General features: G+C 39.2%; 14 protein-coding genes, 3 long non-coding RNA genes, 3 other non-coding genes and 7 pseudogenes across 36 annotated transcripts; 14 read left to right on the top strand and 13 right to left on the bottom strand.

Moving 5' to 3' along the window:
• Positions 1 to 3,645: 3,645 nt before the first annotated feature.
• Positions 3,646 to 18,516, bottom strand: TMEM9B (TMEM9 domain family member B). Of its 2 annotated transcripts, none has more exons than XM_012783998.3 (5): positions 18,455 to 18,516; positions 15,646 to 15,737; positions 11,250 to 11,358; positions 9,259 to 9,393; positions 3,646 to 4,809 (listed from the first exon to the last, which is right to left on the bottom strand). In XM_012783998.3, the coding sequence occupies exons 3-5, from the start codon at positions 11,331 to 11,333 to the stop codon at positions 4,654 to 4,656; spliced, it is 375 nt and encodes a 124-aa protein (XP_012639452.2). In that variant the 5' UTR covers positions 11,334 to 11,358; positions 15,646 to 15,737; positions 18,455 to 18,516; the 3' UTR covers positions 3,646 to 4,653. The 2 variants fall into 2 exon arrangements, with proteins under 2 accessions (XP_012639452.2, XP_012639451.2); XM_012783997.3 differs by lacking the exon at positions 18,455 to 18,516 and adding an exon at positions 17,780 to 18,016.
• Positions 18,517 to 29,689: 11,173 nt separating this feature from the next.
• Positions 29,690 to 55,004, bottom strand: NRIP3 (nuclear receptor interacting protein 3). Its single transcript, XM_012783999.2, has 7 exons — positions 54,765 to 55,004; positions 37,426 to 37,587; positions 36,848 to 36,930; positions 34,589 to 34,728; positions 33,211 to 33,263; positions 33,002 to 33,096; positions 29,690 to 32,702 (listed from the first exon to the last, which is right to left on the bottom strand). The coding sequence occupies exons 1-7, from the start codon at positions 54,936 to 54,938 to the stop codon at positions 32,687 to 32,689; spliced, it is 723 nt and encodes a 240-aa protein (XP_012639453.1). The 5' UTR covers positions 54,939 to 55,004; the 3' UTR covers positions 29,690 to 32,686.
• A 14,815-nt stretch (positions 55,005 to 69,819) lies between these two features.
• SCUBE2 (signal peptide, CUB domain and EGF like domain containing 2) lies at positions 69,820 to 134,294 on the bottom strand. Of its 4 annotated transcripts, XM_012784000.2 has the most exons (23): positions 134,093 to 134,294; positions 132,632 to 132,754; positions 124,861 to 124,986; positions 119,391 to 119,525; positions 114,747 to 114,872; positions 112,489 to 112,605; positions 111,656 to 111,745; positions 107,681 to 107,797; positions 106,578 to 106,700; positions 104,021 to 104,137; positions 102,568 to 102,690; positions 102,003 to 102,119; positions 101,651 to 101,734; positions 99,802 to 99,906; positions 97,997 to 98,152; positions 97,404 to 97,610; positions 81,455 to 81,625; positions 81,068 to 81,235; positions 80,199 to 80,360; positions 77,975 to 78,172; positions 76,596 to 76,748; positions 72,562 to 72,641; positions 69,820 to 71,894 (listed from the first exon to the last, which is right to left on the bottom strand). In XM_012784000.2, exons 1-23 carry the CDS (start codon positions 134,208 to 134,210, stop codon positions 71,742 to 71,744), a joined length of 3,069 nt encoding a protein of 1,022 aa, XP_012639454.2. In that variant the 5' UTR covers positions 134,211 to 134,294; the 3' UTR covers positions 69,820 to 71,741. The 4 variants fall into 4 exon arrangements, with proteins under 4 accessions (XP_012639454.2, XP_012639455.2, XP_075858306.1 ...); XM_012784001.2 differs by lacking the exon at positions 114,747 to 114,872; XM_076002191.1 differs by lacking the exon at positions 124,861 to 124,986.
• On the top strand, positions 124,105 to 124,650 carry LOC105881968 (small ribosomal subunit protein eS26 pseudogene; annotated as a pseudogene).
• A 31,419-nt stretch (positions 134,295 to 165,713) lies between the features above and the next one.
• On the bottom strand, positions 165,714 to 266,038 carry DENND5A (DENN domain containing 5A). Of its 3 annotated transcripts, XM_012784006.3 has the most exons (23): positions 265,628 to 266,038; positions 225,274 to 225,345; positions 224,392 to 224,501; positions 221,136 to 221,793; positions 209,738 to 209,925; positions 201,086 to 201,403; positions 199,658 to 199,873; positions 198,900 to 199,134; positions 191,535 to 191,685; positions 190,749 to 190,842; positions 188,084 to 188,215; positions 185,450 to 185,602; positions 180,744 to 180,828; positions 179,089 to 179,173; positions 178,502 to 178,630; positions 173,444 to 173,565; positions 172,213 to 172,358; positions 171,529 to 171,647; positions 170,941 to 171,122; positions 170,250 to 170,332; positions 169,568 to 169,691; positions 168,785 to 168,953; positions 165,714 to 166,748 (listed from the first exon to the last, which is right to left on the bottom strand). In XM_012784006.3, the coding sequence occupies exons 1-23, from the start codon at positions 265,737 to 265,739 to the stop codon at positions 166,565 to 166,567; spliced, it is 3,867 nt and encodes a 1,288-aa protein (XP_012639460.1). In that variant the 5' UTR covers positions 265,740 to 266,038; the 3' UTR covers positions 165,714 to 166,564. The 3 variants fall into 3 exon arrangements, with proteins under 3 accessions (XP_012639460.1, XP_012639461.1, XP_075858304.1); XM_012784007.3 differs by lacking the exon at positions 225,274 to 225,345; XM_076002189.1 differs by lacking the exons at positions 165,714 to 166,748; positions 168,785 to 168,953; positions 169,568 to 169,691; ... (6 more) ...; positions 180,744 to 180,828; positions 225,274 to 225,345 and having other exon boundaries at positions 179,114 to 179,173; positions 265,628 to 265,800.
• A 28,960-nt stretch (positions 266,039 to 294,998) lies between these two features.
• TMEM41B (transmembrane protein 41B) lies at positions 294,999 to 319,847 on the bottom strand. Its single transcript, XM_012784010.3, has 7 exons — positions 319,241 to 319,847; positions 309,366 to 309,483; positions 306,347 to 306,475; positions 302,470 to 302,563; positions 301,741 to 301,845; positions 299,841 to 299,979; positions 294,999 to 297,752 (listed from the first exon to the last, which is right to left on the bottom strand). Exons 1-7 carry the CDS (start codon positions 319,359 to 319,361, stop codon positions 297,583 to 297,585), a joined length of 876 nt encoding a protein of 291 aa, XP_012639464.1. The 5' UTR covers positions 319,362 to 319,847; the 3' UTR covers positions 294,999 to 297,582.
• Positions 319,848 to 348,902: 29,055 nt separating this feature from the next.
• LOC142870607 (uncharacterized) lies at positions 348,903 to 350,453 on the top strand. Its single transcript, XR_012918968.1, has 2 exons — positions 348,903 to 349,004; positions 349,988 to 350,453. It is a non-coding gene; the product is annotated as an uncharacterized LOC142870607 (long non-coding RNA).
• Positions 350,454 to 371,306: 20,853 nt separating this feature from the next.
• Positions 371,307 to 422,074, top strand: IPO7 (importin 7). The gene is made up of 25 exons (XM_012784008.3): positions 371,307 to 371,543; positions 384,953 to 385,034; positions 387,772 to 387,925; positions 388,556 to 388,714; positions 392,438 to 392,594; positions 395,138 to 395,227; positions 398,573 to 398,667; positions 398,779 to 398,863; positions 401,545 to 401,679; positions 402,669 to 402,768; positions 403,527 to 403,603; positions 404,454 to 404,570; positions 406,684 to 406,773; positions 407,614 to 407,779; positions 407,978 to 408,138; positions 408,926 to 409,054; positions 412,334 to 412,400; positions 412,485 to 412,610; positions 413,085 to 413,182; positions 414,533 to 414,628; positions 415,121 to 415,341; positions 415,439 to 415,644; positions 417,128 to 417,334; positions 420,010 to 420,126; positions 420,945 to 422,074. Exons 1-25 carry the CDS (start codon positions 371,460 to 371,462, stop codon positions 421,040 to 421,042), a joined length of 3,117 nt encoding a protein of 1,038 aa, XP_012639462.1. The 5' UTR covers positions 371,307 to 371,459; the 3' UTR covers positions 421,043 to 422,074.
• Positions 395,626 to 396,053, top strand: LOC109730658 (protein preY, mitochondrial pseudogene; annotated as a pseudogene).
• Positions 396,149 to 396,365, top strand: LOC142870606 (phosphatidylinositol N-acetylglucosaminyltransferase subunit Y-like; annotated as a pseudogene).
• Positions 407,354 to 407,537, top strand: LOC142870814 (small nucleolar RNA SNORA23). The gene has a single exon (XR_012919145.1). It is a non-coding gene; the product is annotated as a small nucleolar RNA SNORA23 (small nucleolar RNA).
• Positions 421,716 to 432,005, bottom strand: LOC109730664 (uncharacterized). The gene is made up of 2 exons (XR_012918967.1): positions 431,892 to 432,005; positions 421,716 to 423,605 (listed from the first exon to the last, which is right to left on the bottom strand). It is a non-coding gene; the product is annotated as an uncharacterized LOC109730664 (long non-coding RNA).
• A 133-nt stretch (positions 432,006 to 432,138) lies between these two features.
• On the top strand, positions 432,139 to 490,228 carry ZNF143 (zinc finger protein 143). 6 transcript variants are annotated; one of them, XM_012784019.2, is made up of 16 exons: positions 432,139 to 432,239; positions 444,137 to 444,255; positions 444,584 to 444,676; positions 445,525 to 445,608; positions 446,147 to 446,227; positions 447,857 to 448,053; positions 449,041 to 449,115; positions 461,377 to 461,496; positions 463,309 to 463,384; positions 464,091 to 464,216; positions 467,470 to 467,649; positions 471,483 to 471,710; positions 475,073 to 475,221; positions 477,351 to 477,512; positions 488,320 to 488,466; positions 489,695 to 490,228. In XM_012784019.2, the coding sequence occupies exons 2-16, from the start codon at positions 444,144 to 444,146 to the stop codon at positions 489,776 to 489,778; spliced, it is 1,914 nt and encodes a 637-aa protein (XP_012639473.1). In that variant the 5' UTR covers positions 432,139 to 432,239; positions 444,137 to 444,143; the 3' UTR covers positions 489,779 to 490,228. The 6 variants fall into 6 exon arrangements, with proteins under 6 accessions (XP_012639473.1, XP_012639469.1, XP_075858302.1 ...); XM_012784015.3 differs by having other exon boundaries at positions 446,144 to 446,227; XM_012784017.2 differs by lacking the exon at positions 432,139 to 432,239 and adding an exon at positions 432,342 to 432,930 and having other exon boundaries at positions 446,144 to 446,227.
• LOC105881976 (UPF0729 protein C18orf32 homolog pseudogene) lies at positions 439,243 to 439,473 on the bottom strand (annotated as a pseudogene).
• A 6,188-nt stretch (positions 490,229 to 496,416) lies between the features above and the next one.
• Positions 496,417 to 497,036, top strand: LOC105881949 (chromobox protein homolog 1-like; annotated as a pseudogene).
• A 4,234-nt stretch (positions 497,037 to 501,270) lies between these two features.
• Positions 501,271 to 501,370, bottom strand: LOC142870803 (uncharacterized; annotated as a pseudogene).
• Positions 501,371 to 510,923: 9,553 nt separating this feature from the next.
• LOC142870846 (U4atac minor spliceosomal RNA) lies at positions 510,924 to 511,049 on the bottom strand. Its single transcript, XR_012919174.1, has one exon. It is a non-coding gene; the product is annotated as a U4atac minor spliceosomal RNA (small nuclear RNA).
• A 4,522-nt stretch (positions 511,050 to 515,571) lies between these two features.
• WEE1 (WEE1 G2 checkpoint kinase) lies at positions 515,572 to 531,376 on the top strand. Of its 2 annotated transcripts, none has more exons than XM_012784020.2 (11): positions 515,572 to 516,138; positions 517,547 to 517,752; positions 518,244 to 518,307; positions 518,496 to 518,668; positions 519,332 to 519,453; positions 523,685 to 523,831; positions 527,665 to 527,760; positions 527,921 to 528,006; positions 529,447 to 529,617; positions 529,708 to 529,853; positions 530,890 to 531,376. In XM_012784020.2, exons 1-11 carry the CDS (start codon positions 515,572 to 515,574, stop codon positions 531,041 to 531,043), a joined length of 1,932 nt encoding a protein of 643 aa, XP_012639474.1. In that variant the 3' UTR covers positions 531,044 to 531,376. The 2 variants fall into 2 exon arrangements, with proteins under 2 accessions (XP_012639474.1, XP_075858301.1); XM_076002186.1 differs by lacking the exon at positions 515,572 to 516,138 and adding an exon at positions 516,157 to 516,780.
• A 7,827-nt stretch (positions 531,377 to 539,203) lies between these two features.
• LOC105881978 (PHD finger protein 10-like) lies at positions 539,204 to 540,925 on the bottom strand. Its single transcript, XM_076002185.1, is given in 4 exon segments — positions 539,204 to 539,580; positions 539,583 to 540,093; positions 540,280 to 540,390; positions 540,392 to 540,925. Coding segments are annotated over 4 exon segments (1,353 nt in total). The 5' UTR covers positions 540,857 to 540,925; the 3' UTR covers positions 539,204 to 539,314.
• Positions 540,926 to 593,553: 52,628 nt separating this feature from the next.
• On the top strand, positions 593,554 to 664,193 carry SWAP70 (switching B cell complex subunit SWAP70). 2 transcript variants are annotated; one of them, XM_012784021.2, is made up of 12 exons: positions 593,555 to 593,727; positions 615,638 to 615,778; positions 627,236 to 627,409; positions 638,356 to 638,583; positions 640,892 to 641,038; positions 642,199 to 642,307; positions 644,667 to 644,848; positions 651,137 to 651,244; positions 654,418 to 654,584; positions 659,694 to 659,892; positions 660,881 to 660,977; positions 661,377 to 664,193. In XM_012784021.2, exons 1-12 carry the CDS (start codon positions 593,629 to 593,631, stop codon positions 661,481 to 661,483), a joined length of 1,758 nt encoding a protein of 585 aa, XP_012639475.1. In that variant the 5' UTR covers positions 593,555 to 593,628; the 3' UTR covers positions 661,484 to 664,193. The 2 variants fall into 2 exon arrangements, with proteins under 2 accessions (XP_012639476.1, XP_012639475.1); XM_012784022.2 differs by lacking the exon at positions 627,236 to 627,409 and having other exon boundaries at positions 593,554 to 593,727.
• LOC142870790 (U7 small nuclear RNA) lies at positions 660,082 to 660,145 on the top strand. Its single transcript, XR_012919124.1, has one exon. It is a non-coding gene; the product is annotated as a U7 small nuclear RNA (small nuclear RNA).
• A 5,412-nt stretch (positions 664,194 to 669,605) lies between the features above and the next one.
• Positions 669,606 to 714,687, top strand: LOC142870605 (uncharacterized). 3 transcript variants are annotated; one of them, XR_012918965.1, is made up of 4 exons: positions 669,606 to 669,913; positions 684,623 to 684,723; positions 690,611 to 690,792; positions 714,532 to 714,687. It is a non-coding gene; the product is annotated as an uncharacterized LOC142870605 (long non-coding RNA). The 3 variants fall into 3 exon arrangements; XR_012918964.1 differs by lacking the exon at positions 714,532 to 714,687 and having other exon boundaries at positions 690,611 to 691,100; XR_012918966.1 differs by lacking the exons at positions 669,606 to 669,913; positions 714,532 to 714,687 and adding an exon at positions 669,971 to 675,037 and having other exon boundaries at positions 690,611 to 691,100.
• On the bottom strand, positions 684,840 to 1,117,436 carry SBF2 (SET binding factor 2). 2 transcript variants are annotated; one of them, XM_020286579.2, is made up of 41 exons: positions 1,117,212 to 1,117,436; positions 1,029,698 to 1,029,783; positions 897,702 to 897,839; positions 884,707 to 884,829; positions 883,433 to 883,543; positions 881,805 to 881,910; positions 859,468 to 859,600; positions 857,778 to 857,886; positions 855,449 to 855,562; positions 852,011 to 852,088; positions 850,768 to 850,881; positions 850,167 to 850,295; positions 847,608 to 847,706; positions 836,157 to 836,361; positions 833,492 to 833,601; positions 831,973 to 832,122; positions 801,127 to 801,195; positions 760,896 to 761,066; positions 759,479 to 759,741; positions 756,885 to 757,057; positions 754,385 to 754,458; positions 752,379 to 752,574; positions 749,072 to 749,199; positions 746,863 to 747,038; positions 743,888 to 744,033; positions 741,496 to 741,694; positions 733,896 to 734,092; positions 731,322 to 731,462; positions 730,344 to 730,439; positions 721,743 to 721,927; positions 716,207 to 716,383; positions 715,602 to 715,703; positions 714,683 to 714,868; positions 700,545 to 700,671; positions 695,937 to 696,064; positions 694,315 to 694,548; positions 693,132 to 693,236; positions 691,096 to 691,289; positions 690,366 to 690,453; positions 687,484 to 687,615; positions 684,840 to 686,573 (listed from the first exon to the last, which is right to left on the bottom strand). In XM_020286579.2, the coding sequence occupies exons 1-41, from the start codon at positions 1,117,264 to 1,117,266 to the stop codon at positions 686,475 to 686,477; spliced, it is 5,646 nt and encodes a 1,881-aa protein (XP_020142168.2). In that variant the 5' UTR covers positions 1,117,267 to 1,117,436; the 3' UTR covers positions 684,840 to 686,474. The 2 variants fall into 2 exon arrangements, with proteins under 2 accessions (XP_020142168.2, XP_020142169.2); XM_020286580.2 differs by lacking the exon at positions 730,344 to 730,439.
• LOC105881982 (large ribosomal subunit protein eL42-like) lies at positions 778,350 to 801,120 on the bottom strand. The gene has a single exon (XM_076002184.1). The coding sequence runs from the start codon at positions 780,773 to 780,775 to the stop codon at positions 780,446 to 780,448; it is 330 nt and encodes a 109-aa protein (XP_075858299.1). The 5' UTR covers positions 780,776 to 801,120; the 3' UTR covers positions 778,350 to 780,445.
• LOC142870434 (ribosomal RNA processing protein 36 homolog pseudogene) lies at positions 1,035,185 to 1,035,878 on the top strand (annotated as a pseudogene).
• Positions 1,117,437 to 1,124,742: 7,306 nt separating the features above from the next.
• Positions 1,124,743 to 1,126,089, bottom strand: LOC105866484 (uncharacterized). Its single transcript, XM_012755803.2, has 2 exons — positions 1,125,661 to 1,126,089; positions 1,124,743 to 1,125,423 (listed from the first exon to the last, which is right to left on the bottom strand). Exons 1-2 carry the CDS (start codon positions 1,125,766 to 1,125,768, stop codon positions 1,124,866 to 1,124,868), a joined length of 666 nt encoding a protein of 221 aa, XP_012611257.2. The 5' UTR covers positions 1,125,769 to 1,126,089; the 3' UTR covers positions 1,124,743 to 1,124,865.
• Positions 1,126,090 to 1,127,455: 1,366 nt separating this feature from the next.
• On the top strand, positions 1,127,456 to 1,129,723 carry ADM (adrenomedullin). Its single transcript, XM_012755836.2, has 4 exons — positions 1,127,456 to 1,127,596; positions 1,128,031 to 1,128,149; positions 1,128,274 to 1,128,423; positions 1,128,640 to 1,129,723. The coding sequence occupies exons 2-4, from the start codon at positions 1,128,052 to 1,128,054 to the stop codon at positions 1,128,947 to 1,128,949; spliced, it is 558 nt and encodes a 185-aa protein (XP_012611290.1). The 5' UTR covers positions 1,127,456 to 1,127,596; positions 1,128,031 to 1,128,051; the 3' UTR covers positions 1,128,950 to 1,129,723.
• Positions 1,129,724 to 1,153,433: the final 23,710 nt, after the last annotated feature.

Below are 1,153,433 nucleotides of genomic sequence, written 5' to 3'. Positions count from 1 at the left end.
TGTGTTCTATTGTGGGCCATGCTAATAGGTGTGTAGTGATATCTCATTGTTTTAATTTGCATTTCCCTGATGACATGATGTGGAGCATATTTTCATATGCCTATTTGACATCTGTACATCTTCTTTAGTGTGGTGTCTATTAAGGATTTGTGCCCATTTTTTAATCAAATTTTTTTTTCTTATTGAGTTTTAAGTGTTGTTTGTGTATTTTGGATAATAGTCCTTTATCAGATATGTCTTTTTCAAATATTTTTTCCTGATCTGTGGCTTATCTTTTCATGCTCTTGACAGTGTCTTTCATAGAAGTTTTAAATTTGAATTAAGTGTAGCTTATCAATTATTTCTTTGAAGGATCATGGCTTTGGTGTTCTAGCTAGAAAGTCATCACCATCTAGATTTCCTTTTCTAAAAGTTTTATAGTTTTACATTTTACATGTAGGCTTATGATCCATTTTCAGTTAATTTTTGCAACTAGTGTAAGGTCTGTAACTAGATTCATTTTTTTTTGCATGTGGATGTCCAGTTGTTCTAGCACTATTTGTTGAAAAGACTATCTTTTCTCCATTGTATTGCTTTTGCTCCTTTGCAAAGATCAGATGACTATATTTATGTGTGTCTATATCTGGGCTCTATATTGTGTTCCATTGATCTATTTGTCTTTTTTTTTTTTTTTTGGTCTTGATTACTATAGCTTTATAGTAAGTCCCAAAGTTAGGTAGTATTGGTTTTCTGACTTTGTTGTTCTCCTTTAATATTGTGTTAGCTGGGTCTGGGCATTTGGCCTTTCTTTTTAAACTTTAGAATAAATTTGTTAATATCTACAAAATAACTTTCTGGGATTTTGATTGAGATTGCACTCAATCTACAGATGAATTTGGAAAGAACAGACACCTTGATAATATTAAGCCTTCCTATCCACAAACAAGGAATACCTCTTTACTTTAGTTCTTTGATTTTTTTTTTTTTTTTTTTTTTTTTTTTTTTTTTTTTTGAGACAGAGTCTCACTTTGTTGTCCAGGCTAGAGTGAGTGCCGTGGCGTCAGCCTAGCTCACAGCAACCTCAAACTCCTGGGCTTGAGTGATCCTTCTGCCTCAGCCTCCCGAGTAGCTGGGACTACAGGCATGCGCCACCATGCCCAGCTAATTTTTTATATATATATCAGTTGGCCAATTAATTCCTTTCTATTTATAGTAGAGACGGGGTCTCGCTCAGGCTGGTTTTGAACTCCTGACCTTGAGCAATCCGCCCGCCTCGGCCTCCCAAGAGCTAGGATTACAGGCGTGAGCCACAGCGCCCGGCCCAGTTCTTTGATTTTTTAAACCAGAGTTTTGAAGTTTTTCTTTATATAGGTCTTACACATATTTTCTTTTTTTTTTTTTTTTGAGACAGAGTCTCACTTTGTTGCCCAGGCTAGAGTGAGTGCCGTGGCGTCAGCCTAGCTCACAGCAACCTCAAACTCCTTCTGCCTCAGCCTCCCGAGTAGCTGGGACTACAGGCATGCACCACCACGCCCGGCTAATTTTTTTGTATATATATTAGTTGGCCAATTAATTTGTTTCTATTTATAGTAGAGACGGGGTCTCGCTCTTGCTCAGGTTGGTTTCGAACTCCTGAACTCAAAGGATCCGCCCGCCTCGGCCTCCCAGAGAGCTAGGATTACAGGCGTGAGCCACCGCGCCCGGCCCATATTTTCTTATTTATTCCTAAGTATTTCATTTTGGAGATGCTAGTGTAAATGGTATTATTTTAAATTTCAAATTCCAGTGCTGGTATATAGGAAAGTGATTGACTTTTGTGTATTAAACTTGTATCCTGCAACCTTGCTATAATCACTTATATTATAGTTCCAGTTTTTTTGTTGATTTTTTTGGGTTTTCTATAGACAATCATGTCATCTGTAAACAAAGGCAGTTTTATTTCTTCCTTCCCAATTTGTATACCTTTTATTTCCTTTTCTTGTTTTAGTGCATTAGCTAGCACTTCTAGTACACTGTTGTTTTTTTTTGAGACAGAGTCTAGCTCTGTTACCTGGGCTGGAGTGCTGTGGCATCAGCCTAGCTCACAGCAACCTCAAATTCCTGGGCTCAAGCAATGCTCCTGCCTCAGCCTTCTGAGTAGCTAGGACTATAGGCATGTATCATGCCCGGCTATTTTTTCTATATATTTTTAGTTGTCCAGCTAATTTCTTTCAATTTTTTAGTAGAGACAGGGTCTTGCTCTTGCTCAGAGCTGGTCTTGAACTCCTGAGCTCAAATAATCCACCCGTCTCGGCGTCCCAGAGTGCTAGGATTACAGGCGTGAGCCATTGCATCTGACTGCCAGTACACTGTTGAAATGGAGTGGTGAGAGAAGATATCCTTGCCTTGTTCCTGATCTTAGTGGGTAAGCTTCTAGTTTCTCATCATATGTAGAGTTTTGTTGTTGTTGTTGTTGTTGTTGTTTTGAGACAGGGTCTCAATTTGTTGCCTGGGCTAGAGTGCCATAGCATCAGCCTAGCTCACAGCAACCTCAAACTCCTGGGCTCAAGCAATCCTACTGCCTCAGCCTCCCAAGTAGCTAGGACTACAGGCATGCGCCACCATGCCCGGCTAATTTTTTCTATATATTTTTAGTTGGCCAATTAATTTCTTTCTATTTATAGTAGAGGTGGGGTCTCACTCTTGCTCTTGCTGGTTTCAAACTCCTGACCTTGAGGGATCCACCCACCTTGGCCTCCCAGAGTGCTAGGATTACAGGTGTGAGCCACCGCGCCTGGCCTGTAGATGTTCTTTATCAAGTTGAGGAAATTCCATTCTATTCCCAGTTTGCAGAGTTTTTTATCATGTATAGTGTTGAATCTTGTCAAATGCTTTTTCTTTATTGTTACATGATTTTTCTTCTTCAGATGTGATGGATTTTTTATATTTGTTTGTTTGAGACAGAATCTTGCTCTTTCACCCTGGCTAGAGTACAGTGGCATCATTGTAGCTCACTGCAACGTCCAAATTCAAACTCCTGGGCTCAAGTGATCCTCCTGCCTCAGCCTCTCAAGTAGCTGGGACTACAGGGATATACCATGATGCCTGGCTAATTTTCCTATTTTTAGTAGAGGTGGGGTCTTGCTCTTGTTCAGGCTGGTCTGGAACTCCTGAGCTTAAGTGATCTTCCTGCCATGGCCTCCTGGATTACAGGGGTGAGCCACTGAACCCAGCTGATGAATTATATATTATTTTTGAATGTTAAACCAGCCTTGTTGGGATAAATCCTACTTGGTCATGGTTGAACCTAAATCTTTTAATATTAACAGTAAAATCAATAATTTTAGGTTAGATTTATGGGTGCTAACCAAACCCCCCTACCGCCTCAAAACCCAACAACAGCTCGTAAAACTTCACCCTAAATTTAATATAATTTAATTCTAGTATAATTTTTCCCAAGAATTTCTTAGAACAAGCACTCCTTCAGGAATTTTAAACCTCTCAATTTAACAAAATATTTATCTATCTCTCTGCACATGCACATATAGATAATTTAGTACCAATGTTTTATGATTAGATTGGTATAAAACAGTAGTCTCACAAGAGGGTACAAAATGTCTATCTTCGAGCTCATGATACAGCAAAAGTGAGAGGAGAAAAAGGCTTGGAAACATAGATACACCGATAGATGTTTCAAAAATTATTTTTATTATTACATTCCAAAGAAGACATAGGAAGAAAAAAGCCAGTTATCCAATAACTGTTATACCTTTCAGAGAGAGGCACCTGGAACCCTAGTCCTAGTTCAAAGGTGCACACACAAGAGTTCAAACAGCTGCCTCCCAACATGACCGACCGGAAATGCTGACAAATATGTGTATGTTATCAATCCAGGGAGGCTTGGGTTTAAAAGAAAATTTCCTTATTGCCAGTGTCCAAGTCCATAGGATTTGTCCTTGAAGATACTAGAAGAAGATGAGAAAGACCACATACACCAAGACTATGTTTAGTCATTAGAGTAAACTAGCAAATGGCCAGTTTGTTCTAGGATGCATTGCATCAGACATCACAGTACATGAAGAAAATTTGCATTTTGTTAGGAGCCATCAGGCATTTCAGATCCAGTTTACCATGAAGTGCAGCCACGGGCCAACCAGATACCTAGATAACATAGTCAGTGCAAAAGTCAAATAGGTAGTCAGCACTTTGATGAGGCTGGCTATATTGCAGAAGATAAACAAAACTTGAAAATAGAGTAAGGTCTATTTACAAATGTTTGTTTAGTAAAGTGACTTGAAAAAAGTTGTTAAGCACTTCCCAGGAATCCCTCCCCTCTCCCACCAAAAAACAAAACACCTGAAAATTATCTTGAAAATCAAGTTGAAACTGTGGTGAAAAAGAGAGTGCTTGTTCCAGGTAAAGGACTTCAAGATAATTTACAGGTAGATTTATTTTTATTAGTAAAAGTCACAAATAGGAAAAGGTTTACTGGCTGACTTTGAGATGTGTGCTTTTAAAAGTGTCTCTATTAATATGTTAACAAGAAAAAAACACCAAACATGTTTTTGCTTCCAGTTTTGAATCTTCCAGTTTGACATCAACAGGGTATTAAAATAAAACCCAGGAAAACTCAAGTCAATTTTTTTCCAGTTGTCTGCCTTGTTTCTTTCTAGTCACCTTGAATTTGATTTCCAATTAGCTGAGGACAACATGTCGATCAAAGACAGATTTTCGCTGCTCTTGAACTTGAAGCTTCCAGCGCTGCTGGGCATATTCTACCTTGTTCAGTACATTGGCTCGACTGCGGGAGCGGGCCAGCACATCATGGGCATTTGCAAAAGGCTGGTGATCCTAAAAGTCCAGGAATGGAGAACATCAGAGATGGCATGGTTAGCATAAAACACACACACAAAATAGCAGTTAGTCTACGACAGACAGGAGCAGGTGGACTTTTCAAACAGAGCATCTATTTGGCTAAGCACTCCTGGGCACTGAAATACCAGAAGTAGGATGAACTCAGCTATCAGAAGTAGGTGGTTCAGGAAATAGCAACGAAAGGGTATTTCCATGGATCACCATTTCCAAAGACCATTTCCCTTAAGAAGCAGAGACCAAGCCAAAGACAGTGGTTATTTATGTTAAACAGAAGTCTTCTCTGACTAGTAGGAAAAAAAAAAATCTATTTTCATGTTATTATCTCCATGTTTTAGATATGGAAAGCAGGGCCTTTCCTTCCTTTATTCAACACTATATAGCTAATCTGTGGCAGAGGAAAGATCTGTCTTTTAATTTCCTGACTCCATTATATTAGAATCGTTTGCCAGCTTTGAGCCACATGCACTCTGGAGATGAGTTGACAAGGTCTTATCTTGTTTTTATTTCATCTTTCCCTATACCCTCAATATATACACAAAATGGGCTAGTTTCTAAAAGCTTTCTCATTTCTCCCCTTTTCCAATCTGTAAAGAAAAGAGACCCAGCTCAAGTGCTATGATTACCCTCTATTACCAAGGACAGTAACTAATTATTTACTTCAGCATTTCTAGTGGACAAAGACTTGAATCTTTCATTTCTGAGCACCCAGAGGCCTCCATGCAAGTTGCTGCATTAGGAAAGAGGGTACTGAAGGGTTACCCAGGTATCTGTGTAGGAAACCAACCTAACCTGGTTAAAGTAAACCAATGCAACTGGATGTTTGTAGTCATTACACAGGAAACCGCCATGCTAATCTATCTATGAATGAGATATAAACACAGCTGCCCAAATGACAATAAGCATTCAATAGTAATTTATTGCTTTTGTTTGCCTTTTCCTTGATCTCTTTTTCCTGAAACCCAGGTTAGCAAAACTTCCAAATGTTCCAACATAAGATCCAAGTCACAAGTCTTACCTCTTAAACTAAGCTTTGCCTCTAGGAAAGAAAATTGTTTTGCTCTGCATGTTTGAAAAAGCTCTATTATATAATGCAGGACAAGAGTTTGCATGTAGATGGAAATCTATACATAACCACATAACTCTATACACAATTATAACAATATAGTATTATAAAACCTACTCTTTTCTATAGCAAGAAATTTGCACAAGGTTTACATTTGAAAGATATCAAAGAGTTTTCTATAAAGAATCTTTCCTTGCCTTCTTTACCAAGATTTCCTCAAGTTTTCGCTTACTTTAGGTAATGGCTTGTGCAAAACTCATTTATTTAAAATTTTTTTTTTTTGAGGGACAGGGTCTTGCTACGTTGCTCAGTGGCTATTTACAGGCAGGATCACTCTGCACTATAGCTCTGAATTCCTGGACTCAAGCGATTCTCTTGCCTCAGCCTCCCAAGTAGCTGGGACTGCAGGTTACTTTAAAATTTTAACCTTACAAATGAAAATGATAAAGACAATTCCATGAAGTTCAAAATGTTTCAAAGATGTAAGGAAGAAGGTAAGCAAAGAGGAAGGCTAGGCCGGACACGGTGGCTCACGCCTGTAATCCTAGCACTCTGGGAGGCCGAGGAGGGCGGATTGCTCGAGGTCAGGAGCAAGAGCGAGCCCCCATCTCTACTATAAATAGAAAAAAATTAATTGGCCAACTAATATATATAGAAAAAATTAGCCGGGCATGGTGGTGCATGCCTGTAGTCCCAGCTACTCGGGAGGCTAAGGCAGTAGGATCGCTTGAGCCTAGGAGTTTGAGGTTGCTGTGAGCTAGGCTGATGCCATGGCACTCACTCTAGCCTGGGCAATAAAGTGAGACTGTCTCAAAAAAAAAAAAAAAGAGGAAGGCTAAAGTTGTAGGACTGATTTTCCACAGGAAATAAACTAACCCAAGGTCATTTAACAAATTAGCACAAACACTAAAATTTAGCTCAACTAACCCTGACTTAGCGTTGTATCTTCTCAAAACACAGATTTTGGTCAGGAAGATTAAAATGACACTATACGAATATGGCGCTTCAATGTAATTGTATATAAAATATCTCCTGAGTCAAGGATCAGAGGAGGGAAAATATCACCATTGGTTTGTTTTGACATAAACAATACTGGGAAGTAGGATGTACTTTATCAGTAGAGCACCTCTCAGTTTCATAGTCCTGTTATCTACTCTTCAAGTTGGGAGAGAAAAATCTTCTTAAGGGACAAATTCAAAAGACTAAACAAACCAGTTAATCCTTTGGGTCTGGCTCTCCACCTATGAGAACAAGATTGAACTAGCTGCACACGGTCACGGATGCTGGGAAAATGCAAATAGAGATTTACCCTTTTTAAATGTTTGTCCTTTTTACACCTGATAAAATTACAATAAATACAAAACATGTTTTAATGTAATGCTTTGATAATAATGATAATGTGTCATGGATATATGATACAGTAAATATTGTGACTTCTTACAGTGAGCTTCTTAACTATTTGTATTAACTTATTTGGTTTAAAAGGCTCTACACAGAGCAAAATGGAAAAAATGAAAACTGAGAATTTAACAAAAGCATTTTTTAAAGTACATAAATAGCAAATAACCTACATCTGGATAAGCAACAACTGCAGGAATTTAAATTTAACTTATTTTTGTACAGAGTTGTTACCATAAATTTATAGCTCTGGTCAGAAAAACACTCTCTACTCAGAATCTGTTTAACAGATATCCAAGAGTCAGAAGAGTCAGCCAGGCCTCTCAGAGAAAATGTTCTCAAATGATCAACATATAGGCAGAAACAATCACTGGTTGGCAAAAAGGTTAATGAACATGTGATGTCATCAATCAAATGCCTGCCCTACATGTTTTTGTCTACACATTTGTGCATCCATTTCTTTCATGTTCTGTATGTATTGTATTGTCTATTTCTAAAATCAGGAACAGATATTAATGCTGTAAAGCAGTGGTCCCCAACATTTTGTGCACCAGGGACTGGTTTCATGGAAGACAATTTTTCCACAGGCCAGGGGTGGGTTGGGGTGGGGTGTGGCGGTGTGGAGCTCAGGTGGTGATGCATGGACCATTTCCTAACAGGCCCCAGACTGATACCAGGCCATGGCCTGGGGGCTGGGGACCACATCTGTGAAGGATATAGTTTAAGTCAAACTTTCAACCTGTGTGACCATAATGAAAATGGTTTACATGGCCTTTGATACAAACATTCTCATATGTCAGTATTTCTCAAGTGGGGGTGATTTTGCTCTCCCAGGGACATTTGGCAATGTTTATGGACATTTCTGATTGCTATAATTGGGATAGAGGGGTGCTACTGGCATCCCGTGGACAGAAGTCAGGGATGTTATTAAATATCTTATAATGAACAGTACAGCCACCTCCCTCCCATAACAAAGCAAAATTTGACCCAAAATGTATATCATGTCAAGGTTGAGAAACTCTGAATATATGAATGGAAATGAACATGGAAATAGTATTTGAGACTCTAATGCTCCTGGTATCCGACTTCCTGTCCTTCCAGTTCTCTCATGCATTAGTCCTACTATGCCTGCTTTTTGACCACACCAAAACTCCAGTCTTAACTTTTTCCCACCCGATCAATCCCTTCCTGGAATTCTTTAAAATATGTGTTTCTTACATGATTAAAAATAAAAGGGGGGTAAACATTAGTCATTTCTTTTACATATCTGTTTCTGTTTTATTTATCTCTTTATCCCTCGTACAATTTCTGGACATTGTTTAATGAAGTAGTGTTAAAAACAAAAAGGAGACCATGAAATAATTTATCCACTAATTATACCCACTGTATATACAAATATAAATGTGTTTTAAAGATAGGAAGAGAATCTAGAGTGATAGTTTCATTTTTCTCTAAAGATCACAGATTTTTTTTAAGCAGTAGAAAAAAGGAAATATAAAACATTAGCAGATTATTAAGTTGTACTTCACTAAGAAAAGAATATCATGGTCTTCATGCTTCCCTTCACTGAAACCACTCTGCCTTCTAAAATATTTGGTGACACTGACAGGAATGGTGTTTTAGGCAGGAGCTTGAGGAGAAACTATCTCAGATGCTTTTTCTCAATGTAAACACGGAATGTCAATGAAAATTGTGCCTTTGTACCGAGGGCAAGGCCTCATATGGCACACTTACCAAGGATCATCAGTTTAAAACATCAGTTTAAAACACCACATTGATGGCCTTATAATATAGAACAATTTCCTCATAAGGAAATATACTAAAATTAGAGCTGTCGTTAGCTTCTCTAGCTGAGATTCTGCTCCAGCAAGCGAACATCTATATGCGACTGTTTTTCACCTGCACTTTACATCAGATGATGTCAGAGACTGACCATGCGCAGCTGGGTCAGGTGGTGAACTTACCCCAACATCGTCATCACTCTGTATCAACTGTGAGTGTCCAAAGAGGCGCCTCTTCAGTATGGGCTCAACCAGAGTAAGATACACCATGTATAGAAGTAGAAGGCCCAAAATAGAGAGATAAATTATAATGGTAACCTAAAGGAAATTGAAAATAAATCACATCTCTCAGTATCAATCTGTGGTGTTTTACAGAAGAAAAAAAAGAAAGAAAAGAAAAGAAGTTATATCTCTGCTCAAGAAATTACATCTCAAGAAATAAGAATTTCTGTATGTTGATAGTAAAGCAGACTTATTATCTGCTAAGCCTATAAGATGTCTATACAAACCAGATACTAATATAAGAAACTCTTCACCAAAGTATTAAAGAAAAAGAGGAAAGGAAGCATTTTGTCTTTAAGATCCATTTTGAGAGTCTTCAAAACTCCATCTTCACCTACTGCTAATGACTTGCCACCAATGCTAGCACAGCAGATTTCTTTTTTCAACAGAACACAGTGTCCTAGATTCAGCAGCACTGCTGCCAAAACAACTTAAAGGCACCCCAACAGAAAATGTAATTCAGGTGAATTTCAACAGAATACTCTTTTAGATTAATTTAGATATACAAAAATACTTTCTAAGCCAATGATTTTCTTGGGATCTTAATTCGTGAGCTGACAAAAAGTAGTGTGACATATCCACTAGAATGGCCATAAAATAAACAGACAATACCAAGTGTTGGGAAAGGTATGGAGAAACTGAGCCCTTATATACATTGCTGGTGGGAATGTAAAATCATATAACCACTTTGGAATACAATCTGATAGTCTCTTAAAAAGTTAAACATAAACTTATCACTCTAAGAAATTTACCCAAGAGAAAGGAAAACATATATCCACACAAAGACATGAACACAGATATTCATGATAGTATTATTCATAACAGTAAAATTTTGGAAATAATCTACGTGTCTATCAATTGATGAATGGATGGATATTCACAGAATGGAATGCTATTCAGGAATAAAAAGGAATGCAGTAGTGATACATGCTACAACTTGGATAAATATTATGCTAAGTGAAAGAAGCCAGTCATAGAAGACCACATTGTCATACCACATATATAATTCCATTTATATGAAATGTCTAGATTTGTAGAGAAAGAAGCAGAATAGTGATTGTCGGGGGATAGGAGTGGGAACGGGGATTAACTGTAAATGGGCATGGGGGATCTTTTTGGGGTGATGGGAATGTTCTAAAACTGGATTTTAAAAAGTCTTAAATTTGCTAAAATTTATAAAATTATACACTTATAATGAGTGACTTTTAGGGAATATAAATTATACATCAAAAAATCTGTTAGAAAAATAGTACAGTGAGGATTTCTCTACAGTATAGCACCCTGTTAGAGCAGGAGTTCTCCCACAGGGTCAATCACAGCATAAGTCTTTGTGATTATTACCCCTGACCACCATAGATTCCCTACAAGGCCTTTTTTGGGGAAAGAAATGAAAAATACCATATGAAAAAAATTTGGGAGAAGAACCATTAGCCAAGAACCAATAGTTCAATAATAAAGAACTGAACCCATTAGAGATCTAAATGATGGTAAGAGTTACTTACCAGCACTCCATTTCCTATAGGAAATAAATATGGGAAATCTTAAAATCCAGAAGTTATGTTTCTAGAATAGTTACTATAGATATTTTTTCAAGGTGTTGGGAGGGCAGGGGAAAGAGGGCTTCATCATGCTGCTCTCTCACTAGCCTCTGGCATGAATGGCCCACAGGGAAGCTGGGACATCTTTCTGGAATATGCCAATTACACATAGGGCATTGTCATGCCATTTCACATATCGAATGTATCCTAACTGATCCATAAAACATTTTAGTGGGGCATGCAGAGAGCAGGTCCATTTTTCCTTTTGGAGTAAAGATCTAAATTTTTGTTTTGTCTAGACACCATGCAAAAGCAGAAAAGAGATACACAGACACACACATATATATTTTTTACCTTGATTGTGACAGAGCTTCTTTCCTCATATTTGCATTCACAGCGTAGACAATACGCTTCTACGTCAGGCCCCCGCACAGGCATGGGATCCACAACATGAAGGCAATCGCTGAAAAAACAAAGATAAAATACTGCTTAAGCCTGGCTGGGCGTTCTACTTGCAAGGATCAAAACTTTCCTAAAATCCAGATTAATCACTGAACTTACCCAATGAAAGAATATAAGAAACAAATAATCAATGAGACAAAGTGAAATGATTTCCTCTCTCAGGATTAACATTTCAGTAAGATTTAACCATCCTTAGATGGTTCTTCTTAAACCCATAAAGATATGTACATAGTAGTTGTCTATCTTCAAAGTTGAAATACTGTTAACAGTTACAAAAATACACCTGAAAACTCCCAAATGCAATAGAAAACTACTTAACAAATCAAGTCATACTGTTCAGTTACCAAGTAAAACTACTTTAACTGGTTTAAAGTGAGATGGGGCATTGTTCACATATAAGATTGTCTCAGGCTGGGTGCAGTGGCTCATGCCTGTAATCCCAGCACTTCAAGAGATCAAGGCAGGAGAACTGCTTGAGATCAGGAGTTTGAGACCCCTATGGGCAACATAGCAAGAACTATCTCTAGAAAAATAGAAAAAAGAAAAAATTAGCCATATGATGGCATCCACCTATAGTCCTATCTATTTAGGAGGCCGAGGCAAGAAGATTGTTTGAGCCCAGGAGTTTGAGGTTACAGTGAGCTACGGTTGGGCCACTGCACTCCAGCCTGGGCAGGTAGAACAAGACTCTGTCTCTTAAAAAAAACACAAAAAACCTATCAAAAATATTTTTTCCTAGAAATCTATCAGTTCCAAGAAATAACTAAATTATTGCTCTCCTCAGTTGTTAAGAGTCTACTACTCTTGATTGCCTTCAGAAAAAGTAGGCAAAAGCTTTCCTGCCCTCCTGCCAGCTGCATGGCAGTTCTCTTCCCTGTGGGCATGTCTTCCTTAGGCATTTCTGGCTGCCTCAAGCATTCTACTACAGCATCCTATCTTATTTCACCCATTCTTCTTGGGGCCACCCAATACTCTAGACTGATTCCTTCTCTTTCTCTATCAAAATGTACTTTTTCATATTCTGTTGCCTCTGAACTGTGGCATTAGAAAAAACCCCAAAATGGTATTAATATAAATTATAAAAGTTCAGTTAGTCATCCTTAACAGGTGATTTCATTTTAACAAAAGTAGTAATGAAAAATTAAATCTCCACTGACAGAATTTCAAATAAAGGTAAGGTCCTGCAACTTATACTATAAAAGTGTAAGAACTGCTCTAAAGAAATAGAAGGCCAGGCATGTATCTAATTGGATTCAGGCATAAAATGGGCAGAGGAAACCAAATCTCAAAACAGGGGCTATCTATCTCAGAATCAAAGAGGTCATCCAGTCCAACACTTACAGAAGTCACCTGCACAAGATCAGAGCAAATCAGTAGCTGAAAAAGGACCAGAATCCAGGACTCCTGCCTCCTAGGTCAGGACCCTCTTCTCTCTCTGAACCTCAGGAAAACAAGACTTATCCCCTTTTTAGCTTCCTATTTCAGCTTTGGAAGCCTCAGCAACAATACCTAAGGATTACTTGGAAATCTAAGTGCTGAGTAAGTACTGAGTGTTTCTTCTGAAGGACAAACAAAAAGGAATAGAGTGCTGTGCAAAATTCATACAGGACTAAGAGGAAGCAGGAAGGTTGGTTCTGGGTGACTGGTAATTATCAACAAAGCTAGACCTATGTAGAGCTCAACCACTTTAGGAACTAGACAACACCTCCACCTAGTGCCAAAAGGAAGACATTACTAACTTTAAACTACATCCCCAACACAAACCAAAGTACTCTTAACTTTTCTTCAGTTTTAAGTCAGCCGGCGGAAGTCAATGAAGAATGAAAGCTAATAATTGGACAAAATGAGAGGCCTAGAAAACAGAAGGTAAAAATATATCTAGGGCCTCACAGATAGCGGAAGCTTCATAAAGCCATAGCAACCTGGTTGATCATAATTCGCCTGCCGTTCTAAAGCCAGTTAAAATTTTTCAGTGCCAATTGAGAACCTACCCCCAGTAAAAAGCCAAGTTGCAGGCAGGAAGCAAGGGAGAATGGGAAGAAAGGAAGAAAAATCCCAAACAAGCCTTGTTTTTAGCTGTTTTTTTTCTTTTTTTCTTTTTTTTTTTTTTGAGACAGAGTCTCACTTTGTTGCCCAGGCTAGAGTGAGTGCCGTGGCATCAGCCTAGCTCACAGCAACCTCAAACTCCTGGGCTCAAGCGATCCTTCTGTCTCAGCCTCCCAAGTAGCTGGGACTACAGGCATGCGCCACCATGCCCGGCTAATTTTTTCTATATATATTAGTTGGCCAATTAGTTTCTTTCTATTTATAGTAGAGACGGGGTCTCGCTCTTGCTCAGGCTGGTTTCGAACTCCTGACCTTGAGCAATCCGCCCGCCTCGGCCTCCCAGAGAGCTAGGATTACAGGCGTGAGCCACCACGCCCGGCCTCTTTTCTTTTTTTTAATTTTTAAATTTTTTTAAATTTTTTTATTTTAGCGTATTATGGGGGTACAAGTGTTAAGGTTACATATATTGCCCATTCCCCCCTCCCCCCTCGAGTATAGCTGTTTATTTTCAAAGCTTCCTATTTTGACCAATAACCAGGGATGAATGACATTGTGTTCTAAGCCTTGAAATAACAAAAAATTAGTGAAAACATTAGCACTAAACACTTGAATAGTAAGTTGTTCATTTGCCACTCAAATGATATGCATCTCATTCTATTACTGATAATAATAAACTGATTGTAAGTGTTCAATACATTTGGAAACTATATAGAAGTAACTTAAAATGGCTGGGCACAGTGGTATATGTCTGTAACCACAGTTACTGGGGGGCTGAGGCAGGAGGATCGCTTGAGCCTAGGAGCTTGAGACTAGCGTGGACAACACAGTGACACCCCATCTCAACAAAAAAATAGATTTATTTGCACTTTCTTGCATCATATAAAGTAACTTCCTGATATAAAACCTGTAAGAATATAGCCAAATCACTTGGTAATAAGAAACTATTTAAAGTAGAACCTGGAATTTTGCAAGAAGTTCTCAAGAACACACTTACCAAATATTAGGCTGAACCTAAATGCATATCACGGGAAGAACAGACAATCGCATCAGAGAAACTAAACACACTCAAAGGCTGCCTTTTCTTTTTCAAAGTCAGGTTGGAATATCTTTAACTAAATGCTTTCAAACCCTTTGCTGGCTATTTAGCTGTGAAATCAGGTACATGTGAAAGTTCCTAGCTATTTTTCTTGGATTCCTATCCCACCAATCTTCCACTGTGATTACAAACCATAAAACATCATAATTCCATGAGAAGGAGCACATTAGTCCTGCTATAACACAACTGCTTCCCACCTATTTCATGACACACATAGAAAAAGCTGCCATGTCCAACGTCTGCTGGGATAAACAGAGAAGGCTGCTGGTAGCTACTCAGACAAGATCCCATTCATCACAGGCCTGCTTGATTGCCCCAGGGCCGAAAGCATCACCAACTTGGCATGTCATGTCTGTAACTTATATATCAAATGAGACTTTTTTTTTTTGAGACAGAGTCTCACTTTGTTGCCCAGGCTAGAGTGAGTGCCATGGCATCAGCCTAGCTCACAGCAACCTCAAACTCCTGGGCTCAAGCAATCCTACTGCTTCAGCCTCTCAAGGAGGAGCTGGGACTACAGGCATGCGCCACTATGCCCGGCTAATTTTTTCTATATATATTAGCTGGCCAATTAATTTCTTTTTTTTAATTTATAGTAGAGACGGGGTCTCGCTCTTGATCAGGCTGGTTTCGAACTCCTGACCCTAAGCAATCCGCCTGCCTTGGCCTCCCAGAGTGCTAGGATTACAGGCGTGAGCCACTGCGCCCAGCCTCAAATGAGATTTTTAAACATAGTCTCCCATACCTGGCAATGTTATCACCAAAATCTGCAAGTTGTAAAAATGATAATCCAGATAAAGGTGGCTTGCTTACCTTCCACCGAAAAGTAGGAAGGAGAAAGATCCCTCGCCAAAACTTAAGGAGGTACAAGAACGTAGCCATGGGTAGTTTAGGTGCCACACAGCCTGTCTCCTCCCCACCCCCATGAAACCCTGCCTACCTGGGCTGAGTGTTTTGGCTATATTCCTTTAGGCTTACATCATGCACTCAGGGACTTACTCTCTTTCAAATGGAAATACGATTTGACACTTTTGCTTAAAAAGAAATACATAAAAAGAAAACCATACATTGGATGAACATTCTGGACAAACAGTGACAACCACAGAAAGAAATCTGACAGGAAATTCAATAATCCAGAATACTTACCAATCTTTCTGGGATATGTTCTTATTATAAATATGCCCAGAATTTTCCTTATAGGGAGGACAGATACATTTACATCTGACATCCTCGAAATTCTGTAACCAAAAGGGAAACTTAGTATAGCTTGTTGACAGTTTATCATAAATATCTTAAAATCTGCACCATACACATTTTGCTAAGCATTCCCTGCCAAATATCCTAAAACCATTCATTTAAAACTTTGAGAGATACAAGTTTTTAAAAGCAATAAGTCCTTTATGGCAATGCTAATGAATCAGTGTATATTACACAAAATTATTTTAAAATAATGCCTAATATATGATCTATGACTCATTAACCACATTTATGGGTTACATGACAATCAAATTATGCTATGTACCTATCACTATGTACCTGTCTTTGTATTGACAGGTACATAGTGATAGGTACATAGCATAATTGTAAATAAGAATGCTGATTATGATTACAGAAGGATGGGGGAAGAATCAAACTAAAAATTATTCTCAAAAAAAGTCACGATTCTTCTACCTACAATCCTTCACCCTTTGACAGAATTTACTGACATGGATAAAAAGGGTTGGGCCACAGTCCTGTAGAAGGGATGAAGTTTTAGAGGCACCCAGCTACAACTAGAAAGGAAGTACATAGGAAAGTTCCTTGATTCTAACTGAGATCAGTTTGGTCTATCCTTCCCAGGAAACTTTGCTTCTAATTTCCTGGTTGACAGAAGGACAACTACCAACAAAACAAGTTTCAAGAGGTGGATGAAGAGGTGACTAAATATCTATCTGGATAGACAAAACAGGAGATGCTTCCTCAGCAAAGCACAATTTATTTGATGAGGCAGTGGCTCATTAGTTTCCATAGGACCATGCCGACTGCTCCTATATACAGTGATACATCTGGCAGAGCTGTTAACAATTCATAAACTATTCAGCAACCACTTAGCATTTGCTCTGTGCCAGACCTCGTGCTCAATGAGGTGGATTCAGATAAGAAATGGTTCCTGCCCATAATCAGGACACACCCTAGTAGACTGACAAATAAAAACATGATCAAAATATACTACATAAAGTGATGAAGGAAGATATGCAAGGGGTGCCAGCAATGTTTTAAAGTCAGGAGATTTGCTATTGTCCCTTTTTCTGGTAGGAAGTGAGGAAGGTTTCAAAAAAAAATCCCCTGATCAAAAACATTTACTTGCCTATAAACTGTCTTCCTCAGACCCTAAAGATATTATAAACTTCTTATTTTTTAAAACTGCAATGTCATTCTGTTTTCCCATCATATCAACGTAAGTTCCTTCTATTTTCCCTCAAAATGAGCTAGCTCATCAAAGAGGAAACACAAGTATTTACGTGGCCGGGCAAGTCTGGAGAGTAGGGGCACCAAAGAGCAGTGATAGGGGACTAGACGGTCAAGATACCAAATCAGGGAGAAGGCCACAACCTCCCCTCTCTTGCAGTTTGGTTCTTCCCTTATGCACTAAATTATCAGGAATAAAAGAAAGCAAAAAAGAGACCAAGAGGCCGTGGAGGGAGTTAGATGAGAACATGAAGCTGGTGAGAGATACTTTGTAGGCCCTATTGGGAGGGAAGCCTGCCAGGAGGGGCAAGTTCCCACAATGGGGAAGGAACATGTTCAGGGATGAGTTGAGATAAGTTAGTCCCTAATAGGGAAGGCTTCTCTCAGATAGAGGCTTCCTATCATATTGCCTTGGAAATGGGGGAGCCTGTGAGGCACGTGGGGGGTGGGTAGGCTGTCAGAAAAGGGAAAGTTGGAGTTGCAGGCTCTCAGAGTTGAAAGCTTGTAAAGTTTGAGGTGGTTGCTGTCGGGACTGGAAAGGGAAATGTCAAGGAGGTGAGGAGTTGCTATCCCGGTTGTGGGCACTGTCACAGATGGGGGTAGTGTGGGGGCGGTAACTTCCAGGCTGCCAAGAGCTGAGGGCCCGAGTGCTGCCACGCAGTCGGGAAGCTTCGGTGTGGGAGTTGGGGTTCGCCAGAGCTGTGAAGCTAGGGGTCTGGAGGTCAGGGCTGGGAGGGGAACTGGGTGGACAGCAGGTTAGCAGACCCAGTTTCCGCAAGGCCAGAGGCAGGGGAGGAGCTCCTGTCAGGAGCGACGGCTGGGCGGGACTCACCTTGGCAGCGTCTGACAGCTGCACCAGCAGCAGCACGGAGAGCGCCAGGCACGACAGGCTGAGCAGGGAGCCAAGCCGAAGGAGGCCTCCCCACAGAGTCGCCATTGCTGCCAGGCCCGGCCGTCCCCACAGCCCGGAGCCCCCGAGACCTGCTCCGGGGTCGGGCTCAGGCTCGGGATCCGGCTCGGGATCCTCCACCCGCACTTCCGTCTGGGCCTTCGCGTCACCAGTGCGCCGGGTCAGATGCAAAAAGCATCCGCCCCGGAAACGGTTCCCGGTGCGGAAGGGCTCGGAGAGTGCGCGGTCCCAGGGCCCGACCGGGCCTACACTCGGCTTCGGAACGAAAGGGGGTCTCTCTGGGGTGGCAGCGTGGGCCCAGCAGAGCTTTGAGGCGCTTGGATGTCTTCCCCTTGCGCGGAAGCCCCAAAGGTTTGCGGAGCCGCCAGTGCGATGGAAAGTCCTTCCACCCAGAGAGACCCGAGCGAGCTCCGGACGTCAGCCGGGGGACTCCAGCGGCCTTTGGAGGGCCGCAGCCGCTCAATGCCAGACCCATCCCGGCCGGCGCTGGCCGGGCGGGTGCTAACCGTGGAGACGGGACTAGCCGAACCATACCTTTCCGGGGAGCCCACCCCCAGTCAGAGGGTCGAGGGTCGTTTCTTCACTTTAGGTACTAACCTGCCGCCCACGCGCCTCCTGGACACAACTCCCCGCTGGGTTTCTAACAGTCTCTGTGAGCTGCCCTCGTGGGTGTGGCCTCCCCTTGGTCCAGCCTGCAGCTAGGAAGTGGGTCACAGCGGCGGGGCTAGGCTGGCCCGGCCCAGGCCAGGCTCCGGAAGATGTGGAGTTGGGAAAGAACCGCCCCAGTAGTATCCTCCGCCCAGAACTCCAGGAGGTGGGGAATCGGGGTGCTGCGCCCTGGGGAGGCAGTGCCTATTCAGGGCGTCTGACCCCTAAATCAGAGTTAGGGGAGCCCTTCACCAGGCTTCCCAGGGCTGTCGTTCTCTGTCGGTACTATGGAAGTACCCTGGAGATGGCATAATGTTTCCCATAAAAATATTTTTCAGTTAATGGAGACAGTGGAGTTAGTGGAAAGGATTCAGGGCTCATCACAACCACTAGGGATTTGCTGAATGACCTTGGGCAAATCACTTCCCTTTTCTAGGCCTCTGGGTCTTGGCTTAGTAAGGGGATTGAACTTTGTGGATTTCAAATTCTGTTCCTATGTAATACCTGTGTTTCTTTCTCTGAACAGATTTTAAAGATAACCTTTTCCTAATTTGTTGGAAATGTTTCAGTTAACAGAATTTTCTCAGTATTTTTCTTTCATGTGATTCTTCTTTTACAACGTGGTGCATTCCCACCATATGATTCTTATTAATGCTAGAATCTAACACAAGAAGGTGTCTGATGTTGCACCAAGTATATTTTAGGCCCTCTCAGTCCCAGTGGCAAATGGTGCCCAGCTCCAACCAGAACCAGAGCGTCAGGGCTAGATGCCCTCTCACCAGGCTGCCCTGTGAAGATGCTGTCACTTTGGTGAATTTTCAAGTCTTTGTAGTGGGTGTCCTGCTGGCCAGAGGACAATCTGGAGACACTCTGGGTCAAATGTGTCATTGAGGCACTGTGGATCTGATTGTTAAAAGCTGATGCAACAGCAAATTAGGGATCAGTTTAGGGTTGTCTAGGTCTAGTATCTAGAGGAAATGCTCACTTTTTGGCTAAAACTTCATAGGTCTTCAGAATTGTTTTCAAGGCCTTGATTGAGGGTACAGAGGCTTAGAGGAAATATGTAGTAATGCCTTAGTCTGATGTGCCTCATCTTTTATTGGAAAAACACGAAGTACACTCAGTCTGGGCAGAAGTTTAGAGCTGCACTATCCAGTACAGTAACCACTGACTACATGTGGCAATTGAGCATATGAAGTGTGGCTAATCTGAACTGAGATATGCTGTAAGTATGAAATACACAGTTTTTCAAAGACTTAGTATATAAAAAAAGCAAAATCTCAATAATTTTAAAACATTAAGGTTTAAACATTGGGTTAAATAAAATATATTATCAAAATGTTTCACTTTTTATTTCTTAAATGTGGCTATTAGAATATGTTATATTGATATGAGGCAGTGCCTTTCTAGAATACAGAATGTGGTTACCATGAGTGTAGTGTGCCTATAAGATGGTTGCCTGACTGGAGGCTGAATGAAGGTTCAGGCCAAGGTAAGGAGAGGGGTGACAGGGAAGCACTGGTACAACTGGAGTCAAGGGTTTGGGGAGGTATATGTTTGCCAAAAAATGAATGTAATTCAGGTGACTAAATAGAAGTGGAGGGGTCAGTTCCTCTTGTTCTGCCCTGTTCATCCCTATATAACTTACTTTTTCTGTAGGTCAGGGGTCTTCTAAGCCAGAAAGCCTTCCCTAACTTAAATGCATTCCTTCTGTGTTTGTGCGTATCTCCTTCCTAACCTTACCCCATTATGGTAAAATTATGTTTTCCTACCTGCCTTTAAACTCCCAACCTCCACCAAAATATTGTGAGCTCTTTGAGGGTAGGGACTTTGTCCTACTATCTTTATAGCTGAAGAATGAGATCAAAACAATATATGTATGTGGGGACCAGGAAAAGGGGAATAGGAGAGGCTCCTTAGGCACTTACTTGAATCCTTATTTGATCCCCCCCCCTTTTTTTTGAGACAGTTTCCCATTCTGTGCCTAGGCTAGAATGCAGTGAGCGTCATCATTGCTCACTGCAAGCTCAAACTTCTGGGCTCAAGTGATCCTCCTGCCTCAGCCTCCCAAGTAGCAGAGACTATAGGTGCCATGCCCAGCTAAATTTTCTATTTTTTTTTTTTTTTGAGACAGAGTCTCACTTTGTTGTCCAGGCTAGAGTGAGTGCCGTGGCGTCAGCCTAGCTCACAGCAACCTCAAACTCCTGGGCTTGAGTGATCCTTCTGCCTCAGCCTCCCGAGTAGCTGGGACTACAGGCATGCGCCACCATGCCCAGCTAATTTTTTATATATATATCAGTTGGCCAATTAATTTCTTTCTATTTATAGTAGAGACGGGGTCTCGCTCTTGCTCAGGCTGGTTTTGAACTCCTGACCTTGAGCAATCCGCCCGCCTCGGCCTCCCAAGAGCTAGGATTACAGGCGTGAGCCACAGTGCCCGGCCAATTTTCTATTTTTTGTAGAGATGGAGTCTCACTCTTGCTCAGGCTGGTCTTGAACTCCCAGCCTCAAGTGATCCACCTTGGCCTCCCAAAGTGCTAGGATTACATGCATGAGCCACCATGCCTGTCCCTTACTTGATTCCTTTCTGACCTTGATAGGTGATGCTGAGATGCCCAAAGAAGTACAAATGGTGAGATCTAGGTCACAATAGTAGGCAGGGGATAAAAGATTTCTGATCTAGGGTCTTCCTAGACCTTCAGGTCATATCAGAGTTGTTTGATTTATAGACAGGAGTGGCCTTACACAGTACCCACTCTTCTGTACCTTTTCCTTGCTTCCCTGTAACTAGGTTTCCCTACTCCATTCCTCTAAAGGAGTGGCACAGGTCCAGGTGCATCCTCCCATGTAGCCTGGTTCCTCTTCTTTGTGAGGCCTGAAAAATTCCCTGGTGGGGCATGGTTAGAAAAGGAAGAGGAACTGTCTCTAAATTTAAGCGTGGAAGTCAGAAGGTTAGGATGTGAGTGATAATTTATGTATCTGGGACAAATATATCTGGGACCAAGGCTTTGCCAGCTCTGTCTACAGGCCCCCATCTCCTCTCCCTTTCAGTGATCAAATTGCTCTCTGGATGCCCCTTTCTTACTTCTCCACCCCATACTTTCTGATCTGTCTAGCACTTGGTAAGGCCAAACCAGTCCAGGAGAACAAATTGGAGTCATGCACAACATTAATCAGGATGATTTTCTTGGATTGTGGTTCTGCTGGTTATGGCCAGGGACACACGCACAGAATTCTTTCCAGTTATTTCTGAGCATATTCTGGAAATGTCTTATTTGAGCCCTCTGCTTATTCCATGCTAGGATGCTTTCTACTTAGCCCCCTTTAGATTTTTTGCATTCTGCTGCCTATAAAGCCACCTAAGTGCACCATGCCCTCACTTGCTGGTGCTCACCATGGTAACAACAATGTATGGGATCAAAATATTTGTTTCTAGAACTGCTGGTCCCACTACTGCTGACAAGTTGCTAGGGTCACTAAAATAACAAAACATGGTAGGTACAGTTTAGTTATTACCAAAGTAGGGAGAATTTTTAGTTCCTTTTAGAAGTGTGATAAATTGGTATTATTGGTTTCCCAGTATCTCACAATACTTAATGAAAACAATTCCTCACTCGAGGGGGGAGGGGGGGCATGGGCAATATAAGTAACCTTAACACTTGTACCCCCATAATATGCTAAAATAAAAAGACATAAAAATTAAAAAGAAAAAAAAAGGAAAACAGTTCCTCTTCTATGACTACTTCAAATAAATGAAATACTACATCAATCATATTCATTTTTATTTCTATCAATATATTACATTTAAAAAATAAAATTGTATCACTAGGCTTATTAATGAAAGACAGCAGATCCTGTCCTAGCCCTCTACACTCTCACTTTCTACTTCTCAGACACTTTTTTTTTAATCTCTTAGCTATCTCTTTTGGTATTTATCTCCATATTTCCAAATAGCTTGTTCATACTACTGGTTCTTAATTTTTCAGTTTGGGCTATTATCTACTTCCTGCTATTGGACATACTATATATTTATACTCTAATGCCTCTCCATAAACACATGTATTATTTATCCATCCTCCATCCCTCAATATATCTGTATCATACTATTTAGGTAAATCGTTATTCATATAAAGGTATACATATTATTCATAGTTTATCCAATTAACATAATATGATTGTATTTCCTTTCTTTTGATTGAAGTTAACAGTTGCCTCTTTCTCCATGCAAACTTTCTTAAGTACTTAGCATTTAAGTAACTGTAATTAATTTGTCCCAAATTCTCCCAAAACAAAATCAGGTAGTCTATTTTTTACACTGGAGATGCTCTCCAGGAGTCCATCATCCTTCACTCTGTTCTATAAGCCAACTACACTGCCTTTCCCTTGGAATAATTTTATTTTCTCTTTCTCATTTTCTACTTCTTTTTGTTCTAAAATATTTCCATCTTCCAGCTCTTTTGAATTTTAAAATGTTATTGTGTTTTAAATTTACTAGAGTACTTTATTATCCATCATTCCTTTTAATTTTTTAAAAATTATTTTTAGTAAAAATTTTATTGTAAATTGGCAAGTTATAATATATATTTACGGGGTACAATGTGATGTTATGATACATATATACAATGTGGAAAGATTAAATAAGGCTAATTAACCTGTCCACCTCAAATATTTTTTTGTGGTCAGAACACTTAAAATTTACTCGTAGCTATTTTGAAATATACACTATTATTAACCATGCTGTGCAATATATCTTAAAAAACTTATTCTACCTGCCTAACTGAAACTTTGTACTCTTCAACCAACATCTTTCAACATCTTTCCCCTAACACCTTGCCCCCCTGCCCTCTGGTAACCACTATTCTCTTTGAGTTTAATTGTTTTAGACTCCATATTTAAATGGCATGTGGTGTTTGTCTTTCAATGCTTGACTTATTTCACTTAGCATAATGTCCTCCAGGGTGGCACTTTCTTATCAATCCCCCAACCCCTTTTTAAATAGCATTGTTCCATTTGGAGGATACAATATCTTATTTCTCTGACAATATTTCAAATGTTTTCTTTTGCTTCTTGAATTGCCTGTGTTGAGTTTTTCAGTCTTTCTGTCTTTTGTGTTGGAAGTTTTTCTTAAATGTCTGGAGGTCCATGGCAATCCATTCATATGTAAGAGTGGGGCATTGGAAAGCTGAAAGCTCTGTGTCAGGGCTTATTGCGTTGGTGGTATAATGGTGAGCATAGCTGCCTTCCATAGTCAGGGGTTGTCATTAGTAGGACATCCTGCAGTATTTTTTCAAACTTCTGGTTGCAAATCCATTAAGTGGTTTGTGAAATCAACCTAATCAGTTGAAACCCACTTTTTCCCCCAAAATGACAAAACAAAATAGAAGATACTGCATCAGAATATATGACACATAGAAAGGCAATTCTTTTCTGAAACTTGTTACACATACACACATACACACCCCATGTATACATATTATGCACTGGGTTGATCTGACAAAATGGGAATTTCTTATTGTGTTTTTTCAAAGAAATTTGAAAAAGTACCACTTAGGATGACCAAGGAGATCTACAACTGTTAGCACAGGTAGGTCTTTTCTCTTAGAAAGGGAAGTAAGTTTTTCCTGGTGAAAGATTCTCGAAACTTCTGCTTGTTGGTCTGATAGTATTCATTCATTCAAATATTTGTTGAGTATTTTCTATGTGCTAAATACTGTTCTAGCCCTTTTGGAACTTGCAATCTAAGGAGGGAGACAGACACATAATACAGTATTTAGGTATTGTGCTATGGTAACATAGTAACAGAGGGAAAGCTGAATATATGCACACAGATGCTGCTAAGAGGGTAGATGTAGTCGTGGGTGTGCTGGTTACTTCATGAATGAAGTAGAAAGCAAGCTCATTATCTGAGAGTGAGAATGTGGAAGGAGGTGTTGGAGGCTTGAGGAGAAAAGGTATGAAATAATTTAGGACACAGCACAGCAAACCATAGCAGCCAAAACCTGTTTTTTGTACAGTCCACAACTAAGGATAATTTTTATACTTTTCAATGGCTGGGAAAAAAATCAAAGATACTATATCATGGCATGTAAACATTTTAAGAAGTTCAAATTTTATTTACATATTGCCTATGGCTACTTTCATGCTATATATAGAGTTGAATAGTTGCAAAAGAGACTACGACCTGCAAAGCCAAAAAATATTTATCCAGCCCTTTACAGAAAAAGTTGGCTGACACTGATTTAGGAGAATGGGAAGGTGAATGGACTAGGAAAATATGATTGTCGGGCAGCATTAAGGCCCTGAGGGTTATGGCTATGAATTTAAAGTGAGACTAGTCAGCACGGTTGCTGCAGAGGTACAGGTACAGCCAAGAGCTGGCTCTAACTAAAGGTTTTAAGATGTGAATATGACCCAAAAAAGGGGGGTAAATTCAATTATAAGTATATGCAAGTGAATGATTATAATGACTGGCCCAGGGATTTAAGTTGATTATGAGGGGAGGAGAGGAACTCAGAGGTTAGGGACAATGAAAAGGGGGTAGTCAAAGGAGTGTTAGAATTAAGTTACTAGGAGATATCTGGAAGATAGCTGGTGGTGGACAGAGAGTGAGATCCATGAACCTGAAGTTATGGAGGGGTTGCAGTTTTGGTAATAAATAACAAGATCGAAGGTATGACCATGAGAGTGAATGGATGAGAAACGTAGAGGGTAAGATCAGTGGAAAACTGGTATTCAAGGAACCTATATGTCAGTGTTGAAAGGATTATCTTAATGGATGTAATCAAATTGCCAAGAATTAAGTCCGTAGTGCTTGGGGAAGTGAAATGAGCCAAGGGCTAAACTTACTGAGAAATGACCCAGGGGATGTAGATTTTGTAGATGGTAGCAGCAATGAAGGGAACTAAGTGATACAATCTGATGGCTTGAGACTCAAAGCTGGGGAGTTTTAAGGGAATATAGGAGACATGTCTGGAAGCAGTAACGAGGAATGAGAGCGTCTATTCCATCTCTAGGACCAGTAATAGGAGGACTGTGGAAGAAAAAAACCACCTTGAGAGGGCTGCAGTGAAAGCAGTAACCTCAGATAATAGCCAAGTTTCAGAGTTCTGGGATCCAAGCCAGGGAAAGAGGTTTCTGACTTTAGAATGCTGAACTTTAAATCCTCATTTTCAGTAGGATGCCTGCTGCCTCCCCTCAGCTCGCAGTTGTTCTTGGTGGCTCTAACTAGTTATCTTCTCCAGGAGGCGAATGAATGAATTAATAAGGGGCAAGGACCTCAGATCTAACTTATTATAGTCTTTCAGGTAATCACCTTGTTTTTAGCCCTCTACCCACTACCTCTTGCTTTCTAGATAACTGATGCCTCCAATTCTTAAGCCTTTTCTGGGGTTTTGTGTGTGGCACAAATGTACTTGCTTATTGCTAGTGGCATCTGCCACCTCCACGCCAGGTTTCTGCTTTCTCAGGTCTTTTCATTCAGTCATTGCTTGTTTTTCACTTTCCAGATTCAGATTTCATTGACATTGCCTGAATGCTGTTACTGAACCTTACCATTTTAAAATTCTACTCTCCATGGGGCATACATAGCTGGAGCTTCCTCTCTGGCTGCCATTCTTCAGACCTTAGAATACATTCCCTTAATACACTCCCATGCTCCAACTAATCTTTATGAAACCTATCCACTTTAATATACCTTTTATTCCCCAATCGTCCTTCATGTATCTGAGCTCATAATAGTGTCTCTGTGGTATATATGGCAAGCATGAGTACCTCTACTAGATCAATCATACTCCCTCTTCCCAACCCACTTCTCTTGTTTAAGGCAACTGGCAGGGTTTGAGTGTCAACATTGGAGTATCTGGGTTCCCTGGAAAGTTAGGTTTTCTGTATTAATTACTAATTGGGAGGCTACTCTGGCTGCAGTAAAAGCAATGCCAGATTGAAATCCCCTCTCATTATTACGGTGGTAAAATTTGCTGGAAGAGGCATAGGTCCAGGAAAGAATGTAAAAAAGGTGCTGGAAAGAATGAATGAGGCCTGTGGCCATCAAGCTGCTAGAACTTTTGGAAAAGTCACTATCTAAAAGCAGGTAAACGCAGTGGCTCACGCCTGTAATCCTAGCACTCTGGGAGGCCGAGGTAAGCGGATCACTCGAGGTCAGGAGTTCGAAACCAGCCTGAGCAAGACCCTGTCTCTCCTAAAAATAGAAAGAAATTAATTGATCAACTAAAAATATATATACAAAAAATTAGCCGGGCATGGTGGCACGTGCCTGTAGTCCCAGCTACTTGGGAGGCTGAGGCAGTAGGATTGCTTGAGCCCAGGAGATTGAGGTTGCTGTGAGCTAGGCTGATGCCACGGCACTCACTCTAGCCTGGGCAACAAAGTGAGACTCTGTCTCCAAAAAAATTAAAAAAAATAAAAGCAAGTAAAGATCCCGCCTTAGTCATTCAGAACATATCACAACGCTTAAATAAAAAGCTACAAAAACAGTTGTCACAACGTCCATGTGCTTGACACCATGGGAGAAAAAGCCTCAAGTAGGTCATCTGTCAGATAGGTGAGTATAAAATAAGACAGCAGCATATTTTTTTTTTTTTTTTTGAGACAGAGTCTCGCTTGTTGCCCAGGCTAGAGTGAGTGCCGTGGCGTCAGCCTAGCTCACAGCAACCTCAAACTCCTGGGCTCAAGCAATCCTGCTGCCTCAGCCTCCCGAGTAGCTGGGACTACAGGCATGTGCCACCATGCCCGGCTAGTTTTATATATATATTAGTTGGCCAATTAATTTCTTTCTATTTATAGTAGAGACGGGGTCTCGCTCTTGCTCAGGCTGGTTTCGAACTCCTGACCTTGAGCAATCCGCCCGCCTCAGCCTCCCAGAGTGCTAGGATTACAGGCGTGAGCCACCGCGCCCGGCTGACAGCAGCATATTATAGCTCAGGATACACTGATAAAGGAAGCAGCAGCTGACAGAGGAGTCAGCTATAGCACACAGACTAGTTTGTCTCTGCTTTCTTATTTCTTGAGAACAGTAGCCTATAAAAATGGTAACCAACCCTTCAAAGCTAGGTAAAAAGCTCATAATTTCAGTCCAATTTAATGGGTCTATGTTCATAGTGATGGCATGAGTCAATAAGAAGGTACATCTGACTCACAATGCCATTTTTAAAAATTTATTTTTTCGGAGACAGGGTCTCACTCTGTCACCACCTGACTGGAGTGCAGTGGTGTGATCATAGCTCACTGCAGCCTGGAACTCCTGGGTTCAAGCAATCCTCCCACCTCAGTCCCCCAAGTAGCTGGGACTACAGGCATGACACCATGCCCAGCTAATTTTTCTCAAACTCCTGGCCTCAAGTGATCATCCTGCCTTAGCCTCCCAAAGCTCTAGGATTATAGGCTCACAATGTCATGTAATAAAGATATCCCAGAACAAACATTTTGGCATTAGAAATTACTTTGAAGGTCTCCTTATCCAATTTGCCACTCAACGCAGAAATCTCTTTTATAACATTGCTAGAAAATGATCATCTCACCTTTTGCTTCTAGTGAAAGAGAATTTAGAAACAATTCACTTAATACTCAGTAGTTGTATCTTGATACTATTCTGAGCCTAAGCTTTCTCTTCTGCAAAACTATGAACAATACTACCTTCTTTGAAGGGTTTAGCATAGTCTCTAGTTTATACAAGATGCCTTCCTCCAATTGAGTCCTATCTCTACCTATTGAAAATGATTGCTTTTTGGCACCAGAAAGAACACTTTCTGCACGATAGCTCTGAAGACAATAATGTCATGTTACCACAGCCCTTTCCTGGATGCTCCACCAATTATATACATGTCTCTGTCTTACAAATGACATCTCCTGTACACAAAGTCCTTAATATTTCTACATATAATGTATAATCAACTAAAACATCAATATCATCTTCACATGAATTTCTTTTAATCCAAGTTTTCCCCCACTATGCATGTGTAGTAAATTTTTCAAAAACGAAAGTCATCATATATATATTTTAATTCTGTTAAAACAATTTTGTTGGTTTTATTTTTTCAAAATGATTACAAATATTGAGTTTGTTGCTCATTGCTTAAGGGCCAGGTTAGGTAAACCTTTGGACATTTTTTATTCTTAGAATAAATGGACAAAAATAAGGCTGGGTGCGGTGGCTCATGCCTGTAATCCTAGCCCTCAGGGAGGCTTGAAGCAGGCAGATTGTTTGAGCTCAGGAGTTCAAGACCAGCCTGAGCAAGAGCGAGACCCCGTCTCTACTAAAAAAAAAAAAAAAAAAAAAAGAAAGAAAGAAATTAGCTGGACAACTAAAAACATATATAGAAAAAAATTAGCCTGGCCTGGTGGCGCATCCTGTAATCCCAGCTACTCGAGAGGCTGAGGCAGAAGATTGTTTGAGCCCAGGAATTTGAGGTTGCTGTGAGCTAGGCTGACGCCATGGCACTCTAGCCCCGGCAACAGAGCAAGACTCTGTCTCTAAATAAATAAGTAAATGGACAAAAATAAGACAGAAAATCTTTTGAGGTGGAATGGCAGTGTCTTCTGAATAGTAGAGCCATAATTCTAGCTAGATGGCAATAACCATTGTCACAGCTAAAACATGTTGCTTGTTGACTACTTAAACACACTGCATAATATTAACATTTAAAAGGTAAGTTTTCCATCATCTGTAAAGTTCATTTGGAATGCCATTTAGACAATGAATTTAACTATATATTAAGGTTCATTCAACCCTTTTCCTTCCCAAACCTCTATTTATTTGAACTAAATAAGTATTTCCTTTGCTAGAAGTAAATGTTCTCTCACATACTGCTGACTCACCCACCATAAAAAATTGTTCTCATATGTAAAGCTCTGAGTGACTACCATATGCTAACCACTTTACACAGGTTACCTCATCTGACACTGTGAGGTAAGTACTATTCTTATTTCTGTCTTATGGTTTACAAAAATTATAAAACCAAGCTCAGTGAGGTTAATTAATTTGCCCAAGGACATAATACAGCCAGTAAGACAGAGCTGAAGGGTTAGTAGCAATGGAGGCAGTGAGGACCACAAACCCTTGTGTTTAGAAAACCCGAAGAGAGAAACATTGATGCAATTAGGCTGTGCCTGGACTCCCCTATCTTCCAGGTTGGGACCCTGACACACAGACTTCATCAGACAAGCACACAGGGGGAAGATTTCACTTTATTGTTACATGAGTCTCACAAATAAACCCAACATAGCCAGATACACTGAATAGATAAAGTGCCAATGCAGAGAGGCCTGGCAACAGAAGGAGCAAGGAATCCAGTTCCTCTTCTCCATGTTCCAAGCCTGGAAAATTATTTCTATTACACAAGAGTGAGGGCAGCTGACATACCAGGCAATCCTTTCTATAGACACTCTGAGCTAAGAAATAGAAAATTGTACCAGGTAGGGCCTGTGTATGCAGGGTAAGGAAATAGAAAAGTCAGAAAACATTCATTTCTCAAATGATTCAGGCATAGAAATACCAAATGATAAAATATTTCTCAAACTCCTTGTATTTGAGATGGACATCTAATAAGGAAGATTTAGTACTTCTTGCTACTACCTAAGAACTATGACCTGGGTAGACACCCTTTCTCCCACACCCTTAATCTGAGGTACCAGAATTTTCCAGAATCTAGGAAAAACTGACCTCACCTTCTTACCTTGCCAGCCCCCTAAAAGTAGACCAAATTGTCCCTCTTGAACATCAAGGAGATACAGTCCATCAGAGTAATTAATTGTACATCAGAGTATTATATAGTCAATCAGAGTAATTGGCAGCACTTAAAGAAGGTTAATGAAACTCAAGACTTCCCACAATTATCTTTAGACATTTTTAGGAGCCTCTATCAAGCCTGGGGTTTAAAACACAATTATTTGTTTAGAGAAAATCAAATGATTTGACTGCATTGAGATTATGATATCCTAAACTCGGTTCACCTCAACTATTTCTACTCCAAAATTGGAAAATCACTGACTGATTTTCAGAGGCCAGAAGGATCACTAAAGGCTATCTGATTATCTTCTGGGTCATATAATCCTGAACTCAGAGGGCAATTGTGTCTTTCTGGAACCTAAGAGTTCCTGGCCTCACATGGTCCACGGGGAATCCAAATAAGGATAAACCAGAAGGAACCTTCAAAATGCCTCACTGTGGCCAAGAGTTAAGGCTCAGAGTGGAACTTTAAAGTAGGGAAATAATGGGTGAAGTATTTTAATTCAGTCCTGGATAAGAAGCAGACCAAAGTATTGCCATGATAGCTAGGGGAAGAGCATGGAGAGGCCTCAGTGGAAAGGCACAAGTCCCTCCTAAGTAAGAGAATGGGGTGATGTTGGAGTGGGTGCTGAAGGTTGGTAACCCTGAGATCACCCATGCTGAGCTTTAGATGTGGCCTCTGAACCATGGCTGTGCTTAGTTTTCCATCTGCCTTCCTTTGTAGAGACTGATAGGAAAGGGACCTAGGGAATGACCCAGTGGCAACTAACTGCAGTAATGCTACCTAGTTGTTCAAATGGGGGTCACCAAGTTCCTAGTCTTCAGGGAACTTCTGTGAAGCCAAAATCATTCAGAGTTCCAAAGAGTTATTTGGTAGGGGCAGTTACTGAACACCAGACAAGATAGTTGGTGGTACCTGGCAAGGTTCAAAGTAGGATCCAGTAAACATTCTGGAAATTACTGAACCAAGGATAGACTTGGGAATATCTTGAAGGGACGTCCACCGCTAGCTATTTTTCTGACTTCTTAAGCACTTCTATGACTGAACTGAAGGGGAAATTCCATTACAGATACTTGTGTGTTTAAGCCAACATCCCAAAAAACACCTAACCTTTTAAGAGAGGTCAGTTATAAAAGGTTGTCCTTAACACTATCAGCTCCTTCCCTGCTTCTTTCCTATGTACAGGACAGAGCAAAAGAGCTTCTCAACTCTCAATTCTCTACCTGGAAATTTCATTCCCTACTTCCATCCCAGAAAGGTTTTCCCCAGGTAGGCCTCCCTACCAATTGATTCAACCCAGTCTACTCCCTTCTATTCTGGCGATGCTCTGTGGTTTTTCATCTCCATTGCATACCATTGTTTGCAGCCTCTTGAGTCATTTGCAAACATGTAACAGACCAGTCAGAAATAGTGACTGAATCTTGGGGATAATCAGTGTTTGGCAATGATGCCCAGATTATTTACTGAAGCCTTCAATTCCATCTCAGAGAAGGATTAATATTCCTCTTTCTGTGGTTCTTTCCCTTCCTCTTTTCCAAGAAGTTCACAGTGAGAGACCATTTCATTCATCTTTGTATCCTCAGTTTTTAGGCACCAAGATGAGGGCCTAAATGTGACAGTTTGGGGCCAGGGAACTTTTAGTGGGCTTGGCACACAGGAGGGAGGGCTACGTAGATCATCCTAGCATCCATCTCCAAAGCATATTCTTCCCTTACTCTGCCTTTTTTTTTTTAAAAAAAAAAAAAACAAACTCTCACATCTTTGCCCTCCTGTTAGGGCTTGAAGACAAATGAGGCAGCATGGGAGCCTTGACTTAGAAGTCAGGTCAGAGTTCTAGGTCCCTCCTGGTACTGACTTAATATATGACCTTAGACAATTTGCTTGCCTCTGGACCTTTTAAATGAAAGAATTGGACTAGATGATCTCTCTGGGATTAGGATCTTTCAGATCAATTCATACTTGCTTGAGAAATCAATGAATAAATTAGAAGAAATTCTAATTCCAAGATATAGATATCCTGTACCTCTTTGAAACAGCTGAAAGGAGATAAAGGTCAGGCTCCTATTTATTATACATTTACCTATAAGAAAAGAAGCAAGTGTATAGAGAAAAAGAAGCTGGTAGCTTCTCTACTTGACTAATAAAAGCAAATTCCTGGAAGAAGCAGAGAAATAGGCCACAAGTGAGACCTGGCAGTGTCAAAAGGGTCTATAAATTAAGAAATTAAAGGAGTAAAAAACAATGCCTATAACCAGACAAGATCTCTAAGCACAGACTATAGTCTAGAGAGGTCTGAGTGGGAAGGAGCCCCTGGAGCTTCTATTAGAGGGAAGGACTTGGTCCACAGCAAGTTGCTACTGCATTTGGTTCAAATCCAGTTTTCTCACTCTGTCAACCTGGTATATGTGCACATGCGTGGACACACTGCAGGCTGTAGTTATGCTTCTGAAGTGCTGAAATGAGAAAGAAATATCAGAAGAAATGATACCAAATTCAAAGAAGTTAAGCTGAAGGCAAGTAAAATTTTGGTTTGAAAGCTACTCAATTTTCCTCACCACTCTGTGTGGTATCATTGCTACTTGTTCTGAAGTGTAGGCTAGAGAGTTTTGTGGGATGGTGAACTCTAGGGGTGAGGAGGCATGGACTTGTAGGATCAAAAGCCAAAGGCAGGTTTATAAGCCCATATCCTGTCTGGGAACCCCCCAGCTCTTGACAATAAATGGGACTTGACCTGACTCATTTGGATACTCACTTGTCTTCATTCAAAGAAAACGTCTCCACAAAAGGGATTTCTTCCTTGCCTGCCTTCCCCATGATCAGCTGGTGCTTATCCAAGTTTATGATGCACTGAAAACAGGAGAATCACTGGTCACTGTCAATGATCCCACTATGGGGTCTCCATGTAAGAGGATCTCTGCCTCAAAGAGGAACTTATCAAGGGGAAAGTGGGGTCAATCCTACCTTCAGGGATCGGAGAGTCTGGAGGCCAAGAGACAAGTTTTTCTCATTGTCCTCTAATAGAAACAAAAAACAAACAACAAAATTAAGACCCAGCTATTTCCATCCTTGCTCTAGAAGTCAGCCTGATCACTATTAGATTCCAATCATCCAACCATCCATCTATCCATCCATCCAATAAGCATCTGTTGATCTGTTGAACATCTGGTATATTAAATAATTTTCTCAGATCACTAAAGTTACAAGATTATAGAGCCAAAATTTAAACTTCAAATCCAGGTCTTGGCCGGGCGAGGTGGCTCACGCCTGTAGTCCTAGCTCTCTGGAAGGCCGAGGCAGGCGGATTGCTCGAGTTCAGGAGTTTGAAACCAGCCTGAGCAAGAGTGAGACCCCGCCTCTACTATAAATAGAAAGAAATTAATTGGCCAACTAACATATATAGAAAAAATTAGCCGGGCATGGTGGCGCATGCCTATAGTCCCAGCTACTCGAGAGGCTGAGGCAGAAGGATCGCTTGAGCCCAGGAGATTGAGGTTGCTGTGAGCTAGGCTGACACCACGGCACTCACTCTAGCCTGAGCAACAAAGCGAGACTCTGTCTCAAAAAAAAAAAAAAAAATCCAGGTCTTCTTTTTTTTATATATACAGACTCTTGCTCTGTTGCTCTGGCTAGAGTGCAGTGGCATCATCATAGCTCGCTGCAACTTCAAACTCCTGGGCTCAAGCGATCCTTCTGTCTCAGCCTCCCACGTAGCTATGACTATAGGCAAGCACTACCACGCCCTGCTAATTTTTCTGTTTTCAGTAGAGATGGGGTCTGGCTCTCGCTCAGACTGGTCTCAAACTCCTAAACTGAAGCAATCCTCCTGTCTTGGCCTCCCAGAGCACCAGGTTTATAGGCATGAGCCACCGTGCCCAGCCCAAACCGAGGTCTTTAGGCAAAGGCCTTTAGACAAAAACCAGTAACTTTATGTAGTCTAGAATAGAAATGTATGAGGAGAAATGTGGAAGGTGGTAAAAAATTATCAAGGGATTCATGGCAAAAGAGTAAAGGGATCTTCCCTTCTGCTACAACTTGTTCATGGAAAGATCTCAGGGGACATTTTCGCCTTCACACAAAAATGTTTGTTTTCTTGCTCCTTGCATTTTTTATCTGAGCTCTGTACTTCTTTTTATGATTGATTCTAAGCATGTCTTGAATGTAGCTCAGGGCCCATCTGGTATTTTGGAGGGCAAAAATTGGGACAAGGTCTATAGTACAGGAAAATGGGAACCATTTTGAAAAACTTAATATTTACAGACATGAGATCTTATGAGGGTTTGGTGGGGATAGGGAAAGGGTTTACATTAAGGTTCATAGGTCCAGCACCAATGATACTCACCAACCACAGTTGCTGGGCAGTCCAGGTGGAGGGAACCCAGTGTGATCACTAGGTGTTCAATCTGGCCCACTACTTTGAGATGCCGGGGTAGAGAAAGCTTTTCTCCTTCATGTTTACGAGATCTGACATGCTCCTTGAGTCTGCAACAGAAAGAAAGGTACTAAAATTCCCTTGAAAGAGGTTTCTGGCAGAATCTAGCAATGCTTACCTTCTGACCCATGATTGGAATTCTCCAGGGATTTCCTATAATATTAATATTAATATACCCAAAAAGTACTAGCCAGCCTCTACTTGTTGTTTCAACACTTTGTCCTAAACATGCCAGGGGGATACAAAAACAATAAAGACTCATCTCCTGTTCTCAGAAAGCTTACGTCTCTACCTGCATTGGTGAAAAGGAGTTGACACATTGAGAGAATCCTATTCTGTATCCTAACATCTCCATCTCTGTGTGAGGCAGTTTAATTAACATGTCCTTTTACCCACCTCTGGGTAACAGATAACTGAGAGGGCAGGTTAATCTTAATTTTAGAAGATTCATGTCTAATTTTCTCTTTGTCCTTTCTATCTGAGTCTATCCTCATCAGTTTGTCTTAGACTATAATGTCAGTGGGGACAAGGACTTATTTGGTAAATGCATTGATATTGGTATCAGCAAGGAATACCATGGAAAAAGTTCTCATTAATTTAACTTGTCTGTGCAGGGGAGGAAGGAAAGAAACAGTACCAAGGTTTGACACAGTTATGTAAGCTGATCGGAATAGCTAGTACCCGAGCTATTATGGGTTGGTGGATAAATACTTAATTATGGGCTTTCTGTGCCAATACTTCTGCTTTCCTCCAATTCCTCTCTTTTGGTGTGATGGCCCATCCAAAAGAAAAATAATTGCAGTTTTACAGATGGTTATTAATTCCTCTGGAATCATAGCAGTCTGCTGCCTAATTATGCACCAGGACATTATTAGTCTTTCTGGAACCATCATGTTACACTGTACCTCATCTCTTCGCCCCACAAAAACACTCAGGATTCTTCCCATAAGAGCACTTAAGCCCTGGACTTCCCCCCCACCATCATAAATAGTAATGTAAAAAAACCATAGAGCCAACTTCAAAGTGTCACAGCGGTAGTGAGGGGTGAGGTCAGGGTAATACATCATGTGGCAGGGGTCACTGATTATACAAATGAAGCCCTATGTAAACCCTTCCTAAGAACATGGGTGTCTTGAATATAGGTCAAAATGGACCACTATGTCTGCCTTAGTGGTTGTTTCATTACAGAGATTTGGGATGGGGAATGATTTATTGTATTTAGGGCTAGAGATATAGAAAATAATATTGGGTTGATTTTACTAATTCTGAGCTAGACTTTAGGCCTATCTGGTCCTTTGTAGGAAAGAGTAGGAAGAAGGAAAGAAATAAAAGTAGAGGTTGAGTAAAAAAGAGGTAAGATACAAAATGGCTTTCCTTGACTAAAGAGGGAGAACCCAATTCTAGCTGCTAGAGAACTGAAGATATTCAATACACTAGGTGTCTGCCTCACACCCAATCCCTAGCAAGGGAAGCAGCAGGATCCAATTTAACAAGTTCTTTTTTTTTTTTTTCTTTTTTTTTTAATTTAAAAATATTACGTTTTTAGTTACATGGATTTCTTTTGTAATGCTTGATTCATGGCTGTAAGTGTGCCCATCACATAAATAGTGTTCACTGTACCCAGTTTTACAAGTTCTTTATAGAGAGGAAAGGCACTAGGAAACTATTGACTAATCACCCTTATGATGCTCCAGGCCCAACAGCAATTGTAACCCTATTCTCAGTTATCACTGATGTTTCTTAAGGACAGGCAATATATCCTCCAGAAGGACCCCAAGTAAGCTAAGGCTAACCACATCACTGCTTTTGCTCTTCTGGGGTACAACAGGACAGCTCCTTCTAATTTTCTATCTGGTGGATCAGGGCAGGGCACATAATAAGCCACAGGTTTCATAGTCTGTCATTTCAGAGCCCAGAGGTCTTTACTCAAAACTTAAAAGGTGAGAGTTAACAGAAAGCTGAAGGCTTCCCTGGCTCACTGATTGCTCCCAGCTGCCTGACAACCTACCATGTTTCCCCTCTACTAAGGACTCAGTTCCAGCTGAGATCTGAGCTTTGCACATTTGTCTCTGAGCTTCTGTGAAGATCCTCACCATCTCTAACCTCAAAATAGATGAAGCAAAGAGTGCATTAACATTTGATTTCCACCCAGCACAAGTAGCTACTTACCCCAATCTGTCCACACAGGCTGAGGAGATGAGATTATATTGACAGCCTGTGTCAACCAAGGCTTTTACATCCTTTCCAGCACACTGTGGGGAGGAAATATACTGTTTAACAGGAGCCAGAGAAGGGAAAGGGAAGGGAGACGCAGAAAGTAAGCCGCAGATGCCATATGAAAGGCAGGGTTACATCCTCCCAATTATGGGTTGGTAGTGTCCCATCTTTACCCATTGCTAAGTCTGCCTTTGATTGATTGGCTCTTTTTCCTGATGAACCCAGGGCTGATGGAAAGTCCCAAAAGATGCTGAGTGTTTCATTCTATATACCAAGTAGCTCTTAAACTTTTTTAAAAAATCACATACCCCTTTGTAAATCTGATGAAAACTGTGGTCCTTTTCCCCATAAGGATGCACATGCATACAAAATATTGCATCCACTTTCCCCCTTTAAAACTCATTTATGAATTCCATAATAAGACCCACACTCTATAAAGTTTGGAAGAGAGGGCTCCACTACTGGGATCATAAAAGGCCTGAAATCCTACTTTCCAGAAAACTCTGGATAAGCTATTCTGAAGACATTACCTGGCAAGAAACCAAAATCATGTCATCATCCTCAGACTTCTTTAGCCCCTCAGACTTAGCTTGATTAAGTTTGTTGGTCTTCGAGGCCCAAGGGACACGACTGCTTCGGAGTTTAGACAGGTTGGTTTCCATAAGGCGCCTCTGCAGAATGTTATGAGGTTGCTTGAGGAATAGAAAATAGAGGCTTCTTAGTGACAGGCCACATCCCCCTGTCCCAGCATCCCCCAGGTGCCACAGAAATAATGAAGGAGCCTCATATAACTGAGCTCTATCTTTGCTTCTTATTTATTCTTCCTTCTTTTTTTTTTGAGACAGAGTCTCACTTTGTTGCCTGGGCTAGAGTGCCATGGTGTCAGCCTAGCTCACAGCAACCTCAAACTCCTAGGCTCAAGCGATCCTTCTGCCTCAGCCTCCCAAGTAGCTGGAACTACAGGCATGTGCCACTATGCCCGGCTATTTTTTTTTTCTATATATTTTTAGTTGGCCAACTAATTTCTTTCTATTTTTAATAGAGATGGGGGTCTCACTCTTGCTCAGGCTGGTTTCAAACTCCTGACCTCGATCCACCTGCCTTGGCCTCCCAGAGTGCTAGGATTACAGGTGTGAGCCACTGCGCCCGGCCTTATTCTTCCTTCAAGTGGGGACTTCACTGGTATTGTCAGAGCAGGTACTATAAACCAATTTGCGGTAGGCCACACTGAATGAATGAAAGAGCAAGGTAGGACACTGGGAAATGTGGATAGGGTGAATGAATATTCTATGGCTTAAGAGAACTGAGGGACCCTTGTGATTTGGACTACCCTGGGCTTGTTGTCTTCCTCTCCCCTTACAAGGGCATTTAAAGAGAAAAGTGGTTTCAATCTAGAATAAGTGATCTTCTCTATATCTTCCCAGGTGACTGAAAATCAGTGCCTTAAAGAAAAGGCAGCTAATTCTCATAGGCTGAAGAAACTTAGCTAGTACTAGTAGTCAGAAGCTCTGGTAGTCAGAAGCTCTGCCTACTTCTGTATCAAGTTTCATTCCTTTATGGTCTTATCTCTTAGATCCAGTCTGTAGATGCCTTGGTGGCCTGGCCCTCCCATGGGCTGAGTCACTCATGGGTGGATAGGGTGGGAAAACAGGAATTCACACCTGCTAAGCAAGCCTCTCAGCAGACACACTTTGGAACCTAGCGGAACCCACAGGAATCATAATCACTGACAACTTATGGCCCTCAAACCACTGGCTCCTCCTGCCCTATCTTGTCTTCCATCCCCATTCTCTTCAATGGTCCCCAAAGTGGGAGTATAAAAGGGCAAACACCAACCAAGAAGCAGGGGACTCAATTAGACCTTATAAGTGGGCCAGGAAATTTAATGTTAGGAAGCAGAATGAGGAGTGTGAATTCAAGTCTGCTCTTTCAGCTTAAGAGGGAGTTCCTAGGACAGATTTATTCATGCTCTAACGTTCCTACTCAAAGTGGCCTCCAGAAAGTCTAAGATATATCTTGAAGAGAAGTCATTTGACTTGAGAACTTTCTATACACAAACATCTTGTGCCCAGTTTACAATAATATTTAAAATCCCTCAAAGGATAGAGTTTAACCCCAAGTTTCTATCTAACATATACCAGATGGCAATCTGATCTTAGGGGAAGGGGAGTCACTCTTAGAGACCCAGAGCCTGGAATCTTTCTGGGGAATGGGTTAGTACTGGAGGTCTTCATTATCTGACACCTTACAGATTTCTAAGGAAGAATGGACTCACTGCCATGACTCACTGTAACCCTGGTGAGATGAAGAAATGGATTCCCAAAATATACTGATTCTTGGCAAAGCAGGTTCTAAATTAGTATCCTTGGGAAAAGGGGAGGGAGAAGCACTTATAAAGAAAATGAGAGCTTCTTAGCTTGATAAGGGGCTAGAGGACGTGCTAACTCTGTCAGATGTTGTGATGTAATACTGGGAGAAGTGTTTTTACTCTTCAAAAGAAACAGAAATTCATCTTTCTAATCTCTCTCACCAATTAACCTGGATTCCTAGCTCAAGCCATACTAAAGCAGGGTGTTTGTTTCTGTTAAATCCATGCTTGTCAGGACCAACTAAGATAAATTAGATTTATAGAACTTAAGATTGGAAGGAGCATCAAAGACCTCTAATCAAGGCCCTTTTACCTAAAGCTTGGGCTCTTCGTCTACATTGGTTTTGCCAAATACCACTTTATCTGGTTATTCTTAATCTGCAGAGGAGCCTAATCATCAATGGACAGATGAGACAAATGAGGAAAATTCTGAAATAATTCTCCTTGAAGTCATCCCTCTTCTGTATTTGCTTCCCTTTCTACTGGATCCTTCCTCCATATGCTATAAAACATATTCAAAGTTCCTAGGTATTGGGGAGAAAACACCCCCACGAAACCTCAGATCCTGCCTCCTCAACTCTACAATCCTCCTCTAGTCATATCTTTGTCTGGAATGGCCCGTGTTTTTTGTTTTTGTTTTGTTTTTAGCCTAAATCACTATGTCTATTTCCTGATATCCTACATTTTTCTTATGGAGATTATTTCTGATCCCACAACACCAATAATGATCTCCTAATTTCCAAATCCAGTAGACATTTTTCAGCCTTCATTTTACTTCACTTTGCTAGGGCACTTGGTCTTGCTGACTATTCCTTTATTTGTTCTTTTCTTTAGTTACCAAAAAAAAAGGTATAAACACATGCTCAAAATATTCAAATATCACTGAAGTACATAAAATTAAAAAAGCAAAAGCCTCCCCAACCTCTCAACCCTTTCTTAGTATGACTTTTTATAAATAATGGCCATTAAATTTAGAAGTATATTCTTCTAAAAATATTAATACCTTTATAAACATATATAAAAGTAGGATCATATTATAAAACTTATGAAATTTTCTATTTTCATTGAATATATGGAAGACATTTTTCTATGTTAGTACGTATAATTCTCTTCACTCACTTTCATAACTAAGACATAGTCATAAAATAGTTCCGGAATAGAAAATTTATGGCCAGCAAACCCATATGAACCTCATAAATGATTTTCTTTGGTCATTTATTTATGCCTACATGTTATAAGTGACAAAATAGCTGCACATTGACCTCTTAAAATTTCACTAAAATCACAGTAAACAAATAAGAAAGGCCTAAATCCACCAGAATGGAAAGAACAGTAAAGTAAATTAGAAAAAAAAGATAGATGTTGACAAAATTCTAGATTCCAAACAGCAGACAAAAAAGCAGCAATGACCTAGACTAGAGAAAGTTAAGTGCTTCACACCATTTCATTTCACAGAATGTTGGAGTTGCAGAGACTGACAGTTGCTCATTAAAATCCTTGTTCTCTTCTTCTTCTGGGGAAGAAATCAAGACTACGTTTTCTAGACCTCCTTGCAGATAGGCATGGCCATATGACTAAGTTCCAGAGAATGAAATGTGAGAAGTGACACACCACTTCTAGGCTTGGCCCATAAAAATCTCTTGAGCACACTTCTCCACATTCTTTTCCCCTTCTGACTGGCTGAAGTGGAGATAACCCACTTAAAAGCCATATGTTGAAGACAGAAGAGTTACCATCACCCTTGGATTCTAAATGACTATATGTAAGAAGGCTGTCTTGCTGAGTTTCCTATAGGTACTATTACTTAAGAGAAAAACTATTATGTTTGACCTATTATTAATACATATGTTAGTATCTAGCTGTAAAAGCAGTTTTTCTACTCAAACTAAAATTCTGGAAAGGCTGAGAAGTTAGAGGTATCAGAACCTCTACAGTGGGAGAGTTGTTACTAGGTTTGGAAATAGATTAGCTAAAAGCCTACACAAGACTCCCAACTTGACCCAGACAATTGGGAAGAATGCCAAAAGTTTACTCTTCTTGTAAGAGTAAATCAAAAGACTCTGATCAGTTGATACTTTGGCTAGGCTTTCAGATTTCTAGAACAGCTAAAGATGAATGTGGGTGCCATAATAAGCCAGAACTGAAGGACATAAGTTTAAAGATTGAAAGGGCCCACATGGAGCCTAGCACAATGAAGGAAAAAAGACTGTCATCAAGATTTCACACCACTGTGAAATTTTGGAATAGTATGGACGACAAAGATTCCAAAAGCTTCCAAAGAGAAAATGATGATCCAAATACAAAGGGTTAGGGACCAGAATGGTATAGGATACTCAGCAGTAACCAATAGAAGCTAAAAGACAGTGGAATAATACTGACAGTATTATTCTGACAGTACATAATTTCTAAACCTAGCCAAACTATCAATCAAAACACAAGAAAGTTGTGTCCCGTGCATCTTCAAGAAGCAACTAAAAGATGGGCTCCACCAAAGTGAAGGAAACAATAAAGAGAAAAGCATGGGCTACAAGAAATAAAAGATCCAATAGAGAAGCAAGGCAAAGGCAATTCTGAGAAAGTGTTGAAGGAAAAGTTCAAGATATAGGTTGTCTATTAGGCCTTAAGAGCAACTAGTCCAAAATGAAATGAGAGCATAGGGGACACTAGGAAGGATGTCCCCAAGGAAAAAAATGGACTGCTAGACCATCTATAGCTTTAAGTAACTTGAAGGAGAGTTAAATTTTATATAGAAAATTAAGTAAAGAAAAAAAAAGCCAAAGAATTTATTAATTTTGGGAAAAACAAAAAAATATTTGTATGAGAAAGGAAACATAATCATAGTACATTTGACTCAGCTAGGAATAACATGAACATAGTAATAATAATGTAAGCAGTAAATAATGATTTTATCCAAAATAATTAACAGAATATTAGTAGGAGAGGGGATATGATGGCAAGGTGTAAGAGAATCAAATCTTTATCCATTATAATAGAAAATCAATCAACAATGTAAAATCAATAAATCAAGAAACAGCAGTATCACCATTTACTTAGCAATATGGAGATTCCTAACACAGCAACAGTTTTAAGTTTTAAATAATAGGGGACAGGCATGGTGTCTCAGCCTGTAATCCTAGCACTCGGGGAGGCCAAGGCAGAAGGATCGCTTGAGGTCATGAGTTCAAGATCACCCTGAACAAGAGTGAGACCCTGTCTCTATCAAAAATAGAAAAAAATTAGCCAGGCGTGGTGGCGGGCACTTGGGAGGCTGAGACAGGAGGATTGCCTGAACCCAGGAGTTTGAGGTTGCAATGAGCTATGATGATGCCATTGGACTCTACCCAGGGTGATGGATTGAGACTCTGTCTCAAAAAAAAAGTTTTAAAATATATATATATATTTATAAAAATAAACGTTAAATAAAAAATATGCCCCCATATAGCAGAAAAGAGTTCAGCCACAAGAAAAACCAATTTATAGTGACTTAAATGGAGGTTTGTTTTTCTCACATAGCAAGAAGTCTGGAGACAAGCAGCTGCTAACATTAGCTCAGTAGCACAACAACTTCAGGGGTATTGTCTCTGTAATTCTCAGGGACATTTCCTTATAGTCATAAAATGGGTGCCCCAGCTCCTGGCATTACAACCATATTGAAGAAATGGGGAAGAAGGAAGGGGCAATGCTAATGCCATCCAGCCCCTTTATCTTCCAGGAAAAACTTTTCCAGAGTTCCCTCAGCAGTTTTTTGCCTATAACTTCTTGGTCAGAACTCACATGGCTACTCTTAGCTGCAAGGGACAATGGGAGAGAATACAGCTTTTCTCATCTCTATAGAGGAGTAAGCAGATAGAAAAGGGCAGAAAATGGGTGATGATTTAGCCAATTAACAGTGTCTGCTAGATTATGCAAAAACTACATCATATGCACACAACATACACATACAAATAGTATAACTTAGGCAGGTTCACTTACAAACAGCTTAGCACTTATTAAAACAGCACATCTTCTACATTTGAATTTGTTGTAAACATACCTCGATTTGACTAGTTAACAATTATACTAATGGCCATTTGAAGTGTTTCCACATGTTTGCCATTAGAAACAATGCTACAGTAAATTCAATATTCCATTTTTCTTGAAACTCTCCTCTACTGGCTTCTAAAACCACCTTTCTGTTTATTCTGTATCTGTCTCTTTCACTAGTTCCTTTGCCTCTGTTCATTTCTTAAATGTTAGGTTCCTCATTGCTCTATCTTTGTTTCTTTTTTCTTTCTACATATCCTCCCAGGGCAATTTTATCTGCTTTCATTGCATAAATTACTACCTTATGATAATATTCTATCTCATGCCCAGATCTCACTCTTGAGTTTTAGACCCATAGATCTAACTGCCTTTTTGAAATTCTTTACTTAGACATTCCACAGGTACTTCAAACTTAACTTATGCCACTGTTTTTTCCCACAGAACTTTCACATTCTCCCTTATCCCCTATCCTGGTGAATGAAATTCTGCCTCCTTAAGACCTCTCATTTTCCTCTTCATTTCTAATGTTACTGCTAAATCCAAAAAATCTCCTAAAACATTACTTTCGTGGTTCCCTTACCCTACAGTGGTTATCTTGCCAGCTGTATCCAACAAAAATCTTCAATGTAGCATTCAAGATCTTCCCGTACTGCTCATCCTCCTTCCCAATCTCATCTTTTGAATTATTATTCCTCTAAGGCTTTCTATTAATGCTTTTGGCAAATTATCACTTGTCACACATTACCTTGGGAAAGAGATCACTAATCTCTGAGCATAACTTTCTCTAAGCCTCGCTTCTTCATCAGTAATAAAAGAAATCTGAGCTCCAAAGTCTTGTTCAGTTTTAACATTCTGGGTTATTTCCTTTCTACCAACTTTGGTCAATGACACCACCATATACCCATTCTTTTTTAAATTTTCTTATTTATTCAGTATATTATGGGAGTACAAACATTTTGGTTGCATGTAATGCTGTTTGCCCTGCCCAAGCCAGGGCTACAAGTCATACACCCATTCTTTGTTTTGTTTTTTGAGACAGAGTCTCACTCTGTTGCCTGGGTTAGAGTGCCATGGCGTAGCCTAGCTCAGAGCAACCTCAAACTCCTGGGCTCAAGCAATCCTTCTGCCTCAGCCTCCTGAATAGCTGAGACTACAGGCATGTGTACTGAGATACAAAATATTAAGGTCTGCTTGGGGTCATAAATTTATAAGGCTTGAGGTATGCACCCATTTCCTGGAGAAGTTGGCCACTTCTTGAGGAAATGGGAATTGACAGCTCTGAGCTATGTGCCTGGGGATGTTTATCCTGGACTTCCTGGACTGCCCAGGATTGTTTATCCTGGGCTGTCCAGGAATGTTTACCCTAGGCTCATGCCCGGAACTGATTTGTGAGACCAGTCACTACAGGCCCCGGTTCCTGGCCAGATCTGGGACTTCACGTGACCAGAGCATATGCCTTTTTGGCGCCAAAGCCTTCCTTTGTTCAGACCACTACATAAACAGTATAAGAAAGTCCCCAAGCTGCTTTTCAGCCACTTCTCCTCCGCTTCTTCTTCGCCACCATTTCTTTCTATTCAACTTCTCGGTGTGCCACTGCCTACCTGCTTGATATCCCAGCGTGTTGCCTTCACCTCTACCTGGTGACTGCCCGTGAAAATTAGCCACCGGTGTTGAGATTACCCGTGTTGATAAGCCTCTGGTCCCAGTGGTACTTTTCTCTTACTTTCTCTCTTTTTCTCTTCCTCCTTAATAAATGTAAGTAAAACTGGTGTGGCTTGTGGTGGTGTGTCCTGCGGATCAAGCTTAAATTAGAAAAAAGTCTGTGCACAGCAATTGATAAAATTAATTATCAATACAGCATGTGCCACCACGCCCAGCCAATTTTATATATTTTTTTTTCAGTTGCCCAGCTAATTTCTTTCTATTTTTTTTTTTATTAGAGATGAGGTCTCACTCTTACTCAGGCTGGTCTCGAACTCCTGAACTCAAATGATTCGCCTGCCTTGGCCTCCCAGAGTGCTAGGATTACAGGCGTGAGACACCATGCCCGGCCAATACACCCATTATTGATTCTTTTCTTTTCCTAACCTCCCATTACAAGTACTATTTATATTTTATTTTATTTTATTTTTTTTATTTATTTATTTAGAGACAGGGCTTCTTGGTGTATTGCCAAGACTGGTCTTAAACTCCTGGGCTCAGCAATCCTCCTGCATTAGCCTCCCATGTAGCTTGGGATTATAGGCACAAGCCACCAAAACATATCAGGACCACCATCATTTCTTATCTTAAAGTAGGTACCCCAACTTTTTAGTTGCTAACAGCCTCCTAACTTGTCTTCTGCCTCTTCTTTTGCTTCTCTAATCTATTCTCTGCATAGCAACGAGAGTAAGCTTTCAAAAATATAAGTCAGACAATACATTCTTTTACTCAATCCCTTCAATGGCTTCCCACTGTTTTTCAGAAAAAATTCCAACATTTTACCATGGTGTATAGGGCTCTGCACCATCTAGTCCCTGCCCTTCCCTCCAACTTTCATATGCATACCACTCTCCCCTTTATTCATTAAGATACAGCTCCATCCATTCTCACTTCCTTGCTAAAAAACCCTTTCCCATTCCAATGCCTTTGTACCTGCTGTTCCCTCTGCTTGAAATGTTCGTCCCCTAACATTTGAAATAGCTCACTCCTTCAGGTTTCAACTCAAATGTCACTTACTCAGAGACACCTTCCCTGACCATACTACTTAAAGTAGGTGCCCCACCTCTTTTAGTTACTAACACATCCTACTATTTCTTTCATAGTAATTATAAATGCAGAATTATTTTGCTAACTTACTTGTTTATTATTTCATTTTCCCCTACTAGGATGTTAATTGCATAAGGGCAGGGACCTTGACTGTCTTGATCGCAGCAGCTATATCCCAGCTCTTGACACAGTACTGAAAAAACAAGTCTCTAAGTGTTTCTTTCTTCAAAAAGCCTTTCTTGATTAAAATCATCTTATTCTTTCAGATTCCCTTCATTCTAAACATATCAAATAGTTTGTACTACTTGTATCCTCATTCCTTGACTGTTGTTTTGTAAATATGCCTAAGTGTTTTTCATCTATGTTTACTGAATACTGGCTTTCTAAGGGCTATCTCAATGTCCTTCAATGTACACAACACTAATTAGTAAGATGGGTGCTGCAGGTACCCTGGTGGCCATTTGGACATAATTTTCAAGTCATCTTCCTGACATGAATTCTGCTTATGCTAAACCTCAACAAGGCAGCTATTAACCTAAGCAGTTCCTGGTTCTCTACTGTTCCTGAAATGTGGCTGCTAGTGGCATCTACACCCTAACCAGGCAAGTTCAAATTTGCTGCCTCCATCACCATATAGAGCTTCTGAAGGAAATGGACCCTGTGGGCAGTGCTATATTCTGGGTAGAAATAGCTGAGGTTCCTCAATCTGGCAGCCACGCCGTTTAAACATCTTTTCTAACCAGGCTGTAAAGTACGAAGAAAAGTGAGGTGAGAGACTACGGTGCAGAATGCCATGGAATTATGATGTGAGCCCAAACTTCCAAAACCACTTTCTCAATCCCTTTACCCATGCCACACTGAACCCAGACAGAAAGAATCTAATGAATTTATGTGCTCCACAGAATAAACCAGATTGGAAAACAGGGGAATTAACAGAGGTCTGTCTCTTTGTAGCATTTACTCCCAGGGGAGAAATCCAAGATTTCTAGCTAGCAATAGAACCACAGCTAGAGCTACATAGAATAAGGGTCAGCAAATACATCCCCCATGCCAAATCCAGCCTGCTGCCTGTTTTATAAATAACGTTTTTGGAACACAACCAACTCCAGTCATTTTTCATCCATGTCTGCTTTTACACTACAAGAGCAAAGTATAATAGCTGAGACAGAGATTATTTGGCCTGCAAGCCAAAAATATATGTCTACTAACTGGTCCTTTATAAAAAAATTTGCCAACTCCTGACTTAGAGTAGTGTTTAAAAGTATATGCTTTGGGCTGGGAGCAGTGGCTCACGCCTGTAATCCTAGCACTCTGGGAGGCCGAGGAGGGAGGATTGCTTGAGCTCAGGAGTTCGAGGCCAGCCTGAGAGAGAGTGAGACCCGGTCTATAATATAAAATGAAAGAAATTAGTCAAACAACTAAATATAGAAAAAATTAGCCAGGCACAGTGGCGCATGCCTGGAGTCCTAGCTACCAGGGATGCTGAGGCAGGAGAATCACTTGAGCCCAGGAGTTTGAGGTTGCTGTGAGCTAGGCTGATGCCACAGCACTCTAGTCTAGGCAATAGAGTGAGACTCTGTCTCAAAAAAAAAAGTGTATGCTTTGAAAGCAGAGCTGAGTTCAAGTTAGTAAGTACCTCACAGTGCTTTTTTTTTTTTTTGAGACAGAGTTTCGCTTTGTTGCCTAGGCTAGAGTGAGTGCCATGGCGTCAGCCTAGCTCACAGCAACCTCAATCTCCTGGGCTCAAGGGATCCTTCTGTCTCAGCCTCCCAAGTAGCTGGGACTACAGGCATGAGCCACCATGCCCGGCTAATTTTTTCTATATATATTAGTTGGCCAATTAGTTTCTTTCTATTTATAGTAGAGACGGGGTCTCGCTCTTGCTCAGGCTGGTTTTGAACTCCTGACCTCGAGCAATCCACCCGCCTCGGCCTCCCAGAGAGCTAGGATTACAGGCGTGAGCCACCGCGCCCGGCCCTTTTTTTTTTTTTTATTTCGGCATATTATGGGGGTACAGATTTTAAGGTTTCAATAAATGCCCTTTCGCCCCCTCCCCCCATAAGTCTGAGTTTCCAGCATGACCATCCCCCAGATGGTCCTCACAGTGCTTTTTTGAGGATTAAATGAGAGAATCCATATAAACATTTAACATCATGTCAGATACAGAGTAAGCACTCAAATGTTATAATATTAAGTATATGTATGTGTATACAGTTGACCCTTAACACAGATTTGAATTACACTTATACCCAGATTTTTCCTTTTTTGAGACAGAGTCTTGCTTTGTTGCCCAGGCTAGAATGAGTGCCATGGCATCAGCCTAGCTCACAGCAACCTCAAACTCCTGGGCTCAAGCAAACCTACTGCCTCAGCCTCCTGAGTGGCTGGGACTACAGGCATGTGCCGCCATGCCTGGCTAATTTTTTCTATATATATTAGTTGGCCAATTAATTTCTTTCTATTTTTAGTAGACATGGGGTCTCACTCTTGCTCAGGCTGCTTTTGAACTCCTGACCTCGAGCAATCCGCACTCCTCAGCCTCCCAGAGTGCTAGGATTACAGGCATGAGCCACTGCACCTGGCCAAGATTTTTTCAATAAAAGTTACACTGAGTATGTCTGCCTCTTCTCTCTCCCCTTCCATCTCCTCTACCTATTCTGCTTTTGCCACCCTGAGACAGCAAAACCAACCCCTCTTCTTCTTCCTCTTCCTCCTCAGTCTACTCAACATGAAGATGAGGATGAAGACCTCTAAGATGATCCACTACCACTTAATGAATAGTAAATATGTTTTCTTTTCCTTATGATTTTCTTAATATTTTCTTTTCTTTAGCTTACTGTATCATAAGAATACAGTATACAATACATATAACATATAGGATATGTGTTAGTCAACTGTTTATGTTACTGGTGAAGCTTCCAGTCAATAGTAGGCTATTAGTAGTTAAGTTTTGGGGAAGTTAAAAGTAATATGTGGATTTTTGACTGCATGGGGGATCAGTGCCCCAATCCCTACATTGTTCAAGGGTCAGCTGTATATATATTTTAAATTCTCACATATAGCCTAAAAGTCAAGCCATATACCATTCTTCCCCCTACACCCCGCAAAAGGCCTGAAATATCCTACTAAATTTTAGTCCTCATACAGTCTATAGATAAACATGGACTCCTGTCAAACCCATGTTTGACATGTCTCTATCTCTGACCTTGGAAATCTAAAAGGTCACTAATATCTGTTCCTTTTCTTCTCTGCTTACTAGCTGAATATATAACACGTGACCCATTCTACCCCAAGGGAACACAGACCGATTGTCCTTGGGTTTGCAGTTGTTCAAACACATATGGGAATCTATCTAAGGCAGGCTGTCACATTCCCCCAGGCCTTCTGTGTTTTGGTTCTTTGCCTTTGACCCAAAAGACACATTATTTCAAAGAAAACAGTTATTTCTGATTATTATCTGCTTTGCGGATTGGTCTGAGATGGTGGTTTCTCAGCTGCCCAGGAAGGTTGCATTTTTTTAGAAAGGATTCACAATGGGCAAGAGAATTAGACTAGATAACCTATAAAATTTTTCTCACTCTGAGATCCTACAAAGCATACTCTGGAGGCAACCTTCTCTCATACCATCTCACAGTCAGCTGGCTCACAGGGAATGGTGAAGTTGTAATTGAGTGTGAGTTTCCATCCTTATAATCACAGCAGGCCAGAGTAATCACCTCTTCCACTGAACTCTTCTAGCACTTATTGACTATAACATCTTGGCAACTAGCATAGGCTGCCTGGTGGTGGTGTTTATCTTTTTGTAGAACTGTCCATTCAACATCTACATTTAAATAACTAGTAGAGATCCCAAACTTAACTTGTTCAAAAATCAGACTCTTGATTCTTATTCTCTATCCCCAACCTGCTCTCCCTGTAGTCTTACCCATTTCAGTAAGTGATAACTCTATTCTTCCAATTGCTAGGTCAAAAACTTTGAGGTCATCCTTGACTACTTTTTCTTTCACCCTCTTAATCCAATCCATCAACTAAATCTGTCAGCTCTGCCTTCAAAAACTTATCCAGAACATGATCTTTTCTTGTCTCCACAGCTATCACACTGTTCTAAGGCACCATCATCTCTCACCTGGATTACTGCATAACAGCCTCCTAATCGGTCTTTCTGTTTCAACTCTTGCCCTCAGTAGTCTAAACCTGTGGTCCCCAACCCCCGGGGCCAAAGACTGGTACTGGTCCATGGCCTGTTAGGAACCAGGCCACACAGCAGGAGGTAAGCGGTGGGTGAGCAAACAAAGCTTCATCTGTACTTACAGCTGCTCCCCATCACTTGCATCATTGCATAAGTTCCACCTCCTGTCAGATCAGCAGTGGCATTAGATTCTCATAGGAGCTCGAACCCTACTGTAAACTGCAAATACAAGGGATCCGGGTTGTGTGCTCTTTATGAGAATCTAATGCCTGATGAATTGAGGTGGAGCTGAGGCAGTGATGCTAGTGCTGGGGAGCTACTGCAAATACAGATTATCATTAGCAGAAAGGTTTGACTGTATAATAAATGTAATGCACTTAAATCATCCTGAAACCAGCCTCCCCATCCCCAGGTCTGTGGAAAAATTGTCATCCATGAAACTGGTCCCGGGGGCCAAAAAGTTTGGGGACCACTGGTCTAAATCACATAGTAGACTAAGTAATCTTTTCATAAAATAAGTCATGTGATGTCACCCCTCTGCTCAAAATCTTCCACTGGTTTCCCATCTCAGATTAAAAGCCAAATGGCTGCACAATGGCCTCCCACTGTATCTCTGATATTATCTCCTATCACTCTCCCCAGGTCCACCCCTTGCTCATTTTTTGCTCTAGTCACACTGGCCCTCTTACAGTTCTTCAATCATATCAAGCACATTGATGCCTCAGGCCTTTGCAATTGCTGTTCCTTTTGCCTAGAACACTCATCTCCAAGATACTCTGCTCCCTCATTTCTGATAGTATTTTGTCAAATGTAATCTTATTAGAGAGGCCTTCCCAGACCACCCTGTACAAGACAGCAAGGCTCTAGCTCACCCCATCCTGGCTACTGCCCTCCCTATTCCCCTTACCCTTATTTATCTTCCCCACATCACTGATTGTTACCTAATATATTATATATTTGCTTGATTTTATTTTCTGCCCCCTCCCCTTATAATACAAGTTCCATGAATGCAGGAACTCTGTTTTGGTTCACTATTATTATCTGCAATGTCTAAATTACTGCCTGACATGTAGTAGGTGCTAATATCTGAATAATATATTAACTAATCTGTCCTATCCTTCTCCCAACCTATAAACCACTCCTTATAAAGAGAATCTTTTTTATCTTCATCTTTGTGGTCCTACTCCTAGACTGTGTCCTGAACACAAACAAGTGTTCAAATAATGTTTGCTATAACTAGGATGCAATTACAGATCTGTAAATCTTGAGTTTGTGCCAGATCCTGGTGTTATACTGGTGTTTCATGGTCCTCTTTTAAGGCTCCAAAGTTCTCTAGCCCAAGATTGTGGCATTATGTAGATCTTGTGGCATTATGAATGGCTAATCTGTAGGGTACCACCTAGGGCTGCTCTAATTGACAGAGATTCTAATCGGGTATTTTTTGGTAAATTTGCTTCATTGTGTTCTACCATCTTTCCCCTGCCTTTCATTCCTAATTCTAGTCAGTTCTGCAAAAGATATGGCTAAAAGTAGAATCAATCATAGGTAGAAAAGAAAAACTCTCTCTACTGCCAGACAAGTTAAGAATATGGCTTAATGTATATAGGTAATAATATAATAATAGTATAGTATCATATAGAAATAGTAATAGATACAGTAATAGTATCATATCAAAAAGACAGCATATAATTACATAACATGACTATTTTTAAAAATTAAAAAATCTTTACCACAATGAGAAGAACTTTTATGAACCTGGTAGCTAAAACAAGATAAATTATGATAGGCAAAACTTCAAGAATGGAGAGATATTTTTCTCTAGCTTTATCAAGTTTTAAAAAAAATAAATCATATATAATATTACCCACATCTCTGGTTTTAATTCTTAATCTAATATAGAATAAATAATACAAGATGAAAGGATGAACAAGAGAAACAGACATAAGAAATATGATTAATTTCCACAGCAGACTTTGTAGCAGCCAACTCCACACACACAGGAATAGGGCAAAGTCACTTTCCTGTGGCCAAGAGAACATGACCACTTTTGATCACCTATGGGTGCCCTCTGACAATCCAAAAAGGGCTGGCAAGGTGATATCAAACAGTGAAAATCACAGAAACAGCATGGTAAAAGGTAGGTAATTCAGACATTCCAGCAATATAATTCAAATATAGGTTACTAATGTGAAGAAAAACCACCCACAATCTTCACACTGGCTTAAGCCCCAGAGTCAATTAAAATGAATTTGTCCTCTTCCTCCATCTCTCTCTGGTGCCATCCCCTCCCCTTTCTTATCTCCCTTCTTTTGAGATATTATAAACTATTTTAAGTAAGAAAAATTCAGTTAATTTTAGCATCCTCCAAATTTCACTTGTAGTGAGAGAAAATGGAGTCAACACTAGTCTATCCTACCAGAAGTATTTATAAAGTGATAAGAACATACTTCTAAAATAATTTCTAAGATTATACTGAGGCTGCAACATAAGTTTCAAGAGAGCTTAAGCATGCTGCCTCACTCCAGCTCTATAGCTTTGCTAGCCCTATCTCAGTCTGCCTTGGTTTCTACGACCTGTTCTTGGTCTTCTGTGCAATCACTTGTACAAGTATGAGAACACTGAAAGAGGTAAATCAACTCCATGGCAAGGGGGCACAGAAAGTGCAAACCACGGTTCAGAGCTTCACAGTCAACTGCTGTGTGTCACACCCATGGCGATGCACTGCTTTTTAAGGATCCTTTCTCTTTGCAGCCTATGCTCTGTTGTCAGCTCTTCCTGGCACAACTGAGACAGACTGGAGTCAGAAAAACAGATGGAATTCTTACATAGCATGAAGTAGGATAAGGAATCCTAAGAAGAAGGATGCAGTAGTAGTTCTTCAAGACTAGGAAGCTCCCTGACAACCCAGGACAACTAAATGTCAATATATAAATCCAGCATGAAAAAAATTCACATTTTAATTATTTTCCTAATACTTTTTTATTGATTCCTGAGGCTTCTGGGAACTAGGATTATTTTGGCCTGAAGGACAGAAGACTTGGACTTGATTTGTTAAATGAATCTAGATGCTTTAAAGTGAAAGAAGTGAAAAGAGAGTTATCTCTTTTGTGGGAATACATTTATGAAAATGTATTCATCGTCATTCTGGGTTAGCATGAAACAGATCGACTATCCTGTGGCTTATGCATAAAGAAAATCTTTTTAAAAACAGAACAAGATAAATGGAGTAGACATCCCTTGCACATAAGTAACTAACTGCAGAGAGGGGAAATCTGATATGAGTATCTATGTATTATTAGAGCTGTTAAAAAAAAAAAAAAAAGGAAGTAAATGCAGAAGCTCTGCCCTCTGCCCTCCATTACCATCCTGGGGCCAGAAATGGCAATTTCAGTGAATCAGGGCCAACAACTGCATCCAAAATTAAACATTCCAAAAGCTCAAAATAAAAAATACTAGAAAAATTATGCAGAGCACCTATTTCATTTGCAAAATACAGACAATTCATATTTCATAAATTATTACCCAGACAAATAAAGTGATTGTGAAATTTAAGAAAACAACCTACAAGAAAACGCCAGAAAAAAACTACAAGGCTAAACATAAATTTGGCCCCACACCACTAGAGACCGACAGATGACAGTCAGATATAGTTTTTTACGCTGGCGACCCTTAGCCATCCATTCCCATTCCATAGACAGGGCAGCATGGTCTTCCAACTCAGACCCCCAGTCCTGGGCTTCTCTTACTTAATGCCAAGAAACAACTGTGTTAGAAAAAAGACCGTGCCAACCCCAGCTCCAACTACACACAGTAGCTGGTCAGTAAGCTGGAGCAGCCTGGCTTCCTCCCTCTACCCCTTGGGGGTGGGGCTGGGAGACGAGAAGAGATGACGATGAAGAGATGTTTGAGGTTCAGGTAACCTTCACATTCGACCCCTTCTCTTCTCTCCTCACTCAGGATGGAAGGTCAAAAGCAGATAAGACCAAAACCAAACGGAGAAGTAAATCTTGCATAGTAGGACAATGGATTCAGCAAAAGTCATCTGGACATGGCGACTGTCAAGAAACCCCCTTTTCACTTCTTTCTTTCCTTCTCACACACCCATTAGGAGTCACCTCTGTCTGGGTCACAGGACCGGCTACGCAGCCTGTGAGGCTACGGGAGCTGCCCTCGCTGTGAGCTCAAGCTCCATGAAACAAATTCGGTATTAAGAATAAAGTGGCAGAAAGGAGACCTGACGGCAAGAGCGGAAGGCAGGGTCTCTGCTCTCTACTGGACAGGAGAGACACACGCAGGGAGGGGGCAGAGACGAAGGGAGCGCGAGCTAGAAAAGCCACAACAGAATCCTGAGAGAAACCCGAGCAGGGGGACGCCGGATGGAGAGAATCCCTGACAGACACCAGCGAGACAGCGGACAGTGACTCAGTGAAAGCGGCAAGGGTCGGGCCGGGGAGACTGCACGGCGTGAAGGTGACGGTCCCCAGGGCCGGAGCAAGAGCGGCGGCGGGGGTCCAGGGGCAGGCGCGGCCGCGGGGGCTCACCGTGTCCTTGGACGAGCCCAGCTTCTTGAGGCCGTCCAGGGGCAGCAGGTCGGCGGAGTCCTTGTGGATGAACTGCACCGCCTGCTTCATCCGGCGCTGCTGTCGCAGCGACGCTGCCTCCCGCATGTCGGTCTCCTTGCGGCCGCCCTCGGTGAGGAGCCCTGAGTAAAACATCGCTGAGGCGCCCGCGACCCAGCGGCCCGGGCGCTCGCCGAACCCCAACTCCCTCAGCCTCGAGCAGCCCAGCAAGAGCCGCGCACCCGCGCCTTTTATAGCCGAGCGTGACGTCACGGGGAGCAGCCAGTGCGCGCGCGGGGGGCGGGGCCGGCACAGCGCCCCCACCCGGCGCGCGGCTGCCCCGCGTCCCGCGTCCTCGGCCCACGCTAGGGAGGCACGGACCGCGCAGGCTGTACCGACCCGGAGGGCCACCGGGCCACCACGGTCGCTTAGCCCAACCGCCCCCTCCCGTATGGGTGTCCCGCATCCCCTGGACGGGGACGGGCTGTGGATCCCAATGCCAGAGCAGCCTCTCACACCCCAGCCGTCGGCCCTCCGCAGCCCCCCAATTCCGGCTCACCTGTCCAAGCCGTAGCCGACCCGGGGATCACTGACAGCTGGGCCATGCCTCGAGTCCCGCCGGCGCCGCTGCTCGGCTTCGCAGAGTCGCACCTCCGCGGCTCCCTCCGCGGCCCCCGCGCCCACAGCCCGGCACGGGAGGGCGGGCAGCGCTCCGAAGTTGGGAGAGCTCAGGATTTCTCCAACTTCAGGTTGGTCCCCACCCACCGGGCCACGTGACTGGGGAGAGGGCAGCCGGTGCCGGCGGGCTGGAGGCGGCCTTCCGGGGACCCTCCTCCTCCAAGCACCCTCTGCCCCGGCTACGGAGCCTGCACCCGCGCTTCCGAACAGGGGAAGCAGATCCGGTGGGAAGCCCGCAGGTCGGCCCGGGTTCGGGGAGTGGCGAGGGTCCCCGCCTCTGGGGGAACACACGACTGCGAGCCCTACACCTACTCTTTGGAACACCCGACAGAAAAACACCCGTTTTTCTCAGCAAATGCTAGGGCTTACCGTCGAGAGGGTCTTTCGACCGTCTCTCCCGCATCCTTGTTGGAGCATTTGGAACCCGTTTTTCTTCGTGAATCATTCATACTTTCAAGCCATTCTGATACGGCCTTCAGGCACCCTGGGTTCTGGTTTTGATGTGGTAACTTGGTACAAACTAGGTTTCTACCCTGCAAACCACCAAAACTACCCTCTCCACCCCATCTCACAAGAGCAGGCATGAATCTGAAAGATCTGCACCCTGAGGAGAACCAACAATAAAAGTAGCAATAATGACACTTACTGAGGTTTTACTATGTGCTAGGAACTGGAATAAACACTTAAAATGCAGTATCTCATTGAATCCTGGCAACAGCTTATGAGATGATATTATCATTATCCCCATTTTACAGGCAAATAGCTGTAGCTGATACTTTCTAACCAGCCTCCTGAATGCTCCCCTGGTTCCCTTCCAACCCATCGTTCTCTGCTGCCAGAGTAATCCCCTCAAACTACAAGTGTGACCATCTCACTTCCCTGCTGAGAGCACCTCAAAAGGCTTCCTATTGCTCTTAAGGAAAGACACAACGTCCTTGCATAGTCTGCCCACCCTGCCTCTTTATTCTATACTTCAGCCTCACGAGCCTTCTTCCTGTTCCTTGGAGCTGTTCTTGCCACATGGCCTGCCTTTGAATCTCCCAACCCCTCTGTATGCAGTGCCCGTCCTACCCTCTTCAGGAAACCATATTCTTTCAGACCTCAGCTCTATTATCATTACTTTGGGAAAGGCTTCTCTGACCTTCCAGATAGGGTGAATTTTCCCTAATTGTATATTACGTATCTCTCTTGGACATTTCACTTTGTGTGTGTGTGTGTGTATGTGGAAGGATACTGGTCGTTTGATTAATATTTGTCTGCCCCACTGATTGTAAACTCCAAGAAGGTGACTGAGTACATTTTTTGCTTACCATCAAATCCCTGATATATAGAGGGCTCTCAATAAATAATACTAGCATAAATATGGCAAAAAGTTAAGGTTGTGCCCAAGGAAAGCAAGTGGTAGAGCTGGGATCTGCCCCCAGAACGTGTCCTGGACCTCTCAGACGTGGATGGGCTGGGTTTGACCTCACGAATCTGCTTCTTTCCTTCTGTTCTGCCTTCAGCACTTGCCCCAGTTTCAGAGAGCGCAGACTGCTTGTGGAAAGCAAATCCAGAAGGCTACTTACCTGGCTTCAAGGAAGCTCCAGGGCTGGATTCTTCCCTGATTGCCCGCCCCTGTTTTCCCCCTACACACACACAGAGGGCAGGGTATCTAGGGGGCAGGTGGGATTGCTGCTCACCTTCTAGTCCCTTGGCACACTTCCAGCAGTGAACAATATTAGCTGCCCTGGCCCCTTCTGTCCCATCACCTGGATGCCTGCCTGGTCACTCCTCCAGGCACGGGTCGCCCAGGAAACAGTGAAAGACAGCTTTGCCTTGTCTCTCTAGGACAGGTGCCTCTGAGTTTGGCAAAGTATCAGGACAGGTCCAACAGTGAGGGCCTCTGGGGTTTGGGCTGGGACAGCTACTTTCCTTAGGGAGGAAGCCAGGTAAGTAAAAGCTCTGGGGGAGGAGTTGGAATCCCCACTCCCCAGGCAACTAGACTCAGTCCTGCAGCCTTTTTTGCTGAGGATGTCTTGATAGAAGAGAGGGGCTCCTTTCACAGCTAGATCCCCCCTGGGAACTCCAGGAAGCTGACTCTCTCAGTTTGAACTGGAATTTGGCCATATCAAATGTTGCTGAAAAAGAAATGGGGCCTGGCTGGAACTGGGAATCTTTTTGTGAATTCAGAGCTCTCTTTGCTGTAGTGGGATTTGTGTTCTGCAATTGGATCTGTGGCCACAATACCTGTTGGTCCCCTCACCTGTCAGAGACCTTCCTTGGCCAGACTGATACCATCACTGCCCTTAAGCATGGGTCAGTGTGGTGAGGCCAGCTCCTCCCGTCCTGCACACACTGTGAGTATCTGCAGACTATAGACTGGCTTTCAGACTACAGACTGGGTTACCTCTGGGTGGTTTATCAAGTTTTCCCAAATGACTTTTTAAAATTTTTTTTCTTTCTGAAGCCCAATGAATTCATGAGCCCAAATGACTTTGAACACCTCTGAGCCTCAGTTTACATATCTGTAAAATGGATGTGAGATTGCATATACAATTGTGAACTCTTGAGAATTATACCAACAGAAAAGATTATTATTAATTATCCATAGAGCCAAACTCCCTGCTCCAGTGACCCATCTTGGAGGAAGTATAATATAGTAGAAGTTGTTAAAAGTACAGGTTTTGGAATCCAATAGCCTAGGTTTGAATCCCTGCTCTGCTCTTACTAGCTATGTGATTAGTAAGTTACTTCACTGCTGTGAGTTTTCAGGTCCTCATCTAGAAAATGGTGCCAGGGTCCCTATCTCTCGGGGCTGCTATGAGAATTAAATGAAATAATACATAGTACATTGTCTGGCTTGTAGCATAGGCTCAGCACAAGGTAGCTACTATCATTACCTGGGACAGCCTCAGGAAAACCTGGAGGTTGCAGGTTTGCAACCTCATGTTTGGGCCTGGCCTAGGCTTTCTCCAGGCCTCCCTACAGAGCTTCAGGCATGGAAGTCAGACCTGAGCATCTTACCCCTTTCCTAGAGTGGAGGTCTCCTGAGGCAGGGGCTGGCCAGCTCTCCTCTCTTCAATGTCTTCAGATTCTGGATTTTCCATGTCACATGGTTCCATTCTAAAATTCTTTCCATCCTACCTTGGCTGTTGTAGAGGCTCTATACTCGAAAGTCATACTAGAAAAGCCAGTGCTGTTGCAGTTAGGGTTTTATTCATGTTATCCTTTTTATCAAGTACAAAAACCCAATGGAAAATTTATGTAAAAATGCAAATGTTTTCTTTTTTTGAGATAGAGTTTTGCTCTGTTTTGCCTGGGCTAGAGTACGGTGGTGTCATCATAGCTCATTGCAACCTCAAACTCCTGGGCTCAGGCAATCCTCCTGCCTCAGCCTCCCATGTAACTGGGATTACAAGTGCACATCACCACACCCACCCCCAAAAATAAATTTTATAGAGATGAGGTCTCATCATTGCTCAGAATTGCTCTTGAATTCCTGGCCTCAAGTGATCCTCCTGCCTTGGCCTCCAAAAGTGTTGAGACTACAGGCATGAGCTACCATGCCTGGAAAAAATGTGAGTTTTTGTTGCCCTTAATTTAAAGCAGGTGCTTCAGGCATGGCTGGATCCAAGGGCTGAAATAACATTATCATTGTGTTTCAGCTCTGCTTTCCTTTGAGCTGACTGCCCCTGTAAGCACATTCTTCCTGTTTGATGGTTGTGTGCTTACAACCTGTTCTCCCAGCAACTCTCCTTTGGGTCTTCTGCTAACAGGGAGGCCTTTGAGAGTGGGGGTGCCAGATGAGTGCCGAGTCTGGGAGGCCAGAAAGTGGAGGAGAAGAGCAGAGGATAAAGAGGAGAATGCCAAACAATTTCCATCCCCTTACCCTTCCCATCCATGCATATTGCCCTTGGCCATACCCAGGAAGTTAGAATAGCCACCTCACCTCCTCTTCACTCACAACCCCCATCCTTACAGCCACAGAACCCCCTTCCTCCTGCAGCATCCTCACCACTGCCTCAACTCCCTTCAGCAAGAAGGTTCTTCACACAGTTGTGCAGGTGCCAGAATGTCTGGCTCTACAGTGCCCGCAACCTGGCATCTAGCCCTAAGGACTGTGTCTACTTTAGCAGGTGAAAGCAAAGATAAGAGATATTTCCATCCTCTTCCTTCAGAGTGATTCTCAACATCACCATGGCCTCAAAACACAGGGCTGATGGCAGCCCCGCGGGTGTTTTCCAACATCAGCTGGCTCTTTTGGATCATTCCTGTCAGCAATGATTTGGTTTCATTTCCTAGGATGAGGACAGGCTTTGACCTCAAATCAGACAGCAAAAGAGGAAAAAGCAAATGCAGAAAGCAAATCTCAGTATCTGAAGCCTGAGTGTCTGGTGGAAGTCAGGGAGGGAGGAGTCTAGGCTTAGCTTTGAATCTGGCTCTGCCCTTTGCTTGCTGTGGCACCTTGGCCACCTTACTGAAGCTCTCTGAACCTCAGTTTACCCATCTTTCAGGGCTCTATGTGATTTAAATAACATATAAAGCACAGGACCTGGCACAAAGTGGGCCCTCAGTAAATATGAGTGCTATTCCTCTTTCCTTCTTCTCTCCAACACAGGTAGAGAACCCAGAGAAAGAGGGGCCCTCCTGAGGCCAGGAGAACTCTTCAGTATGGAAATGAGACCTGTGAAGACGGCAAGCCTCTCAGAACACACCATAGCCTGGGCCTGGTCTACTGCTCCTTATCTCTTTATGTCAGCACCAGCCAGAGGAGAGAAAGCCTGCCCGGAGGCTCATGCTGGTAACCACCGTCTACTTCAGGAGCATCAAGGGCTCCACCTCCTTCCCCCAGAGTAACTAATCATGCTGCTTAGGCATGACAATGAGAGGTCAGTGGCCCTTGCTGGGCAAGCCCACAGGGCCTGGGGACAAATGGCAGCAGAGAAGTGAAGCATTCTGTGAAAATGTGTAGACTCTCAGGATATGCAAACATATCCACACACTCACATTCACACTTACAGCATTCACTCTGACCTATTTTCACACAGCTCCACACTGCCCAGAGAGACTCATGATTATTTTAAAACTTTTTATTTGGAAAATTTTTCAAATTTACAAAAAGTTGCAAACATAAAAATAGTACAAAGAACACCTATGTATATCCTTTACCCAGATGACTTGTTATTAACATTTTACTCCATTTGCTGTATCATCTTCTTTCCCGCAATACACATACACACCCACAGAGACACACATTTTTTCCTTCTGAACCATATGAGGATAAGTTATATATATTATGACCCTTTACCACTAATTCTTACTTGTGTTTTTCCTAAAAATAGGGATTTTTCTCTTATATAACCATAGCACACATATAAACTTGATAAATTTATTACATTGAGAACAATACTTTTATCTAAACTACTACTCATGTTCCACTTGTGTCAATTGACCCAATAATGTCCTTTACAACTGTGGGCCCCAACCCCTGCTAGCCCCCCCTGCTAGCAGTCCATGGCCTGTTCAGAACTGGGCCGTGCAACAGAAGGTGAGTAGCTGGTGAGCTAGTGAAGCTTCATCTGTATTTACAGCTGCTCTCCATCGCTTACCATCTTCCCCCTGCCCCTGGTCCATGGAAAAATTGTCTTCCATAAAACTGGTCCCTGATGCCAAAAAGACTGGGGACTGCTGCTTTACAACATATTCCTCCAGTACAGAATCCAGGCTAGGATCAGGTATTGCATTTGGTTGTCAGGTCTCTTTAGCCTTCTTTAGTCTGGAACATTTTCACAGCTTTCTTTGTCCTTTATGACACTGACATTTTTGAAGAATACAATCTCCCTTCCCCACTTTAATAACGTTTTTATTGCGTTATAATTCACATAGCATACAATGCACCCACTTGAAAGTCAAGGATTTTTAATATATTCACAGAGCTGTGCAACCATCACCACAATCAGTTTTAGAACATTTCCATCATCCCCAAAGAAACTCCATACCCATTAGCAGTCATTCCCCATTTCCTACCAAATTCTCTAGCCTTAGACAACCTGTAATCTACTTTCCATCCCTATGGATTTGCCTGTACATTTCATATAACTGAAATCATATAATGCATGGTGTTTTGTGACTGGTTTCTTTCACTTAGCATAATATTTTCAAAGTTCATCCATGTTGTAGTATGCATAAGTACTTACTTCATTATGGCCAAATAATATTCCATTATCTACATTTTGTTTAGCCATTCATCAGTTTAAAAACATGTGAGTTGTTTCCACCTTTTAGCTATTTTGACCAACGTTGCTATGAAATTTTACGTACAAGTCTTTCTGTGCACATATGTTTTAATTTCTCCTGGAGTAGAATTGCTGGGCCACATGGTAGCTCTATATTTTAATTCCCATTGAGGAATTAATAGATTGCTCTCCAAAGCAGCTGTACCATTCTACATCTCTACCAGGAGTTTATGAGGGTTCCAATTTCTCTGCATCCTCACCAATACTTGTTATTATCTGTCTTTTTGATTATAGCTATCCTAGTGGGGGTGAAAGGGTATCTCACTGTGGTTTTGATTTGCATTTCTCTGAGGGCTAATGATGTTGAGCATCTTTTCAGGTGCTTGTTGGCCATTTGTTTATCTTTTTTGGAAAAATATCCATTCAAATCCTTTGCCCATTTTTAAATTGAGTTATATGTCTTTTTATTATTGAATTATAAGAGTTCTTTATATATTGTAGCTACAAGTCCTTCATGAGATAGATGATTTGCAAAAATTCTCCCCCATTCTGTGGGTTGCCTTTTCACTTTCTTGATGATGGTCCTTTGAAGCACAAAAGTTTTAAATTTCATTGATGTGTAAAATACTTGTTTTTCAACTTCTCTCCTCATTAAATAGGGTATTCCACAGTTTATGTTTGTTTGACTTTTCTTTGTATTTAGATTGAGCTTATGGATTCTTGGCCTGAGTATGGTATAGGTGATATTATATTCTTCTCAGTGTATCACTTCTGGAGGCACATGATATCCATCTATCCTTTATTGGAGATGCTAATTTTTTTTTTTTTTTTTTTTTGAGACAGAGTCTCACTTTGTTGCCTAGGCTAGAGTGAGTGCCGTGGCGTCAGCCTAGCTCACAGCAACCTCAAACTCCTGGGCTCAAGCGATCCTTCTGTCTCAGCCTCCCAAGTAGCTGGGACTACAGGCATGAGCCACCATGCCCGGCTAATTTTTTCTGTATATATTAGTTGGCCAATTAGTTTCTTTCTATTTATAGTAGAGACGGGGTCTCGCTCTTGCTCAGGCTGGTTTCGAACTCCCGACCTCGAGCAATCCGCCCGCCTCGGCCTCCCAGAGAGCTAGGATTACAGGCGTGAGCCACCGCGCCCGGCCTGGAGATGCTAATTTTGATCATCTGGTCATCATATTGCCTGATTTCTCCACTGTATTATTACTGGCTTTTTTTCTCTCCAATGCATGATTTTTAAAAAGATGAAATTCTCTCTTTTCGGGATATTTCCATCAGCACATTTCACTTTGAATTCTGTTCCTCCTAGGCACACATTGCACAGTGATCAGACCCACTTTGGCAAGGCCTATGTCCTCATGTCTCAAAAAGGGGCTTTGTCCCATTAACCACAGGGGGCCATGCAGATTACTCACATCCTGCTCCAGTGAGTATCTTCATTGGCTTTACTTTCCTACAGCCCTAAGCACTGTCTTCCTGGAGTCAAGTTGGACTTTGCCATGCCAGAAGCATCAAATTTGAAACAGGCAGTTCTGGACAATGTCTGACTCTGGGCTCAGCAATGAGATGTATTATCATCCTCATGTACCAGAGGCTAAGGAAAGATGAAAGACTGACAGGCCAATGTGTGTGTGCATTTGTGTGTGTGTGACGGTCCTGACCTGAGAGAGCTGTCTTAGGAGACTGGAAGAGTTCATTTCACTTTCCTGGCTCAGGAGAATAGGGGTTTTCAGAAGGTCTTATGTGAGAAACCAAGTCAGGCATGTGGCCTTTCATTCTGCTTCAAGCTCTAACTCTTCTGCCACCAGAACACATCCCACTAGAAAACCTATAACTAAAGATCTTTCTAGGCTGGGCGTGGTGGCTCATGTCTGTAATCTTAGGACTCTGGCAGGCCGAGGCAGGCAGATCATTTGAGCTCAGGAGTTTGAGACCATCCTGAGCAAGATCGAGACCCCATCTCTACCAAAAATAGAAAAAAATTAGCTGGGGATGGTGGCGCATCCCTGTAGTCCCAGCTACTCAGGAGGCTGAGGCAGAAGGATTTCTTGAGCCCAGGAGTTTGGAGTTGCTGTGAGCTAGGCTGACGCCACGGCACTCTAGCCAGGGCAACAGAGTAAGAACTTGTCTCAAAAAAAAAAAAAAAAAAAAAAAAAAAAAGAACTTTCTGTTTCAGTGAAATGGGAGAAACCAGAAGAGTATGAACCCCTTTAAAGAATATATCTTGGGGCCAGGCACAGTGGCTCATGCCTGTAATCTTAGCACTCTGGGAGGCTAAGGCAAGAGGATCATTTGAGGCCAGGAGTTCAAGATCAGCCTGAGCAAGATCAAGACCCTGTCTCTACAAAAAATAGAAAAATTAGCTGGGTGTGGTGGTATACACCTATAGTCCCAGCTACTTGGGAGGCTGAGGCAGGAGGATTGTTTGAGCCCAGGAGTTTGAGGTTGCAGTGAGCTATGAAGATGCCACTATACTCTAGCCTAGGTGATAGAGGGAAACTGTCTCAAAAAAAAAAAAGAATGAAAAAAATGTATCTTGGGTTTAGCTTCTCAAGTGTCCAGAAGTGTAAGGTGATAATGATGATAATAATAATTAACACTTCTTGAGCCCTTACTATAGGACAGGCAGTGTTTTAAGAGTGTTCCATGTATAAACTCATTTAATTCTCACAGCAGCTCTATGTGGTAGAAACTATCATTATCTGTATTTACCATATGAGGAAACTGAGGCACAGAGCAGTTAAGTAACTTCTACAAGATCACACAGCTAATAAGTGGTAGAACTAGGATACAGATCCAGTTGCTGCAGAGGACATGAAGGTGCTGTGACTACAATAAATGGAGAGGATGCATTCTCAGAAAAATGCATTAGTAATACTGGGGGTGGGGGGAGTGATGCTGCTTGAGTCACCCCAGTTCATCATGGGGAGCCCTGAGTGAAGGTTTACCAAGCCTCTTATACTTATATACCTGTATTACTTAAAATTCCAGTTTAGGCATCGATGTGGCTGCTAAAAGCAGCTGCCTTCCTCAAGCCAAGTCTCCTGGAACTAATATCAAGGGTCCAGTGTGCTCCACCATCCACAGTTTTATACCATGACCAGGCATCATATACATGCAGCTGCAATGGCACTGTGTACTGATGACCAATTTGCAGTCACACATGGTGGGATGCCCACAAGGCTGCAGAGGGCTGAATGCAGCCGCCTGGCCAGGGGTCACCACAGCTCATGCTCTTTACCTCCTAGGTCTTCTGCTGCGCATGGTATGTTACACACTACCAGGCTCTGTCTTCCCTGGGGCATCAGTTCGTTTCTGCTCAGCAGCTATTGATTTTTTTCAACCTCAACACATGTAATAAGGCAAAGCTAGTACCAAAGCTCAGATTTGAGGTAGGTTTGTATCTCCACGTTTTACATTTTATAGGAAAAGACAGAAGGTTCCAAACTATGGATCAAAGCAATTGTTCAGCCCTAGGATAGAATGTAGGATCAGAGAACAATCCAAGCCAGGGGGTGTGGTAGCTCCTGAAACTACAAGGGGTGAAATATTATACAAGATTACAATTTAGGGGTGATTTTTTCACCTTATTCTTTCAACTCTTTTTTCTTCCTGACTTGGCAATATATATCCAGCCTACCCTGGTGCCTGGACCATGAAAATGAATGAGTGAATAAATATGCTGTGTGTGTGTGTGAGATTCAGAGCAATAATGATAATTTGAAATGACCTAAATTAATGGCTTCCCAGGCAGTTGGTAGTTTTTCTCTGCCAGGGAGAGAAAGGGTAAAGACCTAAACAGGGTAAAGATACACTCTGAGGGCTGTACCAAACAGCACACAATCAGTCAGCTGTTAAACCACAGCCCTGGTCTCCAATGCCCCTCCGGTCACATTTTGTCTTGAATTATGGGCATTTAAGTGACAAGGCAGTGGCAGTGGAATGGGAGACTGAAACACAGGTCGACTCCATTTTATAACCACTAGGTGGCACCTGTTCTAGGAATTTCAAAATGGCTCGCCTTGCTCGGTTAATGGGCCCCTGAGGATGGTCCCCTGTAGGCTGATCAGGACTGCCCGAAAGGAGATGAAGGCAGGGCACCACAAATATTAGGATGCCCCTGAGCTGGGCTCACAAGCCCCAGCAATAGAAGATGGTCATAGCTTGGCACAGCTTGGCACATTGGTCAGCCCGGCATGACATGAAATGCCAAGTTCTTGCTGGGCAGGTAAAGGAGCTTGCGAGGGCCAGGGCTGCCAGGTGTGGTTTGAGGAGCAAGTGTCCTGGGAGGGGCCTGGAATCATGACACTGTGATGGGCCCATACTACTTAAGATAGCAGTCCCTCCCACCACCTGGATCTCTGTCCTTTAGCCCTTCTTTGTTTTCTTTATAACACTTGTTGCTACTTGACTTTACACTACTTGTTCATTTATGTATAGTCTGCCCCCATTGGAATCTAAATTCTACAAGGGCAGCGACTTTATTTTGCTCACTACATTATCCCTCGCTCCTACAATGTCTAGCACTTAGTGGGTCCTCAATAAATATATGTTGCATAAATGAATGAGCAAGTGCATAATAAAGAATTATTAGTAACTAAGGTCTGTAGTCACATTCCCTTTATGAGATGCTCTGAAAACCAAGCAATACTGAGTTACTGTCATTGTTTTCAGCAGGTGGGTTTAACTTGTATACTTTTATTCAACTAGAGCAACATGCCTGTGAATTAGAGTAGTTTCATCTTAATGTGTTTTAATCCTACTGTGTTCTCTGGAAAGTGATCCCTGTTGAGCAGTTATGTCTTCGTGGCTGTGTCATTGACATGGATCACAGGAGCAGCCTTGCTCGGTTAGTGGGCCCCTGAGGATGGTCCCCTGCAGGCTGATCAGGACTGCCTGAAAGGAGATGAAGGCAGGGCACCACAAATATTAGGATGCCTCTGAGCTGCGTTCACAAGCCCCTGGAGTAGAAGATGGTCATAGAAAGGAAGCTTGACCAAGGCCTCTAAATTCCTATGGATGGGCCCCTACTGGCCACTTCCAGAACCTGGAATCCGAGGCAGCTGATGGCTTGCCTAGCAGGAGAGCCATGTGTAGCAAAGCTCCCTCAGCTTGATGAGGAACCACTTTACTCCAGCCTCAGCTCATCCATTTGCCTCCCAAATGCTGGCTAGAAGTAGTGTAGACTTGGGTTAGGCTCTCAGGACCCATCCTGCTGTGTGAGAAGCAGCAGAGATGCTGACAGTCTTAATAAGAGGCATCTCTTCTGGGATGAGAAGATTGCAGCTGGGCCTGGCATGGGAGCCCTGGGTTTCCCAGCACACTGGCCCACCAGCTGCAGCTGTTTGCAGCAGGCAACAGCCCTGGTGAATCTTCCTAAAAGATCTGCTCGAGGGCAAGTGAGTCCTTGCTTTGTGCTGTGCAGCCACTGCCTTTCTTAAGTTACCACATGACATTTTAAAATCACCTGCAAACTTAAATCCAGCCAGTGCCTACAGACAACACACTTAACAGCTCAGAGAATGATTCAGAGGAAGCAATTTTCCCAAGTGAAGATAATCATCTGTTAGTGTGAAAAGGCAAACACTCTTTCATTAGCATTGGAAACTCAAGGGAAATGTTGCTAAATCCACAGATGTAACACTTTAGTAAATGGCTAAAAAACAGTATTTACAGCTAGACGGAAGGACATGTACAGATTTCACTCCCACTCAGAGTTCACCCACAGAACTAGCTCTCTGGGAGGGAAGATGGAAGCTCAGCTCTGACCTTGTCCTGTTTACTTAGTGAGCAGCTCCTCAAAGTCCTGGTTCCTGTGCCCACACAGGAAATCTCAGAATTAAGAGCTCCCTGGTCTTCTTTTATTTGCATACTTTTCCCAGATGACCTTAACCTGGGATAAGTCTCATGTCTTTATTCTGGCATTAAAATTTATATTCCAGCCCTGACCTTTCTGGGGCTTCATATAACCAATTGCCTAATTGAACTCTCTGCTTGGACATCTAATAGGCACCTTGAACCTAGAATGGCCAAGACAGAACTCTCAATCTTCTTTCCTTTTCCCGTGTCATATTGCTGCATAAGAAATCGCTTCAAACCCTAGTAACTTAAAACAACAATAATCACTAATTTTGCTCACAAATCTGTAATTTTTGTACGGCCCAACAGGGACTGCTCCAGGAGGCATCAGCTGGGGCAGCTGGAGAATCTGTTTCCAAGATGGCTCACTCATAGCTGGCAAGTTTTGCTGGCTGTTGCCTGTGAGCTCAGCCTGGCCTGTGGGCGGAGGGACTGCGGTTCCTCTCCATATGGCCTCCCCACAGGCTGCTGTGGCTTCCTCAAGGCATGGGACTGGGCCAAGTGTGAGTATCCTAAGGAGAGGAAGTAAAAACTGCTGGTGTCTTAAGGCCTGGGCCCGGAAGCTGGGACAGAATTACTGCTACCATATAATACTGCAAGCAGTCACAGAGCCCAGATTCAAGGGGAGGGACAAAGACCCTAACTTTCCATGGAAGGAACATCAAGGAATTTGCAAACATGTTTCAAAACTGCAACAGGCTGGGCACGGTAGCTCACATCTAGCACTCTGAGAGGCTGAGGTGGGAGGATCACTTGAGGCCAGGAGTTTGAGACCAGCCTGAACAAGAACGAGACCCCATCTCTACAAAAACAGAAAAATTAGCCAGGCATGGTGGTATGTGCCTGTCATCCCAGCTACTTGGGAGGCTGAGGCAGGAGGATGCTGGAGCCCAGGAGTTAGAAGTTGCAGTGAGCTATGATGACACCACTGCACTCTAGCCTAGGAGACAGAGCAAGACCCTATCTCAAAAAACAAAACAAAACAAAAACAAAAAAACTGCCACACATCGCAAACCTCCTCTAGTCTTCTCCATCTACTGGTTGCTCAGGCAACTAGGAGTCATCTTAGACTGCCATCTTTCCCTCACCCCTTTCATCCAAGCCCTGTCAGCAAATTCTGTTGACTCTGTTGCGGCAAGCGTAAAGCTAGTGTTACAGCTCTTGACCTGGGAAAGAACCGAGTGGCACACAGAGTTGGAGAACAGCCTTTATTCCTCTGGCAGGCTCAGCCCAGCAAGCATTACAGCTCTGCTCTCCTCTTCTGACCCCCTCCTTCCTTGTTCTCCTCCTGCTTTTATATCCTTGGTAGGGCTCAAAAAGCGTCCAATCAACTACAAGCTTTAACATCCAATCAACAACAAGCTTTAACATCCAATCAAAAACAGTGGGATTCAAAGTGTGGCTGGAAACAGGTGGCAGCATGTGGGCCTGGCAGCACGCGGGCCTGGGGTGGCTCTCTGCCAGGGGCCCCGCCCCAGCAGCATGCCCTCCAACTGGCCACACGCAGTGCTGGCCCGCGGAGATGCAGAGCAATGGGGAGGCGGTAAGCGGCCATGTCCCAGCGCCCGACATTTTCTGTATCAACTCTCCCCTGAAACATGTCCAGAATCCTTCTATGTCTCTCATCTCCACTACTGCCACCCTAATCCAGACAACACCCTCATCTCCCACTGGATGACTGCTCTTGTTCTGTTGCAACCATGCCTGCTTCCTAAAACCCATTCATACAGTAGCCAGAACTATCTTTTAAAAACATAAGTCAGATCATCTCATTCCTCTGCTTAAATCCATTCAAAAGTGTCACAGCATATTCAGAACTAAACCCAAACCCTTCATTCTGATTCCAAAGCCCAATGTGATCTGGCCTCTATCTGGTTCTCTGGCCTCATCTGGTGCCACTGGCCTTCTCAGTAGACTGCAGCACACACACGTGCTTGCTGCTGCCCAACAGCCTTTGCACTTGGTTTTCCTCTATCTGGAAAGCTCTTCCGCCTGATTTTCCCAAGGCTGTTCCTTCTTGCCATTTAGTTATCAGTTGAAATATCATTTCCCCATAGAGCCGATCTATAATCCCTAAACCTAAAGTAGCCACACAGTCCTCTGTTACATTGACATATTTTAATTTTCAGCATAGCACTTACCATTAGCTGATACTTTTCATGTTAATTTATTTGTACATTGTCTCTTCCCTCTAAAGTACAAGCTCCATGAGGGCAGGGACCTTGTCTGTCTTATCACCATGTATACCTAGTTCCTAAAAGAGTGCACAGAGCAGATGGTTGCTAAATATTTATTGATTTAGCAGGTAGCAACAGCAGCTCCAAAGAGCCAGCCTGCCAACAGTTGACAGAAGTAGAGAGGAAGCTCCAAGAAGGCCTCAGAGGCTCGTGCTTGTACCAGGAGCACAGTCTGGTGCAGGGGGCTGCTTCACAGTGACCAAGTTTATACAGCCTCCTTCCAACCCCTAGAGCATTTCCATCCTTAGTCTTCTTGTGAAATCAGCAAGACAGAATTGCACTGTCATTAGCACAAGGTTACTAACGCGCTTGGACAGAATGGTGCAGCTTGGCTCACCTCACCTCCACATCAGTCCGGTCACTGACTTGGGTTATGTTACATTTGAATTTTCATCTTACGGTTAAACTCAGAAATACAGGTCAAGTTCCAGTATAACAAATTCTAAGTGCTTTTTAAAATAATATTTTTAAAAATTAAGAAGTTCAAACTTTTGAAGAGAAATCTGAAAATGGATATTTAGGACCCATCCAAATAAAGAAGAAAAGTTTGGTTAGGGCTTTTAAAAAATGTGTGTTATTAATAGGTTTAAAAAAAACCCAATGAGGTGAAAAGCATGCTCATTGATAATGAAATAGTCCTTTTTTTTCTTCAAAAATACTTGTAAAACATTTTTTAGTGCTTTGGTATAGAGAATTGACTGTATACTGAATTGTTATTAAAATAACAACATACTATGGTTTTGTGTCCATTCACTAGGGAAATGGCAGCTTGTTTGATAGGATTCTTTTTTATTCACTTTAATGAGATTTTTGCTTGGGGATTTAAATGTTTAAAATTTCAATAATATTGAAAATTCTCCTTTGAAGAAATGACTGTGCTGACCCAAAGTGAGATGATTATGCGGCACTTAGAGGCTGGGATTTGTATAGCTGCTTTGGACAGTGGTGTTACCTTAGAGACCACCCTTAGTGGTGCTGCTCATGCCCTTGGAGCAGAGTCAGCCTCGGACCTTGGGGAGTGGGGAAGGAAGGTAAACATGGCAAGGTGGGCCTCACCACAGCCCACCTGGACCTCAGACCCTCAGTGATGGGAAGCCCATGGTGGAAGTAGAACCCTTGGCAGTACGGACTCAGGGTTGGTGAAACCTCCTTTCATGACAATAGTTGATTCTCATCCACCAAGGATTGTTTGACCTGAATTCTCCAGGCCCTAAGGCAATGCCCAGCGGAGGGCGCTAAAAAGGCACCGGGCATTTGCTGCAGAGTAGAAGCTGGTAATAAATGTACATGATTATGTCTACAGAAGTACTTAGTTTTTATCTTTTTATTTCTAATTCTTTCTGCTTTGAGTATTTTTTTAATGATCACTGCTTAGAACTCAAGCCCCTGGGATCAAACTTATATCACACAGGCTGGTGAAGGCTGTGGAGAAACAGAGTCTTCCCAGGTCTCAGGGTGGGTAGAGGGCAGCCGCAGGGCTCCCCCGCAACCCCTTGCCTGTGCTGCCTGATCAGGGCCTGCACGTGTGTGCAGAGGGCTCCTTTAGGGAGGGCCAGAATGGAGGAAGCTGAAGTTTCAGACTAAGCAGCCCCTTTTGTGGCCCTCTTTGCACCACAGAGTCCTTAAGGAGGAGTGAGACGCAAGAAGGGCAGGTGAGTCTCACCTCGACTGACTATCCAGCTAAGCCAGCCTTTGCTATATGCAACACATCTGCCACAGCAATGAGAAGTGGGTGCTGCTCAAAGCCATTCTCAGTCTACATCCACAATGCTGGGAAAGAAAAACCAAGTTCAATTTATCAAAATATCTGTATTATCTATAAAAATTGAACTCTAATGAGTCACTGATACTGGAGGCAGTGATATCTGACTGTGCATGCAGCCGACATGCAAAAGGCAGACAGCTCCGTCCCACCACGCCCACAGCAGAACAATTCCACTGAGTGGCATGTGAGCAGAGTCATTTGTAAGGCCTCAAAAACCTGGACACTTTGGAACGTAGCAATCGGATGAAAGATCTTGGAAACATCTCCCGGGACTCCTGGGCTGTGTACTTGAAATAGTTCTGGGGGTGGGCCAGGACATCAAACAGAGCCTTGATCAGTTTCTTATCCTAAAAAGAACAGAATTTTTGTTACTGGGCCAAAAATTTAAATATTCTGACATTTTGCAATGGAACCATTAATATACTGACCCAGTATTAGACAGTATGTTGATTAGCTGAAAAACACTTAGTGAAAATTGTTTCCTATGATTTTTGTCTTCTTTCCAGTTTTCATTTGTCCTAATTAACTACAATAAGTATTACTTTTATAATTAAAAAGTTAATATGTAAGAAACCATTTTATTTTCCTCAGCCAGATGAATGTAACACTGGGATTTGGGAATATCTATAGGGTTAGTGATATGGCAAGTGTTTATAAGTAGCTAAACTTTGGTGAACTTTAGGCTTGAAGTATGATAGATAAGGAGCCAAGGATCCTCAACTATTTAGAATTAATATGAAAACATTTTTCATCCCTGGCCTGGATTTATAAGCAGATATCCTCCTGCCCTTCTGCAAATTTCCAAATTAAAAAATATAACTTCACTTGACACAATAAAGACAGAAATCTGACTCTTTAAAAAACATTAAGTCTGGTGAAGATATAAAACTGACCTTGGCCCAGGGCAGGCTCAGTGTCTGAAGAGCAGCAATACGAAGCAGGAGGGGAACGTTTTCCCACAGTGCTTGGGAGCTCTGTGGATGACAGCCATGTCCACCTGAGGCACACACTCACCTTAAGTATTTCCTGATGGTTCTCAGATGCATAGAGCCTGCCATCTCGAACTATGTCTTCAATGAGTTCCTGGTAGTCCTCTGTTGGAATAAAACACATATTTTGCATTTGTATTGTTTAAGTATCTCCAAACTCACTTTTTGGTAAGGTCCTGAGAAATACCCCTTCTATAGCTGCTATCAGAACACTTACCATTCTGATACTGAGAAGGCATTGAGAAAACCTCCATAGATTCTCCTGACCACCTCCACTCACCCACCAACATCTACCCTCACCTTCCCTGTTCCCACTTCCCCCAGATAAGCCCTCTGTGCATCCAGCAAGGCCCATTCCTCCACTTGGCACACCGATCCAACTTCTCTCACCAAATCAAGGGCATGGGTCCAGTAATTCTGCTCTTTCTTTCCTACATGATAAAATTTTCTTTCTCTACTGGTCTCTCCCACCAGCATGCAAACATGCTGTTGTGTCTCTGATCTTTAAAAATCCCTTCTTTAACCTCATTTTTCTCTCCAGTTTCCATCCCACTTCTCTGATCTTCATTGCAGCAAAAATCCTACCCACTGTCTCTGATTCTTTTCCTTTCTCTCCTAAAGGACCCACCACTCCTCCACAACTACTTGTTTTTGTATTTGTTTTTTAGAGATGAGGTCTCCCTCAGTTGCCCAGGCTGGAGTACAGTGGTGTGATAATAGCTCACTGTAGCCTCAAATTCCTGGGCTCAAGTGATCTCCTGTCTCAGCCTCCTGAGTAGCTGGGATTACAGGTGCATGCCACCATCCGGCTCCCCAAACTACTTGTTAAGATCAGCAATGACCTTCATGTTGCCAAATCCCAATGGTCAACTTTTGTCTTCATCTTTCTTGATACATCACTAGCATTTGACCTGGCTGATCATCCCTCATCCTTGATCCAGTTCTTCACTCAGCTTCCTGGAAACCATGTTCTTTGATTTCCTTCCTATTTTACCCTCTGAGGTTTCTTCGCTTTTCCTTCTCTTTCTGGCCTTTTACTATAGGAGCATGCCAGGGCTTAGTCCTTGGTCCTCCTCTCTATGAGAGCGCATCCAGGCTTTCCTTTCCCTTTCCATTCCCTCCAGCTTTTGCTCTCTATCCTTGTATTATGTAAAACAATCAAGCTTCTTACCCACCAAACAACACTCTTCTCTCCTTTGAATGGGAGTGCGGGGTGAAGAATGTGGCTGGTTGGGGAGGAAGAAAGCTATGTTTGCTTTCTTATTAATATTTTTTTTGTCCTGACATACACATTAAATGCAGTACACACTGTAATCCTCCTCCAAACATAAATCCTCTCCCCTTTAAAATCTAGCTTATTTCTTACAGTCATAATTCAAATCAAGCATATGCAAAGCACAATCTTTTCCAAATTCCAGACACAGAAAAATATGCTTCTTTGTATGCATATCATGTGCAAGAAGGCCAAACAGATTGTAAGAACAGCATTGAAACTGTGTAGGAGGAGCTCTTGAAAAGTTTCGGTTAAGAGATGGTAAATGGAAATGAATAGTATAATATTCACAATAACTAATTTGATACATTTATAATATCATTGGTATCTTTCTTTAGTGTGGTATCTTTCTTCATGTTCTTTTATCTTAGTGGATATAAAATATAAGAAAGAGTACAACTTATTTTTCTCTTCAATCCCTCTGCTGCAGCATCTCTGCCTCAGAGAATCAGCTCCTTTTGACAATAGGAGTTTATCATTAAGATGTCAGTTGCTGCTCTGCATTCTGGTGTAGTAGAAAACTGGACCGCTGTTTGCCCCTATTCCAAATGCTTCCAGACTGTTGTCTTTTAAAAAATATTTCCTCTCCTTTTAACAAGTACTGTGTCTCCTCACTTGTTCCAACCCATTAGAAATGCAGTAAAGCGTCATAGGTAAGGATCCAGGCTGGAGTCCCAAAGACCTGGGTCAATTCCAGCTTTGCAACTTTGTCACAATGTGACCTTAGGCCAGACACTTAAATTTCTAAGCCTGACTGGCTTCATCTATAAAATCAGGAAATAATCGTGTCTATTTCATTGGGTGACTGTGAGGAATGCACCATGTAAAAGGCACTTTGGCACATACCTGGTGGTCACTAATGCTTGATACATGTCAGTCATGACTACAATTCTCACCGTTCTTTAGTAGTCAGGGGGCTAGTCTGTAGCAGCCTCCCATTCACCTTCTAAATGTGATTTCTATTCTTCTGGATTGAAAAGCAAATATCAAACTTGTTTCAAAAAACAGACTCTGAGTGAAGACCTAAGGAGCTTCAGTATGGGCAAAGTAGCAGTTTTCAACTATTTTCTGCTATGACACATGTAAGACATACTTTCATGGGCCTAACCAGTGGTACATGTAATTTCCTTCAGTTCAAGCAACAACTCTTTTAATTAAAAAAAAAAAATTAAGACATTTTCATGTGTTACAAAGGCAGAATTGAAAATGTGAAGATTTGGTGACATTTATTCTGGAGTCTCAGTGTCTTTTTTTGCTTCCTTCCTGATTCCAGATAGGATAGGTTGCTGGTTGGTTGCTTTCAGGTAAGTGAGGCTGTCTGTCTCTCTCAGCAGGGCCATGTGGGAGGCATTTGTGTCTACTCCAAGAGTCAGATACTAAGACCTCTTATCTTGGGAGTTTGACATTATTTCAGGCAACTGTAGGACAGGGATAGCAATTCTAGCTTTTGTTACATGTTACAAACAAACTATGTGAAATGTTTTTAGGAAAGCCTAACACTTCCTAAAGTGTTTTAGGAAAGGATACTAACATGAAGGATAATCTCTTTCCAAATATCTAATTTTGGTACTGCTGCCTAAAAATCTTCAAGGTTCCCTGTAAGATTAGGTCTACCCCCTTGAGCTTCGCCCTCATGGCTCTTCCCAGCATAAACCCCATCCCTTCTAGTCTCCTCTCTTACTGCCGAGCCCCCTGCACCCTACCCACAGGCCAACTCAGACTGTTCCTCAGTCCCTACACATGCCAGGTCCTCTATCCTTTGGCCTATGTCATTACATTTTTCTGAATGTTTTATTTCCCCTAAAACTTACATGTTTTTCAAGACCCAAATCTCTTGAGACTTTGTTCCTTCTAAAAGCCCATGCAAAATTAACTGCTGCTCCTTCTGTGCTCACACAGTGCTTTGTGCATGCGCTATTATAGCATCTATGACAATATACACATTTTTGTGTTTCTGTTCCTAACCATGTTGTTAGTGACAATGCCTGGCATAGTGGATGCTCATTAAATAGTTGTTGGATGAATAAATGAATAACTTCATAAATGAACAGATGCCTCTTCCCCCACAAGACTGTGAGGTCTTCTAGGACAAGGTCCAGTTCAGGTTATGCTCCTAGTAACCAAGTCTCAGAGCTGAGTAGGGCCCCAGGACTCAGATGGGCCACCTCTTCATTTAACATGAAGAAATGAAACCAGAGTCATTTGATTTGCCCAAGATCACACAGCAAGTCAGTGGCAAAGTCAGGATTATAAAATTTATGGTCTCCTCTCTTACTGCCTCTGAGGGAGGGTCCTTTCCTTCTCTCAGAATTCTATATAATAAAAGCCACAATCATAAGATTTTAACATTTATTGAGCAATTACTATTAATATATGCTGGGCACTGCACCAAGTCCTTCAGGAACTCTCATTGAACTAGCACGTGAAGTCTAATGATTATCTTCATTTACAGTTAAGAACATGTGGCTTAGAGACGGTAAGTAACATACACAAAGTCACAGAAGAGATTACAGCCAGGCGTCTGATTCCAATGCCCATGTTCTTACCCACCGAGCTACGCTCACTTTTAGTATATTTTCTAAAACATCTTTTCATCCTAGTCAGTGTCCCCAAATGCCTGTTTAAATTTTGGCACTTGTGAGTCAGCAATGTCCTTTCCCCTCATCCTGCCTGCCTTTCTGAGCATGTGTGCTTGTCAGCAATCTGCCAGCTGGCTGAGAAGTTGCTTCTGTTCAGAGCAGAGAAGCTCTTTCCATTTGCCGCAGACTAAGCTTCACAGAGCTTACCATCATATGTCACGTATGGGACCTGGAACCCTCTGGCACTGTTCCCTTCATTGGACTTAAACTGAATCCACAGCTTCTTTGACCTGGAGGTGAAGGCGATGGGGCGTTCGTAGGTCTGGCAGGTTTCATATGTCGTCACAGAATTGGACGAAGCTGCCAAGGGAAGTTAGGAAGGGGGTGGGGTTCAAGACTCGTCACTGATTAGGCAGACAATGAACGTGCATCTTTCCAAACACTCGAACCTTAAACAAGCTACGCTCAAGAGCTCCTCAGGCCCAGCTGAGCCATAGTAACAGTCTAAAGTCCTGCAGACGGAGTAAATTCAGCTGGTGATTGTGGGCCCCAGGAAGGCTAAGCCTGGAAGGCCCCTGGCTAGGCAAACAGCAGCAGCCCAGGCTATAGCATTCACTTAGGAGCTGAGGAGAGGGCCTCAAATTCCAGAGCTGACCTGCTGTTATCTAATAATAATTAGAAAAGCCATTTACTACATGCTTCCTAAAACCAGGCAGGGTGCTAAGCATTTGATGGGCTTTCTCTCATTTAATTCTCTGAAAATCACAGAAAGTTGGTGCAATTGTCACCTCTTCTATAGAGAGATTAAGTAGGTGGCCAGGATTGCACAGCCAGGATGTGGTAAAGTCAGGATTTAAATCTACACCTGACGTCAGACATTTTAACTATTAATAAGAATAGCAAACATTTATATAACAGCTCCATGTGTCATTATTATTCTGTTTTTATAAACATGAACTCCTTTAGCCCTCACAATAACCCTATGAAGTAGCAACTTGTATTATCCCCATTTTAACAGATGAGGAGACTGATGTGCAGAAAGATCCAGAATGTATGCCCAAGATCACAGAGACAACAGACAACAGGGGGTGGAGCTGGGATTGAGATCCGGGCAGGCTGGCAGCGGAACCCACTCATTGCACTGACCCTACGCTGCGTTAACAGCAGTGTCCCTTTGTGGACACTGGGCCATGAGTCAGGATAGGAGGACAGGTCCCCTCCTGGCTGGGCCATGCCCTTGGCCTTTGTCAGTCCTCAAGCCATGACTTGCTACCCAGGGTGAGGCCAGCGCTACTTGATCCTCATTGGCTTTCTGTGTCCTATGAACGAGGGTCCAACACACCCAGTGAACACAGAGGGAAGGACTGACTTGCAAGTCACTACCTCTGGGGCCCAACAAGAGGACTCAGTGTGTGGGTTTAGTCTAAATTTTGTTTCTCAGCAAACTCTATGAACTCACGTCCCATCTCTGTTCTAACGTGGAAGTGACATTCTAGGCCTGCTCCTCACATTTAAAGCCTGGGGAGCAGGTCATCAGTCTTCCCAGCTGGCCTTAGCAGGGGAGGGAAGCAGAGAGTGAGACGCACAGGTTTTCCGCATCACCAGGTAGTCTCCACAGTCGTCCTCTATGGGCAGGAAGATCTCAGGGACTACGATCAAGATGCGCCGCTTAGGGGGAGGGTTGATGGTCCACGTACACTCGGTGTTGGCTGGGTAATTGCCTGGGTAGTTTGGGGATTCGATGTATCCAGTGAAATCTCCCAGCTCCCCTCCACATCTTCTGTCTGGAAAAGGAAATGGCATGAGTTACGAAGGCACAACGCTGTTACCTCTCTGTCACAGCCACCGCTAGCTGGGCTGAGAACTGCAGCATCCCTGTTGCCATTGAGGCATGGGGCATAGAAGTGACGCCATCTGGGATTGAGTCTGTCCTATAATGCCCAGGGCCCGCTTTGGGAGCCAAACCATGAACTCCCCACAAGGAGTCCACCCCTCTGAGGTCCCGAGGCACTATTTTCTCATTAGCCTGAAGGCGCTTATGGTCAGGGCAGGTGTTTGTGAACAAAAGGATAAATTTAGCTTTCAATATTTTGTCTACGTCCGAGTGCCAGGGGAACCCACAACACGGAACTTCTAGGTCCATTAAAATAGGAGAACAGAGCTCATTGGTCAGTAAAGAATATTTGACCTTTTCTTAGAGAATTTTGATGAAGATAAGACAGACATCTTTTTTCACTTTTCTCTCTGGTTAAGAACAATATTTTAATTTTAAGGGTGTAAGAAAGTCCCAGTTAGCTATCTGTGGGTACGGGGCATGCTGGACGCTCACCTCTGGCACCAGAGGCAAAGACCGCACACACACGCTCACGTGCAGGCACACCCTCTCCGACCCCACCCCACGGCTGCCACGCCCTCATTCACTGCAGCCCCGCGCACCCTAGAAATGTCCAGAGGTCTGGAGCTCAGAAGTGAGAGAGACACAGTCCTGGCTCTCAAGGAGCTTATTATTTAATACTGTCAGGCAAACCTGTGCAAGGGAAGATGTTGAAGGGATTACTTTTTTCCTCTTTAATTATAACTGGGATTTATTACTACTAGCACAAAAAAATAAAGAGGCTTTTCTTCTTGGGCAAAAAGAGGGGGAAGGGAGAACTGTGGAGTGGAGAACTGCCTTCAAGCCTGAAGGGCTACCCGAGGATCTCGGCCATGTGGCTCCTAAGGGCCAGCCAAGGGCCAGGTGGTGAGAAGACAAGGAAGCAGATACATCTTGGTATGAGGAAGAATTTTCTAACACTGTGAACTTCTGCAAAGTCTCAGTTACCAACAGACTAGGAGACAAGAGGTAGTGAGCTTCTTGTCACAGCAGGTATTCAAGAAGAGACTAGATGGCTACTTATAAAGATGTTGTTAAAAGGACTTCATTGGAATAGAGAGAAAACTAAATTTCCAATCATAAAACTCAAATGGTTCACTGCCCCCCTCAATCCCAAGCATCTCCAGTTTGGGGAGGCCTCCTTGCCCCTGAGGATTGCTGTCTTAAAGATACTGAATTAGCTGATATTTACTTTTGGCCTTTACTAATGAATTTTGATTATAATTTTGGTTACAATGATGGTTTTTTAAAAAAAAACCCAAACAGTGAGTTCTTAAATGATTTTCTTCTCCCTTCCTGAAAAACACAAATGAATCTCCTTAGCATGGCACTCAAGGCTTCCCCTCCTCATCTGCCTGAGACTCCCTTCAGCACATTCTATGCTGAGGTCCAGGGGTCTCTTCCCAAAAGGCATTTTGCTTTCCTGAGTCTGTGCTTCCCCCAGCTGCTCTCTCAGGCATAAAGCTCTTTCTCCTGCTCTTCCCCCACCCTCTCCATCAAAACTTCCTCACACCCTTCAGAAGCCTTTCCCGACCTCTCCAGACTGAGTCAATTGCTCCTTCCTCTGCAATAGCCTGGGCTCCCTGCAGGGTCAGCGATGCTGACTTATTCTGCTTGGCATCAACTGAGTTCCCAGCAGAGTGCCTGGCACATGACAAGTCCTCAAACAACACATGCTGAAATTATGCACCAGGGAGGAAATCAAGGCAAGTACAGCTTGTGAATGAGCCCTGAGAAGGGTCCAGGATCAATATAACGGTGAGTAGCTCTGTAGGATCAAGCTGGGCTCTCCCTCCATGCTGAGCTGCATGGCTGTGAGCCAGGCTAATGCCTACATGGTTCTAAATGAACCTGGGACTGCTGCTCCCTGCCCTGGGTTGGACCCAGACACTTGCCCTCTTAATTAAGACTGTGAGAAGCCTCAGAGAGAAACCTACTTTTACACTGGGTTATGTTTGTGGAGCCATCAAAGTCAGTTGTAGTATTTCCTGGGCAGGAAACACAGTTATTTTTTCCAAATTCTGGTTGGTATGTCCCCGCTGGGCAACGAATGCATCGGTGAGTGGTGGTGTTGTAGAAATGTCCAGGTGAACACTGAACTGTGGGGACAAGGGAGGGTGAAAAGAACAGAAAAAAAATTGTGTCAAATGCAGCACAAATGGTTTCAAAGTTTGTGAAATAAACTATGCCCAAATGAAGTAGGGCTTTCCTACCAGTCTGGGGCTAATCAACACTTAATTCCCTAAATAGCCAGTTTGAGTGGGACTCATGACACTGAGAAAAATAAAAAGGAACAAGATATGTGCATATCTTCAAAGAGTTTATAGTTCACACCGAGTCAGGCATCAACGATCACAACTCAAGTCTTCATGCAGAGCACGTTTGTGAGTACTGAGCGGGCACAGAACCGAGGTTGGGTGCCAAGTTGAGCTCCCTGGAGAGAGGCAGGGAGTGTGGTCTGGAGAAGAGGTATAGGAGGGGAAGCTCTAGGTCAGGGCACTGAGACAGAGGAGGGCTGCAGGGAAGGAGCGAGGGAGCCTGTATACACAACTGGTTCATTAGTGCCTGATCGTTCCTTGTCAGTCCTGTTTGAAGGGGCCACGGCAGCTGGAGAAGACCTTGTCCAGAGATTCCAGTGTTCCCTGCATATCCTGCATGGATGGATGGAGCTGGGGACCTAAACCCCAGCCACTGGGGAACCACATACTGCACCTCTGGGCTGGGCTTGATGAGGGCTTCACCAGACTCCCATGGTACTTAAAAGGTAAATTTAGTTCCAGAGAAAGGCAAGCTACCAAGGGCTTACCTCTGGTTTCACAGTCCTGGAAGGAAGTAGCTCCCTGATGTTTGGTGGGCAGGCTTCCTCCACAGGGGAAGCAGGAAGTTCGGCCAGGTTCGGGCTGGAATGTGCCCAGGGCACAGAGCTGGCAAGGTGCAAAGCCATCTGCTGAGTATTCACCAGGTTGGCACAGACCTGGGGGGACAATGGCCCTAGGTGAGCAAGGCCCCCCAAGAAGACCCTTTCCCATCACTCTCCAGATGAGAGCCAACGATGAACCCAACATGGTCCCTGCTCATAGGAAGCCCAAGTGAGTGTGCACCCTCTGGGCTCCTTGAGATGCCACTTGTGCCTGCTGTCTGAACAATGACATCAGAGATGGGAGAAGTAGGAAGGAACAGAGAGCATCCTTACCTCCACATTCAGACACATTCCAAGCTTCTGGGGTCTTCAGGGCCCCAGGATTTTCTGGTCTTGGGCATGGTTCACAAATGATTTGTCCTTCCTCGTTTTGGAAGGTTCCATTTGGACAAAAAATGCAGCGTTCTTGTGCTCCATCGTAATACGTCCTAGCCCTGCAACTGACTAGCCAAAGGGGAAAATGATCTGGTCAGTGTGGGGACAGAGGCTGAGGAAGGATGGTGTCAGTTCTAGAGATGAAGGTAAACAGATGGCATTGACCACACAATCCCCCATGCAAACTCCCTTAATGCAAAGCGTGCACACTCTGCACGCCATGATCCCTATCGCCTCTGTTGGTGGTCTTTACAGGTCTGCCACTCCTTGTCCCAAGAGCTCCTTGGGGGAAGGGATCACAGGTGTCCTAATTATTTTTCTAGCTCAAGTACTTGATGGTTGAAGAGATATAAAAAATCCTGGATCTCCCTACTTCACAGAGCTGTCAGAAGGATTACAAAGGTGAAGATCATGCATTGAATATAGGTCTAGTGCTGGAAGAAATGAGAGGAGAGTGCTAGTAATTCTGTTTGATGTCATCTCATAAGGCTTCCAAGAGGACAGCACATTTGTGTCAAGCCTTGAAGGACAAATAGGATCTCCCCAGGTGGGAAAGGAGGCAGGTTGTAAAGATTCATGCATGAAATATAGGTGGAGAGAGAAGAAAGAAAGATTGGGGCTAGACTGAAGAAGTTTTTGAATGCCAGGCATTTTGATTTTATTCTGCAGGTAAAGGATCCATCAAAAGGAGAGATGCCAGGTGCAGTGGCATGTGCCTGTAGTCCCAGCAACTCAGGAGGCTGAGGTGGAAGGACCGCTTGAGCCCAGGAGTTCAAGGCCAGCCTGGGCAATACAGTGAGACCCGGTCGAGAAAGAGAGAAAGAGAGAGAGAGAGAGAGAGAGACAGAGAGAGTCAGAGAGACAGAGAGAGAGAGAGAGAGAGAGAGAGAGAGAATATGACCAGAAGCTGTACTTTGAATAGCTTGGTCTTTGGTGGCTGGGGTAGGTGGTGATCTCAAGAGTCTTACAAAATAGCATACTTTAGATTTGTCATAAAATTAAAACAACAAAGAATAAACCCTGGTAAATGTCTCCTGAAAGATAGACAATAACAAAATTCGTAAACTGTGCTTCTGATTATATTTCTGGTGTTGTTAGTTAAATGTGGATTTATACATTATTTTAGGGTATGAATGGGAAGTAAATGTATATTCAAACATCATCCTCATTGCCACCAAGGTAGCCTTTCTAATGGCTAACATTTGCTGAATAGTTAAAATACACTAGGCACCATGCCACAACTTTACATACATTATTTCATTTATTTCTCGATATGACCCTAAGGATCTCTAGCTGCTATTAATAGCTCCATTTTACAGAAACAGAGACTTAGGAAGCTTAATAATTTGGCCAACTTTCCACAGCTAATTTGTGAAATACACCTGTGGTAAAATCAAGAACTTTGAGTTTAAGGAGGAAAAAAGTTACTTAACAGAACTGCAGACTTAAGCATAACTCAAGACTTTGCCAAGGATTCTCTATGGAGCTAGGAGAGTTTGATTAAAACAAACACATTAGGCCGGGCGCGGTGGCTCATGCCTGTAATCCTAGCACTCTGGGAGGCCGAGGCGGGAGGATTGCTCGAGGTCAGGAGTTCGAAACCAGCCTGAGCAAGAGCGAGACCCCGTCTCTACTATAAATAGAAAGAAATTAATTGGCCAACTAATATATATATAGAAAAAATTAGCCAGGCATGGTGGCACATGCCTATAGTCCCAGCTACTTGGGAGGCTGAGGCAGGAGGATTGCTTGAGCCCAGAAGTTTGAGGTTGCTGTGAGCTAGGCTGACGCCACGGCACTCACTCTAGCCTGGGCAACAAAGTGAGACTCTGTCTCAAAAAAAAAAAAAAAAAACACATTCTCTTTTATACTTGTGTTGCCAAGAAATAGAGGGAAAAATCACACAATAAAGTTAGCTATTGCATCTCTCCAATGTCTGTAAGGGGGGAAATCTGTTTTCATTCCATTCTATTATACAAATGCAATTTGCATATATATTCTTAGGGTTAAACATGGCAAAGTTTTCTGTCACTAGTCTTTTCATTATCCATTCCATAATCAAAAAAAAAAAATGAGGCTTTTGTATCATAGTAAGCCAAGGTATGATACATTTCAAATATTATTTCTACAATTCAATGTAACCAATCAAGAAAGTCTACCCTAATATCTTAATTTTTTTTTGTGGTAGGAAAAAGAATCTCACTATGTTGCTCAGGCTGGTGGCCTCTCAAACTCCTGGCCTCAAGTAATCCTCCCATCTTGGCCTCGAAAAATGCTAGGATTATAGGTGTGAGCCACTGCACCTGCTCAAATATCTAAATCGTAATACTTTTTTATATTGTTTGGACTTTCTTTTACAATATTCATGTATCATTTTAATACAATTTTAGATTTTAAAAGACTTAAAAATTAAAAGTGAACCAATTCTTGCTGTCTTGACAAACAACATTATAATGAGTCTGATACATAAATCTGTGGCAGAGTCTATAATTCCAGACTTTTTCTCTACATTCAGCCCTACTGGATAATGGTTTCCATAATCACTCTGGTACCAGCCCATCTTCCAGCAAAAGCTGGGCTGAATTATGTCCTAGGAGTTCCCCACGTTTTTATTTTACTCTGTGTCCCATCTGACTATCCCAGTGTCTATAGCAGGCCAGGAAATAAGAGAATAATTCTTCGTGGCTCTAACAAGCCGACCTGTCATAAAGACTGGCAGAAAGTAAGTAACACCAAGGCTGTCCACAGCCCCCTCTGCCCAAGCTGTTTCCATTTTGGGAAGAGTTGCTTTTATAATACTCATTCACCTACAGGGAGAGTGCCTATATGGTGACAACGATTCCAACAGCCCCATTGATCGTAACAGAGCCAGATCAGCACGGTCTGTGGCAGAGGACGGGTCCCCTCTGTGTGTGGACAAAACCAGACCTGGTTCTCACTGAACCGAGTAACTGGATGGGCTCCTGCTGCTCACTGGGTGTCAGCTCCCCCTTAGAACTATTTAACCCCCCAAAGCCCTTTCAAGGTTACATTTTGAGAGGCCTCACAATATCCCACATCTGTTGCGATTTCTTAACCGATCAAAGGGCTGAGAAATACCCCTCAGGCTGCCCTGTGGAAAAGAGGGCACCAGTTCTTTTTCCTCCCAGTGAAAAGCCAGCTTCACATAAACAAACTCATATTGTCAGTCACAGTTTCCATTTTCCTTCCTAAAGAAAGACCGGCAGAAATAATTCATGCCAATAATTCATGCCTTCCAAATAGATTTGTTTTCTTTCACAAGGTAAAAATGAGCGAAACACTAAACAGTGACTGAAATGTCAAGAAGGGATGTTTGAAAGCAGCTCTTTGCAAATGTGCTGAAGATCTGGCCCGCAGAGACCCCAATCACACGTTCCAGTTGCTTCTCTCTTCTCCTTGAGCAACCAGCTTGTTTTGCTACCCCAGACAAAGGAGTCAATTGCCCCCAGAACACTTGACTATCACAGCAAAGCTTTTGTGTGTCTTCAGTGACCATTAAAATCCCATTCTCAAATCCCACACAGCTGTTTTCTCTTCCTCTTAAGAAAAAAATACGAGAAAGCTTTTCTGATGCAAAAGGGAGAGACCAGCAGGATGAGGATTAATGGCAACAAGAGGCCTCAAGGCCTGGCCTCTTTTCAGCACAGTGGCCTTTGAGTATTTCAGGCTATGGAGAAACACTATGGTCTCTCTGTGGCTAAGATAGTGAACCTAACAAAAGGGGTCACTCTCTAGCATTTGACTGCTTTCTTAAGGATCACGCCTTGACTTCTGAAGAAGAGCCACAAGCAGCCCACGCGGATTCCCAGGGTGTCCCAGTCCGCTTTGTCCCAGCTCAGAGGCGATGGCACCCCAGGCAGTACTGTGGCCTCAGGATCCTGGTTTGAACCCCCTTTATATGAGTGCCCCAGGATAACAGAGGGCAGGGCCTCCTTGGGCTGAGAGCCTGATTTTTCATTGTCTGGTCAGGTTTTTGGTGTGTGCTCAGGTTTGCTATTTGAAAACATTCTAATAGTTGGGGCAGAGAAATGAGCCTAGCTCGTCGCCTTCCTTGTTCGGTTCCCAAATGCATACTATGTTCTTTTCATGCCTAGTTAACTGGAGCTGAAATTTTACTTCCTTTAAACTGTCTCTTTTGCCCTCAATTTCAATTTTACCCCAAAGATTTGCCCTTTGCCCTCTTTTCTAATAATGTTATCAACTATCCTTGGGATTTCATCTGTTGTCCCATGAAGATGCATGTATTCCTTCATTCAATAAGTGCTTATTGAACACTGATTATGTGTTAAGTACTGCTCTAGGAGCTAGAGATACAGTAGAGAAGATGATAGAAATGGTGAACAAAACTAATGGGGTTCTCATTGTAGCGGAGAAACTGTTATATATATATATATATATATATATATATATATATATATATATATAAATATATAACAGAATGCCAAGCAGTGGTATGATAAAGCAAACGAAAACCAGGTAAGGAGCCAAAGAGTGGTAGGGGTAAGGTGTATGTATATGCTATTTTAGAATTGTGGTCAAGAAAGACCTCTCTGAACAGAGATCAGAATGAAATGAGGGAAATAGCTTTGCAATGGGATTGCCTAATAGCAAGAAGGCCAGTGTAGTATGAAAGTAGTGAAAGGGCAGAGTGATAGGAGATGAATTGTAAAAAGCAAGCAAGGGTCAGATCATGTGGGTGCTTGAAAGCCATGGAAAGGAAACTAGACCTTACTCAAAGTGTGTTGGGGGTTTTGAATGGGGGCAGTTTTAAATGGGGCAGTAGCACAATCTGATTTATGTTTTTGTTAATAAAAGAGGTCAGGCACAGTGGCTCATGACTGTAATCCCTGCACATTGGGAGGCTGAGCTGGGAGGATCACTTGAGCCCAGGAGTTTGAGGCTGCAGTGAGCTATGACACCACTGCACACCAGCCTGGCTGACAGAGCGAGACCCGATTAAAAGAAAAGATGTTCTGGCTGCTATGTGGAGAACAGACTGAAGGCGGGCAAGGCTAAGGAGAACCATTCAGAGGCTAAACCATAGACTGAGCAAGAGATGCTGGAGCAGAGCAGTTATAATGGAGGAAGAGAAAAGTGGTTGGATTCAGGAAATAATGTGAAGACAGAGCTGACAGGATTTGCTCACGGACTAGATGAGGAGCATGACACAGAGAGGTCAAAATGACTCTGAGGCTTTTGACTTGAGCAATTGGGTAAATAAAGGGGCCATTTACTGAGGTTTGAGTTGGGAGGGAGGAAGGATAAAAAGCTTTGTTTGGAAATGCTGAGTTTGAGATGCGTGTTGGCCAAGGAAGTGTCGACACTGAGAAAACACCAGTTACCCTAGTGGCCTCTGAGGTAGAACACCACACACCTCAGGGGTTTCCAAGACAATCCAGGGAATGTGAGCAGAACATTTTCATATCTATGTATATTAATTTCCATCTAAAAAAATAAGAAACAAAGCTCTACTGGTTTGGTATATGGTCGAAGAGCAGCCCCTCAGCCTGTCCACATCTCTATGAGTCACGGGACACATGAGGAGATGTGAGGTCACCAAGAAAGGAGAATCACAGGCTTCCCACAGCTCTGAAGCTGTGGAGATACTGACTGATTCACTTCTTTCACTGTATTGAGAAGAATTACAGTTTAACTGTGCCTGGTTTAGTAGATTCCTTGACTATATTATCTAGTTTTAACTAAACTAACCATTATAAAATAGAAAGCAGCTTTGAACGATTCCTGTGAAGAATTCCTGGACTGAAGGCTGTATCTGTGATGCAAGCACATGTGCAGGCCAGGAAAGTGCCAGGGTGGACACATCTTCTACTCCTAGAATAGTGGTATCGGGGTGGGGGGTTGGTGGTAATATGGTCCAAGACCCTGATGGCTGCCTGAAACCTCAGATAATATCAAACCCTGTATGTACTATGTTCTTTCCTATACATACATACCTATCATAAAATTTAATTTGAAAATTAGGCACAGTAAGAGATTAACAACAATAACTAATAATGAAATAGAACAGTTATAAACATATTCAGTAATAAATTTTATGTGAATGTGGCACCTCTTTCTCTCTCAAAATACCTTATTATACTGTACTCACCCTTCTTCTTGTGATCTGTCAATCTGATAACCAAGATGACTACTAAGTGACTAACAAGGGGTGGTAATGTATGCAGCATGGATACACTAGACAAAGGGATTGTTCACATCTGGGCAGGACAGAGTGAGATGGTGCAAGATTTCACCATGCTACTTAGAACATCGCACAATTTGAAACTTATGAATTGTTTATATCTGGAATTTTCATTTAATATGTTTGAACTATGGGTAACTGAAAGTAACTGAAACCATGGAAAGCAAAACTACAGATAAGGAGGGACCACTATATATATGAGCTTGCTGTCAGACTACATCATGAGACAGAAACAGTAATGATTTATTCAGACCTGATAAGAGTTTACCTAAAGCACTAGCAATGAACAAAAAGTAATGTAAATGTAAATGTAATGTAAATGTAATGTAATGTAAATGTAAATGAACTATTAACAATGAACCTTGCCAAATTGCAAAGATTCTACCTTAAGATGCTAGCCAGTTATTTAAAAATTGTTTATTTAATCTTTATCTTGTTCTACCTTTTATGATGTATATATTATTAGCCAATAGTGCAAGTATATAATTTGTAAATAAGTAAACATTCATCAATTCAAATGTATTTTAAAAGACAGAGAGAGAGGCTGGGTGTGGTGGCTAACGTCTATAATTCTAGCACTCTGGGAGGCTGAGGCAGGCAAATCGTTTGAGTTCAGGAATTCAAGACCAGCCTGAGCAAGAGCGAGACCCCGTCTCTACTAAAAAAAATAGAAAGAAATTAGCTGTACAATGAAAAAAAAAAATATATATATATAAAGTTGGCTGGGCATGGTGGTGCATGCCTGCTGTCCTAGCTACTTGGGAGGCTGAGGCAGGAGGATTGCTTGAGCCCAGGAGTTTGAGGTCGCTGTGAGCTAGGCTGACGCCAGGGCACTCTAGCCCAGGCAACAGAGTGAGACTGTGTCTCAAACAAAGAAAGAGAGAAAGAGAGAGAGAGAGAGTGTGTATGTGATCTTAAACGTTCAACATCTCTGGCATAGAGAAGTCCATAACTCAAACTAGAGGCAGAGCTGGAGAGAGCAGTTTGGAAGTCACCAACTTGTGGTGGTATTGAAAACTATGGCACTGGATGCGTCACTGAGGAGGGTGTGAAGAGAGGAGGGGGACAGACTAAGCCCTGGGACACCTGATATTTAGAGATCAGAAAGTAGGGGAGGAAGCAGCATTGAAATTGGAAAGGGCCTGGGCACAATGGCTCATTCCTGTAATCCTAGCACTTTGGGAGGCTGAGGCAGGAGGATCGCTTGAGCCCAGGAATTCAAGGTCACAGTGAGCTATGATCACACCACTTGATTCTAGCCAGAGCAATAGAGTGAGACTCCATCTCCAAAAAAGAAAAAAAAGAGAGAGAAAGAAAGAAAGAGAGAGAGAGAGGGATAGAGGGAGGGAAGGAAGGAAGAAAAAGAAAGAAAAGGAAAAGGAAAGAAAGAAAAGAAAAGAAAGAGAAAAGAAAATATAAAGGGAGTAGCCAGCAAAGCAGGAAAACCAGAATCGTGTGGTGTCCAAAACCCACGAGAAGAAAGTGATTCCAGGGGAGGGAAAGATATACCATGTTGGAGAGGATGCCTGCAGGGAGGAGTGGGAGTAGGCAACTGGAGTTAGAGGTCATTAGAAATCTTGGAAAAAGCAGTTTCAGTGGAAAGGTTAGGCATGAAAACCAGATTGAGGAGAAAATGGGTGGTAAGGAGGCAAAGACAGTACAACTGCTCCACAGAGTTTTGTTCTACAGGAGACAAAGGAATGATGCAGTATCGGGAGAGAAGGACGAAGGCAATGGAGGGTTTGTTTGGTTTTTAAGGTAGGAGATGTGTGCTGTTGGAAATGATCTCACAGAGGAGCCTTCTGAGATGGGGAGCAGTCAGCGGACAAGTGAGAGCGGCATCCTTAAGAGGTGGAGAGGGAATGGGCTCCAGCCGGAGTGGAAGGGTTGGCCTTTGGCAGAACGTGGACTGTCCGTCCATTTTAACAGGAGGCAAGTCTGAGCATGTGTGGCCAGAGGCAGGACAGGAGAGCTGGTCTGGATATGGAGAGATGAAGTCTTTTCGCTAAACTCCCAGATGCCCACAGATACCTGTTTCTGGAAACTTTGTTGCAGCTCAAATTCGCTTTGTCCAAGGTTGAGCTTTTCTCTTACCTCTCTGCCTTTACTTTCTTTTTTCTTTTTCTTACTTTCTTTTTTTTTTTTTTTTTTTTTTGAGACAGAGTCTTGCTATGTCACCCTGGCTAGAGTGCTATGGCGTCATCATAGCTCACTGTAACCTCCAACTCCTAGGCTCAAGTGATCCTCCTGCCTCAGCCTTCTGAATAGCTGGAACTGAAGGTATGAACCACCACACCTGCCTAATTTTTCTATTTTTTGTAGAGACAGGGTCTTACTATGTGTCCCAGGCTGGTCTGGAAGTTCTGGCCTCAAGTGATCCTACCACGTTAGCCATCCAAAGGGCTAGGATTACATGTGTGAGCCACTGCACCTGATCAGGCGTTACTCTTTATAGATGGCACCTCTACGCTCCCACTCACCCAGGCTCCAAACAGCTGCCCTGGCCTCTCTCCTCACTGCCCCGCCCTCAGCTGCAGCATCCTACAGTTGTGTCCCTTCTATCTCTTATTCTTCATCCCCATGACACTCATGTCCCCTGGATCCTCACCATCTCTTATTTGGATCACTGTAATAACCTCCCACGATTTCCCTGGCTCTCTGTTCCTCCCTACCGCAGCTCTATCAAACCGTCAGATTCACCTTTCTAAAGTGTTTCTCTTCACTCCCAGCACGTCTCTCACTTTCTTTGACTCAATACTCAGTCTTTAGCCTCCTTTTCTACATCTGAGTTTTCATCCTTTCTCATGCCCTCTCAAGAGCCTATTTTTTTCCATGCTTCTCCTATAAATCTCTTCTGATTATTTCTTCCCCAGTGATCACATTCATCTAACCATTCAACCGACCCCCGGCTTTTTCTCAGTGCCTCCTGCATATGAAACAGGGCTGGTGAGATGAGGGGCATATGGGAAGCAGGTGTCAGGATCAGAAATCTCTGAGCCCACCCCAACGCTTCCCTCTTCTCAGTCCCCAATCCATGTCATCCCCAAATGCTGCTCCTCTTTCCTCCCAAATGTCCCTTTAACCCATTGCTTCTTCTCTCGCCACTAGTGCCTTCATGTTCTTAATACCGCATGTGACACTTTTAAAATCCCCCAAATTGATCTTCCTGCCTCCTCCAATACAATCAGAGAGATCTTTCTATTAATAGAATACACGTGTGACCTAGACACTTCCTGATTAATTCCTGTAATGGCACCATGTCACCTAGATATAAAGTTGAGGCTCCTTAGCAACATATCTGAGGTCTCCCACAACTTGGTTGTACCTTCCCACTAGCCTAGTTGCTCACCACATCTTTCTTATCTACCAGGTGAGTAATACCAATACGCCAATAATGCCCTGCGCACACGCCGTTCTTCCTCATTTCCTAGGACGGTTCCTCCACCTGCATAGTTCTCCCCACATGTACATCATCTGTGCAGCCTTCGAAACTCAGCTCAGGCTTCCTCTCTTTGGGGAAGGCTTCTCTGACCCTTCCCTGGGAGGGCCAGATGCAACTTGAGGGATGGCATCTTCTTTATCCAGGCCTCCCCAGTACCCCACAGAGCTGGCCCATGGAGGGTTCCCCATATGGGTACGCTATGAGTAAGGTGGCCACAGGGCACAGGATGTACCCAGGAGAGCTGAGAGTATTCACATTGACAGAGTTAAAAACATAGGCTCTTGGCCGGGCGCAGTGGCTCACGCCTGTAATCCTAGCACTCTGGGAGGCCGGGGCGGACGGATTGCTCGAGGTCAGGAGTTCGAAACCAGCCTGAGCAAGAGCGAGACCCCGTCTCTACTAAAAATAGAAAGAAATTAATTGGCCAACTAATATATATAGAAAAAATTAGCCGGGCATGGTGGCGCATGCCTGTAGTCCCAGCTACTTGGGATTGCTTGAGCCCAGGAGATTGAGGTTGCTGTGAGCTAGGCTGATGTCACAGCACTCACTCTAGCCTGGGCAACAAAGCGAGACTCGGTCTCAAAAAAAAAACAAACATAGGCTCTGGATTTGAATCCTGCCTCCGTCAGTTACTTGCTGGGTAACATTGGGAAAAATGCTTATCTTCCTCTGCCTTAGTTTTCTTACCTATAAAGAGGGCATGAGTTAATATAGACTTATGGTGAGGATTAAATGAGATAATATAAGCAAAGTGCTTAGCACAGTGCTGAACAGTGTAAGTGTTCCATAAATGTCAACATTTTATTAAATTATGTTTTTAAACCTCTTTTAATTAATAGAATTTCCTACCCAGTCTATGTGTTAAATATTGGTCTGATACTGGTCTATAGTGCTAATATAGACTTTATATCTTCCTCAATTTAAACAGAAAAGGAAATTCCTACGTGTCCAATTACGAATAATTTCCCAATTGTGAAAGAATTAAAATTTAAAAAGAAAATGCCCAGCTCATTTCTGCCTCAGGCCGCTTGCGTTTGCTGGTCCCCCACCATCAGAGTGCCCCCACCACACCAGCGCCCGCACGCTGGCCCCTCCACCCTCACACCCCAAACATCGCTTGCTCTGACAGCCTCCCCTGACTGCCCTACGGAGAGTAACCCTTCCTCTGTGTTATCTTTATTACACTTAGCTTCTGAAATTATCACTTTTCTTTATGTTTTTATTTCCATCTCCCTGTCAGAACGTGTACTTCATAAAAACTTCATTGCTCCTTATGTTCTCACTCCCTCATCCCAAGCACACAGAGTGGACAAAGTGGGATCTCGATTAATACCGGCTGAATTAGTTTTTCTCAATGACCACAGAGGAAAGCTGCTGCTGTTAAAAACTGAATTAAACTTTCCTAGTCTCTCACGAACCCAGGAACTAAAATACTTCCCAGTTTGCCAGTTGCCTGGATTGTGTCTTCTAAAACTCTCAGCAAGTTTCAAAAACAACCAAATACAAAAAATAGATATATTATCAAGCATATTTCTTAAATAATTTATCTTTTAGCTGGCATTATGAAAGTATATTAGCTGGAAATCCACATCACATTTAATTTTTCTTTAGACACGAAGGACTTTATGAAGTACTATGGAGCTTAAGGAATTTGTTCCTTGGAGAATATACTCACTTTTTCCCCCCATCTTGCTAAAATTGATCACAGATGGTACAAAGGTCACTTGCAGAGCAGGCTGTCCCCAAAGTCCCCAAATGCCAAGTTAATGAGACTTTACTAAGTAAAAATGACAATAAGAAAGAAAGTCTACAATGGGTCAGAAGTGATTACTTTCTTTGGTGTAACTTGGGACTTTGCATTTTATTTTTTTTAAATGACACTGAAAAGACAAATAGTTCATTGGAAAAATAGGCAAAGAACCTGGATATTCTCGGAAGAAGAAATCCAAATAATCATAGACACAGGACAGCATGCTCAGTCTTACTAATAACCAAAGAAAAACAAGTTAAAATAACTTTTTTATATTTTGGTTATCAAATTTACAAAAATTAAAAGGATCAATGATAAATAATCCATGTTAGTAAAGATGTGGGCAATAAACACTCAAATACAATGTTGGAAGGAGTATACATTATTGTGCTCTTTTTGGAGAGTAACTTGGCAGTATCTATCAAAGTTTTAAATATATGCATGTTCTTTGACCTGGCCATCATACTTCTATAATCTATTCTTCAGAATCCATGTGCACAAATAAGGATATTTATTACAACACTGTTTGTAATTTAAAAATTTGGAATAACTTCAATATCCACCAGTAGCAATAGAGCTAATAAGTACTTGTGTCTTAAAACAAATACAGACTATGAAGCTGTAAAAGAAATGATGTCGCTCCCCTATTAGCATGGAAAGATGTTCTTGGATCTACTCCATAGTTAAAAACAGCACGTAGCACTATTCAAATTGTATTGATATATTTTTTAAAAATATGTTTATTCACATAAAAACCTATAGTCTATTTTCAACCCAACAGCCAAAGTCATCCTTTTAAAACATGAGTCAGAGCCCTGTTACTCCTCTGCTCAAACCTTCCCCCCCACCCGCCTCCGCTTCCCCTGGCTTCCTTTCTCTCTCTGAGTCCTCACTATTTCTCCTTCGCTCACCCTTCCTCCCTCCCTCCCTCAGCTCTCATCATCCTGACCTGCCTTGCAATACCTCAGGTGTTTTGTACTTGCTGTTTCCTTTGCCTGAAACTCCTTTCCCCCAGATATCCCCATAGCTTGCTTCCCCCATCTTTGCATCTCTGCCCAAATAACACTTTGCAATGAGGCCTTCACTGGCCACAGTCTACATTTTAGGGGAGTACCCCTCACCCTGCCCTGAAACTCTCTCTTCCACTTCCCTTCTATTCTGTTCTCCACACCCTTATCACCATCTGCCACATGATACACTTCCTTGGTCATTGGTTGTTATCCATCTTCTTTCTCTGCAATTGTAAACTCTGTGAGGGCTGAAATTTTTGCTTGTTTGGCTCAGTGTTGGATTCCCAGCATCTAGAATGGTACCTGGCACACAGTCGGTGCTCAATAAATATTTACTGAATGAATAAAATTTAATTTTTACACATGCATAAATACTGATATGGAAAAATATACAGCAAGCCATAAATGCTACTGCTGGGTAGTGAGATTAGTGAGCTATAGGGAGAAATCTCATCTTTACTGTATATGTTTCTGTACCATTTGAAAAATGTACTACTTTTGTGATTAAAAAGCAAATTAAAAATATTTAAAAAGATAAACATAATGTGGTGCATGTCTATAATCCTAGCACTTTGGGAGGCTGAGGCAGGAGGATCATTTGAGGCCAGGAGTTTGAGACCAGCCTGAGCAAGAGTGAGGCCTTGTCTCTACTAAAAATAGAAAAAATTAGCCTGTAGTCCCCATTACTCAGGAGGCTGAGGCAGGAGGATTGTTCAATCTTAGGAGTTTGAGGTTGCAGTGGGCTATGATGATGCCATGGCACTCTAGCCTGGGAGACAGGGCAAGACCCTGTCTCAAAGAACAAACAAACAAACGAAAACCATAATGGTTCCATCTCTCCTTTAAGGTGACTCCATTTTTGTGGGGCTTGTTTCAGCAGACACTGAAAATAGTTTCTAAAAAGAACTATCCTATGTTTGTGTCTACTGCATGTACCATCCAGAGTTCAGAAAACACCAGTGAGCCTAGTTCTAATACCATCAAATAGAACAGAAATGCAAGACAGACACACACACACATATGTACAGAGACGGGATTTGGCCCGTGCCATGTGTCTGCAGAGTAAAAAGCCTTCCTCATTAACACACCTGACCCTTCTTTATACCTACTTCCTCCCTCCAACAGGAAGAAGAAATGTCACTGGTAATTCCTTGTGCTGTTTTGTCTACATGGTAATATCTTCAACATGGCTGTCAGGCAGGACGGACCCGATTTGGGTCCATGTGGGCTATAAAACTCATTCAGCTCTTGAGACAAGACACACTGCCCCCCCTTAGAAATAAATCCAACCTAATTTAGCATGACAAGCATCTCAGGGACACATGACACACCACAACAGCTACATAAACCCTCTACTGAGTGTCTTTCATAGCTTGTCACCGTCACGAGGCCTCTGTTAAGTAACTCCTGCTCCTTATCCTTGGGCCTTTATTCCCCAGCAGCAGATCCATGGTAGTATTAGTAATACTCCGACTGGCAGTTTAACACTAGGTTTTTCTGATTTCTCTCCTGGCCACAAGGACCCCCTGGTGAGCCCGCAGGCCTCACCCCGACAGCATAGCAGAGGACAGTGCAGTTTACCCCTAATAGGCCAGAAGGACCAGCCTGCCCTGACAGTTTCTTCAACTCACCCCAGGAAGTAGGGCAGCAACAGCCAAGTCTCATCACTATTTTGGTATGAAAACTGGAGCTCTTAGAATTTTAAATGAGAACAAATCAACCAGCTGAGTTGTTTTTAATTTTTTTTTCTTTGTTTCTTTTAAAGAGAATCAGCTGAAATAAAAGTCAAGACTATCTGGAAACCAGCCCCTTGTGGACACTCACACTTGATTTGTTGCTAAGTTTTGGCAAAGCAACAGATTAGAGCTGTGGGGCTACTGCTGACAATTTTCTGGATCGAGTGCCTCTTCTTTCAGCTTTGCTTATTCAGAAACACGAGTTTGTTCTCCTTAGTTAAGCTTCATTTCTTGGGCCTTGTGATTCTACTGACACTTCAGAAAAGACATCGAGGCTGGGCGTGGTGGCTCACGCCTGTAATCCTAGCACTCTGGGAGGCTGAGGCGGGAGGATCGCTAAACGTCAGGAGTTGGAGACCAGCCTGAGCAACAGCGAGACCCCGTCTCTACTAAAAATAGAAAGAAATTAATTGGCCAACTAAAAATATATATAGAAAAAATTAACCGGGCATGGTGGCACATGCCTGTAGTCCCAGCTACTTGGGAGGCTAAGGCAGGAGGATCACTTGAGCCCAGGAGTTTGAGGTTGCTGTGAGCTAGGCTGACAACACGGCACTCTAGCCCAGGCAACAGAGTGAGACTTTGTCTCAAAAAAAAAAAAAAAAAAAATTTATATATATATATAAGTTCGAGAAAAGACATTGATTTGCTCTGGAGGGGTATGGTTACTGAAAGTCACCTTACTTGGGACCAGAGCACAGACTAGAATTAGACCATCAATGTGATCTTGAGCAAGAGAACAGAGCCCTCCGGGCTTCAGTTTGATCATCTGTTCAATGGAGATAACAACACCTCCCTGGTAAGGTTGCTGTCAGGATTAAATGTGAAAATGAAGATACAAGGCTTAGTGTTAAACTGTGACAGGTAAGAATTCAATAAATCATTAGCATTATTACTTTAAAGTGAGACCCCAGCTTTCCCATCTAAGACTTTTCAAGTAGAGCCTCCCATTACTACCCACAAATCTCTAAACTGACCACCCTAGAACCTCTTGCCAGCTTCATCAGAGGGACAGAATGAATATTGCTCAAGTGCCAGACCTCAGATTTAATTCTGAAACACACAGCGACAACAACAACAACATACAGTGGAACAGACGCCACCCAGAGCCTGGCTGGCGCTCAGGGAGCTCACAAGACAGCCGAGCAGCCCCTGAGCTTTGCCTCTGCATGAAACTACGGGCAGGAGTTTGTTTGTTCTTCGCAACCTCTTTGGTCAAGAGGGAGGGAGATCATAAGAGGAGACGTGAGAATGGACTGTGGTTCACAAGGCTCCCGGGTGCCTTCTTCCTCCAGTCCCGCCCCAGCAGGGAACACAGCACTTGAAGACCATCATCCCTCAGACCCCTACAGGGCAACATTCCCTCTTCTCATCAACCCTGTCTCTTCCTTCCTGTCCCTTGATTCAACACTCACTCACTTTAGTGCCCACCACGAGCCAGGCACTATGCCAGGCACTGAGGACAGAGACGCAAACGAGATCAATCTCGGCCCCGGGGAGCTCTGGGTCTAGTGGGCACGGCAGACACCAACATGACAGGTACTTAACCAGACATGCTGTGCAGAGCGTTCTCTGGAGTGAGCCTGGAGAAGGGAGGATGGGCCAGACCTGCTCTTGATTAATTACCTTGAGTTCACAGAGCCCAGGGCAATGCTGTTAGCAAGAACGGCCTAGGCCACTTACCACACTGGTTTTCCGTGTGACCCTGGCCCACTCCACAGGGCTCTGCCCGCCGTTCAGATGCTCGGGGAGGCTTTTTGGCCATGTCGAGGTCTACGCCTGATAGGTGGAGGTGAAACTGCTCCCTGTGGGCAGCCTTCCTGAGCGTGCGGATGGCTTTCCGGAGCCTTTTCTCCGTTCGCTTTACGATGCAGCTCAGGTCACAAGAAGCTGTGGAAACACGAGGGACGGCAGTGCAGGGGGCAGTCAGGCTGGTGGGTGTGATGACAGCCAGACCCACTGCAGCCCCCACCAACACCCCGAGCTCCCTGTGGACCAAATGGGGAGAGACCTGGAGGTGGGCACCTGGCAGGCTGGGCAGCATTCGATTCAAACAGAAATTTATTTTGATCAAAATGGGAGCTTTGGGGTTTTACGAAGCAGAGAAAATCATGAGGTTCCAAACCAATTCAGTTTAGTTGGGGGGTGGGGAAAAAACAGGAGATACTTCAGTGTTTGTACTATTTTTTTCCCCCAAGAGTGATTAAAAGTGAAAAGCAAAGAAATAAGGAGCAAGCTGTGAAAAGCCTGGCAACGTAGGCTGTTTTGAAACCAACCTGTCACCTCCTTTTGGTTAGTTTCAAGCTCAAACTCAACAGTGATAAACATTTCCTTAGGGGCGCTTGGTCGGCCAGGGGCTCCCGGGACTTGCTTGCCGGAGCTGCATGTAAGGTTTGCGTAGCGGAAGCTCTCTTTTACTGAGCTGTGCTTCTCTGTATGAAGAAACAAAATTATCGGAAGCCAAATCCTGGCAAAGCACTCAGATGAACATTCGCTAGAGCTCAGTAAACATTTCATTAAAACAACTCTCAAGGGACTAAATGATTAACTCCAGATGCCAAGACATTGCAAGCCCTCAGCTTGGAGCACGATGACATTTTAATTTTGAAGAGCTACTTTTGCCTCCTATATAACTTTGCTATTTAGCTCTTGAACATTCTTTTCTTGGACAAATGCTGGATGTTTCTGACTGACCAGCCACATATGCAGGACCAGGGGGCGTTTTGCATTCCTTACTGACGGTTTCGCTAAGGTGCCCTCATATTCTCACAGCTGATTTTCTTAAAGCTAGACTGTAGTGTATTGGGCAGGGGTTGAGGCTTCAATTAAGGAATGAGCACCGGAGTGGAAAGGAAGCCAACTCCTGCTTTCAGGCAAACTGACCTTGGAGTAATTCCAACCCAAAGGGAAAGCTGGAAAGCACATCGACAATGATGTCTCATTTTTAAATAACCAGGAGCAATAAATGGCACAAAGAATCAACAGAACCAAGCAATGTCACGAAGGCATCCAGGATGAGAATGGAAGTGTTGCGTAAGACAGGGCTCTGCACACCCCTGTTCCTGACTGTGGCTGTCTCCCCTCTCCCCAGGGTTTCCTGTGAATCTGTTCACTAACGATTGTTAACCCTAACCAAGGAGCAGGTCCACACATCATCCTCACAATTAATCTGTCTCTATTTTAAAATTTAAAAATCACCTGTCATCCTCCTACCAAGTAACCACTACTGATATGAAGAATTTTCTTTTTTTTTCTTCTACCACAGCTTTTGGATTGTATTAGGTATACAAAATGTTTCTCTCCCTTTTCCATCTCAGCATTATAACAAGAATATTTTCTTGTGTCATTAAACATTCTTTGAAAATATATAATGAATAGTTGCATAATATTCCATCAAATGGAAGACCAAGTTACTTAAAATAGGTAGTCAAAAGTGACTAGAGAGTGCCTTATGTTTATTGGTTTGTAGGATTTATTTGAGGGTAGACTGGGGAAAGAAGTCTTCCTAATACATGAATCTTGATATTTGTTTTTTTTAAGTCTCCAAAAGTATTCTAAGAAATAATACCAGATATGTGAGCTGGGGAGAAAGAGGAGTGCTAGAGTCTGCTCTCTTCAATAAGGCCAGTTCTACTTGGATGGTACTTGCTCTGCTGAAGCCAGTGGAGTTGCTGCTTCCAAAAACTAGACCCAGCAGGAAAGCTGGATATTATATCTTTGTTCATCAAAGCCAAACATCTTTTCATTTCTTTGGCTTATGTTCAAGCAAACTCTAAGATCTAGAAAATTTAACCCAATTTGATCACAAATTGCTAATTCATCTTAAGCCTTTATTGATGCCTATAAACTCACAGGTTTTCCCAGGGCCTCACCAACGGTAACTCGAAAAGGAAGCCCCAAACTGTAACCTTGGAACTACACAGGGGTGCTAGGTGAGGCTCTTCTTCCTCCCTGGAGGTTCTGAATGGTTCAGTCCCATCCGAAGCATGCCTGGATCCTCGGGACACCCCCTGGCCCCCCATGGGCCTCCAGCATCCCAACATGCAGGCAAGCTCCCTGCACCAGCTGTCTGATTTCATACCTGGTAATGCTGGTCGCAGACCCTCGGGAAACAGCTCAGCCTTTTTCAAACTACACTTGCCTTCATTTAGCTTAAAGGTTACACTTGTCCTGACGATGGCGACATCTTCAGAAAGAAACAAGTGAGAGATGTTACCTTCAGAGGCAAAGGAATGCAGACACGGGGAGCTATCCGCTGGTGGCTCCTACCACACGCTGCACGCCCCAAGCCCCTCTCTTACCCTGAGACCAAGAAAGGTTGGATCACAGAGTGCCCATCACCCTGGACTGGAGGACCAGGAGCCTCCTAAGAATCACGCTTTTCCCCACACACGAGAGATAAACCCAGTGTTGAAATGTAACAAAGAGAGGCTCAAAGATAGCCTCAACAGTGAGATGAAAGATGAGGTCATTTTTGTGTCTTCCTGAGAAAGAAGGCCAGAACCCCCCAGGTCAAATGTGGATAGGACTGTGGAGGGAAATGGTGAGGGGCTGACGCTCCTGAGTGAGCCTGTCCTGAGAGGACAGAGCAGAGGCAGCTGCCACTCCAGACAGAGACGGCGCTCGCTAAGTGTGGCCGGGATTGCCAGGGTCTAGGAGGGAGCAAGGGTCTCATTTTGAGGGCCTGATGCACAAAATTCTGTTCTCCTTCGTGTGTCAGTCTCAATTATATATTAGGCTCTGGGGTCAGTGGCCTAGATTCAAATTCCAGCTCTTTGACTTATAATGAGAACTTGAGCAAGTTACTTAATCTCTGTAACCCTCAGTTTCCTCATCTGTAAAACAGACATAATTACGGTACCTACATTAACCAGGCTGTTGTAAGGAGTAAATGAGATAATGTAAAAAAAAAATTAAGAAAATAAAAATGTTTAGCCTACTGCCTGGTACACAGTAAGAACGGAATAACTGTTAGTTATTTGTTTGCCCACCCTTGGGGTGGCCTCGATCATCAAGGAACCATCACTGAGGGATCTGGTGAACCAGACCATGATGTCTGCTCTGGCTGAGTCCAAACTTCTGGCAAAAGGGGCAGCGAAGGACAGTGCTTAAAGGCTCTGGACCCACACTTTCTGGGTTCAAATCCTGGCTCTTCTATTTCTTATCTAAGTCACTTTGGGTAAGTTATTTCACCTCTCTGAGCCTCAATTTCTTCATCTGATTAATGAGGATAATAATGAGATTTACCCAGAGGGTTGTAATATGGCTTAAATCAGCTAGTACGCGTGATACGGTGGCTGGCATATTTGAGCAGCTCAATCAATACACGCCAACGGTTATCCTGCTTTGGGTCTCCAGCTTTGCTCATACATGTAATTTGGACATCAAGATGTAATATGGACCTCATCCAGATGTTCTTCTGACATAATGACAAGGGTGTCTATATCTGGGAGAGAAAGGCCTCCTGAAAACTTTGGATTTTATTCTTCGTCTTGTGACAAATAGGAAGGAGTTTGGGCTCCTTTCTCAGGACAGAATTCCTGCTGCCCCTGTTCTGCCCAGGACTATTTCCATCCACACCATGTGCCCCAGGCACATTCCCCACTGGGCCTTTGAGGTGCTCTGGAGGACAGGGTGTTTGGGAGACCTGAGTTCCTGGTCCCAGAGCTCTGTGGGCATCTGCCCAATATGATGATCCACCAGGCTGACCACAGTGCCTCGTAGCACACAGTAGACACTCATAAGTATCTGTTACATGGGTGAGTCAGATTTCAAGCACCAGAGCTGCAGGCAAGAATACCCTGTAACATGCTCACAGTATAGAGATTAAGAGAAAAGAAAATAAAGCCAACATCCAAGAACAGTACCTCATGAGTAAAGCCCACTGAACACAGAGAAACCCAGGGAGAACACACAGATTTGGTAATTACCCCCAAAAGCAGAATCATTTGATTTTTGCTGTTTGTTCCTGAGAGGAGAAGAGCCGCAGGTGACAGAGTAGGCCTCTTGCAGTCCTGACAGACAGAACGTGGGTTGTCAAACATGTAAGCAAAGTTATGGGCTATCCAGGTAGCAGCTGTAATCACCCCCATCCCGACTCTGCATGAGCCACTGGAAAAACGCCTAGCATATGGGGTCTTGAAGCATGGACCTCTCAAAGCATGGTGGTCAGGGGATATCTGGTCAAGGATCTAGAAGCCCTTTGAGGGAATCTAACACTTAGAGGCCAGGGAGGCCTGGCCCTGACATGAAGACCTGCCCCAGGGACTGGGCCCCACTCACCTGAAGAGAGGTGAATGCCAGAGTGACATCTTAGGAAGCACCTGTCTCCTCCACCACTCTTACCGCAATGCAGGGATACGTGGGGTGACACACTAGTGGGCAGAAGCCCCTCCACTTCTAGACAGGACAAAACACAGACACTTACAGAAAGAGAAGGATGAATCTAAGTGTGACAAGGACGGTTGAGTCCCATGCACCAAAAGCCCCAAGAAGAGAAAGTACAGCTTGACACCCCGCACAGAACATACACCAGGCCTTATTTCCCACCAAGGTAATGGAGACCCTTGCTTGCCATTGTTTTAATGCAGAAAAGCAACCAGGAAAACGGAAGTCAGTTCCAACCTACACAGAAGCACAGAAGGAAACACGAGAGCCTGCAAAGTATCTCCTGTTTTTGAACTATGTAAAGAACAGCTGCTGCAGCTGAGGGAAAGAGAATTCAGTGGAGGGACACTCAGTCCTGGCACTCCTGGCCCAATCGGACCTGGGAGCGCACACAGAGCCACGCTGCCTCTGGGCCAGTGGTGGGCCCCACTGACCGGGTCTGCGCCTCAGTGTCCCTTACCCACACAGTCTTTTTTGTTCCAGTGGAGCTTGTACCCCGGGTGGCACTGGCATTCGTAGCCGCCCACTGTGTTCACACAGATCTGCTGACAGCCTCCATTGTTGACGCTGCACTCGTTGGTGTCTGTGGAACAAAAACCACTCTCGTATCACAACAGCCTGTCACTGAATGGGCTGATACTGTCCCTCCCTTGAGGAAGGAGCCACAGGGCAGTCACATGGTTGAAACTCACAAGGCACAGGAAAGGTGCTGACTGCCCTCAGGATGTGCACTGTGCACCAGCTGACTCCACACCCCACTCCACACTACACTGCCACCCAGTGAATCTCCTGGTATGAGCCTCACTAGGGCCAGCTCAAGTTTCATTCCTGACCAAACCATTCCCTCAGTAGGGATACTCAGAAAAGGCCACACGCTACTTTCAGATGTCCAAACTTGGACACTGCCCAGGCTTTAAAACTCCACCCACCAAGGGAGACACAGAATTAGGTCTCCCTATCTAACCACTTATGCAGTTGAGTACAGACAAGGAAAGGGGTGTGCTCTAATCCCCATCAACCGGAGCCTGAGTCTGGGTGGAAAGGTGGCTCTATCTAAACACAGACATAGATCCTTACTTGGGGTACATTTCCTTGAGGTTTCTTGATGTACTGGGAAGAGTATGTTTCTAGCCATACCAAGGATGTATTGAAAAAGAGAAGGGAGACGTCATTATCTACAGCAAATCACTGCTGTCCATTCTTCTTAGGCACAAAACACAAGGGCTAGGCAGGAAGTATTTAGGGTGGTGGTTTCAACATCCTACAGATGCTCAGGAAGATCACTTTGAAAGTCCTAGACATTCTGGATTAGAATCTGAACCTGTATTCTCAAAGATTGCTGTGGGGAGTGAAGTGGGAGTTAGTTGGCACCAAATCTGATTTTATGCCATTTTCTGCTTGGCCATGAGGTTATGAGACAAGAGAACATGTTGCTAAATGGGCACAGAGTGGAGAGATAAACTTACTGGTTCCACTTTCAGCTCAAAGACCTAACTGTGGGGCTCAAACCAAGGTTTTGCAGCCAGTTGCTACGCACGGCAGGCTGTGGAATGGGTTGGTGTCCCGCCAAGCCTCTCTGAGGACTGCAACTTCACTATCTGCTGGGAAGTTCCAACAGACAGGGTAGCAGCTCCTGAGAGACCCCCCATCCTCTGAATACAACCGCGAGTCAATAAAGTCAATAAGGAATCCACAGCTGAAAGAGCTCGGCTCCTCTCTGCTCCATTTCACACATGACGTGTCAAAGGGATAAATGTGGGGAGATTTCCTTTAGCAGATGCTTCCTTTGAGTTGATGGACTCACTGCTGTAGTACAGGGACTGGGATGTACCTTTCATCCCCTGAGGCAGGAAAATAAACCTCAGGGGTGGAGGCCCCGCAGCACCCCACCTCTCGACTCTAGGTCTGCTCACCTCCACAGTGGGTGAAGCCGTACAGGGTGTACCCTTGGTTGCAAGCACAAGCAAATGTGCCAGGGTGGTTGATGCAGCTGTGGTCACAGGTCCTATCCAAAGAGCACTCGTCCACATCTGTAATTGTCAAAGGGAGAGGGAGCTGAGACCCACTCTGAGGAATGAGGGAAGAATAGGCTTATAATAAACACCAGTTGCTGACCAACACCAAAAGTGACACACACAGGGTGAAAAACGATCTATCCATTCTCCTCATTCACTTGCATTAAGGAAGGTGTTGAGCAGCCCATCCTAAGTACAGTCACTGCCAGGGCCCTTATTTCCACATTCTGTTGCAAACTACACTTGCTTCAGAGCTCAATTGGTCTTTCACCATGCTTATTTGTAGGGCTGAGTAATTTAAAATATTTAAATGAAGCCAAATGAGATAGCATACCTAAAAAGGGTTTTGTACACCTGTAAAGTGGTAGCTATGCATTATTATTATTGTCACATTACCATGGGTAAAACAACAACAGTCATTTATGAGCTATGATGAATTGAAAGGAGAAAACACTTGGTTTGGAGGTAAATCTGGTTCCCATCTCTCTCTGATCTTTCCAAATTTAGTCTTCTGGCCCCAAGAGGCCAGTTAATCCCAGATTTTAATGCCCTCTGCCCTAAAAGAATGTACTAACACTAATATCCTCTGTAGATTTCTATTGTAGACACTGTCATTTGGTGGTTAAGCTCTGAATAGGATCCTCTTGGCCAATCCCTGGCTTTGATCTTCCCCCATAGTCCAGTCCCACGGGTTCCCTGTCTTCCTGGTTCAGTGTGAAAGCTTCCTTGGCTGCAGCTGGGGTCATGCAAACCAGCCTCAGGAGGGTGCATTTGCCTGTCTAATCATCTCCTCTTCCCTAGCTGGCCCTCACATCTTTCCTGTAGTCTAGAATGTTAGTGCTTCGCTCTCTCAACTTTGAAGGGTTTTAACAGAGTTACAACTCGTGTCTCCAAATGGATAAACCAATGTAGCACTCGCTGGAAGCCAACTAGACCATTGCTAGACCACTTTTTCAACACCAAATGTGCCAGGAGAAACTACATTAATAAAAACAAACATTGGAAGGAACAGGAGGAATGAAAAAGTGAAATAAAAAGGGCAAATTCTTGCAAAACCTCTTCGTCCTTAGCTTTTCCCAGAAATCCTGGCAACTTCTTCATAAATTTGTTCTGTGCAAATATTTGTTCTACTAAAACTGATTGGTGAAAAATGAGAAAAAGTCAGTTTCCTTCCTAGTAACTGATGCCATTCTCTGAAATCTGTTATTGCTATCAGCCAGTTGTCGAGAAAGTGGACTTGTTCAGTAGCTGACTTTGGCTGCTCACTATGGGCTTTTGCTTTGCCAAAAATAATGAGATCACTTTCCTAATTCCTTTTTAATGTGTTTACACAGCTTAAACAGTCTTGCTTGCTCTATACGTTGTGAAACATTATATGGAACAGCAAATTTGCTTTCCAAGTCAAACTGAAGAAATTATTATTTCCACACAATAATCATCTAGAATTAATTTACTGAATTTAAAGGAGAATATATTTGAACTGCCTGACAAATTATGTATTGAGAAGAACAAACCAAGAGAGGAAAAAAACCTAATTCACGCCATAAAGTTTTTAAAAAAGAAGTAATTTTACATCTTTTTTAATCTGATGAAATCAGATACCATATTCTGATTTTGATTTAAATCTGAGATTTCTAACAAAATAAGTTAGACAATCATTCTTTATTTACAGAAATGGAGAAAGAATAAATGATAGCACATCTTTCCTCAGAGCTTCTTCCTGCATATCAATAGGACATTTTAAAAAAGATGGCTATCTAAAAGTAATAAATGATGCTTCCCACTCTAAACAGCTTCCCACCACCCCAAATAGTTATTAATATCAACAAGTACAACCTAGAGAATTCCCCTTGCTGCACCCCTTATATGGGAAAGATGCCTTCGAGAAGGGGTTTGTAATCTTGCCTAAGCATCAGCCAGCATCTTCTCCCTGTCCACAGCATCAAAGGCTGCTCATTTAAAACAAGGTCTGTAAGGAAGAAGCCAACTGGTACATGATCTTGATTATGTACTGACCTCAACTTTTTGCAAGGAAGGCATGTTAACTAAATCTATACATTTTCGCTTTTAATTTGTAACTTTTGTTATAAATTCTAAAACATTAAAGGAAATATTAGAAAGGAAAAATGATTCCTAACCTCAACACCCCAGTGCAACCCTGCTTGCATTCTGTGTTCCATTCCATTTCCAGCAGCAAGCTCTGCTGTAATCGCACCGGATGGGTTCTTTGAGGTGTTCTCTAATCATTAACGGCTTAATTTACAAAATATACCTGTGAGCTACATCAGTGTTTTTATTCTACCTAATAGACGAAATAAGCGAAGGCTGGGCTGGAGGTTGGAGTAGTGGCTCTGTGAAGAAGCCTGGCGAGCCAGTCTCTGCCGGGGTGGGGCTACATGTTCTCTGCTCCAACCAGCGGGCCCTTGCACAGCACGGCTACGCTCTCAGCACATACCTTGGCAAGACTTCTCATCTGTTAATAATTTAAATCCTTTTCTGCAGCTGCAGTCAAAACTGCCCACGGTGTTTTTGCAGAAATGATCACAACCACCATTGCGGGTCTGGCACTCATCAATATCTGTAACAAGCAAGCATCGGCAAATCAGAGAGGAACACTTGCCTCATTTCCCACAAATCCCTGAAGTGCTATTATGAGTGTTCATTATTCCCTGAAATGAAAACAGACTCATAAAAGCATTTAAAAATGCTTGCTGATGTTTTTAATCTTATACATGTTTTCTTGTCTGGCTTAACCAGTTTTGAAAGACAAGTGCCTCATCCTCTTGAGAACTTAGACTTGCAATGCCCTTGACGAGCAGTAAGAAAACAAACTAGGGAAGAGAATGGTGAGGTCCTGTTATATTCTCATCCTCATGTTGCTCTCTCAAGAAAGCATGGCTCCCTTTAGTATCCTAACTAGTGTAGTTTAATGATTAAAGTTGTAAGGGACTGGAGCACTTGTTTTGGCAAATTACACAATGATCAAATAGCCTCAATGTTTTTAAATTATTCCTGATACTCAATCTTATCTCTTCTCAGTTTCGTCTGGTAATTGGTGATCTACTTTTTATCATGCTAAAGAACTCATCCTTTGTACTCTTGCCCATGAAATACTAGCAAGTCATTGGGGTCTCTCTTCATCAGTAAAAGTTAATGGTACAGTTATTCATTAAGTCCTCTAGATAATAATCTTGACTGTTTTTTTACATAATAATCTCTAGGCTATTATTTATGATATGTTGATATTATCTCCTGCAAATGAATGCTTCCTTGAACTGCCTTTTTCTAATAAGGCCACTGTCTGAAATGAATTATTTGATGCTTGTAGAGGCTGACCTCCTCAACAATTAGTGTAATTAAGTTGGTTCTAATTAAGCTTACTCAATTATAACCTTCCACTAGCCCAGGGAAGTAAAGCTTCCATCAATATGAATCATAAGCAAATCTAAAGTCACTTGGGGTGTGGAGGGGAAGAGCTGCCTTTATCCCCACACTTAAGCGGCATGGGGCTTCCCCCCAGACCAGGGCACCCAGCCTCCCTGAAGAGGTGAAGGCTACCTTTACACGTCTTCCCATCCAACTGGAGAGTGAATCCAATGGGACAGCTGCAGTGAACCCCTGTTGAAGTATCCTTACAGGTGCGATCACAGCCTCCATTGTTGACAGCACATGTTTCTGACAAGGAGGTGAGAAAAGGCAGTTAGCTTCCTAAAGAAGTGCTGATATACCTGTTATCATTTAGCAAGTTCATGGAAGCCAAGAAGCATGGTGGGGTACTCTTGATCACACCCCAAGTCTCTGCCATCTGCAGGTGGGATAGAGGGAGAGCAGGTGCAGCCCCTCCCACTCATCTAAATAAGTGATATTTTCTGAGGAAGCTTGTCAGGGTAAAGGGGTAAAGATGTCTCCCAGCCTGCAGAGCTGACCCACACTAATGGATTGAAAGCCATTAAAAGTACCTGCTGATCCACAGCCAGCAACCTGCTAAGTGTGACCATATCTGGCAGGTGAGGTGTGAGTGCAGAACAGGGCAAAAAGAGATAATGTTCCTTTCATAATCCTGAACCTTCTCCTTTGAATGTGAGTAATGGGCAAAGCAAGAGGGTAAACGTTGCCCACCCCAACAATTCCCTTGGTGCAGACTAATAACTTCATCTTTGCAACTGCCAGTTTACTCAAACTATAAGTTTAACTTTCCCTGAAAGGAGTAAGGCCTGTCATAACTACATGAAAAATAAGCCACAGTTGTTAAATCACAACTATGGAGATGAGGAACAATAAGCAAATGGCTTTTAGTTCTGTATTTTGTACAGTTATTCCAAGTAATAGACAAGTGCTAGTCAACATTCATTCAATTGTCAGCACCTAGGTATCCAGAAACATGATTTTTTTTTTCTTCCATAGCTACTTCATTTGAAAGCCTAGGGCGGGGGAGGGGGGGGACAAGCCCAGTTCTAATTAAATATGACAGAGAGAACATGTATGTTTATCTGTTTTCTTTCAAAACCTCACCAAAATAAGAATAGATTTTTTTTTAAGTATAAATCCTTAAGGACAAAGAAAATGGAAGAAAAGAAAAGACAATAGATGAAAAATATCGAATATGCTGGAAGCAGCATCTCAGTGGAGGGGCAGCGACTGGCGCAGCAGAAAGCTGAACCCTCATGGTCTGCAGACCGAATGCCAATACATGGTAACTTATGTGAGCCACAGAAGCCCAGAGAGGCCATGCGGATTGGAGGTTTCAAGTTACTCTAGAGGCAGAGATGAGGATGGAGTTAAAAATAGGAAGATTATTTGAGAGTCTATACAAGAAACAGTTAAACCCCTAGAGCTCCTCCTTAAGTCATAGCCCCTGTCCTATTCTCGCTACAGCAGAGAAGTTTATCTTCTGGAAAAGTTGGACCCGAGAGGCACTGGACTCAAGGGCACCAGACACAGCAGAAGAGGAGAGGGAGGCACTGTCCAGTGAAAGTCTATATCTAGAAAACAGAGATCCCAAACAATTCTCACACCCCTCTGCCCACCCTTCCCCCAGCCCCTCAGATCCCAGAGTGCTGGCAGCTGAGCTGCATGAGACCGAAGGAGATTGAAGGATTCCTCTTCAGCTAAATTGACCTGCCCAAGTGAAAAGACCTATAGATAATGGCATTTGAGGATTGCCAAATAAAATGGCTAAGTCACTGCCTAGTCACCCACACATGAAGCCCATCAGTTAATAGAATATCCAACTGGCTTTTTAGTATTTCACTATTAAATATGAAAAATAAGTCAAGAATTACTAGACATTTTTGGAAAGCCTCTAATATGAAAGAAATATACCAAATCAAACAAACAGGAAAAAAACCTAGAGGAAAGGAAGATAATATAGGGAATAAATAATATAGGAAGATAATATAGGGAATAGGGGATAATATAGGGAATAATAAGGATAATATAGGAAATAAAATAATAATATAGGGAATAAAAGAGAAGTTAAAATTTTATAATTAATTTCCTCAGGGAGTGGAAAAGAATCCATGAAATAAGAACAGGTTCCTATAACAATACACCAAACTAAAATTCTTGAAAATTTAAAATATGAAAGCAGAAATTTAAGAAGAATCCTGTGGAAAGAGTAGAAGAATAAAATGAAAAATCTCCTAGAAAGTACACCAAAAATACAAAGAAAAGAGAAAGAAAATTAGAGGAGCAATTTAAGAGTTAGAACAACCACTGATAGGAGTTCCAGAGAGAAAGATCAGAGAAAATGGGGTGAAGAAATGCTATATCAAAGGGAGAAATGTAAGAACATTTCTCAGAACCAAGGGACTTGAATGTCCACATTAAAAAGGCCTCCTGAGTATTCAGCACATCAGGTGGGCAAAGGCTCACAGTAAGGGACCTTATTGTGACATTTCAGATCACCAGGGACAAGAAGATCCTGAAAACTTACAGCGAGAAGCTTTTCAGGTTTCATATAAAAGGATCAAGAATAAAGATGACTGTAGGCTTCTCAAAACAATACTGAACACTTGAAATCAATGGAGCACTAATTTTAAAACTCTGGAGGAATATTCTTCCCAAGTCTATACTGAGCCAGATTCAATAAAGAGTGAAGGTAGAATATAAACACATTTTCAGGATGCAAAGTTTTTAGAAAACCTACATCTGATTCACTGTATAAACTAACAAAAGACAAGATATGAGGCTCACCAAATGGAGAGTGATGAAGGGAATTTTTAGGCTGATGGGGAAGGCCCAGAGGAGAGATACGCAGCCAGCCAAGAGGGTCAGGCCCTGCAATAGCAGGGTGGAAGCCTCTGAAAAGACCTTTTAAGGAAGAAAATTGAATTGATAAGTCACCTGCTACATTTGAACACGTTGAAAAGTGTTTTAGAGCTCTATCAGAAATTTGCAAAAGAATTGGTAAGAGGTACTTAGAAAAGTAAACAAAGAAAATAAAATCATGTCACATTACATGACTTGGGTGAATCATATTTACATATTCATAGTTGCAATAATATTAGCATATAATATTGATTTAAATTGTGATACAACTGTATTCAGGGTGTGGGAGAGAGGGTAGACGTGTGTGTGTGTGTGTGTGTGTGTGTGTGTGTGTGTGTTGGGGGAGGGAAGCAGTGAAAGTTACAACCTAGTCTTCTGCAGCAGGAAGTCGAAAGCCACTGTCCAAAACTGACACATCAAGAAATAACTGTATATACTTCATTTTTCAGAATCATGGGAGAGAAGGAGTTAGAAGAAACAACTAGGAGAACTGAAATGTTACCTGCTTGGTAACCAATGGCTGGTAACTAGTGATCTTACCTGACTATTAAAGCCAGAGCTGTCAAAAGATGGATTTGTTAGGTGGAGCCAACCTTTCTCCAGAAGAGTAATGTGTCAAAGGATCTGTCTGACTCCCACCCCCACAGCCACTGCCTCTGCTTCTCATGTCCAGCTCACAGGCAAGTGCCACTCCTCTCCATTTATCTCTCCTACCATGAACACGGCTGAGTCAGAAATAGGAGACTCAGTGGACACAAAAACAGATCATCCACCATGCTGAGCTAGCGGCTGCCAGAGTCCTCTCTCATTCCAGCTTCTCAGAAGGAAGGGAGCTGACACCCACTGACCACCCGCTCAGTCCCAGGCACTGGACTCTGGGCACTTTTGCATATCATTATCTTAATTGAGCATCCTGATAGCCCTAAGAGAGAGATTTTATTCTATCCATTTAAAGAAAGACCAAGAGATGTAGGCTCAGGGCAGTTTGCCAAGTCTTACAGTAAGTCGGACTAACTGTGTTAGTACATTAACCCAATTATTCTGACAGCTTGGCTGGTGCACTTCCCGCAGTACCAGGGATCTGGGGTGGTGATTAAGCAACAGCAGTGGGTGAAGAACAGACACACACCCTGGCTTTGCAGGAGCTGCTCACTGGTCCAGCTGCTCTGAGGGCATGTGACCCCCAGGTTCAGACCTGATGCGGAAGGTTGGGGAGGGAAGGGACAAGGGCAGTGGCCAGGGGAGAGCAGTGGAGTCACCTACCCATGAGCAGCCGCCGCTTCACCCGCTTATCCCCATCTGCCACAGATGTGGCATTGCTCTCTGCTGTCTCCAGGGCAGTGTCCTCTCGCTCTACAAGAGAAGCAAAACAGCACAGTTCTCAGACGGAATGAGTCAAATTATTTATCCCCTACACAGCCATTTCTGCTAAAATCCCAGACAGGAGAACAACGTAAGATATGTGTCTCTGTTCACTCAGCAAAAATGTGTTATAATGAGGCTCTGTAGGAAACACAGAAACACAGCATGTTAAAAGGCCACAGATCCTCAGTAAACATTAACTATGGAAAAGCTTTTAGAAGTATATTGTACTCCAAAGAGACACTGGGGAATGCAAGAGACAGATTCACTCTAGTACACTTAGTCCAGGACAAAAAGAGCCTCAGGCTTAGAAACCTCTAAAATGGAGCTAGCAAAGGACACACCATGAAGGGCAGGGAAGATATCCCAGCGGAAATATGCAACCCTGGCTCCTGCTGGCCATAAAGGTTGCTGCATCATCCAAACAGCTAGCTCTAGCTTCGGGCCTGGCCCCTTGGGATGTGTTGTCCAGTCTCCAGAATACCAGCTTCAGGAGCGGCCTAGTCCAGGAGAGGAGGAAGGGCTTTCCAAGGGTGCATGGGGAGAGAAGGACTTGCACCCCTGACCCAGGACTTGCACCCACTCCCACTGCAACATGTGAAGCAGCACGAGGTCTGTTTGGGGGCAAAGGCACCAAAAACAGCCTGTGCCTGGAGCTAAACACCATTAATAGTTAGGGTTAGAGATAGGAAGGTTGGGGCAGACCCTCACCCAGTGTAGGGGTCACCACTCACCAAGGCAGCTCCTCCCATCTGCGTGCATCCTGTAGTGTGGATGGCAGCTACACTCCGGGCCATCAGCTGTATCTTCACAGGAGTGCTGGCACCCACCATTTCCGTGGTTACAGGTCACTGAAAGCAAAATGAATCAATACACAAAGCGCTGAGATTGCCACGACCAGGGCTATGATTGGTCCAGAGAAACTCTGACTTTCATTCTGTATTTGAGTGCCTAGCACATGCCAGGCATTGTGCATAAAATATAACTCTGATTCAGACCCTGTCCCTGTCTGTGTGAGCAGACAGTCACAATACAAATTGCAGAAATGCTGAAACACAGGTTTGAACAAAGTCATGCAGGAAGATGGAGATGGAAGAGTCTGGGGAGATTTTTATTTATTTGAGGGGAATTATACCAAGAGATTCTGGACTACTGCTTTTCCCTATCTAGAGAAGTTTGCCTATTAATACAGCTACACTGGGACTTTGGGAAATGCTAAGGTGCTTTATGTCTGGAATAAACAGACAATATTTAATTTGTACATATATGTTAGAATTTCTCTCATCAGATTCCATCTGGGTTAGTTAGAAGGGAGGATGATCAGAGGAAATGATGACTCTGCACACAATTAATGTGACATTAACCAGTAATTACCAAGACTATAGATGAATGCATTGATGATAGGCCAAAAAAAAAAAACCCAACTACAAAACTACTCATCAAACTGTTTACAGTGGTTACCTCTGGCAAGAGAAATGGGAGGGGGAAACTACATGTTTCTAGTACACTTTGGAGTGTTTGAATTCTTACATAGGCCTTTGTAATTTTTCTAGTCTAAAAGAACTAATTACATATTTGTGATGATCTGTCATTATAGCTACATAAAAATTGTATGTGCATATGAACTAAATAGGAATATGAAAAACTTGAAACAGCTGGTTACATGGTAAGAATATGGATCTTGTTTCTTCTTTTTAAATTCCTCAAATGTTACAAGAACATTATTCGAGCAGTGACATCTTAAAAACATTTAAAATATTTACAGACACGCTTTGAGGTGCTCTACCTCTAGCAATCAGTCCCTGAAAGTCTGTGAAATGCAGAGTCTCACTCTACAGGTGAGTCTGGGAGGGCCTGGGGCCTCCTTTTGAAGATCTGGAGACAGGATAAGTGGTCTGCATTCTCCTCAGGCCACGAGAAGCCCTCAGGGACAGCCTCACTTTGAGGGGCCCTTAGAACCTGTTGTTGGAGGGTAGGGGTGGCACCAGCCCCGGCCTGGCTGCCTTTGGGACCGCATTCTGCCTTGTGGTGGAGACATGGGGACAAGTCTTTCACTGGTCAAACTGTCTCCTCATGTCTTAACCAATAAGGTCTCCTCACTGTAAGCAACCATCCCTAGCAAACTGCAGGGGTCTTCCGTCCATGGCTTTCAGAAGAGTTCCTAAAGGGACACTCTTCAGTGTTTTCTCTGGCATTAGCAGCGTCTAGAACACCATTGCCAGTTGTTTCCCATTATCCACTGGAACTTTGTTAGTATAATCACGGTGTGGCAGCTGCGTCCAGATCGTGTATAACATTCATTCGCTCATTCATTAACAAATGTGTATTGAGCACACCCTGTGGTAGGCACTAGGGGAAGACTGAGAGACAAAAATGAGACAAGGTCCCTGACTTGGAGTGGCTCACAGCTGGGGAGACAGACACATAAATACACAGTTCCACCCCAGAGCATCACGCACTATCACTGAGGAATAAACTAAGTGGTGGTGAGGGCGGTGCTTGTAAGAATGAAGTGGGATACGACCCATCTTGCGACAAGCCTTTGCACATAATAAATGCTTCAAAAATGGTAGCTATTATCTTTATCCTTGTTAGAAGTTAAGTGGGATGTTGAAGGTTGAGTGAGAGTTCCCCAAGTTGGGAAGGGAGGAAGACTTGAGAAAAGCTTGGAGGCATCAAAGAACATGGGCTGTTCTCCAAAAGGCAAAGAGCTTAGTGCTTGGGGAAAGGAGGCAGATGAGGTTTACCAAGGATACAGGGTCCAGGGAGCAAAGAGCTATGGTTGCCAGATGAGGAAATCTGATTTTATTCTGTGGGAACAGGGAGACCACCCTTCTGCAATGAACATGGACTTGGTGGAGGCCGGTATCTCGTGCCAGCTGCCTTCCCTGCTGCTGCTGTGCTGTGTGGAGGGTTTCTGATGCTGGGCCACAGAAGGCAGCCTCTGGGATGGGGCGGCTCCCATCACGGGTATGCGCCAGTCCATACTTACAGATGCAGTCTCTCTGGTTCTTGGCCAACTCAAAACCAGGTCTGCACTCACAGGCGACGCTCCCCCTTGGGGCCTCCTTACAGATGTGACTACAGCCGTGATCTTTATTCATGCAGCTCAGGCCCTCTGCAAAACAGCAGCATGCAACAGGTGACTAGGCTGTGGTCAGCATCCTGAGCCCTAGGGGAGCTGCAAGGGGCTGGGGGTGGGCCACGGACCTGCCCACCTGGGTCTCTGTCAGCCCCCTATTTTAAAAGTATATGTCATTAAAATCAAGCCAGGTCAATTAACAGAGACATGAAAAATTTCTTCTATCACCCAAGAGATACGATGTCTCAACTCTCCTAAAGAGGTGGGAGCCCTCCCAATCAACTGGAGCTCTCTGTTGGGTGATCCCAGGAGCTGGTACTCAGACTTGTATCTCTACCATATCTTTATCCAAGATAAAGAATGATCAAGAATGCAAAGAGAAAAGGAGACTGCTAAGAAAATTTACAGATAGAATGATAAAGATTCCCAACTTTTTCACATACTCTTGAAGATAACTTCCAACCGTCTTCTCTATCTCCACCAGATCTACACTTTGGAGGTGAGTGTGACTGCTATATTTTGGCATCATCATATGGACCGCCTGCCCAGGGATCTCTCTTATGTGACCACCCTCAGTTAGTCCCTTGGTCCCTCCCTCAGCAGGCTCAGAGCATAAGCCTCTCACAGATAGCCTGATGCAACAACACAACAACAAAGAACAGAGCGAGAGAGAGACCTCATCGTGTGGTTTCCTCTAGCTGCTATACAACGCCTTTCAGGTATACTGTAAATTTCTCTTAGGTCCAAGCTTGTAGTAATGGTAGTGGGAAGAGGGATGGTTGGTTATGCTCCTGGATGGTTTAACATGCATGTAAAGGATGGGCACTACCAAGGTAAACATCTATGTGGTTTACCAGCATCTGCTGCATCTCAAAACCAATTCTCTGAGACTTTCCTGGCTATTCTCACACCCAAGAGTGTTTTTAAGACATCTGCTCAGTTTATAGTGCCTTAGTAAGTACCTGTTCATATGTTGCTTCTTTGCATTTGTGCAATACAGCTCTACAACATCTCTAAGAGTAGAAACTTTGTTTTCACTGGCTCTCTACTAACAAGACACTTTCTAATACTAGAAATAGCATTGTTTTAAGCATGCGTACAAGCAGGTTTTATTCACCTTCTCTAGGGTCCAAGGCTATTCTGTATCATGCTCCTAAAGCCTTAGCCACTAGGTTCTAATGAAGTCAAAAGTCTCTCTCCAACTCTCACCACAGAGCCATCAAACTGTGCTTAACTGCACCAATTGTTTTAATACAAACAGATGTCATTCCTATTCTAAAAGACAGTGCAATAGTTAATACATCCCATGCTCTCTTGAGTCTCTCTTAAAACCATCTTGTTTTTTATCTGACAGTTACAAGCTGTTTGCACTCTAGTGTTCAATCTGCTGGATGTTGCTGGGATTCCTTCACCCATGCCAAGAGCTGCTGCCAATTAATACGGAAAGAGGCTTGTGCCGGATTGATGGAAAGCTTTCTCTTGCTCTAGCTGGTACTTTCTGAAGTTGTTATTTGCTCTCCAGCACTGAGATAGCATGAAAGGGGAAAGCTACCTCTAGAAGCAGTATCCTGTCCTCCAGAGAAGGCCTAGCAAGCACTGTGTTTGCCCGTGGGTCAGCAGACATTTCAAATAACTAGCACTTGGGGTTAAATATAATAGTGCCCACAAAAAGGAGGCAATAACACCTGGAAAGTACACTCCCCAAACAGGTCAACTTCTTCTTTTTCACTCTGTTTACAAGTCTGTTAAGACATTTGCAAAGTGACCTTTACAGCCTCAGAGCAATTCACTTACACAAGAAACACTTTGTAAGAATGACCATGTGCCAGATGCCACTGTGATATTCAGAGAAGTTGCTGCCTGATGTCATCTCATATCAAGTTAGACCTGAAGTTATCAGGAGGTAATGGAGGCTTAAAATGGCACTGGAAATGCTGATGGCTTTTCAAGAGGTGACCCCAAAGCTCTCCATAGTACCCTGATTCAAAACAAGACCACTGCTTGGAGCCACAGATGCATCTGGTCCAAACTGGGTGGCCCAGCACTGGTCCTAGCTCTCCCCAAAACTGGCCTGGTAGTCATGTCCAGGACTGTTAGTTCACCAGAAAGGAAACAGCTCAAAACACTGGAAATGCCCCATTCTGGTGCTCCCTAGGCTCAGGGTTCCACTGAAGAATATTTTTGGAAACCAAACAAAAATATGCCATGTGAACTGGGAGGGACACATTACATAAAGTGGGAAATAGATTCTGCTCAGAGTACAGCTTCTTCACCTCCCTGACACCTTCCACACTGCCCTGAAAAGGCAGCAGCCGACCATCCAAGCATTCTCAGAGCAGACAAAATGAAAGAGAAAGCTCATTTTGAGAGCCTGAGCACCCATGAATAGGAACAAAGGCGGGCTGGGGGTGATGTTTCTCTCCAGCCTACCCTCATTATATGGGTGAAAACACACAGTCTCTTTATCAGAGCTTTGGGGTCTCCAAGGATAAAAAAAGTCAATAGGTTGAGTTTTCCTTCAGAATCAACTGTTATGATCCCCACTATTAAAAAACATTTAGTAAATAGTTACTAAAAACAATAACAGCAACACTAGAATATACTAGCTTGCAGTATTACTGTCTTTTAACCATTTTAAAGGTCTCTACTGTTGGTTTTAAAGTCTATTTTAGTACATTTCTAAGGGTTTAATATGCACATCAGGGAAGAAATTCTATAAGAAAAGTGTTTACAGGCTGTTCTACTTGAAGAATTAAAGCCCTAGGAGGGAAAGGTTCTCCATTACAAATCGCTATAACCTATTGGCTCACACTGCCATGAATTTGCCAAGCCATCAGGTTGAAATGCAACAGAAAATCACACAGAGCACTTCCAGACCACAGCTCCAACTCCTGGATTTTGGTTTTAGTTCCAGACAAATATGTTCGTTTTAAATACTCTTCAGGGGATCCAAGAATGTCTGAATTGTAGAAAATGTAGAAAACAGTTTGCAGAAAAGAACCTGCACTTGTATTTGCTTCTGTTATGAGGAGCCTGTGTCTCTCATCAGTCTGGGGAGCTTGCAGGAGGAGAAAGAGGGGCCAAGCCAGGGCTCTGGAGGTGCAAGGATAAGAGGTGATCTTAACTGCCACATGCTGCTTTGTGAGCAGGTGGAATCCACACTGGGGAGTTCCAGGAATGGATTTACCTACAGGTTCCCTGTCAGCCCTTCCCCGTCAGCCACCTGAACAGAAAGCCAGAGTGACTTCATGGGAAGCAGCTTTGAGCAACCAAAAGGGGAGAAGCCTTTGTGCCACTAACATCTTAATTCATTCCTACCTCGGGTTCTGTCTGTGTTGGACAAGACTGCGGTACGCACCAAACAGACCAGAGAACCTGGCAGGGAAACGAAATCCAACTGCTACTCCATCAAGGGCCTGGTGTGAGATAAGAAATCCACCTGATCAGACCCAGTGTGTGTGACTCCCCTGCCCCAAACACTGAGAAGGAACAGACTAGAGGTGATAGCCATCAAAGCCATCCACTCCTGGGGGGTTTTCTAACAATTTTTCTTAGTACCCATCATCCTTGGAAAATGAGACAAAAACCATCTTCCATGAAGAAACCCTCTAAAAGTCACTAAAACCATGATTAAAACAATAAATCTGCAAATATGTGATTAAATGGTAGTAGAACTTAAAATGACTTCATTCTTAAGTTACAGGAACAAATAAGCAACATGTGACAAAAGGAGTTAATAGTATAATATTACGGCATTACCCCTAAAAGCATACAGATGCAATCCTGGAAGAAATGCAACCACCAAAATGTGGCTCTTTGGCTTAAAAGTGAGCAGAGTAGAATTAAAAGGATGACATTGAGTTAAAAATAACTAACTGGACACATGTACTTAATCCCTCTCCCTCCCAAGAATCCGCTAATACAACAGAGGATTTAATAAAAGGTATAAACTCACAGTAAAGAAAATGAAAGGAAGGCCATCAGAAGAGAACAGTTTTTGCACATTTATGGAGGAAAGGTAAATGGTGACACAGGTGAAAGAAACCACAGCACAGAGAGCCCAAGTCCAGGGAGGGAGCCCTTCTGCCCATTGGAGTTCAAAAATGCAAAATAGGGAAGGGCCAGATCTAGCTTGGGGCTGAAAGCAGGGCAATTTATTGAAAGTATCCATGGGGAGGATCCAGCCTCCTCCCTACCCACCCAGAGCAAGAAGCACGTGTTGTGGTTTTCAGCACCTTTTTGAAGAACGTGGCAACTCATGCATGACATTGCTCCTGAGACACCTAGTCATGTTTGAAATGTACTCTATTTAAAGATTAGAATCAGAGAACGTGAGAGTTTGAAAGGACCTCAGAGTTCACCCAGTCCAGTGCACTTATTTTGCCAGGGGAGGAAGCTGAAGTTAAAAAAACTTGCCCACAGTTACCCAGCAGCAGAGTCTGGGCTTGTCTTCGGGCCTCCAGCTGCCCCTCTAAAGTCATTGTGTGTGTGCAAGGGTGGATCTCAGATCTCAGATGTCTCACTCTGTCCCCATCCCCAGCAAGGCAGAGGTACCTTCTGAGCGGTGAATGCATGTGTGCTGATTGTCACTCAGGAAAAAGCCCTCCTTGCAGCGGCACTCGTAGCTCCCCATGGCGTTGACACAGGTGTGCTGGCAGCCGCCATTGTTCTCCAGGCACTCGTCCACATCTGGAGGGAGAGAGGGATTAGCTTTTGCTTTGGTGACTGTTTCAAACACCCCACCCGGCCCAACAGCTCAGGGGCTCCTGCTAGGCAGAGGTGAGGTCCCTCTTCTGGTCCCTGCATCACAGAAGCTCTTGCAATGGAAGGTGAGGCCCACAGACAATTAGCACAGCACTTTTGGGTCTGGGGCTCACTTGGCCACGCCCACCACACGGACACAAGATAAATCAGTTCGGTAAATATTTATTGAACATCTTCTTTTCTCCTGTAGCACAGTGCTAGAGGAGACAGTAAAATGCAGATGAGGAAGATAAAATTCCTTCCCTCTAGGCGTGTGCCCTTCAGTAAGAGATGAATATACAAATGATTCTGAGATAAAGAAAATGCTGGCACAAGAAACGGAAGGTCACATCCAGTTGTGGGGTATCAGGATGGGTTTTATGGAAAAGCTGATGAAAGATGAGCCCTTAGGATTTCTCCGGTTATAAATCAGGAGAGAAAGGACTGGAGGTAGAAGAGAGAGCCTGAGTGATAGCACGAAGGCTGGGCAGCATGGAGCACATTCAGATGCCGGTGAGTCATCCAGTTTGGCAGGAGCACAGGGCACAGAGAGGGAAGTTACAGGAGAGACAGCTGGGAAGATGGATCAGGGTCACACTGCAGATCTTGAATACCAGGCAAAGAAATTCCTACTTAATTTGGGAAGCAGCTGGGAACCACTGGAGCAGAAGAGACCTAGTCAGGCCTCTGCTTTGGGAAAAATAAGCAGTAGCTGAGGGTAGGACACAGGGAAGGGGGAGAATGGAAACCCTGGAATCCAGCTTCACACATGTACCTGAAACAGCCACAGCTAGTGCTAGTGGGGGACAGAGCAGGGGCTGGTGGCCAGGATGCTAAGAAGCAAGGCACAGAAAAAGACTGGGGGTGGACAAGGTGCTGCAGGGCCAGGAGCCTGTGGGCTGTGGGGTGGGGCATCATTAGAGGACATGACGGCCTTCTGGAAAAGAAACATGGGAAGACCAGTGCTGGGCACAGAAATGGGAATGGAGATTTGGTTTCCCCTCATCCCCATGCAAGGCAGGGAGGTGATGTGTCTGAAATGCTGGATTGCTGAAACGCAATTCAGGGCTAGGTCCAGCAGGTAGTGTGTGAAACCTGAGTTTGGTTGGAAGAGAATCTGGTGTTGTATGCACAGCTTTGAAAACCATTTACTTGTAGTTGCCTGATAAAGTGGTGGATGTTGATGAGAAAGCCAAAGGCAGGAGTAGGGGAAGGGAGAAAAAGGGAGCAGAAAGGAGAAAGCCACAGGTAGAATTCTGGATAATGCCGGCCGAAGAGGAAGTGGAAGAGACAGCAGGAGTTCCAGGAGCCTCTGGAAAGGAGCTGTCAGAAAGGCAAGGAGGGAGGAATCTTTAGGGGACCTTCTTCCCCCCACATCTGTAATACCCTGTGCACGACTGTACTAACACACTTACTGAGTTGCATTCTCAAAATCCTTTATTTATCCATCTCCACTAGATTGCAAACTCCTCGAGGACAGAGACTCTTTGTTTTAATTATCACAGCCCTGGCATACAGCAGCTGCTCATTAACTGTTCAATGCACGAACAAACAAGCAGGTGAGCACAGCATCACCAGACCCAAAGAAGAGAAACTTCAAGGGAAGTTTCAGACAACAAACGCTCCTGGAGAAGGCCAATATAAAAGCAATTTATTTTCTCCAGCCTAATTTCTCATGTGCCTATCACTAGCTCCTGGGCATATCTGTAATAAGAAAATTCATATTTAAATATCTGTTATCTGGTTTCAAGCTTCAGATCTTACAGTCATCTGTCCTCCCACACTACCAGGCAGATGCCTGACTAAACTGATGGGACTCGAGCCATCCCCTAAAGCCTAACAAACTTGCCCCTGTCTGTGCCAAAGGGTGAAGGAGGCACATCCCAGAGGATGGGCCATGCGGGAACACACCTGGCCTGGCTGTTCCACAGAGAACTGGAGGGTACTGTTTCCCTGGACACCAAACCCTGGATTGGCTGTGGGCTAAGGCGTGCTCCCGCCTGAGCTGCCACACCCCCACCCCACATTTAACCCACTATTGCTTTTCGCTAAAGCAATCAGAAATGTGACATTAAGCTGGGTGATGTACTCCAACTGGATAAATACGAAAGTGTGTGTGTGTATACACACAAATTCTATCAGTAGGCTGGTGAGCATCTCCAGACTGAAAAACAGTGGTTCCCAACCCTGGCTACGTGTTAGAACCCTGATGCCTGGATGTGGCCTCCAGAGCCACCGATGGAACCAGCCTCAGGGGAGGCCGAGGTTCTCAGGTGATTCTAATGTGTGACCAGGGCTGAGAACCACTGCTACAAAGCGGAATAGCTATGCCGAGCTCCCAGAATCTCTATAAATAGAAACTAAGTGCAGATGGGGTGAGCTGTGTGGAAGAGCTGCCTTTCGGTTTTGAGGCTTGCCAGCACTCGGGATCTTGGAGCATTCTGGGTTTAATGCCAGAGTTAAGTGGTGTTTGTCCTCTCGATATCCCCGCTAATATATATTTGGCTAATGTGCAGTCAGGGGCTTGAGGAGAGGTGAAGGGTCATCGCAGATAACTCAGGGAAACTGCCACTCCTGAAAAGTTTTGGCTCTGAGCTTCTTGTCACAAAGAGCTTCAGCCCTTTCAAGTCTGGATAGCAGAGAAATCTCTATGTGTGTGCTAGCCCTGCTCTTCCAAAAGTACTTTATTTTCTCATGCCTTCATTTTAAGGAATCCTTACTCACTTCAGAAATCCTCAGTGGATGCTCAGGGTCTCTCTGCAAGGCAGATCTGTGCTGCCCAGTCCACAATGACCCCGAGGAGGGGAAGTGGAGACACTCTGCTGAGATAGCTGGGCTGTTGGCTAAGACAAGGAACAATATGGGCTCTGGATTTCTGAGCCTGTACTCAGAACTGCCCTGCCCACCCCTGGCCAGGTCCTCAACCCCTAGATGGTTCAGCTTGTTGCCCTTAGGAAGCTCACATTGTCTCCCAGGCTGTGGATTACAGCACCACAGTCACGACCATCAGTCTACCACCACATATGAATACTCAAAGTGCCATTGTTGGCACATCAAAGAAATCCCTCCCTGAAAATGGTTAAAACAAATAAACAAACAAAAAGTCCATAATGTATGCTTCCCAACAAATTATATTTTTTTGAGTTTTTCATTTATTTCGGTTTATTCCTGCTCTCAGGATTGTCTCTTAAATGTGTCTTTTTGTGTTATGACTGCATAGAAGTTTGCAGAGGGGTCATTGACCCTCAGGCTTCAATCAAGTCTTACTGACAGCTGCAGGCTTGAAATGCCAAGTGGTGTGCACACCAAAGCCTGACTCCTCACACAGGGCACAGACAGGAACGAACAGAGTCTATAAGGACGGAGCTCCAGGGGACATTGAAGCGGGACAAAGCTCATATGAGGTTGGGTCTCAAATGGAAATAGCTCCCCTCCAGAGCTACAATACTCAAAATACAAGTTCTACCTGTATTTTTTCTAGTGCCTTTTATGCTGATCTCAAAGCATTTGATCAAGTGGCCATTGCTACTGCACCATGAGGGGGCATGGCTGCCCCCACAGAGCCAGAGCCTGGCTCAAGCTGCTCCTTAGTTGGCCAACTAGACATCAATAAATCAACCATATGAAAGGTCAGCAGTATCAAAGGACCCCTGATGCCATGTGTCTTCCCTGATGTCCTCCTGTCCAACTGATAACACCAGCCTTATAAAGCAAACCATAAATACCTACCTTCCAGGCGTGCTGTATTCTCTAAGACTATCTAACACTCAGCCCCATCCAATTGCTTGCTGTTCCTAAGTTCTATTTTTTTCCTGGCATAAGGAATCAATGTAAACAACACTCTTTACAGTCTCTAACTCAGGGAATGAAACAGATGTTTCTGTTTTGTGGAATACTAGAAGGATGTTCAGGGAAGATTTCTGTTTGATTTTCTTTCTCTTTCGAGAAAAAAGAGGGAGGTCTATCTGGCTATGACCCAAGCACACATTTAGAGTCTTCAAGACAAGGAGTTTTACCTATTCCAGAATAGAGACACAGCATTAAAGAAGTGTGTATAAGTCAGGACCTTGCAACTCAAGACAAATTATTTTAAAAGTAACAAGCCAATACTAGAAAATCAATAAATAATAATGACCATGCCCACCCATCTTCTTGAACTAAGGGAAAATTTATTTTATGACTAGTCACATAAAAACTAAAACACACTGGCTGGGCACGGTGGCTCACACCTATAATCCTAGCACTCTGGGAGGCCAAGGCAGGAGAATTGCTTGAGGTCAGGAGTGTGAGACCTGCCTGAGCAAGACCGAGACCCTGTCTCTACTAAAAACAGAAAAATTAGCCAGGCGTGGTGGTGCGTGCCTGTAGTCCCAGTTACTTGGGAGCCTGAGGCAGAAGGATCTCTTGAGCATAGGAGTTTGAGGTTGCTGTGAGCTAGGCTGACCCCATGGCACTCTAGCCCAGGTGACAGACAGAGCCAGACTACATCTCCAAAAAGAAAAAAAGAGTCCTTTTTCGCGTCCTCGTTTCCAAGATGACAAAGAAAGGAAGGAACAACGGTCGTGCCAAAAAGGGCCGTGGCCATGTGCAGCCTATTCGCTGCACGAACTGCGCCCGATGCGTGCCTAAGGACAAGGCCATAAAGAAGTTTGTCATTCGGAACATAGTGGAGGCCGCAGCTGTCAGGGACATATCTGAAGCGAGTGTCTTCGATGCCTATGTGCTTCCCGAGCTGTATGTGAAGCTACATTACTGTGTGAGTTGTGCCATTCACAGCAAGGTAGTCAGGAATCGTTCTCGGGAAGCCCGCAAGGACCGAACACCCCCACCCAGATTTAGACCTGCAGGTGGTGCCCCAAGACCTCCACCAAAGCCTATGTAAGGAGTTGAGTCCTTGAGGACTGAAGAAAAACTATCCGTTGGAAAAAAATAAAATGGAGATTATACTTAATATAGCATGTTGAATATGTCTGTGCCAGATAGAGTGGAAGTTTGTGTTATACCAGGTGTTCAAGTGTGAATTGTCACATAATGTTTTCCTTTGAAAGAAAGCTAATCTGTGTGAATTAAACTTTAACTCTTGTAGTCTTAAAAAAAAAAAAAAGAAAAAAAAACAGAACTAAAACACTTTAGTTTTTAGTTAGATTTTCTATCAGGGAGTCTGATTTCCAAGTGGTTAGAAAACACAAGTCTCTGATCCTCTTTTGTCTTCATAAGTTTTCACCAAAGGAAAGAAAGGGGTGGGTAAATGAGAATTGCCATTTCCAAATGTTTTCCTTACCAAGACAGTTATGACCATCTTGAGCCAACATGAAGCCATCAAAACAAGTGCAACGATAATTGCCTGGAATATTCAAACAGTCATGGACACAGCCTCCATTGAGTTCGTTTTCACATTCATCAATGTCTGAGGAACAAAACAGAAGTAAACCACACAAAGGCTATTTATGGAGACATATGCATTTACCTTTTAACTAGCCATCCCACTTCTGGGAATCAACCCTGAAGATACGTCTCCAACAATAGGAAAACAAATATGTACAAGATTATTCATTGCAGCATTTTTGCCCCATACATATAAGAATAGGTTAGTAAATTATGGTACCTCTATTCCAGGGAGTGTTATGCAGCTGTTAAAAAAAAGTGGCAAAGAGCTCTCTGAGCTGATTTGGAGTGATTTCTAGGATATACTAGTAAATGAAAAAAATCAAGAATATCTGTAGTATATTATCTTCATGTAAGAAATACGAGAATATAAAAACACAAAATTTCAGCACACTTTTTTGCTGAACTTGACAAGGTTATCCTAAAATTTACATAGAAATACAAAGACCTGGAAGAGTCAAAACAATTTTGAAAAAGGAGAACAAATTTGGAGGACTTTAACTACAACTTTAGGGTACAGTTACCAAGACAGTGACAGTGTGGTATGGGCATAAAGCCAGACATATAGATCAATGGAACAGAATCGAGAGTTCAGAAATAAACCCTTATATTTATTGTGGTAACTTGATTTTAAACAAAAGTGTTAAGGTGATTCATTGGGATGTTAGCCTTTTCAACAAATGGTGCTAGGATAATTGAATATCCATATGAAAAAAAGATGACTTTAGCCCCTTACCTCATACCAGACACAAAAATCAACTCAAATGGATCAGAGACCTAAATGTAAGAGCTAACACTGTAAAGCTTTTCAGAGAAAATATATGAGAAAAGTCTTTTAGACTTGGATTAGGTAAAGATTTCTTTGATATAATACCAAACACACATTGCATAAATTTATAAGGACTGACAAAGAACTCTCATGACTCAATAAGATAAACAACTCAATTTTAAAATGGGCAAAAGATTTGAATAGACATTTCACCAAAGATGATATGCAAATGGCTAACAAACACATGAAAAAATGCTCAACATCATTAGTTATCAGGAAAATGTAAATTAAAACCACAATGAGATACCATTTCACATTTGCTAGAATGGTTATGATAAAAAAGACAGACAATAACAACTGTTGGCAAAGATGTGGAGAAATGGGAACCCTCATACATTGCTGATGGGAATATAAAATGGCATAGCCACTTTGGAAAATAGTTTAGCAGTTTCTTTTTTTTTTAAGTGTACAGTTTAGTATGATTAAATCATTCATAATATGGTATGTAACCATCACCACCATTTATCTCCAGAACTTTTTTCACCTTGTAAAACTGAAATTCTATACCCATTCAACAATAACTCCTCATTCACCCCTCCCTACAGCCCCTGGCACCTACCATTCTACTTTCTGACTCCATAATTTTGACTACTCTAAGTATCACATATATGTGGAATAATACAGTGTTTGTTTTTTCTGGTAAGACAGCTTATGATAAAATGCAATATTGGGTTTTTTATGGCTGGTCTACTTCACCTAACATAATGTTCTCAAATATCGTCCATGCTGAGCATATGTCAGGATTTATGTCTTTGTTAACCCTGGATAATAATGTTCCATTTTATGTACCACATTTTGCTTATCCATTCATCTGTTGATGGACTTGTCTTGCTTCCACCTTTTGGCTATTGTGAATAATGTTATGAATATGGGTGTACAAATATCTCTTCAAGATCTTGCTTTCAATTTTGGGGCGTACATGCCCAGAAGTGGAATTGTTGGATCATATAGTAATTCTATTTTTAATTTTTTGAGGAACCACCATACTGTTTTCCATAGTAGCTATACCATTTTACATTTCCATCAACAGTGTACAAGGATTCCATTCTCTCCACATCCTCATCAAATTTGTTATTTTCTGGGATTTTTTTGACAGTAGTCATCCTAATGGGTGTGAGCAGTATCTCCCATTTGTAGTTTTGATTTGCATTTCCCTAAGCATTAGTGATGCTGAACATCTTTTCATATGCTTATTGGCCAATTGTATATCTTCTTTGAAATATCAAATCCTTTGCCCATTTCTGAATTGGGTTGTTTGATTTTTGGTGTTGAGTTTTAAGAGTTCTCTGTATATTTTGGATATTAACCCTTTATCAGATATATGATTTACAAACATTTTCCCCATTCTGTGAGTTGTCTGTATATTCTATTCATATTGCCTTTTGATGTACAAAATTTTTAAATTTTCATAAAGTCCAATTTGTCTAGTTTTTTCTTTTGTAGCCTGTGCCTTTGGTCTGATATCCAAGAAATCATCAGTTTGGCAGTTTCTTTAAAAGTGAAACATAAATTACCATATGATCCAGTAATTCTCCTAGATAAATCCCCAAGAGAAATTAAATATTATGTCCATACAAGGACTTGCATGCAAATGTTCATAGCAACATTATTTATGAAAGCCCCAAAATAGAAGCAACCTAAATGCTTATCAACTGGTGAATGAATAAAAAAAAACATGCTATAGTTCATACAATGGAATACTACTCAACAATAAAAAGTAATAAAATGCCAATACAGGATACAATACAGATAAACCTCAAAAGCATTATGTTAAGTGAAATAATCCAAACACAAAAGACCACATATTATATGATTCCATTTATATGAAATGTCTAGAAAAAGCAAATATATAGATATAGATTACTGATTACTGGGGCTAGTCTGGGAATGAGGAAAACATGATCATGAAAGATTTTACTGAGGTGAGGAAAACATTTAAAAATGTGGTGATATTGGTATTATGGTGATAGTTACACACCTCAGCTAATTTACTAAAAATAATTAAAAATCACTTAAAAATTGGTGAATTTTATGATATATAATTTATACCTTAGTAAAGTTGTTAAAAGAAAATATTACATTTATCTGCTTATTTGTACAAAAAAAATATAGAAAGGATAGACCAGAAACTACAGAGATTGGTGACCCACAAGGTGTCAGGGAAAAGGTGGAAAGGAGGAGGCATGAAAACCAGGTAATAGGAAGGAGGAGGGAGCAGCATCATAGTATAAATAAATAAATAGGCCGGGCGCTGTGGCTCACGCCTGTAATCCTAGCTCTTGGGAGGCCGAGGCGGGCGGATTGCTCAAGGTCAGGAGTTCAAAACCAGCCTGAGCGAGACCCCGTCTCTACTATAAATAGAAAGAAATTAATTGGCCAACTGATATATATATATAAAAAATTAGCCGGGCATGGTGGCGCATGCCTGTAGTCCCAGCTACCCGGGAGGCTGAGGCAGAAGGATCACTCGAGCCCAGGAGTTTGAGGTTGCTGTGAGCTAGGCTGACGCCACGGCACTCACTCTAGCCCGGGCAACAAAGTGAGACTCTGTCTCAAAAAAAAAAATAAATAAATAAATAAATAAATAAGTGCATAAATAAATAAATGGTGGAGAAGGGACAGTTCTTCCTTACAAAAGAATCTGAAGTAAAAAAAAAAAATCTCAAGTAATAGATGTATAAAGTACAAGGGAAATGTAAAATTACCAGCAGGTACACATCACAGTAATAATTATTTCAGGCAAGATCCACAGCTGGATGCTAACATCAGTGAGCAAAGATTTGAGGATAAACAGGTATGGTCTCAAAGTATCTCGCCTAAAATATGTATCTATGGCAAAAGGAAAAAAAATAGTAACTTTGCAGTGGAGAAACCCAGCAAACACCAACTTATTCAGGTAATCGAGGTTAACATCACCAGGAATGGGACATGTTGACATCACGTGGCCCCGATGTGATACACTGAGAAGGACACACCGGCACATTTGTGGTAGTCTTGCCAAAAATGTATAACCTCAATCTTATCATGAGAAAACAAACACAAGACACTCTCTTATCATTTCAGTTCTTATCATGAGAAAACATAAGACAAACAAAGTGAGCAGTACTCATCAAAAGTGTCAATGTCACGAAAGACAAGGATAGACTGAGGAACTGTCACGGATTGGAGGAGATAAAAGAGGTATGACAGGCCTGGGACGGTGGCTCACACCTGTAATCCTAGCACTCTAGGAGGCCGAGAAGGGCAGATTGCTCGAAGGCAGGAATTCGAAACCAGCCTAAGCAAGAGCGAGACCCTGTCTCTACTAAAAATAGAAAGAAATTAATTGATCAACTAAAAATATATATACAAAAAATTAGCCAGGCATGGTGGCACATGCCTGTAGTCCCAGCTACTCAGGAGGCTGAGGCAGTAGGATTGCTTGAGCCCAGGAGATTGAGGTTGCTGTGAGCTAGGCTGACGCCACGGCATTCACTCTAGCCTGGGCAACAAAGTGAGACTGTCTCAAAAGAAAAAAAAAAAAAGAGAGAGAGAGAGAGATGACAGCTAAATATAATGTGGGGCCTTGAATTGGATTCTGGAACAGAAAAAGAGCAGTAGGTAAAAACGGGTTAAATCTGAATAAAGTCTATAGTTTAGTTAATAGTATTGCGCCAATGCTAATTTCCTGGTTTTGATAACTTTGCTATGGTTGTGTAAGTTGCTAACATTAGAGTAAGATGCATGAAGGGCATATACACATACAAACTCTGCATCATCTTTGCAACTTTTCTGCAGTCTAAAATTATTTCAAAATAAAAAGTTTTTAAAAAAGAAAAACACAGCTCCTTATACAAAGGCCAACTTTAGATTCGTCCGTGTTAAACTTGACTCAGTTTCTTAAACTGAAAAGTAAGGACTATACAATGAATATTAACTACTGTGACATGCCCCCCCCCAAGTCTGGGATATAAGCAAAGATTAGTTAGGATAAAACATTATCTAAAGCTACTTCTGAATCACATTATTTTAAAAACTACTTATTCAGAGTTCATACTTTCATTTCTCCAACATTTTGGCAAGAGGAACCTTTACAAAGGATAAAATTCTGGCAACTCTGGGCAAATCATCCTTGAACTTAATTATAAGCAGTAAGGCTGGCAGTAATCACAACATAAATGATACCATGGGTTGGTCCCAAGAGGATTCAAAATTAATGGGCCAAGAAACACAGATAAAGGACTTAAATCTTTGAATCCTTATAATCTTTATTTCCTCTCCTCTTCTTTATTAAAAGAAAATTTCCATTTCTGGATTCCTGTGTGAAAAAATCCAAACTAAACAGGGATATCCTTACTTACTAGCATTATAAATAGCACAGGTATTTAAAATATCAACTCCTTCTTGAGTTTTAGTTTAAAATGACAGTACAAAGGATATATGCTCACTGGTAACAATGACTGTCTGTGGATAAAGAGATAGGCAACTTAATTTTTTATTTTATACATTTTTTGATTGTTTGACTTTTTATAACAAAAATCATATATTATTTAAAAATATATTTAAGTATATAAAAGGAGAAATGCCAGTCAATTATTAGTTATTTTAAACTAAATAGCATACTTTTCAACTATAAACTGTTAGCAATTCCATTTCATTTGTAATATAGCAACCTCAAAAGCTAAGAGTAAGGAAATTCTTGCCACTTGTCATTTAACATCATTTACTAAAGATGTACTTTATCAGTGGCATGGTTTTGTGCCCCCAGATAGTATACAGCAATTGGAGGACATGGATTATCCACATGGTAAAGAAGTGAACAGTTTTTAACCCAAGCAAGGTACCAACATGTATGAATTCCAGTACTGCAAACAGAATGTTTAAAAACAGAGAGGGTGTGCAGAGAGATGTTTCCGGGAGAAATAGTCTTTTGGGCTCCCATGACATAGGGCAGACAGAAAGAGATGGCTGCCTGTCTCTGGGCAAACATGAACATGGCGAAGCACAAGGGGTTCATGGATGGCCCACCAACTCTATTTGCTATGAACCTGACCAGGAGCACGCCTCTTCTGATGCAAGAAGCAGGAGCTTTGTTCCTTCTGCACAAAGGACAGCTTCCTGATTTCCCAAGGGGTGTCACCCGATCCAAACTTGCCTATTATAATCCCATCTGTTATTGATATTTGCTGTCTGTATTTTCTTTTGGTCTTCCTTTTAACAAAGTTCATTTTAAAAATCCCAGCTTGTCTCAGTTGTGCTAAGAAGACAAGGAGATGGGGGAGGGGAGCGGAATTAGGCCATTGCTATAATATTACAAAAGCATCTGACAGTCACCTGTTTGCTTGGTCATCTGCATGTTCTATATCTAGATATTTCATTTGTGTGTTTGTCTATTTATTGGAAAAGACTTTGTGTCAAGGTGCTAGTGACTAAGCCTATCTTATACAGTCATCTAGTCAAAACCAAGAAGGTTTATTTGAGTGTCTACCATGTACCAGGCACCACTGGACATTATACACTGTTCCAATACCAAGAATATTTATCACTCAGAGGCCACAACATGAAACAGATTAGTTTGAAACATTAGGGTATAATACTAGGCCATTAAATGGCACCAGAATAGATGTTTATTAAAAACTGTCCTCCTGATCTAAAGAAGTTAATGTGTTTTTCAAAGTGGAAAGGGACTTGGAAGGGACTTTCTTACTCAATAGGTGAGTTCAGGCCCTGCAAGTATTCAGAAGCATTCAGAAGATCATTTCCTACTGGAATTAAGCCCAAGGTATAAAGAGTTTTGTCAAAATGAAAGGGGCCATCAACATGTTTGTGAAGGTTGGGTCCAGAGGCAAGGAAGGACTTGTGGAGATGAGTTCAATGTTCCACATCAATTTTAAACTTCTTCCTGTACAGGATGACTATAGATAGTAGGACTTCTCACCCAGCCAAAGAGGGACAGCAGGGTGTTGAGTGAATATGAGAAATGTGGGGCTAGGGACAGAGCTAGGGTAGAGATCTGACTTTTATTCACCAGCAGGCTAATTATGTGATCCTGGCCACAAGTTCCCTGGGCCTCAGAGTCCCCATCTGTGAAATGAAGAATGAGATTGGCCTGGAGATCCCTGAATAATCCTGCCAACTCCAGTGTGCCATGATTTCTATCCCCAGGAACAGTCTCCTTCTGTGAGTTCCCAGTCTCTGGCTAGTCCTGAACTTCAGAGTTCATGACACTTAGCTCACAACATAAAATGGCAGAGTCCAGACTTCAGGCTCCCAGATCTGGAGTCCTAGAAGCTAAAATATTCCTCTACACACACGTCTCCGGGGTGAACCTGTAGCTCTAAATGAGGCAGTTCCTTGGTGTAGCTCTAAAGCTTGGCAGATCACAATGCCAAACATTGTGATAATGTTTGTCACATTGCCAAAGCCATGGACAGGCTGGAGCCTTCTATGCCTGCAGGGGAGGGCAGGACTCCAGCATTCAGACTTCAGAGAAGGGTACAAACTGCCCCAAGGAGGTGCAGGATCAGCCCTGCTCTGGCAGGCATGGCTCTCCTGATCGGCATGGCTCTGAGTGGGACCAAAAGATACTAAAGCACCTCTTTTCTTTTCTGGAAGCTAGACAAATTGACATTTCAGAGCCAGATAAAACTATGGTCAGCTCTGGGGAAGACCTAATATTCAGATCCTTTAAGGATCTGAAATGCCTTTCAGAGAGTGGGTGACATGATTCGGGAGTAGGGGGAGGTGAGGGGATGGGGAGTTAGGGAACAACAATTTTACCAACATGAGTGGCCACTATAAGAACTAAGGAGGTGGGAGCTTCTCTGCTGACCCCTGACATGGTCCCCAAGTCACTTACCCTCACACTGCCTGCCCTCCCCTTGGTAGCCAGGCTTGCAGGAGCACTTGTAAGAGGCGGGTGTGTTCTGACACAGGGCATCAGCATGGCAGTCATCTAGCCCTTGGGCACACTCGTCCACATCTGCAAAAGAGCACAGCAAGCACCTAGGATGCAGCCCCAAGCCATGTATGATCCAGCCTTGGCCCCTGTCTAGGATCATCCCCCACCAGCCTAGCCCACTTCACTCCTCACAAGCTAAAACTGCTTGGGAGCTCTAGAATGAACCGTACTGTCTCCAGGCCCCAGTTTCCAGATGCAGCCAGTACTCTTTAACTGGAATTACCCCCACCACCGCCTACTGGCCTTCGAGACTCAGCTCAAATCCACCTTCTCCAGGAAGCCTGCCGTGCCCCCCAGCGTGGGTGTCCCCCATGATGTGCTCCCACATTTATGTCCTTTCATAGCATGTACCATTCAGGGTTGTTATTGTCTATTTTCCTGCCCGTCTCTCCACTAGACAACGTCTTGACAACAGACCAAGTCTGTGTCCCTGATGCCAAGCCAGCGCAGTGCCTGGCATGTGAGTCGGCAATAGTAAATGCCTGCTGCAAACAGGATGGCAGAAAAAGCTCTGAAAGTCGAGCAGCTGTCTGTCAGCCTCCTAAGGGTTTAGGGTCCGTGGGGAAAGCTTGCTCTGGGTTCTGAGCAAACACCATCCTGAGCTTTCAGATGGTCCAAAGTAGGAATGGGGTCCCCACTGACCTCAGCCCCACCCGTCCTCCCAACCTGGAAACCCGCCTAGGCAGCAGTATTTCCTGAGGTGACACCACTCCAGGATGGCAATTAAAAACTAAAGAGTTTTGAAAGTACTGCAAGTCCAGTTCGCACAGAACGTCCAGAGTTCCTATCTATGGCTGCTGAAAACATAGGCTTGTTGCTGCTTAAGCGTATTCCCAGATCCTCAAACAGCCACTGGTTCGCAGATGGTCTCCGGAGCCGACTCTCAAGCACGCAGGAGAACTTCCAGGTCCCCCCAAAAAGAAGGGGGCAAAGCTGCCATGGCCTCACGGATGTGCCCCGGCCCCTCTCAGACTCCCCATCCACACAATGAGGAGCTGGACCCCGCGGCCCGGTCAGGACCCTCCTCCCTGCTCTGCTGGCCAGAGTCGGACTAGCGGGCGCTCTCGGGGCACCCAGGGCGGCCGGGACCGGGGCGGGAACTGTCAGCAGCTCCCGGTCGAGTCGGGGCTGCGGGACTCAGGCCCTGGGCCTTTGGCCCAAGCGGTGGTGGCGCCTTGGCCTGGCCGGCGGGTGAGGGCCCCAGGGGAGCGGGGGCCACGGGGAGCTCCAGCCACCAAGCCCCCGGACCCGCCCGCCCGGCTTGGGGGACCCCGCGAGGGGACCAGCACACCCTTCCCGGAGCCTGCCCCGCCCGCGCCAACGCGCCGCGCCAGGTGCGCCCCGCGGCCGGACACTCACCCTCCGGCGGCCCCGCGGCGCGGCCCCGGCCGGGCGGGACGGCCGCCGCCAGCAGCAGCGGCAGCAGCAGCAGCAGCGCCCGGGCCGCCCCAGGACACCCGCGGCCCGCGAGCCCCATGGATGGCGCGGCAGCTGCGGGCAGAGGCGGCGGAGCGCGGGCGCCGAGCGCGGCGGCGGCTCGGGGAGGTGTGTGCGGGCGCCCTGCCCGCCGCGCTCTGACACCCCCGGCCCGGCCCCGCCCGCCCCGCGAGCCCCAGCCTCATTTTCACACGGTCCTCCCCGGCCAGCGCGGGCGGCGCGGGGGCAGTGCCGCCCTGCCCGGCCCCCTCCCTTCCCCCTCCCCGGCCCCGGGCGCAGGGGGGCGCGGCCGCGGCGGCCCGAGGGCGGCTGTCAGCCTGGCGCGGGCGGGCAGCGTGGTGCCCCGCACCAAACCCACTGGTCCCGCGTTCCGCTCCGCTCCAGCTCTCCGAGAGCCTCGGTCCTCTGTCTGTTTCAGCCTTAACTTGACCCGGTCCCTCTGGTGAGCACAAACAGCCCTTTGAGGCTGAAATATTCAGGCACAGGGCACCCAGAAAAGGTCCTGCATAGTCCCCAAACCCCAAAGTCATCTTGGGGCTTTCCACTTGGGAGGTGGGAGTGGGGTGATTTCCACATGTTTCTGACCCTCAGACACACCAATTCAGGAAAAGAGCTATGAGTGGAGAGGGTGACCCCAGCGTCTCTGCTCACCCCAGACATGTTCTACATCCTTCTCCAAACTGCCCACTCAGGCCCTCTGTGGTCCCCTATCCCACAGCCGTCTGAGGGCACTGGCCCATGTGTCCCACTGTGAGGCACACTGAAGCTGTCCCTCTGGGCACACTGCTGGGCCCAGAATCACTAGAAACCAATTATATGTATCTTTAGGGCAGCCTGAACGGTGAAGGGAAAGGGGGCTAGAGGTCAAGGGTGAGCCACCAGGGACAAGACACAGCCCCAATTTTGCCTGGGGCACACGTGGCATCTGTGGCCACCTGAACTCATAAACATCAGGTCTGGCCAGCTACAGATATAGGCAGTGTCTGCTGCTGGCCCTCCAACCAAGATAGTCCTTGCAGGGGAACACATGCACGGGGGCTTCTCATACCACCTCAGGCACAGATGGCTGGAGCCCACTGCACTCAGCATCACTCCAGGAACAAAGGTAGTAACAATTCCTCAATGCAACCAAGCATCATAACTCAGGGATATTAATGTTCTTCATTGAGATTCTCTGTATTTATTCAATTTTCTCCTGTGACTGTATACGTGTGTGTGTATACAAATATGCATATCATTCTTTGGTGATCAGAAACAAAATAACTGTCACAAAAAATCCCCACCTAGCTCATGCACAAAAGCACTTACATCTTCTTGTGGCCTATCCACCACCCAGAGCTCCCACCTTTCTAACAAACCATCAGCACCCCGCCCCTTGCAGGCCATGGGCCGTCTGAGACTGCCTCTTCGGGGTGCTGCCACAGCTGCTGCTTGATGGAGCTGTCTGAGAAAATAACTTTCCTATGGTTGTTTTTCTTTTGACCTTTTCATCCCCAGGGAAGGCAGGCAGGTTGCATCCCCTTTTTCTGTTGCTCCTCCCTCCCACCCCCTTTTGTTTGGTGCTGAGAGAGACACTCAGCTATTTCTAGTCATAAGGATGGTTTTTACACATTTGTAAATCTTCACTTAGTGAACCGTTCTCTCCGCCTTTGTCTTTGTGTCCTTAATGGTAGCCATAAATTACCGCCTTCTTTTCTCTCCACTGCATCAGGCTTCATTGCTTTTGAAATGATCAAAGTTATTTCTTTTAAAATCCAACTAGAAACTGCCCATTGTGTGGCACAGACCTCTTTAGCTCCAGTCAAAGCATATAAATACATAAAGCTGCCCATTAAACTCTAGGGGGAGCCTCCTCCAGCCTCCTTGTGCCCGGTAAAGAAATAAGACATGTACTGTTCTTTCCCTTCATCGTTTCCCTAACTTTGTATTTCAGTAAGAATGCAAATTTTTTTTAAGAATGCAAATTAATAATGATAAGGCTCAGTGCTTTTTTGCCTAAGAGAGTCAGTTTTTGTCATGTTTCCCGGAAAAGTTCACCACTGGCGCAGATCTCAAAAAATGTTCTGAATCCTATTTTGTTTGCCCTGACTTCCATACAAATGTGCTTTCAGCTGGTCGGCTCCTAGACTCCTGGGCAACCCTTCTGACACTTGAGATTAAACTCAATATGGTTTACAACTGGGAATTTCCATAGGGGAAAGGCTCCAGGGGAAAATTGTGTCCAAATGTCAATGTTTTCAATGTTTCTAGTGTCAGGAGGGACTTGGTTGGTCCTGTACTAGCTGCTGTCTGCCCTCTGTTGTCCTGCTGAGGTCCCCAGAAACTTCTCAGAACGGCCAAAGGCACCGTCCCTGGGCGGAGGCTGAATCTCCCTCCCTCCCTCCAGGCTGAGAGGCCATGAACCAGGCCTGAGCGGGGAGGCAGGTCAGCCAGCCCAGTCTCACTGGCATGGGCTTCTGGCAAGACTGAAGAAAGACCAGAAGTCGGAGACTCTGGGTGCCCCTGAACTATGTATGACTAGGTTCAACTCTGCACTCACCGGACACCTTTCAGTGCCCGTCCTTCTTGGCTCCTGAGCAGCCTTGGAGGTGTTGACTACTTCCTCCTTGTGGAAACTCTCCCTCCCCTCGGTTTCATCACAGCAGGTGAGTTCCTGGCTTTCCTCTCGCCTCTCAGGAAACTTCTCGATCATCTTCCTGGAATGCTCCTTCTATACCCTCTCTCTGGATGGTTCGCTGATTTGCTCAATGCCATATTATAAATCTCCAGCCTCGCTTTGTCCCCTTAGCTTCAGTCCCATGTATCCAATTGCCCACTGGATACCACCCCCAGATTCAACGTGTTCAAAATGGAGCTCATCTTCTTCCTCAAACCCGCTCTTTCTCAAGTGCTATCTCTTTTGGAGAAGGGCACCATCATTCTGCTGACACGAAGTCAGAGGCCTGGCAGTCATCTGGGACTCCATTCTTTCCCTTCCCACCACATCCAAACAATCATGTCAGTTCTACCTCCCCACCATCTCTCAAAACCATCCTCTTCCTCCATGCTTGTTGCCTGAGCTCAGGCCTCAGCATCCCTCACCTGCATGTTGCATGCAGGCTGCGATTCCTTACTGGCGTCCCTGTCTAGACTCTCATCCCCCCTCAGTACATCTAACGCAGTGGTTGCCAGAGTAAAATGTAAATTTTCTTGCATCACTCCCGGTCTTCCTCAGGCTAAAAATCCCACCCCCTTGGTACAATCACTCTGGAGAACCGTGGGCGGTATCTACTAATGCAGAACACGCCTACCCACTTCTAGGTATATACCCAAGAGAAATGAGTTCACCAAAAGATGCATAAAAGAATGTTCCTAACAGCTGTGTTTACACTAGCACAAACTGGAAATAACCCAAATGTCCATCAACTAGAAAATGAACAAACTCTGATGCATGCAACAACACAGAGGCATCTCATGGACATTATGTTGAGCGAAAGAAGCCAGATACAATACATACCTGGCTTTTTGTACATATTGTATAATTCCGTTTCAATGAAATTTAAGAACAAGTAGAACTAATTAATAGTGATAGAGGCCAGAATAGTAGTTTCCTCCAGAGAGAGTATTGACTGGGAAGGAGCATGAAGAAACCTTCTGGAATGCTGAAAATGTTCTAGATTTTGATCTGCATGGTGATTATATGGGTTTACACATATGTAAAATTTGTTGGAATGTTGGCTTAAATTTAATGGACTTCATGCACTTTACTGTATGTATGTTTTACATCAATAAGTTGAAACAAGCACTGCCTAGCCAAAGACCTTTATAATCTGATCCCATTCTATCTTTCTAGCCTTCTCTCCCACTACCCCTTCACCCAGACTACACTCCAGCGACATCAAACTATTTGTACTAGCAGTTTGTCATTTTCCCCCTTCTCTTCTTTTGCTCACCTTGTTTCCTTTGCCTGAAACACTTGAAGAAGTGCCTCAACAAATATTTGAAAAAATGAAATGCGACATCTTGATTGATAAATATCACTATGCCCTAAGGAAAAATATGTTTACTGAGATGTCCCCCCCAAAAAGCAATGAGTCATGCATGAAAATACCTGAGTCTTCAGGTTAGCAGGTCCTAAGAACTAACACAGACAGGAAAACCATCTGCTCTTGCACACACATTAATTTCTCCTCCATGGATGGCCTCTGTGTCTCCTGGAAAACCTTTCCAGTATGTTTGAGCTGGATACGAGGTAGTAAATTGTTCTGGTAGCTACCATCCCCATATGCTTCAACCCCCTTCCTAACAGATATTAACCCTACCCCAGGTAGGGTAATGTCCTTAGGAGGGAAGCTGCCCCATCCCTAACTTCAGGCTTAAGGCAATCAATATCTTTCATTCCATTCCCCCAGCAACAGTCATTGGTTGAGGGATGAGCACATGACAACATTCCAATGGGAGTGAATCTCAGGCTCTTGCTTGCAAGGCTGGAATGGATGGGCTCTCGTCTTCCTTGGGATATGGTTGTGCTGGATGAGAAACTGTGGCAAAAAAGAGGGTGAGCCAAGAGAAACACCGAGAAGCCGGGAGACACTCTACCTCGGGACCTCCAGTTACACATGCCAGTACACTTCCTAATTTTTGCATGAGTGGGGTTATTTTTTTTTAATTGTGGTAAATTATAGACAACATAAAATTTACCATTTTAACCATTTTTTTTGGTATTTTTTTTCTTTTATTTTAGCGTATTATGGGGGTACAAGTGTTAAGGCTACACATATTGCCCATGCTCCCCCCCCCTGTAAGAGCCTCAAGTGTGTCCATCCCCCAAATGTTGCACATCTTACTCATTGTGGTTGTATATACCCATCTCCTCCTCCCCCCTCCCATTCTCCTGACACCCGATAAATGTTACTCCTATATGTCCACTTAGGTGTTGACATTTTAACCATTTTTAAGTGTATGGTTCAATGACTCTAAGTACCTTCACATTGTTGTGCAGCTATTACTACCATTCATCTCCAGAACTTTTTTAATCTTGTAAAACTGAAACCTGTTTCCATTGTACAATAATTCCCCATTCTCTCACCCCACTCCACCTGGCAACCACCATTGTACTTCCTATTTCTATGAATTTGATGACTCTAAGTATCCCATATGAGTGGAATAATACAGTGTTTGTAACTGGCTTATTTAACTTAGCATAATGTTGTCAGGGTTCATCCATGTTGTAGCACATTAGAATTTCCTTCTTTTTTAGGCTAAATAATATTCCATTTTACGTATATGCCACATTTTGCTTATTCATTATTCTGTCAATTAATACTTGAGTTGCTTCCACTTTTGGTTATTGTGAATAATGCTGCTATGAATATAGATGTACAAATAGCTGTTAGTGTCCCTGCTTTCAATTTTTTTTGGCTTATACCCTGAAGTGGAACTGTTGGATCATATGGTAATTCTAATTTTAATTTTTTTTTTTTTTTTTTAGAGACAGAGTCTCACTTTGTTGCCCAGGCTAGAGTGGGTGCCGTGGCATCAGCCTAGCTCACAGCAACCTCAATCTCCTGGGCTCAAGCGATCCTACTGCCTCAGCCTCCAGAGTAGCTGGGACTACAGGCATGCACCACCATGCCCAGCTAATTTTTTGTATGTATATTTTTAGTTGGTCAATTAATTTCTTTCTATTTTTTTTAGTAGAGACTGGGTCTCGCTCTTGCTCAGGCTGGTTTCGAACACCTGACCTCAAGCAATCTGCCCACCTCGGCCTCCCAGAGTGCTAGGATTACAGGCGTGAATCACTATGCCTGGCTAATTTTAATTTTTTAAGGAACTGCCATATTGCTTACCTTAGCAACTATACCATTTCATATTCCCACCAGCACAATAGTTCCAATTTCTCCATATCCTCACTAATACTTGTTATTTTCCATTTTTCTAATAGTAGCCATCCTAATGGATGTGAAGTGATATCTCATTGTGGTTTATTTGAATTGAGTTCCTATTATTTACAGTTAAAAGATATTCCTATTTACTTTTCTATAAGCCTCCCATTAGGTTATCCTTTCAATAAGGAGGGTGAAAGATAGGTAGGTAGGGTGGAATCCTCTCAGGAGCCTAAATAATAAATGATTATTTTATTTACAAAGTTAATGCTATCTTTGTATAAATGCCAGGATTCCATTTATTTCTTCAATGCTTCTAAACCTGCACCAACATTCTCTTTTGCTTACAGAAGGTTAAAAATCCTTCCAATAAATGTTTCCTTCAAAATGACAATAGTTGGCCCGGCGTGGTGGCCCACGCCTGTAATCCTAGCTCTCTGGGAGGCAGAGGCGGGCGGATTGCTCGAGGTCAGGAGTTCGAAACCTGAGCAAGAGCGAGACCCGTCTCTACTATAAATAGAAAGAAATTAATTGGCCAACTAATATATATAGAAAAAATTAGCCGGGCATGGTGGCGCATGCCTGTAGTCCCAGCTACTCGGGAGGCTGAGGCAGGAGGATCGCTTGAGCCCAGGAGTTTGAGGTTGCTGTGAGCTAGGCTGACACCACGGCACTCACTCTAGCCTAGGCAACAAAGCGAGACTCTGTCTCAAAAAAAGAAAAAAATACTAAAAATATGTTTTCCTATAAAAATGTTTTATTATAAAACATAATAGGCATAACATGAGTCAAAAGATAAATTTACAGACGTCAAAAAGATAATATTTTGGTGTCATAATTTTAGGCAAGGAATAAGAATACTCTATTGATGTGATATCTCCATTGATCATAAGATTTTTCTGGCATATTTTTCTGCAAAATCATTTCTGTAAGTCATTTTGCTGCAAAGAATCAAAAAGGTCATCAAAATTAAAACTTTTAGGATCTTCATTTTCAATCAATATAATTGAAGGGACATCAGTTGTTCTTGCCAAATGAAAGGTGACAAACAATTTTTGATAATTTTTCATTTTTGGAAGGATCTTTTTACTGACACAACTGTGATTGGATCTGTTATTGGATCTGTTTTAGTACATCTAGAGCTGATGATTCTTGGGGAATAGCTTTTCTAAAAATATTTAACTCTTCATATAAAACATTTTTGTGTAAATCTGAATTTAATTTTAATGTAAATTTATACAATATCATTTCAATATTTTCTTTGATATATGCTATAATGTGTAGAGGTCAAATAAGAAACTGAAAGTGGCTTCACGATTTGTATTTAAGTTCAAATGATACGTATGTATTGCTGCATCTTCAATTACAATGAAAAATTAATATTAAAATTTTCTTCCTTATTAATAACTAGTTAATCTAAAACTTCATTTAAAAATAGTATCTTTTCCATCTAATGCAATGATTTGTATATTTTGTTTCTGTTTCTAAGCCTACAGATATTTGCTTTGCAATAGAATAATACAGTTTTAAAAACCAGAGATTCTAACTCTTCAAAGAATTCTAATACTCCCTGCTATGCTTTATCACAATGTCCATGTGTTTCCTTTTATTTTGCAATAACTTACTGACAAAATTTACTGCCTGAGTGCCAGCAATTCCTATCCCAATGCTCAGGCCAGAGAGTTAGTCTTTGTGCAGACATTACAGGAACAGGGTCTGGGCATGGACAGGCAAGCCAGCTTCCCACCAAGTTTCTCAACACTGTGTGCATGAAGAGGACTCCCCTCTGCAGCTGCTGATATTGCTGCCACTATCTCAGCTGACAGTATGGGCCCAGGGCCCAGCCCAGATGCCCTGGGGCTCCAGGGTGCAGTGGATTTCTCCTGAGGCATGCATGTGCACTCCAGGCAGCCAGGCCTGTCCTCTGTCACCCAGTGTATCTGCACTGCTCATGCGCATGCACCATCGTCCCACCAGATTTTATTCACAGAACACAAGTTCAAAGATAAAATTTAAAAATTCCAAGATGGCAACAGCAGGGCATAACACCAAACATGGGACCCTTCTGAGATCAGGGCCCTCATCTGACACACAAGTTGCATGCCCTTAAATTAAGCCAGCCACACTCACGTTATGGCATTCAAGAGCCTTTATAAACTGACTTTTGTTCTTCTTTTGAGTCTTTTGAGGCTTCATCTCTCATAAGAGTGTACCTATTTCCAGCACCTCAACTGCTCATGGTCTCTGAAAGGACCACAACTCCAAGCCTTTGACCAGCCCGTCTACCTTGAATGTTCTTCCTGGCCTCAGCTCATCCCTTGAGACTTGTTCCAGTATTACCTTCTCAGAGTCCTGCTTAACAAACCAGCCCCCTCCCAGGATGGGTTAGGTACTTCTCTTCCGTGTCCCCACAGCCTACTGCACACATCCTAATCACAGCATCCATCACTCAGTTATATCTGTCAGAGTCCATGGCTGCCTTCCCAGCATACAGACTTCGAGCTCCATAAAGGCATGTGGTATCTGTGATTCATCTCTGCATTCCCAGGCTCAGCTAGATCTGGAACACAATGGATACTCAGTAAAGGTTTATTGAAAGAGTGAATACAGGTTCTCAAGAATAAAGTCTTAGGAAATGAGCTAGTTTCATTATTTAATAATATGGAAGTCATCGATACTATCTAAAGAAATAGAAAGTAAAGGACATCATTGAAGGTTATAATTATAAAGGCAACTATTATACAAGAAGAAAACTCTAAGATTTCTAAATAGCAGAAGAGCCATGCACACAAAACTGACTTCAAGAGAGAGAAATGATGGAGACCAATAAAGAAGGTTGTCAAAGGGCTACCATACCCCTTGAAAACACAGTAAGCCTGGATAATGTCACAGGGGGAATTCTAACAAACTTTTAAAAAGTAGATATTCCAGCTGGGTGTGGTGGCTCACGCCTCTAATCCTAGTACTTTGGGAGGCTGAGGCGGGAGGATTGCTTGAGCTCAGGAGTTCGAGATCAGCCTGAACAAGAATGAGACCCTGTCTCTACTAAAATAGAAAAATTAGCCAGATGACGTGGCATGTGCCTGTAGTCCCAGCTATTCGGGAGGCTGAGGCGAGGGGATCACTCGACTTTAGGAGTTTGAGGTTGCAGTGAGCTATGATGATGCCACTGCACTCTACCCAGGGCAACAGAGCAAGACTCTGTCTCCAAAAAGAGTAGGTATTCCAGTGTTTTTAATTGTTCTAAAGCATTGAAAAAACATTTTCTTTTTTTTTTTTTTTGAGACAGAGTCTCGCTTTGTTGCCTAGGCTAGAGTGAGTGCCGTGGCGTCAGCCTAGCTCACAGCAACCTCAAACTCCTGGGCTCAAGCGATCCTTCTGTCTCAGCCTCCCAAGTAGCTGGGACTACAGGCATGCGCCGCCATGCCCGGCTAATTTTTTCTATATATATTAGTTGGCCAATTAGTTTCTTTCTATTTATAGTAGAGACGGGGTCTCGCTCTTGCTCAGGCTGGTTTCGAACTCCCAACCTCGAGCGATCCGCCCGCCTCAGCCTCCCAGAGAGCTAGGATTACAGGCGTGAGCCACCGCGCCCGGCCTGAAAAAACACTTTCAAATTCCTTCTATGAAGCAACTATACCATTGATATCAAAACTTAGTAATATTATACACACAAAAAAGCAAACTATAAATCAGTATCACTTATGACCATAAACTAAAAACCCTCAATAAAAAAATCAGCAATCAGAATTCAGCATCATAAGCAAGGCAGACATATTTCAGGGTACAAAGACAGTTTAATGTTATGAAATAGATATGAAGAAGAAAATCATGTGACCATCTCCATAGATACTAAAGGGCATTTGAAACATCCTGATAAAAACATTCAATAAGATGAAAAGAGAGACTTCCTTAACATGAAAAAAATCTATCTTAACCCAAAAGCCAATATGGACCTTAATGAGGAAATACTAGAAACATTTCCATTAAACTCTGAAACAAGACAAAAATGATCATGTCAAGGCCGGGCGTGGTGGCTCACGCCTGTAATCCTAGCACTCTGGGAGGCTGAAGCAGGTGGATTGCTCAAGTTGGGAGTTCGAAACCAGCCTGAGCGAGACCCTGTCTCTACTAAAAATAGAAAGAAATTAATTGACCAACTAAAAATATATATACAAAAAAAAAATTAGACAGGCATGGTGGCGCATGCCTGTAGTCCCTGCTACTGGGGAGGCTGAGGCAGTAGGATCGCTTGAGCCCAGGAGATTGAGGTTGCTGTGAGCTAGGCTGATGCCACGGCACTCACTCTAGCTTGAGCAACAAAGTGAGACTCTGTCTCAAAAAAAAAAAAAAGAAAAAAAAAAAGAAAAAAAAATGATCATGTCAATATTATTAACACTTTACTGGATGTAACAGTCAAATCAACTAGACAAAAATAAAGTAGAGGTATAAAAATTGGAAGAGAGGAAATATTGCAGGAAATATAATTGTATAACTTGAAAACCCAAGAAAATACACAAAAAAGTACTAGAAGCAATATATATGTATATGAAATAAAGTAGTAGGAACAAAGTTAATATACAAAAATCAAGTTTTCTTACTATACATGATGTGATGAAAGAAAAGGCCTTTTTTATAATAGCAACAAAAAATTAAATACCTGGCAATAAACTTAGCAAGAAATATTCAAGGCCTATGTAGAGAACATTCCTAAAACACTACTAAACACATCTCAAAAGAAAACTTGAACAAGTGGAAATATAGCACATTCTTGGATAGGAATACTCAACATCATAAAGATGTCAGTTCTCCATACCTTAATTTAAAATTTTAATGTGATCCAAATAAATATACAAACTTTTTTTTACTATAGGAATTGATTCTGAAGTTCGTATAGAAACAGAAAGAAGCAAGAATAGCAATAAAAATGTGAAAAAGAAGAGCAAGGAGCAAGGAGAAAGTAGATCAGCACTCCCGGATATGAAAAGGTGTTATGAAGCCTCAATAACCAAAACAGTATAATGCTGGCATATAAACAGACAGACGGGCTAATGGAGTGGAATATAATAAACAGAAATAGTTTCAAAATTATACATAAATACAATATAATAAAGATGACATCTCATGTCATTGGAGAAAATATGGACCATTAAATAAATGATATTGGGACAAACACATAGTCACTTAGATAAAAATGAAGTTGAATTCATTCCTCATGCCTTACTAGGTTAACTTCAAATGGATAAAAGATTTAACTTGTTTTTTTAAAAAAAAAAAAAAACCTCAAAAATATTAAAAGAAAAATGTATTGAGGAAAGCCTTCTATCACCCAAAGCTCAGAAGCTATAAAAGATCAATAAATTCAACTATTATAAAAGTAAAAAAATACTCTGCATATTTTAAAAATGCTGTAAGTAAAGTCAAAGAATAAATAATAAATTTGGAAAATATTTGCATATTCAATCACAAAGGAGTAATCTCTCTCATATATAGTCACTAGAAGTCAATAATTAAAGACAAGTAACCCAATAAAAAGTGGGCAAAGGAAATGAACAGATAAGAAATACAAGTGAATTCTAAACATATTAAAATATTTTTAGGTCGGGTGTGGTGGCTCATGCCTGTAATCCTAGCACTCTGGGAGACCAAGGCAGGTGGATCACTCAAGGTCAGGAGTTCGAAACCAGCCTGAGCAAGAGGGAGACCCCATCTCTACTAAAAATAGAAAGAAATTGGCCAACTAAAAATATATAGAAAAAATTAGCCGGGCATGGTGGCACATGCCTGTAGTCCCAATTACTCAGGAGGCTGAGGTAGAAAGATCACTTGAACCCAGGAGTTTGAGGTTGCTGTGAGCAAGGCTGACGCCATGGCACTCTAGCCTGGGCAACAGAGTAAGACTCTGTCACATACACACAAAACATATATATATATATATATATAATCTCATTCATAATGAATACAAAGCAAAATAAAACACTAAGATATAGAAATGTTCACTTAGTACATTGACAAAAATCCAAAGTTTGATAACACATTCTCATGGCAAAACTGAGAAAACAGGCATTTCAAACATTGATGGTGGGAGTGTATATTGACATAAGTTCTACAAAGAGAGTTCTTGAAATATCTATTTAATTTTTAAAAAATAATTACCTTTTCACCCAACAATTCTGCTTTGGCAGTTTATTCTACAGATAGACATTCATGTGCAAAATGAGATACGTACAATGCCATTCACTACTGCCTTGTTTGTAACAGCAAGATTAGAAACATTCAGAAGGCCATCAGTAGGGGACTAGAAATATAAATTGTATGACATCCATAAAATAGAACATTATGTGGCTATAAAATGAAGATGTTCTATATGTTCTAATATGGAAAGATCTCTAAGATACATTTTTAAATGAAAAAGAGTGCTACTTTTTGTGTAAAGAAGGAAAAAAAACAAGAATCTATATTTGCTTATATATACATAAACAATCTCTGGAAAGATACATAAGAAATTAAGAAGAGGGTTACCAGTGGCAGGGATGGGAGGGGGTGGATGAGGGTCAAGGATGGGAGGGAGACTTTCAGTGGTTATCTCTTTATACTTATTAATTGTTAACAACATGACTATATTATCATAGAAGGAGAAAGTGTTAGTAGAGAAGGAAGAGGAAGAAGAGGAGGAGGACGAGGAGGAGAGCTGGAAAACTGGAGTAGAGGTAGTTTTTATTGTTATGACCACCAAATGAACTTAAAGTCCAGATCCCAATCATTTTTCTTTTATTTTTTTTGAGACAGAGTCTCACTTTGTTGCCCAGGCTAGAGTGAGTGCCGTGGCGTCAGCCTAGCTCACAGCAACCTCAAACTCCTAGGCTCAAGCAATCCTCCTGCCTCAGCCTCCCAAGTAGCTGGGACTATAGGCATGCACGACCATGCCTGGCTAATTTATATATATATATATATGTTAGCCAATTAATTTATTTCTATTTATAGTAGAGACATGGTCTCACTCTTGCTCAGGCTGGCTTGAACTGACCTTGAGCAATCTACCCCCCTCGGCCTCTCAGAGTGCTAGGATTATAGGCGTGAGCCACTGCGCCTGGCCCAGATCCCAATCATTTTTTAGAATCATGTGTTCATCACATGGGATTTTGCAATGTGAGATTTGCCCATAGTTCATTTTTAGCCACAGAATCTAACATTAACTTTCTACTGCTGCCTTAGAATTATTGACATGATTATGGTGAATTATCCTCCCATACCAATTTCGGCTAAATAGGCAACAGGTAACATCTTTTAAATTTTTGTGGCAACATTGGTTAACTATGGCCTACAGCACCTGTGACAAGAGAACAGGCCATCAAAATACATATTGCTCACACACACACACACACACACACACACACGTTTCTGTCAGTGTGATTTTATATGATTAAAATATCATATAAGGCCGGGCGCTGTGGCTCACGCCTGTAATCCTAGCTCTTGGGAGGCCGAGGCGGGTGGATTGCTCAAGGTCAGGAGTTCAAAACCAGCCTGAGCAAGAGCGAGACCCCGTCTCTACTATAAATAGAAAGAAATCAATTGGCCAACTGATATATATATAAAAAATTAGCCGGGCATGGTGGTGCATGCCTGTAGTCCCAGCTACCAGGGAGGCTGAGGCAGAAGGATCGCTCGAGCCCAGGAGTTTGAGGTTGCTGTGAGCTAGGCTGACGCCACGGCACTCACTCTAGCCTGGGCAACAAAAGCGAGACTCTGTCTCAAAAAAAAAAAAAAAAAAAAAAAAAAAAAAAAAATATCATATAAAATTACTGATATTAGAAATGCCACAATCCTTTTAAATTAGCTCATAGAGCCTACTAATAAGATAACAAGTTAAGATGTGACCTGTGAGTTCTCACCATTATCTATTGATCGATTTTGCAATTCTTTTGCAGGTAACTGGCAATGTCCTTTCAATTATTAATGGCTAACACAAAGCCAGTTTGTCAATTATTTATTTCTGAATATTGTTCATACCAGTGTTCAAGAGAAAAGGAAAGAAAGAGAAAAAGAAAAGAAAGAGAATAGAGTTTATATATCTTATATAAAAAACTGGGCAGCATCTGCAACAGGAGCAGCAGGGACTTTAGTAAACAGCTTTGTAGAAAACGCAGCCCTGCTTCCATCTTGCTACTGTGACACCGAAGGGGTGAAGCCAAAGTTTCTACGATGAAAGTGCATTACCTTCACAATTAGGAAAAGAGAAGAGATTTTAAAAATGTAAACGCGTATAGGCTGAGCATGGAGACAGACCTGGATGTTAACTCTGATTCCATCATGTATTACCTGTGGGATTCTGGACAGGTTGCTTTAACCTCTCTGAGTCTCGGTTTCCCCATGTGTAAACTGAGGATAAGCATACCTGCCTTGCAAGGATGTGGTGAATCATGGGTGAGTTGATGTTTGTGCAGTGCTGAGTGCAGGCTCTGGCATAGAGTAGGCGTACAGTAAAAGGGATCCCCATCCCCTACCCACCCAGCGGAGGCAGGACCCCTGGAAGCCAAGCCCAGACTGTGCCGCAGTTCCTGAGTTCCTCCATTCAGGCTATTCTACAGCTGTGCCAAAGAACAGGTACTTGCCCCGACTTGTTGGGAGAAACCCAGTTATTAATCCATACCCATGGCATGATTATAATTAGGACACCTGGAATTTTGGGAGATAAGCTAGCTCTGTCCAGATCCCAGAAGGATGTTTTCCTTATTATGCTAGTGAGAAGGTTTCAGTGCAGGAAACCGAAATAACTGTAGGTATTTTAAGTAGAAAGGATATAGTTGAGAGGACTTAGAGCCTACAAAATGATTGGAAGAACTGGAGAGGTAAGCTCTAGGCTGGACCATCAGGAAGGGTTCTCAGAAGACACCAGACCTGACCCACCAGGGAAGGCATACTTCTGCAGCAACCTAGGGGCAAACCTCTAGAACTCACTGAGTAGCTCTGCACTCAGACACCTGAGCTTGAACCCTGCCACTTATTATCACAGGTTACATCTTAACTTGTTATCTTATTAATAGGCTCTATGAGCCACTTTAAAAGGATTATGGCATTTCTATAATAATATCAGTTATCTTATATGATGATTTTAATCATACAAAGTCACACTGATGAAAGTGTGTGTATGTGAGAATGTGTGTGTGTATTTTGATTGCCTATTCTTTTCTCACAGGTGCTGAAGGCTTGGACACGTTACTTAACCTCTCAAGAATCAAGACAAGGAAGTTGTCATCAGAGCCACTGCCTCTCCACACCTAAAAGCTGGTTAACAGACACATCTTCATGACCTTGCTTATAAACAAAAACAGAGAAATCCAAAAGCAGTTGGAAAATACCCTCTACCTCACTTCTACTTTCCAAATCTCACAGATTTCACTGGCAGAAAGTAAGTCACATCCAGAACCCTGGCTGTGAGGGAGCCCAGAAATGCCGTTTTTTGGCTTGTGAGGCTCTCAGTGCAGAAAGACATACTAGAAGGATTTGGAAGTCAGTGCTGAGTACCAAACAAATCCATCACAGAGAGTCATTCAGTCCCTGGGAAATTGGAGCAATCTCAGCCAACCCCTGTTTGTGCTGTACAGGCTCCAAAAGTAATCAACGCTTTAAGCTCATTGTGCTCACTGAAAGACACAGTAGACATTTTCTGGTTGCCTTGTAAGTATACATCACTCCTTTTCTCTTCCTAACAATGCCCAGCTTTTCATTAATTAATTTCATTCAAGTATCCACCTCTCCTCTAAGCAACATGTGTCTTTGGAAAATTGACCCCAATTCCAGCTCTAGGAGTAAACCCTAATTAGATAAATTAGTGCATTCGATCTTCCTGGCTGCAGACATTGGTCCAAGGACAGGCATGCTAACAAAACCAGAAGAACCATGATGAATCTCAAAATCTTGTTTGGATTGCTGATGCAATCTCACTCCTGTCTGATATGACCAAGGTAACAAATACTCCCTGCTTCCATCTTGCTACTTTGAGTGAAGCCAACTGAGGACAAAGCTCATACACAGAAGAGAGAAACGCCTAGAGTATCTCAGAGAAATAGAATCAGGCCCTGATCAAACCTTGCCTGAATTTAACACACTGCAGAAAAATACAATGGAAAGAAATTGATGAATGGGTTTAAGAGCAGCTGAAATGAACTGGAAAACAGGTCAGAGGAAAATATCCACAGTGAATAACCAGAGTCATGGACAGACAAAAGATTGAAAACAGAGAAATGAACATGAAAGACATACAAGACAGTGCAAATGTCTAACATATATGTAAATGGATCCTTGAAGGAGAGGAGAGAGAATGTGAAAAAGCAGTATTTAAAGAGATAATGGATGAAAATTTCCAAAACTGGCAAAAAGCCCCAGATTTAAAGTGCACTGTGATACCCAAGCACAATGCATACCACATTTAGACAAATCATAGTAAATCACCGAAAAACAATGACAAAGAAATAATCTTAAAAACAGCAGAGAATAAAGACAGATTATTTTGAATGGAAAAACAATGGTAAGGCTTCCAGGTAAGCTCTCAATGGAAATAACAGAAGCCAGAGACAATGGAATATCTTCAAAGTTCTGAAAAAAAAAACAGTACTAACACTAATAAGTACTAACACACTAAATAGTACTAAAAAAATAAGTACTAGCCAGTAATAAGTACTGACTCCTCTACCCAGTTAAAATGTCCTTCCAAAAGGATGACATGATTTAACTCTAGCAAACCTATGTTAATGGAAAATACTAAAGGGTGTTCTTCAAGCAGAAAAAAAGTGATCTTAGACCCAGGCATTAATGAAGAACATCAGAAAGTGGGGAAAGCTAGGTGACCATTGAATGCATAAAATAGTAACTTAAAAATTTAATAATGTCTTATTGGGGTTTAAATATACGAATTTAATATATATTTACTATTTGTTACATGTATTTTTGTTGTATATAATATAAAAATATATATGTGTATACATATAGAAAGAGAGGGAGAATTAAAATATATAGTAACAATAGCAATAATTGAAGTTATTATTCTATAGGTCCTTACATTGTCTGGAAAGAATTAAGAGTAATAATTTATATTAGACATTGATAAGTTGATGCATATTATAATTTCCTGGGTAACCACTAAAAGAAGAGTAAAGGAATAGAATTATCAAGCTAAGAGAAGGGGGAAATAGAATAACTGACTCAAAGAATTAAAATTATATAGATCATTATCTTAGGACACAATTTAAGCAAAAATTAGTAACAATAAAAAGAACAGTAAATGAGACCTCAAAAATAATCCATGTAATTAATCACTCTGACATATTAAAAGAGAAAAAATTATATGATCATCTCAATACTTGCACAAAATTCTTTTTTTTTTTAAATCTGTAGGATACCATTTTTAATTTATATTTTCTGATTACTATCTAGGTCTAGAACATTTTTTTTTTTTATTTCGGCATATTATGGGGGTACAGATTTTAAGGTTTCAATAAATGCCCATTTCCCCCCCTCCCCCCAAAAGTCTGAGTCTCCATCATGACCATCCCCTAGATGGTGCACATCTCACTCATTATGTATGTATATACCTGCCCCCCTCCCCCCTCCCACCTGCCCAATACCCTATTACTGTAGTACCTATGTGTCCACTTAGGTGCTACTCAGTTAATACCAGTTTGCTGGAGAATAACAAAATTCTTTTGATAAAAGTCGACATCCATTCATGATAATAGTGCTTAGCAATCTAGGAGTAGAAGGAACTTTCTTAATCTGAAAAAGAATATCTATTCCAGGCTGGGCACGGTGGCTCACGCCTGTAATCCTAGCACTCTGGGAGGCCGAGGTGGGCGGATTGCTCGAGGTCGGGAGTTCGAAACCAGCTTGAGCGAGACCCCATCTCTACTAAAAATAGAAAGAAATTAATTGACCAACTAAAAGTATATATACAAAAAATTAGCCGGGCATGGTGGTGCATGCCTGTAGTCCCAGCTACTTGGGAGGCTGAGGCAGGAGGATCGCTTGAGCCTAGGAGTTTGAGGTTGCTGTGAGCTAGGCTGACGCCACGGCACTCACTCTAGCCTGGGCAACAAAAGTGAGACTCTGTCTCAAAAAAAAAAAAAAAAAAAAAAAGAAACCTACTCCAAACCTACAGCAAATATCATATTTAATGGTGAAAACTTAAAAGTTTCTCCTCTGCAACAGGGAATAGAATAGGATGCCTGCTATCATCACTTCAACATTATACTGGAGATCTTAGTCAAGTCAATAAGATAAGAAAAAGAAATTAAAAGCCTAAGTGGTGGGCCGGGCACGGTGGTTCACGCCTGTAATCCTAGCACTCTAGGAGGCCAAGGCAGGAGGATCACTCAAGGTCAAGAGTTTGAGACCAGCCTGAACAAGAGCGAGACCCCATCTCCACTAAAAATATACAGAAAAAATTAGCCGGGCATGGTGGCGCATGCCTGTAGTCCCAGCTACTCGGGAGGCTGAGGCAGAAGGATTGTTTTAGCCCATGATTTTGAAGTTGCTGTGAGCTAGGCTGACACCATGGCACTCTAGCCTGGGCAACAAAGTGAGACTCTGTCTAAAAAAAAAAAAGTCTAAGTGTTGGAGAGAAAAAAATAAAACTGCATTATTCACAAACAATATCAATGTGGATATAGAAAATTGTTTAAAATACAAGCATATCTTGGAGATATTGTGGGTTTAGTTCCAGACCACCATAATAAAGTGAATATTGCAACAAAGGGAGGGATGTTTTATTTCCCAGTGCATATGAAAGTTATGTTTACACTATTCCATAGTCTATTAAGTGTGCATTGTGTCTAAAAAACAATATACATGCCTTAATTTTAAAATACTTTATTGATAAAAATTACAAATAATCAGCCTTCAGAAAGTCATAATCTTTTTGCTGGTATAGAGTCTTGCCTCAATGTTGATGGCTGCTGACTGGTCAGAGAGCTGGTTGCTGAAGGTTGGGATGGTGGCACTTTCTGAAAATAAGACAACTATGAAGTTTGCCATATTGATTGACTTTTCCTTTCATGCATATGATGCTGTTTGATAGCATTTTGCCCCGTAGAACTTCTTTCAAAATCAGAGTCAATCCTCTGAAACCCTACCACTGCTTTATCAACTAAGTTTATGTAATCATATAAGTCCTTTTTTGTTATCTCAGCAATGTTCATAGCTTCTTCACCTGGAGTAGTATTGAAACCACTTACTTTGTTTATCAATGAGAAGCAACCCCTTACCTGTTCAAGTTTTATCATGAGATTGCAGCAATTTAGTCACATTTCAAGCTCTGCTTCTAATTCTAGATATTCTTGCTATTTCAACCATACTTACTTCCTCCACTGAAGTCTTGAACTCCTCACAGTCATCCATGAGTATTGGAATTAACTTCTTCCAAATTCCCGTTAATATTGATATTTTGACCTTCTCCAATGAATCACAAATGTTCTTAATGCCATTTAGAATGGTGAATCCTTTCCAGAAGGTTTTAAATTTACTTTGCCCAGATCCATTAAAGGAATCACTATCTATGGCAGATACAGCCTTATGAAACATATTTATTAAATAATACGACTTGAAAGTCAAACTTACTCTTGATCCATGGGCTGCAGAATGAGTATTACGTTAGCAGTCATGAAAACAACATTAATCTCCTTATACCTCTACATTAGAGCTCTTGGATGACTGGGTGCATTATCAACGAGCAGTAATATTTGAAAGGATTTTTTTTTTCTGAGCAGTAGATCTTAACAGTGGGCTTAAACTATTTAGTAAACAATGTTATAAACAAGTGTGCTGTCATCCAGGCTTTGTTGTTTCATTTTTAGAGCATAATCAGATTTAGCATAATTCTTAAGGGCAAGCACCCTAGGATTTTCAGAATGGTAAACAAGCATTGGCTTCAGCTTCAAGTTACCAGCTGCATTAGCCCCTAACAAGAGAGCCAGCCTGTCCCTTGAAGACACACATTGACTTCTCTCTAGCTATGAAAGTCCTAGTTGGCATTCTTCTAATAGAAGGCTGTTTTGTCTACATTTAAAATCTATTGTTAGGCCGGGAGCGGTGGCTCATGCCTCTAATCCTAGCACTCTGGGAGGCCGAGGCAGGCAGATTGCTCGAGGTCAGGAGTTCGAAACCACCCTGAGCAAGAGCAAGACCGCCTCTCTACTATAAATAGAAGGAAATTAATCGGCCAACTAATATATATAGAAAAAATTAGCCAGGCATGATGGCACATGCCTGTAGTCCCAGCTACTCGAGAGGCTGAGGCAGGAGGATCGCTTGAGCCCAGGAGTTTGAGGTTGCTGTGAGCTAGTCTGACGCCACGGCACTCACTCTACCCTGGGCAACACAGTGAGACTTTGTCTCAAAAAAATAAAATTAAATTAAAAAAATACAATAAAATAAAATCTATTGTTTAGTGTAGCCATGTTCATTAATTATCTTAGCTAGATCTTCCGGATAACTTGCTGTAGCTTCTACTTCAGGGCTTGCTGCTTTGCCTTGTACTTTTATGTTACAGAGATGCCGTCTTTTCTTAAACCTCATGACCACCCTCTGCTAGATAAGACTTTTCCTCTGCAGCTTCTTCATCTCTCTCAGCCTTTATAGGACTGAAGAGAGTTAGGGCCTTGCCCTGGATTGGGCTTTGGCTTAAGAGAACGTTGTGGCTGGTTTGATCTTCTCTCCAGACCATTCAAACTTTCTCCATATCAGCAATAAGGAAGGCTGTTTCGCTTTCTTATCATTCATGTATTTACTGACTGGAGTAACACTTTTAAATTCTTTCAAGAACTTCTCTTTTGCATTTACAACTTGGACGAATTGTTTGGCATAAGAGGTCTAGCTTTCAGCCTATCTCAGCTTTTGACATGCCTTCCTCACTAAGCTTAAACATTTCTAGCCTTCGATTTAAAGGGAGTGTGACTCTTCCTTTCACTTGAACATTTAGAGGCCACTGTAGGGTTATTAATTGGTCTAACTTCAATATTGTTGTGTCTCAGGGAATAGGGAGGCCTGAGGAGAGGGAGAGAGATAAGGGAATGTTCTTAGCACTATTATTCATAATAATCAAAGACTGGGAATAACCCAAATATCCATCACCAGCAGAATGGATAAATAACTTCATATTATATGGTATATTAATACTATGATAACAATATGAATTAATTAAAAATTAATGACCTTCAGCTACATTTTAAAAGGGATAAATCTCACAATGTTTAGTAATAGAATACACATCGTATGACTCCATTTGTAGTGAGTTACAGAATAGGACAGTAGTCCTTGAAGTGTTGTCCCTGGCTAGCAGCATCAGTATCACCTGGTAACTTGCTAAAAGTGAAAATTCTTGAGTTCCATCCTACACCTACTGAACCAGAAACTCTAAGGGTGAGTCCAAGAAATGTGTGTTTTAACAAATTTTCTAGGTGATTCTGATATACACTGAAGTTTGAAAATTACTGGAAACAACAAAATTAATTTATGATAGTAGAAGCTGGGATAGTGCTTGTTTGGGGGGGTGGGTGTGAGAGCGTGAGAGGGTTGTAAGGTCCCAGTAATGCCCTACTGTTTGGCCTGGGTAGGAGTTATGTAAGTGTTTTCAGTTTGTGATAACTCACTGAACTATATGTACACTTGTGATTTCTGCACTTTGTTGTTTGAATGTTATGTTTCATTTTAAAAACCTAAAACGTTTACTAGAAAGTGTTGCATGATAAAATGGAGGAAACGAATAAGATTAGGTCCAGAACATACCATATCTCAATAACAGATGTTCCAGAAACAGAAAACAGAAAGATAAGAGGAGGAAAACATCTAAGAAATAATCTAACAAGATTTCCCAGAACGAAAGCACACGCATTTCCAAATTGAAAGGGCACAGGGGCAGAAGTGAGGACATCCATCTCCCCTAGTGAAAGGCAGGGATAAAAGATGCAAAATCAACTAGTAGCAATTCTAGCCAGTTTTTTAGAGACAGAGTTAAATACCAAAATAATTAGCTAAAAAGGAAATGAAAGTGGGTTCCTCTGGGAAGGCAGAAAGAGGGAGAATGGTAAGGGATTGCTATCTTTCACAGCAAATTTTATAGAATTGACTCTTCAAACTATGAGCATCTCCAACTTTCATAAAAACACAGCTAAAACTAAAATGCTGAGCTTTGGCTGTGTGATCAAGTGGGGCAGTTATGGTGTCTCCACACAGAATGCTACACAGCCCCCAGAAACAATGCCAAAAATGAACATTTATCGAAATGGAAGGATGCTCATAATATCATGTTAAGTGGAAAAAGCAGACTACAAAATGATGTGAAGATCAATCCCATTAAAAAAAATTAGATGTAGACATATATGTGTGCACAGAAAAACGTCTGAAGAATATAGACTAACACGTTTGGAGTTATTCTCTCTTCTTCGTGGATATGGAGGGATTTTTATTTCCTTCCATATGTTTACATTTGTAGCCCATATTTTTGCCATCTCTGTTACCTCCCCCTAAAATCTTCTAACCTCACAGGATCACCCCTTCTGTAAAGTAAAAGTGGCTGACATCACTATCCTATATGCCATGCAAAGTCCAAGGCCCTCCCCAACATTGCTGCAAATCTGCAGGTGCTTGGCTCTCATGTTCACTCTGATTTCCTCTTCCTGCTGCTCTCAATTTCCCTGGCATCCTGCTTTCTGCAGCTGTTTCCTACTTTCCGTCCCCAGTTAACCCAAATATGGAACACTGCCCCTTTTCCTGGGTTTCCCCCAAAGAATATCTTACACAAAGCACTGCTGAGGGGGCTGCAGTGCTACATGGTACTATAGGCAACTTAAAATTGACAGGAGCATCCCTGTTCCCACCTGATGTGGCTGACACTGCTCTGGGGAGATTCTCGCTGGCCACTCTTCTTCTCAGATCCTGCCTCTCACCAGGGGTGACAGATGTCCTCACTTCTGCCCCCATGCCCCACTCAGGGTCCTCAGTGTCCTTGCCTGCTACTAAATTACCAAATCCTCATGTCTTTTTTTTATGCAGAGTATGAGGCCTCCCTCATGAAGTCCTGCTTTTTCCAGCAGGAAAATCTTGACCTTTCATATCCAAAAGATCATCAAGAAACCTTTTAAGAGTCATATCCTCCAACTTGAACAAGCAGCTGGATGGAGTCAGTTCTGTTTGTCTTCCCATTACATGTGTAATGACTGTGCATTTTCTATCATACTTATGCATTGCTTTTGTAATTCAACTACTTTCGTTAAGAGAAACGCCATGGAAATCGCGAGTTGGTTGTTTAAGCAGCATCAGCCCATGAGCAAGTGTAAATGTCAAGTCCCATAGCCAGAGCAACTACCCACAAGCTCCTGCTTTGTGCTAGCTAAGGGAATGCTCATGAGGGCAATGTGGAAGGCAGAGGCCAGGGTAGGCTCAGAGTCCCCCAAGGCTGCTGAGCCAGTGTGGGCAGCTCAGCACAGGACGCCGAGGAGACATGTGGCCAGTGCCAACAAGGTGAGGATCATGCCCCAGCTGACCACAAGGCCTTCCCTTGCTTCCTATTGATAGCCCAGCCCGTGCCTGACACAGGTGCAGCTCCTTCCCTGGGAGCCTTCCCTGAGAATTCCCTCTCTCACCAGCTAGCTCTACTATTTATCAGCTAGGTGTGTCAAGTTAGTGCACCTCTCCAAGTCTCCACTTCCCCACCTCCAAAATGGGGATAATAATATTTGTAAGAATCAAATGAGTAATCCTTGTGAAGTACTTAGAACAGTGCTTGGTTCAGAGTTAATAGTCCATCACATTAACGACTGTCACCACCACCATCAGCATTATTGTCACTGTGTCCATGGACTCTGCCCTTGACCAAGACATCACACAGTCTTATGTGGGAGGCTGTTTGGGAAGGGAGGGCCTGGTATTATTTATTTCAGTTTGCATCCCAGCCAGCACATGTGCCAGCATGGAATTGTGCTCAATACCTACTTGACTGATTAAACTTTGGAGAGAAGAAACAGCTCAGCTAAGAAAGCACATATGAACATACCTGTCCTGAAACCCAAGTCAGTTCTGTGATGTCCCTTCTTAAATTCTTAGTTTTCTTTCCCTAGACTTGGGGTTCACTATTTCTAACTAGATTCTTTTATGACCCACTAATCAGAAAAATATAAACAACACAAGTAAAAGAAGTTTCTGAGTTAAAAGCACTCCATGTAACAAAGAGCATTTTTATTTAAAAAGGGGAAAAAGGCCAGAATTTATACATCTGTGTGAGATCTGTTCCCTTCCAAATGGTCCTCTGGGGGGTAGGCCCCATTACCAGAGGGTGGCTCCTGCTCAGAGCTGTACTTTGGGAACTGTCTTCACAGCCAGGTGAAGGAACCACACCTGACCCTGGGTCATTGTGAATGCAAGGGAAGGAATCACCCACCACACTTGTCTTTTGTTATCAACTGAATACTTGTTTTCTCCCAAAATTTTTATTTTGAAACGCTAGCCCCTAACATGATTGACGGAAATAGATGGTGGGGCATTTGGGAGGTAATCAGGATTAGATAATGAGGGTACTGCCCTCATGAATGGAATTAGTGGCCTTATGAGAGTCCTGAGAGAGCTTGCTTCCTCCTTCCACCATGAGGACAGAGTGAGAAGACAGCTATCTATAAACCAGGAAGTAGGACCTCATCAGACATTGAATCTGTCGGTGCCTTGATTTTAGACTTGACAGCCTCCAGGAACTGTGAGAATAAATGTAGTTTAAAGCACCCAGTTCGTGGTGTTTTGTTATAGCAGCTCAAACTGACTAAGATATATGTGAAGGGCTTCCAATTATTTCCAAGCATTTAAATCCACTTTAATAGGACAAAGATTTGCCAGCACTAGGAGTGTACTAGAGAGGTGGAGGTGGAGACCCAACAAGAGATACAAAAGGGCTTTGAGCAACCACAGAATGATTGGAATAAGTGTGTGTTCCCAAGTAGTCTACCTTGAAAGGAACATTCCTTTGTGTTGGAAGGTAGCATTTGCTACAAAACCAGCCTAGGTGTGCTACAGTCAGGCCTCTGCGAAAGAGCTATGCAGCACAAAGAATAAGTAGAAACAGTTGTGCAGTGGGTGCTTTAACTGTGTTGAAAAGTGAACACCCATGAATCATGAATTGCCTAAAGAAGCAGCTCTGAAGCTCAGCGTGTTTGTGAGAACTCTGAGGTGGTTTGTTAGGATCTTTCAAACTCTTGTGCTTAGTGTCATTACTTCCTGAGGTCTTTGAGAGGCTCTGGTGAAAATGTATGTGAAGGTATGTGAAAATGCATAAGGTGCTGTTCTTGTAATACTGTGAATTGCCCTCCCTTCTTGTGGCCACTGGTAGGGCTGTCTGGTGCCCTGAGTGTATGTGTAGCATCTCCACACACAGGTGAATGAGCATAAGTGTGTACTGGGGCTGGGGTGGGGATCAGGAACACTGGAACGAAGAGGTCCTGATGGGGCATGGTGGGACATGGGATCAAAGAGCCTTATCTGCTCAGAAAGGCTATGGGAGTGTGAGGAAATGGAAGTAACTCAGGGCTTACCCTGATTAGCCCAAAAGGAAACTCACCAGTTGAGGAGGGCCCTTGGGGTCTTCTGCCCATCCCACCCCTGCTGCCACCAGCAGGGAGCAGGTGGAGGGACAACTGTGTGATCTTGGGGGTGCTGCCCTACTGTTTGTCTCACACTTCTCATCTTTAAAAGGGGGTGGTGGTAATAATAGTAGCAATTGGAATGTACATCCAATGACAGACTGGGCAACATGAAAAGGAATGCACCAGAGCTTCAGAGATACACAGGGACTCCATCATATATGTAGCGTGGAGCAGCAGAAACCAAGTTGCAGAAAAACACAATCACCATAAATCCACTTAAATAAGGCTTAAAAGCACACAAAACAATCACAGTATTATAATACTATGACCTGGTTAGGAATATGCACATATGTAATAAAAGCATGTAATAAAATGCACACGAATATCAGGGTGGTGGTTACACCTGGGGAGAGGAGAAGGGTGTAGTTAGGAAAGAGCACATGGGAGCTTTTTCTACACATATAATGTTATACTTCTTAAGCTGGGCGATGGCTCCATAGGTGTTTATTATGTTATTCTTTATTCCTCTTACTTGTCTGAAATATTTTATAGTAAAAATTAACAGTGAAAAATAAATGCAGATAAAGCACTTATTTGGCTCCCACAAACTCTCAGAAAGTGTCAGCTGTTAGCAGACAGCTCAGACAGGCCAACACCCATCTGCTGACCAGCCACACATGGGCAACGGTGGAGCCAGATAATACAGCCCAAGAGGCCAGACTCATTCTTGGGGGTTCCCCAAGGACTAGGAAAGCCTGCCTTTGCAGCCTCCTCTGGGCTGCTCCCAGACAGACTGAGCACAACAGGGTCACTAGTGCACCCAGACCTGCCTGAATGGGACTCCTCTCGTGCACAGCTTTTGCTCAGGGCCTTCCCATCAACTTGACTGGGATTTTTCTCAGAGCTGACCTGTGATCTGAGATTTTTTCCTCCCCAACCTCTCCTCCCCTCCAGCCTTTCCCCAGGTCGACCTGCCTGATGACCTGAGGCATCTCCCTGCCTACTCTTGCTCCCCTGCCTTTAGCTCTCACAGGTGTTTGTCTTGGCACCTGCTTCTCAAAAAACTCAAGTTGCTAGAAATAATACATAATCTGTCAAAGACAGAGTACAACCATAACTAAATAGGAGTTTGAGGGAGAAGAATAGGGATAATATACCAAAACTGTTTCCCATGATCATAACTGATAGTAAAAGTATTAGTATTGTTATTCTGAGACTGCTGTGTTTATAACATGAGATAAAGCAAATGGCTAATTAGAGGAGATTCTAATTCTACCCATCCCTCTGCCCTTGAAAACCAGGGTTCTCATTATGGAAAAAAGAGATACAGATGTAATATATAAGTAATTAAGTAAAAAACTCTATAATACCAAATTTGAATCAGAAATATCACTATAAAATCATGGGGCACCATATACATATATACCTATATCTTTACTATATCTGTAAATATACATATTAGTTACATCTTTATTTCTAGATATTTATATTAAATATATATAAATGTTATATTTAAATATAATCCAAGCTCTGTCTACTGAATAGACCTAGAAACAATGACCTGCCAGTAGCAATGAGCATCTCTAGTGCCTGATTATGGTCTGGCAATACCATTTTCCCTTTAAGAAAACCACGGTTTTTGGAGAAATAGCTGATTCCAAGTCTAGGACAGAAAGTATATAAGATGAGCTAAAAACATCTTCAAATACTAGAAGGTTAAGAAGATATTAAAGACCACCAAAATCATGCAAAACAACTCAGGAGCCAACTTGAAGAGGCTCCCAAATGGCCAAAGATAGGACAATAAAGGTAATCATTGCAACGGAGTGAAGCCCATCAAATACATTTAAACACGTGAGTTCATACTATTTTCTAAAAACAGTCACCTTCTGAGGATAACAGAGAACCAGTTCATTATCTTAAAAGTTGGGTAAATGAAAGAATTAAGCACTTATCTGCCTTTCCTACACAAACTCTACTGGGAAATCAAGCAGCAGATGAGAGGAAGTGTGTCCTTATAAATTATTCCATCTAGTAAATGGAAACAAAATGATAGATTAGGATATCCCGTGTTGCAACCCCAGGGAATTACTTGCTAGATGTAGGCATTGAGCATCAATGGCTGCTAACATCAAAAAAAGTGAAAACCAGACATTACTCGTGTCCTGATAAGCAAGCAAACCACTACCCAGAGTCTCATCAAAGGGATCAAACCTGAGGCCAATTAAGTCTTTAGATCTAGCTGCTGATTTGCTGGAAACACAGAGGATAAAGGAGCACAATGAATTGCGTCACCAGCATGAAATTAACAAAACCCAGGCTGTGGGAAACTACAGATCAAACGGCCTATTAGAACTGAGAAGTGCAGGAATAAAAAGAAGGAAAAATATAATAAAAAAAAATTTAACAACAACAACAACAAAATGGCTTAGGTAGATTCTTCAACAAATGGAAGAAGAAGAAAGGAGTGAAGGGGATCCTTTAGATTAAGAAGAGACTTAAAAAATGTATCAAGTGTTTCTAAAAGGACAGTAAGACTGTAGTGTGCAGGGATGCACATTTGGGTGATAAAGAAACTCAAGGAAGTGATTACTGTAAAAGTTAAGAAGTTGGAAAGAGGGAGACAGCTGGGACTGGGATGGGGAAGAGAAGACCAGGAGACCTGGCGGAGTGCTGGTGAAGTTCTATTCTTGACATGAGTGGTGATTACAAGGGTGCTCACTTTATAATAATTCACTGAATTCATTTGTTTGCTTATTTATTTACCAGCCCCTGAAATCTCAGAGTCTAGACAACACTGAATTAGGGCAGGTGCAGAAGCCCGGGCAGGCAAGGCTGCTTGCTGAACAAATCGAATGCACTTGATTATCCAGGGCTGCTAGAGAAGCTAGGCCAGGCCCTACACAGAAGAACACAGTTGACACAAGTGTCCCTGAAATACTGAGCAACTGACATGTCTGTTTTCTTATAGCATACATCATTTCAAAAATGATTTGCAGCAGATTATGAAACAAAACACAATATAAAGAGACCTTCACAGCAGAATCAGCTGTTAGGAGCACAGAAATAAGTGGTGGTACCAGGTGAGACCTCATTTATAAAACATATTCACACCCACCTTCTCGGCAATGTCACTGGAAAGGGTGTTGCTTCTCTGCTGCTTTGGCTGACTGAGGCCCCCAACGTCCTCTACTGACGCAGTTAACAGGTGCTGGGTGCGGTACACCCACCACACAGAACCACGACCCACCGGACAATTGGACAAGTTGGACAAATTAGAGCTACCACCACACACAGGAAGGATCATTTAACTCTAACTGGCTTGTGCACTGGTTCAGGTGACCAGCACCTAAAAGCTGGAAGAAGGTAAAGGAGGGGTAAGTACTCCCAGGTTACCTAAACAATACTCCCCCTGTGCCCCTGAGACATATGACTGTCATGAGTGACTCTGTCAGTGTAGTTGACGAGTCACTTTGGTTACAAGCACATGTTGTCAGTGACTTATTCAGGCCATAATCTCTGAGCCACACTGCACTTAAGACACACAGCTCCACGTTGTACAGCCTGGCAGTTGTGCTCTGGTTTCTGTTTCTCACGTCAGTCAGACAAGGAGGGCTCAGAGAGCAGTAAGATTCACAGGGTTTAAATGTGCACTAGGAATGTCACATACTGGTGACATGGCTCTGGTCTTTGTGCCTGCAGCATGTGTTTATTCATTTAGTGAGTACACACATCACCTAAGCACCAGTAATGTTAAAGGCCCTGCAATATCTGTCAGCCCTTTTCTTGTCCCTCACTTTTTGGATGTGATGCCCACAAACCTTCACCCAGCCCCAGCTCAGACTTGACTTTGGCACTGGACTTCCCCAAACTTTGCAACCTGTAGGTACTTTCATACCTCTGTGCCCCTGCTCAGAGAGAGGGGAGCTGTTCTCTCAACATGCAATACCCACTCCTCTGACAATCCTCTACCCTGAGCAGACCTCGTCACGGTCAATAACTCCCCTGGTGTCATTCTCCACTACAGCATTTGCTGCTGAGCTCCTTGAGGACAGTGAGTCTGGGTCTGGGTCTCAGTCATCTTCATATACCAGGACCCAGGATTAGGCTTGACACAACAGGGTAATAACAACAATAACTGACATTTATTAAGTCTTACTATACACCTGACATTGTTCTAGGCATATACATACAGACTCATTTAATTCTCATAACAACGCTATGATGCCGGCACTATTATCCTTCCCATTGTATAGATGAGTAACCTCAAGTTTGGGAAAGTTACATAGCTTGCCCTAGGCCACAGTAGCAGAACAAGGAGTCAACCTAAGGACTTGGGCTCCACTGTCTGTGATCTTAATCAATGCCAATGAATTCATTTAGTCCACGGATACTTACTTGGCACCTACCACGTGCCAGATACTACTTAGTGAACAAGGTGATCAAGTCCCTCCCTCATAAAACTTACATTTAGAATTAATAAATACAGGGGTGGTGCCAGGTGCCTGTAGTCCCATCTACTCTGGGAGGCTGAGGTGGGAAGATTCTTCGAGCCCAGGAGTTCAGGTCCAGCCTTGGGCAACATATTGAGACCTTGTTGCTAAAAAAAAGAATTAACAAACAATTAGTAAAATGATTATGGGTGTTAGGAAGGAAAATAAACCAGAATAAGCCAATAAAAAGTGACTTATGCAACCTGTGAGTCTTTTAGGGTAGGTCTCTGCGGACATCTGAGCAGAGACCTGAATAAAATAACGGAGTAGTTATCAATGGGAAAGCCACAGCTTGGAGTGAGACTGTCCTGGTCACTGCAAACTACTAATGGGCTGTGTGGCCTTGAGCAAATGACTAAGCTTCTCTGAGCCTTAATTTCCTCACTATAAACCTGGGATGATCAATACTTGCCTTGTAGAGTTGTGAGGAAAAGGGAGAGGTGTGTTTGTAAAGCACTTGGCTTAAGGTAAACTCAGGCCTAGGCCCACAATATGCACACATACAATTGAGTTCCATGCTGCCCTTCTTGCCAGGCCAGGAACCTCCCTTCCAGGTCCAGAGGCACTGCCCACCTACCCTCACCTACCTTCTGCCATCTCCAGAACTGAAGACAGATGGCTGCAGTGCTGCCCACTGGTGCCCCCTGCTGGCAGAATGCTGCACTGAGCCTCTCCAGTTCCTTTCTTCATCTCTTCAAAAGCGCTCTCCACCTGCCAGGCCCAGGGATGGAGGTGGACAAGAGATCTTCTCTGCCCTTCAGGAGCTCATGGTCTAAGGGCTGGGCCTGACATGAAAGCAGGCAATGATAACCCAGAGAGGAGGTGCCAGCGTCAAAGAAATTACAGGAGCACAAGGATGGAATGAGCAATTGCCATGGGGGATTTGGAAGACTTCACAGCAAGTGACTCCTAAAGCACACCTTGAATAATGAACATGAAGTGGGTGAGGGGAGGGATTCTAGGCAGAAGGAATAGCACCTACAAAACCAGGGAAGCAGAAAAGAAGACACTGATTGGTTTGACGTGCTCTACTTCATGCTATACTTCCAGAGCTTCCGGCCAAAGCAGCTTGAAGAATAAAAATGAAGGAAGCTAGTTCCAAGGCCTCTCATAAAGCTCTACCACTTGCCATCTCTGGAAAAGCAAATCCTTCCCTCAAGAAAGAGTTCCCCTCCACACCCCACTCCCACAGACAGAGTCTTCTGTGTCCTATGTTCCCATACCTGGTCTCCCGTACCCTCTCAAAAAATGGCCCACCCTGTCTCAGTCAGGTGACAGTCTTTGCAACCTTGGTCAGGTCTTCCTTTCTGTGCCTCAGTCTCTTCCCCTACAGAGGGGAAAAGAACTTTGTCTGCATCCCTCTCAATTATCCACTTAACAGTGATGAAAGCTCCTGGCACTGCAGGGAAGGACACAGGAAACACCAAGCTCCCCAGGGGCATCCTGGGCTGTCCACAACCCCAAGCCTGCTGGGGAGAGAGGTAATGCCAATCCCATCCTCTTAGTTGAACCTAAGTGTACCACCCCACTGCTCACAAACCCCCATAAAAGTCAGTGACCCATGCAGTTTTGTTTCAGGTGTTTTATTAAATGGGCCATACTGTAGCTGGTTTCTAAGTTGCAAAACAACATAAATTTAACAATAACATAGCCAGTTAGATCGTGACAAGCTTTCCCTTTCCTTAAAAGAAGAAAAAAGAAAAAGAAATACTTAAAACATACAATGGAGGGTTAAATAAATAAAACATTTTTAAAAAAGAAAATAGAAAAGAAAAACCTGTTAAAACATGCTTATGTTTACTTCTGTGCAAGTGTGTGCCAACAGGAAATGTGACTTTGAGCACGATGACACGTCCTGGCACGTCTCCTTCCCAAATAATACTGACAAAAAAGAAAAGATGTGGGACTGACTCATCAGTGCTTGCGTAGAGGCACGACTAAAAAATCCCTTTGATTGGAGCATGGGGCTTCCCGCTCAGCACACCTGTGTGGCCTGTGAAAGCCAAATATCCATAACAATGTTAATATAGAAAACGTTAGTTTAAAAACGATGTGGAATGGCCTCATTAACACAACAGGGGCGAGGAAGTAGAACTGCCCCGCACAGGCGCCGCAGGCTCAGTCCAGGGAGGCTGCGGGCTTCCAGCACATGGCCATGGCGAGGGAGAGCACCAGCTTCAAAATAAGCGGCACCAACCTCGCTCCCTCTCCCTATCACTCTTTCACATGAAAGTGTGTAAAAAGCAAATCAGCAAATAAACTCTAAAATAGATTATTTATTCCAAAAATCCTCTAGTTTTCTTTTTACAGTGAGTATACATATCCTCTCCATCTCCTGCGCAATTCGCTTAAGTCCCTTTGGGAAGAGCTGCAGGGTGAGAGTCTTTCTCAGTCCTGCTGTTGGCTGGTGCTGGGAGGTCAGATATCGATGCCCTTGACCAGGGACGTCTCCAGCGTGATGTTGAACTCCTGCAATGTCTGCAGCACTCGGATCAAGGAATTGACAAGTGTGTGGTCTTTGATCAGTGCCACATCCTCATACATGTGTGCAGTGATGGGGCAGTCAGCTAGCAGGGCAATCCAGTGATGTAGAAGGTGATCTCTGATAGGGCAGGAGTGGTCCAGGCAGGTACCAAGGGAAAAGAAGAGAGACAGTTAGTGCAAGGCCAAGTGGGAAACTGAACTACGTCTGAAGCTGAAGAAGCTGACAGCTCCCCATAGTCCCCTTTCCCTCCCTAACAGAATCTTGCAACAAGGCCTTACAGCCCCTGACCCAAATCAGCCCTGTCACCTGTCCGCAGGGCTGCTCTTCCTCCCCTGCCTTCCTCACCCTCCCTAGACAACCCCATCACCACCAGTCACCATGCTGCACTAGGCATTATTCCCTCCATCTCAACAGCCAGTCTCTTCCAAAGCATCTTATCTCCCGACAGCTACCACCACCAGGAATAATAAGGACTAACACTCACATAGCACTTAGCACGTGCTGGCATTGTTACGTGAGATTTTTTTTTTTTTTTGAGACAGAGTCTCACTCTGTTGCCCGGGCTAGAGTGCCATGGTGTCAGCCTAGCTCACAGCAACCTCAAACTCCTGGGCTCAAGCAATCCTACTGCTTCAGCCTCCCAAGTAGCTGGGACTACAGGCATGTGCCACCATGCCCGGCTAATTTTTTCTCTATTTTTAGTTGGCCAATTAATTTCTTTCTATTTTTAGTAGAGATGGGGTCTTGCTCTTGCTCAGGCTAGTCTCGAACTTCTGACCTTGAGTGATCAGCCCGCCTCAGCCTCCCAGAGTGCTAGGATTACAGGCGTGAGGCACCGTGCCTGGCCGTTACAAGAGATTTAATCTTCATTACAACCCTATGATGTGAGGTAGGTACTATTACTATCCCTACTTTATAGATGAAGAAATTGAGGTACATACAGGTTAAATAGCTTGTCCAAGATCACAGGCTAGTAAATGGCTGACCTGAGATGTGAACCTAGTGAATCTGGTTCTAGAGGCTATTTTTAACCACTATGCCAATTCCTTCCCTTATGTAGCCTGAATAAACCACTGCCTTAGGTTTATTTGGGCTTTATGATCTCTCACCTGACCTACTAGAATAGCCCCTAACAATCGTATCCACTCTTGATGCATACCACCCATGACATCAGATTAATGTTATTTCAGTCCTGATTAGACAATTTTGTCCTACTATGAAAGGAATTGTTTTCTTTCCCAGCTCTTCCCATATTCTACCTATTATTTCCTTCCATTAAAGGCTCACCTCAAATACCACCTCTTCCCTAAAGCCTTCTCTTTCTCTACATTTTCAGCATATCTTACGAATGTGTACTTCTTTTTTCTACTCTTCACAACCTTCTACTTTGTACTTTATTTAATTGGGACAAGTGAACTTCTATATGGTAGGGCCGATGTTTTATTCACCTCTCTTTGACCACCTTCCATAAGGCCATTCAAATGGTTATTGAAGGAATGGCTAGTTATACTCTGCTTCAGATTTCTCCACTGGGGTGATTTTGATCCTTCCCATCAAAATGCAGACCCTCTTCCCCCAATTACATACACACTTTCATCCCCGTCCCCAGAGATCCCCACAGATCTCCACCCATACGGTTAAGTATAAATTAACAACAGGGTTATGTTTTGAGAAATGTGTCATTAGGCAGTTTGGTCACGTGATCATCACAGAGTGAACTTACACAAACCTAGATGGCCCAGCCTACACATACCTAGGCCTTATGGTATAGCCTGTTGCTCCTAGGCTACAAACCTGTACAGCATGTTACTATGCTGAATACTGTAGGCAACCGTAACACAATGGGAATATTTCGGTATCTAAATATATCTAAACATAGAAATGGTACATTAAAAATAGAGTATAATTAATATAATCTTACAAAACCACTATCCCATAAGTGGTCCGATGCTGACTGAAAGATTGTTATGTGGCACACGACTGACTATACATGATACACGAAGGAAATTCAGGGCCTTTTGGAAGCCCTCTGAGGCCTCGTCTGCCCAGGAGCATCTGGTCATTAGCCACTCCCCACCCCTGCACCACACCAGGCCTCCAGCACCACCTCCAAGGCTGGCTGCTGTGTACCCTGGGCCCTGAGGCTGCAGTACCTGGCTCCCAAGCACACCAGCATCTGAAACTTGCCGTCCTTGCCAATGTTCCGGGGAGTATTGTTGATTGCAGTGACAAATCTGCAAAAGTTCCGGGCCCTTGTATGCCAGTTTTCCTCAGGGACTACTTCATTCTGCTCTAATGTCTCGTAATAGGTTTGTGCTTTTTCTGTGAAGAATAGAAAAGCTTGCCAATGACAAAGGCTCTCAACACCAACTTGTCTTGAATTGTTCTGCAGGCCACTTGTCATGGGCCTCTCCTAGTCCATACTGGTAACTTAATGTGAATAAAACAAATGTTCTGATGTCACTAGTCACTTTTAAAATGATCCTCATGTTCCCTATCCTCATTTTAAAAATTTATTTATATGGCCCTTGATATAAAGATGGTCTTTTCCTTAGTCTGAAGATCCAAGAAAACTCTAAGGATGGTTTCTTGCATGAAAATGCTCCAAGTGGGCATAACACAGGGCTTGGACTCCAATACTCTTAACTGGCCTTTGGATCTACAAGGAGAAAGTGAGAGGACTCATGACTAAGTCCGTACTAGATAACAGATGTCTAGAAAGAATCTTATCTGTTCAATTCTCAGGAGGCAAGGGTTCAAGAAGGGGGAAGGAGAGATCCTGTCATTTCCTTCAAGAAAAATCAGGGGAAACAAACAAAAGATCTAATTTAAGAGTCATCTGATTCAGGTTCTGCACCTCAGACCCATGCTACGCTGATGAGTCTCCCTGTGTCTCCGTGTGTTTTTCCCACCCTCATACCCTAGGCCCAACTCACCCAGGAAATCCCAAATGAAGACATTTTTGAAGAGCCGGGGTGATTTAAATCCATGCTGGAAAGCCTGTTCCAGGGCCGAAACAAGACCACACTCTCCACAAAGCAACAGCGTCAGACTGCCTCTCTATGTAAGGAAACAGGGGAGAGTGCCAGGCTTGTTACAGCTGAGCTGCCCTCCCACCACCGCATCCCCAAACCCACCCAGCCTGAGCTGCGAGGGCAGCAAAAGCAGGCAAGGACCTTGTCTATTCCCTCCAGCACCTGGCACAGTGCCTGGCTCAGAGCAGCTCTCAGGGAAGAGCTATTGAATGGATGCATGGATGAATGAATAGATGACGGATCTGGGTCGCATACAAGGAGATTCCCCACCAAGAGGACAAGGCAGTGGCCACTATTCTGAGATCCCCAGGCAAATCCAAAAAAGGACAGGAATAGGGACTGTTCACTGGAGGCTTAGGGATTCCACTGGGTCATCAGTATGGCAGGGAAACAGGGCAACTGAGGCAAAGGCCCCAGAGGAAGGAGTCTGCTCCATCTCAGACTAGCTGACGTGCACATTCTATCAGACTCTGGGCTATCCATCGCACATGGGCCTGGAAGGGTACAACAAGAAACTTGGAAAAACAAGATTACTCCCTCTTACTCAATATAAGACTCTGGGTTGGAGGGCAGGAGGACTCACCTCTTTCTCAGGCTTATGGAAGTGCTTCACAATGCCATTCACTGCCTCCCCAATAGATTCCTGAATCTGTCCAGTGTTCAGCTCTGATAAAAAATCAAGCAGACATCCCTAACCATTCTCAGAGGCTAACAATGCTCAGCTGACTGAGTAGGAGACTGAGGACACAGGGAGGGCCCTTGGGAGAGGGAGGGAAGCTAGACCCTGGGAAACAGAGGCTTGCCCACCCAACTTTACTGAGCTAGTTCTTCCTACAATTTTGGGTAAAAAGCAAAAGCTAATGCCTTAGAGTTCTATCTCTAAGAGATACTAATAAAGTTTATTTTCCATTTTACCCTGGAATTTTTGGCAACCAAAAGAGGGCCATGCCTTGGCTGCGAAACCCAGGAATCAGGAAAGAGAAAGTCAGAAAAGCAGACCCCTCTCCTTTATAGGATCACATACAAATAGTACAGAGTGCCCAGGCTTGGATGCATAACCCTACCCTCCTCCTTCCAGGCCTCTAAGGAGAGTGCCAAATACTCCCACGGATTCATGAGAGGAGATGCCGAATACCTGAGGCAGCTGTGTCAGTAGAGGTGGTTCCTGCGGTAGCTGTACAGGCTGGGATTTGGGCTCCCGTATCAGGGCTCAGGGAGATCTGCCTACTGCCCAGACTGGGTGGCACAAGGGCCCAGCCCTGCTTCCCACTTACTGGGCTTGTTGTTGGGTGAGATGGTAACAAGCCTCCGGATGACGCTGGGGGACTGCTGCAGTGGCGGGGTCCGGCATGGCCTCTCGTCCACCTCGGGCTGGGATGTGAGCAGCTCCCCAACCAGGATCCGCTCCAGGCTTCCATCGTCCATGCCCTTCCCCAACCACCGGCCACACGGGAACCTAAAGGTCAGGCAACGGCCTGTGAGAGCTGCCAGCTCCTCCACAGTGCCCTTCTCCTTGCTGCTTGGCAAGAGCCACTGACAAGGCCGATCCCTGGGGAAAGATTCTGAAGCCAGGCTAGGGACCCCCCCAAGGCCCTGTCTGCCCCACTGTGTGTTATCAGAGAAGCCACTTGAGTGACATGGGTGGCACGGGACCTGTGCACAGCAGTTCTATACATCTTTACTTAGAAAACCCTCCTTCTATTTCTTTTCAAGTGCATGAGGCAGAGCCAAACAGTAAGTTGCCTCAGCCTATCACAACCTAACAGGTCTCCCTGAGAATTCCATATATCTAAGCATCACCAATAGCCCCTGCTGGTACACCTTGTCACCCTACCTTAGGGCATATCTGAGGGAACACTTACTTGTAGGTGTGTCCTGTGATCTCATTCCTGACCATCACATACTCCACTAGCCATTTGGCATACAGCCCAGAGTTATCATGGCCAATCTGGACAGTAGTGAGCTTCCCCAAGTTCTGGCACTGTGAGCAAATAGAGGAGTTGAAGTAGGTCAGGAAAATAGGAGAAAAGAGGGATAGTCCTTGGAGGCACAGATGTGACTGGCTGCCTACAACCTGGCCCCCTGGCATCTGCAGGCTAGAGCTCATGGGTCTACCTACCACGAGGGCCGGTGGTACAGCACTTTCTCATGAGGGGCCCAAGGCTGAGAGAGAAGATGCTGCTATCTAGAGGAAGAATAGGGCCTGGGAGCAGGAGGCTCTAGAATTTGGTTCCAAAGTCTCTGGAACACTTGGGCTCAGCAGCTGAAAGAACTCTTGGGGATTCCTCAACACCCATGCACAAAGAGATGTGTAAGTCCAGACAAGTAAGTGCCTCCCAGCCAGATACTGTTTAGGAAAGGTACCCCCCAACCCGGGTCAATTCTTGGCTCTGGCCTCCAGTCATCTCAGGACAGGTCAGCTATGCTCATGCATTACACTATACAGAACAGGCCTCCAGAAAACCCTGCAGAAAACTTCCCAAAGCTGTTACTGCAAACTTAGATCCCCCACAGAGCCTGGGGTTGTGGGCCCAGATAACACATACCTCAAAGGTCATCTCTAGCACGTTCCTGGGAATCTGCAGGATCTGTGTCTCACCCAGTTCTCCTGATATGCAGATCCATGGGTTGGCAGTGAACATGGAGCCCCCCAGCTTCTTGCTTGGTACAATCAGAATGTGGTACGGGATCACTGTTTAGGGGAAGCCACAAAGGCATTGAGGGGACTCAGGAATCCTTCCCATACCTGATGGAGTCCTGACCTGGCCCAGACATGCTGGTGGAATTATGGCCCTAACAGAGGCACTACTTGGCTTAGAATATTAGTCAACTCCTCCAAGCACCTCAATCTTACTACTCTCAGGGTTACCACCTAAATGTCAAAGATCCAAGCCTATCTGCAGTCTCAGAGCTAAATGAACTTGTTCTTTAAACAATATCACCAACTCCTGACATCATATTAAATTGCTTTTCAGAGTGCTTTCCAACTTATTATCTCACAAACCCTAATAACTATCACAACAATCTTAAGAGAGGTCACACAAGTATTGTAATCTCTTTTCCAAGACACAGAGAGGGAAATAGTTTGCGCAGGTCTTCTAAATTCCAGTCCAGTGCTACTTCTATTAAGCCCACAGCCCCAGTCTCTGAAAGGGAAGATGGTATGTCAAATAGAAACAAGAGTCCATGCTGCTAAGGCTGCTGAGTAACTGGCCAAAGAAATAACCATGGGGGCAAACTCAGAGACTTCCCTCCACCTAGTAGAGAATCCTGGTATCACATCCTGAAAATAGCAAGTCTGAGGCCCACAGCAGGATGGACTCTGTTCACAGACACATAATGAATTAGGGCAGAGCTGGGCCTAGGCTCAAACCTCCCACTGCCATCTGCTACTTCAGAAAGAGCTGACTGACTCTCTCAGGCCAAAACAAAAGGGAGGTTCTTTATAGACATGCAGGGAGGGAGGTAAACGGCATCACCCTACTCTATTCCACTCCATCTTCTATTGCCTTAGACTCCCAGAGCAGTGCCTAGGGGAGGACGACACTGACGACACAATGGTAAAATGGAGGTGCCCAGTTCAGAACAAGAATGAGAAGCTTCAGAGAAAACACACCTCCAAGGAGGGCTAGTGGACCTCTCTCCCCACAGGAGCAAAAGACATATGGAAAATACAAGGGACAATTTTCTTTCTTTAAAAGGGGAACGGTGAGTGAGCCTCAGGAAGGTTCATAAAGACTGCCCAAGAAGGCCAGTGGGAGGCACAGGAATACTCACGGATAGTTGTGAAGACATTGGTAAAGCAAAAGTAATCGACTGCGTTGAAAGAGAGGAGGTGATAGAGGAACTGCTCCTTCTCATCATCACAGCGCAGGAAGGCATAACGCTTGTACAACTTTCTGTTGGAGAGGAGGCAACACATAAGTCTCCTGGCCAAAGGAGGGGAGAGAAGCTAGAATTATTCAGTTCTGGAAGGGGACAGATAAGGGAAGCATAAAACATTACTCCTCAAGTTCCTCAGGTTCACCCTATAAAGGAACAAAGCTAGCTTCTCTGTAACTGAGGGCTGGAGGGGAAATGGTTTAAGCTACAGCAGGAACAATAAAAATCAAACACTATGTGTGTCCAAGGGTTGATATTACTATAAAGTCAAGTGTTACAGGTCATGGAATCTCCTCTCCTAAGCTGAGGGATGTAATGAAATTCCATCAGGGATGACACAGGGTTCTAGTTAGGTTGTTACCTAGTGTACGGTGTGTGAACAGCAAAGGAAAGAGGTCTTGGTCACCATTCATCATTAGGCCTGGTTTTGAACCCTCAGTAGACTCAAGAGCCACAAGTCAGAACACTGCTCTGAATGTGGGTATGACCCAGGACAGCTTCAGAGGCACTGAAGGGCAGGCTTCTGCCCCTGCATCTGATCCAGGTCTCAGGCAAGGAAAAGCTGTGCAGATCACATCCTTTCCCTCTCTTCAAACTTTCTCCCTTCATCCCCACTGTCTATTTGTTAAAGGCCAACTCCTCTGCCTGACATTCCAGGCCTTCTGCAGCTGCAAAGCAATGGCATCTTCCCCCAATAGAGGAGACACTGAGAACCAAATTTTCAGGCCCTCATCACAGAGAAATACACAGAGTACAAAAGAAGGCAACTGTCCTGGTTGCCTAAACTGTAATCACCACAGCCAGAGAGGTATAGGTCTCAGATCTATGAGGTTCTACCCAGCCAGGTTTAATAAGGTACTTTCAACAGATAATTTACCAACCCAGGCCTATTATCTATAGGTGCTGGAGAAAAAAGCACCTGCCCTCAAGTAAGTCCAAATGAATAAATCAGGAAAACGCCATTGTATAAGACTCTCCATAATAAGTTGCCAAATAAGAGGCCCTTTCTGGGAATTTAAAGAGCCATAGCCTCAGTGGTCCTAGAAGGCTTTCTAGAACAAGAGGGGCCAGAAGGGCAGTACAAATTTAGACACATGTTGTGTATATGTGGAAAACAGTTTGGCTAGAGTTGAGGGATCAGGGAAATGATCACTTAGCAATGAGACTGAAAAGTTAGGCTACAGTCAAATGAAGGAAGGCCCTGCATTTTCAGGCTAAAGAGTTTGCAATTTGAAAGTAAGTAATTGGTTTCTGCAATTTACCCTAGAAATAAAGAGAGAGTCATGACCACCTTCAGAAATTTAAATTTAGTACAGGTGAGAGGTCAAAGGACAATGAGGATTAAACTAAGGCAGTACAGTAAAAATGGTTAGGAGACAGGGGTGGGCAGAGGCTAAGAGCTTGAAATCGGTATATGGGAGGTAAAGCAAAGCAAGGAGTCAAGACTAACTCCAAATTTTGAATGTAGGGAAGGAGGCGTGGGGAAAGATGTTCTGAGAGCACAGTGGTGCTCAGTGGTCCGCTATGTGCAGTTGCCGGCAGAGGAGGTGGACAACCCAGTTGCCACAGGATGTAGCAAGGAAGAAAGCCCTGCAGCAGAAACAGTGATGGCTCCTCTGCTTTCCCCTCCCTAATCCATTGGTGACTCATAATCTCAGGTCCCAGCCCAGGACCCCTCTCCCCCAATACTTGAAGTGTTTCTGTTGTGTTTTTTTTTTAATAGTGATGGTTGGGTTTTTTGTGTGGTTTTTTTTTTTTTGGTTTTTTCAAATGAAAAGGAATGAAAGGAATAATAGTGGGGATCTCAGCGATCCTCTGTTGAGAAGGGGAAGATAAGTAAGCTGGGGAATTGCAAAGCCTTCCCAGTCCCCAGCATCTGCCATTCTCACTCCTTCCCTAGAGATTCTGAAAAAGGTTCTTAGTTCTTTCCAGGGAAGTATATAATTCATTTTGGGGATAGAAGGAATCCGTCCTGCATCGGGAATAAAATTTATGATGCAACAAAACAAAACAAATCAAAACAAAAATCTGAGAGCAAAGTAGTTATGGCGAAGACTCTGTGAAGCTTGCTTTTGTTCTCTCTAGCTAAAAGTAAGATATCTGAATGGAAGTAAACACAAGCCTGGAGCTCAGAAAACATATCATAATTACAGCTTCATACGTGGGAGTTACTTGCTTAGAGGTGGAGAAGTCGTAAGAATGGATGAAGTCACCAAGTGAGAGAATAAAGAAGTGTGTGCATGCAGACAGAATTGAAGATGGTGGAAACCAATATCATGGAAAGAGTAAGGGGAGAAAGAGAATAGGATGGTATAGGGTCATGGCAACCATACAAAGTGAGTTTCAAGGTAAAAGGGGCACTACACAGTATTAGTCACTGCAGAGAGGTCAAGGAGATAGAGTCTTGACTCACTATATAAAAGCTAACTAATTTCTCCTTTTGGAATTTATATTTCAATGAGTCCCATGAATACATGGTCCCCTCCCCCTGCCTCCATCTTATGCCATCTCTAGGCTGCAAAGAGTCTTGGAGGCTAGCTGGAAATCCCAGAGATTAAGGAACATTCTATCAAAATATACTCTCCCAAGGCTGTCCACCTGCTCCTGTCTGTGCAGCTATGCACACACTTTATGTGTGCTGATTGAATACCAGGAACCTACTAGGTGCTAGGCAACATGCTCAGCACTGGGTAAGGTACATGGCTCATGCCCTCAATGAAAGTAAATTTTAATAAGCAGCAAGCAAATAGATAATGATAATGTACCATATCAGTGGCTAAAAAAAGGTGGGGGGGATGAAAAAGTACTATAACAAATGTTATGCATGCAGGAAGGAATGGAGCATGTCTTGGGGGCATCCAGGAAAACTTTGGCAAAGAAAATTTCTGACTGGGCCCTGAAGGAGTTATCCAGGTGAAGACAGGTCAGAGACTAGGGTTGTTCAGAAGTACAGATAAGAAAGGGCTACAGTCATTCTGAAAAGGGTAAGGGGTATGATGAGCTGTAAGCAAACTAGAAAGAAAGATACAAAAAGACAGAGTAGAGGGAGATTTCAATGAAATGCCCCTTCCTCTCTCCCTACACCCACCCAAGTGCAATCTGTGGCAGCAAAGCTCTCCTCATTTTCCACTCACTGGAAAATAGCACAGGAGTCAGAATATCAGGTGAGAGGTTCTGTGCACTGAGTAAATTCTGAGCTTATCTCCTCTAACAGGGCTACAGTTTAAAGAAACCAGGATCAGTTTCCTAACCAAGGCCTGTGCGCTATTTGCTATTGCTGAGGCCCTTAAGCTCACCTGCCCTAGGCTTGTGCATGGCCTGGCCTTCATAAGGTTTCTATGCTTGCCCCTTCTCAGCTGCCTCTCTGCCTGTCCTCTGGCTGACTTGCAGCCTCTCCGGACAGAGGAGCCCACGCTGACCCACGGGAGGGACTCCTGCCCTGTCAGGCCCTGGCACCTACACAGCTATGATGACAGATTTTCTAGGACATGCAATTGTCCTCTAGAACCTGGTGTGCAAATGTTTTCCTTCCAAAGCCTAGGCTTACATGTTCACTTGTTCTTTTAGTTGTCTTCCCAATCTTCGAATTTTATTCCTAAACCTTTTTGTCCCTTTAGGAAATCAAATGTAAGTACTTTAACAGTTGTTATTTCCTAACATCTCAGGTAAGCTCTCTAACCTATCAAGATTTTAAACCTGGTTTCTTGCTGTGGTTCACACACACAATAAACAATCTAATAAATTATATTTTACTTTGAATAAAACCAGATCTGCAAGTTTAATCAATCGGCTTATACAAAATTTCCCCAACATCCACTCCTTTGCTTTATTATCCATACAAGAATCACGCAATAAAGGATACCATGAAAAGATGCCTAAGGAAATCCTAAAAAGAAAAAATGCCCAACAGTCTTGCCAATGAACAAAGAGCCAAATAATTACAGATGGGAAAAGGCAGAGAGATGGTAATCTGAGAAGCAGAGAAGGAGGACAGCAAAGAAGGCAGGGGATAAAAAAATCAAGAGAAAGGAACTGTAGGTTTAGTAGCTCCTATGAGTGTGAGAGCCTTGGAATCTCTACCCTCCCTCTTTCTGGGAGGAAGGTGTGGAGGGAAAGAGCCTAGGAGTATTATCTGAAAGCCCTTCTAAGCTCTAGGGAGATTCTGGCAGGGTCCGAAGGTTGCTTTGGGCTGGCCCTGGGCTCAAGAGAGAACAAGAGAAATGAGGGGATATCTGGGAAGTTACCTTTTCATTCTCCAATCCTTTGCTCCCCAGGACAGGAGAGAGGCAGAAGAAATGCCTTATGCCCAAGAGGTATACATGTCACCTGAATACAGTAAGACGATGAAGAACACTACATCTTTTTTTTTTTTTTTTTTTTTTTTGAGACAGAGTCTCGCTTTGTTGCCCAGGCTAGAGTGAGTGCCGTGGCGTCAGCCTAGCTCACAGCAACCTCTAACTCCTGGGCTCAAGCAATCCTGCTGCCTCAACCTCCCGAGTAGCTGGGACTACAGGCATGCGCCACCATGCCCGGCTAATTTTTTGTATATATATTAGTTGGCCAATTAATTTCTTTCTATTTATAGTAGAGACGGGGTCTCGCTCTGGTCAGGCTGGTTTTGAACTCCTGACCTCGAGCAATCCGCCTGCCTTGGCCTCCCTGAGTGCTAGGATTACAGGCGTGAGCCACCGCGCCCGGCCTAGAACACTACATCTTTAAGAAAGCTACTTTTGAGCATTCAGGTTGAAGCTAAGGAGAACAAATAAAGCAGAAGTATTCTTCTACAGTTAAAAAGGGAGAAGAGGAAATACTGCAAAACCTTCATATGCAATTTGAGGTCAGCTGAACGCAGCAGCAATGACATACTGAACACTCTCCTTCCCCACACAAGAGTTTCCAATCCTCCCTGCCATTCCTGGGAGCCTGCTTCTACTCTAGGTAGAGTGGCCTTACTTGGTGAGCTCATGGTCTGAGAGAAGCTGCTTCAGGTGTCTGGAAAGTAACTTTTTTTCCATGGATAGTCGCACCCATGCTCTGGCCTTTCCCACATCAGTCTTGATTTCTCCGATGTTCTGGATGTGCCTGAAGGAGGAATGCAAAAGGGGAGTGGAGAGTGGGAGAGGAACTCACTGCTACTGCCTCATCTGTAAAGCCAAGGGAGGCCTATTCCACCCCCTGCGAGAGTCCATCCCTCTTCTTTAAATTCTGGGCTCTTGTGTACCTTTGCTAGATGGGCTTACCACAATTTGAGACCAAAAAAGACAGTAGAGCCCTTCAAAATCCAGGCTAACCCTCAGCCCTTAGGCCTTGAGATACTTTCCTATGCCCCTTCATCCCGGTAGAGTTTTCCAAAAATGCCAGGAAACCCATCTGTTTGTACAACTCTACAAATGGACCATGAAGCTCAAGACCATAAGGAGGGTTTCCTGGTTAGTTGAGATGTTGTAGCAGCCACTGAGATCTTGTTATTTAAAGTGGACAACTAAGTGGCAACTGAAAACTGGATTTTAGTGGCTTATTACATGTAAGCCTATACTGACCTCATATCCTGAATCAAGGAGATCCTCAGGGGAGGCATGACTGAACTGGCATCAGACTTCCTCCGTTCTGAATCAAGAAGTATTCCTAGAACAGAAAAGATGGTTATGTCCAAAAAGATCTGAATATCAAAATAGCTGACTACCCTTCTTTTCTCTCAAATCACAAATTTGTATGGGAAATAGTTGGTTACATTGGTTAACACTTTAATAATTTCACAAATATTTATTAAGTTCCTATTAGAGATCATATTTTATATTTTTATGCATATTATCTTATTTAATTATCTAACAACTTTGGTAGTCAAGGAAGGTATCACAATTTCCCTACTTAACAGAGGAGGAAACTGAAGTTCAGAGAGATTAGCTCTCTGCCTAGGTCACCAAGTGGCTGTCAGGACTGGAACACAAATCTCCTGGCTCCTACTCTATCATAATCCATGGAAGCAGTGCTTCTATTAATACTTGGAGCTACTACTCATGTCCTGTTCTAGCTTCAAAATGGGCTGTAAAAGAGCCAAGAGAGTGTATAAAGAACCCGTCCCAGAACACATGGGACCTCTAGAAGAGAAGATACAATACCTTTAAATCCTCTTGTCTGGCCCAATGTTTAAAACTCACTGTTTTCATCATCAAGCTGTTGATAATTTTTTATTACAGTTTATCCCTCAGCAGTAACTTCTGCAGCCCTCCTGAGAAGACTCCCACATGCACAGAAAATAAGGCTATCTACAAACCAAAAACAAGGCTACCTAGAGAACTCTTGTGCCTGATTTTCAGCCAATTATCTCCCTACATTCAGTGGTAGTTGAGGTCAACTAGTTCAACGGCAAAGAGTTCACTGTCCATCTTCTCACCCCATTTAATTCATCTCTACCATTATAATAATTAAGAACATCCAAGAAAGGTAAATAAACTCTCTAGCAGAGAGTGGAGAACAAAGGATGGTGTGAAGGGGAGATGCAGTCAAGAAGTAAAATGAGGAGGAGGGAGACTACCCTGGAAGGACTGTAGAATGGTATAGAATGTAGAATGGTAGAATGGTATAAAGAACACCAGACCAGGGGACAAGAGGCCTGGCTTCTAATCTGGCATCTTCCATTAGTTCACTGTGTGATCTTAAGTAAATTTAATTCCTCTCTGGACCCCAGTTTCTTCCTCTTTTAAAATAAAGGGGCTGGACTAGATGATCTCTGGAGTCCCTACAAACTACAACATTTTTATTAAATTAGAAGCAGGAAAGAAAGTATAAGAGATCATTCACACCAGGCCTTGACTTTGAAGAAGCTCTCTTGACTAATAGGATAGATAATCTCAGTACCATGTCAGATAAATAAAAGACTCTAAAAACAGCTTGCTCCAAACACAGGACACCAATACTGCAATAAAACTCAAATTCAATTCTAAAACTGGCCTCTTACTGATATAAATTTTCTATCTTGTTGATCAAAAGGATATACAAAAACATGAAAACAAGCACCATGGCTTAGGGTATACTCTGTGGTTCGGAGAGCCTGGTAGCTCAGTATTTAAAATAGAAAACATTCCAGAGCAAAAGCTTCACTGACCTGAAATAATATGCTTCAGACAATCATTCCAGTAGGGGATGGAAAAATAGATAAAGGGAGTTCTCTCCAGTGTTGCAGAGACCATCTTACCTGAGGTACTGAAGCTTCCTGATGTGAGTTTTCTCTGGCGGTTTTCCTGATAATGTAACAGGTGAGACCACAAGGCTGACTTACCCTGGAATCAATGCAAGAAAGAAATACCTATCAGTTTAGATTTTGGAGGTCAAGGCTTTAAACATAAATACAGGTTTTTGCTAAAAAAGTATCTGTGCTTTTTCTGTTTCAGTGTACACCTGGGACACAGTGTATACAAATATATTCCCTTAGTAAAATCTAGGAGAAATATAAGGAATGGAAGGTAACAGAAAAAAGGAAATGGTCCCCCACTGGGAATAGGAGGGCAATTCCAAAGAGAACCTGGGAAGGGACCAGTGGAAAAGAAAGAAAAATGCAAATAACCTAGAAACCTCCAAATAGTCAGTTGGTTGAGGGTTGGCTTGGGCAGAGCATGATGGCTTTTGCACAAAGAAGCAAATATCCGGTCTATGAGGTTCTGTGATAGCTCTTGAATTTCCTAAAATATTTAAAGGCATTCCTGTCTTTAGCGCAGGCTAAGAAGAATAAGTCATCCCTATGATGAGGATTTACTATTGAACAATGTATAGTTGAAGAAGCCTGCAGAAAGATAGGCTGGCACTTAACTGCAAGGCTGAGATAAACTAGTCGATATAACAGAACCTTGGCACTTGGAAATGTAGGAATTGCGCTTAAACTATTTGAGACATGTAGTAATTTGTCATTTTGCCAAGGCACAAATCTGAACAGCATTTACAAGTCTGATGTAAGGAAGCAATTCACCTAGGAGGTAGTGAGTGCAGCTGACCACCCAGCAATTGCTTTGTGTCCTCCTAATCATTGTTCAGTACATCATGACCCTTGTTAAGTGATAAAACTTTATTTCAGATTCATGGTAAATGTCTCTAATGTAGTTGATATAATATAAATGTTATGTTTGTTTTAGAAGAAAGATTGATTATAATTTATAAGTGACTTTAGTTCTATATTAATAAAAGTAATAACAATGATAGAAGCTATCATGTCTTGGGACTTCCTATGAACTAAACACTATGTTAAATACTTAAAATACAATATTTTAATTAATGCTCCCAACAATCCTACAAAGTAGATACCTCTATCCCCATTTTCTTTAGAAAAGAACAAATTGAGGATCAGAAAGATTAAGTAACTTGTAAAAAGTCATACTATTAGTAAGTAGAGTGTTGGGATTCAAGCTAAAGTCTATCTAATGTCAGAACCATTGCTCTTAATAATTATACTATGCAAGCTACTTTCAGAAAAGATCATTTAACTTTTAGTGTTATATTTTCTGAAGAAAATTTTGTGCTCTGGGATGAATGTGATGATTTAAAGTCTTAAATTTATCCCATGAGAACACTGAAAATCTATTTTGTTTCTATTTACCAACTTGATCTACTTTGGGAAAAAAAAAATTTTGACATCATTGGGGTCAGGGTGACAGAGCAAGACACTTGTCACCACACACACAAAAAAAGGTTCCTGAAAGGTCAGGAACTTTTGTCTTATTCATCGCTGTATCCCAGCATCTAGGCAGACCAGGAAGGCAGCCTAATAGGACTGTCTGGATGTGAAACACACTAAATCAGCTGGTCACGAGAGAGTCCTGACATGTAATAATGCTGAAGACTAAAGGCAAGAGCAAACCCAGGCCACTATGCCAGGAGGCTCATGGTGATTACAGAGGTAAGGAGGAAGAGCAAGGGCAAGAGTGGGAAAGCAGCAGCTAGGCTGCTGCACTTGGGTCTTTCTATTTCAAGAGACATGGGCTAGTTTTTTCCCTCCTTTGCAAAGGGGCTGATTGGGACTGCAAGTTTCAGTAAAACCTGGCTACCTATTTAGGAATATGGCCACACAATAAATAGCACCAGATTCTCCAAGACTGTCATAAGCACGAAAGATGAGAAACAACCCCTTTTCACATACAAGTCCACAAATGGTAGTAGTTATAAAACCAGTACTAAAAACCAAACTTCACCTCTAACTGCCAGAAAACATACTACATTTGGAAGCTTATCTTGGAAAATGTCACTGAAAGCCAGAGAAAGTGGTGAGCATAACAGAGGTTCTTATGAAGACTCGCTGTATGCAGCCCTGCATGAGAGCAGTCAAGGCTAGTAACAAAATTTAGGAAGCCAGCAGCAAAAACTGCTGTTTGGGTTCTCTCTACTTTCCCAGCAGCTCAGTAAGGTATTCCCAGAAGGAGATGACAAGATTGCCCTCTGAGAATGAATTTAGTTACAACCTGGGTGCATGATGGAGGAGAGTAATTAACCAGGGTGTGACCTTGGGATTGGAACATAACCAAAGAATGTCTCAGCAGGATAAAAATGTTCTACACACAGGATAGCAAAATGGAGGCCTAAGGAGAACATGCTGACAGGAACCCAACATGGATAGCCAGGGTCAATCTTCAGCTGAACATGTATCCCCAAGAGCATAAATGCCCTGCCAGCAACCACAGACCGTCAATTTCCTCTGGTAACACAGTCACTGCTTCACAAAAGCCAGGACTCAGAACAAAATGGAACCTCAACTAAAAATCTCCCATTATTTTGCACTTGTTCCTCACCAAAAAGCCTCTCTATCCAAAATGAGAGAGGGATCAAACAAGCTCCAAAAGAAATTCCTCCTGATGTGAGAATTCTCGCAGAATATTGCTACAAAGCCTCAGGACAGGTTTAGAACATTTGTAATGATATGGTACTTTTTTCAAACTGCAGGAAAAAGCCTTACTAACTCCCTGGACATTTTTATGGTGAATATCAAAAAGTTTAGAGAAGGTGTATGTTTTACAAAAAAAAAAAAAAAAACAAAAAGAAAGAGTTCAATTATAGTGCCAGGCTTGCTAAATTTTAAGGAAAACGATAAAAGGATTCTGTATAGCCCACTCACTTGTTACATACAGAGAAAAAGGAAGAAACAGAAATCCTTCATATAAGAACCTAGCATAATAGCTGTCATATGTTGCACACTCATCACATGCCAAGTACTTATTTTTATTATATCTACTTATCACAACTGGAAGGTAGGTTTTATTTACTACCTACCTTTTATGGATTTGGAAGATAAGGCTAAGAAATCACAAGTTACTTATTTAAATCCTCTAGCAGAGCCAGGATTGAAACCCAAGTCTTTCTAACTCATACATAGCTCATAGTGTTGCTAATACACCACAGGACTCTCAAACTTTCAGGGATGTAATACATAATTTTTAACATTTAAAAAATTCTATAACCACAATGTTGTTTACAATATTGAAAAATCAGAAATAACCCAAATGACTAATAATAAGGGATTGATTAAAGTATGGCACATCTATATAATGGACACAAGTAATTTAAACTGATATTTTAGAATAATAACCACAAACATTTATTAAATATAAAGAGCCAGATACCAGGCTCTGAGCTTAGTGTTTTACATGGATTATCTTATCAAATCCTCACAAGGACCGTATACAGGTTGGGTATCTTTAAAATTCCATCAGACGTATAAGGAAATAGGCTTACAGAAGCTAGGTATCTAGCTCAGCTCCTAGAGGGAATCATACTTCATAAATCCAGATGGGGTGGGGAACCTATGGCCTCAAGGCCACATGTGGGCCTCCAGATCCCCAAGTACAACCCCTTGACCAAATCCAAACTTCACAGAAAAAATCCCAAATCCCACAGATTTGTTCTGTGAAATTTGGATTCGGTAAAAAGGCTACACTAAAAGGCCCAGAAGGCCACATGTGGTCCCAGGGCTGTAGGTTCACCACTGCTGTATATTGTCACCTAAAAATTAGTTAAGGACATGAAAAAGATATGCAATAAAAACAAAGCAAGTTACAAAATATTATGTACTTAGGACAAACTAGGATGGAAAGCAATGAAAAAAAAAATATTATGTACTATATGATCCTACTGAATTTTTAAGAACGGCTTTATTGAGATATAATTCATATAACCATAAAACTAACACTTTTAAACTGTGTAATTGTCTATGAAAACAAATTCTGGGCCGGGCGTGGTGGCTAGGCTGACACCATGGGACTCTAGCCATAGGCCCTCAATAAATATTTGCTGGATACTAATATGTATTTTCTAATTTTCCATGATAAAACTGCTTTCCAAATTTTTCAAGTTCTTTTTGAATTTAAAAATACATAAAAATAAAAGCTATCTATCTTGACTACCTGTTGAAATTGAAAATAGAGTATTCTGAAATAAGATAATTCTCTGGGTATTAAGTAATCAAACATACTCAACTTCCTGAGGACTACTTTCAAATCTTTAGATGGTTAAACCATCTGCATACAAAAGAAATGTTAATGACAGACCTTTTCCCACTAGGAATGTACAATTAGTAAGGGGCCCTTAGAGTATGTTTGTACTTCCTGGGCTCCAAATTTTCTCTTTCTGTTCTATCTCTAGACTAGGGCCAGCTGCCAAATAGGCTGGCCTTCAGCTCTACTCCCAGGAAGGAATATGCCACTTCTAAAAACTATGACAAGCACACCGATTTATGAAGCTTATCTTTAAGGAAAATCGTTTGGATCACATTTATTTATGTGTTTAACTATTTCAAGTCTCAATCCATGAGCCCGGTGTACCATTCTTCAAAGCCAGTCAGCTGGACAAAAAGAGTGTGGGAAGGCTAGTATGTGAAAACAGAAAGACGATTTGCTCAGCACGGAAATGCTAAATATCCATTACCTGTTTCACTTGCAGCCCATGACTCCAGATCCTTTCTAGGAGATCACAAAGGCTGGCAATCAGGGTGTTCTCTTCCACGCCTGTAATGTTCACCTCACCATGTCCTAGCTCCACAGCCTCTCGGCCCATTTTCTCCACCAGCATCCTCTTGGTCTACAAGGAATCAGTCAACAGGATTAGATAACCAGAGTGAACAGGATCACAAAACTGGAGAGGGTTTTTGCAGCCTGCACGGTACATCTGCTGAGCTGATGAATAAGCCCCAAGACACAGAATATATTTACAACCATATAGGTCAGGTTATGTGGGAGTGCATGCTTTAAAAATTCAGTTACAAAAAAGATAAGAACTCAGCAATCAATGACCCTTGGCCACTGATTTCACCACTCACCATTCAGTTTTTGCATTTATGAGATGAAGAATTGAATAAAACCCTTCAGTCATGCTCACCTCTGACATTCTCTGATTCTCACTGCTTAAATGACCTTACTAAACAAAACTTCAAGCATATGTACAACATAGAAATATATCTTAAGTAACTGTCAAGGGGATAAAAAATCGAGGAGGATAATTTAGATAAAAATTTTCGAATGCTTATTGTAAAGCCATAACCAAAAAGAGGCACATGCTATCTGATAATCAATTTTAATTAAATACTATGTGCCAGGCACTGTGCAAAGCATTCCATTATCTCATTTAAGCCTCCTAACAGGCCGGGCTCAGTGGCTCACGCCTGTATAGCACTCTAGGAGGCCGAGGCAGGTAGATTGCTCAAGGTCAGGAGTTTGAAACCAGCCTGAGCAAGAGCAAGACCCTGTCTCTACTATAAATAGAAAGAAATTAATAGGCCAACTAATATATATAGAAAAAATTAGCTGGGCATGGTGGGACATGCCTGTAGTCCCAGCTACTCGGGAGGCTGAGGCAGGAGGATTGCTTGAGCCCAGGAGATTGAGGTTGCTGTGAGCTAGACTGATGACATGGCACTCACTCTAGCCTGGGCAACAAAGTGAGACTCTGTCTCAAAAAAAAAAAAAAAAAAGACTCCTAACAATTCTATGAGATAACTATTATTATCATTTCCAATTAACCAATGAGGAAACTGAGGCCAGAGAACTTAAGTAACGTGCCCAAAATCACATAGCAAAAAAGTAGCAGATTTGGCCTTTGAATCCAAATCTGCCTGAATCTTGGGCAAAGCTCTTAAGTAAGATTTAATTATGCTATAAACTTGTAACACATAAAAGTCTAAAAAGCATGAAAAAAATTGCCCTTACTCCTACTTTTCAGAAGCATGGTTTTTTTTTTTTTGGGGGGGGGGGAGCAGTGTTTCATTCTGTCACCTGGGCTAAAGTGCAGTGACATCATAGTGCACTACAATCTCAAACTCTTGGGCTTGAGCAATACTCCAGCCTCAGTGTTCCAAGTAGCTGGGACTACAGGCATGCACCACCACACCTGGCTAATTTTTCTATTTTTTCTGTAGAGACAGTCTCACTCTTGCTCAAACTGGTCTCAAACTCTTGGCTCAAGCAATCCTCCTTCCTCAGCCTCCAAAAATGCTAGGATTACAGGCATGAACCACCATACCTGACCTTAACCTAACTTTTAATTGTAATAATTTCTTCTGTAAGAGCAAGCATATTTTATTTCCTCCTATAAATTAGCCCCATTTCATCCTATAAATGGGCACCACTTGTAACTTAAAATCCAGAAAAATCAACTGGGTGTGGTAGCTCAAGCCTGTAATCCCAGCACTTTGGGAGGCCAAAGCAGGGGGATCACTTAAGGCCAGGAGTTCAAGACTAGGCTAGACAACTAGTGAAACCCTGTCTCTACAAAAAAATGTTTTTAATTAGCTGGGAATGGTGGCGCTCACCTGTAGTCCTAGCTAACTGGGAGGCTAAGGTAAGGGTATCCCTTAAGCCCAGGAGTTCAGCCTGGGCAACAGAGTGAGTCCCTGTCTCTGTAAAAATAAATAAATAAAATAAAAATGTAGGAAAATATTTTTATTCCACTGATGAATAAACAGGATGTAGTAGAGACCAAGTTAGTAGAAGAGTCTAAAAATTATGGTATGCTGACTTGGTTAAAAGACCATTTTTATTTGAAAAAACATTTAAATTCATAACTAAAACATTAAAAATTAAGAATGACTATCTGTAGAATGGAGAAAAACATCTAAACAACCTAAACTTAAACTGAATAACATACTTTGGCCTACCACATAGTAAGTACCCAGTAAATTCCTATTTCTAGACATAAAAGACCACTGCTATCGGATCAAAAAGAAGCAAAAAACATTTTCATATACGTAAGACTACTCTATCAAAGAATGAGGACTAATTTCAAGTACTGTAAGATATCTAAAACTAAAAACTACATCTATCTCTCAGTTTTAAAAATACTTTATTAAGTTTATATCAAGCAAAACATGTTTGCTCTTAATTAATGATAAATTTTATTGAAAACAAATACACCTAATTCCAAGTTAACATAATCTTAAAATTAGTATTAATACTATCCCATTATGTAACAGTATTTTTAAAATCAAGACAGAGTGGTGAAAGCCAAGCCTTGGTCTCATCTTTGATGACAAGAGAAAGCACATATACAAAGGTGTCCACAACTCACCTTGTTGCGGCATTCCTTCAGCAGGCCCTCTACAAATTTCCAATTTGTCTGGGCAATCACTGAGGGAGAGAGGTTCGACAGTTTAGGTTGGCGGATGGTGCTGCCCATAGTCCTGGCTTCCTGGATGTACTTCTGTAACAGATAGAAAAATCAAAGACCCTTTGTGTTCAGGCATACAAACCATAGGTGACCAGTACTGACAGATGCCTAAAGAGGGCACTATCTCCCCACACTTTCTTAATGGCCTCTTTCTAGACTCAAAGTCGGAAGCAAAAAGTTTAAAATACAATTCTTTTTTTTTTTTTTTTTTTTTTTGAGACAGAGTCTTACTTTGTTGCCCAGGCTAGAATGAGTGCTGTGGCGTCAGCCTAGCTCACAGCAACCTCAAACTCCTGGGCTCAAGTGATCCTTCTGTCTCAGCCTCCCAAGTAGCTGGGACTACAGGCATGAGCCACCATGCCCGGCTAATTTTTTCTATATATATTAGTTGGCCAATTAGTTTCTTTCTATTTATAGTAGAGACGGGGTGTCGCTCTTGCTCAGGCTGGTTTCGAACTCCTGACCTCGAGCAATCCGCCCGCCTCGGCCTCCCAGAGAGCTAGGATTACAGGCGTGAGCCACCGCGCCCGGCCTAAAATACAATTCTTGTATCAAAGGGGAAAATTGAGATAATATGATGATTTCTGTTTTTGCTGATGTAAAGCACTGATTACTATAATTACCTTAGACTTAAAGACAGAAGAGGCAAAAAACACATGGCAACAGCATGCATGGCTCATCAAATCAAATCTCAAATCTCAGAAGACGATTGACAAGGTGATTTTTCCCGCCAAGCTGAGAGGAATTTTACTCCTCTGCCCATATCAATGATACCTACCCTTTCTATTCTAAAGTATAACCTTGCTAAATTATGGCCTGGAAAATAAGATTGTACACTTAAAACAATTGCATTTCCTGTTTTCTAAAATGTGCTGGTGATTCTCCATATGTTGTTTAACACAGAATCTATATAAATGCAATAAAATGAACATTGACATCCCCTCAAGAGGTTCATGACCAAGATTTTTACCCTAGACTTCTCCCTTCCTCAATATTTATTCCAGTAGCACAACTCTGTGCATTCTATCATACAGCCCTTAATCTGCCCCTACTACCAACCCCAGGTTAGGATTCAATTATCACTGCTGCTACCTGCCTCCTAACTTGCTAGCTATCTCTGTACCTCCCCTCCTCCAAAATATTCTGCCCACGGCCTCCTTTACACAACACACACCAAGCTTTAGATCCTGCCATTTCCTCTACTTGAAGTGATCTTCTTTCTCTCTAACAATCCTATCATCCTCTAAGGCTAAAACAGATGCTGGTTCCTCTTTCAAATACTCTTGTTTGATGATTACCCCAAGTAGCACTAATCTCTGCTTTCTCTAATCAGTAATCAAATATTGGTTTGCCTCTCATATGGCCATTTCAAAAGATTCTTCTACTAAAGTTATCTATGTACCTGACTTTGCTCCCTTAATAAACTGGTATTCCCTGAGAATAAGTTACCTCGTTGTTATCTTTGTATTTCAAAGTGCTTATTTACTTCAGTAATTTCGACCAAGAAAATGTGCTCAATAAACACTGCTGAAAATAGCAATAAGGAGGAAGTGGAAGACTTAGGGGAGACTTTGAAAATAACACCAATAACCAAAACTCCTTATGTACCCTCACAGAAAAAAACAAAACAAAGAACAACTGTATCCTATAAATCAGCAGTTGAAAATTCACAACCATACCTTGCAATTTTAATTTATCCCTGTCAAAAACAGCAGAGGCAAAGTATGTCATTTATTTTCCTACTCATTGAGGTGCCAGACATACATGAAAAGAGTATGCTTTATTGGGCTCTATCTGTGTAAGAAAAAAACTGCAAGGTCTTTTCTCAAAGAGAAGTTTCTGAGGTAAAGCCCCATTTTCAAAACTTCTCTACAACTAAGTAAGGCAGGGACTCCATCTTGAGTTTTATACCTAGAAACTTTACAAGAAACAAGTTACAGTAGAGCTGAGAAATTCATTTTACAATGAAGATTCAAATGGTAAATTCAAGAATTCTTGGTCCCCATGCACTTGATAATAACACTCCTCTCCTTTAGTTCTCGAAGAAAAAAGAAGTCAAGATTATCTACTTTTAATTAAGATACCAAAAAATGTAGGTAAAAAGTCCTCCTCTCCTCAAATTCAGAGATTCACAGCATTAACCCAAGCTCATCTTTTCCTCCTCCTCATTCTAATGCAATTAACTTCTTTCCTACCAAACCCACCCCCCCACATACACATACACAAAGCTTCACACCAATTTTAAAAGGAATTCTCCCAAGTTTCAGACTCTTATCTTCTGAGGCTCCTATCACATCCACTAGAGAGTGAGTATCATGCCTGAGTGAATATGAAGATGATCTACATGGTCAGTAGCTAGCTGCCACTTGCAAAACATCCTACATTCTGATTTGTCATAACCTACGCCCAGTATCAGGTATCAGGAACTTCGCCTATTATTAACCCTTTTTTATGGAGAGAGGTCATTGCTGGGATACATGAATCAGACAAGAGACTAAGGAAATGAGAAAGAGAAGGAGTGTGCAGCATAATAGGGTCATCCCTTGTAATTCTTAAGGTATCTTACCTCTCTCTGGTCATTATCTAAACGCAAGTGTTCTGTGTGCTGCTTCTGCCGATCTTTCCGCCTCCACTGAGCAGGGGCATTCCTTTTCGTCCACCTAACAAGATCAAAGCAGGCAATTAAGTATATCCTATTTAAAAAGTAAGATTAACTGACAGGAGAAAATATAAATGTCTAGGCGCCAACGATGGACACAGGAAACCACCAAGAAGTCACCAGAGACAGCTCAGAGACATTGAAGAAGAGTAGCCTAAAGCTCAGTGATGAGACATGAGAAAGATGACCCTCAAGAAACACAGACATCTCTCTCTTGAAACTTCTAAAAAAAACTTCACATGTAAATCTAAAACTATGCTCATTCAACTCTATCTAGGCTTTGATATACTCACCTCTAAAAGTAACTAAAGAAGAGCAATTCAGCTAACTTATCTACTTTCAGTTCAGGCTCCGAGTATTTCAACCACCACTTAGTGAAGGGACAATGTTAGCTAGCCGTAGAAGGGGATAAAGGCATACGATGATTTAAACCCATCTGCAGCCTGGCTTTTTGTAGGTCCTGGGCATGTGGAGCTATACCAATTTGCACAGTAGAGACAGGAGCTGAAAGATACCCTGTCACCTGCTTTCTAGTTCAAACAAGTGAACAATCTAAATAGTTTTGCACCTTCTCCACGTTTGCTTTACAAAATTCCAGTGCGTTCTGGGGATGCCAGCTGTAGCCCAGATATGAGATGACCCTCACTACTGTGGCTAGGGAGCTGGATCAGGAAATCTTCGAAGTTGACTCACTTATTGCTGGCTGGCCCGGTGGAAAGTACATCAGACTGCAGCTTAGGGAAGAAGCCTGGCTCATATTTCCCTTGTCCAATCTTCATGTCAAGTAAATGTGGGTGGATCGCAGTATGGTCAATTTTTGCCAGACGTAACTCAATTGCTTTCTCTGGATAAGACAACAACAATAACAAAAAGCAAGTCAAACATTATTTAAAAAGCTAGCTAATCTGCTACTTCCAGCCAAGATGGAGTAAAAAAGAACTGATTTTTACACTCTTGACTGTAATAACAACACCAAAATCTCATGCAAAATATAAAAAATTATGATTTTCAAAACAGTGAACATCAGGCAATGAACGACAGCAGTGATCCCTGAGAAACGGGAAACAGATCATGTAACTCCTACAATTGCCCCAGTGAGCTATGATGGCAACACTGCACTCCAGCCTGGGCAACCACAAATCACTTATGAAAGAAATCATATACAACACAAACAAATGGAAAAACATCCCAAGCTCATGGATTGGAAGAATCAATATTATTAAAATAACCATACTGCCCAAAGCAATCTACAGATTCAATGCAATTCCTATCAAAATACCAATATCATTTTTCACAGAATTAGAAAAAAACAATTCTAAAATTCATATGGAACTGAAAAAGACCCCAATTACCAAAAGCAATCCTAAACAAAAGGAACAAAACTAGAAGCATCACATGACCTGACTTCAAATTATATTACAAGGCTATGGTAACCAAAATAGCATGATACTGGCATAAAAGTAGAACAAAGAATCTAGAAATAAAGCTGTATACCTATAACCAACCGATTTTTGACAAAGCAAGCAAAAACATACACCAGGGAAAGGTCACACCACTCAATAAATGGTGATGGGAAAACTGGATAGCCACATGCAAAATAATGAAACTGGATCCCTGTCTCTCACCATATACAAAGATTAACTCAAGATGGATTAAAGACTTAAATAGTAAATAAATTTAATATTAAATATTAAATACTAGTAGAAAACCTAGGAATAACTCTTCTGGACATCAGCCTAGGCAAAGAATTTATGACTAAGACCTCAAAAGCAAATGTGATAAAAACAAAAATAGACAAATGGAACTTAATTAAACTGAAAAGCTTCTATATAGCCAAAGAAATAAAAGAGTAAGAGACAACAACCTATAGAATGACTGAAAGTATTCACAAACTATGTGCTGACAAAGGACTAATATCCAGAATCTACAAAGAACTCAATAAACTTCTTTTCAGCAAGAAAAAAAAAAAAAAAAAACCATGAAAAAGTGGACAAATGACATGAACCGGTATTTTTCAAAAGAAGATATACACATGGCCAACATAAATATGAAAAATTGCTCAACATCACTAATCATCAGGGAAATGGAAATTAAAACCACAATGAAATACCATCTTACTCCCATTAAAATAACCATTATTAAAAAGTAAAACAGGCCGGGCACTGTGGCTCACGCCTGTAATCCTAGCTCTTGGGAGGCCGAGGCGGGCGGATTGCTCAAGGTCAGGAGTTCGAAACCAGCCTGATCAAGAGCAAGACCCCGTCTCTACTATAAATAGAAAGAAATTAATTGGCCAACAGATATATATATAAAAAAAAATTAGCCGGGCATGGTGGCACATGCCTGTAGTCCCAGCTACCCGGGAGGCTGAGGCAGAAGGATCACTCGAGCCCAGGAGTTTGAGGTTGCTGTGAGCTAGGCTGATGCCACGGCACTCACTCTAGCCTGGGCAACAAAGCGAGACTCTGTCTCAAAAAAAAAAAAAAAAAAAAAAGTAAAACAACAATAGATGTTGGCACAGATACGGTGAAAAGGGAACACTTACACACTATTGGTGGGAATGTAAAATTAGTACAACCTCTATGGAGATCAGTATGAAGATTTCTCAAAAAACTAAATATACCATTTGATCCTGCAATCCCACTACTGGGTATCTCTACTCAGAGGAAAAGAGTCATCATATCAAAAAGACACCCATGTTCATACATTTGTCACAGCACAATTCACAATCGCAAAGATATAAAATCAACCTAAGTGCCCAATCAGCCAATGAGTGGATAAAGAAAATGTGGTATACATACCATGGAGTAGTGTTCAGTGATAAGAAAGAATAAACTAATGTATTCTGCAGCAACTTGGATGTAACTGGAGCCCATTTCCTAAGCAAAGAAACTCAGGAACAGAAAAATAAATGCCGCATGTTCTCACTTTTAGCGGAAGCTAAACTGTGACTACACTAGAGTATTCACAGGCTACAAAGAGTGGTATAACAGACACTGGTGACTTACAAGCAGGTAGGCGGTAAGGAATGAAAAACTATTTGTGGGATGCAATGTTCACTACTCAAGTGATGGGTACATCAAAAGCCCAGACTTTACTACTATATAATTTATACGTGTAATGGAATTCAACTTGTACCTCCTAAACCTAAATTTTTTAAAAACTGAAACAAAAAAAATCAGCTATAGAAAGTAGAAATTTTACATACAAAAGAACAAAATTAAGAGTGATTTCTTATTAGAAAACAATGGAAATGAGAAAACAGTGGAGCAACATCTTTAAAATACTGAAAGAAAAAACTGCCAACCTAAACCCAGTGAAAATATTTTTCAAAGACAAAGGCAAAATACACACTTTTTTAGAATTACAATTCTAATTAGAATTAGAATTCATCACCAGCAGATCTACACTACAAGAAACAAAGGAAGTCTCTTCAGGTAGCAAGAAAAAGATAACAGATGGAAATATGGATCTATGCAAAAAAAGGAAGGGCACTAGAAATGGTAACTAGATAGGTAAATATATTAGATTTTGTTTTTATTAATTAAATCTCTTTAGGGGCACTTGATTGTGTAAACATATAACAATGTAGTGTGGGGCTTCTAACGTAAGTATTATAAAAGTAAAATGAATGACAACAGCAGCATGTAAGTCAGGAGGTCAGAAATGGAAATATGGGGGGAGAAAAAAGAATGAAAATATAGTTTTGTAAGGTACTTATACTATGTGGGAAGTGATATTCCATCACTTGAAAGTAGACAGTGATAAGTTAAATGTGCACTAAAAATCCTAAAGCACCGGCTAAAATAACACAAGTTACAGCTAGTAAGCCAATAAAGTAGATAAAATAGAATCATACAAAATATCAATTAATCTACAAGAAGGCAGAAAAAGAGGGCAAAGGACCAAACAACAGATGGGACAAATAGAAAATAGCAAGATGACAGACATAAGCTTAATGATATCAATGATCATATTAATGTAAATGGTCTAAAGATTGCAATTAAAAATCTAAAATCATCAAATTGGATAAAAATGTAAGACCCAATTATATGCTGCCTACAATAAGTAGAATTTAAACATAAAGACCAAATAGGTTGAAAGTAAAGGAATAAAAACGATACAACATGCTAGCACTAGTCAAAAGAAAACTAGAGTAGTTATTAATATTAGACAAAGTAGATTTCAGAGCAAAGAATATTACCAAGAATAAAGGTTATTTCTTAATGATAAAAGGGTCAATTAATCAAGAAGACATAACAGTCCTAAACATTCATACCTGATAATAGATAGACTGAAAGCAGAATTAGACAAATCCACAATTACACTCAGAGATTTCAATAACCCTCTCTCAGTAACTGGTAGAACAAACAGACAGAAAATCAGTAAGAATATAGAAGACTTGAACAACACCATCAACCAACATGCTAGATATGTATCATAGCATTTCACCTTAAAAAAAGTACAACAGAAATCTTTTCAAATGTACATGGGATATATTCAGATATACCATATTCTAGGTAATAAAACAAGTCTCAATACATTTAAAATAATTCAAGTCATACAAAGACTTGAACCTTACCTTAGAAAAGGTCTCACACTAATGAGACCTTAAGAAATTAGGAAAAGAAGAGCAAATTAAATCGAAAGTTATTACAACAAAGAAAATAAAAGCCAAAGTGAAATCAATAAAATAGCAAACAGAAAATTAATGAATCCAAAAACTTGTTATTTTAGAACATTAGCAAAATTGATAAACATCTAGTCATGCTGATGAGGATTAAAAAAGTGAAGAAACAAATTACCCATGATGAGGAATAAGAGAGGTGACATTGCTACATTTCTACCAATACCACACTGTCTTGATTACTATAGCTTTGTATTATTAAATCTTACTATATATATATATATATATATATATATATATATTGTTTTCTTTTCTTTTTTGGAGACAGAGTCTCACTCTGTTGCCCAGCTAGGGTGCCATGGCATCAGGGTAGCTCACCGTAACCTCAAACTCCTGGGCTAAGGTGATGCTCCTGCCTCAGCCTCCTGAGTAGCTGGGACTATGGGCATGCACTAACACGCCTGGCTAATTTTTTCTATTTTTAGTCACCAGCTAATATTTTCTATTTTTTTAGTAGAGACAGGGTCTTGCTTTTGCTCAGAATGGTCTTGAACTCCTGACCTCAAGCAATCCTTGGGCTTTGGCCTCCCAGAGTGCTAGGATTACAGGTATGAGCCACCATACCCAGCCTAAATCTTACAAAACATAACTTGAAATGGATCACAGACCAAATGTAAAACCTAAAATTATAAAACTTGTACAAGGAAATATAGGAGAAAATCTCTGTGTCACCTTGGTTAGGCAAAAATTTCTTAGATATAACAAAAGCATAATCTATTTTTAAAAATCCCAAACTGGTAAATTAGGCCTCATCAAAATTAAAAACCTCACTCTCCAAAAGACACCGTTAAGAGAACAAAAAGACAAGTCACAGAGTGGAAGAAGTATCATGTATCTTATTAAAGGACTTATATTCAGAATATATAAAGAATTTTCAAAACAATCCAATAAAAATTGAAGAAAGTTCTACACAGATACTTCACCAGAGAAAATATTGTTTGACAGATTCTTTAAAAAATTCAACATACAGGTATTATATAATACAGTCATTCCACTCCTAGGTATTTACAAAAGGAAAAAGTAAACATATGTTTATACAAAAAAATTGTCCGCAAATGTTCATAGCCCAAATTGTGGTAATATCCATATAACAGAATACTACTCAGCAATAAAAATGAACATGAATGAATCTCAAAATAATTATGCTAAGTGAAAGAAGCCATACTTTAAAAAGGGTACATACTATATGATTCCAATAATATAAAATTCTTGGAAAGGCAAACTCTATGGTGACTAAAATCATATCAGTGGTTACCTAAAGATTGGTGGAGAGAGTGAAGAGAGACAGGATAAAGTATTACAAAGTGACATAAAAAAAACTTTTGAGGATGATAAATATGTTCATTATTTCTTTATGTGAATTATATGCATTTCACAATACTTTAAATATATGCAATTTATTGTATGTCAATTATATCTGAAAAATTTTAAAGAGTAGGATGAGAAAAAGCTGGGAACTCTCCTGGTATTTTCTAGAGTCATATAAAATCATTTCAACCTTTGGGCCTTGTTGTGTGTCCTAGGTCAAGTTCCCTTCTTGTTGAGCCTCCCTCACTTCTCATAGCCATCCTTACTTTCAGTCAACAAAACTTATTAAATGGCCAAAATGTGCCAGACACTATTCAAGGCCCTGTGGATACAGTTGTTAACCAAAGGAACATCTTTATCTATAAAACTGGTAAGTGAATGGGTAGGTATACTTGATTGCCATCAAGATCCCTTCTAATTGTAACATTTTAATGGACCTCCAATGAGATCCCTTTAGTTATGTTATTATCATTTTCCAATCAAAGTGACTCCAGAAGCTGAGATGTCCATGTGGGATGGGATGAGATCGCTCAACTATTCCTCAGGCTAGGGATCTGAGGTCAGATGCAAGAACACTGCTCTCGTATATTTGAAGTATGTATCTCTGGTGCATACCTAAGGGATATACCAATGGCAAAGATATTCCCATGATTTCTGGGAGCAGACCATAGAGTTGCCTAAAAAGTCTCTGTGACACCCATTTTTTTGAGCTATACAAATGAGGGTTAGATAACCCTTCCATCCACATTCTAAATGCCCCACTCTAACAGGTCCATGAAACTTCATGTTCTGGCTACAACTGAGACCACAGTAATTCAGATCAATAGGCTGCAGTGTATAGCATTCAATGAATGGATTATGGACAGGTTGTTTTATCTTCAAAACCTAGAAAAATGCCTGGCATGTTCATTCATCTGGCAAATATCTATTGAAGACTTACCATATCTTGGGTGTATAATAGATTGTTATAAAATTTGGTAAATGAATAAACAAAATATACAAAAATGTTTTAGTAAGGACATTGAACATCCCACAAGAAAGCAAACACACTACTTAATCTAACACTTCAACCTGAAACTATTCTCTAGCTAAGCGGATGTAGATGGGTTCCTCTATGAAAAAAGCAACAATCACTCATGAAGTCAACAACTTTTAACATCTATATGTAATACTGAAGGAATGGGGGTAAGAAAATAAGTAAATGTACTATCTGCCCTTAAGTTGTTTCTTGATAATGATAGCTCTAAGAAAGAGAGATTACAGAGTAGAGGAAAAAAAAAAAAAAAGCACCACAGGAGCTCAGAGGAAGAATCAACTGACTTAGCCTGGGCACTTCAGAGCAGGCTTCACAGAAGAGACCTCCCAGCCAGGTTTTTGTGACAAACACTATCAACTGCTTACTCATAATTCATTCACTCTTCTTTCTTGCTTATAGAACCCTGACATTGTTCAGGGTAACATTACACTCAGTTCAGTGTTCACTTTCACAGCTTCCCATGCACTGGAGGGTGGTCACATAACATGATACTGGCCTCTAAGACAAAAAAAGTTCTTAGGAATTTGTAAGAAAGCTTTGCTTTCTGACAAAAAGAAGAAAATACAGCTGGTGTCAATCCTCCCCTCTTCTTGTCTTGAATGTGGAATATAAAAAGCCTCTGTAACCATGAGGCAACAGCATGAATATAAAAGCCAACAGGAGGCCAAGACTAACTGAATAAAAAGATAAAATCTTGGTTCTTGATTACACTGTTAAGCATCCGAGCCAACAGCAACCACCAATTCTGTACTTCTTGTTAATTTGAGAAAAATAATCCCATACTTGTTTAACCCACTGCTGATTAGGTTCTCTATTACTTATAGTGGTACCCATTCCTAATTGACAGTGTTAAAGGATGAGTAGTAGTTTGCCAGGCAAAAAAAAAAAAACAAGGAAGAGCATTGCAGGCAATGGGAACAACATACATAAAGGCAGAAACAGAGAAAGAGACTGCATATTTAGGAAAAGGGACATGTTGATGACATAATCCAAGAGGCTAGAATGTACATTTCCAAGGAGAACTTACCTGCTTCATCTACAGTAGTACACTTTTGATACATGGATGTGCGGAGAGTAGGTGTCCGAACATTTAACAACCTGATCTTATCTACTCGGGAATCAAACACCCGGAGCACAGGGTCTTTATCATCATCATCATGACACATTATTTTATTGTCAATGAAAGATGCAAACATCTGAGTCTCCAGGAATCTTGAGAGGAAGGGCAAGTAGGGCTCAGGCTGATCTGACAGAAAAGATGCCTGGTGAGACCAAAAGGAAACAGTCACTGACAGGAAAAGGGGCATGTAAGCCTTGACCAACAAAGGCAGTGTGCCCAAAGGATCCAGTAAGTTAATTTTTCTCTGGAGTTTCTGAGGTTATTTATGAAAAGTAAGCTTAAAAATCTCTTCATCTTTTTTTTAATTTTATTTTTAACACTCATATATATAAATTCAGATATCCTGACACTCTGACACTAGACTAAACTTATTCAGGTGACCTATGTAGGCAACCAATCTTCCCAGAATCCTGATGTTCAATCTGCGTGTATATCTTTGCCTTAAGAGAGCCCTTTGGCTGGAGGCAAATCAAATCACCTGACAGATTTAATAATTAGCACCTCTATTCTTAAGCAACAAGATCTATGTTATCAATATCAGAAGGACAATAAACTTGTTTTCAGAGTATAATATTATGAAAGAAAAACTCATTTTCAGTTACTTCTTCAAGACAACACTGGCAAGTTCCCAATCCTCACCACTTCCCTGGAAGGATTATACTCACTTTATCAAAATTTTGCATCTGCTCCCTGTTAGTAAACCAGGATTCCTTATCTTGGCTGGGCTGAATGACAAACACCTCATAATCTGCAAACATCTGAGTGAAACGATTTGCAAAAACTTCCCTGATCTGAATGTTTAGCTGATAAATCCTGAGTTCTTCTTCATCACACTGAACTTTGAGGTCCTTATTGCTGCTGGGGTTATCACGTACTTCCAGCTATGAAAAAGAAATAACAGTAGAGAACACATACACGTTTTTTCTTTTATCCCAAAGAACTGCATCTCATCTGATTTTTTCCAGTGGTCATTTACTTAGCAGCAAATGGTGAGAACAAAAGAAGGAAAAATGGGAAGGAAAATAAAAGAAACAAAGGGACTCTGACCTGGAGGAGACATAAATGAAAGAGTTCCACTAAAAGATATCCAGCAACTCAGTGAAAGTAGAGATAAGATCATTAGGGGCACAGAGCTATTCAGCCATGGAGGACAAGGTTCTAATTATCTCTAGGGTCAGGGAGAAAAGAGGGAATCAGGGAAGTCTGAGAAAATAGTAATGCAAAGCAACAAGGTCAGATTCTGGCCCTCTCTTCATCTCTTTGATTTTCTCCCCTATTTTACTTTCCTTATCTTTCTCCCTAAAGATTTTTCTTTAAAAAAAAAAAAAACTGTTTAATAATCTCCCCAAATATTTCTCTGTTCCTCTTTAACTAGCCTTGATTTTTTAAAAATACCTGCTCATCTAAGTAAAGCAGAAAAATGAAATGTTTCACACTTCACTAAAAAAAAAGCTCAACAAAATTATTACATTGGCCTGTTTATATGTAATTTATAAAAGTAATTTAATAGGGAGATTGGGGAGGGTGAAAAGATGGGTAAACAAGTACAGAAAGCTGACAGTTTCATCAAAGTCAGAAAACAGAAAGCTCAGTACATTCCTAGTAAAGAGCTTAGAAATAGAATTCAAGAGGTTCTATACTTAGCTCATACTCAGTAGGCATTAAATCTTAGACAAAACACACACTTAGGCTTTCTAAGCATCAGTTTCTACAGCTATAAAACAGTTAACTATACCTGTTGGATATGCCATAGGTTGCTGTGAAACTCACAGGGCAATGGATCTAAAAGAGGTGTGAACACTAGATTTACTACCATCAACCCGCCAAGTCATTCTGCCATACTGTTCACATAAAATGACAGCAGGCTCTCCTTGATGTCCAAGGGAGAAGCTACTCAGATTTACATGCAAGTAGTATTTACTAGGGTAATATATGCTAGACAAAACCCAGAGTTCCACACAAGGAGCATTCTTTCACTGCTCACAAATATGCCTTGTCCTGAACTGGGTGCTTTCTCATTCCATACCTTACTTCACCAGGACAGCACCCTAAAACAGACCAAACATGTGACAGACTCACATACACCATCTTACCTTTTCCAGGCTCACCCCAGTCCTCTTGACCAAGGCCTGCAGTCGTGCAATTGTTTCATTCTCCTTAAGAAGCTCATAGGAATGCAAAGGGGAGCCCGCAATATTCCCATTTCTCTTATCGGAGACAAACTCAGAGGCCCGAAGCCTCTTCAGCTTGGAGGCACTCTCACTGCAGTGAAGGTTCCCTTCAGGGGGAATGCCAAATGCCATAAGAATCTCTGAGACTTCCTGGACAAACTCCAATTTGTTGGGAAACTGAGGCAAGTCTTCTGGCAGCTCAACGAAGTGGTTGTCAATGTCCACAAAGCAGAGGTTAGCCTGGAAGTCAAGAGGATGAGGAGTGTGAAAAGCTGCAAAGCAGTAAGGAAGAAGTTTTAGAAAGGATAATGAAAAGAAAGGAAAGAGAAAACACCTAAAATGGACATATATGACATACGGTACAAAGAAGATGGGGCTCAGAAATGAGAAAGGTCTGAGTTCCAATCTTCCCCTGCCACTTTTTAGTTGAGTGACCTTAGAAAAGTTATTTAACCTCTCTGATTCTATGTCCTTAGATGTAAAATGGAGACAAAGTTAATTAAAAAAACACTTATGTTAGAGAGTGGTGAGGATTTCATGTCCTAGACGTTAAGTATGGTACACAGAAGTCTTACATTTAGTAAAACCTTATTAAATGTGTGACAAATCCAAGAATTCTACATTCAATGAAAAGAACACTAGGAGTGAGTTAGAAAATCTAGGTTTCAGACCTGACTCTTACAATCTGCCTATATGACACTGACTCTACCATTACTAATTACCCTGATTTGATTATTGCATATTGTATACATGTATGGAAAAATCACACTGTACCCCATAAATAAGTACAATTATTATGTGTCAATTACTATATATTTTTTAAATATTTTATGCTTCTTGTCCCTGTTGGTATTACGTGTCAATTACTTTTATGCTTCTTGTCCCTGTTGGTATTATGTGTCAATTACTTTTATGCTTCTTGTCCCTGTTGGAATTTTCCTACATCTATAAATTAGAAAAAAACTTCTATTTTTATATAGTTATCTTATAACCATGAACCTGTTCTAGCCAAGACAACTATCATTTCCTTCATTGCAGTGCATTATTAAATGCTTAAGGTATGTCTGTTTCATTCACATAACAGGGATAATATTACCCATGTCACAGGTTTGTTTTGAGAAATATATAACAATGAATGTCAAGGATTTAGCACAGTGCCAATCATACAGTAAATAATAAATGTTAATTAACATTGTTACTATCATTGTGGAATATGAAACTTGAATAAATGGATATACATACAATATTATTGGATAGAAAAATTCCACAGTGAAAAGATGTTAATAATTCCCAAATTTATTACTAGGTTTAATGAAAATATTTCAAAAAATGAAAGCAAGATTTTTTTTCAAACAGTATATCTAATAACTGATCCTGAATCTTGCCTAGAAAAATAAAAGAAAAAAAAACAGCCAAGAAAATATTTCAGACTTGTTTTACTGAATTCTAAAGTAGACATAAAACAATAATCCACTGGAAAAGAATAGTCTTAGGCCGGGCGCGGTGGCTCACGCCTGTAATCCTAGCACTTTGGGAGGCCGAGGCGGGCGGATCGCTCAAGGTCAGGAGTTCGAAACCAGCCTGAGCGAGACCCCGTCTCTACCAAAAATAGAAAGAAATTAATTGACCAACTAAAAATATATATACAAAAAATTAGCCGGGCATGGTGGCGCATGCCTGTAGTCCCAGCTACTCGGGAGGCTGAGGCAGTAGGATCGCTGAGCCCAGGAGATTGAGGTTGCTGTGAGCCAGGCTGACGCCACGGCACTCACTCTAGCCTGGGCAACAAAGTGAGACTCTGTCTCAAAAAAAAAAAAAAGAATAGTCTTGAATAGACCATGTATCACAGATAGACTGTTCAATAAATGTTTTGGGAACAAATGACTATCCCTTTAGAAATGTTAATACTATACTCAAAAATAAATTTGAGATAAACTGAAATTTTAAATATAACAAAAGCCACTTAATGTTTTAGAAAGAACCTTTATCTTTTAGAGATACATACTGATGTTAGTCTCTTTATTCGTACATGTATTTGATATTTTCCATAATGAAGAGTAAAAAAATAAAATCAACTCACAAAAATATTGAAAGGAAATATAAAAGATTAGTATTCTTTCTTAGGGTGGAATTGGGCTCTTCTAAACTTTAAACAAGGATAGAACCATAAAGGTAAATACTGCCATAAAAATTAAAAGATAATCCAGGAAATAATTTTTATACATAACATGCAAGATTTCATATCAAAAGAAATCATCAACACAAAGATAATTCACCCAACTTAAAAATGGGATATGAAAGGCAAACACAAGAACTTTAGATTAATTAACTTTAAATATACGAAAAAACATTCAATTTCAATTGAACCAAGAAATGCAAACAAAATATTTTTCACCTACTAGATTGGCAAAGATTTAATAGATTTATAATGTCCAACACTGACAAAGTTAATAGGAAACAAAATTTCATATTATTAAGAATTATTAAAGTTATTAAAAATGTAAACTGATAACTTTCTGGGGACAATCTTAAAGACATTCCCCCCGCAACCCAACCTAAGAACTAGAACATTACCAGTACTTTTATCTATCTATGTACTCCTCCTTCTTCCCAATCCCATCCCCAACCTATACAGTCCTGTTCCCAGGTAATCACTATTCTGAATTCTATGTGTATTATGCTTTCGTTTTCTAATTTGTCACATATGTATGTGTGCCTTTAAATTTTTGCAAGTTTTTATACTTTATATAAGGCTTTTAAATTTTATCCAAGGATTCTCATTCCTTAAATAGTCTTTTGGTAATAACTTTCTTCAATCAACATTAGGTTGAGATTCAGCCATGTTGTTGTGTATAGCTATGCTTCATTCATTTTCACTGTTTTATAATATTCCACTATATGAATATATAAATATACCACAATTTATCACTATTCCTATTAAAGTACATTTGAGTTGTTTTCTATTTATTGCATCTACACTGCATCTACACTGTTACACATTATTATTATTTTTTTGGAAGACAGGTAACTAATCCATTTACACATGTTTTTTTGGACACATGTGCAAGATCTTCTTTTGAGTCCAACTTAGGAGTGAAACCACTCTGTTTTAAGGTATGCAAATATTCAACTTTATAAAATAATGCCTAGCTGTCTTCCAAAGTCGTTGCAACAATTTACATTTTCATCGGCAAACTAAAGTGATTCTACTCATCCAGATCCCTTCCAAAACTTGATATTATCACACTTCTTAAATTTTGCCAATGAAATGGACATAAAATGGTATTGTATTGTGCATTTGATTTATACTTCCCTGATTAAGAAATTAAGTGAAATTAAGAAATGTGTTTTTGTGTAATGACTATTCTTATGCCATTTTCCTATTAATTTGCTTATCACCTTCTTACTGACTTGTAGGGGTTCTTTGTATTCTCTTGATGCTACCTCTTTGTAGGCTATTTGTATTATACATATCTTCTCCTAGTTTTTATCACTAAGATGTCTTTTTCTTAATTTAGATAATCCACTTTATCAATCTTTTATTTTATGGATAGTGTTTTCTGTATCTTGTTTATAAAATATTTACCTACCCAGAAGTCAGAATGTTATTAATATTTTCTTCTAGAAGATTTAAACTTGCACTTTTGACATTTAACTTCTTAATCCATCTGAAGTTGATTTTGCTATGCCATGCATTACGGAAACTTTTTTAACTTTTTTCCCCTATGGATAAGCAATCTTTCCAGCTCCATTATTAAATAATTCTTCCTTTATCATGATACCTCTATTGTATATCAAAATGTTGTTCCTCTGATCTGTTTTACTCTGTGGCAATAAACCTTGCAATCTAAAAGAACAGGTGGGGGGTAGCATAAGTTCAGCTTAATATAACTATTCCATAAACTCTCAATCTATTAAAACTGCCATTTTTTTCCTTTTGAGATAGGGTCTCACTGTGTCACCCTGGCTAGAGTCCAGTGGTGTCATCATAGCTCACTGCACCTCAAACTCCTGTACTCAAGTGATCCTCCTGTCTCACCTTCCCTAGTAGCTGGGACTACAGGTGCACACCACCACGCCCCACTAATTTTTTTCTATCAAAACTGCATTTTTTAACAGGTCTATACATGTATCATTCAATAAACATTTGCTGAGTGTATAAATTAGTCTGTCTACCAGTCTATAACTAAAAAAGAGCTTTCCCAGCTCAAAAATTCAAGGACTAGAAGAATCACTTTAAATTTCACTTTCTAGATTTTCTCCACTAGATAACAACTTTGAGCCCTGTCTAGTTAAAGGACCAATAAATGTTTAACACCTAAAAATAGGCGATTTTTTGCTTATTCCTTTAAGATTTTAAAATTATAAATGCCGTTAAGCCAAGCCATTAAGAAGACAGTAAAGACAGAATTAGATCATCTAGTCAAGAAGATCTCCTGCCTCATAAGCCCTATCCATACAGCTACCAGAACAAGGCACTGTGACCCACTAGACTAGACGCACACAACAGTTCTCCCTTTAGAGGAAAAAAGCAGTTTCTCCAATAGGAAACATAGAGGTAGCTAAAAATAACTACATCCGCTCAACAATGCCTGGTTGGCTTTTTTCCCACTGCTGTGAGCCAAATATAGATTGTCTATAAAGAATTTTATAAATTCTAAAGGCTATGTCCACATTTGTAGATACCCTTGGTCAGAGGTAGCCAGAAAAGAGACAGCTGCCCAGGCACATTTCAGAGATGAACTAGATTAAGGTAAGATAGGAGCCTCTGAGTAGACACCACTAGTCATTCTTTGCAAAATGGGCTGAAGGAAAGAAAGAAAAGTGAACCTGGGCGTGGTGGCTCACGCCTGTAATCCTAGCACTCTGGGAGGCCGAGGTGAGGCGGGTGGATCTCTCAAGGTCAGGAGTTTGAAACTAGCCTGAGCAAGAGTGAGACCCTGTCTCTACCAAAAAAAAAAAAAAAAGAAAGAAATTAATTGGCTAACTAAAAATATATAGAAAAATTAGTGGGCATGGTGGCACATGCCTGTAGTCCCAGCTACTCGGGAGGCTAAGGTAGAAGGATTGCTTAAGCCCAGGAGTTTGAGGTTGCTGTGAGCTAGGCTGAAGCCATGGCACTCTAGCCTGGGTAACAGAGTGAGACTCTGTCTTAAAAAAAAAGAAAAAAAAGCAAGCAAAGTGAAAAATGCTATTCAATTACTAGGCTCATACAATAGCCTCATGCTGTTTCCTCTCAGCATACAGAGGGCTCTAGTAAACAGAAGCTACTTAGAAACACCTACTACAAACTCCCCATGCACACTCCCCATGCACCCTCCTTTCCTCAGCTGAGAAGAGGCCAACTCTTGCATAACAGCTTTGGGGAGATGTAGACTGGAAGAGGTACTGAACCCCAGCTGATCAGTTTTCCTCTGTTAATGTCCTGCTTGGCTGGGAGGGATTATGGGAAGACTTAGCTGCTCTGAGGTAGTGACCACATGGATCCCCAAATCCCAAAAAGTCTCCCAAAGCTCTTTCTGCAGGAGGTCGTCCTGACCCTTTCCCAGCCCTGAGTTCCTAACGCCAAATCACAGCCAGCATTTCACCTCAACTATGTTATTCACTGAACGGGGGAGCTCAACACACAGATGATTGGGAAAAAGTTATTGAAGGAGTATCCTGAGAAAGGAAAAAAAAAAGGTAGAAAAGAAAGGTCCAAGATTTAAAACAAACAAACAAACAAACAAACACAAAACAAGATAAAAGGGACTTCACTCTAATATCCTCTGCTTAATTCCCTGACATAGCTATGGAGGAAATGCCTCCTTCCTGGACTCTGACAATGAAGGCCCAAAGAGAGGCACAGGACAAAGGATGCCTCATAAAGGCAGCTCAGCACTTTCACTTGCTCAGGGCCAGCTGAGCTCATGTGTTGGTATAAAAAGGAACAAAGGGCTTTTTACAGACTTCTGATGCCCAAAGATGGGCACCAATTGATGAATTCTGATTTACGGGGCTAGGGAATGTACACTCTCCATCCCTCTAGACAAAGTTCCTTTTATAACCAAGCTTGCCCCACCTCACTACCCTGATGATGCCCCTTCACAGACCCAGGTGACTCTTTCTAGCCCTGCCACAAAGCTTCCTTCTAACAGTGTAGTTTAAAGATACTACATAGTTTAAAGATATCCATGAAAATACTGAAAAGAATTATCTCTAAGTAGTAAAATTTGAGGTAATTTTTATTTTATTCTTTATTCTTTTGTGCATTGTTAGAATTTTTTTTACTATTTATTATTTTTTACTATTTTTACATGTACCCAAAGTTGTCTTTCAAAGATATTATCACTCTCCATTCATTATGTGTACCCCTTCATGGTACTTTAGTTCTTTAGAAAGCCAGTTTTTTTCCCCTAATCTAAGATTTTCCACAAGAACCACACAGGCTCAGACAGCAGATAATTCAGAGGTTATCTGCTAAAAATCAAGGTAGAAAATATCCAGCTATGTAACTGCCCCCACAAATGTGTGACCTTCAGAGGGAAAGTCTGGATGAAGTGGGATCCTGAAGCCTGAAAACTGCTTATGAAGCACACACTGGTATTCTACAGTCCCAAGGTCACAGCTTCTTCCCAAGCAGACCACAAGGAGAGGCCAGAAGCTCAGCTGTAAAAATTGCAGCAATGATGGGGAATACTACAAAAAGTGGATATGCAATGCCCCAGAACAGAGAGAAATATGGGGTTTCTTGAACAACCCAGGTTTCTCAAAGAGACCCATTAAGAAAACTGCTAGCGGCCAGGCGCAGTGGCTCATGCCTGTAATCCTAGCACTCTGGGAGACGGAGGTGGGTGGATCACTCAAGGCCAGGAGTTCAAAACCAGCCTGAGCAAGAGTGAGACCCCGTCTCTACTAAAAACAGAAAGAAATTAATTGGCCAACTAAAAATACATGGAAAAAATTAGCTGGGCGTGGTGGCACATGCCTGTAGTCCCAGCTACTCGGGAGGCTGAGGCAGGAGGATCGCTTGAGCCCAGGAGTTTGAGGTTGCTGTGAGCTAGGCTGACGCCACGGCACTGTACCCTGGGCAACAGAGTGAGACCCTGCCTCAAAAAAAAAAAAAAAAAAGAAAAGAAAACTGATAGCCTCCCAGCAGCCCCTTTGTACACCCATACACATGAAGCACACAGAGAATGATGCTGAAAGATCCTAGAAGGAACAGAACTTGCCCCAAGTATATAGTGAGCTGATGGCAAAAAGGAAAATAAAACTGAGAAAATTGGCTTTCTCGCTTAGTGGCCTATTTATTGATGGTGCACACAGCATGCCTCTTTGGCTTTCCATCTTCAACCATTTTTTGTTATTGTTCTTATTTTGATTTCATAAAATTATAATTAGATTGACTAAGAAGTATCAATATTAAATACACATTTGTTTAAAGCCAAAAACAAAAAAGCTCCTTTCTCCAGTCTTTGATATCTACTCTTAATGTACATATATGGATAGTAGATGAATACACAAAAAACTCAATATCCCAATTCAGTGGTTTTCTCCATCATTTAGAGCTTTTTCTTTTTTAATTAATTTTGTCTCACCCCAAAGAAAACAAAGCTCTAGAGTCAAAGGAAAAAAGCAGAGGGAAATGGAAGAAGCTACAAAGAAGACATTTTGATTCTAAAACCAAAGGAGAGAGAAAAAGAACAAAGAGATGCATCTGACTATATTTAAATACCACGGGTGTGGTCTAATTACCAGGGATGTTCATCAAACATGCTACCCAGATCCAAGTCCATGAGAATGCTCTCTTCTTTGGAGGTTACCTTACTCATATTCCTCAGTTATATGGAAAAATTTCCTCCCAAAACAAAAATTCTGGCAGAGGGAGGAAACAGTCACGTTGACACCAATGTATGTCTTTTTCCCAGGACTTTTTAATGACTAAGAAACTCAGAGTAAGAAAGCTCTTCCCTCCTCCCCCCCACCCCAGTTTCATATCAGCCACAAAATGACATAAAAAGGTAGTCTCAACACAAAGGAAAAATTCTATAAAACTTTGTAAAGAATATTTTGTAAATAAAGGTACATTTAGCTAAAATTTCCCAGCTTCCCTATGTATGGTGACTTTTGGGACACCCTATATTATGAGATTTGCTTAAAATAATAGGGGGTGGAAGGTACAGAAGTTTAATACCATTTTAACATGATAACTATTAAAGCTGGCTGATGAGAATACAGGAATTCATTATGCTACTCTTATGGGTATTTTATTTAAAGTTTTACATAATAAAAAATTTTCTAATAAATGTCTTTAAAAGTATGTAAAATATTGTGTTTGAAGAAATGTATATGAACAAGGCAATTAACGATAACATAAACACAGAGATTACAATGTATGTATGTCAGGTGATGAAGATGACAACTGTCTCTGGGATGATATAAATTGAGCTAAATATTCATTGTTATTACTTTTTTCCTGAAAAGCTATTCATATTCCCCAATATAAAAGCATATAAACTTGGTGACATCATGCTGGGTTCACCCCAAAGCCTTTCTCTACCCAGTCCAGAGGCCCCAACACTCAAAAACTCTTACCTCTTGAGGCAGCTCCAGCTTTGACCGGTCATCCAAGCCATTGGAATGCAAGCCCATCAGGTATGGAACAGGAGCATCTAAGAAATGCAGGAGAGAAGCCGGGAGAATAGGGACATAGACATGCTGCCACTGGAAAGGAAACATGAGAGCTGTAATCGTCTCTGCCACAGTCATCAGTCTCTGGTAATCTAGGTAAAAAAAAAAAAAAAAAGAAAGAAAAAGCAGACACATAAACCAAACAGTCAAAAATTAGGCACTTGCTTCCCAAACAATAAGTTTAAATCTTCAATACAATTTCACATTTAGAAAAGATCAAGATAAACTTCAGCAAGCCCATGCTCAGTATGATTCCCTTGTGGATGTCAAAGAGAAAACCCAGAGACCCATGAAGATCAGATGTTGAAATATACCCACATATACATATACACATAGATCCCTGCTTGTAATAAAATCTAACAGATAAATACAACAGAATAATAAATAGTACCTTGCTCTCTAAATACTACCCCAGAATGTTAAGTAGATTCTCTTAAGTAGAAAGAGGGTGGGGGAACTATAATAGAACTAAAAGAAAAGGAACAGTGTGGTCTGGGTCTCCCTTCTGCATGGAAGCCAAAACAAACTCATTTACCACCCAGACACTCCTCCAGAGCATCCTATAAGGAGCTTATGTGAGCTTTGCTTTCAAGATCCAGCACAAACAACTACCAAGCATGTAGAAGCTGGTCTTCCACATTAGCCAAGTCTGCCCTACACCTGGCAACCTTTCCTGAAAGAGAACAGCACAAAAGTGTTATTTTAAATTTTCAATAAAAGCTTCCCCTAGAACTTGCAAGACCCTGAGGATTGACCCAGAGGATTGACCAGAGGACTGACTTTAGTGACTTAAGATGATAGCCTGGAAAGAAAGGCTTGTGCTCAATGTTTGGCTTTTTTTCAGAATGTAATTTCTAGACCTACATTTTTTTTTAATGAGTAATAAATATGTTGGTGAAGCCAACAAAATAGACTGGTTAAAATGGAAATTTAACAAATTATACTACTACTCACATATGGTATGATGGTTTCAAGAATTTAAGGACAAAGCAGGAACACAGATTTTAAAACCATATGAATGATATCCTTAGGGAATGGCTAATTTCAAATGAGCAGTCAAAGGAATTAAAATGGTTCTATACACTAAAAACCCACCCCACCATATAAATCACAGACTGGTTCATAAAGTACTTATATGTAACAAAATTTCTAGAAAATGAGGAAGTTTGAGTAGAAAGGGAACAGAAGCTGATATGTAGAAGTTAAGCAAAGCATCGTGTATTTGCTCACTAGTAAGGCTTTGAAAGTTGCCCATCACCTTGCTCCTGGCTAATCAAAGAAGACCAGGACCTGCAAATAACTTCACTAGTATGATAAACATATATTTGGTCTTTGTCCCCATTCCTGAAACACACAGCTCCTAAAACCCTTAGAATCTCCTGGGTATTAAGAGTGTCTTTTGTAAGCTAATGAATCACTGGTGGCTGAGGGCCCCTGGACAGCTTCATATGGGTGCTGGTCACCAGAGAGGCCAAAGCATGGTTAGAGAATTGGAACTTTCAGCCCCAACCCAGACTTCTGGGGAGGGAAGAGGACCTGTGTGTTGAATTAGTCATCAATGAGCAATCATTTCATCAATCATGCCTATGTAGAAATCAAAACTCCACTGAAACCCCCTAACAACATGGTTCAAAGGTCTGAGTTGATGAATACCTTAAGGTGCTGGAGGATGGTGCCCAGAGAGGGCCTGGAGGCTCTGTTCCCCTCCTCCCCTCCCCCCTAAAGCTTGCCCTATGCAGGCTGTTCCTGAGTTGTATCCTTTCTAATATATGGGTAGTAATGGTAAGCAAAGCACTTTCCTGAGTTCTATGAGCCATTCTGGCAAATTATCCAACCTGAGGAAGAGTTGTGGGAACATCTGACTTACAGTGTGTTGGTCAGAAGTACTGGTGACAAACTGGGGCTTTCAATTGCCACCTGAAGTGGGGGTAGTCTTGTGGGACTAAGCTCTTAATCTGTGGGCAAGACTGTATAGTTTATGTCAGAATTGAATTGAATTGAATTGAATCAAACAAAAAGGAATTGAATTGAATTGTAGACGACCCAATTGGTGTCCAGAGAGTTGGAGAACTGGCTGGTGTAAAGGAAAAACCCATACATTTGGTGTCAGAAGTGTTATAAAAACACACCAGGCCAGGCACGGTGGCTCACTCCTGTAATTCTAGCACTCTAGGAGGCTGAGGCGGGAGGATTGCTTGAGCTCAGGAGTGCAAGACCAGCCTGAGCAAGAGTAAGACCTCATCTCTACTAAAAACAGAAAGAAATTAATTGGGCAACTAAATATAGAAAAAAAAAATTAGCCAGGCATGGTGGCACATGCTTGTAGTCCCAGCTCCCTGGGAGGCTGAGGCAGAAGGATCACTTGAGCTCCAGGAGTTTGAAGTTACCATGAGCTAGGCTGACACCACAGCACTCTAGCTCAGGCAACAGAGTGAGACTTCTGTCTCAAAAATAAATAAATAAAAATAAAAACATACCATAACTAGTAATTCAAATAAAAATTAATAACTTAAAATTCATCATTTAAAACATTTTGAGTACACTACAGGAAAATGCCTGTATGCTTCTTCAGGGAAACTAATGCATTTGACAAATCCATGATGTGACCAATCAGTGAGTACAACTAAATTCAGAGATACTGAAATAAAAAAATAATAATATAACTGGCTTGGCAGAAGGAAAAAGGACCATGAGCTTTTCATATTCACTAAAGATCTGTAGCAGACTCTGATAAGGAGAGACTATTTCATTTTGCACTGTGCCCACACAAAGCATCATCATTCCCACATTTAAAACTATTTAGGGAGGACCACCCCCTATTGAAGGAAGAAAAGAAAATCCTAGATCATTTTAAAAAAACACTCATTCAAGGATCAAATTAAGTAATAAAATTTAAATCACTGCAAATTCTACCGTAATCTCATCTGTGATGCCTCAATTCCATGGGGGCATCTGGACACCTTTGTTTGTTTACCTGCTTTCTGCTGAAATCCTCCTGCTCTACTATTATTACTCTAACAACTATCACTAAGAAGAATTCTAATAATTCTCTAGATGAGACCTCCCCTCTTATATTTTTCAGCTTTTTCTCAGGATATGAATATCTATAAATAATCGACTCAAAAGCAATAATCTTAAGAATCTCAGACATCATAAGAATTTACTTTAAAATTCAAAATTAAAATGAATCAAAAAAATGTAAAAGCACAGGGGAAAATTTTCAAGTAGTATTTAAAGCTAAAGGTCTGGGCTTACTGCACCCAAACACTCTCTTAAACACATATTTTAAATAAATATAACACAGAATAATTCTCCCTTTTTCAGTGTATATGCCCCCCCAATATTTAGATTTTTTTTTAAAAGGCAGGAAGTGCCAGAAGCCTTTTTAATCACAAAAAAACCAAAAAGTTTCCTCCTTCTGTTACCCAAAGTCAATAATGCAGGTGCATTACATGTTTTACGTGGCTTGTGTTCCCGACATAACTGCTCAGGAACAAAAACATCTCATAGTGGGCTAACAGCTACACCAAATAAAGCAGCCCCTGAAATGCCATTATCATGAGGCTTTCTGAGCACTGGAAAACTGTACAGTACATAGTTGCAGTGTCAAGGAACATCTACTCTATAACTATTACTCTCTATATAGTCACTCTATAACTATTAACATAATATAAAACAGGGCATGGTACAGTCTGAAGAAAGGGGCTGTCTATGCTCCATAAAAGCAGGGTTTTTTTTGTTGTTGTTTTTTTTTTGAGACAGAGTCTCACTTTGTTTCCCAGGCTAGAGTGAGTGCCATGGCGTCAGCCTAGCTCACAGCAACCTCAAACTCCTGGGCTCAAGCGATCCTTCAGCCTCAGCCTCCCAAGTAGCTGGGACTACAGGCATGTGCCAACATGCCCGGCTAATTTTTTCTATATATATTATTTGGCCAATTAATTTCTTTCTATTTTATAGTAGAGACGGGGTCTTGCTGTTGCTCAGGCTGGTTTCGAACTCCTGACCTCGAGCAATCCGCCCGCCTTGGCCTCCCAGAGTGCTAGGATTACAGGCGTGAGCCACCGCGCCCGGCCAAAAAGCAGGTTTTTTAACAGCAAAGAATTCTAGTTCTAGTTTCTCCCCTACTCTTCAGGATGAATCTAACCTAGTATCTGAAACTCAGAACACTTGCTTCTGTTAGGGTGGATAACTTTATTTGCCTCAGATTGAAATATCTGAAAAATTTCTTGTGATGCACTTGATATTGTGGCATTCTTAGAAACAAAACTCTTGAAGGTGAGAGATAATCCCCTTTTTCAAGGCTAAACTCTTCCCATTTATGTGGTTTGGTTTAACAGATATTGGAAATTTGGAGTTTTATGCCTTTCTAGTCTGACTTATGGATTTTCTTCCTCTACATTCTTAGATTTAAAAAAAAAAAAAAGCTTGTATGATGAGTTAGTAGATGAAAAAAAGAAAAAGAAGAAAAAAAGCGCATCCCACCTTGAAGATCAGCCTAAGAAATAATGCCTCAGGGATCCAGCAATCTATGGTACTCACACTAGAATGGTGACCAGCAAGAGCTGTAAACAAAAGCACAAATCCATTTCTACACACCAGTACAAAATGATAAAATTAGTACCTCGTTTACCATTGCTGGTCTCTGTGTTCATCATTCCAAGAAGGTGAAACCAACAAATAGGAAGCAGATAAAGGTCAGCTGTGTCCAAAGAGTTTTAGCCAATCAAAATCAACTTAGACACTCGGCTCTGGACAACTGTTTAGGTTCTCTCACAGCTCCCATAACATTGTAATGAGCAATTACTTTTAACAAAAGGAGATAATATAAAGCACAGACCACCACTCTGAGTGGTAAAGAGGAAGAAATCAGCACAGTTTTATGACTTTGACTTGTCTGTGTGCAGATAAAGACATTAGACTTAGGATAATTCTACAGATAAGCCCACTCCTAAACAAACCACAGGGCAGCTCCTGCACATTAGAAACAATTATTGTCCAGGCACACTCACACTTCCGCAAAAATTGTGTGAACAGGATATTTCTCATAATACTCTTTGTTCTTAGGAAACAACCTAATCTGTACAACCTGGTACCTCCAAGATATATTATTAAATGAAAGAAGCAAGATGCAAAACATTGATTAGCATGCTCCCATTTGTGTTGTTTCTTTAAAGTAAGTATGTTGTATATACATGTGTGAAAAGAAAAGAAAATCTCAGGGCCACTCCCCCAACTCCTTATGCAAAAGGTAAGGTAAAGGCCTCAGGACACCTGTGAAGAACTGGCCCCACAGATCATTCATTAAGGAAATTCCTTGCCAACCTCCATAAGCAAGGACATGCAAATTGTACCTTTGGGTCTGCAAGCTATGTTTGGCTCCTAAAACTAAAGTCTGCACAATCTGCCCTAATAATGAATTACAAGTTTAACTTTACAGATGCAGAATAGGGGACAAGACAAAATCAGACATTCTTTCACCTACAGGGACATCTACATAATTGATTCATCCTTCGCTCCCTTTTTCTATTCTAACATTTGCCTTGCCTTAAGCAAAACATAGATTTCCAGAGCCTCACAAGAATGCAATCATTTTGCCTCCTACTGGACACTCTGCTTTTTTCCTTCTCTATGTATGCCTTTATTTTTTGTTTGTTTGTTTCTTGTCTCTAGAGACAGGGTCTCATTATACTCAGGCTGGTGTTGAACTCCTAAGCTGCAGCTATCCTCCCACCTCAGCCTCCCAGAAAGCTAGGATAACAGGCATGAGCCACCACTCCTGGCCTTTGCATGTCTTTAAATGCTGAAGCTTCCAAACTCCCCTTCAGAAAAATAACCACAGGTCTGTCTGTGGTTCATGTTTTTCCCAGGCACGTCCTCAACTTTGGCTTAATAAACCTCCACTGATTAAGATTTTGCCTCAGTCACTTACTTGGGTTGACACATGACTATGTCTGGAAGGAAACAGGAAACAGAAATAACCTCCTTGGAGGAGAACCAGGGACCAGAGGTAGAAGTCTTACACTTCACTTTACACCCCTTTGTAATGTGGTAAATTTCTACCATATGACTGAAATGTTTTTCATGTTTTAATACATCATGCATTATATCATAATATATACATAAAAGAATATTAGGATTCATACATGTGTATTCAACACCTAACATAAAAAGTAGTGCACTGTTTAAAAATATTGGTAAGGAGGGAATTTTTTTAAATTAAGAGATTACTCCTCAGGGGCAGGATTCTAGGTCAAAGAAAAAGGGCAACTTTCAACTTTCTCTACACTATTTGTCCACATATTTATTTGTTTTAAAAAACTATTATTTTCCTTAGGGATACATGATAAAGTTGATCTCTGGCTGCCACATGTGGGAGACAGGGGAAAGACTTCATTTTATTCCCTTTGGAATTCCCTTTATTATATGCCTTGAGCATTTGTTACTTTTGCAATAAAAAACTAGTTTAGATATTAAAATAGGAATTCTCTTACCAACCTCCACTTAACCAACTGATTATATTAACTGATTTTCCCCACTTGCAGTAATGCATACATTACTCTCACTCATTGAACTGTATGCTTAGCAAGAGTCTGTGACATTTGTTTCCAAACCTTGTGCTAGTTGAATTTACTACTGGATTATATAACTTAACCAAATATTATGTAAATAAATGGTAAAATATAAGGGCAAAAAAAAAAAAAAAGAATGGTTGTTTCTCTGAAAACAAAATTAAATGCTTTAAGAAGACTCAGTAATGAAAAGTCACTAAAAAATACTGTAACTGACTTGACAATTAAGCACAAAAAAAAAAGTAAACCTGAAATAATCTAGAGGTAGTTTCTGTTACTGCAAGCTCTGTGCTTGTCCTCGAGGCCTCATCAGAAGAACAAGAACGTGTGGTTTGAGAAGTTTATTACTTTGCCAGCAAAGGAGGAAAAAGGCAGACTAACATCTCAAAATCCAAATTCCTCTATAGAAGCAGAAATACAGAGCATTAAAGGGAGGGCCCTCAATTCTAGGCTATTGTCATTTAACTACAGTTTATGATTTTAATTGTCCCATCTCCGTTGAAGACAAAGCTGTGACCTCCACCCACCTGGGAGGCCCACCCAGACCTCAGCTGGCCAGGCCTGGGATGAAGCCTACAGTTCAGCTGAGCTATCTCCAGCAGGAAAAAGAACAAAAGACATTCCCCTGCCCCTACTGATCATCTGGCTATGGCAGGGATGCATACCTCAGTTCCTAAAAAGAGTGGGGGAAGTTTTAAAGAGACAGAAAATATATTTTGCTATTCCCTCTCACTCCCAGGCCATTCCCTCTGTTACATTTCCACTCAGGTTCTTCTGCAAAGTTTTCTTTCTTTCTTTCTTTTTTTATTAAGGGGTTATCAAGACAGATGAATGCAAAGTTTTTTAAGTTCTTGCTCCACTTAAAGAAAAGTGACTAGAAAATCTAATCAATGCATTATGCAAAAAAAAAAACAATGCAGACATCTGATTTGTGGACCCATGATCAAGGGAAATGCCTGGACCCCTCATCAAAAGATTGGTGACTTATAGAGCTATATGTCTTAATTTAAAACAAAATGTTTAATGAATGTTTATATCATTTTTAGGATTCCCAGACTTAACTTTTTCAATTATCCGATCAACTACCCTACTAGGCCACATCAAATAAGGAGCTTCTGCTCTTATATATAATTTTAAAGCAACTACTAAAAAATTATGCTTTTCCAAAAAAAAAAAAACTATTTCTACATGAAGCACAGAACAAATATTATCCAGAAGTAAATAAAATGACCTACACAAACAAAGAAACACTACTTAAAACTGCCAGTTCAGTCATCCAAAGGATCTTACAATTTAGCCTTCATTTCTTTTCCCTAAGTAACATCTCTTTTCTATTCAGATGGCAGGACATGCAGCAGGCACACCAAGTGCAGTGCTGATGGCATATTTTTGTCCAGAGCAATTTTCATCCACATATGATGGTGCCTATGAATCATAAATAAAAACTACTTCAAGAAAACCAATCTCAATTGTTTAAAACACTCTACTAACAACAAAGGCATAACCCTACATTCAATAAAAGGCAATCCTCTCAATTTTTGCTTCAGTCATGCTCAGCAATGTCCTGGAAGAGCTTCTGAAAAAAGCTTTTTCTTGTCCATGTTAAGCATGTCTTTAGGTCACAAGTTCAATTTGATTCTACACACAAACCTCCTCAACTGAATTCAAACCTCTTAAAATTCTTATTATATATTCTGGGAAATACAGAAGGAGATCAGATGGAAGAATGTTATTTGTTCATCATATTCATATTTCTTGTTTTAATCCTCCCTTCCTTGCCTCTAAACATTCCCATTGCATTACAGGGACCTAAACGCCTACTGTATCTTCTAACACCCTAACTATCTAGTTTGTTTCCTCCTTTCTGTTCTGTTCTCAATAAGACAAGTCTTCCTATTCAACTAAGTCATTATTTCAAAGTATTTTTATGAAGCTCTGGCCAAGAAACAGTAGCTAGGAAAGTAACACGATCTGTCTAAGCATATACTTCACCCAGAGACTGGAGTCTGCAACTCCATATTTTAAAGCCAGAAGTTGCAAAGTGAAGCCTCAGGAACTACATTTAGCCAACAGATACTTTTTGTTTGGCAGTAATGTTTAACAAGAACATCTGTTGCTAATATTTAAAAATCAGAGCTTTCATGTAAAATACCTGGGTCCTCAGGAAAAACTGGAAGATTTAGTAACATCAAGCCAAAATATCCACAAGAAATTAACTGGAGCTAATTAGTGGCTGTCCACTTTAAATGGGGTTATGTACTCTTCAATTTAACACAAGTCTCCATTATTTCACTTTCAAACTATACCCAGAACCCAACCATTTCATATCATTTCAGTGTTACCTCCTTAGTCCTAGCTGACATCATCTCTCACCTGGATTATTACAATGGCTTCCTAACTGGACTCTTTGCTTTCCTCCATTCCTACTTCAGGGATATACTCATAATACAGTGGCTAGAGTGATCTTAATAAAAGCATAAGTTATTGATTCACTTAATAACATTTATTAAGCATCCTTATATTCCAGCCATTGTTGTAGTGCTTGGAATACATCAGTGAACAAAAGGCAAAAGGCCTGCCATTGTGGAGGTTAAATGTCACTCCTTTGCCCATGGACCAAATCTGGGAAATTTGAGCATCAAAATAAATAATTATAGTAATGAATTATAACCTGAGTTAAATAAAAATCTATGAATCTATACAATAATAAACTAACAAGGGATAATGTTTTTCCTTATGGTAGGAATATTACCATGATAATTAACATTATTAATTATGACAATTAATAAATATAGATGGAGTTAGAAAATTACTGTTTTATAACCATCATTGAAATAACTGATTCAGACTAAAATCATCAATAGATGTTAAAACTATTACGCAAAAATTTAAAGAACGGTATAGTTACAGAATTTCAAAGTCTCTTCCCACAGAATTTCAAAGTCTCTCCCCACAAATTCTTATTAATTACAAAGGGAAAACTGATAACTTTGCAGTTAAGAAACCCAAAGACACCATCTGAATCAAGTGATCAAATTAATATCACCAAAAATGGGACAGACTGACATAATGTTTCTCCTGTAATAGTAAAAATCAACAGTATGTGCCTCCTGATATAATGCATGGAGAGAAGCATGTTGCTTTTGTAATAGTCCAGACAAAATTTTATAATTTGAATCTAATGAGGAAAAAACAGACAAACCCAAATTGAGGGACATTCTATAAAATAATTTGTCTGTACTTTTCAAAAATGTCTATATCATGAAAGACAATAAAGGCTGAGAAACTGAAAATGAAAAGCAATGCACAACACAATATTGAACTAGCTCCTGAATAAGGAACTTTAAAAAATTATCCTAACAGACATTATTGGATAATAGTGAAACTTGAATATAGTATGTTAGATTTCCTAAATTTTATAGTCATACTATAGTTATATAAGAAAATGGCCCTATTCTTAGGAAATAAAAGCTTGAGCATTTAGGAGTCAAGGCACATAGTGTCTGTAATAACTCTAACTCTAAATGGTTCAGTTATGTTCACACATATATGGAAACACAGAGTGATAGAGCAAAATATGGCAAAATGTTAACAATTGGTGAATTTGTGAGAGAGTATACAAGAGTTCTTTGAACATTCCAGACAACTCTTCCATAAGTTGGAAACTATTTCAAAATAAAAAGTCAAAAAAATTAAAAGCTCTCTGATGGCTAAGCATGCACCTCAGAGTAAAAGCCAAAGTCCTTACAAGATTATGTACAATCTGACCTTCTGTTAAGTCTAGCATCTTCTACTATACTCCTGCTCATTTACTCCATTCCATCCTCCCAGCTCCCTTGTTGTCCTTAAACACACAAAGCACTTTCTTAATATAGACCCTTTCTATCTCCTGTGCCCTTTACTTGGAATTCTTTCCCTACAGATTCTAACAGGTCACTCTCAGAGACCTAACCTAATCACCCTATCAAAAATTAGAACTTCTCTTCCCCCTGTTTTATTTTTCTTCTTAACATTTATTAACTACCTTACAAACTACATATTTTATTTATTTAATCACCTCTTTTTCCCCACTAAACTACAAGTTCCATTATGGCAAGGATTTTCCTGTTTTGGCCACCCTGTCCTTGAAACAATAACTGGTACATAGTACACTCTCAATAAATATGTACTGAATAAATGAATTTCATGTTACTAGCCTAGCTCTTTTAATAAGCATCTATTTTTTAATGATCTACTTTACTATTTTGTCCAAATCTGCTGCTCATACTCAACCTCTCATTTAATTAAACAAACAATAGAAAAAAGTAACACATCCTCATTTTCTCAACTTTCTCAATATATAAAGCATCATCCTTTGTGAATCCTTGATTTTATCATCAGGTTGAGTAAGGGGCAGAAATAACTCTGCAGAATGATAGAACAGAATTATTGGAACATCAGCTTCCAGTGACCATCACCTCCCACCCCTCTTTTCAGCTTCAATCAGAAGGGACATCAGGAGGCAGGGTCCCTTCCCATACTGGAGTGCCTAGCAGAAGGCCATGAAGACAGCCAATCAGAAATACTGGCCCTCTCATGTTCCATTTGCCATCTACCATCTACCAGCAAAATATGTGGGTTATAAACAGCCTTTTGTAACAGCCTTTGACCTTTACAGTCAGCCCCAATGTATCTGAATATGGAAAAAAGGAAAGCCCTAGGCAGGCAGAGAGCTCTAGTAAGCACTGACTTACGTTGTGAGTAGAGCAGGATCTGAAACTCCAAAAGGGCACAAGTAAAGAGCTGAAACACATTCTCCACCCCAAGCAGTTCGAAGACTTCTTTGACAGGAAAGTCAAATAGGGGAAGCTCATTGGTGCTTGGTCTCTGGCAGATTATTGGCCCATAGACCCCAGAAAACTTCAAGGACCGGCCAGGGGGTGGGAGTGGCACCTCGTAGAGTACGTTGTATATGTAGCTCTCAAGAGGCAGTGGAGGGGGCTGAGGTGAAGTGACTGCCTGGTGGAGTTGTTCCAGCACACTCCGACATGCCTTCATGAAGGACATGGGCGTGATGAGGCAGATGCACTTAGAGACGTAGAGAGTGTCCCGGCTAATGTCGTAGGAGTTGAAGCGCTGCAGTTTAGTCACAGGAGTGCCTTCACCATCCTCCATGCGGCTCTGGTCTCTGCCATCAGCAGGGGGAGCATGTAGGACATCATACTCAGCATTATGCATGTGGTAGAGGGTCTGCATTGCACTGCAGATCTGCTTGCTAGTCACCTCTTCATAAAATGTGAGGGCAAACCCAAATGTCCGAGAGCCATCCTCCCTTGTGATAATAAAGGCATGGAACTGAGGCTCCCTGGGATCTGCCTGGGTCTTGAATGCCAGCCCTTTGGGCATGCATAGCTGCAAAAGACAACAAGGCAACAAGCAGTGAGATCACTCACTGCTGATCCACTTTTCAGAACACCTCTACCTATCTATCTATCTATCTATCTATCTATCTATCTATCTGTCTATCTATCTAGTTATAGAGCACCTACTAAGCTAGATATAGATATGCCCTAAACTTATCCCTTTGTAATTCAAGACACGTAAGTAAATAAAATTATAATGCAGCCATCATGACTATACAGAAGTACATAAAAAGTACTAGAGGAACACAGATAAGACAAATCAGACTGGTAACACCAGAAAAAGCTTCAAAAATGAGGTTATGCTAGAATTCATCAGCTAGACAAGGATGAAAGGTTATTTCAGGGACAAGAAGAAAATGCACAAACATGGATGCAAAAGAAAGCCTGGAAGATTTAGGAAATGATAGGTTGTTAAGCATGACAGCATGATAGAGAGTAAGACATGTATTAGGAGATGATGCTAGAAATCTATCTAAAAACAAGATGGATGAGACATTATACCTAAAAATTAAAAAAACTTATAAATAGTTTTATACTCTACCAGTTCACAAAATTTTGTCATCAATAAACCCTCATTTCACATCAAAAAGGGTGCTCAATTGATATAAACCAAAGAGATGACATAATCAGGATAAAGATGTACTTTTTCACTTTAACTCAGATGGGTATAAGGAAACTTGGATAGTTAATCAAACTGACCTGAATCAATCAGTCCCCATTTTCCAGTTTTACATGAACCTGGCTAGACAAATGAAATACCAAGAGCCTGGGTTTACAAATACAAGAACCTATATTATGCTATATCCATTAGCCTTAAACTTGACTTCCCAAAGCCTAGGTGTTTCTAGAATATAACATATTAAAATGAAATACACACTGAAGTAGAAATCAAAAAATGTAATGCTCTCTAAAATTCAGTTTCCTCATCTGTGAAATGACAATAATATAGCTACTCTCTCTAGTTCACAGGGTTATTGTATGCATCAAACAAGGTTATCTTCTAAAAACTACAGAATGCTATTAAAAACGCAACAGAGGCTCAGCATGTGGCATGTGCCTGTTGTTCTAGCTACTCAGGAGGCTGCGCAGGAGGACTGGCAGGAGGACTGCCCCAGCCCAGGAGCTCAAAGTTTCAGTGAACTATGATCCCACCACTGTGCTCCAGCCTGGGCAACAGAACAAGACCCTGTCTCTTAAAAAAAAAAAAAAAAAAAAGGTAACAGAGATAGATGGTTAAGAGCAAAGATCTGGAAAGAGACTACTGTGTTCACATTCCAGCTCAACTATTTATTAGCCGTGTGACACTGAACACATCATTAACCTCTTTGGATCTTAATTTCCTCATCTATAAAATATGTACACATGTGTTTGTGGGTATGGTTATTTAATATTACCCATGTAAAGGGTATTTAATATTACCTATGTAAAGATCAAATGAGTTAAGTCATATAAAATGTTTATTAGAGTGTCTAGAACAAGCTGAATATTCAATAAAGATTAGCCTATTCACAATAGTATTCTTTTACATGGGATTTCTTTTTTATTTTTTTGAGATAGAGTCTCACTCTGTTGCCCAGGCTAGAGTACCATAGCGTCAGCCTAGCTCACAGCAACCCCAAACTCCTGGGCTCAAGCAATCCTCCTGCCTCAGCCTCCCAAGTAGCTGGGACTACAGGCATACACCACCATGTCTGGCTAATTTTTTCTATATTTTTTTTAGCTGGCCAATTAATTTCTTTCTATATTTCATAGAGACAGGGTCTTGCTCTTGCTCAGGCTGGTTCTGAACTCCTGACCTTGAGCAATCCACCTGCCTCAGCCTCCCAGAGTGCTAGGATTACAGGCGTGAGCCACTGCACCCAGCCTACATAGGATTTGGTTTTTTTTGGAGACAGAGTCTCACTCTGCAGCCCAGGCTAGAGTGCAGTCGCATGATCATAGGTCACTGCAGCCTCAAACTCCTGGGCTCCAGTGATGCTCCTGCCTTAGCCTGAGTAACTGGGACTACAGGTGTGCACCAACATGCTCAGCTATTTTTTCTTTCTTATTTTTGTAGAGACGGGGTCTGACTATTTTGTCCAGGCTGGCCTTGAACTCTTGGCCTGAAGCAATCCTCCCACCTTGGCCTCCCAAAGTGCTAGGATTATAGGCATTAGCCACCATGCCCAGCCTACATGAGATTTTAAATGCTGTCCTATCTAAAATTATGATGAAACAAAAATACTGATTTCTGCCATATTACTCAGATATACACAATGCAGAATGAGAGAAAACTACTTTAAACTTCACTCATCATGTAATTTCAATGCAATAAGCAATCAATAGTTAAGTACCACAAAATAATTTCACTGACCCAATACTATATATTTGACACAACAGAAACACATTGTGACTTTTAGTATATTTAATATATTCTGAATATTTTATATATTGATGAAAATGCAGAATTATAAACAATATGCATTACAATCTCTTCTTCAAAAGTTACTGGCACTTGGTGGGGCCATTGCTACCACAGGCTGAACTCACAATCATACTATAAATTACTCTGTAAATTATCTCAGACTTGTATCTAACAAATACTAACCATTCCCACTGCATCTTGGTCAAAAGGATTCCATTCTACGTTCTCAGGATATCGTGCAAGAACCTTAGACTTGAATGTTCGTCTTAATGGCGTCTGCTCAAAATTTTCTCCTGTAAAAAAAGGAATGAAGCAAATCATCTCCACAATGTCCCTTTGAATTCACAGGGTTATGAATGTCTGAGTTTAGCAGTCCAGCAAGGTACAGAAATGAAGGCAAGGGGGTTAGTATGCCAACCATCTAAGAATAGGAAAGGCATTAAAGTTATTAGGTCAGTAAAGAAGCTAAAAAGTTGTAGCATGGTTAATATTAGACACCACTAGCTGTATGCTTTTCTTCAAAATGAAATTATTACTACAAACCCAATGGTTAATTTTCTTGGGAGAGAGAGAGAAAGCACAAGGAATGATAAAGAATTCTATCCATCTTTTTTCCCCCTGAAAGCCACATTTAATTTGCTTAAAGTCAACTGAAAACATCATGGAAGCATAAATTATTTTAAATTCAGAATAAACAATGCATTTCAATGATCTCCGAATGAATACAAAGAAACTGAAAGATATAAGAACAGTAAGAAAGCAGATTTCAGGGTAAGTCTAATTAGATCTTTTGTCAATTCAGAATCATTTGAAATTTCTGGAATTGTCCTTTGTTTCCCCCTTCCCCCTCCTAAAAACACTGGAGTTTATTAAATTAAGAACATTAAAGTGAAGAGAGGAAGCCCCAAAGAACCCACTACCTAGAAGGATACAAATCTGAACAATCTATAAGTCAAAAAAGGTACAAGAAAGTTAGAAGGTCAAAGGGTATAAAATGCCACTGGAAAGATATATGTAAGAACCACTGGAAAACTTTGGGTATTCTCAATTTTGTTTTATTTTTACCTTCAGTCGTACTTGAAATGAAAGGGCTGGCACCATCCCTGGCTTTAGAAGCCTGTATGTACTGGCATAGTGCTATATGATAAATGAAATAACAGAATATTACAATAAAGCAATGTTATTCAAACTCTGACCATGACTCCAGAACAAAATACATTTTACATCGTAAAGTAATAAACACATACGTGTGTGTATATATAAATATACCTAATGGAAAAATTTTACAAAACAATACTTACCCTTACTATATATGATGTCCTCTCATGTTTTCTACTCTATATCACTAAAACAAAAAGTGCTGGTTGAAAACCTACTAATGGTCACAATTCACAGTTTGGAAAACATAATAATAACATATAGTAGAATGAAGAGCTCAACCAACATCAAATTACTATAAAGTCACCAGTGTTTTATCCAAAAGTATACTGCCCCAAATATTGTTTTTTCTAGGGGGTTAGGAAGCAGGAGACAAATTATACGCATCTAAAAGGTTCAAACAAATAAATTTAGTAGGTGTCATAGAAAAATGAATGGGAAACATGGTCAAGGACAATTCAATTGAATTCTATACCTATTTGCTGAGTAATTATGATATACAAGGGACTTAGGTACTGTAGGGGATACAAATGAATCCGACAAAGTACCTACCCAAGGATCCTGTTAAATGCATAGAAAAAAGAACACACACAAATAACCACTTCACAGGAAGGTTGTCATCTGGGAGGCTCCAGATGTTCAGCATATGTGGTCTACCACTCAGAGTATACTTGCACAGGATCCCGTTCATGTGCTCTAGTTGATAGAATAAATTCTTTTCCAACCATACTTTTTCTAAGTTGGTTTGCAACCCAAGCAGCTGATGATTACTAAGAAATATGCACTCTTCATCATCACAGGATAAGATGTACCTAAAGTCAGAAAGTCCTTTACCCTAAATCATCCCAGAGATACCTCAAAAGTTTCTAAAAAGAGTTTATAATAATTCTAAGGCACCTGTTCTAGAAACTAATAATAATTCCAGTCAGAAAGCTATTGCTTTTGTAATTAAAACCTCCACCGTATTCTCTGAAGTTTTATCTATCATCAGAAGCAACAGCCTACTTATTCACAATTTTCAACTTCTGACAAGACCCAACAACCTCTGCTAGTAAAAGCAAATATCCTAATTTCAATCCCTCCCATTTCCTGATCCCTTCTTCCAAATCTTTCAGATTCTTCTGAAACTTTCTGTTCAAGCAAATTTCATCTCAAATTTCATCTCTCAGAATATATTTGGTAATTTTCACTAGAGGATTGACACAATCAGCAGGAAGTTGGTAATAGCTGCAGCAACAAAGACTCATGTAAAGCTACTCTCAGAGCTTTCAGTAACACCTGCAAAGAGCCCACCATGGTAAGACTACACTTACTGTACAAAGTAATTAAGCAGCAAGCAGCTGACATAATGATCTTGACTACAGTCTGTTTCTTAGCATGTATTTTTAAACTGCATTCACTTCTGAAAGAAGACAACTATTTCTTCCTCCTAAGCTTCTTCACTTTTAGTTGTCAGTATGCTCATTTCTTCCTAACTAGGCTAGAAAATCCCCTCAGTAAAAACAATGAAAAAACAAAACACACAGAGAAGTTAGGACAGCTATCACTATCCTATGTGAAAGCCTCCTGGAGAAAGACGCTGACTTCAAATGGCTCTAAGGTACCTCCTGAGACATGATAAGCATGTCTCAGAAGATGCGACACAGGACAGTTAAAAGGGAAAATTTTAAACAACCAGTGACATGAAGAATGGAGCCAAAGGTGAGCATGACAAGCTGACGTGGAATGTGGTCAAAGAGACGGCAGAAACTATGAATCAAACGGAGAAGTGGTCATTAGAGCCTCTGTCCCCACCACCACCTCTCCACCTCCTGCCCCTTAAGTCTTGTTAAAGAGTGAGGTTCTGAATGAAGGCACTACAGAAGGTGCCAATGTCAGACAAAAGTTCTTCTGTGAATTAGACTGGATCAGTAGCAGGAGCTTAGTATTTTCACTGCAAGGAGAAAAGAGGTGGATAAAGAAGTATGAGGGCCCTGAAAATAAATCCTATTCATTTCGGCCACCTATAAGAAATGTCAGAAATGTATGAGAAGGGAATTCACAAATCTGAGATCTTTTTATTAAAACAATCCAATCTTTCATCATTTACTGAGGGCTGAGTTGTAAAAATAAGCAATAAGGAAACTTAATGCCTTAGAAACACCTACACAGACTCACCTCCTGAAACCTTTGTGTCTAAAAGGCTCAATTATTTAGACCTTTGGAAACTGAAACAATATTGGGAATATGACATCACAATAAAGGTCCTATTATCCTAGAAACAACAAATAATTCTTTGTCCAACACATATAGAGTGCACAAACATCAGCAGATCCGGATATAAGAACTAAAGCCCATTTCTAACAGCAACTTAAAAATTAGTCAACTAGGTGTCTATCTTTGTGAATCAGCCTCCACAGAGTTCAAATCAATCCTAACAGATTTTTTGTAAAGCCTGCATGCCTTACAAGGACTTCTAATGGGCTCTTTGTTTTTTTGTTCTGCTTTGACCAAGCCAGAAACAAACTGACATTTGTATTGATGCTTGCCTGTTGGTACTAACTTGATTCAAATAACCCTAAATGGGGCATGCTTAAGTTAGGAAGCCTCAAAAGAACCCCTTAATTCTCTGAAATGGTTTACAAAATTTTGTATGAAGATTTATGTATTCTTCTGGGAAGAGAACCACAATTTTCATCAGATCCTCAAAAGGTTCTGTGACCTAAAAAAGTTAAAAACCACAGCTATGTTTCTCCTAATTTAGGCAGGAAACATTTGACCATTAACAGATTAAACTAAATGGGCAGGTTCTCATACAGGCTAAAACATATGCACTACTAAATAACTCCTTTCCAAGTTGGTGCTGACCCAAATTAGGACATCATTTTCTCCTTTCCTATAATGAGAAGCCTATGTTGATTGGATGCAAAATTTTCTCCTTTAAACACATACACATGAGCAAGTTAAATAAATTTTTTTAAAGATCAAATCCTCAAAACTTCTGCCTGAAGTGATCTGAAAGGTCATCATTTTTACCAAAACTCTCAAAGCTGAACATTTATGTTAAATGTATTACTTCTGTAGAGACAATGATAGTTTTTTTATTTGTATCTTTGTTTGTTTTGTTTTGTTTTGTTTTGTTTTTTGAGACACAGCCTCACTCTGTTGCCCTGGCTAAAGTGCAATGGCATCATCATAGCTCACTGCAACCTCCAACTCCTGGGCTCAAGCGATCCTCCTGCCTCAGCTTCCCAAGTAGCTGGGACTACAGGCACTTGCCACGACACCCAGCTAATCTTTCTATTTTTAGTAGAGATGGAGTATTGCTCTTGCTCAGGTTGGTCTTACACTCCTGAGCTCAAGCAATCCTCCCACCTCAGCCTCCCAGAGTGCTAGGATTACTGGCATGAGCTACTGCACTCAGTCCAGACAATGATAGTTTAGAAATGGAAAAAGCAGATATGAAAAGGCATATCCCAGTTACCTACGTGAGATCCACATGGTAAAACCTCAACCTGGTTTACGGTGAACTAATCAAAGCTACTCCAGGACATAGTGCCAGCTTAGATTCAAGCAAAATAAAGTAACCATCATTTCCTAGGAAACTATTTATGGAACACATCTGTTATATCTACATCTTAGATTAGATATACCAAATAAAAGGGGTATTTCAATTTTTATTAATAACTCTATCAGTAATAAGAGTTGAGATATACTTAAGCAGTACATAAAATCTGAAGTATTAAAAAAAAGAACTTAGGCATTTTATCTGGCCTCTTGGAGGAGATGGGGAGGAAAATATAAATATCTGTGAAACTGCAACTGAAGAAAAATTTACTTTGTCAACAGAATAATTTATATCTAGTTGATAGAGGTTATATGCTTCCAGTCATGGCAGAGTAGCTACTACCAGACTAACTTTCCTACAGACAACTATGAATTCTGAACAAAAGTAAAAAACAACTACTTGAAGCTTCTAGAGAATGAAAGTATTGATGCTTTTTCCCCCTTCAGAATCTGCCTGTGTATTTCAAAGAAGATATCACTGGGTGAGTTTCCCCATTTTATGGCTTCTGGCCTGGCAAGTCCCAGTCTGTGCCATAAGAGGTGGTTAAATTCAGACAAAAACACAGTCTTACTAGCTTGACCAAGGCAAGTACAGCAGCCAGGAAGTGAAAGAGGGAAATCCCAGAGAAAAACCAACAAAGGAAAATCCAAAATCTGTGTAAAAAACTCTGCCTACCAACCTAGCTGATCCCTAAACCATGCATTCATGGAGCAGACCCCAAGCAGCCAAGTTAAAGCTAAAAGAACTGACTTGAGATTCAAGCTGTCACCCACTGCAGGGAAACGGTTAGTTTAAATACACACACACACACACACACACACACACACACACACACACACATACACTCTCTGGAGGGAGGTAACAGAATCCAGTCTCCACACTGTATCGTACCCAATGTCAAGGACATAATCCAAAATTGCTCAGGATATGAAGAAACAGGAATATATGATCCATTCTCAAGAGAAGAGTCAATCAACAAAGACCAACGCTGAGCTGACCCAAATACTGGAATTAGCAAACAAGGATTTTAAAATAGCTATGATCATAATGAATGAAAAAAACAGATCTCAACAGAGAAATGGCCACTAAAATTCAGTGGATGGGCTTAATAGCAGATTGTAGATGACAGAAGAGTTAATGAACTTGAAAAAAGAACACCAAAAACTATCTGATCTGAAAAATAGAGGAAAAAAGATTAAAGAGAAAGGGCAGGCCGGGTGCGGTGGCTCACGCCTGTAATCCTAGCACTCTGGGAGGCCGAGGCGGGTGGATTGCTCAAGGTCAGGAGTTCAAAACCAGCCTGAGCAAGAGCGAGATCCCGTTTCTACTATAAATAGAAAGAAATTAATTGGCCAAATAATATATAGAGAAAAAATTAGCCAGGCATGGTGGCGCATGCCTGTAGTCCCAGCTACTCGGGAGGCTGAGGCAGCAGGATTGCTTGAGCCCAGGAGTTTGAGGTTGCTGTGAGCTAGGCTGACGCCATGGCACTCACTCTAGCCTGGGCAATAAAGCGAGACTCTGTCTCAAAAAAAAAAAAAAAAAAGAGAAAGGGCAGCAGTGGAGAAGACCTCAGGATATGTGGAGCAACAAGTATAACATACATATAATTGGAGTTCCAGAAGGAAAATACAATGAAGCAGAAAACAATATTTGAAGAAATATTAATCAAATTTTTTCCTAATTTGGTAAAAGACAAAAATGTACAGATTAAAGAAGCTCAGTAGACCCCAAGCAGGATATATACCAAGAAAATAATACACAGTTACATCATAGTCAAACTTTTGGAAACCAAAGATAAGAGAGAATCTCTAAAGGAGCCAGAGAAAAAGAATATTCAGGGGGGAAAAAAAATGAATGAAATTACCACTGCCTTCTCATCAGAAACAATGGAGGCAAGAAGACATTGAACAACACCTTATAAGTACCGAAAGAAAAATACTAACCAAAAAAAAAAAAAACCCTGTCAACCCAGAATTCTACAAACAGAAAAAATATCCTTCAAAAAGGAAGGTAAAATGAAAACATTTTCAGGTAAAACAAGAAAATTCATCACCTGTAGACCTGCCCCAGAAGAGTGAGAAAAGCCAATCCCAATAGTTTACATACTGTATGATTATGATTCCATTTATTTAACATTCTTTTTTTTTTTTTTTTTTGAGACAGAGTCTCACTTTGTTGCCCAGGCTAGAGTGAGTGCCCTGGCGTCCTAGCTCACAGCAACCTCAAACTCCTGGGCTCGAGTGATCCTTCTGCCTCAGCCTCCCGGGTAGCTGGGACTACAGGCATGCGCCACCATGCCCGGCTAATTTTTTTTATATATATATCAGTTGGCCAATTAATTTCTTTCTATTTATAGTAGAGACGGGGTCTCGCTCTTGCTCAGGCTGGTTTTGAACTCCTGACCTTGAGCAATCCGCCCGCCTCGGCCTCCCAAGAGCTAGGATTACAGGCGTGAGCCACAGCGCCCGGCCTATTTAACATTCTTGAAATGACAAAATTATAGAAATGAGTAACAAGATTAGTGGTTGTCAGAGGTCAAGAAGAGTTGGGGCAGAGCGCAATGCTGGGAAGAGAGGAAGGGAAGGTGGATGTGACTATAAAAGGGCAACTCCAGCCGGGCGCGGTGGCTCACGCCTATAATCCTAGCACTCTGGGAGGCCGAGGCGGGCGGATTGCTCGAGGTTGGGAGTTCGAAACCATCCTGAGCGAGACCCCGTCTCTACTAAAAATAGAAAGAAATTGACCAACTAAAAATATATATACGAAAAATTAGCTGGGCATGGTGGTGCATGCCTGTAGTCCCAGCTACTTGGGAGGCTGAGGCAGTAGGATTGCTTGAGCCCAGGAGTTTGAGGTTGCTGTGAGCTAGGCTGACACCACAGCACTCACTCCAGCCAGGGCAACAAAAGTGAGACTCTGTCTCAAAAAAAATAAATAAATAAAAAAATAAAAGGGCAACTCCAAGAATCCTTGAAGTGATGGAATTGTTCAGTATCTTGACTATATCAATGTCAATATCCTGATTCTGTAATATACTATAGTTTTGCAAGATGTTTTGAGGGGAAACTGGCTAAAATGCACAGGGATCTCTCTGTACTTCTTCCTACAAATGCCAATGAATCTCCAATTATCTCAAATAAAAGGTTTAATTTTAAAAAAAATAATTTTTTTAATTAAAAAATAAATATTTTTAATGTTTTGAACTACCTGTCAATTTTAAAACAGAGGCTGCAGGCAATACATTTTAAGCATTCAAAGCTATACCATGAACGGAACTCCTTGAAGGCAGCTAAGACTTCCAAAGAGGAAAATATAAACTCTTCCCTGTCCTTAAAGATCTCACTGTCAGAGCTTTCCATGTATGTACTTCAAATCTTGAAAAATTAAAAGTATTTCTCCTCGAAAGGTCAACATGGTACTTCAGGAATCCAAACTTCCCACAATTATCCACACCTCTGCATATTTCTTCCTCTCTTTGTGTTACATGGATAAGAAACCTTGACTGCAAGAAGAAAAAATATATACACATATTATACATACATATACACATACATACTACCTGGAATCTACTGAAAACACCTTCACATATATTATGTCATGTATACTTCACCACAACACTGAGAGGACTATTACAAAGAATCTTACCCAAGTATGAGGCAAAATAGGGATTAACCACATTCCGTGTCCCATACATACTTTTTGAGTTCTCACCTGGAACAAACCTAACAGAAACCCCCTGTTCCAGGTATTTTGTCTAATGTTCTGTTCACCTTGTAACTTTAGAATTTACAGCAGTCAAGAAGCACAATTTTGGTGTAAGAAAAACTCTAAGAGTAAGTAATCTTCATCAGAAGGCCTCAAGTTCTCTCCCGTGATACAGAACCATATCCTCCCTCATCCCGCAGGTAATAAAGAGTTCCTCCCTAACTAAGGCAACCCAAAACCTCCTGGATCCTTTCACTATGCCAAGCACCATCAATCTCCAAGCTGCCTTACCCTCCACAGTTACCAGAATAAAGATGCCCCTCAGAGCCTTCCATGTTGCTGGAATGGTAAAAACACAAGGAGAGTTAACAAATGAGGCTAAATAGGGGGTCCAATCTGCCAGTAAGTGAGTTTAGTGGCAGCAACATATAGACATGAGGCTAAAGTCTTCCACAAGTCCTTGGAGAAAACTAAGACTAAAGCCACCACTGTTGCCAAAGCTTTATGTGAAAAGCTACAGGTTCTTAGAAAGAGCCCAAGAGAGCAAATGCTATGTCAATTCTTTCTACCTCCTCCAAGTCCACTGTCTTCTCCATCTCCAGATTTCTCATGCTCTCTTGTCTGGACAGACTCTGGAAATCAATCACTTCCATTTAAATCAACAACTATTGCTTCTCCTTTCCTGGAAAATCATTAGGTCTGCTAAATACTAATCTAGGGACCCCAGCAGAATGACTAACAGGGTACCAATTTTCCTACAACTGAGTTATTTATAGAGGCAAAAGTGGTAGCTGATCATCTTCAAGCTACTACAGTCAAATACCATCATCTTTTTTCCTCCACTATTCTTTTTTTAATACAGTCTATCTATCTGGTATATCCTTGTTCATTCATTCCGCCAACTGACTATTTAACCCTAGATCCTAATTACTATCCTCTGAATAGCATATGTTCTGGCCAAATAGGATGCCTTGATGTTACCCAGACATGCTCCGTTCCCTGCACACCCACCTTCTACCCATCCCCCTTCACATCCTCTTGCTCTAAGTCCTTCCTATCCTTCAAGACTTTGTTCAAATGCCACCTTTATTATGCATTTTTCCCAATCGTTGCCAACATATTGCAGTTCTCCCTATCCAGTATCATATACTCTCTAACAGAGCTAAATAATGTATCGTACTGTGATTTCACTGAAGGCAACATTTACATTTAATTCATTTCAGTCCTTCCACCTCTGTTTCCAATGAAAGCTTAATTCTTTGAATAGAACCAAATTTATCCTCTTTTTCCTAACATGCCTTAAAACTTTGGTATCAGAGTCAGAGAATTAAACATTAAATAGGTCCCAACCCACAAAGTGACACCTTTGAAAAAAGCTCAACCAATCTGGAATGACATCATAAAAGCTGTAAAAAATATCCATACCCTTTGGTTTGTTAAACCCACTAAAATGCCACTCAAAAGGCACCAGAAAAGAAAAAAAATAGCACCCACTAAAATAGCACCAAAAAAGAAAAAAGCAATTCCTTATAGTACAGCTATTCACAACTGCAAGAAACAGAAAAAAATAAATGCCTAATGACAAGAGGATAGTTTACACATCAAGAAAATGGAGTATAATCTAACCATTAAATTAGCACACATGAGAAAAGGAAGAAGACTAAAAACATTTATTAATTAACAACACAACTTTTGGGTTAAGAAGTCTAGATAGAAACAAGGTTGGTCCAAATTTTTAATCTTGGTTCCCAACTAAAGGCCTACAAACAAAAGAGTAATGATAGTGGCATCAGTTTTAATATTTCAAAAAGCTACATTGACATGTATGTGAAAATATTACATAAGCTAACCAAAAGGTCAGAATTATCTGCATTTGGCTGGAAGTATTTTTTTTCTATTTTTATAACATTTTATACAATTCATAAAGTAGTGCTTACATAAAAATTCACACAAAGTTGCTAAAGAGCATACAATTTTCAAAAATGCCCTGGGGTTTCATTACATTCCGTTTTCTAAGGATGCACTCAAATGAATGGTAAAATGCAGACATTATCCAATATTTCATTCTCTTTAGTAAAACTTTCATTATTTTGTATCCTCACAGTATTAACTCTGATATTTTCCACTTTGTGCATGGTCTGCTATTACTAGGATGTCAGTAAAACATTAAGGCTGTATCTCCCTGGTAGTCTAGTGACTTAAAAAAAAAAAAACTGTATCTATGATGGGCAAATATTTCCAAATAGCAGTAATAGCCCCCAGTCTCCATCCCCATTTCAGTGTACTACACTATCTACACAGCCAGGCAGGGAGAGAGCACAATGGCCTCCAATCAGGAATCTTGAGACTCCCTTTCAACTGGGCAAGAAGCAAACATTTGGGAGGAAGAGTGGAAACTGAGGCCATCTCTAGAGGAACCCAGGTAGCCACGCTGTAGTGTAGTGAGGTGGCTAGAAGTATATTAACTCCTTGTGTATTTCAAGGCAATTAGAAATTATAATTGCCAATATGTTTTTGATGAATCAACAATTTTTTAATACAATTATAATTTTACAAATGCCAGGGTTTTTTAAGAGGACGTGAGCTTTTTCTAACTTTTAATTGCAAAAGTACAATGAAGTGCCATGTATCCATCACCCAGGTTTAACAAGTATCAATGAATATCTAGGCTGGACACGGTGGCTCAAGCTTGTAATCCTAGCACCCTGGGAGGCCAAGGCGGGTGGATCACTCAAGGTCAGGAGTTTGAAACCAGCCTGAGCAAGAGTGAGACCCCGTCTCTACTAAAAATAGAAAGAAATTAATTGGCCAACTAAAAATATATAGAAAAAAAATTGGCTGGGCATGGTGGCACATGCCTGTAGTCCCAGCTACTTGGGAGGCTGAGGCAGAAGGATCACTTGAGCCCAGGAATTTGAGGTTGCTGTGAGCTAGGCTGATGCCACGGCACTCTAGCCCGGACAACAGAGTGAGACTCTGTTTCAAAAAAAAAAAAAAAACAACAACAATTATCAATGCATATCTAATCTTCACCTGTATACCCCCACACCATTATTTTAAAGTAAATCCAGACATATCATATTATCCTTATTTCAGCATGTGTCTCTAAAAGATAGGACATAACCACAATACTACCGTGTTTCCCTGAAAATAAGACAGAGACTTATATTTATTTTTCCTCAAGAAGACACTCTAGGGCTTATTTTCAGGGGATGTGCTATTTTTTTTAAGTACAGTACAACAATCTACATTTATTCAAATATACTTAAGTTGTCATCTTCTGGAACATCATCATAACTCTCCAAACCCCGAATTCCATCCTGAATTTCTTGCGACTCTATTTCCTTTAGAACCATTGGCCCCAATCTCTCATGTCGAGCAATAGAGGTCTCATGGGGCAGATGAGAAAAGCCTGCTAGGGCTTATATTATGGGTAGGTCTTATTTTCGGGGAAACACAGTATTATTATGCCAAGAAACATATGACCAAAAAAATCCTTAATTCCAAATACCTACCTAGCCAGTTTTCAAATTTCCTTCATTGACTCATAAATGTTTGAAACTACCTTTTAAATCACTAAGTGGACCCAAAATACTGCATAATGGCCTTTAACAGTAAAAAAATAAAATCATGTTTCCAGGAATTTTTTTTTATATAAAGTTGTTTAAGAGCATAAGGAGTGGAAAAGGGGGCAATTTTCCTGTATAAATAAACCACAGACAAATTAGAGAAACTTCAGGTCTGTCATAAGATCAGAGAAGAGGGATGAATAGAGCCAGACACAATTTTCAAAATATTTAGCAATCAGCGCAGTATGAGTGCCAACCAAACAGAAGAAATGCAGGCCATAAATATATGGCACATAGCATAGGCTGGATATCAACCCTGGATAGAGTCCTAAGGAACAAGCAGAGAAGCCTCAAGAACCTGTTTCAGATCCTGAAATTCAACCCTGCCTTTGGTGGAATAATAAGCTACAACCATGTCAGTTATAAGCAAAGTTACCACCAGGTCTTGATAAATATATCTTCTACTCAACACAGTTATTAACTGCTGGATCACCATAGCTGCAACTGATCATGCCAGCATCTAACATTTGAACTAGTCAAAGAAAGAATCCTCTTTTAAGCAACAGCATGGTAAAGTAGAAAATGTTCTTGATTGCAGCATGACCTAGAATATAGGTCTCTAAACATTAAAACCCTAGTATCTGGCATTGATAACTGGGGATGTTAATATCCTTCACTCTATTGCCTGTAGGTCAGAGCTTTTTTGATAAGTTCTTTAGCTTGCTAAAGAACATAAAAGATGGTTCTGTGTGCCAGTTATTTAGAATCCCTTCATAAACAGAGAGCATGCCCTGACCATTTCAAAATAAACCTAAGCCAGGACTATAGGTATGTACCACCTACATCTCCCATCTACTCTAGAGGCTGAGGCAGGAGAATTTCTTGAGCCCAGGAACTCGAATCCAGCCTTGGCAACATAGCAAAGCCCTCTCTCTCTTAAATAAAATAAATAAACCTAAAACAACAAATCTAAAGGAAGGGAAAAAGAAGAAAACTCTTGAATGAAAGAAAACTTGGGGTTCTGATCTGGCTCAATACAATTAAGACTTATGCAAATCACTTTCATTTTCCTGAGCTCCAGTCAGTCTCTCTACCTGCATATAAGGCACCTACCAACATCTCCAGTCTCACCTCCCACCACCCACCCTCTCCCTCTTTACACATTATCTGTACTGACTGACTTGCAGTTCCCCAAATAGGGCATGCTTTTCTGCTTTCATTTTTTTTTTTTTTTTGCAGATGCTATTCTCTGCCTAGACTGACTGATTACCCAATCCACATTTATTCAAGTGAGTGCTATCATAATCCACAGTATTCCAATAACATTGCCATCTCCCCATCTCCAAATTCTTCTGGAACTCTTCTGTGACAGCTATGGTCATAACCATTTACTGGTTATAAAAACAAATCTGGCGGCGCGGTGGCTCACACCTGTAATCCTAGCACTCTGGGAGGCCGAGGCGGGCGGATTGCTCAAGTTCAGGAGTTCAAAACCAGCCTGAGCAACAGCGAGACCCCATCTCTACTATAAAAATAGAAAGAAATTAATTGCTCAACTAATATATATATAGAAAAAATTAGCCGGGCATGGTGGCACATGCCTGTAGTCCCAGCTACTCGGGAGGCTGAGGCAGGAGGATCGCTTGAGCCCAGGAGTTTGAGGTTGCTGTGAGCTAGGCTAACGCCAGGGCACTCACTCTAGCCTGGGGAACAAAGCGAGACTCTGTCTCAAAAAAAAAAAAAAAAAAAAAAAAAAAATCTGTTCCTCTGAATATAGTTCGTGTGAGTGGTTTTCAGTTCCCTTATTATCCTAGCTCCTAGAACTGAAATCTACTATAGGTATACGCTAATTAACACTATTTAAAACAGGACTATCCACTCCCTCTTTTTTGACAATATATCTCTATTAATGCAAGCTAAAATCACAACTTTTGGCAACTAAACCACACTTCTGCCATAATCAAACTCACAGCCAACTAAAAGTAATACACTTTTTTAAAAAGCATTGTTTTTAAGTCACATCTCCATTCTATACCTCTACTTCTGCATCACCTATTTCATCACACAGCTCAAATTTTTCTTATATCTCCAAGCGCATAAAAATCATTCCTGTCAAAACATTGCTGAATCCAAAAATGGTTGCTGACAGTATTCCCCTGTTCCACCAGTACACTCACCTTAAAGAAGAAAATATTCCAATTGTTTTAAAAAATAAAAATAATAAAAATAAATTATTTGTGACCATTTTTTAAAATTTTATTTAAATAATAAAATTTTAATAATAAATTTTATTTATTTTGTATTTCAGGAAAATATGAGAGTACAAACATTTTGGTTTTTTTTTTTTTGAGACAGAGTCTCGCTTTGTTGCCCAGGCTAGAGTGAGTGCCGTGGCATCAGCCTAGCTCACAGCAACCTCAAACTCCTGGGCTCAAGCAATCCTCCTGTGTCAGCCTCCTGAGTAGCTGGGACTACAGGCATGTGCCACCATGCTCGGCTAATTTTTTTTTTAATATATATATTAGTTGGCCAATTAATTTTTTTCTATCTTTTTTTTATAGTAGAGACAGGGTCTCGGCTCAAGCTGGTTTTGAACTCCTGACCTTGAGCAATCCACCCACCTCAGCCTCCCAGAGTGCTAGGATTACAGGCGTGAGCCACCGCGCCAGGCACATTTTGGTTACATTTTGTATCTTTGTATGCCCCTCCCCTCCATAATGCTCACCGCATCCCTCAGTTGTGAGTCTATCTCCCCAACCCCCTAATTCCTGGAGAACACCACCACCATTTGAGCACCATAGCGTTTATCAGTCAGTACCAATCTGATGGCAAGTACATGTGGAGCCCATTCTTCCGATCTTGTGTCACCTCACTTCGGATAATGGGCTCAAGCTCAATCCAGGAAAATAGTAAGCGGTGCTAGAGATCACTGTCGTTTGTTTCTTAGAATTGAGTAATATTCCATTGCATACATATACCAAATTTTAATAATACACTCATGGATTGATGGGCACTTGGGTTGTTTCCACATCCTTGCAATAGTGAATTGTGCTGCCATAAACATTTGGGTGCAGATGTCTTTCTTATACAATGTCTTATGCTCATTTGGGTAGATGCCTAATAATGCTATTGCTGGATTGAATGGTATTTCTATTTTTAGCTCTATGAGGTATCTCCAAATTCTTTTCCACAGAGGTTGCACTAATTTGCAGTCCCACCAGCAGTGTAAGAGGGTTCCTGTTTCTCCACATCCTCGCCAGCATTTGTTGTTTTGGGATTTTTTGATAGAGGCCAATCTCACTAGGGTTAGGTGATATCTCATTGTGGTTTTGATTTGCATTTCTCTAATGATTAGAGATGTTGACATTTTTTAATATGTTTGCTGACCATTATTCTGTCTTCTTTGGAAAAGATTCTGTTCATTTCTGTTGCCCATTTATTGATGGTGTTGTTTGATTCTTTTAAGTTCTAGATAGATTCTTATTAGCTTTATCGGATGTGTAGAGAGCAAATATTTTCTCCCATTCTGTAGGTTGGCACTAATGATAGTTTCCTTGGCTGTGCAGAAGCTTTTTAATTTTTATTGCTGCTGTGATTGCTTTGGGGGTCTTCTTCAAAAATTCTCTGTCTAGGCCAATGTCTGAAAGGGTCTTCCCAACATCTTCTTCTAGGATTCTTAAAGTTTCATGCCTTAGGTATAAGTCTGTTATACATCTTTTTTTTTTTTTAATCTACCAATGTCTTATGTTATACATCTTTTTTTTTTTTTTTTTTTTTTTTTGAGACAGAGTCTCGCTTTGTTGCCCAGGCTAGAGTGAGTGCCGTGGCGTCAGCCTAGCTCACAGCAACCTCAAACTCCTGGGCTCGAGTGATCCTTCTGCCTCAGCCTCCCGAGTAGCTGGGACTACAGGCATGCGCCACCATGCCCGGCTAATTTTTTATATATATATCAGTTGGCCAATTAATTTCCTTCTATTTATAGTAGAGACGGGGTCTCGCTCTTGCTCAGGCTAATTTTGAACTCCTGACCTTGAGCAATCCGCCCGCCTCGGCCTCCCAAGAGCTAGGATTACAGGCGTGAGCCACCGCGCCCGGCCAAGAATCTCTTTTTTTTTTTTTTTTTATTTTAATATTTTATTTACTTTTACTTATTTTTAATCTTCCTCTTCTACTGGAGGGAATCTCTTTTTAATAAATGGTGTTGGGAAAACTGGATAGCTACATACAGAAGAATGAAACTGGATCCCTACCTCTCACCTCTCACAAAAAAAAATCCACTCAAGATGTATAACATGGCCGGGCGCTGTGGCTCACGCCTGTCGTCCTAGCTTTCTGGGAGGCCAAGGCGGGCGGATAGCTGCTGCTTCAGGGGTTCGACACCAGCCTGAACACTGCCTGAGCACAGTCAGACCCTGCCTCTTAAAATAAATAAATAAATAAAAATAAATAAAAAGAGATTCTTTTCCCCATTGTATATTTTTGGCTGCTTTATCAAAGATTAGATTACGATATGCAGATGGTTTCATCTCTGGAATCTCAGTCCTGTTCCAAAGATCAATGTCTCTGTTCTTGTGCCAATACCAGGTTGTTTTAATTATTATTGCTTATAATACAGCTTGAAGTCTGGAAGACTGATGCTTCCCAGTTTGTTCTTTTTACTTAAGATTGCTTTGGCTATATGAGGTCTTTTCTGGTTCCATACAAAGTGAAGAATTATTTTTTCTAGATCTGTAAAGAATGATGATGGTACTTTGATGGGGATTTCATTTATTCTGTACACCACTTTAGATAATATTGACATTTTAACGATATTGATTCTACCAATCCATGAACAAAGTAGATTTTTCCATCTGTTTACATCTTCTACAATTTCTTTTTTTTTTAGCATTTTGTAGTTCTCCTTGTATAAGTCTTCAGTATCTTTCATTAAATATAATCCTAGATATTTAATTTTCTTTGGGGCTATAGTAAAAGGTATTGCGTTTTTGAGTTTTGGCTTGACTGTTATTTGTGTATATGAATGCCTCTGATTTGTGTATATTTATTTTGTAACCTGAGACTTTACTGAATACATTTATCAAATCTAGGAGTCTCTTGGACGAATCCATAGGGTTTTTTAGATATAATAATCATATAATCGGCAAACAGTGAGAGTTTGATCTCATCTGCCCCCACTTGGATGCCCTTAATACCCTTCTCTTGCCTGATTGCAAGGAAGCTAGGACTTCGAGCACTATGTTGAAAAGAAGTGGAGATAGTGGGCATCCTTGTCTAGTTCCGGTTCGAAGTGGGAATGGTTTCCATTTTTCCCCCTTCAGTATGATATTGGCCGTAGGTTTGTCATAAACAGACTTGATAATTTTAAGGTATGAGCCATCTATGCCTACTTTGTTAAGAGTTTTTATCATAAAGGCGTGTTGGACTTCGTCAAATGCCTTTTCTGCATCTATTGAGAGAATCACATGGTCTTCGTTCTTGCTTTTATTTATGAGGCGAACTGCATTTATAGATTTGTGTATGTTAAACCAGCCTTGCATCCCTGGAATAAAGCCCACCTGGTCACAGTGAATTATTTTTTTTGATGTGCTGCTGAATTCTATTTGCTAAAATTTTGTTGAGGATTTTTGCATCTATATTCATGAGGGATATTGGTTTGTAATTTTCTTTTTTTGTTGTGTCCTTTCCTGGCTTTGGCATCAAGGTGATAATGGCTTTGCAGAATACGTTAGGAAGGATACCATCCTTCTCAATGTTGTGGAATAATTTCTGTAGTATAGGTATGAGTTCTTCTTTGTGTGTTTGGTAAAACTCTGAAGTGTAGCCATTTGGTCCGGGGCTTTCCATTTTGGGAGATTTTTTATTGCTGCTCCAATTTCTGAGCTTGAGATTGGTCTATTCAGAAATTCTGTTACCTCCTACATGAACTTAGGGAGGTTGTATGTTTCCAGGAATTTGTCCATTTCCTCCTCATTATGTAGTTTTGGGGCATATAGTTTTTTATAGTAGTCTTTGTGACCATTTTTTAAAAATAAATTAATTAGAAATAAATTTTAAAAAAGAAAAAAAGAAATTGTGGTTAGTCTGACCTCACATATTCTTTATGAGCATCAAGAGTTGATGTTGGCTCTTAATAAGTTTCTTTTTCTAAACCTTCATATTATACCCTTAATAAGAAGTCATTCTAGATTTTTACTAGGAATATGTCAAGTTCTTATCTTCTTCTCAGTCTTGAAAATATGTTTTCTTTTGTGGTAATTCTATGATTCTCAATGGTTACTGACAGTGACTAAATGATCTCATCCCAAAATTCTTTAGAACTCTGGGGTATACTGGCCAGGCACGTGGCTCACGCCTGTAATCCTAGCATTCTGGGAGGCTGAGGTGGGAAGATCACTTGAGCTCAGGTGCTCAAGACCAGCCTGATCAAGAGTGAGACCCCATCTCTACGAAAAATAGAAAACATTAGACAGGTGTGGTCATGTGCACTTACAGTCCCAGCTACTCAGGAAGCTGAGGCAGGAGGATTGCTTGAGCCCGGGAGTTTGAGGTTGCTGTGAGCTAGGCTGATGCCATGGCACTTCTAGCCCAGACAACAGAGTGAGACTGTCTCAAAAAAAAAAAAAAAAAAGAACTCTGGGGTATAATTTGTCTGGTGTAGGAGACTTTAATTCACTCAGCGCAATTAAATGCTCCTGTACAAACAAGTAATGATCTCCATTTGTCTCCTCTTGACCAACTCAGTTCTATCCTCTCCAGTCTATAGATAATTTACCTTGACAATAAGGGAAAAAAGTTTCTGGGGCTATTTAGTCTTCAAGATATATTTTTCAAATGTGGTTATTTGGGATTTCACATCTAGAGTATTATTCAGCTTAAGATACCCTTCTTGAAGAAATATTTAGCACAATATAAGTTTCTTTTTTCTGAGGTTCTTCAAAACAAATCCATAAAACTGTTAGAGGAAGCAGAAATGCTAATTATAAGATAGCTTTTCTTATCACAGCAGCAAAAACCAAACTAGCCAATCTATTATAAAATGAGCTAAAGATCTGAGTATTGAAAATGAATACACCTCTGCTACCATAGAGAAAAAGAAAATGTGCCAAGCCAAAAATTTAAATTCCCCCTCAAGATGAAAATTTACCCACAATTCATGAACATAAAAACCTACAAATATTTACTGAATGTGCAAGACACTTAACCAAAACAATTCACCTAAAATCTCACATCATACTCACACCCTCTCAATAAATCCAAGCTACAAAAATAAGCACAGAGTGCTACTTTCTCCACTCAGCCATCATGGGATTTATAAATACCTTATCTACTCTACATTCAGCCATTGCTACATTACTATATTACTCCATACTTAAGAAATTAATCCATCATTTTGTATTGAGTTCCTGCTACGTATACAACTCTATGCTAAGTGCTATGAAGATATACAAATATATAATTAAAAACCAACCCCAGGCTGGGCACGGTGGCTCACGCCTGTAATCCTAGCTCTCTGGGAGGCCGAGGCGGGTGGATTGCTCGAGGTCAGGAGTTCGAAACCAGCCTGAGCAAGAGCGAGACCCCGTCTCTACTATAAATAGAAAGAAATTAATTGGCCAACTAAAAATATATATACAAAAAATTAGCCGGGCATGGTGGTGAATGCCTGTAGTCCCAGCTACTTGGGAGGCTGAGGCAGGAGGATTGCTTGAGCCCAGGAGTTTGAGGTTGCTGTGAGCTAGGCTGACGCCATGGCACTCACTCTAGCCTGGGCAACAAAGCGAGACTCTGTCTCAAAAAAAAAACAAAAAAACAACCCCTCCTGGAATTCCCAAACACATTTTAGTAAACTTGTACCTCTTTCTCCAGGCAAAGAGCCCTCTTAAATCTGAAGGGGCATATCATCCAGAGGAAGCTGGGAAGGTACTGCAATATATTCTACGGTATATATAATAAATAAAAATAAAATCCTAAGCCCCCCAAACCAACTGAATGGACCCTCTCTTGACCAAAGGGACCACAAAGAAACCTTAAAAACTGAAATCCTGGTCATGACAAGATGGTAGGCCAGACACATCTCATTATATCCCTTCCCTCAATAACCTCTATTAGGTTTTCTTCCTTAAGGGTTAAACAGAAACCAGCCCTTTGGAAAGACTTGATCCTCTGCTGATTTCAGCCAACTACCTAAGCTGTTCCACCCTTTCTGCAGTTTCTACACAACTGACTAGCATTTCTTCCTGATAAGAGACTACCAACCATGGTGGAGTAGTTCTGACCAGTCTATGGAGGCTGTGCACAGAGGGTTTTCACATCCTCTGTTTTACCTTTTGACATCAGAGGACCAAAAACTCCACCCTCAGATAATGCTAATGCCACCATTTTTTTTTAACATGGGGTCCATGAATAAGCATAAAGCTTAATTGTGTGTGCTTATTAATAAACATGTATATTTGCCCAACCCGCATAAATTCTGGTTCACTTTGCCCCTCCTCCAAGTTTTGGTTTTTTTTTTTTGAGACAGAGTCTCGCTTTGTTGCCCAGGCTAGAGTGAGTGCTGTGGCATCAGCCTAGCTCACAGCAACCTCAAACTCCTGGGCTCAAGCAATCCTGCTGCCTCAGCCTCCCAAGTGGCTGGGACTACAGGCACGTGCCACCATGCCCGGCTAATTTTTTTTTCTATATATATATTAGTTGGCCAATTAATTTCTTTCTATTTATAGTAGAGATGGGGTCTCGCTCTTGCTCAGGCTGGTTTCGAACTCCTGACCTCGAGCAATCCACCCCTGGCCTCCCAGAGTGCTAGGATTACTGTCCTCCAAGTTTTTATTCTCAGCCTCTGCCTGAGGCTATTCTTCCAACATGCAGGATGGCCACCCTGCAGGCCCATTTCATGTAAAACTTTAATTAAATAAATTTGTTATGTTTTTATCTTATTAACTTGTCTTTTGTTATAGGAATATCAGCCATAACCCTTATGATAAGTTAGGAAAAGTATCACACCTTTCCACCCCTACAGTAAAATCAGTAAAAGAGTCTCTCCTCTTTAAATCTCAGTTTCCTCATCTGTAACATGAGGATAACAATATCTATTAATACTTCATCGGCCTGTTGAGAGGACTGAGTGAATTAACATATGTAAAGCATATAGGACATACTTGTATGGAGCATAAAAGGTACTCAACAAATATTAGCTCTTTCCCTCCCAACAGCACTGCCATATATACAAGAGTCATCTTTCATGACTAAATCTTTAGCCATGAAAACAAGACACAGAAATGCCCTAGAAGTTCCCAAATGCTTCCCAAGAAGGCATTCTCTACTGCACTACCAATACATATCTGCTTCACAGAGTGTGTATCAAAGCAGAGCCCACAGCAGCAAACATGGCTCAAGAACACTGACATGTCCCCAAGTCAAATTTCAAACCATGGCTTAAAAGGGACCACCCAGCAGCCTCTTCTTCCTCATAGTACACAAGGAGATTTAAGAATCTGGGAGCCTCATGTTAGTTTACCCTCAATAACAGAAGTTTCCTTTACCTTTAAGAGCTTTTATAGTAATAAATTCTTTTTTTTTAACAGACTTTCCTAGCCATTAAAATTTTACCAATTGATACGATATCAAAGCACAAAGACTAGCATTTGTTTTATAAAATGTACATTAAAAGTACTGTATTGGTCAAATCAAAGCCTTGTTGTACTCCAAGCCCAGCTGTGAGACCAATGGTAATGTTTCTCTTTCACTTGTAGAATACTGGAAAAATAGCCAAACAAGAAAAAAAGAAAGGTAGAGGGGCTTTTGTTCAGGCAGTACAGAGTAGTGTTAAGAGCATAGTGTTTATGAAGGTTAGCTCTGGGATTGCAGATCTAAATGTGAAAGGTGAAACAATAAAATCTTTAGAAGAAAACAGAACATCTTCATGATCCTGCAATAGCAAAGATACAAAATGCACTAAATACAAAGAAAGTAAACAGATGAACTGGACTACATTACAATTTAACACTTTTGTTCTTTGAAAATCACCATTAAAAGAATGAAAAGGAAATGCACAAATTCCAAGAAGATATTTGCAGTACACATAACTGACAAAAGACTCACATCTAGAATATGTAAAGAATTCTATTAAATCAATAAGGGGAAAAAAGCCCACCTGAAGGAAAAATAGCAAAAGATCTGAGTAGATACTTCAAAAAAAGACATACAAATGTCTAATAAACTTTTAGGAGGTGCTGAACTTCATTAGTCACCCAGAAAATGCAAATTTAAATAATGCAATAACATCGCATAATCACCAGAATAGCTAAAATGAAAAGGAAGGAAAATGCCAAGTGTTGGTCAGGATAAGGAATAACTCACACCCTCATGCACAGGTGAGAATATAAATTGGTACAACCACTGTGGAAAACTAAACCTATGAATGCTATTTTATTAAGAAAAGGATCTTACAAATGTAATCAAAGATCTTAAGATGAAATCATCCAGGATTAGCTGGGCAGACCCAAAATCCAATGCCAAGTATCCCCGTAAGATAGACACACAGAAGAAAACACACACACAAAGGTGAAGGCATTCTTCAGATGCATGCTGGTAAAAGAAAAAAAAAGAAAGGTGAAGGCAATGTGAAGACAGAGGCAGAGACTGGAGTGATGTGGCCAGAAGCCAAGAATGGCAACAGTCACCAGAAGCTAGACGAGGTAAGGAATTATTGTCCCCAAGATGCTCTGAGGGAGTATGCCTTGCTGACACCTTGATTTTTGGACTTCTGGCCTCTGGAACAGTGAGAAAATAAATTATTGCTGTTTTAAGCCACCAAGCATGTGGCAATTTGTTGCAGTGAGCCAGAGGAAACTAATATACCCTCCAAACCACATTCCTATATCCACCCCACTTCTGTAACAAATTCACCAGCTTTCCTAAGCAAGAGAGATCCATAATTACCCTTCAAAAGCACCCCAATCTCAATCTTCCATACCCCCCCAAAAAACAAATAAGCAAGAGAAATTATGACAAGTATACACAGACAATTCACAATACAAATACAAAGGATTAATAAACCATTTTTTAAAATCTATGTTAGTAGTAGTCAAAGAAAAGCACATTAAAACACAATGACAGGCCGGGCGCTGTGGCTCACGCCTGTAATCCTAGCTCTTGGGAGGCCGAGGCGGGCGGATTGCTCAAGGTCAGGAGTTCAAAACCAGCCTGAGCAAGAGCGAGACCCCGTCTCTACTATAAATAGAAAGAAATTAATTGGCCAACTGATATATATATAAAAAATTAGCCGGGCATGGTGGCGCATGCCTGTAGTCCCAGCTACTCGGGAGGCTGAGGCAGAAGGATCACTCGAGCCCAGGAGTTTGAGGTTGCTGTGAGCTAGGCTGACGCCACGGCACTCACTCTAGCCTGGGCAACAAAGTGAGACTCTGTCTCAAAAAAAAAAAAAAAAAAAAAACGCAATGACATCAAAAAATTGAAAAAAGAGTATTATCAAGGATGTGGAGAAAGTGGAAACCTGATATATTACTAGTAAGAATATAAAATAGTACAGCTGCTGTAGAAGACATTTTGTCAGTTCTTTAAAAGGTTAAACAGTTACTGTATGTCTCAGCAATTCCACTTCTAGATATGTAAACCAATCAGTTCATACAAAAACTTGTACATGAATGTTCACAGCACAATAGGCAAAAAGTGGAAACAATCCAAATGTGCATCAATGGATGAATGAAAAAATAAAATTTGGTATGTATATTCACACAATGAAATATTATTCAGCCATAAAAAGGAATGAAGTACTGATACATGCTACATGGATGAGCCTTGAAAATATTATGCTATCTGAAAGAAGTTAGACACAAAAGGCTAAAACAAATACTGCATGATTCCATTCATATTATCCAGAATAGGTAATTTTATAGAGACAATTTATTAGTAGTTGCCACATGCTTCAGAGAAGAAGAAATGGGGAGTAACTACTGAATGGGTGCAGCATTTCTTTTTGGAGTGTAGAAAATGTTCTACAACTACTTAATGGTGATTGCTACAGAACATTGCAAATATACTAAATGTCACTGAATTACACATTTTCAAATGGTTAAAATGGTAAATTTTATGTGTATTTTACTATTCAAAACAGAAAAAAAAATAGAGATGGCCAACTAGGCACTGGTGAGCATAAACTGATACAGCAATTCCAAGAAGAAATTTATTATTACATATTAAATACGTTTAAAGGTTCATCTGACTTAATAATATTTTGTCTTACAAATATTTATACTAAAATAGACACTCAAAGATTTGTACAAAGTATATTCACTGTAAAATTATTAATAATAAAAATGATAAGCCACCTACTAAAATCATGTTTATGAAGAAAATTTAATAACATGAGAAATATTCGATGTTTTTAAATATTTAATAACATGCAATAGTAAATTAAAAACCAAAGTTACAAGCCAGGCATAGGGACCCTTCCCAGTAGTCCCAGCTACTCAGGAGTCTGAGGTAGGAGGACTTCTTTAGTCCAAGAGTTCAAGACCAACCTGGGCAACACAGCAAGACCTCATTTTGTTAAAAAACCATTTCTTGAAAAAAATTTTAAAAATGAAGGATACAAAATTGTATTTCTCTGATGATCTCAATTTTATAAATATATACATTATGTGTATGTGTATGTATATTTTTTCACTATATTTTTAAAGTTTTAATATATTTCCTGACAACCTATTTTTAATACATAGAAATGTATCTGGAACACATAGGACAAAATATTCCTAATAGACAGAGTTTCCACAAATCAACCAGAAAAAGATAAACAACACAATAGAAATATGAACAAAAGGCCTGAATGGGCAATTCATAGAAGAAATATACAAATGTACATGAAATTACATTAATTAAATTCACATTAAAAGCTTAGAAATGTTTCAGAAGAACAGTAACATTTTATTACAGGTATAAAGAAACTGGAATTTTAAACATTACTGGCGGGAATCTAAATTGGTACAATCTTTAAGGAAAGTAATTTGGCAATACCTATTAAAACTTAAATGTTCATTTCTTGGGCTCAACAAAGTCCAGCTGTAGCAATTTTTGTTGTTGTTGTTGTTTTTGGAGACATGGTCTCACACTGTTGCCTGGGCTGGAATGCAGTGGTGTCATCAAAGCTCACTGTAACCTCAAACTCTTGGGCTCAAGCTACATCCTTCTGACTCAGTCTTCCGAGTAGCTGGGACTACAGGTACGTGGCACCCTGCCCAGCCATAGTTTTAGCGATTAATGCTACAGAAAGACTACCACAAGTGTGTAAAAATAAATGTACAAGGATATTTGAAAAATGAAAAATTCTAAATACTCCACATGTCCACCAGAAAGATCTATATATTAATGTGGGATGTTCTTTTAAGATGTTATCTGTAAATATACGACATGTTATAATTTGAAATAAACTCCCTTCAAGTTGTTTGAGTGGTTTCTGATTGTTGTAATTAACTCTCAACTAGGATCAATGGAATTTCAGGAGAATACATCATAATACAGTATTGAGACATACTCACGATAGACCATCAAGTTAAAAAAGTCAAAACAAAATTTTACATTTCGAGGCCAGACACAGTGGCTCACTCCTGTAATCCCAGCACTCTGAGACGCTGAGGCAGGAGGACTGCCTGAGGCCAGGAGTTTGAGACCAGCCTGAGTAAGAGTGAGACCCTGTCTTCACACACACACACACACAAAAATTAGGGGGCATCCTGGTGAGCACCTGTAGCCCCAGCTACTTGGGATGCTGACTTGGGAAAAATCACTTGAGCCCAGAGTCTGAGGTTGCAGTAAGGTATGATGACGCCACTGCACTCTAGCCAGGGACACAGAGCAAGACTCTGCCTCAAAAAACAAAACAAAACATTTCACATTATCACTCTGTTAAAATATACACCCGGGCTGGGTGTGGTGGCTCACACCTGTAATCCTAGCATTCTGGGAGGCCAAAGCAGGAGGATCACTTGAGATCAGGAATTCAAGACCAGCCTCAGTCAGCAAGAGCGAGACCCTATCTCTACTAAAAATAGAAAAAATTAGCCAGGCATGGTGGCACATGCCTGTAGTCTCAGCTGCTTGGGAGGCTGAGACAGGAGAATCACTTGAGCCCAGGAGTTTGAGACTGCCATGAACTAGGCTGACTCCACAGCATTATAGCCTAGGCAATAGAGTAAGACTCTGTCTCAAAAATAAAAATAAATATATATTTATAAATATATAAATATTTAATATAAAAATATATTATATAATTATATTATATATAATTATAATATATTATACAATATATAAATATATATAAATAAATGTGTATATAGATATACACACACAGTAAAAAGAGCTGGAAAGAACTGATCTGGGTGATGGTTACATGCTTGAATATATATACACACACAATATATATACACATACACATATTAAGTTATACACTTAGAATTTATACTGTTTAAGTTACTGCAATAAAAGTTATTTTAAGTGAAAGGAACTATATAAAGACATCAAAATGCTTACAGAGCTTAATTCTGGATAGAGAAACTATGAGTGACTTATTTCTATATCCTGCTATAATTTCTAAGTTTCTTATAAGAAATATGTATTTTAAAACTCAACTTTTTAAAGAGATGGTATTTTGCTATGTTGTCCAGGCTGGATTCAAATTCCTAGGCTCACGCAATTTTCCTGCCTCAGCTTCTCAAGTAGCTAGGACTAAAGGAGGAATCATTATCCCTGGCTCAATATTTTATTTTTAAAGAGAGAAAAATACCATTCCTTACATGGATGACTTTCATGCTTTTTTCCAACTTTCAGATTTCAAATTATGGTTTCAAATTATGGCTTCCTCACTTTCTAATTGTGTCACTCTCTTTCGACCCTCAAATTCTATAATTTATGTATAGGCCCATGGATGTTTTTGCATACATTAAGCGAGTACTAAATTAATCAATGAATAAATCAGAAAGACTGTTTTTGTTTCAGGTCACACCCAGAGCTATGCCCTATATAGTAAGTATTGCAAGACATACCTACAAAGCTAGAAAACAGTATTCTTTCCCTCTCGAATCTCAACAACACACCATTATCTGCTCCTCTGTTAAGGGACTGATACTTTTCTACCTTGTTTCACAGTGTACCTTACCTTCTCTTCCCTAGCACTCAGCACGGAACCTGATGGGATGAGGCTCACAAAGGGGGCTGAATGGACAAAGGCAGGAAGTAGGGTGTTGAGTGACTCCTGATGGGCAACCACCCATGATAGGATCACAAAAATCTTAAGTAGGAAAAAAAAAAATTGGCTGATGAATGGGGTATGAGATATGTTAACTGCCAGCTAATAATTCAATATGTAAATTTAGGCAGTCCAAAATTTGGAACAGTTCTTTCATCTGAATAGTTGTCTAGTTGCCTCAGCAGGGACTTATCTGCCCTGTAACTGTGTGTGTGTGTGTACTTTCCCACTGATGTAATCCATACCACAAGCTAACCCAAGGTTCCACAACTAGAAAGTGAGGGAGCTATAATCTGAAACAAGAACTGAAAGACTCTAAAGCCAAAACTCTGGAGTTATTCAGTTATTAAGTTATACACTTAAACCTAGATCAAGCCTAAGAATTTGCAGCAGTGTAGGTATATAACATTAAAGTTTTATAGCAGCCAAAACCACGGTTCTCAAACTTTTAGTATGCATCAGGTTGCTGGCTTGTTAAAATACAGGTTTCTAAGCCCTACACCCCAAGTTTCTGGGGTTTTTTTCTTTTTTTTTTTTTGAGACAGAGTCTCACTCTGTTGCCCAGGCTAGAGTGCAGTGGCGTCAGCCTAGCTCACAGCAACCTCAAACTCCTGGGCTCAAGCAATCCTCCTGCCTCAGCCTCCCGAGTAGCTGGGACTACAGGCATGTGCCACCACACCCAGCCAATTTTTTCTATATATTTTAGTTGGCCATTAATTTTCTCTCTATTCTTAGTAGAGCCAGGTCTCCCTCTTGCTCAGGCTGGTTTTGAACTCCTGACCTTGAGCAATCCACCCACCTTGGCCTCCCAGAGTGCTAAGATTACAGGCACTGGCCCACTCCAAGTTTCTGATTCAGCAGGTAAAGAATGGGGCCTAAAATTTACATTTCTAACAAGTTCTCATATGCTGATACTACTGGTCTAAAGACCACACATTGAAAACCACAGGCCTACAAAGCCTTGCATCTTTCCCTCACACTCCCTCTTCTCACCTTTCCAATCTCATCTCTCACCACTGCCCTCCACTATCTCCAGCCTCACTAACATTGTAACAAGTTTTTCTAATATACTATTAGCTTAAGGCCCTTGTGCAGGCTATTCTCTCTGCCTGAAATACTTTTCCCCAGGTATACAGATGGCCTACTCCTTTGACTCCTTAAAATTGTGCCTCAAATTGTCACCTTCTCAGTAAGGTCCCTAACCATCCTATTTAAAAATACAACTGGTCAACCTCGGTGGCGTGCATGCCTGTAATCCTAGCTCTCTGGGAGGCCGAAGGGGGCAGATTGCTCAAGGTCAGGAGTTTGAAACCAGCCTGAGCAAGAGCAAGACCCGCCTCTACTATAAATAGAAAGAAATTAATTGGCCAACTAATATATATAGAAAAAATTAGCTGGGCATGGTGGTGCATGCCTGTAGTCCCAGCTATAGGGGAGGCTGAGGCAGTAGGATAGCTTGAGCCCAGGAGTTTGAAGTTGCTGTGAGCTAGGTTGACGCCACGGCACTCACTCTAGCCTGGGCAACAAAGCGAGACTCTGTCTCAAAAAATAAAAAAGTACAACATCCATCCCACCTTGCCCTAATGTTCTTGATCGCATGAACCCTGCTTTACTTTTTCCATAGCCCTTTTTACTTCCTAACATACTATATAAGTTACTTGTTTATTATGTTTATTTTTTTAATGTCTGTCTCCCTCCACTAACTGCTCCATAAAGGCAGTTTCACTCATTGACGTGTCTCAAGTATCTAAAATAGTGATGAGCAAATAATTGGAACTCAGTAAATAACAGCTGAATGAGAAAACGAAAAACAAATAAAGAAAACTAATTTTGAGGTCTTCCGGACAATCACTGCTTATAAGATACTCATTCTCCATTATAAACATACCTTCATTATGTCATTTATCACACTATATTGCAAACACTGGTTTACATGCTTAACTCCTCAGAAGACTATGAGCCCCTCCAGAATAGCAATTGGGTGTCACACATCTTTAAAACAAGTGCCCCATCACTAAATTGGTCTTTCAATAACACGAAGGTAGAGGACTTTAGACACAGAGAGAACAGGTATCCAATTCTTTTTTTTTTTTTTTTTTTTTGAGACAGAGTCTCACTTTTGTTGCCCAGGCTAGAGTGAGTGCCGTGGCGTCAGCCTAGCTCACAGCAACCTCAAACTCCTGGGCTCAAGCGATCCTCCTGCCTCAGCCTCCCAAGTAGCTGGGACTACAGGCATGCGCCACCATGCCCGGCTAATTTTTTTTTTGTATATATATTTTTAGTTGGTCAATTAATTTCTTTCTATTTTTAGTAGAGACGGGGTCTCGCTCAGGATGGTTTCGAACTCCCAACCTCGAGCAATCCGCCCGCCTCGGCCTCCCAGAGTGCTAGGATTACAGGCGTGAGCCACCGCGCCCGGCCCCAATTCTTGCTATATGATCTCAGGCATGTTATTTCTTCCTTATGACTTTCTTTTTTATTAGAGATGGGTCTCACTCTTGCTCAGGTTGGACTCAAACTCCTAAGCTCAAGCAATCCTCCCACCTCAACCTCCTACAGCACTAGGATTATAGGCGTGAGCCACCACAATCCTTATGATTTTTTAAATAACCTTTTCTACAGTTTACTTTATTGTAAGAATACAGTATGAAAGACATATAATATACAAAATATGTGTTAATCAACTGTTTATGTTATCAGTAAGGCTTCTGGTCAACAGTAGGCTAATAATAGTTAAGTTTTTGAGAAGTCAAAAGTTATACATGAGGGTTCAGGTATTGCACTTGCCCCTTCCCTGTATTGTGATCAGAAACAAAAAAAATTACTTTTAAAGGGAAAAAAATTATACATGAGTATTTGGTTGTACAGGGATTAGTGCCCCTCATCCCCATATTGTTCAAGGGTCAACTGCATTTGGACATATTGAACCCCAGATTTTAGCAAAACTGTAACTCAGTTTAGCAGATGGTAATTCTAAATAAATATTTGCTACATTTTTGCTATGGTTTGAATGCGTCGCTTCTAAAATTCAGGTGTTCCAATGTGACACTATTTAGAAGGTGAGACCTTTAAAAGATGATTAGATCATGAAGGCTGTTCCCTTGTTAGTGGGATTAAGGCTCTTTAAAAAAAAAAGGTTTAAAAGAGGCTAGCTTGCCCAATTCTTCCTTCTGTCATGTGAGAACGCAGCAAGAAGGCCCTCACCAGAACAAATGCCAGCACCTTGATCTTGGACTTCCCAGTCCCCAGAACTATGAGGAAATAAATTTCCTCTGTTCTTTATAAATTATCCAATCTGTATTTTGTTATAGCATTACAAATAAACTAAATCAGTTTCCAAAGAATATTTTTCCCAACAAGAGATTCTGATCCTGAGTCAATAGAACTGGTTAAATAAATTAAAATAAGATTTAAAAAAAAAAGGTTCACCTGAGCTATTACAAATTTAATATGTAAATTATAAAATAATCAAAACATAATAAAAAATGGTTTTCCCATTACTATTGCCATCATAATTCTAGGTCTGACTCTGGCCCTTCACGTTTTTTGTTTTTTTGGTTTTTTTGAGACAGAGTCTCACTCTGTTGCCTGGGTTAAAGTGCCATGGCATCAGCCTAGCTCAAAGCAACCTCAAACTCCTGGGCTCAAGCAATCCTCCTGCCTCAGCCTCCAGAGTAGCTGGGACTACAGGCACGCACCACCACGCCTGGCTAATTTTTTCTGTTTTTAGTTGTTTGGCTAATTTTTTTCTACTTATAGTAGAGACGGGGTCTCGCTCTTGCTCAGGCTGGTCTCGAACTCCTGAACTCAAGCAATCCTCCCACCTTGGCCTCCCAAAATGCTAGGATTACAAGTGTGAGCCACTATGCCCAGCCTGGCCCTTCACTTTTTGAGAATTTGGGGAATACAAACATAGTTCTTGCTATTCTTCTCTTCTACAGACTTCCCACATTCTTTACTTACTTAGCACTTGGGAAAGCTATAGAAGTTTGGTTTACTAAGTTCCAAAAAGTTAAGTACTATGCCTATATTGGAAAAAAACATGGTTACATAAAAGTCTTTAAAAATCTGAATAGGCAGCCTTTATCTTTTCATAATTAATACAACAAATCTTCATCAAGCACCTACTATATTTATAGCAAAGCTATAGCTTCTAGCAAAGCTAAGAAATTTGCTCAGCTGGAATACGGAGTTTATAATATAGTTCTATAATATTTACATTTTTATAAAGACCTATGGCTTTTATTAATATAATCAGGAAAAAAATAAATATTTTTTTTTTTAGTGATCACTGTCGAATAAAGACACTGGGAAAGATAAGAAAAGAGAAACCTAACTTACCCAAAATAAAATCTGGTTTTCTTCAACAATATAACAATATATCCCCAAATTAACACCAATCTTCGTACTAGGCTTAAACACTGTGGAAGGGCCATTATTCTATAATAAAACTACAAAAACAAATAAACAAAGGGGTATCACAGATGATACACCTGAAAAAAGAACCAAGTCCTTAACTGAGCAGCACATAAGTGGACACATAGGTACTACAGTAATAGGGTATTGGGCAGGGGGGAGGAGGGTGGGTATATACATACATAATGAGTGAGATGTGCACCATCTGGAGTCATGCTGGAAACTTAGACTTGTGGGGAGAGGGGGGGAAGGGCATTTATTGAAACCTTAAAATCTGTATCCCCATAAAAAAAAAAAAAAGAACCAAGTCCTCTGACATTCTTGCAAAATAAACTCTAAAGTATTATAACAAAAATGCATGTAATTTGTTGTCAATTGGATATATCCACTCATTGTCTTATAATTATGACCTGTAATTATTATTTCTAAATCATTTCTTCCTTTGTGTTTATGCCTTTCAAAATCCTGGTTGTTTTCCATAGCCTTTCATTAAAAAGACAGCCCTCACCTAAACTACAATCACAAAAGATGCAAACTACAGGCTACACAGAGGTACTTCTGAGGTTAGCAGATGCAAATCTTTTCTTTTCTTAAAAGAAAACAGACCTCAAGTAAAAAGCATAAAACATCCTGTAACAGCCACAAACAAAAAAAAGACAGCTTCTTAGAAACAAAGCCCTAGTAACTACTGGTCTAAGAAAAACATTTCTAGAACTGATAAAGAATGAGGACAGAGGAAGAAACAACAACCATCCTTAACTACAGTTCAGAAAAAAAGTAACCTGCCTCCTTTCCTGACACAGCACTTCTACTGCAATGTGGGCTGGGAACTAAACCACAAGGAGGCCACAACACACAGCTCTGCTATTCAATGATTAAGCCATTGCTTCAATTTTCCCACATCTATAATTTAAAAAAGAAAAAGAAAAAATTCATTAATAGTGAGACAGGGCCGGGCGTGGTGGCTCACGCCTTTAATCCTAGCACTCTGGGAGGCCCAGGCAGGCGGATTGCTCGAGGTCAGAAGTTCAAAACCAGCCTGAGCAAGAGCGAGACCCCCATCTCTACTATAAATAGAAGCAAATTAATTGGCTAAGTAATACATATAGAAAAAATTAGCTGGGCATGGTGGTGCATGCCTGTAGTCCCAGCTACAGGGGAGGCTGAGGCAGGAGGATCGCTTGAGCCCAGGAGTTTGAGGTTGCTGTGAGCTAGGCGGATGCCACGGCACTCACTCTAGCCTGGGCAATAAAGCAAGACTCTGTCTCAAAAAAAAAAAAAAAAAATAGTGAGACAGCATTAGCTGGGTATAGTGGCACACAACTGCAGTCCCAGCTACCCAGGAGACTGAGACAGGAGGATCACTTTAGCCCAGGAGATCCAGGCTGCAGTGAGCTGTGATTGTACCACCACACCTCAGCCTGGGGAAACAGACCACAGACCCTGTTTCTATAAATTAAAAAAAAAAAAAAAATTTTTTTTAAATAGTGAGAAACAGACAGACCTGGATTCTAACAGATCTTTCTTCTTCTTTCTTGTTTGCTTTTTTTTTTTTTTTTTGAGACAGAGTCTCACTCTGTTGCCTGGGCTAGAGCACTGTGGCATCAGCCTAGCTCACAGCAACCTCAAATTCCTGGGCTCGAGCAATCCTCTTGTCTCAGCCTCCCATCTAACAGCTCTTTCTAACTTGCTGGGTGATACAGGACAGAAAAATTATATTTCAAGTGGGGCTGAAAAAATTAAAAATGCTTTAGAAGTACACTGTAAAACTATAAAGTCATTTACAAACATTAATTACCATCTGTCAAAAGTGGTGGCTACCCCCATAATATGCCGAAATTAAATAAATAAATAAATAAATAAAAGCATATTTGTCATAAAAAAAAAAGTAGTGGCTAAACTATCCCTTATTTCTAGCTCTGACATTTTTTATTCTGTGACCAATATAAACAAATGTACACTCATATTATGTTTTGCCAACTGGGAATAGTTTAAAAATCAAGGAATCCCATACTCACAGAGGAATGAAGCTGAATGAGAAGAACATCCACAGAACTTCTCACTGTTCTGGCCTCTCAGCATTCCATGAAAGCATTTCAGAATAACCCAGCTAGTTCAGTCCATAAAGTAGACCACTGAAGGCCTAGCAAAATTTTTACCTGACTTACCCATCACACAATGAACAACAACAAAAATTACTAAACTGATTATCTTTAACAGGAAATTATGAGATACCAAGCAAATATCCTAAGTATAATAGTTGAGAAACACAACTAGAGGTGGGGAACCTGCAGCATTGGGGCCCCATGTGGCCTTCTAGAGCCTTGAGTGCACGACCTTTTGACTGAATCCAAACTTCACAGAACAGATACCTTTATTAAAAGGATTTGCTATGTAAAATTTGGATTCAGTTGGTTAAGGGGCCACACTTGGGGATCTGGAGGGCCACATGTGTGGTCACCTGTTGCCATCTTATTTCCTGAAGTTATTATATATCTGATCCCCTGGTAGCATACTGAAAACAGTGTGAAATCTGGCACAGATTCTCACTTTCTGCCATGACCAGACTCTGCCATTCATTAAGACTCAGCTCAGGGTTCTATAAACTCCAAACTAAAATCATCAATCATAGAACATATGGAACATGGCATCTGACTAATACCTGCCTCACTTAAAAACTTTTGTTTCCTCTTTTTTTTTTTATTTCATCGTATTATGGAGGTACAAATATTATTAAGGTTACATATAGTGCCCTTGCCACTCTTCCCCCCCTTAAAAACTTTTAAGAACTAAATCTTATAATCCCAGGACTTTAGGAGGCCAAGGCAGGAGAATCACTTGAGGCCACAAGTTCAAGACCAGCCTGGGCAACACAGGAAGACTCCATCTCTACAAAAATAAGAAAAATTAGCCAGGTGGTGGCACACGCCTGTAGTCTCAGCTACTCAGGAGCCCAGGAGTTTGAGGTTTCAGTGAGCTATATTCACCCCCTACTATACTCTAGCTGGAGCAATGGAGTAAGACTGTCTCAAAAAAAAAAAAAAACTAAATCTAAAAATCTGGCAATAATAGCCTGTGTTTAATCACTGAATTCCACGGGATGTCATCAGCTTCTGAAAGGCAAGCTTTTCTCTCCCTCTCACTGGATCTTACGCTATATTCAGCAGAAACCTAAAACATACAATGTATAAGTTCCCTCATGTGTACCCAGGTTCTTGAAAGACCTCTAAGACCACTTGACAGTAATTCAAATCCAAGGATTCAAATAGCAATGGGCATTTAGCAGCTGAGCCAAGCCCAAGTACATCTTCCACCAGAGTTAGCCAAAAAATAAGTTTATAAAAGGATATAGGCTGTAAAAGGGTGTTGCCAAAGGAGGCCTTAGGCAAAGAAAACTTTATTTTTAATATAGGAAGGAAGGAAGGGCTGAGCAGAGTTAAGAGAATTTGGTTTAAGCACCAAACAATGTGACACAGGATTTCCTTCTAAGAAGAGAAAAGCAGTAAGTAAAATCCACTTATTTTTTTTTTATTTTTTTTTTTATTCAGCCCGCTGTTTCTGAAAACTTATTTTCAATGTGAACTTCCCTACCTGAAGGAGTCAAGTGGGGTTCTCTTATGTGCTAAGAATATACAGTTTCTCCAACTAAATTTAGCTTGTATTTTAAACTGTCCTGGGATGCTCTGTAATTGTCTTCTGAGTGTTGGTCTCTTCTCCTTCTTACTTCTTTTACCTTAAAAAAGAAAAAACATGACCTAACTTAGGAAATCTCCCCGTACTCTAACAGCCTTGACGTCTGGCAGTATCCACAGATGCCTGAAGTAAGCCATAAGGATTTGAGTTTTGCTGCAGTTAGGAATCTGGGCTTCAGAACAGATACTTTTATGAAATGACCATGAGAATCTGCCAAGAATCAACCAGACTGATAGAGAAAGACAAAAACTTAGTTCATATTGACTGCCAGTTTGAAAATGGTTTTTTTTGAGACAGGGTCTCACTCTGTCGCCCACGCTGGAGTGCAGTGGCACTATCATAGGTCACTGCAACCTCAAATTCCTGGGCTCAAGCAATCCTCCTGCCTCAGCCTCCTGAGTTGCTTGGACTGCAGGCACACACTACCACATCGGTCTAATTTTTCTACTTTTGGTAGAGGTCTCACCCTTGCTCAGGCTGGTCCTGAGCTCAGACAATCCTCCAGCCTCAGCCTACCAGAGTGTTACAGGCATGAGCCAACCGCACCAGGCCTCATCCAACTTTTTACAGCCACTTCATCCCTAGAGAGGTATAGCCTTTTTTCTTTTAAATAAGATTTTTAGTCTTTAGGGATATGCAAATCAAAACCATGAGATTCCACTTCATGACCACTAGGATAGCTACAATCAAAAACACAGATAATAAGTATTGGTGAGAATATGGACAAATGGAACCTTCAAACACTGCTGGTGGAAACTGGTGCAGATGTTTTGGAAAACAGACTGGCAGGCAGTCCCTCAAAAGGTTAAACATAGAGTTCGTTACCATATGACCAAAGAATTTCATTCGTAGATGTTTAGCCAAGAGAAATGAAAACATATGCCCACACAAATTTGTACACAAATGTTTATAGCAACATTATTCATGATAACCCAAAAGTAGAAACAACTTAAGTGTCCATCAACTAATGGATAAATAAAATGTTGTATATTCATACCATGGCATATTATTCAGCTGTAAACAGAAATGGTATACTGAGATATGCTATAACATGGATGAACCTTGAAAACATTACACTAGGTGAAAGAAGCCAGTAACAAGAGACCATATGATTCCATTTATACGAAATGTCCAAAATAAGCAAATCTACAGAAATAGAAAGTAGATTAGTGGTTGCCTAGGATTTGGGTTAGGGGGTTGGGAGAACATAAGGAGTAATTGCTAATGGGGTACAGGTTTTTTGGGGAGAGTGATGAATATATTCTAAAATTGATTGCAATATGATTTCACAACTCTGTTAATAAACTGAAAATCACTGAATTGTACACTTTAAATAAGAGAACTGTATGGTATGTGGATTATATCTCAATCAAGTTGTTTGTTTACATATAAGGGGGTGCACATAATAAGTGATAAAGCAAATGGGTCAAGAAGATGTAAACAGTGAATTTGGCTAAAGGATATACTGGAGTTCTTTGCTCTATTCATGTAACGTTTCTTTTTTTTTTTTTTTTGAGACAGAGTCTCACTCTGTTGCCCAGGCTAGAGTGCCGTGGCATCAGCCTAGCTCACAGCAACCTCAAACTCCTGGGCTTAAAGCGATCCTCCTGCTTCAGCCTCCCAAGTAGCTGGGACTACAGGCATGTGCCACCATGCCCGGCTAATTTTTTCCATATATTTTAGTTGGCTAATTAATTTCTTTCTATTTTTAGTAGAGACAGGGTCTCACTCTTACTCAGGCTGGTTTCCAACTCCTGACCTTGAGCGATCCGCCCACCTTGGCCTCCCAGAGTGCTAGGATTACAGGCATGAGCCACCGCACCCGGCCCATGTCATATTTCTTTAAGTGTAAAATTATATCAAAAGGTAAAGCTAAAAAAAAAAGATATGCCTAATGATAATCACACACAGTATTCTTTCTTAACATGAAACAGAAACCAGGACTAGAAAAAATTGCCATAATGTCTGCTCCCCCCACCACCAAACAAGTTTTTTATTTGTTTCCCCCCCCCCACTCATCAGCTTACTGAAAATCAAGCAAAACATCATTCAAGCAGCAGAAAAGAAGAATGAAACGTAGCAAGGAAGACAAATATTCTCCAACTTTCTCAGGGCCTCAGTTTCTTCATCTGTAAAATGAGAAGGTTATATAATCTCTAACAGTGCTTTCTTGTTTGACATTCCATAATTTTGAAGTTCCAATTTCACTGCTCAATACAATTAAGGAGAAGTATGATCTGACTAGTCCTCTGCCATTCCTAACCAATAGTATTTTTTCTCTTCTAAAGGTGACATTAAGAGAACAAGTCAGTGTATTCTCAGTGTTCTAAGTAGGGTCATACAGGATGCTGGCCTAGAGATAAGGACAGATGGCTAATCTCCCATCTATCCTTATCCCTAGCCCCTTCTCTTAAATTCTTGGCAAGATCCTCTGCCCAAAACCTGGGAAAATTGCAGTAATGGATGAGAGAACCTAGGAAACTTATATAGGCTACCCAAAGCCAGGTGCAGATAAGTTCAGAGAAACTTACAGATTCCAAGGTAAGAAATAGGTCTTAACCATTCTAGAACCTTAACTCTCAGAGATAGGGAAAGTAAACTCAGGAATCCCACTTCATGGTAAAGCCTTTCCTTGTGGTCACCTAGTGGTGACTATAAGAAACAAAGAAAATGAAGATTCTCCAGGACATTCACCCATCAAAGGGGTAGAAAGAGGTACTAGACTCTAGTACCATCTGCATCCCCACTTAGGATAGGCCCAAATAATGGAAAACATAAATCAGAAGCAATTCTTCCAGATTTGCTTACCTGACAAGCTCAAAAATCTTGTTCTCCTTCCAACCCAAAGTACTTCCTCAACCAGAAAAGAAAACACAATTAATTTTCACACCTTCCTCAGTTCCTTGCACAACAAAGAGCGAAAGCACTTGCCTAAATGCTGAGTCTACAAGAAAAGGGGAGAGGTGACAGGAAGAGATTCCTATAAAATCCAGTGATCTGAGTCTATGTTCAACACAGCAAGCTCTGTGCTTGTTTGTTGCAGACAGAGAGGAATGAATCGTAAGCATTCTCCATAAAACGAGAAGAACACTGACCATCTTTGATTTGTTTGTTTTGGGTTCAAGCTACCTATGGTATGTAACTTAATTTACTTGCAGAGAACTCCACAGTACCTCCACAGAGAACCTGGGTGCAATTCAATTTCCTGTAGTTCCACTGACTAGGACGTCATCACTTTGGGAGCTATCAGGCAGACTGAGCAGGGTCTCAGCATGGACCCAAATAATGCTATTTGTATTGTTTTGTTTTATTCAAAGATACCCCCTGGGTAGTCCAGATTCCCCTACTAATCCACCAGAAATAAAGTGAAGGAGGGGGAAAAAATCCTTCAATCAGTGCTTACTCTAACAAAGGCCACCTATTGGATAAATGGTCTTGCAATTCCACTACTACAACCACATTTAAAAAGACAGAAAATATCCTCCTTTACACATTTTATATAACTCATTCCTCTTCACTATCCCCATAAACCATAAACTTCCACCAGGATATAATCTTAGCTTGCCAAAATGCCAGATAATTAACAGATATATATTAAAAGAAAATAACATCTCTCTTTTTTTTTTTTTTTTTGAAACAGAGTCTCACTTTGTTGCCCAGGCTATACAATGAGTGCCATGGCGTCAGCCTAGCTCACAGCAACCTCAAACTCCTGGGCTCAAGCAATCCTTCTGCCTCAGCCTCCCCTGTAGCTGGGACTACAGGCATGCACCACCATGCCCAGCTAATTTTTTCTATATATATTAATTGGCCAATTAATTTCTTTCTATTTATAGTAGAGACAGGGTCTTGCTCTTGTTCAGGCTGGTTTCCAATTCCTGACCTCCAGCAATCCACCCACCTCGGCTTCCCAGAGTGCCTGGATTACAGGCGTGAGCCACTGTGCCTGGCCATAACATTTCTCTTTTAATAAAATATTGAAAGACTTTTTTTTTTAACATTTGAGGGTTAAATGTTATGATGAGATGCTTTCTATTTACATTCTCTGTTTACAGATGAGGACCCTGACAGGGTCACAGAGATAGTCACCGCCAAGCAGATATGTTTGACCCCCAAACCTATGTTCTCACTAGCAGTTAACTTCCCCAAGCTCCATTCCTAAGCTTTACCATTTGTGAGCCAATTTTTTTTTTTTTATAAAGGTGGAGTCTTGTACCACTCTGGCTTCAAACTCCAGAGCTCAAGAGATCCTCCCACTTCTGTCTCCCAAACTGCTGGGATTACAGGCATGAGCCACCAGGCCCAGTCAACCATTCTATTTTTTAAAACCAAGTGTCTATCCAATTTGACATTCAAAATCACAGCATAAAAATAGAAATGGTTTATCCCACCTTAACGCTTCTTTGTGGAGAAAAACTGTATTATTTTTAATTTCTCAACATGTTAAGTGTTTTCTAAAGACCTCCAGCCAGGCCAATGAGATGCAGTTTAGTATTATAAGAGGGGCATAGAACCAAGAGTTAGGCAACTAAGTAGCAGTAGCAGGCCCCACTGTCCTTCCTGGGCCTCATTTTTCTCTCTGAGGTCCCTTCTAGTACCTGGAACTGAATTCCAAAAATTACATCACAAAGTCACAAACTTAATACATATGAAAAATTGACATCTGTATTGTAAGAATCAGAAGACCTAAAAAAGTGAACTTGAACAACTATTATGTATCCATAAAAATTAAAAATAAAAAAGCCTTAAAAAAGTGAACATGAAACAATAAAGTTACCCCCAACAAAAGACCTCGTATTATATTACTGCTTCATTTGTTTCTCTACCTGTTATTAATTTGAGGAAATAGCATTTTTCTGACCTTGTTAAAGGGTTGATTTGTCATTTTTTAAAATAAGACAGTCCATTTTTGTCATTTGAAACATGCATATAGTTTTTTTCATAAGAAACACTGGAATTTTTCTGGTGACCAAAAACAAAACAAAACCCATTCTGTCATCTCTGAAGTAAAATCAGTCAACGGGATCATCACTTTCAAGAGAGAAACTTCACAGTGAACACATCATATCAGAAAGGAGTTTCCCTCATCAAATCAGGATGACATAACCTTAAAGTATAACCCAAAAAACCTCCACCCACTTGAAACCCACTAACTGGACACTCCGGACAAAAACTTTTTTTCAAAACTGTTGCAATACAAAGGCTCCAAAGACCGTGCAGTGGAATTCACAGGGATTTTATATTTGACATCCTTCTATTAATGTGAGAGCCAACTCTGGTCAGGGCCCCATCTTCACTCTAACCACCACTTTCCCTTTGAAAGATGACTTGAGAAGCATCAAAACACGACCCAGTCTCTCCAACTAGAATGCTACCCTTTTATTCACAAATGACCCTGACCTCATAAAGAACATAAATTACTTTTTTAAAAGGCATGGCCCCGGGATACAAGCCCTTTCCATTGCCAAGTGAGTTCCCACCCTTCTTGGTGCCGCCCAGGTTCACTTTATTACTACATGTCCCATCCAGAGACGCAGAGCTGCAATCTGTAGAAAAACGCAGGGAGCCCAGCCCAAAGCTGGGTTCTAACGGTTTTGAGGAACTAGTATCACAGGCTTCTTGGGAAGAGGCCAGATAAATTCACCAAGTTTTTATTTTGCTTCTTTTTTTTTTTTTTTTGAAGTCTGGGTGGAACTTACTTTCACTAGAATGTGGGATGCCTCCTTCCCTCCCTAATAGGTGCTGGAGGACAAGCTTCCCTTTATTTTATACTAAGTCACTCAACCTACACCAAACTGAGAATACACAACGCTTCCCTCTCCCTTGTCGCCGACTACATGCCCACATCGCAGAGGGCCGCGGGGCCGTTCGGACCCCTCTCTGCTCAGAGCCCCTCACCCGTCTCCCTCCCTCAGCCCAACGTCCCCTCCGCCCGCGCCCGCCCCGGGTCCTCCCGGCCGACCCTCGCCCGGCTGCCGGGACAAAGCCAGAAAAGGGGTGCCCGACCCCTCAGGGGTGGCCGACCGCAGCGGGCGCAGGGAAGCGGCCACGGGCTCGGCGCGCACTCACCCGACAGCTCGTCCGGCTCCAGCCCGGTGTCAGTGTCCAGCCCGCAGATGACAAAGTAGTCGGCGAAGCGACTGGGCGCCGAGCCCCCTCCGCCACCGCCGCTGCCGCTCATGGCGCTGGGGCCGAGACGGGCCGGGCGGAGCGGCGCGGAGCCCCCGCACCCGGGCGCCCGCCCGCCCTCAGGCCGCCCCTCCCGCCGCCGCCGCCGCCGCCGCCGCCGCCGCTACCGCGGCTCGGGCCGCCGCCCCCGGCCCTGGCCCGGGCCCCGCGGCCGCCGCGGCTGCCGTAACGGGGCGGGGGGGCACCGGGCCGCCCCGCACCGCATCCTGGACGCCTTCTCCTCCGCGCCGCGGCCGCTGCCGCCGCCGCCAGCCGAGAGCGCCGCGGGCCGAGCGAGCCTGGAGAAGGGCTGAAAGCGCAGGGGAGAGCCCCCACCGCGGCCCCCTCCTGCCGCGCCTGCGCAGGCGCCATCGGGGAGGGGCGGGCGCCTGGCGGAAAGGATGACGTGATGCTCTTCGGGCCCGGCGGGCCGCAGCTTCCCGGGCGGTAGCCGCAGCGCGGCCAGCCACTGCTTGGTCGCCCGCAACCGCCACCCCCCTGGGACCGCTTCTCCTTTATGGAGGGCTGACAAGGTGCAAGAACGGTGCGCGCAGGCTGCAGAGCCAGGACACTGGCCCATACTCTTCCCTCCCAACCCCCACCCACTAGCGGTCCAGAGATCTCCTTAGCGCGGCCCTGTCACCGGATGGGGTCGCACGACTGAGCAAAGAAGCCCACCCAATACTATTTGCTGACTGTCTGCCTGGACCCCAGACAGCTCCCTCTCCCTGCCCCTGCTCTTTGGCGTCCGTGCCCAGCCTTTTCCCCAGTACAGCTGAGGATGCCCCCTCTTTTGGTGGTGGGGGGGGTAGATCCGCTTGTTTTATAATTATGCTTATTTTACAGGTGGGGAAAGTGAGGCTCAGAGAGAAGCAAGGACTTCCCCAAGGTTACACTGAGTCTAAGAGATAAAGCCCTGGTTTAGAATCTTGGGCTTGTGGTCAGCTCCCCATTCCCCCGACCCAAACCCATCCAGGCCTTTTCCCACACTCTCCCCTTTTCCCTCTGAAAGCCTCCAGAGGCCCCTGCCATTTGGGAGTTCTCCTTCCTCTTCACTCTGTGAGAATTCTCAGATCCATCCCCAAGCAGATCTTCCTGTGAGAGGGGGGATCTCTCTCACAGGCACAAGGGAAACTTACCTACTGGTCCTTATTCTGGGACCTTCAGGTTTCATTTCCCACAGAAGCTAGGCCGATGTGTCTTTATTGGAAACTGAGAATCAGAGGCCAAGATGCAATTTAGTATAATGATTACTAGCATTGGCTCTAGAAACAATGCTCAGATTTGAATCCTGACTTTATCATTTACTGTGTGACATTGAACAAATTACTTAGTCTCTAGGTGCCAGCAGTTATGATTTTTGTAAAGATTATATAAGATATATGCAAGTATAGGTAAAGCAGTGAAAACAGTGCCTGGAATGTAGAAGTCACTCAGTAAATGTTACAGATTATTATTTATTGTTCCAGTGTGCTCAAGGTTAGTTCTGGCAGACTGCCACTAAGGATTGTAGAAGGCAGCTGGCTTCCCCAAGGGCTGAACCTGGGCTCTCTCCTAGGTACTTCTCTCAAGTATTGGTTCCCTTAGGGAGGATGGCCTGGAGGTCACCGTCATTACTCAAAACCTGCTCCTCCTAGTATCTAACCTGCCTGAACTGGTGGGAGAAAAGTAGGGAGGAGAAAGTAGCTTTAAAAGGCCCATTCGGGCTGGGCCCGGTGGCTCACACCTGTAATCCTAGCACTCTGGGAGGCCGAGGCGGGCGGATTGCGCAAGGTCAGGAGTTCAAAACCAGCCTGATCAAGAGCGAGACCCCGTCTCTACTATAAATAGAAAGAAATTAATTGGCCAACTAATATATATATATATATAATTAGCCGGGCATGGTGGCACATGCCTGTAGTCCCAGCTACTCAGGAGGCTGAAGCAGAAGGATTGCTTGAGCCCAGGAGTTTGAGGTTGCTGTGAGCTAGGCTGACGCCATGGCACTCACTCTAGGCTGGGCAACAAAGGAGACTCTGTCTCAAAAAAAAAAAAAAAAAAAAAAAAGCCCATTCAGCGGGGCCGGGCGCAGTGGCTCACATCTGTAATCCCAGCACCCTGGGAGCTTGAAGCATGAGAATCACTTAAGGCCAAGAGTTCAAGACCAGCCTGGGCAATGTAGTGAGACCTCATCTCTCCAAAAAATAATAAAAATTAACTGAGTGTGGTAACACATGCCTGCAGTCCCAGCTGCTCAAGAGGGTAATGCAGGAAGATGGCTTGAGCCCAGGAATTCAAGGCTACAGTGAGATGTGATCATGCCACTGCACTCCAGCCTGGGTAACAAAGTGAGACCCTGTCTCTTAAAACACACACACACACACACACAAAAGTATGACTGTATTAATTTACCCTGGGAAATATCACACTGTTCAGAAGCCCAGAATACTCAACTGTAAAGTGATTTCCTTCCCAGTAGGAAATATGTTTGGCAGAGTGATTGCTTCTTAGAGAGTCAGAGAAAATATAGAACTGGATGCGCTTAAGCTTTAATGTTCAGGCCAGGTGCAGTGGCTCATACCTATAATCCCAACACTTTGGGAGGCTGAGGCAGATGCATTGCTTAAGACCAGGAATTTGAGACCAGCCTGGGCAATATGCCAAGACCCTGTTTTACAAAAAAGTTAGAAATTAGCCAGATATGGTGGCACCCACCTGTCCGTAGTCCCAGCTGCTCAAGAGGCTGATGCAGCAGTGAGCTATGATTGTGCCACTGCATTCCAGCCTACAAGTAGCTAGGTAAGCTGAGGCATATCAGCTACCCTCTCTGAAGTGAGAATAATCATTCTGACCCCACATAAGATTGCACTGAAGATTCACAAGTTAATAAAAATTAATGAAAAATGAATTTTAAATATCTGGGACATAATATACTCTATTTTATTTTATTTTATCATATTATGGGGGTACAAATATTGTTAGGGTTACATATATTGCCCCTGCCATTCCTCCCCCCACTCCCCCACCTTACCAAAACATCAACCGTGTCCTACCCCCAGGTGGTGCGCATCGCACCTATTTTGTAAGTATAAATTCTTCCCCTCCTCCCCCCTCCCATCTGCCCACCACCAGATAAAAGTTTCTTTGTTTTTTTCTTTTTTTTTTTTTTTGACCTTTGGGTTACATTGTATATCTTTGCCTTTCCCTAGGAAGAGTTAGAGATATTCCCTCCCCAACACACACACAATGCTCGCCACAACCCCAAGATGTGTATCTCCCCCTCCCCCAAACCCTGGTGGGCACTATCACCATTTGAGCACCATAGTTTAATCAGTCAGTACCAATTTGATGGCGAGTAGATGTGGATCCCGCTTTCTTGATCTTGTGTCACCTCACTTTGGATAATAAGCTTAAGCTTAATGCAGGATAGCCTAAACGGTGCTAGCTCACTGTCATTTCTTAGCATAATATACTCTTAAGAAGTAGCAACCTTGGGCACTCATTTCAGCATGAAGAACATGAAAGAGCAAGAGGACATCTGAGGGAGCATAATTTCAGGAAAATGTGTGAGGCAGAGTGCACCTGGAGTATTTATGGAATAGTAAGATTAGGGTAGCTGGAAGGCATTATGGTTGGGAGGAGTGGTAGATGATGGTAGAAGGTGTGGTGGAGTTGGCTTGAAGTTCACCAAAAAAAAAATCACGTTGCCCCTTCCATAGTGTGTGGAGCTGCCTGGTCAGGGACATTTCCCAGCCCTACTTGTGTCCAGATATGGCCACATAACTTGTTCTTACCAATGGAATGTGTGTAGGAGTTTATGTATGTCACTGCTAGATCAGGCATTTAAGAAGCAAATTAGGCTTCTTCTTTCTTTCTTTTTGCCTTCCACCAGCTAGAAGTACATGATTCTGAGGTTCTAAGTAATGGCAAAACAGAGGCAGAAGGAACCTGGATCAAGCAAATGGAAGAAAGGCTCCTGCTGACCAAGAATACCCTCACTGGACTGTTTTGTGAACAAAAAATAAATTTCAGTTGTGTTAAGCCACTGGTACTTTGGGGTTTATTTGTTACAGCAGCTAGCATTATCATCACCAAGGTAAAAGATATTAGGGGTGGGAGGATAGATCATGGAGAGCTTGTAGGCACACTGTAAAGATTTTACCTTTGTCTCTGAATAAAATGAAAAAAATCACTGGAGAGTTTTGAACAAAGGAGTGGTACAATCTGACTTATATTAAAAGGACGGGAGGCCGAAGCGGGCGGATCGCTCAAGATCAGGAGTTCGAAACCAGCCTGAGCAAGAGCGAGACCCCATCTCTACTAAAAATAGCAAGAAATGGATTGGCCAACTAAAAATTGATATTGAAAAAAATTAGCCAGGCATGGTGGTGCATGCCTGTAGTGCCAGCTACTCAGGAGGCTGAGACAGAAGGATTGCTTGAGCCCAGGAGTTTGAGGTTGCTGTGAGCTAGGCTGACACCATGGCACTCTAGCCTGGGCAACACAGTGAGACTCCGTCTCAAAAAAATAAAAAATAAAAAAAAAGGAAACAGAAAGCACCATTTTAGTTATATATATTAATTCTGCCTGGAACTTGCCCCTGATCTCCAGATTTGTATATCCAACTGATTTCTTCTTACCTCAATTTGGAGGTCTAAGAGGCATCTCAAAGTTACCGTGTTCCAAATTAATTTTCTGATTCCCCTCACAAAATACTACACCCTCCATATTCTTTCCCATCTCAATAAATGACAATTCCATTCTTTCAAATTATGCGAAAAACTTCAACTTGTTTTTTGTTTCTCTCTCTGCCCCCACACACGCAAGCACACATACACAGTCCACATCATATACTTTAGAAAATTCTATTAGTTCTGAAAATTTAAAAATGAGTAAAGCATAACACAGTATTCTCTAACTTTTAAACCCTTTAAAATAGGTTCAATAAATAAATAAATAAAATTAGTTCAGAAAGTTATAAAAGGAAACTGAAAAAAGAACAAACTACTGAAAGTGTGAAACATGAAACCCAGAAAAATCAATAAACATGCTTTGAAAAATATTTTGTAACTGCAAGTTACCTCTACCCTTAGTGAGTGTTGCTGGATAATGATTTCAATAACGGGCTGGGTGCGGTGGCTCATGCCTATAATCCTAGCACTCTGGGGGATGGGGGAGGATCACTTGAGCAAGAGTGAAACCCAGTGTCTACTAAAACTAGAAAAATTAACTGAGTGGCCTGCCCTGTGCCCATAGTCCCAGCTCCTTGGGAGACTGAGGCAGGAAGATTGCCTGAGCCCAGGAGTTTGAGGTTGCAGTGAGCTATGATGACACCACTGCACTCCAACCTGGGCAACAGAGGGAGACTCTGTCATAATGAATGGATGAATGAATGAATGAGTAAGTAAGTAAGTAAGTTTGTTTCTTGGTGAGAAGCAGCTGCAATGCCGAGCGTTAAAGGCAGGAATGGAGGTGCAAGTGGGAGCTGGGTGGGCACAACGCCCGGGAGCACCACCATCAATGAGGGAAAGCGCAAAATACAGCTCTCTGCAGCAACAAGCCAATGAGGAGCGAGCTGAGTGCTTCCATCAGGAAGTAGAAAGAAAAAGGCAGGCCGGGAACAGGCTGAGGCTGAGGTGGCCTCCTTAAAAAGATCCAACTGGTTGAAGAGGAGCTGGACTGCGCTCAGGAGTACCTGGCAGAAAAAGCTGCTGATGAAAAAGAGAGAGGTTATTGAAAAACCAGATGTTAAAAGATGGAACTCTAGGAAATCCAACTCAAAGAAGCTAAGCATATTGCAGAAGCAGATACAAAGTATGAAAAGGTAGCTCAGAAGTTGGTGGTTATTGAAGGAGACATGGAACACACAGAGGAACAAGCTGAACTGGCAGAGTCCCGTTGCCAAGAGATGGATGAGAGATCAGACTGATGGACCAGACTGAAATGTGAGCGACCAAATTAAGATGGAAAGACCTCTAAGACCAAATTTTTGTCCTTTCTCTACCCCCTTCCCATCTACACACAGAATGGATCATGTGTCCCTTATGTTGAGGTGACCATTTAATTGCTCCCCTACATCCTTGAAAGAAAGAAAATTGTGTTTTTGCCACCAATTTAACCATATGAAATATATCTCATTACTTTTTCTGGGTCTGAAGTTGCTGTCTCTAAAAGTGCCGTCTCTGGCCAGGCATGGTGCTTCACACCTGTAATCCTACCACTCTGGGAGCCTGAGGCGGGAGATTGCTTGAGGTCAGGAGTTTGAGACCAGCATGCATAAAAGTGAGACCCCCATCTCTACTAAAAACGGAAAAAATTAGCTGGTCAACTACAAGTAGAAACCAAAAATTAGCCAGGTGTGGTGGTGCACACCTGTAGTCCCAGCTACTTGGAAGGCTGAGGCAGGGGGATCTCTTGAGCCCAGGAGTTTGAGGTTGCTATGAGCTAGACCAACGCCACGGCACTCTAGCCTGGGCAATAGAGTGAGACTTTGTCTCAAAAACAAACAAACAAAAAATTAAAGTCTTTGAGTCATATTATGAAACTTAAAAAAAAAAAAAAAAATTAAAGTGCCATCTCATTGTGCTTTATATCTGTCAGTGCTGGAGAACTCTTGACTAGCTTATGTACAAAACGTTAATTTTTTTTTTTTTTTCCAACAGAGTCTTGCTCTGTCTCCCGGCTGGAGTACAGTGGTGTTATCACAGCTCACTGCAACCTCAAAGTCCTAGGCTCAAACAATCCTCCTGCCTTGGCCTCCCAAGTAGTTGGGATTACAGGCACACCACCATGCCCAACTAATTTTTTTTCTACTTTTTTAGTAGAGATGGGGTCTCACTCTTGCCCAGGCTCGTCTTGAGCTCCTGAGCTTCTGATCCTCCCACCTTGGCCTCCCAAAGTGCTAAGAATACTAGGATTACAGGCGTGAACCGCTGTGTCTGTCCTAAATTTTATACCTGCAGTCTCCATCCCCAGACTGGGAGCAATACTGGTCCGTGGACTATTAGGAACCTGGCTACACAACAGGGGATGAGCAGCAGGCAGTGAGCAAAGCTTCATTTATATTTACAGCTGCTCCCCCATCCATCCGATCGATCGCATCACCTCCTGAGCTCTGCCTCCTGTCAGATCAGCAGTGGCATTAGGTTCTCATGGGAGCAAGAATCCTACTGTAAATTGCACATGCGAAGGATCTAGGTTGTGCACTCATTATGAGAATCTAATGTCAGATGATCTGAGGTGGAGCTGAGGCAGTGATGCTAGTGCTGGGGAGTGGCTGCAAATACAGATTATTATTGGCTGACAGGTTTGACTGAACAATAAATGTAATGTGCTTGAATCATCCTGAAACCATCCTCTATCCCACCCCTGTCTGTGGAAAAAATTGTCTTCCATGAGTCTGGTCCCTGGTGCCAAAAAGGTTGGGGGACTGCTGTTTTATATTATTTTTAAACATTGCTTCTTTGGGTTTGGGGCACCCTGGCCGCCCCACTGGCTGTGAGACTCTCTACAGTCTGTGGACTGGCAATGTGCTGATCTTCTAAAGTTTCTTTCCAATTCTCATTTTTTGGAGGGGTTTCTATGAGGTCTGTTAGGTGCACATCCTGCAGCTTGTTGGCTTAAAATGTACTCTGCTTTTGGGGTAGTTTCTTTGGGGCCAATTGAAAGAATGAGAAACCAATAGTGTAACTCTTTTGATACTGAATATTGACAAGTGTCTTTTGAAATAAAGAAACAGTCCCTCCAAAAAAATTAGTTTCTTACCCTTTGCTTAATACACTCAACAAATATTTTTAAAACATGAGTTTGAGGCCGGGCGCGGTGGCTCATGCCTGTAATCCTAGCTCTCTGGGAGGCCGAGGCGGGCGGATTGCTCAAGGTCAGGAGTTCGAAACCAGCCTGAGCAAGAGCGAGACCCTGTCTCTACTATAAATAGAAAGAAATTAATTGGCCAACTAATATATACAAAAAATTAGCCGGGCATGGTGGCGCATGCCTGTAGTCCCAGCTACAGGGGAGGCTGAGGCAGAAGGATTGCTTGAGCCAGGAGTTTGAGGTTGCTGTGAGCTAGGCTGATGCCACGGCACTCACTCTAGCCTGGGCAACAAAGCGAGACTCTGTCTCAAAAAAAAAACAAAAACAAAAAAAAACATGAGTTTGAGAGAACATCAGATTACTTGCCTTTTTATTGCTTTCTCCAGTTTTGCTTTTGCCCTGGAGGAATGTAGGAACAGCAGGGCTATGCCTGGCAAGTCTATAACTTGCAAAAGTAACAACAAAGTAGAGGGAAGGGAGGATATGATCACAGTGGATCAGTACAAGAACAGAGGGAATGAACCTTTAGGAAAAGTCCACACAGATCTACTCACAGAGCAAAAAACCCTGCTTTGAAAGCTGGAATGAAGCCATTAACATATCTTGGATCAAAAGTTAACTGCTGGGCTACGTGCAGTGGCTCATGCCTGTAATCCTAGCACTCTGGAAGCCTGAGGCAGGCAGATCATTTGAGCTCAGGAGTTCAAGACCAGCCTGAGGAAGAGTGAGACCCCATCTCTACTAAAAATAGAAAGAAATTAATTGGCCAACCAAAAATATATAGAAAAAATTAGCCGGGCATGGTGGCGCATGCCTGTAGTCTCAGCTACTGGGAGGCTGAGGCAGAAAGATTGCTTGAGCCCAGGAGTTTACGGTTGCTGTGAGCTAGGCTGATGTCATGGCACTCTAGCTCGGGCAATAGAGTGAGATTCTGTCTCAAAAAAAAAATAAAAAAGTTAACTGCTTAATTATATATATTTGCATTGGAGTATTGTTTGTAACAGTAAAAACTGTAACAGTAAAAACACAAAGACCCAGCTACAGGAAACAGGTTAAAGAAACAATTGTTTGTGTAAACACTGGAATATTATACAGCTATAAAACAAAACAAGAACAAAAAGAAAAAACAGTGTGTCTAATATGTAATCATCTGTGTAAAAATGGGAAAACAAAATAATTATGTACTTCTTTTTTGTATACGCATAGACTATTTTTGGAAGAATAAATAAAATATTGTTAAAATTGATTGTTTCTAGGAAAGTAAACTGAATGGCTGGGATCAGGAATATGATGGAAATTTTCACTGTATATTGTTTCATAATTTTTGAGTTTTGAACCATCAGAATGTATTTGTATGTACTTATTTGTATTAGTCAGGGTTCTCCAGAGAAACAGAACAAATAAGATATATATAAATATATAGAAAGAGATTTATTATGAGGAATTGGCTCATGAGAGTATGGAGGCTGAGAAGTTCCACAACCTGCCTTCTGTAAGCTGGAGGTCTGGGTAAACCAGTGGTATAATTCAGTCTGAGTCTGAAGGCTCAAGAGCAAGGAGCACTGATATCCAAGAGCAAAATTCACCCTTCCTCTCCCTTTTTGAGGATTCAGGCCCTCTATGCTTTGGACAAAGCCCACCCACATTGGTGAGAGTGATCTTAGTCTACCAATTCAAATGCTAATCTCTTCCAGAAATGCTTTCATAGACACACCGAGAAATAATGTTTTACTAGCTATCTAGGTATCCCTTATCCCAATCAAGGTGACACATAAAATTAACAATCACCCTATTGAAAAAATAAATAATATTAAAACTTCTAAAAAATACTTGTTCCCTGTCAATGTTAACAGTGCCTTGTTAATCCTCCCAGAGATAGTCTATACCTATACTAACCTGGATCAGCCTGACACCTGACTCCACCCAGGCAAAACCTTCCTACTCCCCAGCTCACCATACAGCATTTAAGAAAGGTCAGCCAGTGAGCTCAAAGGTGCTCAACCCTTCCTCTGGAATGCTCGTTGAAGAATGTTCACCAGTGTTCACCATGTACAAACTGAAATGAATCCCACTGATAACACAGAAAAATACAAGTTTCACAAATATGGACTTTCTTAAGACTAGAAACACCAATATAGCTAGGTAAGCAGTGACACAGTTATCTCTGCTCCATCTCTACAAAAGGAGTCATGTGCATTTCACTTTCCCATGCCCTCCTGTCCCACTAGCCCCCAACACTTTGCCCATAACCATCAATCATCAGGTTCTTCATGTCTTTCAATGTCACAAGCTCCCTAAATCATTTGAAAATCAGACATTACCCTTCATCCACCAGAACTCACAGCAATGAACAAGCTCAAAAGAAGGGTTAGCCTCAGGCTGTATCTGGGGATACCCCATGCATGAGGAAGTACAAAGTTGAGCAACAGGAACAGCAAATTGCCAGTAATGTCTCAGTGATGCAACTTTCCCAAAAGTAGTGAGTGAGCATGTGCATGTGTGTATCTAAATATAGCCTGTTTGAGCTTATTTCTATGTGAGTGAGCATTTGTGCATAGGGGTGATCATATATATGTAAGTGCTTATATATATTAGATGTATGTTTTTGCATTTGCATGTATGAATAACTATATGTGTGTAGTGTGTGTGTGTGTGTGTGTGTGTGTGTGTGTGTGTGTGTCTGAGGAGGCTGAGGTAGGGCAGGGTGGCTGGACCAGAGAAACAAAGGAGCCCCTTTGATTCTCCAATAAGCCCAGCAGTGACTCAGTCAATGCTTCCCTCAGCCCTTCTCCCATCCTCCCTGTGTCCTTCTAGACTGAAAGCCTGCTGAGAGTCTGAGTGGATGGACTTATAAATCCTGTATCCAGCCTCTCCTTTAGACTGTGAACACAGTAGCCTTGTTATTCCCATCAGCTTGAGGGCCAGCAGCTTCCTGGGAAAGGCCGGATGGTCTACTGAGGGGAAGTGAAAGGCCGTTGGACCAGATCCCAAAAGGAAGATATATTTAGCCATGGCTGAGCTCTCAAAGATCTTGGGGGCAGGGAGAGTGGGTGATGGAATTTTTATATATCTGGATTGCAGTGGTAGTTACACAATTGTTTATGTTTCTCAAATCTCATAGAACTATATAAAAATTGTGAATTTTATCATACTTTAATAAAAAGTGGGAAAATATATATTAGATAATTGAATTTTTTTTTTTTTTTGAGACAGAGTCCACTCTGTTGCCTGGGGTAGAGTGCCCTGGCATTAGCCTAGCTCACAGCAACCTCAAACTCCTGGGCTCAAGCAATCCTCATGCCTTGACCTCCCAGAGTGCTAGGATTATAGCCGTGGCCACTGCACCTGGCCTGATAATTGCATAGTATTTTTTTCCTGCTGACTGTAAACAAAAACATACAGAATCATACTATCAGGTTGTGGCCGGTCGTGGTGGCGCGTGCCTGTAGTCCCAACTACTTGGGAGAATGACTCAGGAGACTTGCTTGAGTTTGAGGTTGCTGTGAGCTAGGCTGACACCACAGCACTCTAGCCTAGGTGACAGAGCAACTACGTCTCAAAAAAAAATTTCCAGTTTGTATCAATCTGCCTTTGGTTTGACAGAGAAAAAACATACAATAATTACAGAGAAAAATTAATAACATTTAATTATCAAATGACTAAATTTATAACAATGAATTTGACAGAATTAAAACAGCACGTGATGTAGGGGTAGAAAACTGCAGGAATTTTTTTTTAATATTATTAAAAAAAAGAAAACACAAAATTTTTAATATATCAAGAATTAACTGTGCTCTGCTTTTAACAGTATAGTTCAATGTGCTCTATTGTTGCAGCAATGCGTACAGCTAGTACAGCTCTTGACTGAGGAAAGAAGCAGCACACGAAGAGTCGGAGAGCAGCCTTTATTCTTCCACAGCAGGCTCACCACACCTAGTGTTACAGACCTCTCGGAGTCTCCAGATCTTCTGACCCTTCTACCCTTAGTCTCTTCCTGCTTTTATACCCTTGGTAGGGCTCAAAAAGTGCTCAATCAACTACAAGCTTTAACATCCAATCAACATCAACCTCTAACATCCAATCAACAACAAGCTTTTTTTTTTATTTTTTTTTTATTTTTAGTAGAGACCGGGTCTCGCTCTTGCTCAGGCTGGTCTTGAACTTCTGAGCTGCAACGATCCACCCGCCTCGGCCTCCCAGAGAGCTAGGATTACAGGCGTGAGCCACCGCGCCGGCCAACAAGCTTTAACATCCAATCAAAAATAGTGGGATTCAAAGCAAGTTGGGAAACAGGCAGCTGCAGGAGGGCCTGGGGGCATTCTGGCAGGAGGGGGGGACCTCCTCCCTGTGGCGCTGCCTCCGCTGGCCCCAGCAGCGTGCCCTCCAACTGGCCAGGCACAGCTCTGGCCTGCAGAGATGCCGAGCAACGGGGAGGCGGCAAGCGGCCACCTCCCAGCGCCCAACATTTTCTGTATCACTATGGGAAAAAAAACAAATGTTTTTAGGTTGCTAGTAAGTGTGGAGCTTACCAGAAAATTAATAATTGTTATTAACTGCAATATATTCATAGTATCCTATAACCTTTCGGTAAATGTTAATGAAATGTTTTTTTCCTATAAATCTGAATAAAGGTTCATGAAACTTCTAGAAGAGAGGCGGAGGAGGGAGAAAGACAGCTTCCCACTCTTAGGGATTGAGAAAGAACCTAGCTCAGGAGCCAGGAAACTCAAGTTAGAATCCTGATCCTACAGTTTACTCAGACGATGTGAACTTGGGCAGGTCCCTTGCCTTCTCAAGTCTTTCATTGGTCCACTTCTATGAAGAAAGGCCTGGCCATGAGTAGTGGTTTCTGATATCTTCATCTTTGAGAGCCATTTGATTGCTTCCACACTGGAGGGACCCTGTGATTAGAAAGATGTTGTCTCTGAAGCAAACTGCATTTACAGTCATTTCTCTACTTTTATTACTAAAAGATACATTATCTGATGTTCAGACCTTTTAATTAGCACAAGACATGTGGATCACAGAGTTAACATAATTCCAGTCAATAGCAAAAATAAATGGATTTTTTTGTTGACCAATACAGACTTCCCCTAGATGAAAACATTATTACCATGTAGTAGGCTTTGCCAAATGTTGTAACTGACCAAAAGCCTCCACCACAACAATCTTCATGAGATGTCAGAGGCAAGATAACATTAAGTGAGGAGCTGCTTGTTTCGATTCTCAACTGAGCACTTCTGAGGCTGTGATTCAGGGGTGTGGCCAAGCCACCCCTTAGCCTGCCACCTCAACTCCTGCCTGCCACTCATTAGGTTTGCTAAGCTGCAGTTCTGAGTTACCAGCATATGTGCCCCTGGCCCCTGGGGACCCTGTAGGTAACAGGCAGGGCTGTAGACCACATTCATACAGATTGTACCATGCAACATGATTTGTTGTAGTCATTATTAATTTTATTATGTCATAGTTATTATGACAGTTTTCCAACAGATGGCAGTAAAGTATCTTAAGAAAAAAAGAAAGTATCTTTTTCTAGTTCCCTCAAAGTCAGTGGAGTTGCATATTGTCTTTGTTGCCCAACATGGTGCTAGTAAACAGCAGGACACAAGATTCCCGGAACTAGAAAGTCAACATCTGTTATGTTCTCTCACCACATGGCTTCCTTCTATGCCTCTGCTTCATTCTTCTCTCTCACCTTCCATCTTCACTCCTCCAGGTACAAATCCCCTAAACTGCATATGGTCAACTGGCACTCAACATCTGTTCCTGCCACCTTCTATTATGCCCAGGGCCAGATCATGGGCGCTCTACCTGTGCACAGGGCCCCATGCTCAGAAGGGCCATGCACTTATTTAATGTTCTTCTGTTGCTGTCTTAAAATTCTGAGTATTTTTATCTTTGAATTTGTATTTTGTAAGTGAAGTCTGATGGGACAAAGGAGCATGCACACAAACAGAAGCTATATGAACAATATGCATGTCTGCTGTTCCCTGCTGCCTCATTCCCACATAGTGTTTGCAGTTCTCCATGAGCAGAGAATTCTAGTGAATCCGTGAAGTATGGGAGGTCAGCGAGACTCAAAGCTAGGACAAGATAAGCATGTTATTAATATGTCTACAACTGCATAATCAGGGGTGCTGACAATCTGACAATCCATTCAAACCAAAACTTGCTTCTAACACAAAGAAGAAGGCAATGATATTGTAAGAAATACAAAGTTCAATGTTCTCTATTATGTACTTTCCTATTTGTTTGACTTCCTGTATTAACCAATCACTTGCTAAAAATGACGACACAAAAGAAAGGGGAAAATAGGGCAATACATAGTTTCTTTTCATTTCAGTCCTTCCTTACTCATCAGTAAGTCGAAGGTAGAGAATGTTAGTAGAATGGTGTACATATGAAGAAGTGAAATAAAAACAGATGGATTACTTTTGAAGCATTTCTGCTGTTCTTGCAAGAAGGAAACACACATGCATGTACAAGCTACAAAATAGAATTGTGTAATTTCAGTGATTCCATAAGTTAAATGCTCTTATATTTTGCACTTAAAATGGCATTGCACAATATAAATATGAACATAAAATTCAAGCTAATTATTTACATATTTTTTTACTTAGAACATTAAACGGAAAATAAAAACACTGTGACAAGTCAGTCAAGACTTGTCAAGAAAAGAAAAATATTTATATCTTTAATGGCACCTTTTTTCCTGCTTTTTGAAAAAAGGGCTCTGCATTTTCATTTTGCACAGGGCCCTGCACATTATGTAGCTGGCCCTGACATTCTTTTCTGTATTGCACTGCAGAGGTGGAAAGCTACGAAGTTTTAAAAATTAGAGTTCTGCACGCAAAATAGGTTCTACAAATTAGAAGCACTTGCAAGAGATTTAAATTGAAAAGAGCAATGGAGGCCATTTTCCTGCTACCTTTGGCAGTGTTCCGTGGGCAGGTAGGGTTGTAGAGATACCAGTGTCCATCTCTAGCCTTGTGGACGAAGTGATGGAGCTGTAGTGACAGAGGTAATAAATAGGCTCTTTCTTCCAGGGCCCAAGAGGCAGCAGTGGCTTCTATGGTAGCTTAGATCCTATCCTCTTGAGGATCACAGTTACAGTGGTGAGCTCTTGAACACAAATTACTGATAGCCTGAAGTTGTCTAGGAGTCATTCTTGGATCTTCAGCCTAAAACCTGACCCTCCAAACTTTCTGGTGATTTTTGTAAACACCAAAAATTCCCTATATTAAATTCCTTCCTGCTTAACATACCTAGAATACAGTTACTTCAAGCTAACTCCAAAGTGTCACACATTATAACAGATTGTCCGTCTACCATACCACCATTAATAATGATGAAACTAAACTAGAACATCTGGTCAACTAAAAAAACTACAAAACACAATTTGTAAGTATGTATTTATTCATTAAACATTTATTTAAAACAAACTTGGAGTCATCCCTATCATGACTGTCCCAACTCAGATCTCCAGACTTCATATTCAGAGCTTCCCTTTTCCCAAAGCAGGAAGCTGAAAACTTCGAGTTCCACTCTGCTCAGAACCTTATTAAGCTTCAGATCCAGCCTTTCACCACTAAATAGAAAAGCCTCAGATCCAACTTCTCTGCCCTGAAGTTGCTATGCACATCTCTGACCATGCCAACATTTCAAAGTACCAGCTTTTGTTAATTTTCTCTATTGCTTCTTTTGTTCTTTATTTCACTAATTTCTATTCTTCTCTATTTTATTTTATCCTTTCTCGTTTTTTATTTGAGGCTTTGACTTGTTGCTCTACTTCTGACTTTTGCATTGAATAGTTATGCAATCAGTTTTATTTTGTTTTTAATTAAAATTTTTATTTTAGGCTGGGCGCTGTGGCTCACGCCTGTAATCCTAGCTCTTGGGAGGCCGAGGCGGGCGGATTGCTCAAGGTCAGGAGTTCAAAACCAGCCTGAGCAAGAGCGAGACCCCGTCTCTACTATAAATAGAAAGAAATTAATTGGCCAACTGATATATATATAAAAAATTAGCCGGGCATGGTGGCGCATGCCTGTAGTCCCAGCTACTCGGGAGGCTGAGGCAGGAGGATCGCTTGAGCCCAGGAGTTTGAGGTTGCTGTGAGCTAGGCTGACGCCACGGCACTCACTCTAGCCTGGACAACAAAGTGAGACTCTGTCTCAAAAAAAATAAAATAAAATAAAATAAAATTTTTATTTTGATAAAATTATAGATGTATATGTGGTTGTGAGAAATAATACAGAAAAATCCCATGCACCCTTTACCCAGTTTCTCCCAATGGTAATATCTTGCAAAGCTGCAGCACAATATCACAACCAGGATATTGACAGTGACATAGTAAAGATACAAACAGTTTCATTACCACAAGGATCCCTTTTATTGCCCTTTTATAACCACACCCATTTCTCTCCTACACTTACCTCTTCCTTAAACCCTGGCAACCAATAATCTGTTCTCCATGTTTATCATGTCATTTCTAGAATGTTTTATAAATGAATTATACAGTATGTAACCTATCATGATTGGCTTTTCTCACGAAGTATAGTTCTCCGGCAACTCACCCAGGCTGTTGTATGAATCAGTAGTTTCTTTTTATTGCTGAGCAGTATTCCATGGTATGGATGTATCACAGTTGAACATCCTACCCATTGAAGGACATCTTTTTTTTTTTTTTAAAGACAGAGTCTTCCTCTGTTGTCCAGGCTAGAGTTTAGTGGTGTCAGCCTAGCTCATAGCAACCTCAAACTCCTAGGTCCAAGCAATCCTCCAGACTTAGCCTCCCAAGTAGCTGGGACTACAGGTGTGCACCACCATGCTCAGCTAATTTTTCCATTTTTTGTGTAGGCGGAGGTCTCACTTTTGCTCAGGCTGGTCTCAAACTCCTGGCCTCAAACAATCCTCTCCCCTGACCTCCCAGAGTGCTAGGATTACATGCATGAGCCACCACACTGGCCTCTTTTTTCTTTTTTTTAAGAGACAAGGTCTTGCTATGTTGCCCAGGCTGGAGTGCAGTGGCTATTCAGAAGCAAGACCATAGTGCTGTGCAATCTCCAACTCCTGGCCTCAGGCAATCCTCCCACCTCAGCCTTCTTGATTATTTGAAATTTATTGAGGCTTCCTTTGTGGTCTATTTTTGGAAAGATTACATGTGTGTTCAAGAAGAGTGCATATTGTGTGGGGTGCTTAATTCTACATATATCTAAAATATATCTGACTTTATTTATTAATTTTAGCATTCATATAGTTAATATTTGCTTATTTTTTGTGTGCTTGATTTATCAGTTTCCGAGATATGTTAAAATCTACAATTGATTTATTTATTTTCCCTCACAGTCCTACCAAGTGTTACTTTTTTTTTTTTTTTTTTTTTTTTTTTGAGACAGAGTCTCACTTTTGTTGCCCAGGCTAGAGTGAGTGCCGTGGCGTCAGCCTCGCTCACAGCAACCTCAAATTCCTGGGCTCAAGCGATCCTCCTGCCTCAGCCTCCCGAGTAGCTGGGACTACAGGCATGTGCCACCATGCCCGGCTAATTTTTTGTATATATACTTTTAGTTGGTCAATTAATTTCTTTCTATTTTTAGTAGAGACGGGGTCTCGCTCAGGCTGGTTTCGAACTCCCGACCTCGAGCAATCCGCCCGCCTCGGCCTCCCAGAGTGCTAGGATTACAGGCGTGAGCCACCTCGCCCGGCCCCAAGTGTTACTTTTTATGTTTTAAAGCTGTGTGTTTTTTTGAGACAGGGTCTCACTCTTGCTGCCTAGGCTAGGGTACAGTGGTGTCATCATAGCTGACAGAAACCTCAAACTCCTGGGGTCAAGAGCTCCTCCTGGGCCGGGTGTGGTGGCTCACACTTGTAATCCTAGCACTCTAGGAGGCCAAGGCTGGAGGATCGCTCAAGGTCAGGAGTTCAAGACCTGCCTGAGCAAGAGCAAGACCTTGTCTCTACTAAAAATAGAAAGAAATTATCTGGACAACTAAAAATATATAGAAAAAATTAGCCAGGCATGGAGACACATGCCTGTAATTTCAGCTACTTGGGAGGCTGAGGCAGTAGGATTGCTTGAGCCCAAGAGTTTGAGGTTGCTGTGAGCTAGGCTGACACCACAGTACTTGATCATGGGCAACAGAGAGAGACTGACTCAAAAAAAAAAAAAAAAAAGATCCTCCTGTCTCAGCATCCCAGAGTAGCTGGGACTACTGGTGGTGCAGGCCACCATGCCTAGCTAATTCATATATATATATATATATATATATATATATATATATTTTTTTTTTTTTTTTTTTTTACAGACAGGGTCTCACTATGTTGCTTAGGCTGGTCTCCAAATCCCGGCCTCAAGCAATCCTCCCGCCTCAGTCGCCCAAAGTGCTGGGATTACAGGTGTGAGCCACCTCGCCCAGCCTGAAGCTATGTTTTCTATGTACGTATGCTTATAATAATTGTATCTTCTATTTTTCCTTTTTCCTGTGTGTGTGTGTGTGTTTTTCCCCACAGCACTATGTTCTATTAGGGATTTCATTATGGTTAAATTTCTAGGAGTGAAAGAATCCTAGTTAGAGGGCACAAACACCCACAAACCTCCTCAGATCTCGTAGTGAACCACGGGCTCAGGTTCTTTAGTAGGGTCTCCTCCAAGTTCCAGGTACAGACTGAACACAAAGGCCAAGAGGCCGAAAAGTTGCTTACACATGACATTCCAAGACACAGGTGTGAGGGACATGTCCACAGGGGTCCTGATATACCTGTCTAGGTCCCAGGGCACCAGTTCACCCCAGTTCAACCTCAGGCTTGAGGGGTCCTAGTCATACCATGGATCCTTCTCTGTGAGCGGTCAGGGAGCTCCAGGTAGTTCCCATACCCCACGCCATCACCTGGGAGAAGATGCGTAGTCCTCCACACGTACATTATGCTTCTTGGTGGGTTCTTCAGGGGCCTTAAGATAGAGTCCCTGCAGCACGCCCTTGGTAGTGCGGGAGGTTTTGGTTTTTTCACTTTGCGCCGCGCGCATGCGCAAAGGCCTGTCAGGGCGCTGGGCCAAACGCCCCAGTACATGCTTTTAACCCCCTATGATATTTTTTCTTTTCTATTATTATTACTATTATTATTTTTGTTTGAGTGAGAGTCTCACTTTGTTTCCCTGGCTAGAGTACTGTGGCGTCAGCCTAGCTCACAGCAACCTCAAACTCTTGGACTCAAGTGATCCTCCTGCCTCAGCCTCCTGAGTAGCTGGGACTACAGGCATGTGCCACCATGCCCAGCTAATTTTTTCTATATATTTTTATTTGTCCAGATAATTTCTTTCTATTTTTAGTAGAGACAGGGTCTCACTCTTGCTCAGGCAGGTCTTGAACTCCTGACCTTGAGCGATCCTCCAGCCTCGGCCTCCCAGAGTGCTAGGATTACAGGCATAAGCCACCACGCTGGGCCATATTTTTTATTTTAAATCCATTTTGTCAGATGTTAAGACTGGTACTCCAGCTCTTCAGATTTATATGCCTGGTATACCTTTTCAATCCTTTTATGTTAAACTTTTAAGTATACATCTGTTGTATTATTTATTTCAATAATTATATATTTCATAATATTTTTACTTAGTTCTTTATGATTTCTTGTTCTTGCATCATATTAATATCTTTATCATCTTGAGTATATTTATGATGTTTATTTTTAAATCTGTCTAATCCAATAATTCTGCTTCCAGTGTCCTATGTTGTTTAATTTGTCATCTTTCTTTTTTTTTTTTTTTTTTTGAGACAGAGTCTCACTTTGTTGTCCAGGTTAGAGTGAGTGCCGTGGCGTCAGCCTAGCTCACAGCAACCTCAAACTCCTGGGCTCAAGCGATCCTCCTGCCTCAGCCTCCCGAGTAGCTGGGACTACAGGCATGCGCCACCATGCCCGGCTAATTTTTTGTATATATATCAGTTGGCCAATTAATTTCTTTCTATTTATAGTAGAGACGGGGTCTCGCTCTTGCTCAGGCTGGTTTTGAACTCCTGACCTTGAGCAATCCGCCCGCCTCGGCCTCCCAAGAGCTAGGATTACAGGCGTGAGCCACAGCGCCCGGCCTGTCATCTTTCTTTTGTAGTGATTGTTCTTCCTGGTGTCTACTTATTTTGGTTTATACTCTCATGTTCTGGTACTAGTTACTATGTCTATTAATATGTATTTTTCTTTTCTTTATCTTTTTAATTTACTTTTTTTCTCACCCCTTGAGAAATTCTTTAGCCTTTTATTAATATGTATCGAGGAGAGGCTGAAGGCCAACCCTGTGTTTGTCTAAGTGAATTTACAGAGAAAGTTTAGAATAAGCTCCAGGGTAGAAATCCTCAAACAGCAAAGTTTTGATTGTCTCTACATTTGACTCTCATTTTTTAGACCACTCCTCTGGTCAAGAATTTACCTCAAATCTCCTGGGGAAAAAACCCTCAGTGTAGAAGGCAGTCTCCTTAGTTTGTGATTTCACTATCCTGGGTGGAGGAGGTGAGGAGAGAGAAGTGAATATTGAGGCTGCTAGCACCTATATCCATCAATTCCGCAGCCCAGTAAGGTTTTGTTTTGTTTTGTTTTGTTTTTGCACTACTGTGGGTTAAATTGGTGACACAAGAAGTCTGGGCTATTACTCAATAAGGGAAGAGGAAAACTCGAACTTTATAATTTTAACCTGTTGTCTCATTGTCCTTTAGTCCCTCACCATGGCTGTAGCTTCTAGTACTAGTACATGCACACACACACACACACAGGCAGAGTTAACTAGTTTCTCTTAGTTTCTGTTGCTGATTTCTCAGTTCTATGTTTCTCTTTTGCTTCCACTGTTTCTACAGGGTTGATTTTAGAGAGAAAGACAGCAAGGCTATGCTTGCTCAAAATCTTATTGGCAACTTATGTATTTAAGAGATCATGCTGGCTGCTGTGTAGAAAATGGAATTTAGAGGGCAAGCCTGGGAGGAGATAAATTAGGAGGCGACTGAGGTACTCCATTTCAAAGGTAATGATAGACTTGGACTATCTAGGATGCTAGCAGTAAAAACAGAAGATGAATTGGACTCAGGAGTACCGGAGGTACAGTTAGTAAGTCTTGTCAGCTGGGCACAGTGACACATGCCTGTAGTCCCAGCTACTCAGGGGACTGAGGCAGGAGGATCACTTGAGCTTAGAAGTTTGAGGTTGCAATGAGCTCTATGATTGTGCCACTGGACTCCAGCCTTGGCCACAGAGTTAGACCCTGTCTGTTAAAAGAAAGAAATCTTGCTGATTAATTGAATACTGGATTGTGAAGAAAAGAAGGAAATAAAAGATGCCTACTAGGTGTCTGGCATTAAATAAAAAACTATACAATGGAATACTACTCAAAAAAAAAAAAAACTGGATACATAAATGGAGCAATTTTTAAAATGAAGACTAAACAGGAGGCTAAGGCAGAAGGACCACTTGAGCCCAGAAGTTTGAGGTTACATGAGCTATGATGACCCCACTGCACTCTAGCCTGGGCAACAGAGCAAGACCCTGTCAAAAAAAAAAAAAAAAAAAAAAGATGACCAAGAAGCCAAATTGAGGGTCTCTCCATTTTAGAGCTCTGTTCCATTCTTTTCAGATAAAACATAGTACAATTGGAGTTTTAAGGTAACCTCCAAATTGAGTGAATTCCCAGCCAGGTCTTCTGCCACTCTCCCCACCCTGGGAACCAAGTCTCTCTCATGTCTCTGTCCCTTGTCATGAGAAGGGATATCATTAGATGGGTTTCCTGACTATTTTATGTCTCATCTCAGGGCCTCTACCACTGTTTAAGGGGAAGAATATGGTGTGACTACCAAGTTTTCTATTCACAGGAATCAATCATTTCACAGGAATCAATCACTTCAGCTCTTCTTGTTTCTGCTTTCCTGTTTGTTGCCTTTTGGTTACCCTGAATCCATCTCCCCTTCCTATCAGCATTCCAATCTCTTTTTGCATTAATCTAGTGAGATTGTAATTATGTGTCCTGCTCTCCCCTGGCCAAATGGCTGGGATGTGACTCTGGCATGTGAATGCTGATAAAGTGATGACAAGATGAAGACAGTTGTACTTTATTCAATCTATTTTCAGTAGCTCGACCTCCACCCTGCCATGAGGCCAGTATTTCTGGGTCCTAGCCTCCAGAGGTGCCAATGAATACTCTTTTGCTTGAGCCAGTTTGGGTAGCTTGCAATCAATAAATCCTGATTGACAAGAGCCACACTTTACAGAGTACCAGGACACAAGTGCAACCTGCTCCCAAATGCCCAGCTTCACCACAACCATAACAAACACGTGTTTCTGCCCCACACCCAACCCAGGCAGCCCTCTTGTTTTCCCAAAATCTTCCCCAAATATTTTAAAGCCTGCTGTCTTGTTTGTAACCACACCTTCCCACACATTCACAGCTGAAGCTAATTGATGCCCAAGGCTTGCCTTAGGCAGAACTTTGACCAAAGATAGGGAATGTATTTATTCCCATCTCCCAAAACCTTACTGGGCCTCTGAACTCAATTCTAGCTCCACAAATCTGACTGATGCCTCTCTTCCCAATAAAGCTCTTTAGAATTTTTTTTTTGAGACCGAGTCTCGCTTTGTTGCCCAGGCTAGAGTGAGTGCCATGGCATCAGCCTAGCTCACAGCAACCTCAAACTCCTGGGCTCAAGCAATCCTTCTGCCTCAGCCTCCCAAGTAGCTGGGACTACAGGCATGTGCCACCATACCTGGCTAATTTTTTCTATATATTTTTAGTTGGCCAATTAGTTTCTTTCTATTTTTAGCAATCCTCCTGCCTCAGCCTCGCTGAGTAGCTGGGACTACAGGCATGCGCCACCATGCCCGGCTAATTTTTTCTATATATATTAGTTGGCCAATTAATTTCTTTCTATTTATAGTAGAGACAGGGTCTCGCTCTGCTCAGGCTGGTTTCGAACTCCTGACCTCTAGCAATCCGCCTGCCTCAGCCTCCCAGAGTTCTAGGATTACAGGCGTGAGCCACTGCGCCTGGCCTAGAATTTTTATCTGAAGATAATTAGCGTCTTATCCTGCTCATCATTCACCCAAGTTAGATTCATAAGGATGATTCAATACCCCTCAGGTCTTTCTTGGAGTCTATTTCTACACTTGACTCAAAATTGCTACTTGTAGTGCTTGAATCCAGCTAGGCCTGATGTTCCAAAGTGCACTCCACAGCACCCTTATCATGTGACCTGATGCAAAATCTCCTAAGCCTTACATATAGGTAGAGATTATTTTTTCTATTTTTGTGTAGCCAGAAGCTATACAAATAAATTCTGGCAATTATCCACATTACCAAATACCTTATATGATGAATCACATATTCCACTACAGTGACATGGGTATTTGCATTTTTGAGACTGCAAATGATTCTTTGACAAGTAATTGTATTTACTTAACGGAGTACAGTGTAATGTTTTGATATATGTATACGTTGTGGAATGATTATATCATGCTAATTAACATATCACCTTGCATACTTATCAATCTCTTGTAACGTGAACATACAAAATCTATTGTTTCAGAAAGACAAATGGCCAGAAAACATGAAAAATGCTCAATCACTACTCATTGGGGAAATGCAAATTAAAACCACAATGATAACACCTTATCCCTGTCAGAATGGCTATATTAAAAAGTCAAAAAACAACAGATGCTGACGTGGATGCAGACAGAAAGTAACACTTTATACACTATTGGTGGGACTGCAAATTTGTACAACCTCTATGGAAAACAGTATGGAGATTCCTTAAAGAAATAAATGTTGGCATACCATTCAACCCAGCAATCCTACTATTGGGTATCTACCCAAAGGAAGTCATTTTTATCAAAAAGACTTGAACATTCATCACAGCACAATTCACAATTGCAAAGATGAAGAATCAACCTAAGTACCCATCAATTCATGAGTGGATTAAGAAAATGCCATAAAAAAAAAACAATGAAATAATGTCTTTTGTAGTAACTTGGATGGAACTGGAGACCATTATCCTAAGTGAAGTATCTCAGGAATGGGAAACAAACACCACATGGACACTCTAATAATTAGGAGCTAAATGCTGGGCATACACGGGCACAAAGAGATGTAAAGGTCACTAGAAATCAAGAAGGGGGAAGGGGAGAGGTAAAAACTTACCTATCGGGTACAATGAACACTACTCTGGTGATGGGCATGCTAAAAGCCCTGACTTAAGCATTATGCAAGGTATCAATGTAACAAAAATATTTGTACCCCCTTAATATTTTGAAATAAAAAATAAAAAACCCAGCCAGGCATGGTGGCTCACGCCTGTAATCCTAGCACTCTGGGAGGCTGAGGCGGGAGGATCACTCAAGGACAGGAGTTAGAGATCAACCTGAGCAAGAGTGAGACCCCGTCTCTACTAAAAATAGAAAAAATTAATTGGCTAATTAAAAATACACAGAAAAAGGCCGGGCACGCTGGCTCACGCCTATAATCCTAGCACTCTGGGAGGCCGAGGCAGGTGGATTGCTCGAGGTAAGGAGTTCGAAACCAGCCTCAGCAAGAGCGAGACTCTGTCTCTACCATATATAGAAATTAATTGGCCAACTGATATACATAGAAAAAATTAGCCGGGCATGGTGGCGCATGCCTGTAGTCCCAGCTACTCGTGAGGCTGAGGCAGCAGGATTGCTTGAACCCAGGAATTTGAGGTTGCTGTGAGCTAGGCTGAAGCCATGGTACTCACTCTCTAGCCTGGACAACAAAGCGAGACTCTGTCTCAAAATAAAAAAAATAAAAATACACAGAAAAAATTAGCCGGCATGGTGGCACATGCCTGTAGTCCCAGCTACTTGGGAGGCTGAGGCAGGAGGATAGCACTCTAGCAGGAACAACAGAACTGCCTCAAACAACACTCTGCCTCAAAAAATAAAAATAAAAAAACCCAAAATCTATTCTATTCTTTCAGCAATTTTTAAATATATTAACTGTAACCACCACACTGTACAATAAACTTAGAAACTTATTCCTCCTTTCTAAATGAAACCGTCAACACCTCCCCACTCCCCATCACCCTCCTCCAGCCTCTGGTAACCATCATTCTACTCTCTAAGTTTGACTTTTTTGGATTCCAAACTTAAGTGAGATCACCACATATCATTCTTGATGACAAATTCGATTTTCTTTTTATTAATCACTATACCATCATCACTTCCAAAGGCTCCACTCCACTATACCATCATCACTTCCAAAGGCTCCACTTCCACTTAACATGTTCTAACCAAAAAAAATCCAATTTTCCTATGCAATACCTGTCACTATTTCTTTTCATATAGTTAACAGCAGTCTATAACCTTGACTGTTTTAACACCAATTCAAAAATCCACCCTGGGGTCACCACGAAATCCTGTCTCACAGGTGAAAGAAAGACATGGGTCTTGAATCAACACGCTCATGTCTCTCTATGGTATGTTAGTTTTCCAGGAAAGAACCCTGGAACTTTCTTAAGGATGTGTCAATTGATAATGGGCAAAACACCATTTTCCAGGCTATGCTTTCAAGGTGGATTCTTATAGATTTATTCTAGGTTAGAGACAATGTTAAACTGACTAGTTTTCCATCTAAAATGTGCAAACTTGGAACAATGTGTTCCCTCACTTGGTTTCTGTAATAATCATGTTCTAATGCAGATCTCAGAGTAGTTTTCAAAACTCCTCTTAGACTTAAGTGGTACTCTACAAACATAATGGCTAACACTGGGTCAATTTCTACTTCCCAGCACTGTTTATTTAGTAGTCCGGTCATCATGAAGAGTGTGCTCACTTGAAGTTCTTGAAGCTGGATGATACTTGCACCCCAGAGCACAGACGGACTCCCTGCCCCCCGCAAAGTAATCTAGCAGTTCAGCACGGTTTCCCCACCTTCTATTCTCAAAGTGCAGTCCCTGCAAACACACAAGTCACAAGACTTGATATTACAATTTGTTTTTCATACCAAGTAGTATTTCAAGGATGAAAGGACTCTTTAGAGTTTTTACCTGCCTATGGAATTTCCATTCTTGTATAGCTTGCATCCTATTGTATTTTGTATTACTAGTGAGAAAGTAAGATACCCTGCAGGCAGTTAGGGCAGGGGCCTGAAGGCCAACAGGATAAATAACAAGAATGTGAATATGTCCATGGAGATTCTCTGGAAAAAAAAAGAATGTGAATATGCTTAGCTAAGATAAAGGTAACCAATAGGGACCCTTTAGTTATTTCATTTTAGCCAAAGTATCTTTAAGGTAAAAGGGGAATTCCTTTGAGGCATGTGCATAGTTGAGGCAAAAGTGTCTCTAAATGAACTACCCTCATTAACAGTAAAAATCACACCTATCAGTGTCCTGACAGTTGACAAATACCATGGCAACCTCCAGAAGTTACCCTATATGGACTCAAAAGGGGAAGGTCCCTCAGTTCCAAGAACTCTTCAACTCTTTCTCAGAAAACCCATGAATATCCTGCCCCCAGTTTAGCACAGCACTAGGATTTAGAATAAAAGAACAGTCCCTAACTCTGGGATAGCACTGTTTCCTCTTTGGATCAGTCTGCTCCTTGCCTCCCTCTTAAGAGGATACTTTGCTTTCAGTAAACTTCTCTGCTTTTGCTTATACTTTGTGTCTGAATTCTTTTCTCTTACTTGTGCCCCTATACTTGAATTCCTTCCTTCACAGAGGGTAAGAAGCCACCTGCCATCATGGGCAGTGGTCCACTCGGCCGGTATCAATAGAAAGCAGGTGTCCTCAAACTACGACCCCCGGGTCACATGCAGGTGTTTTTTTGCCCGTTTGTTTTTTTACTTCAAAATAAGATATGTGAGTGTGCATAGAAATTTGTTCATAGATTTTATTTTTCTTTTTGAGACAGAGTCTCACTTTGTTGTCCAGGCTAGAGTGAGTGCCATGGCGTCAGTCTAGCTCACAGCAACCTCAATCTCCTGAGCTCAAGCAATCCTCCTGCCTCAGCCTCCCGAGTAGCTGGGACTACAGGCATGCACCACCATGGCCAGCTAATTTATTTATATATATATATAATTTTTCTTTTAAAACAGAGTCTTGCTTTGTTGCCCAGGCTAGAGTGAGTGCCGTGGTGTCAGCCTAGCTCATAGCAACCTCAAACTCTTGGGCTCAAGCAATCCTGCTGCCTCAGCCTCCTGAGTAGCTGGGACTACAGGCATGCACCACCATGCCCGGCTAATTTTTTTTTCTATATATATTAGTTGGCCAATTAATTTCTTTCTATTTAAGTAGAGACGGGGTCTCGCTCTTGCTCAGGCTGGTTTCAAACTCCTGACCTCGAGCAATCCTCCCGCCTCGGCCTCCCAGAGTGCTAGAGTTACAGGCGTGAGCCACCACGCCCAGCCTATATATATTTTTAGTTGGTCAATTAATTTCTTTCTATGTTTTTAGTAGAGACGGGGTCTCACTCTTGCTCAGGCTGGTTTCAAACCCCTGACCTCGAGCAATCTGCCTGCCTCAGACTCCCAGAGTCCTAGGATTACAGGCATGAGCCACTGTGCCTGGCCTGTTCATAGTTTTTTTTAAACTATAGTCTGGTCCTCCAACGGTCTGAGGGACAGTGAACTGGTCCCCTGTTTAAAAAGTTTGAAGGCCGGGCGCGGTGGCTCACGCTTGTAATCCTAGCACTCTGGGAGGCCGAGGCGGGCTGATTGCTCAAGGTCAGGAGTTCAAAACCAGCCTGAGCGAGACCCCGTCTTTACTATAAAAATAGAAAGAAATTAATTGGCCAACTAATATATATATATAAAAAATTAGCCGGGCATGGTGGCTCATGCCTGTAGTCCCAGCAACTCGGGAGGCTGAGGCAGTAGGATTGCTTAAGCCCAGGAGTTTGAGGTTGCTGTGAGCTAGGCTGACGCCACGGCACTCACTCTAGCCTAGGCAAGAAAGCGAGACTCTGTCTCAAAAAAAAAATAAATAAATAAAAAATAAAAAGTTTGAGGACCCCTGCTAGAAAGTAATCAAATGGAAATCAATGCAATAAAACATCAAACAAGCAGCTCTTGAATTTTTTGCTCAAGCATTTCATTACAAATAAAATGGTTAATTTGCTTAAATAACTTATGTAAAAGCATATTGTAAGCTATCAAACAAGCAAGGCATGCCTATTACTTTGAATTAGAGGGGTTTATTAATCTTTTTAATTTTAGAGAATCCTGTGTTTCAGCTGTAAGGACGCTGGACCTTAGAACTCCTTACTCCAGATGAGAAAACTAAGGCCCAGAGAGCTTAAGCAGTTATCTTCCCTGAGCCCCCAACTCACCTACTGAAAGAATGGCCCTGCTAATAATCTAACAGAGAAAAATTAACAGGAAGAGAGTAAACTCACAGTACATAATTGCCCCTTTGAAGGAAAAGTTCATAGCACAACTGCCTTTGATTAGCCACCAGTGGAACAACTCATTGCCTTTAAGATTAATCAACTGAGGCCAGCACTGTGGCTCCCACCTGTAACTCTAGCACTCTGGGAGGCCAAGGTGGGCAGATCACTTGAGCTCAGGAGTTCAAGACCAGCCTGAGCAAGAGTGAGACCTCATCTCCACTAAAAATAGAAATTGGCCAACTAAAAATATATAGAAAATATTAGCTGGGCATGGTGGCACATGCCTGTAGTCCCAGCTACTCGGGAGGCTGAGACAGAAGGATTGCTTGAGCTCAGGAGTTTGAAGTTGCTGTGAGCTAGGCTGATGCCAGGGCACTCTAGCCGGGGCAACAGAGTGAGGCTGGGAGGGGGGATTAACCAACTGAGTGGCTTAACCTTTTTCTTTAGGAGTTTAACAGCCTTTAAGAGCCCTCCAGCCCCACCTCTGGCCAGACCACATTCCAAGGACCCTGATAAGCCAGCCTCAGGGAAAAAAAAAAAAAAAGGGAAAAACAGCCAGCCATTTTCTGCCATCAGATGGTAGCAACCACTTTTGTTTTTCTTTATTCCCATAAAATCCCTGAACCTCATACCCTCAGGAGGCTGGTACTTCTTTCTCTTGTGCCAAGCCCTTCCCTCTATTTGGGAAGTAAAATAAACGTTCTTTAAAACTATTCTTTGTGTCAAGAACTCTCTCAGCCCCAGCTATGAGTTCCCATCCTAACACCTAGACTACCAAATTTGTCCCAGATAAGGAAAAAAAAATCAGGATAGAGTATTAAAACTGCAATAAAATCTACCTTCTAAATATCTTAATTATAATCACTGAAAGATCATTTCACACCAAGGAATCTTCAGCCCTTTTGATTTATTCTACTCATTTTCAAACAGCCAGAGAACTTTAAAAAGATTCCTTTATAAATAAATCATTGTATGTACCAGAAATATTTGCCTATATTTACTTACCTTTACAATTTTAAAAAATTGCTTTAGGATCCTCCAAAGCCAACTATTAAAATGAAAGTGTAAGGTTTTTCGGCGGCAGCGAAAAGAAAAGACAGACACAGAGAAAGAGTGGGGGCCAAACCACGTGGCTTTATTATACACTGGTGGACCAGGTTCTGGGGCCCCAAGAGAGGCCCCCCCCCCAAGCCACCGCTGTTTGAAGGGGCCCGAGGCCTTTTATACCCTTTGGGCCTGGCTAGGGACTTTTGGCAGGAAGAGCTGGGGATTTTAGGAGGGGCTGGAGATATTTGTGGAATCCAGGTGGACATCTCGGTGTGGTTCCTCTCAGCGGGGCCTGGCAGTTTTGTCCTTGGCGGGTATGGTCTCAAGAGCCTTTTCTTTTTGATCTAGGGAAGGGAGGAGCCTGCCACCAGCCTTACAGAAAAGTTTTAAAAATTTGCTTTTAGTGGTGAAAATGATACATCAGAATTATCAGAGAATATGCTTTTATTCAATGAAAGGCTTTTTAATGTAAGTACTTCATAAAATAAATCCCAAGTATAACATTTAAGTTTCTTCAGTATGATTTATTCTTACTACATTTTAGTCTGCATTTATTAAGTGTCTTAGAAATATACTCAAACTAATAGAGCTCCACAGAGACCATTAACTAAGAAGGGAACAGGCTCACTTTCTTCCCACTACAGATGTTTGATCCCTTGTGGTTATTACTATATAAATGTCTTCAGGACATGGCTGAAGCTCGAAATTTACATTTGGCATCAGTCCAGGCCTGTGAATCCGTGAATACAGGCCATCAACTGCATTTAGGGTACAGCCTGCTGAGGGCTTCTTTCATGAGAGTCAATGATGTTGAGTCTGGAAGACTGGCTATTCTCTTGGGAAAAGAGAATATATCCCACCTAAAGTTGTAGCTACAGCTTTCTAACAGAAAAAAAAAATTAGCAAGGAAATGAATCAATGGTAAGGACAGGAAAAATACTCTGAGAATAGAGTAAGTACAATATATACACACCACAGTAAATAGTGAGGCTTCTCCTGAGTCCAAGCTTTTACTTTTATTTTTAAAATTCTGATAAAAATTTATTCAATTACATTTTATACAGTAGTATTTAGTGAATCTGTTCCAAAAGGCTATGTTTTAAGTTCTTTTGTAAAAATAACAAAAGCTTTATCACTCAGTCTCTGGTCAAGAAGAAAGGAAGAAAACCTTGCTAAAAATAACAATAAATAACTTCACACACAAAAAAGGCCAGGTGACACAAGAATACTATAATAATCAATATATTTTCTTTGTATTTACAATAAATCCATTTGTTAATACTGTGATAGAAAAAATAATGAATCAGTCCACATTATGTAGTAGAAATAGACTCTGAGAATGATTATACCTCTCACAATAAAAACATACAAGGATTTTTCACAGCTAAAGTACTTTTCAATGTAATGACAGTCTTGGGTGAAGGTAAAACTGACAAGAGTACTTTAGATTGGCTATGTCCTAGAATCAAGGAATCAGGGCATTGCCATTTAACCAAGCTGCAAAAAGCAGTTTAGTTTTTCCAGAACTACTTATATATAGTAGTTACCATGTGAGAAGTTTACTTTGTGAATTAGAAAAACTAAAAAGACTAAATTGGGAGACTGCATTAATCAAAAGCAGCCCCAAACAAAAAAGCCATCAATAAAAACAAAAAAAGGGCATTCTTAGAAGTGTATCATGCATAAAAAGAATTACATAATACATTCCTTAATGACCAGAATAAATAAATGAGGTAACTTTTACAATCACTGGAACTATATCCTCTTAAGTGTTATATTGACACTGTTTGTTGCAAAACATAAAATAATTCACCTACTGTCTAAAAACTGCATACTTTTGAGTGTTTGCTTTTCAGATTCCCTTTGGAGACATTAAAGGGGCACTGTAACAAAATATTATCTGAATATAAATTATTAACACCAAATATGATATAGTTATATAATCCCCCTTTTGTAAATGCAAGGTGGAAATACTGTAAAAACTAGAAAAAAGGATGAAAACAGACTGGCCAGAATTTTAAATTTCAGACTAATTCATGATAAAAATCTAGAACACAAAAATAAAAATAAAATTCACAAAATAGGTAACTTGATACCCTTTCCATATACAGTGGTCTATAAAGATGCAAGCTGTAAATAAATCCATTACCTCAAAGGTAAAAAGAAGGAGAAAATGTAAAACTCTTTTTAAGCTTTAGTTTTCCAGTTTATGCTCTCAAAAAAGACTAACATTAGCAAAAACTTCAATGCTATTTTTAAAAATCTAGAATTTTTAAGTATCTATTTTAGTTATTAGTAAGAGATGAGAGGAAAATTATTAAATTAAATTGAATGAATCAGTTGGATCAAGAATTTTCTACCATGCTATTATCTATTATAGCTACCCTTGATATAATAATTTACAAGAGGCCTATATAAAATTTCTACCTTGACTACTGACAGTACTTTTCATAGTATACCAATTTCCATTTTTATTCCTTCTCCCCCTTGCCATTTAAATGTATTATTTTATTATCTGATAGGAAATTTTATTTCACAAATTCCTTGTTTCAATTATTGAAGAGGTGATTTTAAAACATGAATGGATGCACCTGCTAATCCTGAGATGATGATGATGATGATGATATCAAAACTAAAAATCAGATTTTTTTTTACTCAAATTTCTGCTTTAGTTTCTTTTGGAAGATAGCTGGCAGAATAGAAAGAACAGCCAAAATCATCAGAATAAATACTGAATTCCAAGAGACAGCTTCCCCTGCTGTTGTAAGCTGATACAATGTTGTTCCTGCCTTAATTGCTACAAAAGAGGGAGGTGCAACACCTAAAAAACAAACAAAAACAGTAAAAACCACCAATTGTTTTTAAAAATTAAACTTTCTCGTGTACATAAAATTATGCAAAAGAATATAGCTACTTGCATTTTGGAAAAAAAATTAAGAATTTAAAGCTCAAGTTTATTTCCATATAAAGAATTCAATCTTTCATAATCACCTCTTAAGGATAATGAATTTAAGAGCCCAAGAAAAGTATCCAGAGAATAATTTTATAACATTTATCAACAACCTTGAAGAAAAAAAAAAAAGAATGTGCTCCGAGCTAGCAATTTCAACTTTGGGAAATAATAATATATTTGAGCAAATATCTAGTTTCAAGGATGTTTATCGAAGCGTTGTAATAAAAATCTAAAAATACTCTAAATGCTCAACTGTAAGGTTAAGTAGGTTATCGCTCATCCTTGATAGAATATATTTAAAATATCTGCAGATATTGCGCCCCTAGGGGGGGAAAAAAGAAAAAAAAATACATATAAAATAAAAATGAAGTGGTTAAGAGATACAGTAACATGGAAAGATATTCAAAATATTAATTAGTAAGAGCAGTTTATAGAGGGGTACACACAGAATGATCACATTTCATTTTTAAAAAATTGAAAAAAAATTACTTTAACCAAAGCTGAAATTAACAAATCTCTATAGCTATTTCAACTTAAAAAAAGGCATAAAAATCTCCTCTAATTCCATGAATATTTTACAAAATTCAAAATTACCCATGCTGATGAAATTAAGTTTGTCAAGAAAAATTTTTTGCAGTAGCAATCAACAATTGATTTTGGTTATTCTTTTCAAAAAGATCTATTCTCACATGTATTAACTTAAGCTTTAATAGATATTCAATACACCAGAAATCTGCTCATTTTGTTGGTATCTAAACAATTCAATTTAAGTTGGAAAGAAAAGCAGAACACTCTGAGAATCATGAAAATTCACAGAAGATATAAATGAATCTTCATATCCACTGATTAAATTTTAAAATTAAGAGTCAGTTCCTTGGCCAGGTGTGGTGGCTCATGCCTGTAATCCTAGCACTCTGGGAGGCCAAGGTGGGAGGATTGCTTGACCTCAGGAGTTCGAGACCAGCCTGAACATGAACGAGACCCCATCTCTACTAAAAATAGAAAAAATTAGCCAGATGTGGTAGTGCATGCCTGTGATCTCAGCTGCTCAGAAGGTTGAGGCAGGAGGATCGCATGAGGCCAGGAGTTTGAGGTTGCCATGATCTGGGCTGACACCATGGCACTCTAGCCCAGGCAACAGAGCAAGACTCTGTCTCAAAAAAAAAAAATAAATAAATAAATAAATAAATAAATAAATAAATAAATAAATAAATAAATAAGTCAGTCAGGCCGGGCGCAGTGGCTCACACCTGTAATCCTAGCTCTCTGGGGGGCCGAGGCGGGCGGATCGTTTGAGTTCAGGAGTTCGAAACCAACCTGAGCAAGAGCGAGACCCCATCTCTACTATAAATAGAAAGAAATTAATTAGCCTACTAATATATATAGAAAAAATTAGCTGGGCATGGTGGTGCATGCCTGTAGTCCCAGCTACTCGGGAGGCTGAGGCAGCAGGATTGCTTAAGCCCAGGAGTTTGAGGTTGCTGTGAGCTAGGCTGATGCCACAGCACTCACTCTAGTCTGGGCAACAAAGCGAGACTCTGGCTCAAAAAAAAAAAAAAAAAAAAGTCAGTTCCTTGAAAGCAAGGATATTTGTTGAAAAATAAATTTTAATATTTCAATACTTGATTAGAAGACAAAAGAGAAAATTATTCAAAAAAGACAACTTGATTTTTTTTCTCTCCATTGAGGAGACTGGAGCTAAAAAGTCCCATTTAACTCTGTATGATTGAAACAATATCCAGTAGAAAGTGCTCTTCTTTAAAGAGGTAAGACAAAAGTAACCTAAATTAACACAATCTAACAAACATTTCTCAGCATTTATTTTATACAGGCCAGGCTTTGTGACCAAGAGTTCTAGATGTTGCTGGCATGTCTGCAGAGAGCATGCATTCAAGCCATGACACTGTTAGATATGTATACAGTGAGCTCTAATACAGTATGAACCAGAGGACTTACCTAGAAAAGTGCCAATAAAAAAAACTTTCAATGGCACATTTATCACAGGAGATGTGATATTAATAAACCAATTAGGCAGAAATGGTGTTATTCTCAAAAATATAATGTAGTTAATGAGATGTTCTCTATGACGTTCAACCTGTTATAAAAAAGAAAAGAATTAGCATCAGATAAGGCCTATCTTTAAAACAAGTTGCTTAATATGAAATACCTTATTTTAATCTCATCCCTCTCATCCCCAGAATTTATACAAAAGAAATGATTAAAAAAAAAAAAGGAGTCTGAAAATGACAACGAACTGTTTATCAAATGCTCATTATTAGAGCTAAATGAAGTTTTTTTTGAAACACTGTCACTCTATCGCCCCAGGTAGTATACAGTGGCATCATCACAGCTCACTGCAACCACAAATTCCTGGGCTCAAGTGATCTTCCTGCCTCAGCCTCCTGAATAGCTGAGACTAAAGGCATACACCACCACGCGTGGCTAATTTTTTAATTTTTTTAGTAGAGATGGGGTCTCACTCTTGCTCAGGCTTGTCTCAAACTCCTGAAGTCAAGCAATCCTCCTGCCTTGGCCTCCCAGAGTGCTAGGATTACAGGCGTGAGGCACCTCACCTGGCCTGAGTTTTTCATAACTCAATGGTATACTACTAAAGATGGTTCTCAACATCAGCCTAATGATGGCTCAGGGATGACATATTAAACTTAAAGTGCCAGAGTTAAACTTACATGGTAGCTAGATATAAGATACACTTTCAGTGGCCAACTTTTATTTTTTTTATTTTAGAGATGAGGTCTCACTATGTTGCCCAGTTTGGAGTACTGTGGCTATTCATGGGTATGACCATTGCATACTACAGCCTCAAATTCCTGGGTTCAAGTGATTCTCCTGGCTCAGTCTCCAAAGTATCTGGGACTATAGGCACATGAAACCGCAACCAACTCTTGGCCAACTTTTTAATGCCTTTAACTTCCTACAATGTAATGGACTAGTATATCAATAAATCTAGCCTCATGTGATGGACTAGTATATCACAACAAATCTAGCCCCCAATTTAAAATAATCTTTATGCTATTACAATGTATATCACATGAATAAATTCATCACTGATAAATTAATTTAAACAAGCATATGGAAATATTTAGCTGATTAAATATAAGCACTGATGACAGTTTATACTTCCTTTGAATAAGTTTACAGAAAACAGCTATGCCAAAGAAATACTTACATGTAAAACTATTCTAATAGTCAGTACATATGTGGTATATTGAGAAGAACGCTAGAAATCTGAGATTCTAGACCTTGCTCTACAGTAAATGATCAAGATTTAGGGCAAAATACTTAATTTCTTTTAATTTCCTAATCTGTAAAACAAAGGGATAAGGCAGGATGATCTCTAAAATTCCTGTGAGATTTACCAGTTTGTTTATTCTGATTTTTTATAAAAATAGGATTCTCTTAGCAATACTATGTCAGTCCTTTCTGTGTAGTAGTGCTTATATTTATCATTGCTACTCTTTGCAGAGATCCTGATGATAACAGTTGTTCTCATTGATGAAATGCTTTGGGAGTTGGCTGATAAGTTTTTCAGTAACCCACCGACAGCATGATGCATCAACACAAAATGGATGAGGTGACCAATTATTTGGAGGCCTTCATATTGACCTTTGACTTTTCTGCTAATTGAACTTATTAGGATAAAGAATTAACATTACCATCACAGGTATGAGACATTTGTATTTGAAATTATTAACATTCATATTTGCCTACCACTTGATTTTATTTTGGTCAAAATATCATTTTTTTTACCTGTGTTAATTTATATAGGGAATATACATTGACCTACCTCTGAATTAACCAAAGAGTTATATTAAATAATTTAAAAATAAGTATTTACCTGCTGTGACCATTTTACTGCTTTCTCTGTTAGGTATTTATACACAACTGGTCTCCCAACTAAATAGGAGAGCATATAGCAGAAAGAGGCACCGAGTCCAGAACACTAGAAAACAACAAGAACCCATAAGCATTTTGTGTTTTTCCATCTTATTCACATAGATAGTCACCTAAAGAAAAGCCCAACTAGTTTACTTCTTTGGGGTATCCCAGATGAAGTTTACACTACACGACATCTCTACTGCAGAGAATAAGAATCCATTTAATATAGTCTAAAACCAAACTATAGCTCAAATGAGACCAGCTAAAACACATTAGCACTCGTGATTATACTCAATGACTATACCCAAATAATTAATGTTAGCCTTTAGCCTAAGAATAAAATTTCAGGAGCCAATTTTTTCTTTTCAATTGCTATGCTTAAAAACACCACCTCCAGCCCTGGGACTTAACTCATTGGGCTCACCAACAATCTTGGACTACTCCCAGTTAAAAAACAATAGGAAAGAAAAACTAAAACAGAGTTTATAAATGCAACTAACTCTATAATATCACTGTTCTAGAAAAAACAAATACCTCCTTATGAGGGGACTTAACAGATAATCACTTTAACTCCTCTTCAACTAATGAGTTCATGCTTATATAGATAATAGGATTAAGATGCCATCATTATCCTCATCATCCTATTTAAAACTTTTTCTAGTCTCCCAATTTCATTTTATATACTTACCAAACAAACAAGAAATAAGGCTAGTGGAAAGGGATAAAGAAATCCTGAGAGTATACTGAGAAATATAGAGCCTGGAATAGCAAATGTTTGCAAACTGGTAACTTCTAAGTTAAGGATCAAAACATAATTAAGTGGAATTTAAAAAAAACAAATCTATCATTTCAGAAAAAATATAAACATAAAAATTATCACATAAATGAGATTATATCCATATATCCGTATTAAAAATAAAGTAAAATTATATCTAAAAGTTTAAGAAATATGTAATTCCTATTTTTCCTTTAGTTTCCATTTTACTCATGTTTTCATTTCAATCTTTTCCTTCTTCCTCCTGTATTCTTTCAGCTTTAACTTCCTGCTCTTTCACAGAATCCCTCCTTTATAAAACTACTCAGATGCCTATAAATTAAAAACAAATCTAAGCTTTCCTCAACCAGGGGTACTGGTTACTCCTCCTCATTTTCACTTTCTCACAGGAGATTGTCTCATTGTTTCCTACAACCTCATTAATCCATCTATCACTCTACTAAAACTTTCTCATGGCTAAAATTAATGACTTTTTCTTAATAATCATCTTTTAGTGATCCCTATGTGGGATTAGACTTCATCCCAGATGAAACTAAGCTTTAGTGAAGCTCTGCTCTAAGTTCTGCTCTAGATTTACTGTCTAAAATGACCTTAATGTATCTCTACCCATCATTCCTGTTACTCCAGCTGGAAACAGGTCTGCTTTTGAACACTCAAAGGATTAGATTTGTACTTAGCATATAATTAGCACTTTTTAAAAAAGGCTGAATAAATGCTAGGGTTGAAATAAGGAATATAAAAATGTATAATAAGAGTTTGACATTAGGTATTATTTAAAAGATAATAGCACAGCACTGTTGAATACCGTTGCCACTAGTCACGTATGGCTATTGAGACACTGAAATGCAGCAAGTCCGACATTTTGAAATCTGGTGTGAGTGTAAAATGCACATTGGATTTTAAAATTTAGTACAGGCCGGGCGCAGTGGCTCATGCCTGTAATCCTAGCACTCTGGGAGGCCGAGGCGGGCGGATTGCTTGAGGTCAGGAGTTCGAAACCAGCCTGAGCAAGAGGGAGTCCCCGTCTCTACTAAAAAAAGAAATTAATTGGCCAACTAATATATATAGAAAAAATTAGCCAGGCATGGTGGCGCATGCCTGTAGTCCTAGCTACTCGGGAGACTGAGGCAGGAGGATCACTTGAGCCCAGGAGTTTGAGGTTGCTGTGAACTAGGCTGACGCCATGGCACTCACTCTAGCCTGGGCAACAAAGTGAGACCCTGTCTCAAAAAAAATAAAAATAAAATTTAGTACAAAAAAGTAAAACATTAATAATTCTTATACTGATTACATGTTGAAATGATAAAAACTGATACACTCGCTTAAGTAAAATATATTAGTAAATTTTCAGGTGTAATGTGCCTATTAGAAAATTTAAAAATAAATGTGGCTCACATTTATTTCTATTTATCAGCCCTGTACTAGTAAAACCAAAACTCTGATATGTGCCCTAAGATAGTCTTTCCCATTTGCTGAGTTTTAAAAGTAAAAATAATATAAATAACTTTATTAAATTAACTTATTTAAAATTTTAAACCAAATGTATTTCATAATAAACAACCCATTCCTGTACTTTCAATTCACCTTCTGCAGGGCAGTTTCTGTTGTATTAAATTTCACATGGATATTAGTAAGACAATGAGGCTACAAACTTATTACCCCATAGACTACCAGGATTCACTTATGCTAACAGGTTAATTGGCCAAATGGGCGGGCACCCCTTTACTCTTTGCCATGTATCCCTCCCAAAGCTGGAACACAAACTGGAGCAAAAAAGATGACTTTCTAAAGTAGACAGAAATTATATGCCTCATTTATAAGATGTTCACAAAAATTTTACAAAAGACAAATGAAAGGGTTGAACCGGGTTTCTTATTTGGGGAAAATATTTCAATTTATGATTAAAGTCTATAAAGGCAAAATAACCTGTAAGCCTAACACTAAGATTTTCAAACACAGGTGACAAAATGGAGTTAATGGGAAAAGGAGGCAGTATGGCTTTCTTAAAACAGTATATGATTAAATTACTTTACAAACAGCTGCCCAAAATGGCCTGTCAAAAAGATAGGTGCTTAATAATTGTTCTCCAAATTTTTCCCAAATTTGAATTTTTTCTAATAAATAGAGAGGGTAACAATAAAGTACCTACATAAAGCACATCACCTAAATATACAAATATATCTTCACCATATGGGTAAAGAGGTCATGTTTGTATTAGAAACACCAGCTCCTGTAAACATGCCTGTCACTAAACTACTTATGCTAGCAATAATTTCTCTAATGTGTTTATGTATATACTCAAAACATTTGCATAAATTTAGCTATAGATACATATGTAATATCTAATCTGATATAAATCTAAGAAAAGCAAATGCTATTAAGTTTTACAGGAGAGAAAGATTTTAGTTTAAAAGTCCAACCAACCAAAAGAAATTCAGGAAATGAAGCAAGGAAGCAGGAAATGAAGCAAGAATATAAATAACTTGAGACAATTAGCAAAGGAACTAATTTGCCTTTTAAAAATAAAGCTGGTGGTAGGACATGCATATGGTCCCAGCTACTAGGGAAGCTGAGGAGAGAGGATCGCCTCAATTGAGGCATTCAAGCTATGATTGCTCCACTGCACTCCAGCCTGGGTGACAGAGCAAGTCACTGTCAATAAATAAATTAAATAAATAAATAAGAAAGTTGTTTTTAAAAGGATAATGATTACTTCCACAACATCAATAGAGAATGTCTTTTATTAACCGGGTAGATGTGGAAAACAGGTTGGATAAGAGTAAGAATAAAAGATACATAATGCTCTTTGGTGAGGACAAAAAAGAAAAAAGAAAGAAAAAAGAACAGAATACAGCTATTTTCCTGACTAGTTAAAATAGAACACTTATTTCTATAAAACAAAGAAATACGTACCAAGAACTATAAAAAAATTCATTCCTTTGAATGACTATCCTCTAAAGAATTTTTACAAAGGCAACAATTAAATGGAAGGAAAAAAACATGAACAAAGAAGATTTGTAACATCTATAAAAGTAAAAAATTAAAAACAAATTATACCTTCAAGCCTAAGGGAATACTTTTAAAAATAGTGATATGGTGACTACTAATTCAAAATAAGTATTTAAATTAAAATAGTTAACAAAATTATTAAGAAAATAAACATCTTGAATAATATGGAAGAAAGGAAATCAAATATAAGTGAAATATACACAATACAAGAGACCTGGTAAATATTTAGAAATAAAAATAATTGAGTTGAAAAGATTAAAACGAGATTTTTTTTTCTATTTAAATTTTTAAATATTTTATTTAATATTGTTACACTGTATTAAAAACCTTTTTTTTCTTTTGAGACAGAGTCTCACTCTGTTGCTCCAGCTAGAGTGCCGTGGCAATCTGCCTAGCTCACAGCAACCTCAAACTCCTGGGCTCAAGCGATCCTTCTGCCTCAGCCTCCCAAGTAGCTGGGACTACAGGCATGTGCCACCATACCCGGCTAATTTTTTCTATATATTTTTAGTTGGCTAATTAGTTTCTTTCTATTTTTAGTAGAGATGGGGTCTCACTCTTGCTCAGGCTGGTCTTGAACGCCTGACCTTGAGCGATCCTCCGGCCTTGGCCTCCCAAAGTGCTAGGATTATACATGTGAGACATCACCAACCCACACCCCCCCAACCCCCGCAGATTAACAACCTTTAAAAGGAAAAATAGTTACACATAAATGAACAGCAGACCTTTTTAAACTTTTTCTTGAAAACAATTAGAAAATATTTTTCACTTAAAAGGATACAAAATATATGTAGCAAAGTAAGCTACAAGTACTTGAACATAAAAGGTGTCTTTATATTTGGATAAAACTTTTCCTAGAGCCTTGGCATCATCCATATCTCTGGGAACCTTCATATTCACTCTTTCTTCTCTAAAGAAATAAAATTAAAGTGGAAAATTTTAAAACAGAATTTGCCAAGATAATTAATATTTAAGTCAAGTTCAAATCATGAAATTTTATCCAGAATGATTTGATGCCCCAATCTAATACATCAAGTCCAAAGTAGTAATTTTTAAGTTCAAAAACAAATTGTTTTTTAATGCTTTGATATAATTTCACAAGATACAGAATTCATATATGAAAGTTCAAGATGACCCAAACTAAAAGTTAAAAGCATTTGTTCCGACACTGGTATAAACTTTAAATATAAGAAATAATTTGAGAGAACTGACTGCAATTTTTTTTTTTTTTTTTTTTTTTAATTTTATTTTGAGACAGAGTCTCACTTTTGTTGCCCAGGCTAGAGTGAGTGCCATGGCGTCAGCCTAGCTCACAGCAACCTCAAACTCCTGGGCTCAAACGATCCTCCTGCCTGAGCCTCCCAAGTAGCTGGGACTACAGGCATGTGCCACCATGCCCGGCTAGTTTTTTGTATATATATTTTTAGTTGGTCAATTAATTTCTTTCTATTTTTAGTAGAGACGGGGTCTCGCTCAGGATGGTTTCGAACTCCCAACCTCGAGCAATCCGCCCGCCTCGGCCTCCCAGAGTGCTAGGATTACAGGCGTGAGCCACCGCGCCCGGCCTGACTGCAATTTTGATAAAAAAAAAAAAAGAAGAAAAGAAAAAGAAAAAAGAAATAAACCTCTGATTTTAGAATAATTAAAAACACATATAACATCATTTTGGGTAACCCAAGTCAATAACCATTTACAATGGGATTAAGTAAAAGCTAATGAATTCACAGTTCACAACTTACCTCCAATATCTCAGCTCAAAGTTCAGAAAACTTCAACATTTTTCCCTTTCTATTAACTTTTACCTTTGGCATTTTGGAACTGATTTCTTACGTATGAAAGCCTCAAATAATCACCTTTGTATATTATGCTCATTTGATTACATGTTAAAATTTAATTGACCCTGCAAAACAATGATAGGGTGCTACTTTCTTAAGTCCTATAAAAATATCTGGTAAACTAAAATGGCTACCCATTTATAAAATTTAAAAACTAAAGACTCTATAGGTCCAGGAATGCATGAGCATGCATACACATCCACACACAGAAACAGAGAGAGAAGCAGAACACAAAAGGTTTGTAAATAGAACATTATTTTATGCAAGTGATATGTTATCATTCTTAGAGCAGATTGGGAGCAAAGACAACCTTACAGTCCATTCTTTCCCTCTTTCAATCAGCTCTTTATTCCCTGTTCCTTATTCAAAATCAGAATCTAAATTCAATCATACTAATATTAACTTAACAACATAGCGCGCTACCCTCTCAAAGGCATTTACATGGATGTAAGAAATTAAAATATTAAAATAAAAATAAGTTTAACTATGAAATATCATGCATGAAGAACTGAGAATGAGAATAAAAAGAAATGAAGAAATACAAATTTGCTCATATTGTGAAATCACATTTCAGCTATCCATTATCACATCAGGCTAGCCCTGGCTGAAAGTCTCATTACATTTTAGTAGTCCTTTATGTAATGTATGATTATACCAGGGCAGTATTACTAAGGTTAAATAGCCCTGGGATATTCTGCCCTCCTAAAATATGTTTCACAATCTCTTCCCTAAAATTAAAAAAATTCTGGCCAGGCATGGTGGCTCAGGCCTGTAATTTCGGGAGGCCAACGCATGAGGATAGAGATTGCTTGATGCCAGGAGTTTGAGACCAGACCAAGCAAGAGCAAGACCCCATCTCTACAAAAAATAGAAAAATTAGCTGGGCATAGTGGTGTGTGCCTGTAGCCCAAGCTACTCGGGAGGCAGAGGCAAGAGCCCGGGAGGTGAGGTTGTAGTGAACTATGAGGACACGACCACACTCTAGCCCAGGAGACAGAGCAAGACACTGTCTCAAAAAATAAATAAGTAAAAAAATTTAAAAATTCTGAAAACTAAAAGTAATTTGTCAATAAAAATTGACCCACATTTGTGTAAGGTTATAGTCTTTTATCATGTTTAGTGTTTCTATGAAGGTTTCTCTCCAAAAATATTAATGTATTTGATTATGGGATGCTGCCTGCTGGAGGTATCACATAATATATAGTATACATTCTATGGTACCTTTCCAAAATGGGAAAATTCTAAATTCTGAAACACATTTTACACCGAAGTTTTAGGTAAGGAGTTTGTGGATGTATACTTGATATACAGTCTTTTATAAGGTCAATTTCACTGTGAAAGTACCTATTTAGACCATGTGATTTCCATAAAACTGGGAAGAGAAAAAGAGCTAGGAAACATACGTGGTATGTAAAGAAATGGATGAATAGAAGCAGGTAAAAAATTGATCACACGCAAAAGGAGGAAGGGGGAAAATAGGGACAGAAAAAAGGAAAAAGCAGAGAATACCATGTTTTATTCCAGCTGCAGGTCATTATCTATTATGGATTGTAAAATAAATTTACTTGGTTCCTACTAGCATTAAAAAATAAAACATATAGAAAATATCATCTGTTTCTTGAAACTTTAACTTGATTTTATATGTATGTAGATTGCAAGAATGAGAGAGGGAAAGGACATGTGAGCAGCATCATAATATAAAAATGTATTTATTTTAGTTATATCTTTAAAAATTTTTGAAAGTGATTAGAAAGATGAGGCCACAATTAGAGAAGCAGTGCTAGGAAAAGTTTGAGTAGAAAATTAAGAGGTATATTGGAAAAGAAGTATTTAAATAATAGTGTTGATACAGACTTGCTACAAGCCATTAGAGCACGATAGCTCTATTGCTTAAAGTTTTAACTTTTAATCTACTTTCATCTTATAAATTTCTGGCAGTTTCAGTTTCTCTCTCATCATACTTACTCACTAAGCTGAGGAAAATTTTTATACACCAAAAACATAACAAAAGCTGCAGATAAGAAAATGGACACCAATATAAGGAGTGACATTCTTGCTGATCCACCTTCTGCCCAGGCTTTTTCTGAAAGAAAAAAAAGGTATAATTAAGATAAATATAAATGAAGACAATATTCCAAGCCAGAAAATAATTTCCATAAATGCTTTCCTCCTAAAAAACTGTTCATACCTTTGCCCAAAACACTGTGATATTACATTTTAAGTATTATATAGTATTTAAAGTTTACTAACTGTACATACTACTTTTTGGGGAATATATCCATTTTAGAAGCATGAAAAAACAGAAGACCAGAATCTGTAGCACTGATATGCTGATAAGCCAAAGGGGTTGGGGTAGTGGGGTGGGAGAAAACACTGTTCTAAATGCTATCACTGGCTCTCAATTTTATATCTCTATACTGGAAGCTGACAGCATAGACAGAATGGCCTCTCTGGAAAAATGAGGTAATTTGGCAATTACTTCAACTGTCTTAAGAACACAAATATTCACAAATGCAACCAGAGAATTTTATACTTTCTCTTTACACCAAAGGCTTTGGAATATGAAGTTGAACTTCAAATGTTTTGAGTAGCTGTCTGTGACTCCAAGAATGAGAGAACATTTGCATTTCCTCACAAGGTAATCTCAATGTTATCTTAAAAAAATTATATGAAAGATAAAAGTATGGAATGAGATCCAGAGATCAGTAAGCAGAAGAACGAGCAGGTCTGTTTTGCCAAGAAGCAGTCAACAGTGGGGAGGGCACGTCAGCTTAACATAGTGCTCAATAGGGAAGAGGTAGGAACAGTGACTCAATTTTTATTGCCTGCATTTACCACTATCCCATGTATACACCGAGAACATTCAGAGGATTTAAAAATCTGTATAGTATAATTAAGATTTATTAATATTATTCTTAGTTTCCTGAGAATGGATCCACCACTATAACCCTCCCTCAACTACTGTCCATGTGGCTTTCATAAATGCTTTTAATGAAGTATCCTAAAGTGTTTGACTGTCTATACTATCTTAGAACATCCTTTCTAGTAAGTTTATAAAGACGTATGAGACAGGTGTCATTGCCTGCTCTAGCTCCATCTCCATTCCCTGAGAACTTTCCCTTATCCCCCAAAAGGGGCCAATCTCAGTGGCCCTGTTCTTACATTGGTCCACGGTTGGATACTGGACCCAAGTAAAACAATTCATCACTGGCTGACCAGATTTTTCTCTTAAGAACTTGAACTAAGAAAAAGAGATACTGTTTATCAAGGGGTCAAGGGGTGGTGAGTCTTGGGGCTAAAAGGTCACAGAGTGGAGGCCACAGTCAGTCAGTAACATGTTAAGCCAAAGACACGTACCAGAAACTATGGGAGGAAAGGCGGGAACAGAAACCTAGAGAAGCAGAAATGAGAAATATAGCTAACCTACTTGTTGATTCCTAACTTTTTCCACTAAAAAGTCTGGCTATATTTCTTGCTCACAGATGCCAGTAAGATCGTCTCTTATTAACAACCTTCCTTTTTATTTGTGCTCATTTAAACTGATTTCTATTCCTTTCAACCAAAAAGTCATGACTAAATAAAATATAAACTTTATTATACCCTTTGTCTCATTATGGCAGTTTTATATATATTGATTTTGCTAAATTTTGTGGATTTTGCTAAATTATGTATTCAACACAGAGCAACAGAAACCACTTCACCCCTTGCTACTCAAAGTGTGTTCTGTGGATTACATGAATAAGTATCACCAGGTAGCTTGTTAGAAATGCAGATTCTCAGGCCCCATTTCAGACATACTAAAATAAAAGTTTGCATTCTAATAAGATACTCAAGTGATGTGCATGCACATTAAAGCTTAAGAAGAATCTGGGCCAGTTATGGTGGCTCATGCCTGTAATCCTAGCACTCTGGGAGGCCAAGGCAGGAGGATCGCTCAAGCTCAGGAGTTGGAAACCAGCCTGAGCAAGAGCGAGATGCCATCTCTACTAAAAATAGAAAGAAATTAGCTGAACAACTAAAAAATACATGTAGAAAAAATTAGCCAGGCATGGTGGCACATGCCTGTAGTCCCAGTTTCTCAGCAGGCTGAGGCAGAAGGATTGCTTAACCCCAGGAGTTTGAGGTTGCTGTGAGCTAGGCTGATGTCACGGCACTCTAGCCCGGGCAACAGAGTAAGACTCTGTCTCAAAAAAAAAAAAAAAAGTTTAAGAAGAATCTGGCCCATTCTACCTATTTTACAGGTGAGTAAATCAAAGCCCAAAGAAGGAAGTTGCACTATCTTAAAAAAAGAAAAAAATCCTGAGCCTAGTATAATGGCACAGGTCTGTAATTCCAGCTACTTTCAAGGTTGACGACGGAGGATCTCCTGAGCTCAAGAGTTTGAGCCCAGCCTGGGTAACACAGCAAGACCCCATCTCTAAAAGAAACCAAATAATGTGAAGTATATCACCAAAGCACTTTAACATCCATTTATATTCATCCTGTAATTTCTGTTGAAACAAGAATTGCTTAGGTTAGTGCTTTGATAGTCTTACCTATTCCAAAGTAGGCTTTCTATAAAGTTTTTCAAATTCTAGTATTTGAAAAATAGTTTAAAATTATCTTTTCCAATTTTCTGTAATCTAAACAGATTAATCAGTCTAAACTCCCAACTAGTCCCTGTTATTTTTTTCCCTCAGCCAAACTTTGTGAACCAATAGCCCCTATTATTCTAAGACTCATCTTAATCTCAAAAAGGAGATTTGCTCATATCACACTTCTAAAATTTATTTGTGCAGGAAGGAATGAGATCATAATAGTACAAAAGATGACTTCAATGGAGTAATAAACTAGGCATGCCTCTTTCTTAATACTCTGTATCATTAATCCACTGAGGTTTTGATATGTATGCTTTGTTGCAGCAGAGAATTAAAAACATACTTTAAACATCTGAGGTAGGTTAAAAATGAAGTCTCTGCAGACTCTAATAACAACAAATGCCTAAATGTCCAATACATTTTTCCCCTGGTTATAATTCAATGTATATATTGAGGACTCTTAATAAGTTATATTCATTTTCCTTAAAAAAGGAAAGGAAAGGCCGGGCGCTGTGGCTCACGCCTGTAATCCTAGCTCTTGGGAGGCCGAGGCGAGCGGATTGCTCAAGGTCAGGAGTTCAAAACCAGCCTGAGCAAGAGCGAGACCCCGTCTCTACTATAAACAGAAAGAAATTAATTGGCCAACTGATATATATATATAAAAAATTAGCCGGGCATAGTGGCACATGCCTGTAGTCCCAGCTACTCGGGAGGCTGAGGCAGAAGGATCACTCGAGCCCAGGAGTTTGAGGTTGCTGTGAGCTAGGCTGACGCCACGGCACTCACTCTAGCCTGGACAACAAAGTGAGACTCTGTCTCAAAAAAAAAAAAAAAAAAAAAGCAGAGACTGAACAAAACATTTATTTGATACCTAACAGATAATCAACAGACAGCCTTAAGCAACTCCACATTTGAGTACATAGCCTGCATAGTAGTTCTAAAGAGAAGTTCTTCGTGCACTTAATGAGTAAATTAAAGAAGTTCTAAGAAAGGGGAAAAATCAGCCATTGTTCTTAGAAGTCATTCTTGTGTCCACAACAAATACCTTCAGAATGAAAAAAATAAGATTAATGGTTTTAACAGATTAAAAGATGCTCATAATATTAAATTATTTGCATTAGTCCTTTTTGTACTCTGGACCTGATTCTAGCAGGAAAGTAAGTTAAAATTGGGCTGGGGCAAGTTCATTCCTGATACTTAAAAGTTTAATAGCATAACTTTAAAAAGTAATCAGCATCCTGAAAAAATTTTATATAGACTATTTACATGTATAATATGTCTCTGCTTTGATGTCAGCCCATAGAAAACCATGCCCTCAACTCAATATTTTTATATTACCCTTATTACTTTTCCAGTACAGCAACTTTTTTTATTTAATAAAGTGCCTGTAGTCCTAGCTATTCTGGAAGCTGAGGCAGGAGGATCTCAGAGGATTTCTTGAGCCCAGGAGTTTGACGTTGCACTGTGCTATGATGAGAGCACTGCATTCGAGTCTCAAAATATATATATATGAAATAAAAGTTTAAAAAAAACACACATAGAGAAAGCATGTTTACAGGTTGCAGAAGCAGCACTCTCAATCTTGTATAAGGTTCATTCTCTAAGGTTTATGACCTGCAACCCTGCTACTATCCAACCCACAGATCCTCACTATCACCTACCCCCTTTCAGATAGATCCTCCAATTCACTGAAGACCAAGACCAAACTTGTGGTAAACGTATCCATAATCCTAAAAGATTTCATCATTCCATTAGATGATCTACCCAATCTCAAAATTCTTAGACCTTCATTTCCGTTCAATTTTAGCCACTTACTTCCAAGGCTATACAATGAATTCTCACATCACCTGGAACTGCTCTACCTTGGACATTTCAAAATCCAATATTCCATTCCTTCATCATCTTTTTTCTTCCATGGGCTTACTTTCTCCATTTTCTCCCTTCTTTTGGACTCCTTCTCTTCCTTCCATGCCAGCCTGGACTTCAAGATGTATCATCTGAACTAGCACCTTTGATTAAAATTCTTATCCTTTCCTTACAGCTATCTAACCCAAAAATCAGTGCTACAAGTTCACTTTCTTCATTCCTACCCCAAGATGGTTAAGCACAAATAGAAAAAAAAGTCATGAGTGACCGATCATACATCATTTGGAAAAATGATTTAACCCCATTCCTATTCCCTTTTCTGGGTATGGAACATGAATCTGTCTGAGCCAATCAGGTTATTCTTACCCTCTGACAATACTGACAGGTTCCCAGATGAGCATTTGATCTGAGGCAATCTAATCAGAGAATACCAAGACTTTTATTGGTAATGCTAGGAAAAAGAGTCTCAAAATTAACAAGGAAGCATTTAGCTTACTTGGAGCTTCAAGAAGAGCTAAACTGAGGGTAAAGCTGATATCAAAGTAAGCAAACCCACATATGAAAGAAATCTGACCCTGAAGATACTGAGCCACTAACTCCAGCCTCAAGTCACTAAATCCTACTTCATCTCTTGATTTTTTTAACTTACATGCCAATAAAACTCCCTTTCAGCAAGGGTTCCAATTGGGTTTTCTACTGATTGTAGGCCAAAAAAAAAAAAAAAAGGATCCTGATACATAATATTTAGGTTGACAACAAATCACACTAATATCTTAGTTGATGTCCAGTGCCAAATCTGTTTTTAGATCTTTTGTCAGTAACTGAGCTTCCTTCTTTCTCTACCTTGCTCATAGCAGATGCTTGAGGAGTATTTGTTGAAGCAAATTAGCAAGGCAAAATCCAGAATAGGAATCTGAGAGGGATTTATTACCCAAATTCAAATAAGATTGTCTTCTAACAGCTGTAAAACCAACTTGGAGATAGGGTTTCTCAAACTTTTTTGACTGTGTCCCACAGTAAGCAATGTATTCTATATCTGGTACATGCCAAATCTACATAACTGAAAAAAAAAGATTTCAAAAAACAATACCTGCCCCCTACTACATGGAAAGCACTTTGACAGTTTCTCTTCTGTTCCACTTGTTTTAAACGTTCATCCTTTGATTATTCATCAAACTGATTTCATACCCTTCAGATGAGTAATGACCTATATACTAAGAAAAACAGTCCTAGGAGTTCTCTTAAATTAAAATGGGGCTAGTCTGATGGTAGTGCATTGTTAGAACTTATTAACATTAGTGTCACTAAAGTTGGTATACCAACCTCCCACTGCTAAATTTGACTGGCAATAAATAAATAAATAAAAAATGGGGAGGCTGGGCATGGTGGTACACCTATAATCCTAGCACTTTGGGAGGCCAAGGTGGGGGGATCTCTTGAGACCAGGAGTTTGAGAACAGACTGGGTAATACAGGGAGACACTAGTTCTACAAAAAAAAAAAAAAAAAAATAGAAAAATTAACTGGACATGCTGGCATGCACTTGTAGTCTCAGCTGAGGCAGGAGGACAGCATGAGCCCAGTAGTTTGAAGTTGCAGTGAGCTATGATGATGCCACCACACTCTAGCCTGCGTGACAGAACAAGACAGTCTTAAAAAAAAAAAAAAAAATTAAAATGGGGAACTTGCTAGTAAAAAGATCAGCCACGAAGCCGAGCACGGTGGCTCACGCCTGTAATCCTAGCACTATGGAAGGCTGAGGCAGGCAGATTGCTCAAGGTCAGGAGTTCGAAACCAGCCTGAGCGAGACCCTGTCTCTACCAAAAATAGAAAGAAATTAATTGACCAACTAAAAATATATATACAAAAAATTAGCCGGGCATGGTGGTGCATGCCTGTAGTCCCAGCTACTCGGGAGGCTGAGGCAGTAGGATTGCTGAGCCCAGGAGTTTGAGGCTGCTGTGAGCGAGGCTGATGCCACGGCACTCACTCTAGCCTGGGCAACAAAGTGAGACTCTGTCCAAAAAAAAAATAAATAAATAAAGATCAGTCACGACAAACAATACAAAAGAGAATATATATCCAGACACCCTCACCAACAGATAAGGTCAAGAGCCTCTTAACTGGTTACATTTCTTGTCTTTCTCTCACTCTTCCTCATCATACAAGAATTAGATCTTCAGTGTTATTGCCTTTCTCAAGTCTTTGAAGTGGTACTTAGTCTACTAGGCTCAGATCTTAGACTACAGACCAGAGTCATGGCAAGGAACCTGCTAAATGTACCAAACATTGCAGTTAGAGTGTAAAACATTTCAAACATACACATGATAAGAAATTTTTTTTTTTTCCTTTTGAGACAGAGTCTCACTTTGTTGCCCAGGCTAGAGTGAGTGCCATGGCATCAGCCTAGCTCACAGCAACCTCAAACTCCTGGGCTTAAGTGATCCTACTGCCTCAGCCTCCCAAGTAGCTAGGACTACAGGCATGCGCCACCATGCCCGGCTGATTTTTTCTATATATATTAGTTGGCCAATTAATTTCTATTTATAGTAAAGCCAGGGTTTTGCACTTGCTCAGGCTGGTTTCTAACTCCTGACCTCGAGCAATCCGCCCACTTCAGCCTCCCAGAGTGTTAGGATTACAGGTGTGAGCCACCGCACGCGGCCTACATGATAATGTATTTGTCAAAGTTATATGAATTTGTCACTTCATAAAATACAAATTCGTTTAAAGTGTCATAAAATTCTATTACCATGCATTTCTCAATCAAGGGTTATTAAAATTTTTATCTCTTCTCTAAAACCTTTCCCTTTTTTGAATGCCAAGTAACCACCTGCAATTAAAAAAAATTGTTTTTCAGGCCGGGCGCTGTGGCTCACGCCTGTAATCCTAGCTCTTGGGAGGCCGAGGCGGGTGGATTGCTCAAGGTCAGGAGTTCAAAACCAGCCTGATCAAGAGCGAGACCCCGTCTCTACTATAAATAGAAAGAAATTAATTGGCCAACTGATATATATATAAAAAATTAGCCGGGCATGGTGGCGCATGCCTGTAGTCCCAGCTACTCGGGAGGCTGAGGCAGGAGGATCGCTTGAGCCCAGGAGTTTGAGGTTGCTATGAGCTGACGCCACGGCACTCACTCTAGCCTGGACAACAAAGTGAGACTCTGTCTCAAAAAAAAAAAAAAAATTGTTTTTCAAATCCTAGAAAATCAGTTAAGTAGTTAGTAATGCCATCACATCAACAGCTGATTACCATCAAGTAAATCAAACCCTATCATGTAAGTCCACAAAATCTTTTGCCTATAAAGAGAATTCCTAATACTAAAGAAAGAGAGAAGGAAACAGAGACAATGGGGGAAGAAGAAAAAGAAAAAACTGGGAATCATAAACAGCATGGTTCAAAAAACTTCCTTTGCCTAGCATAAAGGTTCACATTAACCTTCAAGCTACTACTATTTCCCTTAGCTTGGCATCCCCTCCCTTCCTCTCTACTTAGCCAAACCTCACTTCTTCACGAAGGCATACTTCCATATCTCTCTTCCTCTATCTTCCTACAGATTTATAATCCACAGAAGTCATTTGGCAGCATCGTAAGAAGACAAACTGCTGAACGTGTTGTTTTAATGATAAAATAAGAAACAATTATAAAAGCACTTTGGAAGTTTCAAGGTTCTATTTCCTGAACAGCTTTAGGTTAAAAAAAAAAAAAAAAAAAAAAGATGAATAGACCAGGTGCAGTGGTTCATGCCTGTAATCCCAGTGCTTTGGGAGGCTGAGGCAGGAGGATCACTTGAGGCCAGGAGTTCAAAACCAGCCTAGGCAACATAGCAAAAGCCCGTTTCTACAAAAAAATTTTAAAACTAGCCAGGTGTGGTGGTGGGCACCTGTATTCCTAGCTACTAGAGAGGCTGAGGCAGGAGGCTTGCTTAAGCCCAGGAATTCAAGGTTGCAGTGAGCTATGATCATGCCACTGTACTCCAACCTGGGCTACAGAGACCTCCCCCCAGAAAGGAAAAAAACATTAATAATACAACTGCTAACTCAAACCAAATGACAATCTTTATGGATGCCTTATCTGGAAAACACTTTTTCAAGAAAACTAGACCTTGGATCGTCACTCTCAGTAGGATAGTCTTAAAAAATGTTCCATTTAACACACTTGAAGCTCTTACTCGAGGGGGGAGGGGGGGATGGGCAATATATGTAACCTTAACACTTATATTCCCATAATACGCTAAAATAAAAATAAATAAATAATCAGAAAGGGAAAAAAACGTTTCATTTAGAACAGATTTGTATTTTAACAATTCACTTGAGCTTTTGAAGTTCCATGAAATTATTTGGTTCCACTGACGAGTTGAGAAAAATGTCCAAATACATAAAACTTAAAAAGCCAAATTAGACTGTTGAAGACATATTAAATTATTTAAAAGTACATTAACATTTCTGCTATATACTTTTTTCTTCCTCTGCCCTTGGACACCGAAGTGCTATATGCTCTTAAAAGACCTCCTTAGCTATCACTGGTGGTGGAACACACCTATGTGAGCTGCAGACAACTTAATGGCCAATTGTTAGCATCACTTCAAGTTTGAGCTTTAAAAGCATTTAAAGAGTTTAATCATTTCAACAGCTAAAAAGCAAGGTACAATTCCATGCCAAGACAGAAGTATTTAGTTTCTAGGCACACTTTTTCCCCTAAAATAATATTTAAAGTCCCCGAGAAATACCAGGATGGTGTAATGGGAAAAAAGCTTTAGAATGAGTGATCTTAGCTATAATAATTGCTAACATTTATTTAGCACCCACTTTAAATAAGCCAAGCATTACGCTACATCTTTTATATGAATTATTACATTTATCCCACGCACCAACCTATTATGTAGGTACTATTATCATCCCCATTTTAGTTTTTTAAAGTTACCAAGTTCAAGGTCACAAGTAAATACTAGTAGAGACTCAGCTCAGATGTACCTGGAAGTATTAAGTCCTTGCTCTTAATTACTATTTTATTAATCTGACTTTATGACTGTTCAAGTCATATACGCACCCTGGGCCTCAGTTTCTTCATCTATGAAAACAACGCAACGAATGCTAGATTTCCTTCCAGCTCTACCTAGCTTCCTTATTATCAACCTTATAATCTCCCTGCGCAACACGCCAGTGTCATTCCTTGTTTTAACCGAATTCGACTAAATAAGCATTTACAACGCACCTACTAGGTGTCTGGTCTGTGCTATGCTAGGGCCCAAGCCCAACTCCCCCACTCTCAGGCGCCAGCAGGCCGCCTCTTTCCCCACCAACTCCAAGACCCTCTGGGGTCCTTTCGCCTCCGGAGCCCCTCCCAGCACACTGGTGACACTTGGCCAGCCCCAGCTCTGGTCCCCGGGTCCACTCACCCTTCAGGTGGTCTCCGCCGCCAGGCGCCATGGGACCTCGCGTCCCTGCTGCCCTATCCCCCACGGGGGTCGTGTGGAGTGCCCCTGTCTGCGATCGTTCCGCGACTCTGCCTTTTGCCATGGTTACTGCAGCGAAGGTGGAGGGAGAGGTGCTGTGCCGCGCCCCCTTAACAACAAAACTCCGCCACAGTCTCCTTACAACACTGAAACACCACGACCAATGCCACTTCCGGTGCGACCTCCTCACCTAACACGACCTCAATCCCGCGCTCTCAGTGACGCGGAGCAGAGACCCGCAGAGCCCACTTGGACTAAGCTCCTCCCAGCGCCACCCCCGAGCCTCGCGCGCTCGCCCTGGCCCAGTAACCGCGAGACGAGTCAGGATGCCGACCCGCCCCATCCAGTGCCCCGCCCCGCCTCGCGCCCGCGGGAAGCATGCGCAGTTGCGGCACCCAAGTAGCCCGGCTGCGGCTGGGGAACTCAGACACCTAGTGCGCAGCCTTCATCATCCGGAAGTGTGGTCCTGGAGACTTCAAACCCTTTGTCCGCGCCGCCGGAAGTATCTGCCTGTGATTAGTTGGCGTTTTGGGACTGACGCTGATTCAGCGGCTCGCTACTACGCCAATTCCACAGCTGCTGTTTGGAATTTGGAGGGATTATAAAGTGCTTGGTCTGGAGGTGGTGGAAAACATAAAGCCTGAGCCAAACCTACCCAAATTTCAGGAAACCAAGACCCAGGGAGGGGCTATATATAACCTATGAAGGTCACAGGGTGGCAGAAATTGGTTTATTTATTTTTTAAGACAGAGTTTCACTCTGTTGCCTGGGCTAGAATGCCCTGGCGTCAGCCTAGCTCACAGCAACCTCAAACTCCTGGGCTCAAGCAATCCTCCTGCCTCAGCCTCACCAGTAGCTGGGACTACAGGCATGTGCCACCATGCTCGGCTAATTTTTTCTATATATTTTTAGTTGGCCAATTAATTTCTTTCTATTTATAGTAGAGACAGTCTGGCTCTTGCTCAGGTTGGTTTTGAACTCCTGACCTCAAGCAATCCACCTGCCTCGGCCTCCCAGAGTGCTAGGATTACTGGCGTGAGCCACCACGCCTGGTCCAGAAATGGGTTTAGAATCTGGGTTCTCTTGTTCCTAAGTAAATGCTTTTCCTCCTCATCACCCTACTGCCCCTTATTAGTAAACCCAGGTCAACTAGTTACACTTCACTTTTCTTTTTGCTGAGTCCAAATCTGAACCTACCTCGTTTTGGGTTTCGTTTTTTTGTTTTAAATTGAGACAGGGTTTGCTCTGTTGCCCCAGCTAGAGTGCAATGGCATCATCATAGCTCACAGCAAACTCAAACTCCTGAGCTCGGTTACTTTTTCTGCTCCTACCCCCAGAGCAGCATTCAGCTTACACTCATAGTGAGTGTACTGGAATTTCCTCTTGAAAGCAACTTGGCAGTATGTATAAAAATATTGATCTTTTCCAGTAATTACATTTCTACAAAACTAATCCATAAAAATAAACATAAGAGTTGTTGTTAATGTTATTTACTAGTGTGAACTAAAATAAAATCTTAAGCTCCCCCCCCAGCTGAGTGAATGGACCCCCCTCTTGGGAATGAGTTACTGGTCCTGAGAAGAGATCAGACATACCTCATCATGCCCCCCTCCCCTCTTGTAGATATCCTTTGTAACTCATTAATAGGCCTAAGGCTAAGCAAGACAAACTTGCAGGCCCTCAATTTAAATGAAAAATCATTTGAGTCTGGGTATGTGTCCAGTGGCTTGTCTCTGATTAACAGACTTCCTTATCTTTTGGCCACCACGGTGGCTCACACCTGTAATCCTAGCACTCTGGAAGGCCAAGGCTGGTAGGTCGCTCAAGATCAGGAGTTTGAAACCAGCCTGAGCAAGGACAACAAGAGTCTCTACTAAAAATAGAAAAAAATTAGCCGAATTGAAAATATATAGAGGAAAAAATTATCTGGGCATGGTGGCACATGCTTGTAGACCCAGCTATTCAGGAGGCTGAGGCAGTAGGATCACTTGAGCCCAGGAGTTTGAGGTTGCTGTGAGCTAGGTTGACACCACGGCACTCTAGCCTGGGCAACAGAGTGAGACTCTGTCTCAAAAAAAAACACAAAAAAACATTCGAGGCCTTTAGACAAAGCTTAATTTCTTTAATCAGTTACAAATCAAAGAGTCTTAAAACCCTGTGGAAAGAAAAAATCCAAGCCCTGAAATACTTGAAAGAAGTTTATTCTGAGCCAAATTTGAGGACCATGACCCGGAGCCACTCTCAAGAAGCCTTGAGCAAGTGGGCTCGCTGTGGCTGGGTTACAGTTCAGTTTTATACATTTTCAGAGAGACAAGAGTTACAGGCAAAGTCACAAATCATTACATGAGAGGAATACATTGGTTTGGCCCAAAAAGGTGGGACATCTCCAAGCGGGGGGCTTAAAGGTTATAGGTGGGTTTAAAGATTCTTTGGCTGGCAATTGGCTTAGAGAGTTAGACTTCATCTAGAAGACCAGAAAGGATATGCTTACTTTAAGATAAGGGTGTGAGCACTCTGGGAGGTCCAGACAGGAGGACATTTTCAATTTACAATAGGCGCCTGCTAGGATGCTTTAAGATGCTTTAAATTTAAGAATAGGCATCTGCTAGGATACTTGAGTTAAGATACTTTAAATTTATGATAGGCATCTGCTAGGATGCTTGAGTTAAGACAGGAGATTCTTATCTTTTAGGTGATGTTAATGCCATACCAGAATCAGGTTGGGAAGTAAACCACCGCTTCATTTGGTTAACAAAAGCCGCTTAGTGGGAATTTACCGTTTGTCAGCCTGACCCTGCTGGCCTCCTTAGGAAAGAGTTTTTAGCAAAAGAAAAAGATCAGAGTTCAGTCCTCAACCCTATAACCTGTGAACCCCCATCCTCCCCCACCTTTGAGCTGTCCCACCTTTCAGACCAAACCAATGTATGCCTTCCATGCACTGATTTACGACTTTGCATGTAATTCCTATCTACCTGAAATGTATGAAACCAAACTGTAACTCAACCACAGTGGGTCCACTTGCTCAAGGCTTCTTGGGCATGGCTCTGGGCCATGGTCCTCAAGTTTGGCTCAGAATAAACCTCTTTATTTTATAGAGTAGATCTCATGATTTCTCTTCTCACCTCTAATCAGTTCTCCATACTATGACTAGAGTGCTCTCTTAAAGCTAATCTTGAAGCCCTTTATAATCTGACATATGCTCAGCGATCTAGCTGACTCTAAATCTTACATGAATAAAACAAACAAACACATAAACAATTCTGCACCACATGTAGTACCCTGAACATGCTGAACTCATTTATGCTTCTGTATCCTTGAAATAGTTAACCCTCTCTGCCTTTGATGTCTTCTCCCCATTGTTTCCCTATGATCAACTACTATTTATCTCTGAAGAATTGGCTTGAGGGTAACAGTCTGATAGGTACTTCCTTTCCTGGATTACCACTATTTTAGTAATTATCTATTATATTTTAATTACTTATTATCTGCCACCAGATTGTAAGCACCCTTTGGTGATTCCCCATAGTGCTTTCTTAGCATGTTTTTATACAGTGAATGCCTTTGAAATTCATGAAAGCTCTCCAAATAAATATGATCACTACATCATTAAATATATAAGTTTGTTGCTCAGCAGAGATTGAAACAAAGTCTGATGTTGAAAATAATGATACTTTTTGAAAAAAGAAGACTAAGGATAGTATACCTGTACCACCAGATATGAAAAGCTATAATAATTGTTATTTTTATTTTTTATTTTCTTTGAGACAGAGTCTCACTCTATTGCCCTGGCTAGAGTGCCATGGTGTCAGCCTAGCTCATAGCAACCTCAAACTTTTAGGCTCAAGCAATCTTCCTGCCTCAGCCTCCCGAGTAGCTGGGACCACAGGCATGCGCCACCATGCCTGGCTAATTTTTTCTATGTACTTTTAGTTGGCCAATTAATTTCTTTCTACTTTTAGTAGAGACGGGGGTCTCGCTCTTGCTCAGCCTGGTTGCGAACTCCTGACCTTGAACGATCCTCCTGCTTCCCTCCTCAGCCTCCCAGAGTGCTGGGATTACAGGCGTGAGCCACCACACCCAACCATAAAGCTATAATAATTAAAACAGAGGTATTGGAACAGGAAAGAAGATTATTTAATAAATGGTGCTGCAATAATTGTCTAACTAATTTTTTAAAAGTCTGATACCTATCACATGCTATATATAAAAATAATTATCACATGGTATCATATTTCCCCAAAAATAAGACAGGGTCATATATTTATTTTTCCTCAAGAAGACACCCTAGGGCTTATTTTCAGGGGATTTTTTTTTTTTAAAGTACGGTACAACAATCTACATTTATTCAAATATAGTTAAATGGTCTTCTTCTGGAAAATCATCATAACTCTCCAAACCCCAAATTCCATCCTGAACTTCTTGTGACTCTATTTTCTTTAGAACCATTGGCCCCAATCTCTCATGTCGAGCAATAGAGCTCTCATGGGGCAGATGAGAAGGGCTGCTGTCTTCTTTACCACTCCATGACGAAATGCATGGGTTGTGCAGACATGCTGCGTAGCCACGCCCATCACTAGGTCTTATTTTCGGAGTAGGGCTTATATTGTGCAAATGTTTAGAAATTCTGCTAGGGCTTATTTTATGGGTAGGTCTTATTTTGGGGGAAACATGGTATTAAAGCCTTAAATTTAACATCAAAATTATGAAAGGATTAGAAGATAAAATAGAAAAAAATGTTTTATTATCTTAGAGTAAAAAGACCTTTCTTATGGTGGAAAGGCTAGTAGGTACTCACAGGTGAAGAAAGATTTCTCATGCAGAAACTAAGATATAAAAGTAAAAAAAGTTTATTTCATCCTTTTAGAGGAGGGGAGAAAGAGAAAGAGAGAAGGGAAGAGAAGTGGGGAGAAAAGAGCAGGGAGATGGCATGGCATCCCAAAGAAAGAGAAGGGGGTGCAAGCAGTGAGGCCAAGTGGCTTGCTGCTTTTAAGGGGGATGATCAGAAATAAATAGTGATGGCTGTCAGTTGATAACAGAAGTGGCAGCAGATAGATAACAAAAACTGCAAGAATGTTAGAGTCCAAGACTTGGTCTCCTGCCTTTCACAGGAGATGTGACTGTCCTGTAGATATGGTTGAGGCTTGGAGCTTGTTCTCTTGCTGTTTACTCAGGAACTCTGTAAAAGCAGATTCTCAAAAAACAATTTTGAAAGAGAGAGATTTATATCTCTTTTCCGTCCATTCAGCTTTCTTCAGAAGTTGTGCAAAATAGAACTCCTGCAGGGTACCTGTTAGTGAGAGAACTCATAGGATTGATCTTTAACTGTTATTGTGGAAATTGTGGGATTAGGTATTTTCCTGTTATTTGTGCAAGGCCGCCCTTGCGTTAGTGTCATCTATAGGGAAGCCTCTGATTTTACTCTATGTGTAAACTTAAAACAAAATTTATCACCTTAACACACTCCCAAAAGAAAATCCACTCCACAAAATAATAATGAACAATTAGCATTTATTGAATTGTTTGAAGAGACAGACAATTAATAAGTTCCTTTAGACATTTATGTTCTTCCTGCTTGTCAGTTCCTCCCTCTTTCTTCTTTCTCCTAATCTCTAGAGCAAACACAGTCTTTTTCTGTTCTGGGAGAAAAAGACATATTTCATTCAAGGAACCACAATAAAAACAAATGCTGGCTTCTCATTTTAAAAAAATGCAAACAAGAAGAAAATGGAACAACTTCCTTAAAGTGCATAAAGAAAATAAAAACAAAAATCCAAGAATTTTAAATCCTGCAGAAATACTTACAAATATAAAGGTGAAATAAGGACACTTTAGACAAACAAAAGTTGAGAGATTTGTCATCAGATTTGGAATACAACAAATGTTGAAGGAAAATAATGGCAGAAGGAAATGCAGCCCTACAGAAGAATGCAAAGTGCAAAAAATGGTAAACACAGGAAAGTAGAAATTCCTTTTTTATTCATTATATAATTTCTTAAAGGATAGTTGGTACTCATACATTACTGGTGGGAGTGATAAATGGTCCAAGCACTTTGGAAGAAGGTTTGGCAGTTTCTTATCAAACTAAACAAACATGTACCTTATGAACCAGCAGTGCCACATTAGATATTTACCCATGAGAACTGCAAATACATATCCACAAAAAGACTTATATACAAATGTTTATAGTAGCTTTAGTCACAATATCTGAAAACTGGAAACTAGTGGATGAGGTGAGCATCCAAGTGGGGTGGCCTGGTGTAGCACGTCAGTGCCTGACAGAATGAAGAAAGTGGTTCAGTATAGAGGGTTAAAACCCAAGTAGAGGGAAAAGAATGTTCTTACAAAACAGCCCCCCAGTGTGGGTTCAGAGCCCAAGTCAGGTGTGTCAGGGGTTCCCAAGTCCAACCCTAGGTTTGAAGATTAAACAGCAGGACTCATAGGCCTCAGCAAATATAGTCATACTCATGGTTGCAATTTCTTACAACAAAATGAAATAAACCAAAATCAGCAAAGGGAAAGACACATAGGGCAAAGTTCAGAGGAAACCAGGCATGAGTTTCTAAGAGTTCTCTCCCAGTAGCATCACACAGGACATGCTTAATTCTTCCAGCAACAAATTGTAGCAACATGTACGAAGTGTTGTCTACCAGGGAAGTTGATTAGAGACTCCATGCCTAAGGTTTTTATCAGGAGCTGAAAAAATGAAGTAAAAATTTAAAAAAAGAAAAAGAAATTAATAAAAAATAAAACCAAATGAGATATCATTTCACACCCACTAATATAGTTGAAATAAAAATGATGAACAATATATATGTTGGCAAGGGTGTAGTAAAATTGGAAACTTATATATTGCTGATAGAAATTTAAAATGGTATAGCTGCTTTGGAAAACAGTGTGGCAGTTCCTTAAGAGGTTAAACACAGAGTTACCATATCACCCAGTAATTGACTCCCAAGTATACACCTAAGAGAAATTAAAACATATGTTCACAAACAGCCTGTGTAAGCATGTAAAATAGTGGCTTTATTGTTAAGAGCCCTAAACTGGAAATAACTCAAATGTCCATCAGCAAGGGAATGAATAAACAAATTGTCATTTACTCACACATCAAAATACTTATGAACAAAAAGGAGCAAACTTCAGATATATGCAACAACATGGATAAATCTCAAAAACATTATGCTTAGTGAAAAAAGCTTTACACAAGAATGTATACTGGCCGGGCATGGTGACTCATGCCTATAATCCTACCACTCTGGGAGGCTGAGGAAGGTGGATCATTTGAGCTCAGGAGTTCAAGACCAGCCTGAGCAAGAGCGAGACCCTGTCTCTACTAAAAATAGAAAGAAATTAGCTGGACAACTAAAAATACATAGAAAAAAATAGCTGGGCATGGTGGCGCATGCCTGTAGTCCCAGCTACTCAGGAGGCTGAGGCAGAAAGATTGCTTGAGCCCGGGAGTTTGAGGTTGCTGTGAGCTAGGCTGACACCATGGCACCCTAGCCCAGGCAACAGAGTAAGACTCTGTCTCAAAAAAAAAAAGAAAGAGTGTATACCATATGATTCCATTTATATGAAGTTCTAGTAAGGAGTTCCAAGGAATGCTATTAAGAGATAAAAACTGAGGTGTCAATCAGTTACATATGCTAAATTCATGTTTTAAAAAGGAATATATACATATATGTTTTTATGTGCCTGGAATATCACTAAAAATATTATAAAGAATGCCGGGCGTGGTGGCTCACGCCTGTAATCCTAGCACTTTGGGAGGCCAAGGCGGGCGGATTGCTCAAGGTCAGGAGTTCAAAACCAGCCTGAGCGAGACCCCGTCTCTACCAAAAATAGAAATAAATTAATTGACCAACCAAAAATATATATACAAAAAATTAGCCGGGCATGGTGGTGCATGCCTGTAGTCCCAGCTACTCGGGAGGCTGAGGCAGTAGGATCGCTGAGCCCCGGAGATTGAGGTTGCTGTGAGCCAGGCTAATGCCATGGCACTCACTCTAGCCTGGGCAACAAAGTGAGACTCTGTCTCAAAAAAAAAAAAAAAAAAAATTATAAAGAGACTTCACAGTGGATACCTTCAGGGAGAGAAACTGGACAGCAGGAGAACTATGAGATTTTACTTTTTGAATTGTGTACTATATGAATAAATAATATATTTAACTAATAACAACAACAAACTTGTAAGCACTAGAACAAATCAAAATGAAAATAATATGTTCAAAGTGTAAGTTATTTGGACCATATTTTCTAAAGGTTTTGCAAAAGGTTTGCATTACCTTCATAATTGAAATAAAAAGGATTAAAAACAAAAAAGGGTTTTAAATGTTTGTAATGTTAGTGTGCATATAATTTTTGTTGTACTTCTTTAATTTATATGACATCTAGTCTTATCTCTTCTGTGAATAAAGAAATTTAGTGAAAACAGCATCTTCACCTAGGTTGTGAGCAGGAAATGGAATCCTAAACTTTGCATTTCCAGGTAAGGAAACATCAGTATGAAGTGGGAATGGAAACAGTTTAGAGACTGAAAAAGAACAGTAGTTTCTTAGGGAGCCAAAGAAGGAGGATGTTAGGATGTTGTCCTAAAAATAGATCAGAATGTGGTGGCTGGGATCTGGCATTCTTTTTTTTTTTTTTTTTTTTTTTTTTTGAGACAGAGTCTTGTTCTGTCCCTCTGGGCTAGAATGCTATGGTGGTTTCAGCTTAGTTCACAGCAACCTCAAACTCCTGGGCTCAAGCAATCCTTCTGCCTCAGCTGGCACTTACAGGTATGCACCACCACACCTGGCTAATTTTTCTATTTTTAGTAGAGACAGGGTCTCACTCTTGCTGAGGCTGGTCTCCGAACTCCTGACCTCAAGTGATCCTCCTGCCTCAGGTTCCCAGAGTGCTAGAATTACAGGCGTGAGCCACCTCGCTCCACTGGATCTGGCATTCTGAACCAATTTGTAAACCTCAGTGTTCAAGCAGCTGTCTGACAAGGCAAATCAGAAACCAGTGGGACCAGGTCCCTGGAAACCAGCTGGTGAAGCTGGAAAGAAGCAGGCTATAGATGCAGGGTAGGCAGGGTTGGCACCTTCAAATATTGGCACAGCAGTGAGTTCTGTCCCCAGACTGTGTGGGGAAAGGCCTGGGCTTCAGTCAAGGGCAACCAGCCAGACCAAACTCTCTGGACTGACATCTCTCATGTGCCAAAAGAATGCAGGTGTCCATTATCAGTCTTCTACAGTATGATGAAAAAATAAAAGAAAAAAAATTAATAAATATAATTAAAAAAATAAATAAATCATTTAAAAAAAAAAAGAATGCAGTGGCTCAGATGGGCTTTTCATTTGTACCGCATGGTGAGAGCGCTGGACAAGAGTCCAAATGGCTCAGACTTTGAGGCTTGGCCTTCTGGCCCATTTCTCTCTGTGCTATTTGCCCAGGCCAGTAAATGAATCTGATCTTTTTCTTGCCTAGTCTCTAAAGAGTAGATATTATATGAACAAATCAGAATATGATAATTTATTTAAATGAACACCTTTATTTTTCATTATACTATATGTCATATTTGAATTGTCTTATTTGTTAATGGTGCCTCCCTAAATGGAATGTAAGCTCCATAAGGACAGGGGCTTTTTCTACAACATTCACTGCTGTCTTCTTAAAGCTCAGAAGAGTACCTGGCACAAACAATTGCTCAGATCTTTGTTGAGTTATAAAAAAATATTTTTGCCAAAAAATTGTTACATAAAGATAAATAGTAAAGTCCAACAGTAAAAATTAAGAGTCCTTGTCCATATCTCCATCTAATTCTACTCCCCTAAAATATCCTTTACAACATTTTTGTGTACAATGTTAATCCTAGAACAATCTGTCTTATTTCCTTCTGTGTATCCTAAGCAGAATACAATGGCTGGCATAGATAGAAGTACTTGATAAAAACTATTTGAAAACATTCAATGAGTTGTAAGCAGTCTTGAGGTTGGGTTAGGGTGGCAGCTACAGCTTATTTCTCCCAAACAAGTCAGGGTGAGTTGCTTGAGTTAGGCATTCATCTATGCATTTCAAGTACCCAGTAGGATGCCTGAACACTCTACCATTTATTTATTGAGCACTTACACAATTACTCAACACATACTGTGGAGAAGAATTTGATTCTCTAGCTTGCTATACTACTTCGGATTTCTTGAGTAAGACTCCCTGCCCTATTAAATTGGCCCAACACCTTCATACCAAAGCATGCTGGCCTCAGGGCAGAAATCCCATCCCAAGAGGCTCTCTATGCATCTTGGCTGCTGGCCAAATAAGCATATCATGAGACTGTACCACAGGACAATAGACATAGATGCCCATGCTCATGCCTAGCGTGTCTGGATGAGATACTGCCCAGTTAGTACCTCTGAGAGACAGTGATCTCTCAAGATCTCTTTTTGAGGATGTCTCAGGGAACTTATCTAAGTGCCAGCTTCTCTGTGGAAAAGGCAGTCAAAGCCAGAAGTGAGTGACTCAGTCACACTGAAAATACGATATTGAAGCACTAAGCAGGAATGTGGCAATTTACAGCTGTCCCACCACAATCACTAAGTGAAATCACATTTTGCACCAGTCTTCCAAAGACATAATCATATGAAAACTATTTTCATTGCCTTGAAGCATGGTAAAAGCAGTTTATCACAAGCGTAAGAAACAGTAAGAATCATCTACTATAGCATCTCTATTGAGAAGTGTAAGTATATAAAGCAAAGCAGTTGTTCTCTATTTTACTTCAGGATACATTTAGTTATCAAAAAAGTGATGCACTAAGCATAGAAGAGTGATTTATGTGTCATTCCTTGATAATTAATAACTTTATTGAATCAACAAAACTAAATCAAATTTCCTAGAATTCCCCTTCACAATAGTAAAACTTCTTAGCAGGCCTGGTACACTTTTAAGTTCTAATTCAGCTTCATTTTCTTCTTGACTTCTGCTTATTTCCACACCAGGTCTTCTACTTTCCAGAAGTTAACTAAAATTTTCCAATCTTGCATTATACTTCCTGCTGGGTTCTTATGACTGAAGGTGGGAGGAATGGAGAGAGGGGAGAATAGAGGGAAACATGTGGCACTAACTCTTGGTCTCCATTCTCAGTACCCAAAGCATTAAAAGTTGCTAAATAATTCCTCAAGGACTTTGCACTTGCTCTGCCCTTGACGTGAGAGCTCTTTTCCCAAATCTTTGAGTGGCTGCCTCTTCATCATTCAGGTTTCAATCAAATGTCCATCCTTGGGGGGTGGGGAAAAAAAAAAGTCCATCCTTCCTGACTGTCCTATTTCATATTGCCTTGTCATTCTGTATCATGACACTTGGTCTTATTTTCCTCATACCTTACCATCTGAAATTATATGATTTTTAAAAAATATTTATCTATTTTTACATATGGGGTGTCTATAGGTTGCCCAGGCTGGACTCAAACCCCTGAGCTCAAGTGATCCTCCCACCTCAGCCTCCCACTCTGCTTCAAATTATATTATTTATTTGATTATTGTCTGTCCCTGTCAGTAAGACCCAAGCACCAGGAAACCAAATACCTTGTCTGTGTTGGTTACCATAGTATCCCAACACCTTACACAGTGCCTGGCACACAGAAAGCTTTTTATACATATTTATTTATTATTAAATAGGTAGGTGATAAATGGCAGGCAGTAGTAACTAAGAGCAAGGGCTTTGGAGGAGTAATTTGTTTAAGGATTTAAAAGGAAGATTTTAATTTTCAGTGAATTATCCCCTTGCCAAAAGGAAAAAGAAAAATAAATTGAGATTGTTATGTTCCTTGCCAGCCTCTAGTTGTGCCCTTGGGCCCAGGTTTCTGTTTCTGGTAAAACTATAATACACACATACTGTGCTAGTTCCACCCCTGGTATCTGAGATCAAAGGAAATCTTAGAGTAACAATAACACATGTTTTCTTTAATAACTCTTGGATGAGTCACCCTTTTTCCCCCTTTATTCTCTCCTCTCTCCATTCCTCCCACCTTCAGTCATGAGAACCCAGCAGGAAGTATAATATAAACACATTGTTATTCAATGGAATGTGCAGATTTAGTAATAGAAAAGTTTACTCAATAAAAATGAAGAGAGACTGCACATGTACAAAGAAGATAAATTTTAAAGGGACCAAAAAGGTGCCAGTTCACTTGAGGAACAATAAGGTCATTCTTTTCCTTAGTTCCCTGTAGTGAAAAGATTACAACTACAGGAATGGTAAAAATTAATACACTTTTTCATGGCCCTTGTACATTTTGTGAATTGTTATAAAGATATATATTTGCACTAGAAAAAATTTTAACATTAGCAAGCACAGCTATATCCTAAATGTTAAGAAACATGACTTTATTAATATCACCTCTCTGAAGTCTAACTAGATTTTCTGGTCAGTATGGAAATTAGTGTGTAAGAAACAGGTCCTTCAAAAATGCAAATAACTGATTATATTCTGAAATTTTTATCATGAAATTGAAACTCCCATTTAAAATACTTTTAAAAATAATACTTCAGGCCGGGCGCTGTGGCTCACGCCTGTAATCCTAGCTCTTGGGAGGCCGAGGCGGGCGGATTGCTCGAGGTCAGGAGTTCAAAACCAGCCTGAGCAAGAGCGAGACCCCGTCTCTACTATAAATAGAAAGAAATTAATTGGCCAACTGATATATATATGTAAAAAATTAGCCGGGCATGGTGGCGCATGCCTGTAGTCCCAGCTGCTCGGGAGGCTGAGGCAGAAGGATCACTCAAGCCCAGGAGTTTGAGGTTGCTGTGAGCTAGGCTGACGCCACGGCACTCACTCTAGCCTGGACAACAAAGTGAGACTCTGTCTCAAAAAAAAAAAAAAAATAATACTTCAGCCGGGCGCAGTGGCTCACGCCTGTAATCCTAGCACTCTGGGAGGCCGAGGCAGGCGGATCGCTCAAGGTCAGGAGTTTGAAACCAGCCTCAGCAAGAGTGAGACCCTGTCTCTACTATTAAATAAATAAATAAAAATTAATGGAAAACTTGATTTCCCAATGTCCCTTGCAGTAAAAGTAGCCAGGTGATATAGATCAAGTCTATGAGATATAATCAAATATGTATGTGGGTGGGGCTTTGGGGAATCTATTGTTTAAAAAAATTAATAGATGGGCTCTTCCACGGGGGCTGTGGAGTTGCCTTAAAAAACAAAAAATAAAAAACAAATAGAATAGTTTGTTTTAATAGGAAAACAAACAGGTTGTTTCTGCCTCCTTGCCATCCTTTTTGGGAGAGGTGGAAAGAGCACTGGATTTAGACAGCCCGGGTTCAAACATCTAATGTGGCTTCTTATTGACCTCTGATCTTGGCAATTGATTTAACTCCTCTTACTTTCACTTTCCTCTTGTAAAATGGAGCTAATAATCCTTATTACATGGAGTAGGTAGTGTATACTAGATATCTAGCTTTAGTAGATATTCAATCAATATTTTTGCCCTCTTTAAGTACTTGAAATCCAGAAGTGCCCTTTGAGTAGCATCTGGCCTTTGGTCTCCAACCTGCTTCAGCCACAATGAACTCTGTTACACATCCTCCCTTGGAGGTTATTCAGCAGGCAGATTGGGAAACATGAATGTTTTGATTGTAAACTGCTCTTTAGAACAATAACAACGGCCAGGCATAGTGGTTCACGTCTGCAATCCTAGCACTCTGAGAGGCCGAGGTGGGAGGATCATTTGAGCAAGAGCGAGACCCTGTCTCTACTAAAAAATAGAAAGAAATTAGCTGGACAACTAAAAATATACAGAAAAAATTAGCCGGGCATGGTGGCGCATGCCTGTAGTCCCAGCTACTTGGGAGGCTGAGGCAGGAGGATCACTTGAGCCCAGGAGTTTGAGGTTGCTGTAAGCTAGGCTGATGCCATGGTACTCTAGCCGGGGCAACAGAGTGAGACACTGTCTCAAAAAAAAAAAAAAGAAGGAAAGAAAGAAAAAGAACAAATAACAACAGCAGCAACAAAAATCAAGCATCATTTCCAGCCTCCTTGTTATCATCTATTATGCTACAGTAATCTAACACTAAGGAGGTGGCTGGGGTAAAACTGAACCATGTGCACAAGGAGACCGTATACCTAACCAGGTGGAGGCTACTGCTTTATTAGAGGCCAACAGCGGTAACAGAACAAAACTGAACCAGAATGGTGGATACCAGGGATGCAACCCCAACAATAGGCACCCAGCTACTTGAGAACTCTGACTGCCTCATCTCTCTCTCTGCCCTCTTCCCCAGAACAGGGAAGGAGATGATGTGTGCCAGGGCATGACCTGGATTCCATCTGCCTTTCAGGGCACTAGAGTAGGAGGAGGATTGAAAAAGTCACCAATCTCCTCTTGCCATATGTCTAGCTTGTAGCAGAGAAGCGGAGAGCTTTGAGCCAATCATGAGACTGATGTTTTAAACCAGACAGAATGGAGTGTTGGTAGTCAAATCACAGAATCTGCCCTGGATGTCATTAAGGTAGAGGAGAGAGGAATTTGCTACAGCATAGTTAAAAGTGGCAGTAACAACTAATAACACTTAATAATTACTGAGTACTTACCATGTGCTTAGCCTGTTCAAGAACTTTATATATATATATATTAACCCATCTAATCCTCATAATAACCTTCTGAGGCAGGTCCATTGAAATTCCTACTGGACACAGGAGGAAACTGAGGCACAGAAATGTTAATTTGCCTAATTCAGACCGCAGTAGTCCTGCTCTAGAGCCAAGCTCCTGACCCATACACTCTACTGCCTCTTAGAGCCTGATAGGGTGAGATTTCTTAGTAAGCCACTTACCCATATATTGGGGGGCCCACTACATGTCTAGACCATGTAATGTGTCAGTGCAGTGCTCTTCTGCTTGCTTAAAGAAGAAAATCTCTCAGTATGAGTTCTAAGAAATCTTAGCTTATTCAAACCAGACTTTTTTTTTTTGAGACCGAGTCTCACTTTGTTGCCCTGGCTAGAGTGAGTGTTGTGGCATCAGCCTAGCTCACAGCAACCTCAAACTCCTGGGCTCAAGCAAGCCTCCTGCCTCAGCCTCCCCCAAGTAGCTGAGACTACAGGCATGTGCCACCATGCCTGGCTAATTTTTTCTATATATATTAGTTGGCCAATTAATTTCTTTCTATTTATAGTAGAGACGGGGTCTTGCTCTTGCTCAGGTTGCTTTCGAACTCCTGAGCTCCAATGATCTGCCCGCCTCCGCCTCCCAGAGTGCTAGGATTACAGGCGTGAACCACCATGCCCTGCCTCAAAGCAGACATTTTAAAGGTAAAGTCCACGTGGGTTGTAGTTGAAGGCCAAATTCCATCACCTATAGAGAGTTAAGAGGGCACCTGCTCTATCTGCTAGTGCTCCCTCTCTAACACTATTTTTAACAGCAAAGAATTTACATCAGAAAGCAGTACCCCATAATCCTAGCACTCCGGGAGGCTGAGGCAGGCAGATTGTTTGAGCTCAGGAGTTCAAGACTAGCTTGAGCAAGAGTGACACCCCATCTCTACCAAAAATAGAAAAAATTAGCCAGGCATGGTAATGCATGCCTGTAGTTCCAGCTACTTGGGAGGCTGAGGCAGGAGGATTGCTTGAGCCCAGGAGTTTGAGGTTGCTGTGACACTACAGCACTCTAGCCCGGGCAAGAGAGTGAGACTCTGTCTCAAAAAAAAAAAAAAAAAAAAAAAAAAAATAGAAAGCAGTACCCCAATGTATTAGTGTCTTTATTAAGCTACATTGCCTCTTTTTTTTTTTTTTGAGACAGAGTCTCACTTTTGTTGCCCAGGCTAGAGTGAGTGCCGTGGCGTCAGCCTAGCTCACAGCAACCTCAAACTCCTGGGCTCAAGCGATCCTCCTGCCTCAGCCTCCCAAGTAGCTGGGACTACAGGCATGTGCCACCATGCCCGGCTAATTTTTTGTATATATATTTTTAGTTGGTCAATTAATTTCTTTCCATTTTTAGTAGAGACGGGGTCTCGCTCAGGATGGTTTCGAACTCCCAACCTCGAGCAATCCGCCCGCCTCGGCCTCCCAGAGTGCTAGGATACATTGCCTCTTGTTAAAGATCTCGGCAGTTTTTTTCAGTTCCTTTTATGATTCAATGCCACAAATATTATCGACTACTTGAATTGTTGCAGTGCATTTTTAGGAAAGGTCCTTTCCTCAAGAAAAATAACACACTACCAAGAGAGAGACAAAACTATAAAACTAGCAATAACTCAAGTCAGATTGTAGTACCTGTTCTAGTAATGCTAGGGGAGACCAAAGAAATTAATGTGTAGTCCTGCCAGATATGTCAGGACCTTCATGGGGGTTTCATGGAGGAATTAGCATGTAAGTTGACTTTTAAAAAGATGAGTATTCTGGTGTCTGAGATTGTCTATGAAAGAAAAAAAGAAAATAAAAATTAAAAAGAAAAAAAAAAGACGAGTAGAATTTAGATCGGACAAAGATGGAAAAGCAGCATGCCAGGGAGAAAGACACCACAAGCAAATTATTATATAAAGGTATAAAAATGCATAATATGTCCTAGGAAAGAGGAACTCAGGCTGTTAGAGGATGAATATTGGAAATGGGCAGGATTTAGGAAAGGAGGTGAGAATAGGGGCAAGATTGAGGGGGGAAGAAGAGGGTAACAAGAAAAGGAGCCTACGAAAGAGAAGAGGCATTGAGAAAGGAAGGCTACATACAGGTCTGGGCTGAAGACTAGAAGAGAGTGTGGCTGGAAAGAGAGGTTCAGTGGGGAGGTACAGGTGGTTGAGTCTAGAAAAGTATGTAATTTGCAGTTAGATTAGGGAAAAGAGAAATTCTATTCAGGACATGGTTGCAGATTATCGAGGTGGCGATATTCACTAGGGAAGTACAAATTAGGGCCTAAAGCTCAGCTAATTTTATGGCTATGAATAATTCACGAAGTCATCAGCCCATGAGCAAGACAGAAAACTGTGGGAGTAGGTAAAGTTCTTCAGCAAAGAGAGTGGAGCAAGATACAAAGATGGTCAAGAACAGATTCTTAGAGACAGATCACCTATAGAGGGCAAGTGGAGAAAACAGTGAATGATACTGAGAAAGGGCTATTGGAGGAGTGAAAGAAGAACCCACAGAGGAGGAATCAAAGAGGCCAAGGGAGAAGAGAATCAAGAAGTTGAGGGAGTCAGTGTGGCAAAGGAGAATGAAAATTGTGTAAAGGTCGCTGTGTATGGCACTTAGAGATTGGTGATCTTTAAAGAGGAAACTTTCAGTACAGGAGAGACATTTTCTCTACATCTTGCAGAAAGTATACAGCAAAGGCTACCACTAATTTTCCTTAGTAGGTGTTATTAGTCATGATTCCTTGGGCTGCAAGTAAATTAAATTTATTTCAAACTAGTGCAAAGTGATGGTGTGTCAGCAAAGCCCCAAGGTAGCAGGATACAAAGCAAAAGGGAACAGCATCTGGAAAACCATCAGGAACTTTGTTCTTCCTCGTCCTTCTTACCATCTCTCATCACTATTTCTCTCTGCATAGCTGTTTGGTATCCTCTGTCTTTGAAGACTAACTTTCAATGTTGTGACGTGCGTATGACCAAATGTGGCCACTTCACAACTTCTGAGGATGCCCTTTGTCCACTAAAGCAGTATGCAGATACTGAAGTAGAATTTCTCAAACCCAGTTATAGTTCCATAATTCCTGACAGAGAGAATCTGATTAACCCAACTTAGGTCAGGTGTCCTATCTCTTCCATTTAAGTGTGGCCTAAGACATAACTGCCAGAGAACCACCCCTATGGAAAGAAGAAGTTCTCAAAGAAAGCCAGGTCACCAAAAACTGGATAGAAATGTCTTAGTTTCTCTCCCAAATGACAATACTCTAGCTATTAAATGCAAAAGGAAAGACAGAATTAGAAAATCACCATTTTGCATCACCTTATGAAGAAAAGTAATTATCCAGTGGAAACTAAAATTATTAAAGATTGATAGGCAGGGATAAGGTTGACATCATTTTCCCCTTTAAAAATATGAGATGAAAAAAAAGAGGTTGAAATCATCTGATCAATTTCAGTATCACTAAAGGGCATTATGAACCTTCTGATGAAATAAAATAAGATATACTCAGCAACATCAGTTATTTCATATATATGGGGAGAGAGAGAGAGATCCTGAATCTAATCATGCCTCCAAACCTACCCATTTACAGAAAAAAATGAAGGAGAGGGAAACAAGTTAAATGCCACCATAAGGAAGCAATCGGTCAAATCTAGAATGAGGTCTATGCATAGGATGAACAACCCAAGTTCTAAAAATAATAATAATAAATAAAAAGGGAGGGGGAGAGTTATAGAATAAAAAAGGCCAAGAGCCTAAACATGCAATGTGTGAATGTTTTTGGATCCTTATTTGAACAAACCAATTGTAAGAAAACATCTTTGAGACAATCAGGAAAATTTGATGCAGCATAAATATTAGATAATATTTAGGAATTATTATTAATTCTTCTAGGTATACTAATGGCTAGGTGGTTAGCTTTTTAAAAAGTGCTATATCAGTTCAAAAAAAGAAAAAGAGAGAAAAAAATGGGAGGGGACAAGGGATGAAATATGAGGGATATAAATAATAAATATTGAAAAATAATGAATTTCCTCAGTAAAGAAAATATCCATAATGTTGAATTTTAGAGTTCTGACACTGTCAAAAGAGAACATATTTGTATTTTAGTTTCACATATATTCTGTTTAATTATCAGATTTATTAATTTAAGACTTCTTTGGCCATATATGTTTCAACATACTGTAACACAGCCGGGTGCGGTGACTCACACCTATAATCCTAGCACTCTGGGAGGCCGTGGCAGGAGGATTGCTCAAAGTTAGGAGTTTAAAACCAGCCTGAGCAAGAGTGAGACCTCATCTCTACTAAAAATAGAAAGAAATTAATTGGCCAACTAAAAATATATAGAAAAAATTAGCCAGGCATGGTGGCACATGCCTGTAGTCTCAGCTACTGGGGAGGCTGAGGCAGAAGGGTTGCTGTGAGCTAGGCTGACACCATGGCACTCTAGCCCAGGCAACAGAGTGACACTTTGTCTCAAAAACAAAACAAAACAACATACGGTAACACAATGCTCTAGGGCTTCTTTTGGATTTAATTTTGTTAATTCTGGCAAGAGAACATCATATTTTATTTTATTTTTTTATTTATTTTTTTTTTGTTTTTTTTTTTTTTGTTGTTGTTGTTGTTCTTCAGCCTCAAACTTGAGTGTTCTAAAGAGAACCTGATAAATAATGAGATTTAATCAAAATTGCCAGTTCATTTATGGGTTCTGCTAAATTAATTCTTATTTTCTCATTTACTTATTTATTTTTTTGAGACAGAGTCTGACTCTGTTTCCCAGGCTAGGGTGCCGTGGCGTCAGTCTAGCTCATAGCAACCTCAAACTCCTGGGCTCAAGTGATCCTCCCGCCTCAGCCTCCCAGAGTGCTAGGATTACAGGCGTGAGCCTCCGCTCCCAGCCTAGGGTTCTGCTAAATTAATTTAGAAATAAAACAGGCCAGGTGTGGTAGCTCATGCCTGTAATCCTAGCACTCTGGGAGGCCCAAGGGGGGAGGATTGCTTGAATTCAGTTCAACACCACCCTGAGCAAGACTGAGACCCTGTCTCTACCAAAAAAAGAAAAAGAAAAAATTAGCGGGGTATGGTGACTTACGCCTGTAGTCTCAGCTACTTGGGAGGCTGAGGCAGGAGGATTGCTTGAGCCCAGGAGTTTGAGGTTGCTGTGGGCGAGGCTGATGCCAGGGCACTCTAGCCTGGGTGACAGAGTGACACTCTGTTTCTAAAAAATATATATAGAAATAAACAGCAAAGAATTTTCTAAAGTAATATGGCATTATTGAGCAGCAGCATCATGATGGACTTGGATTATTCCAAAATGTCTTTGTCTTTCAAGCACATCTATTTACTTCTGGCAACAGACTCAGACCACTGGCCAATAATATTATATTTTATGCCACTGTCCCACGTGTTAGAAATATAAGGAGAGGCAGAAGACCAGGTTGAACAATTTGAGTCTCGCTCTCTCTCTGTCTTTTTTTTTTTTTTTTTTTTTTTAGATCGAGTCTCACTCTGTTGCCTGGGCTAGAGCACAGTGGTGTCATCATAGTTCACTGCAACCTCCAACTCCTGAGCTCAAGCGATCCTACTGCCTCAACCTCCTACCTCAGCCTCCCCAGTAGTAGCTAGCTGGGACAATAGGAGCCTGCCCTGATGTTGGAACTACAGGTGGGCAAGCACCACCACACACAGCTAAGTTTTTCTACTTTTTTCCATAGAGAAGGAGTCTAGCTCTTGCTCAAGCTGGTCTCAAACTCCTGGCCTCAAGCAATCCTGTGTCCTCAGCCTCCCAAAGTGTTAGGATTACAAGGGTAAGCCACCACGCCCAGTCCAATTTGAGTCTTTTTAATACGATTTCAGCAGATGATAAAAGTTGTTAAACCTCAGATGGGCTCCAAGAAAAGCTTTCTTTCTAAGGAAACTCTTCAAAAATTGCCTAGAAAGGACAATTATTTCCTTTAAAAGGCCTCAAGGCTAGAATTTTTTTTCTATGATTTCTTTTTTTTTTTCTTGGGACCCATCTGCAGGATATTTTTCTATGATTTTAAAAGCAAACAACCAAGAAGAAATCACTCAATTGCCTTATCATCTCCTTGGGGCGGCAGACAGGTATTATTATCCCAATCTGATATGTACAAATGGGCATAAAAATGCTGAATTATTTTCTGTTGTTATCCACTGAGTTAAGAGGTCTTCTAGGAATAGAAAACCCTTCCCAGCCTCAGGAGAATACTTTTTCTTTACAAAAGAACAGGAGAATATATGAACAGTTAACCAAGAGTAAATTTCTAGAGCTCATTTGTTCCACAAGAATAAACACCAGCTACCCATTTAGTCAAGCACCCTAGATAGCTTCAGGCAAATGAACCCCTGAGTAGAAAATACTATAGAGAATTAGTCAGTGCCTTTAGCACTTGATCCTTTTCATCCAGCTATTTCTGTACATCTTTCTTCCTCTGAAAAATCTTTCATCATTTTTCTTCAGGGAACCTGAGCATTGGTGTTACCTTTTGAGAACTGGCATGAAGGATTTTAAGTCTTTTGTTCTGTAAGAGCAGGATTCCCCACTGTGAGAAAGGTATTTTACTAGTAATGGCTCTTAACTCTTGTGGGTAGGATTATGCAAGACTTTTACTTCCTAAATTAAATATTTCAAAATTGTTTAAAATTTTTAGGAGTATGTATACTTCTATAATAAGAAAAATATATAAACATTTATTTCTTTAAAATGTTCAATGTCAAAAAACAAAAAGGCAATCCCACAGAAAAATGTATTTTACCTATGGAGCTCTCCAAGGGGATAGGATTTCCCCTATCTTCTAGTGCACTTTGCCTTTTTATTTCCCCCCTCTAATGATGAAATCCTATGACTTTCTATAAATTTTGATGTCTTAAACTGAGCAACTATAATTACCTCTAGTCTCTGCATCCAGTCTTGCCCTATTCAAATAATTCCTAATGCTGTTACCAGAGTGATCTTTCTAAAACATAGATCTGAGCATGTCATATCCCTGCTGCAAATTATCTGAGACTCTTCATCCCCTGCAAGCTCCAAAGGTGTAACAGAAGAAATGCCTGGAAAAAAATGGTAAAAATGTTTTATGTCTCTTTAAAACATCCCACACTCCTTTTAGAGAACTAGGACCTGCATCCCTAACTCAGGCCAGTGGTCAGGAGGGGCAGGGGGATGTCTTTTGTTCTTTGTGCCACAGGAGATGGCTCAAGGGCATTGTCTGGGCAGAGGTCACAAGAATGTCTTAACCAGGCCCATGCGGTGGCTCACACCTGTAATGCTAGCACTCTGGGAGGCCTAGGCAAGTGGATCATTTAGCTCAGGAATTCCAGACCACCCTGAACAAAACCCAAGATGGGATGAATCTGAGAGCAGGTTATGAGATTGTTTTAGCCAAAGATAGGATTGATCAGAACCTTTAAAACTGCATTTCTTCTCAGAAGCAAGACGTTGGTACTTTGAGACAGGAGTCTGCCAACCTCTTCATTTGCTAGCAAATTAATAAACTCTTTCCTTTTCCTCAAACCACTTGTTCTTGTTCTTCTGATGCAGCCTTAAGGACAAGTGCCAAACTTTCAGTAACAAATATTATATGAATCAATCCCTACCTACCTGCTTTTCTTGCTCCATTGCCCTCTACCTCTCCTCTTGCTCTTTAAGCTTTCACAATGTTAGACTAAATTTTAATGGATAGCCTCTCAACATCCAGTCTAAACCATCTCCATCTATGCCTAGATGAGGATGTACTAAGACTTTTCCTGAAAGTTTGACTTTGCTGGGGCTGGACTCAGGTATGTTCGTGTCTATAGGATTGAGGTTATAGGAATAGAGACACAAGAGTTGACACTAAGGTGGGTGAAGTTCCATCGCCTTGCTGACTGTCTCAACATCTCCTGATTTCTGTCTTAACAACCACAGAATCAGCAATATCATCTCCATATCCCTTTGATCTGTGTGATGCAATGTCTGCTGAATGTATCACCTGGAATTTCTAACTCAGAAGTAGCCTCAAAGTGAATGTCACATAGGTCAGAGACTGCTATGGCTTAGCTTTACCAGGTTATGGAGTGGAGAATGCTGCCTGCTTGAGAACTGAATTTATAGGGCTTAGTACAATGGAAAGTATATACAGATGCTCCTTGACTTACAATGGGGTTATGTAAGTAACCCCATAACCCATTGTAAGTTGAAAGTGTCATAAGTCAAAATGCATTTAACATACCTAACCTAGTGAACATCAGCGCTTAGCCTAGCCTACCTTAAACATACTTAGAACACTTACATTAGCCTATAGTTGGGCAAAATCATCTAACACAAAGCCTATTTTCTAATAAAGTTATGAGTATCTCATGTAATCTATTGACTACTATACTCAAAGTGAAAAACAGAATGGTTATATGGGTACTATTATAAAGTTAAAAATCATGTCAGGCTGGACACAGTGGCTCACACCTGTAATCCTAGCACTCTGAGTGGCCAAGGTGGGAGGATTGCTTGAGGTCAGGAATTCAAGACCAGCCTGAGAAAGAGTGAGAACTCATTTCTTCTAAAAATAGAAAAAATTAGTTGCGTGTGGTGGAATGTGCCTATAGTCCCAGCTACTCGGGAACCTGAGACAGGAGGATCATTTGAGCCCAGGAGTTTGAGGTTGCTGTGAGCAAGGCTGATGTCATGGCACTGTAGCCCGGGTGACAGAGTGAGATTCTGTCTCAAAAAAAAAAAAAAAAAAAAAAAATCTAGATTAAAAGAGACAAAAATGTTAACAGAGAAAGGTAGTGCATGCAAGCTGTCATGTCACTGGCACAGGCCTTGGTAACTGAGTGGTAGAAGATAATTCTCTGTGGGCTGACCATAAAAGGCTTCACGGAAGAAGTGGAATCTGGGCCGGGCGCGGTGGCTCACGCCTGTAATCCTAGCACTCTGGGAGGCCGAGGCGGGTGGATTGCTCGAGGTCAGGAGTTCAAAACCAGCCTGAGCAAGAGCGAGACCTCGTCTGTACTATAAATAGAAAGAAATTAATTGGCCAACTAATATATATATAAAAAATTAGCCAGGTATGGTGGTACATGCCTGTAGTCCCAGCTACTCGGGAGGCTGAGGCAGGAGGATTGCTTGCGCCCAGGAGATTGAGGTTGCTGTGAGCTAGGCTGACGCCACGGCACTCACTCTAGCCTGGGCAACAAAGTGAGACTCTGTCTCAAAAAAAAAAAAAAAAAAAGAAGTGGAATCTGGGCCCTAAAAGATCAACAGAATTTTTGATCAGCAAAGACTGGGAGAAAGAGCATCCCAGAAAAAATTTTTAAAAAGGAGAAAACACATGGCTATGTCTATGGACATTTCAGAGCATATCAACATGGTTAGAGTGTGGAATCCATGTAAGAGAGCAGAAGGAGCTAAAGCTGATGCCAGACCAGGGATAGTGGATGGGCTAAGGAATGTGGCTTCTATTCTCAGGCAATGGAAACCTTTGAACATTAACAGTGTTTGTACAGGGTGAAAGCTATGATTGATCTCAGGTCCTTTTTCACACTGCACACTTCCACCAACTGTCACTAGAACCTAAGGGTTCTAACCCTAAGCTATGTGTTGGAACATGAAAAATGGTTGGGAAACATCAGCCTAAAGGCCAAAAGACTATCTTAGAGACTATTGTAGGTGGTCAAAAGGACACCTGAATCAGTAAAACTGTTTAAAAATGGGGGGCTGAGGGTACTTCTATTCATCCTTTCTTTGATCTCCTATAATCATTTCCTCCTGGCTGCTTTCTCTGCCTGTAGTCCCTCTCCATTTCAAACCATTATATATTTCATGTCTAGATGAATCTTCCTGTTCTGATCCTGTCATTCCAACTCCAAAACGCTTAATGATAAACCACTATCTACAGAACAGACTAAAATTCTTCAGTTTCCCATAGAAGACTTCTTTTAGATGAGGCAGCAACCACCTTTCAGACCTCACTTCCTGCTATTTGTCATCAGGTATCTTCTGGTCTGGCCAACCTAAATATTCAAGAGTCCCTAGTTTTCCCATCTTCATAATTCTTTCATGCTGCTCACTCTGCCTGAATAACAGTACCATTCTCACCTGTCTTAATCCTCTGGATCCTTGAAAGCGCACATCAGACACTTTTCCTCTTCCCGCTCTCTCTGCCACCCTGCCTTTGATAACATCTGTCCATTCTGAAGTCCCATAGAACTTTACCTATACCTCTCTTCATGTATGAATCATTTGTTTTTTTCTTAAAAGTCTGTCATTGTTTATTTTTTTAAATCAAAATTTAAAACAGGCTGGGCGAGGTGGCTCACGCCTGTAATCCTAGCACTTTGGGAGGCCGAGGCGGGCGAATAGCTCAAGGTCAGGAGTTCGAAACCAGCCTGAGCGAGACCCCGTCTCTACCAAAAATAGAAAGAAATTAATTGACCAACTAAAAATATATATACAAAAAATTGGCCGGGCATGGTGGCACATGCCTGTAGTCCCAGCTACTCGGGAGGCTGAGGCAGGAGGATCGCTTGAGCCCAGGAGATTGAGGTTGCTGTGAGCGAGGCTGACGCCATGGCACTCACTGTAGCCTGGGCAACAAAGTGAGACTCTGTCTCAAAAAAAAAAAAAAAAAAAAAATTTAAAACAATGTAACGAATAAAGTAACAATCACACCTGTTCCTACCATCCAGAACCAGTAACTTTTTTTTTTTTTAATTTTTTTTTATTTTGGCATATTATGGGAGTACAGATTTTAAGGTTTCAATAAATGCCCATTTCCCCCCTCCCCCAAGAACCAGTAACTTTTAACACTGTTTCATACTTGCTTTCATATTTTTAAAAGAAGCAAAATATCATAGATAAAAGTAAAGTCTCTCTCCTTTAACCACATACTCTCCCACTCAGTTCCATTTCCCCTCTCAATGTCCAGTGGCAACTACCATGAGTCTGGTATGTATTCTTCCATTCCACTCCCTATGACTTTATGTGGATACATGTATATATCCATCAGCCATGAATTAAGATGCTGCGTGTTTTTAAATTTACATTAATAGTATCATTGTGTATCGCTTTGCATCTTGCTTTTATCACCCCAAATTGTTTTTGAAACCAATTCATGCTGATACATGAATATATTACATTTTTATTTATCCATTCCTCCTTGATGAAAATTTAGGCTGCTTCCACCTTTATACTGTTACAAACACTGCTGCTGAGGACATACTCATGCTTGTTTCTTTATATACATAGGTGAGAGTTTCTCTGGGGTACATGCCCAGAAGTGTAATCATCAGGTAATAGTGTATGTACATTTAAAAAAATTATCTGTGATTAAATACACAAAACATAAAATTTGCCATTTTAACCTATTTAAAGTATAAAGTTCAGGAGTGTTATGTGCATTCACATTGTTGTGCAACCAATCTCCAGAACTCTTTTCATCTTGCAAAACCAAAATTCTAAGGTAACATATTCAGCATATTATTGCTTAGTGCATGATTTATTTCATCTACTAATCTGTTAGCTTTGTGTGTGGTCAACATCTCATTAATTTCTACATTCAGCAAAGTGCCTAGTACAGTAGTTTAACAGGTAGATTCATAACAAATGTTTGTTGAGGATGAAAAAAACTAGTCAAGAGGAATAATATAAGTTTCACCGTCATAGTGAAATAAAATTTCTTCATTAGACAAATGAGGTACTGAAAGTCAGCTCTGGCAACCTCATCTATTTGGAACATAGCCTACAAGCCAAAATGAGATAAGCAACCATCTCTGAACAGACAAAATAGCTGACAAAAACAACAATGGCAAAAAAAAAAAAAACCCAATGCTCTAAAGCATATATACTTTATCTTAGGTGATCCCTTCTAAACTTTTATTTGGAATAGACTTTATTATAAAAAAGATAATATATATCTTTTATTATAAAAAAGATATTTGGTGCCCCAAATTAGGAGATTATAAAAAATACAAAACGTGGTTTAAAAAAATCACTTTTTCTTGCAGACAGAGAAATGCACCAGTCAAATTCCTATTTTCACTAATTTTAAAATTAGCATTTCAACTATGAAATTACATAATTTTCAAAATGTGATTTAAAAAATCAATACATGAATATATCATATTTTTTAAATTACTGCATTATATTAGACATTTATATTGTTGCCAGTTTTTTATTTCTAATGAATACTGAAATGATTATTGTATATAAATCTTTGCCTACATCTGTAATTATTGACTTAGGATACATACACAGAAGTGAAATTACTGGAACAACAGGTTTGTATATTTTCACTTTTACCCATATTTAAAGACACATAAAGCTAAAAAATATTTTAATAGAACTAAAAAATGTATAATGAAAACCAGTAGTCTTCTGCCTCATTCCTTTTCATAGCCAAAGGCAACTATCTTCCACTATTTTCACTGTTGCTTCAGGTAGTCACTCCATATATCAAAATAATGTGCTTATGCTAGTTCTTGATGTATCTGCTTTAAACATGATCTACTGCTTTCCTGTTGTGGTAGATGAGGATGTAGCACTCTTACAAATACACCACATACACGCCACCACTTCTCCTTCCCAAGCCTCCCAAAGAAGTTAAATCATAATTTTGGTTCACATCAATAGTCAATGTTTACATTCTGATAGATATGTATAATTTTCATAGATGAGTCAAGAAGTGTACTATAGGATTCCTTTCTTGTAAAACTCTAGTGAAAACTTTTGCTTTTCACCTGCACTAACACTGGGTAGTAACTTTTTTAAAAAATGTTTTCTTTTTTCTATTTTTTTATTTTTTCTTTTTTTTCATGGTTGGGTCAGCTCTGGAATCTTTTTTCATATAAAAAGGAAAACATGTTCGTGATGGAAAATTTTAATTCAGAAAAATAAAAAGAAATGTAATCACCTGTAATCACAGACGCTGTTTGAACCACTGTTCTCACCATGTAGGTGATCCCTCATCGCCCTGTCAGTACCGGCATAGATGCTACCTGGGCCATCTGCAGTATCACAGAGGTGTTCTTGACCCCCCAGGCCCCTTGGGAGCATCAGCTTTCTCTACTACTGCCACCTGTAATCTGTCACTGTCAACTTGCAGAATGGAGGTAATGCCTGTCCCTCACTTGTATGCAGCTCTTTTTAAAGGTGAGTATTCCACAGCAGTATGTGCTGGGTTCTTAGTAATTCAGTTTTTTCAGCATTCGACCTAGAAGAGGATCTGGGCCCCTGGTGATTCAGTTGTTTCCATTTTAGTGCACAACTTTCTCCTTCCCAGGACTACAGAGTGCCACAGAGGGCTAAGTTGGGTCAGCCTCAAGTACAGCTTTATAGGATCTTTATAAGCACTGTCTTCTCTAGCACTCAGGCCCTATGGCAGATTCTACCCCCGTGGGGGGAACTCCTTCCTTAGTACAGGATTTTTCCCTTAAGGAAACCATTATTTCTTCCTACAATCTGTATTTCATCAGATGATGTTCATTTTTAAATCCAAATTTTATTTCTCATAGTACTTCTAGATCCAATAAAATCAAAGGATGGGGCTAGATGTTTCAAGCATTTTGTAACAGCAACAGGGCAGAGCACATGATGACCTCCAGGTCCTACAGCAACCAGGAGGCTCGCATATATACAGTCTCAGAACGCGGTAAACTCCTCACATCCATCAAGCCATCCCCGCTACCCTGTGAAACCTTTCCTTTTCCCCTTCTATTCACTTAGTTGCTCCCTCTCTTGTCCATACTTTGATCAGATCATTTATTGCACAGTATTCTAATTATGTGATTGTGCGTTTATTCCTCCCCTGACCCCAGCTGCTAGAAGGCTGGAATCTATGTGCCACCCTGCCATCTATGTAGGGTGCAGAGTAGGCATAAAGTATTTATAGGAAGGATGGGAATCAGACTATTCTGGAGTATTTTGAATACTAGGAAAAGGATTTTTGACTCAAACCAAAAGACGACAGGATATTAAATTTTCTTGCGCGGAGAATGGCTTGAAGAACATAGCGTACGGTAAAAATGTACCTGGTCATTGTGTGAGGGTTGGATGGAAATGCGGCAAAACCAGTTAGAAGCTGCTGAGGACCCTGCAGGGAGATGTTCACAACTGAGTCCAAGATGGTTGTAGTGGCCATGGAGGGGAAGACCTACATCTAAAAAAGGAATAAGAAAAGCTGAGATTTGCTGAGCTCCTATTACATGCTTGGCTACGCGGATACCACCAAGGGGGACATGGAATCATTCCCATTTCGCCCATTTGCACAGTATCTGGCCAGATTAAGTGACTAGGGTGGGGTGGGTTGTCACACACCCACAAGCGCTAAAGCAGAGTTCCCAACTGAGGTCTATGGGGCTCTAAACACCAGGGGCTGTGCAAGACTGACCACCTCCCCGCACTGCGGGTGAGGAATACTTTCCCGTGCGGAGGCCTCAACTCCTCAATTTACTGAAAAGTGCCTTGCAGAGGCTAAGCACTGAGACTCAGGGGCCCTTTATCAAGCTGCCACTTCCCCCTCCGCCGCTCAGGGCCCAGGAGAAGGCCACATAAGGGCAGAAGCAGGCGCGGGCTGGCCGCCCTGGGGAAGGCGGCAGGGCCTCGCGGGCGGCGGCCGGGGCTCTGCGGACCTTGGAGCGGAAGCGGCTGAGTCACGGCGTGGGCAGGGACGCAGCCTGTTTGGAGAGGGCCCCCGGACGCCGGCGGCTCCAGCACCGCTGAGCCGTAACGCTCAGCGTCCGCACCTTCAGGGCAGCGCGGAACCACCCGCGACCGCGGTGACCGGAAGAGCTGAGTCAGCGCAGGCGACGCTAGCGCCCCCGGCGGGAGGGGCTGACCGGCCGGTGCGCGCCGCGTGCGACTGGCCAGCGCCGAGGGCCGCGCGCCGCCGCGATCCCGGGCCATCCAATCCTCGTCAGCGCCACAGAGGCCGGATCAGGCGCAGCGTTTCCTTGATCCCAACGCGGGATTGCAATCTGAGACTGGAATTTGAAATCTCGAAGTGGCCCCAAGCAGCAAATACGACACGCAGATTTCCGTGGAAGTTAGGGACCTTGTGAGAAGAGACAGCAATGTCTCCAAGACTTGGGATAGATTTTGAAGATCAGAGGTACTTGCCTAGGGCAAAAAATGATTTGTCTGACTCGGGTAAAAATTCGGTAAATACTAATTAAAACCAAGCACCTCTCATATAATGGGTATAAAAAATTTTTTAAAAAAAGAGAAAAACAAAGCACGCACGTTTTTTAAATGCAAGAGCAAAACTTTTAGAATTCAAAAAGAAAATAAATCTTGGTTTTCAACATGAAGTTCTAACAGGAGATGTAAGCTTTGCAGAAGGAACTTTACTTAGGTGCCTGGTAAATTTGGACCACAGGTACCAGGACTAAGTTGTTTATCTTTGTATCCAGTTTCTCCCACTTCCTATGCTACTGAGGCCAGAACTCATTTTTTGTATAATAATGCTTTATTGTTTTTGTTCAAGTTTCTTTTCTAGACAAAAAACAACTATACTAGAGAGTTTTCTGGAAAAATAACGCCTAATTGCAGCGCCTAAACCATGAGCCACATCTACTTTTGCTTCTCTGGCTACATTTTTGTTCGCAAGAAGTGGTGTGTTTTTTTGTCGCTGTTGTTTTGAGACAAAGTCTTGTTCTGTTGCCCAGGCGAGTGTAGTGGCGTCATCATAACTCACTGCAACCTCCAACTTGTGGGCACCAGCGATCCTACTGTCTCAGCCTCCTGAGCACCTGGAACTGCAGATGCATGGCACCACACCCAGCTAATTTTTCTATTTTTTGTAGAAATGAGGTCTCATTCTTTCTCAGGCTGGTCTCAAACTCCTGGTCTCAAGCAATCCTCCTGCCTCAGCCTCCCAAAGTGCTGAGCTTACAGGCGTGAGCCACTACAACTGGCCAAGAAGAGTTTTTTATATAGCTGCATCAGAGCTATAATTTCTATTTTACTGTTTTCAGGTGATGTTATATAAACATTCGCCCATGTCTCACAGATCTTCAGGATCATTATTTTAAACAACTGCATTATGCTCACCACATAAACTACTAAATTAGCTTCCTATTGATGTCCTTGTAGGTTCTTTATGGACTGCAGCTGCTCCTTCCTTTTTTCTGCTTGCCAGCGGTTGTCCTCCATCAGGAAAACTTCTCACCGGACAATGTGGTGGAACTCTGTGAGGAATAGTGGCTGCCAACCATCGCACTGCAGGAAAGCTTATTTTCTTTTTAAGAGTTGACATCATTTCCCTAAATATACTTTTGATATTTTATCCCAATTGGATAAACACAACCCCTCTTTAATGCTATAACTCATTGTGGCACACACTTTAAAAGAGTAGACCTTTCCAGAAGTCTGACAGAAGTGGGATTCAGAGTTGTGTCTGATATATTTTCAGATTTTTATCAAGAAATTTGGTATTCCATTTCAGAGCTACTGTTTACTAGCTGTGTAACTTAGAGCAAGCTATTTAACCTCTCAATATCAGTTGTCTCACCTGGAAAACGGGGATAATAATACTTCATAAATTGTTGTGAGAATTAAATGAGATCACGTTTGTGAGTGCTTAGAATGAGGCCTGTACATAGTTAGTGCTCAATGTTTACTTATAAGTAAATATTATTGCCTTTTTGCTATTAAATAGAATAATGGCTCTGCACTGAGCAGTGACAGGCACATCTACCATGTGGCTGCCAAGGCTAAAATGGTAGAAGTGTTTCTTTGCAAACTCTCCCTAACATTTGAAAATCAATTCAAAGTGTAAGTCCTTCTTAATCACATGAGTGATTAAATAGTTACAGAAAAATAGATAAAGCTGAAAGTAGATATTATGTCACAAGATCTTTTGAACAGAGTTGTATGCAGTACTTAGAAACTGAACCTGTCTGGGACAGTGGGGCTGAGGAAGGGGGAAGAATAAGGTCAAGAAGCTACTCCTTCTCATCTTTAGCTCTTCTGCACTACTTTGTAATCATGTGCATATATTACCTATTTCTTTTTTGTTTTGTTTTGTTTTGCCTGTGTGGCCTGAGTACTTGCTTTTGAGTCAGTCTGCTTTTCATTTCTTCAAACTGAAAACCAGATCTCGGAGTCCCAGATCTGGTTCTGGTATAACACACACTAGAATTTTGCAATTTCTTTGTTCTGTCTTAGGCACGGTTTTCTACTGCTGCTATTCATTCAACCATTTAACACATATTTATTAAGTGGCTATTATGTGTCAGGTGCTATGCTAGGTCTTGAAGATATTCTTCAAACAGCCAGCCAAAATTTGGAGTGTGTTGTATGCCAGCTACATAGAGTGGATTATTTATTTATTTATTTATTCATTTATTTTTAGAGTGGATTTTTGTTAAAGACGTCTATGTTTGTGGATCCTTGTGTTTGTTGCTAGTGAATCTTGGGATAATCTAATATAATGTACATTATTTGCAACAGAGTTGGACCTAAAATATTCCGTTTCAGACTCCAGGCTCCTGCACATGTCAAATAGAGAAAAGACTGACTTTGGGTACTGTGGTGAGGGAGTGTCTTCCATTAATACTGCTCTTCTGGATCTATGCCCTAAGATAATGTTATCCTAAAGGGCCCTGTGGACTCTTTGCTGACAAATTCTTTGATTCAAATCAATTAAATTCAAAATCATACATTGAGTGTCTACTACCTATCAACACTGAGGAAGGAGTAGGAGATGAGCCAAAGATGAAAACAACCCAGAACTTGAAGCTCATCATCTTTTGAGAGTCTTAAATCTTTCCAAAGACTGTTCTGATTCAGAAACTTCTCTTTTTAGTCTTTAATGGGTTTCTTTGGCTTTCAGATTTTTTTCATCTTAAAAAGCACTACATTTTAACTGAGTAACACACCTAACTGTAGGTGTGTTATACTAGAACCAGATCTGGGACTCCGAGATCTGGTTTTCAGTTTGAAGAAATGAAAAGCAGACTGACTCAAAAGCAAGTACTCAGGCCACACAGGCAAAACAAAACAAAACAAAAAAGAAATAGGTAATATATGCACATGATTACAAAGTAGTGCAGAAGAGCTAAAGATGAGAAGGAGTAGCTTCTTGACCTTATTCTTCCCCCTTCCTCAGCCCCTGACACTGTGCTAGGGGTTGGTTATACTGTTTCAGAAAATTACATTATTTTTTTTTTTTGAGACAGAGTCTTGCTTTGTTGCCCAGGCTAGAGTGAGTGCTATGGCGTCAGCCTAGCTCACAGCAACCTCAAACTCCTGGGCTCAAGCGATCCTCCTGCCTCTACCTCTCGAGTAGCTGGGACTACAGGCATGTGCCACCTTGCCCGACTAATTTTTTTCCTGGATATATTAGTTGGCCAGTTAATTTCTTTTTATTTATGGTAGAGATGGGGTCTCGCTCTTGCTCAAGCTAGTTTCGAACTCCTGACCTCGAGCAATCTGCCCACCTCAGCCTCCCAGAGAGCTAGGATTACAGGCGTGAGCCACCGCACCCGGCCTTCAGTGCTTGTTAAAAGTGAGTAACTAATAGCATAAGATGCAAGCCGAGCTGCATATCCATCTGTATAGTAAAGGGCTCAATACTTTCAAAAGCACAAGAAATTATATTAATTCATTTTAGAATCAAAAGAAAAATGAAGGCCGGGCACGGTGGCTCACGCCTGTAATCCTAGCATTCTGGGAGGCCGAGGCAGGCGCATCGATCAAGGTCAGGAGTTCGAAACCAGCTTGAGCAAGAGCGAGACCCCGTCTCTACTAAAATGGAAAGAAATTAATTAGACAACTAAAAATATATAGAAAAAATTAGCCGGGCATGGTGGCGCATGCCTGTAGTCCCAGCTACTCGGGAGTCTGAGGCAGTAGGATCACTTGGGCCCAGGAGTTTGAGGTTGCTGTGAGCTAGGCTGATGCCACGGCACTCACTCTAGCCTGGACAACAAAGTGAGACTCTGTCTCAAAAAAGAAAACAAAAAAGAAAGAAAAATGAATATAATCCAGCCTAAATTATATTTGTCTTTACACCTATGGAGTTGGAACATAGAATTTTAATACACATGTATTATGGGAAAGGGCCCATGAAGGTAAAAGTGAGCAGGGACAGGATGTAATGATGTGCCCTCTATAAGATTCAGTTCAATTCAACAACATGGAATAGTCTCAAAGAAGAATGCAGAGTGGGAAAACCAGCCAAAAAGGCATATGTACTGAATAATTCCATTTATAAATCTTAGAAAATGGAAACCAAACAATACTCACAGAGAGTGGATAGTGGTTATCTGGGAGGTTGTTGTGGGAAGGGATGGAGGGAGGATTCCAGAGGGGCACAAGGAGGCTTTTGGGATGAGGGATGAATTGATTCACTGCTTAATTATGGTCATGTTCCCACTGGTGTATAAATATGTCAAAACATATAAAATTGAGCACTTAAAAAAAAAGACTCCTAGATCAGACACAAAGAACTTTACTACTCACCACACAGCAGGCAGTGTGAGCTTCATATTTGCACCAGTTCCTCTTGCCCCACAAATCCCACAAGGCTAATGTGGAGGCAGACCCAGGTTGATGCTGTGCACATAGTGGGTTCATGTCCCAGCTCAGGAATCTGGAATTTAGAAAACCCCACTCTTTTACAGGAGGATGTTAGCAAACCTGTCCAACTCCCAGAGAGAGGTATTATCTCCATTTTCTAGTGCTATTTGCTCTATAAACATTCTTAAAATGATAGTCTAGATCAAAAGTTAACACAAGACATGTTGAAACTCGATAGACCCACAGAATTGTCCCTAAACAAGATAGATGTTGAAGCCTAAGAAGAACTGTCACCACAGTTGTAGTTGAAATTTGAGATGAGCCTGATAGGATCAGCACTTGTAAAGTGGTACACAGGAGTTGAAAGATACAGTCTATTCTTTGTACCACACAGATTCACTTATAATCTCCATTAAATCCAACTTTTAGCAGAGTTCCCTTTATCCTCAGCCAACACTTTGGCTATTTTGGGTTGCTTGCCTAAGGGAATAACCCAGACCTTTATCCTCAAGAGGTCTTAACCCATAGTTTCCTCACCCAGGTTGGACTGTGCTTGCTGCAATTAGCTTTTTGTTTTTTTGTTTTTTTTTTTTTGAGACAGAGTCTCACTCTGTTGCCTGGGCTAGAGTGCCATGGTGTCAGCCTAGCTCACAGCAACCTCAAACTCCTGGGCTCCAGCAATCCTTCTGTCTCAGCCTCCCAAGTAGCTGGGACTACAGGCATGTGCCACCATGCCCGGCTAATTTTTTCTATATATTTTTAGTAGGCCAATTAATTTCTTTCTATTTTTAGTAGAGACAGGGTCTTGCTCTTGCTCAGGCTGGTTTCGAACTCCTGACCTTGAGTGATCCACCCGCTTCGGCCTTCCAGAGTACTAGAATTACAGGCGTGAGCCACCATGCCCAGCTCTGCAATTTGCTTCTTACTATCATCACTGGACACAGAAGCACCATGCTAATAAGAGTTCATTATCCCTACCTTTATAGCAACTCCTTTTTTGCCTGCTGGCTCACTGGCATAAGAAGTCCAAAGTGACCTCGATGAAAGTTGTAGCTTTAAATGCAAGCTTTCTGTGTCCCAAGTGAATAGAGCAAATCCTACTTTCACAATTTGCTCCCAGATCCATGTATTCGAACCATTTGGAATATATATCAACATTAGTTCAGCACATAAATACATCCTACACGACAGTACCCTAAACCCACAGGGTGCTATCTCCAAACTGATGTATGGGGTGAGCCTTTAACAGGCCATTCCAATTCAATTCTCAGCAGGTTTTAGATGATGGGGACTATGGAAAGACTAGTGGATTTTGTGGCCATGCTCTCACTGTTGTACTTCTTCTTTTTTTTTTTTATTTGAGACAGAGTCTTGCTTTGTTGTCCAGGCTAGAGTGAGTGCCATGGCATCAGCCTAGCTCACAGCAACCTCAATCTCCTGGGCTCAAGCGATCCTACTGCCTCAGCCTCCCAAGTAGCTGGGACTACAGGCATGCGCCGCCATGCCCAGATAATTTTTTCTATATATATTAGTTGGCCAATTAATTTGTTTCTATTTATAGTAGAGACGGGGTCTCACTCTTGCTCAGGCTGGTTTCGAACTCCTGACCTCGAGCAATCCACCGTCTCGGCCTCCCAGAGAGCTAGGATTACAGGCGTGAGCCACCGCGCCTGGCCGTTGTACTTCTTTTGTCATAAAAACAGTCCCTATTCTGAGGCAATGTTGTATGGAATCCTCTGATAGTATATGAGGAATTCTGTAAGCCCTGGGATAGAGGTACTGACAGAAGCATTGTAGGTAGAAACTATTCTGGGGTAGTTGTCAATCCTAGTAAGAAGGAATAGCTGCCCCTCCAGGAAGGAAGGGATCGAATATAATCAATCTACTATTGAGTGGCTGGCTGGTACCCTCAAGGGACAGAGTAATATTATGGGCTTAGCATCAGTCTTTTCAGCTGGTAGGTGGAGCATCCCTCAGTGGCAATAGCCAGATCAGCCTCGGTTGGAAGGAACCCATAATGTTGAGCCTATGCTACTATGGCCACTACATTAAGAGACCTATTGTTGAAGCACTGGGATGACTAGGGAGAGAGTCTGGCTGACATCCACAGGACAAGTCATCCTGTCCATCTGGATTCTGAGTGCATCCTTTGTGATGTTTGCTCTCTGGCAGACATTATCATGAAACATAAAGGTCTACATACTTTGTGCCCATTTCTTTAAATCTACCCATTTATCTCTTACCCAGACCTCTTTGTCTCCATCTTCTAATCTTTCTTTTTCCAGGACCCTGATTAACCAGACAAAATATTCATCACTATGGGTTCATGTGTATCCATATATCTGGCTATTTATCCCTATCTACAAAGTGAATGAACAAATGTACTGTCCTCAACTAAGTTTCCTTCTTCATTGTCTTTTAGGGTTACCTCTGAGTAGAGCTATGGTGCAGCATGGTCCATTTTTTATTAGTACTAATATATTATTTGATCCTATGTGATCCAGGCCTTAGTTGCCTATGCCCATCATTGGAATGAATTGAAGGAAAGGCTTCAGTACAACTGAGGTAAGTGACATAGCAATTTTGGTCACCTGTTATAATTTACTCATGTCTTCTGGTCTTGCTTAGACTCAATCCCAAATGTACTGATAGCATTTCTGTTGTACAGTGGAGTGTTTGACCTTTTTAAATGGCAGAACTTATTACACCCAACATGATTGGGAGCACTGGTTGTGTTGTTACTGGTGTCCCATGGTAAAGCACTTAGGCTCTACGGAGGGGTCCCAGTTACACACTAGAAGCTGTTTCTGTTTCTGTTGTGTTTTTTTTGTTGTTTTTTTTTTAAGACAGAGTCTCACACTATTGCCAAGCTAGAGTTCCATGGCATCAGCCTAGCTCACAGCAACCTAAACTCCTGGGCTCAAGTGATCCTCCTGCCCAGCCTCCTGAGTAGCTGGGATGACATGCAAGCACCACCATGCCTGGCTAATTTTTTATATATATTATATATTTTTAGTTATCCAGCTAACTTCTTTCTATTTGTTTAGTAGAGACAGGGTCTCGCTCTTGCTCAGGCTGTGCTCAAACTCGTGAGCTCAAACCATCCACCTGCCTCAGCCTCCCAGAGTACTAGGATTAGAGGCGTGAGCCACCACGGCCAGCCTCGAAGCTGTTTCTGAAACAGTTATGTAACAGGTCAGATAGTAAATATTTATACTTATAGAACACATATAGTTTCTGTTGCACTTTCTGGGTTTTTTTTTTTTTTTACATCCCTTAAGAAAAAAGTAAAAACGATTCTAATTTGTGGGCTATAAAACAAACAAAAAACCCAATTAAACAAAAGCCAAAACCAAACAAAAAAACAACAGCATAAAAACCAAGCTGACCTGGGGTGGTAGAATATGCCTATAGTTCCAGCTTATTGGGATGGGGGATGTTGAGGCAGAAGGATCACTGAGGCCCTGGAGTTTGAGACCAGCCTATACAACATAGTGAGACCCCATCTCAAAAACAGACAGACAACCCGGGCCCAGTGGCTCACGCCTGTAATCCTAACACTGGGAGGCCAAGGCGGGTGGATTGCTCAAGGTCAGGAGTTCAAAACCAGCCTGACCAAGAGCAAGACCCTGTCTCTACTAAATATAGAAAGAAATTAATTGGCCAACTAAAAATATATAGAAAAAAAATTAGCCGAGCATGGTGGAACGTGCCTGTAGTCCCAGCTACTCGGGAGGCTGAGGCAGGAAGATTGCTTGAGCCCAGGAGTTTGAGGTTGCTGTGAGCTAGGCTGACACCAGGGCACTCTAGGCGCCACGGCACTCTAGCTGGGGCAACAGAGTGAGACTCTGTCTCAAAAACAAACAAACAAACAAAAACAACAATGACAACAACAAAAACAAAAATCCCACCAAACTGAATTTATCCCATGGACCATAGTTTGATGATTCCTGGTCTAGAACCCTAGAAACATGCTGCAACTCTCCTTTTGGACATTGCAAGAAATACCATCCAGTGGTTTAACCCACCATGGATACTTCTGGCACTATTACATCTACTGAGTTATATGACCCAAGTGGCAGGACAGCTTTCCCTATTGCTTGGACCTGCTCTGTGGCAAGTCTCTCTTTCGCTATTGGTCTTGCTTAAAATTAAGAGCCTTCTTTGTTACCCAAATAATGGATACAATAGTATTCCCAAATATGGTATATGCTGCCCCCATAATTGAAAGAGCTCCACCAAGCACTGTTTCTTTTGATTTCTTTCTTAGTAAAAGTTGAAGCAACTTGTCCTTTAACTTTTAAGGGATGCCCCAGAGTGTCCAGACCACTGGATCCCTAAACACTTCACCAATATAGCAGTCCCTTAAATCTTCATGAGTTTTCTTTCTCATCCTCTGATATACATTTGTATTACTAGGGTATTTGGGGTATGTATCACTCCTACTTATCAGGTCGATTAGTATAGTGTTTTCAATATATTGGACCAGTGTGATGACCTGTAGAATGTTAAGAGATCAAGGTCACAATGTGCTATATAACGATAGACAACAGAAGAGTTAGAAAAACGTTGGGGCAAGATAGTAAATGGGAGTAGTAGATGGTAGAAAGTAATGTCTTTCCCACTAAAGACAAATTACTTTTGGTCTTCATTTTCTACAGAGCCATAGCCACATACTAATTGCTGGAAGCTGTGTTGATAGGTTCCTTGTGTTCAAGCTTTAAAAGAGCCATCCCCAGCATGGTATTAGGACTAGCTTCAAACATGTTCTTGCCAGAAGATTGAATCTGAGTCAAGGGCAGGTGCCTCCATGTCAATAAATTCTCACCTATTTAGCCTTATATTTCACTACCCTACTCTAACACCTTTAAGATACACTCCTTTGGTTTCTTTTGGGACATGTTATTCAGATCCTGTAATTCTTTTGATATGTAATCTATTTTCCCTTGGAGTAGAGAAGATATTTCCCCTCCTGGCTGCGCTGAGACCTAACCCTGCTCATCAGCATGAGCCTGGAGGCAGTACAGAATGGCAGGGATAGATCTTAACCACAAAAGTCATCTTGTGAGGCATCTGCCTCAGGTTAGGCCTTCCCAGAGTCCCCAAGTGAGGAGGGAATGTTTCTCCTTCATCTAGAAGAGACTGCTTTTGCTAGCCTGGGATTTAGGAGAATCCAGTGTTAAAAATTCTCATGTTTGTCCAAATATCTTTATCCTAGGTCTCAGGGTCCCACTTTCTTTTCTTCTCTCCTTTTTTTCTTTTGTGAGACAGTCTCACTTTGTCACCCAGGCTAGATACTGCGCCATTATCATAGCTCACTACAACCTCAAACTCCTGGGCTCAAGCAATCCTCCTGCCTCAGCCTCCTGAGTAGCTGGGGCTACATGCACATGCCACCACGTCTGGCTAATTTTTCTATTTTTTGTAGAAATGGGGTCTTACTCTTGCTAAGGCTGGTCTCAAACTCCTGGCGTCAAGCAATCCTCCCACTGTGACCTCCCAAAGTGCTAGAATTATAGGCATGAGCTACCCTAAGGGTTCCACTTTCTTTCTGTAATATCGGGGCCTGACTTTATGAGTCTCATTGAGGCTTTAAAGCAATGCTACCCTTAAGACTAGAACCTTGACCTGATTTTCAGCTCAGTCTACTCTATTGTTACAGGTGTTGAGGGTCTTCTGAAATACTGTCAGGGAGGCTGTCTTGCTTTTACAGCTTAATTTGAGTTGTCAGTTGGCTTATAGGAGCTTATCCTTTTTCTTTTCTTGGAGTCTTCCAATGTTAATAAAAAGTGAATGCACTCTACACTCCTTAAAATTATCATTGCCACATACTCTCCAAGTGCCACAACTACTGCACAGCCGAACCCTTTCCTTTAACCTGCACCTCACCCCAATCAACACATGTGAGGTGCTTAGCAAATGTGATGCCAGTGCAGGCCAGAGGTTTTCACTACCCCATTTATAGACAGCTAAGTAGTTCTCATTGCCATAGAAATAGTAGGTGATGCAATTTCTTCTTCTTCTTCTTCTTCTTTTTTTTTTTTTTTTTGTGAGACAGAGTCTTGCTCTGTTGCCTGGGCTAGAGTGCCGTGGTGTCAGCTTAGCTCACAGCAACCTCAAACTCCTGGGCTCAAGCAATCCTCCTGCCTCTGCCTCCTGGGTAGCTGGGACTACAGGCACGTGCCACCGTGCCTGGCTAATTTTTTCTATTTTTAGTTCTTTTGCTAATTTCTTTCTATTTATAGTAGAGACAGGATCTCACTCTTGCTCAAGCTGGTCTTGTATTCCTGAGCTCAGGCAATCCTCCCGCCTCGGTCTCCCAGAGTGCTAGGATTACAGGTATGAGCCACTGTGCCTGGCCGCAATTCCTTCTTAAAGATCTGCTTTATAAGACCATTTTTTTTTTTTTTTTTTTTTTTTTGAGACAGAGTCTCGCTTTGTTGTCCAGGCTAGAGTGAGTGCCGTGGCGTCAGCCTAGCTCACAGCAACCTCAAACTCCTGGGCTCAAGCGATCCTCCAGCCTCAGCCTCCCGAGTAGCTGGGACTACAGGCATGCGCCACCATGCCCGGCTAATTTTTTTATATATATATCAGTTGGCCAATTAATTTCTTTCTATTTATAGTAGAGACGGGGTCTCGCTCAGGCTGGTTTTGAACTCCTGACCTTGAGCAATCCGCCCGCCTCGGCCTCCCAAGAGCTAGGATTACAGGCGTGAGCCACAGCGCCCGGCTCTAAGACCATTTTTATGTAACAATATTCTTAGCCTGGATTTCCCTGAGAGCAGAACCTGAGACAAAGGCTTATATGTTTATTGTAGAGTATGATTCCAGAGAACAGATATAAGAGACATGGAAATAAAACTAGGAAAGAGGGAAAAGACAATACAAATATAGGCTATTATCAGACACATGTCTTGATTAAAAAAAGAAAGAAACAATATATAAAAAATAAAATAAATAAAATAAAAATATATATAGGCTATGAAATTAGCTACTGTTCTGAACAATTGTATGCTAGATCCTGTGAGGCCATCTAAGTTATTTGAAATTTATTTCAAGACTATCCACCTAGGGAAGAGACAGAGAAATGTTTATCTGACCATCTTGTTTCCACTGGTCAATGGTTGACTCACAAGACTTAAACCTGCCTGGGTACTTATGGATTACACATGTGCAAATACCCAAGCAGGTACCCACAGGAATCCCAAGATATGTATCACAGAAGTTCTATGGCAGAAAGTGAGAGGTATAATAAATTGCAGACCTGAAGTGAGGTGCTGTCAGGTTGTACCTGTAGGAAGGTGGTTGAAAACCGCACAGAATTGGTCACTATAGCTATAGTCAAGAGGTTGTGAAGTGGTACTTTAGGGGTAGATGAAAGACCCATGAACTTTACTCCCTAAAGTATTGCTCTCTACTTCTCTTGCTTTCTAGCAACACTTAGACCCTTATTATCTCTCACCTAGATTACTCCAACTCACTTTTATTTTGTTTATCTGCTCTTAGCATCACTCCTTCTAAGTCAACCCTCATATTACTACCAGAGTGACCTTTCTAAAATACAAGTAATTCTCTGGTTCAAATAATAAGAATGAAAATGATGATGATTAAAAAAATAATAACATGTCCTGAACATTTATTGTATGCCAGCTTCTGTGCTTAGAACTTCATGTACATTTTCTCATTTTTCACAACTCACTGAGCTAAATATTATTATTTAAATTTTCATAATGAGAAACTGAGTCTGACTGAAGTTAAATAGGCTGCTGTGGATGGAGATAGCAGGGTAGAGTTTCTGAAAGGAGAGAGTACACAGAAAAACAGCTCCAGAAATCTACATGGGAAACCCCTCAACCTTTGCTAAATATTTAGATGTTTATATAGGGTAAAACTTCAAATCTTGGGTAAATAATAACCAAGAAATTTGTGACCTCAACAATTAGTTCCTAAAGCTCTCACAGAGCTGGGATACTAGACTACAGAGACCTTGTTCATTAGTTGGAGCATCATTAGAAACCCCCCAAAGACCATACTTTAGTTGTACAGTAAACTACCCCTATAGAAAATGCTAACAGACGTACTCTTAAAACTATTTAAGCAAGATTTGAAGGTCTCAAACTAAACTTTAAACAATTTAACTGTCTACCAGGACAAAGGCCAACATTCATTAAAGAAAGATAGGAAAACTCACTCACTCAGCAGCATACAATTCATAATATCCAACATTCAGTAAAAAATTACTGGACCTAGCAAGAAGAAGCAAGATATGACACAAGTTACTAATATCAGGAATGAAAGAGAGGACATCACTACAGATACTACAAACATTAAAAGAACAATAAATGAATATTATGAACCACTTTATACCGATAAATTTGACAACTTAGATGAAATGGACAAATTCCTTGACAGACACACCACCAAAACTGACTTAAGAAAAACTAGAAAATCTGATAGTTCTATATCTATTAAAAATTAAATTCATAATTCAAAAATTTTCCAGAAAGAAAACTCCAAGGGTCAGATGGTTTTTCTCTTGAATTCTACAAAATATTTAAGGAGAAAATAATATAGTCCTCTACTGTATTATTTGAAAATTCTTTCAAAAAACAAAGGATGGAGGCTTTGTGGGAGGATTGCCTGAGCACAGGAGTTTGAGGCCAGCCTGGCAACATAGGAAGACTCTATCTCTTTTAAAAAAATAAGATAATAAGATAAGGCTGGGCATGGTGGCTCATGCCTGTAATCCTAGCACTCTGGGAGGCCGAGGTGGGAGGATCACTCAAGGTCAGGAGTTGGAAACCAGCCTGAGCAAGAGTGAGACCCCATCTCTACTAAAGAAATAGAAAAAAAATTAATTGGCCAACTAAAAATATAGAGAAAAAAATTAGCCAGGCATGGTGGCACATGTAGTCCCAGCTACTCTGGAGGCTGAGGCAGCAGGATTGCTTGAGCCCAGGAGTTTGAGGTTGCTGTGAGCTAGGCTGACACCATGGCATTCTAGCTTAGGCAACAGAGTGAGACTCTGTCTCAAAAAAAAAAGATAAAAATAATAAAATACCCCCCCACAAAAAATAAAAACACCCCCCCCCAAAAAAAAACTAAAGGAGTAAGTAGCACATTTTATGAGGCTAGCATTACCCTGATACTAAAACCAGGTAAAGCCATTTAGGAAAAAAAAAAAGCCATTTAGGAAAAAAAAACTACTGACCGATATCCCTCATGAAGATCGATGCAAATATCCTTTAAAAAATTAACAAATCAAATACAGCAATAAATAAAAATGGTAATATACCATGACCAAATGAGGTTCATCTCAGGAAGGCAACATGTGAAAATCAATTACAGTCATACACCGAATAATGACAGTTCAGTCAACAATGGACCACATAAACGATGGTAGTACCATAAGATTATAATTCCATGTTGTTACTGTGCCTTTTCTATGTTTAGATATACAAATACTTACCATTGTGTTTCAATTGCCTGCAGTATTCAGTACAGTAACATGCTATACAGGTTTATAGCCTAAGAACAATAGGCTATATCATGTAGGTTTGTGTAAATATACTCTGTGATGTTGCCAAAATAATGAAATCACCTAAGGACACATCATTTTTCAGAACATATTCTCATTGTTACACATGACTGTAATATAATTTATAATATCAATAGAATAAAGAAAAAAAATCCAGGCTGGCTGTGGTGGGTCACGCCTGTAATCCTACCTCTCTGGGTGGCTGAGGCGGGTAGATCGCTGGAGGTCACGAGTTTGAAACCAGCCTGAGTGAGACCCCGTCTCTACTAAAAATAGAAAGAAATTAATTGACCAACTAAAAATATATAGAGAAAAAATTAGCCGGGCATGGTGGCGCATGCCTGTAGTCCCAGCTACTTGGGAGGCTGAGGCAGAAGGATTGCTTGAGCCCAGGAGTTTGAGGTTGCTGTGAGCTAGGCTGATGCCATGGCACTCAACTCTAGCTCAGACAACAAAGTGAGACCCTGTGTCAAAAAAAAAAAGAAAATCTATGGAAAACATGTAGAAGTCAATCAAATGCACAGTGAAAAAAATCTGACCAGTGTTTGCCTAGATCAGAATGGAGGGATTACTAAGGGACACATAGGCATTTAACAATTTTTTTCCATTTATTTTTTATTTCTATATATTTATAAGGTACAAATGCAATTTTGCTATATTGATATATTGCATTGTGGTTAAGCCAGGGCCTTCAGTGCATCTATCACTGGAGCAATGCACGTTGTACCTGCCGAATAATCTCCCATCGTTCCAACACCTTCCCACCTTACCCCTCCTAGTCTCCATTATCCATCATTCCACCTCTGCTTCCATGTGTACACATCATTTAGCTCCTACTTATAAATGATAAGATGTGGTGTTTGTCTGTGTCTGAGTTGTTTCACTTATGATAATGGCCTCCATTTCCATTCATGTGGCTGCAAAACATATGATTTTATTCTTTTTTATGGCCGAATGGTATTCCATTGTGTATATATATCACATTTTCTTTATCCAATTTTCTACTAATGGACACAGGTTGATTCCATACCTTTGCTATTGTGAATAGTGCTGCAATAAACATACAAATACAGATATCTTTTTGATATATTGATTTCTTTTCCTTTGATGAGATGTCAAGTAATGGAATTGCTGGATCATATGGTAGTTATATTTTTAGCTTTTTGAGAAATCTCCATACTGTTTTCCATAGAGGTTGCACTAATTTACATTCACACTAACAGTGTATAAGAGTTCTCTTTCCTCGGATCCTTGCCAACATGTTATTTTTTTGTCTTGTAATAACAGCCATTCTGATTGGTGTAAGATGATATGTCATTGTGGTTTTAATTTGCGTTTCTCTAATGATTAGTGATGTTGAACATTTTTTCATATGATTTTTGGCCATTTGTTTGTCTTCTTTTGGAAAAATATCTACTCATGTCCTTAGCTCACTTTTTAATGGGGTTATTTGTTTTTTTGTTTTTTTTTTTGAGACAGAGTCTTGCTTTGTTGCCCAGGGTAGAGTGAGTGCCATGGCATCAACGTAGCTCCCATCAACCTTAAACTCCTGGGCTCAAGCAATCCTGCTGCCTCAGCCTCCCGAGTAGCTGGGACTACAGGCATGCGCCACCATGCTTGGCTAATTTTTTCTATATATATTAGTTGGCCAATTAATTTCTTTCTATTTATAGTAGAGACGGGGTCTTGCTCTTGCTCAGGCTGGTTTTGAACTCCTGACCTCGAGCAATCTGCCCGCCTTGGCCTCCCAGAGTGCTAGGATCACAGGTGCGAGCCACCACGACCGGCCTTGGGGTTGTTTGTTGAGTTGTTCGGATTTCTTGTAAATTCTGGATCTTAGTTCCATGTTGGATGTATAGTTTGCAAATAATTTCTCCCATTTGGCAGGTTGTCTGTTCACTCTCTTGATTATTTCTTTTGTTATGCAGAAGCTTTGTAGTTTAATTAAGTCCCATTTGTCTATTTTTATTTTTGTTGCCTTTGCTTTTGAGGTCTCGGTCATGAATTCTTTGCTTAGACCAATGTCCAGAAGACTTCTCCCTAGGTTTTCTTCTAATATTTTTATAGTTTTGGATCTGACATTCAAGTCTTGATTCCATCTTAAGTTGATTTTCGTATATGGTGAGAGACAGGGATCCAGTTTCATTCATTCATATGGCAATCCAATTTTCTCAGAATCATTTTTTGAAAAGGGCATCCTTTCCCCAGTATATATTCTTGTTGACTTTGTCAAAGATCAGTTGGCTGTAAGTAGGTGGCTTTATTTCTGAATTCTCTATTTAGTTCCATTGATCTATGTGTCTACATTTATCCCAGTACCATGCTATTTTGGTTACTGTAGCCTTGTAGTAGAATTTGAAGTCAGGCAATGTGATGTCTCTGGGAAGCAGAGGCAGGAGGATCACTTGAGGTTAGGAGTTTGAGACCAGCCTGAGCAAGAACGAGACCCCTGTCTCTACTAAAAAATAGAAAAATTAGCCAGACATGGTGGCATGTGCATGTAGCCCCAGCTACTCAGGAGGCTGAGGCAGGAGGATTGTGTGAGCCCAGGAGTTTGAGGTTGTTGTGAGCAAGTCTGATGCCATGGCACTCCAGCCCAGGCAACAGAGCAAGACTCTCTCAAAAAAGAATAAATAAATAAATAAATAAGAAAATGAAAAGACAAGACACAGAGTGCAAGAAAATAGCCATGATACAGAAATATGACAAAAGCAATCGTATCCGGAGTTTCTCACAACTCAATAACAAGAAGGCAATAATCCAGGTTTAGAAACGGGCAAAAGATTGAAACAGACACTTTACAAAAGATGATACAAATGGCCAAAAGCACATGAAATGATGCTTAACATCATTAGTCATCAGAGAAAAACATATTGTGAATAATGACATACCGATACATATCCACTCCCCTGGATACACTCAAAAAGATTGAGAATTCCAACTGTTAGTGAGGATGTGGAACAACAGAATGCCCATAAATTGTTGGTGGAATGTGAAATTGTACAACCAATTTAACAAATACTTTGGCAGTTTCTTACAAAGTTACATATATATTTACAATGCATACCAGCCATTTCACTCCCAGGTACTTACCAGAGAAATACATATCTGCACAAAGACTTGTATGCACAAATATACATGTCAGCTTTATTCAAAGTAGCTAAAAACTGGAAATGACCCAAATGTTCATCAACAGTTGAATGGATAATTGTTGTATATCAAGTCAACGGACTGCCATTTAGCAACAAGAAGGAGGGAACTACTGATACACTCAACATCTCAAAATAATCTCAGAAACATTATGCTATGTGAAAAAGCCAGACAGAAAAAGCACTTACTGAATGATTTCATTAATATGAAACTCTAAGAAAGCCAACTCTAATCAATAAGGATCTAAAGCACATCAGTGGGCCAGCGTGGTGGCTCGAGCCTGTAATCCTAGCACTCCGGGAGGCCAAGGCGGGAGGATTGTTCAAGGTCAGGAGTTTGAAACCAGCCTGAGCAAGAGCATGACCCCATCTTTACTAAAAATAGAAATAAATTAATTGGCCAACTAAAAATCAAATTAGCTGGATGTGGTGGCGCATGCCTGTAGTCCCAGCTACTTGGAAGGCTGAGGCAGAAGGATCACTTGAGCCCAGGAGTTTGAGGTTGCTGTGACCTGGGCTGATATCATGGCACTCTAGCCTGTCCAACAGAGTAAGACTCTGTCTCAAAAAAAAAAAAAGCACCTCAGTGGTTGTCTGTGGCCTGGGGCTGCATATATGTGGATTGACTAGGAAAAGGGATGATGGAGATTCATCATATGTTGACTATGGTGACGTTACATTGGTATAATATCTTTGTGAAAACTTACTGAACTATAAGCTTAAAATGACTGCCTTTTATCATATATAAATTATATCTTGAGGAAGTTGATCTTTAAAATTTTTTATATGGTTAGGGTGGTAATTTCAATTTTGTGTAAATCAGTGTACTTAAAAGAAATGTAATGATAAAATGATCTTCAGTGGCAATGTTCTGTATGAGGTTGTCTTTTTTTTCTTTTTCTTTTTCATTCTTTTTGTTGTTGTTGACCTTGCAGGGATGAACAAGATTATTATCTTTTATCTTTCCTTTGCGTATACTAAGTTTTATACACATATGGTATCAAGCTGCTGAACGTGCAGACTCATAGCTATTGGGAACAATACTCTGCAGAAAGTCCCGTTTCTTCATTTTTATAAAGCTCTTCTTCCTTGCCCTCTTACCTTCCTTTTTACTCAGCCCTTTCCCAACCACCGATAATAATTTATGTTTATACTGAACTTTATAGTTACAAAGCACTTTCAAACCATATTAGATCCTCAGAATAGTTTTGGTAGCATGCAATAAGATTATTTACTAATTTTACAGAAGGAAAAAAGAACTCAGAGCCAGTGAAAAAAAGTTTTAACCAAGGCAGCACAGTTTTTTAAACCTCAGCATAGAATTGGTAACTCTTTTCTTAGCTTCTATGTCTTTTACCCATACATTTTGAATTGTTTAGAGTAAAAATCTTTCCAAGGTGTAAAAATGAATTCCATGTATCACTTATTTACAAATACAATGATTACTTTTATTGAAAAAAACTAAATTCTATGAAAAATTTTGTCTAAAATGTTTTTGAGATTTGAAATAGGTATAGCACAGGAAATATAGGATGTGGGGTTTCTCTAATTATAGGATTTCTTCTTTCTTTATTTTTCTTTCTTTCTTTCTTTTTTTTTTTTTTTATTTTGAGACAGAGTCTCACTTTGTTGCCCAGGCTAGAGTGAGTGCCATGGCATCAGCCTAGCTCACAGCAACCTCAAACTCCTGGGCTTAAGCGATCCTACTGCCTCAGCCTCCCAAGTAGCTAGGACTACAGGCATGCACCACCATGCCCGGCTGATTTCTTCTATATATATTAGTTGGCCAATTAATTTCTATTTATAGTAAAGCCAGGGTCTTGCTCTTGCTCAGGCTGGTTTCTAACTCCTGACCTCGAGCAATCCGCCTGCCTTGGCCTCCCAGAGTGCTAGGATTACAGGCATGAGCCACCACCCTCGGCCTTCTTTTTTCTTTTTTCTTTATTTTTTTTGAGACAGAGTCTCACTCTGTTGCCCGGGCTACAGTGCCATGGCGTCAGCCTACCTCACAGCAACCTCACACTCCTGGGCTCAAGCAATCCTTCTGCCTCAGCCTCCCAAGTAGCTGGGACTACAGGCATGTGCCACCATGCTCGGCTAATTTTTTCTATTTTTGGTAGAGACGAGTCTCACTCTTGCTCAGGCTGGTCTCAAAACTCCTGAGCTCAAATGATCTGCCCACCTCAGCCTCCCGGAGTGTTAGGATTACAGGCGTGAGCCACCGCACCTGGCCAACAAAATAAAATTAAATCTACAAATAATGTGTGTGCGCTAATCATTCTACCAGCTAGCCCCTGAATGGTCTTGGGGTCAATCTCCTTTCGTGGAGACAGAAACTCTGCCTCCCTGACCAGGTCTTGTACCCGGCGTGCTCTGTTCTCTCTGAAGGAAGAGACATCCACTCCACTCCAGCTGTAGCAAGCTTTGCTGGCTTCTAGTCCCCAGCACTATAGCTTAAGAACCATATTTTTCACTGCCACTTCTTCTTTTCAGTTTCAGGGAGAAGGAATTAACATTTTTGGACCACCTTTTATGTGCCAGGTTCTTTTGCATACATTGTGCTTTACTATAATCTTCACAATTCCATGACATATAAGTAAATTCTGGAATCCAAAATAGATGTATAATATTGTAAAATGACTAGTTTTGGAATCATGAAGGATGAAGTTTCAGTTCTGGCTTAGCCACCTATAAGTCACTGCTAGTTTGTTCATTCTTTTCTTCATTTATTGACTAAAGTATTTACTGAACTTCCTACTAGTCATTTAAGCTCTGTGGTAGGTGAAGATACAAAGGTGAATAAAAAATGTTTTTAAGGCCCTCTCTTTGGGGCATGGGGCAGGGAGAGGAAAATTCTTAAACGGATTGTATTAGTACAATGATGGAGTTTTCTACAGGTTGTTATTATGAAAACTTCATGATTTTTCACAATTTAAATAGTCTTTCTGAGCCTTTGGTTCTTCTTTTGTAAATTAGGAATAATTATACCTCACTTCCAGGCACAGTGGTTGGCTTATAAGAGGTATTAATTTTACAAAGCCCACTATTTGAGGGAAAGGCTTTTGTGTTCCTCCCTTTCTTGCTTGCTTTCTTTTTCTTTCCTGTTTTTCCCCCCGTAAACTAAAAATAATAAGTGGGCCTTGTACAGTGGCTCCTGCCTGTAATCCTAGCACTTTGGGAGGACGAGACAGGAGGATCACTTGAGGCTACCCTGGGCTACAGAGAGACCCTGTCTCTACTAAAAATTTTTTTGAAAAATTAGCTGGGTGTGGTGGCTAGTCCCAGATACTCAGGAGGCTGAGGCAAGAGAATAGCTTGAGCCTGGGAGTTTGAGCTTGCAGTGAGCTATGATGACATTCCTGCACTCTAGCCAGGGTAACAGAGCAAAAGCCTGTCTCAAAAACAAAAAAAAAAAAAACAGGCCTGGGGTGGTGGCTCACACCTGTAGTCGTAGCATTCTGTGATTATAGGAGGCTAGGTGGGAGGACTGCTTGACCTCATGAGTTTGAGACCAGCCTGAGCAAGAGTGAGACCCTATCCCTACTAAAAAGTAGAGAAATTAGTGGGCTTGAACTCAGGAGTTTGAGGTTGCAGTGAGTTAAGATGACGGCACTGCACTCTACCTGGGGAGACAGAGTGAGACTCTGTCTCAAAAACAAAACAAAACAGAAAAACCCCCAAACCAACAATAAGTGATCATTTAACAAATTGTATTTGAATGTTACAATTAATGATATCGGTTTTATATAAGTTTATTACCGAGTAATAACAGGTATGAAAGGAAATTATCCCAAATCTCACTATCCTAGAAAATCTTATTATTTTTTTTTTTTGAGACAGAGTCCCACTCTGTTGTCCGGGATAGAGTGCCGTGGCCTCAGCCTAGTTTATAGCAACCTCAAAGTCCTGGGCTTGAACCATTCTCCTGCCTCAGCCTCCCAAGTAGCTGAGACTACAGGTGCGTGCCACCATACCCGGCTAATTTTTTATATTTATAGTCGCCCAGCTAATTTTTCTTTGTATGTTTTAGTAGAGATAAGGGGTCTTGCTCTTGCTTAGGCTGGTCTCCAACTTCTGACCTCAAGGGATCCTCTTTGGCCTCCCAGAGTGCCATGATTATAGGCATGCAACCTAGAAAATCATTTTCATTTGTTAGGTTTGCTTTCCAGTCTTTGTCCATGTTACAAAGCTGTATCCTAACATAAATGCTTTCCTGTCGCTACAAAATATATATTTGTAATTTTTAAAGGCTGCGAAGTATTTAATTGACTGGATTCTTGTAATTTGCTTAATCATTTCCATATTGTTTGACAATTTTTCTTGAGAGGCAGAGTGATTCAGTTGAGAGAACGAAAAGTTTGAAAACAGATATCTTACATTTGAACCTCTTATTTCACTTTCTGAAACTGTTTCTTTGTTTTTAAAAGGTCGGGTTTTTTGTTTTGTTTTGTTTTTTTTGGTTTGTCTTCTGCTTTTTTTTTTTTTTTTTTTTTTTTTTTTTTTTTTTTGAGACAGGATCTCTCTCTCTGTTTACCAGGCTGGAGTGCAGGGACTCTTCACAGGTCCCATTATAACTCACTGAATCCTCCAACTTCTGGTCTCAAATGGTTCTCCTGTCTCAGCCTCCTAAATAGGCAGGACTACAGGTGCATGCCACAGCACCTGGCTAAGAAGGTGAGTTTTAATAGGGATTATGCTTTTACTCTGCACATGGAGGTGATTTATATAAAGTCCCAGCTAAACTTGGAATACTCAATAAAAAACCATAATTTCAGTATTTGGTAATTACAAATATGTAGTATGAGAAATACCTTTCATACTTAAAGCTCACATTATCTTCTGTGTTATTTCCTTAGGATGAAGTCTTATAAATGGGATTACTGGGTCAAAGAGTATATACATTTTTATGGCATTTAGAAACACATGTCAAATTGCTTTTCAAAAAGTTTTCTTCAATTACACAGCCACTAGCAAGGAATTGCATCACACATTGCATCAGGTTCCCTTTATGTTCCCCATACACATATTATGTGAAACATTTGTAATTGGTTGTTTTAATTTTCTTTCTGAGGAATTTGAACATTTTTCCCCGATAGTTCAGACAGCCACGTGGGCTGCAAGCCGCGTTTGTGGACTACATCTCCCAAGGTGCTCCGCGGGCGCGCTGACAGGAAGTAGCCGGAGCATCTCCCGCCTCCACGCCGGGGCGAAGAGGTTCTATCCGGGGCCTTGGCGCTTCTCTTTCCTTTCGCGCCGGTTGCCGCTGCGGAGCGCGGCGTGTCCATGTGCGCAGTGAGTGGCGCTATTCCTGGCCCAGTAGCTCCTGAGCTCCTGGTTTGATCGAGTCCGCGCTGCGATGGACCCCAATACCATTATCGAGGCCCTGCGGGGCACCATGGACCCAGCCCTGCGTGAGGCCGCGGAGCGCCAGCTAAATGAAGTAAGGACGCCGGGCTGGCGGTGGCGGCGGGCGGGCAGACAGTCTGTGGCAGGCCGAGCCCCGGGAACTGGCCAGAGTCGCGGACGGCGTCGTGAGAGGCCCAGCTGGAGGGGTGGGGCGCAGGTCTGACGGCGAGTGCCACGCCGGGGAGCCTCGGTGTGGTGTGGTGCGGTGGTGGTGGTTGCCGCCAAGGCTTCCTTTGCGTCGGATCCTGAGCTGGGCCTCTGGCTGCGGTCGAGGCATGAGGAGCCGGCTGAGGCGAGGCGGGCGTGACGGGCTGGACACATGGCCGGCTCGGGTGGCCGGCCGCCCTCTGGCTCATTCCCAAGCTCGTTCCTCGCGCCCAGGAGGGGGCGAAACTCATTGGGAGGTTTTTCAAGACGGTTCAAGACCAGTCTCACCGGCGCCAGGTCTGGAGGGGCTCCTGGGAATACAACCTGGTCCGCGGGGAGCTGCGCTTGTCAGCCTTGTCACTTTGCTGGGCTGATCTGTGGCCAGTCTCGGGGGCACCACTTCCTCCTCTCTGACTGAGCTGTTAGGGAAAGCTTTCAGAGGCAAGTCCACGCCTCGGCAGAGCAGGGGTAGTTGCCAGGTACTTATATGAGTCTGATCCTTGATCTTCTACTGTCATGATGCCCCAGTTGGGGACGTTAGGTAATGTAGTGCAAAGGGTCAGGTGAAGTGCACCCTTCTAGGTATATAGCAGCACCACTGATTTCTTGAGTGACCTTGGGCAAGTCGCTTAACCTCTTGATCCTGAGCTTCCCATTCATAAGATAATGCCATAAGGATCCTGTGACAGTCAAGTGAGATAATGTAAGTCTGAATGCCTTGAAACGTGCTAAGCTCCGTGTCAATTCAGATATTGCATTCGCTGAGGGTTAGTTTCTTTTTACACCATATTTTTTGGGGACCACCCCTTGGAAAACAGCTTTATTACTTGGATAATTTATTGTATTATCTTTAGCATAGTTTTTGTTTTTAAACTTTAGCAGTTTTATATATCATTGATCACTATTTTAAAGCCTTCTTAAAAGGGTTGCAGTAACTTCTGTGCCAGTTACTGTCTTTTAGTGTACTACTGAATCTGCAGCTTTGGGGAGGTTTAGTGTACATTTTTTTCATAACTATATCTAGTGTTAGAGAATAGTATAAATTTTTGTAACTTAAAAAGAAGTCCCATTTTAAAATATAAATTCAATTATTTTATAATTCTCTTAGCTGGTAGGTAGATAATTTAAAAACATTATATTTATATTTTACCAGAAACAGCAGTAATATTACTAATTGTACATTTTCAATTTAAAGTGCTGTACTAGAGATCCCTGACCTTATGGAACTTATAGTTCAAGGAGACATAGTTTAGACAAATTAAATGTGAAGTTATTTCAAAGTAAAAAGTTAATTATATTTTATATGTAAATGAGAACATTATTATACTAAGACTGATGATTAATGGTCAAATTCTTAGACTAGAAATCACCTTGGGAGGAGCTTAGATTTCTTTTGGATATAAAATAAGTAAATTGAAACAGATTCCTACTTAGAGCAGTTACTAAACTATGGAGGGAGTTCCGGATTACGTTTTGTTTTTATTTTGTGATAGACATGGGTTAAGATAAACATTTTGCTTATGAGGTATTAATATAGTTGTAAATCTAAAACACTTAAAAGTTTAGTTATGGTGATTTCTACCATGACTTTAATTTAATAGCTCATTATTTTGACTAAATATATTTGCTTGTAATTACTTTTAAAAATTACTGCTTGAAAGAGTTGTTTCCCACATATGAAAATTGGATAAATGATACTTGGTAAAAATTTGAAATTCATTTATTCCTCTAACAGGTATTATGTGTCTTGTTAATGTTATATGCATTAATATCTTATAATAAAGACCTGAGTAAGTATTTCACAAGCTAGTTTTTGGAGTAGAAATGATCAAAATACTATTCAAATCCCCTTTAACTTAAACATTAAGCTTCTGCTTTGGAATACTATGGAACAGTCAACACTGCTAATCTTTTCTGTCAAAATTTGTTTTGTGACCTATAGTTCTGTAGTTATTAGCTATTTACATTTTATACATTTCTTTCGATTATTACATACCTAGATTTTTGAGTAATTTTCCTAAGGCAACTTTTCTAATAGAATATTTACTTTTATCTCTAATTTTTATTCCATTTTAATACACTGCTTTGCCCCTCCCTTCTTCCATTTAAATATTTTTTGTTTTGACTTTCTTGTGACAGAACTTTGGTTGAGGAAACAGCTCCCAGATAACTCTTAAATATAGTAAGGATGAGGAAGTACCAGTTTATTTCTGGGAGGCTCTTGCTTTGGAGAAGATAGGTGAAGGAATCATTCTGTGATGTCTCTTATTCTACTGAAGCTGCATTTTGGTTCATTTAGTTAAAAGGAAGAAGATCATTGACATTTGGCTGAATCTCTTTGCTAAGTGAGGTAATCACTAACTCTGTAAAAAATTGTGTAAATGTTATCAAAGTATTTATAATGTAGATAACTTCTAAACAGAACCATGCTCCTACCTGAGAGCCTTTGCACTTAATTATTATATATGCTTGGAACTCAGTAATCTCCCTGACTTGTTCTCTCACTTCCTTCCATCCCTGTTCAAATGTCTCAGATGTCTTATCATCACTAGAGTTCCCTGACTGCCATACTCCCCACATCCCTTCACTTATTTATTTTTCTCTATAGCACTTATTTATCATACATGTTTTACCAGTTTTTTAAAGAATTTATTTTAGAGATGGGTGTCTTGCTGTGTTGCCCAGGCTGGAGTGTAGTGGCTATTATAGGCCACAAGCAATCCTCCTGCTTCTGCCTGCTGAGTAGCTAGGATTATAGGCTGGGTGTGGTGGTTCCTTATTTTCGTTCTCCCCACTATAATTTTAAGTTTCATGAGATCAGAAGTTTTTATCTTTTGTTACCATTATTCTTTGATTTGCTGATGTTAGGCTTTATTTATGGACTTCTATAATAGAGAACAGTATGGGCTTTAGCACTATTACACCACTCCCACGTTGAGGACTTTTAGGGTATTTATTTTTATTATTACTTATAGATAAAATTAAGAAAATTTTATTAGACTGTTAGGGACCTCAGTGAGGACTGTATTTTTGGCAGGTATTTTCAAGATACATTTCACTTAATGTTCCCCACTGACTTACTCTGTAGTATGTTTGTGTTTTGATACGTTTCTTTTTTGTTTTTTAGACCAGTATTATAACTTTGGATCCCATTGTCATTACTAAATATCTTCCTATAGCAAACTTTGCCTTGAAGATTAGAGAAGGCAATTGAAAGATACAAGTGTTCTTGGAAATAAAATTGAAAGCCCTTCAGCCATTTTATTTATTTACTTTAACTACTAAAGGGTTCTGTACTAGCTGAGAGATCTTGAGAAAGTTATTTAACATCTAAGCACCAGTTTTATTATATACTGACAATAGTACTTGTATCTTTGTCATTGTATTATGTCGATTGAGTGTGGTGATGCATGTAAAAAATTTAGGAAAGTGTTTGGCACCTACCAAGTCCTCCATATTATCTTGAACTACTGCATGTGTGCCAGTTGATTAACAAATTCAAGGTGCTATGCAATTTGTTTCTTACTTCAGTCTGCTATCTTAGTAGTTGTACATCTCAGTGAAAAATGAAGCTTCGGACACTGGGATCACTAGTAGGTAGCATTATCATAACACGAAAGTTGGCACAATTATAAGGACAGTGCCTGGCACATAATAGGCTCTCAATAAATATTTGTTGAATGAAGAAAGAGATAAGAACTCGAATAGTTGAGATATTAAGAATACCCTTCTTTGAATCTTTAAAAAGATTTGTGTTATAGCTATCTGTCACTTCAATTAAATGGTGTACTTTGGAGATTAATTGACTTGTATATGTTTAGAAGTGGAATTTTTAAAGTACTTTGTTTTGTTTAGGTAAAATATGTGACATTTAGTATTCATTCACTCAGTAAACAATTGAGTGTTTATGATGTTTCAGAGACTATTTGATCTTGGGGATACAAAGTCTTCCTACACGTGCGCACACACACACAGACACAGACACAGAAATACTTGTTTCTTCATTTGTAAGATAAGGATAAAATATCTGATGATTTTTGGCAGATTATTATAATAGACAATAATCTTTTGGCCTTCTTCCTGCTTTAGCTGCCAGTGTTCTTCTGTGGAAACCTTTCTATATGCAACACTTTACTCGTGCTGCTTAAGCTCTGTTAAGCTCTTCGCCTACAACTAAAATTTTCCTATCCTTAAATCTCATCAAACCCATCTTAAATTCCATTTTTTCCAGGAAGGTTTTCCCCATATTCCAGCTTATGTTGACCTTTCCCTACTCTAACTTTTTGTGGTACTGTGTTAACTTACAACTCATCTTTTTAACACCTAATCTTACATTTTCCCTTATATTTTATTTTACTTGAATTTTATTTGAACCAGGTGATTGCTAACTGTCCCTTCTACTCTAAAAATTCACTGATTTTGAACTTGTTTAGTTCCTGTGGGAATAAAATGTTTAGATCAGGATCTATTTCTTTTTTAACTGCCAGAGGTTAGCTGAGAGTTGACACTTAACATATAATTGTTTCTGATATTTAAAACATATTTGAAAAAAAAAATGAGTTCCTGTGATGTAGCAGGTACTATCCTTGATGCTGAGGATCTGACACTGTTCACAAGAGAAAGTCCTGGCTCTTGTGAAGCTTACGTTTGAACTGAAGTTTTAAATGTAATACTAGGAAATTTTTTTTGGAAATATTTATTCTGAATAATAGTTCTCAGTCTGGTCCATTTAATAGCAAATGGCTGTGTCCTAGGCATGGAGCTAAGTATTTAGAAGTAGATGCAAAGAAACTCATGATTCTTGCCTAGAATTCTGGAGCTCCATAATCACCATGTCACTGGCCCTCTCAATACATGTGGTCAGTACTATAATAGAGCTATGTATAAGTTTTGGATGAGGAAACCATTAAATCTGACTTTGGTTAAGGCAGATGTGATCTCAGTGTCAGTATTCCCTCCCGTGTTATACATGTAGCCAAGAAAAATGCCCTAAGTGAAATTAGAAGCCTTACCTAGTAGCCATTTAAACCTTCAGTTGCAAAGCTGAGTGTACTATAAAATGATTATGTGGGCAGAAATGCTGCTTACTCACATGCTTTATGTGAAAAAGTAAGTGGCTTTGGTTTTGATAAGTTTCTTGATATTTTGCGTTTATCTTTTCAACTCACACTACCCTGAATCGGTTTTAGGATCATCACAAATAGTTAACTATTACTGATGTATGTGATATGCCTTATTTATAAATGGTTAATTTTATTTTATTAAAGGACTTATAAAATGCTTAATGAAAGTTTTAGGTCTGTAAGAGTGCACAATAATGGCGTTTGTAGGATAACTTGGCATGTTTAGAAATTAAGCAAATATTTGAGGATTTGCTGTATATTTTTGGAAGACCAGAGTAGTAGTTTGAGTAGATAACATTCCTTATCTAGGAATGTTGGGAAGTAGATACTGTTCTGGATTTGGGAGAGGGAAACTCCCTAGATACTTTGGCTGTTAGGAAGTTTTTCAGTGACATAGCGTATTAACAGATCTGAAAGAAAGATAATACTATATTTTGTTTGTTTGTTTTTGAGATAGTCTCCCTCTGTCGCCCAGGCTACAGGGCAGTGGCATCATCATGGCTAACTGCAACCTCAAACTCCTGGGCCCAAGCGAACCTCCTGCCTCAGCCTCCTGAGGAGTTGGGACTACAGGTGCGCACCACAATGCCTGGCTAATTTTTCTGTTTTTAGTAGAGATGGGATCTTGCTCTTGCTCAGGCTGGTCTGGAACTCCTGAGCTCAAGTAGTCCTCCCGCCTGAGTGCTAGGAAGGAGTATAGGCATGAGCCATTGGACCCAGATGATAATACTTTATTAATATTTGTAAGAAGGCTGGGCAAGGCGGCTCATGCCTGTAATTCTATGGGAGGCCAAAGTGGGAGGATCACTGGACGCCAGGACTTTGAGACCAGTCTGAGCAATGTAGTGAGACCCTGTCTCTACAAAAATAGAAAAATTAGCTAGGCATGATGGTACATGCCTGTACTACCAGCTACCTGGGAGACTGAGTGAGGCAAGAGGATTGCTTTAGTCCAGGAGTTTAAGGTTGCAATGAGCTATGACAATGTCACTGTACTCTAGCCTGGTCCACAGAGTGATACCCTGTCTCAAAAAAAGTGTAAGAAAACAATGATTTTCCTTTTCAGATATAGGAGATGAATATGTAATTTTATTTATTGTTTCTGTAAGTGGCACATTAATGAATCTGATTTAAAGTGGGCTTTTTCTTTTGGTCCTCAAATAATTTATAATAAAGAAGTTTTTTAAAATTCCTTCGTTGAAAAACATGTAAATGTTACTGTTATTTAATGAAGGCAAGAGAGCACAATGAAAAGCCTCAACATGGTCCTGATTCTACTACTTTGATGACTTAACCTCTCTGTGCCTCATATTTCACTTAGATAAAGTAGATGAATTTGCCCTTTTCACTTAGGTAAAGTAGAATTTGCCTTTGTTAAATTCTTTACTAAAAATGAAATGTTAGAAATTGTTTGGATCTTATGTAAAAATCTGATATCACAGTGTTCTTAAGCTCTTCTTTTTTCCTATGGTCTAAAGTGCATCAGCTAATTGAAGGTCTCTTTGATCGCATTTCAATGGAGAGAAAGTATAAAAAGTTATGTTTCTTAAAGAGTAAGCTTTTAAAAAAGATACTGACATTAGGTGATTGCATTGGAAAATGTGGATCCAGAGGGAAAACTGATTTTAGGGGAAATGAGTTAAGATTTAAGTCTAGTTTAAAGTGCCGGTAAACATCAAGTAGAAAAAGTCTAGCAGGCAATTGGAATGTGGAACTGAAGTTTAGAAGAGAAAGCAACAATGGAAAAGTGATTTTTTTTTTTTCCCTGCAGGTGATTAGAGAGAAAGGAGTATGATCCAGAGGTGTGGGGTGGACCAGAGGGCTAAACTTTGGGTCATGCCCAATTTGGACATCTTAAAGAGGAGGCTAGAGGTTTTGTGCATAAAAGTAGGAAAGAAGCCAGAAAAAGAGAATTTCAAGTAAGAAGGTTGAGTGTGGTTAGTTTCCTTCTTCTTACATAGATTTTGTAAATTTTATACCAGTGGGCATGAATTACTTTTGTAAATAAGTAAAAAGCTATTAGTAAAAGAAAGGGATATTGACATTTCTAAATGAGAGAGGTTAAAGCAAACTGAAGACTTTCTGGGTATAAAAAGCCTTTAAAGAATTGGTAACCTTGGGGAAAGCAATTTCTGATTACAAGGGTTATTGAGTGGAATGCTAGTAAGGGGTCGAATTAAGATTGTAAATTAAAAGGGTAATGGTGTTGGGAAATTTGTTGATGTAAATGTGTGTGCTTTTCTTCTTTTCCTGTCTTGTAAAGTTAAAGATATTCTGAGGGAGCAGAGTAAGCAATAGGGAAGCTGCCTGTGGAGTAGAAAAGAGCAGTAGCTTTTTCAGGTCTGTTACTACTACCTGTTGTAATAATAGTTTTTCATTCACTTTTATACTAAGTCCTTGAATTACATCCTTCATACTGCTTCAAGACCTCATCTTCCTACAACATAGATCTGATCATGTAAAAGCTTTCAAAAAAGTTCACGTGTTAGATTTCTTTTTTTCTCTTTTATTTTTCTTACTCGTCACTGCCTCAAAGCTCAATGTGTTAAATCTTTTTTTAAGACTCTGTTGCCCAGGCTAGAGTGCCATGGCATCAGCCTAGCTCCCAGCAACCTCAGACTCCTGGGCTCAAGCAATCCTTCTGCCTCAGCCTCCGGAGTAGCTTGGGACTACAGGCATGCATCACCATGCCCGGCTAATTTTTTCTATATATTTTAGTTGGCCAATTAATTTTTTTCTGTTTTTTAGTAGAGACGGGGTCTTACTCTTGCTCAGGCTGATTTCGAACTCCTGACCTTGAGTGATCCTTCCACCTCGGCCTTCCAGAGTGCTAAGATTACAGGCGGTGAGCCACCGGGCCTGGCCCTCAATGTGTTAGATCTTGATGTCACAGTTTACTTGTGACATCATTTTTCTTTTTCCATTTTTCATTTTTCTTTTACCATTCCATTTCATTCTTCTAATAATCTCTTTAACATAATCCATACTACTTTTCCTGTTTAATATTTTTTCTCCTTATCTTTAGATTTATGTCCTTTAGGGTCTAACTTGAAATTTTACTATGCATAATAGTCCAATTAGAATTAATCCCCCAATGTTGCTTTATATATTGCCTTTTTTCTCTGTAATATCTGATACATTGTAGGTACCACAGTAAGGGGCGTGGACTTAAAGGAGGTAAAAAATGGCGTTGGAATTGTTGAAGGATTTTGATGAAATGGATTAAGGGTGAATGTTGAAATTATCTGGGCTGATGACAGATAATGAGAAGATTCAAAGGTGTTTAGAAAGGTGGTTTATTGTTACGGCCAGGAGCTTTTAAACTTGAATATTGGGAATTTTAACCCTAATTAATGTGTAATGACTGATGTGTTGCTTCAGTTCTCCTGGTTCTCTGAGTGCTAGAATCAGGAAGCTTGAAGAGGGAACTGGACCTATGATTAGTTAGTGCCAGCATCCAGAAGTTACATTTATACTTTGATTCACATAAAAGATCTGTTGTAGCATCTTCTGAGGCCTATATTGATGCTTGCTAAACTGTTGACAGTAATACCACAATTAACCCCAATTTTAAAGTGTTTAAGGGTTTTTGGGGGTTTTTGAGATAAAGATTGATACTAGTGATATTATTATTTTTAAAGTTATTATAAAAATATGAAGAGAGCTCTTTTTAATGTGTGAGTTTGCTACACCCAGGAATGCTAGAAAGCTGTTAGAGATTAACCAATGCTTAAAAGAATGGTTTTTCCTAATTTGAATAGTTAATATATGTCTTTTATTTGATCTGTGTTTTATAATTGTACAGATCTGGGGCCTTTTTCTCTTGCATTTTTAAACTGTATTGAAGTATAATTTATGTACCATAAAATTCACCTGTTTTCAGTGACAATTGATGATTTTTAGTACATTTATCCAGTTGTACAACCATCACCACAGTAGGGATGGTTACATCCCTTATACCAGTTTATAGTTTATCCCCCATTCACCCTCCAATCCCAGGCTAATCTACTTTCTGTCAATTTTCTTAAGACTCTGATGTCCGATATTTAGTATTGCTCTAAGCCCATTTGTTATCTTTTTTGGAAGAATACAAGGCTTCCTTTTTTAAGGATGTCAGGCTGGGGGGAGATTTGTATGGGGTAGCTAGATAGATGTCCCAGGTTGAGTTTGCTTGTGCTGTCCCTACTGACAGAAATATCCTTTCGTTCTTACTTAGTCTAGCTCAGTTGTCTGAAAGTTATGCTTTTTTCATCTATTGTACTTTTAAATTTTATTGTGTGGTTTTGAAGGTAGTAAATAAAGTTAAAGTGATATGTGCTTATTTTCATAGTTCAGTTTTGTTGGTTTTAAAAAATAACTGTTGAATTCATCTATTTAAATTATCCAATTCAATAGTTTTTAGTGTATCCACAGAGTTATGCAATCATCACTATAATCTTTAGGACATTTTTCATCACCCTAAAAAGAAAATTCATACTCTTTAGCAGTCATTCCCCTCTTTGCCCCACCCCCTCACATTTAGGCAACCATCAGTCTACTTTCTGTCATACAGATTTGCCTATTCCAGGCATTTCATGTAATTGAAATCATACAATATGTAGTCTTTTGTGACTGACTTCTTTCCTACAGCATAATGTTTTCAAGGTTCATACATGTTGTAGTATGCATCAGTACTGTATTCTTTTTTATTGCTGAATAGTATTCTGTCATATGTATAGATATGTCACATTTTGTTTGTTTGTTTGTTTGTTTGTTTGAGACAGAGTCTCACTTTGTTGCCCAGGCTAGAGTGAGTGCCGTGGCATCAGCCTAGCTCACAGCAACCTCAATCTCCTGGGCTCAAGCGATCCTACTGCCTCAGCCTCCCGAGTAGCAGGGACTACAGGCATGTGTCACCATGCCCGGCTAATTTATTTTATAAATATATATAATATATATATATTTAGTTGGTCAATTAATTTCTTTCTGTTTTTAATAGAGACGGGGTCTCGCTCAGGCTGGTTTAGAACTCCTGACCTCGAGCAATCTGCCCGCCTCGGCCTCCCAGAGTGCTAGGATTACAGGCATGAGCCTGTAAGTGGATGCATTAAAAAAACAAACATTTTGGATATAGAATTGACAGGACTTGGTATATTAAATTAGGTTGAAGTGGTGAGGATTACTGTGAGGATAGTGACGAGAGGTTGGGAGAGGTGGTACAGGGAAGTAGAGTAACAGCTTTGAGGGGAAAAGATGGTTTGAATGTAGTAAGTCTGAGAATTCTATGAGGTAATGAAGTAGGGAAGTTATAGTGCTCTGGATTGGAAATAATGTATTTGACATATAGATAGTATTTGACAGAGATAAGATGAGATCAGCCGGGGAGTGGAAAAGATGGCCTATGACCAAGTCCTGGTGAGTTCTAGCATTTAAGGATTAAACAGGATGAGAAATCTGCAAAGGAGCCAGAGGAGAGCGACCAGAAAAGTGGTGTGCTATGTGGCAAAGATGGAAGAGTGTTTAAAGAAAGTGATAGTGGCTTACTGTGTTCAGATCTAGTTAGAGTAGTGCACAGGATCGATAATAACTCCCCTTTATCCACCTAACTCCTGCTTAGGTCTTACTTCTACATTAGGAGATTATCCTTTTGATTCTTAGTGCCCTGTACTTCTTCTATTATACACTTGTACCTCAGTATCTGTGGGGGAAGGTTCCAGTACCCCCATGAATGCCAAAATCCATGGATGCTCAACTTCCTTATATAAAATGATAATAGTATTTGCGTATAAACTACAAACATTCTTCCATTGACTTTATTTTTTTTAAACTTTTTTTATACACCCTGATCATGTGGACTGTAGACTTTAAATCATTTCTAGATTACTTGTGATACCTAATACAATGTAAATGCTATGTGAATAATTGTTATACTGTATTGTTTTCTAAATTTGTATTATTTTTTATTATATTGTTGGGGTTTTTTTTTCTGAATTTTTTTTTTTTTTTTTTTTTTTGAGACAGAATCTCTTGCTCTGGCTAGAGTGCTGTGGCGTCAGCCTAGCTCACAGCAACCTCAAACTCCTGGGCTCAAGCGATCCTCCTGCCTCAGCCTCCTGAGTAGCTGGGACTACAGGCATGCGCCACCATGCTCAGCTAATATATATATATTTTTTAGTTGTCCAGCTAATTTCTTTCTATGTTTTTAAATAGAGACGGGGTCTCGCTTTTGCTCAGGCTGGTCTTGAACTCCTGAACTCAAACAATATGCCCACCTCAACCTCCCAGAGTGCTAGGATTACAGGCCACCACGCCCGGCCTTCCTGAATATTTTTGATCCTTGGTTGGTTGAACCTATGGATACAGAACCCACAGGTATCAGGGGCCGACTGTGCTTTATTGCAGTTATCTGCTTGATTATATTGTTTTTCTTTATAACATTAAGTTTCCATGAGGTCATGGAGCCTGGTTGTCTTGTTCAACTCTGTAGTCTCAGCTTCTGGTATAATGTCTTGTACCAAGAACACCTGAATAAATAATTTTTGGAGTGACTAAAGTATCACTCTAGATTCTAATGTGGAAGAAATTTTTTATATTCAAAGGGAAAATTCTCAGTGAGAATGTGTTTACAGAATATTTGAGGATAAATGTAAAGAGTCAACGAAAATGAAAATCAGAGTTAATTTTTATTTTTTTCATCTAAGCATAAAATGAGAAAATGAGAATATTGTTTATGTGAACATGTGTAGAAAAATACTAAAATTTAGGCTGGGCCAGGCATGGTGGCTCACGCCTGTAATCCTAGCACTGTGGGAGGCTGAGGCGGGAGGATCGTTTGAGCTCAGGAGTTTGAGACCAGCCTGAACAAGAGCAAGACCCCATCGCTAGTAAAAATAGAAAGAAATTGGCTGGACAACTAAAAATATATATTGAAAAAATTAGCTGAGCATGGTGGCACATGCCTGTAGTCCCAGCTACTCAGGAGGCTGAGGCAGGAGGATCGCTTGAGCCCAGGAGTTTTAGGTTGCTGTGAGTTGGCCTGACGCCATGGCACTCTAGCCTGGGCTACAGAGTGAGACTGTCTCAAAAAAAAACAAACAAAAAAACTTTAGGCTGATAGGAGATGATGTTATAGGTGGTAGTTATATCAGGACAGAGGGGAATGAAACAGAAAACATACAAGAAAGGATTTAACTTGAATATTTAGTTTTTTTAAAAAATTGGTTACAGTCTTTTCTATATGTTACATTGTGTTTTCCTGTAAATTTCTAAAAATATGATCATATAGTTTGTATCCTACTTTTATTGTATGTTCAAAGCTATTGGTTTTTAACTTTCTATTGAAATATTAACAGGTATACAGAAAAGTTATCATAAGGGTACAGTCAATTAATTTTCACAACTGAGTGTACTTGTATAAAACAGCAGCTATGTTAAGAAATAAAACATAATTAGCACCTTGGAAACCACCCCAAGCTATTCATTTTTATTGATTTAGGATGTGTCTGGCCACTTAATAGAATGGCTGTATGGAGAAATTATTACTGAAAAGAGGAAATAGGTATCACAGAGGATATTGTTTTTAAGCTGCTGCCACCGGTGTAGGTTAAGAATGCTAGTTGGGGGCCTGGGGAAGGTGGCTCATGCCTATAATAATTCTAGCACTTTGGGAGGCAGAGGGGGGAGGATTGCTTGAGGCCAGGAGTTCAAGACCAGCCTGAGCAAGAGCAAGACTTCATCTCCACAAAAAATAGAAAAATTAGCTGGGCATGGTGGTGCGTGCCTGTAGACCCAGCTGGTCAGGAGCCTGAGGTAGGAGGATCACTTGAGCCCAGGAGTTTGAGGTTGCAGTGAGTTGTGATGATGCCACTGTACTCTAGCCTGGGCAACAGAGTAAGACCTTGTCAAAAAAAAAAAAAGAAGAAGAAGAAAAAGAAGAATGCTAGTTAGGATAAATGGGAAGTTCAGTGGTATGTGGGTAAATACAAACATCCAAAATGTTTTAGGATTTAATTAATCAGATTCATTCGAGTTCAATATAGGGAGGAGGGGAATGATTAGAAATAAGGCTGGAACCGAGTTATGAAGAATCTTCTGTGCAAGCCAAGTAATGGAAAAGTATTGAAATTCCTTGGATCTGTTCTTTTTAAAGTGTTATTTATTTGCAGAAATTTAAAATATACTCTTTTGTTTGTAGGCACACAAGTCTATGAATTTTGTTTCAACACTGCTCCAGATTACTATGTCAGAACAACTGGATTTACCTGTGAGACAGGCAGGCAAGTTTCCCAAGTTATTTTCTTGAATATACGTAATATATTATTTAAAATGTTCATAAATGAAAAGCAGAAGTATCTTGGTATGACCCTTCAGTGATTTTTTTTTTCTTCCCCTGAGAATTCATTTACCTTCAATGTTTACAACAAACAGCAAGTGCCTTAATAATTGGTGGCAGAGTTTAAAGAAATAATTTGATATTTAGTTGAATTAAAAGAGAGGTTGAAAAGAGAAATTGATGAGTTTCCTTCCCTGATGAGTAATTCTGAGACACAAAACTGTTTATGCAATTATTCCTTACACCTTTTTGCTTTTACTGTTTTAACAATTTAAAAAGTATTATTTCTTAGTTCCTGTCCAACATATTGAGCAATTCCCTCAGCATCAGATAGTCTTTGAAAATGTGGCACACTACTTGTGAATATTGTTAGTCTGCAAAATAATGGAATTTATATCTTTAATTTCTCCTTAGTCTATTTGAATATGTAATAATTTTGTTAGAAGAAATATAAAGTACCAAATAATTTTATCATTCTAGAAGAGCAGATAACTTTTTTTGTGTTCTTGTTTTCATGTCTATTTTGTTAAAAAATGTTTGTTTTGCTCACTTCACTTAATGTTGTATAGTAAGCATAATGCCTTATGCAATGAACCATTTCTCATAATCTCATTTAGGTCTATTTTGTTAACAGTTAAGTTTCTAGTGCTTAAAATACTACCTGGCACACTGTAGATGCTCAGGTAATGGATGAATATAAGTTGGTTATGATTTATTTATCATTTTTACCTGAACTGTACTAGGCAGATATGACTTTTAAATTTTTTTCTTTTTCATTCTCAAATGCATGAATCAGACAGATACGATTTTTTAAAAATTATTTTTATGTGAGTTGCACAGTAATGGAACAATTTTTGTACCAATGTAATACAGTAATTGGGCTGAACCTTGGTCAGCAGATCTTGTTTTTTGTTTTTTTTCATTTCTAATTTAATAGAAAAGGTCACTTTGATTATGTCTCTTTTTTCTCTTATATTTAAGTCTCATTTCTCAGTTGACTTTTTTCCATTTTTAGGTAGGAATCTTTGCCTTTAAATCGAATTTTTACTAAGAAATTAAAAGTGTTTGGCATTTATTTAGGGGGATCTTAACACATCCTAGGGACTTGATTGTGTGCATTAGAAAATTTATACTAGAAAATTCTTTTGGTGTGTACAAAACTGGAAACAAACTATGGAATTGGTAATAAAATTTTAACATCATTAATTTTAAAACTACATACTTGGAAAAATTGAGTGATACTCTAATGCATAGCATATGGTAGTTTCATCTGCTAGACTTTGAGTGACCCCTGAACTTTTAGTTCAGGGGTCCTCAAACTTTTTAAACAGGGGGCCAGTTCACTGTCCCTCAGACCGTTGGAGGGCCAGACTATAGTTAAAAAAAAAACTATGAACAAATTTTTATGCACACTGCACATATCTTAAACACCTGCATGTGGCCCAGTGGGCTGTAATTTGAAGACGCCTGTTAGTTCATACTGTCTGCACGTTCTGGATGGAGTAGACTGCATCATGAGATCCTTGTGGTTCAATTCTAGTTGTTTATGTTTTGGAGCAAAAAAACTTTTAAAATACCAAATCAAAAAAGTAAATATCCCATTCCTTTATTCATTGAGATGGAAAGAAACACTCAGAGACTACATCCAGAGACATTGGGACTGTTATCAAGTCTTAAGTCTGGTGTTTGTTCTATTTTGGAGATAATCAAAATTCTGTAGTAGTAGTATTACCTAGACTGTGTTGGTTCCATATACTGAGTCAGCGTTCTTTATCTTAAAACTTCTGTTGGTTAGTTTAATGTCTACCTTAATCCTTTTTGAAGTACTATAAGATGGGGTTTTAATTCTCCAAATAAAGCAAACTAGAGTATAATAATCCTAGTTCTGTCAGTTATATTTGTTCAAATAGGTGCAGGACTCCAGGTAAGAATTGCAAATCAGAAAACAGCCAGTGTTTTTTAGAATATAGGAATTAATTAATTTTGGATGATTTCCCTTTACAGTATATCCTATACATTGTGATCCACTTCCCCTGTCTCTTCCTAGGGCTGGGTAAAAAGCATTGTTAGCCGCCTAGATTTTGCCACATCATCAGTTTGTTAACTTTTGTCAAATAGCAATGTGCAAAGGGAGCAGTATGATAGCTTACAGAAAATAGTGATGTCTGATTTTTGAACACAGCAAATTCTCCCATGAAGTAACATGAATTTGAAGTGGTGTGTTGTCAAAATACTTAAATTTATAGACTAAGAAGACTATGATAAAAATTTGTTTATCACCTTTGTATGATTAGTATGTGTATGATGGTTTTGTCTTTAGAGTTTTCATTTAGAAAACAGATTTGATAAAATTAATTTAACTCATAGAAAATGGTATAAAAAGTGTTTTTTAATAAATGTGATGTAAAAAATCTTAGATAACAGTTTCATTTGTGGTATGGTTATTTGTAGGGTTCTCTTAGACTATGTCTTTAATAATAGTTTGGGGGCAATTGCTATAACTGTTAGTTAAATTTATGTTTTATGGACTTTTAAAAATAATTGAATGTAATATTTTGTTTATAAAAGGATAAATTTATGAACAATGGTCTGAAAAGAGTACTTGAGATATGGTCACTTATAAGGCCTTTTCACAAGCTTTAATAGAAAACATTCTTTTGTCAAATTGATCTGTATTTTAGGTGTTATCTATTTGAAAAATATGATAACACAATATTGGCCTGATCGGGAAACAGCACCAGGGGATATATCTCCTTATACTATTCCAGAAGAAGATCGACATTGTATTCGAGAAAATATTGTAGAGGCCATTATACATTCCCCTGAGCTCATCAGGTGTGTATATTTTTTAAATGTACCTATTGTTGCAGGTATGTAATTTTCAGGAGGTTTTATTTGGGGGAGGGAGGATTGGATCTTTTCGGAACATACAAGCCTGTCGTTTTTGTAACAGAAAACTTAACCAACAAATGCCGTTATAGGAGAAAGCCTTTTTGATTTATTTTCTTACTACAGTTGAATTTTACATTTATAAAACAAAAAAATTCATTTGAAACCTGTGAAACATACGGTGATCAGATGAAAGGGTAAAGAAAGCTATGGAATACTGTTTTATACTTTATATTATATAGTCTTTTGATATTTGAAAGCTCTTGTTTTTGGAGGATTTTTCAGAATTTATAATGAATATAGTTGATGTTCTTAAATGAAACCTGTCAGTTGATAGAGATGAAAAATAAAAAACACCTGCATTTGTAACATAGTTGTTGGTTTTCTTTTAAATGAGTAGGAACAAGTGATTTTTGCTAAGTGGCTTATTTTGAATCATCTACATTCTGTATACATCCAAATATCAAATGGGCTATTTGAAATTAGGTTTTGTATAAATAGCCATTTTTCTTTGTATGAGCTTGCAAAATCTTAGTAGGATTTCTTTCTCATTACTGTTTATTTTTTGACTTTCAGGGTACAGCTTACTACATGCATTCATCACATCATCAAACATGATTATCCAAGCCGCTGGACTGCCATTGTGGACAAGATTGGCTTTTATCTTCAGTCTGATAATAGTGCTTGTTGGCTAGGAATTCTTCTTTGCCTTTATCAGCTTGTGAAAAATTATGAGTAAGTGTCTTTCAATTCCTGTGGAGTTTTGAGAAGTAGGAAAATTTAAGCCAGTTTGAACATGTAAAATTACATTTGGCATAGATACTAAAATTAGTGAATTGTGTTAATTTTAACGTAGTATTTTCTTTTTGAAGTAGCGTTTTTATTGTAATTGTGTAGTTTCTTCTGCTGATTCCACTGAGAAACTCCTGTGCCTGTTTTTCTTAATCATTGTCTCTTTATCTCTAAAGTTGGGCTCCTCAATAAGTGCTGATAAAAGGCCTTCAGATAAGGAGTTTTTTTTTAAATATGAAGGTGATTAGAGTACATTGAGCATCAGAGCTCTTTATTCTGGCTTTCTCTTTGGATTTTTATCTTAATTTGGGTTCTTGATAAACTTGCAGAACCTACCACTAATTCCTTAAAAGAATATGTTGAAATTTCGTGTGAGCAATGTGTTTTGAGGAATTTACAATTGCCTATTTCATTGTTTGCATATTTGAGCAAATTGTGGTTCATATAGGTAAATAGGATCAGTAGGAAAGATTTTAGGCCAAGGGATCATTTTAATCTGGGTTTAGGGATCAGGAAAAAAAATCTAACCTGGAAAGTTGAGGTATGGCATTAGGAGTGGTAACCCAAATGTTGAAGGGATTCTCTCTTAAGTGTGTGGTGAAAGTAATGAAATTGATAGGCACTTGAAAGTTTTGATGTGGAAAAATTATGAGAAAGGCATAAGGAAAACTTTATACCATGTTGGTGACTTTATTTCCAGTCCTAACAGCTACACAGATGTCACTGTGAGCCCTTTAGTTCTGGGACTTGTAGTTAGCCTCCCATACCCTCTTTGGGTCCCATCTCAAAGTAGCTGATGAACTGCTGCGTTTGTTCTAAGCAGGAGAGAAATATACAATTTACAGCATTGGTACTGGTGTTTTCTTGTGTTCCCACCAGCTACCCATCTTCCTGCTAAGGAATGTTCCAGCTGTTGCTCCAACCTCTGTCAGAGTGCCAGTTGTTGTAGTTCTGGTAAGTGAGTGACTGAAATTAGAGAGAATAAAAACAATAAGTTGTCAATGTCATGGAGGAAGTTCTAATCTCTCCTGTCCTATAATCTTAGCAGGAGAGAATGTGACAAGGATTTTTAAATGGGAGATATAGGAGGCTGCTACAGTATTCGAATTCCAGTTAATTTTTAGCTAGTGTTTGATTGTGGAGCACAAGGTGTTCACAAGGGATCTGTGTGGACTGAAACTGTTCTAAGATAATTTATGGAGAAATTAGAATTTGTGGTGGTCTTCAGGAGCATGGATCCTCAGGAAATGCTTGTCAGTTAAAGGAGCACAGAAGGAGCATTTGAAGAGGAAGGTGTGTCACATCATATGGAGTAGTATGAACAAAGAAAAAAGGTACAGATGTGGAAATGTGAGACACTGTCTTTAGTGGATAGTGAGGAGATCACTTAATGATACTGATAATTTCTGGTGAGAGGTTAGGGATAATTGGACTGGTAAATTGGAACCATGTTAAAGAGGGTTTTGATTGCCACAATGAGAAATTAGTATGTGATCTTTTAGATACTGAAGAACCATTGAAAAAAAATTTTTTAAACAAAAAAGTGATAAACTAGTATTTAAGGATTTTCTGAATATTGTTCACCAGTTTCATACATCATAGCCCTGTTGTAGTAGACTTTTATTAGTGTCACATTTTCATACTTTTAAGTCTTAGGAAGTAGTAATATGTTTGGTACTACAAATTACTTTCATATTCATCAGCTTAGATTAACAACTAGTACCATTCAACTCCCAGTCCACTATACAGTGTAGTGAGGGAAGTAGGAGAGAAGGATGTCTAACATGGAATGGATAGTCACACTCTCTTGGTAAGGGTGATCACCCGAGATGTGTACATGGAAAGAGCTGCATAATATAGTTCTCACTTTTAGTGTTAAAAGGGAATTCTATCTATAATTATTATAGCTTGTATAATCAGATTGCAGAGTGCAATTTGCTTTCTTTTATAAATTGTTACTATATTATTGACTCTAAAGAAAGGTACAGGCCGGTGCGGTGACTCACGCCTGTAATCCTAGCTCTCTGGGAGGCCGAGGTAGGCGGATTGCTCGAGGTCGGGAGTTCGAAACCAGCCTGAGCAAGAGGGAGACCCTGTCTCTACTATGAATAGAAAGAAATTAATTGGCCAACGAATATATATAGAAAAAATTAGCCAGGCATGGTGGCGCATGCCTGTAGTCCCAGCTACTCAGGAGGCTGAGGCAGGAGGCTTGCTTGAGGCCAGGAGTTTGAGGTTGTTGTGAGCTAGGCTGACGCCATGGCACTCACTCTAGCCTGGGCAACAAAGTGAGACTCTGTCTCAAAAAAAAAAAAAAGAAAGAAAGGTACAGATAAACTTTTAGATGTATGTTAGGTATAATTTCTCAGCACATGAAAGTAATACTTAAAATAATTTGCTAGTTAATTGTGTTAATAGCCTTAACAGTCATTAGTGTGAACATTTCTCTTGGTGTTTTTTATTCTTGGCAATTTGGTTCTCATTTCACCCAGTAGGGGGAAAAATCCAGCTTTTGAAGAGAGTCTACCTTTATCCTTTTAAAATGTACTCAAATACTCAATTCTTAAGTTTATTTTTTCCCTTAAAGAAGTAGGGTACCAATAAATAAAACTGAGATCTGCTCTGGAAAGCTAATTTAAAGCAATTTAGATAATCTGTTGCAAAAAGATAAGCTGTGGCTTTTAGAATAATGATCTCTATCACATGTAGTTTCTATTTGCATATCCACAAAATTTGCCTAATGACTCCTTAATAATGGAAACTGGAGTTACTTTTCCATAGTTGTAACCTGTAAATTTGGTTATTATTGTTATTTATTAACAAACCAACAGACCTTTTAACAGTATTGTTAAAATGCTAAGAATACATGCAGAAATTTCTCAGGTCAGTAATTCTTTATCCATGATCTTTATGCAAAATGGAATTCAGAACTCAGATTATTTTTTGGATTTTAGAAAGGTAGTAAGGTTCACATAGTACACATTAAATAACACTCCTATTGACGTCTGTAGCAAGCACCCAGTAGCTGAACACGTTATATCTGCTGTAAAATATGTGAATATTGACCCGAAATGGGGTAAATGAAGATCATAAATAGCCTGTTGAGGTCATGTTTTGTTGCCAAATGAGTTATAGAACTTCTGGATTGTGATGCTTTTAGAAATAAAATATTTTCTGCTTTGTACATGCCACTTCTACCTCAATCTTGTTGGTATGTAAATTACTTAAGGATAGTAGTGTATAATAAATTTTATTTACTCATCAACTGCTACTATCTAAAAGCCAGGTCATTGTGCCTCCTCATCTGTATCAATATTCATTGTCTAATGGTTAAGAGAGCAGACGCTGCTTAGATTTATGCTTAGATGTGTAATGCTGGGAAGATAGTAAATTTCCGTGCCTCAGTTTCCTCAACTGTATAATTGAGGATCTAAAGGCGGCCTTGAAGATTATTGACCTCATAATAAATGTTCAAAAACTATTAAATCTTCTTTGAGGTTTTACCCAGTTTGCTTTTTTGCGTGGTTTTCTTCCAGAGTAGGTTTTCCTTTTTTAAAATCGGTTAGGAAGTATTTGATTATATTTGTGTAAATAAATAGGTAGTTTAAATATATAATATTGTGGAAATAAATTCTTACAGAATTAGTTTGTTATTCCTACCCAAAGGTATAAGAAACCAGAGGAGCGGAGTCCATTGGTAGCAGCAATGCAGCATTTTCTGCCAGTTCTAAAGGATCGTTTTATCCAGCTTCTTTCTGATCAGTCTGACCAGTCTGTCCTCATCCAGAAACAAATATTCAAGATCTTCTATGCTCTTGTTCAGGTAAATTTTATAAAGCAGATTTTATGTATAAAATGTTAGTCCATCATTTACTATATTAAAAATTAACAAAGAATTTCAGCATCTGAATAATTACTTTTAAAAAGCTAGATTAAGTGTATGATGTGATAGGAATATAGAAATTGCCAAAATTATAAGTCTAAACAAGCATACTTCCCCAAATACATAAAAAACCCTAATGTTAAATTGTAAAGTGGCAATCTTCAGTTCTCTTAAACCATCCAGCACAACAAAATTAGTAATTTTTTTTTATATCTCTTAATTTATGAGTCTGAAAACCTGTTACTCGATTACAGTTGAAATCTAACACATACCCTGATACGCCAAATATACATAGATTGTCCTAATAAATATAAAACCTATTCTATACTTGACATAAAAGTACTAACTCTGTGGACTTGACTGGCACACAGTAATGGATTTTATCATTTCTGTATACTATTCTAAATTATTCTGGGGTAAAAAATATCCACAAAGGAAATGGTAAATAGTTGGGTCTGTATTCTCAGTATAATATAATTACTTCTAGGACAGATTTTTGGTTAGGATTTAAATTCTGGTTCTTTTTGTGCAGTATTGCCATAGAAGGATTTTTCTCATTTACTAACATCTTGATTCAAGTCACACCGTTACCTCTTAAAATCTCATTTAAATAGATCTGTGGCTTCACTTCAGTAAGATTGTAGCTGACTTAATCCATTGCTTGGTTGGATTTCACATGTCTTTGCTAGATCTTTAAAGATACCTCCCAGTTTGATTCTAACGATACTTTAATGCCATTCTATTGGATCCTTCTTACATAATTCTTTGTTAAGTAATTTGAATATGCAATATCTATAGTCTTTTCATATTTTTTCTAACTGGTAGGATTGTAACTTTTATATTAAAATCTTTTTGAAAACTACCCTAGAGTATAGGACAAAATGAATATTTATCTTCTCAACTCATTCTTTGAGACTGGCATATCCTGCTATCAAAATATAACCCTGTCTCACTTGTGAAAATAGATGTCCTAAAATCCTAAATTGACTTTTTTTTTCTTTTTAGGTGTCAGCAAACTTGTTTTAGTATACACACACATAGTCACATTTCCAGTGTAATAAATAACCCTTTGTTCTTGAACCACGAGAGAACTTTACCTGGAGACTCCATAGAGAGAGTCTAGGTTTGACAGTCTTCACAGATGACCCCCAACAGGGGGCACTGTTAGGATGTTGATTTTACTGTTCTACTGAGAGATTAGGATTTATCCCAAGAATGTAAGAATGGGTCAAAAGTAAGAAATTTTGGCTGGGCATTGTGGTTCACACTTGTAACCCCAGCACTTTGGAAGGCTGAGAGAGGAGGATTGCTTGAGCCCAGGAGTTTAAGACCAGCCCTGGCAAGATAGTGAGAACTTTGTCTCTACAAGAAAAAGTTAAGTGGACGTGGTGGTGCACCCATGTAGTCCTAGCTGCTAGGGTGGCTGATGTGGGAAGATCCCTTGAGCCTAGGAGTTTGAGGCTGGCTACCATGAGCTATGACCATGCCACTGTACTCTATGTCTGGTGATAGAGCCATATCCTATCTTAAAAAAAAAGAAAAGAAAAGAAAGAAAGAGAGAGAGAAAGAAAGAAAAAAAATTGAGCTGGGTGTTGGTGGTATGTGCCTTATACTCCCAGCCCACTCAGGAGCTGAGACGGGAGGATCCTTGAGCTGAGGAGTTTGAATCTAGCCTGGACAACATAGGGAGACAACATCTATTTAAAAAAAAATTAGTTTTTGTGATTAATGCTTACATCACATTAAAAGAGACCTGTAACCATCTTTATGATGTGTGATAAAACATTTGATAAAATTAATGACCATTTCTGCTTTAAGAAAAGAAAACAGGCTGGGCATGGTGGCTCATGCCTATAATCCTAGCACTCTGGGAGGCCAAGGTGGGCAGATTGCTTGAGCTCAGTAGTTTGAGACCAGCCTGAACAAGAGTGAGACCCCATCAGTACTAAAAAAAAAAAAAACAGAAAAGCTAGCTGGGCATGGTAGCACATGCTTGTATTCTCAACTACTTGGGAGGCTGAGGCAGGAGGATGGCTTGAGGCCAGGAATTTAAGGTTGCAGTGAGCTGTTATGACACCACTGCACTCTACCCAGGGTGACAGAGTGAGACTCTGTCTTGGAAATAATAATGATGATAATAATAATGAATACATACATACATACATACAAACAGCTGTTAGAAACCTAGAATACAGATTTTCTTAACTTGATAAAAGGTGTTCACTAGAAATCCATGGTAAATATCATACCTTATGGTGAAAATAAGATATAATCCCAATAATGGGAACACAACAATGATGCCCATAGTTACTTCCACTGTTTACCATTGTAGATACCTAACCAAAGAAATTTACTTGTGTGCTAAAAGCAGGAAATGTGGAATAAAATTTGAATAAAATACTTTTGGTATTGTGAAAAGTAGAAAGTAAGTGGAATTTTCTTTAGTAAGGATTTAAAAATATTAATTCTTGATTTTTACTTAGTATACACTACCACTGGAGCTGATAAACCAACAGAACCTGACAGAATGGATAGAAATTTTAAAGACTGTTGTGAACAGGGATGTACCTAATGTAAGTTTCTGTGTGTTTTCTTATATTATTAAATATAAGTATTGAGTGATCTTTTGAGGATTTAATTGGTATTTCTTGTAACATTCTTTATAAACTTTTAAAATTTGTGATGTGTTTTTTCTAGGTATAGAGACACTTTTCTATTTGTTTACATAAGTGCATATACCAAGTAAAAAATTGTGAAGGGTTATTTCATTTATTGGTCAAGTGCTTGTATGTATCTCTTTATTTCATACTAAGTCTTCTGTCTTTTCATTTCTTGTCTAATTTAGAAGCACATAACTAGATTTTAGCTTAATAATTTATGCCCATGAATAGAGGAAGAATGTGATTTAAAGGTGGCCAAACTTGTAGTTATGTAATTTTCTAAAAATAACTTTATTGAGATAAAAACTTACATGCCAGAGCACCGGGGGTTGAGGCTTCGCGCGCGGGGAGCCCGGAGTGGGAAGCTCAGAGAGGATGGCACTGGCACCAGGCACGGTGGCCGGCGGCCCAACCATGCTGAGCGACCTTGCTGAGCAGAGCCCAAGGCAAGCTCGCCTTGGCGCTGCAGGGGACGCGCGCACCGGCGTCTGTGGTCGAGCATAGGTGCCTGCACGCGTCGGGGCGCCAAGGCGTCTTGCGCCTTCGACCCGGCGCTGCTGGAGTTCCTGGTGTGCCCGCTCTCCAAGAAGGCGTTCAGATATGAAGCCTCAGCAAATGAACTGATTAATGAAGAGCTGGGAATAGCCTATCCAGTCATTGATGGGATTCCTAATATGAGACCAAGGCAGCTAGGATGACACATCAAAGTAAGAAGCAAGAAGAAATGGAGCAGCACTAGCTCATAATTTAAAAAAGAAAAACACAACTACTAAATTTTCTTAATACTGTTATACCTTTTAAAGTAGGGTGGCGGGTAATAAGTGGAAGAGAAAAATGTTTCTCTCTTTTCCTATGTTGACTGTTCTTATTCCACTGATCTCTTTAGCAGGACTGCTTTACTCAGCCTCTGTGGAAGAAAACTTCCCACAGGGCTGCACTAGCAACAAGCAGCCTTTGGTTTTACAGTCTGCTCTTGCCGATTACCATACCAGTGTATGTGTTCTTCCACATTTGGACTTGGATGGGTATTAAACTCTTCAGGCATAATTAATGCCACCAGAGCCAAGATGGTGTATATGTGTATATATATATATATATATATATATATTCATGATATGTCTTGGATATCTATCTCTGAAAGCTCAGCTAGGTGGAAATAGTGAAGACCCATTTAGTTTGCAGGAAAGATGCTTTGCCTTGCTTATGTGAGGCTTAGGACTATGGGAGGCTTATGTTGCACAAGTTTCTGTTACTATGCTCTTGTTCTGCCCTTGTTTTTTTGAAGGTTCTGACTTACAACTGCTATATCAGAAGAAACATTTCGACAAAGTGTCTTGTTGGAGATTAACACCACCCCCCCCCCAGTCATCATCTGATGACTGTTTCTTATCTTTTCATCTAAAAATTAGTCATCTGAAATTTTGTTTGCTTGTATAGCTTCAAGGTATTTGGTGAAGTCACACATGACAGATGACTGAAATAATTCCAAAGGTGCTATGTTGAAATGGTTGTAGAGAAATGCATTTTCACTGATGTGATATAAAACTGTACAATAAAATGGAAATTTTGTGTACTTACAAAAAAAAAACCTTACATGCCATAACATTTATACCCTTTAAAGCATACAACTCAGTGGTCTTTAGTACATTCAGAGTGGTCCAACCGTGTTGTTTATTACATTTAATCACAATTTTAAATTACCATATTTTTCTGTAAAATCTAGTTTTCTAGAGAGAGGGGAGTTTACAAGTTCTTAATATCTAGTGTGCTTTAAGTGCTATTATATACCTTATTTAATCCTCAAAAATTCTTCTGAATTTTATTTTAGACTTAGATATTGGAGAATTATATAATTTATCCAATGTAATATTATTTATTTATTTTTCTTTTGATGTGCCAAGCTGTGGAGCCAATGTAATATTATTAATGGCATAGGCGAGATCAATTTATTGTGTTTTTTGGTTTATTGTTTACTTTCTTTAGATTTTTTTCAAAAAAATTTAAAATAATGCAGAAAAAATAAATAGAACATGTGTCCTCCATGGGAAATTAGTTTGGCATGTATTTATCTATACACATTTAGTAGATATAAAATATAAGTTTTAAAGTTCTCATACATACTCTGTACCTGTTTGTGTTAATAGTTTATACTCAGTATCATGCACAGATTATAAGTAAACAGTTTAATGAGTTATTAAATTATATGAATGTTTACTCAAGGCTGGTTCTAGTCATCTCTCCATCATTGCTCTCATTTCTTGCACAGTAGATTTTGCCTGTTTTAGAACTTAATAAGTAATCTTTTGTTTCTGGCTTCTTTTACTCACTGTATTTATGAGATTCATTCATTTATGTAGTGATAGTTTATTCCTTTTTATTGCTGAGTGATATCTCATTGTATGAATAACCCACAGTTTCTGTATATATTCACACATTGATGGATATCTGGGTGTTTTTCACTTTTTGAGTATTACAGATAAAGCTGTGAATATTCTTGTATGTCTTTTTGTAATCATGTGTGTTCACACTCTTGCATAAATACCAAAGAATGGAATTTGGCTCATAGAGTAGATGGATGTTTAGCTTTATAAGTAACTTCCAAAGTGATTGCCAAAGTGATTGTAGCAATGCTCTGACTGGCAATGGATGAGAGTTTCTCTTGCTCTGTATTTTCACTTCCTTATCCTAACTTAAAATATGTCATGGATATCTTAGGTCAGTGTATAATGAACCACTTCCTTCTTTTAATGGTTGTATAGTAGTCTTTTATGGATGTTCCATAGTTAAACATTCCCTCATTAATTTTAGGTTCCTGGTAATTTTTCACTATTAGCCATAGTATTGAAATGAATATTCTCATACATATATCCATGTGCATTTATATTGATATATCTGGAATTAGATTTCTGAAATGGGGTTTCTCATGCCCTTTCCATTGTGAACTATACTGATTTTGATTAAGTTGTGACTGTCATAGCCTTGACTTTAAATTATTTAGATCTTGACTAAAATGTTTGGTTTTAAGTTTTTATAAAAATTTTAAAAAGCGTATCTTTTGTAATAAAGTAGTGAAGCAATGTGGATGCCTCTTAGATTTAAATAAGGGTTAATAGTTTTCCAAGTCTAACCTTTTATCCAAGGTTAGAAAGGCCAACATTGAAGGAGCATTCACGTTTTTGTGAATCTGTTCTTAACCTCATACTGTCACACCTAGGTTGTATCATCTTAGGCTATCATTGAATAAATGTCTCTTTAAAGGAAACACTTCAAGTTGAAGAAGATGATAGACCTGAGTTACCATGGTGGAAATGTAAGAAGTGGGCTTTACATATTTTGGCAAGGCTTTTTGAAAGGTAATCTCCTATCCATATATGGTGATTTAAATTTATTTTTTAAGCTTCTGCTTTTATAAGCGCTGGTATAAAGCATTGTAAAGAAACAATGGACATTTTAATGTATTTTAGATACGGAAGCCCTGGCAATGTTTCTAAAGAATATAATGAATTTGCTGAAGTATTTCTGAAGGCATTTGCTGTTGGTGTCCAGCAAGTAAGTCGAAGATAGTTTTTCTAAGTAGAAATACAAAATCTTTAAGTTCATTTCTATCTTCTCAAGAGTGTTTGTTTGAATTCTGTAGCAGTTCTTATTTTTTTGGTCTTAAGTTATTGAGGACATCAGTGGATCTTCATTTATGTGGGTTATACCTAGTGATACTTGACAGATTAGAAATTAAAACAAAATTTAACAGTTATTTCATTTAAAAGTAATAAATCTAGGGCAGGCATGGTGGCTGACGCCTGTAATCCTAGCACTCTGGGAGGCCGAGGCAGGAGGATTGCTCAAGGTCAGGAGTTCGAAATCCGCCTGAGCAAGACTGGGACCCCGTCTCTACTAAAAATAGAAAGAAATTAATCGGCTAACTAAAAATATATATAGAAAAAATTAGCTGGGCATGGTGGCGCATGCCTGTCATCCCAGCTACTCAGGAGGCTGAGGCAGAAGGATTACTTGAGCGCAGGAGTTTGAGGTTGCTGTGAGCTAGACTGACACCATGGCACTCTAGCCCGGGCAACAGAGTAAGACTCTGTCTTTAAAAAAAAAAAAAGTAATAAATCCATTATAACATTTTTTCTAATGTCTGCCTTAATAAAAGGCAGCTGGATACTCATTTTTCTGCATTCAGTCTATTTTGTTTTGGTTGACATAAAGAAAATTTCGCCTCACAGGGACGAAGTTGGAAAAGGGATAAGTATTTTAATAGACTTTTGAGATAATTATGGAAATTCTTTGATATTATACCAAAATCAGACAATGGTAATTTCTTAAAAGTTAATTGCAATGTGGAATTTCAAACTATACAAACAAACATTTTGTATTCTGTTACATTACAACTCATTGGTCTGTACTGCACTTTGAATGAGACTTTTATTCATACATGATTTTGAAACATCCTGCATTTGTCATTTTGAAAATGTTGACTCATGGAGTTAATGCAGATTTTCTAAATGTTTATACATTTCATTAAACAATTTAAAAAAGAGCAAGAGGGGTGGCTGACATCTGTAATCCCAAAACTTTAGGAGGACTAGACAGGAGGATCACTTGAGACCAGGAGTTTAAGAACAGTCTGGGCAACATAGCAAGACCCTGTCTCTACAAAAATGTTAAAAATTATCCAGGTATGGTGGTGTGTGCCTGTAGTCCCAGCTACTGTGGAGGCTGAGGATTGAGCCCAGGAAGCTGCAAAGAGCTATTATGCCACTGCACCCTAGCCTGAGTGACAGAGCAAGACCTGTCTATGAAAAGAAGAAAAAGAAAATCAAATTTTTTTTTCGAAACAGAGTCTCACTGTGTTGCCCAGGCTGTAGTGCCGAGGCGTCAGGCTAGTTCATAGTAACCTCAAACTCCTGGGCTTAAGGGATCCTTCTCCCTCAGCCTGCTGAGTAGCTGTGACTAGAGGCCTGCGCCACCGTGTCCAGCTAATTTTTTTGATATATATATATATATATATATATTTTTTTTTTTTTTTAGTTGTCCCACTAATTTCTTTCTTTTTTTTTTTGTTTTTTTTTTAGTAGAGATGGGGTCTCGCTCTTGCTCTGGCTGGTCTCTAATTCCTGAGCTCAAATGATCTGCCTGCCTCCACCTCCCAGAGTGTTAGGATTACGGGCGTGAGCCACCACGACCAGCCCACATTTGTTAATATCACCACCAGTCTCATCAGAAATATATTTAAATATCGGAAAGCTTTCAGGCTGATCATGGTGATCTAAAAGGTCCCGAATTCTAATGTTTGCTTGAAAACTCAAATTTTAACGCCAATAACATAGTGTCAGCTATTTCTTTGATATGACAGGCCCATTTAATTCATTTTTGAGAAAAAATCTATCACATGCATAAATCTAAATAACCATTATTTGTCTTTCAATTGTTCTTTCATAGAATAAGTTACTGTTTCAGCTTACAACTCAATCTCATAAGTGCTTTTCTTCCAACCATTGTCCTTTGCTATGTAGCTGAGGGCTATGTATATAATTCTCAATTTAATCAAAAAATTTTTGATTCATTAAGGACATTCTTAAGGAAAACTTATTCTATAATTATGTGGCTGTAAAGAATACAGTGACTTTAGTTTCATACCCCTTGATTCACATTAGGCACCAGAAGTTTTACCACCATTGCTTTCATACCTTTGATGCAAATGTCAACACAGTAAAAAAACAAAAAAGGCAAATAACATCTTAGCATTATTATAAAAATAACTTTCACCTAGTAGACCCTCTGAAAGAGTCTTGGGGACCACCAGAAGTATATAGACTACACTCTGAAAGTCGATATTCTGAAACATGAATTAGAACTCTTGGCAGATGCTAAATAGGGTTGACTGGTTTGGGTAAGGTTTTCCTAGAAGATGACTTTAACAAGATAGGTCTGTCTCGTAATAGTGTGGTTTGTTGAATAGGTAGCAGATGGTTTTCTCTTCTTTTTATTCTTAATTTCAAATTAGTCCTTTGACATAGTATTATTTCAATTTGTTGTTTAAATACTTTAGGAATAAATGTGGGTCACTAACACCTAATTTTTAAAATTACATATTTCTAAAAGAATATGGTTGTCATTTTTTGATAATGACTTGGATATTAAGACATGCGTCAGCTGTTTTTACTGGCTTGTAAATAGTTTAAATTTCTATTTGAACTTTGGTTTTTGATAGAACATTTTTTTCAAAGGTTTTATTGAAGGTGTTGTATCAGTACAAGGAGAAGCAATATATGGCTCCTCGAGTTTTACAACAGACATTAAATTATATTAATCAAGGAGTTTCTCATGCCCTCACCTGGAAGAATCTGAAGCCTCACATACAAGTAATAATTTTCTATCTTAAATAAGTTTTTCTAGTGCTTTGTAAAGATTGAAAAATTGCATGTTTTCTTGAGTTGTGTTACTTAGTCTCGTTCTGGTGATGGTTTTGAGAGTATAGCAGAAAAAAAAGAGATGTAACACTGACATAACGTTCTAAGAGATATTTTGTGACTATCAGTTTATTTTTTAATCTAAAATTGTAATCTTCAAACTTACATTAAAGTTCTTATTATTGGCCGGGCACGGTGGCTCACGCCTGTAATCCTAGCACTCTGGGAGGCCGAGGAGGGTGGATCGCTCAAGGTCAGGAGTTTGAAACCAGCCTGAGCAAGAGTGAGACCCCGCCTCTACTAAAAATAAGAAGAAATTAATTGGCCAACTAAAAATATATAGAAAAAATTAGCCGGGCATGGTGGCATGTGCCTGTAGTCCCAGCTACTCAGGAGGCTGAGGCAGTAGGATTGCTTGAGCCCAGGAGTTTTAGGTTGCTGTGAGCTAGGTTGATGGCCATGGCACTCTAACCAGGGCAACAGAGTTAGACTCTGACTCAAAAACAAACAAACAAAAAACATTCTTATTATTGAATCGTGATTAGTTAACATTTATCATGCAATTTGTAGTAGGCAAGGGACTTCATTTCACCAGATTAGTTTCCAGAATAATTGACTTATCTGCTATTTCTATAAGTAATTTACTTGCTTTATTTAGAGCTGTAGAATTTGATACACTGAAATTTTATATTTTCTCATACCTATTTGCTACTTATTAATATGTATATGTCTTGTTTTATAATTACTTGCTATAGAGAGAGGGTAAGAAGAACATACAACTTGAAAGTTGATCTGAGAATGCATTAAATGCATTGCTGAGGTTTGGTATTAAGCTTTAAAATATATATTATAGGGTTACTTGTGTTTTAATAGTTAAAGGAAATGTGAAAATTTAAATTTGAAAACTGAAGGCTTTTACTTTCTTAATTTTTAAATTGCAGGGCATTATCCAAGATGTTATTTTTCCATTGATGTGCTATACAGATGCTGATGAGGAACTTTGGCAAGAAGACCCTTATGAATATATACGCATGAAGTTTGGTAAGGAAGTTTCACTTTTTTAAAAACAAAATATGTCTGTAGTGAAGGTTAGAGTGGTTGTGTATAGCGAACCTAGGGGGTGTTATGGCCTTAGCTTTGGTACTGAAAAACCTTCTTTGTTGTTTAATGTAATTTATCCCTTGTTTAGATCTATTGGGGGCTATTCATTAACTGTGGCATTTGATAATGATAATCTTATTTTTAGCAGACACAACTACTATAGTATTCTTAAGTTATGATTGTTGAATGTGCTTTTGGCATATGCCAAAAATGTTATATATTCAATAAGTGACTCAATTATACTTTTGGATCCCATGTCAGTCATCATATATGTGGGAATTGAGAAGACACGCTGGAAGCTAGAGTCACAAGGAGTCCCTGCAGGAAACTAAACTGTAATTTGACTAATGTTTTGTATTAGTCCTTCTTCCTACTACAATCTTCTGTACATTTTGTAATTTGTATTTCTGTGACCCTATTCTGAGAATTCTCACAGTAGTAGTGTTTGTATGAAAGAAAATTATTAGTGGTATTGGTGGATTAACTGAACATGTAATTTGTACAGAAAAGACATGGAATTAGGCATTTGCAAAATTATATGGTGATATGGGTTCATTTTCATACTCACCTTATGTGAAGTTTTGGCACATTTTTTAATGCCTTGTTTTTTAACAGAGCATCATTTGTAAACATGTAATGTAAAAATGTTTGCTGAACAAATTGCTATTTTCTGTATTAATTTTAAATTTGTTCTCTAGATGTGTTTGAAGATTTCATTTCTCCTACCACTGCTGCGCAGACACTTTTATTTACAGCCTGTAGTAAGAGGAAAGAGGTAGGTTATTAAACATGTAGATAACTTTTGCTATATTATTTAAAATGTATTCAAATATACACTCAGGGCTGGGCACGATAGCTCACGCCTGTAATCCTAGCACTCTGGGAGGCTGAGGCAGGAGGATTGCTTGAGCTAAGGAGTTCAAGACTAGCCTGAGCAAGATTGAGATCCCCTCTCCACAAAAAGAAAGGAGAAAAAAAAATCCAGCCCAGCATTGCTTCTCAGGTGTAGTTGCAGCTACCCCAGGAGGCTGAAGCTGAAGGATACCTTTAGCCCAGGAATTGGAGGTTGCAGTAAGCTACTGTGATGCCACTGCACTCTACCCAGGTTAATGGAGTGAGACTCTGTCTCAACTGCAACAACAACAAAAAAACCAAGACAACTGAGCACCCCTCCTGACAACCCTCCACCCCTTCATATCCAAAAACAAAACAAATATACAGTTTTAAGTGTTAATAATGTAAGTTGTTCTGTTGATATTTTTTGTTTGTTTGTTTGTTTGTTTGTTTGTTTATTTAAGACAAGAGTCTCATTCTGTCGCCCTGGGTAGAGTGCAGTGATGTCATCATAGCTCATTATAACCTTAAACTCCTAGACTCAAGGGATCCTCCTGTCTCAGCCTCCTGAATAGCTGCAACTACAGGTGCATGCCACCATGCCTGGCTAATTTATGGTAGAGACAGGGTCTTGCTCTTGCTCAGGCTGGTCTCTAGCTCCTGGCCTCAAGAGATCCTCCTGTGCCTCCACTTTCCAAAATGATAGTATTACACACACCTGGCCTGTTAGTATGGTTTTTTTTAGGATTTTGGGGTAGCCAATAAAGTAGTACTTTTCTCTTTTAATTTAGGTACTGCAAAAGACTATGGGATTCTGTTACCAGATTCTAACAGAACCAAATGCTGATCCTCGAAAAAAAGATGGAGCCCTGCATATGATTGGCTCTTTAGCCGAAATACTTCTAAAGGTATTTCTTCTTTTGCATGTATACGTATGTGTGTGAGTGTGCAAGTAGCTTTATAAAATTAATAGCTTTCTCAAGATCCAATATACAAACCATGCAGCTTGCCCATTTAAAGTTTACAACTCAGTGGTTTTTAGGTTATTCACAAAGCTATACAACCATCACAGCTCTAAAACATTTTCATGACCTCCCAAAAAAAACCCTGTACACATTACCATTCACTCCCTGTTTTACCCCAAATCACCCAGCCATAGACTACTGGTAATCTTCATTTGTCTCTGTGGATTTGTTTTTGCTGGATGTTTCATATAAATGGAGTAATGTTTAATATCCGGTCTTTCATTTATTGTAATGTTTTCAAGTTTTATCCATGTGATAGTATGTGTCAGTACTTCTTTTTTTTTTTTTTTTTTTTTTTTTTGAGACAGAGTCTCGCTTTCTTGCCTAGGCTAGAGTGAGTGCTGTGGCGTCAGCCTAGCTCACAGCAACCTCAAACTCCTGGGCTCAAGCGATCCTGCTGCCTCAGCCTCCCGAGTAGCTGGGACTACAGGCACGAGCCACCATGCCCGGCTGATTTTTATATTATATATATTAGTTGGCCAATTAATTTCTTTCTATTTTTATGGTAGAGATGGGGTCTCGCTCAGGCTGGTTTTGAACTCCTGACCTTGAGCAATCCGCCCGCCTCGGCCTCCCAGAGTGCTAGGATTACAGGTGTGAGCCACCGCGCCCGGCCAGTACTTCTTTTTTATTGCCAAATTTTATTTCATTGTGTGTGTGTTTGTGTGTGTGTGTGTATATATATATATATATATATACACACACACACACACATACATTTGTCAGTTTATACTTTTTGGCTATTATGAATAATACTGCTGTGAACATTCATGTACAAGTTTTCACGTGGACATACATTTTCACTTCTCTTGAGTGTATACCTAGGAGTCTTGTTAATTGCTGCTCATATTTTGAGAAATCACAAGACTCTTCCCAAGTGGATGCACCATTTTTTATTTACACCAGCACCATTTTATATTTGCATCAGCATTTTATATTTGAGGGTTTCAGTTTCACTACATTCTCACCATACTTTTATTTTCTTTTTGATTATAGCTATCCTAGTGAACATGAAGTAGTATCTCAGAGTGGTTTAGGTTTGCATTTCCTTGATGGTGAATGATAATCTTTTCATGTGCTTGTCCATTTTGAATATCTCCTTTAGAAAAATGTCCATTCAAATTGCCCATTTTTAGTTGTCTTTTTATTGTTGAAATACTAGAAATATTTATATATTTTAGATGCTAGGACCTTTTCATATATCTGATTTGCAAGAATTTTCTGCCATTAAGGTTATTTTTTTCACTTTCTTGATTGTATCCTTTTGATAAGATTTTAATATGTCCAATTATTTTCTTTTTTTTGAGACAGTCTCACTGTTGCCCCAGCTAGAGTGCCCTGGCGTCAGCCTAGCTTACAGCAGCCTCAAACTCCTGGGCTCAAGTGATCCTTCTGCCTCAGCCTCCTGAGTAGCTGGGACCACGGCATGTGCCACCATGCCCAGCTAATTTTTTCTATATATTTTTAGTTGGCCAGCTAATTTCTGTCTATTTTTAGTAGAGACAGGGTCTCACTCTTGCTCAGGCAGGTCTTGAACTCCAGACCTTGAGCGATCCGCCCACCTTGGCCTCCCTGAGTGCCAGGCGTGAGCCACCGCGCCCCACCCAATCTGTTAACTTTGAAAGTAGGCTTTTTCTCAAGTTATGTTCAGTTAGAAACTTTATAGAGTTTTTATCATTATAAAAGTTTCATGACAAAAAATTATATAAGTTAAGGAATAAAATTAACCACTCTTCTAATAATTAAACACCATTGCTGTTAACATTTGCCATAATGGCTTTCTAATCAAGTGATGTAAAAGCATGTAAAAATGTATTGAGTGTTTTTTGTGGGTAAATTTCTAGAATAAGAAATTTGGTTATGGATCTTTTGGTTCAAAGAATCAGAATAAATGTATGTTGTGACATGGGTAGTCATTTTTAACACTGGTATATCTATTTTCAAATTGATGGTATATTTCGACCTGTATCAAAATAATTATTGTTTATGTTTACAGAAAAAGATCTATAAAGATCAGATGGAATACATGTTGCAGAATCATGTATTCCCTCTCTTCAGCAGCGAACTAGGCTACATGAGAGCAAGGGTATGTTTTAAAGCTGAACTAATTTATGTATTTATGTCTTGTAATGAATAACTTTTTTTTTAATTGACAATAATTATACATATTCATGGGGCATTGCAAATGAATGGTTCTTTAAATTTTATTTTATTGTTTTTTGAGACAGAGTCTCACTCTGTTGCCAATGCTAGAGTGCCGTTGCGTCAGCCTGGCTCACAGCAACCTCAAACTCCTGGGCTCAAGTGATCCTCCTGCCTGAGCCTCCCAAGTAGCTGGGACTACAGGCATGCGCCACCATTCCCGACTAATTTATATATATATATTTTTTTTTTTAGTTGTCCAGCTAATTTCTTTCTATTTTTTTAGTAGAGATGGGGTCTCACTCTTGCTCAGGCTGATCTGGAACTCCTGAGCTCAAATGATCCACCCACCTCGGCCTCCCATAGCGCTAGGATTACAGTAAATTTTATTTTAATGATTTAGGGTACAAATGGTTTTTTGTTATGAATGACTATGTGGACTTTTATATTGAAACATTTTAGTGTTCACTTTAAAAGCCATAGTTTATTTTAGACTTCTGTTTAATGTAAATCTTTAAATGGCTGTTTTAATGTGTGCATAGTTTCTATCTATGACTGGTAGCAGTGTCTGTCTGTGTTTTGCATTCAGATCTTGCTATCCACACAGATGTCATGCAGCCAAAGAGTAACTTGGGATCATAGTACTGGTCTAGTGTTGTCTCTTGTGACACATCTACCACTGGCCAGCCTCCAAATTCCCGCACACAGAACTCTGGGAATAGAGATGAGTGTGAGGAAATTTAGTGTAATGCCTTTAAAGTAACTCACTGCATTTTTTGAAAAGGCTTGCTGGGTACTTCATTATTTTTGTGAAGTGAAGTTCAAAAGTGATCAGAACCTTCAAACAGCCTTGGAGCTTACAAGAAGATGTCTTATTGATGATAGAGAAATGCCTGTCAAAGTGGAAGCTGCTATTGCACTTCAGGTGTTGATCAGCAATCAAGAAAAAGGTAAATGATTTGTATATTAAGAACAGTGAATGTCTTTACACATAATTATAAAAGGCATAATCCTAGAAATTGGGCACACTTTGTTTTAATGTGAAAGTACTTCTTTTTTACCCTTTGGTGTACATTGCTTCAGGTTTTAAGAAGTTTTAACTGTTTTGCCCCCAGATTTTTTACTCACTTTTTTTTTCTCTCTTATAGCTAAAGAATACATCACACCATTCATCAGACCTGTAATGCAGGCTCTTCTTCATATTATAAGAGAAACAGAAAATGATGACCTTACCAATGTAATTCAGAAAATGATCTGCGAATATAGTGAAGAAGTTACTCCTATTGCAGTAGAAATGACACAACATTTGGTATGTTTTTGAGCCTGTCATTTATACGAGTATTTTGATTTAGCTCTTAGTATGTTCCACGTAGCATGTTACAAGTGGCTTGCCGTACTTACCTTATAGCAGATAATTCACAAATACTATTCCTTAGCCCATGACAGATATTTGACTTAATTCTTATACAATCTTGTGTAAGGATTGTGTAATTCTTACACAATTCTTAATTCTTACACAATCCTATGTGTATTCCTATTTCATACAGAGAAAATGTGAGGTATAAAACGACTAAATAAATTGCCCAAGCTATACAAGGTAGGGATGGGATTCATACTTCGGCCTCTGTAGTATATGTTCTTAACTACTACCTCTGGCTATAACATGACTGTCTGTGTAGTTTCCTCAAATACTCAAAACAATTGATTGAACTTTACAAAAGATAGCTCAACAAACCTGTTGATAATTAAATATACCTATATTTGGGCATTGCCAAATCTTAGTAATATTAATGAAGGTAGTCATAATATTAATCACTTTCATTGCCTTGCCTCATTTAATCCTTACATAGTCTGTCTATGAAATCCTCTATGTGACATGTCAAGAGAGGTCAAGTAGCTTGTTTGAGGTCATCCAGTGAGTGGCATAACAGGACCATTTGATTATGGGAGCTCAAGCTTTTACTTATTATTTATCATTTGGAGACATTGATTTATCATGGTATTCCAATGAGAACATTTTAAAAATTAAAGTCTTAGACCAAAAAGTGTTTATAATGCTTCAGTGACAAACCTGAGTTGTATTCTCTTAAATCTAGGCAATGACATTTAACCAAGTAATTCAGACTGGGCCAGATGAAGAAGGAAGTGATGACAAAGCAGTTACTGCTATGGGAATTCTGAATACAATTGACACACTTCTTAGTGTAGTTGAAGATCATAAAGAGGTAAGAAAATGACCCAGTATTACACACTCTGTTTTTTGGAGGGCTCTAACTTATATAACTCTCTGGTCATCTGGTCATCTTGTGTACCTTGATTTTGCTTTTTTTTTTTTTTTTTTAAGAGCCTCCCTTCCTAGCCTAGGCTGTAGTATAGTGCTAGGATCATTCATAGCTCACTGTAGCCTCTGACTCCTGGGCTCAAGTGATCTTCCTTGCCTCAGCCTCTTGAGTAGATAGGACTACAGTTGCACACCACCATGCTTGGCTAATTTTTTATAATAATTTCATTTTTGTAGAGACAGGTCTTGCAATGTTGCCGAGCCTTGTTTTGAACTCCTGGCTTTAAGCAATCTTTGTACGTTGGCCTCCCAAAGTACTGGGATTATAGGCATTAACCACTGTACCCAGTCTTGAGTTTGCCATTTTAAAATATTTCTCTTTTGTAAGGATAAGGTTAGTACCTTACAAATATTTTACATTCTAAAATAATAGATGGAATAGGAACCAAATATTTGTTTTATGATCTCTTTATCTTGGGGCTTGGGGTTCTGGCTCACTGCTTTGTTGACATTCTCAGATACTGAAGTATGATGATTACCAGGAAAATGTATTCTTCCTAGTTTTCATTTTTTAAAAAATTTATTTTAAGGCCAGGCGCGGTGGGTCACACCTGTAATCCTAGCACTCTGGGAGGCCGAGGCAGGCGGATTGCTCAAGGTCAGGAGTTTGAAACCAGCCTGAGCAGGAGCGAGACCCTGTCTCTACTAGAAATAGAAAGAAATTAATTGGCCAACTAATATATATAGACAAAATTAGCCGGGCATGGTGGTGCATGCCTGTAGTCCCAGCTACTTGGGAGGCTGAGGCAGGAGGATCGCTTGAGCCCAGGAGATTGAGGTTGCTGTGAGCTAGGCTGACGCCACGGCACTCACTCTAACCTGGGCAACAAAGCGAGACTCTGTCTCAAAAAAAAAAAAAAATTTATTTTAAAAAATTTGGTGAACCATACATGACAAAATTTACCATTATAACCATTTTTAGTGTACAGTTTATTAAATACATTTACATTATTGTGCAACCATGACCATCAACTTCCTTGTTTTTTTCTTTTCCTATTGTCTTTTGGAAAAGAATTGTAATCATGGGTTTTCTTTCTTTTTTTTTTTTAGACAGTCTCATTTTTGTTGCTGGGCTAGAGTGCCGTGGCATCAGCCTAGCTCACAGCAACCTCAAACTCCTGGGCTCCAGCAATCCTTCTGTCTCAGCCTCCCAAGTAGCTGGGAATACAGGCATGTGGCACCATGCCGGCTAATTTTTTCCTATGTATTTTTAGTTGGTCAATTAATTTCTTGCTATTTTTAGTAAAGATGGGGACTTGTTCCTGCTCAGGCTGGTCTGGAACTCCTGAGCTCAAATGATCCTCCCACCTAGGCCTCCCAAAGTGCTAGGATTACACGCCTGAGCCACCGCACCCAGTTGTGATCATGGATTTTTAAAAATGAAATTATTTGAAACATACAGAAGAATAAAGAACAGAGAAAGATATAGCCATTACCTCTTTTTTGAAAAATTATTTTTAATTATTGTGGTTACATATAGTTGTATATACTTATAGGGTACATCTGTTTAACTATCTAATAATATTTTTTCAGCCATTAACCATCCCCACTTTATCCACTTCCCCCCTGTCCCCACTACCCTTTCCAGCCTCTGGTAACCATCAGTCTGCACTCTCTCTCCCTGAGGTCAATTATTTTAATATTTAGTTCCCACATGTGAGTGAGAACATGCAAGCTTTGTCTTTCTGTATTCGGCTTATTTTACTTTAATGTAACCAGTACCTCTTAATCACCACTTAAATTTGTTAACATTTTATCATTTTACAATATTTCCTTTAGATTTTATTTCCATTAAGAAAAACAATTTTAGGCTTGGCTCGGTGGCTAATGCCTGTAATCCTAGCCAAAGCAGGAGGATTGTTTGAGGTCAGGAATTGGAGACCTGCCTGAGCAACATAGTGAGACCCTGTCTCTACTAAAAATACAAATATTAGCTGGAGGCTAAGCAGGAGAATTGCTTGAACCCAAGAATTTGAGGCTCAGATAGCTATGATAGTGCTACTGCACTCTAGCCTGGGTGACAGCAAGGCTCTGTCTCAAAAAAATAAAAGGAGAAGGAAAACAATTTAATTTTTTATTTTTATTTTAAATATCTTTAAAATCTTAAATAAAGATTTTATTTTTTTCATTTTTTTATCATAAAGGGAATTTAAAAAAAACAATTTTAGATGAAATTAAAGCCCTCAGGGAACCACTCTTCTCCCTATTTACTTCCTTCCCCTAGAAGTAAGCACTATCATGAATTCGATGTTTATAATGCTAATATATCTCTTATCCATAAGCAATGTACTATTTTCAGATTATCTGCAAGTTGCCTGTAAACAGTTTTTGTATTCTGTGTTATAATTGGAGATAGGCACGAGCCAGGAGCAATCCAGTAGCTACTTTATTTTTAGCAGATGAATTGTTTATTCTCTTTGAGGAATTCAAAATGTAATAAGTGCTATGTAGTTGAAATGGATGTCTTGCTTCTATGCCTGATTAGTAGATATTATTGTACTCCCCCAACCTTTGAACATTCCTACGGCTCTCAGAGATTTGGGGTCCAGCCGAGGACCATACTGACAATTATAGAGGAATTTGTATTTCCTGTCAGTCTTGAATGACTTGGGGCCTGAGTTCACATTCCATGGTTCATTATATCTAATATAATTTGAAAAATGGGGGTAGGTTAAGTATAATAGGGATTACTATTAATAGGACCAATGCCTTCCTTCAGGTAATTTCTCTGTAAGTCACTGACAGTGACTTTTCAATTACATTTGGGTTGAATTAATCTATGTTTACACACCAAAAAAATCTATAGGCTTTCTTCAGAATGGTTGTGGCTTTTTTATTTTCATAGTAGTTTGAACTTTTCTGGGCGTTTTTTGTTTGTTTGTTTCATGCCTTCAAACGGGATTTTATTATTTATTTTCCTTTTGTTTTTAGGTAAACTAAGGTGCTTATTCCTTGTGTTTTACTCATTAGAATGGTATTTCATTAAATTTCAATCTCAGACTGGCTCACAATTTCATAACATACAAGTCATTTTAAAACCAAGACTTAGCAATGATTCAACAATATTGACTTTATATTTAAGTATATTGAATTACAGTATGCATTATTATAGTAATTCATTAAGTATGCTGCAATTCCATATTATTTTTTTCTTCTCTTTTAGATAACCCAGCAACTTGAGGGAATCTGCTTACAGGTCATTGGTACTGTTTTACAACAGCATGTGTTAGGTATTATACCTCTTATTGTGCTAAGAATTTAGTGCTGTTTTACATAAGTAAGCATTTTCCTAATGACTAAGTATTCTCTTTTAGAATTTTATGAAGAGATCTTCTCGTTAGCACATAGTTTGACGTGTCAGCAAGTATCTCCACAGATGTGGCAGCTACTACCCCTTGTATTTGAAGTCTTTCAGCAAGATGGTTTTGACTACTTTACAGGTAAGCAAATCAGTGTGGATATATTTAGGATTTCCCCCCCATTTTGATTTATTTGTAGCTTTTCATTTAAGCATATACTTTTGAATGTTCCTACTGCTTCATCATTTGGATAAAGTTATCAGTAGCAATTAATGCTCAAAGATGACACATGGTACTGATTTTTATTATATATTTTGATTTAGTTATTTTAGGTTTGTTCTTCATTAAAACATATACCCATACCTCCTCATAGTCTTCATGTAAATGAATGTGTGTGTGTATATATAACCTTTCTGTTTAAGTACTAAATATTCACCTTAATAATAGGTTCATTTCAGCATTTAATTATAAATGAATACATTTTAATTCCAAATGAGTGTTAGAAATAAAATGATCTCATAGATTTGCCTTCTTGTTCTAAGTAAAATTTTCAGAAGCAGAGATAAAGCATTTGTATTAGTAAAGATATGTGACTGGTGCTTTTTATTAATACAGATATGATGCCCCTTCTCCATAATTATGTAACAGTTGATACAGACACACTTCTGTCTGATACCAAGTATCTTGAAATGATATACAGTATGTGCAAAAAGGTAGGTTATTTTTATATAATACGAGATTTCATGAAGCTACTGCTATGAAATTTATGAAATTGTAGGCTGGGTGCAGTGGCTCACAGCTGTAATTCCTCCCAGCACTTCGGGAGGCCAAGGCGGAAAGATTGCTTAAGGCCAGGAGTTTGAGACCAGCCTGGACAACATAGCAAGACCTTGTCTCTACAAAAAAATAATAAAAAAAAAATTTATCTGGGTGTGGTGATGCATGCCTATAGCAAGACCCTGTCTCAAAACAAACTAAAATATTTTAATTATAACAAGAGGTGGAGGATAAATTTCTCCCTACAGTTTGCTTGGGGAGACATATAATTGATCTGGGGTCCATCAGTATTAAAGTCAATATAATCAGTAGCATTTGAATTTCTGTCATTATTTGTTACAGGCCATTAAAAAATGATTTGGGGCCAGGCTCGGTGGCTCACGCCTGTAATCCTAACACTGGGAGGCTGAGGTGGGCAGATGGCTCAAGGTCAGGCGTTCGAAACCAGCCTGAGCAAGAGCAAGACCCCGTCTTTACTAAAAATAGAAAGAAATTAATTGGCCAACTAAAAATATATAGAAAAAATTAGCTGGGCATGGTGGCGCATGCCTGTAGTCCCAGCTACTGCGGAGGCTGAAGCAAAAGGATTGCTTGAGCCCAGAAGTTTGAAGTTGCTGTGAGCTAGGCTGATGCCACGGCATTCTACCCAGGGCAACAGAATGAGACTCTGTCTCAAAAAAAAAAAAAAGATTTTGCCCTATGAAGTTTTAGAAGTTCTTGTCCTTCATTGGTATCTTTCCCCTCTGAGTACTTAAGTCACACAATAATCATGTATTTATGTTATTTATCATATACCGCTAATTATATATCAATACTATGGGAACAGATATATATCTATACCTCTATTGTTCTTTTTCAGAACCCTTATGTGTACATTTACAGTCCTAATGCTAACCACCATCAAGTTCCATGTTCTTCATTTCTTGTCTGGAGTTTATAGGGCAACATTTGCTATCAACAAACTCCCCTACCCTCCCACCACTATTTTTTATTTTATGAGACTGTGTGGAGAAAATGTTTTTATGGAAATATCAGCTTCTTGTTTTTTTGTAGTTCTTTACATGAGAGCCAGATATCCTTGAGAAGGGTTAGTTGTTTTAGCTACCACCTTTGTATGAGAAGCTAGCCGTTGTCAACATGCTGTAGTCCAGAATGGTACCCACAGTCATTCCTATTAATTAGAATACCTTAAGTAATTCTCAAAGTTTGTACATAGGAAAAGGAAATTGTTTTTCTGATTTAAAGATTTCATGAAGCCTCACTGCAGCTTATATTGTGTTGATTAGGTTCTTACAGGTGTTGCAGGAGAAGATGCAGAGTGTCACGCGGCCAAATTGTTAGAGGTCATCATTCTACAGTGTAAAGGGCGTGGCATTGACCAGGTTAGTGAGGCCAATGATGATTCATATTTGAGTCTTCAGAGAGGAAATCTCCTTCCACAGTTTTTTCTTTTTTGGGCATTTGTTATATATTTTGTATGTTGTTTATTGTGACACCTAGAATAACTTTTTAAGTAGTCAGTTTAAAATTTAACCCATGTATAGTAATGATCATATGTTTTCATATATATAGAAATATGACTGGTAAGTTTTACGGCTAGTTAACATCATGCAAGATAAATTTTGGTAGGTTTAATAATTAAATTTTCATGGTCAATTTTAAAGGGAATATTGTGAGGGCATAATTGATGTGTTAAGGTGGTAATAGCTCCATGAAGATTTGAGTTTTCACCAAGATTAGATTTCCCAGTGAACAATAAATATTGGTAATCTAACGGAATGAAAGGATTGAGGCAACCAATAAGTTAATATGGGTAGGATACTTAAAATGCTCTTAATTACACTCTTAGCATATCTTGTTATCTTTCTTTACAGTGCATTCCCTTATTTGTTGAAGCAGCTTTAGAAAGACTAACAAGAGAGGTTAAAACAAGCGAACTTCGAACAATGTGTCTGCAGGTTGCAATTGCAGCTTTGTATTATAATCCACATCTACTACTAAATACCTTAGAAAATCTTCGTTTCCCTAATAATGTTGAACCGGTTACAAATCATTTTATTACACAGTGGCTTAATGATGTTGACTGTTTCTTGGGGTAAGTGACATAAATTACAATTTTACTTATTATGTTTGCTTTATGAGCAAATTCACTTATTTAAGAAAAAGAGAAATTATTATAATATTTTTTTTAGGCTTCATGACAGAAAGATGTGTGTTCTTGGACTGTGTGCTCTTATCGATATGGAACAGATACCACAAGTTTTAAATCAGGTTTCTGGACAGATTTTGCCAGCTTTTATCCTTTTATTTAATGGATTAAAAAGAGCTTATGCCTGCCATGCAGAACATGAGAACGACAGTGATGATGATGATGAAGCTGAAGATGATGATGAAACAGGTAAGAGATTTTTGATGGAAGAAGCCAAAATTTACCTACATAAATTATCACTGGGCTGGGTGTGGTGGCTCACGCCTGTAATCCTAGCACTCTGGGAGGCTGAGGCAGGAGGATCTCTCAAGGTCAGGAGTTCAAGACCAGCCTGAGCAAGAGCGAGACCCCGTGTCTACTAAAAATAGAAAGAAATTAGCTGGCCAACTAAAACTATATAGAAAAAATTAGCCGGGCATGGTGGCACATGCCTGTAGTCCCACCTCCTGGGGAGGCTGAGGCAGAAGAATCACTTGAGCCTGGGAGTTTGAGGTTGCCGTGTGCTAGGCTGATGCCATGGCACTCTAGCCAGGGCAACAAAGTGAGACTCTGTCTCAAAAAAAAGAAAAAATATCACTGGACTTACCTTGTCTTCTGGTCCTTCTCCCAAAGAAACGTCGGGTCATTGCCAAATGTTCACATGTTCACTCATTGATAGAAAGACTTCCTTAGACACTTAACATAATGCTTGGTACATAGCACTAAATAACAAAGGTACACATGTCATTATAGTAACTATTATAAGATATATAGTCTCGTTTTGTTTTGAGACAGAGTCTAGCTTTGTTGCCCAGGCCAGAGTGAGTGCTGTTGCCTCAGCCTAGCTCTCAGCAACCTCAAACTCCTGGGCCCAAGCAATCCTGCTGCCTCAGCCTCCCAAGTAGCTGGGACTACAGGCATGCACCACCATGCCCGGCTAATTTTTTCTATATATATTAGCTGGGCAATTAATTTCTTTCTATTTGTAGTAGAGACAGTCTCGCTCTTGCTCAGGCTGGTTTCCAACTCCTGACCTTGAGCAATCCGCCCGCCTTGGCCTCCCAGAGTGCTAGGATTACAGGTGTGAGCCACCGCACCCAGCCTAAGATTTATAGTTTTTAATGTTGGCTAAATTTATCCTACCATCTATCATATCATCTATTAGTGCTAAAAACTAAGTATTCGTGTACTGTAAAATTAATTAGATGCTGATATATACATTTTAACTATAAGACACTGTAGACTACAAGAATGTAAATATTTTTGCATTGGTTTAAAAATAAGATAGCTGTTTACATTTTTGTTTTTTATCATTTACTAACTTAGCCTGCCTTTTGAAAAAATCTCACAAAAGGTTTTGTGGGTATAACTCTGTTACTTTACTATAACTATTTGGTTTGGTATATATTACAATGCCCAGAGCATACCAAGGGCTGAATCTCATAATATGCAATCTTTTTTAACCCTCTGATATTACAATTATATTAAATCATGGTTGGATTTTTTAGACTTAACGAGAATTTTTATTTCTATTTATTGCTGAACATGTATTTAAACACCAATTCCTGGAATTCTTTCTTGCATTTATTTAGTTGTGATTTGTAATTTACTGAAAGTGATTGAGATGATTGCCACTTCATTCAGTAACAAAATATTTTAGTATTGCAAAAGTACCTATTTTATGACTTGGCAGAGGAACTGGGGAGTGACGAAGATGATATTGATGAAGACGGACAAGAATATTTGGAGATTCTAGCTAAGCAAGCAGGTGAAGATGGAGATGATGAGGACTGGGAAGAAGATGATGCTGAGGAAACTGCTCTGGAAGGCTATTCCACAATCATTGATGATGAAGATAACCCTGTTGATGAGTATCAGATATTTAAAGCTATATTTCAAAGTAAGTCAACTTGTTATATGTTGATCCATTTCATTGAATGAATCTCTTCTAGTTTCTCTCTGCACCTTAAACAAAGGGTTTTGGAGATATCAAACCTGAACTAGAAAAGGATTGTTAGGCAAAGTAACAAAAACTATTTCTAGGCTGGGCGTGGTGGCTCACGCCTGTAATCCTAGCACTCTGGGAGGTCGAGGCAGGCAGATTGCTTGAGGCCAGGAGCTCGAAACCAGCCTGAGCAAGAGTGAGACCCTGTCTCTACTATAAATAGAAATAAATTAATTGCCCAACTAATATGTATAGAAAAAATTAGCCGGGCATGGTGGTGCATGCCTGTAGTCCCAGCTACTTGGGAGGCTGAGGCAGCAGGATTGCTTGAGCCCAGGAGTTTGAGGTTGCTGTGAGCTAGGCTGATGCCACGACACTCACTCTAGCTTTGGCAACAAACAAGTGAGACTCTGTCTCCAAAAAAAAAAAAAAAATTATTTCTAATGTTGCTATAGGGTTTCTATGCTCTTTTTTGTTTTGTTTTGTTTTCTGTGGAGTTTCTGAGTATTCTTTTCTCATCCTATTAATTTTACATTTAGTTTGTAATTAAGAAGGATGTCCATCATAGGAAAATAGTGTAGTTTTAAAAAGTTATACAGTGACAATTCTCTCTTTCCCACTTTGGATTCCCAGTCTTCCAGGAAGCAACGCTCTTACATGTGTATCTCTTTGTTATATGTCAATGTATTTGTATATGTTTTTTCCTTTCCAAACCTACACTTATTTGTCAGAGAATGTGACCATTTATAACATAAAATCTTAAGATTCTCTTTTCTTTTTTTCTATGTTCTGTGATATATTAATCAGTTCAATCTGTCATTACTAATTAGCACCTTTGGTATAATCAAATTTTTAGCTTTAAACAGCTAATTTAACCCTAAGAGTTTTGGATTTTATGTGCCTGCGTAGTCGTAGTCATAGACTTTTCCAGGAATGTCTTACAGTGTGTGTGGCTTCTAGACTACTAGTTGCCAGTTTGGTTTTTACAATTATTTACTTCGATTTCAAGAAGGTATAATATCTGTATTCTACCATCCAGTTTAAGAGATTAAATTGCTACTATCCTTGAAATACCCTTTCCTTCTAGAGTTAACTACTGCTGCATATCATTTTTATGCATTGGTCACTTTGACATAGAATAAATTCTCTGATAACCAAGGATTAAGCCCACGACAAAGCAGGGGTCTTTTTTTATTCATTGTCTTTTTTTTTGAGACAGAGTCTCCCTCTATCACCTGGGCTAGAGTGCCATGTCAGCCTAGCTCAGAGCAACCTCAAGCTCCTGGGCTCAAGCGATCCCCCTGCCTCAGCCTCCTGAGTAGCTGGAACTGCAGGTCACCTGTAGTGCCACCATGCCCAGCTAATTTTTCTATTTTTAGTATGTGAGGGGGCATCCTCACTCTTGCTCAGGCTGGTCTCAAACTCCTGAGCTCAAGCAATCCTCCTGCCTTGGCCTCCTAGAGTGCTAGGATTATAGGCGTGAACCCCACAGCACCCGGCCAACAAAGTGGTTTTGATGCAAGGTTGCAAAACAACAAACAGATGGTTTCTGAGCTACATGGCAGCAAGAACTGATTATGGTGCCAAGAACTACTCACTTGGTTTGTCCACATGTCAATCCCTAAAGGATGGTTTTTACAACAGGGCCCCTGTATAGTTGTAATAAATAGAAAAAAAAAATCATGTGATTTAGTGTCAGGTTTTTCCCTCCAAATACATCTCTTAGTACTAGTACAGGAGAAAATCAGTTTACATTTTTGGCATTACTCTGTAGAAATTTATTTTGTGGAAACCTGTTACTACAGAGAATAGTTTCTCAATTGTACACATACACACATGTAGCTACTTAATTGAAATAGGAAAAACTTAACACCATTTTTTTAGTATATATGTATATCAACTTGTCTAGTGAATGTTCTTACTAAAGATTTTGAGATTTTAACACCTAATTTTGTGACATTTTGGGTAAATTTGTTCTCTGTTTCTGACAGATTGAGTTTGACTATTATTTAGGCCATAGTATAAAAATATGTGACCATTTTAATTCTAACTTGAGAACTGTAAGTCGCCTTTCTATGGAAGAACAATAGATACATTGAAGAAAAAGTTTTAGTAGGCAAGACTAGAAAAAATAAGGCACTTATTTTGTATCATGCATCCTTTTCCTACATCTACTTAATGCTTCTCATTTTTGTTTTTCAATTTAGGGATTTATGAATTCTAACCAAAGTAACGTTGATCATTTTCAATTTAACTCAGAATCTTTTAAGAAGGTTGGGTTAATTTTATTCTTGAAATTCCCCTACTTTTTTATTATGTAAGGACTGAATCCTTATTTGCTAGAGAGATGAATTATAAGAATGATTAGATTTTTTGAGGCATAAAGGTGAATGAATTTTTATCCTTATATCTTTTGTTTTACAAATAAGGTAACTTTAGAAATTATTGGGAGAATATAAAATAGATCAGAATTTTAGTGTTGGGAGAGGATGGAGTAGGAGACACAGAATAGAAAGAAGCTACTGGACAGAGTTGTAAGGACATTAAATAGTAAGAAAAAAAAAAAGAAAAAGAATCTACCAAGCCTCTCTTATTAATGTTCTTTTTCCCCCTTGTTTCTGTTTTGATAGCTATTCAAAATCGTAATCCTGTGTGGTATCAGGCTCTGACTCATGGTCTCAATGAAGAACAAAGAAAACAGTTACAGGACATAGCAACTCTGGCTGATCAAAGAAGAGCAGCCCATGGTATGTTAGTCAACCAATTAATGACTTTATATATAGCTTTTAAATTTTATGGAAGGATTTCAAATTATATAAAAGATACCGTTGTTGCAAGTGGTAGGAATTAACTCTAATCTGAGGAATTTAATATAGGAAAAATGAGTTTTGTTTTGGCTAGTTTATTTTTAAGTGTAGTCAAAGACTACTTTCAGTGTGTAGTGGCTTTAATTGCTTAAGCTTGTAGTGATGGTTAGATAGTATAAAGTTCTGTTACAAGGGGAAAAATTAAAAAGTTATGAAGTATCTTTTTTCTCAGAAGCATATTAAAAGCCCAGACATGTTTTCATCTTTAACATTTCAGTATGTGTTTTTTAAAAATACATTTTAGATTATGTATAGTCTAGCAATTTTCTATAGGTTTGAATACCATTAGCCAAACTAGCTTTATAGTTAGTCAAAAAAGGGTACCCTTTATAAATAAGGCATAGCATTCTCAAGTATGTTATATTTTGGGTTTGCTTGCATTTGATTTCATTAGAGATTGTTCCATTTAGAGATCAGACCTTACTGATGTTTTTACTCAAAATAGGGTATTTAAAGATTATTTTCTTCAACAATGGAAGTGCAAATTGGCTAAGTCTACAGCATACAATAGGAGAGATTATACTCTCTACATAGTGCTTGCCCATATATATTTGGAGCTTTGGAACTGCCTGGCTATCATTGATACTATTGGTAGTTAAGCTATTGACTTATTAGTATCTTGTCAATTCCTCCTCCCCTACCCCAAAGTTAGTAGATGATTAGATACTCTATTAAAATTTCACTGATTTGTTTTCTAGAATCCAAAATGATTGAGAAGCATGGAGGATACAAATTCAGTGCTCCAGTTGTGCCAAGTTCTTTCAATTTTGGAGGCCCGGCACCAGGGATGAATTGAGTTTATCACTTTCTTTCCTGCTGTGTGATTGTAGTGAAGAGCTTACGTTCCTCCTAGTAGTGGTTCCAGAACTGGTTCATGTTATCTACTCTAAACTAACTGATCAATAGATGGACAAAAAAACCCAAGAGGTAGGACCTGATCATGCAACCTGGCACTGGAAAAGAAACCAGAGGGATTTGGGGGGTGGGTAATTTTGGGGTTATTTTCTTTATTTTTTGAAGAAAGTAAGATCCTGACTGAAGCTTTCAAGTGACACTGTGGAAATCTGCAACAAGAGGGGATGTCATGAAGGCAGCTTTTCTTTTTCTGAGGAAAAAATAGGCATGGGCTACAGGACTATTTAAAATGTCTCATTTACAGTATATAAATCTCAAAGGTAGATGTAATTTTTACACGTATGAGTATTTGTCCAATTTCTGTCTCTTCCTTACCATTGGGTATCTATTCTTTATATGTAAATAAGATAAGGTAATCTGATAGCCTTATTCAATCTTCATCATTTTCATTCATCAAAGATTGTTCCTATGTAGATTATTGGACGTTTATTGTAGCACTACATAACTGATTAAAAAAATCTGTAAATGAATTAGCACTTTCATATTGAAACAAGCCTGCTAGCCTATGTATAAAATAGCAAAATGTTTGCTGTTTATAAAAAGAAGGGATGTAATGGGGTGGGGGGCAGGGGTAATTTCAAGTTATTAATTTAAAAATGAACTAGCAATTTTGTACCTGGTGACTTTGTGGTACACTCACCTCTGATTGTGACTTGAATTCGGTATGTAAAAAGGGGTTAGTGATATACCTTTGCTGCTAAAAATGGCAACTCCCTCTGTGTCCTGTTTTTTCTTAAAGCTCTCAGTGTACAAGTGGATATTTGGATACAAGACCTTAACTGTAAACAAGTAAGAAAGGTGATATCTGAAGCATGTAAATTGGATATAAAGTTCTACTCTTAAAGAGTTGATCTAAGAGTATGGCTAAACATCTATATATGCAATCTATTAAAAGAACTTAATTCGGCTATTATGTCTTGATTTGATTGCAGTTTTTTCCCTGTTTATAAATTTTTTTCCTTACTGGCCTGTTTTTATCCTGTACCTATAAAGTGCAAAATGCACACTTAAAATTTGATTTTTAATACCTGCCCACTTACTTTCCCCATCTCCTCTACCCCTCCTGTTGATTGTGGTATCTGATCTTAACTATAGAGGTTGAAGGCACATGGTTCCCTCCAAAACCACTATTGATACCACTGCAAAAACCAGCCCAGCAACAAGACAGTGTAGAGAGGTTGGCTTGCTTCCCTCTCTTCCTAACTGCATGTTGGAAAATAAGCCTTTATTGATCTTAAACATCTGTCAGATGAATCGTACATTGGGTTATTTTTTATATACATGTATACACACAATATTTCAAATTGAAAACAACATCTCAATAGAGTCGAAACTATTACATGCTGTTATCTAAAACAGATTAGAGCATTTATAACTGTAAAAATGAAACAAATACACATTGATATTTAAAATGCATAATTAAGAAAATCCATTGGTGTTGTGTTTTTCTTGTATACCAATAATTAAGCCACTGCTGTTGGCAGTGTTTGGTTTTCTACTTTAACACTGAAGGAGTGAGAGTATTTCCTATATTTATGAATTTACTAGTAAAATCTTGGCAAAAAAAGAAAAAAATTAACTAAAACGTGTGGGTGAAAACTGTTAATCAAGTGTGTTTCTACTCCCTCCCCCACAAGTTGGACACCAACTGTATACCTAGGTTGCTTAAAGGGATTTCACTATTATATAAAATCAATAAAACAAAAATGGTAGTTGTATATATGCAACATTGTGTACAGAGGGGATATTGAAAAGTATTAAAGAAACATTCTCGTCTTCCTTTACCTTTTTTCCCCTAATACCTAGTCTACTTTTTAAATTTTCAGAATCCATTGCTCTTTGAATTGATAATTCCAATTTTCACATTATTGTTATTGGAAAATCATATCTAATAAAGGTTTTAGTTATTCCCATATAAAGTATGAAAATTCTCATTTGCTGAGGTTTTGCTTCAGGAAAATGTATTGGCATGTCTTTGAGAACATGTTTGTCTCTTGTGTCACATAATCCAAACTAATCTCCATTTATAGACTTTAACTTAAAATTAGACCTTAATAATTAAACTATTTAGTGTTCAAATGGTAATTTCTAATGTATCAGATATATATCTTAATTTTTATGATTTCATTTATCTTAACATCAAATTAGTTTGTTATAGATCATGAATCTTAATATGTGTTAGTTTCTAGATGAGGTTATAGAACTTTTGGAAAACTTTGAAAGTTTATCTTTGTTAATGACAGGCATTAGCATAAAATCACTTTTTTATAAACTTAAGCAATCCATGTTTTAAAAACCCTATCTATTATCAGTATTAAGTAAAGAAAGTTAATCTATTTCTCTGCAGGTAATAAAATAGTGGCACGCTGTATTGAGATAGTGACTAGTGCTATATACTCACCTCTGGAAGAGACCAGAGTAGCTATTCAACCCCAGATGTAGCCCTTGGAGCATGAAGAAAAAGGCATCAAGAATTACATTAATATGACTACTATGTCTTTGGCAAAGATTTAACAATTATTTTCTTAAGCATAATAGACTTACTATGTTTGTAAAATGAATGACCTAAAATTAAAACTCAGTTCTCTTCTATGTAGTTGAAATTTTGATAATGATTATCTGTGACCAATTATTAGCGTCTACTTAATTTCAGCTTTTACCCTTTGTCAGATTGGCTACCCTTGCAGTAGCCCTTCATACTTTGGCTTATAGTAAAGAAAGGTTTGCATGTGTTCCTAGAAAGGGATGTACATGCAAAGCAACCCCCAAATGCCAAAGGAGCTGAGAAACCAAAGAATGAAGGCAGTCAAATCCAGTTTGTTGGTATACGAGGATTTGTTAGGGGAACTTGAGGACAAAAGTGTAGTCTTAGGCAGCTGCAAGACAGTAGATCTCTGTACCACAACCCCCCTGACCCAGGGTTTAAATCTGGGGGGGAAAGTGTATGTGCTCTGGAAGGAATGTGTAGGTGGCTTAGAGAATGCTGCTGGCATCACAGTGTACCAGCATCAAGGGTTGTTTTGGTGGAAGAGTGAAACTTGCAGTGAATAGGTTTTCCTACATAAAGAATAATATATGTGGTTGGGTACAGTGGCTGATGCCTGTAATCCCAGCACTTTGGGATGCCAAAGAAAGAGGATCACTGGAGGCCAGCATTTGAGACCTGCCTGGGTAACATAGACCCTGTCTCTAAAAAATACCAACAAAAAATTTAAATTAGCTGGGTGTTGTGGCATGCACCTATAGTTCCAGCTACTGGGGAGGCTGAAGCAGGAAGATTGAGTCCAAGAATTCAAGGTTACAGTGGGTTATGATTACACTACTGCATTCCAGCCTCAGTGACAGAGTGAGACCTTGTGTCTAAATTTTAAAAAGTAATACATCAGCTAGACATTATGCAGGCATTCCCAGACTTAGGGTTAGTCTAGCAGATTCGCATTTAATATAAAATCACTCTTGATCCCAAAGCATGTCAGTTTACATGGAAAGTGCTCTTGGAGATATTACTGTAATCTCTATAGGGGGAGAGGGAAGAGTTATCTAAATAAATCAGACCCCCTAATTAGAGAAGACTCTTCTAACAGAATATTCTTTAACACAAACATAATACTTAATATTTAAGTGGACCTGGAAATCCAAAGACCAACATTAGGAGCAGATTAAACGGTATGTTCCTCCAAAAGTCTTATAGACCCAGGCTGTAACTCAGCTCACTAAAGTGATTCAGTGCCAGTACAGGCCCCTCATCCTTTGTGTACAGTAGAACACATGGCCCAAGACAACCACCATTTAAACTTTGAATAAACAGAAGCGATGAAGAGATATATCCCTGCCCTTTAGGGACCAGTACAGCAAGCTGACACATTGTTGCCTCTTAATATAAAGAGTCAGAACATACTCATATGACCATGACTATCAAAAGAAGCTGGGCACTGTGGTTCTTAAAAAAGGGAGGTAGGTACCCAGCTAGAAATGCAACTCTGAAACAATGAGATACTGCTTCACACCTAGTAGGTCTATAATAAAAAAGATGGACAGTTACAAGTATTCATGAAGATGTAGAGAAGTTGAAACCCTCATACATTACTGATGGGATGTAAAATGCTTTATCTGTTGTGGAAAAACTTTATCTGCAGTTTCTAAAAAGGTTGAAAATGGTGTTACATGTACATATGTAGCAATTACACTCCTAGGTATATATACCAAGAGAAATGAAATGTGTCCACAAACTTGCCCAAGTGTTCATATTAGCTTTATTAATAATTGCTAAAAGATAGAAACAACCCAATGTCTACCAAATGATAAGCATATATCCATATCATCAAATATTTGGCAATAAAAGGGAATGGACATCCTACAACCTGAGTGAGCATTGAAAACATTACACAAAGTGAAAGTCAAACACAAAAGATACCAGTAATATGAAATGCCTGTTAAGGTCTAGAGCATGAGAAAAGACCACCTAAAGACGGAATTAAGCCAAATTGTGAGTCTTTATTAGCTGGCCAGCAACTACTTCCTGTACCATGAGAGGCAGGCACAGAGAACAGAAATGAGCCAGGAAAAGCCAGCTCTTTTAAAGGTAAAAACCATACTCTAAAAAAATCTAATTCTGCAAGCACAGTTACGAAAGCATTAATCTTAGCTACAATATATACGTATCTTGTTTCAGCACAATCGAGGAGGGGTTGGAGCCTTGGGGTGGGTTGGTTTTGTAGGAGTCACCAGCTATAGCTAAGATTTAATTCTGAAACAGTATGACTACAGACAACATTAATCTTAGTTAAAATACCTTTCGCTTTCTGTGATCTAAGCTGGAGTGCATTCCATGGGCACACGAAGCATGTCAGGCATGGGATCCAGGGCATTTCAACCCTGGACTAGGAGCTATATCTTGTGGGCAGTTGTGTGCCATACACCACTATCCTTCCCCTTATTTTCTAAACTTATTCGTACTAGCAGGAGCAAGATGGCAGGTCCAAAATCAGATAAGGGTCAGCTGAAAATTTTCCACTCTCCTAAACAAGCAAGCATAATACAGAAGTTAATGACTGGTTATTGGATACCTATGGTCCCTAAGCCCTAACAATGCCCAGAATAGGCATTTCATAACAAAGTTAGTTTTCCCCCAGAAACTAGGGGGAAGAGGGAATAGGGAGTGACTGCTAATGGATATGGGGTTTCTTATGGGAATGATGAAAAATTTTGGATTATATAGTGGTAACTGCACAACCTTGTGAATGTATTAGAAACCACTGGTATGGGGCCAAGGTGTGGTGGCTCACGCCTGTAATCCTAGCTTTTTGGGAGGCTGAGGCAGGAGGATTGCTCAAGGTCAGGCATTGGAAACCAGCCTGAGTAAGAGCTAGACCCCGTCTCTACTAAAAATAGAAAAAAATTAATTGGCCAACTAAAAATATATAGAAATTAGCCGGGCATGGTGCTGCATGCCTGTCCCAGCTACTCTTGGAGGCTGAGGCAGGAGGATCACTTGAGCCCAGGAGTTTGAGGTTGCTGTAAGCTAGGCTGACACCATGGCACTCTAGCCGGGGCAAGAAAGTGAGTCTCTCTCAAAAAAGAAAAAAGAAACCTCTGGTGTATATTTTAAAATAGTGACTTTTATCTCGACTAAAAAAATAATTTTCACAGGTTTCTTAAAAGTAAGTCTCAAACTTTTTTGGTTAAAATTCTCTAATAAGTAACATGAAATGTTTATGTTATGCATTTAATGCAAATTAAGAACAATTCTAATAGTTATGCAGAAGGAAGAAGGTCTTAGAGGTCGCATTCTCCCAATATTTTGTTTTGCCATCAGTTCGTTTGTTTTCTAAATCCTGTTACCTTATCAGACAAGTCCTATCTGGCGCCAAGGTCAAGGGGGAAACCTTAAAATGCTTTTTTTTTTTTTTCTGTAAATGTTGCATCTTTGTATCTTTCAATGTAACATATAATATTAAGAATTTAAGACTGAGCTCAATTTTTTTGCCCCCAAATCTCACAGCACTTAAGTCTTTTTCCATAAAAATGAAAACCTGGATGTGTTCTCACTTTGTCTCAAGAGTATGTTTTCCACCCTCTCTCTTATCTACACTGGAGTTCTCTTGCCACAGCCCCAACCCCTGAAAAGTTTCACCTGCTCAAAGTTGTCTCCACCCCCTCCTTGGATAACAGCATCTCTCAACTGCTGAGCTGTAGTGGCGCTGAGACAACCCGAGACAATGACAGATGAGGATCTCAGCATCTTGGCAGTCACATATCCCCTGACCTCACTTGTCCCCAGCTGCAGCTTCCAAACCAGCGCCACTTCAAGGGACATCAACATAGCGGCCGAGTTCACTGGGGCTGGGGCTGCCACAGTTGGCGTGCCTGTCTCTGGGGCTGAGACTGTATTTGATAGTCTCATCATTGGTCATACCAGGAATCCTTCTCTGAAGCAAAAGCTCTTCTACACCATTCTGGGCTTTGCCCTCTCAGAGGCCATGGGGCGCTTTTGCATGTGAAGGAGCCCTCTCCACCTCCCATAGTTTTCTCCTGTCTCATCTGCCTTGCATGTTTCTTTTCCTATACTTCCCCAGGCAGACTGGGGAAAGTGGTTTGCTCAGGGTTTGACAGAGGAAAGGTAAGGAAAAAATGTATGTTTTCCCACAAAAATAAAATGATGTTATAAACTGTTTTCACTCCTAGACTACCCACTGTGTCATTTTACTTCTGAAAAATGCACACCTTGTATATTAATGAAGTTAATTGGTTGTCCTTTTATCTTAAACGTTCTACTTTGGATTTAAGCAAATGTAATTAGCAGCCAAAATGAAAGCTAGATTCTGTGGAGGTAGCCAGCCAGTTGCAAAGGGACACCTTGAATTTTCAAGGGCTTTAGAGATTTATAGCATTTTATAAATTAAAGAGTATATTTTCCTCCTACTTTGCCACCAAATAAACTTAATATATATTACCACAACTGGCAAACCTTGGAGCTCATTTAAGAGACACAAGTTGTTTGATATTTTCAAAGGTGGAACAAATGGAGTCTACACATAGTCCTAGAAAGCTGGTAAGATGGAAAAATTACTTTCATACTGGAATTAGCATTGATCAGCCTGAAATGAGGGAAATCATACAACTAGTCACTAACAATACAAGCAGTTGAATTACGCCTACAGTTATGTCAACACACGTATGGAACATTTTAAGTAACCTAATCATACAATGCTTCTAAACAGTTTTTTTTTTTTTTTTTTTTTGAGACAGTCTCACTCCATTGCCCTGAGTAGAGTCCAGTGGCATCTGCCTAGTTCACAGCAACCTCAAACTCCTGGGCTCAAGTGATTTTCCTGCCTCAGTCTCCTGAGTCACTGTGGACTGGGACAACAGGGGCACACCACATCGCCTGGCTAATTTTTCCATTTTTAGTAGGTGAGGGGGCATCCTTACTCTTATTCATGCTGGTCTCAAACTCCTGAGCTCAACCAATCCTTCCGCCTCAGCCTCCCAGAGTGCTGGGATTACAGGTGTTTGCCACTTAGCCCGGCCCAAGTTGAGTGACATTAACTAAATGAGTTTAGTCTACAAACCAAGGTTTAGTTTACAAACCAAGTTTAGTTTATCAAAGTGCAAAGTGCTTAAAAACCACTGTTGTAAGACCATAATGGAGGAAGTGGGGAGAGATGGGCTAAAACTTATTAAGCACTGGGAATGCATCTCTGATAGGCATTATGCTACATTCGAAAACCAACATCATCATATAGCCTCCAATCACATTGTGAAATAGGTGGTTTTATCATACAGATGAGGCAACAAGTTCTGAAACAAGTGACACATTTATAGCCACAGCTCCCCACGAAGAATAAGCCACTGGTTTGGTTTTAAATTCTTAAGTGTTTTTAAAAAATCTTGGCCGGGCGCAGTGGCTCACACCTGTAATCCTACCACACTGGGAGGCCGAGGTGGGAGGATCGCTTAAGGTCAGGAGTTCAAAACCAGCCTTAGCAAGAGAGAGACCCTGTCTCTACTAAAAATAGAAAGAAAATTGGCCAACTAAAAATATATAAAATATATAGAAAAAATTAGCCAGGCATGGTGGCACATGCCTGTAGTCCCAGCTACTCGGGAGGCTGAGGCAGGATTGCCTGAGGCCAGGAGTTTGAGGTTGCTGTGAGCTAGGCTGACACCATGGCACTCTAGCCCGGGCAAGAGTGAGACTCTGTCTCAAAAATAAAAAAAATCTACAAATCCACGATTAAAAAATTCACAAATTTGCAGAAATAATAAGTTAAAGTCACCTATAATCCCTTTTCCCAGAGATAACTGCTTTTAAGAGTTTAACACATTTCTCTTTTTTCTATACATATACTACTTTATGGTTATATCATTGTACAAATATGCCTTAATCAACCAATTCTCCAGGAAGTTTTGAGTTACTGAAAGAAATGTTTTAGAAAACATGATGATAATAGTTTTTGAGGGGGACTAGAGGAAATAAGTTCTTATTTAGGAAGTTCGGGAAAATGGTCCTGCTATATTTAAGAGCCTGGACTAGCATTGACAGAGAAAGATTTCCAAGCCATTAATTTGATAGGATGTAATCAAGGAGAGGAGAGGTGATTTGGGGAAAATCTAAAGATTATGGATGGCCTTTAATACTCTATACATTTGAGCTCTGTCCTTAGTCACTAGTAAATTCTACCTGTGTCAAATCAGAATTAAGGTTTCTCTCTGAATCAGATTACACTTATAGCATCCTATCCACCACCACCAATTTGCTTTTTATCTGAGCTCTCAACTTCTCTGTAACAAAGGGAATCTATTTTATTTTATTATTTATTTATTTATTTTTGAGACAGAGTCTCACTTTGTTGCCCAGGCTAGAGTGAGTGCCATGGTATCAGCCTAGCTCACAGCAACCTCAAACTCCTGGGCTCAAGCAATCCTCCTGCCTCAGCCTCCAGAGTAGCTGGGAATACAGGCATGTGCCACCATGCCCAGCTAATTTTTTCTATATATATTAGTTGGCCAATTAATTTCTTTCTATTTGTAGTAGAGACAGTCTCGCGCTTGCTCAGGCTGGTTTCGAACTCCTGACCTCAAGCAATCCGCTGGCCTCGACCTCCCAGAGTGCTAGGATTACAGGCGTGAGCCACCACGTCCAGTTTATTTTATTTTTTGAGACAGTCTCACTCTGTTGCCTGGGCTAGAGTGCCATGGCATCAGCCTAGCTCACAGCAACCTCAATCTCCTAGGTTCAAGCAATCCTTCTGCCTCAGCCTCCAGAGTAGCTGGGAATACAGGCATGTGCCACCATGCCTCCAATTTTTTCTATATATTTTTAGTTGTCCAGCTAGTTTCTATTTTCTTAGTAGAGACGATGTCTGGCTCTTTCTAAGGCTCGTCTCAAACTCCTGAGCTCAAACGATCCTCCCGCCTTGTCCTCCCAGAGTGCTAGGATTACAGGCGTGAGCCACCCACCCGGCCCAGGAATTTGTGTTAAATGAGCAAAATCCTTCAGTTTCAAGTAACCTAATCCAATTTTATGCGTGACATTAAAAAGTAATCAGAACTATTTCAAACTTCTCCAGGATGTGTTCGAACAAAGCTCAAATAAATTCCTATTCCCCTTCGAATAGCATTTGGGTACCAATTATGCCTTGGTTAGGGTCCGCCTAATCGATAAAAGGGCAACACTGCATCTTCCACGTAGACTCAATTACAAATCAAAACATTTTAACTAACCTCACTTCGAGGGCTGGCCATCTTTAACTTTTGATTTATTCCCATCTATTCCATAATCACCTGAAATGCAAGACGCCAAATCAAACATCATCCTATTCTCTCCCTGTTTTTGTATGCAAGACCCAAATCTGTGACAGGGGGCCAACCTCCTTATTTTCTTGGTAATTCGGTTCTACTAATACGACTAGCGCGTCTAATTTGACAAATCTTGCATCGAGTCACTTCATCTCATCTTTACTCGGCCTAGTTGCCAAAGCAAACTTTTACCGATTCCCTCCTGAAATGACTAGTATTTCCAATGGTTTAGAAAAGGGTTGACAAGTACTACAAATGCCACAATCTACTTGTACTCAGTTTTAGGGAGCCCGATTGAATGCTTTCCCCATCCTTTTGACTTTCCTTTAATTCAGACAAACAAAAAGGAAGAAAACATGCAAAAGAACGCAGCGACACCATTTCAGACGGCTTCAAATTTTGAGTAGAAACTATGTGAAAGCACAAAAGCATCCGTAGTGTCTCCCAGCTGGGTCCAAGACCACTGCCCCGTCCCGTAGCCAAGCTCCGCCGGAGTTTCAGCAGGAGAGGAAGGTTCACCCTCCCACCGCATGGTGATGGCCCCGGAGACTGGAGAAGTGCAGGGAGGCTTGGAAGCCAGTCACCGGCATACAGCAGCTCTCGGGAAAACAGAGCCCTGGCCTAACACCACGGGCCTCAGCCAGCACTGAGAGCCTCTAGGGAGTAGTTAGGCCTCTCATCCTGTCCTACCCCTCCTTTCTACTTCCCTCCCAACGGGAAGACATTCAGCAATCGCTAGGCTAAGCCCAAGTGGTCTCCAAAATACGCTCCGGCAAGCCCACAGGGAGATACAAGGCAACCTCCTCGCCCCTGTGGGGAAAATGGCGCCCGTCACCCCTTCTCCCTCCCGGGTAATCACAAGGACCAGCCTCCCTCCCTCTCTACAAAATGGCGCCTCCCGCTGAGGCCCCAGAATCGGCATAATTCACTTGTCAGTGAGGTGGTGTCGGCCTGGGACCAGCAGTTCTGCCAACCAGTCAGACACAGGAGCTTTGATTCCGCACTTTGCGCGAGCCACTCAGGTACGGACTGTAAGGCCAGGATCGACTGACGCCAAGAAAGGGGGCGTGGCTAAGGCGGGTTTTTTCCGCGCCGGGTAAATTTGGGCCAATGGCAAGCAGAAAGCGTCCGGTGAGTGACGTAATGGCAGCCCAATGGAGTCTGGGGGCGGGCATCAGACACGCTATGCGGGTTGCGGGGCCTGGGGGCCGGACGGCTGTTTCCTGTCCTGGTGCATGGTGGTCGGACGAAGGAATTGTTGGAAAATTTTCTCGGAGGTTCGTATATAAATGTGTTTTTACCCAGTGTGCATTATTCTCCGCCCGGCCGCCGCCCTCAGCGCGGCGGCGCGGGCCCGCTTGGGCCCGGGCTCCGGCTCCCGCTCCTCAGCCTCCGCCGCAGGCCCTGCCGATCCTATGGGCCGGCCTCGGTAGCGGCGCCTGGGCAGAAGCGGAGTTTATTAATAACCCGAGGCCGCCACTCTAGGGCGGCGGAGCATTTCTTGCTGGGGACTTAACCCCCCCACAGCCTCTCAGCGCTGCGCCCCGCCTGTTCACCTCAGGGGACCGCCGAGGGGAGGGAGCGAAAGAGGGGAGGGTGGAGCCCTCGGGAGCCTGGCGGCGTTTCTCGGCTTGACCTCCGCGCGGAGCGCGTCCCCAGGCGCCGCTGAGGCGAAGCTCCTCGGGCTGGGACGCCGGGCTCACAGTCCGCACCAGGCCCCAACTGGGGCATCGGCGGCAGGGCTGGCCAGGGGTCCTCTCGGGACCCTCCTTGTAGATCGCGCCAAGAATTTCTCTCCAGGGTCGTGGATAAATTTCTTGTTTCCACGACATACCTTTTATTTTTAGGTCCTTGAGGCCCAACATGAAATATTAGAAATTGGCAATTTTATCATTCCCGTTTTATTCCCCTTTTTTCCTGGCCAAAGAGAGAACAGATCCTTACAGTCGCTTTGTAACATTTTATTGTGTGAGTGAACCGATTTTTATTCCCTCCCCTTTTGCTTTTTAACATTGATTCTTCCCCCCCCCCACATTATAACGAAGTTAAAAAGAGTAGGAAAGAAGAATACCATTGCCAACCATTCTTTGTTTAAAATCAACTTCAGCCTTTGCTTTGGAAGTGTCTAAATCAGCTGGTATAATCAAGTGGGGATATGGTGAGAAATTTTAGATTTTAGGTTGTTGCGGGCTTTGTCCTGAATCTGATTAAAAGATGTTTGTTTTTCTGTAGTTGACCAAAAAACAGTGCAATATTTAATACTTTTTCTGCTGAATACGTAGTTTAAGTTCATTGTTAAGTGTTTAATAAGAAAATATGTGATGAGATCACCCAAAATCACCAGTAAGATACATATCTAATTTTATCCTGGCATATTTTGACTATTTGAAAATTCTGCGATCAGTTGGCTGTCTACAGATATTTGAGTGCCTATATTTTTCACTGTGCCCCTTTTAAAAAAAAATAACAGCTTTAATTATGTAAATAATATACTTTAAAATTTGCTCATTTAAAATATAATTAGGTGGGAGTTTTAGTGTATTAGGAGTTGATTTGCCACAATCAATTTTATAATATGTTCATCACCCAGAAAAGAAGCTATACCCATTAGCAGTTACTAATGTTCCTCTCAACTCTCCTGCCCCCATCTTCAATTTTCAGATTTGCCTATTCTGGATAATTCACATAAATGGAATCATGCAGTATGTGGCTTTTGCCAGGTTCATTCATGTTATAGATCAGTACTTTATTTCTTTTTATTGCCAAATAATATTTTGTTGTGTGAACATACCATATCTTACTTATTCATCTGTTGATGGACATTTGAATTGTTTATACCTTTTGGCTATTATGCATAATGCTGTTATGAACATTCATGTACAAGTTTTTGTGTGGATGTAGGTTTTCATTTCTCTTGAGAGTGGGATCCCACCTAGGAGTGGGATTTCTGGGTGGTATAGTAACTTTCTGTTCAACCTTTTGAATAACTGTCAAACCAAAGTGCCTGCATCATTTTACATTCCTACCAGCAATGTATAAAGATTCTAATTTCTCCACATCCTTGCCAGTACTTATTAATATTAGTCTTTTTGATTATAGCCATTCTAGTGTGGATGAAGGGTATCTCTTGTAGGTTTTGATTTGTATATCCATGGTGGCTGATGATGTTGGGCATTTTTTCACATGCTTATTGGTCATTTGCATATCTTTGAAGAAATATCTGTTTGGATCCTTTTCCCATTTTAAGCTTGGATTATTTGTCTTTTTATTGCTGAGTTATAACTGTTCTTTTTATACTCTAGATAGAAGTCCCTTATCAGATACATGATTTGCAAAACATTCATAGTCCTTTGCTGCACATTGGGATGTTGCTGTGAAGTAAGAGTTCATCATGTTCTTTACAGAAGTATAATGTTACACTACCTCTTATAAGCATTCCTTCATAGGTATAGTTTACACTTTCTAATCTATAGGGCACTCCTTAGATTATTATAGTAGCTAGTTACTGCAAGTACACTGCTAACACTCTAGAGAAGAACAGATTCATGCATTTTATTGTATGGTGATTATACCCCAAATTAAAATATACTATGATCACTGTTTTGGTAAAGGTATAGACAGAGTGTCATGTAAGGCATTCTGACCTAGTTTGGAGAATTCAGATAAAACTTGCTGGTGGAATCATGAGACCAGAAGAATTTAGCCAAGTAAAGAGGAGGAAGAGGAAATGATGTGAATGGCAAAGTTCAGAGGCCCAGATGCAAGAGATACCATAGGCTATTCTGAGAGTGACAAATTACCTACTATCTCATTTAAGAATTGTTGAGCCAAATGGTTAGAAGGTAGATTTCACTGCTTACCTATGTTGTGATGTTAGGGGCATCATTTAACCTTCCTGAGCGTCATTGTTTTCGTCTGCAAGATTGGGATAAAATAGTACTTAATTCATAGGATTGCTAAAAGGATTAAGTGAATTAGTAGTAATGCCTGCATTTATATATTATGGAAAGGTTAGTTATTATGATTATACTTTTTATTTAATATGTTAGTATTTTTGTTAATTATTAAATGATATTTGTATCATTAATTATTGGAATTTTAACCAGTGCTAAAGTGTAGAATGTGAGGAGATTGTAGCTAGAACAAGAGTGAAAAATAGAGTGGGCCAGGCTCAGTGGCTTATGACTGTCATCTTGGCATTTTGACAGGCCAAGGTGGGAAGATTCCTTAAGGCCAGTAATTTAAGATCAGCTTGGCAAGAATGAGACCCCGTCTCTACAAAAAAATAGAAAAAAAATTAGCCAGGTATGGTAGTATGTGCCTGTAGTCCCAGCTACTCGGGAGGCTGAGGCAGGAAGATCCCTTGAGCCCTGGAATCTGATGTTGCAGTGATCTATGCTGATGCCACTGCACTCTAGCCTCTGTGAGTAGAGCTAGATCCTGTCTCAAAAAAAAAAAAAAAATAGAGTGATTGGCTTGTCCTGATTTGCCCAAGATTATCCCAGTTTAAAAACTGAAAGCCTCCCCTCGCCGCCCCATTCTAAAAAAATAAAGCAAAATAAAACCAAAAACTATAAGTACTACGTCCTGGAAACCTCCTCAGTTTTGAGCAAACCAGGATGTTTTTTTATCCTACTGGAGAAATTTAGAGTCCAGGTGGTGACTTTCGTACTATATGGGAAAATGGGAAAGTAATAAAGGTTTAGAAACAGAAATGTGCTATGATACAATTTTAAAGTACTTGTACTGTGTACTGTGAAGATTAGATTGGAGAAGGGTGGGACTGGATTTTAGGACGCTGTTTTAATCAAGTGGATGATGGTAGCTGAATTAATAAGACAATCTGATAAGAGAAGTGAATATATTTGACAGATATTTAGGAAGTAGAGTTAATCATTCTTAATGACTGATTGGAGAATAGGGAGATTTGGGCTACTAGGTTGGTGATTGCATTTATCACTGAGGTAGAAGATATAGAAGAAGAATTGTGTAGGAAAAATATGTGTTGAAAGGAAGGTGACTGTGAACATGTTGGTGACGGAGGCCACTAACCAGTTACATACATAGGCCAGGAGCCCTTAAGAGAAAGGACAAGACAGATTTTAGAGAGCATATAAATCCAGGAGATCTTTGAAGCCATGGAAATGGATGAAATTGCTTAAGAGTAAAGTACATAGAATGAGGGGGTAGGGACTAGGACAGAACCTTGAGGAGCCTACATATTTAGGAATCCGTAGGAGAAAACTGAGAAGGACTAGCTAGGAGAAAATCAGGAGAGTGGGCATAAGGGAAGCCGAGGCAAGAGAGTGATCCAAGGAAGAGATAAAGGCCAGTGGTAATAAATCAATTATGATAAGACTGCAAAGGCCGGGCGCTGTGGCTCACGCCTGTAATCCTAGCTCTTGGGAGGCCGAGGCGGGCGGATTGCTCAAGGTCAGGAGTTCAAAACCAGCCTGAGCAAGAGCGAGACCCCGTCTCTACTATAAATAGAAAGAAATTAATTGGCCAACTGATATATATATATAAAAAAAAAAAAATTAGCCGGGCATGGTGGCGCATGCCTGTAGTCCCAGCTACCCGGGAGGCTGAGGCAGAAGGATCACTGGAGCCCAGGAGTTTGAGGTTGCTGTGAGCTAGGCTGACGCCACGGCACTCACTGTAGCCTGGGCAACAAAGCGAGACTCTGTCTCAAAAAAAAAAAAAAAAAAAAAAAAAAAAGACTGCAAAACATCCATCAGAAATAACTCTTTTTTACTGTTTATTGTGAACATGTCATTTTTTTCACTTTTTAAACAGTTGAGTATAATCACCATAATAAAAATGCATAAATCTTTGGTGTTCAGTTTGATGGGTTTTGGCAGTGTGGACAACTTTTTATTTCAGTGGCAGATATAGAGCATTTCCATCACCACAGAAAATTCTATTGTTCTTTCCATTCAGTCCCCTGACCTTGCAACCACATTCTGTCTATTCATTGTAGATTAATTTTCCCTGTTTTTAGAAGTTATATTAATAGAATAATACAGTGTGCATTATTTTGTGTCTGCCTATTTCCCTCAGCGTAGTATTTTTTAAATTCAACAGTGTCACTGCATGTATGATAGTCTGTTCCCCTTTATTGCTAGATACTATTCCATTCTGTGGATTTATCACAACTTGCTTATCCATTCTTTTATTGATGTTTGTTTGGATTGTTTCTGGTCCAGAACCATTATGAATAAAACTGCTATGAACATTCTTATACAAATATTTTTGTGGATGTATGTTTTTATTTCTCTTAGGTAAATACCTAGGAATAGATGTTGAATTTTATGTTAAAGTGGAGATTAATGACCCATCAGAGCAGTTCGAATTGAGTTGAGGCAGAAACCAGATGGTAGTGGGAAATCAGGAAGTATTCTTAGCAACAACTTTTAAAGAAATCTAGCTGTGATAAGAAGGAAGGAGACTGAGTCAGAGGTGAGATTTTGCTTTTTTGATTTTATTTTTGTGTTTTTAAAGTTATTAAAAATGGGAAGGAACTAGAGGTATATGTTTTAACTATCCATCTTTAGTGCCCTCTTCAATGTACTTTTAGGACAAGATTAGAGATGTTAAGAGTTTTGTATCAGGAATTCCCTCTGTAATTTTCATAATTGTCTAACAATGCTTTGCTTTCTGTACCTGTGACAAGATGAGCAATTTGCGGAATAAAATATTAGCATATACAGTGTTTATCTTGGGGGACATAAAGTATAATCTAACATCACAATTTTGAAATGACATGCTTTTTAATAGAACAACATCAAAAATGGTATTTCGAATATGTCAGAAGCTCTCTCTTTACTCTGCTGCTGCTTTTTTATTTTATTTTATTTTATTTATTTATTTATTTTTTTGAGACAGAGTCTCGCTTTGTTGCCCAGGCTAGAGTGAGTGCCGTGGCATCAGCCTAGCTCACAGCAACCTCAAACTCCTGGGCTTAAGCGATCCTCCTGCCTCAGCCTCCCGAGTAGCTGGGACTACAGGCATGCGCCACCATGCCCGGCTAATTTTTTATATATATATATATATTAGTTGGCCAATTAATTTCTTCCTATTTTTATAGTAGAGACGGGGTCTCGCTCAGGCTGGTTTTGAACTCCTGACCTTGAGCAATCCGTCTGCCTCGGCTTCCCAGAGTGCTAGGATTACAAGCGTGAGCCACCGCGCCCGGCCTATTTTATTTTTTTTGAGACAGAGTCTCTGTTACCCAGGCTAGAGTGAGTGCCATGGCATCAGCTTAGCTTACAGCAACCTCAAACTCCTGGGCTCAAGGAATCCTACTGCCTCAGCCTCCCAAGTAGCTGGGACTACAGGCATGCACCACCAAGCCCGGCTAATTTTTTCTATATATATTAGTTAGCCAACTAATTTCTTTCTATTTATAGTAGAGATGGAGTCTCATTCTTGCTCAGGCTGGCTTTGAACTCCTGACCTCGAGCAGTCCGCCTGCCTCGGCCTCCCAGAGTGCTAGGATTACAGGCGTGAGCCACCACGCCCGGCCTATTCTGCTGCTTCTATTCCTCAAATTCTGTGGCTCACTGAAAGCAAACCAGAATGTACTTACCAAACTTCTCTATAAGGGGTGCCGTTATTAGGCTATATTGTTTGGTGTTTTTTTGTTTTTTGTTTTTGTTTTTTTTGGCACAAACCTCCTATTTATTCATATTGTTAAAACAGCAATAATAGGAATGAAAGCTACATTAGTGGAAAAGGAACTCAGGAATGAGGTCATTAAATATAACTAAATACATTTTAAATACAGATATTATATATTTGCTGATTAGTATCAGGTAAATACCTAACCTAACTATCCTGAATTCTGGTCTCAGTGAAAAAGGTCAGAGATAATGACAAAGAAGGTGCTTCATATTTTCAGGTCCATTTTTTTTTTTTTTTTTTGAGACAGAGTCTCGCTTTGTTGCCTAGGCTAGAGTGAGTGCCGTGGCGTCAGCCTAGCTCATGGCAACCTCAAACTCCTGGGCTCAAGCAATCCTACTGCCTCAGCCTCCCAAGTAGCTGGGACTACAGGCATGCACCACCATGCCCGGCTAATTTTTTCTATATATATTAGTTGGCCAATTAATTTCTTTCTATTTATAGTAGAGACAGGGTCTCGCTCTTGCTCAGGCTGGTTTCAAACTCCTGACCTTGAGCAATCCACCCGCCTCGGCCTCCCAGAGAGCTAGGATTAAAGGCGTGAGCCACCTCGCCCAGCTCAGGTCCATTTTTAAAACAAGATTTTTTGGGGAAATTGCTTTAGTCTTTCTTTTTATCAGAGATTTCTTTTGGTCCTCTTGTTGGTATTCCATTTATGTCTCTACCCTTACATTCTACTTTGCCTTTATTTTTATCATTGGATTCTTGTACAGCTTTTCCAGGCCTTATACGACTAACAGAAGGGGTAATCAGAGGGTATATGTACAGCTTCAGGAATTTTTTGTAGACCCAGAGCAGAACTGGAATGGCAATACAAGGAATGCACACCATTGTCCCAGGCTTGAGCTCCTAAACCGCACAAAGCACAAATGACCAGGTTTTTTGTTTTTTGTTTTATTTTTGGCACTGCAAGGGTCATATTGTTAATGCTACTTTATTGAGGTTTAAGAGGTTTTTTTTTTTGGTTTTTTTTTTTGAGATAGAGTCTCACTCTGTTGCCTGGGCTAGAGTGCCGTGGCATCATCACCCTAGCTCACAGCAACCTCAAACTCCTAGGCTGAAGCAATCCTCCTACCTCAACCACAGGTAGCTGGGACTATAGGCTCGCACCACCATGCCCGGCTAATTTTTTTCTATATATATTTTTAGTTGGCCAATTAATTTCTTTATATTTTTTTAGTAGAGACGGGGGTCTCACTCTTACTCAGTCTGGTTTCGAACTCCTGACCTTTAGCGATCCACCAGCCTCAGCCTCCCAGAGTGCTAGGATTATAGGCGTGAGTCACCTCGCCTGGCAAGATTTTTTTTTTTTAGTTCTTTTTCATATCATTGGTTTAGTTAAGATCAAACCGTCACCAAAATGGACATTCCCAGTGACTAAACCTAGATGTTCATTTCTAAATGCTTGTCTCTGCTATTTTTAACTTTAGCCACAGTAGGCCATATCTCAACTGCCATTTCAAAGGTGTCAGGCTCGACCTACCTGCCAGTCATTTTCAGATATTAAGTTTCTGAATTGTCCTGCAACTGGACAAAGCGTTCAAGCTTCAACATTTCACCCATCCGAGAGAAAATTCTACTGTCCTCATTAAAATTGGTATTATGAATTCTTGCCCCACACTTTACCTTTTAGCATCCTTTGGAGTCTGTGAAAACTCTGCCTCATTTGCCAGCACATTCGAACTACTCTGTACTTAAGTGAATTTCATTTAATCAATGGAAGATGTTTAGTCCCTGGCTGTGCTTTTTTTTTTTTCCTTTTTTTGCCAAACACAAAGCTTTACAAAACTCAAAGAGTTTTGAAAGATAGCTTTCTGCCAACGCTAATCAAAGTAGTATGAATGACCAGGTTAAAATGGAGAACTTTTTCTAATACAAAGCAAATTTATAAGGAAAATTTAGAATTGAGAGCCAGTAATAAAAAGACCTATCTTTTCTGTTAAATGTTTAGATGAAACCTGCCTGAGGTTAGGACCTGAGCCCGACAATTTCTGAAGGCCTGGTTTATGTGCCTTCATGCAAAAAAGACATGTAAAATTTGTTAATCTAGATTTAAAAAATCATTATCACAAAAAAAGATTATTTGCAATTGGATTTCTTGCTTTTATATCTGGACCATTAGATTTATGTTGTCATAATACATTTTTGTAATAATTTTTTTTTTTTTTTTTGAGAGAGTCTTGCTCTGTTGCCCAGGCTAGAGTGCAGTGGTGTCATCGTAGCTCACTGCAACCTCAAACTCCTGGCTCAAGTGATCCTTCTGCCTCAGCCTCCCAAGTAGCTGGGACTATAACGTACCCACCACTACACCTGGCTAATTGTTTCTACTTTCATTAGAGACAGGATCTCACTCTTGCTCAGGCTGGTCTAGAACTCTGAGCTCAAGTGAGCCTCCTGCCTCAGCCTCCCAGAGTGCTAGGATTACAGCCACTGCGCCCAGCCACTTTTTTGTAATAATTGTTGCTAACAAGGTAGATCAAACTTTAAATGTCTATGGCTGAGCACAGTGGCTCACGCCTGTAATCCTAGCACTCTGGGAGGCCGAGGCGGGCAGATTGCTCCAGGTCAGGAGTTTGAAACCACCCTGAGCAAGAGCGAGACCCGTCTTTACTATAAATAGAAAGAAATTAATGGGCCAACTAATATATATAGAAAAAATTAGCCAGGCATGGTGGTGCATGCCTGTAGTCCCAGCTACTTGGGAGGCTGAGGCAGTAGGATTGCTTAAGTCCAGGAGTTTGAGGTTGCTGTGAGTTAGGCTGATGCCACGGCACTCACTCTAACCTGGGCAACAAAGCGAGACTGTCTCAAAAAAAAAAAAAAAAAAAATGTCTAATGCCTTCACGTTTAGAGATGATGGTCTCATTATATTGCTCAGACTAGTCTTTAACTCCTGTCCTCAAGTAATCCTCCTGCCTTGGCCTCCCAAAGTGCTAGGATTACGGGCATGAGCCGCCGAGCCTGATGGCTTTACATTTAAAAATCTGAATTTATGAAGCCACTTAGAAGTTGGAGTATACCAGAAGTAGTTTCTTCAAACCAATAAAGAAACACTTCACATTTTTTTTAAGAGATGAAGAGATAAAATCTGATAGTTACTAATTTTAACCATCAGTTTTCAGATGTTCTTTTTCTTCTTACCAGTAATTTTGGGTATTTTTCACTCTTTAAATTATGAAATCTATCACACAGGAATATAAATACTTGAATAAACACTTACCAATTCAACTTTAACAGATCCTAACATTTTTTGTTTTTATTTATTTATTTTATTTTATTTTTTTAAGACAGAGTCTCACTCTGTTGCCCAGGCTACAGTACTGTGGTGTCAGCCTATCCTCACAGCAACCTCAAACTCTTGGGCTCAAGCAGTCTTTCTGCCTCAGCCTCCTGAGTAGCTGGGACTACAGGCACGCACTGCCATGCCCAGCTAATTTTTTCTATATATTTTTAGTTTGCCAATTAATTTCTTTTTATTTTTAGTATAGACGGATCTCACTCTTGCTCAGGCTGCTTTCTACTCCTGACCTTGAGCGATCCTCCCACCTCGGCCTCCCAGAGTGTTAGGATTACAGGCTACTGTGCACGGCCTAGATCCTAACATTTGGTTATGTGTTTAGATTTTTCTTAATTGTGATGAAAAAATATATAAGATTTACCATCTAAACCATTTTTAAGTATACAGTATAGTAATGTTAACTATATACACATTGTTCTGCAGCAGTTCTCTTAAAGTTTTTCATCTTGCATGACTGAAACCATACCCATTGAGTAGCTCTCCCCTATGCTCCCTCCCTCCAATACCACTTTCCTTTCTGTTTCTAACAGTCTGGCTTCTTTAGATACATCATATAAGTGGAATCATGTAGTATTTGTCTCTTTGTGACTAAAAATTAGCCTATCCCAACCTTATATTCATCAGGAGTCTTAACAGAAGTGTACTAGTATTACTTTGAGGTTTCTCTACTAGCCCTTGGAGGTCAAGGAAGTGTTGAAGTTTCAGCTTGTTCTATGAGCAGTTATAGATTATGGATCCTTTTATACCTGACTGGCTTTTATCATAACACTGATACTTTTGTGTGAATCTGATCCGTAGTCCCCACCTTTGGTCCAAAGAGTGTACATGTGCATACAATTTATAGTGTTTCTAAAACAAAATTCTTCAAGCAACTCTAAACATAAATAGAATTACAAATTATTACTATCTACATGTTGCTCTTTCAAATATTTTTTTTTTTTCTTTTTTCTTTAAGAGGAAATGAAGTCAGAATCTTTCAAATATTGACACTAAAATCAGATCTTGAGAACTGGAAAAGCCCTCAAGAGATCTTCTGGTCCAATTCCCTGGCTCAGGGCAGCTAAATTATCCCAACTGTTTGAGATAACTCAAGGCCCACAGAGATAATGAGGTCTGGAGGTAGAAAGGAAGAAGGGAGTTGTGATGGTGTTTTGTAAAAGGGTTATCCATTCATCCATTTATCTAATACATATTGTGTGCCTACTATGTGCCAAACACTTTTAGGCACTTGAGTCAGCAATGAATAAACAGATAAAAGTCTTTGTTCATTCTAGGGGAAGAGGAACTAGGTAATAAACAGAATAAGTAAACACATGTAATATGTTAAGTAAGAAGCACTATGCAGAAACATAGAGGAGGAAAGAAGGCTAGGGTACACAATGATTGGGCAGTTGGGAGGTGCAGTTTGAAACGGGGTGGACAGGGGAGCTCTCGTTGAGGTCATTTGCGCAAAGACTTAAAGAGGTGAAGGAATGAACAATGAAGATATTGGGGGAAATGTTTCAGGCAGAAGGAATATCAAGTGTAAATGTCCTGAGGCAGCCAAACACTCATGTATTTGAGGAGAAGCAAGGATGCCAGTGTGGCTGAAGTGAAATGAATGAGAGGAAATGGGCAAGATCATTGGCCTGATAGGCCAGTGTAAGGACTTTGGGATTTTACTTTGATGAGAAATTATAAGAGGATTTTGAGCAGGAGAGGGACTTGAGCTATAACTTTTCCCTTCAAAGGGCACTGACCACTGTATTGAGAGAAGAGTGTAGAGAGGCTAACACAAAAGCAGGGAGACAAGTTAGAATGCTATTGAAGTAACACAGAAGAAAGATTGGTTAGTGTGAGATGTAGCTGTATTCAAGATAGATTTCTGAAGATCGAGTCAATAGCATTTGCTGATGGATTGGATGAGTGGGAATCTTCAATGATGTTCAACCCAACGGACTCTAATTATGGGAATTTTAGACATGATATGAAACTGATGGGCAAGACTTGTCAATGTGCTCAGTAATTTACTGTTGAATTATGAGGATTTGCCTTGGACTTTGGGCTAATACTCTTACCTTGAATATTAAGTGAAATTTCATCTTAGTTCCAACACTATTTACATCATTAGCAATTTTTTGTAGTTCATAAATATTCTTTGTAGCTTTTTTCCATATGCATTATTCTTTGTTCTCAAGTGCCTATATTTTCTTCAAGGTAGAAGATGTTGTTAGCCCAAATAAATCGAGATTCTCAGGGAATGACAGAGTTTCCTGGAGGAGGAATGGAGGCTCAACATGTTACCCTATGTCTGACAGAGGCAGTAACTGTGGCAGGTGAGCAGTAATGTTTGAAGGGGACTATGGAGGTTTGGAAATATCATTTATTTTAAGGGAAAATTAAAATTTACAACACTATGTTTACTTCCCAGTTCCTAATTTAGCAGAGGGCAACACAAACCTAAGCCTTTTTACCTTGGTATGGATGCTGGGTACAGTAAGGCAGGGAAAATTTTTTTGTAAATTCTGAAAGAAATCTGATTTGAGTCTAAGTTAAGCAACCTGCCTTTTGCCTAATCTTCATTTCCTTTAAAAAATAATAATAATTTAATCAGTGTGCATGTACAGTAGTTATCTAAAGAAAATAATTATTCTTTTATAATAGATGGTGACAATTTAGAAAATATGGAAGGCGTAAGCTTGCAAGCAGTAACACTTGCAGATGGTTCTACCGCTTATATACAACACAATTCTAAAGGTATGTGCCTCACATATGGCTGATTAGTTAATACCAGCAATTCATAACCTCAGAGTTGGAGCACCCATTAGCTATCTTTCCTCCCCAATCTCTCCTAAAGATGCTGTGTTGCATATGATAATTTAAAATTATTTCAATTTAACTTAAATTTCTTTTGATAATTTGGGGTTACCTTTTGAGATATTTAGAATATCAAAATTAGTAGGGGAGCAGGGAGTGTCTCTGACCTATTTCTAACAAGACCTTTCTTGCTTTTTTTACTTCATTATTATTTAATGTTTTTACCAAATATGCATAAGAGTAAAGACATTTGGTTTTGCTTATATATTAAAAACATTGTCTCTGAATTGGTGTTTATTTTGCTCCAGGAAATAGCCTGGTTCTCAAACTCCTTGTTTTTATGGAACACATAAAAATTAGTACTGAACACATGTATATATAAACAAGGGTCTTGTAGCCCCCAGGAGTGAAAATGACAACTGGCCTCACATGCACTGACTTACCTATCTTCCCAGCTTCAGCTTCCCCATGGTCAGGGTCACTGATTCTAAATAACTCTGCAAGGTATATAGAGGTTCAACTCATGTAGCCTGCTGTGATGAGCCACTCTTCCTCCTGAACTCGTCTAATTGAAAATTGGAGGGGAGGAAGGATGGCTGAGGGAGGATTTTCTGCTTTCTGTAGGATCACTGGATGTGTTATTGAATTGCCTCAGAACATTGAGGGAAGAATCAAGATGAACATGAGCTTAAGTAGTGTATGTTTTTATAGTTGATATCATTTTGAAATTGTATAAAGTTTAAAACTTTTGTTTGTGCTAATTTATTGGCTTGAATCTCTTGTTCCAGATGGAAAACTAATAGATGGCCAGGTCATTCAGTTGGAAGATGGTTCTGCTGCCTATGTTCAACATGTACCCATACCTAAAAGTAGTAAGTATTTAAGATACAGCAAAGGAAGCACTCCAGATTCTCAGACTTTAGTATTTGCTGCCCCCAGCTCACTCTAACTACTTAAACTTGGTCCTGATCCCTTTTCTTCTGAAAACGGAGATCAGTCAATGCCACAGAGAAGATCTAAAGATTATTTTAACTTAACCAAGACTTTCTGTCAAAGATAATGGGAAAGAATCCTGGACTGTACTTTGGAGATAAATGGGCAACAGTCCTAAGTGAATATTTCTGTTATTTGAGCTGAATCCTATATGTCTCTCATTTTCTTCTCTTTTCTCTTTCTTTCAGCTCTCTTCATTTCCTAATATATATTCCTAAAACAAATATTCTAATATCTTTTTACCTTTTAACACTCAGAGAAGTTTTACTGAAATTACTTAAATGTTCAAAAAACTCTTAAAGCAAGTGTAGGTTGTTACATTGTGTTAATGTTTTATTGACCCTATTGTTCCTAAGTGAGTTAAACAGAACACATTGGACAACATGGGATCTAAATGTAAGCATTGTTCTTGAGCAGGGGACAGTTTACGTCTAGAAGATGGTCAAGCAGTGCAGTTAGAAGATGGAACCACAGCGTTTATTCATCATACCTCCAAAGGTAAAATAGCTTTGAAAATACAAATAAAATAAGAGAGAAGTAGGGGTATGAGGGGAAAAAAGACCTGTGTTTAGCTGCTGAAATGTCGTCATGGGAAAGAAGAATTGTGTTTGTTTGTTGAAGTACAAGGCAGCAGACTTGGGTACAGTTTAAGGAAAAACTTTCTAATAATTTGAGCTGTCCAGCAATAGGTTGAAACAGCATACCCTTTACCCCTAGAAGACTTCAAATAGAGGTTACTTCTAAAATATTTGAAAGTTAAATTGTTGATTTTATTTCTTCCTCTTAAATGTAATTTTTTAAACAAGGTCCTTTGCCTATTGTGTTTGTCTTTAATTAGAATTAAATAAAAATTTAAAAAATACCTGATACAAATATGGCAAAATGTTAATGTTTATTAACTTTGTATAGGGAGAACCAGGGCTTGAGATAGAATGTGTAAGAGTGATGAGCACAGCTTTGCAGCCAGACTGTCTGGATTCAAATCTAGGCTCAAAGCTGCTGTTTTTTTTAGCTGTGTGATATTATGCGATTGCTTAACTTCCCTGTGCTTTAGTTTTGTCATCCATAGAATGAGGATAAGTATCCACATCGTAGGATTGTTGTGACGACAGAATGGGCAAACATATGAAAATCACTTAAAACAGTGCTTATTACATCATAAATGCTCAATAAATGTTAGTACTTTATAAAATATTTTATTATAGAGTGACATAACATGTTTTCAAAAGACTGTTTAGTTGTGAAACCAAAGGAGAAAATCTTTTTAAAATTTAGAGTACTTAAATTTGTAAATAAATTTGTTTAATTAAAGTTGAGAAAAGGTAAACTCAACTTTTTTCTTTAGCGATGAGAGTTAATCACAGGTTCATTGTCATTGGCTAGATTTGTTATTTTACAGTGCTATATATATATCTTGATATATATAGTATTATATAATAATAAAAACAACATGGACTTTGGAGTCATACTAACATGAGCTCACATCCTGATTTCTCTACATACTAATTTTGACTGTTGTTAGTATTTTTTGATTTCCTGGTTTCTAAGGAAAGTGACTTTACTTTCCCAAACCTTAAGTTCCCATTGATGCAGTGGGAGTGGTGAATTATACCTGCCTTGCAGAATTATTGTGAGGATTAAATTAAATAACACATATAAAACACATGGTCCATAGGCCGGGCGCGGTGGCTCACGCCTGTAATCCTAGCTCTTGGGAGGCCGAGGCGGGCGGATTGCTCAAGGTCGGGAGTTCAAAACCAGCCTGAGCAAGAGCGAGACCCCGTCTCTACTATAAATAGAAAGAAATTAATTGGCCAACTGATATATATAAAAAATTAGCCGGGCATGGTGGCGCATGCCTGTAGTCCCAGCTACCCGGGAGGCTGAGGCAGGAGGATCACTCGAGCCCAGGAGTTTGAGGTTGCTGTGAGCTAGGCTGACGCCATGGCACTCACTCTAGCCTGGGCAACAAAGCGAGACTCTGTCTCAAAAAAAAAAAAAAAAAAACACATGGTCCAGTGTTCATAATAACTACTCAGTAGAAGTTCATTTCCTTCTTCCTCTCAGCATATAAATGTTTATTAGACTTTACCTTTAATTTAATGGCATTCTTTTCCACTCCCTCAGATAGTTATGACCAGAGTGCATTACAGGCGGTTCAGCTGGAAGATGGCACCACTGCTTATATCCATCATGCAGTGCAAGTCCCACAGTCTGACACCATCTTGGCAATTCAAGCTGATGGCACAGTGGCAGGTCTGCACACTGGGGATGCCGCAATTGACCCCGACACCATCAGTGCTTTGGAACAGTATGCTGCAAAGGTACAGCATTTATTTTACAATGTCAAGAACATCCCAGATACTGGTTCTTTATTTTTCATGAAAAGAAAAGAAAACAAAAAAGAATGCTTCATCAAGGAACTACCAATTCAAAGTCAAAATCAGTCAGCTTCAAAGAGATCAACACTGATCTTAAAGTGAAGTTTAGAAAGAAGTATTGGAAGAAAAATAAGAGAATAGGGCAAGGGTTTATAGAAAAGAAATTGGCTGGGTGCAGTAGCGCAAGCCTGTAATACTAGCACTCTGGGAGGCCAAGGCGGGAGGATCACTTGAGGTCAGGAGTTCAAGACTAGCCTGAGCAAGAGCAAGACTCAGTGTCTACCAAAAATAGAAAAAATTAGCTGGGCACGGTGGTGCATACTTACAGTCCCAGCTACTTGGGAGGCTGAGGTAGGAGGATCTCGCTTGAACCCAGGAGTCTGAGGTTGCAGTAAACTATGATGATGCCACTGTACTCTACTTCCCAAGGTAACAGAGCAAAACCCTGTCTCAAAAAAAAAAAAACAAAGAAAGAAATGGATGGCAGGTAATTCACAAAAAGAGATATACAAGGATGAGTGCCATTAAAGAAATAATAAAGTATAGAGACAACTGCTTATGAATTAAGAAGTAGAAATTAGTGATTAGAAAAAGTGAAAAAGGCCAGGCATGGTGGCTCATGCCTGTAGTTCTAGCAGTTTGGGAGGCCAAGGCAAGATGATTGCTTGAGGTCAGAGTTCAAGATCAGCCTGAGCAACAAGCCAGATCCCATCTTTACAAAAATACAAACATTAGCCAGGCATGGTGGTGTGTGTGTGCCTATAGTCTCAGCTACTTGGGAGGCTGAGGCAGGGGGATCACTTGAGCCCAGGAATCTGAGGTTGTAATGAGCTGTGATGACACCACTGCACTCTAGTTGGGGTGACACAACAAGACTCTGTCTCAAAAAAGAAAAGTAAAATGTTTTTAAGGTTTATTTTATTCCTGTAGGTATCAATTGATGGAAGTGAAAGTGTAACAGGTACTGGAATGATTGGAGAAAATGAGCAAGAGAAAAAAATGCAGGTATGTGAAGCTACTTTATGGAAGAATCTTTCTTAGCATTTCTAGGCCCTTCTATAGATGAAAGCAAGAATAGAGAACGCACTACCTCGCTAGGAAAATTTTACCAATTCAGAAAAACAGTATATGTGTTAGGCAGTACCTTTCTCAAAGTATTGCAAGTCCTAAGGTTCATTAGTGGATGCAGAGTGGCACTAAAGAAATAGAAATATCACAGAAATCCAAGTGGCACTTGTATTCTGGAATTCAAGGAAGTTTTGGAGACAGGCAATCTGACTACCCCCACCATGGCAGTTTGTGGATCCTTTTTCTTCAACTCCATCATTACTTGGACTAACCCTTGCTACTTTACTTTTTGTACCTTCTAGTTTCTTTTGCTTCCAACTTCTAGAGGGAAAATCCAGCCTAGGTAATTATCATTGTTCCTATTGGGCAAAACTTGTTTATACTTTTTGTACCAGACTGCTTCCTGATCTGCAGATGGCCTATGGGTTGGCTTCCCATGATTCAGATGTTCGCCCTCGGTCCAGTCATTGGCCACCCCTTACCTAAGTATCAGCCTAGAGCACTAGTGCTTCCAAAAGTTTTGTAGTAAGTTCAAAGTGGTCACAGATGCATTCTTGGATATCTCTTACAATTCAAAACTTGCATTATTCAAGACTATTTTGAATTAGTGTTTCTGTGTTATTAGGGAGGGGTCTGTTTGTATTGGGGGTATTCTTAAAGTTTATGTAATCATTGTACTATGTTCTTGCTTTAATGCAGCTCTTTATTTTCTCAGCAGTTATCTCTAACATTTTGCTGACTGCTCCTTCCTAGAAGTTTTTTTTGCATTCTTCAGAGAGTTTTATCATATTTAACTCCTATAGTTATTACTTCAGGGCCACATCTTTTTAACTTGAGCATTAACATCACCATTTAATGACTGATGATACTATTAGGAGTTATTATCAAGAAAGATTTTAAGCCGGGCGCGGTGGCTCACTCCTGTAATCCTAGCACTCTGGGAGGCTGAGGCGGGCGGATTGCTCGAGGTCAGGAGTTCAAAACCAGCCTGAGCAAGAGCAAGACCCCGTCTCTACTATAAATAGAAAGAAATTAATTGGCCAACTAATTTATATAGAAAATTAGCCGGGCATGGTGGCGCATGCCTGTAGTCCCAGCTACTCGGGAGGCTGAGGCAGAAGGATTGCTTGAGCCCAGGAGTTTGAGGTTGCTGTGAGCTAGGCTGATGCCACGGCACTCACTCTAGCCTGGTCAACAAGCGAGACTCTGCCTCAAAAAAAAAAAAAAAGAAAGATTTTAGGCTGGGCACAGTAGCTCATGCCTGTAATCCTAGCACTCTGGGAGGCCAAGGCAGGAGGATCTCTCAAAGTAGGAGTTTAAAACCAGCCTGAGAAAGAGCAAGACCCCGTCTCTACTAAAAACAGAAAGAAATTAATTGGCCAACTAAAAATTTATGGAAAAAATTAGCCGGGCATGGTGGCGCATGCCTGTAGTTCCAGCTACTCGGGAGGCTGAGGCCTAAGGATTGCTTGAGCCCAGGAGTTTGAGGTTGCTGTGAGTGAGGCTGACGTCACGGCACTGTAGCCTGGGCAACAGAGTGAGACTTTGACTCAAAAAAAAAAAGAAAGATTTTACATTTATAATAATAGTAAATGACAAAATAATCATTAAAATCTGGAATCACTGGCAGAAGTTTGATGCTCCTGAACATTGCTGAATAGCCAATGTTTCCTTTTTTAGAATTTTCAAAAATTTTGAATATTTTCAAAATTTTTTGAATATTTCTGAATAGCCAGTGTTTTTGTTTACCAGCTAAAGTGGTCCCACAAAGTGGCAATAATATAAACACAGTTTATAGTTTACTAAGCCCATCAGCTTTGAAACATATATGATTCTTAGCAAAATTTTCAAGTCTTTGAATTCATATTCACATTTTACAAATAAAATGAGACTTGAAATTTTTATACTATGGTATATCAAATCAGTGTAAGTAAAACTTTACTAAAATGAAAATATGTTGTAAATATATGTAAGAGATATAGGCAGTAGCTTGGAGTAACATAATTCTCTTATTAGCAACTAACAAATTTTAAAATAATAAAGTATTTTAAAGCAAGCCAATTGTAATAAACTAATATAGAAGATGAATCTTACCCCAAAAAATAGGTGAATCTACCATTGGGCTCCATAATGTTATAATATACTGTTGTCCTAAAAGCCTGTTCACATCAATCGGTAGTTTCTAAACCCAAAAACATAGCTAGGAATTCAGGACTGCCAAGGCAAAATGTCATAAAAAGCCCCATTACTCTTTGTCTGCAGACATATAACCATTGGATGTTGCTACCAGTAGACAAAGAAATAGAAGACTGTTGAATAGGACTGTTTTTTTCTTTTTACTCTAGTTTTTTTCTCCTTTGCCCTTTGTACCTTTTCCTTACAGACTAGATCTGTGCTGTCCAATATGGTAGCCACTAGCCACATGTGGCTATTGAGCACTCGAAATGTGGCTAGTCCAAATTGAGATGTTCTGTAAGTGTGGAGAGCCTTACTCCCTTAGATGGAAAGGCTGCATGTGGCGCCTACCCAGCAATCACACTGTAATTACAATTTCCAGCAATTTACAGCTGTGTGTAAATAATGAACACGGGGCTCATTTGCCACCCTGCAGCAGAGATGTGGACAAAGCTCATGCTTCAAGGCAGTGCCCTTTGCCAACGCAGTGTGACTCCAATGCTGTTTTCTGTGAGCTACAAATGGAGTCCCCCAAATGTCCCCTCCCCTTCTACCCCATGTCCTAAGTGGATATGGGGCTGTGTTCCAGCCCAGAGCCAGGGCGTGTGGGTGCCTTGGAGGTCAGGAAGGGCCAGGGTGGGTGGCTGTTCTTGGCCATCACTTTAAAGCAGCTTCTGTAGGGGGTTGACAGAGCCCTGGACCCACCTGACCCAATCATGATAGCTGTGGAATGAGACAGCAGCAGCTCAGGGACCCAAGGCGTAAGCCAACCTTGGCTATTTTGTTTAGCTCCTGGGAGTGAAATTAGAATCAGGACAGGAGCCCTGGGTGAGTGACCAGGACAAGGGCCTAGTGGATGGGGACAAAGGGAAACCAGCACCAGCACAAGGGGGACAAAGACTGCAGGGAGGCCCTGGTACCTTGCTTCTGTAGTGCAGCATCACAGTGAGGAAAGCAGGGCAGACCCTGTCTTGCATGGGGTGAAGGGTGCTCTGGCAGTAGGGAGGGATTCATAAGTTCCAGAAAGACTGAACATCACAGGCATGGGAACCCTGGGGAGGTCGAGGTTTTCAGAAATAAGCCCAAATCTGGGGACGTTTTGATGAGGACTGTGCTCTCAGGGTTCCTGGAGTGCCCAGGGCAGAACCAGCACAACCAGATGCTGTGCATGACAGTTCCTCATATGTGAGCATCTCAAGAGCTCCCCAGATTTGCTGCAGGAAGCCATGAGCCCCTCCCACTGCGAAGGTGTGATGCCTGCCTGGCTAAGACTTGTTCCTTGGCAAGATAGCTAAAGCAGGCCACACTGACCCCTGTCTAGGCCTGAGAAGGGTGGAGACAGCCCCTCCTGGCTGGGTGAAAGATAGGACAGGGAGGGGGCAGCTGCTCTGCCCATTTAGCTTGCAGCCCCACCCAGGAGGGTGCGGTCAAGGAAAAAAAAAGACTTAGTATGAAAAAAGAATGTAAAAGTATCTCATTGATAATTTCTTACATTTCTTACATGTTGAAATGATACTTTAGACATCTTGGGTTAGATAAAATAGTTACTAAAATTAATTTCACCTGTTTTTATGTTTTCAGTGTGATTACTAAATTTTTTAAATTGCATTATGTGTATATTGCTTTCATCTGTGATTCATATTTTTCTCTTCATTCATGCTAGACCAAAACTTCCTGACTTCATCATTCTCTAAAACAGTTGAGTATCATATTTGAGGATGAGGGCCCAGTACATAGTATTGTATTGTGTTATATTTGTTTATTTATTTTTTGACACAAAGTCTCACTCTGTTGCCTAGTCTAGAGTGCTGTGTCATCAGCCTAGCTCACAGCAACCTCAAACTCCTGGGCTCAAGCAATCCTCCTGCCTCAGCCTCCCAAGTAGCTGGGACTACAGGCATGCACCGTCATGCCCAGCTAAATTTTTTTCCTATATATTTGTAGTTGGCCAATTGATTTATTTCTATTTTTAGTAGAGACAGGGTCTCACTCTTGCTCAGGCTGCTTTCTAACTCCTGACCTTGAGCGATCCTCCTGCCTCAGCCTCCCAGAGTGCTAGGATTATAGGAGTGAGCCACTGTGCCTGGCCAATATTTTAAAAAGCCAGAATATACCAAAAGATGAACTTTAAAGAGATTGATAGTTAATGCAGTAGATTTTTTGTAAATAGTCTTGTTTCAAAGCTCTAGATTGTTTTCATTGTGATGTTTACATTGTAGAGCTTTTTTCTTTCATCTGTAACATGAACATGCTAGTTGTGCCACTAAGCTGATCTCTGACATGAAAGCAAATTTCACAGGACAACAAAGGCCTAGAATATCTAACATAGTGGTTCTCATGTGGAAGCAGTTTAGGGACATTTGACAATGTCTAGAGACAATTTTGGTTGACATAATTGGGGGAATACTACTTGCATCTAATGGGTAGTTATCCCACAAGTTATAGGACTACCCCCCACAACAAAGAGTTATCCTGCTCAAAATGTCAATAGTGCTGAATTTGAAAACCCTGATCTAAAATAATCTCTTTGAGAGCACCTATGTGTTCAGTTGTAAGAACTGTAAGGATGGTTGGGAGTTGTGTTTGAGGGAGACTATGGCTGTTGTCATTGCCCTTATGCTATACCAGCTTTATTTAAGTAGAAAAGTTAACATATTGAAATAGTGCATAATTTATAATCAAAGGATCCAGGTTGAGTTTCTGCTGTACTATGTAGTAGTTGTGTGACTTTGGACAAGTTACTTCTCTGGATTTGAGATTTTTTTTTATCTGTTAAATGAGAATTATAATAATCTTTTGCCCCACTGATCTCATGAGATTATGAAAACAATGAGATTTTCATTTAATTAATATTTTAGGTAATACATGAAAATAAATTTGTAAGCATTCTATAGATGTTAAATTGTTGATGCTTTACATGTTGGGTTAGAATACTAGGCCTTTTTTCATGGTTTTCCAAGACTTCACTAACAACTAATTTTATTTACATTGGAGATCAAAGTTCTTTGGTTTGGCAGTGCTTTAATTAGAGCTCTAATAGTTGGAAAGCACAGAAAGCCAATTAAGCTAGCTCAAGAAAAAAAGAGATATATTGAAAGGGTACAGCAAAGCTAATAGGAAGCCAAGAACAGGAACTACTGAACAATTAGGCCTCCCAGGAATTAGAATCATGTGAGTGAGTAGAGGCTCATCTCACTCCTTTTTCTTCTTCCTCCCAGCTCCGTCCTCTGCTCCCACTGTGCATCTCTTCCCTTCCTTCTTTTCTTTGCATGCAGCCTTCCTCTATGTCTTCATAGATTTTCAAATGGCTCCTTACAGCCTTTCACTACCCATGACCAACTCAAGATTTCCATTTGTTTCTTAGGTCAAATTCCAGGAGAGGAGAGTTTGTAGACTCAGCTTAACTTTTTAAGCAAGGCCACATAAGGCAGAGATGGATGACTGGCTACCCTATAAATGTACCATCTTTTCTGGTCATTAGGGTTTATGGATGGGGTTGACTGATTCTCCCAGAACATGGGTTGGACAATTACCGTGAAACCTATTTCTCGTATAGGCAGTTTCAATGTGGGTCACATTTTATGTTCATTTTCTGTACTTTTATCTAGCTATTCGATATTTAAGTGAACCTTGCTTTTCTAAGTCTCTTTTTTTCATCTCTAAAAGAAAGGTATTGCTGGCCATGGTGGCTCATGCCTATAATCCCAACACTTTGGGAGGCTCAGGCAGAAGGATCACTTGAGCCCAGGAGTTCAAGATTGCAGTGAGCTGTGATTGTGCCACTGCACTGCAGCCTAGGTGACAGGTGAGACCCTGTCTCTAAAAAAGAATAAAAATATAATAAATAAAATAAGGGTATTAATTAGATAAGTGATTATTAATCAGTGACAAAGGATTTTTTAAAATATTGTCTTTTCTAATTCAGAGAAGTACTGAGAAGAAAACTAAAAATGACCTATAATTGTACTATACATGTAGCTATTATGTATATTTTTAAAAATAAAGATGCTTATGTATACATTTATAAAATCCAAATGGTATAGATTAATAAAAATAAAAAGTGAAGTATTCACTGCCTGATGATAATCATTGTTAGAAATCTGGTTTTGTTTTTGTTTTAAATCATTCTGGCAATGTTGATATGTTCCACAGTTCCTGTGGTGCCACACTTCCATGATTAGTTCCTTTCTTCAAAGAAAACATAATCTAAAAAATTCATCAAGTTGTTTTCATTTTATCTTCTTCCAAAAGTATAAATTATTTACATCATATTATACAAGTTTATATATCAAATTGTAAAAGTTATATTTGCCATGTATATTAGGCCATTATAGTAAGTGGAATTTTTTTTTAAGAGATAGGCAATAAACACCACTGATTTAGTATAATATATTCTTTTTTTACAGATAGGCAAACAGCTTCGTGTGACTTCCACAATGTTACATGGTGAATTTGTGGCAGAGCTAATATTATCTCTTAATTCTGAGAATTTACATTAAGCATAAATAGCAATGAAATCATTTTCTATACATGCATTTGGAAACTGATTAGTATTTCATTGGTGTTTGCTTCTAAATTGCCCTTGAGACTTTTGCCTTTGTGTTAATGTATCAGGTTGTTGTTTCTTTGTCAGACTACATATATCTGACATTGCATAACCCTAAAGTCCCTGTATGGCTTTAGTCTCTTAAATTTAGGTTTAAAATTTTGGATTCTGTTCATTTTTACCCCTAAAATATCTGTAGAATCATCTATTGCTTTTTATTTCGTAATCATTGTCCTGGGCTTGTTTTCATCACTTCTTTCCTGCATATTTATTATAAAGACTTATTCTGGTCTTCCTGCCTGTTTTGTCTTTTCAGTCTGTTCTCACTGTTACCAGAGTTGTATTCCTAAAAGACAGAGCTAATCTTAACTAGTCCCTTACTTTAAAATTTTCGATATTTTCATTGTGCTTTCATCATCTAGGCTCATTGTTCAGAATGGTATCTAAAGCTCTTCTCAGACATGTTCCTAAACTTCTCTTTCATTTTCGTGTTATTCATTCTACTATGTAAACATAATACTGTCATATTAAGTTTCCTCTTCTTCCAAATACACTTCCAAACCTTTGACCTTTTATCCATAGTATTCCCCCTGCTTAGATAGCTCTCCCCACACCTTTCCTTTCCTTTCCTTTCCTTTCCTTTCCTTTCCTTTTCTTTTCTTTTCTTTTCTTTTCTTTTCTTTTCTTTTCTTTTCTTTTCTTTTCTTTTCTTTTCTTTTCTTTTCTTTTCTTTTCTTTTCTTTTCTTTTCTTTTCTTTTCTTTTCTTTTCTTTTCTTTTGACAGAGTCTACCTTCGTTGTCTGGGCTTAGAGTAGAGTGCAGTGGCATCATCATAGCTCACTGAAACCTCAAACTTCTGAGTTCAACCGATTCTCCTGCTTCAGCCTCCCAAGTAATGAGACTACAGGTGTGCACCACCACCCCTGGCTAATTTTCCTATTTTTTGTAGAGATGGGATCTCGCTCTTGCTCAGGCTGATCTCGAACTCCTGGCCTCAAGCAATCCTACTACCTCGGCCTCCCAAAGTGCTAGGATTACAGGTGCGGATGACCATGCCAGGCCACCCCTTTTCTTCAGCCTTCAAATTTCACCCTTAGACAGTCTGCCCTAACCTACAGCTCTCCCCACTTTTGCATTTTGCCCCATTAGAACTTCTTTCATAGACTACTATGATAGCAATTATTATATTCTGTTGTAATTCTTTATTAATAGGACAGTTTTACTAGCTAAAATGAGAGCCTTACTAAATCAGGGATCATATTTTATTTATTGCATGAAGTAGGTATGTACCAATCATTTGTTATATTAGTTTATCTGTTATATTAGTTTATCTGTCATGATAGTGGTAGGGGGTTATGGTCTTGGGGGTAGGTGGAAAGGGTGGTTAAATTAGAAATAGGGTAAGAAGAAGGTGGTAGACACAAAACAGGTTCCAAGTAGAATAAAACTTTATTTGGGAATTGAGAAGATAGGTGTTAGCCCAGATTGAGAGATGACTTTCCAAGGAAACATTTCCTATAAAAGGGGAGGGAATCCCATCACACTCAAACATTATATGCTTTAACATAAAAGCCAAAGTGGCTTTTTTTTTTTTTAGACAGGGCCTCACTCTGTTGCCCAGGCTAGAGTGCTGTGACATCAGCCTAGCTCACAGTAACTTCAAACTCCTGAGCTCGAGTGATCCTTCTGCCTCAGCCTTCCGAGTAGCTGGGACTACAGCCATGCACCACCATGCCTGGTTAATTTTTTCTATATATGTTTTTAGTTGGCCAATTAATTTCTTAATTTCTTTCTACTTTTAGTAGAGATAGGGATCTTGCTCTTGCTCAGGCTGGTTTCGAACTTCTGACCTTGAGCAATCCTCCTGCCTCGGCCTCCCAGAGTGCTAGGATTGATTACAGGCATGAGCCACCGCGCCCCGCCCAAAGTGGCATTTTTAATATATCTCTCTCGGCCTTTTGTAGATTTTTGCAGCTACCGTTTACTGCATGCTGTAGGGCATTACTATTTCGGTAGTTTTCTTTTAAGAGGTTCCTTTTGCTAGTTGATTGTTGCTTCAGGTACTTATCCTACTGTACTTTGTGAGAATGCCTTTAAGACTGATCTGTTGTACATAATTAGTTATTAGTAGAAATAGTTCTATTGCAAACAGTCCTTACTAATAATTCTCAAAGCATGCCAAATGCTAGTGACTTCAGCTGGCTTACAAATAAGCAGTTCTGCTGGGCACAGTGGCTTGCACCGGTAATCCTAGCACTCTGGGAGGCTGTGGAGGCAGAATGGCTTGAACCCAGGAGTTTGAGTTGCAGTGAGCTATGATGATGCCATTCCACTCCACCCAGGGTGATAGAGCAAGACTGTCTCAAAAAGAAAAAAAAAATACTGCAAGGAAATACACCAAGATGTTAACAGTAGTTTTCTCTGGATGGTGGAATTATAGCTAACTTGAACTTTTTCTCTTTAAGTATGATATTCAGATTCCTCCAATATACCTGTATTATTGTTTAAATATATAAACAATTAATAGTGAGATTTCTTAAATAATAGATAATTTTTAAAGGATTCATAGAGGCTCTTTTTTTCTCTTGAGAAATAAACTTTCTTTTCTAATTATCTTTTATTTCCTTCTCTTTTAGTTTTATTAAGATATATTTCACATACCATAAAATTCACCCATTTAGAGTGTGTGCAGCTCAGTGGTTTTTAGTAAATTCAAAAAGTTAAGAAATCATCATCACCATCTTAATTTTAGAACTTTTATTTATTTATTTTTTTGAGATAGAGTCTTGCTTTGTTGCCCAGGCTAGAGTGAGTGCCATGGTGTCAGCCTAGCTCACAGCAACCTCAAACTCCTGGGCTCAAGCAATCCTGCTGCCTCAGCCTCCTGAGTAGCTGGGACTACAGGCATGTGCCACCATGCCTGGCTAATTTTTTCTATATATATTAGTTGGCCAATTGATTTATTTCTATTTATAGTAGAGACGGTCTCGCTCTTGCTCAGGCTGGTTTCGAACTCCTGACCTTGAGCAATCCACCCGCCTTGGCCTCCCAGAGTGCTAGGATTACTGGCGTAAGCCACCATGCCCAGCCAATTTTAGAACTTTTAAACACCCTGAAAAGACTTAATTCCTTTTAATTCTATTTATATATTTTAGTAGTGTGAACTCTTTTATAAATCCTATGATATTTTCCATGTGAACTTAGTACTGTCAGTTTGAAAGGCATGTAAGATGAGTCTGAATTTGGTAGCTAATAAAAAAAAAAAAAAAGAAAGGCATGTAAGACATAGTCCTTGACTTCACAGAGCTGTTAAATTAATAGGGAAGAGAAGGACATATAAATATACTAAAAATGAGACAGTTGGTTCAAGTGTCATGCCAGTGATATAGACCAAATATTACCTGTGCAATTGAGAATCAGCTCTATTATGAATAATGAAGGCCAGGAGCAGTGGCTCATGCTTATAATCCTAGCACCCTGGGAGGCCGAGACTGGAGGCTCAGTTGAGGTCAGGAGTTCAAGATCAGCCTGAGCAAGAGCAAGACCCTGTCTCTATAAAAAGTAGAAAATTTAGCCAAGTGCAGTGTCCCAGCTATTCGGGAGGCTGAGGCAGGAGGAGCATTTGAGCCCAGGAGTTAGTTTGAAGTTGCAATGGCTATGATGACCCCACTGTACTCTAGCCAGAGCGACACAGCAGGATCCTGTCTCAAAAAAAAAAAGAGAGAGAGAAAAAAGTTACAAGGAGTAGTTTGTTTTCTATACGGTTATAATCTAATGCAGATCCCTCACTCTCATACTAGCCTCTGTAACTCTTTCATTCTCTCATTTTACCATTTAAACATTTGTAGTACTATAGTAAATCATTACTCAGAATAGTGGGGATTTAACTGATTTCCAGAGTTTAAGTAGCTGTCTTCCAAAAGAGCTATTTTGTTACATACAATATAGTAAGAAATAAGTTTTCAAAATATATCATCCTAGAAAATATTTTTAATATAAATATATTAAGTCATAATTTTGTACAGATTGAAAAATATTTGGGTTTACCTGAAAATGGGGGAAATACATTATTTCAGAGCCTAAATATTTAGTAATATAAATGAAGAATTTTTATTTATCAGTTCTCATACCAGAAATTCCATAAAGCATATTCACTTCCTTAAGGATGGTGACAAAAATCCTGACGCAATTAAAAATATGTTCATGAAACTTTTATTTACCAATAACTTCATGTTGATCTGCAAATGGTGAGGCGTGGCAGAATCTCTTATGGAAATAAGATATTTTTCTTTAACAGAAACCGAAAGCCGGGCGCGGTGGCTCACGCCTGTAATCCTAGCACTCTGGGAGGCTGAGGCGGGCGGATTGCTCGAGGTCAGGAGTTCGAAACCAGCCTGAGCAAGAGCAAGACCCCGTCTCTACTATAAATACAAAGAAATTAATTGGCCAACTAATATATATAGAAAATTAGCTGGGCATGGTGGCGCATGCCTGTAGTCCCAGCTACTCGGGAGGCTGAGGCAGAAGGATTGCTTGAGCCCAGGAGTTTGAGGTTGCTGTGAGCTAGGCTGACGCCACGGCACTCATTCTAGCCTAGGCAACAAAGCGAGACTCTGTCTCAAAAAAAAAAAAAAAAGAAAGAAACCGAAGAGATTCTAATAGCTCTTTGGAAAAAAGCCATGAGGGTCATCTGCTCAATTTTTGTTATGCCTTTTATTTTAAGATTTCACTTTCAGCCTGTAATAACTGTAGTATCTTCCCAGTCATGATCTTTTTTCTGTTATTTTGAAACTTTTATAATATAAAAAAGTCTCTGGCAGAGTCATTTTTGAGCCATGTGTGACAATCTGCAAAGATAGGTTACATCACTTTCACCATATGGCCCACAAAGCAGAAAGTCATTCTTTACTTTTTATGGTATCTAATTTCTAAAATAGGTGGTAATCTCTAAAAAGCCTTTGAAATCTTTACCATTGTTGGAAGTATTGTGGCTACATCCCAGAAAAATTACCTTCTATGAATATAAATACAGACTAAGATCATATGGACTGTAATGTTTCCTACAAGTGACTTAAATGACCTAATTCCCTCTTTTTGATTGCTTTTGAAATAGAAAATGCTTTTGACATAGTTTTTAGGACACATGTCCTAAAAAACATATAGAGTTATCCCTTGAGTATGTCAAGGAATACCTGCATATAAGGAAGGTGCTACTTGGGTTGATTTTCTAGAATAGGAATAGATTTGTGAGCTCCAGCTGTGTGTTCTTGTAGCTCTCCTTTTGACTACTGTACTTCTAGAGCTGCTGACTTCAACTATGAAACAGAATTAACCTGACTCAGAGTGATAGAATCTTAGTAAAGTGATGCCCTGAGTCTGGAAACCCACATTACAATTTTATCTTTTTTAATTCTGAAAATAGTAATTTCATCTATTTTATTTCTCTATAAATAATTTAAATTATATTTTTTGTTTAGATTGTCTTACAAGGACATGCAACAAGAGTAACTGCTAAATCTCAACAAAGTGGCGAGAAAGCATTTCGATGTGAATATGATGGATGTGGAAAATTATATACAACAGCTCATCATCTTAAGGTATATATAAAAGAAATGCTGTATCTAGTTATAATACCTAGGACATTAAATACTAATGTGATATACTTGTATCATTCAAACACTACTGTTTTCTCCCACTTATCAATATACTGACATCCATATACAGACATATAGAAGCCTATGCAGACTTTAGAAACTGTCAATTTTTTGAGGGCTTGAACTGTGTTTTTTCATCTCTGTATTCCTAATGTCTAGCATACTGCCTGGCACATGATAGATACTCTATATATTTGAATAGTCTTTCAAATATTTGGGCCACTGAGGTGGGAGGATCACTTGAGGCCAGGAGTTTGAGATCAGCCTGAGCAAGAGCGAGACCCTGTCTCTACAAAAACTAGAAAAATTATCTGGGCGTGGTGGTGCGAGCCTGTCATCTCTACTTTGGAGGCTGAGGCAGGAAGATCACTAGAGCCCCGGGCTTTGAGGTTGCATTGAGCTATGATGATGCCACTGCACTCTAGCCTAGTTGACAGTGAGATCCTGTCTCCAAAAAAAAAAATATGGGGGCCAAATATTTTTATTTATTTATTTTAAGACAGAGTCTCACTCTGTTGCCCTGAGTAGAGTGCCATGGTGTCAGCCTAACTCACAACAACCTCAAACTCCTGGGCTCAAGTGATCCTCCTCCCTCTGCCTCTTGGAGTGCTAGGATTACAGATGTGAGCCACCTGGCCCAACCCAAGTATTTGAATAACTTACAATATGTCAGAAAGTATGTACTTAGCATATTGGGGTAGTGGCCCTAGACCTCATCTCTACTATTTATCAATGTATAATCTTGGCATGTTAGTTGACCTCTTAGTACCTCATTTTCCTCATCTATAAAATTGGATCGTAAAAATACCTCCCTCACAAAGTGGTGAGAATTAAATAAGTTGATACCGTATCTGTAAAGTGCTGAAAAATACTAGTCTACTGTGTGGTAAAGCTTCAGAAAATGTTGGCTATTGTCAGGATCACTCATTTGTTGCAGCAACGCAGTAGATACAGCTATGTCCCCACTCTATAGAGAGGACTTTGGGACTTAGAGAAGGCTAGTGCCTGTGGCAATACCACTAGGCAGTGGCGGAGTCTTGCATCAGATCTAGGCTCCTCTCGCAGCAGCCTCCACACTCTTTTTTTATTTTTTGTGACAGAGTCTCGCTTTGTTGCCCAGGCTAGAGTGAGTGCCTTTGTGTCAGACTAGCTCACAGCAACCTCAAACTCCTGGGCTCAAGCGATCCTTCTGCCTCAGCCTCCCGAGTAGCTGGGACTACAGGCATGTGCCACCATGCCCGGCTAATTTTTTCTATATATATTATTTGGACAATTAATTTCTTTCTATTTATAGTAGAGACGGGGTCTCACTCTTGTTCAGGCTGGTTTCGAATTCCTGACCTCGAGCAATCCGCCCGCCTCGGCCTACCAGAGTGCTAGGATTACAGGCGTGAGCCACCGCGCCCGGCCCGCCTCCACACTCTTAACCTTATATTGCGTAGCCTCTCCCTATGCTCTGCCCCTACTTCTTCTCATCATGTGTATGTTTTCATGCAAACAAACATGGGCCACTTTGACCATTCTAGAAAAACTCAAACGTCAAATGTTCCTATTCCTTGTTTAAAATAAGTACTTCTTAATATTTAGAATACTGAGAATTATTGGGTTATAATTTTTGTGAAGTTATCTGTTGTTTTTTTAAAAAGTGTACAACACAATCATTCAGCAGTGAGGGGAAAAAATAGGTCTATGTTGAGACCGTCTACCTGAGGTTTACATAAAGGAAGTAGAATCATGCCTGCGTTTTAATAACAGGTCCATGAGAGGTCACACACAGGAGACCGGCCTTACCAGTGTGAGCACCAAGGCTGTGGGAAAGCATTTGCAACAGGTAAAAACAAATTTTCTTTGTTCTGATTAGGGGTCAAGCAGAGATGGGCCGGGGCAGGAACTGACCCCTAACCTTTGTTAGGGGTCAGTGAATCTGCACAAGTACATGACCAGTTTTTCAGTCTCTCTCTTAGCAGCCTCTTGTCCTGCTTGCTCTACACCCCTCTCTCTGTTCTCATTTTTCTCCACAGACTTGTCTCTGCCTTCTGTGTTCAATACTTTTCATTCCATACTCTGTTTCTTTTAGCAGGAAAATAAAAGCCAAACTTTAAAAGCTGACATAGAATTTAACATTAGGACAGATCTCAGGGAACCATGGAGACCTAGAATTTAGCAGTGGATAGAACCTCTCCAGGGACACATTCAGCAGGGCCAGGATTGGTACCAGGCCTCCTGACTTCCATTCCTTATTCTATGTCTTGATTCCACTTCGAGCTTTTGGCATATGAGTTGTAAATAACATCTAATAAAATCGGGGCACTTTAAAAAAAGAAACACACAACCTCTTCCAGACAGAGATAAAACTATTAAATTTTCAGTGTCACAGTCCTGAGCTGTCTGTGCTCTTACATTTTAAATAGTTATTCTGTTGTTTTAGCCTAGTATTTTATCCTTGGCATTTAGTATATTTTTCAATAGCTTAATCTCAATGTGCATGTTTAGAGGAATATTGTATAATTAAATTTCTTTTTAAATTTTTCTTAAAGGTTATGGATTAAAAAGTCATGTCAGAACTCATACAGGAGAAAAGCCATATCGATGTTCAGAAGATAATTGTAGTAAATCTTTCAAAACTTCAGGAGATCTACAGAAACATATCAGAACTCATACAGGTACGAGTATAAACAGAATGTCTTATTTAGGCCAGGAATTCTTAACCTGCAGGGCGGGAACTCAGTGAAGGATTCATAAACTCCTAAAATTCCCTACAATTTGCTGTTTGTGCATGTCTGTTTCTTCCCAGGATGTGGGCCCTAACTCTGTTAGATTCTCAAAAGGATCCCTATTTAAAAAAAGATTAAAATGGCCTTCCACGACCACAAGCCCTTTCAGTTTCCAGGAATTGTCTGAGCAACAAATTTATTTACCTTGGATTCACAACTAATCAATAGCCAAACTGAGACCAGAACCTAAGGCACCCAATTCTTTCTAGGTTTAGTATAGCTTCTCCTGCATTAAGCTGCTGCTAAAGAAAGTGTCTGAACCACTAACAGCCTCACAGAATGAAAGACTTTTATTTCCTTGTGATCATTTCTCCTCCCCTATACATTCCCTTATCTCCTTTTGCTACAGGATACTTTATTCTTATCTCCTTTTCATTCTCTTCTCCTACTTATACTTGATTGCTTGTGGCATTCGTATTATAAAGGTAATTATTTGCTTTTAATCAGTGCTGGAAAAAGTTCAGAAACTGTTGATAAGAGATTATAAGCTATTGACCATTATAAGCTATTGACTAAATAATAAAGCATAAGATAATTCCGTTTGGGAATTTATTATACTACAGATGTTTTAAACATGATGTGATAATTATGTCACCGAATGTTGTAATTTCTGTACTTCTAAATATTCTACAATAGTTTAGCAAATTTTCATGTAGGATTTTTCTAGCCCTTAAGGTTTAACCTTTAGCTCAAATATGACCCCAAATTGGCTTTACTTTACAATGTTCAGGAACAGAACAGTAAGTCTCTGCTTCTGTCTCATTCATATAGTTATTTTTATTTATTGTACTAGATGAAAGTATTCCTAAGCTCCTGCAAATTCTATTTACATTTGCAATATAACCCAACTTGTTATATAAAAACTATATAGGCCGGCGCAGTGGCTCACCCTGTAATCCTAGCACTCTGGGAGGCCGAGGCAGGCGGATTGCTCGAGGTCAGGAGTTTGAAACCAGCCTGAGCAAGAGTGAGACCCCGTCTCTACTATAAATAGAAAGAAATTAATTGGCCAACTGATATATATATAAAAAAAAAAAAAATTAACCGGGCATGGTGGCACATGCCTGTAGTCCCAGCTACGTGGGAGGCTGAGGCAGGAGGATTGCTTGAGCCCAGGAGTTTGAGGTTGCTGTGAGCTAGTCTGACGCCACGGCACTCACTCTAGCCTGGGCAACAAAGTGAGACTCTGCCTCAAAAAAACAAAAACAAAAAAAATTATATAAAACCAATAATCTAGTTCCATTAATATTGATCAAAAATATCAGAATTGTGATTCCTTTGATAGTATTCATTTTTTAAAATCATGATATTTTCATTGGTTGATGAAATTCAATGTTGGGTTGAATAAAGGGCTTAGGAACTTATAGTATAAATACAGATGACTTCAGTGCAGAAACAAAGCAGGGTGTTGCAGAATCAGAGTAGTAGTATATATAGTACAACAAAAATTGTTCTAAAATAGTTGATTACTTATCATAGCATGTCAGAGCTGGGAAGACTTTAAAGGTCATCTAGATACATAGAAGAGAAAAGATTTGCCCAAGATAAACTCCTTGTTCTCCTTAAGCTGACATAGTAAATAAAACTTTCATGAAAGACAGGATCAAAGATTCCTGTTCCTTTTTAAATGTTTTCATACTTGAGGATAGAAATCTTTTGGAATGGTTTTCATCAACAGGGATATTGTAATTTCATTTGACGAAAAGAAAAATAACAAACTTACTATATATGTAGATAAATATCTATATCTATCGACACATACATATATAGAGAGGAATTTTTTTTTCTGCCCAGAATATTGTTTGCTTAATATGAGGTCATTCTAGAAAAGGATACATGGGAATCAAAAGCAAAGACTACTTCCTGCTTTACGGTTTAAAGGACTTTTGTATTCCAAAGTTGTATAAGGCAAATATGAATGCAAGGAAAATAATTGGCAGAGTAGACTTTTCAAATGTTTAGATTACAAGAATAGTAGTATGTTCAGCAAGTATTTATAATGCACATTATGTGGTAGGCACTAGATATTTATTTACTTATTGATTGATTGATTGATTGATTGATTAAGACAGAGTCTAACTTTGTTGCCTGGGCTAGAGTGCCGTGGTGTCAGCCTGGCTTACAGCAGCCTCAAACTCCTGGGCTCAAGCAATCCTTCTGCCTCAGCCTCCCAAGTAGCTGGGACTACTGGCATGCGCCACCATGCCCAGCTAATTTTTTCTATATATTTTTAGTTGGCCAATTATTTTCTTTCTATTTTTAGTAGAGATGGGGTTTCACTCTTGCTCAGGCTGATTTCGAACTCCTGCCTTTGAGCAATCCTCCTGCCTCGGCCTCCCGGAGTGCTAGGATTACAGGCGTGAGCCACCATGCTCAGCCTAGATTTTTAAAAAAACAAAAATCAGGCCGGGCGCGGTGGCTCACGCCTGTAATCCTAGCACTCTGGGAGGCCAAGACGGGCGGATTGCTCGAGGTCAGGAGTTCAAAACCAGCCTGAGCAAGACCCCGTCTCTACTAAAAATAGAAAGAAATTAATTGGACAACTAAAAATATATATACAAAAAATTAGCCGGGCATGGTGGCACGTGCCTGTAGTCCCAGCTACTTGGGAGGCTGAGACAGGAGGATCGCCTGAGCCCAGGAGTTTGAGGTTGCTGTGAGCTAAGCTGATGCCACGGCACTCACTCTAGCCTGGGCGACAAAGTGAGACTCTGTCTCAAAAAAAAAAAAAAAAAATTATTTTCTTTCAAGGTATTATAGCATAAATGAAGTAGGAGATAACCTTTTAGGGTATTCAGTTAGGGGCTCTTCTGACTTAATCCTTATTCTTGACTCTATTTTTCTTTTATATTTCTTTCTCTGCTTTTCTCTACTCATTTTTTAATGTGCCCACTTGAATGATTCCATCTTGGAGTGTCATGTAATCAGTGATGAGTTTTGAATACCATTCTGGGTTTCTTAGGTAAATTTAAATTTGAAGTGGAAGGTGCTGTTTTCAGAAAAAAAGAAATGCCTGCAGGGGAAGCTCAACACAAAAAGACTAGAGTCTTGAGCATGATCCCAGGCAGTATTAAAGGATAAGACATTTCAATTGTCTTTATATTTTTGCAACATTTAATTTGTTTACCCTTTGTATTTTCAGGAGAAAGGCCCTTTAAGTGTCCCTTCGAAGGCTGCGGTCGGTCCTTTACAACATCAAATATCAGAAAAGTGCATGTTAGGACACACACAGGAGAAAGACCTTATTACTGCACAGAGCCAGGATGTGGGAGGGCATTTGCGAGTGCAACCAATTATAAAAACCACGTGAGGATACATACAGGTAACAGTCTCTGATCTCTTGGTCTTTTATCTTTTGAAACTCAGTTTAATTCCTGCCTCTTCCAGAAACTATTTCCATTAATTTCTTCCCTCCTCCTACCACTTGGCATAGTGGAAAGAGACTAAGCAAATTTGAAAAGTTCACTTTAGCATTCATATATTCACATATTCAACAAACAGTTATTGAGCATCTATTGTGTGTTCTCCTGCCAGGCATCAGAGGTAGACAGGTAAGACATTGTCTGGGGCAGTCTACTTGAGGAAGGATAGTAGACATAGAGTTGCTGTAGTGTCTCCCATTATATGAACAGTATGCTGTGAAAGCAGAGAGGGAAGCAGTCATTTCTATGGGAATGGAAGAACCATTCTAAGAATGCTTTCCAGGGCAAATTTGACCTATAGACTGAATCTTAAAGTTTGCCAGGTAGAGGGAAGGATATTTCTGGCAAGGGAAATGTCTTGGGTAAAGGCACAAAAGTATGAAAAAAGATGATACTGGTGGTGGTTCCATGTGACTTGAGAGCATAGAGTACATGTAGAAGATTTGTACAAGGTGAGGTCAGAGAAGTAGTCAGAGGCCTTGTATGTTATGCTGTAATGCATTGTAAGGGTGGTTCTTAATCTGGACTTTTTGGAGTTTGTACGCAGAGTGGGTGGGGTGGTCTGTGGATAGTCTCTTTTGGTAAACAGCTTTATCAAGCTATTATTCACCTACTATATAATTCATCCATTTAAAGTATATGAGGCCAGGTGTGTTGGCTCACGCCTGTAATCCTAGCACTTTGGGAGGCCAAGGTGGGAGGATTGCTTGAGCTCAGGAATTCAAGACCAGCCTGAGCAACATGGTCGGAGACCCTGTCTCTACAAAAAGATAGAAAAATTAGCCAGGCTTAGTAAGATGCACCTTTAGTTCCAGCTAGTCAGAAGGGAAGCTAAGGCAGGAGGATCGCTTGAGCCCTGGTGTTTGAGATTGCAATGCAGTGAGCTGTAGTGATGCTACTGCACTCTACCCCCTGCAACAGAGCAAGACTCTGTCTCAAAAAAAAAAAAAAAAAAAAAACTCAATCCAAATCCTTTCACTTCTTAGCTGTGGTTTGGTGCCACCTAGTGGCAGTTTCTGCTCTAATCTAAATATCAATTGGGCTGATTTTCCAGGTTAAAACTGACTGCCAGGCGGGGCGCTGTGGCTCACGCCTGTAATCCTAGCTCTTGGGAGGCCGAGGCGGGCGGATTGCTCAAGGTCAGGAGTTCAAAACCAGCCTGAGCAAGAGCGAGACCCCGTCTCTACTATAAATAGAAAGAAATTAATTGGCCAACTGATATATATATATATAAAAAAAAAAATTAACCGGGCATGGTGGCACATGCCTGTAGTCCCAGCTAGGTGGGAGGCTGAGGCAGGAGGATTGCTTGAGCCCAGGAGTTTGAGGTTGCTGTGAGCTAGGCTGACGCCACGGCACTCACTCTAGCCTGGATAACAAAGCGAGACTCTGTCTCAAAAAAAAAAAAAACTGACTGCCATTTCTTTTGCCCTCACCACCACATCTTCCCCACAATCATCCACCAAAATAAGAACTTTAACCTGCCTGCTTTGAGAATTGGAGCTGAGCAGAAGACAGGAAATAACCACCAATTACTTTATGTCTAAGACTTATATTGGCCAGGTTTGGTGGCTCATGCCTGTAATCCTAGCACTCTGGGAGGAGGAGTGTGAGGATCACTTGAAGTCAGGAGTTCAAGACCAGCCTCAGCAAGAGTGAGATCCCCTCTACTTAAAAAGAAATGAAAAAATTAACCAGATGTGGTGGTACATGCCTATAGTCCCAGTTACTTGGGAGGCTGAAGTAGGAGGATCGCTTAAGCCTAGGAGTTTGAGGTTGCTGTGATGTAGGCTGATGCCATGGCACTCTAGCCCAGGTGACAGATCAAGACTTTGTCTCAAAAAAAAAAAAAAAGACTTACGTTACATTAGTATGAGATTTTACTGTTCGTGGGTGGATTCACTATATTTAGAAACATATGGAAAGAGGCAGTTACCCAAGGAAGGTGTAAAATGAGAATAAACTAGGACATGCATGTATACATACTTGCATATGCACATTTTAGAAATTAGGAGTTCACACCAATAACCTCCAATTCCAGTTCACCCTACAGGGCTGCCCCCCCCCATTCCATATTTGTATGCCTCTTCCACAGCAAGACCCCTGGCTTCCAACAGTGTTAAAATATTTACTCACTTGCTCAATCTTCTAATACATCTAAAATAGTTTCAGAATCGCTTCATCCATACCACTACAATAAACAAACCTTCTAAAAAGAGTTAAAGGTGTGTTTGCAGTTCCTCCCCTTACTTTTGACACTTAGCTCAATAAATAAATTTGATTTATTTTCTCCCTTACCCCAACCTCTTAAGTCAAGTTAAAAGTATTCATTTGAACTACAGGTAGGTTGATCTGTTCCAGTTTGCTTTCAGTTTAGGTCTCCACACTACTACATGTTAGCACTGTCTAGCTATTTAATGATATTAAGTAATTATTAATTTTGTTTAAATTTGTTAAAAGAATCTATCCATTAGGTATACAATCTGATATATTTACAAATGAAATGGAATGCTATCTGGAAATGTTTCAGAATAATCCTAGGTAAGAAGGAGGAGGAAGGTATTCATTCAATCCCTGACCGCTAAATTTGACTGGCTTAAAAAAAAAAAAAGAAGGGGGAAATATAGTAAATAAAAGAGACAATATTGGCCATAAATTGATAATTGAAGCTGGGTAATTGATACATGGAGGTTTATTTCTCTATACTTGTGTATATGTTTGAAATTTGCTATAATAAAAACTTCTAAAAATGTATGTCCCTATACTATTCTCAGATTATTTCCTAGAACAAGAATTAAAATATTTACTGCCCTTTGTATCGCCTACTTGCTATTAGTGAATACTCAGTAACTTTTGATTGGATGCAAGAAGTCAGGTTAACTTAAATAGAACATGTATGTCCTTTTAGATATGTTGACATATCCAACTTTATCTAATAGACTTTTTAAGAAAATCCTTTTTTATTATCTTTATAAAACCCTTAGGATAAGCTACATTAGATATAGTAATAATTGCATTTATTATTGTCATTATTATAATATCATTAATGATATCTGGATTATCTAGTTACAGGAAACAATAAATTACAGTTTCATCAAAGTCAAGTTAACCACTTCGGTACTGCGCTCACCGGCCTCGAAACCTTGCCCACAGCTGGCACTCATGGTCCTCACGATAGTTTGTGCTGTGCATTGATGACAAATCCATTTTGCTCTTATGTGATGAGGAAAGCTTGAAAGCACTGAAAGCTTGTTTTACTTTACAGGCAGCTTTATTTGTAATGTAAATCAGAATAGGTAACATATACATATATGTTTTCATTACTTTTTTTTTAAATGTTCACAATTTTATTTTGAAAAATGAAAAATTAGAAAAGTCATACCACAGCTGTTGGCTAAAGTCAACACTCAGCTGTGCGTGTTCATCTGTGGCTATTGACTATAGTCGACCCTCATACCGAAGTGGTTAAACTGGGCAATATCTCTATCCTCACTTTTCTCATTCCTTGAGATTAAGGGAAAAGTGTTCTTGATGCATAGGAAAGGCACGAAGGATGTAGACTAGCTCTTGAGCCAAGTCAGAACCATACATCTTGTGTGCTGCCTCGTGGTAGGATGAGGGGATTTGGCAACTATTTATTTTTAGAGGCTTTTTCCCCATTGGGGGAGGTATGGGATGATTATGCATATGTAAAAGTCGTCTTTCTTTTTTTTTGATGCTGTTCTTTACTTAGGGGAAAAGCCATATGTTTGTACAGTTCCTGGGTGTGACAAAAGGTTTACGGAATATTCCAGTTTGTACAAACATCATGTTGTCCATACTCACTCCAAACCATACAACTGTAACCACTGTGGGAAGACGTACAAGCAGATCTCCACGCTGGCCATGCACAAACGGACAGCCCACAATGACACTGAGCCCATCGAGGAGGAGCAGGAAGCCTTCTTTGAGCCTCCCCCAGGTGAAGGTTTTGTCCATTATATCTGTTTCTGAGTTTGACAGTCAATAGTTATGAACATAATTTATCATTCATAGCATTTTCTCAAATCATAATGTTACATTCATATAATCACACAAACATGTAATTTACAACTATGACAAGTGCTATCAAAGAAAAGTACTTGGTACTTTGGGATGTATAAGAAGGCAGCTTTAGTCTGGGAGTTCACAGAAGACTTTCCCAAGGAAATAATGTTTGGAGAGACCTAGAGGGTGAATAGTGGTTAACTAGGTGAAGAAGTAGGTGTTGGGGGAAGGGAAGCAGGGATCAAATGAAAGAGAAAGTTCCACATATAGGGGATGACACATGCAAAAAGCCAGGAGGTTGGAGAGAGGAAATAAATTGGAGATAGTGAAAGGAGCCTGGGCAGTATGGCAGTTCTACCTGGGAGGTGGTGAAATGAGGCTGGAAAGTGAAGCAGGGATGGCCAGCCTCTTGGGTCCATTAGGGATATTGGTTTTAATCATGTGAATAGAGAGGTGCTCCCAAATAACTCTTCACTGATTCAGGTGCCATTAGGTATGTTGTAAGAGACACAGTTATTCATTTCAATAAGAGTAAACTCTTAGAAAAAAATATTTTAAGAGAATTACATTCAACAATTTCAGTTAAATAATTTAGTATAGGTAAAACACAAAGCAAAGCATAGGTTGTCTTACCATTTGTTACATTGAGTACCTCCTAAATGAAATAAATTTGAAAATTAAAAGAAAACATCTTGGCCGGGTGTGGTGTCTCAGACCTGTAATCCTAGCACTCTGGGAGGCCCAGGCAGGAGGATTGCTCGAGGTCAGGAGTTCGAAACTAGTCTGAGCAAGGCCCCATCTCTACCAAAAATAGAAAGAAATTAATTGACCAACTAAAAATGTGTATACAAAAAATTAGTCGGGCATGGTGGTGCATGCCTGTGGTCTCAGCTACTCAGGAGGCTGAGGCAGTAGGATCGCTTGAGCCCAGGAGATTGAGGTTGCTGTGAGCTAGGCTGACGCCACGGTATTCACTCTAGCCTAGGCAACAAAGTGAGACTCTGTCTCAAAAAAAAAAAGAAGAAATGTCTTTTCTCATTTTTAATAACTAATATTAAAGCACTGAAAAACATTTAGGTGGGAAAGTTGGTTGGAGAATCAGGGAAAGAACAGATCATCTGCTCAAATGATTCCCTGTAGTCTTCATTTGTCTTTTCAGGTATTTGTCAGGTGATGTATGAAAATAACAGTTCCATCATTTCTGAGCTATTTTATTTTCTAGCCAAAACACTGTAAACTGTGCTAGGTTAGATATTAAATCCACTATGGAGATATTGGTCAAATAGTACAAAGTTTCAGTTAGGAGGAATAAATTCTGGAGAACTACTGTATAGCACTTGACTGTAGTTAATAAAAATACACTGCATACTTGAAAATTGCTAAGAGAAAGGAGGTAAATAAAAAGATATTGCAATAACTGCTGGATCCTTTCAGTTAGAAAGCAAACTTAGGCCCGGTGCCGGTGGCTCACGCCTGTAATCCTAGCACTCTGGGAGGCGGAGGCAGGCAGATTGCTCAAGGTCAGGAGTTCGAAACCAGCCTGAGCAAGAGCGAGACTCCATCTCTACTATAAATAGAAATAAATCAATTGGCCAACTAATATATATAGAAAAAATTAGCCGGGCATGGTGGCGCATGCCTGTAGTCCCAGCTACTCGAGAGGCTGAGGCAGTAGGATTGCTCGAGTCCAGGAGTTTGAGGTTGCGGTGAGTTAGGCTGATGCCATGGCACTCACTCTAGCCTGGGCAACAAAGCGAGACTCTGTCTCAAAAAAAAAAAAACTTAGTTTGTAAGACTCTTCTTTTTAAAGCTTCCTCAATCTCTTCCTTAAATGTTGATATTTCAGATTATTAGAAGTTCTTATATTTTAGAAAATACTCTATAATATAATAATATACATTTTGTTTTTGTAGGGTTTTTTTTGTTTGTTTGTTTGTTTGTTTTTTTGAGACAGAGTCTTGCTTTGTTGCCCAGGCCAGAGTGAGTGTGTGGCATCAGCCTAGCTCACAGCAACCTCAATCTCCTGGTCTCAAGCAATCCTGCTGCCTCAGCCTCCTGAGTAGCTGGGACTACAGGCATGCACCACCATGCCCTGCTAATTTTTTCTATATGTATTAGTTGGCCACTTAATTTCTTTCTATTTATAATAGAGATGGGGTCTCATTCTTGCTCAGGCTGGTTTCGAACTCCTGACCTTGAGCAATCTGCCCGCTGGTGGCTCACGAATGCGTCCCAGAGTGCTAGGATTACAGGCGTGAGCCACCGCGCCTGGCTACCTTTTGTTTTAAAAAAAGAAAAAACCTAAACTAGGATTGCTTTTCCAAGAATAGGGATGGATGTTTGTTCCTTTTCTCTCACATGATCCTCTGGGTTTTGTAACCCATTGAAATAATTGTGTATAAATAACTGAAACAGAACAAAAGGAAGTGAAGTAATGACTGTCGTGGAAATTACACCTTGATGACTATAACCATATGAGTGCAAGCACCAACCACTGACTGTGGAAAGTATTCTTAGATTAACATAGTAAGTCCTTCTTTGAAGGAGAAAATTTTTTTTGCTCTCTTTCTGGCTTCATGGGAGGTGGAAAGTGATGGAAAAAGAGAGGGATCAAGGATCTTCCTGGTTGCCAAGGATAGCAATAATGAGTGGTTGAAATTGCTGTTTACTTGCAGCTTCTTTATGAACTAAAGAAGTAGATAGGGGTTCCTGTTCTATCACTTATTAAATGATTAACCTTACCTCAGATAATGTGCCATTATATTGTCTTTACACAATGATGTCATTGTGTACTGATGACTTGTGATCAATCACTTGTGTTAAAGACTAAGTAAGTTAGTGTCACTAGGTTGTGTTTACAAACCATTCTGGCTTTATGGTTAATGTTTTTGAAGATTGTCTTATCACTTTTAACAGCTTTTTAAGTGAATGAAAGAACTTAGTGCATACTTGCCATATTTGAAGGGTTACTTGCCAGTCTTTCTTCTCCTCCCTGCCCCCAACATGCATGCACAGTATCATGTAATTACTCTAACCAAGAGAATAAAAGAGGTCCAGCAAAATTAGAACACTTAAATTTGATGTGGAAAGATTTGCTTTGGTCTGCTTTGATGTGGTTTGGCTTTGCAAAAGTGGAGGTAGAGGAATTAGAAGGAAGTCCTGTAAACCATTTTCATGATTTAGAATATAATACATACACATTTTAATTTATATAATTTTCTCTTTAATACTTAAAATGTCTGTTTTCTAAACAGATGGGTTTGTTGGTCAAATAAATGATTCCTTTGTTTTAAACAGGTCAAGGTGAAGATGTTCTTAAAGGGTCCCAGATCACGTATGTCACAGGTGTAGAAGGGGACGATGTTGTGTCTACACAAGTAGCCACAGTAACCCAGTCCGGGTTGAGTCAACAAGTTACACTCATATCCCAGGATGGGACTCAGCATGTAAGTATCCACCAGAAGCCAAACAGGTTAAATAACATTTATCTAAACCTGAGCTTGAAAGGCAGGCTGGGTTCCCTTTGAGGAAAGCTTTGAATATCAGAGCACAAAGTCTGGACTTATAGCCTATAGGCAGTGGTAGATTCCTAAAAGTTTTTTCAGTAGTCTGCTAAGAGAGAACACATGCAGGGAGATTAGTAGACAGAGAATGTTTATGATGATGTGGAATCCAAATGGTGCTGTTGGTATAGGTCCAAGGTGAGGTAATAAAGGTCAGAACCACAGTGAGAATGAGGAATTGAAAAGTACTACTGGATTCATGTGAAACATGATAGGCAAACCTATACAATTTCCACGATTCTCCTTAACAGAAGAATTATTAACAGGAATCCTGAGAATTCACTCAGCTAGCTTCACAGAGTCAGTAGAATAGGTATATTGATTTCCCCCAGGAAAAGCACAGTGTAATGGTAGTTCTCTGATAGCCAAACTTGTCCTTATTTTTTTTTTTTTTTCGTTCTTGGACTTGTCCTTATTTTATAGATGCCACTAACCTAAAATAATTCAGGCTTTATTTCATTTTTTTAAGTTCTAGTTAAGGTTGTCTTAATACCTGGTGGAAACAGGCACAGTGGGGTATGCTGTGCTGCTTTACCCTCCTACACCTACCTTTTTCATGGAGAACGCCCTCCTTAAGCCATCTCTCTTAGGGCTTTACTTTCCATGATCAATCTGCCTGTTTTAATACACAGGATTAGAAAATGCAAAGCATTCCTACCATCCGTTTATCCCCTTCCTCACTTTGAAATCACAAATTTCACACACTACTCTTTGTCCACTGGCTGGCATGCAAGATTAAACATATCCACTTAAACCAGTTTTAATTCAGCATCAACCCTAGCACTGATAATTTTTTTTTTTTTGAGACAGAGTCTCACTGTGTTGATCGCATACAGAGGCCCTCTGGAGGTCATTTGATCTAATCTTCCTCCTCCCTATACAGGAGAAATTCCTGCTGCAGTAGCTCTGAATCAGCCACTACTGAGAATACCCCCTCAATTAAGCAAATTGCTTTCTTAAGAAGCAGTCTGTTCCATTGTTGGATAATTCTAGTGTTATCAGACCAGAACCTAACCCCATATCATCTCATGGCTCCTCTTTGACCATACAGAATAAGTGTAATCCTTCTTCAAGTATTCTAAAAACAATTATCTTCCCTATCCCAGTATTATATTTTCTCTAGATTTAACCTTCCCATTTCCTTTAGGAATTAGATTTCCATTACATTCCTTTAATCATTTAAATGGTAGACATTTATTGACCATCTACCCCAAGCCAGACATTTTGGTAGACTTAATGTGGGAAGTACAGTAAGGGGATATTACAGTCTAGTAGGAGAGAGACATTTGTAAAATGAATGATAATTTTTCATAATGGAGCATATATAATTGAGGGATATATAAAGTGCTTTGGCAGCCTGGAGGAGTGAATACATGATTCTTCCTAAAAGAATCTCGGAGGCCTTTGTAGAGAATGGCCATTCAGTTGGGTATTAAAGGATTTTCAGGAGCTCACCATGGAGAGAGTGAAGGGGTGGGCGAAGTCATGAAACTATAAGAGAATATGACTGGGACTCTCTGGGACTGCAAATGATCAGTTGTGGCTGGAATGTCAGATGCTGATTTGAAAGTTGTGGTAGATGAGTCTGGGGAAGTTGGTAAAGGCCAATCATAAAAAGTCAGGAATGCCATGTAAGAAGTCTAAACAGGTGATAGTGAATCACTGGGGATTTAAGCAGGGAGCATAGTGAGGTTTGTTTTGTTTTGTTTTAGAAAGATGTCAACGTAGATGATGGTTAGGGAAAAGTTAGACTGGATGCCTGGAGAGAAGTTGTACTGTTGTAGAAATTCAAATGAGAGAAAAATAAGGATCTAAATTAGCAATAGGGAAGGAAGAGATCAATTAAGAAATACTATATTGATGTTTCTGATGACTGAAAGAGTTTATTCCATTATACAAGGCTTATTTGCTCCCACAGAGTAAATTTATACAAGGGTTGGCCCAGTCCTCAAGTAAGATTGCCGAATATAACAAGAATCAGTGACTGTTTTATAAAACGCACTATATTGCAGGTCAACATATCTCAAGCAGACATGCAGGCCATTGGCAACACCATCACAATGGTAACGCAGGATGGCACACCCATCACAGTCCCTGCTCATGACGCCGTCATCTCCTCAGCAGGAACACACTCTGTTGCTATGGTTACTGCCGAGGGCACAGAGGGGCAACAGGTAATTACTTTTTCTGTTATAGCAATCAATACATACATCACTGTCAAAACTGTTACATAGATGTACAGTATGGTATAGCAGTTAAGCACACAAACTTTGGATTGAATCCTATTTTTGCAACTTCTTAGCTCCTTAACCCTCAGAGTCTGTTTTTCCTCATCTATAAAGTAGATATAAAGCATTTACCCCACAAGGTTGACATAAGGATCGAATGAGATAATGCATGTAAGGTACTCAGCCAGGTATATATTAAGTGTTCAGTAATGGTAGCTATTCTTGCCATCATCATCATCATCATCAGATATTTAGGAAGTAAATCTGTTTGCAAAATTTATTTAATATTTTTAATGTCATTTGTTCACATGGTTCAAAAAAATAGGTATGCAGTTAAAAGTCTTCCTTCCACTCCTGCCTTCATCAACTCAGTTGTTACCCCCCACAGATAATCCACTTTTGTTAGTTTTTAATGTATTTTTCCAGTGACTCACTAAACATATACAAACAAATACAAATAAGTAGTTGTCTTCCCTCCTTTTTTTTGAATGGGTGAACTATACTGTTCTGCATCTTATTGTTTTTTTAAACTTAACAATACATCTCAAAGATCCTTCTATTTCATTAGAGAGCTTTCTCATTCTTTTTTAAAGCTGCATCCTATTCTACTATATGGATGTGCCATAATTTATTTAAAGTCTTTTTCTATTTCAAACAACACATAATCTTTTGCACATATGATTTTGCATGTTTGTGAGTAGATAAGTTAGATAAATCCCTAGAGTAGGATTGCTGGGTACAAAGATAAGTGCATTTGTAATTGTGACAAATGTTGCCAAACTTCCCTTCTAGGGTTGTGCCAGTCTACATTTCCACCTGCAGGGTTTGAGAGTGCCTGTTTTCCTTCAGCATAGTCACCATGGTAGTATCAAACTTTTGGATTTTTGCCAATCTGATGTATTTTTTTGTAGTTTTAATTTTTATTTCCCTTAAAGTAAATGATGTTGGTTAATATATTTAGAAACTGTTCTTGTATTGTGCTGAAAGCAAAGTTGAGTCCCAATCTTGAAAAAAGAACAAAGTTGGTGGTCTTATACACCTTGAAATACTAAGCTCAGAATCATAAAGCTTCAGAAGAAGAGAGGCAAACAGTTTTGCGACCTCAGGGTAAAGATTTCCTGGACAGTATACAAAATGCACTAACAATAAAAGAAAAAAACCTGATAAATTGGACTTAATCAAAATTAATTCTGGGCCGGGCGTGGTGGCTCACCCCTGTAATCCTAGTATTCTGGGAGGCCAAGGCGGGCGGATCGCTCAAGGTCAGGAGTTCGAAACCGGCCTGAGTGAGACCCTGTCTCTACTAAAAAAATAGAAATGAATTGGCCAACTAAAAATATATAGAAAAAATTAGCCAGGCATGGTGGCGCATGCCCTGTAGTACCAGCTACTTGGGAGGCTGAGGCAGTAGGATCGCTTGAGCCCAGGAGTTTGAGGTTGCTGTGAGCTAGGCTGACACCGTGGCACTCTAGCCCAGGCAACACAGTGAGACTCTGTCTCAAAAAAAAAAAAAAAAATTAATTAATTCTGCTCACCAAAAGGCACTTTTGTTAAGAAAAAGATTAGACAACCCACAGAATAGGAAAAAGATATTCACACTATATATATCTGAAAACAGACTTGTATTGAGAATATGTAATAAACTTCTACAAATCAACAATAAAAAGATGAATCGCCCATTTTAAATGAACAAAAAATAATGTTTTAAAATGTACAAATAATTCAGTTGCTTATTCGAACAGACCTCACAAAAGAAGATATATGAATAGCCAATAACCCAATTAAGTGCTCAACATCTTTCATCATTAAGGAAATGCAAATTAAAATCAGGAGATGGCATTTCAGACCCAAGAAAATAGCTAAAATCAAAAAGACTAAAAAACACAAACTTTGGTTTCTCAGGTGAAACTTGTGAGTAAATGTTGGCAAAGATGTGAAGCCACTAGAATATTCATATACTGCTAGCTAGTAGGAGTGTAAAATGATATGAATGGCCAGTAAGCACATGAAAAGATGTTCAGTGTTGTTAACCATTAGGGAAATGCTAATCAAAACTACAGTGAAAGCCAGGCTCAGTGGCTTATGCCTGTAATCCTAGCACCCTGGGAGGCTGAGGTAAGAGGATTGCTTAAGCTCAGGAATTCGAGACCAGCCTGAGCAAGAGTGAGGAAACCCTGTCTCTACAAAAAAAATAGAAAAATTAGTCAGGCATGATGGTACGTACTTGTAGTCCCAGCTACTTGGGAGGCTGAGGTAGGAGGATCACTTGAGCCCAGGAGTTTGAAATTACAGTGAGCTATGATGATGCCACTGCACTCTACTCGGGGCAACAGAACGAGATGCTGTCTCAAAAAAGAAAATGAAAAAAGAATAATATTTTGGATATTTACTCAAATTGTTGGCATGTAATAACAGTTAATTCTTTTTTATTGCAGAGCAGTATTCTATTCTAAGAATATACCAGGATTTGTTGATCTTTTCTCCTCTTATACATTTGAGATGCTTTCAGGTTTTGACTATTATGAATAAGATAGCAATAAAAATTCTAGGTGGCCTATGCCTGTAATCCTAGCACTCTGGGAGGCCGAGGTGGGAGGATTGCTTGAGGTCAGGAATTTGAGGTTGCTATGAGCTAGGCTGATGCCATGGCACTCTAGACTGGGAAACAGAGTTGTTTTCTCAAAAAAACAAAAGCAATAACAATGACAAAAAAATTGTAGTACAGGCCGGGCGCTGTGGCTCACGCCTGTAATCCTAGCTCTTGGGAGGCCGAGGCGGGCGGATTGCTCAAGGTCAGGAGTTCAAAACCAGCCTGAGCAAGAGCGAGACCCCGTCTCTACTATAAACAGAAAGAAATTAATTGGCCAACTGATATATATATATAAAAAAATTAGCCGGGCATAGTGGCGCATGCCTGTAGTCCCAGCTACTCGGGAGGCTGAGACAGCAGGATTGCTTGAGCCCAGGAGTTTGAGGTTGCTGTGAGCTAGGCTGACGCCACGGCACTCACTCTAGCCTGGACAACAAAGTGAGACTCTGTCTCAAAAAAAAAAAAAAAAATTGTAGTACAAATATGTTTGTAGACATATGCTCTATTTTATTTGTCTTGGATAAATAAATGTTAGTGGAATTGCTGGGTCATAGGATAGAGGCATATTTCACTTTATATGACAGTACCAACAGTTCTCCAAAGTGGTTGGGCTATCATACTCTCCCACTAGCACTGAGTAAGAATTCTGTTTGTTTCATATCATCACCAACATTTGGACTTTTTTTAGTTTATTAAATTTTAGCCATTCTGGTGGTTGTGAAATGATATATCATTGTGGTTTTAATTTACATATAAAAAACCAATACATCATTATATCACTTGGTTATGACATGTTCACCTTTTTATATATTGCTAGATTTAATTTGCTAATATATTTTTGAAAGACTATTTTTTAGAGCGGTTTTAGATTCACAGAAAAACTGAGAGGAAAGTACAGAGATTTCCCACTTACTCCCTGCTCCCACACATACATGGCCTCACGCATTATCAGCATCCCCACCAGAGAGGTTTATTTGTTACAGTTGATGAACCTACACTGACACATCATAAATTACCCAAAGTCCATAGTGTACGTCAGGGTTTACTCTTGGTGGTGTACTTTCTGTGGGTTTGGACAAATGTGTAATAACATACATCCCTTGTTAGAGTATCATATAGAATATTTTCACTGCCATAAAAATCCTCTGTGACAATTTACTAATACTTTGTTAAAGATTTTGGTGTCAATGTTCATAAGCCATATTGGTCTATAATTACTTTCAAGTTTTATCTCCTGTTTCAGTATCAGGGTTGTGCTTGCTTCATAAAACAAATTGGGAGGTATTCCCTTCTGCACTCTTTTCTGATAGTTTATGTAATATTGATATTATTTCTTTCTTAAAAATTTGATAGAATTAATCAGAGACATTGTCTAGGCCTAGATTTTCTTTTTGGTGAGGTTTGTGATTATGGATTCAAGTTTTGTAATAGATACAGTGCTATTCAAGTTATCCCTTTTTTCTTGTATCCATTTTGGTAAGTTTTGGTTTGGAAGGAGTTTATCTATTTCATCTAAGTTGTCATATTTATTGACATAAATTTGTTCATAATATTTTCTTATTACCCTTTTAATGTCTGTAGGATCTAAAATGATGTCCTTCTTCCATTCTTGATTATTTGCATTTTCTTTTTTTTTGCTTGATTATCTTTCTAGGGCTTTATGAATTGTATTACCCTTTCACACAGCACATTTTTACCTTAGTTTATCTCTTTTTTTTCCCATTTCATTTATTTATGTTCATACTTTTCATTATTTCCTTCCTTCTGTTTACTTTTGGTTTAATTTTCTCTTCTTTTTCTGTCTTCTTTAGGTGAAAACTAAAATCAATTATTTTAAACCTCCTTTTCTATATAAGCACTTAAAGCTACAAATTTCCCTCTAAGGATTGCTTTAGCTCCAATTGACAAATTTTGATATATTTTAATTTTTTCAATGTGAAGTATTTTCTAGTTTTGCTGGTCATTTCTTCTTTGACTCATGGATATTTAGACTTATGTTGCTTAATTTCTGAATATTTGATGCTTTTCTAGATATCTCAGTGTTACTAATTTGAAATTTAATTCTGTTGTGATCAGAGAATATACTCTAAGATTTCATTATTTTGAAATTCACTGAGACTTATTTTCTGTGTGTATCTCATCAGTTTCCCATTGTATTCCTTGTGTATTTGAAAAGAATGTATATTCTGCCCTTGTTGGGTATAGTGTGCTATAAATATAAATTAGGCCTAGATGGTTGATAGTGTTGCTCATATACCTTATAGCCTTATTAATGTTTTATATCTTTGTTCTATCAGTTACTGAGAAAGAGGAATTAAAATCTATAACCATGGGCCAGGCGCGGTGGCTCACGCCTGTAATCCTAGCACTCTGGGAGGCTGAGGTGGGCGGATTGCTCGAGGTCAGGAGTTCGAAACCAGCCTGAGCAAGAGTGAAACCCCGTCTCTACTATAAATAGAAAGATATTAATTGGCCAACTAATATATATAGAAAAAATTAGCCGGGCATGGTGGCGCATGCCTGTAGTCCCAGCTACTTGGGAGGCTGAGGCAGCAGGATCGCTTGAGCCCAGGAGTTTGAGGTTGCTGTGAGCTAGTCTGACGCCACGGCACTCACTCTAGCCTGGGCATCAAAGCAAGACTCTGTCTCAAAAAATAGTAATAATAATAAAATCTATAACTGTGATTGTGGATTTGTATCATCTTTCCCTTTAGGTTTTTTTTTTTTTTTTTTTTGCTTTAAGTATTTTAAAGCTCAATTATTAAGTACATATATATTTTATGTTAATTCTTCTAATGACTTCTTCCTAACTATATCCTTCCATGTTATTTTTTGTGTGTGTATGTGGTTGCTTTAGGAATTACAATATGTATCCTTAAGTTATCACAGTCTACTTATCCTTAATATTGTACTACTTTATATAAAAATCTAACAACTTTGAAATACTATATTTCCATATGCCCCCATTCTTTGTGCTATTGTGATATAATTTTCATCCACATATGTTACAACCCCATAATACAATATTGTATTTTTGCATTAAACAGTTAATCTTTTTTTTTTTTTTTTTTGAGACAGAGTCTCGCTTTGTTGCCCAGGCTAGAGTGAGTGCCATGGCGTCAGCCTAGCTCACAGCAACCTCAAACTCCTGGGCTCAAGGGATCCTCCTGCCTCAGCCTCCCAAATAGCTGGGACTACAGTCATGCGCCACCATGCCCGGCTAATTTTTTCTATATATATTAGTTGGCCAACTAATTTCTTTCTATTTATAGTAGAGACGGGGTCTCGCTCTTGCTCAGGCTGGTTTTGAACTCCTGACCTCGAGCAATCTGCCCGCCTTGGCCTCCCAGAATGCTAGGTTTACAGGCATGAGCCACCGTGCCTGGCCTAATCTTTTTAAATAAGTTACAGAAAGATGGAAAACATGATATTTTATATTTAGCCACTAATTTTTCATTTTCAGTGCCTTGCATTCCTTTTTTTAGATTTGAGTTTCCATCCAGAATCATTTCCCTTTGGCTCAAAGAATATGCTTTAGCATTATTTTTAGTCAGATCTATGACAAATTATGTTTTTATTTATCTAAAAATGTTTTACCTTTGTTTTTGAAAGATAATTTTTGCTTTGAAGGGTATTTTTGCTGGATATAGAATTTTTCATTCTCAATTTTTTTTGTCTTTCAGCACTTTATTTATTTATTTATTTTTTTTTATTAACTTTAGGCCATATGCTACAGCAGAATCAGCACTTTAAATTATCTCTGTCCTTCTTTGTTTCTGCTGAGAAGTCAGCCATTTTCATGTAATTGTTCCCCTGTATATAACACATCCTTTTTGCCTCGCTGTTTTCTAAATTTTACCCTTACACAGGTTGAACATCTCTAATCTGAAAATCCAAAATGCTTGAAAATCTGAAACTTTTTAAGCTCCAACATGATACTCAAAGGAAATACTCATTTCAGATTTTTGGATTTGTTTTGCTAAGCCAGTTAAGTATAATACAGATATTCCAAAATCCAAAAAAAATTTCAAAATTTAAAACACTTCTTAAGCATTTCAGATAAGAGATATTCAACCTGTATTTGCTTTTTACCAATTTGATTATGGTATAGTTTTCTTTGTGTTTACTCACTAGCCTTCTTATGTATGTTAATTTTTTTATTGTATTTTTACCAGATTTGGGAAAAGTTTAGCCATTATTTCTTTTTCTTTTTCTTTTTTTGAGACAGTCACTGTTGCATGGGCTAGAGTGCTGTGGCATCAGCCTCGCTCACAGCAACCTCAAACTTCTGGCTCAAGTGATCCTCCTACTTCAGCCTCCCAAGTAGCTGGGACTACAGGCATGCACCACCATGCCCGGCTAATTTTTTCTGTATATTTTTTAGTTGTCCAGCTAATTTCTTTCTATTTTTAGTACAGATAGGGTCTCGCTCTTGCTCAGGCTGGTCTGGAACTCCTGAGCTCAAACGATCCTCCTGCCTCGGCTTCCCAGAGTGCTGGGATTATAGGCGTGAGTCACCTTGCCTGGCCAAGCCATTATTTCATTTAAAAATTTTTATTCTTAACTTTTTTTAAAAAAGAAACATAGGTCCAGCTATGTCACCCAGACTGGCCTCAGCCTCCTGCCTCAGCCTCCCCAGTAAGTAGAACTGTAGGCACACACCACCATACCTGGTTTTTAAAAAAAGGGTTTTTTGGACCAGGTGCGGTGGCTCACGTCTGAATCTCAGCACTCTGGGAAGCTGAGGCAGGAGGATCACTTGAGCTCGGGAGTTTCAGACCAGCCTCAGCAAGAGTGAGACGCTGTCTCTACAAAAAATAGAAAATTTAGTCCTGCATGGTGATGTTCTCCTATAGATGCAGCTACCTTGGAGGCCGAGGCAGTAAGATCACTTGAGCCCAGGAGTTTGAGGTTGCAATGAGCTAGGATGACACCACTGCACTCTAGCCAGGGCAACAGAGTGAGACTCTTGTGTCAAAAAAAAACAAAAAAAGTTTTTCTTTAAATTTTTTGTCTCTTCTCCTTCTGGAACTCTAATTATATGTATAGTAACTTGGTGTTGTCTCACAAGTTGCTGGAGATCTGTTTGGGTGTGTTTAAATCTTTTTTCTCACAGTTCTTCAGATGGAAAACTGATACTGATCTGTATTGGAGTTAATTGACCCTTACTTTTGCCGTCATCATCTTCTGTGTTGCCCATTCAGATTATTTATTTATTTATTTATTTTGAGACAGAGTCTCACTTTGTTGCTCAGGCTAGAGTGAGTGCCGTGGCATCAACCTAGCTCACAGCAACCTCAATCCCTGGGCTCAAGCGATCCTACTGCCTCAGTCTCCCGAGTAGCAGGGACTACAGGCATGCGCCACCATGCCCGGCTAATTTTTTTTTTTTTTTTTAGTTGGTCAATTAATTTCTTTCTATTTTTAGTAGAGACAGGGTCTCGCTCAGGCTGGTTTTGTTTTTTTTTTTTTTTTTTTTTTTTTTGGCCTTACACACCAGAGAATCAGGCTGGTTTTGAATTCCCAACCTTGAGCAATCCGTCTGCCTCGGCCTCCCAGAGTGCTAGGATTGCAGGCGTAAGCCACCACGCCTGGCCACATTCAGATAATTTTTAATTTTAAGTATTGTCATTTTCAATTGTAAAATTTCCTTTTTTATATAGTTTTCATTTGTCTTCCCTTTGTGTTCATTCATCATTACCATCTCTTCCTTTAACCCTGTGAACATATTTATAATGGCAACTTTAACATCATTGTCTGCTAATTCCAACATTTTGTTAATCTCAAAGTATTTTTCTATTGAGTTCATTTTCTCTTGACTCTGGGTCACATTTTCCTTTTTTCATGTTTTGTAATTTTTTTTTTTTTTTTTTTTTTTTTTTTGAGACAGTCTCGCTTTGATGCCCAGGCTAGAGTGAGTGCTGTGGTGTCAGACTGGCTCACAGCAACCTCAAACTCCTGGGCTCAAGCAATCCTGGTGCCTCAGCCTCCCGAGTAGCTGGGACTACAGGCATGTGCTACCATGCCCAGCTAATTTTTTCTATATATATTAGTTAGCCAGTTAATTTCTTTCTATTTATAGTAGAGATAGGGTCTCGCTCTTGCTCTTGCTCAGGCTAGTTTCGAACTCCTGACCTCGAGCAGTCCTCCCTCCTGGGCCTCCCAGGGTGCTAGGATTACAGGCGTGAGCTACCGCGCCCAGCCCCATGTCTTGTAATTTTTTAATTGTATTCAGGGTCTCCTGGGTGACACATTATAGAGATTCTGAATTTTGTTATCTTTCTCTGAAGAGTATTGATTTTTTTTCTATCAAGTAATTAAATTACCTGTGGAGGCTGGGTTTTATACTTTGTTAAGGCAGGTCTGTTTCAGTTTTGCTGTTAGGTCTTAGGGTGAATCTTTGGTCCTGGGAAATAATCTTTATGCCTAAAGCATGGTCTTTAGGATTTTGGTATAAAGCCTCAGATGTTTACCAACCCCCTCTAAGTTGGTAAGATTGAAACTCCGAATTCTGTCTCTTCTATGGTGAGTGGTGCTGAAATCTTTTCTTCGCTTTTCAGCCTTGCAGCTGCTGCCTTCTGCTAGACTTACTGGAACCTTATTGGAAACTGCACACATTTGTGGTTCAAGAGTCTTAAGTATTTGGACAAAAGTTTATAGCAGATTTGAGAGCTCCCTACTTTGAGTCTCTCCTTTCTAGGATATTTCACTGAATATACAGCCATTCTAGCAGCCCATGACTCCAGTATCTTTTTACCTTATGCTGCTTAGACTGGACAGTACTCTCAGTGGAAAATCTATTTTTTTACTTATTTTTTGCTTCAATTTTTTTAGAGACAGGGTCTCACTCTATCACCCAGGCTGGAGTGTTATGGCACAATCATAGTTCACTATAACCTTGAACTCCTGGCCTCAAACATTCCTTCCTCCTCTGCCTCCCAAAGCATTGAGATTACAAGTATGAGTCACTGCACCCAGCTAAAAACTTCTTTAAACATAATCCCAGTGACTCGAGAGGGTGAGGTGGGAGGATCATTCAAGGCTAGGAGTTCAAGACAAGCCTAGGCAACATAGTGAGACCCCATCTCTAAAAAGAAATTTTAAAAATTAAAATAAATAAATATAAATGTAACCCAATGTGGCTCCCTTTTGAGAATCCCCTCCAGTTTCTTCCTGCTTTTTTCATTGCTCCTCAATGCCTTCCAATAGTTGCTTTTTCATAGTTTTGTTGAGAGTTTATAATTATCTGCAGGAGAGTTAATCCAATATCAGTTACTCAATCATTGCTGGACTGAAATCTGGTTTTCTTACTATAATAGATTATGGAACATTACTGGGATTGATTCAAGCTAAATATCTATAAGCTTAAAATATAGAATATTTAGTGGGTTAATGGCCAAGTAAAACAGTAGTTTTGGTCTTCCAAAACTACTGTTTTGGTCTTTTTAATCTGGTCTTCCTCTGCATTTGGCTGAGTAAAATTTGAGGATATCATCTAACAGAAGTAGTTGTTGCCATTTTCTATGTTATCTACATTTTAAAAAATTGTATTTGTGGTGTAAGAGCCACAAAAGCACTTTTAATCCCTCTGGCTAGATGCTTCAGGAGGAACGTGGAAAGTTTCCATGGAATATAAAATGGGAAATGAGCATAAGGCAAGATGTTACAGTTTGTCAGTAATGCTACTGGTCATTTCAGTTTTCCTACTTAAATGGAAACCTAATTTTAAATATAACAGGTGAACAGGAAAAAATAGTATTGTATTTTCTACTACTAGTCCAAACTCAGGAATAGACATTTAAGATGCAAATTAGTGCACATTTGTAACTTCCCAAACAGCCAGTTAGGGGTCATGGAATTTAAGGACAGCCACATCTCCCTGGCATGGCAGACCCACTTCTCTAGTGTGCTCTACTCTGTTTTGCTATGGGCTCAGTTCATAACTTTAGATAATGAGATAATGAATCTCTTCTCTCTGAACTTCCCTAAATAAAAAAGAAAAGTTAAGAATAGACAATATATAAGGTCTCTTTCTGTGTTAAGTTTCAACAAGTCTATGGGAATTGTTTGAAGACAATCCATTGATTTAAGTGGACTTTAACCTATTTAAATCACAAATTTAATTCTTCGTGTGTGGGTTTTTTTTGTTTTGTTTTGCTTAAGGTTGCAATTGTGGCTCAAGATCTGGCAGCATTCCATACTGCCTCATCAGAAATGGGGCACCAGCCGCATAGCCATCACTTAGTAACCACAGAAACCAGACCTCTGACCTTAGTGGCAACATCCAATGGCACCCAGATTGCAGTTCAGGTGAGTACAAGGGCAGGCTATCTCAGTCGACAGCAGTGCTACTCAGAGCTCTCACCTCGTACACTGTGCTTGGTGTATAACCCTTACAGGAGGCGTGCAAAATACTCTATGTCATCTAATCTACCTTAACCACTTGGGTACGGGCGCTCACCATCCACGAAACCTTGCCCACAGCCAGCACTCATAGTCCTCATGATAGTTTGTGCTGTGCATTGACAACGAATCCATTTTGCTCTTGTGTGATGAGGAAAGCTTGAAAGCACTGAAAGCTTGTTTTACTTTACAGGCAGCTTCACTTGTAATGTAAATCAGATAGGTAACATATACATATATGTTTTCATTACGTTATTTTTAAATGTTCACAATTTTATTTTGAAAAATGAAAAATTAGAAAAGTCATATCACAGCTCCCGGCTACAGTCGCTGTGTGCGTTCATCTGTGGCTATCGACTATAGTCCATGCTGGTTCCATAGTGGTTAAGGAAACTGCTGTGTTTGAGGTGAATTCAAAGAGACCAACACTTTGTTCTCTACTATATTTGCATATTCTGGGGGAATTTATAGCAAGAAAAATAACTTCAGGTATATATCCCCATGTGTATCCAACCAGCCATCTTTACTCTCAAAATAAAAGTCTAATTAGGTAGAATTCTATAAAGCACTTAAGAGCTACTCCATGGAAAGAAACCTTAGTGAAAACTCAGACCCTAAATTAGTCCTCCGAGAATCCCTGCACAGCCCCATTTTAAAGTGGGGAATATCAGAAGAAAGTCATTCGCTGGGAAGAGTCCCTGGATTCAAGCAGAGAATCTAGAATCCTAGGTGGTAGGTGCAGATTACCTCTCCTTAGGGTGAGTTCTTTTTTCATGTATTTACTTGATAAAGGGTTAGAACATACTCAAGAAAATCTCAGCTGTTAATTTTATTTTGTTTATGGGTATAGAAGCTAAAGGCTCAGGAAACACTCTCTCTCCATTGGCTGAGGTGAGCATCTTTTGTCCCTTGTATGACGAGTTTATCAAAATCCTAAATAAAGAAACTGCATTATTCTCACCTGCAAGAATTTGGTTTTGTGTTCTTAATGATTGGGTTAGCAGTAGTATCTTAACAAGCCCTGGTGTCAGAATTACAGGGAGAAGTTTTACTCTTGGCATATAGCATTTCTTTGGCATTGTCTTGACTGTGGCTTTTGAATTGTTAGTGTTTGATGTGTGTGTCCCTGTTTCAGCTTGGAGAACAGCCATCTCTGGAAGAAGCCATCAGAATAGCATCTAGGATCCAACAAGGAGAAACGCCAGGGTTGGATGATTAATCCTCAGAACAGTGGAGCAGTAAAGCAGGAGGAGCCTTTCATCTCTGGCAGCAGAAATCCATGAAGCCCGGGCCCAGGAAGATTAGAAGTTTTCCATTCCTGTTACACTGTACACATTTTTATGCAAGAGTGGAGAACATTTTATTCTTGACACTTTTGTGTATATAACTCTTGGAATAGATTCCCAAACTGATTAATTGTGTACAAGGAAGTATGAAATTAGGGCAATACAGTAAATTTTCATGTTACTCTTATCAGATTGCAAACTCCTAGAGTTTACATGAAAGACTAGTGAAGTCTTATGCAGTCTTATGATGGATTTTTAACTTACTGTGAAAAAAAATAAAGGCTGTATCTAAAATGTCAAAGGTTCTATATGTCAAACAATCATAATTCCAAAAGCCATCATGGATAATAAAGGATGTAAAGCCTTCAGATATTTCCCCCAGTTAGCAGAGTGTCTGCAGTTTTTGTTTTACCATATACTTGTCCATTTTTATTTGTATCTCATGGTTTAAAGATTGTTCCTTTACGGTTTCCCATCCCTGTTAAATACCAACTCTTTGAGCTGAAATGCTAATTATATTAGCATTACATTGGATTATGTATAAAATTACAAAGTTTGGTTATTTAAAATTAAAAAGTTAAATCCAGTGTTTTAGTTTTGTTAAAGATTTCACTTAGTGTTCAGTATTTTTGTTACTGTTTTTAAAAAATAATGAATTATCAAAGCTTAACCACAGGTTAGTACCCAGGATAACAGTGCTGTTATTGGAAATGGCTTTCCTCTGAAAATTAGGTTAGTGGGTTGGTGTAAATTATTTATTTTTGCTTATGTGATTTTGTTTTAAAGCTTATTTACCCTAAAGTTTATTATTAATTTTGAATACAGCAATTTTTAAAATGTTACCTTTATATTTGTTTTAGTAAATTGATGGTGAAGGGGGGAAATGTTGCAGAAAATACCAAAAAAGTAATAGATTATATCCCAATACATGTATTGAGAGTATGTTGGGGTTGTTTTGTTTTGTTTTTGGAGATAAAGTCTCACTCTGTTGCCTCAGCTGGAGTGCAGTGGGGTCACTGCAACCTCCAACTTTGGGGCTCATGTACTCCTCCTGCCTGAGCATCCTGAGTAGCTGGAACTACAGGTGCATGCCACCTCGCCCAGCTAACTTTTTCTATTTTTAGTAGAGACGAGGTCTTGCTCTCCCTCAGGCTGGTCTTGAACTCTGGAGCTCAAGCAATCCTCCCACCTTGGCCTCCCAGAGTGCTAGTATTATAGGTGTGAGCCACCGCGCCCAGCCTGAGAATATGTTATATATCAAGCACAGAATAAGTATTTTTCCATATATTTTCATATATTCACAACAATTTTGTGAGATGTGTGGGATTTACTACCCCTCTTTTGTACGTGAGGAAACTGAGGTTCCAAAGAGGCCAATTATCTTACCCAGACCTATGGAAAGGCAGGGCAAACACTTTGAGAACCCAGACTTTCTCACTCCAAATCCAATGTGTTTTTTGACCATACCACAGTTACCTCCTCAAATGATAATTTGTGGCAGAGATTATCAAGATGAACTGTGGTAATTTCTGATTGCCTAATAACCTAAGTAGTTGAAAAACCATTTTCTAATGTTGAAAATTCAGCATACCATCCACTGAGATAAAAAAAAAAGATGAAGGGCTATTCCTCAGCAACCTCTCTTGTACTGTCATTCACTGAGCTTTGTCTACCAGAGAGCTAAAATGTGGCTGTTTTTCATTTCAAGCTTTACAGTAGAAAGGGGGGAATGTTGTGCTGTTTTATTTAATATGTTATCTTTGGCCAGGTTCTTTGAACTCTTGCTAAAAAGGGTCATGACTGAACCATTTGAAATGGTAAACCCTTCAGGGTTGGGCAAGGGATTGGTGGTTTTTCCTTCAGAACTACACACACACACTATAAAAAGCTAGTCACGCACAGCTCCAGTCTACATTCACAGAGACATTTAGACACACACACAACTCCCACCTGAGGCCTGCTGTGGCTCAGGAAGGGTTGGGAAGGGTGGGATGAAGATCAGAATCGTGGAAACCACAGGGTGATCCCAGCCTCCTGGTGCCAGTCCTGGCTGCTGACAGGAAGCTTCTCCCCACTGGGCCCAGCCAAGATGCTCTGCTTCCAAGGACCAAAATCCAAGCTGACAGCCTCCCTCTGCCCCTTGCAGCAGACTTTGCTCAGGTTCCAGGGCATTTCCCCTTAGTCCCAGCCCCTCTGGCAGTTGGATTGGGCAGTGCTGAGATGGACTGTTGTGGTGTGCCTGAAAATGCCTTCCTACTGGCACCCAGAGAAAAGGGCATGGGGCACTGCTGGTTGTCCCTGTCCTGCCTTCCTGGGAGTGGGACCACATGAGCCTGGCAAGGTGATCTATTTCCCCCAAGGGAAGACTCTAGCTGAGGCGCCGCCAGTTGCTAGTGAAGATGCTGTGGGTCTTATCACAGGGCAGGATACGGAAGGGAGTCCTCCAAAGTTGAAAAATCCCAAAAAGGCACATGATGAAAGTAGAGTACATTCTAGCAAATGGAGCCAGTTGGAGTACAAACCTGTGCAATATGATCCAGACATTGCATTGGATCACTCTGCTCTACCCGACACAACTTGAGGCCACTACAAAGTGCATTACCTACAGTCTGCACTCCTGGTGAGAACTTAGGAACTAGACTAGAGTAAGGAGGGACTTGGCTTCCCTTATCCCTCACAGGTGGCAGCTGCCCAGAGGGCCCGATCTTTCCTTCCCCCACACCCACTCCCAGGCTTTCAGGGACAAACTAACTGTGGACAGTTTCCAAGCAGCGAGGAGGGCTGAAGTTGACTGCATTCCATTTATCAGCCCAAGGAATTTATGGTCTAGTATCTCCTGGCTCAGATAAGATTGCAGACCAGTTAACTATCAGACCCCAACAGTGAGCAGGCAGTGGGAAGTGACAAGGAAAGGGGCAGAGTTGAAGTCTAGTACCAAGGAGGGAAAGGGAGCATGTGCGAGTAGAAAAAGGCTGCCTCAGCTTCCTCCACGATAAGCAATTTCTCTGCTTAGCTTTCCTTTCGGGATAGGGGATCTTTCAAATAATTCTCCAGCCAAGTTCCCTCTTTTGCCTGAGGAACAGGCTGGCTTCATGGGCGTGAAACCAGTACAGTTTGAGCAAGACCCTATACTCAGAAGGGCCCTGCACTTGAGGTTTATTGCTCTGTGGTTGCAGTCCTGAAATTCATAATAAGTCTATCTTTAAATGTGTGTTTTGTAAGCGAAGGCCCATGCCACGATGTAGCAGGGGCTGGAACTTGGAGCCTGGGCTTACACAAAGTCCCACCCCTGCTGCCTCCCTGGAAGGGCTCTCTCACCACCACTCTCCCCCCTGGCCTCCCCCTTCTTGCCCTCACCCTGCAACTGATGCCACCCTCTGCCCTTGGCAGGGGCCTGGTGCCAATGCAGGCAGGGTCAGTGTCCAGTGCATGCACCCTCTGGAGTAGGGCATGGTGGTGGCCATCCCCACCCGAGGCTGGCAGCACCGCAATGCTCCTGGTGGGTGGCCAGCCTTAGCTGAGCCTTGACAAGGGTGAGCCTCCTGCCCATCCCTTTACCAAGAGTGTCACAGCTCTGAGTTTAAAGACACTTGGTCTTTAAACTGCTACCCCAACCCCATTTGCTGTGGGCTGGGGTAGCAGGGCTGTGGAAAGGGGAGACACCCAGCAGGAAGGGGAAGCTGGCAGCTGACAGGTCCTATGCCCTGGAGGACTCTCAACTGGCTCTGCACCTGAAGGAATTCCTTCTTCCTCCCTCCAACTTTACAGAGTCTGGTTTGTATTTCTCTCTGCTAGCCAGCCTGAGACTCTCCTGGGATAAGCCACAAAATACAAATTGTGTAATTTCAGTGATTCCAAAAATGAGTTAAATACTCTGATATTTGCATTTAAAATTGGAATTGCTGCCTGGCATGGTGGCTAATGCCTGTAATCCCAGCACTTTGGGAGGCCGAGGCAGGAGGATCACTTGAGACTAGGGGTTCAAGACCAGCCTGGGCAACATAGTGAGATTCATCTCTGCAAAAAATATGTTTTTAAAAATTAGCCAAATGTGGTGCCACAAACACAGTCCTAGCTACTTGGAAGGTTTGGGAGAATTGCGTGAGCCCAAGAGTTCAAGGCTGCAGTGAGCTATAATCATGTCACTGCATACAAGCCTAGGTGACAGAGTGAAACCCTATCTCAAAATAAATGAATAAATATAAAAATAAATAAAATTGGCATTGCATGTGATATAAAAATGAAGGACAAAATTCATGCTAAAATTTTAGATATTTAATTTTTCTTTATTTAGAACATTGAATGTCAAATAATAGGCACCATGACAAGTCATGGGAGAGACTGTAAAAAAAGGAAAAAACTTATGTCTCCCTTTTTTGTGTGTGTATAGTAAAATATACATAACATAAATTTACCATTTTAACCATTTTTGAGTGTACAATTCAGTGGCATTAAGTGCAGCCCTCTGTATCCATGGGCTCCACATCTGTGGATTCAACCAAACACGAATGGAAAATATTCAGGAAAAAAATTCCACAAAGTTCTAAAAAGAAAACTTGAATTTTTGGTGCACCAAGTACTACATTGAATCCATGAGAATGAAGTGACATGTGGGCATTGTACTGGGTATTATAAGTAATCTAGAGATCACTTAAAGTACACAGGAGGATGTGCATAGGTTATATGCAAATACTACACCATTTTATATCAGAGACTTGAGCATCCATGGATTTTGGTATCCTCAGGGAGTCCTGGACCCAGTCCCCCACAGATACCAAGGATGACTATATATTCACGTTGTTGTGCAACCATCACCAATTCATCCCCAGCACTTTTTCATCATCCCAAACGGAAACTCTATGCCCATTAAACAATAACTGTGTTCCCCCTAACCCTAACCCCTGGCAACCACCATTCTATTTTCTGTCTCTATGAATTTGACTATTCTAGGTACCTCATATTATATAATATTTGTCTTTTTGCATCTGACTTCATGCACACCTTTAAAAGCACCCCTTTCCTGATTTCTGACCACCAGGCCCAGCATTTTCATTTTGTACTGAGCCTCACAGATTATGTCACCTGCCCTGCTGAGAAATGTGCTTCTATTAGCACTTCTCTTTTTGCTGCAGATGTGTGATGTGTGTTTGGGGAATATATTATCTGTTTCTTCTGTTACACTATGGGCTCCCTTAGGACAACTGGGAATTTAAACTTCCCTGTAACTCCTGGAGGCCTCACAGAGTAGCAGGTCTCCTCTAGCTGTTCGCTCCAACTCTAAACTTATCTGGCTTGAGATGTACAGAGAGACTCCTCAATGCTCCATGCAGTAGTTTCATTTTGCTTCCAGAGCATGGCTAAAATTGAAGGACAGAAAGTCATGCTGAGAGTGAAGAATACTCAAAATTCAGGATAATTGCATGAATAGTTAAAATGAAAATTGTCTGGCAAAAGGTGTTTCTGCTCACTTATCTGCATTCAGATGAAAAGAAATAAGATTCCAGCTCTGAGGTCAGTCCTAAATTTCTTCCTAGTTTGCCTCACCCCTGTAAGGGTTTCCCTGGGATGCACAGGAGGCAGCATCCAAAAGTTTTCCATAAACCTAAACACCTTCACTAATCTGCCCCCAAAGCCCCAGAGCCTAAGGAAGGATTGTGCAAAACAGCTGTAATCTAGGTTGCAGCCTCAGGCCCAGCACCCTTCAAATTCTGCAATATCTAAGGGAAAAGCAAAGAGGTATAATCTCTGCTGCCCTGGGCAAGGGGGTTGGCTTATCTTTTTAGATTGGAAACCTTTACCCCAAGCCAGCGACAAGGCTTTAATGCTGTTGAGGGCCATGGTAGAGAAGTAGGTCCTGTTTGGGAGCAGCTCCCACACTCACCATATATTTGACTCAAATAAAACTGATCAGGCAGGTTTGGCTACTGCCTTTGGGCTTTTCCAACACCCTGATATGGCTTCATGTCCTTTCTGTTTGTTTGTTTTGAGAAAGGGTCTTGCTCTGTCTCTGGGCTAGAGTGCAGTGACATCAACCTAGCTCACAGCAACCTCAAGCTTCTGGGCTCAGGTGATCCTCCTGCCTCAGCCTCCTAAGTAGCTGGGACTACAGGTGCCACGCCCAGCTAATTTTTCTATTTTTTGTAGAGATGGGGTCTCACTCTTGCTTAGGCTGGTCCTGAACTCCTGGCCTCAAATGATCCTCCTGTCTTGTCCTCTCAGAGTGCTAGGATTTATAGGCATGAGCCACCATGCCTGGCCCCTTCATGTCCTTTTAACCAGAAAAGCAGGAGCAACGGAAAAATGGACCACTTTTTCAGCAAAAGTGGGCTTCACTATTGGTGGAAACTTGTGGGTATTTCAAAGCCAAAAATAAAGGAACTGGGGTAGGGCCACTGGCTGGGTCACTTCAGTGAGGGCCTCCACCACAGTCACCCAGCTTGTTGTGTCCCTGGGCACCACTCCCTCTGCTGGCCCGACATGACACCCCAGTAGCACACCACCAATTCTTCTTGGGTTTTGGGGTGCTGCTCTGAGCAGCGTCATTCTTTATACCAGAAAGACAGCGGGCACTATGGGGAAAAAACAAAACACGCAGAGAGTGGAGGAGATGGTAGAAGAGGAGGAAGAGGAGTATGTGGGGGGAAAACGTTCTCCACCGTGGAGGAGTAAAGGGCAAAGTGGAGAACCTTCTAAAGTGGGAGAGTTTCCACAGACCCATTCAGTCTAAAAAAAAAAAGAAAAAAATAAAAATAAAAAAAATAAAGTGGGAGAGTTTCTTGGATGAGGACAACACCTGAGAGCCAGAAGAGAACCTGCATTTCCCGACCTCATTGCTGAGTTTCTGCACAGAAAACAGCACGTGAGACAGATGAATCACAGGGAGGCCAGCAAAGCTGATCCTGATTCTGAAGATAAGGGAGAGGAGAGCAAACCACAGAGGAAGAAAGAAGCGTCAGAAAAGCCAGGAGGCTTTGCTCTGGGTTGGGAGCCGGAGCGGATTATTGGAGCTGTAGACGCTGGTGGGGAGCTCATGTCCCTGATGAAATGGAAAACTCTGATGAGGCTGACCTGGTCCCTGCCAAGCAAGCCACTGTCAAGTGCCCATAGGTTGTCATATCCTTCTATGAGGAAAGGCTGATGTAGCACTGTTACCCCTTGAAGGATGATGACAAAAATGATGACAAGAATTAACTCTTCTGAGTACCAGTCCCTGTCACAACTGACTGTGGATTTCAAGAGGGGAAACACGGCCGGGCTAATAGCTCATGTATGTAGCACTCTGGGAGGCCGAGGTAGGAGGATTGTTTGAGCTCAGGAGTTCAAACCAGCCTGAGCAAGAGCGAGACCCTGTCTCTACTAAAAAAATAGAAAGAGGCCAGGCACGGTGGCTCACGCCTGTAATCCTAGCACTCTGGGAGGCTGAGGCGGGCAGATTGCTCGAGGTCAGGAGTTCGAAACCAGCCTGAGCAAGAGCGAGACCCCCATCTCTACTATTAATAGAAAGAAATTAATTGGCCAACTAATAGATATAGAAAAAAATTAGCTGGGCATGGTGGCGCATGCCTGTAGTCCCAGCTACTTGGGAGGCTGAGGCAGGAGGATTGCTCGAGCCCAGGAGTTTGAGGTTGCTGTGAGCTAGGCTGATGCCACAGCACTCACTCTAGCCTGGGCAACAAAGCGAGACTCTGTCTCAAAAAAAAAAAAAATAGAAAGAAATTAGCTGGACAACTAAAAAAATATATATACATAAAAAAGAGTCCGGGCACAGTGGCTTACGCCTGTAATCCTAGCACTCTGGGAGGCTGAGGCGGGCGGATTGCTCGAGGTCAGGAGTTTGAAACCAGCCTGAGCAAGAGCGAGAACCCCGTCTCTATTAAAAAAAATAGAAAGAAGTTAGCTGGACAACTAAAAAAAAAAAAAAAAAAAAAATATATATATATATATATATATATATATATATATATAAAAATTAGCCGAGCATGGTGGCGCATGCCTGTAGTCCCAGCTACTCGGGAGGCTGAGGCAGGAAGATCCCTTGAGCCCAGGAGTTTGAGGTTGCTGTGAGCTAGGCTGACGCCACGGCACTCACTCTAGCCTGGGCAACAAAGCGAGACTCTGTCTCAAAAAAAAAAAAAAAAGGGGAAACACCATAGAGGTAGCTTGAGAAGATGTCCTTTGAAGAGCCAATACAGTTTCTGTGCCTGGCAGCAGAATGCTTTGAAGCCTTTCAGGTGGTATAGTTTGAACACCCTACCAAGTGGAGGGAAGGGGGAATAAGTGTTTCACCCATTCTGCGCTTTGCTGAGAAAAGCAAAAGGCCTTCTAGGAAGGACAAAATTTGCAGAGCTGGGTGTGGGGGAAAGCAAAAAGATACTGTAGATCTTCAAAGAGCATCTCCACAATCCACAGCCTTCTTCCCAGTAGTGTTAACCCTGCATTTTTACAGCATAGCATGTGTGTGGTTTTTGGCTATTACTGGTATATTATTTATGGGTGGGAGGGATGGGGAAGGAAAGAAGGGAGATGAGTAGGATCGTTTTGGCTAAAAATTTGGGGCCCAATTGAGAAAATGGTGAAATGATGGAAAGAACAGACAACTAATGAAGTTGCTTCTATGTCCATAATATTTTACCTTTTCAAAAAATGTCATTGGCACCATAAATGAGGACTGTGAGAGACTGTTTAAAAGCTGTGAATGCCTGAAACCTATAAGCCAAGGCGTTCCCTGCCTGAGCTTAACGCTGTTCCCCACAAAGTATTAAGCCAGCTCATAAGTCACCAAACCTGCCATTTTGGAGATGGAAACTGACTGAGGAGGAAAAGCCTTTTATTGAGAGTATACATAGGCAGGTCATTCTGTCCTAGGGGTGCTAATTTCTGAAATTAAATAAGATGACCCTTTCTCTTCCAGTTATGAAGTTATAAACATTAATATCAGCTTGTTCTCCCAAGCCACTGGCTGAGGTGTTGGGGAGGAGGCTGGTACAAGAGATGGGAGAGGAGGGAAGAAAAGGGCCCATACTCTTAGGGAGGAGAACTCTTGGGGAGCCTCCCTATTTTATTGTGTTCTCTTTGAGACAGAGTCTCACTCTGTTGCCCTGGCTAGAGTGCCAGAGTGCTGTGGCGTCAGCCTAGCTCACAGCAACTTCAAACTCCTGGGCTCAAGCAATCTTTCAGGCCTCGGTCTCCCAGAGTGCTAGGATTACAGGCGTGAGCCACGGTGCCGGCCTGTTTTGTTCAGTTTTTGAACTTTGAACTCTAAAAACCATTGGTGGCAGGGTTCAGTCACTGACAGCGCAAGTTTTATTGAATCAATTCAAGAGTTGAATGATTTCAAAAGCCCAGATCTCAGGAGAAGATTAAACTTTCATACTGGGGCAATGGTTCACTGTAAAACACAACAAACAAAAACATTTTTTAAAAAGTTCTAGGCTGGGCATGGTGGCTCACACCTATAATCCTAGCACCCTAGGAGGCCGGGGCAGGAGGGTCTCTTGAGGTCAGGAGTTCGAGACCAGCCTCAGCAAGAGTGAGACCCCTGTCTCTAAAAAAAAAAAAAAAAAAAGTCCTAAGAATTACATGACACATGAAATGCTCTGTCTTGAATCACAAGATCCATCAGTTTTTGACATTATCTAGATTTGCAACTAGAGCTACACTGTAAAATCTTTTTAGGCATCTGTTAGATTTCTGTGAAAATTTTGTTTAAAGGTAAACTTCATGCCACACTGTCACTGAATTTTTGTCTTAATAAACTATATATTTATTAAAAAATAATAATAAAGGAACTGGTTAACGAATGAAAGACACAATAGTGGGCCCTGGGGTCAACCAGCAGCAGCAGGAGTGATATAGGTTCAGGGAGCAACCTATAGTCCACTTCCTTCTGGAACAAATGAGTCAGCTGTGCCTTGACCAGGACAGTCTTTTCTCTAATGCTGAAGGATTTCATCATGCCCTGCTCTACCGGTGAATTTTGTGGCATACAAATTGACTTCAATAAAGCTGTTAAAAAAAAAAAGAAATGGAAATCTTTTTTACGAAGTATGATTCATCCAGACAATGGAGTGCTATGCAGGGTTTAAAAAGAATGAAGCAGGCCAGGCGCGGTGGCTCACGTCTGTAATCCTAGCACTCTGGGAGGCTGAGGCAGGCGGATTGCTCAAGGTCCGGAGTTTGAAAGCAGCCTGAGCAAGAGCGAGACCCTGGCTTTACTATAAATAGAAATTAATTGGCCAACTAATATATATAGAAAAAAAATTAGCTGGGCATGGTGGCTCATGCCTGTAGTCCCAGCTACTTGGGAGGCTGAGGCAGGAGGATCGCTTGAGCCCAGGAGTTTGAGGTTGCTGTGAGCAAGGCTGACGCCATGGCACTCACTCTAGCCTGGGCAACAAAGTGAGACTCTGTCTCAAAAACAAATAAAAAAAAAAAGAATGAAGCAGTTCTATATGCATTAATATGAAACAATCTCCAATAAATATTAATTGAAAAAGAAAAGAACAGAGCAGTGTCCATAATATACTATAATTGCTTATAAAAACATTTAAAAGATTACATATATTTGCATAGGTTATTTCTGAAAGGATATACAAGAAATCCATAATGTTGGATCCTCTGGGGAATAGGTTGGAAGCTAGGGGTGAGAGGGAGATTTACTTTTCACTGTATACATTTTTATGTCTTTTGGATTTTGCCTTATGAGTTTTTTATTATATATTTTTAAATAAATAAAACTATTATTTGTTTTAAAGAAAGAATGTCAATGATAAGCCCTCCACCTCAAGTAAATAATACTTTGTAAAAATCTTTCTATCTTTAGTCATCAAATTTGAGCTGTAGGTCTTAAATATAAGGCTGGGCCAGGCACAGTGGCTCACACCTGTAATCCTAGCACTTTGGGAGGCTAAGGCAGGAGGATTGTTTGAGGCCAGGAGTTTGAGACCAGCCTGGGCAACATAGTGAGACCTTCATCTCTACAAAAAAAAACATTTTTCTTTTTTGGACATGAAGTAGGATTTATTGGTGGGTGCAAATGAGGGAGAGCACAGTGGAAGCCCTCATGAGTGCGGGGCCTGCCACTTGTCCATCGGGCCATGATTGGGGATGTACTTGACCCCACAGCCATCTGAGATGAGCCGATTCTCAGCCACCATGTCTTCAAATTCATCCACATTAGACTTGGTAAAGCCTCACTTCTTTGAGATGTGGATCTTCTGGTGGCCAGGGAATTTGAACTTGGCCCTATGTAGGGCCTCAATCACATGCTCCTTGTTCTGCAGTTTGGTGCAGACAGATACAATGACTTGGCCAATGTGAACCCTGCCCATGGTGCCCTGGGGCTTTCCAAAGGCACCTTAAATACCTGTCTGGAGCCTAGATTGGGGACATCACAAGGTCTGACACATGAACATATATCGGAAGGGACTGTCTCCAAGGTTCCTTAGAGCAACCCATACAAGCAACAGGCTGCATACACTACCAAGGAGGCTGCTCTGAGCAGAAAAAGAAAGACCCAGTTTCTTCCTAGTTTCCTCGGGAACTCATGGGCTGACAAAACAACTGCAGGCCCTAGGTCTACAGTCAGTACGTGCTATTACACTTTGCCTGGAGATGTTTTTTCAAAATCCCTGTTACCCTTAACTACCCTAATTGTAGAGTTTCTTCCTCTTTCTTTTTCATTGAGTATCAGAAGAACATGAGGAGAGAATAAAGCTTGGTTGGCGTTTCTTACCCATACTATGTATTCTATGAGTAAGGACCCACTCATTCAGGGAAAATGAATCTGCTTCTAGCCCCACCTCTGAAACTAGGAAGTTAATCCTTAGCCTAATGAATTCAAATACCTGGAAATATTTTAAAGTCCTCCTAAACAACTCTTTAATCAGTGACAAACCAAATCTGAATTACAGACTGTTAATCTATATAGCAATAAGAATGTATGATCTTCAGCTACATGTAAAAGTATGAATGAGGTCAGGTATGGTGGCTCACCCTGTAATACTAGCACTTTGGGATGAAGGATGAAGCAGATTGCGTGAGGCCAGGAGTTAGAGACCAGCCTGAGCAAGAGTGAGACCTCATCTCTACTAAAAATAGAAAAATTAGCTGGGCATGGTGGTATGTGCCTGTAGTCCCAGCTACTCGGGAGGCTGAGGCAGGAGGATCACTTGATCTCAGGATTTTGAAGTTGCAGTGAGCTGTGATGAGGCCACTACACTCTAGCCTGGGTGACAGAGCAAGACCTTGTCTCAAAAAGTATGAAAAATCCTCATGGATATAATGCTGAGCAAAGGATATAATGCTGTGCTATTTGCAGCTGGGTGGTGGTTACACTTGGTAGGGAGGCAGAGTTAGGGATTAGAGGAAAGCACAAGGGAGAGCTGGCAGGGCCAGCTTTGTGGCATGTACACTAGCCCTGCACTCAGACTCACCTCTTGGTTAATGCTCTGCTGTCACCATGCTAAAGTTCTTAAGAAAACCTGAACAAAAGGCTGAGCATTTTCATTTTGCACTGGGCCCTGCAAATTATATAGTCAGCACTGGGTGTTGGTAATGTTCTGTTTCTTAATCTGGATATTAAATCTACACCAAACTGTATCTGTTTTGATATGTTTGCTTTTATCTATGTGTATTATACTTCCATACAAAGTTTAAAAACCTGAATTATAGACTACTTAAAAAATAAATAATGAAATGCTACTTATGGAATATAGCCATAGTAGTATTCACAAGAAAATGCACAGCCTTAAACAATTTTATTACTGAGTGAGAAAAAAAATAATAAAAGTTCATTAACAAAGCAGAAATGCAAGAAATTAAAAGGGGAAAACAGTCACAAGAAAGCAAAATCTAAAGAAAGCAAAAGGAAAAAATTAAGGATAAAGGCAAATTGAATTAGTTCAAAATCAGAAAAAGAATATAATTGGTGAATAAATCTAAGATCTGGTTCTTTTGGGTGGGAAGAAGCAAGCAACAAAACTGATAGAACACTAGCTAACAAAACAAACAAAAAAGAAATAAAGAATATAAAGGTACAAATCAGGAATGAGAAAGGATTTATAACCATCCATACAGAGGAAATGATGAGAATTACAAGGGAATACTTTGCCCAACCCTGTGGTAATACAATTTAAAATCCAAATGAAATAGATAACATTCAAGGAAATGTAAATTACCAACAGGGACTCAAAAAGTAAAAAATCTGAACATAAATAATTTAGATGGAAACTGTCAAAAGCTATCCTCAGGCCGGGCGCGGTGGCTCACGCCTGTAATCCTAGCACTCTGGGAGGCCGAGATGGGAGGATCATTTGAGCTCAGGAGTTTGAGACCAGCCTGAGCAAGAGCGAGACCTAGTCTCTACTATAAATAGAAAGAAATTAATTGGCCAACTAATATATATATAGAGAAAAAATTAGCCGGGCATGGTGGCACATGCCTGTAATCCCAGCTACTCGGGAGGCTGATGCAGTAGGATTGCTTGAGCCCAGGAGATTGAGGTTGCTCTGAGCTAGGCTGACGCCACGGCACTCACTCTAGCCTGGGCAACAAAGTGAGACTCTGTCTCAAAAAAAAAAAAAAAAAAAAAAAAAGCTGAAACTAGATAGAGTAATGAGCAACTTCTTTCAAACTTTCAGGGCATTAATCATTTCATACTATTAAAGCTATTCCAAATGATAAAGAAGTAAACATTCCAGTGTTTCTTCATAAGCCAACATTTTACATTGTACAACAGGAAAACTATGTACCAGTCTCATTTATAAATGTAGATGTAAAACACCTGGAAAAAAAATACAGGCATACCTCATTTCATTGTGCTTCACAGATATTACTTTTTTTTTTTTTTTTTTACAAATTGAAGGTTTGTGACAACCCTGCATCTAGCAAGTCTATCAGCATCAGTTTTCCAACAGCATGTGCTCACTTTGTGTTTCCATGTCACATTTTAGTAATTCTCAAAACATTTCAAATTATTTTGTTATTATGTCTGTTATGGTGATCTGTGATCAGTGATCTTTCATGTTACTATTGTAATTGTTTTGGGAATCATACCCGTAATTGATGTACAAATGTCATACACAGGAGTTTTAAGTTGTTGTGAGCTAGGCTGACACCATGGCTCTCTAGCCCAGGCAACAGAGTGAGACTCTAATTCAAAAAAAGGGTCAAGGCTGGGCACAGTGGCTCACGTCTGTAATCCTAGCACTCTGGGAGGCCAAGGAGTGTGGATCCTTGAGCTTAGGAGTTTGAGACCAGCCTGAGCAAGAGAAAGACCCCTTCTCTACTAAAAAAAAATAGAAAGAAATTAGCTGGACAACTAAAAAAATACATATAGAAAAAATAAGCCAGGCATGGTGGCGCATGCCTATAATCTCAGCTTCTCGGGAGGCTGAGGCAGTAGGATTGCTTAAGTCCAGGAATTTGAGGTTGCTGTGAGCTAGGCTGACGCCATGGCACCCTAGCCTGGGCAATGGAGCGAGATTCTGTCTCAAAAAAAAAAAAAAAAAAAGAAGTCAAAATACTAAAAATGGGAAGCATTATTATATGATTGTCTACCCAGAAATCCAAAATAATCAAATGAATAGTTGTTAGAAACAATATAAGAGCACAGAATATTCTTTCTATATTTTATATGTATTTACTTTATACTGGCCATTTTTCTGTGTTCCTGTGTTGTTTCTAACAATTGATTGACAAGCATACTGACACACAGGGCCCTGAAAGTCAGCAAAGCTTAGTAATGAAAGGTGAGAGTGGGGATGGGCTACTTCATAAACCTTAAATGGAAGGCAGGTAATCCAGTCAACAGGGGGTGTGTGTGTGGGGGGGTGTCTGTGAGCAATCCTAATGTTCCAAAGCTGGGAACCAGTGACAGAGCCTTTTACACAGCACTTAGAAGTGACGCTATAATGTATGAATCAGAGAGAACCAGGAAGCCCTCTTTCTTATCTGCACCTCTCCACAGACTGCAGCCAGAACACAAAGCTGCTTGTCTGAGACTGGTGGGAAGGCCAGTCCAGATGAAATAATCAGATTAAAAGACAGAAGCACAAGCTCCTCTCCCAAAAGCAAAGCTAGAGGAAGGAAAAAGGGTTGTGGGTGAGTGAGGAAAGGGAAGGTCTCAGGCATAAGTGATTGAAAGACAGGAGAGCTCCAAGTATGTCAGAAAAGCCAAGGGTGTGGGATCTTCAGGATTTATGTCACAATTCTGTCTACACTCTCTGTTTTAGAGATACCGTGTTTCCCCCAAAATAATACAGGGTCTTATATTTATTTTTCCTCAAGAAGACACCCTAGGGCTTATTTTCAGGGAGTGTGTTATTTTTTTTAAGTACGGTACAACAATCTACATTAATTCAAATATAGTTAAGTCGTCTTCTTCTGGAACATCATCATAACTCTCCAAACCTTGAATTCCATCCTGAATTTCTTGCGACTCTATTTCCTATAGAATCGTTGGCCCCAATCTTTCATGTGGAGCAATAGAGCTCTCATGGGGCAGATGAGAAGGGCTGCTTGTCTTCTTTACTGGTCCATGATGAAATGCATGGGTTGTGCAGATACACTGCATAGCTACGCCCATCACTAAAATAGGTCTTATTTTCGGAGTAGGGCTTATATTGCACAAATGCTTAGAAATCCTGCTAGGGCTTATTTTATGGGTAGGTCTTATTTTCAGGGAAACATGGTAATGACAAGGCCTTCCTCCTGGCTCTCTCTTTAGGAGGCATTTAGGCACTTTCACCTATTGTTCTCTCATTCAATCTACACAACACCCCTTAGAAGTTGGATTTTTTGATAATCTTGTGTATTTCTTCAGATGTTTTCCTTATGGTAAATGTTTGCTTTAGGTTAATTTTCTCTCTTTTTTTAATGGAATCATTATACAGTTTTGCAACTTCTTTTCATTATAATATAGACATCTTTTCATTTTGTCCATATAGCTCTGGCTCATTATTTTGCAAGCTGCAGTTAGTATTTAATGGACTTTGGGGGGCCTCCAACTTTTGATATTATAAACTTCCCCCAGATCTCCATTTGCTGATTTCCTTATTTCATTTAGGTTCCTGCTCAAATGCTACCTTCTCAGAAAAGCATTCCTTGATCTCACTGCTTAAAATAGCACTTTCCTCCAACCCTCTACTACTAATACTTCTTAATCCCTTGCCCTGTTTTGTGATAAAAACAATCTTTATAATCTTTCCTCTTCATTTTAGAGCTTAGAATACATTTGTGGGCTGGGGGTGGTGGCTCATGCCTATAATCCTAGCATTCTGGGAGGCTGAGGCGAGAGAATCACTTGAGCTCAGGAGTTTGAGACCAGCCTGAGCAAGAGTGAGACCCCATCTCTACTAAAAAAAAATAACAAGAAACTAGCCAGACAACTAAAAATAGAAAAAGTTAGCTAGGTGTGGTGACGCACATCTGTAGTCCCAATTGTGTGGGAGGTTGAGGCAGGAGGATTGCTTAAGCCCAGGAGTTTGAGGTTGCTGTGAGCTAAGCTGACACCACTGCACTGTAACCCAGGCAACAGAACAAGACTCTGTCTCAAAAAAAAAAAAAAAAAATTGTGTTTTATGATGAAACAAAAAAGGTACAAGTCTGATTCTCTCTGGATCCCATTCCCCACATTCACACCATCAAGTTGTGTACCCTGCTGTGTGGAAGGAGGGCTCCAGGCATCACCCTGCCTAACTAGCCTGGCCCGCCAGCTGGGTCCAGTGACCCTGTCTTCATCAAGTTAATTAATTTTCACCCTTCACCTTAACCCATTCTTGCTGGGGTAGGGAGAACCAGGCTTTAAGATAGCAGTAATACAGTCTCAGAAATATAGTCTCAGTAATATGAGCTCTGTGATTGTGTAATGCAGGCATTTTTTTAACCTCTCCGGGTTTCATTTTCTTCACCTGTAAAATGTAAATTTTATTTTAAACATTAAATAAGTACGTAAATCATCTGACTCAGTGCCTATCATATAGCTGGCACTGAAATGTTCTCCCTTCTCCTAGCTCCTACAAAAGCACCCAGTTCTTTGTAGCACTTAGGACATTTCGCAAATTCTGATCCGCAATAATGTAACATGTAGATGGCAGGATAAGGATAGTGCTTGAACACAGTGAACACTCAATAGATTACTGCCAAGTAGAGTTGATTTCTGCATTTAGGAATAATTCATCCTCACCAGTATCATTTTGTCTGTGCACACGTTTACACTCCTAGTCAGCAGATCATGTCACACACAACTGGGTGCTCTCTACCCAACCAGCCACTGGATGAGCTCACCTTTCAGTCTTGTCTGAGCTAAACAAGGCCTTTTACAGAACTTTAAAGTTGACTCACCACTGAGTCATCAAAATATAGCAGTATCCAAACACATTCCTGTTGCTAACAAAAGACCAGCATGAGATGTCTGTCTTACCTCCTTTCCCTCCCCTAATGAGACAGGGCCCCTTGACTCACTGGAGAAGAGTCATCACATCTTTTGTGCTGCAGTAATCTGAACAAAGCTGGTTTAAATAATCACAATGTGGCCAGCAAACAACTTGCAGTCCCCATGGTCATCCAGGTCATTTCCTGGGTATGTCACTAACCTAAAAGTAGAGGCAATTAATTACACAAATATTTAATGTGTGCCTGCATTCTGTTGGGCACTCATGATTCCTGCTGTTTATGACATTTCTGTAAAGTGACCTTTTCAGTTATTAAACTCATTAAAAATATAGAGAAAAGCAGCCCTTTGTGCCTCCATAAAGGAAAAAAAAAAGAATACTGGAGAAAAAGGGGCTACTCAATTCCATTCCAATACAAAGAAGTTATAAAACAGCAAATAGGAAGCATGTTTTGGCTAACTGCAGAAAGCTATAGTTTTAAAATATATTGGCTGAGAACTCTCTTATCTAGGAATGAGGTGGTCAGTGGTCAGTATTTTCTCTCAGGAAAAGTCCTGCAGTTAGTATAGTTGCCTGATTGTAGTGGACTATCAAGTTCTCTAAAATTAGGGGGCCTATGTAAGGCTGAGAGCTGCTGAGATAACTGGGAATAGGCATGAGGGCTCCTTTCACTAATAAGGCTGGTTACAGACAAGGGTTTGTATATGCACAGACCATTTTTAAGTACCCTAGCATGGTCTCTCCTAGCTGAAGACGCCAAGCAAAAACTGAATGAGAATCTTTAATCTTTAAACTTTTTGTATAGAATCCATGTAAGTGATACATTCATATCTAAAGGATATAACAGGCCAGGCAAGGTGGCTCACGCCTGTAATCCTAGCACCCTGGGAGGCCGAGGCAGGTGGATTGCTCGAGATCAGGAGTTCAAAACTAGCCTGAGCAAGAGCGAGACCCTGTCTCTACTATAAACAGAAAGAAATTAATTGGCCAACTAATATATACAGAAAAAATTAGCCAGGCATGGTGGCACATGCCTGTAGTCCCAGCTACTTGGGAGGCTGAGGCAGCAGGATTGCTTGAGCCCAGAGAGTTTGAGGTTGCTGTGAGCTAGGCTGCCGCCACGGCACTCACTCTAGCCTGGGCAACAAAGAGAGACTCTGTCTCAAAAAAAAATAAAAAATAAAGGATATAACAATTTGCCCCCCGGGCCAGGCGCGGTGGCTCACGCCTGTAATCCTAGCTCTCTGGGAGGCTGAGGCGGGCGGATTGCTCAAGGTCAGGAGTTCAAAACCAGCCTGAGCAAGAGTGAGACCCCGTCTCTACTATAAATAGAAAGAAATTAATTGGCCAACTAATATATATAGAAAAAATTAGCCGGGCATGGTGGCGCATGCCTGTAGTCCCAGCTACTCGGGAGGCTGAGGCAGAAGGATCGCTTGAGCCCAGGAGTTTGAGGTTGCTGTGGGCTAGGCTGACGCCATGGCACTCACTCTAGCCTGGACAACAAAGCGAGACTCTGTCTCAAAAAAAAAAAAAAAAAAAACAGGCCGGGCGTGGTGGCTCACGCCTGTAATCCTAGCACTCTGGGAGGTCGAGGCGGGTGGATTGCTCGAGGTCAGGAGTTCGAAACCAGCCTGAGCAAGAGCGAGACCCCGTCTCTACTATAAATAGAAAGAAATTAATTGACCAACTAATACATATATAAAAAAAATTAGCCAGGCATGGTGGCACATGCCTGTAGTCCCAGCCAATCGGGAGGCTGAGGCAGGAGGACTGCTTGAGCCCAGGAGTTTGAGGTTGCTGTGAGCTAGGCAGACGCCACGGCACTCACTCTAGCCTGGGTGACAAAGCAAGACTCTGTCTCAAAAAAAAAACAAACAGGCCGGGGCGCGGTGGCTCAAGCCTGTAATCCTAGCACTCTGGGAGGCCGAGACGGGCGGATTGCTCGAGGTCAGGAGTTCGAAACCAGCCTGGGCAAGAGCAAGACCCTGTCTCTACTATAAATAGAAAGAAATTAATTGGCCAACTAATATATATATATAAAATTAGCCGGGCGTGGTGGCGCATGCCTGTAGTCCCAGCTACTCGGGAGGCTGAGGCAGAAGGATTGCTTGAGCCCAGGAGTTTGAGGTTGCTGTGAGCTAGGCTGACGCCACGGCACTCACTCTAGCCTGTGCAACAAAGTGAGACTCTGTCTCAAAAAAAAAACAAAAAAAAAACAAAAACAATTTGCCCCTGATCTACCTTAAGTAAATATTTAAAGGATGTATGGAAATTGCATGTTAGTAGTCCTTAAGATTAATTAGGTGTGACAAGAAATAATGTTTATTTCATTAAAATACAAGCTCTCAACTGGTCAATTTTCCTCAGTTACACTTCTCAAGTTCTTATTACATTGCTACTCTGTTCTGATTTGATCATCCTGGTTGGTTGACTCAATGGTCCCAAGAATCACATGTTGTAATTACTGACTATAAAGCCATTAACAAGGGTGGATTATTCTCAAATAACACTGCTATAATTAAAAAGCACACTTATAACACTGAACACGATTTGCAGGGGACAGTGCTAGTCTTACATTTAATTAATTGAACAACTAGGGAGGAATTGAATTTAATAATATTGTATTCTCAGGTGAGCTGGTGAAATGATCAAATAACACGTGCATCACAGGGTATTAAAGCACATGACAAAGTAGAGAACTCTAATCTATATCTGGGAAGTCAAACAGGAGCAGTCTAGGAATTACTACATTCTAGCCTGAGATTTGGATTCCTGAGGCCAGTAGGCAGTTGGTAACAGAGCTGGGTTGAAGTTGAGATTTGCTGAGAGAACAAGAAGGGTAAAGATAATAAGGAAGATGAAGAAAAAGAGCTGAACTTTTTTTTAGCCTAGTATTTAAGTGAAAAACTGACATTTGATCAATGTGTCTTTTTTAATAGTTGGAAATCTATCAGAGTAGGCTGTTTAGAGAAACTGATTATTTCTCCAGAATCAAAAGCATAAACTAGAAAAGATTCAGCTTTGGGTAAAGCCTGACTGGTCTTATGAAACATTCCTACAGACTTTACATCACTGAGTTCCTAGTTCTGAAGGATTTCATCCAAAAGTGCAAGATTCATATTTATAAGAATATGCACACATATTCATGTGTTGTATATATTAAAAGTATTTTAGAGGGTGATTTAGGAATCTCAATTACAAATCTTCAGGGCAACAATCTTGCTTATTTTGTTGCTAAGGAAGGTGAATGGGCTGCCAAAAGTGGTATTAAAGCCCTTTATATGCTAAGTCATGAGTCTAAGGAGGATAAACAGGTTGGTTCTTCCAAGAGCTAGAGGCAAGATTTTTTACTCAGTTATTACAAGGTTACCACAAACTTGTGGATTCTGCAAAAGTTGCCTAGCAACATTATAGTTAGAAACAACACTGGGTGGAGAAAGGAACTGGAAATTTGAATTAGATATGCTCTGGGGCAGGTGGGTGTAACCCATCTCTCCAGTACAGTATGTACTGTATTCAGAGGAGCGTGAAATTTTAAAAATCAGAAGTCACTTAAAATTTCAGTTAGAATGTTGCTGCAGTTAAACCATAACATTGTGTCACGTTCTCAGCTGGAGGAGGTAGGGCTAGAGTTTTTCACTCAGCACTTTTGTTTTATTTCATGGAAAAGAGGTTTTTCTTTTTTTTCAAAAATTGCACCAAAGTAAAGCAAAGCTCTAGTTGATGCGGGCATGTTGTGTAGGCGTTAGTAGTATTGCCCTCACAGCTCATTCATTGGACAGTAGCACTACCCCAAGAAAAGGATGGTTAGCACTTTTATTTTTTAATGTTTTTTTGTTTTTGTTTTTGTTTTTTTGTGAGACAGAGTCTCACTCTGTTGCCCAGGCTAGAGTGAGTGCCATGGCATCAGCCTAGCTCACAGCAACCTCAAACTCCTGGGCTCAAGCAATCCTCCTGCCTCAGCCTCCCAAGTAGCTGGGACTACAGGCATGCGCTGCCATGCCCGGCTAATTTTTTTCTATATATATTAGTTGGCCAATTAATTTGTTTCTATTTATAGTAGAGACAGGGTCTCACTCTTGCTCAGGCTGGTTTCGAATGGCTGACCTCCAGCAATCCGCCGCCTCGGCCTCCCAGAGTGCTAGGATTACAGGCGTGAGCCACCGTGCCCACCCTTTTTTTTGAGACAGAGTCTCATTTTGTTGCAGAGGCTAGAGTGAGTGCCATGGCATCAGCCTAGCTCACAGCAACCTCAATCTCTTGGGCTCAAGGGATCCTACTGCCTCAGGCTCCCTAGTAGCTGGGACTACAGGCATGCGCCACCATGCCCGGCTAATTTTTTCTATATCTATTTCCAGTTGGTCAATTAATTTCTATTTTTTGTAGAGACAGGTCTCGCTCAGGCTGGTTTCAAACTCCTGACCTCAAGCAATCCGCCTGCCTCGGCCTCCCAGAGTGCTAGGATTACAGTCGTGAGCCACCATGCCTGGCCTGGTTAGCACTTTTGTTTTAAAGATCACTAGATTTTCATTCAATTATTCTACAAACATTTATTGAGCACTTTCTCAGGTGCCAAGGCATAAGGCTAGTTGCTGGAGCTCTAAAAACAAATAAAACATGGTCCTAGCCCTGGGTAGGAGGGAAGCAAGACAAGTAAACAGTGTTATTTAGTTCATGTTGGGTGTGGTGGAAAGTCTGGAGCATGGATGTCTGGAGCAAGGAATGGAAAAAAGTCAAGGAAAGGCTTCACAGACCAAGTGGCTCTAGCACTGGGTTGGTTGGTTATTTATTCATTCATGCATGCATGCATGCATTTATTTATCCCACTCTGTCACTCAGGCCAGGGCCAGAGTGCTGTAGGGTCAGCCAAGCTCACAGCAACCTCAAACTTCTGGGCTCAAGTGATCCTCCTGCCTCAGCCTCCTGAGTAGCTGGGACTGCAGGCACACACCACCACATCCGGCTAATTTTTTCTATTTTTACTAGAGACAGGGGTCTCACTCTTGTTCAGGCTGGTCTCAAACTCCTGACCTCAAGCAATCCTTCCGCCTCGGCCTCCCAGAGTGCTAGGATTACAGGTGTGAGACTCCATGCCCAGGCCAGCACTGGGTTTTAACTCTTAAAAAATTCCTTCTTGGCTGGGCCTGGTGGTTCACACCTGTAATTCCAGCACTCTGGGAGCCAAGGTGGGAGGATAGTTTGAGCTCAGGAGTTCAAAATCAGCCTGAGCAAGAGCAAGACCCCGTCTCTACTAAAAAAATAGAAATTAGCTGGACAACTAAAAATATACAGAAAAAATTAGCTGGGCATGGTGGCACATGCCTGCAGTCCCAGCTGCTCGGGAGACTGAGGCAGAAGGACCGCTTAAGCCCAGGAGTTTGAGGTTGCTGTGAGCTAGGCTGATGCCATGGCACTCTAGCCCGGGCAACAGAGTGAGACTCTCTTAAAAAAAAAAATTCCTTCTTTCCTCCAGTCATTTTATATATGTGTTTCCAACTTACCTCTCCCATTCTGTGTCAGGACTTGGGTGCCAAGAACTCTGCACCCTGTGACCTGTGCACCAAGAACTCTTCCCTTCTCACCTGAAACCCAGGCCCTTTTGATCCAGCCAAGTACAAGGATCTCCCAGTTCAGGGAGGCAGACAGGTGGCAATGTAGGAGTTGACAAACAACAAAACAAACATTGTTAAGAATGTTTACCTCCAGGAAAGGGAATTGGGCTGAGGATTGAAGGGATAGGTAGGAGACTGTGGTACCATTTAAATTTTTATTATTGGGGGGGCAAACCATGGAGAAAAATATGATAAAAGTGTTATACTTGCTAACCTTCTACCAACTTGCATTGAATAGAGTAGTAATCTCTGTGCAAAATCTTAAATAGGCAAAATTATCTGCAAACACGCTAATTTAGGAAGCAAATAACCAACAAATATTTAAGTTAGGGGTCCTTTATCACTCACAAAGTAGTGAAAACCTAAGCCACAACAGAATACTGCAATAAAAAAGATAGAGAAGGTCCCCACCCTCAGGAACCACATTTTTCTGGAAAGAGATAAATCAACAACATACTTGGAGATAGATAAAAGCCTGTTAAGGCAATAGAGCAGGGTGTTGCAAAAGAGCCAAGAGGGAGGGACATGAGATTGCATGGTTAGCAACAGGGATACAGAATTCTTACATAGAAAGGGTTCAAGAGCAACAATGTAGTTGGGGAGAGGTGTCTAAGGGGCTTTAAAGTTCCCATTTACCTAGAAAGCACACTATTTTTACAGACAACTTAGTTACAAATCAATAAAAATAGTAGTTTTCTAAAGTTCTTTTTATTTACACTTCACATAAAGTCGAGAAAATGTCAACTATCCATATCAAAGAGGTAAATTGGTCACCACCAGGAGTGGCCACAGGGTAGGTGCTGGAGGGAGGGTTCTAAGAACCACACCTGGGCTTTGGCTACTGTGGATTGGAGAATGCCTTTCCTACTAGTATAGAGTTCTCACATCCTCCAGAAGCTTGTAATTAAGTTTAGATTAACATACAAAAAAGACACATTTATACAGCTAGCAAATGTTTGGAGAAGCCAGCTGTTAATCCTTCACTGTGTCTTCAGTTAGTTGTGTGATCTCAGGAAATTCTCCTCGTGATATGTTAAGTACTAAGATGTGTTTTCATTAAAAATTCAACTTGAGTTAATTACTTAGCCTTTGAAAATGTTAGAACATATATGACAAAGTGTTAATATAAAGTACTACAATAAGAAAGACAGTAGAAGTAAATGTAAATGCCAATTATACCCATGACAACTGTCCAATAATATGAATCAAAACAACAAAACCACATTAACAAACATTAAATATCCACTGATGTCCAGAATTCACAGTGTGCTCTAATCCACTGCTAGTGAGAATGTAAACTGTTTTTCTGGAGGGCAGTTTAATAGTTTACATCCTTTGACCTTGTCATTCCCACTCCACGGACGTAGCCTAAAGAAGAAAAAAAAAAAAAACAGGGAGAGGTAAAAATATTCATTGCGGGTTTATTTACAACAGAAAAATTGGCAGAAACTTGTGTGTGCAATAAAGGACGAAATTAAATCACAGATTCACCGATAACTAGGGGAATTTTTTTCTCAAATTACATTTAAGTTTGCAGCCAGCCCGGCCAATCGGTTTGGCCAACGCGTGCACACGTGCTGGCGAACAAAAATAAACACGGAGGTCGCGTGGTGAGCACTTGTTTTGTGCTAGGGTCGACTGCCCCGTTGTTTCTATTTACCACAGACAAGTCTCCGGCGGGCTGCCGAGGGGACCGCCGGCCTAAGGGAGCTCACCTTGCTGTGGCTGTGGCCGCACCCGCCCCTAGCAGCCACCCCGGGGGAAAAACTGAGGCTCAGAGGCGGCCCCCACAGCTGGCGTCCTAGCTTCGAGAACTCGCGTGTCCGTCCTCTCGCTGACTTCGTTGTCCGGCCTAAGCATATTGGCTCGCACGGTTCAGAAAGATCGTGAGGCCCACGTCACCATTCCCAGCTCAGACCTCGACCTGGGAACGTGACTGCCACCCGCCACGCCCACAAAGCCCCAGCGGCCCGCCCCAAAGGGACCAGGGGCAGGAGGTGGCCGCTGGGGGCAGTGGACGAAGGCCACGCGGTCCCCGGCTCGTCCTGGCTCGCAGGGACCCGAAGGCGCTCCCGGTCTGCCCCGCTTCAAACCCCGGGGCGCCGGAGGAGTGGCGATGAGGCCCCGTCCGAGCCGAAGTTCGGTTCGGCTTTGGCAAACCCAGCTCCCTTCGCCCCTCCCAGAAGGCCTGCTGGACTCCCGAGCCCAGCCCCGTCCGGGCGGTGTCGGGTCGGGCCTCCATCCGCCCGGGCTCGCTCATAGGCCCGTGGCGCCGTAGCCCGCCCAGGCCTGCTCGGCGCGAGTCGAGGGCGGAGCCTGCTGGTTCGCGCCAAAATCGCGTAGCTGGTCCCTCCCCCGCGGGCTACGTCGCGCCCTCCTGTTTTTTCAAACCCCGGGCTGTGTGTGGATTGGTGGGCTGGGCACTCACGTGGTTAACGGTCGCGGGAAGCCGCAGAGCCCGAACCTGTAGCTGGGTCTGCGGACACCTCAGCTTCGGCGCCCGGGCCGCCCCGCCTCTGCCGGACAGGCCGCACTGCCGCCTCAGCCGGCCCAGCCGCCCGCAGCACCCCGGGGCCGCACTCCGCCGCCGCGCAGGCCAGCCGCAGCCGCGACCCGGCGCGCCCAGTCGCACGTGGCGGACCCGCCCCCTGGGCCAGCAGTGTCCTGGCCTCCGCGGGCCCCCGCTCTCCAGTCCTCTGACCCGGCCCCAGGACCGCGATGAGCTTCCTCAGCCGGCAGCAGCCGCCGCCGCCCCGCCGCGCCAGGGCCGCCTGCACATTGCGGCAGAAACTGATTTTCTCGCCCTGCAGCGACTGTGAGGAAGAAGAAGAGGAAGAGGAGGAGGAAGGCAGCGGCCACAGTACCGGGGAGGACTCGGCCTTTCAGGAGCCCGACTCGCCGCTGCCTCCCGCGAGGAGCCCCGCCGAGCCCGGGCCCGAGCGCCGCCGCTCACCCGGCCCGACCCCCGGCAGCCCCGGGGAGCTGGAGGAGGACATGGTGCTGCGGGACGCCTGCCCAGGCGTGGACGGGACGGGCGGCGGGGCCGAGGGCGACTCGTGGGAGGAGGAGGGCTTCGGCTCCTCGTCGCCCGTCAAGTCGCCGGCTGCTGCCTATTTCCTGGGCAGCTCGTTCTCGCCAGTGCGCTGCGGCGGCCCGGGGGACACGTCGCCGCGGGGCTGCAGGGCGGGCGAGGGCCCCTGCTCGCCGCTGCCTGACCACCCGGGCACCCCGCCGCACAAGACCTTCCGCAAGCTGCGGCTCTTCGACACGCCGCACACGCCCAAGGTGAGAGGGCGGGCGGGGGTCCGAGCGGCCCGGGGCCCGAGCCCACAGCCCGCGCCGGCCGGGCCTTTTAAAAAGGCGGCGGCGCGCTCGGCCTCGGCGCCGCCGCCGGGGTTCGGTTACATAACCGCCCGGCCGCACCCCCGCTCGCTTTCCTGCGCCGCCACCAAAAGTTGGCAGCCCCTCTTTTTGGCCCTGCCCAGAAGTTGTCCGTTAAGATTATGTAACTGAACAATGGGCCTCGTCTGGAACTTCTTCATCTTACAAAGGGGCCGATCGGCCAGTCCAGGTGGCTGACGATTTGCCGCCTGTTGAGTCGGGGCCGCCCCGAGCGCGGCCCGTAACGTGGTTTGCGAGGATGCTGCAGGGCGCCGGCCTGGCCACTGACACTCCCGAGCCATATGGTGCCTTTTAAACCCAGTGATCGGGCCTGTAATTTGGGCGGCGCAGGCAAAAGTTCTGCTTGGAAAGAAAAGTCCTGTGCTTATCGTTTGGTGTCGTGTGGCGTTATGGGGGGAAAGTTTGAGGTGTGGAGGGAGACTGCGCCTCAACTTGGGAGTGAAGGCTGGCCTGCCAAGCGTATACAGTCTTAGACTCATAAATAAGTCAAGGTAGCACTTAAGCCTCTTTCCGGACGTAGTATTGGTAAGCGTTTGTTTGTATCCTTGGTTTTGCAGTGCCCCAGTTTGGTCGGCCTACCTGTGATGATTAGGAACATCCTACTTTGATAAGGTATCTTAAAGACATAGGTGTTCAGCACCTGTTTTTTGAATAGCCAGTGAGTACTATGCAGATTACTATTTCTAAAACTTTAGAAGTCACAGGAGACAGTTCGAGAATTTAAAACAAGAATAGCACTTTTAAGATTAATATGGAAAACTTACATTTAAAGTGAATTTTTTGTTTTCTAGGCACTGTGTGAGTCGTAAAACTGGGGAATTTATGTGCCTTTGTGCATTACCGTTTATTAGCCAACTTGCCCAAGGCAAAATCCCTCTGGAAATGAGGGGAGGAGTCCAGTGGAGGTGGCTTTCAAAGCCCTATTTAGCTGGGGGAGGAGAGGGAAGCTTTTATGGGGCTCTCTGACTGCTTTCTATTTTTGGATGAGTTGAAAGGGTTTGTTTGTTAACTTTTAGCCACTAGAGTGGACTTAGTTTTAGTCATCATTCAGCATTCATATTCTTTCTTAGGTTAGAGACAGATTTTACTTGGCTATCTTTTTCAGAAAAGGTAGTATCCAGCTTCAGACTTCCTAAATTAGCCACTGTTTATTTAGCACAAACTGTAACAAAGGCTGTGTGTTTCGTTGATCTACACATTCAGCCACATAAAAGGCTTTTTGAAGGTTAGATTGAGAAGGTTGACTATTTGTAGGACTTGGGTCCTAAAAATTTTATTTTTCCTTCCCTAGAGTTTGCTCTCCAAAGCTCGAGGAATAGATTCCAGTTCTGTTAAACTCCGAGGTGGTTCTCTCTTCATGGATACAGAAAAATCAGGAAAAAGGGAATTTGATGTGCGACAGACCCCTCAAGTGAATATTAATCCTTTTACTCCGGACTCTGTGTTGCTTCATTCCTCAGGACAGTGTCGCCGAAGAAAGAGAACATATTGGAATGAGTAAGTCATTTATTCAAGTTTGGTTCCCCCATACAACCCAAGAGTGGTTTTGTATACTTATCAAAATTTAGTTTCTACTGAATAGCATGGATATTTTTGCTTCTAAATTTTTTCTTTTACTACCACCTGCCTAGCTCTCAAGAGATAGGTGGGAAGTAATTGGCTGTGGGAAAGGAGTAGTGTGAGAGATGAACGAATAAAAAACCCCTAGATATCTTATAGGAAATCTGGTGTCAAAAATGAGGCAAACAGAAAGTTATTTAGAAAAGCTTTAATTTTGGTATGTGTGGTGGTACAAGCTTTTGTTTATTGGGCTTATCTTAGCAAGGACAACATTTTCATCAGCTGGATTGTATCTTGTGATTATAAAATTAAATGCGTTCTTTTCCGTTTTTATCCATTAAAAGTCAATTTCACTATCAGATAAAGTTTTGGAACTCAAGTTGATGTATCTGTCAGATATATTAATGGAAAAATACATACTTTTTCAGTTCCTGTGGTGAAGACATGGAAGCTAGTGATTGTGAGTTTGAAGATGAAACAAGACCTGCTAAGGTAAATTAGCTTTTTATTGTCTTTTTATTATTTCCAAAACTTAATTTTCTAACTCTTAACAAATTGTGATATATGTATGATAAACATAAGTAGAATGATTTTTAGATTTCACACATAGTCCTATCACCATAGCTAAAAATCATTTTTATGTCTTTGTATTATGTATGTGGATACACTTTTTGTTACAGAGAATTACAATTACTGAAAGCAATATGAAGTCACGGTATACAACAGAATTTCATGAGTTAGAGAAAATTGGCTCAGGAGAATTTGGTTCTGTGTTTAAGTGTGTGAAGAGGCTGGATGGATGCATTTATGCCATTAAACGATCGAAAAAGCCATTGGCCGGCTCTGTTGATGAGTATGTATTAAACATTTTGTCTTTTGCTCTTTTGTCCCGTGCTGTTACAAACATAGGTTTTAGGTGGTCAAACACTGAATTTAATTCTCTAACTTTTGAGAAGTCATAATGATTTAACGAGTCCCTTTTCATTTTATGCCATTTAGTTCTTTTCTTCTTTTTTTTTCCCTCAAAGTATTATGGGGGTACAAACACTTTGGTCACATAAACTGCCTTGCACTCCCCAACAAGCATGCCCATCCCCCAGATAGGTACACCACATCGCTTAGGTGTGGATTTACCCATACCATCCTCACTGCACCACGTGCCCAACACCCTATGAATGTTACTTCCCATCATTAGTTCTTATTGATAAATAATATGAATAGTCTTATTTTAGAGCTTAAATTAAATTTCTTATTTCTAGTCAGCTTCCATGAATTCACAGTAAAATGGAGTTTAATCTTACCTGAGTCCTCTGCCAGCAAGGTTTCTTCTTCCTGGCAAATCTTTAATGGAAAATCTCATACTAGTCTTAACCTCTACTCTTTCGTAAGCAAGTTGTTATTTAGCATAATGATAGCTACAAAAGTCAAGTTTATTGTATGAAATTTCAGATGAATTAATTCATTTGAGGCTTGGATAAAAATGACTTACCCATCCTATTAATCTTGTTTTTCCTAGGCAGAATGCTTTGAGAGAAGTATATGCTCATGCAGTGCTTGGACAGCATTCTCATGTAGTGCGATATTTCTCTGCGTGGGCAGAAGATGATCATATGCTTATACAGAATGAATATTGTAATGGTGAGTAGTACTGTAATGGTTTTCTTATAAACTTGTAAGCTTGAAAGAATGGACATTGAGGAAGCATTTGCTCTATTTCTGTTTATTTTATCTCTTATAAATTCAAAGATCGAGGCCTCACATGAATTTCAAGTGCAAATAAAGATTAAAAATGTGTCACTTTTGAAGCACTTTTAAATACCTCAATAATAGAATTTTGTATACTGTTTATATGCCTGTCAGTCAAACAGAGCTTCTTGAGAGGACACCGGCCTTGCCATATATATTTTGGTATCCTAGCACCTAGCATATTGTAGGGGGGGGGGGATATAGTAGTTAAAAAGATGTTTTGTTGAATGGATTCTCCCTGCATCTAGCCTTTTCTTTCCATTTCATTTTGTATGCTTCTGATACTGATGCTGGTTACTCAGTTTTCTGTTGATCTAAATTCAGCCATTTCTTTAAAGCATTCTATAATCCTACCCCATTCCTATCTATCTAACCTAGTTTGCCACTAGAATCCACTAATGCTTCTCTATTAAGGAAGTTATACTTTTTCAGTTCTTTAGCATGTCCTCTCACCCTCTTCTCTCCCCTAAAAGAAACAACAGCATGTATAGGTTCAACTTTGGATGTCTCTGTATAGCTTTCAAATTTCAATAAGTCCTTCAGGGGGCAACTTGTATCCCTCTTTTTCATTAGACTTTTACCAAAATCCTGTTCTGAATTCTAATACTTTTACACATCTGTTGTTATTACCCATCTTTATAAAGATATAAATCTTTATATATAATAGATTATTTCTATTTCTTTATATCTTCTGTGAATGTAGACAATTTATAATTTAGGGAACACTTGAGAGGAGATAGCAAAAATTTATTTTTGTTTTTGCCTTATATAAAGAAGACCAGTCATCTCATAACTCATGAATAAATAAGGGTAGGTAAGGACTCAGGTTCTCTATATTTAAAAACAATCAACAAAATGGAAGTAAAAGGTCCATTTCTGAAACCTAAGTCCTCATTAAGTTATGAGTTCATTAGTTTACACTTCAAAGAATTTAAGAGTCTAGTATACAGCATTGCTGCTAGTTTGTTTCACACAGCTCTGGAAATGTTTCTATTCATACCATCAAAATATTTATGTAGCTGTCTCCCATGATCTTGTGGACTATTCTGTTTCTTAGCCTTCATTTTTCAGCTACTGCATTTAATATAGAACAACCATATATCATCTCTATTACATATTTGCTAGATGCCATCTCCTTTTAGTTTTTTTCTTCCTTCCTCTCGCCTTGTTGGGTGGTTCTCTTAAGAGTATTTCAGTAGCAGTTCAGGAATCACAGATATGTAACAAACAACCTACCAAATGCATGGTTTGTAGATGATTTTGAGAAGACTTTCTTGGCCTGGGAGATGAGGAGGAGTGAGTAGTAATCTTGCTAATCTCTCAGATACAAAAACTTTGTCTTATAATAAAGTTTGATTATAAAATATAATTTATTATTTTGGAACAGTATAAAACACTTAAAAATATAGGTCTTGGCTGGGCATGGTGGCTCGCACCTGTAATCCCAGCACTTTGGGAGGCTGAGGCAGGAGGATCACTTGAGGCCAGATGATGGAGACCAGCCTGGGCAAAATAATGAGACCCCATCTCTACAAAAGAATTGAGATAATTTAAAAATTGGCCAGACATGGTGGTATGCACCTGTAGTCTCAACTCTTTGGGAGGCTAAGGCAAGAAGGATAGCTTTTGAGCTTATGAGTTCAAGGCTACAGTGAGTTGTGATCGTGTGATTGTACTCCAGACTGGGTGACAAAGCAAACCCTGTCTCTAAAAAAAAATTATATATACATATTTTTTATATATATTTGTAAATATTTTAAAAATAAATAGACCTGTTTGAAAGAGGACTGCCACTTTGTTTAGTTGTTTGTCCTACTTAGAGAAAAGAAAATAAGGCTATCTAGATACATTTGTTAGCTCTTCCTTATCTGTTTCCCTTTTTCGCCATTCCTTTCTCCACATAAAGCTTTGAGTATACTAATAGGGCTGATCTTTAGATCTTTTCTATAGTTTCACTGGGAAAGGATTCTGTTATTTATTTGTACATGTTGATTAACTGATTACCCTTTATATTGTGACTGAGTTTCCTTATCTCAAGTAGTCATTTGTATTATAAGCCTTTTATCTTTGTTTGGTGATACATTGAAATTTCTAACCTGAATAAACAAGTGTAGAAAAATGTTGATGGATAAGCTGGGTGTGGTGATGTGTACCTGTAGTCACAGCTACTGGGGAGGCTGAGATGGGAAGATCACTTGAGCCCAGGAGTTTAAGACCAGCCTGGGCAACATAATGAGACCCTCTCTAAAAAAAAGAAAAGAAAAGAAAAATGGTGATAGATAATGGAAGAGAACCTGAAATGTCAGATAAATGTTTTACTCTTTTCACTTCTCTTTGCCCTTCTAGCAATGAGATAGAAGGAACTGGCCCAGCTGTGGTTGCTGGACCTTCTAAAAACAGAAGTAGCCATAGTGTTTTTTACCAAATTTGACTTAGGCTTTAGCTTGCCTTGTCAGGCTTATTGGTTTGCTCCCTTCTAAAGCCTTCTTTTTATTTCCCCCCAGTTCAAGATTTGTACAAGTTAAGGATGGAGAACATACTTAAGACTAAGATATCCAGATGTATGTTTTTATTTTAAAAACTCCTTTTCTGACTAATATATCATTGACTTTCCTGACTTTATTATTCCTAAACTTTAAACAGAACATTTTTTTAAAACAACTTCTTATTGCCTGTAAAATATAAACTTACACAGTTTTTAAAAATTTAGGCAACCGAGCACAGTGGCTCACACCTGTAATCCTAGCACTCTGGGAGGCCGAGGCGGGCGCATAGCTCAAGGTCAGGAGCTCAAGACCAGCCTGAACAAGAGGAAAACCTTGTCTCTACTAAAAATAGGAAAATTAGCCAGGCTTCGTGACACGCACCTGTAGTCCCAGATACTCAGGAGACTGAGGCAGGAGGATTGCTTGAGCCTGGGAGTTTGAGGTTGCAGTGAGCTATGATGACACCCCTGCACTGTAGCCAGGGCAACAGAGCAAGACTGTTTCAAAAAGAAAAGAAAAAAAAAAGACAACAATGACAAAATATATGTATATAAAATAGTTGGCCAGGCGTGGTGGCTCATGCCTGTAATCCTAGCACTTTTGGAGGCCAGGAATTCGAGACCAGCCTGAGCAAGAGTGAGACCCATCTCTACAAAAAGTAGAAAAATTAGCCAGGCTTGGTGGCACACGCCTATAGCCCCAGCTACTTAGGGAGGCCGAGGTAGGTTCTCTTAAGCCCTGGAATTTGAGGTTGCAGTGAGCTATGAGAGATACCACTGTACTCTAGCCTGAGGCACAGAGTGAGACCCTGTCTCAAAAATAAGTAAATAGAGGGAGAGTAGGGGATGGGTATATACATACATAATGAGTGTGATTCGTACCATCTGGGGGATGGATGGACACGCTTGAAGCTCGGCCTGGCAGGAGGAGCAAGGGCAATATACATAACCTAAACACTTGTACCCCCATAATATGCTGAAATAATAAAAAATAATAAGTAAAAATTAACTGGTTTGACCAATTTTATAAAAGCAGATTATCTTCCCATTGATAGTAAAAGTAGTATTCTAATCAGTATACTAAGATACTGATTTTTACCTATAAAATTTATAGACTATTGTCAAGAGTGAGAGGAAACAGGTATTCTCATATATTAATAGTGAGTGTATAAATTGGTACACGCTTCTCAGTGGGTACAATGTGTATGTGTGTATGTAACACACAGTATGCATGCATATGTTACAAATGTACATACCCATTTACCCATCACTTTTGTTTCTAAGAGATATACTAACTAAATATATAATGTATAAGGTTATTCATTAGACCATAGTATATAATAGCAAAGGCTTGGAAATAATTTTAAAATGTCCATCAATTAGGGGATTGGTTAATGCATTATGATTTAATTATAGAACAATTCTATAGAGATAAGAAATAAGTAGTCGTTGTATATTGGTATAGAATGATCTTCAAGATAATGGACATGCTATCATTTGTGTAAAAAGGAGTTGAAAAGAATGCACAAGAAACTGAACTGGGCACAGTGGTATGCACCTGTAGTCCCAGCTGAGGCAGCAGGATTGCTAAGAATATTTCAGAAAGAAGAAAATACTAATTTTTCCTGTCTTTGTTAGGTGGAAGTTTAGCTGATGCTATAAGTGAAAACTACAGAAGTATGACTTACTTTACAGAAGTAGATTTGAAGGATCTCCTTTTGCAAGTTGGCCGGGGCTTGAGGTATATTCATTCGATGTCTTTGGTGCACATGGATATAAAACCTAGTAAGTATTACAGATGCTCTCACCTGTGTTCTTTGGGGTTATAGAGAATAAATCACTTCATTGTAACAATATAAAAACATGTATATACCGTGTTTCCCCCAAAATAAGACAGGGTCTTATATTTATTTTTCCTTAAGAAGACACCCTAGGGCTTATTTTCAGGGGATGTGTTATTTTTTTTAAGTACGGTTCAACAATCTACATTTATTCAAATATAGTTAAGTTGTCATTTTCTGGAACATCATCATAACTCTCCAAACCCCGAATTCCATCCTGAATTTCTTGCAACTCTATTTCCTTTAGAACCGTTGGCCCCAATTTCTCATGTTGAGCAATAGAGCTCTCATGGGGCAGATGAGAAGGGCTGCTCGTCTTCTTTACCGCTCCGCGATGAAATGCATGGGTTGTGCAGATACGCTGCGTAGCCTTGCCCATCACTAGGTCTTATTTTCAGGGTAGGGCTTCTATTGCGCAAATACTTAGAAATCCTGCTAGGGCTTATTTTATGGTTAGGTCTTATTTTCAGGAAAACACGGTATTTTCATTTTTAGTTTTTAAATGCCTTTGACCCACTTTCAGTATTGTTTTATGATTTCCATTTATTTGCCTCTTCCCTTGGGTTATTTCCCCCAAAATTTGAGATAATAAATTCATTTTTATTAAAAACTGGAAAAAATTTGCTGCATTTTCTAGAAACTGCATAGCCTCAAAGTGGGACCCTGATGGGGAAACTAAAAACTTGTGTTAAAGGCTGAGTGAGGTGGTTCACGCCTATAATCCGAGCACTTTGGGAGGCCAAGGCTGGAGTATTGTTTGAGGCTGGAAGTTCAAGATCAGCCTGAGAAAAAATAGAAAAATTAGCCAGACATGGTGGCACAAGCTTGTAGTATCAGCTGGGGAGGCTGAGGCAGGAGGATCACTTGAGCCCAGGAGTTTGAGGTTGTAGTAGGCTATGATGATGCCACTGTATTCTAGCCCAGGTGACAGAGTGAGACTCTGTCTCAAAACAAAAACTTGTGTTTAAAGCTCCACTATTCTGTTATACCAGACTATATCAAGATTTTCCTCATTGACCCAGGTCCTTAACAGTTGATTTGTTCAAATTAGTATCTGTGTAAGGGCCATGCATTGCATCTGGTTATATCCATTTTTCTTTTTAAGGTTTCACCCTTTCCCTACTTTTTACTTATTTGATTTGATTTTTTAATATTTTTTAATTTAATTTAATTTTTTTGAGACAATATCCCTTGTGCCATTAGCTAGAGTGCAGTGGTACCATTGTAGCTCACAGCAACCTCAAACTCCTGAGCTCAAGCAATCCTCCTGCCTCAGCCTTCTGAATAGCTGGCACCACAGGCAACTGCCACTGTACCTGACTAATTTTTCTATTTTTGGTAGAGATGGAGTCTGGCCCTTGCTCAGTCTGGTCTCAAAATCCTGACCTCAAGCAGTCCTCTTGATTTGGCCTCCCAGAGTGCTAGGATTACAGGCATGAGCCACCATGCCTAGCTTCCTTACTTTTTAAAAATAATAGACTTCTCTTGCAAGATGTCCCTTCTTCTGGATTTAACTGGTTGCTTCTTTGTATCATTTAGTTTGTTCCTTCCCCCCTTATATTTCCTATAAATTGAAAGTTATATCTAAGAGTTGATGCATTCAAATTAAACATTTTAGGCTGGGTAAATTTAATGTGGTTTCTTTTTTAATCTTTGGAAATATTTGTTGATTTATAAGAATTTTAGTCATTTTACACAACTTAATTCTGTGAGTTATGTATAGAATTTCTTACCTGTACATTAACAACTCACTAAAGTTTTGATTTTCAAAAGGAAAATACAGGCTGGGCACAGTGGCTCACGCCTGTAGTCCTAGCTCTCTGGGAGGCCAAGGCGTGCGGATTGCTCGAGATCAGGAGTTCAAAACCAGCCTGAGCAAGAGTGAGACCCCCGCCTCTACTATAAATAGAAAGAAATTAATTGGCCAACTAACATATATATAAAAAATTAGCCGGGCATGGTGGCACATGCCTGTAGTCCCAGCTACTCGGGAGGCTGAGGCAGGAGGATCGCTTGAGCCCAGGAGTTTGAGGTTGCTGTGAGTGAGGCTGACGCCACGGCACTCACTCTAGCCTGAGCAACAAAGCAAGACTCTGTCTCAAAAAAAAAAAAAAAAGGAAAATACATTTGGATTTATAGAACTAAATATGAATTAGTAAGGTTTGGCTATACTGACTCATATCTTGTATAAAGTGTCAGACATATAAGTATACTCTTATAAAGTTGAAAATATTAAGGGATGTGAAGTTTAAAAATCATCATATTCATAAAAGACACAACAAAATAAGTTGTCCTATGAATAAAACAAAACTGGAGGCTAGGTGTGGTGGCTCACGCCTATAATCCTAGCATTCTGGGAGGCCGAGGCAGGAGGATCGCTCAAAGTCAGGAGTTCGAAACCAGCCTGAGCAAGAGCGAGACCCTGTCTCTACTATAAATAGAAAGAAATTAATTGGCCAACTAAAAATATATAGAAAAGGCCGGGCGCTGTGGCTCACGCCTGTAATCCTAGCTCTTGGGAGGCCGAGGCGGGCGGATTGCTCAAGGTCAGGAGTTCAAAACCAGCCTGAGCCAGAGCGAGACCCTGTCTCTACTATAAATAGAAAGAAATTAATTGGCCAACTGATATATATATAAAAAATTAGCTGGGCATGGTGGCGCATGCCTGTAGTCCCAGCTACCCGGGAGGCTGAGGCAGAAGGATCACTCAAGCCCAGGAGTTTGAGGTTGCTGTGAGCTAGGACGCCACGGCACTCACTCTAGCCTGGGCAACAAAGCGAGACTCTGTCTCAAAAAAAAAAAAAAAAAAAAAATATATAGAAAAATTAGCCAGGCATGGTGGTACATGCCTGTAGTCCCAGCTACTCGGGAGGCTGAGGCAGAAGGATGGCTTGAGCCCAGGAGTTTGAGGTTGCTGTGAGCTAGGCTAATGCCACGGCACTGTGTAGCCTGGTCAATGGAGCAAATTCTGTCTCAAAAAAAAAAAAAGAAAAATTAATTGGCCAACTAAAAATATATAGAAAAAATTAGCCGGGCATGGTGGCACATGCCTGTAGTCCCAGCTACTTGGGTGGCTGAGGCAGAGGATTGCTTGAGCCCAGGAGTTTGAGGTTGTTCTGAGCTAAGCTGACGCCATGGCACTCTAGCCTGGGCAAGAGTGAGACTGTCTCAAAAAAAATAAAATAAAATAAAAATAACTGGATAGATGATTTCAATAAATATAACATTTATAAATTCAACACTATATTGATAAAACTATTAAAGTGAAGTATACCACCAAAGCTTATGTAGATCATGAGTTTACTTGAGTTTGAAGAAAATGATAATGTGTCTACAGTAGGAAATAGTGAATCACAAAGCCATATTGGGATGTGGATACTGTATGATCAGCCCTACTCACTGTCTAAATGATTCATTGTTTTCATACTAGCCTTGTAGCACTAGATTAAAATTTGTGCTTTGCCAGCATCATAAATTACTATGTTATCACCTTTTGTATTTTTAAGTTAATAAAAGTGCTAAAGATCAATATGTAGATCACAAGGGTTTAATGTAGTTGCAAGTATTTAGGGATTAATACTAGGCTAAAAAGTATATTCCTAGAAAATATAACCCTGGCCCCCATTCCCTTAGATTCTTATTCTTGTGGTTTGGGATAGAACATGAGAATGTGCATTTTGAAAAGCTTTCTGGGTGATTCTGGCATATGACTTTGCTTGTGGACTCTGGTTATACTGTTAATTGTTAGTTTGGCTTACACGATTAACTGTTTGACAGGTAATATTTTCATATCTCGAACCTCAATCCCAAATGCTGCCTCTGAAGAAGGAGATGAAGATGACTGGGCATCCAACAAAGTTATGTTTAAAATAGGTAAGAAAGAAAGATAACTAAATTATTACCTTAAGATAAAATAAAGAGAGAAGGCTTTTATTTTAACTCTTCTTTTTTTTTTTTTTTTTATTCTATTTTCCTGAAAATTTGTATGTTGAAAATATTTTAACTCTTGACTACTTTTTTTCAATACTTCTAGGGGATCTTGGGCATGTAACAAGGATCTCTAGTCCTCAAGTTGAAGAAGGCGATAGTCGTTTTCTTGCAAATGAAGTTTTACAGGAGGTAATTCTTCTTTTTTAATAATACTGTTTCCTTTGTACCATTTATCAGTTGATAGAAGAATATACGTTAATGACTAGTAAAATGGAAATATAAAATAGGAAGTCTAAACCATAAGCTAGGAGTGTTCAATCTAACAGAAGTCATGAAGGCAGGCCTGGCATGATGGCTCACACCTGTAATCCCAGCACTTTGGGAAGCTGAGGCAGGAAGGTCACTTGAGGCCAGGAGTTCAAGATCATCCTGGGCAACATAGTGAGACTCTGTCTCTACCAAAATAAAAATTCATGAAGGCTTGGCCAGGCATGGTGGCTCATGCCTGTAATCCTAGCACTCTGGGAGGCCGAGGTGGGCGGGTCGCTCGAGGTCAGGAGTTCGAAACCAGCCTGAGCGAGACCGTGTCTCTATTAAAAATAGAAAGAAATTAATTGGCCAACTAAAAATATATATACAAAAAGTTAGCCGGGCATGGTGGCGCATGCCTGTAGTCCCAGCTACTCAGGAGGCTGTGGCAGAAGGATTGCTTAAGCCCAGGAGTTTGAGGTTGCTGTGAGCTAGGCTGATGCCATGGCACTCACTCTAGCCTGGGCACAAAGTGAAACTCTGTCTCAAAAAAAAAAAAAAAAAAAAAAAAATTCATGAAGGCAAAGATTTATAATGGAGTTGTGGTAAAAGAGATGTTCCCATACACTAGTGCTAGAACTTTAAAATGACATAGTCTTTTTGGAGATCAAAGTATTATTATCTATCATCAGTTAAAAATTATGTACCTGTCAGCTTAGAATTTTCACTTTTAGGAGTCTCTCCTATAGAAATATTCATATGCAAACACAAATTGAGAACCATGTAAATAAGTGTTTACTGGTAAGATAATGATTAAGTAAATTATGGCACGTAGTTTTTTTTTTTGTTTTTTTTTTTTTGTTGTTGTTGGAAAGTGGACTTGAATATGGCACGTAGTTTTAAAAGAGTGTGACAAAATATTTCTTGATAAGAGTTTTGAATTAAAATAGAATAAGTAGAACAATATAAAGTGTAATTGTATGGTATCATTACGCTTATTATATATACATTTGTCTGCTTTATTATATATTTGTAACTTGTCCATGTGTGACAAGTGGATTTTGTGTTTGCATATGAATCCTTAGAGGGATAGGAGTTTCTTTTTGAGAGTTGAATTGCACTAGTGAAAAAGAAGGAGGAAATTTGTTTTAGATTTGTATTTAAATTTTTCCCCTGTGAGTACATATACTTTGTAATTTGAAAAATAAAGAAATCTGTCCAAATTTAGCAGCCTATTCTTTGAATAGTTCCTAAACCTGAATGTGGCATTGAACATTTTAATTTAGTTCTGTTTTTCATCTAAATCATATTGAAGTAGAATCTTACTTTTATTTTGACTAGTTTTACATTCCCTTAAAATTTTTTTTTTTAATTTTACAGAATTATAACCATCTACCAAAAGCAGATATTTTTGCCCTTGCCCTCACAGTGGTCTGTGCTGCTGGTGCCGAACCTCTTCCCAGAAATGGAGACCAATGGCATGAAATAAGACAGGGTAGATTACCTCGGATACCACAAGTGCTTTCTCAAGAATTTACAGAGTTGCTAAAAGTGAGCATTTTATATATGAGGCACTTTATTGACATGGTTCAGTATTTTACTAAATTGTATGTCTTTACCTTAATTTTCCTTCTCTTTAAGGTTATGATTCATCCAGATCCAGAGAGAAGACCTTCAGCAATGGCACTGGTAAAGCATTCAGTATTGCTCTCTGCTTCTAGAAAGAGTGCAGAACAATTAAGAATAGAATTGAATGCTGAAAAGTTCAAAAATTCACTTTTGCAGAAGTAAGTGAGGGTTTTTGTTTTTACTTCTCTTCAATTTTCAAATTCTAATGAGAGATGATTTAGACTTTCTTTCAACAGAGGATGTAGTAGTTTGATGTATTATTATACATTGAAAGCTTGGGGACTTCTGCCTTAAAATAATATTGACCTATTAAATTTGTATTGTTTCTAAACTTTGAGATTACAAACTTTAAAAATGTTAAGACTGTGGCGGGCACGGTGGCTCACGCCTGTAATCCTAGCACTCTGGGAGGTTGAGGTGGGCAGATTGCTCAAGGTCAGGAGTTTGAAACCAGCCTGAGCAAGAGCAACACCCTGTCTCTACTAAAAATAGAAACAAGTTAATTGGACAACTAAAAATATATAGAAAAAATTAGCCGGGCATGGTGGCACATGCCTATAGTCCCAGCTACTCAGGAGGCTGAGGCAGAAGGATTGCTTGAGCCCAGGAGTTTGAGGTTGCTGTGAGCTAGGCTGACGCCATGGCACTCTACCCCCGGTAACAGAGTGAGACTCTGCCTCCAAAAAAAAAAAAAAGGGTTAAGACTAGCATATGTTTACAAGTGGTGATAGTTCCCAAATCCTAAATCATAGGAAAAGCTAAGTGAGCCTGTACCAGTTTTTTCTTCCCAGATTCTCATGAAAATTTTTTCTTGCAATACTCTATTCTACTTACTTTATGAAACAATGAAATAAATGTCATTTAGGTTAGTAGATGATTTTCATATTTAACCTGAATGACTTGACATTTTTGGAAAGCTAGTTGCAATGATAAATATTATCAAAAAGAAAAATATTGGAGAGTATTAAGTAACCATAGGTCACATTCAAACAGGCCCAGCCTGTTTGAATAAAATTTTCCTTTATTTTTCCTTTCCTTTTCCTTTATTTTTCCTTTCCTCAGTGCATTTTAGAATACTGATAGCATGTAGATACCTCCCAATTGATAATATAATTTGTGTTTGTCCTCTTAAGATCTCTTCCTAGGATTAATACAGTAGGTGAAAAGTCTTGTTTTCTATTTTTATGTTCTTAGAGAACTCAAGAAAGCCCAGATGGCAAAAGCTGCAGCTGAAGAAAGAGCACTCTTCACTGACCGGATGGCCACTAGGTCCACCACCCAGAGTAATAGAACATCTCGACTTATTGGAAAGAAAATGAACCGCTCTGTCAGCCTTACTATATACTGAACTACTCATTTCCCACCTCCCCCGAAAAACTGTGACAAGAGGAAGCTAGGTTGAAATCACTGCTAGAATCCAGTTTGCAATTACTTTTTTGATTGGTGTCAGTAGTTCTACTGAAATACCCTTTAGGACTTTTATTTGTGAATTACAGTTGAAAGCTGTATTTTGACCATTGCTGTATCAGGCTTTCGTCTAGTCTTACAGGTCTGTCTTTTGTAGGATGTCAGTCACTGTTGGATGTTACACTAGCCTTTCCAGGGTTAACCACTGTGGTGGTGTGCTGCTTATGGTTTGCTGTTGCATTGTAATAAAAGGTATCTTTCCATGTAGTGACCTGTAGAAAGGACTCGAGGGCTTTATTACAAACATATTCTCCCTTCGAAAAGGGAAATGCTAAAAGACTCCGTACTGCTCAGCCTTCAGTGTACCTGTGTGTCAATCTTATATTTCTTTCTTTTTAATTGTGAATTATACTTGTATATTGAACTGGGAGCACTTTGTAGGCATTGCATGAACCACGGGATGATAATTCTGTGGAAGTATTGCCTTGTGAATTTGCTGCTATTTTAGTTTTGTCTTTGCTGTAAAATTGTAGCATTAAAACAATCATTGTTGTTAATAGGCTTTCTTTTTGAAATAATTATGTGAAATGTATAGCTGCTCTTGATGAAAAGCAGTTATTAGCCCTTTTTTCTTTGAACTTTGAAGCTAGTGTGTTGGAAGAATGCACCTCCCCCCCAGTGCTGTATTAATGTAGTATAATTATTACTGGTTTTGTAATTTTTCTGGTAATGTCCTTCCCTCTTTAAAAATGTCTGCTCCCTCCCAAGTTTTGTACTTGATTGTATTCTTAGTCTGTTTTTAAATGTTTTGCCCAGTTTCTCTTTGATATTTGTGTATATAACCTGATCTTGGTGAAACTGTACATAGCTGTTTGAAATGCCAGAATGACTTCTGACATTCCAAGTTTTTCACAAAATATATTTTATCTACAATTAGCCATTTGACTAATAATACTGGCTAACATGTTACAAAAAAATAGAATTTGTCTATTTTCTCATTAATTTTGCTTTAAAACATGTTTGCACTTGTCTTTGACTTGTGTTTTATTAACATTGATTGGCATATTAAAAGTCACTCTGAGCTTACCTTATTTGTCTAAATGCTTGTGGTGCCTGTTTTCTACTATTTTGTCTCCATTATCACTACATTATAAAATGTAGAATATAATGTTTATATATAAAGTACTAAAAGCAGAGGGCACATTTTTGATAGAATATGAAACATTGACTTATTAATTAAGAGATTGATCCACATTAGTTGCATTTTGGGATTCAAGAAAAATTTGCCTACTTTTGTCATTTTAAATATTTAATATTTTTATATCACATTGCATATTATGCATCTGATTTGCTAGAAATGTGGTATAAGGTAATTTAAAACAGCTTCAGGTTAGTAAGTGAATATAATAGATATGACTCATAACTTTATAATTTGGACTGAGTCACAAAAGAGCTTAAAATTGGGGCGAGTTTTAACTCTCACAAAATGAGACTGCGTTTTAAGAATTAAGAGTACAAATTGAAATGATAAATGGCGCTAATTCTGTGACATCTTTTTTCTGATGTAAATTTGGAACCAGAGCAAGCAGTAAAGGTCTTTGAACAGATAAAAATGCATATTCCAAGATCATTGTGTTTTGATTATGGGTACATTGTTAAGGTTTATTTCTTTCTGCTACCAAACATTTCTAACAAGCTTGATTATTTTAGCTTTTTAGCCTGTGGCATCTTAAGCAAAATTTAGAGGTGTGAGATGAATTAGTGCAGACAGGAATTAGATATAAAAGCTGATACATATGAGTGACAAAACCTAACTAAAAAGCTGCATGGACTGTAGCAAGTAACATACTTTTCAGTAGCCATTGAAGAAAAAACTACAAAAAGAGTATGATAATTGGTGTTCATTATGATTGCTCTAAATCGCTAAGGTGCGTTTTTCTAGTGCACTAGCTTCAAAGAAAAATTCAGATGTTTTTCATCACAAAGAAAAATTCAGATGTAGTAAATTTTTCACATACTGTTAAATAATATTAGATTGAGGAAAAAAGCTGATATCTGATGTTCAAAGAAGGAATTCTTAGGCCATCTGATAGCTAATATGAGAGTTGAACTCTATTCAACAAGAAGAGGTGCTTCTCGTGAGTGCCTTCTATATGCTAACTGGTAGATCAAAGCCAGTAAGAATCATCAGTCTTTGCCCCCTAGGGCCTCAGGATAAAATAGAGGGGACCCATGTAAATACATAATGACAGTAAAATATAAGTGCCATGTAGAAGGATTGTGCAAGGTAGAGTGATGGTTCAAAAGACCATACATATGGGGAAATACTGGTGGTAGACTGGAGAATGAATGCAGGGAATTATGTTCAGACTGCTTTCAAGGTCATTGTAATAATGCAGGTGAGAGGAGAGCCTGAACCAGGACCCTGCTGTGCATAGGAACAACAAGATGGGGATTTCGTTAGATAGGATAGGAATGCTGCATCTTGAACAGTTTTTGTTTTTAAACAAAGAATGAGAACTTGCTAGCATGACATCAGGGGTAGGGGAAGCTACAAGTGCTAATGTTGAAGCATTGAAGAATTTTCTAGCAAATGTAATTAAAATACAGAGGTCTATTACTATTTGGGACAGGTATTTACCAATGATAAAACTGTATTTTTGGAAAGCTGACTTTGGTAAGGAAGAAAAATTGACTATGCACTTGGGTAGGAGGAATCATATTGCAGTTGACTGCAAATTGAAACTGTTGCCTTAACTTTATCCTGCCAGGATTACAAGAGCAGTACCCTTTAATTAATGAACTAATGTCTTTTAAAGAACCAATTCTCAAGCTTCGATTTTCACTCCACTTTGTTCCAGAGGTCAAGAAATGATAGCATTTAAAAAATCTTAACAGCTAGCTGGCTTTGGGTAATGTTCCAGGCTGTCTTCTGATCCTTAAGAAGCAGCGAGTAGTTTTTCTTCTTCCCCAATTCACCTCCACAAAGCATCTCGCTGACTTTAGCCAATAGATTAAGTAAGTTGTTGCATTTTTACAGTATTTTTATTTGTGAAATTTTCAAAGGCCAATTAAAGCAATCAACAAGGAGGATGGATCAAAAAAGAATTTTGGAAGTGTTTTGGATATGTGAAAATCATAAGTAAAGCCTGGAACTAGGAATTTGGAGAAAACTGCCTCATTCAGTGTTTTTGAAGGCATTTGTATAACTGTAAAAAGCATCATTGAAACTGATTGACTTTGCAGAGTGAGTGGATCTAGAAGTTTCTCCTGCAAACCTGGTTGTATTGTTAGAAATTTCTCAGAAGCTCAGCAAAGTAGATTTTTATAAAAATGGAAGAGTAAGACATCATTGAAATTATCCCTCTCCCAGCATTTAGCTTTCAAAAACTTTGAGAGGTATTCATCTGAATATCATTGAACTTTTTTTTTCTTTGTGGCAGATGACCCTAATTTTCAATGCAGTTCAAAGGTCTCTGGAGTAAGGAAAAATATCTATGTATGCTCTAGGAAGATTTACCAGGAAAAGATGGCATGTTCTGTCCAAACTTCATTAAACTAAGAGTTAAGAACCCTCGGCCAATCCAGCCCATGAAGACAAATACCTCAAAAGGAACATTTATATCATATTTCATATTGTTTAGTTTTATATAGTTAATAAACATTTTGAAGAGCATGTATTTGTTTTGAGGTTTGACATTCTTATGGTACAAAATGGGTTTCCAGGCCTGGAATTCCAATTTCAATTTATGCCTACTCATTTGTTACAGAAATGGGAAATACAGATACTGTACAACTACTCAATTTAGTATGATTATCCATGAGGGGAGTCACCTTTTCGTAGGTGACAGTAGGGAGACTGAAGGAAGTTAATTTAGGAACTCAGTTTAGTATGTGGCAGAGCCAGACTTTCAAGTCAGATCTCATAGCAAAGAATTGTGCTTCTTCCAGACACACAAAAGTTGAGGACAAATACTAATTAAAGGACACAGTTCAGGCAGCAAAGGAGAGTTAAGAAGGAACAATCTGAAAATTAAGAAAATTGGAAGGAATCTGAGAGAAATTTGAAGGAGAAGTTGATTGACTATACAGAAGATTAAGAAATGACTCAAAGCTCTGTGAAGGCATCTAGAATTCATTAGGAGATCTTTGGTAAGCAGTGTCAGTAAAGGGGAAACAAAACCCAGGTTACAGTGGTTTGAAATGTAAACAGTAGATGAGGCTATAGAGACAGCAAATACAAATCATTTTCAAGAAGCAAAGCTAGAAAAGGGAGAAGGGAGGAGAGGGCTATCGTTAGTGGGGAATCTTCTTTGGCTTTTGTTGTTTTTGCTATCATTCTTTCTTTTTCTTTTTTTGATACAGAGTCTCACTTTCTTGCCCAGGCTAGAGTGAGTGCCATGGTGTCATCCTGGCTCACAGCAACCTCAATCTCCTGGGCTCAGTGATCCTACTGCCTCAGCCTCCCAAGTAGCTGGGACTATGCCCACCATGCCCAGCTAATTTTTTATATATATATTTTTAGTTGGTCAATTAATTTCTTTCTATTTATGGTAGAGACGAGGTCTCGCTCAGGCTGGTTTCGAACTCCTGACCTCAAGCAATCTGCCCGCCTTGGCCTCCCAGAGTGCTAGGATTACAGGCGTGAGCCACTGCTCCGGCCGCTATCATAATTTCTTACACATAATGACATCTAATCTTCATAAGAACTCTGACAAAACTCCCATCTTATAAATGATATTTAGAGATGCAAAATAAGTTTCCCTGATTACATAGCTACAGAGTCTGGGATACAAAACTAAAGTGTTTGGCTGAACCACTAGCCAAAGTTGTAGTCAGTCCTCTGATTGTGGAGCAGAGGAGGAATGAGGGTGGGTGAGACAAGTTTGGAAGTGCTTTGGAGAATGTAAAAAATGGGAGAGAGGGGAATTCCAGGGTGATGACCTGTCCTCTGAAGTTGGAATTGAGTCCCATGAACTGGAAGTGTCGCAGGGGCCTAAGGACAGAGGCACTTGTATGGAAGGAAAGCCATGTCATTCCACTGCCCTCTTTCCTTCTGAATGAGGTTGTTAAGAAGTCTTCAGGGCACGCTATATGGCTATTTAAAACAGTGTTTTAAGGAGTTTTTATGACTTAGAGAAATGCATGTGCTATAATAAAACAATCAGCAAGTTGAGCCTGGCACAGTGGTTCATGCCTGTAATCCCAGCACTTTGGGAGGGTGGGGCGATAGGATCCCTGGAGGCCAGGAGTTTGAGACCAGCCTGGACAACATAGTGAGACCCCTGTCTCTAGAAAAAAAAGATAGCTGGGCATGGTAGTGTGCACCTCAGGAAGCTGAGGCAGGAGACTCTCCTGGCTTGAGCCAGGAGTTTGAGGTTACAGAGAGCTATGATGGGACCACTCTAGCCTGGGTGCCCAAGCAAGACCTTGTCTCAAAAAAACAAACAAACAAAAAACAAACGGTGGCTCACACCTGTAATCCTAGCACTCTGGGAGGCCGAGCTGGGTGGATTGCTCAAGGTCAGGAGTTCGAAACCAGCCTGAGCGAGACCCTGTCTCTACTAAAAATAGAAAGAAATTAATTGACCAACTAAAAGTATATATACAAAAAATTAGCCGGGCATGGTGGTACATGCCTGTAGTCCCAGCTACTCGGGAGGCTGAGGCAGGAGGATCGCTTGAGCTCAGGAGTTTGAGGTTGCTGTGAGCTAGGCTGACGCCACGGCACTCACTCTAGCCTGGGCAACAAAAGTGAGACTCTGTCTCAAAAAAAAAAAAAAAAAAAAAAATCAGCAAGCAAAACTATACAGACGGAATTTTTCTTAAAGCTTAAACAAAAGAATGAAAGTCTAACAGGGACTATTGTTTAAGTGGTGGGATCATAGGAGGTTTCTGTTCCTTTTTAAATTTTTTATAGTTTAAACAATAAGCCTTTATTTTGTAAACAGAAAAAATAAACTTAAAAATATTTGAAGTTATTAACATATGTAGTCAATAGAAATTGGGCAAGTCACCTAGCTTACAAAGATTTATCCAATAATTATGCCTGTATTTCCCCCAAATTTCTGATAAATGGAGACCACTCCCTTAACTACAGGGGCACCTATATTATCTAGGGTAGGCCAAATGGAGTTTTTCCTGGAACCTTGTAGATACTCCAATTGCTGTGCTAGCAAAGATGGGGAAGCCAATCTTCCCACTGCTTAGCAAAAGGATATTTGCGGAAGTAAATGAACTAACACGGAAGCAGAGTTGAGAATGAAGAGAGCAAGATCTGAGAGTGTCTCAGTCCCTGAAACTAATCTTGGTTTGGTTCCATGAGTCTGTATGTACATTCATATTTTTAGCCTAAGCTATTTTGTTGTGAGTCAGTTGTTTGAAATTAAAAGAGCTCGCTAGGCCGGGCGCTGTGGCTCACGCCTGTAATCCTAGCTCTTGGGAGGCCGAGGCGGGCGGATTGCTCAAGGTCAGGAGTTCAAAACCAGCCTGAGCAAGAGCGAGACCCGTCTCTACTATAAATAGAAAGAAATTAATTGGCCAACTGATATATATATAAAAAATTAGCCGGGCATGGTGGCGCATGCCTGTAGTCCCAGCTACCTGGGAGGCTGAGGCTTAAGGATCACTTGAGCCCAGGAGTTTGAGGTTGCTGTGAGCTAGGCTGACGCCACGGCACTCACTCTAGCCTGGGCAACAAAGCGAGACTCTGTCTCAAAAAAAAAAAAAAAAAAAAAGAGCTCACTGAATGCAATGTATTTCTCTAAACTGGCAGCCATGAATTAAATCTTCTAGATAGTGTATGACTGAGAAATGTATGCCAAAGATCTGAGGGTTCCTGGTTCACTCCTTGATTGAAGTTCCTGCTGTATCAACAATGGCATGTGGGTTCCTCAAAGAACACCCAAGCCAAAAAAAAAAAAAAAAAAAATGGCATGTGGGGTAATGGGGAGGGGGGATAAAATGAGGATGGTTAATGGGTACAAAAATATAGTTAGATAGAATGAACAATATTTGATAGCACAACAAAGTGACTATAATCAACAATAAGTTAGAGTATACTTTGAAATAACTAAAAGAGTGGAATTGGAATGTTCCTCATACAAACAAATGATAAATGACAGAGGTGATGTATACCCCAATTACCCTGATTTGATTAATTCATATTATATGCCTGTATCAAAACATCGCATGCAACTTATAAAGATATACAACTACTATGTACCCATAATTAATTTTTTTAATTTAAAAAAACAAAAAAATTTTTTAAACGGCACATGATAGCATCAGACCCCATAGCATCTCCCCCAGCCTGCCTCATTTTCCTTGTTATGTGTAGTTATAGCATCTATTTTCTAGTGACTACTTTGTGCAAAGCACCAGGCGTAGCAGTCGCAGAAAGAATTTTACTGATAGACCTTGACCACAGCTAAAGAGACTCATGCAGCCAGGTGATTTGGACGATGAAATGTGCGATTTGTTTTTCTGTCTATCACACTCTATTGCGTGACTGTCAAATAAGCTATTTTTGAAGAAAGAAGCTGGAGATAAAAACTAGTGAGAAATCTTAAATTTGTAGCTGATGCGTGAATTTGGAAAAAGGTGGTGTTTTAAGCCTTCTCATTCTGAGGGATGGAGTAAATACTGAAGCTGGGGAAGGCAGAGAAGCTGGCTCCACTTGTTCTTCCCAGTTAGATTCCTGGCTCCCACACTGAATGCACCAAAGCATGGAGTGGAATCACATCTGTGTTTACCTTCTTGATTGCATTCTTTGGTTCATTTTTTCTTGAGACAGATTCTCACTCTGTCACCCTGGGTAGAGTGCAGTGCATCATCATAACTCACTGCAACCTGAAACTCGTGAGCTCAAGCAATCCTCCCATCTCGGCCTCCCAGAGTGCTAGGACTACAGGCATGAGCCATTATGCCTGACCTGGTTCATTTTTTCAATCATTTATTTTGAGGACTTGCACTGTGCTGGGGTTACTAGATAGTGCCAGACACTGAAATACAAATACAAACAAGATAATTCTTCCTCCCTCTCCATTGTATGCAGTTTAGTAGAGGACCAACTAACTATAATAAAGTAAGATAAGTGCTCTTTTTTTTTAATTTCAAAATTCTTTTATTGACATAAAAATGAAAATGTAAATAAATTGGCACCAAATATTCCACTTAAATGCATATAAAATATTAGGGTCAAAAACCTATTTTATCCCTCTTTGCTGTTTTTCCCCCTTCTGCCCACTTTCCTGGGTGTTGGGGGGGCTCGCTGACAACAGTCACAAATCCAGCGACCTGATGGAATAGCACCAAGGCCCACACAAAAAGTATGATAACTTCTGTCACACACATCACAGAACATCATTTCTTCTTCATGGTGGGGTTGTCCACATATAATGCATGTTTTACATTCCATACATTGCCATGGGTAGGTCTTAATCATAGAAACAAGCTCCATGGTCATATCCAGGCAAGAGGATGGCCACTGTTATCACATCGGGAGCAGTGTATAAGTGATTCAGCCTTTCCTTTCTTGTTGGACTCCTTACCCTTCAGACAAATTCCACATATAGCATTTGGAATGACCTTTGGCTTGTTCCCAGGAACTGATTTGGACAGTACAGAGCGTTTGGAACCATCTTTTCTCAGAGTAGCAGCTTTGTCTTTAGATTTCTGTCTTCCCTGGAAGGAATCCTCCTGGCTGTCAGGAGGGCTTTCGCCTTCGGATACATTGCCAGAGGAGCTGTCTGAAGTGCCTTTACTCTTGCGTTTCTCGTCCCCGAGACCATCTTCCACGTCGTCTGAATCACCATAGCTGTCCAGAGCAGGCAGCTCGGGATCCAGAGGGGGCTCGTACAGGGCTGGGCTCAGCGGCAAATACCGCAGCTCATCTGGTGAGTACCTCTTGTAATATTCCTGGAACTGTCCGGGGATGAGAGCCACTGGGTAAGAACTGACCTTTGTTCGCTCTGTCGGCAAAACTTTGTACTTCCCTCACGCCTGTAATCCTAGCACTTTGGGAGGCTGAGGCGGGCGGATTGCTCAAGGTCAGGAGTTCGAAACCAGCCTGAGCGAGACCCTGTCTCTACCAAAAATAGAAATAAATTAATTGACCAACTAAAAATATATATACAAAAAATTAAAAAAAAAAAAAAAAAAAAAAAAAAAAAAAACTTTGTACTTCCCTCGAGGCACCTGGATAACATGTGTCTGCAAGTCAAAATAAGCTCTTCTTTCTTCCATGCGTTCTCGGTTTAAATTGCTGTTAAATTCAGCTGCTTTTTTGGGCAGCTTTCTTAATATACTCAGGCACTTTGCTGGCTTCAACTTTCTGAGTATTCTGTTGTTGCATTTGAGAATACTCTTTATAATGGTCTGTGATTCGCTGCCGTTCTTTTTCTTGTAGAATAACAGAATATTCAGCAAGTTTGGCTGGATATTCCTTTATCATTAAATCTATCACTTCATCACTGCGCAATGCTGTTAAACCTAGAGTGCATTGAGTTTCTGTAATGACATTTAACTCTCTTAGGTAGAGTTTCTCCTTGTGAAACAAATCTCATCGCTCTGGATATTTCCGTTTAAAGGAGGTCACACCCAAATATTCACTGACTTGTTCTTGAAGCATATAGTATTCTCCTGTTTCATCTGGTGGCCATTTGTACTCTATCAAGTTTTCTGCTGGATAGTAACTAAAGCCAAGATCTTGACTTGAAGTTTCACAACTCCTAGAGCTATCTCCAGAGCCCATTCGCCTCCTTTTGGGTGGCTGGGTCCCATCATTTGAATTATCTTCATTATCATCCTTCGGGGACTGCGCTCCCGGATAAGTGCTCTTTTATGGCAACCATAGGTCACTATGGGGACCAAATGATAAGCCATTAATCCATTAGATAGAGAGGTGGATGTTGCTGTTCCCAGGAGAGGTGACACTTCATCCAGGGCTTGAAAGATAGGTAAGAGTTTGTCAAGTGGAAGAGTTTCCCAAGTAGAAGGAGCACCATAAACAAGGCACAGAGGAGAGAAACTGCACAGGGTACTAGGGCTGTAAGAGCACAGCATGTGTGTTAAAGGAAAGGGAAGCAAGCTGGTTCTGCATGATGACACTGGAAGCCAGTTTCACTCTGCCAGGTTCATGTTTTCCCTTTCTGGGTTTCAATTCTGCAATAGACAAACTGCTGAAAAATAAGCATTTCTGTTTATTCTCATTCAGACAATAGTTGAAAATAATGATGAAAAAGCAAATGAAAGAAAGAAATGTATATAAGAGGTCCTAGGCTTTGTCAATTAAGGAATAAGTCATGACCACCCTGGTAAGAAATGAGAGAAGAGCTTCCATCACCATTGCAACTTTGGCCTCCTCTGAGCCCCATCTTTTCTTGGCAAGGGCCTAGAGCAGCTATTCTTGCTGCAACATCAGCTCTGCTGTCTGCTCCTTCAGCAGGCCAGACCTAGGCACTGTCCCTCATGTCCCCTGTTCCATTCTCCTGCCCCTAGTGTTCCTGGCACTGCCACCTCTGTGCCCAGGCCTCTGAGACTTGGGCATGGCCATTCCAAGGTCCTTCCCATCTCCTGGGCCCTGAATGCTGAGCAGCCCCAGCAGAGACGGTGCTGGGAGCTGGTGGTGGAGGGCAGGTGTACTTTGGAGCTGAACATCTCTTCCTCTCTGGCTGCTTCTTTCTTTCTTATTCCTTGGTGGCCAGAGAGCACCAGGAAGAATCTAGTTCCCTCCCCCACCTAAATTAGCACACCTATGTGCATATGCGCTGCTGTTGCTGGTGTGAGCTTGGCTGGAGGGCTTGCCCAGCAGGCTAAGTGTGGAGTTTAATGTGAAAACTGAAGCTAGCAAAGGAGACTCTAACCAAAGTGGCCAAATTGTGAATAAGAGCTAAAATCTTAGGGGGCAATAAGGGCCAGTGCAGAAAATCAAATTCAATTGCAAGCAGAAGCCTTGGGTCCTGGCTTGGGCTGGGAGTGAGTGAGAAGCAGCTGGGACAGTCACCACCTGCCTTCCACTGGTTCACCTGTCAGTCATGTGCCGTTGGTGTGTTGTACTGGCTCATGTATGAGCTCACACACACTGGCTCACACAATTGGCTTTACCCAGAGAGAGACCCAGACCCAACTGGGGGAGTCTGCAACACAAATGCTTCTTCCCCTCACCTTTCTTCCTCTGCACCAGATCTTAGAAAGAAATCTTTCCACCACCACCAGGCTGAACCCGGAGCACGGCAAATTTACATCTCTGTATGCTTCCTTCTGCCAGGAGGTTTCAGGGCTCTCCTTTGGGCATAATAAAAGAGAGAGCAACTCAGAGATGGTTTGACAAGAGAGAGGGAACATAGAGGGCAGAGTATGAGTGGACCTTTTTGCAGGCAGCTTGGGAGTTATGAGAGGGGCCTGAGGCCTTAGAAGTCAGAAGAGGGAGGACGACAAGGAGCCTGAGCAGGACTGACAGAACAGAGCAAGGAGAGAGGGCTCAGCCATGTTCTTATGTGCTTTGGCACATGAACTTACCATGGGAAGCATGCTAAGGCTATTTGACTATGTTTGGGGGAAGAATTGAAAAACACTTAGTGGCCAGGCATGGGGCTCATGCCTGTAATCCTAGCACTCTGGGAGGCTAAAGCGGGAGGATTGCTTGAGCTCAGGAGTTCGAGACCAGCCTGAGTAAGAGTGAGACCCCGTCTCTACTAAAAATAGAAAGAAATTAGTCAAACAAGTAAAATAGAAAAAAAAAAAAATTAGCCAGGCATGGTGGCGTGTGCCTGTAGTCCCAGCTACTCGGGAGGCTGAGGCAGAAGGATTGCTTGAGCCCAGGAGTTTAAGGTTGCTGTGAGCTAGCATGACACCATGGCACTCTAACCCAGGCAAGAGAGCGAGACTGTGTCTCAAGAAAAACAAAAAGAAACAAGAAAAACACTTAACAATCATGTAGTAATCCTTAACAGGGGTGGCTGCCCATATTCTAATATTCTAATTGTAATCCAAATTCTGATATACTTCCTTTCTTCCTGGAAATTGTCCATGTTACACAGGGTGGGTGCCCAATGGCCAGGTCTATACTACGTGGCCCTGTCCCCATGGCAGAGCTAGTTGGTCCAGTGGCAGATTTGAATCAAAAGGGCTCATCAGATTATCTTCACAGCCCAGCCAATGGTACGGGTCTGCCCCCAAGCCAAACCAGCAGAGTCCCTCCTCAGAGCAGAGAGAGAAGTGACCAATCCTTCTGCTGGTGGCAGGTGGGATGTGAATGAGGCCAGGGAGCTGCTGGCACTCAATCACACTGAGGAGTCCAGGCTGCAGAGGGGAAAGTAGAAGGCAGCACACAGAGGGAACCAGAGAACCAGACCCTGAAGCCTTGCTTCTAGTTGTATCTGACCGAAGCCCACACTCAGGGTTTCCCTTCCACTCCTCTAGTTTAGTTGCTACTTGAACACTCAATTATCTTTCCAATAAGGTCAACCCCTGCGTTTCCTTCTTAAAGTAGTTGGTTGGTTTTGGTTTCTTTGCACCACACACCAAGAATTCTCGATTTTGCACACAACCAACTGAGTAGGTTAAATTAATGTTTTCCAAAGCTACGTTCATCCTGAACCCTCAGATCACTCTGCAACCCTCAGTCACAGTGGTACCCAAGAGGGGCTGTGTCAGTAGTGACTATTTTTCCCTTAGCCAGTTTTGGAAACTCCAAAGAGTTTGGCATCTCCCCTTCTAGAAAACTCTCAGTCCATTTATAGAAGACCTGGTACCTGATGCTGAGGGCCCACAGTTCGGGAGGTGATATGAGACCCAGAAATGTGGACACTTTCCTGGAGTGTCCTCAGAGAACATTCTGGGTCTCCTATCTATTTTCAGCTTTACACATGACCCAGCCTTTCCTTAAAGCAGGCCTCGTATCTGCAGTAAAGCAAAATCCACATGCAGAGAAATACACTGTACCTGCTTACCTGGACAACTGCTCCCCACTCTGTGACTCACGTCTACTGTCCATCCAAGGTGGGCAGATGGCCAGGCACAGCATGTCCTACTAAAATCATCTGTGGGAGGAGAATTCACAGATGAGCAACTCAGGACTTGAAGGGGAGAATAGGATTATAAGTGCTTTTACATTCACCAAGTTGCTGAGTAAAAGGAATTTATTGATATTTTAATACATCTTAAATTAGTAGCGATGGGTACTGTTCGAGTTTTCTTTTCTGTCCAGAGGACAGGCAGCATCTGTTGGTCTTCATATCTATTCTATCATGTCCCACAAGGAATGCTGGTTTAGTGAAGAGGAAGGGGAATTCAGGTTAGAGAATAGAAAGTTCCATTTTGTACACATGGAGTTTAAGGCCCCCAGGGCACACGCTAGTGGTAATATCCAATGGGTAAAGTCCAAGTTTTAGATTTGGATGTCATTGGCATTTGGTGGTTATTGAAACCTTGAGTGTGAGTGAGATAATTCAAGAAGAATTTGTGAAACGAAAGGAGAAGTACATCAAGATAGAACCCTGGGGGCAGCATTTACGGGGTTGCTGGAGGAAAAGGCATTCATGAGGAAGGAGAAACAGCATCCCAGGAGATAGAAGAAAATGAGGGGCGACGGTAACCTCAGTAGCCCCAGGAGAAGAGGATCTCAAGAATGAAGAAGAGGTCAACATAGAGGAGAGGACTAAGAAGATACACACTGAGGAATCCTCTGGTTTAGCAACAGGGAAGTCTCCAGAGACACTGGAAAGAGCGGCTTCGGGGGTGTAGTAGAGACAGAGTCCAGATGTCAGGGGCTGAAGACCCTGGCACCAGTCCACAGGGGAATGGCATTTCCCCTACACTGCCTAGCAGTCTGTGATGACAAGAAGATGGAAGGATGAGGCGACACAGGATACAGTGAGATAAGGAAGGGACAGCTGCAAGAATAGGTGGCTATGTTTGGAGAATGGGCTTTTGTCAGAGAGTATAGTATTTCCAGGTGAAGACAGGGCTCAGAGTGTGACCAAGGGGAGGAGTGGCCCATGCGGTAAGAAGGGCAAAGGTCATAGGAAATGAGTTCAGAGACGTTAAGATTAAGAGGTACAATGTGTTATCCACAGGGACACCAAATCAAACATATAACTTTAGATAGTGATAAAGTAGAAAATTCAAAGCAGGGAGTTTTTTGTTTGTTTACTTTAGATAGGTTGTACAGGGAAGGCTGGGCTGAGAAAGCTGCTTCGGTTTTTCTGTGTAAAGACCTGAATGAACTGAGGCATGGACCATGCACAAGTATGGAGGGGAAGATCATTCCCGGCAGAGGGGACAAGTCCAAAGGCGTTGAGGTGGGCATGTGCCTGGTGTGTTGTCAAGGTTGTTTTAAGTTTAAAATTTCTGATTATCAGTGAACATTTCCCCATGTATTTGGATACTAATTTTATTTCTCCCTTTGTGAATTACAGCACATATTTTACCTCCTTTGTCTATTTAGCTATTGGTACCTTAATTGTTTTCATATATAATATATAAACAAGCCTTTATACATCCGAGGTAGTATTTCCTTGATATTTGGTGCAGACATTTTTCTCAAGTTGTTGTCTTTTTAAAATCCTGTCCACTCAGCTCTAAGAAACAATGGTGACATAGCACATCTTATATTTTCCTGGATAGAGCTGGAACCCATACTATTAAGTGAAGTTTCCCAAGAATGGAAAAACAAGCACCACATATACTCACCAGCAAATTGGTATTAACTGAACAGCACCTAAGTGGTCACATAGGTACTACAGTAATAGGGCGGGTATATACATATATAAGGAGTGAGATGTGCACCATCTGGGGGATGGTCATGATGGAGACTCAGACTTGTGGGGGGAGAGGGGGAAATGGGCATTTATTGAAACCTTAAAATCTATACCCCCATAATATGCCAAAATAAAAAAAAAAAGAAAAAATCCTGTCCAGTTTTTATATTTTTGAATGTTAATCTTCCTTTGTCATTCCTTCCATTGTTTCAAATCTTTGAGAATGCTGAGATTTATCCACAAATATAACTTTTATCCTATTAAATACAGTGTTTCTATGACTGTTCTTTAAAATATTTGTCATTTTAATCCACTTGGAGTTTATTTTACTATATGATGTGGAATTTACAGTTTTTCCAGCAAATTTTCATTCATTTATCCGAGCATTCCTTACATAGATTCCTTCCGAGCAATCCTTCCTTACTGCCGTGTTTGGGAATGTTACTTTACTCCGGGTCCCGTCGGGATTACGTGTGATGTCTGCTCATTCTCATTCCTTTCCGTTGATCTCAGCTTCTATCTTTGGTTCTGGACTCAGGCGCAGCCCAGCAGAGCCAAAGGGACATCTCGCCCCCTGCAGGCGGCCGGTGTCCTCCAGACCTGGGAAGCCTGGGGCAGGGCTGTGGGGCGCTCGCTGCTCGGTCTCTGTCCTCCGGGACCGGGTGGACGCGTTGCTCTGTCCATGCCGGAGGACTCGGGGCTCTTGTGACCAGCATCCTTCTGTCCGGGACCCCTGAGGCCTCTAGCCTCCCGGGCTCCTAGTCTCTGGCAACCGGTGAAGCCCCGCCCTTACCCTGCCGTCGGGTGGGGACTGCCCCTTCCGGGCTCTCCTTTTCCGGTCTTCCCACCTCCCGTCCCGAGACCACCTGCCCCTCCACGCGGCCCGCCGTCTTGGCCGCCGGCGCCGGGTGCCGCGCCGAGTGTCCGCGTGTTCTGGGCGCTGACTTTGCAGCTCTCTCGGAAGCTGCTCTCCGGGCCCGCACGTTTCCCTCCACCTCCCAGCTGTCGCCCTCCCCTCTCCGCACGCCGCTGGCGGCGCCCCTCCCAACGAGGGGCCCACTGCGGGAAGTGTTGAAACAGACACGCTCCAACATAGAGATTAAAATCTTTTATTTGTTAAACAGATGCGCACATGCACGTTATGTGCCAGACACTGGTGTCTGATCGAGTCGCGTACTGAGCCAGCCCCGGGCGCCTAGAGCCAGGTTAAAGGGCAGGCACCTCGGGACATGGGTGGAGGGGGAGACGGGGGAGGGGGAGGGGAGAAGATGGGGGAGGGGAAAGGACGGTCCCGGAGGCGTCTGCCAGGGGGAACAGGCTGGCTGGGCTCTGCGCGCCTCCCCTCGCTGTCTCCCCATTGACTCAGCGGCTGTCCCGGGGAAGGGCCGCACAGCCGCGGCGGGCGCGGGTGCAGAGCCAGAGCCCCAGCGCGCCCCGGCGGCCGCCCCGGGGCACAGCCTGCACGCTCGCGGTGCGCCCCGCAGGTACCGGCCCTGAGCCGCGACGGCGCCGGGGCGCCCAGGAGAGGGAGCTCGCGGACAGGGTGTCCCGCGGGTAGTCGCTGCAGGGGGCCGGCCACCCACGCGGGGCCCTCGGCTCCGGGGTCCACCTGGAGTGCCTCGGTGACTGCGCCTGGCAACACACTGGTAGCTCTTGGGACATGCGCTGGCAATCCACGTCTGGAAAACCCGGTCATGATCGGAGAATAAAACTTAAGTGCATGTCCAACCAGGGGCTGAACATCTCCGCGAAAACACTCCGAAAAGCTTGAGCCGGCCCCCGCGGGATCCTGCGACCTCGCAGTCCCGAGGCCGGCAGTGCAGGACCCCTCTCGGTCACTTGGATGACGTCTTTGCGGCCGGGCTAAGGGACCCATTTTTTTTTTTTTTTTTTTGAGACAGAGTCTCACTTTGTTGCCCAGGCTAGAGTGAGTGCTGTGGCGTCAGCCTGGCTCACAGCAACCTCAATCTCCTGGGCTCAGCGATCCTACTGCCTCAGCCTCCCGAGTAGCTGGGACTACAGGCATGCTCCACCATGCCCGGGTAATTTTTTGTATATATATTTTTACTTGGTCAATTAATTTATTTCTATTTTTGGTAGAGACAGGGTCTCGCTCAGGCTGGTTTCGAACTCCTGACCTTGAGCAATCCGCCCGCCTCTGCCTCCCAAAGTGCTAGGATTACAGGCGTGAGCCAGGGACCCTTTAAAAAACGTGCTCCTTTGGCCGGGCGCTGTGGCTCACGCCTGTAATCCTAGCTCTTGGGAGGCCGAGGCGGGCGGATTGCTCAAGGTCAGGAGTTCAAAACCAGCCTGAGCAAGAGCGAGACCCCGTCTCTACTATAAATAGAAAGAAATTAATTGGCCAACTGATATATATATATAAAAAATTAGCCGGGCATGGTGGCACATGCCTGTAGTCCCAGCTACTCGGGAGGCTGAGGCAGGAAGATCACTCAAGCCCAGGAGTTTGAGGTTGCTGTGAGCTAGGCTGACGCCACGGCACTCACTCTAGCCTGGACAACAAAGTGAGACTCTGTCTCAAAAAAAAAAAAATAAAAAAACAAACAAAAAAAAAACGTGCTCCTTAGCCGGGCGCGGTGGCTCACGCCTGTAATCCTAGCTCTTGGGAGGCCTAGGCGGTTGGATTGCTCAAGGTCAGGAGTTCAAAACCAGCCTGAGCAAGAGCGAGACCCCGTCTCTACTATAAATAGAAAGAAATTAATTGGCCAACTGATATATATATAAAAAATTAGCCGGGCATGGTGGTGCATGCCTGTAGTCCCAGCTACTCAGGAGGCTGAGGCAGGAGGATCGCTTGAGCCCAGGAGTTTGAGGTTGCTGTGAGCTAGGCTGACGCCATGGCACTCACTCTAGCCTGGGCAACAAAGCGAGACTCTGTCTCAAAAAAAAAAAAAAAAAAAAATTAAAAATTAAAAAAAACGTGCTCCTTGGGCCAGCAGAGGCGTTTACCGGTCCTCTGGAGAACATGCATAACAAAAGCAAGTCTCTGAATTGAGTATTTCTTTCAAATAATTTGTATTTATTTATCACGATACTATCAACAGACTTGAAAAATAGCATACGTGTTCTATGTAAGACGTTGTGTTTATTCAGGTCCATCAAGGTTCTTAATCTGGGGTGTGGGGACAACTAGTAGTGGATAGGATTTAGGGATAGGGGTCCATGAAACTCCTGAAATTGTTTCAAATTTTTGGGCTGATGTTCGGTTTTCCTTGGATGAAGTTTTGTAGTTTTTATGATTATCAAAGATTTCAAAACCTTACTTTGGTTAAGAAATATTGGTCTCAAGTCAATGCTCGGCGCGTTTATAGATTCAGAACTCTTTGCACTGAGGTCCCTGTGAGGACCCAAAGTACCCAAATCTGGGGCTTTGTGGGAGATTTGGCTCCCCAGTGAAGGTTACTAGAGCCTGGACTTGGCCTTTCCCTTCTTACAGAAGCCCCCCCAAAACTCCAGGGACATAGTTGGTTTCATTTTAAAGCCAAGTTAGGTTCAAGTAGATTTACTTCTGCATTTCTCTGAGCTTAAATAGAAATAACTCTCTGGTGGGTTTTTCCCCGCGTTAGTCATGCAAATGCTCTATGCCTCACTTACCACTCGGTTTCAGCCTGAGGGGCAGCCCTTCTCTGCACAGGCCTGGCTCAGGACCCCTCTGTCACCCACACATGGGAGTCTCTGGGGAACTTAGGTGCTGACTTCACCCACCTGGGATTTTCCTCAGCCAGTGTGCCCAGGGAGTTGAAATGGGTTCCTTTTATGGAAAAAGAGAGTACAAATTTTTTCTTTTTTTAAATTGTGAAGAATAAAAGATTACAAAACTATCCATAATTACACTAACAGGCCTAACATAATAATTAACTTTGCTTTTTTTTTTTTGAGACAGAGTCTTTCTTTGTTGTCCAGGTTAGAGTGAGTGCCGTGGCCTCAGCCTAGCTCACAGCAACCTCAACCTCCTGGGCTCAAGCAATCCTGCTGCCTCAGCCTCCCAAGTAGCTGGGACTACAGTCATGTGCCACCATGCCCGGCTAATTTTTTCTATATATATTAGTTGGTCAATTAATTTCTTTCTATTTATAGTAGATACGGGTCTCGCTCTTGCTCAGACTGGTTTTGAACTCCTGACCTCGAGCAATCAGTCCGCCTCGGCCTCCCAGAGTGTTAGGATTACAGGCGTGAGCCACCGCGCCGAGCCCTAATTTTGCTTTTAATATCAGAAAAATTAATGCAATATGTGTATACAGTTTGCATTGCTGTGATCCTAGCAGTACAGTATATAATAATATATTAACGATTGTTCTATTTTACAATCTACTGTACTACTTTTCCATAACATACTATAAGCATTTTACTGTCTTTATAATTAGTGTTTTTTGTTTGTTTTTTGAAAAAGAGTCTTACTCTGTTGCCCTGTCTAGAGTGCCGTGGTGTCAGCCTCTCGAGTAGCTGGGACTACAGGCATGCGCCACCATGCCCAGCTAATTTCTTTCTACATATTTTTAATTGTCCAATTAATTTCTTTATAGTTTTAGTAGAGATGGGGTCTCACTCATGCTCGGGCTGGTTTCAAACTCCTGACCTTGAGCGATTCTCTTGCCTCGGCCTCCCAGAGTGCTAGGATTATAGGCGTGAGCCACTGCACTGGGCCTATAATTAGTGTTTTTAATGGCTGTATACTTTCCCAGCCTACAGGCACACTTTATCATTTCCCTTTGTTGTACGTTTGCATGGGTTCCAGGTTATTGGGGTGTGTGTATGTGTGAGAGAGAGACAGAGAGAGAGCGAGTGAGTGTGGGTATAGATGTGTATGGTAGTGGTGTTGGGTCATAAACGTTATGTTCATGCTGAGATCTCTTTTCCCAGGCCAATTTATGGCGTCATGATTAACTCTTAAGCTCCAGAGAAGCCATGCTTCATCCATTTATTCATTCAACCATTCATCCAGCAAATATTTAACAAATGTCTACTATATGCCAGGAATCGATCCAAGCATTGAGGATACAGAATTGAACAAGCAAAGTGTCTACTACCATGGAGCTTACGTTCTAATTAGGGGAGACAGACAACATATATATATATATTTTGTATACATATATTATGTATACATATATTATGTATACATATATCTCAGGTCATGATAAGTGCAAGAGAGAGATGAAGTAAGGTAAGAGAGATAAGAGGTGCTTTTTTTGTAGAGTAGAGCCTGGATTTGACTCTCCCTCCATACAGAACCCTCCCCCCCAAAAAAACCCTCCAAGGCCACAGTTGTTTTCATTTTAAAGCAAAGTAGGTTCAAGTAGGTTTATTTGATAAGTAGAACTTTTTGATAAGGTGACATTTAAGCAGAGACATGAAAGAAGTAAAGGCACAACCCTTTTGCAAATCTGGGGAAAGGGCTTTCTAGGCAGAGGAAACATAAAGGGCAAGCATAAGGCCCTGAGGCAGGAGTGTCTTGGCATGTTGAAGGCCAGTGTTACAGGAGTAGGGGGAGCCAGGAGGAGTGAAAGGGGATGTGAGTAGAGAGGTGAGTTATAAGTGGTGGGCCCATGTCCTGTGGGGCCTGCTGGCTTTCACATTTGGTTGTCAGAGTTCAGAGGTTGTTACAGTAGTCCAGGCAAGAGGTGAGCGCTGCTTTGGAGCAGGGTGCAGTGGTGTGAGTGGTAAGGACAGCCTGGGGACGGATTTAACTGGATTTGTTGATGGTTTGAATGTGAAGTTTGAAAGAGTCAAACATGACTTAAAGGTTTAGGAAGAATGGAATTGCTGTTGAATTTTCTTGTTGTTTGTTTGTGTTTTGTGGAGGGAGACAGGGGATTAGGAATTTAGTTCTGGACATGTTAAATTTGAGATGCCTATTAGAAAGCTAAGTGAATAAGTCAAGCAGGCAGTCAGATGTAAGAACTTGAAGTTTGGGAGAGAAGTCAGAGCTGATTTTGGAGACATCAGTGAGGATATATTTAAAGCATGAGACGCCATGAGATCTAGCCCCAGCTTCTCTCCCTGATCATTATCTGGCTATCTATTTGACATCTCCATTTGGATACCTAAAAGACAATTCCAGCTCAACATGCCTCAGACTGAACATGTGATCTTAACTCCCCTAAACTATTCTACCCACAGCCTCCCCCATCTCCGTTGATGAGAGCACCATTCTTTCATTGCTCAGACAAAAACCAGGGAGTCAGACTTTACATTTTCCTCTCACCTCCCACATTTAATCTGTCAGGAAGTCCTGTTGGCTCTGCTTTCAAAATATATTCAGAATCTAATCCAAACACTTGTTACCACCTTCACTGCTACCATCCTCGTCAGAGCTGCCGTTAGTTACTTCTTGCCTGGGTTACTGCCTCCTAACGACCTCTGCTTCTTCAACTGCCTGTCTCCACCCTCTAACAGTCTATTCTCAACACTGGAGCCTGAGGCATCCTTTTAAAATGTGTCATATCAGGTCCTTCTTCAGCTCAAAACCCTCCAGTAGCTGGCTGTTTCACTCAGATTAAAAGACAAAGTCCTGATAATGACCCACAGGATCTGACCCAGAGCTTTCACCTATGACCCCATCTCCTAATGTTCTCGCGCCATTGCTCACTTTGCTCCAGCAACACGGGTCTCCTTTTTGTTCCTCCAACATGCCAGATGTACTCCTGCCTTGGACCTCTCTGCTTAGAGTGCTCTTCTCTCAGCTATCTCCCTGTCTCACTCCCTTACCTTCCTAAGATTTTGCTGAGACTATTTTTGGGCTAAGTGAAGGGTACAGGTAAAAAGATTACAAGGGCCTAGACCAAGGCAGGGAATGAAAACATATTTAAAAAGCGGCACGTACTGACCGTGCGCGGTGGCTCACGCCTGTAATCCTAGCTCTCTGGGAGGCCGAGGCGGGCGGATTGCTCGAGGTCAGGAGTTCGAAACCAGCCTGAGCAAGAGCGAGACCCCGTCTCTACTATAAATAGAAAGAAATTAATTGGCCAAATAATATATATACAAAAAATTAGCCGGGCATGGTGGCGCATGCCTGTAGTCCCAGCTACTCTGGAGGCTGAGGCAGGAGGATTGCTTGAGCCCAGGAGTTTGAGGTTGCTGTGAGCTAGGCTGACGCCATGGCACTCACTCTAGCCTAGGCAACAAAGTGAGACTCTGTCTCAAAAAAAAAAAAAAAGTGGCACGTACTATAGTGACAGTCTTAAAAAACTGGAAGTTAGAGAAACCATGTAGTCATTTGTTTGTTCATTCATTCATTCACTCAATCATTATCAGATGCTTTCTCTGCACCCACAACATAGAAGATACTGGGAGTATCCATGCTGTGTCCGGACAGAGCCTTCCTGAGTTAAAAGGTGAGATTTTCAAGTGGATGAAAAAGGTGGTATATTCTTTGAGCAGGGTATTTGTCTCAGTCTCGCAGGGCTACCCACATACTTTAGGAGCAGCCAAAGTTCTCAAAGGTGGGAAGAGTGGAGTGAATCAGCTGCTGCTCCTCTGGTACATACTGCCGTTTTGCTGCTCGGGAGCTCTGGGCCTGCCTTGGGTCAAGAAGGGCACAAATGCAGCATCAGAGCACCGAAGCTTCCTGAACAACAGCGTGGGGCAGCTGTGCAGCTGACACCCTGCTCAGCCTTCTCTTCTCATCCTCATCCCCTGTGAACTGTCTGAGCCAGTCAAGTCCTAGGGCAGGACATGTTGGCCAGTGGAAGGAAAGCCAGGAAGACCTAACAATTAGACCAATTGGAGATTCACTGGGTTAGTCAGCAGGTTTTTCAAACATGCAAGTCCCCCAAAGGACTCAGATGGGTGGGTACCAGCATTAGCAGAGCCCCAGAAAGGGTTAATAATTATAAAATATGAAAAATTATATTTTAGTAGAAATATTTATCTTTGTTAATGAGGTGGATAGGAATGTGGTTTTTTTTTTTGTTTTTTTTTTTAGAGACAGACTCTAGTTCTGTCACTCCGGCTAGAGTGTAGTCGTGTCATTACAGCTCACTGCAACCTCAAACTCCTGGGCTCAAGTGATCCTCCTCCTAAGTGCAGAGTAGCTGGGACTACAGGCACACGCCACTGCATCCAGTTAATTTTTCTATTTTTAGTAGAAATGGGGTTTTGCTCTTAGTCAGGCTGGTCTCAAATTCTTGACCTGAAGCGATACTCCTGCATTGGCCTCCCAGAATGCTAGGATTATAGGCATGAGCCACTGCGTCCAGCCAGGACCATGTTTTTTTTTTTTTTTTTTTTGAGACAGAGTCTTACTCTGTTGCCCATGCTACAGTGCTGTGGCATCAGCCTAGCTCACAGCAACCTCAAACTCCTGGGCTCAAGTGATCCTTCTGCCTCAGCCTCCTGAGTAGCTGGGACTACAGGCATTCGCTACCATGCCCGGCTAATATTTATATATATACATATATATATATATTTTAGTTGTCCAGCTAATTTCTTTCTATTTTTTTAGTAGAGACGGGGTCTTGCTCTTACTCAGGCTGCTTTCGAATTCCTGACCTTGAGCAATCCTCCCGCCTTTCCACCTCCCAGAGTGCTAGGATTACAGGCGTGAGCCACCGTGTCCAGCCAGGACCAGGTTTTTTTTTTTGTTTTTTTTTGAGACAGAGTCTCACCTTGTTGTCCAGGCTAGAGTGAGTGCCGTGGCGTCAGCCTAGCTCACAGCAACCTCAAACTCCTGGGCTCGAGCAATCCTCCTGCCTCAGCCTCCCGAGTAGCTGGGACTACAGGCATGCGCCACTATGCCCGGCTAATTTTTTTTTTTTTATATATATATATCAGTTGGCCAATTAATTTCTTTCTGTTTATAGTAGAGACGGGGTCTCGCTCTTGCTCAGGCTGGTTTTGAACTCCTGACCTTGAGCAATCCGCCCGCCTCGGCCTCCCAAGAGCTAGGATTACAGGCGTGAGCCACAGCGCCCGGCCAGACCAGGTTTTTTTTAGTTCACCTACTGGTGGTTAAATACTACCTTGTTTGCATAAATGAGGAGATTGAAAGTTTTATTATTACAGATTTATTTAATTATTTGAACCCCTTCTGAGTTATATGCCCCAAATCACAAAGCAATCTGTTATCAAAATTGGCTATAGGCTGAGTGTAGTGGCTGCAGTTGCAGTGCCTATAGCCCCAATTACTCAGGAGGCTGAGGCAGCAGGATCACTTGAGCCCAGGAGTTTGAGGTTGCAGTGAGCTATGATATTGCCACTGCACTCTAGCCTGGGCAACAGTTTAACTTATAAAATATTGGTCCACTAGTTTTCAACCCGCCCTATCTTATGTTATAGCAGTATTGCTTTTTTTTTTTTTGAGTCAGAGTCTCACTCTGTTGCCTGGGCTAGAGTGCCATGGTGTCAGCCTAGCTCACAGCAACCTCAAACCCCTGGGCTCAACCAATCCTTCTGTCTCAGCCTCCTGAGTAGCTGGGACTACAGACATGTGCCACCGTGCCTGGCTAATATTTTCTGTATATTTTTAGTTGGCCAATTAACTTCTTTTCCATTTTTAGTAGAGACGGGGGCTCACTCTTGCTCAGGCCGGTTTTGAACTCCTGACCTTGAGTGATCCCTCCTGCCTTGGCCTCTCAGAGTGCTAGGATTACAGGTGTGAGCCACTGTGCCCGGCCTAGCAGTATTGCTATTCTAGGAACCTGGGCCCTACCAGGGCAGGCACAACATTTTTTTAGAGAAGGAAAGTTCCATGATTACAGGTATTTTGAAGGACATAAGCACATAATTAAATTGCAGAGTCATTGTTGGAAATGACGTTTCAGCTCTTGAACGCCAAAACAATTGCTGGTGGGTGGAGGAGTGGGAATAAGAATGGTCCAGGGCATTGTTGGCAGGCCCAAGGGTCACCAAATAAAAATCTGAGCTGGGTGGCCCTAGCTCTTGGCAGGAGCTGCAGCATGAGCTGGATGCTGCTTAAAAGGAACTCTGTGTTCCCCGTCTCCCCTTCCTGGATGGCTCAAGTCACTCCAAACTCACTTCTGGAAGGATATCCCTTGATTTCCTGGTTCTGACCTTGCCTCCCCTTCATGTCTCTGTCTCTTCCCCAGCTAGCATCTTATCTCTTTCATATAGAGACACCTTATTTAGCCTAATATACTCAGAAAAGAATTGGAAACATAAAAATATTAATTTTAATATACCTTGCCAACATAATTTTTAAAAAATAAAGTGCTGTATCTACTATGGGCTTTAAATATAATTTGTCAAAACCTTGGAGCTTCAGAATCGACTCATTCAACTTAGGAAAATGCCTGCTATATAACCAAATTGACAAACCAGCCAATCAGACTTCGTTTGTCAATTTCAATAAATGTGCACTTCCCTATCTCTTGCCTGAATTCAAGTTCTAAATTGAATAGCTAGCTGGGGCAGAGAGGCTTGCCCTGAGTTTGTTCCTGGATGATATAAGGTGCTGCCACACTATTTCCTACTGCACTTCTCTTTGTTGTGCCTCACAGGATTCTGTCTTGGAAGCAATGTGTTCTTTCACAGCAGCCTAGAGGTGGCAGGAGAAATAAAGCTCGTCATAATTCCTCTGTCCCATTCTGCAACAAATCTAACATCTCATCATGTGCCAAAATTATTCTGTTTCCAATGTGATTCAAACATAAAAATATTCTAAGACAGGCAAAGATAGGCAGGCTACCATATGTGTCTTGTTAAAAGAGATGGATTTTTAATATCCTGGGTCAATTTACAATCTAAGATTCCTTTCTGTTATAAAGAGAAGGGGGATTTTGAAAGAGGAGGTGAGAAAGGACAACAGGTGTGATGGTGGACACCAAGGAGTATCCTTGGTCAATTTTGGGCAAAGGTACCTATGGAAGTCAAAGATCCCCTTAAACTAATGCCCTCAAATTGTCCACACATGTATACCCCTTGATATCCCATGTTTTTTAATTTTAGCATATTATGGGGGTACAAATGTTAAGGTTATGTATATTGCCCTTACCTCCCCCATTTCCCAGTTTAAAGACCATTATCTCAAAGCATGGTTCTGATCACCAACTTCCCAACCAAAGACTTCAGTGGCTTCTCCTTTCCTGTAGTGGTAGCCCCTAATCTGATTATCATCAGAAGCATGGGCCACACCCCCAAAGAATATGATTCAGGATTGCTGGTGGGGGGCTTCAGAGCATGCATGTGTACCCAGCTCCCCAAGTAATTTTGATGGTCAGGGAGACTAAAACTTCTTGGTGACAACATGAGCTCCTTGTTTACAGCCTCTCCGTCCACCCCAGCTATATAATTGTCAATGACTCCAACATCTAGATCTCTCAATTCTTTGACCTTCTAGCTGCCAATGACATTCCCTCCACTTCTCCCCATTCCTATGGATACACCCTGGACCTTAAAACCAGAATCTTCACCCTCTCCAAAATCTCCACCTTCCATTTCTCTTAGCCCACTTGTTCTAGTCACTTCATGTTGTGGGAAGCAGAATAAAGGTCTCCCAAAGATGTTCACAGCCTAATTCCAGGAACCTGTGAAGATGTAACCTTACATGGCAAAAGGGACTTTGCAGAGGTGTTTAAGGTTACAAACTTAAATTAGGTAGATTAGCCTGGTATCCAGGTAGGTCCAATCTAACCTTACGAACTTTCTCCAGCTGGAGTCAGAAAGATGCAACAAAAGAGTAACACAGAAGAGATGTGGCTGAAGGGTGAAGTCAGAGAGATTTGAGGTGTTAAAAGGACTCCAAATGTCCTTTCAGGTTGGAAGGTGGAGGAGGCAACATGACAAGGAATGCAAGTGGTTTTAAGAAGCTGATAGAGGCTCCTGGCTGATAGCTGGAAAGGAAATGGGGACCTCAGCCCTATAACCATAGGAAACTGAATTCTGCCAACAACTTAATGAGCTTGGAAGCAGACTGATTCCAGAGAGGAATGCAGTCCTGCCAACGTATCAATTTCAGCCTTTGTGAGACTCTAAACCGCCAGGCCAGATGAGCCATATTGTACATGGACTTCTTTTTTTTTTTTTCTCGTAGAGACAGGGTCTCACTATGTTGCCCAGGCTGGTTTCAAACTCAAGTGATCCTCCTACCTTGGCTTCCCAAAGTGCTGGGACTACAGGCATGAACCACCACGCCCAGCCAAGGTGCACCTGGACTTCTGATCTCCAGAAATATGAGGTAATAAATGGGTGTTGCTTTATTATCTGTGGTATTTTATTATGCCAGTAATATAAATGATAAATGAATGCACTGTGCTATAGTTATTTGAACTTATTACATTCTGAGATATTGACCCACCACTGTATCAGTACTGATCAGTCTCCTCATGTCTTTACTTCCCTTCTTTTTTTTTTTTTTTTTGAGACAGAGTCTCTCTTTATTACCAGGCTAGAGTGAGTGCCGTGGCATCAACCTAGCTCACAGCAACCTCACAATCCTGAGCTCAAGCAATCCTCCTGCCTCAGCCTCCCAAGTAGCTGGGACTACAGGCATGCACCACCATGCCTGGCTAGTTTTTTTAATATATATTAGTTGGCCAATTAATTTCTTTCTATTTATAGTAGAGACTGGGGGGGGGGTCCTCTCTCTTGCTCGGGCTGATTTCGAACTTGTGACCTCGAGCAGTCAGCCCGCCTCGGCCTCCCAGAGTGCTAGGATTACAGGCGTGAGCCACCGCTCCCGGCCTTCCCTTCTTTTTCAATTCAGATTCTCTGGTCTGCCATTATAATCATCCCATGTAAGTATCCTCAGCTGTCTTCTTCCTTTCTCTGTTTATTGCAGTGCTGCTCAGACTTAACTGGGCAGGCATCAGAATGTCCTGGAGAGCTTGGTGAGACGCACACTGCTGGGCCTCACTCCCAGAGTTTCTGGTTCAGGAGTTCTGGGTGGTGTCTGAGAATGTGCATTTCTCGCCAGTTTTCAGTGATTCAGATGCTGCTGGTCCGGGGACCACGCATTGAGAACCGCTGCTTTGCTAGAGCAATCACCCTGGTTGCGCTTGACTCTGTCTTCTCCACACCTGCAGCCAAGGAGTTGGGTTGGCTCAAGAAAAATCACCAAACTGGGCCTCCTGCTTTCACTTAAATTTGCGATTACAAACCCTAAATGAGCCCTCAATAACTGCCAGCCTGTCCTTTCCTGGTTCCCTAGTAAAGTCCCTTTGTCTTTCCTCTATCCTGTCTGTCCTTGCTTCTCAAACCTCCCATGTGCTGCGACTGCTCCATCGCAGCAGATAACCTCAGCTCCCACACTTCAGTGAGGAACTAGAGGCCAGGAGATGGGAACTCCCTTGTCTTCCCACCCACAAGGCTCTACCCTAGCCTGAGGCTGCTCCTTCCCTCCGGTTACGATGGAAGCACAGACCTCTGCCCATCATCGGCCAGTCTCTCCTCCCTCTCTGCACCCCGCTGCCCTCACCTCTCCAAGAACTCTGCTTCTTCAATCGCCTCCTCTTTCCTCTGCTGTTAATGTATATGTCCAGCTGGAATATTCTGTGTCCCCATCTTCAACCCTCCCTTCACCTTACATCTTTTTCCAGCCACCATTCAATTTCTCCACTCCCATTCACAGCAAAAATTCATGAAAAAGTCGTCAACTCACTGTGTGTCTACCTCTTCACTTTCCATTCGCTCTTTTTAAAAAAATGTATGGAATGTGTATTCATAGAATAAATATTACATCAGATACTTGATGTTTGTTGACTATCTTCCTGTGGCCCCCACTTTCATGGAGTTCATGGACAAAACCTCTAAATGTGGTATTTACAGTTAATGACAAATGCTGTGCAAAAAACAGAGGGATGTGATGGCTTTAATGACTCATAAGGACATTCAAGAAATACATATTGAGCAGCCACAATGAACCAGGAACAGTTCTGGGCACTGGGAATCATACATCAGTGAAGAAAGCAAAGACTCCTGTCCTTATGGAGTTTATATTCTAGTGGGAGAATACAAAAAAAAGGGCAAAAACAATAAAATGTTACATATATTTTGTTATGTACTATATGTTATGTACTATAAACATGTACATATGTAACATATGTACTATATGTAACATGTACAATATGTTATGTACTATATTATGTTATGTACTATATGTTATGTATTATTATGTTATGTACTATAAAAAATAGAGTTAGGAGTATGTATAGGGTGATTAAAATTTTTAATAGGGTGGTCAAGGAAGGCCTCACTGAGAAGGTGCATTTGGGTAAGGACCCAAGGGAGGAGAAGGAATCAGTCGTGCAGATATCTGGGGAAACAACATTCCAGGCAGAGAAAATGGCAGGGTAAAAACTTCAAGATGAAAGCATGCCTGGCTGGTTGGAATAACTGCAAGAAACTGCAAGGAATGACAAGGAGGCCAGTCTGCCTGGAGCTAGGTGAGCAAGAAGAATGAGCCCAGTAAGAGATGAAACCAGTGTCATAAAGGGGTTGCATCTTTCCTCTGAACTCCTCTTTCCATTGGCGGTGCAGGGATTTGGCCACTGGCCTTAGCTTGCTGGCCTCTGAGGCCTTACAGGTTGTTGTAAAGATTTTGGCTTTTTTTTTTTTTTTTTTTTTTTTGAGACAGAGTCTCGCTTTGTTGCCCAGGCTAGAGTGAGTGCCGTGGCGTCAGCCTAGCTCACAGCAACCTCAAACTCCTGGGCTTGAGCGATCCTTCTGCCTCAGCCTCCCGAGTAGCTGGGACTACAGGCATGCGCCACCATGCCCGGCTAATTTTTTTTTATATATATCAGTTGGCCAATTAATTTATTTCTATTTATAGTAGAGACGGGGTCTCGCTCTTGCTCAGGCTGGTTTTGAACTCCTGACCTTGAGCAATCCGCCCGCCTCGGCCTCCCAAGAGCTAGGATTACAGGCGTGAGCCACCGCGCCCAGCCTAAGATTTTGGCTTTTACTGTGAGTGAGATGAGAAGCATTGGAGGACTCTGAGCAAAGGAGTGATAGGATCTCTCTTACTGTTTTTTTTTGAGACAGAGTCTCGCTTTGTTGTCCAGGCTAGAGTGAGTGCCGTGGCGTCAGCCTAGCTCACAGCAACCTCAAACTCCTGGGCTCAAGCGATCCTCCAGCCTCAGCCTCCCGAGTAGCTGGGACTACAGGCATGCGCCACCATGCCCGGCTAATTTTTTTTTATATATATATTAGTTGGCCAATTAATTTCTTTCTATTTATAGTAGAGACGGGGTCTCGTTTTTTTTTTTTTTTTTGAGAGATAAGATCCTGCTCTGCCACCCAGGCTGGAACACAGTGGCATGATCCCAGCTCACCAAACTCCTGGGCTCAAGTGATCCTCCTGTCTCAGCCTCCAGAGTAGCTGGGACTACAGGCATGTAGGCATGCCCAGCTCCCCTCTCTTACATTTTGAAACGATCTTTTAGCTGTTGTATGGAGAACAGGCTGAAGCAGAGTGGGGGTGTGGTCAAACAAAGAAGGGATACTAGGCCGGGCGCGGTGGCTCACGCCTGTAATCCTAGCTCTCTGGGAGGTCGAGGCGGGTGGATTGCTCGAGGTCAGGAGTTCGAAACCAGCCTGAGCAAGAGCAAGACCCTGTCTCTACTATAAATAGAAAGAAATTAATTGGCCAACTAATATATATATAGAAAAAAAAATTAGCCGGGCATGGTGGCGCATGCCTGTAGTCCCAGCTACTTGGGAGGCTGAGGCAGAAAGGATTGCTTGAGCCCAGGAGTTTGAGGTTGCTGTGAGCTAGGCTGACGCCACGGCACTCACTCTAGCCTAGGCAACAAAGCGAGACTCTGTCTCAAAAAAAAAAAAAAAAAAAAAAAAAAGAAGGGATACTAGAGTTTAGGTTATGTATTGTGACATAATCCCCGTAACTTAGAGGCTTAAACAACAACCTTTGTATTATTTCTCATGGTTGTGTGGGTCAATAATTCAGACCAAGCACAGCAGGGCTAGCTTGTCTCTGTACCATGCAATTTCTGCTGGGCCTGGTATGTCCAATAGGCTTCTACATTCGCATGTGTGGTACCTTAGCTGGGATGGCTCAAACAGGTAGAGGTTGGCTGCAACTGCTCCACTGGGATAGTGTGTCTGTGGTCTTGGTTCTTGCTGTTGGTTGGATTCCTTAGTTCACCTCTGGGTGGTTTCATAGCCTCTCCCTCCTCATGTGGTTCCACTGGCAGGATAGCTAGATTTCTTACATAGCTCCCAAAAATGTGCAGGTAGAAGCTGTCATGTAAGCCATTATAAGGCTTAGGCTTACCACCAGCAAATATCAGTTCTGCCACAATCTCTTAGTTAAAATAGGTCACAGGGTGAGCCCAGATCTGAGGGGAGGGGATCACTCAAGGATATGAATACAGGACTTGTAGTTCATTGAGGACAACCAAAGTGGCAGTCCAATACCACTGAATTGAAATCTATTTCAATAATCTGGGCAAGATGTGATGGTAGTTTGGACCAGGGTATTAGCAATGGCTGTGGTGAGAATTCACTGGGTTCTGGATATACTCAGAGGGTAGAGTGGAGAGAATTTGCAGATGGCATTGCATGTGGTGTGGGAGAGAAGAGTCAAGGATGACTTTGAGGTTTTGAGATTGAGCACTGGGAGGAATGCCATTTACTAAGAGGCAGAAGACCAAGGGAGGAGCATGTTTAGGGACTATCAGGAGTGTCAGTGTGGAATTTTAAGTTTTAGATTTCTTTGGGACATACAAATGGAGATAGCAAGGAACATGTGAACACACATATTTGGAGAGTCACATAATTTGCAAGTTGTCAGTGTATAGATGGTATTTAAAGCTGTGAGACAGGATAGTATCACTAAGGCAGCTTGAAAGAAAGAAAATTCCCAGGGGCCAGAAACCAAAAAGGAGCCCAAAGACAGCGTGGTGAGCAGAATCCAAAGCTGGGACAGAATAGATCTTCTGCACTGAGGATAGGATTCATGCTGAGATGGCAACAGGAGATGAGGCCGTGGGCCTAATATGACTTGGAACTGGAGTGAAGGTCCCATCATAAAATATGAAAGAATCCATTAAATTCTAGTAGAATGAATGAAAATTGGTACTCCACAGAAAAATTTCAGAATATTGTGGACAAGGAGATGTTCCTAAAACTTTTCAGAGAAAAAGAATAGTTTTCTACACAGGCTCTAGGATGAAAATGCATCTGAATTCTCTGTTTTCTTATGGAAACCCAGTAAGCAATGGAGAAATACCTTCAAAATGCTGAGGAAACAATTATTTTCAACTTGGAATTCTAACCCTACCAAGGTATCAAGTGAGAGTAGAAAAACTATTTTCAGACATGAAAAGTTTCAGAAAATGCTACCTCTAATTACACTCTTGGGACACAGTAGAAGAATTTGTTCCACTAAAACAAGAAGATACACCAAGAGGGAGGACGAATGGGAACCAGGACACCAGGTATTTATCACAAGAGAGAGGTGGAGGAAATCCCCAAAATGATAGTGAAGGGAGATTCCAAGATGCTGATTACACTGCAGGCTCAGAAGACAACCAATCCATACTGGAGCAAGTCAGAAGGTGACAGGAGAGACTTCCTTCAGCAGATAAAATGGGTAGAATGCGCTATGTGAATAAATGTACTTGAAAGGAGATTTATGCAGCTGGAGGAAAGTTTAATCCATTAGGATAAGCATATGGAAAATGAAGCAATTAAAAACCTAGGCAATTTTTCAAAAGGAAAACAGAACTAAAAATAAAATTTGCCAATTGATTGTAATAGTTTTGCAATTTTGGAGATGTTAAAATGTGAACAAATGTATGTGCTAGAATCAAAATCTTGTAGTTCATTTTGTAAGAGGCCTATAAACATTAAGCATCTTTTAGTTTTCATGTGCTGAAACTTTTTTTCCTCTCCCTAACACTCTTGAATGATAATTTGGCTAAATGTAAATTTTTCAATTCTAAGGCTTTTTCTTTGATTATGGAGAAAAAAAGGTAGTGATTTTCTCTTTAAATATTGCTTTTCCCACAATTCTGTCCAATTTATTTTTAGAATTCCTATTATTTTAGAAATATTTGAAGCTTTTAATCTGTTCTCTTTTTTTTTTTTTTTTGAGACAAGGTCTCGCTTTGTCACCCAGGCTGTAGTGCAGTGGTGTAAACATAGCTCACTGCAACCTGGACCCTCAGACTCAAGTGATCCTCCCACTTCAGCCTTCAGAGTAGCTGAGACTGCAGGGATGTGTCACCATGCTTGGCTGATTTTTAAATTATTTTTTGTAGAGATAGGGTCTCATTGTGTTGCCCAGGCTGGTCACGAACTGTTCTTTATGATTTTAATTGCTTTTTGTTTATCTTGTGCTATATTATGGATGAGTTCCTCAGTTCTGTCTTCCAATTCTCTGATTTACTCTTTGGATGTGTTCAATCTACAGCATCTCCCATTTCTGGCCTTTTAAATTTTAATTAGACTATTCTTTATTTCTAGGATTTAGAATTGGTTCTCTCTCATACTGTTTCATTTCTGCCTATTTTTGCTTAATAATTTCCTTTTGAAATGAAATAGTTTCATTTTGAAATGAAAGGAATGCATTCATCTCTGAACATTTTCAAAATCCAGTGGAAATCTGAAAAAATTTCTGGTCTGTGTTAATTTCAAAGGCTGTCTTTCAGTGTTTTATAATTATGGTTCCAAGTTCTTTTTGCATGAGAAAGTATTTGTTTTTGTGTGGTTTCTCTCTCTCTCTTTCTCACTCTTACTTTTTCCTTGTCTTTTTTCAGGATGTCTCCTTCTGGCCTTCTGGGTCTCCAACTAGATTCAGGGCTTAGGATCATGATTCTCCTGCCCAGGAACTAAACTCTCACCCAGCTGCCAGTGCCCAACTTCCAGACTTAGGGTCCCACAAGCCTTGAGACTTCAGCCCCACTCATCTTGTATCTATTCCACTTTTGGTTCCTGGAGATGTGTAAGAGTGCAGCTATGTCTTTTTTTTTTTTTTTTTTTTTGAGACAGAGTCTTGCTTTGTTGCCCAGGCTAGAGTGAGTGCCATGGCATCAGCCTAGCTCACAGCAACCTCAAACTCCTGGGCTCAAGCAATCCTGCTGCCTCAGCTTCCTGAGTAACTGGGACTACAGGCATGCGCCACCATGCCTGTCTAATTTTTTCTATATGTATTAGTTGGCCAATTAATTTCTTTCTATTTATAGTAGAGACGGGATCTCGCTCTTGCTCAGGCTGGTTTCAAACTCCTGACCTCCAGCGATCCGCCCGCCTCGGCCTCCCAGAGTGCTAGGATTACAGGCATGAGCCACCGCGCCCGGCCAGCTATGTCTTTTTGAAAAATCAATTTTACATTTTAAATGTCACAGCTGGGTGTTTGAAGCAAAGGGGTTTTCGGAGATATGAGCTCACTTCCTTATGTTGACTTCAATCTCCTCATACCTGGTTTCTGTCCCCACTACTCTACTGAAACCACTAAGTCAAGGTCACTAGTGACCTCTAGGATGCCAAATCCCATGGAGATTTCTCTGTCCTAATCTTATTTAACTCTGTGAGCTTTTAACATAACTGACAACTTAGTTCTTGAAATATCACTCTCTGCCTGGCTACCCTGTACTCTCCTGATTTTCTTTCTTGTTCTTTGCAGCCCCTCTTCCTCTGCTTGAGCTCCAAATATGGATATTCACAGTCTGGGCTGTAGGCTCTTTTCTCTATCTACACCTTCCCCTGGAAGATATTCTCAACCCCATAATTTTAAATACCATTTATAGTCTGATAACTCCCAAATTTTTATCTTCAGCCTAGATGTCCTATCTGAGCTCCAGACTCAGACTCCAGACATGCCAATGTCACAATTCCATTTGCATGTTGAAAGGACAGCATCGCTGATAAACTATCTAACAGAGAAAAAAGGGAGAAAAATCACAGCACACAACTGCTCCTTTGTTTAAACACCTGTGGTTTCACTTGTTGTTGTTGTTTTTTTTTTGTTTTTTTGTTTTTTTTTGAGACAGAGTCTCACTTTGTTGCCCAGGCTAGAGTGAGTGCCGTGGCGTCAGCCTAGCTCACAGCAACCTCAAACTCCTGGGCTCGAGTGATCCTTCTGCCTCAGCCTCCCGAGTAGCTGGGACTACAGGCATGCGCCACCATGCCCGGCTAATTTTTTTATATATATATCAGTTGGCCAATTAATTTCTTTCTATTTATAGTAGAGACGGGGTCTCGCTCTTGCTCAGGCTGGTTTTGAACTCCTGACCTTGAGCAATCCGCCCGCCTCGGCCTCCCAAGAGCTAGGATTACAGGCGTGAGCCACAGCACCCGGCCTGTTGTTGTTTTTAAGAGCTTGTTTTACAGAAATGGAACAGCACTGAGCAGGCAGAAAATGGTGTGTAGCTCTCCTCCACATCTGCCAGAGCACATTCAGAGAAGTCTCATAGAGCCAGTCTAGCAGAGAAGAAAAAAACACAAATTGCCTCTTGTTATAATTTTGCAGCAATAACTGCTCTATCCTTTATACAAATAAAAAGCCCAAACCCCTTATCCTCTGGGATGGCACTTCTTTCTTTCATGCCATGCCCTTTCCTCTAGTGGAAAGTAAAATAAACTTCTTGCTTCAAACCTATCCTAATCTTTGTGTTGAGAATTCTTTCTCATCCGGAGTTATGATTTCCCACCCTAACACATAATTTCCTAATTTTAAAAACTTTGTTTTATAGTTTGTGTGTGTGTATATTTTTTTGGAGATAGGGTCTCACTCTGTTGCCCAGACTGGAGTACAGTAGCATGATCATAGCTTTCTGTCATCTCCAACTCCTGGGCTCATGTGATCCTCCCAAAGTGCTGAGATTACAGGCATGAGCCACTGCACCTAGCAAAGATTTCTTTTTATGCACATTTTTTGCTAAGTTTATTCTCAGGTATTTCATTGTTTTTGTTGCTATTGTAAATAGTGTTTTCTTCTATATTATCTTTCAACTGCTTATTGTTTGTATATCTGGAGACATTAAGTTCTCTATAGTAATTTTTATTCAGGTTCCTCATCTAATTTTCTTATCATTTATAATAATTATTTATTTGATTCTTTTGGGTTTTCCAGGTCCATCTTATTTTTAACCAATGCTTTAAGTTGGTCTTCTTTTTTTTAAAGAAGCCAATACTTATTTAGACTTACCAGTATCAATACCTATTTGTTCATTACTACTTCAAGTATTGGGAGTTCAACTTTCTTTTTGCCAAAGAATGTTTTTTATCATTATTTCAGAAAAAACCATGAGTGATCATCTCTCTTAGTATATTGGAAACTGTCTTTATTTATCTTTCATTCTTTTTTTTTTTTTGAGGTAGCGTCTCACTTTGTTGCCTGGGCTAAAGTGAAGTGATATCATCATAGCTCACTGCAACCTCAAACTCCTGGGCTCAAGTGATCCTCCTGCTTCTGCCTCTCAAGTAGCTGGAACTATAGATGTGTACTACCACATCTAGCTAATTTTTCTATTTTTTGTAGAAATGGGGTCTTACTACATTGCTCAGGCTGGCCTTGAATTCTTGGCCTCAAGCAATCCTCCCACTTCAGCCTTCCAAATTGCTGTGTGGAAGCATTACACCCAGCCCCTCTCAGTCTTTTTTTTATTTTTATTTTTATTTTTGACAGAATCTCACTCTGTTGCCTGGGCTAGAGTGCTGTGGAATCAGCCTAGCTCACAGCATCCTCAAACTCCTGGGCTCAAGAAATCCTCCTGCCTCTGCCTCCCCAATAGCTGGGACTACAGGCATGAGCCACCATGCCCGGCTAATTTTTCTATATATTTTTAGTTGTTCAACTAATTTCTTTCTATTTTTAGTAGAGATGGGGTCTTGCTCTTGCTGAGGCTGTTTCGAACTCCTGACCTTGAGTGATCCTCCCGCCTCGGCCTCCCAGAGTGCTAGGATTACAGGTGTGAGGCACCATGCCCAGCTCCCTCTCATTCTTTAATGCTAGTTTAGCTGGGTAGAATTCTAGTTTGACAATTATTTTTCATTTGTAATTTTAGCTATTCCTTTGTCTTTTGGTGTCATTATTACTGAAGAGTAGCTAGCTGAAGTTTTTTATTCTTTGGTAGGTAGTCTGTATTTTTCTATTGGTTGTTTTTAAGATTTTTGTTTGTTATATTTGATGTTCTTCAATGCTACCATGCTGGCTAGGTATGAATCTACTTGTATTTTGTTCAGTATCTTGTGACTGGCACCTGATAGATTATGTGCCTTCATGTCCCACTGGTGCAGAAACAGTCTTGGGGTTCCAGTTTTTCATAGCTGATTCTTTTCCTCCCTGTGGCCCAGGCCAATGGCAAGCTTTCTTGATCCTTCCCCAGGCTGATAAGCAAAATGTTTCTTTTCTCCTGTGAGGAATAAATAGGACCTTTGTTCCAACTCCAGGTCTTGTCAGGACGCAAGGCCTCATTTTCTGTTTTCCCGTTACTATTAAAATTTCATCCTTAATTCCCAAGAGCTATTCTGTCTTAGCTTTGGATTCTGCTCACCATGGTAACTTTGGGTCCTTTTTTGACTTCTGGCAACTGGGAATTTTCCTTTCTTGCTTCCAATCTCAAACACATCTTAAGAAAATATGACCCAGCATTTCTATTTGTTTCTGTGAGAGGCAACTCCTGCTTCAGTTCAGTCAGCTTGTCTGCTTTCAAGACACTGTTTTGGAACTCCAAAGTGAGAATTTGATTTTGTCTCCTCCCTGGGTTCTTTTGAGTCCTCTTCCCTAGGTCAATAGCCTCATCCCCAAATCTAGTGCAACTAAATTAGCAAAAATTGAGTTTCAGTCGCTTGCAGCCAATTTTTAATATAGTGGGGTTTGGCAATGTCTGACCTTCAGGATAAAGTTCAAGTCCTCCGAACATTCTGACTCTAAATCTGTTTCTATTTCCTGCTATCCTTTCTTATCCACCCAATGCTCTTGACAAACCAAAGAGCTTGCTGTTTTCCACGAACTCCTGAGCTTTTCTTCTCTCTGTGGTCTTTCCTCTGATGCTCCCTCTACACACACACTTTTGCCATCCGGGCAGTTCAGATCCAACCTGTCTTTCAAAGTCAGCTCAACAGGTGCTGCTAGGAAGCCTGGCTGATCCTTTTAGCTTAAAGTTCTCTGTACTTCCTCTGCATTTCTGTAACTGAAGAAGGCCACTGGGTATAAAGGACTGAGCCTGTGAAATGATCCCAGGATCTAGGGGCTCATGATCTGGTTCTGCTACTCCTTAGCTACCTCTTTTTACCTATATGAACTTCAACTTTTCTTTTCTTTCTTTGTTTTATTTTTTTTTGGAGACAGGGTCTTGCTCTGTTGTCCCTGCTAGACTGCAGTGCTAAGTGCAATGGTGTCATCATAGCTCACTGCAACCTCAAACTCCTGGACTCAGGTGATCCTCCTGCCTCAGCCTCCTGAGTAGCTGGGACTACAGGTGCATATGCCACCACGTCTGGCTAATTTTTCTATTTTTTTTGTGGAGACAGGGTCTCATGCTTGCTCAGGCTGGTCTTGAACTCCTGCAATCCTTCTGCCTCAGCCTCTCAAAGTGCTAGGATAACAGGTGTGAGCCACTGCACTGACCTGCATTTCAATTTTTCTTATCTAAAACAGAGATAGAAATATTCTCCTCACAGAACTAAAGTATCTTTTATGACCTTTTTGGTTTTAAGTGACAGAAAACCCAACCCAAATTGGCTTCTGGCAAAAGGTCATTGATTGGTTTGCACAGGTAAAAAGTCTGTGGGCAGAGGTGGCTTCAGGCATGAGTGGATTCAGACCTCAAATGCTATCATCAGACTCTCACTTTCTCCTCTCAGCTCTACCTTTTGTTTTGTCACCTTCACGCCCAGGTTCAAAGAGCAACATGACGGCTGGCAAGACTCCCAGAGCCCAGAGTCTTTCTGCTTCAAGCCCAGCAGACAGGCTCTGAGAAGAGTACCTTTTTCTCAGAAGTCACAACTGAGTTCTTGTGGCCTCTCACTGGGTCATGTTCCCATCCCTGAGCTGGTCACTATGGCCAGGAGAATTTGATGCTTGCGTTGGCTGGGGCCCAGGAGACTTATTCTATCTCAGACCCTGGGGTGCAGCCCTGGCTACATCACATGGGACGAGTGTGGGTGGATGGAGGTTCTCCAGGGAGAAGTTAGGGTGCATTTCCAGAATGGTGAAAAGATGTTGGGCAAGAAAAACTGCAGATATCCAACACAGATATGCTGAGGATTAAGTGAGATAGTATGAGGAAATGGACCTCAGTCCCGTTTATGTGTAAATGATGATTATTTGATTATGTCTCTCAGTGGTACTTAGTACTTTCTTCCTTCTGTCTGGAGTTATCTAGTTCATGCTTTGTCTCCTCCACTTCACCTTGAACAGCTAGAGAGCAGGGTCTGTGCTCTGGTCATCTCTGGAGCTTTCTGCCACTCCTAACTCAGCACCTAGCAAATAGGAGGTGCTCAATAAATGATTGTGGAGTAACTCAATATAAAATTCAAAGCATCCCCCTAGAATTGTTAATCCCTAGGCCAAAATCTTAAAGAACTTTGGAGAACTTTAACCTTTCCCTGGAGTCATAAATAAATCAGCTCTGGGTTTTTTCATAGTGGGTGGGCACAAGATAAATAATTTCAGGAAGATGTGTCCTTTTGTGTTTTTTTTGGTTTTTTTAAAACAGAGTATCACTCTGTTGTCCGGGCTAGAGTGCCGTGGCGTCAGCCTAGCTCACAGCAACGTCAAACTCCTGGGCTCAAGTGATCCTACTGCCTCAGCCTCCTGAGTACAGGCATGCGCCACCATGTCTGGATAATTTTTCTATGTATTTTTAGTTGGGCAATTAATTTCTTTCTATTTTTAGTAGAGACGGGGGTCTCCCTCTTGCTCAGGCTAGTTTTGAACTCCTGACTTTGAGTGATCCACCCACCTCGGCCTCCCAGAGTGCTAGGATTACAGGCATGAGCCTCCGCGCCCGGCCCCCAAGATGTGTCCTTGTATTGGTGTGTTGACCTGGCCAAGATAAGGTCATTCTGAGAAAGAAAAATCCTCCTGGTTTATTTTTATGTGTTTGCTTATTTATTTAATTTCTGGTTTATTTTGTTCTACCCTCAGTAAGGGGGGCTGGGCTTCAGGAAAGTGCAGACTGAATGAAATAACTTCCTAAAGGCACTGACCAGGGGCAGGTTTGGGGCTCCTTCCTGTTCCTGGAAGCCTGAGCTTCCAGGAAGTTTTGAGTTTAATTAAAGGAACTGGTCATCAGTTCTAGTCAAACAGCTGGGAGCCCAGCCCAGAGAGTCTGTCCTCGCTTGTCTCCACGGTTGTATTCATTTCCTTAGATTTCCCATGTAAACTTGGAGCCTGTAATTACAGGGGATAACTGGAATTTTGAAAACTGAGCTCTTAAAAGAGGGAATGAAAGACCCAGATCACCCATTGAAATAGTCTAAATGTGGCCCTTACTCCAGAGTTGGCCTGGAGCTGCTTTTTGGCCAATTTTGCAATAGAGGCACTAACTCGATTCAGCCACAAACATTAAGCAGGAAAGGCAATACGGTTTAACTTATAAAATATTGGTCCACTAGTTTTCAACCTGCCCTATCTTATGTTATAGCAGTATTGCTTTTTTTTTTTTTTTTTTTTGAGTCAGAGTGTTACTCTGTTGCCTGGGCTAGAATGCCATGGTGTCAGCCTAGCTCACAGCAACCTCAAACCCCTGGGCTCAACCAATCCTTCTGTCTCAGCCTCCTGAGTAGCTGGGACTACAGACATGTGCCACCATGCCTGGCTAATTTTTTCTGTATATTTTTAGTTGGCCAATTAATTTCTTTTCCATTTTTAGTAGAGACGGGGGCTCACTCTTGCTCAGGCTGGTTTTGAAGTCCTGACCTTGAGTGATCCTCCTGCCTTGGCTTCCCGGAGTGCTAGGATTACAGGTGTGAGCCACTGCACCTGGCCTAGCAGTATTGCTATTCTAGGAACCTGAGCCCTACCAGGGCAGGCACAACAGGGCCATTTTTTTAGAGAAGGAAAGTTCCATGATTACAGGTATTTTGAAGGACATAAGCACATAATTAAATTGCAGAGTCATTGTTGGAAATGACGTTTCAGCTCTTGAACGCCAAAACAATTGCTGGTGGGTGGAGGAGTGGGAATAAGAACAATCCAGGGCAGTGTTGGCAGGCCCAAGGGTCACCAAATAAAAATGTGAGCTGGGTGGCCCTCGCTCTTAGCAGGAGCTGCAGCATGAGCTGGATGCTGCTTAAAAGGAGCTCTGTGTTCCCTGTCTCCCCTTCCTGGATGGCTCAAGCCACTCCAAACTCACTGCTGGAAGGATATCCCTTGATTTCCTGGTTCTGACCTTGCCTCCCCTTCATGTCTCTGTCTCTTCCCCAGCTAGCATCTTATCTCTCTTCCTGACACTGGCTTCCTCTTTGGGCCTTAGCAGTGTTCTCACAACTTCTTCGAGTAATGCTTGCCTTGCCTAAACCTGCCTTTTGGTCTCTCTTCCTCACCTGCAGTCACAGGTGCTCTGCCCAGGGATCTGCCCTTATGGAAGGAGCCTGGACTTTGGAGCCACACAGATAGGGGTTCTAATCCTACCTCTTCCATTTGTTAACAGGGTGAACTTGAACAAGTTTCCTCAACTGTAAAATGGGGATAATTTATCTTATTGGGTTTCCCTGAGGATTTGATAAGATAAGGGACCTAGGCCAGTGGGCAGTTAATAAGAGTGAAGAACAGGCTGGAGCAGAGACATTATACAAACACCACCTTCCCACCTCACCAGTGATAACATCTGACCAACACAACAGGCATTTACCCTGTGCAGAAAGGCCCTGCATAGATGGAGCCTCTGCTTCCTCATTTGTCACCTGCTCTAATACTTCACAATCTGTGTAATCAGGAAATTGTTCTTAATATCTAAACTAAGTTCCTCCTGCTACAATGTGTCATAGCCCACTTATTTTTAACATAACATACAAACAGACCCATGAAAATGAGGACATTTTTCTATTAGAGGCATTCACTTGCCTTGGGTTTACCCTTATCTGCGAGAAACCAGTGAATACTGTGACCACTGCAGACTAGGACTGGGAGCTCCAGAGAGGTGTGACAAGACTCCCTTGAGGCTCTTGTCCTGTTGGGACCAGCAGTCTTAAGTCCCTCTTCCCTTCTTTTATTTTTCAGTTGCAGATGAATGACTATGCCAACTTATGAAGCCCAGGAACACAGCAAAGGAGTTTAGTGGGACCGATCACACTGGTAGTCAATGACCATATATACAACTTGGCTCTGGCAAGGATTGAAATGAAAATTGTGTCTCACTCTTCAACGTTTAAGCAGATGGCACAAAACAGCCTCATGCAACAAGTTATTTCATTCAGCCCCTTGGATACATTTTGCAGCTAATCCTTCTTGCTGGGCTGTTGGTATGAACCACATCTTTTCAGCTATGTGGCCCAGAAGCTAAGTGTCTAAGAAGCTCCTGTGGGAGGGAAATGTTTGCCTTGCCTGGCAGCATGGGACAGATCTCTCAATTTTCACACATGTTCACTCTGCCCCCATTGTAAGCCTATGGGCTGAGATGGCACCTTGCGGACCACACAGCCTATACATGTGTTTTGTTTGGCATCGTGAAGTTCTGCTTTTGTCTTTTAAGTTGAATTGGTTGCCCAAATCTAAAAATGGATAGATTCACATGATCCAGGTTTCTGGCTTTTCTTGAAAAATGGAAAATCTGGGAAATGCTGAAACTACATTTCCTCCTGGTAACATTACCTGGACCTGAGTGGAGACTGTCTCTTTAGATGGGAACACTGTTTCCTTGTGCCTCACTTCTAGTCAGTTTCATTCATGTATAGAACTTGCTTGGGTTCTGAAGTCATTTCGATTGGGGACTCTTGGCCTGTGAAGTCCCCTTTGGTCATTGATAGAGAGTACAGCTGCTAGTTATCTGTTTCTTTGGGCCTTCTGCTTTCTCCTCCACCATGAGAAATGACACCAGCAGATCAGCGTTTGTGATTCCTGCAGTTTTGTCTTCCCTGAGTTTATATTTAATGCCCACAGTTGAAGATATTTCCCCACAGTTGAAAACATTTCTTACATTACTTGGTCCTCATACGAGGATCAAGAGGGTGAATCCCTCTTTGAAATTTGTCTGTTTACACTGTTTCTAGGTTCTTCAAAGTGCAGGAGTGTTTTGTGTGGACAGAGGAACACCCTCTACAACTTCCAGTATAACTGATGCTCAATTTGTCAAAAAAATTTTTTTTTCTTTTGAGACAAAGTCTCACTCTGTTGCTTGGGCTAAAGTGCCAGTGCTGTGGCATTAGCTGAGCTCACAGCAACCTCAAACTCCTGGGCTCAAGTAATCCTCCTGCCTCAGTCTCCCGAGTAGCTGGGACTACAGGTACAGACCACCACACTCGGCTAATTTTTTCTATTTTTAGTTGTTCACCTAATGTCTTTCTATTTTTTTAGTAGGTATGAGGTCTTGCTCTTGCTGAGGCTGGTTTCAAACTCCTGACCTCAAGTAATCCTCTTGCCTTGGCCTCCTAGAGTGCTAGGATTACAGGTGTGAGCCACTGCACCCAGCCTAATTTATTAAATTTCTATGCCTAATAAACAACACTTAGAAAAGAAAAATTTCTTAAACTACACTTTTACATTTATTCCTGATTACAAACTATATTTCATTTGGTTGAAAATCATAGAAATCTTGACTCAAACTGGCTTAAACAATGAGGCAACCCCTCCCAATATATTAGGCAGTCATTCCATCCTTTTTTTTTGAGACAGGATCTAGCTATGTTGCCCAGGCTAGAGTGCAGTGGCCTCATCATAGCCCACAGCAACCTCAAACTTCTGGGCTCCAGCGATCCTCTTGCCTCAGCCTCCCGAGTAGCTGGGACTATAAGCATGTGCTACAATGCCCAGCTAATTTTTCTTGCTCAGGCTGGTCTTGAACTCCTGGTCTCAAGCAATCCTCCCGCCGTGGCCTCCCAGAGTGCTAGGATTGCAGGTGTGAGCCACTGCACCTGGCCTCACATCCTTCCTTTATTTATTCATGCCTTCCTTCCTTATTTCCTTCCACAAATATTTATTGAGTATCTTCCATGTATCACAAATTGTGCCAGGCTCTGGGGCTGGCCCTTCCTCTAGTGGACTCATGGATTGGTGGAGGTCTTGTCTCTTCAGCTGACAATTTGAGGCGGCCATGCCATGTGGGTGCTGCTGAGTTACCATCCCAGAACTACGCAGCAGGCCTCAGAATATTAATAGCGTCCTGCTCCTTCTCATGTTTCCAATCTTTCCCTATCTCTCCTGCTGTCTAACCCTCAACATACTATCTTCAGGTATATAATTTCATCATTTATGCAAAAATTTCTATACATGCTTAACCATTTTATTAACACAATTACAACTCATCAAATAAATATGTATCAGATTTGCTTTTGTTATCTTTTTTTTTTTTTTTGACACAGAGTCTTGCTCTGTTGCCCTGACTAGTGTGCAGTGGTGCCATCATACCTCACTGCAACCTCAAACTCTTGGGCTCAAGAAGCGATCCTCCTGCCTCAGCCTCCTGAGTAGCTGGGACTACAGGCACAGGCCACCACACCCGGCTAATTTTTCTATTTTTTGTAGAGATGGGGTTTCGTTGTTGCTCAAGCTGGTCTCAAACTCCTGGCCTCAAGCAATCCTCCCGCCTTGGCCTCCCAAAATGCTAGGATAACAGGGGTGAGCCACTGCACCCAGCCTATTATCAAATTTTATTTGATTAAAATACTAAGCTCTTTGTATTATAATAATACCTAGATTCTTCCAAAAAAGCTTTAAAGCAGAGGCAGAAAACAAGTCATTTATAAATAGCCATGGTATAGATGTGCACAGCTAACTGGAAAATCTTTTTTACAGTTGTGCACTAAATTTATTTTGGACCAAAAATAAATGCAAACAAATTTGCATCAATGAAAAGAGTTAAGAATGGTGATAGATGAGTCAAATAAAGGTTATAAAAGGAAAGAGGTTATAATAATAGATTTGGTGAGGGGTGAAAAATTAAGGAAGTATACGGTAGAGCAGATTACTTAAACTTTTTTATTTTATTTTATTTATTTATTTTTTTTGAGACAGAGTCTCACTTTGTTGCCCAGGCTAGAGTGAGTGCCGTGGCCTCAGCCTAGCTCACAGCAACCTCAAACTCCTGGGCTCAAGTGATCCTCCTGCCTCAGCCTCACGAGTAGCTGGGACTTTAGACATGCGCCACCATGCCTGGCTAATTTTTTCTATATATATTAGTTGGTCAATTAATTTCTTTCTATTTATAGTAGAGACAGGGTCTCGCTCTTGCTCAGGCTGGTTGCGAACTCCTGACCTCAAGCAATCCGCCTGCCTCGGCCTCCCAGAGTGCTAGGATTACAGGCGTGAGCCACGCCCGGCCTTAAACTTTTATTTTAGAACAAAAAATAATATAGAAAGAATACAAATGGAAAGTTCTGGTCCTCAAATTTGACTCAGAATAAATTTCTTTAAAATAAAAATAAAATGAAAGCTCTAAGAAAAACTCATAGCCTTAAAAAGAAAAATATTCTGCAGGTCTGTCCCCTGGAAACAATGTCCTTCTTTGCCCTCTCAAACTGATTTACACACCCAACATCGAGATTTGGGAATCTACTCTTCCTTAAAAGGAAATTAAGGCTTTTTTTTTTTGAGACAGAGTCTCGTTTTGTTGCCCAGGCTAGAGTGAGTGCCGTGGCGTCAGAAAGAAAATGCTGCTTTCAAAAATATTTGAAATAATACTGATCAGACAATGGAGCCAAACAAAGAGGGTTCCCACTGGTCACACTGTGATTCTTTTAAGCATCAACAAAGAATAATAATTATAGTTAATTAGAACATTTGTAAAAGTTCATAAGTCAAAGTGAAAAGTTTACAAGAAGTATATCAAAAGGTAATTATAGCGTGAGCAATATAGTGAGACTCAGTCTCCACCAAAAATAGAAAAATCAGCTGGGCGTGGTGGAGCGCATCTGTAGTCCCAGCTACTCTGGAGGCTGAGGCAGGAGGATCACTCTAACCCAGCCCAGTAGTTTGAGCCTGTTGTGACCTATAATGATGCCACTGCACTCTAGCCCAGGCGACAGAGCAAGACCCTGTCTCCAAAAAAAAAGGTAATTATAATACAAAAAGAGGATAAATACAATAAGATATATTTAAATTCTTATTAATTTTCAAAGTAAGTTGTAATACTTTTGGCTGTTTTGTTTCTTCTGGTAAGTATATTTTGTGTATAAACTTTACTTCTCTTAGTAATGAGAGAAGAATATACAGGGAACTGTGAGTAAGCCAAAGAGTTATGTAAAAAAGCAGGAATTGGCTGGCCCAGTGGCTCATGTTGGTAATCCCAGCACTGTGGGAGGTGGAGGCGGGAGGATCACTTGAGGTCAGGAATTCCAGATCACCCTGAGCAAGAGCGAGACCCGGTCTCTACAAAAGATAGAAAAATTAGCCAGGTGTGGTGGCATGTGCCTGTAGTCCCAGCTACTTAGGGAGGCTGAGGCAAGATGACCCGTTGAGCCCAGGAGTTTGAGGTTTCAGGGAGTGATCATGATGCCACTGTACTCTAGCCAGCGTGACAGGGCAAGATTCTGTGTCCAGAAAAAAAAAAGCTGGAATTATACCAAGAATAGGAAAAACTGAATAACCCTAATGGTCACATAATAAGTAGGTAAAAAAGGGTCTGATAATATGCTACAAGATGGTGCATTAATCAGATGCCATACAAAGGATAGATTCTGTTCTTTGGATGACTTTGCTAGTAGATTGAAGGTTAGATGATGAGAGAGATGGGAAAAGATTGGAAATATGGGAAGGAGCAGGAAGTGACTCTGCTGAATAGCTCTGGAATGGTAACTGGGCAGCACCCGCATGGCATGGCCTCTTCCTCAAGGCATCAGTAGAAGGGACAGGTCCTCCACCAATCCATGAGTCCACCAGGGGGAGAGCCACACCTGTGAATTTGTTGTTGGATCCCCAGTGCCTGGGACAATACCTGATGTGGAGAAGATGCTCAATACATATTTGTGGAGGGAAGGAAGGAAGGAGGGAAGGCAGGCAGGCATGTAGAACAAAGAAAGGAATGAAGAATGGAAGAAAAAAATGTTTGGTGCTTTCCCCAGAGGGTAAAGTTGGATGGAGAGGGATGACTGCTTCCCTACTACTCTTTCCCATCAGTTTCCTGTGTAGAGTCTGAGGCCTGAGTTGTTTGGTCCTTGTCGAGTCAATGAGGGTGGAGGGAAGGTGGCCTGAAGCTGAACTGGACCTTGGATGCTTAGATTTCACTATTTGCCCAGAATCTCTGTGCATATATGGCGGTCATAGGTTAACATCAGATTGAAACCATGGATATCCCTCATTAGAAAAATGTGGTTCTTGAGAAAGAACCACATTCGTAGTCCTGAATTAGGACTTCAAAGGGGCTTCAGAGCTCCTTCCAGCTCTTCTCTGTTTCCCTCCCCCAAGCTGAAGTAAATGGCCAAAGTAGCCACAATTGAAGCTTTCTTTGCCATTCCCAGGTTAATAAGTAGGGTGAGGTTTCATCCACTAGAGATTAATTTACACTTGTAGGTTAACACCCACGATGGTTGAAGGCAAAAAATCATTAGTCAGTCAAATCTGAATATAAATTACTTTCATTTAGATTGGTTTCCCACACTTAACAGACACAGATTTTGATGGAGAAGATGGAGAGGAAAGATCAAGGATTAATTTAGGAACGAAGGGTACTTTGAAGGGAGAGTGGGGCTGAGAGGGGGGCTGGGCTGGGGAGACCCCTCTGCCTGGATGTTCTTACTCTCTGTCACAGCCTCCTCTTTAAGCCACTCTTTAAATTTTAGTGTTCCCTGAAATTCTGCTCAGAGTAAGAATATAATAAAGCAAGGCAGAGAAAAGAAAATGCTATTAAGAAAATCATAAGGAAAATGAAATATATTTACTTTTATTAAATGGAAGTGGATAATCATAAATGTCTTTATCATCTTCATGTTGAGTTGGCTGAGGAGGAAGAGGAAGAGGAGGGTTGGCCCTGCTGTCTTACGGGTGGCAGAGGTGGAAGAAAATCTGTGTATAAGTGGAGCCACATAGTTCAAACCTGTGTTGTTCAAGGGTCAACTGTACTTGTATGTCACATCTGAGCTGGACGTTACCTATAAGCCCTCAAGTCACACTTTTGCCTTTGACTATGGGAACCCTATGCAAATCTCAGGCACTTCTTAAGGTTCAGTCTCCTACTCTTGGGTTTGATTCTTTGATTTGGTTTGGTCTGGTCTCCCTCATTTCTGCACCTCTGGTTTTATACCAGATTCCCCTCCTCTCTGTCTAGTCCTTTCAGATTTTACCACTCATTTGAGGGTCTGCCTGGCTTTTTTCCCCCAATTTTTAAAATTGTGGTAGAATATATATAACATAAAATTTATCATCTTGACTATTTTAAGTATATAGTCAGTGATATAAAATACATTCATAATATTGTGCAACCTTCATCACCATCCATAACTCTTTTCATCTTGTAAAACTGAAACTCCAGAGCTGGTGTAGTGGTTCACACCTGTAATCCCAGCACTTTGGGAGGCTGAGATGGGAGAATCACCTGAGGCCAGAAGTTCAAGACCAGCCTGTGTGATATAGCATGACCTTGTCTCTACAAAAACTTTTTAGTTTTTAAAAATCCTCCTACCTCAGCCTCCCAAAGTGCTAGGATTATAGGCATGAGCCACCACACCTGCCCATTTTCTTCCTTTTTAAAGCTGAATAATGTTCTGCTGTATGTATATATCACATTTTGTTTATCCATTCATCCATTGATGGACATGGGTTGCATTTCCCTTTTAGCTATTGTGAATAATGGTGTTATAAAATGGGTACATAAATAATTTGTTTGAGGCCTTGTTTTCAATTCATTTGGGTATATATCTATGAATAGAATTGTAGTATCATGTGGTAATTCTATTTTTAACTTTTTGAGTAACCACCAAACTGTTTTCTACAGAGACTGTATCATTTTACATTCGTACTGATGGCACATAAGATTTCCAATTTCTCCACACCTTTGCCAACACTTGTTATTTGTTTGTTTTTTGATAGTAGTCATCCTACTGGGTATGAAGTGATAAGCTCATTGCAGTTTTTTGTTTTTTTTTTGAGACAGAGTCTCGCTTTGTTGTCCAGGCTAGAGTGAGTGCCGTAGCGTCAGCCTAGCTCACAGCAACCTCAAACTCCTGGGCTCGATCGATCCTTCTGCCTCAGCCTCCCGAGTAGCTGGGACTACAGGCATGAGCCACCATGCCCGGCTAATTTTTTATATATATATCAGTTGGCCAATTAGTTTCTTTCTATTTATAGTAGAGACAGGGTCTCGCTCTTGCTCAGGCTGGTTTTGAACTCCTGACCTTGAGCAATCCGCCCGCCTCGGCCTCCCAAGAGCTAGGATTACAGGCGTGAGCCACCGCGCCCGGCCTCATTGCAGTTTTGATTTGGATATCCCTGGTGACTACTGATGTTGAGCATCTTTTCATGCGCTTATTGGCCTTTTGCATATCTTTTTTGGAGAAATTTCTATTCAAGCCTTTTGCCCATTTTTAAATTGGGTTGTTAATTTTTTTGTTGTTGAAATGTAGGAGTTCTCTATGTATTCTAAATGTTAAACCCTTATCAGATATATGACTTGCAAATATTTTTTCCCATTGTGTAGGTTTCTTTTTTATCCTATTGATACTGTCTTTATTTTTTTTATTTTATTTTAAACATTTTTTTTTTTTGAGACAGAGTCTCGCTTTGTTGCCCAGGCTAGAGTGAGTGCCGTGGCGTCAGCCTAGCTCACAGCAACCTCAAACTCCTGGGCTCGAGCGATCCTGCTGCCTCAGCCTCCCGAGTAGCTGGGACTACAGGCATGCGCCACCATGCCCGGCTAATTTTTTATATATATATCAGTTGGCCAATTAGTTTCTTTCTATTTATAGTAGAGACGGGTCTCGCTCTTGCTCAGGCTGGTTTTGAACTCCTGACCTTGAGCAATCCGCCCGCCTCGGCCTCCCAGAGAGCTAGGATTACAGGCGTGAGCCACCGCGCCCGGCCGTGATACTGTCTTTGGATGCACAAAATTTAAAAATTTTTGTGAAGTCAAATTTGTCTATTTTTTCTTTTGTTGTCTGTGTTTTTAGTGGCATAGCCAAGAAATCATCACCAAATCCAATGTCATGAAGCTTTGGCGCTATGTTTTCTTCTAAGAGTTTTATAATTTTAGATCTTACCTTTGGGTCTGATCCATTGTGAGTCAATTTTTATGTATGGTGTTAGGTAAGGATCCAATTTCATTTTTTACCTGTAAATACCCATTTTTTCCAGTACCATTTGTTGAAAAGATTGTCCTTTTCCCCTTGAAGGGTCTTGGCACCCTTGTCAAAAATCATTTGTCCATATATGTGAATGTTTATTTCTTGGCTCTCTATTCTATTCCATTGGTCTATATATCTGTCTTTATGCCAGTACCATACTGTTTTGATTACCTTAGTTTTCCAGTAGTTTTCAAATCAGGAAGTATGAGACCTTTAGCTTTGTTCTTCCTTTTAAAAATTGTTTTGGACCAGGCGTGGTAGCTCACGCCTGTAATCCTAGCACTTTGGGAGTCCGAGGCGGGCGGATCGCTTGAGGTCAGGAGTTTGAAACCAGCCTGAGCAAGAGCAAGACCCTACTTCTACTAACAGTAGAAAGAAATTAATTGGCCAATTAAAAATATATAGAAAATATTAGCTGGGCATAGTGGCATATGCCTATAGTCCTAGCTACTTGGGAGGCTGAGACAGGAGTATTGCTTGAGCCTAGGAATTTGAGGTTTCTGTGAGCTAGGTTGACACCACGGCACTCTAGCCCGGGCAACAGAGTAAGACTCTGTCTCAAAAAATAAATGAATAAATAAATAAATAAAACTTGTTTTGGAGATTTAGGGTCACTTGAGATTCCATATGAATTTTAGGATATTTTTTCTATTTCTGCAATAAATGTTATTGGGGTTGTGATAGGGATTGCATTGAATCTGTAAGTCACTTTGGGTAGTATTGACATCTTAATAATATTCATTCTTCTAATCCATGAACAGGGGATGATTGTCTATTTATTTGTGTCTAATTTCTTTCATCAACGTTTGTTTTGTAGTTTTCATTGTAATAAGTCTTTTATCTTCTTGCTTAATTCTTTTTAAAGATGGCGGGTCTCACTCCATGCTCTGTTGCCCAGGCTCTGTTGTGTAGTGGTGCAATCGTAGTTCACTGCAGCTTCAAACTTCTGGGCTCAAGCAGTCCTCCTGAGTAGCTGGGATTATGGGTGTGTGCCACCGTGCCTGGCTATTAAAACATTTTTTTTTTAGAAATGGGCATTTAGGCCGGGCGCGGTGGCTCACGCCTGTAATCCTAGCACTCTGGGAGGCTGAGGCAGGCGGATTGCTCGAGGTCAGGAGTAACTAATATATAACTAATATATATAGAAAAAATCAGCCGGGCATGGTGGCGCATGCCTGTAGTCCCAACTACTCAGGAGCGAGGCTGAGGCAGAAGGATTGCTTGAGCCCAGGAGTTTGAGGTTGCTGTGAGCTAGGCTGACGCCACGGCACCCATTCTAGCCTGGGCAACAAAGCAAGACTCTGTCTCAAAAAAAAAAAAAAAAAAAAAAAGAAATGGGCATTTACAGATAGGTTTTAAAGATGGGGGTTTAGAGATTGGGGTTAGAGAGGGAGGTTAGAGATGGAGGTTTCACTATGTTGCCCAGGATTGTCTTGAACTCCTGGCCTCAAGCGATCCTCCCATCCAACCTCCCAAAGTGCTGGGATTACAGGAATGAGCCACCATGAGCAGCCTTATTCTTTCTGATGCTATTGTAAATGGAATTGTTTTTGTAATTCCCTTTTTGGTTTGTGCATTGTTAGTGTATAGAAATGCAACTGATTTTTGAGTGTTGGATTTGTTTCCTATCACTTTGCTAAATTCATTTATTAGTTCTAATAGTTCTTTTGGTGGAATCTTGAGTTTTCTATAAATAAGATTACATCCTCTATAAATGGAGATAAGTTTACTTCTTCATTTCTGATTTGGATGCCTTTTATTTATTTTTCTTACTTAATTGCTCTGGCTAGGACTTCTAGTATTATGTTGAATAGAAGTGACGAAAGCAGGCATCCTTGCCTTGTTCCTGATCTTACAGGAGAAGCTTACAGTTTTACACCATTGGGTATGATGTTGGCTGTGGGTTTGCCTGGTTTTGAATTCAGTTTCTTCTAAAAAAATTCTTTCTTTAATCACTTTTCTGACCGCAAAGCCAAAACAAAATTCTATAATCCTCTTTTTTTTTTTTGAAACAGAGTCTCACTCTGTTGTCCTGCGTAGAGTGCCATAGCATTAGCCTAGCTCACAGCAACCTCAAACTCCTGAGCTCAAGCAATCATCCCTCCTTGGCTTCCCAGAGCACTAGGATTATAGGCGTAAGCCACCTCACCTGGCCTATAATTCTCTTTTTCTCCTTTATCTATCACATTAAAAAAATTTTTTTTCCTATACCTCTGCATGCGCAGCTACCTCTTTCTGGAATGTTCTTCCTTCCACTCTACAGTTATCTGTGAATTTTTATTAATTTTCAAGACTCAAGCTCAGCCGGGCGTGGTGGCTCATGCCTGTAATCCTAGCACTCTGGGAGGCCGAAGCGGGAGGATAGTTCAAGGTCAGGAGTTCGAAATCAGCCTGAGCAAGAGCGAGACCCCGTCTCTACTAAAAATAGAAAGAAATTAATTGGTCAACTAAAAATATATAGGAAAAATGAGCTGGGCATGGTGGCACATGCCTGTAGTCCCAGCTACTCGGGAGGCTGAGGCAGAAGGATCGCTTGAGCCCAGGAGTTTGAGGTTGCTGTGAGCTAGGCTGATGCCACAGCACTCTAGCTCGGCAACAGAGACCCTGTCTCAAAAAAAAAAAAAAAAAAAGACTCAAGCTCCACCTCTGATAAGCTTCTCCTGACTCTACTGTTGTCCCTGTCCTCAGTGGGTCAGGCTGATGTGGATTTTCATGCATTTAGCGTGACAGCAGATCTGGCCTTGGTCCCAGTGCAAGATCAGTAAGTTGGGATTTTTTCATAGAATGCTGGGCTAAACTCCAGCTAATAGTGTTTGAGAAGTCTTTCAGAGTTAGTCCTGTCATGCTGTTCTTATCATTAAAAGACCAAATTTTGCTACTTTTTGGTGGGCAGGCTGACGGGGGTCTCATTATGTTGCCCAGATTGGTCTCAAACTCGTGGGCTAAAGCCATCCTCCAGTCTCAGTCTCTTGAGTAGCTGGGATTACAGGCATATGGCACTGTGCCTGGCTCAGATTATGCTGCTTTTGTTCCTTCAACAAATCACCTAATCCCAAGGTCACAGAGGCCTTGTTCTTGTTGGCATCAGAACCCTATTATTATCATTCTCCTTTTTCTTGTTTGTCACTATCACCCCTCCCATTTGGATGCTATTGTGATTATGATGTGCTTTCACAGCTGTTATTATTTTATTCATTTCTATAATAACCTTGTGAGGCAGAGAGGAATTTTTATTTTCACTACTTGAGGAACCTGCAGTCTCACTTGGCTCTGAGGACATGGGGCAGACTCACTCCCTAAGGCTCAGCTTAAATCCAGGACTGGCTTATGAAACTTCCCATGGAACCAGAAACTTCCTCTCCTCCCCAGGAAAGCTGGGGGTGATGGCAGTAATGGAGATGCTATCAGCTGCTGCAGAACCCAGTGGCCAGAGGCTGGATGTTACTCCCACCTCCACCAGCTTCAGTCACAGACATTCAGCATTTCTGCTTCCTGCTGTCAGACCTCGCCCAGTGATTACAGGGTATTTCAGGCCTTTGGGGAAAATAAGAGCTCTACAGAACTGACAGGCCTGGCCTGGTGCTCCTGGCTTAAGAGGCTCAGATGCCAATCTCTCTAACTTCTCTCTTTTCAGCGTTCTCCCCACTGTTTGCCACACTCCCACGATGCTGGCCTTCATGTGGCTTTTTTTACTACATCATCGTCCTTTCAGGCTGTTCTTTCTGTCTGGAAGGCTCTTCCCTCTTTTTTTTTTTTTTTCCCCAGATAACTGCATCTCATCCTTCCAGACTCAGACTCATTGTCTATTCCTCATTTGGAATTCCTCCCTGCTCCCAATAAACAAACCAGCATATTCACCTGTATATACTCTCATCTCAAGCCTTACTTTTCCTTTGTAGCACTTAACAGGAAAAGACAGGCTGATCTGGAATACAATCCACGAGGAGGGAATGCCATTTATTTTTTAACACTTAGAAAGCTGTGAGTGTCAGCCATGACTTAGCTAGTCCTAAATAAAAGAACACAGTCCATGCGGCCAAAACTAATTTAAATACATTCCCAGTTCTTTATTTGAACACTTTGAACACTATGGAGATGTGTAGTCTCCCATGAGACTTCTTAGAATTCCTCTTTTACCCCATTCACATTTCCTGCCTTCACATATGACAGCCACTTTTTCTTTTTTTTTCAACTGCCCTTTCTTCCCAGAAAGACTCTGCATTGTGCTCTTCTTTCCCTCTTCCTTTCTTCCTAATTCTCCATCATAAAAAACAGCTCAAGAACTGTTCTGTGAAGGCAGAGCCTCCCTGGAAGGCAGGTGAGGGGAAGAATCTGCATAGGCCAAGGCAGAATCTTCTCTGGTTAGCAGGAGAAGGAAACACCTTGTCACTGCTGCTCAGTTATCTAATGCTGCATAACCATCCACCCAAAACTTAGTGGCATAAAACAACTACCACCTTATTATATTCATGATCCAGTGGAGTTTGGGCAGGGCTTGTCTTGCTTCTTAATGGCTGAGGCTTCAGATGAGTTGGCTCAAATGGCTGGAGGAGGTTGAGACAGCTTGACAGGGGCCATGTGTCTGGGGCTTCAGTTCTTCTCCAGGTAGTGTCTGCTGGGACTAGAATGTCCAAGATGGCTCCTTTACTTACATATCTGGTGTCTGGGCCGGTATTCCTGAAACGGCTGGGGGTTGGTTCTCTCTCCATACAGCCTTGCCATGTGGCAACAAGGTTCTGAGAGGAAGCAACCCAAGAACAAGAATTCCAAGAAATCCAGGTATAATGTAAGACTTTTTGTGATCTGGCCTTAGAAGTCCCAGGCTGTCACTTCTGCCACATTCTATTAGTCCAATAAGTCACTGAGTCTAGTCCATAATCCTAGAGAAGGGGAATTAGACTTTACCTCTTAATATAAGGAGAGTATGTGCCTGTAAGGAGGGATGGAATTAATGGCGGCTATCTCGGGGACTGTTCACTACAGGCCCTGCTCCATCCCAGCCACCACAATTCATGTCCCTTTCATGGAATTGGCTTAAAGTCCAGGATCTCATATAATTTAGATTCAGGTATGAATGAGGCTCCTCGATTGCAACTCCTCTTGATCTGAAGAACTATAAATAAAGAGATAATTTATTTCTCCCACCTGTGCCTGTGTTGGGGTTCCTCACAGATCCAAGATCTGTAATTCACTAGGAGGACTCACAGGACTCAGCATATAGTCATATTTATGGCTAAGATTTATTACAACAAAGGGATACAGAGAAAAAAAGCAAAGGGAAAAAGCACATGGGGGCAATATTCAGAGAAAATAGGCCCCAACTTCTATAGTCCTCTCCCAGTGGAGTCACAAAACATGTTTAATTTCCCCAGCAATGAGTTGCGAAAACACATGTAAAATGTTGTCAACCAGGAAAATTCATTAGAGATTCACTGTCCAGGGCTTTCATTGAGGGATAATCATATAGGCAGCCTCTTCCTGGCATGCACCCAAATTGTAGACTCCCAGAAAGAAGACAGGTGTTCAGCTTTTTTTATGGGAGAAATGTTATTGTTTTTACAAATAGTTTAGGTATAGAGAGCCACTTTCATCCATTAATAGTATGAGCCCTCCCATGTAAGTTCCAAGATGCCATCCAAAGGACCTTGTAAGCAGACCTTTGAAAGATGAGCCATCAGGCCTGGTACGTTAACTCTTTTTTGCACACTGGCAAACATGTAATAGGCCAAGGCGGGCGGGTTGCTCAAGGTCAGGAGTTCGAAACCAGCCCGAGCAAGAGCGAGACCCCGTCTCTACTATAAATAGACAGAAATTAACTGGCCAACTAATATATATAGAAAAAATTAGCCAGGCATGGTGGCACATGCCTGTAGTCCCAGCTACTTGGGAGGCTGAGGCAGGAGGATTGCTTGAGCCTAGGAGTTTGAGGTTGCTGTGAGCGAGGCTGACACCACGGCACTCACTCTAGCCCGGGCAACAAAGCGAGACTCTGTCTCAAAAAAAAAACAAAAACAGAAAACAAAAAACAAAAAGGTAGAGGATGGAAGGATGAGAGGCACATAGCAATTCTGAAATCCATCCAAGCACATGTTTTTAGTTTCTTGACTAAAGCTTAGTCCTACTCTATGACAGTGTTTCTCGGTGATTCTTGGCTCTTCCTTTGGACACTTGGCTCTGCATTTATTTATTCTTCCTTTTCCATAAGAAATAATCTGTGTTTGCAAATGAGTTGCTTTCTCAGCTTCCTTCCTCTCCATATAAAGTTGGGTGCCCTGGGTAGCATCTTTTCTCTTTTTTTAATTTTAGAGATAGGGTCTTACTCCGTCACCCAGGCTGGAGTACAGTGTCATGATCATAGCTCACTGTAACCTCAAACTCCTAGGCTCAACCCTGCCTCCTTCCTCTGCCTCTCAAGTAGCTAGGACTACAAGAATATGCCACCACGCCCAGCTAATTAAAAAAATTTTTTTAGAGACAGAGTCTCACTATGTTGCCCAGGCTGGTCTGAAACTCCTGGACTTAAGAGATCGTCCTAGCCGAAGATGGGATGAGTCTGCGTGGAGGTTATAAGATTGTCTTAGCCAAAAAAGGGATTATGGGATTAATTAGAACCTTTAAAAACTCTGTACTTCTGCTCAGAGGCAGGACGTTGGTACTTTGAGATGGGAGTCTGCTAACCTCCTCACTTGCAAGCAGATTAATACACTCCTCTTTCCTTCTCAAAAAAAAAAAAAAAAGAGAGAGAGAGAGAGAGAGAGATCCTCCTGCCTTGGCCTCCTAAAGTGCTGGGATTACAGGTATGAGCCACCACCTTTGGCCCTCTTTTCATTTTGAGCCATCTCTGTTCTTTTCAGTCCAAGTTGATGGTGTTCTATCAATACAATTCTCTTAAAAACATGGGTTTTCTATTAATAGTATTGAGGTTCATGCTATTAGACAAAAGCCACACCCTAAAATCTTTTAAAGACAGTCCTCTTTCTTTCTGGGACTTAGACTCAAGATACTCTTGAGATAGTGCTCTTAAAATTTCTGAAGCCTTTTGTCTAATTGGGAATGTACATCAAGCATACCCTTCAATTTTACAGCTATTTCTTGAGATGAAAAAAATTGTGAGATTGGCCAGGAGTGGTGGCTCAGGCCTGTAATCCTAACTACTCTGGGAGGCTGAGGAGGGAGGGTAGCTTGAGCTCAGGAGTTTGAGACCAGCCTGAGCAAGAGTGAGACTCATCTTTACTAAAAATAGAAAAAATTAGCTGGGTGTGGTGGTGCATGCCTATAGCCCCAGCTACTCGGGAGGCTGAGGCAGGAGGATCCCTTGAGCCTAGGAGTTCAAGGTTGCTGTGAGCTAGGCTGACGCCATGGCATTATCGCCTAGGCAACAGAGTGAGACTCTGTCTCAAAAACAAAACAAAACAAAATCCTGAGGTTACTTGTCCTCAGAGGCCATACTTCACTTGAAGTGTACTGGATTTGTCTTGGCTATTTGGCCATCTCCTGCTGTGAGCATCTTTTGCTGGGAGAGACTATAGATTAGAACTAGGTTTACTTTTGAATCTAGTAAATCTTGGCTTTTTTAATTCCCTCTAAATATTACATGAAAATTAAACAATGCCTTCTTTAGTTCAACTCTCTTCTTAGTTGGCAATTTCAACATTCTGACTGGAAATCTTCTTAGCCAAATCCACAAGATTAATAAGTGACCTTTCTATTTTTCATTATATACCCTTTGTTTTCTTTTTTCTTTTTGAAATTGGGACTCACTATGTTGCCCAGACTGGCCTTGAACTCCTGGGATCAAGTGATCTTCTCATCTCAGCCTCCCGAGTGGCTGGGACTACAGGTGCATGCCACTATACCTGCTACACTTTCTATTTTTTACATTACCTCAGATAACAGTGTTGCCAAACTTTCTGTCACTATTATAACAGGGTCACCTTTTATCCAACTGTATTACTTTGCTAGGGCTACCGTAACAAGGTACTACAAGCTGGGTGGCTTAAACAACAGAAATTTATTGTCTCACAGTTCTGAAGGCTAGAGGTCAAGGTGTTGGCAGGTTTGGTTCCATCTAAGGGATATGAGTAGGAATCTGTCCCATGCCTCTCTCCTAGATTCTGGTGGTTTGCTGGCAATCTTTGACATTTCTTGGATTTTAGACCCATCATCCTGATCTTTGCCTTCATGTTCACATGGCATTCTTCCTGTGTATATTTGGGTTTGTGCCCAAATTTTTCCATTTTATAAGGACACCAGTCATATTGGATTAGGGCCCATCCCAATGAGCTCATTGTATAATAACTACATTACCTCTGTAAAGACTCTATTTCCAAATAAGACCATGTTCTGAGGTACTAGGGGTTAGGACTTCAACATATGAATTTTTGGGGAACAAAATTCAACTAATAACACCAACTTTCAATAAAAATTCCCTTACTGTCTTTCAAGGCTTCACCTGAGTACCCACCTCTGTCCAAAGCCAATGGCACATGGGTTTGTTTTTTTAACTTTAACAATTTCAGTATTAGTTAGGGGCTGATCAGAGAAGGAGCACCATAATGGAATACAGGGTTTATTATAGGAATTAGATACAACACAATTGCAAGAGAAGCTAGGGAAAAAGGTCTGAAAGGAGGTGGCTGATTGATGAGAAAAAGTCACTAACCAGGGGTCACAAAGGAAAGCTGGTGAGGAAGTCTGTGGAAGGCTGTTGCTTCTGCATCCAGTAATGGGCCTGAAGTTGGCAGGTCATCAGGGCTAGCAGCCAGGAAGAAAAGATGGACTGAATTGGGGGACAATGAGGACATACTAGACTCCACAGAACTAACTGGAACCCTCAGGAACAAGATGGAACTCATGGCCATCTCTCACATGGATGAGCATGTGATCTGTAGCATAAGCAAATGCCCTTACCATGGAATTACACATGTGCCTTATCCCAGGGCTTAGAGAAACTGAAATAGGAAACCTGGTGGGAGCTGGAAGAGCTGTGGGCCAGCTGATGCTCTGCACCAACAAAGCGTGTTATTGGACCAGTACAACTACATGATCTGCAGTGGCATCCGGTACCACACATCAACCTTCAGAGCACGAGGGCTGCGGCCTCACTTGCTCCAAATCTTACACAAATTTCTCTTGTGGCCAATTCTATCCTGGAATTCTATACTGGGAAGGGACATTTGGGGAACCAAATTCCAGTTTAGCTAAATTGACAGGTACAGAACCACCACATGAGGCAAACATCATCAGTTGTCAGATACCATGATACTATATTTCACACATACTAGCCTCTCAGTTAAACCTCATGTCAGATTTGCAAGATAAATATTTAGCATCCCCCTTTTTTTTTTTTTTTTTTTTTTTTTTTTTTTAGCATCCCCCTTTTACGTATAAGGAAATGAAGCCTCATATTTACTTATAGGTGAATAAATGGGGAAACCTGGATTCTGCCTCACATCTGTGTGGTAGCCAACTACAAAGATGATCCCCAGTCATTCTTGCCTTTTGATATTCATGCTCATGATCTTTTGTAGTTTCCCTGCCACATTAAATAGATTTGACCTGAGCAATCACCAATGGTGGTGGGTTTTTTTTGTTTTTGAGACAGGTTCTTTATTCATTGTCTGGCTGGAATGCAGTAGTACTACCATAGCTCACTATAACCTTGAACTCTTGGGCTCAAATATCCTCCTGCCTCAGCTTCCTGAGTAGGTAGGACCACAGGCACACACCACCATGACTGGCTAACTTTTAAATTTTTTTGTAGAGACGAGGGTCTCGCTTTGTTGCCTAGGCTGGTCTTGAACTCCTGGTCTCATGTGATCCTCCTCAGCCTGGGCCTCCCAAAGTGCTGGGATTACAGGTGTGAGCCACTGTACCTGGCTATGAATGACTTTTGAGGCTGGATCATAAAAGATTTTTCAGCTTCCACCTTTCTCTTTCTTGAACCACTTGAAGGCCAGCTGCTGTGTGGTAAGGACATTCAAGCAGCCTGAGGGCAGGCCCACAATAGGAGGAGATGAAGTCTTCTGTGAGCACCCAGTCCGTGTGAATGATCCACCTTGAAAGTAGATTCTCCAGCACCAGCCTCTCGGTCAGATGACTACAGCCCCATATTTTGACTGCAATTTCCCAACAGACCTCAAGCCAAAACTATAAAGCTAAGTCGATTCTAAATTACTCACAGAAAATATGAGATAATATTTATTATTGTTTCAAGCTGCTAAATTTTGGGTTAATTGGTTGCACAGCAATTGATAACTAATATAATATGTTAGATTCCAAAGCACAGCTATTTCCATGACATCATGCTGCTTTAAAATTTGTTTGGATTTTGAGAATGGGAATTATGGAAAAGTAGGAATTTGGAAGTCCAGAACATCCTTGTCATGTGATCAAAAAAGGCTTTGAAATATGTTTGGTGCTTTCAGATTCTGAGAGAGAAGGAGTGTCATCTAGTGGTTAAGCTGAACCTTGAGAATTAGGAGAGTTTCTTTTTTGTCACTATGCAGAGGAAGCTGAGTTGGTCTGAAGAAACTAGAGGTTAAACCGTGCGTTTTTGCTGACTGGTAGACTCGGGCTGGAATTGGGGAAGATAAATGGTAGAAATAGACTTTAGTAGGGCAAGATAAGTCCTGACAAATGGTGATGAAATGAAGCGGAACTCTCAGGGCTGCCACAGTGAAGGGCTGACATTCCCTTTGCTTCTGCGCCTTCCCTTCAATGGGGCCATCCTTTCCTCTGCCCCAGCAGGTCTCCTTTTGACCTTATTGGCCTTTGACCTCATTTGACCAAAGTCATTAAAGCAGCTCCTTCTTTTCCTACTCTTTCCAAATATCCCTTTCTTATAAAGATTTTTTTCCTTTTTTCTTAAGGCATATATGTATGCATTAAAGAACATAAAGGAAAACAAAACCAAACTTTGAGAACCACCTGGTTTTGCAAACTCTTGGTATTTATTCTTCTTTCCGTATTGTCCAGATTTAGCCTAGGATTGGAGAGAAGATGCACTGTGACTTCTTGGAGATTGGAGAGGAGATGCTTGGTGATTTAATCAGACCGGAATTAGCCAGCAATATTCATTATCCTAGGATGCTAGAACTCCTCCAGAACATCTGGTGCAGCCACGCTCATTTTATACATGGAAAATTTGAGCCCAAAGAGCTCAATGACCATTGTGAAGAGACATTAATTGAACAGCTACGATCAGAAAGACACTCTTCTAGGTTTGCGTAAGTTCTTTCATTAAATAAATGGCCTACCCTTTTTTTTTTTTTTTTTTTTTGAGACAGAGTCTCACTCTATCGCTAAGCCTGGAGAGCAGTGGCCCCATCAGAGCTCACTGCAGCCTCAAACTCCTGAGTTCAAGTGATCCTCCTGCCTCAGCCTCCCCAGTAGCTAGGACTACAGGCTCCCGGCACCACAACTAGCTAATTTAAAAAAATGTTTTTTGTAGAGATGGGGTCTTGCCATGTTGCCCAGGCTGGTCTCCAACTGCTGGCCTCAAGTCATACTCTCGCCTTGGTTTTGCAAAGTGCTGGGATTATAGGCATGAGACACTGCACCTGGCCTGGCCCACCCACTCTGATTAGATAGTGGAGCGATTTGCTGACTTCTTGTCCTCCCTTATCTCCTGTTATAAAAGGACAGAAACACCAAGAACAGAGGCATTCCCTGGTTCAAACCCTTCATAGATGTGAACTGACCCTCAAGAACTGGGGTTAGAATGAAAAGGTTGTCGGACCCTCTGATTTCATTTCTTTTCTCTTTTCTTTTCTTCCTTTCTTTCTTTTCTTCTTTCTCTTTCTTTTCTTTCTCTCTCTCTCTCTTTATTTTTAAGAGCCATCTCATCCTAAGACCCTCTGATTTCTAACTCGCCTCAACCTCGTCTTTGTGCCGCCAGAGCCCACTACAGAGCAGATGTCAATAAACGTTTGCAAAATGAACGCACCAATTTCCCTCAGAGGTTCTCCCCGCCTCCCCCAACCCCACATTTTCCCCACTTGGGACTGCCCTAACATTTGAGCCCGCTAAGGAGACTCTTTCGGGTCTTGTTCGGCCTCCTCAGACAGTGAACCCGTCCCCAGTGCAAGACCAGGACTCCCTTTTTCAGTGCGGGACGCCAGCTGGAGCCAAGCAGGCTGTTGAGCCCGTCTCTCGTGTTTTTTCTCGGGATGGGGGGGCATTGGTCTGGGAAACATTAAGGGGATTCGGAATGGTGTCTACTGTCCTTCCCAGGACAGAAGTCTACGCCTTCCCACCAGCAGGAGCGACGGGACCTGTAGACCCGCGCCGCAGCTCGAGAGCGCGCGGCTCTAGGCAGGCGCCTGGGGGGCGGGGCCAGGGGCGGGGCCAGCCGAGGTCAGGTGACCGCGCTGCAGGCGGTGGCGGCGCAGGCTGAGGGGCGGCAGAAGCGCTGAGGGGCCGGTGGGGCAGGAGGGGCAGGAGGGCCAAGGCCATGGGGGGCTTGAAGGACGAGCTGCTCAAGGCCATCTGGCACGCTTTCACTGCGCTCGACCTGGACCACAGCGGCAAGGTCTCCAAGTCCCAGCTCAAGGTGGGCGCCCCCCGTCCGGGCCCCTCGCCGGGCCCTCGCCCGCGCGCTCTCCACTTCCCCTGAGTGGAAACCGGACCGGCGGGCCGTGACCGCAGGGAGGGGCGGGCCGAGCCGGACTGCGGCCGGAGGCCTGCTTGGGGTGGAGGGTGCAGAGACCGGGATTTGGTGTTTTTTGGTTTCCTCTGGCCTTCAGGCTGTGCCTGCGGGCGGGTGTGTTAGTTCCCGCGGGTCTGGGGGGAGTGGAGCGAGGAAGGCTGGGGCGGGGTGGGGTGTGTGAGGGGCCAGTGTGGTTCCCTGTTGGCGCCGGGGGCCCAGAAAGTTTTGAACTCTAAGGGAGCGGTGGGACGCTCCTTTAGGACGACCTTCCCAGATTTCCCTCGGGGAGAGGAAGGGACTTGCCCAAGCTCACTGGGCAGAGCCTTCTCCAGCCCACGTCCCGACACCTGGGCACTCCTCAAAACGTGCAGCTGCTCCCGAGGAGCCAGGGCAGGTCAGAGGAGGGAGAAGTGCCCCAGAGCCCGGCTTCCACCGTCCTCCGGCTCTGGGAGGCTTTGGCGGTGAGGCACGCTTTCTGAGTGAAAACCTCCCCGCCCAGCGTCTTCACGTCTGGAACTAGTCGAGAGGGTGAGCAATGTCCCACAGGGAACTTAGTTCCGGGTGAGGAGCACTGATCTTTCTGGCACCCTGCGAAGGCGACTGCTTGTGCAGTATCGTTATTGTGACTGCCAGAGATCCCATCAGTAAGTGAGAATATAAGGTACAAATAAAGTGATGCTTGCAAATTGAGTAACCCCGAGCAGGGAAAGTGGCACTCAGCCAGGAGAAATTGGCAACTTCTTGAAAGTATAAAATATAGTAACAGATGAGAAGAGCCATTCACGGGCATTTTCAAACATATACATTTTGGATCTGAATGTCTGGTTTTCGCTAAGAAAACCATTCTGGGAAGGAATTTCTAAAGATTGGGTTTGCTTTGTATATATGAAGGTTCTTGTGAGTAGTGGCTTTTATGCCAGTAGGATTTAGCATTCTCCCTTGTCTTCTTTTTTCCCTCCTGTCTTTTTCTTATTCACAGACTCATAGTTTGTTAAGAGTCCATGGAGTCTTAAAAATTCAGTGCACTGAATTTTTATTTTACTTTATGTTAAGAAATTACCAAAGTAAAATTGACTTTTTTGGTCTACAGTTCTATGAGTTTTAACAGATGTGTAGATTCATATAACTACCACCACAACCAGGATTTTATGGGTTCCCTTATCTCAAAAGGCTCCCTCTTGCTGCCCTACCTTCCTCCCACCCCTAACTGCTGGCAACTGTTGATCTGTTCTAATTGCTCTAGTTTTGGCTTTTCCACAATGCCATATAAATGGAGTTATATAGTATGTAACAGTTTGAAATTGGTCATTTTTACTCAGCATTAAGCCTTAGAAATTCATCTATCTTTTGTGTACCAATAATTTTTTTATTGCTAAATAATATTCCATTGTATAGATGTGCCATGGTTTTGTCTGCTCTCCCTTGAAGATTTATTTATTTCCAGTTTTGTGGGATTAGGAATAGAGCTGCATTTTACTTTATACTGTTTTTACTTTTAATTTACCTATACCACTTTATTTAAAGTGGTTTTGTATAGATAGCACAGAACTGGGTCTTCTTTTTCTTTTTTTTTGACACGGTGTCACTCTGATGCCCTGGCTAGAGTACAGTGGTATCATCATAGCTCACTCCAGCCTCAAACTCCTGGACTCAAGCGATCCTCCTACCTCAGCCTCCTGAGTAGGTAGGACTATAGGCATGTGCTGCCACGCCTGACTAATTTTTTCTATTTTTAGTACAGACAGTCTCGATATTGCTTAGGCTGGGCTCAAACTGCTGAGCTAAAGCCATTCTTCCTCCTTGGTCTCTCAGAGTGCTAGATTACAGGTGTGGGCCACAGCACCAGCTGTCCAGAGTATGCTGGACAGCATGCCTGGCAGGAGGTGTTAAATCCTAGTTTGTAGATTTTGCCCACAAGATGTTGATAATGCACTATATAACTTGAATTTTGTCTGTCCTTTGTCTATGTAAGAGACTTTGGGATTGAGTCACTTCTGTTCATCTTGTCAGTGTTTGTGAAATTGAAAATATTTAAAATTTTTATTTAGGTCTCTCCTTTTTGGTGTTTGAAGTTCTGTGTCCCATTGGATAGGAATAGAATTTTTGCCTTAATTTGTTGATTGAATGATTCATTCATTCAATAACCTTTTGTGTGTCTACTGTGTGTAAGGTACCATGCTAATTTAATAAAAAGGTTAGTTTTTTAAGTTCATAAGAGTTAATACCTCCTTGGAGTAAATATATAATTGATAAACAGCAGACTAAAAATTATATACCCAAAATGATGGTTAAAATTTATTGCTTTAGGAAGCTGTAAGGGTATTCTAAAATGTTTTGACTCTTGTTTTGAATTACCTTCACAACTTTTGACATACAGAATGGATAAATTCACTAAATAGTATATATAATGGGTATGGCAGTGAAAGGTAGGGGGAAAATAAACAAATATGAATCTTTGCCTTCAAAGATTTTAAATTTTGGTAGGCAAATTAAGAGACTAAGCGACCATTAGAGAAGGCACTCTCTATAGATTTAGATTATAATACTCAGTTACTGTATCCTTAAAAAACATAAAGTCTGATGGTAGAGAGAAGAAATTCAGGAATATTGAGTAGAAGATGCTGAGTGTGACAGACGATATGGGGCCATGAGAATTTAGAGGAAGAGGCAGTTACTTCTTACCGGTGGGATTGCTTCATGAAAAAAGCTTGTTTGAAATGAATTCTGAAGGAAGCTAGGATGTGGTTATGTAGGAATGGGAGAGGATTAAGCCCATTCTATTCATTCATTTATTTAATGGATATTTATTGACTACTGTTCACTCTGGGGAACCCTGTGAACTACTGTGAGAGACAGAAATTAATCAGGCATTTATGGGGACTTCTGTGTGACTTATTTTGATTTGGGTGCAGGATATACATGTATGCTCTTCTGTGTGTGTGAGAGAGTTATTGCTGGTGATAAAGCTGTAGAAATAGATTGGGAAAAGTTATGAGGGGAGCTATTTAGAGAAGAAATGATATAGTTTTTTTTTTGTTTTTTTGAGACAGAGTCTCACTCTGTTTTCCCCGGCTAGAGTGCCGTGGCTTCAGCTTGGCTCACAGCAACCTCAAACTCCTAGGCTTAAGTGATCCTTCTGCCTCAGCCTCCCGAGTAGCTGGGACTACAGGCATGTGCCACCATGCCTGGCTCATTTTTTCTATATATTTTTAGTTGGCCAATTAATTTCTTTCTATTTTTAGTAGAGGTGGGGTCTCTATCTTGCTCATGCTGATTTTGAACTCCTGACCTCAAGCAATCCGCCCGCCTCGGCCTTCCAGAGTGCTAGGATTACAGGCGTGAGCCACCGAGCCCAGCCAAGAAATGAATTAGTTTTGAATATGTAGGGTATTTTTTTTTTTTTTTTTTTTTAGGTCCTTTGTCGTTGGATGCTCAGCTGGAGATGATGTTTTTGGGACGTGTAGGCTGTCAGTACAGAATCTAGTAGTTGAAGCTTGGAAAAAGGAGAGAAAAGAACCATTGACAACAGTCTTCGGGAATAGATGGAGTAGGTGATGAGAAGAAGGGGATCAGATAAGAACCACTTTGGGACAACATTGAAGCTGAGGGAGAAGAGAGTTTTAAGGAAAACATGATCTATTATCTTTAAGAATTAATTTATTAGTGTTATTGTCATATATACATATATATGTATATATATATTTGGAATTTATAAAGTAATGAAATATATTCTTCCATTTCATAGCTCATAAACTACATATTTCTTCTGTAAAGATAAGCTGTGAAAAGTGTACATTATTGACATCATCTTGGGAATAAATATATTTCTTTTAAGAAGATTTATTTTGTAATGTAGTATTGAATTTAGATAAATGTGTTTGAATCACTGCCAGAATTAGTAAACATTGGCCTTGAAGGCCTCTAGTTTAGTATGTGCAAAGCTTATTAGGTGCAAACCTAATTTTTATTATTAACTAATAGTATATTTTTGAATAAAACAAAAATCACCATCTAAATACATTTTTTTTTAATTTTTATTTATTTATTTATTTTTTTTGAGACAGAGTCTCGCTTTCTTGCCTAGGCTAGAGTGAGTGCCGTGGCGTCAGCCTAGCTCACAGCAACCTCAAACTCCTGGGCTCAAGCGATCCTGCTGCCTCAGCCTCCCGAGTAGCTGGGACTACAGGCACGAGCCACCATGCCCGGCTGATTTTTTTTTTATATTATATATTAGTTGGCCAATTAATTTCTTTCTATTTTTATGGTAGAGACGGGGTCTCACTCAGGCTGGTTTTGAACTCCTGACCTTGAGCAATCCGCCCGCCTCGGCCTCCCAGAGTGCTAGGATTACAGGCGTGAGCCACCGTGCCCGGCTTTAAATACATTTTTTAAATACATTTTGAAATATAATCCAAATTAAAAAATTAGCAACATAATAAAGATATCATTTAACTGTTGTATGAGTGGAAAAAACACAAACTGTTTTTCTTATGCTCTCATTCAACAACAATCAACACAGAAGACTTCTGTGATGAAATGTATGGGGGTTTCTCCCCACACACCAAGTAAGCAGTCATTTCTTCATCGGGCACTAGCTGGGTGTCCTCCACTACAATTCCAACAGTATCTACCTGGAGATAACATCAGATACCACAGGTTGAGAGCTCAGTCCCTCAGACCTTCCATCTCTTCCCACCAGTTGCAAGTCTGGCCCTCTGGAATTTCCAACTGCCTGGCTTCAAGTTGGGGTTCCCATGACCCCTTCTTTTGGGTTTGATTAATTTGCTAGAGTGGCTCACAGAACTCAGAGAAACAGTTATGTTTACTGGTTTATTAAAAAGGATATTTTAAAGGATACAAATAAACAACCAGTTGAAGAGATGCATAGGGCAAGGTTTGGAAGGGTCACGAGCAAATGAACTCAGGAGCTTCTGTCCCCATGGAGTTGGAGTGTACCACCCTACTGGCATGTGGATGAATTCTTGTTAACCTCCCATAAGCCTCCATGTGTTCAGCTTTTCAGAAACTCCCTGACTCCTGTAAGCTTGGGCCTTTAATGGAGACTTCACTGGATAGGCATGATTAAAGCATGGAAAACCTGCTGGTCGTGGTGGCTCATGCCTTATAATTCTAACACTCTGGGAGGCGGAGGTGGGCAGATTGTTTTAGCTCAGGAGTTCAAGACCAGCCTGACCAAGAGCACGACCCCATTTCTACTAAAAAAATGAAGAAATTAGCCGGGCATGGTGGCACATGCTTGTAGTCCCAGCTACTTGGGAGGCTGAGGCAGGAGGATTGCCTGAGCCCAGGAGTTCGAGGTTGCTGTGAGCTAGGCTGACGCCATGGCACTCTAGCCCAGGCAACAGAGTGAGACTCTGTCTCAAAATAAATAAATAAAGAAAGAATAAAGTATGGAAAACCATGTAGAAATATGATTAGATGAAAAGAGTATGATGTCATAATAATGGACTGAGTAGGGAAACCCAGGAAGGGATGTCTGTTAAGATTCCTTTTGGCCTCTCTGTGCACCATTCCTTCCTCTGGGGTATGGGGCACGACCCCTTCTGAAATGGGGGTCTTAGGATCTATAATCAGATAAGGTTGGTTGGAGAATTTCTTTATGGCCAGCTCCCAGGAAGAAAAGTGGAGGAAGATGAGAGTGTATTTCTAGTTTTTAAGGCCTGCCTTGGGAAGAAAAAGACCAGGTGAAAGAAGGCCTGAAGTGCCCCAACACTACAGTAAAGGGGCATGGGAGTTATGAGCCAGGAACTGTGGACAAAAACCTGTATGTATAAATATCTTAAAATATCACATTTGCAAACATACACTTTTGTCAAACTTATCAGTAAACTAGAACTGTAGTACATAGATTTTAAAAACCACTTGTAGTGTACATAAGCTACAATAGAAACGTTCAGTGGTTGTCTAGTCACAGTGATATTTCCCTGTTCAAACAACTAGGCATAAGTTCATTGCAGGTCAGTAGTCTTCTTGAATCTTCATTAACTCTCCCACAGTCGCCCCCCAAAAGAAAGCCAGTTATGTCTCCTTTTTCCTCATCCTTTTTTTTCTTTTTTTGAGACTGAGTCTCATTCTGTTGCCCGGGCTAGAGTGCTGTGGCATCAGCCTAGCTCACAGCAACCTCAAACTCCCAGGCTCAAGCAACCTTCTGCCTCAGCCTCCTGAGTAGCTGGGACTACAGGCATGCACCACCATGCTCAGCTAATTTTTTCTCTATATATCTTTAGTTTGCCAATTAATTTCTTTCTATTTATGGTAGAGACAGGATCTTGCTCTTGCTCAGGCTGGTTTCGAACTCCTGACCTTGAGTGATCATCCCGGCTCGGCCTCCCAGAGTGCTAGGATTATAGGTGTTAGCCATCGCGATGGCCTCTTTTTCCTTATCTTGATTCTTTCTACCTGTAATCTCTTTGGGCATTTTCTTGGCAATCTATGCTCAAGACCCTGATATAAAATGGTATAACATCTACATATTACCTGTGCACATCCTCCTGTGTTAAATAATCTCTGGATTACTGATAATACCTAATGCAATGTAAATGCTGTGTAAATAGTTGCTTTACTGTGTTGTTTTAAGGAATAATGAATGACAAGAAAAAAGGCTGCACATGTTAAGTACAGATGCGATTTTTTTTGTAGTATTTTGAGTCCACTGTTAGTTGAATATACGTGGATGTGGAACCCAGGAATACAGAGGGCTGACTGTATTTTTGTTTAATAAGGTACGTTTATTTGTATGTGGATTCTGTATTCTAGGAAACCTTATTAATATGCCATCTGGAACAGACATTATTAATTGTAGGTTATGCTATAAAGTTGTAGAAGTCATAATGAAAATAGGAATAGGGCATATTATTTGAAGTAGAAGTAGAGACAATAATTATTTTCTCCTCTACTGATGTTTAAACATTATCTTTAAATTATTTAGATTTTTTTTATTTCTGAGATCATGCAGTGAGACAAATTATTTAGAATTTTAATGATGTTGCTGAAAGATGCTAAATCTCCAGTGTTACTTAGAAATATAATACATGCAATTCTAAGAAGGTAAAAAAATGGTTATTATTTCAGCAAATGTTTATTAAAAAGAAACTTTTTGAATAGTTCATCTATACACAGCATAAAGTTCATAAAATTTTAAAGGGCATTTACTAAAAGCAAAGAGTGAGTTTCCCTATCCCTTGGCCCATGTGAGTTTCTTGCCCTCGTGGTAACCATTATTTCTAGTTTCTTATGTTCTTCTAGAGATCAAAATGTACCTTAAGATTAATACTCTTATTGTTATAGTGTTTTCCTCTTATATATAGCAAAATCTAGTAATATTTTTGTAACCTCTCATATTTTTACTTTGCAATTATGGTTGCAGTGTAAATTACATGTCAGTGCCAGACATGTCTTAAAATAAGCTTATTATTGGCTGTGCATTTTTATCCTGTTGTTTTTAGAAACAGCTTTTTTCTTTTTAATTGTACCTTTTTTTTTTTTTCCCTTTTTTTTTTTTTTTGAGACACAGTCTCGCTTTGTTGCCTAGGCTAGAGTGAGTGCCATGACGTCAGCCTAGCTCACAGCAACCTCAATCTCCTGGCTCAAGCAATCCTTCTGCCTCAGCCTCCCAAGTAGCTGGGACTACAGGCATGTGCCACCATGCCCGGCTAATTTTTTATATATATATATTAGTTGGCCAATTAATTTCTTTCTATTTATAGTAGAGACGGGGTCTCGCTCTTGCTCAGGCTGGTTTCGAACTCCTGACCTCGAGCAATCCGCCCGCCTCGGCCTCCCAGATAATTGTACCTTTTTGAAGTAAAAGAACTTATCACTCTGGTAAGGATCTAAATGAAAAAAATTTTTGAAGAGCATGGGTAGTTTAAATCTTTATTATTTTCTCAATGATAGATTTTCAACTAAATGTTTTAAATTCTTTGCCTTGAAATTGGTTTGCATATATCGTGATTAATATCATGTATTCTGTTCCCATGCAGGCATTTAGCCTCAACAAATTTTAAGCTTGCTAGTTATAAAAGTAATTTAGTTAGGCCAGTGGTCAGTTGAAAATATAAAGGAAACAAATTGCATGCAGTAAAGGGGTTTTTATTGTGTGAAACACAGTATACAAAGATGTGGTTAATTCTTGTGAACTTGGCATGTATAGTATTCCCTCCTTAATCTTTCATGTTATTTTTCTGTTGTTACCCCCTGTGTTAAAAGTTATTGAGGAGCAAAAAAAATCTAATTTAAAAAATGGGTTAGGGGATTGGAGTCATTAGTGAGCCTATTAAAGACTGTACATTTTGTAATGCAGTATTTCATCAAAGTAAAACAATAAAGACAGCTCTCTAAATAAAGAAAATATCAGGCGTTTAAAAATCTTAAAATAGTGATAATGGGCTGTGCATGGCGGTTCATGCCTATAACCCCAGCACTTTGGAAGTCTGAGGCAGGAGAATCGCTTGAGGCCAGGAGTTTGAGACCAGCCTGTTCAACATAGTGAGACCCCCATCTCTACAAAATATAAAAAACAAAAAAATTAGCCAGGTGTGGTGGTGCACATCTGTAGTCCTAGCTGCTTGGGAGTCTGAGGTAGATCACTGTAATCTCAAGAAGGATCGCTTGAGACCAGGAGCTTGAAGTTACAGTGACCTATGATTGAGCCACTGTACTTCAGCCTGGGTGACTGCAAGATCCTGTCTCAAAAAAAAAAAAAAAAAAATTCCACAGTATTGTCCCTGGGAAAAAAAAAAAAAAAAGAAAGTGATAATGAATTCTGGGTTATTTCTATTTTCTGTTCCTTACTTGTTAGAAACTTTTCAGCAAAATAACTTGGAAATTTTTGGTTTTTTTTGAAATGCACGTATACTTTTATTGATGATAATGTGCAAACTGTGAGGTACTTTTTTGTGTCTGGCCCTCCATCTTAATAGCCAGTACAGTTCTGATCTTGTGACTCAGCTCTTAACTTTCCTGATCCCCATTTCATATTTCCTTTGGGGTCTCACCGCAGTCCCAGAGGGACATTGTAAGGAAGCTAGAGACAGAAGAGGCTTTGGGTGACTTTTTCCCACTTACTTGGCTAGTCATCCCTCAGTAGTAGGGTATTTCTCATTCCCTCCCAACAGGAGGGTTATTACAGAATCATAGTCTGTCAATGATGATAATTAGCATAACAAAACTCTACTGAGTATTCTGACTTGCTTCCTTGGTCCCTCTAACTATGCATGTCCCTGTTCCCTTCCCACAACATAAGCCTAAAGTAGCCCTTTGCCTCAGCTTCTTTATCTTCCCCAAGGCTGCATTTCATAAAATGATTTTTTGGCTCTACCTTTTGCATTATGTCCTTCTTCTCTTTCCGCCTTCACATTTCTCCTTTTTTTATTTTTTAAACTCAAAATCTGTGTCTACTTGAAAGTGCAGCTCTTAGCAATTGAGGGAAAGAAAGATATTTAGGAGGGAATCTGCATATACTTGAATTTCATATAAGGAGAGCTCGAGGTTAGAGATTTCTGCAATATTGGAAAAACTATTTTTTTCATTTTAGGACTCTTGTATATCTTCTATTCCTTTTGCTTCTTTAGGGGAAATTAGCATTACAACTTTTTTTTTTTTTTTTTTAGAGATGGGCTTGCTCTGTCGGAAAGGTTGGAGTGCAGTGGTACCATCATAGATCACTGTAACCTCAAACTCCTGGGCTCAAGTGATTCTCCCACTTCAGCCTCCTGAGTAGCTGGGAATACAGATGGGAACCACCACACCAGCTAATTTTTTTTTTTTTTTTTTAGAGATGGGGTCTCACTATGTTGTTGATGCTTGTCTCAAATTCCTGGCCTTACACAATCCTTTGGCCTTGGCCTCTGAAAGTGTTGGAATTACAGGTGTAAGCCACCACATCTGGCCATGTTTATAACATTTGATTTGGATGAGGAGAGTGGTATATGTGGGCATAGTGCACTAGCCAGAGTGATACTACTTAGTATAAAAGTTGTTCTGGTCATATGGACAATGTAGAAAGGTATTACATTCTACTGGATAGGCAGCTCTGGGAGGATGGGGCAGTATCTGTCTTGCCAGGCAGCACTTCTCCACCAATTCTTTTATTTCCTAGGATGGTGATGCTCAGCCAGACGGCTGTTACACTAAAGTTGAGAGTAGGAGCTTGGTGGGTAGCAGACTCCAGTCTCGGTGATCATCATCTTCCATGATGATTTCAGAAATGCCATTAGATAATGGGACACCAGACTGTTTGTAGATTGGACTAGATTGTAATTCTGAGGTCCTTTACCTGGTTGACTTTGGAAGCTTGCTTTGTTTTTTGTATTATAAGATAATCATTAAATGGGAATGATAAGACATACAACAACATGCATGCTTGAACAGGTGTTACAACCTTTATGTGTGACAACACAACATTCTAGCCACTTATTTCCTACCAAACACTGATGTTAAAGAAATAAGTCTACAAAACATTATATGAACTTGAAGGTTTCAGTCTACTGAGCACTTTTTGTTAGGTACTCTGGGGAAGAAAAAAAAAATGCAACATTACTCTTTACTTTGAGGAATTTACGGTTTAGTCAAGAAGACGTATGGTTTAGTCAAGAAGATAATACATGAAATGACACAGCAACACAATATATAAGCAAGCTCTAGAGTGTGTGGAAAATGAGTGCTCTAAGCTGTGCCATCCAGTGTTAGCCATTAGCCACACTTAGCTATTGAGCACTTGAAAAATAGTGAGTCTGAATTGAAATGTACCATAAGTATAAAATATATACTGGATTTCAAAGACTTGGTACCAAAAAAAAGGTAAAATATCTATTTAGTAATTTTTAAATATTGATTGCCTGTTGAAATTATAATATTTTGGATATATCATTAAAATTAATTTTACCTATTTCCTTTTACTTTTTAAATGTGGTTTTAAAAATTCTAAATTCCATATGTGGTTTGCATTATATTTCTATTAGACAGAGCTGCTGTAGATGTTCAAAGAAAATAGAGAAAAAAATGCAAACAGTTGCGGACAAGGAGAGTTTCAATGATGAGGTAGAACTGCAGCTGTTTCTTGAGGGAATGGGGCAGATCTTGTTTAGTATAGACACAGAAAGGTGGCAAATGTGGTGGTAGCATTGTAAATGAGAGCAAGAACCTAAAGTTGGAGTATTTGTGAACAGAAAGGAAATACTAAGGGTGGAGTAGAATGTTTTGAGTCATAGTGGAAGATTAGGATTTAAAGAGAGATGGGACTACATTTTAGATATCTTTGAATGTTCTTACACAGAAGATAGTTAATATGTACTTGTTGATTGACAGTCAGTGTTAGAATGACTAGTTCAGAAGTGATCCTATGAAGAAAGGAAGTCATTAAATGTTTTTGGGTGGATATATGGCAAAGGTATGGTTTTAAAATTATTCTGGTGATGTGGGTATGATGACTAGAGATGAGAGGCTGGAGATGGGGAGACAAGATAGGGGGCTGCTGTGAAATCTGGGTAAGTTGGTGAGTGCTGGACAGGAGTGGTGGCAGTGGGAATTTATACCCTTGCAGAGCTTAAATCTTATGAGTGATACAGGTGAGCAAACTGGCAATTTGGATATGGTGAGATAAGGAAAGTGGGCAGAATTGGGGAATTCTGAGTAAGGGAACCTACCTAGCTTGGGGTGAGGATTGGAGGAGTTAGGTCAGAGAATGCTTTTTGTCTCCCAGAGGAGACAGTTGTCACTAAATTGAAAAGGATGTGTGAAATTCCTCTATAAGCACACCACGATGAAAGGTTTGGAAAGTAAATCCCTTGGAGGGAGTATCAGGAGAGAAAACACTGGTTGGGGAATCAGGAGACCTATCTATCTGTGCTCCATTACTTGTGTGGCCATGGGAAATCACTTCTCTCTTTGCTGGGCTTCAGTTTCCTCATTTGTAAAATGTAGGGCATCAGACAGAGTCTTCAAGGTGTACCCTTCTAACTGAAACTTATTGGCTTGATATGTTTACCATGGTCACATCCTGGGGACTGCAGCAGCAACACTTTGTCAGGGCTTCAGAGGGCAGAATGAGACCTGGTACTGAAGGTGAGGAGCCTTGTTTCCCCTGACTCACCCTCTCTGATTAGCCTAAAGCCGACACAGCAGCTCTGTGGAGAGAGGAGTTGGCATTGGCTGGATTGAATTAGATCCAGAAAGAGGACAAACTATAAAGAGATACAGGAAGAGGAAAGTCTACAGTATTGTTGTTAAGGGAATGGTGATGCTAAAGTCAGAATCAGGGTGGCAAACCTATTTGGGGAGAAAGGTGATGAGCTTTCCTTTGGATCTTTTGGATGTGAGACAGATTTAGAATAGAAATCTGTAGTACTGGTTAGTGATATAAACCTGAGCTTATTGTAGGGGTAAAGATCAGAAAGAGATCTGAGAGTCATTAGAATAGAGGTGACTTAAAGTTGTCAGAAAAGAGAAAGAACAACTCAGGGCTGAAAATTGGCCCTTTGGAAATGTCTAGATTGGGAGAATGAGGGGTGAGGGATGTGACCCCATAAAGGCACCTTTGAAGAACTTAGAAGTTGGTATGTCATGGGACCAAAAATCATCTAAGAGGAGGGGGTGATCGTGACTGCCAACCGCTAGACATTTGCGAAAGTGACTTGGCCAGAAGGTATCTGTCCCAGGTTGTGTTCTCTAGGAAGCAGATACTGAGACTGTTAGGAATGTAAAAGGGTTATAGGGGAGAAACACCTCTGGGGTGGGGGAAAGGAAGCAGGATTGGGAAAAGGAGCTGTCAGACCATAATATGGACTTGGAAAAGCCAGGATCTCTGGAGCAAAGGTTGCCTATTAAGGGACTCCCACCTTGGGGCGAAGCGATCCTACCACGGTGCTCGGCCATTTGCTGAGGTGAACCCTGAAGGTAGCTGGAGGCTGTCAACTAACCACAATCCTTGTAGCTGGGCAGCAGTTACCTAATTTCTCTCTTGTCTTTTATAGAGTTCTTTCTCATACGTGTTGTTAATTCTTATTGTGTCCTTTCCTCAGAAGTCTATACTTCAAGTTTAAGGAACTAGACTGCTTTACTAGATCTTAGGCCAGATGAGTTATGCTTGACTAATTCTGGTGGTGTTAATACCTAATGGAAGCATTGTTTTTTTTTTTTTTTTACTTTGAAAGTGATCTGAATTAGATTCCAATTAAAAATTCTTCCCAGAAACATAGTAGTATAGTAAAATAAATTCAAAGACCCAGTTCTAGATAAAGATGGTGGAGGTGCAAAATAAGATAAAAAGAAAAGAAAAAAATTCTTAAATGGGACTCATTTAGCAAACATTTGTCAAACAGCTCTCTCATTAGGTACTTTATTAAGTTTAAAATACAGACCCTCTCTCTAAGGAACTTACAGAGTAGTGAGCAAGATAGCAAAGCTTACTGTAGTTAAATCTTCTCACAAATGATTTAATCTTCTTAAAGACATTTCTTTTTTTTTTTTTTTTTTGAGACAGAGTCTTGCTTTGTTGCCTAGGCTAGAGTGAGTGCCATGACGTCAGCCTAGCTCACAGCAACCTCAGTCTCCTGGCTCAAGCAATCCTTCTGCCTCAGCCTCCCAAGTAGCTGGGACTACAGGCATGCACCACCATGCCTGGCTAATTTTTTTTTATATATATATATTAGTTGGCCAATTAATTTCTTTCTATTTATAGTAGAGACGGGGTCTCGCTCTTGCTCAGGCTGGTTTCGAACTCCTGACCCTCGAGCAATCCGCCCGCCTCGGCCTCCCAGAGAGCTAGGATTATAGGCGTGAGCCACCACGCCCGGCCAAAGACATTTCTTTATGCTGTATTTAAGTGGGGGGCTGGAATCTAAGGAGGTAGTCCCAGATTGGGGAACTTATTTGCTCATTAATATGGCTTCTTCAAGGGAAATGCCAAAGTATACTTCTTTGTGATTCACCTGAGTTAATTTTATCAACTTTATAGTCCTACAGTGATCTCTTCACATTTTGTAATTTATTGGTATTTTTCAGAGGGAACCCTGTTTTAGTCCATTCCTGCTGTTATAACATGATACCACAGACTGGGAATTTATAAACAATAGAAATTTATTTCTCACAGTTGTGGAGGCTGGAAAGTCCAAGATCAAGGTGCCAGCAGATTCAGTGTCTGGTGAGGGCATCTGCTTCCAACATGATGCCTTGTTGTATCCTCCTATGGTAAAAGGGCAAAAGGACTAGGGTGCTCCCTTCAACCTCTTTTATAAGGTCACTAATCCCATCCAGGAGAGCTCTGCCCTCCTGACTTAATCACCTCACCACTTAATACTATCTCATTGGTGATGAAGTTTCAACATGAATTTTGGGGGACACATTCAGATATAGCAAACTGCCAGCCCTATTTAATTTTTTTGTTTTTCATGAATATAGAAGCTTCATTTTTTTCTGATTATAAAGATAATACATAGAATATTCAAACAACACATTAAAGTGTAGAGGCAAAGGTAAAACTCAAAATTCTACCACCAAAGGCAGATGCAATTAACTTTTCAGTGAATGTCTTTCCTGATATCTTTCCCTCCCAACATGCATACACATGCATACACACGTACATATGCACAGGCATATATGTCATTTTCTATAAATAGGATCATATTTCATATGCTTGTGTAACCTATTTTCTTAACCATTATGTTAGGGTCATCTTTCTATATTAATGCATACCATCCTTTGTAATGGCTATAAACTATCATTATGTTGATGCATCATGCTTTTTATATTCACATCACAGATATTTGAGATATTTTAATGTTTTTAGTCAGAGATACGGCTAAACATCTTACAATGCATAGGACACCCATCCTGCTCCACAAACAAATAATTATTCAGCGCAAAATGTCAGTAGTACCCAGGGCGAGAACACATGCTCTGTACCTTCTCTAGTGTTGAGTACTGGCAATCTTTACTGCTTTATATTTACTCAAACACCAGATATTGTTACTCAGGCAAAAAACAATAGCTCTATTAATTTGGATTCTTTTGATTACTATTGAGGTTAAACATCTTTTCCTATATTTATTTATTTTAATTTTAATTTGAAATAAAGGGTGGATTTTAATTTTTAGTTATAGGACACTACAAAATGCAAAATTCCATGTAGAAATTAGAAACCCATTTAGAGGACAAGCTTCATACAGTACCTATAGTTTGGAACTGTTCTAGTTTTGTTGTAAAAAGTGCTACAATAACAAACCATATTTAAAAAGAGTTCTTAGTAGAGAAACAATAAGATAAATTTATACCAAACATAGTATACAACAAAGACTTTATGCCTCAGCTGTACAATCTAAAAGTTAAAGGTCCCAGGAATCCCATCCTGAACTTGGAAGGTATCCTATGTTTATTAGTCATTAAATTTCTTTTGTGAATTTTCTATTCGTGTCTGTTGTCAATTTTTCTGTTAGGTGTTCATCTTTTTCTTATTAATTTCTAAGAGTGATTTGAATATTGGAGCTATTATCCTTTGTTGTTTCTTTATGGTATCTTTCTCTTTAAAGGGAAATATAAAAATTTTTATGTGGTCCAGTTTACCGGTATTTTCTGTTTACTTTCTCAAGAGGGCTAAATTGGTGGATTACCCAAAATAATTTATAAAGGTGGTTCAGTTAGAATGTAATCCAGTGGCATATACTATAGTTCAGTTGTGTGTATTCTGTGGACAATATCACAGCAGATGGCTTTGAGTTAGGTATTCTGCCTTAACCTGTTTGTAAGTGTTCTGCTTGATCGAGTTCTCCCTTAGCCCTATGCCAGTCACAATGAAGAATACAGAAGAAAAATATTAGGCAAGAGTTTCTGTCCTCATTATGCCATAGTTAGGTATTTGAGATACCATTAGCATGTGAAACACAATATAGTTAAACTGATTCAAAGCAACAGGATGAAAAAGAGACAAAGAAGGATAGATCCCTCTGAGGAGACTTCCTCGAAATTCATACACTTCTACATTCATTCATTCATTTTTTATTTTATTTTTGGCCAGAAATTGGTCACACAGTTACACCCAGCAGTAAGAGAGGCAAAGAAATGTAGTTCTTTATCCCTGAATAAATTCAGCGTTCTCTTAAAAAAAAAAATACAATTAAACTCTGAATAGGTGTTCATCAGACAGGGGAGGTCAGTGATCGTTTCCTAGAGTTTATGAAGAATGACCCAGTCTTGAAGGATGTGACTAGGTAGAAGGAGAATGTTTCCAGCAAAGAGCATCACTGTGGGACAGACAGAAGACTTGGGTTTGAGTCCCTGTTTTGTTACTAATTACTGTGTTACTTAGGCCAAGTCTTGGGCCCCAGTCTTTTTATTTGTGAAATACAGAGATAGGAGTAGGATATTTTCTAAGATTGTTGTTATTATTAAAGTATCATGATCTTTTACTGTCAAAAGAGAATTTTTAGAAATAATTCATTCAGCATTTATTGAAAGCCTTTGGGATTCTGGGCAACATGCTAGGTGCTAGGCTTTTCTTTCAGAAATTGACACTCTTATGGGAGAAGAAGATAATGTATAATAGTTATAACACAAGAGGTACAGACTGCTTGGGAAACAGTGGGAAAAGATCATCTTGGTGGTAAAGAAAGAGATGGCATTATGTTCAGTAGAAATGGAGGTGGAGGCCCAGAGTAGTAAGGTGGTGTAGTAGAGGGTTTGCTTAGAGTACAGTGAGTAAGCTTTTTGGCTGGATTTGTGTGGTTGGTGTAGAGGGATAGGAAGAAATAAGGCTAGCAAAATAAAGTGGATCTGCTTTTGGAGTGACTTAATTGTGGAGCTCAGATATTTCCTGGCTTTTACTTCTATAGGCTTCTGATGATTTTTTTTTTTTTTTTTAAAAGAGACAGGGTCTGTCTGCCCAGCCTGCTGGAGTGCAGTGGTTATTCACAGGCATGATCATTGTGCACTGCAGCCTTGAACTCCTGGCCTCAAGGGATCCTCCCACATTAGCCCCCCCTATTAGCTGGGATTACAGGCATGCACCAGTGAGGCCTGGCTAGCTTTTGATGATTTCTAGGCAAGAGGATAACATGATGCCTAGGATGGTAATTGTTGATTATACTCAGGGATGGAGAAAGGGTGTTGTCAATGATGACTTGGAGATTTTTTGAGGCTAATAGAAGAAAGATAATTTAAGAGAAAGCAAGCAAGACTGAAGCAGTGACCAGCAGGGCGAAAGGATATTGTCAGGAAGGGGAAAATGACTCTATGTGGTAGTGGGCAGGACTTCTAGTAGACAATGCTCTTAAGGCAGGGCATGGCAGTAGGAGGAAATTGGTCATTCTGGTTCATTGTTAGGAAGAATTTTCTGGTAATTTGCCATTAGCTTGAAATTTTATAAATCAGGAATTTTCATTTTTTTAAAAGAGATTGCCTGTTATGAATTATAATTCTATAGTTGTATCCATTCAGATAAGTCTTTTGGAATAGAAATCCCTACCCCCCTTTTCTCAGTGTTGAATCTTGCCCATTACGCACATCCTGTAAAAGGAAATGGGGAGGGCACATTGTGAGGGAACCTTTTAGAATCTAGGAGGGTGATCATTACACACTCGTGTGTTAGAACACCGTTGAGTTGTTTACCACCCTTGATTTCATTTTCATGATGGCTGGAGCAAAGTGCTTAAAAAGAGTAAATGGCAAACCACTGAACAGGAACAGACCACACGAGCTGGGCTCATACAGTTAATTAGTCATCTCTTGTCGGCAGGAGCCCTGCAGAGGCAATAGCAGACAGCTATGAGGGCACTGGTGAGATGAGTTTCTGGCATGTATATGGATCTTATATTGTGGTAACAATAGTTTATTCTTCAAATTAGGGAAATGAGAGCAAAGTTGCTTAGCAATCATGTGGGTGCTAAAAGAATGGCCTTTTGAAGAGCAGGCATTTGAAGTGGGATAAATTCAGCTTTTTCATGAAACTTGCAAACACACCCTGATTAGAGTAATTCAGGGCAGTCCTTTTACAAATCAAGAACTTGTAGTCCTCTTTCTTTCTGATTGCTTTTGTCTTGATCTGCTTTTTGGCTTCCTCATCTGGAGAGGTGGCTACTGCCTTTTAGAATGCTTTCCCCTAGAGGTGGGATGAGGGTTCCTGGAGATGAAGGTTCCCAGAGGGAGAATGGTCCCAGATTTCTAGGTGCCATGTTGTTCTTAACCACTGGATATAACTTGGCTCTGCTGAATGGTGCCAGTCATCTTCTTGGGCCCTGGAAGAACTGACAGAGTGGGGCTGGGGTAGCACCAGGCCATCATTGCAACTTAGAAACTATGTGCATGCAGGTCCACAAAGTCATGTTTGTATAGGCAGGGCTATCTGTTTTTCCAGAAAGAGCGGGAAAGTGGCATAGCATGGAAAGAACACCATCGTGAGAAGCTTGGGTCTAAACCTAGTTTCACTACACATAGATCTGTGATTTGGGTCTCTTAATCTTTGATTCAACCTCATCATCTGTAAAATATAGCAATAATATCCACTCTTCCAGTGGAAAGATTAAGACAAATTAATGGGTAGTATGAGTCTACTACAAAAAGCATAAATTGTTGTATAAGCTTATGAAGCTTCCTTTTACTAGTTCATATTCTGGCAATCAAAAATTTGGTTTCTTGTACACTTTATTTTTTATTTAAAATCTTGAGATACTATCTAGACTTTAAAAAAATTTCTGATAAAGAGTTTTAAAGATAGCACATAGTGTTTTTTCCTCTTTTAGAAATACTTTTTCGTTAATTTCTTATTGTTTGTTGTTTTCTTTGAAGATGACTTCCTTTTTCTAGACTTCACTAAATGAAAAAAGCTCTAACAAAGCTGAACTTCTGATCTAAATTATAGTTCTTTTTGCTGAATTCATGAAATCAGTTTGGGTTGACAGTTAAAGGTTTTAGAGATAAGTCCAAGTCCTCATTTTATAGTGAGGATACTGAGGCCAAGTGAGTAAGTAGCAATACCAGGGCTGGAGCTCAGGTCTCTTCCTCCAGGCTCCTTGATACTATAATGTGCTGCCTTCCTCATGATTTGCTTAATTAAGTAAAGGGAGTTAAGAAAATTATCACTGAATTCAACTATTTCTGTATTTAACAAGAATGCTGTTAATTGTCCAAGGCCAAAGTCTAGAGTTCAAACCTAAATCTTCTTCAGTGGGATCACTAAACTAAGCACCTACACATACAAAGAACATTGTTGATTTTAGAGAACTGAAGACACAATGTTCCTTATTACTAGAGAGTGTTGGATCAGGGATTACAAAACCTGAGCTGGTCTCAGTTCTGCTCACTAACTTTAGTCAAGAAAAACTAATTTAATCTTTTTGAGCTGGTACTCATTGTTTGTAAAGTGAGAAGATGACAATACGACATCCATGGCCTCTGCTAGGACATTAGTTGGAGGATCTATGAAACCCAAAGGCAGAGAACAGGGTAGGTGTGGGAGAGATCATGTTTTCTTTTTGTTTCCTGAGGACTTTGCATTAATTAACTACCTTTCTCATGCTGTTCCCCAATCAGGAAATTCTTCTATTAATAGTTACCTCTATTTCTATCCTAAAGCTATCCTTATTTATCCTTTAGGCCCCAGGTTGCATTTTACTTCCTCTATGAAGTCACTGTAGAACACACTATTTTTCCTTTTTTGAACTCATTTATTGCCCTTACATCTCACTTATCCATTAATGTACATTGCTATGGAATATGTCATCCTTTTACACCTCATCTCTAGGTAGTAGGTTAATACAGAAGAAAAAATACAGATTATGAAGATAAATAGATCTGTGTGATCTTAGGCTGTCCAATTAAAAAATATATACATATTTAATTTTTAAAATGTGTAGTATATTTTTGAATAGGTAAATTTTTTCAAAACTTAATAACAATGGGGGAGGTGCTGTGAAAAGTCTTCTACCTCTCGTCTCCCATCAAACTTGTCTTCCCTGCAGGTATTAGTTTCTTATGGATCTCTCCAGAATTGCTCATTTTATTATCCTTTTTCTTTTCCACAAAAGATGACATATTATACATACTCTTAGGTATGTATAATAGGTATCTTATTTTTTTTCTCTTAATTTATCTTGGAGATTTTTCATATCAGCACATAGTATACTTCCTCATGGTTTTTCAGATTTTATGGATGTAGCATAATTTAACTAGTGTTGGGAATTCTTGCTTGAGTAAAGTCCAAAATGATTTTAAAATTTGAATGACTTTTGAGCCTGACCTGAGAAATATGCTCTTCATTTCTCTAAAACTTGTATTTCCATAGTACTTAACAGTTTTAAGCACTTTGCATTCTTGAAATTGATCTTCACAAAAACCTCTTTGGGTTAGATAATTGCTGTATAGGTTTTACTAAGTAAATAGAGAAAGAAAATATCTATTTAGTATTTTGCTGACTGTGATGCAGGATTCTTCAATAAAAGCTCCACCGTACTCTTTTCATGTGCTCTACTGGCAAATACAGGGTTTGCTTGAGAAACACAGCCTGCTTTGTAGAGGCTGATAAAAGTCTTCATTACTGCATTTATAACCATTTGTGAATTTACTTCCTTAACTTACTTCCTTAAAACCAGTAGAGCATGTAGAAAAGGATTTCCACATAAATGAAGCTTTGAGAAACAAAACAAATTAAGAAAAAAGATATGCAATATTTTTAATAAACATTTTTAATCTTAAAAAAAAAATCCTAACTAAAACACACATGTGCAGAAGAAGGGACTTGCTTAATGGAATTGAAAGTGTTTATTGAGATGACTATGGCTTATTAAGTAGTTAAATATTTAGGGCTGAGAAAAATAGGGAATATTTTAACCTGGTACTCAACCAGGAAGATTATCTGTTAAAGAAAGTATAGCCTTAGCATTGTAATTTGACCTATTCAGAATGCACAAATGAAATGGAAAGGACTTACACTTTATTTTCAAATTTCATTTAATGTTAAACAAGACTAGAGCTGAGGTAGCCCAAATTGGCAATTCAGCTACTCTGCCTGGATATTAAAGTATGCACTTAGGTAGGTCATTGCAAGACCAGTAGCCCTGCATATGTTTGTATGTTATGGAATGCAAGTTTTCTACAAAATATTTTCAACCATTTTGGTGACTCCTGAAGTATTTTTGCCATTTTTAAATTAATAATTCTATATTAGGCCCTTGATTTCCTTCTCTTTTTATAGTTATGTTCTTTTATACTCATGGTGAAACTTAGCCTAGAGTCATAGAATTTTAGTGATGTTTGAACACATAGAGATTACTAATTTATATTTGCTATATTTATATATTAATTTTCCTCTTTCTATTGAATAAATGAGAAAACTGAAGCCCAGAGAGGTTATGACTTGCCTAGGTCAGCCTCCTTGTCCAGAACTCCTGGCTTCTGCTGCCCAGTGCTAGGTTCTTCCTCTAAACAGCTCAAATTGGCTAACCCTGCTTTTCTTGGGGAAAAAATTTAATTTTGAACACATTCACTTGCCCCTCAACCCATTTCTTCTAATGTGGATCAGTTAATAAAAGAGCACAAGGATATTATATTCACAGGTCTTATAGGGAGCCTGGCTCATAGTAGGCCTGTAATAGAGACTTGTTTGAAGTGAGCCAAAACTGGGGAGGGAATAAGAGAGAATAATGGTGACAAGTGGGGGCTGGCACATGAGCAGTCCTCACTTTGTGTTTGCTAGTTTATTTTCCATCTTTCTCTTCCTAGGCAGGATCCAGTGTGTTGTGTTCACACAGTGAAGGTATCATGTGCTGGTTAGTGGGAGCCTTTAAACTACTCTCTTTTCCCCCTGCAGGTCCTTTCCCATAACTTGTGCACAGTGCTGAAGGTTCCTCATGACCCCGTTGCCCTTGAAGAGCACTTCAGGGATGATGATGAAGGGCCTGTCTCCAATCAGGGCTACATGCCATATTTGAACAAGTTCATTTTGGAAAAGGTATGATTCTAACCTTTTCTGGCTTACAGTATTGTTTGACTTGCATATTTCAAGTGGGCCCCAGAGCCCCTTGATGGTGAATTCACTGAGGAGTTGAGGTGTGAAGCATCAAGGTATAAATCAGGCTCATGCCTGTAATTCCTGCACTTTTGGGAGGCTGAGGACTGCTTAAGGCCAGGAATTTGAGACCAGCCTGGCCAACATAGGAAGACCCTATTTCTAAAATAAAAATAAATTAGCTGGGTGTGATGATGCATGCCTGTAGTCCCAGGTACCCGGAGGTTGAGGTGGGCGGATTGCTTGAGTCCAGGGGATTGAGGCTGCAGTGAGCTATGATCACTGCACCCCACTCCAGCCTGGGTGACAGAGAGACCCTGTTTCTTAAAAAAAAAAAAAAAAGAGAGAGAGAGAGCGAGCGATTAAATCACAAAGGAAAAAGGAAAAAAGGATGAGAGACTGATGATATTTCCTATTTATCTCTCTCCTCCACTTGGTTTGATATTTTCCAACTTTGTTCATTCTTTGAAACGAAGACCTGTGTTTTATGTCAGTCTGTACCTGTCCTCTCTCAGGGCGCTTTAAAAAAAAATCTGGTTCCACATGTACTGGCAATGGTTGTTAAAGCATGGAGTAAAATGTGAATACTTAAAGTGATGATCATTATCTTTACTGTATAGATATAATACAGCAAATTTTTCATCCAAGACTTTTCATGGTACCACTTGGATACTTCTTTTGGGGTATGTTCTGAGTAAGGATGCTGTAAAAATCTATTAGGTGTTTGGAATCCAAATATAACCTACTGGTATTTGCTGCCATGTTCACTTTTTCCCTAGGGTTAGATAATTAAAAATTGACACAGAAGTGTTAAATTTAATGTATAAAAAGAAGAAAATAAACTGGATGGTACAGTTAAATAATGCTAAAAGTTGGTGATTAAAAGTTACAAAAGGAATCGTATTCCTGTAGTCCCCAGTACTCAGGAAACTATGGCAGGAGTATTGCACGAGCCCAGGATTTTGAGTTTGAGGCTGCAGTAAACTATAATTACGCCATTGTGCTCTAGCGTGGGTGACAGAGTGAGACCCTGTCTCAAACAAACAAGCATAAAACCATGAGGAAGTACATTATATTTTTCAGAAATTTTACAGCAAAGATTATAAAAATTATAGTGTGTTCATTTGTGTGGTATTCTTTGTATCTATACCTGTGATTCCGTATCAGCTTCGTAATACAATTTCCTGATCTTTCTTTGTATATGTGTTTTATATGTCATACATGTTTTGTTAAAGGTTTTCTATATCTTCTGGCAGTTTTGAGTAGTATTTTTTTTTTAAAGATAGGAAAAAAAGATTTTCTATGCAGGGATGATAGCATTGCTTTGATTGTGCTTTTTCTCTTTTTATTTATTTTTTAAATTGACAAATAGAAATTATATATATTTATGGTGTACAACATGATGCTTTGAAATATGTATATATTGTGGAATGGCTAAATCTAAAATGTGCATTATTTCACATGAATTTTAATCTGTGGTAAGAATACTTAAAATCTCTTAGCAATTATCAAGTGTTTAGTACATTGTTATTAACTATAGTTACCATGTTGAATGATCATACTTTAGTTAGGAAAAAAAGAGGAGAGAAAAACTATATGATAATGAGAGGTTAAGGTTTATTCACAAAAGCCATATATTATATGATTCCATTTATATGAATATGAAATGTCCAAAATAGGCAAGTATGTAGAGCAGGTGTCCTCAAACTATGGCCTGTAGGCCACATGCGGGTGCTTTTGCCTGTTTGTTTTTGTACTTCAAAATAAGATATGTGCAGTGTGCATAGGAATTTGTTCATAGTTTTTTTTAAACTATAGTCTGGCCCTCCAATGGTCTGAGGGACAGTGAACTGGCCCCCTGTTTAAAAAGTTTGAGGACCCTTGAATTGTAGAGATACAAGTAGATTAGAGGTTGCTTGGGCTTGAGGGGAGGTAGAATGGTGACTACTGTTGGGCTTGGGGTTCTTTTTGGGGTGATGAAAGTATTCTAGAATTACATAATGGTGATGGGTATAAAGCCTTGTGAATATACTAAAAACCACTGAATTTTATAGTTTAAAAGGGTAAATTTTGGCTGTGCTCAGTGGCTCACACCTGTAATCCTAGCATTCTGGGAGGCCGAGATGGGAGAATTGCTTGAGGCCAGGAGTTTGAGACCAGCCTGAGCAAGAGCAAGACCCTGTCTCTACAAAAAATAGAAAAAATTAGCCCGGCTCAGTGTCACGTGCCTATAGTCCCCGCTAGTTGGGAGGCTGAGGCAGGAGAAGTGCTTGAGCCTAGGAGTTTGAGGTTGCAGTGATCTGTGATGATGCCACTGCACTCTGGCTGAGGTGACAGAGTAAAGACTCTGTCTCAAAAAAAAAAAAAAAAAAAGGTAAATTTTGTGGTATGTGAATTATATCTTAATGAAAAAGATTTAATTAAATTGCACAGAAACTGGTATATAAGGTCTGAAAACTTCACAGTATGATACTATACTATTGTCTGGAGCTTTCGTTTTTGGTTCTATAGTTGTATTATAAGTAAATATGTCTTAAATTCAGCAAATATTTGATGATCTGCTGTATGCATATATTTAATCTTAAAAATTATAGACAGTGGCCAGGTGTAATCTGGCCTGTAATCCAGCCTGTAATCACACCTCGTAATCCTAGCACTCTGAGAAGCCGAGATAGGAGGATCCCTTGAGTTTAGGAGTTTGAGACCAATTTGAGCAAGAGCAAGACCCTATCTCTACAAAAAACAGAAAAATTAGCTGGGGGTGCTGTTGCACTCCTGTAGTCCCAGCCACTCGGGAAGCTGAGGCAGGAGGATTGCTTGAGACCAGGAGTTTGAGGTTGCAATGAGCTATGATGACACCACCATACTCTAACCAGGGCAATAGAACGAGACTCTGACTCCAAAAAAAAATCATAGACAGTAAGCAAAATTATGTCTGTTAATAAAATATTATCTGATATACTGGGAAATTCTTAGAAGTCTGGAAATAGCTTTGTTTTTCTGTGCTAGAATTTCTGTGGGGGCCAGGCCAGTAGATAGAGAAATGAGGTTTACTGTCTTGAAGTGCTGTACCCTACTACTGCATTTTGTTCTTGCTGGAACATTCTTTAAACCTCTTGAATTTTAAGTTTCAAAATGTTCTTTATTTTAGTGTTTAGATATTTTATAGTTTGTAACTGCAGGAGAAAATATAGCAGTATTAAAAAAAGTCCAAAATGAGCTACTAAATTTGGAGAAAAACTTATTCACGGAGAGAGTGAGGATGTGATGAAACAGTGAGCCCTTGTTTATTATTGCTTAGCCACCTGGAGTGGAATTTTGCCAGTCCTGCAATTCAAATAAAGCAGCCAAGCTTTCCATGGTGTGGGTTTAAATTGAACAAAGATTAGTGCCTTGTTTTGGAACTTGGTTGGAAAAAAATGCTAGTAGCGATTTAAGAATGTTGACATAAAACTTAGAGATTGTCATTAGTTATGCAAAGAAAATACAAAATAATGTCTAAATACTTGCAGGGTGTGCTATCATGTCTCATTCAATTATCATCTTAATCCTGTGAGGCAGAACTGGAATTATCCCCATTTAACTCAGGAGGAAACAGAGCCTAAGGTCACCTTATTAGTAAGAGGTTGATAGATTTTGAACCTAAGCCATTTAAATTCTCCATCATGTTTCTTTAACTGTACTATTGAGAGATTAATTACTCCCATTCAGAATTGTGTTTTTTCCCCAGTTATTTGGATACGTAGGGGGAAATATTGGTCGAAGGCAGGGATAGAGTTGCTTACAAGCCATTCTGATGGTCTCAGAAGCTTAGCTTCCATCCAGTTCTTTTCATTTCTTTCTTAAGTGTTTTAAGATGATTCTTTTCTCTTAGTATGTAGTGTTCCTTAATGTTTGTTTTGGTCAGTTTTTTCCCCAAGTTGTTTTAGGGGTTTTTCTGCCTTTACCTGGGAAAATTATTCTGAAGGGGCTGGGACCAAGAGATAAATTATATAGAAACTTGCTTTCCAAAAAGTGATTTTTACATTTGGTTTCCATAGTTACTTCTTTATAGATAATCATTCCTGTTGTTCTTCACATTGATATTAATAGAATTTATTTTCAGATTTCCTGAGACTTCAAATAATTATTAACCTATCTGTTGCTCTTTTTATCAATTATTTTGCCTTCCTTGAGTGGTAACATTTTTGTTTGTTAAATTCCTTCTTTAGTAAAAGAATGGAATTCTGTAAACATCTAGGAAGAAACTTTTGTGGGCTTTTTTTTGCAAAGAGAGACCATACCTGGATTTTCTGACAGTGAATAATTGAAGAAAGTAGTGTATTATTACCTTTTTACTATTTAGTCCCAATCAACTACATCAAAAACTAGTTCTGCTTTAGCATATTTATGAGGCAGTCTAGTTCTTTCATGAGATTTAATGGCTGATTAGGCTTGCTGGTTCAAATCATTGTCAGTTCTTTTCCCTGATTCTCCTATTAAGGCTTGGTCTGGGCTATATGATTAGAAGCAATAATCCATTGGCAATATGCCAATTTCTAATTGGGGACTCTGCTGCTTTCCAACAGAAGCCTTTTTGTTTTTGTTTTTCTGGAAACATACATACACATAAAAGAAAAACACGTACAAAGAACAGTTCAGTTCAATATATGTCTCTCCTAGAGGTTAGCAGCCTCTGTTGTTTTGTTTTTCTAGTCTGACATTTAAGCTTTTTCCCCTTGGTTTATTTTCTTGCTGTTCAGTGTCAGTTACAGTTCTTGTATAAAGTGTTGTTTCACGTTTCTTCTGTTAGTTAAATGACTATGCTTTCAGCACTTAAAACACTTCAAATGTGTGCCTAACAACCATCATTTAATAGGAAGTGGTACTGCTTTTCAACACCCAGACCTGTGTTTTTGCATGGTTTGTTCTTATTGCCTTTTAGCTTAAGATATTTTTTCTTTTATTGCTGTTTGAAAGCTATCTAGTTTTAATTTGGCACAGTGACTAAGTTTGACTATATTTCCATGATATTTGTGAAGCTATAGAGGACTATAAACTTTTGAGTGAATAAAGGGATTTCATGATGAGAACTATGGATAACTTTATGCTGCTGAACACTTTGACTAACAATAAAACTCCAAGAGTCATGACTAAATGACTAAAGAGTAAATCATAGATTGATGTAAGAAACAGTCCCTTGCACTTGTTTTCCATCTTCTTAAAACAACTCCTAAACAACCAGCCCTTTGACATCTACATTCTACTCTGGGTGCAGAGGACTGACAGATTAAAGTCTTCGAGCCTGACTCTGCTCTGTCTTCACCTGCATAACCTTTGTTTGCCCTTCAGAATTAAGCATGATTTGTACCCAGCTTCCATCCCCACCATCTGAATTAGATTTAAGGTCACCCTGTATTGCCATTTATTGTCAGTCTATCTTCCTCATTTCACCAGATTCCTGGTGACAAGAAGCTCTAAAGTAGGGACTACATATGTCTTATTTGATGTGGGATCCCCCCCTCCCCCAATACCAAGTAACACAGGCCTGTAGTAGACAGGTAATAAATATTTGCATATCCTCAGATATACAGCAAGAGACAAGATCTAGAATAGGGTCTTGAGCTGCAGTTCAGCTCAAAGACTTATCGATACAGACATTGTTACACTATTAACAAGCAGCAAAGGTGATTTATTCTTTCCTCCTTCCTACACAAATGATTGCATTCTAAATACACTCTGATCAGCACCTTGGTTTTTTCCCTACTTTATATTTTGCTATATTTTTGGAATATGGTATATACTAAAGAATATGCAGTCTATATGAAAATTATAAGCATAATAATAAAAGGAACATCTATGAACCTACCACTCATCTCGGGAAGAATATCACTAATACTGTCGCATCTACCTCTGTGCTCTTCCCTTTTCTCATTTTCTTGCCTCCTCCCAAAAGGAAACCACCATCCTGAAATTTTTGTGTATTTTCCTCTCACATTAGAAAAAAGTTTTATCATATGTGTATATCTTAATGTATGGTTAAATTTTGTTCTTGAGACATAAAAATCAGATCATGTTCTATGTAGTCTTTTGTGACTTGCTTTTTTCATTGGACATTGTATGATTCTTCCATGTTATGCACCTTGTTTAATGTTGTATTTCGGCGACTGTTTCACATTAGCACATAAATAAGTCATGCTGTTTTTTTCCTGTTGTAGCTCTGTATATGGTCAGTATATCATATATTAGCAATAATCAAATACTTTGTAGCATTTTGTTATTTAGCAGGATTTTTCACATATTTCTTTGTTTTTATTCTTAGAACCTTGAAAGCCATTTGTTTTAGTGTTTGGTATGTGAAATTCTGAAAACCCAAGATTATTTTGTTTGACATAATGCCTTGTATGGAAGCACTTGAATACTAATGCTTTATATACTATTTGATATTGAAAACTAATGGATTTTGTACTTTAAAACATTGTAGTAAAGAATATATAACATAATTTTTTTCTCATAACAACTTTTAATGGTATAGTACAGTATTCTTAATCATATGTACATTGTTGCACAACAGATCTTTAGAACTTTTTTCATCTTTCATGACTGAAACTCTATACCCATTGAACAACACCCCTTTTCCCTCTATCTGCAACTCTTGGCAACCACCATTCTATTTCAGATGAGTTTGATTACATTAGATACATCATTTTACAAGTGCAATCATACAGTGTTTGTCTTTTTGTGATTTGCTTATTTCACTATTTCACTTAATATAGTGTGCTTGAAGTTCATCTCTGTTGTCTCATTTGACAGGATTTTCTTCTCTTTTAAGGCTGAATGATATTTCATTGTGTGTGTATATCACATTTTCTTTATCCATTCATCCTTTGATGGACATTTAAGTTGCTTCTATATCTTGGCTATTTTGAATAATGGCTGCAGTGAACATGGGTGTGCAAATATCTCATCAGGGTCCTATTTTTAGTTGTTTTGTGTATATACCCAGAAGTGGGATTGCTATATCTACATGGTAGTTCTACTTTTAATTTTTTGAGAACCCTCCATACTGTTTTCCACAGCAGTTGTAGCATTTTATAGACCCACCAACAGTACACAAGGGTTCTAATTTCTCCACATTCTTATCAACACTTGTTATGTTTTGGTTTTTGATAGTGACCATCTTAACAGGTGTGAGTGATATCTCATTGTGTTTTGATTTGCATTTCCCTGATCATAAGTGATGTTGAACATCTGTTTAAATGCTTGTTGGCCATTTGTATATATTTTTTGAAGAAATGCCTATTTAAGTCCTTTGCCTGTTTTTAAGTCAGGTTATTTGTTTCTTTTGTGATTGAATTGTAGGAGTTATTTATGTATTCTGTTCTAAAACCCTTAAACTGGTGTTTTCCTATAGGCTGATTCTTAAAATTATGAAGCCCCTTGTGATTGGTCTTTGTTTGCTTTTCCAGTCACATATTTAGTCACTCTCTCTCAGGAACTCTATAATTCACCACAAAATCCACAGAGAATCACTTCTTGTTCCTCAGAGGAAGACTATGTGCTTTCATGTACATGTCATTTCTCCTGTGTGGCATATCTTCCACTTAGTGTTTTTTGGGTGTGGATAGATAGAGTTGGTGGTGGTGGGATTGGAAACTAGTTTTGCATAGATGTCCTCCGTTGTGTAGGTTGTCTCCATCCACTGTATTCTACAAGCAATTTGGCATTTGAGCTTTAAACTCTGGTTTTGATATTTACTAGCCATGTGAACTTGGTGAAAGTATAATTGACCCCTGAACAATGTGGAGGGTTAGGGGTGCCAACTCCCTGTACAGTTGAAAATTCACCTATTACTTTTGACTCCCCCAAACTATTAATAGCCTGCTGTTGACTGGAAACCTTACCAATAACATAAACAGTTGATTAACACACATTTTGTATGTTATATATATTATATACTGTATTCTCATAATAAAGTAAGCTAGGGAAAAGAAAATATATTAAAATCATAAGAGAAAATTCATTTATTATTCATTAAGTAGAAGTGGATCATCATAAATGTTTTTATCCTCGTCATCTTTGTATTGAGTAGGCTGAGAGAGGGGAGGAAGAGAAAGAGTTGGTCTTGCTGTCTTGTGTGGCACAGGTGGAAGAATATCTGAGTATAAGTGAACCTGCACAATTTAAACCCATATTGGTCAATGGTCAACTGTACTCAATTTTTCTGAATTTCTATTTTCTGATCTACAAAATAGAGAAGATAATTAACCTTAGAGGACTAATATAAAATGTAAGTGAGAAACTACATGTAACATGCCTAGCTGCTAGCATATATTAATAGTAAGTCTTCAATAAATAATGATAAGGCAAAAAACAAAACAAAACAAAAAACGAAAGAAAGCAAAGTGGCAGTAATTGCTGCTGCTGTTTCCCTCCAGGAATCATTTGTGTTTGATGGGGACATGGGAAATGGTGAAGGAGACAAGATACTGAAGACATAACACAAAGAGTATCTTCCTACTCTTGAAGACTGGTTTGCCAACCGCAAATTCTACTTAGAGATCAGGTGAAACTTCTCCCAATAGTCAGCTAGTGACTTCTTCATTATAGTACACACAACCCTTTGTTCATATATTCCCCAAAAGAAATGCTTTGCTATATTCTCCATCTGTCCACTCCTACCTCCTTCATTACACTCCATATTGTTCCTTGTTCAAGAATATGTTTTTTTTTTTTTTTTTTTTGAGACAAGGTCTTTGTTGACCAGGCACGAGGGCAATGGCATGATCATACCTCACTGCAACCTCAAACTCCTAAGCTCAAGTGATCCTCCTGCCTTCTGCCTCAGCCTCCCGAGTAGCTGGGACTACAGGCATGTGCACCACCACACTTGGCTAATTTTTATATTTTTTGTAGAGATGGGGTGTTGCTATGTTGCTCAGGCTGGTTTTGAACTCCTGACCTCAAGCAATCTTCCCACCTTGACTCCCAAAGTGCTAGAATTACAAGTGTGAGCCAGTCTGCCTGGCCCCGAGTATGGCTTTTAAAATAAAGATTGTGTCTGTTGCTCTCTTCAATTCTTTCAGTACAGATAAAGTCCTAACTCCTTAACGTGAATGATGAGGCTCTTCATGATCTGGTCTTCACTTACCTCTCTAGCGCATCTTTCACTGTTCTCACACAGTGGATATTTGCTATATTTTTTTTTTTTTTTTTTGAGACAGAGTCTCACTTTGTTTCCCAGGCTAGAGTGAGTGCTGTGGCATCAGCCTAGCTCACAGCAACCTCAAACTCCTGGGCTCAAGCAATCCTCCTGCCTCAGCCTCCCAAGTAGCTGGGACTATAGGCAAGTGCCACCATGCCCAGCTAATTTTTTCTATATATATATTAGTTGGCCAATTAATTTCTTTTTTTTTTTATTAGGTTTCTACTTCTGTGTGATAATTTCTTTCTATTTATAGTAGAGACAGGGTTTCGCTTTTGCTCAGGCTGGTTTCGAACTCCTGACCATGAGCAATCCACCCGCCTTGGCCTCCCAGAGTGCTAGGATTACAGGCATGAGCCACCGCGCCCAGCCATGCTTTTTTTTTTTTTTTTTTTTTTTTTCTGTGTTTGGGAAATTCTATAGGGTGTTGGTGGGGAACGGGATGCATCTCACACCTCAGAAACTGAAAAGTTCAGATACTCATTTTTCCTGCTCCTTGGCAACTAGAGCACAGGAATGTGACCCAGGCCCAGCCAACTGGATTTTGTATCTGCAGTGAGTGAGGCAGACGATCAAGGACAGGGGTGGTGGTAGCAGTGGTAGTAGTAGTAATGCTCTTGTATTATGCTGGGAGTGGTGTCTTCTCCAGACTATTCCTTTGAGTGGTTTTGGCTGCATTTCTGGCTGCCTACCCTACCTTGATATAATAGCCAAGTTTCAGGGCTTAGATTTTCCATCCCTTGCATTGGTTCTGTGAGGTTACCTGTTGTTTTTCCAATAAATTCCTTTTCTGTTTAAAGGAACCCAAGGACATTTTTGTTACTTACACTTATGAAGAGCCTTGACTCATACCACCTTTTCAACATCATTTAACTTCCTACTACTCTTCCAAACTGACTATGGTTGTCTCTACTTCTGGGTTTCCTCACATTTTGTTCTATCTGGAACACCCTTTATCCCATTCTTGATCTGCTTGACTCTTGATCATCCTTTAGGACAGTGGTCCCCAACCTTTTTGGTACCAGGGACTGGTTTCATGGAAGATAGTTTTTCCACAGACCAGGAGGTGGGAGTGGGGAGAGGCAGAGCTCAGGCAGTGTTGCGAACAATGGGGAGCGGCTGTAAATACAGATGAAGGTTTGTTTGCTTGCCTGCTGCTGCTCACCTTCTGCTGTGCAGACCCCTGGTTCCTAAGTCTCATGGAAGACAGCTTTTCCACGGATGGGGAGGGGGAGGGGCAGTAGAGCTCTGTGGCCCAACCCTAACAGGCCACAGACTGGTACTGGTCCACGGCCCAGGGGTTGGGGACCACAGCTTTAGAACTCAGTTCTATCATAGCATAACTCTTTCTGCAAATCTTTCCCCAGATCTCAAGATTGGGTTGGCTCCTCTGAGTTCCCATAGAATCCTTTGTTTAACTTCATTATAATACTTATCACACTCTATTGTAATTGTCTTTACTTTGCTTGGGGACATAGGCTAGTATTGTGTTGAGTATCTTTGCACTGTTCCTGGCCAATAATAGTTACTATCTAAATTTTATTTATTGAATGAGTAAAAAACTCTACTTATAATTATATACTATCATATTAAAATTTGTCTACCTGTATATCTATTTTCTCTAGTAAACTGTAAGCATTCTAAGAGCACAGACCAAGTTTTTCATCTTTATATCCTTAATTTATAACACAGTAGTACCTGGCTCATAGTAGTTGCTGAGGCAATGTTGAATGCATGAACTAATGAGTGACTGGCAGGGCTGTCTCTCAGTTAAGTTCTCTCAGTTCAGTTAAAGTTTTCCCAAAAGCTATCTTATTTGACCATAAGTAAAGATGAGGTATCTACATGTGGCACATACTGAGTGATTGGCATTCTCAGCTCCTGCTATTTACAAGGATTAATAGTTTATTAGGAAGATAATGTGTATGCATGAAAAAAAAGTTTGACAAGTTAGTATATTTTATGTGCCAAGTGAGTGATATGGACAGGTGTTATTTCAGTGTCAGACTAAATGTAATTCTTTTTTTTTTTTAAATGTAATTCTTAATCGAGCCACTGAAAATATAATACCTAGAGCAAATATATAGAATATGGCTGTTGGGTAATTGGATTGATCAAAATGGAAGCCTGAATGAGGCTTCATTTTTCTATTTATTTGCCTTATATACTGCTTATTTTGGAATGATTCACTGGAGTTTTTCCTCATTCCTTTTTAGGTCCAAGACAACTTTGACAAGATTGAATTCAATAGGATGTGTTGGACCCTCTGTGTCAAAAAAAACCTCACAAAGAGCCCCCTGCTCATTACAGAAGAAGATGCATTTAAAGTATGGGTTATTTTCAACTTTTTATCTGAGGACAAGTATCCATTAATTATTGTACCAGAAGAGGTAAGGCGTGGCTTTGGGTTTTTTTTTTTTTAACATGGCCACGTTAGCATTTAATAGACCTGGCTTAGTAGTATTTTGTGTTATTTCGGTGTAGATATGAAAGGTTCTGACTAGTGTTTTTGGATCACAGCCAAAACAGCTTGAATCCAGAAAAGCCCCAAACTTAGTTATTTGGGCATGTAATGACCCTGGAGATTTGCAGAGAGGGTGGGGCTCTTCTCTAAATTGCTATGATTATAAATGAATCCATCCTTTTGTCCAAAGAGTCTTTATTCAGTACAAGCCACAGCATAATTTTCAGACTACTTGCATACTGGAAAAACCATAAGAACTGTCTGAGTGATGATATATGAAAAACATGTAGGATCCAGAATGTTGTTCTTAAGGCTGTTTTATGTGAGTAAATAATATTCTTGTTTTAAAGTTCAGGATGATGATTTTCTGTACTTTGTAAAATAAAAGAAAAAAAATCTGCTTATTTTGTTCTGGGCTATTTTCCCTAAACTTCCAAAGGAAAAAGTAATAGGAGTAAGGTTTCTGTGCTATTTTACTGCTCTAAAAATTTGGCCGGGTGTGGTGGCTCACGCCTGTAATCCTAGCACTCTGGGAGGCCGAGGTGGGTGATCACTCAAGGTCAGGAGTTTGAAACCAGCCTGAGCAAGAGCGAGACCCCATCTCTACTAAAAATAGAAAGAAATTAATTGGCCAGCTAAAACTATATAGAAAAAATTAGCCGGGCATGGTAGCGCATGCCTGTAGTCCCAGCTCCTCAGGAGGCTGAGGCAGGAGGATTGCTTGAGCCCAGGAGTTTGAGGTTGCTGTGAGCTAGGCTGATGCCACTACATTCTAGCCCAGGCAACAGAGTGAGACTCTGTCTCAAAAATATATATATATATATTTACATATACAACACATGCTTATTAAAGTAGAAAATTTAGAATAAACTAATGAGATGCAAAGTTAAAACCAGCTATAATTCCTCCACTTAAAAAAAATCATCTGTAATCCCTTAAACCTTGGACAAATTATTTAACCTTTCAAGTCTGGGTTTTCTCATCTATGGAATAAGGCTAATTATAATGTTTGCTCCAAGAGTTGTGAGGTTCTACATTTAAAGGATTTAGTTAAGTGCCCAGCATATAATATGTACTCAGTAAGTATGTTAACTCCTATAGCTACTATTACATAGCTTGTTGCACGCTAGTCTGCTTATTTTCTTAGGAAAAATTTCCAGTGGTGGAATTCTGAGTCCTAAGAAATGCATACTTTCAAAGTATTAGATGAACAAGGCAAAATTGCCCTTCAGAAAGGTTGTACCAATTTATATATTAACAGTAGTGGTTGAGGGTGCCTATATTTACTATCCTGCCATATTGAGTCTAGACTGTGATTTCTATGATTCATGCTTATATTAGGGACATAATTTAAATCTGTTTAAAGAGCTTACAGTGCAATATGTTATTGAACATCAGCAAGCGTTTATTGACTGCCAACAATAAGTGAGACACCAGGGAGAATACATATATAATGAAAAAGATTACTTCTTGCCTTCAGGGAATTTACAGTCTGCTGAGGAGAAAAAAAAATGTTGTGCAAAGCAAAATAGACTACTTGTTATAAGAGAGTTGCAAGTGCCATGTAAATACAGAGAAGGGAAAAATTTATTCCAGCAAGGGGAAGTAAGAAATCAGGGAGGGCTTTTTAAGAGAGGCAATATAATGTAGTAATTCAAAGCAAGGTCTTAAACTTTTTAAATGAAGGACTAGAGAGTAAATATTTGAGGTTTGTGGATTTTCGGGACTATACTGTTTCTGTCAAAACTACTCAGCTCTGCTGTTGTAGCATGAAAGCAGCCACAGACAGTATGCGGCTGTGTTTCAATAAAACTTTTATTTATGGATGTTGAAATTTGAATTTCATAGAATTTTCATGGGCCATGGAATATTATTATTTTGATTTTCCCCAACCATTTAAAGATGTAAAAACTATTCTTAGTTCATGGATGTTATAAAAACACATAGTGAGCCAGATTTGGCTGGTGGGCCAGATTTGGCATGTGGGCTGTAATTTGCTGATCTTTGGTTAAGAGTAGGGCTCTGTCCTGTACCATGTCCAGAAAAAAAAAAAAAAAAAAGAAGGGCTCTGGAGTCAGATTTCATGGTTTTGGATTCTGGCTCCATGACTGTTCTTTAGCTATATGATCATGGGCAATTTACTTACATCATTTTTACGAAAGTTTCCTCAACTGTAAACTAGGGCTAATGCTAATATCTACCTCCGAGTGTTCTTGTGAAGATTAAATGAGAAGAGTGCTTGACCTTTAGAAAGTGCTCATTAAGTGTTAGCTATTATATTTATGGGGAAAGTAGAACTTGTACTGGACATTAAAAAATGGGAAGGATTTTGCCTAATGGAGAAGGGAGAGGAGAAGAATTTCAGATGGAAAAAACAGTGGGAAATGTTATATGAGGCAGAAAAGCAAAGGGCATGTTCTGGGGTGAAAGGGATCTGGTGTGACTGAATTGCCAGTCAAGATGCTTACTTGGAAACAGCCAAATGGACTGATTGAAGCCAAAAGGGAGTTTGTTTTATTTTGTTTTTTGAGACAGAGTCTCACTCTGTTGCCCGGGCTAGAATGCCCTGGCGTCAGCCTAGCTCACGGCAACCTCAAACTCCTGGGCTCAAGCTATCCTGCCTCAGCCTCCCGAGTAGCTGGGACTATAAGCATGTGCCACGATGCCTGGCTATTTTTTCTATATATTTTTAGTTGGCCAATTAATTTCTTTCTATATTTAGTAGAGACAGAGTCTTGCTCTTGCTCAGGATGGTTTCGAACTCCTGACCTTGAGCGATTCACCTGCCTCGTGTCCCAGAGTGTTAGGATTACAGGCGTGAGCCACCACGCCTGGCCCAAAAGGGAGTTTATTAAAAGGATGCTGGGTAGCTAACAGAATTACCATGATAGCTGAAAAACAAGGTGTGGAAGCCATGCAGTTTGGTCTATACTGGTCACTTCAGTGAGAAATTGCAAGGAAAATGTTGCTGCCACCAGAGGGTATGTGATACACTTATACCATGGAACACCCCTGGCCCTGGACATAGGGTGCTGCTCAGGAACTCAAATCTTCCTGCAACTGTTCTCGCTAATAGGGAGAGTTCTCCATGGTGTCCACTTCCCAATTCAGTCAGAATATGATGTATCTAATTGGCCTGGCCTAGGTCAGGCACCATGCACTAGCTGCAAAGGAGGCTTGGAAAGTATACGTTTGCATTTTCAGCTTCTACATTGGGGGTAGGATTTTCTCCAGTCATTAAAAGAGAATTAGATGCTGGGCAGTCAAAAGAGAATGACCGTTGGTTAGAATATTCCTTTCTAACTGCAACATGACAGTTGTGAAGAGGAGAGGTGGAAGTTGAGGATGGGGAGTTTTGGCTTTATCCTGTAGGCAGTAGGGCACTGTGAGCCACTGATGATTTTTGAGCGAGTGAGTGATAGGTGAATAGATGACATATGGAGAGATAGGAGATGGGAAGCTGAAAGAAGCTGAGTGGCATTGAGGACTAAAGTATAGTACTGTCAGCGAGAATAGAAAAGAAAGCCAAATGGGAGGGACCTGGAGGTTTATAGGACCACAAGAGCATAGTGCCTGTTTAGGCAGGTTTCAGACCTGGGCAACTGGTAAGGAATATAGTGTTTTTGTTTAAAGCGTGGTCTTTGAAATCAGACTTACTGGTTTGAAACCCAACTCTACTACTTTCATATTAGCTATGTGACAAATTATTCAAACCTCTCTAGGGTTCCGTATCTGTAAAATGGGTATGATACTGTGGATTCAAAAAGTTGATGTAGGCTGGGCATATTAGCTCATGCCTGTAATCCTAGCACTCTGAGAGGCCGAGGTGGATTGCTCGAGGTCAGGAGTTCAAAACCAGCCTGAGCAAGAGCGAGACCCCGTCTCTACTCTAAATAGAAAGAAATTAATTGGGCAACTAGTATATATAGAAAAAATTAGCCAGGCATGGTGGCGCATGCCTGTAGTCCCAGCTACTTGGGAGGCTGAGGCAGGAGGATCTCGTGAGGCCAGGAGTTTGAGGTTGCTGTGAGCTAGGCTGATGCCACAGCACTCACTCTAGCCTGGGAAACAAAGTGAGACTCTGTCTCAAAAAAAAAAAAAAAGTTGATGTATGTGAAGCACCATGGCAAGTACTCACTAAAAGGGGTGTATATGAATGAGTGACAGGATGAAGAACAAACTGGGATGTGATACGTGATGAAGAATTTGGCACATTTGGCTTTTAGGTGGAACGTCATTGTGTAGCTGTCCTGTATTTAACTGGAGGTGCACATCTAGAGCTTGGGAGCGGCCAGGGCTGGAGACAGAGATGGAGAAACCATAGGAGTAGGTTGGATTAGGGAAGATGACTGATATGAGAGACACAAGGGCCAAGGACAGACTCTTGGGACCATTTCTGTAGCCGGAGGAGGAAACAGATTTGGTAAAGGAAGCTGATTTGAATGGGCTGTGTGAGGTAGGAGGAGAACCTAGAGAGTGCTGAGTCATGGGTGCCAAAGAAACAAAAAGTTCTAAGATGCAGAAAAGAAATTACTGGTATTAGATGCTACAGAAAAATTAGACAGTGGTGAGTGAGAAGTTGCCCTTGGATTTAACAATTAAGTGGTCATTGGTAATCAAGGAGAAGGCAGTTTTTCTGTAGTGGTAGAAATAGTTTCTTAGTGCTTAATAACAATAATGGTATAATTGTATATGTATATTAAAGGGGATATAAAAAATGAAGTATGCTATGGAATTTTTGTGCAAGGAAATTTTCTAGCTTAATACAGAGACATAAAAAAGGAGGTGGAATATTGATAAATTTAGAAAAAGATAAATCAATGCTATTTTTAAAACTTAACTGTTGCTTGGAAGGATTATACAAATAAAATCTCCAGTATTGTCTTTTAAGACATTTTGTAGTTACACTCAGTGTTCCAAATTTATTTGTGTTTTCTTTGGAACTGAAAGTGGGGTGGGTCTGTTATATGGGGTGGGTCTGTTACCCTTGATATTTTATTTTTTCCCATCACTGAAATATTCATGGTAGACTTGAAAGTGACCTTGTCTTGATTTCAGAATTAGAAATGAGTAAGGAGACTTACTCTGTTCCCTGTAGCAGTACTTGCTTAATGTGGAGGAATTGTCATTGGCTTTAAGTTATCACTATGCCACAGGCTGTGCAGGGAGCCAGTCAGCCTCAGCCTCCTGATTTCTCTGCCTAGCACACTCAAAAGATTTCTGCTCCAGGTAGCCTGAAGAACCAGGACCCACTTGGGCCTCGATGTGTGTTTCTGCAGGCCAGAGCCCACTAAGACTCCTTAGCATGTTTACCTTCATCTTTGCAGGCTGACAGGCAGGAATGTCTTGGTTTACTTTCAAAACTAGCTAATCTCATTTGCGAAAGGAACAGCCTCTCTTTGATTTGTTAGTATAGCTAGGCAGCATACCTTGTTATGTTATTGTTTGATTTACTCTGTGCTTTGATGGCCTTAACTCCCTCAGCATTTTTTCTGGTTAGTTTTTTACAGATTATTCCTCTGTGGCCAGGAGTGCTTGTGTGGGGGAAAAAAGGTATCACTGGAACAGATTTATGTGGAATTACTTTGCCTGGTTGCTGAACCTTTCCTCCTGAGGTTTAACACATGAACTTGTATTTATTGAGCTCTCAGCATATCACCTGGCCTTTGACCAAACACTGAAAACTCAAAGTCACACTATATTACAGAAAATACCTTTTCTGTTAGATTTTACATCCTTTCCAAATAATTTAATGTTAAAGTGTTTGAACTAGTTTTAGACTTACAGATTTTAATAAAATGTAATATAAAACCTGATATATTTATTTATTTATTTTTTAAATTTTTTATTTTTTTCGAGACAGAGTCTCACTCTGTTGCCCAGGCTAGAGTGCCGTGGCATCAGCCTAGCTCACAGCAACCTCAAATTCCTGGGCTCAAGCGATCCTGCTGCCTCAGCTTCCCGAGTAGCTGGGACTACAGGCATGCACCACCATGCCCAGCTAATTTTTTCTGTATATTTTTAATTGTCCAGCTAATTTCTTTCTATTTTTAGTAGAGACGGGATCTCGCTTTTGCTTAAGCTGGTCTCGAACTCCTGAGCTCAAACGATCCTCCCTGGCCTCCCAGAGTGTTAGGATTACAGGCATGAGCCACTGCGCCTGGCTATAAGTATGCTTATGATTCAGTTTTCTATAACCCAGAAAGTAATGTGAAGAATGCTAAATAAATATTAAAGTGACTTACATGGTTAGGTTAAGATACTTCTACCACACAGATACTAAGAAATAGTATGTCCCCATTTGTCAGTAATTTTTGTCAGATTATATTCCTGCAAATGTGTGTCTGTAAATATAGTTTTTATTTAGTATTCATTTCCCACAGAACCAAGAACAAAACAGGATGTGCCTGTTGTGGACTTATTTGGAAGAATTGCCTTGATGCAATTAAAAATTAAGCCTGAAGTAGCTAAGAGACTCTAATTGAAATAAAACCTGAATTGCTGTTGAGCTAATAAATGCCCCTATTAATGACAGGGGAAGAACTTTTTAACAAAATAAATTTTGGAGCTGGAGGTTCAAAAATCACGTGCTGCTTAAAAGTTTATTCTTTGTTATTTTTGGTGAAACTTGCTTGAAAGGAGGAAGTAAGCTGCTTCCTGAAACTGAATGAGCTCCTAGAATGGATGCAGGCCACTGGAGACTAACACAGAAGCACGTGATTTATTATTTAGTATAATTGAATAGTGGAGAGTGGGAATGTTTGTCTCTCCTTGGCCCAGTATAATGATTCAGAAGGTCATTAAGTCATTTGGTTATGATAAGTATATGAATATGTTGAAAGTCAACAGGAAATGAATCTAGATTAGTTGTCTGGCACAGTCACTGGGAATGCTGAACAGAAAGATGCTGGATGCTGATGACAGCTTCACAAGGGTTTGGGAAGGCACCTTCAGAAAGGTTCAGGATGAATTTGGGAACCTGTCTTTAATTTTGCTACTAACAGGCTTTTTCTGAGTTACTAACATTGGGAAAAGTCTTCTGATTTTGAAGAGGATACTGAAGCTTGGAGTTTGAGGGGCTCAGGTTCATGAAGAGGTAGATGAGGAAGAGCTAAGGTTGATTCCTAACTTTATAAGTGGTTATTTGCCTGCAACCATCTTGTCACGACCACTTGTAGTCATCCTGTACATACATGGCTGTACATATGTGCTTCCTTTGGCCTTACTACTGAACTTGTAGTTGTGCCTGTACTCCCTTTATCCCAAGTTGTAATCAGGCAGCCTGGGCCCTTCTTTTTGCTGCCTTAGGGAGATTGAACTTCTGTACATGTTAATGCCACTAAGTTATTTTACTTTGAGCAATTATTTATCTTAATGTCCTTTTTTAACTCTTTCTCATATCTTCTTGTAACTCTTCAGTCTCTTTTTAAATCTTTTTGTTTTTTTAATTAAAAATTTTTTTTTTTCCGGAGACAGGGTCTAGCTCTGTCATCCAGGCTAGAGTGCAGTGGTGCAATCATAGCTCACTGAAACCGCAAACTCCTGGGCTCAAGAGATCCTCCCGTCTCAGCCTCCTGAGTAGCTGGGAGTATAGGTGTGCTCTACTGCCCCCGGTCATCTTTATCTTTTCATCCCCTTCTCTTTTCTGTCCCTATTTTGCCTTCCCTTTTTCTTTTTTCTCTCTTTCCTTTCTCCCCTCCACTCTATTCCTGTTACTTCTATTTAACAGCCAAGAAAATATCTAATAATATTGGATAAGTTTAACAATGATAAATGATAAATCTCCAACAAGAGAAAGGAAAGACCTAAGTGTGTTTTTCTCTATTAAGTAAACATTTGTCGAATCCCTACCATGTGCTATTTTTAGGGTGTAAGATATTATTTGTCCTAGAGGAGCTTGTAATATCTCATTGAATTAGATCAATAGAATGCATGATATTTTTTAAACATGTGATACTTTGTGAAAGTACATTCTTTTGCAGACATGTATTTTCTTTTTTCTTTTTTAGTCCCACTATTTGTCAAATGTATTTTCATTCTTTTTCTGTTCAAGTATATTATTTTATAATGTTATGACCAAATCAATGTAAATGCAAAGAAGAAAAAGGAAAAAATTAATTATATTTGTAACAAATATTTACTGTTTCTGAAAAATATTTATCAAAATATTTATATAATCTTTATGCAGTGGAAATCATAGGTAAATTTAATTTTGTATTCTTCGCTTTATGTTATTTCATAAATGCTTTCTTAAATGTAATTTTGGATGGTTGAATAATACTCTAGTCAGTGTAGAAGAGAAGCAACATTGTTTGGAGTACCTACCATGTGCCAGGCATCATGCAGATTGCTCTATATTTGTCTCCATTTAAGTAGTTCTATATGACAAGTATTGTTATGACCATTTCATAGATGAGAAAATAGAAGCTTAGGTTAGTTCCTTTCAGTTTAGCAAATTGAGGTACTATGTTGAGCTCAGGGGATTTAAAGATGTGTAGGACATGGTTCCTCCTACCAGGAATTTGGAAAATGGTGGAGAAGCAAATAAGCAAAAATATAATTTCAATACAGTATGCTAAGTGCAGTGACATAGAAAAGAAACCTGATCTGGATTAGGGTTGGTCAGAGCAGGTTTGCTAGAGCAATGCTTATCAAACTTTAGTGTGCATATGGAAATACCAGGGGTTCTGGGCAAAATGCAGATTGTGATTTTTGGGTCTTTGGTGGGGTCTGAGAGTCTTCATTTGCAACAAGCTTCCAGGTGATGCTATGGCTGCTGGTACATATACTTCATCTTGAGTTGGAATATTCTAGAGGGTGTAGGACTTGAAAAAGTACCATTTAGTTGGGTAGAGAATTGGGAAAAGGTATTGTAGACAGAGAGAACACAGAGTGGAAAGACATAGAAGCATAAAACAAAGTATGTTAAGTGGGTAGACTACTTAAAATCCATGGAAAGTGTTGGCCAACTACAGTTTGCTGGTTATAGCAGTTCCACAGCCTCTATTTGTACAGCCCATGTGCTAAGAATAGTTTTTACATTTCTAAAGGGTTGTTCTTAAAAACAAAACAGATAACAAAACCAAAGAAGAACATGTGATAGAGAGACACAAAGCCTAAATATTTACTATCCATCCCTTTACAGTAAAAGTTTGTGACTCCTGATCTGTGGTCTTGGTGGTCTTGGTGGAATGTAAAATCTGAGGTGGGGCATGATGGAAGACATGTTTGAGAAAATACACTGGGGTGTGATCACCAAGGGATGCAGAGGAGTCTGGCCTCTATCTTTGAGGCGATAGGGAGCCAGAGAAGGGTTTAAAGAAGGGAGTGTTAGGCTCAGGTTTTTGTTTTAGAAAAATCCCTCTGGAAGAACAGTCATAAAAGGGGCACTGGAGGCAGGATACCAACTTGGAGGCCTGACCAAAGGCAGATGGAGTAGGAGGAATGGATTTGAGAACTATCTGGGACAAAGTTTTTCATTCTCTTTTTTTTTGAGACAGAGTCTTGCTTTGTTGCCCAGGCTAGAGTGAGTGCCATGGTGTCAGCCTAGCTCACAGCAACCTCAAACTCCTGGGCTCAAGCGATCCTCCTGCCTCAGCCTCCCGAGTAGCTAGAACTACAGGCATGCACCACCATGCCCGGCTAATTTTTTCTATATATATTAATTGGCCAACTAATTTCTTTCTATTTATAGTAGAGATGGGGTCTCGCTCTTGCTCAGGCTGGTTTTGAACTCCTGACCTCGAGCGATCCACCCGCCTTGGCCTCCCAGAGTGCTAGGATTACGGGCGTGAGCCACCGGGCCCGGCCTTTCATTCTCTTTTAACTGCAACCCATAGGAGGATAGAATGTTTTATGTCATGACTGAGCACACACAGACACTTGCAGACACAAAACAAAATTTATCACAAAACAACATGGGTTGTTACTGTGGATGAACTCAAATATTTTTCATTCCATTAAAGAAAAATGCTAGTTACAACCCACTAAGTTGACATCTAGTGGGCCATAACCCACAGTTTGAAAAACACTCATCTAGGGAAGGAAAAAAAAAACAGCAGGATTTTGTTACTGATTTGATGTGAGTGAGTAGGGAACAGGAATCCTGGCATGTGTGAATGTACAAATGGTGTTGTTCCTAACAGTAAGCAATAATGGAGCAGGAAGCCATTTGGAAGGTAGAGATGATTCACTCATTTTTGGACATGTTGAGTTTGAGAGCACTAAAGGACAGCTTCCAGATGATGAGATATCAATTTCTCATTCAATATTACTGCCTTGCTGTTTTGTTTAACTGCTATTATTTCAATAGCAGTATTTTCTACTATCTTCTGCATAAAGGTTTCAGGATTTAGTAAGCTTTTCCAGCTCAGGCTCGGAATTCAACCATTATTTACAACATTGTCAGTGTTCTAATGGGAGGAAGCAGCATGAATTTCAAATAATTGGCTTATATGGAAGATTTGTAAATTGGGCAATAACTTGTACATACTACTTTGAAATGTTTGCTTAATTTAGCGCTTAACTTGTTCAGTAAGATTAATGTTCTGATATGTTGAAATATTTATCCAACAGAGTAATAAAATCACATTCATTAGTTTGTATATGTGCAGTTTGCTTTAGTGCCGTATACAAATATAGTGTACTTAGAGGGTTATCAGTTTTTTGAATCTTTTACTTATTCTAGGTTAATATAGAACTAGTGGCATTTTATCTATACCCCCTCTCTCTGATAGTAGGAGATTCTTTAAAGAATTTTTGAAACTGTAAAGAATATTTCCTAAGTTGACCATATCAGTATAAATAATGTAAATACACTTATGTTAAAAAGTTTTTTTTAAACTAGGAAATGATTTTTTATCCTTTATATAGATTGAATACCTGCTGAAGAAACTTACAGAAGCTATGGGAGGAGGTTGGCAGCAAGAACAATTTGAACATTATAAAATCAGCTTTGATGACAATAAAGATGGCCTTTCTGTGTGGGAACTTATTGAGCTCATTGGAAATGGACAGTTTAGCAAAGGCATGGATCGTCAGACAGTGTCTATGGCAATTAACGAAGTCTTTAATGAACTTATATTAGATGTGTTGAAACAGGTAAGAATTCTGTAACACTGTGTTTTTCCTCATCTTTAGAATTTGACATTTTGCAATTAATATTTTCATCACAAAGATATATATAAGTGATCTTAGTCTCTTACACTAATTTAGAACTTAAACTTATTTTGTTATACTGATTTAGAACAGGAATAAAGTTTCTTATTTTCCCAGTCTTGTATTAGGCTTTCATTTTAAAGAATTACAGTACAATTTTAAAGTACGATTAAGAATTGGAAAGATATTATTTTGAGAGAACTTTTTTGTAGTTGTTGGAGACTGGGTCTTGCTCTATCGCCTAGAGTGCAGTGGCATCATCATAGGTCACTGCAACCTCACCTTTCTAGGCAATCCTCCCACCTCAGCCTCCTGAGTAGCTGGGACCACCATGCCCAGCTAATTTTTAAAAAATTTTTTGTAGAGTTGGGGTCTCTTTATGTTACTTAGACTGGTCTTACACTCCTGGACTCAAGTGATGCTCCTGCCTTGGTCTCCCACAATGCTAGGATTACAGGCATGAGCCACCACACCCAGCCTGAGAGAACTTTTAAATAATGGCATTTCCAAACTTTTGAAAGCACCTTCCTGTCATGTCTACATCCATACCCATTGATCTGGAAATATCTCCATGACAGATTGTTCAGTAAAAAAACCCACGTTGCTGAATAGGTGGTATCTTTGTAATCCCTTTCATGTAATGTGATGCATGTGTGTAGAGCTGTCTGGAAGGATGTGTGCCAGAATGCTCACAGTGGTCACCTCTGGATTGTGGGATTTGGGTGAATTTTATTTTTTTCTGTATTATTGGACTTTCTATATGATTTTGTATTATTTTTATAAAATCAAAAAAAGTACCCTACTTCTGAGAAAAAATACCTTTATAAAGCAAAGTTGCATTTGTGTTATTTAGACTATGATCTTTGTTTTCTCAGCATCCAGCATAGAATATGATGTACATATGGGAAGTTTAATGCTTGTTAAATAGAACTTATAATTTTTTGATGGATCTTTGAAATTTTTTAACATTATTCTATCAAATAATAACTGATTTGTGATTTCCTTACTTTCTCCTTGTTTTGTTCAGCAGGTATCTTTGCTTTTTTTCCCTAATGGAGCCCATCAATAAACATTAATTGAGTCTTAATTTGTATAGGTTTTTGGTGTTGCAAAGAGGTATGAAACATGGTCTCTGTCTGAAGAAGGCTTCAAGGCTTGTTAGAATGGCAGGATATAAAGCTACAGTTGAATTGCAGTATGAAATACTTTTGGTTTAAATGTCCAAGGATTAAGAAATTGAATAAATATTGATCATATGATTAGAACTTAGTATAATAATCAAATGAAACTTATAGTCAAGGTAATATTATATGTATTTAATGATATGTATAACCTGCTATAGGTTATCAGCACTTACAGATTTAATATTAAAAATATCAGCTATTCTCCAACAACCCTGAAGGGCTTTGCCCTACAATAATGTGTAATTTTGCTGAAGTAAAAAAATCTGAATTACACACCCCTAAAACTGGTATGTGGGAAGGAAATACAAGCCTAATGAGTGTGAGCTTAGAAGCCAGTATCCTAACTCCTATCTAGTACTTTTCTGCTTGTCTGGAGCAGAGTTCATCCTTCAGAATAGTGAGAGGTCAGGTAGAAAGGTAGGTTGGCACCAGAAGTAGAAATCCTTGAATATTTGATTGCGAAGATATACTTGGCCAAGTTGACACCATATTTAGCATTTTCATTTATTGAGGTTTTAATTCACTGAGAATTACTGTTAGGGGTCCTTTCTTATTCTAAAAATACAAAATAGACAATAGTATAATCAATTACCATATACCTATCCCCCAGCCCTACTAACCACTAATACGTGGTTAATTTTACCCCACCTACTTTTGCCTATCCTCTATTTTGAAGCAGATTCCAGATACTCATTTTATCTATAAATAGGTATCTCTAAAAGATAAATAATTTTAAAAAACCCAAGGTTTTCTAAGACCAGAGGTTTTCTAAAAACCCAGAGGTTTCTAAGTCTGTTATTTGTGTATCACTTTGGGGAGGGATTGTCTCTGAAGTATGTGAAAGTTTATGCAATGTTTTGTCTGCATGTGAGTGCATGAATTTGGGTATAGTATCTTTGGCCTTCAGAAATTCTTGGTGGTCCATGACCCACCAAGGGCAAGAACCATTGATAATCAGGTATTTAGGGTTGTATATCAAATAATGGAATAGGCAGGATATCAAGGTAGAGATATCAGCTCTTACAAATAAAAGGGCGAACTTTTATATCAGGTTTAATCTTCCATAGGGTTACATGATGAAAAAAGGCCATAGACGGAAAAACTGGACTGAACGCTGGTTTGTACTAAAACCCAACATAATTTCTTATTACGTGAGTGAGGATCTGAAAGATAAGAAAGGAGACATTCTCTTGGATGAAAACTGCTGTGTAGAGGTAAGGAAGGCTGCTGTAACTTCTTCACAAGATTACCCCGTGCTGCCCCCTGCTGCTTAAGTAGTTTCTCATCCTCTTCCGTAGAGCCTTAAAATAATCCCCAAATTTACATTTCTAGAAAATTGTAGGCATATAGTTGCTTTAATTTCTGAACCAAAAATTAAAGATAGCTGAAAAAATTTTTTCTAATGTGAATTTATTTTCAGTCTTATACTCGTGAACAAAGTATAAAGATTGAATCTAATTTGTTTGAACACTTAAGGAGTCGTTTATTGAATAAAATAGAGTAATAAAAAAAGATAATTAAGTAAAAAAAGTGTTCAGTAAGACAATATTTGAAATTCTGAATATGCCAGAAAATATGGGACATTTTGAATACAATAAATAAAAGAAGAGGTAAGCATTACCTTTGAATACTTTGTGTGACTTTTAGGGCACTTTATTCATAGGTACTAATTCTATAAAGAAGTAAAGTTTTCAAGAACATACATTTTTGAGTTTTTAATTTTTATATGAACTGTTCCCATGTCTGTATTTGTTGAAGAACATTTAAATACCTAAGTTCTCACTCATAAACTCATATATTTTGGTGAATGAAATGGTATAGATATATTAATGCCTTGGGGTGTGCAATGCTCACAAAGGGATCATTTAACTAAACATGGAGACCTACAAGACCCCATAGACCACACTAGTCTGCTCATAATGATAAGGGACAGGAACCACAGGTTGCCAGCCACAGCATCCTAGGTATAAGGAGAGGAACCCACAATAGGCGGATGCAGGAATCACCCTCCCTTAGAAGCCTCATATCCTATAGGAGTCAGTATCTCTTGCAGCAACTCTATAATGTACCTTCCAGGGTTTCTGCAAGGGATATACTCAGGCACAAGAGTGGCTATGCTCAGGAAAGCCCAAACTTTAGCATTCCCAACAGGTGTTTATAGTTCTTCTAGTCTGGATATAGTATACCAATCAGGGTTTCATTGTTACCAAGTAATATTGCCTAGGGAACAGCATCAGTAAATCAGTAATATGCATTTATAGGTATTTTTCATTGACATTGAGTTTCAATGAAGCAGATTTATATAAACAATTAAGATTAAATTGAATTTAAATACTTTAAAATTTTAAAGAACTCATTTTGCTTTCTGTTTTAGTCCTTGCCTGACAGAGATGGAAAGAAATGCCTTTTTCTCATAAAATGTTTCGATAAGACCTTTGAAATCAGTGCTTCAGATAAGAAGAAGAAACAAGAGTGGATTCAGGGTAAGGTAATTTTTATTATTTGCCATGATATACTTGACAGCTCTGACTTTCTATTTTTGAATCTCATGAAAGATGCTAAGGCATTGTTTCTTCATTGTCTATAGTTATTTCTATATGAAAGAAAAACACATTGAGGCCGGGCACAATGGTTCACACCTGTAATCCTCAGACTTTGGGAGGCTGAGGTGGGAAGATTGCTTGAGGTCAGGAGTTTGAGGATTGCTTGAGGTTTGAGTTTACTGAACAAGAGCAAGACCCCGTCTCTACGGAAAAAAAAAGAAAAATTAGCTGGGTGTGGTGGAGCGTGCCTGTATTTCCTCCAGCTACTCGGGAGGCTGAGGCAGGAGGATCGCTTGAGCCCAGGAATGTAAAGTTGCAGTGAGTTATCATGGCACCACTCTTGCTCAGGCAACAGGATGAGACCCTGTCTCAAAAACAAAACAAAACAAATTTTGAGTTCTCTGATTATTTTTATCAATTTTATTTGCATAATGAATTTGTGAGTAAATTATAAGTGGGAGATTTTAGGTTTTATTTATTCTTACTATTTTTAAAAAGTATAGAATTTCCCCTTTTAAAGATTATGAATAATTTTAAAGTGGCCATCTTGAGTTTTTGGTAATAGTAAAACAAAAGAGGAATTATGTAATAGCTTTAGAATACTTGAAGTGATTTTCAAGATTTGTTACGTCCACAAGAAATCATTAGTTTCAAACATCTTAAGAATGCAATCTTTTGAATTAATAAGTTTTATGCTAAAGTATACATTATTCCAAAATTAGTAAAAAATGAAGCACTGTGTGTGTGTATATATATATATTATATATATATTTAATCCTAAATATATAGGAGATTCTGAATATTATATTTTTAGACATAGGTAGAATTGTGTTGTATTGGAGATTATGGTCATTTTTGATATGATTTAAGAATTTGAGGCACGTGTACCTGGGTTTGAATGCTCTTTCCTGGGTCTCTTGGGTTAAGTTGTGAATTCTGTGACTGTTTTCCTCTTCCGTAGAAGGGGGATAATAATAGTACCTACTTTTCAGGGTTGTCGTGAGGGTTAGAAAATAGATAATGACAGATATACTTGCACATTTTCAAATTGATATACATTGCAAACAGTCTAAGTGTCCATTAATTGGGAAATGGTTGAATAAATGATGGTATAGCTGCACAAAATGGTGTACTGTGCAGTACTTTATGTACTGATATGGAAAACTCTCCAAGATAATAAAGTGAAAAAACTCAGACTCAGGAGAGTGGGTTGTGCCACCATTTTTGTCAAAAGACAGTGGAGGACATATATACATATTTATTTGTATAGGCTTAAAATATCTCAGGAAAGATGCACAAGAAACTGTTAGCATTAGTTGCTAGTGGGGAGGGTAACCCAGTATTGGATGATAGAAGTAGGAGGGGGACTTAAACTTTTTGAATTTGAACAATGTGAAAGTATTAGCTATTCAAAAATTTACATTGAAGTAACAAAAATATCAGGAAAGAAATCACATTTCATGTAAAAGTTAGATAATGCATGTAAAGGTATGTATTTTGTTTTATCTTTAAAATAAATGGCAACTACTGTTATCTATTATCTCAGGAAGGGAGTGTATAGGGAGATGGTTTCATAAGACATAGAGGAGGGGGATATTAACCACAGTAGTTTGCAAATCAGATATCAGAAACTTTGAATCTCTGGCCTTACTATGTCTTATTCTTATTTGGCTTTATGAGAATTATAAAGGAGGGAGTTGAAAGTATTGCCATAAGTTCTTAAATTGTGTTCTTTCAATTATACTGACCCAAAAGGAAAAAAAAGAAAAGAAAAAATGTGTGCAGTATTCTCAAATCAAGTATCTCTTTAAACACAGATACAGTTATGGAATTTTGGAGCTGGGGGACTTTATAAATCATTCTTCTCATTTTAGAGATGAGGAAACTGAAGGTGCAAGAGATCATGTGACTTGCTCAAGGTCACACCACTGCTGAGTGGCAAAATCACAATCTACACTGGGCCTTCTGCTTTCCTGTCTGGTTTTCCTCCCACTATGCTATTTGCATGTTAGGGTTGCAAAGAATAAAGAATATTTCAAGCTGGGCGTAGTGATGAGCACTTGTAGTCCCAGCTACTTGGGAGGTTAAAGTGGGAGGACTGCTTGAACCCAGGAGTTTGAGGCCAGCCTGGGCAATACAGCAAGACTCTGTCTTAAAAAACAAAACAAAACAAAACAAAACAAAACAAAACAAAACAAACACCTATAGATTAGAAAGATACAGCAAAAGGGTTGTATAAATTGTTTTTGAAAAAAGAATAAAGACTATTTCCCATTTTTTTCTCCTATACCTTTTATAGCCATTCATTCTACTATCCATCTGTTGAAGCTGGGCAGCCCCCCACCACACAAAGAAGCCCGCCAACGCAGGAAAGAACTCCGGAAGAAGCTGCTGGCTGAGCAGGAGGAGCTGGAACGACAGATGAAGGAGCTCCAGGTGGCCAACGAAAACAAGCAGCAGGAGCTGGAGACCGTGAGGAAGGTGGGAATGGATGCCGGGCTTGGGGAGGGCTCTGCATTCCACTCAGAAGCCATCACTGCCTTGTTTAGGGGCTTTGGTCCTTCCAAGACTAGTTTAGTGCAGTTTTATGCAGATGTTTTTTTTTATGAACTGTGTTCTCAGGAAGTGAACCCAGACCATTGGGTGAGACACCTTGGTTTCCTCAGCCCTGAAGGTATGTGGGTCTCAGGGCAGCAAAAACATTTCATTGAATAGGAAGGCATATTTATAAGAATAATGAACATGGTTAAGTTTTGTCAGAGGAAGATGCAAAATTTTATTCTCTAGAGGATGTCAAGGCCATTTTTGGTGACCTGGGCAAGGTCTGTTGCTTTTTAAATTTTCCCTGTTAGCTCCCATCTTCTCTCAGGAGTGCCTTGGAAGACCTTTACTATAGAATTGTGGGTTTTTCTTACTATTTGGAGTGAAAAATATAGTCTGGGTCAGTGTCTCCTTTCATCTCAAGGGTAGAAGGTCAAGTACTATCAGCTGTGTGAGATAGTTGGTGTTCACTGGGAATCTTTGTTCCTTGGTTATGCCACAGTTCTGGGGGTGGTAGTAAGTCCCCCAGTATGTGGGCATGGTCTTTATTTGGGATGCCACTGGTCTGAGCCTGTCTGCCTTGAATCAGTAAGCACCTGCTAACCACAGGTCAAAGACCCTTTTGCTTTCTCCTGTACAAAATCTTTGCCCTGGGATGTGGATAGCCTAAGACCCCACATTCCTTTGTAAACATAGAAATGCCACACTGTGTGCTGAACTTGCTCTGAGTAGACTCAAAAGTAAAGATTTTAAAAAATACTTTTGTAATCTTAGGAACCATGTGGGCATACAGTCTTAGAAACAGATGTTACTATGGCACACTTTCTAAAAGCAGCTCCTCAGTTCTTACTGCCCTTCCCCCCATCACTCTTGCATCATGCCTCTTTCTGCTGTAATACATTTTCTTTAAAAACTCCCTTGATAGGGCACGCTGAGCACCTGCAGTATGCGATTGCTGCTTCCTCCTTTCACTGTACGTACATCAGAAGTGGGTGTTATGAGAGTGGTGGGGACAGTGGGGAGGTGGCACTTGGTGTCTTTTTTTATAATTTGTTAAAATTATAAAATAGTTCATGCCTGGGGAGGAGAGTGTGAAATGTGTGTACAAATAATCATACAGTGAATACCTGTGAAACCACTACCTGCATTAAGCTAGAAGAATATTGCCAATACCTACATTTTAGAAACTCTTTTTCTTTTAATTTTTTCAAATTTATAAATAGTGCCAGGCACAGTGACATGTACCTGTAGTCCTAGCTACTCAGAAAACTGAGGTGGGAAGATTGCTTGAACCCAAGAATTTGAGACCACCCTGGGCAACATGGACCTCATCTTAAAAAAAAGAAATTTATAAATAGTAAAATGTATAATTTGTATATAGTTTCGTGAATTTCTACATGTCTAGATTCTTGTAACCGCCACAGGCAGAATACAGAATATAATTCTAATACCCCGAAGAATTCTGTCATGTTGCTCTTTGTGTTCAGATCTCTCCTCATCCCTAACCCCTGATCTGTTCTCTGTTCCTATATTTTTGCCTTTTCCAAATTTTCATGTAAATTGAATCATGCAGCGTATAAATTCTCAAGACTGGGTTCTTTTACTTAGCATCATGTATTTGACATTCATCCATCTGATGCCTTTTTAAACTCTTAAATTATTTTAAACTCTGCCTCCTGGGAGCATATAGGGGCCCTGTTTTGTGTAATGTGAATTCCATGCCTGGAATCCTACCTAGACAGCTTTCCCACTGCCTAGGTTTATAGAATGAATCATTTAAGTGACCTATTTGGGATTCTTGGATAAGTACTGGAAAATTTTTATAGATCTCAATAATTTTTTTCTTGTCAATAAATACAATTTTCCAATTTTTCACTGAAGCATTCTTAGAAAAACATTATTTAGATGAGTATTTTAATCACCTGGAATTAGGTTACCTGTCTGGGGGTTCTGAAGACTTGACAGGCCTCATTTTAATCAGAAGAAGGAATAAGAAATCATGGTAGTTTTATGCTGGGCACAGTGGCTTTGGCCTATAATCCCGGCACTTTGAGAGGCCAGGGCAGGAGGATCGCTGGAGGTCAGGAGTTCAAGACCAGCCTGGGCAACATGGTGAGACCCGTCTCTACAGATAACTAAAAAAATTAGCTGGGCCTAGTTGCGCACGCCTGTAGTCCTAGCTACTGGGGAGGCTGAGGCAGGAGGATTGCTTGAGCCCAGGAGTTTGAGGTTACATAGAGCTATGATCATGCCACTGCGTCAGCCTAGCTCACAGCAACCTCAAACTCCTGGGCTCAGGCGATCCTCCTGTCTCAGCCTCCCGAGTAGCTGGGACTACAGGCATGTGCCACCATGCCCAGCTAATTTTTTGTATATATATTTTTAGTTGTCCAATTAATTTCTTTCTATTTTTAGTAGAGACAGGGTCTTGCTCAGGCTGGTTTTGAACTCCTGACCTCGAGCAATCTGCCCGCCTCGGCCTCCCAGAGTGCTAGGATTACAGGCATGAGCCACCGCTCCTGGCCTTCTCAAAAAATTTTTATGTATAAAAATATTTTTTTAAAAAGGCATTCCATGGAAAGATTTCCTCCCACTTCTTTCCACCTCCTGACTAGTTTCTACCTCTTGTCCAAGGTAAGCAAATATGAACGTACATTCTTTTTTTCCCATTTGTTTAAAAACAAAAAAGTACATACCAATCTTATTATTCTTTGTCTAGTTTATTTCATGTAATGTATTTATGAGATCTTTCTATATCAGCATAAGGAGGGCTTTTTCGTTCTTTTTTATGGCTGCATAATATCCTATCATATGGCTGTCTTATTACTTATTTAACCAGTCCCCTGTTGACGAACATTGGGTTGTTTTAATAGACAGTGCTATAGGGAATTAAACCTGAGTCATTGTATTTGCCTTCATATATGTTTTGTTATCTCTGTAGATTAAATTCAGAAGTGGGAATGTTGGGCCAGAGAGCACATACATCTATAATTATGAAATCTAGGCTAATGGAACAGCCACCATCTTGAATGTTACTGTTCACTATGCCAGAATAAAAAGTGTTCTGGGGTTTGGCAGTGAAGTGCTCCAGCTCAGAAATGTCATACTGCAGTTCTGTTTACAATATTTTTGCCACAACTAGTCACATGTTACTGACGAGAAGTCACCTGTCAAGCTTACTGGAATTCCTTTATGTGTGGTGAATCATTTTTCTTTTGCTGCTTTCAAGATTTTATTTTTGTCTTTGTCTTTCAACAGTTTTATTGTGATGGATGTGGGTGTGGATTTCTTTGTGTTTATCCTAGAGTTTATTGAACTTTTTGAATGTATAGATTAATGTTTTCCTTCTTCAAACTGGAGAAGTTTTCAGCCATTATTTCTTGTAAACAATGTACTATTATGTAAATATTATTCTTTTTATTAATCTATGTGAAATTCTGTATGCTATTTGGAGTCAGGCTTTTTTTTTTTTTTTTTTTTTTGAGACAGAGTCTCACTTTGTTGTCCAGGCTAGAGTGAGTGCCGCGGCGTCAGCCTAGCTCACAGCAACCTCAAACTCCTGGGCTCGAGCGATCCTTCTGCCTCAGCCTCCCTAGTAGCTGGGACTACAGGCATGCGCCACCACGCCCGGCTAATTTTTTATATATATCAGTTGGCCAATTAATTTCTTTCTATTTATAGTAGAGACGGGGTCTTGCTCTTGCTCAGGCTGGTTTTGAACTCCTGACCTTGAGCAATCTGCCCGCCTCGGCCTCCCAAGAGCTAGGATTACAGGCGTGAGCCACCGCGTCCGGCCTCAGCCATTATTTCTTCAAATATTTTTTCTACTCCTTTCTCCTCTCTCCTTCTGATACTTCCAGCATGCAAATATTGGTGTACATAATGGTGTCCTGCATTTCTCTCAGGCTCTGTTCATTTTTCCTCAATCTTTTTTCACTCTGTTCTTTCAATTGCATAATTTCTATGAATCTATCTTTCTTTGATAGATTTTTCTTGCAGCCCTATTATATAGTTGAGTCCTGCCAGTGAATTTTTCATTTTAGTTATTCTGTTTTCAACTCCAGAATTGCCATTTGATTTTTTAAAAATAATTTCTGTCTTTTGGAGTTTGGGGTTGCTGTGAGCTAGGCTGACACCATGGCACTCTAGCCCAGGCAACAGAGCGAGACTCTGTCTCCAGAAATAAAAATTTCTGGTTTTTTGTTGAGATCCCATTTGATGGAATATTGTCATTCCTTCCATTACTTCTTTAGCATGGTTTCCTTTAGTTATCTGAAAATATACTATTTTTAACAACTGCTTTGAAGTCTGTCTGCTAAATCCACTGTCTGGGCCTCTTCAAATGCAGTTTCTATTGCCTTCTTTTCTTTTGCATGTTTCATAATTTTTTGTTGAAAACTGGACATTGTAGATAATGCATGGTAGCTATTCTGGATACTGATTTTACCCTTCCTCATAGCTTTGGGCATTGGCTGTTATTTTAGCAGGGCTGTTTTGAGTGTGTCTTTTCCTACTCTCTCTGTTAAGCAGTCAGTCAACCTCTGTCGTTATCACACCCAGCTGTTAAAGTTCACTAATTTCAGCTGTGGTCCCCAACATTTTTGGCAACCAGGGACCAGTTTCATGGAAGTCAATTTTTCAGATTGGGTGGGGTGGGTGGGGGAGGTGGACCTCAAGTAGTGATTCCTATAATGGGGGGCAGCTATAAATACAGATAAAGCTTCACCTTACCTCCTGCTGTGTGGCTTTGTTCTGAAGTTTCTTGGAAGACAGTTTTCCTCAGTCAGCACTGGGGGTTAGGGGATGTGGAACTTAGGCAATGATGCTCCGCCTGGTTCCAAACAGCCACAAACATGTACCAGGCCACGGCCTAGCTGTTGGGCACTGCAGCTCTAGGGCCTAACTTGCCCTACAGTCTCATTAACTTCAGGCCCACTTGTAGTCTTTAAGGCCTGTTTTTGAGACTTGTTCCTACTGCCTACGAGCTTGTCTTAGCTGTCTCTGTCCCTGGTTCTCTGTCAAACTTTTTGTCTGCTCTGCGCGGGCTGGTTCTTGTGGAGCTATCAGCCTCTTCTTAATTCCTTACCACCAAAATCTCCATTGTTTTATAGAGTGCCCTTAGGCTTGTAAGTTACACTTTCAAATAAAGTCAGTTCTTTTGGGGAGAGCTTCAGAGCCTGGGTTTCTCCCTGGGCAGAACCTCTGCAATGTTCTGGAGCTGGGGCGGAGGCAGTGGTCTTCTTCTCTTAGAGTGATACTCCTGCTTTATGAGCCTGTCACTAGGTGGAGGTGATGTCCTTTAGTCTTTGCTGCTTGCCTCTCCCGATGTGGAGCTTCTGACTCACAAGTGAGTTGGGACAAGGCTGATTGGGCCCAGTATTCTCAGCCTATCTTACCAGGGATAGAACTTCTGCCCTATGAGTGAAGAGCTGGTAGAGGAAGGGAGCCCCAGACTTCTTAGCCACTCTTGACTAGAGTAGAGTTTCTACAATGTGGAGCTGAGGAGGATGAAAAATACTGTTGGCCTTCCTCCTCCCAGAAGATGTCATAGCCCTAGATGACTGAGGGGAGAGGGAACCCTTGTTCTGGGTTCCATCTGCCTGAAGCAGAGCTTCCTTCTCACTGACATTGTTGAGGAAGAGAAGGGAGTGCATTGTGCCTCAAATGCCATACATGCTCACTGTTCTTACTGAGATTTAGATTTTCTTAGATAAATATTCTCCATTTGCTGTATGCCATTAGGATCATTTCTAGAGACTTTAAATGGCTGTTTTTAAAAATAATTTATACCAGTTATGGTTTTGCTGTGGAAAAGGTCTGTGGAGCTCCTCATGCCACCCTTCTGGAAGTTGAGTTCTGGTAAAAGTTTTAAGAAATAACATGTAAGATGACAAAACTGTACAGAAGGAGCTCAAGAAATAGCTCTCAAGCCTCATGAATGCAGTTGCAACTGAATTTAAGGCTATGACTATATTAAAACTTTCTTTGCAAAATGTTGTTCAGGCTACTCAGTAGTCATTCATTTACTAATTTGTTTTGTATGTTGATTTGACAAATTGTTGGAAGGGAATTCCAACGGAGCTGAAAGTTTTTATTCAATCTTTATTGAATGTTAAGAATGTTTGGCTTCGCCCACATGTTTAAATGTGTCCATCTCTCTCTCTCCCTCTCTTATGTACTCTACTGTAACAATACTGTTTTTCTGTGGATGATTTTTTGATTGAGTAGAAACTAGAAGAAGCAGCATCTCGTGCAGCAGAAGAGGAAAAGAAACGCCTTCAGACCCAAGTGGAACTGCAGGCCAGGTTCAGCACAGAACTGGAGCGAGAGAAGCTTGTGAGTACCTCCTGGCTAGGGAAAGCCACTGTAGTAGCTCACAGAGCCAGCCAGGGTTGGGGGAAGGGGGAAGGGCTGGGGGCTGCTGGAGTGAGGCCATCTCATCAGCTTGGTTCTGCCACTGACTTGCAGTGGGCTATTGGGAAAGTTATGTGTTTATTCATTCATTCATTATCTGATTATTGAGCACCTTCTATGTACCAGGCACTATGCCAAAAATATAAAGGTAAAAGACATAAACCTTTCAATACCTCTAAGTAGAAATTTATGGAATGGGGTGATAAGTGCTTAGTTAGGGTAACTATATGTCCTGGTTTGCCTGAGACAGTCCCTGTCATCTTGGTATAATATTTAATAATTTTTCTTTTCATTTTCAAAAGAGTTCTAGTTTAAAAAAATAGTGTTAGGGCCCAAGGGAAAACTTCCATTTTGCCTGCTGAAGATTTGCTGGAAGATCAACTGACAAAAGGCAGATTAATCACTGAAAAGGCATACAAATTTTTTTTTTTTTTTTGAGACAGAGTCTCACTTTGTTGCCCAGGCTAGAGTGAGTGCCGTTGCGTCAGCCTAGCTCACAGCAGGCTCAAGCAATCCTGCTGCCTCAGCCTCCCGAGTAGCTGGGACTACAGGCATGCGCCACTATGCCCGGCTAATTTTTCTATATATATTAGTTGGCCAATTAATTTCTTTCTATTTATAGTAGAGACGGGGTCTCACTCTTGCTCAGGCTGGTTTCGAACTCCTGAACTCAAACGATCCTCCCGCCTCAGCCTCCCAGAGTGCTAGGATTACAGGCGTGAGCCACCGCGCCCGGCCAAGGCATACAAATTTATTAATGTGTACAAAGAGAGAACCACAGTGATTACTCCCAGGCCACTAGTGGGGTTTAGAAGCTTATATACCATCTTGAGATTACAGAAAGAATCAGGACTTAGATTGTGGCAAAAGAGGTTGTGGTTGGGGAGAGAAGAAGAGGCCCGGCTAGCAAAGGTAGTGGTGGTATATAGATGAAATCGCACAGGCAGCAGCCCTTGCAGAGAACAGATGGTAAATGTTTCTCTCAGATCTTTAAAAGTGTCAGACTCTCAGTTAATCTTTCCTAGATCCAGATAAGGGAAGGCCTCAGAGAAAACCTGGCTGCATCAATACAGATTTTCTCTACAGATGCAAATCTCCACACACCCTCCCCCCAAAGATAGCTACTTTTGTCTGCAACCCCTCTCAACAGCCATCCTAAAATATGTCAAGGAAGTATATTTTGGGTTTAAATATTTTGATTTCCTTCAATGGCTGTGGAAAAAGTAAGCATTGGTTCCAAAACGTTTCTCCTCTATAATGAGCAAAGTTGTGGGGGTGGGGTGGTGTTCTGAAGTCATAAGAACATCTGGATTCTGGTTTACTGCTCTTGGCAGGTCTGATTCATCTTAGAAGCTCTCATCTCCATGAGACCCAAGGTCCAGATTGTTGTAGGTAGTTAGCTGATTAATTGGAACACAGATCTTCTCACCTTGAGTGATACTGCGTGGGAGAGTACTCAGTGCTGAGCCCGTGCCTAAATGTGTGTGTGACGTTTCCTTTACTCACTTTTTATTGCTTAGAGTTGAAAGAGGTATGTTTGTGTTATGACAGAAAAGTGTCTGGAGGAAGGCAGACGTGATGTAAAGAAGCAGTGCTACCCTCAGCCAGAAGGTCTGGCCTGTTTCCTCTCTGCTCCTTCTTTCTGAGCATTGGCTTTCTCTTCTTTTTTTTTTTTTTTTTTTTTTGAGACAGAGTCTCACTTTGTTGTCCAGGCTAGAGTGAGTGCCGTGGCGTCAGCCTAGCTCACAGCAACCTCAAACTCCTGGGCTCAAGCAATCCTGCTGTCTCAGCCTCCCGAGTAGCTGGGACTACAGGCATGCGCCACTATGCCCGGCTAATTTTTTATATATATATATCAGTTGGCCAATTAATTTCTTTCTGTTTATAGTAGAGACGGGGTCTCGCTCTTGCTCAGGCTGGTTTTGAACTCCTGACCTTGAGCAATCCGCCCGCCTCGGCCTCCCAAAAGCTAGGATTACAGGCGTGAGCCACAGCGCCCGGCCTGGCTTTCTCTTCTTTAAATGCTGGATGATCATATGATCTCTCGTGACTCTTATGAGTACGAAGTGAGCTAATGCAAATGAAAATATTTTATAAACTGCAGAGACATAGGCTTACATGTATGATATTATATTTAGGATGGCTTCTCTTTTAAGACAGGGATTCAAAATTCTTTAACCCAGAAGGAGGAAAAAAAACCCCTATAACTTGTTAAGACACTAATTGCTTGCTAGTTAATTGCTTGAGTTCCTTCAGAGCTCTGGAGGTGCCCTAGGGAGGGACTAAAGAAGAGGTAGAGGCAGCCAGGTAAGCACAGGAGACCTGCAGGCTAATCTTTACACCTCCCAGCCCTCCACCGCACCTTTTTTTTTTTGAAACAGAGTCTTACTCTGTTGCCTGGGCTACAGTGCTGTGGCATCAGCCTAGCTCACAGCAACCTCAGACTCCTGGGCTCAAGCAATCCTTCTGCCTCAGCCTCCTGAGTAGCTGGAACTATAGGCATGTACCACCATATATATATGTTTTAGTTGGCCAATTAATTTCTTTCTATTTTTAGTAGAGATAGGATCTCACTCTTGCTCAGGCTGGTTTTGAACTACTGACCTTGAGTGATCCTCCCACCTCCGCCTTCCAGAGTGCTAGGATTACAGGCGTGAGCCACCACGCCCAGCCTACTTTCCCCTTTAACACTCTGACTGCTCTGACTGGGAAAAGGTTCATTGCTTTTAGAGAAGACTCAGTAAAGAGGTTATGGCTTTAAGGTAGAAAGGAATTTAAAGAGTAATTATACAGGGAAACATTTTTTTTCTTGACCTGAGTCTTAAAATATGGAGTGGAAGGGGTAGAAAATATACCAGGGCAGGAACATAACATTCTGGGTTGCAGTTTGTTTTTCCCAGAGTATTTTACTGTTAGTATTGAGTGTGGTGTTCCTGACTCCTCCATCTTTAAAGATTGAAGGACCGGGCCCCACTATCCTGATGGTCTGTGCTGTGGCTATGGGCAACCCCTCCAAATGGAGGGGGAGGGCGAGGGCTTCCCTGAGGAAGAAGTCTACCTGTGTTTAAACATGACCCTCATGTTTATACCATCAGATCAGACAGCAGATGGAAGAACAGGTTGCCCAAAAGTCCTCTGAACTGGAACAGTATTTGCAGCGAGTACGGGAGCTTGAAGACATGTACCTAAAGCTGCAGGAGGCTCTTGAGGATGAGAGACAGGCCCGGCAAGATGAAGAGATGGTGCGGAAGCTGCAGGCCAGGTGCCAGATGGGTTTGCAGCCTTTGCCTTTATGTACTTTGCTTGGGCTAATACAGTTTCTCAGAATGACTAACAAATAGTGGAGAGGGAGGGGTGTCTCAGCCCTGGCTGTGACTGAGCTTGAGGTGTTGTCCAGATTGGGCAGACTTTGGGGAGTTGGCTCACTGGGTATTTCTTCTTCTCATTCTGGGGCACTGGGAAACCCTTGCCCTGGGCCTAAAGAAGGGCCTTATATCTATTTTAGAATAGTTTGGTGGGTATGTTGGAAGGGGTACCCTTAGTCATATTCTAGAATGTCCACAGACCTATGATCAGCTCTGATGGAGAACTTGGCTTCTTTAACATGTTCCAGACCAGAGAAGGCCTTAGGTGTGGAGGCAGGGGCATGCTCAAGCCAGAGTGTGGCCACAGTTTGGGGATAAGGAGGAAATATGCTGTTCGGTCATTCAGGATTGGTGACATTCCTTCAGTAATTACTACTTAAAATCTGAGTTTTAAAAGTTATTTTGGAATCTAGATTTTTTTTTTAGAGCTTTTAAAGTTAGGTTTACTACTTATGATAGTCATGTTCTTAGATGAGAACTCTCAATTTGGGGCCTTCATAGCAGCAGGGAGGACAAAATAAAATGAAGACCCCAAAGGGAAAATTTGAGCTATTTTCTTCTAGCTTCTACCTTGCTGCCTTATTTGCGTTCTTCAAAATGGGAGGGAGGCACTAAAACATAATAACTATAGTAGCACCTGGTCAGTGCAGATATACCCACGCTTTGAGCTGTGACCTCCTGTTTTTGGGAGCAGTTGTGAGATGAGCTGAGATAGATTTTCCATGGCTGCTATTTTATACGTAGAATAGCAAAAGATGTTTGTTTAATTTTTAGGTAGGAAGAAAGAAAACAAGGAGTCTTTTAAAGTTGTATTACTTTGCCAAAAGTGACTTCAAAAATAATTTGGTTTTGAAAATTTAGATTTTATTAAGGAAAAAATTATTTTCTAAACAGAAAATTAAGTGCTTAGTGTATTGCCTGGGATGTTCAGGCCCCACGGGTATGTTTCCTATACTGTGGTATTAACCAGGTTCATGGAACTATTATACCTTCCAGTACCCTTGGGCAGTGATGTTAGCAGAAGATCCACTGCATGGGAAGGTTTGAGTCCCATGTGACTTCCAAAGAATGGCATTCTGTGCGATACTACTCATTTTTTTTTAATTTTATTTTTAATTCTTTTTCCTTTTGCTTTTTTCTATGCTATAAAAGCTATAGAAAAGGAGAAGATACTACTCATTTTTGGAACCACTTGATAATTCATGCTATATTAGGAGTTTGTATATTATCCTTTTGTAGAGAATTCATAGGTGAGATATTCTATATGTATGACTACAGTTTTGAGGGAATTTGATCATGACACAGCCGAGATTGGATCACAAAGGAACCAGATAACTCTAGAAATTACCTGAAATATCAGTTATTCAGTGTTTATGGGTGATGTTTTGAATAAGGGACGATTTTGGATAATTGAAGCCAGTAGTTTTTAACCAGTGTTATATATCAGAATCACCTTACAAAGCTTTTTAAAAATTTACTGAATCAAAATGTCTGTGGATAGGAGCTAGACATGAATATTGCTATTTTAAAAGCTCTGGCTAATTATTTTATACACTCTGATTAAGCAAATAGTAAAACAGTTTTAACCTTTTGAATGCAAATATAACTACTATATACAGCTCTGGACCAGTAGCTGAAAGTACTGCACAAAAATTTAAGTTTTCAGGCTTGCCCGAAACAGTCTATAGTTAACTCTTCTTTGTCCTTTCTTAAAGCAATAACAAGTCATTCTTAGAATATTTAGCATCTCATTATTCTTCTAATGGATGGTTCATTCTCTGTCATTGTTTTAAGTTTCCCCAGAGATAATTTTTATAGTAAATTGTTTAAATATAAGAACTTTGACTTGAGCCATCTGGGTCTTGTGATTTTTTTTTTTTTCCATTAAAATTGAAGTTAAGTTTTGATGTGCAATCCTGAAAGTTATGTAGCCTTTTCTGATGGAAACTCAGAAGAAAACTGCTCATTTAACATTTGCAAGTTATTGGAAAGATCTTGAGGCTGAGCCATAATTTGTCTATTATAACTTTACCCACATTGGATCTGTTAGGCCCAGAAGCATTCGTTAGTTGTGTCTGTATTTCCAGCAACTAGTGTGGTGCCTGGTGCACAGTAAGTGCCCAAGAAATATTTTCTGAATGAATACATGAATCCAAGTTCTACTCTTTGGGGTCACCTGGAACAACAGTTTCTCTTTCAGATGATACAATACTTTCTTTTTTTTTTTTTTTTTTTTTTTGAGACAGAGTCACTTTGTTGCCCAGGCTAGAGTGAGTGCGGTGGTGTCAGCCTAGCTCACAGCAACCTCAAACTCCTGGGCTCAAGCGATCCTGCTGCCTCAGCTTCCCGAGTAGCTGGGACTACAGGCATGCACCACCATGCCCGGCTAATTTTTTCTCTATATATTAGTTGGCCATTAATTTCTTTCTATTTATAGTAGAGACGGGGTCTTGCTCTTGCTCAGGCTGGTTTCCTGACCTCAAGCAGTCTGCCTGCCTCGGCCTCCCAGAGTGCTAGGGTTACAGGCGTGAGCCACCATGCCCAGCCCAGGTGATACAATACTTTTCATGCATTTGAAGGCAGTTGGGACTCTCAGAGAAGGCTCTGGGGTGAGGTCTGGGTTTGATTCCCAGCTCTGGTACTTCTACTGTGTAACTTTAGAGAAGTTATTTCACATGTTGAGACTTCAGTTCCTTATCTGTAAAATAAGGGTAATTGCCAACGTTGTAGGGTTGTTGTAAAGATGAAATGAGATAATGCATGCCAAGTGGTCAGCATAATGTCTGACATTTGTAGTCACTCAGAGCGTTTTGCTTATCAGCAGAACTACAGGATCCAGGAGGAGACTTGGCTTAATATTAAGCAATTCTTTTGAAAAGAGGGTTTCACTTCTGTGATGTGGTTGCCAAAAACCTCATCTAGTCTTAGGCAGCCTTAATGAATTTGAAGTGTCCAGAGCAAATGAGGTAATAGTCTCACTGTAATAATGTGAGCTGTTATTTATTCCTGCACTTGTTAGGGACCAGGCTGCAGAGCTCCCTACTCCCTTGACCTCCGTGGAAAAATTGTTTTCCATAGAACCAGTCCCTGGTGTCAAAAAGGTTGGGGACCACTTACTAGGTGGTAGGCATGTAAATACCTTACGTGCATTATCACCTTTAATCCATCAGTAAACCTTTGATGGTTGGTATAAAGCTGAGGCACAGATAGTGAGGCACTGAAGTCTTTGGTCAGGAGTCTTTTTTTTTTTTTTTTTTTTAAGACAGAGTTTCACTCTGTTGCCCGGGCTAGAGTGCCGTGGCATCAGCCTAGCTCACAGCAACCTCAAACTCTAGGGCTCAAGTGATCCTCCTGCCTCATCCTCCTGAGTAGCTGGGACTATAGCCATGTACCACCATGTCTGGCTAATTTTTTTTATATATTTTTAGTTGTCCAACTAAGTTCTTTCTATTTTTAGTAGAGATGGGGTCTCGCTCTTGCTCAGGCTGGTCTTGAACTCCTGAGCACAAATGATCCACACGCCTCGGCCTCCCAGAGTGCTAGGATTACAGGCATGAGCCACCGTGCCCGGCCTGGTCAGGAGTCTTGTTTGCAAACCACAGAAACCAACTTGTCTTAACTAAAACAATAAAATAATTTATTGGAAGTTTCTTAAATAGTTCACCATTTTCACAGAAAGGCAGGTGGCCAGCCTTGAACGCAGGTGGGAACCAAGGGAGGATGAGTAGCCCCAATTACGTCCCAAACCTGGCATGGGAAGAGTCTAGTGGATGCCACTGATGCCAGTGTTGGTACTAGGCGTTGCCCACGGGAGCTCTCGACATTAAATGTTGCTGCCACCAGCAAGATAAATTCTCACTGGCTCTGCTTCTTTCTGTCAGTTGCTTCAGAGTCAAAGTTCCAGGAGGGGCTTCTGCTCATGCTTCCATTGTGTCCTGGCTGCCAATGGGTGGTAGGGCAGGTGTCTTGCGTGTGGATTCTGTAGTGGGAGGTGGGCCTTGCCTTCCATTAAGACTCCTACTGTGACAGATTCTCTAGACACATGAAGGGGGTTCAGAGGCCGGGCAACCTAAGCATCTGCAAATGTCCATTCCCCTTCCATACTTTTACCACTAGAAGGCAAAAAACAGGGGCCCATCCAGACTTGTTCATGGTTGTATCCCCAATGCCTAGAAAAGCACATAGAAGGCACATAATAAATACGTTTTGAATGAGTAAATAAAGTCTTCACTGGTCAGACATTTTCAGTGTTCTGTTCAGTTGTGGACATCGAACTCCAAGAGATATCTAAGGAGCTGGAGTGTGTCTTAAGAAGGATATTGAGTCTGGAAGCTGGGTCCCCATGGTTAAGGCTTCATCTGTAACGTAGGGATAACACCTTGCAGGATTATTAAGGGGCTAGCAATAATGAAGATAAAGTGCCAGACATGTAGTAATTGTTCAATAAATACTATCTATTATTATCTTGCCTTATATTAGCTCCTTCTCCCTTCATCTTTATTGATTATCAGCTTTTCCCTTGGTAACAGGTTTTTACTAGTTGAAAAATGTTTTAATATTGTAGCAACCAGGCAAATTTCAAAACTTGGCTGTACCACCTGGCAGAGGGGCGACCTAGTAGAGGTCACTTAACCTTTGTGCCTTACTTGGTTCATCTCTAAGATATGAATAGTAGTACCTAAGTTTACCATGAGTATTATACACCATGAGAAAATACACTTGACTCTTAGCTCAGTTCCTGGCACACATTAAGCTATAGCATAAATGTCATTTTTTTTTTCTTCTTTTCAAAAAAGGGTGAAACTGAGAGAGTTTGGAGCAGGGCACATGGGCTACTTTACCTGCTTTGTGAATATGAATTCCTCTGGCTCCTAGTTTCCTCCTTGTAAAATGAGAGAGGAGCATGAGATGACTTCAAATATTCTCTTGTCTAAAATGCCTCCCTCACCTGCTGGGTCAGGGTAGTGACCTGGGCAGGATCTTATCCTGAGACCTTCCCATTGTAGGTTGTTGGAGGAAGAGTCTTCGAAGAGGGCTGAACTGGAAAAGTGGCACTTGGAGCAGCAGCAGGCCATCCAGACAACTGAGGCGGAGAAGCAGGAGTTGGAGAATCAGCGTGTCCTGAAAGAACGTGCCCTTCAGGAGGCCATGGAGCAGCTGGAGCAGCTTGAGTTAGAGCGGAAACAAGCACTTGAGCAGTATGAGGTAATCACACTGGGCCATGCAAACTTGTGTGTTTAAAATAAAAAAGCAAAAACATTTTTCAATAATAGGATATTTGCTTAGCTGTCAGAAGAAAGAGAGGAAGTTTTTATGGGAGGTAAATATATCAGAGTCCAGTCAGAAGACAAATCACACAATAATTTGAGTGGGGAAGGTTTAATATAAAAAAATTAATGTTACAGCTCTTTTAGAATTTATTTAGCTGGTTTTCCAGTCCTCACCAGAAGATTCCCTTCCCCCTCAAAAACTTAATCAGTCATAACCAGATTACCTACTAAGCTGTAAGGACGACTTGAAGAATGCAGGAATGGCAGATGTGGGACCCAGCCACTGCCTCTAAGACTGAGGGAAAGATCCAGGGAAGGAACAAACTGCAAAAGGGTCCCTTGCCCTTTAACCCCAATGCTGTGAGCTAGACCTACTCTTTGGAGGGAGCCCACACATGGCAGAAAAGTGTGCCCAGGCGCTGTGCCAGCAGAGCTCACTGGGAAGCTGCCCTCTGGGAGGTGGCATGAAAACTCACTGTGGGTGAGCACCATGGGTGTCCTGAGTGTCACAGAAGCTCACCAAGTGGAATCTGGAAGAAAAGCCCCTTGTCCACTTGCTCCTTCCGTACCCTCTACTGACAAAGTTTACAGCTACTGCCACCTAGTGAGGGAGAATGATTCTAATATCACCAGCAGGACAGTGAAGAGTGGATTTGGAGCAGAGAGGCAAGTAAACTGTAACTGGCACACAGGATCGTATGCATTCATCTGTAATTAGTGTGTGTATGGTCTGGGTTCCAATCCTGGCTCTACTGTTTCCTCCCTGTGTGACATTTCCACTCTGTACAATGGGGGTTAATAATAGTTCCTGCTTTGGATTTAATGAGATAATCTACAAGCATATAGTAAGGGCCCAATCATTGTTATTTGGTTCTTAAACTACTGGTGTGTCTGCATAGTCCCAAATCCAATTTTTGTTCCAGGGAGTTAAAAAGAAGCTGGAGATGGCAACTAATAAGACCAAGAGCTGGAAGGACAAAGTAGCCCATCATGAAGGATTAATTCGACTGATAGAACCAGGTAACAGACTCCATGAAGTAATATATTTATTTTTTAAAATATTTTTGTTTTATTTGTATATTTGAATTATACTGAAAACACACACACACACACGCGCACACACACACACACACACACACACACACACACACACACACACACAACCTTTTTAGTCCAAATGTTTAAAAACCAAGCTGTTTAGGTAAATTTCTCTTGAATAACTTGCCCTCTAACAGGTAGGAGGCCCCCAGTTAATCCCCTCTGGTATACATCTGTTTTTTTTTAAGCTGGTATGACATTTATGGATATTCCTTAGAAAAGAAATATAGTAGAAACATTTCATTTTTTTCATGTGGAGAAATGATAATGTACATAGAAGAATGCAGTATTTCCTATATTTAAAGCATGTTTGTCTTCTAGGTTCAAAGAACCCTCACCTGATCACTAATTGGGGACCTGCAGCTTTCACTCAGGCAGAACTTGAAGAGAGAGAGAAGAACTGGAAAGGGAAGAAGACCACAGAGTGACTGCATGTGATGGAAGTCACATCAGTTGTGTAGATACTGCATGGCAGGAGAGCTTTATGCTAAAGACAAAAGAAATGGGCTTTGCTGCTTCTAACTCTTCTTCCTTCAGTGCCTCTAATTGGGTCAATATCCTAAGGAAGCTTTCCTATTTATCTTTCTGAAAAGAGAGAGAGAGAAAAAGGCAACATTGTCAAGCTCTTTACTTTCTTTGAAAATTTCTTCAGCTTCTGAAAATTACCTTTTTAGTTCTGTCATATTCTTCTCCGAATGAGGCAGTGTGCAGACAGCACAGTCAACTCCATCATCTGCAGCACTTGGAGGGGTGTGGGGCATAGGTGCTCAGTATCATTGGACAGTCAGAACCTCTTTGGACTGGGTGGTCAGCTTTTTCCTTTGGCAGAATGTTTCCTTCTCCAAGTATGTGTTTTTAAACTAGATTGGCCAGTCTGCTTGCCATTTCATTCCAATTGACATGAAACACCATTGACCACTGGTGCTCTGATGGAGAAATCATGGTGCCGCTACCTTTCCTGGTTGCCCTTCTGGAAGGTGATCTGGTCAGTGGAGGTTTTGTAGCTTCTACTAAGATATTTCTTTCCTATCATACACTGGCTTGTATCATTCCCATCTCCTTTCCCCACACCTCAAAGGAAAACATCCCTTTGCTCATTACTCAAAACCTCATTTTCTCTCTCGTTCTCTCTCGTACTCTCTCTCTAGCAAATGATGTGCTACCTAGTATATGCCAGGCTTTGAGAGGATTATGTTAAGGAGTAGAAACGCTAATTTGAAATAAAAGTTATTTGGATAATTTATCAAGCAGATTATATGCATATGGACAATGGGAGGTTGACTGTATGTCTGCTAGATTGAAAACATCATGAAGATAATGATGCGTTGTTACTGAGCCATGATGTTAACCTTTGTTAGGTGGGGAGCTTTTCTGCCTTTTCCCTCCCTCCATGGGTGACAATAGTGGAACTATCCAATAAAAATAAGTGTAACAGGGAAATTGGGATCATAGTTTCTTTGCATCTGATTTGAAAGGAGTATTGAGGAAGGTTTTCATACATGATTTATCTTTGGATTGAGAATATTATTCATGGTGCCAAGCCTTCCAACACAACTTATAATTTATAAGTGGCAGTAGTAACTCCATGGACAGCAATAATGCTTAAAATTGTAAATAAATTTGGGGATAGTTCAATTGTTGCTAAGAAAAAAAAAGGCTGAATTCAGTGGAATAATTAAAAGTCCTTCTCTCTCTACAAGTATTAAATGAGGACAGAGAATCTCACATGTCTTATGCTAGTGCTTGCATAAAAGTAGTAAGGAAGCTATTCCAAAAAGATGTACACATCTAGAGAATATGGTTTAGGGATTTCAATGTATGTATTTATTTGCATGAGGAGAAACTGGAATATAATCCCTTAAATACCACCACCTTTTATGACTGGAAAATATTTGCCAATGAAATGATCTTTAGAAATTTATCTTAAGGTTTTTAGCTGTTTAATAAAAATGTAATTTTATTTAATGATTTCTGATAGTTGCCTTTATAAAGTTTAGATTATTATCTAAAATATCTTTTGTATTATGTGCCCTCGAAATTTAACAGCTAATTTGGCTGCTGGTTTCTGCTCAGCTCCTTATCAGTATCATTTTATTTAGTAGCTGGGAGATATATTAGATCAAGACCCAGATTAGAAATGGAAACTTTCTTATGGTTTGAGTACACATCACACCAGGGGATTGCAGTATCCCTCATTCCAAAGTAAGAAAAAGAAACTTTACAAAGAAGCTGTGACCTGTGTGAAACCTATGGGGCAGAAACAGTATGGGTTTGGGAGTCTTAATAGCCTGTGCATGGTAGGGAGGGTGGTGGTGGAAAAATGTGAATTTCTACTTTTGGGAAGTGGTGAAATAGGCCCTGTACCTTTGCAGAATGTCCTTCCTTAAACCTGGCTTGAGCCACAGCTACCACTGAAAACATGACCTGGGGCTTACAGGCTCCCATGGACCTCACTGTCTGGCTCTGGGGTGTCAGCATGAGGACTGCCTGCTTTCTGGTCTCATGTGGACTTTCACTTGACCAGGCAGTTCTGTGTGGTTGTGCAGAAGCTTTCTATTTAAAGCATTGGGTTACTGGCTTACATCTTGGCTTCGGTGGCACTATCTCCAGGAGGCAAAAATCCTTTAAAATAGTGCTTTGGCTAAGATAGACGTTAACGAATCAAAGCACAAGAAAGTAAATCCCATTTGGAATGATATTTTCATACTAACTGAATTCTTCTTAATATTTAAAATGGTGTCAACTGTCAAAGTGCTAATGGAACCCGTGGTGGTTTTACTTTTGTAATTACTGTACAGAAAATCTCAGAAGTGTTTGAGTGCTTGTCATCACCAGGCCTTTTTCCTTAGTAAGTAGGGAGGGATATGATCATTTATAGGAATTATTCATGAAAAAATTTTTAAAAATGTATTTTTGTGATATGCTATGTTGAGAGGAAACCAAATATTTATAATCTTCAAACATCCTTATTGAAACACTGTACAATGTAATATGCTCAATTATAATTTTTTGCTAATTTTTCTAAGATATATTAAAAATGTTTTTGTATGTTTTTTTAGTAAAATGGACCCAGTAAGAAAATTAAAATACCAGAACAACATACATTTCAAACTGATTTAATAAAACAGTGGGGAAAAGTTGTGCGTATCTATGTTTACTTTTATATAATGAGAAAGACTTTAGGGACACTTCCTAAAAACACTAGGGTTGGTGTTTAGACTCCAAGAAGTTGACTATGGCCTTATGTTTGGTGTTTGAGTCACTAATGTGGGCAAAACCATGGCTGATGTGTCAGCTCTCAAACGGGAATTTACAAAGATGATTTCTCATTCATTGTTGCTGTTACCTCCAAATCCTCTTACCTCTGTTTTCCTGTATTTTCTTTTTATGCCTTTCAGTTTTTCTTTTACCAGAGCAAACAGTGTTTTTTTTTTTTTTTTTTTTTTTTTTTGGTTTGTTTTGGTTTATGTGGCTACCAAGATAAAACTCTTATTGTGGACTAAGCGGGCCCACTCAATCCAGTTTGATTGTGCATTGGAACACTGATCTTTCCCTTTTAGAAGGAAGGTGGGCGAGAGAGAGAGAACACTAGTTGGTGTTTTTTAAAACTATTCTTTCGCTATTGCAGTGGTTCTCAACTGGTGGCGATTTTGCCCTCCACCAGGGGGCATTTGGCAATGTTTGGAGACATTTTCGGTTATTACGACTGGAGAGAGTATTACTGGCATCGAGTGGGTAGAGGCCAGGGATGCTGTAATATATCCTACAATGCATAGCCCCCCCCCTCGCAGGAACAGAGAATTATCTGGACTAAAATGTCAACAGTTTAGTTGAGAAGGTTGGCGAGGTTGAGAAAACCTGCTCTACAGAAAGGCAAGTTCTATTATGCAGAACACAAAAGGCTCAGGGTTTTCCTTTCAGGAGTTGACTCACCTCTTTTGGTGTAAATGAGGGGCACCTGGAAGCGAGAGAGCAGGGGGCAGGAGCTTTGGCACACCAACTGTGGGGCATTGTGCTTCAGAAACTCTGTAAGGGCCTTTCTACATAGATCCGAAGGGAATTGCTTTGGATATATTTTATAGTCTTTCTGTGCAGGTTGCCCAGGCATGATGTGTAAAAGCTGTGTTGATACCCGTTTCTTCTGATTGGTGGTGAAACACGGTGGGTGTGTCAGTACCATGCAGCAGCTGGTGAGGAACGCATTTTCAGATTTACTGCCCAGGTGGTGATGTGTCCCATACAGCACTGGTGCTTTTTCTATGTGGCAAAGCCTTCATTGCACCTTTAGGGTAGTCCCAGCATGGCACAGCTGCCCCAGGGGGGTGAGGATCAGGTAATGAGGTCAGGCCATGTGGACGTGTGGAAGAGATGCCTCACAACCTTTACTAGTGCAGGGCTGGTGCTTGAAATTTATTGAAAAAAAAATCATTCTTGGGAATAGTTTATGGAATATCTATTTCTTTTCTCTCTTTCCCCCCTACTCCCACTTTTATTTATATATTCAATTTGAGATTGTAAAAATCACTCCTCAACTTTGAGAAACTGTTTGGCAATATCTACTAAAGCCAAAGAAACACCTACTCAGGAGAAATGAGGCTTAAGTCCAGCAAGACTTAGGTAAGAAGATTCACAGCAGCTTTGAATGCCCCAAACCAGAAACAACACAAATATCCATCAGTAGAGAATAGAAAAATTAATTGTGATATATTCAGACAAAGGATACTACACTTAAGTGAAAATGAACATATTACTGTGAGAATATGAGAATACAACTTGGGTGAATCTCACAGACATTATGTTGAACAAACAAGTGATACACAAAAGAGCACATACTCTATCATTCCATTTATATTAATTTCCAGAATATAGAATGCTATTCTGTGGATTTAGAAATGAGAATAGAGGTTACCTAGGGTGGGAGGGGGTGGTTGTTTACTGGGAAGGAACACAATTGAACCTTCTGGGGTGCTAGAAATGGGTGGTGGTTACCTATGTAGAAATCTATCAACTTTACATTCAAGATTTGTGCTGTTTACTGTCTGTAACTGCACTGCCTCTAGAATGCTTGAACTGGCTAGTCCCTAGAGATCAGCTGATCAAAACCGGTCACCTTGCAGAGAAGGAATTAGAAAGGGACATGCCAAATCCATACTGGAATTTCTGACCCTCATCCAGGATGCTATTCATTACACCATCCACCTCCTCTCTGGTCCTTTCATTACATTTCGGTGTCAAACATTTTTATTTCTTAGTGTGTTTCTATCTCCTACCGCCTAGCTAGTCACCATGAGTCACTCCTACATGCAGGGCACGGACCCTTTCGAGTCCTGTGCTCAGCTTCCACTGACCCTTCTGAGGCTGCTGAGTCTTTGGCCCTGGGTAGTGGGTACATGTGTGGTGGAAACTAAATTCCAAGCAGGGTTGGACTTAGCCTGATTTTCCTGTTCCCACCACACAGACGCAAGCCATGTCTCCTAGGGTTGTGCACCCACAGGAATGCGGGTGCACAACCTGTTTATGTCTACCTCCACAGCAGTCCACAGGGGCCAGCTGAGGGCCAGTGGGACTTTAGGAGTGGGCAGATGAAAGCTTTGTCTAGTAACCCCCATTCTGTTCAGTTCCCAAGCCACACAGCCCACCCCCTTCTCCCTACCCGACTGAAGTCCTCCTTTCCTATCCCTTTCACATCACCTCTCCCCCTTTCTGCTTGGACCAGATTTCTGCATGGACCAGACCATGCAGGTGCCAGAGAGCAGCCTCTCTGAGCCCTACTTTCTACATTTTCCCTTTGCTGCTGTCAGGCCCATCCTGGGCAGCTTCCCCAGGAAGACTCTGCCCACAGGCTGGTTTTGGGGGGTGCCAGGACTGCTGTCACCCTTGTGTTCATTGGTCCTCCGCTTTCCTTGTAGTCTAGGCTGATGAGAGCAGCATCGCTGTCTGGCACTGCCAGACTGGTCTCTCTGTTGCTATTTGGGAAGGCATTTGTAGTCTGAAATACTTATTTAAAAAGAACACACAGGCTATCCAAAAATGGTGGAGAGGTGGAGGATTTCATCCCCAGAGTCCCAAAGCCCTGTATTCCTCACTGCAGCTAGCTGGAAGATGGCTAAAGGACAGAGGGAATGGTTTCTTTCTAGAGTGGCTGCCCTTTCAGGCTGGGCTTACCAGTGGTTAGCACTTGAACCTCCCTCCCTGAGCCCCAAATCCAGCCTGCAGAGCACTAAGTTGGAAAGGAGCCTGGACTTTAGAGTCCAACAGACCTTGCCTCTAGTTTGGTTTCACCTTACTGTGTCACCTTGAGTGGGTTAGGAATACTGCACAGGCGATGTGTCCTCAGGGTATCACACCTGGAGGCACATGGTGGCAACCTGTCATACATAACCTGCTGAGGTCTCTCCACATTAGAGACACTAGCCCATCCCAGTGTTTTGTTTTCATGCATGTTCTTCAGAAAGTCACATGCAGAGGGGCTTTCCACCTGGGCTGGGCCAGACCACTTAACAGGCGTGTTGCTGGTAAACTGGCAAATTCTGAGAAAATCTACCGGGTGGCTGTGGTAGGTCATGCAAGTCTACTTCTGAGAGTGTGGGAAACACCTCAGGTGCTCTCTCTTTGCATTTCCACAGGCAGGTTTGTAACTTGCAAGGTGTCTTGCAAAGGCAGGTAACTTGGCAAATGTCTGAATGGATGAGTGAACAAATGAGGTCCTAGATGAGGGTGACTGCCCAGAAACCCCACTTCCCCAGTCACACCTGATCTTTGGAAGGCCCCGGTGAGTGTGTGGAGTGGATCTCAAGGGCCTGTGACTGCCAACTCCCAGTACACCACCAAAGACCCCCATCTCTGCTCTCCTGTCAGGGGTCCTGTGGCTTCCTTGGTGGCCATTTCCTGTGGTGGCCAGAGCTGTTCTCCCCTCCCCCTCCCAGGGCCTCAACCAGCAGTACTTCCACTGCCATTTGTGATGTTCTTGCTGATCTGCCTGACAGCAGTGGGGTGAGGCTCCCCACTGGCACCCCAGCTCTGATGAGTTTTTCCAAAGGTGAGCCCAGAGCTCCTTAAGGGCAGGGGCAGCCTCCTCATCACCCTATTTCCAGCGCAGGCACCAAGTAGGTCCTTACCAAATGCTGGCCCTTTTCTGAAATAAATTCCTTGTCCTCAAATGTATCCTGGAACTAGTCCCCTCTGGGCCCAATGAAAGCTTGAACCAGACAATAGCGACGGGCCAGTACCTCAATTCTCAAGAGTTTCTGGTCTATTTGGAGCCTCTACTTCACCCTATCCTGAGGTTAGGGACACTTTTTCCTTTTTAATTAATTAATTTACTTTTTTGAGACAGGGTCTCTCTCTGCTACACAGGCTAGAATGCTCATTGCAGCCTCAAACTCCTGGGCTCAAAGTGATCCTGCCTCAGCCTTACAAATAGCTAGGACTACAGGTGTATAGTTCAATCTACAGGTGCCATAATGCCTGCCCCCCCCCTTTATTTTTTGTAGAGTCAGGGTCTAAGTATGTTGCCCAGGCTGGTCTTGAACTCCTGGCCCCAAGTGATCCTCCCACCTCAGCCTACCAAAGTGCTGAGATTACAGATGTGAGCCACTGCCCGGCCTCCTACCTTTCTTCTTAAAGAAAGTTAATGCCAGCATATGTGAAAAATGGACCATCAACCCCAATGGCTCAAGTCCCAGTCTTCATTTCTCCCAGGGAACTCTGGGTGTCTTTTTGCAAATGAAGAAAGCTGAAAACTTCCAGAATTCCCTTGATGGACAGGACAATTAGGCCCCTTTTCTCCCTCTCCATGTAATTTTTTTTTTTTTTTAACTGTAGGCCAGGTGTGCAGTGGCTCACACCTATAATCCTAGCACTCTTGGAGGCCGGGGCGGGAGGATTGCTTGAGGCCAAGAGTTTGAAGCCAGGAGTTCGAGACCAGGCTGAGCAACAAGTGAGATCCCATCTCTACAAAAAATAGAAAAAAATTAGCTGGGCATGGTGGCGCATGCCTGTAGTCCCAGCTACTCGGGAGGCTGAGGCAGGAGGATTGATTGAGCCCAGGAGTTTGAGGTTGCTGTGAGTTGTCCAGGGTGACAGAGCGAGACCCTGTTTGTAGTTTTTTATCCCTATCACCAAGGAATACATACCCAATACGGAAAATCGAGAAAAAGCAGGTATGCAAAGAGAATAAAGTGTCTCGCTGTAATGTCATCCTCCAGAGACAATCTGCTGGGGTTTCGGTGCGCAGCCTTCCCGGCCTACATTTGGGTTTGAATGGGAGCGTGGGTTCCCCACACGCCCGCGCCGCGCCCCCGTAAAGGCCAATCTCACCATCCCGAGTCTCCCTGGCAGGTCCTCAAATGGCCGAGACCCAGCGGGTGCAAACCGCTCACGCCTGCCAGGGAAACTAACTGCGGTGCAGACCCCCGCTGGGAACGGGCAGGGGCGGGGCGGGCACATCTGCGCATGCGTGCGCGGTGGCGGGGGAGGCAGGCGCGGCCGCCAGGTGGCAGGCGTGCGCCGCGCCCGCGGGGTCCGGCAGCGGCGAGGAAAGCCGAAGCCGCTGAGCGCCCAGTGGGAGGCAGCCCTGACGTGATCTCATTCCACCTCCCGCCACTCTGAAGGTTGGCGTGATGTTCCTAATTTGCAGATGCGGAAAGCGAGGCTCAGGGAGCTAGGCAGTTGCCCAGGGGGACTCAGGCATTGGCGACTGGGAGACAAAACCCAGGTGCCCGTACTCGAGGGCCTCCCGCCGTCCCGTGCGGGAGCGCGTGGCCCGCGGCGTGTGGGGAGCGGGGCGGCTGCCCTCGCCCGTTCCTCGTCAGGCCCGTGACGGTTTCCCCCTGCTGCACCCTCGGTCATGAGTCCAGGTACGCACACAGCCCCTGCCGCGTCCCTGCAAGTGCCGAGGACGGGGCCGCCCTCCCCTGCGTCTTCCGCAGGCGGCTGGAGGCGGCCTGTTGGGACGAGCGTGGGGGCGGAGGGCGGGGGGAGCGGCGTGCTCCAGCAAGCAGGGGCCTGTTTGCTGACTCCTTTGACCCTGCCTGTCCCCGCGGAGGCCCCAGCAAACCCAGCAAGGTCATCTAGGGCGAAATTCCAGCCTGAGCCCTGAGCAGTGACTTCAGTTTTCCCGATAAGGCTGGAGAAGGGACACAGAGTGTCCTCCCCCACACCCCCACTCTGTCAGCACCTCCACGCTTGTGAAGCCTCTGCTACAGACAGCCTGACTGGGAGAGGAGACAAAGATAGACTCGGACAGATAAGGGCAGAGACAGCCAGGGAGAGACAGGGGCAAGGAACACAGAGGTGAAGATGGGGCAGAGGCCGATGGGGAGGGACGTGGGAGGCCCGCAGTGGATTGAAAATGTCCCCGGAGTGTGCTTGGTAAGGCTGCGACTGCGATTCAGAGGTTCAGAAGTTGGAGAAAAGCAATCACGAAGGCTGGGACAGAATAGTTTTTGGTGTGGTAGAAAAATGGGTTGGGCTGGCAGCTTGAAGGTCACAGCTCTCTGTACCTCTGGGCCTGGTTCCTGATGTGTGTGCACCTGGGGCTGGTGGTGAGGGGTGATGGTGGAGCGGACGTGAACCTCCAGGAGGCAGGACTGGAGAGGTTGAGGGAGGCAAGGTGGGACCTCTGTACTTGTGGTGGAGGGGTAGGCAAGGGACCTAGGGGCAGATGAAGCTGGGCCTAGACTGCTGGGTGTCTCCTGCTTACTGAAGGTTCCCCAGCAGGACTTCTTCCGTGCACACTCTGTGATAGATGTTTGCACCCAGCACTGGCTATTTGGCTTGGCAAGTAGGCAAGGCTGTAAAGTCACAGCTGGCTTGTGGGCTCCCAGTCACCATGTGCAGCTGAGTCACAGCCACTTCCCCCACCCCCTGGAGAGCAAGAGCCTGTGCTCGTGCCTGCACTCAGACACAAGTCCGCACAGGTACCCCCAGATGCCACATGCCACTGAGTCATAGCTACCTCCTCAGAGAGCACGTGCCTGCACACATGTGCACAGAGGTACCCACAGATGCCATAGACACCTGATTGTGAGTCATCATCATTGAATCCAGAGGGAGGACACCTAGAGTATGTTCTGCCATCCCTGCCTAGACACAGTTACCCATATATGTGCATATGCATATATGTTCCTATCATGCATCCTGTTGTACCTGCCACATCATACTAGTGGATCAATAAATATTTGTGTAATGAATAAATGAGTGAACAAATGAACGAACAAACAAGTGAAATCGTGAGTGACAACCACACTGCTTGGATACTCAGGATTGGTTGGGGTGGGTCCTGAGCTCTGTGTCTATAGGGAGTTGTCTTGCTCCAAATATAGCCTCTGTGGGCGGGCAGGGAGCCAGGGCTGCCTCCCAGCCCGTGACTTCACTGGGCCTGAGGCCCAGCCTCTGAGGACTTGAAGGAAATTAATAGAGATGAGGCCCCAGCTTTCATAGCCAGGGCTGAGCCGTGAGGCTGGAGCTGGTGGGGGAAATACCATTTATTCAGGGCCTTGAGCTGTAGGACAGAGGGCTCTGCAGGTGGGCCCAGAGAGGACTGGTTCTGGGTTGGGCTTACTAGGAACTCTCTGTCCCCACGGCTTGGGCCGAATGTACCGGAGGAATGGCTCCACTTGAGAGCTGGGGCAAACTGCCTGGGCTGGCCTGGTGGTTGCATAACCGAGGGCCTCTACCAGACAGTTCCTTGTCTGGGCAGGGCCTGCCCTTTTAGACTGGCCTTGCTCCCAGGACTGCTCCCCTTTCTCTCTCTCTCTCTCGAATCTTCTTTTCTCAAGCCCCATGCCTCTGCCCTAACTCATCATCTACAATATTGCAATATTACCCCAACTGGTCTTCCTGCCTTTAGAACTCCCTGCTCTAATCTATCTTGTTCACAGAGCTCCCCACTGTTTAGCAACAAAGTTGGATTGCCTCAGCCTGGTCCTGAGACCCTTTATGACCTGGCTCCACTCTAGCTGGATGTTTTGAGAGGGTGACACCTAGATGGATAGTTGTTTGGTTATATGGGTTGATAGGTGAGCTCTAGGATGATGGATGCTTCTAGGGATGAATGGACTAGTGGAATGTTTGATCTACAGACAGATGAGTAGATGTATAGATGATTGGGAGGGTATGTAGAAACTATTCAAGTCAAGACTATTTTTGTTGCAAGGAACAAAGAAACCAAAAGTTTTCAAGAAAGAGGAGAATGATTTTGAGAATATCATGGACAACAGAGAGCACTGACATTCAGGCCTCATAAAGATGGACCTGGAAAGTCAGGAATGGCAGCTCTTCTGTCCATCATTTGAGGACTTTGTGGTCTTCCAATTCACTGCTCTTCCCTGTGTGCTTATTCCTCTCTAGCTAGCTCCTTCTGCTTGGATTTCTTCTTCATAGCCCATTAGCCATTCTCTGAGCCACTCTTACTCATTCCTTCCACAAGTTTTTACCAAGTGCTGATTTATTTGCCTATTTGTACCTCAACAACACTCCTATGTGCTGAAAAATATACAGCGAACAAAAAGTTCCTGCCTCTACGAAGCATGCTTTCCAATGGAGAGAAACAGATAATAGGCAGTTATTTATGAGGTGATGATAAATGCTATGGAAAAAATAATGCAAGGTAAGGAGTGTGGGAGGTGCTTAGGGAGAGGTGGGTTGCTGCTGGATATGGAGGCTCAGAGAGGGTTCCCTGATACAGTAATATTTGAGCAGAGATCCAAAGAAAGTGAGGGAATGAGCTGTGAAGATATCTGGGGGAAGAACGTTCTAGGAAGAGGGTACGGCAAATGCAGTGGTCCTGAGGTAGGAACTCTTGGCATGTTTGAGGAATGTCAGTGAGGCCAGTGTGGCTGATGTAGTATGAACAATGGGGGGCAGTATTGGAGGCGAGGGCAGAATGATGGCAGAGGACAGATCATGAAGAGTTTTGCAAGCTGTTGTGAGGACTTAGACTTTTACTCCAAGAAACGGGAAGGCATTGGATGATATTCAACAGAGAAGTGACATGATCTTACATTTTCAAAAGGACCACCCTGGCTGCTCTGTTGAGCGTATGCTGGAGAGAGCAAGGCTGGCTGCAAGCAGGGAGACCAGTTGGGAGGCTACTGCAGAAATCCAGGTGAGAGATGGTGGCTGCTTGGACCAGGCTTGGCAGTGGTGAGGGTGGTGATAAATGGTCCCAGTTAGGATAAATTTTGAAGTTAGAGTTATCGGTATTTGCCGATAGATGGGATATGGGTATAAGAAAAAGGAAATTCAATAAAGGACAACTGTAAGATTTTTGGCCAGTGCCTCTGCTAAGACAGGGGTCCTGTTTCTGAAGAAGAGGGCGTTTTCTTTTGGGGGAGGAAAGGGTCCAGGGACAGGAATTTAATTTTAGTCATTTTTAGATTGTGATGCCTATTGATATTCAAGTGGATATATGTATAAGTCTGGGTTTCAGGAAAGAGGTCTGAGCTGGAGTTATAAGTTAGGACTTATCACCCTCTAGGTGGTGTTTTTAAAGCCATGAGATTGAATGAGATCACCTAAGGAGAAAGAGTAAATAGAGAAGAAAACAGGTGTGAAGAATGACACCTGGGCCCATTCCAATGTTAGAGGTTTGGGAGAAGAATAACCACCAAAACTTAGAAGGAATGGCCAGTGAGGTTGGAGTAAAGCCGGGAGATAGTATAGTGAAGAAAATGTTTGAAGCAAGAGGGCCTGATTATTGTCAAAGCTGCTGATAGGTCAGGTAAGATGAGGACGGAGTGAATGGCTCAATAGAAGACAGTAGCAGTCTCTTAGTTCATACTCTCTTGACCAGCTTTTGCATGGTTTTTCCCTTAGGTAAGGGGGTCCTGCTTAGATCAGCTGTGGACAAGGAGGATGTGTGATATAGGGTGGCCATCTAGCGCCACCCTCCAGCAGAGGCAGCTTGACATTTGTCTTGGATAAGGAGGGCCTCATGCAGGGATGTAGGGGCACACTCAGCAGCACAGACATCTTCTGAGCTATAGGGTCACTCCCAGTCTCACTCTTTCAAGGCAGAGATATACAGTAGGCTTAATGGAAAACTGGAACATAGTTTAGCATTGTTCAGGATAGAACTGGAGCTTGAAGTGACCTGACTTCTCAGTAATATCTAACATTCATACTCTCCAAGGAGGAGAATGAAGAGAATGTGTATGATTGGCTAAATCTGTTATCCTATACAGACAACGTATTTGGGCAGAGTTTTATGGTAAGCTATTGAAGTTATACATGTATGCATGTGTGTGATAGGTCTGTATCTATATAATATGTCTTTATATGTAATACACACATGAGCTACTATATATAGACACATTATATATGTAATATGTATATAAAATTATACACACATATACACATACACACACACAGTTGCCTTTAGTTGAGGAATCCCAAGAACCAGCCCCTAGTCTAATCAGGGCTTCCCAGAGAAGAACTGGTTTCACTTAGTACACATGATGTGACCCTGAAGCATTATGCAGAAAGAAATGTTCGTGTGCATTTTCCTCAGGGGAGGCGGGTGTGGTGAGTACTAGAGCTTAAATATTCTTTTCCAGCATAAATGGGTTGTGAAGATAGTGAATAGATGACTAGATATGTGTGTAACATGAATCAAGCAACACGTAGGCTGGTGAGCCCCCAGATCAGACTGGATGGACAGGTGCAGTGTTGACATGGAGGGTCGACAGCTAGCCTGCTACGGGCTGGGAGGTGGGCCCTCACCAGACACAGATCGAGATGCTGGCACCTTGATCTTGGATTTCCATTTCTGTTGTTTATAGGCCACTGAATCTGTGGTGTTCTGTTATAGCAGCCCAAACTGACTAAGACAGATGGTTAAGTTGGCTTGAGAAATGGTTAAATGGGATTGAGAAATGGGTGGTTAACATGTGTGTGTTTTAGGTTAATGGATGGACAGTGAATGGAGAAATGGATGGCTTGATACCTTATGGAGGTGGTGACTCAGAATCATCTGGAAGGTTTGTTAAACACAGGGTACTAGACCCTACCCCCAGAGTTTTTTATTTAGTAGATCTGTGGTGTGTCCTGAGAGTTTGCATTTCTAGTAAGTTTCCAGGTAATGCTGATGCTCCTGGTCTAGGGACCATCCTCTGAGATACTGCCCTGTGCTATGCTTGGGACTGTCCCATACCAGCAGAGCCAAGGTGGTATTGCCAGGCTGGAATGGAGGGATCTGAGGACTCTGGACTCAGGGCAGCATCCGGCAGGTCTCCAGGCATCCTGTTACTGGCAATGGCCTAATGTCCATAATAGGCCTAGGGGCCCATGGCTCTTCTCCCAGGGATGTAGCACCCTGAGTTAGGACATCATGACCCACCAATGTCTGGCTATCTCCAACCCCTGCACTCCTCAGCTGGGGTTGAATAGAGTCCATAAGGTGCATGTGTTAAACGGCAGCCAAGGCACTGGCCTTGGCTGTGGGGCATGTAGAGCACCCAGAGGCAGTGCCACAGCTAGCCCAGGGCCCAGGAGCCGGCCTTGCGGGGTTGGAGACGTTCCCTCTGAGCCCCTCCTGTCTGTGCCCAGGCAAACTGCTCTCTGAATTGCTGGAAGCCACTCTTACCTCCTTAACATCAGCATCCCCAGAGAAGTTTTTCTCCTCAGGCCAGAGCAGAATGGGGTGACTCGTGCTCCCCTCTCCTCCCTGTGGGGCGGCAGTGAAAACTCCACGTGGGCTGTGCGTTCCCTCCAGCTTACCCACTGCCCTGCTAAGAGGCCCTGGCAAGCCCTCCTGCTTTCTCAAAAAACATTTTTCTGTGTGCCATCCCTGTTTTCTCACATATTGACAACCTCTTGTCTGAACAGGCTTCGCTCAACATTTAAATATGCTAAACTCTCACTTTCCTTCAAAAACAAACAAAAGCCTCTTTCTTTGACTCCACCTCCTCCTGCTGCCACTGCCCAGCTCTCCTTTTGTGTGCAGGGAAAGGTCTCCAGGGCTGGCTGCCTGGCGGCCTGTCCTCCATTCCTCACCCTTCACATGCCTCCCATCCATGACAGCTTGGCCTCTACCAGCCTCACTCCACTAAAACAGCACCCCTTAAAGTCACCAGTGACCTCCGGACACTAAATCCAAAGTACATTTTTTACTCCTCCTCTTGTTCAGATTTTCCAGCAGCATCAACAGTCCTGAACATTCCCTGCTTCTTGAAATACTCTTCTCCAGTCCTTGCTGGCACAGCATTCTTCTGGTTCTGTCCCTTCTATGGCAGGGGCATCCTCTTCTGTGAACCATTGAACATTAGTGTCCTTAGGTTCAGGCTGGACCCTGCTCACTCCATCCTCTCTCCCTTGGCAGTTTTATCCATGTCCTCAGGTTTAATGGACCATCTCTACTTTTCTGCTTCCCAAATGTGTATTTCCGGCTTATTGCTCTGTGATATCCAAACACTCAGCCTCTTCACTGGGACATCTGAAAGGCACCTCAGACTCTACCTGTCCAAGGCCAACCTTAGGATCTTTTCTCCTCCCTACCTCAACCCCAGTTATCCTTTGGTGTTCACCATCTCAAAAAGGGTACCACCATCCATGCCACTGTGCAACTCAGAAACTTAGGAGGCCCTTTGACACATCTGTCCCTCAGCCTCGTGGCCAAACCATCACCCGTGTCTCTCCATCTACTTCCTTGTATCTTTTGACTCCACAGTTCTTCTCATCTTCACCATCCCATCCCATCCCTTCCCTGGACCATTGCAATAGCCTCCGAAGTGGTCTCCTGGCTGCTCCTCTTGTGTGTCCATTCAACTCGTTCCCCAGGTTGCAGCCACTCTGCACGAGGGATCTGTCTCCCAGCTCAGAGGTGGGGAGACTCATTGCTCGGAGGGGTAGGGCTTCACAGGGTCATAGCAGGGTCTGGGCCGCAGGCTTTCCTGCTCCACTCTTAGCCTGGGCCCTTGCCAGGGCAGGAAGGCAGTCCACATACAGGCTGGAGGCCCTGCTAGACACAGTTCAGCCAGGCCTCCTTGGGAATGGAGAAGAGGCTGTGAAATGTGCAGTATCGAGTTTCAGAAAACACAGGGTCAGGGTCAGCAGAGCAGCTGGTAGTGGGGAAGGCCAGGCCCAGCTAATTTCCTGTCAGAAGGGCCCAGAGGCCTCAGCCCCTTTCTGGGCTGGCCACAGGGGAGGAGATGCCGGGAATGGCTCACATTCCTCTGGCCGGGCTGCACCGAGCGGAGCCTCGAGGGACCTGCGGGGAGTGAGGAGGTGGATCTGCTGAGGCCCGAGTGGGGGGCTCTCCACTGGGACTGGGCATCTGTTGTTCAACCCTTAGGCTTAGAGGGGGCCAGAGACTGCAGAGATGATGCAAAAAGACCGTCACAGCTGTGCAAGCTGTAGGATAAATAAGCCCAACCTTACATTTTACAGATGAGGAAATAGGTCTCTGATTGCAGGGACTGTAATTGACTATTTGCCCCAGCTGCTGTATCCTGAAATCTGTTACTGTTTGTGCTAAGACTGTGCTTCCCAGGGGCTGCTCCCAGCCAGTGATTGCACGTGGCAGGGATCCTAGGCAGCCCATTCTTGGAAGATGTGGGATTTCCCTTCATGGCTTGAGAGCTTCTCATCTGCCCTGCTGAACTTCATTACAACTGCCCTGCAGTCTAAGCTGCCTCTACCCAACTTCCCTTTCTCCTCTTTATCTTCACAAGGCTCACGCCTGCATCGTGGTCTCTTGGGTCTTTCAGGCTCTCCTGATTTTCTCCCATTGGTATCTGCTTCTCAGATGGAGACTCATCTTTGTTAGTCCAAGTGTGGTCCCTGGACCAGCAGCATTGGCATTACCTGGTAGCTCATTAGAAATACAGAATGTCAGCCGGGTGTGGTGGCTCATGCTTACAATCCTGGCATTTAGGGAGTCTGGGGTGGAAGGGTTGCTCGAGGCCAGGAGTTCAAGACCAGCCTGGACAACATAGTGAGACCCCCCGCCTCTATAAAAATAACAAAAGTTAGCCAGGTATGGTGGTACACACCTGTAGTCCCAGGTACTCAGGAGGCTCAGGCGAGTGATTCACTTGAGCCCCAGGAATTCGAGGTTACAGTGAGCTGTGATAGTGCCACTGCACTCCAGAGACAGAGAAAGACCTTGTCTCTTAAAAAAAAAAAAAAGAAATTGTATATATTTAAGGTATACAATTTGATGTTTTCACATACATACACATTGTGATTACCACAATCAAGGTAAGTAACATATCCATCACCTCACATAGTTCCCATTTGTGTGTGTGTGTGTGTGGGGGGTGGGTGGAGAGAGGCTGCAGTGAGCTATGAATCCCGCTCCTGCACCGTAGCCAGGGTGACAGAACAAGACCCTGTCTCAACCAACCAACCAGGAGGTCAAGCCCCACCCTGGACCTACTGAATCAGAATCTTCATTTTAACAAGATGATTCACATGTGCTTTACAATTTGAGAAGCACTGATTTAGATTATTAGATTTTTTTTCAGCAAATCCTTTACACCTCAGTTTGGAACCAGAGCCCTTGCCAAGGTAAATTGGAATCACAAAGTGATGGACCATTCTGGGTTCTTCATTTTATGAGTCAAAGACCAAGCAAAGTTAAGGGACGGCTCAAGGTCATACAGTGAATTGGAAGAGAGACAGCACTTGCTTCCTAGCTTTCCCCCTGCAGGCTCTGCTATCAATCTGCATTGTCTAGTACCGTAGCAGTGGAAATATTGCTGGTTGCTGTATAGTAAAAAATCATTTGGTCTTTGTCACACAGTGGCTAAAACCCTTGGAATTTTCTGATAGGAATGTCTTTTGTTACTTATAATCTGCCCTTTTCAACCAAACCTGAGTTTATGCTAGCGAGGTAATTCAGGGTGAGACTCCTGGATAGCTTCAGGACAGGGGCTGGTCACCTGGAAGACAGAATGAGTGAATAGAGGGTGGGAACTTTCACCCCACCCCCCAACCTCAAGGGAGGGAGGGGGACTGGAGATTGGGTTATAAAAACTCTTGAACATTGAGATCTGGAGAGCTTCAGGTGGGTGAAATGGTCAGGTGCTGGGGAGGTGGTATGCACCCTCACCCCGTACCTTGTCCTGCACATCTCTTCCTTGGCTGTTCCTGAGTTGTATCCCTCATAGCTACAGTCCTCAACCCCTGGGCCGGCCCGGTACTGGTCTGTGGCTGGTTAGGAAACAACTAACCTGAGCTCTGCACCCCACCCCCACCCTTAGTGACAAAAAGGTTGGGAACCTCTGCCTTATAGTAAGCCAGTAAAAGTAAGTAAAGTGTTTTCCTGAGTTCTGTGACTTGTTCTAGTGAATTATTGAATGTGAAGAGAGGATTTTGGGAATCCCCAATTTATAGCTGGTCGGTCATAAGTACTGATAGTCCTTGGGACTTGCAACTAGGGTCTGAAGTGGGGTAGTCTTATGGGACTGAGCCCTCAGCCTGTGGGGTCTGTGCTGACTCTGGGGAATTAGTATCAGAATTGAACTGAATTGTTGGACATCCACTTAGAAAACTGGTATGGAAAAATGACATGCATGGTATATGAGAAGTGTTCAAAAAAAGACAACATGTTAGTCCAAACTGATGTGCTGTACGATACACATTGGATTTTGAAGGCTTATTATCAAGAAGGAATATAAAATATTTCATTAAGTTTTTTAAAATTATTTACTCATTAAAATGACATTTTGGATATATTAGGTTAAATACACTATTAAAAACTAAAATATATCCAGGCAGTCTGGAGGCAAAGTGGAGAATCTAGAACTGTGGAGAATCTAGAACTGTGGAGAATCTAGAACTGTGGGGATTCCCTGAGAGTAAGGTAAGTCAGGATTGTGGAGGGTTGAGAGTAAAAATGAAATTGTGCTTGAGGCCGAGAGATTCCTGGTTCTCCCTGGGGGCTCTGCCATATTGTGCAGCCCACACCTTAATGGTTATTACTAGCACTGATTGCATGCTTATCTTGGGACTGGAAAACTTCTAAGAACTAAATGTGGATTAACTTTTTTTTATAGTTTAATTTTATTTTAATAGCAAACTTATACAGGAATAGCATAGAAGACAGACAACATAAAAAATATGTACGTGAAGCCAGGCAAAATGGATCATGCTTCGGTCCCAGAACATTGGGAGACTGAGGTGGGAGGATCAGGAATTGGAGACTAGCCTGGGCAACAGAGCAAGACCCTGTCTCAAATATTCAGAAAAAGAAAAACAAAAATATGTACTTGCGTGTAGGACAACTCAGAAAAGGATAGTGAATGGATGGAATCTATTATATGATAAAAATGCTAGAAACAACCATTTAGTTGACAGCATATTTGTTTAAAAAAATCAAAATGCTGGCATTTTAACAGGTTTATTTATAATAAAGTTGAACTGCTGAAACTTGTTCATGGAAACATTTTGACTTGGTTTTTTTTGGAGATGGTTTCACTTTGTTGCCCAAGCTGGAGTGCAGTGGTACAACCATAACTCACTGTAACCTTGAATTCCTAAACTCAGGCGATCTTCCCTCATCAGCCTAATAAGTAGCTGGGACTATAGGCACATACCATCAAATCCTGCTAATTTTTCTTATTTCTTGTAGAGACTGGGTCTTGCAATGTTGCCTAGGCTGGTCTCTAATTGCTGGCCTCAAGTGATCCTCTTACCTCAGCCTCTCAAAGTGCTGGGATTGGAGGCATGAGCCACTGGGCCCTGCTTTATGTCTCTGTATTTAACACACACAAATGAAAATGGAAAAATTGCCAGTAGCTGATTTCTGTCCCTTTTTTTTTTCACTTGGAATCATATACACTTAGGTACCTTTTGACCCCATGGAAAAAAATATCTAACTTTCAGAATGACCCATAACAGCAAGTACAGAATTTTTTTTTTAAGGCAGGAACCAGGTGGCCTGACTCCCACCATGCAATAGTCTGTGTCTGCCTTTCTTTTTTGTTTTGTTTTTTTTTTTGAGACAGAGTCTCACTTTGTTGTCCAGGCTAGAGTGAGTGCCGTGGCGTCAGCCTAGCTCACAGCAACCTCAAACTCCTGGGCTCGAGTGATCCTTCTGCCTCAGCCTCCCGAGTAGCTGGGACTACAGGCATGTGCCACTATGCCCGGCTAATTTTTTATATATATATATCAGTTGGCCAATTAATTTCTTTCTGTTTATAGTAGAGACGGGGTCTCGCTCTTGCTCAGGCTGGTTTTGAACTCCTGACCTTGAGCAATCCGCCCGCCTCGGCCTCCCAAGAGCTAGGATTACAGGCGTGAGCCACAGCGCCCGGCCTCTTTTTTGTTTTTGAGAATGAAAGGTTTCCAATTATAGTGGATTCTTTTTTTTTTTTTTTTTTGAGACAGAGTCTCACTTTGTTGCTCAGGCTAGAGTCTAGCTCACAGCAACCTCAAACTCCTGGGCTCAAGCAATCCTCCTGCCTCAGCCTCCCGAGTAGCTGGGACTACAGGCATGCGCCACCATGCCCACTAATTTTTTTTCTATATATATTAGTTGGCCAATTAATTTCTTTCTATTTTTAGTAGAGACAGGGTCTCGCTCAGACTGGTTTCGAACCCCTGACCTTGAGCAATCCACCCGCCTTGGCCTCCCAGAGTGCTAGGATTACAGGCGTGAGCCACCGCGCCTGGCCTATAGTGGATTCTTAAGGAAGCTCTTCACAAAGCGTCCTAACATGACGTCTCCTGGCACTACACGTTTGACATGGACAGCATGCTAGTTGGTGTCTTCAAAATGGTCAGACAGTCCCCACTTGCCTCCATTAAAGCACTAATAGCTGCGCTGCGTGGTGGAAGCACAGATCTGTTTGGAAGTTCTGAGCAATTTCTGGAACCAGACACTGGAAAGGAAGTTTGTGAATCAGAAGTTCAGTAGATTTCTAATATTGTCTAATTTCATGGAATACTGGGGTACCAGGCTGGTAACAGGAGGTTTCTTCACTTTTCAGGAGAGGGTGGTGCACTCTTGCTGGCAGCTTTTGTAGCCAGTGGCTTTCTGGCTATTTACTCACCGGTAGATTTGTGGGCAGTTGCTGTGTGTGAGCTGTGGTGTAGAGTCCTCATTGGACCCCCTTCTCCTTCAATTTAGCTGGAGCTCCAAGAGCTCCAGGCAGTGTGGGGGTAACAGTGGATTAATTTATTTAATTGAGTCTTCATCAGGAGCCCCTCTAATCTGGACTTTTTTCCTACGGGGCTTCTTATCCCCTAATTCCAGAAAGGTGGGGCAGTTACAGCAGAGGTTACCAACCAGAGTCACTCTGTGCTCAGAGGACATTTGTGAATGTCTGGAGGTTGTCACAACTGGGGTGTGTGCTGCTGGCTTCTAGTGGATGGAGGCCAGGGATGCTGCTCAACATCCCATGATGCACGGGACTGCCCCCAGAACAGATTTATTCAGTCCAAAGTGTCAATAGCACATTGAAAAACCCTGAGTTAACAGTGTTAAGATAAAATGCACCGGCCGGGCGTGGTGGCTCACGCCTGTAATCCTAGCACTTTGGGAGGCTGAGGCGGGCGGATTGCTCAAGGTCAGGAGTTCGAAACCAGCCTGAGCAAGACCCCGTCTCTACCAAAAATAGAAATAAATTAATTGACCAACTAAAATATATATATACAAAAAAATTAGCCGGGCATGGTGGCGCATGCCTGTAGTCCCAGCTACTCGGGAGGCTGAGGCAGTAGGATCACTGAGCCCCGGAGATTGAGGTTGCTGTGAGCTAGGCTGATGCCACGGCACTCACTCTAGCCTGGGCAATAAAGTGAGACTCTGTCTCAAAAAAAAAAAAAGATAAAATGGACAAACACCGGGATGGAAATGAAGAGGGATAAGGAGACTCAGGAGCTGGGTATTATTTTACAGGGGAGATAGACTGAATGCTGAGGAAAAGAGGGAACCCCCCCAAAAAAAACCCCAAAAAACCCACAACTAAAATATATTAAAATTTTAATCTATTTCTTTTTACTTTAAGAAAAGGTACATATAAGGTTGGGCGTGGTGGCTCACGCCTGTAATCCTAGCACTCTGGGAGGCCAAGGCGGGTGAATCACTCAAAGTCAGGAGTTCAAAACCAGCCTGAGCAAGAGCGAGACCCTATCTCTACTAAAAATAGAAATAAATTAATTGGCCAACTAAAAATATATAGAAAAAATTAGCCGGATATGGTGGCGCATGCCTGTAGTCCCAGCTAGTCAGGAGCCTAAGGCAGGATTGCTTGAGCCCAGCAGTTTGAGGTTGCTGTGAGCGAGGCTGACGCCATGGCACTCTAGCCTGGGTAAGACAGTGAGACTCTGTCTCAAAAAAAAATAAAAATTTTTTTTTTAAATAGCTTCAGCTGCCATTGCGGAGGGCAGTTCCTGGTTATCAGCTTGGAATGTTTCAGAAATTCTTTATGGGATGATGGGGTTACTTAATAACTCTTATAAGAACTCCTGATGAAACACCTAAAAATAAAAATGCTAATTTCCACTGAGAGCCAAACCTGCCATGCCGTAACAGTTTAGGCTGTAGCTCTGGAGTGGAGACAGTAGGATAGAGAGATTTGGGAGGTGAGATTAAAGGACTTGGGACAACAGGATTGGGAAGTGTGACCTATGCTAATATGGTTCCTTGTGTCTGCATCTTTCAAGAGCCCAGATGTAGAAAGAGGTTTTGTCACAGGAGCCACAAGTAAGGAGGAGCCCTGTTAAGACTCTTGTAGGGTGCCAGAGTCTTTCTCCCTTGGAACTCTATGTCCTTCTCCCCTTCACAGCTAAGACCTGAGGAAAGAAGGGCATCTGGATGCCAATACAGTGAACACAGCGCCTGCTCGACCCGCAGTCCCAGTTGTTTCCCTCCTGACTGAATCTCAGGGACACAGCAGGGCATGATGGTAGGCCAGCCATTAGGAAGAGAGGCCTTAGGACCAAGTAAAGGGCTTGAGGGCCTTTGGCTGGATCAATGTACCCTCAGGACTGAGGAGACCTAAAGGCTCAAGGAAGGGGATGTCACTGCCTAACCTGGAGCCTTGGTGGCTCTTGGGGACCTTCTTGCCTGGCTCACAGAGGGTTCCTGGATGTCCAAGGACTTCAAGGTTCAGCCCTGAGATGAGAACCATCATTCCCTGCTGTCTACATGAGGTAAATTCCAAGGGCTTAACTAGAGGAAGTATTGTCTAAAACTGCAATCACTGGTCATTCATTTATGCAGTTTTAACAGTTCCCTGAAGCAGAAAAATCTGCTACCCAACCAGTCTTCAATATCTCATGCCTAGGCTGGGTGAGGTGGCTCATGCCTGTAGTTCCAGCACTTTGGGAGGCCTAAGCAGGAGGATCGCTTTTGAGCCCAGGAGTTCAAGGTCACAGTGAGCTATGATTGTGCCACTACACTCCAGCCTGGGCAACAGAGCAGGAACCCTGTCTCATTAAAAAAAGAAGTTTCAAGCCTAAAATTTTCACAGATTGCCATTACCGTAGGTGGTAAAATTGACCCAGAAGAGATAAGCTACTGTATGAAATTAGTTAAGTCTCTTATTAGAGCTGTGGTGGGAATGGCAGTGGAAGTGAGAATCTTGGCCTCACATCTCTTAATCTAAACTCAGCAGAAGTGTGTCCAGAACCCAGAAGCTCATGTCAGCATGTCCAGCATCCTTGGTCACTTCCTGAGCAAAGGGCAGTGATGACATCAGCAGAACCAAGGCACAAAGTAGGTCATGCTTTGTTTTATTTTTGAATCTTTAGTCCCATGTATGTATCCTGAACGTTACCCTCCTTGAGTGCTGTGGACTGCAGAATGAACTTTATTTCACAGTGAATGAGGGATACTTTTTCATAAGAAATCGATTTAATTCAAGATGGTTAGTGAATGTAAGGCAATGCAATGCCTTCATGAAAGTTAAAAGAATCCAGTTACAAAAGAAGCACTGTGTACAGTCTGAAATAGCTGAAGGTACAATGGGATCCATATTTTACAAAGTACAAAAAATTATTTCATATACAAAGAAAAATACAAATAATGTGCAAAAACCATTTTCACAGGTGGCAATTTATAAAATGAAAATGATAGAAAAGTCCTTCATTCTTATTATACCCCAATTTCTTATATATTAACACAATTGTATTTCCTAGTGTATGATTTTAAATTTGAAAATCTAATGTATTTTAATCTACAAAGTATTTTTTATTTTTTAAAAAGGGAACCATTTTGTTATTGAAATCTTATAAATGAATCAGTTTAGTTTATATTAAATTATAAGCAGGCTATCTGAAAAACAAGGATATAGAAATCATATATACATATTTTTGAAATATTAGTTTAGTATTTAACATATTAACATTTCAAAACAAATGTAATGATCTAGCTACCTATGACTCCAATTGGTGTCAGTGGCTGTAGCGGAGATGCTGTTTCTGTTTATAATAAGCAAACAGCATTCCTTGAATCTTAAACTGAACAAACACAAGGTTATCTGAACAAACACAAGGTTATCAAATCTAAAAAATCTAAAGACAGTTCTTACTTTTCATGTGCAGAAGTGTTGTTTGGGTATCCAGTCATGCCACAGTGTGACTATGGTCTACACAGCCTTTGTCACAGGTGTGTGTGGTCACAAATAGATGGCCTCTGTCTTCCCAACATCTTCATTAGGAGTTCAGTGCAAGTGTTTGTTTTATGGGTTAGTGCATTCAGCTTTTTGCATGTTATTTTGTGTAAGAAGCTGTCCAGGAGCGGAAGAATACACAGGAACACAGGCCCTGGATCCTCAGAGCACTCCTAGTTTAGAGAAGTCAGTGTTTTGGAAGCAGTATTTTCCTGCATTTGCCTGTTAATTGTTGCATCATTCCCTGGATAATCTTTTTCCATTGGAATAATCCTGTGTGCTCCCTCTTTGCCTGCCACTGAGCAATGATGTCTTTTGCTGTGAACCCCAATGGCAGACAGAAGCACCTATTGGCAGCACCAGAGAACGGAGCATCTCCAAGGTCAGGCAGTACAAGTAGGTACCTCTGATGGGAAACCTATTCTGTGTAGAATATGAGATAATCTTGGAGGGTTTCGATTTTTGCTTGTTAAAAAGCTCTCCAAGCAAATTATGATGTTGGAGAACAAAAATGAACTAGCTTTCATGAAGAAGGACCCAGGTAGGTGGTAGCCATTTTGCCTGGGGGCAGGTGACAGTTGGCTCAGGAGGCATCTTCTGATCCCTAACCACTAAGACCCTGTTAGAACAATTTAGTGCAAGATATAGGGAGTGCCTCAGGCTCTTGACCAGACCTATGTGACATACCCTTGCAGGTTAAGTAGACATAGCAATTGCTGCCAGAGGGAACTGGGTAAGACTGGCCAGGAGAACCTCAGGTCCTGGGATGACTTGTGGTTAGCTCCTCAAGGCTTTTCTTTTTCCTGTCGGACAGCCCAAGTTCCTCTACCTGTTCTGCATATGTTGACCATGGGCATCAGGCATCAGAGATACAGCTCTGGATCCTGTCCATCCATTGCTGGGCACTCTGTCCATCCTGGGCACAGAAGTTATATACACGTTTGCTGGTCTTGAGCTACAAAACCAAATGACAGAGAACCAGAGATGAAAGTCAGGGCTGTTTTGTGGCTTTGGGTAAGTGACAAATCAGTCCCTGTGATCTTCTTTTTCCATACCTCTGTATTTTTTATCCCTGTACTACCATACATCACCACCTTTATAGTCACTTCACTTTTCTAGTCCCCCAAGTTAAAGGGGATGTTAATAGAAGGGTACTGGCAGAAAAAGGGCCCTTCTTTGACTAAGGAGGAAGGGTCAGGAATGGCTGGAGCCTCTGACCTCTCCCATGCACTGCACCAGCACAGTAAAAGGTGAGGAAGCTCCTTGTGCTCCAATGGGAAGCCTGGGATTCATCTGCACCATAAAGTTGGCCTTTGTGTCTCCTTTCTTTACCTGGAGCCATACTGGAAGCCCAGAGTCAGGGAAATGGCCTTATGGCCTGAATAGGGCCCTGCTTGACTCCTGGGACTAGTTAAGTCTCCTCCTATCATGTGGCCTGTAAAATGCCCCAAGGCCCACCTGACAGCTGCTGAAGATATTAGGGCATAGAGTTATCATGCGTGACCAAGGGTAGTATTTTGTGGATGGTCAAGGATGAAGACCACTGAATACAGAGAGAAGTAGCATCTGTTCTTGAAAGTAGGCAGTAATTGAAATAGCTAACATTTAACAAGGAGTTCATCTACTTCCATATTTGGTTGGATTCCTTTTGTGCAAAGCAATTTGCAGCTTTTCAGAGACATGGGACAGCAAGAGAGGTTACTGTTGGGAATCAAGAGTGCTAAATTCAAGTTCAGGAGCAATTCCTACAGCCAAGGGCCTGTCATCCATCTGCAGTCACCAAGTGCTCTTGAGGACCCCATAATTCTTGGAGGCAGATGGAGTGATGTGCAGGGCAGAGCCAGGAAAAGAGAAGATCAACTTACATCAAAGAAAGCCTTGTCATTCGTGTGCTTGGGGGCTCCCATGCTGGGGCCAGCAGGGATGACCATTTCTACTTCAGCCAGATCAATATGGCCTTTACAGTTTGTGTCCTCACCTGAGTCATAGTATCGTAGCTGGAACCAAAAGGATACAGATGAGACATACGAAATGCAAAAAGAGAAAAATGTATAGCTTTTCAAACTATTTGAATACTTTCCTGACTTATATATGCTAAACTGTACCTGGAAGAATACACAAAAAATAACACTGCCTTTAGGAAGAAGAACGAGGTAGCTGGGAGAAAGGATTGGAAAAAAAGACTTATGTACTTTTTGAAATTTGAACAAATAAATGTATTACATATTAAAAAATAAAATTAAGTCTAACAACAAAAATTAAATATAGACATTCATGTTTAGAAGATGTACAGAATTTCTAGAAATTGATTTTAAAAAAGATAAACCTAGGCTGAGCATGGTGGCTCATGCCTGTAATCCTAGCACTCTGGGAGGCCAAGGCGGGAGGATTGCTCAAACGAGACCAGCCTGAGCAAGAGCGAGACCCTATCTCTACTAAAAATAGAAAGAAATTAATTGGCCAACTAAAAATATATAGAAAAAATTAGCCAGGCATGGTGGAGCATGCCTGTAGGTCCAGCTACCGGGAGGCTGAGGCAGGAGGATCGCTTGAGCCCAGGAGTTTGAGGTTGATGTGAGCCAGGCTAATGCCATGGCACTCTAGTCTGAGCAACAGAGTGAGACTCTGTCTCAAAAAAAAAAAAAAAAAAAAAAAAAAAGATGGTAGAAAAATGGTCAAAGGATCTCAAAAGGCAAGTCACAGTAGAAATATAGATAACCTATAAATATTTGAAAAGATGATCAACCTCTCTGATCAAAGAAAAGCAATTAAGAATTATTCAAAATGGCTGATAATATCCAGTAAGGCAGTTGGTACTCTCAAATACTGTCAGTGGGAATATAATTTGTTAGAAACTTTTTGGAGGGCAGTATCAACTAAAATTTAAAATGTTTATGCCTATTGAAACATGTTTCCCATCTCTAAAAAGTTATCCTACAGAAGCACTCCTACAAGCATGCAGATGTACATGAATGAAGAGGTTTCCTTCAACACTGTTTTTATCAGCTAAACATTAGAAAAAATACTAGTCTTTCAATGGAGCATTGGTTAATTAAATGAAAGTACATCAATGAAATGGAATACTATATAGCTTTTCAAAAAGAATAAGGAAAATCTATATGAACTAGTAGGAAAATTATTCAAGATACATTATTTTAAAAAAGCAAAGAGCCAAAAGTTGCCAAAGAACATGTATGTATAAAATGATTTTTGAGGACCACAATAGATAATTTAACATTTGACTGCACAGGGGCACTTTTAGATCTGTATGAAATGTTTGAATTTGGCATGTATTTCTTTTGGAATAAGAAAAAATGAAAAAGTACTTTTAAAAGTTAAAGAGACTGCTGGTGAACAAGACTTATTGGTCTACAGTCTGTGGATCTCACACTCTGGTATACATGGCAAGAATGTGTCTGGTGCTTCCAATACTGTGGTTCTGGCCTCAGACTTTTGGTATGAATAGGGCTAAATAGAAAAACTATATACCTTTCATGTTAAAGAAGTCCAAAATATTGGTAAGAATGCTAGTATAAATGTAATTATAAATTACAGAAAAATGATGACATTCTTCTGTTATATTTAGTGGTTTAATAGAACTTTTCTACATAGTGTAGGTGTTATGATTTCAGAGACATTGTAATTTTAAAGGATAGCCTCCTAAAAAGGGCTTTCATCTGTATTTTTGAAAATACATTCTCTATATTCTCCCACAAAGACTCTGTGTAATCTTCATGAAGCCCCTTATGAGGAGGAAAAAGTGGCCCCCAAATACAGTTTTCATCAGGAAGGAGTCTTCATCTGGAAGGAGTCTTCATCTGGAAGGAGTATTCTAGATGCAGGTCCAACTATAGTACAATATAGTGCTAACAGTTCAGGTCTTTCCCAAAAGACTCTATTTTATAGATGAATGCATTGAGAATCAAGGCTGACTAGTCAGTTTCAAGGTGGAGTAAGGCCTGCAGTCAGAATACAGAAGGCCATGCAACTCTCACTAGTGAAGGGTACAGAGTTGCTGGAGGTTTGCGTAGGAATCACTCTCCCTTGAGATGACTGGAGCAAAGATTATGATGCTAAGGATTGCAGAGGCTGCTACAGCAATAGTCCAGAACCTAACAACAGGCAAAAGATTTCCTGACATAGTTAGCAAGGTCCAGTCTAGTACCTGCCCACTGTGAATTCAGGTTAGGTGAGCACATCCCCTTCTGCCTCTTTCAGGGCTCCTTCTGCTCCCCTACTGCTGCCATCTTTGAGGGATAACTGTGTCTTCTAGTGAGCAGTACAGTGATATTAAGTAAATTAATGCCCTCACCTCAGTTTTGAACGGATGCTTTCACAGCTGCAAGAATGAAGGCAATCTGTATTTTGGGGAGTGCTCACAGGTACAGGCTTGTACCTTGTATGTGTATGTGGTATGTATATAATAGGCTGAAAACCTCAGGAGCTCTCTGACTTGGGTCTTAAGAGCTGGCAGCAGGAGATATTTAAGCTTTGAAAAAAAAAAAAGAGTTTTATTGCTCTTTATGCTCTAGGCTCAACTGTTATAGCCTCTGCCTGAACTTCCCTCAGAAGGGTACTTGTCCTTGCTCAGGGACATCTGGAGCCCTGGAAGAGCCCCCGACTGCATATGAGAGGTGCTAGGAGAGCAGTCTCTACGTGAAGAATGTATCTGTCTGCTGTCTGCATAATACCCAGGAACTGAGACTAGCCTAGACAAAAGTCATTTCTTTTGCTTTAACAGTATTACCTGATGTTTTGTTACATCCAAAACGAACCAACGAGGCTTCCACCCTTTCAGCAAAGCCCCTCTTTTGTAAAGCGTTCCTTCAAAGGACCTAGAAGAAATGATGAGAGGACAGTTAATTTTGAGTTTTCATTAAAAAAAAATTCTGGAAAGGGATGTCTGTTTCTGTTTGTCAAATCAGACAAATCTACTTCTCTCAGATAATCCAAAAAAGTCAATCAGAATTCTCCCTGGAATTTTTCTCCTAGACCTTTGGGGAAAGACTGCCTCTTTCTGCTGGGATTACCACATTTGTGAGGCTTGGAACTATCAGTAGCCACCTCTGTGCCACAACGGGATTGATTGACAAAGGGAAAAGCAGAGCTGGGAGACAGATGCAGCCTGAAGATGCTGTAGGAGAAACCAGCATGCCTTGGCTGTCCTAGTTTATGTGAGTAAATTCCTTTTGCTTCAGCTAGCATAAGCTGGTTTTCCAATGTTTGCCACTGACTAACACAGATTCCCTCAAAAGCTCTGGCAGACAGATAATAACAATCAGGACTCAACCACAGATAACTACAACTTCTTGGCATTATTTTTAATTGAAATTTTGATTTTTGTTCTTCAAAGAACCATCTAAAGCATTAAAGAATTAAAGCAAAAACATTTCAGGTTTGCTTATTGAAGGGATGGTGGTTTAGCCTCAGGCGGCATGGGGAGTCTTTAGGATGCCCAGCAGGGCTCAACGGGTCACCTGTTTTCATCATTCTTGGATGTGTACTGGCTGTAGAGCGTGGCTGCCCTTCGGTCCACTCCATTGGATGGGGGGATGCTGGCATTCTGCTCCTCCCCCATGCTGCTGTCTGGGAGATGCAGCAGAGACCTCTTCTGATAGGAAGGCAGGTTGGTAGACATAATTCCTGGGGAACCTGATGGGTGTCTTTGGGACTAAAAAAGATAAAACAGGAACTAGGAAAGCTTTATAAACACTTTAAGCCACTGACTCAATAATTTCATTTATTAACATTTACCTCAAGTTAAAAACTAGACTAATGAACAAAGATGCATGTTCAAAGATATTTATCCTGGAGTTGTTTATAATAGTAAAAAAACTGGAAACAACCTAAATGTCCATTATTAGGGGAGATTGAAAAAATTATGGTATTTCCATACGATGGAATTCTAGACAGTCATTAAAAATGACAATGGCAATTTATACACAGTGACAAATGGAAGGACATGTATGCCAATGTTGAGCAAAAAAGAAAGCAGGTTTAAAAATACTATGCATAGTAAATCCCTTTTATATGTGGGTTTAGAATGATAAAACAAGTTTGATAGCGTAGTGGTTTACTTCTAGGTTATAAATTGTGGGTGATTTTCATCTTCTACTTTATAACTTTCCGTGTATTATCTTTAAAAAAATAAATATGCCTTACTTTCATAATCAGAAAAAAAGTCAAGAAACTATTTTATTTTTCTGAGAAAAAAGTATTAGGGCATCAGCCAACTGTGGTCTGATAACAGCTCCCGAGTTGCCCTTTGAAGACTAAAGAGACAGCACTGGAGAGGGTCCCCTTTTACCATGAAGGTTTTCTTCTACACTCCATTTTTCTTGACCTCTCTGTGACATCTGACCCTACTGACCTCTTCCTGAAATGCTCTTCAGAACAGTCATCTGTCCCAATTTCCCTTCTGTTGCATTTGGAGCCAATCTGATGTTGTTCAAATGGTGGCTCCACCAATTGCTAGCTGTTTGATCTCTCTGTGCCTATTCCCTCATGTAGAAGGGGGAACACCACTCTTTCACCATGGATTAAATAGGATGGGAATGTGTGTGTGGTATTAACCACTTGGGCTCGGTGCTCACCGGCCGCGAAACCTTGCCCACAGTCGGCACTTGTAGTCAGCAAGATAGTTTGTGCTGTGCATTGACGACGAATCCGTTTTGCTCTTGTGTGATGAGGAAAGCTTGAAAGCACTGAAAGCTTGTTTTACTTTACAGGCAGCTTCACTTGTAATGTAAATCAGAATAGGTAACATACATATATGTTTTTATTACGTTATTTTTAAATGTTCACAATTTTATTTTGATAAATGAAAAATTAGAAAAGTCATATCACAGCTGTCGGCTGAAGTTGGTGCTCGGCTGCGCACCTTCATATCACGGCTAAAGTCGACGCTCTGTTCATCTGTGGCTGTCGACTATAGTCAACGCTCATACCGAAGTGGTTATTAAGCATAGTCCCTTGCACATATTATGTGCTTGCTAAATGTTTCTTAAATCAGAAACAAGAAATGGGGTATGAGAAGCAGAAAACAGAGTATTTGGTTCTAAAATATTTTTATGATAAATGTTTCTTAAATAAGAAACAGAAAAGGGATTGTAAATGAAAGTAGCATATTTTGCTGTTTTAAAATATTTTTAATTTTTCTCTTTGCTTATTTCTCTGGAGCAAAGTTGGTCTTAGCATTCCACTTCTCCCTCATGTGGCAGATGATCAGCGGAAACCACAGAGGCACCGAGATAGAAAAGAACCCAGTAATTTCCCCTGGACTCAGGGCTCTGAAACATAAGTATTATGTCACTGTGGTGAAATGAGACACTCAGAAAGTATTCAGTCATTTGGAGCTTTCTGCCCTGGATCCCCGGGGCATGATTCCTCCCTTTTCGCCCTTCCCTCTAGCCAGAAACCCAGCAGGGTCCTAATACCTGTGACAGTGGTCCCCACCTGACTTAGCACCCTCAAAAAGCTCAGAGGCAGCACTCAAGGGGTATTGCCAACTCACACGGTCTGCTCTTGGTTCTTCTTTAAGGTCCATTGTTACCCTTTCCCACAGCTGCTGCCACTTCTCAGGGGTTTGGTTCAATTTATGCTCCAATTTTTCAATTTCCTGCAAAGAAATGGAGTTTTCCAACAGATGAGAATTTGACAGAAATTAGGATGTGCCTCAGAGCCACACTGCTTCTGTATTGGGCACAGATTGAGTAGTGTGGCCAGAGGGCAGCTGAAGAGAGTGGTGGACATGGGCCTCAGAGGTCTCCCAGTAACAGTGGTGGGAGCTCTAGCTGGTGTGCTGCACTGTGGCAAAGATGGTTTATTAGGGCCTATAACCAGGCCTTTCTGCCTAGAATAGCTTATAGCTTATATAGTAAGACATGAAATATATATATCCCAAACACCCTCACCCGTGGGCAGCCTATGGGAAATCTGATGGCCAAGGCAAAAGATCAAGCACTAGCCAACCCTAATAGATGAGCTAGATCAGAAGTCTGTCCTTGACAGAGGAGCCCCTCATTCTGATGACTCAAACCAGATATGGAAAGAATGAACCAAGAAATGCCCAAGGAAATGGATATCCCTTCTGACAAGAGAAGCTGGAGATCATAGCAGCTGCCTCTGTGAAAGTACGATCATGGAGGGATCCTCTTCCTGGTCAGAAAACCAGAGGGAGAAGACTCTTCAGGAACTGTCTGACCCGTATCAGGGCTCAAAACCATTCCTCAGGGTGACTACTGCCAGGATGGTTTCACTCCAGAATATTTCTTGCATAAAGAAGGTGGTTGGCAGTACTCCCATCTGGCCATCAACTACCCACACTTCAACCAGAGGAAGTAAAGCACCCACAAAAGCCATAACCCAAGCCTGACTCAGGCTGTGCGGGCATCTGAAACAGCTGGGAAGCTGCCAGAAGGAGTAAATTACTCCACTTGCTGGACTGCTTCCTTGTAATGCTGGAAACTCACTTTTATTGAGATTCTTTTCAAGTACTTAAGCTAGGTACCCCACTAATGTAGGGGAGCAAATCTGGTTTTTTCATACTCCAGGAGTACCTCTAATGCTAGGCCAGAGCAAGGAGAACTATGTTCAGAAGTTTGTAAATCAGTCTTACTTAGCCTGGTTCCTTTGGTCTCATGTGTCTCTGGGGCCTACGGTGCCCCTAGGTGTGTGTCTATACACAGCTGACTTACACAGAAAAGGCTGGTGAGAGCATCGGGCTGAGTACAGCTGACATCATCGTAGCATGGCCACACTGTTCTCCTCTGGCTCTGGGGCCCAGCTCCTCCAGCCAGGTCAGAGTCTTCGGAGGGGAAGTGCTTGGGGGTCAGCATCATCCAGTCATAGGAAGGCCCTGTGGACAGGGTCTCCTCTGTGTAGTAATCCCACTTTCTGAGGCTGGAGACATTTACATTGGGCTTCAGGGCCTGTTTAAAGAAAACTGAAATATAGTTTCATCTTGACCTCAAAGTACCCCAAGCTTACTGACTGATAGGCCAGCCCCTAACATTTCAGGGTCTAGGGCAAGAGTATGAATGGAAGTTCAAATACCATATGCCTAAATATTTAAAAGTTATACATCAAGATAAACTATTAAATAAAACATGTCCTAGTCCTCCTACTTTGAGAAATATAACTTCCTAGTGACCTGGAAGGCCAGGTTCAAATAAAGAATTCTTGCATTCCTCAGAATTTTATACTAGGAAGTGGTGGCACTAGAGGAGCTGGTCCCAGCTCCCATTCCTTGTCCTGACCTTCTTCTCCTCCCCCACCAGCTATATCTTATATTCTAAGGGTCTTGCATGAATGTTTGTGTATACCCCAGCCCATGAAGCCAAACTCTGTCCACTCTCTGCCAAACAGCTACTTCTTGCCAACTCTAGGCATCAGGATACATGTACTGGCTTGAGAGACTGACTTGGGGAAGCAGCCTGGTGAGTAGCTTGAGTTTGGGCAATGAATGTCAAAGTGCCCAGAATATGGTTTAGATGAAGGAAGGACATCTAATCATATACCTTTAGCTTCTTACACTCCTCATGAGGAGGATGTAGTTGGATGAAGGCCAAACTAGGGTCCTAAGCATGGGGCCCAGGACAGGAGCCTCTCCTAAAGTATTTTAGATTTTTCTTTTTCTTTCTTTCTTTTTTTTTTTTTTGAGACAGAGTCTCACTCTGTTGCCCAGGCTAGAGTGAGTGCCGTGGCATCAGCCTAGCTCACAGCAACCTCAAACTCCTGGGCTCAAGCGATCATTCTGCCTCAGCCTCCCGAGTAGCTGGGACTACAGGCATGTGCCACCATGCCTGGCTAATTTTTTCTATATATATGTTAGTTGGCTAATTAATTTCTTTCTACTTATAGTAGAGATGGGGTCTCACTCTTGCTCAGGCTGGTTTTGAACTCCTTACCTTGAGCAATCCTCCCACCTCGGCCTCCCAGAGTGCTAGGATTACAGGTGTGAGCCACCGTGCCTGGCCTATTTTAGATTTTTCTGCTTAGACCACCTGTTGGGATTTCAAATTCTGTTAGTTCTGTAGTTCTTTCTTCCTGGGGAAAGTTGCCTTGCTTTTTTGATTCTCTTGAAGTTATCCCTTCAAGTTTTGGAGGCCAGCTCCTAATTTTTGTGGCAAGAATTTGGTGAACAATCTCCATTTGTATCACAACCCAAATCCATAGTGTCTCAAACTTTTAAATAGCTTTTGGTATGAAACCTAGTAGAATTTTTAGAAAAAGCTTAAACAGCTTAATATACTAAAAATAAGGAAAACTTTAACACAAAATATTCAGAAAATAAAACATGAATGATTTCTTACTCTACCTCTATTTCCACTGGTGAATATAAATAGTTAAAGAAAATGGGACTCCTCTTGTGCATTCTGTCAATACATTCCCAAATACAGATTCCTTTCTTGGTATGCTTGTCTCCTTTATCATCAAATAAAGTTCCTGTAAATCCAAAAACAAACCCAAGACAATAAAAGTTAAATAAATTAACATTTTGCCTAAAATTATGATGTATGTGGGCAGATAAAAAAAAGTGGCCATTTCTTATGGCTCTAAAAACAGCAACATATATATAGAACCCTTAGAAAATAACTGCAAAGCTAAAGATAGGAATGAACGTCACAGCTATATGGAAACAAATCAAAATGAAAGGAAAATATCTGATAAGGTTTTCCTCGGCAGTTAGCAGTATATAATGATTCTTCCAATCTACATCCTGTATCTGTATCTAGATTCAAAGAGGTATGTGCCAAGAGACATTCTACACATTTTTCAAGAGAAAATGGAAGGACTTAAGAGTTGATTTGATGAAACTCAGTTAAAAACATAATTTTATGTTTCTTTTTTAAGTTGCTGGTTGTTTATTATGAAGCCATTTAAAGTGCTTTCTTGCTTAGCAGTTTATATATACCGCAAATCATAGTCACTGAGACTCTAGATGACAGAAGGGTGTGGTCTGTATCGTTGGGTGACTTAAAAACAAAAGCAGAACTTAGGAGGGTACTTCAGGGATTTTTCTGATACAAGCTTTGTACCTTTCAAACAGTCAATCTATTACGACCATGAACCCACTTTGTTTTTAATAGGGAGGAAGATGTGTCCTGGTGAGGCAAGAGGTATTTCTTTAAAAGGCCAGAAAGGTGTCTCTCTTAGCAATGCTGTCTTGCTTTGAATGAAATAACTTAGTCAAAAGTCAATAAATATTTTACCAGTTTATCAAAAAAGAATGTCTCAAGCCCAAGGTTGTACAAAATTCTACAATATGTGGGGATTTCCAAGAGTGATTAATGTTTTCTTCTCTACCTTTGAACTGTAGGGTCCAGTGCAGTGGTTCTCAACCTTGGTCACACATTAAAAAACCAAGGGCTTTTAAAAATCCCAATGCCTAGGTGTCACTTCAGATCAATTAAATAGGAATCTCAGGGATGGCCCTAAATATTAGTTATTTTAAAAGTTCACGGCCGGGCATGGTGGCTCACGCCTGTAATCCTAGCACTCTGGGAGGCTGAGGTGGGAGGATTGCTCGAGGTCAGGAGTTGGAAACCAGCCTGAGCGAGACCCCGTCTCTACTAAAAATAGAAAGAAATTAATTGACCAACTAAAATATATATATATACAAAAAATTAGCCGGGCATGGTGGTGCATGTCTATAGTCCCAGCTACTCGGGAGGCTGAGGCAGTAGGATCGCTTGAGCCCAGGAGATTAAGATTGCTGTGAGCTAGGCTGATGCCACAGCACTCATTCTGGCCTGGGCAACAAAGTGAGACTGTCTCAAAAAAAAAAAAAAAAAAAAAAAAAAAAAATTCAAGTGTCTCTAATGTCCAAAGTTGAGACTGCTCTAAGAGTCAGAGTGGATTTTTTTTTATTTTTTGTAAAGACAAGGTCTTGCTATGTTGCCCAGGCTAGCCTCAAACGATCCTCCCACCTTGGCCTCCCAAAGTGCTGGGATTATAGCTGTGAGCCACTGCACCTGGCCTGGAGTGGGTTTTTAAAGTCACCTCTTTTATGGCTCCACCTTGGGCTTTGAGGCATGGATAACATTGCAGGGCCCTATGGTAGTCAGCCCCAGCTGGAATAGGCTCTGGGCACCTTTGTACACAGGAACAGAATGAACTGAAACCAGAAGATAAGATGCAATACCTGGCCATCCATTCCTTAGGGCAGCACTCCCTCCCCCTTCTCAGCCGTGTTAACAACTGGTAATTGGAACCAAGTCCAATTTGGACTTTTCTTGTAATGCCCATATGGCTGGCTTACAGCAACATGTACACATATAGGGAATAGCTTGAGTCATTAGATAGCTAGTGTGAAATTGTATCAAATTATAGCGCTATAAGCCAGTATGTGATATTAATCTTCTTGGACACAGAAGAGTTCATTTTGTTTAGGCTTTTCTGATGAAATCTTAAAAGTTATGACTGATGAATTCCACCAGCAGTGGTTGAGATGCCTTACGCTCCAATTCTTGATCTTGGCAGGTATAGTTACCACCGCTGGCCCTAAACAGTGTTTCACTGTGCAGGCTTGATAACTAGTGTGTCTACCCAAACATAACGGGGAACAGACTTCAAGTAGGCAACACATTCTGGACTAAGTACACAAACCAGGCTTCTTTAATGTTAATTAGGTGGGTGGCCTAACATCCTGAGAGAGGGCTGGATAGGTGATCTGTGGACCCTTCAGACTTACCTTCTAGGATTCTAAATGCATACTTATATGTTTTAAGAGAAAGCATGTCTAGGATGCATGATGAAAATAATTACATTTTCAAATAATCACAATAATCTTTCAATATACCCCAGACATATCTTTTTATCCACATCATTTTATTTAATCTTTTCAACAGCTCTATGTGATGAGCAGGGCCACAATCCTTGTTCAGTTTTTTAGATGAGGAAACTGATGCTCAGAGAGATGAAGTAATTTACCCAAAGTCACACACATTTTCTGACCCTTAGGCCAGTGCTGTACCCATTGGACCAGTGGTGGTTCTCAGCCTTGACAGCATATTTGACTCACCTGGGGAGCTTTAAAAGCTGTTAATGCCTGGACATACAGATTCTGATTTACCTGATTGAGGGTGTTGCCTGGATATTGGAAGTTTTTTTCTTTTTTAATTAATTTATATATTAAAAACCTCAATAGATAAAATTCTTTTTATTAAGCCAGTAGTAATAGATCAGTCAAAATCCAATAAAAATAACTCATTAAAAAGGGAAAAGAAATATATTAATCTCATTTATGAATACTGTTGCAGAAATCTTAAATAAAATATTAAGAATCCCAGCAGCATATCAAAAGAATATTACATCATGAATAGATCAAAAGAGAAACTGAAAGATCACCATAGACGCTGAAAAGCCATTAGATAAAATTCAGCATCTAAATACACAGGCACTTCTGTAACATGATTAAAAACAGAAGAGTAAAGTTTAGCACCAAAACCAGTATCATGCTTAATGAGAAAATACTCGAAACCTTCATATGTAAGTCAGCACAAGATAAGAATCGTTGGAAGTTTTAAAATCTCCCCACATGATTCCAATGTTCAGTGAAGTCTGAGAATTGCTGTGCTAGACCTTGTTTCTCTAATGAAGGGAACCATCATTTACTACAGCAGAAGCCCTGTCTTTGGCCACATCTGCTGTGCTGCTAAGGTAATTTGCTGATCAGCTTAATTTAGCAAAACAAACTGCTCTATTTAAAAAACAAAACAAACTACTCAAGAGACAAACACCTGTACTTCACTCACATCAACATTTGCAAGTTTTTCCTTTTAGTGATAAAGCTGAGTGACAAGGTGACTCCCCAGGTACTCGGTCAGTTCACTTACAACAAGGCCAGAGGCAGCTGTAACCAGTTCTACTTAATACTTTGCCACCACAGAGGTTAAGAAATTAAGCTTTCTGATTGTAATGTGAAGAATGACAACTCCATGAGTCAACAAAGATCTGAAAGTATAAGCAAGGTGGGAGATGGTCTCACCAGTGCTGCTTCTCTTAACAAAAGTATGAAATATCATATGAGATGATTTCAATAGCATGTCCTGGAAAGCAGTGTTTCTTCATTTCAGAGTTTAAACTGAGAACATCAGTAAATACTTTCTTGCAACTGAAAGAATCCTCTTTATGATTACTCCAATAATAATGTACTGAACATAGCTGATTTTTTTCTTTGCTTATCTTAGTAACAAAAATAATCATGAATATCCTCCCATCCCCTCCTCCAGTAATAATAACAAAAGTAAGAATGTAAAATCTCCTTGGGAAATGTTTTCACAGGGGTTGGCTGACTTTCAGAATCTACTCTTTACAACTATTATTACTATTTAAAATTTTAACAATGATAGTAATGTCTAAAATTTATTGAGTACTTACTATGTGTTAGCACCTGTGCTAAGAAATTTCCAACTATTTCCTCATGTGATTAGCATTGCCCCTTGGGGGTTGGCTGCTATTATTGTCCTCATTCTAAAGATGAGGAAACTGAGGCTCAGAGAGGTACTTAATTCCCCCAAAGTACTCAGCTGGTAGGCAGTGCTAGGAATTAACCCTTGTCTGTTTGCTCCAGAGTACAGGGCATTAACTGCTATTCAAATTGCCTCTTCCTACTAGATTATTCCAGGCTTGGAAAAACTATTAGTAAAATTTTTCTCAAAAACAGTGATATCACTTTGAGGCATCAAATTAATAAAGAGATTTAACTTTATAAAAGTGCTACAGGAATGACCACTTGCCGTTGCTAAAAGCTAACATAGCACATACTCTCAGAATCTGTGCGCTTATTCATATCCATTCTATATTCGTAGTTCAGAATTAAACTCTCTGAGCTTGTCAAACCTGGGGGTAGTTACATTATCAGAGTTTTCATTAAAAACATGTAAAACTAACAAAAAGATGGAACAAGGGCATACAAACATACCGTGCTCTAATCTTTCATAGTCTGAATCCAGGAGAAATGTTTTAAAGCGATTAGACACATAGTGGAAAGCCAAGAACTTCAAGTAATAGAGATTGAATTCAAACTCAGTTGGATACTGGTTGTGAACCTGAAACACACAAGGCAAAGAAAAGAGTAAGAATCAAACAGAACAAAGTGGATGCCATGCCACTGAATGCTGATCTGAAACATGCAGGAGACCATTCAGTCATTTATTTGACAAACACTTGAATCCCTATCAGGAGTAGAGATGGGAAGGGAACCAGCTTTTCTGAGCACCTACTGTGTGCCAGACACCATACTAGGGGTTTTTATAAACATAATCTCATTTATTCTACAGCATTGCAAGAGAGGCTTTATCATCACCCTTTATGACCAAGGAAGCTTAGGATCAGCAAGATCAAGATATTTATTTACCCAATGTCAATCAACAGTATCTAGTGAGTCCAACTTTGAACCCTGGCTTGTTAGGCTCCAATGTCTATGCCCCACTCACTATATTATTCTGTGATAGGCACCTGACAGATATAAATTAACATACATTATGGTTCTTACTTTGTAGGCACTTGTGGTGTGATAGTGTGAAATACAAGAGAAATTGTTTTTATGTAAGTTTGGCAATGAAAGGATTGAGAAGAGAAGGTGGTGGCTTAAGGGGACAACAAGTGATGTTTTCTGGACAAAAAAACGTGTGCATGTCTGAAAGCAATCCAGAAGGAGCCAATGAAGAAAGAACAAATTTTAGAAAAAGAGCTAATAACTAAGAGAATAAGGTAGGCCCTGGGAAAGCAAGAATGAATGAGGCTAGGGCCCAGATACAGGGACCAGCTTTGGAAGTAAGGAGGGATGGAAGAGTAGATATGTTTAAATGCCAAGGGAAAGGGGAGCAGCTTATGCCTTTTAACTTTAATTTTTCATTAGTCAATTAGTGAGGTCACTGGGAATAAGGATGAGGGAATGATATGTGAGAGAGAGGGCATGGCAAAGTTTGGAATGGTCACTGAGCTATAGTATCCTTTAGCTAAACGATATACAGTCTCTGTGGAGCCATTTCATACTGGCAGAAGGTAAGCTCCCCAGCACACCTAGCAATGTCCTTCTATATTGCTCAAATAATCTCTCATGTCCAGTTAGAAAATTTTGTTTGGTTAAGTTCCAGTCATGATTGTACTTGCTTAAAAGCTGTTTCAAATGAACACCGAAGGCAGGCTGTCTGAAAGTCAGCTTTCCTCTCCATGTTTAGTTCGGCACTGTGGCCACACACTTGGTCAGCTGAAGCGAGTAGGCATGTGTGTAATATGTTGATTGTCCAATGGACCAATGGGAATTTAAAGTCATGATCTGGATATCATTGATTTATCAAAGTTTATCATCTGGTTAGGAATCTAGATTTTATGTAACGATTAAAGTTTTTATTTTCTACTTTTATTGGCTTAATTGAACTAAAATTTTAATTCATAAGCAATGGATTTTAGGAAGATGCATTAAAAGAGTTCGACTCCTATGCAGTGGGGCTGCATACCATGGGACTGCTTCCTTGATGTGAGCCACTGGCTTTCCTGTTGCATCAGGTCTCCACTGGACAGAGCTTTCCATGGGACACTGCGGCATAGCTACTGAATAGCTAGATAGTAGGTTTTTAGAACCCTAAGCATTTGTATTAAGTAAGAATTTTCTCATCAGTGAAAATGAAAGGATTAAATACCATGAGTTTCCTGATTACGCTATATGAGTAATTATAAAGGCTAAGCATACCTGAAGAATTTATAGTTATAATTAAATAAAATGTAAGTAAATCTGACATGTAGTTAAGGATCAACATTATTTTGTAGCATTATAACTGAGCATAAAAATAAGTTCATCTCGGCCGGGCGCGGTGGCTCATGCCTGTAATCCTAGCACTCTGGGAGGCCGAGGCGGGCGGATTGCTCGAGGTTGGGAGTTCGAAACCAGCCTGAGCGAGACCCCGTCTCTACTAAAAATAGAAAGAAATTAATTGACCAACTAAAAATACATATACAAAAAATTAGCCGGGCATGGTGGTGCATGCCTGTAGTCCCAGCTACTTGGGAGGCTGAGGCAGGAGGATCGCTTGAGCCTAGGAGTCTGAGGTTGCTGTGAGCTAGGCTGATGCCACGGCACTCACTCTAGCCTGGGCAACAAAGGGAGACCCTGTCTCAAAAAAAAAAAAAAAATAAGTTCATCTCAGTGGTTAGATAAACTTATAATTAGCAATACTTTCTTCCATTTCTATAACAGAAAATAAAAATTTTTAAAATACCTTTTTTTTCCTTGTTTTGTTAGCCCTCTATGTGTTTGTCTTTGTCTCAGCTGTCAACCATGTTCCCTAATACAGCAATTCTCATTCAAATACTGCCCTTATTGATACATATGCACACCAGAAGGCAGCCCCAGTTTGATTCTCCACTAGGCCTGGTTCTCTGGCATTCCTGTTTCTTAAGCACTGCTCAGACTCAAGTTCCCTGAGTTTCCCCTCAATCTGTCCTTTAATGTTATACACAGCTGTCTAGTCTGAGCTCTTGCTTTGGAATCAGTAGCTCCACCTCAAGGAGCCAGCATGCAGATGATGGACAGGAGGTAACTCAGATTGTGGCTGGTGGGATGGAAGAAGGGGACAGTCCTACTGAAGATGGAACTTTGTTTGCTAACTAACACCTGAGAGTCTTGGGGAGGAGAAATCTGGAGTGTGCTCAGGTGTGGTGAGCTCCAAGGACAACTGCCCCACGAACATTTGGAATGAACCTTCAGTAGTCCCAAGCCAGCCCCTGGCTCACTGTTTCTAGGGGAGGAAGGGCTCAGAGTTCTTTCTTTTGATCCAGTTCACAATATATTCTAAAATCTCTTTTAAGCCTCAAAATGATATTTCTCTCAATGACTTCTGCATAGAAGCCATGTGCCTTAGACATATGTATATCTTTTCCTCGATTATTCTGAAATTTGATATACTCAGGAATGTAATTCTGAAGACTCACTTCTGAGGTAAAGTAGAATGGAAATGATAATGAATATGACCTTAAGTTGAACTTACAGGCATTTCAGGGAGCTTGTATGTTAGGATTAAAAGTGAACCTCCTCTACAAGTGGAAGATATGCTTTCACAGCCTATTGTACTGGCCTTACCACAAATCTTGCCCTCTACAATTATCCTAGAAAGGTTGGACAGTTTTCCAAGGCCTCTTGCACTTACCCTGCTGGAATTGGAATTGGTATTTAGAGAGCATCAAGGAGTGAGTGCTTGGGGCACTAGTGTGTGTGTCCTCCTGTGTGTGCCACAGTGGCACATGTAGTTGCTAACTGCTTGGAGTTGAAAAACAATCTGTCCCTAAACAGGGGTTAGTGATTAGGTCTACTGGAAGTGGAAGAGAAGATGCAGAGCAATTTGCTTTTTATTCTTCTGCAATGGTTTAAGTAACAAAGCATGTGAAAATTTCTTCAATGGAAAAAAAATATCAGATTGACCTGAATGCTGGGTTAATTAGTACCTAGATACCACATCTGGAATCCCACATTAAGAAACACAAAGAATTTTCTGAAATATTTTTCTAACATAATGTATGAAGAAATGAGGAGATGAGCGAATTCACAAGGCAAGCTGGTGCTTAGCTTTCCAGCAAGCAAGAAGAACCCTGCTTTTTTCATCTAGTCCTAAAGCCCAGGGAATCAGTTTGTCCAGTTCAAGGACTTCTTTTCTTCTTGGTCAATGAGACTCACCTAGACTCTTCTGCTGTACCACAATCCATATGCTCCTTCTGTTAAGTATTATTTTAACAGAAATGAGCTCAGGCCAGAGAGACTTCTTCAAAGGACTTACGATACAGAAAATGAGTGAGAGTTTAAAGGTTTGTTGGCCCCTGAAGATTTAACAGCTTTAATGAGGCACAGTTGACCTATAATAAGGTGCACATATTTAATGTGTACAATTTGATAAATTTTGACATATCTATACACCTGTGAAGCATTCACTCTAGCCTGGGCAACAAAGTGAGACTCTGTCTCAAAAAACAAACAAACAAAAAAAAGAAGTAGCAAATAGAGAAAGAGCTCTTTCTCCCCTGGCTTTCTACCTAAAGACAGGATATAGGATATAACTTCTCCTTCACTGGAGACAACTCTTATCAGCCCAGAGGCACCAGAGAAATCTGCAAACAAACCTTACTCCATTAGTTTCTTCCTATGTTTTCCTTTGCAGTTTCCCACCTTTGGAAACTTAAAATGGCTTTTCTTTGTCTTGTTACTTCTCTAAAATTTATTGTTCTTTGTTAAAGATGGTATATATTCCAGAGTTCTAAGCCTTGAGTTATTTTATTTTATGTACCCATATCAGTCTTCTAATATTTTATCTTGGGCATTAATTCTCAATTAGGATATGAATGGATTTAGCAATGACTTTCTCCTGGAGCGGTGCCAAACCAAAGAGGTCATGTCATGGTCAAGAGTGCAGATTGTGCTGTCCATATTGGCCCGTCTTCAGTGGTACTTGCATGGTCACTCATGTTTGAGTTCTTTGTAAGAAAGGCAGTAGCTGAAAAGCACCTAAGCTGCCAGCACCATAGACACTCCAGTGATGCTCTGTTTCTTTGCACTGATGTACCTGTTGTAATACTGGTAGTAACCTCTTTGAAACATTCCAACAATACCTTTAGGTGTGAAATCCCACATCAACATTCAGCTTGACAACTCCCCTAATCTGACATCTATGAATTTCTTCTCCTTCACTGGTAGAACTGATGTCATCTTAGAGTCCCAGTGTCTGCTGTCTGCTTTGAGTTACTTTTCACTGAGGTTTCTCTCGTGTGATGTGCACTGCACATGTTACTAAACTTTCTTAGTTTTTCTCCTGTTAATCTGTCTTTTGTCACTGGAGTCTATCCCAACTACGAACTTAAGAGAGTTAAGGAAAAATTATGTTTCTTCCCTGACAATTCTATTCCTAGTTTCCTAAGAATTTTTATAAGGAATAAATGTTATTATTTTGTCAAATGTTTTTTCTACATCTAATGAGATCACCATATAGTTTTTCTTATTTTATTTTCTTAATATGGTAAATTACATTGTTTGCTTTAGAAAGTGAAACCAATCTTGCATTCTTGGGACAGATCCCACTTAGCCATGGTATATTATCCTTTTTATATATTGTTGGATTTGATTTGCCAAAATTTTGTTTAGAAAATCTTAATCTATGATCATCAGGGATACCAGTTTATAGTTTTCTTTTCCTGTCTTTGTCAGGCTAGGGCAATGTTGGCCTTATGGATTGAGTTGGGAAGTATTTCCTTTGTTTCCATTTTCAGGAAGAGTTTTCAAAGAATTGCTATTATTTCTTCCTTAAATGCTTAGAATTTATCAGTGAAGCCAACTGGACCTGAAGTTTTCAGTGTGGAAAGATTTTAAATACAATTTCAATTTCCTTAATAGACATAGGCCTATTCAAGTTATGTATATTTCCTTTTGAGTGGAGTCCTTTGTGTCTTTCAAGGAATTTGTCCATTTCATCTAAATTGTTGATTTTATTGGCATATAGTTGATTTTAATATTCCCTTATGATTTTTTTGATATTTGTAGGATCTGTAGTGATGTTATCTTTTTCATGTCTAATACTGGTAATCTGTGTCTTCCTTTTTTTTCTTTAGTCAGTCTAGCTAGAGGTTTATCAATTTTATTCATCTTCCCAAAGAATAGCTTTTGGTTTCATTAGTTTTTTTTATTTTTGGTGCCTAAAGGCAAGTGTGCTTTCAATAAATTTAGCCCTATTATATTATGTAGAATTGGGAATGATAGGCATCTCAGCCAGTAAATTAATTCTATATATTTCCTTAAATATGCTGACAAATAGAGTTTTAGGCCTCTCTCAGATATCATCTGGATTCTGTTGATCAAAATAATTTTGTATTTATCTTAGACTTAAAAGACTAAGCTGTGTGAAGCATTTTAGTTTTATTTTCCATTGTGGAGGGAAACCTGCCAACTTCACTTATTTATAAGAAGAGAATATGAAGTGGAATGTGGAGAAACATGAATTTATAGGGTCTTATTTTTTGCCCATGTGCCATTAAATACTTTGTAAAATTTAAAGACCCATAAAAATAAGCTATGACTCAAATCCCAGGAAAGATCAAGATTTTGGAAATGAAATGTAATACATTAAAATTGGATTCTGCTTTCAGGAATTACAAATATTGAGCTACAAGAGACACTATATAGAATGATAACATAAAAACTGTGAGTATGGTTAGACAAACCCTAGAAGAATAAGTACCTAATATTAATTTTTGTTTCACAACTTAAGATTAAACAAATACTAATTGTGTACTTTGTACTGTGCATAACATTTTACATAATATTTTTAAATCATTCATATTATATGGGCTCAAATATTGAAAACATTGGTACAAAACTGCTTTGTTATAAAATAGCTTGGATTATATCAATTTTGCCAGTTTTCAGTTGAATGGGAAGTAGAAACTCCTAAATATACCATGAATACATCAACTATAGCTATTTTGCCAATATTAATGGATAAATTTTAGAGTAACCAACCTGTGTGGGAACAGCTTAGCTATCTTCAAAAGGCAAATAACAGCTTTTCTCTTTGGGATAGGACCAGCATAGTGCTGGCACATGGTAACCAGGAGGAGAATCACATCACAAAGCCAGAAGAGAGTGAGTCAGTTTACAGTTTGAATAAACTTTGAAGGCAAAGTTTTTCTTAAAGTAGGGAAATAATGAAAAAGTTCTAAGATGCTCTCTCAAGGATTTACTCTAATGCTGAAATAAAGGGGATACTTTCTTATACTTCATGTTTTCATTCATATTATACATATTTTTTTGCCTTGGTACTGTATTTTAAAAAGAAATCTTATGTAAAAATTTCATCTTTGTATTTTGGATGTATTTTCCTTTTGAATTTGGCTCAACTATTTTAAGAAAAGGATGCATCCTGTAATGATATCATTTGAGCTAAGCCAATTTCTTTTAGAAGCAAAAAATCTGCCAGATGTTGCTATTATGAAACAGTGATCTAGCATTTATAATTCATTTGACACCTGGATATACTGGCGTAAACAATGGCTTTTTATATGATGAGGCAGTTCTAATTTAAGATCAGTGATTCATCTGTTTTCTTTGTAACTTTATTAGTACTAATGGACAAGTCTAGGCATATGTCCATGGAAGCCCTTTGGCATTCAGTGTATTAGAAGTTGTTAATAAGCATGGAACACATTCCACCCGGGAAAGTTTCGCTTGCTGCTGTGTAATTTTGAACTTTTTTTTTTTTTTTTTAATGTTCTCGGGCCTGGCTCTGTTTTGTGTTCCTGAGAGACTGAGGACAGCACTAATTCAAATTATTTGGTAAAAGCCAGAGTCACGTAAAGCACTAGTGTTCACTTGAAAGGCATTCACAGGAGGCATTTTCTAATCCCTAAAACCAGTATGTAGAAGATGATGAAACACTACCTTGTAATTAAGTCAGCAAAGGTCAGAAGCACTATTTGTTAACTATAGTCTTCTTAGACTCCTCTGTTTTTGAATGAATAAACAACCCCTTTTCAGCACAAAATAACTTGCTTTACTTATTGTAGCCAAGCATCCTTTAAATCCTGCCAAATTAAGGTTATATGCTTGTTTTGCCATGACTTGCCTACACTTAGGTTATTATGTATGAGGTACTAAGTCAAAGGAGGGTTCAGGCAAATTTTAAAAAAATATATATTTTAATTAAAAAAAAATTTTAACGTGGTATAATAGAGTTGAAATCATACTAATGGGGTCCTTAGACCCTGAACAATATTACTTTCTACAGTTTATGAAGCATTGCCTACCAATAATTGGGCTTTCATTAAAAGTCAACTTCTGGGCCGGGTGTGGTGGCTCATGCCTGTATTCCTAGCACTCTGGGAGGTTGAGGTGGGCGGATTGCTCGAGGTCAGGAGTTCGAAACCAGCCTGAGCAACAGCAAGACCCCATCTCTACTATAAATAGAAAGAAATTAATTGGCCAACTAAAAATATATAGAAAAAATTAGCTGGGCATGGTGGTGCATGCCTATAGTCCCAGCTACTTGGGAGGCTGAGGGAGAAGGATCGCTTGAGCCCAGGAGTTTGAGGTTGCTGTGAGCTAGGCTGACACCACAGCACTCTAGCCTTGGCAACAGAGTGAGACTCTGTCTTAAAAAAAAAAAAAAAAGTCAATTTCTGTTTTTCATTTCGGAACAAACTGGTTTATATAGAACATTTGAATTTTAACTCTTTATTTAAAAAAATAAACAGAAGTTAAATATATACCCTAAGTTTTATATAACGTAACATTTTGTAGTTTTAGCATTTATTGTAATACAAAGATAACAGTAATATAACTTATACTGCATTTTAGTTTATGTTAAATTGCTTTATTTGTAACACTTAAGGCGTACTCAAAGAATACAGGTTACCTTCCAGCATTCTAGAATCCTCCCACTCCCACTCCACCCCCAACAACAAAATGTAAGAATTACATTTGAAGTAGAGATTATTATACTTGGGACACAATGATGTTCCCATCTGTGCAGAGGACAGTATGTCTAAATCCTAACTCGTACTGATTGTAAGTGGATTCTTTTGATGACTCTAACGTTTAGGTATGCTGAATTCTGCAAATTGAACACAGAGATTTAACACATTTAGTAGTATATTTAACTGAAGCCAAATTCAGCTATATAAGCCAATTTCCCTGAAATACTTACCCCTCCACACACAAAATTAAAGAAATCTTTTAGAGGTAAACAACCCAAAAAAGGAATGGGGAGAACAGGAAGAGACAGACACAGTATCAGGCTAAAGCAATTCAGCAAATTTTTGAAAGATGGAAAATAGAATGACGAATGGCAGTAAATGACAGAAGGGGAGAAGCTACAGTGGGATGCCTACAAGAGGAAAACGATTTGAGAAGGTAGTAATTTGCTGTGTAAACCCAGAAAGGCTTAGGACATAGAGGCCCAAGTACTGAGTAATACAGGGGTAAAATGAGGTCTAAAATGGGGACTAGTTGGAAGTCTATGGAAGCAGTGGTTAGCCCCCAGGGTCCCCACGTAGTTATATGATTAGTTTTTTTAGAACAAGAGAGTAGTGGTTTATTTTCTGAAAAAACCAAACCTGATAAGCTCTAGACTTGGGAATACCAGGCACAACTGGGTTAGTGATGAGACTTGAGAATGAAAATAGCATGGAAAAAAGTAAAAGTCTACACACTGAACTGGGATTTCCCTGGACCCACTTCCAGCCTTGCTTCCTGAAAGCATGCAGCCAGGCTTATAAGTACTCTCTAAGCACCAGGGTGACAAATTCTTCCCTGGAGAAACAAGATAGCTGCGGTTTACTTTTTCTGGAACTCCAGTTTATTGAGATTTTGGACTTACTAATTAAAGTTTTTTTCAGGTTTATTGAAGTATAATTTACCTAGAATAAAATTTCCCTATTTTAAGCATATAGTTTGATTAGTTTTGATGATTCAACACAGTTGTGTAACCACCACCACAATCAACATACAGAACAGTTCTGTGATCCTAAAATGTTTGCTTTTGCCCTTTGTTGTTGATCCCTCCCTGATCACTGGTCCCAGGCAATCACTGCTCTGCTTTCGGTCACTATGGTTTTGCCTCTTTTAGAATTTCACATAAATAACCTTATATGTAATAATATGTAGTCTTTTCTGTCTGGCTTCTTTTAATGTGCATAATGATCACAAGATTCATCATGTTGTTGTATATATTTTCATTCCCTTTGTGTGCTGAGGAGTATTCCATTGTATGAATATGCCAGAATTTGTTAATCTGTTCATCAGTTGATAGAAATTTGGTTTGTTCTTCATGCTACCCGCTACCCCTTTATAGTGAGACCCATTTGCTTCTCCCCTATCTTTAAAAACTTAAAAAAATTTCTACATATATTCATGGGGTACAAGTGTAATTTTGCTACATTGATGTATTGTGGTGCACTCAGGGCTTCAGTGTACCCAACACTAAAGCAATGCACGTCGTACCCACTAAGAAACCTCCCATTATCCACCTCTCTCCTACCTCCCACCCAAGTCTCCATTGCCCATCATTTCCATACTCTCCTTCCATGTGAACACATTACTTAGTTCCCACTTATGAGAACATGTGTTATTTGTCTGAGTCTAAGTTGTTTCACTTAAAATAATGGCCTCCAGTTCCATCCAAGTTGCTGCAAAAGATGCGATTTCATTCTTTTTTTTTTTTTTTTTTGAGACAGAGTCTCGCTTGTTGCCCAGGCTAGAGTGAGTGCCGTGGCGTCAGCCTAGCTCACAGCAACCTCAAACTCCTGGGCTCAAGCAATCCTGCTGCCTCAGCCTCCCGAGTAGCTGGGACTACAGGCATGTGCCACCATGCCCGGCTAATTTTATATATATATTAGTTGGCCAATTAATTTCTTTCTATTTATAGTAGAGACGGGGTCTTGCTCTTGCTCAGGCTGGTTTCAAACTCCTGACCTCAAGCAATCCGCCCGCCTCAGCCTCCCAGAGTGCTAGGATTACAGGCGTGAGCCACCGCGCCCGGCTCTTTTTTTTTTGAGACAGATTCTCACTTTGTTGCCCAGGCTAGAGTGAGTGCTGTGGCGTCAGCCTAGCTCACAGCAACCTCAATCTCCTGGGCTCATGTGATCCTACTGCCTCAGCCTCCCGAGTAGCTGGGACTACAGGCATGTGACATCATGCCTGGCGAATATTTTGTATATATATATATTTTAGTTGGTCAATTAATTTCTTTCTATTTTTAGTAGAGACGGGGTCTCGCTCAGGCTGGTTTCAAACTCCTGACCTCAAGCAATCTGCCTGCCTTGGCCTCCCAGAGTGCTAGGATTACAGGGGTTTCATTCTTTTTAATGGCTGTATAGTATTCCATCATATATACATACACCATTTTCTTTACCCAATCCTCTGCTGATAGACAAAGGTTGATTCCATATCTTTGGTACTGTGAATAATGTTGCAATAAACATATGAGTTGCAAGTATCTTTTTGATATATTTATTTCTTTTCCTTTGGGCAGATACTCAGTAGTGGGATGGCTGGATTTAGTTCTTTGAGAACTCTCCATACTGTTTTCCATAGAGGTTGTACTAATTTACATTCCAACCAACAGTGGATAAGAGTTTCCTTTTCTCCACATCATTGCCAACATCTTTCATTTTTTGTCTTTTCAGTAATAGCCATTTTGATTGGTATAAGATGATATCTCATTGTGGTTTAAGTTGCCTTTCTCTGATGATTAGTGATGTTGAACATTTTTCACATGCTTGTCCATTTCTTTGTTTTCTTTTGAAAAATGTTTATTCATGTCCCACTTTTAAATGGGATTGTTTTTTTTTTATTGTTGTTATTGTTATTGTTGAGTTCCTTATAAATCCTGGATATTAGTCCCCTGTAGGATGTATAGTTTATAAATATTTTCTCCCATTTTGTAGGTTGTTCATTCTGTTATTTCTTTTGCTCTTTTGTAGAAGCCTTTTAGTTTAATTAAGTCCCATTTATCTATTTTTGTTTTCGTTGCCTATGCTTTTGAGGTCTTAGTCATGAATTCTTTGCCTAGCCCAATATCCAGAAGAGTTTTCTCTAGGTTTTCTTCTAGTGTTTTTATAGTTTCAGATCTGACATTTAAGTCTTTCATGTATCTTGAGTTGATTGTGTATATGCTGAGAGAGAGGGATCTAGTTTCATTTTTCTGCATATGGCTATCCAATTTTCCCAGCACCATTTATGGAAGAGGGCGTCCTTTCTCCAGTGTATGTTCTTATCGACTTTGTCAAAGATCAGTTGGCTATAAGTATGTGGCTTTATTTCTGGGTTTTCTATTCTGTTCCATTGATCTATGTGTCTATTTTTATAGCAATACTAAGCTGTTTTGATTACTATAGCCTTGTAGTATAATTTGAAGTCAGGGAATGTGATGCCTCCAGCTTTGCTCTTTTTACTTAGGATTGCTTTGGCTATTTGTCCCTCACTGTCTTGAATCCTTGCTAATCAATAATTTATTCTTTATTTCTATGATCTTATAATTGTGAGAATGTTATATAAATGGAATCATACAGCATGAGACCCTTTAAGATTGCTTTTTTTCCATCTGATATAATGTCCTTGAGATTCCTTTACATTGTTGCATATATTAATAATTCATTCCTTTTTATTGTTGAGTGGTAAGTAGTGTATGGTATGGATAGATGACAGTTTATTTAGCCATTCTCCTATTACAGGACATTTTATACCCCTGACTAGTTTTTGGCTATTATAAAGCTCGTATGAACAATACTGTTATATTTGAAGCGAATTTCTTAAAAACTGTTATAGTTAGGTCATGATATATTTAGACCAGTTACATTTAATGTAATTATTGATATGTTAGTGATTAAGTCTGCCATTTTATTTTTTTGTCTTCTGTTTATTGTCTTTTTTTGTTTGTTTACCTTCTGTGGGTTACTTGAATATTTTTTAAAATTCCATTTTGATTTATCTATAGTATTTTTGAATGTATCTCTTTATGTATTTTTTTAGTGATTGCTGTATTACATCATATATCTTATAGTCCACTGGTGTTGACATTTACCAGTTTCAGTGAAGTGTAGAAACCTTACTTTCCTTTATGCTCCCCCATTTATAATATAATTATCTTAACTATGTATTCTATATATACTTTTTGCTTCAACTGTCAAACATAATTTAGAAAACTCAAGAAAAATTTATTGTATTTACTTATATTTTAATTTTCTTTTCTTTTTTCATTCCTGATATCCCTCAATTCCTTCTTTTATCATTTTTTTTTCTGTTTGAAGAACTTCTTTTAGCTATTTAGGTCTCTGATCCATTTCAAATAAATTTATGTGAATGATGTGAGAGGCCTCTTCTGAGTGGGTTGTGGTAGCAGTGGGGTTATGGAAAGTCACTGTTAATGGGTATGGAGTTTCTTTCTGGAGTGATAAAATATTCTAAAATTGATTATAGTAATTGATTATAGTAATCATCACACAACTCTATGAATATACTAAAAGCTACTAAATTGAATATACTATAAGCTACTGAACTGAACACTTTAAATAGGTGAACTGTATGGTATATATTGTTCAATAAAGCTGTTATTTTAAAAAAGTATATAGTGAATTAATAAAGCTGATCAAGTGATTAGTAGAACAAAAACAAAACAAAACATAACTACATACTAACCTGTCCTTTTCATAAGACTTAATTCCAATTCTGTTTCCTGAAAACATTCCACCTTTCCTTCCAATTGATACTTGAGGCCAACGTATTTCAAAGAGGCCCACTGTTCCCACAAATATGTTTGACATGCCAGAATCCATTCATTTACCCTTAGGGTTGTGGTCAAATGAAACAAGGCTGGAAATATTTCCTAGGCTAATTTAACCTTCAACTTGCAAGTCCAGGGCCATCCAATTCTCAAGCCCAATCCTGACTAAGACCCCATCAATAAGTTTGTATCTGACGTACCTGGGATGAAGGCAGAAGGGAGCCTAGAGCATTCATGAGTCCCTAGCCTCAATGGGCTTGAATGGATTGATTATATACTGGACTTCTTTCTGGCCTCTTGATTAGCCCTGATCAGGTCACCCAGTAGACCTAAGCCAGTGTTCATAGGCCTGGCTGTGCTGGGCCCTGATTCTCTAGGGGTTAGGGTCTACCTCCTATGTTCCCAGGCACAAGCTAAGGTCCTCCCAAACTGGGAAGACCATGTGCTGGATTTCAGGCCCTGCCATTACCTATAGATTTTTGCTTTATGCTTGCCCAAATGTTCTTGTAGAACAAGCCCAAGTTTGCTCCTCTTCTTTGGAGACAGTAATTTCGAGTATTAGCTATCTCACTTAGGGGCAAGCCCAATAGCCAGCTTAGCTTAGCTGTACTAGTTTCAGAAACCAAGTAGTTTTTTTTTCTTGTCCATTCCCAGGAGTCTACTGCTAAGATTTCAGCATGTCCTGTGGCTGAGTCAATCAGAGTTATGACAAGAAGGTACCTGGCGTGGCATCACGATGCTCAATAAATGCTAGTACTGTCTTTCTTTCCTTCATAGCCAGTCAATTTAAGCATGCTCTACTTACCTGGTGTACACAGTCCAAGAACTGTAAGAAGACCGGAGCAAAACCACTACCCTGACAGTTGAGAGTCAAGCTGCTCCGCTGACTGAATTTATGACCAAAAGAGAGCCACTCTTTCTCGACCAACATCCGGAAGCCTTCAAGTGTCCTATAAAAGGGATCACTCAGTAACTGAACGAGGGATGTCACCTAGGGCACAAGCAGGGTGGATTCTTACATTAATTTCAGTCCTGAAAAAGTCCTGTTGCTTAGATAAATGCATTTCCTTTTGATAGCTATTCACTAGCAAAGTTACCTGGATAGCAGATTTGTTCACTAACTGCTGCAAGACAGCCACTCAAATGACTTCTGCAAACTTTTCCAGTAAAAACTGTAACTCAAATTGATTTTGGCTATGTGTTTTCTTTCAGGTAATTAAGATTTTAATCCTTAACTGGCCAGTTAGCTGAATGTAACCTTTCCTAAGTTAATTAGAGGCCAGAGGATCAGTTCACACCAATTATACTTTTTGGCAGGTGTAGATTAATATCTTAATGTAGTCTGAATTCATACTTTTCCATTTCACTCTAGAGTGAGTAAAGGAGGGGCTTATAGAAAGCCAGAGAATGGACTGAAATTCCAAAACCCAGTAAGGATGGTCCATGTCCCACATTGCTGGTTAAGGACTCTATCTGCAAGCTTGCATGGTACATCTGTGGACGTGAGAGCCTGATGCCCCAAGCCAGAGCTCCAGGCTATGTAGGGCCTTAAAGTTCATGGTACAGAGCTTCCTGATACATACCAGGTGGTGTTTAACCTGTGACTTTCTCTGTCCATAAACACACTACTCGTTATACAAAAGATTCATCTATAGAATTTAAAAACAACTAAACTGAAATACAAATATAAAACTAAGTATCTGAAAATATATATAATAGTTTACTTGTGCAGTGATGTCCCAGCCTTCTTCCAAACAGACCAAAACTGAGGAACCACTCTCAAGTACTTCTGATACAACCACAGCCAACTGCATTATCCTGTGAAGCTAAGAGACAGGAAAGGAGGCCACAATTAGACCAAGAACTTTCTGAGCACAGAGGACAGTCAGATTTGCTATCAACTGTGGGTAATTAAACAAGTTAGGGATAAAGCACTTGGACAAAAGAACCAATGTTTTAGATACTTAAAGTTCTTGTCAAATCAAGACTAAACAATGATACTTTTAAAAAGTAGCCACATTTTAAAATACTACATTGAAATAACACATAATAAAATAAAATAACCGTACACGATTTCCTCAGAAGTAGAAGAATTATAATTCCATAGACTGGAAGAGACAGAATGATTCTAAGTGGTCTTCCCAGCAAAGTTATTGAATTTAAAATTTGTTTTTTCATGATTATAGTAAGTTCTATTTCAGATACTCATAATTTTTCTGGACTTAGTGGTGATGGTTCCACAACATTGTGAATATACTAAACAGCTGATTTGTGTACTACTTGGGCCTCTTTTTCCTTGAGTTATAAGACAAGTTGCTCTAGACATTACCTGTGGAAACCATTCAGAGTCTCCCAGTGCTTTTAGGAAGGTTACTTCTGAGTCAGTAGGGATGGTACTTGGGATACAAGCCCTAATCAGCTTCTTAAAACTGGCTTTTACTTGTCGGATTTCATGAAATTCAACAGGAACAAACTCACAGTTTAAAGCAAATTCTACCTTGAAGCTCTGTGGATGAAGATGCATAGAATTAGGCAGATGAAGTACTATAGTTAAAAAAAGCAATGTTTTCAACAGGGTAATGCTTAATAATATATAGTTTAAGCCAAATAGCTGCAGAGACTGCAATAGGTCAAGAAAATAAATCTTGTGTGGCTAATCTGTCAGTATTGCTGGAAAGAGCCATTCAGTACAGTCTTATGGTTTGCCTAGAATGGCAAGTCTAGTGCTTTCTAGAGGTAGATTACTTAGCTTAAGAATGCTGTCATTCTGAGAACTTGAAGAGACTACAGGTAGGCTGGAACTTGCTGGAGCTTTTAACACCAAACGTAAGCCAATGATAAGGCTATGAACATGAAATTTTAAAGAGGAGCCAATGACACAAGGACAGTATGATTAATGCAACAGTGTAAACTAAGGTCTTTCTAAGATGTATATTGTAATGCAAAGGTAATATACTATTGGAGTTCCAGATTGTACATATTAAAGTTTACAGATATACACATATTTGTTTCTTATTAAGCAAGTAAAACATAATCATAGTAAAAAATGAAAAAAAAAAAAAAGGTAGAGCTAAGCTGGGCATGGTGACTCACACCTGTAATTATAGCATTTGGGAGGCCAAGGTGGGAGGATTGCTTGAGGCTGGGAGTTTGAGACCAGCCTGAGCAACACAGCAAGACCCCTGTCTCTACAAAAAAAATAGAAAAATTAGCTGGATGTGGTGGCATGTGCCTATAATCCCAGCTACTTAGGAGGCTGAGGCAGGAGGATTGTGTGAGCTGAGGAGTTTGAGGCTTCGGTGAGCTATGAGGACGCTGCTGCACTCTAGCCTGGTGACCGAGCAAGACTCTGTCTTAAATAAAAATGTACAGATAAACACTGAGAAAGAAATGAAAATCACTATTTTACTGCCCCAAGAATACTAGTACTGTGGTTACTTTTATAAGGTCAATAATAAAAAATTAAATACATTTAAATGTGAACAGCTTTGTTGATGTCTATCTTTGGGATAATGTTTTTTCACTCAATACTACATATGTATCAACCTGTATTTATTTGAGTACTTTTTCATTTACATCTTTAATTCATATGAATTTATTCTGAGGTATGAGCTGTTGCATTTGTTATTAAAGAATGTTACATTGATGGCCCGCTGCTATATTTCATTTTTTTTTTTAAACTCTTTTTTTTTATTTTGTGACAGAGTCTCGCTTTGTTGCCCAGGCTAGAGTGAGTGCCGTGGCATCAGCCTAGCTCACAGCAACCTCAAACTCCTGGGCTCAAGCGATCCTCCTGCCTCAGCCTCCTGAGTAGCTGGGACTACAGGCATGTGCCACCATGCCCAGCTAATTTTTTCTATATATATTAGTTGGCCAATTAATTTCTTTCTATTTATAGTAGAGACGGGGTCTCACTCTTGCTCAGGCTGGTTTTGAACTCTTGACCTCAAGCAATCCGCCCGCCTCGGCCTCCCAGAGTGCTAGGATTACAGGCGTGAGCCACTGCGCCCGGCCTCATTTTTTTTTTTTTTTTTTTTTTTTTGAGACAGAGTCTCACTTTGTTGCCCAGGCTAGAGTGAGTGCCGTGGCATCAGCCTAGCTCACAGCAACCTCAAACTCCTGGGTTCAAGCAATCCTCCTGCCTCAGCCTCCAGAGTAGCTGGGACTACAGGCATGTGCCACCATACCATGCCCAGCTAATTTTTTCTATATATATTAGTTGGCCAATTAATTTCTTTCTATTTATAGTAGAGACAGGGTCTCACTCTTGCTCAGGCTGGTTTTGAACTCCTGACCTCAAGCAATCCGCCCGCCTCGGCCTCCCAGAGTGCTAGGATTACAGGCGTGAGCCACTGTGCCCGGCCTCATTTTTTTTTTTTTTTTTTTTGAGACAGAGTCTCACTTTGCTGCCCAGGCTAGAGTGAGTGCTGTGGTGTCAGCCTAGCTCACAGCAACCTCAAACTCCTGGGCTCAAGCAATCCTCCTGCCTCAGCCTCCCGAGTAGCTGGGACTACAGGCATGTACCACCATGCCCGAATAATTTTTTCTATATATTTTTAGTTGGCCAATTAATTTATTTCTATATATAGCAGAGATGGGGTCTCACTCATGATCAGGCTGGTTTCGAACTCCTGACCTTGAGCAATCCGCCCGCCTAGGTTTCCCAGAGTGCTAGGATTATAGGCGTGATATATTTCATTTTGATAATCTGGTTTACTAGCTCTGAAGAAGATTTAAAAGTCCTCCAATTTTTCATGAGTAAAGCCGTGTTCTGGAGATTGGTTGCACAGCAATGTGAATGTACTTAATAATACTGAATTATACACTTAAAAATGTTAAGATGGTAAGTTTTGCTATGTGTATCTTACCACAATTTAAAAACCTGTTGCCAAGGTCTCATATATAGGATCTGTTTAATAGTTTATATTGGTTACTTTAGAAAAATAAAAATTTTATTTAAAAAAAATTCCTATTAAAATTTTAAAAGTAAAAGCAAAAAAGCCTAAGGTTTTTAAAAAATAGCATTTATAATATCTATAAAGAAAGAAAAAGTTCCTTTGTCTTAATAATTAGATTTTTAGGAAGCTGCTCTAAGGAAATAATCTAATAGAAAAAAAAAAACTCAGTCAATTGTATAATATTTCAATTAAAAAAACAACCTATATGCTTGGAAATGTGACTACAATTTTACATATAGAACATGAAGACAGAAACCTAAACATCCAACAATATGGGATGTTAAGTAGTGACCAAAATAGTTAAGAAGACTAATATACAATATGAAAACATGATGTGAAGGCTTGAGATAAAGAACCTAGCAATATACACTGAGTTCCTTTATATTACTAAAAAAAATTTATAAAAAATAGTTTACTTTTCCTTCTATATCCCAACTATACACTGAGCTAGGTAAGCCTATCTTATAAATCAGGAATTATTAATCATAGTATTGAGATATACCGTTAGGCTATAAGGAATTTGTTATTACTAATAAAGTATTAGGCCGGGCACGGTGGCTCACGCCTGTAATCCTAGCACTCTGGGAGGCCGAGGTGGGCGGATCACTCGAGGTCAGGAGTTCGAAACTAGCCTGAGCAAGAGCGAGACCCCATCTCTACTATAAATATAGAAAGAAATTAATTGGCCAACTAATATATATGGAAAAAATTAGCTGGGCATGGTGGCGCATGGCTGTAGTCCCAGCTACTCGGGAGGCTGAGGCAGGAGGATTGCTTGAACCCAGGAGTCTGAGGTTGCTATAAGCGAGGCTGACACCATGGCACTCACTCTAGCCTGAGCAACAAAGCAAGACTCTGTCTCAAAAAAAAAGTATTAACGTCTGTGAACTTAAAAAAGGTAAAGAAGGCCAAATTTAATATTATTTCTAGAATAAGTTGCTGTCATTTACTGGCTTTCCTTTATGCGTCCCTTGTTGGGAGCAAAAGGTATGGCATTGCAATTGGACAGGGCTGTGCTAGTCAGAATGTGGTACACATCAGATATAGAGCCATACTCAACAGACACAACTGAATTAATAATAAAACTTGAATGGATCATATAGAATTGCTAATAACTACTGTGCAGGATGGTGGAATTACATTTTAAAAATATAATACTTTATTGAATAAAGACAGAAAGGAAAAAAGAAAGGAGGGCAGGTGAAAGGGAGGGTAGGAAAAAAGGAAGCATCCCAAGGGGTCAGTCTTACACAAATATGCATGATCACACAGCTAATCTGAGGAATGATGTACAAAGGAAATGACAGAGGTGAGCATTTAGAAGCCAGACCTTGGGGAGTGATTTAGATCATGAATAAATGGTATGCTAAAGTGTAGAAAAGTTTGTGCTCTGGAAAAGGCACTGGTGCCAAGGTGACTGTACATGAAACCCTAGATTGCTATTGAAAAGTGTTCCAACTATTTTCTGGATATAAAATTATCTGGTGTATCAGAAAACATGTATACAGATTTAAAAACTGAGCATTACCCAGCAGTTTCATGCCCTCTACCATAAGGGTTGATGACTAAGTGATTGCAGCAGTCCAGTAGCTAGCAAAGCCAGCCCGCTACAGAAGAGATGTCTCAGTCACTGGCATCTTAAAGGCTAAGCATGTGAGATCTTGCTAAGAGTAACCTGCTCATAGCCTCTCTTCCACAGTTTAGCCAAAGGTCTGTCTAGGTTGTCCAGTGCTAAGTGGAGCATTGGACTAAAATTTAAACTAAGGGTGTTTCTGAATTAACAAATAACTTTCATTTCCTATACACCTAATGGTAGTAATAAAATTTACTTTATAATGTGTGACTTGAAAAACATTTAACTTAAGGAACTATCATTGTTTTGGAGGAAAAGACTATCTTGACAATTTATGGTACCTCAGCATAGCTCTTTGGCATAATAATTTAATAGTAAGAATTTAATAAAGTTGATCAGCATCTAATATTTTGAATTTTCTGACATGTTTTAGGACATATGTTCTCTATATATAGCCTTACAAGGTTTTAAAAAATGTTACTTAGAAAACCTAGCCTTGGCTTTCCTTTGCCTCCATATGTGATGCCATAGTCTTCCTCTCTCCGTCCTTCTATCTTCCTGTAGCTTTTTTTTATCAGTAGGTTTCCAACAACAAAAACGTCTTTTTGCCATGGGTACAGATTCCTGTGGAAACTGAATCAAGACTGTGGAAAACACAGCCTGAATAAGCCTTATCTTTTTTTGTATGCATACTTCCTAATATTCTTGATGTTTATATTGATTTTTTATGATTATGAATAAATATATATTTTCACGGACAATAAATATGCATGTGTATATGCATATGTATTTATATGTAAAATACAGATACATATATACGTGAATATATATGTGTGTGTATATATATAAAAAATATAAAGGTAGAGCTAAATTTTTTTTGAGATTATTAACTCCAGGTTAAAAATCATGCACAGTATGGCTTGGTGCGGTGTCTCACACCTGTAATCCTGGCACTTTGGGAGGCCAAGGTAGGAGGATCACTTGAGGTCAGGAATTCAGACCAGCCTGAGCAAGAACAAGACCCCATCTCTACAAAACATAAAAAAATTAGCCAGGCGTGGTGGTGCATGCCTGTAGTCCCAGTTACTTAGGAGGCTGAAGCAGGAGGATCCCTTGAGCCCAGGAGTTTGAGGTTCCAGTGGGCTATGATCACACCACTGCACTCTAGCTCGGGCAACAGAGTGAGACCCTGTTTCAAAAGAAAAAGAAAAAAAGAAAAAAAAAAAAGAACCATATTGTAAAAAACAATTCTGAGAAAACCGGTTTGTGACATAGGTTTTATAAACTGCCTTAGTGTATCCATAAAGTTTCTAAGTAAGAAAAAGAAATCTTACCCTTAGTTGTGATTTTTCACCAAATATGTAAAGGGCTGCTTGGCGTTTCAAGAGCTGGTTTTGTAGGTAGGTGCTGTTACTAAAGGACGCTGAGTGATCCTTGCCTGCCAGCCGGGCACCAACATCAATGAAGGATGTTGGGGAGCTGATCAAGCGAGTGCTAGAGCGAAGACTTGCCCATACACCTTCATAAAAGCCAAAAGAATTGAGTGAGATAATCTGATGTGGGAATGCCACTGAATAAGGAAAAAGATGCATGCTCTGGAGCTACCGTTTTAGAAGTAATAGCAAGTTAATTAATCTAAGTAATCATAAATCATACTGGTCATTTGCTATTCATTTTGTAACATAAGCATTATTCAATATAGCATTTCAAAATCCCACAATCTTAGGCTCAGAAGGACCTACAAAGTCATTCTAGTCAATCTCATTTTATATTTTGTTATAAATTCAGTATTTATAAGTACATACTAAGATCATAAGTAGAAAGAGTACACTGACACTGGAAATTAAAAATGCCATCAGGCACTAATAACATTTAGGAAGGAGAATTTCTCAGAGTTTCATGAAAAAAGTAAAGAACATTCTTCTGCTTATTTAGTCAATTCAACAAGAAATCTAAATTAAAGTATAAAATAGAAATTTAATAAATCTACTAAAATTGGAGTCTGGATTTAGAGTTAGTATTTGTATATCATGCCAAAATAATGTAATTCTAAACAAGTAAAAATTTTATTACAGTTTTTTCCAGGATCCATGAAAAACAGTGAGCAATTATAAACTTAGTAACATGTACTTCTCTTGAATATTAGGAGGCTTTATTTAAAATGTACAGTCAGAGCAGATGTCTTCTAAGAGAGAGGGCAAGCTAAAATGCTAGAAGAGTCTCATGATATAAGCTGACCCTAATTATATTAATGAGAACAAGGATTTCTGTATGCAAGTGAGATTATTAAATTTTAAACATCCAAACACAAAAGCATACACTAATTCTCAAACCTGATTAGCACGGAAACACCTTCAAGATAACAGACTCCCTCATAAATGCCTATGGACTGTGGTATTTGTAACAGTAATAGCGTCATAGAGATAGAGGACTTCACTACTGCTTCTCTACATCAGATTTTCTTCTCTAGATCTAGCAAGGTTATTTGAGAAGCTTTAATCCTTTCCTAGTGTTAAATCAAGGCATGTTTCTAGGTAGTAATAATTAGAAGTTACCACGATAATGTTACAATCTGCTTCTCCCTCTCTTTATAAGCATTTATGGGGTCAGGAGACCAGTTCCCAAGAAAAGGTTTTATAGGTGATTTCTGCTTAACATGCATCAATCTTTCTATATAATTCATGAGTTTTCTTAGATATTATGGCAAGTAACATTTTTTTGTAAATAGAATCACAGGAAAATCAGAATGTAGATGAGAATAAAGGATATAATTTGACAAACAAATGTGAAAAAGTCACCTGTATATAGTTTCATATGAAGATGATTTAAAAGAATGACACATCAGGACACATAATACAGTACCTTGATTATGGACTCTTCCCTTAGCTGAAGATTTGGGATTTGACTGAGTAAAACATTTATCTCTGTACTCATGCACTGGTAGGTAAGATTAAACACAGAAGGAGAAATAAAATGTATATAGCAGCAAACATCAGAGTAGATTGAGTAAGAGAAAAATAGGCTATTTAATTTTTAAAGTTATCATAGGGAAAAATGTAAATATAATAAAAGTAGAAGATTTAATTAACAAACAAAAAGCTGCACAGTCACAGAAAAAGATGAACTGAGTGCCTGTTAAATGAAATTTCAGCACCTGTTTATAAATACTATAAGCACAATGAAATGGACAGCGCAGAAGAGGGTGCCACTGAAAAATTATACCACATGGAATAAGCTTTTGAGGATTGTCAGTCAGTCAGGAACAAATTTATATAATAAAATCAAGGAATTTGGGGTGTGTGTGTGTAATGTTACAAATACATTGGTCCTAGTACTGAAGGAGACTGATTGACTGGCAAATGCTACGTGTTGTACAACACGATTATTCTTTGAGCAAGGTCATCACACCAGGAAACAATGAAGCTCTAGCAACCATTTGGAATAACTAAGGGCATGTTTTTGCCGTAGAGCATTCATTAAGCATTGCCACGCTATTTCCTTCTTCTCTTTTCATTTGGAAATTTTATTTATTTTTCATAAATAGTTATGAGCAGCAAAAATTCATAATCCTGTGACAATACCCAATACCACTAATAATACAGCTTGTGATGGTTGAAGTAATGACTTCTCTTAAAATACCTACTTGCACCAAAATGATAGGCAGTATTAGAGATAATACTTTTGTAATTTGAGTAATATTATTTTTTTTCCAACAGAAATAAAGTAGTTCATGACTATGGCAAACTTTACCTGGTAATAACAAAAACGGTGAGTAGTCACATCATTTCCTAAGCGAAGGAATTGCTCATGTAAATTAAAGGAAATGATTCTGTATTTATTCAGGATCATTGTCTTTAATAGTTATTATTAAGCTCTACAATGCAAAATTGTATAAAATATGACATAATAATATGATAAAAGAAAAATCATTGGAAGTCATTTTTAATTCCTGCCTCGTCCCTTTGGAAGCAGGATATGAAGGGCATTGATGGCTTTAGTGGCCGAAGGAAGTCAGACAGTAAGGGTTGCAGCGGTGCCAGCTGATGCACACACAGAATGTGAATACAAGACACAACAAAGACCTTGGATGGCATGGCAAAGGCACATGGCCTCCTATGTGCTGGCCAACTGCTCTCCTTTCTGCCAAAGTTTTGAACTTTACTACTGGAATATGGACACTAAGATGATTGTAGTAAAGCTTGAGTGGTTTCTGACTCCGAGATACTATTCCCTCAACACATCATACTTTCTTATGCTAGTCTCTCTTCCTGGAATGATTTTTCCCATTTCTTTATCTGACAAACTCCTATTTATCCTTAAGATCTAGGTACAATGTTAACTCCTCTGAAAGGCATTTCTGATTGTTCCAAGTTGTAGGGAGCTCTATTTGAACTTTGATGACATTGCACTGTAATTATTTGTATATTCCTTTACTCTGCAAGATTGTGTGCTTGCAAGAGCAGGAACCTAATCATGTTCATTCGTGTATCCAGCTGAAAGCATGACATATAGGCACTCAAAGCATTTGTTGACTATTTACTTTTTGCAAATCAATACAAAGTGAGCTGTAGTGTTTCTCTGTTATTGGCTTGTGCTGTTTTGGGGCCAGCAAAGGGCTTTGAGAACTATAATCCCATCTGGAAATTATTTTAACCAAATGAATTAGACTACTGCATTGGTGGTGGGGAGGTCTACTTAGATTTCCTGAGTGATTCCTAGACGTACTGAGGAACAGGACACCAGCAAAGGATCTAAGGTAGTGTTTTTCCGAACTGTAGGATCCCCCTTGGTGGTTTGTGATATCACTTTAGTAGGTCAAATCAGTTTTTAAAAGTAAAACAAATTACATTAAAAACATTATGTGTACTGCATATGGTATAGATGAATATGGTTCATAAAACTTTTGTTTTAGTACATATACATTTTGCATTGTGACCTAGTACTACCTGATTTGTGATATGAGTATATATATATATATATATACACATAAAGACATAAAATGTATTTCTTACTGTGAATCATGATTAAAAAAGTTTGCAAGTTTATTGGCTAGACCTAGAGTATATACCTTCTATCTGTTGCTTTGGGTCAGTAAGGGTCAAAGCAATTTAAATGCAAATGTAGACTTTCTTCCCATTTCAGCAGAGTATTAGGCAACAGCAGTGATAACAATAACTACAACAATAATAATGGCAACTAACATTTATTGAACTCCTACTATGGGCTAGTTACTAAGTTAAATGTTTTATATACATCATTTCATTTATTCCTCATAACTACCCTAAAGCTTGGTAATATTTATTATCTCCACTGGACAGATAAGGACACTGAGAATTAAGAGGTTTCCTAATTTGCTTAATACTACACAGTAAGTAGAAGGGCTGTGGTTTGAATCTGAATGTAACTAAACTAAACTCTAAATGTATTGCTATCTGAGCAACCATGTGACCCTGGGTTGCTCTTCAGGGAAGAAATTATGCGATATATTTCCTCCATGGGAATGCACTGTCATTCAGAGCAAGAGCATCTCCTAAGCACTGGTGTTATTCCTTCCATTCTGTTCAGAACATACGAGGGAGGGAAGGAAAAGAGATACTTAGGTTAGGTCTGGGGCCTTATTTATCACTGTGATCTTATGCCTAGCCCAATGCATAAGACACAAGATATAATCAGTAAATTTTGCACTGAAATGGTGCAACACTGAATTAATTAAAGTCTTAGTTATACTGCTATTTGCTGTGTGGCCTCGGCCAAATCAGTTACTCTCTCTGGGCCTCTTAAAATACCTATCCTGGAGGTTATTTCAAGGATAAAATAATACATGTAGAGGAACTTAAAAAAGTGCCACGAAAATGGGAAGGATGAAAAGTTGAAAAGCTGCCTCCATGGGGCTACTTTTCAAATATACCCAGCTATTATATTTTGGTATTTAAGAGGCAGTACTGATTTTCTCATGGCATTTTTCCACTCAACAAAGTAATTTATCCAAGTTGTAAGTATATTTGCTTTCCCTATTGGGCTCCAATGTTATTTTAATTTTAAGTGAAAAACAATGTGATATATTCTCATCTTCATTTTTTCTTAAGTGGTTCTTGTCTTCAAAAAGATGCATCCCTTGCCTTAGGAACTCACCAACATGCATGGTGAATACAAACTGATTACTCTGACTGAAAAAAAAAGGTAAAGGTCAATTTCAACTCTAGTTTATCAGAGCAGGAAAGACACATGATGAAGATAAATAAGAAGAAAACTAGAAACTAAGACTGTACGACAATGAAAGGAATGAAAAAATTGTGAACACAGAAGAGAAAAATGGAAAAGGTTAAGAATAATAATTAAGAGATAAGGAAGAGACAGCACTACCCACAGTGGTACTTAACTCTCTGGAAGAATGAGACCCTGTGCTTGTGGGTAGGTATAAGGAAATGAATTACTTGCAGGGCATGGGAGCCCTGGCTGATCTGAATGTATGTCTGCCCATCAAGTTCATGTAGTAGAGAATCTTTTGTGACTTCCCTAACTTGCTTGCGCCAGTTGATTCCTCCTAGGATTAGTGAGAAGTAATGACACTATCAGAAGAGACACAGAAAGCAGCTCTAGGGATCACAGAGAATGTTTAAGGTGCTAGGAAACAATAGTTATCTACTTCCAATTAATCACTGGGAATTTAGAAGGTTTGGGAGGCTTTGAGAGTGAAGAGCTAAAAGATGGAGTAAAAGAATGATATTTGTGTTTCTGGATCCTACCTTCAGATAATAGAATGACAGGCACCTGGTTAGGAGCAAAAAAACTGTTATAAGAAAACAAGCTAAGTTCACAGTAATTTTCAGAAGAAAATATTTAAGAAGGGTGTTAGATATAAGTATAGCCTCAGATATACATATAATGGGTCATAAACAAATTAAATAGGAGATTTTAACCCATAAATACAGCCTTTCAGTGCCTTTGAGACTAGCAAAGAATAGAGTCATGATAAGAATGTAACCACTAATGGAAATCCCCTTGTGAAAAACAAGCCAGGAGCCTGGGGCCAATAGAAAAAAGGAGAAGATAATGTAGTTGAAAAAGACTGGTGAAAATCCATGGGCCTTAGGTATCATCATAAAAGGAGAGACAATTGTGCAGCTAAAATTTATATTATAGGTCACTTAGCCAATTGTAGGAATAGATAACATGTTCTTGATGAAGTTTATAGCAGTAAACTACAAGAGCAAGGTATGGGGTAGGAGGGCTTCAACTAACTAGATATCTGCTGGAAGCTGCATTCTACTAAAAGTTGAATGGAAAAATTACTGACTTGCCTTGCTGACAGTATAAACTTTCAGATGGCAAATAAAGCAGTAAGGGGCTACAACCATGAACCAAATTCTGACAAGAGTGCTTGGCAACAGAAATACCAGGAACCTTAGAAGAAAGTCACTTGTACTATCTTTTAGTTCAAATTCACCAAGAAAGAAATGATGAGAAGAATTAAGTTCTTGTGTCTTAAAACTTTAAAACAATGGTACTCTAAAAATTCAGAAAAAAGTTATATATGACTGTAATTTATATGTTGAAGTCCTAACCCCCATTACCTCAAAATATGACATTATTTGTAAATAGGGTCACTGCAGATGTAATTAGTTAAGATGAGGTCATACTGGAATAGAGTGGGTCCCTAATTCAATGTGACTGGTGTCCTTATAAAAAGGGGAAATTTGGAGACAGAGACACAGGGAGAATGCCATATGAAGATGAAGACAGAGATCTAGGTGATGCTTCTATGAGCCAATGAATGCCAAAGAATGCCAGAAAAACTCCAAAAGGTATGGAACAAATTCTCTCCCAGGCCTCAGAAGGAACCAACCCTGATGATGACACCTTGATCTTGAACGTCTAGCTTCTAGAACTGTGAGCCAATAGTTTTTTAAAGCCACCCAATTTGTGGAAGTTTATTATCGTAACCCTGGAAACTAGTACAATGACCACAAGGCCTAACACACTAATTGGGAAGATGACTTAAGTAGGTGGAAATCCGGGCCAGGCATGGTGGCTTATGCCTATAATCCTAGCACTTTGGGAGACGGAGGCGGGAGGATTGCTTGAGGCCAGGAGTTAGAGGCTGCAGTGAGCTATGATGATGCTACTGTAGTCAAGCCCACGTGACAGAGCAAGACCCTGTCTCAAAAGAAAAAAAAAAAGAAGAAGGTGGAAATCTTGCAATTTCAGAAAGTTCTGATGAGGTAGGAAAAAAAAAAAGCATCCAAAGAACCAGTATGAGTACTAGGGAGATATGAATGGTTTTCAAAAGGGAAAAAAGTGAATTTTGTAAAATAGAGCCTTTATCTTGATTCCTAATGGTCTATTTAAAATTACTTCAGAAGAAGCATTGATCCCTATAAGAAGTCTTGTCAAAATAACTATAAAATCTTTTGTGATGCAGTTAATAGTTTGAGAGACTGGCAAATATTGGGTTAAAAAGATTGGCAGAGATTTAGAAATATGAGCCAGGTGGGTTTTAGCAGGAAGACTCATAACCAGTATAGATTAACAGATTGATCTTTTTCTTCAGAGAGGCTTACATTATTTTGCTGTAAGCCTTTGTCCTTAGGTTTGGCTTATTCAACACTTTTTTTAAACAAAGAATCACATGAGAACAGTGATCAAATCAATGGATGATAAGAGGCTTGCAAGAACAGCTTATATACTAGTAGACAGAATCAGCATCCAAAGGTCTAAAACAATAGTCTACATCCAAAAAACATCTAAAAAGATGAAATTTTCTAGATATATCACATACAAGGTCCAAAAAGCAACCTTCAAGTCCAGTATATTGTTAAGAACAATAGCACGTATGAAGCAGACATAGGGGTTTCAAATAATATTAATTTTAGTGAGCTAACCTGGTGACTGGGCTGTCCCCATAGCTAATGTACTCTTAGGCTACATGAACACCTAGTGTGCTGGGTTCAATTCTATGTAGTGTCCAAAGCATAAGTATGGTGAGTGTACTACAACTATTTGAGCTGGAGATATTTACAGTTAACATTCTTAGAGAGAAAACCTGAGAACAGTTTTTAAATCTGAAGGGCTTTAGTGTAGGAGATTAGACTTAGTTTCTAACTTCAGAGGGCAAAACTAGGATTGATGTGTAAAAGTTACATGGTGATAGATTTTTAGATCAATATGAGTAAGAACTTTCTAAGTAAATAGAAGTGCTTACAAATGCAGGGGACTATTTTTAGAAAGAAATGAGTTTCCCATTATGATGTTCAAGCAGCACCAGTATCATCCATTTATTACATTTTCAAGGGGATTCAGCATTATATGAGAGTGAGAGGAAAAGTCCAAGATTCTATGACTCCACTGTAAAGCAGTAGGACTTTATAATCAAGATATCTGGTTTGCAATTTTCTCTGCAGAATTAGAATCTCACATAAACTTCCAGAGACCAAAGTGGACCATCTTTTGGAGCTTGAAAGAGCTAATACTTATCCTTTCTCTATTTCCTCATGCTAGCAGCTATCTGGATATCATTCTATCTTATTCTCCAAACTAGTATTTTAGAAGACAAGAACAAAAATAATGGGCTTTGGAAGCACAACCTCGGGTCTGGAATCACTTCTCCTTAGCTGTCTGTACTTTTGTGATCAGTCTTTCTACCTGCAAACCTGGAGTATCATGGAGTACTCCCAGGGCTGACTCATCATTTAGACAAACTCCCCTCCCCTCCCCTCCTAATGCTCCCAAACTTATCAATATGTAAGAGATCACCAATTATCATACTCCTTGTCCCACGAAGCTAAACTCATCTGTAATTTAATCATTCATTTAGAAAAGGGTAATTAAGAACAATTTGAACCATAATTAGTTGATTTAAAATACCAGCTGTCTAGAAAAATTTTTCTACTTTTAAGCTTGTATCGGTGCTCAGTTATAAAATCAATCTTACTAACCTCCTCGAGAAAAGCTATTGGATGGGTTTACATCCAAATGTCCTGGCACTACCTGCTTAAGCACAGTGGACATTCTTGAAGTCCTCCTTTCAGTCCCTAAAGTCAGCCAAAAAGAAGAACAAAAACCATGTCGTTTGGGTTAACATTACTCAAATGACAAAAAGTTATCTTCATGTGTAGCATGTCTAATTGCTGCCAAACATTGTACTTTTAAGTACCCAAAACTTTATTAGAGATAACAAGGCAATGTTATTTAACCAGAGATAACACGCATTTGCAAGATTATAGGGAGTTAGGTTTGGCAAGTGCAATCAGAGAATTTAATGACAAATGAAGCAAGGCATGCATGGTGTTACTTTACAAGAAAAGCCACTTTCTGCTTATGTTGAGCTAATTCGAATAGCTGATTAAGCCAAAGAGACCAACTTCTCAAGTCACATGCTCCTGTGTCTAACACATTAGGGTTACCTCTACATGAACCCTTTGGGGTTCCATCACATGATAACTGAAACAGAATATTAGTACATGTCTTAATGGCTTCATCCAGATCTAGTGAAAACAAACTGTACTGAAAATCATAATAGGCTTCAGAAATTTGGGGAATTTAGACATGATTTTAATAAATATATATCTGATAAACAGATGTCCAACTTATACATTCAACTTCATAATTATTTAAAACAGATTCTATATAAAACAGATTCTGGAAAGAAAGAGTGACTTTATGTTCCCCACCTCCTCTCCTATTACTCTTTTTAAAAGCAAATAACTGAATCTCTATATTTAGTTACTATTTACTAGATATTAATAATGGTATTCCGATTTCTAAATAAAAGGAGCTAAACTTATAGCCCTGCAGGATAAAACTTTAAAGGGGTCATGGTGAAGAACAGTACAAATAACTAAAGAGACTAACTCCAGGAACAGATCTGACCTTTTATAGTAGTTGTCAAGAAGAAAAGTATTATCAAATCTTACCTGGAGACAGAGCAAGGGTTGGCCTAACAGTAAGGGTATTGTTGCCTCTTAGTTTCTGATGGACAGAAACTGCATTCAGTAAGGCTTGCAGATACTTTTCTTGTTCTATGCTACTGGAAGATTCCAAAGAGGAGGTAGGAGCTATAAAGGAAAAAGATATTGAATAAAATAAATTATATCTATGTTAATAAAACAAGCGTGAGTGTGTGTGCATATGCATTTTTTTTTCTTATTCTTTCTCTATATAGTCTTCAAGTTACCACACACAAATATAGAAAACAGCACCCCTTAAAGCCCCAACCTATTAAACGGCTAATCCTCCTATGATGATGGCTTCACCATACCTACTTCTTGATTTCCTCCTCCTCCTCCTCCCAGAAAGAGTCCTGATCTGGAAAACCAGCACAGGGCTAGCCTTCTAAGCATAGGTGTAGCTTCTCATTACTCAGGCAACTCAAAATGAAGATTAACCAACAACATCTTCTTGGTGCTATCCCCCAACCATACTGCCCATGTTATTGTTTGGAAGCAGAGCATGAAGTGTCCCTTGACATTCCAGAATGGGTAGAGGTGAGAATTTCCCCAATATCAGTAACTTTATCTCAATTCTGCCACATAGGCCAATTTTGCCACACAGGCTAACAGGAGACATGAGCTTGTAGGGGTTTGTTGAAGAGTAGAGAAAGACGGGGAAAGAAAAGGAGCAACTACTGCTAGATTTTAAAAGAGAAGCAAAAAGTATACACGGATGGGAATAATTGTGAGAGTACTTTTGGGTTGATGGGAATAAGAGCCTTGTTTGTGTGGAGCAAAACAGAATCACTGAAATTGACCTAGATACTTAAAGAGGCATCAGAGAAGGCTGGGCGCTGTGGCTCACGCCTGTAATCCTAGCTCTTGGGAGGCCGAGGCGGGCGGATTGCTCAAAGGTCAGGAGTTCGAAACCAGCCTGAGCAAGAGCGAGACCCCGTCTCTACTATAAATAGAAAGAAATTCATTGGCCAACTGATATATATATAAAAAATTAGCCGGGCATAGTGGCGCATGCCTGTAGTCCCAGCTACTCGGGAGGCTGAGGCAGAAGGATCACTGGAGCCCAGGAGTTTGAGGTTGCTGTGAGCTAGGCTGACGCCATGGCACTCACTCTAGCCTGGACAACAAAGCGAGACTCTGTCTCAAAAAAAAAAAAAAAAAAAAAAAAAAAAAGAGGCATCAGAGATGGACTCACTAGAAGGAAAATCAATAAATTTTCTTACAGCCCGAACAGAAAATAATTAGCAGTATTATATTTTATCAACTTTAAGATATCACTGTTTTATTTTATACACTCTAAGATGCTATCAATTTTAAGATGCATTGTTATTATATGTACTATGAATAAAAAAGTTTGTCATTTAAACTATGACACTATTCTTTTTGATTACCTCAATTGTAAGATACATCCCAATTTTAAAGCTATTAAAATGTGAGCAAATGTGTGAGTTCAATAATATAAAATATAATAAATCTACATTAGATTAAAAAATTTAGAAACCACTGGAATAAGTTTTAATTTTTTCCCACTCAAAGCCAGTTATCTGCTCATCAGTGCTTCTGAAATGATTCACTCATTTTATGTCACTTACACATGCTTGTGTTGTATTATACCCACGATGTGGCTTGGGAGGATTCCTCAGAACAGAAACAATTAAAACCCAACTGTCTTCCATTACACCAATCCTGACACTCCAAGCCAGGTGGAATAATACAGCATTATGTGTGTGCTACCCTCAGTCAACCTAATGATCAAAGACATTGGCCAACTTTCAGGAGGGAAATGAATGAGAATAAAGAAGAGCTCAGAAAGCACATGGTTCTACCTACTGAGACACAGATTTTGAGTTTACCTCATTTCCAAAGGGGAAAGAATGCAGCCATCCCTAATTGGATCTGACATCTTAGTGGTCCATTGTTTAATTTTATTGAGCATCTATTATGAACTAGAAGCTATTAGAAAGCTCAGTGAAATATAGCTCTTGACTTCAAGACAAATATCCTTACAAAACAGGACAGCAGCATCTATTATTTCCTTAACTTCTTAAAATCCTCTTTGCTTGAGAGCTCCTAAAGCATTTCGGTCATTTGTTTGTGGGAGAGACAGACAGACAGACAGACAGTGTGTGTGTGTCTTATAGGAATGAGAACAGATACATTGTATCACATGGGATAGAATGTTTACTTGCCTCTGAAGTTGTTAAATATATTTAGATACTTCCCAGAAGGAAGGGAAGATTGGTATAGTCTAGTTTCCATCCGTGGATACTTTGGTTTGCTGGAACAAAAATAGCCTAGAACCAAAGACTTCATTATATTAATTTCTATTAAAACCCAAGTACAGACCAGACATATTAAGTGAGATGTCAAATAGAAGGTGGAGCCCCACACTACCAAGTATAATTCTTGTTTTATGTAGCACAGTAGAAAAGTTTGTGTGTGAGACACAGCTTGATGAAAAGGCACAAGATTTTACTTCTTTTATTTTTAGGAATATCCTTAAGTGAATGGGTCATAATTGTGCTGTACAGAGATGCTTACCAGCCTGAGGAGAGTTCTGAGATTTGAAAAGACCAACAACTCCCTTCCCATGGAACCCTCCAGATCGGAGGAGCAGAGTACCGCTTCTTGAGTTTTTCCAACACACAACAGGCAGGCGATTGTGTCGATAGCAGCGGGCTACTCTTGGTAAACTACTGTCCTGTACAGCTTGAGGTACAACTAAAAGGCCAGGATAGCTTCAGGGACATAGAAGGGAGAAAGGGAATGATTGGGGAAGGGGTGGTGGGGAGAGTAGAAAAGAAATAGTGGAAGAGGGAGAGAGAATATAAGAATATGAGTATCACAATATAGTAATTTTCTGTGACTCAGGTACATATTGGTTAAGGGATAAGACATATAATTCATATATTTCAAATGTGGAACATAGTTTCATCTTCTCATTCCTTCAAGGGTTGAGAAGAAAATCCCTACATGTTGAACATAGCTAACTCATCCACTGATTTGTAGTTGTTTTTGAAATGAACCTCTCTAAGTGACATGGTGGACTTTTGCCAAATAACCTAAAGCTTAGAAAATAAAAATATTATGTAGAATCATTAAAAAGACCTCTGTTGAACTGAATTATTTCCCTTGCCTGATACACTGCTTTTCTTCAATTTGAAATAAAGATTGTAAGATTCGTGGGTTAATGTTAACTTTATGAGAATGACAAGTCAAACTGTCAACAACTCATAGGTCACTGAAAATGACAATAGAGAATAGAATACACCAATATTAGACTGCTTGAGATGGTGAAAGTATTAAAAATCAAAACCAAATGATTTTTGGTATGAGAACAGTATGCCCAAATGTCAAAATGAGTTTAAATATTTTATTAACACTACACGTTGATATTTATTTAGAAAATATTAGCTCAAAGTTATAGGGTATGATGCTGGTCATTTCATCAATTTGTGGTATTAGAAAAACACAGGCCTTAACTTCCTAGAGCACCAAAATGTTGGGCTTTCAGAATGCTTCCAAGGTCCTATTGGTTAAGTATGGAAAGTTAATTTGGCATTCACTAAAATAGTCGAAGGTTACAATTTTCATGACCATAAACTGAATTTCATCTCCCTCCTCTCAGCACTGGTTTATACCAAGATAAAGGATAAGAAGTTCTGGAAATGTATAGTGATTATAGTTACGCAACATTGGGAATGTACTTAATGCCACTGATTTGTACAATTCCATAATTAGGACTATTTCTAACTTTAAATATCTGTTTTCCCCTACTTGCTTAAAGAAGTAATGTTTAATGGCTCCAGGAGCTGCTTCAATAACTGGGAAAGAACCAGCATACTCCTTCATTCCCTGCCCCCTATAGTGGGCTGTCGCCTCGGTCCATTGGAAATGAGCACCAAACAGACCATGCTGTGCTACACATAATATCTAAGGGCTTGAGTGACAGCTGTATAGTCCCTAGTCCTGGAGCAAATAGTGTTGAGCCTGAAGACCAGTAAAAGCTACTCTTACTACCAGTTTCCTTTAGTAATAAAGACACCAATTATCCCACCACCCATCCTACCCCACTACCCAGAGCCTTCAGCTCTGGGCTCCAGAGTTAAGCCTCAAGAGGTAGACTGGGCTTCGGAAGCTGCTGTGGAAACTTTTTTTTTTTTTAATTTCGGCATATTATGGGGGTACAGATTTTAAGGTTTCAATAAATGCCTATTTCCCCCCCTCCCCCCAAAAGTCTGAGTCTCCATCATGACCATCCCCCAGATGGTACACATGCTGTGGAAACTTTTAAAGTATAACTCACATACAAATGCTCAAAACACAAATGAACTAACACACACACAAAACCCATGCCACTACCACCTAGGTCAAGAAACTGACCATTACAAGTATCCAAGAAGATCTCCTTGTATTTCCTCCCAATCACCATTTCTCCCTCTTCCTTAAAGAATACCACTATCCTAACTGCTAACAACATGGATGAGTTTTGCCTGTTTTTGAATTCTAGATAAAAGGAACTGATAGAATTTATTCAAAACCGAGAGAATTTTATGTCTGGCTTTTTCTGCTCAATATCCATTTTACGAAATCCATTCATGTTATTGTATATAGCTGTAGTTTGTTCATTTTCATTACTGTATAGTATTCTACTTTGTGATTATAATACCATTTACTTATCTATTCTTCCATTGTTGATTTTGAGTAGCTTCTGTTTATTATTAAGAATAATGTTGCGGCCAGGCGAGGTGGCTCATGACTGTAATCCTAGCACTCTGGGAGGCCGAGACAGGCGGATTACTTGAGGTCAGGAGTTTGAAACCAGCCTAAGCAAGAGCAAGATCCCATCTCTACTATAAAAATAGAAAGAAATTAATTGGCCAACTAATATATAGAGAAGAAATTAGCCGGGCATGGTGGCACATGCCTGTAGTCCCAGCTACTTGGGAGGCTGAGGCAGGAGGATCGCTTGAGCCCAGGAGTTTGAGGTTGCTGTGAGCTAGGCTGATGCCACGGCACTCACTCTATCCTGGGTACCAAAGCGAGACTCTGTCTCAAAAAAAAAAAAAAAGAATGTTGCTATGAACATTCTTACAGATGTCTTTTGGGAGCACATATGTATTTCTGTTGGAAATTTAATGCCACCCAATAGAATTTCTAGGTAGTAGTTCATGAATATGTTCAGTAGATATTTAAATTTTTAATAGATGCTATCAGATAATTTTCCAAAGTTATGTAACCAGTTTATAGTCCCACTAGGGATAAATGAGAATCTACCTATTTGATATCCCTAATAGTACTCTGCATTGTTGGTCTTTTAAATATCAGTCATTTTGGCAGGTATATAGTAGTTTCACTAGAACTTTCTATATATCTGAAGACTTAGTTGAGCATCTTTTCAGATTTTTTTTTTGCCACCAGGATGTCCTCTTTTGTGAAGTACCTGTTCAAGTCTCCTGTCACTATTTATTGTCTTTTTACTATCTTTTTTTTTTTTTTTTTTAGAACATGAAGAATGGTATCTTTTTACTATCTTAATGATATCTTCTGATGTACAGAAGTTCTTAATTAGTCTTTTATTTATTTATTTTATTTATTTATTTATTTTTGAGACAGAGTCTCACTTTGTTGCCCAGGCTAGAGTGAGTGCCATGGCGTCAGCCTCGCTCACAGCAACCTCAATCTCCTGGGCTCTAGCGATCCTGCTGCCTCAGCCTCCCGAGTAGCTGGGACTACAGGCATGCGCCACCATCCCCGGCCAATTTTTTGTATATATATTTTTAGTTGGTCAATTAATTTCTTTCTATTTTTGGTAGAGACGAGGTCTCACTCAGGCTGGTTTCGAACTCCTTACCTTGAGCAATCCGCCTGCCTCAGCCTCCTAGAGTGCTAGGATTACAGGCGTGAGACAGTGTGCCCGGCCAGTCTTTTATTTTATAGATAATGTTCTTCCTGTCCTAAGAAATCTTTCCCTGCCTCAAGGTCATGAAAGCATTTTCCTATCTTCTAGAAGCTTTATTGTTTTAATCTTTTACATATAGATTTACAGACCAATGGGAACTGATGTTTATGAATGGTGTAAGGTAGGGGGTCAAGATTAACTTTTTTCCAGTACCATTTATTGAAAATACAGGCCGGGTGCGGTGGCTCAGGCTTGTAATCCTAGCACTCTGGGAGGCCGAGGTGGGTGGATCGCTCAAGGTCAGGAGGTCAAAACCAGCTTGAGCAAGAGCAAGACCCTGTCACTACTATAAATAGAAAGAAATTAATTGGCCAACCAAAAATACATAGAAAAAATTAGTTGGGCATGGTGGCACACGCCTGTAGGCCCAGCTATTTGGGAGGTTGAGGAAGAAGAATTGCTTGAGCCCAGGAGTTTGAGGTTGCTATGAGCTAGGCTGATGCCAGGGCACTCTAGCCTGGGCAACAGAGTGAGAGTCTGCCTCAAAAAAAAAAAAAAAAAAAAAAAAAAAAAAGGAAAAAAAGAAAATACACCTTGTATCCACTGGTCCTAAGTGCTATCTTTATCTTAAATCAAGTATTTATATATGTTGGGCTATCTCTATATTCCCTATTATGCTTCATTGGTCTGTTTGTCCATCCTTTTTTTTCCTTTTTTTAAGGTTGGTCAAGTGAAGCAGTGGGAGTGGAGAAGGAACAAAGGAATCTGTAACTGGTTGTGATCAATTAGTTGTAAACACCACTACACTCAGACCAACCTGTTTGTCCATCCTTGTGCCAATCTCATACTGTCTTAATTACTGTAGCTTTATAAAAAGTATTGATATTCTGTAGCACTATTCTGTACGACTATCTTGAGTATGCTTGGCCTTCTGCATTTTTATATAACTCTTAGAATTATCTTTTCAATTTCCATAAATAGTTTGCTGGGATTTGGATTAGGACTTTATTGACTTTATAAATCAATTTCAGGAGAATTTACAGTTTTAGACTATTGAGTTTTCTAACCTAAGAACATGAAATATTTGTATATTTAGATCTTTAATTATCTTCAATATGGTTTTAAGTATTTCATAGAGAGGTCTTATACATCTTCCATTAGATTTATTCCTAAGTATTTAATATTTTTTAGTGCTATCATAAAAGTAGTAATACCAAAATAGCATCACTTTTTAAAATTTTATAACAATTTTTTTTGTATATATATGACTAATTACCATATATTACCAGAATTACCAAAGACATTTTACCAGTGACTTTACCAAATTCACTTATTAATTTTAAAAGTTTATCTGTGGCCGGGCGCGGTGGCTCAACGCCTGTAATCCTAGCACTCTGAGAGGTCAAGGCAGGCAGATCGCTCAAGGTCAGGAGTTCAAAACCAGCCTGAGCAAGAGTGAGACCCTGTCTCTACTATAAATAAAAAGAAATTAATTGGCCAACTAATATATATAGAAAAAATTAGCCAGGCATGGTGGCACATGCCTGTAGTCCCAGCTACTTGGGAGGCTGAGGCAGAAGGATTGCTTGAGCCCAGGAGTTTGAGGTTGCTGTGAGCTAGGCTGACGCCACGGCACTCACTCTAGCCTGGGCAACAAAGGCGAGACTCTGTCTCAAAAAAAAAAAAGTTTATCTGTATATTCCTTCAAATTTTCTACACGTACATTCAAGTTTTATTTCTTTCTTTTTAATCTTTATACCTTTTTTTGTGAAACAGAGTCTCACTGTGTTGCCTGGGCTAGAGTGCCATGGTATCAGCCTAGCTCACAGCAACCTCAAACTCCTGGGCTTAAGGGATCCTTCTGCCTCAGCCTCCCAAGTAGCTGGGATTACAGGCATGCGCCACCATGCCTGGCTATCTTCTAGAAGCTTTATTGTTCCTATCTTCTAGAAGCTTTATTGTTTTAATCTTTTACATATAGATTTACAGACCAATGGGAACTGATGTATACAGACCAATGGGAACTGATATATAAAAAATATATATATATATATATTTTTTTCTTTTTTAGTTGTCCAGCTAAATTTCTTTCTATTTTTTAGTAGAGACAGGGTTTCGCTCTTGCTCAGGCTGGTCTTGAACTCCTGAGCTCAAATGATCCACCAGCCTTGGCCTCCCAGAGTGCTAGGATTACAGGCGTGAGCTACCACGCCCAGGCTTCATACCTTTTATTATTTATTTTTCTAGCCTTTTCGCACTGCCTAGGACCTCTATTACAACACTGAATAGGAGTGGTAACAGTGGGCATCTTTGTCTTGCTCTGATCTCAGAGGCAAAGCTTTCAATATTTTATTTTTAAAATGAGTAATTTCTGATATACAATTTTTAAGATACCAGATTAAGGAGATAACCCTTTATATTTAATTTGCTAAGAGTCCTTTTTTAAAAAAAATCATAAATGTGACAAAGAATACAGAATTTACAGGAAAAAAATTAAAATATAAAAACCATAAATATATGTTACGTTTATAAAATGGTTTTCTGTATATAACGCACTTCTTTTTAATTCTGTTAATGTGGTTGACTGATTTGCAAACATCAAGCCTGTTCCCGTAATAAACTCCTGTTGGTCTTAATGAATTGCTATGTATAAAATGAACTTTTTGTCATTATGAACCATCCTTCTTTATTGCTAGCAATGCTTTTACTTTAAAGTCTACCTTGATATTTATATAGTGACAATTTTTTTAAAGATAGTTTTGCATGGTATTTTTTCTATCCTTTTATTTTCCACTCTTTTGTATTCTTGTATATTACATAAGTTCCTTAAAAGCAGCAGAAAGCTTAAAAAAACCCCCAAAACCCTGATAATCTCTTTCTTTGGAGTACTTAGTAAATTTACAATTAATATAATTACTGATATATATGATATATATGAATTTGAATCTACCTTCTTACTACTTTCTATTCATTTAATCTGTTCTTTGTCGCCACTTCTCTCCTTTCTTGACTTCTTCTGAATTTTTATTATTCCATTTCCTTCCTTCTAATAGCTTAATGGATATATATTATTTTATACCACCATAAATTCTGCATAACAAGTGTTCTAATAAGTCATTTATTAAAATTTTATTTTGTTTCTGACAGACTGAAATGATAAATGAGATCTATTTTCTTACTGGCAAACAAATTTTGATAGCAAGCTTCCCAAACAGCAGGATGTCATACCCTGACATGATTTATACTTATCTTCATAGAGAATTCAGTTAGAAAGACAAAGAATACAAGAAAAATACTGCATACTCAGAGCCCAAACCATTCATACAAAATGTTTATTTGGCCACAATCTCAAACTATATTCCTAACTTGTTTAAGTCTCACATTGGTATATATAAACCTAAACTGCCATTTAAAATGACATATCTATATTTCTTCAAGAATAGCAGGGTTGAAACTACCAGTAACATTAAGACAACTTTCTAGAATATGTACAAGGCTTACAATTTACAAAGCACTTTCAGAGCTATTTAATCAAAGCAGGAATTTATAAATGCAAAGAAAACAACTTACCAGGAGATGAAAATGATTAAACTTGTAGATGGCGAAAATGTAGTTTTCAGAAAACATATATTTACATATAGTAAAGCATGGAAGAGGGCTTAACATATTTGAAAAACAATGAGAGAAAACAAGAAAAAAGGAAATGTGTTCATTTACATTCTTGAAGTAATATTCCCTTGAAAATATTCTAATTAGACAGCATTAGAAAACCCTGCCTACACCTGGGTCAGCAAATTACAGCCTGTGGGGCCAAACTGACCACACCCATTCTTTTCCTTACTGCCTATGGCTGCTTTTGCTGCAGAGTTGAGCTGTTGCAACATGAGATTGTATGGCTTACAAACTGAAAATATTTACTATCTGGCCCTTTACAGAGTTTGCAGATCCCTGGCCTATAGCAGACTTTCATCTCTCCTATCTGCCCGGGCAATCCTATTCTTTCTTTAAGTTATCTTCAGGCATGCTAGAAAAGAGGCAAACTGGGGAGAGAAAGACAAATAAGGGAAATTCATAAAAGGGACAAGAACTTTACCTTTCTCCCTCTGACCTAATATAGGTACTTTTTCAGTGATGTAACTGTCCTTCTGAGAATGCCAATGAGATGCAAACAGCCCATTCAAGACTTAAATGGGAAGAAAGGAAAGAAGGTCTCTTTTTGGAGCCCGCTGACAGACTTACCTTCTGCAGAGTGAATACATCCTGTTGGAGGCAGTAATTCGAAAATACTCTGGTTTTGAACGGGAAGAGCTGCCACTTATGGTTCCTAAACCTAAACGCTGATAGTCTCTGAAACAAGCTTTTTCCACTAACTGTTCCATTGTAGACTTTTCTGAGGCTTTCAGGGTGGTACTTGTGGGAAGTTCACTATCATCTGAAACTGTGATGGCAGAGACAGGTTTTGAGAAAATTATTAGCTCAAAGTATAGGATTAAAAACTTCCTTTTGAAGAAGATCTTTAAATCAAGAGAGGGTTATATTAATATAATAATAATGATGATGATGATGATAATTATAATATTAGGGCTATAGGTATTATGTATACCACAAATTTAGTCATGTAACTTCTATGAAGAATCATATTCAAGTAAACATTAAGTTAAAACATTTATGAATAGTCAAGAAATGAAATATCAGTAATTTAACTAAAAAATATCAGGAAAATAATACCATTTAAATTATTTTTAAAAACAATATAATTTTGAATTCATCACCCATATTTTTCTATTTCATTTAGGCTTGCTTATTAATGCCAAATTGCAGTGATTTCTATTTTTAGGACTCTAAGAAAATACTCAAAGAAAATACTCAATTGTCAGAGGCTAACCTGCAGGTAAAGTTTATTTTTAATATGATCACTACACAAAACTCATCACTTAGGTTTCAGTTTACTTTTCAGAGCATAAACTTTTATTAGAAATTTCTGGATTAGCCAGAAATTTACTAGAAGGAAAAAGACCTTTCTTTCTTTAGAGAAGTATAATATAAAAAGTTATACTTTTTTCCCTGGAAATATTTTTGTTAGAGGATGTTGTGGACATGGGAAACTCCCTCACAGTTTTGCAATCACAGGTTACAGAATCCTTTAAGATTTTAGATGTGGAAGAATTTTACTCAATGATCAAGTATTTTAGGGAGGATTTTTTTTTTAAAGGACATTCCTAATTGAGTACTGCATGTTCTAACTTAAAAAAAATTCCATGTTAAAAACTGTCCTAATTTACTTTCCTATTTATTTTTAAAGTAAGAGAAGTCAAATCAAGCTTTCAGAGTTTCTGGAAATGTACTCAAAGTACTATTGTGCAAGGGAAAAATATGGCCTTCTTCCATTAAAATTAAAAAAAGAAGAAAACATAAGACTTTATCTTTCATTTTGTTAACTTCACAATGCAATGTATGCAGGTATCAATTTTGTGTTGGCCTTTTATTTTCAGAGGAGCAAAGAACATTATATAATTTGGTCTTTTGGCAGAATAACTGTCATAGAATAACAGGTTTTGTTCCATGAAATATTAAAAACATTGAGTTGGAAGAGTCAATAGTAATATTTTTATGGCTTTACATATGCCTCTGAGGAGGCCAGGGGTCCAACACTTTAGTAATGTGATGATGGCTATTTTCATTGCCCCCGGAGGCAAGTTTGTATGTACATATTCTCATTCAGGGCATGTACACATATACACAAAATCACATAGGTTCTTTATCCCAGTAAGCTGAAATGGAGAATAGCCAGTGCTCTTTCCAAAGATAAGATTTCTTTTCTTAAAAATGTTGTTGTTGTTATTAGTAGTAGCTGTATTAGCAGTAGTAAAAACATCACTTTTTATATGTCAGTACACTAATTTCCTATAAAACACCATTGTCATCAGGACAATGCTGTAGGCAAAAAGTACAAGCGATTGATTCTAAGATCCTAAGAAGGAAAAGGGTGTAATGACATTCTGCCTCCCATTATATCAGATCCTCTGTAATGTTAATTCCACAGCACACCTGATACTAGGTTAAGAATAGGAAACAATCACTCAATAAGACATTTTGCTACTGACTTTCTGCCTCTATTTTCCCAACTAAGAGGTATCTTAGCAGCCCAAATTCTACCCTTTTAAATATTGAGGATGTATTTTTTCTTTTCACCTAAGAATTCATTCACCTTAGGTCCCCCATTTTGATTAAGAGCACTAAGAATGTTCTTACCAAAAACCCAAATCTTCAACTTTGAATATTCGATGTTCTTATTTTATAAGAATAAGGTAGAGGGGACTACCCTATACCTAAATTGCCTATGCAGTAGGGTCTCCTTTTTTCTGTCTTTAATGAGACCCACATAAAACTGGCCAATCAGCTGTATGCATTTAGTAAAGTATAACTTAACAAAATCTTATCTGAGCAATGGAAAATTGAGAAAATATTTTTTTTTCCTAGTTCTAAGAAGCTGGTAAGTGCTTCCAATCTTCTCATGAAATGTAGGTTTTTGTGAGTCAGGTTTAAGTGCAACTACATCTTAGTCTTTTATTCTTATTCATATAAGAAAGAATAAAGTTGAATCATGAAGGAAAAATAAGTTCTCACATACCAGATATGTCATCTTCTTCATTCCATCCAGGACGATTTACTCTCTCTTCCACAATTGTCCCTGTCCTTCTCTTCAATAAATACTGCCGCCCAATTGTCATTTTCCCTGCTCTTTTGGCACCTTTCACAATTGTTTTTGAGAAGGTGCTGTAAGTCATAAAACCAAAAAGAACGTTGTGTATTTAATATTGAAAGTACCACTTATATTTTTGACACCTATATGGCTCAAATGGTTTCTTCTCCATTCTCATAGCCACTAGTATTGTCTGGACTTTGATTAATCCTTTCCTTCTCCTTTTTCTTTTTTTGAGACTGGGTCTTACTCTATCTCCCAGGCTAGAGTGCCGTGGCATCATCGTGGCTCACTGCAACCTCAAACTCCTGGGCTCAAGCAATCCTCCTGCCTCAGCCTGTCTAGTAGCTGGGACTTGAGGTGTGTGCCATTATGTCTGGCTAATTTTTCTATTTTTAGTAGAGATGGGGGTCTCACTCATGCTCAGGCTAAGCCTCTCCTTCTTTACATTACTTTTTATATCAAAGTTGACTAATTTCCTATAAAACACCATTGTCATCAGGATACTGCTGCAGGCAAAAAGTGTAAGAAAAGCTAAAGCGGGACAAAAACTTATCATCCCAAATCTAAACTCCTTGGCTTGGCTTTTTGGTCAAGCCTGCCCTGGACCCACTTTGGTTATCCCCATACCACTGTCCCCACCACTGTTCCCACAAAGCATGCTTGTAGAGAGGTCCTCCTACATAGAAAGCCAGCCTGCCCCCTTCTCTACTGATTCAAACTCTCTTTCAGCCAACTCCCTCGCCTTTCTTTGAGATGATATGACAATTATAGTTGGTAACATCTTTACTTATTTCTTAAATGTTTTATGTACATATATGTGATATCCTGCCTCTAAATAAATAGCTGTAAACCCTCTGAGGGCTAGAAAAAAATAATATAAATCCTTTTTTGAGGGGAGAAAAATAAATCAGAAATTTGAGTATCCTTTTGAGAATCAGCTTTAATTAAAGGGAAACTAGGATGTAAATCACTTGGACTTACACATACTTTATTTATTCAAACAGTTTACCCTTTCTTGCTGATAGAAAATCAAGGCACAGAGTATTTACAATACAGAGAATTAAACAAAGAACCTATTTCCTGACTAATCAGATGGAGGTGAAGATATTGAGTAAGATTATTCTTGATTATGTTCTTCTCTACCACAAAGAACAGAACTCTTTTTGTGTTTTTTTTTTTGCTATTCAGTAAAAAGTGGTAAGAATTCTTCTGCTGTCATATAGTTTCACCAGACCCTGTCTTTAGGCATCCCCAATGTAAACTGAAGGTTATGAAACAAGTTTTAGATAACTGTTGGGAATCATAAAATACTGATATTTCTTAAATTAAACCTATTGTAAAATCACTTTAAGGTGTAACTTAAACTCAATGGTATTTCTGAAATTGTTTCCCAGTTAAAGTTATATCCTTTGTTTCACTGACTTAAGGCAATTCTTATAGTTTTTAAATTGCTATATCTCTGTTGCTCTGGTTTATAAGCAGCTGATACAACAGGCTTGATACAGGTATATATTTCTGAAACTAATATAAACATACATGTTTCTGATAGTTTCTAAACCTAAAATACTGTACAAAGCTTTGTTTCTTCCATTGAAGGTTAGGATAACAAATATCATAGGCTCCTCTGTGATCCAACAGTGCTAAAACAAGATGCTTGGCTCGCTGCTGTAAATCCTTAGGAAGCTGTCATGCTTTAGCATATCATACCTGGATATTCATGGTCTCCTTTGCTTAGCAGATAATAAAGATGGTTAGCTACGCAACTGAGAAATGACATACTGTCTGGAACCTCAAATCTTCTATAATCTCCCATCTACCCCACTTTCAGGCAAATGAAAAAGCCTTTTCTCCAAAGTCTGCAAAGCTCTCCCTAATATATAATTTATATTGTTGGAAACCCAAATTCTACATGATAAATGGTGAATAAATTGAAATTGTATTCCCTATATTTTATTGCTGATGGACGATTATGTAAACATTTGTTATTTTGTAATAACTGAAATTTAAAAGTTTCAACTTAAATTTCTAAAAACTTTCATCAGAAAATAAGGGTTCATACTAAAGGAACATGACAACCAAATGCAATGCCTGATTCTGGATCATGGGAAAAAAGTAGCTATAAAGGATCATTAGTACAATTTGGATATAGACTTTGGGTTAGTTAAGAGTTCCATATCAATTAAATTTCCTAGTTTTGATTACTGTACTGTGGTTATATAAGATAATGTTTTTGCTCTTAGAAATGTATATTAATATATTTAAGGATAAAAGGGTGTTTTTAAATATAACTCAAATGATTCAGGGAAAAATATATATATGAGAGAGAACGATAAAGCAAATGGATCAAAATAGAGACCACTGGTGAACCTGGGTCAAGGAGATACAGAATTCTTTGCATTACTGTTGTAAATTTTCTGTAAATTTGCAATTGCTCAAAATAAAGAGTTATCAAAAAAAAAAGAAAGAAAGAAAGAAAGAAAGAAAGAAAGAAAGAAAGAAAGAAAAGAAAAAAGAAAAGAAAAGAAAGAAAAAGAAAAAAAAGGCTCCTGTTTCTAGATCAAAGCAAAACTATTAGGCCTGGATATGGATAAAAGCTGAAGGGATTGCTCAAAGGCATTTAAAAAGTGATCAACATGGGAAAAAGAGAAAATAGAATTTTACATTCTAAAAAATGCATTGTGAGGAATGGACATCATAGTCAAAGCCTCTGGTAGCTTTAAGTTTTTGAAACTTGTTACGTATATCAATGCTGATGTTCCGTAACTTTAAGAGCTTGGCCCAATGGGCTTGACAGAATGGTCAACAAAAAGAGCACTTACACCTTGACACAAAGGATAGGATAGGTCACTTCCTCTGACTTATGGGAGGGCTGAAATAAAGAGACTTGCCTTTCATCTTACCGAAAAGAAGTGTTCTTTTCCTTCTGTTTTGGTAAAATTATCTGTGGGGTTGTTTGTCCAGCAGCAAAAGCAAAGGTACTGAAAATGGACTGAGGGTAACGGAACTTCATCAGCTGTTTCTTAAAGATCTCTACTACTTCTGGACTCACTTCTTCATCAAATGCTACTTTAATCAACTAGAGACAAAAGAGATTAAACACATAACATGCATTAAGGTTTTCTAGACAACTTTCCCCCAAATTACTGAAATAATAGAATATAATGCTATTAAATGGTCAGAATTTCAGAATGAAGGGATTTCGGATAACATGGAATACAATTTTTTAATTTTAAAAATAAAAAAGTGAGGCTCAAAAGGTTTACTTGCCATAGATGGTTAGTTGGCAAGGAAAATCACATATCTTGAAGCTGGATTTAAGACTATCTCTTCTAGGATGGGATCGGCAATTAACTTGTAGTGGCTGAAGTAGCAAACATGCCCTTCTCATTTCTCAATTGGTTGTTATAGATGTTGGGAATTTGGCCTAAAAAAGTCCCTTCTTACTCAGTGATACAACACATTTAGGAAGAAAAAAAATCAGTTTGACTAGAGTCCTAATAGTATAGTCAGGAAATATTTGAGTGTAGAGTTCTTTGGTACTTGGAACAGTAAGGAAATCCCTAGGCAGTCAACATTCTCAAGTGATAGAAGGTCTGGAACTTGAAGATCAGCAGCCTCACATTTCACACAGTTAGTGTAAGAACCACCAGGGAGAGCTCCTTGACTAGAAGGAATGAGGCAAGAATTGGAATCCTTGCAAATCTGAGAAGTTAAAGATAAGGCATAAAGTATAGGAAAAGCAAAATATTACAGACTGAGAATTTTTTAAAAGGAGAAACTAAGAAAAGGTCGCTTCTTACAGGGCATTTGTAATTCCATGAGTTATGATACATTCAGAGCCCCCTGGAAAAACCCTTGCTTTATCAAGGTTTATGCAGTTAGTGCCAACAGTACTTTAGCCTTAGTTATCCTTTTTATCTCTTTCACAGAAAAGCCATAGGATATTTCCTTCTGAAACAGATGCCAAGAGAATTGCATTTATGTGAAGGCTTTATCAAACAGGGATTGAAGTATAAGAGCCAATTGTGTGTGTCTGAGTTACTAAGATCACTAATTTTTTTTTTTATTTCAGCATATTATGAGGGTACAGATTTTAAGGTTTCAATAAATGCCCTTTCTCCCCCTCCCCCGCCAAGTCTGAGTTTCCAGCATGACCATCCCCCAGATGGTGCACATCTTGCTCATTATGTATGTATATGCCCGCTCCCCTCCCTCCCTCCCACCTGTCCAGTACCCTATTTCTGTAGTACCTATGTGTCCACTTAGGTGCTGCTCAGTTAATATCAGTTTACTGGTGAGTATATGTGGTGCTTGTTTTTCCATTCTTGGGATACTTCACTTAGTAGTATGGGTTCCAGCTCTAACCAGGAAAATATAAGATGTGCTATATCACTGTTGTTTCTTAGAGCTGAATAGTATTCCATGGTATACATATACCACATTTTATTAATCCATTCTTGGATTGATGGGCACTTGGGCTGTTTCCACAGCCTTGCAATTGTGAATTGTGCTGCTATAAACATTCACGTGCAGGTGTCTTTTTTGTAGAGGATCACTAAATATTGATAGACAATCTGTTGGTACTCTGAGTTCACTAAGGTACTCATGAATGAGGGATTAAATCCAAGACTATTCATGAGTTTACTCAGCTGAACATTATGCTCTCAGACTCTCTGATCTCCTCATCCTCACCCTCTAACCACAGAAACCACAGAAAATGGCCACAACATTAGATTTTTGAAAATTCTGAATAGTAAAAGAATGGCTTCCTCTTCTTTTCTAGAGACAGAGTCTTGCTCTCTTGTCCAGGCTAGAGGGCCATGGCATCAACCTAGCTCACAGCAGCCTTAAACTCCTGGGCTTAAGCAATCCTCCTATCTCAGCCTCCTGAGTAGCTGGGACTATAGGCGTGCACCACCATACCCAGCTATTTTTTTCTATGTTTAGTTGTCTGGCTAATTTTTTCTATTTTTAGTAGAGACGGGGTATTGCTCTTGCTCAGGCTGGTCTTGAACTCCTGGACCTCAAGTGATCCTCCCTCCTCAGCCTCCCAGAGTGCTAGGATTACAGGCGTGAACCACTGCACTTGGCTGGCTTTCTTTTAAATACCTGAAAAGATGCTGATGTGATCTGCAGTCCTTCTTGCATATTCTGCTGTAGCTGATTCTGCATTGTAATCTTCTTCTCCTTTGTGATGGAGGCAATGGGAAAGCTCCGCACAACTGTCTGCTCACCAACTGTTGAAAGACAGGATATGGACTCAGCAACAGTCCTTTATGGCTCACTTCTAAAGTCCCTGTTGCTTCCCTGAGCATATAGAGAGGAAATGTCTAGGAATGCAGTGAGAGAAAAATGCCATGATTCTAGAATCTCATTCATTAGTTTTATTGCATGATAAGTCATTCCTGAGACATAATCCTTTCCCAGAGTCAAGGAACTTTCACAGCCTGCCTGCCGTCATTCTTTCTTTCTCCCCAACTTGCTTTATGCCACACAGTATCACCTGGTTTAAGACAATCTTACAGGAAAGGAGGTTTTATACAAAAAAAAAAAAAAAAGAAGTAATCCTCATATGTTGAAAAGTCATCCGAGATATTTAGTGTAAAGATAAAGCAAAAGAGAACAGGTTTTCAAAGCCTGTTTCCATATGAAATAAAAGGTACTATAACATGTATATGACAGGACTATAGGACTGAACTTAGGCCCAAGATTTTTAGGAGTTTAATTTTTTTTGGAGACAAGGTCTCACTGTTGCCCAGGCTGGCGTGCAGCCTATATAAGAAAATTTATATAAAATTTTTATATAAAGCGTCATCATAGCTCACTGCAACCTCAAATTCTCAGGCTCAAGCAATCCTCCTGCCTTAGCCTCCCAAGTAGCTAGGATTACAGGAATATGCCACCACACCCTGCTAATTTTTCTATTTTTTTTGTAGAGACAGGGGTTGCTCAGGCTGATCTCATTATGTATTCCCCACTCAGTATCTCACTCAGTATCCCCCACTATGTTGCTCAGGCTGATCTCAAACTCCTGGCCTCAAGCAATCCTCCCACCTCAGCCTCCCAAAGTGCTGGAATTACAGGTATGAGGCACCATGCCTGGCTGAGTTTAACTGTTAAAGCAAGAATGTGAAAATATAAATAATTATTTAGCAACTACCTGAGGTTATGAAGATGAGAATCTAGGAAAAAAGTAGCACACACAAAGCTTCCCTTGGAGAGCTTCCAATTTCCCATGGGAGGAGAGTCACATGCAGAATATAATAATATGGTTAGCTCCCAGCTTTGAGGGAACAGACTACAAGGATTTAAATATTTCAGGAAAGGAGATCTCTGTATGTTCGATGGACAGAAAAGGTTTCTGGAAGAAGTGAGAGGGAAGGTGAGATTTGGAGAGAGTATAGGATTTGAATTTGCAGAGGGGAAGAGGAAGAGCATGTAGGCAGTGGTACAGGTAACATAGTAGGAGCTGTAATAAATAAGGCCTTGCAGCTAGTAAGCCAGGGTGGGGAAGAGGTGGGGAGATATTTAAACTTGGTTTATCTGACTTAAGAGCCCACACATTCATTCATTTATTGTCATCAGAATTCCTCATTCCCTGGATCTGTCAATTCCTAACCTGAAAAATTCTGACTATCCTTTTACATCAAGTTCATACTCATGGTTAGATAAGCAAAGTCAGGATGTATGTAGGATTTAAGTTCTAGGATGTATTAAACAAGCTATATTTATATAACACATTTAAAACTATTAGATTTCTATGTAATTAAAGGAGAAATTTTAAATTGGAAATTTAAAAAGAAATAAAAAGCAAATAAAAAGATTTTCTTTGATAAAAATAATTTTCCTAATAAGTAAAATTAACCCAAAATTTGAAAGGAAAAAACAAGAGAACAATATGGCATTAAGCATGGCTTTTTCTTTAAAAGAAATCAATTACAGCAATTAAAATGATCACATAACTATCTCATGTTATTATATACAAAATATATGTTTATGGTTATCTCACAAAAGGCCTACTGACTACAAAAAAATTATAAGTACTATATATTTAGTTTCTTTTAAAAATACTTTTGCTTTCAAATACAATGTCAATTATGTGTAGAGCAATATGACAAAGAGGGCTGAGATTTTGCTTTGTTTTCACTTTTTCAAAATAAGCACAGCTATTCCTATGAATTCTTTTTTCTTTGTTGAAATTCTCAACTCTTTGCTTAAGCAAAAGCAACTTTTTGGTAAGCAATCTTTTATAACTACAACCTAGATTCTATCCAACCTAGGAATGATACAACTGTTGAGATTTTAAAGATACATTTTATACATCTGAATTCCATTGTCCAATAAAATGCACAGCATGTAGTACATATTCATCAAATGCTACTGAATAAATAATTTCAGGAGAAAGGAACTTTAGTGACCATTTAGCCCACTGGTTCTCAATCCTCACTGTTCATCAAAGTCACTTGTAGGCTTAAGAAATGCACTGATTCCTGAATCTCCCCATTCCTACTGCTTTAGATTCTAATTCAATTGTTTAAGGGGTAGGCCCAGAAATTGGTATTTTTTTTTAATGTTTCCCAGCTAATTCAAATATACAGCCAAGATTAAGAACCACTCAATTATCACCAATGAAAACCCAATTCCCTAATTTTATAGAAAAGGAAAATGAAGTCCAGAGAGGTTAGGTGACTTAAGCTGTCAAGACTGGTCAACAGCAATCCAAATTTGAGCTTTATGACCTGGAGTCCAACAGTTTTGCCCAAAACCTTATGTGCTTTTCCCATCAATAAGAATATGTATGTAGAGATTATAGTGAATTTAAGACGATAATGCAGATTACTTTTGGATAGGGCATGATATTCCTTTCTAATAGAGAAGGTTGTATAGAGTAGTAGGAAATAGAAATAGAAGTTATGGGAATTTGGTGAATGGAAGAGAAATTGTTTGCTAATAGGGAAATGGGGTTAATTGAAATAGGATAAGAAGGAAGTGGGATTAGTTAGTGCTGTATAATCCTGTGATGCTTAGTATATTCTTCCACAAAAAGGATCATGTGTCTGGAAGACCTTAGCTTTACAGTTAACTATAGGACTCAGAAAGCTGGGGCAAATCAGCAGAGGGCATATTTAACAGTTAGATATGGTGACTATTCCTAGGTTACAATATGAAATTATGATTGTTTCAGCAAATGAACACTTGATTTATTGTTTAGAAGATATCCTTTATTCTTCAAGTAAAAAATCTATGATCCAAATTATCATTAGCTTTGACAGACAAAAGTATCCCCCAAAATACCTGTGTGGCAAAAAGCTTACTTTGGATTTGAAATTATCTACAAATTACTGTGCACAGACTGAATCAAAACCTCATATACCACACAGATACCCATGTTCTGATGACATATCATGAGTCACACCTAGCTGATCATGGGGAGTCCCTCGGAATAGAATTCTGTATGTGGTGAGGAACAAGGCTCCTTCTGCTGGGAGGAGCTGAGGACCTCCAAGAAGACCTCCAGTGGCTTCTTCCCTTCCATCAGGATCCAGCAGGACTCGAAGGCCTTCACAAACAATTTCTTCTCCTGGCAGCAGAGCAGGTCTAAGAATCTTGGGCTTACAACAGAGAAAGTATTTTAAATGCAACCTTTGTGGGTTTCTAACACTTAGACTAAGGTTATCTTTTCAGTTACAGACCTAAAAGAACAGACTTCTCAGTCAAATGAGAAAGCAGATTTGTTAAGAGGACGAAATGAAGTTTGTACATCCACGTATAAAAAGATTCTTTTGAGAATTGCTTGTTAACAGTAAAAATATTGGGAAATAACAAACATTTGAAATATCCATTCAATAGAACATTTTGCAACCTTTAATAAAAATGACATAGACCTGTATGTGTTAACATAGAAAGATATCCAGAATACACTGCTAAGTAAAAAAAAGCAAGTTGGAAACCAGTATGCATATTATGATCTCATTTTTGGAAAAAGAAAGAATATGAACTAAACTCTTAATGGTGGTGCTACTATGGTTAAAGGTGGAGGTAAAGGTGGGGTAGGGAGGACTACAGAGGACTTTCACTTTGGACAATGTATATTTCTTTCATGCTTGAATTTTATATAAAGAAGATTACTACTTTCGTAAATTGAAAAAATACTTAAAGAAAATGGATAAGTTTTTTAAAAGACCTGTCCATCTTGGCCTAGTAATGAACATTTATATAACTTAGGAAATCTTAACTCAGTCAGTATCCTTTATATGAGGAACCATATGACATACTCCTCTGAAGAGTTTAGAGATAGGAAAAAAAAAATCTATCCTGAAGGTCTAACATGTTTATTTATTACTAAGCGATAAAAACTATATAAATCAGACTATTCTTTTTCAGGCTCTAAGAAGCTTAGAGCTAAACGTAAAGTCAAAGTATAATGATCACTGCATCTCAGGTTTCTGATAAAATTCTCTTTCCTACCTATTTGGCTTCTGATCTCTCCTTTGAATTTTTTTTTAATAGTTTTTTTATACCAGCAAGAGGATCCTGAACCCTAGTCTACTGGTGCCAGACTTGCTGCAAACTAATCATCTGGGAGGTTTGTGAAAATACAGATTCTCAGGCCATGACCCAGAGTACCCAATTCAGGAGGCTGGGGTAAGGTTCAAGACTGAATTCTTTTTTTTTTTTTTTTTTTTTTTGAGACAGAGTCTCGCTTTGTTGCCCAGGCTAGAGTGAGTGCCATGGCGTCAGCCTAGTTCACAGCAACCTCAAACTCCTGGCTCAAGCAATCCTCCTGCCTCAGCCTCCCAAGTAGCTGGGACTACAGGCATTCGCCACCATGCCCGGCTAATTTTTTGTATATATATTAGTTGGCCAATTAATTTCTTTCTATTTATAGTAGAGACGGGGTCTTGCTCTTGCTCAGGATGGTTTCAAACTCCTGACCTCGAGCAATCCGCCCGCCTCGGCCTCCCAGAGAGCTAGGATTACAGGCGTGAGCCACCGCGCCAGGCTGGACTGAATTCTTATGAGACTTCCCAGCTGCTTCTGATCTATAGCCAGATTCAGAGACCTGGTGTTTTGATGGTAATTGCCTTAAATCCTTTTTTGGGGGAAGTAAGCACAGCATAAAATCTTGCATTGGGCTTAGAAGTTAGAACTGTTCATAATTTATGTCCTGCCTATAAAAGTAGACTCACTAAGAGGTTATTATTGCTCCTTTGTTGAATCTAAGAAAATATTATACCTATTTCAGTATCCTTTTTATAAGGTTCTATATGACAAACTCCTCTAAAAGTTTAATATATCATTAAAACTGGAGCTAGTCTCTGCTAAAGGTTAAGAGAAGGTATTTTCTGGAGCACAACAGTCTATTATTTGTTTTTAAGAAGAGATGTTATTCCCTGAAAGCAAGTAGTTTGGAATAATTACCTTCTGTATAGGCGGAAGTCTTCTACTTTCTCGATGTACTGCTTCTAGGGTCTCGATGTGCATAGCTACAATTCCTATGAGTCACAGTATTCAAATAAAAGAGCACAAAACAAGCAGAGTAAGAACAAATTTTGGATATTTTAGAATTAAAAACTAATCAAAGTTTAGTGGTTCCTCAAAAAGTTAAACTTAGAATTACCATATGACACAGCAATTCCTCTCCTAGGTATATACCCAAAGAAATGAAATCAAGTACACAGATACTTGTATGTGAATGTTCATAACAATATTATTCACAATAGTCAAAAGGTGGAAACTGAAATGTCCACCAACAGACGAATGGATAAACAAAATGTGGAATATCCAGACAACAGAATATATTTAACCATAAAAAGGAATGAAGTTCTGATACATGCATTAACATGTAGGAACCTTGAAAACATTATGCTAAGTGAAATAAGCCAGATACAAAAGTACAAATATTACATGATTCCACCTACATGAAATATCTAGAGGAGGCAACTTCATAGAGACAGGAAGTAGATTAGAGGTTACCAGAGACTTGGGCATGGGGAAGCAGGAGTTATTGTTTAATGGGTAGAGTGTGTGTTTAGGGTAATGGAAAAGTTCTGGAAATAGATAATGGTGATGGTTGTACAACATTGTAAATGAAATTAATTCCATTGAATTGTACACTTAAAAATGGTTAAAATGGAAAATTTTATATTGTATATGTATTTTATAACATATTATAAACATTAAAAAATGAATCAGAGAATATTTAGGTCATTAAATATGAAATGTCTGATTTCAAATAAAAAGTGTAATTTATTATATCTCAAACAAGAAGCAGTATAATTAATCCAAGTATGTGCCTAAACTACTGACACAGTTTTGGTATCTTAACAGTAGCTTGTTTATGCCAGCAGCGAAGAAGCCTGGAGAGCGAGTGGCAATCAAATTACAAAAGGTGTTTTCCACAGCTTGTTGAGCACTGAATATTTTTCCTTGAAAGAAGTGGTCCAAAGCCTGGAAGAAGTGGTAGTCAGTTGGTGCAAGGTCTGGTGAATATGGTAGATAACAGAGTTTCCAAGTTCAGCTTCTGTAGTTTGAGCAGCGTTATCTGGGCAACATGTGGTCGAGTGTTGTCTTGCAAAAGGATTGGCCTGTCTCTATTGACCAATCTCGGCTACTTAATAGCAGGCTACTTAATCGTTTTGTCCAATTGGTTGTAGTAGACATCCGCTATAATTGAATGCCCAGGTTTCATGAAACTGTCGTGGATAATACCAGCGCTCGACCACCAAAGAGACACCATTAGCTTTTTTTGATGCTTCTTTGTTTTTGGACTGTGTTTTGGCACTTCATCTTTATCCAACCATTGTGCTGAATGCTTGTGATTTTAAAAAAGAATCCATTCTTCATCAAGTGTAATAATACAGTGTAGTAATGATTCACCTTTATGTTGTGACAGCAAAGAAAAGCAAGCTTTGAGACTGTATCACTTCTAGTGCTCGTTTAATTCATGCAGAAACCACCTATCCAGCTTCTTTACTTTGCTTGTTTGTTTCAAAAGGTCCAATATTGTTGGAATAGTAACATTAAACCTTGCTGCTAATTGACAAGTAGATTGAGATGGACTGGCTTTCCACTACAGCTTTCAGATCATCATTATCTACCTTGGTCTCAGGTTACCCATGTAGCTCATTTTCAAGGTTAAAAATCACTGGAACAGCAGGGCGTAGTGGCTCACACCTGTAATCCTAGCACTCTGGGAGGCTGAGGCGGGCGGATTGCCCAAGGTCAGGAGTTCGAAACCAGCCTGAGCAAGAGTGAGATCCCGTCTCTACTATAAATAGAAAGAAATTCATTGGCCAACTAATATATATAGAAAAAATTAGCTGGGCATGGTAGCGCATGCCTGTAGTCCCAGCTACTTGGGAGGCTGAGGCAGAAGGATTGCTTGAGCCCAGGAGTTTGAGGTTGCTGTGAGCTAGGCTGACGCCATGGCACTCACTCTAGCCTGGGCACCAAAGCGAGACTCTGTCTCAAAAAAAAAAAAAAAAAAAAGAAAAGAAAATCACTGGAACCACACTTCTCAAACCATCAATGTACTGTGTGTTCTTTAGCCACATCTTTCTCAAACACTCGTTGATATTTTGAGCTATCTGTGCTGCATTGGTTCCATGACAAAACTTACTTGAAAATAACACAAATTTTTGACTTATCCATGGTTTCACAAAAATTCCTCTAAAAAAAATCTGAAAGATATTCACAAACCAAACCATGTGTTTGAAAGACTGAGGATGTACCTTCACCATAAACATAAAACAAGAAATGTCAAAATGAAATGACAGAGATATTGTCAAACTTAGTACTTAAGTAAATCAGAATTTCATACTTAATAATCTAAACTATATGGAGGACAAGTATTACAAGTTTTATGCTGCAACTCAATTATCTCTAATATTGTGATTCTCTAATATTACAGAATGATTACCTGGTATCATGCAGTGAAGGCTCTTGATATGATCCTGAGTAACTCCACTCTCTGTACAAACTTTGTCAATAAATCGGGTAATGAACCGCACAACAGAATTGGCAATGTCATTATTCTCTGAATCTTCAAACCCACTTTCTGTATCATAGCTCTCAGCTACACTTCCTGCAATACTAAGACAGTCAAGGAAAGAAGTCATGGTAAGTATGCAAATGCAACAAATGACTACTATGGAGTAGTCAATTTACATAGCAATCAAAATGTGCTCAACGTTCTACTTGCCTATATTTGGAAAATACTGTCAGGCATTATCCTTTGGACTCAGATTTGTTTCTGTAAGGGATACCTTCTGTCATTCTCCCAAAAGGAACTCAGGAACCATAGAAAATAAAGCATTTATTATCTGCTACCTGAATCTTCTAAAAGAAACTTACCCTCCGAAGTTAATTACTACATAGAGCAAAACAAAGTAATATGGCTATCTTTGGCAACTGGGGAACATATTCCCTGGTAGGCAAAGTAAAACATTTTTCTCAGCAATTAACATATTCTTCCATATGGAAGGACTAAACTGTCTTATGAACCCTTCTCTTGCCAGAATTTATCTCTCTCTGAGTGAATTACAACCCATTTGGCCACTTTGAAGCCATCATTCCTCTTTAGGTGACAAAATCATGCAAGAGAGGGGAACAAATTTGAAATGGAGCAGATGTGAAAGCTCAATCTCTGCCCCTGTTGCTTATTCAGCTCCTGCTATTCAACAAATTAGATTGCTAATCATGGAAAAGACTCATTTGTCTGTTCTAACCAATTTACTTCTCTTTGCTCGAAAGCCAACCACATTATCTGTATCATCATCAGAAACCATTAAAGGACTTAGGTGCCTTTCCATTTACTATGCAGACTTTGAGAGAGCATGGTCGTCTATAATGACAACTTCAAAAGAAAAGGAAAATATAGTTATTGTTGGTCATAATGGAGATCAACTTGACTGGCAGTGGGAGATAAAGCTGGAGACGGATTAAGGAAGATCTTAAAAATCAGGCAGAGGAACCCACAATTGGTGAAACATTGATTCCCACAATTGGAATCACAAGCAGTGAAGAAACGTGAAAACATCATTTCAGGAAGATTCTTTTGGCAGTAGGTCAGATACACTACAGAAACAGGGTGAAACAACCAAGAGACTGTTATAATTATGCCTTGAAGTGATAAGGGCCTAAACTATATTGTTCATGTAAAATAACAGGGGATAGATTAGAAACTGTATACGAGAAGAGGTAAGAGATCTGTGCATTGACTGTATGGTGCAAAATGCTGACTCTAAGTTGTCTAGCCTGGAAGATCAGAAATTCTTATGTGCTCGTGACAAAAATGAGTATCCAAGTTAGGGAGACTGAGAGGTTGGGTCCAGAGATTTAGGCTTTTGGATGAGCTTTCTAACAGAGTATAAAGAGTTTGGCAGAAGAATCGAGAACTGAAGAGGAGAGAAGCTGCCTGAAAGAGCCTGAGATGAATAATTTATGGGAGCTAGAAGAACTACAAGGATGTTGCAGCATCCACTGCTGAAACCCTAAAAAGGATAGAATTTCATTGCTGTTGGGGTGATCTGTTCATTTATCCATTCATTTAATCATTTGTTCAACCAAATATTTCTTGAGTATCTACTATGTGCAAAGACCCTGGGGATATAGCAATGAACAAAACAGACAAAGGAGACATATGAAATAAATTAGGCTGTGGAGAATGTCATTAAAGAAAAATAATGCAAGGTAGGAGATAGAATGATGGAGGTGCTACTTAAGATAGGGAAGTCATGAGGGTATCTCTGGGTATGTAACATTTGAGCAGAGACCTAAATAAAGTTGAGGGGACGATTCTTGTGACTATTCTGGAGAAGGTGTTCCAGAATGAGGGGACGACTAGTACAAAGGACCTGAGGCAGTAATGTGCTTGGAATGTTTAAGGATTAGCATTAGTAGGGAGACCAGTTTATTTGACAGAAGAGTGATAGGAAATAGGTCTGAGCAGTAGCCAGAGAACAGATCCTATTAGGCCTTGTAGGACATGGTAAAGATTATGATCTGATTGATAGGTCTGAGCAGTAGCCAGGGAACAGATCCTATTAGGCCTTGTAGGACATGGTAAAGATTATGAGTTTTATTCTCAGTGGTAAAGTCAATGGATGGTAGAGAGTAAGGCATGGTTAAGAGCATGACTATAAGGTTGAGGAAACGGATTATTTAGGAAACAATCACTTTGGCAAGAAGATGCTCACTAATAATTTTTCAGAGCAAACTTTCTATAAATTGCTTTGGCAGAAAGTGACTGAACGACTGGTTCAGTCGTGGGTGAGACATTTGGAAAGTTAGGTCATAAAAGAGAAGAAAGTGTGGGAGGTGGTTAAGAATAGTAGGATGAAGTGAATCTTTTATAGAGAGGAGCTGAGCAAGTCTAAAGGTGAGGAAAAATGGTTAATTTCTGAAATATGTACGGCAATATTTGTTCAAAATGCTTTATATTTTCTGCTAAGTCTGCTAAGATGGCCCCAAGAAGAGTAGGAGGAAGATTTCTGTATGTCCACATTTTGTTACCTGTTTGTGACAATGCTGTTGCTTCCACTCTCCCAGTCACCTGGCGCTGATGTTCTCAGGAGCTTGTTTTTACTTGTGTCTAGTGGAACTAGCAAGTTGACCATGAGGTTTGCAAAGTGAATGGCCTGACTGAAGACAGTGCTTTCCTCATGTTGCACTAACTCTTGCTGAGTTGATTTGCTCAGAGTCGGCCAAAGGCGTAGCTGCTCGGCTGCCAGGTCCATTGCTGTCTTCTCCTGACACTGGTCATCAGAAAGCTTATCCTAAAAAACAAAGCAACACAATCCAAACAGAATATCCATCACTTCATATGAGCTTCAAAAAACATAAATGTTTTAAGTAATTTTTTAATTATCTATGTCAACAAAAATGAAAACATGTAAACAAAACATAACAACCACTGCAGAACAAAACCTAGTCTTTTTTCCCATATCTGATAGGCCCTGAGTGGAACAATGTGCCAAACCCAAGGAAACAGTAGCAAAGCACTTATAACTTGTGAAGAGCTGGTACGTCTATGGTCTCACTTGTACCCAACCTACGGCTCAGAGACAGACTTCTTTAGAATGGATGACATAAAAGCAGTGGCATGTGTTTGCTCTATGAATGCTTTTGAGATGTATCAATATTAACATTATAGCTGCTTAAAAAACCTATCAAAAGCACCCTACCAACCCAATTATTTCTGAAGTATAATGCTGATTAAGGCTGCTTTAAGTTGAATTCATGAGGATGACAGTTTTTAACATTTATATTACTATGTGCCAGGTAAATGTACTTTATATATATTAAGACATTAAAATCTTATAATCATCATATCTATTCACTTTACCGATAAGGAAATAAGGCACAGAGAAGTAAAATGACTTGCCATAAACCAGACAGCTGGTAAACTACTCTTTCAAACTAAAAACAATTTTCTTTATTTTAAAATATTTTCTTGATATTTTTCTTAAAGACATTTTTTGCTGATAAGATATATTCCTAAGACAACTTAGATTTATTGCCTATTTTTGAGCAGAACTACTAAATTTTACATTTAGAGTCAATTAACTTTAATTTGACATTTCTTCAGGGAAGTTAGTTGCATAAAGATATATGCCTAGGTATTTTAGGTTTGCTCTTTCTATTCAACTTCATATAATTGTTTCCACAGAATTCTTATTTATTAAAACATATTAAAATGATCCTAGGCTAAAGAACTGTATTAAGAAGTTATTATGGAAAAACATAATGTCAGAAATCAACAGAAGAAATAATATGCTCACCACAGGGCTCCCTAAAATAACCCCCAAATACACTGGTAGAAAGTGGCTAGATTTCTTTCTGCTCTGGGAACATCTGTATAAGCTTTCCTTAAAGCCAGAATCTAGCCCCACACAAGTACAAGTATCTTTCTTTTTGTCTCTCTTCTTACCTTTTGTTTCAGATGTGGGGCATGATTGTCTTCCTTGACTGAGAGATAGAGGGAGCGAACCTGTTCCTGCACTGCATTGTAAAAGGTTGTCTCCCAAAACTGCTGATTCGTCCAAATGGGGTGGTCCTGCACACAGGTGTAAGCAAACTGGCTGACTCCAGGGGCGAGTTTCTGTGAGAACACACAATATCCATCACGATGGAGCTGGCAGAGTTATGATAGTTTGAAAGGTCACAGGGGCCACGGTTAATCATAGATGTGATCAAAGGATTTCTCTAAGAATATCTTATGGCAGTACATGTTTAGCAATCAGCAATTTACTCCATTTTAACTGGTAACCCTGGGCTTACTGAATCCTTGAGGGTTTCAGTGACCTAATCTATCAAAATGGGCATTTAAGCAATAGCTAAAAATCAAAGTTGTTATTTTATGAATTAGAGAATATATGAAACGTGCCTAGCATTGTTACTGTGTATATAGTAGGTACTGCAGAGTTGGTAAATATTACTATAATTAGGATATATAGGAAAATATATTATAACCTAAACATAAAACTCCAGATAATTTAAAATTTCTTCTACTTGGTTTTAGAGCACATTTTTTTTAAGGGCACTAATTGAAATGTGAGTGAACCTACAGCTTGGCCTTACATGCAAAATGAGGGTATATCATGAAGGAGGAACTGCACCTTTCCTACTGTTCGCTCTAGCTCATTACCTCTCCAGAAAAGATGCTGCCTGGCTCACATATTCCCTAGAAGACTGCTCTGGGCTTCAAGGGCATTTTCTGGTAACCAAATCTGGGCATGGGAAGATAAACACAAGCCAAACCTTCTTTTCCAGGACTTCTCGCTGGACTTCAGAGTTAGAGTAAACTTAAGAGGTGATTAACAATAGAGGGAAGGAAAACTAACTCTGCAGACACTTGGTAGGCACTTCATATATATTTATATATCTAATTTAATACGAAAGATCTCATAAGATGCACATTATTATCCCCAATTTAAGGAAGAGATAACAGAAGTTCAGAGAAGTTTAAGTGATTGCCCAAGACCATATAATAATTATATAAGTGGTGGAAAAAGGTTTCAAGTCCAAAGTTTGTTTGGTTCCAAAGTCCCTGCTCTTTTTACTACACCAAATTGTCTTCCAAAAGAACTGAAAGCAAATTATAAAATAACTGCCAAATTAAGTGCCAGTTAGCACTTTTGTTTTTTCCCCCACTTTATTTTATTTCTCAATGTAATATACTGCCTTGAAACCTCTGACAAAACTTTATATAACATAGCATTTTTAATTTTAAAGATAATTTACAGCACCAAATTTCAGTTAATGATTTGAGTCATCTTTCCACAGCCACTGCTTTCATTAAGGAGGTTTCAAAAAATTTTAAATTCATTGTTTCTCAAGAAGGAGCAGGTGACATTTTCAATAGAAAGGCATTTTTGGGGGTCCACTTTATTCTTCAGAATTGAGTTCATCTGTTTTCTGTCAGTAGAACCAAAGTTTCTGATAAATTTTCTTTTGAAACATTTAATAAGCCAAATTCTCTTCTGAAATGTTGGATACTGAAGATTACTATGTAATCTTGTTTACTATGTATAAACACTGAAGGTTACATATGTAACAGTTATGCTGCAAAAGCTGGTTCATTTCTTAGGGATATATACCAGATACATGAGATATCTGGTAAAAAATTTTATGCTCAATACATGCTAATTTTATTATTGATCTAGACCTGAAATAGGCACAGTGCGTACCATAGAATGTAGTACTTGTGTAGTTAGAAGCAGAGTGGTTGCGATCTTGCCTATATGAATCCCTGTGTACTGCATTCCATGTGTAAGACCTTTTCAAAATAGGTCAACTACTATCTATAGGAAATCATAGACCTATCTACCTATGGGAAATCATGGACAAAATGTGTGTGGTTTTGTTAGTGCGTAAGCAGAAGCCACACACACTGTGAATCACAAGCTGCTTTTATACTTTGCATGAAGATACTTGGTTTGTGGGTCACATGCTTTCCCCCCCTTCACTTTTAGTGCTTTACTCTAAGAACTAATAATTACTTCAGTAGCAGTGCACAGACCTATTTTCAAAGAGATTTTGAAGGCCCAAAATTCAAGTAAGACAAAAACTTAATTCTCAACTGCCTTTCCCATGAGTATAGTCAAGAAATTTATATTTCTTATAAACGCAGCACAATATAATGAAGAGCAACTCCAAAAATTTTGGAGTCCAACAAATATATTAATATAGATGAGCTCAAAAAAAATCTGAGCTCTTAAGAAACCCTTATCAGTTTCTCATAAAGTATAGTTCTAGGATAATCAATACACCAAAAAAGTTAATAACTATATAATTTTTTAATTAAAACTTAACAGAGCTATACAGGAACCTAAGGGTGTAATGAAGCCCTGCCTTCCTCCTTCAGCATTTTTTTCACTAATGCTGCATATGTACCTTCCCTGGCACATTTCAGTTGACATTACAGATTGAGTATCCCTTATCTGAAACGCTTGGGACCAGAAGTGTTTTGGATATTTTTAGATATGGGAATACTTGCATTATATTTACTGGTTGAGCATTCCAAATCTGAAAATCTGAAATCTGAAATGCTCCAGTGAGCATTTCCTTTGGGTGCCGTGTCAGCCTTCAAAAACTTTCTAATTTTGGAGCATTTTTGATTTTCAAATTAGGGATAATCAATCTGTATCTTCCTGTTTATTCACAAACTAAAAGTTAACAGGCAAAACCTTCTCTAAATCTTTTGAACAAAAGTGGGACTATATATCTTCCAAGGTAGAAAAATGGTGCAAAACAGAGTGACAGTAGGCCACAGAGTCAGAACCCACAGCCTGTTTACTAGGTAAGAATTACAGCAGAAGGAAGTGACTATAGGACAAAGAATTTTGGTTGTGAGACAGTCACAAATGGCTATGGCATCTGTGACAGTAGCAGTAGGTTTAGTAAACAGAGAAAATCACCTGTGGATAAAACTATCTCCTGATATGTGCATAAGAAATCAATAATACTCCAAAAATTAAAATTTTTCCAAATACGTAATTTGCTCTCTTTCTTTGTGGTTTCTTGCTATGTCTGTTCAACCACAAACAAGGGGCACAGTGTCCCTCAATGTTAGGATGAGCAGGGCCACTGCACTGATGGGCAGGTGTGTTCTTGGGACCAGCAGAGGGCAGTAGCCCCTTATTCTGCCTAGACTCCCTCATGGCTTAACGCAGAAATTAGAAAAATGGAGCTTTGTAGTCTGGATGGGCTAGAAAGTGGGTACCAAGATGAATACTGTATGTGTTCACTGTACATTTGAGAGAGACTCTAAAAAAATAGATTTGCCCCCGGTCACAAAGCAGATGAATATAAGAGATGGAAAAAGAAATAAGGTTACTCTATATTGTTTCTCTAACATACAAAATTAAGACATTCAACAAAACAGAACTATAATGTAACTATGTAGAGAAAGATGTCATGAAACTTTTTAGGGTTTCAGATTCAGTCTAAACTGTGACAGTAGCAGTAGCAGAAAATAAGCACAGGGTGGATAAAACCATCTCCTGATTCTAATCATTTCTCTGGTTTGAAGAAAAAGCTTTCCCAAACTAGTCTGTATGGCACCTTCATAATCTTTTATTTTGTGCAAAGATGAGATTCAAACCATACTATGGGTGTGAGGGTGGTGGTGGTGGTTGGCAATGCTTTTGTCAAATGACATCTCTCTTTCCCTGTAATACTGGCAATAATATTTACTTTATATTTCATAATGATTTTTATGATTCTGTCCTAAAGAAACAAGTGATATTGTGCCATGCAATTTTATGAGATGTTTAAGAATGTGTTGACTTCCTTCCTTATCTAGAAAAAATAGCCCTGACAGTACTAGATTAAGCAATGCCATTCATTTTCCACAAAGCTTTCAGAGGAAACCCAGCATGGGACAGGATATGAAGAATAAACTCATGGGGCTTGCCAACAAGCAGGCCAGATTCAAATCCAAATAAATGGATACAAATAATCTAAGAGATGAGATGGTCAAGGGAAAGGTTTAGATGTCAGTATGAGGGGTCTGTCTAAGGCCTGTCTGGCTAGACTTTTTGCTTGTTAGGCCCAAGGCTCCAATTAGGGAGCTCAAGGGGAAACCAGATTTCAGGAGAGAAAGCTAGCTGGCAAGACTTATTCCATAAGCATGTAATGGTCTTAAAGAATAATGCAGAGATTCACTGTCTAAAATGCTGGAGTTTCCTATCCAGTTCTGGTCCCTGGAATATAAGTGTACCTCGTTACAAAGTTTGGGGATGGTACTAGTGAGTCCTTTTGTGATTCTATTCTGGCCTGACCAAGTCCAGATATTAAGTCACTTTAAAAATGAATTTTAGAGCATTTTTGGATAATTTTTAGAAATGCTTAGTCTTTAGAAACAAACTAAAGGAAGATGGAAAATAGGAAAAATGTGTATCCAAAACCTGGCTTTGTATCTTAAACATATTTGTGTGGCTGGGTGCACTGGCTCACATCTGTAATCTTAGCACTTTGGGAGACCAAGGTGGGAGGATTGCTTAAGACCAGAAGTTCAAGACCAGCCTGAGCAAAACAGTGAGATGTTGTTTCTACACAACATAAAAAAAAAGTTAGCCTGACATGGTGGCATGTGCCTGTAGTCCCAGCTACTTGGGAGGCTGAGGCAGGAGGATCACTTGAGTCCAGGAGTTTGAAGTTACAGTGAGCTATAATGATGCTGCTTCAAGCTAGCTAGGCAACAGAGCGAGACCCTGTCTCAAAACAAACAAACAAACAAAACAACTTGCTTTGTACCTCCTTTCATCTTTCTGCTTTCTTTAAACAAACGATACACGTTATAGATTTGAAGTCCATTGTATACCTCTCCTGATCCTATTTCTCCCCTTAGAGGTGACAATTATCCTAAATTAGTTATGTATCATTCCCATTTTGTTTTTCTACCTGTATATATCCACAAAGAATATAAAAGTTACATTGCAGGTTTTATTTTATCCCTTATTCAAGGTTTTCATGTATACAACTCATATTTCATCTATTTATATAATATCTAACAAAACTATGTAATTAATCATGACAAAACACAATTGGCTTTTATAAACATACAACTCAGTTAGTAGGGACAGAAAGAAAATGGCCTAAAAGCAATGAATATTTAGGATACTGTCTTCATGAGTCAGTGGGGTTTATGGAATAGTAAGTAATCCATTTAAACAGAAGTGACTGTGAATATCTACTATAGTTTTTCTTGTTCTACTATCTCATACTCAGAGATTGGACAGTACAAATATCCTTAAATTCAAAATGGTCTAAACTTCTACTGGGTTGCTGAAAAGATCCAGGTATGCAATTTCTGTATGAGAAGTATTATCTACCAGAATTACCCAGTATTCATTTTAAGTGCCAGCTTCTGTAAATGTCAGTAGTTGGAATGATAGGACTGTAGTTCGTTTTTAAACCACTCATCCTTCTAATGATTCTATCTTAAGTTGCTTAGTATATAGTGAGAGATCAGAGGATAAATCAATTTCTTTCCTTTGTGGGCCAGAAATTAGTAGAAACCAAATGCAAGACTATTGTTAAGTCCTTGGCCTGTGGGTTTGGTCTTCTCAAAAATATAAACATAATCCAAATTTCCCCTTTCACCCCCATTTTTGACAGGTTTTAAAACATTTTATAAATGGTACAATATTGTGTTTCATTCTTCAACTTGTTTTTTCACATATTATGTTACTAGATTTATTCAGGTAATAAGAATTATTATAACCAACATGTACTGAGTCCTCACTATGAATATTTATCAGCTCACTAATCCTCACAGTAATCTTATGACCCATTGAGATGAGTGCTATTATTTCACCTGTTTAAAAGTGAGGAAACTGGCCGGGCGCGGTGGCTCACGCCTGTAATCCTAGCTCTCTGGGAGGCCGAGGCGGGCAGATTGCTCGAGGTCGGGAGTTTGAAACCAGCCTGAGCAAGAGTGAGACCCCGTCTCTACTAAAAATAGAAAGAAACTAATTGGCCAACTAATATATATAGAAAAAATTAGCCGGGCATGGTGGCTCATGCCTGTAGTCCCAGCTACTTGGGAGGCTGAGACAGAAGGATCACTTGAGCCCAGGAGTTTGAGGTTGCTGTGAGCTAGGCTGACGCCATGGCACTCACTCTAGCCTGGGCAACAAAGTGAGACTCTGTCTCAAAAAAAAAAAAAAAAAAAAAAAAAAAAAAAAAGTGAGGAAACTGAGGCACAAAGTTAAGTAACTTGCCCAAAGGAACATTGCTAGGAAGTGGCACAGCCAGAACTAGGATTCAAATTCGGCTAGAGTCTAGTTTTTCAACAATGCACAGTTTAACTACTATTTGGAATTCCATTGTATGAATATGCAATATTTCCTTGTTCCTGTTAATAGACATTCATGTTTTTTTCAGCTTTTTACTATTATAAACAATGGTGCATGAACATTATCACATATGTCAACTGTCAACTATTGATTATTGGTTTCAGTATCATTTAATAAGGCTTGGAAGTACTTGAAAGGGGTCCCAAGATATATGATAATTCCCATTGTTCTCTGTACTGCATTTTGGGGTTATTATATATTAACTACATTTCTGATAAGAAATTATTTCATGTAGGTATTTTGCAGATCCACAATTAAAAAAATTAACAATAATTCTTTAATATTAGGAATTCCTAGCCAGAGCAATTAGGCAAAGGAAATAAATAAAGAGCATACAAATTGGAAAGGAAGAAGTCAAACTGTCCCTATTTGCAGACAATATGATCTTATATATAAGATAAGAAAGATTAAGGGAAAAGCTCCACTAAAAAACTAAAAGCTCTTGTACGAGAATGTCTTGTATATCAATGAAAAAAATGAAAAATTAAGATTAGTAATAATATTTTTAAAAAATAAAATTAAAACAAACAAACAAAAAACTAAAAGTTCCACTAAAAAACTCTTAGAATTGATAGGCAAATTCAGTAAAGATGCAGGATACAAAATTAATATACAAAAATTAATATCATTTATATATACTAACAATGAATTAGTAGAAAAGGAAACCAAGAAAGCAATTCTGCTTATAATAGCTACAAAAAAAAACAACAACCTAGGATTAAATTTAACCAAGGAGGTGAAGATCTCTATGAGGAAAACTATAAGACACCAATAAAATAAATTAAAGAGGTCACAAAATAATGGAAAGACATCCCATGTTCATGGATTGGAAGAATATCATGAAAATGACCATACTACCAAAAGCAATCTACAGATTCAATGCAATCTCTATTAAAATACCAACCTGAACAAGAGTGAGACTCTCTCTACAAAAAATAGAAAAATTTGCCAGGCATGGTGGTGTGTGCCTGAGGTAGCTGGGCTTGGTGGTATGTGCCTGCAGCCCAGCAGTTTGAGGTTGTAGTGAGCCACTGCACTCTAGCCGGGATGACAGTGAGACTGTGTCTCCAAAAACAAAACAAAACAAAACAAAACAAAACAAAACAAAACAAAACAAAACAAAACAAAACAAAACAATTTAAGGGAACTGTTTGTTAAAATGTGGCTCACTAAATATTCCTTTGTTCCCTAAACCCCACTGAAATGACAGCAAAGAAGAAACTGGTAAAGACATACAGGAACAAAGAGAATGAGAAAGAAGACAACATTAAATTAGTGATGTTAATAAAATTTTAGAAACCAGGAAATGGATTTATAGGCAGTAACAAATTTGGAGGAGCAGAGAAAGCTGAAACCTCACACTACTTAGAAAAGGAAAAGCCCTTTTCACACTTTAAAAGGTAAATTTTATGGCACTTAAATTATATCTCAGTTAAAAATGGAAACAACCCAAATATTCATCAACTGATTAATGAATGAATACATAGGATACATCCACATAGCAAAATATTAAATGGCAATAAAAAGATACGAGGTACACACGTTATAACATAGATGAACCTTGAAAACATTATGTTAAGAGAAAGAAGCCAGTCATAAAATATCACATACCATGTCTCCCTGAAAATAAGACAGGCTCTTATATTTATTTTTCCTCAAGAAGACATCCTACAGCTTATTTTCAGACCATGTGTTATTTTCCCCTCAAAGCCTCAGCTTGCAGCATGCACAAGATGGCCAGGACCTGACAGGGGGAGCCGACCTTGTTGGTGGGGCTGCCCACACCCTTCCAGTCACCTCTGGGATAGTAGCTGTCACAATGGGGCAGATGAGGAGGGCTGCTCTCTTCTTACCGCTCCATGAGGAGGAAATGTGTGGGTTGTGCGGATATTCTGCGCAGCCACGCCCATCACTAGGTCTTATTTTCAGGGTAGGGCTTATATTGCACAAATGTTTAGAAATCCTGTTAGGGCTTATTTTATGAGTAAGTTTTATTTTCAGGGAAACACAGTATATTATTCCATTTATTTTTTCATTTTTATTTTTTATTTATTTATTTATTTTTATTTATTTATTTATTTTTGAGACAGAGTCTCACTCTGTTGCCCAGGCTAGAGTGAGTGCCGTGGCGTCAGCCTAGCTCACAGCAACCTCAAACTCCTGGGCTCAAGTGATCCTGCTGCCTCAGCCTTCTGAGTAGCTGGGACTACAGGCATGTGCCACCATGCCCAGCTAATTTTTTCTATATATATTAGTTGGCCAATTAATTTCTTTCTATTTATAGTAGAGACGGGGGTCTCACTCTTGCTCAGGCTGGTTTAGAACTCCTGACCTCGAGCGATCCACCCGCCTCAGCCTCCCAGAGAGCTAGGATTACAGGCGTGAGCCACCACACCTGGCCTATTATTCCATTTAAATAAAATATCCAGAATAGGCAAATCCATAGAGACATAAAGTGATTAGTGGTTACCTAGGGCTGAGAGGAGGGAGGAATGGGAAATGACAGCTAATGGGAACACTATTTCTTTTTGGGGTGATGAGGTATTCTTTTCCTTTTCTCCTACTACACTCTCAACACTCAACATAGAGCACTCCTCTTACCAGATGTATGGGTTTCTCAGACTGACCAATTCTCCAATATAAACTAGGTATTCCATAATTCAATTCAATCCTGACACAATCTACATGGAGTTTGAGTCAAACAGGTTAAGGACTCAGTCCCACAAGACTGCCCCCTGCTTCAGATGCCAATTGCAAATCTAAGCCTCAGAACTTCTAACTGATCAGCTATAAATTGGATGTTCTCATAATCCCCTTCTCAGGTTCAGTCATTTGCTAGAATGACTCACAGAATTCAGAGAAACACTTTCCTTACTATTGCTGATTTATTACAAAGGATATTTTAAAGGATACAAATTAATACCCAGATGAAGATGTATATAGGGCAAGGTTCAAAAGAGTCCCAAGTGCAGGAGCTTCTCTGTCCCAGTGGGGTTGGGTGCTGTACCCTCCTGGCAGGTGGATATACATTCAGCCCCCAGAAGCTGTGTGAATCCCATCCTTTTGGGTTTTTATGAAGGCTTCATTATGTAGGCATGATTAATTAAAGCACTGGCCACTGGAAGGTAGGGGGTAGTTGAAAGTTCCAACCCTCTAATCACACAGTTGGTTGCCCTGGCAAACAGCCCCCCATCCTGAGGCTATCCAGGAGCCTCCAGCTGCTAGTACACAAAAGGACATATATCACGTCAGCTATTCCAAGGGTTTTAGCAGCTGTGTGCGAGGAAATGGGGAAGACCAAAAGATATATTTCTTATGAATTACAATATCACAGATCTTAATAAAAATTACCAAATCTCACTCAAGAGGAAACAGATAACTTGTATAGCTCCATATCTATTACAGAAATTGAAATTCCAGTTTAAAATCTTTTCTCAATGAAAACTCTAGACACAAACCACTTTACTAGGAATTCTACCAAACATTTAAGAAAAACTAATACCAATTCAATACAAACTCTTCCAAATCATTAAAGCGGAGGGAATACTTCCTGATCCATTCTGCGAGGCCAGTGTTACCCTGATAACAAAACCAGAAAAAAAAATACTATAAAAATAGACCAATATGTTTAATGACCATATGTACAAAAATTTGAAACAAAATTTTAATGAATCAAATCTAGTAATATATTAAAAGGATAATACAGGCCCAGCGCGGTGGCTCGCGCCTGTAATCCTGGCACCCTAGGATTACAGAGGTGGGCGGATTGCTCTAGGTCAGGAGTTCTAAACCAGCCTGAGCAAGAGCGAGACCCCGTCTCTACTATAAATAGAAAGAAATTCATTGGCCAACTAATATATATAGAAAAAACTAGCCGGGCATGGTGGCGCATGCCTGTAGTCCCTGCTACTAGGGAGGCTGAGGCAGTAGGATTGCTTTAGCCCAGGAGTTTGAGATTGTTGTGAGCTAGGCTGACGCCATGGCGTCACTCTAGCCTGGGCAACAAAGTGAGACTCTGTCTCAAAAAAAAAAAAAAAAAAAAAAAAAAGATAATACATCATAACCAAGTGAAGCTTATCCTAGGAATGTAGGGCAGGTTTAACATTCAAAATCAATCCATGCAATTTGCCATAACAAACTATGAAAGAAAAATCATATGACTCATTAAATGCAGAAAAAGCACTTAACAAAATGCTTGGTAAAAACTTCTGGCATCTAGAAATAAAAGAGAAATTCTTTAACCTGATGAAGGAATCTACAAAAATCCTACAGTTAAATGTCATAGTTAATGGTGAAAGATTGAATGCTTTCCCCCCAAGATTGGGAAGAGTACAGAAAGGTCTGCTCTTACCATGCCCGTTTAACATTGTACTGGATGTTCTAGCCAGTGAAATAAGGCAATAAGAAATAAAAAGTATCCAGATTGGAAAAGAAGAAGTAAAATTATCTTTATTTGTAGATAACATAATTGTCTATGTAGAAAATCTGCCAGAATCTACAAAAAAAGCTACTAAAATAACTGATTTTAACATGTTTGCAGGATACTTGAGTAATATAAAAAAATAAGTTGTCTTTCTGCAGACTAGCAATGAAAACTGAAATTACTAAAACAATACCATTTACAATAGCATCCCAAAAATGAAATACTTTAGGAGTAAATCTGATAAAATATGCTAAAACCTGGAACATGGAAAACTACAAAACATTGCTGAGAGAAACTAAAGAAGACCAAAATAAATGGAGAAATTGATCTCATTTATGGAACAGGGGTCCTCTATGGTCCGTGGGCCACATGCGGCCAGTGGAGGACATTTATCCAGCCAGTAGGGTGTTTTTGCTTCCACTGTTTGTCCTGCTTAGCAGCTGACTCATCCCGGGCCCAAAGTGCGCATGTATGGAATGTGCGCCGCACTCTCCAACGGCCCTCCAACGGTCTGAGGGACAGTGAACTGGTCCCCTGTTTAAAAAGTTTGAGGACCCCTGACTAACACTATCTAATTTCAAGACTTATTAATACAAAGCTATAATACTCAAGACTGATATAAACACGTATATATATATATATATATATATACATACATACACACACACACACACGGATAGCTGCTTTTTAACAAAGATGCAAAGGCAATTCAGTAGACAAAGGATAATCTTTGCAAGAAATGGTGTTGGAACAATTAGATCTTTTTTTTTTTTTTGAGACAGAGTCTCGCTTTGTTGCCCAGGCTAGAGTGAGTTCCGTGGCATCAGCCTAGCTCACAGCAACCTCAAACTCCTGGGCTCGAGTGATCCTTCTGCCTCAGCCTCCCGGGTAGCTGGGACTACAGGCATGCACCACCATGCCCGGCTAATTTTTTCTATATATATCAGTTGGCCAGTTAATTTCTTTCTATTTATAGTAGAGATGGGGTCTCGCTCTTGCTCAGGCTGGTTTTGAACTCCTGACCTTGAGCAATCCACCCGCCTCGGCCTCCCAAGAGCTAGGATTACAGGCGTGAGCCACAGCGCCCGGCCACAATTAGATCTTTGATCATACCTAGTACCGTATACAAAAATCGACTCAAAAGGACCATAGGCCTAAATGTAAATCCTAATATACTATAAAACTTCTAGAAGAAAACACAGCAAAAAAATCTTTATAACTTTGAGCTAGGTGAAGATTTCTTAGATTGGACACTAAAAGCATATTCATAAAGGAAAAAAAATCAATAAATAAGATTTCATAAAAAATAAAAAAAATTCTGGTTTTTGAAAGATACTGTTAGAATAAAAAGGCAAGCCATGGACTCGGAGAAAATATTTGCAAATCATATATCTGTTAAATAACTTGTATCCAGGATATGTAAAGAAACATAAAATTCATGTATATGTAAAGAAGCTTAAAATAAGAAAACAAAAGGCCTAATTAAAAAAAAAGGCAAAATATTTGAATAGACATGTCACCAGAGATGATATATTGATAGCAAAATAAGCACATGCAAAGACACTCAATATTATTACTCATTAGGGAAATGAAAATGAAAATCACAATAACATACTACTTTATATGTATTAGATTGGCTAAAATTAAAAACACTGACATGAGAATGTAGAGGAACTGAAACTCTCATATACTGTTTGAAGCAATATAAAATGGTAGCACTTTGTAAAAAAGCTTATTTTTAAGCTTTATTTATTTCTATTTCTTAAAGCAGGTCCCCAACCCTGGGCCGGAGAGCTCTGCTGCGCCCCCCACCCCATGGAGAAATGGTCTTCCATGAAACTTAGGAAGGGGAAGACTGGTGGGGCACACAGCAGGAGGTGAGTGGCAGGTGGGCCAGTGAAGCTTCAAGCTTCATCTGTACTTATAGCTGTTGCCCATTGCTCTCATTACAGCCTGAGCTCCACCTACCTCTCTCTCATCCCATGGAAAAATTGTCTTCCATGAAACTGGTCCCTGGTGCCAAAAATGTTGGGGACTGCTCTCTTAAAGAGTTAAGCATATATTAATATTAATACCTACCACATGATCCAGCTATTCCATTCTTAGGTATTTTTACCCAAGAAAAAATGAAATATATACCCATACAAAATATGTATATAACTATTCTTAATAGCTTTATTTATAACAGTTAAAATGTGGAAACAGGCCGGGCGCGGTGGCTCACGCCTGTAATCCTAGCTCTTGGGAGGCCGAGGCGGGCGGATTGCTCAAGGTCAGGAGTTCAAAACCAGCCTGAGCAAGAGCGAGACCCCGTCTCTACTATAAATAGAAAGAAATTAATTGGCCAACTGATATATATATAAAAAATTAGCCGGGCATGGTGGCGCATGCCTGTAGTCCCAGCTACTCGGGAGGCTGAGGCAGGAGGATCGCTTGAGCCCAGGAGTTTGAGGTTGCTGTGAGCTAGGCTGACGTCACGGCACTCACTCTAGCCTGGACAACAAAGCGAGACTCTGTCTCAAAAAAAAAAAAAAAAAAAAAAAAATGTGGAAACAACCCAAATTTCCACCAACAGGGTTAATGGATTAACCCTGTATATTTATACAATGGAATACTACTCACCAATAAAAAGCAATGAACTATTGGTACATACAACATGGATGAATCTCAAAATAATTATGCTGAGTGAAGTACAACAAAAAGGTCACAATATTGTATAACTACATTTATATATAACTCTAGAAAATGCAAACTACTGTGTAATGACAGAAAGCAGATAAGCATTTCTCTGGGTATGGGGGTGGAGGTAGAGACTGGAGATGGGTAGGCTGGAGAAAATAAAATGGGGCATGAGGGAACTTTTGGGGGGTGATGGATATATTTATTACACTGATTGTGGTGATGATTCCCTGGATGTATACATATGTCAAAACTCACCAAATTGTGAAGTTTAAATATGTACAGTTTATTGTATGTCAATCATACCTCTATAAAGCTACTAAAAAGCTTAGTAAAATGCACAAATAAGTTTGGTACATTTATTTATTGTATGAAAAATTACCTCAAAAGAAGAAAATATAAACTCTAGTTATAATTCTAGTTATAAACTCTAGTAAATGATACATACACTGAGGTACTGGAATTATATGATGACTATAATTTACTTTGAAATACATAAAAATGGATTAATGAATGGATAGATACGTATAAAGATAGAAAAATGTTAATGCTGGGCTCTAGATAGGTTTATGGATGTCCAACCATAAATTTTTTCAATTTTTCTGTATGTTTGAAAAGTGTCACAATAAAAGGTTTGGACAAAATTAGAGCAAATGAAATATTAATATCAAAAGAAACACTGGAAGAGTTTCACCATAGTTGTGTCTGAAAAGTAGACCTTGGGGGTGGGGCAGGGACCTCTGTTTCTTGTTATAAACTGTAATCTTTGTATATTACTTTAAAAAGCTTTAGAAGACACTTAAAATGTGGTTACTACATATGGAATAAAAATGAAATAGAAAATAAAAACAGGGCCAGATGCAGTGGCTCACGCCTATAATCTCAGCACTTTGGAAAGCTGAGGTGGGAGGATCACCTGAGCCAAGGAGTTCGAGACCAGTCTGGGCAACATAGCAAGATCCTATCTCTACAAAAAATTAAAAAATTACTGAGCGAGACCCCGTCTCTACTAAAAATAGAAAGAAATTAATTGACCAACTAAAAATATATTTACAAAAAATTAGCCGGGCATGGTGGCGCATGCCTGTAGTCCCAGCTACTCGGGAGGCTGAGGCAGAAGGATCGCTGAGCCCAGGAGATTGAGGTTGCTGTGAGCCAGGCTGACGCCACGGCACTCACTCTAGCCTGGGCAACAAAGTGAGACTCTGTCTCAAAAAAAAAAAAAAAAAAAAAAAAAAATTAAAAAATTACCCAGGCATAGTGGTGTGCACCTGTAGTTCCAGCTATTTGGCGGGCAGAGGCAGGGGGCTCCCCTTAGCCTAGGAGTTTGAAGTTGCAGTGAGCTATGATTGGACTACTGCACTCCAGCCTGAGCAACAGAGCAAGACTGTCTCTACAAAATAAATGAATGATTGAATGAATGAAAATAATTTTCATTATTTACCTCTCAAAGGAGTATGTTCTTTTAAAATCTGTTTTACAAGAGAAGTGAGATAAGGAAAAGACATATGTTTTGACTTTGAGAGAAGGTAGAGGAATGATAAGCAGTTTTAGGGATCTGCATGGGCAGTGAGATATGCATATACTTAGAAGGCCAGCTATAATCATCTAGTTCCCAATGTTCTGTATTTAGTAGGTCATTACTATACTAGGATTAAAAAAGGGACAAAGGTAAACTCCTTAGAAGAACACATTTTCTTGTGTCATTAAACTTTAGGGTTTAAATTCTCTGATTAAATTTGGATATTGTTACCACTATCTTAGAGACTACTCTAATGACAATGAGAATCTAGTGGAAAAATATGATTAGTAAACTGATTTCAAGTGATTTTTAACTTGGATTTTTATTGCCAAATAAATAATAGTGAATCTAAGAAAAATGAACTTATATTATTTTCCATTTCTTACTGTATGAAAGCAGAAACCGCAGTGCTACTGAATTACAATTTTGTAGGGCATCTCTTTCTTTCTTAGTTTCATGTACTCAACTTTTCCAGAGACCAAAAAAAAAAAAAAAAAAAAAAAAAAAAAATTGTCATTAGAGTTACAAAAAGCAAAGTCTTCAAAGTATTTTCTATAAACAAGAAAATAAACATCTTGGGGCCCAAATTTTCAAATTTCACTGATATTTTGACAAAAAACTTTTAGACTATTGTCAGTGACCAAATAAAGACTCAAATTGTAGGTTACATTCATGGTACAGTCAACTGTGGGTGCATTTAAACTGTAACTGTTACTTCAGTGCCTATACTTTCTAAGGGATTTATTTTGAAGCTGTGGTCTTCAGAGAATGAGTGACAGCCAATGTGATTCACTGAGGTGGTGCCTACGCAAAGTGGAGGCCACAGAGCAGTAAATACTGGGGTTGGGCCTTCAACAGTTTCTGACTTCTAGAATAGTCTCAGATGAATCACTCAAGCTCCTCACTTAAGTTCATTATGAAGATACTACTTCTAGACTGGCATGTACATCTAATAGACAAAGACCAGGTCAACCTATTTTTGAGAAGAAAATATTGTAAGCTGAATATATAAGGGGAGAAATTTTATTTGTTGAGAAGTATGTCTCTATTTTTGAGGAGAACAGCTCTTTTTCAACTTTAATTTTACTGCTTATTTTAGAAAAATTCATTAAAACTGAGCCTTTAGAATGAGGAATAGGTTGTGTGCCTAACAGCCATTTCCTAGGAGAAAGAATTATCTATTGAATTATATAGACTGGGTCAAAGTTATCCAAGTGTTTGCTTGGCTAAGCCAAGAATTATACGTAGAATTCTAGAAAAGGAGTAAACAACAGTAATTATTTGGCCAAAAATAACCAAGACAGGTCCAGTGCTAAGAGTAAATGGCTATAAACCTACATTAAGCTGTTCTAGCACTGGAGATGATTTTAGGGGACATTTCTCACTTCCAAGGCCTTTAGGAGCACCACAAAATCCACATCCCTCCTATCCCTATCTCCTCTATTTATTAGTGTTTAAAAGTTTACTTCCATGTTTCATTTTTATAGTAAAAGGCCTAGTTCCTACTAAAAAGCAAATATTACTATAGGTTTAGGGATACCTTCACCAATTGTCTATGACAACTGAACATGAAAGAAGGCTTTGGGATTAAGTCTCCATAACAGGGTAAACAGACCAGTCATGAGGGAACTGGAAGTCAAAAGCAGGAGAAAATAACAGGGCCGCCAAAGTTGGAAAAAGGGCATGGAACCAGACAGGGGAAGTCATATATTTTACCAATTTGCCTGGTCAGTCCTCCTGGGGAGGTCCAGTTTGGGTACTTAGAATATGCTGAATAAGGTGCCCAATTCATGGAGGGGTGGAAGGAATTCAAATTCAACTTATATAAGTGTAGGATTCTTCTGCCTGTTAACACTTGTTAAACTTAAATCATTTACTTGTTTTGAAGTATAGACTCATTGAGTTAGAAGAAAACCTCAGAGATAGTTTAATTTTTTCATTAATACATGGGGATACTAAGATAAAGAGAAGTAAAGAAATATAACCAAGGTCATATAGTAAGTTAGAGAAGTATTAAAACCAGAAACTGATGTTTTATTGGGTACTAAATAATCTGGTCACATCTTCCATTTCTTAACTTCCTGAGTACTATTTACTCGTGTAGATATTATCCTGCAGGTAAAACAGGTAACTGTTCTGTGTACTGAATACGCTCTTTGTTTCTCACTGTCATGTCATCAGTCAAGCTGTTTCTTTCACTTGGAATCCCTCCTTCCAATCCTTAATGGTTAAAATCCATCCTCCAGGCCGGGCGCTGTGGCTCACGCCTGTAATCCTAGCTCTTGGGAGGCCGAGGCGGGCGGATTGCTCAAGGTCAGGAGTTCAAAACCAGCCTGAGCGAGACCCCGTCTCTACTATAAATAGAAAGAAATTAATTGGCCAACTGATATATATATATAAAAAAAAAATTAGCCGGGCATGGTGGCGCATGCCTGTAGTCCCAGCTACCCGGGAGGCTGAGGCAGAAGGATCACTCGAGCCCAGGAGTTTGAGGTTGCTGTGAGCTAGGCTGACGCCACGGCACTCACTCTAGCCCGGGCAACAAAGCGAGACTCTGTCTCAAAAAAAAAAAAAAAAATCCATCCTCCATGCGCCTAGTCAAATGCTACTTTTTCAAAATATCTTCCCTGGCTGCTCCCTCTTTATTTCCTGTTGTGAACTGAATATTTACATCCCCCTCAAATTCTTATGTTGAAGCCTTCAGTGTGGCTGTATTTGTAGTGAAGAATTAGGGTTAAATGAGGTCATAAGAGTGATGCCCTGATCCAACAGGATTAGTGTCCTTAGGCACCAAGAGCTTGCTCTCTTCTTTCTCTCTGTATGTACTGAAGAAAGGTCATGTGCTATAGTGATAAGGCAGCCATCTGGAAGCCAGAAAGAGAGCCTTCACCAGAAACTGAATTGGCTGGAACCTTAATCTTGGACTTCTAGCCTCCAGAACTATGAGAAAATAAATTTCTAGTGTTTAAGCCAATCCAATCTGTGGTATTTTGTTATGAGCAGACTACTGTCTTATGTAGAACTTTGTTTATAGTTCTCTAACAATTTTTTTTTAATTTCAAAATATTAGGTGGGTACAAATGTTTTTGCTACATGGATAGCTTTAGTAATGCTTGAGTCAGGGCTGTAAGTGTGCCCATCACCTGAATAGTGTTCATTGTACCCATTAAGTAGGTTTTTACCTCTCCCCTAACCTCCCTTTCTTGATTTCCCATGACTTTTACTTCTTTCTGTGCCTACATGCGCCCATCAATTTGTTCCAAATTATTACAGAGTGCATGTAGTGTTTGCTTTTCCATTCTTGAGATACTTCACTTAGGATAATGGTCTTCAGTTCCATCCAAATTGCCACAAAAGACATTAATTCATTTTTTATGGCTGAGTAATACTCCATGATGTATATATGCCACATTTTGTTAATCCACTCATGAACTGATGGGCACTTGGGTTGATTCCACATCTTTGTAATTGTGAATTGTGCTGCAATAAACATTTGAGTGCAGGTGTCTTTTTGATAAAATGACTTCTTTTCCTTTGGGTAGATACCCAATAGTAGGATTGCTGGATCAAATGGTAGATCTACTTTTAGTTCTTTGAGAAATCTCCATTCTGTTTTCCATAGATGCTGTACTAATTTGCAGTCCCAGCAACAGTGTGTGTTTCTTTCTCTGCATCCATGCCAGCATTATTAGACTTTTTAATAAAAGCCATTCTAACAGGGGTAAAATGATATCTCATTGTGGTTTTAATGTGCACCTCCCTGATGATTGGTGACCTTGAGCATTTCTTCATATGTTTGTTGGTTATTTGCCTATCTTCTTTTGAAAAGCTTCTGTTTGTGTCTTTTGCCCACTTTTTAATAGGGTTTTTTTTTTTTTTCCTTGCTGATTTGAGTTCTTTGTAGATTCTAGATATTAGCCTTTTGTTGGATGTATAGTTTGTGAATATTTTTTCCCACTTCTCTAACAATTATTTCAATCAATTTTGTATTACATTTGGGCTGTTTTTGCTAAAAAATGTATGAAAAGGCCGTATTAGAACTTTTCTCAGGATTATACCAGATAAAACAGCATCTGACAGATTTTAGTTGCCAACATGATAAAATATAGTAACAACAGAGTGTTAATATTTGTATTACAACAAAACTGATCAAGGTACACAGAGTTGTTTTTTAAAATAAGTAATACTCTACTGTTTTATAAGAAAATATATAAGTTCCTATATTGCTCCTATTCTTACATGGTCATTAAGAGGTAATATTTATTAAAATTCCAAAATGTATTAGGTTTTAAAAACTAAATACTAAATTAATAATCAGGTAAAAAAATAATTTTTAAAGTTTGTGTGTATATAATCACTCTCCTAATAGCCTTTGGGGGCAAAGAGTATGTCTTGCACATCTTGACATCAACTCAAATGTCTGGTTAAAAAAATCTTTTTTTTTTTTAACATAACCTCAAGATTTTATTGTCTTCATAATAAACAAAAGACGCTTAGAACTGGATCACTTGGCCCTTTCTCTTCTTATCTCCTCCCAGTTCAAAATGTTTGCATCTCTTAATAGCCAGCATTCTCTTAGACCTGCAGTTGGGCTTGACACACTCAAGCCTCAGCACAATCTTTGTAGTTTTAGCCTTTTTCCGGAAAATCGGCTTAGTCTGCCCACCATAGCCACTCTGCTTCCTATTATAACACTGCTTTCCCTGGGCATACAGAGAATCCTTGCCCTTCTTGTACTGTGTCACTTTGTGGGGTTGGTGCTTGCCACATTTCTTACAGAAAGTCCGATGGGTTTTAGGAACCTTTACCATGTTTGCATGCATGCTATCAGCAACGAAAGAAAGAGGCAGGGCCAGAAACGGAAGTCTAAAATGTCTTAAATACAGGTATTGGAGGTACACAGAATGCTTGTTAATTACATATTAATATGTAAATTACATAATTTAAAGTTTAATTATATACTTTCCAGGGGTTTGCTTCTAGGATTACAGTTCTAATTCTATTAGTTGGAAATGTTATCCAAGAGTATAATAAAAACAGTTAATTTCTCACAGTCATTCCAGATGGTTCTCTGTCTTCTTGGTAATCTCCTTCCATCAATACTGAAACACTCCTATGACTGAAGGTTGCCCCTGCTTTCATTTCCCTAACACTTAAGCCTCCCTCTGAAAGTAGTCTTTATCTTTATGTCTCTCATGTCATATAAAAATCTATCACTGACAAACAGGGATGACTGCAAAGCTGCAGAAATTAAAAACAGACCTCCCGAGTTAGGTACAAAATGTTTGCATTTTGGACATAAAGGGAATTTGCTGAGTCACTGAGTCAAGTATTTATAGCACCACATAATTTATTTTCTGCTGTAATAATTTCTTCTGTAATTTAGCAGCTCCTCCACAAATCCCCATCAAATCTATGACTTCTCAAAAATGCTAAGAATGCTGACTAATACTAAGGAAACAGTGCTACCTAAGCAAATTCAAACTAGAAGAATAATCTGTTCACAAAGTTTTTTTAGGGACAAGAAATTAATAAAATCTTTGCTTTTGCTATTCACAGAGAGTCATGACTTTTGCATTTTCCGTTCTTTTCTCAATTATGTTATCAGACTATACCTCACCAAAAGTTTTCTACTTCCTATCCTAAGGCTAGAAAGTCTTGCCCTAAATGAAAATATTAAGGTATACTGAAAACCAACATAATCAAGTAAGCTCTGTGACTCCCAGAGCAGCAGACCAGAACTCTCAAGGGGCCTCAAGAAGGTGGAGGATGTTGACATGAGTCAACATGGGCTTTGCCATTTATCAGCTATTGGACCTTGATTAAGCTCTGTGAGCATAGGGACTGTATCTTTTTTATTCGTCAGTGTGTATCCAGTGACTGATGAATCAGATATTCAACTGGTAGTTGAAATCATGTCCTCTTTTCCACTTACCAAATATTCATTGTCTACTTAATATATGTCAGGTATTATGCTAAGTGCAATATATGTCATCTCATTTCATCCTTATCTCCATTTTAGAGAAGAAAAATAAAAGTTCATATACTTAAACATTAGTTTAAGATCTCAGGATGAAGGCCTGGCGCGGTGGCTCACGCCTGTAATCCTAGCACTCTGGAGGCTGAGGCGGGCGGATTGCTCAAGGTCAGGAGTTCGAAACCAGCCTGAGCAAAAGCAAGACCTCGTCTCTCCTAAAAATAGAAAGAAATTAATTGGCCAATTAAAAATATATATAGAAAAAATTAGCCGGGCATGGTGGTGTATGCCTGTAGTCCCAGCTACTCGGGAGGCTGAGGCAGAAGGATTGCTTGAATCCAGGAGTTTGAGGTTCCTGTGAGCTAGGCTGACGCCATGGCACTCTAACCTTGGCAACAGAGTGAGGGAGGGTGAGGCTAGCAGTCCTGTCCCTGAGCTGCCTGTCTCTTCCGGGAGATGCCTGTCTCTGGGAGGAGCCCACCATCCCCGGAGGCAAGTCTCTGGCATGACTATACCTCTCCTACTAGAACATTTTAGCCACAGCCCACAGCAAGTCTGGTAGCCCTGCATACAGTGGGTTGAGCTGCCTCTACCTGCTGTAGCTGTGCCAGGGTGGGATTTGGGAATCTGGGTGCTTTTGTGTCCCCTAAGGACAGAGACCACTGTCACCACCAAGAGAGGAGGCATGAGTAGATTGTGTATCCCACAGTTGCCTGCCTCTGCTAATCTTGTCAAAAGGGGCCTGCCCCTCCAGTTGCAGGCTCACAGTGCATCCACCATTCTCCTGCCTGAGCATTCTTCTGGACCAGAAGATCACCCTGCCCTTCACTATCACAGCCAGTACCTGAATTCGGGGAGGCCTGAAGGCAAGTTTGCCAGCCTGGTCTTAGTCTAGTCCCCCTACTCCCAAGACTCAAGCACACCATCCAGCGGCCTGGGGGCTTGGTACTGCCTAGTTTACCACTGCTGGCACCTGACCACTCTCCCAGAAGTCTGAGGTCCAACTGAGTCAAACTGCCAGCAACACCATAGTGGGTACCTACCTGCATGAGATGAAAGGCAGTGTATTCCTCTCTCTCTCTCTCTACACTTAGCAGCAGACTTCTCAGCAGAGAAGAACAGGTGAACTGCAAAGCTATCTGTTTTGAGCTCAAGGAAGAAATTCCAGATATGAAGCATCCAGCATAAGAATTCTGGCAATATGAAACAAATAGGCTGTTTTGATCTCCTCAAAGGATCATATTAGCTTTCCAGCAATGGACTCCAACCAAAAGGAAATTTTTGAAATATCAGACATGGAATTCAAAATATGGATTGCAAGTTAGCTCAATGAGATCCATGAGAAAGCTGAAAACCAACACAAAGAAACCAAATAAGTAATTCAGGACATGAATGAAAAATTCACTAAAAAATAGATATTAAAAAAAACCAACAGACCTTCTGGAAATGAAGGAGTTATTTAGGGAATTTCAAAATATAGTGGAAAGTTTTAACAACAGACTAGATAAAGCAGAAGAAAGAATTTCAGAGCTTAAAGACAAGGTTTTCAAACAACCCAGTGAGTCAAAAATAAAAAAGACTCAAACAAAATGATTAAAGTCTCCAAGAGAAATATGGAATTATGTAAAATACCCAAACCTAAGACTTTGAGAAAGAAGAAAAAAAGCAAAAAGCATGGAAAACCTATTTGAGAGAATAATGGAGGAAAACTTCCCTGGTCTTGCTAGAGATTTAGGCATCCAGATAAAAGGAGGTCATTGAACTCCTGGAAGATTCATTGCAAATAGGCCAACCCCAAGACACATAATCATCAAACTGGTCAAAATCAAAGTGAAGGAGAAAATCATATAAGCTGTGAGACAAAAGCATCAAGTAACTCACCACAGAAAACCCATCAGACTGACAGCAGACTTCTTAACAGAAACCTTCCAAGCCAAAAAGGATTCAGGTCCTATCTTTAGTCTTCTTAAACAGAATAACTGTCAACCAAGAATTTTATATCTTACAAAACTAAGTTTCATAAATGAAGGAGAAATAGTCTTTCTCAGACAAGCAAACGCTATGGAAATTTGTCACCACTAGATCTGCCTTACAAGAATGCTCAAACACGCTCCAAACACCAAAAAGAACAGCTGATAATCACCAGTGTAAAAGCATTCAAAAGTAAAAACTCACAGCTCTTATAAAACAGTAACACAAGGGAGAATACAAGGCAACTAGGTAACAATCAACATGATGACTAGAACAATATCTCACATATCAATTGTAACATGGAATGTAAATGGTTTAAATGTCCCATTTAGAAGATATAGATTAACAGAATGGATAAAAAGACACAACCCAAATATCTGCTATTTCCAAGAAACCTGTTTGACTCATAAAGAGTTGTACAGACTCGGCCGGGCGCGGTGGCTCACGCCTGTAATCCTAGCTCTTGGGAGGCCGAGGCGGGCGGATTGCTCAAGGTCAGGAGTTCAAAACCAGCCTGAGCAAGAGCGAGACCCCGTCTCTACTATAAATAGAAAGAAATTAATTGGCCAACTGATATATATATATAAAAAATTAGCCGGGCATGGTGGCGCATGCCTGTAGTCCCAGCTACTCGGGAGGCTGAGGCAGAAGGATCGCTCGAGCCCAGGAGTTTGAGGTTGCTGTGAGCTAGGCTGACGCCACGGCACTCACTCTAGCCTGGACAACAAAGCGAGACTCTGTCTCAAAAAAAAAAAAAAAAAAAAAAAGAGTTGTACAGACTCAAGGTAAAGGGGAAGAAATATTCCATGCAAATGGAAACCAAAAATGAACAGGAATAGCTGTTCTTATATCAGACAAAACAAACTTTAAATTGACAACAGTAAAAAAAAAAAAAAAAGATAAAGATGATCATTATATAATGATAAAAAGATCAATTTGATAAGAAGATATAACAATCCTAAATATATATGCACCTAATGCTGGAGCTCCCAGATTCATAAAACTAAAACTACTAGACCTAAGAAATGAAATAAATAGCAACATAATAACTGTGAGGGACTTCAACATGCCACTGACAGAACTAGACAGATCACTGAGGCAGAAAATCAACAAGGAAACACTGGACCTAATCAGGACGCTAGAACAAATGGACCTAATAGACATTTACAGAATGTTATACTCCAAAACTGCAGAATATATATTTTTCTCATTAGCCATGGAACATATTCCAAGATATATCATACGTTAAGCCACAAAATAAGTCTCAGCAAAATTTTAAGAGTCAAAATAATACCATATATCTTCTCAGATCATAGTGGAATAAAAGTAAAAATCAATTCCAAGAGGAACTCTCAAAACTATACAAATACATAGAAATTAAATAACCTGGTACTGAACAACCTTTGGGTCAATGACGAAATCAGGATGAAAATAAAAAAATTTTTTGAACTGAATGACAATGGCCACACGCTACCAACACCTCTGAGATACATAAAAAACCAGTACTACACACTTATAACTTTGACTCAAACAGTGCAAAAGCAATTCATGTAAACCAAAATGTTTGTACCCCTGTAATATTCTGGAAAAAAAAAGAACATTAAAAAAAAAAACATAGTAAGAGGGAATTTCATCACACTAAATGCCTACATCAAAAAGACAGAAAGATCACGAACTAACAACCTCAAGGAACTAGAAAACCAAGAGAAAAGCAAAACACAAAGCTAGTAGAAGACAAGAAATAATAAAGATCAGAGTAGAACTAAATGAAATTGAAATGAAAAGAAAAAAAAATACAAAGGATTAATGAAACAAAAGGTTAACAGGTTGGTTCTTTGAAAAGATAAACAAAATTGACAGACCACTAGGTTAGATGAACGAAGAAGACAGAGAATTCAAATAAGCTCAATCAGAAATGAAAAAGGAGACATTACAACTGATACCATATATATACAAAAGATCATCTGAGATTACTACAAATACCTCTGTGCACAGAAACTAGAAAATCTAGAAGAAATGAATACATTTTTGGAAATACACAACCTCCCAAGCTTGAATCAGGAAGAAATGGAAATCCCGAATAGACTAATAGTGAATAACAAGATTGATGGTAATACAAAAATCTGCCAACAAATAAAAGCCCAGGACTAGACAGATTCACAGCCCAATTCTACCAGACCTACAAAGAACTGGTACCTACCCTTCTGAAACTGTTCCATAACATTGAAAAGGAGGAAATTCTCCCTAACTCATTCTATGAAGCCAGTATCAACCTGATACCATTGCCAGGAAAGGACTCAACAAAAACGGAAAACTATAGAGTAATATCTCTCATAAACAGATGCAAAAATCCTCAGCAAAATACTAGCAAACTGAATCCAACAAGATATCAAAATAATAATAATAATAATTCACAACAATCAAATGGGTTTCATCCCAGGGATGCACCAATGGTTCGATATTTGCAAATCAATACATGTGATTCACCACATAAACAGAATTAAAAACAAAACCATATGATCATCTCAATAGATGCAGAAAAAGCATTTGATAAAATTCAGCACCACTTCATGATAAAAATTCTTAACAAACAAGGCACAGAAACAACATATCTGAAGATAATAAAAGCCATGACAAACCCACAGCCAACATCATACTGAATAGTGAAAAATTGAAAGCATTCCCCCTAAGAACTGGAACAAGATAAGGATGCCCTCTTTCACCACTTCTATTCAACATAGTACTGTAAGTCCTAGCCAGAGCAATTAGGGGAGAGAAATAAAGGGCATTCAAATTGGAAAAGGGAAAGTCAAACTATCCCTGTTTGTTGATATGATCTTATACCCAGAAATCCCTAACAATTCCTCCAAAAGACTCCTAGAATTGATAAATTCAGTAAAGTCTGAGGTTATAAAATTAATGTATAAAAATTCAGTAGCATTTTTATATACTAATAATAGCCAGGCTGAGCATCAAATCAAGAACTCAATATCATTTACAACAGCTGCTGAAAAACCCCAAAAATCTAGGAACATACTTAACCAGAGATGTGAAAGATCTCTACAAGGAGAACTACAAAACATGGATGAAAGAAATTGTAGATGACACAAAGAAATGGAAAAACACCCCATGCTCATGGATTGAATGAATCAGTGTTGTTAAAATGTTAATACTGCCCAAAGTTATTTCCAGGTTCAATGTAATTCCCATCAAAATACCAGTATCATTTTTCATTAAATTAGAAAAACAATCCTAAATTTCACATGAAATCAAAAAAGAGCCCAAACAGCCAAAGCAATCCTAAGCAAAAAGAGCAAATCTGGAGGCATCACATTACTTGATTTCGAATTATACTATAAGGCAATAGTAACCAAAAGAGCATGGTATTAGTACAAAAGTAGACACATCAATCAGTAAAACAGAGTAGAGAACCCAGAATTATAATCATATACCTGTTACCAACTGATCTTAAACAAAGTAGACAAAAACATACCCTAGGGAAAGGACACCCTATTCAATAAATGGTGTTGGGAAAATTGGAAAGCCACATGCAGAAGAATGAAACTCTCAGCACACATAAAAATTAACTCAAGACAGATTAAAGGCTTAAAAGTAAGACCTGACACCATGAAAATTCTAGAAGAAAACTCAGGAAAAATCCTTCTGGACATTGGCATAGGCAAAGAATTTATGACTAAGACCCTAAAAGCAAATACAATAAAAATAAATAAAGGGGACTTAATTAAACTAAAAAGTTTCTGCACAGCAAAAGAAATAATCAACAAAGTAAACAACCTATAGGAGAAAATATCTGCAAACTGTACATCTGACAAAGGACTAATATTCAGAATCTATGAGGAACTCAAAGAAATCAACAAGAAAAAAAACAACCCCAATAAAAAGTGGGAAAAAGACATGGCAGACATTTTTCAAAAGAAGATATCCAATTGTCAACAAATACAAGAAAAAATGCTCAGCACCACTAATCATCAGGGAAATGCAAATTAAAACCACAATGAGATATCTTCTTACCCCTGTCATAACGGCCATTATTAAAAAGTTAAAAAAAAATAGATGTTGTTGCAGATGTGATGAAGAGGGAACATTTATACACTGTAGTGGGAATATAAATTAGCACCACCTCTATGGAAAACAATAGGGGGAGTCTTCATAGAACTAAAAGCAATTTCAGTAATCCCACTACTGAGTATTTATCCAAAGGAAATCATTATATCAAAATATGTATGTTTTATCACAGCACAACTCACAATTGCAAAGATATGAAATCAACCTAAGTGCCTATCAACTCAGCCACAAGAAAGAATGAAATAATGTCTTTTGGAGCAACTCAAATGGAACTAGAGGCCATTATCCTAAGTGAAGTATCTCAGGAACAGAAAAACAAATACTGTGTGTACTCACTTGTCAATAGGAGCTAAGTGATGGGGATACATGGTTATACAGAGTGGGATAATGGACTTTGGAAACTCAGAAGGAATGAGGGATGAAAAATTACCTATTTGGTACAATGTACACTATTTGGGTGACAGATACACTAAAAGCCCTGACTTCACCCTTACACAATTCATTCATGTAATGAAAAACCACTTGTATTCCATAAATCTATTTAAATTAAAAAAAAGGGATTTTACATAACATCTAAATGTCAAGCCTCTTTTGAAAAACTGACAGATGTGGTAGCAATGTTCCTGCATTCCTGCATAGTAATGACTGCTGCAGCTCAGCAAGGGCTGCCCCTTAGATGGGGTATGTGCCTCATTTGCATTATTTGTTTGGTCTCAGTAGGCATTTGGTTTGTAACTCTTGCTACCTGTCAATGTGGATCTCTCCCTAAGTACCCTCATCAATACTTGTCTGTTATGCTAGCCTACTAAGTAGATTCTGTTGCTCTAACCTTTCAGTCCTCCCTAGCATCTTCTACACTGCTAAGTTTCTGAAACATAATCACATCACTGCCCTTCTCAAGAATATGATATTGTATACTCCTTAGTGACTAGAGAATAATATTAGTTTAAACTCCTTAACATAACATTCTAGGCATTGTGTGATTTGATTCCAAATTACCTTCCCCATCATATTTTCCACATCTAATGATTACGTAGATTAAAGCTACCCTAAAAGGAAGTGTCAAGTAGCCTGCTACAAAATTCTGCCCCTTTTGACATTTTTATCAATGGCTTGGATCACAAGTAGTATGATTTTCAAATGTAAGTAGAAGGAATAGGAAATACCTATAATTTATTTGTAGCCATCCTCAGAGATGCATGCCTTAATCCTTTTACTGTCTACAGAAGACTTTGGAAGTGTTTACCATGGAAAACAAAAAGATCTGGGTTCAACGGTGGTTTTAAGATTACACACAAGTAATCATAAACATAGAGATACTAATGCTCCTTTGTCTTTTTACAACATAGTAAGCATTCCTAAAATATTTTTGGATATAGAATCTCATTTTTTCAAGTCCAAAAAAACAGGATGACAGATAAAAGATTTAAATGAATTGGAGCAATGATTAAATAAAGTAAGATCTGCATTTGGACAGAAAGCTCTCTGCACAGTGCTGGCAGCTAAGGATAAATTATACTATAACCATGAACATTTTTCAGAGCACCAAAGATGTGTTTAGCACTCTGCAGGGGGCTGGGATGGTAATTCTAAAACATACTATGACATACAAGGTTTAAAATACTGGGATGAAGCCAATGAAACTGAGAACATAGTTGTTTTAGGAAGAAAAAGTAACTGTTAATTGTTACATAGCATCCCATCTCCCATATAACTACAGAAAGAGTTATGCTGTAAAAATTTAATGTTTATTAATTCCAAATAAGGTGATATTGTCCAGATAATTTTTTTACTCAATCCTTCTAGAGGATTCAAATTCCACTCCTGTTGGACCAATTTCTCATGATAATACTTTGGCATGGGGCATAAGCCCAGATGTCAGCTGCAATGCACTTCCCAGAAGTCATGTCAGCTTCAGTTAACTTTCTTGGACAGGAAAGAGAACAGATTTTAGGTTTGGCCAAGTGTAGTTCTCTACAACTGTCTCTACCTTCCCACCTCCCCTTGCAAATGAACTTATTTTTGTAAGAAAAACAATAAAGCAAAAATGTGTCATTTTTCCACAGTTTTCATGGTCACATCACAGATCTTTAAAACATAATGAGTCACACTATCAAACATGTAATTGGGAAGTCAATTATTTAGTAAATAGACAAAAATTCTAGACCAATATAAATGTCTCCTTAGCTTGAGAGACAGTAAGTGGCAAAATGCAAACGGCAGCCAGAAAACATTTAAGTACTCTAGGGCTTGCTTGAGTGAAAACAAAATTTTTTTCATTATTTTTTAACCTTAAGAATTTTAAATTAGTAATTTTGTTGTTAATTTATAGAAAATTTCCTAAAAAATTCACAGGCATCAGGATAAAGCCAGTAAAATTTTGATTATAACCATGAAGAAGAATTGTTAATGGTGACACAAAATCCTAAATCACAGAAGGTATACAATTGTATAACTTCAGCAGATATTAGTATTTGTAATATGCAAAGTAATTTAGTGTTGAACCATTGATTAGCATATACTATATATGGTGCTTTTTGAAACTTCTAATATGGTGCTTGAAATATCTTCTCTTGCACTAATCAATATTTTTTTAAGCCATACTCCATACTTGCAAAGTTAATAAAATATTGTTTAATTCATATTGGTTCCCTTGCCCAAGTACCTATAATAGCTCCCTATTGATGATATCTGGACTTCATAACCCAGCATCAAAGATCTACATAATGATAATAATATTAAACTAACACTTCCGTAGCACTTACTATGTACCAGTTTCTATTATCTATTGTTGTGTAAAAATAACAGCCAAAACATAGTGGCTTAAAAAGAACCATTTTATTATCTGGTGGTTAAGAGAATGGGTTATGAATTCAGATCACCTCTTAAGGTCATGATTGTGAGGATTAAACGGCATGGTATATGTAAAGTCCTTAATATAGTGTCTTATACCCAGGAAGTGCTCAATGAATGCTAGATAGTATCACTATTACTGCATTTTATGAGTTCTTTCTCCCTACCTCACTTATAATAAATCATAAGTTCCTCAAAGACAGAGACTAGATCTTTTCTGTTCCTCATTTAGACAACCAAAGGGTTCTGAACACTAAGAACTAATGAACACTTTTTGATTTGAATCAACAGGTAAGATGAGTTTTAAAAGTGTCCCTCATTTTTCATTAACCTTTTCATTAACCTGTTTAGAATTCTAAACTTACAGGCCTGAACAAAAGGGCACTAAATTATTTTTTGGAGACTAAAATTCCAAAGTCCTCCCACTCCCAGCCTGAGAGTGCTGTCTTCACAATCAGTGTCTACTGGTGAAGTATGTCATTGAGCTATATTAAACACCATCAGCATTTACACAAAAGTGAATGGCAGACTATTAGGGTTTTTAAACCCTTAAACACTTCTGAGTCTAACAGCTGTGGTATATATAAGACACTGATGTCCAGGTCTTGGCCCCAGAGATTTTGGTTTCAATTGCTTTTCCACGGGGCTTTTCCATCTACTGCCTCTAAAAGCCTTCCAGGTGATTGTAATGTGCAGCAAGGTTAAGAGTCACGGATCCAGGCCAAAGGATTACAGCTCAAATAGAGCAATAAATGATCTGGAATCAGGAGACCTGGGCTCTTGTATAGAATAATGGACAATCAATTCAATAAACTTTTTTGCGATATGCTTTGTGACAGATACCACAAAACAAAGAATGAAGAGCCAATAATCTGGATCTTAGTTTTTGAGTCTTTGAAACCCATTTCCATCTTTAAATGATCAAACTTTTGTTAAAATGTAGTATTAGTTTTTATTCAATGAAAGCATTCTTGTAAGTTCAATATATATAAAAGAAACAAAAGGGAAGTAGGCTGGGGTTGGCCTTCCCACTGCTCTTCTCAGTTGGAAGGTGACTAACTCTTCATTTTCCTCCTGTAGTTTCGGGGGTGTATTTTCTCCTTATTTTTCTTGGAGCATAATGGAAGAGAAATCAAGCATTTGTCTCAGAGCTGTGGGTACATAAAATGTTAATACCTCTGTTCACCAGAAGCCTGGCTCAGAAGGGTCCCTATCTGCTCAAACCCCATATGAGGCCTTGCAGTCTGTGCCCAGTTTCTGACTTCCCACTTACTCTCTCATGTGTTTTCTAGGCTAAATCAAGAATTAGCCATTTTTCTCCAATTGTTCAAGGTAATATTCTGGGGAAGAAAAACTTAACAAAATAAATTCCATATTCAATCACGTAAATATATTGTGAACATTTTGCGGAAATACCCTAAGGCAGTAAATCCTAAGCCAAAGCTTTTTGGGATGTAGACATTCAAATAGTGTAATAACCTCCCATTACTGAACATGAAGCCAATACTTCTGAGTGGCTCATGAACTTTTAATTGTATTATTTCAAATTTTTAGCATATTCTTTAAATAATTTATAATCTATATTGCATAGTGTTTTCTTTCAACCCTCACGTTGCCCATGAATAAAACTCTGTCTAATCTAGGTCTACATACTTCACAATCTTTTTTTATTTTCTTCACATTTTATAATAGGCGGGACAGTGGGTAGAAATAGCAAAGGTCTTACTGGTTCTGAGAAAAATAACAGTGGACATTAAAGGTTGCTAGTTTCTTTTTCAATTTGGCAGGGCATAAACATTTTATATTCTATTCTATACATGGCGATAGCAAAGTAAGAGGTATACTTTTGGAAGAAATCCATTTTTTTCTAAAAAATGAAAATTTCATGTTCTAAGGTATTCTGTTGTAAAATTATCTATCAATCAATCATCTATCTAGGGTCTTGTTCTGTCACCCAGGCTACAGTGCAGTGGTGTCATCATAGCTCACTGCAGCATTAAACCCCTAGGCTCAAGTGATCCTCCTGCCTCACCCTCCTGAGTAGCTGGGACTAGGGTTGTGTTCTACCACAGCTGGCTAATTTTTAAATCTTTTGTAGAGATGGGGTGTCTCGCTATGTTGCCCAGGCTGGTTTCAAACCCCTGGCCTCAAGTAATCTTCCCCCTCAGCCTCCCAGAGTGCTAGAATTACAGGTGTGAGCCACTGTGCTCAGACCAAAATTTTATTTTTAAATGTGTATATCAGGAATTATTTGACTGCCCTGGAACCCTCCAGCAACAGGATCCAGAATGTCAGGTGAACTAAGGCTGAATCAGAATCAGAATCAAATCAGGCTCATACAGGACAACCTCTGCAGCTTTGCTCCCTATTTTCCAGCATGACTTTCTGGCAGATGGGATGTCTCCTCCCTTCAGTGCTACCTTTACACTCACCTCCTATTATCTCAGAATTAGGGAGAGAAGAGTATCGTTCCTTTTGTCAAACATAGGGTCCCTTTGTCTGTCTGTTGGAGGTGTCACAATCATCTAAAAAAGAAAATGTACTTGGAGGGGCCAACAGAATAAATTAAATTTCATGCAACTAAAGAATAGAGCCTGGCTTTAGTCATAATTATGTTTTATTGCAAAATAAAAGATCAGTTGGCTTTTAATAGCATTACATAATCTACTAAAAGACTGCAAATAAGCAACTTTCTTTTATCTTTTATTCCATAGTAGGAATTCTGCAACTTTACCTGATCTCTTCCACGTATTTCTCTTGTGCTGTTTCACTCTTTAGTTTTCCTTCCTTTTGTCATTCCATAGCTTTTTTCCAAGTTTCTGACCTCTATTCAAGCCTCACAAATTTACATTTTTAACAGGATCTATCTTTCAAGTTAAATTCTATTATTCTTATTGTTTTCTGGATACACAGAAGTCTAAGCTACAAACTGACAGCTTGTAGTTCTTTTGTATTTAGTTTTATTATTAATAATTAATTAGGAATTTTTTTTTTTTTTGAGACAGAGTCTCGCTTTGTTGCCCAGGCTAGAGTGAGTGCCGTGGCATCAGCCTAGCTCACAGCAACCTCAAACTCCTGGACTCAAGCAATCCTGCTGCCTCAGCCTCCCGAGTAGCTGGGACTACAGGCATGCGCCACCATGCCTGGTTAATTTTTTATATATATATATATATATATATTAGTTGGCCAATTAATTTCTTTCTATTTATAGTAGAGACGGGGTCTCGCTCTTGCTCAGGCTGGTTTTGAACTCCTGACCTGGAGCAATCCTCCCGCCTCGGCCTCCCAGAGTGCTAGGATTATAGGCGTGAGCCACCGCGCCCGGCCTAATTAGGAATTTTTTAAAAGGTGGATTTCTGTCATCTTTTGAGAAGCAGAAGTTTTTAGGTTTGAATTCTGCCTTTTCCTATTTACTAGTTGTATAACCTTGGCAGGTTATTTAAACTTATCTAGATACCATTTCCTCAAATATAAAATGGAGATGATAATCTAGATCATAAGATTATTGTTAAGATTATGAGCTAATGCATATAAACTGCTCAGCCACAATGCGTGGCACACGGGAAATGCTTAATATATGTTAACGATCACTATCCATCATCATCATCTCTATCCTTGCAGTATCATACATAGCAGGTACTCAACAAATGATTGCTGAAGTGATTCGTTGAAATGAGTTACAAATGACAATGTGCTTAGTGGGGAAGATGTACAACTGGTTCGTCTCTAAGTGTATCTCATGACCAGAACCAACTGCATAAAAATGTTATAAGAAGAAATCTTACTATCCACCTTCTTTAAAAAAGTGAATGGGTTAGTCTCCTTATCATTGGCACACTCCTCCTGAAATAACTAATAGTAAGCAAAATAGCGTGTCTGAGGGAGACACTCAGAGACTTTGTTGAAATAAATTTTTCTACCAAGGTGGTTAAAGTCATTTATAAGTAACCGTGTCCCTTCAAATCTTATTTGTGCTACTGGTTTATTTAAACCTTTTAAAAAGTTATAGGAACGTAGAAGTAAAATCCTTGTTTATACAACAACATTTAGATGCCTTAACATGGTTCTTCATAGTCTAGTGACAGGCTACCTTTTCCTCCTGCCTTCACCTCTAGTCCCAATTCCTTGCAAGTAATTCACGGTGTTTTCTCTGCCTGTAAAATTTACGTTTTCTCACTCTTCACTCACTGTTTACCTCATCCTCACCTGCAAGACATGCCCATTTATCTTTCCTGGGCACAGATGTCAAAATTTCTTCAGGTGTTCCTTGGTTCACCAGGAATTAATGTATTCTCATAGCACTTAGATTATATCTGTTTTAGAACACATACACTATCATTTATTTTACTAATCTCTCTTCCCTGTAAGGGTGTGTATTCCTCAAGGGCAGAACCTTGACTTGTTCCCTTTGTATTTCTAACACTTGGGACATGGTAGTACAGGAGTTCAGTGGCTACTGAACTGAACTCTACTAAATTTATTTTGGAATAAAGAACTAACTAGTAAAGCCTTAGTAGTCTGCCTCATTTTCTGAAGAATGAACAAAAGAGCCCAAACCTTTGACCTAGGAAACCTAGGAAAAAAGTTGAAAAGTTCAGAAAAATACTCCACAAAAGTAAAAATAATAAAAACAAATTTAATATTAATATAATAAAAAATACCATTAATTACTCACTGAAAAATACAATATTATCCATTCTAGAGCTTCTGAGTAAAATGCCTTATATCACTAGTTTAAATAGTGAATATAAACTAATCTTAATAAAGAATTATAGTGATTCAGTTTCTTAGAGGCAGAGGTTTTCCAGGAGCACTAGGAAAAGAACAGTCTTTCAAAACTTGAAAGAAAAACTGAGAGAAGCAAGGAGAGGTAGTGCTGAAAGGGAAGGGCAGGGGAAGGAGAAGGAGGAGGAAGCGGGTAAAAGGAGAAAGGGGAGCGGGGAAGAAGGAGGAGGAGGAAGAAATGTTAAATTGTCCTAAGGAACAAGAAGAAAAAGAAGGGAGGAAATAAAAGCTAGACACTCATTCTCTGACTATTCTAAAATTCTCCCAGCCAGATATGGTGTCTCACATCTATAATCCTAGCACTCTGGGATGAGGCAGGAGGATCACTTGAGCTCAGGAGTTTGAGATCACTGAGCAAGAGTGAGATCCCATCTTTACAAAAAACAGAAAAAATCAGGCAGTCATGGTGGTGCATGCCTATAATCCCAGTAACTAAGGAGGCTGAGGCAGGAGGATCCCTTGAGCCCAGGAGCTGGAGGTTGCAGTGAGCTATGATGATGCACTACACTCCAGCCCAGGTGAAACAGTGAGACCCTGTCTCAAAAACAAAACAAAACAAAAATTCTGCAGTGCTGGAGGCATCTGCTATAACAAACATATTCACATCTTTTTCAGACCAAATTTGGATTCAGCCAGCAATGATGCTTGTTTTCACTCTCAAACATTTTTCTAATTTATTTTTAAGATTAATATTTGGTTTTACAGAAGAAAACAAGATGGAAAATAAAAGCCTTCATCATCCTCTCCTTTTTCCACCTTTTTTGGGCAAAAATGTAAACCTTTGAGAATTGTTGTAAAAAATGCAATGTATCCAGATCACGAAGTCTGAGAAAAACAAAATTATTTTCCTATTTTGTGATTTTTAAGAACCTCTCTTAATACCTATTTTTCATATTACTATAAAGATTTTCTTCTAGCAGCAATCTTAACACTATGAAAGTAGGTTTATTTGGATTCTATCAACTGGAATTACCTTTGAACTGTCATACCTATAGTAGGACAAAGAGGGTCCATCATATTAATGACTAAGGCAAAGCTAGTATCCAAGGAACCTCTAAATTTTCAGAGAAATGAGAAAGTGTATTTAGTGTCATTTTAAGTACTTAGTATGTATTCTATTAGAAATATATGAAAATTGGAATCTCACAATAGTTATGTAACAGTAATTAAACCATAACATCCTGACCTTCCCCCCTCCAAGCCAAAGCTTAATGAAGTATCCTTGCTGGATATATGGGTGAAAATGACCAGAGAAATGAGAGGGTATGAGTGATGCTAATTCACTATCTTTAAACAAAAAGACAGAAAATGTTCCCAGAGGTATGTTTCATAAATTGGGATTCATTTGAAAAAAACCCTATTATAGTTAAAAAACAAGAAACAAACAGGAGCTTTGAAATCAAACAGAATTGAGTTTGAGTCCTGGCTCTGTCATTCACTAGCTAAGTGGTACAGATCCTTTCTAAGCCATATTGTCTTCATTTTAAAATGGAATAAAACTTCATTGAGTTGAATTAGGTACTACAAGCCAATGGATCATCTTATATATAGTAAGAATTCAATAAATATTAGCTCTCTTGATTATCCCTGTCACCTTCCTCTGGACTCCTGTTCTTCACCATATTCTATTATGTAAACAGGCTTATACAAGAAATATTAGGCTTTGACATGAAAAACACACATAGATTTCAGTTAACTCATATTGGATGGTAGGGCTTGGGGGAAGAATTAGTGCTGGAGTCCAGTGGTGGCAGGAAGGTCACCTCTTAGGAGACAGCTCAGGAAATTCTGTAGCTCTCTTTAATGTTTACTTTCTGCTTCTCCAACTGATTGGGTAAGTTAGGTTTACACAAATGACTTTTTTCAGGTAGTGTTTGACAGATTTTCTGATTGCTCTGCCCTCAATTTACTTGCTATGAGCTTTTATATTTCAAAATGGAAATAATAATTAGGTCTAATTATTTTATTACAGTTGGATAAGCTAGTGGCTTTTCATTAGAATGTATAAGCCAAAGTCAAAATTTAGCAATAAAGAAATTAAAGAACTGTAAAATCAGGCAGACAAAAATATAAAATTTATATTTCTTCAAACTGAGAAATCATGCTTTACATCTCACATTTTGTGCTGTATTTATAAGATAATTAGTTTAATTATATATTATAAGCTAATTAGATACACTTTGAAATAATATAAATGGTAACCTATGCACTCCAGGAAAATTCTTGATTAATAATTAACAGTCCTAAAGAAAGTTTCTAACATGGGTGAACCTCAAAAGCATTATGCTCTGTGAAAGAACCGAGACACAAAAGAACATATACTGTATGATTCCATTTAGATGAAATATCTGGAAAAGGCAAATTTACAAAGTAGATTAGTGGTTGTCTGGAATGGGGAGCGACTGTAAATGGGCATGAGGTTTCTTTTTGGGGTGACAGAAATGTTCTAAAATTAGCCTGTGGTGATGGTTGTACCACTCTGTGAAAAATAATTAAAATATATATACTTAAAATGGGGGAATTTTATGGCATATACATTATACTTCAATAAACCTGTTCATAAAAATAAATCTGAATGGCTAGATACTAGAAAATTTTACATGCTGAAAGAAGTGAGAATTTTGAAGAGAAACTGTGTTTCTTTTTTTTTTTTTTTTTTTTTTTACAGCCATCATCATACTGAAGAGAAACTGTGTTTCTACTGAGAATGAGCACCTGCATGATGCTCTTATTCTGAAGACAGACCTATTCTCTATCAGTAAAATACCTTCAAAGTGGCACATGCATGTGAGAGATCTTTGGAATCTAGGAAGGCCTGACTTCAGGGTGGTTGTATTTAAGGTGAATAGGGTATATTTATTATTCCTCCCAGGGTAAACATAAACTATGAGTATGCTTACATTTATGGGTACCAAAGGAAAAGTGTTAGTTTTCCTGTGAGTTATTTTGAGTGTCAATAATCAACACATGTACCTCAAAGAATAGAAGAAATTTGCTGTATTTTGGTAAATTACAGGAAATTCTCCTGATTATCACAGTTAGTAAGAACTACAACAAAGTGACCCTAAAGTACATGGATCATAGAGGAGAAAGCATTACATTAAACGGTGGCTTCATTATTGCTCACTTCTGTTGGGAAGGAGTAATACAAAGGTAACCTATTTTGGTTCTGTTCCTGCTCTATTAGGTTTTATTTTACTCTATATTTCCCTTCTAAAAAAGTAACATTTAGACAAGAATACCTGCTTAAATGTTTTCAGTATATACTCTGGCCCTTAATTTAACAAACATGATCTTTTTTTTTTTTTTTTTTTTGAGACAGAGTCTCGCTTTGTTGCCCAGGCTAGAGTGAGTGCCGTGGCGTCAGCCTAGCTCACAGCAACCTCAAACTCCTGGCTCAAGCAATCCTCCTGCCTCAGCCTCCCAAGTAGCTGGGACTACAGGCATTCGCCACCATGCCCAGCTAATTTTTTGTATATATTAGTTGGCCAATTAATTTCTTTCTATTTATAGTAGAAACGGGTCTCGCTCTTGCTCAGGCTGGTTTCGAACTCCTGACCTCGAGCAATCCGCCCGCCTCGGCCTCCCAGACAGCTAGGATTACAGGCGTGAGCCACCGCGCCCGGCCAACAAACATGATCTTTAAATAAAAAGGACCTAAGTAAACCAAAGAGTAGCCCAATGTTACTAACTTTGAAACAATTCCTCTACTGTCAATAGCTGATTAATGGATACAAAGTAGGTTTTTTGAGAGTAAGGCCACTACTGTGTTACTCATCTACAACTCTGCAACACACATAAGCCCAGGGCTTGGTATATCTAATATATGTTTGCTGAATTGGAAATGAAAGTACCATCTAAACAATAAATATAATATAAACATAAAAGATTACATTATTTTTCACAGTGAAAGTACTTCTAACAATTTTAACCTGACTGTTAAAGGTACCACCTTTAAGGAAGGCTTTGTGAGAGTTAAAGGATGAATGACATGCAACTTATTAAAAGTGAAGAAAAGAGAGAAGAAACTGTGAGAAGGAGCTTCTAATCTAGGGGAAAAAATTAATTTGTGGTGGCTGTCGCAATACAAATTCCTAAGGATCTAAGATAGGTAATGTTACAGTGGAATATATTGAATACTTTTACACTAACTAAAGTTCTAAAAGATAAACATAACTTTTTGTCTGGGCCAATGAAACATCCTGTTTTTATGAGAATAGTAAGTACATACATAAGCATCTTTTCATTAAAAAGAAGATATATAGGCAGTTATTAAAAATAATGAGGTATATGTGATATTATAAAAGGATCTCCAAGATATACTACAAGGTGAGAAAAACAAGGTGAGAAAGTAGTGTGAATAGTGTGATACTTTTTGTTAAAAAAAATGATAATTTTATCTGTATAAGCTGTCTCTAGGAGGAATCCAACTGTTTAGAGAAAATGGGGTGAAAGTGGGAAAGGGAGCTTTTACTTTGCATTTGGTAACATTCCTATATTTTTTAGAATTCCCTTTATCTCTTAGTAGTTAATCCCCTGTTACTACTTAATAACTCCTTATATTATAATCTCACTGTTCAAATTACTAGTGTGGCTTCTGGCTCCTGATTGGACCTTGACTGATTCACAACCTAACCAAGCCAACCCCCCACGAACCAAGCCAAGCACAGAAAATCAAATCCATAAACTCAACCCTAAAATGTAAGTTTGTATTATTAGTTTGATAATACAGAAAAACAGCATGGCATTTAGCCAAACTTGTTAACTTAACTGCCTCCCAAAGCAGATTATGCATGTGGCTGAACAGTGAGTTAGCCTGCTACCACAGGTTTATTGTTTCTTATTGCACATTTCAAAAAGATATATTAAATGCATTGTTCAGAGTATGGTTATTTAATTGTTTACAAGTCTTTCACAGAAAAAGAAAGAATTAAGAGAATTTGCTAAATTTTTTTGCTATAAGAACTAATCTATTTATCAAAAGGCATGGATAAGAGAACTGTAATAAATGACAGAATTTTAAAAATCACTTTGAGCATTCCAGAAAGTTCTCAGAAGGTTCACAGAAATTGTCAGTAAAGTTAAACTCTAATTTCTGTCTCAACTGATGTCATTCTTTCAATAAATATTTACTGAGCGACAATGGGATATAGCAGCAAAGAAGACAGACAATATCCCAGCCTCATGGAATTTACTTTCTGTGATAGGGGAAAAAACAAACATGTAAAAAAATCAATACATAACATACTTTCAGGTGTTATAAAGTCTGGTAAAGAAAAATAAAGCAGGAATGTAATGGGTGTGGGTGCTACTTTAGGGGATAATTTAGTGTTCTGTAATAAATTTCTTACACATAGCATGCAATAAATGTTATAATAAATATAACCACAGACATGTCCTAGGGAAATTAAGAAGATAGCATTCATGCAGTTCCATAGTAAATTAAATTGAATACATTTATATAAATCATAACAAGCTTATATATACACAAATGAAACTTACCCTATAGAAAGCACTAGTCAAAGGGAGTAATGCTGCAGCAATGTTATATTCTTCTAAACTTGAACAATCCTTAAACAAAACAAACACAAATGAGCATTATTAGGCTATTTACCAGAAATCACAAATATATAGAAACCAAAATCTGAGATCTATTATAATATTTACTGTCCTGTGGGTTTTTCACTTTTATTCCCAAATTGTCACTAAGGCATAATTAGGTAAGCTTGGAGAAAAATAAAAAAAACCTGTCCCTGAACCATATTCTTTTAGAGATGAGGTAAAGGTACATTTGAGAAAGATATCATTTTCATAAACTATTGGTGAGCAGCTACCTTTACTTTCCTGCTCTACAAAGATTGTGTTAAAAGATGTATAATTTACATTAAAAATTTTGGAAGGGGTTTTGGTATATCTACCTACTGTACTTGAGTTTAAGATACATTTTTTTTTTCACATTTTAACATCTTTGAGATTGGGATAATCTTATTGGAAGTATTGTTTTCTTTCTTAGTGTTACATAAAAAGGGCATCTTGTAGATCAGCCAAAAAAAATCACTGATGCTAAAATCCACTGAGTGAAATGTTGGGGAATAGCATAGTCAAAAAATCTCAGTGGGAATGTAAAGTGGTGCAGCTACTATGGGAAAAAGTATGGCAGTCACTAAAAAAAAAAAAGGGAAAATTAAACGATTATATGCTCTAGCAATTCAACTTCCAGATATATATCCCAAAGAACTGAAAGCAAAGACTCAAACAGGTTTTTGTACACTCATGCTCATAGTGGCAATATTCACAATAGTCAAAAGATGGAAGCAACCCAAGTGTCTGCTGACAAATAAAGGAACAAAGAAAATGCAGTGTTTGTGTGTGTACACACATACACATACATACATGAGGGAATATTAGCCGTAAAAGGAAGGAAATTCTGACACATGCTACATGGATGAACCTCAAGGATGTTACACTAGGTAGATATTTGTATACAGTTATACTAACTAGTCCTTCCTCTGTCAGGTAGAAGGGCACAATATGAGTCATAGGGAGGCCAAGACCCGCAATACTGCCAAGAGCAGCAAGAGCTACAACTCACCCTCTTTCTAGAGGGTCAAGTATAGTGATTAAAGCCTCACTGTTGGACAATGTGGCTATCTCCATCAAGATGTAAATTCCTCATCAATGAGTTATTTCATGTTTACATGAATTTATTTTAAACTCACAAAGCTGAAACTTTAGATATCAATTTATTTCAGTGCAATTTCTTTACTTTCCAGATTAAAGAAGAGGCATATAAGTCAGCCATAGAGCCATGACTGGAATCTAGATTTATCTACCTACCAATGTGGTATTTTTTCTCCAGACACTGCCTTTTGTACCTGATTGGTTTCCTTCTATTTTTGAAGTAGAGGACAAAAATTTTTTGAGCTTCTAGCACTAATTTTGGAGTGTGAGGGTGGGAGAATAGGCCTAAACAGGATAGCAATGGGAGGCACACTGGTAGCTGGGATAAGTGCTCTAGAAAATAGGAGGGAGAGTCAGAAGACAAAGTGAAAATACAACATAGACAACCATTACCTATTTCAAAATGCTACTGGGTATGGGGAGGGTGTAGTACTGCCTTGAGAAAATAGGAAGAAATGTGCTTCCATATCTTATGGCCTAAAAGTAGCAATCTACTCTAAAGCCAGTCTTGTCTAGCATGAGTACATTTGGTACTATGATCTGCTAAAAGAGTTTTCAGTTGAATTTCATGTATTGTCAGTTCTGAAAAACACAGTTCAGAATGCAATGAATGCTCAACTACAGGGAGTATTGAAACAATCCTGGTTATATGACAAATTCCTGCAACAGAAAGTCATTCTCATATAGCTCACATTCTCTGATCCAATTTAAAAAACAAACTAAAAGATAGGCTCGAATTTCGTATACTATACAAAAAAGAATACTTCTAATTAATTCATCACCTTGAGTAAATGTTTATTCAATAAAGAAATAAATGCAAGGAGAGTAATGAGGAAAAGAAGCTAAGGACAGAAACTTGGGAAAGATATATTTATTCAGAGGGGAGTAAGGGAAAATCAAGATGGGAAAGGAGAATTAGGTGAGAGCAATATCCCTGATGTCAAGAGGAAATGACCCATAATGTTACAGAGGAAATTTAGTAAAATGAAGACAGCAGAAAAAGCCAAGAAACTGGTTAATAAAAGAGATCATTGGTAACTTTTGACATGATAAAGTTGGTGAGTTGAGTAAAATGAAAGGCCCTGACTGTAAATGTTCATAGTTGTAAAGGAAATGAAAGTTATAAGATGGTCACTTAAAGACATTTTTCTAAGTGGGTAGTTTAAAATCTTGACAGTGCTGAACCAGATGAATGCTAAGATTTTATTCAATCTTTTGACTTATGAGAATTAGAAGGGTCCCAATTACACCAAGAGGGAAAATCCAGTGGAGGAGAGAGAGGAAAAAGACAGATCACTGGTAGAGTAAGGTCTCTCAGCTATGTCCAGTAGTCAATATGGTCACCATTTCTAAACCAGGGTTAGACTCTAGAAACATCTCATTTACATAAAAAGCAAAATGTAGAATTTATATTAAACAGCAGGATCCCAAAAGATATCAGCAAATATAACTTATGAGGAGAAAGAAGCTTGGCTCTGCAAAGAAGACCCAGGCCTTTCTAAGAGTTTCTTTATGAGGGAGAGAGAGAGTGGGGGAAGCTCCTTAAACTATCCTGTCAACATTAGCTCTGTAGGGTATTGATAGCTGTTACTTGGGGGGAAATTGGGGAAATAGTGAGTAAATAAGATTAAACAAGATTTTCTTCTATTTTCTAAAAAACTGCAGGACTTCTCGGGGTTTTTAACTGTGAATCTACAAGGAGAATTTGGTAGGCAGCATTACAAACCCAATTTCACTAAAAATATTTTTAAAGAAAGTAGTTGTAGAATATATTTTGGAAAATGATAATTTAAGATCATCAAAAATCTTCTGAGAGAATTCCAACCAAAGGATCATTTTAAAATTTAGTTATAGACTTTTATTTCTAGACTTTTAGTCATTTTCATATTCTGACAGGCACTTTTGCAGAAGATAATTAAAAATGATAGATAAAATATTTTAAAATATTTAATGCAAAGCAGTGAATTGGCAAGAAAACAAGGAATACTTAGACTAAAATATAAGTAGTAACTTAGAGAGAAAAACAGAACACTGAAGCTAAATTTTACCTTAAAAAGAATAGGTGAGCAAATCTGAGAATTAGTTTTGAACTCAAAGGACTCAAGGGATAGAAGACAAAGCCTAGCACTTGAACTGGAACTCTCAGGGCCACCTAGGCCACCAGATGGAAGATACAGAAAGATAACTGAGCAAAAAAAGTGATAAATATGTGGGTATCTAAACATACACTGACTGTATAAAAATGACAATATTGCCTTTTGCTAGTAAAGAAAAGGAAATTAAGATACAACTAAAATATACAACCATGATAGCACAGACTTTGTAAAGGGTGGACTGGAGTTGGATTTTGATAAATTAAGTAAGCATTTTAAATTTCTGTATTATCACCAAAGGAATAGAAATAGAATAGTTTATAACTTCCAAACTAGTGAAGGAAAAAATGGAATAGGAAAAAAATCCCCAACACCTCAACCCAAATGAAAACAAAAAAGAAGACGAAAATAAACTCAGAAAAGGGAAATAATCAGAAAAGTACAAAATAAGATGATAGGAATAAATACAAATATAATTGCACAAATGGACCAAAGGTTCTGGTTAAAAGACAAAGAATGTCACTTAATCAAAAACAGAATCTACTGGAAGGCCGAGGCGGGAGGATCGCTCAAGGTCAGGAGTTTGAAACCAGCCTGAGCAAGAGCTAGACCCTGTCTCTACTAAAAGTAGAAAGAAATTAACTGGCCAACTAAAAATATACACAAAAAATTAGCCGGGCATAGTGGTACATGTCTGTAGTCCCAGTTACTCAGGAGGCTGAGGCAGAAGGATTGCTTGAGTCCAGGAGTTTGAGGTTGCTGTGAGTAAGGCTGACGCCATGGCACTCTAGCCCAGGCAACAGAGTGAGACACTGTCTCAAAAAAAAAAAAAAAAAAAAAAGTTAAAAAAAAAAATCTAAATATTATTGTTTAGAAACAACATATTTATAAATTAAGGGTACAAAAAATTTAAAGGATGAAAAAATATGTACCAAATACCAAAAGAAGTTGGGGTGGCTATATTAACAATCAGACAAAATAATCTTTTAGGCAAAAAGCATCAGTAGGGACAAAAAGAAGCACTACATAATGATAATAGCTCAATCTACTTCTATAGCCAGAAAGATATAATGATTTTAAATGTGTATAAACCTAATAACTTAGCCTCAAAATATACAAATCAAAAATTGACAGATGTAAGAAGAAAAATAAGTTCATAATTGTATTGAAAGATTTTAATATATCTCTTAGTAACTGATAGATCAAGTGGGTAAAAAAAATCAGTAATCCTATTAAAGATTTAAAGAAATACTTTAGAAGAGCTAATAGATACATATATAGAGAACACTGTATACAAAAACCGGCTTGATCTAATGGACACTGTACTCTTAACACTGAACCCACAATTGTTCACAGGGATTTAGAAAAACTGACCTCATACTGGGCCATAAAATAAGTGCCAGTAAACTTCAAAATCTTTTGAATCATATAGATACAGTTGTGAGATCACAATGCAATTAAGTGTCAAATCATTAATGCATATAAAGTACTTAAAATAGTACCTGGCACAGAGTACATACTCAATAAATGTTATCATTATTATCACTGAGGCTAGGAAATGCTTAGCAAATGCTAGCATATCACAATATATTGTAATTATTTATTTACTTGTCTGTCTCCTTACTAAACTATAATTTGACAGCATTTTTATAGCAGTGAATAAAAAGAATTATCAATATTTATGGCAAGCTATTGAATGAGTAAAGCCTTTTTACAATGTCACAAAGCCAAAAGATCAGTAGAAACAAATGATTTTGCTGGGTCTTAGATTTCCAGAATGAGTGTAGAGAGTAATTAGAAGGAAACTCCTTTGAATAACAATTTTCATAAATGCAACAAATATCTATTGAGTATCTACTATGTGTCAGGCATGTTGTAGCTAATGAACTCAGGAAACTCTTTATCTCAAGAGGGAAAACAGATGACGAACAAGAACATGTTTAAAAGGGCTGAGATGAATTCATGGCTGAATGGGATACATCCTTAAATTTGAGGGACACAAGGTCTTCCATGATGTCTCCCTGGGGACCTTTGTTGGAGTCCCATTACTAGTTGGATAGACCTTAAGATCAAGTGATCTTTGATTTTAAATTCAAGAACATGAGTTTTAGATATAAAAAAGAGTGACTTAAAACTGAGTAACATTTCTTGCTCCATCACACCTCTAGAAATAAGTGTGTGTGAGAGGACAGGGAGAAAAGAAATATGAACCAATGAGGATACGCTTCAAAGAGAATAATAAAATTAACTGAAAGATGACTTTGAAGGCAGCCATTACCTCAGAGTCATGTTTAAGTTTTTATTTTAAAATATAGTCAGACCATGTAGGAAAACACCATACCTTTTTCCTATGTGGTATCACTGCATGGTCTCCATCATTCCATGAGTTTTAGAAAATAATTCCAAAATACAGCAAAAAGTGTGAATCATTTTTTTCTTCCTGACTTATTCCTTACCCCCTTAGGACACTGCTAAGCACAAGAATGTCATTTGTGTCCTAGCACATCTGAATTTCTTTAACAGAAATGCCTTGCATGTTTCTGAAGACTGTCATGAGGCCCAAGGCAATAAAGTTCAACAGGCTGGAGCTGTAATCTTCTCCTAAGGAAATGGTTGGGATGCCAAGATGCCTTTTGACTTTGATTTCACAGCAGGGCTTCATTTGTAATGATGCTGTCCAAACTTTAAATGACAACAGCTGTGATATGAAGCCCCACACTCTCATTTATAAAAATTTCCCACAAATTAAAAAAATTAAACAATAGGGAATTTCAATTCATGACCAATTAGCAGGGAACAGGCAATCAAACATTTAGACTAGAAGACAGCTATGCTATTTATTATCTTACAAAATGTTTACACATTGTAGTGCATGTCTCAAACCTGTGCACCAATCAAATGCTGATTGCAAAATATAAATATAAAATTCTTTGCAAATCATGTTAGAGACATTCTAAGTTAATTAAGTTGAAAGATGGAAAATTTTAAAAACAATAACTCTACAATTATTGACATAGCAATAGCATTCCAGAATAGTGCAGTTATCTGTTAGGGAATCAGTCCATAAATACACATCCTTAAGTCCCTTGTGCTTTGGTCACATAACAGCATTGTAGTTCAAACATACCAGGCAATTTATAAACTTGCAAAGACTTGAATACTTATACATGTTTTATTCTGAACTTTGCTGTGTAATTAACCTTTAAAGTTCCTGCAACAATTGTAGAAGAGTGAGCCCTGCAATCTTAATTTCCCATTATCCTCAATTACTTCATACTTTTAACCTACATACTTTTGAACTGTTGTGGCTAACATTCCTATTTCATAAAACTTTGCAATCTTTCAAAATGTTCTATTTGAACATTAAAGAAAAAATGAGATTGAAAGGCACAATGTGTTACAGTACTGACTTTCCTTCAGAGTTTAGACTTGACACAGCTTGGAAAAAAATGTTTTAAATTGTCCTAAACATTGAAAACATTTGTATCTTCTACATAAGAACAAAAATTAAAAGCACAAACACTTCTTTATGTGTTTATTCTTCTATTACTTCTATTACTCTCCTGTTCAAAAATCTCAGCTATGTTCTGACCATTATAAGATAATGACCAAACTCTTCTGCCAGGTTTGTAAATCTTACAATTTACATGGTACAGACCTACAGACTCCATGGTACAGACCTATCTTTGCACCTACCTGACTATATGGGCCCCTGCTACAAGCTGCAGCTCTGGTCAGCCTGCTTTATCATCTTCTATTCCATATCATACTTATTCCTACCATATCTAATATGACCGCAGAAGCCCATCAATGCCTTGCTTTGTCATTTACCAGCTTTCTCCTTGGTACCTTCATATGCATGCCCCCATATTTCCCCACTCTTTCCAAGTACAATGCTAAGCCCAAAAGAGGCAAAATGATTTTTATTACAGTTTTAACTTCAGGTTATATTTTAATGCTAAATAAACTTATAAAACCATAGAGTACATATCACAATTTTGAACACTATAATTATTTATATGTACCATAACTCCCACTGAGATAGAAGGTAAATTCTGGGCTTGACAAATGATATCAAACTTTGTCTTAAATGCTTTCAGAGAATGGAGCAAGTCTGTTTCAACTTTATATGCCTGGAAACTAGAACACTGAGCCTGGCATATATTAATAATAGCTAACATTTATTGTGTTTACTAAGTATCACACATACTTTAAGTATGAATTTATAGAAATTATTTCATTTAATCTTTATAAGATCTGTATCAGGTAGATACTACAATCATGTCCCCTTTTTTGAGCCTCTCAGAGATTATTTGCCAGAGATTAAATGGCCACAAATGGCAGAGCCAGATTTTGAACCCAGATTATTTCACAGTATTTGTGCTTGAAACCTCAATGTTCTCTTGCCTCTCAAATGCAACAAGGTATTAAACTGAATATAAAAATGGCATCTGTGGAAACATATAATTCAGGCAAAGAAAAATATCTTCCAGTAAATTATAAATAATACCCTCAAGAGAGTTTGAAACTATATCTATGAAAAAGCAATTACATATTAAAAACGTGATTGCTACAATTAAAGTATAAAGAAAAGTCTGGAAGATAATTTTTTTTCTCATGGAATCCTTTTATGTATATATTCAGGAATTCTTAAAAATTAAGAAATACAGAGGATGAAGTTTATTAAAGCTAAAATATGCCTAACAGAAGTGCCAGAAATAATGGACAAAGTAGATGGGAGAAAGTAAAAGAAATAATGAAAAAAATTTAGTCTTCAGATGTAAAGATTCCAGTGAGTATCATATGGGACAAATGAAAAAGACCCACACTGAAGCATAGTGTAGTGCAATTTCATTACACCAAGGATAAAGAAAAGATTCTAAAAGCTGTTAGAAGAAGAAAAAAAACAGGTTATCTACAAAGAAACATTAGGTTAAAAAATAAAATGCTCAATAATTCTAGATGATAGAAAATCATGGAGAGCAATGTTTTTAGAGTTCTGAGAAAAAAATACTTAAACATTTATTTTACTTTATATTTTAAAATAATATACAATAAAATGGACCTAATTTTTGGTTGTACAGTTTATGGATTTTATCACAGGTATAGATCCATGCAACCACCCAACAGAATCAGAATATAGAACAGTTCCATTACCTTCCCAAATTTCTTACTTTTAGCTCTTTATATTAAAATAAATTGAATCCAGTTATATCCCAACTGGATTAGGTCTTGTCTGTAAATCCATCTCTAAGCATTTTATATTTATTGGTGCTTCATATTCTTTCTTACTGCTCTCCTCCTACCCTTAATCCAGTAACTACTGGTCTCTGGTCTCTTCTCTCAGACTATGGTTTTGTCTTTTTAAGAATGTTACATAAATGGAATCGTACCATACATAAGTATTGAAGTGACACTGTATCTGGGCTAAATTTCCAGAAATACTTCCATTGGTGCTGTTTGCATGCTTTTAAGAATATATTTGATATCCCAAGAATGGAAAAACAAGCACCAGATATATTCTCCAGCAAACTGGTATTAACTGAGTAGCATCTAAGTGGACACATAGGTGCTACAGTAATAGGGTATTGGGCAGGTGGGAGGGGGGAGGGGGGCGGGTATATACATACATAATGAGTGAGATGTGCACCATCTGGGGGATGGTCATGATGGAGACTCAGACTTTTGGGGGGAGGGGGTGAAATGGGCATTTATTGAAACCTTAAAATCTGTACCCCCATAATATGCCAAAAGAAAAAAAAAAGAAGAATCTGAGGGAAAAAAAAAAAAAAAAAAGAATATATTTGATATCTTTGCAAATTCTGTTTGAATAGGATTTTGTTAGTATGTTCTAGAAACTACCAGGAATTAGTGATAACATTTTTTTTTTTTTGGTGACCCAAATCATCTCTTCTGAATCATTAATGAGAGGACATTTTGAACCATGTCCACATATTGTTCTATATTATCTTATGAAGTGAAAATTATTTTTACTTATTGTCCTAGGTAATTTTAGAAGATTAAATAAATGAACCTATGCCTAGTAGATATTAAAATATGAATGTGATTCTGGTGAACTGTAACAAACATTTAAGAAAAAGATGATTTAAATAACATCCTCAAGTGTTTGAAACTATATCTATAAAAAACAATTACATATTAAAAATGTGATTGCTACAATTAATGTATAAAGGAAAGTCTGGAAGATAATTTTTTTTTTCTCATGGCATCCTTTTATCTCTATATTAAGTGGGATTTATCTCATGATTACAAATTTGGTTTAACAATTGAAAATCAGTTCACCATATTAACAGACTAAGAAAAACTATATGATTATCTCAATAGTTGTAGAAGAAGTATACGATAAATTCATATTCTATTCATGATTTAAAAAATGTTCTTCACAGTACAATTAGAAGAGAACTTTCTCAATCTGATATACCTACAGCTATATCATACCTAATGGAAAAAGATTGAACACTTTCCCTATAAGTTTCAAAGGAAAAGTAAGGATATCTACTCTCACCATTTTTCTTCAACATTATAATGGAGTTTGTAGCCAGTGAAATAAGGCAAAACAAAGAAATAAAATGGATAAAGATCGGAAAAGAAGAAAAACCGTCTTTATTTACATATTAATTCATGTATGTAAAAAATCTTCAGAAGTCCACACATACACACACACACAAATTTATCAGAACTAATAAGTGTATTTAGCAAGGTTGCAAAGTATAAGGTTAAAATAAAAAAAATCAATTATATTTCATATAATAGTAACAATTACAATTTTTAGAAATGCCATTTACAATAGCACCGATAAAAATAAACTGCTTAGAGATTGATTTACATGCAAGACCTATATAATGAATACTTCAAAACATTGCTGAGACAAATCAAAGAGACTTAAATAAATGACAAGATATACTACCATGTTTATAGCTTAGAAGACGCAAAATCGTTAAGATGTCAATTCTCCTCAAATTGATGTATATTTCGTACAGTGCCAATCAAAATCCCTTTTGATTTACAAAAGGCTTTTTTTGTAGAAATCGACAAGCTGATTCTAAAATTTATATAGGTATGCAAAGGACCTAGTATAGCCAAAATAATTATGAAAAATAAAACTGAAAGACTGATTTCAAAACTTATGTTAAAGTTACAATAATCAAAGCTATGTGGTATTAGTATAAGAATAGCTAAACAGATCCACAGAACAGAACAGGGAAGCCAGAAATAGATCTACATACATATAGATGATTGATTTTTGAAAAAAAGTACTCTGGCAATTCAATGGGGGAAAGGATAGTCTTTTCAACAGATGATGCTTGAACAACAGGATATCCACATGGAGAAAAAATGTAATTAACTCTTAGCTCATACTATTTATAAAAATTAACTCAAATTGTAGACTTATATTTACTGAACATTAACAGATGTTCAATGAATATTACTAAACAAAAGAATAATTACTCTAAAAATGAAAAGTAAAGAAAGCTATTTCACAAAATACATTTAAAAGAGAAAATAAAGTATTAGTCTAATGATTCCTTTTTATGAAATCACTTCTGAAGTGTGCAATGTTTTTATGCTAAGGAACTCATTTTAACCTTATCACTTATTTTGGAGGGCTCCTGCTTTCTGTTCTGTTGGTTTTATATTTTCCCCCACTCTTTCCCTTTTTTTCCTTTTGACCTTTGAAGGAAGGCAACAAACCTGCAATAAAGCCTTACAATATACCTTGATGCTTTTGTGGGAAACATACTCAATTCACTGAGAGGGTGAGTTATAAACACCTGTACTCTGTGGGTTTTCCTTCGAAAGTTATCTTACTAATAGGTGTACCTAAGAATCTTCATTAATTATCGACATAATGTCTACGCCTAGCCCACCCAAAACTATTGCTATTCCTGACAGAAGTGGCATGGCAGACCAAAGAAGAATCAGTATATATTTTAATAAATGATGCTTAGACTACTGGTCAAATATATGAAAAAAAAATGAAATTGGACTCCTACCTCAAATTACATACAAAAAAACAGTTCCAGGTGAATGAAAGATAAATGATACTATAAAAGAATGTGTTCATGACTTCAGGTAAGGGGAATAATTGTTAATATACAAAAAAGCACAGCCATAAACAAAAAGACTTATAAATTCAACTACAGTCACATGCCACATAAGGATGTTTTGGTCAAGGATGAACTGCATATATGACGGTGGTCGCATAAGATTATGATGGAGTTCAGAACTTCCTATTGCCTAGTGACACAGTAGCCATCATAATGTTGGAGGGCTCATAACTTCCTTATAGTACAACAAATTACTCACAAGTTTGCGGTGATGTTGGTGTAAACATAAGACTGTGCTACCAGTTTTATAGAAGCATAGCAATATAATTATGTACAGTATATATATTTAATAATGACAATATATGACTATGTTACTGGTTTATGTATTTACCATACTATACTTTTTATTTACTTTTAGAGTTCTTTAAAGTTCACTCCTACTTATAAAATAAAGTTAATGGACAAACAGCCTCTGGCAGGTCCTTGGTATTCCCGAAGAAGGCATTGCTGTCACAAGAGAAAAAAGCTTCAAGTGTGTTATTACCCCTGAAGACTTTCTACTGGGTCAAGATGTGGAGGTGGAAGACAGTGATATTGATGATCCTGGCCCTGTGTAGGCCTAACCTAATGCGTGTGCTTGTGTTTTAGTTTTTAACAAAAATGTTTAAAAAGTAAAAAAAAAAAATTAAAAATTTTAAAAATGAAAAAAGCTTATAGAATAAAGATATAAAGAAAGATAATATTTTTACATATATATACAATGTGTTTTAAGGTGTTATTACAAAAGAGTCAAAAAGTTAAAAAATTATGTTTATATAAAGTAAAAAAATTACAGTAAGCTAAGGTTAATTTATTTTTGAGGAAAAAATTTTTAAATTTTTAAATAAATTTATTATAGCCTTATTTATTTTTAAATCAATTTATTGTAGCCTAAGTGTAAAGTATTTACAAATTCTACAGTAGTGTATAGTAATGTCCTAGGCCCTCACATTCACTTACCACTCTCTGACTTACCAAGAGCAACTTTCAGTCCTGCAAGATTCATTCATGGTAAATGCCCTATATGGGCATTTTTTATCTTTTATATTGTATTTTTACTGTACCTTTTCTATGTTTAGATAAATAAATATTTACCATTGTGTTACAACTGCCTACAGTATTCAGTATAGTAATGTGCTGCACAGTTTTGTAGCCTGGGAGCAATAAGCTATACCATATAACCTAGATGTGGAATAGATATACCATCTAGGTTTGTGTAAGTACACTCTATGATGTTAATACAATGATGAGGCCGGGCGTGGTGGCTCACGCCTGTAATCCTAGCACTCTGGGAGGCCGAGGCAGGCGGATTGCTCAAGGTCAGGAGTTCGAAACCAGTCTGAGCGAGACCCCGTCTCTACCAAAAATAGAAAGAAATTAATTGACCAACTAAAAATATATATACAAAAAATTAGCCGGGCATGGTGGCGCATGCCTGTAGTCTCAGCTACTCGGGAGGCTGAGGCAGTAGGTTCGCTGAGCCCTGGAGATTGAGGTTGCTGTGAGCCAGGCTGACGCCATGGCACTCACTCTAGCCTGGGCAACAAAGTGAGACTCTGTCTCAAAAAAAAAAAAAATAAATAATAAAAAAAAATACAATGATGAAATTACCTAATGACACATTTCTCAGAACATATCCCTGTAGTTAGCTGATGCATAATGTTACATTAAAACTCAGAAATTTCATTTATAAAAAGGCACCACAGAGTTAAAAGACAAGTCATAGCATAGAAGAAGACATTTGCAAAACCTATAACTGATAAAGAATAAATACCCAGAATATATAAAGAATTGCTATAAAACATGGAGTATGAAAGAGATAACTCAGAAAAAGTTGGTTAAAAATGTAGACAGGTACTACAAAAAAGAGAAAACCAGAATGGCCAGCAAACACATGTAAAATTGCTCAACTTCAGTAGTAAATGCAAGTTATGATCACAAAGACATAGCATTATACAGCCACCAGATTGGGAAAAACTAAAAAGACTAACAAAACAAGTGGTGATTAGGATGTGAAGCAATGATGGGATTTTCTAGTGGGAATGAAATTAGTACAACTGCTTAGGAAAAAACATTTGGCCTTATTTAATAAAGTTGAACAAATACCTATCCTATGATCTAGCAATTCCATTCCTAAGTATATACTCTAAAACTTACATACATGTATACTAAAATTACATGGCAACCATGTTCTTAACAGCATTGTTTAAAATAGCCAAGATGTGGAAAAAACACAAATGTCCATATTTGATAGAATGAATAAAATATGGTATATTGACACAATGGAATACTATATGAAAGTGATAATAAATGAATTATAGCTACATCTAAATCTCCCAAACACAATTTTGATTCAAAGAATCAAGGCACAAAAGGATATATTACAACCACTATCATTATCATTAAATTAGTCATCATTGTCTGTATCACTGTCATCACTGTCCACCACAACCACCATCATGATCATCAAATTAGTCACTACTTAATTACCTCTTCTGGATTAACATCCTTTATTTCCTTTTAGCCCATCAAATTACATTAAAGTAAACATGTGCCAATATAATACAGAATTTCATGAAGCGATGTGAAAGAATTGCTTAATCAATCAATCACAATGACATAGAAGAATCCAACAAAGTCAGATCAGGCAAAAAATAGATAACTGATCATTATAAGTGCTTTAAAAGAAATTGATTCAATGTCAAAGAATCAAAGGAGTCCTTCGGGAAAAATAATAATGCCTTTGAGTATTTTTGCAAAAATGATGGTGCTGTAAAAACCAAATATAAAGTAAGCCATCATATAATTTTGTTAGAAAAATTATTTTAAATACTCTTCTCTCCTTCAAAGAAAAGACAGATTCATACTTTGGGTTAAGGAAATTAGCACATGGTTAAAACTGTAACCTCAGTATTTTTGTTAAAATAAAACAAAATTTTAAAAATTTATTCTTTTAAATACAATGTACCAAACATACCCCATTTTCACCATTTGGTATGAAAATTTAGTATCCTTTTAATGGATTCACTGGTAGTGATAATGAAAATTAGTGCCACCCTTAAAGATCTAAAAGACGTAGGAGAGTGACAGTCCAGAGGTACAAGTTAATCAAAAGACTGAGACCAAATCATAGGACTACAGAATGCTTCTTCCTCCCCACATACCTTACCTCCACATTAATAAAGGCCTTTTACCCAGTACATCATGTTTGGGCATGAGGAAAAAATTATAAGGCACACAAAAAGGCAAAAAATACAGTATGAAGAGACACTGCAAGCATCGAAACAGACTCAGATATGGCAGGGATGTTAGAATTAATCAGAGCAGGAATTTAAAACAACTATGATAAATATGCTAAGGGCCCTAATGGATAAAGTAGACAGTATACAAGAACAAATGGACAATAGAAGTAGAGAGATAAAAATTCCTAGAAAAAAACAAAAAGAAATGCTAGAGAGCAAAAACACAGTAAAAAATGAAGGATGTCTTTGATGTGCTTATTAATGGTAGACTGGACACAGCTGAGGAAAGACTCTCTGAAAGCCCAGAAATGGATTGACATAAATACAATAAACTGATCTTCGACAAAGGAGCAAAGGCAATATGATGGAGAAAAGATAGTCTTTTCAACAAATGATACTGGAACAACTGGATGGACATCCACATGCAAAAACTGAACATGGATATAGATCTTATACCCTTCACAAAAATTAACTCAAAATGGATCAGATACCTGAATGTAAAATACAAAACTATAAAACTCCTAGAAGATTACACAGGAGAAAATCTAGATCACCATGGGTTTGGTGATGACTTTTTGGATACAACACCAAAGGCATGGCCCATAAAGGAAATAACCAATAAATTTGCTTTCATAAAAATTAAAATGTTCTTGTCTGTGAAAGATACTGTCAAGAGAATGAAAAGATAAGTCACAGACTAAGAAAAACTATTTGCAAAAGACCTATCTGATAATGGACTGTTATCCAAAATACATAAACAACTCTTAAGACTCATTGATAAGAAACAACCTAATTTAAAATGGAACCAAAGACCTTAATAGACAACTCAATGAAGAAGACATACAGATAGAAAATAAGCATATGAAAAGATGCTCCACAGCATATGTTATTAGGGAGATACAAATTAAAGTAATTAGATCCCACTACATATGTATTAGAATGGCCAAAATCCAGAACGCTGACAACACCGAATGCTAAAGAGGATGTGAAGCAACAGGAACATTCATTCATTGCTGGTAAGAATGCAAAATGGTACAACCACTTTGGAAGACAGTTTGGCAGTTTCTCACAAAACGAAACACACTCTTACCATACTGTCCAGCAAACCTGCACACTGGTATTAACCCAAAGGAGCTGAAAACAATGTCCACACAAAAACCAGCATATGGATGTTTCCAGCAGCTTTATTGATAATTGCTAAATGTTGGAAGCAACCAGGACGTCCTTCAGTAGGTAAATGGATAAGTAAGCTGTGGTATATCCAGAAAACAGAATATTGTTCAGTGCTAAAAAAGTTCTATAAAGCTATGAAAAGACATGGAGGAAATTTAAATTCATATTATTAACTGAAAGAAACCAATCTGAAGAGGCTACATACTGTACAACTCCAACTACATGACATTCTGGGAGAGAACTATGGTGATAGTAAAAAGATCAGTGGTTGTCAAAGGTTAATGGAAAGAAAAGGATGAACAGGCAAAGCACAAAGAATTTTTAGGATAGTGAAACTACTTTGTATGATACTATACTGGTGGATATATGTCATTATACATTTGTCAAAACCCATAGGATGTACAACACTAAGAGTGAACCCTGATGTAAACTGTGGACTTTGGGTGATATAATAATGTGTTCACATAGGTTCATTAATTGTAATAAATGTACCACTCTGGTGTGGGGTGTTGAAAGTGAAGGAGGCTGTATATGTGTGTGGAGTAGGTGATATATAGGAAATCTCTGTATCTTCTGCTCAATTTTTCTGTGACTAAAAACTTCTCTAGAGAAAAAGTTTGTTAAAAAGAAAATAAGGCTTCAAAACTTAAAGACCAAGTGGAGAAGGATGAGCTTGCAAAGATGGAGAAGGAATGGCCAGAGAGACAGAAGGGTACGTAGAAGATTTTCTATCATGGAAGCCAAGAGTATGCTTCAAAAAGAAATTCTAGATGATAAACAACTTCTTCTATCTTTAAAACAAGGAAAAACTAGACTTAATCATGAAGAGATAATATTAATAATTTGTATAGTTTACATAGTTTCAAAGTAGTACTATAATGTATTTTTTGCTTTCTTCTAAAAACCCACTAAATTATAAAAAAGATATAATTTTCTTTTAAAAAAGTATACAGTATCAACACACACTTATAGGATGGAAAGAAATAGGAAGTTGCATTGCAGACACACAAATGGCAGAAATGAGAATATTACATCCTAAACTGGCAATGGGGAAAACCAAGAACAACCCAATTTATATATGAGAATCTTCAAAGGCTTAAAAACTGGCAGCACAAGCTATTCCTCTAATTGAGTGAGGGTGATACTACAAAACTCCCTTTAAAAGTCTATTTTTTTAAAAGTTGGATCGCCAGACTGTCTGATCTACTCTACGTAGTTGGAATACCTCCCTTCTCCTAAACTAGGTGATGACTGGGGATAGTACAACAGGGTATCACTGGGTTTCAGGACACCAGGTACAGTTGAAGATATGTGTACCATACTGAAAATAAGATAAATTACGTAAAATATTACATACTGAGTGTAAAGACACCTAGCCCTCTTACTCTACTGGGCTTCAAGAACTCTGGATGCCAGTTCTTCACATTCCAGGCAAGATTCTAGAAGATTATTATCTGGGACATTTTAACAGATCTCCTGTCCCCATCCAAAAGAAGAAAACAAAGAATTAAAGATACTGATATTGAGGGTTCCCTTATAAGCAGACAACCAAAGATCACCAGACATATTACCAATTTATAATATAAAAGACAAAGAAAAAAATAAAAAAGAAACTTTTGGGAAAACAGAAACCATACCAGGATTAGAAAATTTCTGTCTCTCAAATACACACACACACACACACACACACACACACACACACACACACACACACACACGTATTATAAATATCCTCAGAGATATACGTGAAATTATTACATTCATGAAACAAAATCAGACTACTATAAAAAGGGAATATTCAGAGAATAAGAGAGTCGTTGGATATTAAAAGTATGATAGTTAAAATGCAAAACTCAATGGAAAGAATGGAAGAAAACACTGAGATAGTCTTTTAGAAGGTAAAACAAATAGAGAAACGAGAAGAAAACTAGAAGACTGGCCCAGGAGGGCTGTCTTAGTTCATGTTCTGTTGTTACAAGACAATATCATAGACTGGGTAATTGATAAAGAATACAGGTATATTTAGCTCACATTTCTGGATGCAGGGAAGTCCAAGAGCATGGCAACAGCATATGGCAAAAGCCTTGTGTTGCATCATAACATGGCAGAGAAATGGAAAGGGAAGTAGGTACATGCAAAAGGGGCAAAACATAAGGGGTGGCCACATTTTATAAAAACACTTTCACAGTGACCAACCCAGTCCCATAGTGTGAGAATTTCCTCCACCCCACCTCAAGAATCAACCCATTCACAAAAGAGTGGCGTTAATCTCTCTCAATGACTTAATCACCTCTTATGGGCCCTACTTCCCCACGTCAACACAGCAGGGACCAAATTTCCAACACATGAATTCTGGGGGACACACTCAAATCACAGCAAAGGCCAACATCTAAATAGTATAAACCCCAAAAGAACAAAAGGAGAAAATGAAGGAAAGAAAATCAAAGAAAATAATTAAAGAAAATTGACCAGATTTTAAAAACAGGAGCTTCCAGATTAAAAGGGCTTGTTAAGTATCTAGCACAATATATGCAAATAGCCCACTGACATCAGGGGACATTATCATAAAGTTTCAGACTAGGGTCAAAGAGCTACAAGCTTCCACAGAGAAAAAAGCAGGTTTTATGGGAAAGGTAAAGAAGTACAATCATGGGTCAATGGGGAAAATTTATCAATTTAATCCATTATATTAGCACATTAAAGGAGAGGAAAACATATTACTATAATAAGTGCTGAAAAGCAATTGGAAAATATTTACCAGTGAATACAAGTAGTAAGTAGGTACGATGAGAATAGAAGAAAACTAGTTCACTATAATAAAAACTAGTGACTAAAGCCAAGTAAAAAATATTATCCTAAATATCAAAATACTAATCATTTCAATTAGGATTAAGACAGGGATTACTTCTATCAGATTTTTATTTAACACTGTCTAGAAATTCTAGCAAATACATTAAGACAGGAAAATGAAATAAATAGTATAAACACTAACAACAAAGAGATAAAACTATCTTTTTTTTAGATTGGTATTATTGCATGCCTAAAAAACTCACGACATTCTAATAGAAAGCTGAAATTAATAAGAGAATTTGGTAAAATTGATAGATATTAAATAAATATGTAAAATTAACAGTGTTGATTTATTTTAGCAAAAAGCAACTGGAAAAGGAAATAGGAAAAATGTTCTACTACAATAGCAGTACAAACTATAACATGCTAAAGAATACATTGAACATTGAATTAAATTTATTCTTTTTCTAAAAAAAAAAAAAAGAATACATTGAACAAAGCAAAAAACTTATAAGAAAATTTTAAAAGCTTACTGAAAGGCACAAACAAAAATTGAAAAAGGAACCAGTGACTGGATGGGAAGATTTGAGCCATAATAAAATATTAACTCTTCCAAAATTAACGTATAAATTATTGCAATTCCAATTACTTTGTACTCTTAATTCCAATGGGATTTTTTGGAAATTGAATAGTATCATCTTAATGTTTATATAAAGAATCAATGGCCAGGAATGACTTTACGTATAAAAAAATCAGTGTAGGATAATTTGCCTTATCAGGTATCAGTCTTTTTATCAAATCAATATGGTATTACTTTAGAAACAGATAAATATCCATAGATTGGAATAACAAATCCAGAGTTGAATCCCAGAATATATAAAAATTCAATTTTTTGACAAACATGGTAGTTCAGTGGGAAAACAAATTATTTAATAAATTGTGCTGGCATAACTGGCCTTTCTTTTGGAACAGAATAAAACTGGACACTTCTAATATACTATATAATTGTAAAAATAGATTCCAGATGGAATAAGGGTCTTGCAAGAAAATTCAGACAACATGTATATCTTGGGGATGAAGAAAATGTTCTAATCAGACTGAAAATAATGAGGCTATAAAAAAAAAGGCAGCCAAAATTTGAGCAAAAAATTAAGTTTTTCTATGGCAAAAGATAAAACACAAAGTCAACAGTTAAGTAAATAATGTACTTGGGAAAAACTGTAAAGGGTAATATCTATACTAAACTAAGTACTCTTATAAAATAGCAAGAAAAAGTTAAACAATTCAAAAGACAATGGTGCAAAAGATACAAGTAAGCAAATCACAGAACAACGACTTGAAAGGCAAGCAGCATCTAAAATGATGCTAAAATTCGATATACTCAAGAGATTTCAAATTGAAGTAATAATGAGATAAATTACTTCATTGATTCATTCATTCCTCTATCCACTCACTTAACAAATATTACTGAAACTTTTCATGGACCTGGCACTATTTTAGGTGCTAGGGATTAGAAGTAAACTAAACAAAGTTCTTTATATGCACTTTTTACCCTATCTTTTTTGTCCATCTAAAAGAGCAATTGAACCTATTGTTGGCAGGTGTATGGGAAAAGAGATACTCTCAAAAACAGTTAACTGAGATATGAAACCTAACAGCGTTTTTAAATAGCAATCTGCCAATATCTATTAAAACTAAATATACATCTACCCTCTGATCAAGAAATTCCATTCCTAGAAATTGAACCTATAGAAATTTAAAACTACAGGTACCAGTAAATAAAGACATACATACAAGGATGTTTTTTGAAGCTTTGTCCAAAGTGGGAAAAAGCTGGACAGAAATTGAACTCTCAGCAATAGGGAAATGGTTGGAAAAAATGGGTTGTAGCAACACCATGAAATATTATGCAATAATTAAAAAGAATATTTGACAGCCTGGTTCTAAAACTGTGGAATGAGTCACCCTGGGGTGCTAAATGGAAATCTAAAGAGTAACATGATGTATTTTTAATTTTCAGGAGAAATAGCATTTTTCAACATATCTTGACATTGCATCTCTTGACATATTTATATGCTTGAAGTAATTCACAGCTTCAACATTAGATCATGCTGCATTACTATCAACATCATATCTTTGCACAGTCAGTCTAATACCAAAGTTTGAGCAGTTGTGTAGTACCCAACAGAGCACATATCCCACTAGTAAGCAACTGTAGTTACTTTAAAATGAAATAAAAATATACTTCTTTTAAAAAAATTTTAAGTGTGTAATTTTTTCAAATGGCTGTTCAGTTGTGAGGACATAAATACACATTAAGTTGGTCTAAAAGCTTACTAAACAAAGCTGTTGGGCATTTCTTTTGGCCCAAGGGGCACCAAGACAATATTGCTGAGACACTAATCACCTGTGAACTGAGTTTGGGAACCTCTGACTTAGGAAGTTTGGGAATCTCTTAAACCTACAGCTCAAGAAGTAAAAATTAACAGAAGAAAATGAAAAAAAGTAGATGAAAGGAAATAATAAAGACAGAGCAAAAATTAATTAAATAGAAACAAAGATACAAAGGCAAGGATTTTGCATGGTGGTATGTCCCTGTAGTCCTAGCTACTCAGGAGGCTGAGGTAGGAGGATCGCTTGAGCCCAGGAGTTTGAGGTTGCAGTGAGCCAAGATTGCACCACTGCACTTTAGCCTGGGTGACAGAGCAAGATGCTGTCTCAAAAAGAAAATAATTTTCTTTCTATTTTTAGTAGAGACGGAGTCTCGCTCTTACTCAGGCTGGTCTGGAACTCCTGAGCTCAAACAATCCACCTGCTTTGGCCTCTCAGAGTGCTAGCCTACTTCATTTTTGACATTAGTGTAAATTTGCTTCAATACCAGTCATGGATAGTATGGGAAATTATATATTGATCTCAACTGTAGAAAAAATTCCTAACATATCAAGTCCAACAATCCATGAAAACAGATGTACATCAACATAGATAGCTGCAGAAAAAGCAATTCATAAAATCAATATCTATTATGACAAAAACTCTTAAACTAGGAATGGAAATGGGCTTATTAACCTGATATAAAATATCTACCCAAACTTTTTAGCACAGGTAAAACTCAAAGATTATACTTTAAAAGAAAGGCACTCACTATAAAGTTGTATATATACGAACTTTGTATATATACAACTTTATCTGTCAATTTAAAAAAATGCTTGGGGGAGATTGGGAGCATAAGAGTAATATAAATAAATAATAAATAAATAAATAAATAAATAAGGGCAGGACTTGGCATGAGCTAAAAATGATGTGCTATGAACTGGTGAGGGCCAGGATTCCATCTAACAACCAAGGATTAAAAAAAAAAAGCTCCAGGCCAGGCGTGGTGGCTCACGCCTGTAATCCTAGCACTCTGGGAGGCCAAGGTGGGCGGATTGCTCAAGGTCAAGAGTTCGAAACCAGCCTGAGCAAGAGCGAGACCCCGTCTCTACTATAAATAGAAAGAAATTAATTGGCCAACTAATATATATAGAAAAAATTAGCCGGGCATGGTGGCACATGCCTGTAGTCCCAGCCACTCAGGAGGCTGAGGCAGGAGGATTGCTTGAACCCAGGAGTTTGAGGTTGCTGTGAGCTAGGCTGATGCCACAGCACTCACTCTAGCCTGGGCAACAAAGCGAGACTGTCTCAAAAAAAAAAAAAAAAAAAAAAAGCTCCTGAGATCATGCAATTCAGAGACAGGAGACACCTTAGAGAGCATCTAGTTCAACCTCCCTGACAATGTAGAAATTATTTTCAGCTTACCCTACAAATGACCAAAAGAGTATCTAATGGAATACTCAATGAAATGGGGATTACATTTCTATAAAGGTATTCATTTTACTGTGGGGAAATTTCAAATGTTCACTCTGATCTATCCCTCTCCAGACTTACCAAATCAGAATGTGTGATGATAAGGGCCCAGAAATGCACATTTAAAAAATTTGAGAAAGTTTTGAAAATGACTACCCCAGATAATAGGACATATTTTTCAACTCTACGTACATATCAAATTTACTTGTGGAACTTTAAAAAAATACAGATGTATAAGCTTCAGTTGTGGTGATTCTAACTCAGCAGGTATGAAAATTTGCACTTGAAATATATCAGTGACACTACTGTGTATTGGCACAGTATTGACCACCTTACTTTCAAGCGAGGCCATTAATTATCAAAATAGCCATCCACATTCTCTAACCTAGAGATTACTGTGCACAGAGACACAAAGTTGAAAAGAGGTGCTGGTTTGGGTTGAGGATTAGATTATAGCCAAAAAAGGGGCAAAAGCTACTGGCCTGTGTACAAATGGAAACTGTATGGGGACTGAAACTCTTAACCAGCTGAGGTAAGCTGCTACATACATTACAGTCACTTATTAATTTACTTATTCATCAAATTTCTAATTGAGAGACTACTACATGCTAGGCATAATGGACAATACAGGCAATTTCCTCATATGTGGTAAGTGTTATTACAAGATCATGGTGGATAGTATGGGGGAAGTACAAGATACACTGGAAGCATGTAAGAATGGCTACTGGTCCAGACTTGATGGGATGAAAAAGGATTCTAGGAAGATATGATATTTAAGCTGAAATTAAAGGATGAGTAGAGTTAACTAAGAGAAAGGAAGTAGTATCATGTTTCCCCGAAAATAAGACCTACCCATAAAATAAGCTCTAGCAGGATTTCTAAGCATTTGCACAATATAAACCCTACCCTGAAAATAAGACCTAGGGATGGGCGTGGCTACGCAGTGTATCTGCACAACCCATGCATTTCATCGCGGAGCAGTAAAGAAGACGAGCAGCCCTTCTCATCTGCCCCATTGTGACAGCTACTATCCCAGAGGTGACAGGAAAGGTGCGGGCAGCTACACCAACAAGGTCAGCTCCCCATCAGGTCCCGGCCACCATGTGCGTACTGCAAGCTGAGGCTTTGAGGGGAAAATAACACATGGTCTGAAAGTAAGCTGTAGGGTGTCTTCTTGAGGAAAAATAAATATAAGACCCTGTCTTATTTTCAGGGAAACACGGTAGGAAGTAGAAAGGAGAGGAAGAAGAAAACTAATGCAATAGATATGTAAGGCCTGAAGACTTATAGCAGTGCAAGATGAGGCTGTAGATATAAGAAGAGGCCAAGATAAGATCAGCATTTACTCTGAAGGCAAAAGGCAAAGATTTAAAATCAGGAAGTGACAAGATCCAACTTCAATTTCAGAAATATCACTTCGGTGAAGGACGGAGAACAGATACATTAGGGGGATGGGTCAGGATGAAGGTAATCAGTTAGGAATCTGCTGCAGTAACAGGTAAGTTATATTGGTGACTTAAACCAGGACAGTGGAATTTAAGAATGGCAAAGAGTGAATGGATTTTAGAGATACGTACACAAAAGGTAGAATCTATAGGACTAGTAGCGGATCAGATTTTGGGATAAGGTTAAGAACTAGAGAATATTTCCATGTTTTTGGCTTATTGGTGCCATTTGTTGAAGTAGGAAACTCAGCAGGAAGAGGTTTTGGGTGGTGGTTGGAGATGGATGTAAAAGATGATTACTTTAGTTTGGAACATGTTGACATCTAAACAGCTTTGGGGCATTCATGTAAAGATGGGCAACCAGCAAGATATTTAGTTCTAGAATTTAGGAGATCGATTTGGGCTTAAGATACACATTTGGAAGACATAAGCAAGCAATGATAATACAGATGAATAAGATTGCCTAGGGAGAATCCTACACTAAGAGAAGACCTTAAGATGGATCTAAAAAATGAAACTGAAAATCACCAGATTTTCATTTAGAACTCATTTCTTCAATTTACTGTGTGATTTAGAAAGAGCACTTAATTTCTTTGAAACTATTTTCAGAAGGTAGTAGTGACTATGGATTACTCAGTTTCATAGACAAAAGAAAGCTAAGATTATCTGAGGCAGTCCAAAGTGATACAGGTACCCAAGAAGGAAGAGGATAGGACAATTACGTATGAGGACTGGATGGTTCTCTCACAAAGGGGAGTAGAGAATGGAAGCAGACTTGGGGAACCATGATGAGGAGTGGCAACTGACTGTGTTTAATGGCCCTTTTTGTTTAGGTCATCCCCTACAAGAAGTAAACTGACTGACAGCTTCATTAGAGCAGAACCTGGTAGAGCTGTTCTACTGAAAAACTCCTAATCTTAATATCTTTAATAAAGTCGTTTTCTATTTGGCTGGTCACATTTCTCAGAGAATATAGCCTTCCAATCTCTTGCCTTGAGGGCAGGCAGCCAGAGTTCTGGAAGCTGATGGGGGAAAGCATACTGGTATTCTCAATATTTGAAATTCATTTAACCCTCTCATTTGCAGCAAGACAGAATTTCCCTCAAACAGACTATTTCCAAGGACAACAATGGCCTCTCTCTCTTAAAATAAATATACAAACAAACAAATATCCAATCTTTTGCCAGGGTAAAGGAGAGGCAGCTGGCTATTAGGAAAGGATTATAATACAGAAGGAAAGGATTATAATACAGAATTAGGAAAGGATTTGGGAGGTGAATCCAACAGCATCTTCTAGCAGCTTTCAACCAATCCCCTATTTTTATGTTATACACCTTATCTTCCTGCTCTTAGAGATACCTGATATCACCAATTCTGGAGCTTTCTGGGGTTCTGTATACTTGGTTGCTTCAAGGCTTTTCCCACTGCCAGTTAGGAACAGGCTTTCCTGGGTCTGCTAAGTAAAGATCATTCCATCAGCTTTCTAGTGTCTAAACTAGACTTTAAGGGGTTTGGGGGGTCTAAATAAGGGGGTTGTTGATTGTTTCTGTTGATCATATTTCATACCAGCTCATTTCCTTCATTTTTAGTCATTTCAAAATTATGAGGTCATATTTTATTGAATTTAACCTATGGGAGTCCTGATTGCCTAAATTCAGGATACATTATTATAAAAAGGATTTATAATTGTTGTTTATGAAGGCAAAGGTGGAGGGCATGCTACTTACTAGGGATAACCTTTATTATTTTTCCAGTGTTCTATTCTAGCCTGTTGTAAAACTTTAAGGTTCAACCAGCTGACCGAGACTTATAGTGTCTAAGGCTTAATAATACAAATCTGGTTTTTCCAACTGCTAACTGCTCAGGGTTTGGTTTTCCCTATTTGTCCTTTTCTTAAAGAGTATACAAAGGGGTAAAGATTTCCTTTTCTTCTTGGGAGAAACAGTGTATCAAAAACATGATTTATATTTGTTTGTTTGCAATTTTCTAAGATCTATTTCTATGTTAGTAAGAGGGTCTCTCATAGTTTATCAGGATGCTGGAAATGGAAGACTTCATTGCGTTTTCAAATTATAATTTATTGTTAAAAGATTTTTTTTTTTTTTTTGAGACAGAGTCTCACTCTGTTGCCCAGGCTAGAGTGCCGTGGTGTCAGCCTAGCTCACAGCAACCTCAAACTCCTGGGCTCAAGCAATCCTGCTGCCTTAGCCTCCCAAGTAGCTGGACTACAGGCATGCGCCACCATGCCTGGCAAATTTTTTCTATACATAATCTTAGTTGGCCAATTAATTTCTTTCTATTTTTAGTCTTGTTCTTGCTCAGGCTGGTTTCCAACTCCTGATCTTGAGCAATCCTCCCGCCTCGGCCTCCCAGAGTGCTAGCATTACAGGCATGAGCCACCACGCTCAGCCTTAGCTAAGGTCTTGACACATAAAATGTTTTAACTGTATATTTGCTAAAATGAAGAATTAAAGCCAAAATTCTCTTTTGGAGAGACTTTTAGTGCTCTGTCAAAAAATACTAAAATATGATTAATTCTCTGAAATGAGACAATATATAAGAATAATCTATAATCTCTATAAACCAGTCCTATAAAAATTATGTTACCATTGAAAGAACCTAATAAACAAATAGCCATTTGGTAATATTCATGTTCCATTTACTTTTCCCTTGAGGACAAGAAAGACAGAATAACTTCTAGGTCACAAAAAGCAAAAATTACTGAAGTTTTTGAACCACTACCTAAGAATTAGTTCATTTAATTAATGTTTCTTTCTTAAAAAACCAACACAGATGTTTGGCCACTCTGCCTTGGAACTCTGTGCTTTTGTAAAAAATGTTCAGAATGTCATGTTAAATCCCCCTCGATAAGTATGTGTTGCACAAGGAATATAAATATTAACAAATCCCAAGTGGGTACTAAATAATGCATTAAAATTAGAATATCACATGAAAACCCATTCATAATGGAGACAGCCCTCTATATAGTGTTAAACAACAGCATGTGTTTGATGAAGCACAGAATCTATTTTTAATGTATATATGAGATGCTGAATTACAAAATTTTAAGTACTCATAAATTCAGGTGTATTTGAAAGCAACAACAAAAAATTCCATGTCTTTTTCTTTTCTAGAAATATGATTATTCAAATGAAAAATAATTATACCCTAAGGGTACCCTGCTATTCTATAAGTGGTCTATTAACTGTACATGCTAAAATTAAGTTTAGAGAAATCCTTAAAATTTAGTTCTTCAGTTAATAAACAGCACAGAAAGTACTAATGGTAAAAAAGCCCCTGAAGTGGCTTTTAATAACAATTATTAATACCAATTATTAGAGGATCAGGGAATTATTTGACTTTAGGATTTCTAGAGACTTCAATCTATTAATTGTACTCCTTTATTCTCTATAATAACAGAAACAAAGTAGCAAAAGACATGGGACCTTTTCTTAGGGCAAATTTATTATGCTTTCTTCTTCTTATAGGGTGCTCAAAATTTCCTTTCTACAAATATGAGAACACATTTTAAAATTATAAAAGTAACATATGGTTGTTCTATATTTTATATAATTTAGAGGTATATGTGTTTCAAGCAGAGAAGGGTTTAAAATGAAAAGCAAAACTCTTCTAATCTATATCCAGAGATAACCACTGCTAAGGATTTAGTGTAAATATCCTTCCAGATTTTTAGTATCATACATATACATAGATAAATACATGTAAAATGGAATCATATTATATCTACTTTATCTAACTTCCTTTTTGCCCACCTAGCAATATATAATAGAAGTTTTTCCATATCAATACATATCTAGATCTACTTGTTTCTACTTAGTAGCTGAACAGCATTCTAAAGAAGAATTGTACCATAATCAATATCCAAATGGTAAGCATTTAGATTGTCTTCAATTTTTGCTCTTATAAACTAATACAGCTAGTATCTCACACTCTAAAGTAAAAATATATATCCAGTAAAAGTGAATCATCTCCTATGTTGTGAATTCACTTATACAACTTACAAAGTGCTTGCAGTGAGTTTGAGAAGATAAATACTCCCCACAAAAATCTAATAGCAGTACCTTAAGACATAAAATATGTATAAGTCACAAGATTATAAAGAATGATACAATGAAAATCCATATACATAGTTTGAGAAGTAGAATATTACCATTACATTTGAAGATCTCCATGTTCACCACTCTTCCTCTCTGTCCCCCAGAGGTAATTGTCTTTCTTTCTTTTTTTTTGAGACAGAGTCTCACTCTGTTGCCTAGGCTAGAGTGCTGTGGCATCAGCCTAGCTCACAGCAACCTCAAACTCCTGGGTTCAAGCAATCCTCCTGCCTCAGCCTCCCGAGTAGCTGGGACTACAGGCATGTGCCACCATGCTTGACTAATTTTTCTATATATATTTTTAGTTGTTCAGCTAATTTCTTTCTATTTTTTAGTAGAGACAGGGTCTTACTCTTGCTCAAGCTGGTAATTTTCTTAAAAATTTTATTTCTTATTACCTTGGCTTTCTTTATAATTTTGTCACATGTATTTGTATCACTAAATTATATATCCCTAAATAATATATTACATGCTTTTGAATTTTATAAAAGTGGAATCATATTGTAATTGAATTGTCTTTTTATTTTTGCACAAAATTGTCTTCTTTAAGATTCATCCATATTGTCCTTTGTATCTGCAATTCATTCATTCCTTTTCTCTGTTAAATAATATTCTATTGTAAGAAGATACCATAATTTATTTATTCATTCTAATGCTGGTTGGCAACATGAGTTGTTTCAAACTTTCTACTATTTCAAACAATGCTGCTATGAATATTTTTTGTGCTTATCTCTTGGTATATATGGGCAAGAGCTCCTCTAGAATGGAATCACTGGGTCACAGAATATGTTTCATACATAGCTTTGTAAGATAATAACAAATTAATTTATTTCTTCTCTTATACCTTATTACATTTTCTAAAGTGGTTATGCCAACTCACACATTTACCAGCAGAGCTTACATGTTCTATTTGTTCCGTAACTGTGGCAACACTTGATATTATCAGATTTTTAAAGTCTTGTCAAATAGTGAGTATAAAAGACTATCTCATTGTGGTTTTTTCATTTCTTTAATTACTGACATAGATCATCTCCTTATACAGTTATTATCCAAGTGGATTTCCTTTCTTTAGGATACTTAGATCTTTTGTCCATTTAAAATCAGGTTGTGTTTTTTAAAAAAACTTGATTTATAGGAGTTTTGTGTTTTGTTTTTTTATTAATAGAGACCTCACTATGTTGTCCAGGCTGGAGTGCAACAGCTATTCATAGGCATGATCATGGTGCACTGCGCTTAAACAACCCTCCCATTTCAGACTCTCACATAGCTGGAACGACAGGCACCCACCACAGTGCCTAGCCTGTAAGAGTTCTTATAATCTGAGTATTCATCTGTCAGCAGTTATGCTCTGCAAACCTCTTTCACTCTGAGGTTTGTGTTTTCATTCTCTTTGTGGTATCTTTTGATGAACAGAAGTTCTTAATTTTAATGTAGTCAAATTTATCAGACTTTTCTTTTAAGATTGGCACTAGTTATGACTTGTTTAACAAATCTTTCCCTACTTCAAAGTCATAAAGATTATTTCTTGTATCATGTCTGAAAAATTTTAGGCTTTATAGATTAGCTTTTTGGGATCTTCATAGTCAAGTCTTTAATCCATGTGGAATTGATTTTTGTGTATGGCATGAGGTATTTGTACATTTTTTTATGCAATGGTATATTATGTATATGTGGTCCCAGCACTATTTATGGAATTGCTCATCTTTCTGTCAGAGGTCTAAAATGCCAATTTTGTCATAAGTCACGTTGTGATGTAAGTGTGCATGTGTTTCTAGGCTCTCTATTGTGTTCTATTGGTCAATTTGTTTATGATTGTGCCAATTCCACACTGTCTTAATCGCTATAATCTTAAATTAATTTTTTGATAGCTGACAGGCAAATATTTATGCTTTTTTGTTTTTCTTTAGGAGTGTATTGGTAATTATAAGGCTTTTGTTCTTCTACTTAAGATTCTGATAGGAATTGCATTGCCTCTGTAGATTATTTTGGGGAGAACTGATATTTTTAACATATTGAGTCTTCCAATACACAAATATGGCATATCTTCTCATTTATTTAGGCATTGTTTTTTCCACAAATTATTAATTATATCCTGTAATTCTCGCTTTCCAATTTACCAACCAGTATTTAACATACACTTTTGTTTACGTTCTGTGGAGTCCCCTAAATGGTCTTTGAAATCTTAATATTTAATTACATTTTTACCTTGTACACAAGGTTCAAGAAGGGATTTTTAGATCACCTGTGGAGAACAGGATGTCAATGTTATAGAATATCTAACAAGGGAGACAGGATGGGGAAACAAGTTATTTGCTTCTCCTAAATTGGGTCTTCATTATTTTTTTAGAAATTTATTTCTGTAAGATCATACACATATTTTGAAGCCAATTGGAAATATTTTTTGTGCTTTACACATACAAAATGCTTAGTAAATAATGACTTGCGTAATTAATTTATCATTTGGATTATCCACCATTGCCCTTTGCCTAAGAGTACAACTAGAATACTCACTCAAAGGGCTGACATGACTAGTGTCACGTCATTAATACGTTAAGTCATTAAGTAATATGTAACTGAATGCTTTAAAGATGACTTTTCATTTTTAAAGAGCAAGTTTATATTACAGAACTAGTAAAATCTAGTGTTTTTCAAGAGAAAACAAAGAACAAATGAAAACCTCTTAATATTTATGCCAAGTAATAGATAAATATTTCTGACAGAAAGGATATGGATACTGACTCTTTCTGCTATTGGCTGTGGTAGGTTCAAGAACTGATATATTGGTAATTACTAAATATCCTAGAAAAATAAAAAGTATTCTCAAATAAGAGGAATAATTTGAAAGAACTAAAAATTACCTGTAGAGTACAATTCATCATCCTTATTATGTAGTCAAACTGTTGATGGTCTAATATTGCCCGGTTTTGCTGGACATGTAAACCCAGTTCGTCAGTGAGACACTGTCTTGCTGCCTTTCCTTTAAGGGCTCTTAGTGCAGCAGGAAGGGTCTGAGGACAAGAAAGGTACAAGTGACCAAATGGTACCATTGGCAAAAAAAAAAATAACTTTCAAACAATCATCCTGAAAATTCAAATGCATCCTGTAAACCATTTAACAAAGTTATTAGTAAAATTAAACTCCTAGAAAAGAGGTGATTTGCTCTTAAGACAAATGATCAAATGGATGGGTTTGTAGTTATTTTTACTTATAAGCCAGCAAGAAAAATACGTAGAATTAGTTTATGTGGTAAACTGAAAAAACATTAAATTCACTTTTTTTTCAACTCACAATACTTTGGTTACCAAATTGACTGTTGCTTTAGAACCTGAGTCAAAGCCACAGACATTTAGACACCTTCTTTCTATAACTAGCCAATTCTCCAATAGAAGAAAAAATTAAAATGATAAAAACACAAGTGATTTTATACTTTTAAACTAGTCAGCTCCTTAATCACTATTCAGCTTTAATTTCTGACTGGGAAATTCTATAATCTCTTCTCATTTCAATATCATAATAAATAAAGAAAAAGGACTCAGCACAACAAAAATTGCTATCTCTAGGTTTATGCATTAAAACTCCTTTATTTTATCACAAGAACACTCTTCAGTTCACCATGTAGGAGTTAATTTACTTTACATATAATAACAATAAGCTTATTTAACTTGGCAAGTCTGAAAAAAAGAACAAATGAACAAATAAGGAGGAAAGGAAAAGGACTAAGACTAGGAAGGCCAAATATTTTTATGGGCAAGTATAATAAACAGGCTGAGAAAGCTGAAAGCAAGAGAAGCAAAAGGAAATATATACTTAATCATAAGAAAAAATAGAAACCAAAAAACTCAAAACATAAAGAGGCTTGGGTCATTTAGTGTGAAGGTAAAAACACTTGTACATGTTTTAGCTGCCCCTTGTAACGAATGTTCAGAAGTATGACAATGAATCAGTAAGAAAGGGTTACATTATGTTCATCATATTGAATTGAAGAAGGTAAGAAAATGCCTAAGGTGGTAAATTTAAGTTGAACATTACAGTTTCCATAATCCATTAATATGCTAATTAGATTCTTTGCAATAAATAAAATTATATGTAAAATAAGTTTCTAAGTAATATGCTAAAATAGAATTTAATAAAAACATTGTTTAAAAGTCTGAAGGAAAAATATTACTACCAATATTTCTCTTGTGGTCACATAATTAAGCCTGGCCTAACAGTTTTAAATCTGAGACACTATTCATTTAAAATGATCAAAACACTATTCATTTAAAATGATCAAAACAAAAGGCATAAAATAAGAGGACAGGTCAACTGGCAACCTCAACATGTAAATCTGAAAGGGAAACAATAAGTGCTTATTTGGGAAAGATGTCATTTTATTACCTTTTCAGTCTCCAAAGTTTTATTTTCAAATATGAATGAAATGCAGTTTCTAACAACTTCTAGTCTCTGTGCACTGTTGAAAACTGTCGTCACCTTATCCATTATCGAAACTAGTAAAAGAATATAAAGAAAACACAAAGAAACTAAACTCCTTTGGCAATTACAAAAGCAAAAGGAATAAGATTGTTTAAGACTGTTTACATGACCAAAACTATATTTTTATTTTATTTTTTTCTCTTGTTACAAGGCATTGAAGGTCGTCCATTTCCTTACTTTGGTTACATGGTCCAGCTAGTCAATGGATAATTTCACAGGATTGATTCTAATGATACGCTTAACTAATGCAAATTAATTTACATTGCAAAATAAAATTATATTAAACAAAGGTAAACATCTATTTTAACACTAATTGTAAACAAACTGATAGGAAATGTTTGGGGTACAAACAGCTAATGCTCATATGCAAGAGGACTACTGACAGAAGAAGAAGTTGCTATTTCTAAGATATTATCAAAGACAAACTATTATACATACCACCAAAAAATTATATTAGATACTACAAATTTGAGTAAAGGGGAGTAAAGGGGACTTGAGGAAAAGAAGTGGTAGAAAAAAGAGAAATGTTCATGGCCAATGAATTGCTATACTGGCTTAGGAAAGTCACTTTTTAGTTTTACAAACTTAGTATCTCACTTTTTATGATAGGGTTGGAAAATTCTAGTCTATTACATAGGCTACAGTTACCTAAATAAATTTAACTTATTAAAAGAATATTAGGATATAAATGAAGGTAGTATTTGTAAAAAGAACTTTATCATTTGTACAAATGAGGTAGTATCAATAATTCTTAAGCCAAAAAGAAAGACTGTTTATATTTTATGGCTGCTCTTTGGAATCTAAAGGCATAATCTTTTCACCTCATTCCATACCTAAAAAGAAAGACTATTATACTTTGCTCATTAGCATCTCTTTCACTCATCAATACAAAACCTGTATTATTCAAATAATGTTTTAAATTTCTTTATCTTAAAATAATTGTGGGCTCACACAAAGCTGTAAAAATAGCATTAATACAGAGAGGACCCATGTACTCACTATCCAGTTTCCTCTATGGTGACACCTTATATAACAACTATAGTGCGTTATCTGAATCAGGAAAACAATACAATGAACTATACTACAGAGCTTAGTTGGATTTTTACCAGTTTTCTTCAAATCGTTTTTAATCATATAACATTAATTTTCTACATGATCTTGATGTTTAAATTGATTATTTCACATGACTTCTCTGTCTGAAATGCTCATTTTAAATTATGGGCTCTGGTGCTTCCCACACACATAGGTGGCATAAACTGAAATAGAAATCTATCAACATTAGAGGAGAAAACTTATAGTCTCCAAATACCACATACTTTATTGAGAGAGCGACATCTTTAAGTTATGTTGACAAACTTTTAATTCTAAAATTTCTTCAGTAGTATTTTAAATTTTCTTTAGGCTGAGGTATTAGAAACATGTATTTTTCTTATAATGAGTTTGTTTACCATCTAGATTTTTTTTTTTTTTTTTTTTTTGAGACAGGGTTTTGTTCTGTTACCTGGGCTAGAGTGCAATGGTGTCATCATAACTGATTGCAACCTCAAAATCTGGGCTTAAGTGATCCTCCTGCCTCAGCCTCCCAAGTACCTGGGACTACAGGTATGTGCTACCACCCCTGGCTAATTTTTCTATTTTTTTGCAGAGACAGGTCTGGCTCAGGCTGGTCATGAACTCCTGGCCTTAGGTGATTCTCCTGTCTTGGCCTCCCAAAGTGTTAGGATTACAGGTGTAAGCCACCGTGCCTGGTCTTCATCTGGAATTTTTATTTTCCTTTGGCAAATACAACTTAGTGCACATTTTATAATGATAAAGAGATTAATCACCAGGATTGGGAGGAAACAGGGAGTACCTGCTAATTAGGTTCTATTATATTTAGGTTATAAAAATGTTCTCAAATTAAATAGTCATAATGGTTCAAAAGCTCTGTGAATATTGCTTTAAAACACCACTTCAAAAAAAAAAAAAAAAAAAAAAAAAAAAAAAGCTCTGTGAATAGACTAAAAAACAATGAATTGTACACTTTATTGATTGATTGATTGATTGATTGAGACACAGTCTCACTGTGTTGCCTAGGCTAGAGTGCCATGGTTTCAGCCTAGCTCACAGCAACCTCAAACTCCTGGGCTCAAGTGATCTTCCTGTCTCAGCCGCCTGGGTAGCTGAGACTACAGGCATGTGCCAGCATGCCCGGCTAATTTTTTTCTATTTTTAGTTGTTTGGCTAATTTCTTTCTATTTATAGTAGAGACAGGGAATTGCTCTCGCTCAGGCTGAATTTATGGTATATGAATTATATCTCAATAAAACTGTTATTTAAAAACAAAAGACTCTATCGTGGCAGCAGTCAGGTTATGATTACCCTTTGTGGGAGGTAGTGAATGGAACAGAGCTTCTGAGTGTTGATAATGCTCTGATTCTAGATATATGAGTTTGTTTGCTTTGTGAAAGTACAATTTCATCAAATTGTACACTTTTCCTTTTTGTGTCTTGTATCTTGATTTGTGTTTTGTAAGACATCTTTATCTTCATAAAAGGTTTACTTCTAAAACAAATAGACGAATACATACCAACAGGTGGACCTGCTGGCACAACACATTTCTTTTCCACTCGTGTAGCAGGAGGTGCATTTTGGTTCTTAGCAAGATTTTCCTGTATTAATTCCTGAACCCGGTTTTCATTAATCTTTGGGAAAGGAAGAATATGAACTCGCAAGTGGGATCCTTCTGTTGGGCGTGGAACTTTCTGGAATGCCATATGAGGGTTTGGATTCTCCTGTAACATCACACATATGCACAATTATTTAAAAGTTAAAATATCAATGGCAGATTGTCAGGAAGGGAGTAGGAGCTCAGAGAGACACAAACTGAAATCAGACAAATGAATGATTATAATGCCATAAAATAAAAAGTATCCTACTTCCTCTTATATGATCTATCAACAACATCTGATTTAATATAGCTAGTCATTTGTCTTCCTCTTCTATGAATACTTTTTTCACTTGGTTTTCTAGGTCTTCTTGCTACATCTTTGTATATTTCTCATCTCCTCAATCTCTTAACTATGTGAATACCTCAAGGCTTAGTCCTTGTGTCTTTTTTTTATTAACACTTACTTCCTTGGTGATCACTTCCCATCTTCTATCTTTAAACCATAAAAACACCAATGATTCACAAATTTTTATCTCCAACTGGGCGTTCTCCTGAACTCCACACACACACACACACACACACACACACACATAACTGTTTACATGTAGTATTTCCACTTGGATTCAAAATAACATCTTAAACTTATGTCCAAAATGGAGCTCTTAATTTTCATCCACCTCTAACCTGCTTTCTTCAGTCTTCCCCACTTCAGCCAATGGCATATTTATTTTTTCACTTAGGCAAAAAGCTTAGAGTAATCTTTAATACCTTTCTCAAACTCCCAATTATCCATTCCTCTGCAAGCTTTGTGGACTTTACCTCTAAAGTGTTTATAACCTGGCCCCTTTTCATCAATACCTTGGTTCAAGCCATCATCTCACATTACAGTTGTACAACAGTCTCCTAACTGGTTTCCCTGCTGCCGCACTTACTCCCTCCCTCAACACCGCAGACAGGGTAATCTAGTTAAAAGTTTCATCACATAACTATCGTCACATAACTATTCAGTTTATTTCAGTGGCCTTTCATTGCACTGAGAGTAAAACCTAGTTTCTTAAAACAATTCATATGGCCCCACAAGATCTGGCCTTTCTATATGAGTGCACCCTATAACTGTTTCTTTCACTTCTTCTGCTCCAGACACATAGGCCTTCTTGTTCCTGCCTCAAAGCCTTTGCACTTAACTATTCCCTCTGCCAGGAATGCCTGTAACCCCTATGAATCTGCACAGCATCCTCCCTCCCTTCTTGCATTTCTTTGCTCAAAAGCCACCTTTCCCGACCACCCTACCTAAAATTATATCCTCTCTACCTACATACTCCCTATCCCCCTTGTATTTTTCTCTACAGTATTTATCACTCTCTCACATACAATATATTTTACTTGTCTATTATCTATCCTTTTCTCCCTAAAATGAAGCTTCATGGGGACAAATACTTCATTCAATTAAAAAAATACTTTTTGTCTTCTGCTGTGTATCTACTGCATTTACAGATTGTCAGGGACAAAGCTGGCACTCTAAACCTCTTCCTGCTGTATCCCAATAAGTGGGACACAATGTTAAACACACATCAAGATTGCAACATTGGAATTAAATGTGTCAGCTAATAATGCAGACTCTTACAGCTGGCATGAACTTTTATTCAGCCACCTAGTTAAGTAGGATTATATTTCAAATACTTCAGGCAAAGTGGAATCCATTCTTTTATAAATTTCTCTATGGAAGGCTGTTTACAACTATTCTTAGACCAATTCTAGCACTTATCCTTTGCAAGCAGAAAATTCCTACTAATCTTCGGTTATTCACGTTATAGACTAAACTGAATTCTATCCTATACATCCTCTTAACAATGAAAAATGGCCAACTGCTAGCATCTATTTGAGGTGCTCCCTACAATTCTTTTTTGTTATATGGCCCAGACCCAGAAAAAGGAAGGGTTGGGCTAAGGCGGATGATATAGTTAGCATGTCTCAGCAATATAATAGAAAAAATACTGCTTTAAGAGCCAAAAATCCTGAATCCTAGTTCTTCCTGAACTCCTTATTATGTGATGCTGGACAAATAACTCTGCCTAAGTGATAACTTATGCTTATCTCACAAGGTTCCTCAGAAGGTGAAATCAGATATAAAATTTGTTCTTGCCAAAGTGGTCCTCATATATGCTTTATATTTTCTCTCTATATCTAGTGAAGACACGGAAAAATAAATACGTAAATTCTCTCTCTCCCTTTCTCTCTATGTTAAGTGTAGGAGGGCTGTCCAGAAAGTATCCAGCCATTGTATCCTTGGCTGGATATTTTCTGGATAGCCTCGTATATACATATCATATGCATTTACTTATATGGATAAATATATATATATATATATTTTTTTTCCCCCCCCCAGAGGTAGACTCTCACTATATCACCCAAGCTGGTCTCAAATTTCTGGCCTCAAGCAATCCTCCCATCTTAGCCTACAAGCATGAGCCACCTCTCACAGGAAAATATATAAAATCTTATGCCAAGTCTTAGCAATAACTCTTTCTAAACTATATGTTTAAAAACTGTGCTAGAATTCTGTCTGGTATTAACACCAATATTACTGGTCTGTAGTACCTGAAATTGCCCTTTTCAAAAAGTAGTATATTTGTTTCTTTCTATTCTTTAGGCATGGTTCCTTTTCATACAGTGTCTTCTCAAAAATTATAAATACCAATTCTCTAAAATATATTGGGCAGATATCTTTTTTTAGGATAGGGAGGGGATTCATATAGATCTTGAGGTCTGAATTATTAAAAGTATATTTTTCATTACTTCTGCTTCTATTTATCTTATTTTCTTTACCATAAAAATGAAAACTTTATATTTCCCATGAAGTAAATAATATTTATTACAACAAATTTTAAAACATGGAAAAATAATAAAAATAGAAAGGAAATCATCTAAGTAATGCATGTATCTCTTCTAGTTATAGTATATCTCTCTCTTCTTCTTCCCAAAATGACTTCAGGTGATTTAGAAAAATAAAGATGTACAGATCACTTATAGTCAAAATCTCTAAAAAGTTTGTCCTGTAATGTGACAAGCTCATCTTAAACTTTATAGGGAAGAACAAAAACCCCCAAATAGTCCAGGAAATTCTGAAGAAGAGTAAGTGGGAAAGTCAAGCTTTCCAGATATCAAAACTTCTATAAACCTTCAATAATTAATATAGTATAACAGCTAGTATTAGTGAAGGGCTAAACGGACAAATGGAATAGAGAGCCCAGAAACAGTACTATGTGTGAAAATGTGATAGAGACATGTGGCATTACAATTCAGGGGGAAAGGTTAGACAATTCAATGAGAGAGATATCAATAGTATAACAAAGTACTTTTAGTTCATGGTCTCTGATTTCAGAATGTGTGGGTTCAAATCCTAGCTTGGCCACTTACTAATAGTGTGACCTGGTGCAGTGTCAATTCACTTACCCCTTGTGTTTTAGTTTCCACAACTGTAATGAAGATAATATAGTACCTACTTCATAAGGTTCTTGTGAGGACTGGATGAGTTGTTACAGGAAAGCCCTGAGAATGCACACACACACACAAACACCTCTCCAGAATAAATCTGAAGGCTGTTTTCCAAAAGTATAGGCCACATTCATTTGAAAAATATTTATTCATTGCATATTCTATGGTATGGTACCATGCTTCTAAAACTAAAATCAAGATGTCCATCACATTACCAATTACTTAGACTTTAATAATAATGGTGGTAGTAATATTCAATAAGGGTTTAAATAGAAATAATTTATTTAAAAAGATGTTTCTATTAGTGATTAACTGTATTCCAATAAGCAATTAGAAATACTGTAAACTAAATCCATATATAATTAAAAATGACAAGGATTTTTTAATCATGTTTTTAATAAAACAAAGTTTACAGTTGAATATCTGTAGTTGTATAGATATTCTATATAAAAATGAAGATTATGGTTATATTTACTAAATTATGATATATTCATTTGTATTTAGAAAATTCAAAAAAGGACTCACACCCTAAAATCTAATTGTATTTGGTTTTCCAGCTATTGTGTCTGTGCACTGCTGCCCTCTAATGGGCAGCATGATAAATGTAAAGGACCACATTTGCCACCTTGAATCTACCTAACTTGGTCACTTAAAGACTTTTGAGAAGACAGCAGCAATGAGAAGAAGTTTAGGTTAGGGCTCATTGTACTCTACATATTCTTAGAAACATGTGCTCTTACTTGTGACTCCAAATGCGATTGGACTGGTCCTTTGATGGTTACTGAGCTCATTAAAAACTGCAGCCCAATTTTGTTGTTGAATCTCCTTGTTGAAACAAGGAAATACATTATTTTTCAACAGTACAAAGAAGCAGCCAAATTTTCATCTTTGATTCCAGAGAAATACAAAGTAATAACAAAGATTTAGACAACTAAACACTTACAGTGAACATGACAACAATTTTTTTCCAAAACCAGAAAAATAAACTACCTAAGAAATCTTGGCAAAATGTACTATCTTAGAATTTTGAATTTGGATAATGAGTTTCAAGGAATGGTCTCTGTAGTCCTGCTTTAAGAATGTGCTATACAGTAATGGGAGATAGAATGATTTTTCTGAGGCTTGAAATGACACACACACATACACACACACACACAAATCATCTGGTTGGAAACATGGATCCTTAACTCCCCTTTAACAGGCTAAAGGAAAATATGCCCAGGGCTTACAGAAAACAGGGCTGAGAATGTACTTCAAATAAAAACAAAGCAAAGCAAAACGAAACAAACAAAAAAACCCCCAAATCCCACTAGAACTTCAAAGTAGGCAACAGCCACATTAGGAAAAAGAAAATTTTCCCCACGCATTGGTCTTAGCACTAAATGACAAATCAATGTGATCTTGTTAGAGGTTACCAAGTTTTCCAAATTAATTCAAGTTTTTAAAAATATTTAATGTGCACCAACTATACCTAGAACTATGTGGGATAGCAAGTTACACAAATTTTTTCAAATACAATTGAAGACAATACTATCACTGGAGTTAAGTCATTAAACATAGTCAAAATGTAACTGGACTCTTTAAAAGAGTTGCCTGGCAGTATTCATGACATCGATGGAATAAAAAATCCTCAATTTTCCAACTTCACAGGTCTTTCAGTGATCACCCAATTGAATGTCTGATCTTTAATACAAATAAATTTGGCGGATGACTTTAATATCTGCTGTGCTGGTTGTCCTAGTCCAGGACACTTCTGATATTTTGGGCTTGATTATTCTTTGTTTGGAGTAGAGGGTAGGTGTCTTGCGTAGTGTAAGGTGTTTGGCAGTATGCCTTGCATCAATCTACTAGATGACAGTAGCATACTCCCTCCAACTATGACAACCAAAAATGTCTCCAGACCAACTTCATGGGGGTGGGGTGGGGGATTGTTCCTGTTGAGAACCACTGCTCTAATTCATAACTTACAATGAAGATTTCCTATTCTAAGACAAGTACTCTTGTTGAAAGTACCAAGGCCCCATATAATGACTAGCTAAGAGTCCTATACTATAACTCACCTGCTGAAATACAAATTAAAATCACAATAAGATACTACCACAAACCCATTAGAATGGCTAAAACAAACAAACAAAAAAAAACAGCAACTGACAATACCAAGTATTGTTGAAGATGTGGAGCAAATGGAACTCTAATATGATACTGGTAGGAATGAAAAATCCAAGTGTATAGATACTTGGGAATATAATTTGGCAGTTTCTTATAAAGTCAAACATTGTGTTACCATATACCTCAACATCCCACTTCTAAAGCATTGACTCTTGAAAATTTATGTTCGCACAAAAACCTGTGCAAATGTTTAGGGTGGTTTTATTCATAATTACCAAAATTGTCTTTCAGTTGGTCAACAGATAAATCAAACTTTGGTTCATCCATACCAATAAAATACTACTCAGCATTAAAAAGGAATAAACAACTAATATATGCAGCAACGTGGCTGACTCTGAAATGCACTATGCTAAGTGAATAAAGCTAAACTCAAAAAACTATCTAATGACATTATGGAAAAGGCAAAATTACACAGAGAGAAAACAGATCAGTGGTTGCCAAGTGCTTGAGGTGGTGAGACAATGTGACTATAAAGGAGAATTAAGGAACTTTTTGGGGTGAGAGAAATGTTCTAGGTAGTTGTTGTGTAGGTAGGTATTGTGTGTTGATGGTTATAAGACGCCATGCATTTGTCAAAACCCATAGAACTTTACATTAAAAAGTATAAATTTTACTGTATGTAAAAATGATATCTGATAAACAACATATAATTAAATAAAGAAATCAGAATGGGGGAGGGAGTTAGATTTGGAGTCTATGCTTCGGGTTAGGGGCTTCATTTCAGCATAATAATATAAATAAGTATTTTTATGTTTATGCCTTGACTCTCTTAAGACTAAAGGTAATCACAATATTTTACTTCCTTCCTATAATGAAAAAAAATTCCTTTATTCACAGTTGACAAATAGTACAAATATTATCAGCATAGATTAAATTTGCCTGGTAGTGAAATGAAGTTTTGCAGAGATATAAAGGCTATAGATCTTATTTGATTGGGAATGGCTATTCCTGTATTTGAGCTTTATTCCTGAATTAGAATTTTAACATCTATTTGGTTCAATGCTGGACAATGAAATATCCATAAGGCACAATTTGAAATATCATATTCTTTTGTAAGAAAATCTAGGTACTCTAATTTTTCCCTTTAACTTTTAATAAAATTGTCAGACAAAGCTGGGCATGGTGGTGCACCTGTAATCCCAGTTGCTCAGGAGGCTGAGGTGGGAAGATCGCCTGAGGCCAGAAGTTCAAGGCTGCAGTGTGCTGCTATGACAGTGCCTGTAAATAGCTGCGACACTCCAGCCTAAGCAACATAGTGAGATGCTGCCTCTAAAATATAAAACAAACAAAAACTGTCAAATTACATAGTTCAGCAAATATTTATGTACTATTACATATACAAAACAAATTAGAAAAATTGTATTATGTAAAACAGTAAAACCATGTCTAACTGATGTCTTAATGTCCTGGAATGGAGGTTTTATAAAGTTCTTGTGTCTTAGCCTATCTATTTTCATGTTCTCTTTTTGTGTGTAGTCACTGGTTTTTTATAAGTGTATATCAAGAAGCATACGGATAGGGCAGCTAAGTAGTTAAACGTGCTATCATGCAGACACTGAAGATTCAGAAAGCCAAAGTGGGCAGACCCCTGCATTATCAATAGGGCCTGGAAACAAAAGCTGGATAGATGTGTTGCCAATAATCTTCATGGTATAAATCCTGCCGATGCTTACACAATTTATCTTTAATGGATTTAGTAATTTCCCTCTCCTTCATTCCACCAACCCATTCCAGCAAAGTCACCAAATACTTTTCTTAATTATTCAGGAAGCTCCAGAAAGCTAAAGGAACAGCTAAAGCTAGTTACAATTCATCCTACTCACATTCCTAAAACTCACTAAAAAGCGATATAAGGGAGTGGTGAGAAGAAACGGGAAAATTAAGGTATGTTTTTGAAATACTTGGAAGTTAAAAGAGAAGCTACCGGACTTCAGCGCAATAAGTATTTACAAATATCTGAATGGAATCACCAAGTCTCAATCTAACACAATAATAAGGAAAGAAATTATATGGTTGGTTCTTACTTACCAAATGAGAATTTTAGAAATGTGTTTTTTTTTTTTAAAAAAAAGCTAACTAGTTAAAAATAGAACCGTGTAGATTATTTTCCTTGCATTGACACCATCCCGCCTCTCTCCTCCCCGTTTCCTGCATGACCCCATAAAGTAACTTTACCATCATGTTCTGCTTTTTAACTTTGAAAAGTGTTTACTTCAGGAATATTGGGATCATCATGGACTACAGAAATCTTAGAACTAGAAGGAATCTCAGAGAGTCTGATCACAATCCACTGGAATAGTCTCAAAATTCTTATTCATCATATGTGTGTATCCTCTTCTAAAGGCTATTAGGAGAATTATGTATCTAGAAAATGCCTGGCACTAGTAGGTACTAAGTAAATACATACTTAAGGAATGGAATGTGTCAAATGGATTATAATTAGATTGTGAAAAAAGCCCAATAAGGGCTCGTGAATGTAGAATACATTTGAAGGGCTCATATCCCTAGGTAATACAGTTTCTTACACAGTAATATAGTACCTCATGATGATTGCTTTAAAGATGTCATTTTTAAAGGACATAGACTGTGTTTTACATTTACTTATAAGAATGTATGATTACTAGATAATCATTTTATTGTAGTTTTCAGTTCAGTGTTGGCTTAGTGTAAGCTATGAATCATAAAATTTAAGTTCTAGGATGTCAAGGAAGGAACTGTTTATTTCATCTTTGCATTAAAGTGCCTTGGCACAGTCCCTTGCATACACTCGGCACTTAAGTCATGTAATAGAGACAAACTTGTGTCAAAACCCCAACTCTGGTCACTTACTGGCTATAAAATTTTACAGTTCTGGAGTAGTCTTGTAAAAACCTAAGAAATAAATATTCAGATATCAAAGGGATCAGTCCCATTTGACTGATTTTACTGAACTGATTCCCACTTGACATTTTGCTATTCTTTGAAGTCCATTAATAAATCATTCCCACCAGGGCAAGAAAAAACTTTCTAATCTCCAGTTTGCTCACTTATCTACACCTGCCCACAGGGTCATTTGCAAGATCAAATGAGAAAGTATATTAAAGTACCCATAAAGAACAAAGTGTAAAGTCAACTATTGGAAACATCACTATTTTTTCCAACTGGAGACAAGCCAATCTCACAGTGAAAGAACATAGGCTTAGGAATTAGACAGACGAAAATTCCTAGGTTTAAAATTTGAATTCTATCATTTAGTAGCTGTTATATATGATCCTGAGCCATTTATCCCCAATAAAATGGGGATAATGACACCTATCTTACATTGTTGTTATAAGGATTAGAGGTAATTTATGTAAAATGTTTAGTCTGGCATATTGTGCTAAACACTCAATATTTATTTTTATTATTGCAGGTCAAAAGAAATCTCTCATGTGATCATGTTGTACATTACTTCTACATCCCTATCATATGTGGCAAAGATCCCCACAGAACACAAGTGTTTCTCCTAACAGAATTCTTTTTCAGTTTCAGCATAGTAATAAAAAATACATTTATTATATTAGGCATAGTTATAAATAACCAAAAATGTGGTCAGTCAATAAATGCAAGAAATAGATCCTGGCATGCAAGTTGCCAGGAAAATAATTTATTTATACCTTTGCTAAACCAATATATTATGATTTAAAATATAATATATATAGGGTTATGAAAGGTAAGAAACTAATAATGTACAAGTAACAGCCAATTAAAGTACCCATGTGTTAAGTAATTTAAAATAGAAACTAAATTCATTTTTTTTTTTGAGACAGAGTCTCACTTTGTTGCCCAGGCTAGAGTGCCATGATGTCAGCCTAGCTCACAGCAACCTCAATCTCCTGGGCTCAAGTAATCCTTCTGTCTCAGCCTCCTGAGTAGCTGGGACTACAGGCATGTGCCACCATGCCCAGCTAATTTTTTCTGTATATTTTTAGCTGTCCAATTAACTTCTTTCTATTTTTGGTAGAGACAGGGTCTCATTCTTGCTTAGGATGGTCTCGAACTCCTGAGCTCAAACAATCCTCATCCTCCAAGAGTGCTAGGATTATAGGTGTGAGCCACCACATCCAGCCTAAATTCATATTTTGATAGGCACAAAAATGCTATGGCTGATGATTTCTGCATGTGTTAGTAATATTATTGTTCCTTTTCAATTACAGGCAAAGCATACATATTTTCAGATTTTTTTTTTTGAGACAGAGTCTCACTTTGTTGCCTGGGCGAGAGTGCCATGGCATCAACCTATCTCACAGCAACCTCAAACTCCTGGGCTCAAGTGATCCTTCTGCCTCAGCCTCCTGAGTAGCTGGGACTACAGGCATGTGCCACCATGCCCGGCTAATTTTTTTCTATATATTTTTAGTTGGCCAATTAATTTCTTTCTATTTTTAGGAGAGACAGGGTCTCGCTCCTACTTAGGGTGGTTCTGAACTCCTGACTTTGAGCTATCCTCCCACCTTGGCCTCCCAGAGTGATAGGATTACAGGTGTGAGCCACTACGCCCGGCCCATATTTTCAGAATTTATAATGAACCACTAGCAACTGATAAAATAGAACTTAAGAATCTTCTAATTATTTACCAAAATTTAGATGTACACAATTTAGAAAAGAATGATTTTTTTGTTTTAATATGAAACCTCTGAATTTTGCTTTGTTCTCTTTCAAAAAAGTATTCATTCCCTCAAAGGAAGGTCAAAATCTGAACAGAGAACTTAAAACTCAGAAATAATTGAATAATATGAAACAAAGAAACACATTTTAGTATCTCTCCTTTTATACAATCAGTTCTCAGATTTCAAATGAAATGTGACAAAGCACTAATGATCCAAGGTCCAAAATGGTCCACTGTTCAAATAACTAAATTAAACAATACCTTTTGGGGCCAGGATACTGACTCCCAAAGTCCTCCTTAACTCTATTTCCTTAAAAACATATCTTCCCTTAACTTTTCCCTGGAGAACTACACTTTCCACTTACTTTACTTTTCTTAGTAAAAAGACTCAAAGCTTCATAAAAGTAGGAGAAATGACCAGTACTCATGAGCCAAAATCCATTTTTCTACATATACATAATCTCTCTGCCATGTTAGGCTCTTTTCTTTTCCAGTACTCAAATGTTTACTTCATACTTTACCACATCCCAATCCTTTTCACTTGTTGCATTTCCTCTATCCAGGGAGTATTTTCACCCTTATATTTTTGTGGTCACTTGCCAATTTGCTTCCTTTTTTTCAGCTTTTCACGACCTGTCTGTTCAAAACAATACAACTCAAACAATTTTCCTGATCCAGCTGACAATCACTGTTCCAAGCTGAAGCAGAATACATCGCTCAGTTCCATCTGAGGTGGTTCTGGTCTCCAATAAATCTAAAATTTGCCTCACAAAACAGATCCAACCGAAAATCACAATGAGGTCAAATAACTGAAAAATTGTGACTAATATATTTTCATAATACAGTGATTGACAGGAAAATGACAAACTGAAAAATTATGACTAAGATGTTTTCATAATACTGTGATTGACAGGAAAAATGTGGTCTATTTTGATATACAGTATTGACTATAATATCTTATAATTTATAATCCAGACCAAAAAGATTATCACAAGAGGAAATTTTTTAGTTTTGCAAATGAGACTCTGTATTAATACTGTACTTTTAAAATTAATGGCTGTCTAAATAAATATACTTACATTTTTGAACAGTTGCTCAGCAAGTTCTCTGATATGCTTTATCATCTTCAATGGGTTATTTTCTTCAACTTTAATTCTCTCTACTTCAAAGGCTACCAACTTGGAAAAAGAATTAAATGGCAAAACATCAACTCCAAAATATGACGAATTTAAAAACTATGTGTAATATCATATAATTTACAAACTGAAAATATCCAAAATATATAGTATTTTTAAAACAAAATATTTTAGGTTTTTGGGTTTCACCTCTATTCTGGGGTTTCAGTGTCAATCAAATCCTTGGATTATGTGGTGGTCCCTCCCTGCTGATTTAGGGCCCTATTTCTTCCTGGGAAAAGTCATTTCTGGAACTCAGAGAGACCTTGTCATTCCACAGTCCTCACTCAGAAAATTCTCTCACTCAGCAAGTCAAAAGGCTCCAAACACTTCCTTAACTCACAAAACATGAACCAAATGTTCATGTCAGGCTGCTAAGACTCTAGTCCTGGTTCTGCTGACTGTAATCTGGGACAGGTCACTCAAATTCCTGACTTCAGTGTTCTCATCTCTAAAATAAGATAGAAGAACGGATGACTTTTAGGAGACTTCTAGTTCTCAAATTATATATATTCTAGTCCATGTCCCTATTAACTAATTTACTGAGAGAACTGTGTGAGTGTATGTATTTAGTGTAGAAAAAAGAGGGCTGACAGGAAAATAAAAAACTTGTGGGAGGGCAAATAGATGGATAATAAAAATAAAAAGGTGCAATATAGGATTCTTCCTTCTAGGAACTAATATATTCACAGGAGCAGATACACATATAAAATTATGGCTGTACCTATTCTAGGCCAGGATTCAGAAATATAACTTTTTAGTTGCGATGAAGCTGCCAGAGTTAGTTAGTTAGGGAAATTTGGATAGAAAAGAAAAAGAGTATGTAAACTAATGTTACTATTCATGAAGCTTCAGAGACTAACAAAATGTAGGAGCTAGAAAGGATCTCAGAGAGCATCTAATTTAACTCCATAAAAATATGTATCAATTACTTAGTTTAGCATCTAAAGGCTGATATATGTGTTAGTATAATCAATAATCAATCATATTAAGTGTTAGACAACAACCAACAACTGATTAAAAATAACTGTCCATTTCAGGATAACATCTCCTAAATCTTCATATGCTTTGTGTTATTAACTAAGGCATCTGATGCAGGACTTCATACTTAGAACTAAAACATGTGCCTCTTCTAAAATTCTCACCTGTGAATACTTAAATACATTTACAGAGAATAAAAGATCCTTTTCCTCTGAACCAAGGATATTTAAGACTTTGATTCCTATCTCGTCCTTATGAAATAAAATCACCAGCAGCAAAACACGACCATTATTAATTACTATTCTCCATTATCTTGGGTGCTATAAGCATTGTTCTTTTATGAACTTCAAGGAACTTTTAGATTTTTGGTTCCAATACAATGCTCTTTCAGATATTGAAATGGGAATAATATTCATTGTTCTATCCACCAGAATGGGCTGCTGTGAATATACAGTTAAATGATAAATGGAAAAATGCTTTTAAAAAGGAGAAAGCACAATAAATGCAAAACAGCACCCTTATGATGATTCACATCTGCCCTATTTCTCCCTTCTATTTTATTTATTTTTTATTTATTTATTTATTTATTTTTTTGACAGAGTCTTACTCTGTTGCCCCGGCTACAGTGCCATGGCATCAGCCTAGCTCACAGCAACCTCAAACTCCTGGGCTCAAGCAATCCTTCTACCTCAGCCTCTTCAGTAGCTGGGACTACGGGCATGCGTCACCATAACCGGATACTTTTTTTCTATATATTTTTAGTTGGTCAATTAATTTCTTTCTATTTTTAGTGGAGATGGGATCTTGCTCTTGCTCAGGCTGGTTTTGAACTCCTGACCTTGAGTGATTCTCCGGCCTCAGCCTCCCAGAGTGCTAGGATTACAGGCGTGAGCCACCGCGCCTGGCCCTATTTTTAAATTTTTAACTCTATAGGACTGAAGGCATAAATCTCTCTTTTATATGGCCAATTCCGTAAAGATAGAAACTAAATCTTTCTTCCATATATTTAGTATCTCTTTCAGGAGCTAGAGAAATGTTGATTATCGATTAGTAAGAATGCCATGAAGGTAAACTATGGCTCTATGACACTGATAGATTAAACCTAATTCCAGTTTGAAGTCACATACCTATACATTAAAATTAGACCTCTCTCCCTATAAAACTTAATTTAAAAAACCCATTATATTATTGCCTTCAAAAACACCTCTATTTCTACAATCACTGTTAAATTTTCAAAAAGATTTTAACCAACTATTCAAAAGTCAGTACAAAAATTATATGTACTTCCAAGTCATCCTATAATTAATATTTTTTAATCTATATTACAAATACTAAGCTATGATAAGCATAATAATAAATAATATTTGGATTATTTTATACTTAATTTATAATATATTTATGATTTTATATAAATATTACTTCTATACTTTTAACTACTTAATTATGTCTATAAATAATGAACTTATTTTATAAGAACTATACCTCATCAAAGAGATCACAAGATCTATAAGGAGGACCTCTTTCTGAAACAAAACCTGCAAATGCCATTCCACTGAGTACTTTAGTGAGGAAATCATTCTCGACCAAACCGCGCTGCCCCAAGAAAGCTGTCTGTAAAGAAACAAAATGTGAAGTAATAATTTAAAACTTGGTAATGGACAAATGGTCAAAATAAAAATATAATGAAAATATCAAAGCTTGTATAAATGACTTCATGTATAAATGTGTTGTCATAAAATATATTTCTCTCAAAAAGGATTTTTGTCTGATCTGAAATACTTGCATGTATTGAAAAGAATAGAAATGAATCTGTATATATGACAGAAGGAGAAACCAGAAATTAACTCTCCATTTTAAAAGAAAACCCAATTTAAAGTTAACATACTCTAAAGGAAAACATTATGTCAGTTCCACAGTATTATTATAATAAGAACTATACAAAGCAGAGATTTTAATAATCAGATTTAATAAATTAGACTCAAAATATGACTCAAAACATACATGGCTAGAAAAGACAGTCAAGTAGTTTTATTAAATTAGAGTCTACTTTTTGGACAGATACAATATAGTACTGTTATCTTACTTTATGAAAATGTATTACTGGCTCTGCATGAATTCTTATAAGTTGTAGGCATGATCTATAGCCTTGGAAAAGTTGTGCAAATAATCTAAGGAAAACGGCCCGCACTTCTTTATCCTGAAAATATAAGAAAAAACATGTTAGGTAATTTAACATCTTAAAAACAAATGAAATATCATCAAGTCAAAAAAATGGAAAGTAAAAAGTTGGAAAGAATAAGTCTATCTATCTGTGCTTTCCACATATAAGACTCCTTTGTGGCAGCCCTGAGTGGGTGGCTAGTCCATCCCATTGTTGGGCAGCTTAGGATGTTCTTCATATGAAACCAATGAAACTTACCCCTAATACATTGAATTTTTCTCTAGGGAAAAAATAAGTCATGAAGTCCTCTCTTTTGCTATATTAGAGAAGGGTGCATATCCCAAGTCCTTTGATTTTTATATCCACTAAAAGAATTATAGTCATAAATATAAAAAGAAAAAATCCTCAAGATTATATTTTAAAAACTTAGGCAATTCTTCCAAAGTTTATCTAATTTACAAAAATCTATTCCTATATTAATAAGGTGTGACTTAAAATCTGTTTTGATAATTCAAGTTTTAATAGAATCATCGTTTTAGAACTGTAAGGAAACTTACAGATTTAGTCAACCCCTTATTTAATTGATGATGAAATGAAGGTCAAGAAAACTTAAGTTAAATATTTGTTTATAGCTCTCTGAGGCTCCTTATTGGCTACAAAACTTGCCTCTAAGAAATGCAAGAGGCAAAATAAAAAAGGGCCTCTGTTACACATTCACTCTTTACAGCTTCTAATTGGAACTATTTTCATCCACTCACTCCTCAAAGTTGTTCTTTCCTATTATCAACATTTTTTTGTTTCCATTTTTGTAAGCTTCTCTTTTGTTTTTAATCCTTGCCTGACTCTTTCAATTTGATGCTTAGCACAGTTTTCCAGGCTATAATCTAGGTTCTGATTTTCCACACTATACTTACTCATGTCTCCTCAGGGCAGGAGTTTTAGCCCTACTTTCCTTCTGGGCAGTGCACTGCCCTGCCCCTAGGGCAGGATCCTCCTTGAGCAGGATATAAGAAAAGTCAGTGGCAATTCTCCTAATTTCTAATTTGCAGCACTTTTTTACTATGTTGTCCACTTTTCCCTAAACTGACTCACCGTCTTTAATAACTTTACAAAATAAAAGTACAATTTCTTTAAAAGCATCAAGTTTAAATATTAAACTTCTTACCAGCATTTTTGAGTGGGATAAAGCTGTTCGTGGAGGAGGAAAAGCATGATCTGCTACTTCCAGATCTGGGTGTAAAATCTAAAGCAAAGAAGTTTTGTTATGTAAATTATGTTAATATTAATAAAATCTATCTTGGGTCAATAAGATGTAAAGTGTCAGAACATGAATTATGATATATGCCCTCCATGAAATTCTATTTAGTTAGCTGAGGTAGCTCTGCAGGTACTATTGTGGAAAGATCTCCATGACAAAATATTTAGTGAAAACACATGCTCTAGAAAAATACACACCGTATGGTCTCAATTATTTGAAAATAAAATAAACCCTAAACCTATATATGTACATAAACTGATATTCATATTAATGAGAGTGAAGAGTTCTAAAAGAACATCTACTAAACCATAAAATAGTAGTACCTCTAAGAATGGAACAGTCTGGGGCAGAGCTATTTGTCTACATAGATGAATTTTTTAAAACAGGCATTTGTTTATATGTTTCCTAGTGTATTTAAAAATTAATGAATTAATTACCTGAAATACTGAAGAGAAAGGGAATAAGCTTTATAACTTCGCAGTCCAGAAGAGAAAAAGTATAATATAATGTGACAAGTGCTATAAACAAATGAAGTATAATATATGAAATATAAAGTATGATAAATTAATTGTAGAGAGAGCTAAATAAAAAAGAAGGCAACATTTGGGTTAGCTCTTGAAGGAAAGCAGGTTGGGGAGAAGGTGGGAAAGAAGGACTTACACAGAAACATGAAATTGCATCAGTATGTAGCAAAGTTTTATCTTTGCAGAATCATTTTTAAACACTAAAGTTTTCGATGGTATGCTTAGAATAGACAAAAAGACTCAAATTAATACTTAAAAGGAACACTAAAATATCGACAAAAATTATAACCCAATCACTGAATCACTACTATATTATAATAATATCTTGGTGTCTATAAAATAATACATGGTTATCATATAGTTTAAGTACTGTGGTGCCATTTGATAACAATTATTTACTAACCAAACGAAGCTCATATACATGCATATCAAGGCTCCCACATGGTCCATCAAATCTAATTGCTTTTTGGTCCTAGCTTGACAATATACTCTGCACTTACCTCTTACTCACAGTGCCACACTGTAGCACATAATCTACCATTGTGCTTAGTAATTATAATTGGTATACTCAATTTTAGCAAAAATGAATTTAACATTTTGATTTGGTGGCACAGGCGTTACAGGTTAAGGTATATGAGTGTGCAGCAGAACACCAACCAGGAGCCATTGAGATAAGAACTAAAATCTTAATCTTTGTTAATTTTGGTACTTAATCTCTAAATAATTATTAATATCACTAGTAAGTAATCACATATCAGAGTTAATCACTATAGGATTTCTAGAAACATTAAACTTTCTTTAGTCATTCAAATACTACCTTATCAGCTTTTGCTACAACTACATACTATCTGTACAATTACATAGTTTATATTTTTCTTTAAATTGTCTTTACATCAACTCACCTTTTTAAAACTAGTATTTTCTTACATATCATCATCTGTGAACTCACAGGTTTTATATGTGTATTTATATTCAAATTTATATTTAAATAAATGTTATAACAAGTATATAATTAATAAAATAAAAAAGGTTGACCACCTACCACCCCAAATCATTTCCATGCTTCACTTTGGGAAAAAGTCACCTAGTCATATCTCTGTACAAACATTCATCCTATAGCTAAAGAACAGGAAACAGGCCTAGATATGGGATGTAATTTGCTCAATAATATTGAGTGGCAGAATGTTGACTAGAATTTAGGTTTCCTGTATCTTATATTAGTGTCTTTTCTATTCTATTATACCTTGTATTTCAGATTACAGATTATAATTAGGAAAATTCAGTCTTCTCTAAATTTTCCCATTTCATAGATACTACTATAACAATATAAGGACTACTACAAATTTAAAAGTTCTCTGAGAATAAAATCCTTCCTGGTAATCCTAGACCTCTAAGTTTCTATTTAAGGGGGAAAAACAGTTTTAAACAGCCCACACTGAAATATTATTAAAGAAGAATATGGAAGCCTTAGTTCTAGTTTTATATTTAAAAAGAATGCAGAATTTCTAAAGTTTAATTTTTTGATGATGGATAAATGAGCATCTAAAAGACTATCAGTAAAATAAAATAATGTGTTTAAAAAATTCAACTAATGTAAAATAACTCAAAAATATTAAATTTGTTTCAGTAAGAAAAACCCAGGTCACAAGATTTCTTAAAATTTTACTGCATGGAATGCTGGACATTTAATGTATCAGTAAGTCACATCTTTTCTGTAGTAATTTCAAAACACTGGCAAGACAAAAATCACTGTTTTGCAAGTACCTAAGAGGAATGAGATACCAATAAGGACGTTAGGGAATAGAAGCTAACTTCTAATGGTGGATCTTAGGGGAATCACAGATTTCAAGCAAGAGTCTTATTTTCACAGGTGTATTTCCAATACCTAACACTGTATCTGTTACATCATAGCTACTAAATAAATATGCTTGCGAGGATCACTTAAGGCCTGGAGTTTCAGACCCAGCTGGGCAACATAGCTAGAGACTCTGTTCTAAAAAATGGAAAACAAAAAATAAAAAATGGAAAACAAACAAATAAAAAAACAATTAGCTGCATTTGGTGGCACATGCCTGTAATCCCAACTACTAGGAAGGCTGAAGTGGGAGGATGACTGGAGTCCTGGAGTTCAAGGCTATGGTGAGCTATGACAGTACCACTGCACTCCAGCCTGGGTGACAGAGCAAGACTGTCTTTAAATAAATTAATGAATAAATGAATGAATGAATGAATGAGCAAGCTGAATGAAAGAATGAATGTAGAACAAACATTCAGTTAGGATTCAAAGTATATTCTCTTTTTTTTTGAGGCAGGACTCACTCTGCTGCCTGTGTTAGAGTACAGTGGCATCATCACAGCTCACTGTAAACTCAAACTCCTGGGCTCAAGCGATCCTCCTGCCTTAGTCTCTCAAGTAGCTGGGACTACAAGCACGAGTCACCGTGCCCAGCCAATTTTTCTGTCTTTTGTAAAGATGGAGTTTCACTCTTGCTCAGGTTGGTCTCAAACTCCTGACTTCAAGCAATCCTCCAGCCTCGACCTCCCAAAGTGCTAGGATTACAGGCGTGAGCCACTGTGCCCAGCCAGGATTCAAAGTATATTCTTTAGATAACTACCTAGTAAATGAATTCTATTCTAAATACTATATGAAAATATATTCATGTTTTAAACATATAACTCACTGTTTAAAGTAATTACACTAACAAAAATTTTTATTTACAACTATCTTATAGTAATTACATTAACAAAAATTTTTATTTACAACTATCTTATAGTTTTAGTGTTAAATCAAGAGAAAATTACTATTAAAAAAAAGTCATACCAAAGAAAGAGCTGATTGAGTCTGATGTAGAAGTGGCTCTGGGAGGGAAGAGAGGTGAATACATTCAGGAATTTTAATAGTGCCTCCATCCAAATCTGCTATGATTACATCTAACTGAAAGAGATAAAAACAATTAATCTATAATTAATAAAATGCATTTGTATTAAGCAAATTAATTTGGCCTTGACTAATTCAAAATGAGAAGAATCAGGTATGGAAGAGGCTCTTAGATATCCACAGTAATAGAATTCTGGGTTCCTGGCTTCCCAGCTATATAAAATTTCCCAACTTCCTTTGAAATTAGGTATGGCTTGTGACTAAATTTCTCCAAAATAGAACATGAGAAATGATGTGTGTCTTCTAGCCCCTCAAAATAGTGGGTCTTGTAAGGCTCTCTTATGCTTGCTCTCTTTCTTCTTCTCATAGGCCAAAAGTATAAACTGGCGGCAACTCAGTCTTGAGCTTTCAAACTGATGACAATTCCTAAGGAGATTCTGTTGGAGAAACAAGAAGGAAGGAAGCTTGGACCCTAAATAACTTCACAGAGCAAATTTGTCTGGCATGATGGAACATCTCTATGGATTGCTACATAAGTGTTAAATAAAACTCCATTTTGTTTGACTCAATGCATTTTGTTCCAGTTTTAGTATATGCACTGCTGAAGCAAGCACAGAGCCATTGCATTTTGGATGCTTTATCATAACAGTTTAGCCATATCCTAGATAAATTAGTATTTATTACCATAATTAACAAGCAAAGCAATTAGCATACAAAGGAGTACTGTTTAGGTGCTTGTGAAAAAAACTGATTTTTAGCATTTTACAAGAGTCTACTTAAAAATAACTTATATGAAAATTGTGTAAGAGAAACTAGCCAAGATTAGCGAAGTTGTTACACTGATAATATGATTATAATTCATTCATTAAAATTTAAAGAACTTTACATTTGGCAACACTTGATTTGCCCTATCTCCAATGACTGTTTATATTTAGTGGTAATGAAATTATCTACAAACCAGATGGACATGCCTTTAATTAGTACTAATTAGGTTTTATTAAATATGTTTATTGATTTATACATATTTTATATAGTGATAACTAAGTTCTGTAGGAACTAGATATCAACAAACAAAGTTAGAAAGAATGATGAATATATGAATGAGGGTCCTGTTTACAATTATAATGTTGAATAACCTTTTGATAATTTAAATGACACCTCTGATTTTATTACAACTGTAATTATTGTGTAAATACCAGGGAGCTTACTTCTTTGCTGGCATTTAAAACTAAAACAGAATTAGATAGTTTTAAGTATCAGTAGATCACAGATGTCACATAACCTAACCATTCAGTAAAGAATTTTTCTTATACTCCCTGAAAAGTGTCACGTAATTTGTTTTTCACACTATACTTACAGTGCTTGAGAGTATACTCCTTATCTTAGGTAAGGAAACCCATTCCATCACTGGGCAGCTCTAATAGTTGGAAACACTTATATTGGGCAGAAATGTTTTTATATTCACTATACCCACTGATTCTATTTTAGCCTTTTAGAGTTATAAAAAATGAACCTTAACCCTTCTTCCATAACATTAATTTCAATATTTATCTTTAGTTATAAAATAATATCAGATTATTACCTGAGAAAATTTCCTTAGGGTTTTAAAGAATATAGTTTCTAAACTCTTGATAATCATGGCTTTTATGAAGTGCTTTATTTTGTTACAGTCCTTGTAAAGAGTGATACATAGAACTAAAAGCATTATTACAGAAATGGCTTGAATGTAGAGTACTACTTTTCCTTCTCTGGTATTTCTATTCATATGGTATTAAGAATACAAAAATGTGAAGAAAAAAAAAAAAAAAGAATACAAAAATGTGGTGGGGGCTCATACCAAACTTGTATTTCACTAAAACATTTCACTCTTTTGCAAATGAGTGCTTTGTTAGTTATCAGCTATTTAGTTTCGACAGGCCTCACTTCAAAATATGAATAAATCAAGCACCAATAACAAAAGTATAAACAGAATATTAATTTATTATCTTCCTTTCTCACATTAAGATGAGGAATACATTAAGATATATTTAATATGCCCAAAGTGGGGTATTTTAAAACATTAATGAACTCCTTTTAAAAATCTCCCACACTTGCTATATGGCAAAATTAATATATTTATTAGACTTTTCAATGATAATTTTCTTCCATACAGTCTTTTCTATTGAAATGCAACAGATTTGAATATAGTATTTAGTTGAAATGTTATAAGACTCAAAGAAATATGAGAAGCTTCTGGACTCAATAACTAGAAGTTTTACAGATGAATACTTACAAGTTCATGGATATCAGTTTTAAAGATAGAATGTACTCCAATGATGAAAGGTGTTGGGGAACTGAGAACTTCCAGTAGCTGAGCCGGGAGAATGGGAATATAAGGATAACTGGAAATAATAAAAATATGTCAGATATATTTTTCTACAATATAAACATATTGTCTTTCACTTTTATGCCGTATGAACTTCATGTTAACTATGTTTATAAATTATCAGTATGTTCAAGCTTGTTAATATTAAAATTTTGGAAAAAATGATTTAAAAATCTTCATGTGAAAGATATGATCAGATACAATAAGACAAAAAGTAAATGGAACCCAGGCCTACTGCCTTACCCTTTAGTTCTCCTAGGTAAGCAGTCTCATTAGGTCTTTTAACATTGTTTGAAAGCATGTTTCCTTACATAGAAACCTGACATTACACAGTAACACTGACTCTCTAGTAGGCCCTCCCCTCTCAATACTAGCTAATGACTTGTCTACATAGAACAATCATTCAAATTCCATTTTCTACACTTGATTTTTGCATTCAATAACAGCAAAAATAAGGCCAAGAACACTCTTTTATCTAAAAGGTTAAGAAAATCACATAGATTAAAAATATTTTTTTTAAGAAATTTTGGAGACAGTCTAAAATTTTATCTAGTTTATATGAACTAGTTTCCTAGATGTTATGATTATCAAATTGATTATAGTACATTAGAGGTAAAATATTCTGCTTACAGCACTATCAGGCATCACAGTTTCAATTTTTTTAAACTTTTTATTAGGAGAAATTTTTAAAATTTCTCCCTAAAAAATGACAGAAAAAAGACTTATAACAAAGCCCCATGTATCCAATCCAGTTTTTTTTTTTTTTTTTTTTTGAGACAGAGTCTCGCTTTGTTGTCCAGGCTAGAGTGAGTGCCGTGGCGTCAGCCTGGCTCACAGCAACCTCACACTCCTGGGCTCCAGCGATCCTTCTGCCTCAGCCTCCCAAGTAGCTGGGACTACAGGCATGCGCCACCATGCCCGGCTAACTTTTTTATATACATATCAGTTGGCCAATTAATTTCTTTCTATTTATAGTAGAGATGGGGTCTCGCTCTTGCTCAGGCTGGTTTTGAACTCCTGACCTTGAGCAATCCGCCCGCCTCAGCCTCCCAGAGAGCTAGGATTACAGGCGTGAGCCACCGCGCCCGGCTTCCAATCCAGTTTTGACAATTAACAATGCATGGCCACATATATATTTCCACCCATCTTTGTTCTCTTCTCTAATATTTTGAAGAAACTCAGGCATTATATCATTTACACATAAATATTTTAGTGGGTATCTAAGACAGATAAGAGCTCTTTTTATCAGTAAAACCATAATTCCATTATAACCCCTAAAAATTAATAATAATCCTTTAATATCAAACATAGCACTGACTAAAGACTTTTATCACCAATTGTATTCTAAGAGAATTAAATGTTCCTGACACTATTCAAATTAAATATTTTTTCACTAAATTAATCAATACTACATAATGAACAACTTGGAAATCCCAAATTCTAGGCTAGATTTTGTCAGAATCATGACTCTCATAACAGCATAACTTTGTGAAATATGCCTACAGAGTTCAATATAATTGTGCCATAACATTCTCACTTATCATCAATATGTAATACACAACTGGGAATAAATAAAATTACCAAGAAAGAACCTCACCTATATTTAAGTGGAAACATTAAAGATTCCAGGGCTCTACAAGCATCACTAAGTCTCTGGAAACTTGCAGAATGGAAGAGAACTTTATTTTCTGTGAGTACTGCACAAAAGAGGCTGAGGACGTTTTGAATTCCTGAAAACACAAAGATCAGAGGCTTACCAAGTGCATTTAATTTTATATGTGTTGCCAACAATCACAGACTTAGCATATCATGGGAGAAAAAACCCAATATTTTTGGAATCTCTGAAGAAAAGTATTTGGTTAAACTGTAAATTCCATATAATCTATGGGTATTTGTTTTCCCAAACTTTCAGTTTTGTCTTTATTCTTCAAATCAGTGTAATGCTCACTGAACATATTAGTTGTTTGGAAATACACTATTACCTTCTTTTCAACTTTATCTCTAAGGTCTGTATTTAAGTTCCTGTTTTGGACATTGATATTATTCTATTAATTGCCCCCCACCCCACAGAGTCTATTTTTCTGATGTTAATAACACTGCATCCGCTGTTGAACTTTGCCTGTAGTATCTTTTCCCGTCTTTTAACTTCCACCTTTCTCTCTTTTTTTTTTTTTTTTTTTTTGAGACAGAGTCTCGCTTTGTTGCCCAGGCTAGAGTGAGTGCCGTGGCGTCAGCCTAGCTCACAGCAACCTCAAACTCCTGGGCTCCAGTGATCCTTCTGCCTCAGCCTCCCGGGTAGCTGGGACTACAGGCATGCGCCACCATGCCCGGCTAATTTTTTTATATATATATATCAGTTGGCCAATTAATTTCTTTCTATTTATAGTAGAGACGGGGTCTCGCTCTTGCTCAGGCTGGTTTTGAACTCCTGACCTTGAGCAATCCGCCCGCCTCGGCCTCCCAAGAGCTAGGATTACAGGCGTGAGCCACAGCGCCCGGCCTCACCTTTCTCTCTTATAAATAGCATATACAGATGCTCCTCGACTTAGGATGGGGTTACATCCTGATAAACTCACTGCAAAGTTGAAAAATTGCAAGTTGAACCACCATAAATCAGGGACTTTCTATAATTGAAATTATTTTTAATTCAGTCTGACAACCTTGTCTTTTAACTAATTCATTTAATCAACTTACACTTGTAATTATTAAGATATACAGTATATATATATATATAGTATCTTATTCTATATTTTTTATTTATTCTACCTCGTCTTTCTCTTTTTTTGATTTCTACTGCCTCTACTCTTATCCCCTCTGCTAGGAATTTATAGTGTTTCCATGTTTTTTAGTGGCAACTCTAGAAAACACAACTTGCAATCATCATCTTTTTCAATATCACTTCAACCTTAATCACATGGCCCTACTAAATCAAGAGTCCCAACTGGTTTTCTCAAGGTAAAAGACTTCCTATATTTCCCTTCATGTGACATGCAAATTTCCTCTTGGTCCATTATTGTTATTCCTTTTTATCATTTCTACCTTATGCTATGTGATACAGTAGGAACTTTAATTCAGATTTTTAATCTTTTCTTATTTTGACTAATACAATAGTTTCATAACTGGTTTTCCTAATCTAGTCTTTATTCCCTTCAAATCTGTCTTCCAGACAGCTTTTAGAATGATGGACATAAAATACAAATCTGATTATATCACTTTTGTTCCTTCAAATCTTTTGCTATCTTCCTATCTTTTTGGGCGTGATTTTCAAATGTATTTTGCTTCACATACACAATTTAGCAAGAGAAGTTTTGCTTCAACTTGCTTTTACATAGTTTTTTTTTTTTTGAGACAGAGTCTCACTTTGTTGCCCAGGCTAGAGTGAGTGCTGTGGCATCAGCCTAGCTCACAGCAACCTCAAACTCCTGGGTTCAAGCGATCCTACTGCCTCAGCCTCCCGAGTTGCATGGGACTATAGGCATGCACCATCATGCCTGGCTAATATTTTTAATATATATTTTTAGTTGGTCAATTAATTTCTTTCTATTTTTAGTAGAGACGGGGTCTCGCTCAGGCTGGTTCTGAATTCTTGACCTAGAGCAATCTGCCCGCCTTGGCCTCCCAGAGTGCTAGGATTACAGGAGTGAGCCACCACACCCCGCCTGCTTTAACATATTAATCTCCCTGTCTCATTAGGTAAAATGGAATAAAACTCCTATTTTATAGGGTTGATATGAAGAAGAAATGATATCATAAATATATCAAGTTCACAGCACAGTACCATAGTAAATAATCAATATGTATTAGGTGATGTTATACTTATTATTGTAATTACTGTAATTGTTACCATTACTTTCCTTTGAAGTTAGGGTTCTATTGCTAAAAATGTTTGAAAACATGTAACCTACAAAATTAAGTTTGAGCTATATTCCAAAGTATCTCCATGGTCTTCCCAATCTTTCTATCCTGTTGCCACCCCTTACTACTATATGATCAATATTGAATATATCTAACCCTCAGAACACTTTTCACTTTGATATTTCTGCTTCTTATGCTCATGCTCCATCTGATGTCCTTTTCATTAAAATGTGAATTTCTCAAAGACTGTAGTGGGCTTTATACACTGCTATACCCCTGCTGCCTAGCAGAGTACCTAGTTTGTAGTCCGCACTCAAAAATGTTTCACTGAACTGACAAGCTCTCTGAATAATGATGTGAATTACTATCAAAAGACTTTAAAACTGTCAATAAAAGGTGTCAGATAGCACATGTAAGTGAGATCATGCAGTATTTGTCTTTCTGTGCCTGGTTTATTTCACTTAGAAAAATGTCCTCCAGGTTCATCCATGTCATCACAAATGACAGGATTTCTTTCTTTTTTACAGTTGGGGTGAGGGAGGGAATAGGGGGGTTGTTGATCAAAGGGTATAAAGTTTGAATTAAACAGGAGGAATAAGTCTTTGAGATCTACTGCATAGCAGGTGACTAAAGTTAATAATAATGTATATTTAAAAATAGCTAAGAGAGTAAATTTCAAAGGTCTCACCACAAAAATGGTAAGCAAAATTATAAAAGTGTTAATTAGCTTGATTTAACCATTCCACATTATATACCTATATTGAACATTATAATGTGCCCCATTATGTATACAATTATGTATCAATTATAGTAATATTAATAAAAAGATGTCAAGAAGATTGACTATAGATTCAGATAGGAAAAGTGTAAAATACATAAATCATAAACAAAAAGATCAATAAATTCAATTATTTTAAATTAAAAATTTGTGGCAAAAGATAACATTAAAAAAGTAAAGCCAAGTCTCAGACTGGTTTTTTCTCAGACTGAGAAATTACCTACAAAGTATATAAATGGAAAAGGTAAGTATGTAAAATACACTTTTTGAAAACCCTACTAAAATTAATAAGAAAAAAAAGCAACATAAGAAAATACTACGAACTCACAATTTATAGAAGAGGAAACCAAAATGATTGATATGATATGAAAAGAAGCTCAAATATCTCTAGTAATCAGAAGATTACTAGAATCTTCTGATGTCAATATATCAATGACATATGATTTCAAACCTATCACAACAGCCAAAATTAAAATTAGTTATTTACCACAGAAACTCTCTCATATACCCAAGAAAAAAGTGTAAGTATACAGTGGTACATTGTAGCAATATTTGAAATAATGAAAAAAGTAGACATATCCTAAATGTGAGAATGAATGGTGGTATAATAAAATTATGAAATTATTATACTCTGAAGATGGCAAGTGTTGATTGAAATAAAACATTAAAACTAAAAAGGTATTATTCAAAATTCACAAACTTATTAAAGAAATTTAAATACAATTTTCAAGTGGCATAAATTTTTTTGCAAGTTTGTAGCATTTATACTTGTGAATTTAATATAAATTTAAAAACCTCACTAAGACTTTTGATATACTTGTACAGCAATGAAAACGAATGAGCTAGCATTACATATATTTCCATGAATAATCACCCCAAATATAATACTGAGTGCAGTCAGGTGCATAATGATTATACAGTATGATAGCATTATATAACATTTAAAAGTATGCAAAATCCTATTACATACTGCTTAGATATATATAAGCATGTAAAGTATAAAGATATGTCTGAGACTAATAAACACAAAATTCCGGATAGTGTTTACCTCTGGAAAGAGAAGGCATAGGCAGGGTGTTCCAACTATATTTATGATGCTATATTTATTAAGCTGGATCACAAGTAAATGAATTTTTTAAAACATTTCTCTGGAAATAATTTAAAACTTAAAGAAAAGTAACAAAAATAACAAGAGTACACAGAGCACTCATGTAGCCTTTACCATGATTCACCTATTTTTAAAATTTTGTTCCATTTACTTTAACGTTTGTATTCATGCACTAGAACATTTGTATGAGTATACGCTCTCTCCACAAACACATATGATTTTTTTATGAGCCATTTGAGTATAGGTGATTGTTGGCTATCTGTATATCTTCTTTGGATAAATGTCTATTCAAGCCTTTTATTCAAATTTTAATTGGGTTATATGTATTTCTCTTGTTGAGTTGTAAGGATTCTTTATATTATCCGCATACTAGGTCCTTATCAGATATAATTTACAAATATTTCCTACCATTCTACAGGTTGTCTTTTCCTTTCTTTGTTTTATTTTCTTTCTTTCCTTTTCTTTCTTTTTTGGAAACAGGGTCTCACTTTGTTGCCCAGGCTAGAGTGTAGTGATGTCATCATAGCTCACTGCCACCTCAAAATCCTGGGCTCAAGTGACCCTTCTGCCTCAGCTAAGTAGTTGGGGCTACAGAAGCACACCATCATGCCTGGCTAATTTTTTTATTTTTTGTAGAGACAGGGTCTTCTTATGTTGCTCAGGCTGGATCTTTTTACTTTCTTGATAATATCCTTTGATGCACAAAATTTTAAAATTTGAAGGTATAATTTATCTATTTTTTCTTTTGTTGTTAATGCTTTTGGTGTCATATCTAAGAATCGATTGCAAATGCAAGGTCATTAAGATTTACCCATTTTCCTCTAAGAATTTTATGGTTTCAGGTCTTAATTTAGGTTATCAGTATATTTTGAGATAATTTATATATATAGTATAAGTATATAGTATAAATATGTATATAGTATAAGATAAGGGTCCAACTTTATTCTTTTGCATGTGATATCCAATTTTTCCAGCACCATTTGTTGAAGAGATTATTTTCCCCCCATTGAATGGTTTTGGCACTTTTGATGTCTTAGTATTTTTTCTGTTGCTATAACCATACCATAGATTGGGTGATTTATAAGGAAAAGAAATTTATTTCTTACATTTCTGGAGGCTGGGAAGTATAAAAGCATGTCCCCAACATCTGGTGAGGACCTTCTTGCTGGTCAGGACTCTGTCTGCAGAGTCCTGAGACAATGCTGGGTATCACAAGGCTAGGGGCCACATGAGAGATGGCCAAAATGGCTTTTATAACAGACTCGCTCTTGTGATAATTAACCCACTCCCTCAATAATCTCTTAATTCATTACTCCATAAATGGATTAATCCACTCATCAGAACCTTCCTGACCCAATCACCTCCCAAAGGTCCCACCTCTAAACACTGCTGCATTAAGGACCAAGTTTCCAGCACATGAACTTTTGAGAGACACAGTCAAACCACAGCACTTGTCAAAAACTAATTGGCTATAGATACATATGTTTATTTCTGGACTCTCAATTCTACTCCATTGGGATATATGTCTATCCTTTGCCAATATAACACTGTTTGCTTCCAAAACTTTATAGTAAGTTTTGAAATTGGGGAGAGTGAGTATACAAATTGTTCAAGATTGCTTTGTATACTCAGGACCCCTTGAAACTCCATATCAATTTGAGGGTCAGCTTTACCCATCTCTACAAAAAATCTGATACTTTGATAGGGACTACACTGAACCTGTAGACTGATTTGGATAGTATTAACAACATTAAGTGTTCCATTCCATGAGCATGGGTCTTGCAATGTTTCGTAGTTTCAATGTACAAGTCCTTCACATCCTTGGTTAAATTTATTCCTAGGTATTTTTGGATATATTATAAATGGAATTGATTTTAATTTGCTTTTCAGATTATTCACTGTTGGTATATGTATTTTTAATCCTTTTAAAAACTAAAAAACAATCCTTAGCTCACAGACGGTACAAAAACAGGTCATGGACTTGTTTTGGAAAGTGGGCCATAATTTGCTGCCCTTGTCAAAATGTTTCTCTTTGGATAACATATAGTTGGATCTTCCTTTTTTAATATAGTCTGACAATCTTTGCCTTTTGATTGAAGTGTTTGGTGCATTCACATTTAATGTCATTATTGATATGGCAGATTATGTCAGCCATTTAAAAAATATGTTTTAAGTCTTTTTCTGTTTTGTTGTTCTTTTATTCCTCCTTTACTGCTATTTCGTGTTAAAGGGTTTTTTTTAGTTGTCATATTAATTATTCTGTTCATTTTTTAGTTATTTTCTTAGTGGTTGCTTTGGAAATTACATTACACATGTCACAATCTACTTCAGGCTAATCTTGACAATTCTAGTATATTATAGCGAACTTGCTCCATTATAGCTCCATTCCCCCCACCTGTGTTCCTATTTTCATATCTAACATCAACTACAACTGTAATACAGTGTTGTTATTATTGCTTTATACATTTACCCACAGATTTGTCATTTCCAATGTTCTTCATTTCTTTGCATGAAATTAAGTTACTAACTGGTCTCTTTTTCATTTAGCCTGAAGGACTTCCTTTTGCATTTCTTATACGGCAGGTCTGCCAGCAATGGACTCTGTTTTTGTTTACCTAGAGATGTCTTTACTTTATCTTTGTTTTTGAAAGACAGTTTTGCCAGAGACAGAATTCTTGTTGGATAGTTGTTTTTTTTTTTATCCTTTCAGCATTTTGAATGGGTCACATCAGTATCTTTTGTCCCTTCCATTCTTCCTGATAAGAAATCATTCATAATCATGTTATTGTTCTATTGATTCATATTGATGAATTATTTTTTCTTGCCTTTCTTGAGACTTGTCTTTCTTTCTTTATTTCATTGTATTATGGGGGTACAAACATTGTTAAGGTTACATATATTGCCCTCGCCACCCCTCCCACCCCTGCTGAGTCAGAGCTTCTAGCCGTCCATCCCCCAGGTGGTGTGCATGGCACTAATTATGTAAGTATACACCCATCCCCTCCTCCACCCTCCCATCTGCCCAACACCCGATAAATGTTTCTTTCTTTCTTTCTTTTTTTTTTTTTTGACATTTTGGTTACATTTTATATCTTTGCCTCTCCCTAGGAAGGGTTAGAGGTATGCCCTTCCCCTCCACAATGCTCACCACATCCCTAAGATGTGGGTCTACCCCCGCCCCAACCTTGGTGAACACTACCACCATTTGAGCACCATAGTGTTAATCAGTCAGTACCAATTTGATGGTGAGTACATGTGGAGCCCATTTTCCTGATTTTGTGTCGCCTCACTTTGGATAATGGCTTAAGCTTAATCCAGGATATTATAAACGGTGCTAGCTTGCTGTCGTTTCTTAGAATTAATATTCCATTGCGAACATATACCAAATTTTAATTATCAACTCATGAATTCACAGGCACTTGGGTTATTTCCATCCTTAGCGCTCAGCTGAGGCAGTTTCCGGGGGAGGGTCCGAACCCAGCAGCCGCTTCCCTGCTCAGCAGGAGTGACAGCAATGCTTCCAAGACCAGGTTGAGGAGAGTATACTCGAAACAGGTTTTGACCTGGGATACAGTAGAGGCTTTGGCAGGCGCTGGGTGGACAGAAAGCGCAAAGCTCGATTCCTTGAACTGTGGGGACTCCACGAGTTGGGAGAAGTCCTTCTGCTCCTCCAACACCACCCCTGTCTTCCCATTCCTGCGGCTTGAAGACTTGTCTTTCAACAGTTTTACAATCATATTATGTATATGTGGGGATCGTTTACTGCCAACTATCTGGGCTTGATTGAGGTTCTTGGTTTTGATGTGACACAAATTTGGGAGAACAAAATTAACATCACCAAGGACAGTACTTCTGGTTATGAAAGTATGAAGGATTTAGCAAGTCCTTTCTCCAAAGAACCCGTATAAAATTAGACAGAATTGTTGAATACAACTATTTTAGGGCTCTGGAAATTCACCAAAAGCAAACAACAAACTTGGAAGCATTTATTCATGCTAGAACTTTGGGTAAGAGCAAGAGTCTACAGCATTCTTACATAGTGATTGCTCCCATCTCTTGCACATGCGCAGGAAGACACAAGAGAACTCATGTGAAAGTGAAGGCAGACTTGAAATCTGGCTAAACAATGAATATACATCGGTCCATACAAAGATTGATTAGCTTTATTAGCTCAAGGTATTCGAGCACGACCTTTGCCCAAATTATAAGCTGACCCAACACAGGGGTAACCCCTAGGGAGCCCGGATAAACAATAAAAATAAGAATTTTAAAACAAAATCAGACATCAGCAGCCTAACATTTAGGAAGGCAGATTCTGCCTGAAATCAAGGCAATAACCACCCTCAAAAAAAAAAAAAAAGCTTTCGGAAAAAAAAAATAAATTTATTTCATATCGTATGTCTGTATCAAAATATAAATGTACTCTATAAAGATATACAACCATTATGTACCCATAACAATTAAAATTTTAAAATTTAGAAAGATAGAATTATAGAATTTATATTTGCTACCATATATTATCTATTAATATAATGTCTAATTTTTACCAAAAACTGAGAAACATTCAAAGACAAAGTGTAACCCATACTTAGGAAAACAACTAGTTAGTATTAACTGACTCTGAGTGGGCCTGGATGTTGGATTTAGCAACTAAGGACTTTAAATCAGCTATTAAAAATACATGAAAAGAATTAAAGGAAGCCACATTGAAAGAATTAAAATATAATTAAAGTGACTTATCATTTAGGCAATCTCAATAGTAAAATAACAACGTGAAAAACAGCCAGATAGAAATTATAGAATATAAAAGTATAGTAACTGAAACAAAAAATTAACTGGGCTTAACAGTATATTTTGTCCAATGCTGTCCAATTTCTCCAATGTATATTTAACATTTTTCCTTGCAAGTAAAAAGCAATCTGAGCAAGACACTTTAAGATCATGTTATCTTGTTCCTCACCAAAATACCTGCCTAGATTTAGCATCTATTGATGCCTCTTGTCTGAACAGGTCTTTACTATGATGATGATAGAATAATTTTCCAAATCCAGCACTCCCTTCACTTTCACCAGTCAGCACACGGTATTTTGTAGTCCTTCCTTCTCTACTTACTTATTTATTCATTATCAGTGTGGACTCATGAATTCCTATTTTTTCAACAGTCTATAAGTCATTACTGCTCTTAATTATTTTGGTGTTAAACATGACTTATATAGTGGGAGCCTCTTTAACTTAGTTCCTGTGTCCTTTAGACACAAACTTTTTCCCCCCAGGTTCATATTGACCTACTCTATCCCAGCCCTAAATAAGCTATTTCTCCTAACAGTCCTGGTTCCTTTTGGTGAGAAATTATATTAAATACCAAGGTTCTATTAATAGGTATTAGGGTATGTGTAAGATATTATATCTATAGTATATAGATATACAGGAGTATCTTTACACCTAGGCCACTTTTGCCTACAGAGAGAGCTAGGAAATATATGCATGTACATACATACATATATACCTACTCACACATATATACATGCATATAAATATATATATTATTTGAGAAATCCTGAGTCTATATTATCACTTTCAATTCCATTCACAACCACAGGGTATTATATACCCCACTATTCCAATTCATATTTATAGGTCCCTTCTTCCACTGAGAACGCTGGATCCTAATAACATCAACACATTTATTCATTTGCTAAATCCTATATTACATACAAAACATCTTCAGAATTGTTTCAGCCATTACAACTAAAAAAAAAAAAAACCCCAAAAAACAAAAAAACAAAAAAACAAAAAACTCCAACTATGGTGGAATTCACTATTTGTTTGCAATTCTCTCCCCAAACCTGTCTAAAACTGTGGTTATATAGTCAAATACTGTGTTTGTAAGTTACTTTGATTAGTTTTTTTCCTCTTTGGTATGGTTATGTTATTCATTTGAATAACAGTGGAGTTGATTTCCTTATGCTTTTGGTTTGAAGATGGTCTTTTCTTTCTTTTTCCTTTTTTCCTAACTTAATTGATCTAAAGTTGGTTTTCATCATATATAAGTCATAAATATGCTTCCAGAAGTCAAAACTGTATAAGAGGTATACTCAGAGAAGTGTCACTTCCTTCCTCAGTTAACAGTATTGTACCAATGTCAATTCCCGGTTTTTATATTATAGTATACTGTGATTATGTAAAATATTATTGGGAAGAGATGGGTAAGGTATACATGGGGACTCTCTATTAATTTAGTAATTTCTTAGAAATCAAACTATTTAAAAATAAAAAGTTATATTTAAAAAGTCTGTGGATGTATTCGTTTCTTATGGCTGCTGTAACGAACTACCACAATATTGCCTTAAAATAACACGAATTTATTATCTTACAATTCTGGAGACCAGAATTTCTATGTCTGGGTTTTCCAGCTTCCTGGCTACCTTCTATCTCATATTCCTTGGTTTGTGGCTACCTTTTATCTTCCAAGCTGACAGTGGCCAATCACATTGTATCACTCTGACATTGACTCTTTTAAGTACCCTTGAGATTACAATGTGCCCACCTGGGGTGGGAGCTTCCTAAAGGGACTTACCCTTGAGGTGGATTTTGATGGATAAGCATTAGTCAAGGAGAAAAGAAAAGCATAGCATTCAAAGCTGACAGAAGGTCATGTGAAAAGAAACAGAGCACTAAGGGAGCAAAAGGCATTAACTGACCTACAAACAACTCTGCCCAAGGCAAATTCATAAAGAATTTATATGCCACCAGAAAGAGTCCAGGCTTTTTCATAAAGATTCTGGGGAAGAATTTGTCCTTCTCTGCTCTTATCTGAACTCTCTGCCCTACCCCACAAAAAAAGATAACCCATTCACAAGTAGTTCATCAGAAAATAAAATTCATTGTTAGCATCATTTAGTAGCAGATAAATTGTGAAGAAGGCATGTAGTTGTAAGGGACTCTACCTACTTAGGTTGGTAAAAACAGTCAGTTTATGTTATCAAAGGGGACAATATTGCACTACAGTTACTAAGAGAGGCTATACATCTCATAATTTAGAAATGAGTTAGGGACATTATTCTAGTGATTAACAGGTAAGTTTTTCTTTCATTCTTTGGAAAATTAACAGTATAATACAGAACAATTTACCAAGGCCTAACTGAGGTATTACTTATATTCTGTATTCTTAAATGTCATATGCTTTCTTAAGCTTTACATAATTAATCATTTCAAATAGTTAAGAAATTATATTAACAATTTTTATCCATAAGTAGCAATGTTTGTTGCTGTGTTCACAGATACATAGTTATTTAGAAATTCAATTTCTTTGAATTTCTTAAGTCAAAATCAGTTTTCTATATAATATAGAATTGTTTCCTCATCTTCTGTAGGCCATCATCTATTCAAAGCTGCACAATAACAGCAGAGGAGAAAATATGAAAAACAAACATTCCAGTGATAATTACTACTGATTTCACTACAATGGTACATACACATCCTGTTGATTATTCAAATAGTAAAACATTCTGAAAAATTACTTCCTGATCTGAATTTTCTTGATAGGTTAGAGTTCTAAAACTCATTGCACCAAACATTAACAAATGTATATGTTTCCTGTTTGGGAGAAAGAAAAAAAAAAACTTTCTCCATAATCCTCCCCTTCTTTGAATAATAATGATACGTTACAAAAATAGAACATTATGTATCAGCTTTCAAATGGGTAAACTAAGGAATTAAAGGTAGTGTTTCCAGATAGGCTATATTTCAGAAAGCCTTGCACAATTTATTATAGTTCTTTCTGGTCAATCCACAAGGAGAAAACAATTTAATACTTGTCATGGCTTAAATACAAGTCATGAAAAAGGAGATTTCTCATTCATTCAACCAATACTTATTGAGCATCTACTCTGCTCTAGGTACTAGAATATATCAGTGAATAAAAGACAATATATCCCTAGCTTCATGGATTAACAAAACTTTACAGAAAGTTATATATTAAATAATTATCACTGACAGGCAATGTTTACTATTTGTTACAAATTTAGCATTATGTCTAAACATGTTAGATATGGCAAATCTTTTTTTTTCCCTTCCATTTTTACAAAGACAGGGTCTTGCCATGTTGCCTAGGCTGTTCTCAAATTCCTGGCCTCAAGCAATCCTACCCCCTCAGCCTTCCAAAGTGCTAGGATTATAGGCATGAGCCACCATGCCCAGCCTGATATGGCAAATCTAAGTAAAAAAGTAGTTAAGTTAAAAAGTGTGGAAAATTGGGCAATCGAAAGGAGTAATAACTCAATTATTATGAACACAAGTTTATTCCTTTCAGTGTTTCATGAATTAAATATATTTTATGCACATATAAATAGAGCTTAACAATGTGGGAAACTCTGAATATTAACATAAGAAATCAAATACCAAATACATATCACCACAAAGAATTAAAATCTAAAACTCTGTATATCCCAAATAGCAATCCATAAAAGACCAACTCATCTAAAACTGTGTAAAAAGGTACAGCACATTTCCTTCCTTCTTGAACATAATTGGTTTTCTGGGTCTATGGTAAATACATCAGATTTTTCTAACCCCAAATAGCCCAGATTTCTAGTTTGTGCCTGTTCTGACTAGGTTTTTATCTACTTTTAATTCTAAATTTAAGAATTAGGAAGCAAAATGAGTCTTGAGAATAAACAATGGGGAAGGATAATCTATAGTAACTGGAGAATTGTTCTGGCAGAAATAATTTTTTAATTAAAACGTCTTCATTTCTTTTCCCCTTTCCTTCCTTCCTCCACTATTAAATCATTACAAAACTACTGTGCTGTGCCAGAAATCATTAAATTCTAGGAATGGACATAAAGAAATCTGAGGCAGGCTCTTAGGAGCTTACAGTTCAGTGAAGATGGCATATTGGTAAAAAAAAAAAAAATAGTTAAAACACAACAGAACAGACATATGCACAAAGTGCTACAGAGCCCAGAAATGGGGGTTCTTTATCCTGCCACCATTTGGAAACTGAATACTTAAATTTTGGAGTGGCTATATTTTATAAACATATTAAGCTCTAAGATGCTGAAAGAGCAAATTGAAATTTTAGACAAAAGAACGTTGTAACAATGAAGAACAACACTTACTAGCTATCTTGCCTCAGAGTATTTGCATTCCGTAAAGGATAATTCAATACAAAGACAGAGGTATTTAATAGTAGCATTTAAGTGCCATAAAAGGACAATGAGGAAGATAGTTTCAAACTACAATCTTTTTGAACTGTCCTCAAATTATATCATGTGATTCTAGCAAGCATAATATGCTAGTCAACAAGGACTTTATGGGTCAATGATGTCAGTGTTTGGTATTTTTACAATGGTTCCTTTACAGAACTAGCATAAATATTAAATCTTTAATTTTGAAATGGAAAGTAATCAGTTTCCTAATAACATTCTGATTACTTCCTACAACTCTGTATTCAGGCTTCACCAAACATCTCAGTATTCCATGAAGGCCTTTCAGGACTTCTTGTACTGCTTGCATATGCTTTTCCTTCTGGAAGGCCCTTCTTCTACTTTTCTAGCTAGTAAGAATTTGCTCTTGGTATCTCTATTATTGTGCTAATTATATTGTACTATCATTTTAAAAACATAACTGTTTCTCCACTTGGCTAAAAGTACATCTGAGATAAGGGCTGTGATTTATTCATCTTTATATCCCTAATACTACATCAGGACCTGGCACATGATAATGGCTTTGTAAACACCTGGCGAAAAATTATACTTCTGCTATCATGTAAGTAAGTGGGCACTCTAGGGACATTACTAGAGATTCCTGTGCTATTTATTGTAAGAAATTAAACTTGAATAGTTTTCTTTAGAGATCCTTAGGCCTCTGGAGTACACATGGTAAGCATTTTCTTCAGAAAAGTGCTCCAGAACAGACTAGCATGGAGATTTAATTTGTTTCAAATCCCCAAAGAACATAACATTCAAACTGTCAAAAAATAATTAATCATAGATACAGTTATAGTAAAACACTAAATTTCTTATTTCCTCCTTTTCCACCTAGGATACAATATGCCATTGATAGTAATAGTCTAAACTCCTGTGTACTCAAATTTGCAAACTATCTTTTTAAAATTGTAGGGGAGAAAATATATTTTCTTTAAATTTTTTTCAACCCTTTTAAGTTTGTAGTTGGGACAGACCATTGCAACAAAAGACAGACTAACAAGAGAAAAATAAGCAGTTTATCTTCAAAGTCATATATTAAGGGAAAAATAACTATTTTTTCCCATTATAAGTGAGAATAAGACTAAAACAAGTAATAAAGCTATATAAATAAGCTGAGAAAACTGAATGATCATAAAAACATGACTCAAGGCACTAGATTTTGCTCATTTAAGGAAAAAGAACAAAATCATTCTACAATTGACACATTAATTGGGTGGTTCATAAATTTACCAACCAATATTTTCCTTCTAAAGAAAACAATTCCACATATCCTAAGTTTTTACCTCTAGCATCTTTTCATCTTTCTGTTTTAGGGATATATATTATTTTTAATACTCCTACAAAAATTCAAATCACTACAAAAATAATTACATAGTATTATATGTAGAAGTTTTTCCAGGGGAAGACAAAATGAGAATATCAAAGGTTTTTTCATTTAAACATTTAAAAACAGAAATAACTTTCTAAGCCGGGTGCGGTGGCTCACGCCTATAATCCTAGCACTCTGGAAGGCCGAGGTGGGTGGATTGCTCAAGGTCAGGAGTTCAAAACCAGCCTTAGCAAGAGTGAGATCCTGTCTCTACTATAAATAGAAAGAAATTGGCCAACTAAATATATATATATATAAAATTAGCCGGGCATGGTGGTGCATGCCTGTAGTCCCAGCTACTTGGGAGGCTGAGGCAGGAGGATTACTTGAACCCAGGAGTTTGAGGTTGCTGTGAGATCACGGCACTCTAGCTTGGGCAACAAAAGCAAGACTCTGCCTCAAAAAAAAAAAAAAAGAGAAATAACTTTCTGAATAGCAAGGTACAGCTACAATCAACATTTAAAGAGTTTTATGAACAAAGTAAAATTCATGTTCTTAAGATAAACTAAAAAAACTATTTTAATAATTTTTTAAGAATCTATATTTAGTATCAGAGAGTATCAATGGAGAAATATTGATGCACTGAAAACTAATGAAAAACTGGCTGAAGTTAAATATGGATAATCAATAAGAAAGTATGCATATGAAAAGTATAAACGCACATAGTACAAGATTAATGTGGTTTAACTATGGAAACTGAGTGATGACAGCTGAAGGACCAGGATCATATAGTAACTTTAAAAATGTCTATTAAAGAGTACACTGTGAAAACTTGGAAGTATTCTAAAATGAGTATGCTTACAATTAAAATCCAAATTATGGTGAACAAATATGACAAAAAATGTCAAGACAATTTTACAAGATTATATGAGTCAGGGAGAGACACCCAACTGCAACAGGATACATTAGAATAAAATATCAGAGGGGCTATAAAAACCAGTTCCTTATTAATATAAAAAAAACCCACCATTTACCATACTTAAAAACACAAATCTTCAGGTAAACAAAAGTACTTCACATATGCTGCAACAAAGAAAAAAAACAAATAAACAAAAAAGATGGCAAGTGAGAGATGAAGGTGATTAACAGGAAATTATGTGGAATGCAGTTTGAAATGGCAGAAGTTCACATAATTATTTTAGGCAAGCAGAGAAATCTTTTAAACTGGGAAAAACAAATTCATTATCATAACAATTCTTAGAGAGAAGAACAGAGGAAATGCTATACTTACATTTAGACCTTTCACAGGAAAACTAGTCAAGGCTACAAAAGAATCTTACAGTCTTATCTACTTCCTGTCTATGCTTTGTAAAGTCCACCACCACCATCCCTCCACCCCCAACCCAGGTAGTGAACTCTGATAATGGTCTAATATAGGCCTTTGACAATGTCCAACCAAAATGCCTTTAGATAGAATTATCACCACCTCATGCTTTAGAAACTACAACTCTGCACACAGCACTATATCTTTCTTTCTGCTTTCCTTTCTTATCTTCCCTGTTCTTTCCCTGAAAAAGTAAATTTAGAATATGCAAGCAAAAGATAATGAAGTTAAAATACTAGAGAGTAAAATAACAAAATTTGATCTTCAAATCATCATGTATTCCTGTGTACTTCACCAGTAAACAGAAAAATCTTTTAATAGTGTATGACTGCTATTGCTCCATGCCGAATGCAGTTATTCATTTATTCAATAAGCATTGATGCCTTTTGTACCTAAGGCAGCATGTCAGATATAGAGGACACAAAGAATAATAAGACATGGTAGTTTCTGAAGCTCATAGTCCAGTAAGGGAAAATTCCTTATAGATAAACAGGAAAAAAGCGTACGATATAATTTCCATAGCATCCCTCAAGACATCCTGGAACCAATACATATCAGCCCTGGACTGCCTACCTCCAGCTTTTTGTTATGTGAAAAGGACAAAATCTCTACTTTGCTTAACCTGTTGTATTAGGTTGGTTTTTTTTTTTTTTTAATACAAGTTAGGTATGCACATAAAGGACTTAAATAATTTTACAACTTTAAAAAATTGTTTTATTATAAAACAGATATGGAAAATCACACAAATCCAATGTACAGCTGAATAAATTATCTAACAAATACCACCCACATAAAGACAGAGAACGTTTTTTATATATAATAAAACATGATTGCCAATCTCAAGACAGAGAACTTTTGCTAGCAACTCTAAAAAGCCCCTTTCATGTGCCCCCAATTATAATCCCCTCTGTTGTCATAAGTAACCATCCCGACATTCATTTGTTCATTCATTCATTTATTTGAGACAGAATCTCACTCTGTCCCTTGGGCTAGATTGCAGTGGTGCTATCACAGCTCACTATAACTGCGACCTTCTGGGTTCAAGCAATCCTCATACCTCAGTCTCCCAAGTACCTGGACTACAACACATGCCACCATGTCTAGCTAATTTTGTTTTTTTTTTTTAGAGACGGAGTCTTGCTATGTTGCCTGAGCTGGTCTCAAACTCCTGGCCTCCTAAAGAATCCTTCAGCCTTGGCCTCCCGAAGGAGTGGATAATAGGTGTGAGCCACTGTACCTGGACAATCCTGACTTTTATATTACTCACTTTCCTTTTTTCCTGAGGCAGTTCTATTACCCTAAAGTGCATCCCTAAACACTATAGTTCAGTCTTACTCTATTAAAATCTGGATATCTGTCAAATCTCTTTTAATCTAGAAGTTCTTCCTCCATTCCTTTCTTTTCCTTATAATTTATTTATTAAAGGACCTGAGATATCTGACTGACAGTTTCCAATAGCTTGGATTTTGGTAAATTACGTGCTCTTGGTACAATTCAGGTTTAATCCCTCTGGCAAAACAGTAAGTAGGATTTGGTAAGGTAAGGCATATGATGTAGCTTGGTTTTCTTTCTGTGGTAACAGCTGTTGATGCTTAGATCTTCATTCACTGAGGGTTGTAAAACGATGGCATTCTATTTCTATCATTTCTTTTCCATTTATTAATTAGAATACTTTTTTAGAAAAGATAATTTCCCTCAACTACTATTGGGTTACCATGATTCTTTTGCTTGATAAGTTTTCAAGATAATAAATTGATTCTCTGACATATTCTGAGGTAGCTGACAATTCCTTTTTATTTTAAGATTATGAATTCATGGATACTAAAATATTTGTTGGGTCTCAGCCAATTGCAATTATTATAATTTTTGAAGCTCAAGTTCTACCATTTTAGATCAGTCATGAGCCTCTTCAACGTGGCTCCTGAGTTCTTTTGACAAATCTCTTGACGGTTTTTCCTTTACTAACCATAAAATTTACTCTTTTAAAATATATTAATACAATTCAGTGGCTTTTAGTATAGCCACAAGGTGGGCAAGCATATTAGTATCTAACTCCAGAATAATTTCATTCCCTAAAAGAAACCCCATTCCCATTACCAGTCACTTCTCATGGCCCCCTCCCTCTAGCTCCTGGTAATCACTTATCTACTCTGTCTCTATAGATTTGCCTATTTTGGACATTTCCTATGAAAAAATCATATAATATAAGCCAAGTTTTGTGCCCAGCTTCTTTCACTTAGTATGTTTTCAAGATTCATCCATGTTGTAGTATGTATCAATACTTCGTTCTACTTTGTGGCTGAATAATTTTCCATCGTGTGGATATACCACAATTTGTTTATCCATTCATCAGTTGACAGATATTTGGGTTGCTTCCATTTTTTGCCTGTTATGAATAATGCTGCTATAAAATTCATGTATAAGTTTTTGTGCGAATATATGTTTTCAATTTTCTTTTAGAATTTGACACATTTTAACATACATACATACCTGTAAAACCATCACCACAGTCAAGATTATGAACACAAACACCATCCAAAAAGTTTGCTCATGTTCCTTTGTAATCTCTTGCTTCCTACCCACAAGTAACCAATGACTTGTTTCCGTCACTATAGATTAGACTACCTTTTTTAGAACTTTATAAATACCTAATTGTACAGTATACAATTTTTATCTGGTATTTTTCATTCAGCACAATTACTTTCAGGTTAATCTACTTTGTACATATCAATAATTCATTTTTCATAATGATTAGTAGCATTTAATTGTATGGATATACCACAGATTTTTTCATCCATTTCTATTATCAATTATCACTGTGGACACTGTGCTTATTTCCAGTTTTTTACTACTACAAATAAAATGGCTATGAACATTCACATGCAAATATTTTTATGAACATGTACTAACATTTTCCTTGGGTAAATGCCTGAGGGGCGAAATAGCTGAATCATATGGTTTGCTTAACTTTTTTTTTTTATGTTTTTGTATTTGTGGTTTGCTTAACTTTTAAAAAGAAAAGTCAAACTGTGTTCCAAGATAGCTGTACCATTTCACATTCCTATTAGCAACGAATAAAATTTCCAAGTTGTTCACATTTTTCACCAGTACTCAGGCAACACTGAAAAGTCATAACACTAAATGTTCCTTTCTCTTCCTTCTGAGGGATAAGTCTCAAGTTTTGTGCCTTCTCCCAATCACACCAAGCTTTGCAGGCTATAGTATGCATTCCCCTTCTTAGTTCTCAGCCACTGCAGACATCCAAACTATGCCAGTTTCTGCTTGTTTTTCCATTGAGGTGACACAGAAACAAGTCCCTTTGGCAGCCTATTCAACAGCCAGAATTTGGGATGTGAGCGCCAATCTTCTCTCCTCCCTACACCCCCAAGCCTGGAAGAATTGGGCCACGGGCTGATGTAGGTAACATGAAATTATTCTACTAACCTGTTTCATTGCTGCTGTTCTTGACTTTGTGCAAGCCTGGGGTACTGCAACAACTTACCTGGATTTTGGAATTGTTATACAGGTATTTTTGTCAGTATATCTTTGTTAAATCAGTGTTTCTGTCAGGGAAGGTGGGCTGGAACTTTCTGTTGTGCCACTTGGCTGACCAAATTCTCAATGTTGACTGTTTATTTCCTTCACTATTTTAAGCATAGTTATTTTAATTTCTGCATCTGATATCTCCATTTGCTAGAGCCCCTGTGGGTCTTTTATATTGTCTATAGTTTCTTTGTATTTCTTTCATTAGCTTTGGTTCTCATCTTCCTGGTTATTCTGATTGAATATAAAAATTCAGAGACATTTTGGAGCCTAGAATGTAGTTATCTTGTTTCTGAGAGGATTTACTTTTACTTCTTTAAGATGGATAGAGACAGAAGCATCAAGGATCATCTTAATCCAAGTCAAGGAACTGAAATGATTTCCAGCTCTATTTCAGCTCCTGAGGGAGTCTGTCTACTTCTGATTTTTACCCCCTCCTAGGTTATAGTTTTTCATGGTCTCAACTCAAAGCACAAGAGCTTTATAAAGGAATCCACCTTGTTAAAACTTGAATTCCAGTTTTCTCTTTTCCCCCATGGGAGTATCAACAGTGCTGATCAGCTTCTCAGTTACTTCTTCCAAAATCAATAAGAGCCTTTAAAAAAATGGTCCCAAATGTCTGGCTCACTTGTTTTTTTCTGGGATCATGGCTTGGTAATTCTTTACTGTCTGTGATACCTTCAAGCAGATATTGTTTATATTTGTATATCTTTTCTAGTTGTCATTGTTAAGAGGGTTAATCCGAATTACACAGGCCACTATTATTGGAAGAGAAGTCTAGATTTTATAAATTTATATCTTATCTATTTTTCTTAGTGGGAATGCTAATGGTATTTGGGGTAAAAGTCTTCTACTGCATAAACATCCTGCAAATGGCAAAATGTTTAATATCCCTGGTCCTGGCCACTAAACAGCAGTAACAACCACTTCCTTTCCCCACAAAATCATTGTACAACTGAAAGCATGAGAGATTTACACAGGATTCATTAAGTTCAAGAGAGGCTAAGCATAGTGGCTCATGCCTGTAATCCCAGCACTTTGGGAGGCCCAGGTGAGATGATTGCTTGAGCCCAGGAGTTTAAGGCTACAGTGAGCTATGATCATACCACTGCACCTCAGCCTGGCTGACAGAGCAACACTGTGTTGCTAAAAAAATTAAAAATTTTAAAAAATACAAAAAGCAAGTTCAAGAGAAATGGTAGTATCTGGGACTGTGAAATAATTATATCTGTGTCATGTTCTTCTATTCTTCTTCATAGTAAATTTTTGCCTTGATTGACCCTTTACAGGTATTCAGCCCCTTCTAAAAGTAAAAAGATCAGAGGAATGGTGCTTGGCTAAAAGCAATTAAGTCAAAGGTTAGTAAGGACCATGGATGTAATCAACAAGATGTTCTTTGGAGAAGTAACACCAGAAAGGGATTACCCTATATCATACATTAAAGAAAACATCTTTAAATATATTAAGACTTAATTATGATGACTCCATGAGTAGAAATTTTCACAGAGAGAAGTTAGACATAATTTTTTTAAGTTGACAAACACTGTATATATTCATGGTGTGCCACATGATATTTTGAATATGTATATTGTTGATGGGCTAAATGGAGCTGATTAATGTATGCATTACCTCACACACTTATCTTTTTTTGTGGTAAGAACACTTAAAAATCTGTTTTCTTGGTGATTTTCAAGTACATAATACATTGTTACTAACTATAGCCACCAAGTTGCATAACAGATCTCTTGAACTTATTTCTCCTAACTGAAATTTTGTATCCTTTTGACCAATGGGAGATTTACTTTTAGAGTTGAACTCCTGAGGAGAAGGCAGATGTAATGGGGAAGAACCACTTTCGGGATTGCTATCACCATTCATTTTTATTCAGATACTGGAAGACTCTACTAATATTTACACTAATCTCTTCTAAAGTTCTCTAATTTTCACTGATTGAAGTTAGAGCAGAAGAATAAGGATGGGGACACTAATGAAAAGGGAGTGATAAGTTAGGGAGCTAAGCTATAGGTAAAATTCAATATGAGACAGGAAGGAAATAAGAGAGCAAAATTTTTGTGCAAGGAACTAAGAATTCCACAGAGAGGCAGAATGTAGACCTCAGGAAAGGGACAGTTTCAACATAACCAGAAAAAGATAAATGCAGATGGAGAACAATGACAATAACTGAGTCAAAGAGAGTGGCAACCATAAATAAAGGGCAAGTCAGAGGTAAAGTAAACAAGAATCTCTGGGCAGCCCTCTGAAATATCCTCACTTTTAAGTTATGTTATTTCTTAATAAAATAACAAGCTGCCCAATGAACAGAAAATACTTTCTAGTATCTTTCTCCCAATTTTTGAACCTAAGCATTGCTAGAAAATTGGAGATAAAGTCCCAAACAAATGGTGGGATGAGAAGGATGGGACTTTTAGTCCCATCTGACAAGGTTTCTTCAAAAGCAGTTCATCTAAGGAAAAGAAAAATAGTAAATATACCATCTGTTCATCATTTAGCATAAAGAAAATAAGTCCACTTTATAAAAGTCTAGTTGACCTAAGAACAAAAGGGGCCTGAGTTAAAAATTTTTATAAAGAATGAACACTTGGTAAGATTAGGACCCACAAAATTATATATTTATATATAAAAAATATTTAATGATTTGTTTTATCTTGATTCATGTCAGGTGATGTGAACTTAAATCTTTTTCATACAAGAAAAAAGAGAACATTGAAAATAGGAGAAAAGACATACCCAATTGTTGGAATAGGAGAGCCACACTAGTGCCTGTGACGGGAAGACTATCATGTAAAGGAGTCTGGATCAGCTGTCTATCTCCTGCACCCAAGGAAAACAGCTTCTGCAGAATGGAAGAAACACACATAAATGATATCAGACATTTTCTTAAATAAAAATTCCTCTGAAGTTCAATTTTAGAGCAAATGACCATATAAGATCCAATTAACAGATGCAAAGGGCAACAATGGATAGCCCAAAATATTTAAGTTTACTTTATATACAACTGAAAATAGTACAAGAAAATTCAGTAGTCAAAAGTTGACAATCTAGTACAGATGAGACACAACAATCACTGACAATCATAACTGGTTAAAAGATAATAAAATGTTAGGTCAACAACTTTAGTAAAGGCCCATAAAAATAATTCTGCTACTTTATAGTTTAGGTCCAACTACGACCAAAGTCACATTTAATATTCTGCCCTTGGAGCAGAGAGAGAAGAATAAAGAAGGAAAGAATAGGGAAAAAAAAAAAGAGGATAAAAATTTAAGATAAGGACAATAGGAAAGACAGAAGACAGTTAAAAAGGCAAAGGGCAAAGAAAAGGGATGCCAATTTCACTATAAGTCACATCTTCATCAGACTGAGGACAATGTAATTTTTAGAGGGCTATCTTCTTAACAATATTATGTAAGAATAAACAAAATAAGTTATTGACTAATCATTTTTAAGGCTTAAGGGAGGGAGTTTATTGTTTTTAAAGTATGGCTGACCTTGAAACAATAAATAAATCATAGCAGCTGAGGTTTTTATTTTTCTATGTTAGAGACAAATATAAAAATTTCAGGACAGAATAAATGAATCTATTCATAAGTAGTTATAACATTACAAAGAACTGTGTTGAGTGTTTTTCTTAATGTTACCTCCTAATTTTTAATCACTCAAACATTTTTTATTTAGGTTAATGAAAATGAGGTATAATTATATAAAGGAATAAAAAGGTAAAAGAATACGCTTTGTATTTCTAAGAAAATATAAACTGGAGTTCATGTTACACAAAATATGACTTCTAATTATACTATGTGAAAAATGAACCCTGTGTTAAAATTAATCTTGTGACACTAAGAAAAGAATGGATTCTTGAATGTCTAGAAGGCAGACCATAGGGACAATGCTTAACTAAACTAGCATCCTCTTTTTTTTTTTTTTGAGACAGTCTTGCTTTGTTGCCCAGGCTAGAGTGAGTGCCATGGCGTCAGCCTAGCTCACAGCAACCTCAAACTCCTGGGCTCAAGCAATCCTACTGCCTTAACCTCCCAAGTGGCTGGGACTAAAGGCATGAGCCACCATGCCTGGCTAATTTTTTCTATATATATTAGTTGGCCAATTAATTTCTTTCTATTTTTAGTAGAGACGGGGTCTAGCTCTTGCTCAGGCTGGTTTCGAACTCCTGACCTTGAGCAATCCACCCTCCTCAGCCTCCCAGAGTGCTAGGATTACAGGTGAGAGCCACTACTCCCGGCCTAGGATCCTCTTTAAAACAAAAATATTTAAAGAATTCTTTCTTTCCCTTTCTTCATAAATTACTAGAGAAGAGGGGAATAGGAACAGTCCTTCACCATCTTCCTTTCTAGTCTATTTACCTGAGACCCTCCAGCTGCTGGGACAAGGCAGGCACAAAGGTTTGCAATGAGACTTTCCAAGGAGACATTGAGACTGTCCACATACACAGTGTAGATTAAACCCAGGCAAGCCTGCAAAGACAAAAATGCATGTAGTTATTTCATGGAAAAAGCACTAAAAATAAATTGTTGGAAATCTGCTTCTAGGAAAATTTCTCTTTGAACCTAGTAAAGTATACTCTACAGTCAACGTGGAATAAATTTTAAGCAGCAAATATTAAGTTTATTAAATTTTCCTCTAGAACCAGAACCTCCAAATGAGCTTCTCAGATGAGTTTACAGAAAGCAGAAATCCATAATTGGTAAAACAGGTGTTTGTGTTCAGATAACCACTGTAGCAAATCTGTAGGGCTAAATTGTTTTTGCCTCAACTACTTTGCAGAACTCCAAATTTCAAGATAAAAAATGTAGAAATTTTGTTTTGTGGTTCTTATATATCCAGAACATTTATTCTATAGAACAACTTAACATGTAAATTATAACAAAGGATTGCAAAATAGAGACAAGATGATAAGATTAACACTTTCAGCTCAGAAGAAGGCAGGTGGCAAAATAGAAGATAAAATATAATCTTTATGTATCTTTCAGGTTATTGAAATTTGTGACTCTGCACATTTAGTATTTGTTAGGACTTAACCATTTTCATTGAAATCTTGTTACTAACAATTTGTTTAGAATATATATAAACTCACTTTCTGGAAAAGCTTTACAGAAATTACATATTAGTACATATATCTATAAATAAATTAAAATTTTTTCTTACATTTGAAAATTCTGAGTATCTAAAAGAAGAAAAGATCTGGAAGTAAACAATGTTTTAAAGCTATGTTGGCAGGATTATGATTAGAATTATTTGAAATCTCAAACACTGATCCTATTTACTTGAACATGATTCCTCATAAGGTGAATAAACATATACAAAGTTGTTAAATCACTAATGCATTTTAAAATTACTGTAGTTAATCAAATTATTTATTTAGGATTTATACATTTTTGATTCAATAAATATGGGACCTATTTTAAAACAAACAGTACATCCTTAGAATTTAAGTAATCACATTAACTTATTCAGGTGTTCATTTCACCCAACATGAATATATTTCTTACGTTCACACTCATTTTACTGGTGAATTCCTAAATCGATCTACTGATTCAATGCAAAAAATTTGCACCATGGTTTATTCAAAAGAGCTTTATACAATAATACAAATTAATGATAACTATGAGTTCTTTACCCTAAAAATTTCTGGATAATCTAATCTGGATACCAACACCAGGCTTTTGGGAGCAAACACTTCTGCAGGCTGAATTAAACCAGACACTTCCTCTTCACCTTCAATCTCTTCCTTCTTTGCTCCCTAGAAAAAGAGACACTGTAATCAACAGACAGAAAGAATTTCCTAGATCCATAATTCACAAAAGATAGACATCACACACCTTCAATGTAATATACAAAAAATTCAAAATTAATTACAAAGTATAATTTAGAAAAATCAAACTGCAAATAATAGTTGAGAGCAATCTAAGATTGCTAGTAGGCAAGAAATTATGAAGCAGGGAATACTCATTTCATTTTTGAAAAACTCCTTCAGTTTCAGATATGTATCACAACTTTGAGCATTTCCTTTCTGAGTGAAGTACCAGTAGTCAAAGGTAAATAAGACATGTTCAAATTATTTTAAATAGTGACCCAAGCAATTAAAAACAATATTCACTTAAATGGAAAGCCAATTTTCAAGAGAAGGAAAAAAGTCTATTTCAGAAATAAGGCACTAATTTTTGTTTTTGTTTTTCTACTTGTCTTAATCTTTCAAAGAAGGATTGTAAGACTTGTAGAATGCTCAATTCTCTTGGAAAGTAAAGCACAATCAACTTACATTGCTTTTGCAATTAGCAAAAATGCCGATATTTTGAGAAAACATTTTTACACACAAAATTAAGTTTCAAAATGTATTTAATGTCACAGAACTGTACACATAAAAATGACTAAAATGGCAAATCTTAAGTATATTTTACCACAATAAAAAAAAGGAAGTCTTGGCCAGGTGCAGTGGCTCATTCTTGTAATCCCAGCAATTTGGGAGGCTGAGGCAGGAGGATTGCTTGAGGCCAGGAGTTTGAAACCAGCCTGGGCAACATAGTGACATCCTATCTCTAAAAAAAAAATATATAATATATATATATATATATATATATATATATATATATATATATTACACAAATTATCCAGGTGTGGTGGATGCACCTGTAGTCCCAGCTACTTGGGAGGCTGAGGTGGGAAGATTGTTTGAGCCCAGGAGTTCAAGGTTGCAGTGAGCTGAGACTGGAGCACTGCACTCCAGCCCATGTGATAGAATGAGATCCTGTCTCGAAAAGAAAAAAAAAAACTTGAAAGTCTTAAAAAAAACACCCAAATTTCAGTGACTAAATACTGGCTAATAAACTTGGAAAAATATTCTCATTTATGAGTCAACAAATATTTCTTGTGTACCTACTGTTCTATAATACTACTATATGACACACTGTTACTGTTAAAGTTTTAAGAAAAAAAAGAGCAAGGTAATAAAGCATTCAGATTTTTCTCTAGATGATATTTTAAGACTCTAGCACAATTTCCCCAATTAGAATTCCCTTCTCTTTCTTTTTTTCTTTTTTTTTTTTTTTGAGACAGAGTCTCACTTTTGTTGCCGTGGCGTTAGCCTCGCTCACAGCAACCTCAAACTCCTGGGCTCAAGCAATCCTCCTGCCTTGTATAGCTGGGACTATAGGCATGTGCCACCATGCCCGGCTAGTTTTTTCTATATATATTAGTTGGCCAATTAATTTCTTTCTATTTATAGTGGAGACGGGGTCTCGTTCTTGCTCAGGCTGGTTTCGAACTCCTGACCTCGAGCAATCCACCCACCTTGGCCTCCCAGAATGCTAGGATTACAGGCGTGAGCCACCAGGCCCAGCCATCTTTCTGTTACACTAATCAAAGGTCTAGCTTAAAATTTATCTTCTTCCCTGAAGCCTTTTCTTTACTGAATTTTTTTCTCTCTCTTACTTTCCAGCACAGTTTACCAACATATCACACTTGCTTATACTTAATTTCTTCTTCCAAACCTTTCCACAAAATGTGGCAAAATGCAATATTCACCGCCTGCTTGACATCTCTACTTAGATGATCAAGAGACATCTCAAACATACCCAAAACATAGCTGCATTCTTTCTCCCTAAACCCCAATCCTCTTGCAGTATTGCCCCCTCTCAGTAATGGCTATCCTATTCTTCTACTTGGCAAAACAAAAATTCTGATTTCCCTCCCTTTCATAGCCCATATCCCACTAGTCAACACATGCTGATTTCTCACCACCTCCATTGCTGCCTTAATACTGTGATCCACCATCATCTCTTGTCGGGATTATTAAAATAGCCTGTCTCGTTTCATCTACTTTATTCTTCTTCAGCTCCACTTTTCTTCCTTTCTGCTCTTCCAACACACTGGGCACACTCCCAGCTACTGGTCTATGTACTTGCTTGTTGTTCCTTTGCCTGGAATACTCTTTCCACAGATAGCCTAATGGGTCAGTCCCTCATCTCTTTTAGGTCTTTATTCAAGCATCTTCTGCTCTAATAAACTTTTGCAGACTACCTTACTTAAAACTGCAATTCCCTAACACTCATTATAAATTTTTTCTGCTTTATTTTTCCCCAAGGCACTTGTCACTACCCAACATATTATCCATTTTACTTAACTTGTTTTTTGGTTTGTTTATCTCCTCCACTAGAATATGCTCCATAAAGGCCAGGGTTTCTATTTTGTTCAATGGTGATTTCCCAGTTTCTAAAATAAAGGCTGGGCATATAGTTGATACTTAATGTTTGCTCACTGTATACGTGCACGAATGAATTTTCTGAGTATTTTACCAAGGGGGGTCTTTTTCCCCCTACTCATGGAGGTCAAGAACTATATTTTCTATTTCCTTTATAGCCCATTTAGTTCGTAGTATAGTGAAGTATAACCAAGTATTAGATGTCTGTGGAATGCACATATCCAAAGGGAACTATTTACTTTTTATATGTTTGATAAGGTCCATATGCTCTTGAAAGCTTTTCATTTGTTACAAAGCAAAAACTAAAATTAGGTTGGTTGGTTTCTGGAATCCTTAGAAATAATAAAAATGTGATGAATATAAATTTACCAAAGATTTCCACACTTAATGAATCATATTCTTTATGGATTACTAACAAATTTGAAATGACAAAAGAATGACTAAAATTCCTGGAAGAGATAAAGCTATCCACATTTTTATGAGATTATGATAAATGTCCTACAGTACCATTAGAAGTCAGCTAGAGTAAGCAGATAACCATTTCAAATAAATGACCATTAACTTATTTGACCAAAATCCCAAATAGAATGTATTGGTCATTTATTAAAAGTTATTTTTGGCCGGGCGTGGTGGCTCATGCCTGTAATCTTAGCATTCTGGGAGGCTGAGGTGGGAGGATCACTCAAGGTCAGGAATTTGAAACCAACCTGAGCAAGAGCGAGACCCCTGTCTCTACTAAAAATAGAAAGAAATGAATTGGTCAACTAAAAAGATATAGAAAAAATTAGCTGGGCATGTTTTCGCATGCCTGTAGTCCCAGCTACTCAGAAGGCTGAGGCAGGAGGATTGCCTGAGCCCAGGAGTTTGAGGTCACTGTGAGCTAGGCTGATGCCACGGCACTGTAGCCTGAGCAACAGAGTGAGACTCTGTCTCAAAAAAAATAAAAAGTTGTTTTTTATTCAAACACTCAGTAAAAGGAATAGTAGTTATTAACAAGAAAGGGAAAAGGTCCAATATAATGTAAATCAGCATTAAGTAAAAATAATTTCATTTTTATTTATATTGCTTTTTATTACAGTAGGTAACTTTTACTTTGTAAATATGCTGCAAATCCTAAAATGTTATTATTCTTAGTTCCAGTAACTCTCCTACAAGAATACAATGTCCCAAGTTCAGAGAAAAATTCATATTCTTATTTTCAAAGCAAAATGTACTGCTATGATAAAAACAAGAATAACAAAAAACCCCCCAAAACTGTTAGATAAAATGAAGTTTGTTCTACGAGATGGTTAATATGATGTTCATGATCAAACTGTTCTACAAATAATTTATTATGTAAGGGGAATACTCCCTTTTCTATATAGTTGCTACAATATCTTTTATGTAATAATTATATAATGATGCTGGCTTTATTTGGTATAGTTTTACAATGACAGATTTTCACATATTGAAAAGATGTGAGAAACCTGAAAATAAGCAGGAAATTCAAAACAGTCTATGAATGTGAGATAGTCTAATAATGCTTTTAAATATCATATTTTACAAAATATTTTCACATATTAGCAGAACAACATTTATAAACCTTCTTCTAACTTAAGATTATTCCTTGTTTTTAGTAGGTCTCATTAATGATGCAAATTTACCTTAAACACTGTTCACTGAATTATCTCACATTGACTTGCAAGGTCACCTTATCTCTCACATATATCATAACATGTCCCAACTTGCCCGTTTGTAGATATTCTTGCCAACCAATTATTGCTATGGACTACATCTGCTAGGATTCTCAGCTTTTGTGTAGCTTATATTATGCATAGTCCATAGTCCCTGTGCTTCAATAATATGGGATAAATTAGTACCCACCATACCAATTTGCCTCCAAAGTGATTTTGCTCTTCAAACATATCTTGAGACAAAATGCTAAAAAGTACTAGATTGTTGAATTTATGTGATGAATCATATAGCAGATAAGCACAAGCTTTAGGAAGTTTATCCTGTCCACAATTTAAGTTCATCACTTCAGCCTCATCTTTGTTTTGCACCCTGATGCTTGATTTTCACATCAAAGTAACATCAAGTCCCATCCTTTCTATCCTGAAAAGAGTTGCTGCATCCAACATCTCTTGTGCTTTGTTCATTTCAACAATATCATATTACACTAAAAAATCTTCCTTAAAAATCATTTCTTTAATTAGTTTTAAAAAGGATAAAAAGAATTCTGCAAGTAAGAAAATTTTCAGTTCTAAATTTCCTTTTCAAAATGTAATATATTACAGTATATCATTACATAGAGTTGCCTCAGTAAAGCAATTTAAGAACTTAAAAAATTTCTCAGAATTGGAAATAAAGGAGTTCAAGTAGTTGCAAAATTCTGTAAGGTCTGAAATTCCCCCCCAAAACCTTCCTCACTTCTTGCCAAAAAGTCTTTTAATTATGTTGATATGGTCACATGGCAAAACCTTGTTTATTCTTTCATTGGTCTGGAAAATAATGAATACATAAGAAATACACATTTTAAGATAACAAGCTTAGACAAATTAGGTTACTAGTCTTTAGTTGAGAATCAAGTTTATTTCAAGCAAAGAGAAAAGTCTGCAGATTTTCCCTGCCAACAGTATAGTTCCTGGGCTCTACCGTATTCAGAAGGCAGAACACATTCAATTATAGGGCTAGTATATATTCACTCGGAAAGCTTCATATTTTAGTAGCACAGAGTTCATAAGTTACTATTTTTTCTTTTAAACATACATGTAAAGCAACATTTTTCAAAGTGTTTTCTCTTGGAACGTAATAAACATTACGTCACCAAAGGGTCTTCTAACCAAAGAATTTTAGAAACAGTAAGTTAAGCCAAGTTCCTTTACTGCAGGATTTCTCAAACTTTGATGTGCACATATTGTTTTCAAGTCCAAGGACAGGATGTATAATATACAGTATTTGTCAAACTTATTGGACCTCTTCATTTACAGCACATCTATAGGATCTAGTGCCCTAGTGACACATTGGGAATGTCAACACATACAAAGAATCAAAACTTTGTTTAATGACTATGTAACATAGCATATTCAAACATTCCACAAAGAGGACATTTGGTCATAAAAAAAAAAGTCAGGCAATAAATTCTACAATGCACATTCATCTAAAAAATACTCCTTATTCAGAAGATGACTTGGTATAGTATTCTGTAGAACATAATTTAGGTGAAAATTTTAAAGTATATCTACTATGAACAATATTAAAATATATCTTTAAAACAAGCTGGGCATGGTGGCTCATGCCTGTAATCCCAGTGCTTTGGGAGGCTGAGGCAGGAGGATTGCTTGAGGTCAAGAGTTTGAGACCTGCCTGGGCAACACAGCAAGATCTCTTCTCTACAAAAAATAAAAAAAAAAATTAGTTGGGTATGGTAGCAGGTGCCTGTAGTCCTAGCTACTCAAGAGGCTGTGGCAGGAGGATCACTTGAGCCCATGAGTTCAAAGTTATATTGAGATATGACTGGGCCACTGCACCCCAGCCTGGGTAACACAGCAAGACCCTGTCTCTAAAAAAGATACACAAACATGCACACACATTTAAAATCAGGTATAGTTAACATGACAAAATAATAAAAATAATACAATATAAGTATTTTAAATCTATGTTACCTACTTCATTTTATAAATTAGTAATTACATGCCCAGAGAGATGAAATGATTTGCCAAGGTCATATAGCTCATTAAAAGAATAACTGGGATTAACATGTCAACTCTTCCAACACTTAGGCTACTTCTTTTTCTACTGTCTTATACTCTTATATGTAACCTATAAGAAATAAGGTATTAGTTCAAAGAAGTGGTTTAAGACAGATAACATACAAGAAGTCAAACTGTTAATCTGAAAAGATGTTCAGATTCCTGTTTTCCTTTAATTATACTGGAATGTAATAATCTTTCCTGTTAAGTAAAATAGTAATAACAATACTACTGCAGTTCTGCAGTTCTCACTGCAGCCCTTCCTATCCTGAAATCGTTTTCATCAAAATTTAAGAAAAAGCATTTGATATTGAAGGGCTTTGGGAACTTGTTCTCAAAACTTTCTTCTGTTGCTTTAATGTCTCATATCATCTTAAGCATGTAGTATTAATTAATCATAACTAATTCAGTGATAGTTTTTCTCTACAAAATACAACTGTGAGGGGTATCAGAGGGACTGTTAAGATTCAGCATGCTGTCTGTTAGCCAATTCCCACTTTAAAAAGGAGGAAAGGGTGAAGACAGACAAAGCATAGTCTACACCATCCATACTATAAGGAGAATTCCATGTGGATACTTGCATATGTCATAAAACAAATTATCAAACTATATAATAAACTAAGAATATTTTTTTCTCTGTCTGAATTATGTTTATGCTAGTTTTCACTAGATTCTAATAAGTCTAGTCTTACTCATTAAGGTCTAAGAATTAGTCTCTAGAATGCTATCAAAGTATAAAGTTGATTATATTATTGGCAAGCCCAGTGCCACAACTTTGCTATTCCCAATTTTTAGTTCAGTGTGGTAGATTATCATTGACTAAATCCTTCTTGAGGGAACCAAGACTTTTCCAAAGAGATATTCATCACAGTGTTATTCATAGTACTGATAAAATAGGAAATAAATGCCCATCAGGGGATGGATTAAAAATATCCATATGATCGATTAGTGTATAGCCAATTTAGTAAAAAAAATTATTGGAAGAAAATATATCAAATTGCTAATTTTTTCTGCTCTCTCAATTTTCTCCCTATCCATTCTACATTTTCAACAATGAGCACTGCTTCCTTTGATAACAAGTGGAGAGGGGAATGACTGGCTTGATAGATAAATCTATCAAATGTTTGCATGTAATTTCCTCCACTGCTCCACTTTTTCACATCTAGAGATCAGGTCAAAAATCCATTTTTGTTACTTCACTTTTCTAAGTATTTACTTGATTGCCTAGAATTGATTGTTCTATGATATTATGTATAAATTTATTTTGTCTTCTAAAAATACTTTTGAACTGTTTAAATAATATTTGTTGAAATGTACAAATTCCATTCATTTGTAGTGATTCCACTGCTCACTGATCTCCTATACACACTAGGGTCTGCCTCTGGACTACCTTTTTTGTTCCTACAATTGTTCTTATCTTTGACACTAAATTCTTGAACCAAAAACACAGATATAATTTTTGCAGCTTTGCAATATATGTTTTAGTGTTGGATCTTTGGAGACAGAGTTAAGCGCTCTTCACCTTAGCACTGAATGTCCTTGGGTAATTCTTTTAGCCTCATCTATGAAATGGAAAAGTTAAGATCTAACAAATGGTGTTCTTGTGAGAACAAAATAAACTATAGGTGAATTGAATAAAGGGGAATAAAGCGCTGTAAAATTTCGGCATAGTACTCAGAACAGGATAAGCCTTTAATTTATCATAAGCATTAAAATCTTTTTCCTATTCAATAAACTTTTTGCTTGGCTTGCCCGTTTTCTTTCCCCTCTTTTAGGTCTTAGCTCTTGTTTTTTACATGTCCACTGAGTCCTTCAAATCCTATAAGACTTATTCCAATTAGCCAGTCTGCAATTATTACCTATCAGATATGCTATTACTTAGCATATGGTACTTCAGAATGTTTTTGTACTTAAGTTTTAGTTCCACCTACCATACTAGATTTTAAGCCCACTGAGATGAAGATACATATCTTATGCCTTTTATGTCTCTCCCTCTTTATTCTTTATCTTATCCCCCTAAAAGAAACATATCTTATGTCTTCTATGTCTCTCTCTCTCTTTAGTCCTCATCTTATCTCCCCAAATTACAATCATTCATTCTCTTTCTCTCTCTCTCTGATGACAATCTGCTGACACATGAAATGTCTTCACTGAGAATTGTATAATTATCATTGGTTCAGAAATAGGCATATAAACATATTAAAGAACATTAAAAAGATACAAAACAAAATTAAAAATTTATGTAGGTCTATGATATTTTTTAGATAAGCCATAAAAATCATATTTTACTGATTACTTTAAAAAATTTCAGATCACATTATCTAGATGAGTAATTTGGGGAACATATCATCAAAAGTTTAATGCCAAAGTTTTGCTTGTGATTATTGACAAGTGTTACCATATCTTGGAAAGATAACAGAGCCAAGATTTTAAAAGTTGCACAATTATACTTTGTATGGTATGTGTCCCTAAGTTCCTTCTCTTTAGGCTTCCAAATAACGTGTCATAGTATATTTGGTATGAAGTAACTCACACCAAACCATAATTAAAAGATCTATTTTGAACTGATGATATGATCCAAAACTAAAAGAAAAACACATTTTTAAAAGGGACATAGCTAAACAGTTCATGCCAAAAATGAGAACAACCTCACTGATGACCTAGAAAGAAACATCTCCTGGGTTTTAGTTTTTTTTTTTCCAAATTCCCTCTCATTGTTTGTACCCTCTTTTGGACCAAGCCCGAAAGACATTAACTTTATGTTTCCAGCACAGAAAAGCAGTCTTACAATTTTGGCTAGTACCTAGTAGCTAAGTACACCTGTATAGAAGCCAGAATCCTCACAATTTATCTACATTTTCAGAATACTGCAAAAACTCAATAGAAGCAGACTCTATGCTTATGTAAGGTGATTGTAAAATATAAATAAGTTATAATTTTTTGGTCCACTTAAAATGGCAAGTAGAAAAATATCTGAGCTAAAAAGAGAAATAATTTTTTAAAACACTGATTTGAAATATACAAGGATACAGATCTCAGCTTCTAATATTCCCCACTAAAAGAAGCCAAGGTTTCTTGAAGAAGTGGCTGATTTCAAGGCAGGGACTGAATAAGATGAACCTTGATCAACTTGCTATGACAGAAAGTAAAAAAGTATTTCTTTTCTTAAATTATGAAACCTTGTCAAAGGAATACAGGAACCAGTCTAAGGGGTACCAACTGGTCAAATATGGGACAATTGGTGCATTAAAATAATGAAAACCTTGGCTCATGTTTGTCATCACAGTTACTTGCAAGGCTGAAGTGGGAGGATTGCTTGAGAGCAAGAGTTCAAAACCAGCCTGGGCAACACAGTAAGACCTGATCTCTAAACGAAATTTTTAAAAATTAGTGGGGCATGGTGATGCACATCTGTAGTCCCAACTACTAGGCAGTTTGAGGCAGAAGGACCCCTTGAGCCCAAGAATTCAAGGCTACAGTGAATTATGATAGCACCACTGCACTCCAGCTTAGGCAGCGAGACCCAATCTCTAAAAAACTAATAATGAAAATTATTAATGAATTATACACTATTAAAAAAACTGACTCCATGATTCTATAGCTCAGACAGATTAAGAAGGAAGAGCTCATGCTGATAGTAAAATGTTACTGCTGATTGGCAAAGGTAGAGGGAGTGTAGAGTTGAAAAATAATCATTTTGCAACCATCATAATCAAAATCGGAACAGGCAAGAGTCATCAGTAAATGCTGAATCATGGGGAGCATGATTGATGAGTAGTAGGATATTTGCATAGTCTTAGAGTGTCTTTATACAGATTACTTATTAGTTGCCAGCATAAAACAGCAATATCCAGTGGAGAAATCTGACAGATAAAAGAGACAAAGAGAAATGACAATTAAATGCAATGTATGCAATATGTACTGGATCCTGTACCGGAAGACAAAACATTATAAGGTCAAATGAGAAAATTGGAATATGAACAGTACAGTATTATACTGATGTTAAATTTCCTCAGATTGATAACTATACTGTTTATGTTCCTTTGAAATATATTCTACAGAATTTAGGGTACAGGGAGATAATATATGCACTTTTCTTTCAAATTGAACCTGAGGGCTAACTAGATTAGGCCTGCCAAACTTAACCTGTCTTGCTTGCTTTTACCCACTTGTTTCTTGTTGATTTTAAAACCTACATAGTTAAAACTCACCTAGCTAAGCAATCTACTAGCTTCACTACAGGTAACATCTCTGATCCATGGTAATGGTTGTTTAAAGTTGTTTTTCAGGAACCAGAGGGCAGCTCTATTCCAGTTTGAAGCAGCTAAGGCCACCAATCCTTCAACTGGGCCTATGCAAATGTCCAAGAGGTGACCTTTTATGTCAGAGGGCCAAAAACTCCTCCCTCAGATCATGCTAATGCTGCCATTTTCTAAACATGGGTGCTATGTACAAACAGCCATGAAGTCAAGCTCAACTACTCACTTTTCCTTACCTCTAGTCACCTTTCCCCATGCCTTAGACCACCCTGATTCTTTATCCCATAAGTATCCCTACACCCCATCTTCAATGAGGTGGATTTGAGATCTGTTCTCCTACCTCTTTGCTTGGCTGCCTTGTGAATAAACCCTTTCTTTGCTGCAAAATTCATCTCAGTAATTAGCATATTGTGCAGCAGGAAGAATGAGCCTGGTTTGGTATCAAAATCGTTCAGAAAAAAAATTTGTGTGTGTGTATGTGGGACAGGGGTACAGAAGGAAAGAGAGGAGAGAGGGAGGGAGGCAGGGAGAGGCAGAAGAAGAGAAATCTCTAATAATAAATCAATGGGCAAAGTTTTAACAATAGGTGAATATTTATAGAGGATATGTGGGTTTTTGTACTATTTTTGCAACTTTTCTATAAGTTTGAAACGATTTCCAAATAAAAAGTTTAAAAAATACCTAAGAATTCCTGGAACATCTTTATAAACACTGCTATGATATTTTAATATATTGCATTTCTGTCAGTTTTTCTGGGGGTGGATAGTGAAGGAGAGAGGAGGGAGAACATAAATAATCATGGATAGTTTCATTAGATAATCCTAGGGAGTTATGAAAAGGTGCCCTCAAAAATATGAAAATAACAGAAAATGCTGCTTTCTAAGCATTAACTTAAATTCTAAACATCAACATAGAAATGAAAGGTCACCTAAAAGAGACAGAATGGCACTTGGGCTAGAGTACACTCTCTAACTTGTTTAGTCTGAAGTGATTCAAACAGGAATATGACTATTTGTTGGCAACATCCATCCAAACACTATCCAGGGAAGACGAGACTATAGTCACAGACTTCTAAGTTTTCTGTCCCCACTGACAACATAAAATAATCCTTCATTTCAAACAGAAGGAATAGGCTATGTTAGTCTGATAGTCATTAAATATTTCACCTCAAATACTCCTTAGTTTGATTCCATAATCAAAAGCCTTCCGATTTTGATATGGCTTCCCACAAAGATCTGACAATAAGGAGTGAATGTGCTGATAATGCAGATAATGCATATTTTGTTCTTTGTAACTTTGAACATTTCCTGTAAATTAATATGTTGGTTTTAATATATCAATCTAATGAACTTAGATAATGTGAGTCTGCATCATGACAGGTGATTTGTCTCATCTTGTACTGAAAATTTAGGTTTCTGAATCCAGAAAATTCGGATCTTGGAGTTTAATAGACATAATCAAAACAACAAATGCTCCTTTGTGAGCCCATCTCAGAAAGCAGGCTGATCTTTTCCCTAAGTGGTAATACTCACTAATCTGCATATGGGAGAAATAACAGCAGATGATGCAAATTGGCTCACTCTAAACCCCTTTATAGTTTCCTTCTTATACTACACAACCTGGAAAGCAAAACAAACTGCCACCACTACCACCACCAAAAAATCCAACATTTTTCTGACTCCTTTGCAATGAGGTAGCTTCTGCATGCAATCTGACTTCCACCAAAGAAACAACCCATGTTAGACTTAAAAGCAGAAGTCAGCAGTGTGAGACAGTGGCTGTACATAGAAGCTCAGATACACTAGGGCAACTATGGTGAGGGTATATTGTCTGATACCCAGTATCATAAGTGCCAAGTGGTAAAACGTGGAAAGAATATGTTTTCTCTGAGAATAGCCCTAAACTGGGCTGTTTCTAGTATCCAGAATTGGCTCCTTGGTGTCCCTTACCCCTGAAATTCCAAAAGTTACCCAATACTTTGTCATAAATCATTTTTGCTTAAATTAGAGAAAGCAGATCCAGTTGTCTGAAACTAAGAGCCTCTACCAATTGTCTGTAACAACAACTATTTTAAATTTCTATAGTGCTAGCCTATGAATTTCAGTCTGATCATGTTGATAATACTACCATTTATGAGTTAACATTTACTTGGGTGCTAAACAATAATGTCAAGCATTGTGATAAATGATTTACAAACATTCTTATTAAATGCTTTATGTTCTGTGAAAGACCCCCTGGGAGAAGGACTGGCAGGAAAACTCACAGGATCACCAGGAGAGGAAACTATTTTTAATAAACCAATTCATGGATATGTTATCTTTAGAAAAATTCAGATTATATCCAATATGGTGAAAGAGGACAATTAAATTTAAAAGAGTAACTTTACCATGTTGATTTCCTCTCCAAACATTATAAGTTTTTGTACCTGGAGATTGATCTCTGCCTCATAGAAGGTTAGGCATGAGCAGTAATGTCGATTTGAGTCAATATCTGTCAGGACCACCACAAAGAACGTTGGCTGCTTCCTCTCTCTGGACAGCTGCCACCCACCAGGCTGACAAAACTAAATGGAACAGAAAAATATTGTCACATTTTAAAAGTATAAAATTTATTATTCATTAACCTCTGAGAAATGTTAAATGTGCCCCCATTTAAAAAAATTTCTACCTGATGTAGTATGTTAATTTGGCCACCATTTTGAAAAGTTCATGTACAGATTTCATAACATAGAAACCTTTCATAAATGTACATATATATTTTACAAAGACAGCCCAGATTTTCCACAGATGCCACTTTAGGATATCACTTCTTTTTTTTTTCTTTTCTTTTCTCTTTTTTTTTTTTTAGACAGAGTCTTGCTTTGTTGCCCAGGCTAGAGTGAGTGCCATGGCATCAGCCTAGCTCACAACAACCTCAAACTCCTGGGCTCAAGCAATCCTCCTGCCTCAGCCTCCCAAGTAGCTGGGACTACAGGCATATGCCACCATGCCTGGCTAATTTTTTTATATATATAGTAGTTGGCCAATTAATTTCTTTCTATTTATAGTAGAGACGGGGTCTCGCTCAGGTTGATTGTGAACTCCTGACCTTGAGTGATCTGCCCGCCTCAGCCTCCCAGAGTGCTAGGATTACAGGCGTGAGCCACCACGCCCGGCCGGGGATATCATTTCTGAGACCTAGGTTGGCATATATAGAAACACAGCATCAAAATGAAGGACTTTCCCCAACTATGGGAACAAACCATGGAATAAGATAAGTTGGAGATAAAGTGCACAGTATGTACCACTGAAAGAAACCAGAATTAAAAACTTCCTTATGAATCTAAGAGTCTTCAATTCAGTACGATGCAAAATACCTTGTTTGCCCAGGCAGACCGCATACTGGGCTATCAAAGACATTTTAATAAATTTAAAAGAAATCATAAAATGTTTGCTCTCAAACCACAATGAAAGTAAACTAGAAATCAATAACAGAAAGATAGCTGGAAAATCTAAAATAGTTGGAGGTTAAACAATATACTTTTAAATAATGCATAGGTCAAAGATGAAATTTCAAGAGAAATTTTTTAAATATTTTGAACTAAATGAAAATGAAAATACAACTTATTGAAATTTGTGGGATACAGCAAAAGCAGTACTTAAAGAAAAATTTATATCATTGAATACATATGTTAGAAAAGAAGAAAGATCTAAAATCAGTAAACTTTGACTTTAGGAAACTAGAAAGCAGAGCAAATTAAATCCAAAGTAAGCTGAAAAAAGAAGTAAAGTTAGAGCCAAAATCAGTGATATTGAAAAGAAAAGATCAATAAAGAAAATCAACAAAATCAAAAGCTGATTCTTTTGAAAAAATCAATACTATCAATATGCCTCCAGCCAGGCTAATTAACAAAAAAAGACGATAAAACTTACTAATATCAGAAATGAAAGAGAAGACATCAATACAGATTCCAGGGACATTTATAAGATAATCCACAAATACTGTGAACAACTCTATGGCCACAACTTAGATAACTTAAATGAAATGAACAAATTTCTTGAAAGATACAATCTGCCAAAACTCATGCAAGAAACAATCAGAACAGACCCATATTATTATAGAAATTGAATTAATAATTAATAACTCTCCAAAACAGAGAACACCAGGCCAAGATGGAATCACTGGTAAACTCTACCAAACATTTAAGTTACACTCAGCCCTCTGTATCCATGGATTCTGCATCTGTGGATTCAAACAATCATGGATCAAAAGTATTTGGAAACAAAGTTTATTAAAAAGATAATAAAAAAGATACAAATTAAAAAATACAGTATAACAACTATTTACATAGCAATTACATTACATTAGATATTAAAAGTAATTTATTAGTAGAAATGATTTAAAGTACACAAGAGGATGTTTGTAGGTTACATGCAGATACTATACCATTTTACATAACAGACTCGAGCATCCTCAGGTTTTAGTATTCCAGATGGTGGGAGGGATGATTATATACCAATTCTCTATGATCTGTTTCAGAAGACAGAAGCAAAGGGAATACCTTCTAACTCATGAGGCCAGTAGTACCCTAATACCAAAACCAGACAAAGACATTACAAGAGAAAAAAAAAAACCCCACAAACCAGTATCTCTCATAAACATAAAAGCAAAAATCTTCAACAATGTATAAAAAGACCATTCCAACCAAGTAGAATTTACCCCAAGTATGCAAAGATGATTCATCATTCAAAAATCAATTAAAGCAATATATCACATCCATAGGCTATAGAATAATAAGCACATGATCACATCAAAAGATGCAGAAAATGCATTTGGCAAAATCTAATACCCACTGATGCTAAAAACTCTCAGAAAACCAGAAATAGAGGGAACGTCCTCAACTTGATAAAGAATATCTATAAAAAACCTACAGCTAACATCATACTTAGTTATGAAAACTCACAGGTTTCCAACTAAGATCATGAATAAAGTAAGGATGCCCCTCTCACCACTGCTTCTCAACATTTTACTGGATATCCTAACTAATGCAATAAAAAGAAAAGGAAATAAAAGGTATACATACTGGGAAGAAAAAAACAAAACTTTTTGTTCATAGATAACATGACTGTGTATAAAGAATATCTGAAAGAAATGACAAAAAAAGAAAAAAACCACAAAACACAAAACCTCCTAGAACTAATAACCAACCATAGCAAAGTTCCAGGATGCAAGATTAAAATAAAAATCAATATAAAAATATATTGATATTAAATATATCAATATTATAATGTCAGGCTCATTTGTTCCAGAGTTCTGTTTAAGTCCGTTGTTTCTTTGTTTATTTTCTGTTTGGAGGATCTGTCTTGTTCTGTCAGAGGTGTGTTGAAGTCCCCGGCTGTTACAGTGCTACCTTTTATCATTTTGTTTAAATCAAGTAGGATTTGCTTTATGAATCTGGGCGCACCTGATTTAGGTGAATAGATATTTAGAATTATTATGTCGTCTTGTTGAATTGTACCCTTCACCATTATATAGTGGCCCTCCTTGTCTTTCATTACTTTTGTTGATTTGAAGACTGAGTTATCTGAAATCAGAACTGCTGTGCCAGCTTTCTTTTGGTTTCCATTTGCATGGAATATTGTTTTCCATCTCTTCACCTTGAGTCTGAATGTATCCTTGTGGGTTAGGTGTGTTTCCTGAAGACAGCAGATACTTGGCTTATGTATATTTATCCATTTGGTCAGCCTATGTCTCTTTAGTGGGCAATTCAAGCCGTTCACATTTATTGAGAGAATTGATAAGTGGGGCAGGTTTCTGTTCATCCTATTGAGTTGAACTTTGTTGCTTTATTTTCTCTCTTGAGCCATTGTAGTATCTGGCCTTTGACCTTTAGCTTCTGGATTCTACCCCAAACCACTGAATATACATTTTTCTCATAAGCTTATGGAATATTCTCTAAGACTGACCATATCCTAGGCCAGAAAACATGTCTCAACAAATTTTAAAAAATGAAATTATACCATGCATCTTCTCAGACCACAGTGGAATAAAATTAGAAATCAACTCCAATAGAAGCTCTCATCTCTACACAAAGACATGAGAATTAACCTTTTGCTGAATGATTATTGGATTAAGGAGGTAATTAAGATGGAACTCAAAAGATTCCTTGAACTAAATGATAAAGGAGACACAAGTTATCAAAATCTGTGGGACATGGCTAAAGCAGTCCTGAGAGGAAAATTTATATCCATGAATGCCTACATCCAAAAGACAGAAAGATCACAAATAAACAAACAATCTAATGAATCATCTCAAAGAACTGGAAAAGGATGAGCAAACCAACTCCAAACCCAGAAGAAGAAAAGAAATAACAAATATCAGAGAAGAACTAAATGAAATCGATAACAAAAAAAACTATATGGAAGATTAATAAAACAAAAAGTTGGTTCTTTGAAAAAATAAACAACTCTCACATGCCTCTTTGCTAGATTAAGTAGAAGCAGAAAAGAAAGGACTCTAATAAGCTCAAACAGGAGTGAAACAAGAGACATTACAACTGAGGTCATGGAAATACAAAATATCACCTATGAATACTATAAAAACCTCTATGCACATAAACTTGAAAACACGGAGGAAATGGACAAATTCTTATAAACACACAGATTTCCAGGTTCAATCAGGAAGAAATAGAATACCTGAAAAGATCAATATCAAGTACCGAAATACAATACCTGAACATATCAATATCAAGTACTGAAATAAAAAAGCTTCCTAACAAAAAAAAAGTCCCAGACCAGATGGTTTCACACCTAAATTTTACCAGACCTACAAAGAAGAGCTGGTGCCTATCCTGCGGTAATTATTTCACAACATCAAGGAAGAACTCCTCCCCAATACATTTTATGAAGCCAACATCACCCTGATACCAACCAAAACTAAGAAAGAATGCAACATAAAAAGAAAACTATTGGCCGGGCGCGGTGGCTCACACCTGTAATCATAGAACTCTGGGAGGCCAAGGTGGGTGGATTGCTCGAGGTCAGGAGTTCGAAACCAGCCTGAGCAAGAGCCAGACCCTGTCTCTACTATAAATAGAAAGAAATTAATTGGCCAACTAATATATATAGAGAAAAAATTAGCCGGGCATGGTGGCGCATGCCTGTAGTCCCAGCTACTCGGGAGGCTGGGTCAGAAGGATTGCTTGAGCCCAGGAGTTTCAGGTTGCTATGAGCTAGGCTGATGCCACAGCACTCACTATAGCCTAGTATCCTAGGCAACAAAGTGAGACTATGTCTCAAAAAAAAAAAAAAAAAAAGAAAACTATAGACCAATATCCCTTATAAATACAGACCCAAAAATTCTCAATGAAATCCCAGCAAACCACATTCAGGTGCTTATCAAAAAATAACCCATCACAACCAAGTGGGCTTCATCCCAGAGATGCAGGGATGGTTTAACATATGCAAATCTATAAATGAAATCCACCACATAAATAGAAAGTAAAAACAAAGACCATATGATCCTCTCAATAGATGCAAAAAAACAATCGACAAAACTCAGCACCCTTTTACGATAAGAACACTTAACAAAATATGGATAGACGGGACTTACCTAAAAATGATAAAAGCCATAAATGATAAACACACAGCCAACATCATACTGACAGGGAAAAACTGAAAGCATTCCCGCTTAGAACTCAAACCAGACAAGGTTGTCTTCTATCACCACTTCTATTAAACATAGTGCTGGAAGTCCTAGCAAGAGCAATCAGACAAGAGAAGGAAATCAAGGGCATCCAAATGGGGGAAGAAGAGGTCAAACTATTCCTCTTTGCTGACTAGATGATCTTATATCTAGAAAACCCCAAAGATTCTGCCATGAGACTACTGGAAATGATAGACAAACTAAGCAAAATCTCAGGTTACAAAATCAATGACACAAATTAGTAGCATTCCTATATGCCAACAACAAACTGAGAACCAATTAAAGACTCAATACCCTTCAAAATAGCAACAAATAAAATACCTAGGAATATATTTAACTAAGCAGGTGAAAGACCTCTAACAGGGAGAACTAGGAAACACTGAAGAAGGAAATAGTAGAGGATGTAAATGGGTGGAAAACCACATCATGCTCATGGGTTGGCAGAATCAACACTGTTAAAATGTTTATACTACCTGAAGTCATCTACAGATTCAATGCAATCCCTATTAAAATACCAACATCATTTTTCACAGTTGTAGACAAAATAATTCTATGCCTTGTATGGAACCAGAGAAGACCCCTGTATAGCAAAAGCAAAAGCAAAAAGAACAAATTGGGAGGCGTCAATTTATCAGACTTCAAGCTATACTACAAGGCTATAGTAACTAAAAAACCATGTTACTCCCACAATAACAGAGATATATACCTTTGGAGTAGGACGGAGATCCTAGATATAAGAGCATCCTCATATTGTCATCTAATCTTCGACAAAGCAGACAAAAGTAGACATTGGAGAAAAGAAATCTCTGTTAAATAAGTGGTGCTGGTAATACTGAATTTCTACATGTAGGAAATTGAAAGTGGATCTCCCACCTCTCATCTCTCACAAAAATCAACTCATGATGGATAACAGACTTAAACCTAAGGCACGAAACCTTAAGAATTCTGGAAAAAATATGGGGAAGACTCTTTTAGACTTCAGCCAAGGTAAAGAATTTATGAAGAAGACCCCCAAAGCAATCACAGCAGCAACAAAAATAAACAAATGGGGCCTGATCAAATTAAAAAGCTTCTGCACAGCCATGGAAACTATCATTAGAGCTCATAGACAACCTACAGAATGGGAGAAAATATTTGTTTTCTACACATCCGATAAAGAGCTGATAACAAGAACCCATATAGAACTTAAGAAAATCAACAAGAAAAAAATCAAAGAACCACATCAATAAATGGGCAAAGGACATGATCAGAAACTTTTCAAAAACAGACAGACTAATGGCCAGCAAACATATAAAAAAGTGCTCAACATCTATAATCATCAGGGAAATGCAAACCAAAACTACAATGAGATATCACCTAACTCCAGTGAGAATGGCCCCTACCAAAAAGTACCAAAATAACAAATGCTGGTGTGGATGTGGAGAGACTGGAACACTTTTACATTGCTGGTAGGACTGCTAATTAGTACAACTCCTGTGGAAAGTAATTTGGAGATAATTTGGAAAGTAATTTCTAAAAACAGAAATGTTTTTCATCCATTTTGGCTTCAAATAGAAAAAAGAAACAAATAAATAAATAAATAAAAATAAAAATACCATTTGATCCAGCAATCCCACTCCTAGGCATCTACCCAAAGGAAAAAAAGTCGTTCTATAATAAAGACATCTGCACTCCAATGTTTATAGCAGCACAATTTACAATTGGAAAGATGTGGAAACAACTCAAATGTCCATCAATACATGAGTGTATTAATAAAATTTGGTACATGTATACCATGGAATACTACTCAACTACAAAAAACAATGGTGATCTAGTACCTCTTATAGAGATTAAGCCCATCCTTCAAAGTGAGGTATCACAAGGATGGAAAAGCATGCACCACCTGTACTTGCCATCAAACTGGTACTAACTGATCAACACTAAGGTGTTGTTAGCTCACATGGTAGTAATACTCACTGAGTGATGGTCAGGCAGGAGGGGTGGAGAATGGAGGGTAAAGTGGGTGGGTGAGAAAACCCACAGCTAATGGAAACGGGGCACATAGTATAAGGGAAAAACATGCTTGTAGGCCTGGCTTGGGCAAAGCAAATATATTTCATGTAACCAAAATGTTTGTACTCCCATAAATTAAAAAAAAACACCATGAATTAAAAATAAATTAATTGTGTCCCTTAAAAAAAAAAGCCTACAAGAATATTTCTTCCTCTAGTAGAAAATAATAAACACGTAAATTCCAAAAAAAGAATATGAGAGTGTGGGTAATAAGATCTCCTTAGTTACTTAAATAACCTAATTTCCCTTAGTTTGCATTATAACAGGAATTCTGTGATTTAAAAAAAATATTAACCTTAAAACTTTTGGGAAATTCCAAGGATCATTTTTCAGATTCAATAAGTACTTCTTCAAAATTCAACTTAATGTCAGCACAACTAAAATAGTAATGGTAATTCACAGTTGGCCTGGTCAGATATGTTTTACTAAATTTTTCACAAAGAGTTGTCGAGTTAAATAGATACTAATTATATAGGAGATACCCTATTTTACACATAAAATAACAGATATAAAAAGGAATTATTTTATACTATGCATTTAAAAATATCATTAGAATTATACTTTATAGAAAATTTTAAATTCTGTATTCTCAAATAAAATGAATTAACATAAATTATTCAGAAAAAACTTAATATTTCACATAATTGAGTTTACAAAAAATATTTTTTCAAAGGAAGATAAGAAATGGTCCTAACCTGCAGCTGAATACCTACTTTCCAAATTCACTGTAACATAAGATTAAGTAGTAACAGAATTTGGGGTATCAGAATGTGATCCCATGATTTAATAAGAAGTATGCCTCATAGGATTTGGATTTGATATGTAATAATGCTAGCCAGCTCAGTTATTTCAACTCTTAACTAAAAGTGTGTTGAAGTAATAAACAGTAAGGAAGTGAACACTACAATTCTTAAACCTGGGCTTGAGTCACATTTCTGACAGGAATGTAAAAGAATGTTTAGATAGCTGGAAACATGGTTGTTCACTAAAAAATAATAAGCAGAATGATAAGCATTAAACAAACAGGATAAAATCAGAATTTTGCTCTTCCCAGTGTCTTTATTGGCAAACTGAAAAAAAAAAAATGCTATCACAGGTGCAAAACCTAAAATGTTTAGAATTAACTGTCGTAATGGACTGACCTACATTTCTCCACTCTTTCTTCAAGTCACTGAGAAAACACATTATCAATAAACATACTGCATAAACAGACAAATGATATTGTTTTCATACACATAAGAGTGTATATGCAACAATTTATGTTTTGACAACTTCCTTCCTCCTTGACCTCACCATTTCACACAGATCATGCTTACAAAAAATTTTACAACTTATCTGGGAACAGCCAATATGGTGATTCCTTTTCAGTATGTTATCTTTGTTCATCCCTAGCTTTCTTTAAGACCCTGGAATAACATGTAAGCAAATGATACTTCAAGGATGCAAGGTTAGAATTGCTAGACATTGCTGAGCTCTACACGTCAATGTATTGCAAACACCAACTTTATTTGTATACTTCCTTGTTTATTTAATTGTTCAAATGTATGAAGTAGATCATTTGCAAACAGGCCACCCATCTACTAACAAAAGATAAGTGCTAACATAATAACCCTTCATATTTGTAAAACCCTCTATATATAATCGTATCTCACAAGACTTGTTCTACGAATAATGAAACCAATGCTATTAGATGTTAAGGTCATAAAGAGTTTGTGACATTGACAGGAAAGAACCCAAGTCTTGGCATCTCTAGAAACCATATCCTTTCACTGCTGAATTATCTTTATTAATCATTTTATGCATATTATTTTATGTTAATATAAATACATGGCAGAGAAATTTAAAAAATAAAATGAAAGTGAAATAAATTTTGCAATACGCAACATTCCTTTACAGTCATTCATCTCTGGAGGTATACACACATGGGCATATACATGTATTAATATTCTTTATATAAAAGAGAACACATTGTATATGTAGTTATTAATCCTGCTTACTTACTATAACATTTATATTTTCCCATGTACTTACATATTTTTAACAAAATTATTTTTAATAACTGAATGTTATACCATCATATAGATATAAATTTCCTATTGTTGGTTAAGATATTTACAATATTTTTATAACTAATGCTGAAATAAGCATAGTATTATATAAATCTTTCTATCTTTCCATATCTTTGTCTCATTGTTTTCTTAAAGAAATAAACCAGTTTTGCAGAGTATGTACAAGTTGAGCACAAAAATGTTTAACTGCCCTTGCATTCCTTTTTAAAGGTTAGGCAACACCAAGATTATTTTGTTTTACTGATAGATTTGTAAAGTGGACAGAAAAGAAACAATAACAAAGAACTGTTATTATGAACTATATTTTGACCTAAGAATTAATTTGTGAAATGAAGTAGTAGAAACCTTAGGAGGGTGAACTCTGTGCCAAGCTAGGCCAAGGCAGTGTCAGATGTATGCTTTGTACTTTATATAGATATTTTTCAAAAGTTCATAGAAAACATAGTGCACATAAGACTGTGGAAGAGAAGCTAATTTAAGAGTTCTGGAAACTCCCATATGTTTTGTTATTATTATAGAATAACATATGTCAATTTTAGTGGTCAGCTTTTAATGAAGCATGTATTTAAATGGGACAACCCCAAATTATTTGCTTACAAATGAAGCTTAATTTAAATGGGTCACCTATATTGCTTTTAATAAAAATGTATATTCAGATATTTTATTATTACTACACAAGACTGCATTGTCCTCATCAATATAATAAAACTTTCATTATATTTAAGATGACATGATTGTCTGCCTAGAGAATACAAACAAATTAACTAAATACTATTTCAATTAAGAAGAGTTCAGTTACATGGACAGATATAAGAACACATAAAATCAAGTTTTCTTTCACACCAGCAATAAGCAATTAGAAAAAAGTTCCTATTCATAATCTAAACGTGTTCTCAAAGACACAAGATAAGCTAACTAACCCCTTAAGTTTTAATATCAGGCTCATGAACAGCCCTACATATAAGGCTTTAAATATACAAATTTCAAGAAACAAACTAAAGACAAAAGTGAACATGTGGAATAGCTTATAATATTCAAGCTGTGAAAAAACAAAAAATAAAAAAATTTCAAACCAATTACAATTTTTAAAAATTACAAGATGAAGACCATAGTAGTTATTAGTGACTTCCAGTTGAGCGTGACAGATAGATCAAATGTGTTTCCTCCAAGACCTTCTGAAAATCCACTACTATTACCATTAAAAAATAGAATCAGCAAATAAATGAAAAAGGAGATAACACATCTAACATGTTAACAAGAAAACAATTAATAAAAATAAAATGTTAGCAAGAATTTGGAAGCCAGAAACTGGTTTACACCACAAATTCCTGGAAAAGGAATGGAGGCACCAGGTATGTATGAATGTCACCAAATATGGAGGACTCAGGGACCATAAAGACAGTGTAAGGAGAAGTAGAAAATTTCAAACACAGGAGAATGAAAAATAAATAAAAAACATTAAGAAGAGTTTATATATCAGAGAATACTTACAGAACAAGAGAAATATAATAAAAACTTAAAGAAACTGAAACAATGTCCTACGTTCCATAAAGGTAAAAAGAAATGGAAAATGGGAGTGAAACAAGTAAGAAAATTAGGTCACTGAAGGAATTCTAACTTTCAAGTAACAAGAAATTCAGAAAAATTATACATAATGAAAACTTTATGAGAAATAACAAAACAATACCCTCCTCCTCTACCCTCCCAGAACCTTAGTAAAGGACTAATTTCCATATACCTAACATAATGAATTAACACTTTTAAAAACCACCAGTTTTAGCCAGGTGCAGTGGCTCACTCCTGTAATCTCACCACTTTGGGAGGCTGAGGCAGGAGGACCACTTGAGGCCAGATGTTTGAGATCAGCCTTGGCAACATAGCAAGACCCTGTCTCTACAAAGATGTAAACATTAGCTGGTGTGGTGGCATGTGCCTGTAATTCCAGCTGCTTAGGAGGCTGAAGTGTGAGGATCTCTTGAGCCCAGGATATCAAGACTACAGTGAGCTAATATCACACCATTGTACTCCAGCCTGGGCAACAGAGTGAAACCCCCAGCTCTAAAAAATAAAATAAATTAAAATAAATAAATAAAGCCCACCAATTTTAGCACATCACAAAATTTCAGAAAACTAAAGATAAAGAAAAGGTTCTAAAAGTTTCCAGAAAGAAAACAAAATAGGTATTTTTACAATGGATCAAGAATCAAAATGGCAATAAAAATCTACAGAAAATAATAAAATCAACTTCACAATTTTTTAAAAATCACATAACACCAAATCTCAAGTAAATAATTTTATTTATATAAACACCTATTTATTATATAGTTCTATTATCACTGATATTATTACTAGATATATTAGTTGAAGCAATTACACAAGAAAAAAGATACGTACTATTCAGTTATCAAGTATGAAATGTCCGATTTCTTTAAAGTACTAAGTTTGACAGTTGCTATATCTGACATTTCACTTTGACACTTCTTTTTTAAATTTTTGTTGTGAAGGCACATCCTCATTCTTTCAAAAACAGGGTTTGGCTTGTGATTATCTTTCAAAATTTTTTAGAGCAATTTTTGTGAAACCATGGATAAGTTAAAAATTCATGTTATTTTTGAATATGAGTTCCATCATGGAACCAATACAGTACAGATAGCTCAAATACCAATGAAGTGTCTGGGAAGGATGTGGCTAAAGAACACACAGCAGGTTGATGGTTTGAGAAGTTCTGTTCCAGTGATTTTAATCTTGAAAATGAATCTCGTGGGCGACATAAGACCAAAGTGGATAATGATGAGCTGAAAGCTGTGGTGGAAGCAAATCCAACTCAACCTACATATGAATTACCAACAAGGTTTGACATTACTATTCTAATAATATTAGACCATTAGAAACAAATCAGCAAGGTAAAGAAGCTGGATAGATGGGTTCCACATGAATTAAATGAGCATCAAAACAGAAATCATCTAGAAGCTTGCCTTTCTTTGCTGTCACAACATAAAGGCAAACCATTTCTATATAACAACATCCATATTGTTATGTGTGATAAAAATGCATTCTTTTTGACCATTGAAAGCATTGGGCACAATGGTTGGATAAAGATGAAGTATCCAAACACAGCCCCAAACCAAATATTCATCCAAAAAAGCTAACAGTGTTTGTGGTGGTCTAGCGCTAGTATTATTCACTACAGCTTCATGAAACCTGGTCAATTGGTTACAGTTGATGTCTACTGCAACCAACTGGATGAAATGATGAAGATGCTTAAGATTAAGCAGCAGAGATTGGTCAATAGAGACAGGCCAATCCTTTTGCAAGACAACACGTGACCACGTGTCACACAAACAACACTGCTCAAACTACAGTGGCTGGACCTGGAAACTCTCTGTCATCCACTGTATTCACCAGACCTTGCACCAATTGACTACCACCTCTTCCAGTCTTTGGACCATTTCTTATAAGGAAAAATATTCAATTCTCAACAAGCTGTAGAAAACACCTTTTGCGATTTCATCCCCAATCACTCTCCAGGCTTCTTTGCTACTGGCATAAACAAGCTACCTTTAAGATGATAAAACTGTGTCAATAGCTGAGTATACACCTAAACTTTCATTAATTGTACCACTTGTTTGAGACATAATAGACTAAACTTTTGATTTGAACTTGGCCATTTCATATTTAATGACCTAAATACCTAGTATTAATATCGTATCAAGGAAAGAGCATTGAAGAGGGCAGAAAAGACAATTTAGCATTGCCTATGCCACTCCTCCTCCATCCCTGGGCAGTTGATAAGTGGAGAGAGAATCTGTGTGCCCGGGGCCGGGAGGTTGGGGGGGAGTAAAGTAACTGTGGGATTTTGCATTGCAACTCAGGGCCATCCTGGCACAGAGGAACACAACACAGGGCAGAATTCTGTCAGTGCCCACAGAGGAAGCATTTAGAACAGCCCAGCCAGAGGGAAATCCTTGCACCAAAATTGAAGTTCTAGATTACATTACCATGGGTTGACTATAAGTAGCCTGGGGTCTGGAATAAATTCGTAAGGCAGTTGGGACACAAAGACTATATTATAGTCCTTGTGAAATTCCTATGGCTATGCTGGCTTCAAGCCTTGGACTTGGGATGCACATGATACAGTAGGACACCAGCATGGGTAGCCAAGCCAGTGCCTGTGTCACCCCTCTCCCAACTCCTGGCAGTACAGATCAGGGAGCATCTTCTTTCACTTGGGGAAAGGAAAGGGAAGAATTCAGAGGACTTTGTCTTGCAGCTTGGGTACCAGTCAGCCATAGTAAAATAAAGTACAAAGTAGATTTCTGAAGCCCCTGATTCTAGGCCTTAATTCCTGGACAGCATCTCTAGACCTACTCTAGGCCAGGAGGAAACATGCTGCACTGAAGGGAAGGACCCAATCATGTCAGGATTCATCATGGGCTGACCAAAGAGCCCTTAAGCTTTGAATAAACATCAGAGGTAGCCATATAACAGTCACCACGGGCTTTTGATGAGACTGGCTGGCTGGCAGGGTGACCTTGTGTAGTCCTAGCTGTGGTGGCCAGGCAGGAGTCCCTATGTCACTCCTCCACCAACTCTAGCAGCCCAGCATAGAAAGTGAGGGAAGAGAGTGAGAGACTTTGCCTGGTAATCCAGAAAATTGTCCTGTATCATACCCAAGTCCATCAAGGTGGTACCACCAGGAGTCTCCAAGGGTCACAGCATTACTGGGCTTGAGTCACCCAGAGTGCTGATAAGGCTGAGTGACCAAAGACTTAGATCACAACACTCAATTCCCTTTGAATATCTAGAAAGCCTTTTGGAGAAGGAAAGGCTCAAACAAGCCCAGACTATGAAGATTAAAATAAATACCCATTTCGATGGCTTCACATGGATGGATATCCACCAGGCATCAGAAACATTCAGGAAAACATGACCTCACCAAACAAACTACATAAGGTACCAGTGACCAACCCTGGAGTGATACAGATATGTGACCTTTTAGATAAAGAATTCAAAATAGCTGTCTTGAAGAAACTCAACAAACTTCAAGACAACACAAAGAAGGAATTTAGAAGCCTATCAGGGAAATTTAACGAGACTGAAATAATTAAAAAAAAATTAAACAAATTCTGGAGTTGAAAACATGAACTGACAAACTGAGAAATGCATCAGAATCTCTCAACAACAGAAATGATCAAGCAGAAAAAAGAATTAGTGAGCCTGAAGACAAGCTATTTGAAAAAACAAAGAGAAAAAAGAATTAAAAAATGAAGCTTGCCTACAAGATCTAGGGAACAGACTCAAAGGGGCAAATCTAATAGTTACTGGCCTTCATGAGGAGGTAGAGAGAGAAATTGGGGTAAAAAGTTTATTCAAAGAAATAATAACAGAGCTTTCCAAACCTTGAGATTGATATCAATATTCAGGTACAAGAAGGTCACCAAACACCAAGCAGATTTATTCCAAACAAGATTACCTCAAGGCATTTAATAATCAAGCTCCCAAAGGTCACAGATAAAGAAAAGATCCTAAGGGAAGCAAGAAAAAAGAAAAAATAACTTGTAAGGAGTTCCAATATGTCTGGCAGCAGACTTCTCAGTGGAAACCTTATAGGGCAGTAGAGAGAGGCATGATGTATTTAATGTTCTTAAGGAAAAAAAGCCCTTAACCCTAGAATATTATATCCTGTAAAAATATCCTTCAAACATGAAGGAGAAATAAAGACCTCCCCAACAAACAAAAGCTGAGGGATTTCATCAACACCAGATTTGTCCTATAAGAAATGCTAAAAGGAGTTCTTCAATCAGAAAGAAAAGGACGTCAATAAACAGCAGGAAATCTTATAAAGGTATACAACTCATTGGTAACAGTAAATACACAACTACAGAATACTCCATTGCTGTAACTGTACTATATAAACCACTCATATCTTGAATAGAAAGACTAAAAGACAAACCCATCAAAAATAACAACAAAAACTTCTTGAGAGATAGTATAAAAAGATATGGATAGAAATAATAAAAAGTGAAAAAGCAGGGAGGGGATAGAGTGAAAGGGTAGAATTTCTGTCAGATTTCTCTTTGCTTGTTTATTTGTTTATAAGCAGAGTTGTCATATGTTTAAAATAATTGGTTATAAAACGTTTTTCCAAGCCTCATGGTAACGTTAAATTTAAAAAACCTACAACAGATATACAAAAAATAAAAAGCAAGAAATTAAAATACACTACCAGAGAAAAATAGTTTTAACAAAGGAAGACAGGAAGGAAGGTAGGTAGAAAGGAATGAAGGAAAAGAAGGAAGGAAGAAAAGGCCACAAAACAAGCAGAAATCAAATTAACAACATGGCAGTAGTTAAGTCCTTACCTATATATAATAAAACTGAATGTGAATAAAATAAACTCTCAATCAAAAGAGTTTATAGAGTAGCTGAATGGATCAAAAAAAAAAAAGCCAACTATATGTTGTCTATAAGAAACCCACTTCACCTATAAAGAGACACATATACTAGTAATAAAGGGATGGGAAAAGATATTCCATGCAAATGGAAACTAAAAAAGAGAAGGAGTAGCTATAATGCTACCAGGTAAAATAGATTTCAGGAAGAAAGAGGGAAAAAGTCATTATATAATGATAAAGGGGTCAATTCAGCAAGAGGATATAACACTTCTAAATATATATGCACCCAACACTGGAGCTCCCAGATATATAAAGCAGATTTATCAGAGCTAAAGACAGAGAAAGACCCATTACAATAATCATTAAAGACCCCAATACTGGCCAGACAGAGGGTCTCTGCAGAAAAGACCGATTCTAGCAGAAACTAGAGGAAAGAAGCAAGAAGACGAGCATACAGCGGACAAGGGCCGGAAGGAGGGGTACCTGAGACCCTGGGAGACTCCACGGGAGGAGGCTGCAGAGGAGAACTGGAGGCTGAGACCACCGGAGCAGCCCGGAGACCAGCGGCAAGGGTAGGTGGACCTGCTGTTTCCCCTCCCCTGCATTCGGGACTGCTGGTGGGCTCCCCAGCGGGTGGAGAGACCTGCGGACATCAGCCCAGAGACTGCCGCCGCCTGCCAACGGTGAGCCTGTAGCAGACGTGGCACCAGGTTCCCAACTTCCTCCGGGCAACTCCGTGTGCACGGAGAGCCGCGCGGCAGGTGCCATATTGCCTCCTCCTCCCCTCCGCCGACCCTACCCGTGGCTGCCCAGAGAGACAATACAGCCACCAGCCGGAGGCACCTCCAGGGAACGGGACCTTCCCGTTTGGGACCCTGCCCGCCCTCCCAGGTGCTGCAGGCACCGTGTTCCCAGGAAAACGGTGCCGACTCAGAGGCTGAGAGACATAGACCCAGCTTGGGCTCCCTGTGGGTGAATTAGGACCGGAAATCCTCTCCCTGGTGGGAATACAGTGTGAACTCTGGGACCCAGAGGTTGGACCTGCAGACCAGATCCCCTGCACCGAGGGCTAGCATTGCCCAGGGCACAGAAGGATTATACGTGAACAGCCTACTGAGGTCTGTGTGCCTCCAGGGGCAGATCAGCGTCCTAGAGGGCAACCCTCCTCCCAGGAGGAAGCCGTGCGCCCAACCCAGGTGGCGTTCCTGTGCAGGGAACCTCCCCGCCGGCATCACAGTCCGGCATCACAGTCCGGGGAGGCCTGGTGGCTTGTGGTCTGGCCTGCTGGCAGAGGCCCAGGAGTAGCTGCGGAGTTGGGGAGGGTGGAAAGAAGCGAGGCCTGCTGCAGACTGCGGGTCTCAGACAGCCCCACCCCCACACCCAGACTTTCTGGCTGAGCGGGACCATTCCAGCCCCGCCCTGACAGCAGAGAACAGAACTTTGACCCCTGCTAACGGCCTGAGGGCAGGCTTACCCAACCCAGCTCCGCCCAGAATGAGAGCTGATAACAGGACTCAAAATCAACACCATAGCCTGTTCCTCCAAGCAAACGCCACCTACTGACAGGGACGGCATCTTGCACAGCCTTTCCACGGCACCCACTGACTCAATATACAGGGAGTGGTCCAATTTCACCCACAGGCACCAACTAACGCCTCAGAAACTAAACAAGGTGTGTGAATACCCAAACAATAACCTAAGGAAAGAAACAACAACTGATCGACATGGGAAGAAATCAGCGAAAGAACTCAGGAAATATGAAGAACCAAACGGAAAACACACCCCCAAAGAGGAGCACCAGCCCCCTAGAAACGGACACCGACCAAAATCAGGCAACCAATATGACAGAAGAGGAATTTCGTATGTGGAACATAAGAACACTCACCCAGCTGCAACAACAACTCAACAACCAACACCAAGAAACCACAAAAAGTCTCCAGGATATAAGAAAAGAAATAGACACATTGAAGAAAAGTGTAACCGAACTCCTGGAAATGAAGAATCAATTCAAGGAACTACAAAATACAGTGGAAAGTCTCAAGAACAGGGTAGATGAAGCAGAAGAAAGAATCTCAGAGCTTGAAGATAACACCCTCCAATTAAATAAATCAGTCACAGAAATACAGCAGAGAAACAAGAGAAAAGACCAAAGTCTACAAGAGCTGTGGGATTATGTGAAAAAACCTAACGTGAGGGTCATAGGTTTAGCCGAAGGGGAGGAAGACAACACTCAAGGGCTGGACAAGCTTTTTGAAGATATAATAGAGGAAAATTTCCCAGGCCTTGCTCAAAATCTCGATATACAAGTTCAAGAAGCCCAGAGGACCCCTGGGAGATTCAAAGCAAACAGGAAGACGTCATGACATGCAGTCATCAGACTGACCAAAGTATCAACTAAAGAGGCCCTTCTAAGAACTGTAAGACAAAAGAAGCAAGTGACATACAAGGGAAAGCCAATTCGAATAACAACAGACTTCTCTAATGAGACTTTACAAGCAAGGAGAGACTGGGGCCCCATTCTCACTCTTTTGAAACAAAACAATGCCCAGCCTAGAATATTATTCCCTGCAAAACTAAGCTTCATATATGAAGGAGAAATAAAAACATTCTCAGACAAGCAAAGGCTCAGAGAATTCACCAAGACAAGACCAGCCCTACAAGAAGTACTTAAAACAGCGTTATGCACGGAACATCATAATAATAATCCACGGATATAAAAACAACCAAAACCCAAAGATATTAAAGGCCAGATATTACAATGGCTCAAGACAGAAATCATAGCAACAACATCCAACCCAACAGAAAGATCAGTAATCTACCTTACCTATCAGTTTTCTCAATAAATGTGAATGGCTTAAACTCTCCACTCAAGAGACATAGGCTGGCTGAATGGATAAGAAAATACAGGCCAAGTATATGCTGTCTTCAGGAAACACATTTAACCTGCAAGGATGCACATAGACTAAAAATAAAAGGGTGGAGATCAATATTCCAAGCAAATAGAAGCCAAAAGAAGGCTGGTGTGGCAGTTCTAATTTCAGACGATTTAGTTTTTAAACCAACAAAAGTAGTAAAAGACAAAGAGGGTCATTATATAATGGTGAAGGGCACAGTCCAACAAGAAGAGATAACAATTTTAAATATATATGCACCCAACTTAGGTGCACCCAGATTCATAAAGCAAACCTTACTGGAGCTAAGCAAATGGATTAATAGCAACTCCATAATTGCCAGAGATTTCAACACCCCACTGACGGCACGAGACAGATCCTCCAAACAGAAAATTAATAAAGAAATAATGGACTTAAACAAAACTCTAGAACAATTGTGTCTGACAGACATCTACAGAACATTCTACCCAAAATCCACTGAATATACGTTCTTCTCATCAGCTCACGGGACATTCTCTAAGATTGACCATATCCTAGGACACAAAGAAAATCTCAAGATATTTAAAAAAATAGAAATCATACCATGTACCTTCTCAGATCACAGTGGAATAAAACTAGAAATCAACCCTAACAGAAACTCACATTTCTACACAAAAACGTGGAAATTAAACAACCTCCTACTAAATGATTACTTCGTAAATGAAGAAATCAAGACGGAAATAAAAAACTTCTATGAAGAAAACGACAATGGAGAGACAAGTTATCAACTCCTCTGGGACACAGCTAAAGCAGTTCTGAGAGGAAAGTTTATCTCCATAAATGCCTATAACCAAAAGGCAAGAAGATCACAAATAGACAATCTAATGAAACGACTCAAAGAGCTGGAAAAAGAAGAACAGACCAACCCCAAACCCAGCAGAAGAAGTGAAATCAACAAGATCAAATCAGAACTAAACGAAATTGAAAACAGGAAAGCTATTCAGGAGATTAATAAAACAAAAAGTTGGTTCTTTGAAAAAATAAACAAGATTGACACGCCGTTGGCTAAGCTAACGAAAAGCAGAAAAGAGAAATCTCTAATAAGCTCCATCAGGAATAAAAAAGGAGATATCACAACTGATCCCAAAGAGATACAAGATACAATTTATGAATACTACAAAAATCTTTCTGCACACAAACTGGAAAATGTGGAGGAAATGGACAAATTTCTAGAAACACACAGCCTCCCTAGGCTCAACCAGGAAGAAATAGATTCCCTGAACAGACCAATCTCAACAGCTGAAATAGAAACAGCAATTAAAAATCTCCCTAAAAAGAAAAGTCCCGGTCCAGATGGCTTGACACCTGAATTTTACCATACTTACAAAGAAGAACTAGTACCTATCTTGCAGAAACTATTCCACAACATCGAGAAGAACGGAAACCTCCCCGACACCTTTTATGAAGCGAATATTACTCTGATACCAAAACCAGGAAAGGATGCAACAAAAAAAGAAAACTACAGACCAATATCCTTAATGAATATAGATGCAAAAATTTTCAACAAAATCTTAGCTAACCGAATCCAGACACTTATCAAAAAATTAATCCACCACGACCAAGTGGGCTTCATTCCAGGGATGCAGGGATGGTTCAACATACGTAAATCTATAAATGCAATCCACCACATAAACAGAAGCAAAAACAAAGACCACATGATCCTTTCAATAGATGCAGAAAAAGCTTTTGACAAAATTCAACACCCTTTCATGATACGAACACTTAAGAAAATAGGCATAGAAGGGACATACCTAAAAATGATACAAGCCATATATGACAGACCCATAGCCAACATCATACTGAATGGGGAAAGATTGAAATCATTCCCACTTAGAACTGGAACCAGACAAGGCTGCCCACTATCTCCACTTCTGTTCAACATAGTGCTGGAAGTCTTGGCTACAGCAATCAGACAGGAAAATGGAATCAAAGGTATCCAAATAGGGGCAGAAGAGATCAAACTTTCACTGTTTGCTGATGATATGATATTGTATCTAGAAAACCCCAAGGATTCAACCAAGAAACTCCTGGAACTGATCAATGAATTTAGTAAAGTCTCAGGATACAAAATTAATACACAGAAATCAGAGGCATTCATATACGCCAACAACAATCTAATTGAGAACCAAATCAAAGACTCAATTCCCTTCACAATAGCAACAAAGAAATTAAAGTACCTAGGAATATATTTAACCAAAGAGGTAAAAGACCTCTACAGGGAGAACTATGAAACACTGAGGAAGGAAATAGCAGAGGATGTAAACAGATGGAAATCCATACCATGCTCGTGGATCGGCAGACTCAACATCATCAAAATGTCTATACTACCCAAACTGATCTACAGATTCAATGCAATACCTATTAAAATCCCATCAGCATTCTTCACAGATATAGAAAAAATAATTTTACGCTTCGTATGGAACCAAAGAAGACCCCGAATATCAAGAGCAATTCTAGGCAACAAAAACAAAATGGGAGGCATTAATATGCCAGATATCAAACTATACTACAAAGCTGTAGTAATTAAAACAATATGGTATTGGCACAAAAACAGGAATATTGACCAGTGGAACAGATGTGAGAATCCTGATATAAAACCATCCTCATATAGCCATCTCATCTTTGACAAAGCAGACAAAAACATACGCTGGGGAAAAGAATCCCTCTTCAATAAATGGTGCTGGGAAAACTGGATAGCCACCTGTAGAAGGCTAAAACAGGACCCACACCTTTCACCTCTCACAAAAACCAACTCATGCTGGATAACAGACTTAAACCTAAGATATGAAACTATTAGAACTCTAGAGGAAAAAGTTGGAAACACTCTCCTAGACATCGGCCTGGGCAAAGAGTTTATGAAGAAGTCCCCAAAGGCAATCACAGCAGCAACAAAAATAAATAAATGGGACATGATCAAACTACAAAGCTTCTGCACAGCCAAAGAAATAGTCATGAAAGTAAACAGACAACCTACAGAATGGGAGAAACTTTTTGCATCCTATGCATCCGATAAGGGACTGATAACTAGAATATACTTAGAACTCACGAAAATTAGGAAGAAAAAATCAAATAACCCCATTAAAAAGTGGGCAAAGGACTTGAACAGAAATTTTTCTAAAGAAGACAGAAGAATGGCCAACAAACATATGAAGAAATGCTCAACATCTCTAATCATCAGGGAAATGCAAATCAAAACCACAATGAGATATCACTTAACCCCAGTGAGAATGGCCTTTATCAAAAAATCTCCAAACAATAAATGCTGGCGTGGTTGCGGAGAGAGAAGAACACTCCTACACTGCTGGTGGGACTGCAAACTAGTTCAACCTCTGTGGAAAGCAATATGGAGATACCTTAAAGCGATACAAGTGAATCTACCATTTGATCCAGCAATCCCATTGCTGGGTATCTACCCAAATGATCCAGTGACACTCTACAAAAAAGACACCTGCACTCGAATGTTTATAGCAGCACAATTCATAATTGCAAGGCTGTGGAAACAGCCCAAGTGCCCATCAATCCAAGAATGGATTAATAAAATGTGGTATATGTACACCATGGAGTACTATTCAGCTCTAAGAAACAATGGTGATATAGCACACCTTATATTTTCCTGGTTAGAGCTGGAACCCATACTACTAAGTGAAGTATCCCAAGAATGGAAAAACAAGCACCAGATATATTCTCCAGCAAACTGGTATTAACTGAGTAGCACCTAAGTGGACACATAGGTGCTACAGTAATAGGGTATTGGGCAGGTGGGAGGGGGGAGGGGGGCGGGTATATACATACATAGTGAGTGAGATGTGCACCATCTGAGGGATGGTCATGATGGAGACTCAGACTTTTGGGGGGAGGGGGGAAATGGGCATTTATTGAAACCTTAAAATCTGTACCCCCATAATATACCAAAATAAAAATAAATAAATAAATAAATAAATAAATAAATAAATAAATAAATAAATAAATAAATAAATAAAAACCCCAATACTCCACTTACAACATTGGGCAGATCATCCAGACAGAAAATCAACAATGAAACATTGGACTTAATCTGCACTATAGACCAAATGGATCTAATAGATATTTACAGAACATTTCATCCAATAGCTGCAGAATACATGTTCTTCTCTTCAGCTCATGGATCATTCTCAAGGACAGACCATATGTTAGCCCACAAAATCAGTCTTAAAAATTCCAAAAAATTGAAATCATACCAAGTATTTTCTCTGACCACAACAGTATAAAACTAGAAATCAATAACAAGAGGAACAACATAAAACAGACAAACATGGAAATTAAACAAAATGCTCCTAAAATGACCAGTGGGTTAATTAAGAGATTAAAAAGCAAATTAAAAATTTTCTTGAAACAAATGAAAATGAAGACACAACATATCACAAATTTATGGGGTATGGTAAAAGCAGTAATAAGAGTAAAGTTCATAGCAATAAGTATCTATATCAAAAAAGTGGAAATTGTCAAATAAACAACCTAGCAATACATCCCAAAGAACCAGAAAACAAGAGCAAACCAAACCCAAAACTAGCAGAAGAAATAATAAAAATCATAACAGAAATAAATGAAATTCAAACAAACAAAAAAAACCCACAAAAGATCAATGGAACAAAAAGTTGGTTTTTTTGAAAAAATAAACAAAATTGACACACCTTTAGCTAGACTAAGAAAAAAAGAGAAAAGACTCAAATAAACTCAAAGATGAAAAAGAAGACATTATAACTAATAGTGTGGAAATACAAAGGGTCATTAAAGATTACTATGAACAACTATATGCCAATAAATTAGAAAACCAGAAGAAATGGATATATTCCTAGACACATACAACCTACCAAGACTGAACCAAGAAGAAATCCAAAACCTGAATAAACCAATAACAAACAACAAGATAGAAGCAATAATAAAAAGTCTCCCATCAAAGAAAAGCCAACGACCTGAAAGCTTTACTGCTGAATTCTACCAAACATTCAAAGAAGAACTAATACCAATCCTAAACTATTCCAACAAATCAAAGAGGGAAGAATACTCCCAAATTTATTCTACAAGGCCTGTATCACTCTGACAGCAAAACCAGACAAAAGACACAACAAAAAAAGAAAATAGGCCAATATCTCTGATGAACATAGATGGAAAAATCCTCAACAAAATAGTAGCAAACCAAATTTAAGAACATATTAAAAAGATTATTCATCATGATCAAGTGGGATGCAACCCAAAGATGCAAGAATTGTTCAACATATGCAAATCAATGTGATACAACATATCAATGGAATGAAGGGCAAAACAACATCATTTCAATTGATGCTGATGATGAAAAGCATCAATTGATCATTTCAACTGATGCTGATAAAATTCAACATCCCTTCATGATAAAAACTCTAAAAAAACTGAGTATAAAAGTAACTTACCGGCCGGGCGCTGTGGCTCACGCCTGTAATCCTAGCTCTTGGGAGGCCGAGGTGGGCGGATTGCTCAAGGTCAGGAGTTCAAAACCAGCCTGAGCAAGAGCGAGACCCCGTCTCTACTATAAATAGAAAGAAATTAATTGGCCAACTGATATATATATAAAAAAATTAGCCGGGCATGGTGGCGCATGCCTGTAGTCCCAGCTACTCGGGAGGCTGAGGCAGAAGGATCACTGGAGCCCAGGAGTTTGAGGTTGCTGTGAGCTAGGCTGATGCCACGGCACTCACTCTAGCCTGGACAACAAAGTGAGACTCTGTCTCAAAAAAAAAAAAAAAAAAAAAAAAAAAAAAAAAAAAAAAAGTAACTTACCTCAACACGATAAAAGCATATATGACAGACCCACAGTGAGTATCATACTGAATGGGGAAAAACTAAAAGCCTTTCCTCTGAGATCTGGAACAAGACAAAGATGCCCATTTTCACCACTGCTATTCAACATAGAACTGAAAGTTCCATAATGGCTAGGGCAATCAGACAAGAGAAAGAAATACAGGGCATCCAAATTGTAAAGGAAGAAGTCAAATTATCCTTGTTTGCAGATGATATGATCTTATATCTAGTGAAATCTAAAGACTTCACCCCAAAATTATCAGAAATGATAAATTCAGTAAAGTTGCAGGATACAAAATCAACATACAAAAATCAGTTGCATTTCCATAATATATGTTAACAGTAAATAATCTGAAAATGAAACCAAGAAAGTACCCCATTTACAATAGCTACAAATAGAATAAAATACTTAGGAATAAACTTAACCAAAGAAGTGAAAGGTCTCTATGATGAAAACTACAAAACGTTGGTGAAAGAAACTGAAGAGGATGCAAAAAAATGGAAATACATTTCATGTTCATGACTGGAAGAATCAATATTGTTAAAGTATCCATACTGTCCAAAGCAAACTGCAGATTCAATGCAATTGCCATGAAAATACCAATGACATTCTTCACAGAAATAGAAAAAATAATCCTAAAATTTACATGGAATAACAGAATAGCCAAAGCCATCTTCAGAAAAAGAACAAAACTGGAGGAATCACATTACCTGACTTCGAATTACACTACAGAGCAATAGTAACAAAAACAGCATGGTTATGGCATAAAAACAGACACACAGACCAATGGAACGGAATAGAGAACTCCCAAATAAATTCACACATCTATTGTGAACTTATCTTCAACAAAGATGGCAAGAACATACAGTGGGGAAAAGAAGAAAACTAGATCTTTATTTCTTACCATATACAAAAATCAAATCAAAATAGATTAAAGACTTAAATTTAAGATCTGAAACTATGAAACTACTAAAAGAAAACATTGGGGAAACACTTCAGGACACTGGTCTGAACAAGCCCTTCTCAAGTAATACCCCCAAAGCATATGCAACCAAAGAAAAATTTTATGGGATAATAAATATTCTAGTGAAGGGTTGAAATTTCAAAATCTTTCAAGCTCAACAAACTTGCTTACTTCTTGAAGCTCACTGCCTTTTTAGAGTTAGAAATACTCATGTATAATGGTTTGGGAAATAGCTGTAGATATATTTTTAATTTAAAGAAATTAAAATTAACAAATAGTTATAAGAAATGCTTGGTTAAGAATAAATTTAAAATTTTGTGCTTAAATAGAGGAAATAAGGTGAGTTCTGTTTCAGTTCCTCTTCCTTTTTGGTAAATTATAAACATTGGAATTTTACTAATTTCCTAGACAACAAATAGAAGGAATGCTATTATTTGGGGGCTTTTCCACTCACAGTTCTTTTACCATGTTTCCAAAAAAATAAAAAACCCAGTAGAATCTTTCTTTCAACTGACTCCTTCAAAAGACCAATACATAATGTTGCCCGAGTAACGGGGAGTATTGCAATATGGGGTCAACAACAGGGCCTTCTGCATTGGGTTGCTGTGAATATAAAAGTGCTTAGAAGAATGCCTAGAACATAAGTACTCAATAAACGTTACATTAAGAGAAGTGAAGCAAGCTTTTTACATACATTGAGTTACTGAGTTATATTTACATGTTTTCTCCTATATTCTTCATAAAGCTAAAATGAAATTATATTTTAAATTATTAAAATTTTCAAATTCCTTATTAAATTGAATTGAAATTAAGGGAGAATAATGTAACAAATGGCTTGCAAGGAAGATCAAAGGAAGAAGAAATTATAGATTAAGAAAAATTTAAGAGATCTATAAACCAAATGCATATGTAGACCTTGTTTGGATGCTAACTCAGACAAAACAACTATGAAAAGATAGCAAGAGATCAGTTGCACATATACATACACAAACAATGAAACATGAAGATTGCAGGTGTTTGGTGATATTATTATCAGTTTCTTTAGGTATTATAATGACCTTGTAGCTGTGTTAATAAACAAAAAGAGGTCTTATCTTTTAGAAATACATACTGACATATTAATGAATGAAACTTTAAGTTGAATCATGTGGAATTACCATTTTGTAGGTCAAAAATAGTCGGATGTAACATCTCTGGTTTGTTTCACAATGATCCAGTTGTGAGGGTGTGAGGCTAGTGAGTAGATAGGAGTTATAGATGAAAAAAAGAGTGATCCAGAGTTAATGACTGCTGTAGTTGGATTATGAGTACATGGGAGTTCATTGTTAATCTATTTTGATGTTTTAATTTTCTATAATGTTTTTAACAAAAAGAAAACCGAGGGAGAGAATCCCATCATATATAACTGGGCCTTGCATAATGCTTATTAGCACTCCAACACACAGTAAGTATGAAAAACATCAATGTTGAAGTATGTCAAAATCAATATTCTTCTTAGAAAGGCGTACCTATAAGAAATGATGGGTTAACAAAAAAACACTGTTAATTGACAAATGGTAGCCATCAACAACATAGAGAGGGACTAAAATCCAAACAAATAAATTAGTTAGACTGGAAAAGGAAGATAAAATGGACAAAAATTAGAAACAAAATGTTCTTCAAATTTTATATAACTCTCACATATGACTTATGAATAGTGCTTTATTCTGCAGATTTTATTATCTCTTAAAGTTTGTGATAGCTGTATATAGTCCTCATGCTACAATCCTTTATATCTACTTTTAATCAGTATTTTATGTTATTTTACTTAGGCTTATTAAAAAACATTTGCAGAGGATTCCATTACCTATCTGTTTATTAGATATGGAGATAGGTGTAGATTTAATATAGAATTTAAAAATTTTAAATATGTACATTAAACCCCCCAGAACCTTTTGACATCACTCACACATACACACACTAATTTTAAACACATCTAAAGAGATTTCTTCCTTATAGCCAAGCAATTGTCATTTAAACATATAATATATATTAAATACAATTTGCTAAATATTATGTCAATATTAGTAAGAATAGATTCAGTCTATCCCAGATACATGTGGAGGGTTTATTAAGACATAACAGTTTTAAAGGTATAGAAAAATATATTAAGTTTCCTTAATATAAGAGAGAAACTTTTAATAATTAAAGCTACTATACTTTCTGGTGTTTCTGGTGATTTCAATGCTGTAGTTTAGATGTCTATCTCTTCCTAACACCTCCAAAACCCCTCATATTGAAAGTTGATCCCAATGTTGGAGGTGGGAGCCTTCTGGGTAGTGTTTGGGTCATGGGATCGATCCTCTCAATAATAGATTAATGTCCTTGGGGGTTGGTGAGTTCTTTGTTATTTCCCACGAGAGTTGGTTGTTATAAATAGCCTAGCACCTCCCTCTTGCTTTCTCTTGCCAGGTGATCTCTGCACACACTGGCTCCCCTTTGCCTCCTGCCATGAGTGGAAGTAGACTGATGCCTTCACACAATGCCCAATCATGAACCTTCCAGCCAGCCAGCAGAACCATGAGCCAAATAAACTTTTGTTTATAAATTACCCAGCCTTGGGTATCCCTTTTAGTAACACTAAATGGACGAGGAAACTGATGCTGCATAGTTATTATTTAAACATAAAGTAATTCAATAAAATAACAGGACCTGAAATATGGATACAGTACATACCATGTTTCCCTGAAAATAAGACAGGGTCTTATGTTTATTTTTCCTCAAGAAGACACCCTAGGACTTATTTTCAGGAGATGTGTTATTTTTTTAAACAATCTACATTTATTCAAATATACTTAAGTTGTCTTCTTCTGGAACATCATCATAACTCTCCAAACCCTGAATTCCATCCTAAATTTATTGTGATTTTATTTCCTTTAGAACCATTGGCCCTAATCTCTCATATAGAGCAAAAGAGCTCTCATGGGGCAGATGAGAAGGGCTGCTCATCTTCTTTACCGCTCTGTGACGAGATGCATGGGTTGCACAGCTATGCTGCGTAGCCACACCCATCACTAGGTCTTATATTTGGGGTGGGGCTTATATTGTGCAAATGCTTAGAAATCCTGCTAGGGCTTATTTTTATGGGTAGGTCTTATTTTCAGGGAAACACGGTAGTAGCTGTCTCTTCTGTGGAACCAGGCAAGGATGCTGGAAGTGGTTACATCTCTTCACAACCGGTGTTATAATGTTTGCAAAGGAAATGATACTTCAAATTGCAGTGGTACCTGATAATAGAAACCACCATGTATTAAGTAGTACATAGACCCTAAAAAACGCCTGTACCAAAATCATCCTTTGACAGCCAAAGACTAAAGGAAAATAAGTTTCAAAGTACCAATTCAATTCATGGCTGAGATTTCAATGCAAAAACAACCCAAACTTTACTATAAATGCTGACTGACTGTAATACTTCACAATAGCTACCATTCTTCAAAACACAGGATACAGTATAACTTGTGATTTTGAAATAAATCAAAATATACATCTAAAGAAAACTAATGAAATATGATTCAACCAGTTCAAAATTTGTTAGTTTTAGCTCTCATGAGCTTCATAAAAATATGTTTGTTATGAAATGCTAACACTGTTTCTGATAAGACCTGTCTAAACAAGATGAGTATTATTTAGCAAAACAAAAAACAATGTTTTAGCCTGATATGGGCAGTTGGCTAATGTTAAATTCTATCGTTTATCAGTCACTAGGAATATTTACTGCTTGTTTACTTAATGCAGCCTTTTTGAGAATAGCACTTACAGAATAGTTGCTGGCTGCTAAATATTATTGTTAGAAGCAGCAACCAGAGATGGTTATCTATTTAAGCTGTTTATCTTTGTCCCTTAAAAAAAATTACAGCAAACAGAACAAAATGTTCTACTGCAAAAGTTCGGTCTAAATGTATCTGGATAATAGCAAAATGGGTGTTTCCTTGGAACTTCTTTGAAAAGCAGCCTGGAGGAGAAAATCTTATTTTCAATAATGACACTATCAAAAATAAATGATAGAAAGAGAAACTTTTCCCTTGAAAAAGCAGTATCAAAATCAGTCATTCACAGATGTAAGAAAGATTGATTGCCATACAAGAGTGTGCCAAGCATCAGGACCAAGAAGAATGAAGATTTAAGAGCAAGGTCAGACCTACACAGCAAACAAAAAAGGAAAAGAAGAAATGGCTAAGTCATTAACCATTCACTTATGTGAAAACTGGCATATAAAATGCAATGATAGCATGTCCTATATTTACATGGCACCTTGCATTTTCACAGGGCTTTCAAAGATTGGCTCTTTGGTGATGTTTTTGCTTATTTCATTAAATGTAAATTTGCTCTTTTTTTTTTGAGTTCTCTTAATTCATTGTTAATTATATTTGAGTATTTATCACAGTCCACATTGTGTTACAACTGATTATAAAACAGGCTGTTTGCACCACTGCATTACAAATAACCAAAGGGCTATGCTTTCTTCAATTTTTATTTCCATAGAATATAGCAATATGTCTCTCACCAAAAAGGGGCTAAGTAAAACTTTGTTGAATTTTACTCTGTTATCTTCTACAATGTCCACAACAGTCCCATGAGATGGTGAAAGTAGATACTGTAACTGTTTTATAAAGGAGGAAATAAATACAAAAATACTGTGTACAAATTCACCTACCTCGGCTTCAGGGACTCAGACTTCTGGGCTTATAATGTTCCTTTGTACCACAGCACTCAGAAGACTTGGGGATCAGGAATTCATAGAGAACTTACAGAATTTAGAATGAAACCAAGAGTTAGCAATACTCTATTTAAAAAAATGCTTACATATTATCTATTACAGGCGATGAGTAAGAGAATAATATTAGATTTATAATCCTGAGTTTTCCTTGTCTTTCTTTATCCACTAAGAATTAGCAGGAGTTAGGCCAGGTATATTTATTCTAAAATCCACTAACCTAGGAAACTGACTTCAAATCAGGAGGGCATGATAGTAAACCATCAATCACTCACTAGTGGACTGTACACCAAAAATACGGCTAAGACAAATGAAACGTATGAAAAGATAACAAAAGAAAAAACAGAGCCAGGTTCAAAAGCAAGATAAACATCTCCAATGGCCAATTATAAAACAAAAATGGTAAAAACGAACCAAAAAAAAAAAAAAAACTAAACAAAAAAAAAGGAAACTTGGTTAAAGGCTTAGGCCTATTGAGCATAGACTTTAAATAGAAATGACAGAGTTCAGTAACACACTAACACTTGTCTCCAAGCAATGAACTGGTTTCAAAAAATCAGGTTAGAAAACACACACAACACAAACACACACACACACACATTCTGAGGCTAACTTTCAGCTACCATTTATCAAACTGTCTCAGGAGGCAGGAGGCGGGAGTGGGCAAGACCACTGACATGATTATTGATCTATTAGAAAATGAACCAAAGTATCTAATGTTTCTGTGAAAGGATCTGCCATATCTATAATAGTAATACAACTGGTGGAAAAAAAATCACTGAATTCCGGAATAACAGTTTCTTGGTTAGGGTCAAAGAGGGTCAAAATGAAAGAAAACTGAATACCTAAAGACGGACAGATATGAACAGGAAGGGAGGAAGGGGAGAGAAAACAACAGCAGAAAAATACCTTCCACTCAAAATGAGCCAGCAAACCAATATTCAAAATCATATGGAGAAATCGAATGCTGAAAATTACAGCCAGAAATATAAAAAATCAGAACTTGAATTTACTGAATATGAAATTAATTTTATAGAAATAAATAACAAAACATTTAAAAATAAGTTGATAAGTAAGGTTCAAAGAGGTAAATGCAAGCAAAACATCAAAGGAAAATAACAAAAAATAATAATATTAAATAATAAAAGCAGGGGAAGAAATGTAGGTATAAAGAGAACCCAATTAGAAAACTTGAAAATAAAAAATAAAATCATTGAAATTAAAAAAAAATCAATAGCTGAAATAAACTCTTCTCTAGACACGGTTGAAAATTCTTGAATTAAAAGACTACTTGAGGCCGGGCGCGGTGGCTCACGCCTGTAATCCTAGCTCTCTGGGAGGCCGAGGCGGGCGGATTGCTCGAGGTCAGGAGTTTGAAACCAGCCTGAGCAAGAGCGAGACCCCGTCTCTACTATAAATAGAAAGAAATTAATTGGCCAACTAATATATACAAAAAATTAGCCGGGCATGGTGGCGAATGCCTGTTGTCCCAGCTACTTGGGAGGCTGAGGCAGGAGGATTGCTTGAGCCAGAAGTTTGAGGTTGCTGTGAGCTAGGCTGACACCACGGCACTCACTCTAGCCTGGGCAACAAAGTGAGACTCTGTCTCAAAAAAAAAAAAAAAAAAAGACTACTTGAATTCTTGAAACAAAAGTCCTGATATATTCAACATAAATTCAGTATAAGGTATCAGAAAAAAAAATTTAATTGAAACCACAGCTGAAAGACACAGAAGGTAGACTGGCAGGCACCATTATTTGTGTAATATGAGTTTGATAAAAAAGTAACTAAAACAAATGGTGAAGAAATAATAATGAAAATTTTTGAGAACAGAAGAAAAATGAATCTTCAGATTAATAATGAAACTGGATTATCTAGAGTCAACATTAAAAGACAAATTTTTCAAATTGTTTCTTAATCTGTGGATTCCCATAGATTTCTCCCTACCTCAACATCCTACCAGGTTTTTTTCTTTGTATAAATTTATGTGGTACATGCACAATTTTGTTACATGCATAGACTGCAAAGTGGTCAAATCAGGGCTTTTAGGGTATCTAGTACCCAAATAACATACATTGTATACACTAACCAATTTTTCATCAGCCTCCCCCTCTGTCACCCCTCACCCTTCCAAGTCTCCACTATCATTCCATTCTCTACATTCATGAGAACACATTTTTTAACACCCACTGACAAATGACAACATGTGATATTGGTCGTTCGGTGCCTGGCTTGTTTCACTTAAAATAATGGCCTCCAGTTCCATCCATGTTGCTGCAAAACACATGATTTCATTCGTTTTTATGACTGAATAGTAGTCTATTGTATATATAGATACCATATTTTCTTTATCCATTTATCTCTTGATGGACACTTAGGTTGATTCCATGTCTTTGCTATTGTCAATGGTGCTGTGATAAATCTACGAATGCAGGTATCTTTTTAATATATTGATTTCTTTTCCTTTGGGTAGATACCCAGTAGTGGGATTGTTGGATCTAATGATAGTTCTAATTTTCAGTTTTTTGAGAAATCCCCATACTATTTTCCACAGAGGTTGTACTAATTTACATTCTCATCAGCAATGTATAAGAGTTCCCTTTTCTCTGCATCCTCACCAACATCTGTTATTTGTCTTTTTAATAATAGCCATTCTCAATGGGGTAAGATATCTCACTGTGGTATATTGATTTGCATTTATCTGATGATTAGTGTTGTCGAGCATTTTTTTCATATATTTTTTGGCCATCTGTATGATTTCTTTTGAAAAATGTCTATTCAGGTCATTTGTCCACTTTTTAATCAGATTATTTGTCTTTATTGTTGTTGAGTTCCTTGTATGTGCTGGATATTAGTCCACTGTCAGATGAATAGTTTCCAAATGTTTTCTCTATTTATTAACTTGTCTCTTAACTCTTTTTTTTTAAAGCTGTGGAGAAGCTTTTTAGTTTAAGTCTCATTTGTCTATTTTAATTTTGCTGCCTGTGCTTTTGAAGTCTCAGTGATAAATTCTTTGCCTAGCTAGACCAATGTTCAGGAGAGTTTTTCCTAGGTTTTATTCTAATATTTTAATAGTTTCAGGTCTTATACTCTAATCTTTAATCCATCTTGAGTCAATTTTTGTATATGCTGAGAGACAGAGGTCCAGTTTCATTCTTCTGCATATGGCTATCCAATTTTTCCAGCACTCTTTATTGAAGAGGGTGTTCTTTCTCCAATGTATGTTCTTGCTAACTTTGTCAAAGATCAGTTACCTGTAAATATGTGGCTTTATTTCCAGGTTTCCTATTCTGTTCCATTGATCTATGTGTCTATTTTTATACCAGTACAATGCTGTTTTAGTTACTACAGGCTTGTAATATAATTTGTAGTCAGGTAATATGATGCTGCCAACTTTGCTCCTTTTGCTCAGGGTTGCTTTGGCTATTTGGACTCTTTTCTGGTTCTGTACAAATTTTAGGATTGCTTTTTTTAATTTTGTGAAAAATGACATGGGTATTTTGATAGGGATTGCACTGAATCTGTAGATTGCTATGGGTAATACAGTCATTTTAATACTAATTATTCTAATCCATGAGCATGGGATGTTTTCCCATTTGTTTGTGTCATCTACAATCTCTTGCACAAGTGTTTTGTAGTTTTCCTTGTAGAGTTCTTTTACCTCCATGGTTAAATTTATTCCTAAGTATTTTCTTTCTTTTGTAGCTTTTGTAAATGGGATTGCCTTCCTGCTTTCTTTCTCAGCTAGACTGTTTTTGGTATATAGAAACGCTGATTTTTGTACATTGATTTTGTATCTTGCAACTTTACTGAATTTTTCAAATCTATGATTTTTTTGTGGAGTCTTTATGGTTTTCTAGATATAAGATCATATTATCAGCAAAAAGGGATAATTTGACTGCCTCTTTTCAAATTTGATGCCTTCTATTTCTTTCTCTTGCCTGGCTATTCTGTCTAGGACTTCCAGTACTATGTTGAATAAGACTGGTGAAAGTGGGCATCTTTGTCTTGTTTCAGTTCTTAGAGGAAATGTTTTTAACTTTTCCCTATTAGTATGATGTTAGCCATGGTTTTATCATATATGTCATTTATTATTTTAAGGTATGTTCCTTCTATGTCTGGTTTGTTGAGAGTTTTAATCAGGAAAGGATGTTGGACTTTATCAAATACTTTTTTCTATGTCTATTGAGATGAGAATATGTTTTTGTCCTTGATTTTGTTTATGTGATGTATCACATTTATCGATTTATGTATGTTGAACTATTCTTGCATCCTTGGGATAAATCTCAGTTGATCATGGTGTATTATCTTTTTGATGTACTGTTGTTGAAGATTTTGCATCTATGTTCATCAGAGATTTTGGTCTATAGTCGTCTTTTTCTGTTGTGTCCTTGTTTGCTCCTGTTATTAATATCAGGATGATACAGGCCTCATAGAATGAATTAGAGAGAATTCCCTCCCCATTGATTTTCTGGAATATTTTCAAGAAAACTGGTATTAGTTCTTTGTATGTTTGGGAGAGTTTGGCTGTGATCTACCTGGCCTTTGGCTTTTCTTTGCTGGGAGATTTTTAAATTATTATTACAAAGTCAATCTCATTACTCATGATAGGTCTGTTAAGGTTTTCTATGTCTTCCTGATTCAATCTTAGTAGGTTGTATGTTTACTGGAATTTATCCATTTTTTCTAGGTTTTCTAGTTTGTGAGCATATAGTTGTTCACAATGGTCTCTGATTATCATTTTTTCTTCTTCTTCTTCTTTAGAGACAGGGTCTTGCTCTGTTGCCTGGGTTGCAGTGCAGTGGCACAATCATAGCTCCCCACAAGCTCGAACATCTAGGCTCACGCAATCCTCCTGCCTCAGCCTCCTGAGTAGCTGGGACCACAGGCACATGCTACCACACCCAATTAATTAATATTTTTTATAGAGACAGGGTCTTGCTATGGTGTTCTTTTATATTTCTGTAGTATCAGTTGTAATGTCTCCTTATTCATTTCTGATTCTGTTTATTTGGGCCTTTTCTCTTTTCTTGGTTAGCTGCACTCAGTGTCTGCATGCAAGAGCCATGCCAGGCAGAAGTTGGGTGATTCTCAGGCCCAGGCAAAATGCTCTGGTGAAGGGCAGCAGCACCTGGAGGGTATGCCCAGCCCCAGGACTACAGCGTGGGCTAGCAGGTGGGGGACATGAGTCCCTCACAAACCCAGTCCCAGTGGCTCACTCCCCAGTCCTGACTGCCACAGCAGACTTAGCTAACCTATCAAACCCACCATTGTGCACCCAGCCCACAACTCAGCCCTAGGCTATAGGAGCCCCCATCCAGCTCCAGACGAATTGCCTCTGTGGCAATTCACATACTGCTCAAGTCCCAGGAGCAGCACCCCTTTCCAGTGTGGGCATCTACAGCCCAGCTATGTCTACTTTTCTCAGTCCTAGCTCAGGAAGCCCACCCCAGCTCATGCCCCAGTTCCACAAGCAACAGGCCAAGTTTCCCTAACACCTATGACCAGTGCCGCAGGATCCCAGGACAGCATACAGTCTGTAAAAGCTAGGATTAAAAATGTTATCTTGTATCTGCTTAGGTTTCAGAATTGGCATGGAACCTTGGGCAAGTTCCCTCCCTGGAGCAGTTCCTTTTCACAGTCTCCCAACAGCTCTCTAAATTAGATTCAGGGCTTGGAAGGGTCAAGGTACTTTCCCATGTCCTGGATTATACAATTCTCTAGTGGAAAAGTGGACCACAGAAAGACCCTCGCTCACCTCTTCCCATAATGGGGAGTCACTCTCAGCTCCCAGTAGGTCTCGGCCAAGCTAGCTGCCTGTCTTCCTTCTTCTTCCTAGTTTTTGGTGTTTCCTATCACTTTTCTATTGAACTCTAATGTTCCCTCGTGGATAATGTATTCAAAGCGTGATAGTCTACACATTGCCTTGGTTCTTCTAAGTGGATGAGACATGCATCAAATGCTTCTAATTAACCATCTTCCCAGTCTTATAAATTTACATATTCTTATAAAACTACAGCTAAATGGTCCAGTTGGGTCAGCTGATATCAAGTGGGAGTCACAGGTATAGTTTCAGTAATCTGGCTGTAAGAGCTAGAGTTGTCAGATGGAAGCAGAATATAGAAATTATATTACCAGGCCTCCAGAGAGAGTTCATTTGACAAGCAGGGGCACAGCAGTCCAATAGTCATTTTACTGTTTCTCTTTATCACCCTCTTCCATCCAGTTCAAGTAAACTCAAGTAAACATTCAAATTCAAAATAAGCACCAACTGACTACAAAGCCCCATACTACATACTATAAAAAGTATAAAAGTTGCCTTCCCTCAAGAGTCTAACATTTATATAGAAGACAAGGTAAAAAAAATTGAAAGTAAATGATGTAAGGCTTCTACTTCTGGCCAAGATGGAATAACAGCAGAATAGATTTAATAGCCTGCCAGAAACAGATTTAAAAAACCAAACTGGACAAAATACATGAAATGTTTAATGGTTTTCAAGAAACTAGTCATCAGGTAATATTAATAAATGGCAGTGACCAATAAGAGATGGGAAATAAACGAAGCGAGCCTTATAATTGCCTTAGCTTTCTAAGGTCCAACACTCTCTCCAAGTTGAGAAGACAGAGCAGAGATCCAGAAAGACCTAGAGTTTGCAGGGTAGAGTCCCACAAAGAAAAGAAATACTCAGAGAGAAAACTTCAGATATTTGCTGAAGTTCTCCTCAAGTGTCCAACTGAGAATGGATCAGAAGCTGGAAAAAAAAAGCTAAGAAAGACTAAAAAGGGAAAAAAATGGAAAATAGAAGATAGGCTGGATACAGTGGCTCACACCTCCCAGTACATTGGGAGGTCAAGTAAGTCAGGAGAATCATTTGAGGCCAGGAGTTTGAGACCAGCCTGGGTAACACAGTGAGATGCTAGCTCTACAAAAAAATATAAAAATTAGCTGCACATAGTAGTGCATGCCTGTAGTCCCAGCTACTCAAGAGGTGGGAGGATGACTTGAGCTCAGGAATTTGAGGTTATAGTGAGCTATGACTGCACAACTGCACTCCAGCCTGGGCAACACAGCAAAACCATCTTTATTTTAAAAAAAAAATTCTTTTTAAATTAGCCAGGCATGATGGCATGCACCTGTCATCCCAGCTACCTGGGAGGCTGAGGTGGGAGGATCGCTTGAGCCAAAGAGTTTGAACTTGTAGTTAGCTATGATCACATTGCTGCACTCTAGCCTTGGCAACGGAGTAAGATTCTGTCTCTGAATTAAAAAAATAAAGGAGAGGAAAGAAAGAAAACAAAAGACAACAAGCAAAATCAATGGAACCAAAGGCTTATTCTCCGAGAAGCTCAATAAAATTTAAAAACTCTAGCTAGACTACCAAAGGAAAAAGCGAGAAGACACAAATTATTTACATCAGGAGTAAAAATAAAGACATCACTACTCACTGTACCAATATTAAAATTATAGTAAGGGAACATTTCAAACAATTTGATGCCCACAAACTTGACAACTCCAACAAAAAGTTATTTGACAGACTCAAACTCTGAAAGAGACACATGAAGAAACAGATATCCTAAATAATCCTATACCTCTGAATTAACAGTTTAAAAACTTAAAAATAAGGCCTGAAAGCTTAATGCACAAATTTAATTAAAAATTTGAGGATGATATAATATTAATTTTACATTTAAAAATTCTGGGAAAAAAAGAGAAGTACTTCCAAACTTATTTTTTGAGGTAAGCATGACCTGAGGCCAAAACCAGACAAATACATTACAAGAAAACTACAAATGTCCATCATAAATGTAGAAGAAAAATCCCCAACAAAATATTAGCAAATTGCAACCAGGAATAAATTCCAAGTGTAGTATATTCAGGGAATGCAAAGCTGGCTCAATATTTAAAATTTGATCAGTGTAATTCATGATATCAAAAGGCTAAAGAAGATATACCATATGATCAGTTCAACAGATAGAGGAAAAAGCAACTGACAAAAATCTGGCATCATTTGTAATTAAAAATTCTCAGAAAGCTAAAACTAGAAGGAAAAAAACCTGAAAGAGTATATCAAATCAGAACTTAAAGCTAATATCAAAAGTAATAATAAAATATGAATGCTTTTTTCCCCCAAACAGGCAAGGATGTCTGTTTTTATCACTATGATTTAGCATTATAATGAATGTACAATAAGGGCAAGAAGGCAAGAAAAGGAATAAGAAGCACACAGATTGGAAGGGAAGAAGCAAAACTGTCTCCTCTACTTGCAGGTGACATGACTGTCTACATAGAAAATTACAAAGAATTCGACTGCAGAACAAAAGGATAATGTTTGTAAAGTACCTTTTACAAGTGCACCAGAAAACATGAATTCTTTAGGAATAAATCCAAAAAAATATATGCAGGATATATATACAGAAAACTACAAAATAAGAACAAAGGAAATTTAAAAGGACCTCAGTAAATAAAGAGACATACCATGTTCATGAATTGGAAGACTCAATTTTGTTAACATGTCAATTCTATCCAATCTCATCTACAGATAGAATGGAGTGCAATGGAGTGAGACTCTGTCTCAACAAAATCAAAACAAAACAAAACAAAACGACATAGCCATGACAATGAAAAGGCGAGCCACAGATTAGGGAGTAACATTTACAAAACATATATGTGTAGAGACTTTAAAAAAAGCTTTTCTTACAATTCAATAATAAAGAAACAACTCAATTTTTAAAAGTGGGCAGATTATTTCTGCCCACTTTATTTGAACAGATTATTTCACCAAAGAACATTTTGGATAAATACAAACCTATTAGAATGACAGAAAATTGAGAGACTGATCCTGCCAAGTGTTGGCCAGGATATGGAAGAAATGGAATTCTTATATACTGTTCTTAAGACTAAATTGGTAAAATGTGTTTGGAAACCAGTTTGGTAGTTTTCTTAAAGAGCTAAACATACACCTAAAATATGACCCAATCAATCAACTTTTAAGAATTTACATGAGATAAATGATATAATAGTGGAAACAACTAAATGTTCATAAATATATCAATAAATAAATTGTGGTATACTCATATTATTAAATACAATTAAGCAATAAAAATATGACACTGATATATGCAATAATAAATATAAATCTCAAAATAATGCTGAGTGAAAGAAGCCAGATCTCCCCCACAAAATATATACTACATGATTCTATTTATATTAAATATTATACAAAATGCAAAATAATCTATTGTGATGGAAAGCTTGAGAATATAAGGCAGGAAAAGGAAAAAATATTTTGGAATGGAGGAGTGATGAATATACATTCATTTTCTTAACTGTGGTAAAGATTTTGTGTGTACTCATATGCCAAAACTCCAATTATATACTTTCAATATGCACAGTTTATTGCAGCTCAATGGAAAAAAGCCAGACATATAAATTAATGTCTCTAAAACTTTCAGCACTTGAAATATTTGATCCTCTTAAACAGTGAAATTATATAAGCTGTAATTTTGTACATGTTCAGTGACTGATTTTTAATAGCTTCCTCCAATTAAATTTTGACCCAAATTCCTAAAATCAATTAAAAATCATGGTAATAGGTATGTTTTTAAAAAAATAAGGAACTAGCTAATCTGTTTTCTGACTATCTGAAAATTTTACTCATAAACCTTTTAAAGAATTAAGCTACAAAATCTTTACAGAAAAGAATCTATTTACCAAAGTAAAGGCCTTAATAGCAAAACTGTGTTTTACTTCTCTATTAATCACCATAGCCTAGGACACTGAAACAGTAAATTATATGTTTACTCAATTAATGAGTTAATATGATAAAATCACTTTCTACTTACTCTCAATTACTCAATGCCAATGTTTAACGTTAATATTCATAATAATGTGGGATTGTTCTACTTCTAAGACATCAAACTCTGAAACTCTATTCCTTCTTAGCCCCCACATCAAAATGAGAAAATGATCTCACCATCTGTTACTTGTCCTTACCACAGTGGTCCCCTACCTTTTTGGCCACCAGGGACCAGTTTCATGGAAGACAATTTTTCCACGGACAGGGGTTTGGGTGGCGATGGTTTTGGGGTGATTCAAGTCCATTACATTTATTGTGTAGTCAAACCTCTCTGCGAATGATAAGCTGTATTTGCAGCCGCTCCCAGTGCTAGCATCACTGACTCAGCTTCACTTCAGATCACCAGGCTTAGATTCTCATAAGGAGTGTGCAGCGTAACCTAGATCCCTCCCATGCGCAATTTACAGTAGAGTTTGTGCTCCTATGAGAATCTAATGCCACCACTGATCTGATAGGATGCGGAACTTAAGTGGTGATAAGAGCAATGGGGAGCAGCTATAAATACAAAGGAAGTTTTCTTGCTTGCATTCACCTCCTGCTGTGAAGCCCAGTTCCTAGCAGGCCAAGGGCTGGTACCCATTGCTCAACAATCAAAGACTTCCATAAGCTGGCCTCAACATATTTTCCAGATTTCTCTCTTATTGTACAGACATGCATTGCTTAATGACAGGGATATATTCTGAGAAATGCATCATTTGGTAATTTCCTTGTTGTGTGAGCATCGTAGAATGCACTTACATAAACCTAGATGTATAGCCTACTACACACCAAGGCTATGTGGTATAGCTTATTGCTCCTAGAATACAAAACTAGGCAGCAAGCCATTATTCTGAATACTGTAGGCAATTGTGAAACAATGGTATTTTTGTATCTAAACATAGAAAAGGTATAGTAAAAACATGGGATTATAACCTTATGAAACCACCATCATACATGCAATCCATCATTAACCGAAATGTCACTATACTGCACAGGAGCACATGACTGTACTTTTTTGGCCTAAACAACTTATTTGCCAATAAAACTTTCATTGTTTCTTGATTCTGTACCTTTCAAATTGTTTCTTCTTTAAATGCCTCCCTTATTTTCCAATTGCTCATTGAAGCACTATAAACCATTCAAACCTTAGCTGTCAATCCTACTTCTTCTATTCCCTGATTTTAATTAAAATAATTGTATCATGTCCATGGATACCCAGAGTACTGTATTTAATATATCTTGTAAGCAAATATTACATGCATAAAGGGTAATCAGGTACCAAAAATTCTTGGAAATGAAATAAAATTGTTCTAAAATTTTAAAGATTAACATATATCTTAATAGAATAAAGTCATCTTTTAAAGTAGTTCTGGTCCACAAGCCAGACCAACAAACAACTAGTAGAATTCGGAGTTATTTTAAAATATATTCTGAAAAGAACTGTATTAACTAGAAAGGGCAGAGACAAATACCCAGCAATAAAAACACATTGGGTATATCAATATTCGCAACAACACTATTCACAATAGCCAAAAGGTGGAAACAACCCATTAATGGATGAATAAACAAAATGTGGTATAAACACATAATGAAGTATTATTCAGTCTTAAAATGGAATGAAATTCTGATACATGCTATAACCTGGGTGAACCTGGAAGACACTATACTAAGTGAAATAAGCCAGACACAGAAAAACAAATATTGTATGATTCTACTTACATGAAGTATCTATAATAGAATAGTCAAATTAATAGAGACAGAAAATAGAATAGTGGTTACCAGGAGATGGATGATGGAGGAGATGGAGAATTATTGTTTAATGGATACAGAGTTTCTGTATGGGATGATGAAAAAGTTCTGGAGATGAATAGCAGTGCTGGTTGCACAAAAATAAGAAAATACTTAATGCCACTGAAATATGTATTTAAAGTGGTTACAATGATATATTTTTTATCATGTATATTTTAACACAATTATATATATAAACTGAGTGAAAGAAGAGTTGACAGGTCTCACTCACCCAAACACTGACCCAGGTATAGAATGACCCATGTTCCCTAATAGATACAACTGTACTATGGAAAAATGAGCACATAAAACTATCAGAACCTGGTACAATGAAACAATCAAAAGATAATTCTCCTCTTTTAAGTTCTAAGTATTAGGCAAGTTTGCTAAATCAAATGCAATTCCTTTGTTTTTTCCTTAACTTTCTAGCTCCAGAAGCTATGAACAAAGAGCTTCTACTATAAAACCTAACTTTTATAATACTGCAATTCTCACATCAAAATGCAAGAAAATGATATTTGAGAGATAATTATTGAAAACTCATCAGCATACCTTCTAGGGATTGATATAACTAGTATATATCACAGAGTACCTACTATACTCAAGATACTAGGCTACAAATTAAGTATAATGAAGTATAATAAATACTACCCTTACTCTCAGGGAATACAGTTTAGGACTAGACAAGTAAGTATTAAAAAGTAGATACAATACGAAGCAACATACACTTTGTGCAAAAGGACTAGCACAAACAATAGATCTTAAAGGAGCTAGGGAAGAAACCTCCAGAACAAACATGACACAAACTTTCCTATAAATTGCCCATCGATTTCAAGAAGTGCCAGTTCTTTACTTGGTTACTTCTCCACATGAAGTCTTCTCCAATTAATTTGGCCTCTCTATATCATTTACTGTGCTATATGCCAAAATCTGTATTTAATTTCTTATAAGCAGGCTTGTCATTGTAATCTATTGTAAACTGCATATACAAGAGATCTAGGTTGGGCATTTCTTATGAGAATCTAATGCCTGATGATCTGAGATGGTACTGAGGCAATGATTTTAGTGCTGGAGATTGGCTGCAAACATGGGTTATCATTAACAGAGAGATTTGACTGCACAGAGACCCTAATAAACCAATTGCTTACAGACTGATATCAAAACCCTATCAGAAAGTAACAATTAAACTGCATCTGGTGGCAGGCTGTAAGTCAGAATCCGACATTTATTTTAGTTTGTGGTTGGCCCATTATTTCATTTACCACTTCCCTCCTCACCTCTTTCCCACACTGCACCCTTGTCTTAGTTACAGTTTTGGTAAGCCACAAGGTAACCCTAGCAAAAATGAGTAAAAAACAAATGTCACCAGAGAGCTGCTCTGGAAAGAGGGAAAGACCCAATGATGAGATAGACAGCAGAAGACTCTAAGATTGCCAACAAAATTAAAGCTGCATTTAAAAGAAAATACCAAGAGTCCTACCTAAATTATGGGTTCATTGCAATAGGGGATTCACATTTTCTAAGCCCGATTTGTATAATATGTGGTAATAACCAACTATCCAATGAAGCCATGAAACCTTCAAAACTGCTTCGCCACATGGAGACCAAGCACCCTGCATTAGAAGACAAGCCTTTGGAGTTTTTCAAAAGAAAAATGAATGTGAACACGAAGAACAGAAGCAATTATTGAAGGCCATCATTTAATCAAATGTGTCTGCACTGAGAGCATCATTCTTAGTGGCTATCCGCATTGCTAAAGCTAATAAACTCTTTACTATTGGAGAAGAGTTGATCCTGCCTACTGCTAAGGACATTTGCTGGGAACTTTTAGGAGAGGCTGCAGTTCAAAAGGTAGCACACATTCCTCTTTAGGCTAACACTGTAACTAGACAAATTGATGAAATAGCAAAGGTTATTGAGGCACAAGTGTGAGGATTACTGAGTCACTGTGATAAGCAATCCAGGTCCACTTGTCTTCCAATGTTAACAACAAGGCAACAATGCTTGTTTTTGTGCAATATATTTTTCAGGAGGATGTACATGAGGATATGTTATATACACTTTTGCTGCCAACCAACACCACAGCTACAGAACTATTCAAGTCTTTGAATGATTATATATTATCAGGACAACTGAATTAGTCATTTTGTATTGGTATATGCATGGACGGAGCAGCTGCCAGGGCTGAACAGCTTTCTGGTTTTACTGCTTGGGTCAAGAAGATCATTTCTGAATATGAGTATATGCACTGCGTCATCCATAGAGGAATGATGGCTAGCTGAAAAATGTCACCAGAACTAAACAACATTTTGCATGATTAAAACTACCAACCAGGCCGGGCACGGTGGCTCACGCCTGTAATCCTAGCACTCTGGGAGGCCGAGGCGGACGGATCGATCAAGGTCAGGAGTTCAAGACCAACCTGAGCTAGATCAAGACCCTGTCTCTACTATAAATAGAAAGAAATTAATTGGCCAACTGAAAATACATAGAAGAAATCAGCTGGGCCTGGTGACGCGTGTCTGTAGTTCCAGCTACTCGGGAGGCTGAGGCAGGAGGAACTCTTGAGCCCAGGAGTTGGAGGTTGCTGTGAGCTAGGCTAATGCCATGGCACTCACTCTAGCCTGGGCAACAAAGTGAGACTCTGTCTCAAAAACAAACAAACAAACAAACAAAAACTACCAACCACATTCAAGTACATGCCTTTAACTCATGTTAAAATTATCAACCATATTAAAGTACATGCCCTTAACTCATGTCTGTTCATGCAGTTCTGTGAGGAGATGGAAGCAGAGAGCACATGTCTTTTCTTATAAACAGAAGTGAGATGGCTTTCTAAAGACAGATCACTGGGAAGAATTTTTGAGTTATGAGAGCCGCTCCAGAGATTTCTTTTACAAAAACAGTCACCACTGGCAGCACATTTCAGTGACACAGAATGGGTCACAAAACTTTCTTACTCATGTGACATATCAACCTGCTCGACAATCTCAATCTGTCACTTCAGGGGAGAACAACAACTGTGTTCAATTTGGCGGGTAAGGTGGCTGCATTCAAAGCCAATCTGGAATTATGGAGGCAAGGAGTGAACATTGGGATTTTTGACATGTTTCAAACATTTGCAGAGATTTTGAAAGAGACTGAGCCAGGGCCTTCTTTCTCCTATCTCAGCTTTCAAGAGTTTGATCCTTACTTCCCAACCACAAAAGACCCCTGAACTGGGAAAAAAATGAATCTGCAACCCATTTGTGAATGAGCCAGGAGAATCGACTTTGTGCTAGAAGAGGATCAACTGCTTGAGACTGCAAATGATGGTGGCCTTAAAAGTATGTTTGAGATGACCTCAAATCTTCAAATGTTCTGGGTTAAAGTCAAGTTAGAATATCCTGAGATTGCCACAAATGCACTGAAAAGCCTGCTTTCATTTCCAACACCCTATCTTTGTGAAGCAGGGTTTTCTGCAGCCACAGCAACCAAAACAAGATTATGGAGTAGACTGGATATAAGCAACACACTTGGGTGTCACTGTCTCCCATCACCCCCAGATGGAACCATCTAACTGTAGGAAAACAAGCTCAGAGAGCTCCCACTGATTCTGCATCATAGAGAGCTGTATAATTATTTCATTATATATTACAATGTAATAATAATAGAAATAAAGTGCACAATAAATGTAATATGTTTGAATCATTCCGAAACCATCCCCCATCCCACCCAGGTCCATGGAAAAACTATCTTCCAGAAACCGGCCCCTGGTGCCAAAAAGGTTGGGGACTGCAGAACTAAAACCAAGAAAATTGTTGGTTATGATGACATTTCAGTTCTTGATAGATTTCTGGGGAGTTCTGGGGTTTTGCCTCCATAATTTCTCTTACTTGGAAGAGGTCAAGAGGATATTTGTCAAATTCAGATTAGTCAAGTAAAAGTTTAAGTCAGTTTATTTGTACTGTAAAATATAATCATTCTAAGCCAATTTTTAAGAAATTTAAAATTAATCACTTCAAGACTACTAAAAATAACCAAACTCAACTATAGAGGAAAAATAATGTCAAATATGATCTGGAGCAAATATTTAGAGAAAAGTAACTTTTCCAATCACTTACAAAAGTAGAGCAAAAGCAAAGTTAGTAATTTTATGAAACAGAAATTAAGGCAATATATCCCAAGAGAACAGTAAGGGTCTAAAGGTCTAGAACGATTAATCATTTAGAAACCAAAATTATAACAAATACCCTAATTTTTTTCTTAGAGATAATATGTACATGATTTTAATTCTTCCTAGAAAATCGGTATTTTTATTGTCATATTTAGTTATAAAACATCTTACTCTAAAAGGAAAAGCTCTGTAAGTATAAGGCCTATATTGCCATTCTTGCAGTTTATGTCTGGCCATGATTAACTGAGGAATAAAATTATAGCTGAAAAACAATGACCTGCCCAAGTCAGAATCTGATTTTCCCACATAATCATCAGAAAAAGGAATATCATTAATCATTTCCTATCCTGTGCTACCATGTAATCATATAATTCTATTACATTATTTATAACAGATGGGTTTTATCTAACATTCTAAAACTAGATTAATTCTGGCAGATCTAAGCCAATTTGCTATTTGTACAGAAGTCATAATTTCTACCAGTGACAGGAATGAAAAACGGTATGAGTTAGAGGAAAAGAATAACCATTAATGATTAAAATGAGGGGAAGGAATATATAGACACATTTACATTCAAGAATTAAACTAATGGAGCTTGACCAACACCAAACAGTGTGTGTGGGAGGGAGGGAGAAAGGGAGGGAGGTAGAGAGAAAAAAGGAGAGAGGAGAGAGGAGAGAGGAGAGAGGAGAGAGGAGAGAGGAGAGAGGAGAGAGGAGAGAGGAGAGAGGAGAGAGGAGAGAGGAGAGAGGAGAGAGGAGAGAGGAGAGAGGAGAGAGGAGAGAGAGAGAGAGAGAGAGAGAGAGAGAGAGAGAGAGAGAGAGAGAGAATACCATGAATTTAGTGTAGGCAATTCTACCTGATATTCCACTCAGTGAGATTATACTGTAAAATGAGCACAAAATTCAAAACAAATACATACTGTCCACATGGTTGATCTCAATTTAGGAATGCCTTTTAGCAAAAAAAAAAGAGAGAGAGATTATATTTGAACTGTGTATAATTCAAGTATTTAAGTCACAATTCATAATTTTCAATCAACATAAATTCTAAATATACTAAAAGCTTCATCCAATGGTCAGCTGGACAAAAATAATTTCTTTCAACATTAAAAAAACCAACTGCTTTAGATATAAGATTTAATTTTATATTATCTCTGTTCTATACCAGTAATTTACCAAGTTTTTAAGACAACCACAATACTACAAGATTTCTGCCTACTATATTAATTTTAGAACCTAATTCTCACATATGATTTGCACATATATATCAAAACTATATATAATTGTCAACATAAGCTAAATACTTTTCTCATGATTATTTTAGTAAAATAAATAATAGATATATATCTTCTATGCTTTCATAGAATTATGATTCTAACTCTTATTGTTTTAAAAGTAACCTTTTAAGTATGTTCTTTTTTTCTAAATAGAGAAAAATTACCCATAAAATACCTTTCTGTACTCAGTAAATACCAGTTTGTGATATTTTGTAGTAGAGTGAAATCTGGGAAAACTATAGGAAAATAAGTAATACCAACATTTTTGTCACCAATTACAAATTGCATACAATAGTTAAATAGACAGAAGTTTAGACAATCTCATTTAAATGGTCAGATGGCATAAAAATTTAGAAGCATTAGAAAGTACAAACAAGAGAATTTGGTTGAACATAAGATTCTGAAGGTATGTCTTAGACTTTCCTGAAAGGTCCTATAACTACATTAACTTTTTATTCAAAATAACTCCTCTAATTTCTAACTTTCATTTAGACTCATTCTCAACATATAGGCATATGTTTTTAACAACTAAACTCAACTGTCTATAAAGGTGGTGCCTATGAGCCTATGGGTGTGTGACCACATACGTTTAAAATTTTTTTCATATTGCAAATGTATACAGATTGTATTTGTATTAATGCCATATGCTTTTTCAAGCGTGGGGATGGGTACTGGGGTAGGTGGAGAATGCCATCATTAACAAGCCTCCTTGGACTCATGAACCATCAAATAAAAAAGTAATCCTATGCGCTCCCATTTTTAAACAACATTGATATGGCTGCCTCAGAAATATAAGAGAACTGGAACTATGAAAGCTGTTATATTTGATTATTAAGTAGTACAATAATATCACCTTAAAACTATTATGCATATTTAAATGGCAAAATAAATATTATTAATATTAACAATGAAGTAATAAAATCTAGTCTGAGCCAGGCATAGTGGCTCACACCTGTAATCCCAGCTACTTGGAAGGCTGAGATAGGAAGACTGCTTGATACCAGGAGTTTGAGATGTGCCTGGGCAACGTCGCAACACCTTCTTGCTTAAAAAAGAAAATAATGTAGTCTGTAGCAGCACTAAAATGACAATTCCTAAAATAAGATCTGAGTGCTAACCATGTGCAAAGAATGTCATGCAAGATATCCCCTGCACACAAACTTAAGACACACAATATAGAATAATTTAATAAAAAACAGATGCTAACCCATAATTTAGCATGTTCACAGCCAATTAAAACTATATTATAAGGCCGGGCGCTGTGGCTCACGCCTGTAATCCTAGCTCTTGGGAGGCCGAGGCGGGCGGATTGCTCAAGGTCAGGAGTTCTAAACCAGCCTGAGCAAGAGCGAGACCCCGTCTCTACTATAAATAGAAAGAAATTAATTGGCCAACTGATATATATATAAAAAATTAGCCGGGCATGGTGGCACATGCCTGTAGTCCCAGCTACCCGGGAGGCTGAGGCAGAAGGATCACTCGAGCCCAGGAGTTTGAGGTTGCTGTGAGCTAGGCTGACGCCATGGCACTCACTCTAGCCTGGGCAACAAAGCGAGACTCTGTCTCAAAAAAAAAAAAAAAAAAAAAAAAAACTATATTATAAATTTCCACCCCAAATAAAAAGGAGTATCACTGAACTCCACCAGCTTATTTTTTAAAAAGTCAACTGCTGTTAGATCTAATAACATGGCATAGAATAAGAAAATCAAAAACACATGGTATTGATAAGAGTAATGTTCCAAAGGAATGATCGATTTTGTCAAATGTTTAAAAGAAAGCTGGATAAAGATCAGAAGAGGAAGCTGGGCGCGGTGGCTCACGCCTGTAATCCTAGCTCTCTGGGAGGCTGAGGCGGGCGGATCCTTTGAGCTCAGGAGTTCGAAACCAACCTGAGCAAGAGCTAGACCCCGTCTCTACTATAAATAGAAAGAAATTAATCGGCCAACTAATATATATATAGAAAAAATTAGCCGGGCATGGTGGCGCATGCCTGTAGTCCCAGCTACTCGGGAGGCTGAGGCAGCAGGATTGCTTGAGCCCAGGAGTTTGAGGTTGCTGTGAGCCAGGCTGACGCCATGGCACTCACTCTAGCCTGGGCAACAAAGTGAGACTCTGTCTCAAAAAAAAAAAAAAAAAAAAAAAGATCAGAAGAGGATTCAATTTCTTGTCTAAGGGAACAAAGCAATGGACACAAATACTGAAAAAAAAAACAGTATTATCTGATTCTTAAAGGACATTATTAGGCCAGGCACAGTGGCTCACATCTGTAATTCCAGCACTTTAGGAGATCAAGGAGAGAGGATCACTTGAGGCCAGGAGTTCAAGATCAGCCTGGGCAACACAAAAATTAAAAATATTAGCCAGGGCTGGGGGCATAGTTCCAGCTACTTAGGAGGCTGAGGAGGGAGGATCCCTTAATCCAGGAATGTGAGGTTACAGTGAGCTATGATTAGACCACTGCACTCCAGTCTGGGTGACAGAGCAGGACCTTGTTTCTTGACAAAAATAAATAAATGAGAGAGAAAGAAAGAGAGAGAACATCATTACACAGTTGAACAAAACAGCCATGTAAAATCTGAAAGAGTGAAAAAAAGTATCATGCTAAGATCAGAAGCACATATCTGCACAAATAAATATTATCTTTATTATAATCTGCCACTGCTTAAATTACTTGGTCTATTGTTACCAATAGTGAACTATTTGAAAAGTAAACTGAACCAGAAGCCATATAATGTCCTAATACCTAGTAATTACAAATAAATCATGTCACACTGGTTCAACAACAAAGGAGACCTTCATAAACTAATCTCGCCATATTTTTTTAGTATTTGGCTAAATAGATGCTAGAAGTTTTTTAAAACCAGATAACTAAATTTTTCCAAATGCTAGCTAATTTAGCACCAAGTCTATAAGCAAAGGTTTAAAATCAAAACAAATTACATGATAGTTAAAAATGCAGGTGAGTTAGACTTTTCCTTTTTTTAATATAAAGATATAGTATATAATAAAACAAAATAAAATATCTGCCCTGGAAATACATGTTTTCAACTACTTAATTTGATTAGCCTTTTAAGTCAAGGTTCTGTAAAAACAAACAAACAAACAAACAATGGAATGAGCCAAACTGTTATTATAACCATACTTATCACAAGCCTTATAATACTTAGAACAAAGACATTATGCAAGTACAAAATAACAGAATAGTTCATGCCCTAAAACAAAGTATTCATAGAATTGCATATAAGGGTTAAGTCTTTCATTGCTTTTCTGCTAGAATCAGAAGACAGCTCAACAGTACACAGGTGGCAGTAATGCAGAACCAACACATTTACAGTATTCAGTCACTATGGCTCTCTCTAGAATTATTCTATTATTCTGATTGCTATAACTAAATTTCCCCCAAAATTCATGTGTTGAAATTTAACAATGTGATAGTGTTAAGAAGTAGAGCGTTCAGTATATGATTAAGTCATGAGGGCAGAGCCCTAATGGATGCAATTAGCAACCTTATAAAAGGGCTTAAGAGAAAAATGTCATGCGCTCCATCGCTGCTTCAAGAACACAGCATTCATCCCCTCCCCAGAGGATGCAGCAATAAGGTATTATTTTGGAAAAGAAGAACAAGCCTTCACCAGACAACAAAGCTACTGGTACCTTAAGCTTGGACTACTCAGCCTCTGTAACTATGAAGAAATAAATTTCTGTTCTTTATAAATTATTCAGTCCGTGGCATTTTGTTACAGCAGTATAAATGGATTGACAAACTGACCCAATTTTGTTCTAGATTAAATAGTTAAAAGCCAGGAAGTGAAATGGTATTACTTTCTAGGTAAGTGCCTGTTTATTTAGGCAGAAACTACAAAACAAAATAAGCAACAAGAAAAATTAAGTAAAACATTCCTAAATCCTTTAAATAAAAAGTTAGTAGAAAACAAATATTAAAAAATTTGGCACCAAGATGGAGGAATAGGAATTTTCAGCCATCATCCTACAGAAATAATTTCGACAGCTCTACAGATGAGAGTACCTTTGTGGGAGCCAAAGAGTCCAGCAGAGAGGCCAAGCACCCCATTACAGAGGAAAGCTAACTAGATGCATTGAAAAAGGTAAGAACAGTTTCACTTTACCTACATCATCCCACTCCTAAGACAGCAAAGTCCAGTACCAAGAGAGATCCACTCAGTCTGCAATTTCTCAAAGGAAAGTGAGAGCATAAGGAATGTGAAGGACGCTTACCAAAAGGCCCACTTTTTTCTTGCTCCACTCACAACACTTAGGAGATTGACATGGCTGAATAGTTTGGGGGAAGCAGGAGAAATAGGTGGGGGCTCAAAACAACCAGGGTTCAATCCTTAACCACTTGACTCCTGTACTCCACCAAGGGGTATTCATAAGGACAGCTCACCTGTGGACACCTCCCAACCTAGCCCATGTGTTCACCCAGCACTTCATGCACCCTGCTCCCTTATACATGGCATCCTGCATGAGCCCCCAGAGACAGTATTATGAGCATCCACAGACAGTTGGCTTGGATTCTGTGGGACTGACAGAAAGCAATTAACCCTGAACACTTTAGGATGCTATCCTAGAGAAAATTAAAGAGAGGCTTTCAACACTAGGCCTAGGCCTTTCAACACTAATCCTAGCACTCTGGGAAGCCAAGGTGGAAGGATTGCTCGAGTTCAGGAGTTTGAGCCCGCCTGAGCAAGAGTGAGACCCTGTTTCTACTAAAAATCAAAAGAAATTAGCTAGATAATTAAAAACATATATATATATAAAAATTGCTGAGCATGGTGGCGCATGCCTGTAGTCCCAGCTACTCGGAAGGCTGAGACAGAAGGATCGCTGGAGCCCAGAAGTATGAGGTTGCTGTGAGCTAGGCTGATGCCACGGCACTCTAGCTTGGGAAACAGAGTGAAACTCTGTTGCAAAAAAACAATACTAGGCCTAGCTTTGCAGGATCAATAGAAGGAATATAAATCTAAGACTTCTCCCCTAAGAAAAATGGAGTGGGTGTATCCATAGAAACAGTCTGAAAGACCCCTAACATCCCCAGTTCAGCTTACTGGTGAAGGTCTTTTGTCCTGAAGCTAGTCACTTAAGACCAAATGAAGTGACTACTTCTTCAGATGTAAAGACAGGAAGGCAAGACTTCAAGGAATACAAGAAACCAAGGAAACATGCCACTACCAAAGCAACCAAGTAAATTTCCAATAACCAACACTAAAGAAATGAAAGTCTATGAATTGCCTGACAAAAATTCATACTTGTTTTTAGCAAGCTAGGAAGCTGTATGAGGATACAGACAACTCAACGCAACCAGAAAAGCAACATGTGAACAACATACGATCAACAAAGAGAAAGAAATCACACATACACACAAACCAACCAGAAACTCTAGAACTGAAGAATACAATAAATAAAATTAAAAATACAATAGACATCTTCAAGATCAGATTTGATCAAGCAGAAGAAAGTATCTGTAAACTCAAAGGCAGGTCATTTGAATTCCAGTCAGTGGAGAAAAAAAAAAAATGAAGAAAACCTATAGGATTTATGGGACACAATGAACTAAAACAATATACACATAATAGAAGTCCAAGAAAAAGAAGAATAAAAGAAAGAAGTAAACAGCTTATTTAAAGGAATGGCTGAAAACTACCCAAATCTTGAGAGAGACATGGATACCCACATTCATGAGGCTCAAGGGTCCCCAAGTCAGATCAACTCAAAGACTGCACCAAACATGTGATAATCAAATTATCAAAAATGAAAGGCAAAGTGAGATTTTGAAAACAGCAGGAGAAAAATGACTCATCACAGACAAAAGCACACTAATGAGGCTATCAGCAGGTTTCTTCACCAGTCATGTTACAGGTTAGGAGAAAAGGATGATATATTCAATGTGCTGAAAAATAATATATCAACCAAGAATACTATAACCAGGGAAAATGTTTTTCAGAATGGAGGAGAGATAAAATCTTTCCCAAATAAAAGCTAAAGGAGTTCATCATCAGTAGACCTACCTTACAAGAAATGCTAAAAGAAATTCTTCAATGTGAAACAAAACTACTCTAATTAACACCATAAAAACATATGAAGGTATAAAACTAACTGGCAAATGTAAGTATATAGTCAAAGTCAGAATATTTTAATACTGTAATGATGGTACACAAATCACTTTTAACGCCAGTATGAAGGTTAAAGGAAAAAATTATTAAAATGACTATAGCTACAAAAATCTACAAATAAATACATAGCATAAAAAGATGTAAATCATGACACTGATAACAAACTGTAGGGGAAAATAAAAGTGCAGTGTTATATGTGACCGAATTTATCAGTTTAAAATAGACTGTTTTAACAATAAGATGTTTTATGTAGGTCTCATGAAAAGCAAATGTGCAAAAAATCTCTAACAGATATAGAAAAAAAAAACAAAGTATAAGACTAAAAAAAAGAAAGAAAACTAAAAACTAAAAACATCAAATCACAAAGACAGACACCAAAGAGAAAGAAAGGACCATAGGAACTACAACAGTAAGAAAACAATTAACAAAATGGCATTAGTAAGTCCTCATCTGTCAATAATTATTTTAAATGCAAATGGAACTAAGTCCTCCAATAAAAGGAAACAGAATGGGTGAATGGATAAAAATATGAGACCCAATCATATGCTACCTACAACAAATTTACTTTAGCTTTAAAGACACATGTGCCAAAAGTCAGGGGATAGAAGATATTCTATGCAAATGAAAACCAAGAGAGCAGGCCAGGCGCAGTGGCTCACGCCTATAATCCTAGCACTCTGGGAGGCTGAGGAGGGTGGATTGCTCGAGGTCAGGAGTTCAAAACCAGCCTGAGCAAGAGCGAGACCCCATCTCTACTATAAATAGAAAGAAATTAATTGGGCAACTAATATATATAGAAAAAATTAGCCGGGCATGGTGGCACATGCCTGTAGTCCCAGCTACTTGGGAGGCTGAGGCAGCAGGATTGCTTGAGCCCAGGAGTTTGAGGTTGCTGTGAGCTAGGCTGACGCCATGGCACTCACTCCAGCCTGGGCAACAAAGCGAGACTCTGTCTCAAAAAAAAAACAAAAAAAAAAAAAACCAAGAGAGCAGGGGTAGTTCTACTTATATCAGACAAAATAGACATTAGGTGAAAAATGTAATAATAGACAATGAGTTTCATTACATAATGTCAGAGGGGTCAATTCATCAAGAGGTTATAACAATTATCAATATATGTGTACCCAATATTGAAGCACCTAAATATAAAGCAAATATTAATAGATTTGAAAGGAGAAATAGAGAGCAATACTGTAATACTAGGTGATTTCAATATCTACATTCAATAATGAATAGATCATTCAGACAAAATATCAACAGGGAAATAATGGTCTTGAACTACATTTTAGATCAAATGGACCTAACAGATACATACAGAACATTCCATCCAATAGCACCAGAATACACATTCTTCTCAAGCACACACAGAACATTCTCTGGGATATATCATATGTTGGCCCATAAAACAAGTCTTAACAAATTTCCTAAGACTGAAACCATACCAAGTATCTTTCAAACTGCAATGGTTTGTTGAGTGTTTTTAATCATGAAAGGGTATTGAGTTTCATGAAAGGCTTTTTCTGCATCACTTGAGATGATCATGTGTTGTTTTTTTTTCCTTACTTATTTAATGTGGTTTATTACAGTGATCAATTTTTTTATGTCAAACTATCCTTATATTACAGGACTAAATCCCAGTTGGTTCTGGTATATGGTCTTTTAATATGCTGTTAAATTTGATTTGCTAGCATTTTGCTAGGTATTTTTGCATCCACATTCATAAAGAATATTGGTATGTAGTTTCCTTTTATTGTAGTGTCATTGTCTGGCTTCGGTATCAGGGTGACATTGGCATCATAGAAAGAGTTAGGCAATGTCCCCTATTCTTCAATACAGGCATGCTTCACTTAACAATGAGAATGTGTTCTGAAAAATGTATTGTTAGGTGACTTTGTCATTGTGCAAACATCATAGAGTGTACTTACACAAACCAAGATGGTATAGCCTACTACAAACGTAGGCTATAAACCTGCATAGCATGTTATTGTATTGAATACTGCAGGCAACTGAACACAATGGTAAGTATTTGTGTATCTGAACATACCTAAATATAGAAAAGGCAATGTTTTATGCTACAACATTAATGACAGCTATGATGTCACTAGATAGGAAATTTTCAGCTCCATTATAATATTATGGGACAACCATCATATATGTGGTCTGTCACTGACTGAAAGGTCATTATGTGGTGCACGACTATATTTTGAAAATGATTGAGAAAGAGTGGTATTACTTCTTTAAATGTTTGGTAGATTTCACTAATAAAGCCTTTACTTTCAGGGTTTTTGTCAAGAGATTTTTTATTATTGATTCAATTCCTGTCTAGTTATAGGTCTATTCAGATTTTCTACTTCTTTGTGATTTAGTCTTGGTAGGTTTGCTTCTACGAATTTGTCCATTCATCTAGGTGACCCAATTTTTGATGCTCATAGTATTCTCTTATAATCCTTTTTATTTCTGTACAATCATGAGTAACATCCCTATACTTTCAGTTCTGATTTTAGTGATTTGAATCTTATCTCTTTTTTCTTCACCAATCTTGCTAAAACTTTGTCAATCTTGTTGATCTTTTCAAAAGCCAAATTTTTGTTTTATTTGATTTTCTTGTTTTTTCCTCTTCCCTGTTTTGTTTAGCTCTGCTCCAGTATTTATTATTTCCATCCTTCTGCTAACTTTGAGTTTAGTTTGTTCCTTTTCCTTTTTCTTTTGTAGTTCCTTAAGTTCTAAAGTTAGGCTGTTGATTTGAGATTTCTTGTTTTTTTAAAGTTTTTATAGCTATAAATTTCCTCCTTAGTACTGCTTTCATTGCATCCTGTAAGTTTTATTATGTCATGTGTGTGTGTGTGTGTGGCAGAGTCTCACTCTGTTGCCCGGGCTAGAGTGCAGTGGCATCACCCTAGCTCATAGCAACCTTAAACTCCTGGGCTCAAGTGATCCTACTGCCTCAGCCTCCCGAGTAGCTGGGACTACAGGCAGGTGCCACCATGCCCAGCTAATTTTTTCTATATATGTTTTTAGTTGTGGAGCTAATTTCTTTTGACTTTTAGTAGAAACAGGGTCTCACTCTTGCTCAGGCTGGTCTCAAACTCCTGAGCTCAAACAATCCACCTGCGTCAGCCTCCGAGAGTGCTAGGATTACAGGCATGAGCCACCACGCCTGGCCTGTTGTGTTTTAATTTACATCCACCTCTATGTATTTTCTAATTTTCCTTATGATTTCTTATTTGATCTATTGGTAAATCTATTTTATTTCCACAAATTTGTGAATTTTCCAGTTTTACTTGTGCTAGTGATTCTAATTTCATCCTACTATGGTCAGAGAAGATACTTTGTATGATATATCTTTCTAAATCTATTCAGACTAAATTCATGGCCTAAAACTTGGTATATCTGGGAAAATGTTCCATGTGAATTTTAGAAGAATATAAAAATGAAAGAGTACCAGCACTTTAAATCCACTAGAAGTAACTTCAATCAAAAGAGGAACTGTTTGCAACAATGGGAGGAAGTATAACAACAATGCCTGCCACATCTTTTGTCTGCACAGCTGCCTACCATGGGGCTGAGTATGGGAGATGGGTAGCTAGCTACTAATGTGCTAAGAGCTCAAACTGACCAAAATAAACCACAATTTACAGACCAAGTCTTTCCCTGGAAATCATAAGCGTTGAACAGACTCCAGAGTGCCAAAAGTTACATCAGACAGATTCCGCTAGTGCGACTGTTGTCTAGATGGGGAGACAGACTCTCATTGCTTTCTACTCAGCCTTTTCCCATAATCCTCCAGTAGATTTCTTGAATAAATATTTCTTCATCTGCTATTTGCCCTTCGGACCATTTCCAGAGACTTAAAATATTAATAGTTGTGGAACATCATCATTTCAGAAGTCATCTCTGACTATGTATTTTTTCCTCTTCTTTATTGAGTGTTAAACGACCCTTGCCTTCCTGGGATAAAGTCCACATGGTCACAATATATGGTCTATTTTATATATTTCTAGATTCAATTTGCTATTTTGTTAAGGATATTTTTATTATCTTCACTAGGGACACTGGCCTATTGTTTCTCTTTTTGTTTGTTCCCCTTATAATCTCTTCATCTGGTTTTAAGATCAGGATAATGCTGGCCTCATAATTAGTTTGTAACTATTTCCTCTTCCCCTATTTACTGAAAGACATTGAGAATGATTAGAAATAGGTAAATGCTGTAGGAGTTCAAAAGAAAAAAGAAAACTGTGTCCTAAAAGGATTGATACAAGTGGTGGAATCTGACCTAGAAAAGTTAGTCTTAGTAGAGAGGGGTGAAGAGATGCCATATCTAAAGAAAGGCCATAACATAAATATGGGAAATTTTAAAACAACTTTCAGAAATAAATAACCCATTTTGCTAGAACTCACCAACTCTTGGTAACATTGGTAATTAGTTACTAAAACATGATAATTGAAAGAAATATTTTATACAAGGAATTTAGATCTTCAACTACTCTGTTCTTTCAATAATCATTATACTGCTCTAATCTTATTAAAGTAAATGGATTATATCATTTTTTTCAATATGAATACAGTATCACTGCATAAGTACCTTTTGAATAATGGAAGCAGTAGGCATTTGATATTTTTTTAGTCTATGAAAAACACAAACAGGCCGTGCATGGTGGCTCACGCCTATAATCCTAGCACTCTGGGAGGCTGAGGCGGGCGGATTGCTCGAGGTCAGAAATTCGAAACCAGCCTGAGCAAGAGTGAGACCCCGTCTCTACTATAAATAGAAAGAAATTAATCGGCCAACTAATATATATAGAAAAAATTAGCCGAGCATGGTGGCACATGCCTGTAGTCCCAGCTACTCGGGAGGCTGAGGCAGTAGGATTGCTTGAGCCCAGGAGTTTAAGGTTGCTGTGAGCTAGGCTGATGCCACAGCACTCTAGCCTGGGCAACAAAGCGAGACTCTGTGGAATGAAAAGAAAGAAAGAGAGGAGAGAGAATAGAGAGAGAGAGAGAAAGAGAGAGAGAGGAGAGAGAAGAGAGAGAGAGAGAAAGAGAGAGGGGGGAAGGAAGGAAGGAAGGAAGGAAGAAAGGAAGGAAGGAAGGAAGGGAGGGAGGGAGGGAGGGAGGGAGGGAGGGAGGGAGGGAGGGAGGGAGGGAGGGGAAAGGGAGAAAGAGAGAAAGAGAGAAAGAAAGAGAGAGAGAGAGAAAGAGAGAGAGAGAGAGAAAAAAACACAAACTTCTTATATTTAGAAAATATCCAGTGTATAGGCCATTCCACTAACATAAGCTAAGAATGCCTAATAATTGCTGTCTTCTTTGCAGCAAGGTAAGGCACATGACCTAACCTGGTCAATTAGACATTAGCTAGTGACACAAAAAAGTAAGAATGGGTAAACAGAAGCAGTAGCTACATCCAGTTTTCAAGGACACAGGGCAGATTCTGTAGCTCTATCATATGTAATGATGAAAGATTGAATGTTTTCCTTAGTAACAAGACACGGATGTCCACCATCACTACTTCTATTCAAAATTGTACTGGAGGATCTAGACAGTGCAATCAGGCAAGAAAAAGAAATAAAAGATATTCAGGCTAGAAAGGACATGGTCTATATTACTGGACTACATGATCATTTGGGTAAACAAACTTTTTCTCTAAAGGCATACATGATAAATATTATAGGCTTGTGGGGCATGTGGTCTCTGTCAAAATCACTCAACCCTGCCACTGTAGATGGAAAGTATTATAGGTAATACACTAACAAATGGACACAACTGTATTTAAATAAAAGTTTATAAAAATAACAGCTATTACATAGGCCATCATTTTAGGATACTTGATCTAGTTTGAAACTATGATGGAATCTATCAAAAAGGCAAAAAGAAAGAGTAAGTAAGGTGGGGTTTATTTTTTTAGAGACAGGGTCTTGCTATGGCACCCAGGCTGGAAATTCTGGGCTCAAGCAATCCTCCCACCTTAGCCTCCTGAGTAGCTGGGACTTCAAGTGCACATCACCATGCCTGGCTAGTTTTCTGTTTTTGTTTTTTAACTTTTTTTTGTAGAGACACTGTCTTGCTATGCTGTTCAGGCTGATCTCTAACTCCTAGCCTCAAACAATCCCCTCCCCTCAGCCTCCCAAAGCACTGGGATTATAGGCATGAGCCATAACACCTGGACAGGGATATTCTTTTAAACAAATGATAGGAACAACTGGATTTCCAGTTGTTTTTGCCTATCCACTGGATAGGCAAAAGGTGAACTTCAATCCATACCTGTAACATCACCACATGCAAAACTAAACTGAAAATGGGTCATAGACCTAAATGGAAAATCTAAAAATATAAAAATTTTAGACAACATAAAAGAAAAAAATTAATATTAGTGACCTTGGGTTAGGCAATGATTTCTTAGATATCACAACCCATAAAAAATTCATAAAATAGACTTTATTAAAATTTAAAACTTCTGCTCTTTAAGAAATCACTGTTATGAGAATGAAAAGGCAAGCCATAACCTGGAAAAAAAAAAAGTTTGGAAAGCATATATCTGATAAAGAACCTATGTCCATAATATATAAAAACCATGAAAACTCAAAAAGAGGAAAACAAACAATCCACTTAGAAAATTGCTGGGGGTCGGGGGGGAAATGAGGAGATGATGATCAAAGGTACAAAGCCTCAATTAGATGAAATGTTTTCCTTACTCTGAGATATATTACACAGTGTGTTGGATATAGTAAATAATAATGTATTATACATTTCAAAATCTTCAAGAGAGAATAATTCAAATGTTTAATACAAAAAATAAGTACCATCATCATTCTTTACAGATCTAGAAAAAATAATTCTTCACTTTGTATGGAACCAGAAAAAAACTTCATATATCCCAAAGCAATCTTAAGTAAAAAGAACAAACTGGGAGGCATCAGTCTTCCTGACTTTAAGCTGTACTATACAGCAATAATAATTAAATCAGCCTGGCACTGGCACAAGAACAGAAGCATCAATCTTTGGATAGGACTGAGATTGCAGTGATAAAACCATCTGCATAGTATTTTTTTGTGTACAGCAAGATGGCAGACGAGAAACACCGCCAGACAGAGTGTCTCTGCAGAAAAGACAGATTCTAGCAGAAAATAGAAAAAAGAAGCAAGAAGACGAGCATACAGTGGACGAGGGCCTGAAGGAGGGGTACCTGAGACCCCGGGAGACTCCCCGGGAGGAGGCTGCAGAGAAGGACTGGAGGCTGAGACAACCAGAGCAGACGGGAGACCAGCGGCAAGGGTAGGTGGATTTGCTGTTTCCCCTTCCCTGCATTCGGGACTGCTAGTGGGCTCCCCAGTGGGTGGAGAGACCTGCGGACACCTGCCCAGAGATAGCCGCCACCAGCCAGCGGTGAGCCTTTAGCAGATGTGGCACAAGGTTCCCAACTTCCTCTGGGCACCTCAGTGTGCACAGACCCGAGCCGCGCGGCAGGCGCCATATTGCCTCCTCCTCCCCTCCGCCGACCCTACCCGCAGCTGCCCAGAGAGAAAATGCAGCCACCAGCCAGAGGCACCTCCAGGGAACGGGACCTTCCCTTTTGGGACACTACAGCTGACTCAGGGAAACTCAGACTGTGAGCTCCCTACCCGCCAGCTCTCCCAGGTGTTGCTGGCACGGTGTTCCCAGGAGAACGGTGCTGACACAGAGGCTGAGAGACACAGACCCAGCTTGGGCTCCCTGTAGGTGAATTGGGACCGGAAATCCTCTATCTGGTGGGGATACAGCTTGAACTCTGGGACGCAGAGGTCAGACCTGCAGACCAGATCCCCTGCAACGAGGGCTAGCATTGCCCGGGGCACAGAAGGGTTATAGGTGAACAGCCTACTGAGGTGTGTGTGCCTCCAGGGGCGGGTCAGCATCCTAGAAGGCAACCCTCCACCCAAGAGGAGGCCGTGCGCCCAGCCCAGGTGGCGTTCCTGTGCAGGGAACTTCCCCGCCGGCATCACAGTCCCGGGAGGCGTGGTGGCTTGTGGTCTGGCCTGCTAGCAGAGACCCAGGAATAGCTGCGGAGTTGGGGAGGGTGGAAAGAAGCGAGGCCTGCTCAGGACTGCGGGTCTCAGACAGCCCCACCCCCACATGCAGACTTTCTGGCTGAGTGGGACCATTCCAGCCACGCCCTGACAGCTTTTCCTGGAAGCAGAGAACAGAACTTTGACCCCTGCTAACTGCCTGAGGGCAGGCTTACCCAACCCAGCTCCGCCCAGAACAAGAGCTGATAACAGGACACAAAATCAACACCATAGCCTGTTCCTCCAAGCAAACGCCACGTACTGACAGGGACAGCATCTTGCACAGCCTTTCCACGGCACCCACTGACTCAATATACAGGGAGTGGTCCAATTTCACCCACAGACACCACCTAACGCCTCAGAAAATAAACAAGGTGTGTGAATACCCAAACAATAACCGAAAAGAAAGAAACAACAACGGATCGACATGGGAAGAAACCAGCGAAAGAACTCAGGAAATATGAAGAACCAAACGGAAAACACACCCCCAAAGAGGAGCACCAGCCCCCTAGAAACGGACACCGACCAAAATCAGGCAACCAATATGACAGAAGAGGAATTTCGTATGTGGATCATAAGAACACTCACCCAGCTGCAACAACAACTCAATAACCAACACAAGGAAACCACAAAAAGCCTCCAGGATATGGGAAAAGAAATAGACACAATGAAGAAAAGTGTAACCGAACTCCTGGAAATGAAGAATCAATTCAAGGAACTACAAAATACAGTGGAAAGTCTCAAGAACAGGGTAGATGAAATAGAAGAAAGAATCTCAGAGCTTGAAGATAACACCCTCCAATTAAATAAATCAGTCACAGAAATAGAGCAGAGAAACAAGAGAAAAGAGCAAAGCCTACAAGAGCTCTGGGATTATGTGAAGAAACCTAATGTGAGGGTCATAGGGTTACAGGAAGGGAAAGAAGACAACACTCAAGGGTTGGACAAGCTGTTTGAAGATATAATAAAGGAAAATTTCCCAGGCCTTGCTCAAAATCTTGATATACAAGTTCAAGAAGCTCAGAGGACCCCTGGGAGATTCAATGCAAATAGGAAGACGTCATGACATGCAGTCATCAGACTGACCAAAATATCAACTAAAGAGGCCCTTCTAAGAGCTGTAAGACAAAAGAAGCAAGTAACATATAAGGGAAAGCCAATTCGAATAACATCAGACTTCTCTAATGAGACTTTACAAGCAAGGAGAGACTGGGGCCCCATTCTCACTCTTTTGAAACAAAACAATGCACAGCCTAGAATATTATTCCCTGCAAAACTAAGCTTCATATATGAAGGAGAAATAAAAACATTCTCAGATAAGCAAACTCAGAGAATTCACCAAGACAAGACCAGCCCTACAAGAAGTACTTTTTTTTTTTAATTTTTTTTTATTTTGGCATATTATGGGGGTACAGATTTTAAGGTTTCAATAAATGCCCATTTCCCCCCCTCCCCCCAAAATTCTGAGTCTCCAGCATGACCATCCCCCAGATGGTGCACATCTCACTCATTATGTATGTATATACCCGCCCCCCTCCCCCCTCCCACCTCCCCAATACCCTATTACTGTAGCACCTATGTGTCCACTTAGGTGCTACTCAGTTAAGACCAGTTTGCTGGAGAATATATCTGGTGCTTGTTTTTCCATTCTTGGGATACTTCACTTAGTAGTATGGGTTCCAGCTCTAACCAGGAAAATATAAGATGTGCTATGTCACCATTGTTTCTTAGAGCTGAATAGTACTCCATGGTATACATATACCACATTTTATTAATCCATTCCTGGATGGATGGGCACTTGGGCTGTTTCCACAGCCTTGCAATTATGAATTGTGCTGCTATAAACATTCGAGTGCAGGTGTCTTTTTTGTAGAGTGTCACTGGATCACTTGGGTAGATGCCCAGCAATGGGATTGCTGGATCAAATGGTAGATTCACTTGTATCGCTTTAAGGTATCTCCATATTGCTTTCCACAGAGGTTGAACTAGTTTGCAGTCCCACCAGCAGTGTAGGAGTGTTCCTCTCTTTCCGCAACCACGCCAGCATTTATTGTTTGGAGATTTTTTGATAAAGGCCATTCTCACTGGGGTTAAGTGATATCTCATTGTGGTTTTGATTTGCATTTCCCTGATGATTAGAGATGTTGAGCATTTCTTCATATGTTTGTTGGCCATTCTTCTGTCTTCTTCAGAAAAATTTCTGTTCAAGTCTTTTGCCCACTTATTAATGGGGTTATTTGATTTTTTCTTCCCAATTTTCGTGAGTTCTAAGTATATTCTAGTTATCAGTCCCTTATCGGATGCATAGGATGCAAAAAGTTTCTCCCATTCTGTAGGTTGTCTGTTTACTTTCATGACTATTTCTTTGGCTGTGCAGAAGCTTTGTAGTTTGATCATGTCCCATTTATTTATTTTTGTTGCTGCCGTGATTGCCTTTGGGGACTTCTTCATAAACTCTTTGCCCAGGCCGATGTCTAGGAGAGTGTTTCCAACTTTTTCCTCTAGAGTTCTAATAGTTTCATATCTTAGGTTTAAGTCTGTTATCCAGCGTGAGTTGGTTTTTGTGAGAGGTGAAAGGTGTGGGTCCTGTTTTAGCCTTCTACAGGTGGCTATTCAGTTTTCCCAGCACCATTTATTGAAGAGAGATTCTTTTCCCCAGCATATGTTTTTGTCTGCTTTTTCAAAGATGAGATGGCTATATGAGGATGGTTTTATATCAGGATTCTCACATCTGTTCCACTGGTCAATATTCCTGTTTTTGTGCCAATACCATATTGTTTTAATTACTACAGCTTTGTAGTATAGTTTGATATCTGGCATATTAATGCCTCCCATTTTGTTTTTGTTGCCTAGAATTGCTCTTGATATTCGGGGTCTTCTTTGGTTCCATACGAAGCGTAAAATTATTTTTTCTATATCTGTGAAGAATGCTGATGGGATTTTAATAGGTATTGCATTGAATCTGTAGATCAGTTTGGGTAGTATAGACATTTTGATGATATTGAGTCTGCCGATCCACGAGCATGGTATGGATTTCCATCTGTTTACATCCTCTGCTGTTTCCTTCCTCAGTGTTTCATAGTTCTCTCTGTAGAGGTCTTTATCTCTTTGGTTAAATATATTCCTAGGTACTTTAATTTCTTTGTTGCTATTGTGAAGGGAACTGAGTCTTTGATTTGGTTCTCAATTAGATTGTTGTTGGCGTATAGGAATGCCTCTGATTTCTGTGTATTGATTTTGTATCCTGAGACTTTACTAAATTCATTGATCAGTTCCAGGAGTTTCTTGGTTGAATCCTTGGGGTTTTCTAGATACAATATCATATCATCAGCAAACAGTGAAAGTTTGATCTCTTCTGCCCCTATTTGGATACCTTTGATTCCGTTTTCCTGTCTGATTGCTGTAGCCAAGACTTCCAGCACTATGTTGAACAGAAGTGGAGATAGTGGGCAGCCTTGTCTGGTTCCAGTTTTAAGTGGGAATGATTTCAATCTTTCCCCATTCAGTATGATGTTGGCTATGGGTCTGTCATATATGGCTTGTATCATTTTTAGGTATGTCCCTTCTATGCCCATTTTCTTAAGTGTTCGTATCATGAAAGGGTGTTGAATTTTGTCAAAAGCTTTTTCTGCATCTATGGAAAGAATCATGTGGTCTTTGTTTTTGCTTCTGTTTATGTGGTGAATTGCATTTATAGATTTACGTATGTTGAACCATCCCTGCATCCCTGGGATGAAGCCCACTTGGTCGTGGTGGATTATTTTTTTTGATAAGTGTCTGGATTCGGTTAGCTAAGATTTTGTTGAAAATTTTTGCATCTATATTCATTAGAGATATTGGTCTGTAGTTTTCTTTTTTTGTTGCATCCTTTCCTGGTTTTGGTATCAGAGTAATATTCGCTTCATAAAAGTTGTTGGGGAGGTTTCCGTTCTTCTCGATGTTGTGGAATAGTTTCTGCAAGATAGGTACTAGTTCTTCCTTGTAAGTATGGTAAAATTCAGGTGTGAAGCCATCTGGACCGGGACTTTTCTTTTTAGGGAGATTTTTAATTGCTGTTTCTATTTCAGCTGTTGAGATTGGTCTGTTCAGGGAATCTATTTCGTCCTGGTTGAGCCTAGGGAGGCTGTGTGTTTCTAGAAATTTGTCCATTTCCTCCACATTTTCCAGTTTGTGTGCAGAAAGATTTTTCTGGTATTCATAAATTGTATCTTGTATCTCTTTGGGATCAGTTGTGATATCTCCTTTTTTATTCCTGATGGAGCTTATTAGAGATTTCTCTTTTCTGCTTTTCGTTAGCTTAGCCAATGGTGTGTCAATTTTGTTTATTTTTTCAAAAAACCAACTTTTTGTTTTATTAATCTCCTGAATAGCTTTCCTGTTTTCAATTTCGTTTAGTTCTGATTTGATCTTGTTGATTTCACTTCTTCTGCTGGGTTTGGGGTTGGTCTGTTCTTCTTTTTCCAGCTCTTTGAGTCATTTCATTAGATTGTCTATTTGTGATCTTCTTGTCTTTTGGTTATAGGCATTTATGGAGATAAACTTTCCTCTCAGAACTGCTTTAGCTGTGTCCCAGAGGAGTTGATAACTTGTCTCTCCATTGTCGTTTTCTTCATAGAAGTTTTTTTTTTCCATCTTGATTTCTTCATTTATGAAGTAATCATTTAGTAGGAGGTTGTTTAATTTCCACGTTTTTGTGTAGAGATGTGAGTTTCTGTTAGGGTTGATTTCTACTTTTATTCCACTGTGATCTGAGAAGGTACACGGTATGATTTCTATTTTTTTAAATTTCTTAAGAATTTCTTTGTGTCCTAGGATATGGTCAATCTTAGAGAATGTCCCGTGAGCTGATGAGAAGAACGTATATTCAGTGGATTTTGGGTAGAATGTTCTGTAGATGTCTGTCAGACACAATTGTTCTAGAGTTTTGTTTAAGTCCATTATTTCTTTATTAATTTTCTGTTTGGAGGATCTGTCTCGTGCCGTCAGTGGGGTGTTGAAATCTCTGGCGATTATGGAGTTGCTATTAATCCATTTGCTTAGCTCCAGTAAGGTTTGCTTTATGAATCTGGGTGCACCTAAGTTGGGTGCATATATATTTAAAATTGTTATCTCTTCTTGTTGGACTGTGCCCTTCACCATTATATAATGACCCTCTTTGTCTTTTACTACTTTTGTTGGTTTAAAAACTAAATTGTCTGAAATTAGAACTGCCACACCAGCCTTCTTTTGGCTTCTATTTGCTTGGAATATTGATCTCCACCCTTTTATTTTTAGTCTATATGCATCCTTTCAGGTTAGATGTGTTTCCTGAAGACAGCATATACTTGGCCTGTATTTTCTTATCCATTCAGCCAGCCTATGTCTCTTGAGTGGAGAGTTTAAGCCATTCACATTTATGGAGAGAACTGATAGTTAAGGTAGATTACTGATCATTCTGTTGGGTTGGATGTTGTTGCTATGATTTCTATCTTGAGCCATTGTAATATCTGGCCTTTAATATCTTTGGGTTTTGGTTGTTTTTATATTCGTGGGTTATTATGATGATGTTCTGTGCGTAACGCTGTTTTAAGTACTTCTTATAGGGCTGGTCTTGTCTTGGTGAATTCTCTGAGCCTTTGCTTGTCTGAGAATGTTTTTATTTCTCCTTCATATAGGAAGCTTAGTTTTGCAGGGAATAATATTCTAGGCTGGGCATTGCTTTGTTTCAAAAGAGTGAGAATGGGGTCCCTGTCTCTCCTTGCTTGTAAAGTCTCATTAGAGAAGTCTGATGTTATTCGAATTGGCTTTCCCTTGTATGTTACTTGCTTCTTTTGTCTTACAGCTCTTAGAAGGGCCTCTTTAGTTGATACTTTGGTTAGTCTGATGACTGCATGTCATGACGTCTTCCTGTTTGCGTTGAATCTCCCAGGGGTCCTCTGAGCTTCTTGAACTTGTATATCAAGATTTTGATCAAGGCCTGGGAAATTTTCCTCTATTATATCTTCAAACAGCTTGTCCAACCCTTGAGTGTTGTCTTCTTCCCCTTCCTGTAACCCTATGACCCTCACATTAGGTTTCTTCACATAATCCCACAGCTCTTGTAGGCTTTGCTCTTTTCTCTTGTTTCTCTGCTCTATTTCTGTGACTGATTTATTTAATTGGAGGGTGTTATCTTCAAGCTCTGACATTCTTTCTTCTGTTTCATCTACCCTGTTCTTGAGACTTTCCACTGTATTTTGTAGTTCCTTGAATTGATTCTTCATTTTCAGGAGTTCGGTTACACTTTTCTTCAATGTGTCTATTTCTTTTCTCATATCCTGGAGGCTTTTTGTGGTTTCCTTGTGTTGGTTATTGAGTTGTTGTTGCAGTTGGGTGAGTGTTCTTATGATCCACATACGAAATTCCTCTTCTGTCATATTGGTTGCCTGATTTTGGTCGGTGTCCGTTTCTAGGGGGCTGGTGCTCCTCTTTGGGGGTGTGTTTTCCGTTTGGTTCTTCATATTTCCTGAGTTCTTTCGCTGGTTTCTTCCCATGTCGATCAGTTGTTGTTTCTTTCCTTAGGTTATTCTTTGGGTATTCACACACCTTGTTTAGTTTCTGAGGCGTTAGGTGGTGCCTGTGGGTGAAATTGGACCACTCCCTGTATATTGAGTCAGTGGGTGCCGTGGAAAGGCTGTGCAAGATGCTGTCCCTGTCAGTAGGTGGCGTTTGCTTGGAGGAACAGGCTATGGTGTTGATTTTGAGTCCTGTTATCAGCTCTCGTTCTGGGCGGAGCTGGGTTGGGTAAGCCTGCCCTCAGGCACCACCAATGCCGTTAGCAGGGGTCAAAGTTCTGTTCTCTGCTTCCAGGAAAAGCTGTCAGGGCGTGGCTGGAATGGTCCCACTCAGCCAGAAAGTCTGGGTGTGGGGGTGGGGCTGTCTGAGACCCGCAGTCTGCAGCAGGCCTCGCTTCTTTCCACCCTCCCCAACTCCGCAGCTACTCCTGGGCCTCTGCCAGCAGGCCAAACCACATGCCACCAGGCCTCCCCGGACTGTGATGCCGGCGGGGAGGTTCCCTGCACAGAAACGCTGCCTGGGCTGGGCGCACGGCCTCCTCCTGGGAGGAGGGTTGCCCTCTAGGATGCCGATCCACCCCTGGTGGCACACAGACCTCAGTAGGTTGTTCACGTATAACCCTTCTGTGCCCCGGGCAATGCTAGCCTTGGTGCAGGGGATCTGGTCTGCAGGTCCGACCTCTGGGTCCCAGAGTTCAAACTGTATTCCCACCAGGGAGAGGATTTCCGGTCCTAATTCACCCACAGGGAGCCCAAGCTGGGTCTACGTCTCTCAGCCTCTGAGTCGGCACCGTTTTCCTGGGAACACGGTGCCAGCAGCACCTGGGAGGGTGGGCGGGGTCCCAAACGGGAAGGTCCCGTTCCCTGGAGGTGCCTCTGGCTGGTGGCTGTATTGTCTCTCTGGGCAGCCGCGGGTAGGGTCGGCGGAGGGGAGGAGGAAGTAATATGGCGCCTGCCGCGCGGCTCAGGTCCGTGCACACGGAGGAGCCCGGAGGAAGTTGGGAACCTGGTGCCACGTCTGCTACAGGCTCACCGATGGCAGGCGGCGGCAGTCTCTGGGCTGCTGTCCGCAGGTCTCTCCACCCGCTGGGGAGCCCACCAGCAGTCCCGAATGCAGGGGAGGGGAAATAGCAAATCCACCTACCCTTGCAGCTGGTCTCCGGGCTGCTCCGGTGGTCTCAGCCTCCAGTTCTCCTCCGCAGCCTCCTCCCGTGGAGTCTCCCGGGGTCTCAGGTACCCCTCCTTCAGGCCCTTGTCCGCTGTATGCTCATCTTCTTGCTTCTTTTTTCTATTTTCTGCTAGAATCTGTATTTTCTGCAGAGACCCTGTGTCTGGCGGTGTTATTCGTCTGCCAACTTGCTCCGCCCCCCTCTACAAGAAGTACTTAAAACAGCGTTACGCAGGGAACATCATCATAATAACCCACGAATATAAAAACAACCAAAACCCAAAGATATTAAAGGCCAGATATTACAATGGCTCAAGACAGAAATCATAGCAACAACATCCAACCCAACAGAATGATCAGTAATCTACCTTAACTATCAGTTCTCTCCATAAATGTGAATGGCTTAAACTCTCCACTCAAGAGACATAGGCTGGCTGAATGAATAAGAAAATACAGGCCAAGTATATGCTGTCTTCAGGAAACACATCTAACCTGCAAGGATGCATATAGGCTAAAAATAAAAGGGTGGAGATCAGTATTGCAAGCAAATAGAAACCAAAAGAAGGCTGGTGTGACAGGTCTAATTTCAGACGATTTAGTTTTTAAAGCAACAAAAGTAGTGAAAGACAAAGAGGGTCATTATATAATGGTGAAGGGCACAGTCCAACAAGAAGAGATAACAATTTTAAATATATATGCACCCAACTTAGGTGTACCCAGATTCATAAAGCAAACCTTACTGGAGCTAAGCAAATGGATTAATAGCAACTCCATAATCACTGGAGATTTCAACACCCCACTGACGGCACAAGACAGATCCTCCAAACAGAAAATTAAGAAAGACATAATGGACTTAAACAAAACTCTAGAACAATTGTGTCTGACTGACATTTACAGAACATTCTACCCAAAATCCACTGAATATACGTTCTTCTTATCAGCTCACGGGACATTCTCCAAGATTGACCATATCCTAGGACACAAAGTAAATCTCAAGAAATTTAAAAAAATAGAAATCATACCATGTACCTTTTCATATCACAGTGGAATAAAAGTAGAAATCAACCCTAACAGAAACTCACATCTCTACACAAAAATGTGGAAATTAAACAACCTCCTACTAAATGATTACTTCATAAATGAAGAAATCAAGATGGAAATAAAAACTTTATATGAAGAAAATGACAATGGAGAGACAAGTTATCAACTCCTCTGGGACACAGCTAAAGCAGTTCTGAGAGGAAAGTTTATCTCCATAAATGCCTATAACCAAAAGACAAGAAGATCACAAATAGACAATCCAATGAAACGACTCAAAGAGCTGGAAAAAGAAGAACAGACCAACCCCAAACCCAGCAGAAGAAGTGAAATCAACAAGATCAAATCAGAACTAAACGAAATTGAAAACAGGGAAGCTATTCAGGAGATTAATAAAATAAAAAGTTGGTTCTTTGAAAAAATGAACAAAATTGACACACCATTGTCTAAGCTAACGAAAAGCAGAAAAATCTCTAACAAGCTCCATCAGGAATAAAAAAGGAGATATCACAACTGATCCCAAAGAGATACAAGATATAATTTATGAATACTACAAAAATCTTTAGGCATACAAACTGGAAAATGTGGAAGAAATGGACAAATTTCTAGAAACACACAGCCTCCCTAGGCTCAAACAGGAATAGATTCCCTGAACAGACCAATCTCAACAGCTGAAATAGAAACAGCAATTAAAAATCTCCCTAAAAAGAAAAGTCCCGGTCCAGATGGCTTCACACCCGAATTTTACCACACTTATAAAGAAGAACTAGTACCTATCTTGCAGAAACTATTCCACAACATCAAGAAGAACGGAAACCTCCTCGACACCTTTTATGAAGCGAATATTACTCTGATACCAAAACCAGGAAAGGATGCAACAAAAAAAGAAAACTACAGACCAATATCCCTAATGAATATAGATGCAAAAATTTTCAACAAAATCTTAGCTAACCGAATCCAGACACTTATCAAAAAAATAATCCACCACGACCAAGTGGGCTTCATCCCAGGGATGCAGGGATGGTTCAACATACGTAAATCTATAAATGCAATTCACCACATAAACAGAAGCAAAAACAAAGACCACATGATTCTTTCCATAGATGCAGAAAAAGCTTTTGACAAAATTCAACACCCTTTCATGATACAAACACTTAAGAAAATAGGCATAGAAGGGACATACCTAAAAATGATACAAGCCATATATGACAGACCCATAGCCAACATCATACTGAATGGGGAAAAATTGAAATCATTCCCACTTAAAACTGGAACCAGATAAGGCTGCCCACTATCTCCACTTCTGTTCAACATAGTGCTGGAAGTCTTGGCTACAGCAATCAGACAGGAAAACGGAATCAAAGGTATCCAAATAGGGGCAGAAGAGATCAAACTTTCATTGTTTGCTGATGATATGATATTGTATCTAGAAAACCCCAAAGATTCAACCAAGAAACTCCTGGACCTGATCAATGAATTTAGTAAAGTCTTAGGATACAAAATCAATACACAGAAATCAGAGGCATTCATATATGCCAACAACTAGCTAATTGAGAACCAAATCAAAGACTCAATTCCCTTCACAATTAAAGTACCTAGGAATATACTTAACCAAGGACGTAAAGACCTCTACAGGGAGAACTATGAAACACTGAGGAAAGAAATAGCAGAGGATGTAAACAGATGGAAATCCATACCATGCTCGTGGATCGGTAGACTCAATATCATCAAAATGTCTATAGTACCCAAACTGATCTACAGATTCAATGCAATCTCTATTAAAATCCCATCAGCATTCTTCATAGATATAGAAAAAATAATTTTACGCTTCGTATGGAACCAAAGAAGACCCCGAATATCAAGAGCAATTCTAGGCAACAAAAACAAAATGGGAGGCATTAATATGCCAGATATCAAACTATACTACAAAGCTGTAGTAATTAAATCAATATGGTATTGGCATAAAAATAGGAATATTGACCAGTGGAACAGATGTGAGAATCCTGATATAAAACCATCCTCATATAGTTATCTCATCTTTGACAAAGCAGAAAAAATATACGCTGGGGAAAAGAATCCCTGTTCAATAAATGGTGCTGGAAAAACTGGATAGCCACCTGTAGAAGGCTAAAACAGGACCCACACCTTTCACCTCTCACAAAAACCAACTCACGCTGGATAACAGACTTAAACCTAAGATATGAAACTATTAGAACTCTAGAGGAAAAAGTTGGAAACACTCTCCTAGACATCGGCCTGGGCAAAGAGTTTATGAAGAAGTCCCCAAAGGCAATCACAGCAGCAACAAAAATAAATAAATGGGACATGATCAAACTACAAAGCTTCTGCACAGCCAAAGAAATAGTCATGAAAGTAAACAGACAACCTACAGAATGGGAGAAACTTTTTGCATCCTATGCATCCGATAAGGGACTGATAACTAGAATATACTTAGAACTCACGAAAATCAGGAAGAAAAAATCAAATAACCTCATTAAAAAGTGGGCAAAGGATTTGAACAGAAACTTTTCTAAAGAAGACAGAAGAATGGCCAACAAACATATGAAAAAATGCTCAACATCTCTAATCATCAGGGAAATGCAAATCAAAACCACAATGAGATATCACTTAACCCCAGTGAGAATGGCCTTTATCAAAAAATCTCCAAACAATAAATGCTGGCGTGGTTGCGGAGAGAGAGGAACACTCCTACACTGCTGGTGGGAATGCAAACTAGTTCAACCTCTATGGAAAGCAATATGGAGGTATCTTAAAGCGATACAAGTGAATCTACCATTTGATACAGCAATCCCATTGCTGGGCATCTACCCAAAAGATCCAATGACACTCTACAAGAAAGACACCTGCACTCGAATGTTTATAGCAGCACAATTCATAATTGCAAGGCTGTGGAAACAGCCCAAGTGCCCATCAATCCAAGAATGGATTAATAAAATGTGGTATATGTATACCATGGAGTACTATTCAGCTCTAAGAAACAATGGTGACATAGCACATCTTATATTTTCCTGGTTAGAGCTGGAACCCATACTATTAAGTGAAGTTTCCCAAGAATGGAAAAACAAGCACCACATATACTCACCAGCAAATTGGTATTAACTGAACAGCACCTAAGTGGTCACATAGGTACTACAGTAATAGGGTATTGGGCAGGTGGGAGGGGGGCGGGTATATACATACATAATGAGTGAGATGTGCACCATCTGGGGGATGGTCATGATGGAGACTCAGACTTGTGGGGGGAGGGGGGGAAATGGGGCATTTATTGACACCTTAAAATCTGTACCCCCATAATATGCCGAAATATAAAAAAAACAAAACCATCTGCATATGGTAACCTAATCTTTGATAAAGCAGAAATATATATTGGGGAAAAGAATCTCTTTTCAATAAATGGTGCTGGGAAAACTGGATAGCTACACACAGAAGAATGAATCTGGATCCTTATCTCTCACTTCTCACAAAAATCCACTCAAGATGGATAACAGACTTAAACTTAACGCGTGAAGCCTTAAGAATCCTAGAAGATGATGTTGGGGAAAATCCTTTCAGCCATTGGCCTAGGCAAAGAATTCTTGAAGAAGACCCCCAAACCAATCACCACAGCAACAAAAATAAACAAATGGCATCTCATCAAATTTAAAAGCTTCTGCACAGCCAAGGAAACTATCATTAGAGCAAACAGACAATCTACAGCAGGGGTCCTCAAACTTTTTAAACAGGGGGCCAGTTCACTGTCCTTCAGACTGTTGAAGGGCCGTTGGAGTGCGGCACACATTCCACACATGTGAACTGTGGGCCCAGGAAGAGTCGGCTGCTAAGCAGGACATGCAGTGGCGGCAAAAACACCCGGTGGACCAGATAAATGTCCTCGATGGGCCACATGTGGCCTGTAGGCCTTAGTTTGAGGACGCCTGATTTACAGAATGGGAGAAAATATTTGCTCTCTACACTTCCGATAAAGGTCTGATAACAAGAATCTATCTAGAACTCAAAATAATTAACAAGAAAAATCAAACAACTCCATCAAGAAATGGGCAATGGAAATGAACAGAAACTTCTCCAAAGAAGACAGAATAATGACCAGCAAGCATATAAAAAAATGCTCAACATCTCTAATCATTAGAGAAATGCAAATCAAAACCACAATGAGATATCACCTAACCCCAGTGAGATTGGCCTGTATCAAGAAATCCCAAAACAACAAATACTGGTGAGAATGTAGAGAGACAGGAACCCTCTTACACTGCTGGTGGGACTGCAAATTAGTGCAACCTTTGTGGAAAAGCATTTGGAAATACCCCAAAGAGCTAAAAATAGAAATACCATTCAATCCAGCAATAGCATTATTAGGCATCTACCAAATAGAGCATAAGACATTCTATTATAAAGACATCTGCACCCGAATGTTTATGGCAGCACAATTCACTATTGCAAGGACATGGAAACAACCCAGGTGCCCGTCAATTTATGACTGGATTATTAAAATTTGGTATATGTTTACAATGGAATATTACTCAATTCTAAAAAACAACAGTGAGCTAGCACAACTTATATTATCCTGGATTAAGTTTAAGCCCATTATCCAATGTGAGGTGACGCAAGATCAGAAAAATGGGTTTCACATGTACTCGCCATCAAATTGGTACTGACTGATTAACACTATGGTGATCAAATGGTGGTGGTGTTCACCAGGGATTCAGGGGTTGGGGGTAGACCCACATCTGAGGGATGTGGTGAGCATTGTGGAGGGGAAGGGCATACCTCTAAGCCTTGCTAGGGAGAGGCAAAGATATAAAATGCAACCAAAATGTTTGTACTCTCATAATTTCTTGAAATAAAAGAAAAATAAATAACTGAGGTGATGGATATGTTACTTATTAATAGTTTGGTTTAATTATTCTACATTGTATTCATAAGTCACATCACTTTTATCCCATAAACATATTAACTATAATTTGTCAATTTATAATTAAAAAATAAAAATTTAAAAATAAAGTAGAAAAAAATAATTAACAAAAAATTATAACAGATTTAAATAGACACTTTACCAAAGAAGATATCCAGATAGCAAATAACAACATGAAAACATGCTCTACTACACACTTATTAGGTGGCTAAAATTAAAAGGACCAACTACACTAAGTATTGGTGAGGATGTAAAGGAATTACCGTCCACATATGCTGATCGTATAAATAGAAAATGGTGTAAGCACTTTGGGAAAAACATTTAGCTTGTCTTTAAAAAGTTAAATATACACCTACCATCTTATTTGGCCATTCTACTACTGGATTTTTATCCATAAGAAAAAAATCACATATGCAAACAAAGAGTACATAAATGTTCATAGGAGCTTTATTCGTAATAGCTAAAAACTGGAAACAACCCAAATATTCGTCAATAGGTAAATGGATAAATGAACTGTAATGTATCTATATAATGCAATACTACTGAAAAAAATGGACTACTAATAATATGATACAACATGGATAAACCTCAAAATAATTATGCTGAGTGAAATAAGCCAGACAAAAGAGGATACATAGTATATGATTCCAATTATATAAAACTCTAAATATGCAATCTAATGCATAGAGACAGAAAGCATATCAGTGAATACCTGGCAGAGGGAAGTGTACAGGGAAGGGCAGAAGGACATTATGAGAGTTGATGAATATGTTCATTATTTTCACTGTAGTGGTTTCATAGGCATATAGATATGTCAAAACTTTTAAAGAGCTATCATTTCTAATATGTGTAGTTTATTATATATAAATTATATCTATACAGAAGTAGAAAATTGACAAAAAAAGAAAAAAAATATATAAATTATATCTCATAAACATTTTGAAATGAAAAAATTCAAAAAAACATGAAAAAACTTTGTTACATAGGTTAGGTGACAATCCCTTAGATAAAACACACACAAAAAACACAGTTAATTTAAAATTGATAAAATAAGATTTCACTAAGATTTAAAACTTCAGCTCTTTGAAATACACTGATAAAGTACTGTAAAGACAAGTCAGAGACTGAAAGAAAAATCTGAATCATACAGTGAAGGACTTGTATCCAAATAGATTTTTTTAAATCTTTAAACTCAATAAGAAAATTTTTAAAAATCCAATTTAAAAAATGGGTCAAATTATAAGCTTTGGTTATGATTTTTTAAAACATGGGTCAAAGATTTAAACAAATACTTTACCAGATAAGACATACAGATGGAAAATGAGCTTATGGCAAAGTGTTCAATATTGCAATTTACTACAGAAATGAAAAGTGAAACCACAATCAGATGCCAGTACACACTAGTCCAATGGCTTAAGTTAAAAAATTGGCCCTACCTAGAAGTGACCAGGATGTGGTGGCAATGAAATTCACATACAATACTTAAAAGAAATGTAAAATGTAGAATGTATTTAAAAGCCACTTTGGCAGTCTCTTTAAAGAGTTAAATATATACTTTGTACATAGTTAAGCATGCCCAGTTGTTCGACTTCTAGGAATTTACCCAAAAGAAATGAAATCATGTGTCTACAAATAAACCCAATGCAAATGTTCATAGCAACTTTATTTATAAGAGCCAAAAAACAAAAACAACCAAACGTTCATCAACAGGTGAACAGATAAAGTGTGGTATATACATAGAATGGAATACTTCTCAGCAATAAAGAGTTAAAATAAAGAGTTAATCCACATAATAACAAAGATGGGTCTCAAAATAATTACGCTGAGTTAAAGAGTCTATATAAAAAAAGAACACGTACTGTACGACTCCGTTTATATAAAATTCTAGAAAATGCAAACTGATCTTATATTAGTCTCACAAGTTTGCTGTGACAAATTACCACAATACTGGTGGCTTAAAACAATATTTATTCTGTCATAATTCTAAAGGATGAAGTCCAAAATCAAGGTGTTGGCAGGGCAGGGTTGGTTCATTTTGGGGGCCCTACAGGAGGATGTGTTCCATGTCTCTCACCTAATTCTGGTGGCTGCCAGCAATGCTTGGCATTCTTAGCTGGTAGATGCATCCCTCTAATCTTTATCTCCATCACATCACCTCTTCATCATGTCTTCTCTCCTTCTCTTCTAAGGACACTTGTCATTGGATTTAGGGCCGACCCTAATCCAAGATGATTTCATCTTGAGATCCTTAATTATTAATACATCTATAAAGATACTTTTATCCAAATAAACTGACATTCACAGTTTAGTCAGACATATCTTCTGGGGGGCCATCACTCAATTCATTACAAATCTCCAGTGACAGAAAACAAATCAGTGGTTGTCTGGATATGGTAAAGGATTAGAGGAAAGGATTGCAAAGGAGCATGAGGAAACTTATTAAGTCATGGATATGTCCATTATCTTCACTGGGGTAGCTGGCTTCATGGATATAAATGTATCTTAAAGGTTATCAAAAGTGTACACTTTGTGACAAGAACACCATCAATTCTCATGTCTGAGTCTCAAAATACAACCATCAAATTGTACTAACCTAGTAAGTGATCATAAATTCAAAACAAAATGGAAGAAATAGGGTTCTAAAAGTATATGGAATTGAGAAAGAATAGAACTGAGCTGTAATGAATGACGGAGGCTAAGGAAAAACGAGTTCTGTTAACCCAAAAGGGAAGAAAGATAAATCAGACAGCTTAAAATTAGTTCCCTGAACACTGTCTTCCACATAGACCCTAAATATTAATATATACTGGTGGGGTGAGTAAATCAACCAATGAAACACTAATTCAGTTTCCTGTGTTAACTACGAGTACTCTGCATAGACCCAGGCAGTTTGGTTGCTGCATTGGAACAAAGTAAGGCACACCATCTTTTTAAGGGGAGAGGGGAGTTGTCACATACCAGTACAGCAAATCAGATTTTCTAGAGTAATGCTAGCATACACATGACAAAATAAATTAAAGTTTCCACCTTAACTCTCATTTGCCAGGAACAAAATTTTACCTGGCAATGACTAAAGGAGGAGGAAAAGTTAGGAGGAGTAAGAAGAGAAAATAAGTACGAACCCTCAAAGGCTGGCCCCTTCCAAAACTCTTATAATACCTACATTTGGAAATGCCCTGGAAAATCTGCTGAAACATAAAAATTCCTGCCATATTGTTTAGAAACCACTAAATTAGATACATATGCAAAATGCATTTTTTCCTATTCCACAGAAAACTCAAGGCTAAAAAAATATAGAAAAGCAAATAGCTATAAATTTATCTATGAATAAACTTTATAATGTTATTATATAGAAAATATATCATATGTTAAAGGACCAAAAAACAATCCTTGAGAAAAACCAAACATCCTCTTTAATGAGGGAGGTTTACTGAGCAACACCCATTTGTTCCAGTGTATCAAGTTTAATTCACATGACTAGCAGCTTGATTTGGCAGTCTCAATACATAAGACAAATAATTCATAAAAGTTTGACAATATTATTTTTAGTTCACATGCTTCTTGGACTTAGCCCATAAATGCTTCTACTTTATGCTACTCTAGGGACTCTATTCAGATACAAATACATTTGTTAGCGATTGTGATGCTGAGGCAGGCACTCAGTGTATACAGCATTATACTGTAAGAGTCCAAACTTATATATCTCATTTGGGTAGATATTTAGAATGCAACAATTAAAAAATTATTGTTGCTCTTTCTAAATGAAGTCAAAAAGTATGACAGTATAATTCAGACTACAAAACACTGCATATTAGAAGTATGTCTATAATAGTGGTTATGGTTACCAATGATCATTACCTAATAAGTTTAACAATTTAATTGATCTCTCTTTCATAAAACAATGTTTGAGAATTGTCACCTGAAACATCTTCTTAAATATAAACAGTGTTTTCAGGTACCTTGAAAATTAAATTATGAAGCACAAAACATTCTTATTTTTCATAAGGGAGAAATATATCTAAAATTAGAACATAACACACAAACATCTGAATCAATTGTTTCCCCAACTACTTCCAAACAAAATATTTCAAATTCCATACAAGATTCTGCAAACACATGAGTACAAGCTCTAATCTTGACACTGAATTTGGATCATCTCCATGGAGGAAATCCATGAACCAGATGTGAATTTATTCTTCCAGATGTATTTTATATGTATGAGGAAAAATAAAACATTTCTTCACTGCCTTTGAGGCCACTTAAAAATACACTAGATAGAAATAGCAAAGGAAATCCTACAAATCTTGAGTGTTCCATTATTCTAAAGGAGCCATTTATTAAATTATTATTAAACTAATCAAACTACATATACAGTTGCCACATTATCAATCCACATTAAAGTTCAATTTAACATTTATAATCTACCGTCTTTCTCAGTATTTAGTAGCCATACTAATTATGATAGAAATTATTTTAAACAATTTGTCTTCACATTACATGGAAATTAAAGAGAAAAAGCCACCTTCAGTTTCAACTAAAAAGTCATGACTGTAAGATCTAACAAATTTCTGTACACAAAGAAACAAGGATCTACAATGAAATTAATGATCAGCAAAATTTAATAAAATTGGTAATACATCTGAATCTAACTGCGTGATCTCAAAATTTTAAATCACTTTATAATAGATACCAATGACACAAGTTCAAAAACCAGAAATTTAATATCACAAAATGAACCTCCATCCCATGATGAGCTCTTCTAACTAAAAAAACAATGTTTTTTTTGTCACATATATTTCCTTTGCCCTCTACCAGAGATCCTTCAAATGCTTAATAGCTCTATTTAAATATTTTAAAAAGTCAAATCAGAAAAATGGGTGATCTTGATGAGATGTTTCATTTTATTTAGGAAAAGAATGTGCACACATACTATTTAGTTATAATAGCTGTACGCAGTGTAACTTAATACTTATTTTATATGAAAATTGCTTAATATACTAAGAAATAGCAGCTAGTCATGCATCAATGCAAAGTATAGAGTACAAATACATATACATACAACCACATCAAACTGACTTAATTTGTGTACATGCTATATTTTTAAGGATTTAATAGGAATATTAAAATTATTATATATGAGCATTAAAATTAGTATTTTAAATTTAGTAATCCATTTTAATTTTAATAAAAATATAATTTTTGAATGATTTCATAGAAATTCTTTATGCTTACTCCCAAAATTTTAATTCTAAACTAAAAGAAGAAACTTTTCCCATTAGAAAATATTTTATAAATAATTGCTTTTTAATTTAAGGAAGGGGGATAATATCCTATATGCATCAAAAATAAATGCAAAGTATTATAGTAAACAAGAATATATGTTTGGGTCTTCAATAATACTATATAATCACACAAATCACAGAAATAGTATTTCTTTTCCAATACTACAAAGAGCCAGAAATAAATGTTTTTCATAAACACATACTTTTCTTTTTCTTCTTTTTTTTTAGACAGAGTCTGGCTCTGTTGCCCCAGCTAGAGTACAGTGGTGTCATCATAGCTCATAGCAACCTCAAACTCCTGGGCTCAAGCAATCCTCCTGCCACAAGCTTCCCAGTAGCAGGGACTACAGGCATGCACCACCATAACCGGCTAATTTTTCTATTTTTTGTAGAGACAGGGTCTTGCTCTTACATACCTATTTAATGTACAATTGAGCTTTACTAAGAATTTCTCTCTGGAAATAAGTAACCATGGTTGGATTTATTTCAAATACAAATAAGAACAAAAATTTAACTTAAGTGTTCTGTTACAGATGTTTTGTTTCACTATTTAAAAATTCTACCAAATGCAAAATCTATTTATTTAAGAGCTAACCAGTTATATGTTTTATTTAAACCTCAAATTTGAATGACATAAAAGTTATTCTGAATCAGAAAGATGAAGTGTCTAATTTCAACAACCAAAGTATAAATGAGACTAGCCATGAACTAAAATGTCACATTCCATACACGATAAGATTGAACCCTTGATTTTTAAAACACATCTGGCTTTTTCTTTATTTAAATTCATGAAAGGCAAACAAAAAACCCTGGGTAGTAAATCTGACATTTACCATCAGATAAGGATAACTGCAACTTTTAATAAATCAATTAGCAAACACATATTTGGAAAAAATAAAATTTGTATGGCTCAAGAAACAGAATACACACGCCAAAAGAGTAAGCAGAATAGTTAAGACCAGGGAAAGCAAAATCATATAAATCTGACTAGTTCTTGAAACAATAAGATGAATTAAAGAAAAGAATATAAGCATGTTCCTTATTAAAACAAAAACCTACTAAGTGCTGAAAACAGGATGAAGAACAAATACAAAAAGTACATTAAATTTGTGTACTTATGATGCAAAACAGAAAAGAATGTTTTTATCTTTTCCTCTCCTGAATTATTTCTAAACTGTAACAAAGCACTGTTGTATTTTATAGAGGTCATTCTCTAATATGCATGTTTAAAAATGGCACATTTCTTAAATCTTATATATATATTTTTAAACCTCATAAGAAATATTTGTAGAGAATAAATAAAATATAACAATATAAACAAATTTGTATCATCTGATACTTCTCTACAGAGATAAGTTTAAATAAGACAGTTTAAGAAAAAACTGTCAAAAAATTGACAGTTTAAATAAAAAAGAATACAATCATGAAAGATTTTTAAATATTTTAAAACATTACTATATTTATTTTATAGTCAAATATTTATTGAGAGCTTAACACATGCCAAGTACCTCACCAAATGCTAAAGACAGAGTTGGCAAATAAGCAAAACAGCATCTCTGTCCTCATGAAGGTTACTATTTTTTTTTTTTAAAGACAGGGTCTCCTGTTGTCAGGGCTAGAATACAGTAGTATTATCATAGCTCACTGTAACCTCAAACTCCTGAGCTCAAGCCATCCTCCTGTCCCAGCCTCTTGGGTAGCTGGGACTACAGGTTCACACAGCCACAACCAGCTAAGTTTCAAATTTTTTTTTGTAGAGAAGAGGTCTCACTATGTTGCCCAGGCTGGTCTCCAACTCCTGGCCTCAAGTAATCCTCCCATCTTGGCCTCCCCAAGTGCTGGGATTATAGGCATGAGACACCATGTCCAGCTGAAGGTTTTTTAGTAGGGCAGTGAGACATAAATTAGGTGAAGTGATTAAGTGCTACTCAGAAAAATCATTCAAATTTTCATTTTCTGGAATATTTCACATAAGACAGAGATGAGTTACTAATAGAAGTTTTGGTAAAGTTCACAAGTGAAATGTATGGGACTTATGTTTCTATTATATACAATTTCTTTTTTAGTCCATTTCTTTAATGGTTACAGTTCTTTTCAGATTTTCTATTTCCTTTTACATTTCTTTATAAAACTAGAAATTCTAAATTTTATCCAAAATTTTCATATTTTTAGAATAAACCTGTTCGAAGTTGCTATTATATTAATACATGTAAAGTACATGTTTGGCACACACGAAGAGCTCAATATATGTTACCTATTATTTTTAAGTATAGATTTATTTTTATGTATCTTGTCTGGAATTCAGCCTGCATCTTCAACCTGAGATCTCATGTTTTTCTTTAATTTTGGAGAATGTATGGCTTTTCTATTCCCTTCAGATATTCTCCTATTCATTCCTTCTATTCTCTCATTCTATTAATAAAAACTCCATTAGACATAAGTTGAACCCTCTCATTCTGCCTTCCCTGGTTGTAACATCTTTTTCCCCCCTCTCTCTTTACATCTCCATGCTGTTTTCTGGTGACATACTCAAATACCTCTTATTCAAATTAAATCCCTCTTTGATTGATTATATAGTAAGAACTATGTAATGGCATATAGAACTCAAAAGTTTGCTGAATGAAAACCAATGACATTGTAATTTCAATTATTGTATGTTTTCACTTTTAAGTGTAGTTTGGTCTCTTTCAAATCTTCCTGTTCCTTCCATATTGCACAGGTTTTCCTTTATGGTTCCTATTCCTCCTTTTATCTATAATCATTTTAAACAAATATGTTTTATAGTCTCTTTAAGATTTTTCCATTATCTCCAGTTCTTATCATGTTTATTCTCTTGCCTCTTGTGTCTGCTCATTCTTCTGCATCATGGTTTGTTTTCTCCTGTGGCTTATAGTGTCTATAACCTTTAGCAGAGGTTTTTTTCTGTGAGACCCTTGTGTGCCTGAAACTTTGGAAGCACACCTATAGGACAGTTGCATTTGTGCATTTGCTTCTGCCAGGCTCCAAGGGATTTCACTGGCCCTAGACCAGGGAGAGGAAAAGAGTTTCATCTGTACACTGAAGTATGTATGAACTATTTACATATATATAGTTTTTTTAATGCATTTTATACTATTTCTAATTATGATATATTAATAAATGATCTCATCATTGTTAAATTCCTGGCTTCAGTGAGCAATTTAACATTCTTATAGATTTTTTTTCTGAACAATATATTCATACCAATATATTGGTATGAATCTAAATTCTTATAGATTTTTTCTGAACAATATATTCATACCAAATTATGTGTATTACTATCTCAATAACTGGCAGTTCTAATCTTTTACTATAAATCATCTTTTCAATAAAGACTACAATATATTGATTTATATTTTTAGAAGTAATAGCAATACTGATATTAAATACATTCAGGTAGTATGTTAAAAGTTTACATAATCCTTTAAGTAAATTTAAAACACAGTGTCTTTCATTTATTCCTCACAACCATCCTGGGAAGAAGGATAGGGTACAATTTACTATTTCCATTTTAGACATAAAGAGCTGAGATTCAAACCTATCGCCTCACCTGCATACACAGAAATACACTACATTCACACTTAATATTCATATTCAGGAAGAAGTACACATATTTGATTTTCTTTTATTGGTAACTATTCTTTTTTGTCTCCTGCTAATTCTGGATATTAAATCCTGCAACTCTTCCTACCTATTTTACTGCTTCAATTATTAGCACGTAATACAAATTGGGACTCCCAATCTGCTAAACATATAATGCTATAGACATTATGAAAATATCATATAACCTCAATTCTAAGACATATTTCATACTTTAATGTTTCTACAATCAGGATGGATCTTCCAATTAATATCAAAAGAAACCTTCTGGTGATCATGTAGAAAAGTCAGTTATAACACAACCACAAACACAGTTGTGCACATAAAATATCTGTTCATCCAATATTACTTTGGTTGAGGTAATTTACAATTGTAGTGTCACTGTGATTGAATTTTAATTCATTTAATCTCTAGTTGTCTAGTTTTTTAAAAAAGATTACACTGTGACACTGCTCTGAAACAGAAAGTAAGAATACACATATTAAGTTGACTGTCACATACCAGGTAAGGCAATTAATTAAATACAGTAGAAAATGTGAAATCTTTAAAAACTGGTTGCTGACTTACAATGCTAGGAGAAGATTTATGCACCAGAAAAAAACTCAACATATTATCTTCCAAACTTTCCAAAAAAGCATTGATAGATTTTCTAGAACATTGCTTTTGTTAAGTTACTCCCCTGTTCAAGAATCTATAACGTCTTCTTCTTATTTCCTAATTAAAATACAAACTTCTACACAAGGCCCTACATTGTCTGGCTTCATAAATTCATGCAATTTTAATCCCCGTTTCCCCCCACATTTCCCCACTTAGCTCTGTGCTTCAGTCAGGTCATTTTCTTTAGGCAAGTCCCGATCTTTCTTATAACCCTACCTTGGTCCTTACTTTCTGTGTCCTCTTCTTCCTAGCTGGGGGGGGGGGGGGAGGGAGAGATCCTACCCACCCTTCAAGCCCAATTCAGTCTTAATCTAATTCATTTTAACCTCCTATTATAGCTGGAGACATTATTATATAAGTTACCAATGGCACTTACCTATTTCTTTGTTTTTAAACTAGTACTTTTTCCTAAGCTAGATCTTAGAAGCCTTGAGAATATAGCAAACATTATCCATCCTTTCTCTTTTCCATTAGAGGAGAGAAATCCTATCAAAAAGAAAAGAGAGACTTTAAAGATAGGAAACTAAATCTCAAAGAAATTAAATAAGTGCCCAGATCAAGAGTTAAATAGTTCAAAAGCTAGTCAAAAACTCAATTTAGCAATCTTTTACTTTCACAGTATTGACGCATGAAGTAAAGATATGTATCAAACTCATGTCTTATTTTGCTTTTAAGCTTAATATAGAAATTAAAATTATAAACAGGGCCCATTACACACTTCCATTTACTGTATGTTAACCCACTGACATTCCTCTTTCCTGATTAGACTGAAAGTTTATGAACTTTGAAGTGAAGTTCCAATACAAATTGGGTATGATTATTGGGTGCATGGGAAAGGGGGAGGATTAAAAACTTGCTTAGAGATACAAAAATGCATTTGAACTTGGTAAAGCAGCCTTAAGAAACTCTCTTGGGTGCTATTTATACATTTTTTTTTCCTGATTATAACCATTCAGTATGATTCCATTTGGGATTTCAAGTAAAACTGGAATGCTGTATTCCCTAAAGTATGAATAGTGTTTAGCTGAAGGAAAAAAAAAAAAAAAAGGAATGTGATACTCTGGTCAAAAGTTCTCTTTCTGGAATTCATGATAAATGAAAAGAATTTTGGCAGTTACTACAATGTCATTCTGCATCTCAAAAGCAACGTGCAATTCCTCATGTCACTACAACTTGGTTATTCACTGAAACAACTGATCTTACTACAAAACAAGTTAAAGAAACAAACAAAGCCTCCTTCAGTTCCTGCCTTGATTCATTATTAGAATTCACCTTTCCTTTCACCTCACCCACAATCCCAGATACTGAATGCCAAATGTTGGTCTCTCTGAAAGACAGGACATTAGATAATTTAAACATCAGCAAATTGAGTTTGACTATCCTTAGTCACTGACTGATGACTTTATTCCTATTTGTACATTTTTTAAGTAATACTTATGTCCTTCCCGGAAGTCCTTTTCACATTCCAGATTACGACAGGGACTTAAGTACAACAAAGAAAAAATGCAAAAAGTCAAGTGTCAAGCAGGACAAGAGTTACAAGCATATACATACGTAGGTAAGTCTGGGTCAAACCCCGTTCCCCAAAATATTAATATTTATAAAAAATTATAAAGAAATATCTAATTTAGCCTAAAGAAACTTAATTCTGCCTTAGTATCAAATCTTAAAATATGATCAGAAAGTATATGTTTCTAACATATGTAAGGAGAAAATATTTACAAATAATTTGTTTAAATTCTATAATAGATAATATTTGATTGTACCATACATCCAATCTTTCTAATATCATATGATAATCAGATATAAAAAATGTTACCATCGATTGTTCCTCTCTCATTTTAGAAGAGAGACTAAATATATCTGCTCTCCACAAAATCAGAGATGATATAACTGAACTAGTTAAAATTTATTCCCCTAGAGGAGTTTCAAAAACCAAATAACTTTAAAGGAACACTTAGAAAATCACAAACATTTTAAAACAATTGTACACCCTCTATATCTAAATTAACCAAGGTTCATTTAACAAACGACTATTGTCTTTCCTTTTTTTGCTGATTACCTGCCGAAATATACACACACATACACACACACATACACACACACACACACACACACACACACACACAAATAGCAGCCCAGCATCTTCCTCTGTTAAAGTCACATCTGCAGGAAAAAGGCTACTAAAAAAAGAATAGTCTGCTGTTCCAAGTTCATATCCTGCCAGTAGATATTTTGCAATGCTCAGGGCTAAACAATGTTTTAAAAGGATAGTTTTATATGTTCATATATTTAAGGTGGAAATTCTCAGAAAACTTAAATGGTAGTTATATGTACTAATTATTTTACTGAATAAGTCTGCCACCTTTGTCTTTGATTTGTACAGTTTCCAAAACCTGATATAACAAAAACTGTCCAGTACTTCCTGTTCCCCTTGTCTTTTGCAGTGAATGTATTTACAATTTATGATTCTCATGTGTAAATACCATATAAGGAACAAACTAGAAACAAATTTCATTCAGAAAAATCCAGAAAATAAGAATTTGGATATATGTACAGATAAAAAAAAACTATGCAGGCATAAGCAACAAGCATAATTCTAGTTGAAATGCACTTAATCTCTCAAGGTAAAAGTTTAAGCTACATAAATGGTCATTTAGTTGTACATACGCCATGGCAAAGTTAAAATAAGAATTAAAAATTCTTAACCAAGTGATATTGCTGTTATCTTGTATATACTGGTGAAAATCGTTTTCATAAATTTCTTCAAGTTTTTATTAAAAGGATTCTCTAATTTAAACTCTGATGGCTAAATTAATAAATACTTGCTTAGTAAATTAGAGTTTAACAGCATATGAACCAAAGAATATTTAATCTCCTGAAATAAAACTATTTATGGGATCATGTAAAATCATTTACCTAGTAGCTGTGGTACAATTCCTTATGTTTTTATGTTTATTTCAGTGTTTCCCAACACTGTGCTGGTGGAATCACCCGAGAGCCTTTTTAAATTTTTCAATGCCAGGACTTTATCTCAAATTGTATAAATCAGAGTATCTTGGCAGTTAGGCCTCAGAATTCACATTTAAATTTTTTAAATTGTGGTAAAAACATATAACATAGAATTTACTATCTTAACCATTTGTAAATGCACAGTCAGTTGAGTAAACTATATTCATATTGTTGTACAACAGATCTCTACAACTTTCTCATATAGCAAAACTGAAACGTTATACCCATTCAATAACAACTCCCATTTCCCACTGCCTCCAGCCCCATTCTGCTTTCTCTATGAGTTTGACTACGTTAGATACCTCTTAACAAATGGAATCATTCAGTATTTTTCTTTTCATGACTAGCTTATTTCACTTAGCATAATGTTCTCAAGGCTTGTCTATGTTGTATCATGTGATGAAATTTTTTTCCTTTTTAAGACTGTATGATATTGGTTCATTATATGTATATACCACAGTTTTTTAATCCATTCGTCCATTGATGGACATTGGGTTGCTTCTACTTCTTGGCTATTGTGAATAGTGCTGCAACAGATATGGGGATGCAAATCAAATATCTTTGAGATCCTGCTTTAAATTCTTTTAGAAATATAGCTAGAAATGGGATTGTTGGATCATATAATAGAGTTAAAAATTATTTTTTAAATTTTTTGAGGACACTCCATATTGCTTCCCACAGTGGCTGCACCACTTTACATTCCCACCAACAGGGCAGGGCATAAGTGTTCCATTTTCTCCATATCCTTGCTAACATTTGTTATTTTCTCAGTTTTTTTGGATAGTAGCCATCCTCAAAGGGGTTGGGTGGTATCTCATTGTGGTTTCAATTTGCATTTCTCTAATGATTAGTAATGATAAGCAACATACAAGTAGTAGTGTCCAGTCTAATAATGTCTAGTCAGAAATATGGGATCAGCACTCAGAAGAGAAGATAATGCATAGGGAGGTAATGGTTGATATGTAATTAGATAAGAGACAAAATTTTTAGGTAAGGCTGCTTTGCTTCTTCCACCTCAGACTCAGCTTGCTTCTTCCTTCTTTGAAATCTTCCCAATCTCTCCTTTTTCTAAAGAGTATTCTTTCAATTTAATTCTGCTTTTAAGAAAAGAAATAATATGACTTGGGGAATGTTTTTTATTTCTTTCAGGGACATTTATGTATAAAGCCTTAAAATTGTTTGATAAGGAAAGACAAGCTTTTCCCCTCACCTGGTAAAGAGGAAGGGGAAAAAGCTGTAAGCTTTAGCTACAAGGCAGAGGTATGTATGTCTCGTACTCCCACAGCCAATTTTAAAGATGACTAATAGGTGATCCCCTATTTCACCTAAGATTGGCCAATTTTAGAAACAAAAACAACCAACATTGATATAAAAATACAGTTTCATACAATCCAACCATTTACTTGGAGACCTGTAGAATAAAATATAGTAGTCTTCCTTTACCTTCAATTTCATTTTCTGTGGCTTCAAGTCTGAAAACATTAAATGGAAAATTCCAGAAATAAATAAGTTTTAAATTGCACACCATTCTGAGTAGCATGATGAAATCTCACACAGTATCCAGCCCCACTGCATCCAGCCTGAGACCATCAATCATCCGTTTGTCCAGCAAATCCCCAGTGTACATGCTACCTGCCCGCCTGCTGGTCACTTAGTAACCGTCCAGGTTATCACAGTGCTTATGTTCAAGTAACCTTTCTTTTACTTACTAATGGTCCCAGAGTGGAAAGAGCAGTGATATGCTGGCAATTTGGATATGCCAAAGAGAAGACAGAAAGTGCTTCCTTTAAGTGAAAAGGTGAAAGTTCTCAACTTAATAAGGAAGGAAAATCTTATGCCAAAGTTGCTAAGATCTACATTAAGAATGAATCTTCTATCAGTAATATTGTGAAGAAGGAAAAAGAAATTCTTGCTAGTTTTGCTGTCGTACCTCAAACTACAGAAGTCATGGCCTTAGTTAAGATGGAAAAGGCATTAAATTTGTGCGTGAAAGTCACCAACAAAAATGTGTCTGACTGATGGTAAATGGGTGGGTACTGTCCGCAGTTTCATCTACTGGTTTTATCTACTAGTAATCTTAAAACATACGCCTTGTGGATAAGGGAAGACTACCATATATTTATGTATTGTAGAAGGTGGAGCTAGAACTCAGAATGAATCCTGAAAATCTACTTAATATTTGAATGATGAGACTTTTCTAACATCTCGCTTGTTCAGCACCCTCAATTATGTCGCATACAGCCAAAGTCCTAAAAGTAGGCCAAACAAGCAAACTACAAAGGAGTAAAATTAAGTATCACAAATCTTTATTAAAAGGCACTTGATTTTCTTCATAGGAGATTCCTTTGACTCTCACTGAGTTACTAGATACTATCATTTTACACACAATTTTAGCAAATTCAACTTAGTGATGTTCCAATCTATAACAAATGCATTTACACTGGAGGTGAATATGGAGACAAGACTCGGAAAGCATAATAGTCTAAGTCAGCCCTTCATACTTACATACTTACAAATTACTTGCATGCATCATTTATTACAGCAGATTACAAGAACTGATACTCTATGGAATAGTCTTACTCATCAAAGGTTAAATTATATTAGTATGCATTCTTAGAAATATACCTAGCTTGGATAATGTACAGTTACACACACACACACACACACACACCCCTACCTTATCTGTATCTTTCTTTTGTTTTCTGCCAGCTGCTACTAAAACCTTGACTCTTTCATGAGTCACCACATAAGCAGCTCTTATTTTGGCTGAGCCCTCCCTGCCTAGTTTCACTACTCCAAACACCCGAGTCAAATGTTGAAAACTCTTCCTATTTTTCCTGTGAAAAGCAAAGAATACATCAGGGTTAGAATGTCACAAAATGCTGCAGAATTGAATCCATCTTTGAAAGAGAAAGCCAGGAAGGAAGAGTTTGACAAAAAGAAACAGGAATAAGGGAGACACAGGGCCCAGCTCACAAATATTTGTAATTTATATTAGTACAAATATTCATTCCTCCTAAGCATTTATGACACTTTGAGGTATTATATACTATAATAACTTGTTCTGCTTCCTCCCTCTTTAAGCATCAGTAGGAAAAAATGAAGGATTTCCCTATTATCTGGGTAGTTTCATAAATTGCTACAATAGGAAATCTTCTAAGAGAATGTGTAATTAAGTTTTTGTATTAATATAAATTCTTTAAAAAATATGAAAATTAAAATCATCTATCCCTACTTGAAAAAAAAAAGAGAGATCCTCTTCTTAACAATTGCCTGATGGCTATAGATCTCCACTTGCCCCTACTGTATTCAGAGTAGAGTTCAATCTCTCTCCCTACCCTTCTTAAATAAAGTCTTTCTTTAAGAAAAAAACAGAACAAAAAGAGAAAAAGTTTCCTTACCTCACTAACATAAGTAAGTTTTTCTATATTATTCAGACCCAGGTATAAAATACACATGTAAAATTTTTTAAATAAAAATATGTATTTGGGCCGAGCACGGTGGCTCACACCTGTAATCCTAGCACTCTGGGAGGCTGAGGCAGGCAGATGGCTCAAGGTTGGGAGTTCAAAACCAGTGTGAGCAAGAGCAAGACCCTGTCTCTACTAAAATTAGAAAGAAATTAATTGGCAAACTAAAAATATATATAGAAAAAACTAGCTGGGCATGGTGGTGCATGTCTGTAGTCCCAGCTACTCGGGAGGCTGAGGCAGGAAGATCGCTTGAGCCCAGGAGTTTGAGGTTGCTGTGAGTTAGGCTGATACCATGGCACTCTAGCCAGGCAACAAAGTGAGACTCTGTCTCAAAAAATATATATATATATGTATCTGTCCACATCTTATGGTTCTCACTTAACAGAATCTTGGAGAACTTTCCAGATAAATCTCATGCTTTTCCACATGCCTGGAAAACATGATGTATTTATCTAACACCAAGATTATTTGAGGTTTTCACTATTCTGCTGTTACAAGAAACACTTAACAAACTGGCCTGTGGTAACAAATTAGAATCTCACTATTAAAGTGTGAATATACCAATACAGCTAACAATACTTAGTTACAAACATTTTACACTTAGCCCATTTGATAACCAAAATCTTCATTATATTCACAGTTGTTTTGATTTTTAAAAATTACGACTGAGATTAGAGGCACCTTCTCATGGTTTCTGGCAATGTGCAGCTCTTCTTCAGTAAACTGATAATTTGTATTCTATTTTTTCCACTTGGGTTTTGCTATTTTTTTAGGGTTTTTTTTAATCAAGATAATCAATCTTGTTGTTTTTAATTTGGTTAACAATGTCTACCAAAGTACACTAGTATTAAGAAAATTTATCCAAAACTTGGAAATGAAAAAAGCATATTCTTTCAATGGCATACTTGGCAACTGTTTTAAGAAGGCCACCAAGGGATTATTTAATTCTTGAAGATAATGTGTTTTGAAGGTCAAATTCTTGAAGGTCAAACCTGTGTTTGACCTTCCTATTTACGATTTGATTACAGCCCAGATGCTATGAAGAAGTTCCATGTAGCTTGTACATTTCTGTCCTGGAGAAATACAAACCCAAAGGTTATGGTTTTATAACTTTTTAGAATATTAACCAAATTTGTATGTAATCAATTTTACTCTTAAGGCATCATTTTTAAAAATGCCTTTCCAGATGGACCATATAAATCTGTTCTTTAGATGCTCTGATACCTAGCTTATTATCTTACTGGTTCCCACTTTAATTAAAAGGATGCATGAGTTTTGGTCACAAATTCATTCTATATTTGCATAAGTCATGTTTCTAACATGAAAACTATATACTGACATTTAATTTATTTGTAGGTAGATCTATCAGCTTTTCCCCTTAGGCTTTCTCATTCACTGAAGAAGGTCAGCTCCATCTCTGCATTATAAAAATAAACAAAAAAGGATATTCTCTATATTTTCCACAGATTTAAAAAAAATTTTACTTAGAATTTTACCATGAATAATATGATCATGTAGTTTTACTTTTTCAATATGTAATGAATTATATTGATATATTTCATCATAATGAAATATGTACTTTCAGAATAAATATATGGCATATTATTCTCTCAACTATCTACTAGATTCAATTTTAATACTTTGGATTTAATACTTAAGATTTTTACATCCATATTTTCTCCCTTTTGCTATCTTCATTAGATTATATGTACTGATGTAATGTTGCCTTCATATAATAAACTGGGATACTTTCTATATTTTTAATATTTTGGAATAGTTTTAATAATAACTTTAGAATTTCCAGTTGCTTGTTAATGAACTACACTAGAAAAAGCAGTAGGCCTAGGCCTATAAAACCACATGGGCCTGCTGCCCTTTTTTTGTGACAGATCTTTAACAACTCTAATTTGAGATTTACAGAAAAGTTATAAATATAATATATTGTCCTTGTATATCCTTCACCCAGCTTCCTCTTATGTTAACATCTTATAGAGACATGGTACATTTGCATAAACAAAGAAGTTAGCATTAGTATAACGTTATTAACTAAGCTACAGACTCTATCCAGATCTCCTCTACTTTTCCATCAGTGTCTTTTTTCTGTTGCAGGACACTATATTGCATTTCGTGTCATGAGTCCCTAGTTTCTTGTGCTCTGTGACAGTTTCTCAATCTTTTCGCTTTTTCCCCCCATAAATTTGACAATTTCGAAAAGTACTAGTCAGAAATTTTATAGACTATCATCCCAAAATTTGAGTTTATTTTCATGTGTTCTCATGCTTAAACTGGAGTTTTGGGTTTGCAGGAAGGATATCACAGAAGTGATGTGACCTTCTCATTGTATCACATTAGGTGGTACATTCACATTCTAGTAACATGATTTATTACTGGTGATGTTAACCTTGATCACTTAGTTATTAACAGCTTTTTCACTTCATCCATTGTTATTAGTCTCTTCAGGTTTTCTACTTTTTCTTGAGTTTCATTCTGATGATTTATACTTTGTCAAAAGAAATCATTTAGGCCAGGCGCGGTGGCTCATGCCTATAATCCTAGCACTCTGGAAGGCCGAGGCGGGCGGATTGCTCGAGGTCAGGAGTTCGAAACCAGCCTGAGCAAGAGCGAGACCCCGTCTCTACTATAAATATAAAGAAATTAATTGGCCAACTAATATATATAGCAAAAATTAGCCAGGCATGGTGGCGCATGCCTGTAGTCCCAGCTACTCGGGAGGCTGAGGCAGTAGGATTGCTTGAGCCCAGGAGTTTGAAGTTGCTGTGAGCGAGGCTGACGCCACAGCACTCACTCTAGCCTGGGCAACAAAGTGAGACTCGGTCTCAAAAAAAAAAAAAGAAAAAGAAATCATTTGTCTCATCTAGATGTCAAAAACTATATATGTTTAAAACTGCACAAAAGCTTTACTTATTATTTTTAATATCCTCTAAATATGTGCTTATACTGCCTTTCTCAATGCTAAGGCTTTATATTATCTTCTTTCCTTTTTTCCTTAGGCTTTTTAGAGTTTGCCTAGTTTTTGCATCTTTTGTTTTGAGTTTTATTATCAATTCTATTTTGGTTTTCCAATTTACTGTCTCCTTTTAGACCCATTATTTATCACAGAAGTAATATTTAGACCTTGATAGGTGGCCAAGATGTTGACAAATCAAGAAGTAAAGGGGAAGTCAAAGGGAATAAGGCAGATGACTAAAGCAACAGAGAATTGGAAAATACAGGGCAAGTAATCTAGCCTAGTTACAATACATAACACATGCAGGAATGTACAAGGAAGAATAGATGTAAGCAACACTGAACAGGTGAGAATAAATTATTATTCAATAAATAGGTCTCCTCAAAAAATTAAACATAAAATTTTCATATACTCCAACAATTTCACTTCTAGGTATGTACCCAAAAGAACTGACAGGGACTATAACCGACATTTATACATCCATGTTCATAGAAGTATTATTCACAATAACCAAAAGGTAGAAATAACCCTAATGTTCATCATGGATGAATAAACAAAATGTAGTATATAAATACAATGGGATATTATTTATCCTTAAAAGGGAATAAAATTCTGATACTTGCTGTACCATGGATGAACCTTGAAGTCACTATACTTAGTGAAATAAGCAGGACACAAAAGGACAAATATTGTTATGATTTCACTTATATAAGGTACCTAAAATAGGCAAATTCACAGAGACATAAAGGAGAACAGAGGTTACCAGGGAAGAGGGGAATGGTGAATTGTTGTTTAATGAGAACAGTGTTTCAGTTTGGGATGATAGAAAAGTTCTGGAAATGAACAGAGTGACAGTTGCACAACAATGTGAAAGCACTCGCGATGCCTTTGAATGGTACACTTAAAGTGATTAAGTTTTATGTTATGCACATTTTACATTAAAAAATTAAAGTAAATAAAGTAGATTCCCCATTTAAATCTTACTCATCTTCTAAGGGTTAGTTCTCCTTCATGAAATCTTTTCCAGTAATTCCATGTGACAGTTCTATCTCTACTTTCTATCCAAATATCCTTTTGTGTCAAAGTATGTCACTTGACAACAATTTTAGAATTTTATTTATTAACATCATCTAGCAGTTAAATAATCTACTGGACTAAGAGTGAAAGCACCTTAACAGATAGGGGATTTTGTGATGCTTCTTTTATAATCTTTACATGGCATACCACAGTGCTAAATAACACAGAACACAAAAATGGTTAAGAGCTGAAGATCTGCTGTCACTAACTTGATACAAAAACCAATTCTACCACTAAATAGACTAGAAAGTTATGAGGCTAGGTAAGTTACTTAATCTCTCTAAGCCTCACTTACCTCACTTGCAAAATGGCAAGGATAAAAATATTTATAAATTATGTGAAGATTAAGTAAAATAATGTTAAGAGAACATAAGCACTCAATAAAGGTTAGCTTTCAGTATTACTATTAGAAATATTTGATACTATATAGCATAAATGGTGTTTAGTAAATTTCTAAGAAGTTGAATTAAAAATATAAACTTTCAATTTTGGTGAATCCACAGCACATTGGTGACAAACTTTAGAAAATATAACAACAGTATTAAACACATACTTACTTGTTTGCCAGTTCTTAAACTATCTTCCTAACTAGTCTACCTCCATGAAGTCAGGAATTATGTCAATTTTACCTACTACTATATAGAGAGCACCTAGCACAGAATTTGGGAGAAACATACTACATGTAAATTCAGCATTCAAATAACCATTTAATAAATTAATCAAATAGCTAATATTTTATAAAATCCTAAGAGTTTACACATATGCTCACATCAGTAACAGCAACCCCCCTTCCCCTCAAAAAAATTGATTCTACCTTCCTGAACAGTAAAAGCAGAGGTTACATTTTCACAAAGGTCACCACAGAATATCAATCTGTTTCAGTCCCTGCCAACTTTACAACATGTTCTAATCCCAGGAACACATGCAAGATAAAGAAAAAGAATCCGTAAGGTACATCACACACTAGTTAAAGACTGATGACTCTGGCATTAGATGAAACTACAGTACTGAACTTCAAAGTCCTAAAGAAACTACTGTTGTTTATACTGAAAGTGAGAAACAGTGTATTTTGGCAGTTTTATCAATTTATAAACTTAATTTGTAAGAAAAATACTCAACAAAATAAAAGATGGTGAACTTAAAGTGTTGTAAACATTTTATCAGTTTAAAACAGGTAGGGGAAATAACTGTGTTTTCTTTCAAACTATATTTGCTAATCATTTTATATGAATGTTTATTTTTCTGCTTGTTTTCTTACCTAGTTTAAGTCAGCTATCAAAACAGGAATTCCTCTCCACCTGGACCAATGCAGATAGTATCCAAACAAGTTGACAACAGCCTAAAAGAGTCATGTTTCCCATGCAATACTATGTCTTGCTCCTTTGTTACTATTTTCTTGGTAGTAAGAAGCCTTGAGAAAAATGGTCTTGTGGTTATTATTTACATTCAATTTCTCTTTCTTCAAAGGAATCAATAGTTATTTATTAAACACATAGCCATGCACTGTGCTTAAGCACTGAGGAAACTAAGAAATTAAATTATGAGTTAAGTCAGGTGCTCTCTTACATTAGCTCACAACCTAATTAGATCCTCCTTTAATTTTGTTGAAAGCAATTAACTAGAAATCATACAATTTCCAAAAGGATTTACACCCAGACATAATAATTATTCAGTTTCTAATTTTCTGGGAAGTATACCAAAGTGGTTTTTCCTAAAATTACTTTATGAACATTAATTATAACTGTGACTCTTTTAGCTAGAGAAAGCTTCTTCATTAAATATTCTAAAAAGGGACTGGAAAAACTTAAAATATCCTTAAACATCAATATACTTCTGGTAAAACAATATTTTTAAGTTTTATTTTGAAATAATTATAGAATCTCATCAAGTTATACCATACTACAGTGAGGTGCCTTGTATTCTTCACTCTGTTCCCCTCAGTGGTTACTTATTATATAACTATCATACAGTATCAAAACCAGAAAAATGACATTGTCACAATGTATGTGTACAATTCAGAGGTCCTCAAACTGCTGCCCACCAGCCACATGTGGCCTGCTGAGGACATTTATCTGGCCTGCCGGGTGTTTTTGCCCCCTCTGCCTGTCCTGCTTAGAGCCAACTCGTCCTGAGCCCACAGTGTGCATATGTGGAATGTGCACATTCTCCAACAGCCCTCCAATGGTCTGAGGGACAGTGAACTGGCCCCCTGTTTAAAAAGTTTGAAGACCCCTGTATGTCATTTTATTACATGTATACATTTGTATAAACATCATCACAATCAAGAAATAAAAGTATTCCATCACCATGAACATCTTCCCCATGTTATACCTTTATAGTTTCACCTAATCCCTTCCCCCACTAAAATCCCCTGGCAACCACTAATTTGTTGATGACCTCTATAATTTTTATTTTATTTACGTAATAATGCTATATAAATGGAGTTATACAACATACGTCTTTTTGAGATTGGTTTGTTTTCACGCACATAATGCCTCTGAGATCCAACCAAATTGTTCAGTGTATCAATAGTTCACTACTTTTCATTGCTGAATGGTATGCCATAGTATAGATGTATCAGTTAGTTTAACCATTCCTACTGCTACAGGGCATTTTGGTTGTTTCCAATTTTTAGCCATTGAAAATAAAATCATGCACAGCTTGCTGTGCAGAAATAAATTTTAATTTCTCTGAGAAATGCCCAAGAGTACAACTGCTGAGTCACATGATTGAGTTTATAGTCAGTATTGTAAGTAATTACCAAACTGTTTTCCAGGGTGACTGTATTATTTTACTTTCCTACCAGCAACGTTTGAGAGACTACATCGACACATCCTGCCAATATTTGATATTGTCACTATTTTTTATTGTAGCTGTTTAAATAGGTTGACAACAATAACTCATCTGAGTCTTAATCTGCATTTATTATATCATGAATGGGTATGGATTTGGGGAGAGTATGACTCAACTCCAAATACACACTAAAAGTTCTCCTTTATGTCACAATCCATTTGGGAGAGGAACAGATAGCCTTTCACTATGTGATTCAATAATATTTTATCTACTAGTATCTATCTTAGGGCCTCAAAAACTCCCACTAAATATTCTGCATGTGGCCAATCAATGAGTGAAGAGAGTATGGAAAATTGTGAAGGAGGTTTTAGGGTTGGACCTAAAAGTCATGTTCATTATTTTTACCCACATTCCATTTTCAAGAGCTAGTACCATGGCCCCACCTTCTACAAGAGGAAGTATATAGTTTAACAGTGTGCCACAGAAAAGAGAAAATGATTATAGAAGAATAACTCTCCAGTCTCTGTCATATACCTATCCTGGGGAAAAAAAGTATATATCCATCCTTATCTATGCCAAAACCAAAACTACCATTTCAAGCACACCTTCCTCAATACACAGATAAGGAATACTAAATAAATGCATTTTCATTTAAATGTATTTCAACTAAATAGGTCATTTAGTTACCTAGTATATATTTACTACACAATCCAGACATAACCATATGAATTTAATCATACTCCAAATCAAACATTTTATAATTGTTCTTTGAAGTTAAGATAGACTGGCATGACTGGTTAAAATTTATGACAGAAAATCCTTATTGCCTTTTCAGGGGCAGAACACCATTTTCATTCCTGACCAAATACAAACAAAGAAGATTAAGATCAACAAATGAAGATTAATTATTTCTGTAGAGTGTGATTACTGATGGAGGAGGGGATGCTTAAATGGAAATTTAATAATTTAACATTTAAATTTATTTAAAGTTGACAGAAATTTTTTAAAATCTGTTTCAAAGAAAAAAATTAAAGTTTTAACTACATTGATTTGTCTTGTTTAAAGAACTGAAAATATGGCCGGGCGCGGTGGCTCACGCCTGTAATCCTAGCACTCTGGGAGGCCGAGGCGGGTGGATTGCTCGAGGTCAGGAGTTCGAAACCAGCCTGAGCAAGAGTGAGACCCCGTCTCTACTATAAATAGAAAGAAATTAATTGGCCAAATAATATATATAGAAAAAATTAGCCGGGCATGGTGGCGCATGCCTGTAGTCCCAGCCACTTGGGAGGCTGAGGCAGAAGGACCGCTTGAGCCCAGGAGTTTGAGGTTGCTGTGAGCTAGGCTGATGCCATGGCACTCATTCTAGCCTGGGCAACAAAGCGAGACTCTGTCTCAAAAAAAAAAAAAAAAAAAAAAAAAGAACTGAAAATATTTTATTGACGGGAAATAGACCCCAAAAGCTAGTTTTTTAGCTGTTCACCCAGAAATGCTTTACCCAGAAATAACTGATCATCTGTTTTAGTTCTACCTTAAAATAAATGTCCTACATTTTACACCTGGATAAAATAGTTAAGACTTAACAAATACTTCGAAGAAAAACATTCCTTAAGAAGCATTCTTTAGGTATGGATGGAGGCATTTAGTTGTTGTCCCCCCCCCAAGTCTGTATAAAAAGGTCAACTTCTAAGTAAAAACAAGAACAAGCATGAAAAGGGAGGATAAATGACCAAATAAGGATAAAGGCAGAACTGGAGCAATTACCCAATGTGTTAAATTAATAATCACATATGACTTCAACCTTCAGGAATTGGGGTGAAATCATTATAGAAACACTAGTCAGCATTTCTTGTAAGACTCCCAGATAGCCAAAGGGTTCCTCCCAACTTTCTGTGCTAAAGGTTGACATATATTTCCCTTGGAGGAGAACACGTTTCTGTTATCATCAAATTATTATATTCCAAAATATAAGACTCAAGGATAACATTTGAAAATGTCTATATTCAGCTATGAATACACACACCATACTTTATATCTCTAAAAATGTCCAGCAATTCAGTTCTAAAGAGGTTCTATAATGCAGACCAGAAAATCCCTTGGCATCTTTTTTTTTTGCTCACTTAGACATCTGCACCTTTCTTCTTCCATTGATTAAAGACCACAAGATTCCATGTATCCACTTGACATTTTTAACTAGGATTCTTTTCCTTCCAAAATTGTTGAAAGTCAAAGAAACAGCACACCAAAATATCTTCAACAATTGTAAAGTGGTATTTGAATGTTATTATTGCAGAGTTTATTTTCTTGCATGTAAGAATAACTCACATTCACACCATTTTTTATAGATCACAAAGTACACAACAGGTTAATTTGTCTAAGCAAATAGCTTAACTAAAGCAAGAAACCATAAAAAATGATAAACACCTCTGACATTTCAACTTAAAACATAAATGTACATCATTTTACTACAATGAAAAAATGTTAGGCTTACAAGAAATGTGATGATTTCTTGGATATTCTTCTTACTGTTTTATCATAACTTCAACTAAATTACTGAATATAACATAAAATTATGGACTGGGAAGAAGAAGAAGAAATTGGCTACCACAGAAGAAATTTCTAGCTTTGGAGATAATTTGAACTCCTCCTCCTCTTCATATTTAGGTCCATCTACTGCTGACACCATGTGTTATGATCCCTACATAACCCATAATTTCATTTTCCAACTAATCATCAATATTAATCAACTATTACATGTCATCTTCACTAAACTTACAGGAACATATAATTTTACAGATATCAGCTGATAAACTATATTTTCAGTTTCTTTTTGTAGTTCATTATTTTCTGTAGCATTGTTAAACTTAGTCCTTGTTTTTCTCAAAGATTTAGTAAAAACTAAGCTGTAATGAATTCTCCTGTATCTGTGGAACTGAGCTAGGAATTCTATTCTATTTGTACAACTAACCATAATGCTGATGAGTTATAAAAGATGTATATAATCTATAATTTTGAATTTAATTTATCTCAAAACATAACTTAAAAATTTTTACCATTCCAAAATTCCTTAATCCAAGTGCTGAATTAAGGATGTTAAATTTATTAATTAGAAAACATCTCATATATAATCCTAATTTCCTCACAATTGGCATCTGAAGGAATAATGAGTGCCTACTGTGTTCCAGGCAATAAAAATATTAACAGAAAAATGACACCTAAACGAAGGTGAGGTCAGTGACACAAATATGTCACCCAAAGTCAAAGTATACCGTAAGAAACATATAAACAATGAACTAAGGATGAAGTAGATTCTGACCTAAGGAATCAAAACAAGTTCCACAGGTGCTGCGGAATTGGCCAGGAGTGTTAAATGAAAAGCAAGAAGTGGAGAGAAAGGGAATTCCAGGAAAAAGGAATACTTTGATCAAAGGCACATAAGTCTGAAAGTCCGTAATGCGTTTTTGGAAAAGAAAACCAATTAAACGTGGTAGGAATACAGAATGTATGGGAAGAAGCAAAAAAAGCTGATAATACTAGATGAAGCTTTCATAGGAAGATAACTTATAGCCAAATAATAAAAGACCTTGTCTCCCATTATAAAAAGGATGAATTTCATTCTGCAGACAGTAGGATGTAACTGGAGCTTTTAGAGAAAGGTAACAGTGACAGAATAATAAGTCTGGCAATAGTGAAATGTAAGCAGTGATAAAATGAAGGAAGACTGGTTAGGAAATTGTTATAATTACTAAGGAGAAGGATAATAACAGCCTTAAACATAAGTAGTAGAGGCCAAGATGGACCATATTCTGGGCTATGAAAAAGTATTCAAGTAATTTTTTTCAGCATATTATGGGGGTACAAATGTTAAGGTTACATATATTGCCCTTGAAGAAATTTAAAATAATTTGAATCAAACAAACTACATTCTCTGACCACAATGGGATTAAATTTAAAACCAATAAAAGAAAGGTATCCACAAAATCCCAAACTATTAGGAAATACAATTCTAACACAACTCTAAATAATCCATGGGTTAAAAAATAATTCAAAAGAAAATTTTAAAATATTTTAATTTAATAAAATTAAACACAATTTAATCAAGTTTGTGAGATACAGTTAAAGCAGTAAATTATAGCACTAAACACATTTATTAGGAAAGAATAAAAGTCTGAAATCAATAACTTCAGCTGCCACCCTAAGAAATTGAAAAAGAAAAGCAAATTAACCTGAAAGTAAAAAGGAAGAGGAAAATAATAAAGGTGAGAATGGAAATCAGTGAGATTGATAACAGAAAAGCAAAAGAAGAAATCAATGAAAAGCTGGTTTTTAAAAGATCAATAAAATTGATAGAATAATCAGGGAAAAAAGACAGAAAAAAAAAGTTTTATAGTTTTAGGTTTTACATTTAGGTCTATGATCCATTTGGAGTTCATTTTTTAATATACTGTGAGATATGGACTGAAGATCACTTGTTAATATAGCCATCCGATTATTCCATCACCATCTAATAAAAAGACCACCCTTTTTCCACTGAATAATCTGTAAATTTTTCAAAAAATCAGTTGTCCATATTTATGTGTGTGGGTCTAAGTTTGGATTCTCTATCCTGTTCTACTGATGAAATTAATATTGTTCTATTGTCTATATTGACTCCAATATTAAACTATTTTAATCACTGTAACTTCAAAATGTGTCTTCAAGTTAATTAGTTTAAGTTTTCCAACTTTGTTCTTACTTTTCTAAGTTTTTTTGCCTATTCTAGGTGTTTTGCATATCTATAAGAATTTAAATTCCAACAGTTTATTGCTACTATATATACAAATGATTTCTGTATATTAACCTTATATCCTGCAATTTCCCAGAACTCATTTATTAGTTCTATTAATAGTAGTGTTTGAAGATTCCTCAAAGTATTCTATATTCAGGATCATCTTAGCTACTCTTTTCTGTAAATTTTATCTTTTAAATCACCTTGAAATAGTTTGGATATTTTCTTCTGACCTATCTTTTAGTTCACTAATTCTTTCTTCAACAATGTGCTGGTAAGTCAATCCTCTAATTTTGGTTATCATATTTTTTAAGATCTCATATTTAATACTTTTGTTAGTTTCCAATTTTCCACCACAACATTAATTTTTTTCCCCTTAAACATATTTTTTTGGTTTTCCAGTTACCCCATGGTTTATTGTTGGTGAGGATCCTGGTGACAGAGTTAGAAACATGGTGGGCCTTGGCTCTGCTTCCTAAATCAGCCTAGGAAAAGCTAGGAGCATGGGGCTCCCAGCTGGCCCCCAACTCTGGAGGTCATTTCAGATCTCAGCCTAGAGCCTGAGGTTGAAAATGTCCTTCAGTCACTATTAGAGGCTCTTGATGGACCACTCAGGATTCTTGTATGCATTATGTCCTCCTGGTCCATTGCCTAAGGGCTGAGACTTTGTTGAGGACCCTATTATGGTAGGGATTAGGGGACTGGCTCAAGACTAGGTTCCTCTTAGGCATATTAAGCACAGCCATGTCTGATAGTGCCATTACCTGAATCCCCTGTGAGTCTATTTCTACTGACTAATATTTCTCTTAGTGTTTTGTTTTGTTTTGTTTTGTTTTTTGGTCACATTGTTTTATCTCCTTGAATGTCTGATTACTTTTGATTGAATGTGAAGCGTTGTATATTTTTTTAAAAGTATAGTCATAATTTGAGACTCTGACTAGTACTACCTTCATGCAAAGTAAATTTGTTTTCTTTTAGTAAGCAACTAGCCTAATGGCCCTAAAAATAACAAATTACCTTAATCCAATCACAAGTTGAAATTATTCAAGGCTAGAATTCAGTCCTGGTGTGGACTGATCTATTTCTAGTTCACCAATACACCTACGATGTAATCTATTATGACACTTAAACTAAATCCAGAAACTGATTTAAGTTAAAAGAAAGAAATTCAGCCAGCTTCTGACTCCATTAAATTCATGAAAGTCTGACTACCTATTTTATTACTGTAAGCTCTCCTGAAAAGCTCTCTCTATATACAGTCTGCATTTGTGTTAAACTCTATCCAGACTTATTTCTTAACTATAAGGAACAGATAAGTCATCTTCAATGAGTTATAATGTCAGTCACAAGGAAAACAAATGATAGGCAGCTATACTTTTCCAAATAGCTATAATCAGTAACTGTTCACTATCACTCAGGAGAGAATTATTTTATACCCTGGTCACATTTAATCCACACTTTAAACCATTTTCCCTCACAAAAAAATATTCAAATATAAGAGAAATGTAAGTCATTTCTAGAAACATTAAATTTTATAACACTGTTACTATGTTCTGCCAACAGATACATTAAATGAAGGTGAAACAAAGTAACAGAGTATGAAAGTGTATAAAGTGTTCTTGGTTCAAGGAAAGCAAAGATATATAATATTGTGTCCATATAGTTGTTTTTTTAAAGGAAGACTTAGGGGTAATGACAAAAAATAATATATTCATAGCATAGCAACTCTACATGTTCTTTTGTTAAAATTTCCCATTGATTTTATTCCCACATCAGAGGAAAAGTCATATATATTTTGAAAGCTCATATATATACAAGATCAAATAACGAAGTAACTTTTGTATTCCTGACAATTTTCAATTCCATCTTATTTTAAAATGGAGTAACTTTTAAAATGCTTTGGTGATTTAATTTTTTCCCTGCTTACTGGTATTTTCACTTTATAAGAACAGTTACAAATGGGGAAAATTACCAAGCACTTTATACTGTTTGTATTGTATCTTTTAAAAAATCCAACATATCAAACTATCAGATCACTTACATTACTAAATGTAACTGAATATCAGATTTGGTTAGATAAAACACATTTCTATATATAGTTCACCCTTCTAAATTCCAAAGCTAAGAAAAAAAAACTAAATTAAGATAATTGGCAAGTAAGCTTTTCTAATGTTAAAAAATGTCATCATATTCACTTAAATATTTTTACATATGATATACAATTTTTAAATTTTATCATGTATAAATGCAAGTTCTTAAAGTGTAACTTCAAACCACTACTCATCCACAATCACATCCCTATACTCCTTTTCTAAAGATAAACAATTTTTAAAGAGCAAAAAACCTACAAATTCTTTTATCTGATTTAATCAGTTACTACACATAAGTAAAACTGATTTAAATAACCTTATCATATTTCCTATTTTGACTTTGATTTTTGTTGAGCCCCTCTTAGAGGTAGTCTTAGTCTATTTTCTGCTGCTATAAAAAATACCACAGCCTGGGTAATTTAAAAAGAAACAAGATTTATTTGGCTCATTGTTCTAGAGGTATGAAGTCCAAGATTGAGGGGTTGCAGCATCTGGTGAGAGCCTTCCTTATGTGTCATAACATGGTGAAGGCATCACATGACAAGAGACAGAGTGAAAGAGGGCAAGAAAATGCAAGCCAGAGAGAGAAAACTGGGCCAAATTCATCCTTTTTAACAGTAACCTACTCCCATAATAACTAACCCACGCCTGCAATAAAATCACCTCTTAAAGACCCCACCTCCCAATACTATTACACTGGCAATTAAATTTCAGCATGAGTTTGGAGGGACGTTCAAACCCCAGCAGAGGTGTACAGTCATTTCTGCAATACACATCCAATGTGCAAAAGCACTCAAAAACAGGGACCCTAGGGAAATTTTATATACATTTTGAGCTCTTTCTGGAAATCTCTTCCATTCTTTGACTTCTTCCCTAATGATAAGAAAAAGCAAAATGGCTGGGTATGATATGTGCACCATCTGGGGCATGGTCATGCTGGAAACTCAGACTTGTGGGGGGAGGGGGAGAAAGGGCATTTATTGAAACCTTAAAATCTGTACCCCCGTAATATGCCAAAATAAAAAAAAAAATTTAAAAAAACATGTAAGATTGTGGCTTTTAAAAAAATCAATTATGTAATCATGTTATGGGGAAAATATATCTTAGTAAGCTTTCATGTAAACAAAAACCTGAAGAGGTGACATCAGTAAGACGGCAGAACATGAGGTTTTTAGCATCATCTCCCCACAGTGCATTGATTTTGACAATCACTCACAGATAAGAGTATCTTTATGGGAGTCCAGAGGTCTAGTGGAGAAGTTCTAGCACACTGTTGTAGTAAAAACTCCAAACACAGACACTGAAGTAAATTAAAAAAAAAAAAAAACAACCTAAAACAAAAACAAAGTACTTTCACTTTATCTGCCTCATCCCTCCTGCAAGGCAGCACAGGTTAGTGCCAAGAGAGATGCCTTTGGCCCATGATTCCTCCCACAGGATGTAAAGAGTATAGTTTGTGAACATCAACTTTCCCCAGGTGTGCTGATGCTGCCCAAGGGGCCCATCTCTTTCTCAATACACCCAGTATACTAAAGGAAACAGAACATCTGAGTAGCTGAGAGATAGAAGCAGGGAAAAGAGGTGATGACTCATAGTAACAGGGGTTCAAAACTCAACAAAGGGCTATGTATCCTACTACTGCATCATGGACTTCATCAAAAGACCCACCCATGAGAGTGCTTGAGACACTCATCCGTGGGCTCCCCCCAAAACAGGCCCATGGACACCCCCACACACAAGGCTCCACAAGCCACATCCTCCCCACCCCTGCCCTGGCCATCTCCATTCATGCATCCCCCCCCCCCCAGATGATGGAATATGACCTTTGGCAAATGACTCTCAAGCAAACACAATCAGCTGGCTAAATCTCCTGGATTGAGAGAGGGCACAAAAATTTGAGCATTTTAGGGCACCTTCTTAGGGAAAATGAACAGAAGGCTCTCAGTACCTAGACTGGTTTTGAGGGATCAATAGAAAAATCCCACCCAGGAGGGAACAAGAGGAATGGCCTGGGTACATGACAAAGCTAGATACTGCAGGGAGGGAAGAGGGGAGGATGGGAGGGGAGAGGAGAGGAGGGAAAGGAAGGGGTAGAAAGTTTACTTCAAGAAAAATAGCTAAATAATAGCCAAAAATTGATAGAGATATGGATATTCAGGTATAAGAGGCTCAAATGTCCCCAGACAGGAGCAACTCAAAGAAGACTGCACTGAGACAAATCATAAACAAATTGTAATAATGCAAAGACAAAAAGAGAATTTTGAATCCAGCAAGAAAAAGGCAACTTGTTGTACACAATGGAAACCCCAAAAGACTAACTATGGACTTCTCAGCAGAAATTTTACAGCCAGGAAGGAGTGGGATGAGATATTCAAAGTGCTAAAAGAATAAAACTGACAAGCAAGAATACTTTACTCAGCAACTCTGTCCTTCAGAAGTGAGGAAAAGAAAAAGACTTTGCCTGACAAACAAAAGCTGAGGGAGTTTAACCACTACACCTGGTTCACAAAAAATGCTAACGGGAGTTCTTCAACCTGAAACAAAAGGACATGAAAACATGAAAAGTATAAAACTCATTGGTAAATGTAAATATATAGTCAGTCAGAATAATATTCTAATGGTGGTAAACAAATCAATTTTAACTCTAGTATGAAGACTCAAAGACAAAAGTATTAAAAATAACAATACCTATAATAATTTGTTAATACGCACTATCTAAAGAAGTAAATTGTGACATTAAAAACTAAAAATGAGTAGGAGATAAAATGTAGAGTTGTTATCAGTGTAAAATAGACAGTTATAGCTATGGAATGTCTTATATAAGCCCCATAGTAACCACAAAGCAAAAAACTATAGTAATATAAAAGATAAAGAGAAAGGAATCAAAGCATACTACTAAAGAAAATCATCAAATCATAAAGTAACAGAGGAAGGAACAAATGAACTAAAAATCATTCAGAAAACAACTAAAATGGTAATAGTAAGTCCTTAACTATTAATTACTTCAAATATAAATGAACTAAACACTCCAATAAAAAGACACAGACTGAATTAAAAACAAGGCCCAATTACATGCTTTTACAATAACATGGATGGAAATGGAGGCCATTATCTTAAGTGAAACAACTCAGAAATAAAAAGTCAAATAATGGCATATTCTCACTTATAAAAGGGAGCTAAATAATGTGTAAATATGGACATAGAGTGTGGAATAATAGTCACTGAAGACTCAGAAGGGTTGGAGGTGAGGGATGAGAAATTACTTATTGGGTATGATGTACACTATTTGGGTGGTGGTACACTAAATCCCAGACTTCACTACTACACAGTATATCCATGTAACAAAACCGCACTATATCCCTTCTATTTATATCAAAACAAAGAACAAAAAACAAAAACTCTCAGCTAATTAGGTATAGAGGGAATATACCACAACGTAATGAAGTCTATATATATACTTCCAAGTCTACCATGAACATCATACTCAATGGTGAAAAGCTGAAAACTTTTCTTCTAACATCAGGTACAGGACAAGCATGCCCACTCTCACTACCTCTATCCAACATAGGACTGAAAATCCTAACCAGAGCAATTAGACAAGAAAAAAAAAAAAATAAATAAAAGATATCCAAAGTAGAAAGAAAGAAGTAAAACTGTCTTTGTTTGCAGTTCATATGATCTTATATAGAGAGAAAAAGAAAACCCTGAAGACTCCACCAAAAACCTGTTAGAACTAATAAACAAGTTCAGTAAAGTTGTAGAAAACAAAATCAACATATAAAAATCAGTTGTGTTTCTATACATAACAACAAACTATCAAAAAAAGAAATTAACGAAATAATGCTATTTATGACATCAAAAAGAATAAAATATTTAGAAATAAATTTAACCAAGGAGGTAAAAAATCTATACATGGAAATCTAGAAAACACTGACAAAAGAAACTGAAGAAGATGCAAATTAATGGAAGATTTCCCATGTTTATGAATTAGATAATAGTGTTGAAATGTCCATGCTACCCCAAATGATTTACAGATTCACTGAAATCTCTACCAAAATTCCAACAGTTTTCACAGAAATAGAAAAAAACAACTCTAACATTCATATGGAACCTCGAAAGACCCTGAATAGCTAAAGCAATCTTAAGAAGAACATAGCTGGAGGCATCACATTTCCTGATTTCAAATTGTATTACAAAGTTACAGTAATGAAACAAGTATAGTACTGAAATAAAAACAAACACATAGAGCAATGGAACAGAATAGGGAGCCGAGAAATAAATATGGTCAACTAATCTTTGACAAAGACAGCAAGAATACACAGTGGAGAAAGGATGATCTCTTTAATAAATGGTGGTGGAAAAACTAGATATCCACATGCAAAAGAATAAAATTGTACCCTTTTCTTACACTACATACAAAAATCAAATCAAAGTGGATTAAAGGCAAGTGTAAGACCTGAAACTATAAAATATCTAGACAAAGATATAGGGAAGAAGCTCTTTAACATTGGTCGTGGTAATAAGTTTTTGGATATGACACCTAAAGCATAAGCAACAAAAGAAAAAGTAAACAAGACTATATGAAATATTAAATTTTCTGCACTGCAGAGGAAACAATCAACAAAAATGCAACCTACATAATGGGAGAAAATAGGTGCAAACCATATATGTGATAAAGGGTTTACATCCAAAATATATAAGTAACTCAAATAACTCAATAGCAAAAAATAACTTGATTAAAAATGGGCAAAGGACCTGAATACAAAGAAGAAATACAAATTACTTCCAAATCTATATTCCTAGACCTAACCTGTCCCAGGTTTCAAATGCATAATCTCATTCCTATTGAATATCTTTTCTTAACTGTGTCACATACATTTTGGCCTCATCTTGAGAGACAGCACAGTATAGTGGTTAAGAGCATGATCTCTGAAACTAGACTGCCTTGATTTAAATCTATAACCTAGATTTTAGGTTCTTACGGTTACTAGCTATGTGGACCTTGAACAAATTATTTAAACTCTGTGCCTCAATTTCCTCACCTATAAAATGGGAATAATAATACATGCTGAGTCTCCCTAATACGAATATCTAAAATCCAAAATCTGAAATTATCTAAAATCTGAAAATTTTTGAGTACCAAGATGACACTCAAACGAAATGTTCATTAGAGCATTTTGGATTTTGGATTTTTGGATTAGAGATGTTAAACTGTTTAATATCTGCATATGTTCCAAAATCTGAAAAAAATCCAACTTCTAGTCTCACACATTTCAGATAAGAGATATTCAACCTGTATTTACCATATATGGTTGTCATGAGGTTTAAATATATAATTTTTTAAAGCTCCTAAAATAGAATTGGACATATACTATATAGTGTAAGTATTGATGAAATAAAAACATGTCTAATAACCAAATTCAAACTCTCCATCTCCAAATCTATGCTCTTTCTATAATATTTATTTCAGAAAATGACTCTAAGACAGAGACCTTGCCTCTTTCCACACCCTAATCTCTTTTTTCAGTGGTCCTTCAGCTTCTTGCCATAAGAGCCAACAAAATATGGCCAGACAAGGGAGAAAAACAGAAGAAGGAAAAGGGGAAAGGAGGGAGAAAAAAGGGAGACAAAGAGAGAAATTATGGCAGTATATACACCAAAATGTTAACAGTGGCTATCTCGGTTGAACATATTACATGTAATCTTCATGTTTTTCTTTAAATACCTTTCTTTATATTTGAGATTTTGGAAAAAATAAAAATGTGTTTCCTTTATCACCAGAGAAAGATGCTGTTTTAAAAATGTCTTTAATAATATTCTGGAAAAAATCTAAGTCTTTCATTAGCTGGTTCATACACCTGCTACTCCCTATATCCTTTGCATTCTTTCATATGTGTACCTCTGCACAAACAGCTATCCTGCCTAGAACGTTAACCCCATTTACCTTCGCTGGCTAATTCCTACCCATCCTTCATAACCATACATGGGTACCACTTCCTCCAGAAAGTCTTCTTATACCACAACCCTGCTCTCTCTATATCCACAGTTCCAAATTCTGGGTTAAATACCACTTCTATATGCATCTTTAGGCCCCAGTATACACATAAAGCATTTATCACAGCAATTTCAATAATTAAAGACGCCCTCTTTCCCTGAGAAAAAGAAACACATTTTATTTGTTTTCCTGTCTCCAGCACCTAACACAGTACCTGATACATCATAGGAGATCAAAAAATATTTGTTGTGCAAATGATTCCAAAGTCATATTATTTCTACTGGATCATTTTGCCTCTCTAGAGTTGTATAAGAGTTAAAAAGGCAAATTACCAAAATAACAGATTCCCAATTAATAGAAGTATTCAAAGTGAAACAGAATGCTACGATTCTTGTTCCTTCAGTCAATCATTTAGTCATCAAACATTTACTTAGCACCTCATACATGCCTCGCATTGAGAATCCAAGGATGAGCAACAAAAAAGGGGATTCTTCTGTCATGATACTTTGTGGTGGAGAGAGGGGAGGAGATATTGATTGAATATTCAAAGCTACTAAACAAACAATAGTGAATGAAGTATCTCTGAAGTTAATACATTTTGAATAGAACATACAACAAAAGACATTTTCATGTTTGGAAAGACCAGAGATACTGAACTAGAAGTGAGATAGGTTATTTGAAGATAGCAATTTTCAATCATTTTTTCTGGCTGCCATACACATGGAAATATGCAGAGTTATGCATTCTTTCCACAACAAGATAACTAACTCTACTAATGAATGAATAGAGCATGTAGCCTCATAGTGGTTGCCAGTTACATTGCCTCTTCTTACAAAACAAGCCAAGGCAGTTTGTTATGATTTATGAAGCCAAGAATGTCAAGAGAAACCAATCTTAATTTCCTGGCCACAAATGATTAGTCCAGGGATGACTAGATGAAGCCTGCCCTATAAGGACTCTCTATGTTGGATGATGTGGCAGAAACTGCTGTTGCTCACCCAATATCTATTTTTCCCTTTTTCCCCTACTAGGAGATTTTACTGTGGATGGCAATGTGCCCGGCTCAAATAAACACTAAATTTTTCTGCCTCCCTTGTAATCAGGTATCAGTTCTGGCCAAAGAGATACAAGTGGAAGTTACTGGGTATACTTTCAGGAAAACTCTTTTTAAAAGGAGGAAGGCTCAGTTGCCGTTTTAGCCCTCTCCCCCTTTTCCCTTTCTGCTTAGAATGAGAACATGAAGATAAGGGTCACATCTTATAAAGGGAGAAGCAGAGATTCAAGCAGAGCCTGTCTTTGATGATATCACAGTTATTAAATACTATACCAGCCCCAATTACCTACCTCTAGTCTTTTTTTTTTTAAGCAGGGGAGAAAAATACATCCCCCCCACCTCATTTAAGCCACTATAGTTTGGGCATTTTGTTATATGCAGTTAAATATAAGACTAGTGGATGCTGATAACTAGTGGAACTAATTGAAACCTCTGTAATACAATTCATTATGATAGATATACCCAAGAGTGAAAAGATACACCCAGATGCTGAGACCCAAAAGCAGAGTTTCTGTTGTATCCCTGAAATAAGAACTCAGGGTTTAAAGTTGTCTGAAAAAGTCTCCTCCTTGCAACTGGACTGAGCAGCAACTAAAATACTAAAATGGCATCATTGCTTTCTCTTCCATTCAAAAGAGAATATTAGAATGCAGTTGAGTAAGAACAACATTATTTTAGAGATACTCTTAAATATACTTTTTAAAAAATAAAACAGTCACAAATTTTGGTAGTTGAATTACCAGAACCAAATTACCAGCTCCCTGTCCCTCTCCAAATTCTTACACCCTTACCTGGCATGCAATTAAACAGACGGTCTCTATTTAAAACATTGTAAATGCTCATTAAACTTTTACAATGAATGGGCAGCAATGGATCTGCATAGTTTATTTAAATAGTGATAGGTAGAGGGAAATCAAAAGGAAGAAATATCCAAGACTATATAATTTCCACAGATCCAAGAATAACTAGGGGCAGTCCTATTTATATTTGGGCTTCCTCCAGTCTGATAGCTTTCCTCAGAATGTCCCTTTCATCTGTACATTTCCAAAAAAACCCCAGCTTTTGTACATGTGTCTTTAGGCTAGTTTTAGTTCCTCTGAAAAAGAAAACTGCTTCCTATAACATTTCATGAAAACACTAGGGAACACATAAGGATATGGGTGAGCATACAATGTGTAGCATAGTCCAAAGGACCAGATAAATTCACTGAAGGACAAAGTTAATGTCATTAAGGAAGGTCTAGCAGGAAAAAAATGAAAGCTGAAATCAGAAATTTGAATTTAAACAAAAACACAGGATCCAAGATGAGGGTGACAAAAAGTGGGATATAAACATTTTAATTTTTTTTTTTTTTTTTTGAGACAGAGTCTCACTTTGTTGCCCAGGCTAGAGTGAGTGTCATGGCATCAGCCTAGCTCACAGCAACCTCAAACTCCTGGGCTCAAGCAATCCTACTGCCTCAGCCTCCTGAGTAGCTGGGACTACAGGCATGCGCCGCCATGCCCAGCTAATTTTTTTTTCTATATATATTAGTTGGCCAATTAATTTCTTTATATTTATAGTATAGACAGGGTCTCGCTTTCGCTCAGGTTGGTTTCAAACTCCTGACCTCAAGCGATCCGCCCACCTCGGCCTCCCAGAGTGCTAGGATTACAGGCGTGAGCACTGCACCCGGCCAATATTTTTAATATGGCACTTTAAAATAAATAAGAGTTGTAATTACAGTAATAAAACATTTTTAAAGATCTACTCTATCTCTCACTTTCCTAAAAGATACAATAAGACTAAGAAGATTTAATGATTAAAATTGCACAACTACTTTTCTACATCTTAGTTCTACAAATTTGAGAGGACAGATAAAGAAAGAAAATGAAGTTTCCTAGAATTGCTCCAAATGAAATAAATCCTTTTTATATCATGAGGTTGTTTTTTTTTTGTTTTTTTTTTTTTTTTGAGACAGAGTCTCACTTTGTTGTCCAGGCTAGAGTGAGTGCCGTGGCGTCAGCCTAGCTCACAGCAACCTCAAACTCCTGGGCTCGAGCGATCCTTCTGCCTCAGCCTCCCGAGTAGCTGGGACTACAGGCATGCGCCACCATGCCCAGCTAATTTTTTATATATATATCAGTTGGCCAATTAATTTCTTTCTATTTATAGTAGAGACGGGGTCTCGCTCTTGCTCAGGCTGGTTTTGAACTCCTGACCTTGAGCAATCCGCCCGCCTCGGCCTCCCAAGAGCTAGGATTACAGGCGTGAGCCACAGCGCCCGGCCTTATCATGAGGTTTTATACTGAAATCACAGCACTATTTTGGAAAACATATCCTAATAATGAACATAATAGTAACAACAGTTCACACTTATATTATGCTATGTACCAGAAAGTATTTTAATCCATTTTGGTTCCACTGAGTATCACTGAGACATATGGAGATTTTTAAAAGACTTTACCAAATAGGGACAACCAAACAGAAACAGAGGCCAACAAGCTTAAAAACAATCCACAGTATACAATAAATCACACTACTCTCAAACCTTTTTCACTTCATGCAACATAGAGAATGTTATCCACACTAAACTACCTCCATTTATTTGCTCTCAGCATTCACAATTCCTAATCAATTCCAAACCAGAGAGTCTTCCAAAGCTTTGGAACACCTCTGAAGTTCCCTCATATGGATTCCTTGCTACCAGCTTCATTTGTGCCAGGATGTAAAAGTGCTATCTTCTACTCTTTCTCTTGAGGAGCAGAAAGAAAGTAATATGGCTAATTCTTACTTATATCTTAGTCCCTCCTATTTTATTTCTGTTTTTAATATGGAAGAAATGCCTCTTCCAGAGCTTGGTAACTGACTATATGAATGACTTTAGTTTTTAGGTGAGTTCTTGCCTCCATAGACAAGGAACAGTTACCTGAACCAAAGGGCAGGCGATCTGAGATTACAGAATACAGTACATTGCTGTTAGTGTTTGAAATTTGCCACACATATTTTTTTTCTTTTTTTTTTTTTATTTGACTTAAACCTAAGGTATGAAAGCCACACATATTAATCCACTGTTATATGTATTGGATCAACTTTACATTATCCAATGCCTTGCCATGTTTTCATATCCTTGCAGCACTGCAGCTCACACCCCATGATTGCCAGAGTAGTAGCAAGAACTCGTGGTTCCACTAGCAACAGCTGGCACTAGTTCCCAGTCTCCAATATGACCTTTGTAAAACTAGCCAAAAATAACATCCAAAGATTTGCCAGAGTTGGAATTTCTTTTTGAAAGGCAGAAAACAACTTAATTAAGATCCTAAAAGTACACTGCCATAGTATAACATCCAGCACTACACAGGACCAAATACCTAATTTAGTCACTTCAACTAGACACAGTGTCTAAAATCTCACCCTTAGTATAATGGACTTAAAATGAGATGGAAAGATTCCACATTCTGTCCTGCTAAGTTCTAGAAAATCAAATTTTATTAGGTTAAGAGTTCTATATTTATAATTTAATGACACATGCAAACATTTTAGGATCTCTAACTCTTGAAAAAAAGAGAATTGCGTATGTAGGTATTTTAATACGAATTTAGCAAACAGGCTTTTGAGAAAAAAAAAGACCTCATAGTATTTTCAAGTACAGAAACTACAACTGAACTTTCAGAATAGGTCAAGTTAATGCTCTTATAAATTCATGAAAAAGAACTAGACTCTTGAAGATAATGTGTATAAATCAAGATGAGTATACACACAAGAGAAAGTTCACCCTCACTATAAAAACTATACAAGACTGAGTCTATGAGGGCACAGGCCCCACATCAGTGTCATTTATCACTATGTTCCCAGCACCCAACACATTGACTAGTACATAATAGGCACTAAGAAAACACTTAAGGTTGAATGCATCATAAAATATTTAAAGTAAACTAAAAACTAGATGATCACTTTGCAAGGGTATTGTATACAAACTGATTTAATCACCAAAAGGAAGGTTGGAATTTGACCAGGAAATCTTTAAGGTTCCTTCCAAACTCTAAGACTCCACAACATTTTCATTGAGTCACACTCTATTACAGGAAGGACTATCCAGGACATGTCAATCAATAACCATAGAATGCATTATAACCTACCAGTCAGCATTTTCATACAAATATTTGTCAAGCAGGGAAAAAAGGTCCGAAAGAGAATCACTAAACATTAGTGATCTTATAGGACAAGTTAACTTTGCTTATATATTTCAGTATTTATATACTAAAAAATTATATTAGTCTAAAAATGACTAATTCTATGAACTGTATTAAAAGAATAAATCTAAAATGCTATAATACGTATACTAATAATTAGGAAAAAATCCTTGGTATAAAAACTATATCAAATCATTTTTTTCCTTAAAAGCACCAAATTGAAAAGTCCAGTACCAGTTAAGCAATTGCTTACATGCAGGATTAATTTAGAGATACACAGGATTTTTATACTTGTATTTAACTTGTGTTAATGATAAACAGCAAATATCTAATTCTATATTTCCCTACTCTTTTCTCTGTCCTTGTATGAAATACAAATATTTTTGAAAATTTTGTATCATATACAAATAGGTCACCTGTTAAATATATAATGGCTAATTTAAGCCAAGAAATTAATATCCATCATTTATAATCTTCATATAACAATGTACTTCATATTAAAGACAGTTTCTTTAGTTATTTGGTAAGATTAAATGTCTATGGTTATAATTTGCTTGGTAATACAAAAAATATGCAAAATGCTAAAAGCTATTTAACCTATCTCATTTGCTTTCCTTAGATTCTGGCTGGCAAACATCAACAGGGAACTGGTTGCCTTGGTTATTTACAAACTAATAGGCCACCATTCCACTTATCACTACTTTATTATTTTTTATAGTACTTATCACTTATCATATAAGATATAATTTACTTATTTATTATGGTTAGTGCCCATCTCTTCCCACTAGAAATTTAAGTTCTAAGAAGAAAGGGATTTTATCTGGTTTACAACACCCATCTCAGGCTTGGCACTTGGTAAGCACCAAATAAATATTTGTTAAATGATAAACTGGCATTAAATCATTGCTAAATATTCAAAATGGCTATAAATTTTATAGCAAAATTCCGGACAAATGAGCAAACTACAAAAAAATTTGTTGTTTTTCCCTAAGAACTTGCAAACCAGTTCTTTAATGAATTTTTTTTAAAAATCACCAGTGATCTGTATCTAAGTTATTAGTTTCTAGACTCTACCCTTACCACTTTTACATGTCCAGGAAACAACTATTCACTTTTAGTAATATCAGCATGTGATTCTACTCAAAGGTGTCACTGTCACCAACAGGCAACAGGCTATTCTATGAGATAAAATTACAGACACATTATTTTTTCAAGTAAATATTTTTGTGAAATTGAAATGTATCTTCCAGAAATTTTAAAGAGGCTATAATCAGTCCAAAAGAATCTCTAGTGGATAGAATGAGTGGAAGATATTATTTATCAGCAGGGAACCTTACTATACCTCTTCTCAGGACATGTCTCTTCTCCTCCTCCACTTCTCTGAACTGTCAGAAAGTAAAATATTTAAAACCAGAATCTAGGATTCTACCTCGTCTTGTTTATCAGAGCTCAAGAAGTCTCAGGAAAAGCAGTCACTGTCTGAGGAAAAAGCCTAGTGAACCTCAAACAACGGAAACCACAATTAATTAAAAAATTGATAGCATTTTTCACCTAAGTTTTATAGCAGTTAATTCCTCTTTCCAAAGTTATCATGCAGGGAGTTGGGGTGGGGGGAAGGGATGGGCAAAAACCTGATGGGTACAATGAACACTGAGTGATGGGCACACTTACAACCCTGACTCAAACATAACAAAAGTGATCCACGTAACCAAAAACATTTGTACCTCTGTAATATTTTGAAATTAAAAAAAAATGTGTTATATATGCACTATGGAATACTATTTGGCTACTTAAAAAAATTAAGTATAAAGCACTGTACTTTCTTTTGGAGAGTACTTAACTGGAGAAAAATATTGAAGATCTTACTACAATTAATGCAATCTTTCAGTTGGTTATGAAACCAACAGTAAAATCTTTTTCATTAGAGCACTGAAGTAGTCATAATCAAAGCTAGTCCTGAGTCCACAGAATACTAGAGGTATTTCTTATAAATATGGTCTTTGAGAGAATTAAACTTGCCAACTTCGTAAGCACCAAGAATTCATGTCATTAGACCCTTCTGATTTTAATGTTAAAACGCTTCTCTATAAGTGTCTTTCTTATGCCATTTAAACCTTCCTACTTAGAATCTAAGGCTTACCTTATTAATTTAAGTATCAGAAAAAAAACTTAAAAAAAAAATCACCTTGACCCATATAATACAATTAGTAGAGTTATTTTATTTTAGTTTTAGAAAAGCTTTAGTAGAGTCAAAAGACAAGCCTTTTATTATCATTTCAGTGTCTAGTAAATAGTTGTATGACACTTGGCAAGCTACTGAATCTGTCTAGATTTCAATTTCTAATTTTTAGAATGAATGGAGATGAATTTCAGCATTTAAGAAATAAATTTAACTTACCTAAAACTGTCATTTTTCTCTTTAGCCTTCCAAACCTTGACTATACAAATTTTCCTAATTTTTGAATACTCTATCTAAGTTTCCACATACACTTTAGACTCTAGATAATTTGGGGCTAACTTAAAGTATCTTTAAGCTAGCCAGAATTAACTATTTAAAAAAATAAACTTTACTAAGGACTATTTGTGATTAATTTATGAAATAGTGACCCTATTTTTAGCTTTTATTATATTTTAAAAAAGGTCAAAAATCATTCTTACCATTCCCCTTCATGGACACATCTCAGTGCAATGCAGTTATAAACTGTTACTGAACATTAAGTACAAGTTACATAGAAATACTTGCAATTAAGATATATGTGTATAATTCCAAGGCATTTCTTAAAAGTTTAGTGATGATAATAATTTGCTATTAAAGTAGACACAGCCACATCAATGATAAATTTATAATTGATTAATAAACTTTTAGTTCTCAAAGACTAAAAACATTTCTTCAATAAACAGATGTCACCTTAGTAACTCTCTCACCCCCAAATTTTGTATATTGGTGATATTATGACTTTTTACAGACACGTAAATACCACTAGGGGCCACCAAATACTTCATTTTTTTAAATTGACATATTTGCAAGTTATTCTGGCTAGGTTAAAGGTACCTTAAATTAGGCCAAGTTAAAAGGAGAGGATTATGCATGGTAAAAGCCATCACTGGGAATGTTCCACATGAATCCTCAAAGAAAACCACAAAGTCAAGCACAAAGATATGAACATATTTCTTACAGTAAATAGGATGTGCAGACCAACAAAGAACTTTATTAGACCAAGAATTGGGGGAGAGTGGTAGACAGTATAAAAATATTATTCCTCATATACCTTCGAAAACAGATTACAAGGCCTAGAGAGAAGATGCTCTAATAGCTGTTGCCCTTTATAAGAAAATTATATATCTCTATAATTATATATAATGTACATAATAAAATTTATATAAATATAAACATACACATAAATACATAAAATCTCAGAGTTCAGTATTCTTCCCTCCATATCACAAAGTCGTTCACATATGATAATGTTCTTTATATCTAAAGTGCCTACTATCTACAGCAATCAAAACTTCAATAAAGAAGCCTTATTGTCAAAGTCACCCCACATTTTAGAATATACCCAAAATTCTGGCTTAGAGAAGAAAACCTAGCATCAGGTGGAAGAGAGAACACCTAGGAAAACTTTGCTCTGTCATCCTAGGTGAAACCACTGCTAGAGTATCCCACATCCCCTCATTTCTGCCAGTCTTCTTCTCCTCACTAAAGGTAAGTAGCAAAAAATAGAAGGCTCAAGTACCATACAGAGATTCTGTAGATCCAAGGGAAACTGAAACAAAATGGGACTTCTTACTATCTGATTACCACCTTTTTTGCATGGTGATATGCTGTTTCAAGGGTTTTCAGGTACTCCAGAGAAGCTTTATTCAGTCATACTTTTGGTAATCTATCTTAAAAATCTTGGCTTAAGTAAAGATCACAAAGCCTTAAGAAAACTTAAAGCCTTAAGTTTTCTTTTAAAAGCTCTATAGTTTTAGCTTTTCATTTAGTCTATGACTGACTTCAAGCTAATTTTTGTGTATGGTGTGATTAAAGGACAAGGCTAATTTTCTTTCCAAAGGGATATTCAGTTGTTATAGCATGGTTTATGCTAATCTCTTCCACAAATGAATTACCTTAGCAATACTGTCAAAAATCAATTTACAAAGTCAGGCATAGAAACATAAATACCAGATGCCCTCACTCATGTAGGAGCTTAAACAAAAACTGAACTCAAAGAAATAGAGAATATTAATAGAATTGTGGTTATTAGAGGCTGGGAAGGGTTGGGGAAGGGTAGGAAAGGAACAGGTTGGTTAACAGATACAAAGTTACAGCTCAATGGGAGAAACAAGTTCTAGTGTTCTGAAACACTGTAGGGCGAATAATTTACACAATATGTAGACAATTCTTTTATTTTTAATAACACATTTTTGTCTTTTATATTTTTATTTTTAAAATGAACATATTTACAATACCAAAGAATCAAATAAGTTTCAATTAAATAATCTTCCCATATTGACCAGTACAATTACAACATCAGTAAGCCATAAGGGCTAAATTGACAGCTGTATGCTCATGATTTAGTTTTAACTTCTGTTTGACTTGGTGCCACTACTGCATGAGGCTCACTGGCAAGAGTTGTGGGGGTCGAGTATGCCAGTCTGTTATCAGCTTTTGACAACAGTGCACTGTGTTTCCATTTGAAGTGGAATTTGTGAATAGGTGCACATTTTGACAGTATTTTTTAATTCTGTCTGCTTAATAGCCCATCATGTCAAAGAAGACCAACAGAATGCTGAAGGAAGAAAACAAATTTTTTAATGAGGACTGGGAATTGCAGTATTATTTCCTCTAAAGATGATTTGCTTGCTGTGTGATACTGCAATATCAACATTAAAGAAATTCAATGCTCATCAGCATTATAAAACTCATAGGGACCACAAATATTTTAAATTAGAGGGAGAGGCACGTATGGTTGTACTGTAGAAATTAAAAGATGAAACGCAAAAGTAAAGACAACTCTTTCAAGCAGCAGTCAGACCTGGTAATAATGCCACTGAAGCAACTTATAAAGTAGCTCATATTACTCAAGGGAAAAAGAGAACCATTCAGTGATGTAGAAATTGTGAAAGAATGCATTGTCGAAGTTGTAGCATACTTAGACCCCAAAGATGCTTCAAAGTGTAAACAACTGCCTCTTTTAAGGAGAATCATAACTGATCGGCAGCATGAGTTAGCCTCCAACTTAAAAGAACAACTTCATGCAATGCTTTTTTTAAAAGGTAAATATATATTATTCAATAACTTTAGACGAATCAACTGATACTACTGACTCAGCACAGGTTTTAGACTTTATTCAGGTCATAACAGAAGAGTTTCTTTGCTATGAAGAGTTACCTCGGACACTCTTGCAAACAGAACACAGGGAGTAGATATCTTCAACAACTTTGAAGATAAATATCATGAAGTCGGACTGAATTTGGTAAATTTAGTGAGTGTATGTACAGATGGTGTATCTTCCATGACAGGAAAACATGAAAGGTTTATTGCATAGATTAAAAAAGTATTAACAGATCCAGATGCTCTCATTTATTTTCATTGTATCTTGCACCAGCAAAATCTCTGTGCTAAAGCTACTATTTTAAAAGACACTTTGCAATAAGTTATAAGTATTGTTAACTATGGTAACATGCTAAAATTGAATAATGAGGTATTCTGTGGGGACTTACAGTATCATTCTAAAGTGCATTAGCTATGGCAAGGACAACTTAAGCCAAAATTTTGTCTCTGGGAGAACAGATAAATTTTACAAAGGACAGAATCAGCAATGTGAATTATTTAAAGAAGATTTCAATAGGAATGCAGCATTTCTGTGTGATATCACGTGAAATCAAAATGACTTGAATATTTCTTTGCAAGGTAAAACTAAGTCTCTATATGATATATGGCAAAAAATGCAAACATTTTGAAATTATCTTTTTTCAAAAGACTTCTTCTTCAAAAGGAAACTTCGGATGAACATTTTCCCCAGTTAGCAAAGGTCACTGATGAGCAGGACAATACATGCAAATCACATGAAGAATATGTACCTGTTATAAACCTATTAATTGGAGAATACAATGAAAGGTTCACTGACTTTGAGAATCATGACATCACATTCAAATTAGCATTTCAACCTCACCCAGCTGATATCACCAAGGCACCTAAAGAACTACACATGGAATTGATTGAGCTCTCAGTAGATGACATTTTTTTTTATTTCGGCATGTTATGGGGGTACATATTTTAAGGTTTCAATAAATGCCCATTCCCCCCCTCCCCCCACAAGTCTGAGTCTCCAGCATGACCATCCCCCAGATGGTGCACATCTCACTCATTATATATGTATATACCCGCCCCCTCCCCCCTCCCCCCTCCCCAATACCCTATTACTGTAGTACCTGTGTGTCCACTTAGGTGCTGCTCAATTAATACCAATTTGCTGGTGAGTATATGTGGTGCTTGTTTTTCCATTCTTGGGAAACTTCACTTAATAGTATGGGTTCCAGCTCTAACCAGGAAAATATAAGATGTGCTATATCACCGTTGTTTCTTAGAGCTGAATAGTACTCCATGGTATACATATACCACATTTATTAATCCATTCTTGGATTGATGGGCACTTGGGCTGTTTCCACAACCTTGCAATTGTGAATTGTGCTGCTATAAACATTCAAGTGCAGGTGTCTTTTTTGTAGAGTGTCATTGGATCTTTTGGGTAGATGCCCAGCAATGGGATTGCTGGATCAAATGGTAGATTCACTTGTATCACTTTAAGGTATCTCCATATTGCTTTCCACAGAGGTTGAACTAGTTTGCATTCCCACCAGCAGTGTAGGAGTGTTCCAATTGAAATATGGAAAAATGCAGACTACCCACACATTTGGCAACATGCCTGAAAAATGTTCTCTTGCTTTTCAACCACTTATTGCTGCAAATCTACATTCTCCTTCCTAACCCAAATCAAGATGCCCTTAAGGTCACAAATGACTGATCTAGAGGATCAACTGAAACTGTGGATCTCTATGCTGAAACCAAATATTCAAATGCTTTCCAACGAAAAGCAGACACAACAAGTCATTAAAAGGTTTGTTAACTTTAAAATTAACAAAGTTTTCATTTTTTAAATTATTAAGTACACAGTATTTAGATTTTTACAAAATAATGTACATTTTTAAGTATATAACTGAAGTTTCCTGAATGCAGCCTTATTTGAGTACAGCTAAATTAATGCAGCCTTTCAACATGAAAAGTTTCCCCACCCCAGTTCTAGATTTTTCCAGAGATCTATCCATGTATTGCTTAAGCTAATACCATACTGTCTTGATTATTGAGCTTTATAGTATATCTTGAAACCAGGCAATGTAAGTCTTCCAACTTTGCTCTTTTATTCTCAAACTGTTTTTGGCTACTTGCTATATAGTATGTCTTAGAGATTTATTCATGTCAATACATAAAACTCTATCTCACACGTTTTTAAAAAATTAACTATAGTAAAATATACATAACATAAAATTTGCCATCTTAACCATTTTAAGTATACAGTTCAATAGTGTTAAGTAACTGTCTTTTTGTGACTGGCATATTTCCCTTAGCATAATGTCCTCAAGGGTGATCCTTAATGTTGGACCTTGTTCAACTTGGCACATGTTGTAACATGTGTCAGAATTTCCTTCCTTCCTTTTTAAGGCTGACTAATATTCCACTCTATGTATATACCACGTTTCGTTAATCAATTCATCTGTCTATGGACATTTAGGTTGCTTCCACCTTTTGGTTACTGTGAACAATGCTGCTATGAACATGTGTGTATAAATATCTGTTTGATGCTCTGCTTTTAGTTCTTTTAGGTACATACCCAGAGTGAAATTGCTGGATTTTATGTTAATTTTACTTTCAATTTTTTTGAAGAACTTCCATACTGTTTTCCATACCTACTGCATCATTTTACATTCCCACCAACAGTCCACAAGGATTCCAATTTCTCCATATCCATGCCAACACTTGTTATTTTCTGTTTGGGGTTTTTTGATATTAGCCATACTAATAGGTGTGAGGTAGTATCTTACTATGGTTTTGATTTACATTTCCCTAATGATTGGTGATGTTAGCATCTTTTCATATGCTTGTTAGCCATTTTTATATCTTCTTCTATCTCGTACTTTGTAACAATTGTGTTATGTTCTGATGAATGGCTGTAGTACCACTAATTCAACCAGTTGACCGCTAATGGTCATTTACATAGTTTCCAATCTCCTGCATACATGCATATGCATGTATGAGGTTATTCATACATATATATAAGTAACCATACAAATAAGTTTGTTCAAGACCATCCCAGTTTATGAATGTTTTTCATTCATTCCCTTTCACTCTCAAAAGCAATCTGACTTTCAGCAATTCTTCAGCAAAACTTTCACTCTCAGCAATCTGACTGAATAACATAGCTATCCTATTTTCAGATTAAGCACAGGACAAATTGCTAGAAGTGAAATTAGGCAAGAACTACCTTTGATTTAACCTTCCAGGCTATCTGTTACCAGAACTTACCCCGCATTAGAAACCTAGCATTAGAAAAAGATACCAAAATATGGAATAGCTCTGCCTGAGTTAATACAGATAAGTTATATAATTAGGTTACAGAAATTGCAGAAAAGGATAACCATAGGTGTGACTAAAATTCACGTACAAAAGACTGGCAGAATAGTGACACCACCACTTTCCAAAGAAAACAAAACACCAAAAAAACTGAATCTTACAGAGAAAACAATGGAAGATGAGAAGAACCTGGGGCTCAAATTAAGAAAAATTAAGAAAATATATAACATAACAAAGACTGCTGTCTTTTCTCTGACACCAAATATGTGGTTTATCCAACAATAACCAATTCCTTGACACCAACAGGGTGTCCAACAATTCAATTAAATCATGACATGAACTTCCCAGAGTTAACACAGACCCCATAGACCAAGGGCTTACTCCTACATCAAATGCCAGCCAAAAATGAGGTACCTATACTATTGTCCAGCTGACTACAAATTTAAGGATTCCCATGATCTTCCTTCTCCTCAGCTTGAAAAGTTGCTAGAACAACTCACAAAACTACTTTACTTACATTTCCTGGTTTATTATAAAAGATATAACTAAGGATCAGCCAAATGCATAGGGCAAGGTATGGCAAGGGCTAGAGATGGTACAGAGCCCTCAAGCCCTCTCCTGGGTATACCATCTTCACAGGACATTTAAGTGTTCACCAACCCGGAAGCTCTCTGAACCTTGTCATCCAGGGATTTTAATGGAAGTTTCATTAAGTAGGCATGACTGGTTAAATCATTGGCCACTGCTAACTGAATTCAGTCTCCAGCCCCTTTTTCTTCCCCAGTAGGGCTGAAAGTTCCAATCCTCCAAATGCCTGGTTGCTTCCTCTGGTGACCTGCCCCCATCCTGAAGCTATTTCAGGCCCATTAATCCAGTGGCCATCTCATTAGCAAATTCCAAAGGTTTTAGGATCTCTGTGGCAGGAAATGAGGACAAAGACCAAACATTTATTTTTTATAATACCACAAAGACTAAATTAGTGGTGTCAAAAAATAAAGTGGTCAAGGAGAATTAAGGAAAATACCTTTTGATTCACCAAGAACAGTGTAGCAGAGGAAAGCTATTTGTTCACTAAATCTGTTTCCTTATCCTAAGAACACACCTAGGCTTTATTTGCCAAACTCCCATTATAGCTAACTGGCTATGGGAGTAAATTCTGATCAATGGAATATGGGTAGAAGTGATATATGCTATGCTGCCTCCAGATGTATCCCATAAAACCCACTTTTACTATACGGTATGCTTTCTCTTACTACTCTGCCAAATGAATGCTGATGCCCAAGATGACCCTGAGAACCACATTTTGAAAATGGCAAACCCCACTGCCATCTACCCCACTGTGACATAATAAGGACTAAGCAAAGCATTTTTAAAGTTATGTCTGAGCTCATGTTTTTGTTACCCACTCCCAGACTATAACAGTCTTTTTAAAGTAATAAAACCACTGCAGTGAATATGGAGGAAGGTGAGAAGCATTACACCTATTCTCTCCCTCAGATATGTTGAGAGAAACTACAACCTCAAATGCACCCTCTAGACCTGTGGTCCCCAACCTCCATGCCCACCCAAGGCCACAGACTGGTACAGGTCCCTGAGCCTATTAGCACAGCAGGTGGTGACTGGCAGGCCAATGAGGCTTTATCTGTATTTATAGCCACACCCCACGGCTCACATCATCACCTGAGCTCTGCCCCCACCATACCCCTCACCTCACCTCCCTACCTCTACATGGAAAAATTGTTTTCCATGAAACTGGTCCTTGGTGCCAAAAAGGTTGGGGACCGCTGCTCTAGACTTCATCAGGTTCCTTGCCATGTGGTTTTTTTTTTTTTTTTTTTTTTTTTGAGACAGAGTCTCACTTTGTTGTCCAGGCTAGAGTGAGTGCCGTGGCGTCAGCCTAGCTCACAGCAACCTCAAACTCCTGGGCTTGAGTGATCCTTCTGCCTCAGCCTCCCGAGTAGCTGGGACTACAGGCATGCGCCACCATGCCCGGCTAATTTTTTATATATATATCAGTTGGCCAATTAATTTCTTTCTATTTATAGTAGAGACGGGGTCTCGCTCTTGCTCAGGCTGGTTTTGAACTCCTGACCTTGAGCAATCCGCCCGCCTCGGCCTCCCAAGAGCTAGGATTACAGGTGTGAGCCACAGCGCCCGGCCTTGCCATGTGGTTTTATTACTTCAAAAAGACTACCGTCTGGGAGTGGGTAACAAAAATATGAGTTCAAACCACCCCTTTCCAGCTTAAACCCCATTTACATCCACTTGCTCTATTATAAACATAACTTTAAAAATCCTTTTTTCTGTCCTTAGTATGTTTTAAAAGCCATGCCTTCATATTTTAGTTACAACCCTATGCAAAATCAAGCCTTTCCACACATCTTTTATACCAAGCTGTGGACCATCTTTGAAACCAAATTCATCACCTAGCACCCTACCTCAAGACACAGGTTTCAGATGCTATCTGTAGTATCTATCATAGGAATCTTTTAAATTTTTTTTATAGCTATCTTCTTGTGTATCTCAAATCTCTCTGGCTGGCATATGATCTATCTTTATTCTAAATAATTACTTACACAGCTGGCTATTTATATCCACATGCATAAAGTAAAATTTTTATCTATTACACTTCATTTTCTTAAAGACCCCATAACCCCTGCCTTTAGAAATCTTTGTGAACCCTCATTCTGTCATTCAATATGATTGCTACCTTTCTCTTTCTCCTTTCAAGCATATAGTCTTCTACAAAGAGGGGAGAAAGTTCTCTTCCATCCTTTCTATACACTCAGTTCCCTAAGCAAAGAGTATTGATATCTCGGTCAGATGGATGGTTGCTATCCCATTTATTGTGTTCATCCATTCTGAACAGCTAAGAAAATGAGCCAGGCATGGTGGTGCATGCCCAAAGTCCCAGCTTTAGAGAGGCTGAGGCAGGAGGATCGCCTGAGCCCAGGAGGTGAGGTTGCAGTGAGTTACGATGATGCTACTGCACTCTAGCCTGGGTGACCAGAGCAAGACCCTGTCTCAAAAAAAAAAAAAAAAGAAGTAAAGCATTACATGGTACTTACACTTACTTCCCTGCCCTCAAATAGCATCGTATACTATAGCTACTTTTCCTATGTTACATCTGCAGAATGTTGAATACAAGTTTTTTTTCTCTCCAACCTAAACTTAGAGAAGACTGAATTCATATGGCAAATAGTCAAATTACTAGTACATAATTTAAATAACTAATTTCTTAAGAACCTTAAATTTAGAAATTCTAACTGAATGTTTCTCTTTTTCAAGTCATAAAATAAAATTTATTCATCATAGTACTTTAGTCTTCTAAGAAAAGCAGACAGTTCTATAAATGCCTTAGTGCATGCAGGTAGGTCCTAGTGAAGATTGTGGCACATTTTCTGAATTATGATATAAAAAGATGCACTGCTGAGACAGGGCATCTTAAAAAGGAGCTAGGGTCAAAACAATACTATTTTGCTGATGTTCATAACCTAGCCAATAAAAATATTTGTTCCCATAATCGGAAATAGATTGTTAACCATAAAATGCCTCTGAAAAACAATTTAATTTTCTTTGAAATACTGTCACTAAAATTAGCTGCAACTTTATTTATATGACTGTCTGTGGTTTTCATGTGTGCCTAAAAAGCACACGAAAAAGATAAAAATATCCCAGAATTGGAAAAGTAGTCATTACATGTTTGGTTTAGCTTGCTTTCATATTTTTATTTTTAAAATCCATCCAAATTAAAGTCCACCATTTTGCAATAGAAGAAAAAGAAGGCAATTTCTTTATGTAAAAACGGAAAGAATAAATTCAGCAAAACATTAAATTTGGAATTTGACTCATTAGTGAATGAATGCCTAAAATCCTTTCCCACAAGTTGTAAGGCTGAATACATTTATCTTTCATATGGAATTTAAATGCATCAAATATGTGCTGCCTGAGAAGGACAGGTGGCAACAGAAAATAATTTCGATATAATACTATGCTTTGAACCCATGTATGTCCTCAGATAAACAACAAAGTTGGTCTCTATTCAATAATGTAGCATTCTCGTAACATTTCTCAATCTTAGTTTTTCCAAATTATAGAACTCTATTTTCAGATCCTGCATTTACACTAAAATACAAATGCTAACCATAACTGAAAGCATCATTCCCAGAATGCTCTCAGATTTTGGCTGAATCTATGAGTGAAAATACCTGAGTTGAATCCTAGCTCTGCTACATCCTAGCTGTTAGACCTCAGTGAAATTATTTAAACTTACTAAGCTTCTCTTTACTTATTTGTAAATTAATATGCTACCACCAATCATCTAATTTATGAGTTCATAGTGGTCTATCAATCCTATACAGCTGTTAGATATTGACATTAAAGTTATATGCTAAAAGTTGTTCCACCACCTCAAAAGGGGTATTTTTTTCTGATGAATCATCAGAAAAGAGTCACTATCACTCTGGAATCAACAAACCACTTAGGGGCTGAGCCAGATCACCTTCAATAAGACTAAAATTTTATTATGTCTATCTTTGGTCTTGAAGCCATAGGAGTTACTCAAGATCACACGGTATATCACAATTATTCAAGTTATTGCTGTTCATATAAAGAATATATGCATATCTCTAATATATGCAAAAATAGCAGAAGACAGTAAATAATAAAAAGACAATAACAATTAACAGTATTCTGTTTTATGTTTTCTGTTGATAGATATGAGATACACAAATTTATTTTGTACTTGACAGAGCACAACAGACATTAAAGAATCAAAATTGCTATCAATTATGGAAAAAGGAAAAGGAAAAAGAAAATTTCCAACTTAATCCAATAGATCCTTGCGCAGGGATGGGGAACTTGTGGCCTTAGGGCCACATGTGGCCTTCTGGATACTTGAATGTGGCCTTTTGACTGAATCCAAATTTTACAGAACAAATCCTTTTTTTCTCTCTCTCTCTCTGTCACCCAGGCTAGAGTGCAGTGGCATCATCATAGCTCACCGCAGCCTCAAACTCCTGGGCTCAAGTGATCCTCCTGCCTCAGCCTCTACAGGCAAGTGCCACCACACCCAGGTAACTTTTCTAATTTTAGTAGAGATGGGGTCTCACCCCTGCTCAGGCTGTTCTCAAACTCCTAAGCTCAAGCAATGCCCGTGCCTCAGCCTCCCAAGGTGTTACCCAGAGCCATGGTACCCAGCCAGAACAAAACCTTTTAATAAAGGGATTTGTTCTGTGAAGTTTGGATTTGGCCGAGGGGCCGTATTTCGGGATCTGGAGGACCACATGTGGCCTTTAGGCCATAGGTTCCCCACCCCAATCAGCCACTAAGTCATCTAGGAAAATCTTAGAGAGAAAAAGTTCTATCTACCTCTTAGCACTTCCATTTCACTAATCCAGCAGCACATGACTCCACTTGTTATTAGAGAGACATTAACAACACTTGAACATGGCAGTGTCTGTCATATAAAGAAAAAAATATCCATTTACTAAGTAGTAAAATCAATGTGTCTCTCCCTCACTACTGGAAAAATAAGAGAGGTATCAGAGTATTTCTTTCCTTGGCTTTCAAAACAGAAAAATTATCCTTTCTCAGTCCTAGCCAAATAGCTATGCCAATCTCTCTCTCTCTCTCTCCCCCTGTTCATATTATCAAATTGCTGCAATTTATATCCCTCCACCATTTGATGTGAAGGGAGGTAGGAATCCACAAAAAGTTCTAATAAGTCCCCAACACCAAAACTTTCCCCTCTGTCATCACTAAAAAGGACACTGAAACAGGGTTTAAAAGCTTTTATAGCACAAATGTCTGGTCATTCACGTTGTAAGGCCAATTACCAATATTTGCAGGCATGTGGGAAAGAAGAGAAAGGAATGCAAGGGGCTCTCCAACAGGCCACTTTCCTTGGATACTCACATTCCTTCCCCATTTTTAATGCCAAAATTCAAGATTTACCTCTCTGCAGGCCTACTGAACCCACAGCTTTCTTTACACAGCTGAGTTATAACCATCAAAACGAAGCACTCAGCAATGTTATCTTTTATCTTCAGTGAAACACAATTGGACAGTATTAGCAAAGATGAGAAAATTTACAATTTTCAATGTCAGTTTTATTCCTAATAGATATTTCTAATCTATGCTAACAAGAGAATGAATAATTGTTCCTATGGGGGAGGGGGTGGTGAGACATATCAAATAAACAGCAACAACAATACTAATAAACAACCAGCTCTACCGAATTTATGGAAGACATTGTTCTAAGTATTTTATGTGTATTTTTTTTCCTTTTTACCTTTACCACACAACTCTCTGAGATTACTATCACCAATACCCTCATTTTATAGATGAGGGCTCTGCTGCTCAAAGAAATTGAGTAATGTGTTAATGTGCATCTGAAATTTCAACCTAAGCATTCTGCTCCAAAGTCTGTACTCTTAACTATCATATTATACCAAATGTTCTCTCTTCAAGAACTGCTTTGAAGAACATTGCTTTATATGTGTGTATGTGTGTGCATAATCATAAACATGGTATAAATAGACATAGACACACATTCCAGTATATTTGGAGAACCAAACTTTACAGCTTTTATAACTATATTACAAAATACTTCAATGATCATCTTCCCAGTTCTTTATTTTATCACCATGGATCTGCCACAAGATAGAATATCCTGGACAGCATAAATTATGTCCAACCATAAAATTCCTTTAAAATGGCTGTATAACAACAACAACAAAAAAAAAAAAACAGCAGTTGAACTGCACTATTATTGTATAAGGTAACCTTCAGACCTTTTAGCTAAAAAGAAAATAATTCACATTGGTGGTTTCAAGACCAAATTCAAACCATGACAACATTAAACAAACCTTTAGTTTTTTTGTCTGTGTTTGTTTTGTTTTTACTAAAACAATAACCTGAAAAATTTCACAAAAAAATAAAACAAACATGTGTATCAGTGAAGCTACTAGGCTAAGAGTTTTACTAAAGAATCAGAGAATTTTTTCAGCTTCTAAGTACATAAAAACCATTAATTTCATTTTTATTATTAGGAAGAAGTTTAAATGGAAAAAAAAAGAAAACAGCAAAATAGGCATTCCAGAATCAGTATGTTCAAAGGTTATTATATGTAGGGAGTCTAGGAAGGAAGAAAATTATTTCTGGTACTGTAATATCTAACAATTATATCACCAAATTATTTAACAGTAAATGTAACATAAATATAAACATAAATATAACAAAGACAAAAAATATCACTATTAAAGCGCAATAACACAATATCCACTTACCAACTCAATTCCTTGTGGAAAAGGTGTATCATCCCAGTCCTTCTGTGGAAATCTCTGGATTATCTTCCCCAGGCCTTCTCCTGACCCTGTTAATAAAACCAAAGTGAATCAGTTATAAGATACTGAAAAATATAAATACTTATACTATCACTTATTTCTAAATGAATATTTATTGAATAAACTGTATATTGATTAAACATTTTCAAGTTGATTTTTTGTTGTTGTTGTTTTGTGTTTTGTTTTATTTTGTTTTTAGAGACAGGGTCTTGCTCTGTTGCCCAGGCTGGACTGCAGTGGTGGGATCATAGCTTACCATAGCCTTGAACTCCCAAGTATTAATGCAAGCGATTCTCCCTCCTTAGCCTCCCAAATAGCTGAGACTATAGGTGTGTACCAACCACCATGCCTGACTAATTTTTTTATTTTTTGTAGAGACAAGGTCTTGCTGTGTTGACCAGGCTGGTCTCGAACTCCTGGCTTCAAGTGATCCTCCCACTTCAGCCCACTAAAGTGCTGGGATTACAGGTGTGAGCAACTGCACACAGTTTAAGTTTAAAAAAACAAAAAGTATTCATCATTCAAACATAATACATACAATCAGACCTCTGCATCCATGTGTTCTGTATCCATGGATTCAACCAACCATGGGTTGAAATTATTCAGGAAAAAAATTAAAAATAACTATAACAATAAAAAATTTAAAAATATAGTATAACAACTATTTACATTACATTTACATTGTATTAGGCGTTATAAGTAACCAGAAGGTCACTTCAAGTATACAGGAGGATGTGCATGGGTTATATGCAAATACTAATATCACTTCATATAAGGAAGTGATCAGCCCCAGATTTTGGTATCTACAAGCATCCTGGAACCAATTCCCTGAAGATATTATAGGATGACTACACTGAAATAACAGGCAATCTCTATTATACAGACTTACAAGATTGACTGATAACTATGAAAAGCTAAGAAAACTAAACAGAGGGGGCTGGGCATGGTGGCTCACGCCTGTAATCCTAGCACTCTGGGAGGCCAAGGCAGGTGGATTGTTTGAGCTCAGGAGTTCAAGACCAGCCTGAGTAAGAGCAAGACCCCATCTCTACTAAAAATAGAAAGAAATTAGCTGGACAACCAAAAATATATATAGAAAAAGTTAGCCAGGCATGGTGGCACATGCCTGTAGTCCCAGCTACTCGGGAGGCTGAGGTAGAAGGATTGCTTGAGCCCAGGAGTTTGAGGTTCTGTGAGCTAGGCTGACGCTATGGCACTGTAGCCCAGGCAACAGAGTGAGACTCTGTCAAGAAAGAAAGAAAAGAAAGAAAGAAAAGAAAGAAAGAAAAGAAAGAAAGAAAAGAAAGAAAAGAAAGAAAAGAAAGAAAGAAAGAAAGAAAGAAAGAAAGAAAGAAAGAAAGAAAGAAAGAAAGAAAGAAAGAAAGAAAGAAAGAAAGAAAAGAGAGGAAGGGGGGGAGAAAGGAAAAGAAAAGAAAAGAAAAGAAAAGAAAAGAAAAGAAAAGAAAAGAAAAGAAAAGAAAAGAAAAGAAAAGAAAAGAAAAGAAAAGAAGGAAAGGGGAAGGGGAAGGGGAAGGGGAAGGGGAAGGGGAAGGGGAAGGGGAAGGGGAAGGGGAAGGGGAAGGGGAAGGGGAAGGGGAAGGGGAAGGGGAAGGGGAAGGGGAAGGGGAAGGGGAAGGGGAAGGGGAAGGGAAAGGGAAAGGGAAAGGGAAAGGGAAAGGGAAAGGGAAAGGAAAGGAAAGGAAAGGAAAGGAAAGGAAAGGAAAGGAAAGGAAGAAAACTAAATAGGGGCATTCAAATCTCTACCACGTCATGGGAGTAACTGCTTTTTCTTATTGGAAAATAATCTCAGTCTCCCACATTGAAATTTAAGAAGAGCTTTTCTTTCTGTGGAGACAAAGTAATTTTAAGTGACAAATGAAATGGCACTGTTAGCACTAAGCCTCAGTTATGGGTTATATATACTGTTATGGGTTAAATAAAGTTTTTTTTAGGCTGGCTTGGAAACCTGATCATTGTTTAGGCAGGGATTCCCAACATCAGCAATACCGACATTTGGGGCTGGATAATTCTTTGGGGGAATGTGGGTTGTCCTCTGTATTGTAAGATATTTAGCAGCATCCCTAGCTTCAATCCAGTAGATGCCAGTAATAACTCCCTACCATTCCCCCTACCACCATCAAGTTATTACAACCAAAAATGTCTCCAGATGTTGCCAAATGTCCCCTGGGTTGAAAACCACAGGCCTACATTACTTTTGTTATAAAATTATCTTGTGACACCAAAGAATGATCAATTCATAATTGAACTTTGGGGATATAATCTGTGAATAGATTTGGGGATGGAAAATATATGTTGGATCTAAACTACTTTTTGCTATACTTTTTAAACAGCTTCATGTCTTGTATATTCTACATGTTATTCCAGCTCATTTGAAATGAAGGCAACAACATTCTGATTATTTGTATTATATATTTAATTCATGGAAGCCTTAACAACAGATTCAATTTATTAATATACTTTTTTAAAAAATCATTCACTATGATCTCTCAACCTCATCCCATGAATTCAATTTCTCCCTTGCCCCTCACCTATAGTGCAATCACTTTATGGCCAAATTTTTACCTTTAAAAGGTAAGTGGAAAGTTAAATTCACTTTACTGACCAACTCAAAACTATGTTCTAAAACTTAGGCCAGATCAAAATCCATTTGAAAAAGATGAATAAAATATGCTCCATTGAAATTAATAATTGCTACAGTACAATAGTTCCTTATCTATCTCTCATTATAAGGGAATGAAGAATTTCTTTAAGAGTAAATTTAACTAATTTTTTTTTTTAACATAGGCTCTCATTCTCTAAAACCACCACTTCTGACATACCAAGCAGAACTAATTCAAGAAATTGCTAGGTATTGAAGATATATAAATGAAAAAGACATAGCCCTTAACCTAAAGGAACTCATAATCTATTTGGGGAAACAAACAAATGAACTGATAATTTCAGCATGTAATGATAAATTCAATGATAGAAGAGAACCAAGACCACAGAAAATTTTCTGAAAGAAATGACAGCAAGCTTTCTTTCTTTCAGTAACTATCTCTGCATCCTCAAGCACCTAGCATACTGAATTCCTGGCATATAGTCCATATGGAGTAAAATGTTTAATAAATTCATTAATGTTGATAAAAATTGTTTTAAGTTTATACTTACCTTCTTTTTAAACAGAGATAAATTCATGTTATTATCCCACCACATTCAACCAGGTGTCCCTACATTGTTTATTCAGTTCTGAAAGCCATACTCAATGTATTTTAGGCTCTGGAAATATCATATTAATTTTTACCTATTTTAAAAGTAATTAGTGTTAATTAATATCTACAAAAATGTACATGCCTTAATTTAAAAATACTTTCTTGCTAAAAAATGCTAACGATAATCTGAGCCTTCAGCAACTGGTAATCTTTTTGCTGATGAACAGACTTGCCTTGGTACTGATGGCTGCTGACTGATCAGGGTAGTGGCTGCTGATGGCTGGGGTGGCTATGGAAATTTCTGAAAATAAGATAACACTGAAGTTTGCCACAACGACTGACTCTTCTTTCACAGAAAAAAAATCTCTGTGGCATGCAATGCCTTTGGATAGCATTCCACTCACAGCAAAACTTCTTTCAAAATTGAAGTCAATCCTCTCAAATCCTACTGCTGTTTTATCAACTAAGTTGATGTAATATTGTAAATCCTTTGCTGTCATTTCAACAATGTTCACACCATCTTTACCAGGAGTAGATTCCATTTCAAGAAACCACTTTCTTTGCTCATGCATAAGAAACAACTCCTCATCCATTAAAGGTTTTATTATGAGACTGAAGCAATTCAATCATATTTTAAGGCTCCACTTCTAATTCTACTTCCCTAGTTCTATATCCACCACATCTTCAGTTACTTACTCCATTGAGTGGCTCACACCTGTAATCCCAGCACTTTGGGAGGCTGGGGCAGGAGGATCACTTGAGAGTAGAAGTTTGAGACCAGCCTGAGCAACATAGCAAGACCCCATCTCTACAAAAAATTAAAAACTTAGTTAGGTGTGGTGGCACACACCTGTAGTCCCAGCTACTCAGGAGGCTGAGATGGGAGGATTACTTGAACCTAGAAGGAGTTCAAGGTTACAGAGAGTTATCCTGCCACCACCAGCCAGCCTGGGCAACAGAGTGAGATCTTGTCTCTTAAAAAAAGAAGAAAAGAAAAGAAAAAGAAAATATATATACACACACACACAAACTGCAAAGTCATCCACAAAAATTGGTATCAGCTTCTTCTCATTTTGACCTCCTCCACTGAACTACAAATGTTCATAATAGCATTTAGAATAGTAAATCCTTTCAGATGGTTTTCAATTTACTCTGCCCAGATCCATCAGAGGAATTGCTGTAAATGGCAGATATAGGATTCTGAAATGTATTTCTTCAATAATAAGATTTGAAAGTCAAAATTACTCCTTGATACATGAGCTACAGAATGGATGCTGTGTTAGCAGGATGAAAACAACATTAATTTCCTTGTACACCTCCTCCCTCAAGTTCTTAGGAGGCCAGGTGCATTGTATATGAGCAGTAATATTGTGAAAGGAATCTTTTCTAAGCAGTAGTTCTCAAAAATGGGCTTAAAATATTCAGTAAACCAGGCTACAAAGAGATGTGCTGTCATCTAGGCTTTGTTGTTCCATTTATAGAGCACAGACAGAGCAGATTTAGCATAATCTTTAAGGGTCCTGGGATTTACAAAATGGTAAATGAGCAATGACTTCAACTTAAAGTCACCAGCTGCATTAGCTGCTTATAAGAGAGCCTGCTCTTTGAAACTCTGAGGCCAGGCACTGAGTTTGGGCTTCCAAATAAAAAACCATAGAAAGGGAAAAATAGTAGCATCACATTAAAAAAACCCACCGGACACCACCTTAACCAAGTGATCAAAATTAAGATCATCATATCTAACATCTATCATGTACCCTCTAACATGATACAATAAAAAGGGCCTATCACCTATGGTAATCATCCCTAAAAATAATAAACCCAGTCTAATAATGAGAAAGTATCAGACAAACACAAACTGGGGATATTCTAAAAAATGCCTGACCAGTATCCTTCAAAACTATCAAAGTCATCAAAAAAGGAAAGACTTAGATTGTCACAAATCAAGGAGACTGAGAAGACACGAAGACTATATATAATCCAACCTTGAATTGGATCCCAGACTACAAAAGGGCTTTAAAAGAAAACTGGTGAAATCCAAATAAAGTCTGTAGTTTAGTTGATTAGTCCATTTAATAACATACTAATATTAATTTCTCAGTTTTGACAAAGGTATCATGGTTATATAAGATGTTAACATTAGGATTCATCCCACAAACACTACGAGAGGTGATGCCAGGAGCGAGTATCCCAGCCAGGGCTGTGGCCTGATGTACCCATGGGGCTCAGGACAGCAGGACCTAGAGCCCTGGGGGCAGCGGCCCACAACCTGCAGAGGGGCACATCTAACATGTCATTTGAGTAGCTGTTGGAATTGCAGAGCCAAGTGGGCACTAAGACATACAAACAACTGGTAGCTGGAAACAACACTAAGAAATAAGGTTCTATACCATCTGTCCAAAGTACCTGTGTTGCAGGTAAGCACAGGCCTCTCAAAATGTCAGCCAAGATCCCAGTACCATTTTTATGTCAGGTTGTTCCCACCTATGAAAAGGTGGCCTGGGATCCCCACTTTTATGATCTTTCAGAGGAATATAATCCTGAGGTATCTGACAAAACATATCAATCCTTGGATGACATCCGAGCCAAAGAGAAAGAGCTTGTGAAAAAGCAGTTGAATAAGCACTCAAGGGAAGAGCATGAGAAACTGCAACAGCTGCTTCAGTGAATGGAGCAGCAAGAAATGGCACAACAGGCACAAAAGTGGCAGCAGGAGCTGGACCTGGCCCTGAAATAGGAGCAGCAGGCTCAGGCCCAGTAGGGTCATCAGCCATACTTTGGGAAGAAATCTGAGCAGCACCAGTTGGCCCTAGCTGAGAAGTTCAAGGAGCTGATGCAGAATGAAGCTGGAGAGCTTCTTGAGTCCAAAGAGGTGCCGAAATGCAGGCAAGGACAAGAGACATCTCCTTTGAGCAAAGAGTAATAAGAAGCTGTTCTCTGCTCTGCCACTACCCCAGGAATACATGGATCTATGGGGACAGTCATGGGTTTTGCCTGTTTTCCTGGTTCTTTCCTGTTCAAGGGCAAGGATCACAGCTGCCCTTGAGCTAGGCTGGCTCGGAGAAGGCTAGAGAGCTCTTAGACTGCCCATAGGGCTTGACAAGAAGAGCAGCTCAGGGGGGAGGATCAAGATGGCCGACGAGAAACACCACCAGAAAGAGTGTCTCTGCAGAAAAGACAGATTCTAGCAGAAATTAGAAAAAAGAAGCAAGAAGGCGAGCATACAGCAGACGAGGGCCGGAAGGAGGGGTACCTGAGACCCCGGGAGACTCTATGGGAGGAGGCTGCGGAGGAGAACTGGAAGCTGAGACCGCCGGGGCAGCCTGGAGCCCAGCGGGAAGGGTAGGTGGATAAATCACGTTTACCCTCCCCTGCATTTGGGACTGCTGGTGGGCTCCCCAGAGGGTGGAGAGACCTGCAGACACCAGCCCGGAGACGGTGAGCCTGTAGCGGACGCGGCACCTCCGTGTGCACAGACCCGAGCTGCGCGGCAGGCGCCATATTGCCTCCTTCTCCCCTCCGCCGACCCTACCTGCGGCTGCCCAGAGAGACAATACAGCCACCAGCCAGAGGCACCTCCAGGGAATGGGACTTCCCTTTTGGGACCCTACAGCTGACTCAGGGGAGCTCAGACTGTGAGCTCCCTACCCGCCAGCCCTCCCAGGTGCTGCTGGCACGGTGTTCCCAGGAGAACGGTGCTGACTCAGAGGCTGAGAGACACAGACACAGCTTGGGATCCCTGTGGGTGAATTGGCACCGGAAATCCTCTCCCTGGTGGGGATACAGTTTGAACTCTGGGACCCAGAGGTCGGACCTGCAGACCAGATCCCGAGCACCGAGGTCTAGCATTGCCCGGGGCACAGAAGGGATATTTGTGAACAGCCTGCTGAGGTATGTGTGCCTCCAGGGGCAGATCAGTGTCCTAGAGGGCAACCCTCCCACCAAAGGGAGGCCGTGCGCCCAGCCCAGGCAGCGTTTCTGCGCAGGGAACCTCCCTGCTGGCATCACAATCCAGGGAGGCCTGGTGGCATGTGTTCTGGCCTGCTGGCAGAGGCCCAGGAGTAGCTGCAGAGTTGGGGAGGGTGGAAAGAAGCGAGGCCTGCTCCAGACTGCGGGTCTCAGACAGCCCCACCCCCACAAGCAGACTTTCTGGCTGAGTGGGACCATTCCAGCCCCGCCCTGACAGCTTTTCCTGGAAGCAGAGAACAGAACTTTGACCCCTGCTAACGGCATTGGTGGTGCCTGAGGGCAGGCTTACCCAACCCAGCTCCGCCCAGAACAAGAGCTGATAACAGGACACAAAAACAACAGCATAGCCTGTTCCTCCAAGCAAGCACCACCTACTGACAGGGCCGGCATCCTGCACAGCCTCTTCACGGCACCCACTGACTCATTATACAGGGAGTGGTCGAATCTCACCCACAGACACCACCTAACGGCTCAGAAACTAAACAAGGTGTGTGAATACCCAAACAAAAACCTAAAGGAAAGAAACAACAACTGATCGACATGGGAAGAAATCAGCAAAGGAACTCAGGAAATACGAAGAATCAAATGGAAAACACACCCCCAAAGAGGAGCACCAGCCCCCTAGAAACGGACACCAACCAAAATCAGGCAACCAAAATGACAGAAGAGGAATTTCGTATGTGGATCATAAGAACACTCACCAAACTACAACAACAACTCAATAACCAACACAAAGAAACCACAAAAAGCCTCCAGGACCTAGAAGAAAAGTTCACTAAAGAAATAGACACAATGAAGAAAAGTTTAACTGAACTCCTGGAAATGAAGAATCAATTCAGGGAACTACAAAATACAGTGGAAAGTCTCAAGAACAGGGTAGATCAAACAGAAGAAACAATCTCAGAGATTGAAGATAACACCCTCCAACTAGATAAAACCATCACAGAGATAGAGCAGAAAAACAAGAGAAAAGAGCAAAGCCTACAAGAGCTGTGGGATTATGTGAAGAAACCTAATGTGAGGGTCATAGGGTTACCAGAAGGGGAAGAGGACAACACCCAAGGGTTGGACAAGCTATTTGAAGATATAATAGAGGAAAATTTCCCAGGCCTTGCTCAAAATCTTGATATACAAGTTCAAGAAGCTCAGAGGACCCCTGGGAGATTCAATGCAAACAGGAAGACGTCACGACATGCAGTCATCAGACTGACCAAAATATCAACTAAAGAGGCCCTTCTAAGAGCTGTAAGATGAAAGAAGCAAGTGGCATACAAGGGAAAGCCAATTCGAATAACACCAGACTTCTCTAATGAGACTTTACAAGCAAGGAGAGACTGGGGCCCCATTCTCATTCTTCTGAAACAAAACAATGCCCACCCTAGAATCTTTTTCCCTGCAAAACTAAGCTTCATATATGAAGAAGAAATAAAGACATTCTCAGACAAGCAAAGTCTCAGAGAATTCACCAAGACAAGACCAGCCCTACAAGAAGTACTCAAAACAGTGTTAGCACGGAACATCATAATAATAACCCACAAATATAAAAACAACCAAAACCCAAAGATATTAAAGGCCAGATATTACAATGGCTCAAGACAGAAATCATAGCAACAACATCCAACCCAACAGAATGATCAGTAATCTACCTTACCTATCAGTTCTCTCAATAAATGTGAATGGCTTAAACTCTCCACTCAAGAGACATAGGCTGGCTGAATGGATAAGAAAATGCAGGCCAAGTATATGCTGTCTTCAGGAAACATATCTAACCTGCAAGGATGCATATAGACTAAAAGTAAAAGGGTGGAGATCAGTATTCCAGGCAAGTGGAAGCCAAAAGAAGGCTGGTGTGGCAGGTCTAATTTCAGACCATTTAGTTTTTAAACCGACAAAAGTAGTGAAAGACAAAGAGGGTCATTATATAATGGTGAAGGGCACACTTCAACAAGAAGAGATAACAATTGTAAATATATATGCACCCAACTTAGGTGCACCCAGTTTCATAAAGCAAACCTTACTGGATCTAAGCAAATGGATTAATAGCAACTCCATAATCACCGGAGATTTCAACACCCCACTGACGGCACAAGACAGATCCTCCAAACAGAAAATTAATAAAGAAATAATGGACTTAAACAAAACCTTGGAACAACTGTGTCTGACTGACATCTACAGGACATTCTACCCAAAATCCACTGAATATACGTTCTTCTCATCAGCTCACGGGACATTCTCTAAGATTGACCATATCCTAGGACACAAAGTAAATCTCAAGAAATTTAAAAAAATAGAAATTATACCATGTACCTTCTCAGATCACAGTGGAATAAAAGTAGAAATCAACCCTAATAGAAACTCACATTTCTACACAAAAATGTGGAAATTAAACAACCTCCTACTAAATGATTACTTCATAAATGAAGATATCACGATGGAAATAAAAAAATTCTATAATCCTACACTGCTGGTGGGACTGCAAATTAGTTCAACCTCTGTGGAAAGCAATATGGAGATATCTTAAAGCGATACAAGTGAATCTACCATTTGATCCAGAAATCCCATTGCTGGGCATCTACCCAAATGATCCAGTGACACTCTACAAAAAAGACACCTGCACTCGAATGTTTATAGCAGCACAATTCATAATTGCAAGGCTGTGGAAACAGCCCAAGTGCCCATCAATCCAAGAATGGATTAATAAGTGTGGTATATGTATACCATGGAGTACTATTCAGCTCTAAGAAACAACGGTGATATAGCACATCTTATATTTTCCTGGTTAGAGCTGGAACCCATACTATTAAGTGAAGTTTCCCAAGAATGGAAAAACAAGCACCACATATACTCACCAGCAAATTGGTATTAACTGAACAGCACCTAAGTGGTCACCTAAGTACTACAGTAATAGGGTATTGGGCAGGGGGGAGGGGGCGGGTATATACATATATAATGAGTGAGATGTGCACCATCTGGGGGATGGTCATGCTGGAGACTCAGACTTGTGGAGGGAGGGGGGAAATGGGCATTTATTGAAACCTTAAAATCTGTACCCCCATAATATGCCGAAATAAAAAAAAAAAAAGGAAAAAAAGAAGAGCAGCTCAGGCTTCTGCCATGCCATACTGCCTCTGCTTAGATCCAGTTGAACATGTCCTCATGACCTTCTCCCATCCTTGCTTTAAACCAATGATTCTGGTACAAAAGAGAAGGGGCCAGTGAATGACTTTGAGGCCAGTAAAGGCCATGGGGTCTGTTCATGGCTCCCACAGCTAGGACTCTGTGTAGGAGCCACTTCATAGACATTCTTGTTACTCATCTTTTTATTATTCTGCTTTTATGTGGGATTTGTGTGTGGCCTACAACTACTGCTTTAGTGGGCTACATATGGGAGTAGGCAACAAAGTCAAAGCTTTTAGAAAGTGGGAAATCAGATCAGAGACCCCTCCTACTTAAATCTGGGCCCTTCACAGTCATTTCACTGGTGAACCAATCCCACAACTTTGGTTTTGGATGCAAGGGAAGGTAGAAGGTGGGGACATAGAGCTTCCTTAATAATATATAAGCACAACTGGCTCTCAATACTATTTGGAACTAGAATTCATACTACCCACCCATGTGATTTGAAAAATCTTCAAGCTGATAATTTAGTTTAAGGTAGTCTCAGACTGGTAGTGTCTCTAGGCACCTGGCAAAAGAAAATGCAGTCCTCTCTTAGGCATTATTCTTTAAACCCAGGCCTCAAAAACTTCTTGCACATAAAATGTCAAGGAACATGAGCTTACAACTGTAACATGAAGAACACAAGGAAAGAAACCACTATGAGCAAAAGTCATTAGGAACAATGGCAACAGAATCAGAATGGCAAAGACTGAGATGTTAGAGGTATAAAATACAATATATAAAATGTTTTATTCATGTTTAAAGAAAAAGTATGACTAATGAATAGAATATCAAAAGGTACTAAACTGGTGTGATTAAAAGGTAAAACTTCTAAAAATGAAAAATATACCATGTGAAGTTAGAAATGTTATGGTTAAGTAGCAAATTAGAGTTCTCCCTAAAGGGAGAATGAATAGCAAGCAGATCTGAAGCAGTTACAAAGATGGAGGAGCCCACATAATCCCAAACAGGACTTAAAAAAAAAAATCTAGGTAAATCATAAGAAACTATAGAACATTAGAAAGCGTATTATCTTAAAAGCAGCTCTAAGGAAAAGGAAGAGAAATAGAATCAGAAGGTAGGACATGTATTACTTGACACCTCTGGGATGGGAGAAAAGACGTATTTCTGATAATAGAAATAGAAATGACATCGTAATAGGAGATAAGGAATAAACTGCTCTTCTCCTTGTGATTTTAAGCCTAGGGCTTACTGAGATGTTTGCCTTGCCAGGAGGGAGTAAGGGATCCAGTGCTGCAGGGTCCCCAGTGTCACATGTGTCAATCCTACTTTAAACTCAAAGAATAAATTCTAATAGATAAGAATAAACAAAAAAACTTCAACTACTGGACTCAGATCAACTACTAAGAAGGTTCAAGAGAAGTTCTAAATTTGAAAAAAAAAAAAGATGTTAACATTAGGGGAAACTGGGTGAAAGGTATACAAGAACCTTCTGTACTGTATTTGCACCTTTTTCTCTATATCCAAAATTAATTAAAAATAGAAAGTTTATTTTAAAAATATATTATCCAAGCAAAACTCAGAATGATTTTTGTTCTTAGGAACAGACCAAATCTTCAAAGACCTGAAATAGTGTTTTGTACATGGTAAAGGCTCAATAAATTATAGTTGAATAAACTAATTAATACTTCAATTAGGTAAAAAAATAAAACCAGACCAGGCATGGTGGTTCACACCTATAATCCCAGGATTCTGGAAGGCCAAGACAGGAGAATCACTTGAGGCAGGAATTTGAGAAAAATAAAACTCTCTCTTAACTATGGGATCATTTCTTGAAGCTGGTTGAGCAGAAAAGAGTTTCTTGCCTTCTGTACAACAAATTCAGATGATGACATCCTAAAACCTTACACAAGAGAAAGACAGTAGAGGTTGTGACTAACCCCATTCCATGTTAGGTGAAGAAAAATTAAAGGTCTCCACTGGAGAAAATACTCCACTAAAGGCCGAGCAATCTCTCAGTGGAGGCTAGTAACTGGGAAGGGTCACGAGGAAGCTTCTAAGATGCTGGTTAATGTTCTGTTTCTAGATCTGTATACTGGTTACAGAGGTATGCTCATTTAGCGAAAATTCATCAAATTGAATGTTTATGATACAGTACCTTTTCAGTATGTATGTTATACATTCTTTATAATGTTTTAAACTATAAAGAATTTACTTTTTTTTGGAGAGAGAGTCTTGTTCCATCACCTAGATAGAGTGCAATGGAGTCACCACAGCTCACTGTAACCTCAAACTCGTGGGATCAGGTAATTCTCCTGCCTCAGCTGCCCAAGTAACGGGACTATAGGTGTGCATCAGCATGCCTGCCTAATTTTTCTATTTTTTGTAGAGACAGAGTCTCACTATGTTGCTCAGGCTGGTCTTTAACTCCCACCCCGCCCTCCCAGAGTGCTAGGCACGAACCACTGCGCCGGCCAGGAATTTACTTTTTAAAAACATTTATCATACAAACATCATATGACATGGCTATACCACCACAAGGCACATACCTAAAAGACAGACAAACACACAGGGGGAAAGCCATGTGAAGACAAAAGTAAAAATCAGAGTGATGCAACTGTAAGTCAAGAAATGACAAGGATTACCAGCTACAACCAAAGGCTAGGAGACAGGCATGGAACAGATTCCCTCAGAGCCCTCCAGAAGGAACCAACCTTGTTGACACCTTAATTTTGGTCTTCTATCCTCTATAATTCTGAAAGAATAAATTTCTGTTGTGTTAAGCCACCCAATTTGTAGTTCCAGCTGAGTATTCCTTATCTGAAATGCTTGGGACCAAAAGTATTTCAAATTTCAGATTTCTTCAGATTTAGGAGTATTTGCATATACATAAGAAGACATCATGGGGATAAGACCCAAGTCTAAACTTGAAATTCATCTATGTTCCATATATATCTTATACACATAGCCTGAAGGCAATTTTATGCAACATTTTAAATAATTTTGTGCATAAAACAAAGATTGTGTATATTGAACCATAAGAAAGCAAAATCTCTCAGCCACTCAGTGAACAATTTGTTGCTATTCAGCATCACGATTATTCCTGATTCTGAATTTATATGCTACCAATAAGCAATCACTTTCTTACATTTATTGATAGATAAGTACCTAACAGTAAAACAAATATGACATACTACTAAGATATTAAAAAGATAATGTGTTCAGGGTAACTAAGCAGTATAGACACTTGTTCTGCAGCATTAACATCATCATCTTCACTGTCGCTATTACCATGATAACTTTGATTTAGAACCATTCAGGCTATTTTACCATCGCTCAATGAATAAACAACTGGATGCTCAATATCAATGTTAAAAACTTCCTCAATATCCACTTCTTCCAGCTTACTGACAGACTTTGAAGGCATATTCTTTGCATATGTAAGGAGGTCAGACATCATTTTTTTCTTACTTTATATACAGAATCCTTCAAAGTCACCACCTTGTTCAACATCATCACTCAACACAGTTGCAGGCCACAGGTTGTACTAGACATGCACAACAGTTTCTTTAGTCACCGTGTTCCAAGCATTGGCAACAGTACATATGATATCCTTCATGCTAAACTCCTTCTGAAAAGCTTCTACCCACACATCTGTTCCTGCTGCCAACATGTCATTCAATAAAATGTTTTTATATTTACTCTTCATTAATCTAAGGATATCCTAGTCACATGGCTGAATTAATGAAGTTACATTTGGGGGAAAATACGTGGCATAAGCATTATTGTTGATGAGAATTTCAGCTACAGGATGAGCAGAACAGTCATCAAGGAATAACAAAATCTTGCAGTCATCATCCAGTCCAGCTTCCCTGCAGTGAGCACAAGCTGCTGGTACAAAATGTTAGTGAAACCAATCAGAAAAGATATCCCTGGTGATCTATGCCTTTTTTGTTAGCATAATGATGGACAGCTAAGAAATTAATTCCTTGAAAACAATGAGGATGCAAGCTTTTGCCTATCACAACAAGTTTACACTTAATGCATGCCTGCTATGTTAGCACATCCCAGCACAGTTATTCTGTCCTTGGCATTCTTAATTATTGTAGGGGCTATCTCATCAGCTGTAGTCCGTGTCTTTCTGGGGCAATAGCAAAACAGTAATGTTTTGCCAGCATTATAGACTTGTTCTGGTGGCAGATTTTCATCACTGATGACCTTGGCAAACTTGTCAATGAATTTCTCCACAGCTTCATGATCAGCAGATGCTTTATCACGACAAATCTTTAAAAATTTAATGCTATATTGAAACTGCCCTTTATAAAATTAATAAAGGGCCACACAGTGGGAACTGCAGTAGGGACCTGAACTCTGCAAAGGTATAGGCATAGACACACACACATATATATATAAAAAATAAAACTATTGTTCCCTAGCTTGCTTTCCTATAATTGCTTACTACTCAGGAGTCATATAGATGATGGTCATAAAGATTCTTAGCTTTCTTCATTGCACCATAGATAGCATCACCTTTGTGAAACCTAAGGCTAGTTTTTTGGATATCTTTCAGGCCCTGCATTCCAGTAGACTGGCTGAGCCACTCAGTGGCCCAAACCAAGGAACTGACTCAACTGGTTTTGCAACCCCCACCCAGAAACTGACTCAGCACAAGAAGACAATTTCTACACCCCTATGATTCCACCTTGAACTCAGCTAATCAGCAGATCCAACTGCCTAGCCCTTTGCTGCCAAACTCTCTTTAAAAACCCTTTCTTGGCCAGCGTGGTGGCTTGTGCCTACAATCCTAGCACTCTGGGAGGCCGCCAGGTTGGAGGATCGCTCAAGGTCAGGAGTTTGAGATTAGCCTGAGCAAGAGCAAGACCTCGTCTCTACTAAAAATAGAAAGAAATTAATTGGCCAACTAAAAATATATAGAAAAAAATAGCCGGGCATGGTGGTAGATGCCTGTAGTCTCAGCTAGTTGGGAAGCTGCGGCAGAAGGATCGCTTGAGCCCAGGAGTTTGAGGTTGCTGTGAGTTAGGGTGATGCCATGGCACTCTAGCCCAGGCAACAGAGTGAGACTCTGTCTCAAAAAAGAAAAAGGAAAAAAAAAAAAACCCTTTCTTCCAAATCCTTGGGGAGATGGATTTGAGAACTTCCTCCTATCTCCTTACATGGTGCCTCCGATATTAAACTCTTTCTGTAACCCCTGCTGTTTAGTGTACTGGCTTCCTCTTGAGCAGCGGGCAATGAACCTGGTAAGGCTGTAACAATATCCTTTCTTAAATTTCTGCAACCAGTCTGTTGAATATTCACAGTTCCCTTCAATTTTCAGTTTATCATGATAGATTTCTGCTTATTTCATTATCAGTATACCATTAATGGAATGTGTTCACTGTAATGCTGATCTATCTTTCAGTATGTGATCAAGATCTTCATTTTTAGCTTTATACAGTGTTTCTATTTTTCATTAATTTCTGTTTGTTACTTTCAGCACAGAATTTCAACAGTTTATCTTTCTGTTTCTTCAGGTTATATATGGTGTTCATTCTAATATCACACTCTTCTATAAGATGTTTTACCCTTGCACGCTGCCCAGTGTCTCCAACAGCTTGACTTTCTGTGCTATAGATAAACATACATGTTTCCTCTTTTTCTTATCGCTTCCACCCATAGGGACATCTGCAGGCCCAACATTATCAACAATATCTTTATACCAAAGAACAAAGAATAAGCAAAAAAACACAGTGAATAATGCATACAGGTCTTGCCCTATGTGGGGGATCGCGGGGATCCTGCCATTGGCACATTTGGCCTGCATATGTGCCATTTCATTACCCTTTGTGGATATGCTTGTGTGGGGAAATCTGGGCATGTGTGGGAAAGACATACTGCAGCTGAAGGGGGCTGGGAGGGTCTTTTTCCCTTGGAGACATTGTGTATTGTGCACCTGTATTGTGACTGTGACCTGTTACATGAGGTCAGGTGTGGAATTTTCCACTGTGGCATCATGTCAGCACTCAAAAAGTTTCAGATTTGGGAACATTTTGGATTTCAGATTTTTGGATTAGAGATGCTTAACCTGTACTTTGTTACAGTAGCTCTAGATGACTAAAACATTTGGTAATAAATATATTATATTAATTAGACATTTGATGGCATTGACATAAAAGAAAACCTTGAGAAAGAAAAGCTATTTTTTTTTTTTTTTTTGAGACAGAGTCTCACTTTGTTGCCCAGGCTAGAGTGAGTGCCGTGGCGTCAGCCTAGCTCACAGCAACCTCAAACTCCTGGGCTGGAGCGATCCTTCTGCCTCAGCCTCCCGAGTAGCTGGGACTACAGGCATGTGCCACCATGCCCGGCTAATTTTTTTTTTATATATATATATCAGTTGGCCAATTAATTTCTTTCTATTTATAGTAGAGACGGGGTCTCACTCTCGCTCAGGCTGGTTTTGAACTCCTGACCTTGAGCAATCCGCCCGCCTCGGCCTCCCAAGAGCTAGGATTACAGGCGTGAGCCACTGCGCCCGGCCTAGAAAAGCTATTTTGTTATACTACCCACTTGTTGGTCACAGTCCTCCTTCTTGGAACTATACAGGGTAAACTTAGTTCCATTTCTCCATGATAGTCCTTGAGATATCAAAATACAGCTAACTAACACCTTATTGCCTGTCTCCTCCTCCATGCCTTTCCCAACCCTCAATCTTTTCTTTTTCAACTCTAAACATTTCAATTTGTGCCACAAATCCTAATAGGTTGTTTTTTTATTCTACAGGGTTAAGAACATGGACTCAGGATCCAGGCTACCTATATTCTAATCCAGCTCTACCATTTACTTGACATATAATCCTGGGAAAATTATATTACTTCTCTGTGTTTCATTTTTCCCCATATATAAAATGGAGATACTATTACCTACCTCTTAGAGTTCCTGTGAGGAAAAATATAAGTTAATATGCATATAAAATATAAACTAGTATAAGTGTGTGCCAGTTTGTCAGAGTAGTTCTCAGAGATGAACACTTGAGATAACTGAGCTGGTCTAATTACAGAAGAGAACTATTATTGCTCTAGATAACCATGTTACTAACAATGAAGTAAGGTGTCACATTAGGTCTTTTGGTGACCACAGGATTCTTCGGATTTACTGAAGTTAATTTTTTTTTTAGAGATAGGGTATCACAATGTAGCCCAGATTGGAGTGCTGCAGTACAGTGGCATGATCATACCTCACTATAACCTTGAACTCCTGAGCTCACGCAATCCTCCTGGCTCAGCCTTCCAAGTAGCTGGAAATACAGGCACATACCACCATGCCCGGCTAATTTTTTTTTTTTTTTAAATAGAGACAGAGTCTCACTTGTTACCCAGGCTGGTCTTGAACTCCTAGATTCTAGCAATCCTCCTATCTCTACTTCCCAAAGTGGTGTGATTACAGGCATGAGCCACTGTGCTCAGCTACTGTAGTTCATTTTGAATGAAACATGAAAATCCCTTTTTAAAAACATGTTTAATGCTGTCCTGTAACTGTACAAAGTTGTTTCAGACTCAAGTTATAGACCTGCTAAATTTCTTTCATCAGCTCAGCACACTTTTCAGCTCCTATGTCTGTTACCCAGTGTATTTATATTACTCGGTTTCTCATTAATTTACTTCTTTTAGTGACAGTACATATGCCATAAAATGCAACCATTTTAAATTAACAGTCTGATGGGTACTGACAAACTCTCAGTAAAAATGACTCCAGTAGGCCGGGCGTGGTGGCTCACGCCTGTAATCCTAGCACTTTGGGAGGCCGAGGCGGGCGGATTGCTCAAGGTCAGGAGTTCGAAACCAGCCTGAGCGAGACCCCGTCTCTACCAAAAATAGAAATAAATTAATTGACCAACTAAAAATATATATACAAAAAATTAGCCGGGCATGGTGGCGCATGCCTGTAGTCCCAGCTACTCGGGAGGCTGAGGCAGTAGGATCGCTAAGCCCCGGAGATTGAGGTTGCTGTGAGCCAGGCTGACGCCACGGCACTCACTCTAGCCTGGGCAACAAAGTGAGACACTGTCTCAAAAAAAAAAAAAAAAAAATGACTCCAGTAAAATAAAAACAAAATATTAATAGAAAAAAATGGAAATTATTTGTGTTATACTACAATATTGCTCAAGGAGGTCCTCTAGAAAATATTTTCCCAAAAAAGTCACCAATACTAGCATAATTCTGATTACAACTTTTTGTTTTTCCAACTGAAGTCAAAATTTCCTCAGGAAGACCAGGCGTGGTGCCTTACACCTATAATCCCAACATTTTGGGAAGTGAAAGTGGGAGGATTGCTTGAGGCCAGGAGTTCAGGACCAGCCTGATCAACTTAGCAAGACCCTGTCTTTACAAAAAAATTTTTAAAAATTAGCTGAGCATGCACCTGAAGTCCTAGCTACTTGAGAGGGAGGCAGGAGGACCAATTCAGTCAAGGAGTTTGAAGCTACAGTGAGCTATGATTATACCACTGCACTCCAGCCAGGGTGGCAGAGGAAGACTCTGTCTTAAGAAAAAAAAAATCTCCTCAGGTAACAAAAGTCTTGGTCAAAACATGCCATATACACATTACTGACATTGGCATCAGTCTTTCTATTCCATTCTATCCCAAAATAATATGCTTGGAACTTCAGCATTGTGCTTAGCAACTGTTCTTCTCTCCTTCCGTGGGAATATCACCTCAGAGGAAATGGCTAAAGTAAAAGAACAATGCTAAGAACTCAGACTTCTGGGTTTTCAAGTACATATAATTGACTTATTCATTTTAATAGGGTAGAAGCTGATCAAAAGAAATGTAATTTTACCTGTTTGAAGACAAAATTAGGATGAGGGCTATATTCAATGCAAGTCCCAAGTTTCCCATCCTTGACTTAGAAAATCTGCTTTTGAGTAAATGACAATTTTTTAAGTATTATTATCTTGTTCACTAGAAGTCTTGTTAAGTTATGATGTCAATATATCAAGAACACCAAATCTTACCAAAATAAGCAGATCTAATTGTGCCAGTATAGACCAGCTTTGAAAGGATAAGGATAATAAAAACTCTTCATTCAATGAATAGAAAGTATGCAGGAAATCATTTTACAAAACGCTTTCATATTTGATCCATTTAGCATTTAATGAGAGAAGTCTGTTTACTTCAACTGAAACAAGCCCTTTTGTGGTTATTCAAAAATTTAGGTAGGAATGTAATGTGATTTTCTGATTTTCCAGTACAATATCTTACTATTCAAAAGGTTTGTTTGGAACACACAAACTATTTTTTTCCAGACTTAAACTTAGCAAAGAGCCCCCGGGCTTTTACAGAAGTAAAAAAGAATGTGTTGACCAGAACACATAAAGAACAAAATATGCCACTAAAAATAAGTCAACAGCAGCTATACAACTGTAGTCCCTATAAACTCACAACTCATTGATAATATATAAATCCAGCAATTTAGGGAATAAATGTCAAAATTAAGACAAACTAAGAGGCTAGGCACAGTGGTTCATGTCTATAATCCTAGCACTCTGGGAGGCCAAGGCAGGAAGATTGATTAAGCTCAGGAGTTCAAGACCAGCCTGAGCAAGAAAAAGACCCCACCTATACTAAAAGATAGAAAAATTAGCCAGGTTGTCATGGCACATGCCTGTAGTCCCAGCTACTCAGGAGGCTGAGGCAGGAAGATCGCTTGAGCCCAGGAGTTTGATGTGGCAGTGAGCTATGATGATGCCACTGCACTCTACCTGGGGCAACAGAGCAAGACTCTTTCTCAAAAAAACAAAAAACAAAAAAAAAAAGGAAGGAAGAAAGGAAAGAAAGAAAGGAAAGGAAGGAAGGAAGGAAAGAAAGGAAAGGAAGAAAGGAAAAAGAAAAAGAGTACAAATTGAAATTAAATATATGATCTAGCATTTTGATGAAGTTCTTCAGATTGTATCACTGAATTAAAATGCCTTCTTTAATAGCAATGAAGAAAGAATGGTTGGCAGTCTAATATACTATAAAAACTATTTGGGTGGCTATAAAAATTACTTTTAAAAAGTCTTATCATGGCCAGGCATGGTGGCTCACGCCTGTAATACTAGCACTCTAGAAGGCCGAGGCAGAGGGATCGCTCAAGGTCAAGAGTTCGAGACCAGCCTGAGCAAGAGTGAGACTCCGTCTATACTAAAAATAGTTTGAGGTTGCTGTGAGCTAAGCTGACGCCATGGCACTCTAGCCCAGGCAACAAAAGTAAGACTCTGTCTCAAAAAAAAAAAAAAAAATACAATTATATACCACAGAAGGAAGTAGTGTGGTTATTCTATCACAAGAGTGATAATAAATATTTAAAATTATCATAACTATGGTGTATATTTTCAGGAATAGAGACATGAAAAATACGCTACAGGAAAAAATGGTTAGTGAAATTACAGCAATAGAAACTCTCTAAAATAAAAGAGAGACAAACAGACTGAAAAAAAATGAACAGAGATGTGTAACAACTTCTAGTGGCCTAATATGCATATAACAGGAATCTGCGGGTGGAAGGGAGTATGGAGATATCTGAAGTAATAATGGCCAAATTTGATGAAAACTATAAAACTACGGATCAAAGAAGCTCATCAAATCCCAAACACAAAGAATACAGAGAAAATCCACAACGGTGCAACAAAATCAAATTACTTAGATATAAAGAGAAAAACCTTAAAAACAGCTGGAGAAAAAAGATGCATTATATGCAGAGTAACAAAAATAAGAATAACAGCAGACTTCTCATTATAAACAATGTAAGCCAGAAGATGGTGGAGCCACATCTTTAAAATACTGAAAGAAAAAAAATGTCAACTCAACATTTATATCCAGAGAAAGTATCTTTCAAAAACAAAGCTGAGTAAATCTGTACAATGAAATATTATTCAGAAATAAAAAGGAAGTATCAATATATGCTACACTTCATGGATGATCCTTGAAAACTTTATGCTAAGTGAAAGTAGCCATACACAAAAGGCCACATATTGTATGAGTCTATTAATATGAAATGCCCATAAAAATGCAAATTCAAAGAGACAGCAGGTAGATAAGTGGTTGCAAGGGCTTAGGAGAAGGGGAAATGGGGAGTGACTATTAATGGGTACAGGGTTTCTTTTGGGGTGATGAAATGTTTAAATAAATAGTGGTGATGGTTGCACAACTATTTGAATATACTAAAACCACAGCATTTTATATTTTAAAAGGATGAATTTTATGATATGTGAATTATATCTCAATAAAGGTATTTTTTTTTTTTTTTTTTTTTGGAGACAGTCTCACTTTGTTGTCCAGGCTAGAGTGAGTGCCATGGCGTCAGCCTAGCTCACAGCAACCTCAAACTCCTGGGCTCCAGTGATCCTTCTGCCTCAGCCTCCCGGGTAGCTGGGACTACAGGCATGCGCCACCATGCCCGGCTAATTTTTTATATATATATCAGTTGGCCAATTAATTTCTTTCTATTTATAGTAGAGACGGGGTCTTGCTCTTGCTCAGGCTGGTTTTGAACTCCTGACCTTGAGCAATCCGCCCGCCTCGGCCTCCCAAGAGCTAGGATTACAGGCGTGAGCCACAGCGCCCGGCCTCAATAAAGGTATTTTTAAAAAATGAGTCTCTAGGCCAGACAAGATGGTATAGACTCATTTCATCTTGCTCTTCCCCACTAACTGTAAGTATAAACCTATAAATAACATGAGAAGCAACCAAAGAAAAACTCTGATAGGTAGTAAGAAGAAAGTGAACTGGTTTGGAACCCCAGAAATCAAAGAACACAATGGCAGGACATCTTATGTGTCTCTACCACAGAAGAAAACAACCCAGGTGTGGAATGTCCCAACCCCTAAACTTGAAACAATAGGCAGCCCAGGTAGGCTCACTCCACCCCAAAATCAAACAAAAGTTCCACCAACAACACAAGGCAAGCCCAGAACCATGAACAGGGGTAGATGGAGAGCCACACTGATAATAAGCGGTCTGGGGAAGCACTTTCCCCTTCATTGCTGGCTTGATACTCCCTTCCCTCAAAGAAAGATATCAATGTGCCAAGGCAGCTCCATCAAAAGAGACCCCATCACAACAAGCAACATGGTCTGGGAAGCCTCTGTTCCCATAGGTCCAAGACTCTCCTCCCCAACCAAGAAATACCAAGGTGTCTGGCCAGCACCAGCAAAAGGTACCTCAATGTACCATGTGATCCAGCCAGACATTCTGTTCCTATGGGTTTGAAAATTCCCTCTCCAACACAGAAATGACTGGGGTAGCCAGAGGGCACCAGCAAGAAGGAATCCATTGTAACAAGCAGCCTGGCCCAGGGAGCCTCTTTGTCTCCATAGGTGAGACTCTCCCTTGTATTCTCTAGAGACATCAGCGCAGTGAAATAGCACCAAAAATGAAAATCATGCCACAAAAGGTAGTCTGGTCCAGCAAAACTTCTTTGTCCCTATAGGCCTGAGATTCTCCTTCCTCATCAAGAGACATGAGATGGCCCAGCCTGGGAGATGCCTTCTGCCATCTGAGGCAGCACCAGCACGGATTAGTGGGTGCTCTGGGGGCATCAGATAAACCAAGAAAACCAAAACAATACTGCAAAGGTTCTGAAAATTAAACTGCCATTGGACTGGCAGTCCACAAAATTAGACTATGGTCTACATACTAAATCTAAACACAGACTAACATAACAGCCAAACTGTCCAGGATATAATACAAAAGCACCCATCATACCAAGAGCCAAGAAAATCACCATTTAAATAAAAAAAGACAATCAACTGATGCCAACACAGACATAAATAAGATGTAGAAATTATCTGCAAGGATTTTAAAGCAGCTGTCATAAAAATGCATTAACAGGCCGGGCGCGGTGGCTCAAGCCTGTAATCCTAGCACTCTGGGAGGCCGAGGCGGGCGGATTGTTCGAGGTCAGGAGTTCGAAACCAGCCTGAGCAAGAGCAAGACCCCGTCTCTACTATAAATAGAAAGAAATTAATTGGCCAACTAATATATATATATAAAATTAGCCGGGCGTGGTGGCGCATGCCTGTAGTCCCAGCTACTCGGGAGGCTGAGGCAGCAGGATTGCTTGAGCCCAGGAGTTTGAGGTTGCTGTGAGCTAGGCTGACGCCACAGCACTCACTCTAGCCTGTGCAACAAAGCGAGACTCTGTCCCAAAAAAAAAAAAAAAAAAATGCATTAACAATCAACTGCAAGTTCTCTTGAAATAAGTGGAAAGTAGAAAATATTAGCAAAGAAAAATAAGTTATATTGCCAGATGATTGCAGTCACTAATAAAAAAAAAAAAAGAAAAAAGAAAAATAAGTTATAAATCAAATAGAAATTATAAAACTAAAAAACATTAAAATCTCACTGGATGGCTTCAATAGTAGAGTAAAAATGGCATAAAGACAGAATTGGTAAACATTAAGTGACATCAGTAAAATGTATCCAATCTGAACAACAGAGAGAAAATAAACTAAAATTTAAAGAACTGAACCTTGGAGACCCATGAGGACCCCTAGGACCATAACAAAAGATCCACTATTCATATCACTGAAATTCCAGAAAAGAGAAGAGAGTGGAACTGAAAGAGTATTGAAAGAAATAATCACTGCAACATTCTCAAATTTGGCAGAGCACAAAACTATCTATTCAAAAAGTTGAGTGAATCTCATAGGATAAGCTCAAAGAAATCTACACCAAGACACATCATTATTAAACACCTGAAAACTAAAAACAAAGAAAAAAAATCTTGAAAGAAGCCGGAGAGAAAGATTTACCTATAAGATAATGCCAATTCAAATGACAGCAAATTTCTCATCAGAAACTATGGAGGCCAGAAGAAAGAGACACTTTTTTTTTTTTTTTTTTTTTTTTTTTTGAGACAGAGTCTCGCTTTGTTGCCCAGGCTAGAGTGAGTGCCGTGGCGTCAGCCTAGCTCACAGCAACCTCAAACTCCTGGGCTCGAGTGATCCTTCTGCCTCAGCCTCCCGGGTAGCTGGGACTACAGGCATGCGCCACCATGCCCGGCTAATTTTTTTTTTTTTTTTATATATATATCAGTTGGCCAATTAATTTCTTTCTATTTATAGTAGAGACGGGGTCTCGCTCTTGCTCAGGCTGGTTTTGAACTCCTGACCTTGAGCAATCCGCCCGCCTCGGCCTCCCAAGAGCTAGGATTACAGGCGTGAGCCACAGCGCCCGGCCAAGAGACACATTTTTTTTTTTTTTTTTTTTTTTTTTTTGAGACAGAGTCTCGCTTTGTTGCCCAGGCTAGAGTGAGTGCCGTGGCGTCAGCCTAGCTCACAGCAACCTCAAACTCCTGGGCTCGAGTGATCCTTCTGCCTCAGCCTCCCAAGTAGCTGGGACTACAGGCATGCGCCACCATGCCCGGCTAATTTTTTATATATATATCAGTTGGCCAATTAATTTCTTTCTATTTATAGTAGAGACGGGGTCTCGCTCAGGCTGGTTTTGAACTCCTGACCTTGAGCAATCCGCCCGCCTCGGCCTCCCAAGAGCTAGGATTACAGGCGTGAGCCACAGCGCCCGGCCAAGAGACACATTTTTTAAAAGCTGAAAGAAAGAACTGTCAACTATGAATACTATTTCCAGCAAAACTATCCTCCCAGAATGAAGGTAAAACCCAGACATTCTCAAAGAAAAACTAACCTTAAAGACTGGCTGAATGAAAGTGTTCAAACAGAAAGGAAATTATAAAAGAAGCAATACTGGAGCATCAGGAAGGAAGAAAAATGAACAGAGTGAAAATGTGGGTACACACTAACAAAATAAACTACCACTGTCCTTATGAGTTTTATAAATTATATCTGATGATTTAAAAAATTATAACAATTCAATGTCTGTATAATTTCAATGTTTGAAATCCTTCTACAATATCCCCAAACAGTTGTGTTCATCCTCTGTTTTAATACCTCCAAGTGAAAATGAATCACTACTTCCCAAATTATTAGAAAGTTCTTTTGTATGTTGAAATATTTGTTCAGAATCCAAGTCTCTCTAGGACTGGAGTTTCATTTTTGCTCAGGTCAGTCACCCTCAGATCCAGATCCAACCAACATGTACTGTGCAGTTACTATGTATTAGGCATTTAATCCTAACAACCTATGAAATAAAAACATTAATCTCCATTTTATACATAAAGAAATAAACATATATCAGGTAATGTTTCCAAAGTCACACAGTATAAATAAGTGAGAGACCACAAGTGCAAATCCAAGTCCAAATCTAGTACTCAAATGCTACTCCAGCCTAATAGCTGGTGTTCTAAAGCCACATGGCTCTAATCCTCTTCCCAGGGCAGCATTGTCTATTCTTATTCCAACAACTTTTGAGATCACTTAAAACCTGTCCATCCCTGAAGCTTACTGCTTACCTGATTTTGCAAGCTTTAGTTGATATACTATAGTGTGTATGTGTGGTTGGTGGGGGGGAGGGGAGGAACTGCCAAAATTAACTCTCTTTTTCAACACAGAACTTAATGTAGGTATGATCCTAACAGATAAGTCTAGCTCTAGGGCCTTCTCTCCCATATCTATTCTACTTAATGAAACTAGACCACACAAAGGCAAGCCCAAAGACAAATAAATATTTGTTGTTCTCACTTTAACAAGTTGAAAATAAGGTCAACACTCTCTCACAAGCAGCCCTTTAACTACTTAAAGGCAAGTACTGTGTCTTCTCAAAGGTATATATATCCATTTCCCTTATCTTTTGAGTGAAAGGGTCTATTTATCAAAATGCTACTAATTAAGGATATTAACAGTAATTATGAATAAATAGACATAACTCAAAATATAAATACCTTCCCACAATTAATACCTTCAAACCAATCTAAGAAAGTCCTCAAAGATACACATACACAACACTGTGCCATGTTTTGAAACACTACATTGGTAATCAGGAAATCTGAGGCTTGTTTTAGCTCTGTCTCTAACTACCGGGTCGTGACCTTAAGCAAATCTCCTAACTTCTCTAACCCACTTTATAAGTGGGAGACTAAGTGATTTTAGATCCTCTTCTAGCTCTAAAATTCTATGCATGTTAAACCACCAGAAAATGTGAAATACATACATCTACCACTAGATGGCATAAAACGATGATCGCCAACCTGAAAAACACTAAAATCTCTAGATTACCCTGCCAAGAAAACTATACCAGTTTAAACTATACCAATTTAAAATAAGCCTCAATAACTTGTCCACTGGCAAAGAACCCCAGACTACTTTCTAAACATTGTTATTTTGTATGATGTAGAGTAAGAGACCTCTTTCTTGACTGGTTACAGTTACCTTAAACCAAATTGAACATTACAAAGACATGCTTATTGTATAATATTGAGAAATCGACAACTTTACAATGACAGAGGATGAAAAAAATAGTAGAGCAGAAAGAACATAGGTAGAGGGACAGGAGGAAGGAGGGGAAAAAAGCAGCAGCTGTTTTGGGGGAATGTCTGAGTATCATAATAGATCTTTGCCTATCAAGGTATTACAGAAATGTATTACACCATTATACCACAGAATATTTAGCCCCTGTTGATAATTCAGCAGAAAAAAATATTCCCACAATAAAATGTCCAGAAAATTCTCTCAGAAACAGCTTTAAAAACATTAATATATTGGTAGTGTGTGTATATATCTATATATATATATATATATATATATTTTTTAAGAATACAAAGGGAATTGAAAATTTAAAACAATTCTCTATGACTTGCTGTATGACTTGCTGTATCACTTTCACTAGATTTAAATTATATTTAAGTTTTCCTTTAATTGAAGATAAGAGTATTATAGACAAGCACTTAGTTTTAGCATAAGAATTTTAAAATAGAACATTTATAAACTAGGGAGAAAAATTACTGATTGAACAACAGCAAAGGCCATCTTGTTTATCTTCCTTAAACAAGAGATGCATATCTATTGCATAATGCAACAGACATCATACACATGAATTTCTCATTAAAACTCATTCAAGGCCGGGCGCTGTGGCTCACGCCTGTAATCCTAGCTCTTGGGAGGCCGAGGCGGGCGGATTGCTCAAGGTCAGGAGTTCAAAACCAGCCTGAGCAAGAGCGAGACCCCGTCTCTACTATAAATAGAAAGAAATTAATTGGCCAACTGATATATATATAAAAAAAAATTAGCCGGGCATGGTGGCGCATGCCTGTAGTCCCAGCTACTCGGGAGGCTGAGGCAGAAGGATCACTCAAGCCCAGGAGTTTGAGGTTGCTGTGAGCTAGGCTGACGCCACGGCACTCACTCTAGCCTGGACAACAAAGTGAGACTCTGTCTCAAAAAAAAAAAAAAAAAAAAAAAACTCATTCAAAATTTCCCTGTCAATGGACTCCCTAATCCTAAATCAATAAAGCAGAGGCCAAAAAAAAAAAAAAAAAAAAAAAAAAAAATCCCTGTTGTAAAGGATCTCCAGCAACCTTTGTATTGCAAATCAATTAGGACTTTTGCTTTAAAGAAACATAGATTACGAATTTCTTCTTCTCAAATAGAATTTAAACACATCCTCTGCCTATAATGCTCTCTCCTTCACAAATTCCTATTTTTTCCCATCCCTAACTTCCTATCTCCAATTCAAAAGTTCACCTCAGAACATCTACAGCACAGATAATACAATCCTTACGTTTTCTGCTCAACTCTTCTCAAAAATCAAACTTCCTATCCTGCAAAAACAATTACAGATTGTTTGTGTGGCTAAGCAAGTTATGAGCCTGGTTATAATGTACTTTATTACCAGCTGTTTTCCTTGATGTTTCACTCTCCTGAAAGCAAGCACTGCCTTTTCCTAACAGATACAACAGAGCATTTCTCAAGCTCCCAATGCAATGTATACTCCTATCAAGCATTTCCATAAACAGCAAATTAATCACAACCAAATAGGGATGCCCCAACATTTCTAAAAAACCTATACCTTCTCCTTCTCCATTTGCTATTTCAGAGAGTGGCATTTTATCCACCCAGGCATTTAGTGTCTCAGTTAAAATTATATTTAGCTGTATATGACAAAACAAACCCTAAAATATTAATATTAGTATTATAGCTTAAACAAGATTAAAGTATATTTCCTTTCATATAAAACAAGTCTAGAAGTGAGTGTGCAGGACTTACAGCAGATCTACAGTCTCAGGGAGCCAGCTTCTGCAGGTTCATCACTCCACTATTTAGTTTTTGGCCCTCATTCTCATGATTTAATATGTCTGCTAGAGATCCAAACATCACATCCAGGTTTCAGGCATAAATCAAGAAGAGTACAGATTATTTAAGGAGAATTTCTGGAAGAAAAATTTCACTTGTATATCATTGGCCAAAACCTAATCACATGACCACATCCAACCACAAGGGAGTCTCTTAGTTAAATGAAATTGCATTGATTCAAAAAAAAGAAGTTTTATTTCTAAATAAGGATAAAAGAACAGATATTAGGAGGCAACTATCAATTTCTACCAGCGTCTGCCCTTAGTTTGACAAGTGCCAACATATTTTGCAAAACCATTTGTTAACAAGGAACGCAGCAAACTCCCCAGGAATGAAGCTATGGGTGTGAGTTGTGACAGGAATAGCGATACAAAAAGACCCTCTTGCTTGTTTAATGTACATGTGTTTTCAATACTTGCATTTTGCCCAAACCCAGGTATACCTGATGTAATGCTGCTACACAAGCCCTGCAGAGGTAGCTCATGTCACTTGTATCCAGTATTTAGGCACTTGTTCTCTATCAGATTAAGAGCAAGTAAGTAGTTTTTTCAAAGAAGATATGGTTAGCTCCAAAGTGAAGGGGCCCTCACTGTGATTCTCCTGTCAAGGCCTGCCACAAATTCCATATAGCAACCTAATGGCAGCTTTATGTATTATTCAGTTAAGAGGTTGGAACAGTCCACTTAAATGTAGTATATGTTGACTTCAAACACAAAGAGGCCCACCAGTTATGCTACTTCTTTTTGATGGTAGGAATATAAGATGCAGTAGCTTATCTTCTACTTCAGAAAGGACGTCCCAATATATCCTAAAATACTATAACCTCAGAAACTTCACTAGGGCATCAAGTCCTTAAATTTTTTTATGGGATCCATGTCCTACCATCAGTTATAGCTTTACAAAGGATCTAAGGTGCCTGCTATTTCTCTATGACAAAGTCCTGTCATTCAGCATGATGTTATCACTGCAGGGGAGCAGGGCACTACACTGTGGGATGGTGAAATGAACAAAATCCCTATAGACTAAATTATGGCACAGAGCTAAAAATGTGACCTAGCCATGGAGACAACATGGTGACAGAGTACTACAATGCTGGATTGTTTGTTTTTGTTTTTGTTTTTTTTTTGAGACAGAGTCTCACTCTGCCACCCCGGCTAGAATGCAGTGGCATCATCATAGCTCACTGCAACCTCAAACTCCTGGGGTCAAGCAATCCTCCTGCATCAGCCTCCTCAGACTGGGACTACAGGCACACAACACCACACCTGGCTAATTTTTCTATTTTTTGTAGAGAAAGGGTCTTGCTCTTGCTCAGATTCGTCTCAAACTCCTGAGCTCAAGCGATCCTCCCACTTCAAATTCAGCACTATTGACATTTTGGGCCAGATAACACTTTGTTGTGGTAGTAGGGAGGGGGTAATCCTGTAGCAGCATTCCTGGTCTCTACTCACTAGATGCCAGTAGCACCCTCCTCCTCTAATTACAATAACCAAAAATATCACCAGACATTTCTAAATATCCCTCAGAGAACAAAATCACCCCAGGTTAAGAACCACTGCTTTAAACTCTGCAGTGGAGTTATAAACAGTCAATCCTCTCATAATCCTTATGCTTTTTCTCCTGCAGGTATTCATTCCAGGTGACCAAAGATGATAAACCACTAGGTGCCACAGACTGGTTACCAGTGACCTTTATATATTCCTTGAGCATCTGTTGCCCTTAACAGTTTTGACACCAATTATTATATTGGTCCAGGATCAGAATCCACTTCAAGTGGTTTAACACATTGATTGGCACTCTACAAAAAAATGTTTTTGCCTTAGGGCCACAGTGTTTTATTACAAAAATAGAATAAAAACTTTGAAATCAAAATGATTCTTTCTAATTTAATGAAAAATCTGGGGTTTTTTTTTTCATTGTTTTCTGTGCATGAGCTATATGCAACTTGAAGAATAGTTCACATGGCTCCCAAAGTAATAAAGATACGTGTGAGTTACATAAGCTTCATGAGGCCCCAGGCTCAAAACTAGTGAGTTTAAATGCAACTTACATGGCAGTTAATGTGTTCAGAAAAAAGGGGGGGGGGGGACTAACACAAGGATCAGATACTTACAAAAATCACTGAAAAAAGTGCAGAGGCAGGGTCTAGAGTGATTGAGCTCCTAAAATCAACTCCTAGCCTACAGAATCACTCTGCCTCAGTTGGCACCATCATGGAAGGAAGCAGGCAAACAAGAAGTTGCTATAGAAGCTGCAGAATTAGAAAGCCACTACTAAATTAAGAAGCTGCCACACAAACTGCTAGCTCAGAACCATTCCACCTCTCCCACAATCCATACCAGCAAAATTCAAGTCTACACCTACTCTCTCTCTCCAGGTGGTTCAGCTCCAAATTAAAGTACATCCAAAAAGCAGAATTTAAATCATGTCCAGAAAACAACGTAGGCTGTAGGAAAAGAATACACTAGTCAGGAAGACTATTAGGCACTCTCATTCTGAAATTTATGTTTCTCATTGTCATTTTAAAAACCGGTATTCTCGAAGAGACATACTGAGTTTTAACCTATCAATAATGCAGTTTCCTGAGCCTGAATTATTGGAATCTAGACTTCAGACTAAGGTAAATGTCACCTTGCAGGACCCTATTTATCAGCTCATCTGGACTTCTATAAAGGAAAATCTCTAAATCAGTAACAAACATGTACTTCTTATGATTTTAACTGCAACATTCTCCCACCCCTACTACAATGAATCCTCATCATTTCTTACATGGATTACTATAATACCTTCATAACTTCTCTGACTTCACTGCTGTCAACTTCAAATCTTTTCCCCAGTGTACCAGAATTTGCACAGTATGTTTCTCCAGTTAACTAACTTCTCATCACATTCAGGATGATGGTGGAATTTCTAATAATCTGACCTTCTCTGATCCTCATCCACATCCTTATGAGCACTCAAGTTTCAACAACTTGTTTACAGCTCCCCAAATAAGTCAGGTTCATTCAAATTCATCTATCTGCCTATGAATATACTGTCCCTTTGTGGACACTCTTCTGTGGATAATCTCACTCCCATTTCTCCCTTCACCAGATTAATTCTTATACATTTCACAAGATAGCTCAAGTGTTATCTACTTTTAGGAATGTTTCCCAACACCCTGTGCCCTAAGACAAAGGGTGGTCCTTTCCCATCCTTCCATAATATCTTACTGAAAATCTTTAAGCAGGAAAACGCAAGTAATTATGTAATCTTCTCCAGCAGGACTTAACTCTAAAACATAAAAGAAAAAATGATGCTAAGAAAAAGCTGACAGGTTATTTCATTCTATTGTTGAAAGACCTAAATCATTTAAAAACTTTGTTTTTCCTTACACTGAGTCAATAATTTCTTACCTGACTTGGTATCCCTATTTCCCATGTATCCCCCTGTACACTGCTACCAAAATAATCATTCTAACATACAAATTTGATTATGTCACACCCACATTTAAAACATGTCAATGGCTTCCCACTATATATAAAACAAATCACTGGCAATCTTCCAAATGAACCCAAATCAGGAGCATATCTTAAAACATACCAATTTGAGAATATTATTGATAATACTCAACAGTTTGAATTAACAAAGATAAAAGCTTTTCTACTTCTATTTAAAAAGGCCCAAATGGAACATGAAATTATGCCAAATAAATGAAAAATATCTTTCTACTAGATACAGCATTTCGAAAGACCAATTTCCTATCAAAAAAGCAGTTGTCTAAGTGGTATAAGAATGTTCTTAAGAAAATAGTAAACATCTAAATCCTAGACAAGGAGTACTCTCTGTCCCTAAAAACTAGTCATAGAGGTTGTATTTGTGCTATTATAAATAGAAATTTATTTCCTAATAAGTGTTCTATTTTTATTTCTTTTATTATCTCTACAGGAGTTCTAGAAGACACTATCATTTTTAAAAAGAGAAAAAGAATTGTTTTGTGTTTTCATTTAAGTCGATCAAAAGCAGACTTCAATTCATCCATTCTACCATGAAAGTTCTTAAAATAACATTATGTGCAGTTTACTTCTAACTATCCCAAGGGAAATTATTTCTACTTCTTCCCAAGAACATTTCATCGCTCTAGACTCAAACATTTGTAATTTGTAGAAAATTAAAACGATGCCAGTTATTATCTATTAGGTTGGCAAAAGTTAAACCGGTAATGCTCAGAGCTGATGCAGGGGGAGAGAGAGGAAGGGAGGACGGGAGGGAGGGAGGGAGGGAGGGAGGGAGGGAGGGAGGGAGGGAGGGAGGGAGGGGATAAGGAAGGAATGGCTCATGTACCCTGCTGTTAGAAGTAACATTGGCAAAATTTATAGGGATCAATTAGTAATATGTTCCAGAAGTTTTAAAAATGCTCATGCCTTTTAATCCAGGATTTTTATTACTAAAATTTTACCCAACAGAACTAAGCAGTCAAGAGAGAGATATAAGCCTGTTTGCCATAACACTTTTGATAATATTAAAAAAATTTAAATGACTTCCATGTCATTTGGACATTTGACATTGGCAATTGGTTAAATAAATTGTGGTATATTCATGTATCAATCATAGTCCAGTCATAATAATGATTATTCATTTTTTAAATGATAGTATACAGCTATTAAAATAGGATATATCTTTATTTATTAGCATGGAAAGATGTCCAAAACATAGTAAATGGGGGGGGGGTGTCACAAAAGACCATTATAGTATGAGCCAATATTTAAGCAACAAAGTATGTTTTTTGCATGTGGTACACATGTATTTTTAAGAAGTCAGGAAGTACACATACCAAAATGTTAACAGAATTATATCTAAGTGGTAGGATTTCTTGTTCATATATATATCTTTTTTTGTTTGTTTTTTGAGACATGGTCTCACTTTTTCACCCACGCTGGAGTGCAGCAGTATAATCATAGCTCACTGCAACCTACAATTCCCAGACTCAAGCAATCCTTCTGGCTCAGCCTCCCAAGTAGCTAGGACTACAGGCACACACCACCATACCCAGATAATCTTTTTAGTTTTTGTATAGACAGGGTCTCACTATGATGCCCAGGCTGGTCTCAAACCCCTGGCTGCAAGCAATCCTTCTGCCTCAGCCTCCCAAAGTGCTGGGATTACAGACGTGAGCCATGGCACTCAGCCATGTTGTTCATATTTTTGTTTTTTTCTGAAATTTTTAGAACTTGTAAAGTGAGCATCTACTACTTTTATTATGGGGGAAAAGATGCTTTCATTTAGTTTGAAGTTTATTTCCTATATATCAAGCCTACTTTTAAGTTTCCGCAAACTAAATTCTGTTACTTCTATAATAATATTAAGTCCTTCAGACAAGGCATATCCTTTGTACTTGGAAGTAAAAGCTGTTTTCTCTGGTACCCAGTTATGAACTTATGCTATCTTATTCACTCTCTCTCCAGCCCCAGGGGGACCAACAGTACAAATTCACCATCTAGGGAGCCTGGAATCAGGAGTGTAGTCTATGATATAAAATACTGAAATATTTTCAGCCAAAGAAGTTAGTTACTTGGCCACACATGAAAACCTATTTTTAGTACTGATTTTCATATCTTTCAATTTATTCTACCATGTCTTCTCTTCAAAGTTTCATACAGATATATAAATTGAGCTCTTTAATTTTTCCTTAGAAAGTAGTTACCCTGTCATTTCTATCAAATCTCAGTTTTTAACCATATTTTCAAGATTTCTTTACATATAAAAGCATTACTAATCATCATCACAATTGTATAGGAAGAATTCTATCCCTGTCTTAAAGCATGAGAATTATGTAGCCAACTCCCCCTCCTCCAAAATCTTTCTACTGCCAGGTTCTCTTATTGTGAGTAATCCATATATCTTAATCTTATTTTATACCACTGATTTTTAAGATCTCTAATCTCAAAAGTATCCATTTAATTCATTTTTTCTTAACTGCTTGGTATATCCCCTAACCAAAAATTTTACAAAAACTCTGAACAACCTATGATAATTTTGAACAATCTATGATAATTCTCCAAAAAGAAAGTATTGATAAGTACGTCAGCCAAAGAGATGAGCCACTCAGATCTCCTTTCAAGAAAGAATTTCAATCCTAGCTCTTGGGAGGCCGAGGCGGGCGGATTGCTCAAGGTCAGGAGTTCAAAACCAGCCTGAGCAAGAGCGAGACCCCGTCTCTACTATAAATAGAAAGAAATTAATGGGCCAACTGATATATATATAAAAAATTAGCCGGGCATGGTGGCACATGCCTGTAGTCCCAGCTACCCGGGAGGCTGAGGCAGAAGGATCACTCGAGCCCAGGAGTTTGAGGTTGCTGTGAGCTAGGCTGACGCCACGGCACTCACTCTAGCCTGGGCAACAAAGCGAGACTCTGTCTAAAAAAAAAAAAAGAAAAAAGAAAAAAAAAAAGAAAGAATTTCAGATTCTGCTGAAGAGAAAGTAATTAGCTGTTAGAGGCTTCAGGTTCTGTGCCAGCTTTCCAGTCAAAACCAAAGTCTTCCCAAGTAGCCCCCAACCAGTGACTAAGCATACCTGGGGTACTAGGGCCTGGCCATTTCTAACATGGGACTCCTTCAACAATCTTCACTCTAAAACTCCCCCTTGGGTTGGCTGAAACTTTGTCAGCTCTGCATGATAGTAGGGAGACTCTCCTGGCCCCATCCAGTTTTCATTAGTCTTTCACAGGCAATCCTCAATAATCTCTTGCACTCCTAATCCACCTCAGCATCTTCTTCCCAAAGGACCCAACAAACAATGATTTAATACTGATACATCAATATTACTCATCAAAAATCCAGATTTAAAATTACAAGTCTAGTACCTCAATACAAACATCTATTTTTCTCATTTATATATCCCTTAGATTCTCCCATAGGTAATCATGAGATGAGATTTAGAAAACACTGATATTAAACTATTAAAAGCAGGTATGCAGACGATTTTCACTCTTTTATTTAAGATGTTGGTTGAGGTAGTTGCTTTTATCCCTCATTTTGATCCTGTAAATGTTTTACCCTGACACCAAAGATGAGTTTTTTATCTGAGCCTATTCCATTAAGTCAATATCCTAACTTGATTTTCTGCATGCATTACCTCACTTTTAAAAAAAAAAAAAATGTTCATTTTGTTGAACTGCTAGAACAATTTCTCACCATGTACCTTCTATAATAATTTAATTTTGCTTTCTATCCATATCAAATGTTTTAAATGTTAGCTTTCATTGTAGTAAAATATAGGGGGGAGTCTCAATTTCTGCCATATTGAGTTTCCTTTTCCTAACCGAGTCTACTTTCCCGACGTCGAATTTTACAGATCTAAATTTTGTCAAGAGGATATTGTTCCTACCAGATTTTAATCAACAAAAAAATTTTCCTCTGATGTTATGATCTGTGGGAAATAAAAAGAAAATTATACAAAATGAAATAAATATAAAAAAAAGAAAAAAATTTTCCATGTGCAGTTATAACTGTTAGGTTTTATTTGTGTTACCTCTACCCTATTTTTTTTTTTATTTTTTTTTGAGATAGAGTCTCACTCTGTTGCCCAGGTTAGAGTGTCATGGCATCAGCCCAGCTCACAGCAACCTCAAAATTCTGGGCTCAAGTGATCCTTCTGCCTCAGCCTCCTGAGTAGCCAGGACTACAGGCGTGCGCCACCATGCCCGGCTAATTTTTTCTATGTATTTTAGTTGTCCAGCTAATTTCTTTCTATTTTTAGTAGAGACAGGGTCTTGCTCTTGCTCAGGCTGGTCTCGAACTCCTGAGCTCAAACGATCCACCCACCTCGGCCTCCCAGAGTGGCTAGGATTACAGGTGTGAGCCAACGCACCTGGCCAACTTCTACCCTATTAAATGGTGGGATCAAAAATTCTTTGGATTCAAACTCCCTAATTTGAAATTATTTCTTACATTCAAGTCACAACTTAAATGTCATCTTCTCAAAAGAATCATCCTCCATCTCCATGATGAAAAGGACATGTGCATCCAAAATATAAGGAATAACAGAAACAAGCCTAGTGTGTTGGCTGGACAAAAAGAAAATTGGATTGGCTACAGCTTGGTTAAAAAAAAAACAAAAAAAAGGAATATGGGTGGTACAGTATCTCTTACATGCCTCAGCCCTGATGTGACATCAGTTTGCTCATATTTCATTGCCTAAAATTAGTTACATGGCCCTTCTTATGTACAAGAATGGCTAAAAAGGTAGTATTTCTGTGAGCTAAGGAAGGAGAAACAGACATGAGGGAGCACTGGTAGCCTCAACCACAAATACCTTCCTTATTAGTACTTATAAAGGTTAAACTGAGATAATACTAAGTTCTTAGCTCCTTGCCAACATTTGTGAGTTTTCAATAATTGACAATTTATATTTTATTGTTTCTCAAGAATACAAATTAATTATACTTCATTTTTCAAGGAAACATGAAATATTTTTTAAAAGCCAATTGAGACTTTGACCAACACTAATAACAAGCCTATTTAAGTGAACTTCTTCCCTTTTTTGAAAATTGAAAAGATACTTTCACATAAACAATCCTTCTGATATTTATATAGTTCTTCATACAACCTCAGTAACTATCACTATCAGATCCTAGAACCATCACGGACAACAATCTAGAACTTTATTAATCCATCACAGGAAACATGAATCTTTGCTGCATCTAGATATTCATCATCCAAGATTGATATCAAATTTCCTTTTAAGAAATGTGGTCCTCATATAACCAGAAAGGTACAAAAGAAAAAATAAAAACGAACAGAATACATTTGAAAAATGTGCAACTTAAACGGTGTGCTTTCATTTCTAGTAATGTGTATTCAGTAATTTGGACTAACTTTTCTGATGGAAACAATCAGAAAACTGAACAAAAAATTAAAATCCTCTGATTAAAGAGGCCAGGCGTGGTGGCTCACACCTGTAATCCTAACACTTCAGGAGGCCAAGGCAGGAAGATCATTTGAGCTCAGGAGTTTGAGACCAGCCTGAGCAAGAGTGAGACCTCATCTCTACTAAAAAACTAAAATTTAAAAAAATTAGCTGCACAACTAAAAATATATAGAAAAAATTAGCCAGGCATGGTGGCGCATGCCTGTAATTCCAGCTACACGGGAGGCTGAGGCAGAAGGATTGCTTAAGCCCAGGAGTTTGAGGCTGCTGAAAGCTAGGCTGACACCATGACACTCTAGCTTGGGCAACAGAATGAGACTCTGTTTCAAAAAATAAAAATAAAATAAAGGCATTAGAGAGTCAACAAGACAGAAAAAAAATTACAGGGCACAGATCTGGGAAGAAAAGAAGAAAACCCGGAGGTAAAGTAAGCATTTGGGGCTACCTTTCCCTCAGGGCATCTACCAATTCTATAAAGTCAGCTGAAGTTTTAGAAGATAAGCAGGGCTTTTAATAGTCAGAAAGGTATATGGAACAAAAATTGGAATCTAGAGTTCACCAAGTAAGAGAGTGTTACTCCATGCTTGGAGTCCATACCCTGAAGGAAATACAGCCCAGCCTCACATCATCTCAGTACTTAAATCTGGATTAAGGTGATACAGAATCACCAGTGACCATATCTTGTTTTTTATTTCTTTGAACATATTAAGCAGGGTTATTTTTTTTCATATTTATTGTGGTATAACTGATATAAAATAAACTGTACATATTTAAAATGTAAAATTAGATGGGGTTTGATGTGCATATATCAAAAATTTCTTTATGTACCTTTGTAATCCTTAACTCCTACTTGTTCCTACCCCATTCCTAAGCAACCACTGATCTCTTCTCTGTCACCATAGATTAGTTTGTATAATTAGTATGTAATTTTTAAAATAAATAAACAGTATATATTTTTTTGTGGTAAGGCAGCTTCTATTATATAAATATACTTTAAGCTGTTTATTCGTTCATCTACTGAAGGACTTTTGGGTTGTTTTGGCTATTACAAATAAAGCTACTAGAACAATCTTATATAAGTCTACCCATGTCATAAAAAGTATGAGTATTCTGAGTCTGTTTCTGATAACACTCTGATCAGTATCTAAAGTATTATATAAGAACACAGAAAGATTCAAAGTAAAAGGATAAAAAAATATGCAAACACAAACCAAAAGAAGACTGATGTAGCTCTACTAACTTCAAAGTAGGCTTTTGGGAGGACTTCATATCAATGAAAGTCTGAATTCCCAAGAAGATATAAAAATACCTTATGCACTTAACGACACAGCCTTAAAAGATATAAAGCAAAACTGACAAAAAGACAAAACCAAAACAACAAAAGATTTTAAAATAACTCTCACAGCAATTAATGAGAACATACAAAAAGACAAAGCAGGAATATACAAGAAACAAAGCCAACCTAAATTATATATACACACAAACATATATATGTATATATGTATATGAATGTACATAGGTACATGTTTATGTATATATGTGTGCATGTATATGTATACATATAAAACACTGTACAAACTACAGAATAAAATTCTTTTCAAGCTTACAACTATTACCAAAACTGAATCTGTTTATATCATAAAGCAAGTTTTAACAGATTTAAAAGGACTAAAATCAAGAAAGTTTGTTCTCTGACCAACTGCAATTAACCTGGATATCAATAACATTAAGATAAACAAAAAATTGCCATCTACTTGGAAATTTAAAAATATGCCTATAAATAATTAATGGGTTAAAAAAGAAATCCCAATAGAAACTTCAAATATTTTGAACCAAATTATTAAAACACAATATCAAACTTGTAGATGCTCCCTTAGCATTCACGTATGGTGCCTAATACTCTTTACCAGCAAAGGAACAATATCACAGAGTAGGAAAAAAAGTCAGAATGGGTCTGTAATATCATATTGTAAACAAAAAACAATTTTACTTTCAAGAATATAATAGTACTAAATAGGAAAAAAGGTAAATAGGAGATTATACTAGATACATTTTGAAAAATTACTAAATAATAATTAAAAAATTTTATTTTAGAAAAGACCATGACTTCATAATAATGCTCAATGCTCAAATAGAAAAGTTAAAATACACCATAGGATGGGGCACAGTGGCTCACACCTATAATCCCAGCACTTTAAGAGATAGAGGAAGGAGAATTACTTGAGGCTAGGAGTTCAAGCCCGGCCTGGAAACACAGCAAGAACCTGTCTCTACAAAAAAAAATTTTTTTTTTTTCAGCATATTATGGGGGTACAGATTTTAAGGTTTCAATAAATGCCCATTTCCCCCCCTCCCCCCAAAAGTCTGAGTCTCCAGCATGACCATCCCCCAGATGGTGCACATCTCACTCATTATATATGTATATACCCGCCCCCCTCCCCCCTCCCACCTGCCCAATACCCTATTACTGTAGTACCTATGTGTCCACTTAGGTGCTGTTCAGTTAATACCAGTTTGCTGGAGAATATATCTGGTGCTTGTTTTTCCATTCGTGGGATACTTCACTTAGTAGTATGGGTTCCAGCTCTAACCAGGAAAATATAAGATGTGCTATATCACCATTGTTTCTTAGAGCTGAATAGTACTCCATGGTATACATATACCACATTTTATTAATCCATTCTTGGATTGATGGGCACTTGGGCTGTTTCCACAGCCTTGCAATTATGAATTGTGCTGCTATAAACATTCGAGTGCAGGTGTCTTTTTTGTAGAGTGTCACTGGATCATTTGGGTAGATGCCCAGCAATGGGATTGCTGGATCAAATGGTAGATTCACTTGTATCGCTTTAAGGTATCTCCATATTGCTTTCCACAGAGGTTGAACTAGTTTGCAGTCCCACCAGCAGTGTAGGAGTGTTCCTCTCTCTCCACAACCACGCCAGCATTTATTGTTTGGAGATTTTTTGATAAAGGCCATTCTCACTGGGGTTAAGTGATATCTCATTGTGGTTTTGATTTGCATTTCCCTGATTAAGATGTTGAGCATTTTTTCATATGTTTGTTGGCCATTCTTCTGTCTTCTTTAGAAAAGTTTCTGTTCAAGTCCTTTGCCCACTTTTTAATGGGGTTATTTGATTTTTTCTTCCTGATTTTCGTGAGTTCTAAGTATATTCTAGTTATCAGTCCCTTATCGGATGCATAGGATGCAAAAATTTTCTCCCATTCTGTAGGTTGTCTGTTTACTTTCATGACTATTTCTTTGGCTGTGCAATCAGCATTCTTCACAGATATAGAAAAAATAATTTTACACTTCGTATGGAACCAAAGAAGACCCCGAATATCAAGAGCAATTCTAGGCAACAAAAACAAAATGGGAGGCATTAATATGCCAGATATCAAACTATACTACAAAGCTGTAGTAATTAAATCAATATGGTATTGGCACAAAAATAGGAATATTGACCAGTGGAACAGATGTGAGAATCCTGATATAAAACCATCCTCATATAGCCATCTAATCTTTGACAAAGCAGACAAAAACATACGCTGGGGAAAAGAATCCCTCTTCAATAAATGGTGCTGGGAAAACTGGATAGCCACCTGTAGAAGGCTAAAACAGGACCCACACCTTTCACCTCTCACAAAAACCAACTCACGCTGGATAACAGACTTAAACCTAAGGTAGGAAACTATTAGAACTCTAGAGGAAAAAGTTGGAAACACTCTCCTAGACATTGGCCTGGGCAAAGAGTTTATGAAGAGGTCCCCAAAGACAATCACAGCAGCAACAAAAAAAAATTTTAATTAGCCAGGCATGGTGGCATGCGCCTGTACTCCTAGCTCCTTGGGAGACAGAGGTGAAATGATCACTTGAGCCAGGGTGTTTAAGCCTGCAGTAAGCTATGATTGTGCCAATGGGGGCCTACTTCCTTACGGATGATGCCTTCTAGCTGTTTCCCCACATGAAAGCAGCAGCAAGGCAGCTCTCTAGGGTCTCCTTTATACAGACACTAATCCTACTCATGAGGGTTCTGCCCATATGACATAATCACTTCTCCAAAATCTCTACCTGCAACACCATCACCTTAGGGTTTAGGATTTCAACATATGAATTTCAAGAGGACATAAACATTCCAACCACAGCAACCACATTAACAAAATGAAACTTAAAATTCACATGATCATCTCCATAGACGCACAAAAAGCATTTGACAAAATTCAAAACCCTGCCTGATAAAAACTCTCAACAAATTAGATAAAGAAAGAACTTACCTCAATACCATAAAGGCCACATATGAAAAGCCCACACACAGCTAACATTATACTCAATGGTGAAAACGTGAATGCTCTTCCTCTAAGATCCAGTAAGGCAAGGATGCCTACTGTCACCAATTCTAATAACACTGGAAATCCTATCCAGAACAATTAGACAAGAAAAAAACATAAAAGGAATCCAAATTATAAAGGAAGAAGTAAAATTGTCTGTTTACAGATGACAAGATTTTATGTATAGAAAACCCTAATAAAGACTCCACCAAAGCTCTGTTAGAACTAATAAATGAATTCAGTAAAGCTGCAGGGCACAAAATCAACACATAAAAATCAGTTAAAGAAAATGTGATATATACATCCAATGGAATGTTATTCAGCCTTCAAAAAGAAATATATCGTGCCATTTGTGAGAATATGGATGAATCTGCAAAACATGCTAAGAGAAATAAGCCAGACACAGAAGAAATATTAAGACTACATGATGCCAATTATATGAGGAATCAAAAATAGTCAAACTCATAAAAGAAAACAGTAGAATGGTGATTACCATAGGTTGAGGGGGGATGGGGAACTGGGGAAGTACTAGTCAAAGGGTATAAAGTTTCAATTTCAGTGTACCTTATATACTTGAATAAGTCATAGAGATCTGCTATGCAGCATAGTGCCTATACTTAACAATACTTTATTATATACTTAATTTGCTAAGACAATACACCTTATGTTGTGTTCATATCACAAAAAAAAATTAAGACTGAGGGAGGAAACTTTTGAAGGTCTTTGATATGTTTATGTCATAGATTGTGGTGCTGATTTCACAGGCATACACTTACCTCCAAACTCATAAAGTTGTATATATTAAATATGTACAGCTTTCTATATGTGAATCATACATCAATAAAGTTGTTTTTAAAAAAGAAATAAAAAATCTGAAAAATACTATAGCCATTAAAGACACTGAATCTGGCCGGGCGCAGTGGCTCACGCCTATAATCCTAGCACTCTGGGAGGCCGAGGCGGGCAGATTGCCCGAGGTCAGGAGTTTGAAACCAGCCTAAGCAAGAGCGAGACCCCGTCTCTACTATAAAAATAGAAAGAAATTAATTGGCCAACTAATATATATAGAAAAAAATTAGCCAGGCATGGTGGCGCATGCCTGTACTCCCAGCTACTCGGGAGGCTGAGGCAGGAGGATCGCTTGAGCACAGGAGTTTGAGGTTGCTGTGAGCCAGGCTGACACCATGGCACTCACTCTAGCCTGGACAACAAAGTGAAACTCTGTCTCAAAAAAAAAAAAAAAAAAAAAAGACATTGAATCTATAATCTAAAATCTCTCCACAAGGAAAACCCCAAAACCAGATGGCATTTAAGAAAGAAATAGCACCAATCTTATACAAACTCTTTCAATGAAAGAAAAGATGGTGTGGTGTAACACTTTTCTAGCCAGCATAACATTATTACTAAAAAATGACATGGACAACACAAGATACAAGTTACATGCCAATCTGACTTATGAACACAGATGCAAAAATCCTAAATAAAACATTAGCAAACCAAATCAAGCAAAATACACAAAGGAGAATACATCATAACCTGAGTTTACTTCCAAAATGTAAAGTCAGCTTAATATTTGAAAATCAGTCTGTGTTATTCACTATTTAAGAAAAAAAATTAGAATCATTTCAATTGATAGAGAAAAAGCTTTTCAAAAAATTCAACATGAATGCATGATAATATAATGATTCTCGGTAAACTACAAATAAACGAACATCTTTAACCTAATTTAAAGTATCTACCAAAAAAATAGCAATTATCACATGGGATGATAAAACATTGAAAGATTTCTAAGATTAGGAGGCATGTGGGATGTCCACTGCGATCACATGTATTCAACACTCTATTGGAGGTCCTACCCAGTACAATACAGCTAGAAAAGAATAAGGATAGGAAATGAATAAATAAAATTGTCATTATTCTCAAATGATACAATTTATAAGTTAATTATTACAATAAATGAGTTTAGAAAAGTTGATACACAAAAATCAACTATATACCAGTAAGAAACACTTAATAAAATGAAATTCAAAAATTGATTAATAATTAAAATAGCATCAAAAATGTTAAATACCTAGAATTAACAAAAGACATTCAGAACCTTTAAACAGAAATCTATAATATATTACCTAGACAAATAACAGAAGACCTAAATAAACGGATACATACATTCATAAATTGAAATATTCAATATTGTAAAGGCCGGGCGCAGTGGCTCACGCCTGTAATCCTAGCACTCTGGAAGGCCGAGGCAGGAGGATCGCTCAAGGTCAGGAGTTTGAAATCAGCCTTAGCAAGAGCGACACCCTGTCTCTGCTATAAATAGAAAGAAATTAATTGGCCAACTAAAAAATATACAGAAACAAAATTAGCCAGGCATGGTGGCGCATGCCTGTAGTCCCAGCTACTTAGAAGGCTAAGGCTGAAGAATCGCTTTAGCCTAGGAGTTTGAGGTTGCTGTGAGCTAGGCTGACGCCATGGCACTCTAGCCCTGGCAACAGAGCTAGATTCTGTCTCAAAAAAAAAAAAAAAATATATATATATATATATATATATTGTAAAGATGTCTATTCTCTCCCAAATTAATCTATTAATTCAATGTAATTACTGTCAAAATTCTGACAATTTTCTTTTTTTGGTAGTAGTGTTTTTTGTCTGTTTGCTTATGGAACTTGACAAGCTGATTTTATGTATACATGGAAATCCAAAGGGCTAAGAATACCCAAGGCAATTCTGAAGTACAACAAAATTTGTTCTACTGAACACCAAGATATCAAGCTTTATTATACAGCTACAGTAATCAAAACAGTATACTCCTGGCCGGGCGCGGTGGCTCACGCCTGTAATCCTAGCACTCTGGGAGGCCGAGGCGGGTGGATTGCTCAAGGTCAGGAGTTCAAAACCAGCCTGAGCGAGACCCCGTCTCTACCATAAAAATAGAAAGAAATTAATTGGCCAACTAATATATATAATATAAAAATCAGCCGGGCATGGTGGCTCGTGCCTGTAGTCCCAGCTACTCGGGAGGCTGAGGTAGGAGGATCGCTTGAGCCCAGGAGTTTGAGGTTGCTGTGAGCTAGGCTGATGCCACGGCACTCACTCTAGCCTAGGCAAGAAAGCGAGACTCTGTCTCAAAAAAAAAAAAAAAAAACAGTATACTCCTAGCACATAAATATATGAATATAATAGAACAGAGTCTAGAAATTGACCCATACATAGACTCTTGGTTTATGACAACTATTGCATTATACAGTGAGAAGGGACAGTCTTAAATATAGTGGTGATGGGTGATTTAAATATCCATATGGAAAAATAAGAAACTTGATCCCTACCTCACGTCACTTACAGAAATCAAATACAAGTGGACCCTATGTCTAAATATAAAAGGCAAAAAATGAACCTTCTAGAACACAATATTGGAGAATATTTTCATGACTTTGAGATAGAGAAAGCTACCTTATATTGGAAAAGGGAAATAAGCAATATTTCATTAAAATGAATAACTTCTATCCTTCACCATTAAGAGGTCTAAGGGCAATAAACAGAGAAGATACCTAAGATACCTATAACAGAAATAGTTAACAAAAGGCCTACCTAGAACACAGAAAACTCTTAAAAATCAATTTTAAAAAGACAGACACCCAACAGAAAAATTGGCAAGAGACTTAAGTAAATGCTTCAAAAAAGATATAGAAAGATGTGCTTAGCCTAATCAGTAATAAAAACAAAAAAAAAAAGATAATTAAAACCATAGTGGGATATCAATACATATCCATAAAAATGCCTAAAATTAAGAAGACAGACAATATGAAGTGTTGCTATGGACACAGCATAATAAGAACTGTCAAACACTGATGGTGGAAATGTATAACCACTTTGCTAAACTGGAATTATATATTCAAATTGAATTACACATATTCTTTATAGTACAGCAATTGCACTCCTAGATACATGCCCAAAAGAAATACATACACATTTTTAAGAAAATCATGTACAAAAATGTTTACAACAGTATCCACTGAACTATATACACTTTGTGCACTTTTCAATATGTATGTTATACTCCAATAAAAACCTTTTTTATTTTTTTTTTATTTTTATTTTTATTTTTTTTTTGAGACAGAGTCTCGCTTTCTTGCCCAGGCTAGAATGAGTGCCGTGGTGTCAGCCTAGCTCACAGCAACCTCAAACTCCTGGGCTCAAGCGATCCTCCTGCCTCAGCCTCCCGAGTAGCTGGGACTACAGGCACGAGCCACCATGCCCGGCTGATTTTTATATTATATATATTAGTTGGCCAATTAATTTCTTTCTATTTTTATGGTAGAGACGGGGTCTCGCTCAGGCTGGTTTTGAACTCCTGACCTTGAGCAATCCGCCCGCCTCGGCCTCCCAGAAAACCTTTTTTAAATGATACCACATCCACAAAAAGAAAAATGGGCTCCAGGAAGATGAGTAAGAGAAAATTCAGTAGTAACTGTAAAATGTGAGATATTTCAATCTTAAATTCAACAAATATTTATTGAATGCCTGTTACATTACAGGCATAAAACTAGGCACCAAGTATATATGGTGGTGAAAAAAATGAACTAGAAACAACTCAAAGCCTATCAATGGATAAATATATTGTGTTTTATTCATAAAATGGGATACTATACAACAGTAAAAACAAGCCAGAACTACACACAACATGGATGAATCTCAAAACATAATGTTGAGCAATAGAAGACACACAAAAATGCTTTCTTTCTTCTATTCATATGAACTATAAACATAGGTAAAGTAATGTATAGTATTATAAGTCTGAACAGTTTATAACTTTAGAGAAGGAAGGGTTAATGACTAGCATGGAGCATTATGAGGGTTTCCAATGGTCGATTTCTTGAACTAAGTGATGGTTCCACAGGTGTTCATTTTGAGATTATTTACTGATCTGTGTATTTTATGTACTTTTCTGTATGCATGCTATAATTCAATTAAATTTTGTTAAAGATATAGTATAGTCTATACTGATATAGAAAACTAGGGCATACTTCTAGGAGAAAGAAGCTCTAAGAAAAAGAAAAAAATACTGAATAGGAGTTTCATCTTTTTTTGTTAGCCTTTATTTTTAAATTTATCTACAACATGGCAATCATATCATAAATACATTCAATAATTAATTATAAAAGAACAACAGTCTTTTTACCCTCTTTAATCTAAAGATAATTCCCCACAAAAGAGGAGATCAAACCAAATAGGAATAGAAAAGCTCTACTTAGCCAGGCATGGTGGCTCATGCCTATAATCCTAGCACTCTGGGAGGCCAAGATAATATATGCTTGAGGGCAGGAGTTCGAGACCAGCCTCAGCAAGAGCGAGACCCCATGTCTACTAAAAATAGAAAGAAATTAGCCAGGCAACTAAAAACAGAAAAAATTAGCTAGGCATGGTGGCACGTGCCTATAGTCCCAGCTACTCGGGAGGCTGAGGCAGGAGGATTGCTTGAGCCCAGGAGTTTAAGGTTGCTGTGAGCTAGGCTGATGCCACTGCACTCTAGCCTGGGCAACAGATCAAGACTCTGTCTCAAACAAAAAGAAAAAAAGAAAAGAAAAAGAAAAGCTCTGCTTTCTCTCTGACATCTGCTAATGTAACACCTCAGTTCCAAACAGCAGGGTCATTCCTTCTTTGTTAGTTAACTCTACTAAAACAACATGAAAAACTTTTTTATTGACTTAAGCATTTTTCACAAGCTTCATTCCAAGCTCTGGCCTTCTCCTCACTGTATTTATATTCTAGCGCCTCTCTTTTACATTCATCATTGTGTTTAGGGCTGTCCTTACCCATTTATGTCCTTTCAATGTCTGCACTCACCAGTGCTCCCATCTTATTTTACCTTCTATTCTTCTCATAGAAAATATTCCATCATTTTTTAAAAGGTCTTATTTTCTTCAAATAGCTATTAAAACAAACACTAGAAAATTTAAATTTCACCAATTACACCCTACCAAGTATCAAATTCATGTTTCTCATCTCACTTTGTCTCTAAAAGTACATAGCTCTTTTAAAGCTCACTATATGATATCACAAATTCTTCCAATACAGTTACCATATTCAAAACTTCATGTGCTTCATGTTTTGACTAACCCTTTAAAAAGCAAAAGAAAATGCACGAATATTTCCCATAAAAATTTATAATTATTTAATTTTACTTATACTTCTTAAAATTTGTAAAATAAGAGGAAAAAAAACCATATGTGATTCTAGCACCATAACACAACAACTGATTTTGGTGTCCCTCCTTTTATCTATTTTTGTGTTTTGTTTCAGACCTGTAATTATTCTGCATGTACAATTTTGCATCCTAACTTTTTTCTGACTATAACATAAGCATCTTTCCATGTTTTCAATATGCTCGAATATCATTTTTAATTATAATCATTCCATTCTTGCTGAACACTATGGTTGCCTCCAGTATTTAGCTACTATTAAAAAATGCTGTATCACGCCTGTAATCCTAGCTCTTGGGAGGCCGAGGCGGGCGGATTGCTCAAGGTCAGGAGTTCAAAACCAGCCTGAGCAAGATCGAGACCCCGTCTCTACTATAAATAGAAAGAAATTAATTGGCCAACTGATATATATATAAAAAAATTAGCCAGGCATGGTGGCGCATGCCTGTAGTCCCAGCTACCCGGGAGGCTGAGGCAGAAGGATCACTCGAGCCCAGGAGTTTGAGGTTGCTGTGAGCTAGGCTGACACCACGGCACTCACTCTAGCCTGGGCAACAAAGCGAGACTCTGTCTCAAAAAAAAAAAAAAAAAAAAATGCTGTAATAAACACCTTCATATATTAAAGTTTCATATTTTGTATTACACTCTCAGGTTGGAGCCATAGACTTCCCTAAGGCACCATGAAAAAGATGGTACTTGAATTAAAAGATACAAAAGATTCTGAATAGAAAGCAGGAGGGACACAACATAAGCACTGGGCTTCTGTGGGGAGCACAGTGGTTCAGTCTGGCATTATATAGAGTAGTTTCCCCCATCCACAGTTTTGCTTTCTGCAGTTTGATTAGTTACCTGTGGTCAACCATAGTCTGAGAATATTAAACAGAAAATTCCAGAAATAAACAATTCCTAAATTTTAAATTGTGTGCCATTCTGTGTAGTGTGACAAATCTCATCTTCCCACCCCATTCTGCCTGGGATATGAATCATCGCTTTATCCAGCGTATCCACACTGTGTACACTACCAACTTTTAGTCACTTAGTAGCCATCTAGGTTCTCAGATTGACTGTCATGGTAATACAATGCTGGAGTTCAAGTAACCTTTATTAGACTTCATAATGGCCCTAAACTGCAAGAGTATGATGCTGGCAATTTGGATATACCTGAGTGAAGCACTTTTTCCTTTAAGTGAAAAGGTGAAAATTCTCTATTTAAGGAAAGGAAATAAAAAATGTATGCTGAGGTTGCTAAGATCTACAGTAAGAATGAATCTTCCATCTTTAAAATTGTGAAAAAGGAAAAAGAAATTTGTGTTAGTTCTGCTGTCACAACTCAAATTGCAAAAATTATGGCCTCAGTGCATAAGTGCTTAGTTAAAATGGAAAAGGTATTAAATTTGTAGAAGATATCAACAGAAATGTATTCCAACTGACAGCAATCAGGTTCAGTACTATCCTTGGTTTCAGGCATCCACTGGAGCACTGGAATGTATCCCCCACACATAAAGAGAGACTACTGTATTTATAAAGAGAAACAGTAAGAAATAGAAATTGGAACGAGGAGCTGAAGCAAGGTAATAGAGAAACTTTATTAAGTAGACCATGGAGGGCCAATAAAGTGTTCTACTAAGTAAGCCACATGTTAATATAACTATATTCTTAAAATTAATAAAAATCTTAAGCGGCTCTGAAGACATGAGTAGTGTTTGTAACATTTTTTATCCAGAGACCTACTTAAGTCAAAATTATAAGCCATTCTATACATAAGAACTTTCATTAAGTTTCAGTCAGGTACCCCTTGTAAAAAGTGAGATGATTCAAGAGGAGGAGACAAACCACAGACCGGGAGAAAACATTTGCAAAAGATATATCTGATAAAGGACTATTATCTCATCTGATAAAGAACTATTATCTTTGCATATCCAAAATATGCAAAGAACTCTTAAAATTCAACAATAAGAAAATGAACAGCCCAGAGGCTAGGTACAGAGGCTTATGCCTATAATCCCAGCACTTTGGGAGGCCAAGGCAAGAGGATCACTTGAAGCCAGGAGTTCAAGACCAGCCTGGGCAATGCAGAGAGATCATGTCTCTACAAAAAATAAAAAATAAATTAGTCACGCATGGTGGCACGCACCTATAGTCCCAGCCACTGGGAGGGTGAGGTAGGACTGCTTAAGCCCAGGAGTTTGAGGCTGCAGTGAGCTGTGATTACATCACTGCACTCCAGCCCTGGCAAAAGAGTGAGACCCTGTCTCTAAAAGAGAAAAAAGAAAAGGAAAAAAAAACAAACCACCAAATAAAAACTGTAAAAAATTCAAGCAGACACCTCACTACAGAGGATACCTAAAGGACAAATAAGCATATGAAAAGATGCTCAGCATTATACATCATTAGGTAATTGCAAATTAAAATAACAATGAGATTCTACTACATACCCATAAGTAGAGAAAATGCTGGCAAAGACGTGAAGCAATAAGAACTCTCCTTCATTGCTGTTGGGAACGCAAAATGGTACAGCCACTTTGGAAGACAGTTGGGCAATTTCTTACAAAACTAAACCTAATGTTACCATATTACCTAGCCATCATATTCCTTAGCATCAACCAAATGATTTGAAAACTTGCACCCACACAAAAACCTGCACACAGATGTTTATAGCAGTTTTATTCATAATTATCAAAACTTGGAAGCAATTAAGATGTCCTTCAATAGGTGAGTGGATAAATAAACTGGAATATTCAGACAATGGAATATTCTTCAGCACTAAAAAGAAATGAGCTATCAAGCCATGAAAAGAGATGGAGGAACCTTAAATGCATATTAGTAAGCTAAAAAAGCCAATCTGAAAAGGCTACATATTCCAACTATATTATATTCTGGAAAAGACAAAACTATGAAGACAGTAAAAAGATCAGTGGTTGAGGGCAAGGAGGAAAGGATCAATAAAGCACACAGGATTTTTAGAGCACTGAAATTATTCTGCATGACACTATAAGAGTGGATACACATCAGTACATATTAGTTCAAACCCACAGAATATACACCACCAAAAATGAACTCTAATGTAAACTATGGACCTTGGGTGGCAATGATGTGTCAATGTAGTACAGTGACTGGCCAATAAATGTACCACTGTGAAGCAGGATATTAATAGTCGAGGAGGCTATGATGTATGAAGACAGGACACACATGGCAACTCTCTGTACTTTCTACCCAATTTTCCTATGAATTTAAAACTCCTCTAAAAAAATAAAGTCTATTTTTTAAAAAGTGAGTTGATGATATTTCAAAAGTACCCAGAGTCCCATATAAAATAGAACAGCAATTCATTAATGCTTCATTAAATCCTAGCTTCATCATTGAATTACAAGCATAAAATTAGCATGCCAGAGCTTATTGAAATAAAGTATTCAAGGTCTTGACTGGGACATACATTTCAAGGTGTGTTCATTTGTTAAAACTCAAATTGTACACTTAGGATCTGTGCATTTTACTCTATGTAAATTTTCCTTTAATTTTTAAAAAGAATTACAAAATACAAGACAAAAATCTAATTAAAAAATAAAAATCATCAAGGAAAAAGCAGGGCTCTAGAATTACAGCCATGTACATAAAAAGGAGGAGGTAAATGGAGAATATATAAACATAATTACTTCTCTATGTATAGAATATCCGTGAAGGGTACACAAGAAATGCTCTCTAAAGGGAAACTGGGTAGCTGAAAGGCAGGAGCAGAAGGACGGGTTTCCAATATTTAACTTTGGTATCTTTTGAATTCATGAAGCTTTTTCATTCATTCAAAATAAATAATTTTAAAATGGACATATATGATCTCTACCACTTTTAAAGTAAAATTCAAACTGAAAGTTTCCACTAATATTAACTTATCTCAGTTTGGGGGATTAAGAGTCTGAATTGATGATTAAGAGCCTTGCTTCTTAAAGTATGGTACAGAAGCATCTGCATTACCTGAAACTTGTTAAAAATGCTGAATCTTTAGGGCAATTGTTATAAGGATATACAGAGATAGAGATAGACAAGTTTAGATGAATTGGCTCACCTCAGAACTCTAAACCCTACAGGAGGAATGACAATAAGCTACTATACAGATTTATATTTCATAATCCTCAACAATCTGGCAATAAAGGGTGACTGGAAACTGTTTGAAAGCCTAGTTAAGAAGCAGTTAGATCCTCAGATACCCGGCCTACTCTAAGCAGCTGGGTAAATGTCCTTGCTCCATTCCAGATTTGAGGCTTACCATCAGGAAAAAATAAAAGAAAGACTAAATGGCCTAGAGGAATACTTGGCAATTGAGAGTAGAGATATTATACTGAATATAGGAGGAACTGTGGGACAGTTTACATACTAACGCTGCAACCCCAAGCAATCTTCCCCTACTTGGCTCCCAAAATGCTGGCAACCAGATCTACACCTTCCAGGCAGGAGATGGGAAGATTCTTCTTTGGGGAATCTGGATCAACCCAAAGTAAAAGACCAAGGAAGGTTATCAAATGAAATATCTGAGCAGGATCACCAAATGTGAAGCCCTTAGTCCAAAAACTCACAATGGGTACAAGATTATGAGACAGCTAAGAAAAGCCTCTAACATGGAAGATCAAAACCAAAACAAATAGAGGAAAGAAACAAACAAACAAAAAAAAGTTATGCAGGGGGAAAATAAATTTCTTAAAATCTATAATATCTTCATAGTGACAAGATATTACATCCACAGAAAAACAACAAAATGTTATAAAAGGGAATATTGAGAGACAAAAAGCATTGATGAAATAAAATGACAATAGAAATGAAAACAACAAAAGAGATGAAGGAAAAAAGGGAGTAATAAATAGAACAAAAACAAAACAAAGAGATAAAAACAGATTAACAGATGTTACAACTGTAAAATGCATCCTAATTTCAGAGATATTAAAATATGAAGGCCGGGCGCTGTGGCTCACGCCTGTAATCCTAGCTCTTGGGAGGCGGAGGCGGGCGGATTGCTCAAGGTCAGGAGTTCAAAACCAGCCTGAGCAAGAGCGAGACCCCGTCTCTACTATAAATAGAAAGAAATTAATTGGCCAACTGATATATATATAAAAAATTAGCCGGGCATGGTGGCGCATGCCTGTAGTCCCAGCTACTCGGGAGGCTGAGGCAGAAGGATCGCTCGAGCCCAGGAGTTTGAGGTTGCTGTGAGCTAGGCTGACGCCACGGCACTCACTCTAGCCTGGACAACAAAGTGAGACTCTGTCGCAAAAAAAAAAAATATGAAAAAATTGATTAACAATAAAAACAGATAATCAGGCCGGGCGCGGTGGCTCACGCCTGTAATCCTAGCACTCTGGGAGGCTGAGGTGGGTGGATCGCTCAAGGTCAGGAGTTCGAAACCAGCCTGAGCAAGAGCGAGACCCCGTCTCTACTATAAATAGAAAGAAATTAATTGGCCAACTAATATATATATATAGAAAAAAATTAGCCAGGCATGGTGGCGCATGCCTGTAATCCCAGCTACTCAGGAGGCTGAGGCAGGAGGATTGCTTGAGCACAGGAGTTTGAGGTTGCTGTGAGCTAGGCTGACGCCATGGCACTCACTATAGCCTGGGCAACAAAGTGAGACTCTGTCTCAAAAAAAAAACAAAAAAAAAACCAGATAATCAGTCCAGAAAGTCCAATATTCAATAACAGGAGTTTCAAGAAGAAACAATAGTCACAATGGAGAATGGAAGAACATAAATTCATTGGTTAACAGTTTGGAAAAGCCTACTGAATGCCCAAAATAATTAATACAAAAAGACCTACTTCGAGGCATAAAATTTCAGAAAATCAGGAATAAATAAAAGATCTCAAAAGTTTTCAGGGAGGGAAAACTAAGCACCATACAAAAGACTGGGAATCAGAGTAACATTGAACTTTCAGCATTCTTGAAAACTAAAAGAAAATAAATCAATAGCTTCAAACGTTTAAGGGAAAATAATTTCCCTTAACTATCCCCAACAACCCAAACTATCGATCAAGAATAAAAACATGCAAGACATGCAAGGCTTCAAGTATATTACTTCCTTTGCACTCTTTCTCAAGATGCTACTAGAGGATAAGCTCCAACAAAATAAATGGATAAAACAAGAATAGGTTCAGGAATCAGGAGACCTAACAGAAGGAAGAGACAAAAAGGAATCCTTAAAATGATGGGGAACAGAAATTCTAAGATTATCAGTGGTGCATCATATACAACAATCAGTATAGATTAAAGCATTTTGGTAAACCCAAGCTAAGAAGAGATCTTCATTAAAATAAAGCTGATAGATTTAGATAACTGGCAGAATTAGATGACAATGCCAATCAAGAAAAAACAAAGCAAAGAACAAAAATAGATAATTAAGCTCCTTTACATAGTCAAAATGTAAGAAATGAATATTGACCTAGCCAAAATTTTAATGTAACATGTTGGAAAGATGCCAAGTACATGGAAAAGTGTGCTTATACAGGCAGGTTTAACAGATTAGGTGAAAGTCAGTGCCCATGATGGGATTAAATTTTTTAATCAAAAAATAGTAACATAAAATTTCTTTAGAGACACAGTGGTATACCATTTAGGTTTAGGTTGGGTTGCAAGTAACTGGAACAGTAATCTAAATAAAATATAAGTTTTGTCTCTTCCACATAAATGAAGCAATACAGGGGTGGGATGGAGGATTCATAATCATCTTCTCATTCTACAATCTTCAACATGTAGCTTTTACTTCCTAGTCCAAGAAGGCTGTTTAAGTTCCAGCTATCATATCCACTTTCTACCCAGCAGGAAAGAAAGGTAATGAAAGCTGTGTCCCTTTCTCTTTAAAGCATCTCCCAGCTCACATTTTGAACAGACCATCTAGGAGAGAAGGCTAGTATTTCACCAGAGAAGTGACAGGAAGTGCCAAAAGTAGGTAACAAGAGGGTTCGATAACTTGCCTGGCTAAGGACTGGCTAACAGGAGAAGCTGCTAGACTGTAGGGAAACAGTAAGACAGAAGCCCCCAGAGCTCCTCCATTAAGAAGCTTTTATGATCTTGGCTAAAAGAGAAGCCCCCAACTCACATAGGTCTTGGTTCTAACATAGGGAGCTGCTTGGTGATTACACAGAGACCCTGTTCCTGAAACGCAACTGCTGCGGAATCCCACAGGCATCTGAGCCTAAAGCAGCTTGAGCCAGTTGCCATTCTGACAGCCTACATAACAGGAAACCGTGGGGATGCCTGAAGCCACTGCAGGGCTCTAAGGAGGTGATAGAGGAACACAAGCGCTTTGCACTCACCCCTAGAAAGGTCCCCACTGCCCTGTTTTGTGCTGCTGTTGAGACGGAGACATAAGCTGACAGCATTTTCCACAGATTCTTACCTACACTACCTACCTGAGTGGGATCCCAACCTTTCCAGTCCCAGGTCCAAGGCACCATTTTGAGAGTTTGAAACTGGGTTGTGCTGCTTCCTGCCTCAGGCTGAGTTTAGGCTAAGGCAGCTGCAGCACCTGCCTGGATAGGAAGGCTCAGGGAAACCAGGATTTCCAGCATGCATCTAGGACAGTGTCTACCATCCTTCAGCTAGTTGCTGTAGGACTGAGTCTCGAACAAACTACACTCCCCAGTTTGCAGTGCAGCCAGCCTGAAAGTGGCCCCACCCTCTCTGGCCACAGGTCCATGGCACCATTTTGGGAGTCTGAAGCTAGGCAGTGTCCCATCCTTGGGCTGAATACAGGCTGACACAGCCACAGCCCCACCCAGCTGAGGAGGGACAGGGGAGCCCAAGGTCTCCTATACACCCCTAGGACAATTCCCACCACCCTGCTACTGGCTCCTATGAGACTGAGATTAAAGCAGACAGCATTCCCTACAGTTTCTTGCCCATGCCACTTGCCTGAAAGGTATCCTGCCCTCTGTCACTGCAATCCCACACATGGTGCTATATTGAAAGTTTACCACTGGGACACAACCCCATCCTTGGGTCAAGTTCAAGGTGATGTGACTGCAGCTACCACATGACTGGTTAGGGACAGGGGAGACCAAGCTCTCCTAAGGACATTCATGACACTACCCACCCTGTTACAGGCATCTGTGGAACTGGGGACTAGCCTGCTCAATCCATTGCAGCAACTGTGTTTCCCCGAAAATAAGACAGGGTCTTATATTTACTTTTCCTCCAGAAGACACCCTAGGGCTTATTTTCAGGGGATGTGTTATTTTCCCTCAAAGCCTCAGCTTGCAGCACGCACAGGATGGCCGGGATCTGACAGGGGGAGCTGACCTTGTGGACTCATGGCAAGAAGCCTAACAACTGATACAAGCCCTAGCTGCATTTTTCAGAAATGGGCTATGGTTATAGCTCATGTTCAGAGAATTATGCATGCCCATACACATTTGGATTATAAACCAAAATATTCTTAGGCAAATTCAGACTTTAAAATGTGGCCTACCCTCTCCAGAGCATAGTCAGTCACACACTGTTACCCCCTACACATACTATCCTACACAGCAGATTTCAAACAGTAATATCATCTCAAATTACCACCCATAATTTCTACTCTTTCTTTGGTACAGAAAATTTGGTAGCCTCTCTCCCATCAAAATCTTTTCTCTGAATTGAGATTCTCCTTTAACCCCATATTTATCCTAAAATGAAGTCTGACACATGAATTAAACCAGACAAAACTATTCAGATACAAGATAATAGTTTCCTATTATAGAAGAATAATTGCCCTAACTGGAACACCCAAATAGTTTCTAGTAGAAAAACACAGGTAATTTTAATGATCACCATTTATTAATTATTTATCATGTCAGGCACTGAGCTAAGCACCTGATAGGAAATATTACAAATTAGCAAACTAAGGCCCAGAAAAAGCCTTAGTCCAACAAGATCACATCTAAATAACACAGCTAAAATTCAAACCCTATCTATGTGATGCCAAAGCCCATGTTTTTAACAATCATCCCATACTGTAAATGATGACCAAGCAGAAGCACCAGTAGGATTTTACAACACTAGTCCTACCTCCCTGCCCCCCAAAAAATCCTCCTCCATACTCTAATGTAATGCTTCCCAAACACTGTTCAGTGAGATATCATACAGTAAAAAAAGTCCTAAGGCCGGGCGCGGTGGCTCACGCCTGTAATCCTAGCTCTCTGGGAGGCCGAGGCGGGCGGATTGCTCGAGGTCAGGAGTTCGAAACCAGCCTGAGCAAGAGTGAGACCCCGTCTCTACTATAAATAGAAAGAAATTAATTGGCCAAATAATATATATAGAAAAAATTAGCCGGGCATGGTGGCGCATGCCTGTAGTCCCAGCCACTTGGGAGGCTGAGGCAGAAGGATCGCTTGAGCCCAGGAGTTTGAGGTTGCTGTGAGCTAGGCTGATGCCATGGCACTCATTCTAGCCTGGGCAACAAAGCGAGACTCTGTCTCAAAAAAAAAAAAAAAAAAAAAAAAAAAAAAAAAAAAAGTCCTAGGACCAAGTAAGTGTAGGAAATGTTACATTAAAAACAGCTCATCAAACTTCCATATTACAGGACAACTCAGAATTTTTAAAATGTCAGTCCACACTGTGAATCTTCAAGAAATAAATATATTAAGCAATTTCTCTTATTTAGCCAAAGTTACCACTGTTCACAGGATATTGCCTAGAACTGTTCTGTGGAATGCACCTTAGAAAATGCTTATCTGGTAAAAAATTCAATATGACCATCTTTTTCTTTTATAATTTCACCTAAACTAGGTCAGTTAGTTATCAGTAAATCTTATGAAATCTGCCCACTCATACATGACTTCTAGATGAAAATGTCACAGCCATGCGAAGGGTCAGTGGGCATGTTTTGTATCACATATCTTCGCCCCTGTTCAGAGATGACTAGACAGAATAGGCACCATAGGGAAAGCCCAGTCACTTAGTAGTCTGCTTCAAAAAGATTAGCTGGGCCAAGAAGATTTATCTCAAAAAATGGTAAACAATGAAGCACAGAGGCTAGAAGAGCCACACTGTGACAGTAGGACAGCAAGTAAAATCACAAAGGAATTGGAAGTTACTGATGAGCAAAGGAACAGAACAAAGACCAGCAGAAAAAAAGGGGGACAGGGACCAGAGAAGGCATATAGAAATAAGCAAGACAAAGACTATGTGCCCACATATGGGGCTAGTTCTAGCTCCTGTGAACCTAGTCCTTGGATTTTTACAACATCTTTGTTGTACTCATATTATGTACCCTTTTTGAACTTGAGAAGCTCTTTTTTTCTTGCAACCAACTCTATTTAAATTCAAACAAGGAAAGTTTGATTTCACTGATATGAAACCATACAGGTCAGGTGTTAAAGAGTATAGATTGTAGAGTTAGAACTCTTGCAAGTAAATCGCAGATTCTTTATCGTAAGATGCAAAATTCTGAGCAAGTTACCCAAAGCCTCCAACTCCCACGTGTAAAATGGGAATAATGAAAGTATCCCCACCTCAGTAAAGCTACAAGGATTGAGATGTTTATAAAGTATTTTGTAGGCTGGGCACGGTGGCTCACGCCTATAATCCTAGCACTTGGGAGGCTGAGGCAGGCAGATTGCTCGAGGTCAGGAGTTCGAAACCAGCCTGAGCAAGAGCAAGACCCCGTCTCTACTATAAATAGAAAGAAAATTAATTGGCCAACTAATATATACAGAAAAAATTAGCTGAGCATGGTGGCACATGCCTGTAGTCCCAGCTACAGGGGAGGCTGAGGCAGAAGGATTGCTTGAGCCCAGGAGTTTGAGGTTGCTGTGAGCTAGGCTGATGCCACGGCACTCACTCTAGCCTGGGCAACAAAGTGAGACTCTGTCTCAAAAAAAATAAAATAAAATAAAATATTTTGTACACGGAAAGCATTGAAAAAATGTTAGCTGTTATTACTACTAATTTGCATGAATTTCTTTTCTCTCACTCAACATCAAGAACTTTGCTGCAGGTTTGAAAATTTTCATAATCAAAAGTAGGAAAAAAAAATTCACCCTATCCTTCAAGGTTCAACTCAAAATCAACTATTTCCACGAGCCCCTTCCTGTCACCCTCAGCTTTCTGAACTCTAGTCTTACTTTCTATAGCATTCATATGGCAATTTTATAATAATTATCTTTCCAAATACATCTTATATTTATAAAATAGAGTATAAGGCTCTTGGGAGCTGCTCCCTGATGCAGGGGGTAGAAAAGAGTTTAGTGACCTGTTGATTATGCTTTCCTTTTAGTTATAAATTCTTTTATGAGTCATAATTTCTAAAAGACAAACGGTCAGTCAACTAAAATATAACTACATACATGTATATACATATATGTGTATACATGTATGTACATGTATGTGTATATACACACACACATATACTGAAAACTTTTAACCAAGTACCCTTGACTTTTTTTTAAGTCCTTGATTAATGAAATACCCTATACCTACTGACTTCAACTGCTAAATTCACACCTGTGCAAATAGAATTGGTTGATGGTTGCTCAACCAATATTCTGTGAAGAGTTATGATGCTAGAGGTCTCAGATTCTTTACATGAGGATAAAGGGATCCTTAAGGAGTCTATAATTTTACTACCATATAAGATGGAAAAATTTATGTAAAAAGTAATGACATTCCTTAAAATTGATCAACACTTTCTCATTTTTAGACATAAAACTTAACCCTAAGAAGTTTTACTATTTTCCTGTTTCAAAAATTATATACAATATACATTAACAATCTTAAAATATCATGGGGGAGGGGGAACATGGGCAATATACGTAACCTTAACATTTGTACCCCCATAATATGCTGAAATAAAAAAAATTTTTTTAAAAATTAAAATGTCCTGTCTCTTTATAGATACCTTCTTTCTTTCTTCAACTGTTGAAGGCCAATTAATAAGTCATTTAAGAATCTTCGGCCGGGCGCGGTGGCTCACGCCTGTAATCCTAGCTCTCTGGGAGGCCGAGGCGGGCGGATTGCTCGAGGTCAGGAGTTCGAAACCAGCCTGAGCAAGAGCGAGACCCCGTCTCTACTATAAATAGAAAGAAACTAATTGGCCAACTAATATATATAGAAAAAATTAGCCGGGCATGGTGGCTCATGCCTGTAGTCCCAGCTACTTGGGAGGCTGAGACAGAAGGATCGCTTGAGCCCAGGAGTTTGAGGTTGCTGTGAGCTAGGCTGACGCCACGGCACTCACTCTAGCCTGGACAACAAAGCGAGACTCTGTCTCAAAAAAAAAGAAAAAAAGAAAAAAAAAAAAAGAATCTTCTATTATCCTTTAAATTAAAAATATCAGCATAATAAATCAACATTTAAGAACAAAGGAAAAGAAGCGCATTATCATTCACATTTTATAATGGCTTTAATAAAATAATTGTTCATTTTTATCACCAAAAGAAAAATCATGAAGCTAGAAGTATCACATATAGCAAATACACAAGTTTTTTTTTTAATTTACATGAATTATCCTAACACAATCCTGAAAGAAACTACACTTTACTTTCTGTTTAGAAGGGTTGCCCTCAATTCCATGTATGAATGGCCAAGAGAATGAATTATGATATTCTTTTTTTTTGAGATAGAGTCTCACTTTGTTGCCCAGGCTAGAGTGAATGCCATGGCGTCAGCTTGGCTTACAGCAACCTCAAACTCCTGTGCTCAAGCAATCCTGCTGCCTCAGCCTCCCAAGTAGCTGGGACTACAGGCATGCGCCACCATCCCCAGCTAATTTTTTGTATATATATTTTTAGTTGGTCAGTTAATTTCTTTCTATTTTTAGTAGAGACGGGGTCTCTCTCAGGCTGGTTTCGAACTCCTGACCTTAAGCAATCCGCACACCTCGGCCTCCCAGACCTAGTTGGAGTTTTTAAAAATTTTATTTATAAATGTTTTTCTCCTGCCAATCTGCTAATTTTTTCTCTATATATTAGTTGGCCAATCAATTTCTTTTCTACTTATAGTAGAGACGGGGTCTCGCTCTTGCTTAGGCTGGTTTCGAACTCCTGACCTCGAGTGATCTGCCCACCTCGGCCTCCCAGAGTGCTAGGATTACAGGTGTGAACCACCGCGCCTGGCCAATTATGATATTCTTAAAACAATAATAACTATGATTAATTCAAACTACAGCAATATTAATTACTAGTATCAAGAGAAATGCAGTAACTTCTACTAGAATAAACTATGACCTTTAAATAAGCAGAAGACCCTTACTAGTAATTTCTTATGTAAAGCTGAATAAGTACCTAATTAAATGTTAGACTCCTCATTTATAAAGTGAAGGGTTTATACAAAACCTCTATGGTATATTTAAGAATATAAACCATTGATCATATTATAGAATATTCAACTACATTTACATAGAAGAATATAGCATATCAGATGGAAAATTTATCCTGGCTGAAATAAAAACCTCTGGAAAACATTAAACATATTTCAAAATCCTGATAGGAAAAGTGAGGGAATTCTTGAACAGTCTAAGTTATACTCTTAAAAAGCAAAAAAGTATATAATATCCAAAAATCACATAATTCATGCATTATTTGAGAAAAATATTCAAACAGGTCTTAAAACAATCTGATAACTACAAATGTATTATTTAGAAAGTTAATGTAAAAAAATAAGAACTACAAGATGATTAAAGGTGCTTACATGAATGTGCTTGCATCTTAAGCAAGGCCTACTAAGCGACATTTGTCAACAGCAGGCAGCTTGGAGATCTCAAAGTTTTACATAGTCAAAGTCCAAGATAGTTCCACTGCCAAACTGCCCTCTTTATATCTCCTGAGTATTCCTTATAATGGAGGAAGAATGGTCAGCATCATAATCTTCCTCCCACTCCCACTGGTAACTTGTACAGGGACACTTAGTCACCTTCTTCTCTAATTTTTTTTATTTTTTTATTTTATTTTTTTGGACACAGAGTCTCGTTCTGTTGCCCAGGTTAGAGTGGTGGCATCAGCCTAGCTCACAGCAACCTCACAGTCCTGGGCTTAAGCAATCCTTATGCCTCAGCCTGAGTAGCTGGGACTACAGGCATGTGCCATCATGCCCAGCTAATTGTTTCTATATATTTTTAGTTGTCCAGATAATTTCTTTCTATTTTTTAATAGACACGGGGTCTTGCTCTTGCTCAGGTTTGTCTTGAACTCCTGACCTTGAGTGATCCTTTTGCCTCAGCCTCCCAGAATGCTAGCATTACAGGCATGAGCCATCACACCCGGCCCTCCTTCTTCTTAATAATCAAAATACTTCAGGGAAATTAAACTCAGTTTCTCATCAGGGAAAAAAAGTTGAGAATAATTGATATAGTGGTCATAATAAAGATGCCAGCTATTTATACTAAAACTTCTCTTTTTTAGGGAAGATGATATAGGAAGATACATGCTTGAAAAGAAAATGGCAGTAGGAGAAGGATGGTATCTAGGCTGCCATCCCACTTTAGTAATCATTCAATATTCATTCAACACATATTTATTATCTTTTATGTATCTGGTATTTTACTAGGCTCCAGCAATATAAAAGTGAGCAGGATGCAGTTCCTGTCTTTAAAAGCTCACATTCAAGTACAAAAGTCAGCCAGAAGGAAAAAAACTCCACAGGTTATCTATTTTTTAAATATGTCAATTAATATACAAACATATACCCAATTAATATGAAAACATCTAGAGAAGTCAATGAAAATCACACCCAGCTGAAATTTTGTGAAGCATGCCTAAATATTATATGTGTATATGAAGAACATACATGCACATATGTAAAAATAATAGCTGCCATTTTTTGAGTGCTTTTTCTGCTAGGCAGAAGACCTTGCTTAAGAGTTCATTTAATCCTCATAACAATCTCACGAAGCAGGTACTACTGTTACTATTATCCCAGGCTTATGGAGGATAAACTAAGCTTAGTAGTTCAGCGATTTGTCCAGTCACACTGCAGTGAGTAGTTAAGCAAAAACTCAAACTCAGGTTGTCTGACACAAGAATTTATGCTACTTATGACCAACCAATCAGCTATACTACCTCTTATAGACCCTCAATGCAGAGGTACAGAGCAGGAGAGGACACTACTTGTACCATTAGAGACCTTTCAGCCAAGTATAGAGCACTGAATTTGAAAAGGACTAGGAGACACAGAAATGCTGTGGGCCTTTAAAAGGAAATGGGTAATCCCTTCTTCCCTACTTCCTTCATTCTCCTATATAGATATGATAGAGCTAAGATGCTAAGTATAAAGCTAGAAGCAGCCTGGGTCCAGATGTCTATACAAATCCCAAACTGTCTATATCCAGACTTTAACGTAGGAGAGAAATAAATATCTTCATTGTTTAAGATGCTTACATTAGGTCTCTATCACTGGCAGTCAAACCTCTATCTCAATAGTGCTCTTTACAGTAATCCAAGAAAGAACTCATAAGGGCCTGAACTATGGTAGTGACTATGAAAACAGAAAAAAAGAAATGTGAGAAAAATTTAAAAAGAAAAGTAAAACATTTTAAAGTAAAAGTGAGAAAGAAAGGTAAGAGTGTGGCAAACTTCTGATGTGAGTGAATGGCCAAGTAGAAGAGGTTTGAAAGAGCATGTATGCTTGAACATGTTGAATTTTCAATTCTTACGAGATATGTAGGTGATTTTTTTTTTCTATAGGCAGATCCACCTCTTAGCCCCTACCTACATATCCTTGCTAGTGTCTTACAGCTGTCCAAAACCACAATTGTTACAAATTTAGCAGATTTAATATTAATATGGATATAAGCCTTTTAAAAGAATTTTTCATTTCTCTGCTAATGAAGGTGATTATGCCTAGCAAAATTAAATTCCTTAAGAACAAAGCCAATACCATCCCCCCATATTCAAAAGATATTTGATTGAATGGCTAAAAGAAAGTGATTTGGCACTCCACTTATAAAAAGGCTGCTAACTCTGCTTTAAAGAAGAGCCCAGCTTTTTCCTACTGCTCTACTTCTATTTAATCTAACTGATGAGAGGGCACATTCAGTATCTGACTTGCATCATGCCTGGCAAATAATAGTCAATAAAATTTCTCAAATAAACAACTAACTAAATAATATACTGATCTGGGGATTCTCCAATTTTAACAGAGGCTTTGTGCACAGTATAAGAGCATGAGCCTCTAACTTAAAAAAAAAATTGATTTCGTTACTGATATCCCCAGTACCAGCTGATAACCTTGAGCAAATTACTTAATGTCTCCAAGTCTCAGTAATTTCACATACCTTATCAGGTTGTTGTGGGAAATTAATTAAATTAGACAAAGTCTGGCATATAGTAGTCATTATTTTTTTTTTATTTTATCATATTATGGGGGTACAAGTGTTAAGGTTGCTTATATTGCCCGTGCTCCCTCCCCCCTCGAGTAAGAGCTTCAAGCATGTCCATCCCCCAAATGTTGCACATCTTACTCGTTTGGTTGTATATACCCATGCCCTCCTCCCCCCTCCCACCCTCCCGACACCCGATAAATATTACTCCTATACGTCCACTTAGGTATTAATCCATTAATACCAATTTGCTGGTGAGTACATGTGGTGCTGGTTTTTCCATTCTTGAGATACTTCACTTAGTAAAATGGGTTCCAGCTCTATCCAGGAATATACAAGAGGTGCTATATCACCACTGTTTCTTAAAGCTGAGTAGTACTCCATGGTATACATATACCACATCTTTTTAATCCACTCATGAATTGATGGGCACTTGGGTTGTTGCCACAGCTTTGCAATTGTGAATTGTGCTGCTATAAACATTCAAGTGCAGGTGTCTTTTTCATAAAGTGACTTTTGATCTTTTGGGTAAATGCCCAGTAGTGGAATTGCTGGATCAAATGGTAGATCTACTTGGATTGCTTTGAGGTGTCTCCATATTGCTTTCCACAGAGGTTGAACTAGTTTGCAGTCCCACCAGCAGTGTAGAATTGTTCCTCTCTCTCCGCATCCACGCCAGCATTTATTGTTTGGGGACTTTTTAATAAAGGCCATTCTCACTGGAGTTAAGTGATATCTCATTGTGGTTTTGATTTGCATTTCCCTGATGATTAGAGATGTTGAACATTTTTTCACATGTTTGTTGGACATTATTCTGTCTTCTAGTAGCCATTATTAATAGGAATTATGTGTTCCATTTTTAGCATAATTTTAAAAAGGCTGGAGACCATTATCATAAAATCTCCTTATTCATATTGTGATAACTTTAGCAAGTGCTATACTCTCTTTGAACTTTCTTCATTCTTCTAGAACCAAACTACTCCAACACGCATTCTGAATAGTAGCAATGAAAGGGAATTTGAGGTGAAGAGGAAGATGAGTAGTAATGCAGTTTTTGATAATACAGTGAATTTGTACTTTCAAAAATCTTCAGTTTTTCATTGTTCTAAATGAATTTTTATTCTGTTGTTTCCTCTCATTTCTTTCTCTCTTTTAAAAAAGTGAGTTTTATTAACTCTAATCTGATATGGATTTTGGTTTATTCAGGCTAAAATTATTTGGTAAAACATTTGTCTCAAAAAGAAAACAAGTGACATTCTTTTCAAATTCCCCAGAAGATCGCGTGGGACAATTATATAAAGCATTTGTGAAATTCACTCCAGTCACAACTGCTACTTTCCATTGCAAATTTATTTTCATACTATTATTTTCCAAGATGTTCTGACACTTGCTTTCTCTCTCTGAATGTTACTAGAGTTAGCTTAAGCTGGGAAAAATGAAAGACATATTTGTACTTATAACCATATGTCATTAACTATAAATAGATTTTTTTCACATAAAAACTTGCCCCAAAACTAGTTATTTCTTTAAACAAGTATGTTCCATTTCAAGTTCTTAAATATCCATTTTAAACTAACTATAAAATATTTACTTGAAGAAGAAAATAAATTGAGATGCCAATTTCCCAAACAACTTGTTTTCTTCACATCATGGTACTAGTTAACCTTATAAATTAATAAAGTATCCAAAAAGTTACAATGGATCAAGGGGAAAAAATGAGATTTACACAATGATCTCATCAGTGGAAAATAGGCCTTTCCAGGGAAGATACAAATTCTTTCTCCTAACTCAGTCTGCTATGGACATCGTTGAAAAGAAATCCCTTCAACTGTCCACTCAAAAAATAATCATTAAATAATTGCTTACTCCCATTATGTATTTTGCTAAGACAGTAGTTGTATCTCTGCTGAAAAGACTTTTTTTCAGTTTCAAGGATTTCTCCCAGAATACTGGGATACATTTGGAGCATGCCCTCAAGGAACTCTTTCAGTCTGGACAAATTAGACAAATACAAAGAGAAAGACCTTGGAATTTTCAGAATTCAGATTTCTGGTATCAAACATTCTCCGGACACAACAAAGACCAAAGACAAGCAGCAATTTGTAATGTTTCAGAGACATAGTTTGAATTAGGTATAAGGTCTGATTCTCTCTAAACCAGCACCTCAGAATCTTCATCTTTATGGAGCTATGCAGTTTCCTTTGTTGTTGCTTAAGTAATAACTCTTGTTAAGTGATTATTTTTCTAACTAAAATCCCCCTGAAGGAAAGGGGTATATACTTCTATGTTGCTAATGAGAGTATAAATCAACATACATTTCTGAAAAACATTTTAGCAATACACCTCAAAACTATTAAAAATGTTCTTTTGGCTTTCAGAAACAGCTGGAACACTATAATCAACAATAAGTTAGGGTATACTTTAAAATAACTATTAATAAAAGAGTGGAATTGGAACATTCCTACCACAAAGAACTGTTAAATGCCTGAGGTGACAGATACCCCAATTACCATGATTTAATGAATTCACACTATATGCCTATAGCAAAACATCACATGTACCCTATAAAAGTATACGATTATGTACCCATAATAATTAAAAAATAAATAAAAAGAAACAGCTGAAACCAGAAGTTTAGATGATATTTCCAAGTCTCTCCTCATTTTTTAGCTATCCTTGCCTCAGTTTATGTTCAATATTCACAGTCTCTAAACAAAGCAAGGAAAACACACATTGGCAGCCTCAACTTAGTCACGGTATCTTACCTTAGTCATCCTAACAGAAAAAGGCTTTCTTGTTTGTTCCAAAAGAAAAAACCCAGGCTCTAATTGGCCCAGATTACAGTAGAAGGTAAGGTAACTAGGACTGAAACTTTCCCTGGGACCACAGTGAATAGAAAACATGGTTCTCAAAGGAAGGGACACTGGTCAGAAAATAACAAATGTCCATATAAACATACACATCCTTTCACCTAGCAGCTCCACTTATAGGGATTAAAACTTATACTATAACTGTGTGCCAGATACAGTTTTAAGCACCTTACATAAAATAACTCATTTAATTTTCATTAACTCTATGAGCTATTAATAGATACTACTATTTACTATTATTCCATTTTATAGATGCAGAAACTGAGAAAGAAAAATTAAGTAACTTTTCTAAAGCCAGAACTACAAAGAAGCAAAACCAGGAATCAAACCCAGACTATCTGGCTCCATCCCACACTTTTAACCTCACTACTAACTACTAAACTTTACTGCCTCTCCTTTTATCTACTTATCCCAAGAAATTAAAGATAAATGCAAAAATTTAGCTAGAACAATTCTCACAGCACTATTTATAACTGCAAAAATTTGGAAACAACCAAATTGTCTAATCATAAGAGATTCATTGATAAAGTTATTATTACATTAGATTGTATATTAAAATGATTACATTTTTTAGCTAATAAAGATATTATATTTTATATATACAAAGTTAACCTTTAACAGTGTGGGGGTTACGAGCACAGACCCCCCCAGTCAAAAATCCATAATCCATATGTAACTTTTGACTCCCTAATAGCCTACAGTTGACCAGAAGCCTTACCAGTAACAGATTAACACATATTTTGTGTTATAAGCATTATATGCCGTATTCTTATAGTAAAGCAAGAGAAAAAAAATGTTAAGAAAATCATAAGAAAGAGAAAATATATTTACTATTCATTAAGTGGAAGTAGATCAGCATATAAAGATCTTCACACTTATCATCTTCATGTTGAGTAGTCTGAGAAGTAGGAAGAGGACAAGTTGGTCTTACTGTCTCAGGGGTGGCAGAAACAGAAGAAAATTCACATGTAAGTGGACCCATGCAGTTCAAACCCATGTTGTTCAAGGGTCAACTGTACACAGAATATGAAAACCACCAATAATATACAGTTAAGTTTTTAAAAAATTATATAAAGAGAAGATATGAACTTGTTTTTTTAACAGGTAAAATAGTACTAATGATACATATATACATATATGGATAAACACAAAAATCTCTGGAAAGAGATGTTAAAATGTCAGCAGGATATAACTTCATATCCATTGGAGTGACTATGATCAAAAAAACAGAGAGTAACAAGGGAGTAGCAATTGCAAAATCAACAAGAGCAATCTTGATTTCTTAGGAGAATGAGAAGTAGTTCACTCATTTGCCAATTATCAGCTACTCACACAACTTTCTCGAGTCTTACAACAATGTCTTCAATAACTTCAAATCTCATGACCCACAAGCACAAACAACCTGTGGCAAACATAGTGATTTCATCATACCATTTCTTTAAAATTATTCATTAAAAATAAACAATCCCTACAGCGAGCTTCTATGTTATATGTAAGTAGAAGAAAAGACTGTTTTGGTTTGGTTTTTGAATTTGATGCTTTGATAACTAATTATTCTGTTTAATTATTAGCAGAAAAAAACAGACCCATTATATATAAGGGAATAAAATGAAAGGGATAGGGCAGCTTTCAGAAATCATTACTTCAACTTAATTGTACAAATTAAATCAGTTTAGGATAGATGTTTTTGGACTGAAACTACTGTTTTTTAAAAACTGCTTCAACATTCATGCTTATTGAGTAAGAAAAATGGTATCAATATTTGTCCAGATGAAAATCAAACAGGAAATATATCAATTAAAAATAAATAAGTACATACTTCTACAGAATTTATTTTTCTTTTAAAAGAAACAGAAAAATCTGATGCTTATTTAGCTGTGCTTTGATTTGTACATGAATGTTATGACCATCTTTCTAGGTAACATCAAAGTTTTGTCAATGCCGGGACCATGGATGACAAACAGGTACAAAAACAAAGATGTCCTTTTCCATACTGTGTATGTGTGTATCTCTTCTTCTCATGCTGAATTCCAATATGGCAGACCAACTGGTGCTATAGTTTAAGGCCCTGGGTAAGAAATGGAATATCTCCTGAAGCACAGTCCTGGTATCAATCATCCATAAAAGAGACAGATCTTTGGGCAGAAAACTAGAACCAAGAAAGTGGACCTTAGATAGACTTGACAGGAAGGGACTGTCTGTGTGGCCCCCATTAAAGGCCTAGACTTAAGGAGACATGTTGATAGGAAACATGACCTTCATCATATGATGGTGGACCAGAAACTAGGCAGGATAGTACCCCTTAGGAGACCACAGACAGAAAATGAATAAACTTTACCTTGCAAACCAGACAACTAACTTTAAACTTACGCTCTGGTTTCACTGCCTTTTTGTTTTTAGCCTTTAGAAAAGTTTCACTTCAATGTTGCAACTGTGCCTCACCAAATGAAGGGATAAATGATTTGGCGGCAGGAGTCAGTTGAGCCAGGATGTAAAGAAAGTGGCACTCCATGAGATCACTGGAGAATTAGAAAAACTCGAGCTTTGAATTCAAGCCAATCCTTCCCATGTAGAAGTTTCTTTTCATTGACAATCTTGGAGACTGGGGTTTCATTTTATCAAGAGAACTAGGAAATTTCTGTACAGGTACCTAGAACCAAATTCACTGTGAAAAGGTCTGAAGATATAGGTATTATGGTCAAGAGTCAGCAAGTTTCTGTGATGTTTAAAATGTTTATAACAAGTACGTATTACTATAGTAAGTAAAACAGTTTCTAACAGACAGGTCAGTCGAAGCAACATGCAGATGAATGTGCAGGAACATATGCCAGGAATGTGCGACAGAACCATTGCAGTTATGAGTCAAAACTGGGTAGAAAAATAGATGAGCATAATTTCTAAATCACACTGACACAGAATTCAAGAACCATGCAGAAAGGATCAGTCAGAAACCAAGTCTAAGAGGAGGTAAAGTCAAGATGTGAGTAAAACAAAACACAGTTTGCAGAGAAGGGGTTGTGGGGAGAGACAGACAGACACCCCAGACCAGGAGTTCTCCAAGTACAGCCCGTAGGCCACATGCAGGTGGTTTTTGCCCGTTTGGTTTTTTACTTCAAATTAAGATATGTGCAGTGTGCATAGGAATTTGTTCATAGTTTTTTAAAAACTACAGTCTGGCCCTCCAACAGTCTGAAGGACAGTGAACTTGCCCCCTGTTTAAAAAGTTTGAGGACCCCTGCCCCAGACCATCAGTCTAAAATGTAAGGCAATTAACCTACTTCCTATGAAAGCACTTTTCCCAAGGTGCTGCTCCATTTGTGCTTGTAGTTATAAAAGCACAACAAGGCTTTTAAAATCTTTAGTGGTAATACCTTCGATTCCAAAACCAAAAAAGATATTTTATTCTCTGCTGAGGCATCTTGATGGCTAGGATGTCTATCTCCCCATTATTTCATACTTATACAATTTAAAACTAAAATATTTTAATTTATTTGTTGGGTGTACTGAACATTAATTTCCATGTTCTTCATTTATAAGATAAAATATATACCTTACAAAATTAAAATTACTTTTTACTATGTGACTTTTCATTAACTTTTATTCTATAGTTTAATATGCTTTCATTAAAAAAAAAAAAGGCTTCCAATCTTCTTCAGTTCCAAGGCTGCAAGAGAATCTCAAAACAAAACAAAAAAATCAATACACTAGAAAGGGTAAAACAAAAATTGTTTCTTGGGGTTAATACCTTAACAATTTACTCTTTCAAAATAACATTCTAACACAAAATAATATTCTATAGGCTCTATCCATTTTTTATTATATGTACCAGTGAAGATCCACAAAGTAACTTCTTAAGTCAACATTTCAGAGTGTGGAAAACAATGTGATGTCTCATTGCTATCTGTGAATTTACATGGTATTCATAATAGTAGAGATTACAATGTACTTAAGGTTTCAAAACTTGAAAATTCTCTTTGACTTGAAACTTCTCTCAAGTTTTGATCATAATAAGAATCAAAGCATTAAATTCAAGAAGATTGAAAAGAAGCACTTTTTTTTTTTTTTTTTTGAGACAGAGTCTCGCTTGTTGACCAGGCTAGAGTGAGTGCCGTGGCGTCAGCCTAAGTCACAGCAACCTCAAACTCCCGGGCTCAAGCAATCCTTCTGCCTCAGCCTCCTGAGTAGCTGGGACTACAGGCATGCGCCACCATGCTCAGCTAATTTTCTATATATATTAGTTGGCCAATTAATTTCTTTCTATTTATAGTAGAGACGGGTCTTGCTCTTGCTCAGGTTGGTTTCGAACTCCTGACCTCGAGCAATCCACCCGCCTCAACCTCCCAGAGTGCTAGGATTACAGGCGTGAGCCACAGCGCCTGGCTTGAAAAGAAGCACTTTTTTCTGAGATTATAACTGATAATCTTTTAACAGTGGTCAATTTGTATACTCTTTTACCTTCTACAAAGGACCTTACTGATAAGGCGAAAAAAATGTTTCTTACCATAATTAGGAATCCGAACTTACTGTTATACCAAAAAACAGCATCTGTGCTTTACAATAGAAAAATATTTTCAAAAGCATTTTCAAAAGTAGGTTCATGTTCCTGACTACCAAAGGTCTGTAGAAACACTTTTGAAGCTTCATCCTGTGTAACACGTTTTGTTTTATTTGTACTGATTTTTTTCATGGCTAGCTACCAAAATATCAAGAATTTCAAATACAGAGAGAAAGAGCAGAAGGACAAGAAAAACACAATGAAGAGTGACTGGCCTTTGAAAATAGTTGAAAAAAATCTATTTTAGCTGCTCTAATATAATTTTCATTTATTCCTTATCAGTTCCACTCTTCTGGTCCCAATATTTTCTAATCAAATTGAAGATCTACTCATTGTTTACCACTTTAGTGCCTGTGCCACTACTTACTGTTCCCTCACCTGAAAATCCCTTCCATATTCCTTTCCCTCACTCTTTTCCACCCCTCAGTCCCTATAATGTATTTATAGAAAAAAGTTTTGATTTTAAGTCAGAACATTGGGTTCAAGTCCCATTTAATCCCATTTAATTCCATTTATGATCCGTATGAACATGGGCAAATTATTAAGCCTTTATTCACCTTCAAGGATAAGTCACTGTGTTACTATGAAGAGTGAATGAGTTACTGTGAAAACACTCAATTTTTTTTTAAATGAATGAAGATTCGATCTTATAGTCTCTGCCTGTAAAGCAAGGGCCTAAAGAAATAAATGTAGGCTCTAACACTAGATCCCTATACCAGCATAATAATATGGAGAGAAAGGGTGGCACTAGAAAGTTAAAGTTAAAACAAAGAACATATACAAATATAAACCTTTCTGAAAACCATGTGCAAGGCTGGGCACAGTGGTTCACACCTATACCAGCAGTTGGAGAGGTCAAGGCAGGAGGATCGCTACAGCCTAAAAGTTAGAGATCAACCTGGGCAACATACAGACCCTGTCTCCAAAAAAAATTTTTTTAAATTAGCCAGGTGTGGTGGCACACACCTGTAGTCCTGGGTATTCAGTAGGCTGAGGCAGTGGGATCACTGGAGCCCTAGAGTTTAAGGCTGCAGTGAGCTATCATCACACCACTGCACTTCTCCAGCCTGGGCAACAGAGAAAAACCCCATCTCTTAAACAAAAAAGAAAAAGAAAAACTACGTACAAAGCTATATGTATATCTGTCTTACAAGAAATTCTTAACTTTTACAGCATGTTATTCACCCAAGTATTTAAGAGTGGATATTGTTTTAGTTTGTAATGTTGTGGGAATGATTTTCTTAAAAATATATTTGGCTTTGGAATTTATACAACTATTACAAAATTATTTTTTAAAAATTAAGTCTATTTAGACTGCTCTATCTAAATTTCCTATTATTTACAAAACAGCTATTATAATAAAAACTGCATGAACCATTGTGTTTGTAGTGGGTTGAACAGTATCCTCCAAAAATTCGTATCCACCCACGAGAATCTGTGACCTTATCTGGAAATAACGTTTTTGCAGATATAATTAGTTAAGGATCTTGAGATAAATTGCCCTGGATTTAGGAGGGCCCTAAATCCAATGACCAGTGTCTAGAGGAGAAAGGAGAGGGAGATTTGGACAAAGAATAACAGAGAAGGAGGCCAGGTGAAGAGAGAGGAAGAGATGAGAGTTATGTTGTCACAAATCAAAGAACACCTGGGGTCACCAGAAGCTGGAAGAAGGCAAGGAAGGATTCTTTCCTAGAGCTTTCAGAGGGAGTGTGGCCCTGCTGGGACCTTAATTTCAGACTTCTAGCCTCCAGAATTGTGAAAGAATAGTGTCTGAGTTTTATTTATTTATTTTTCATTTGTTTTGTTTGTTTGTTTGTTTGAGACAGGGTCCCAGTCTCACTCTATCATCCAGGCTAGAGTGCTAAAGTGCAATGGTGTCATCATAGCTCACTGCAACCTCAAACTCCTGGGTTCAAGCAATCCTCCTGCCGCTTCAGCCTCCCAAGTAGCTAGGACTACACGATTGCTCAACCATGCTGGCTAGTTTTTTTGGTTTTTCTTTTTTGTAGAGATGTATCTTGCTATGTTGCCCAGGCTGATCTTGAACTACTAGCCTCAAGCAATCCTTCTACCTCAGCCTCCCAAAGTGCTAGGATTATAGGTGTGAACCACCACGCCTGGCCATGTCTTTTGTTTTAATCACCAACTTTGTAATAATTTGTTATGGCAGCCCCAAGAAATATAAAGAATTAGAGAGCTAACCTGTAGCTGTTACACAATACATCATTAAGTACTGTTGTTAAGACATTTTAAAAAATGAGAATTGGCCAGGCGAGATGGCTCACTCTGATAATCCCAGCACTTTGGGAGGCCAAGGCTGGAGGATCAACTGAGGCAAGAAGTTCAAAACCAGCCTGGGCAACATAGCAATACCCCATTTCCACAAAAAAAAAAATTAAAAAACTAGCCAGGTATGGTGGTGTGCTCTTGTGGTTCTAGCTACTCAGGAGGGCAAGGTGGTAGGATCACTCAGGCCCAGAAGTTTAAGTTTGGGGCTGCAGTGAACTACGATCACACCACTGCACTCCAGTCTAGACAACAGAGCAAGACTCTGTCGATGAAAGAAAAAGAAAAAGTAAGGTTACTTCTCTCATACTTCCCTATAACAGTATTAACTTTCCCTTAAAACACAACTTTTTTCCTTTTCTCTTCTTAGTTAACAATCTTTTTGTTTCTACACTCCAGAACAATCAGTATCTGCAGAAATGTACACAATAAAAAATCTAACCTGTCTGAAATTTATTTAAATTTAAGCAGTTACATGAACTAGTTGCCTGTGCAAAATTACTTTTTCAGAAAAACAATGGAAGCCGGGAGTGGTGGCTCACTCACGCCTGTAATCCTAGCACTCTGGGAGACTGAGGCGGGCGGACTGCTCGAGCTCAGGAGTTCGAAACCAACCTGACCAAGAGTGAGACCCCGTCTTTACTATCAATAGAAAGAAATTAATTGACCAACTAATATATATAGAAAAAATTATCCAGGTGTGGTGGCACATGCCTGTAGTCCCAGCTACTCGGGAGGCTGAGGCAGAAGGATCACTTGAGCCCAGGAGTTTGAGGTTGCTGTGAGCTAGGCTGATGCCATGGCACTCACTCTAGCCTGGGCAACAAAGCAAAACTCTGTCTCAAAAAAAAAAAGAAAAAGAAAAACAATGGAAACTTAGATATAACAGAAAAAAATGTTTCTGAAAAATTCTATGATGAAGACATTGATAACAGGAAAAAACAAAGTAATTATGAACTTATAAAAGTTAATTTTCCTTCACACTGTAAATTATATTTAAGAATTTTAAATGAATAGCCCTTCATAAATAATTTTATAACCCAAAACATTGCTAGAACTCAGCAATAACAAGGCATTAAATCTTACAATATTTAATGATCTCAGTTTTGACCATGACAAATGTTTTTATATTAAGAAATACTATTTCAGCAACACAATGATTTTGATCAATGATTTCACTTTTATAATAGCTTTTAATAAAAATGATCTTCATCATATTGGGGTCTATAATATATAAATTAATCTATAACTGGGAAAAAATTGCTGCTCAAAAAGTTATTTCAAGAGGTTAAGTTTCTTAGAATTCACTATTTAGATAGTAGTCCCTAAAATTTAAAACCTTACCCTGAAATTTCTTAACACACATCACCACTGTCTTTTCCTAATACCACCCTGTCCATCAGTGCTAAATTCATATGTAGATTTCCAGTTCTGTTATATGACTACATGACTTGTCACCTCTCACAATGTCTTCATAGCTGATTAGTGACATTTAATGTATATCATTATAGACTATAGGTTTAGCATCCCTTATCTGAAATGCTTGAGACCAGAAGGGCTTCACATTTCAGATTTTTTTTAGATTTTGGAATATTTGCATTATACTTAACTGACTGAGCATCCTAATCCAAAAATCCTACATCCAAAATGCTTCAATGAGCATTTCCTTTGAGTGTCATGTCAGTGCTCAAAAAGTTTCAGATTTCAGAGCATTATGGACTTCAGATTTACAGATAATCAATCTATATCTCCAAGACTAATGGAATGGCAATTTTATTTTCCAAAGTACACACTCGTTAGAGGGGAAGAATCAGGGCTGGACTGATGTATTTGCATTCTGAATACATGTGCTTGAGACCCCCCAGCCCTAAGAAACTTTATTCCTAGATCTGTCCCCACCCACTTCAGCATCAATTGCTCTCATTCCATTAATTTCCATTATTCTGCCTTCATTTATGCTCACATCTATTCTATACACTTTTTAAAACTCTCTGTGGACCTTACTATTTCTGCAATACAACAAATATGGCTTACTGAGCCCCAATAAGCCAGACAACTCTAGGATACAAAATATAGGCATTTTACTCTAAAAAAAAACTTCCAAATTTTTCCAGATATTCTTATCTTTCAAATCAGATTACTCAAACAAATAGTCTTAATCTGCTGCCTCCACTTCCTAGCTTTTATTCTGCTAAAGTTCTTCAATTTGGTTCAAACACAACATTCCAGCTGAAACAATTCAAGGTAAAGCTATCCTTGATAGCAATTCTCAAAAGATAGCATGATATACTAGAGTACAGGTGTGAGAAAACATCTAGACTATGGCTTGCCACTCAATAGCTGTGTAATTATTCACAAGTAACAACTGGGGATTGGGTGTTGGAGGGTTCACTGGTTCCTCCTTATCCATAAATTGGATAGAAACAGATGACCTATAGAGTTACCTTTCAAGTCTAACATTTTGTAAAATACAAAGCTCTTCATTAACTCCTCATCTCACTGATCTCTATCTGCCACACCTGACAGAACTATTCCCTTTCTATGACTCTCAATTCTGATCTCCTCTCCGTGTTATCTGGATTTAGATTAGCTATATAAAACAAAAACTCAGATTTCTAGCAGTTTAAACATACAGGATTATAGTTTCTCATGTTAAAAATAAATAAATTCAGAGGGCAGCTATCTATGTCCACTTTAACAATCCCACTGTAAGTCATTAGGGACTCAGGTTCTTTCTGGATTTTTGCTGATATCCCTAGGGTTTGGGCCCTTATCTACTTGGTCCAAGATGGCTGCTGAAGCACCAGCCTTTATATTAATAATAGAATGCCAGTCTCAGGAAAAAGAAAAGCTAGGAAGGCATACCCTCATCCTTTAAGAATACTTTCGGAATACTGCAGTCATCATTTCCACATTCATCCAAATGGCTAGAACACATTCATATATTTACACCTTTTAGAAACCTGAAAACAGTCTCTCTTTGGCATATCCATATAACTAGCCAAAATTAGGGCTTCTATCACCATCGAGGAGAAAAATTGCTATTGGGGAGAAAATAGTGTCTAATGCAAAATCTCCAAACCCTTCTTCTGTGGTTGCTTATCTTTTCCATCCTCTTAGCAATGGTGTTTCCCAAAGACTGGTCCTTGGTCCTCTTTTTTTCCCTTTATGCCTACTTCCTGAAGGCACATATGCAATGTCATAGCTCTAGCTACTCTAATGACTCTTAAGTCTTTGTACTGCCTCCCTACCTATCCCATGTTTCGAAGTCTCCACTTGGATGAAGACTTCCAAAATAAACCCCATTCTCTTCCAAGTCCACAAAGACAAATAAGTAATTTTAAAAGACAATCATTTTCAATCTTCCTACTTAAGTCACAGCATCACAAGTACCCCAAACCTTCAGGTTTGCAATTTTGAGGTTGCCTCTGACTCCACTTTCCATTTCCCACAAGCCACAAATCACAGGTCATATTGAGCTTCTAAAAAGAAATGAAATAAACTGTACTACATGAGGTTTATACAGCATACGACTTGGGATATACATTCATCAAACTGACTGGCTTTGGCCCCCCACAACTCTAATATTCTAAAGTCATTATCCTAATTATCAAATCCATGAGTCTATTTTTAGTCCTCATTATACATGACTTCTTCAGAGCATGTCATTTATTCATCATTTCTTCCTCCTCCTCAAAATTCTCTACACCCAGAGTTTCCTTGATATCATATCATACTATCTTGGTTCTCCTTGCTAGACCTCTGACTACTCCTAGTCCATATCCTTGCTGCTGCTACTGCTACTTTATCTACATTTTGAATACTTTTTCTCTGAGTACAATTCTGAGGCCACTCTTCTTTTCACTCTACACTCATTTCCTGAGCAATCTCATTCTTTACATATTTGACAATCAGCTGGCTATTCATAATTGCCAAGTTAAATCTCTAATCTTCACTTCTCTCCTTACCTTCTAACCCATATATCTAAAACACCTAAATGGAATCTCTACCTTGATTATCATCACCTTTAATTTAACATGTCTAAAACTACCCTCAGCATTTTCCTTCTCTCATCAAAATTCATTCCTTCTCCTGAATTTCCTATTTGCATTCATAGCATCATCATCACTCACCCAATTACCCAGTCTATTCTTTCTACTTTACCACTTACATTCATTATTAAATTTCACTAATTTGAGCTTCCAAATTTCTCTAGGATTCATACTTTCCATTTCCACAGTAAAAGCTCTTGAGTTTTCTCATATTAGTCTTTCTCCCTTCAGTTCACTGCCATTTGAGTCACATTTCTATATTGTTTGTTGCTTTTCAAGAACCTTGATTTTTCAACAGACCCACTATCTCAGAGTCAAGGCTAAATTCTATAGCCTGATATACGGAGCTTTTCACAATCTGACCCCAACCCACTCTAGCATCAAAGCCTACGTCAATTCATATTTACACTTCTCTCCATTCCTGTACAAGACATTCACACATACACACACAAACACACACACACACATTTTTCTCTCTGCCTGTAATCTCCTCTATCCTACAGGACAGGGATCCTCAAACTTTTTAAACAGGTGGCCAGTTCACTGTCCCTCAGACCATTGGAGGGCCAGACTATAGTTTAAAAAAAACTATGAACAAATTGAAATGAAAAATGAATGAAAAAATGAAAAAAAACAAATTCCTATGCACACTGCACATATCTTATTTTGAGGTAAAAAAAAAACAAATGGGGCCGGGCATGGTGGCTCACACCTAGCACTCTGGGAGGGCAAGGCGGGTGGACTGCTCGAGGTCAGGAGTTCAAAACCAGCCTGAGCAAGAGCGAGAAACCGTCTCTACTATAAATAGAAAGAAATTAATTGGCCAACTAAAAATATATAGAAAAAATTAGACGGGCATGGTGGCGCATGCCTGTAGTCCCAGCTACTCGGGAGGCTGAGGCAGCAGGATTGCTTGAGCCCAGGAGATTGAGGTTGCTGTGAGCTAGGCTGACGCCACAGCACTCACTCTAGCCTGGGCAACAAAGCGAGACTCTGTCTCAAAAAAAAAAAAACAAACAAATGGGCAAAAACACCTGCATGTGGCCCTCGGGCCATAGTTTGAGGACGCCTGCTATAGGATGTATGCATCCCATACAACTTGGTTAAACATCACCTCTCATAAGAAGCCGCCTCTTTCCCTTAATAAAGTGGGTCCACCCTATTCACTTATCATTACTTATTTCAAGATTGTCTCCATTAATGACTAAGCTAGGAATAGAGTTTTACTTTTTGTTGTTTTTTTTTTTTTGAGACAGAGTCTGGCTCTGTTGCCCAGGCTAGAGTACCGTGACATCAGCCTAGCTCACAGCAACCTCAATGTCCTGGGCTCCATTGATCCTACTGCCTCAGCCTCCCTAGTAGCTGGGACTACAGGCATGCGCCACCATGCCCAGCTAATTCTTTATATAAAGATTTTTTTTAGTTATCCAGCTAATTTGTTTCTATTTTTAGTAGAGACCACGGGGGGGGGGGGGGGTCGTCTCACTCTTGCTCAGGCTGGTCTCGAACCCCTGAGCTACAACAATCCGCCTGCCTCAACCTCTCAGAGTGCTAGGATTACAGGCATGATCCACGGCACCTGATCTAGAGTTTTACTCTTTACTCATTTATTCTAACTTAGCACAACGTCTGGAAGGCAATAAATATTTGTCAAATCAATGAATCCCAAATGGTTCTTGAAAGTTGGCAACAAACAGCAACTGGGAAATTCCAACTACTTCAATATAGAACAGGAGTAGGAGAGAAAACTCAGGCTATGTATTAATTACAATGGTTTTATAATAATCAATTATCAATTTTTAAAATGTCTCCAAATGTGATATTTCAGATAGCATACATAAATTTACATTTTAGCTTACCTCACTTATACTGCTTAAGTAAAACTGATTAGATATCTAAGAAACATTTCAATGCTTTCCCTAATATACTTATGCAGATTAACATGAAAAAATACAAGAACTTCAAATGATTATCATACTTGACTCCAGATCAACTATCATCAAGATAAAATGGATTAATTCTAAATGTATTAATGGATAGAAGTAAACAAAAAGGAAAAAAATAAAGGCATAGAAGGAAATTAACACAGGTGGTCATTATCAATTTTTCTTGGACCAATCTCAGTTAAAAAAAGTAAAAACAAGAAAAATAGAGTTGGCTAAATAATTTCATCTATCAGAAACTAATAAAATTTCCTAACTATTCTGCCATAATACATAGGAAAAGTCAAGAAAATAAAGTCTTAATTTCAAATTATCAAAATCAAGCTGTCACAAAAATCAGTGATTTTCAATCTATGTTCTCCTTAGCATGATTGCAGCATTATGAGAACACAAAACTGGAAATAAGCCGAATGTCCAATGATAAAGTGAATGATGAAGTGAATACACCCACAAGATGTAATAATTCAGCCATTAAAGATTATATTTTTCTGAAATTTTATAGAATAAGCTTTCCCCATATCATTAATGTTTTTTAATACTAAGGGTATCTTCTATCTTCCTTACAGCTTTTTTAAGTTAAACTTTTTGAGATAGTTGTAGATTTATACACAGCTGTAAGAATTAATGGCGGAACCATATACCCTTTACCCAGTTTCCCCCAATGGTGACGTCTTAAAAAATTATATTACAATATGACCACCAGGATATTAAACAATCGACCAATCTTACTTAGATTTCCCCAGTTTTACTTGTACTTACTTGTGGTTGTGTGTCTATTAGTTCTGTGCAATTTTATCACATATGTAGATTCATATATCTACCACCCAGTCAAAATATAAAACATTTCTATCACCACAAAAATCCCCCCATTATCCTTTCATAACCACATCCACATTCAACCCTTCTCTTTATAGCTTTTCTCCCCACATTTTAAACAACTGTGTGTTCATTCACTATATCTTTATTAAACACTCACTATGTGCCAAGAACCCTTCTTTCTATACTATTCAAACAATATGTATTAACTCTTTTTTCCAGTTTGTAAAAACAATTTTATAAAAGACAAGGCCTTTTTTTTCTTTTAATCCAATTTTAAAATAGAAATATTTAAAGACTCAACTGAAAGTACTGTTAATTGCAAAAACACTTTTGGAACAAAAATAGTGTATTGGTTGAATAATTCCAGAACACTCTGGTATTACACAGACATTTCAGTAACATTTTATCATAATGTGACTAGCTTTTACAGAGATTTAGGTAATAAAACCATATTAACTCCTGAAAAAAAGCAATATAATATGTAACAAAGGTTTGCAGAATCAATTAGATTTATTCTTCATTTGTAATTTAACAAGAACATAGATTTAGTGAATTTTTTTCCAATAAGTTTTTTTTGTTTTTTTTTTTTTTTGAGACAGGGTCTCACTTTGTTGCCCAGGCTAGAGTGAGTGCCGTGGCGTCAGCCTAGCTCACAGCAACCGCAAACTCCTGGGCTCAAGCGATCCTCCTGAAATGTCTGTGTAATACCAGAGTGTTTTGTAATTATTCAATGCACCACCATGCCCGGCTAATTTTTTGTATATATATATATATATATATATATATATATATATATATATATATTTTTTTTTTTAGTTGGTCAATTAATTTCTTTCTATTTTTAGTAGAGACGGGGTCTTGCTCAGGCTGGTTTCGAACTCCCAACCTCGAGCAATCCGCCCGCCCCGGCCTCCCAGAGTGCTAGGATTACAGGCGTGAGCCACCACACCCGGCCTTTCCAATAAGTTTTTACAGGGGGTTTTACATAAACAGGACTACTGAAATGATACAAATCAAGATGTGAGCATTAAGCCGGGCGTGGTGGCTCACGCCTGTAATCCTAACACTCTGGGAGGCTGAGGCGGGTGGATTGCTCAAGGTCAGGAGTTCAAAACCAGCCTGAGCAAGAGCAAGATCCCGTCTCTACTATAAAAATATAAAGAAATTAATTGGCCAACTAATATATATATATATATATATAAAAAAATTAGCCGGGCATGGTGGTGCATGCCTGTAATCTCAGCTACTCGGGAGGCTGAGGCAGGAGGATCGCTTGAGCCCAGCAGTTTGAGGTTGCTGTGAGCTAGGCTGATGCCACGGCACTCACTCTAGCCTGGGCAATAAAGTGAGACTCTGTCTCAAAAAAAAAAAAAAAAGATGTGAGCATTCAGACAACTAAGTGAACAAACACCTAAAAAGTGGTCCAAATTAAAATATCTGCTCTTCAAAAGACACTGTTAAGAAAATGAAAAGATACGCTACAGACTAGAATACCTGCACAACACCTGATAAAGACTTGTATGTAGAATTAGAAAAAAACAACTCAATAATAAGTCAAATAACTCAATTTTAGAAAGACAAAAGTTTGATCACTTTACAAAATATATACGAATGATAATATGAACATGAAAAGGTGTTTAACATCAATAGTCACCAGGAAAATGAAAATTGAAACCACAATGAGATACTACTACATATCTACTGGAATAGCTTAATTTTTAATTTTTAGATAAAAACAAATATTGTATTGTATACTTGAAATCTTCTAAGAGAGATCTAAAATGTCCTCACCACACACACACAAAAAAGGTAACCATGTTAAGTGATGTATATGTTAATTAGCTTGATTGTGGTAATTATTCCACAATGGACACATATATCAAAACATCATGCTATACACCATAAATATGTGCAATTTTTATTTGTCAATTATACTTCAATAATGCTGAGGGGAACAAGATTTCTAAAAATAAATAAAAGATTAACTGAAACTGTCATACATTGCTGCTGAGAATGTAAAATGGCACAGTCAATTTGGAAACAGTTTGGCAGTTTCATATAAACAAACATTTATCATGACCCAGCAATTCTTCTCTTAAGTATTTACCCAAGAAAAATGAAAACATATGACCATACGAACATTCAAAGATCTGTATGCAAATGTTCAGAACAACTTTGTTCATAATAGACAAAAACTAGAAACTCAAACGTCCTCCAACTGGTGAATGGATAAACAAATTGTATTACACTCAGCAATAAAAAGGAACAACTACCAATAATACAACATGGATAAATCTCAAGTGTATGATTCTACATGAAAAAAGCCAGACATTAAAAACTGTACAATTCTATTTATATGACATTCTAGAAAAGACAAAGACAGAAAACAGATCAGTGATTGCCAGAGGCTCCAGAGGGAACTGAATGTAAAGGGACATGACAGAACTTTTTGGAGGAAATGTTACATATTTTTATTTATATATATATATAGAACAAGTTTGAGGTTTAAGGATTGCTAGAGCCTCAAACTCCTGGGCTCAAGCAATCCTCCTGCCTCAGCCTCCTTAGAGGCGGGAATGACAGACACACACCACCACACCCAGTTAATTTTTCTATTTTTTGTAGAAATGAGGTCTTGCTTAGGCTGGTCACAAACTCCTGACCTCAAGCAATCCTCCCACCTTCGCCTCCCAGCGTGCTAGGACTGCAGGTATTAGCCACAGCACCTGCCATAGTCGCTATCGTAATGCATACATTTGTCAAAACTCATTTAAAGGTTCACCTAAAAGAGTAAATTTTACAGCATGTAAATTATACTTCAATAAACATGACTAAACAAAAATTATCCCAAGTTAAAAAAATTATATATTTCACTACTGATATTCTACAATTTATACAAGCTTTTGGATTTTCTTACTTAAAAAAAATAGTCTTCCCTTTCCTTGCTGTTGGAAGGGCAGTTCTCACAGTAGCCCTGGAGCAGAGGTGAGGCTTATGGAAGCCCTAGTGAGCTAAGGAGGGAATTCATGTGGTAGGGAAATGGCCAAAATGTATTTAGTCATAACCTGAGAGTCAAGGCAGGAGGTAAACTGGCAGAGGGTACTGGGGTGCAAACAGAGGAGGATGTCTTCCAATGAAAGCAGCCCACCACGGGCTATCAGAGCCTGAGGGTGTTGAGAAATGTGTCTGTAGACAGTGGGGAGATTAGTATGGGGAGCCAGAGCAAGTTAGGGAGAGTTTCCCAGTACTGAGGCATCCTGGTATGGACTCTTAGATCCTTGACAGGGGTAGAGGGATAGGAGAGATGGAATGAAGAAGCTAAGCCCCAGGAGGGAGAGAAGTGAGTAGTAGTGAAAGTGGGAGACTGAACAAATAAGTAAATACATTAAGGATAATGGAAACCAGATTTCTCACTGTCAGAGAACACGACAATATGAAAAGGGAGAAAATGAGAATGGACCCTGGATTATTTGACTTAAATAGGAGGTATCAGTGTGTGAATTCATAGTTTTCAATACATATAGATAAGAAATATAGACGTCAATGTGTATGTATATACATACATATATTCCCCCAGCTCCAACCATTAAGAGGGCCTGGGAGTAGTAACAACCCACCAGCAATAAATACATAAGCACTGACATCTTAGCTTCTAAAGGTTATTCTCCACAAAAAGGAACCAGGGATCCCTAGCGAAAGGGCTGATTCCAGGGCCAATACAGGAAAAGTACAAGACAAGCCGGGAACACCTTCTCATGCTTCTAGTGCCAAAAGGGAAAAAGACATTCTCAAAGAATAATAGAGACATGTCATAAGAACACAGAAGCCAGCTTGAATAGCTCTCATTAGCCAAATGAGGAGCAATTTGAATATCAAAATAAATAGTGCTACGGTCTGAATGCTTGTGTCCCCCCTCAAAATTCATTAAAATCCTAACGCCCAAGGTAATGATATTAGGAGGTGTGGCCTTTGGGAGGTGATTAGATCATGGGGATGGAAGCCTCATTAATGGGATTAGTTCCCTTAGTAAAGAGACCCAAGAGAGCTCATTTGCCCCTCAGGCCATGTGAGGTTAAAGTGAGAACATAGTTGTGAGGAAGCAGGCCCTCACTAGACACCCAATCTGTCCCAGCCTTAATCTTGGACTTCCAGCATCTAGAACTGTGAGAAATAAATTTCTATTGTTTATAACCCACCCAGTCTGAGGAACTTTTGTTATAGCAGCTGGAACAGATTTGAGACAAATAGTAACAGAATATAATCCACTAAAAAAAAAACAGAAAACCACGAATCTATGTAGACAACAAATAAATGACTACATTAAAAGTTTGGTGAGGAACAAGATGTTAACATAGTTTCAAAGTACTCCTCACAAAAACAATTAAGTATTAACTTTATAGTAGAGATGCCTAGCAGACATTGCTTATATCAAATAATCAAAGTGAAAATCACCAATAGTGAGACAAAGTAAACTTGTACACCACCTGACAGGATGCAATGATCATCAGTTCTGTGATATTCTCTGTCCAAGTGCATAACCTGTATGTATCTAATCATGAGGAAATAGACAAATCCCAAGTTATGGGGCATTCTGCAAAATAACTGACCTATAATTGTCAAAAGTGTCAAGGTCATGAAAGAAGATGAAGGAACTATTCCAAACTGAAGGAGTCTAAAAGAGACACAACAAATGAATGCAACACATACTTCTGAACTAGATCCTTTTAAGAGTAAAGAGATGAATAGCACAATCAACAAAACTTGAACCAGTCTGAGAACTAGATGGAATACTGTATCAGTGTTAATTTCCTATTTTGATGATTGTACTGTGAATATGTAGAGGAATATTCTTGTTTGTAAAAAATGCACACTAAAACATTCTGGGGTGATAGGGCATCAGGTCAGCAGCTTCCTCTCAAATTATTGTTGGAGGGGAGGAATTCTTTGTACCATACTTGCAACTTTTCTGCAAGTTTGTTGCTATTTTAAAATTGTTTAGAAGTGTGGGAAGAGGGACAGCAGTCCTTAAAAACTAAACAAGAGGCAGGGCCCAGCAGCTCATGTCTGTAATCCTAACACTTTGGGAGCTGAGGTGGGAGGAGTGCTTGAGGCCAGGAATTTGAGACCAGCCTGAACCAGAGTAAAAGACCTCGTTTCTACCAAAAAAAAAAAAAGAAAAAGAAAGAAAAAAAAGAAAAATTAGGTGGTACATGCCTGTAGTCCCAGCTACTCTGGAGGCTGACGAAGGAGAATCTCTGGAGCTCAGGAGTTTGAGGGTGCAGTGAGCTATGATAATGCCACTCCACTCTAGCCAAGGTGACAGAAAGAGACCCTGTCTCAAAAAAACAAAGTTAAAAAAAAACAAAACTGTGATTCACCACACTTCGTCGTGGTAGGAAAGAGACATCAGACTATGCAAAATTACTAGGAAATAATATAAAATCCTGCTGCCAGAAGATACTTCAAATATAGCCCCACCCCTTCTCTTAACTGACCTCAATCAGGTCATAAGTGGTGAGGGATAAAAGAATATGAAAGGTTACCACTAAAGGAGAGAAAGTTCTGAGGAGAGGAATAATGAAAGGCAATGGACCAAGAGTGGGTAGAACAATGGTATTCTGATGCTACCAATGGGTATTACCATCAACAAAACACAATCTCAGCATCTTCTCTGAAAAATGAAGTGGGCTGTACAGCTGATATCTAAAATTCCTTGCAAATGTGAGACTAGAATTACCCTGAAATAGAAGTGTTTCCTCTTGTTCTCTGAGAATTCTTACTGCTAAATTTTTTAAAAAGTGTTTCCCCAGATCAATTTGCTACATTATGCTTAGCTATATAGTAATACAGAAGAATACAAACCCAAAAATAAATGTGTCTAAAGCCAGAATTCTTAAGCTGTGTAAGTCCACCGGTTAGAGTGTAAAATGCAATCCGTTTGCCAAAATGTTCCTCACGGAGAAAATTTTGTAACGAATGAAAAAAACAGTTAAAACACACATTAAAGTGAAACAAGATCATCTTCAGCGGTCAGCTGGCTGTCCTTACTTAAAAGACATTCGTCTTTCTGAAATGTCTGTCACATTTGTCCTAAAAGAACAGGGAGCATTTCCTAGACATGTTTAAAAGTACAAAGAATCCTTTCCCCTTCCCCGGTACAGCGCATTCACTGGGGCGGTCACTAGGCCCCCAACAGCGCCAGGGTGAGGTAGCACTGGACTCTCAGCACTTCCTTTCGGAGAGGACAGCCCCCTGCGTCACTGGTTACTCACTCAGGATGCAGGGCAGAAGTTTATCCCCGAGGAACTTAGCACAGTTGGCTCCCGCCCTCCCAGCCCTGCGGTCCTGGGCCCAAACGCGGGGCACTGCCCCTGGTACCCGGCCGACTCCAGAGACTGGGTCGCGGCACCCAGACTCGCCCTCGGCTGGCCCAGCTGGTCCGCCAGGGCCTGGGCAGACGCGGCCTTTTCTCTCCACCGCCCGCCGGGCTGGTCCCTCACGCCCACCACGAGGCTCAGCCCCGCCAAGAAGGCCCGGCACCGACCGCCGGCTCCTCGGCGGCCCGGCCCGGCTCGGCCCTCCCCGCCTCCCGGCCTCGACGCCCGGCCCCGCAGAGCCCACTGGACAGTGGCCGGGGGGCGGGGAGGCGGGGGCGGCGCCCGCCCCACACCCTTACCTGGCTTCTCGTGGTCGTAGCCTACCACGATGAAGTAGTCGGCCAGCCGGGCCATGACCGCCACCGCCGCGCCCGGGAAGCGGGTCCCCGTCGCCGCCCTCGCCGCCGCCGCCCACTCGGCCCGGGAGGGCTCAGCATTTTCCGTGCAGCAGCAGTAGCGGCAGCGGCGGCACTTCAGCCATGTTTGACAACCGAGGCGCGCTCTGCGCCTGCGCGGCGTCTCGAGCCCGCTCCTCCCCACCCCCACCCGCGCTGGTTCAGTGGCCCGGAGCCCGGCGGCGAGCCCACCCCCACTCTGGGCGGGAGGCAGGACTTGCGGGGCTTGTGGGGCGAGCGGCCGGGCGGGTTCCCGCCGTGCGCCACCACCGCAGCCGCTGGAGGTGGTTCGCTTTGAGGCCTGGCTGCCCCTTCACGGCCTCTCTCCCTCTCCCTATTTTTCCTAAAGCAGGAGTCCTTGTTTCCGCCTTCTCTATTCTTTCCTTTGGGGTTTAAGAGAATGGACAGGGAGAGTTGAGGGGTCACTTAGAAAGTTTGCTGCTTCGGCTGCTCACCACCACCACCAAAGATGAGATTCTCCCGCTCTCGGCTGGAAGCAAGGAATTTGCACCGCCAGGGCTTTTGCTGCACGTTTCCTGTTTATGTTGTGCAGATGGGAATTTTAGAAACATGCCACCAAGCAGGCGGGGGAGGGAGAGGCTTTTGCGCAATCCTCAAAGGCGCCTCGGGTTTCAGTGCCGGGTGGGCCGGGGGCGGTCGGCCTGGGCTTCCCCCGGAGCCTGGGGGAGCCAGATTCCACCGAGGAACGCGGCATCCCCGGGATCCTCCTGAACTGGGCTGGTCTCTCCCTGGGGGGCCCCGCCCGCCTCGCCTTGCTTCCCTTGCTGCGGTGCAGCCGGAGCAGGTGGTAGCTTCCAACTTCCCTGCTCAGACTCGAAATAAAATGAATTAGTGGATCTCATCATCCAGTCTCAGGATTATCTAAGTCGCTTGCTTTTCTGTTGAACCTCCTGTTGATCGTTTCGAATTTGGCTGGTGCGACATTCAGATGAGCTTACTGTACCATTCGTTAACAAAAATGAAGTTTTAATAGTAGAATATGTACACGTGGTAAAGCAGAGATTTGGAAATCTCCATGGTTAGGAAGTTATCTTTGTGGTTGCTTATCACTGCTCACCATTAATTGAGGGTTTGATCCTTCACATTATAAGAGCTCTTAGCAAAGTGTCTAGAATGTAGTAGGTGCTTAACCAATATTTTTAATCAGTAAGTTAGCGATTTTCCCCCAACTACCACCAAGAAGCTACAATGGCTCTAACTCTGAACTGAGAGTCCAGAGAGTTGCCATCTCAGCTACTGAAGTTTTATTATGCAGAAATTGACTATTTCCCCTTTCTGTGCCACACTTTTCATCTACAAATTCTACAGGTTGGGCTGCACTGGAAGAACTGAAACTGAAGGAATATTTTAACTTTAGGACCTCTGTAAATTGATAATGATCAAACTGAAACAGCTTAAAAATTGCAGGGGTGGAGGGAAGATAGATTGATCTCTAAAATAATTAAACCAAAAGAACTCACCTCAACCATACCCCATGTAGAAATCTGTCTGTAACTTCCCTGAGAACTCATCATCCAACTTGATCACTTTCGGTAAAGAGTAATCTTACTTCCTTGGGAGGCTGGATTAAACAGCCCTATTGTTAGAAAGTTCTTCCTTATTATGCCAGAGTTGTCCTACTGTAAATTCCCCTGATTCTGCTCTCTGGAACTATCCAGAAAAAATAAAATCCACTTTTGTATGACACAGCCTTTTGGATTTTGAAGGCAGCTGTCATATTCTTTCCTGATTTACTTTTTTCAAAAATTGGGATAGAATTTACATATCATAAAATTAACCATTTTAGAATGTATTTTAAATGGCATTAAGTACATTCACAATGTTGTACAACTATCTCGTTTATTTAGTTACAAAACATTTTCATCACCCAAAAAGAACCCAATAACCATTAAGCAGTCATTCCCTTTCCTCCCTTCCCCAGCCCCTGGCAACCACCAATTTGATTTCAATTTGCCTGTTATGGATCTCTCAGAAAAATGGAATCATACGGTATGTGACTTTTTGTGTCTGAGGTTTTGTGTTTTGTTGTTTTTTTTTTAGACAGAGTCTCACTCTGTTGCCTGGACTAGAGTGCGATATCCTCTGCAAGTGATCCTTCTGCCTCAGCCTCCCGAGTAGCTGGGACTAAAGTCATCCGCCACTATGCCCAGCTAATTTTTTCTATATATTTTTTTTAGTTGTCCAATTAATTTGTTTCTATTTTTAGTAGAGACGGGGTCTCGCTCTTGCTCAGGCTGGTTTCAAACTCTTGACCTTCAGTGATCCTCCCGCCTCGGCCTCCCAGAGTGCTAGGATTACAGGCGTGAGCCACCGTGCCCGGCCTGTGTCTGGGTTTTTTCATTTAGAATATTGTTTTCAACTTTCATACATGTTGTAGCCTCAGTACAATTTGTAGCATCATGTTGAAGTATCAGTACTTCATTCTTTTTATGGCTGAATAATATTCCATTGTATGTGTATGCTATATTTTGTTTAGCTATTGATGGACAAGTATCAGTTTTCAATTCTTTGGGGGTATATTCCTAGGAGTAGAATAAGTGGATCATATGGTAATTCTATGTTTAACTTTTTGAGTAGCCACCAAATTGTTTTCTACAGTGGCCTCATGATTTTGCAATCTTGAAATGTGCAAGAGTTTGAATTTCTCTACATCTTGGTCAACACTTGTTTTCCTGTTGTGTTTATTTAACAAAACAAATAGATACTTTAGTGGTATTTCATTGCAGTCCTAATTTGTATTTCCCTAATGATTAATGATATTGAACATCTTTTCATGTGTTTATTGGCCACTTCTAAATCTTCTTTGGAGAAATGTCTTTTTAAGTCCTTTGCCCATTTTTATTTTTTATTTTTATTTCAGGATAGTATGGGGTACAAACATTTTGGTTGCAAGTAATGACTTTTCCTCACCCAAGCCAGAGCTAGAGATGTGCCCTTCCCCCATACAGTGTGCACCGCATCCATTAGTTGTGAGTTTACTCACCCCCACTCCCCCACCTGACTGACACCCAATGAATATTACTACACGTGAGCACCTTAGTGTTGATTAGTAAGTACCAATTTGATGGTGAGTACATGTGGTACTTATTTTTCCATTCTTGTGATGCCTCACTTCAAAGGATGGGCTCAAGCTCTATTTAGGACAATATAAGAAGTAGTATATCGCCATTGTTTTTTGTTCTTTGCCCATCTTTGAATTATTTGCCTTTTTGTTGGTGAGATGTAAGAATTATTTATTCTAGATACTAGTCCTTTCAGATCTGTGATTTGCAGATATTTTCTCACTCAATAGGTTGTCTTTTCATTTTCTTGATAATGTCCTTGGCCTCACAAAAGTTTTTTAATTTTGATGAAATCTAATTTTTTAGTTTGTTTCCCATGCTTTTAATGTCATATCTAAGAATCCATTGCCAAATTCAAGGTCATGAAGATTCACTCATGTTTTCTTGTAAGAGTTGTATAGTTTTAGCTCTTCTATTAATATTTAGGCCTTTGATCCATTTTGAGTTTATTTTATAGTGGTAGGGGTCCCATTTTATGAAACTTTTTAAATGTGTTGATTTTTATTTCACTTGCAAGTGTTGGTTTAAATTATTTTAACTTTTTTTAAATCAAAGTTTAGTTGTTTTTAAGCCTGGAATCAAATATTTTCTTTTAGACATATTCCATCTGTTAAGGTCATAAATCGACTGCCAGTTCATTTACAAAGGGGCATATTGTCATATAATGATTTTGACATATCCCAGGTATATGTAGAAAGGCACTACATGTTTGTATATATACAAGAACATATTTTGCATACACTGAAGCTGTGCTTTGCTTCTCAGCCAACAGCTGCCAGGCTGCTGAAACTGATAAGCCCTGATGAGGCAACTTGATACTAAGGTTGGCTGAAGGCCAGACCATGTTCTAAGATAACCACCTTCACCTTTCATCAAAGAGAGAGGGAGTAGAGCAAGGCCAGATTTGTTTTTCTGAAGCCTGGCAGGAGCAGGAAGCGAGGAAGGGTATGTAACACAGTAATGATGTGTACCTAGGCACCTAACAGATGCCTATCTTTTTTGCTTTGGAAGACAAAATGAAGCCTATTACCAGTGAGCAAGGCTTATCAGCGGTTGCCCCTAGTGGGCTATTGTGGGGTAAGTGGTTGATGTGTACAGTCATTTCGAGTGCTTGCTGTGGTTAGCCACTATAGTTCAAGGAGGCAGTATGAAAGTTAGATTTGACCAAACATCCACAGGCAGGGCAAGAGCCTCCTCATATTGCCTCTACCAGCCCATATCAAAGAAGACAAAGCAGCTGTGGTGGAAAATTCCCTGATTCATTGCTACATCTTCAACCACTCAGTTGCCTAAGCAAGGAACTTAATGATTGTTATCCTTGACAGTTGCCTCTTAGCCCAGCATTCATCACTCAGTCCTGTTGTTCCTACCTCTCAAATATGTCCACTTCTCTCACCCTCACTGCCACCCCACAAGTCTGAGCCATTATCACCTCCTACTTTGATTATTGCGATACATTCCTAACTGGTATCCCAGCTACATTGGTAGTTCCAGGCTTTCTATATAGGTAAAACTTAAGGACAGTAAGCAAGCTACTGAACCTGTCTTAAAATTAAACTTGTATAGCAAACATACTATTTCTACCTTGAGTGTGTGTTTGGGGTACAGGGAAGAGGCTTCAGAGATTGCTGGTGGAAAGTGTCCTGCTTTCACATGTGTGATGAAATCTTATGGTTGAATCTTAACTCATTCAAAGTATCTCTGACACTAGCAGCTACAGTATAAACAGGTACTGTGAGAGTTTGTAAGGCTGTTTTTACTTAGATTGTATGTTTGGTGAGCAGGACTGGCTACATAATTTGGAGTCCAGTGCAAAATGAAAATGTAGTACCTCCTGTTCAAAAATTATTAAGAATTCCAAGACAGCTTCAGTAGATCATCAAACCAGTGGACCCTTCTGAGTGCAGGCCCTTTGTAACTGACCCAGGTTCACTGGTACATGTCAGTGAACCTGGCTCTGTTGGTGCAATTTAGAGTGAAGGGATTGTGTGTATGTGTGTGGTGGGGGGAAGTGTAAGAGAAACTATGGGAGGACTAGACCCTCTCCAATATCTCCAGATTTCCACCGCTGCACTGCTTCCCTTCTTGCTTCTCTCTTATCCATCAAAACCACATGTAATAGCCAAAATGATCCCTTAAATAAATGTATAAATATATCAAATCATGTCTCTCTTGTCTTCAAACCAATAGCTTCCCATGTCACCAGGAATAAAGTGCAAAATCTTCAACATGTCTCAAAGTGTCTATTTACTCTGACCTTGATGACCTCTTTAATCTCATTTCATGCCACTCTTCTCTTTCACTCAATATATTCCAACCAAACTGGCCTCTTCATTTTATCTAATGTGCCAAGTTCTTCCGAATCTCTAAGGCTTTGCATATGTTGTTTCCTCCATTTGGAACATTAGATTCCCCCTAATCTTGCTTTTCCTTCACAACACTTACCACAGTTTATAATCATGTATTTATTCTCATGAGGATTTGTTTACATCTAGCCACCCCACTAGGCTATAAGCTTGCTGAGGGCAAGAAGAATGATTTCATTGATGATTATTGTATGTTTAGAACTTAGTGCTGAGGACATAATACATGATCAGTAAATAGTTGTTGAAGGAACGAGTAAACTTTCAAATCATGTAATCCCATATATAGGAATTGCTTCATTTCAGTCGTTCTTCTAATCAAATAGTACAGAATCCCCACCTGGAGGCAGGTGGCATGAAGGTTGTTCTCATTATCATTATTCTCTTTGGCTAGGGATGACTCCAAAAGATCTAATCATCCCTTTAATCACCCATTCATTAATCTCATGCATTATGCCATCAGTTGTAAATTTCTCTTGAAGTCATTTCATCCTGTTCTGTATTAGCTGTTAATATAACAAGCTTCTTTTATGTTTACCACTTTCTGTGTCTTATCTTGCATTTGTCCTACAGCAATTTACCTTCTTTAAGCTTCAGGAAGGTTTGCCTTCTGGCTTTATCATGTATAAGGACTATTTCTGTCTATTTTGTGTTGGAGAACAAAAATGAAGCAGCAAAGTATTACTTTTCTTTATGCTGACACTCTGGAAAATATTATGCCCTAAATAGAGAGGTTAAGTGTCCTTCCTGCCCCCACTACTCCAAACCAGACAGAAATTAAAAATACAGAAACAGTACTTTTTATTCTGTACCAGAGTTCTTAACTTGGTGAACCTCCTGAAACTGGATGCCTATTTTATGCTTCAATTGGTTTATTTAAATGTTCATTTTTCTGGAAAGTATCTATATTTTTATTAGCTCCTTAGAGAAGTCAGAGATCCCAAAAAAGTATCCTGGGCTTTGTATCCTGTTTTACTTCTCCCTGTGAGTGACCAAATCTTCAAGGTTGATTGTATCCTTTCTCTAAACCACTTTGTGTTGAGTCCAGGATGCATCTTGAACGTTGTTTTCAAGTGAACTTTGTAAACAAGCCCTCAGCTTAACAGGCATGTTGAATGATATAAATAATAAATGCATCATAAAATTTCCTGTTTGAAAAAAGAGGCATCTGAGATAATTATGCAATGCACTTATACTACTTGCATTTTAGTTATTCTTATATCATTAATATAATTAATATTATTTATTATTTCTCATTACTTTTCTGAAAGATCTGAATGTGGTTGCCCTGGCCTTAGGAACTGTGTCTGTAGCATTAGCTGAAAAACCACCAGCACACATTTTTTAAAACTCCAAACATTACTAAGAGTAAGGCTTGGATTTAGGGCCTAAAAATCATTCAGCTGGAATGTGAAGAAGTTGAGACACTGTTACGCAACAAGCCTTTAGCATATGTGTATTTATATCTGTATATATGATATGAGAATATACACATATATTACACTGGGGGTTTATGTATAATCTGACTTCTTAAATTCCTGGGTACAAAAAAGGTAGATCTTTATTAACCAGATTTCTTTTCCTTTTTTCTTTTTCTTTCTCTTTTCTTGCCAGGGAGATTTTAAAGATGTTTTTTCCTTCACTTCCTTCCTTCCTTCCTTGTACTATCCGTGTTCAATGTGAATCTACAATCACTGCGACTTGAATGGATGAAGCGCATGTTAACAAATCACCAGGATCAGAACTCCCGCTGTGGTGTTTCCTTCTAGATAGGACCATTGAACCGAAAATGCATTCTAGTGATTTTTTTTTTGTCTTTAACAATGATTAAGTAAGCAAACTCGAGATTTCATGAGAAAAAAATAGATGCCTAAATTGGGCAAATTCTTTATCTTTTTTCAACTTAAACTTCACAAAGCGTTGGGGAGCACTCTGGCTCCTGCTGCTCAACCGCGCGCGCGCGCGCGCGCCCACACCCACCCACCCACACACACACACACACACATACACACTTTCCAAGATACGGGTTTTCTAGCAAAATCCTCAGCGCTGCCAATCCAGGCAGGACTTAACTTTAAGAAAGAATTAGCTTAATTCTAAAGCGACAGACCTCTAAGTGCCAGAGGGAGAAAGTGCACCCAGACTGATAAGGCGCGTGCTAAGGCTCTCAGGTGTGATCCTGGCACAGCCGCGACACAGCTGGCGTGGGCACTGGAGGCTGGCAGAGCCGAGCCACTGAGTCTCCCTCCACTCCTTGGTTTGCTTTCCTTGTTGAAGCTGCCTGCAGCTCAGAAAGAAGTTTGAGCCAAGAGCACGCCTCGCGATCCTGTTCCCGAAGCGAGAACTGTTTCCCCCAGGAATCCTGGACTTTGCTGAAAGATACAGCGAGGAGGCAACGAGGTACAGCCGCAGAATTCTCTGCAGACTGAACCCCTCAGGCCTGGCGGAGACTGGAAGGAACGAGTTCAGACCACGAGATCTTCCCTGGCTGCGTGCCGACGCCCAGCTGTCCTTGACCTCCCCGGCAGTCTGAGGCGCGCACCGCCGAGGAAATGAAAGTAAAACCTGTCCTGGCGTGGACCCAGCTGGAAGCTGGCGACAAGTTGGTCGCATCCTCAGAGAGACTTGCAGACAACCGGTCCTGTAATGGGTGGGTTGGAGGAGCTTGACCTGTAGGGATGAAGTGAACGGAAGAGATGGGAAACGCGAGTCGATCATGAAAAACAATAGGCTAGGGAGGCTTCTGGAAACAGCAGGCGCACAGTAATACATGCTGTCTGCAGAGCAGACGGACTAGCCACCTGACCCAGGATACTGCGGTGACTGCCCTGCGGCCAGCCGGGCGGCCCGAGCCAGGCCAGTTCGCCACGCTGCACCCCTCTGACCCTCAGCGTCCCAAGCCCTTACCAGAGCCAGAGCCAGGAATCTGTCCCCTGCGCTCAGCTGGAACTCAGGTCCGCTCCGGTGACTCCCTCCGGGAAGAGTCGTCAGAATAAATAACCTCGGCGTGGCCATTCCTTCCCCAGGTGCAATGTCCACTATTCAGTCCTGAGAGGGAACGGGCGGCTGAGCCAGCAGTGTGCGGCCCAGACCGAGCTGTGGGCAAGGTCCGCGCGCCCCAGCGCCCGGCCGTCTTTGCACTGGATCTCAGAATCGTTATGGCAGGCAGAGCGGGTCGAAAGCTGAGAGGTCTGCCGGGGACAAGTTCTAGACGGGCACACTAGGGAAGGAACGTGACGTCTGCACGTCCACACAGAGAATTGCCAGGGGGTGAGAACTAGAAGCCGGTCTAATCAGTGGTCTCGCACCCGTGGCCTCTCAGTCTAGTCGCTGGGCTTCGGGACATTCGTGTGGGAAGTAGGCGATAGGACACCAGAAAGCCTCTTGCAAGAAGACGTAGGCAGCCCCGCGGCGCTGAGCCTTTCCTCCCCAGTTTGGCCCCCGAAGAGAAGTAAGAAAGTGAAGTTGAGAAGCGGTGATGGAAGAGCACAAATAGGTGACAAACATGTTTGGAGTGATTCATCGTGAACAGGCGCAAATCCTTGGGCGGGGGCTGGGACTCTCCTCTCCCCCTTCAGGAGATGGTGACCCCAGCTTAGAAGAATCCACGCCGCACCCCAATCTGCTGTGCCTGCTTGTCTGGCCGAGTCGGGACTCTACTGCTTCCTCCCTGTAGTGTGACTTTGGGCAAGATCCTTCCCCTCTCTGAACTTCAGTTTTCTACTTGGTGAATCGAGCAAAGTTATGTTACCTTCCTCACCTAACTCAAGGGTTGGAGGGAAGATCAAAGGAGACTGGGATATGGTTGTGCTTCGTAAACTGTAAGGTGATTAACATACGTGAAGCATTAGTGTACTCCCTGGCAATCAGTCCTCACGTTTACAATGGATGAACGAAGGCAGCCAGGCAAACTCTCAGGTTATAACCTTATAAGGCATAATTGGATTGCAAGGGGGGGAAAATGAAAAAATTTCTTCCTAATTTTGGTTATTCCTGTATTTCTAAATAGGCACGTAAATTCTGACAATAAGGTAATTCCCCCTACCAAATCCCAATTCTCAATTCAGCCTTTCTGGGCCTGGCCCCTATTGTGAAATCTTACTAGCCCATCCTGAAACCCCGGGGTCTCGGCTGCTCTCAAAGAGCTGGCGAGCCCGGCTCCTCGGGCTCTACCCAGTACCCTGCCCCTGCGGCTCCGCGGGAGTCTGGGGTCGCGGCCAGGTCAGACGCCAAGCCGGCAGGGGGCGCGGTCCCCTTGAAGCCACAGCTCCCCGGGTCCGGGGCTCCGGCAGTCCGCGCGGTCCCCCCTGCGAGCTCTTGCTATTCTTTGCCAGGAGGCCCCGCACTCTGGGCTGCACAGGTCCTGGGTAAGGACCCCAAGAGGTTGTACTGGCCCTCCTTCGCCCCGGCTTACTGTCTGAACCCTGTGCCCAGAGAGTTAGGGCTGTGGCAGTTCTTGCACAACGTCCTGGAGCCCATCTCTGAGACCTCTAGGCACGAGGGACCCCCCCACCTTCACCTCCACTCCCACCCCCATCCCTACCCCCTTCTCCACCCGCACTGGCAAGCAATGCGCGCGCCCAAGTGCAGAAGCGCGCGCGCCCCAGAAAGGGAGGGCGGCGGGGCAGCCCAGGCCCCGCCCCCGCCTCCCGGAGCTCTTATAAAGAGCAGGAACCAGCACTAGCCCCTCAGTGGTTTCTTGGTGATACTAGACGGAGCAGCTGTAGCCTTGCCTCTTCTGGCTTTTCACCGCAGCGGGACTTGGACTTTGGGGTTTTGCCACTGCCAGAGGGACGTCTCGGACTTTCTCCTTCAAGTACTCAGCAGATCACTGTCTCAGCAGGTAGGTGCTACAGGCTCCGCAAGTTGAAGGGGGTGGGAGGTGGGTTGCCAAGGCCGGAAATTGGGAGCGCTGGGTTAGGGGAACAACTCACTTTGGGGGATCCTCTGAGGGGCACATCCCAGGCCCAGCTCCCGTACGCAGATGGAGCTCCAGAGACCCAGTCCCCTCTGCTCCGTCAGCCAAGTTCCAAGAAGTTGAGCAGGGAACCTCTGGGAGCCTGGCGCTGTGCAGCTGCCTCCCCTCGGGGCCTGTCACCCGCCTGGCGGGTGCAAACGCCTCTGGCGCCTCTCTGCGCCCTGGCGAGATAAGCGTCTGAGACAGGCAGAGCGCGGGCTAAGCCCGCCCGCACCGAGGCCCCAGCCCGCCTTCCCTGCCCCGCCCGCGGTGCAGCTGGCCCGGGTGCTCACGCTCGGCTGCTGTCTCTCCTTTTCCAGGATCTGTGCATCGCCGCTGGGATGAAGCTGGTTTCCGTCGCCCTGATGTACCTGGGCTCACTCGCCTTCCTAGGCGCGGACACCGCGAGGCTAGATGTGGCGTCGGAGTTCCGAAAGAAGTGAGTACCTCGCAGGCAAGGGGAACTGACCGTTGGTCCCGAGGGGTTAGGAGTGAATGGGAGCAGCAGCGGGCTGGCATGGAGACCGGGATGCAAGCGAATCGGCTCTGCTTGTGTTTTCCAGGTGGAATAAATGGGCTCTAAGTCGTGGAAAGAGGGAACTGCGGGTGTCCAGCAGCTACCCCACCGGGCTTGCTGACGTGAAGGCCGGGCCTGCCCAGACTCTCATTCGGCCCCAGGACATGAAGGGTGCCTCTCGAAGCCCCCAGGACAGGTAATTATGCTCCGTACGGCCCGGGGTGGGGGAAAGGTGTGCCGGAGGAACTCTTCTCCACTGTCCTGGTCCTGGGGATCGTTAGGACTGGCTGGCAGCTAGGATGCCGCGAGCAGTTTCCAGCTCCGTCTGGCCCTGGAATGGCTCTGGTTCCTCATGGCTGGGGCCAAAGCCCTGCTTGACCGGGTCTCAAGTTGCCTTCCTTCTCCTCCGCAGCAGTCCTGACGCAGCCCGCATCCGAGTCAAGCGCTACCGCCAGAGCATGAACAACTTCCAGGCCCTCCGAAGCTTTGGCTGCCGCTTCGGAACGTGCACAGTGCAGAAGCTGGCACACCAGATCTACCAGTTCACAGACAAGGACAAGGACGGCGTCGCCCCCAGGAGCAAAATCAGCCCCCAGGGCTACGGCCGCCGGCGCAGACGCTCCCTGCCAGAGGCCAGCCGAGATCGGACTCCGTCTTCCGAGCCACAGGCACGCGGGGCTCCAGCCTTTGGGGTGCACCTCACCACTCTCCGTAGGATATAGGCGCCTGTGGCAACAGCAAATAGTCTCAAAAGCATCCCGCTGGCGCCTGCCACGACGGAGGGCTTCCCGAGCCTTATGGGGACCGGGCAGTGACAGTCCTGCAGGGACCCGAGTGTGGGAGGCACCGTCCGGCGGCTAGCTCTGGCTTTGCAGGGGCCCCTCCTCGAGGCGGTGCTCCCTTGGCCCTCATTAAGCCCGGGTGCCCCAGGAGGACAGAAGAATCCGAGAGAGTGTTTGCCAGGCTTACAGAGAGGAGAAACTGAGGATTAAATGCTGAGACCTCAGGGGCAGGGGTCTGAGCCACTACCGTGCCCGCCTACAAACTGATTTCTCACGGGGTGTCACCCCACCAGGGCGCAAGCCTAACTATTACTTGAACTTTCCGAAACCTAGAGAGGAAAAGTGCAATGTGTGTTGTACATACAGAGAGGTAACTATCAATATTTAAGTTTGTTGCTGTCAAGATTTTTTTTGTAACTTCAAATATAGAGATATTTTTGTACGTTATATATTGTATTAAGGGCATTTAAAAGCAATTGTATTGTCCTCCCCCTATTTTAAGACGTGAATGTCTCAGCGAGGTGTAACGTCGCTTGTTGCGTGGAGTGAGTGTGTGTGCGTGTGTGCTTATGTGTGTGAGCGCGCGCCCCGCGCGGGATAGAGAGACTGATTATCTCCTGGGGAAGAAGGAAACACCGTGTCTCTGTATAATCTATTTACATAAAATGGGTGATGATATGCGAACAGCAAACCAATAAACCGCCTCAATGCTGATTCATTCTCGGTTCTCGCGTCCAGGGAGGGAGGGTACCCCCGGTCCTGTCCCGCCCGGGAGCCTTAGGGTCCTGCCACCCGGCTTGGGAAAGTGGGTCGTAGGCGCTGTCGCGTGCTGGCGCCTGTCCGCTCGGGCTGAGCTGTCACGAGCTTTGCTCTCCGTGTGGGGCGCTCACAGCGCGTGTCCTGGGTGCGAATCAGGCCTTCGCGGAGACGCCCGAGGTCACCGCCTCGCGTGGCGGCCAGGCGGGGCGGAGTAGGGTGAGCCCTGGTGGGGAAGCGAGCCTGGACGCTGCCGGTTGCGCAACCGAGTCCCAGATTTACAGAGTTGCTCATGGAACTGTGCGCGGAAGCGCGCCTCGGAGAGTTGGGGTGGTCTCCGAGGCCTTTTAAGTGAGGCGTTTTCCCTGCCTACCGCGGGTGTGAAAGCTAGAAGCTGCCCAAGCAAAATGTTCGGACATCTGCGGGAAACCGGCAGCCAACAAGCCCAGTCGTCGCCGGCCCGAGCGCTCAGCCAGCCGGCGGGCTCAGAGGCGAGGCTGCGGCGCCCCCTGCCTGCCGCCGCGGATGGGCCCGAGAGCCGTCAGGCAGTACGTGCGGTTTAATAAGTTCTCCTACGTGGGAGTCAGCACATAGCCTTAATGAAAGAGGAAAGAAAAAAAAACAGTTTGCAGATGCCAACCAGGACGGTCCCCTCCCCCCCAGACCTGCACCGCGGCTCCCAGTTCTGGGACAGTGACTCAGCGCCCACACGCTGCGCAGCGTGCAGCTGCTGGCCGGAGGCGGGCGGGAAGGACGTGCCGCCGGAACCGTGCGCCTCCGACGGCCTGAGACCTTCATTGTTCCGCCTCCCCTTGCCACTCACCTCTTCCTTCCTCCTTCCCGAGCCTTTTTCCTTTTTTTTTTTCTCCACTTCTCTCCAGCCTTCCTTTCTCTCCCTCCTTCCTTTCTCCTCCTTGCTTTCTTTGTATGCCTTACCATCTTAGAAGGTTGACCCCAGTTCCGGTGATAGATGCTGACATTAAGCCCCTATTGATTGAGTGACTAGAAGGGCAGGGGACATGGAAATAATTGGAACAGATGGGGAGGCGAGGGGACTATACCTGCCTATGCAGGAGGCACCCCTGATTTTGATTTTCCTACTCCATTTGTTTCATCCAATATCCTAAAGACTTAAGATGGAGACCAACTGCTTGTCCTTTCCAGAAAGTTTCCCAGGCCTTTCTGCTTAAAAGCATGGCTGAAATGCGGTGCTTCTGGGTGAGCTCAGAAACCTTCCTGGTAAAGAAAACCTGAGGGTGAGTTTGGAAAAAAGAATTGTTTGATGGGGGGGGGATGTGTGCCCTACCTCCTCCTGAGGTTTTTGCCTCAATTGCATATCACAGGCCCCCCCTCAGAGGGCAGAAGCCTGTGTATACACTGAAAGAGATAGGCCCTCAGTTTGGGGTCCAGAGAGAACCTAATTCTGAAGTCGTTTTAATTTAGAAGGAAGTAGTCTCTAGCACACGGAATTTCCTTAAAATCATACAAAGCTTCAATTTTGGGCCCCTGGCTGTTAACAGTGTCAATCCTCATACAGGTCATTATTCTATTTGATCTTAACAAGTTCGTGAGGTTCACCAGAATTGGAAAGGTTACAAATGAAGCAACAGACTATCTTCTCCTCAAGGACCTTTTAATAAACGTTCCCTTAGAGAGAATTCTGTACCAGACACTGAAAAGGTACAGGGCATGCATGAATGAAAGAGTGATTAAAAATTCTAGTCATGGAATTTCTGTACCAGTGAGTGGGTTCTGGGTGGTCTGAAGGGGCTACAGAAACTCAGAGAGTAGCAAATACTGCAGACTCGCAGACAGTGGCTCAAGATTAAACATTCCCCCTATTCCGTGAGCCAAGGTTTGTCCCATAGCCACAGAGCCCTCCAGCCAAACCACCCTGGCAGAGCTTCAGCCAGCAAACAAAGCTGCCAAAGGCAGGTTGGGCACTAGCTTAGGGCTGTTGTAAGCAGCGAGCAGCATCTCGCCTTGTGCTGAGGGAGTCTTATGACTTCAGGGAATCCAAGGCAAGAGAAGGAGATGGTTCAGCTCTGAGAAGAAAGACGCAGCTGCTCAGTTGGAGTCCTTCCTGCTGGATAGTCTTGTGACTGGAGACATGTGTGAGGAGACAGAGACCCTCCTAAAACCAGACTGCTTACAAGTTGAGGATTAACTGAAGGTCACCATCAAACCCCTTCTCTGTAAGGTGCTGAAGCTTATCAGGATAGGGCCTCTTGATGCCAAGAACACATCATTTATCACAGCGATGAGTCATTTGTGAGCCGATTCGACCTGTCCACAGCTGCGGAATACTCACAGCTTTTATCTTTAGCTACTGTTGCTGGCTGTGGGAATGGTACCACCTATTTGTAATCAAAGACAGGGTATCAGGCAATTTCTTGAAAACCCAACACCTTGGCTAAACAGCTAAGGGTGAAGGGTAGCGATGGGGAGAAATGGAAACTGATTCTTTTTTTAGCATTTGCTTGGTGTCAGATACTCTCCTAGCCACTTAATATGCCTTATCTCATTTAATTCTTACAACAGGCTTGTGAAGTAGGTGTTACTATCTCTGTTTGTAGATAAGGAAACGGAACCTTTCAGAGACATAAAGTAACTTAGCTAAGGTCACACAGTAAGTAATAAGCGATGGAACCTGGATTTGCCTCAAGTGCTACACAGGCTATTTTGATGCTATGAAGACATGAGAAGTCAAGTGGTATAATTTTAACATTTTGGTTCTCAAGCCAGATGTCCCCAAATGTCCTCTAAAACAGGGATGGCATGCATAGGTGATTTACACCTGTGGTTCTGAAAGACTTACATGTGGGCTTGTAGGACTAGGAAGGAGAGCTGCTTTAGCAGTAAGCTCAACGAGTGAAAAGTAAATAAATGAAGTGAGTTTGAAATTCTTGGTCCTGGTTTGAAGCAGGGATTATAAATCAGCCTCCCCCCTCCCCCAGCTCAGCCACTGACCTCTTTGGTTTGAATTGCCAAATATAGTTAGAACGTACACTGAAGGCCTCAAGAGCCAGCTTCTGAGGGAGAAGGCTTTCTGAACTATTTCTGGCCAACAGTCCCACACTGTAGGTCTTAAGTTGCCTGGAAGAACACCTGTGTCTACAAAACTGCAAATAGAGTTTCCACCCTTGAGGTGGGACCTTTTGTCTTGGCAACTGCTTACTCAAGGCAGCTTTTCAGAGGATGTTCTAAGCTGACTCAGTGAGACAGAGTTATAAATGCTGCCCCTCCTTTCCCCAGCCCCAAAGTTGAGGGCCTTGTTATCCTGCGTCCCACAGAGGTTTCTGCCAAAGCCGGTGGGAGGCTTGGTCTTCATTTGCATGGGAAGAAGGGTGAGGCTAGATAGCTATCTGGTGGTCCCACTGGTCTTGTTCCAGAGCTATTTTGGAACATTCTGGAAAAACAATAAAATGACTGTGGCCACACAGGCAGATGAATTTAGTAAGTTATTATACATTTATCCAACATCAGAAAAGTAGTTCTGAGTATTAAGAAACATTTTTGAAACATAAAAAATAATGCATTTTATCCTGTACTACTTGTGTCTTCTAGGGAAGAAAAAAGAAAAAAAATGCATTTTACTTATTGTACAATATTTATTCAACATAGAAAAAAAGAAGATTCACCAAACTACTTCCAGAGTTAACTACTATTAATATTTTATTAATATTAATGTACACATACACACAGTTTTAAAAATTAAACTCAAGTGCAGAGAGCTCAATTAAACACACTCCTCAGTTTAAGGTGCATTGTCATTACCATTCTGTGCAAGGGTTCTCTCATTTTAACTATTTTATTCTCTTTTAATTTCCATACCCCTTCACACCTCCTTTTTAGGAACCTTCCTTAATATGTTTGATATCTGTACTTACTATGTATATATACTTTTGTAAGATCTGTTGTATTGTTTCATAACTACATGTTTTTAACATGTTTTTATATTGTGTTATAATTTTTGTTGTTTCCTAATTTTCTTACTCAATGCTTAAAAAATTATACAAGTGGATTGTTTCTTCTATTTATTTATTTATTTAGTAAAGATGGAGATCTTGCTATGTTGCCCAGGCTTGTCTCAAACTCCTGGCCACAAGTAATCCTCCTGCCTCAGCTTCCCAAAGTGCTGGGATTATAGATGTGAGCTTTCTTATGAGAATTTCTTGGGGATATATATCCAGAAATGGCATAATTTAGTCAAAAGGCTCCTACATACAGATTATGCTTAATTGTGTGACATTGCATCACAGAATGCCTGTGCCAGTGTTTATTCCCACCAGCAGTGAATGAGTGTTCTCACCTCCTTATGTCTTTGCCAATATTGGCATGTGTGATGGTTAATTTTATGTGTCAACTTGATTGGGCTAAGGGATGCCCAGATAGCTGATAGAACATTATTTCTGGGTGCGTCTGTGAAGGTGTTTCCAGAAGAGATTAGCATTTGAATCACTAGATTGAGTAACAAAGATCCACCCTCACCAATGTGTGCAGACATCATCTAGTCTGTTGAGAGCAGAGCAAAAAGGCCGAGGAAGGGTGATTTCTCTCTCTCTCTTCTTGAGCTGGGACTTTCATCTTCTCCTGCCTTTGGACATCAGACCTCCTGGTTCTTGAGCCTTCAGACTTACACCAGCGCCTCTTGCCCCAGACTGGAAGTTACACCATCAGCTCACCTTGTTCTCAGGCTTTCTTGTTTCTCCAGCTTCTGGACAGCATATCTTGGGACTTCTCAGCATCCATGATTGCATGAGCTAACTCTCATAATAAAATAAATAAATAAATAAATAAACCTATACATGTCTTGTCCACTCTATTTCTTTGGAGAATCCTGACAAATATGGCATGGATTCTCTTTTCTGATGTTTTCCATCCTGACAGGTATAAAAGTAATATTGTTTTAATTTCTATTACTGATTACTTTTGAATTTTGGCATGTATCATTTATTGGTCATTTGAACTTTACCTAATAGGCCACACAATTAAAAAAGAAGTGAGATCATGTTGCCTATGACTTGCTTTTTTTTTTCCCCCCACTCATCTGTATATTTTGGGCATCTTTTAATGTCAATAAATATATCTATCAACATAATTTTCATTTCCTGTACAGTATTTTATCCTATGAGAATATAATTTAACTATTTCTCTGCTGTTGGACATGAAGATTTCCCTCCCTAGGCTTTTACCATTAAAAATGCTCCCATAAACATCTTTGTGTATTCGCCTTTGAGTAATTTTATGACTGATTTTTAGGATAAATTCTTAGAAGTAAAATTATTGGGTCAATGGACATATCCTTCTTTTGTTAAAGAAATTGATACACATTGTCAAATTGCCCTCCGGAAGGATCAACTTTCACTTCTACTAACAGTATAAAAATGTCAATTTCCTATATCCATAGCAACACTGAGCATTATCCTCCTTTTCTAGTATTTTGTCATCTGATAGATAAAAATGGTATTACTTATGACTTTTTAAAAAGTTTTATTCATTTCTCATGTTTTTAAGACTGTATATCTATAGTAATTTAAAACATATTTAATGTTTCATCCTAATAATTCTATTACCTTTATAAGCTGACTCTTGTTCATCACGAGTTGTTTCCTCCTATTTCCTGTAATTTGGGGACCTGAGCTCATCTTATTAAAGCCTAATCTATACTGATTCTGCATGGAGTGGGTTGAGGTGAGTCCCTCCAGACTTCTCCATTGCTTCTTCCAGTTGCCCCAGGGTTATTACCAGCCTGGGGCCTTTGTTAATATTAATTTCTCGATTTGATGTTCATGAACCATGCACGAGTGCATCTGTGCTGGAGATGTGGGGTGTAACTTTTTGAGGGTCTTGGATTTACTTGAGTATCTCTATTCCTTTTCTTCTGTCCCTAAACACGTCTCTGTTACCAAGAAGAGAAAACTCCTAACCAAAGCCCAGGCAATTGCTTTTCAGCTGGAGCTTTCTACTCTGATTTTTAGTTACCTTGGTTTAGTCTCTTAAAGTGACAACACTTCAATATTCTTAGTAAGGAGTATTTCAAATCAATAGGAAAAAGATAAATACTTCAATAAAATAAAGAATTCAAAAAAGCACAAAAATGCAAAAAAACCCACCATATTTTATATCTTTAATAATTTAAAACATATTTAATGATTCATTAAACTTTTTGTATTTTTGAATTTTCATGGGAGTTTAGCTATACATTTAAAAAGATGTTAAGTATATTTTACTTAGCATTTCTACATGTTTTATGCTAGCAGGATTTTCAGCTTATCTAGTCTGCCATATCACCAGAAAGAGGAGTCAGCGTTGTCAAAAGAAAAACATTAAACAAATTAACTTTAATAGAGTTTAATTGAATAAAGAATGATTTTTGAATCTGGCAGCCCCCAAACGAAAACAGGTTCAGGGTGACTCTGGCGCTGCCACATGGTTGAGGTTGGAGCTTTATAAACAGAAAGAGAACAGTGAGGTACAGAAACAGCCAGATTGGTTACAGCTGGTTTGCCTTGTTTGAAGAGTTGGCCACCTGTGAGTGGTTGAAGTATGGCTGCTGTGTTTGGCTGAGATTTGGCTACTTGTTACCAGGTAGGTTACAGTCTGTTTCCACATCCAGTTAGGTTACAGTTTTCTATTTATGGAGAAACCTTTAGGCTAAACTTAAAATATATAAGGAGGTAGCTTTAGGCTAAACTTAATTTAACACATCAACTTTTCTCATTATTACTTTAACTGATAATATTCCTTTGATCATTAGTGAAATTAAGTACTTTACATGTCTTCATATTTCCTTCTATATACACTGGTTTTTTGAGTTCTTGATTTATTTATTTTTCTGGAGTATTTATCTTTTTCCTATTGATTTGGAATAGTCCTTACTGAGAATGTTAAAGTGTTGTCACATACAGACACACATTCCTTCTTTGCTTTTTGTGAGGAGTGTGGCTTGTTTTTTGCCACGTAAAACTTAAATATTTAGATAATCAATATTTTCCTTTATAATTTCTGTTTCTATTAGCTTGCTTACAAAGTCCTCTCTGCCTCAATATTTTAGAATATTCACCTACTTTTTTCTAATACTTTTATAATTTTGTTTTGTACCTTAAACTTTTTAATGCAGGTCAGACATAGTGGCTTATGCCTGCAAATCCCAGCACTTTGGGAGGCTAAGGTGGTGTCAATGCAAAAGAAGACAAATTCTGTAAAATAATTTAAGGAGGTTTATTCTGAGCCAAATTTGAGGACTATGGCTTGGAGCCATGCCCAAGAAGCCTTGAGCAAGTGGACTTACTGTGGTTGAGTTACAGTTTGATTTTTATACATTTTCAGGGAGACAGAAATTATAGGTAGAGTCATAAATCAATACATGGAAGTTGTACATTGGTTTGGCCCCAAAAGGTGGGACATCTGAAAGTGGGGGATTACAGGTCTTGGGTGGGTTTAGGGATTCTTTCATTAACACTTGGCTGAAAGAGTTAGGTTTTGTCCAAAAGACCAGAATCAGCTGAGAGTAATGTTTAAGGGTCTTCTATCTTTCGTGTGATGCTATATTGCAGGCGTCCTCAAACTTTTTAAACAGGGGGCCAGTTCACTGTCCCTTAGACCATTGGAGGACAGGACTATAGTTTATAAAAACTATGAACAAATTCCTATGCACACTGCACATATCTTATTTTGAAGTAAAAAACAAACGGACAAAAACACCAGCATGTGGCCCGTGGCCCATAGTTTGGGGACACCTGCTATCTTGGAATTAGGTTGGGAAGTAAACAATATCATAAAAACCTGTTTACTAAGATTTTATCATTTGTAGGCATGACATACCAGGCCCCCTTAGAAAGGAAAAATTTTCTTTTTTGGTGGGGGGCAAAGAAAAGATCAGAGTTCAGTCCTCAGTGGGAAGATTACCTGAGACCAGGAGTTCAAGATCACCCTGGGCAATATAGTGAGACCCCTATCTCTACAAGAAATTAAAAAAATTAGTCAGTTGTGGTGGTGTCAGTCTGTAGTCCTAGCTGCTTGGGAGACTAAGGTGGGAGGATCGCTTGAGCCCAGGAGTCCAAAGTTGCAGTGAGTGGGTGATGGACTGAGACTGTCTCTAAATAAATAAATAAACATTTTAAAACAAATAGAATTTATTTTTATATATGATGTGAGGTAGGAATTTGAGGTTTTTTTTTTTTTTTTTGAGACAGGGTCTCACTCTGTCACCCCAGCTAGAGTGCGGTGGCATCATCACAACTCACTGCAACTTCAAATTCCTGGGCTCAAGTGATCCTCTTGCCTCAGCCTCCTGAGTAGCTGGGACTACAGGCATGCACCACCATGCCTGGCTAATTTTTCTATTTTTTGTAGAGACAGGGTCTCACTCTTGCTCAGGCTGGTGTGAAACTCCTGAGTTCAAGGGCTTCTCTCGTCTCCCAGAGTGCTAGGATTACAGGTGTGAGCCACTGGTGCTGGCCTTGCTCCAGAGGTTTTCAAGCTGTGTTCTGCAGAGGCGCAGAGTTCTCCCAGCTTATTTCTGAGGTTTCCTGGGGAGACAAGGGGAACTCCAGCTTCTAGTGGAACATCTCTACTGTTTTTTTTGTTTATATGTTGGGGAATTTATCTGCCTGCAAATCAGTAATATAATAAATTCTTAAACAGTAAATATTTGAATGTGTTTTTGGTTATTTTATTCTCTTCCATTGCTCAGTCTGTCTTTTTTTGTACCACTTTAACAATTTAAAAAATTATAAAACTTTTAAACTTACACAAAAAATATAATAAACATAATGAATCCCTATATGCCCATCATTAAAATCCAACAATTATCATGATTTTGCGTCACTTCATTTACCTACCCCTTTTTCTTTTTTGTTTTTATTTTTTGTCACAGTATCTGGTTTTTTTCTTTTCATTCTTTTCTATTTTTTTCCTCCCTCTTTTCTTCTTTCTGTCTTTTGCCCAGACATCCTATCATTTCACTCACACATACTTTAGTATGCATCTGGTTTTAAAAAAAATGAAAAAAATGTTTTCTTACATAACCAAAATGCTATTGTCACACTTAACATTAACAATCATTCTGTGGTATCATGTCATACCCAGTCCATAATCAGATTTGCCTGATTGTCTAAAAAATGTATTTTGATGGTGGTTTGTTCAAAACAGACTCCAAACAAAATAATTCTACCTCCCTTTCTTTAATCTAGAGCAACCTCCCCTCCACTGGTTTTCATGTCATTGACTTGTTGAAGAAACAATGTTTTAATAATGGGGATTTATAACTTTTATTATCAAGATAAATCTTGATTCTCCGCTTCACTCTGCCTGTGTAGACTCAGCCAGAACATCATGGCTGGCTCACTTGTCAAGGCACGGTGGGTGGGGGAGTGGAGTGGTCAATGGTACAGTATTTCTTACATGGAGAAAGAGTATCTTGAAATATTATTCTTTGTGCTTTGCTACACTTTTCCCACTTGACCTTTTCCCTAGTAAGTCAAAGGCATTGCCTTGAGGAGAATTAGGACTGGTACAGCTGGAATGCACAGAGAAAGAAACAGAATAAAACAGTCAATGTTCAGTTTTCTGACTTTTAAAATAGCCTCTCGAAGCCCACATCAAAAACAATAGCTCTGAAAGCCAAAGCCTTTTATTTGCAGAGAAGCAGGTTTTGTTGAGAAAAGAAAAGGCTCTTGAGAATCAAAAGGGAAGGCCCGGAAGCTCTAGGGATTGGGCTTTACTCAACACTGGAAAGAGGCTAGAGGGAGAGCTGGACTAAGCCCCTTGTACCCTAGTTCCCTGGGCTGGGTGACAGCAGGAACCTGGGAGGTTGGAGGAAGGCCTTGGGGAAGAGGCCCACAGAGAGGAGGACTTCTGCATGAAGAGACTGCAGATCAATCCCAGCAAATGTGTAAGGCCGGTCAAATGTCTGGAGCTCATCTCCTGCCATCTAAGTGAGTCTCTCTGTAGCCTGAGCCAAAGAGCTATGTTAGCTGTTCTTTTTACCACTGCTGGGGGTGTGGGGTTGTCTTTCACCAATAGCATCCTGCAGGTCATGCTCAGATGGCCCAACAGAAGTGATACTTGCTTGTGCCCAGAGTCATTGCTGACTGCCCCACATGATATAGGACACTAATGAGCCACCTCCAACTTCTTAGACAAAGGGCAGGGCACTTATCACCAAAGGAGTGGTAGGACTGAAGGGAGAGTCACCCACCTCTGTGTTTGAGTGGAATTGAACCCTGGAGAGGCACATTCCACTCCATGCACAAGTCACATATGGGACAGGATCTCCCAACATTGTCTTCCTCCCATGTCTAGCCTAATTGGTAACCTATTGTCTCAATTTAATGGGTTTATTCCACCAGTTAGAGAGCAGTGATCCTTAAACTCTTATGCCTATTAAAATCACGTGGGGAAGGTTTAAAAAAAACACTGATATCAAGCCTTATCCCAAATCAATTAAACCAGATTCTCTGTGGGTGGGGCATAATGTCGTATGATTGTGAGTAAAATTTTTCTTTGTGAGGCCACTTAACTTTGTTCAGCCCACACATTGCCTGTCACTCTACAGCTATTTCAAAAATGCACCCCTGAGGCCATGACAGACTAAGAACAAAAATTTATTTATTTGTTTGTTTTAGATGTAGGCTTCTATCCAGTAAAACAGCCAGAAATAGAAGGGTTAACTGCAGCCGGCGGGGCAGGTGTTTGGAGAGAAGACAGGCGGAGGTGATGGGAAGAAGGCCAGCCCCGGTGAGGTAACAGACAACAGGTGGTTGTGCTGTAGGCTGTCGGTGTCAAGGAGGAACAGCAGGAAGCAACAGGGCACCAAGAATGGCAGGGAAGATGACAGTGAGCATTCTAGGAACAAACTATATGCAAAAGAAGACAAGTGAGCTATAGGCAGCAGAGAGTGAGAGCTGGAGTTACTCCTTATTATGGGCTGCATTGTCCCTCTACCCCCACCAAAGTCATGTGTTAGACTCCTAACCCCCGGTACTTCAGAATGAGACTGTTTCTGGAGACAGGGCCTTTAAAAAGGAAATTAAGGTAAAATAAAGTCATACGTATGAGCCCTGATCTAATATGGCTGGTGTCTTTCTAAGGAGACATGTGAGGACACAGAGAAAATGCAGCCATCTGCAAGCCCAGGAGAGAGGCCTTGGAAGAAACCAAACCTGCTGACGCCTTGATCTGGGACTTCCAGCCTCCAGAACTGTGAGAAAATAAATTTCTGTTGTTTAAGCCACCTAGTCTGAGGTATTTGGTTATGGTGGTCCTCACAAGCTAATACACCTTTGTCAAAGGAATTGGTGAAAACAGGGTAGAGCTTCAGTCCTGGAGACAATGGATCGTGGCTGGGTCGTGGGACAGGGTCGTGGGACAGGGTCACTGATTCAGAGCAAACAGGATTTCATTTATTCATTCAATAACAATAATTAAGGTCAAACAATCTACTCAGCACTGGGCCCTGTTCCAGATGCTGGATATGCTGCTGTTGCAGTGGTCCAGATGAGAGATAACATTTGCGTAGATAAGAGGAGTATCAGTGGACGAGGTGATCTCACGCTGAAACAACCCAGCATGGACACGATGTTCCTTAAGTCTCCCTGACCAAGCATGAACCTACTTGCAGATGAGTTTGAACAACTTCAGTTTCAGAGAGGAACTATGGGAGCAGGAACAAGGCAGGCTATTTATAACTAACCCAGGTATGATGTTTCTCTTTGAGAGAAGGTAAATTTCCAGTTTACAGTTATCACTGGCATCTAGATTAACAAACTTAGATGTTTCCCCTGAATGTCTCCACCTCATGGTCATTCATTTAACACATAACATTCCACCTTTATCTTAACTTCATTAGTTTTTCTAAAAGGTCAAAATTTCTTTCCCAAACCATGTTTCAATGGAAAACCCAAGCATTTCCAGGCAATAACTCCATCTGTGCCACTGTAGACAAACTATCAGATAAACTTCCTTAATTCATACCACATCTGCTCTCCCAGCCCTGTATGACCTTGAAGATTAAGAAAAACCCTCTAAATTATTTTTCCCAAAATAAGCATCTGACTCAAATTGCCCCAATTTTCTATTAAATGAAAGACAAATTGTCAACACCGAATCAGCCAACTTTTATTAAAAACTGGGAAGTCTTTCAAAAGCTTTCAGAGTAAACTGTCATGTTTAACATGACAAGTAGATAATGGGAAATAGTTGCATCCACAGGGTCCCCTGTTGATCCCTTGGTGAATTCTGGTAAGTGGGAACTGCTTGGACAAAGGCATCTCTCTCCACTTTATCACTGTGGAGGACTCTTTCTTCACTCAGTTATTTGAAAAATTAAGGAGATGTGAGAGCCTAAGAGATTCCGACTGATTTACACTCTGGCCTTGGTTCATTTGGCAGGCAGCATGTGGGGAATGGTAAAGGACATGGGCTTTGAAGTTAGACAACCTGGAGTTTGCACACAGACTTTCCTTCTTCCTAGCCCTGTAATTATGGGCAAATCACTTAACCTGAGTCTCAGTTTCATTAGCTATAAAATGGGGATAATATTTACCTTACAGGCTTGTTGTGAGGATGAGTGATACAATGTGTTCAAAAGTATCAACCTTTGCCTGGCATTGTAGTATAATGCTCATTAAATGGCAACTCTTTTTAACAGTAACAACTATGAATGCCTTGATTAAAAAAAAAAAAAAAAGGCACTTGCTTTTCCCCATGCCAGAACACAAAGCTGAAGCACTGGATGTACCATTATGCCTTAGATTAATAATCTTTAAAATGAGGACATGGGATCAACGATCTCTAAGATTCCTCCTCTCCACCTCCAATATTCTAAGATCTTGTATTCAGAGAGAAATGAACATTGAAGAACAGAAGAAATTAAACCATCTTTTCTGATTGGTTCCTCTGGAGACTCAAGCTGTGCTTCATCAGTACTTCCAGTTCCAAACCTTATAGGATCAAGTTGGTTCAAGACAGCAGGGGCTTGGATGAGGAAGGCTGGGTGGAGAGTACCAGTTAACTCTGTGGCTGCAAAAATAATTTGTTCTTTGGGGGTAATAGAATGACAGCAAAGGGACATTTGAACTTTTCGAGATGTTTTTATATGCAAAATATAAGGTATGCACATAATCTTGTTTACTGACTAATCCTTAAAAAAAAAATCTGGCCTATTAATGACTCCACTTAAAACAATGTAGATGGGAGCCAGAAGGAAACTTGTTCTTTCTGAACAATGACTGAAAAGGGAATTCTAATGAATATTTTGGCACAAATGTTTTATTTTCTGGCTGCTTCAGGACCCAAGAGCCAGTAGGTCATAATTAAAGCCAATAATGGCAACTCCAGACAGTCAATCCAAATATTTTCCTGGTGCTGTCAATTCTCTGCATTAAATGATTTAACATCATATTGGGGAGTGTAGAACATACACACAGAGGAGGAATTAAATGCTGATATGAATTCTGGAACATTTGCTGCAAGTTGCCCCAAAAGATATTGTTTATTACATTCAAAGGAATTATAGAATGTTTTCATTAGTAGATAATTTTAAAGGACCCTTTCCATGTAGAGAGCTGGGAAGTTTGTTCTTAAGTTGTCAGAACAAAATCATATTTTCTGCAGAAAAGAAAAAAATACATGTTTGGGCTGAAGTCCCATGTCATGTAAATAAATGAACTCCCACTTCCACTGCACCTTTCAGGAATGTTTTTTTGATTACCAGTTGTATTGCTGTGGATTTAGTTACATAAGTTATAAAAGGCCAAGGCCAAAACTACTCACTTTTCTATCAACTCTACTTGCAGAAAGAAAACCCACAAATACATATGTTTGTATGGTCTATTTAGGATCTTGGAAATGAGGACTTCAGTTTTGTCTTTTTCCTTAACAAGCTTTGTACCTTTTAAAATAATAACAACACAAAATCCTCCATCCCTCCCTCCACCTTCCTCCATCCCTCCAACTTTAAACAATAAGAGAGTCTCCTCCTGGATGGAAATTAAGCAGTTTGATCTAAAGTGTGTCTGAGAAAGTTCTGAAGCACCATTTTAGGATAAACTAAACTGACCAGTCACTTCTTAAAGACAAAACTGGATTTGCTCTGCAAAATGATTCAGCAAAAGCTTGGTTCTAAACTCCAGTGCCGCACTGTGGCAATGGAAAATTTCCAGCCACAACTTGGAAGTTGGGAGCCAAGCACAATACTAAGTCAAGGAAGATATGTGAGGCCAAACCAGACAGTGGTCTTGGCACTGCCTGCTCATGGGTCCAGAGTTACAGCAGCTGTGGGTGGTGATGTAGCTTTCAGAGGTGTCTAACTCCCTAGATGCACCGGAAACCAAATTGTATTAACTTCTCTTCCCTGCCCTCCATCTTTCTCTGCCCCACATTTCTGCTGTGTGATTCCATCACAATGGTGAAAATGATGTTAGGTGTATACTCAATTCTTAGACATACTTCCACTTAATCATGCTCAGGTTTCTTTGAGGGCCTCCTCGTTGTGAATGAAAAATACCTTGATATTGGGAAAATGATAAGAGACTCATGGCCACAGCCTTTGTGATCTGGTCACTCTGTGGTGGTCACTTGCCTGCCTGCAGAACCAAGCAGGTCTCTGGCTTGGGGGTGGGGAGCGGGGAGCCTTTTATCCTGGGTCCTTTTGTCAAAACGCGTAGAGCCCACTAGAGAAGACTCTATACTTTCCAAATGACAAGATGGCAGTGTGCCCATTTCTGGGCCAGCTGGCTGACTCAGAGATGAGGAGATTATTCCGTGACACTTTGTTTTCATTCCAGTCCGAAGTGTAAAAAATGTAAAACTTTGCTGCCACCTGCTGTTTTCTTAGGAACAAATTCTTGAAATGATTTCTAGGATGGTTACATATTGGTTTATTGTAGCCAAGTGTCTTGAAGAATTTGGGGGTTTTAGCATATCTGTTTATATAGTTGTGGACCAGCTGGCCTGTCATTTCCTAGGATAAATGGGCCACATGGCTAGCTTATGTCTTTCAGGCCAGTAAGTTCTGCCTGCCCCATCCCTCAATATAAGCTTGCTTGGGACTTGGGAGTGAAGGGCAGATGCTGTGATTCCAGACACCCTTGCAAGGGAGTACACACAGGGTTCTGGCTAATGAGACTCCAGAGAAAAGCCCAGGAGGCTTAAAAGTTTTGACATTTTTTTCCTCCTAGGCTGATGATGCCACAAAAGCCACAATGGCAAGCAAATTCACCCAGCACAGACTCTTGTCCCATGGGTGTGTCACTAGGTAGTGTTCCTTGGAAGTGTCCCTCAGAAGTGCTCTTCTCAGTAGAGGTGGCTGGAAACCTTGGGATGAGGTTCATTTGTGGCATCTTCAAATGTTCTGTCTTCCTTGAGAAAACTGAGGCAAGATTAGGAGGGGCAAGAAGGAGGGGTCCCCAAGGAAAGTGAAGGTTAGCTCAATTTGAATCCCTCCCAGGTGAGAAGACTTGAGCTCAGTTTGGATGGTGAGAGGGAGGAGGCTCTTTTACCTGGCTCCTTGAGGAACAGGTAAAGAGCACTGGGAGCTAATAGTCACAAGCTTAGATAGGCTTGATAAGGGCCCTTAGTCATCTTACTGGACACAGACCGCCTTGCCTTGACCTTATTAGTAGCTTGTTGGTGCTCCAAGTCAGAAAGAAGGATTTTCCTCTTTGCAGTCTTTGGGAAGATCTATTTGTATGTAAATGAGTTCCTTTCCATTGTTGGGTTTGAAAATTCTTTCAACCAAGGTCTTTTTGTTGACAAAAATTAATGAACCTATTAAGTGGGGTTTTGTATAATTCTAAGTGCCTTTTTTTTAAAAAAAAAGTAAAGTCTAGGACTTTTTAGATGGATGTGGGATGACCTATTAGAGAAATGGCCCTTGATCTTTTCTCCTATGAAAGAGAAAAGGCATTTGAGTGGTACTGAGAAACATTGAAGGTAAGAGATGGCTTAGTACTCAGTGTCTGGCATTATAGCTGTCACATGGTAGCATATCTGTTGGATGAACGATCAAACTTATCACCCATTGTTCTCCCCAGTAGGTCTGTGAGACCTGCTGGGGAGGGATGGGGATATAAAGGAGCAGAAAGAAAGTCAGAGTTAAGGAGGTGGAAAGTCTGTGGATGGAGTGAACCATGGGAGAGCAACAATGCCATGGCAGGGCCCAAATGCTGCGTAACTAATACTGTCAAGAAATACGTGCATTACTTATAAAGTAAATACAATTCTTGAAAATGATCAAATAAGGCTATGATGTAGGAAATTCCTCCCTTCATGTCTCATTCCCTAAATATTACCATTATTAATATATTGCATAAGTTTGACCATGTTTATGCTTCATGTATTTTCTTGTTTATGGTCTTGTTGTTCTCCCTTAGAATTTTGTAAAGGCTTTGGAAAAGTTTCGTTCTGTGTCAGCTATGTGAAGAAGAGTTCAGGGAAGGAGTTTGTGTAACATTAAAGAAATATCAGTATCTCCCGGGGTGGGGGTTGGGGGGTTAACATGATGACGGCAATGGGAAATGAAGTGGGAGGAAGGGAAGGAAAATGCAAGAGAACTGGGTTGAGATAGTGGTTTCAGCTTTCTTTCCCCTCCTGGAGATTCTCTTGACAGCTCTCAGGCCTTGAAATTTCAGTTTTCCCCCAACCCCCTGCCCCAGGAAGGAAAGCAACTTCTCAGAAGAATAATGAGGTTGGTGCTTACCTGTGTGCTTGTTTGAGTAGCATGGGAGCCCCTTGTGCCCTGTATCTGTTGATCTGTTACTCCCCCTAGAAACTATGTCTCAGTCCAAAAGTCAGAGCTAGAAATCCCAGTATGTTTCTGTATTTTAGGGTAGGGAAGAGAGTATAATAAATGCCAAGAGAACTGAAGATGACCATAATGTAGAACAGGTGACTGATAAACTCTGCCCTTCACCTTCACAAGGCTACTAGAGCTCCAGCCTGACACATGATATTTTGCAAGGGTATTAATTGGGCTCCCTGATGACTAGATGAAAAATACCATCACTACTTCCGCAAAACCGTCTTCTGGTGAACATACACTCCTGCTAGTTGGTGTCAAGACATGGTTGTTTCTTGAGTGTTTTAGATACCAGTTCTTGCCCCTCCTGTTGTGCCTGGTAACTAGGATGCTGTCAAGAAAATGCAGCAGGACTTCTATGAGCTTAAAAAGAGCGTTTCAAAAATATTACATTAGCCTTTTGTCCCTTCAATCTGTTTTTCCTAGAACAAATGTAATCTTAGTCACTACAAATTCTGTTTAAAATAGCTCTTCTGGTGAGTCACCTAAATTTAAGCTGCAGATATGGTATTGTTTTAGCTATGTCAAGCTTGAAATGTTAGCCAAGTCCTAGTAACTGCTCACTGGGGGAAGCTGGTGATGTGTTCACATTTGAGGACGATCCCAACATGTCCAGAGAGAAAGAAATGCCTCCAATGAGTTGGTCAGCATTTTGTATCTCAGGGGCTGTAAGAGCTTCAAGAGCAAAAGGAGTGGTCTCTGTAGGCTTAGACTCTTGCATGACCCAAGACGTGTGAAGGTTCTGCCCATCATTCACAAACTACCTCCCCACCCCCACGCATACACACAAGTGGTAAGAAACTTGGGAAACCTCCCAGGGGCCATGCAGAAGGCTGAAAGGACCTTGCAGATGCTCTGAGGAAGAAATTAAAGCTTTAAACAGAACATTGTGCCATGACTTGAAAGGTCATTATCTAGTTCACACTTACATCAGACTATAAATATTGTCAGAAAATGGATAAGTTTGCCAGGTTCATGAACAGTAAAATCACTTAAAATAAACCGCAGAAATCTTCAAGGTCATTGTGGCCATGGCAGGCCATGACACTCAAACCCGATGCTGCCTTATGAGAGACCCCAGTAGGAAAATAAAACAAAACAAAACAGCAGCTACTTATACAGAAATTTATATTCAATGGCCCTCAAAAATTGCAAAAGTCAAGTGAATCAATCTTGTCTCTCCTTCTACCAAGTGGAAGTGGGACGGAGAGATTCATGCTCCTCAAATGAAGTTCTTAGTCAGAGACCAGCTGTACTATGGCCTCCGTAATGCCTTGCTTCCCCCTTGGTGTGGTATAGCTTGGTGCCCAGTTAGCCCTGATCAGAGCTATCAGCTTTTTCTCCTGCTAGCCCCACCCTCTGTTGGCTAAAGCCAGGTCACCTCCTGCCAGGCAGCTGCCTGGGTGAAAGTCCAGAGCAGTTCTCCTGAATAAACAAGTCAAACAAAGGCAGTTCCCAGCAGTGGATGGGGCTGTACTCCAGAAGTCTATTTGCAAATCTGTCCTTTGGAATTTGGAAGACATTCCCCAGGAGAAGCAATGTTATGTGTTGTGGCAAGGTTCCCAGGCTAGCCCACACCACTGATTTAACCCAGAATGGACTTGGAATGCAATGCTCTAGAACTCAACGTCATAGGTAATATATTTGTAGTCTCTTCTCTTCCGTTTACAAATATTTGCTGAGCTAAGCATGGTACCAGGTGATGCGGGGATGCAAACCTACCTTCAGCTTTGTGGGGTGGGTTGATTCAGTGGCTCCTGGGTGCTAACACAGCAGCTGAGTAACTGAACCTTCAAGGCCTGAGAGCTGTCAAGAGAATCTCCAGGAGGGAAAAGAAAGCTGAAGCCACTATTTCAACCCAGTTCTCCTGCATTTTCCTTCCTGCTCAGGGTCTCCCACTTCATTTCCCAGCCTCATGAAACCCCTGCTACCTTTTCCTCCCTACATGCTTTAGGCTGAAGGTGAAGGGATGACTTTAGTTGGGCTTTTCTTTAGTTTAGTTCCTGGTGTAGAGGAGAATGAGAATTCTGGCTCCACCATTATATAGTATAGCTTCTCTGAGCTTTGGTTTCGCTCCGCAAAATTGGGATAATATGTACCTAAGAGAACCCTGGGGGTGGCAGCAGCACCTGTTCTTCTCTTGGTAACCACTGTGACTTTTGCAAGGATCTCCATGTCTCTCCCCAACAGACCACTCTACTCCTGAAGGCTCAGGCCTAATGAATTCAATTTCTAGGCCATTATTGTAGACCCAGTGGTGGATGCTGGCCTAATTCAGGCCAATGAGTTTGCATAAGTTCACTGGTTGCTTACAGAAAAACAAATTTCTTCTCTTCTGCTAGATACGAATGGGAGATATATGAGGTCCCAGTAGCAAGGGAAAGCTACCGAGACTAAAACAGGAGAAAGCCCTCGCTGGTAGCACTCACTGTGGATGGCAGAGTGGAGAGATGGAAAACAGGAGCTTCTTCATAAAGTTATTGAACTCCTGAAGCTTGTTCTACTTCTTTAGTTTCAAGTGTGTGAACCAATAATCTCCTTTGCCTTTTATGCCATTTTGAGTTGAGCTTTCTGCTCCTTGTAGTAGAAGACATCTTAATGGATACACCACAGCACGGTATTTACTGTGGATATTAAATGAGATAAAGCATTCAAAGTATTTAGCACAGAGGTTGACTTAGAGACATTGCCCCCATCCTTCCAGTCCAACATCATTAGTGACCACAGTTCCCCAGGACTTTATTAGGCAGGGAAGAAAAGGGTGGATACAGACCCCAACTAGACCTTATCCTCATTTGGGTCTTGGGTATCTTGTCTAGGCTGGGAGGTGACCTCTCCAGACTGGCTCTAGTTTTAGGGTCAGCCCCTTTGGAGGGAGTGGCCTTGTAAGCCTGGGGTTTTCCTAGATCCTGGGCAGGTATATGCATTGAAGAGGGTTGGAGGACAAAGAGGGAAGAAAGGAGAGAGCCATGATTTGCTGGAGCAATACAAAAGGACCTGTCTTTGAGATCAGGATTAATCTCTTCCCCTCCTCTTTCTTTCTTCTTTCCCTCCTGTTTCTTATACTTTTTCTCATTCCCAATTCTCACTAGGGCTGGGGGAGAAGGGGAAATCAAGTTAGTATGGATCCTTGGCAAAGTAGGGGTAAAGGGGAATGTGTACAAGTTAACTCTGATGACTTCTTTGCATTTAAGGGATCCCAGTTTTCAGACAAACCTTTCTAAAAGGTTGGCAAGGCTGGTCTCTTGGAGTTTTTGCATGCAGCATAGGAATCTAGGCAGAGCAGCCTGGTTCAAGGACAAACGGTTGTGTTATGAGTAGTAGGAGGGAGAAATCCTTTGGCGTACACACAGTGGCTGTAGGTCAGATTTCTTTACCCCCATATTTAAGCCCAAGTTCCCAAGGAGAGGAGACTGCAATAAAAGAATAAGTTGACAAAACCCAGGCATGATTAAAATCTTAAGGAATTTGGTTCACATGACATTACTGCTTTGTAATCATGCTATCTAAGAAGGGTAGAGCTCATTTGTCCCTTTTTAGCATACTGCTTTTTAGAGTATGCTAGAACACAGTATGGAAAAGGAGTATGAGAAAACATTACTTCACAAAAACCTGTCAAGGATACCATGTTCCAACAGTGAAATAGATGCCTACAAGTGAAAATAGAACGCCAGTGTGGTCCGACTAGAACAGGATTGAACTGCCACCCTCTTATCTGGACACCAAATTTATGGCTGTGGTTAAGAATTGCCTTAGCCTATGTTTTTATCAGTCACATTCCACTAATGCCTCACGATGAATCTGTGGTCAATTAAAAACCCAGTTGTTTTTTTTACATGAACTGCTGCTAAGCCAGGAATCCCTACAAATTTGTGCTGTTGATTTTTTTTTAAACTAAACAGAGAACTTTACAATGATCCTTCTTGAATTTCATGCATCTTCTTTATTAGCTATTACTCTAAACCTTGCGCCTACCTTCTTATTCATTCGAGTCACATATTAAAATATTGACCAGGACATGGTATGAGAGGTGTGCCTGTGACTCTCATGGGGAGCTTCCTGCCAGTGGACACTCAGTTTGTTTTTGTCAACCCTCTGTATGGCTGTTCTATTAGCAGCAAAACCATCTCACCACACTTTTATACCACTCCCCCTCCCCCACCATCCATCAATGGATCATGAAATGCTTTGTCTATTGCCTTATTGAAATTAAGTTACTCTGCCTCTGGCATTTCCACCTGTAGCAGTCTGGCACTGGTCCAATACCTTGCACGTGATCGGCTCCCAATAAATGTTTGTTGAATTAAATTGAATTCTGTGAATCATCAACATAATAACCATATATTTAAAAGAAGGAAATGAGGCATGATTCACTGATGAGCCACGTGAGTTCTCAGTGTTCTTTCTATTCCTTTCTGATTTTTTTTTAACTAAAATGTAAAATTGTCACCCATTACAGGAAAATAAAATGTAAACTATGACTGACAATATACGTTATACCAAATATTATCATTATTAATACTCATCTTGATAACTTTTTTACAAAAAACATAATCAGGTACATCTTCATTTTTCATTTAACCTACTTTTGCTACCTTTCTATGACTGATTACAACTTGGTTATATGGATTTAATTCTCTCTAACAAATTGTCTGTTTAAATTCCTTAGGTTCTGACATCACAGTCATTTGTTTTCAAATTATGGAGTTAATCCATTCTTCCTAATGTATATTGAACACCTATTATATGTCAGATCTAGGATCAACATAGCGAGGAATTACAAAGAAAAATTGGGCAAGTCCCTGGCCCTTCAGAGGCTTGGAATTTGAAAAGGTTCACAAAATAAGCACTCATAGGCTCTGGGTTTTAGGTGATAGTGCAGGAGAGCATGCCATGTGCCCTGGGTCCTTGGTTACATTCAAAAGACGGAAATTCTCTCTCTCTGGGGAGCTCCTTGGAGCTTGGAGCAGCAGCCAAGAGATGTTCAGGCAGCTGCGGCTCTCATCACAGCCTGAGTTCTTCTGCCACTCTTGGACCTAACACAGTAAAATTGGTGGGCTCTGCCTTCAGACAGCTCCCACTCAGGCAGTGTGTACCAGAAGAGGCATTTGCTCCGGATGAGGGTCCCATCCCCCGTCCCTATTTCTACAGTTATCAGGTAGCCACAAGGTCCAACCACAGAGACACTGACAGAGGGAGGAAGAGGAAATAGCCAAGAAAGCAAGAAGCCAAGCAGAAGCAAGCAGACTTTTAAGGTGATCTTCATGAATCTCCCTGCCCTGGCTTCTTCTGGAAGCTGAAGACTCTTCTGTTGACTCTGCCATGACCTCCACAGTTGCCTCTTAACATCCAGGAATCTGGTGGGCAGTCACTGAAAAGCTCAGGTCAGCTGCTGCCCATCTCAGGTGCCCATGACCTTGATTTCCAGGAGAATAGAGCAACACAGAGATGGGCTCCATCCCACTGATACCTTCCAAATCTCATGCAAGGGACTTAATTGAATCTAGTATCCTAGATTGCAAGGGAACAATAGTTTTAAACTCCCCAGCCTCTGTAGCACAGGAAGGCACAAAGAAGAGAGTGGGAAGGGACACTAAAGCGTGAAGACGTGTCTAACGCAATATGCTGGATATCAGATCAAAGCAAGTGCCAAGACACATCAGTGTGCAGGTATTCAAAGCAGACACCTGAAACTGATAGCACATTCATTAAACTTCTCTCCTATATCAATGATGTAAAATGTATGGAAAAGAGGATCTGTAAACAGGAATTCTTTGGAGAAGTTTTGTAGCGAATTTTATCTCCACCTGGCCCAAGAAATAGGGCTGAGTGCTTCTCCTATCATGTCAGGCCAAAGACAAGGGATTGAACAGGACAACCCTGAGAACTTGATCTATATTCCTTGCAATCGTGGGAGTGTGTGGGTTCATACTGGACTTCTGTCTGACTTCTGTCTGACAAATTTAAAAGATGGAGATGGTTTGGTAAGCTGCTTGAACCTTGGGAGTGAAGGAGAAGTGGTTGATCTGGGAAGCTTGCTCTTCTAGAGTTTGTTGTGGCTGGAGAATGTGTGTTTCAGGAGCTATGGGTTTTTCACAGGAGCAGTCAATTGGGGGAGTTGGGGAAGTACCTGAGCTGAATAATTGAAGCACTAGCTAAGCTGAGAAGGGCAGAGTGTGACATTCCAGGCAGAGGGAACAGCATATGCAAAGGCTCAGCCACACACACAAAAGCCTAGAATGTCCAGGGAAAAGTGAATGTCCAGTGTGGCTTGGGTAAAATTTGGGGCTACAGGGAGAATAAGAAATTGGCTTGGGAAAATGCACTAAGCACATGCTGCCTATCCTTTATCCTTTAGGAACTGGAGAATTACTGTAGAGTTTATTTTTAAAATTAATATACTTTATATATATATATTTTTGTTGTTGTTGTTGTTTTTTTTTTTTTGAGACAGAGTCTCACTTTGTTGCCCAGGCTAGAGTGAGTGCCATGGCGTCAGCCTAGCTCATAGCAACCTCAAACTCCTGGGCTCAAGCAATCCTCCTGCCTCAGCCTCCCAAGTAGCTGGGACTATAGGCATGCGCCACCATGCCCGGCTAATTTTATATATATATATATATATATATATATATATATATATATATATATATTAGTTGGCCAATTAATTCTTTCTATTTATAGTAGAGACGAGGTCTCGCTCTTGCTCAGGCTGGTTTCAAACTCCTGACCTAGAGCAATCCGCCCGCCTCGGCCTCCCAGAGTGCTAGGATTACAGGTGTGAGCCACCACGCCCGGCCCTTAAAATTAATATACTTTATATTTGGAGCAGTTTTGGGTATGCACAAAAACTGAGCAGATAGTATA

This window comes from Microcebus murinus, chromosome 4 (genome assembly GCF_040939455.1).
Source record: "Microcebus murinus isolate Inina chromosome 4, M.murinus_Inina_mat1.0, whole genome shotgun sequence".
Classification (NCBI taxonomy): domain Eukaryota; kingdom Metazoa; phylum Chordata; class Mammalia; order Primates; family Cheirogaleidae; genus Microcebus; species Microcebus murinus.
Note: the sequence above shows the minus strand (reverse complement) of the source record. Positions and strands in the feature narration are given on the sequence as shown.

What these genes read in the sequence shown, in the direction of transcription:
- WEE1 (XM_012784020.2), top strand. Translation starts at nt 515,572, where the DNA reads ATGAGCTTCCTCAGCCGGCAGCAGCCGCCGCCGCCCCGCCGCGCCAGG. An exon ending in AAGAGAACATATTGGAATGA is followed by an intron (nt 517,753 to 518,243) that starts GTAAGTCATTTA and finishes ATACTTTTTCAG; the next exon opens with TTCCTGTGGTGAAGACATGG. An exon ending in AAAAATTCACTTTTGCAGAA is followed by an intron (nt 529,854 to 530,889) that starts GTAAGTGAGGGT and finishes TTATGTTCTTAG; the next exon opens with AGAACTCAAGAAAGCCCAGA.
- LOC105866484 (XM_012755803.2), bottom strand. Translation starts at nt 1,125,768, where the DNA reads ATGGCCACGCCGAGGTTATTTATTCTGACGACTCTTCCCGGAGGGAGT. An exon ending in GATTCCTGGCTCTGGCTCTG is followed by an intron (nt 1,125,424 to 1,125,660) that starts GTAAGGGCTTGG and finishes TCATCCCTACAG; the next exon opens with GTCAAGCTCCTCCAACCCAC.
- LOC105881982 (XM_076002184.1), bottom strand. Translation starts at nt 780,775, where the DNA reads ATGCATGCAAACATGGTAAAGGTTCCTAAAACCCATCGGACTTTCTGT.
- ZNF143 (XM_012784015.3), top strand. Translation starts at nt 444,144, where the DNA reads ATGTTGTTAGCCCAAATAAATCGAGATTCTCAGGGAATGACAGAGTTT. An exon ending in AGCAAGAGAAAAAAATGCAG is followed by an intron (nt 449,116 to 461,376) that starts GTATGTGAAGCT and finishes TTTTTTGTTTAG; the next exon opens with ATTGTCTTACAAGGACATGC. An exon ending in AGGGCACAGAGGGGCAACAG is followed by an intron (nt 477,513 to 488,319) that starts GTAATTACTTTT and finishes GTTTTGCTTAAG; the next exon opens with GTTGCAATTGTGGCTCAAGA.
- SWAP70 (XM_012784021.2), top strand. Translation starts at nt 593,629, where the DNA reads ATGGGGGGCTTGAAGGACGAGCTGCTCAAGGCCATCTGGCACGCTTTC. An exon ending in TATTAGATGTGTTGAAACAG is followed by an intron (nt 638,584 to 640,891) that starts GTAAGAATTCTG and finishes AATCTTCCATAG; the next exon opens with GGTTACATGATGAAAAAAGG. An exon ending in AACTGGAGCGAGAGAAGCTT is followed by an intron (nt 651,245 to 654,417) that starts GTGAGTACCTCC and finishes TTATACCATCAG; the next exon opens with ATCAGACAGCAGATGGAAGA.
- TMEM41B (XM_012784010.3), bottom strand. Translation starts at nt 319,361, where the DNA reads ATGGCAAAAGGCAGAGTCGCGGAACGATCGCAGACAGGGGCACTCCAC. An exon ending in TACTTTGCTACATATATTTT is followed by an intron (nt 302,564 to 306,346) that starts GTATCCTTTTAA and finishes AGAAGTTACCAG; the next exon opens with TTTGCAAACATTTGCTATTC. An exon ending in CAGTAAAATGGTCACAGCAG is followed by an intron (nt 299,980 to 301,740) that starts GTAAATACTTAT and finishes TTTTTATAACAG; the next exon opens with GTTGAACGTCATAGAGAACA.
- ADM (XM_012755836.2), top strand. Translation starts at nt 1,128,052, where the DNA reads ATGAAGCTGGTTTCCGTCGCCCTGATGTACCTGGGCTCACTCGCCTTC. An exon ending in GCGTCGGAGTTCCGAAAGAA is followed by an intron (nt 1,128,150 to 1,128,273) that starts GTGAGTACCTCG and finishes TGTGTTTTCCAG; the next exon opens with GTGGAATAAATGGGCTCTAA. An exon ending in TCTCGAAGCCCCCAGGACAG is followed by an intron (nt 1,128,424 to 1,128,639) that starts GTAATTATGCTC and finishes TCTCCTCCGCAG; the next exon opens with CAGTCCTGACGCAGCCCGCA.
- SBF2 (XM_020286579.2), bottom strand. Translation starts at nt 1,117,266, where the DNA reads ATGGCCCGGCTGGCCGACTACTTCATCGTGGTAGGCTACGACCACGAG. An exon ending in CAGCAGCTGGAGGGTCTCAG is followed by an intron (nt 881,911 to 883,432) that starts GTAAATAGACTA and finishes TCCATTCTGCAG; the next exon opens with AAGCTGTTTTCCTTGGGTGC. An exon ending in ATGTATTCACTCTGCAGAAG is followed by an intron (nt 734,093 to 741,495) that starts GTAAGTCTGTCA and finishes ATGTCCCTGAAG; the next exon opens with CTATCCTGGCCTTTTAGTTG.
- DENND5A (XM_012784006.3), bottom strand. Translation starts at nt 265,739, where the DNA reads ATGAGCGGCAGCGGCGGTGGCGGAGGGGGCTCGGCGCCCAGTCGCTTC. An exon ending in AGATGCAAAATTTTGATAAA is followed by an intron (nt 199,135 to 199,657) that starts GTGAGTATAATC and finishes TGGTCTCACCAG; the next exon opens with GCATCTTTTCTGTCAGATCA. An exon ending in TAGATAATGACCAGAGAGAG is followed by an intron (nt 188,216 to 190,748) that starts GTAAGATACCTT and finishes TATCTGTTACAG; the next exon opens with AAGTACATCCAGGAAGCCAG.
- TMEM9B (XM_012783997.3), bottom strand. Translation starts at nt 17,884, where the DNA reads ATGGCGACTCTGTGGGGAGGCCTCCTTCGGCTTGGCTCCCTGCTCAGC. An exon ending in AACATATCCCAGAAAGATTG is followed by an intron (nt 11,359 to 15,645) that starts GTAAGTATTCTG and finishes TTGTTTTTTCAG; the next exon opens with CGATTGCCTTCATGTTGTGG. An exon ending in GAAGCTCTGTCACAATCAAG is followed by an intron (nt 9,394 to 11,249) that starts GTAAAAAATATA and finishes AATTTCCTTTAG; the next exon opens with GTTACCATTATAATTTATCT.
- SCUBE2 (XM_012784000.2), bottom strand. Translation starts at nt 134,210, where the DNA reads ATGGGGCTCGCGGGCCGCGGGTGTCCTGGGGCGGCCCGGGCGCTGCTG. An exon ending in TGGCATTCACCTCTCTTCAG is followed by an intron (nt 101,735 to 102,002) that starts GTGAGTGGGGCC and finishes TCTGTCTGTCAG; the next exon opens with GACTGCAAGAGGCCTACTCT. An exon ending in TAACCAAAAGGAGGTGACAG is followed by an intron (nt 97,611 to 97,996) that starts GTTGGTTTCAAA and finishes GTGTTTCCACAG; the next exon opens with CTTCTTGTGACCTGAGCTGC.
- NRIP3 (XM_012783999.2), bottom strand. Translation starts at nt 54,938, where the DNA reads ATGTTTTACTCAGGGCTCCTCACCGAGGGCGGCCGCAAGGAGACCGAC. An exon ending in TGATTTTGGTTTCTTGCCAG is followed by an intron (nt 36,931 to 37,425) that starts GTAATGTCTTCA and finishes TCCTCCCCACAG; the next exon opens with TGTGCTGGAAAGGATGTAAA. An exon ending in AGACTCTCCGATCCCTGAAG is followed by an intron (nt 33,097 to 33,210) that starts GTAGGATTGACC and finishes TCCTGTTTTCAG; the next exon opens with TGCATCATAAACTTGGATAA.
- IPO7 (XM_012784008.3), top strand. Translation starts at nt 371,460, where the DNA reads ATGGACCCCAATACCATTATCGAGGCCCTGCGGGGCACCATGGACCCA. An exon ending in TCTTCTATGCTCTTGTTCAG is followed by an intron (nt 392,595 to 395,137) that starts GTAAATTTTATA and finishes ATTTTTACTTAG; the next exon opens with TATACACTACCACTGGAGCT. An exon ending in GATCAGCAATCAAGAAAAAG is followed by an intron (nt 407,780 to 407,977) that starts GTAAATGATTTG and finishes TCTCTCTTATAG; the next exon opens with CTAAAGAATACATCACACCA.